General features: G+C 34.5%; 1 protein-coding gene, 2 long non-coding RNA genes and 2 pseudogenes across 6 annotated transcripts, besides 35 other annotated features; 3 read left to right on the top strand and 2 right to left on the bottom strand.

Moving 5' to 3' along the window:
* HMGN2P11 (high mobility group nucleosomal binding domain 2 pseudogene 11) lies at positions 82,382-83,562 on the bottom strand (annotated as a pseudogene).
* Positions 145,286-146,798: an enhancer, noted in NCBI's record as "VISTA enhancer hs2328". NCBI's record gives its function as "enhancer in: eye[5/6] | nose[5/6]" and the evidence as "EXISTENCE:transgenic organism evidence [ECO:0001131][PMID:17130149]".
* Positions 190,494-190,663: an enhancer, noted in NCBI's record as "experimental_100640 CRE fragment used in MPRA reporter constructs". NCBI's record gives its function as "activates a minimal promoter by MPRAs in K562 erythroleukemia cells, with activity observed for both the introgressed and non-introgressed 7:84398854 or rs77315113 variant alleles {active_cell/tissue: K562}" and the evidence as "EXISTENCE:reporter gene assay evidence [ECO:0000049][PMID:34662402]".
* Position 190,578: a transcriptional cis regulatory region, noted in NCBI's record as "Neanderthal adaptively introgressed variant 7:84398854 (GRCh37/hg19 assembly coordinates) or rs77315113 in the experimental_100640 CRE". NCBI's record gives its function as "modulates activity of the experimental_100640 enhancer by MPRAs in K562 erythroleukemia cells {active_cell/tissue: K562}" and the evidence as "EXISTENCE:reporter gene assay evidence [ECO:0000049][PMID:34662402]".
* Positions 243,576-243,745: an enhancer, noted in NCBI's record as "experimental_100536 CRE fragment used in MPRA reporter constructs". NCBI's record gives its function as "activates a minimal promoter by MPRAs in K562 erythroleukemia cells, with activity observed for the introgressed 7:84345772 variant allele {active_cell/tissue: K562}" and the evidence as "EXISTENCE:reporter gene assay evidence [ECO:0000049][PMID:34662402]".
* Positions 245,059-245,241: a silencer, noted in NCBI's record as "fragment chr7:84344191-84344373 (GRCh37/hg19 assembly coordinates)". NCBI's record gives its function as "represses an EF-1alpha promoter that drives an FKBP-Casp9 reporter gene in an ReSE screen in HepG2 liver carcinoma cells {active_cell/tissue: HepG2}" and the evidence as "EXISTENCE:reporter gene assay evidence [ECO:0000049][PMID:32094911]".
* Positions 262,234-262,403: an enhancer, noted in NCBI's record as "experimental_100510 CRE fragment used in MPRA reporter constructs". NCBI's record gives its function as "activates a minimal promoter by MPRAs in K562 erythroleukemia cells, with activity observed for the introgressed 7:84327114 variant allele {active_cell/tissue: K562}" and the evidence as "EXISTENCE:reporter gene assay evidence [ECO:0000049][PMID:34662402]".
* Positions 262,655-262,824: an enhancer, noted in NCBI's record as "experimental_100503 CRE fragment used in MPRA reporter constructs". NCBI's record gives its function as "activates a minimal promoter by MPRAs in K562 erythroleukemia cells, with activity observed for the non-introgressed 7:84326693 variant allele {active_cell/tissue: K562}" and the evidence as "EXISTENCE:reporter gene assay evidence [ECO:0000049][PMID:34662402]".
* Positions 321,644-322,417: an enhancer, noted in NCBI's record as "NANOG-H3K27ac-H3K4me1 hESC enhancer chr7:84267015-84267788 (GRCh37/hg19 assembly coordinates)". NCBI's record gives its function as "activates a minimal SCP1, AML or CMV promoter by ChIP-STARR-seq in naive H9 embryonic stem cells {active_cell/tissue: H9 hESC(naive)}" and the evidence as "EXISTENCE:reporter gene assay evidence [ECO:0000049][PMID:30033119]".
* Positions 322,418-323,193: an enhancer, noted in NCBI's record as "H3K27ac-H3K4me1 hESC enhancer chr7:84266239-84267014 (GRCh37/hg19 assembly coordinates)". NCBI's record gives its function as "activates a minimal SCP1, AML or CMV promoter by ChIP-STARR-seq in naive H9 embryonic stem cells {active_cell/tissue: H9 hESC(naive)}" and the evidence as "EXISTENCE:reporter gene assay evidence [ECO:0000049][PMID:30033119]".
* Positions 370,440-371,639: an enhancer, noted in NCBI's record as "MED14-independent group 3 enhancer chr7:84217793-84218992 (GRCh37/hg19 assembly coordinates)". NCBI's record gives its function as "activates an origin of replication core promoter dependent on BRD2, BRD4, P300/CBP and CDK7 cofactors, and independent of MED14, by STARR-seq in HCT116 cells {active_cell/tissue: HCT116}" and the evidence as "EXISTENCE:reporter gene assay evidence [ECO:0000049][PMID:35650434]".
* LINC03017 (long intergenic non-protein coding RNA 3017) lies at positions 375,798-427,640 on the bottom strand. Of its 2 annotated transcripts, NR_110080.1 has the most exons (4): positions 427,509-427,640; positions 410,863-410,969; positions 389,009-389,137; positions 375,798-375,965 (listed from the first exon to the last, which is right to left on the bottom strand). It is a non-coding gene; the product is annotated as a long intergenic non-protein coding RNA 3017 (long non-coding RNA). The 2 variants fall into 2 exon arrangements; NR_110079.1 differs by lacking the exon at positions 375,798-375,965 and having other exon boundaries at positions 385,273-389,137.
* RPL7P30 (ribosomal protein L7 pseudogene 30) lies at positions 431,286-431,999 on the top strand (annotated as a pseudogene).
* On the top strand, positions 467,391-1,004,339 carry SEMA3A (semaphorin 3A). 3 transcript variants are annotated; one of them, XM_047419751.1, is made up of 21 exons: positions 467,391-467,656; positions 588,216-588,292; positions 652,824-652,909; positions 664,985-665,074; positions 765,448-765,641; positions 825,165-825,322; positions 830,931-830,993; positions 849,527-849,646; positions 899,558-899,651; positions 913,673-913,792; positions 945,765-945,907; positions 948,819-948,933; positions 949,025-949,094; positions 952,619-952,763; positions 954,558-954,777; positions 958,070-958,161; positions 974,639-974,680; positions 978,638-978,795; positions 982,920-982,984; positions 996,769-996,911; positions 998,290-1,004,339. In XM_047419751.1, the coding sequence occupies exons 5-21, from the start codon at positions 765,530-765,532 to the stop codon at positions 998,743-998,745; spliced, it is 2,316 nt and encodes a 771-aa protein (XP_047275707.1). In that variant the 5' UTR covers positions 467,391-467,656; positions 588,216-588,292; positions 652,824-652,909; positions 664,985-665,074; positions 765,448-765,529; the 3' UTR covers positions 998,746-1,004,339. The 3 variants fall into 3 exon arrangements, with proteins under 3 accessions (XP_047275707.1, XP_005250167.1, NP_006071.1); XM_005250110.4 differs by lacking the exon at positions 664,985-665,074; NM_006080.3 differs by lacking the exons at positions 467,391-467,656; positions 588,216-588,292; positions 652,824-652,909; positions 664,985-665,074 and having other exon boundaries at positions 765,327-765,641.
* Positions 479,672-479,841: an enhancer, noted in NCBI's record as "experimental_100364 CRE fragment used in MPRA reporter constructs". NCBI's record gives its function as "activates a minimal promoter by MPRAs in K562 erythroleukemia cells, with activity observed for the non-introgressed 7:84109676 variant allele {active_cell/tissue: K562}" and the evidence as "EXISTENCE:reporter gene assay evidence [ECO:0000049][PMID:34662402]".
* Positions 522,625-522,794: an enhancer, noted in NCBI's record as "experimental_100336 CRE fragment used in MPRA reporter constructs". NCBI's record gives its function as "activates a minimal promoter by MPRAs in K562 erythroleukemia cells, with activity observed for both the introgressed and non-introgressed 7:84066723 variant alleles {active_cell/tissue: K562}" and the evidence as "EXISTENCE:reporter gene assay evidence [ECO:0000049][PMID:34662402]".
* Positions 549,326-549,495: an enhancer, noted in NCBI's record as "experimental_100327 CRE fragment used in MPRA reporter constructs". NCBI's record gives its function as "activates a minimal promoter by MPRAs in K562 erythroleukemia cells, with activity observed for the non-introgressed 7:84040022 variant allele {active_cell/tissue: K562}" and the evidence as "EXISTENCE:reporter gene assay evidence [ECO:0000049][PMID:34662402]".
* Positions 587,225-588,424: an enhancer, noted in NCBI's record as "MED14-independent group 3 enhancer chr7:84001008-84002207 (GRCh37/hg19 assembly coordinates)". NCBI's record gives its function as "activates an origin of replication core promoter dependent on BRD2, BRD4, P300/CBP and CDK7 cofactors, and independent of MED14, by STARR-seq in HCT116 cells {active_cell/tissue: HCT116}" and the evidence as "EXISTENCE:reporter gene assay evidence [ECO:0000049][PMID:35650434]".
* Positions 623,621-623,670: an enhancer, noted in NCBI's record as "active region_26219". NCBI's record gives its function as "activates an Ori minimal core promoter by ATAC-STARR-seq in GM12878 lymphoblastoid cells {active_cell/tissue: GM12878}" and the evidence as "EXISTENCE:reporter gene assay evidence [ECO:0000049][PMID:35858748]".
* Positions 682,026-682,626: an enhancer, noted in NCBI's record as "OCT4-NANOG-H3K27ac hESC enhancer chr7:83906806-83907406 (GRCh37/hg19 assembly coordinates)". NCBI's record gives its function as "activates a minimal SCP1, AML or CMV promoter by ChIP-STARR-seq in primed H9 embryonic stem cells {active_cell/tissue: H9 hESC(primed)}" and the evidence as "EXISTENCE:reporter gene assay evidence [ECO:0000049][PMID:30033119]".
* Positions 708,102-709,301: an enhancer, noted in NCBI's record as "CDK7 strongly-dependent group 2 enhancer chr7:83880131-83881330 (GRCh37/hg19 assembly coordinates)". NCBI's record gives its function as "activates an origin of replication core promoter dependent on BRD2, BRD4, P300/CBP, MED14 and CDK7 cofactors, with strong dependence on CDK7, by STARR-seq in HCT116 cells {active_cell/tissue: HCT116}" and the evidence as "EXISTENCE:reporter gene assay evidence [ECO:0000049][PMID:35650434]".
* Positions 730,971-731,487: an enhancer, noted in NCBI's record as "OCT4-NANOG hESC enhancer chr7:83857945-83858461 (GRCh37/hg19 assembly coordinates)". NCBI's record gives its function as "activates a minimal SCP1, AML or CMV promoter by ChIP-STARR-seq in naive and primed H9 embryonic stem cells {active_cell/tissue: H9 hESC(naive and primed)}" and the evidence as "EXISTENCE:reporter gene assay evidence [ECO:0000049][PMID:30033119]".
* Positions 730,971-732,006: a biological region, named in NCBI's record as "OCT4-NANOG hESC enhancers GRCh37_chr7:83857426-83857944 and GRCh37_chr7:83857945-83858461".
* Positions 731,229-731,523: a silencer, noted in NCBI's record as "tiled region #9013; HepG2 Repressive non-DNase unmatched - State 24:Quies". NCBI's record gives its function as "represses a minimal TATA promoter and a strong SV40 promoter by Sharpr-MPRA in HepG2 cells {active_cell/tissue: HepG2}" and the evidence as "EXISTENCE:reporter gene assay evidence [ECO:0000049][PMID:27701403]".
* Positions 731,488-732,006: an enhancer, noted in NCBI's record as "OCT4-NANOG hESC enhancer chr7:83857426-83857944 (GRCh37/hg19 assembly coordinates)". NCBI's record gives its function as "activates a minimal SCP1, AML or CMV promoter by ChIP-STARR-seq in naive and primed H9 embryonic stem cells {active_cell/tissue: H9 hESC(naive and primed)}" and the evidence as "EXISTENCE:reporter gene assay evidence [ECO:0000049][PMID:30033119]".
* Positions 753,368-754,110: an enhancer, noted in NCBI's record as "H3K27ac-H3K4me1 hESC enhancer chr7:83835322-83836064 (GRCh37/hg19 assembly coordinates)". NCBI's record gives its function as "activates a minimal SCP1, AML or CMV promoter by ChIP-STARR-seq in primed H9 embryonic stem cells {active_cell/tissue: H9 hESC(primed)}" and the evidence as "EXISTENCE:reporter gene assay evidence [ECO:0000049][PMID:30033119]".
* Positions 764,406-765,213: an enhancer, noted in NCBI's record as "H3K27ac hESC enhancer chr7:83824219-83825026 (GRCh37/hg19 assembly coordinates)". NCBI's record gives its function as "activates a minimal SCP1, AML or CMV promoter by ChIP-STARR-seq in naive H9 embryonic stem cells {active_cell/tissue: H9 hESC(naive)}" and the evidence as "EXISTENCE:reporter gene assay evidence [ECO:0000049][PMID:30033119]".
* Positions 793,510-794,010: an enhancer, noted in NCBI's record as "H3K4me1 hESC enhancer chr7:83795422-83795922 (GRCh37/hg19 assembly coordinates)". NCBI's record gives its function as "activates a minimal SCP1, AML or CMV promoter by ChIP-STARR-seq in naive H9 embryonic stem cells {active_cell/tissue: H9 hESC(naive)}" and the evidence as "EXISTENCE:reporter gene assay evidence [ECO:0000049][PMID:30033119]".
* Positions 809,117-809,640: an enhancer, noted in NCBI's record as "OCT4-NANOG-H3K27ac hESC enhancer chr7:83779792-83780315 (GRCh37/hg19 assembly coordinates)". NCBI's record gives its function as "activates a minimal SCP1, AML or CMV promoter by ChIP-STARR-seq in naive H9 embryonic stem cells {active_cell/tissue: H9 hESC(naive)}" and the evidence as "EXISTENCE:reporter gene assay evidence [ECO:0000049][PMID:30033119]".
* Positions 809,641-810,165: an enhancer, noted in NCBI's record as "NANOG-H3K27ac hESC enhancer chr7:83779267-83779791 (GRCh37/hg19 assembly coordinates)". NCBI's record gives its function as "activates a minimal SCP1, AML or CMV promoter by ChIP-STARR-seq in primed H9 embryonic stem cells {active_cell/tissue: H9 hESC(primed)}" and the evidence as "EXISTENCE:reporter gene assay evidence [ECO:0000049][PMID:30033119]".
* Positions 868,449-868,949: an enhancer, noted in NCBI's record as "H3K27ac hESC enhancer chr7:83720483-83720983 (GRCh37/hg19 assembly coordinates)". NCBI's record gives its function as "activates a minimal SCP1, AML or CMV promoter by ChIP-STARR-seq in naive H9 embryonic stem cells {active_cell/tissue: H9 hESC(naive)}" and the evidence as "EXISTENCE:reporter gene assay evidence [ECO:0000049][PMID:30033119]".
* Positions 904,118-904,709: an enhancer, noted in NCBI's record as "NANOG-H3K27ac-H3K4me1 hESC enhancer chr7:83684723-83685314 (GRCh37/hg19 assembly coordinates)". NCBI's record gives its function as "activates a minimal SCP1, AML or CMV promoter by ChIP-STARR-seq in naive H9 embryonic stem cells {active_cell/tissue: H9 hESC(naive)}" and the evidence as "EXISTENCE:reporter gene assay evidence [ECO:0000049][PMID:30033119]".
* Positions 904,710-905,301: an enhancer, noted in NCBI's record as "NANOG-H3K27ac-H3K4me1 hESC enhancer chr7:83684131-83684722 (GRCh37/hg19 assembly coordinates)". NCBI's record gives its function as "activates a minimal SCP1, AML or CMV promoter by ChIP-STARR-seq in naive H9 embryonic stem cells {active_cell/tissue: H9 hESC(naive)}" and the evidence as "EXISTENCE:reporter gene assay evidence [ECO:0000049][PMID:30033119]".
* Positions 946,186-946,285: an enhancer, noted in NCBI's record as "active region_26218". NCBI's record gives its function as "activates an Ori minimal core promoter by ATAC-STARR-seq in GM12878 lymphoblastoid cells {active_cell/tissue: GM12878}" and the evidence as "EXISTENCE:reporter gene assay evidence [ECO:0000049][PMID:35858748]".
* Positions 957,243-957,806: an enhancer, noted in NCBI's record as "OCT4-NANOG hESC enhancer chr7:83631626-83632189 (GRCh37/hg19 assembly coordinates)". NCBI's record gives its function as "activates a minimal SCP1, AML or CMV promoter by ChIP-STARR-seq in primed H9 embryonic stem cells {active_cell/tissue: H9 hESC(primed)}" and the evidence as "EXISTENCE:reporter gene assay evidence [ECO:0000049][PMID:30033119]".
* Positions 964,469-965,029: an enhancer, noted in NCBI's record as "H3K27ac-H3K4me1 hESC enhancer chr7:83624403-83624963 (GRCh37/hg19 assembly coordinates)". NCBI's record gives its function as "activates a minimal SCP1, AML or CMV promoter by ChIP-STARR-seq in primed H9 embryonic stem cells {active_cell/tissue: H9 hESC(primed)}" and the evidence as "EXISTENCE:reporter gene assay evidence [ECO:0000049][PMID:30033119]".
* Positions 965,030-965,591: an enhancer, noted in NCBI's record as "OCT4-NANOG-H3K27ac-H3K4me1 hESC enhancer chr7:83623841-83624402 (GRCh37/hg19 assembly coordinates)". NCBI's record gives its function as "activates a minimal SCP1, AML or CMV promoter by ChIP-STARR-seq in naive and primed H9 embryonic stem cells {active_cell/tissue: H9 hESC(naive and primed)}" and the evidence as "EXISTENCE:reporter gene assay evidence [ECO:0000049][PMID:30033119]".
* A 27,899-nt stretch (positions 1,004,340-1,032,238) lies between the features above and the next one.
* Positions 1,032,239-1,041,681, top strand: LOC107986745 (uncharacterized). Its single transcript, XR_001745027.1, has 3 exons — positions 1,032,239-1,032,340; positions 1,032,446-1,032,576; positions 1,041,539-1,041,681. It is a non-coding gene; the product is annotated as an uncharacterized LOC107986745 (long non-coding RNA).
* Positions 1,123,915-1,123,974: a silencer, noted in NCBI's record as "silent region_18337". NCBI's record gives its function as "represses an Ori minimal core promoter by ATAC-STARR-seq in GM12878 lymphoblastoid cells {active_cell/tissue: GM12878}" and the evidence as "EXISTENCE:reporter gene assay evidence [ECO:0000049][PMID:35858748]".
* Positions 1,125,759-1,126,259: an enhancer, noted in NCBI's record as "OCT4-NANOG-H3K27ac hESC enhancer chr7:83463173-83463673 (GRCh37/hg19 assembly coordinates)". NCBI's record gives its function as "activates a minimal SCP1, AML or CMV promoter by ChIP-STARR-seq in primed H9 embryonic stem cells {active_cell/tissue: H9 hESC(primed)}" and the evidence as "EXISTENCE:reporter gene assay evidence [ECO:0000049][PMID:30033119]".

The raw sequence follows: 1,153,433 nt of genomic DNA, 5'->3' as shown, positions 1-1,153,433 counted from the left end.
CCACAACTATGCCTAAAACAAGACAGAGACAGAAATACTCTGCATACAAAAATAACAGTTCTTCTTTTTAGTAACATGAGGGACTACTACTTTGTCAATGACAGCTCTAGCTTGGCTTTAATCTTCTCCCCTCCTAGATAAAAAATAACTAAGACACATAGCCACTGAACTGCCCCTGCTTCCTGACAGCACTCAATTCAAATTGAGCCTTCACTTTCTTAATCCCTTCTTAGAATCACGCAGTCCAAGCCAAGTATTGTAATAAGCAAGCACCTCTTAAAAACGTCTTCTCTAGATACCTCACATGTCTACAGCAAGGGAAATAAACATTACAGGTGTGTTCCTGGACGTCATAACTGGTGAGCTTCAACACTATCTTGAACTATTAGATGACGTGATTTGGTATGAATTTGTTTGATAGAAAACAAACTAAAACAAAAACAACAACACAGAAAGATGACAGGGAAGAGACATTTTAGGTTTCTTTTTCCTTTTTTAGGTAGATTTAAGAGAATATGAAACTCTTAAACTTGAGTAAACAATTAGGTGAAGAAGGGAATATTTGAGCCTAAGAAAGAATTCATGAAGACAGAAGCATAACTGATAAATTTAAAAGAATAAGGTCATCAATGACCACTAGATTGGAGACTGCATAAAATTAGTTCAATAAAAGAAAGGATAATAGAATACTGAATAGACATACTATACATGGGTACCCAGTAGAGGAGTGAGCAGGAGCTAAATCCAGGTCACATACCTCTTGCCAGGTCTCAGATATTGCCAAGTAGGGGCTGCATTTAATCAGAGGAAGGACAGCATATTTACCCCACAAAAGTGCCAGCAATCCAGCAGGTACAAAGGTCAGGATAGGCTAATATCAGACCTGAAGAAGAGTCTATTTAAAATGAAGTTTTCATAGATTAGATTAGTGCTTCCCATGCATTGGGCCACAACACAGGCAGGTTCTCAGGAACTCGATTGCTTGTCATTTGGCCATCCCAGTAAGGCCTTACAAGGCTGGAAACCCAGAAGTCAATACTCTCCAGTTGCAAGAAACTGCATCAGTTTATCCCAGTTTACCCCAGTTTTGAAGCATTGGCCAAGAACAACTTACATGTTTCGTCACTCAGTTCTGATCATGTTTCCATAGTGTGCCTAGTTCTGGAGAAGAGCTGAACAAAAAAGCTAAGCGCCTTGCATGAATCCTACATTTCTCTACCTTTAAGCACCTTTTCCAACATCCTCCTAATTTTATTTTCTCTCTCACTACCATACTGTCCTAAAGAACTCCTAATATCTTAATCTATAGGAACACCAAGTTTCAGATGTCTTAATTATTAGTTTGAGACGTAATAATGATAATCTCAGCGTCAGTGCCTCTGTGACTGAATACATGTTGTGAGCAGGCATGTTGGATGAGATGAAAACTGAATTCTACAAAGGCAAAGGTCATGGATGTGTGTCTCATAAGTGCAGTTCAGGTCAATTTTATTTGAATATTGAGAATCTCTTAGAAGTTTCATAGTGCTCAGTCCACTTGGTCAAGTTCCTGGTCAAGTCAATTTTCCTACTAGGGCCACTGAAGAAGTTGACCCCAGATTAAGCACTTTTAATAACTATTCTTTGTCTTTTCTCTTATTTTGTAGATCCTGGCATGAGACCCAGCATTTTCAGACTTTTTCATTTGCAAATATAACAATTTCCACTCTCAATTTTTACTTTAGATTATTTCCTTCACTTCTTATAATGTCTAAATAGGATTAAATTATTTTCTTTTTGAATTTCAAGTTTAATTTTTTGCTAACAGTGATTGAAAAATTAAAGCAATGTAAAACAGAACAAAACAAAAAAGCAATAGTGAATTCAAAGCTACCTCCCTGACAATCACCATTATCCTATTTCTTGTTTCTCTTCAGAAATTCTGTATTCCAGATAATTTATCATCCTAGCCCCTGATATAGGCCCTACTCTCTACATTAAAGACTTTTGAGTACTCTTATCCTCTCTTTCTCCCTCCTCTTAGATAGTTTATTAGGTATTGACCTTAGATTCTGTTTAGCAGCCATCATCCCGGATTCTTAAAAGGCATCCATTCCCTGAATCTAAATTAAGACATATGGAACAACAACAGCGTAAAATGTCTACAATTGTGGCAGGGAGCTAGTTTCAGTTCATAGCAGCAAACAACAGAAACACTGTGAACAACTTAAGCAAAAAGGGGAGGAATGAATAATAAGGACATTGGAGACCTCATAGAATTGATAGAACTTAGTAAATTGCTGGAAGTAGAAAACTGCGTATCCTCCGTTTAAGTTTTCATAGTTTGATGTGAAGCTCCAGTGTGCCCTATTTTGGGAATTGGAAGGGATATTCAGATGTTTTCAGCAAATCCAAGTTATAAATCCATTATTAAAATGCTGCTTTCTCCTTTCTATTCCAATCTCTTTGTTCTAACTCCGTTTGAAAGGCTGCTACGCTTTTTTTTTATCATTTCTTTATTTTTATCTTTTTAATTATACTTTAAGTTCTAGGGTACATGTGCATAACGTGCAGGTTTGTTACATATGTATACATGTGCCATGTTGGTGTGCTGCACCCGTTAACTTGTCATTTACATTAGGTATATCTCCTAATGCTATCCCTCCCCGCTTCCCTCTCCCCATGACAGGCTCCAGTGTGTGATGCTCCCCACCCTGTGTCCAAGTATTCTCATTGTTCAATTCCCACCTATGAGTGAGAACATGCGGTGTTTAGTTTTTTGTCCTTGCGATAGTTTGCTGAGAATGATGGTTTCCAGCTTCATCCATGTCCTTACAAAGGACATGAACTCATCCTTTTTTATGGCTGCATAGTATTCCATGGTGTATATGTGCCACGTTTTCTTAATCCAGTCTATCATTGTTGCACATTTGGATTGGTCCCAAGTCTTTGCTATTGTAAATAGTGCTGCAAAAAACATATGTGTGCATGTGTCTTTATAGCAGCATGATTTATAATCCTTTGGGTATATAGCCAGTAATGGGATGGCTTGGTCAAATGGTATTTCTAGTTCTAGATCCCTGAGGAATCGCCACACTGTCTTCCACTATGGTTGAACTAGTTTACAGTCCCACCAACAGTGTAAAAGTGTTCCTGTTTCTCCACATCCTCTCCAGCACCTGTTTTTTCCTGACTTTTTAATGATTGCCATTCTAACTGGTGTGAGATGGTATCTCATTGTGGTTTTGATTTGCATTTCTCTGATGGCCAGCGATGATGAGCATTTTTTCGTGTGTCTGTTGGCTGCATAAATGTCTTCTTTTGAGAAGTGTCTGTTCATATCCTTTGCCCACTTTTTGATGGGGTTATTTGATTTTTTTCTTGTAAATTTGTTTACGTTCTTTGTAGATTCTTGATATTAGCCCTTTGTCAGATGAGTAGATTGTAAAAATTTTCTCCCATTCTGTGTGTTGCCTGGTCATTCTGATGATAGTTTGTTTTGCTATGCAGAAGCTCTTTTGTTTAATTAGATCCCATTTGTCAATTTTGGCTTTTGTTGCCATTACTTTTGGTGTTTTAGTCATGAAGTTCTTGCCCATGCCTATGTCCTGAATGGTATTGCCTAGGTTTTCTTCTAGGGTTTTCATAGTTTTAGATCTAACATTTAAGCCTTTAATCCATCTTGAATTAATTTTTGTGTAAGTTGTAAGGAAGGGATCTAGTTTCAGCTTTCTACATATGGCTAGCCAGTTTTCCCAGCACCATTTGTTGAATAGAGAATCCATTCCCCATTTCTTGTTTTTGTCAGGTTTGTCAAAGATCAGATGGTTGCAGATGTGTGGTATTATTTCTGAGGCCTCTGTTCTGATCCACTGGTCTATATCTCTGTTTTGGTACCAGTACCATGCTGTTTTGGTTACTTTAGCCTTGTAGTATAGTTTGAAGTCAGGTAGTGTGATGCCTCCAGCTTTGTTCTTTTGGCTTAGGATTGTCTTGGCAATGTGGGCTCTTTTTTTGGTTCCATATGAACTTTAAAGTAGTTTTTTCCAATTCTGTGAAGAAAGCCATTAGTAGCTTGATGGGGATGGCATTGAATCTATAAATTACCTTGGGCAGTATGGCCATTTTCACAATATTGATTCTTCCTACCCATGAGCATGGAATGTTCTTCCATTTGTTTGTGTCTTCTTTTATTTCATTGAGCAGTGGTTTGTAGTTCTCCTTGAAGAGGTCCTTTACATCCCTTGTAAGTTGAATTCCTAGGTATACTATTCTCTTTGAAGCAATTGTGAATGGGAGTTCATTCATGATTTGTCTCTGTTTGTCTATTATTTGTGTATAGGAATGCTTGTGATTTTTGCACATTGATTTTGTATCCTGAGACTTTGCTGAAGTTGCTTATCAGCTTAAGGAGATTTTGGGCTGAGACGATGGGGTTTTCTAAATATACAATTATGTCATCTGCAAACAGGGACAATTTGACTTCCTCTTTTTCTAATTGAATACCCTTTATTTCTTTCTCCTGCCTGATTGCCCTGACCAGAACTTCCAACTCTATTTTGAATAGGAGTGGTGAGAAAGGATGTCCCTGTCTTGTGCCAGTTTTCAGAGGGAATGCTTCCAGTTTTTGCCCATTGAGTATGATATTGGCTGTGGGTTTCTCATAAATAGCTCTTATTATTTTGAGATACGTTCCACCAATACCTAGTTTATTGAGAGTTTCTAGCATGAAGGACTGTTGAATTTTGTCAAAGGTCTTTTCTGTATCTACTGAGATAATCATATGGTTTTTGTCTTTGGTTCTGTTTATATGATGGGTTGTGTTTATTGATTTGCATATGTTGAACCAGCCTTGCATCCAAGGGATGAAGCCAACTTGATTGTGGTGGATAAGCTGTTTGATGTGCTGCTGGATTGTCTCTCAGACCACAGTGTAATCAAACTAGAACTCAGGATTAGGAAACTCACTCAAAACCACTCAACTACATGGAAATTGAACAACCTGCTCCTGAATGACTACTGGGTACATAACGAAATGAAGGCAGAATAAAGATGTTCTTTGAAACCAATGAGAACAAAGACACAACATACCAGAATCTCTGGGACACATTTAAAGCAGTGTGTAGGGGGAAATTTATATCACTAAATGCCCACAAGAGAAAGCAGAAAAGATCTAAAATTGACACCCTAACATCACAATTAAAAGAACTAGAGAAGCAAGAGCAAACACATTCAAAAGCTAGCAGAAGGCAAGAAATAACTAAGATCAGAGCAGAATTGAAGGAGATAGAGACACAAAAAGCCCTTCAAAAAAATCAATGAATCCAGGAGCTGGTTTTTTGAAAAGATCAACAAAATTGATAGACCACTAGCAAGACTAATAAAGAAGAAAAGAGAAAAGAATCAAATAGATGCAATAAAAAATGATAAAGGGAATATCACCACCAATCCCACAGAAATACAAACTACCATCAGAGAATGCTATAAACACCCCTATGCAAATAAACTAGAAAATCTAGAAGAAATGGATAAATTCCTCGACACATAAACCCTCCCAAGACTAAACCAAGAAGAAGTTGAATCCCTGAATAGAGCAATAACAGGCTCTGAAATTGAGGTAATAATTAATCGCCTACCAACCGAAAAAAGTCCAGGACCAGACGGATTCACAGCCGAATTCTACCAGAGGTACAAAGAGGAGCTATTACCATTACTTCTGAAACTATTCCAATCAATAGAAAAAGAGGGTATCCTCCCTAACTCATTTTATGAGGCCAGCATCATCCTGATACCAAAGCCTGGCAGAGACACAACAAAAAAAGTGAATTTTAGATGAATATCCCTGATGAACATCGATGCAAAAATCCTCAATAAAATACTGGCAAACCGAATCCAGCTCTGGTTGAGTTTTCCCCTTTATGATATGCCCAGCACAGTGCCTGACACATAATAAATATTTAATGTGAGTTTCATTTTTCTTACATTTTCTGTTTGAGTACATCTGTTCATCTCTCCTATCTGGTCTACCAAAATATTTTTTTTCTTCACTTCATTTAGTACATTATCTGGGCTGACATTATTCACAATTCTGGGCTTCATATTTGTGACTTAAAGGCAATGCCACTACATTTTTAAAACCCTAAAGGCCCAGTGATTACATTTCCACCGAAATCTGTTAGGCCCACTCTTGGGAAAAGTGATTTAAATCCACAGTTCTTTGCTCTGAGTGTAGTGTTTCTCTAATACGTCCCCCTTAATTGTGAAGCTTCAGCTAATCAGACCCAGTCTCTTTTCCTCTCACACTTCTCTTCACTTATTCACTTGTCCAAATTCTATATTAGGAAGGAAGACAAAAGGAAGAGACAAAAGCTTATTTCTAAGTTTTAAAACATTTTTTCTGACTTCCCTTGATAACCAGGATTTAAAATCATATAGATGCTATTCCTTTTAAAGATAAAAGGAGATATTGTTACCTCACATGGTAAATAAATCATAATAAATCTAAGATGCAGAACAAGATGGGCTTTAGCAAGGGACCAGAGAGCTAGTTTGAAGAGTCTGAGGATTAGCCAATTGCTCCCTAATGTCAAGCCAAGATCCAGTAGAAATCATCATTCTGGCATCTGACAGAAGAAGTCAAAGGTCAGGATTTAATGCTGCCGCAGTCCGATTTCCAAACCTCATTGAGCAGGTGCTTAATAAGGCATGATTATTTGTTGTGTTAAAAGAGTTCAGAGCCAAGTAAGACGTAGAGTCACAGAACAAAGTGATTCTCAGCTCTATTATTCCAGTGAGAACATTGTAACCTTTTTGTTAACGACAATTATGTTGAGGTCATTACTTTATCAGAGTTGATTTCTTTGCCTAAGAAAAATATGGAATGCAAACATATTAGATTACGTGGAACTGGTAATGTCACTGATGAGTCTGCACTGATTACAAACAAGGAGAAAGAGGTTAAGGTCAGCAGAAAGAGCCCTGAATGGGTGATTAGATAAATGTGTTTCACTTTGGCTTTTAAGTGAAAAGATTGTGTAAAACTGGCAGAAGTTTTCAAGGCACCACCAGGATTTACCCAGAAGAGAGAGTGAGAGCAAGAGCAAGAATGAATGAGAGTGAGAGAGGAAGACAGAGAAAGAAAGAACTTTTCACAACAAATCTAATTAATTTTGACTGCAGGTAGTTTGAGTTAATTAGAACTTCTTTAAGCATAAGAAGCATAACATCAGGGATTTAAAATACTGTTTAGCAGACCCATTTCCTTCTTTTTTTTCCCCACTGCTTAGAAGATTTTTAGGTCGACAAATGTAACACTTAAACAATTAACAAAAAAAAGGCAGGTGCTCAGAAATCTGAACAACTACCTGGATTTGAATCCCACCTTCCTCATACTGGGGGAAAACTCAGTAGCGAGGCATGGTTTGGTCTTTATGGTGTTAAAAAAGAAAAAAAAAAGATTGAAAAAATAAATACTTGTTGAAAAGTTAACCAACACTCAAGAACACTAATCTCCAAGATGGCCCACAGTAAACCACGCCTTCTAGTATTTATGCCCTTGTGTATTTCCCCTTCATTTTGATTCTGTGCTGGCTATGTGAGTCTAATTAAACAATAGCGGGCAGCAGCAGTAACACTGTGCAAGTTCCAGACCTAAGCCTTAGGAAGGCCTGGCGGTTTCTCCTTCTGAGCTTTGGGAAGCCCTGAACAACCATGCAATAAATCTGGCTAGCCTGCTGGAGAGACCACAAAGAAAGGGCATGTGTAGAGAGAGAAAACCTGAGACTACAGGAAAAAAAGAGAGTGGCTCAGCCATTCCAGCATCCAAGACCAGCCCAGCCATATACCTCTCCCTGCTGAGGAGCCAGACTTGGGACATTCCAGCAGCAGCAGCTCTCAGACTCGAAAAGCATGAGAAACCTGAAGCAAGACCAGAAAAATGACTACACGGTCAACTCAAAGAATCTTGAGACATAATACATTATTGTTATTTTAAGTCACTGTTTTAGGGGATAGTTTGTTATACAGTAATAGATAATGGAAAAAGCAACCAGCAAAACATATGGACATATTGTTCAATGAGCTAGCCACTAGAAAAGTGGCTATGACTGAGAACTGAATTTTGAATTTTATGTAATTTAATATATTAAGTTTAAAAACTGAAGCAATGCAAAATATGTTTTCTGTTAAAACTGAAAAGGATGACATTTCACTTTAATGGTTGTATTGTCTATTGTATTGTTACTGGATCATAGTTCTGTCAGACATCTGTTATTTCTGGTATTACACATGAACACACCACCAAAAAAGACTGTAATATATCTTATAAATAATCTTATATCAGGCTGAGTTCTATGGTTCGTGCCTGTAATCCAAGCACTTTGGGAGGCTGAAGCAGGAGGATCACTTAAGCCCAGGAGTTTGAGACCAGCCTGGGCAACATAGGGAGACCTCTATCTCCACAAATAATAACAAAAATTAGCCAGGTGTTCTAGCAAGTGTATGTAGTCCTAGCTACTCGTGAGGCTGAGGTAGGAGGATTGCTTGATGCCAGGAGCTGAAGGCTGTAGTGAGCTCTAATTACACCACTGCACTCCATCTTTGGCTACAGAGAAAGACCCTGATACCAAATAATATTAATAATTAATGAATTATAATTATTAATTATATCAATTATTAATTGATATTATTTGATATCAATCATGTTGAACTGATAATATTTTGTACATACTCAGCTAAAGTGTTAACATTAATTTTTTTACTTTTTGAAATGCAACTTCCAGAAAATTTTAAATTACACTAGTGGTGTGCATTATATTTCTATTAGACAGCCCTCTTATAGAAGAGTAAACATAGAATTATTTTAAAGCTAACTTTGTTTTTAGAATAGTTGTAGATCCCATATACTCCACATATGGTTTCCTCTGTTACTAGCATCTTATATTAATATGGTCCATTATTTACAATGAATAAACCAATATTGACATATTATCATTAACTACAGTTCATACTTTACTCAGATTTTCTTAGGTATTACCTAATGTCCTTTGTCTATTTAAGGATCCCATCCAGGGTACCATGTGACATTGAGTCATCATTTCTGCTCAGGCTCTTCTTTGCTGCCACAATTTCAGACTTCCCTTCCCTCATTGTTGATGACTGTAGTGGTTTGAATGGTGGTCCTCAAAAAAGCTATTTTCATTTCCTAATCTCCTTGAACCTTTTAATGTAACCTTTCTAGGAAAAAGTTCCCTTAGATATGATTAAGTAAAGGTCTCAAGATCACCTTATTTTATTTGATCCACCCTTATGAGAGACACACAGAAGACAGACACATGCTAAGAAGAGGAAGAAGCAAAGTGACAGAGGCAGAGTCTGGAGTGATGCAGACATAAACCTGGGAACGCTGACAGCTACCGCAACCTAGAAGGGTTAAGGAACAGAATCTCTCCTGGAGTCTCAGGAGTGTGCACAGCCATGCCAATATTTTGATTTCAGACTACTATTTGCCCCCACAACTCTAAGGGATTTTTGCTTTTTTTTTTTCATAAACTACCAAGATTGTGGTAATTTGTTATGGTAGCCACAGGAAATTAAAACAATGACCTTGAATTTCTTGATAGTACTGGTGAGGTAGTTTGCCTAGTTGGAATTTGTCTGGTGTTTTCCTCCCAGTTAGAGTGGGATTACGCATTCTTGGGAGGAAGACCACAGAGGCATAGTGCCTCTTATGATCATGACTTGTATCAAGTATACATACTCTTAGCATGATTTATCACTGTTGATGCTGATCCTGATCACCGGGGTCAGGTGTGTTTATCCATTATGAAGTTGCCCTTTCTCCCCTCCTTTTCATATTGCACCTTTTGGAAGGAATTTTGAGAACTCAAAAGAAGACGTGATTAAATGGAAAAGAAGAGACAGTTGTAAGAGCATCCAAGCAGAAAGAGTGAACACTGAGTAGCTACTGGTCAAAAAGTAAAATAAATCAGTCATGACCACAGTGCAAAAAAATCAGGGTCACATTCAGATACAAGAAGAGACCTCTACTCCTCTGAAACAAGAAGGAATTAACAAAAGACAGGCAAAGAGACAAAAATATTGAACAGGTGTTGCAAAGAAAAGTTAAAGGCATCATAAAGGCCTCTTCTCAAGAAAGTAAAATTCAGTTCAATTATTAATATTTATTGAGACTCACTGTATACCATACAATGTCAACCCTGAAGAATTCAATTTGGCAAGATGTAGTTTCTGTCATAAGGCATATATTATTTGAAAAAGAATATCATATGAATAAGGTAGAAAAATAAATATAACACTGTAGGGATACTTCAAAAGGGCTCTACAAAAATAGCATTTACATCCATCTGAAACTCAAAAAAGTTTTCTAGGATCAACTGGTATTTGAGAGAAAAACCACTAACCACAAAAACTGACATGGTAGCATGACCTAATAATAATTTTTAAAACAACCCTCAACTCTGCGGGTTCTGAAATCCTATTTGTCACTGACCCAGAGTTGATTGGAGTTTGGAATAGAATTTGAGCCAAGAAAAATTATAAAAATATAAACTAGAATGAAAAGTATTAATTATTGTGGGAATCAAAACCGTCAGACAAGCTTCATGTGGGAAAATTAGATTAAAAAATAAAAATATTAAAAGACTGTTTGATAAGCCTTGAATGGGAGAATGGGGTACTAGCTATTTATATGAGTTCAATCTATTAAGCCATTAACCTGGCAAACTTCAGTTCCATGGTCTGTGAAAACAGAAAATGGAGCTCCTACTTCAAGGAATCAAATGAAGTAAGGTATGCTTATCATATGGTCTGGAACATGGTGAACTTCCAGGAAGTATTATCATTATTATGACCATAATTATTTGTTTAGTCATCATTTTCCTTTCCCACTATGGCTTCCTGCAAGACTGCAGCCAGATTATACTCTCTTATATTCTCTTATTCTCTCCTCATACGTGCTTGTCATCAAGAAGAAACACAAAGAAAAAGAATGGATTTTGTTTAATTAAGAGGGGTTGATTGTGGCAAAGTGTAAAAAGTGGAATTAATTTAGAAGCTGATATAAACAATGTGCTTTAAACTAAATTGGCCCTATAAAACAAGAAAAAATATATTTGTTTGAAATTATGTCCTATTAAAAGCTATTTTAGTGTTTATGAATATGTACATAAGCAAATACATACAGGAGAAAGCTACAGTTTCCTTTGCAGCAGGACTGTGTCCTGTTCTTAATTAAATGGAAAGAATGAAAGACAATCACGAGGGATGGGGGGTTGGGATGGCTGTGGTTTGGAGGCATGGTTGGTATTTATTAGTAAAAAATGGAAGAGAAGGTGTCATAAACTTAAACTAGGGAGGTCCAATACTAACTAAGTCACAAGGTTGTCTCTATGGACTGAGTTAAGCCTCTTAACAACTTCTCTGTTTTATTCGCTCCATCTGTTTTACCAGACTATTGGGAGGATTATTTAGTTAATGCTGAGGACTATGTTTATCAGTTCCACAAAATGTCTGTTATTTAATGATGAGAGAACTCTAAACGACGCAGCGGGAGTATCACAGGGGTTAGCAACAGCATTATTGTCAGTTGAGTCCTTTAGAGACCCACAGGACAAAATATGATATGCAGTTCTCAGAGCATTTGGAATTGTGTTTCAGTAATTATTTCTCCTTCTAACTCCTCAAGTCAATTGGGTTTTCTACTTTGTGAGCTTGACAAGGAATTTGTTTTTTATGATGGTAAAATTTTTGAGTGGTCTCAAAATTATCCTGAAAATGATTTCTCTAAACAGAAATTACAGTGACAAAATGCACTGCAAAGTGACAACCTGTCTTTGTACATACCTATATAAGTGAATTCTTCACTTTACCTACTTGGATCGAAGATGTTTCTTTTTCTTTAGTGAAAGAAACTAATTTTTAGTAACTTGATCCTAAGCCAAAGACTAGGAAACCCCCAATATATCACATTTAAATGAAATTTTCCATAGAACATAAAACACAAAGAAACTCAGAATTTGATATAATAACGTATGCCAACTGTTTCAAAAAGAAAATAATCTCCTTTGTAAATCTGCAGTTTTAAAATTCCATAACAGTTATAATTCTGACTTAGTGAAGATGAAAATATAGCTCAATATGCTATAGCATACCTCCAATTTCCAGTTCTAGAATATTAAGTCAGCACTTTGTAATCTGAAAACAAATATGAACCTTCCTACTTCAAAAAAAGGACCATAGGGAAGAAGAATATTCCAATTCACTCTTAATCGGCGTAAAATATCTCAGACTCACAATAAAGCCTGGTAAATAAAATTTCCACTAAAATGAAACCTCCATATGAGGTAAATCAGTTCTTTCAGGTCAGTAGGGTACCATTTGGTAAATTACCTCTGTTTCCTCCTCCCACTGGAGAATGTTATTACCTCACATATGTGGGCTAGTAATACTCACCAAGCATCAAACTCTCCTGTATTGCTCCAAGGATCGTGCCCAGTTTGAATAAGACTGAAAATATTATTAATGGGTAATTTAGACTTTAGGCCTGAGGCTAAGTTCATGCTGTTACGCGGTCAGGATATTGGCACTTTCCCTTCTTTAATTTATGTTTGCAAAACAGTGACATGAACTAAGTTTGACTGTTCTTTCAGAAATCTGGCCCAAATCCCTCTTTGTGTGGGTTTAATTTGCACCCTTCATAGTATTTCTGTGTATTATACTTGCTTTCATACCAGGTTTGAATGGAATCTAAGATATGATTGAAAAGAGTTCTATTTTTATAATTCAAAATTAATCATGCCCCAACAATGTGAACATGGCACTCTGGGTGGTAATCCTGGAGTTAAATGTTCTCATTCGAAAATGGAAATACACATTTGTGATCTTTATTGAAGGTCATCGTGTATACAAAGTGTGTGCTTAGCATGATTTCAGAGCGTGATTCCAGTAATTTCAACTGTGCTGCATATTAATTCAGGAGCTAGATTACATGTCAGAATCATAAACAGAGCCGACGTCTGATGCTTTCCATTGTGAAGGAGGGCTGTGGTACTGGAGATTTCAAGGAAGGGTCAGCAAGGGCCCAAGTGAAACTTTTTAAAAAGTGAAGATTAAGAGAGAGATTCCGCGACCTGACTGCTTAATAATTCTTGTCTCTTTTCCACTTGAACTATTATAGGAGCTTGTAGTAGGTAAGCTCCCATTTCTTTGAACTGAAAATCACTCCTGGAAAAATTAGGATGCCTGATTTAGGTGCTCCAACATAAATTTCACAATTCAGCATCCTCCATTTCTGCTCACTGTTTTCTCCTATCAATTCTGTTCTCCTTATCTCCTCTTAACACTCACAATGCAAATCCTGCCTCTTGCTCTTGTCTGCCCAAAAAACCTGCTATGAGTCCTAGCATCAGTCTCAGCTGGGATCTTTGCTCATGTGTCAGTGATTATCTGAATGGACTATAGGCTGAGGTTGGCCAAAAAAATAAAAAAATAAAAATAAAAGTAATAAAAAAATGAATGATTTAAATTGATGTACGTGTGTTTGTATAGTTGGTTTTCTAGTTAACATTTACATTTTAATAGTGTCCTTTAACAATTTGAACTAAAGGCAGTGCTAAGCAATTTTTTAAAATGTGCTCAACACTGAAGCACTTTGTTCATACAATAATAAAGTTACATGTACTTATTATATACAATAAGATGCTTTAAAGTATATATATGTTGTGGAATGACAAAATTCCAGCTAATTAGCATATGCATCATCACTGCCAGATTTGTTGTGAGCACATTACATCCACTTTGCCAGAATTTTTCAAGAACATGATACATTGTTAACTGTAGACAACATGTTTTACAGTAGATTTCTTAAATTTATTTCTCCTACCTAACAAAGAAGTTTTTATTCTTTGACTAATATCTCCTCAGCTTCCCCACCTTCCAACACCCCAGCCCTGGTAGCTACCAATCTACTCTACTTCTATGAGTCCACATATGAGTGAGATCATGTAGTATTTAATTTTCTATGCCTGGCTTATTTCACTTAACATAATGTCCTCCAGGTTCATCTATGTTGTTGCAAATGATAGAATGATTACTGATTAATGCTAATGATGGCTGGATAGTATTCCATTGTGTATATATACCCCATTCTCTTTATGCATTTATCCATTGGTGGACACTTAGATTAATCCTATATTTTGGCTATTGTGAATCATGCTGCAATAAAAATGGGAGTTCAGCTATCTCTTCAGCATACTGAGATCATTTTTTGTTTGAATATAAACCTATTAGGGATTGCTGTATCATGTGGTAGTTCTATTTTAAGTTTTTTGAGGGATTTTTATACTGTATTCCATAATGGCCGTTCTAATTTACACTCTCACAGTGTGCAAGGGTTCCCTTTTTTCCACATCCTCTCCAACCATTGTTATTACTTGACTTTTTGATAATAGGCATTCTAACAGGCATGTGGTGATAGCTCACTGGGGCTTTAATTTGCCTTATCCTGATGATTAGTGATGTTGGACATATTTTTTCCTATACCTATTGGCCATTTGTACATCTTCTTTGAGAAACGTTTATTTGAGGTCTTTATCCATTTTAAAATTGAGTTTTGTTTTTTTTTTGCTATTGAGTTATTTCAACTTCTTGTATATTTTGATATTAACCCCTTATCAGACATATTTTGCAAATATTTTCTTTGATTATATATGTTGACTTTTCATTCTGTTGATTATTTCCTTTGCTGTGTAGAAGCTTCATAGTTTCCTGCAATGCTATTTATCTATTTGGATTATTTTATCTTTTTCATGATAAGTCATGGAATGCAGAACCTTTAATAACGAAAGCTTTAAGGACTCCTGAAGGACAAGGTGGCCACCTGGGTTCTTCACAAGCCCATGCTTAACATTAGACTTACGTTCTCTTGAATACCAGCTGTTTCTCTAATTCAGGTGCATAGCACTGATAACTAGTAAGTTATCACAGGTAATTTGACTTAGACCAGGGAGTTCATTCAAATTGTATATTTAAACAACTTTAGTATTGGCTGATTGATTTAGCACGGTAATCTAGAGCTTGATTTTGAAAGGTTTGTTAAATACCAAAGGTTTAAAACATTGGATATTACAAAATAGAATCTTAAGTTACCATAAGTCATTCATTTAGTCAAATTGATAACTCAAAAATTTTTTAAAGGAAAAAACATTATTCTGATAGAGACCCAGCTTTCCAAACAAGACCCAAAGAAGATAGCATGAGGCCAACTGACTATCTCCTTTCTTTCCTTCCCCCTCCTTTTTTAAGAAGTAAACAAAAACCTTTCATTATCTTTTGATATTACATAAAAATCCTTTAAAAAGAGAAAACCAAATTTTACATTTCATTAGCATATTTTTAATGATAAAACTAGGTTTTAGTAACATTTTATAAATATATTCAGTTTTAATTAATTTGACCATAAGGTAAGATTTTTATAAACCTTTTATAATCCTTTACATTTTTTTTTCTCAGAGCAGAACAATATTCTAAGAAAACTCTGTTGTGCTTTTATTCCAATGTCCAATTTATGGGGAAAAAAATAACAACGAATAATCCCATTTTAACTTTAGCCACTATGTTCACACATAGAATCTCTTATAATCAACTTTTATAAAACTTCCACAACTTGTTCAAACTTTTAGCTTTGTTTAATTTAAAACAATCCTTTAACCCTCTAACCTAGGCAAAAATCTACATTCCCATACTTTCCTATAATCTCTTACAAAAAACACGTTTCATTCTCCTTACACACCTTGCATGTAAACCTATTTTTCCAGTAGTCTCAATTACATATTACAATGTTAACTCTTAGCAATTTTTACTTTTGGTGAAAATCTTGGTAAGTAAGAGATTTTAATTATGTACTAGGTGTGGAGACTAGGACCCAGACAGAAATGCAGATAAGGTCTGACTCTTTCCAGCTTCTAACTCCACGTGTCTCAGGACTTAGCTAGCTATAAGCAGGCAAACTATACAGTTAAGAGTCATAGTGGCATTTTATGAAGCATTTAGGAGGACTAATCACTTTTAAATTGTATAACATTTCTGGCATAAATTCCTTTTTATAAATTCTTTCATGATTTTCACAGACCATGAACAACATGTTTAGACTTTCTGACTTGCCCTAAACATCCCTCTTTTTAAACAACCAGTCATTTTACCTTAGGACAAGAATTTACCATACAACATTCTTTCTTATTTAAAATCTCTTTTCTGTATAACCTTCTTTGCATAGCTAGGGGGCATGGGTAATTCCATATATCCCCAGGCCTTATTTAGAATGTAATGTCTCCAAAATAAATTGAACAATTTTCAAACATCAAAGTAGTGTATAACCTTAAAGCATTTAGCAAACCTAATATCTGACATGCATAATTTAGAAAAAATGTCTTTATTTTATCAATAATCTTTAAAGTTGTCTTTATTTCCCCAATATTGCAAAAGTTACGTGAACTAAAAGGCACTGCAGTTTTTATTTTGCTTTAATTATATTTGGTTTAAGTGCTTATTTTTGCTTAAGCCAATTAATTAGAGCTCTTATATATAAACATTACACACAACATATATATAATTAGACAGAGAGACGGACAGAATAAGATTACTATAGTAGTTATAAGATTTTTCATTTGCCAGTTTTTAAGTTTCTTAATTGATTATTGGCTTTATGGTGGAGTCCTCGGAATAACAAGGCCAAGAAAGGGGTTTCTGGTGCCTCTTGTTTTTCCCAAGGAGTCCAGGCTGTTAAAAGCCGGAATACCCACTTTTAATTAAGCTGACTTTTAAGCATAGCACTCTGTAATACAGACCTTTTAAAATTTCTTATTACCCAGTTTTAGACAGGCCAAAAGGCTGATATTTCTGCCTTTTGAACTTTACCAAAGGTAACCTCCCAGGTGCTCAAGGAAGAAAAATTTAAGATAGACCATGGAGGAGAAGAGACTAGACAAGGTTATACAGATATTAAATCAGAAAGGACTTACTTCCTAAGCAGGGAATCAAACCCGGACCACTGTTGTGAAATGGCCAGAATCTTGGCTCCTGAGCTACAGCACAGGACAGTCTTTATTGAGCTTCCCAGAAGAAATCTAGAGTAGTTAATTTTGATTTTGCAAAGGCTTTTAACTACTCAAGATAATTTTTAGAGCTATGGCATAAACCCTAAAATTCCTGTTCCCTGGAAGGCAGAGACCAACACAAAGTACTGCCACATGGTTACGAGGTCAAGCTCTCAAGGACGTAAAACAAGATGGAGAACCCATCCCGCTTTTTGTTCGTTTCAGGGACCTGCAGCAAAGTTTGTCATTGACCAGCTTGCTGGACCATCTTGAGCAGCAAGCTTTTGGGTTCCTAAGCCCAGGTTTTATTCTACGGTACTCCTTGACTCAGAAAAACGAATTCATACCACAAATACAAATACATCAGTTTAAGACTAGCCTCCGAATTCTTTTTCTCATTAATCAAAACTTTACAGAAGAGATAAACAGTGACTTTTACCATCCATTCAACCGTTTGCACAGAGAGAGAGAAGCCAGCAATCTGACTGGTAAGAAATTCTCTTACCTTTACGCCGGTATGCCAGGCTTCTGGGTTCCCTTTTCCTGAGCAGCCCCAGTGACCCAGCTTACCACACCATCACCCAGGGGACCAAACCACAATATAAAGGAAAATTAACTTTTTTCATTCTGTCCAGAGCAAAATACATGTGATAAAACATAAATTATTAGCTACTCTGCTTAGCACCCAATATCGAACTGGCAAGGCTTAAATTTTCCCTCAGATGGGCCCCATCATCTTTAAACAAACCTCCGGCTAGGAGTTTCAACACCTGGTCTCTGGGCAAAATAGTTGCCATGAGTAATAGAAAAGATAAAAAAGGGCAAGAAGAGAGAGAAAAGCATTGCTTGCGGCGGGGTGGGGAAGGTGAAATGCTCAGGCAGGCCAGAGAAAGACCCACTCATTTCAGCAATACTGAAAAGTTCAGGCAGCTGCAGCTGCTGTCATGAAGGGATTTTTTTTTTCCAGTAGTCCCATCAGCTCCCAAGTTTCCCCTTTTTGGAGAGGAAGAAGCTCCCCATGCCCCCCTATTCTGTATATGCCTAATTCTGTCAGCCATAGTTGTCAGCAAAGAGTGCAAAGCAGATTATTCCAAAGAGAACAGCAGTTGACATCCTGTAGTGCCAAACCTGTTCTTAGCCAAAAGGGACTTTACCGAGAGCCCTCATTTTTAAATGTACTTCAGTGCATTGTTGTTCATTCGGAACATTCCACTGTAAGTTATCTTTAGCAAGATTTTGCCATCTATAAGACTTTGCTGCCTCCCAGGCCTAATGTACAACCCAGAAGAAGCTCAGTTTTCCAGAAATTAAGGATCCCATTTTTACCTAAAATATTGGCTTTACTCTCAGGGTCTCTTGATTAACTCAGCCAATGACTTTTTTTCTACTTAAGCATGCAAGAAAAATGAAACAAAGGGGGTAGAGCAAAAAATTCCCTGTGAATTTTCGAAAGCCAAATTCTACAACCCCTGCAATATCACTGCTTACTACCAGTTCCTTTCCAAACCAGTCAGATGTAAGTGGCCTCTAACTGGATCCAAGCCAGTTAATTCCCAGATGAATTCCATTCCTGGACCCAGTCCAGTTTCTGTCTCAACTCCAAACCCAGTTTGGATCAGAAATTTGCTCAAAGAAACTCAGAGAGCTCAAAACACAAATCTGTGGAGCTCCAAAATCCAAGAGGGACCTTACCCATGATCCCCATCAGCTCTGAGAGATCAATGGATACAAGTGGGTCCTGCAGGTACCTTGAATGTTCACTCAGCGCTCCTGGGTATCTCTAGAAGCTCCACTTCGGATTCCGCTTCTGACACCATCTGATAAAAGAAAAACGTCAGCCAAATTAAATTTAAAGGAGTTTAATTGAGCAATGAACGATTCACAAATCGGGCAGCCCCCAGAATCAGAGCAGATTCACAGAGGCTCCAGGTGTGCCTCCCTAGCAGAGCAAGTTTATAGACAAAAAGGTAAAGTGACTTCCAACAATCGGAAGTGAGGTGCAAAAACAGTGAGATTGGTTACAGCTGGGCGTTTGCCTTATTTGAACCCAGTTTGAACATTCAGCAGTCTATGAGTGGTTGAAGTATGGCCGCTGGGATTGGCCAACACTCAGCTGTTGTTACAGGTGTATACTATTAAGTTAGGTTTTCAATTTTGCCTGACTATTAAGCTAGGTTGCAGTTCATCCTCAAGGACTCAAATACAGAAGTAAGGAGTCCTTCTCAGGCTATATTGAGTTTTCTTTAACAGTTGATATATTTCTTTTTATGCCAGTGCAATGCTGTCTTGGTTACTATAGCTTTGTAGTGTATTTTGAAATCAGGTAGTGTGATGCTTCCAGCTTTGTTCTTTTTCCTCAAAATTGATTTGGCTATTTGAGGTCTTTTGTGGTTCTATAAAAATCTGAGGATTATTTTTTTCTATTTTTGTCCTTCATTTTGTTAATTTGATGTATCATATTTATTAATTTACGTATGTTGAACCTTTCTGGCATCGCTGGTATGAATCAATGATAAATGATATTTTAAATGTGCTATTGAATTCAGTTTGCTAGTATATTGTTAAGGATTTTTGCTTCTGTGTTAATCAGGGATATTGGCCTGTAGTTTTCTTTTTTGTATAGTTTCCTTGTGCCTGGTTTAACATCAGGTAAAGCTGACCTTGTAATATGAGTATAGAAGTATTCTCTCCTCTTCAAATTTTTGAATGAGCTTAAGAAGAGTTAGTGTTGTTTCTTCTTTAAGTGCTTGATAGAATTCAGCAGTGAAGCTCTGCGTGCGCCGGAGGCTGCCATGGCGGGTGGGCAGCTTGACTTCTCCTCCCGGCCAGTTGTCGAGCGCCTCACCAGGCCTCGCCCTGCAGCCTCGCTCTCCCTGGCGCTGCGCGGCCTAGGGGACTGGGCTGCTGGCCTCCGGGTGCGGGGTGGGGGCAGGCTCTGACCTGGGGCGTTCTGGCCGCGCGAGCCGCGGGATGGGGCCCCCGGCCCCGGAGGAGGCGCCGCTGCTGTGTCCCTTGGTGGAGAGGGCGCTGCCAGCCCTGCGCGGTTTCCAGCCAGGAAGCTTCGGGAAGCCTGGACGTCTGCTCACTGGAGATGACACGTGCGTGGGGTGTTGGGAAGGAGGTGACTTCGCCTGTGATGGACTCCCAGTGTGAGCTGTGATGGACTTCCAGTGTGAGCACTGGCCAGAGTGACCAGGCCGACCATCAACAGCCCTGATCCAGATGCAGAGGCCAGGATGTGGGCCCAGCCCTGTGCCAGAAGGCTGGCTGGAATAAAGGTACAGATAGAGGCCTCACCCCCTCTGGGACCACTGGCACTCAGGGTGTTTGCAGCCTCAGAGCCCACCTACCCCCAGGGCCACAGCTGCAGCTCCTGCCCTGCTGTCATTACAGGGATGGGCAGGCTGGCATGGGGGCACCCGCTGCCCCTGCCTGGGTGTTGCTGTGTATTCCCGCCGGCCAGGGGCCACTGCCAGGACCACCCCTCCCTTTTCATATCCCGATTCTTAAGTTCTGCTATTGTGGTATTGTGGTCGAAAAAAAAGAACCGCTTGGCTGTTTTTGAACTGCCTGGAACCTAAGATCCTGAATTTTTTTTCCCCCCCAAGGGGGAAAGTCTATATGGAAAACATTTATTTTAAAATACAGGATGAAGTGAATTAAAAGATTTAAATGCAAAAAAAAAAAAAAAGCAGCAGTGAAGCCCTCCAGCTCTGGCCTTTTCTTGATGGAAAATTTTTTACTAATTCAATCTCCTTACTTCTTCTTGTTCTATTCAGATTTTCTATTTTATCATAATGTATTTTGTTAGGTTGTATGCATCAGAAATTTATTCATTTCTTCTAGGTTATCCAATTTGTTGGTGCATAATTGCTCATAATAGTGTCTTACGGTCTTTTGCATTTCTGTTCTATCAGTTGTAATGTTTCCTTATTTGTTACTGATTTTGTATTTTTGAGTCCTCTTTTTTTTCCTTAGGCCAAAGGTTTATTGATTTGGTTTATCTTTTCAAAGAACCAACTTAGTTTTTTTAATATTTGTATTATTTTTCTAATATTTATTTCATTTATCTCTGCTCTGATCTTTATTATTTCCTTCCTTCTACCCACATTGGGCTTAGTTTGTTCTGGTTTTTCTAGTTCCTTGAGATGCAATGTTAGGTTGTTTATTTGAGATCATTTTTCTTTTCTCATGTAGGTATTTATTCCTATAAAATTTCATCTTTGAATTTCTTTTGCTGTGTCCCACAGGTGTTAGTATATTGTTTCCAATTTTATTTGTCTCAATAAATATTTAAAAATTTCCTTTAAATTTCTTTATTGACCGATTAGTTGTTCAGTAACATGTTGTTTAATTTCCAAGTATTTATGAATTTTTTAAGATTCTCCTGTTATTGATTTCTAGTTTAATATTGTTGTAGTCAGGAAAAATACTTAATATAATTTCAGTCTTTTTAAATTTATAGGACTTGTTTTGTGGCCTAAAATGTGATCTATACTGAAGAATGTTTTATGTGCTGTTCAGAAGAATTTGTACACTGCACCTGCTGGATGGAATGGTTCGGTATGTGTCTGTTAAGTCTATTTGGTCCAGTGTATAGTTTAGATTTGATGTTGGTTTACTTTCTGAATGATCTGTTCGTTGATGAAAAAGGGGTTTTGAAGTCTTCTGTTGTTGCATTTGCATTCTATCTCTCTCCTTAGATATATTAATATTTTCTTCACATATTTAGGTGTTCTGATGTTCAGTGGATATGTATTTATTTATAACTGTCATAGTCTGTGGAAGAATTGACCCCTTTATCATTATATCATAATCATCTTTGTCTTATATTACAGCGTTTGACTTAAAGTCTATTTTATTTAATATAAGCATAGCCACACCTGCTGTTTTTTAGTTTCCATTTGTATGGAATAACTTTTTTGCCTCCTTTCACTTTTTTATGTACACTTAACATGAGCCTCTTGTAGGCAGAATATAGTTGGGTCTGGTTTTTATATCCATTCAGCCACTCTCTGTCTTTTGATTGAAGAATTTGGTCCATTTACATTCAAGATAACTATTAATAGGCAAAAACTTACTAGTTCCATTTTGTTAATTATTTTCTGGTAGTTTCATAGATCATTTTTGTCTTTTTTCCTCTCTTGTTGTCTGCTTTTATGGTTAAGTGATTTTTCTCCAGTGTTATGTTTTGATTCCTTGATTTTTATATTTTATGTATCTATTATAATTTTTGTTTTATGGTTATCACAAGTCTTACAAAAAAACTGTTGTAGTTTTAACATGTTATTTTAAGCTGACAACAACTAACCTTTGGTCACACACACACACACACACACACACACACAGAGAAAACAAACAAAAAATTTCTACACTTTTACTCAACTTCCCTCACCCCAACATTTTTAATTTCTGTTATCACAATTTAAGTGTTTTTACTAGTTTATTTATATTAATATTTTCATATCACACATCCTTTAAATTATTGTTGCTATTGTTATTTTTAGTAATTTTATCTTTTAATCTTCATACTAAAGATACAAGTGTTTTATATACCACCATTAGAGTATTAGAATATTCTAAATTTGACTGCACACTTACTTTTATAAGTTTTATACATTCATATGTTTTTGTGTATTATTTTTTTCACTCAGTTTCAAGAATTCTCTTTAGCATTTTTTAAAAGACAATTCTGTTGATGAGGAACTCCTTCAGGTTTGGTTTGTCTGGGAAAGTCTGTGTCTCCTCCTCCTCCTCCTCCTCCTCCTCCTTCTCCTTCTCCTTCTTCCTATTGCTTCTTCTTATACTTCGCTGCTTTCAGAATCTTCTCTTTGTCATTTACCGTAGACAGTTTGATTATAATATGTCTTTGGCTAGGCTTGTTTGAACTGAATCTGGTTGAAGATTAATGACCTTCTTGTATTTGAATAGTTACATCTTTCCAGGTTTGAAAATTTTTCTACTACTATTTCTTTAAATAAGCTAAGTATATTTTTACTTTTTTTACTGTTACACTTCTATGATTCAAGCATTTGTTCTTTTGATGCTGTCCTATAAATCCCATAAGCTTTCTTCAATCATATATATATATATATATATATATATATATATATATATAGTTGGTGCAATAGCAATTGTGGTTTTGGGCATTAAAAATAATGGCAAGGGCTGGGCAGGGTGGCTCATGCCTGTAATCTTAGCACTTTGGGAGGCCGAGGCAGGCAGATCACGAGGTCAGGAAATCAAGACCATCCTGGCTAACACGGTGAAACCTCGTCTCTACTAAAAATACAAAAACAAAATTAGCTGGGCGTGGTGGTGGGCGCCTGCAGTCCCAGCTACTTAGGAGGCTGAGCCAGGAGAATGGCATGAACCTGGGAGGTGGAGCTAGCAGCGAGCTGAGATCACACCACTGCACTCTAGCCTGGGCAACAGAGTGAGACTCCATCTCAAAAAAAAAAAAAAAAAAAGCAAAAAAAGTAATGGCAAGAATATATATACATATATGTATTTCTGACTTCATACGGTCATTCACACATAATATTTCTATCAATTTTGAATTGCATATATGACAATGGTCCCATAAAAATATAATGGAGCTGAAAAATTAAGTGATATCATAGCCATCATATAACACCATAGTGCAATGCATTACATACGTATTTGTGGTGTTTCTGGTGTAAACAAACCTAATGTACTGCTAATTGTATAAAAGGATAGCACATACAATTATGTACTGTACATAATGCTTGATAATAATTATAAACAATCATGTTACTTCTTTATGTATTTGCTATACTATAGTTTTGATAGAGTACACGTGTTCTACTTACTTAAAAAAGTTAAATGTATAAAACAGCCTCAGGCAGGTTTTTTATGAGGTACTCCAGAATAAGAAATTGTTTTCATAGGAGATGATAGCTCCATTGCCTCTGATGATCTTACAATGTGTCAAAATATGGAGGTGGAAGGAGTAATATTGATTATCCTGATTCTGTGTAGTCCTAGGCCAATGTTTGTGTTTGTGACTTAATTTATAACAAAAAGGTTGGAAGTTAAAGTTAATTTATTATTGAAGAAAGACATTTTTAAAAAATATGCTCAGCATAGACTAAATGTACTCTTTATAAAGTCTACAGTAGTTGATAATAATGTTCTTCACATTCACTTACTTCTCATTCATGTCTCACCCAGAGCAACTTCCATTCCAGCAAGCTCTACTCACAGTAAGTGACTTATAGAGGTGTACCATTTTTTATCTCTTATATTATATTTTTACTATACCTTTTCTATGTTTAGACACAAATAGTTGCCATTGTTTACAATTGCCTACAGTATTCAGTACAATAACATGCTGTACATGTTTATAGCTTAGGAGCAATGGACTACACCATATAGCCTAGGTTTGTAGTAGTCTATACCATCTAGGTTTGTGTAAGTACCCTCTATGATATTTGCACAATAACAAAATCACCTAACAATGCGTACCTCAGAATGTATCCCCATTGTTAAGTGACACATGACTGTATTTTCAAATAATCTGTCTTTGAGTTTCACATATTCTTTCTTCTATTCAGTCAATCCTGCTCTACTTAATTTCTCTATTGTAATTTTATTTCATTCATTGTATTTTCTGGGCCTAGAACTTCTGTGCTTTTAAAACTTATTTCAATGTATTAAATTTCTCTTTCTGATCACTCATTGGTTTTCTCATTTTATTCAATTGTTTCTCTATATTTTCTCGAAGTTCCACCATCTTTATTCATTCCTCCAGGTGAATTCTGAGGTCATGGCCTATCTCATATCCCACTTCTAAGAAAATCAGTCTTATCTGTGACTTATTATATCATAAGACCCTTCCCCTATGCAGCCTTGCCTAATTGGGTCAGGGTGGGGAATTGATTAAGGTTTAGCCAATCAGACTAACTCTTTGGGTATTAGGATTGAAGGATCAGAGAAGGAATTAACTAGCTTTGCAGAGCACAATGGAAAAAACAGTCAAGGAGAATCATGTATTAAAAGCAGCATTGTTTTGATGTCCATTTGTGAGTGGATGAATAAAAAGAAGTCAATCTGTAAGGAGAAAAACAAAATATAGCAAGTATCTTCAGGAAGATAAAGATGAGAGTCTCTCTTATCCAGGAAATAGATAGAATAAGCTTCTTATTTACTTTCAATTATTTCCATGCCTGGCTTTCATTTTGTATGTTTGTTTAACAAGATACTACATATAAAGTTTCTTTTCTGTGTCTACCATATATACATACCATATGTGCATATGTGTCTACCAAGAAAAGTTTCTTTCCTAGTGCTCTCTTGTACTTTCTTGTTCTCTCTCAGTTTTACTCTCTTGGTATCTGAAACTCTCTCTCTCCCTCTCTCTTTCTGTCTCTCTCTCTCTCTGATTTCCTTTTGCTTCCTTTGTCTTTCTAGCATTCCGTCCCTCCTTCCCTTTCACTCTTTCTTTGGTAATCTCTATTTCTCTCTCTGTCTTTCCTTTACATATCTCTTTCAGCTTCAATTTCTCTAGATTTATTCTTCTTGAAACTAAAGGGTACAATGAAGTTTTTAAGCACATTGGTAGTACCAATGGATATTTCACATTTATTTAAACTGAAGTAAAAATGTCATTTTGGGGGGTGAGTTCCTTTGTGCCCCTTAAATCACACTGTTTACCTAAATGTACCTAAGAACAGAATTTGTGGTAAAGCTTTCTAAAATACTGGTTATTAAAGTCTATCTTTTCTGTAGCAGCTAGGCTCAAAAAGAAAAAAAGAAAAAAGAAAAAGAAAGTCTATCCCAGTCTATTTTGAAGACTAGTGTAAACTGTTAGCAGAGCTGTGGTGTACTTTCAGATGAAAGAATGGAAATTGTGAACTCTGAGAGGCCTGGTGGTATTACTGTAAAATCATTTGCATACTGTTAAGCGACATACTGAAGGAGGCACCAGTTTCTTAAACAGTATTCCCTTGATATTTCCAACTTGCCAAGTCTTCCTTTCTGAAATTATGGAGTAGATGAGAGGTATGAAATGTAGACATTTGGATTGAAATTTTTCATTTGGGAATTTGTAAAACAGAAAGAAGTGTGAGCTCCTCCAGTTACTTTATTGTCTGAGTACCAGATAGAACAAACGAAATCTCACCTTCTGTATGGAGCTGAAGTTTCACATGTGGTCATTACAATGAAATTTAATGCTTACCTCCCTAAAATAAGTAATTATCTTAATCTAAGGTTATTATCATAACTTTATCCAAATTGAGTACTCTGTTGATTTGGTTCACTTGGATTATATATTATTTTTAAAACATACATTAATTTTAAAGAGTTTATAATATTACATGTATACATTAAAGTATAATAAGAAAACCAACTTTTTGTATCTGCCAACCAGTTTAAAAAATAGAACACTCAAATATAATATAGCTCCTTCTGTACCTTTGGTAAAAATTTTACTCTTTCTTTTTCAATCCATTTTCTTCTTTGATTTCCCTCCACCTTCTATATTTTCCTGCCTAAAATGTCAGTGCAAAGAAGAATGTAAGTGAATAATATTTTGTTGGTTTCAGTGTTTTATCATTAATGATGATGTTAACTCTGTTTATTTTTATTTTTGATGCTCTTCATCAGATTGAGAAAATATTTTTCTATTTCTAGTTTACTGAAAGTTTTTGTCAAGAATAAAAATGGAATTTGCCAACTGTTTTTTTCTACATACACTGGATTACCATATATAATTTTCCTTTTATTCTGCAACAGACACTAACTATAATTCTTAATTTCTGATCTAAAAATTCCCATGGGAGAGAACTGATTGGCCTAGTGTCAGGAATGAACATGAGTCCAGCCAATTGTAACCCAGGGCAGGATATAGGTCAGTTTCATGTAGATCATTGCCCAGACAGTAGGAACTATGGTTAAAGACCCTGTAATCAAGAATGTGGCATGTTCTATAGCATCTATAGCATATATTGGGTGGGGGTAGTAAAAAGATGATTGCTACCTGTTCTGTATCTTTTTTCTCTATATTTTAATTTTATCATATTAGTCTGGTAGTCCCCCCATCCCATGATAAAAGGCAGTTGTTACATAAGTTAATAAGAGGTAAATGCAAAATGTCATCAGTATTTACAAAATGTTTTCTGTAAGTCATAATAAATAAAATTAGAATCAACAAACCATGAGAAAGCCATCATTTATAAAGTATTATTTCTCTTCATACTTTACTATTGAAAGGTGTCTTCTTGCTAAATTAAGGCCAAATTGTCAAACTAATTTATATTTAATTCAATATTCTCAGCTTACTTAGGAGATTATTACAAACAGGCAATATTTTATTTCTCGTTATATGTCTTGGCACAATACCAAGTTTGACATTAATTGACAGTTATTCTGACTTAAATAAATCAGCATTTTTTAAAAAGTACTCAGTGACAATGTAATAAATGGATTTGGGCATGGATGATGAACACACTGTCAATATAGCAGACAAAAATGAGGAGGCATTATACGAGTTTTGGTGAGGTGGAATAGCAAAGAATAATGAAAAAAAAAGCACAACAAAATTTGAAAGCCAATGATTTGACTTCCTGTGCAGGCTTAATGGGTTTGGGACATTTTCAATCTATCAAATATTTACAAAATAAAATCAAATATTACTTATCAACTTAAAAAGCTAAGGTTGTTTAATGTAATGCAATAACATACTGGGAACTTTGCTTTAACTATAAGTAATATTTGAATAGTTATTAGCCTTTCATTCATTTTAGTTTAGAAGGAAAATTTCAAAAAAATTACTGTGTGGGAAGGTGGGTTGTGGGATTCTCTGCAATGTGTAATGGTTCATGTATTCAGTTCACTACTTGTTGATATAAGCTTTGAAAGAAATATTTTGACCAAATTTTTACTGAAAAAACATCTTACTCTTTGTATATGGAGAAATTGAATGTACAATGGGCAATAGCCAGGGCATAAATGACAATAAAACTTTGACCCATAATCTGAGCCAACCTGTGGCGAACCAGACCTCTGCAGCACTCATCCCAGAGTAAACAGCTTTTCTTCAATGACTGTCAGCTTCCCTAAATTTTTCCCCTGCTCCCAACTCAGGATAAACAAGTGAAAGTCAAATACACTCCCTATACCAAGTGACAGGATGCCCCACTTCTAGTTAATCCACTTCCAGCTTCCCCATGCCAACAATCTCCAATCAGAGCATATCTAAAGCTTTTTTTGTTTTTTTTTTCTTCTTCACTACAAAGCTTCCCTGTCTGGTAAATCCCTTGAGTCTCTGACAAGTCCAAGTGATGGTGGCTGATTCCCTTATGATAGAAAGCTCTGAATAATTAGTCTTCATTTGTTTTCATTTGGTGGTCTTTATTTCCACAACATACTTTTCAATGTCAAGAAGCATTAAATATTCACTTAAAAACTTAATATCAGAGCAGTTTATTCTAATTTTAAAAATTATATAAATTATTTTATAATGTCTGTGAGAATATATCTAGATACAGTGGTAGACTGATCACATCCATTATTTACCTTCAAAGACATTTATTACAAATAAACCTTCAACAATGTACAGAATGGCAACTGAGTATTAGTAGACAAGATATATCAATACATTTGTAATAAAACAAGACAAGTTGGCCTTGTCTCAGTGTCTCACGTCTGTAATCTCAGTACTCTGGGAGGCCGAGAAGGGCGGATCACAAGGTCAGGAAATCGAGGCCATCCTGGCTAACACGGTGAAACCTGTCTCTACTAAAAATACCAAAAATTAGCTGGACGTGGTGGCATGCACCTGTAGTCCCAGCTACTCGGGAGGCTGAGGCAGGAGAATAGCTTGAACCCAGGAGGTGGAGGTTGCAGTGAGCCGAGACCGCACCACTGCACTCCAGCCTGGGGGACAGAGCAAGACTCTGTCTCAAAAAAAAAAAAAAAAAAAAAAAAGAAGTTACCTGATGGATGGACAATACAATGAAGGAGGTTACAGCCTGGAAGAAGTATGTGTATCCTGACGAATCACAAAGAAACTTAGAGTCAGAAATTTCTTTTTGTACTGAAATAAATGAGTTTTGTCAGGTTAACTAGAGAATGTAGTGTCCCGAAATAAAGAGGCTTGTATTCTGGGTTTTCAAGATTTCAACAATAACCAACTCTCTTCTCAACTCTAAAACATCAAGGAATCAAGGAGTTCCAACTAAATATACACAATTCTTAATTGGTATAACCAAATGGGGAGCACTGCTTCTGAGTAAGATGGAATAAGTTTAAGCAAGACCAAAATTTGTGGTATAAAGTTCATAATTTTTAAATGTATCAGAAAGCTGTGCAGGAAAAGAAGTCTTGATGAGCTAATAGTCCAGAGATAGGATCACCATTCAGACATGAGCTAACAATAAGCATCTTATTTCCTTTGGTAGCATTTGGTGATTTTGAGGCTAGGCTTTGGGTACAGGTGTGTCACAACCAAAGGACCTCTTCAAGGTAAAAGAAAAACTTAGCAAAGCTATAAGCAGTTTCATGGAGAGGTAATAATTAAAGTTAATAGTTGAGGAGACCCAATAGAAAGCTTAATTTGTGAAGAATTTGCTGAAGTGTAAGGCAGCAGGGAGGCCAAAAACATAGTCTGGATCAATGTATTAGCTCAAGCAATGGGAGTGGCTCTACCAGTTTGCCTGGTTGGTCTACAACAAATGAAACTGAAGTTGTAGAACTTCCTTGGTACACTCTAGAAGAAAGTCTACAAAAGACTATGGAGACTGGGATCCTAGAGTAGACTTATCACTTAAGTCATGCTCAGTTACTCCCAAACTATGTCCCCTGGGAGAGTACAGAGGATACCTTCTTTACAAAGCTTTCTAGAAATGCAGTGTTGAGCAGTGCCCAGAAATTCTTTTTTTTTTTTTTTTTTTTTTTTTTTTTTTTTTTTTTTGGGACGGAGTCTCGCTCTGTCGCCCAGGCTGGAGTGCAGTGGCGCGATCTCAGCTCACTGCAAGCTCCGCCTCCCAGGTTCACGCCATTCTCCTGCCTCAGCCTCCCGAGTAGCTGGGACTACAGGCGCCCGCTACCACGCCCGGCTAATTTTTTGTATTTTTAGTAGAGACGGGGTTTCACCGTGTTAGCCAGGATGGTCTCGATCTCCTGACCTTGTGATCCTCCCACCTCGGCCTCCCAAAGTGCTGGGATTACAGGCGTGAGCCACCGCGCCCGGCCCAGAAATTCTTGAAGAGCTCTGTGGAGGCTAAGAATACAACCGGAAGGCCATTGAACAGGGCTCCCTAAATTCAAGTTAGATGATGTGTAGCTGGGATTGCACAAACTGAGTGTTACTTAATCACCAGGGGAAATGTGGATGTCGTTCTTGTAAAAGACATCACAGTCAATGCAGTAACTAGAATGATTTGAACTGCATGGTCTTTGCCATTGGCTAATAAATCATGGTCTACCTATAACTGAAATACATAGTCTACAAAATTCTAATTTAGTGTACATATTCCAAAAAGCTCTGAATCTTGTTAGTAGGTATCTGACTTGAATTATCAAAACAGACAGTTATGATCCCTCCAACAATTCCCATACTTGATCCAGTTCACAGACTCAGAACTCTTGGAATGTATGGGAGGCCAGGACTCCTTCAGGAAGAACTTAAGGGGTTAACTGCCAAAATCGTGTACTATAAATCTTCTTTCTTCTTCAAAGAGCTTGTGGTTGTTTTTGAGGGTGACTGAGAATCTGGGAAGGGGTAATAAACAGAACTTTCCCAGGCACTGATTGTGAACTGACCCTAATTTCAGGAACACCAAACTCAACTCTGGCCCATGACTGAGCGGGGGCTTATGGAAATTAGATGATCAACAGAGGTATGGCTCCAGATCATCTCAAAGTGGGACCAGTGGGTCCACAAATTCAACTTAATTTTTTGTGTTTGTTTTGTTTATCCAGTTCTGCAAGTCATTTGAATAAAAGCACTTAGCAATTGACAGAATCCTCACATGTGCTTTTTGACCCATTAAGCATTTGTTGTAAAACTTTAGCAGCCAATACTCACACTCACAGCATCTAAAATATGGGTATACTGGCTCAGAAAAGGAATCTTGGAGTGTCACTGACAGGGTCCACTACTGCAGTTATTTCTGGGAGGCTGGGTAAGGGACTGGACATTTACATTTTCAATGTTCTTTTAAATTGCATCTTCATTTCATTACTTTTAAATTTGTGTTTCACTGCCTTCTCTTTTTGAATTTTATTTTTCCATATTATTTTATGATAGTTTTAAACAATTTAAGTAAGAGAAAACAAATTCTACTTTTTAACATGTACCCTTAAAAAGTTAATATAGAATGGCTTACATGCATCTTTTTAATAATTCCTATGTTAAAAATTGGAAACGCCAACTTTTCAACCCAACACAGAAGCCTCATTCTTCAGAAAATGCAAAAAAAAAAAAAAAACCTGGTACTTACTGTTTTAAAATTTTTCTAGATATATCCAACTCTCACTATTTCTCCATATTTCTTTTATATTGCATTTGTATTGTAGATGGTAGCAAAAAGAGGCTTTTGCAGACATAAAATACTCCATTAGTCTGAGTTCTCTAGATAAACAGAATTAATACAAGATAAATGGGTATACGTGTATATGTATGTGTGTAAGTAGGTAAATATATGTGTATGTGTACACACACATATATATGTATATACACATACATATACACACATATACACAGAGAGGAGAAAGAGAAATATTTATTATTCAGATGGTCCCTGACTTAAACCTAGTTTGACGTACAATTTTTTGACTTTACTATGGTGCAAAAGTGATTCACATTCAATAGGAACCATACTTCAAATTGTGAATTTTGATCTTTTCCAGGTCTAGTGATATGTGATACAATATTCTCTCTCAATTCTGGGGAGCGGTAAACAACCAATACTCTGAAATGTGCTGTGTTGCCAGCATTTTTTGATATTGTATTTTGTGTTTTTGCATTCTATTATGTCTACAAAACACCCATTGTCATCTTATAACATTTTTAACTTACTATTGGTTTATGAGACTGTAACCTCATCAAAAGTTGAGGAGCATCTGTAATCAACTGGCTCACATGGTTACAGAGGCTGAGAAACCCCAGGATCTGCAGTTGGCCAGCTGGAGAAGCAGAAGAGCGAGTGGTATAGTTCCAACCTGAATCTGAAGGCTTGAGAACCAAGAAGAGCCAAGAGTGTCAGTCCCAGTTTGCGCCAGTTCTGAAGTCCAGAGAAGACTAATGTCCCAGCTCAAAGACAGGTAGAGAGTGAATTCTCTGTTACTCTGCCTTTTTGTTTTATTGAGGCCTTCAAAGGATTTAATGGATTGGATAAGGCTCACCCACAGAGGGGAGGGCAGTCTGCTTTATTCAGTATACCAATTCAAATGTTAATTTCATCCAGCAACACCCTCGCAGAGACACCCAGAATAACGTTTAACCAAATATTGGGCACCTTGTGGCCGACTTAATTGATACATTAAAATTAACCTTCAAAAGTTCCACCACGTTCATTCTGAGGAACTTAGAACCAACTTGGCTCCACTTACTTATTTTAAAGATAATGTTATAGACTTACAGAGAAGAAAGATGAATTGCTTAAAATGGCAGATGTTTGGAAGAAGAACTATCATTCACAACTATTGTGTTCCAATCTCCTATTAACATACTGTCTACATATTTTACAAATCATAACTCTGAAACTGAAAAAGTTTGTTTTTTGTACTTTTCAGACCTTGCATTAAATCCTTATATATTAAGGAAGAGATAAATAAAACCAGAGTATATGCATTTTGGTGCAAATAAATATTAATGATTGAGTATTTTAAAATTATGAAATGGTTAAATTTCCAAAGTTTTCTTAGAATAAGTTTTTATTTCAGAAAAGGGGAGAGAAGAGTGTGTGGAAAATTTTAGGACAAGAACTACAGTTTTCCACTGGACGTCAGAAGAGGCAAGATGAGATCTTAGACCTAGAGAGAGTAGGTAAGCACTAAATGTCAACTAAGCCAGCTGTCAATTCCAAGAAGGTCCAATGAAGTAAGAGAGAACCTCTCCATAACAAAAGTTGAATATAAGTAAGAGACAGAAATGTGTTAATCATGCTTTCTGACAAAATGTCTAAAAGTGAATAATACTTTTATATTTGCCTGTAAATATATAAAATATACCTGTATAGATAGAGAAGAAAATGATCGTATTTGTTATTTTCAGACAAGGAACCAGTTGTTGGAAAGAGAGTGAGGTGATTAAGAATTTCCAAAACACGTCCTTTGTTACTCTTGAATTTTGAACCATGTAAATGTTTTATCTATCTAAAAATTGCAAATATTATGAAATAATGCTCCAAATAAAAAAAAATGAGGACTAAAGTTTTAAAAATAATGAAATTAAATACTGTCTAATCATACCTTACATTTGTTGAGCACATACACGTGCCAGGCATTTTATACTCATCACTTCATTTAATTCATATTATCAATCCCATTTTTTAGATATTGGGAAAATGAAATTTAATGAGATTGTCTTTTTGTGTTTTTCATAGTTTTGAGCTTTGTGAAAGACAGCTAGAACAGTAAGCATTTGTCTTCAATTAAACTAAGAAATTAATTAAACACCAGATAAACACTGTTGTAGCAATTAGTACTTACAATCTCCTCAGGTATTTCTTGGTAAATATTGCATATTAGCTTCACAATTGCTTTACTGTGGTAAATCATGTTCAAGAACAGATTTTCTATATGTTCCATGAAAGTAGGTGACTATGCATTCCACCTTTATTCATGAAAATCTAGTCTGTTTTACAACTGACAGTTGAAGTTTATCCTGCTCACTTTTTAAAATTGCTTATAATTACAAATTAAATTTGCATATTAGCAAATATATATTCTAAAATTTGACTGAAATTTACTTTAAAATGGAAACATTATGCAGAACCCAAGGCATCTGAAAGGCTGAGCTTTGGACCCAGAATCTTGTTGACTGTAATTGCCCAGGTCAGAGAGTCTCTTGGAGACAGAAAACTAGTCACAAAATTGGACTTAGAATCACACTGCCTTCAGAGTCTTCCCTCTCTGCTACTCTAAATGATCTTCAATGAGGAGAACTAGATTGTGGTATGCTGAAAGCCATGTGGAAAGCATTTTCTTTACTGCGTGTTGAGATTGAAAGTGATCTTAAATTCACCTTTAGGAAACTCTTATTTAGGTGCGTTTTTCAATATCACACTTTGCACAAAGAGTTGTCCATAGAAATTCTAACACAATTTTAACATCTTACATTTGTAAGAAAGGCAAACCAACAAACTGCATGAGATAAAGCTGGGCTTTAACTATTATCATATTTCTGGAATTCTGCTTTATGTTTTGCTGAATATCTGAAAGAAGAGCAACAAAAAACTACTCTATATATAGGATATATATAGAGGCTAGTATATATATAATTTCTAAAATGATAAAATATATAATGCCCCCATCCTTGTGAATCTGAGTGCTTCATATTTTTGTGCTGGATATTAGTAAATTTATTTCAGCTATTACATGCAGATTTGGGAGGAAAAAAAAACTCTCCCATATAAGTGAGTATTACTTACACAATTTTAATTTCCTTGTCCTATAATTTCAGATAAATCCCCCTTATGCTAATTATTAATAATTTTAGTAATACAAGACTTCTTATATTGGCTCTTGTTTCATATCTGAATCATATTCATCTCAACAACAGCTATTTATTACAGTTTAAAAGATTTCCAGAGATAGAGCTTTCCAAATAATTGCTGTGTAGGAATAATGTAAATATAGTCTCCTACAGTATAAATTCACTAAGTAATATTTCATAAATTATTTTCATGACTTATCAGTATGAGTTTAAGCCAATTCAAATTCAGAATTACATTTCTGAGGGCATGCATTTCACATGTCAATAACATCAGGACAGTGACTATAGTATTCAAATATTAAGATTTTATCTCCTAGAAATAGTTTTGTTTCAAAAAGAAACTTCCACTTTTAAGAGCAAACTCAAAAGTCTCTAATACTTAATTTCATTTGAAACACTGCTTTATGCAATGATGATAGAATGTATTTAACAAATCTGTGTTTCTAGATTTTTATCTTATTTTATTTATTGATTTTTTTGGAAACAATTGGCTTCTAAATTTCATTCTGATGTCTCATTTCATTATAACTCCGTGCCACCTGAAAATAATCTAGCAGAGGGTTACACCTAACCAAGTCCAATGGAGATGGAAACATTTAAGTATCTCTTTGGAGGAAAGGAAATGGTATTGTTAATGTGCCTCTCTATATACTGTGTCAACCTCATAGTTAAATCACACTATGGACTCATACCAAGCCCTATTCATGATCACACCTCTTATCCCTTTATTAACCTTTAGGTTTTTACGATCTGTTAGGCATAGATACACATCTGTTCAACAGACCAAAGGCATACCTAGCCCCACCTGCCTAAATGTTTCGAAAGCTACTTGTAAAAATGCCTTGAATGTATAAACAGTGCCTAGCTTCACTTTAAGATGAACGTATTTTCTATGCATCACAATCCTTAAGGCCCTGATTTTAGCAACTCAAATAGTTCACTCCTGCAGCTATTTGGTTCTGGATTTGGATGCAGCATAACATCTCAGGCTTAAAGTTTTTTGCATCATTTAATAGGAGGAGGGTGCAAATTAACCATGGGAATATATGATAAAAATTCTTTTATAAAGCACTTGTACCCAAGTGCAAATTTAATTTTTATTATATTTCCTAGGTCTAGATGGCATAATAGAAATCTTAACATTTTTAAAGCAATTTAAATATTAAAGTATTTAAAAATAACTTGATGTTGTCCCATTTATTTCAAAGTCCTGTATGAAAGGGCGGGCATTCTTATGTATTTTTTCATTAAAATTTTCTTTTCTATAAATATTCTACCATCATATCTTTTAATTTATGTTAAAATTATAAGGAAAATACTCAATAGTTAATAAACTTAGATCAAATTAAAGACATCAGAGGTAACAGAAGTTGTTCAACTTTAACTAGAATAAGTTTGGATGCCTGTCAAATGGTACATGGAAATGAGAAATAAAGCTAAAGCTAAGATTAACTTGTTGTCTGTGACACAGTAAATTACTGAATTTAGAAACAATAACAAGCAATAATATAGCATTTATCATATCACTGATAATTTCATATTATTATAGACTACAGAATAACACAATACTTAAGACATACCATGAGGCTGAGTTGGATTTTACTTAAAGAAAATATTGACCAATTAAAAACATACTCAAGTTGGGATTGTGTTGTATTTGGGAAAACTATAGTAGTCCAGGTAGCCTCTGTTACACTTTCTGGTAACCTTGTAAGAGGCATAGAAAAAGACATTAGGAATTCAATTTGGATAGGGGCAAGGAAACCATAAGTGGAAGTGGCACTATCCATTGCCACTATAAATAGTTTCATGTGTTGAAATCTTAACAGGTTATTTTTAAAAGAGTACTATTTGTAGGTCAAGAAGCTTACAAATCAGAAAAACAAGTTTCATAAAATGCCTTTGATTCTAATTATAGAAGGCCATGCTATTTTGGATAATAAATGAACAGAAATTTGATTTAAAAATGCAAAGTTATTTCGTATGTAAATATAGAGCACTTTCCATTTCTCCCACCCTGGTGGAAGCATAATTCCATTATGAAATCTATTGAAGTAGATTTATTAGAAGTTAACTCCATGATAGATGCCTAATGTTCAAGGGCCTGTAGAATTTCAGCAGATTTTGCGTATGGCTGTAGTTCTTAGCAAATATTTGTTTAATAAATACATTAAAAACACTTCTGAATATTTAAAATGTACAGTACCTTTTGTGGTCTAGCCATTTTTCCATGAATTTAGTATAAATCAAGGAGTTTTAAATGTATATTTTTGAATACGTGAACAATATAACATTCATCACATTGTTTATATTTAGAGTAAAATAATACATATTTATACAAGATTTATAACTAAAGCAATCTTATTGCTCAAATGTATCTAAAGAACATAATGATTTCTGTTACATTTTATGTCATATGTCTTTGGCAGCTTAAAATTTATTATAATGATAGTAATGAAAATAATAGCAATTATTGGTCTTAAGATAAAAGTGAACTATATAATTAACTACTATACATTCTCATTGGCTACTGCACCTTTTTCTAAAAAATAAGACAAGTTAAATATATGTATATATTTATGCATACTTTTTAAAGTATACATTTATATATTTATGCATACCATTGAAAGACATTTCTATATTTATGCAGACCAAATTAAATATACACACATACATATGCATGCGCATGTTCACACGCACACACACACACACAAACACACCCCCCATTACAGATGGAAAGATATGGACATGTACCTTCAATTCTTTTTCTGTTTGCTTGTTTAACTGGGTGTTCTCCAGTACTATGATTAAAATATCAGCAAACAAGACACAATTATGTTGTCAAGGAATCAACAGTGAACGTAAGATTTGTTGCTGCTTCATTACTTCTCATAATTTTTAGTGGCTAGCCCTTTAATACAGGTGTTTGTCTTTATCAATCACTGAGAGAATCTCTCAGCTATTCTCCTCTTTCAGTTAACTTTCACTGACTTGTTGATGCAAGGAGTATATTTCCCTCAAGCAATTGGCTTAAAAGCACTTGTAATTCTGAGAGGAACATTTTATGTTGTCTCTGTTAAAATGTTAAAATTATAACTTTCTGCTAGATTTATGGATGTAGAGAGGAACCAACTAATGTGCTCCTGGTAGAAATTACTGGTGTGATGAGAGTATGAAACAGGTAATTTTGCAGTTAACAACAGTTTCAGGAAACTTCCTTTCTATTATTGTTTATCCTTATGTTAGAAGTTGGAAGGTATTGTACTACTGATAAAAACCATTATACAAGTTGGAATGTGAGCTGCTTGTACAACCAGTATTTCCTCAGACCACACTAGACTGAAAATTCAATAGTAGTTTGAAAATTATACTGCAGAACTGTGAGAATTTAGTTACCTTCAGATCCCTCCCAACAATTATAAGCATTTCCTGTTAGAAAGGCGTCTCAAAATGCTCCCAAGATTAACTCCTTGGGATTCCAGAAGATAGATAGTTACAATTTAAGTGTACACCTCCTCTACCAAGACTCAGATGCAAGTCCATAGGAGATGAATTTAGGAATCATTTTAATAACATACTGCTCAAGAGTTAATATTTTCTCTCTCTTCCAGACTTTACCAGGCGTCTTCAACTCTCTCTCCTCAGGAAGATGTTCTCTCATGAAGTATCGTAGTTTACATGTACTAGTCCATGTTTTTGGCCCTTTAGATTTGCTGTTCAGGCCTTCTAATATATATATATAATATATGTGTGTGTGTGTGTGTGTGTGTGAGAGAGAGAGAGAGATTATGTCATAATGTATAATATATCATCATTATATCATAGTGATATGTGATATAGCATAATATATATGTCATATAATATGCATCATGTTATGCATTTTCCTACTATAGATACCTCATATAGATGGAATCATACAATATTTCCCTTATAAAGTATGTAGTTGAGGGGCATTAAGTACATTCATATTATTGTGCAACCATCACCACGATTCATTTCTAGAACATTATCTGTATCTCAGTATCCAAATATCCTTCTTATTTCTCTTATAAAGAGACCAGTCGTTAGATTTGCAACCCACCCTAAATCCAAGATGATTTTATCTTGAATTCTTTAATTAGTTACACAGGCACAGACCCTATTTACAAATAAGGTCACATTCTGAGGTTCTAGTTGGATTATATGATGTGAGTCTGTGTCTTCTTCCAAATCTCAAGTCAAATTGTAATCCACAGTATTGAAGGAGGGGCCTGGTGGCTGGGGATTGGATCATGGAGGTGGACTTCCCCCTTGCTGTTCTTGTGATAGTGAGTTCTCATCAGATGTGGTTGTTTAAAAGGGTATAGCACCTTCCCATTCTCTCTCTTCCTCCTGTTCTGGCCATGTAAGACGTGCCTCCTTCCTCTTTGTCCTCTGCCATGACTGTAAGTTTCCTGAGGCGTTCACAGTCATGCTTCCTGTACAAGGTGCAGAACTGTGAGTCAATAAAACCTCTTTTCTTTTATAAACTTACCCAATCTCAGGTAGTTCTTTATAGCAATATAAGAAAAGACTAATACATGAAATTAGTACTGAGAAGTGGGACATTGATATAAAGATACCTGAACATGTAGAAGCAACTTTGGAAGTGGTTAATGGGAAGAGGTTGGAACAGCTTGGAGGACTCAGAAGAAGACAGGAAGATAGGGAAAGTTTCAAACTTCCTAGAGACTTTTTAAATTGTTGTGATAGTGATATGAACAATGCAGTTCAGGCTGAGGTGGTTTCAGATGGAGATGAGGAACTTAGTGGGAACTCGAGTAAAGGTCAACCTTGCTATGCTTTAGCAAAGAGACTGGATGCATTGTGCCCCTGCTCTAGGGATCTATGAAACTTTGAACTTGAGAGTGATGATTCAGGGTATATGGCAGAAGAAATTTCTAAACAGCAAAGCATTCAAGATGTGGCTTGGCTGCTTCTAACAGTGTACAGTCATACACATGACAGTATAACCATATGTGTGAGCAAAGAGATGATCTGAAACTGGAACTTATATTTAAAAGGGAAGCAGAGCATAAAAGCTTAGAAAATTGGCAGCCTGGCCTTGTAGTAGAAAAGAAAAACTCATTTTCTGGGGAAGAATTCAAGCTGGCTGCAGAAAGTTGCATAAGTAAAGTGGATCTGTAAGTTAATACCCAATACAATGGGTAAAATACCTCAAAGACATTTGAGAGAACTTAACACAGCCCCTTCCATCACAGGCCAAGAGGCCTAATAAGGAAGAACGGTTTTGTGGGCCAGACCCAGGGCCCCACTGCTCTGAGCAACCTTGTGATGCTGTACCCTGTGTCCCAACCACTCCAGCTCCAACCATGGCTAAAATGGCCCCAGATACATCTCAGGCTGCTGCTACAGAGGATACAAGCATAAGCCATGGCAGCTTCTATGTGGTGTTAAGCATGCAGTTGCTCAGATGGCAAGAGTTGAGACATTGGAGCCTCCACCTACATTTCAGAGGACATATGGAGATGCCATAGCTGCAGGGATGAGGCCCTCATGGAGAAACTCTACTAGGGCAGTGCAGAGGGGAAATGTGGGGTTAGAGCTCCCACACAGAGTCTCCACTGTGGCACTGCCTGGTGGGGCTGTGAGAAGAGGGCCACCATCTTTCAGACCTCAGATCCACTGATAGCTTGCATCATACACCCTGGAAGAGCTGCAGACACTGAACACCCGCCTTTGAGAGCAGCCATGGGAGATAAGCCCTGCAGAGCCACAGTGGCAGAGCTGCCCAAGGCCTTGGGAGTCCACCTTTTGCATTAGTGTGACCTGGATATGAGACATGGAGTCAAATGACATTATTTTGTAGCTTTAAGATTTAACAACTGCCCTGCTGGGTTTTGGACTTGCATAGGGCCTGCAGCCCTTTGTCTGGGCCAATTTCTCCCTTTTGGAAAGTCAATATTTACCAAATGCTTAACCCCCACTCTATCTTGGAAGTAACTAACTCGTTTTTGATTTTACAGGCTCATAGGCAGAAGAGACTTGCTTTGTCTCAGATGATTTGGACTTGAGAATTTGGACTTCTGGAATGAGTTCAGACTTTGGAGGACTGTTGGGAAGGCATGATTACATTTTGAAATGTGAGAAGGACATGAGATTTGGGAGGTGCCAAGGGTGAAATGATATGGTTTGGATCTTTGTCCCCACCCAAATCTCATGTTGAATTGTAATCTACAATGTTGCAGGAAGGGCATGGTGGGAGGTCATTTGATCATGGAGGTAGATTTCCCCTTTGCTGTTCTCATGATAGTGAGTGACTTCTTATGAGATCTTGTTGCTTAAAAGTGTGTATCACCTCCTGCTTCTCTTTTTTCCTCCTGCTCTGGCCATGTAAGACATGACTCCTTCCTCTTTGCTTTTCACCATTAATATAAGTTTCCTTAAGCCTTCCCAGCCATGCTTCCTGTACAGCCTGTGGAGCTGTGAGTCAATTAAACCTCTTTTCTTTATAAATTACTCAGTCTCAGGTAGTTCTTTATAGCAATGTGAGAATGGTCTAATACAGTGGATGTTAATTTTGGGGGAGGGGAACACTATTCCATCCACTATAAGTACTAGGCATGTTCCTTTTCTTTATCTGTCCTTTTTTGACCGAATTTTATTCCGTTGTGGCATTTATTGCATGGTGTCTTAGAAACACGTGTTTGTGTGTCTAATGAACTCTTTAAAATCAGGTTTTTAATCTATCCTTGTAATTACAGTTCTAGTAGAATGTCTGGTACATATCAATATTCAAATATTTTTTAGTTCAGCATTTTCTATTTTTCTAAGCATAGGAATTTTCTGGTATTTATACCTCAATTTTTCACTACCTTTGTTTTCACTGTCTTCTTAGACTGATAATACTAACCACAGAACCATGCCTATCATCAATTCAAAACACAGAAATTAATTTTATTCATGGTTAGTTCTAACATCATACTACTTCATACATGCTTGATAAATTTTATGAGTTGACTTTGTTTCTATCCTTAAGTTTGGCAACTTGAAAGGAGCTAGTGTTATAATCCGCGATTTCCTGATGACATTTTACATGTTGAAATCCTCATTTTAATATTCTAATCTGTAAAGATGGTTTATATTAGAAGGATTGGAAAAAATATCAAATTAGGCAACTTGGAAATAAGACAGGGGACCAAGTAAACATATAGATGTTGAAATAAAAGAATAAGAGGGATAACAACTTCTATAGAGATAATAAAAATGTAGATTATTTTCATGATTTTGAAACAATAAAAGCTAGTTCCAATCAATGCTATTTCATCCTTAATTTTTTCTATTTTTAGCTATTTGCATATTTGTGATATTTTAAATATAATACCAGTATTTTATATAAAATCACTTGTAGAGTAAATAATATTTATTTTATCAGAAGATCGACAATTTTTACTACGGTAGAGGACTAGTTGTGTGCACTCCTTTCTTACTGCAAAGTTGTTGCCAAGAAGAGGCTGCCCAACAGTGAATGTCTATTCAGCCCTAAGCCCATCAAAACTCAGTTTAGCTGTGTAACCAGTACTTGCCAAGAGAACATGAGTGAAAGCTATATTTTCTTTCTGAGCCAAAGAAGTTAGGAATCAGGTGTGTATTTTCTACTCAATCATGTCCTATCTTTCATATGAAGGCAGAGGAAATAGAGACCTTGGAGAAAAAGGAACAATAAATGGAAAGTGTGTGTCTGCTGAATGGACGGTCTGTCTGCTAACCAGGAACATCTATACTATATTCTTAACTCAGCAAAAAAAGCCAGCATTGTGGTAGGCAACTGAAATTTTAGAATTTACTGCAGAAAGTGCTAATCTAACATATACAGAAATTGGTACTGGAAGAAGATGCAAGCTATAAACAAAAATTAGCATATGTGCCATAAGCTTAATGGTCAGGTGGCAGGTAGTAAAGATATAGATATCTTAGTTTGGAAAGTTAGAGATTCATCATAAGCAAAGGCAATTGCTTTGTAAAACTGTTTTCTGAACTAGCAGGCATACAGTTAGCAGATTTTGAGTTCACCAAGAATAACTCTATAACAATACAAATTTTTAGTAAGAAACTCATGCCATTAAAACACAGGCTCTGCCGGGTGCGGTGGCTCATGCCTGTAATCAAAGCACTGTGGGAGGCCGAGACGGGTGGATCACCTGAGGTCAGGAGTTCAAGAGCCTGGCCAACATGGTGAAACCCCATCTCCACTAAAAATACAAAAATTAGCCAGGCGTGGTGGCTTGCGCCTGTAGTCCCAGCTATTTGGGAGGCTGAGGCAGGAGAATCATTTGAACCTGGAAGGCGGAGGTTGCAGTGAACCGAGATCACACCACTGTACTGCAGCATGGGTGACAGAGCAAGACTCCATCTCGAGAAAAACAAACAAACAAACAAAAAAACCCACAGGCTCGAAACAAAGAACATGTGCAGAGTGCTACCATTAAGACAAGGCTTCAGGGCCTAACAAACTTAAGCGTGTAGCTGGCATAACCATTAGTGGACTTCTGGAAGGATTAAGGTGGTACCTTGCAGATTCTATTAGTTGGACAAAAGGGATCCCATAAAGCTGAAGTGCATGGCTTACAGGAACCTGATATGTTCCAAGCTTCAGTAAATAAGTGCAGAGGGAAAGGTATGACTCAAAAAGACTTGTGGCTTATGGAATTGACTTGAATAAAACCCAGAAAACCTTCAAAATTTTTGGCAAAAAAAACCCTTTGATATTCCAGGTATAAAAATACTTACAGGACTCTAACTACATACAAGCACAATATGGGCTTACAAAGCCACTCAGCCATTAAGAATGTGTAATTGAATGCCCTTTTCAGATATGGTCAAGGGCGATAATTTAAAAGGGGCGCCTCATGTAATAAAGCAAGAATCCTGGGGAAGAATGTTCTGAGAAACTATATTCAGGAAGCAGATAAGAGGCCGGATCAAGGGACATGTTTACCTACTCATGTGTTAGGTAAACCTTGCAACATTTGACCTCCAGAATTTCAGAATTTCTGTGGAACAATAGTTACTATGTGACTCTCACTGTCCTTTTTAAATGACAATGTTTATTGAGTTATTCTACCAATGCTGTGTGGAGGACCATCTGTCTTTTTAGTTAATTGGTTTTCAGAGCAAGAGGATCTTCATCTGGGTCTGAGGTAGATCATAAAGCCCTAGTCTTCAAGCCTGATTTTTTGAATGTATGAAAATTTGGGGGTTGGGACCGGGTAAGTAAATTTTGCAGCAGTAGACAAAATCCCACCCTTCCACTCCCACTCCTGTTTCTTCTCTTCTGCATGGGATCTTTCGAGTACCTAAAATGAAGTGATATATCTCCTCATACCACTAACATTGGGCTCAGCCACATAATCAGCTTTCTCTAAATAAATCTTTATGAAATACCATGCAAGAAGGATTCTTAAAGTGTTCGCATTTCTTGGATTTACCTCTTGTACTCCACTGATATATTATCATATGAAAATGCCATGGGGACCTCTGACCTAAGAAGTGTGAGACATGTGGGCTGAATTGAACTCGGCCTTAAGCGTGGTCATGAACTGTGTAAATGTGGAACCTGATGAAGGGCTGCATAGTTCAAACTGCAAATCTGTAAGTGAGAAAAAATAAACGCTCTTTGCTATAAGCTACTCAGGTTTTGCAGAGGTTTGTTTCACATCATTTATTTGACTAATAAAGAGATAATTAAAATAAATTTCTAATCTGCAAAGGATTTCTTCTTTTCAATTTCCTTTCAAAATTACTAATAATAAAGTACAAGTTACAGAGGAAAAGCTAATGATATTGCTTTGGTATCTTGGTTATATTCTTCTTAAAAAAAAACAATTTTTCACTTCTTCACCCACTCCAGGTACCTATTTTACTATATTAAATGAACACTCTTGCAATCTCTTCTCTACAGATTTATTTAGAATTTTTATAAAATATTAATTTAATTGTACATGTTTACTTTGCATAAATTATAAATACTTTGCATTTCTTACTATTTTTCACTGAAAATATTATATGTTCGAGATCTATAATGTTGACACATGTAAAATTCCTTCCTTGACTCTGAATATTGCAATGGTATTCTAGCACGTGTATGTAACAGTCTTGACTCTCCTATTCCCTTGGTCGTGGCACCCAGATGATCCATTTCTTCCATGAACACCATTAAAATGAACAACCTTGTCAATGCTTCCATATAGAACTCTGTGAAAGTTATGTAATATACCTAAAGGTAAACTTGCTGAGTACCCTGAATTCTGACAATTTTTTCTTCAAAATAGCTTTGAGTAAAGTAATAACTTTGTATTTTATTTGTACTTAAGTGATTATTTGTGAATTTATGTCACCTTTTTTTTTTTTCTGTTGAGTTTAATGTGTTTACTTTATGTTGCCCAGTGAAAGTTAGGGGATAGATAAAAGGAATTAAAAAGTATCTGTTTGTGGACCTGTTCCTTTTTGCTGTAGGCTGAAGTTCTTCCCACACTACAAACAAAGCACCTTTGGGCCACCTAGTGGTTTTTCACAGGGTTTAGGTGAGCTGTTGGACGTGGAACTGAGAGCCATTAGCCATTTTCTCTCTCTATGGCATCTTCAGGCTTAGGATTCCTGCCAGTGTCTCCAAAACTCAGAGTCTCCATATTTTTGGAACCTGTGTTAGCTTATGTTGGTACTTTCTGTTATTCCAATAACAATTATTTTAGAAAAAGATAACATTTCTAATATCTAGTAATGTATTTCAACCCCCTTCTATGAGCAAGTTTTCATGCATAAAACATGTCAAATAGACTCTGGCTATGTATCTCCAAATGCATTGGCATTCTACTACAGGAAAGTGATTTGTAACTCTTTGCAGTACCTCCCTTGAATTATTGCTTGAATCCATCCTCAATTCCAAGTACATCAACGGAAGAGAATTCTCAGCTTCCTTCCAGTGTGTTATAGAAACAGAGACATATGTTTGACTTACAGCATTGTCTTCACCATTTTATGGCACAACAAAGTAACTGTAAGCTAAAATAAAAGGTCTTCCTTATTTTTTCTAAATTTAAGAATAGTAATGGTCAGCATTGTATATTATTGCCATATAGAAGTAATTTTTTTCAGATTAGTCTTCTTTGATTTTCTAAAAACTTGAAAAGTAAATTTTACAACTCAATATGCTATCTAAATTTAGACAATTATGTTCATATTAGAGTGAATATATTAAATTCTTAACAATTAAGTTATTTATTTCTGTATACATCAATTATATTTAAATCACAAAGAGAACCAAAATAACTCCTTTACAAGGAGACAGTGTTTTCTCATCTATTTGCTATTTGAAGACTCAAACTAGTAGATGATTCATAATTGTATAGTGTAAACATTGTTAGCAAATCCAAGTGACAAATGCAAGGCCACATAGCCAGAGAAAAGAGTTTGTTTCAAGGGTTATGTTAGCTGCCAGTTTTCTTTTTTATTGGCATGCACACAGTGTCTGTCTGGTCAGGCTCTATTGGTAGGTATTAGAGAAAAGTCTCATCAATAGTTAAGGTAAACATAAACATTCCCAGATGGAGAACAAATCATCTTTCCCACCATATTAGGGTGTATTTGCAATCTCAGGACCAACAGAATATTTTAAGCAGGAAAATAAAATATTTTAAGAGGGAATACACCTCTCCTGACATATTCCACTGAGAGAAAGCACATGAATTTGATTAAAATGTTACCAGAAAGGGGTCCTGATCCAGACCCCAAGAGACGGTTCTTGGATCTTGCACAAGAGAGGATTCAGGGCGAGTCCAGAAAGTGAAAGTAAGTTTATTACAAAAGTAGAGGAATAAAAGAATGGCTACCCCAGGGACAGAGGAGCCCCGAGGGCTGCTGGTTACCCATTTTTATGGTTATTTCTTGACGGTGTGCTAAAGAAAGGGTGCCTCCCCTTTTTAGACCATAGAGGGTAACTTCCTGACATTGCCAGGGCATGTGTAAACTGTCATGGCACTGGTGGGAGTGTAGCAGTGAGGACAACCAAAGGTCACCCTTGTTGCCATCTTGGTTTTGGTGGGTTTTAACCTGCTTCTTTACTGTATGCAGCCTGTTTTATCAGCAAGCTCCTTGTGTCCTGTATCTTGTGCTGACATCCTATCTTATCCTGTGGCTTAGAATGCCTTAACTGTCTGGGAATGCAGCCCAGCAGGTTTCAGCCTCGTTTTACCCAGCCCCTATTCAAGATGGAGTTGCTCTGGTTCAAATGCCTCTGACAAAAATATTACAGATGGCAGATTTTTAAAAATCTCACAATGCATTTCAAAGCACTATTTAAAAAATATTTTAAAATATAAAAAAATTAAAAATATCTGAAACTATGACTATAAACATTTTTTTCTTTTGTTGATAAATTCTCTCTGAAGTCATTTAAAATATATATTTTTTAACTGTAGTTTAGGATTTTAGCACAAAATTTCGATGATCTTTTTCGTAGCTGACAAGTCTGAGATTTAAATATATTCTAAGGGGTGACATAAAATAATACAAATTAGTTCCTCAGTAGTGAAAATGTTAATGGGAGGTATTTCCATTTTGTTAAATTGCTGATATGGATATTCTACTTAGTGAAATAAAATCTGAATATGGTGTCCTTCTATGGAGCAAAATGTAATTTACTCTTGGTACTTTATACCAACATAGAACTTCACATTCTCTTGGCCTGAGATGAAAACATATGAAAAGAGAATCTTAAAGTTACCCAAATAAATGATTCTTTTTTTAAAAAAAATGTCAATCACCCCCTTATATGAAGTGTGTGTGTGGGGGCATAGAATGAGACATTTAGATCCAAAAAAACCCCAAATAATAGTTAAAACAAGATTTCATGGACTTTAATTCCCACAGTATTTAGCAAGCATTGAACTTAATCAGCATTATAAAACAGTCTATGTAAATGTCTTAGACACTGAGAAAGGAAGTATGAAAATTTTATTTAAAGTAGAGAGAATCAATTTAGTTGAATACAGTTTGAAAAAAACTGGACTTTATTCAAATAAATTTCTCTCAAACTAAAATAAAAGCACCCTTTTTCTTATGAACTATTATGTATAATTCTTTGATTCTGGTATCTATTGTGAGACTATTTTTAACATAAGAAAACTGAGAACACAATATCATTTGAATCTATTTAGTTTAACAAAAAGCTATAGAAATTCTAGAAGAAAAAAGCTATTCAGATACAAATTAGTTTGTAAGAAAACATCAAAAGAAGGACAATTAATTCTTTCTTTTAGAAACTTTAAGTTTATGTATAATAATTATTAAATTAAACTCCTTTTAAAAAGGAATTATAAAGAAAGTCTTTTAGCTTTTTATTCTAAAAACAGCATATGTAAATGAGTCAATCCATCTTACTAGCAAGTCCAGTTTAATTTTGAAATCAGAACATTTGATATTTTTGTGTATTTATTCAGAAGTCAAAATATCTCTAAAATATTTGTAGATACTAGAAGGCTACCAGATAATGAAATCTTATATTTTTCTTAGGAAGAAGTTTTTACTCAGACCTTCCACATAGTGAATAACATTTTTTCCTTTACAGGTTTACCTTAGATTGTAGCTATGTGGGAGGTGAGATTAAACACAAAGGGTTCAACATATATAAAAGTTTATTTGTAGCATTGAAAATCACTTTCCTCTCATCTTACTCACTAGCCTGAGTATTATATAGTTTTGAAGACAGGACCTATATAGGTGAATATTACTCAGATGTTGAAGAATATAGTTAATAATCACTTACTTGGAGGTAATTCTGCCCTAGTTAAGGTAGGATGAGGAGGCAAGGGGGAAGCTCCTGAATTAAATCCATATTTTGCTCTCTGGGAGCAATTCCCTTGTTCATTGTTCTTCATGTCCTCTGTTCATGTTCTAGAAAATTATTCCTTGCTTATTATACTCCATGAACACAGCCGAAATAGGTTTTGATGATTAAAACTTTTTGAGTATGACAAAGCACAAAGTTATCTCCTTGAACACCCTCATTATCTGACTGCTCTCAAATCTGATGGGGTTCCTCATCCTCCACCATCCCCTAGGTGATTTCTGATAACCGTGGCCTGCTTTCAGCAAGAATCCTCTTAAGTCATTTTAGCCGTAATCCCTCCTTATCCTTGATATTTGCTTTTAGTAATTGTACGTCCACTGAGCCCCACTCTGTTCCTTCACTATACTTTTCCTTGTATTTGGAGCTGAGTCCAATCTGTCTCCCCTACTGCAAAACCCCATTGCTGTGGTCCCTACACTTATCATGCTGGACCTGAAAAAGATCTGCCTTACTATTTAACAATTATCATAATTTTTTTTTCTCATCAGGTACTGTAAAAATTTTACAGAAAAGTCCTCATATTATAAATTCAGACACTCAATGTTTGTCAAAAATTTCAATTATTATTCTTAAATAATCAAATGACTTTAAGATACAAGCTTGTGGGGTTTTTTAGAATACATTTTACTAAAAAATTCTTTAGGCTTCTGATCTATTTGTTTGTTTGTTTGTTTGTTTTGAGATGGAGTCTTGCTCTGTTGCCAGGCTGGAGTGCAGTTGCGGGATCTTGGCTCACTGCAACCTCTGCTTCCTGGGTTCGAGCGATTCTCCTGCCTCAGCCTCCCAAGTAGCTAGGACTACAAGCACGTGCCAGCAGGCCCAGCTAATTTTTGCATTTTTAGTAGAGACTGGGTTTCACCATGTTGGCCAGGATAGTCTCGATCTCCTGATCTTGTGATCCGCCCACCTCAGCCTCCCAAATTGCTGGGATTACAGGCATGAGTCATCCTGCCCAGCCTCTGATCTACTTGTTTCTCTCAAGTAACTATGCCAAAAGTTCTTTCTTAGGACTAATTCTCAAGCATAAAGTATTTCTTTGCATTCTCTCTCTCATGCATCTCTCAACTTAATGCTAACTACCCTGTGGTTATCTGGAAAAGTAGTCTTGTTGGGAAGGGAATCTCTATATTTCCTTGAAATTCCGCTTGCAAACTGGCTAGTTTTTCATTGAACTCATACACCTGGAGATACCATAATATGCAACTAATAACAGCCAGTTATGATATCGACATACTGCCAAATTTGGGCAACAAACTTGCCCAGTGCCAGGAGTTCATTAAATATATTTTCTGACTTCTAGGTTTCCATAGGTGATGGTTTTATGAAAGTATTTTGATGCCATATAATATGGGTTAAAATTTTCTCATTCTTTTCTAATAGTTGCTTCAACACTCCCTACCAAATTGTGAAGCCATTTTCTTTTGGGGCAGGGGAGGGTTGTTTATGGCAGTGTTTTACTTTTGGTACCATTTTAAAAAATTGGTCAACTCATACTGAAATAATGTTGTACAGAAAATCACCTTAAAATTCAGTGGTTTATAATAACAAACACACATTTGCTCATGATTCTGCATAATAGTTACAGGCTAGGTTCCAGCTCAAGGCTGTGGGTTTGGTTCACGTGTGGTCCGTGTGTTTCTACATTTCTTGTTGATAAGCAGCTATCCAGGTATTAGGAGCATAGGAGGCCAAGCCACCCATGCCAAACCACTCAAGCATGTTTGAGTTCTCTGCTTAAATCATGTCAACTAATGTTCTACTGGCCAAAGCAATTCCCATGGGCAAAGCCCAATATAGATGAAGTGGAGAAATATACTCCATCCACGGTAGTGCACTGAAAGGTCTTCTAACTGAAAAAGGCAGTGAGGAACTAAAAACAACAATTGAATTTACATCTAGTAATCATCTATCTATCTTCATCTTCATCATCTATCATGTCTCTTAATTCTTCTGTAACAAATAAAAGTATAGCTATAACTTAAGCTAAAATGAGATAATGTGATTCATAAGTTAACACTTGTATATTGGTCTTTTTTGTAAATAGGAAAAGACATTCTACATTTCCTATTTATGTGATAATATAAAGGGAAAATTTATATATCAGAAAAAGTAAAGCTTTTAATTGAAATATTTGGACAATTGTCCAAAGAATTATTTGCTTACCCATTGCTTCATAAAACATTTAATCATCTTATTATATGTCATATACTGTTACAGTAAGTAATCATCTTCCATTTTTCCTTTTGCCTTCTTTTAATTTATTTAATAGTGTTCTTTATATAGAGAGTGCATTACCTCTTTGTTTATGATGTATTATAAATAATTTTGTGTTAGTTTGTCATATGTGTTTGCATAAATGTGTTTTGACCTATATGTTATTTGATTTATATTTAGTTGAATTCATCATTCATAATTTATCAATTATGGATTCTGAATTTCATTAATAAAAGAGATACTGTTTTTGAAAGAGAAAATGTCTTTGAAAACTTGAATATATAGTATATCTAAAGAAATTATTATAAAATCTTGAATACATTATTTTATGAGTCTCTAAGGAAGATAACCATTCTTGCCATAAAATCAAAGTGAAATGAAACAAACAAAAACAAAGGAATATGCCCTTTGTGTTTGTTACTCATAGAGGAAGCAAAGAAGAAAAAAAATAAGAAAAAGAGGAACATAGAATCATAGAATGATTAGTTATTTTTATGTCTGAAGCATCAGTCTTCTATAGAAATTTAAGGCCAGAAGTATGTTTCTCATTTAATTTTTAATTAGAGGCAATTTTTAAAAATGAGCAGAATAAACTTCAACTGTCAGTTGTAAAACAGACTAGATTTTTATGAATAAAGGTGGAATGCATAGTCAGCTACTTTCATGGAACATATAGAAAATCTGTTCTTGAACATGATATACCACAGTAAAGCAATTCTGAAGCCTGAATTTCTTACAGTAATCACAGCTTTCTCTGACACTGTATTCAGCTTCAATTGGAAGCCCAGGTGCTAAGCATTCTTCACAGTATAAAGCATTTGACACTTTGAAGATAACCAGACCTTTGTTAAAAGTAAAAAATGTGGTTTCTAGCCAAGACAATAAGAATACTGTCCATGTGAGTGATAACCCAAGGCACTAGGGCTAAATAGTCAAAATGAACAGTCACAACTGAAATCCTCTATAGTGGCAGACACATGTGTGGGTGTGATAATATGTTTAAATAAGGAGAAAAATATCATTTTTCTCTAGAAGCTTGATTAAAATATGACACTTGTGAAAGTACATTTTTGTTCCCAACAGTAGCTTGCTTTTCTATATTCAATGCACATTCCTTCTTTTCATTAGGAAGCCCTAAATAGATCAGTTTATATAAAGAATAACTCAAAGTTATTTCACTTCAAGCATCTTGCAAAAATATTTACTCTAATTGTCTCCCTAAGCCTGTTGTAGCGATGAAGGTGTTTGATGATCCAATATTAACAGAGAGGAGAGCCTGTGCCAGTTACTCCATTAAGATATTCAAGGCACTGTATTATAAAAATAATTGGATAGAGGAGAGCCGAGGGAATTTGGAAAAATCATTTGAGTAACCAAACATTCATGATTTTACAGTGGACAAAGTAAAGATTGTTAATGTCAAGAAATGCAAGACACAGCATGTGAGCAAGTTGAGCCATATTGTTATTGAATTCCACTCCCTAACTCATATTATTAAACTCTTCAGATCACTTTAATCTTATAAATCTTTAAATCACTTCCAGCCAGCCCCTCTCTGCCTTTCCCAAATATTTCTAAACATGCTTATTGTTCCCTAGCTATCATTTGTAAGCATGTGGAGAAATGTGATGTCAGTGTTTCTTGGATTCAATGTGTCTATATTGTTGAAATTTAGAGAAAAAGATGAAAAGAAAAGGAAAAGGAAAAACATCTTTGGAATACATTCCTTGACATTTTAGTAATTTTTCATGGAATAAAAAAATCACACATTCTAGCCATCACACATTTAGGAGCTACATAAGAAATATTGTGGAAGGTTTGCAAACCAGATTAGTAGAACTTCATCATAACATGTTTGAACATCACATTGATTCAGAAATAAGCCTTATAAAATCATCTTACATCACTCAGCTTGAGGGCCTGAAAGATATTAGACAAATAGGATGGAGAATTTCTCTGGAACTTCCAATATCTGTTGCCACACTGTATAGCAGAAGGAGTGTGTACCCCCTCCTTCTAGGTCAACTGAGATAATTAAAAGGGAACAACTCATGGACTTTGATGACAACTGATGCCACTGAATGTCTCTGGAAATTTCAATGGGCTGCACTCAGCAGTCATTTGACTAAATCCACCCACTGCTATCTCTGCTGCTGTCACTTCAACCTTAGGTGTGGCTGCCAAATTCCGATGTAAACAAGAAGTTCACATTCTGTTCACATTTTCATTCTCAAACTTGAACGAATGTCTTCATCTGAGAGCCACAAGTCCCCTCCGTGTTCAAAACTGATTGTTTTCCTTCACGTCTACAAATCCTGTCCTCTCTCCCCAACTCAACAAGAGTTTAAGAATCTCAGAAGTTGAGGATTAAGTTCACGGGACAAGACATTTTTTTCTAGGATTACATCGTTTTTCCGGTATTTTGATTTTACCTATGGGCTACAGTTTTAAAGTCAGAAATCAATAATTTGCACCCGTCCCCCCACCTTGTGGCTCTAAAATAGCATTTTATCAACAACTTACTTAGTTCCAACTCTTACTCTAGAGAAAAGGTGGTGCCAAATTTTTTGGATCAAATGGAGATGGCTACTAGAGACCAAAACAAAAAACAACAAAACAAAATGTAGAGATTACTTCATGTTAATATCACAAACTTTTATTCCAGCTTTGGTATGGGACATATTCATGTTTAGGGGCACCTGCTCACCAAACTCATGGACCCTGATATGGACTTTTCCCCCTTTTTATTCTTATGCTGGGTACTTAACCACGCTATTATCCCTGACTCTGTAGCTCTAGAAATATACTGATAGTTGGATGACTACATATTTGTGCTAGCTGTTACTAAGCTACAAAATTAGTAAGGTATAGACTCTGTTAATGACAGAATTTATGTTTTAATAGAGGAGAATAATGTTTCTACATAACCATAAAAAGTGCTATCAAATCATAGTTTCAGAAATAATTTATTCTGGCTAGAATTGCAGAACAACTTTATAGAGAAGCTGACATTTGAATTGATCTTGGAAGATCGATAGTTTGATAGATGGTGGTGGGTGGTGAATAAGAGAAAATATTCAAAAAGAGAAAAGAGCATAACATGGTGAAGCAATGAGAGCCTACCATTTGCATGAATTTGAAATTATAACAGAGATTTTCTGTAATGTTTTTCTTGTTATATAAGCCATGATTTCTCTGTATGGATGGAAAACTTAAAAAATCATTTTCCGTTTTACTGAAGTAAAGCTCTAGTGTGAGAATTAAGATAGTTTTAGTTTGAAATAAATTTCACATATATATTGAGTAGCAATGTTTCGTTCTTTGTTTTATAAAAGGATATTTGAAAAGTTTTGATTCTCAAAATTTAGAGAGTAGAATAATAGGCAAGAATTAGCCCTTTTGCTACTATGTTTGTTCTTAACTATTATAGGTCTTTCAAAATTTTGTTTAACAGTAATATTCCTACTTTTATATCAGAAAATTGCTATGACCTGAATATCTGTGTCCCCTCCAAATTCATATGTTGAGGCCAGGTGCGGTGGCTCACACCTGTAATCCTAGCAGTTTGGGAGGCTGAGGCAGGTGAATCACTGGAGGTCAGGAGTTCGAAACCAGCCTGGCCAACATGGTAAAACCCCGTCTCTACTAAAAATACAAAAAATTTAGCCCAGCGTGGTAGTGGGTGCTTGTAATCCCAGCTACTCGGGAGGCTGAGGCGGGAAATCAGTTGAAACTAGGAGGCGGATGTTGCAGTGAGCCAAGATCAAGCCACCACACTCCAGCCTGGGAGACAGAATGAGACTCCATCTCGGGAAAAAAAACAACAACAACAATAAAAAAATTATATGTTGAAATCCTAATCCTCAAGGTAATGATAGTAGGAGATAGGGCTTTTGAGAGGACAGAGCCCTCATGATTGGTATTACTGTGCTTTTAAAAGAGACCTCAGAGAGCTATCTAGCTCCTTCTACCATGAGAAAGACAGTGAGAAAGTAATGTCTGTGAACGAGAAAGTTGGCCCTTAATAGACACTGAATCTTTTTGCACATTGATCTTGAACATCCAAGCTTCCAGAACTGTAAAAAATAAATTGCTGTTTTTTTTAAGCAACCTGATTTATAGCATTTTGTTCTAGCAGCCCGGAGGGACTAAGATAAAATTGATTTTCTTTTATATTATTAGAAGAAACAACTTGACAGATATCATACAGTAACAGAAAAAATTGTTATTAGTTTGTAAAATACATAGTTTGTGTACTCTATACTAAAAACATTGTAATGATCAAAATCAGATGTTGAAATCACAATGAGAGCAGGTAGCTAATTATATATGAAGAGAAGAATCCATTTGTTGTGTTTGATACCATGTTAACTAGGTCTGTGAGTTCAGGGGAGGTAGGTGACAATCTTAATGAAGCTAGGTAAGGCCAAGTGTAAAGTGCTGAGGTTATTCTTACTGGTGTTGACAAATGGTGAGGAATGTGTACAGGACTCATGGAAATGACTAATAGATGATTCAATTTATAACAAAATATTACAAGGAAATATGGAAAGACTTATTAAACAACATACCTGCTTATAAGAATATGAAGGACATAATATTGGTGAAGAGAGGAAATCATTTGGCTAGCCTGAAAGCCAGTTGTTAGAAATGATAAACTAAATATGGTCAGATGAAGGATTTTTGTTTTAATCTTTATATAATCTTGTTAGACTGACATTAATATTGTGCACTTGCTATGTCCATTTTCAAGCAATAAAGTTGGATATGACATAAATATTTGGTCATTCTAAACTCTCAGTTCCTTGTCAAGAATATTTTGGTAATGATTACATTAATATTTCTGGGCAGTAGATGTTTCTGGAGCTACATAAATATGTCATAATCCATTAGAAAGAAGAAACATGGTGGTTTAAAATTTGGGACATATGCATAGGTTATTTTTCTCAGTCAGTTTCTCAAATATATAATTACTTTTCTCAGTAGATTAGCTTTTCTTATGAGCATAACCTTATTAGAATACTAATATTGATTACAACAGTTAGTTTCCTATACTTAATTTTATCTTCAAATTGGAGTTTTCCTAAGAGCATGCTAATGTGTAAACTTGAATTTCAGAATCATTGTCACTTCATGGTGCTGACCTGGTTTGTGAAATTGTCTGTACTTTGGACACACTTGCTGTTCTTTATGTTGCAATTAGTATAGTTACCATGAAATATTCACAGATAACTATCCGTAAAACATTATAATATTGATATGGTTTGGTTTTGTTCCCACCTAAATCTCATCTTGAATTGTAGCTCCCATAATTCCCACGTGTTGTGGGAGGGACCTGGTGGGAGATAATTGAATCATGGGGCAGTTTCTCCTGTACTGCTCTCCTAGTAGTGAATAAGTCTCATGAGATCTGATGATTTTATAAGGGGTTTCCCCCTTTGCTTGGCTCTCATTCTCTCTTGTCTGCCACCATGTAAGACATGCCTTTCACCTTCCACCATGGTTGTGAGTCCTCCCGAGCCACGTGGAACTGTGAGTCCATTAAGCCTCTTTTTCTTTATAAATTACCCAGTCTCAGGTATGTTGTTATCAGCAGTGTGAAAATGAACCAATACAGATTATTGCGGTCATAGAAAACAGTTTATTAAGAAAAATGGAGTGATATATGAGAGGGTAAAAATGCAATTACTTCCTGGCCATCTTTCAGTTCTTTATTTATAAGAAAATTCTCTGGTGGTTCATTAACTTAGACTTGATGAGCCATTTTATCCTTTGTCTGTTATAATATAGAATCACATGTTTGATATGATGCAGAAGCTACAGAATAAGAGTAGATTGATTTAGGTAGTGGGAAAGGAGCTAAATTGAAAATGAATGAATGGAGACATAACAATAGAAAAAAATATAGTGAGTAAAAAGAAGGGAAAACGTATTTGTTTTTACAGTTACTATTTTTCTTCTTTCATTATGCCTACTGTAACTTGGGCTTTTAGATTAGAATTTTAGTAATGTAACATTTTTATACCTTTAAAGGAACTTCTAATCTACCTTAAGTTTAGACACTATATAAGGAGACAGCATGAGTGTTATCAAATCTCTCAAACTTCTTGGTTTTAAAATGGGAAGGGTAATAATCTTAATCTGGGATCCCTGATCCTTTTGAGGGTAAATTATTAAAAGTAGGTTTTCAGTCACCTTGTATGAAGTGGCTTAGCATGAAGTTTTTCAATAGTGTAGGGAGGAGATTCTAATGCTTAGGAAAAGATCTAGGGCTTGCATGATACCTGAGAATGATGAGATGCAGAAGCAATGCAATTGAAAAGGCTGCACTGAGTAGAAATTTGGAGAACACTACCCGCAATGGCTTTTCCAACTCTACGATTTTATAAACACAGTGATTCCCAGTTGAATTCTTTGTATTGGAGTTGACTGCAAACTAATAAAAGTGAATAAAATATTTACTTGGAAATTGAATAGAGCACATTATAAAAAACATACCTATGACAAACACATTGTTTCTTTTTCTCATTCAATTTCAGATCACAGGGAAGTGTTATTGAAAGTGACTAGATCTGAGGGCTCATTTGCTCACATGATAATGGAGACTGAGTAGTTCCATGACAGGCCATCTGCAAGCTGGAGATTCTGGGATGTCAGTAGCGTGGCTCAGCCCAAATCCAAAGGAGTCAGGACCAGGGGATTTGATAGTATAATTCTTAGTCTAAGAATGAATGCTAGCTGGTGTAAGTCTTGGTGTCCAAAGGTTTGGGACCCTGGAATTCTGATGTTTAAAGACAGGAAAAGAAGAGTGTATACCAGCTCCAGAAGATAGATAGACATCTTCCTCTTTCCTCTGTTTTTGTTCTCTTTGGGTCCCAGGCCAGTTGAATAGTGCCATAAACATTGACCGCGGATCTTCCCTGCCTTTTCACTCACACTAACATGCTAATCTTTTCTGGAAGTACCCTCATAGATGCACTGAAAAATAGTGCTTTACCAGGTTTCTAAGTATTCCTTAATCCGGTCAATCTGACATCTAACATTAAGCACCAAAGCAGGGATATTTTAAATCTGTGTTTAGAATATACTGGACTCTAAAATTGGTTTCATTTGAGAAAAAAAATTACTATATAAAAACTTCCAAAACATTTGTAAATGCCAACACTCTATTGGTATAAAAATGTGTAGAAAAACATTGTGTACATTTTGCATTTCAAATTTCACATATAGCCATCTAACATGACTTTTACTTTCATTTACACTTAGGTTCTATATAGACCTTTTACAATTTGGCTAACATGCAGACTGGCAGTCTTGCCCATCTCGCCTTTATCTATTCTTTTCTCAAGTTTTAAAGGTAAGTTGTGCAGCTAGGTTAAGATAATTAATATATAGGCTAATATTCTCAACTCAAATTCCAAAAACATTGCGATTCATGCTGAAATTGAAGTAGAGTACATGAAATAATAATTGAATAGTATTCAACAAAATCAGAGATTTTGATGCTTTCCAATTTTGGAGATTCTTGACTGATATGGCAAATATTCTTTTGGACTGGCTCATTTGGTATTAGCAGGTATGATCTTTTGGAATGGTATACATTACTTTTGTTGTGATAAATTTTAAAGTAATTTTTTGGAAAGAATCAAAACAAAGATAATCTTAAATGCTATTGTGCAATATCAGCCACCCTAAAAAAATATTTAGTACCATTCAAAGATATGAGTTCCACAGACATTGTGTATAGAAATTTAGTTGCCCTAAAACTCCTGGATGTGAGTGAAATACTGGAGATAATTTAGTCTAATTATCTCATATTATAGGTAAAATTGACACCTGAAGATGCTAGCAATAGAGCCAGAATTAGAACACATGATATGTATTTTTCTGCTATAACATGTAGGACTAACATGTTTTAAGTCTTCCTTAAGCTTATGACTGGATTGTATGTTAAGATTAGAGTTGACATTGATAAATTTGCTTAAAAGGTCAATTTAGCTTTGATTAAACATAGTATACCTTGATAAAATGTAAGTTACTTAAGTCTAAAGACTTCATCTCCTTTACCATGTCATCTCCAGCTTTTAAACAGTGCTCATGTACTCACTGTATGTTGTGACCCAGAAATGATAGCAGTGTTTGTTAATGTTTATTTCAAATAATAACATTAAAATCATGAAATGCATCTTGAAAAAGGCTTTTGTTGGTCAAAAATGTTTGGAAAAGATTCTTCATGCTATTTCAACCCCCTCTTTCCCCTCCTTCCACATCATTCAAACTTAATCAGGGAATGCTTCTATTGCTTTTGAATAACTCACTAACACCATGAAAAACATAATTTTCAAATTTGTATACACTAAGTTTTCAGATAGGCATTAAAATATCTATTCTAATGGATTTTATAATTTTTCCATATTACCAATTAAGTTTTAGTAAAGGTTGTTCAAGAGATAATTCTCATTCTCATTATCTGATACTGTATAACAAACCTCCTCAAAATCTTATTGTTTTAAAACAACAATGTATTATTATCACTCACAATTTTGGAATGACAGGCTCAGCTGGGTGATTCCCACTTAGGGTCCCTCATACAATTAGGTTGCAGTTAGATGGAGACTGAGGCTGTGACCTCTGAGGACGTTTGTACTCATGGCGTATGGCACCTGGACTGGGATGGCAGGAATTTCTGAGATCTAGTTTGTCACCTCTCTCTCTAGGAAGTATCATTTCATTTTTTACTGGCTCTGGGCCTTTTAGTCAAACAGGCAGTGCTTCTTCCAATAAAGTTCTGTGTTTTTTACACTAGTCATATTGAGGCCTATTACATAAAACAAAAGCCACAACCACAAGTCTCTTTTAGACATGCCATTTTCTATTTTGGGCCCTATGTAAGGCTGTTGTGGTACAACTCCCTTAAAGTCCTCACGGCCTTTAACAAAAGATTCAATAGGTATGTCCTTAAGACCCTTACAAGGTCATTTGAATAGCAGAAATTTTTTATAGGGCAGCACTTTTAATCCTTACAAAGAACCTAACTTTGGATTTTATCTTCATCCATTTCTTAGTTTAAGAATATTTTGGTGGGGATAAGGAAGATCTTTATTTTTGAGTCCATAAAGCCCTGGTTTCTATACATATCCTCTAAATTATCTTTAAAAACTGAAAAAATTCTTTTTCCTTTTCAAAAAAAATTATTGACAAGTAAAAATTGCATATATTTATGTGTAAAACATGATGGTTTGTTATGTGTATACACTGTGGAATGGCTAAATCAAGCTATTGAACATACACATTACCTCACATATTTTTGTGGTGAGAATAATCAAAATCCATTCTCAGCAATTTTCAAATATACAATATATTGTTATTAACTGTGGTCACCATGATATACAATAGATTTTTTGAACTTATTTCTCTTGCGTAACTGAAATGTTGTGTCCTTTGATCAATATCTCTTCAATCCCCCCATTCACAGCCTCTGTATATTAAAACAAGTCAAACTCAAAGAAACAGAGGGTGAAAACTTTTTCTATAAAACCTCTTTCTCTTCTATATTATACACATCCAAAAAAAGATTATAATTTTTGATATTTAGTGATGAAATATCCTTAATTAGCCTCAAGATCATTATAATCCTTTTTTACCATGGATAACAGTTTCTAAAATTCTGTCATTGTGTAGCATAATTTGTGCCTTGTCTCCAGCTTTTGATAACTTTTTCTTTGCTGTTCTTTAAGCCTCACCAACAGCCTCTTTGAGTCTCTTCCATCTTATAATGCCATTTCTTCAGTGTTCTTCCAGCTTTTTCCCAAGTCTGATCTGAAAGCTAATTATATCTTTTTTTTTTTTTTTTTTTTTTTTTGAGACAGTTTCGCTCTTGTTTCCCAGGCTGGAGTGCAATGGCACAATCTTGGCTCACCACAACCTCTGCCTCCTGGGTTCAAGCGATTCTCCTGCCTCAGCCTCCTGAGTAGCTGGGACTACAGGAGCCCGCCACCATGCCCGGCTAATTTTTGTATTTTTAGCAGAAACAGGGTTTCTCCATGTTGGTCAGGCTGGTCTCTAACTCCCTACCTCAGGTGATCTGCCCACTTTAAACTCCCAAAGTGCTGAGATTACAGGCGTGAGCCACCGCGCTCGGCTATTTTATTTTATTTATTTATTGTTTATTTTTCATGCAACTATTCCACATCTAGAAACCAAAATCTGTTCCAGTTATTTATCACTGCATAATGAACTAATGCAACATTTAGTGACATAAAATAAAAACTATTTAATTTTGCTTATAATTCCGTGGGGTAGGAATCAAACCATCCTGGTAGGGATAGCTTTCTTTCTGGGGCCTTAGCAAAAGTAGTAAAGGTCAATGTCTGGAGATGGCTGGGACAGCTTGCATAGGACCATAAGTTTGCAGCTTTAGTTTTTTTCTCCCTTTGAGATGTGCTGAAGCTGGAATATCCAAGATATTTCTTTTACTCCCATGCTTTGTACCTGGACGTAAGTAGCTGTTTTTCAACGTGGCATCCTCCCCTCTTTAGCCTGGTGATTTTATTATTGTTAGACTTTTTACATGTGTATTACAACAAATGAGTATTGCAAGATAGAAGTTTCAGAGCTTAAAAGCTAGCCTAAAACTCATGCAGCATTATTTATGCCACAATTTTTTAGTTACATGGGGCCAGAGAAGATTTCATATTGGAGGAGGAGTGTGAATACCAGGAGGCATGATCCAAAAGGGAACATTTTGAGGAATAGTTACCAAAATGCTTATTGTCCAAGTGAAATAAGTGGCTGGGGACCAAGTAGATCACAGAACATTATAAAAGCATTTTTGATAAACTGGAATTTCAAATTATATTAAAATTTATAATCTCGATTTAGTTCCACTATTGTGTAATTTTCATGTTCTCTTCTTAAGATTTCAACAAATCAACATACCAAGAATTCTAAATTCTCTTGGGATTTTTTTTGAAGCCTTCATAAAAATCTATGGCAGTCTTATATTGACTATGTAAATATCACCCTAAAATGATGTTAGCTTTTTTCCCTCAAGGATGTGTTAAAATTTTATCTAATTGTTATTATAAAAATTAATAATTTATATCAATAAAATAATTTACATTTAATCCTGAGACTTAATTATGATAATTTTCTCCTTTTGTCAAATTTGTATACTATGCTATTCTGCAGATGACATGCATAATTAAAGTGGAATCAATTTGAAATAATATATCTGAAAATTCTAGCCTGTTTACAATTTTTCATCGCTAAACTCAGTTTTAAACAAAATAAGCTTTCTTTTTGTTAATCCTGGAAAACTGTCAGTTTACTAAAACGCATTTTGGGAATTCTAAAGAGATCAATGTTGCTTGTATATTAAGACTTACACTTTGGAAAGAGTAGAATCACAAGGGAAAAATTGTGGGGGATATTGATACTTTGTTAGTAAAAGAAAAAGACTCAAAATGCTCCTTGACTATTGTCATTATCAGCTGAGACGTTCTGTGCATGGCGTAGAACACATACTGTGACTAATGATCCTGAGGATGGGAAGTGTGGAACAGTGCATAAAATGGTATTTGAATACACAAACCTTATGTCACCCATCACATCTAAGCAAGAATATTTTGTCTAGAAACATGGAACAGACCACCCATTCATAGGGTTGGCAAATGGATAAAAAAGAAAAGGTAATGAATTAAGAAAGACAAAAGGAGGGAAAGCACATAATACAGATAACAAATAAGTCAGAGATAAGAGAGAGAAGAGTGACAGTGCTTCTCTAGTTGTGTGGTTTTTCATAGTTTGAAATGAGTAAATTAGGATATTATTTTACTTGCCTGGCCATAGATTATTTTGTTTTCCTTTTTATTTCTCTGTGTACATCAGTTTAGATTATTTCCATATTGGAATAAATGGCACTGATATAGATACAGGTGGGAGAAATGGTCCTCTGCTAGTTTTTCTATTAATTCAAAACAGAAACCATCCATCTCCATTCACCTTTTCCTTCTCTTCTTTAAGCTCTTTAATATCTTTTCCCAGCTTCCCCCACATTGGAGCAGATACAGCTGCAAAACACACACTGACTAGAGCACATCCATAGGGAGAAGGAGAAAGAAACTAGAGGAGATTACATTCAGCAAGCGATTTTGCCTGTCTGTTCTTTGTAATATGTGTGGACGATTATCATGCAATATAATTGTGAATCCTGTTACTTTCATGGAGAGAAAGTACATTTGTGTGTGTGTGTGTGTTTGTGTGTGTGTGTGATTTTACTTTTCATTCTTGGCTACCAGTAAAGCATATTTTGGGGGAACATGAGGAAACACTCATAGGCACCATAAATGTTTCCACAGGGAGATTTTTGTTTGAACAGGTTTCATTTAGCAAATAAAAATAATTCTGGTAAACTATTCTATACATTTCATTTCCATTAGAATTTAAGTTTAAAATTGAGTCCCTATAATCTGATTATTCTTAGAGTGGAAAGCATGATTAAAGATAATTTCCTTTTGATCCTGAATGTTTGATGGATACTGAATGATTCAGACCACACAAGATTAACTGAAGTTGTTGGAAGACAACTTTTGGAAGGCAAATGATTAAACTATTCCCCTAAAAATATGATTTTTTGGAACTATTTCCTGAAAATGCTGTGCACACCTCTACAGTATCCTCCTAATAAGACCACACCTGGAAATCTGAGTGTTTTGGCTTGAGGCATTTTGCTAGAGAGGTATTTGAAAGGTATCAGAGAGATAAATGAAACCACCTGGAGACTGTACCTCCAGTGGCAACCACTGGCCTGTCCTGGGACGAAGGTATGCTTGCTTTACTGCAGCTGTCAGCCTGCTACTTTGTTCTTTACAGCTCCTCTCAAAACACTATCCATCAAAAGGTGTCACTTAGATTTATAGGTGGCAGCAGCTCTACTTTTATGAAGCGCTGCTATTAAATATATGTGAATAATATTATTAATGCCTATTTAAATATTTATGAGGGCAAACTACATGACCTAAGTCCTGGGAAAAGACAAAACTGCTCACAAAATCAAGAAGCCCAGGAAAGTAAGACAAAGTACCTCAAATGTGCATAAAATAATCATTTCCTCACCTCAAAATATTAAAGTTTAAAACACAGAAGTGGGAGGAAAATAAGGACAACAGAATTTTAAAAACTTCAACAGTTCTGCTAGAATTCTTGTTCCTATGCAGATCAAAATCAAATTATCCTATAAAATGTGCAACAATTTGACTTTTACAGTTGCTCCTCTTCAGGTTTTGAAATCTTATGAAAACATACACAACTGCATCTTGTGAAATAGGAGAATTATAAATCACATGTTAAAGATACCTATATATTTCTTCAGGTGGATGACCAATGGACATAACACAATGTTTAAATGAAGGGTTTTTAAAATAACCCTATTAAAAATGGGCAAAGAACGTGAACAGGCACTTTTCAAAAGAAGACATACATCCAGCCAACAAACGTATGAAAAACGCTTAATATTACTGATCATTAGAGAAATGCAAATCAAAACCACAATGAGATACCATCTCACACCAATCAGAATGGCAATTACAAAAAGTACAAAAAATAACAGATACTGGTGATGTTGTGGAGAAAAAGGAACACTTACATACTGTTGGTGGGAGTGTAAATCTGTTCAACCATTGTGGAAAGCAGTATGGTGATTCCTTAAAGAGCTAAAAACAGGACTACCATTTGACCTAGGAATCCCATTACTGGGTATATATCCAGAGGAATATTAATCATTCTACCCTAAAGACACATGCACACAAATGTTCGTGGCCTCACTATTCACAATAGCAAAGACATGGAATTGACCTAAATGTCTGTCAATGACAGATTGGATAAAGAAAATGTGGTACATATACAACTGGGAATACTGTGAAGCTATAAAAAAGAATGGATTATGTCTTTTGTGGGAACATGGGTGAAGCTGTAGTTTGCTATGATCATTAGCAAACTAACAAAGGAAGAGAACATCAAATACTGCATGTTCTCATTTACAAGTGGGAGCTAAGTGATGAAAACTCATAAACACAAAGAAGGGAACAACAGACAATGGGGTCTACATGAGGGTGGAGGGTGAGAGGGTGGAGAGGGTCAGAAAAAATAACTATTTGGTACTTGGCTTAATACCTGGGTGATAAAATAATCTGTTACAATAAGCCCCTGTGACACGAGTTTACGTACATTACAAACCTTTACATGTACCCTTGAACCTAAAATAAAAATTAAAAAGGAACAGTGTTTTTGACATTTTAGAACCAATGCATTTTTCAAAAAGACTAAAAGCAGCATTTTATTATTATAAAATTTATGCATTTTAAATGTGAAAAGATAAAAATAATAAGCAAAAGTAAACAAGTAAAATCTGTATTGATCATACACGTAGTTTTAGTCTTAAAACCTTATTGATATCCTCAAAAACTTATGTATACTTAAATTTTCTACATATGTATATACATAATTATATGCATGAGATCAGAGTTTCCAGTTGTTTTGCAATTTGCTTGTTTTCATTATCACTATTTTTGCATATTAATATATTCACTTTATAGATTCAGACTTCTTCAATTTTACTCAAACTATCCTTCATAGCTGTATTAGCTAAGCCAGATTCAATCCAGGCTCATATGTGCTTACTTATTATGTCCCTTAAGTCTCTCTCTCTCTTTAAAAAAAAACAACTATATATATGTGTGTGTGTGTGTGTGTGTGTGCAAGTGTGTGTGTATGTATGGTGTATGTATGTGATTGTGTGTACATAAATTTGTTCAATCAACTTCTCCAGAAGTTTGTTAACATTTTTTCCCCTGGGACAATATTTTTATTTTTTGGCTCAGTTTTTGTTTCAAAGACTTGAGAAACAGACTAGGCTGGTCGCCCTGCAGATTGATGTATTTTCTCAATTTGTCTGGTTGTTTCCTTGAGATATTGCATGACGTATTTTTCTATCCCTGTGTTTTCTGCAAATATGAATGTGCATCTGAAAACTTGTTGGATTCAAGTTTTTGTTTGTTTCTTGAATGTCTTCAAGGTGATATTGTGGACTTCATATTGCATCAGCCAAGGAGGCTCATAACATGCTTGAACCACCATTACTGATGCTAAGCTTGAACACTAAATTTTTGGTGATGACCATGTAATGCTCGGTTGCACTGCTTGGTGCTCCACTCTATAACTTGAAAGCAATTTGTACAATAATACTTTGGCACTACATACATGTACAGTTTCCTATCTACTATCTGTATAATGGTTTTATATAACATTGTTATTTGTTCTTTGACCTTGATGACATCATTTTCCACTATGAATGTCTTAGGATTTAATATAATCAAATTTATCTTTTCATGGGATCTGAACTTAGGTAAGTTTTATTTAAAAGGTTTCCCATACAACAAAATTAATAAGGACTTCATAGTTTTTGTTTGTTTGTTTGTTTATTTGTTTTATTGAGACAGGGTCTCATTCTGTTGCCCAGGCTGGATTACGGTGGTGAGATCAAAGATCACTGCAGCCTCCACTTCCTGAACTCAAGTGATCCTCTTGCCTAAGCCTCCCAAGTAGCTGGGACTGCAGGCACATGCCACCACACTTGGTTTTTTAAAGTTATTATTTGTAGAGATGGGGTCTCACTATGTTGCCCAGGCTGGTCTCAAACTCCTAGGCTCAAGTGATTCTCCTGCCTCAGCCTCCCAAAGTTGGGATTACAGGCATGAGTGACTGCACCCAGTTGGCTTTATAGTTTCTTTACTTGTATTCACAGTTCATTTGTAGTTTATGTGGGTGTATGGTGTGAAGCATGAGTTAAGCTAATCTTTATTTCTTTTACAAATTATACCTATTTGACCTGACATTTGAGAGTCCATCTTTAGCTTACTGATTTGAAAGTTTGTCTTTAACATGTACTAGATTCCCAATTGTGGGCCATAATATTCCTGTTTCATTTTCTCTCTTTTTATGTGCCAATACTATTAAGTTTTGAGGCTTTATAGTGTATTGTCCTATCTAGTAAGGCTATTCTTATTTTATTTATTTTACAATTTTTCCCTGTTCTTACTTATACATTTTTTTCCATAGCAACATCAAAATCTACTTGTTTGCTTTCATAAAAATACTTATTGGTATTCTGTAGGAGTCTATTTTGAATTCATAAATTGTTAGAGTTTATTGACTTCTGTGTGATTTTAATTCTTCCTATCCAAAGATGGCAAGTCTTTACTTTCAAGTACACTCAGGCTCTTCAGAAGTGTCCTAGTTTTCTTCATATAAAAATCATTCCTCTCAAAGGGACTCATGTCTGTTTCATGTTTTATTACTCCCAAACCTATAATTTGGAAAACCTGTACATATATATGGTCTGACAGTAATACTTCCTTCTCCTTTTGATAGGCTAGCATACCATCATGAGATGTCTTAATTTGTTTATTTCCTGCTGTCTCCTTTCTTTTTTGTGTGTGTTTTGCCCTAACATATCATTGCCATTTGCTTTAAATTTATTGTATGATTGAAGGAAGACCTGCTATCATTTCCTATGCTGATTCTGCTCTGTGTTTCTTCTTTTTTGAAAGACATCTTTATTTTAAAATCAGGCTGAACCATGTTTTAAGTTACAAAATCTCCACATTGGTGTCCTTAAGACACAAATTATACAGATTAATGAGTATGTAATATCTTGAAAAGGATTTAGGCCTATTTTTTCCAAAACAAAAAGTTCCACATATTTTAAGCCTATATATAATATTTTCAAAAATTAATATGTAGCAGAAATTAAACTGTGCTCACCTATTTAGTCTGTTGCTATTGGAGAGTTTGGTCCTATTGCTAAAAATTGAAAAATATGTTATAAAGAAAAAATAAGCATATAACAGTAAGTATTAAAATGCATTATATGGCTTTTAGGAAAACAAATTGTACAAATATTGAAATTAGCCTTAATATGTTCAAATGTTGATCTCTTTTAGTTTATCTGATATAAGAAATATTGCTCTGGAGACAAATTGTAGACAGAGGAAGTGCTCATATCTTTTATTGATATATAATGATTGTATATATTTGAGGTACATGTGATATTTTCATACTTGCATAGAACAAATTATCTGAATAGACATTTATCAAAAGAATACATACAGATGGCCAATAGATATATGAAAAATGCTCAAATCATTAATCATTAGGGAAATGCAAATCATATCTGAAGAGTTAAATAATTCATGACTTGTTTACACTTCCTAGTTCTCTGTAACAATGTATGAAATATAACATTTCTGATTCCTGGAGAAACCAAGCTACCCAAAAAGATTGCTAAAATATGAACCAAAACAAAAATGCAAAATCCTGTTGTGATACTAAGTTATGTAAAAAGTAAAAAAAATAAATTTTTAAAAGTAAAAAAGAATATGAATAAAATAGTGTAATAATAGAATTGCCAAATACATACAGAATAAAATACAGGTTGAATATTCATTCTTTGATATACTTGGGACCAGAAGTGTTTCAGATTTTGTTTTTTCATATTTTAGAATATTTGCATATATATATAATCAGATACCTTAGAGATGGGACGCAAATTTAAACACAAAATTTATTTTTGTTTCATAAACTCATACTCCTGTAACACATAACCTGAAGGTAATTTTATACAATATTTTTAATAACTTTGTTGCATGGAATAAATTTTTGGCTATGACCTGTCACATGAAGTCAGGTGTGGAATTTTCCACTTGGGGCATCCTGTAGGTACTCAAAGAGTTTCAGATTCTGGAACATTTTGAATTTTGTATTTTCAGATGCTCAATGTATACATGGCTTAGTCAAACTGAGAACAACTGTAAAAGCTAGATCATTAATTATTATCAAGATTATATGAAACACTAATCAGGAAATTTAACATTATTATCAGGCAAAGAAAAATTTGTACCTTTATGGGCAATAATTCTAGAAATATATGAACTTTATTTTCCAGGTAAAGAAACTAATTTTTATAAAGATGAATATCACTTATGTGGAAAATCAATCTCCTTATTTCAAAATAGAATTACAATTCAAGTTTTCTGAAAATTAGCCTAAGATATTTTTCTACTAAAACACACTTTCTGATTTAAATGTTTTGCATATTATCCTCAAGTAATTAATAATATAGTAGTCTTTGATGGGAAATGTTATATTTAGTATTTCTACAATAAGATTAATTTCTTTAAGCAAACCATGATTAATATAGTGTTTTTATGTAATTTTTTTCCTTAAAATTGGGATTTAGGGAAGGGCTACCTTAAAAATTTGTTAGGTTGTAATAAATGAAGTAATCAAATTGACAATATTGAATGGCTAGCACTCACATGTATTAAATATGATATTCTAAGCAGATGATAAAATGTATATGCGCAGGAAACAATTTATATTATCCTTAGTGACAGAAAGGAGCCAACATATTTAGCTTCTAGGTTTATAAAGAAATAACCTTTTTTGTTTTCAAGATTTTATTGGCAAAGGCAATATTTCATAGCTAGAAAATCACTTTTTATAAAATCTCTTCAATTGATTTGTAAAAGTTTACAGATGTTATAGCCTCCTAGAAATATAGTGAGAAAATACACAAAAAAGAATAAATGAAACACTCATAATTTACTCACAGATAATAATCTGTTTTTAACATTTTTGTGTTTGTCTTTTTAGACAAGGACAAATATGCATTTTCCCCTTGAAATATGTTAATTTTATAAAGACTGTTTTGTAGCTTGGTTTTTAAAAGTTTTTTCAATGTCTTATTTTACTTGTACCATAATTTCTAATTGTTGATCATGTACATTTTCTGTCAAGTGTTTCACATTACAAATATTGACATGAATGCCCTTGAGGCTAATTTTTGTCATTCATTCTATAACTACAGTTGTCAAAGTTGCTAATATATCTATACACTTGATAGCATTACTATCAGTTGTAGATTTCAAGAGATGAAATTCTGCATTCCAAAGTAGAAGTATTTGAGAAACTCTAGCTTTCTCAACTGGGAGATTTTGGACGCTCTGTTAATCTATTAACGTATTGACCTATTAAATGTTATCTATTAATGAAAGATATCATATATTGAATTATATTATGCAATGCACGATAGTGTGTGTGTGAGGGAAGTCTCATATAGACTACTCACATAAAAACTATTCTGAAGGTTTTACATGTTGTTAACTTTTTTCAACAAAACTAAAATGTCTCATCACTAGGAAATAAAGTCTAAAACAAACAAAACAAAATTAAAATGACTTTCTATATTTTTCATATGCAGCTGCCTGATGAAAATTAATGGAAATATATACTGATCTCAAAATGTTCTCTCTTATATTGCAGGAAAAGCAGATAGAAAGGAAATAATCAGAGCAACAGGTCATTTTTTCACATTTACCACGGATCCTAGATTTTTGAAGTAGTGGGTTAACAACAAACCTCCCTTCCCAAGTGAGATAAAGGAATTAAAACACAGTAATTGACTTGGTAAGCAGTTGTTAATCCATAATCATTGAAATTAGATAATTTAATCATTTTGATTTTCAGGAATTACTAAAACTTTCCTTTTAGTCCCATTATGTGTAATTACAGCTATTTTATATATAAAAAATTAGACTCATATGTTGATTATACTGATCATGGATTAGCTTTAAAATATTTGGATCAAAAAATAAATTTATAATACATCAATATTTGAATAAAGAAAAATTCTACTAACTTCAGTTTACAAAAATAAGATCATTTATATTGGAACAAACTGAATTATATCACACTGCAGGATTTTTCAGTGATTTTTGACAAATGTGATGTGTGTAAGTTTACCTAAATTTTTTTTTAGAGATCTCTGAGGTGACTTAAAACAAGGGATAGTTTTAAATAACTGGCAATACAATCTTTATCAGAAGTGTATGTCAACTTCCCACAGGTATGAATAATTATGAACACTCATTATTGACAAACATGAGACTTTATTAATATTAGAGAAGGAAAATATGTACCTGGATTCACTTTAAATAGAAAATTCCTGGGGAGGGAAGTATGTAGATTAGAATTACTCTAATTCTGAAGTAATCTATATTCTGAATGCTTAGTGAAGTGAAATGTGGCTTCAATTTAATGTAAAAAATGCTATTATAACTACATTTATTAAGCATAATAGACATATGGAAATAGCTTATGACTCAATTGAACTTCTACATATAATGCATTATTGTGTTCTTATAAAACGCCAATGTCAAAAACATATTTGATATTAACAAGTTTATAAATTATTACAGTTACAGGAGAAAACTTCTATTATTTACTATCATGCCTGAGATGCCACTCATTGTATTTAAAGCATACAGACATTATCTTTTAAGATTACAACGGATTCAGAATGGCTATATTTGAATTAATTTTGATATTTGAATAAACTTTTCACCATCTACATTTCAATTGGTCTCAGTGATTTTCTTATGCTATTTCAGCTGATGCTAGTTAAGTTTTCAAGAACAATAGATTGATTTTTTTGTTTAACTTACTTCATAGGGCTTAAGTATTTTATTCTCATCCTTTTAAAGGATGCAGAGAAATCCTAGTGATTTCATGGATAATTATGCAGTGAAAGTAAGTCTCTCTAAATTAGAATTAGTTAAATTTCCAAAATCTAGTTGAAGGGATGCTGATACAACATTACATTATTAAACTAAAATGTTGCCATTCAAGATATAAGGCTATCACTGCTCCAAGCGTATGATTCTATAAAATTATTTTTGTTAGAATTATGAATTTTTTTTTAAGTCTTCACTGCTAATACCTTCAGGAACTGGATAATTCAAGGTGACTAGGGACTGGAATGGACCCCCAGCACACTGAAGTAGCCCTGTAAAAAAGTGGCCAGATTGTTTGTAACATGGGACCCTGATCGCGTATCTACTTACTGGCCTGGGTATCCAGGTACCCTCTCTCACAAGCCGCCTTTGAACTGGGACTATCAAGCCAGTAGCAGCTCTGCAACTCCCTGGGACAGAGCTCCCTGTGGAAGGGGCAGGTTGCCATCTTTGCTCTCTTGAAGCCCTCACCCTTGCTGTCTCCAGGCTCTGCAGAGTCCACGGGACGTGGGAATGGTGTGGAACCCCACACCGTGCACCCATTGCACAGAAAAGTGGCTGTGTTACAGCCTACTTAGTCCCTAGTTTAGTTAGGTCTGAGTTCTTGTTCCACAACCAAGGAGAATAAGGCATGCAGACACCAGAGAGTGCATGGAGTAGGATTTTTAAGCAAAAGGGAAGCTCTCAGCAAAGAAAGGGGGCCTGAAAGCAGGTTGCCGGAAATGGGGCTGAATTTTGGGTCTTTTAAGTGGTAAAGAGAAGGAAGTCTTCTGTGGGATCTGCCCAAAATGGGAGGGGCAAATTCCTTCCTAAGGATGTTGCATCTGCGTATGCCTGGGATTGGCCAGAGTGAGTCCATCTTGGTTATTACCCATGAAAGCCTAAGAAAAACTCATGGAGGTGCTAAAACCACAATGCTAATGTCATGTTAATGACATTTAATGAGTTGAGTCAAATTAAGGACAGTTAGGTTGATATATTGTCCCCGTGCCTAGGCTGGGACATTCCCTTCTGAGCAAGATCCTGGCATAAGAGGAAATTCTTAACCACATTTCTTTCCACTAGGTATAGGGGTTGTGCAGGTGTGGTCCTGCAGGTATTTTTCCACTCCTGAAACCCTCCCTCCCTATCTGCCTAACCAGCCTCTAAGTTTCTCCTCTGTTGGCTGAACTGTTCTCCCTGCAGGTCCTGGTTCTCATTTCTTCTCATTGGGCAGGGCTGCCCAAATTAAGACTCCAGAATAACCACCTTGCCCAAACCTGACCACTTCAATCACAGGCAGCCCAGCAGTGTTAAGGAACGCCCACATGCAGAGATGAGAAAGAATCAGTGCAAACTCCAGCAACTCTAATTGCCAGTGTTTTATGTCCTCAAAATGGCCACAGTACTTCTCTAACAAAAGTTCTTAATGAGGCTGAGTTGGCTGAAATGATAGAAACAGAATCCAGAATACAGATAAGAATGAAGATCACTGAAATTCAGGAGAATGACAAAACCCAATCCACGAAAATGAAGAATCACAATAAAATAATACAGGAGCTGACAACAAAATAGCCAGTATAAAAAAGAACCTAACTGATCTGATAGAGCTGAAAAACACACTCCAGGAATTTCACAATGCGATCGCAAATTTAACAGCAGAATAGACCAAGCTGAGTAAAGAATCTCAGAACTTGAAGACTGGCTCTCTGAATTGAAATAAGATGGTAAGAAAAAAAAAAAAAAAAAGGAAAAGCAATGAACAAAAAACTCCAAGAAATGTGGAATTATGTAAAGACACCAAATCTATGAATAGTTGGCATCCCTGAAAGGGATAGGTAGAAAGTAAAAAACTTGGAAAGGATATTTCACGATACCATCCATGAAAACTTTCCCAACCTAGCTAGAGAGGCCAATAATCAAATTCAGGAAATACAGAGAACCACTACAAGATTCTACACAAGAAGATTATCTCCAACACACTTAGTTATCAGATTTTCCAAGGTTGAAATGAAAGACAGAACATTAAAGGCAGCTAGAGAGAAAAGGCAGGTCACTCATAAAGGGAACCCCATCAGGATAACAATGGACCTCTCAGCAAAAAACCCTGCAAGCCAGAAGAGATTGAGGACCTATATTCAACATTCTTATAGAAAGAAATCTTCAACCTAGATTTTCATGTCCAGCCAAACTAAGCTTCCTCAGCAAAGGAAAAATAAGATGCTTTTCAGATAAGCAAATGCTAAAAGAGTTTGTTACCACCAGATCCACCTTACAAGCGATATTGAAAGGGGTACTAAATATGGAAAGGAAAGATTGTTACCAGCCAAGACAAAAAAACATGTAAGTAGAAAGACCAGTGACACTATAAAGCTACCAAATAAATAAGCTGGCACAATAACTAGGTAACAACACAATGACAGGATCAAATTCACACATATCAATCCTACCTTGAATGTAAATGAGCTAAATGCCCAATTTAAAGTTACAGAGTGGCAAGCTGTCTATAAAAGCAAGACCCAATAGTATGCTGTCTTCAAGAGAGCCATCTCAAACACAATGACACACATAGGCTCATAATAAAGGGATGGATAAAAATCTACCAAGCAAAAAGAAATCAGAAAAAAAGCAGGGGTTACAATCTTAATTTCAGACAAAACAGGCTTTACACCAACAAAGATCAAAAAAAACAAAGAAGGGCATTACATAATGGCCCAGGGTTCAATTCAACAAGAAGACCTAACTATAATAAGTATATATGCACCCAACACAGGAGCACCCATATTCATAAAGCAAGTTCCCAGAGACCCATGAAGAGACTTAGACTTCCACACAATAATAGTGGGAGACTTAAACACTCCACTTAAGTAATAGACAGATCACTGAGGCTGAGAATCAACAAAGATATTCAGGACCTGAACTCAACATTGGATCAAATGAATCTGATAGACCTCTATATAACTCTCCACCCAAAAACAACAAAATATACATTCTTCTCATCTGCACAGGACACATACTCTAGAATTGACCACACAATCAAACATAAAACAATTCTCAGCAAATGCAGAAGAACCAAAATCATATCAGACCCACTCTTGGACCACAGTGCAATAAAAAATAGAAATCAAAGCTAAAAAAAATCATTCAACACCATGAAATTACATAGAAATTATACAACCTGCTTCAGAATGACTTTCAGAATTTGGTAGATAATGAAATTAAGGCAGAAGTCAAGAAATGCTTTGAAACGAATGAGAACAAAGATAAATCATACCATAATCTCTGTGACATAGCTAAGGCAGTGTTAAGAGGGAAATTTATAGCTCTAAACACCTACGTCAAAAAGTTAGAAAGATCTAAATTTAATAAGCTAGCATCACAATTAAAAGAACTAGAGAATAAAGAGCAAAACAACCCCAAATCTAGAAGAAAACAAGAAATAACCAAAATCAAAGCTGAACTGAAGGAGATCGAGACATGGAAAACCATTCAAAAGACCAACAAATTCAGGACTTGTTTTTTTGAAAAAAAAAATTATAAGATAAAAAGGCCGCTGGCTAGATTAATAAAAAAGAAAAGAGAGAAGATCCAAATAAACATAATCAGAACCAACAAAGAGGATGTTACCACTGACCCCACAGAAGTACAAATAACCATTGCAGAATACTATGAACCCCTCTATGCACACAAACTAGAAAACCGCAAAGAGCTACATAAATTCCTGGACACATACACCCTCCCAAGATTGAAACAGCAAGAAATTGATTCCCTGAACAGACCAATAACAAGCTTCAAAATTAAATCAGTGATAAGTAGCCTATCAACCAAAAAAATCTCAGAACCAGATAGATTCACATTTGAATTGTAGCAAATGTACAAAGAAGAGCTGCTGCTACCATTCTTGCTCAAACTCTTCCAAAAAATTAAGGAGGACAAACTCCTCTCCAACTCTTTCTATGAGGCCAGCCTCATTCTGATACCAAAGCCAGGCAAAGACACAACACAAAAAAGAAAACCTCAGGCCAATATACTTGATGAACATTAATGCAAAAATCTTTGACAAAATACTTGCAAACTGAATCCAGATCCACATCAAAATGCTTATCCACCACAATCAAGTAGGCTTAATTCCTGGGATGTAAGCTTGGTTCAAAGTATGCAAATCAATAAATGTGATTCATCACATGGACAGAACTAAAGACAAAAATCAACATGATTATTTCAATAGATGCAGAAAAGACATTTGATACAATTTAACATCCTTTTATGTTAAAAACTCTTAATAAACTATGTATTGAAGAAATATACCTCAAAATCATAAGAGCCATATATGACAAATCTATAGCCAACATCGTACTGAATGAGCAAAAGCTGGAAGCATTCTCCTTAAACACCAGCACAAGATAAGGATGCCCTATCTTATCACTCCCATTCAACATAGTATTGGAAGTCCCAGACAGAGTAATCATGGAAGAGAAAGAAATAAATGGCAAACAAATGGGAAGAGAGAAAGTCAAACAATCCCTGCTTGAAGATGACATGATTTTATATCTAGAAAATCCCAGTCTCAGCCCAAAATCTCCTTCAGCAGATAAACAACTTCAAGTGTAAATTTGCTCAGCCATTGTGGAAAGCAGTGTGACAACTCCTCAAAGAGCTAAAAACAGAACTACCACTCAACCCAGCAATCCCATTACTGGGTATATACCCAAAGGAATATAAATCATTCTACCACAAAGACACATGCATGCAAAAGTTCATTTCAGCAGTATTCACAATAGTAAATACATGGAATCAAACTAAATACCTATCAATAGTAGACTGGATAAAGAAAATGTGGTACATATACAGTGTGGAATACTATGCACCCATAAAAAAGAATGAGATCTTGTTCTTTTCAATAACATGGATGGAGCTGGAGGTCATCATTCTTAGCAAACTAATGCAGGATCAGAAAAACCAAATACCACATGCTCTCACTTATAAGTGGGAGCTAAATGATGAGAACGCATGGACACAAAGATGGGAACAGCACACACTGGGGCCTATCTGAGGGTGGAGGGTAGAAGGAGGGAAAGGAACAGAAAAAACAACTATTGGGTGTTAGGCTTAGTATCTGGGTGACAAAATAATCGGTACAATAAACCACTGTGGCATGAGTTTACCCATATAACAAACTTGCACATGTACCCCTGAATATAAAAGTCAGAAAAAAAAATTATGAAAAATATAAAAGGAAAAATCCACATTTGAATGACTGTGTGATTACTGTACTAAATACACAACTATGATTCGACATACCATCTAAGAAGCCAAGACATCTAATAAGATTTTGTCAATATTATATAAAAGATAATTTAAACCAAAAGCATTTGAATCAAGACCACACTATATAATTTATCTGTAAAACATGTTACCACATAAAAAATTCCATTCTAAAATGCTCCCCCAAACCTCAGTGTCATCTACTAATACAATCTCACAAGCTGTTCTGGGGAGGTCTTGGTGATTATCAGTCTGGGTTCATTTTAACTTTTTTATTGTTGTTGTTACATGTATAAAGAACAGAGATTTATTTTTCACAGTTCAGGGGGCAATTTTCTTTTTTTAGGGTTGAGACCATGTACAAACCTCCCAACTTCAGTCCCAGGGCATTGGAAGAATGCTGAGGTCCTTCTCAGTGGAGCTAGGTTAGCCAAGTGTGAGGAGCGGGGAGAATGATGTTCTTCAATTAGAATTGTAAAAGTTTGTGTTCATTATGTTGATAATATTTTAATTAATGCTATTTTGAGAAATAAACATTACAATTTAATGACTATATAATGAGTATGTTAGTATAGAATAAGCACACTTATTTCAATTAGTTTTTTCTTTTTCTCTGAAACGTGGCATATTTCTGCAACTCACTATACTAAATAATATGAAACCAATATTCTGGGCTCCACGGGTCACTGTCCCACTCCCTGAAGGAAATAATAGCTCTTCTTACAACAGCCAGCTACCTAAGCTTTTCTTGCCTCTGTAACTATTAATAATTCACCCCATGGCAACTTGAGGCAACTTTTTAAAAGATCAGATTATTTATCTCTCCATTAATCACTCTAAAGTAAAATTTTATAATGTCTTCTCATCACCCTTAGAAAAGGATTGCAAGGCAAAACATAGGACAAGTGTTATGTTTTAAGTATTATATCATTGCAGAACAAGTGTTGGATGAGACAAATTATACCAAAAGTAATTATCTAAAATTCCAATTTAATTAGGCAGCTTCTATTTTTATTAGCTAAATCTGGCACCCTAGTATAGCTGATAAAGAAAACCCCTTTTAGTGTCCTACACACCCTATCCACTCTGGCATCTGCTGGCTTTGCCCGCATCGTGTTACATCAGTCTCTACCACACTCTTCCCTATTCCTTTGTTTCACAAAATGCAAGCTGACCCATCGGTGGGTTGTGAAGTCAACTCAAGGGCCTGTCTGTGTTGAGAGAGAGAGAGAGAGAGAGAGGGGAGAGAGAGATAGACAGAGAGAACAAAACAAAATTAAAGGAATAGAAACAAAGGTAAAAGTGCATAACATGTAGTAAGAGAATAATGCTTCATAAAACTCTAAGCTATACATGTGTAAGTGTGTGTCTCTGTCTGGTGTCTCTAGGTGTGTATTAGGTGACAATGTAAAATTAATTTTTTTACTGTGGGTCTGGGTCAAGTATTTTGAAAGCCACTGCCTAGCCACATTGCCCTTTTTTAAACCAGCAAGTGCAAACCACTTTCCGGCTCCTGGACCTTTGCAAGACTTTTTTCCCTCTGCTTAGAATGATTCTTCTCTCCATAATACCTTATCCTCCTCATGTGTCTGGCTCCTTGTAATTGTTAGGTTCTAAACTTAAATGGTATTGTGTCCGGAATTGGTGGGTTCTTGGTCTCATTGACTTCAAGAATGAAGCCGCGGACCCTCGTGGTGAGTGTTACAGTTCTTAAAGGCAGCATGTCTGGAGTTTATTTCTTCCTTCTGATGTTCGGATGTGTTCGGAGTTTCTTCCTTCTAGTGGGTTCGTGGTCTGGCTAGCTCAGGAGTGAAGCTGCAGACCTCTGTGGTGTTACAGCTCATAAAGGCAATGTGGACCCAAAGAGTGAGCAGCAGCAAGGTTTATTGCAAAGAGCAAATGAACAATGCTTCCACAATGTCGAAGAGAACCTCAGCTGGTTGCCACTGCTGGCAAGGGCAGCCTGCTTTTATTCTTATCTGGCCCCACCCACATCCTGCTGATTGGTCCATTTTACAGAGAGCTGATTGGTCCGTTTTGACAGGGTGCTGATTGTTGCATTTACAATCCCTGAGCTAGACACAAAAGTTCTCCAGGTCCCCACTAGATTAGCTAGATACAGAGTGTCCACACAAAAGTTCTCCAGGTCCCCACTAGATTAGCTAGATACAGAGTGTCCACACAAAGGTTCTCCAAGTCCCCACCAGAGTAGCTAGATACAGAGTGTGGATTGGTGCATTCACAAACCCTGAGCTAGACACAGGGTGCTGATTGGTGTGTTTACAAACGTTGAGCTAGATACTACTGAGTGCCAATTGGTGTATTTGCAACCCCTTTGCTAGACATAAAGGTTCTCCAAGTCCCCACGAGACTCAGAAGCCCAGCTGGCTTCACCCAGTGCATCCCTCGCGGGGGTCGCAGGTGTAGCTGCCTGCCAGTCCTGCGCCGTGCGCCCGCACTCCTCAGCCCTTGGGTGGTCGATGGGACTGGGCGCCGTGGAGCAGGGGGTGGCGCTCGTCGCGGAGGCTCTGGCCGCGCAGGAGCCCACGGCGGGGGAGGCTCAGGCATGGCGGGCTGCGGGTCCCGAGCCCTGCCCCGCCGGGAGGCAGCTAAGGCCCGACGAGAAGTCGAGCACAGCAGCTGCTGGCCCAGGTGCTAAGCCCCTCACTGCCGCGGCGGCGGGCTGGCCGCTCTGAGTGCCGGGCCTGCCGAGGCCACGCCCACCCGGAACTTGCGCGGGCCCGCAAGCGCCGCGCAGCCCGGGTTCCCGCCGGCGCCTCTCCCTCGGCGCCTCTCCCTCCACACCTCCCCGCAAGGTGAGGGAGCCGGCTCCGGCCTTGGCCAGCCCAGAAAGGGGCTCCCACAGTGCAGCGGTGGGCTGAAGGGCTCCTCAAGCGCGGCCAGAGTGGGCGCCAAGGCGGAGGAGGCCCGGAGAGCGAGCGTGGGCTGTGAGGTCGGCCAACACGCTGTCACCTCTCAGTATCTTCTTAAAGAGGCTTACAATAGTGGAATATGTTGAATACTGAAGAGACTGATTCACCTTGCTCTAAAGACCTGTGGTAGACAAACATATTTAATGTAAGGTAAGTCATATACCACTCCCCACTCCACACCCCACACACACAGCCCTCCAATATTATTTGAGTTCACTATTAAAGAAAAGTCGGTATTTTTCTCAGTTGGTTAATACTATTTAGAGCCAGTAATGACACCTACTTTGGAGGTATATTTTATTATTTTATTTGTTAAATGTATTAGTTACTGCAATATCCCTCAAATTTGTTAAATAATGTAACCAAATAATTCAAATTTACTTTTTAAATTATTTCAGTTGATCTAATTATTTATATAGTTCGTTATAGTGTGTAGGTACCTGATTATTGGAATCTAAACCTTTGTGAAGTGTTCTGTTTTTAATCCACAAGAGGGATTCACATCTCTTAGGGTAAAATAATTTACAGAAATCTGCTTTGAGGCTCAGAGAGAAATTCTTCTTGAATATGCTTACAAGGACTAAACAGCTCTCATTTTATCCTAAGTGATACTTTTAAAAGCCTTTGCATAATGCCACTCTTTTCCATTTATATAGACTTCTAAAAAAATGAGCATGCTTGTCTTCCAGCTACTAACAACAGATGTGCTTAGCATAAAACATCAGAAGTGAATTTTGCAAACTGTAGCTAAGATCTAGTAAAATTGGAATGAAAATTTGCCTTCGAGGAAGCTATCTGCTATTTTCTTCTGCAAATTTGTTTCATATTTTCCTTAAAGATAAGGGGGAAAGGATAAGCTCTTAGTTATGTTTCTATATTAGCATTACATCTGGTTACCAACTTTAAATATTTTTTTGAAAAGTTTCAATTGGGTCCTTGTGTCAGAGACCTTCAATAAAAGATTTTTAATTCAAAAGAGTTGAAATAATCTCCTATGGCCCTTTGACTTGAAGAAGTCAGTTTTAAAATTCAGTTACCTCTGTCATAGAGTTTTCAACCATTAAGCATCTCTTTTTAATTTTTTTTTCTAAAATTTGCTCAGGATTTAAATGGAAGCAATAATGTAAACTGAAAAGCATAAGAGATTGACTCTTCTAATTTATGACAAAGAAAACTACTGCACCTGCTTCTTTTAATATTTATAAGCAATTTTCTAAAATATTATATTCTAAAAGCACACTGATTTTCCTTTTAGTAGTAATTGTGAGAGGTTTTCAAGTTGCAGTCTTTGAATTTTATTCTGATTGTCGGGTATATTATATTTGTGATAATAATTGTGGGAGTATACTGTTTATTAATAGTATGTTACATTTCCATAGTATTTCAAAACTTCTGAAGCATAAATTTATTCTTTTAAGTTCCAAACTATATTTTTTTTCTCAAAGCTTTACAAAATGTTTTGCTTTTGAAATTTTAACACACTAAATTCCACTTTCAAACTAGGTTTTTTTGGCTTTTCTTTATCTCCCCAAGACTTGAAATCTTTTCAATTAGGTTTCTTAGTTGACTTTGCTCAACTATGACATGAAACAATTAGCTTTTTATTAAATCTGCTAACCATCAAAAAGCACAATGTAGATGTTTTGTAGCAGGTAAAGTACTATCTTTTCTCATAGAGTAAGCCTTTATTTCAAATAAAAGTAATAAAATTATGCTTATTGCTCCCAATTTATCTTGGTATATATTTCCAGAAATACTATGCAGCCATGAAAGAAGTTGACAATAACAGTGGGCACCCCATTTTTTGTTGAACTGATTAGTTTTGTAATATAAATTGCATGAAGACAAACCAAAAGTTTGTTCCACATTAATGCACTAATAAAATTGATTATTTGATTTGCTACTACAGAATACATTTTAAAAACTAGTCACTATTTGAAAAATTATTTCTGACTTGTGGTTGCCCAGATGTCTTGATTGCAGAACAACCCCATTCCTGAATGTAGGCATTAGGCAGCTGTTGTTTTCTTCTCAGAACTTGACAGTTGCAATAATTTAAAGCCAAGTCTTGATGCTTTGCTAAATTAGTTATTCTCTTCTCACCATATATAGTCATTGACATTTCATAACATTTGAGCATCTTGCTCACTCTTTCATTGAATGAACATGCCACTGAAATCACAGCAGTGACTGAAAATTCAAGGAACTGGAATAATTTTGATGATCCTGAATTAATTTTTTAATATAGAAATTTCTATGAAAGGAAGGTAATAAATACTGCTAAAGAAATTGACCATGACATCATCACATATATCTGTTGTATTTAAATTTCAAGATTTCTTTTATAAATGGATTAAACACTATACTTTTTATATTGTTCCCAACATTTGGTCTTTGCTTGTGTATCACGCAATACATTGGGAATCTTCCAGGTGTGATTTTCATCACTTTAGCTTTTTCCTACTTCTGTGTTGCCCAAGTTACACCATTCAGCAGCAAGTAGCTGTAGTGTTAAGTTTTCATGTTAAGGCTTTCCTGGAATGTACTGAAATGTGTCCTTCAGCATGTCCAGTTTTAATACCTAACTCCTCACAAAGTGAGAATTTTGCAAAGCATCCTGAAGTCTCATGTATACTAGAATTTTAAATCTAATATTTTTGCTTATGTACATAAGATAAATTGAAGTTATTTTCTTTTTTTTCCAAAGCCAAACTGTATCCATCTTCATTAAAGATACTTTCCATAAACAATCATGGTATTTCAGGCAGGACGTGGGCAGACAGTCGTTAACAGTATACAGCAACTTTCAAACTCCCTTCTTCAATGGACTACCAAAAATCAGAAAGCCACTATAAAACTCAATGAAGTCTTCATCTGATGCTCTGAACAGGGAAAGTTTAGAGTGAGGGTTGACATTTCACATTTAGTGTGTTGTTTAACAACTTTTCATGAGCTGACCCTGACTTTCAGGAAGTGAAATGAAAATGGCAGAATTTATCTTAAAATCCACAATCTAGAAACGGGAACCAATGCTCTTTTGACAGGTGCCATCTCAGTGGCATCACTGGAAGTCCAGATTGGCTGACACACTGGTTACCAAGGATTGGGGGTCAGGTCCCAACAGATGGCTGGGTTTTAGGGAGTTAAGTCTCTGCTGAAAGATGGAAAGGGAGTGAGGACATAAAAATGAATTTGTTTTTCCATACCACAAGGCTTTTGTGCCAAGGTGAACGTGTGTGCAAAATCAGGGAATCTCTCCTCCTGGGAGCCAAAAAGAAGTCCCTCAAAACTAGAAGAGAAAGATGTTTTCCCTACATCAATCCAGCTTCAGAGACATTCTATTAGTTACATATGCCCCTTCCCCCTAAAATACCAATGAAGTGTTCTGTGTGCTAACAACATAGCTTAAAAAAAGTAAAACAAGATTCTGCATTTTTATAAAACTTGATCAGAATAGTATTTCAAACTGTACAGCCACCAGAAGTACACACTCAGTCAAAAAGGCACACACTCCACTTGGCATCTCCAGCACCTTCAGCTTTCTGTGCCTGGTCTGTTTTGGCATCTCTCTTTTCTGCAGGCTTATTCCCCTCCTTGCCTGCATCAGCTTTTCTTTTTTTCCCTTTGGGTACCTTCTCTGTCTTCTTTGCAGGGGCCTTTTTAGGCTCAGGCTCTGGCTTTGGAGGAGCAGGTTTAGTAGACAACCTCGCGGATCTTCTCTGTGGTTCATCCTTCACCTTGACTTTATGTCCTTCAGCCTTTCTCCTGGGCATGGTGGCGGCGACAGCGGCTGGACGTAGGCACTGGGCACGGGATGCAGTGGCGCGCGGGCTTTGGTCGGTCCGGGGGTGGTTCTCGCCTCTTCTTATTCACACTGTTCCTGGAGTTATTTTCAAGATATCAGAAAGCACCTTTAGATCAATTGTCACTTTATGCCTATGGCTGAATAGAACAAATTTAAATGTAAGGAACTTGGCTTGGCTCTATTAGCTCTGCAAAGGACACTGTCTATTTGATATAACCATGATGTCCATGAGAATGTGCCTCTCAGGTCTCTAGCTGCAGGGAGCTTAACTGTCCGAGGGCCTAGCAGCAGTGCTTTGAAATTCACATAGATTCTTGCGCTGATGGACAACCTCAGGCTACTCCCAAAGATTGAGTATGGCAGGATACCAACGCAGGCCTGTTCCTGGGAGATGCAGCTGTCCTCTGATGCACAGCTTTGGCTTGAGGACTCTTCATCTGCCTTGCCTAACTGCCTAACTTGCCTTAAGTATACATGGCAGTTTGAAATGCTGCCACACCAACTAAGTAAAATTTACCTCCCTCTTTTATTATTATTATTTTTTTTTTTAGCAGTATCATGGTTTAATGACTCTGTAAGCATCCCTTAGCTCTCTCCCCATTTTCTCTCACAGGTTTTTCCTCTGTGAGATTTCTTTCTCATTAAATTTTATTTTGGTGCCTGCTTCTCAGAGAATCTAGAGTAATATGACAACCAATTCTTGTATTCTGAAGTTTAACAAAAAACTCCATAAATGTGTAGACCGTTTATTTTTATCACAATAAAGTGCACTGTTGTTACAAAATATTTGAGTACATCAGAAATAATTTTATAAGTAATTTCAAATAATTAGGTGAATAGAGAAGCTATTATAAACTTAAAAAAGTACTCACTATATCTCGGTACCTAGAGATGTAGAGATAAAATATAGAGTTTATCTCCATATCACATCTATTAAAATTATCAATAGGAATAAATGACTTAACACTTTTAAATATTTTTGCAAGGTGATTACATTAGCATGTAATCCATAAGAGTTAAATATCAACTTATTTTATACTGAGAGTGTAAGGATAACCATATTTCAAATTTCAAGTTTGTAATGATATATTCATGTATTTTTCTTTTCCCACTAGAAATCTAGACTAACACTAGACTATAAATTCCCCATTACTCTTGATTTCCTTGAGGATACAGACCATGATTATTTTACTTTGCATTTCAAGTACTAGTAAAGACCAAATTCAGAGTAAGTGCATAATGAAAGTTCTCACACCTTCCTACTCAAATTTTTGTCCAGGGGCCAGGATTATTGGCATCACTGGAAAGTTATTGGAAATTCAGGATCTAAGATTACCTACAGGACTACTGGTTCCAAATTGGCACTTTATCAAGATCTCTAAATGGTTCATGTACACATTAAAGTGTAGGATGAAGTGATACAGAACCCTTGTCTAACCTTTCTATTTCTTCTTTCCTAAGATAATCTCGGCTTTAATCAAATAGTCTCCTCTGCCTCATAGCCATTTATTCTGGGAAAACATTTATTTAGAAGAGAAGCCATATTTGTCTAAACTGGTGATGGCATAATTCTGTTTGAAATAGACTTGTTTGGCCAGGCGTGGTGGCTCACTCCTGTAATTGCAGCAGTTTGGGAGGCTGAGGCGGGCAGATCACGAGGTCAGGAGATCGAGACCATCCTGGCTAACACGGTGAAACCCCATCTCTACTAAAACTACAAAAAATTAGCCGGGCGTGGTTGCGGGCACCCGTAGTCCCAGCTAATCGGGAGGCTGAGGCAGGAGAATGGTGTGAACCTGGGAGGCGGAGCTTGCAGTGAGCCGAGATCGCGCCATTGCACTCCAGCTCTGGGTGACAGAGCGAGACTCCGTCTCAAAAAAAAAAAAAAAAAAAAATTTGATTTGTTTATTCGTAAGTCGGTGAGTTAAAAGGGAAAATCTGCTGGAAGGAGAACTTCTGGCCAAGGTGTTATGATTTCAATAAGAATAAAAACCCTTTTCTTATCTCTGGATGTTGTTGTATATTGGACCTTTAAAAGACTCTCAAGAAGTATCTTAGCTTTTTTCTACTTGTCTGATAATGAAGCCCAAAGAAGAAGGAAGATGGAACCATGAAAAACAAAAGACAAATGGAAACAGAGCCCTGACCTATTGTAACTGTCGCCACATTGGTGGAATTCTTGTTATATGAGATAAAACAAAGAAACAAATTGAAACAAAGCAACAATACAAACTTACATGTTTAAGTAAACTAAAATTAAAACTATTCATTTTTTAAATTTTTTTTTAATGTTGCAGCTGTGGGGATTCTATCCCGTACAAGTTTTGAAATAATAAATGAATGACAGGAAATGAAAATACAAGTTCTGTTGCTGGGTAGGGAAAGAAAATAACCATCATTAGTTTTATAGTCATGGTTGCATATTTTTCTCTGCTCAAGTGTTTGTTTTATATTTATTTTTCTGTATTAAAATTCACCACAGTTCTTTTTCCTACAAATACATATTACTTCTAAATAAAATCAAATATTCTGTCATAAGAAAAAAAATTGAACATATTTATCATTGAAATGTTTGGACAATTCAATGAGAAAACAAAAGCAGTTAAGTTCGTTATTTATCTTAGAACAATGGCTATCCTAAATAATATTTTACTTTTTAACCAGAAATATTTATATCAGTTAAATAGTCTAAGAAGCCTTCTTTACTCATATAGATATGTGCCTCTTGAATTATCTTTATACATGGGTACAATGGTGAGATGAATTTCATGTACTTTTAAGAAGTAATATAGGATAGAATTTGAGACATTATCATCATTGTCGTTATTATTTTTATGTTAGTTGGCCTTTATTGTGTACATTTAACACTAGGCACTATTCTACATGCTTTACAAGGGTTAACATATTTAAACCTTACAACAGCTTTATGAGCCCGGTACACAACAATTATTGTCTCCATTTTTTGGATTAAGATGTCTTAACTTTGACACTGCTGATATTTTGGGCTGGATAATTATTTACTGTGGGAGGTGCTACTGTGTACTGTAGGATGTTTAGCAGCATTACTTGCCTCTGCCTTCTAGATGGGTTGAAAACCACTTTTACAGATTAGGAGAATCAAGCACTGAAAGTATGCAACCCAAATTTCCCATTAGGACTACTGCAGTCATTCCCTCAGCTGCTGTATGTTTTGGAGCCATCACATGAGTTTGTCCTTGGGAATTGTTTACATATGACCTATCACAGAGTTATACATATAATAAGTGGTAGAGTCAGGATCCAATCTCATGCTGGATCAGGTTTCCATGCTCTTAGCCATTATGCCATGTTGCCTGTCTTATACCTATCATTAATGGAAAGAAGACAGCAAGTGGAAATGAAAAGCTATTCGTTTTATTCTTGTCATTTCCTCTGCCTAAAATGCCTTGACTTCCCTACATGTGTTTGATTGATCCCATTCATTAACCTATCCTTGTCTCATCTATATATGCCAGTTGAGATTTCCTGTTATCTGTAGGCTGTTTTACCTACTACCAAGCCAAGCAGAATATCAGGATATCTTACTTCATAAATCAGGGAGGGTTAGAGATAGATGTAGCTGCTCCTTGCCTGAATGTCGATGCCCTGAATTTTGAAGTCTGTGATGTTTCACCCCAGATGAGAAATTTATCCGTTACCCTTTCCTTTAATTTCAAGAAGCTTCCCTTTCTCCTTCCTCTAAACAAAATGCTCATCTTCCCTATCTTTAAAGTTCACATACATAAACGTAAAATAAATGAACAGAAACACTAAAAATCTTTGAGTTTCCTTCTCTTTAAAAAATATCTTCTTTCTCTTCCTCTGTTTATCATCACACTTGGTGAACATGTTGCCAATGATTGTTATACTATGTAGGTCCTGGTCATCCCATTAAAATCTGACTTCTTCCTTATTTTCACTTTTTAGGAACAGTGTTTGTCATTGGAAACCAAAACCTTATTGACTTCTTTCCAGTTCAATTACTTTGCCAACCCTCTAAGAATGTGATAAGGATGGACAAACACTCCATTTTGACACTCTCATCTTCCATGGCCTATGAAATTCCAGTCTCTCCTTTTAATCTGACTTAGCTGAATGCTTTTTAAAATAAGCCTATTTTTCACTATTTTCTCTGTGCATTGAGGATATTAGTGTGGACAGCTTGTGTTCTTATGCCAGGTCTTCATCTTGAGCCATCTCTTCTAAACTGCCATGGCTGAAACAACCATACATATTCATGTGACTTCAGAAATCTGTATTTTTTTAGATTCAGCTCTACTTTTGAGTTCTACAAGAAGCTAACAGTTCTACAATAAGCTTCCCCTAAAAATCAAACACTGAATTAAATGCTCTAAGAATATCAAATAACTTAATTCACACAGCAATTCTATAAGGTAGGTACAGTTATTCTCTCTGTACTTCCAGGGTCAATCAGAGTGACTATCATGTGGCAGTTTTTGAATGATAATGCCTGAATTAAATGATTCTCACCTAAATCATCTTTACAGCAATATCTTCAGAGACCATCCTCCATTAAAATACCACCACAAGGACATTAAGCAGAGTGCTATTCCAGAATAAAAAGCCTGCACTTGTGAACTTCTATGCCTTTGCATATGCTCTTGCCTTGGCTTGGAATGCCACTGTTTGTTAACAATCCAGTTATTTTTTAAGATCCACATTGTTTCTGTGATGTTTTCCCCTAAATTCCATTTTCTTTCATCACCACCCTTTCCATATTTGCTAAAGAGAGTTATTCTTTTCAGTCTGTCCTATCTCCAAATTTCTGTATGTATATGTGTGTATATATATATATTTTACTTTAAGTTCTGGGATACAAGTGCAAAACATGCAGGTTTGTTACATGGGTATACATGTGCCATGGTGGTTTGCTGCACCTATCAACCCTTGATCTAGGTTTTAAGCCCAGCATGCATTAGGTAGTAGTCCTAATGCTCTCTCTCCCCTTGCCCCCGTCCCCCACGACAGGCCCCAGTGTGTGATGTTCCCCTCCCTGTGTCTTTGTGTTCTCTCCCACTTATGAGTGAGAACATTATTGTTCAACTCCTACTTATGAGTGAGAATATTCGGTGTTTGGTTTTTTGTTCCTGTGTTAGTTTGCTGAGAATGATGGCTTCCAGCTTCATGGTATATGTATTTATAAAAGCATGCTTAAGTTCTGTTTTGAATTGTGTCTTCTTTAATCCTTTCTTCAACTCTGCACAGTTTTCATGTAGCATGTTTTTAGCATGAAGTAAATATTCAACTAAATATTATTTCAATTGAATTAAAATCAAATAATTATCTAAAGCAAATACCTACTTTTATGTGTCTTATCGTTCTGTGTGTATATATTCTCTGTGCATTGAGGTACCTCTGTTACCAGTTTGTAATCTGATTTATCAGCGTCCATCAGTTAGACATAGTACTTGTAGAATAAATGTATGAATGAATGACCCACGTCGTTCCGAATGTATAAGGTGTTGATTTTATTATTCAATGATTATTTTATATTAAACATTTAATTATTGAATTAGTTAAAGTGGAGTCTGAGTAGGAAACCTGAACCCAGAGGTACAAGCGTAAAGGTATTAAAGGCTTATTTAAACATTCATCTCACTGTCTATTAATTGAAGGATTTTAAATTACTAGTGAATATCATAAATAGTCATTATCATGTGTAATAGGGCTAGCGTTCAGATACTACAAAATTCAGTCTTTATTTAACAGGATTCAACCTTTACATGGAAAGATTCCTGCTTTTGATTAAGAATGAATTCAAGCATTATTCAGAGACAATTATGTGAAGCCTACATATAACTCATCTGTATGTCCTTTTGGAATGCAAGAGCTTGAAGTAAAATCTTGAAATAAATAATAGGAGCAGAATTCCCAAATGATAGATACCTTAGTATCATAATAAGTGGAGTTCTATTAAGAAGGAATTAGAAAATATGCAAATTTCTTCACATCTATGCATACTTTAAAAAGTCTTAATAAAATTAGATATTTAAATCGGAGTAAGAAAATTTTAATTTCTAGTAAGGGGAAGAAGATATATAACAACATTTTTGTCTATAATATGGTCTATAATGGAATTACAAAGAACATTTATAAATATTTTATAAAATTAGAAAATATACTTACTTAGAAGTTTATAATTATTTGTAGTATACTGCAATAGTATTTGTAGATTTCTTCTTAAAGATATCGTGAAAAAGGGATCACAAGTTTGCCAAAGAGAGACATTGCAAAAGGATATTTACCATGTTTATTTAAACATAGTGTAGGATAGGGTGACCTGGTCTTCTGCTTTTTAAGGACAAATTCTTGTTACAGTTCAACAGTATCAAGTTGATCCAGCTTGAAAAGGCTATCTCATGTTGATTAAAATCAAAGGTGACATATATAAGTTACAATGCCAATTTATTTTCTTACAATAGAAATATAACTGCCATAGCACATTTCCTTTAGGCAAGCTGCATGAGAAAACCACCATCAGAAGATTGCTGGCTGAATACGGAACCAGAACTGGTGTTAGAGAGGCTGGGATATAGCTGAGCAGTAGTTATATCATTTGAATATTTAATGCCTACAGGCTAAAACACCAAATATGTCCATTTTCTCAATAGATTTACTTTTTATTCCATATGAGGGGTTCAGCTATTGGTTCAAAGCAATCTCTTCCTTGCTTAATGATGGATGACTGCTGCCAAAATGCCTCCTTTTTTCTTTGTATACCTTTCTGACAATTTTTTTTCCAGCTGGCACATTTTTAAACTTAGCAGGTAATTTATTGATCCATTTACTGTCAAGTTCCTCTTGCTGGCAAGTGATTCTGTTCTCATATATTTGTGTATCTCTGATCTTACATGTGCTTGTTGAATTTAGAATTTAACTGCCAAAGTGAAATCTTATTCTCATGTCCCACGTCTTGGTGGAGACATTTTTGCCCTCTCCATGCCCTCATGAAGCCAATGAAAGCATAAAATTAGATTTATAGGAACACACACACACACATACACAATACTCTTATTATTATTGTAGGCTGCATTTCTACTGCTATCATTTTGTAGACCAATGATGGTTAATGAGATACTATTTCAAAAATTTCCCCAGTTTCTGTTTCAGATAATTACTTTTATTTGGCAATATGGAAAATCTTTATTTGATGTTGGCATTACATTTGAACTGTTACTTACATATGAAAGTACTCAGTGACATTTACAAGGTGACTGTCTGTGGCAATTAAGTGGTTGATTAAAAATAACATTCTTACATTCAACCAAATATTAAATTATTTGAATAAAATACTATAAATGAATTCAGAAATAAATTGTAATTGGTTTACCTTGTATTTCAACAAATTGTTGAGCAGTTCAGTCATTTTGAAATACATCTCAATGTTGATCTTTATACCCTACATATCTCTAAATAGAAATTCTGAAGGAATATATTCACAGTAGGCAGAGTCTCTTGAGAATTAAAACTCTGTCAGTCAAGCTGCATATAAGGCTGACATTAAATGTATGCATGCGTACCTTTTTCTTGCGTTATATTAATTTGCTTTTTAAAAAACAATTATGTTGTGCTTTATGTTTGGGACTTGTATTTTCAGTCTTTAGTGAAACTAATTCTGAAACACAAAAATAATTTTCCTAAAATAAGCAAAAATAATATTTGAAACTCAATTGAAATAATTTTTGTGGGAGAACTAAGATGCAAATAAGCAATACATCTAACTTGTTACTATTTCTGATCAACAAACTTATTGAGTTTGCATTTAAAGATAAAAATGAGTTTTAATTTTTACTTTATTGGCTTTGTGATATAAACAGGTCACTAACGCTTCACTCTCATAATTTAAGAGGAGAAACAGATATTAAAACTCAAAGGCATATATGTCTTATGACTTTCATTGGGTTTAAATAAGTATGGGGCTAGCATTATTCTATGAGTTGCAGAATATAAGAAGTCTTGAATTTAAGAGTCTATCTTTAGAACTCAACCAAAGATGCATGTGCACATGCATGTGTGTGTGTGTGTGTGTGTGTGTGTGTGTGTATAATATTATTAACTCTATTAAAGCAGTGTGGCCGTACGGAATATGAGAAAGTGTTTCCTGGCAACCATGTTGAAAGAGACAGAACTCTATGAATATTTGGGCCCTTCATAGAAATCAAGAGTGAATTTGGACCATTATGTTACTCATGTGTCTGGTCTCTAGAAGGTTCTTGATTACATCCCCTTTGTTTCCCTATAAATAGCTGTTTCTATTTCTAAAGCTATTTTAAAACATAATTCTATTTTCTTATACATGTAGCTCTACTTATCTTTATTCCTAGTTTTTATCTTGTAAATTAATTCTGCTGCTGTGCATTTGACCTCAAATTTTGCTTGTATTCTCTGATCAAACATTATGATGTGTGTGTCTGTGTTGGTGTTTGTGTGTGCATGTGTGTGTGTGAGAGAGAAAGAAGGTAATATTCTTGCTCTTAAACTTTTATCTGTATTTAATTAACTGTGTTAATATTTCACAGAATATTTGAATTTCTGGTAACTTAAAAGTTAAGTTAAACCTGGTAGGATGAATACTTCATTAATTTATCTTAAAATATTTTCCTTGTTTTCAATTATAATTTTATAAATGCACTTAACTTTTAAATAAGTTTGTTAGAAAACACACTGTGTTCCCTAGAAATGAGAAGTCAATATTTTGGACAAAGTGAGGTTTGTTTGACAGGTGACTAGCTTTTTAAATTGGGAGATCTGATATAAAATCAAAACACAACCTAAAAGTTCAAACTACTACTTGGTTTTCTTCAGAGTATCTCAGTTGAGATAATATCAATAAAGTGCAGTCGGGAATTTGCATTCCTATTACAATTGTAATTATTGCAGGAATTTGTACTAACTACTATGAAAAAAATTAATTAATAGAAAATAATTGCTATGTTCAAAGAAGATTTCTACATCTTAGTATTTCTTATTTATTAAATCTACTGCATGGGGAAAACTCTTCAAACAATTTCCCACAGGACTTTGGAAACTCTTGCCATGGTTTCTACACTTAGGAAGGTCAGATGACTAGAAGTAGTTTTATTAAGCTATTTAGCAAGTTAAAAGATAAACCAGTTATAAATAATTTTTCATTAAGTTTTTTTCTAAGGAAATGTACGGAAAGTTCTAACACTGGTGGGAGTTTACTGTATTTATTTAAGTTCTGTAAATTTGTTAGCAGTGTTTTATATAAGTACAAAACAATGTATTTTAAGAATGTTCAAAATATGTTTTTGATTAATATAGTTAATAAACATTTATAAAGCACCTACTATATAACAGCCATTGTTCTAAGTGCTGGGGATATTCTTGAAAAGTGAGTTAGGTAATAAATAATAATTACAAATATGTCAGTTAATAAAAGTACTCTGAAGAAAAATAGAGCAAGGTGAGATGGTAAAGAGTGAACACTTGGACACAGGAAGGGGAACATCACACACCGGGGCCTGTTGTGGGGTGGGGGGAGGGGGGAGGGATAGCATTAGGAGTTATACCTAATGTAAATGACAAGTTAATGAGTGCAACACACCAACATGGCACATGTATACATATGTAACAAACCTGCATGTTGTGCACATGTACCCTAGAACTTAAAGTATAATAAAAAATAAAAAAAATAAAAAGAGTGAAAAGTTGTTGGAGAGAGACAGAAGGAGCTATGCTAGATGGAATTGTGAGGGAAGTCCTGATAATTGAGGCAGGAGATAAAGGAAGTAAGCAAGACATCCTCTACTCTCATGGAGAGTAATTGTACTTGATGGGTCTCAGACAGAGGCAATTATAAGAGGGAGACTCTGGGGCGGTTGACCTACACTTGAGATGTTTTTTACAAGAATTTACCTTTAATTCTGGCCGTGATCACTTTATTCTGCTTAACTTTGTTGAGGATCTCAGTCTGCAAATGCAATTGAAAAAAAAATTACTCAGAGAATCTTGAAGAAAAATGGACTTTATTTAGCTCTAAAATTTAAAGAAATATAGTGTCCAAACTCATTGTACCCTCACTTAAGGAACATATGTGTAACATATCTAGTTACACATATGCCAGTTCTAAGTTACTTATTTGAAGAGAATGTCAGCTTGAATGTGAAGGGGTTTTGCTATATGAGGAAAGGAAATAAGGATTACAAAACATCCTAGGTCTTGTCTTAGAGTAAACACTCCATAATTGTAAATTGTTATTACCTTTCTTATTACTATTATTAAGAAATTGGGGTTTCACATGAATAATAGAGATGAGTGGGAAAATAAAACTGTCAATATAGTGAACAAATAATGAATTGACCAATTTTTAATCACAGTCAAACTGGATTTCTAAATCTTAAAAATCTACCAAAGAAGACGTGTTATTTCTTACCTTTGGTGGAATTTTCCAATGCATGATAACCACTGCCTTATGTAAATTCAATAGATCCATATCTTCCATGAGAAAACCAAAGCAAGCTCTCTCTGACATATTTTTTATTAAAACTATAGATACTTAATTTTCAACCTATCTGTTTTCTTTGCTCCTGCATTAACTTGCTGGATGACCATGATTTTCCTGCTCCCTAAACCTCAGGGGTATTGTAGGTTTCACCATTGGAGGCCAGCACTCTGTTTTTAATTCAAAGGGGGCAAGGGATGACAAATATTTCATCCCTGCACCCTCCCCTACTCTCCACCTATTGAAGTTACCTAGTTGCTTATCTAATGCAAAACCCTAGCCACTGTGTTCAGGCCTTAGTAACTGCCACTGTATATCTACATGTGAAGGGACTGAAATTTCAGACAAGGAAGCTATCCAAGGAGAGGCTGCTATAGCACTCTCAGTGCAGACCCTGATCCTCAGAGGTGGACTGAGAAGCCTTGAAACTAGAGATGGCTACCAAGGAGACAGGTCACAGGACCCGGTCCCCAACCCTTTTCCTGTAACTGCCTAGAAGATTGGCACTATGAGCTATCAGACAGAGACAAAAACTAAAAATCATAGCTTTGGGTGGCTAGAAGCCCGAAACAAACAAACAAACAAAGAAAGTTTAAAAAATATTTCAAAAAACAAGATACAAAGGGAAGAAGTAAAAAATACATACAAATATCTTATTAAATTAAAGGTCCAAAATCTTACCCAACTAGAAATTCAAAGTTTATTTGTAAAAATTACATAACAAAAGAGTTAAAAGGGCACTGATTGGATTTTGTATGTCTACAACACAGGTTCTAATACAACTTTAACATTTGCTAAAAGACACCAATTGAACTCACAGAGCTTCATAGACCTAATACTGGGTCTCAAATATAGTTATACCAACGTATTCTTCTAAATTTACACAAAATGTCCTCCCTAATTTTAGCAAAATAACTAAATATAAAATAGTGGAAAAATAGGTATGCTTCATTTTAACTATCCTCTTGTCTAATTTTCCCATTGTTATAGTACTCATTACCCCAAACTATTTCATGGTGGGCATAGATACACTGATGCAATGAGCAAAAAATGAAAAATACACTTTTGGCACTTGCAAATTGGCTGGATGAAATGGAATCCCATAAATCCCCAGTTAAAATAGTTAAAATGGTCCAATGTAAGTTAAAACAGGGCCCTGAAGGATTAAAACTTACTACGTAAGACCTAACTAGAGGTAATTGTGCCCACTGCTTCTTTGTTTAATAGCCCAATTATACCTTTTATTAAACCTGGAAAAAATAAATGCACCCCAAGGTGAATTATTGTAGAGGCTTTAGTAACTCATTCTTGTGCCTCTTAATAGGTCTTTGAACAACCTATGATAGCTATAAGTTACCCATAGGCTTCTGATAGCAAAATATTGCCCTTCTTGGCTCCAGCCTGTATATCATTAGAAAGAAAATTACTGGCTGCTTTCTGTATTCTTCTGGAAATAGAGCCTTTCATATATCCCGAGTCTGTGACTCTTCATATCCAGCTGCCCATTATGCCTTCAGCAATGAAAGTAACACACCACAAGCTCTACACAGCTACTGAGGCCCCCTCGATACAAGGTGGAGCCAAACCTGGGCCCCTCTGGTATATTCCACCTGTAGGAGGGGATGACCTCTCTGTCCTCAGTCTGTTGCCAGGTGCATTAGACAGGGTGCTGGGAGAGGTCATCCCCAATAAAGGCCCCTTGGTTACCTGTACCTCGGACTCCCTTGGAATTAACTGAATGAAAAGCCATAGGAATTGTAGGCTGTACAGATGTTATTTCCAGCATCATTGGTGAAAGAGGTGAGTGGCATATTGCTGCTTTCTATCTCTTAACTAGGATGTCTCTGATAAAGGACTGGACGCAAGTGACCAAACTTCAGATAGTCATTGTAGGACTGGATGTACTGATCACCAAATACCTCATCTGCACATTTTTAGAAACTCTTGGGCCATTGCCTAAGAGTTGTCCCCTTTATGGAAATCTCTTGTCTTACAGAAACCCAAAATATAAATCAAGATCACACATATCACTACATATACTAAAGCCACAACACAAGGTCTCACCAGGACACTCTTTATTCCCTTTAGAGTTGGAGACATTACCGATCATGACCAAGACACATATTTCCCTTCTCAAAGTACACAGTGCTGGGCTTTTGAAAGACTTTCACTAAAACTTTCATTTCCCTGATAGGTCCCAGGCAGCTGGTTTAGTTGACAGTCCAGTTGATCTCCTCAAATGATGTCTATTTAAATTATGAAATGGTAAGTGGAGATATAAATGGGTCTTTGTTTTGCCCCAGGTCTTAGTCTTTCTTAAGACCCCTTAGCCAACAAATACCTCACACCAACTCAAAACAAACAAACAACAATAACAACAAACCTCAAAAAACCTTTTCATGTCTTTTTAATATATTTAAAATAGAATATGTGTAACTTCCATGTAAAGACTCTTTACATACTAGGCCCTTTAATAATGCCTCCCCATATCTTATGAGTTTTTAATCCTACCCTCTTCCCATAAGTGCTGGAGGCCAAATAAAGGGCACATATTCTTCCAGGCCTCATTAATCACAAATTATCTCATGTGCTAGGAACCTGCTCATTTGTTAGGGGAATCATTTGAGGCTGCATTTCTACCACCCAAATAATCTTCAATATTCAGGTTAAGAAGAGGATAATTAATCTGGACTGTCCCTCTGATGGTCTAATTTAATTTAGTAAATTGAAATTAGTATTGCAGTGATATAGTTTGGCTATTTGTTCCTGCTCAAATCTGTTGTTGAACTGTAATCTTTAATGCTAAAGGTGGGGCCTGGTGGGAGGTGTTTGGATCATGGTCCCTCATGGCTTGCTGCTGTCTTCATGGTAGTAAGTTCTTGAGAGATCTGGTCATTTAAAAGTGTGTGGCACCTCCCTTCCCACACCCTCTCTTGTTTGTTCCTGTTTTTGCTGTGTGATATGCCTGCTCCCCATTCACCTTCTGCCGTGAGTGTAAGCCTCCTGAGCCTCCCTAGAAACCAAACATATGCAAGCACCTTGCTTCCTGTAAAGCCTGCATGCAGAACTTGTGAGGCAATTAAATCTCTCTCTCTCTTTTCTTTCTTTATTTTTTTTATTTTTTGAGATGGAGTCTTGCTCTGCTGGAGCAAGGCTGGAGTGCAATGGTGCGATCTTGGCTCACTGATATCTCCACCTCCAAGGTTCAAGCAATTCTCCTGCCTCAGCCTCCTGAGTAGCCGGGATTACAGGCAAGTGCCATCATGCCCAGATAATTTTTGTATTTTTGGTAGAGGTGGGGTTTCACCATGTTGGCCAGGCTGGTCTCGAACTTCTGACCTCGGGTGATCTGCCTGCCTAGGCCTCCCGAACTGTGGGATTACAGGCATGAGCCACTGTGCCCGACCTTCTCTCTGTGTTTTTTTTTTTTTTAATAAATTACCCAGTTTCAGGTATTTATTTATAGCAATGTGAGAATGGCCTGGGCTGGGCACGCACGGTGGCTCATGCGTATAATCCCAACACTTTGGGAGGCCGAGGCAGGTGGATCACTTGAGGACAGGAGTTTGAGACCAGCCTAACCAACATGGAGAAACCCCGTCTCTACTAAAAATGCAAAAATTAGCCAGGCGTGGTGGCGCACACCTGTAATCCCAGCTACTCAGAAGGCTGAGACAGGAGAATCACTTGAACCTGGAAGGTGGAGGTTTTAGTGAGCTGACATTGCTCCATTGCACTCCAGCCTGGGCAATAGAGCGAGACTCCATCTCAAAAAAATAATAAAGAATGGCCTAACACACACACAGGATCTGTCTGCAGCAAAACTCTTCTCATCACCTCTCTGGGAAAACCCCACAGACAATATGGGCTGCCAAAAATGGAGATTAAAAAATTAACTCAGTAAATCACATTTGAGGATAATAATAGAATCAACACATTATGCCATAATTATAACACCAGAAAACCCCTCCTTGGTAATAATATATGCTGGAGAAAAATCACCATCAAATAGCAAAAGCCTGTCAAGTACAATTGCACATCAACCTGTTGAGTATTGTTCTTGTTAGTATTGGTCTGAGTGCTTTCATTAGCTTGCAATCTGGAAGCTCAAACCTTGCAAGTAAGTCATTGTTTCAACCAAACAGGACAAATTCTGAGTTTAAAAGCTCAGCTGTGGCTAACACAAGCCCTTTATCATAAACACGTTACTAACTTGCCCTCATCAACCACATTGACAGCTGAAGAAAGGAGGAGACCATAGTAATCGGCTAAACTGGAGGGTCTGCCTACAGGATAATGCTGGAGCTCCAATGGTAGCTTTGGATGTTTTAATTGGCAAGCAATATAACACTCTATTAATCACACAGACCCAAATCAGGCCATATAAGTTAAGACCTATTTGCAGCAAAACCCCTTTCATCACCCATCTGGGAAAACCTTAAACTGTTGGGAGATTTTAGATCTGGCCGCGTTTAATTGAGATGATTCTCTTGCCAGACAGGTTCTAGTATTTTGATGCATTATGGGAGTTTCATCTTTCCAGGTGGAGGTCTAGCTCTCAAGCCCAATGTTGTACTCATGTTCACCTGAGTGGTATACACTTGGGAAATATACTGCAGTCCCACATGTCAGACAATATTGTCCAAGCCCAGAAGCTCACTTCTAGAGATGAAATCACCTCAATGACATTGTTCCAACCCAAGACCTGTGTCAGAGGCAACTTTACTCTGAGCACTGAGACTAATGCCCCAGCAATGCCCATGGGCAGTCTCTCCGAAAGCACTGACAAGTTGGACAGGAAACGTGTTGTTTTTATTCCGCTGATATTAGGGAGCTCTCTGTTTGCTCAATCAATGACCTGGTGTACACCCTTATACTTCCATTGCTAGAGAGAAATCTGGTAGGTGCTCCACTATCTGCACTGTTCTAAAAATGAATGGAGATTATTACTTTCCCCAAGAGGCAACTATCGCATATTGGTAACGCACTTCTAGGAAGAGGACATTTCACTTCCAGGGGCCATCTCTTACATCCCATCCAGCTTTCCACAACACTTCCCATGCTTTGTCTCTGACTATGAGCAAAGAACTACACCCTCCCCTTAGCTATAAAACATATACCATTAATCTTTACATATACCTTACTAAACCATCAGTTAATACCCTCCAATAATGTAACTGCTAGACCTGCCACTTTGACCCCAAGAATATGCCAGGATATTATTGTCAAAAAAACAAAACAAAAAAAAGGTGGCCAGGTGCGGTGGCTCACGCCTGTAATCCCAGCACTTTGGGAGGCCGAGGCGGGTGGATCATGAGGTTAGGAGATCGAGACCATCCTGGCTAACACGGTGAAACCCCATCTCTACTAAAAATACAAAAAATTAGCCAGATGTGGTGGCGGGTGCCTGTAGTCCCAGCTACTTGGGAGGCTGCAGCAGGAGAATGGCGTGAACCTGGGAGGCGGAGCTTGCAGTGAGCCGAGATTGCACCACTGTACTCCAGCCTGGGTGATGAGTGAGACTCCGTCTCAAAAAAATAAGTAAATAAATAAATAAATAAATAAAAGTAACTCACACTTTTAGTGCACTTTTAATCTCCACCAATATATTGTTAGACACCTCCAAATTTTCAGACTTGTTTCCTTGGCTAAGGCCATATAAATGGGAAACTTGGTTACTGGCTGACCTACAAGAATGCTTTATTCCTCTACTTGCTTTCCACCTTTTTACTCTCAAAATAAACATGTTTTCTATGCTGTTTAAGACAGGTTAAGCCTGATCCTCTAAAAGTCTCCTCTACTATAAGGGCCGCTCAAATACCCCAAATAATCAAGCTCAAAACTGAGGTCGAAACAACAATCGATAGTATTGAGTTTCGATTTTTTTAAAATGCTGTTTTGACCCAGTTTTTAGGTCCTGACTAGGGACCAATCAGTTTTCCTTCTTGAGCAGCTAATTAAATATATGCTCAGCCATTTTTCTTTTCTGACTCTCCTATTTTGGGCCACTACACACCTACCTGCCCTAATCATCCTGTGGCCAGGTATGAGACATCTAGAGACAGTTTTATGCCTTGGTGTGCAGAATGTTTTTCAAATCAGCCAATCTCCACTCACAAAACCTAGCCAATTATATTTGCTTTACATAAGCCACTCCTACAGCTCCAGCTTGCTGCTTCTGTATCTCTGGGAACAACCCTATTCTTGGGTATGGCCCTGCCTGGCAGCCTTCTCTCTTAAGAGCTGTAGGTAACAAAGAGTTATGCCTTTCAAAATAATCTTTAAATGTTATAACAATGTAGCCAGTAGAACATTCTCTGGTCCCTATTAAGAATACAGAATTAATCTTTGGCTGTGAGTGGGCGCACTAGGTCACACCTAGCCAGCTAGAGTCTCTCTGGATAGTTTCCTACTCATCCTCACATTTCGTTCATCATTCCTACAGACAGAAACCAACTGTGATCACTTGAGTTTGAATCACATGAAAGTGCCAATATTCAATATACTTTGACCAAAAAAAATGGCAATTTCATTAACCTAATTGTATAGGTATTCTAATACAGGACACAGGGTATGAAACATCTGCAAGTAGTTGACTGTTTGTCTCTCCTCTCCCCTACTCCTGCATGTTTCCCTATCATTTTTGTCAAATAGGAGTTAGTGAACTTGTTAAGTATAGTGATATCTCTTCCCTAATAAGCTATCTTACTATGGTTCAAAGGCAACACCAGTGTGCTGCCCTCTCTCTGCAGTACACAAGCAAAGAATGGTATACATCTACTAGGTGGTCCGGGCAATAAGGCCTCTGACCATATTTGCCTTCTCCTTCAAGCTATGGCTGTGAAGAATAATTTAAGAAATAATCTCCTGTATTCACTTGTGCCCATTACTGGTTTTCATCAAGATACTTGGGTGTAATTCCTGGTAAAACAACCACAGTTGATGTTAAACAAGTCTCTGAGAATTAAATAAAAAAAAAAAAGAAACTTAAAAAAACCCAGCAAGATTTAGAAAGCAAGCCATGTGGCAGAGATCATATATTTTTGTTGAATCTTCGAAGCCAAAAACTTAGAAAGGTCATTATCAGTAGCAGCATCAGGCTAAGAGCATCTTGAGTTTTGGAACACATAGGAGTAGCAAGTTTAATCTCCTCTTGAGAAATTTGGGTTGGTAATGTTTGGAGAGGGAAGGGGGACAGTGTAGAAGTCCCTAATTTAGCCTTAAACCATAACAAATGTACTAGCAGTTCTTCTGTTCTTCTGTTATAAGAAAGTATTGCATTGCAGATTATTGAATGTTGATTCTGATATCAATTATCATAAATACCTTCATTCCAAATTTTCTCTGCATTCCTATTTTTTAATTCTTTTGGGAAGTTTGGATGATTTGCAGTGCTTGATTCAGGCAGTTTGGGAAGCTTTATGAAATCTTATCATCATAGCTGCAAAACCTTGAATCTCCAAGAAAATCTTTAAAGAATAAGAAAACACGAATGGAATAATGGAATTAATTGACCTCACAGACAAATAAACATCTTCTAGAGACCTCAGAAACTAAACCCTAAGAGTGACTGAGAGCAGAAGAAGGAAGAGCAAGAGAAGTAAGTTGTTTAATGTGAACAAAAATTATATATATATATATACATACACACCCACACTGCTCACTTTGTATTCTACAGAGAATTGCCATATAATCAAATTCAATTATTTTTCAAAAAAACAATTTCAATGGGCACTTATCCAGAAAGCAATTTAATTCCTGGGAGTTCTGGTCCCATTCTCCTTCGCTGGCCAAAATGCCCAGGGGAAGAGGTCTTCACTCACACCTTTCTTAAGTAATCACTTAGGTAACCCCATTCTCACCAAGGATCAACTATTCTTACCAATGTTCCTGTCTGACATCCAGGCAAATTACAAGGGATGACCTTGAGGAGGCCTTTATAACAGCTATGAGATTTTATCACAAGAGGGTAGCTCTGAAGAAATAGTCCATATGTGATCAATTAAATGAGAGGTATATTAAAGTTATAGGTGATTTCAAGTTTTCAAATATGAGCATCCTATGTGACAGGAAAATAAAGGAGGATTACACCTGAATTTTTTTTCACCATTTCTTCTAATGAATAATGGGAGTGAAAGTCAGATTGTAAGAGACTTAAGATGTATACAGCATAGCTGTGAGAAATTTGGCACTAACTAGAAAGAAATAGAAGAGTATTAAGTGAATTTACTTATTTGTTGTGTGTGTGTGTGGGGGTGTGTGTGTATGGAAACACATGTAAATTTTGTTATTCATAATAACATAAGGGAGAAATATTTGTCTACACAATGGCATATGAAGAAAAGAGTATTGTAACCGCCCACTGGGTTCATTTTGCCTGCCTCCCAGGTAGAGTCAATTTACCAAGACAGGAATTACAATACAGAAGAGTTTAATATATGTAGAGCCAGCTGAATGGGAGACTGGGGTTTTATTATTACCCATCAGCCTCCCCCCAAATTCAAAGACTATTGTTTGTTAAGGATAGTTTGGCAGACAGGGAGCTAGTAAATGGGTACTGCTGATTGGTTGGGGATACAATCGTAGGGTATGGAAAACAGTCCTACTGTGTGAGTCCTCTCCTGGGTGGGGACCACAGAGGACTCGCTGGTCCAGATGGAGCCATGTGGTCATCAGAAATGAAAACAAAACAAAAACAACAACAACAACAACAGAAAAAACTGAAAGAACATCTCAAAAGGCCAATCTTAGGTTCTACAATAGTTATGCTATTTACAGAAGTAACGAGGAAAGTTGCAAAACTTGTGGCTTCTGGAATAATGGCTGGTAATCATTTCACTACACCTATATCTTAGAAGAATTTGGCCCCATCTCACCCTCTTTTCATTAGTTTTACAAAGGTGGTTTAGTTTTAGAAAGGGCTATTATCATACTATAAACTATAAATTAAATTTATCCCAAAGTTAGCTTGGCTTGTGCCTAGAAATGACCAAGGGTAGTTTGGAGGTTAAAGGCAAGATTGGCCAGGCCAGGTGCAGTGTCTCACACCTGTAATCCCAGCACTTTGGGAAGCTGAGATGGGCGGATCACTGGAGATCAGGAGTTTGAGACCAGCCTGGCAAACATGGCAAAACCTAGTCTCTACTAAAAATACAAAAATTATCTGGGCATGGTGGCAGGCGCCTGTAATCCAAGCTACTCTGGAGGCTGAGGCAGGAGACTCGCTTGAACCCAGGAGGTGTAGGATGCAGTGAGCCGAGGTCGTGCCACTGTACTCCAGCCTGGGTGACAGAGTGAGACTCCATCACACACACACACACACACACACACACACACACACACACACACACACAAAAGCAAGATGGAGCTGTTTAGGTGAGATTTATTTTACTGTCATAAAGGCAATTTCAGTATGAAAAGAGATAGAAAATATCACATTGTGAAAAGATTAGATTAAACTAAATCCAAGGAATCACCTGTGGATATGGTCTCCAGGTGGAAAATTTGGCATCAAATGGCTATTTCAGAGAGATTTCAAATAAAAAGGAGGAAGAGTTCTTAAAAGATCAGTATTGGTTATTTGTCAGTTAAAAGATTGTTCTTGTGATTTATTCTTTTCCCAGGTATTGTTTTCACAGGGTTCCCTGCATATAAGATTATTGTTCCCTAAGTTTCCAATCTCTCCCTGTGTATTTTGTGGAGTTAAAGTGCTAAAACTTCACAGGATTTGAAACTGAATGTGGGTGCGTTACTAGGACTTGAGAACTCTAAACATTCTATTATTATACTGTGGCCCTGTTTTCACTTTTACAATCGTATTACATTCTTTGAAAAAACAAACAAACAAACAAAAAAACCACCACGGAGTTACATTGGGTTTTAACAAATAAACAATGTAGTCCCAATTATATTATTCCCTTACTTAAAGCCACTCAGTAATTATTCATGGCCTTAAAGGGATGTAAAATCATGAGCTTAGAAGAGCAACTTTCTTCCCCTCCAGTGAAGGCATGATATGCTTTCCCTCTTGAACTTCATGTTTCAGCCCTACAGTTACAAGTGGTATTCCCTGAATCCAGAGCCCTTTGTGCATATACCCTTCACATTGTCTTTTCTTTCCCTTCCACCTCCACCTCTGTATCTCAGTGAATCTCCAGTTCCCCAGATCTCCACACAGCACACACACATTTGACAGGATAATAACTGCTCATCATCAAGTGGAGGTCTGTTATTTATTTCTTCCAGGAAGCTCCACCTGAACTGCACTCCCATAACATTCTTAGATTCTTGCTTTTTGGGCACTGATTGTAGTCTATTTTAATGATATATTTACTATATGTAACATTGAACTCATTTGTAGTTTTGTTATACTTATTTGGTTCAGGGTATAATCAACTTCAGTGCTTCAAGAGAACAAAAGTCCTTGAGGTCTGATTTGGTTAGGCTTTGTGTTCCTATCCAAATCTCATTGTGAATTATAACCTCCATAATCCCCACTTCTCAAGGGAGAAACCAAGTGGAGGTAATTGGATCATGGAGGCAGTTTTCCCTATGTTGTTATTGTGATAGTGAATGACTTCTCACAAGATCTGATGGTCTTATAAGTGTTTGCTAGGTCCTCCTGTGTTCATCTCCTTCCTACTGCATTGCTTCCTCTTTGTCTTCCACCATGACTGTAAGTTTCATGAGGCCTTCCCAGCCATGAGGAACTGTGATTCAATTAAACCTCTTTCCTTTATAAATTACCCAGTCTTGGGTATGTCTTTATAGCAGTGCGAGAATGGACTAACATAGTACATTTGTATGGCAGAGAGTGGGGTACTGCCATAAAGATACCCCAAAATGTGGAAGCGACTTTGGAACTGGGTAATAAGCAGAGGTTGGAACAGTTTGGAGGGCTCAGAAGACAGGAAGATGTGAGAAAGTTTGGAAATTACTAGAGACTTGGAGGGATCAGAAGACAGCAAGATATGGGAAAGCTTGGAACTTCCTAGAGACTTCTCGAATGGCTTTGACCAAAATGCTGATAGTGGTGTGGACAATGAAGTCCAGGCTGAGGTGGTCTCAGAGGGAGATGAGAAATTGTTGGGAACTGAAGTAAAGGTGAATCTTGCTGTATTTTGGCAGGATTTTGGACTTGCATGAGACTGTAGCAATTTTGTTTTGGCTAATTTTTCCCATTTGGAACAGGAACATTTTACACAATGTCTGTACTCCCATTGTATTTTGGAAGTAACTAACTTGCTTTTGATTCTACAGGCTCCTAGGTAGAAGGGGCTTGCCTTGTCTCAGGTGAGACTTTGGACTTGGACTTTTGTGTTAATGCTGAAATGAATTAAGACTTTGGGGGACATTTGGGAAAGCATGATTTGTTTTGAAATGTGAAAGGGACATGAGATTTGGGAGGGGCTAGGGGCAGAATGATAGGGTTAGGCTTTGTGTCTCCACCCAAGTCTCATCTTGAATTATAATCCCCATAATCCCCACATGTCAAGGGAGAGACCAAGTGGAGGTAATTGAATCATGGGGGCAGTTTCCCCCATGTTGTTCTTGTGATAGTGAGTGAGTTCTCACAAGACCTGATTGTTTTATAAGTGTTCATTAGTTCCTCCTGTGTTCATTTTCCTTCCTACCACCTTGTAAAGAAGGTGCCTTAATTCCCCTTTGCCTTCTGCTATGATTGCAAGTGTCCTGAGGCCTTCCTATTTTTTTAATTATAATTTGACTCCAATTTGCCCTCACTAATTTACTCACATATATATATAATGTATGTATTCCCCACAAATATCTATCTATCTGTCTGTCTATCTGTCTGTCTGTCTGTCTGTCTGTCTGTCTATCTATCTATCTATCTATCTATCTATCTATCTACAAAATGCTTCAGGATCAATAAAACCTAGATCACCACAATGAAGAAATAATATACTTCTGTGAAAAATATTATTCTTAAATATGCTAAAATTTTGAAATCAGGGTAGTTAATAAGCAGTTAAATATTATGAATCTTTGAGAAATTAGTGTCTAGTATGATATAGTTGCTTGTTTTTTAAAAAATATTAATTAGGACGAATTAAGAACTTTATGTAAAATGATTCAACAATCTGCCAACAGAAAGATCTACAATAAATATATATAAATAGTAAGCATATATTGAGCCATATTAATAGAGACTGATGCTTACAGGAACATACTTGTTTTAAAAAAGTACTAATGTGTCTAGTTTATATTTCTTTCTTTAAATTTTTTCTGTACTGTCTTAAAAACTCTTTGTGTTTCTATGTCTCAATGAAAGAGAAATTACTGTGTCCCCTACTTTGAAATCACACCTAAGGTGACACATTTCCTATAGGAATGGCAGTCCTTTTTCAGGGCCAACTCTGCATTCTCTTAGGGCATTTTTCTGCTTACTTTCCACCCCTCAACTACAATATAAGGTCATCTTGCAGAAAGGCAAATATTGGTAATATCTTTCTACCAGCTTTCTACATACTAATTGAAAACAGTGGTCTTTTTTATCAAAGAAAGAAAACTATACAATTTAATAATTTAAATAAAAACTCTTATGCTTAGCTATAATAGGGACCTATGCAGAATATTATTTGTAATCATGACAAAATGATGCTTTCATGTTAGATTGAAACAACGTCTGTTTTCTGTAACCATTTTGGAAGCTGAGTTAATAAAGTACCTAAATGTGTTTTTAATTACATTTATTATATTTGGCAAAGATTAATGTTTTGTGTTTTTTTTTACCATTCTGGAGATTGATACATAAAATTTCCAAATAATACAAATATTATTTATAATTATGTTATAATCTTCAAAAATAACCCACATACATACACTCAAAACCCATCATAAATTTTGGAAATGTGAAGATGCTCTGTACTGCTTTTCTAAATATCTAAAGTTTTTCTATTTAATATATATTTAAAACAATTTGAACTACCTCTGAAGTCAATAACTTGCACTGAAGATTATAACACAAATTTATTAATTCAAAGAGGAAAAATATTCTACCCTATTGATAAGTAACAAGGTTCATTATTAAACCTGTATGTAAATAGAAATTGTTTTTGCTAAATTTAGAGCAGGTTTAGAAAAATGCAATCAATAACCTATTGTTTGAATGAAATCACTTAATTTTATTCAAGAATAAGCAAATTTATGTTAGAGATAAATTAGTTTAGCCTAACTAGAAAGGAATAAGATTTCTTGGTATTTTCTCCTGATTGCTGTCATAGAGTTGAATTCTTCTTCCAATCTATTTCTGTAGTGTTTACTTTTATACCAATTGGCTCTAATTTGGATAAGTTCCAATCAATTGACATACATTTTTTAATTTCAAAATTTTAAATTTCTTATTATGAAAAATTTCAAAGGCAGGATAAAATATATAAAACAGTATAATGAACATGAATACCTCATCATACAGCTTATGACACAAATATCAACTCTTCCCCAATGTCATTTCAGATATATCTCTGCCCACTCTTCCTTCATTATATAAAAGCAAATTCCAGACATTACATCTTTTTTTCTGTATTGTAATAAGCATTTGAAAAGATACTCTCATTTCCCCCAGATGAAATCAGAATAGCATTATCACACCCCAAACAAGCATATCAATAATTACTTCAATATTACCAAATAGCCATCAAGTTGTCATAAATGTTTCATTACTTTCTATAGTATTTATGTCAGAATACAATTAATGTGTCTCCTTTGTACTTGATGATATGTCTCTAAATTCTTTTTAACCTATAGATTCCTATTCCGTCTTTCTTTTTTATTTCCTTTTTTTTAAATAGCGGGTGATTTTTTCTGTTGCACTTTTATACTCTGAATTTGGAGTATTGCATCTCTTTAGTGTTATTTAATATTTTCATCTCTATGTATCTCCTGTAAATTAATAGTCAGATTTTATTTCCAAGTGTACTTTGGAAAAGTGTACTTTGAAAGTACACACTTTCTGTGTACTGTCATCAAGAGACATATAATGTCTCCTTCTTTCTTTTTCTGTGATGTTAGAAGCCACTGAAAATCATGGGCTTCATCAATCAATTCATTAGGAATGGTGATAATATAATATTATCTTTATTAGGTAACACTAATATGATAGCATAGACCAATTTGCTACTCAGAGTTACAGGTCACATAGGAAAGGCAAAAAACATGCTTAATTCTTTTCAATTACTTATTATTTTAAAAAATCATGAATTGGTTCCACGACATCCTTCAAGTTTGACCATTATGTGTGCCATTATTTTTAAGCATTATTATGAATTAATGGATTATCATATTGTTTAGTGAAGAATTTACTGAAAGAGAAGTCTGGTTTTTGCCTTCAGCTGCTGGGAGCTGATCTCCAAGCCCCTAAAATTTCCTGCCTGAGAGGAGTGTCTTTTTTGCTGGGGTCTTTGACCACCAGGTAGTCTAACAATATAAGATGATGGGATATTTGAAACACACCAATGTTCTGGAGACTAACAATATTAACATTAACCTCCAAGAGGGGTTGCAGATTAAAAAGGCAAGGCACATGGGCAGTATGTGGTTCAACTCCAAGAAAAACTGAGGCGAGCTTCCGTATTTGACAATACTCTACTTATTGTCACACACTGATATCCTGGGAGGTTGAGACCTTAAGGATGGCAGAAACTTCTTGTTTGTAACACTCCCAGACTTCATCTATGCTTCTCTCCATTTGTCTGGTTTTGATTTATATCCTTCGACTGAAACTGTAATCATAAGGATAACAATTTTGTAAGTTCTGTCAGTCTTTCCAACATGTGAGGGTGGTAATGAGAACCCCCAGATTTGTAGCTGGCTGGTCAGAAGTAAGTGTGAAACTGCTGACCTCTGAAATTTCAGCTGGTTTCTGGAGTGAAGGCAGTCCTGTGGAGGACTGTTCCCTCTGACTTTGCTATTTGGCAAACTCATTGCATGTATATTTGGTATGATTCAACCGTTTGTACTTATTCTTATAGATCCACAGTTTGCTTCATCTTTGGGTAGTAGGAGCTTTTTAAAGTTGATTCCTCAATTTCGATAACTAGTATAATTTGAAAGCTTTCTTGATTCTGATTTAATAAGACATTAGAGACTTATCCAGTACATTCACTCTTATAGACTTGGAGTGAGCAATTTGTTTAGCATACCTTATTGTGGAAAATGAGCATAATGATTGTAATAAACAGGATTCTAAGATGTTCTCCAATATTCATTTATGGTGGAAAATGGGCATAATGACTGTGATAAACAGGATTCTAAGATGTTCTCCAAGATTCACTCCCACCTTCCACCCCATGTACCCTCTCTGCATAAACCCCAGGACTGTGAAGACAATGTTTTACTTGGATGATTAGGTTTTATTATCTGGTGCAGTTGACCTTAAGATAGTGAAATTGTCCAGGTGTGTCTAACCTAATCATGCAAGCCCTTTACACGCAAAGAGTTTTCTCCATTTGGTTGCAGAAGTGGACAAAAGAGAAATTCAAAGCATAAGAAGAATTTGACATAAGGGAGATTCGACGTGAGAGAGATTCTCACACCCGTGCAAGGGTCTGAGAGCATTCCCTGGGGACTTACACCAGTCTATAGCCAATTAAGAGAGCAGAGGCCTGGGTCCTATGAATGCGAGGAACTGAATTTTACTAACAACCTATGGAGCTTAGCAGCAGATGTTTACCTTACTGAGACTCCAGATGAGAAGCAGTCAGGGACCCCTTCATTTTAGCTTTATGAAAAGAGCAGGTAATCTAAATACAATATGCCAGACTTTGGGCCCATGGAAATTTGGGGATAGTAAATTTGTGATAGTTTAAGTGGTGTCATTTGTAGCAATTTGTTACACAGCAAAAAACAAACGAACAAACAAAAAAGGAAAGATAATGATTACCTGGGCACAGGTAAGCTTACTGTTTTACTATAAGATTCATTCTTGTTTCTTAGCCTTTTCAGTGCACAGAGCTAGGGAAAGCATTTTTTTTTCTTAAGTTACATTTGAGACTATTCTGATATGTCCATGTTAATTTCAGAGTTTTACTTAACTGCACTTTTCTACTTCTATGTCTTTTTTTCTCTCATAGTAAAATTTCCAGTTCTCATGACATATTAGTTTAATTTTTTTCTTTTGCATTTATCCCTCAGTGCAAACTCAATAGCCTCAAAGTACCAATAACATTACCAAACATATAACTACAGGAAAAGTTTTTGTTTTTCTTTGGTAGCTTTCTTTTTTTCTATTAGAGGATAAAAGAAAGTAGTCCACTGGGGATGTAAAGTCAAATTGTTGCATTTTAAACTAACCTGAAATATTCAATCAAATTAATACACAAATTGATTTGTTGTATTTTGCTTTTGTAAAAATTGCCTTTTATATATTGAAATTTATTTTATAATTAAGCAAAATATTTGCATGTTTCTAAAGTTGTATGGTACAAAACAAGATATATTCAGAGAAACCTAAGTGTTGTTCCAAGCACATTCCACCTGATTTTCTCTTACTCCTTTTATAAGTAAATATTTGGAAATATATGGTTTTTCCCCTTTGAAATATAAGAAAAATGTCCACACAAATATGTATAGTGTGTGTATTTACATGTGTGTGCATACATGTGTAGAAACACAAATCATATACATTCTGTTGTATATTTAAATCAGTTCTTCCCTGTACTAGTCTGTTCTCACACTGGCTTAAAGAACTACTTGAGACTGAGTAATTTATGAAGAAAAGAGGTTTAATTGATTCACAGTTCTACAGGCTGTGCAGGAAGCATGGCTGGGAGGCCTCAGGAAACTTACAATCATGGTGAAAGGGTAAAGGGGAAGGAAGCACATCTTCCTATGGTAGCCAGGCAGAGAGAGAAAGCAAAGAGGGAAGTGCTATACACTTTTAAACAACCAGATCTTGTGAGAACTCACTCACTATCATGAGAACAGCAAGGGGGAAATCCACCCCCATGATCCAATCACCTCCCACCAGGTCCCTCCCCCAATATTGGGAACTGCAATTCAACATGAGATTTGGTTGGGGACACAGAGCCAAACCATATCATTCCCCTCTCTCTTCCTTGATAAACACTAGAAAAGTATATATAATTTCCTCTACTTTGTTATTTTCTCTTAGCAATGTATTCTGGAGATCCTTTCATGGCAATATACAGAGATTTTTTTCATTCCATTTATAGTTTTACATACTTTATTGTGTGCATGTTCCATAGTTTATATTAGCAACTCTTGGTTTCTTTTTTTCTTTTTTCATCTACATTTACACTAGTGTGGATATGAATAGGCTTGTCATGAATACTCCTATATTTTTTTCCTGAGCAAAATATGAAAATAGGAAGTGGAACTTCTGAGTCAAATCTCAGATACATATGCAATTTTTCTTGTTGTTGCCAACTTCTCTCTATATGGTTTTATTTTGGCATGCTCTTACTGATATTTATAGAATATAATAAATATGAAAGTACAATGTAGTTTCTTAGCTACTTTGTATCTTCATATGATTCTTTCTTCTGGGAATTAAGAAAACTCATGTCTGAAACCATAGACTCAAAAAGAATAGGGCAATGAATATTGAATTATTGTGTAAAAGTTGGTCTAAATAAATTGTTCAAATTGCATGTATAATACTAAATTACATGCATACATGTGGCAGAGAGTGCATATCTGGAAAGGATGCAACTGCATGAATTATTACATCATAAATACTTGCTGATAGTTCCAAGAATTCCAGATACCATTTTCTTGAGTGCTTGCTGAATATTCCATTTGCATTTTGCAATCAATTTTGTATTTTTCTTTTTGTATTGGGGGCATTCTCTGGTGACTATTTCCTAAGATGACTTTCAAAGAGGCTTAACAAAGGAGCTATGGAAACTCATCTGATTCCAGGTATGATGATGGAAGAGGGACACCAGGAAACCCTCCCCAAAGAATGGATCAAATCAGTCATTTGCCCATGGCTTGTGGACAAGGAAGGTAAATGTCTACTCTAAGAAGCAGACAACTGGACATACACATTCATAGCAGAAGGAAACCATCAAGAAGTGGAGGGCTGACCATGCTGGAGTAGTAGATGAAAATATGTGTCTAAACGGGGACTTATCTGTGTCCTCACAGATGAATGAGGTCATGCTGGGAATTCCCTCTGCAGGGAACCGGCCTGACTGACATGCAGTTCCATAAATACATGTTTCTCTCGTTTTTTTTCTGTAGTTTATTTAAGTTTTAATATAGTTATAATAAGTAAATGTTTTTAGATTGCAAAATGGACTCCTCATCTTTATATTAAATTCACACATGAAAAACTGAATCTGAAGAAAATAAATAAGATGCTGTGGGAAAATAAATAAATAAATAAAACACCTCACCTCTCAAAGTGAGCCGTAATCCCAGCACATTGGGAGGCCAAGGCAGGTAGATCACCTGCCTGAAGTCAGGTGATTGAGAACAGCCTGACCAACATGGTGAAACCCTGTCCCTACTAAAAATACAAAAAAAAAAAAAATTAGCTGGGCACGGTGGTGGACACCTGTAATCCCAACGTACTCATGAGGCTGAGGCAGGAGAATCGCTTGAACCCGGAAGGTGGAGGTTGCAGTGAGCCAAGATTGCGCCATTGCACTGCAGCCTGGGTGACGAGTGAAACTCCATCTCAAAAAACAGGCTTTAACATGTGCAATGGAAATAGAATGGAAGCTTTGCAATGTGGAACATTTTGAGCCATTTCTTAAACATAATGAAGTCCTCTATGTAACAAAACCCCAGTATTAAGAAAAGTAGTTCTGTGTTTTTGTTTGTTTACTGGTTAAGATTTCCCTTAAATTACAAATGGGTAACTTACTTTTTCCTAGAGTACTTCTAGACCTATGAATGATTTTAAGAATGTTTCAGTTTCTAGTGTGAAATTGATTATGATCAACAGAGCAAAGGGTACGAGAACTTTTTATAAAAGACAGAAAGAGAAAAAGAGAAGTTAGAAAAAAACAACAAAACTTTGGGATGGGGAGAGTTTCCTTTTCAGTTTGAGCAGCTTCTCATTTTCACTCTTCCTTTCAGCCAAACTTTGTTTTAGTCTATACTCAGTATTTTTTCTTCATTATTTATCCACACCTCAGCTCACCCTTATCTGACTATTCTGGTTTGTTGTTGTTGTTGTTTAATTATTATTATTTTTTTCTGAAATGCCTCCCAAACTCTGAAACTTCTACAGTTTACCAATAATATCCTATTAACACTCTTCAATTATCTTGCTAGCTATCACAGATGTATTTTGCACTGTTTACATCTTCTTCCTTCTTAATACTTTCCACTCCATAATCAAGGGAACAATCCTCTGCTGGTCTCTCGTTCAGTCCTCTGACTTTAAACAGTGCTGCAATCCAGGTCTCTTTCTTCCATATGCTCCGTTATGTATGCATGGTTTCTCTGTGATTTGTCCACTACTCTGTCTCATATATATGTATGATTCTACAAAAACATGATTGTAGAGTTTCTGAATTATATGCCTTATTGTTTCTGGGTACCTCTAATCAGATATCCCATAAGCCACTGACACTCAAAATATCCATCTTTCTACACTATCTTTCCTATTCCATAGTCTTTATCTCAGTTTGTCGTATTCAATAACAATCTCAAAACTTGAGTCCTTATTTCAGAATTTTATTCTCTCACATTCACCTCTAATCAGTCATAGAATCCTGATATTTTTCCAATAAGCTTAATTGTCTACAAGTCTTTATGCTAAAACCGTCTCATCATTTTATGCCTATCCTTTTCAATAACCACTTAATTGTGACTCATGTATCAAACGTTTGTTGTATGGAATAATTTTTCATAGCCCCATGCCTTTACAAATGTTTCCTCCAGTGTAAATATTCATCTACCAGTCCTCTTTATTCTTCTAGCTTTTATATACTTTTCATTATTCAGCTTATTCATTCCCCAAGAACAATCTCCCCCATCATTCTCTGTACATATTTATCATAACAATGACTACAAAAAACATTAAACTCCTGTGGTCATCTCTTTCCACAGCTATATTGTAATTGCTTCAGTAATGGGGTGACATTCACAAATCCTAGTAAAGTCCATGATGTACGTAATGTTCAGTAAACATGGGTTGGAGTATATTTAGAAGAGAGTGATCAAAGTTCTGCATTGACTATGAAATTGGAACATGTAGGTTGGATGAGAGAAATCACACAAAGAGAATTAAGTAAATGGCATTAAAACAATGAGAAAAGGTTATAAGTAATAACAGAATGACAATTTATATTGTTAAATTATACTCTTTCTCCTAGAGCATTATTCCATCACTGATTAATTGCCACCATATTTCTGTGGGGTAAATCATTTGACATGATTTATCCATAAAATGGTCAATTTTGTTTATTCATTAAGCATGTTTTGCCCTATTTACATTATCCTATATATGTGTTATATTACCTATTAATACACACTTACTCTATTGGAGACATCTAAGCAATGTTTATGGGTTTTATGCTCCCTAATGTATGTTTCTGAAAATGGTATTTAAAAATGCATATGTTTCTACTTATTATTATTCAATTCAAATTCAAATTTTAGTTAAGATAGGGAAACAGTATATAAGTTCTAAGTATTGTGGTGAATTTAACACTTAAAGTTCAAGTTTGACTTATTGCTATAGAAATATGATTTCCCACTTCAAAGAAGTAGCTTTCATAGTATTTTTGGAACACCAGAGACTTTCTATAAGTCTAGAGTATACTGATTGAAACCATACAGATAAGTTTATTTTTTATTTTGATTTAATTTTTTGAAAAATTTATACTTTTATAAACCCTAAAAAGCTCATTCTACTAAAAGGTCCATAGGAAAAAATATGACTACATTTTTTATATGTGTAAAACTACATATTTTGAAGGTTTCTTCTTTTTTTGCAACCTTCTTTCACCATTGACTACCTTTAATATTCTAATATTCTGAAACACTTTATCTTAAAAGTAGAATATAAATACACATTAGTTTGGAACACAAGAAACTAAAATAGAACTGTATTTAATTAGGACTGGGTAAAATAAAGTCAACAGAAAATGTTGCCTGAGCTAAGTGTTTATTTTTAGTTTGTGGGCTCATTGATAGTGTTCAATAGCCACAGAGGGTTTAAGGGATCATATTTACTACATTTCTTTTTCTTCCTACATATTGCAGATTGGCACAGTTTAGAGACAAATTGTTTGCAAGTTTTCTTGAAAATATTTCTGTATGCAAAGCATTCGAAAATAACTTGAGCATTTTGTGGCAATCAGCACACTGCCAAGTTTTCCATCTTTCAGCTCTCCATTTCTTAGGCCCTAATTATTTCCAATGCAAACACTTCTGATAATGTAAAGAATTAAAATTTACATGACAAATACACAATAGAAACAGATGACTTCTTCAAAGCAAAACATATTTTAAACTTAAAGTTCTCAAAATTAGAAATTTAAATACAAAATTATATATGTAAGTCTTGCCTAAAAAGTTTACATGGTTTTACTTAGGGGGATTGTAAGAAGGAAAATCTAACAAGGCTCAGCTTAAATTTGGAAATTAGCTTCAGAAATGATATGAGTGACAAACAAGTATTTCTGGAGAGTTTTATAGGTGGCAAATACATACCTTCATTAAACGTGTATTGAATATATAATTTCTTTTTAAAAATTACTTATATTATTTTGGATAATTTTCTGGTATTTTCCCTACAGTTCTCTTCCTACATGCTTTTATGAGTTTCAATAAATTTAAGACTCATTTTTATTAAATTTAGATATTGGCATTTGTATTATAGCATTTTTCATACTGCATTATAGCTTGCTATTAAACATCAGTTTCTTCCCTAAGATAATTTCATTTTGAATAGAAATATTAGATAATTACAATTTAAATAGCTTATATCATTACAACTTAAGTAGCTTATATTGTATAGAATTATGCTTTTTGAAAGATAAATGAGCTTATAAACAAATCCAGCACCAACTATTTATAATACCTGTTTTTAGGTTTATAAATATAAATCAAATTGAAAACAAATAATAAAATAGAAATATTAAGTGAAATATTAATCAGTTTTCAGCATTATTTTTCAGCAGTGCCTAAAATAAAGTACTCAATATTTGATGCTTACTATACAATTTTTAAACTAAAAAATATAGTGCAAAAAAGATGAATAGCCTTGCGACTGAAGTCATGAACTGTACTATTTCTGTGAGTTTGAGTAGAGTTTTGTTCCTGTATATAAAATAAACAAGGGAGAAGCAGAAACAACATGGATAATCAATTTAAATAAAAATTCTCTATAAATATTCCAAATGTATTGGAGAACTCATGTTCTCAAAGCTAAAACACTCGTGTTTAAAACTAAAATCACCAATTACATATTAATAGAGACCTGTGTGTATTACAATATGTTGAGCTACTCTGTAATCGAACCTAGCATAAATAGTCTCTATTAACTAAGGAGAGGATTTAAAAAAAGTCTAGGCCTTGGCCTGTTTTACACTCTACAGCTTCAATTTTAGAAAAAAAAAAAAAAAATCACTGAGTTGGCCAGGTGTGGTGGTTCATGCCTGTAATCCCAGCACTTTGGGAGGCCAAGGTGGGTAGATCACTTGAGGTCAGGAGTTCAAGAACAGACTGGCCAACATGGTGAAACCCTGTCTCTACAAAAAATACAAAAATTAGCTGGGTATGGTGGCGGGCGCCTGTGATCCCAGCTACTTGGGAGGCTGAGACAGGAGAATCGCTTGAATCTGGGATGCAGAGGTTGCAGTAAGCCGAGATCTTGCCTCTGCCCTCCAGTCTAGATGACAGAGCAGGACTCCGTCTCAAAAAAAGGAAGGAAAGAAGGAAGGAAGGAAGGAAAAGAAAATAATAATAATAATAAAGTTGTGTTTTTGCTTTTTTATGATGTTATTTCCAGTCTGACTGGGCACACTTTTTCAAAGGTTTAAATTAGAAACCCAGAGGACAGTAAGCCAGCTTTACCCCCTTCATAATAAATTATAATTTAGATCAATAAATTGATAGCTACAGAATAATTGCTGGAGTTAGATAAGTTCATAGATAATAATACAGACGTATAATGAGCTTTTCCATTATGGGTAATAAACACATTTATAAAAGTAATAATCACTTTTCACTTTGATTTTAATTATCTAATCTCTTTTGCCTTTTGGAAAATTTTTAACTTAAAATGTTTGCATTCTAAGTGCAATTCTGTATAATTTTAGAAAGGTATCAATAAAACACATACGCACTGCAAAATAAGCATCTCTAAATGTTACATTTTGTGACAAAAATAGTTTTATTTAAAACTTGAATCCAATGCAAGCAAAGTAAGAAATATATAAATATTGCCACTTATTGCTAGCACATCCTATTTAATATCTTGGCTTTAAACATAGTTTTGTCATAATGCAGGTGGGAAGCAATTCAAGATGTCAATATCCATCAATTTAAGATTAGAATATAAAAATTCAAAAAGATAAATTATCAAGTAAATAATCTTTTTTATCTTTACCATATAAAACAGAACAAATAGTGGCACTGAAAGAGACTAATGGAGATATTACATTTAGATAGCAATTCTATTATATATAAATATACAAATAAAGGTGCATGACATCCATGGAGTAATTTACATCACTTTATATAAATTGTTATAAATATTAATTATAAAAGGAAAATGCATAAAAGTGTCAAAATATTTCTTTATCTAGATGTAGAGCTTCATGTTTTAAATATATATGTGTCTAGCCACCTATTATGAAGTGTTGTTCATCTGAGAGATAATAATTTAGATGTTATCTACTAAAAATATTCCATTTGTTGGAAGATTCAGAATATATGGAATAAATAATCTATTTTTTTAACACTCAAGTCACCTTCTATCTCTGTGATACATATAAATTCTTAAAATATTTGGTATTCAAAGGAAAAAATACAGACTTAGATATGTGGAAATATATACTTTAGCACATTTTCCCATCTGGGAGAGTTATAATGTTTACAGAGCAGCAAACTAAGCCAACAGTTATGTATCACTCGAAGAATCTCCCTGACAGTGAACATTCATTTTGGCATTGAATAAACCACCAAATATACATGTGAACGTCAATGTCTTAATACCTCAAACCATGACAAATTTTTACTTCTTTAGCTTTTCTTTAATTTCGAAACTTCATTTTTTTGTGCCCTGAGCAATATCAGAATCTGTACTCTTTCAATGAATCTAGTTCTCATCTTAACATTTTCAAAGTGTAGTGGTTTTTTTATTTTTGTTTTTGATTTTTGTTTTTTAATGGCTTTCAAAAACCAGCATTCACAGGGAGAGATGGGAAAAAAGGCAGAGGCAATAAATATATTCTTACAGTTAGAATAAGTAAGTATATCTGCATACAAATATATACAGATTTTGTATGTATTATGATACATGATAATGCAATATTTTAATATTGCTACATACGTAAATACTGAGTCATTAGTAAACTACATGTTACTTACTAAATGTGCACTTCATCACTGATGCTGTTCAAGAAGTCAAAAGCTTGGCTAAGAATAGAAAGTAATCAATTTCTGCCATGGCATTACTTTCCAAAATGGGCTATTTTAATAAATTTACCAAATGACAAGCATATGGGACCTATCAAGACCTACCTGAAGCTAGGATCTTAAAACATATTCAAGTTGGGCTTTCTTTGTTGAGTGATCTGCTTATCAGTCCAATATATGAAATGTGACTGATCATCTCAGGAAACACCTGTCATCCCCAGGTCTTATAGGGTTTGTGCACACATGAACTTGAAGTGTTGGAAAGGTACAGCAGAAATGTCTGTTTGGGTTCCCTTGAGTGAAGACCAAAGTGAGTCTAACTGTGAAGATTGACAAAAATGTATGCATCAACATGTTTTAAGGAAAAAGCCATGGTTTTAGATCATCTTACAAACTATGCAGATGTACCTACAAAGAAAGTAAAGCTTTAATTTGTATACCACATTGGTTGAGTGCAAATTCTGGTGTCACAGCTTCGACTATATATTTAATTGTTTTGTACTTCACTTTGGTTTTCTTATCTTTAAACTAACGATGACAATAATAGCTATTTCAAAAAATTTTAGAGAAGATTAAATGTGTTAATAAATCTCAAGTAGTTAGAACCGTGTTTGGTACATAGGACATACTTAATCTGTGTTTCTTATGAAAATGAAGGTGAAAATGATGATGATGATGATGATGATGATGGCAACTGCAATGAGAATGTCTTAGTCTGAGTTCCACAAAAGCAGACTGTAATACAGGGGTTTGATTGCAGGTAGATTATTAAGAGCAAGATTCACCTGGGATGCATTACAGTGGAAAACAAGAATGTAAAACCTGCAAGAGAAATAAGATAAGGAGAGTGTTACTGATTGGGTTATTATTGAGGGAAATGGACCTCAGCCTTGCTGGCGACTCTGCAAAAACCCATGTGGAATGTGTCTTAGAATCACCCCACTAAGGTGAGGAAGGGGAAGGAAAAAGAAGGCTGGGCGTTTATCCACTAACAACATCACAACCCCATTGGCTTAAGGTTGCTTGTGGAGGTGTTATCATGGTTTCCTGGTGCTGAAGAATATCCTCAGGAAGAGACAAGAGGCAAAGGTACTTAAGACAGAAGCTGTCAGCTTAAGGGAAACCTATAAACCTTACTAAAGCAGCAATAGATGAACTAGATGCGTTGAGGAATTAAGAGCAGAACATTAACATGCCCTGCTATATGGCCCTTCCAAGATAATGTGTAACAATGAAATCAATACAGTGTGGACTAAGGCAAATTCACAGATCATTCAGATCAGATCAGTAAAACAGTAGTCTTAGGTTTAGTAAACATGAGTGTGCATTTGCATAATTCTAAAATTTGCATGTATGCATATAGCCTAGGTAATAATTTCATTATACCTCACTTGCTTATTCATAAAATCATTTTTCTTTCTGGAGGCTGTCTTCCCACTTTCTCTAATTCTTGTCAGCATAGTATTACTACGTATTAATTGTTCAAATATCTTTATTTTCTTTATTGTCTTGTGACTGCCTGTTATAAGAGAATATTGCACTACAGAAAGTATCCAATAATAAGGAGACCTAGTGTTTTTCCCAGAGCAGAATGAAAGACTTCCTGAGAGCACTAAGCAGAAATCTGACCATAATCTCTTTTCTTGGTTAGGTGTGAGATTTTCTGATTTATGCATTCATATGGTTTTTTGGAAAGATAATATCTCACATATGAAACAGAATTTGACATTCCAGTTTGAATATTACTATAAAGAGATTGTCTTCTCAAAGGATTGATGTCTTTTATAAATAGAGCAAATTAACTACTGCATTATAATACAGAGTAACTCAAAACTGAAGTGATTAGACTCTAAACTAATCATGTTCCCTACTTTAAGGTCAAGGAATTTGAGGGGGTCTTTGGATTTATGGCAAGAGGTGCCTAAATTTAGACACGTACCAAGCATTCTTCACAGTCTGAAAGAAAAAAAAATTTGCATAGATATGTAACACTATGTTGTGTGTTTTATAATGCAAAAATTTATATAAAAAATTTTAGTGAATTTTTAGTGAAATTTTATCAAGTATTTATTTACCAAGATAACCTATACACACGTATCATTAAATTTTTGCTAAGAGCCCCGGATTTAGTGTCAGAAGAATTGGGTTCAAGTCCTCTTTTAATATTAGATAAATATAATTAGGTTATTATACTTAGCCTTTCTGAGTTTATTTCCTTATTTCTAAATAATTTCAGTGCTTAATTGTGTGTAAATATGTATTTTATTTATGTAAACAGCATGTGTATATTGCTTATAAACACATAAATTTTATAACATATATGTTGTATACCTTCTGTGATACAATACATTTCACATTGCAAATTGCTAAGACTACTGTTTGTTTTGTTTTGTTTGTTTGTTTTTGAGACAGAGTCTTGCTCTGTTACCTAGAGTGGAGTGCAGTGGCACCGTGTCGGCTCACTGCAGCCTTGACCTTCTCAGTCAGGCTTAGGCGATCCTCCCACCTCAGCCTTCTGCCTAGCTGACACTGTAGTAGTGTACCACCACACCTGGTGAATTTTTCGTATTTTGTATAGACACAGAGATTTGCCATGTTGGCCAGGCTGTTCTGGAACTTCTGGGCTCAAGACATCTACCTGCCTCGACCTCCCCAAATGCTGGGATTACAGGCATGGGCCACTGCACTCGGCTGCTAAGACTATTGTATGTAAAGAAAAGAAAGAGTTATACATGCAGAGTTAGTATACAAGTTGGGAGAGAGCTGAAGGTGCATTTGTGAAGGAGTAACTGAGGCTTTAAACCATTGCTCTCATTTCTTAAACTCTGATAGGAACATAGGTGAGTGCTTTATTATTGTTATTTAAACATTAAGCATGAGCCATTTATATGGATGTATATGTAAAAAAAAATTAAAAAAAAAAGAGCTTGTAAACCGCTACTATAGAATCAGCATAGCAGAATTCTGTAGGGAAGCTTCTCACACTCTGGGGAAAAGTTCTCTGACTTTGTAGAGTTATGTGGTCTTCTTATTCTTTTCTCTTGAATTTTTCAGTTTCAAATTTGCTGATCAGATAGTTAAAAATCAAAGTCCACTTGTTCGATGAATGCTAAACTACTAGTACTGTAGCTTGATTAAATCCTTTATGTTATAATTTCTGATTACTGCAGAATATTTTGCACATGTATCTTTGGGAAAGATTATAAGTATTTTTCTCTTCATGCTCCGATAAAATCATTTTCACGACTACCATAGAAATTTAAAAAAACAAAAGAAAGCACAGTAAGTCTAATTTTAAATTTATATTTAGTACATATTAAATCATCTATAGTGACTTTTTTATTGATTTGTTATATACTACAGAATTTCTTATACCACGATTCTATCAAAATAAAGTACTCTTATTACTGTATAGTTAATTTATTACCAACTTTATGTTTTTAGTAACCGACTTCATCAGAATGTTTCACACATATAGGCTGTATCTAATCCAACTCTGGAAGGAAAATAAGCTTCTGACTAAAACTCCTAGAACTTAAAATGGGGCTCATTAACAATATCCAAATTTATCATTAACACTCACTTTTCAAACAAGGGTCATTGAATTTTATGATTTATTCCAAGTCTTTGAAATAAAATGCTTTGCTTTTGAAGAAGTTACTCTGGAAGCTATTTTATTCACATATGTGACAAAAGATTAAAAAGATAAGTTAACTGACCCATTATCATGTGAGCCTTTTGAAATTGGAAAGCATGAAAGCATGATAAAACTAAACTTGAGTGTTCCTGATTATGACTAAGAAAAGTGCAGTCATGTAAGTTCTACTGCACCAAGAATAAATCTTCCTCTGGATGATGACTTGAAGGAATCCAGTTTTCCTTAACCTCTAAAGAGTCCTATAATATGTTAGTAAACTTATATTCTATGGTGACACACTGCATTGCCGTAGATTAACCCGGCAAGCTTTAGTCTTGAAGGATTTATTACACTGTGGTCTACTGATCTAAAAGCCAGCAAGAGGACAGATGTGCTGGTGGTCAGGCCTTTAGAAATATTCCACATGATCATGAACTGGGCAGATTGGATTTTCTTTTTTCAGAAGACAACTCTAGCCCTGAAAAGACACTTGAGTAATGAAATAACATTATCTTAGACTTTAATCTGCGTATATAAAAACAACATATTAATGGGGAGATGTTGGTCAAAGAGTACAAAATTTCAGCTAGACAGGAGGAATACATTTTTGAGATCTGTTGCACATCAGGGTGACCACAGTTAATGATAATGTATTATATATTTCAGAATTGCCAAGAGTCACTTTTAAATGTCTCACCACAAAAATGGGTAATGAGGGGATGGATACGTTGATTAGCTTGATTTAAACATTTGATACATTGTGTACATTTATCAGAACATCGCATTGTGTCTCAAAAACATATGCATTATGACTTGTCAATTAAAAATAATATTAATAGAAACCCTGCCATCTTATATGGCTTCTCTCCACTCTAGATGGTTCTACTTAAGTTCCCTCATGAGCAGAAGCTGTGCTGGGCACTGTATGCTGTGCTGGTCTGTCAGTGCTCTTTAAACCTGTGTTACCTTTCCCTTCATTCTCTCTCTTTGCTTCTCTACTCTTGTCTTTCTATCCACTTACATCTGGATGCTCGAGTCATCTTGTTGGCCAAGAAAAGTAAAACTGAGGCTGGGCGCAGTGGCTTACGCCTGTAATCCCAGCACTTTGGGAGGCTGAGGTGGGTGGATCACTTGAGGTCAGGAGTTTGAGACCAGCCTGGCCAACCTGATGAAACCCTGTCTCTACTAAAAATACAAAAATTAGTTGGGCGTGGTGGCGGGCACCTGTAATCCCAGCTGCTTGAGAGGCTGAGGCAGAAGAATTGCTTGAACCCGGGATGGGGAGGCTGCAGTGACCCGAGATCATGCCATGCACTCTAGCCTGGGCGACAGAGTGGGACTCTGTTTCAAAGAAAAAGAAAACTGAAAATAGCAAATATAAAACTAACAAAAAAAGTGTCTTGCTTAGCATATATTTTATTTTGGGAGCTCACCAATTGTTATTACTACTTGTCAGGCTTCAACAATTTAATATTTTCTTTTTTTGTATGAAGTTAGCAGGTATAGAAATGTGATAGCTAAATCCCAGGTTACCAACAGAAAGTTAACTGTAGCTCGAAACTCAATATAATTAGTTTTTATAATGGCCCAAATACAGCTACTTCAAATCCTACTCATAATAGCATATCCTTTCCCTTATTGACTCTAAAATCTTATAACTGAAAATCTCATTTCTTTATCATGTCTCCCTTTCCTTCATGTACTACTTTATTACTCCTTATCCACTCCTCCTCTTTGCGCCATCCTTGACTTTTGGGTTCTTTCACATTTTTTCCTTTTTTTAAGACAGGGTCTCACTCTGTCATGCAGGCTAGTATGCAGTGGCATAATCACAGCACGCTGCAGCCTCAATCTCCCAAGCTGGAGCAATACTCGCACCTCAGCTTCCCAAGTAGCTGGGACCACAGGCATGCACCACTACGCCTGACTAATTTTTATATTTGTTTTTTATTTTTTGTAGAGACAGAGTCCCACTCTATTTCCCAGGCTGGTCTCAAACTCCTAGGCCCAAAAGCAATCCTCCCACCTAGGCCTCTTAAAGGACTGGGATTATAGGCATGAGCCACTGCACCCAGCTTTCCTGCACAATTTAATTCCTCCTGACTCTCCCATCCAACTAGAACGTAGCACATTTATTCCTTCTCTTTTGTTGCTGATTTCAGTTTCTGCATTCCTTTGCTTTTCTTCAGCATCCCTGCAAAATCCCAATCATAGATCAATACAAAATAGTCTAATCTGCTATTTTATTATTAATTTGTTGAGAAAATTACACAACCATTAAGATTGGTGCCCTTAAATATTTTTGTGTGTAACTTCACTCAGACCATGATTGCCACTTAGCAAGCATACTGTGTGCCATTGTAAAGACTTTGGCTTTTGGGTAAAATTGGGAACTGCTGAATGGTTTGAGCATATGAGTAGCATAATCCAACTTCCTTTTGAAAGAATTATTGGAGATGCTCTTTTGAAAATAGGCTATGAAGAGGACAGGACAGAAGCATAGACTGCATTAGGAAGTTGATACAGTCATCCATGGAAAAAGGGGTCACAGTGGAGACAATGAGAAATATATAGTCTATATATATATATGTTGAATGTAGAGCTAATAACATTTGCTTATTTACTGAACTTGGAGAAGATAGGAATCAAGGAGGACTTCAAAATTTTCTACCCAAGCACCTGGAAAAATGGACCAACGATGAAGTAGGAAAAACTGTGGGTTAGTGAAAAAGACCCTGAGTGCAGTTCCTGGTTGCATCTGAAACAACTATTAGGATTGTTAAGAAGGTTGTTGGATATAAGACTAGTGTTAAAAAGCAATGTTTAGGCTAGAGATAAATCTTGGGGAGCCACTACTGTAGACAGAGTACTTTTTTAAAATACGAAACTGAGTGTGATGATTAAGGAACTAAGTTAATATGAGAAGAGGACTATATACTGAGCCTAGGACACTCCAATATTAAAAAGTCATGAAAGAAAAGGAAGATTCATTCAAGTGGTTTAAGAAGAAATAGCTAGGGAAGTGGAAAGAAGATCAAGGGAGTTTGGTAGAAGCCAAATGGAAAATAAGTGTATGATTGATGAGAGAATAATAAACTATGTCGAATTGGGCTGCTTTGTGAAATAATGTATATTACTCTTCTATATAGTGTTATGTAACAAATTACCACAAATAGCCATGAGATAATTTATCACCTCAGAGTTTCTGTAGGTAAAGTCCACTATGTTTTAGCTGGGTTCTCTCTCAAGGTATCAGCTGGCTGAACTCTCATCTAGAGGCTCAGCTAAGGAGAGATTTTCCAGGTACCTCAGATTGTTGGCAAAGTCAAGCCAATAAAAATAGATTTGTTATTTTGATTTTTTAAGCAAATATTTATTGAGTAAGTAACATGTCAGTTACTCTATGGTGTTTTTACTCTAGGAAGCTTTTCGTTCATAACTTTTTAACATTGGAGTGTCCTAGGCTCAGTATATAGTCCTCTTCTTATATTAACTTATTTTCTTAATAATCACACTCTATGGTGCTATGAAGAACGACCTAATTAATTATGCTAAAATATTTTCTTCAGAGGATACATAATATTGTAATTAGACAAAATCTATGAAGAAACTAATATGGAGGGGTATGGGGAAAATGTCCAAGAAGGATATTTTTATTTTAATTTGGGGCATGGTGAATATATTTGAAGCGGAATTTAACTTTTGATTTGGATCTTAGACAATACTGGAATTTAACTATCTGTATAAAAGCAAAGAGGTAGGTTTTATTCAAAGAGCATTATCTCAATTTGGATGGAATACAGAAATAATCGTAGCTATGGATGGAGATCAGAAGTAAAATTCAGATTTCATGGAGCAGTGGTCTTACATAATTTTGGGGCCTCTTTAAAAGAAGAATGCAATATTGAAAGAAGAAAATGTCTTTAGCCACTTCTTAACTGACATTGAACTTGAGTGGAAGTGAGATGGATGAGAGTCAGTGTGGAAAGAGACAGTGCCTGAACCAATGGTCATTAAAATATCTGAATTTTGTGCATCTTATAAGTAATATATGATCATGTGAACACAAAACAAGAGCTCCTCCTTAGGACCACAGAAGGGGACCTGCGACCACGGTCTGATGGGACCTGCAACCAAGATTCATTCACTTCATGGTAAACACACTTCTGCTGGAAATCAAGGATAGGTGATCACAGAGGGTTGAAAGTATAGCTAAGCATATTGGTCTTCAGTAGTCAAAAAAGCACTACTGAAAAAATGAAAAGTGTAAAGAATTACCTAAATGATTTGAGCCATGAGTCAGTTTTATCGAGAACATTCATATCATTGAAAGGGGAGAAAAAAATCGTTGAGTTGTTGAGTTTTTGTTTTGTGAAACTTGTACATAAAATTTATTTTGTTCTCCGTGTTACATTACCCAAGTGTAGTCAAGAGAATAAAATGTAGCCATTTATTCATGTGGATTTTACTTAAAAATTATCAATTCCATATTTTTATGAAGAATAATTTTTCTACAATTTATTAAAAAAACAAAACATTTACATATGGCTCTCAGATTTGTCTTTGAATGGACATGTTAAATTTTGTAGATATACCATTTTTCTGACAAAAGAAGGAAGGGTAAATTTACAGTTTTTGTTTATTGTTTTTATTCTCTACTTTACATTATCTACTTCCTTGACAGTCATTACAACCTGAAATTGGATGTATTATTTTTCTGGTTGATGCAGAACTTTAATTGATGTAACATGCTTTTTTTAACCTGTTATCTGTAACCATGCTATTCAAAGTGTGCTCTTTGGATTTCATAAAATTTGAGAAAAATTGGCCAATAAGATCTTTAGAAAAGACTTTTCAGGAAGTTTATGCAAACAGTTGAAAAATCTTTCTCAAATATAAACCAATATTTTATGAATACAAACCCAGTCAATATCTATTTATTCTTCATTGGTGGCATTATTATGGTGACCTATTACCTATACTAATAAAACAGGCAGCTAAAAATGTTATTCCCATGCATTCTAAGACCTCCTAATTCCTAGAAATTGTATCCATGAAGAACAAGGGGAAAGAAAGTCCATTCATGTGTATGAAAAATGGAGAACAATCTAAAATAACTCTTTTGAGGCTTTCATAAGAATTCGACAAGTCATAAAATAATCCTTTGAAATTTAAGAAATTGTACTCATATATTTTATTGGTTTATTATCTGATGATTTATATGCGTACTACTGCCAAAAATGAGCTGAGGATCACTCTTCATTTTATTGTATGGAATTTTTTATTCCTATATATAAATTACCAGCAGCATTTTTGCTGAAAATCATAACCTAATTTTTTAAAAATTCCTCCAAGTTGGTTATGTCCATGTGAGTTACATTTGAGTTATATTTGACTGCAATTTCACGGGGTTGTGTGAGGCTCTACTTCATGTGCCTTCATTTCAGAATTCAAGCTGAGAGATCTACTTCTATTTGGGACATATCATTTTAGTAACAAAGGGGAAAACAACAACAAAAACAAGAGATCTAGCAGAAACATCAACTGATGAATCTCAAAACCTGATCAAAACCAGATATACATCAGTTACACTCACATTTTATTGACCAAAGCAATTCTCATGCACAGCCTTTCAATGGTGCTCACAAAAAAATATTTTTTTTCTATGGAAAGGCATTGCAAGCACCTGGCAATGAGTGGAAATGGATAAACCTCTCACAGGGAAGATAAGAGCAAATAATTACAAATGATAATATAAGATACGATGCTGCTCAAACTCGGCCACAAATATTCACTCCCTATCTTCTGTATGCATATAAAATATATTTATCACTTCCTAAGAAAAATATCCCCCAAATTTTATCCCATCATGAAACCAGTTCAAAGACTGATTTCAAAGCCTGTTCTGTTATGCACATCACCGTCTTGCTCCTCCTCTAGGGAGATTTACACCACTAACTGAGCCCATAGTCCTTGTAGGGATTGTGATACTGTCCATCCAATAAGCATTTATTTCATGAACTTCCCTAATAGACCTAGAAACTAAACAACCTAGAAAGATCGCTAGCAAGGCAGGGACAACTTCTAGAAGAGACTATTGCATGTACTCCTTGTTACCATTGAGGCTGGCTTGGCTTCTAAGTCCTACTCATAGCTGACAATTATCTTGAATTTCATTCCACACTAGAATTTATTACCCAATTTAGCATCCAAACTAGGACAACATTTTTGCCTTTTTATGTTACCACTCACTGTGGTGTCCCTCCTTACACCACAACCTTGACTCAGGGACGCTAGAGAATGCTACAAGTGCTGCAAAAACTCATGCATGAGGAGGTGGATTCATCAAAAGAAAATTAAGTTGCAATTATCAGATGACAGAATTAATGCAGGGCAAGAAGAAACTGATATATCCACTGCAGTCAGTTGCCTATCTTCATATTATATTAAAATGTATATATGGGCTTTGGAGTCAGAAAGATCTGCATCTGCTCCTACTAAGTGAAAAATTTAAAGTTTTAATGTTTCTGGATTTTAATTTTCTAACTTGTTTAATAACAAAATTGATAACTGAATGACAAGATTATAGTGATAGGCTGGAAAAAAAAAGAAATTATGTTCAAAGCTTCCATCATAGGGGAGTATAGTCTGTAGTAAGTCACTGTCAGTTCTTTCTAATGGGCTTTCATTTATATTCAGTCATGAATTCACTGTTACTTCATACAGTGGAAAGCAAACTGCAGCCATTTTGAAGAAGGAAAAGTTTATCTCCAGTGTAAATTTTCTCCTCTAATAACCCTGCCATTTTCACTTTCAGTGTCCAATTTTCTCATTCTGTCTTTGATGGACCAGGAGCTGCCTATGCGTACATCTTTCCCTAAATTAACTTTTCTCATTTCCTGTCTTACTTCAAGTTTTTAAAGCTTTACTTTCTCATATATAAATACAGTAACCACATTTCTATCAAGCATTTATTTCACCCTGAGCACTTCTGTCTTTTCTGAATTAAATCATACATGTATCATTAAGGACATGAGTCAGGAGTGAGGCCGATGATGAAAATTGTGGGTTCTGCATTAGGTAGATGAAGAGATGGTTGAGGGCGGAGGGTCTTACATCAGACCTTCTTTTAGGGGCATCTCCTCTGCAACACGACATTTGACAATTTGACTTCATTCTTGATGGATAGCTTTAAATCGATGAGAAGTTAAAACACAATTTTGTTAGGGAAAAATAATAACTCAATTGCCAATATCAAGCATTTTATTATAATATCAAAATTAAGTGAGTCATTTTCATCTTTATTTCATAATAAAAACGGCTATAAATTGAGATACATCTCCTTGTTTCTTACAAAATCTACCTCAAAGTGACAAAAAGAAAGCTTTTTGTTTTTTCTCATTTTTTTCTTCCTTGGCCATGTGTATACAAAATAAAACAATTTGTCAAGAAGGTTTGGGGGAAAAAAAGTAGAGTCCTCCAGAGAAATGATGCGATAACTAACTGGTTAATTTCCTGATTTTTAACTTTCATTTAAATGTGTAGGGATGGCCTGACTTTTTTTTTTTAGCCCAGCAAAAAGTTTTTCTATGATAAATTTTACATTTCCTGTTAGAAGACCATTTGGATTCTTTTGAAAAAAACTGTTCAAAGCATGAGGATTTGTACTGCCAATCACCTATATTAAAAACAATAACTTTATAAATATTTAAAATCAAATACTGTGGTGTGTTTGAATAAACTTTAAATCCTTTGTTGAAAACTTCCAGAAAGAAACTATTTTAAAAAGCTTAAGAAAAAAGAAATGAAATATTTGCATACACCTTAACCTCTGTAGATTACTAAATTCCCTTTCATTGTACCATTCACTAGCACTTCAAGCCTAATGGGGTTTCCATTTGTTGGAGTGGCTCAAACAGGGTGCTCCACTGGAGAACATGGTGTGGTTGATTTATCACTAGTGCTCTAATCAGGGAGCTGTTCCTTCAGATAAACTCTCTTGCCTGAATTATTGTCCCTGCTGTGGCTTTTAGCCTGATTAGAAAAACAGTGATTTCCCTACTCCACTTTTGTAGTAAAATAAAAAAACTTTTTTTTGTCCTTCAACAGTCTTTTAAGCTATATTTTAATAATTCAAAAGTTTGTAAACTTAGAGCAATATAACTTTTTGCCCTTGTAGAAGCATTATCTAATTTATGAATTAAAAAATAAAGCTTATTCTTCCAGACTGATATTTTTGTAGAATTATATATTATAATAAGATTGATCTGACTTTCTTTTTTTTGGTTGGTTTTTTTTGAGACAGAATTTCGCTCTGTTGCCCAGGCTGGAGTGCAGTGGTGCAATCTCGGCTCACTGCAAGCTCCGCCTCCCGGGTTCACGCCATTCTCCTGCCTCAGCCTCCTGAGTAGCTGGGACTACAGGCGCCCGCCACCACGCCCAGCTATTTTTTGTATTTTTAGTAGAGACGGGTTTCACCGTGTTAGCCAGCATGGCCTTGATCTCCTGACCTCGTGATCCACCCGCCTCGGCCTCCCAAAGTGCTGGGATTACAGGCGTGAGCCACCGTGCCTGGCCTTGATCTGACTTTCAAGTCACTATTTAACTTTACAGATGGCAATAATATTTGAGTAGCATCCAGAGTTATGCTATTGTGTTTCTTAGACGAGGCGACAGAATTTTATGAAGAGTTTTATGAAGGCAACAGAATATGCTTAATTAAGATGATGCTCTAAAAGGACAGGTTTTTATATTTGGGGCTTTAAAATTATTGTAGGATATAATCAATGTAATCATATATTATAATTAGCCTTTATATTGTGAACACAATAATAGCTCTCATACTTCCATTTCTAAATGAGAAACCTGTTAAATGCAGATTGAAGCCACTTAGAAATGCTGAGATGGCTGGAGGGGATTCATCCTGAGAAGGAGAGTTAGACCATGGGTGATGAATCTCACTTATTTTAAAATGTTAAACAGGACCCCAAGCACAATTCAGGCAGAGCAAATGAGATACCTTTGCATGAATACTGTGAGATGCCTCTTTTACTATAAATTCTGTAACAGCTATTGTTAGAAAAAATTGTTTAAAATTTAATCTAAGCTAAATATAGACACATGATTTATCCAGCTAACCTTATTCCACGAGATTCTAGAAAATTACTTTAAATGTACTCTTTTGAATAATGTATTCCCCTTGAATTGCAACTTGTTTTAAATAATTGTATGATTTACAATTATGATCTAGGTGGGGTTGAGGGCTATGGGGAATAGAAGTTAGGCAAAACTTGAAATTATTTGTAGGACTTCATTGCAAAAACTTATTTTGTAATACAGTTTGACATAGTACTTTGTTCTGGGATAGAAATGTTAAGACTAAGGCTCTATTCAAAAAGAAATGCAGATTTGAAACAGTTTTTTATGAAATTAAGATTTTCAAAAGGAAGCTTATATTTGAATAATTTTCAGTTTTACAGTTGATGTATGTGTCACATATATATACATATGTGTACACTTTGTATATACACGTTTAAAAATCAAATAATTAAGTTACTTTAGAAATGGGATAAATATAGTGTGAAAAGTTGATTAGAATGGTAATATTTATGGTTATAAATTAGTGTCAAATAACTGGTGAATTGTAAGACATATATAACCTTGTATTTAATTGTAGAACAAAATTATGTCATCAAAATTGTTATGAAAATACGAATCTAAAAACATTTGAACAGGTGTTTTTCTTTTTTTTTTTCACTATTAGTTTTAGGTGGTCGCGTGTCAGAATAGAAAGCAAAAGCACGAGATGATTTTTCACTAATTTACTAAAACTATTATATTTTAAAGTTTATGAGATTCTGGATTCCTAATCATTGTAGTTGACTTAGGAATACCTAGAAAATGACATTTTAAAGTCATATAACACCTAACTGCTCATTTTCTCCACATGTGGTAAAAAGAAGAGATTTATGAAAAGAAAAAAAATGTGCTGTGACAGGAAAAGTTCTGTTTTTATTATCCCAGCAAAATCAGGTCACCCAAATTTTTATATTTCTGATCATGGTGAAAATAATATTGATTTTTTTAAAAAAAGTTTGAAAAAATCTAAACAATTTCCTTTTCAATGCTCATTTTTATCAATTCTTAGAACATGTTAATTAAAAAGTATGCCAAAAATGTAAGTAGTTTTAAAATCCTTATAATTTACAGTAATTATTTGTGTATTTATTCAGTTAATTCCATCAAATAAAAAATATATATAGTTTTATTCGCTTCCCCTATAATATATTTACCCATATACACACAGAGTATCATGAAGAATATGATATCAAATATTAAGAATAGGCAGATCTGAGTAAAGGTTAATCAATTGTTCCTTATAATATTGTTTGTTTTGCAATTTCTTGTAAGTTTAAAATTATTTCTAAATTAAAATTTTAAAAGTGTAAAAATATTTAAACCTTTTGCTTCCATTCATTACTAGCTTAATTGCATTTTTAATCCAAATTTAACCAAATTGCTTCTTTGGAGCCCCATCGTTGTATAGGCTTAAAATCTATATACTTTTACTATGTACTTTTACTTTCATTTACTCTAATTTTAATCACATATTTATTAATACCTAAAAATTCCAACTTCAAATAAATAAAGGTGAGAGTGTTGATCACACCCTCCTCCTTGAAAGACTTTGCTCACTTGGAGGTCATTCTCTTGGTTTTCCTCCCATATCTCTGGTTGCTCCCTCTTCAGCTTTCTCTTCTGGTTCCTCTTTTCCTCTTTCTCTTCCTAATCTGGTAAACATTAAAGGGCCCAATATGTTTTGGTTTTGTTTTGTGTGTTTGTTTGTTTGTTTGAGACAAGGTCTCCCTCTGTTTTCCAGGCAGGAGTGCAGTGTTATCATCACAGTTCACTGCAACCTCCAGCTTCTCTGCTCAAGCAATCCTCCTGCTGTGTCTTCCTCAGTATCTGGGACTATAGATGCACACCACTATGACTGTTTTTTGTTTGTTTGTTTTTGTTTTTGTTTTTTTGTAGAGATGGGATCTTGTTCTGTTGATCAGGCTGGAGGGCTCAAGCTCCTGGCCTCAAGCGATCTTCTCATCTCAGCCTCCCAAAGTATTGTAATTACAGGCATGAGTGAGCCAACTTGCTTAGCATGTTCCTTTTTATATATTAAAGAAAATCCCCAAAAAATCCTATTTCAGTCCTCTCTTTCTGATATTATGTAATCTCTTGACTTACACTACAATCTGTGGGCTGATAATTCCAAAATTGACAACCCTTGGTAATTCTCCTATCCCAGACTCATGTGTCCAACTGACTACTTGCCATCTCCACATAACTATCAAACAGGCATCTCCAACTGGACCTGTCCAAGAAGGAACTGCTGCTTTTCCTCAGGGCTGCTTCAGCCACAGTCCTCTCCGTGTTGGCTAATGACAACTCCATCCTTTAAATCAATCTGATTTTGGGTTGGTTAAGTCATTAGCCACATTCACAATTATTTTAAAGATATGTCTTTATTTCTACATTTTATGGAGGGTTCATTTAATGTACACACTTACATGTGAGAGCAAAACACTTGGAGTCATACCGTCATACCTCATGATCCCTCTCACCCCACATCAAATAAACCAGTCGTGTTAGATCTACCTTTAACATTTATCCCCGGATTCTCATTCAACCATTACTTACTACCTCCATTGTTATATTACTTTCCCAAAGCATAAGCATCTAGCCTAGATTATTGCGAAGTCTCCACATTGGTCTCCTTATTCCTGAGTCTCCTATTCTCTACCCTTTCAGATTAATCTTTTTTTTTTTTTTTTTTTTTTTTTTTACAGAGTCTTGCCCTGTCGCCCAGGCTGGAGTGCAGTGGCCTGATCTCGGCTCACTGCAATCTCTGCCTCCTAGGTTCAAGCGATTCTCCTGCCTCAGCCTCCCGAGTAGCTGAGATTATAGGTGCGCACCACCGCGCCCAGCTAATTTTTGTATTTTTAGTAGGGACGGGGTTTCACCATGTTGGCCAGGATGGTCTCAGTCTCTTCACCTTGTGATCCGCCTGCCTCGGCCTCCCAAAGTGCTGGGATTACAGGCGTGAGCCACCACGACCGGCCTAACCCTCTTTTTTAATCCAAACATTTAAAGCTACAAATTTCCTGCTAAACATTATTCATGTAATCTCCCACAGATTTTTGACGTGTGAAATTCTTATCATTCAGCTCAAAGTATTTTCGAATTGCTTTTGTAGTATTTTGACATGACTTAATTGGAAGCATATTATTTAATTTTGTATATTTGATATTTTCTAGATATTTTACTGTTACTGATTTCTAAATTGTGTCCAGACAATGTACTCCTTATATTAAGATGCTTTTACATTTTATTGAGACTAGTTTTATGGCCCAGGATATGGTCTATCTTGGTGAATAAATTATATTCACTTGAAAACAATGTATATTCTGTGATTGATGAATTTAATTTTCTACAAGTAACAATAGATTAAGGTGTATGCTAAAGTTGTTCAGATAATCTGTCTCTTCGCTGATTTCATATATTTTACTTTTTCATTCTCACATTTCCATTTGGTTCTTTTTCATAGTTTTCATTTCTCTGCTAATATTTTAAATATTTTCATTCATGGAAGCATACTTTTTTTTTTCATTCAGTGTAATTAAAATAGCTACTTGAAAGACTCCTTTGCTAATTCCAACACCTGAGGCTTGTCTCTTGATAATGCGACACATCTTCTTGGCTCTTTATATGTTGAGTAATTTTGCATTGTATCTGAGACATTGAGATTGTTTTATATTCATAACTTTGAATTCTATTGGATTCCTTCAAATGGAGTTGATAATTTTACTTTAGCAAGAAATTAACTTGCATGGGCTCAAACTGCAAATACCATCAATTTGACTGGTGTCTTTGCAGTCTGCCTTATACTTGTATTGCTCAGGGATCAAGGATAGATTTAGGCACAGTTTATATATAGAATTTATGGTTGGCTAGCTTTGGAGCTGATCTTTTCAGGAAGACTCTCACACTATTCAGTGGCCATATTTTCCCTGAACTCTATCCTCAAGTTCTTTCATCTAGCAAGAATATGTATGGATTTTTTTTCTCTCATAGCACCTAGCTTTAAGCTGATACCAGTGGGCTAGGGGAGGTCCCCAAATGCCAGCATAACCTCCACCCTGGCCAGTGTCTAGGCTCTTGACACCATTGTCAGAAGGAACTCAAGGACAAGTCAGAAAATAGTGAAAGTATGAAGATTTATTGCAAAGCAAAAAGTACACACTCAAGAAAAGGCAGTGTGGGCAAACTCAAGAGAGTGAGTCGCTTGCAGTGGGGCTTGGGGCTTCTATCTTTACTGGTTTCTTTAACCAAGGGGTGGAATATTCATGAAGATTTCTGGAAGAAAAAAGGTGAAGATTTCTCAGAACTGTAGTGTCATCCATTTTTACACCAAATATGAGTGTTCTTAGAAATGTCATGGAGCTGATGGGTGTGTGATTTAGTGTTTAATGAGCATACAGCAAGGTCGTAGGTGAAACAGGCCAAATCCAGCACCCTGTTGGGTATATTTTGTCCTATCTGGCTGGGCCAATATCCTATTTTTCAGGGTCTTATTGGCCCCTAGCTTATGCAGCTATTTCAAGAATTTCTTTTTGCCAAGTCATGTGAAATTGCTACCCGGAATTTTCTTCTTCTGTAACTACCCTGTATTATTCCTGTCTCAAAGCCACAAAAGGAGGTAACTCACCCTTTTCTGTCCCTTTTGACAAGTATTTATACTTCTTCAGAAAGTTCCTAATTTTATTCATGCTCCAAAACCTTCAGAGTTTTTTACTGCTTTTTTTTTTTTTTCCTCTCAAATTTAGGGATGTTAATTGTGTGAGGTCTGGCTGGTAGGAGCCCATGCAGTCATCTCAGAACTGGAATCCCAAGACTAATCACATAACACAAATCACAATTGTCCTGTTAAAATTAAGTCTAATCATACAACTTGTTTTGTGGAAACTTCCCAATTGCTTCCTGTTTCAGAATAAAATCCAAGAGCCTCATCATGACTTATAAAGTCCCTCATTACCTAGCCACCCCCAATTACCACCCTGATGGCATCTCTCATTACTCTCCCTTGGGTATACACCACTCAGTGCTGTCCTCTTTCTGTTAACTCATACGTGAATACATATATCAAGCCTGTTCCTCTTTGTATTTGCTTCCTCTTCTTGGAATATTCTTAATGCCAAATGTAGGCATGACTGTCTCCTTGAATGCCATCAGGCTTATACTCAAATGCTACTATTTTAAAAATAAACTTTATTTTAAGTCAAGCACGTCCATGTGAAGAGACCACCAAACAGGCTTTGTGTGAGCAATAAAGCTTTTTATTCATTTGGCTGCAAGTGGGCTGAGTCCGAAAAGAAAGTCAGCGAAGGGAGATGGGGAAGAGGTTGTTTTATAGGAGTTGGATAGGTAATGGAAAATTACGGTAAAAGGTGGCTATCTATTGTTAGAGGAGGAGGGGGTCACAAGGTACATGGTGGGAAGATCATAAGACTTACTGTCCAGAAGAAGAATGTCATAAAGTTGACTGATCAGCTAAGGTAGGGCAGGGACAAGTCACAATGGTAAAATGTTGTAATTTTGGCTAATCAGTTAAGGGAGGAACTGGCTGTTTGACTTTGTGGTTTTTTGGCTGCTCCAGACTTCTTGGCTCCTGCAGGGCACCTGGATGTGTGTGTGCAGGTCACAGAGGTTATAATGGCTGAGCTTTGGCTCAGAGGCCTGACATTTTATAGAACAGTTTTAGATTTACAGAAAAACCGAAGAGATAGTACAGAGAATTCTCGGATACTTGTCTGGGGGCCATTGGCCCTTGGACCCGTAAAGGTTTGCTAAAAATCACTGACATGAGGCACATTGATGAATAGAATAAAAGGCACACAAATTTATTTAATTTGTGTACACAAGAGGCTTCAGAATAAACATCCAGTTTCCTAATGCATTATAGAAATTTATATACCATTTTGAGGTTCTGGAAAGAATAAGGGCTTAGACTCTAGTGAAACAGGTTATGGGAAGGGTGGAGGGAGAAAAGTCTTGGCTAGCAAAGGTGGACCTTGTTACGTTGACGAAGGCTTCCTTAGAGAGAATATATGGAAAATGTTTCTTTTCACACTTTTAAAGGTGTCAGACTCTCAATCTCTCCTGAATCAGGGAAGGCATAGAAAGGGGAGGAGGAATGGCTGCATTAATGAAGATTCTCCACAGATGCAAATTTTCCCCACAAAAGACTGCTTTGCAAGGCTGCTTCTGTTTGTGTGCCAAGTGGCAGCCATTTCAAAATATGTTAAAGGGAAATATTTTTGGGTAAAATATTTTAATTTCCTTTATGCTGCACCCAGTCCCAATCTCCACCCCCATTACTAACATTTACATTATTAGTGTGCTACATTTGTTATAATCAATGCACCATTACTGATAGAGTATTATTAAATAAATCCCATTATTTATTCATATTTCACTTAGTTTTAATCTGCTGTCCTTTTTCTGTGCCAGGATTCTATCCAGGACTTCACATGTTGAAGTCATGTTGTCATGTTTCTTTAAGTTCTTCTTGGCAGTGACAGTTTCTCAGGCTTTCCTTGTTTTTGAAAACCTTGATAGTTCTGAGGATTACTGGTTATATATTTTGTAGAATGCCCTTCAATTAGAATTTGTCTGATGTTTTTCTGATGGTTATGTCAGAAGCGTTTTAACCAGAGTGACTCCATGTTGTATAGAGGCTGGGTAAAATAAGGCTGAGATCTACTGGGCTGCATTCCCCGGAGGTTAGGTGTTCTTAGTCATAGAATGAGACAGGAGGTCTGCACAAGATACAGGTCATAAAGACCTAGCTGATAAAATAGCATGTGGTAAGGAAGCTGGCCAAATCCCACCCAAACCAAGATGGCGATGAAAGTAACCTCTGGTCATTCTAATTGCTCATTCTACATGAATTATAATTCATTAGCATGCTAAAAGACAATCCCACCAGCACCAAGACAGTTTACATGCCATGGTAACATTAGGAAGTTGCCCTGTATGCTCTAAAAATGAGAGGAACCCTCAGTTCTGGGAACTGCCCACCCCTTTCCTGGAAAACACATACATAATCCACTCCTTGTTTATCATATAATCAAGAGTGGCAATAAGTATCCTTAGTTGAGCAGCTCATGCCACTGCTCTGCCTATGGAGTAGCCATTCTTTATTCTTTACTTTCTTAACAAACTTGCTTTCACTTTACTATATAGATATGCCTTGAATTCTTTCTTGCAGGAGATCCAAGAACCCTCTCTTGGGATCCGGATTGGAACCCCTTTCCAGTAACAGACTGATTGGGGTTATAGATCCTTGGGAGGAAGGCCACAGAGGAAAAATGCCACTTTTGTCACATCATATTAAGGGTACATACAGTCAACATGACTTATCACTGTTGGCATTGACCTTGATCATCTGGCTACACCAATTTTTGTTAGGTTTCTCCACCTTCAAGTTATTATTATTATTTTTTAGCCAGTGTGTAACCAGTACAGCTAGTTTGCTAGTTTACCCTAAAAGTAACCCTTCTCTTGCTTTGTATCTACACATACATCTAACTACCTGTTTGCTTGAGAATTTCCAAGTCCAATCTTGAAACAATCTAGGAACCAAGTGGAGATGGCGGTTGAAATTTTCTCCCTTGCAAGAAGAAATTGGTGTCCAGTTAATTCATAACCCGACTCCCATAGAGATGATATCAGCCAGGCTTCTGGATGGTCCATTACCCAAAACAGCCATCAGAAAACAACAAGCAGACTTTACCTCACATCACTCTTGCACATAGTTTCCATGTCACCTTTCCTTAAAACCCCTTTAGGCAGTCTGAAAATTTGAAATGGCTTTTTGAAACTTGAATCTGGCCATCCCTCAAGCTGCTATCACCTAAATAAACTTGTTTTCCTTCCCCTAAACCTTGATTCTTATGTGTCTGGCTTTTTGAATGTTGAGCAGGTGAACCTAAGTTTGGTTACAATTTCTTTAAGAACCTTTGCTGCTTTTATTGAAGAATAGTATTAGAAACAACTATCTGGTCAGTGGATATGCTTGTTGCTACTGGGTGTCATTGCTCCTAGGCCTTTTCAGATGACAGAGCAAGAAAATGTATGTGTGCATACTAACCCATGTAGATTTGCATACCCATAAATATTTCTGTACGTAACCCTCTGTATCTATATTAAGCTAAACATGAGCTCATACTGTGTCCAACTCTAATCCATTACTACATGGATCATTCTAGCCTCTTTTCTTCGTTTAACTTATAATCTCCCACTCCAAAAATGAAAATCCAGTTTTTACCATCTGCCATCCATGTATTTAATTGTGTAATTCCAGTATACATATATAATAGTTTCAGAATTTCTAACCCACATCACTATGGAAAACAACTTTATGAATTATAGTTTGGTGCTTATGTAATCTTTTTTTCTTTTATTTTTTGCCTTTAGTTTTACAGATTTCATTCATTTCCAAAGTAACTTAGGTCAGTCACTTTGGTTTGCCTGTGTCCCCATCAAAATCTGATCTTTATTTGTAGTTCCCATAATCTCCAAATGTCGTAGGATGGACCTGGTGGGAGGAAACTGTTTTTTCTGTCAATGTTCAAATTTTTCCAAATCAGGAGCAATAATTGTGTTTGAAATGCATGGAAGTGAGATTTTATTTAATTTTCATGTATAGTATATTATTTCAAAATTTCAGCTATAAATGTGGTTTGTGTCCTCACTCTCTCTTTGTTTCTTAATAGAATAGTTTTCATTCATGTATGTGAGTGCGTGTTTGTGCGTTTGTGAATATTTTACCTGTAGTATGAATGGGTTCAGATAAAAATTCACAAATTTATTGGCATTTCTATTGTAGATATTCAAGAAAAACAACAAAGTATATCACCATTAAAGTTCAAAACGAGTAATAATTTATTGCATAAAAGTGGAATGCAAGCACTAACATTGCAGCACTGATTTTAACTGCTTTACCATCCAGTATGGAAAACATTACGTATCAGTGTTAGGATTTCTTTTAGCCCTGATGTTTCTGTCTGGAGATTGTTATTGTTTGGGAGTTAATTTCAATTATGGCAGTAGAAAAATTATAATCACACTACATGCTGGTATTTTGATAGTTTTCTGAAAACAGAAAGAATGAGTCTTGAGATGTTTTTATACTTCTTGAATTTCATCATTCTTCATTAATGTTAAATGAAACAGCTTATTTGAGGTAGTTCTGATTGTAAATTGCACATGTCAAGGAGTTAAGGTTAGTTGCCAAGATATGAAGAACAGAAATGGAAAGGAATGCTAAACCAAGCACGGCGCATATGGGCTAATCATTGTTGAAAAGCCATTGCTGAGTGAAATATATGTGGAATGATTTTGGTGGTCTGAGAAAGTAATTCATAATAGAGTAATAGAAATTGGTTATAGATAAGTAAATTTAAGGATATCTGTGTAATTACTACTGTATAACATTTCCAGTAGCTTCTGCCTAGTGGTTTAGTAATTATTGCCATCTAGAATTGGTGAGAAAATAAGAAACTCCTCTACATGTAAAAAAACATTTTCAAAAGAGTAATTGGCTTCTTCTAAGACCCTAGATATTAAGAATTTATGTTAGTTTTCTCTTTAGAAATAGAGTCACAATAAGAAATGAAAGGATAAATATTTTTAGTTATTTTTTTTCTAAAGCACATTCAGGGTCCCTAAGAGTAATATAGAAATCCAGATATTGCGCAGTGGAATATAAAAGACATGTTCACATCTTAGCAATTGTATAATTATTTTGACAAAGGGATAATTATCATACCTTTGGAGTTCTAGAGTGATGATTTTTAGTAATTATGATTCTGCATTTGATAAGCTAGAAAATTCATTGTCGTTTTCTATGCAAAAGTTTAATAGCTTTTATTTTTATAAGCTCAAAAATTCTAGCTAGGTTAAATATTTTAGAACCTCAGATAAGAAGGGTCTATCCTGTGAATATCTAAGTCGTTTAACTAATATTTACAACCTTACATGAATGGAAACTGCAATATATAGTTTTCATTGTGAAGACCATACAGTTGCACTGAAGAGACGACTAAACAAGGACCAGAAAGACTCCAACATCCCTCTTCTGATGGAATCTTCTCTCATTAATATTGAGAATTAATAATTGAATTATTGGAATTGAATCAATTCTATTCTTCTCATGTTCTATAAATATCACATATTTTTGCATTTTTTTTTTGTTCAGTGTGTTTTAGTTGCCTTAATGCTTTCACTCACGTTTTTCTTCTGATAATCACTATTATTGGGGTTTCATGAGACTTGTGATCACTTCCCTTTGTTGACAATCAAGATGTGATCTTGAGCATATGTATTCCATCTGAGGATCAGTTTTCTCATATGTGAAAGAGAGTTTTCTCATGTAAAACTTCCTTATTGGGAATCGTGCAAATAAAATAAGACAATCCCAGATGATAAATTAACATTCTGATCCACAGGTGGAAAAACCTAAGTGGTAGCTATTACTGGCAGTATTATGAATTGCAGATGGTATATAATATATGCAGTCAATTTTCAAAATACATTCCAATAAATGAACATTCCTCCTGCTAATCCAAAATTTAGCAGCTTTCCAGCAAACAAGTACCAAGTCCCATTCTTAAAGGGTATAAACTTTAATTTGATGAGCATTGAACTATTTAAGTTTGTCAAGTTGTTGAGGCAGCTTTGCCAAATAACTTAATGAAGACATTTAATTTGCTCAGAACTACTAGCTTACCCACTCTCATCTTTAAAAAATGTTTTCAAAAATATTTGGCTGTACTATATTGTATAAAAAATGGATTATGCTATTTTTATTAATTTGAAAGGAGTTTTGGGGTATTTGGTAGACATTTTGTACTCCATATTATAAAATGCTCAGATAAATATATACAACAATGAAACTCTTTTGAATCTATTAAAAAACCACACAACTGATAAATTTCAAGAAATCTCTATCAAAATGTCTTGTAGGGTAGTGGCGAGATTTTATTAATTTTAAATTAGAAAAAGACAACTGAATGTCTGCACAGGGTTAAATATATATTATTGTAAAATATTTTGATATATATTATATTTTATCCCCTTGCACATTTCCTCATTCTGGCAAACATTTCTTGCCATAGTTTTCTGGGAACTCATTAATATAAAATATCCTTATGCTGAATCTATGCTTACATAGCGTGTAAATGATTTCAGTTTTTTAAACCATAAAACAATTCTGAATTTTAGTGATCCTTACTAGTATACCTATGTGCATGCCATGATTTAAAAGGTAAAGGGCAAGGTCAAAACAGTTGCTGCAGAAGTATAAAGCACTGAGGAGGTGACAGAAAAAAACAAGCAAGCTGAGTGTGGTTGTGCGCTCCTTTAGTCCCAGCTACTGGGAATTCTGGGCTACAGTGAGCTGTGATGTCGCCAATGTATTCTAGCCTATGTGACATAGCAAGATCCTGTTAAAAAAAAAAAAAAGGAAGGAAGAAAGAGAGAGGGGAAGAGAGAGAAAAAGAAAGAAAGAAAGAGAGGAAGGAAGGAAGGGAGAGAAGAGAAAGAAAAGAAAGAAAGAAAAAAGAAAGGAAAGAAAGGAAGAAAAAAGGAAAGAAAGAAAAAGAAGGAAAAAAATGAAGGAAGGAAGGGGAGAAGAGAAAGAAAAAAGAAAGGAAGGAAGGAAGGAAAGAACCTTGCAGACTACAGCAGAAGGAAATGGTGGCTTGCTGGCTTGGCATTGAGGACTTTACTGGTTATACTAATTGAAGATTACATGTCCAGTAATTTTCTCCCAGATCTATAAACATTATGTGTTTAATTGGTTTTTATAATGCATTTAAAAATCACTTTTCAATGCTTCCTAAAGTACTCAAGAAATATGAAATTTTTTTGAATAATCAAGAATTTAAAATAGCTATCTATGAGGTATCCCACAGTGAATAATGTATGACTACACACCTTTTATAAAGTAAGCCATGAGCCACTTCCAAATCTATTTTATTCAGCCAAAGATTGGCAGGTAATCAAAATTATGTTTTAATTCAATAGAAATAGTTTAATGGGGAAAAAGATGTTTGTGGTTAGCCTTTAAGAATAATTAAGTGATTGTGAACCAGGATCCCTTTTTGAGACTCTATGCATATAGAAGTATATATTGCACGTGTATAAACACTTTAAAATAATTATACTCTTTATTATTTTCAAGGTGTCACAAACAGAAAATATTATTGAAAAGAATTTCCCTATATAAAAATATTATTGCCACTTCCCAAAATTAGCAGTCATATTTTTTTTCTAGTTATTTTGACTGCTGGAAAAAATCAGAATGAGCACCATAAGACTTTAGCTAATTCTGGGCAATATCTTCATATGATCAGTCTCTGCCACTAAATCTAATAGGTGTTGCATTTTGCACCTATGAACAGACCTCACATATTAAGAACTTAAGAAAAGCTAACTTGCCAGTAAATTGCAATTACCATATGAGCACTAAGGTGCAGTCTGTTCAGAAGCTTTATGTCATAATTTCCATAGATAAGATAAAATGATATTTAATTTGTATTTTTTATTTTATTAATAGGATATTTTATAGATGCCATTCCTTCCCACACTCTAATTTATCTCATTTTATAGTGCTTTCCTTAAGGCCCTGGAGACAACCTACTTATTTTTTAAGACTGTTTCCTAAATATTTGGGAATGCTGTTATTATTTTCTCAGTGAATCAGAGGGTAGCTTGTAACATAAACTATGTTTGTAGTTTATGCTGCTAAAATCTTTGGTGCTTTGGTTTGGCAAGCAAAAGGGCATGGGCCCAATGAGAATAACTAGAAAGGCTATGGGGATTGCTACTGCTAATGTCACACATGCGCGCACACACACACACACGCACACACATGTGGATATATATATACACACACATATACACTCATATATGTGGCATATATATGGCTTTGTATGGTATTAATATGAAGTTCTTTAGATAATATTTTAAGCATTGACCATCATCAAAAGAAGAAAATATAGATGCATCAGAACACCATGGATTTCATAATTTGTAAGGAAAGCTGGAACAGGATGAATGTAGTGAGAAATTCATGTATTCATTCAACAAATATATATGTGTATATATATATATTTGCACGTGTGTGTGTTTGTGTTAAACATCTTAGAAAGTGAAGCAACCTAGTCTAAGGTTTTAATGTTGAAATCAAGTTCTTATCAAAATTTTACAACTGCAACATCCCTTTCTTCCTAAAAAGCCAAAAGCCTTGGAAAGCATTCTGGGAAACTGAGGTAATTTTAGAATAGAGGTCATGAAAACATATTTTTATAAAAGGGGTGATTATGTCATCCTATTGGAAAAATTATTTAGAAGAAAATCTTCAACATACTAGTCAGTATAGTAGATGATAAAATAAACCATTACTTTCAGATTATTTACAATATTTATTTAATATCAAAACTGCCGGTGGTCATTATAATAAATATCATCTACTTTTATAGTTGCCTTCTATTTTGTTCCAATGTTTGGGGCTTTAGATACTAAAAAGACTTTTAGTGAACCTGTGAGAATTTACTTAAAGCTGTTAGTGTATGTGCGTGTTTCTTTCCATTGCAGGTTATGAGAACATATTTAAAGTATCCCATTACTTTTCTTGTTTAATAAGAACCAGTATTATTTTGTGGGCATAATTTAGAAACTCTATTACAGACATGTTTGCTGGGAGTTGAAAATGTTAATTAAAGTTCTTAAATATCTGGTTGTTATTTTATTAAATGTAAAAGTGTCAATGTCATAGACTGTATGTTTCTTATAAGAAACATAAAGAACAGAACCATTACCCATATAGTCTACTTTTAATGAAATGATATTAATTGATTCTTTGTATATAATAAACATTTAATATTAATGCAAACTTAACTCATGGTACCAAACTAAGTGGTTGTAGAAAAATGCTGGCTTTATTTGAAAGATGTTGAATTGCAGTGGGAAAATAAAAAAAACAAAACAAAACAAAAAAAACAAAAACAAAAAACAAAAAAACAAAGACTAAATATCAGTAGACATATTTCTAGGTTAGAATCTGCTTTTATTAGCTTTTATTGTAAATGAGATATTTGGCTTTTGGGATCTCAGTTTCCTCAGCTATAAAATGATTTCTTTCTTCTTTTTATTTGTATATATTTGTGGGGTACCTGTGCAATTTTGTTACATGCATAGATTACATCATGGTTAATTCAGGGCTCTTAGGGTATCCATCACCTGAATAATGTACACTGTACTCATTAACTGATTTCTTGTTATCCACTCCACATCCTCATCCTTCTGAGTCTCTGTTGTCCATATAAAATGACTTTTAAAAAAATGATTAAATCTCTTTATATTTTCTACCACCACCTTCAGCTGGATTACAGAGATGTAGATACACATCAAAAAATAGAAAATACTACATTTTTTTTTGACAGGATAGTGTTAATATTTAAAAAATCATTTACATATTTGGGGAGGGATAAAAACACTTGAAAGCGGAATGGTTAGAAAAGCAAAATAGAGCATTTGAGAGTGTAAATAGTGGTAAAAAACCAAAATAGATGTAAAGAAAGGAAGAACACAGATGAGAGTGTAATGATAAGGAAAAACAATGAGAGAATAAAAACTGAAGATAAACGTCTTTCAAGTCTGTGTATTTCTGTTTAAGTCAAGAAAAATTTTTATTGACCTAGTCCAAGTACTTGCAGATCAACAGTGGTAGTGATGGTACTAAGTCAATGGAAATGTTTCTCCTAATTATTATTTTTAACTTTGTATCAAATAAAAACATTCATAAAGTTCTTCTTGACAAAATTTCACAGTAAAACATAAATTTATTTTATATATATATGGCTTTGCATTGTATTAATATGGAGTTCTTTAGATAATATTTTAAGCATTGATGATCATCAAAGGAATATAATATAGATCCACAGAATATCGTTGATTTTGTAATCCGTAAAGAAAGCTGGAATAGGATGAATGTCATGAGAAATTCATTCATTCATTTTGACAACTATTTATTTGGTACCCAAAATTTACAAAATACAATTTGTTGGAGTTTACATGTTAAACCATGGTCTCTGCACAGAAGGGACAGAAGCAAAGAGAGACAAAGAGAGAGGGAGACAGGGAGAGAGAACCTGATCAGACTTGTCTGGGTGTTGCAAGTTGTTATTGTGTGAAATGGCATTCTTTAAAGTGAAGGGATTATAATCCTATTTGATTTTCTAGTTGACTGAAGGGCTTCAAGGTGGGGCGAAATATGTCACAATTAGTGTTTAATGACGGAGGAAGAAAGTTTTCAAACATATAATACCTGCTAGGAATTCTAGTACTGACATGTTTCAGACATTAGTAAAAACTACAAAAAGAAGAAAAAAGTGAAAGCTGGAAAAGAAACATGCATAATAATATTGAAACTCAATATCATAAATAAAGCACCCCAAACACACATACACACCAAATGAAAAATATGTGGAAGGACACATACTAAATTGACAATCTTAGTTACCTTAGAAGACGGAATTAGATGTGTATGGGAGGCATGTTTCTGTAGATAGCTCTGTACCATTTTGAATGTTACAATGGAAATGTAGCATTTGCTTGAATGGGATAAGGGCCTGGAAACAAAAAGGTCCAGTAATAGCATACCTTTGCATTATTTATATACAATTTATAATGGTTTCTAGCTAAATCTCTCTCTCTCTCTCTCTCTCTCTCTCTCTCAACATGAGTATTGGGTAATGGCTTAACTATCTACATTTTTTAAAATAGGACCGTTTTACAAGATGTGGACAGTAGAACAGGAAGATACTTTGGAGCAATTCATTTTAGCTTAGCTTTCCACTCCTGGTTAAGGACTACGTCAACCAAAAGACTTGTCCATCTTCTATTTCCAAGTCCTGATCAGAGGGCAGGGTTGGGCAGGCTGTCTGAGAGGTAGCACTCTATTTCTAGAACCAAAACATGAAAAATCAACTCATTGACACATTGTTTTAAAACTCCAAGGAATATTTACCTAATGTCTACTATATTCTAAACAATCAACATATTGGGCCTTAAAAACATAGATATTAATATAAAAGACCTTGTCTTTGAAGAAGTAGAAATCCTCAAATGGGAGACTTACCCATAATCACCCTGTTGTAATACAATGTGATTGGACTATTATAAGAATATGTCAAAGCAGAAGGGATGGTACAGGATTTCTGCACAAAATTGCCCAAGAAAGATTTACCTAATAAAGTAAAATTTGAACTGGATCTTTAAAAAATGAGCAGAAGTTTTCTAGGTTGATTGGAGTTGGCAGAGAGGCATTTATTACTGGCAGAGGACATTGCATTTGACAAGCCACAGAGTAATTTAAAAAATGGAAATTTTGGAAAACTGAAATGCTACTTACTACAGGGGTAAAATAGCGAGCAGCCAGAGATGTGGGTGAAGATGAAATGAGGGAATGAAAAGTTTTGTGCTCTGAAAGAGTTTGGACTTTCTCCTGTGGGTAATAACGAACTATGAAAATACTTTAAGCAGGAGTAAAACAAGCCAAGGATCAGCCTTGTTTCCTTTTTGGCAATGATAGTTTTCTATTTTTATATTGAGACCTTTGGTTCTATTAAAAACAAAACAAAACAAAACTTTTGTTTCTTAAAAAGGCTTATTATTAATTAAAATAGAACCAAATTTTATTTGCTTAAATAAAAATAGGAAGGAAAAGTGTAGATTCAAAGGAAGGCTAACCACATAATGAATGAATTATAATGAATGAATTGGGAGTGGGGTCAATGGAGGCAGTCTTGTTCCTATAAATGTTTACTTCTAAACACATGTTCAGGGGGAAGAAGTCAAAATCTTTTACTATGAATTAAGATAAAATAGGCAGCTATTTAAATAGCTCAGAAACCAGTGAACATTTTTGAAGTCGTATTTCTAAAAATAATATGCAGTAGTACTGCTCTATTTAGAATTATTTTATCAATGGTGCATTACGTTAAGAGATTAGTTCAGATTTTTAAAAGTATCATGGCACACAAATGCTGCACTTTGGGTTTCTGTTTGAAGTGAGTTGTGTGTGGTCCTGCACACAATCCGGATCATCACCAGCTAATCCTCATGTCTCCCAGAGAACAGAATTCCCATTGTTGTGGTTCTTCACTAGAAACAGCTGGGTTACCTTTTCTGGGTTAGCTGGTGGGATGGGCAGCTGCATTCCCCAAATCACACAAATCACCAGTGAAGCTTATTTTGATTGCTAGTTTCTGCACATCAAGATACTCTTAAATTTTTTTTTTCTGTATGTTGTCATAGATTCCTTTCATGCACTGCTCCACCCAGCAAAATATTTGGGCTGCACATTCTGTATTTCCACTGTAAAGATACCATTCTTTTCCAAAATTAAAAAAAAAATACTCTGAGATTTGTTGCTTCAGTTTTGAATGGGAAAAAATAGGTTTATTTCTTTCTTTTTAGTTGTATTCATAGTCCCTTAGGGCAGTTTTGGCACTTTCATTTTGACATACACTGAAAATATGTAGTGAGTTGAGGACAGTTTGGTGCACAGAGAAATGTGTTCTGTATATTTTCTTTGCTGTGGAGGAAGATCATCGATATCAGCTTTCTTTTGTAAAATAAGAGACTGGCATTCTTTAGTGCCAGCATGAGGCAGAAAGGGATGGAGAGAGGGCATGGTGATGATAAGAAGCGATCCAAAATTGTTAAGGTAGTTTATACATGTCTTGATGTACTAACTCAATGCACTGATTGATTTAATGGTGAAATCAAGAGAGAGTGCATTTATTTACATATTAAAAGCCCAATATGTTACTACTATATACACATTTATTAAAAAAAAATCTGAACTTGAAGAGTGCAATTGTCAGGGGAGGGGTGGTGGGGAGAGTATTAGGAAAAAGAGCTAATGCACGCTGGGTTTATACCTAGGTGATGGGTTGATAGGTGCAGCAAACCATCATGGCACACATTTACCCAAGTAACAAACCAGCATATGCTGTGCATGTGTCCCAGAACTTAAAAAACAAAAATAAAAATAAAAATAAATCTTTTTGTTTTTTTCATTTTAATATTTCCCTGTAGCAACAGCCTAGAATGTCTCTTTTTATTCAATGGTTCTCGTAAGTCTTCAGGTACTTCCAGGTACCAGCAGCATAATTTTTATTTATTAAAAAGTCCAGTACTATTATATCTAAATAAAAACGTCCATCTTATAACAAATTAACTACAGCTCAGGTTGGAGTCCTTTGTATTTCAGCTGTGAGGACCGTGCACCTTATAGGTTCTTTTACTCCTTTATCTCCTTATGTTCCACAACTCATTCTGCTGTTTTTGGTTTCCCAAGGACAGTGAGATGGGCAGGAAGAGAAGGATGTGAGGAAGAGACAGCTTTACCTTCTCGTGTTTTTGGATTCTAGTTGGTAGTTTCTCCTTTTCTGGTGCAGCTGCTGCACTCCCTGTGTGATCTCTTATAGGTTCCTCCATTACCAGTCCTGGTGTTTTCAAGTACATCTGGTGGGGATCCACATAGTCCAAGAAGCAGCCAATTCTTTCAGATTGTGTTTGTTCAAGATAGTTTGAACCAGGCTACAGTCTCATGTGTCCATTTGGCACACAAGAGGATTTGTACATTTTAGCCAATTTTCTCCTTCTTAACCTTGCAATGCTGATAACCTCCAGCTCTAGCAAAGGATATCCGGGCCCAAGGAGACATGTTAATCTTTGACACTCTCTGCTGCAGCCTCTTGACAACTCTGGGCCTTTTAGTTTCTGCATTCCTCCAAGTACTCAGCTAAAGTAAGTATTTTTTTTTCTGGCAACTACCTTTCTAACTTCTTTAACTATTTTTTTCTTCTTCCCTCATTTGTCCATAGTAAGAGAAATGCCACAAAAATATTCTCCTCCACATTATCTCTCAAGGATCTCTGCAAGGCCTCTCGCATCTTTCATATAAGCTAGCAGTGAGATATGCCACAAAATCATAGTAAGGCTCATTTTGTTTTCTTGTTTCAAGCTCCACAAAGGGTCCTTATTACTATTGGCCTCAGCATTGCCTTTTAGCTGGAATTCTGAGAAAATTGAGGAATTGCCTCATTTAATATCCTGATACAATAATACGAATTTAATATACGTGTTCTATTCATTATGGGAAATTAATAATAGCACCTAAATATTAATATATGCCCAATATCCTAATCCATCAAACCTTTGAATGTTACCTTATGTTGTAAAGTTTTTGAAAACATGACTAATTTAAGGATATTGAGATGAGGAAGTTATCCCGAATTATCTGTTTAGGATCTGAATTCCACAAGTGTCTATCAGAGAGAGGAAAAGAGAAGTTAAACCATACACTGAGGGGAAGGTAGAAACTGGTATTTTAAGGCCACAAGTGAAAGATTGCCAGGATCCCTACCGGCCTTTTCCTGGAAGAGAGAAGGAAAAGATTCTCTCTTAGAGCCTCTGGAGGAGTGCAGCCCTGCTGACACCTTGATATCAGATATCTTGCCAGCAGGACTGTGAAAACAATACATTTCTCCTGTTTTATACCACTCAGTTTGTAATAATTTGTATGGAAACAATAACAAACTAATGTATCTATTATTATATAGTAATAACTTTCTAGGGTCTGAATATTGGTATCCTCCCCAAATTCATATGTTGGAACCTAATACTCAATGTGATATTATTCAAATATGGGGCCTTTAGGAAGTGATTTTACTGTGAGGGCTTCTACCTTATGAATGGGATTAATACCCTTATAAAGAGGTTTGAGGGAGCCTCCTGGTCCCTTCTGCCATGTGAGAACGTATCAACAAGGCACCATCTATGAGGAATGGGGCCTCACCAGACACAATCTGCTGGCACTATGATATTGGACTTGCCAGGCTCCAGAACAGTGAGAGAAATAAGTTTCTGCTATTTATAAATTACCCAGTTTAAGGTATTTTTTCAATAGCAGCCTGAAAAGATAAGACAGGAATCCAATTAGAGATCTCTCTTCTCCTCTCATTTGACCTATCAGAAACATTCTATTACTGTCGACCTCCCCGTTCTTTTTGACATATTTTCTTGCTTTCAAGATGCCACACTCTGATTTTTCTTTACCTTTCTGGCCAATTATTTTTTGCCTATTTCTCTTCTTCTCCAAGACCTTTTAATATGGTAGGGCCCTAAGACTCAGTCTTTTGTTCTGTTCTCTAGCTCTGTCTTTCCCTTAGTTATCTTTGCTCTCAGGGTCTTAAGTAACATGATGATTCTGAAATGTATTTGTCTATCCCAGGCCTCTCCACCAAACTCTGGATCACATCTCCAACTGGCTATGCAATACTTTTATTCGATGTTTAATATAAATCACTATGTTATGTGAAAATCATACTTCTGGTCTTCTGTTCTCTTCAGATTTCGCCTACCCACACTCTTCCTTATTTCAGTTTAGGGTAAGTCCATTGTTTCAGTTGCTTAGACCAAAATTTTAGAGTCATACTTCATAGCTCTCTTTTTCCCTCACTCTGCATCTAATACATCAAATATTCGTGCCACTATTTTAACAATATATCCAGAATCTAATCACAGCTCATTATTTTCAAAGTTACTATGCTGACATAAGTCTCCTGCATAACAGCAATAATGTCCTAACTATTCTGCCCAATTCTAAACTTTGTTCCCATTCAGAAGACAGTAATCAGAATAATGGTTAAGTCAAGACTTTTGTTTTTGGGAAGATATACTTTTTCCTATTCTTACCACTAAATACAACTAAAATTTCTAGACATTAAATGTAAAAGAGACTTAAGTTTCTTAACAGTAGAGAGAAGGCAAACCAGCTAAGAATCTCAAGACCCAAGAAAAAATGTGGTAATTTTCCTGGGTTTTCTTTGACTTTATATATCCCAGCCTGGATACTAGAGAAAGTGGTAACTTAGAAACACCAACAGATAGAGACAGAACAAACAAACAAACAGCCCAAGCAAAGCCTGCTTTCTCTAGCAAAAGGATCACGGAAGGAGCAAACAGTATGGAATATGCTCCCACCCAATACCATCAAAAAAACTGTAGCCCCACATCTACCCCTGCCAGCAAAGGCCAAGTAGGGAGCACCTTCACCAGGGTGATATTAGAGAAGGTGAAGTGGGATGCCAGGTATTTCATCCTCCTCATGCATCCCCCAACACATACATACCCACCCATAATAACAGTAGAGGCTACGTGGGGAACATAAACTTTTACCACTACCCAGTAGTGACAAGCCATCCCTCCCCACTACTTACCAGAGTGATATCAAAGGAGCTCAGTGGAGAATCAGGACACCCACCATCATACAGCAGTAACAAGATCATCCCTTCACATACACAACACACACACACATAGTGTCAGAGGAGACCTCTTGGGGAGTCAGAACTTTAACTCTGAATAATGAGGATCCCTTTCCCCATCTCAGGTGTCAATGGAGGCTAAATGCAGAACCTGTGCTTCCACCCCACCTGGCAAGAGTAAGACAGCAGCCCTGTTTTATGGTAGCAGAGCTATCCTAAAATAAGAGTTAACACAATTTCTCCAATCAGAAATGAAGGGATAAAATAAGGAATCTGGGAAAATCAGGAAGGAAGAATATAAAAAGAGTAAACATGTGGCTAAATACAATAAGTTTTTCTTCTCTTGAGCTTTATAAATTATGTTCATGTTTGAGGCAATAATTATAAACCATCAATTGTGATTCTCAGTGTATGTAGAAAAAAATATTTGTGACATATATATTATAACTGGAGGAGAGAAAATATGGGACATAAAGGGAGACGGTTTTTTTGTTTGTTTTGACGAAGATCTCACTCTGTCACACAGGCAGGAGTGCAGTGGTAGGATCTCAGCTCACTGCAGTCTCTGCCTTCCAGGTTCAAGTGATTTTTGTGCCTCAGCCTCCTGAGTAGCTGGGATTACAGGCATGCGCCACATGCCCAGCTAATTTTTGTATTTTTAATAGAGATAGGGTTTTGCCATGTTGGCCAGGCTAGTTTCAAACTCCTGACCTCAAGTGATTAACCCACCTTTGGTTCCCAAACTGCTGGGATTATAGGCATTAACCACTGTGCCAGGCCTGAGACAAGGGTTTTATACTTCAATTAAACTGGTAAAATGTACTCATCAGTAGATTTTGATAAGTTATGTGTACATAATTGATGTGGTTAGGTTGTGTTCCCACCCAAATCTCATCTGGAATTGTAACTTCCACAGTTCCCTTGTGTTATGACAGGAACCTGGTGGGAGGTAATTGAATCATGGGGGTGGGTCTTTCTTGTGCTGCTCTTGTGATACTGAATAAGTCTCACGAGAACTGATGGTTTTAAAATGCAAGTTTTCCTGCACGAGCTCTCTTCTCTTGTCTGCTGTCATGTGAGATGTGCTTTCACCTTCTACCATAATTGTGAGGTCTCTCCACCCATGTGGAACTGTAAGTCCAATAAACCTCTTTCTTTTGTAAATTTCCCAGTCTCGGGTATGTATTTATCAGAAGCATGAGGACAGACTAATACATAAATGTAATAGCTAAAGCAGCAGCAGCAGCAGCAACAACAACAACAAAACCTAAAAAGTGATACACTTTAAAACACTATAAATCTCTCAAAATAGACTTTCACAATATGTTTAAGTAACACACAGTAAGGAAGGAGAAGGAAACAGAGAAGTGAAAAAGAAAGAACAAACAGAAAACAATACAAATGCAGAATTAAGCTTCAGTTTTTCAATATCACATTGAACTTAAATGGTTCAAATATACTAATAAAAGACAGAGATTGGAGGAATGGATTAAAATAACTGATCCAACTGTATACTGTCTATAAGAAATTCACTTTAAATAAAATTACATATACAGTTTTAAAGTAAAAAGATTAAAAAACATATACAACACAAATATTATTAAGAGGAAAGCAAGAGTAGCTATATTAATATTAGGTAAAGCAGATGTTAGTATTTATAAAGAGATTTATCACGAACGGAAAGGAACATTATGTAATGATAAAGTAATCAATTCACCTAAATGACATAGCAATTCTAAATGTGTGTGCACTCAATAACGAAGATGAAAAATAAGTGAAGTACAAACTGAAAAGTAAGATAATTCCAAAATTATTTTTGGAGACTGAAAGAATAGAATTCAACACCACCATCAGCCAACAGGATCTAATCAATATATGTAGAATACTCCAACCAAGAACAATGGGACATGCATACTCTTTTCAAAGGCTGATGGAATATATATCAACATGCAACAAATCCTGGGATATAAAACAAACTTCAACAAATTCAAAAGAACGAAAATCATACAGGGTATATTGTCTGGCCAAAATGTGATCAATCTAGAAACTTTTAACAAAAAAATTTAAAAAAGATTCCAAGCACTTAGAAATTAATCAACGCCCTTATAAAAACCCATGGAACACAAAGAAAGTCTTGCAGGAAATGTTAAACATATTGAACAGGATAAAAATGAAAACAATATACCAAAATCTATGGGATGCAGCTCAAATCGTGCTGAATGGAAATTTTCTAGCAAAAAATAACTTCATTAGAAAAGAGAAAAAGTTCCAAATAACAATTTTACCTTCCAGCTCAAGAAACTAGAAAGAGAGCACAATAAATCTAAATCAAGGAAAAAGAAAGAAATACTGAAAATAATAGCAGAAATAAATGAAATTGACAACAGAAAAAAATGGAGAAAATCAGTGAAAGAAAGCCTGGCTCTTTGAAAAGAGCAATACAATTGACAAAACTCTAGCAAGGTAAACAGGGCCGAAAGGAGAGAGGCCATAAATACCAGTCTCAGGAACAAAATGAGGGTGTATCATTACAAAGAAATTAGACAACCAAGTGATAAGGGAATGTGAAAAACTTTATACACATAAATGGAACAACTTAGGTAAAATGAACAAATTCTTCAAAAAATATAAACTACTACAACTCACCTAATATAAAATGGGTAGTTTGAATAACCCTGTAGCTATTAAGAATATTAAATTTGTAACTGAAAATCACCCAGGCCAGGCTCAGTGGCTCATGCCTATAATCCCAACACTTTGAAAGGCTGAGGTGGGTGGATCACTTGAGCCCAGGAGTTTGAGACTAGCCGGGCAACATGGTGAAAATCCCATTTCTACCAAAAAAATACAAAAATTTAGCCAGGTGTGGTGGCATGCACCTGTAGTCCCAGCTACTCAGGAGGCTAAGGTGGGAGGATCACCTGACTCAGGAGATTGAGGCTACAGTGAGCTGTGATTGTCCCACTGCACTCCAGCCGGGGTGACAGACTAAGATCCTGTCTCAAAAGAAAAAAGAAAAAAAAAAACAAACAAAAAGTAACCAAAAAGAGATCTTTGGTCAGGTATTTTCATTAGACAATTCTATTAAATACTTAAAAATGCACTGCTCTGCTGAAAACCGTCCTTGTTGTCTCATTTCACTCAGGGTGAAAGCTAATCTCTTTCTGTGATCTATAAGGACCTACATGATCATGCCCCCAGTACCTCTCTGAAGTAACCTCCTACAACTCTCCTTGTCAGCCCCCTCATATCTAATCTGAAGTGTCTTCTTATTTCACAAACATAAACACACCAGGCCCACTCCTCCCACAGGAATGATGTAGCATGCTGGATGCTCTGTTTGATATTTGTCTTAAGTCAGCTTGGGCTGGCATAAGAAAATATCACAGACTGGGTGGCTTAAACATGAGAATTCCAATATCAAATATCAAATATCCAATATCAAAGTGCCAGCAGGGCCGGACGTGGTGGCTCAAGCCTGTAATCCGAGCACTTTGGGAGGCCGAGACAGGCGGATCATGAGGTCAGGAGATCCAGACCATCCTGGCTAACACGGTGAAACCCCGTCTCTACTAAAAATACAAAAAAATAGCTGGGCGTGGTGGCGGGCGCCTGTAATCCCAGGTACTGGGGAGGCTGAGGCAGGAGAATGGCGTGAACCCGGGAGGCGGAGCTTGCAGTGAGCCGAGATCTCCTCACTGCACTCCAGCCTGGGCGACAGAGCGAGACTCTGTCTCAAAAAAAAAAACACAAAAAAAACAAAAAAACAAAGTGCCAGCAGGCCAGCAGTTCTGGTCTCAGGTAAGATCTCTCTTCGTGGCTTGAAGAAGGCCACCTTCTTGCTGTGACTTCACATGACAGATATTTAAAGTGAATTTATATTCTTATAAATTCATTACCCCATGGGACTAGGGTCCACTCTCATGACCTCATCTAACTCTAATTTATGCCCCAAGTCCTCATCTCCAAATAAAATCATGTTGGGGGCTAGAGGTTCAACATATAAATCTTGAGAGGACACAAAAATGCAGTCTATATAATATTCAGATAATTTATTCCATTGCTTCTTTTAGGTCTCTACCAAAATGTCTGCTTCTCAGTAAGGACTTCCTAGGCCATGCCAATTATAATTTTCAACACTCACTCCATTTCCAACACTTTTTATTCCCACCTAATGTTTAACTTTTTCTCTCATACTTGGCACCTCTAACATGCCGAAGAATTTACTTAATTTTATTTTTGTCTGACCCTTTCACTCCAGGAGGTGAGATATTATATATATATATATATATGTATAGATATGTATATCTATACATATCTATACATATCTATACATATATATATACACATATATATATATGCACATACACACACACACACACACACACACACACACACACACACACACACACTCCAGGCAGTAAGATATATTTTGTGGTTTTATTTTATTTTTTCAATACTATCCTCAGAGCCTAGAAGAATCCCTGGCACAGAGGACTCAATAAATATGTGTTGAGTGAATGAACACCATTAATAATCATATTCTCAGATCATTTAATGAGTCTAATTCTCACATTTTGAGAGAATAGCATAAAGTTGTATGTAGTTGAAGTTGGATTTTGAAAGCTTTAAACAGTTTGTGAAATCTCTCCCTGTGAAATTTTAAAATGTATAAGAACCTATGTTCTTTTTTTTTATTATTATACTTTAAGTTTTAGGGTACATGTGCACAACGTGCAGGTTTGTTACATAAGTATACATGTGCCATGTTGGTGTGCTGCACCCATTAACTCGTCATTTACATTAGGTATATCTCCTAATGCTATCCCTCCCCCCTCTCCCCACCCCACAACAGGCCCCAGTGTGTGATGTTCCCTTTCCTGTCTCCATGTGTTCTCGTTAAGAACCTATGTTCTATATTTTCTACCATGACCTGCTACTTTCACTCAGGCTCTCTCTCTCCCCACTCTGTCTTCCCTTTCTCTCTCTCTCTCTCACTTTTTTCTCTTCAACTTCATCATCTTAGAGTCTTATTTTGGTCTTGTAATACATTTGATTTTTCATCTTACATTTAATTACTATTTGTACAGTTTTTCAGAATTGTCTCAAACTGTTCAGCATTTTAATAAATACTCATTAAAATTTTAAATCTTTGATTAGAAAAAGAAACTTGATATCCATTTTTAATTATTCAGAAATATAATTACGGATTTATATCTTATTTAAAAGTTCAAAGAAAGTGACTTCTTTTAAAGTTATTTAAATTATGAAATAGATAAGTTTAATTTTAAAGTGATTAATTTAAAAATATTCAGAAGTCTGTCAAATTCGTACAACATGATACCACCTACCTATCATTTTCCAGTGCTACCATTTGTAAAGGAGGAAACAACATTTTCATATCCTAACTGAAAAGATTATTCTAACTTAAGTTGACCATAGGCAAAATATACCTAGGCATTTTATAAGAAAATCTTCCACTTTAATATATAGCTAAACTTATAAAAACAATAAATAACTTTTTTAGACCTTTGTGAATGAAGCCTGAATTAGACCAATTAATATAATCTTATAAAAGTGATCTTATGATGATTTTAAGTTGAGAACAATGAGATCTATCAATTTGTTGAATACATATCTCCTGATTATTTATATTAACATTCTCTTGAAATCATGGTTGGGAATTTATAACTGGTTATATTCATAACTTTATAATTTAGATTCATGTGGTAAAATAATTGGAAAGCTTCAAATTTTAACATTATTAAACATTAGGAGCATGCCAAGCTCTGATTTCATTTCCTAGATTACCTCTACTTTGGGAATTCAGTTACAACAGTCTATCAGTAGTCATGTAGAGGCTAGTTTAGACTTCATATTGTACCAGCTATAAATAGTAATTGGCAAAAACAGGAAATAGTTCCAAAGAACATTTTTTCTTTTTAAAATAAATTTACTGAATAAATATATTTTACTGCCAAGAAAGGCAAACTGATTTTATTTGACTTCCTTTTATTATATTGAATACTTAGTGCAAAGACTTTGGTGTTGTAGTAATTTACAATTGCTACATATTCTAATACTATGCTTTTTATAATTTAGAATGATGTATCTGTATAATGTAAACTGCATAACACAACACATACATGCTCCATGGCATTAAATTACAAATGCAAATATAAAAAATTGACTGATTGTTTTCTGTTCTTTGATAATTTCTTATAATTCTATCTTTTGGAATCAGAATGCCAAATTTTGTTCACCATTGTTTAAGAGGAGGCTATTTTTACTCCTAGCTCTTGGGTATGGCTTATGATTTAGGCCTGAATCAAAAGGCATGAGTTCATCTTTTTGACCACAGTGATTGACTTAGGGAAGGACATATGATTTAAATAAAGCACAGTGTTTTCTTCCATAACTGGTGGAAAAAGATGTCCTTTTTATGTTGAATATAAATGGAGAGGGATGTGGCCTCACCACAAGAGTTGCCTGCAGTTATTTTGTAACCCTGGGTGGAAAGCTAGACAAAGAATAGTACCCAGCGGGAAGAATTAAGAGAGGTGGGGCTTGGGACAGCATTGGAGTCTGCTCAAATTGAACCCAAAACCACGCTAGTCTATTCAGACACACAATATATTACATCTCCTTTCTTTAATTTGGCAGCTCTTGTTTACATTGTTGTTTATTTGCCGCCAAAAGATTTATAGAGTTATACACACTAAATTTGACGGTAAATCATTGGGTTCTCGATCATGGCTGTTAGAATAGCCTAGGAGATTATTAAAGAATAATGATGTGTAAGTCCCACCTAATCCAATTAAATCAGAATTTCTAGGGTTGTATCCTGGGCATGAGTGTTTTCTAAAGCTTCTAGGGTTATGTCCTGGTTATCAGTGTTTTTCTAAAGCTTCTTGAGTGATTCCAATATGTAACAGAGTTTCAGAAACACTGACATAAATAGAAGTTACAGATCACTTAAATCCAGGGGAAAAAGATAAATTGGAAACACGACTTTACTATTTCATAAAATGAGAGTGGAAAAAAGAAATATGAGTTAGTCTTATTTTAACAGAAGGTGGGTTCAGAGACCAGGAATTCTAATTTTTACCAAGTCAAATAATAAATGTTAAGACATTATTGAGGCAATCATTTTCTAATGTATACCTTAAAAACTATGTGAAAGATGATTAAAATAAAATGTATATCTTCATTCATTTTAAAATACTCTGATACTAAATGTACTCAAATATTTTATCATTTGCAATGGCTTTCATTTTTAATTTTAGGGAATATTTTTAATGAAGGGTACCTGTATGTTTTGATAAATATATTTGTCATGTCTATGTCTTCATGATAAAGAAGAGATGTCTTTAAAATTACAGCTGAATATAAATATATGCTGAGACAATGTCTGCCAATACTATTCTGGTATGTTGCATTATTATATTAACCCAAGTCTTCTTGCCTACCTGTATTCATGCCCTTTGTTACATAACTTCCCATTCTTTTACTAAGGGGAGAGTGTACTTCTCTGCCCCTTGACTGTAGGCTTAGCCATGTGTCTTGTTTTAGCCACAAGAATAGAAATAGTCATGATGCAAGTAGGGGCTTTAAAAGCACTTGTGCAGCAGGTCATGCCTTCTTGTAGTTCTGTTATTACTTGTGGTAAACATGCTGTGATACTTCATTTTGTGTTGTTATAAAGAAATACCTGAGATTGGGTAACCTATTAAGAAAAGAGATTTATTTGACTTATGGTTCTGTAGGCTATACAAGCATGGCACCAACATTTGCTCAGCTTCTGATGAAACCCTCAGAAAGCTTTTATTCATGGTGGAAGGTGAAACGGGAACTTCATGGTCACATGTCACATGACGAGAGAGGGAACAAAAGAGTGAAGCAGGGAGCTTCCAGAGTCTTTTTTTAAACAACTAGATCACACATGAACTTAGAGTGAGAACTTACTCATTACTAAGTGGAGGATGCCAAGCCATTCATGAGAAATCCAACCCCATGACCAAAACATCTCCTATTCAGCCTCAGTTCTAACGTTAGGAATCACATTTCAACATGAGATTTGGAAGGGACAAATACTCAAACACTATCACATGCGCTGGCTAGCCCGCTGATATGAGGAAGAGGACGAGAGTCATGTGGAGCAGAGCCAACTCACAGCTAGGCAGCAAAAGAAGGGCTGCTGCATTACTGCAGCCTGAAGCAGAAATTTCCTGCTGAGGATCAGGCAGACTGCAGCCTATAGAAGTTCAGACCTGTTAGGATATAAGTGATTGATAAGTAAATGAGCTTTGCAAAGCAGTTTGTTACACAGAATTATTGGGGCAATAACTAAAATTCTGGCCAAAGGGCAAATCTTACCCGCAATCTTACATTTTATTCTGGTAATAAAATGCAACACTCTTTAGTTACACAATTACGGTAAAACAACATGGAAAGACTTTGGGGGAACAGTTGGCTTAAACAGTCCCTACAGAGTTCCTTTAGAGCAAATATTAACTTTATATTTTGGAAAAGAAACAACTGAGATGAGTGCCTCTAAATATGTCTTTGTTGGGTGGCTCCATAATAAAGGACATAAAAAGGATAGGAATGAGCAAACTAAAAATAAGTACTGATTGTATAATTTTACATAGAAAAAGTACTTACAATAATTTTGAAATGCATATATTCTACAATTTTTTACTTATTATTATTTACCAAATACTTCTGGGTATTTTATTCTTGGCCAAATTAATTGTTGACACATTTCCCAGTATAAAACCATAACCTTTCAAAAAAACAAGCAAGATACCTAATAATTTAAATTATCCCATTGTACACTTCTTAGTTTAAATAGTAATTATTACATTTGAGAATTTTAGAGCAACTATATGGGTTTGTAATGACTATTATTTTATAAGTTTTATGAAAGTCTAATTTATAATTTGTAAGAGGAGGCCAAATGTGTTTCGTGTGTTGCGATATACCATTAAGAAAGTGTTACTTTTTACGTAGTTTATTGTTTTTATCTCTGAGAGAAAAGTGATTGCATACTTTCTATAAATTGTAAAATGACAATTTAATGGAAAATGTTAAGAGGATATAAACTCTGAAAAATGTATCAGTTGAAAATGCAGTTTATCACATCTTTTTCTTCATTCAAAAATAAATTGGGGCTAACTGTAAACAAAAAGGTGAATTCATGATATTTAAAACATATGCTGTACTCCACCTATCAACTACAGAATATACGTTCCTGTCATCTGCACGCAGAACATACTCCAAGATTAACCACATGCTCACTCATAAAGCAAGTTTTAATAAACTTAAAAAAAAACCCCTTAAAACCATACCATTCATACTCTTGGGACACAGTGAAATAAAAACGGAAATCTATACCAAAAAGATCTCTCAAAATCACACAATAATATCCAAATTAAACAGCTTGCTCCTGAATGACTTTTGGATAAACAATGATTTTAAGGCAGAAATAATAAAAAAAAAAAAAGATATGTGACATAAGTGAAAACAGAGACACAGCATACCAAAATCTCTGGGATGGAGCAAAAGCAGTATTAAGAGGAAAGTTGGTAGTGCTAAATGCCTACCCCGAACTTAGAAAGATCTCAAATTAATGATCTAACATCACACCTAGTGGAAATAGAGAAAGAAGAACAAACTAATCCGTAAGCTAGCAGACGAAATTAACTAAAATCAGCGGAACTGAATGAAATTGAGACCCCAAAGAATCGGTGAAATCAAAAGTTAGTTCTTTCAAATGATAACTATGATTAATAGACCACTAGCTAGATTAGCAAATAAAAAAGGGAAAAGATCCAAATAAGCACAATCAGAAGGACACGGGTGACATTACATCCAATCCCATAGAAATATAAAACATCTTCAAAGACTATTATGAATACCTCCAGACATACAAAACTAGAAAATCTAAATGAAATGAGTAAATTTCTGGCAACACAATCTCCCAAGATTGAATAAGGAAGAATTTGAAACCCTGAGCAGACCAATATCAAGTTCTGAAATCAAATCAGTAATAAAAAACTTACCAACCCTAAAAAGCCCTGGATCAGATGGATCCACAGCTAAATTCTACCAGACATACAATGAAGGTTTGGTACCAATTCTGTTGAAACTTTTCCAAAAATTCCAAGAGGCCGGACTCTTCCCTAACTCATTTTACAAAGCCAGCATCACATTGATACCAATGCCTGGCAACGATATGACAAAAAGAAAAAAATATAGGCCAATATCCCTGATGAACATAGATGCAAAAATTCTCAACAAAATACTACCAAACTGAATCCAGCAGCATACCAATAATAATAATAATACACTATAATCAAATTGGCTTCATTCCTGGGATGCAAAGTTGGTTTGACATGCACAAATAAAAAATGATTCAACACACAAACATAATAAAAAACCAAAGCCATATGATCATCTCAACAGACACAGAAAAAGCTTTTGATAAAATGACACATCCTACTATAATAAAAACCCTCAGCAAACTAGGCATTGAAGAATCATACCTCAAAATAATGAGAGCCATCTATGACAAACCCACAGCTAACATTGTGCTGAATGGGCAAAAGCTGGAAACATTCCCCTTGAGAACTGGAAGAAGACAAGGATGCCCACTCTCACCATCCTTATTCAACATAGTACTAGAAGTGCTAGCCAGAGCAATTAGGCAAGAGAAAGAAATAAAAGGCATCCAAATAGAAAAAGAGGAGGTCAAACTATCTCTGCTGACTGATATGTTTCTATAACTAGAGAACTCTAAGACTCCACAAAAAGACTCCTGGAACTGATCAATGACTTCAGTAAAGCTTCAAGATACAAAATCAATGTACAAAAATCAGTGGCGTTTCTATACACCAATAATGTTCAAGGTGAGAGCCAAATCAGGAATGCAATCCCATTTACAATAGCCACAAAAAATATAAAATACCCAGGAATACATCTAACCAAGGAGGTGAAAAATCTCTAATAGGAGAACTAGAAAAAACTGCTAAAAGATATCATAGATGACTTAAACAAATGGAAAACATTACAAGCTCACGATTGGAAGAATTAATATTATTAAAATGGCAATACTGCCTAAAACAATTTATAGGTTCTATCAAACTACCAATGACATTCTTCACAGAACTAGAAAAAAAACTATTCTAAAATTCACATGGAACCAAAAAAGAATCCAATAGCCAAGGAAATCCTAAGCAAAAAGAACAAAGCTGAAGGTATCACATGACCCTACTTCAAACTATACCATAAACCTGTTGTAACCAAAATCACATGGTACTGGTGGAAAAACAGACACATGACAAAAGGAACAGATTAGAGAACCCAAAAATAAAGCCACACACCTACAGCCATCTGATCTTTGACAATTGACAAAACAAGCAATGGGGAAACTACTCCCTTTTCAATAAATGGTGCTGGATTAGCTGGCTAGCCATTGCAGAGGAATGAAATTAGACCCCCATCTTTCACCATATACAAAAATTAACTCAATATAGGTCAAAAATTTCAAATGTAAGACCTCAAACTCTAAGAATCCTGGAAGAAAGTTAGAAAACACCATTCTGGATATTGGCTTCAGGAAAGAATTTATGACTAAGTCCTCAAAAGCAATTGCAACAAAAATGAAAATGGACAAGTGGGACCTAATTAAACTAAAGAGTTTCTGCACAGCAGAAGAAACTACCAGCAGAGTTAAAAGATAACCTACAGAATGTGAGAAAATATTTGCAAATTTTACATCTGAAAAATGGTCTAATATCCAGAATCTATATGCAATTTAAACAATTGTAGAAGCAAAAACCAAATAACCTCATTAGAAAATGGGCAAAAGACATGAACAGACTTTTATCAAAAGAAGACATACAAGCAACCAACTAACCTGAAAAAAATGCTAGATATCACTAAAAATCAGATAAATGCAAATCAAACCACAGTGAAATATCACCTCATACCAGTCAGAATGGCTATTACTAAAAAATCAAAACACATCAGATGTTGGTGAGGCTATGGAAAAAAGGGAACACTTACGGTCTGTTGATTGGAGTGTAAATTAGTTCAGCCACTGTGGAAATAGTTTGGCGATTTCTCAAAAAGTTAAAACGGAACTACCATTCAGCCTAGCAAAGCAATCACTGGGTATATTATCGAAAAGAAAACAAATTGTTCTACCAAGGAGACCCATACACTCATATGTTCATCACAGCACTATTCACAATAGCAAATATGGAATCAACCTAGATGTCCCTCAGTGGTGTATTGGATGAAGAAAATGTAGTATATATACACCATGAAATACTACACAGCCATAAAAAGAACAAAATCATGTCCTTTTCAGCAACATGGATGCAGCTGCAGGCCATTATCATAAGTGAATTAACTCAGGAACCAAATACTATATACTCTCACTTAAGTGGGAGCTAAACCCACATTTCTGGTTTCTCAGTAACATAAAATTGCAACAATAGACACTGGGGACTACTAGAGTGAGGAGGGAGGGAGAAGGGCAAGGGTTAAGAAACTTACTACTGGGTACTATGCTCAGTACCTGGGTGATGGGATCAATCGTATCCTCAGCATCACACAATATACACATGTAACAAACTTGCACGTGCACCCCCTGAATCTGTAAAGTTGAAAAAAATAAAACATATTCTGTTTCCATTTTCATGTAATAGTTCTTCAATTTGAAAAAAAACAGACACTTTGATAGGAGTTGATTCAGAAATAAAGTGACAGTATTTCAATACCAGATGTGTGTTGTCAGTTTTATATACATTTTATCAAAAGAAAATAAATTTTTTGATATACAAAAGAAGAACTACATGTCATAGTTATTTCTAATGGTACACATAAAGGAATAACTTTAATAGAGCCTTATAAGTTAGAAAGGCCTAAACATAGTATATAAAAAGCTTAAATTCTTAATGTAAAATACATGAACACTTCTTAATATTTTGCTCCTATGGAACACAAGAACATTTCTGTTTCTAATTGATGTATACTCCTGTGTTGTTGGAAAGATTCTGCACAACACTTTCTGGTAGTTGAAAAAAATGTGTGATGGCATACATATAACCAGTTACTGGCTGCTCAGCATATTAAAAATAATTTTGAAGATAAAACAAATATCAACCTTGTTATCTTGTACAATTCTTGAAAAATGCCTTATGATCAATTATCAAATAAATTTATCACTGTTATCCCCATATTCTGCAGATACTAATAGTAAATAAAGTAGAATATTTCTGGAAGCCTGCCATTTTAGTTAAGTTTGAGATGTTAATATTGAACCAAATTCATTCTGTTTTAAATAAAGCAAAACCTGAGAGTTTAGTATTTGAGAATATTAGTTTAAGAAATGATTATCCTTACAACATTCCTTTCATTGATGGTCATGTGCTATGTGAAATAATACATAACATCAAAACCTTATTATTATTTTTGTTTTTTAATTTTTCTTTTGTTTTTGAGACAGGGTCTTGCTCTGTTGCTACAGGCTGGAATGCAGTGATAACAAACACAGCTCACTGCAGCCTCAACCTCTTGAGCTCAAGAGATCCTCCTGCTTCAGCTTCCCGAGTAGCTGGGTCACAGGTGTGTGCCACCACCACAACTAGCTTTTTTTTTTTTTTTTTTTTGTAGAGACAAGGTCTCAGCACTTTTCCTAGGCTGGTCTCAAACTCCTGGGCTCAGGTGATCCTCCTGCCTCAGCCTCTCAAAGTGTTGGGATTACAGGTATGAGCCATTGCACCTAGCCTAAATCCTTGTTTTCTATTTTTTCTGTGTAAGTAAAAATATCAGAAGTCCATTTTAATAACATACATTATTTTTTCAATATGATAGATAGATAAGGAACTTTCATCTCAGACTTATTTCCCCCCCTACTGTCACCTGAATAGGTTTTAGCCACCTCCTCAACCTAAATGGAGCATAAGCAATGAATACATGCTTACATCACAAAATATAAGTAATGGACTTTTCTTTATCAGATATCTGAGTTGTCATCATGAGGGCTTTTGCTTTGTGGGCCATGATAACTTTTTATATGCAATTAATTTGTATGTCACTTACTATAAACAGGAGAAACAGTTTTCTCACCCTTCCATGAAGTAATTTATATAATATTGATTAAATATATTTTAGTTTTGAAATACGTTTTGCAAACATCCTCTGAATTATGCTACATTTCATCATTGAATAAATTTTTTAGATACTTTCAGGTAAATATCCTACTTCAAAATAAATTTTATTACAGCAGATTAAAAGCAGAAATAAGTACTTCAAATGTCTTTATTGTGGTTCTCTTAGTAAAGTTTAATGACAGCTTTTTAATATTTTATGTCTGCTCTTTTCTAATACGAGTTATATTTACTGGATTTCTGCCACTTTGTTATTAGAAGTAAAAAATATTAGAACAAGTAAAAAACTCTATATCTCTTTACAGTTTAACATTTTTTTTTAAATTTCTTTTTAAAAAATTATACTTTAAGTTCTGGGGTACATGTGCAGAACGTGCAGGTTTGTTACATAGGTATACACATACCATGGTGGTTTGTTGCACCCATCAACCCGTCACCTACATTAGGTATTTCTCCTAATGCTATCCCTTTCCTAGCCCCTCACCCCCAGTGTGTGGTATTCCCCTCCTTGCATCCATGTGTTCTCATTTTTCAACTCCCACTTATGAGTAAGAACATGCGGTATCCGGTTTTCTGTTCTTGTGGTAGTATTTCCTACTAGTCAAATATATTAATAATTCTCTGACACTTCTAAACCACAATCCATCTTCAGTTTCTCCTTTAATCATGTCTAAGAAACAGCTACTAATTTTTAAAAATTATTCTCTAACATTATCTTTTATCGAAAAGTTTTACTACACTATAGGTAAAATTTACCACTACATTTCTTAGGCCTTCAATGTCTTTCTTGCGTATTTCTATTTATAGCAATCCTTTCAACTGTTTTCCCTTCTTTCGTAATGCTCTAACTCACCCACAATGGCTGCCCCTGGAGTCTCAGTGGAACATTTAGTGAGTCTCAAACACTAAACCGTGGTCACTGATCACATTTTAACTAGCAATAAGATGAATTTCTCTAATTACACAACATGAAAACTGAGCTAAATTGCTTAGCACATTTTTCAAAGGCAGGAAATAGCAATCTTCATATATGTATTTTGGTATACATTTTACATTGATATATATATACTTAATAATATAATTCACTGTAATATAAACATGTATATTATTTATGTGTGTATAATATAAACTGTCTTTCATAAGTTGTAGGTGTATACCTCTGGCTTTCTTTTTTCAATTGAGACATAGTCATTTTCATACTTCTTCACAGCATTCTGTAATATACCAAGATGATGTGATTTAGTTTCTATAAATTTTTTTCTCTGATGGATTTCTACTGTGCTTTCTCAGCAGCTTCCTTCTCCTTCATTTCTCAAATAATTCTGCAAAATCAGTATGCAGGCAATAAAATCAATTGGTCTTGAAATGGTTCTTCTAGTACAGTTTTTAGGTTTTTCCTTTTTTTTTCCTCTCCCTGGGATAGAAGACTGATAATGACTATGAAAGCTTCCAGGCAAAAGTAAAGATAGTCTTTTAGGAAAGTATCCTATTTAAAACCCTGTGATTCTTAAAATATATGAATTGCTACTTAAATATATGTGCGTGTGTGTGTGTGTATATATATGTGTGTATATATATATGCATACATATATATGTATATATATATACATACATATATATGTATATATATATATACACTCATACATATGTATATATATACACACACACACACACACACACACACAGTCATGTAATTGCTTTTTCAGAAGTCTTCCAAGGAATAAAAATAACAAAAGTTTTTTAAAGTTTTGCAAAGCAATTTTTAACTGGTTCAGCCAGAACATCATTAGTGAAATACTATCAATGCCTAAATTACATTTATGTTGTATTTATACAGTGTAACTTAATATATTCCAAATAATAAAGCTTATATTCTGAAGATGTATATTTTGAGGATATAAGAAATATTTTTGCATGAAAATAGAAGTCATTGTGAATGTTTTAAAAAAATAAAACTATGTATATATTTGTGCACACGGATTCATGAACAAATAATTGCACCCTATGTTACTGACAATTGTCCTTATTCAAATATAGGTAAAATTTGCATTCATTTTTCCCTTCTGTGGGTAACACTTCATTACAAGAAATCTGTGCCTTTTTATTCCTTGCTTCATAATTCAGATTCTTGGCACATAATACTGAATTTTATGACTAAAACTGAAGTAAATCATGCACAGCTGTCTCTATTTTAGGCATTTTTTTTTAAGTTTGTTCTGGTAGTGTCGCTATTGTGCAACTCGGTGTTACTGAATCATTGTGTGTCCACAATTTTGTATGAATTATGTTGATTTCTAACCATTTTTCAATTATTGGGCACTTTCATGAATGTTCTCTAAATGTCATTGAAAATTTTCTGACAATATTCAAATGTTGGTTCAAAAACCACACTGATATTAATGGTAAAAGACTCTAAAAGTATTTTTGGTTAGGGGCTGACAAAATACAGCCCAGAAGCCAAATCCAGTTCACAGCCCATTTTGGTATAGTTTTCAAGCCAAGAAAAGTTTTGTTGTTTATAAATGTTTGTTTAAAAGAAGAAGAAAAAGAATGATACAGAGACTGCCCGTAATTACTATCTCCCCTTTTATGGTGAGTTTACCAACTCTTGGTTTTAGGTTATCCCACCATAATTATTCACTGCTTTTATAATACCTTGTTCATAGTAGTAATTCAATAAAATATATTGGATACTCATATTATTCACTTCAGTGACTTGTTAATTTTTATTTTATTTATAAAATTGTAACAAAAACTAACATTACTGTAAAAGGATAATAAATAATTATTAGAGAAATCATTCCTTTATTTATATAAATTGCCTGATGAAAAATAAAAGACAATAACATTTATATTATCCGAAGCAGGGGAAAATTATTTTTAAGAGATGATACTCGAACATTTTAAAAATACATGATCAAATATGAGTTAATTGTATAAAACATGTACGAAAAAGATATGCGAGGAAATTACTTCCGCAACGTCCACCTCCCAGGTTCAAACGATTCTGCTGCCTCATCCTCCCTAGTATCTGGGACCACAGGCATGCACCACCATGCCCGGCTAATTTTTGTATTTTTATTGGAGACATGGTTTCGCCATGTTGGCCAGGCTAGCCTTGAACTCCTGACCTCAGGTGATCCACCAACCTTGGCCTCTGAAAGTGCTGGAATTACAGGTGTGAGCCACTGCACCTGGCTGATATATATGTTTTTCAATGAGATCAGTCATGTAAAAATCATGGTATATTACCATGTTTTGGTATGTAAGACAACTTCACTTAGCTACAAAAATAAATGCTAAACATATAATTGAAAAAATGTAGTCTATTTAAAGCTGTATGTTTAAATTTAGTGATTTCTAGCCCAAAGAATAGAGGCATAAAATGCAAATGATTAATTCATTAAAAAGATTTCATTAATAAGCATCAGGAGTAGACTGGGAACTGAATTTTACAGAATTTCTTACATTCTACTCAAAAAACGTCCCCCTCTATCTCTCTACAACTGATTTTCCTTTGTCAGCTGACTCTAGTGTTTCTTAACCAAAATCCTACCCACTTTAATTGCCATATTTATTTAATTCTATTAAAGGCAGCAACATGAGTTTATAATTGTTAACAAAAGTACACATGCAGCAAACAGAAATATTTTAGTCATAGATTTCAGATAAAACTATTTTTTTTATTTTTTGTAACCAAAGTAAATGACATACCAATTTAAAAGAGAAAAGAAATATAATGAAACAGCTTATATTTGAGCCCTTCCTTATTTGTTAAATACCTCCTGGCATTATTTCATTTAATTCACACAATGATTCTAGGCAGCAGGTACTGTCATTAGCTTCTTTCTACAGATCAAAAGTTGGAAGACTTTACTCAAGGTCATAAAACTAACAAGCATGAACCCAAAATTCAAGTCCCTAATCTAGAGCACTGGGTTAAGTATGCTTAATGATTTATGTACAGCTTTCCGTCTATCCATTGTATTACACGGGTATGTGGAACATTATACATAAGTCTGGGGTATATTTGAAGAGCTAAGACAAATGCAAAAGTTAGGAAAAAGAGAAAAAGGAAAAGAGAGAGATTACTGAGAGGAACTATAATTATATCATAAATATCTTTAGTATTTAAGCATACATATAAAGCTAAATCATATAAGTATTGATTTAAAGTTATAAACAGCTATAAAGTTTTATGCATTTGATAAGAAAACAAAATGCAGTGACTTACTTAAGATTGAGAATACACACTACTTCTAATCTCAACGTCCTTGAGATCTGTAATATGCAGGCTGTTGCTTGCCACCACTGGGCATGAGCAGAGTTACTGGATTCTTCTCATGGGTTATTCTCAAATTTGACTGCATTGGAATCACCTGGGATGCTTTAGAGTTACTAAGGTCTGAATCCTACACCAAGAGATTCTAATTGAATTGGTCTGGGATAGGGCCTGAGCAATAGGAGTTTTAAAACCTCCTCAGGTGATTCTAATGTTTTCTGAGTCTTAGGAACAATTTATTTTAACTACTTGCTGATTAGCCTACCCCTTCCCTGCTCACATCCTCGCAAAGCAGTTGATGCTGAGATTTGGTCTGCTACAGATGAGGGTAAGAGACTTTATGTCTTTCAGATTCTCAAGTGTGTTTCTCAGAGTGTGATCCCTGAACCAGTATTTGCATCACCTGGGAACAAGTGAGGCATATAAATTCTCAGACCCAATCTAGACCATTGGATAAGAAACTGGGAGTGGGATCCAGCAATCTAGCTTAACAAGTCCTTCAAGTGATTCTGACTCCCACTAAAGTCTGGGAGCTACTGTAAGCCCAAAAAACCCAGTTAGGTATTTATACCTTTTTCCTGTTTTTCAGTAGAGGATTTGAAACGAACAAAAAGTACGCTCATGTTGTTTTATAATTTATATTTTGAAGGAACATATAATTTACATTTTACATTACATTCCAGTTCCTTCAGATTCAACTTCATGGTAAGGTTTTAATCTATTTATTTATTTCACCAGTCATGTTACAAAAAAAAAAAAGTGTGTGTATGTATAATGTTATATCAGACTTATCAAATGTGTTTATATAATAAATTATGATTTCTTTCAGGTATATTTTAGCATCACTGGTATAAATAGTTGAGGTATTTTGCTTTTATTTTGTGGTTTGAATTTATAAGAGAGAAGTAGGCATTTAGCATAATCTGAGTACCTAAAAATCTACAAGGAGATTGAAAGTTTTAAATCCATCTGCAATAATGCCTATAAACAAAGTAAAGGTGCCTGTAATGTATTTACACAAATATATGGATAATGTGTTAAATAAATACATTATATATTATATTGATTTATGTAAAATATTATTTTATTGTCATTTAACAGCATGTGATAAACTTTATGTAGATTTTATATAGATACATAATCTGTCATTTGGTTGAAATATTAGAGGCAGGATATTTTAAGATTGTAGGTCTAGAGTTCTTCAGACCCTAGTTCATCTCCAGGATTGCTCATACTAATTAAATGTGATTTTTGAGAAATTATTTAGAAATTTGAGTTTTCAGTAATATTTTGTTTCCTTTATATTCCAGTTTCTTCCTGTGTGAAACAGAGACAATAGTATCTATTTCATAGTGCCACAGTGAAGTTAATATTTGAGATAATATATGTAAGTCTCTTAAACCTGGTAGCCATGAGACAGCACTGAATAGATATTAGCTATTTTTATTTATATTGTTATATGCAAATATTTCTTTATATAACATAATCTTTTTTAAGAATGTATGCTTTTAGAGGTTCCATGAAAATAATTTATTTTGCTGTTTTAATAAATAATATTGTCAACCTTTATATTAAAAGTTTTGTGGAGAAGGTCTCCAGGCCTAAAGAACCACCTTGAAGGTTATAATAAAGTGATTTACATAGTGGTCTATTGTTCACTGTAAATGCAGTGGAACCTTGATAAAATATGACCTGCTATAGCATGAAATTTAGCATAATCCCAGTGATTGGTGCTGGTTACTGAAAGAACCAGAAGGTTCTTGTTATATTATTTTATCTTTATCTCAGTTGCCTGGCAAAGACCCAACAAATCATGTTTTAATGAAGTCCATCTTTGGAAAAAAAATGAAACAAAATACTATTCTTCACTTTTGCAGAGCTCTTACAGTATTTATGATAAATAAATGGAGGATAGGCATTAATAGGGAGGCATCACTTGTCTGGGAGGTAAAAAGAAAAAAAATGCAAATTATTGTAAATACAAAAGTTTTGAAGTTTTGTCCTTAAAGTATTGAGAATGTAGAATGCCAAATAATCGAATTATTGAAATTGGTTGAATTTAAAGCAGCTTATTGTTTTTTATGGCCATGTTTTGTCTATAAAATGATATAGGTGTTATCTTGAGTATCATTCATAATTTAAATAATATTCAAAGGTTCTAATATTCTAATGTAGATCTCTAATTTGTTCTGAATACCTCACATTATTTTTTTAAATTATCTTTTGAATATTTGTCTTGGATACATTGCACAGTTAAAGAATAGAAACTGTGATTTGACATCGTGTTTTATGTGCTTTGTACTTCAGTTGCTAGCATGGTGCTCGTCATAAGGCAGACCCTCAGTAAATGTTTTCTGAATGATGGAAAGTTTCTAATTTTTCATGCATTGATGAGCCATACTATGTGTGTAATTTTATACTACTCATGTTGCTTTTGTTTGAGGAAAGAGTCGTGCCTAGTCTTGTTGTTTTCTTCCATCTGGAGGAATATCCATTAGGATAACCCTCCTGATCTCTCTCTACCCCTATTCATGCCTTCCCAGGAGCCAAGAAATGATGCAAGTGACAGGTGACTCTGGAACTAGAAACTGGGATTGCTTTGTTTGTTAATCCTTTTTGTCCTCATGTCATGTCATATTGGGATCCACCTCTCAGTGTAGAGCAGGAGCCTGGGTCTGTTCCTGACCATGTGGTAGGCTTGGAGGTATAAAACCTACAGGGGGAGACCTGTGGCTCTGCAGCTCTACCTGTAACTGTACAGATGAGTCTGCCTGATTCTTGGGTGAAGATGAGGACGTCAACACTTAAGGATTAGGATATAATCCACATAAGCCACAGTCTATATTTGCTCCATCCGTGGTGAAGCTGATATTTTTATTTCCCTCTTTTTTTTTCCTATCTCTGCCCATCTTGATTGTTTCAGAACTCAGACAGGAAAAAGTGGGGTGTGTATATTGATTCTCTTGAACTTCAACAGATTTATACATATATAACTTTTATGTTGGAAATGCCACTGACATAAAGGCTTGGATAGGCAAGGAGAGCATGCTGGTAACAAATATTCACTTAGCTGGAGCTCAAATCAGCATACCTGGGAAAACATGCTACTAGACAGACGAGTGTTTTTCATTTGAGAGCTCTTAAAACAAGAGTTCAGAAATGTCATAGTGCCAACAAATATTAGAGATGTGGTATTCATATTGTGACTGAGAATCCTAGAGAACTCCTAATTTTCCATGAGTATTCACCAGATTACTTTTAGCAACTGGCAAGTGGACAGAAAATATTCATATCCTTAGTTTTATGAGCAGAGATATAGTTTTATTTCTGAAGTACTGTCATCTCTTGTAATAGAAGACTATATTTTTTTCTGTTTTCTCCAAACCAGCACATATTTCTCAGTCACAGATTTTCCTAAATATACTTAGGTACTGGCATATTTTTTTTCTTCCATATGCAGTTGCCGTTTATGTACTGCCATCACCGATTAGAAGTTGAAAAAAATTAAAATGTCCCACATAGAATATTTTCACTTATGTCCCATTTTTGTCAAAAGTTTAACTTTTTACTTCACATAAAGTTATTATTTTTATAGCACTCTATATTTCCATGACTAGCAACATTGTCTTCACATATTCTAAAACCTGAAATAGGGAAACGTACATAGTATCACATTTTCCTAGTTGATACCCTGTCCAATTCGTGGATTTATTGTTTAAAGCAAATGGAATCAAATGTAAAAATCTATAATATTTGGGATGGGATTTATCATCATGAAATGAAAGAGGCTGTATATACATACATACACACATATATGCTTAAGATTATCTCTTATTTGATCCCCTAAATTACAACTCAAATCTATTAGCCTTTATCCTATTATTTCTCTTCCTTCATCCTATATTTCTCCCGTTTTGTTCTTCTACTAGCTCTCCTTTCGAATCACTCCCCTTTGCTACTGGATGGACAAAATCTCCTACAGCACAGTTGCCTCTCAAAGTTAAAACATTTCTTGAATAAATTAATTAATACATGTAGTAGTTAAAGCAAGAGGAGTTAAATTGAAAGCATGACTCTACCAGTTTAGAGCTGAATAACTGAAAGTGTAGTTTTAATATCCCTAAACATCAGTTTCCTCCTCTGTGCTTTGGGGATAATATGATCTCTTTTTCAGCATTGTTATGAGTATAAGGGATAAAGTTAATTAAGTGCTTTATATATATATGTACTCAGTAAAATGTAGCTAGTATTATTAATAAAACATTGTACATTATTAATTAAACATAATACTTAAGACATTCACCAATGGTTAATCATTATTATTAATAATTTACAATTGTTATTGATAATTAATGAAGTATCAATGATAAGAACACTTAGAAATACCAGATAACACCCTATGAGTCATATGATATCATACGGAGTTTGGACTTGCAGGAGATGAAGATACTAATGTCACATTAGTATCTTTTTCCGGACTTTTCCAGACTCTCCTTATGTTAACCTTCCTACGTTTTTGTGAGAACCTTTACCCCGAAAACGGGTCCGCTTGGGAAGTGGGCCTGATACATTTAGCCTCCCCACCTCACGACAGGTATTTCTGACATAAAGTCACATTCTGACCCCAATGACCAGTTTATATAGGGCATGGTATTATTTTACCATGTGTGGCTTTCCATCATTTCCTGCAAGCAAGGTCTAAGAAAGCCTCAGAGCGACTATGCATTTGTTCCAGTGGCAAAGGAAAAAGTAAAGGGTTATGTATACCACATTTTAGGTCCATTTGGAACCCAGGAGGTTTTTGTGGTCTTGCTCTGAAACCTAGCCTAAAAAACATCATGAATAATATGGCTTCTGTGGAGAAATTTCTTTTGAATTCTGAACAAAGAAATTTTAGAAACACTCCCCTTTACCATTGCAGATGACCCATGTAAAAGGTTTCAAATGTCTCAGCATACAAATGACATATACTTTGGCGCTTTCTGTTCATCCTCAGTTCCTGAAACATAATAATTATTTCTAAGGGGCAGACTTTGATTTGCAGATTAATTGGGCACACTGCTTTTTTTTTCTTTGTATTTTTCCCACACATCTTTTCCCTTAAAGTGCACTACAACATCATTATCACAGTGCTCCTATCAATGTTTAAAAGCCCACTTTTGAAAGCCGTAATACCTTTGTTCAACGCTGATTTGTATTCGGCTTTGTAGAAAAATTAACTTAAGAGAAACTTTACTGAAACATGAATACTAACCCAGAACGGGCTTTGTATTTGAGTGAATGTAACTTTGCACCACTTCTGAGAAGTTTAGATTGCTCAATTCCCTAGCCACTCCTTCAGGCCCTGGGTGACACTCTGAAATGGATTAAGTCCATTGCCACCTCCTTTCTCTTTTCTTTGTAATGGGTAATATTACTGTGTCTTTTGTAAAACACTCTGAGTTTCTGAGATGAATGACAATAACAGCAAAGAAGAAAGGTATTGCTTTGGGATTAAAATGAAACTAGACAAATTTTTACTGGCTTTATCTCTGGCAAGATTGCAATAGAATGTTTATTCTCAAGTGTCATGGAATTTAACCTGATACAATAATCTCAGAATCTAAATAGGGATCAAGGACTGTCTTTATTTCGAAACTGCTGAAGTTTTCTTCTCAGTACATTCATGGTTATGATAAGAAGTTACAGCCACTGAGAACTGTTTGAAGTTTATGGAGTGTGACCTATTTATGAAGTTGTATATAAACAAGCTATTAATATATATCCTCATAGCAAAACACAAGGTAATTAACTTAAGCTACATTTTGAACACTAAGTACTTATAAGATAATCAGTCTCTTCATGAATGCAGCATTTAATTGTAAAATAAAGTTAATAAAATTAGCTATATAATATTTATATTAGTTTAATAATTTTATTTTTAATGTTAAAATCTTTCAAATACATACTGAATAGAGAATAATGATAGACCATCTTGTATCAAGCAACCAGCTTGAACAAAAGTTAATTTTTTCCATATTTGCCTCAGACATTTTTCTCAAAATTTTTTATTTTGAAAAATATAAAGCTAAAAAGCAGTTGGAAGATAATATATGACTATCCTTTATAGCTTTTCCTGAATTCACCCATTTTAACATTTACATTTTGTCATATTTGCTTTATCTCACTATATACACACATACACACATGTACACAGGTGCTTCTATTTAGGTGTGTATATATTTCAAGTTAATTTTTGCAATGGTGTCAGTCAGAAAGGGACAATGTTAATTATCCCCCAGGTATAGTGGGTTGTGTTAGTATCGTTTAAAAAAAAAAAAAAGTATTTTTCCAGTTGAATTACTTTGGTACCCATATCAAAAACACACTGACCACATATCAGTTTATTTCTGGACTTTCTATTTGGATTCCTTTATTAATAGATCTAATCTTATGCCAGTGAAACACTGTTTTGATGATTGTAGTTTTATCATAGGAAATCAGAGACCATTCTCATATATTTTTCAAAGGTGTTTTGGCAATTCTTAATCCTTTATTTTTCCATATACATTTCAGATTTATATTGTCAATTTAGGTAAGCACACACTGAGATTATGTTTGGGATCTTGTAGAATCTGTAATCAATTTGGGGAAAAACAGTATCTTAAGCATTTAGTGTTCCATTCCGTTAAAAATTATATATCATATCAATTATTTCGGCTGATTTTCCTGTAATGTTTTGTAATTTTCATAGTGTAGGTCTTACACATATTTTGTTATATTTATCTTTATTATTTTCAAAATTTACTATCATAAAATTATTTTTAAAGTTATATTTTCAAATTGTTTATTCTAATAGTTTAGTAATTCTAATTTAGTAATACAATTTATTTTTGCATATTGATCTTGTATCCTGCAATTATGCTAAATTGACATTATTTTTACTAGCTTTTTGTTGAACACTGAACTTAAAAAAATTATGAAAAAAATTACGTCATCTGTAAATAGCCACTTTTGCTTTTTTCCCCCTAAATCTTTGTTCTTTTATATATCTTTTTTCTCTCAACTCTTTTACCTGTTAGGAATGTAGAACAATGTTGGGCATGTGCTGATAGTGAAATTCTAACCTTGCTTCAGATCTTACACAAAAAGCGTTTATAAATGAGTGTGGAATTTTCCCACATTTTTTTTTAATCCACTGGGTTAATTATATATTCATTTTCGTTATTTTGTTAATACGTTGAATTACATTGACTGATTTTCAAATGTTAAGCCAATGTAGAATTTCTGGAATAAACCCATTTGGTCATGATATTTATCTTTTTTATAGATCGATGGCTTCAATTTGTAAATATTTTATTACAGAGTTTTGCATCTCTTTCATGATATATTATTCTATAGTTTTCTCTTCGTTAACCTTATTTTGTTTTCCATAATGTAATGAGTCACAAAAGAAATTTATTTGTTTTATTCTTTCATTTTTTTTGTTAGCACAAGAAAACTCATAGCCTTAAATTCATAGAGTTGTTTAATTTTATTCCATAATTTTTCTTATGCAATGTTTTGATTTTTCATTAATTTTTAGAAATTCTGCAATTTTATTATATATTTTCCCTTTTACACAAAAGGTGTAAAATAAAGTTTATAAATTTTCAATTGGAAGATCGCAGGATAGATGCAGCCAGGAGGAACATCTTCCACAGAGAGAAAGGGAGATTGGGAGACTGGCACACTCCTAGCAGATCTTTCAAGGGAAGGCACTGAGAGTTGATGGAGGGAGGACATAAATGTTGAGCTGAATGGGGAGGAATCTGGGAACACTGCAGGGGTTACTGAGCATTGGGACTCATTCCTGGGCCTCAGTGACTCCTAGGGAAGGGGTGAATTGGACAGGCAAGGAATGGCTCACTTTTGCCATGGACCTCCAGAATCCTGGCAACAGGAGGCCTCACAATATCATGGACACTTGAGTTGTCAGGGAGAACTGCTTAGAGAGGTGATGGGGCAGGACTTCAGCCTGTGCAGAGCTCAGAGGGCTTAGTGTGGAATCATCTGCCATGGAGCACGGCCAGAAATGTCTATCCGTCCCTCAAAGATAAGAATGCTCTTCTAGGAGACTAGCCTTAGTGACTGTCAGACCTGGATGGAGGAGAGAGGTCTTGCCCATGAGGCAGGGCCAGTCTGATCTGAGTGGCCCTCCTCTCTCCTGGCCTCTCCCAGGACCCCAGCCTGGCTACAGCTTCTTGCAGCGCAGCCTCGGGGGCCCAACCGGCGTGTTTCTGAAGGACCCTCATTATAGCTCCTTTACTGGCAGACCATGCCTGACCATTGGAGAGCTCCTGCAGATTGGCCTCTGCCGTCATGCACCAGCCCACCAGCACTCTTCCCCTACTGCAGCCTCCCCTACATTGCTTTGCTGGTATGCACTTGCCCACAGCCACCTCCCCTGCCCACTGCTTTGCCAGCATTCCCATGGGCAGACTTCACCTCCCCTCCTCTTCCAGCACAGGTACTCTACTGTGTGTGTCACTGCTGCCAGCCAAGCACACCCTGCTGCTCCTCGCCTGCTGATGTGAGGGCACCTGGCCATGTCACAGTCACTGGTGTGAACTTGTGCATGAACACCAGCAACCCTGCCCCCTAGCACCGCCACTGCTGCCAGTGCAAATGTGTAGGGGGGCTGGCAGCCCCATGCATACCAGCACCCCATGCCTGCCACCAGCACCACTGGGACTAATGCAAGCACAGGTGCCAGCAACCCTGTCCCTACCAGAGCCCCACCACCACCATGCTGCTGCCACAAGCACATCCAAGAATGCCACAGCCCCATTGACATTGTTACCGTGCTTCAGTTGACGCATGTGTACCTCACCACACTGCTGTGACTAATGGCGGCAAGCAAGCACAGATTCTGTTGCCACTGCCTGAATGAAGTGATATTTTCCATTGGACTAATCTTTTTATCATTATATAATGTCCCTGTTTGTCATTTTCAACTGCTGCTGCTTTAAAGTTTGTTTTATCTGATATAAGAGTAGTTACTCCTGCTCACTTTTGATGTCCATTTGCTTAGAATATCTTTTTCCACCCCTTTACCTTACATTTACGTGAGTCCTTATGTGTTACATGAATCTCCTGAAGACAGCAGAAACTTGGTTGGTGAATTCTTATCCATTCTGCCATTCTGTATCTTTTAAATGGTGCATTTAGTCCATTTACATTCAACATTAGTATTGAGATGTGAGGTACTATTCTATTCATTGTGCTATTTGTTGCTGAATACCTTTCTTTTTCATTGTGTTATTTTTATGTAGGACCTATGAAATTTGTACTTAAAGATGTTCTATTTTGGTGTATTTCAAGGATTTGTTTCAAGATTTAGAGCCCCTCATTCTGATGCTAAAACCTGGCAAAGACACAACAACAACAACAACAACAAAAAACTTCAGGCCAATATCTTTGATGAACATAGATGCAGCAATCCTCAACAAAATACTAGCAAATCAAATCCAGTAGCACATCAAACACTAATTTGTTGATTTGCATTTCTCTAATAATTAATTAAAGTTGAGCATTTATTTATGTGCTTGTTGGATGAGTGTATGTTTCTTTTGAATAGTTTGTTCATGTCCTTTGCCCACTTTTCAGTGGGGTTGTTTTTTGCTTGTTATTTTTTTTTTTAAGTTCTATATAGATTCTGGATAGTAGACCTTTTCTGGTTGCAAAGTTTGCAAAACTTTTCTCCCATTCTAAAGGTTGTCTGTTATTCTTTTGATAGTTTCTTTTGCAGTACAAAAGCTCTTTAGTTTAATTAGGTCCCATTTGTCAATTTTTGCTTTTGTTGCAATTGCTTTTGGTTTCTTTATCATAAAATCATTGCTAAGGCCTATTTCCAGAATGGTATTTCCTAGTTTATCTTTTGGGGTTTATAAAAACCCTATAAAGCTTTAGGTCTTACATTTAAGTCTGCAATCAATCTTGGGGTGAATTTTGTATATGGTGTAAGGAAGGGGTTCAATTTCAACCTTCTGCATATGGCTTGCCAGTTATCCTAGCACCATTTATTGAATAGGAAGTTCTTTTCCTGTTGCTTGCTTTTTTGACTTTGTTGTAGGTCTGTGGCATTATTTCTGGGCTCTCTATTTAGTTCCATTGGTCTATTAGACAAATAGATTTTTGTCTTCTCATTATTTTAATTAATGTGTTGTCTATTCATATTTCCTTATACAATTCAAGCTTATTATTTTATTTTATTTTTATTTTGGCTTTTATAAAACTTGCAGTATTTCTTTCTGTGTATTTCCTTAGTTCCTCTTAGTGTGTTGTTTATTTTCTGTTTTCTTCTTATTATTTATTTATTTTTATTATACTTTAAGTTCTGGGGTACATGTATACATAGGTATACACGTGCCATGGTGCTTTGCTATACCCATCAACCCATCATCTACATTAGGTATTACTAATGTAGGGGTACATAGGTATTACATTAGGTATTACTCCTAATGCTATCCCTCCCCTAGCTCCCCATCCCCCAGCAGGTCCCAGCATGTGATGTTCCCCTCATTGTGATCATGCATTCTCATTGTTCAACTCCCACTTATGAGTGAGAACATGTGGTGTTTAGTTTTCTGCTCTTGTGTTAGTTTGCTGAGAATGATGGTTTCCAGCTCCATCCATGTCCCTGCAAAGGACATGATCTCATCCTTTTCTATGGCTGCATAGTATTCCATGTTGTATATGTGCCACATTTTCTTTATTCAGTCTATCACTGATGGGCATTTGGGTTGGTTCCAAGACTTTGCTATTGTGAACAGTGCTATAGTGAACATACATGTGCATGTGTCTTTACAGCAGAATGATTTGTAATCCTTTGGATATATATTCAATAATGGGATTGCTGGGTCAAATGGCATTTCTAGTTCTAGTTCCTTGAGGAATCACCACATGGTCTTCCACAATGGTTGAACTAATTTACACTCCCACCAACAGTTTAAAAGCGTTCCTATTTCTCCAGGTCTTCTCCACCATCTGTTGCTTCATGACTTTTTAATGATCGTCATTCTAACTGGCATGAGATGGTATCTCATTGTGGTTTTGATTTGCATTTCTCTAATGGCCAGTGATGATGAGTTTTTTTTCATATGTTTGTCGGCCACATAAATGTCTTCTTTTGAAAAGTGTCTGTCATATCCTTCACCCACTTTTTGATGGGGTTGTCTATTTTTTTCCTGTAAACTGGTTTAAGTTCTTTGTAGATTCTGGATATTAGCCCTCTGTCAGATGGATAGATTGCAGTATATTGTTTTTTAAATTAGATGCTGAAATTAAAACTACAATGAAATATTACCTCACACCTCTTTATTATTACAAAACCAAAAGATAACTGTTGTGAAGATGTGAAGAAAAGTGAAGCCTTGAGCAGTGTTGTTGAGTACATAAATTGGTATGGCCATTATGGAATACAGTGTGGAGGTTCCTAAGAAAATGAAAAATAGAACTGCCATATTGTCTTACTCCATTTTGCATTGCTAGAAAGGGATACCTGAGACAGTAGAAAAATAAATAATTCTATGGTAAAGACACGGGCGTGCATATTTAAGACCCCTATGTACTTACTCCACTTTTATCCATATGGCCTGAATTGGATTGAAAATGATATGTTAAATATCTGTTTTTTAGCGTTTTTCTATTTCTTCATGCATGTTCTCTAGTTTCTGCACTACAGAAGTGGTGGCTGTGTTTTTGGTGCATAGACCAAAGCACAGTAATTTATAAAGAAAAGAGATTTATTTGGTTCACAGTTCTTCAGACTGTACGAGCATCGGACCAGCATCTGCTTAGCCTCTTGTGAGACCTCAGGAAGCTTTTACTCATTGCAGAAGGTGAAGAGGGAGCAGGTGTGCTCATGGTGAGAGAGGAAGCAAGAGAGAAAGGGGGAGGTACTAGGCTCCTTTAAACAACCCAGCTCTCTCTTGAACTAACAGAGTGAGAACTCACTCATTAAGGAGGGCACCAAGCCATTCATGAAGTTTCCTCCCACATGACCCAAACACCTCCCACTAGGCCCCACCTCCAGCATTGGGGAATCACATTTCAACATGAGATTTGGTGGTGACACATCTAAATCACATCACATATGACCCAGAAATCTTAGTTCTGAGTATATATTTGAAGGTTAAGAAAGCAGTATCTTGAAGAGATATGTGCACTCCCACATTCACTGTAGCTTTACTGACAGTAGCCAACACATGTGCCTGTCAGTGATGAAGAAAATGTGGTGTGTGTGTGTGTGTGTGTGTGTGTGTGTCTATATGCACACAAAGTAGAATGTGATTCCACCAAAAAAAATGAAAGAAATCCTGCCATTTTACATCATAGAGAAACCTGGAGGGCATTATGTTTAGTGAAATAAGTCAGAGAAATATAAATACTGTGTGATCTGCCATATGTGGAATCTAAAATTTGTCAAACTTATAGAAACAGTAGAAGGTTGGTTGCTAGGAGCTGAGGAGTTGGGGGAAATGAGGAGTTTTGGTCAAAGAGTATAATCTTTGAATTATAAGATGGATAAGTTCTGTGGATTTAATGTACAACATGGTGACTATAGTTAATAATACAAATATTATGTAGTTGCAGTTTGCTAAGAGATTAGATCTTCAATGTTTTTACCACAAATAAAAAAGTAACTATGTGAGGTGATGGATGTGCTAACTAATTCAGTTGTGGCAGTGATTCCACTGTATGTTATTATATCAAATAATCACATTATACAACTTAAATATATATAACTTTGTTTGTCAATTATATCTCAATAAAGTAAAAGAAAGTTAGAACCTGCGAAAACAGAGATAAATAAAATAGAAACCCATTTATCTATCCTAGCAATGGAGATATGTGCCAAGAAATAGTAATTACAATGTGGTTGATGTAAGTACTTCATATGTGCACAGTGCTACGGTAATAAACGGGCAAAATAAATTCTAATTCAGTGTTAAATCAATACCTACCATCAATCATTTTTTAATCTTAAAACAGGAAAAATATCAAAGATGTTTTAGAGTAGTTAAGAAATATTAGGAATATAGACTTTCTTAGGAGATAAATGGTTTGTCTCACATCATCAAAGTTTGTTACACACCTGTTGCCAAGAGATTTCCTAATAAGTAATCAATTAATGACAGCTTGATTAACAAATCCTTGGGAATGAAACTCATTTTATGGAAATCTTGAGCCACTATGCTGCATGCATTTTAATCATACATGGCTAAAATATCTTAATGCATGACTTCTCTTTTTCTCAACAATTGAAGAGCTGTCACAAGTCCATATCTCAGTGTACGTTTGATTTTCTGTATGTCCACGTCATTTCTGGATGGAGTAGAGATTCTGTCTTCATTCTAACAGTTGGGATATAGGTTTTCTTCTTGCAAGTCACAAAGCAGGAAAGTAACTATTGTTATTTTAGAAGATATTTTATCCTAATTTGCCTAGAAGAGTCTGTTTATCCGTATTGTCCTGCCATGATTATTAGTAGGGTCCCCCTTTGCCTTAAAGTGTCATGGTTTGAAAGACACATTGTAAGGTCACTGTTGTTATTTACACTGAACAATTGAATGGTTGCTACTTTATACTTAATGTAAATTTTTTCAGTGAAAAACATCAACCAGATTTTGACTTTTAAGTTTTTACCTCTAACTGTGAAATAAAAAACTTAGTTTCCACAGTAAAGAAATTTTAGGCATCAATAAGGTGATGAGAGATTTTAGGGCTTCAGCAAGCCATGGCTCTCAGTTTTTCAGGGGCCTGTTCACTGGAGCTATTAGGGAAGAAGAGAAGTCCATGCCGTTTCCTTAATTTATTTGCCATATCTTGACACAGATTCCAAAGCTAAAACTTCCTTTAGTACTTTGTATTTTTCCTCTCCATCACTTCCCTGCATAGGCATAGATTACAATTTCCAGTGGGGGTCTTTATAGCTATTAAAGAATATCTGATGGAACACTTTGCCAGTCCTGTTTCATCTCTCCTTGCCTCTGAAATACAAGCTTAAGAGGGAATACATTTTTATTCTACTAACTGAAATATCTGTAGCAAATAGAACAGTGCCTGGCTCAAATATATTTGGTCGTGAGTGAAGAGGCATTTCTTAAATATTCATAATGTGTTCAGCCATATGCCAAGAAAAGTAAGGGGCATGGACAACATGAGATCTGGTCTCAGTCATCAGAAATCTTGTAGAGAACTAACAAATTAATGACATAAAGCTGTTGTAATAAGAGTAATATTAGATGTAATGTAGGTTAGTAGTGCTATAGAAGTTCAAAGAAAAGAAATGTCTTTAGGGATAGAATCAGGGAAGTTATGGAGAGTGTTGGCCTTAATCTTGACCTCCTGGATGGATAGAAGAAAGAGAATATACACCAAATGAAAGAGAAAAAAATCAGCAAATTCTTTCACATGAGCAAGCACAGGAAGTATGTAAGACATAAGAAGTCTCAAAGTGAGTAAAACAACACAAAAGGGAAAAATCAACCTTTTGGTAGGATTCCTCAGTTTAATGTGAAACTGAGTTGACTCAAACATAAGGTCAATAAAAAAGTGATAATATGCATTACAATAAGTGAATTAATAAATAACATTTTTCTTATATAGTATTGTAAATAGTCTTCATATTTCACAGTCTAAAGTCTCATATTTTATTCTTTTTCTTTAATCATTTACTTATCCATTCTCCTAATGATGAGCACAAATTGCCCCCAAACTTCATGCTGACACAAACAGTGGCTCAGCATCCATTTTTTGGTACCCCTCACTTTGTATGGACTTTGTAATACTTCTCTGGGATATGTATTCAGGAGTAAGATCATTGGTTCATATATAGTGCTGCTGGAAATAGAGCATATATAGTTCATACCCTAGAGCTGCTGGAAATAGAGGACTTTCTAGATTGGCAGTAGTGTCTAGACTGCCACATACAAAACACAATTGACCCCCATCTCTTCACACTCTATCTAATAGTATTATCCATCTTTTTGCATTTTTGCCTTTCTGATAGGTATAAACTCATATCTTCTCTTCTTGTTATTTGAAGTAAATAATATATTTTTAAAAGATACATAATATGTTTTTTTATGGAAAAAGTTTATCATATTAAACTATCATTTTTTATTTGCTACTAGCTTGACAGCAAACCAACATTAATTTTTCTTAGTTATTGTTGGTAATGTGAATAAAAAAATGTAATGTAAATGTTTTAGCTCTGAAGTCACTCTGGTGGATTGGAAATGTCTTACATCAGTAGAGACAAACCACTTTAATTGAGCTAAGAAAAGGAGGCAATTTGATGTATAACTTTTTATATAAATAGTGACACCTAGAACTGCCATTAAAATTTCCTAATATGTGAATAAGTTAAAGGTTATCATCTGCTGGAGATTTAATGGATTGAAGTAGAATTAAAGCAAATGACCCTTGCAGGTTTTATAAATTTGATCAATCACAATGTAATTGTTAAGGCGGAATAGCAATTAATTTTCATTAAGCAAAGAGGTCATTAATACTTGTTGTTAGGGAAAATGGCTAAGTTGTAATATAAGAGATCTGATAGTTTTTTGCAATTAAAAACCTTCACTTAATTTCCTGACTTCATGTGCAAGGGAAGCTATTGTAAAGCTATCAGCCTCTCTCTCCATGGAAAATTGATATAATGACATAAAGTAAGGAAGTGAAAATAATTGTGTGTGTATGTGTGTGAGAGAGAGAGACAGAGAGAGAAAGAGAGATGAGTGGCAGAAATATAGCCTATACACAAATATTGTAGAGTTAAAAAGAAGACTGATTTGACATGTTTGTTAGATTAGCTTCACTTACAGGTCAACGTACTTGTATGTATTTTACAACTTTTCTTCAACCCACTTTTTACTTTTAAAATATATTGGTACATCATCTCTGGCTTCCTAGGTATTGAAGAATCAGGAAGGAAAAATAGCTAAATTTGGCATAAATATGCAGGAATTCAACGTTGTTACTCTTACACATCTATTTAATTAGAAATAAAAAGTTACATACTTTTTTCATGTTTATGACCTTCATTCCTAGACTAGTAGTTGTGAAAGTATAGTGAGTATGAAATATAGAAAAGCTAGTTAGGATAAAATTTGCTAAACTCCAGCCCTAAAATAATTATTCAGCAAGTCTGAGTCAGTGATTAGGATTACATTTAAACTAGCATGGTACGTGACTCTATGAATGTATTTCTGCGTATATCACTGCTCTAGATTTATTCATATATACTTTTTGTGCAAATAAAAAAATCTCGTATACATGCTTTGTAGTCTGCTTTTTATCATGTAACCACATATTGTGACTCTTTCCATGTCAGTTAATATATTTATATAACATAACTATTCTTGGAAATATATATTTCCAGTGGATAAATAGACAATACTTTAGTTTTTGTAGTTGATAAGCTAGGTCAATTCCTAGGCTTTAGAATTACCATATAATCTTACCATATATTATAATATAATACTTTCTCTCCTAAAGCTCAGTGATCTCTAAAGAATTAATTATAACAAGTAAGTAAATAAATCCTATAATGAAATGAATAAATGCAATAATTAATCCCCATCTTTTAAAGCTTACACAATTTTCTCTCTTAAGAGTAATAAATAGCATTTGCATTTTTAGCATAAAATAAGCAAAATACTCTTGTATTATTTAAGTACGTTAAAATGCAAAAGGAATACATTATTAAATATATCCCAAATTTTAAATATTCCTTGGTTCTTCATTATACTCTCCTCAAGAGAGTTAGCTATAAATTGCTTCTTAACCTCTTTTTTTCTACCATTCAGAAAGTCTATAGGGACAAATTTTTAATTTTTTATACATCAAATAAGTTTGAGTATCGGGATGAAAAGTAAAATTTTTGCTCATTTTTTTCAATATTATGAGCACTTTACTTATACTTCAATGATTATAAAATAGCTTTAGGATATCAACATAATGCTTATTTAAGGAATGACTGAACAGAAGCATACATCTTTGATAATAGTTATTATCAAATAGCTAATTGACATAGTTAAAATTTTCGTGAGTCAAGAATTTTCCAAAGTTTGTTTCAGTATGTTTTTATTTCCTGGATACTGGTTGACTATGTGAATTTTTAAAAAATATAGTGACTATAATTAAATATGAATCTGAATCTATGATGACAAACCTGGGGCACTTTATTATGCAGTTAGTTTACAAAGTATATTTACCTAAACATTTCCTACATGAAAAAAAAAAAGCGGCTAAATTGAAAAGTACCATTGTGGACTAATATCAAATGATGAGTTTGATTAATTTTTAGGTATACTATTAATAAGATGAGTTATCAACATTCTATTATAACAGACTATATAAAGTGATATTAAAGTTGTGAATATGTATTTTAGAAATGCACTTATTTTTGCTTGTAATGATTAAGAAATACTGTATTTTACCATACATACAATAAGGCTATACATACAATATGAGAAAATGAATATGAAGAGGAACTCAAACCTTCCTATTACTGAAGCTAATAAATTTCTTAGTATGGGTTTACAATAAAATTCTATCCTTCTAATAGCTAATCTATGGTAGAAAGTGTATATGTCTATTATTTAATGAGAGAAAACATATTTTCTAATTTAAAACATGTATTTAATGGTAAATTATTAATTTAATAAAATGATTTATCATATAAAACATTATTAAATGGAAATTATGAAACATGCCTATTAGTTTATATACAATCCTTTTCCAATTCTTTGGCTATAAATACATTGAAGGTAGAGAAATAGACTTATTTATCTATTTTGTATCACTGGTGCCTTAAGTGGTATCCGGTTTTTGTTAGCCATCCAGTAATTGTTAGTTGAAATGAATCTTAGGAATGCTTTAAAGCATATACAAAACACTGTTTTTATGGTTAGTATCTATATGGACTTTCAATAAAACCTGAGAACATAACACTAAAATGCATATTATAGAAGGTGTTTTATGTTGCAAGGAGAACTAATGACTTCCAGGTACATAGCTTTCAGGTCATATAACTTGCTTGAGAAATAGAATTTAGAACACCTAGACAGATTAAATGATAGAATGCTCTAAACATAATAAGCTTTTAGATATTAATTCTCTAAACTGAAGTTTTAACAGAGTCCTAATAACGAGCTGTGCAAGGTCAAACTAGGTGATGAAAATAGGAAGTGCAAATTATTGACCATAATGTTTGAAGATAATCCATATGCTTTGGAGAGGAGAAACTGAAAACAAAGCTGAATGTTTATAAAGAAAATAAAGAAGGCAATGAAAGTGATTACAGGGTGTTTGTTTTGTTTTTGCTTTTGTTTTTGTTTTGCAGTTGGGGTAGAATCAAATTATACTTATGAACGTGATCCAGATTTATCTCTGACACTAAAAGAACTTTGCCTGAGGCCAGTGAGTGCCACAAAAAGAGCAATGTGGACATAATTTGGGTCATAGTTGAAAGGATGATGGAATTTCAGGAACTTGGGTTCATCCATTGATGGGTCAGAGTAAATAGACAGAAATCCAGCATTTCTATTTCCAGAAAAAGTAACTGGCCAAAGTCAAGCAGGGCACTAAGGATTCAAACACTGGTGGTATATCAGGAAAAGAGTCCAGGCCTGTAGAAAATGGGGTAGTAATGTAATCAGTGGTACAATGGGAAGAAAGGGTAAGCAGAAACTCAATCCTGGGAGTTGGACAAGTGTAGAATGCATTCAAAGTCTATTGGAGGGGCACCTTTAGGGCTCACTGAATTCTGAAAGGAATTAGAGTGGAGACATTATAGAAATTGTGACAGAGGCAGGTGGATTCCAACAAGTCTGAGGCAATTGTAAAATATTTTACTTTTGTCAGGGAATATAGAAGAAATTGGGAGTGTCTGAGCCTATAGTTGGGAACATCAGATGATAAAGGTCTAGGAAGCCAGAGTAAAAGGTATAAGATAAACAAAGAACACATTCATTGTCAATGTTATATTTAAAAACGCAAGAAATATTTTCCTGTTTTCTTATTTGACTCTAAGAACACATCGTTTTCTGTGATGGTCTTAGTTGAGCTACATTCCTTTTGAAGGCCTGATAGGCTGAGGTCTTTGAAATGTATCCCAGTTAACTAGGTGATTTGACTTACCATGGTATAAATTAGTATGGTCAATTTGAAGTGTGAATTTATTATATTATGGAACTTCTGATATTATCACTGTAATATTATTTGCTGATTCATAGTTTTAAAATTGTGTTGCTGTTATTTAAGGAAGATAATTGACCTCCTTACAGAATGTAATGATTTGGTAAATGAAGCAATGGTTTCTGGGGAAAAATCTCTATAAATGTGCACTGGAGATCAAAATATATAACGTGTGAATCTTCAGCCTGTTTCCTGTTACCCTAAGAACTGAAGCAAATAGAAATAAGAAAGTAAAAGTATTTTTATTGGAAAATTAAAAGTACTAGACAGGACTAAGGTATAAGTGAGTTGTAAAGCAAAAGAAGGAATTGGAAGAGGAATAAAGGCCAGAACCTGATACTGTATGATTTGCTTAAGAGAGTCTTATTTAAGTTAAAGCAAAGGTGAGATAGATTTAAGAATTGCAGATGAATAAGAAATCGATGAACAGAAAGAGAGGACTTACAGACTTGCTATAAGCTATTATTTGCACTCCTTTTGACATTCAGGAGAATCTGGAAGAAATTTAAAATACTGTTAACTTGCTCTTGGCTACAAAAATGAAATAAATGCAGAGATTTTTTCTTATTGAGCACATTTGATAAATCAAGTTTTTTTAAAATTATTTTCCTTTGCAAGTGTTATAGGTCATCTATTCGTATTATATAAAATTCATTGAGTTATTTTAAAATACAGTCATGTGTCACTTAACAATAGGAAAATGTTCTGAGAAATGCTTCTTTGACAATTTTGTTATTGTGCAAACATCAGAGTGTACTTACACAAACCTAGATGTTATACCTACTACCCATCCATACTATATGGTATTGCCTATTGCTCTGAGGCTACAAATCTGCGCAGTATGTTACTTTACTGATACTTTAGGCAATTGTAGCACAGTGGAAATAATTTGTATACCAAAAATAGAAAAGCTACAGTGTCATTGGCCTCCGCATCAGTATGAGGAGCATGACTGTACTTAAAAGGGCAAAGCAAGACACACTCCTATTTTACACATCTTGAAACTGAATTAGAAAGTTAGAAGATAATTTATCCTCTCTTTGATTTTAATGTTCTAAAAATGCTTAGATTTTGAAGAAGAATGAAGAATTATATTAATCTAGCTGAGCAGATTCAGTAAATTAGATCAGTATGGACAACTTAATTTATCCATTACTAAAAATAAATCAGTTCTAGCTTCATCTCTGAAACGTAAAAAGCTTGGAAGTGGTCACTCCCATGCTTACAACAAGAAAAAGCTAAACAAACTGAAAATCAATGGTTCTTCTTGGATCTATGAGTACTGAATTTGCAGGGCAAACTGCCACTCCAAAATCTGCAGAGATAGGTTAATACAGAGTCACAGCCAGGGTCTGCTTACCTGGAGCAGAAGCCATTGAAGTCACCACTGGTGGTAACATTCAAATTGCAATTTTGCTCATTTCCTAAAAGCTGAGAGTGAATGAACTTGAGAGTGAGAAATATCTAGACCTGCAGTCTGAGAGTGGAGAACATACTTCTATAGATTTACCTTTAGGAACCCTACTGTTTTCATATAGTGAAGAGCCACAAAAGATTCTCCTCTTGGCTCTATCAAAAGAAGGGGAAGAGTAGTCATTGTGAAATGTGCCCAGAGCATTCTCTAATAAACAAGGCCTACTTTGCAGGAGACTTTACCAGAGCTTTATCCCATCTGGGGAAAGGACATTTCTCTAACTCCAGCCCTAGCTAGCTTTTCTGTTTCCCCGCAGGGGGTAGGTGAAGCTAGAAAACACTTATGAATGTCACAGTCCCATGACAGCAACAAAAAGACGGAGACATAATCATAACATTACACGATATTTTCCTCTCCCACACCTTACCAGCACACCAACAGGACACTAGTGTAGTAACAGAGGAGTACAGTTGAAAGAGCTGCAAAATATAGACACTTTCTAGGAAGTACTTAGGGAAGTCCAAAGATAAAACGAGAGACAGGAACAAGGACACTAGAGAGACTTGAAGTCTCTGCCATCTACAGCTACATCAAACATCGAACATACCCTGAGTCTTAGCCAGATTAACAAAAAACCTCACATTAAAGCCAATTTACCATAGTTCTTATTTTTTTTTTTTTTTTTTGAGACGGAGTCTCACTCTGTTGCCCAGGCTGGAGTGCAGTGATGTGATCTCAGCTCACTGCAAGCTCCGCCTCGTGGGTTCACGCCATTCTCCTGCCTCAGCCTCCCGAGTAGCTGGGACTACAGGCGCCTGCCACCACACCTGGCTAATTTTTTGTATTTTTAGTAGAAACAGGGTTTCATCGTGTTAGCAAGGATGGTCTAGGTCTCCTGACCTCATGATCCGCCCGCCTCGGCCTCCCAAAGTGCTGGGATTACAGGCGTGAGCCAGCGCTCCTGGCCCAATTTACCCTAGTTCTTATTGGCCAATATACTCTGTAGTGTTTTCAACAGCAAATTACAAGACAAGGGAAAAGGCAAGGAAAACATAGTCTGAAGTAACAAAGTAAGCATCAAAACCAGATTCAGATGGATACAGACATTGGCGTCATCAGACCAAGAATTTTGAATAATACTGACTAATATTTTAAGGGTTTTCATGGAAAGAGTAGACAGTATGCAAGAACACACAGGCAATATATGTGGAGAGGTGAAAATTCTAAGAATAAATCAAAGAAAATACTAGATATCAAGACGCTGTAATAAAAACAAAAAAATACCCTTGATGGAGCCATCAGTAAACTCAGCATGCTGAGAGAAGAATGAGTGAACTTCAAGTTAGGTCAATAGGAACCTACAAAACCGACATGCAAAGAGAGAAACGTATGAAAAACAGGAAAGAATAGAGCATCCAAGAACTGTGGGACAATTTCAAAAGATGTAACATATGGATAATCGGGAATGTCAGAAGGAAAATACAGAAAGGAGCATAGGAAATACTTAAAAAAAAATAGGAGAAAATTTCCAAATTTAATGGCATATGCCAAACTCCAGATTCTGGAGCCCCAGAGAACACAAAGCAGGATTAAAAAAAAAAATCTATACCAAGTCATACCATGTTCAAACTGCAGAAAACTAAAACCAGAAAAGTTTGAAAGAAGCCAGAGGAGTAAATCAACTTACTTATAGTAGAGGAAAAAAAGATAATAATTACTGTGAACTTCTCTTCAGAAACCTTGCAAGCAAGCGGAGAGTGAGTGAAATATTTAAAGTGTTAAAAGAAAAAAAAAGAGCCTAGAATTCTATATTCAATAAAAGTATGTTTTAAAAGTGAAAGAGATATAAAGACTTTCCTACACTGAAACTTTGGGAATTTATCACCAACAGACCTCCCTTAAAAGAAACATGAAAAGAAGTTATTCAGGGAGAAAGAAAATGTAGTAAGACAGAAATCCTAGGTAATAGAAGGAAGAGTATAAAACAAGGAATAAATGAAGGTAATTTTTTTATTATTAATCAGTTTAAGAGATAATTGTCAAAATAATATTACTAACAATGTATTAGCTGTTATCACATGGATAAGTTGCAAGAACGATAACAATGTTATAAGGGTCAAGAGGAAGGAACTGGGAATACTTTAAAAAGTACATGCACTACACTTGAAGTGGTATAGTGCTGTTGCAAGGGAAACTTTTGACAATATGTATTACGTGCTTAGAAAAACCACTGTTTCTTTTTTTAAACATAATTAATATGCTAAGAGTAGAGGTATAACTACATCACATAAAATGCTCAATCAGGCTGGATGCAGTGGCCCATGCCTGTAATCCCAGCACTTTGGGAAGCAGAGGTTGGCAGATCACTTGAGGCCAGGAGTTCAAGACCAGCCTTGTCAACATAGCAAACCCCTGTCTCTAATAAAAGTACAAAAATTAGCTGGTCATGGTGGTGTGCACCTGTAATCCCAGCTACTTGGGTGTTTGAGGCATGAGAATTGCATGAATCCGAGAGGCAGAGGCTGCAGTGAGCCAATATCACGCCACTGCATTCCAGCCTTGGTGACAGAGCAAGACACCATTCCCACCCCACCCTCCAAAATGCTCAGTTATTGCAGTGCTATTCACAATAGCAAATACATGCAGTCAATGTAGGTGCCCATCAATGGTGGATTGGATAAAGAAAACGTGTTACACATATACCATGGAATACTATGCAGTCATGAAAATCATACCCTTTGCAGCAACACAGATGCAACTGGAGGCTCTTATCCTAGTGAATTAATGCAGAAACAGAAAACCAAATATTTCCTGTTATCACTTATAAGTAGGAGCTAAATCTGGGGTACACATGGACATGAAGATAGACATAAAGATAGAAACAACAGACACTGGGGACTCTGAAAGTAGGGAGGCAGGGTGTGGAGCAAGGGCTGAAAATCTTCCCATTAGGAACTATGTTCACTATCTGGGTGACAGGATCAACAAAAGCCCAAATCTCAGCATCACACAATATACTCTTGTAATAAATCTGCACATGTATCCCTGAATCTAAAATAAATATAAAATTTTTAAAAATTAAAAGTAAAACCAGAGAAGAGGAAAAATAAGGCAAAAACTTTTAAAAATGCAATGAATACATAGAAAATAGTTGCAAACACAGTGGACATTAATCCAACTCTATCAATAATACTTTAAATGTGAATAGTCTAAATGTATCAATTGATTATAGATTTGTCAGAGTAGGTTTTTCAAAAGGCCAACCATCTATTTTTACATGAGATTCACTTTAAATATAATGACTCAGGTAACCAAAAAATAAAAGGATGTAGAGATATACCATGATAACGTAAGTCAAAGAAAAACTGGATTAATTGTATTAATTTCAGACAAAGCTGCCTTCTTATCAAATCAAAGCAACAGCAAGATACCAGTACACAGCTACTAGAATGACTAAAATACAAAAAGCTGACAAATTAAATTCTGGGGAGGATGCAGAGGAATAAGAGCTTTCACTGCTAGTGGAAATACAAAATGGCTCAGGCACTTTGGAAGACAGTTTGGCAGTTTCTTACAAAGCTAAACATACTCTTACCATATGATGCAGTAATTGCACTCCTTGGTATGTACCCAAATGAACTGAAAACTCAACTCCACACAAAACCTGTGCATGAATATTTATAGTAGAATTATTCATAATCACCAAAAAACTGGAAGCAACCAAGATGTCCTTCAATATAGGTGAATGTACAGGCAAACTGTTGTATATCCATATGATGGAATATTATTGAGATGTGATATTACACACTCTATGTATATTGTATTACTTAAGTCTGTATGTTTATTATTTTATTACTGTTATATTAAACACATTTTTCTTTAGTCTGCTGCTTTCTAAAAGCTTTCATAAACTTTCATAAATCCAGTACACCCATATTAGGAATGAATATTAAGCTTTAAAAGTAAAAGGTCTATTGATCTCTGTGACCAGTGATGATGTAACTGTTTTTAGAATGAGAATGGTAAAAATTATCATGGTGAAGACATGAATTTAACATCCCAATTGTGTTTATTTATTCTATGCTATTTACCTGGTATGTTTGATTTAGATTTAAATGTACTATAACTATAATCCATTGTGCAAAATAATGGCAGCACTTGCTATCAATGGGCTTAAGCTGTGTTTATTGTAATTTACTTACTTTTTTCCTGTTTCTTGATGTGAACACTTAATGAAATACTTATTTTTACTTCATTCATGATGGTATTTGAAGTGTTCAGATTTATTATTTTGTGTGTTTTGTACTTATTTTACTGACACATTTGTCTACATAAGTTGTTGGTGTTCTGTATAGAAATCCATTCAAATTTAATTTATTTTGTTGTATTTGGCAATGTTTTACTGATGTATTTACTTTTCTTTTCTGTCTCACTTTGATTTTAATATTTATCTTACAATTTGGGTTTCTTTTTGTTGCCAGTATTTACTATAAATGTACCAATAAATGTTTTACAGTACCAGAGATGACTTCATTGGTGAGCATATTTGTGAATTTTTATATGTGTTACACACCGTGTTAATAATCATATATTAATTTACCTATCTTTATATGATATCTTTTTTCAGGATTAATAGATTATATTATAAATCTAGAAGTTATTTTTCTATGAAAGAAATGTAGCATATAATTCATTAACACAAGGGAAATAATATTTTATATTTTTAAAAAAGTTCAAAATTACTGTCAATAATTGTGTAATGAAATGATCTCTACTACACCCCAAATTTGCTTAAAAATAAAATTTACTTATATTGTGTATGCTTTATGTGAATGAAAATATGATAAGCTATGAAACTTGCTCATAGGTACCAATAATTTATTTATTTTTATTTTTTATTTTGATTACATATTATACTTCTATTTTGTTGTCTATATAGTTCTATTGTATGGTTGTGCTACAGTGATCTACATTGACTACTTTTTCGGGAAAACCAATTTAATCACAGTACTATATGCCCGAGTTCAGTTGATGTAAATGTTCATAAACCTTTTATAAAAGAGGACAAAATAAATCATGAGCCTTCTATTCAAATAGAAGCCTCTGAGGAACACTGGAATTAGGTTAATGTGAAGGTGGTAGGATACACACGCTTCCTCTCTCTTTAGACTCCTGTGCTAGACACACAAATAGCCCTAGGAAATACATTCAGTATACCTCATTGTATTTTATTACCATTAGCTTTGTAAGTGTGCCTTTTCCCAGACTTTTAAATAAATAACAACAACAGATCTTATATTAGTTCATACATTTTGATTCTAAATGTTTGTGGTTTCTAAATAAAAGCTAAATGATGAAAGTTGACAGTTTCATGCTAAGTGTTATATGGTACCCATTATTTGCAGGGTAGTACATCATTGTAATCAAAATTTGCTGTGGAAGCTAATGTGCATACAGTTTTGACCAAAGAATATCTTTTCTATTAAAATAAATTATTTTCATTTCTGCAAGATGATCTCCTGCCCCATAACTCATATTTTACACAATGAAAGAGAAAGACAAAGCCACAGTGCTTATTTTCTAGCTGGAAAACATGCTAACTAATGCAATTCTTTTATATTTTTCCCATTAGTTTCACATATTTGATTTCCAGTTAATTTGCTACATGTAACTCTTTCTACTAAACCCAAACCAAGTCAGACATTTTAAATCTTATTAAGGACAACTTTCTTTTCTTACAACTTTTTCACGTATGTGCAAATAATTCTTCTTAGAGAATCAAAGGTACTTTCACTTTTTGAATATCCAAATTAGTAGTTTTCTCTGTGAAGCTACCCCCTCTACCAATGATGTCACATAATAACACTTAGGAATCAAAAGTTGTGTAAATATAAGGTAGCATATAGAATAACAAATTTAAATAATGGATAATATCACATTGCCTTAAAGACCTATATGTAATTATATTTTAGCTTAATTACCATTTATTCCAATTTATTCCAAGTTTATTTTTACCATTTAATTTTTTTAAGAACTTGGCTCATATTATTAAAATGGTGATCATATTATTTAAATGGTAAATTGCATATACTATTAATATATTATTATATATCAAGGATCAGAAAATGTTTCTGTAATGGGCCAGGTCATAAATATTTTAGGTTTTCCAGGCCATATAGTCATTATGGAAATTACTTAATTTTGTCATTGTAGCACAGAAACAGCAATGGACAATGAGCAAATGAGTGTGGCTGTGTTCCAATAAAACATTATTTACGGATATTGAAATTCAAATTTCATATAACTTTCACATCATGAAATATTATTCTTTTTTTTTAGTCATTTAAAAGTATTAAAACCATTCTTATTTCCCAAGCTGTACAAAAAATAGGTGGAAAGATAGATTTTACTTATGAGCTGTATTTTGTCAATTTTTGTTATATATTAATAATAAGTAAATGTGAAACTATGCCTTTAAAGAAAAACATCTTACAAAGTTATGCATGTTACTGAATTTTAGCCAGGAATAACTTGTAAAAATATGCAGCAGTCCCTGTTAAAGAGAAAATTATCTCAGACTCTAATTAAGAGATTTGAGAGAAATAGCATTATACTGCGAAGAACTTATTCATTAGAACAATCCAGACTTTGTTTCAAGGCAAACCTAGTTTTGTATTAGCTTCAGAAGTTACATTACTGCTCTGATCCTCAGTTTTCCTGTGTAAAAGATTAAGACAGCATTTCTAAAAGGCAAGACAATTTTGATTGAAAATATATAGACATTCAAAATGACTGTCATAATTATTTAGTATGATTTTACAAAAGAAATCTGTTAGGAGGCAGATGTTTGTTTATATACATGTTTTACAGAACATAACTGACCATACTCTGCTGAGGAGATAATTTTTCTTCATTAATTTCTATTTCACATCTTTGAATGTTGTTAATCTATTGGTACAAATAATCTGGAGGAATATAATGATTAATAACCTGTTGGGCAAGGGTGTTCGATGTCCTGAAAGATCAACACCGAGACAAAGGATTCTTCAGCAAGGCTAGTTTACTTTCTGCAGAAAGGGTGCACTCGTCAGCTGTCTAGTAAGGAGAGCATACCAAACAAAGGAAACAAGGACATTTATAACTTTTACGTCTTGATGCAATCCTCTATGGCTGTGTCCTGTTCCCATTGGCTGGGGTGGGACCTCACACTCTAAACTTAACTTGATTGGCTAAAAATCTTAAGCTTTCCTAAATAGGCAGAAGGGAAAAGAGGACAAAGAAAGAGGAAATTAATGATAAGAGGTCAGAGGGGTTCCCAAATAAGGAATGTCATGCATCTGGATCCGGGACTCATTTAGCCTTATCTCAACTGGCTGGAACATGTTGGAGCCACCTCAGAATATGCACATTCAAACATTTAACCAGGGAATGATACACCTTTTATGGATTTAGGCAACTTTGAAGAAGAACTTCTCTATTCCCTACATAACCTGATTATTAAAAAAAAGTTAATATCCCACTAGTAGTATGCCTATACCATGTTAATCATCTGAATATTGCAAATTGTATCCATTTGCATATAATTGATATCTGAATTGATTCAATTTACAACTAAAAGTTTGAAGTTAGGTACTCATGGCCTTATTTAATTATGATTAAATATTAAAACATTTTTCAACATGTCATTCTAATTTGTGCCTTCCATGAAATATTATAGTGTTGCTAATGTGCATTTGTGTGATAACTCACAAGGTAGTAAAGCTGAAATGTGGCCTCTCTGGTTAGAATATATTAACTTTCCAAAATGTGTTAAAAATCATAATTTTGGAGGTACACTTCAATATCAGTTTTTATTATCTTTCAAAGTTTATTGGTAAGACCCATTTCTGATTCAATAACATTCACATTCCCAAGTTGTGAGTTGTTTCAAGAGTTAAGAACAGCCCTTAAGGACATACTCTATTCATCACTGGTAAACCTGAGCTCAATTTCAAGTATAAAATAAGTATAACTTCATATTAAATTATTGTTTTCATCTCCAAATCCCTATAGAAGTTAGCACTATCAATATTTTTATTCCAGTATTCTTTGAAACACATGTTTTAGTAATGCACTTATTTAATCTGGGACCTGGTTTTAGTAATCTTCGTTATATTGTGTTTTAACTGAGTTATATTTTCAGAATAGGTTATTATAACAGTGGTATATGGGACAACAACTACATCTTTGTATTTTTCTAGAGAGCAATACACATTTATAGATACTGCAGTAATTGTTTGGTCTGGATATGGCAATGTGAATTCTTGAGTGTAGAACAATGAAGCTTAGAACACCAAAATGGAATTCAGATATCAACTGTCCACTTTAAATTTTGTTTACTCTGGATAACTTATTCTGTTTTTAAAATAAAAAGATGAAAACAATTTCCTAGGCAATCAAGTATTTTTTTTCCCTAAACAGCTTTTTGATGAGTTAAGTGTAAACGAATCAGAACCATATGGAAAGAATTTTCTCTACAACACACATTGCTTTAATGGGAAAAGTGTTTATGAGGATGCATTTTGGTTTTTAAAAATTTGAAAAATATTTTGAGAAATAGTTTAACAATCCCAAATGTGGTTTGTTCATCTGTTCCTGGTACAATACACATCAAAAGAAAGTCTTGGAAGTGAAAACAACTCTAGGGCAAAGTTAATCCGGGTGATATTCTTAAATATGATGTTTATCAAGGCCTCGTTAATGTCTCAGGGAACTGAGCAGTGTCTCAGGAAAATGGACAAGGCAGAAAAAGAATTGATTTTGGCAGTTTGAAAAAGAAATTGGAATTTGTGATTATCATACAAACTTTCATTAACTTCAAAGCAGAGCTCAGTCTCCTTTCCATCAGTCTAATCTAAAATTAGGTTGTACTTTCCTGGAGACCTTGAGAGACCCAATAAATAGCACCTGTATTCTCCTTGTGCACTATTGGTTGGAATGTAAATTACTGCAGCCACTGTGGGAAACAGTATGGGGGTCCCTCAAGAAATTAAAATCATAAAACAACCATATGATCCAGCATTCCCACTTTTGGGCTACCTAATTTCTGAAACAATTGAGAAAATAACAAGAGTCAAGAGATGGAAAACCTAAATGACAAGAATGTTCCTGGAAAGATATACCTGGGTATCAGAATGGGCTTACTACTCTCCAGCCCCCTTCAATGGAGGCCATCTGCTATGACTGAATTGTATGCCCCACCACCCAAACTCATATGTTGAAGCCCTAATCCCCAATATGATGGTATATGGAGATGGGGCCTTTGGGAGATAATTAGGTTTAGATCAGGTCATAAGGTTGGAGACCTCATGAAGGAATTAGTAGTGCCCTTGTAAGAAGAAGCACACTCTGTCTCTGCCATGTGAGGACACTGTGAGAAGGCAGCTTTCTATAGGCCAGGAAAAGATCCCTCACCAAACCAGATCATGCTGGCACCCCGATCTCAGACTTTTAGCATCCAGAACTTGGAAAAATAGGTCTCTGTTGTTTAAATCACCCAGTCTATGACATTTTGTTATGGCAGCCAGAGCTGATTATTACACCATGAAACAACCTGTCGGAGGGAAACTTTAAGTTTGCAGAGAGGGAAAACTTATTTAGTCTCTCCCCTACTTAGGTAGAAAGGAAAGCAAAAATGACCAAATGTACTTTCCACGGAATTTTTGACAAACTCGTTTCAAGGTGATAGCAGAGTTGGTTCCTTCTAAAGCAGGTGGAGGAGGACTCTGTACCAGTTCTCTCTGTTTGGCTTATAGATAGCACTCTTCTGCCTTGTTTTCACATCCTCTTCCCTCTGTACATGTCTATGTCCAAATTTCCTCTTCTTATAAGGATACCAGTGATTTTAGATTAGGACCAACCTTAATTAACTCATTTTAACTTAATCATACCTGTAAAGACCCTCTATGGTCACAGTCAGGGGTATTGGGGGTTATAAATATAAATTCTGGGGTGAACGTAATTCAGTCCTTAACAAGCTGAAACCACAAATTAGGGTCTCATTTTATATACATTGGAATTATTTTAGTAGCAACCTGTGCTGTCTCTAACTCAAGCAAGTGTAGTTCCTTCAGGTACTCAGAAATTATATTTGTTCAACTCCAAATCTCCTTTGAGCCTTACTATTTAAGAGTCAAAAATTTGATAGGACATACAAGATTATCACAGTACTGACCCCTGCTTACTGAGGTTAGATTTGCCAGTCCTTATATGAATAGCAGTTATAGCTAGTCAAATTATGTTCTGTTTCTGAAAGCATTACCAAAGATCATAATACAAGTTACATGGACTTTGAATGAAGCAATGTAGATACGGAGCACATTCTTGTGTTTAGTCTTACCAGGCTGTTCGATTGTTTATGACAGTTGTCCAAAATCCACTGAGAACTAAGGTTGAGTTGAGAAAAACTTGGCACCATTCATTTTCTCTCTTTGGAGAAAGTATCAATTTACGCACGCCTATATCTTTATCTCTCAGAGAATAGCATTTGATGTGTTCTTATGCAGCTTCACAATTTACAATGGAGGCAGCCACAGTCAGGGGGTCTCATTTGTGGTTTCTTTCTCTCACGTCCATAATGTTCAAAAAATTTTAATTACAATTTCCCCTTTGGCACAAATAATTTAAACATAGACCCTCCTTCGTATGCTGTGGTGCACACTAAATTCAATTACGTTGCAAATTTAAAAGCAGCAAATAATGCTTTGCTTGCTAACACCTAAAAGGCCTTTACAGATCGATCCTCTTTTCTCCATAATTGAATCCTTGCCTCAGCTGCATCTGGTTGTGGTCGCTCGGGGTGTGCTGCAGCCTCCTGCTGGCACATATGCTAAGTATTGTTCAAGGTCAAGATGTGGTCTTCTGTACCCAGAGCTTGCTTGCACCTGCTAAATAAAATGATCTCTTTGGTTTCTTGTACCCATTTTACTTGGAAATAAATACTTTAATCAAACATTTCTTTGTATTCAAAAAGGTCCATCTTTCTTCAATCATTAGTACTTTTCATTTAGTAATCGTAAATCAATTCATTGTAATTGCTGTAAGCTCGTCTATTGGATAGCCTTGTGTCTAACTCAAAAATTAGAAAACGTATTTCAAGAGCTCTTTAAAGATTGTGATTTATGATCTGAACTTGGTTTGTAATGAGCTGTATTATGATCAACAAAATATACAGATTTATAATAAATCAATTCTGTTAAAAACTATTCTAAAATTAAGAGAGATTTCTGGGGACGTCTTTTGGGACATCTTCTGCTTTCCCTCTACTGCTAACTCCAATCTATGTGCTTCTTTACAGTCAAGCAGCTGCTAGAGCTGTCAGGCAGTGGAGTGGGAGTGAAGCCTTTGGCTTTCTTGGAGTCCTGGGGGGCTATTCAAGAGTCTAGACACCAGTATTGAACAGCCCCGAGATGAGGATCAGAATGTGGTAGGCTTATGGGTGCTCATGGGTTAGGCCCACGTAAGTCTCTTGTGAGTTTAAAAGTGGTCTCCCTGATACCCACGAAGCTTGATGGATGTGCCAAGTCCTCTTTACTTGTCAGAACGAGGAAGGGGTAAAAAGATAAGGTACAGGAAACCTTCTTCTTGGTGTTCCTGCAGGAGGCTGGAGGTCTCTGATGCTACAACTCTTCCCTTAGGACATAGACCATTTATCTGCCAAACATTTGAGGTTATGGAACTTCCAAACCAGAATAAGATTCAACAAACAGAGAAAAATCTCTAAAGGAGCTCTGAAGCTCTAAAAAATGAATATCAACCAGATGATACACATCAGCTTTCTGGATCCATGAGTACTAGCAAGGAATTTGAGCAGCTAAGGAATTGACCTCAGACCAATTCCTTATTCTCATGCTTTTCTCTATATTGCTGGACCATTTCATTACTGGTTTCAGAGTTCTACACTCAAGTATTCACATTGTCATTTCTAGGTCAAACAATTACTAAAGTATTTATAAATGTGTATATTATCTAGAAAAATCTGAAAATGTAGTTGTTCCAATTAACACTCTGGTATAATAGCCCCATGTTCAAAATACATCTTGTTTAAATGCACCATTATGAAGATTACTAACACCAGGCCATGGATCAGATAAATACATTATAAAGCATGTATCTCAATGAATATTAGAATGAAAGCATTGCATGACTAAATTTTCTAAAGATTTAGAGGTAGACATATAGCAATTTCATCTAAAATTGCACTTAACTTTATATTTAATTGAGATTGCACTCAGGTTTACTAGTGAATTGCATATGTCCTTAAGGACTTTACTGTGAAAAACACAGAACTTAAGAATGTCGATGTTATTAAATAAATAATGTAGGCCTCTAAGTCAACATAATATATTTATTATATTGGATAATGTTGCACATTTTTATAACTTTTGTCTCCTAAATATTTCATGATATCAGCACTAAATAATTAACAAACTCAATTAAATGGAGATATAGGAAAAGGTCAGTTTTCATCCTGCAACTATAGACTTTATGTTTGTAGATATTTATAAGAATAATAATGCATCTGGTAGTAAATAAAACTAATTTTTAAAATGTTGATTAAAGTTTTTAAAATTAGAGGCTACATTCTTTATTTATATTAAACATACTAGCAATAAAAACCCAAAAATATTAATTATATGGAACTTACAAATGCACTTCTACATGCCTCTTAGATTTAATAGGTTAAAGGAAATTAGTGGTGATGAGGTGCTTTCTATTTCCGTATTTTCTTTTAACCTGGGCTATTTATAAGCAGCTGTAAATTAAAAAATATTTCATCCTCTTAATTGGTTTTGTCCTGATATATAGATACATTTTTGAGATCAATTTTAATGTGTCCCAATGAGACTAAGTCATTTCCTCTAAGTGGAATAATAGAACAAGAAGATAAAAGGGGACATTATCAGAATGGGTTAGGATAAGACAAAGACACTCATGGCTTTTAAGGAAATAAGAGTTTGAATTTTTAGCCTCTTCTTTAATCAGTATATCAAATAGAGAGTTGATTTCTTGAATGAAATCTTATTGACTACTCACTAGAAAAGTTTCTTCTTTCAAATCTGAAAGTTCTGCTTTGTACTGAAGCTGCATTTGTCTGAGCTGGCATTTATTTGTACATGTTGTGAGTTGGCTTTCTTGAGATGGGCTGGAATTCACCCTGACATATCTTCCTTTTGTGAGGATCAATAGATAAAATATAAAATAATTCCTACATAGTAAGAATCAATGAAAATGAAAAGCTTTACCTTTCCTTAAGAATATTATTATTTTGATTTTGCACCTGGAGTTCTAGTTAAAAGAATTTTTTGAGAGTTTAAACTTCTTTGCTCAGTAAAGACAAGCCATATATTAACGTCTGAGATTATAGAACTATATATATAGAGACAGTTATTTTCTCTTTAAAACTAAAAGTGGTACAATTTGATTCAATCTGTTGTAATTGATTTGGCTTGCTTTAAAAAGTATCTGTTGAGCAAGTGTTCTAGATGATTTTTCAGCAGCGACAATTCACAGCTATTAAAGTATTATGACTTCATGGAAAATGATAAAACTGGAAAAACCGCTCATTATTTGAGCTGATACTTTAGCCTTTATTATTATTCTTGCTTGCCATACTGACAGCTTTTAATTGCAATGTGCAAAGAGGACAAAAAAAGGCAGATGTATATCTTGCTATTTGTGTTTGTATTTGTTCTCCAGAAAAATCTCACCTGTATTTACACCAGTGTAAAATTTTGTCATATGGACTTTCATTATTTTAAAATACATGGAATTTATATTTTAAAATTCTCATCACTCTATTATTTAATTTTAAATCATTTTACAGCAAATTATCCTTGATAGAGTTGTAAAATTTTTTAAAAGTTTTTATTTTATTTTTAAAATTAATTTATTATTTTTAGGTGAAAAAAATTGCATATATTTATGTACAAGATGAAGTCTTGAAATATATTTTCATTGTAGAATGGCTAAGTTGAAATAATTAATATGTGCATTACTTCAAATACTTATTTCTTTGTGGTGAGAATACTTAAAAATCTACTCTCTTGGCAATTTTCAAGAAGACAACACATTATTAACCAGAATCACCATATTGTACAGAACATCTCTTAAAATTATTCCTCCTGCCTGACACATTTCATACTTTTTGACTAACATCTCTGCAATCGTCCCTGTTCCACCCCATTCCCTGCTAACCACCATTCTACTCTTACATCTCAGAGTTCAGCTTCTTTAGATTCTACATATGTGAGATCATGCAGTGTTCATGTTTCTGCGCCTTGCTTATTTCATTCAACATAAAGTCCTCCAGGTTAATTTGTATTGTCACATATGACAGGATTTTTTTCTTTTCTAGGACTGAAGAGTATTCTACTGTGTGTGTGTGTATACACAGTAGAATACATATATATATAGATATAGATATATATTTATGTATCTATTTATATACATATATACCACATCTTTTTATTCATGCATTGATGGACATGTAGGTTGATTCTACATCTTGACTATTGTCAGTAACACTGTAATGATCATGGGAGTTCAGATATCTCTTCAAAATACCAATTTCATTTCCTTTTAACATATACCCAGTATTGAGATGGATGGATCAAATGGTTGTTCTAAGTTTTTGAGGAACGTTCATATTGATTCCATAATGCCTGTACTAATTTGCATTCCCACAAACCATGTGAAAGGAATCCTTTTTCTCCACATTCCCATCAATACTTATCTTTCATATTTTTAATAAGACTAATCCTAACAGGTGTGAGGTAATATTTCATTGTGGTTTCAATCTGCATTTACCTGATGATTAGTGATGTTGAGCATTTATTCACGTACCTGTTGGACACTGTTATGTTTTTCTCTGAGAAATGTCTATGCAGGTATTTGCTCATTGGGTTATTAATTGTGTTATTTGTTTTCTTGCCATTGAGTTGTTTGAATTTATTATAGACTTGGGATATTAATCTCTTATCAGATGAATAGTTTGTATATATTTTCTCCCATTACATAGGTTGTTCCTTTACTCTGTTGTGTCTCAGTTACAGATTTGTGTATGCTGAACTACCCTTGCATTCCTAACGTAAATTCCAATTGGTCATGGAGAATGATTCCTTAAATTTGCTGTTGAATTAGAATTGCTAGCATTTTGTTGAGGATTTTTTGCCTCTATATTGATCAGGGATATTGGCCTATAATTTCCTTTTCTTTTATTATTATTATTATTATTATTATTATTATTATTATTATTATTATTTTATTTTATTTATTTATTTTTTTTAGATGGAGTCTCGCACTGTTGCCCAGGCTGGAGTGCAGTGGCGCGATCTCAGCTCACTGCAAGCTCAGCCTCCTGGATTCAGTTTTCCCTGATCTTTAATTTTTTGCAAACGCTTGAGAAAGATGGGAATTATTTTTTCTTCAAATGTTTGATAAAATTCAGCAGTGAAGCCATCAGGTCCTGGCCTTTTCTTTGATGGGAGAGTTTTAATAAATGATTCAATTGCCTTATTCCTTATTGGCTTATTCAGATTATTTATTTCTTTATGATTTCATCCCGGTAGGTCGTATGTGTCTAGAAACTTATCCATTTCTTTTAGGTTATCCAATTAGTTGGCATATAGTTGTTCATAATAGTCTCTTATTATCTCTTATATTAATGTGGTATCAGCTGTAATGTCTCTGCTTTAATTTATTATTTTATTTATTTGAGTCTTCTCTTTTTTTTCCTTAGTCTAGCTAAAGGTTTGTCTTGGTTTTGTTGATTATTTTCTATTTCATTTATTTTTGTTCTGGTATTTATTATTTTTTTCTCCTCCACTAATGTTGGGCTTTGTTTTCTTTCTCTAGTTTCTTGAGGTATAATATTATTTATTTAACATTTTATTATTTTTTGGTATATGCATTTATTGCTTTAAACTTACCTCTTAGAGATGTCTTTTCTGTATTCTATAAATTTTTGTATATTTTATTTTCATTTTTGCTTGTCTCAGGATATTTTTTAATTTCCCTATTTTTTTTCTTTGACCCATGGATTGTTTATATTGTTTAATTTCAATGTGAATTTTCTAAAATTTCTTCTGTTACTGATTTCTAGTTTTATTCCATTGTGCTAAGAAAAATTAGTCAATATAATTCAGTTTTCTTAAGTTTTTGAGTTTTTTTTTTTTTGGTAGCCTAAAGTATAATCTATTCTGGAGAATGTTTCATGTGTGCTTGAGAAGAATGTATGTTTTACTGCTATAGGGTGAAATATTCTGTATATGTCTGTGAGGTCCGCTTGAACTAAAGTGTAGTTTAAGTCCAATGTTTCCTGATTGATTTTCTGTTTGGATGATCTATCCATTGCTGAAAACAGGTTATTGAAGTCCGTGACTATTTTTACATGACAGTCTAGCTCTCCACATCTATTAATATTTGCTTTATATATTTACATGCTCTGATAATTGGATGTATATATGTATTTATAATTGTTATATCATTGTGCTGAACTGACTCCTTTATCATTATACAATGACCTTCTGTATCTTTTTTTTCTTTTTTTATACTGTTTTTGACTTAAAGCTTATTTTATCTGGCATAAGCATGTGTACCACTGCTATCTTTTTGTTTCTGTTTGCATGGGAAATCTTTTTCCATTCTTTGCCTTTTAGTTCATATTTGCTCTTAAAGATGAAATGAGTCTCAACTTATTGTTGGGTCTTTTTTTATATATATTCAGCAATGCTATATTTTCTGATGGAAAATTTAATCAATGTATTTTCAAGGCAATTATTAATGAGTAAGACCTTACTACTGTCATTTTGTTAATTAATTTCTGATAGTTTTATAGATTCTTTTCTCTTTTTTAGAAATCTTGCTGTCTTCCTTTGTGATTAGATGATTTTCTTTAGTGGTGTGTTTTGAATTCTTAATTTTAACTGCTGTGTATCTACTATAGGTTTTTGCTTTGAGGTTACCACAAGGCTTACATAAGACACCTTATAGTTGTAACAGGATATATTAAGCCAAGAATAACTTAATTTTTATCACATACAATAGCTCTATACTTCTACTCCATCCCCCATTATATGATTTGATATCATAATTTACATCTTATTAAATTGTGTGTCCCTTAACAAATATTGTAGCTATTATTACTTTTAATGGTTTTATCTTTTAACCTTCATATTGAAAATTTAAGTGATTTACATACCATCATTACAGTATTGGATTATTCTGAATTATTATTCATTATTTGACTGTGCACTTACTTTTACCAGTGAGTTGTAAACTTTCACTTGTTTTCCTGTTATTAGAGTCTTTTTCTTTAAGTGGGAAGAATTCCTTTCAGCATTTCTTGTAAGACAGATCTGATAATGATGAACACTCAGATTTTGTTCCTCTGGAAAAGTCTTCATGTATGTCTTCTTCATTTCTGAAGCACAGCTTTTGCCACATACTCTTTATTGTCAGTATTTTCCCTCAGTGCTTTGAGTATGTCATGCTACTCTCTTCTGGTCTGTGGCATTTTTGCTGAGGAATTAGGTGACAGTCTTATTGAAAATCCCTTATATCTGAATTAGTTCTTTTCTCTTTATACTTCCAGGATCCTCTCTTTATCTTTAATTTTTGACAGTTCAATTAATATATCTTGGTGTAGTCTTGTTTGGATTGAATTTGATTGGAGACCTCCACCTTCTTGTACCTGGATATTTATGTTGCTTCGGATTTGGAGAATGTATGCTATTGCTTCTTTAAATAAAGTTGTGAAGCTTTCTACCCTTTGTTTCTTCTCTCCTTCTTGAACTCTTACAACTTGAAAATTTGTCCTTTGAATATTTTTCCATAAGTCCTAAAAATTTCTAAAAATAAATTTCTTTATTCCTTTTTATTTGTTTTATTTTTTTCTCTTCTGACTGTATATTTTCAAATAACTTGTCTTCAAATTCATGTATAAATCTTTTTTCTACTTGATCAATTCTGTTACTGATATTTTCTCTGGTGGTTTTTATTTCGTTCACTCTAATTTTCTGCCCCAGAAATTCTGTTTGATTTTTGTTGTTGTTGTTGTTGTTTGTTTGTTTTAAAATTTCAATCTGTCTGTTAAATATCTCTTTTGGTAATTTTGTAATTTGGTAATTTTGGTAATTTGGTAAATATCTCTTTTTGGTAATTTATTGTTTTCCTGATTCCATTGAATTGTTTCCCTGTATCCTATGGAAGTTTAGTGAGCATTTTTTAATGAGTTATTTTGAATTATTTGTCAGGCAGTTTGTATCTTTGGATCAACTTAGAGATTATTATATGCTTTGGGGAGTGCTATGTCTATTTGACTTTCCTTGTTTCTTGTTGCTTTACGTTAATGTCTATGTATTGGAAGAATTAAGGATTTATTCTAGTCCTTGAAGACTGGCTTCGTTTAAGAATGTCTTAATGTCTTACATCAAGCAGCTCTTCTAGAGATTCTAAGCAGGCTGTCTGGGGTGGCCCATGGGCAGCCTTGCTGCTGCAGTCATCAGGAAGGCTAGCCTGGTACATGGGTCAGCAGGTGAGTAGGACCAGAGCTAGTGTACAGAGTTAGGTGTGGATCCTGGATCTACTGGTATGGACATGTGGATTGGGTCCATATGGTGTTCCTAGGGCTGGGTCCATGATGGCAGACCTGGAGCCTGTATCTGTGGAAGCCAGAATGAAGCCTGGCCTCACAGGAGCTGACCTAGTATTGGGATGGGACATGAGCCTGAGTCAGCAGGAGCTAGGCATGTGCTGGGATGGACCGGATCCTGAGTCCATAGGACTGTCCTGAAGCTACTGGGCTTGCCTGGAGCCTGGGGGACTCAATTGGATCCTGGGTTTGCTTAAGCTAGCCTGGAGGATGGGTATAAAGGTGCTGACCTAAAGGCTAGGTACACAAGGGTTGGCCTGAGTCCCTGTGTTGTGAAAGTTGGCCTACAAAATGAGTCCACAGGGACTGTCATGGGTTTTGAGTTTATGGAGGTTTGTCCATTGCTGGAGTCTACTGGGATGAGCCTTGGTCTGCTGAGCAGGTATGGAACCTGAGTCTGGGGAAGTGTGGGGCCATAGAGGTCAGACTGAAGGGTAGGGTTATGGGGACTAGCCTAGTACAGGAAGGCCTGGAGCTTTTGTCCATGGGTGTCTGAGGCCAAGAGAGTTAACCTGGAGCTGGGGCAGGACTGATTTCTGGGCTATGTGGACTGACCTGACTCTGGGCTGTTCTGAAATTTCTGGTGGGCCTGGAGCCTAGGACCACAGGGGATCACTTGGGGCTGGGCAGACCTAGAGCTTGTATCTTCAGGGGGTGGTTTAGAAGCTGGGTCTATAAGCACTGACCTGATGAATAGGACTGTGGGGCTTGGTTTGTGCTGAGGTGTGCCTGAAGCTTGGTACCTTGGGGCTAGTCTGGTGTTGAGGGCAATCTGAAGCCTAGGACCACCAGGGCTGGCTTAGCTCTGGGGCCAACCTGGCAGGCCTGGGGCCTCAGTATTCAGGGACTCAATTGGCACTGGGACGGGCCCAAAGCCCAGGGCAACTGGGTGGGCCCCAGTGACGTTGGGCTTTGGGCCCATTCCAGTGCCAGTTGAGTCCCCACATCAAGGCAGGTCCAGAGGCCAAGTCTGCTGGGCAAGCCTAGAGTCTAAGGCTGTGGGATCCCACTTTGTGCCAAGGCAGGCTTGGAGGTTCAATCTTCAGGTGCTAACCTGGAATCCGGGGCTGTAGGGACCTTTCTGGCAGTGAGTTTTACTGGGGCAGGCCTGGTTTTGGAGTCCAGGGCAAAGTCCAGTACTCACTTTCCTCTCTTTCCCCTAAGTTGAGGGTATTTCTCCATACTGTACTTCCTGGGGTTGGGAAAGGGATGTTGCAGGTAATGTAAAACTGACAGTCCTTCCTACCCTCTTCCATGTGTCTTTTAATATTTCTGTGCTACAGTCAGGTACTGTGATCTCTCACCTGGTTTCCTTAGTTTTTATGAAGATACTTTTGCACATGGATAGTTGTTTTGATGGATGTTTCTGTAAGTGAATAAATGCTGAAAAGTCATATTCCACCACCTTGCTGATGTCGGTCCTGAAAATTAATTTAACGTACTCAAAATGTTTTCCCTATAAAAGAATAGAAGTAATAATTAAAACTGGCGCTAGAACCATATATGTAATAATTATTGGGTAACAGTAACATTTAAGTAGTTTTATGGATATGACTTAATAACATTGTAGCAGTGTAACATTAAATCACAACACTAAATGTTTTGGATGTGTAACATTAAGGAACATAGTTACAAAAATTCTTACCAGCCATTACAGTGGCGAATCAATAGCAATATTAAACATAACTTTATGATAACACATAGAAAGACGAACATAGAATCATGGAATTATGATTACTTACTATGGAATTAATATTTACTACAGATAGAAAGAAACTAGGCAGATTAAAAACTGTTACTAAAGATTTTTCCAAGCATAAATTCTTAACTAAGTGTAGAATGATTAGGCTGAGTTCAAGGACAGCTTTCAAATGTAGTTGTATGTTTCTTTGTTAATTTACATTTAAAAATCTCAAATCTGGCTGGGCGCCATGGCTCACGCCTGTAATCCCAGCACTTTGGGAGACTGAGGTGGGTGGATTGCGAGGTCAGGGGATCAAGACCATCCAGGCTAACATGGTGAAACACTGTCTCTACTAAAAATACAAAAAATTAGCTGGGAGTGGTGGTGAGCGCTTGTATTCCCAGCTACTCAGGAGGCTGAGGCAGGAGAATGGTGTGAACCTGAGATGTGGAGCTTGCAGTGAGTCCAGATCATGCCACTGCACTCCAGCCTGGGTGACAGAGTGAGACTCCATCTCAAAAAACAAAAAAAAAAAAAAACAGAAAAACCCCTCAAGTCCAGATGTCTAAGAATACCTGTGTCCAAAATGTATTTCGCTCTCTTAATCACAGAGGTTAAATAAAGTTGGATTATTTTAGGTAGTTTTTTTCCTGCAAAGAATTTCTACTTAATTTAAAAGAGTGCAAGTTAGACATTAGTGCATTTTTACTTAGAGTTAGCGTAAGCTCTTAAGGCTATAATTGGAGAGGGAAATTATATTTATTTTGTTTGGCCATAATTTTGTTAAGATCTGTTAGCAAGTCTGAGAATTCATTAAAAACAGAGCTAAAATTGATGTAGACATGTACTGTGGTTATTTAGATGAATTCTATATCCTCACCATATGCATATGGATCAAACCTGAAGATACAGAAAAACATTCTTATAACAATCTGATTGAAATCCTTGAAAGATTGCTGGAAGGCTTTTTCATTATTAAACACATGGGTTTGTCATAATGCAATTCATTTCATATATCCACTAAGAGCAAGCAATAAATAACCATATAGAACAAAATACAGTTGCATATTTTGTGCTTTTTTTTAATCTGAGAAAAAAATGCAATTCTGAAACATGAAATTATCTAATGCTTATTACATGGCTATTTAGCATGCTTTTAATGGCAACTACTAGCAAGTAAATACCATACCTGACAGGGTACAAGCCATCCCAGTGCCTAAGATAAAACTGGAATTTAATGTGTTAACATTTTTCCATAAAGTTTGACCTATGCTCCCTTATGTGTTGCCTCTGCTTAACAGCTGTTGTCACCACCAAGCAGTGCCTTGTCTCCCACCACTACTCTGGATTTGCGTGACTGTCACTGGCAAAGCAAATATGTTTTCAGTGAGGCTCCCATCCCAGCTTCTCCCTAGAGACTTACTAGTCAAAAAATATTTGTAATTTAGAAGGAAGTCAACTACAGCCAGCTGTTTCAAAACGAAACAAGGAAAGATGTCATAGGTTGGGCATTTCTGAGAAATACAGAGTGTACAAATCATGCAAAGCCACCCCCAAGGTTTATACCTCTCCCCACCCCCATCATTGATTCTTCCCATTTTTATTCTCTATGTAGCACATAAGTTTTAAAACATGAAGTATGGTAAGTAGTAAAAGTAAATTGGACGCTAGATTCATCTCTGCTCTTTTAATTTTGTTTACTTTTCACCAAAAATATACACATAATTGTACAGCTTCCTGACTTATCACTTACTGAAAACATCCATGTAACCAGCATTCCAATAAAGGAATAGGACATTGTCAGTTCATAATCTCATTTGAAGTTTATAGTGATGATGCCCCAAATGTAATCACTAGCCTGACATTTAACAGCAGAGATTTGTATCACCTGTTTTTGTACTTCTTGTAAGTATAATCATATCAGAGTCCTTGTTTTGTCTATCTTCTGTTGTTTACTAATACATTTGTGAGATTCATCCACTTTATTGCATATAGTTATAGATAATTCATCTTGATTGCTGTATTCACTGTGCAGTTATCAAAATTCTTATATTTAGTATCAGTATGCAAAATGAAAAATGAAATGAATAAACAATGCCATTCACAATAATATAAGAAACATTCATTTTAGGAATAAATCTAATAAAACAGTGAAAAACCTCTAGACACTACAAAGCATTACTGAGAGAATTTTAAGATCTAAATAAAAGGTTGAAAATACATATTAATAGATTGAGAGAGACCAGGCACAATGGCTCACACCTGTAATCACAGCCCTTTGGGAGGCCAAGGTGGGAGGACCACTTAAGCCTAGGCAAAATAGTGAGACCCTATCTCAAAAAAAAAAAAAAATTAGAAACTAGCCAGGTGTGGTGGCATACACCTGTGGTTTCAGCTACCCAGGAGGCTGAGGTGGGAGGACCACTTGAGCCTAGGGGGATTGAGGCTGCCATGAGCAATGATCATGCCACTACACTGCAGGGTGGGTGGCAGAGCAAGTCCCTCTCTCAAAAACAAACAAACAAAAAAATAGATTGAATTCTTAATATTGCATAGATATAAATCCTCTTCAAATTTATATATATGTACTACACATGTATATATACACCCACATAATTTATAAAGAGATATAATACAATCCTAATAAAAAAGCCCAGCGGGATATATTTGCATAAATAACAAGCTGATTCTAAAATTTATACCAAAATTTAAAAGGTACTGAAATGCAAAAAGAAAAAAATTCAGACAGAACAAATATAGGAGATTTATATTACCAATATGAATACTTATTATTTAGCAATAATATTTAAGACAAAGTGGTTTTGAAGCAACATTAGGTGTACTAAAGAATGAAACAGAATATAGAGTCGAGAAAAATACTTTTACAGATCACTCTTCTAATTTGTAACAAAGAAAATACTGTAGTTCCATGGGGAAAATGGTTGTCTTTTCAATAAAAAGTTGGATTATTTTGATAAACGTAAAACTGAACCCTACTTCACATTGCAAATCTAAATGTGAAAGATAGCACAACAAAAAATTTTAAGAAGAAAATAAGAGAATATATTTATTACTTTGAAGTACGAAAAGGGAAAAACTGATTAATTAGACTATATGGAAATTTTTAATTTCTGTTTTTCAAAAGCACCAATAAGAGAGAGTATATGGTATTCTGATATTGGACAAAAAGTATTGCAAGACTGTGATCCCTAAGAATGGAAAAATAAGCCATATACGTTCTAAAATTACTCTACGTTTCTTCCTGGAGATGCTTTCCAAACCATAAAACAGAGAACGATATTTGAAAACAAATAACAACATAATTGCTGAGCTGAGGAGAGAAAAATGAGAGTTCACAGAGGCTGGACAGCTGGAATTTGCAATCTGAATACCAGAAGGAAGAGAGCATTTCAAACAAAGAGCTACATAATTTTTTTTGATCCCCTAGAAGATTTTGCTCAATACTAAGTTATGCATCTGTAGGGTGAGACTTCATAATGACTGGCAAAAAGTGACTACTGGAAGTTATAATATGAATAACTACCAGAACTTTCATGGGTCTAAGAATGAAAGGGTACACACTGGCTCAAATGGAAAGACCTCTTTGAACACTAGACATCCATTACATACCCTATATTAGTGGTAGGGTTAAACTATCTGTAACAACTATGCTGAGCACACCCTAAAATCATAAAAAGCAAACTATTAAAATGATTAAGCTGCTCTTCAAGTATATTAACTGCCTGCTGGAACAAAGGTCAACCATTATTAAGGGAAATAACAACAGGGAGACTCTCAACAATTCCACCTTTACAATGCTTATCCTATGGTTAAAAAAAGATAAAGGTAGGCAAAGGACAAAAAACTTTGTCTCATAACCAGAAGAAAAAAAAAGAATACAAATAGACCCAAAAGTGACGGAGATGATGAAATTTGAGAAAGGTCCGCAGAACTATTTTAAATGTGTTCAAAGTTTATAAAGAATATTTAAATTCAATGAAGAAAGAAATGGAAACTGTTAAAACGAATCAAATGGAGCTTTCAGATTCTAAATATGCAATATCTTACATGCAAAAATAAATAAATAAAAGAAACATTAGAAAGAGTTTGCAACAGATTATAAAGAAAGGTCTGTGAACTGTATGGAAGGAAAATAGAAAATATCCAAACTGAAGCACAGAGAGAAAAGTAAACAAAGTCTGGAAAAGAAGAGAAGGAGGCCAGGCACAGCGGCTCATGCCTGTAATCCCAGGACTTTGGGAGGCAGAGGTAGGCAGACCACTTGAGGTCAGGAGTTCAAGACAAGCCTGGCCAACATGGCAAAAACCCATCTCTACTAAAAATACAAGAATTATCCAGGCGCGTTGGTGGGGGCCTGTAGTCCCAGCTACTCAGGAGGCTGAGGTGGGAGGATCAGCTGAGGCTTCAGTGAGCCCTAATCACACCAATGCACTCCAGCCTGGGTGACAGAACAAGACCAAGTTCTCAAAAAAGAAAAAAGAGGAGAGAGAGAGAGAGAGAGAGGAGAGAGAGAGAGAGAGAAAGAAAAAGAAAGAAAGAACTAATCCTCCATAAATAATGAGACAATATATATAAGACAACTAGTCTAATGTAAATATTATTAGTATAATTGGAGTCCAAAAAATAGGAGAAGTGGAAGCAAAAGCAATATTTAAAAAATACTAGCTAAGAGTTTTCCAAATTGAATAAAAAATATAAATGCACAGATCAAAGGAGCACAACAAAACACAGGCAGGATAATAAAATAAATCAAATCCAAAGCACATTATACTCACATTTCAGAAAAGTAACCATAGAGTGGCAATATTAAATGCCACCAGAAGAAAGAACACCTTATATACACTGTAAAAAAATTACTACTGCCTTCCCATCAGAAACAATGCAAAGCAAACCAACAACAGAAAACACAAACACACACACACACACACACACACACACAAAAACCCCAAAATAGTGAAGTGACATCTTTAAATAAATAAGAGGAAAAAAAACCCTAAAATTTTATATCTGGAAAAAAATTTCAAAAATTGAATGCCAAATAGACATTTTAATTCAAGCAAAGATGAAAAAAATTGTCAGCAGCTGGCTTGTACTACAAGAAATATAAAAATGATAGTTGGGGCTGAAGGAGAATGACATCAGATTGAAATTCACAACTACACAGAACAATAAATAGTACTAGATATATGTGATCATAAAATAATTAATTCATTTAAAATTATTTTTAAAAGATAAATATTCAAAGAAAAATAATTTTTCCTATAAGCTTTCTAATACATGTAAAAATAAATTATATTACAATAATAATGCAAACAAGAAGAGAGAAAGAATAATGCTCATATAAATTAAGATATAGTATAGTTTTATTTAAAGGCAGACTATGGTAGGTTAATATTGTATGGAGCAACTACTGTTTTTTAATAAAATAAAATTAATAAAGAAGAGATATAGTTTAAAGGCCAAAATTAACAAAAACTCAATATTTTAAAAAGTGTGAAATGACTGAAGAGGTTGTACATGATGGACAAGGGTAAATATGAGACAGGAGAGATGCATGGTATCAGATCATGAAGAGTCTTAGCAGACATGCTAATGTATAGACCATTAATGTAATGGGAAGTCACTCACTGAAATCTTTCAGCAAAGAGATTTTTATTTTAGAAAAAGCATTCTGACAGCAATGCAGAGTGCATTATTATGTAACATATTTAAAACAGATGATGCCAGGGGAGAGGCTAAGAGGAGGGCATTACACAATTGAGTATGAAGACTAATGGCAATATACTATATTTTCTGAGGTGGCAATATAGCTATATAAATTTGTAAAAACCATTCAACTATACCCCCTTTAAAAGGGGTAAAATTTACTATTTTAAATTGTGTCTTAATAAACTTAAATTAGAAAGAGAAAGATGTAAGAAGTCTGGGGGGGCAGGAAAACATTTGCAATAATGTAGAAGAGAAATGACAAAAGTCAAATTTAAGACAGTGGCCTACAGGGAAAAGGAGAGTTCAGATGGCAAAGATATTTACAAGAAGGAAAGGACAAGACATGGTGAATTACCGGATGTAAAACATAAGGAATATCTCATTCAATGTTTCTTATGAAGGAAGCTGGGTGCATTGCAGATATCTTTAGCCAAAATAGGAAATTCTGGCTTCAACATTTGTGGGGACAATTGAATGAATAAATCTAGGGGTGAAACAGTGGTTATAAGGAGGAAAAAACACATTTAGAGAGTAAAAAATATATATATATTTGTTGAATTTGAGATACTATTAAGATCACAAGTTGGAAATTTATATCTGGTGGTTAAATAAAGAGGTCTAGTTGTTTGGAGTGAGGCCTTCACTAATAATTGGAATTTCAGAGTCATCAGGGTCTCTCACTCAGTCGCTGTACCATTCACACTGTTCCTGCTGTAGTTCAACATCACTCACGTGATTGTAATCCTCTTCCACCCTGTTTTTTCTGAACTCCAATCCATCCTTAATGTTGCTGTTAGTTGTGTCTTCCTTCTATTCAGAATAGATTGTGTCACTATTTCATAAACCATTTCCTTGTTACCTATTACATTTAAAATTGCATTGAGATTATTTCATCATGTACATAAGGCGCTAGCATCATGACCCGAGCCTATCTTTTCACGTGATTTTCCACTAACCCTGTATTTGTGGTCCGCATTCTCTGGTTGAATACAATCATACTATGTTCCCGGACACAGCCTACATTTTACAATCTCCCTGCCTTTTCCACACTGTTTTCTACTCTGGAAATATCTTCTTTCTTGTTTTCTGCAGGTGTAAGTCTTCCAAACTCCACTACCACTTTCTTAGCAAATTAATGCACACTTGTGCAGATATAATACATTTCTTATCATTAACAAGTGAATAGAGTTACCGTCTATCCTTCAAAACCTATTGGCTTGTATTTTGCAGTATTTTTCAAGTTGTATTGGGCTATATAAAAAGTATTCTTTTGATTCCACATAAAAGCCCATTTTGCAGAAGGGTAAACTAAAATTCAATACCCTGGGTGATTGCATTGAATCAATAAAAAGCTAATGATTGGTAAGACTTGTGCTTCACAGTGTTCTGGATTCAAATCCTGAGCTTTGCCTCCATGCCTTTGTCTTTTTATAAAAGCTGCATTCACCCTTGTGATTTATTTCCATCTTCTCATCCCATTAGTTTAGAATCTCCTTGTGAGTAATTACAGTGCCTCATTTATCTCTATGTACTTGGCCTTGCTTAATGTGGTGCTCAATACCTGTATGTTTTTGGTATATTCGTTGTTGAAAGGATGTGAAAGAGATTGTGCAAATAAAAATTTTTTTTAGAGATTCATTTTAAAATTTGCCAATATAAAATGGTACTGCTACCACAGTTTTCATATTTAATGAGAAAACAAACTGATGATTGTCACCTTTAATAAAATAGTTCAAGTTACTTTCTCTAGTGTTGGATTAATATTAATGTTACCCTTTTGATAGAATGCATAATAATAGTAGCAATAGGGACATTAGAATTATTACTTATGTGACTTCTGAAAAAATTTACTTTGGAATGTACAATTGTTGCTAGATTTAAAAGTGGTACAGTGAATAAAAGGTTTCAGTGAGAGATGAAAAACTATCAAGTTCAAACTACATCATCAAATCTATCTATCTATCTATCTATCATCTATCTATACAAACTGAGGTCTACTCGGGGTAAACTGAAGTTTTGATCTTCAATTTCTGCTTTATTCTCCCTTTAAATGAAATGGTCTTGAAGGATAAAATTTTACATTAATACAGATTCTTATGCAAGGAACTTTATCATACCTTTGGAGATGATGGACACATAATTCGATGTCAGAGACATTCTTTAAGCATATGAAATTTTATATTATCAGTGTATAGCACAAATATCTGTTGTAACGCAGATGATCTAGCTCAGTTTGTGTGGTTTTGTCACATCACTAGAAAATTTGGACCTAAACACGAGCCATCAGTAATGTCTGGTGATGTGGTGTTTGGGTGGCTCTAACTACAGAACAAAAATATTTTTGTGACTTAGTGTGCCACTGTGGTAATTAGGCTGTGATTTCTCCAAAAGGAGGATAAAAATGCGTTATGCTAATGCTTCACTTATCTATGACCTAGAATTCCACTTTAAAACGTATTTTAGCTACGGAACCATTTTCAGTTTATATATACAGAGCCACTCTCTCCTTCTGCCTGCCACCTTCTGCTAGCACTTCAGTCTGAGCAAACCTTGAGTACCTTCCAGTCTAAGTTTCATGCTGGCCAGAATCTGCCACCCCTTCAGTCTTCCTGTGTTAACTCTGAGAGCAGAGAAATTTTTCCCTTTTCTCACATCCAAAGACTGCTATATGTCCTAGTACAGACATGTTACTATTTCTCCCAAGAGAGGAACTCTTGGGGGGCTTTCAAAGGGGTTCTAAAATTATCACTAATTTAAAATTATCACTAATACTACTTAAAGTCCTAAAGAAACTACTTAGTAACTCTCAGCTTTTGTTTCTTCATATGGAAAAAAATGTCTCTATAAAAATATTCAATAACTCCATAGATATTAGGATCATATAATAAAAGATGATAGAAAAGATCTAAGCAAAACATAAATCTCTGAGTTATTTTAAAATGCTTCCTAATTTAATAATAACAACAGTAGGGCTAGGGAAAAACAGAATATGTTAAGTAATTCAGAAGACCTTCTGCTTAAATGCAAAATGCACTTTACACAGGATTTTACAAAATAATGTCAGCCCACCACTTGCAGTTCTATGTAAGAGGGAAATTTAATTATTATACATTTAAAAAAGAGATTAGAAATGGTAAATTGGGTATGTTTGGCAACCAGGATGCTTATGGAGTAGGCTTTGTTGAAAAAAAAAATGATACCGCAGTCGGTTCGGCTTCTATAACAGAATACCATAAACCAGGTGGCTTATAAACAAAAATTTCCCAGGTTCTGGAGGCTGGAAGTTTGGGATAAGGGTGCCAGCATGGCTGAGTTCTGGTGAGGGTCCTCTTTCAGTTTACAAACTTCCAACCTTTTTTTGTGTCCTTTCATGGTGGAAGGAGGGCTAGCAAACTTTTCAGTTTTTATTTTATTTTATTTTATTTTTATTTTTATTTATTTATTTATTTATTTATTTATTTATTTATTTATTTATTTATTTTTTAGCGCAGGCTGGAGTGCAGTGGCTGGCGTGATCTCGGCTCACTGCAACTTCTGACTCCCTGGTTCAAGCGATTCTCCTGACTCAGCCTCCCGAGTAGCTGGGATTACAGACACGCACCACTATGCCCAGCTAATTTTTGTATTTTTAGTAGAGAGGGGGTTTCACCATGTTGGCCAGGATGGTCTCCATCTCCTGACCTTGTGATCCGCCCACCTCCGCCTCCCAAAGTACTGGAATTACAGGCGTGAGCCACCGCACCTGGCCTCAGAGTCTCTTTTATAAGGGCACTGATCTCATTCATGAAGGCTTTACCCTCATGATCTAAAAACCTCTCAATGGACCCAACTCCTAATATCCTCACACTGGGGCTTAAGATTTCATATTATGAATTTTGGGGTGACACAAAGATGTAGTTCGTGCTAGATGAGTTTTTCTCTGTATATAATTATTTTCCTGTCTTCCAACTGTGCTGAACAGTAAATAAAATGTTTTTCAATTTCTCAGTAGAATTTCTGTATAGCATTGATAACGATGGTGATGTCAATGGCAATTTACTTCTAGAAACATGTAGGCATGAAAATGATGACTTGAAATGACAAAATATTTATAACATACCCTAAAATGGCTTGCAGTTTCTTAATGGTTGTATTATTATTCAAAATTTCAAAGTAGTTTCAATTTAGGATCATCAATCATGAAACATTTTAAAAATTAATTTTTGCTTTTCCTCACATAAATCAGTTTCATTTCCATGATAGCAATAAACTAAAAAAAGTCATGATTGAAAATTAAAATGGTCATAAAAGCATGTTAATTTGCATAGGTTGTGCTATCAAAAATTGTTCTCCATCTTTATCTTGTCAATACCAAATATGTTTAATGAAACAGATAATACAACTTCTGATGTATCACTTTTAAACTAGAGGTAAAGTAGAATAGCTTCCTTAAATATAAACAACAAAAAAGGAGTTAGCGTGTAGATTACTCAAGATTCCATTATATATGTACCTAAATTTCCTCACCAAAACCAAAACCTCACCTAGTGCAATTTTTTTTGTATTACCATATTCCAATAAAAGAAACCAGGGATTCCTGAATTAATGTCTGATTTAAGGGGAAGAACATACTCAAGATGATCCTGATGGAGCATCTTGTAGTCCCAACAAACATAGCAGTGACGTATACACACAGGGTATATGTCAAAGGGATACAGAAGCTACTTAAAAAACTAACAGTAGCCAAAACAAGAAAAATGGTTGGATTATAATTTAAAGTATAAAATTAATATCTATGTGACCATACTGATATAATGTAATGACTGAAGAAATAAAGAAATGAGAATTAAAGTAATCTTCCATATAAAGGAATTCCAAATATTTTATGTAAATATTCTGCCCTCAATAGGGAGCTAGAATATAACTCCCTACTCCTTAAGTGTGATATGTGATGACTGACTCCCAAAAAGTACAAATGGAAAGGGCCGGGAAGAGTAACTTTACAGTGCAGAAAACTGACAGACACCTCCTCAGCCTTGTAGGTGATCAAGGTGAAGATCAACAGTGATAAGTGATATTGATAAGATGTACTCTTGATATGATTTGGTAGGAATGACAGTTTAACCCTGTTGTCTTTCCTCTTGAAACTGTAACCCCAGTCTAGTCATCAAAAGACTATGAAACAAACTGCAGTTGAGGTATATTCTACAAAGTATCTAAGCAGTACTGAACGCTACTGTCAAAGTTATCAAAACCAAGAAAACAGTCTAAGAAACTGTCACAGCCAAGAGGCGCCTAAAGAGACATGTTAACTAAATCCAATATGGTATCCTAGATGAGATTCTGAAATGAAAAAAACAAAAGGGCATTAGGTTAAAAACTGTAAAAATTAGAAAAAAAATATGGACTTTAGTTAATAATAACATATCAATATTGGTTCATTAATTGTAAGACATATTCCATAATTATTTAAGATATAAATAATAGGAGAAACAATATGAGATACATGAAAACTCTCTATATTATCTTTGTAATTTTTCTGTAAATCTGAAACTATTCTAAAACTAAAACTTTATTAGAAAAATAGAAATACTAAAAGGTACATTAAATCAAATTCTACTTACATACATTCTACACCATATATATGTGTATGTATATATATACATGCATATACATGTATACATATATATGTATATATGTGTGTATACATGTACACATATATATAATGCATATACATGATGTATACACTTCAGACAGTGAATTTTCATCTATGTCCATTTATTTAACTTTACTTTCTTTAACATTTTAGAGACAGAATCATAGAGGATTGTACTATGATTTTAAAGACTGGAAAAGCAGGCATTCCTTTGTGTCTCTTTTTACAGACTTTTATATTATTTTGTTTCAAAATTAGCTATTGGAACTTGTCTGGTCATTGTAGGAATAGGATGAGAAATAGCTTCTATTTTAGTAGCTTATTTTATTTAGAGCCAGTTACCATGTACTTTAGAATTCACTTGAAAATAAATCTATGTCTTAAGCCTTCACACTGTAGACAGCCAACAAAAAGAAATGAGTGGGTATATTTAAACTTCAACACAGTGCACTTTGGTGCTTAGGTGATGGAAGAATGCTATAGTTGGGACGGGGGAAGAATGCTCTCCAGATGCTGTTTCATTTCCACCTTGCATTTTTAAAAAATCACCATATGGTATAAGCAAATGGAAACACTAACTGGATAGGTCAGAGTGTTATTATTACTTTACCTAGAGGTAATCTTTAGTGATTAGTGCCTCATGGTTTTTACTATGTAATGAAAGCAGATGTTAAACAAACACTAAAGTCACTAAGCAGCATATGCAATTTCAAAGAGATCTGTGTGGTTCATACACTTCCCATTCTACTTTATGCATACGTATATGCATGTATATATATTCATACATCCACTGAAGAAAGTGAATTTTCCTCTGTGTTCATTAACTTTACTTTCTTTAACATATTAGAGACAGACTTATGGAGGATTGTACTAACATTGTGAAGATTGGAAAAATAGACATCCCTTTGTGTCTCTTTTTAAAGACTTTATTTGAGCCAGCCGGTTGCCAATTATTTTGCTATTTAAGGAAATCATGTTGCTAAAACAGAAGTCTCTCTTAAATCAATTTCTTTAGTAACTCCAGCTCAATGAAAACATCAAAGTATCTAAATGCAGTAAGAAGTCTGGATTTCCAGTGATGTGGAGGGAGAAAATAACCTTTCCACCTTTAAGCTAACATATGCTGTTACTTGAAAGAAAAAAGGTCTCAGAGGTATCCCAATACAGTGTCCTATAATTAAACTCAGATGTATGTTTGACCCTTACACTCTTACTTCCCTCAAGATACTTGAAAGGAGAGTAGATTGAAGGTATTAAAAGTTTAACCTGTGCTGGTTGCTTCAGAGGATGAGCCTTATGTTTTTACACAGAGGTGCCAGTATCAGTCATTTTAGAGGAAGTTGTTTTCTTAGGCACCCTAGGTCCGTGATAGTGCTGTAAGTGTTGGTAACTCTTTTGCATATGTGAAATATGACTCAAGTCATATTAACAAAAAAAATGTGTGGAATTGCAAGGAAGAATTTTACTTGAAGGATATGAACAATTTGGATCAAATCTACATATTCGTATGGCTGATTTGTTATAAACCTTTGTGTTTTTGTTAGATGTACATAATAAATTCGAAAGGAGAATTAACAGAAGGGTTAAAATGTATAGGTTCAGTATCCAATTCTGGTCTCGCTTGATAAAGATGATCATTTGATACCAACATTACATGGATTGGCTCTATTATCTGCCCAAATTCCTGAATCCCCACTTGTGTTGTGCCTGTGAATCAGCACCTGAGTATATGGGCATATGCAAACATTTTTTTTTCTATTTCTTTTTTTTCTTTATTTCTTAAACAAAAACAAAAAACAAAAAAAACAAAACAAACATACAAAAAAAACGGGATTCATGTGCAGGATGGGCAGCTTTGTTCCATAGGTATATGTGTGCCATGGTAGTTTGCTGCACCTATTGACCCATCCTTTAAGTTCCCTCCCCTCACCCCCCATCCCCCAACAGGCCCTGGTGTGTGTTGCTCCCCTCCTTGTGTCCATGTGTTCTCAACGTTCAACTCCCACTTATGAGTGAGAACATGCGGTGTTTGGTTTTCTGTTCCTGTGTTTGCTGAGAATGATGGCTTCCAGCTTCACCCATGTCCCTGCAAAGGACATGATCTCATTCCTTTTTATGGCTGCATAGTATTCCATGGTGTATATGTACCCCACATTTTCTTTATCCAGTCAATCATTGATGGGTATTTGGGTTGGTTCCAAGTCTTTGGTATTGTAAAGAGTGCTGCTGTAAACATACATGTTTCTTTATAGTAGAATGATTTATAACCCTTTGGGTATATACTCAGTAATACTCAGGATTACTAGGTCAAATGGTATTTGGGGTTATAGGTCTTTGAGGAATCGCCATACTGTCTTCCACAATGGTTGAACAAATTTACATTCCCGCCAACAGTGTAAAAGCTTTCCTACTTCTCCAAAGCCTCACCAGCATCTATTGTTTCCTGAGTTTTTAGTAATCACCATTCTGACCAGCATGAGATGGTATCTCATTGTGGTTTTGATTTGCATTTCCCTGATGGTCAGAGATGCTGAGCTTTCTTTCATATGTTTGTTGGCTGTGTAAATGTCTTCTTTTGAGAAGTGTCTGTTCATATCCTTTGCCCACTTTTTGATGGAATTGTTTTTTTCTTGTAAATATGTTTAAGTTCCTTGTACATTCTGCGCATTAGACATTTGTCAAATGGGTAGATTGCAAAAAATTTCTCCCACTCTGTAGGTTGCCTGTTCACTCTGATGATAATTTCTTTTGCTGTGCAGAAGATCTTTAATTTTTTTTGTTTGTTTTTATGCAAGCACAAATTTAATGCACAGTATCAGAGAGGAGAAAGTATTGAACACCCGAGTTCTCAAAGATTCTAGGAGTTTCACAGCCAGGGCACAGGTGTGTAGCAAAGCAGCAGGTGCAGGTATACCTTGTTCATTGCCTTTCACTTTCTTATGCTTTGCAGATACTGCATTTTCTACTAGTTGAAGGGTTGTGGCAAACCTACATTGACTAAGTCTATCAGCACCATTTTTCCAACAGCATATGCTCACTTGGTGTCTCTTTGTCACATTTTGGTAATTCTTGCAATATTCAAGTATTTTCATTATTACTGTGTTATGGTGATCTGTGCCAGGTGATAATTAATGTTACTATTTTAATTGTTTTGTACTACCATAAACCATGGACCACGCCAATATAAGATAGCAAAATTAATCAATAAATGTTGTGTGTGTTCTGACTGCTCCACCCATAGGCCATTTCCCCTTCTCCTCAGGCTTCTGTGTTCCCTGAGAAACAACAATATTGAAATTAGGATAACTAATAACCCTACTGTGGCCTCTAAGAGTTTAAGTGAAAGGAAGAGTCACAAGTCTTTCTCTTTAAGTCAAAAGCTAGAACTAATTAAGCTTAGTGAAGAAGGCATGTCAAAAGCCAAGATAGGCTGAAAGCTAGGCCTCTTGTACCAGCCAGTTGGCCAAGTTGTGAACACAAAGGAAAAGTTTTTGAAGGAAATTAAAAGTGCTACTCCAGTGAACACACAAATGATAAGAAAGCAAAACACCTTTGATATAATTTGGATGTTTGACCTCTCCAAATCTCATGTTGAAATGTGATTTCCAGTATTGAAGGTGGGGCCTGGTGGGAGATGGCTGGATCATGGGAGTAAATCCTTCATAAATGGTTTAACACCATTCCCTTGTGAGTTATTGCTCAGTTAGTTCATATGGAATGTGGTTGTTTAAAAGTCTGGGACCTACCCCTTTTCTTTCCCTTGCTCTCACTCTCGCAATGTAATATGCTGGCTCGCCATGGCTTCTGCTATGATTGGAAGCTTCCTGAGGCCCTCACCAGAAGCAGATGCTGGTGCCATACTTGTACAGCCTGCAGAACGCTGAGCCAATTAAATCCCTTTTCTTTATAAATACCCAGCCTCAGGTATTCCTTTATAGAAACGCAAGAATGGCCTAACACAGAACTTATTGCTAATAGGGAGAAAGTTGTAGTGGTCTGAATAGAAGATCAAACAAGCCACAACATTCCCCTAAGCCAACACCTCATCCAGAGTAAGGCCTTAACTTTTCTTTAACTCTTCAAATTCTATAAAGTCTAAGAGAGGTCAGGAAGCTGCAGAAAAGAAATTTGAAGCTCGCAGAGTTGGTTCATGAGTTTAAGGGAAAGAACCCATTGCCACAATGTAAAAGTACAAGGTGAAGCAGAAATGCTGATGTAAAACTGCAGCAAGTAATCCAGAAGATCTAGCTAAGACCACTGATGGAGGCAAATATACTAAACAACAGAGTTTTACAAAACAGACTTCTAGGAAAAGAAGATGCCATCTAGGACTTTCATAGTTAGAAGGCAATGTGTGGCTTCAAACTTCAAAGGACAGGCTAGCTTGTTAGGGGCTAATGCAGCTGGTGACTTTAAGTTAAAACCAATCCTTATTTACCATTCCAAAAATCCTAGGTTCCTTAAGAGTTATGCCAAATCTACTCTGCCTGTGCTCTAAAAATGCAACAATAAAGCCTAAATGACACCACATCTGTTTACAGTATGGTTTCCTGAATTTTTCAAGCCCACTGTTGAGAACTACTGCTCAGGGAAGAAACAAAACAAAACAAAACAAAACAGAAACAACAAAACACAAACAAACAAAAAAAATCTTTCAAAATATTACTACTTCTCCTTGCCTAAGCACCTGGTCACCCAAGAGCTCTGATGGAGATAAACAAGGAGATTTCTGTTGTTTTTATGCCTGCTAACACAACATCTATTCTGCAGCCCATAAATCAAGAGGGAACTTTGACTTTTCAAGTCTTACTACTTAAGAAATATGTTTTGTAAGGCTATAGCTGCCATAGATAGTGGTTATTCTGATGGATCTGGGCAAATTAAATCAAAAACCCTTCAGAAAGGATTCACCATTCTAGATGCCATTAAGAACATTTGTAATTCATGAAAGACAGCTAAAATATCAACATTAGTGAGAGTGTGGAAGACGTTGATTCCAACCCTCATGGATGGTGTTGAGGGGTTTAAGCCTTCAGTGGAGGAGGTAATTTCAAATACCATAGATATAGCAAGAAAGCTGGAGTTAGCCCAAATGTCCAACAATGATAGACTAGATTAAGAAAATGTGGCACATATACACCGTGGAATACTATGCAGCCATAAAAATGATGAGTTCATGTCCTTTGTAGGGACATGGATGAAACTGTAAATCGTCACTCTCAGTAAACTATCACAAGAACAAAAAACCAAACACCACATATTCTCACTCATAGGTGGGAATTGAACAATGAGAACACATGGACACAGGAAGGGGAACATCACACTTTGGGGACTGTTGTGGGGTGGGGGGAGCGGGGAAGGATAGCTTTAGGAGATATACCTAATGCTAAATGATGAGTTAATGGGTACAGCACACCAGCATGGCACAAGTATACATATGTAACTAACCTGCACATTGTGCACATGTACCCTAAAACTTAAAGTATAATAATAATAAAATTTAAAAAAATAAAATAAAATAAATAAATAAATAAATAAATAAATAAATAAATAAATAAAAATTCAGGAAACAACAGGTGCTGGAGAGGATGTGGAGAAACAGGAACAGTTTTACACTGTTGATGGGACCGTAAAGTGGTTCAACCATTGCGGAAGACAGTGTGGCGATTCCTCAAGGATCTAGAACTGGAAACACCATTTGACCCAGCCATCCCATTACTGGGTATATACCCAAAGGATTATAAATCATGCTGCTATAAAGGCACATGCACACATATGTTTATTGCAGCACTATTCACAATAGCAAAGACTTGGAACCAACCCAAATGTCCATCAATGATAGACTGGATTAAGAAAATGTGGCATATATACACCATGGAATACTATGCAGCCATAAAAAAGTTCATGTCCTTTGTAGGGACATGGATGAAGCTGGAAACCATCATTCTCAGCAAACTATCGCAAGGACAAAAAAGCAAACACTGCATGTTCTCACTTATAGGTTGGAATTGAACAATGAGAACACTTGGACACAGGAAGGGGAACATCACGCACCGGGGCCTGTCGTGTGGTGGTGGGCTGGGGGAGGGAAAGCATTAGAAGATATACCTAACATAAATGACGAGTTAATGGGTGCAGCACACCAACATGGCACATGTATACATAAGTAACAAACCTGCACGTTGTGCACATGTACCCTAGAACTTAAAGTATAATTTAAAAAATAAATTAAAAAAAGAATATGTTACAAAAAAAGAAAGAAAGCTGCAGTTAGAAGTGGAGCTTGAAGATGTGACTGAATTGCTACAATCACATGATGAAACTTGAATGAATGAAGAGTTGCTTCTTATAGATGAGCAAAGAAAATTGTTTCTTGAGATGGAATCTACTCTGGGTAAGATGCTGTGAACATTGTTGAAAGGACAACAAAGGATATTTAGAATAGTTCATAAATGTAGTTGATAAAGCAGCTGTTGCTTTATCAAGCCTGTTGCTTTATTAAGCCTGTTGGGCTTGAGAGGATTGATTCCAATATTGAAAGAAGTTCTACTGTGAACAAAATGCTATCAAACAGCATCACATGTTACAGAGGAATCTTTCATGAAATTAAGAGTCAATCAAGATGGCATACTTTCTGTTGTCTTATTTATTAAAATTACCAGTTACCCCAACCTTCAGCAGCCACTACTTTATCACTCAGCAGTCATCAACATTAAGGCAAGACCCTCCACCAGCAAAAATATTATGACTCACTGAAGGCTCAGGTGACTGTTAGAATTTTTTTAGCAATACAGTATTTTTAAGCTATCTACATTTTTTTATTCTAACATGATGAGTTTATTCGAGAGTAAGCAAAAAGGATTATAACCTGGGAAGCACAGCTATAGCAAGCCATAGGGACATAAAGCCAAAGGTAAAGAAACATTTTTACTGGCAAAGAGAAGTTATGTAAGCTGCTTGGAGACAGAGTTCATTGGTTCTTGATGCTTAAAGCTAGAATTAACATCAGTTCATTGGTAGAGGTGCTGTTGCTAGGCAAGTGTTCTTTTGAGAGCATCTTGTCAGAATTGCTGCAGTCCTAAAGAATGTCTAGTGATAAACCTAGTCATAGAAATATGTGCATACTTGCAAAACTTAGATCATGAAAAGTATGAGATGTGTAAAAGATGAAGGAATTTCTTATGAGGTTATTTTAGAAAGTCCTTGAAATAGTCTTTATCTCAGACGTGCAAGCATGAGCTGTCCTTCTTGGTGTTTTCCTGGCTCCAGTTTGCTTGGGTCTCACAAAAGTGACTTTATCTTGCTATCTGCAACTTTAGTCACTCCCTTTCCACCGACTCCTGTATGGAACCAATATCATAGTTTCTGGGTTTCCTTTCCTAAGTTACTTTTTGTACAGTTGTGCAGAGAAATATATATTTTCTTATTCCCTCTTCTTAATTGCACAAAATGTTCCATACCATAGACACTTTCTCACACTTTGCTTTTTACATTTAACACTATATCTTGGAAGCCAATCCATATCAGTTTATAGATGTCATCCTCAGTCTTTTTCTTTTAATTATACTTTAGGTTCTGGGATACATGTGCATAACGTGCAGGTTTGTTACATAGGTATACATGTGCCATGGTGGTTTGCTGCACCCATTAGCCCATCATCTACACTAGGTATTTCTCCTGATGCTATCCCTCCCCTTACCCCCACCCCCTGACAGACCCTGGTGTGTAATGTTCCCCTCCCTGTGTCCATGTGTTCAAAATGTTCAACTCCCACTTATGAGTGAAAACATGCAGTGTTTGGTTTTCTCTTCTTGTGTTAGTTTGCTGAGAATGATGGCTTCCAGCCTCATCCATGTCCCTGCAAAGGACATGATTTCATTCTTTTTATGGCTGCATAGTTAATATTCCATGGTGTATATGTGCCACATTTTCTTTATCCAGTCTATCATTGATGGGCATTTGGGTTGGTTCCAAGTCTTTGGTGTTGTGAATAGTGCTTCAATAAACATACGTGTGCATGTGTCTTTATAGTAGAATGATTTATAATCCTTTGGGTATATACCCAGTAATGAGATTGCTAGGTCAAATGGTATTTCTGGTTCTAGATCCTTGAGGAATGGCCACACTGTCTTCCACAATGGCTGAACTAATTTATTCTCCCACGAACAGTGTAAAAATGTTCCCATTTCTCCACATCCTCTTCAGCATCTGTTGTGTCCTGACTTTTTAATGATCGCCATCCTACCTGGCATGAGATGGTATCTCATCATGGTTTTGATTTTCATTTCTCTAGTGACCAGTGAGGATAAACTTTTTATCATATGGTTCTTGGCCACATAAATGTCTTATTTTGAGAAGTGTCTGTTCATATCTTTTGCCCACTTTTTGATGGAGTTGTTTTTTGTTTTGTTTTTTTTTTTCTTGTAATTTGCTTAAGTTCCTTGTAGATTCTGGATATTAGCCCATTGTCATATGCATAGATTGCAAAAATTTTCTCCCATTCTGTAGGTTGCTTGTTCATTCAGATGATAGTTTCTTTTGCAGTGCAGAAGCTCTTTAGTTTAATTCGATCCCATTTGTCAATTTTGGCTTTTGTTGCCATTGATTTTGGTGTTTTAGACATGAAGTCCTTGCCCATGCCTATATCCTGAATGGTACTGCCTAGGTTTTCTTCTAGGGTTTTTATGTTTTTAGGTCTAACATTTAAGTCTTTAATCCATCTTGAGTTAATTTTTGTATAAGGTGTAAGGAAGGGGTCCAGTTTCAGTTTTCTGCATATGAGTAGCCAGTTTTCCCAACACCATTTGTTGGGAATCCTTTCCCCTTTGCTTGTTTTTGTTAGGTTTGTCAAAGATCAGATGGTTGTAGATGTGTAGTGTTATTTCTGAGGCCTCTGTTCTGTTCCATTGGTCTATATATATCTGTTTTGGTACCAATACCATGCTGTTTTGGTTACTGTAGCATTATATTATAGTTTGAAGTCAGGTAGCATAATGCCTCCAGCTTTGTTCTTTTTGCTTAGGATTGTCTTGACTATACAGGCTCTTTCTTGGTTCCATATGAAATTTAAAGTAGTCTTTTCTAAGTCAGTGAAGAAAATCAACGGTAGCTTGATGGGAATAGCATTGAATCTGTATATTGCTTTGGGCAGAATGGCCATTTTCATGATATTGATTCTTTCTATCCATGTGCATGGAATGTTTTTCCATTTGTTTGTGTCCTCTCTTATTTCCTTGAACAGTGATTTGTAGTTCTCCTTGAAGAGGTCCTTCACATCCCTTGTAAGTTGGATTCCTAGGTATTTTATTCTCTTTGTAGCAATTGTGAATGGGAGTTCACTCATGATTTGGCTCTCTATTATTGGCATATAGGAATGCTTGTGATTTTTGCACATTGATTTTGTATCCTAAGACTTTGCTGAAATTGCTTATCAGCTTGAGTTTTTGGGCTGAGACGATGGGGTTTTCTACATATACAATCATGTTATCTGCAAACAGAAACAACTTGACTTCCTCTCTTCCTATTTGAATACCCTTTCTTTCTTTCTCTTGTCTGATGACCCTGGCCAGAACTTCCAAAACAATGTTGAATAGGAGTGGTGAGAGAGGGCATACTTTTCTTGTGCCGATTTTCAAAGGCAATGCTTCCAGCTTTTGCCCATTCAGTATGATATTGGCTGTGGGTTTGTCATAAATAGCTCTTATTATTTTGAGATATGTTCCATCAATATGTAGTTTATTGAGGGTTTTCAACATGAAGAGATGTTGAATTTTATCAAAGGCCTTGTCTGCTTTTATTTTGATGATCATGTGGTTTTTGTCATTGGTTCTGTTTATGTGATGGATTACATTTATTAATTTGCATATGTTGAACCAGCCTTGCATCCCAGGAATGAAGCCGACTTGATTGTGGTGGATAAGCTTTTTGATGTGCTGCTGGACTTAGTTTGCCAGTATTTTAATAATGACTTTTACATCTATATCCATCAGGGATATTGGCCTGAAGTTTCCTTTTTTTGTTGTGTCTCTTCTTAGTTTTGATATCAGGATGATGGTGGCTTCATAAAATGAAGTCCCTCCTTTTCAATTGTTTGAAATAATTTCAGAAGGAATGGTACCAGCTCCCCTTTGTATTTCTGGTAGAATTCAGCTGTGAATCTATTTGGTCCTGGGCATTTTTTGGTTGGTAGGCTATTACTGCCTCAATTTCAGAGCTTGTTATTGGTCTATTCAGGAATTCAACTTCTTCCTGTTTTAGTCGTGGTAGGGTGTATGCATCCAGGAATTTATCCATTTCTTCTAGATTTTTTAATTTATTTGTGCAGAGGTGTTTATAGTATTCTCTCATGGTAGTTTATATTTATGTGGGGTCAGTTGTGATATCTGCTTTATTATTTTTTATTGAGTTTATTTCATTCTTCTCTCTCTTCTCCTTTATTAGTCTAGCTAGTGGTCTATCTATTTTGTTAATTTTTTCAAAAAAACAGTTCCTGGATTCATTGATTTTTTTTTTGGAGGGTTTTTTGCTTTTCTATTTCCTTCAGTTCTTCTCTGACCTTAATTATTTCTTTTCTTCTGCTAGCTTTTGGATTAGTTTGCTCTTGACTCTCTAGCTCTTTTAATTGTGATTCTAGGGTGTCAATTTGAGATCTTTCTAGTTTTCTGATGTGTGCATTTAGTGCTATAAATTTCCCTCTTAAGACTGCTTTAGGCTAGTCATGGTGGCTCATGCCTGTAATCCCAGCATTTTGAGACACCAAGTCAGGCAGATCACAAGGTCAGGACTTCAAGACCAGCCTGGCCAACATGGTGAAACCCCATCTCTGCTAAAAATACATATTAGCTGGGCATGGTGGCACACGCCTGTAATCCTAGCTACTTGGCAGGCTGAGCCAGGAGAATCACTTGAACCCAGGAGGTGGAGGTTGCAGTGAGTGAAGATCACGCCATTGCACTCCAGCTCTGGGCAACAGAGCAAGACCCCATCTCAGGAAAAAAAAAAACTGCTTTAGCTGTGTCCCAGAGATTCTGGTACATTTTCTCCTTATTTTCATTGGTTTCAAAGAACTTCTTCATTTCTGCCTTAAATTCATTATTTACCCAGGAGTCATTCAGGAGCAGGTTGTTCAATTTCCATAAAATTGTGTGGTTTTGAGTGAGTTTCTTAATCCTGAGTTCTAATTTTATTGCACTGTGGCCCAAGAGACTGTTTGTTATGATTACAGTTCTTTTGCATTTGCTGAGGTGTGTTTTACTTCCAATTATGTGGTCAATTTTAGAATAAGTGCCATGTGACACTGAGAAGAACGTATATTCTGTTGGTTTGGGGTAGAGAGTTCTGTAGACATCTACCAGGTCCACTTGATCCAGAGGTGAGTTCAAGTCCTGAATATCCTTGTTAATTTTCTGTCTCGTTTATCTGTCTAATATTGTCAGTGGGATGTTAAAGTCTCCCACTATTATGGTGTGGGAGTCTAAGTCTCTTTGCAGGTCTCTAACAACTTGTTTTATGAATCTGGGTACTCCTGTATTGGGTGCATATATATTTAGAATAGTTGGCTCTTCTTGTTGAATTGTTCCCTTTAACATTTTGTAATGCCCTTCTTTGTCTTTTTTGATTTTTGTTGGTTTAAAGTCTGTTTTGTTGGAGACTAGGATTGTAATCCCTGCTTTTTTTTGCTCTCCATTTGCTTGGTAAATATTCCTCCATCCCTTTATTTTGAGCCTGTGTGTGTCTTTGCACATAAGATAGGTCTCCTGAATACAGCACACTGATGGGTCTTGACTCCTTATCCAATTTGCCAGTCTGTATCTTTTAATTGGGGCATTTAGCTCATTTACATTTAAGGTTAATATTGTTATGTGTAAATTTGATCCTCTCATCATGATGCTATTTGCTTATTTTGCACAGTAGTTGATGCACTACCAGTTCCTTTGTAGTGTCATTGGTCTTTATATTTTGGTGTGTTTTTGCAGTTACTGGTACCAGTTGTTCTTTTCCATATTTAGTGCTTCTTTCAGAAGCTCTTGCAGGGCAGGCCTGATGGTAACAGAATCCCTCAGCATTTGCTTGTCTGGAAAGGATTTTATTTCTTCTTTGCTTATGAAGCTTAGTTTGGCTGGATATGAAATTCTGGGTTGAAAATACTTTTCTTCAAGAATGTTGAATATTGGTCCCTAATCTCTTCTGCCTTGTAGAGTTTCTGCTGAGAGGTCTGCTGTTAGTCTGATGGGCTTCCCTTTTTAGGTGACCTAGTCTTTCTGTCTGGCTGCCCTTAACAGTTTTTCCTTCATTTCAACCTTGGAGAATCTGATGATTATATGTCTTGGGGTTGACCTTCTCGTGGAGTATCTTAATGGTGTTCTCTGCATTTCCTGAATTTGCATGTTGGCCTGTCTTGATAGGTTGAGGAATTTCTCCTGGATAATATCCTGATGTGTGTTTTCCAGCTTGTTTCCATTTTCCCTGTCTGCTTCTGATAACTCTAATCAATTATAGCTTCAGTCTTTTTATGAAGTCCCATATTTCTTGGAGGCTTTGTTCATTCCTTTTCATTCTTTTTTCTCTATTCTTGTCTGCATGTCTTATTTCAGTAAGGTGGTCTTCAAATTCTGATATCCTTTCTTCCACTTGGTCGATTTGGCTTTTGATACTTGTGTATACTTCACAAAATTCTTGTGCCGTGTTTTTCAGTTCCATCAGGTATTTCATGTTCCTGTCTAAACTGGTTACTCTAGTTAGCAATTCTTATAACCTTTTATCTAGGTTCTTAGCTTCTTTGCATTGGGTTAGAACATGCTCCTTTGGCTTATTATGGTTTTTTATTACCCGTCTTCTGAAGCCTACTTCTGTTTATTTGTCCATCTGATCCTCTGTCCAGTTCCGTGCTCTAGATGGAGAGACGCTGTGATCATGGAGGAGAAGAGGCACTTTGGCTTTTTGGGTTTTTAGCATTTTTTCGTTGATTCTTTGTCATCTTTGTGAGTTTGTCTATTTTCAGCCTTTGAGGCTGCTAACCCTTGGATGGGGTTTTTGTTGTTGTTGTTGATGATGCTATTGCCACTTTCTGCTTGTTTGTTTTTCTTTCAGTAGTCTGGCCCCTCTTCTGTAGGGCTGCTGCAGTTAGCTGGGCATTCACTTCAGGCCTTATTCATCTGATTCGCTCCCGTGCCTGGGGATGTCATTCAAGGAGGCTGGAGAGCCCCAAAGATGGGTGCCTGCTCTTTCTTCTGGAAACTCTGACCTCAAGGGGCACCAACCTGATGCCAGCAGGAATGTTCAACAACCCCTGTTGGATAGGGTGTCCGACAACCCCTGTTAGAGGGTCTCAACCAGTTGGGTGGCATGGGGAGCCGGACCTGTTTAATGAAGCACTTTGTCCCTTGGTAGAGAGGTTGTGTTTTGGTGAGGGGAAGCTCACTTGTCTGGGCTGCCCGGATTCCTCAGAACTACCAGGAGGAGAGGCTAAGTCTGCTGGTCCACAGACTGTGGCCACCCCTTCCCTTAGGGCCTCAGGCCCAGGGAGATCCAAATTCTGTCCTTGAGCCTCTGGCTGGAGTTATTGGAGATGCTGCAGGGAAGCCCCTCCTCCACCACTGAGGAAGGATGGGTCGGGGTTAGGCCTGAAGAGGCACTCTGGCCACAGCTGGTGTGTTGGTCTGTGGGGACAAGTCTTGCAGCCTGGAGCTATAGAAATGGGTGCCACCCTTCTGCCGCCCAGGGAGCTTAGCATGTTATGCAGTTGTGAGTCCCAGTGCTGCCCCTCTCCACAGAAACTCAAACAGCTTAGGCTTAGACAGCAGGCAGCCACAGACGGTGCTGGTCACCCCTTCCCCAGGAGTTCAGTAGGCTTAAGCAGATACCAGCTGAGAGGATGTAAGAATCTGTGCATCTGGGGTTGGGATGCTAGGTCCTGGTGGCTTGGGTTTGCAAGTGGCATCTTCTCATCCATGGGTTGCATAGTTCCATGGAAAAAACAGTTTCCCTGGCTGGGTAGCCTGCTCACGCACTGCCTCCTTTGGCTGGGGGGAGGGGGTTCCCCTTCTCCCTGTGGCTCTCAGGAGGGCAACCACACCACACTGCTCTTCCTTCTCTCATTGGATCATGCCAGCCTTCTAGTCAATTTTGATGAGAGAATCTGGATACCTTGGTTACCGGTGAATGCTTATGTTTTTTTTTTTTCCAGTGGGAGCCTCTGAATGCCAAGAGTTCTAGTCAGCCATCTTGGCCCCACCCTGCTTTTTGGTTCTGAATCAAAGGAAGCAGATGCTTTTTACACAAGGTCCTGATTTTTGCATTATGGATCATTAGAATTGACGCTAACAGGAGTCATGTGTCTAATTCTTTGCATCAGTGTAAGCAAAAAATATGTTCAGCAATAGTAAATTATCTTAACCTCTCTCAGGAAATACGAATAGTTTCATAGTGAGAAAGTGGCAATGTGAGTCAAAAGCATAAAAATGCCAGCTGTAAATAAAGATGAAAAACTCTCATCCCCACTGGGATAAAATAACATTACCTTCCTGAGACCCTGACTAGGGACAGACCATTTCTTTGGAGATTTGTTTGGTACAGGAGTAGAAAGAAAATGAATTTAAATAATTTATCATAATATTACCCCAAATCACAACCTTGAACATAAAAGGAGAAAATCTACTTTCAAATCAATTTTGCATTGACAAGTGGGGACCTGGAACTCTGATAGGAAAAGTTATCTTTGGCAAAGATTTATATCTCTGAAGATAAATGCATCCTATATGTGATATTTTTATCATCTATATGGGTATTTGTTCTTAATTTTAGAGTTAAAAAGATCAGAAGTCTTTTGGAAAAATTGTTTTCAACTCAATACAAATGACCAATACCATAAAATGGAGTTATAGATTTCATTTGATTAATCCACCTACTATTACTTTTTAAGTGATGTTTAAAGAATTAACCTGCTTGATTATAGTATTTTCACATATCTAAACTAAAAACAGAATGGTACTTTTACTCCACAGTTATAATAAAGAAATTTGAAAACTTTACCTTACAATTAGTCATGTGTTTGAAGTAAAGATCAATAACACAAATTTGCTCCTAACTCTCTGAAAATGAAGGATTGAAAATAAAATAAATAAAATCAGGTCTACTGTTTTGATTATTTTTGCAGGGGACAAATTACAGTTTTTGCACTCAAGGAAACTCCAGATTTCCACTGGCTGTGAAAAGACCACTTTGGCATTACTGCTGTTTTCTTATCTGTCAAATGCATTTAATCACACTCACCTTGTTCTACTGTATGTTGTTTGGCTTTACAAATTAATGGCTCTAAAGTGCTTTGAAAATATAAATCTCTATATAAATAATAAAACATTATTATAGCCTTGGGAAAAGTCTGGGGAAAGGGGAACTAAAGAGTAATGACTTGTCTTCTAGGATTGTAAGAACTTCAAAAAGTAGTGTTTTACCTGGTAATTTCTTACTTTCATATGAAATCTTCTCAGGACATCCTAAAAATTAAAAGCAGTTATACTGAATAATTTAAGACTATACAAGCAGTTATAATAGAACCATTATGTTAAAAGACTATCCACTTCACCCTATAATATTGTTATTATAGAATTAAAGCAACAGGACCCCCTCCATTCTTTTTACAAGTTATATACTCATTCATGTATTATTTTGCAATGTGTGCATATTCTCAAACTAAGAAATACTTGATGACATGAGAATAAAACAGCTAAAATTATGATTTCTTGTCTCAAGAAGCTTTCAACCTCATCAGAGAGCTAAATGTGTACAACATTTTTAAAATAAATATTTGGATGTGCTAAATAATCTTAAGGATATTTTGAAGATATTATCTTAGAATTGTAAAAAAAATTGAGATTATTTCTGACACTGAAGTGATAAGGGCAGATGGATATGTAGGCAAGCTCTAGCTCTGGAATGTTTTTATTAATGATTCAGCACTAAATCTTAGACCTGAAGTAGATTAGACTTGGAAATGCAAAGACAACTTGGAAGGTATTTATGGCAAGAGGAGTAGCTTGAACAAAGAAGGTAAGCAGAAAAACACCAAACATATTTAGCAAGTTAATTGTTTTAGAAGTTTGGGATGTGTCAAACTAGGTAGTAGGTGATAAAGCTCTAAAGATAGATTGGCGCCAAGTTGTGTAGGCTCTTGAATGACAGGCTAAAATACGTGGGCTTTATTTAGTAGGAAATTGTAAACTGCTTCTTAAACTCAAATAAACATTTTTATAAGAGTTGTTTTAAATAGGAAAACAATAAGACATTTTATTCAAGATGGGGTTATAAATAATTCATTTAGAAACATCCTTCCTGCCTGTGGTTAGAAAAATAAATAATCTGACTGTCAGTTTGACATTAGACTTCTGATAACACATGATGTTGGTTGTTAAACTAAGGCTACATTAGTATGGAAAGTCAAGCAACTAAACTATTCTTAAATTTTAAAAGAAAATTATCTTTAAATGAATAGCAACTCTTATTAAGATAAGTCAGATTTGTGCATGAGTCTAAATTATTGACACAATAGGTATGGCTATGGAACTTAAATTTTAGAGTATTTCCTTAGATCATTTCTGGACTTGAGAAACATTTAAATTTATTCTCATTTAAGAGGTGATAGAATTTGAAAAGCAAGGTCTTCAGTCCCATGGTTTATTATCCTTCAACCAGTCATAGAAGCAACAACTTTCTCTTTGGGAAATTTCTGCTGAAGTGATTTTGAACTGAGTTGGAAAACACCTTCGAAATGATTTGGTCTAGACTTCTTTTTTGTCGATGAGAAAATAAAAAGTTAGAGAAAAAAAAAAGACCTTTCAAGATAACACAGAAAGACACCTGGCAATCAAACACAGACCTTTTTTCCTCAATTCAATGATTTTTCAATTCAAATACTATTTTAGGCAATATTTTGAAGTATCAGCTTTGTTTTGGGTTCAGCCAAATGCAATTATTTTCCTTTAATTTGATAGTCTTGCAAATGGGCTTTATTAATTATGTCAGTAAAGTTGGTTTTAAATATTAACAAGTGGTACTTTTGGGATTTCTGTTTTATACCCTCTCCCCTAAAATAAAGCAGCTATTACTTATGCAACTTTCCAGTATATATTCTAAAGGAATATTTTTCCTTATTAGCTTAACTTATGCATTATTTGTTTTCCTAATTATATAACAAATGAAACAATAGTTTTGCACATATTTTTGAATATATATTCAAATATATATATTTGAATTATATATATAAAATTTATAAATTGCTATGCCATATTTAGAATCTTTGCTTGACCAGCTGATTTAAATATTTTATTTGGATTAACATAGGTTCCAGAAAGGAAAGGCTAATGGGCAATAGTCTTTCATTGTTGATAGTTAGGATTTAAGTCTGGCTTAGGATTTCAGGAATCAGGAATATTTATATAATGATAGGGTGAAGTTGGTTATGAAACTTTTTTTCGATGATACGTGGTTCTGTAATGTATAGGAACTTATCTTACACAAATATCATCAGGTTTAACTTTCCTTACTGATTTTATTTTATTGTGATTGATTGTTTTTTATGGATTTTTCAATAATTCAAATTTTGTAATTATTTTCCTATGATGGCATCTTGTATCCTTGAAAATATGTAATTCTACTTGCTATACAATCATTCTACAGTGTTTTTTTCTGGAGTATTTTAACTATGTCACAATATTATGTATTTCAGTCCAGGCATATTGAATTGAAAGTCCAGAAATGCATTTTACTTTCTTAGCTCCACTACATAGAAGTTGACCATGACTGAACTATCATAATTATTGGTTACATAAATGCTGTATAAATATTTGGAAGGGGAGAGAGGTTATATATACAGAATATTTTATAGTGATGTTGCATTTATTTGTTTTTCTTCTTTTTCTCCTTGTTCTTTTCCTTGTAATTATTTTTTGTTGTAACTTATAATTCTTGTCTTTCTGAGTGAATATTGTATTAACATTACAGTAAAACAGTAAGACTACTGCCAGGATTAATCACATAATTTGCAGGGGCCATTTCAAAATGAAAATTCAAGTTGCCTAATTCAAGAATTGTTTAGAGTTTTAAAAATAACAACAGAGCATTTACACAAGCATATGGCCTTTTACACAAGTTTGGGCGCTGTATGACTGGACAGGTCACATGTTTATGAAGCCAGCCATTGCTATAGCTTGCAAAGGCAGACTTATATCAATGAAGAAGAAACACAATTTCTTGCTTCATCTTTTTTTTGAGACAGAGTCTCGCTCTGTCCCCCAGGCTAGAGTGCAGTGGCTCGATCTCGGCTCACTGCAAGCTCCAACTCCTGGGTTCAGGCCATTCTACTGCCTCAGCCTCCTGAGTAGCTGGGACTACAGGCGCCCGCCACCATGCCCAACTAATTTTTTTTGTATTTTTAGTAGAGACGGGGTTTCACCGTGTTAGCCAGGATGGTCTCGATCTCCTGTCCCTGTGATCTGCCCGACTTGGCCTTCCAAAGTGCTGGGATTACAGGCTCTTCTTTTTTTTTTTTTTTTTTCCCTGCGTTTCTGACAATTTCTTCATAAGGCAAATTTCACCACTGAATCATAATTTTAGGTCGACTCATTTCTAAACTTATGTACAGGAGCTAATGATCACGACAAAATCTTTAGCTACCATTTGTAATACTTTCCTGTTGATGCTCTTGTAAGTTACCATAAACTTAGTGGCTTAAAACAACAGAAATTTCTTTTCTTACTATTCCAGAATTCAGAAGTTTAAAATTGGTTTTACTAGGCCAAAATCAAGCTGTCAACAGACATGCATTCCTTCTGGAGGTTCTAGGGGAAAATCCGTTTCCTTTCCATTTTTGCTTCTAGAAGCTGGTTGCATTCATTGGCTTATGACCCCCTTCCCCATCTTCAAAGCCAGCAGAATAGCATTTTAAAATCTAAATCACATCCTCTGACTCCCTGCTTTCATCTTCCCTTCTCCTTCTCTAACTCTTTTAAGAACTCTTCAATTGCATTGGGCCACCTGGATAATGCAGGCTAATCTATCCATTTCGAGTTCCTTAATTTGGTCACATCTGCAAAGACTCTTCTTCAATGCAAGGTAACATAAGCACAAGTCCAAAAGATTAGGATGTGGACATCTTTGGGGAGCTACTACTGTCTACCACAGTATTTCTCGTACACATACTTTTTACTAATTATAGTAATTCTTCCCGGACAATGTTTTACATTCATCTCAAATTTTCCCGACTTAAACATTATCTAAAAAATAAATTTCCCTGGATTTAAAAAAAAAATCAGGTGCCAAGAGCTATAAAAAAATTAGTTTAAAATAGGAAAGACAATTATTTTCTTTAGGCAGGAGTTACTTTACCATCAAACACTATATATAACATGTTTGTAATAACTTTTATTTTTTATTTACCTAAGAAAGACCTAAAAATGCATGTTTATAAAGAATATATATTCTATCTGTATAATATGAACAATCTCCTTCTTCGCAGCACACACACATACATATATTTATAAGTTAATATTTTGTTACATTCTCAGACATTATCAAATTTTCTTTAACCACTTCCTTTATTCATAATTGCTTTGCTTTTATAGATTCATATTTTGTAATCCTATCATGAATTGTAAAATTCAGTACTTCTCACAAATAAAAGGTCAGTGAATATTTAAGAGACTTAGTCTCAGCTATGTGTATAGTGTTTATTGCATGCATTACCCAATAGTAAGAATTATAGAGAAAATAGAGTATACGTTAAAAGTTTCTGGGGAAAACTATGCAGATACTCAAGCAGCAGACATAAATTCAGTAAAACAAGATATGCATCAACTTATGAGCAGGGTGGTCTGCAGTTGGTGTTTATCTGGAAAGATGTCTTGGTAAACGTGTTCTGCAGAAAGTATTAGAGTTAGAGGGTTAGGCTGAGTGAATAAAGAAGGCAGTTCTCATAGTAGCTGAATGGTGTAGGTAAGAACTTCAGGGCATCAAGCAGAGGATTAATGGAGAAGAGGCAAACATGCCTATTTAGTGGAATGGAAAAAACCAGCTAATGTTGCAACAAAAGTAGAGGTTCTATTGTTAAGGGCAAATACCAGAAAAATCCATAATTCTGTTATTAAATAATTGGGTTTAATCTTCAAACTAATATAATGATTTAGTATATGTTTAGTGATTTTTCATATTCAAAGGATGAATCAACTAGGGAGATTTGAAAAGAGCATTGCATTATTGAACCCAATATGTAATTTGAGAGAAAAGTTCAAACCAAGTTGGGAGTGGGAGATTAGGCTGTTACCATGATGCCAGTGTAGCATAACCAGAGCTTGCATTTAATGGTGGAGGAAAGAGAAAGGGAGGTGATCCAGCTCACACACACACACACACACACACACACACACACACACATGCACCAGCTACATGAGTAAAATGTCATGTGTAGTGGTACACTGACATTCATATGACATATTGAAACATATTAGATGAAAGTAGTACTGCTAGGTAGCTTTCATTAAATGTTTATTTTATGCTAGGCACTGTCCTTGTAATGTAATAAACTTTCCAGTAATTTAATCCTCACTATTACAATTTGATATCATTTTTCACTTAGATATGAGAAAGCTATAATAGCATTTAAATGATTTTCTCAAGTGACCAATATATAGATACTAGGATTTAACTCCTGGTAACTCCCAAAACTATACTCTTTCTTATTTACTAAAGACCCTAGGATTTGGCCTAAAATACATTTCCTCTGTGTACTCAAATCTCATTTACTATTAGAATTGTTAAATATTAGGATCAAAGTATCACATATTTCATTTAATCCATAATTATATCCAATGTAGGAATTGCCACTCCAACCACCATACAAAATAGTCACAACTTTCACTTTTACACTTCAATAATGGAGATTTATAACCTCCAACTTCCATTTGTGTATGGTCTAAGTGGCTAGGAAGTTCTTTCTTATTTTGAACTGAATCTGAAGCCATATTATCTTCATTTTCTAGCCCATATTCTGCCCTCTGGAATCAGGCAACCCCCCCCCACCCGCCACACACACACTCACACAATTATATCACTCTTCTGTAGACAGCCCTTCTAAATATTTGAAAATAGCCATCACAAGTTCATTACAAGTGAAATACCCTCAGTTGTCTAAATCACCTAACAAGGCATTCATATTCTTCATCATCTTGGTGTAATTCTTTATACTGCTCAATGTACTATCGATATATTAGTGTTAATTCATTTGTCTCAGACTGTATGCCATTATTTTCCTTTATACTTCACTGGCTCCAGAAGATTTTTCTCTAAAACATTTTGTTAAACTTATCAGCTTTCTCTACAACAGCATCGATCAGCAAAACCACTGCCTTTTAGTCAATACCTTATACTTTCCACAATTAAAGCAGATACTCAACTTCTGATAAAATGAGACCTTAGTTCCAGCTGCAATGTGAACACCTGTGAGGCTGGGACTCTGGAAATCTGAGAGTCGTGCCCACACTTAATCATCATTTACACTTCTCATCTTTAGTGCTCAGCTGTGAAGGCCCAGCCAGTGACCTGTTGAAGGCTTTTCCAGTAAAACAGAGGAGACATAAACCAGGGCACATCAAATATGCTTAGCAAGAGCCGTCTCTCCAGCTGTCAGTGAGCCACGCCACACTGAAGATGCACAGTAGGAGGCTCTCCTATCGCTGACTTTTGACTAGTTAAGAGTGTTTGGTTAAACATTTTGAAAAGTGATAGGTGAATGGGGTCTTTAGTTGAAGTTATGGGTCAAATTCCAGGCTTGCAGTAGCACATAAGAGACAGAGAAAAATAAATTGCTGGGCTTTCAAGTCTCTAAAGACATAAAATACTTCATGGTAGGATTGAAGGCTAAGCTCTTTTTTATAAATCAACATAAGTAAAAATTATTGTTAAAAGAAAGTTAAAGCTACCAAAATTTATTGTCAGTAAAATACTGACAAAGAAAAATATAAAGAGATGGGTATCAAAGATAAAGTAGGATGTAAACCTGAGAGTAAAGGAAAACACCTTCCCTCTTACCTTATCTTAATGCCTTGAAACATGGTGCTTTATCTTAATACTGTCATCCTGTCCTTTTATTCATCATATGTATAAAGGTATCCAAAATAAAACAAAACACTTAAGAAAAAATGCTTTAAGTAGAAATATATTTATTTTATACTCACTTTTAGGAAAAAAATTGATAGGGGAGATTTGGCTATTATATACACATATTTCTTCTATATTTTTTATAGACACAATTTCTAGATTTTACTGGTACCTGTAAATGTAAAGTTAACATATATGTGGAAATATATGTTTACTTTTGTGTATGTATATCACCTATATTTATGGAAGGAAGTGATATTCACTTAATGTATTAATGACATAGTTTAGGTATTATTGAAGTATGAAAAAGATACCATCGTTAACTAAAGATTTATGCTTTCTTTTAGAAAGTTTAAAATGGTATTAAACATTGCTACATGAATCATTTATTCATGGATTAAGTAGATCTATTAATAAAAATGCCTTATAGGTTAATACAATTTACAGATGTAAATATTTTCACAAACTGAATCTCATTTGACCCTCTCAATGACATTTAACCTTCAGAAGGCTTGTAGTTATTATTTTCCCTAATTTAGAGTTGAAGATAAATGAATTTTATAATAGCTTAGATGATTAATAAGTGATGAAGTATCCAAATTCAGTTTTTCTGACTCACTAACCTGATATTTTGTCTAATGTATAATGCCACTTTTTGTTAAAAAGAGCATCATTTAAATATGTGATGTTCTGATACTTTGCAGTCAGCAAGTCTTCCATAAAATGTCACCTTAGGTTTGCAGTCAGTAAGGCTTGATGGATAAAACTGTTGTATCTTAAGAAGTAATTGACATCTTCCTAAGTATATAATAATAAATGTCCTATTATACTTCCTCTGACATTTTTGTGCAAATATATATATTGTTTAAATTTTAATTACTAATTAAAAATTATATATACATATTCACTGTGTACAACATGATGTTTTGAAATATGTATACATTGTAGAATGGCTAAATTGAGCTAATTAACATAGGTATTAGCTCATATAATTATCATATTTTACGATGAGATATTCAAATATATTTTCAGAATTCTGATAGTAAGGAACCAAAAGAGTAGAAAAGCAAGAGCTCATTCCGAAGAAATCTTTATTTTGAAACAAAATAACTTGCTTTTGTATTTTCACAAAAAAATATTTTGTCTTTATAGATTATTCACAGACTGGTAGGAAAAATAGCCCTACTTTTTTGGGGAGAGGCGGGGGCTAACTTTATGACTCAAGTGAAACCATTCAGAAACTATAACACGGTCCATATGCTTGGCTTTTTGAAGTCTGCTTAGTACTCCATTAGGGATTCTCAATTTGTACCTCTCAATCTGATTTCGATAAGATGCAGGTTCCCTTCAGCGAGGTGACCTGGTGCAAACACGCAATGGATTAATTCCATAATAAATTATGGGGGCAATAAAGCTTTCTAGACCAGTTTGCCTCTTAAGTAACAATCTTTTATGTCGCCTTATAAAACTGAACTTATGTTTTATTTGTAAGTCATTCTGGGCATAATAAACTGTTTGAATTTTGGGCACTTAGTTTTAGGGTGGAGCACATACTTTCCTGGTGCATTGTTTTATGATGGCTCTGGAGCTACTTATTAGTCAAAGCACCTGAAAGTTCCTTGAGGATACTAACATTTAGTCAAAATAACATCACACCTAAAGGTGCATGGAAATATGGACTTCATATAATTCTGAACTCCAGCTGTTTTTCATCTATTTCTGTTTCTATTTATTTTATATATAGAGAAAGCCCAACATTTGCCATCCAGTGTTGCATGAGATCACTTTGCTTCAGTTTTGTATGAAGTTATATTGCATAGAATATGCACTTATGCTTTTTATAAGATTGATTTTAGGGTGGGTAAGCTCCTTCAGGCAAATAAACAAAAATGTGAATTATTTCATCATATTCTGATGAACACTCCGGGTGGCAAACTGCCCAGAATACTAATTCTTGCTCTTCTTGTGAAAATTGTTTATTTGTTGTACTTCTTAATACCCTTTTTGTACCACTGCATATTGTTACCTTAATCACCAAAGGGTCTTTTATTTTGCTCAGTTTTGAATTTTCTGTGGCCAAATGTACCATGGATAGTAATCTCTGTTCTAGAAATTTATAAAAGCAAACCAATGAGAAAATTTAGTTCCTCTCCTATCTTCCCTATGTGGGTGGATTATTTTAAAAGAAATCTGGGTATATTGTGCTTAAATATCTTTTTTAATTTCCCAAATTAGTGGATCTGTTTCCCATATATTGAATCAGTAAATTTAGACATAATTTGGAAATTATTATAGAAAAGGTTAAATGCATTTAACACCTATGAACTCATGGCAGAAATAGCCTATTCATAGTGAATGAACCAACTTTATTCACAGATGAAGTGTGGAAAAAGAAAAAAGAAAGAAAGAGATTCACAGGCAGGCACGTTCAAATTCACGTCTACCACTCTAGACTTAGCTTCTCTTCTATCTGGGAAATGGAGAGTCAGTTAAAAACATCATCTTCTTTCCACATAGCATCTTTCATTGAAAATATTCAGTATAAAATGGCAGTTCTGTCCTCAAGGAATGAGCAGACTACTTTCTTTTGTGTGTTCTATCTCTCCAGCTTCATATAGTGTTTGTGAAGATGAAATAAAATTGTAAATCAAAATGCTTCAAAATTTATAATGCAATAGATAAATGGAAAGAATAAAGATATCGAGATGATATTAATTCAGGTCAACTTAATTCATTTAATTCAGATTCTTATTATTCACTGAATATATTACATTGCTATAGTTTCTGATAATGACCATAAGCAGAGACAAGTACATCACCTTACATCACAACCAAGGACAAGGGGGGATGCTAGGCCTGATCAAAGAAATAGCACTAATTAAGCATGTTCCATAGGCAGTAAGCTTTTTATGGGCCAAACCGTGTGGCTTTTAGGCTTTCACATTGGCTTCTCAGTGGTATAGTCTTTGTAAACTACCAGACTATGCACTAGTTTCCTAGGACTGCCATAACAAATTATTAATACAACAAACTGGGTAGCTTTAAACAATAGAAATTGATTTTCTCGCACTCCTGGAGGCTAGGTGTCTGCAATCAAAGTGTTGGTGGAGTCTTCTTCCCTCCAAAGGCTTTAAGAAAGAATGCTACCATGTCTCATTTAGTGTCTGGTGGTTGGCAGCAATTCTTGATGTCCCTTGGCTTGTGGCAGCTTAACTCCAATTTCTGCCTCTGGTCCTGACATAGCTATCTTACCCCTGTACGTCTGATTTGCCTGTGTCCAAAGTACCCTCTTTTTTTTTTTTTTTTCCTCTCTCTCCTTTTTTCCTTTATTCTCTTGTTCTTCTCTGTTCTTTTTTTTTTTTTTTTTTAATTATACTTTAAGTTTTAGGGTACATGTGCACATTGTGCAGGTTAGTTACATATGTATACATGTGCCGTGCTGGTGTGCTGCACCCACTAACTCGTCATCTAGCATTAGGTATATCTCCCAATGCTATCCCTCCCCCCTCCCCCCTCCCCACCACAGTCCCCAGAGTGTGATATTCCCCTTCCTGTGTCCATGTGATCTCATTGTTCAATTCCCACCTATGAGTGAGAATATGCGGTGTTTGGTTTTTTGTTCCTGCGATAGTTTACTGAGAATGATGGTTTCCAATTTCATCCATGTCCCTACAAAGGACATGAACTCATCATTTTTTATGGCTGTATAGTATTCCATGATGTATATGTGCCACATTTTCTTAATCCAGTCTATCATTGTTGGACATTTGGGTTGGTTCCAAGTCTTTGCTATTGTGCTATTCACAATAGTAAAGTACCCTCTTTTAAAGACAGCAGTCGTTGGACTTAGAGCCCAGACTGAGCCAGTATGATCTCATCTTACTTTGGTTACCTCTACAAAGATCCCATTTCCAAATAAGGTCACATTCATCGGTTCTGGTGTTTAGAACTTCAACATGTCTTTTTTTGGGTAACACAATTCAATGCACAAAGAAATTATAAAATTCAAAATTTGTATGTGTTTTTAGATGGGAAGCATCAATGTAGGCGATTTGAAGCCTGCTCTTAGAATTTAGGCCTTCCTTTAAGGAAAAAAAAAAAAAATCCTTCAAACAGTTTAGCCAGACATATTAGGTTTTCATCTGGGATTCATGATCCAGAGTAATAAAGATAATTCATGTGTAAGTCTTTGTCCTATGTATATCAGTTTTAATAGAAACATTATAAAATGACAAATACCCAGTTCATAATGGAACCAGGAGTAATCCTGTGTCCTGGCTGTCTGTGTTACAATTTTTTTCTTATTCTTCAAACTTGGTAAACCTCCAAATAGGGTATTGGAAGACAGACCAAACCAAAAAGTGATCTCCATTATTTTTATATTTCACGGGTTTTTAAAAATCATTTATTTATTTATTTTTAATAGAAATGAGGGTCTCATGATGTTGCCCAGGCTGGTCTGGAACTTTAGGGCTCGAGTGATTCTCCCGCTTCAGGCTCCCAAATTGCTGGGATTACAGGATACTTAATGCTTTTAAGTTAAAAATTATCACAAAAATTTTACTCTCACACTGTGTTCATCATAATTATTATATCTTAATTGTTACAATTTCTTCATTAATACATGCTTTCAAAAATAGGTAAAATGATGTGTCATAAAAAAACTATCATCTTGTTCAGAAAACATTACATTAATATGATACTCATATTATATTGCTTACAGAATACCAACACAAAGTTCATTTTTTGGCCAATGTTTTGTTTTAAAAAATAATTCTGATAGGTGGAAAAGCATAAAAACTAAAGAAAACATGATTTAATATACTTGTCCAATAGAAATTTTTATGCTATTGAAAATATTTAAATCTGCAGTGTTAACTATGATAGCCATTATAGTAATATATTAATGTTAATATAATGAAACTTTGTCATATTCATCTTTTAATTAGTATGTGTTTGTAACTTAATTAACACTTTACAGTGTGCATTTAAAAATATGAGTAAGTAAATTTAGGCTTATGGTTGTAAATTTTTAGGTTTCACAGAATCAAAACATAGTAATATGAGACCTTTTTGTCCAGTTATTTGTGAGAATTTTAAATGATTATTCTTGCACAGTACTACATTTTATACAACTAGTTTAATTCAAGAGTTTGTAAGTTAAGTCTAATATAACATAATTCAATATAGTAATGGCCAGATAATATATATCTACTAAGCACTTGAAATGCATCTAGTACAAATGAGGAATTGTATTTTATATTTTATGTTTTATTTAGTTTAAATTAAAATAGCCATATATGAATAGTGGTCAGGATACTGGATATCATAGTTCTATTAGATTTGCATAAAGCTAAAGGGATATGACTGTGCCTTGGAATATTCCACTCTTTAGGTCTCCAGATGGGTCCAGTGCAGCAATGTTCACAAAGTTTTTTAAAAATTAGAAAAAATAATTTATCTTTGATCATGATTGTTAAATTTCTTTCTTGAACTAACAAAGGAAGCATTGAAGTGAGTGGAATAAGAGGGAAAATGATGAATTCTTTGGCTATATCAAATTCATTAAAGAATGAAATTTGTTCTGGCACAATTACTATGTACTTTATAGCTCATTTAACTAACTGCTCATTATCCCATGAAATGGAAAAGCATCTTGGTGCTCAAATCCATCTGGCTGACAAAAGGTCACTGAAGACTTCTTAGAAAGCCAAGTGAAACTGATTATTTCCTAACAAATCAATGCTTACACCCAAAATTCCACTCACATACAAAGTGTCAACTGTCACCATTTTTGGTATATTCAGCAAAGTAATATTTAAAAGAAAAATTTATAAGTGAGTCATTTTCAGCCACAAGGGGTTTGTTTTATTATTACTGCTTTTTGATATATAGCTAATGTGTAAAAAATAAAATTTTCTGTTTTTCTTACCTCCAGACTATGGCAGAAACTGTGTCATAATCATTTTAATGAATATGTGTTTTCAACTTAAGACTTTACAGTATGCACTTAAAAATATGAATAAGTAAATTTAGGCTTATGTTTGTAGTTTTTTAGGTTTCACATAATCAAAACATAGTAACAATTAGACCATTTTGTCCAGTTATTTGTGAGAATTTTAAATGCTTATTCCTGCACAGCACTACATTTTATACAACCAGTTTAATTCAAGAGTTTGCAAGTTGAATCTTTCCTGTAGGTCTTTCTTCATGCTGTATTTGCTTCTTGAAGTTTCTTTATTTTTATTTTTATTTTTATTTTTTTATTATACTTTAAGTTCTAGGGTACATGTGCACATTGTGCAGGTTAGTTACATATGTATACATGTGCCATGCTGGTGCGCTGCACCCACTAACTCGTCATCTAGCATTAGGTATATCTCTCAGTGCTATCCCTCCCCCCTCCCCCCACCCCACCACAGTCCCCAGAGTGTGATATTCCCCTTCCTGTGTCCATGTGATCTCATTGTTCAATTCCCACCTATGAGTGAGAATATGTGGTGTTTGGTTTTTTGTTCTTGCGATAGTTTACTGAGAATGATGATTTCCAATTTCATCCATGTCCCTACAAAGGACATGAACTCATCATTTTTTATGGCTGCATAGTATTCCATGGTGTATATGTGCCACATTTTCTTAATCCAGTCTATCATTGTTGGACATTTGGGTTGGTTCCAAGTCTTTGCTATTGTGAATAATGCTGCAGTAAACATACGTGTGCATGTGTCTTTATAGCAGCATGATTTATAGTCCTTTGGGTATATACCCAGTAATGGGATGGCTGGGTCAAATGGTACTTCCAGTTCTAGATCCCTGAGGAATCGCCACACTGACTTCCACAATGGTTGAACTAGTTTACAGTCCCACCAACAGTGTCACAATTGCTTCAAAGAGAATAAAATACCTAGGAATCCAACTTACAAGGGATATGAAGGACCTCTTCAAGGAGAACTACAAACCACTGCTCAAGGAAATAAAAGAGGATACAAACAAATGGAAGAACATTCCATGCTCATGGGTAGGAAGAATCAATATCGTGAAAATGGCCATACTGCCCAAGGTAATTTGCAGATTCAATGCCATCTCCATCAAGCTACCAATGACTTTCTTCACAGAATTGGAAAAAACTACTTTAAAGTTCATATGGAACCAAAAAAGAGCCCGTATCGCCAAGTCAATCCTAAGCCAAAAGAACAAAGCTGGAGGCATCATGCTACCTGACTTCAAACCATACTACAAGGCTACAGTAACCAAAACAGCATGGTATTGGTACCAAAACAGAGATATAGATCAATGGAACAGAACAGAGCCCTCAGAAATAACGCCGCATATCTACAACTATCTGATCTTTGACAAACCTGAGAAAAACAAGCAATGGGGAAAGGATTCCCTATTTAATAAATGGTGCTGGGAAAACTGGCTAGCCATATGTAGAAAGCTGAAACTGGATCCCTTCCTTACACCTTATACAAAAATCAATTCAAGATGGACTAAAGACTTAAATGTTAGACCTAAAACCATAAAAACCCTAGAAGAAAACCTAGGCATTACCATTCAGGACATAGGCATGGGCAAGGACTTCATGTCTAAAACACCAAAAGCAATGGCAACAAAAGACAAAATTGACAAATGGGATCTACTTAAACTAAAGAGCTTCTGCACAGCAAAAGAAACTACCATCAGAGTGAACAGGCAACCTACAAAATGGGAGAAAATTTTCGCAACCTACTCATCTGACAAAGGGCTAATATCCAGAATCTACAATGAACTCAAACAAATTTACAAGATAAAAACAAACAACCCCATCAAAAAGTGGGCAAAGGACATGAACAGACACTTCTCAAAAGAAGACATTTATGCAGCCAAAAAACACATGAAAAAATGCTCATCATCACTGGCCATCAGAGAAATGCAAATCAAAACCACAATGAGATACCATCTCACACCAGTCAGAATGGCAATCATTAAAAAGTCAGGAAACAACAGGTGCTGGAGAGGATGTGGAGAAATAGGAGCACTTGAAGTTTCTTTTTTGACTTCATTTTATAAAATAGTTCTCATATTTCCTCATCCTTTTGGCATCAGAAGACATAGGGAAAATGGCCAGGTAGGTTATAATTTAAGCCTATAAATTTAAAAACTTATTTATATTGCAGAAATATAGAAAGGTAGTTGGAGGTCTGAAATAAAACATTGAAAATGTAAGAGAAATAATTCATAAGAAATGATGAGCCGAATGTCTTATATGAGAAAAAGACATGTAGAAAATTTCATACATTTTTCATGAACTCACCAAGAGGACTTGATTGTGAAAATGCCATCCACACCATCAATTCTTCTTCACCTATATATAAAACATGATTGACTTTCATAAATTTAGTTTTCCCAATTATATTCTCAAGTTTCCTGTTTTTAATTTTTTTTTTTTTTTTTTTTTTTTTTTTGAGATAGGGTCTCACTCTCTCAGGCTGGAGTGCAGTGGCATGATCATGACTCACTACAGACTTGAACTCCTGGGCTCAAGTGATCCTGCCACCTCAGTCTCCTGGGTAGCTGGGATTACAGGTGTGAATCATCATGCTTGGGTAATTTTTAAATTTGTTTTTTATAGAAACAGGGTTTCACCATATTGGCCAGGCTGGTCTCAAACTCCTGGCGCCAAGTGATCCTCCCACTTTGGTCTCTCAAAATGTTGGAATTACAGGGATGAGACACCATGTTTCATTCAAGTTTTATTCTCCAAATATTTGTCATTTATCAATCTTTTGCCTCTCAGATCTAAACCCACCCTTCATTGCTTGCTCTATGAAAACACAGGTAATCCATTTAAACTTGTTTTTTTTTTTTTTTCACCAGCTATGCTCTGCTATGCTTTGTCAGTAGAGGATGCTTAAGAGAAATGGCAGGAGGAACGAGTTTTTCTTCCTGGTTCTGGGTTGTTTCATTGGATAGTTCTTGCATACAAGTTCCCAGCAACCAGCTCCTGTAGTGCAGATGGCTTCCCCAGTACTCAGCTCCTACAGAACATGGTGTCTGAAACCCCTCTAGTAGTCAGTAGCTTCGTACTGGAGCCTCCCCAGTATAGCACTTACTTATGAATGGCTTTTTCTGGCATGCTAAAAGGCAGCTCTCTAACAAGTTCTGCCAGTATGCCTGGTACCACAGCAATTTCTCTGTCCTTTAGTGATCACAGCAATGCCCTCTATAACAAAGTTCAGATCTCAGCCCTGACAGGGCAGGGTTCTCTTTTGCCCTGCCTTAAATACAAAAGTAATGCCTTCTCCTTTACAGCTGCTATTCCAGTATTCATTAGAGTTGTCTTTAACTCTTACTAATCTCTTCATTATTCATATATCCTGTTATAATAACTAATTCAGTATATTAGCTTTTTCCCATTCAAGTTACAGTGAGGTTTCTCTGTCTTAATTGGATCCTGATTTACACAGTGGCAGCGGTTGCCTAAAAGCCAGGCTAGTGTTGCATTTCATCTCTTTGATTTCTGCGCTAGCCAGAGAAGTGTTAATCTATTGTATTCATCTACTGACAGGTAGTGAGTTGAATAGTGTCTCCTTGAAAAGATATGTTCATGACCTCACTCCTAGAGTCTGTGAAGACCTTACTGGGGTCGGGGGTGGGGGGGTCTTTACAGATACAATTAACTTAGTGATATCAAATTAAATCATACTGGATTACCTGGGTGTTCCCTAAAACCAATGACAGCTATTCTTATGAGAATGAAGCAGAGGGAGATTAGACAGACAGAAAAGGAGGACACACGGGGAAGAAGGCTATGCTAAGACCAAGGCAGAGATCCGAGTCATGAAAAGCCAAGCCAAGGAGCACTTGGAGACACTAGAAGCTGGAAGAGGCAGGGAAGGATTCTCCTCTAATGCCTCTGGAGGGAGCATGGCCCTGCTGACAACATGATTTCAGACTTTTGGACAGATAATACCTTTCTGTTGTTTAAGACATTGTGTTTGTGGTAATTCGTTAAGCCAGGCCAAGGAAACTAACACAGACGAAACCAGAATCCCAATGAATTTGACAACATTAATGATATATTATCTAAATTCTAACTCAATACAGATAGATAACAAATGTATTTTCTTCTACCAATTGAAAATGAATTTCATGACTGCTGTTCTTTATTAAACATTCTATGTAATAATAACTAATAAATATGATAGCAATGGAATAAACTATGATAAAATTCATATTAAATATTAAAGCCAATCAAAAATGTAATGAATAATTATGATTGATGACAATGCCATTGATGATACTTATTACCTGTACTCAGTAACTGGTATGTTTTTAACCTTATATATTCCATATATAAGCTTCTTCAGAATTTTTTTTCTTTAAGTGCTATAGAATAATTTTAATTGGTAATCAAATAATACTGATACCACTAAAAATTTGAAAAGCCATAATGATAATAGTTACACTGCTGAACACTGTCTTTATAATTGTATATTTAATATTTAAACTCAAAAGGAAACCTAACAATATTAATGCATTTTATATTCATTTACCAAGAAAGGCAAGTGAAAAAATTTGAATTATTTGTAGATAATTCTCTTTCTAATAATTCCAATTTCATAGGCATTTCAGATCTAATTTCCATATTTTGTTCCTCAGAAAATTACAATATACTTAGAGCACAAAATTTATCATTTCAATAAGAAAGAAAGTTTATAATAAAGTTCTTAAGTGGGGTCCATATATTCTTGTATAAAATTGTAACAGCAAATAGAGTAGGAGCTAACCTCCTTCTAAGAATTAAAACATGGAGAAGAAAATTTACAAATTAGCCAAGTCTTAAGAACACATAACTGTGTTTTTATTGTACTTGTTATTTTCTATGTAAATAAAGAAGAGGTTTAAAACTAAAAATAATAATAATGAAGGTAGTATACTCTTAAATCCACCATGGAAATTAATACCTTTATTTCTTAATTATACCTACTTTGGGATCAGCCTAAATCCTTCCAGGTTTGAGATTTCTTATGAAGCGCAGTCTAATTTCAGCCTTCTGAAAGAATTCAGTGGGTTAGCTTTCAAGAACAAAAGGAAAAATAATTTATCTAATTATTGGAAATTCCAAGAAGAGAAAATGTCTTATGCCAAGCCTAAAATATTTATATTTTCTTGAATTAATTTATAGCTAGCAAACTCTGTCTTCCGAGTTCTCAAAAATAAATGTAGACTTAAAAATCTACTTAATTTTGTATGCTCTTTAAAACAACATTTTGATGAGTTAAATGTAAATGAATCAGAAACATATGGATAAACTCTCTTTAAAGTATTTATAGCTATAAATATATGCATAAAAGAGGAAACTAAATACTTTGCAAAATATAGTTTGGGCTTGCCACACAATCATTTGATAATTACTTGAGTTATTTATCATCAGTGAACAGGACTGCTTCCTCCTTCCAGAATTGCTTTGAATGTGGTGAAAATATTTTGTGGAAATTAGTAGAACCTATTAGAGGAAATCCTTAGTTCCCTCTGCCTAGATTGATAACATTTCAAATGAACCAACAATATTTAGCCATAAATAATTATCACACATATGGGAAATTAATTGTATTTTTTTATCTTAATTATCCACTTCAGTAATCATTAAAGTTATATATGATAATATTGCAGCAATAACATTTGGAATATAGAAAAGTATATCAACAAGATTGAGGGTAAATGTTGATATTTCTCTAAGAGGGGATAAAAATCATTATAATTTGGAGGAATGAAAACACATAATTGCTATTAAGCACTTTATACAATTGTATAAAGAGTCAAAAATTTACATTTTATTAGTCTACAGTATATTTATATTCTATTAAATAATTATTAATTTTTGTTTTTTTCAAATCTACCTACATTTGGATGTTTGAAGACCTTAGCACAGCATAATGTTACTAAGTGGTAGATACTTAGACATGTAAACCATTATTAATATTTGTTCATTGTAATGGTTAATTTTGGGTGTCAATTTGACTGAATTAAGGGATAAGCAGGTAGCTGGTGAAGCATTATTTATTCTCAATAATTGCATTAATTATTCTCCATGCCTCAGTAGGCACTGAACCTGTGCCTCTCTGTTGAAAAGGAAACCCAGGTGACTTGGCATTTGATTAAAATAATTAGGTTGCCCCAAGTATGTCTATGAGGGTGTTTCTGGAGGAAACTGGCACTTAAGCCTGGCTGAGTAGGATCCACCCTCAGTCTGGGCAGGCACTAAGCAATCAAGTCTGGATGAACAAAAGGGCAAATGAAGGGTGAGTTATTGCTCTGTTTCTTTTGAAGCTGGGACCCATTTCTTCTGCCCTCGGATATCAGATTTCCAGATTGTTTGGCTTTTGGACTCTGGGACTTTGACCAGCAGCCTCCATGCCCTAGGACTTGAGGACTTGGTCTGAGTCATGCTACTGGCTTCCCTGGTTCTCAGCTGTAAATGACGTGTTACGAGACTTAATCTCCGTAATCAAGTGAACTAGTTCCCTTAAGAATTTCCTTCTCATATATTTATTTTTCTCTCCCTACATGTATGTATATTATTGTTTCTGTCTTTCTAAAGAACCTTGACTAAAACATTAATGAAAGGTACATTTCTCTGCCTCACAGTTTTTACTTTTTGGTTCATACATTACAAAATCCTACCTTTAGATTTAATTAATATGGCTTTTTTTTTTTCAAATTTCTTGAACATATTTCATCACATATTAGTTAAAAGGAAGTTTTTATTTTGGGGGGGTATAATCTGCTTTATGAGCCATACAAATTAGCGTGTCATGAGTCATACTTTCCACCAAGCATTTCAAGTGTGAAGAGGCATCCAAATTCAACACAGAACTGTTGCCATGGTATACGTTTCCCGTCTTCTTCCTTGGTCTACATAGGATTCAACTACTCAGGCATTTTTAGGACATTAATTGAAGGGGATAACAATAATACCTCTATCAATCCTTAAACACTCGCTTTTGGCCGGGCACTGTGCTGTCTGCTTTATGTTTTTGTTTATGGTAATTACATTTTCTTATTTCTTATTTCATTAAACAATTCTAATATTTCCTTACACTGTAAAGATAGACTGACACAAAATCATAAACATTCCTGGATATAAATTTTAATCAAAATTCAAAGTGTTTCTTGTTCAGTGGTTTCTGTCTAAATTTTTGGATAATCACACTAGAGTTCAATATGTTTCCTATATAATCTGACAATAGTGCTTATGTCTCTGTCCTCACACAGCTGCACTGTGATTCAGACAACCTGAGTCACAGACCCTCTATGAAAATTATTGTTTATGAAATACAAAATTTAAAAAACAGTGATGAACAAATTATTGAATAAAAAAGGTGTGAATTCATAAACATCAAAGACACAATTGCTTTCAATTTAAGGCTTTGTTCAGAGTCATGTTTCAAGAAAGACATAGTTTCCAAAATATCCAGTTTTAGTTATGAATCATATAATCAAAAATGCATGATGTTGGTCAAAGCATATAAAGTTTCAATTATGCAGTATGAATAAATTCTGGAGATGTAATGTATAGCATGGTGACTATAGCTAATAGTAGTGTATTTTTTACTTGGGGATTTGCCGAGAGAGTAGGTCTAAAATGTTCTCAGCTAAAAAATTAAAAAGTAACTATGTGAGGTGATGGATATGTTAATTAGCTTGATTGTGGTATTCATTTCGCAATGTACACTTATATCAAAACATCACATTGTATACCTTAAATATTTACAATTTTGACTTGTCAGTCATACTTTAACAAAGCTGGAAAAATGTATGGTGCTCTACACCTCTACACTGTGATGAAAACATGTTTCAAAAATCAATAATTGTGCTTATTAACATATTGGAAAGTAATGGTTGATGATCGTCTATTTGCTCATCCTCCAGGTATAATTGAAAGTCAATAAATCCAGTAATCTCAAGGTCTTTTAAAATTCTGAGGTTTTTTTTTTAAGGCTTACACTGATTGAACAGTTATTGCATTTTTATATTCTATCTTCCAAATAAATGGGTGAATTGATTCTGTTTAGAAGATAATCCCTTTATCTTTTACTTCAATCACCTTAGAAAATGAAAGAAATAAGAAAACAAGGACTGCAAACTAACATCCTCTTGGTATTTTAAAATCAGAAAAGTATTATGTTGTACTACAAAGAAGGTACCCAATGATATACTGTATTCTTGAAAAATAATAAGACAGTGGATACTAAGTGTCCTCACCACAAAATGATAATTATGTAAGGTAATGCATATGTTAATTAGCTAGATTTAGCTATTCCACAATGCATATATACTTCAGAACATTATGCTCTACAAAATGAGTACAATTTTATCTGTCAATATAAATGAATAAATTTGAACATTCTAAAAAAAAGTTACACAATGACTAATGAAAATGAGGTAATATAATCTTCCATGTCGTTCCTATGCCATTAATTTTAGTTTTGTTTGTTTGTTTGTTTATTTTTTTAATAGACAGAGTGTTGCTCTGTTTCCCAGGCTGGAGTACAGTGGTATGATTAGTGGCTTTTTTACTTATTTTTTGTAGAGACTGAGTCTCACTTTCTTGTCCAGGCTGGTCTCCAACTCCTGGCCTCAAGTGATCCTTTCACCTCAGACTCCCAAAGTGCTGGGATTGCAGGCATGAGCCTCTGCACCCAGCCCCATCAATTTGAAGAATGTAGGATATGGCTCAGTAGTTGTGATTTAACTTGGGCAGATTTTGTGAAGATAGGAACTTTACAGGTAAAACTATATCTGTTTTCCTTCAGTGAATTGACTTTTTAAAGCCATCTATTATTCAGTAAATCAATACATAAGTAAATAAAAACTATTTATAGCTATACAAAATAGTTATGTTATTGAATCACATTGTTAATTATAGCAATAATTACCCATTCATCCAACAATTTTCAGAGCTGACCATATTTAATTCTTGAATGTAATCTTTCATCTCTGAGGTACATATAATTTTCACATTATTGTAAAAAATAAATTCTGGGAGAAGAAACAGCATGCTGCTTGTCAGGGCCAGGTCTCTTCTATTAAATAATAAATACATTATCTATTTTAAATGATTTATTTAGTAAATTTTATTTAGCTTTTTATTAGGAGTTTTAAAGTAATCTATAAAATAGGTTAAAATCTTAGAAAAATTTGCTTGATTTTGATTTTTTTCCTTTGGTTTAGTAATTAGTGAGTTTGCTTATAATATAAAAGGCTTTTCCTTATGTCATATGTAACCCTAGATAGCAAAGGTTCTGTGGTTTACCAGGGCAATTTTATGCAGTCTTTGTTGATTTTATTACATTCATTTTTTTTAAGAGAACAAATATTCCTCCTTCATTTATAAAATAGCTAATTTCTTTACAATCCTGATAACTTATGTGTTTATTTTAAACTATTTTATTTTCATTTACTTAAATACATAACAAGCATTGTTTTTCTGGCACTTGATATTTTATCTTTATTGAGTTTAAATACACTCTGAAAACTTCATTTTGCCTTCCAAAATTGGATCCTAAATTTTTTAAAAGTAAAATAAAATTTTAAATATATGTTTCATGCTTAAAACAGGAAAATCATAAAGTATTTTATTCTTTCATATTATAGAAAGAGACATAGTTGAAATAATTAGGGTGTTTGATATATTATCATTTTAAGGGTTTCCATGGAAGAGTTCCCAAATATGAAGACAGTCAGCCTGCTTTAGGTTAAGTTTACATAGGTAAAATATTATTAATAAATATTTTTGGCTTTAGGTCAAATGTATATAGGTAAAATATTGTTACTATGAATACTTTTGAAATTGTATGTTTTTTGAGAACTTTCTAGAGATATTTAAATGCCCATGCACTCCATCATGTGTATTTATCCACAGATAACACACTGATCAAAACTAAGTCCAAGATAGTCCGTTGTTTTCCTGTATTTATTAGAGTCCTGGCAGTGCTTTGTTAAATTATATTAGAAATAATAGTACAGTGTTATCAATCAAAATGTCAGTTATACAAAATATTTACTAACCACAACTCAACTTCTTCCATTTGAATTTTGCACCTTCTAGGTCACTGGGGATGTGCATCAGACTTACCCATGAAGTTTTATAAAAATACAGGTAGCTAGGCCTACTCTAGCCTTACTGAGTCTCTCTCTGATACTCTTGATATATTTAAAAGTTATGTTTCAGAATATTTCATATCTCAATATATAGTTTTTCCATCAAAGTTATACTCATCAATTTTAATACATCAGATATAAAATTCAATGAGGTCTTTGAAAATATACTTGATCATTATTCTTAGAGACACTTTGTCTAATTTTTTTTGGAATGGCTTTAGTATCTTTGTTGTGCATGCCACAGAAGAAAACAAATTTTCTTGTTGATTGCATTATTCTTATTATGATCGCTCATCAGGCATTCCATATTTTAAAATTAACAGTAATAAATTAGTATAGTCATTAAATTCTTGTTATCTACAGATGGTTTTAATTTAACTCTGATACTTGCCTGAAAGTTCTGTATATATGCTACACAACAGTTTGTGTCTCTCACAAAAAAAAAAAAAAATGACAGTGTCAGATCCTCATGGGAAGGGACTATAGTAGGTGATTTAAACTTTGGTACTATAAAAGTATGTGTTTAGGTATAAGCTTCAGTGGGTCTCCGTGGGTACAGGTTTCTGAGCTTGCAACACTTAGATGACTTTCACATTACGCCAGTGGACTGAGTCAGAATTTCAAGGCTCCTTTTTATCTAGAAGCAGACAGCTTTTATAAAAACAAACTATTGAACCAAGATGATTCAGAACAAGAATTAATTACATAGTATGAATTAACTCATAAATGGAATTTATTATAGTTAGTTCCTTGTAGCCATGTTGACTTTGATTTAGTGTTCTATTTTCTGGTTCTATGAAAAATAATTTTGTCTGCCTTATCACACTTTTATTAACAATTCAGAAGCTCTGTTTTTGTAAAATAAAACATTTTAAATAATATCAGATTCTCACTGATTCCCACACAATTCAGAAACTCTAAGTTTTGTTACTTTTCATGGCAATTAGGTTAATGAGAATCTATTCTCCTTTTAGTCAGGATGTTTTCTGAGCAAACTGATGAGTATAATGCCCATTTATTTAAAAGGGTCTGACTCTGATGTCACCAAGATAGTGGAATAGAATATACCAGCCTCATCCCCCTGCAAGCAAATACATACAGCAATTCACAAAACAGAATATCTCAAAGAGGGCTCAAAGGTCCGTAAGGAATCTGAAACAACACAATAGAGCAAGCATATTGATAAAATCTACATAGTAGGGTTCTTGGTAAGATTGGCATACCTCAGAGAGCAGGAGATAGCAAGGAGCAAAGAAGAAAGGTGAAGGTTATCAATATTAACCATACTTGGGAAACATTGCAGTCCCAAGTAGCCTGTTTTCATAGAGGATACCAGCATTGCTTGCCACTGAGGTGACCAATAGCCATTCCTATGGAGGAACTCAAGTACAAGACATAGCTATACACTCTTCTACCTCACATAGTAGCTACTCTTCTGCCCCTTCAAAAAAGGAGCCACCATGTCTCGCAACCCTGCATGTGCCCTGACCTCAGAGCTATGACCATCTGTGAGTGTCCACATGCCAGACTATGAAAAAATAGAAACTGGGGACTAATAGGGAGCAGGGAAGAAGGGGGTCAAAGGCTGTAAAACTGTGTTGTGTACTATGATAATAATAGTACTATGATAAGTATCTGAGTAACAGGATCAATCTTAACCCAATTCTCAGTGTCATACAATATATTCATGTAGCAAACCTGCATGTGTGCCCCCGAATCTAAAATAAAATTTGAAATTATTAAAATAGATTTTTGACATCTTCTTGTAGCTTATTAGCTCAATTTTTTTTGTCACTAAATAATATTGGATAGGATAGATATAACACAGTTTGTTGGTAGTTACCTTTTGTAGGACATCTTGGCTGCTTTCTGTTTGGGAAATTATTTATAAAGCCATTATAAACTTGTATGTATATATTTATATTATATATATATGTCAATGTGTATATATAAATATATATTTATATGTAAAGTTTCAGGTTACAAATATACATGCAAAAATCTACAGTATTTCTATACACAAACAATGGACTATCTGAAAAACAAATCAAGAAAGCAATCTCATTTACAATAGCTACAAAAAGTAAAATATTCAGATAAATTTAACCAAAGTGGTAAAACACATGGCACTAAAAACTGTAACATATTAATAAAATAAATATAAAAAGTCACAAGTAAATGGAAAGATATTATCCTGTGTTAATGGACTGGAAGAATTAATATTATGACAATGTTTACACTACTCAAAATGATCTACAGATTTAATGCAATCCCTATACAAATTCCAGTGATTTTTTTTTTTCACAGAAATGGAGAAAACAATTCTAAAATTTGTGTGGAACCACAAAAGACCTTAATAGCCAAAGGAATATTGAGCATAAGGAAAATAGTTGGAGGCATCCCATTTCTTGACCTCAAAATATACTGCAAAGCTATAGTAATTAAAACAGCACAGTGCATAAAAACAGATAAACCAATGGAACAGAATAGAAAGTCCAGAAGTTACTCCATGCAATTGCATTCAACTGAATTTTGACAAACGTACCAAGAACACACAATAAGGAAAAGAGTCTCTTCAATAAATGGCACTGGGGAAACTTGATATCCACATGGAGAAGAATGAAATTAGACCCTATTTGCATACCATGGATAAAAATGTACTTAAAATGAATTATGAATTGAAGACTCAAGTATAAGACCAGGAACTGTAAAGCTTCTAAAAGAAAACATAGGGGGAAATTTCCATGGCATTGGTCTTGGCAAAGATTATTTAAATATGACCCAAAAGCCCAGATAACAAGGCTAAAATAGACAAATTGGATTACATCTAACTAAAAAGCTTCTGCATAGTAAAGAAAACAACCATCAGAATGAATGGACAACCTATGGAATGGGAGAAAATATTTGCATACCATACATCTGATAAGAGGTTAATATCTGGTATAGAAGGAACTCAAACACCTCAGTAGCAAGAATTAAAAAGTGGTTAGAGAACCTATTTCTCAGAAGAAGACATACAAAAGCCTGATAGATATATTAAAAAATTTTTCAACGTCAATAATCATCAGGGAATTACAAATTAAAAACAATGTGGGCTGGGTGCGAGAGCTCATGCCTGTAATCCCTGCACTTTGGGAGGCCAAGGCTGGCTGGTGGATCATCTGAGATCAGGGGTTCGAGACCAGCCTGGCCAGCATGGTGAAACCCCGTCTCTACTAAAAATACAAAAAATTAGCTGGATGTGGTGGCATGCACCTGTAATCCCAGCTACTGGGGAGGCTGACGTGGAAGAATTACTTGAACCTGGGGGGCGGAGGTTGTGTTGAGCCAAGATCACCCCACTGCACTCCAGCCTGGGCAAGAGCGAAACGGTGTCTCAAAACAAAACAAAACAAAACAAAAAAGTGATATCATCTCACACTTGTTAGGATGACTATTATCATAAAAGAAAGATAGGTGTCAGAGAGGAGGTGGAGACATTGAAATTCTTGCACATTATTGGTAGAAATGTAAATTAGCCAAGCCACTAAGGAAAACAGGATAGAAGTTCTTCAGATAATTAAAAATAGGACAACTATGTAATGCATCAATCCCACCACTAGATATATATAAATATATATATCTAAAGGAAATGAAATTCTGTATACTTTGACCAACATCTTCCCAATTCCCTCAGTTCCCAGACTCTGGTAACCAGCATTTTACTCTCCATTTCTGTAAGTTCAGCATTGTTATTAATCATAGTCACCATGATGTACAATAAATATCTTAAAATTATTCCTCCTGTCTATCTGAAATTTTGTATACTTTGACCAACATCTTCCCAATTCCCTCACTTCCCAGACTCTGGTAACCAGCATTTTATTCTCCATTTCTGTAAGTTCAACATTTGTGTAGAGATACATACACTTCTATGTTCATTGCAACATTATTCCCAGTAGCCAAGATATAGATTCATCCTAAGTGAATTCATCAACAAGTGAATGGATAAAGCAAATGTGATGTATATAAATGGAATCCAATTTTGCTATACAAAAGAAGAAAATCCTGTCATTTGCAAAAACATGAAAGACATTATGTTAAGTGAAAGAAGCCACACACAGAAAGACAAATGCCACATAATCCAATTATTTGTAGAGGGTAGAAAATGTTGAACTTATAGAAATGGAGAGTAAAATGCTGGTTACCAGAGGCTGGGAATTGAGGGAATTGGGAAGATGTTGGTCAAAGTATACAAAATTTCAGAAAGACAGGAGGAATAAGTTCAAGATATTTATTGTACCTCATGGTGACTGTGATTAATAATATATTTTATACTTGAAGATGGCTAAGAATGTGGATTTCAATTGTTCTCACTACAAAAAATAATAAGTACATGAGGTAATGCACATGTTAAATAGCTTGACTTAGACATTCCACAATGTATACATATATCAAAATGTTATGTGTACATCATGAATATATTTATTTTTTACTTGCCAATTAAAAAAATAGAACATACAAAATAAAATGGTATGAGAAACCACTGTTACGGAATGTAGGTGGTTTCACTCCTGGAGCCAATGCTTACAAAGTTCTTCCAGGGAAATATCTGTTTCCAGACTTAGTGGGTTCAGGCACCTAAGTAAATTTGTGGCATCTTGTGAAGAGAGGAATTTACCCAAATTATTATATACCACAAGTGGAATCTAATTGTGGAGAGTTTGTGTGGCTTGGTTTCCTATGCTCTGAATAGCAATTAAGGGAGACTTTTCAAAGTTTCAGCTGAGATTTTTCATTATGAAACATCTAGACAGTATTATTCCTGTGACCTCAGTAACTTTTTAAGATTGTGTATGTTTAGATTTGCTAAGCAAACTACAGGAGTACCACATGGTAAAGTAACACATTTGCAGCATCTTCCTAAATAATCCTGCCAACCATAATGAGACCAGTTTTATCATGTAATAAATACTAATCATTGTTTTCTTTTAATAAATGGGAAATGGGAGATGCTAGATAATTGCAAAATACTTACAAATAAACAAGAAAAATGATTGGGTGTCCTGACTAGCTAGCACAATTTCTGGTTACCTGTGCGTTTCATTGTCTTTGGACTATTTTACAGCTCTATTAAGTTATAGAATATTTAAAGTAATGCAAATTACTATTGTCCTTAGAAATGTAACCGTCTGGTGGAGTTTCAGTTGGTTATTGTATTATGTGTATATTGACCAGGTTTAACAGTTTGTCATCTATTGAATAAATGTATTCCACCATTCCTAATAGTCTTATTATATGTATGGTTATTTGAACCAGTGATAACATCTTACTGGTTCCTTAATGTTTAATGAGTTAAGTGTCATTTTGACACATTTCATTTAATATTTTTAAGGGTCTTAATTGTGCCTTTTTCAAAAAGTATTATCTTTAATATTTAGTATCTTTAAGGAAATCATTATGTGACTAGAAAAAGGAATCATTTCTCCAAGCAACAACTTTATAATCTTAAACTGAAGTAATTAAAATACATTACCATTAAAGCACTCTAAAACTTTAATTTTAACTAATATTTTTAAAGAGTTAGATCCTGAACCGAGTACTACAGGCAACTTTCAATGTATCTTTTTTCAAACTTCAAAAACGAGTTTTGTTTAATCATGAATTTTTGAAAATAATTTTTTAAAGAAAAATATGCAAATTGAAAATGCTACCACACCAAAGGTGTCAGTATTGCAAAAATTAATATTTAAGGTGGAAGTCTACCAGGATTTGATGTTGATTCCATTGAATTATTCTTATTTTCCTTTGCCTAGAAATTTCAATATTGGAAAGTAAAGCATTGGTTTACTAAGAACAAAAACAATTGTCTTTTTGTTTCTTAGTGGCTCTCATATTTATGTACAAGAATGTTTATCACAGCATTATTTAGGGTAGCAAAAGCTGGGAACAACTACAAAGGGGGGGATGGTTAAATACATTCACATGGTAGAATCTTTCAGCCAGTAATATATGTACAAAGACTTTTTAGTGACAAGTTGCAACTCAACACTATGTTGAGGATAATTCCAATTATGTAAATATATATTTACACATAAACCCACTGACTGTCCACAAACATAAATTGTTCAAACAACTTTTTCCACTGTTAATAATTTTCCACCTCATTCATTCTTATAAATGCTTGACCTGTCCAGTTTTTCCTACCCATCAGTTTCTTGCTATATTCACTTCACTATCATGCTTGGATTCACTATATGCAAAGACCTGATTAGGCTGGATTAAACCCCAATTCCCAAAACTCTACATCAAAGCATTCGCTTTCTTCATGCCATCAGAATACAGCTAGGGAAAACTGAATAACCTTCATAATAACATGAGTGTAAACACATTATTATTAACACTAACCGTGTCCTCAACACTTGCAAGATATCTTAATATTTTTCTAGCCACTTCTTTTTTTCCAGTTTCTGAGATGCTCCATCTACCACTGTCATTCTCAGCTGATAATTTTAAATCATGAAAAAAAAATGCTCCTCCTATCAAAGGCCATTTCCTCAAGTTTCCTTGGGTTCATGTCACCTCCCAATTTTTCACTCTATGTGTTGTTCCCCTCTTTCCTCATGAAAAATAATCTCTTTATCAGGTTGTTTTTGCATAGCTATAACATATACCTGAGGCTGGGTAATTTATAAGCAAAGAGATTTAATTGGCTCAAGGTTCTGCAGGCTGTATGCAAAACATAGTGCCACAATTTGCTGCTGGTGAGACCTCAGGATGCTTACAATCATGGTGGAAGGTGAAGGGGAGCGGGTGTCTCACATGGCAGGAGTGGAGAAGGAGGGAGAATGGGGGTGGTGACTTGCCACTCACTTTTAAACAAACAGATCTCATGAGAACTCACTCACTATGGCAAGGACAGCACCAAACCATGAGGGATCCACCTCCATGACCCAAACACCTCCAACCAGGCCCCACCTCCAACATTGGGGATTACATTTCAACATGAGACTTTGGGGGACAAATATCCAAACCATATCCTTCTTCTTCTTCTTCTTCTTCTTCTTCTTCTTCTTCTTCTTCTTCTTCTTCTTCTTCTTCTTCTTCTTCTTCTGCTTCTGCTTCTGCTTCTGCTTCTGCTTCTGCTTCTTCTTCTGCTTCTTCTTCTTCTTCTTCTTCTTCTTCTTCTTCTTCTTCTTCTTCTTCTTCTTCTTCTTCTTCTTCTTCCTCCCCCTCCTCCTCCCCCTCCTCCTCCTCCTCCTCCTCCTCCTCCTCTTCTTCTTCTTCTTCTTCTTCTTCTTCTTCTTCTTCTTCTTCTTCTTCTTCTTCTTCTTCTTCTTCTTCTTCTTCTTCTTCTTTTCTTCTTCTTCTTCTTCTTCTTCTTCTTCTTCTTTCTTCTTCACTGAAGTCATTCCTGTCGTATTAGACTTTCTCCTCCTTTTACCTCCCATTCTCTTCTCAAACCATTTCAACACCTTCCTACCCCAGACACCAAACTTTTGCATAAAAATGATCTTGGTATGTTTACCAATCATTTCTAATGGAAACTTGGTCATTACTTTCCTTGCTTCTTAACTGCCTCCAACACAGTTGACTATTCTGTTTTGGAAAATTTTCCTCCTATCCCTCCCAGATACTAAACACTCCAGTTTTATTTCTACCTTTCTCCCAGATCCTTTTCATTATTTTTTGCTTTCAGGAGTCTGTTAGCTCCTTTGTTCACACCTTTGTTAATCATTTTTGCTCTTTACTTATGTGAACCAACTAACTTCAATGGCTTTAAATGCTGTTTACCTGCTGATCACTTCCAAGATTCTATCATCAGCACAGGCCTCTTTCTATTCTACGTTTCAGACATGACAAATTTATAATAAGATATAATTAGTTACCTAGTGAGTATACAACTGCATAGGGAACACCTCTTCTTGAATGGTATTTCACAATCTGTGTGTTCAAAACTGAACTCATGGTGGAAACATCCTAACAGGCTACTCATCTAAATTTACAGCAGAAACTTTGTGTCTTATATGACACCTTCCTATAGCTTACCCCCAATGCAATCAACCAACTAGTACTTCCTAAATATAAATAATATATATTTCATAACTGATTTATTAAATGCTTATAAATTTTCTGCAAAGCAGTGTAATTTGGTAGGCCTCAATCTTTTATTCAGATTACCACATTTACAAAACAACCATATTGCCCCTTAAGCATAGGCATTGTAACAAATTTACAATAAGATATAATTAATTACCTAGTGAGTTGATGGAATTTCAGAACTTGGAACTCTTTAAAAGCAAAGGAGATTGCCATATATATGAACTTGTTTAGAGGAGGTTCTATGTAAGGCAGGAAGGTGAAGTAAATTACATTCCAAACTTTTTTCGAAGGCTATAAACCTTCAGATTTCAAGATCTTTTTAGTGGACATTACTTTTTCTAAGTGCCAACTTTCACCAATCATCTCCCTTGTATATTTTTTTCTGTGATATTTAATTTCTGACTAATGTAAGATTTTGATGAGCATTCTCCCCAGTTGTTTGCATGTTTGTTGGTTTAAAATAAACATTATTAAGGTTTTCTAAGTGTGCATTGAAATAAAATACAGGAGTTAGGACTATGAAGTGAAAAGAAAGGGTTGGAGTACATGATAAAAAGCAGAATTAATTCCAGTCCAAAGGACACAATTTTCTTATCCCTGAAACTATTAGGTTGTTGATTATACATTATAAACAAGCACTTCTCCTAAGAAATTGCATTTTAGATCTTGTTCACTTTCAATTTGATAGGTCTCAGGGCTCTAAATTCTGCCAAATATAAACATGTCTGAAAGATCTACATAATACAGTTCTAGAAAAATTCAATAGCTATTATTTACTGTGCTTCTAATAGGTGGTATTATATTAAATAGCTAACAATCCTATTTTTTTCCTTTAATGTCATTTTCACACATAAAAATCTTGCAGTTTTGATACTGTTGAAAACCCAGAGTTAATAAACTTACCAAAACTTTATAACTATAGAGCAGCAAATAGTAATTGAAACAAGTCTCCTGGACTTCCAAATATGAATATAGTCATACATAAGTATTTAGATATTATTTTCCACTTTCTTGGTTTTATCTCTACTTTCTCTTCATTTCTTGGCCATATAACATCTGCCTTCCCTAAAAACTAAATGAAATTCCTATGTGTAAGAAAGAGTGTAATATAATTTTTTCATTATCATAATGTCGAATATTTCCCATGCAATCAATTGCATTAAGGTTTCAAAGCTCAATCTAAACTAAATTTCTAATTAACATTCCCTAATATTATTATAGTGAATTTTCAAGCTGTGGAATAAACCACTCTATCATTTTATAAAAGACTTTTCTGTTTTGGTTTGGCCTTGGGCAAATTGTTATGTCATCACCACACTAGAAATTAAGCTGTGTCTGTGATGACAATCACTTCTGCAATTTCCTGAAATCTCAGACTAGAGCTGAAACCATGTCTATGATTAAAGACAGCACAATGGAAATATAGAGCTTCATGAAATATGGAATGTATATCCATTGCAAAAATGATAGGGCTTTCCCTTAAGAACAACAGAGTAAAGAATTGTTAGAGAAGAACAGTTAAAAACACTTGCCTATTGCCTACAGATTAAATATGTTCTCTTTCATAGTTTATCATGTTCTTAGGCTTTATGTAATACTTTATATTCAATCCAAGATCTGTTCCAAATAAAATATTATATCTTTAACTGTGTTTCAGTTCTGCATATCTTGATTAGAGTTTCTTCTTGATCAAAGTCCTGATTTTCACATTTGTAATATTAAAGCACTTTCACACTTGTTACTCATTTTCAATTCAAGCAGGTGAAGAGAAAAAAAAATCTTTACAAGCTTTTCCCAGCGTCTGGAGGGGCTAATTTGCAAGATCATGAATCTCTGGAAAAGAGTTCAGTTTAACTATAAAAAGAAAATGAATCTTAGATGTTTTCTGATAAGCTGCAGATCATCACCCTGATCAGCAACATCTTTTATTTATTTTTTATTTTTTATTTTTTTAGAAGATCTGGCATGTCTCCATTACACAGACTGAGAGATAATTAACCTGAGTTTCATTTAGTTCTTTCAAACAATGAGTACACAAGCTTGGGCATCAAAGCTTCAGGATTCCTTGTGCAAACTGCAGTGGCTGTACTGTAGCCACTTTAATAAGCAGGTATTTTTTTTTTCTGTTCCAAATCCAAATGCTACTATCCAGGCTGTAAAATGATCTTAATCTATTATGTTTCAGTTATCTTTTTGAAGGCAGTCAGAATACGAAGCCCCATACGGAAACAATCTTTATTTTCCGTCGGCTGCATATGTTGTGTGCCTAATGAAATGCATTTCACATATTTATTTTAAGTATGTTATAGAATTACAACATTGACAACATTCATAATCCTCAAAAAATGTGATGCATTTTAAACACATGGTGATGCCTAGCTCTGTCGCAGAAATGTTCAAATAAAATGTATTTAATTTGAATATATGCAAATATAAATATACCTAATTAATACATATTTTATATATCTATGTGTATTTGTATACTCAAGTAGATTTGATGTTTAACAAAACAAAGCTTTAAGCGATCTTCCTTTTTTCTTATTTTATTCAAAGCAATTTTAGTAAATACTTTCAATAATAAAATGTTTCTGAAAATCTATAGTTGGCAGTTATCAATTTGGATTTGTTCATGACAGGCAGAATGGTAAGAAAACTTTCTCTAAATTAAGTCAGTAAAACAATTATTGCCACCTATATTTTGCTAGACTCAATGATATCTCTAATTTTCTTCCAAAGTGAAAAATTCTCCTTTTATTTTTCCCAATTCTCCAAATTAATGCCACTTATTTTATTTTATAAAATGCTTATTTTGAAATGCTTTTATAAAGCATCTAGTATCTCAAATGTACATCAATGATAATAGTATGACAGTACCAAGAAATGAGAAAATTCTCTAATTGATAACTAATGAATTGCTGAGTAGCAATTTTGAGCAAAAAAAAAAAAATAGACTGTTCAGAAAAACAAAAACAAAAATATTCACTTGGGTATTTTTCTTCATTGATACTTACCATGGTACCAAAAATACATTTATACTCAAAATTTCCAATTTGGAGTATAAGAGAATATTTATAGAGAGATCCCTACAAACAACCATTCTTTTGTATGTGATTTCTAAGTAGATTCAACTTTTCACGTTATTGAGGCCTTGGTATCATTAGAAGCAACATGGTTCATTTCTTTTCAGGTGAAATTGTCAAATGTAATTTTTTTTAAAAAAACTCTCCTTTGACATAAGATGTATACTCCTAATTGTATTTTCATTCAATTGTTGTCTGGTGTCTTCTTTCATATTCTACATCACCAACTTTTTGAAGAGGAGTTCAGAATTAAACTAAATGTGAAGGATATTGCAGTACTTAACTATTTTGAGGAGAGAATTGTGTATTTAGACAAGTGTTCCTAATTTGGGCTTCACTAACACCTAGGGGCTTTTAGGGAATGAATTCAGGGGTTCATGAACTCCCTGAAATTGCATGCAAGGTATCATGTGTTTGTGCATATTTGAAATTTTAGAGAAAGAAGACCTGTGGCACTCTCACATTAACAACAGGTTAAGAACCACTGCAAGAACTTCTTCCTGGAGGTCCTCCAGTTTGTTCTGCATGTTACTCATCACTTAGTGCATGTCTGCTGCGTCACTTTGATTGAAATGAACAGTAACAGTGCCTAGCTGGTGTTAGCAAAATAATAATTTATTGTAAACATGTGAAACAGTTCAGACACTTAAGGAGAATAATGAGTAACTAATTTTGAAGGAACTGGAACTGGAGTAGAATCAAGGTTCCAAGTGGAGGAAGCTAATTGATAGTTTTATCAGGCAGTAACTTCTGCAAATATTTAGCAGCCAAACTTTCTCCCCCTTTTGCTGAGCCTTCTAAAGTTTCAAAATCTGGATAAATAGATCAGTTGTCCTATCCCTTAATTAGAGAAGAGCAAGACATTCTGATCAAAGTCTAACTATGACTTCACAGAGTGAGGAAATTCCCCAGGAAGATATTGAGACGGTGATCTTAAAAAGAAAGGGGGAAAGGGTATTCAAACTAATACCTACTACATAATATTCGTAGAATCTAGACAAAACCCATAACTAAATGTAATCCCTTCAAACCCAATTTAGTCAAAATGCCTCATCATTGTAAAGCAAGGTGATGCACCTTTCTTTTAGACCTAGATACTATTTTTTTTGCCAATTCATAATGTTTATTTTATTCTAGCTGTCATTAAAAATTCTGAATTACCTATGTTGCCTGAAGCATTCCAATAATATCCCACCGTGTCTGCCTACATCAACTTTTCCTTGAATTTATTTTTCCCTAAGCAGCCACGGTAATCTTAATATTTAAATCATATCATGTCAACTTTCTGTAACAGTCCTTTAAAGGCTATGCTTTATTTGAAGAATAAAATTTAAAAATGCTTACACAGTCTACATTTTTCTACCTGACCTGGCCCTTGTTCCCTCTCCATCTTCATCTTAAGCCATTCTCCTTCTCCACTCCAGTGTACTAATACTAATGCTTTTTCTGTGAAACAACATATACTTTCCTTTAGTAGAACTTCACTTGTATTTTCTATACTGATTCTTCCTCCAGAATTGCTTTGCCAACTCCTTCCCTTACCTACAGCCTCCTAACCTTACCCCCACAGATTCTGTGTAAATGTCCTTTCCAAGGAATCCTTTCCCTAAACCCTAGTATCAAGTTCCTTCTTTGTATTCTGGGCTTTTATTTGAATTTGTTATTATAGCTTGATAATTTTACATTTGTTATCTCTCCACAAGAATAAGGACCCAGTTTTCTTTATTCACTATAATATTCCCAGCACAAAACCTAAAATACAAGTGGGAAATTTTAAAAATAATAATAAAATGAATTCCATTGCTGGAGCTCCCTCTAGATACAGATCCTATTGTTTTTTTCCTCATTTTATCCAGAGCATGACACAGGGCCTGAGGCACAATGCTTGCATAAGAGTTACTTGCTAAAAAATAACAACACTTTACATTTTAAAAGTACCTGGTATATGCCAGGAAACATTAGGCACAGGATATATGTTTTCATAATTTCCATAATTATGCATGTCTTTCATTATCACCATCATTTTCCAGATTGAAAAAATACTAACTGGTATAATTTCAATTTTTTCTGTGGTCTATCAGATTACAAAGCTGCAACATTCCATTTTTGCTGAGTCAAACAAGTGTTATGATTTAAGTGCTGAGTTTCCTCCAGCTAATTAACACCCACTACAATAATATCTAGAATTTTTAATATGCAAATTTTATCTTTCATAGGCTATAGAAAAGTGTATATAATGGGTTCTGAGTTCAGATTCTGGAAGGCAAAAACCATGCGTACTTAACTTGCTTTGTATTTGTGTATTTCACATGTTGTCCTCTTGCCATGGTAAATGAAAGTTTAATAAATAATATTGATGAAATAGTTTTTATGTTTATCTGAAAGGTGGCATGCTAGAAAAAAATAACCTTGTTAACAGAGGATATAACTTTTATAATAATCTGGATCTATTGTCTTGTATAATCTAAACCTATTGTCTTTTTTTTTTAACCTTCTAGGTGCTATGTAAATTCTGCTTAAGAAATGTTATCAAAACTATTAGTAAGTAGCTAGTGGTCTTGAGATGTTGTCAGGGAGAATACCTGGCTAGGTTTTAAAGGCTGGTTCCAGGTTCCTTTCATTGCTGATTAAATTTTCATGGCCAAGCTGATTTACCACAAGAATTTGATAAAATTTTAGATCCTTCTTCAACTAATAAGGGAGGAGGTTAGCAATCAAAACCTCCCTAATTTTTCTTCAAAACCCTGAAAGTTTTCAAAATTGGAGGCCAAATGGCTTTTTAAAAATGAAGGACTGCTGTAAAGCTCAGAAGGTAAGGATTGGTTGAAGTTTGCACAAAGAAGGGTTAGACATCCAAGTCTCATCTAGGATGAGATCGAGGATTAGCCAGACCAAAGTGCTTTCACAGTAGTTTGGTTTTCATTTTGGGGTGTCTAAGAGAGAGAAGCATCATCAAGCTTATTACTTAATGTGCTGCCAATACCTGCAAATATTATCCAGTGGTTACTTTGTAAATTATTTGTGTTCAAATATTTTATTATTTTTTCCAATTTTTAAAATACTAAAATTGCCACCTGACCATGTTGACCATAGTAATCTAAATTGTTTTAAACTTTAGAGAAAGTGTTCAATCTGACATTTTCTTAAATGATGTATTCCTCTGTAGCTTAAGTCCTGTAGATGATATAATTGGCATTTCTAAATATAATATTTCTGATTATGATAGTATAGATCAATTTTTAAATTGAATTTTCAATAGTCCAGCTCTTGACTAAGATAAGCATATTAATTAATAAACTCTGATATTTTGTTTTAGAAAAATAATTTCTTCACATTATTTGTTCTTCATCTATGTCCACAATATTTCACTCTTACATTCCCGTATTCATTGTTGCATTCATAATCATTTTAATTCTATAGGTTAACTGTGGAATAAATGCTTATTTTCCCTTACACTACTCAATGCAATATAAATAATACATAATAGATTATGTAATGGCTTTGGCAAAATTTCTTCCTGGCTTTGGGTATTATAGTAACGGAAATCTTAAATCTTTAAAATTTGTATGCTTAATATTTATTTTGGATTGAGTTACTTAAGAATGCATTAAGTGGTATGCAATACAAATTGTAAATTCAATATTTGACAATATAGCAACTGTTGCAGGAGCCAAAACTCCTCTTTCAAAATTGAACTGGTGAAGTTATCAAGTACAGTTGTATATTCAAATAAATAAGAACAGAGAATCCAAATATTTTCCTAAATACTTACTATATCTAAGGTATAAAATTACTTAGAGAATCAGCAATGAAAGATGTTTATTAAACACTGTAGAATTATTTGAAAATGTTACTGTTTAGTTCATAACTGAACTTATACTTAGTTCTAAAGTGACCTCACTTCTTACATCTTAACAAATATAAAGAAATTAACCAAGAGTATATTCCCAAACTTTTCTTTTTACTTACTTTAATTCATGTTAAGCCTTAGCTGTTATTTAAAATTCTTCTCTTTCATAATTATTCAACTTTTCTCTGTCATATTTATGCAACTTTTAATTCATAGACATGAAAATCATACTTAAATGGAAAAAGTTATTCAGCTTTTCACCGGGATTTGGTGAAATGGGAATTAATTTTATAATTAGTGAAGCATGGTTATATGAACTCATTTTCATGACTTCACACAACAATTTATTACATGTGTTCTGTACTCTAGGCTCTGTGGTACACAAGGAAGAACAGTTCTATGAGTTAGGACATGTTCAAATTTGGCGATGCTAGTTTACAAAATATCCAAGTGGAATATGTTAGATTTTTGGTTGTGTTGGGGTTGAGACAGCCATTTGAAAATGAGTGAAAATTAATGTCATACAATTTGTGAGATTGCTCAATCCATGAATATAGTTGAAGAGGAAGAAGGCCTGAAAATGACAGTGATGTGAGCATTTCCAAACAGATAAAGAAACATGGGTTACCAAAAGAAAACTAGTAGTGTGTGCTTTAATAGAATTCAAGTAGGAGAGGTGAGAGAAGATCAAAAACATCAAATGATGTTATGGGTTCTAGTTAGATAAGAATATATTTAAAAGTCCGATGGGTGTGCAATGGCAATCTTGTTAAAGATATTTAACTAGAATAATGGGGGCAGGGAACACTTTTGTTTTGAGAGTAAATGGCAGACAAGGAAATGAAGAGGTAAGTTTGAAGTGTTGTGATAAAAAAGGAGAGAGACAGCAATGGCTAAAGGAGAATGTAAAATGAAAAGGTTTGCTTGTTTTTAGTTTTTTTTTTTTTTTGCTTTTTTATTTTTTAATGTGAGTTTTATCTGGTTATGTGATTAGTTGATTTGTTGGCTTTGTTTTCGGCTGGAAGTATTTGAACTTAGTTGAGAAGACTGATAAAATGTGAAAAAGGTAGTGACCAATGAAGCATAAATATGTGGCAGAGTAGTGTTGGGGCCCTGGTGAGATTTCCTACTTCACTGCTACTTCTGGGAATTAGTGTAGGAAATATAAATTAAGCTTGTTCCCCTTCAATGTTTAAAGATCAGAGGAAGCTCTGCTATTTAGTGTTGGTTTCTTACAGTTTTATGTTAACAAATACCTATGAAAGTTTGAGTATTAGTTTTGACTCTGTCACTTTTTCACCTTGGCTGAGTCACATAGATTTTTTGAGTCTCAGCAGTGTCATCTTCTATAAACTTTCTTTATGTTGAAAAAAAAATATATATATATATATATATATATACACACACACACAGAAATGTGTGAAATTTCACACAATTATAATCTAAGCTCAAAACAAAAATATAGTTAAATAAATAATGAAACCATTTACTAATAATATGTAAAATATATCTAGAGAAAAAATTCTTTACTATTCTCAACACGTTGCTAATCATTTTATTTATTTATAAAATCTAGGATTGAAATTTCAGTTTCTTAAGAATGTCTGCTTCTTCTGAAACTAACAATGCTATGTGGAGTTATTTAGCTTAAAAATGGCTACAATAAATCCATTTTCAGGGAAAAATTTTTCTTGATATGTTTTAGAAGGAAAAAATTCCATGAGCACAGTCTCAACATTTGCATTTTTATCAAACTATAGAGCAATTGAACTTTCTTCTAATCAATTTCCAAATATGTACTTTCTTTTTCTTCCATGTGGAGCTTTATTACCAAACATATCTAGCTGTTTGGCACTGAGATCTGGCAAGGTGAAAAGAATTTACAAATGTGCTTCTCATTCTTTTTAATGGAAGATATAGCTGCTCTTCTAGATAACAAAGGTCTCTCCAATATTTATTCATGATCTAGTATAGATATAGTTGTAAAAAAATATTTCAAACTCCATTAAATCATGGTGAAATATCCCACTTTATGTATTAATGCTAAATATTTATTGACAATATAATCATTTCATTTTTATGTCTCAATTTTGACAGAAAATATATTAAATATAAAATATTTAAATTTCAAGTACTTCATAATAATTATATAGAAAAGAAATATGTGACCCTTGAAAATATTAGAAATAGGAGCAGTTAGACAAAATATAAGACAAATAAATATTGTTTATATATCATGTATATACATATATACATATAATTTATGTTTTTATTATAATTAGTACATTTAACTTTTATAAATAATAATAAACAGACATTTTAAAATGTTAATGGTAGTTTTTAAGTTTATTTACAATTAAATTAATGGTTTTAGACCTATAGACTAAGGCATACAAAGTATGTTTTTTCACTAATGGGATGGAGATAATCTATACCTTTTCTAGTTTTGAGTGCTGAGTACATGGTTTATTTATCAAAATATGGCAAAATCATCAATGTCAATTGTGTTGTTACATAGTGATGCAGCTGTAATTATTATCATTTGTAATAAATGAAGCAATAAATGACATAACCATTTGTTGAGCGCTTCTTCTGTATTTATTTATTAATCATCTTAACATTTTTATGAATCCAATACTACTTTTATCTCATTAACATTTAAAGAAGCTGATATTTTGAGAATCCATGATCACATCACGAACATGTGGCAGAGCCATGCATTAGGTCCAGAGTCTATAGATATAGACATTATACAATCCTATTACTCAATATCTATAAGATAAAAACAATGGAGAGCCTCAGAAGTATGCCTTTGTAAGGTCGATGTTAGGGTGAATACCCTTCTTCCTTTCATCTTATTCTTATTTCTCTTAAAATAAAAATGTGCTTTCCTCCAGAGATCTTCACCCTTTTTTTCTTTTTTTTTACCATCTCTCACCCCTCTTGCAATGACATTCTTTCCTTAAGTATTACCAGCTTTTCTTTTAAGCACACTTCTCTTTTCCATTCCTCGTACATTAACTCCAATTCAGATCTCGCTCTTGAATTTCAAACTCATATAGCTAAATTTGTACTGAAAATCTCCGGTTGACAATCAAGTGCAGTGGTCCCACATTCAACTCCCCATGTTGAAAACACATTTTCAGATCTGACCATGCCTCCACACCACATCTCGGTAATACGAAGTTATTATTCCTCTGCACTCATCAGAGCCAGTTACCAATTCTGACAACTTAATTTCTTGACTATTTTCTGAATCCATTTTCTCCATTCTATTACATTTTTACTTGTACTTTTTCCCAGGCTCTATGTCTTTTACAACAAATTATAACTACAGCTAGCTTACATATCATTCTGCTTCCAATCTTTACTCACCCCCATCCAGCCAATCATTCATATTAGAATAGTTTTTTTGTTATTGTTCGTGTTTGTGTGTGTGTGTGTGTGTGTGTGTGTGTGTGTGTGTTGTTTTTTTTTTTTTTTTTTTTTGAGACGGAGTCTCGCTCTGTCATCCAGGCTGGAGTGCAGTGGCACAATCTCGGCTCACTGCAAGCTCCGCCTCCCGGGTTCTCCCCATTCTCCTGCCTCAGCCTCCCGAGTAGCTGGGACTACAGGCGCCCGCCATCACGCCCTGCTAATTTTTTTGTATTTTTAGTAGAGACGGGGTTTCACCGTGTTAGCCAGGATGGTCTCGATCTCCTGACCTGCCCTTCTTGGCCTCCCAAAGTGCTGGGATTACAGGCGTGAGCCACCGCGCCCGGCCTAGAATAGTTTTTAAAACCTGAATATCTGATCATGTTTCTTCACCACTTAATTTATTTCAAGAGCTTCTGATCACTTTCTGGATTCCACCTGTATCATCAGGTTTCTGTCAGAAAAGCAGAACCAACAGAATAATGTATTTATTATAGGATTTGCTGTTATGAAATTGTATGAACTGCTTAAGAGGTGCATATATGTCTGTTGCATCTGCATCTGGTTCTGGATCTGAAGTTAGCAGAGCAGCCAGCCAGGAAAGAAAGATGGATATAAATTTGGGAAGAGAAAAGACAAACTGAAACCCATGAGGATGAGCTGAGACCTCCATGGATGGATTAATCAGAACCTGTCTGGATGAGCTGACACCTGCATTGGTCCCTCATTGGCTCCAAGCCTCCAATAATTCTGCAGTTGACCTGAAGGAGAAGCTGGCAACCAAATGCACACTTGAAAAACTGAAGGTGGACTATATCGGGAACTGCAGAACCAGTGAACCAAATAGCTGCTTCAAGCCAAAAAAGTAGGCCAGCAGATCCATAGCAGCCCGTGTGAGCTGGAAGCACCTGATCTTAACTACACTATCCTTTCAAGCATAAACATGGTTTCTGCTTCACTTTTGAGCCTTTCCAAACTCACATAACTTTCTCTTGGGAGCAAATAATTGCCAAAGCCATTCAGGGAAATAAATTGTAGAAAATGTAATTCCAGCTTCGCTAAGTTGATACAGCATAAAGCCATCACACAACCCAAACTTCACAGCAGAATTTCATCTACTTTAAACACTGGTCATAATTAACTGTTAATATTTTCCCAAAGAATCCAAGCTTCCTTGCATCTGTCCTTAAACCATGTTATTTTCTTTACCTTAACAATTTATTTCCCACTTTTCTACTTCCCTAACTATTTACCTTTCAAGAATCAGACCCAATATCACTACCGTGAAAGGTCTCCTCGGATTGAGTATGTATTTCTCTTCTGTAGTGTCATTGTACCGTCAACATATGGCTATCATGGAACTTCTGGCAATGTTATTAATTGTATATCTTCTTCAGTAGAATAAGCAATAGGGGAGAGCAAGGACTGTGTGTTTAGTCTTGTACTTTAAAATCTATTGTAATGTATGATACAGAGTAGGTGTCATCCTTAGGTAAATGCTCAGAATTTCTCCAATAGCTATGAAGACAAACTCAGCATGTTCTTTTAACAGACTTTAATTAAAATGATAAGCTGAATCAGTTTTTTAACTGTTCAAGTTAGCTTATAATTTAAGAACTATTGCAATATGCCACATTCTATAAGGCCCAGTTCTACATATCTCTTATTTTAATTAAACTTATCTTTTTATTTAATCCTTAGGACAGATGAGTAAATTAAACATGTAACTTCTTATTAATAAATTTTTTGTGGGCACTACAAAAGATGATAAAGTAGCATGCTGGTTATTTGTATTAAAATCTAGTAGTAGTATACTATCTTCAGGAAAAAAATATCCACAAAATAGGCTTTTTTTCAGTAGAATTTAGTATCCCAATTTACGATGTTTCTGCTGTGATTGAAATGTGTCATTATTTTAAGGTAAAATGTTATCCAGCATAGCTATGGATCTGAAATTTAAAACACCTAGATTTTTTTCTGTATCTAGTAGCCATCATTATATTAACCAGTTGTATCATTTTAAAGGACTTAAAAAGCTGTCTGCCTCTACTTTCCTGCAATATTGTTCTTTAACCAGTAAAAATTGGGTCAGTTTTGCAGAATGGTTATCAAATGACCAAATATACAAAGCCAAATTCAGTGATATTTTGGTGTGGGCTGTGTATTGACCAATTTACTGGACCCAAAAATTGTGGTTTATTGGGCCACAGGTGTTTTTGCTGATGCCTCCTGGGTGCCGAGAGGCAAGTCACATACCACTGAACATAGCTGTGATTCACAAACAACAACAAATGTTGCCAAAGCACAAATCTGGGGCCCAGAGCCATAGATGACTGAGTCAGGAATTTGGAAATATGCAGAAACTGAATTAGAGTTGGAATGAATTGGGAAATGGTACAAGTACTTGGAGGCAGGGTAATTTCTAAATAAATTGTTGTAAGTGCCAATGCTTTTGACTGCCTTAATGGATCAGGTATATGGGTGTACCAGACTAGTTCAAAGGTTGGGTAGATAAAAATGCTTTCATCTAGTCAGTCTATTATCTATTTGCTTCTATCATATTGAAATAACAGGAAGTTTTTGCCTTTTAATGATGAGAAATTGCATCACTTCCATCCTTTTATCTGGCAGATTTTTGTAAACAATTACTGAATGGATTTTTAAAGTTGGCTGAAATAGCATTTCTTCCTAGTTTAAATGACAAAGGAGAAATTTAGTATTTTCCTTACATTAAAAAAATCAGTAGCAACTAGTATTAACATTATTTTCTAACTTGTCCTAATATCTGTTAAGTTTTCATTTTATATATAATGCCAAGAATGCTTAACTTTTTAATCTATTCCTATTGTTTCTTAATAAAACTATCAATGTTAAAGCTGACTTACTACAAATTTTCCTTAAAAGAATATAATGATTCAATAAGTAAGGCTACAAAGATTAATTTTTAAAAGCTGTATTTTTTCTATGAAATTCATAATGATTGGAAATCATTGGTGATTTTATTGAAAATCTAAAGTTCACCCCGAAAAGTCTGGGTTAAATTTGTTATGGGTTGATTAAATGCAAAGAAAAAACAAGGAAAAAAGCAATATTCTAGTAGTCTTTTATGTTGAAAAACTTAATAGTGTGCTATTTAGTAACCAATGGACTATGATATAACCTGTTTGGAATTAAAATGAAATAAATTGTTAAGATTGAAGAAGAAAGTGTGAAATAGAGGAGAAGCAGCAGTGAGAAAACATAGCTGAATTAGATGTTGGAAAACCTGGTGCAAGTCCCAATGCTACCACTTATGTTAATGATCTCCTATTTAGTTACAAAATTAAGGTTTGGAGCGGGGAGCGGTGGCTCGTGCCTGTACTCCCAGCACTTTGGGAAGCTGAGGCGGGTGGATCACCTGAGGTCAGGAATTCGAGACCAGACTGGCCAACTTGGTGAAACCCTATCTCTGCTAAACTTACAAAAATTATCTGGGCATGGTGGCAGGCACCTGTAATCCCAGCTACTACGGAGGCTGAGGCAGGAGAATCACTTGAACCGGGGAGATGGAGGTTGCAGTGAGCCAACATCAGGCCATTGCACTCCAGCCAGCCTGGGTGAAAGGAGCAAAACTCTATTAAAAAAAAAAACAAAACAGAATTAAGGTTTGAGTCAAACGATTCCTAAGGATCTTTCAACAGCCTTAGTAGTATTCAGAGCTGAAATTATTTAAATTGACAACGGTTTAATAATTCTTGTTTGATAGGTAAAGAATATACAAAAATGCAAGGTATTTTATGTAAAAATTTGTTTGAGAGACACCATAAATTGGCAGTTTGTAAAAATGTTTTATTTGACTGTAAGAAACTGCACCACGGAGAACTTGGTTTTGTGACAGGCCATCACACACCACTGTTCCCTTGCCTCATGTTGGGTAATTGGTCCAGAAATGACTCAGAGGAAAGATCACCACCTACTGTATCACCCATATCACTTCCTGTAACACCTGGGTTTTTCTTGGAATGTTTCCATCCAAATGTATATCATATCTGACCTGATCTGTTTGCAAGGGCTGATAAGATTATAGCCTGGGGTACGGTGGCAGTGGGCCATGAGTATATGAAAGCAAGTGGTTATTTTTTCTGATAGTTACGTAAAGGGTGATTTAATTACTGGCCTAGTCACTAACGTATGACCAAATGGGATTTCTTGAAACATATAATTTCCTTAATGGTTTCCTGATTATAAATGAACTCACCAATTTCCCATTAGGATTGATTTTCGTCACAAGCCTTAACACTCAAGATTCTCATAACATTTTTAAAAGTGCAATGAATGACTGGAAAAATTACAAATTGTCCAAATTCTGTGTACAGGAAGTAGAAATAAATGGGGAAAAAAATGATGTCCAGGACATAGGAAGTACATGAAACAGAATTCAGCAAGATGTGCAATTCCTGTAATGTTGCTGATGTTTTAAGAGAAAGAAGCACTGATCTTGAAGAGAAATCTGTAATTCTCAGGGAGATACTTTTAACATTGCTCGTATGCTTTAACTATTTAACTGCTTAACAGTATTTTTATTAGGCTTGACAAGATCAAGATACATAATGTGTAGTTTATGAACAGAAATTCACCCATATTTAGCATACAACCTTCTTTAAAATGATACATTTTTAATTGATTTGATGCTTCAAGTAAGTTTAAAGTCTTTAATAATTGTGTAAAACACAAGTTGTATATTACTTTCAAATATTCAGCATTCTCTTTATATGAAAGAGTAAATTAAAAATGAAGAGAAAAAAATTTCCTTATTTCCCAGATTATTTTGTTGAATGGAGATGCAGAGTATCTTTTTATTCCCTTTTTGGTTACATGAAAGAACACAAACAGGGAAGAACGGTATCAATGTTCTTCAACAAAAGACACTAAAAACACTGTATGATTAAACACATTAGGCCTCCCACACCTTGCCATGGGAAGAACAAACACCATGGAATGATGCTCACCTACATTACAGCAAGTAATCTGCTTTACTCAAAGCCTACTAATTTAAATTTTAATCATATCTTTAAAAAAACACCTTCACAACAATATCTAAACTGGTGTTTGGCTGAGTAACTGGGCATCTAGCCAAGTTGAAGCATAAAATTAACCATCACAATGGGTAATCATGAGGTGTCTCAGTAAGGTGTTAGAAAGAATCTTTTATAGCATTTTGAGGGCTTGGTTGAGTGATTTGGGGAAGGGTTTAAGGAAGCAGCAGTGGTGGAGTGGTGGAGGAGAGTTGCTCTATGTTGGATGCTGTGAGAAAGTGGAGCAATTTCATAACTGGTATTTTAACACATTTTATTTATAGGTAGAGAAGATTAGAATAAGTACAAAGCTGATTATTAAAGAATAGTGAGCAATCATCCTTGTAGCCAAAAAGGGGAGGTGATTGGTATTTTGTGGTTGGCACAATGACTGTTCTGTTTTTGTCAGGACGTAGACAAAATTATGAACTGGACTTGTTTTGTTTCACTTTATAATGGACTCAGAATGACACTTATTTGAAGATGGTATTCAGTGAGATTATTTTTGTGAATTGCACAGCCTGGCTGTAAGTATCAGTCCAGATCCTGGACGCCAGGGGCTACTGTATTTTTTTTGTTTTTTATACTTCTAAATAGTAATTTGCCTTTCTCTGCTCTTTACTTCAGATTGCATGGGGAAGGGATATGTTTTGTTTTTTGATCTGTTTGCTGATTTTGGCTGTACTTTCAAAACTGACATTTAAATTAGGAACATTTCATATGCTATATAACCTGGTATCTCTGGAAATGAGTTGAATGAGAAAAGGGTGTTAGGAGAGGAAGAATTGGTTAAAAGTCTGCTTAAAAAAACACATAACCCCTGAATCTTTTATACTACTATAAGTAACCAGGTGATAGTTGAATCTTGACAGAACAATGGAGGCTTTTTCTCTGGAGAGAATAAAGAAGAGGATCTCTAAACTGGGGTATACCAGATACTCCAGGTATTAAGGTATTACGCACATGTATGTATATTTATTTAAAATGCTGACATGCCCACAGCCCCCTGCTTCATTTCTTCCTTGATTCTCAGAATCTTGGCTCCAGGCAGAAGACAGAGAAGTCTTTGCAGAATTTGACCAAATCAAAAGGCAAAACATAAATATTTTGTTATAGTTGGTTTTTCAGTGAAAACGTTCCACTCTTCAATGAAACTCACAGTTGACCACCCACACTCATGTGCTCAGAGTTTCTGAACAGCATCTTGATCCCCTACTCTTATATATAAGCAGAAAACCAATGATTAACAAACGTGATGAAATCACCCAGTATGGAATTTAATGAGCAAAACAAGCAACAACAAAAACACTTGAAGAAAACAAAGTATGCAGGGAAAAGTAAATTTCATATGTATATATATAATGAATATTCTTAAGGAGATATTGCTTCACTATTCCCTGGGTAGCTAGGATGTGCAGCCAGGTTACAAGGCAGATAAGTGTGTGCCATCCAGGGAAGAGACCAGTGAATGATTCAAGTTCACTGTGAACAGACAACACACACACTAGGCTCAAGTGGTACAGCATCTACTTCACAGCAAAAGTAGAGAAACAGTGCACAAGCTCAGGCCTGTGCCAATGGGTTAGTCTCCCATGGCTGGTGGATCCATTCTGCAGTGAAGATGGATGATGTAGCTACACAGAACCCACTTTGTGCCACAGTAGAAGCATCTCAACCTCTCACCCACGGAGTAGGAAATACAGAAAGCTAGTGGTGTACCTGACAGTCACTGACACATGTTCTTAAACAAATCAAAGGAGTGCACACTGAGTTTGAAACAGATAAAGATATTCCCACACAAGGCAATAAGCCCAGCCCAAGCTGTGAGCACTGTTTATCTCTTGCCAGAAAAAATCCATCCTTATGTGGCCAAGTGGGGGTTGAAAGACTGCATGAATTAGACTGCCTTTCCCAAAAGAAATAAAAAACTATGAATAAAACACAGAGTAATATTGAAAAGGAACATACAGATAAGAAAATAGAATAAGTGGATTATTTTTAAAGGTTCTACATCCAACTAATGAGAGTTCCATAGCAAAGGAATCGATAAAAATAGAGAAAGAAAAATCATCAAATAAATCTTTCAAGAATTTTCAATAACTGAAGGACATGTTTCCAGATTAAAAGTCCACATCAAATACCAGCACAGTGAATGAAAATATGCTTTCACCAGTGTACATCATTGTAAAATTCTGAAACAGATGAGAACAAATAGATAATTCTATATACCTCCATAAAGGGAAAAAATAACATACATGAAGAGAATCAAGAGTCAACATAGCTTCTGACTTCTCTGCAGCAAAACTAGAAGCTATTAGACAATGGAGCAATATATTTAATATTATAAAGGAATTTATATACATATATGCACATACATAATAATATTTAGACATATTAATTAGGCATATAGTATTATACATTTCTAAGATACAAATATTTAGGTATATGTTTAATAAAATAGCCAACATAGAACTCTTTAAAAAGTATGTAAACAATTTAAAAATTTCCAAAGCTTTAACATATATTTATTTTTCTTTGATGCCATACTCAATTATGATGACAAAGTATAAAACACATGAGAGAGTATAGAAAATTTAGTGGAGGGCAGGGATGGTGGCTCATGCCTGTAATGCCAGCACTTTGGGAGGCCAAGGTGGGAAGATTGCTTGAGGCGAGGAGTTTGAGACAAGCCTGAGCAACATAGTGAGATCCTGTCTCTATTAAACAAAAAATTAATCATCTAGATGTGGTGGCATATGCCTGCAGTCCTAGCTACTTGGGAGGCTGAGGTGGGAGGATCACTGGAGTCCAGGAGTTCAAGGCTGCCATAAGGTATGATCATGCTATTGTATACTAGGCTGGGCAACAGAGCAAGACACTGTCTCTAAAAATAATAATAATAATTAAAATAAGGAAGTATATTGGAAGCTGATTTTAATGAATAATTATTGTATAGTCTATCCATATTATGTATATATATAGTCAATGAAAAATATTATAATCTAAAAACCCTGTAGTTACCTCAAAGTTTCAATAATGTGTGAAATTAGCGTTGCCAAAATTAGAGATAATTTGTTCAATTTCCTTAAAATAGGTTTTTTGAAAGCTACTCTTTCCCAAACTGTTTTACACTATTCTGGAGTTGATCAAAATATTTCTCACAGATGATATACACATGTGCATTTGAGCCTGCTTGAAGATATACTGTGGTAATTTACATGTAATAAATTCATTCACAGGATGCCAGATTAATTATCACTCAACAATGGTAGTTATTACTAAATTTATAAGCTGCTTCAAAGCAATGGAAAAATGGATGACTTTAGGGTAAGGAAAGGGTAAGGAATAAACATTAACTGGACTATTCCTTGAATGAACAATTCCTTTTTCCCCAGAGAATTCCTAAAGTTAAATTTGTCCTCACTAACTCAACAGGAGGATTGTGTACATTCTAGGTTATGACCAAATTCAGGATATTACGGTTGTATTTTTAAAAATAACCTCTGTTGGGTTAGTTGTTCTTTTTGGCACTTGAAAGGTTTATTTAATTTTGTTTTCATTACATTTCTCTCTCTGGTTCATATTTTCCAAAAATTATCTCTGCTTTTAAGAGTTACAGTTAATAAACCAAATGCCCAGACCAAGCAGTAAAACAAATAAAAAAAAAAACTTCAAATAACAAGAAAAAAATATATTTCCTGCTCTATGTTGTTATTTTTCTGTTCGAACAGATAAAGTAAAGCACAACATTGGAAATTCCATATGTTTATATTTTTTGTAAGCAAGTCTCTTTCAAGGTGATTTTGAACTTTGAGCAAGAGGGCTTATTTGCAGACAATGGAGGACAGTTTTTCTTATCCCTTATTCCCTTATCAGAAAGGGAAAACAATCTTTTGCCCAGGTAGAATGCAGAATGTTCTAAATAATCCCTATATGAATCATGATGTTAATGAAAACTTTTTTATGCCTGATGGTTTTTAATCATATTTTAATGCATTTGAAATATTTGAAAATAAATTCAAAATTATTTTATTTAAAATTGTAACAGAAATGTCCTCAAAATTCGTAGTAGTAGGAGGCATTAACAACAGAATCTTATTTAGGCAGTAACGGTTTGGGGGGTGTATACAAAAAAGGAGTGTGAGGGACAATGTGAGGGGTCTCTCTTTTCCTTATTAGCAATATAAGTTTTAACACGACAGATGGACTATTAAGGCTGGGTTTAGGCAAAAATTGAAGGAGGTCAGGTGTATTTTCTCTATTCCTCTTACTTTCTCCTTGTGTAGTTTTTCTTTCATTTTCCTCACAGCCTGTAATGCCACAGTTGCTTTTGGACTTCTCAGGGACCAAGCTTAATAATACTGCACAGCCCCAGTATAGAGTAATTTTCACCCTACAGTGGGAACCCTCTGTAGCCTACTCACACTTAACCTGTGACACCCACAGGACCTTTTACATCTTCTTTTCTTCTGCAAACATGTACATGCGTAATCAAGTTTTACCATGGCTTTCTGCATTGTCCTTTCAGAGACATTTGGTTCCAAAAATTGGCAGCGCTAACTCAATACACCATGTTGTACTCCAGACTATGGTAATGCCATCTCATAGACTTTCAGCTTTCTGATGTCAGAGATTATACCATATTCATTCTTGTATTCCCTTCATTATCTCCAACGTTGTTTTGGAAGTAGTAGGTACTCAGATATATGTGAAATTGATGTGAATTTAACATAATGAAAACATATTTCCACAGACCTTTTAGGAAACACTGACAATCTTTTGACACCTGTCATTTAGATTCATTTTGGTAATTTTCACCTTTTTTTTTTTGGCTGTTTTAATGGTCAGTTTTAGACTGTCAGAATAGCTAAGTGTGTCGTCTGATGTGCTTTGGTCATTCATTCATACACACTTCCAAATTGCCATCAGCCTTTTTCCAATATTCAGCTCCACTGTGCCCTTCAGCCTTGTTTTTCTCCTTGACCTGATCCAGCTTTCTTCTTACTTTCTATGAGGCACATGAACTGCCTTGTGCATTTATGCTTTGTGATGTTCCATTTATTTCCTTGTGGGAAATTCTGTGTTCATTTGGCATCAGCAAAAAATTAAAAAAAAGAAATAAATGAATACAATGAGGCAAGCCACATGATAGATAGCTCTACAGTTAATGACATGTCTTATGTGAAGCGTTAGACATTATATTATGTTGTTTATAAGGGCATAGTCTCATGTGAAATTGCCACTGTGTTTGAAGGGCAGTTAATAAATATGGATATGCTGTTGCCTTCTGCCATGAAACTAACATCCCTTTAGGTTATCTGTTAACAAATTCACTTTTGGAGGACACTGAAAGAAGCACTCTGAAGAGAAACTTTGCTTAACTGGGGTTTGTCCATGTTTTCCTTGGGAAAGAGAGTTCCAGGAAGTTTGATAAGATTGCCATTTCCTATTAAACTGTCATGACGAACTTAGCATGATACCATCCCGGATGCAGGTGTCCAGGTCAAAGGAAATAAAAGGGAAGTTCAAAAGCACTCCTCCCATAGTTGCTGATCTTATATCTCTATTACTATGTCATGGGAAGTTTTTATGTGAGCATATGCTGGAAATTAGGCAAAACACAAATTGCATGTCAAGCAAATAAAATAGGCTAAAGAAAAACAAAAAAAAGACTTCTCAAAAAAGTGTTTATATTTAAGAATACGGTATTTTGCATTTAAAAATGTGTTAAAAGTGTAGATATCATGTGAATTGTTCTTAGCAAATAAAGGAGGGGGCAGGAGGAAACTGTTAAAGGTGACAGATATGTTTACCTCCTTGATTGTGGTGATGGTTTCATGGATATATGCATATATCTAAACTCATTGAATATTTGCAGTTTTTATATATTAATTATACTTCAATAAAGTTATTGTTTTTAAAAAGCATTTAGAAATGCAAATAAATATATCCTTTTCACTTCAAAAGTGTTAATTAGGTTTTGAAATCATTTCAAACCTATTGAAAAGTAGCAGGAATAGTGCAAGAAAAGTTCAACACACTCCTGCAGGTACCCATAAACCTTTTTAAAGTTTCAACTCTTTCATATTCTTTATAATGGTAACCAATCTAGAATCATACGTGTACCCAGTCGTCATATTGTTCTAAATTTCTTCATTTTAGAACCTTCCTCAATCTTTACTTCATCTAATGACCTTCATATTTTTCAAGATTACAAGGCTGTCATTTTGTAGACTATTTTTCCATTTGGGTTTCTGTGATGTTTCCTCATGAGTAGACCCAGGTTATACATTTGGGGCAGGAATATCACAGAAATGATACTGTGCATATGTGTTTTTATTGCATCCTACCAGGTAACACATAATTTTTTTTGCCTAATCCTTGTGTTAACTTTGTTCACATATTTAAGTTGGAGACAGCCACGTTTCTGTATTTTTTCTTCATAATGAATGAGTATTTTTGGCAGAGGCAACTTGAAGCTATGTAAATATGCAATTCCTCATCCCACTGTCACACTCTAGTTTTAGCAGTTATTAATGTAACTTGTGTGAATTAATTATGGCTAGGATGTCACATTGTGATTTAAAAAAAATTATTTCTACATGTATCACTTCTGATTTATTTATCCATTCACTTTTTTTTATCCTGCAGTCTCTAGCTGTGAATCAGGTTCTCTTTCAGATATATTTAACTGGTAAAAATATTTTTACCTAAATTACCAGTGTGGACTCATTGATTCCTCTTGTATTCAATGGGCTATAGACTGTTAGTATCATTATCTAATTAGATGGTTAGATCATCATCTATTTGGCCACTGGGACCTCCCCACACAAAACTGGCTTCTGAATTCTTTATTATACTCCCATTTTTCTTTGAGAGATTCCTTATTGGGACAACAAGATGTTCCTGATGCATATTATACTTTTTCTGGTCCTGCTCTGAAATCAGCTATTTCTCGTCTCCAGTCCTCTTTTCTGGAGAGTGGAATTTAAAAGTTGAGAAGTCAAATGAACCCACTGTGTGTGTTCATTATTAATAGAGTCTTTTAATGTCAAAGCTCTCCAACATTTGTACCTTTATTCTGTGAGGGAGAAACTTGGCTCTTACTATTCTTTACATATTTACATATTTGCTAAATCCCCTATGTGTGGCTGGCTAATCTCCCCAAACTGCCAGGCTGCCTTCAACAAATCTCTTGACAGGCAATCACAGTGGCTACTATTACTGGCCACCTCTGGCCATATTCACTTCTCACTCTGCATAAACCCCTATGCCTGCCATCATTACTATCACTGACTAATGTCTCTTGGAAGAGAAAAGAAGAGAGTTATGTACAGGAGAGGGTAGAGCTGACACAGGAGAAGAAGAAAGGGGAGAGCAAACAGGGAGGAGGGGAAGGAGAATAAAGAATGGAAGGGAAGAAAAAGCGTTCATATTTTACACACTATTTATATTATACCTTAAGATGAATCGAAACATTCCAGATTGTGTGAGATTTTGAGACCAACAATAGAGGTATTTTATAATTATTATGCTTTACATGTTGCCAACTGAAATACTTCCATAACAAAATGGTTAAAACCCAAAATTAGTAATTTGTAATGTAGATTTGTTTATTGAACATCTTTTATTTTTTGTTTTAAAAAATAAAATGGACTTACAAAAGTTATACTTTATATCTCAGGTTGACTTCTTAAGTTTGGCATTTTATACTTAGAAAGACTTTTTCTAGTATGTATATGAAAAAACTAAAAAAAATCTTTGACTCTTACTTGTCCAAAAAACACGATAATATTATCACAACCAGAACATTTCTATGTAAATACAGCTTTCTGTGATTGCATTATCTATCACTGGCAAGGACTTAGAAATAATGACACATTCACTAGTCTTTAACAGACACATGATGAGCACAAGCTCCAGTCTGATCAGTCAGTGAACTAAATATAAAAGAAATGCTTTATAAAGTGTCATTTAGACTCCAGTGTAATAGAGATGTAATGCATATGTCAAGTTATTGAGTTGTCAACTTAAATAGAAGCCAGTATGTCATCCCGCAATTATTGCTATTTAGGCCTCAGGCATTAGTGCTAATATTAGCATGTGAGTGTTAAGTATGTAAAGTACAAAAGGGAAAAGAAGAAATTATATGAAGCAAACCCTAAAGAACCCAGTAGGTTACTAAAGGCCACAATCTATCCCGTAGCTATGTGCTGACATTTTAAAAAGAGGAAAATTTGTGTAAAAATATACAGCCCACTTGGGGAAAAAAAGTACAAAAAAGGCACAAGCATTTACCCGTTATTTAAGGCAGAGCTTAGTATATTATCATTATTCTATATAGGCAAATTGTTAAATCATCAGAAGTTTATTTCAAATTAAATTTGGTGGCTCAGTTTCCAGTTGCAATGATTTATTGACAGATATTTGAGATGGCAAGGGTTTCTTTTAAAACACAAAAGCCTGGAACAGACCTTCATATTTAACCCGTATCTAAAACTCAAACTTTAACTCTATAGAACGCTCCTGCAGTTCTCCACCTGTAAATCAGGTTCGTATTTTATATATATTTAGCGGGTACAGCCACCTTTACCTAGCACCCCTGAGGCGACCCCTTTTATAATATGAATTCTTATCAAAGCTGAGAAATAAAAAGAGGCTTTTGAGATCACACCTGCGGAGGTTTGTCAATCATAAATAGATATAATGCTAATTTTCTGCTAATTTAAATATATATTTATATTACATACATTTATAAACATGTATATTATATACATTATATACATTTATACATACATAAACATATATATTTAGTTGTAAATATTAGGTTGGTGCAAAAGTAATTGCAGTCTTTGCCATTACTTTTAATGGCAAAACCTGCAATTACTTTTGCACCAACTTAATATGCATATACATACGCACACAAAAACATAAATATTAGGTCACTCTGACAGGTAGTACATCTAAATTAAAAGCACAAAGCACAGTTCATTTTAAAGTCATTGTTTCAAAGAGATAGATTAAAACCTGCTGTTTGTAAATCTATTGCACATATAAGCACTCCAAAAAAAGGCAAAGCAAGGAAAAAAACAGACACTCTGGCATCTCTTTCTGGTCCATTGCTGAAGAACATTAAGTAATAAAAGGATCTATGTGAAGATTAAGATAAAATCTAGCAGGACCAGCACTGTCTTCTCTAATTCACTATGCAGACAACAGAGTCAGCGAAAAAAAAAATTGGACTATTTCCAAATCCTTTTAAAAGCATATACCCTCTAAAGCAGAAGGCATCTTTACGTGAACAGGCAACCTTCCCTACACACACCACTGCTGTTCTGGCCTGAATTTTATGCTAATGGAATAAAACCACACAGTACAGAACCACATTCTTTAAAAGCAAGGATTCTATGTATGTCACAGTAAGTAACTCAAGGCACAGAACAAGAGAGCAGGGCCAGTCTTCAGTCAGATGCTGTTTGACATCCTCTTTGGACATGTGCCTTTGTCCATGTTGTAATACATCCTCTCCGCAGACCTAAATCCTCCCCTTCCTCCAAGGTTCAACTCAACTATATTCTCCTCCAAAACTTTTTCCCTTTCTTCACGTACAAACGTGATACGTAGCACCCTTCTTTTGTCTTCTCATAGCATTTTGAGTTTATGCTTCTATGAAAATGACTACCACTTATATTTAAATGTCTATCTCCTTTACTGGACTGTAAATTCCACAAGTGCAAATTTAATAGTTTAAATTTACTGTAATTCCACAAGAACCGATATCTTATATCTGTATTCCCAGTGTCTCTCACATGGACTATGGGTAGACTGAAAAACAGAGATTTAAGGCCCTAGATTTGCTCTTTCTCTTTACTGACAAAAGGACTCTACATTCCAAAACAGGTTTGGCTACTTTTCCTACTTAGAAAAATAGGAGGGTATTAAAATCAATCTTCATTTTTATTGCCTTTTCTCCTCTTCTTCTATACCCCAAACACTAAACCACATGAAAGGTACTAAAGACGTTGTAACTACAAGTTTGATCTTAACTGGGAAGTGTAATTTAGAGATTTTTTTAAGAAGAAAATGGAAAACTTCCCTCAGGCAATTCTCTCCTTTCTGGCTTCCTGGTATTTGAACATATTCTTATCTCAATAGACATAGTTGTTCATTCCATACCATTGAAGAGGTACTCAAGACATAAAAAACTAGAATGCAAATAACCTTAGATAAAGAGCCAGGTATTGGTTACTGTGCTTTTGGTAAATGCATAATTGACTGAGAGTATGTGAGTTCTAGGTTTGATGGAGAAAATGAGGTTAAAGGAGATCATGGGTGTTTAAAGGAAGAAAGAAACAGTTAAGGTGGCTCAGAGACACTTTGCCTAATCATGTCTGATCTCAACTGAGTAAGAGAAAATCAACACCTTATCAGAGATATTTTTTGCCAAAAAGTTTTCAGTACCTGAGTTCCTGAGGGCTAGACTAATTATGTTTAAGATGATTGCATTATTAGGATGCCACAGATTTTTATCTTAATTTTTTTTTTTTTTTTTGCTGATCGTACTTTATCCTAATGCTATGAAATATTTCCTTTACTTGGAAACTGAAAAGTACAAATTAATAGTCATTAATGAATGCTCTTTGTTTTAGGGCTTATCTCAGACTAGATTGGATAACCAATCTTTTCTGTTCTTAATTATCACTTCTTTTGATGTGAAAACATTTGTGCTACTTCACAACTTTAAACATGGTTTACAAAAATCTGAGTCTTACATACATATTCATTAGTAATATTGGACTATCATTGCCTTCTTGGTATAGTATGTCATGTTTTATTATGAAAATCATATTTATGTTATAATAAAATAAAATGAGAAGCTCTCCATCTTTTTATCAAGCCTGGGAAAGATTCAATACATTTGAATTATCTGTATTTTTAAAGATCCTGGATTTGTAAGACCTTTGGTCTTAATGCCTTTTTTTCCCAGTGATAGTGCTTTTACTTATTCCTCATGCCTTCTTTAGTAATTGCTATCTTGAAGTGTTTCACTTTCTATTTGTTCAACTTTGGTAATTTCTACTTTGCTACAAAGTCATATGTTTTTCTTGTGTTTTAGATTCATTGCAATAGCGGCATGCATTAGTCTCTTAACTTTTTAAAGTTTATCTATGTTTAGGTATTTTTTATTTTGTATGTATTTTTTCTCTCTGTTGCTGTTATCGGATCTCAGATATGACTTTCTGTATCTGTCTTACCAGTGTTTGTGAAGAACAAGGTTTTAGAACTTATTTTTCTTTTTAGTATACAGTCATATGTTACTTAATGACAGGAATATGTTCTGAGAAATGCATCCTTAAGTGATTTCATCATTGTGCAAACATCAGTGAGTATACTTACATAAATCTAGATGGTATAGCCCACTGCATATGTTGCTGTATGGTACAGCTTATTGCTGTTAGGCTAGAAACATGTACAGCATGATACTGAACTGAATAATGTAGGCAACAGTAACACAATGGTAAGTATTTGTGTATCTAAACATATAAAAGGTACAGTAAAAATATGGCATCATTGTCTTGTGGGACCACTGTTATAATATTGATCTGTCATTGACCAAAATGTCATTTTGTGGCACATGGCTGTATTTCTATTTTTATTGCATTAATTTTAGACTGTATCCTTTTAAATTCTCTTTCCTAGTTTTTTAAACAATGGAATTTTAATCTAAAGTAATTTTGTTAAAATAGTTTAGAGGCAAAGCAAATGTTATTTTTCTATTTTATTTCCATACAATATGGTATTTAATATTTAAAGTCTTAGACTTCATGTCTATGATATTTTAAATTATCTTTTCTCTAGTATATAGAGTTAATAATGTGTATATCAAACATTCTGTGAGTCATTGTACAATAACGAAAATGTCAAATGAGCATAAACCTTTACATGTCAGTAAATTTTTAAAAACTGAATTATTAGTATGGCATTGCAACAGCTTTTCTTTTCTTTAAATATACTGATATACATCTACTAAAATAATAATCTTATCTTGATTGACTTATTTGGCAAGAACAAGTTCAAATGTCTGTGCAAAGGTTACCCTTCTTGGAACTCCTGTTTAAAAATATAAAGTGACATCCCTTGACCTGTACTTGTCTTCTTATGTAACAAGAATGTGTAGATGACAATGTGCACAGGTATACAAGGGGAAAGTTAGAAAAAGCATTTTACAATTCATTACAATGTCAGTGTCATCATCTAATACTATTCCCCTCTCATCATCGCCCTTGCTTAAAAACACTGCCTACACCCCCAGATAAAAACATACTGATATAAATCATCACTTCAGAATAAATGAAGTTCTTATTTGCATAATTTTCTTTCTTTATGAACATTATAATTTTAATTAGAAATTTAACTGACATTTTACTTTATTGAGATACAATATACACATCATAAAATCTATTCATTGTAAGTATACTATTCAATGACTTTTAGTTAATATATAGTATTGTGCATGTATCCCTACAATTCAATTTTAGAACATTGTCATCTTTCCAAAAACTTCCCTTGAGCCTGTTTGCCATCAATCCATTTTTTTTTATTCCCAGCCTCAGGGAAATTTCTGATTCATTCTTTACCCCTATAAATTTGCCTTTACTGTCCATTTCATATGAAAGCAATCATACATTACATAGTCTTTTGCAACTCACTTCTTTTATTTAGCATAATGTTTTTGAGGCTTATCCATGATGTAGCATTTTTTGGTCTTTTGTTCTTTTTTATTGTTGGGTAGCATACCATTGTATAGACATATCACATCTGCTTATTCTTTCAGCAGGTGGTAGACATTTAGATTGTTTCCATTTTTGGCTATGATACTAACACTGCTATGAACATTCATTTACAGATCTTTGCATGGATGTGTTCTTCATTTATCATGGTACATTCCTAGGAGTGGAATTGCTGTGTCATGTGAGTATTCATATTTAACTTTTGAAGAAGCGATCAAACTGTTTTTCCAAATTCGTTCTACGATTTCTTCATCCTCACCAACACCTGCCATTTTCTGCCTCTTGATTATAGTCATTCAAGTCAGTATGTAGTGATATTTTACTGTGGTTTGAATCTTCATTTTACTAATGACTAACGATGTTGTGCACCTTTTCATGTGCTTAGTAGCCATTCATGTGTCTTCTTTGATGAAATGTCTATCTTTCATCTATTTTTAAAGTACCCATTTATTTTCTTATTATTGAGTTTTAAGAGATTTTTTAAATGCATTTTATATATAAGTTGAAATTATTTCTCATTGTTTTCATTTTCATTTTTTTTAAAAAAGTCTTTTTAAAGTTTGACTTTTGAAAAAGTGTTATTTATCAAGTTTTTCTTCTGTAGATTATGCCTTTATTGTTGTATGCAAGGACTGTTTGCATAACCCAAAGTGACAAAAATTGTCTTTTCTATGTTTTTGGTAGTAGTTTCATAGTTTCAGCTCTTAAATTTAGGTCTACAAATCAGTTTTACTTTGTTTTTCTGTAAGGAGTGAAGTAAATGTCGATGTGAAATGTGTGCATATGCAGCTTCAATTCTTCAAGCACTAGTTGGTATAAAAGCCGACTTTCTCTGCATTGAGGATTTTTGGCATCTTTGTTAAAAAAAAATGACCTCAAATGTAAGAATTCATTTCTGAAATCTCAATTCTGTTTCATGGATCTACAGGCCCATCCGTAGCCAATATCCCCATTGTCCTGCTTTTATAGTTTTATATTATGTTTTGAAATCAGATAGTCTAATTCCTCTACCTGTGTTTTTCCTTTCAAAATCATTTTTACTGTCCTAGATCCTCTGAATTTCCATATGGGTTTTAGAATCAGTTTGCCAATGTTTACAAAAAAATGAGCTTGCTTGGATTTTTACTGGTCTATTAGGTATTATGCTGAATCTATAGTATTCTGATCTTTAGAAAAAGCAAATAAATCTGTGGACCAATTTCACATTTTATGACCTAATTCATAAACATTTTCTATTAAAAAAATAGATCTTGTGAATCTGAAGAAAATTTAAATATGAACAATCTAATTTAAAAGGTTTAATGACTATCATTTTGTTTTGTGAGACTCTTAATTTTAATTATATCTATGCATCTACTTTTTTACAGAAAATAGAACGAAATGTCATTTAAAGAACTCTGATCAAAATTCTATTCTAACCTGCATTCTGCTATTTTTCTTATGCACCTTGGACTAAGATAATAAATCTTCTGAGTTTTTGTTTTATCAACTAAAACAAAGCCTCTCCTTGTTTTAATATTTTATGATTAGATAATGTCATGCTAATTTTTACTCAGAAATGTTTCACAACTTCTTTGAGTTTTATTTAAGACCGTAAAAAAGCACTTTGAGCCAATCCCTATAATTTTTTTTGCATAATTTAAAAAAATCATTAACATTTTATTGTGAGTTTAGCTGGATTTTTTTAAACTCCTGACCTTAAGCAATTCTCACACCTCAGCCTCCCAAAATGCTAGGATTATAGGCATGAGCCATTGTGCCTGAACAAGCTGCATTTTCTGTGGTAAGAATTGATTGTTTTATCACAAATATCAAAAGAAATACATCTCTGGAGATTTTAAAATAACAGCTCAGATCTGTTCTTCATTTGAACAAGGTTTACCTATCTTTTCATCTTACGTATATTGTTTAAATGTTTCTATTGTACATTGTTTTGAATAAATATTTACCTTTAATTTCTTCTTAAACCAATATTTTTAAGTTATTAGAATTTAACTGACATTTAGAAGTTAATTAGCTCTGTGCCACAGCATTAGCACATTAAGAACGTGACAACTTATTCTTATCTCATAACATCTAATAAACTTAAAACACCATAATGTGATATAACGCAAATAGCAAGGGGCCAGGTGCCGGAGACTTTGGGAGAACTCAAGTATTTTCAGTTTATTAAACTGATAATTTTAGATAAGTCATCTTCTTGAAAACTTGGCCTTTTCATTTGTACAGTTTGATATAGCCACTGCAGCTCTCTGCATGTTACCAAATTACTAAAACAAGAACATTAGATACCATGAAAAAGCCATTTTAAATGGGGGAATATTCTGCCACTTATCCAAATGACTGAAAAAGTTACTTGATAACTTTGAGGCTCAGTTTCCCAATCTGAAAATAAGAGTAATAATAGAAGTTACCTCAGTCTGGGGATCCATGTAAAGTGCTTAGCAAAGGGTCTAGTATTTTGCTAACATTCAGTGATATTAGCTACATCTATCAAAAATAATAGAAATAGCAGCAGTAATACAAAAGCTGATAGGAAATAATACTGGACAAATAATACTAGACTACTGGGAGAATGTCTGAATTTTAGTTTAGATTTTGCTAAAATTAGCTAATGGATTTGAACCAAATAATTTAAACTTTCAAGGCCTGAATAGAATCATGTGTACATCAAAAACAATAAGCAAAATAATTTCAAATACTTCCTTTTGCTCTGAAATTCAATGACTGTTATTATTGTACAAACTTAGTAAGTGAATACTAATTGAAATTTAATAAACACATATCACCTTTCTTTCAGCTTTTCTATCATTGCCACTTGATATATATAAAAACACAGCATTTTGCTCTGCTGTCCAAAATTTTAAAAACAGCATTAATTCATGAAATTATACTGAAAATATTTATTGGCTTTTGATTAATTTTCTTTTCTTCTGAAAATATCTTGAAAATATAAATTGATAACCTTGTTATACATATATAATAAGCCACATCACATTCTGGTAACATTAATAATTAAAATGGAAAAATTCCTAAACCCTCTGTTTTTAAAGGTGTCACTTCAGTTACATCATTTTAAAAATCCTCTAATAAAGCTTCAAAGTTAAGCAATACTCCTATTCTCAAAGATATGGATGAATTTATGCACAGAGACATTTAATACTTTACTAAGTTTTCTCTTATAAGCTGAAGAAAACGGAATTAAAATTATTGATTACTTACATGACCTAGTTTGTGAATTGGAAAAGCTAAAAAGGAGTAGTAGGTGATAAAGGAATGTGCCTCCTGTGACAGATGCAAGGAAACAAATAAACACAGTATCGTGATGTACAAAAACAAACTAAGTGAACTGTCATGTACAGACCTACAGTAATGATAAGGCTTGTAATATTTATTATTTTATTTCTTTAAAAAAGTAAAGGCAGGTATCATTGGCAGCTTGAAACAACATTCATGCCTGTGCAGCTGCATTCTAATCACATTTAACAAATGACAAATGCAGTCATTACCTGGAGTTTTTCATTTGATGGCTCCGGACCTTCTGGGGACAGGAGATAAATGAAGGAAAGCTGACACCTTCAGATGTTGTCTAGATTAGTGTTGACATTTTTCCTTGGAGGTTGACAGCTGCTAATGAATTTAATTTAAACATGAAACAGAGGATCAAAAATATCTTTTAAACAGAATTTTACTAAAAGGGATATTGAGGCACATTGATCATGAGCAATAACAGAAAGGAAATCTAATTTGCAAGATTCCAAATCACCAATATGAGCCCACTCATGTAACTTTATTCTTTAATTTTTTAAGTCTAACTTATGCTTAAATTCTCAAATTCAGATTATAGAAAGTGCATTAAATTAGATGGGAATGTTTTTCATATAAAGATATCATCAAAGGAATTTTCTATTCAGACATCCTGAATGAAAATCTAAAGGTATAGTGTGTGGCAGGAGATAATTTGTATACAAATTGTCTTTATTACTAAATCTTTAAGGATGATACTTTTATGTGCCAAAGACTACATGGTATATTGGTAGACTTCTTAGATTCTTCTCCACTTTCACCTCTAATTATCTTGTCTTTTGTAGAGCATAAGATCATTACATGCCTTGTTTTCTGAGGCAGAAATATCTGAATTTCTAGATCCTTCAAAGAATGAAAATGAGACACATAAAAATACTGTCATAATTTAGAGTAAACATTATTAATAAATAACAACAAATATGTGTGTATCATATTGCAGTTTGAAAAACATGTTTCTCAACTAGAGAGGAACAGAATGGACAAGTTGAAACATTCTCAAATAAGTCCAACACAACAAGGTCGTCAGCTGTAAGAATGAGAGCAACAGTATTAAACACTGGAGGTCCTGAAGCAGCTCAGGGAGGAAGAGGTGATAATCAATAAATGTTATATGATGAGAAGTGCTGCTCTATTTTGAGTAAAGAAGTTCAAACTTTCAAGGAGCTAACAAGTGCTGGAGATTGAGGGGGCATGGCAAGAAGCTGGGGAGATGGGGCTGTTTCAGATTACCCATAATATGTGTCCAACTCTTGTTCTCCACGGAGTCCAGACATAGGGATTTTAGCATGAATGACTGATAGAAGTGCAGAAGTGGCCAATTTTCTCACATGGTTATTAATATGAATCTTTCATTTGTCCAGAATGAAATTATGTGATCAAATGGGACTTCACAAATAATTTTGCAATCATTTCAGACCATGCTCTGCTATCACCTGTCAAATCACCCAACTAGCCTCTCTGTGTTATGTTTTTCTTTCTGGAACATGGGGATAAACTACTAAGAATGGAAGAAAAAACACACATTTAAGAAGAGCTAGCCAGGCTGTTAGGCAGTCAGCCTACACACCAGACACATATATATATATGTATGTGTATATATATATATATATATATATATATATATATATATATATATATGTATATATATATATATATATACATATATATATATATTCACATGGACTAGTTCAGAGATGATTCCTGAATTTTCAAGTGCGGATGGAGAAACTTTATTCAGAAAGAGGAAAGGGATGTGGAGGAAAGCCATACCATTTAGAAAAAAACAGTGTTGGGCTCCTGCAGGTAGCTTTTCAAAAGGTGCCACAAGTGAGATCTTTTCTCTTGCTTTTTACCAACCTTGAGTACACACCGCCTTGCCTTTCTGGATAGCAATAGCAGTAATTCAGCATTGTTGAAGAACAGATGAGTAAAGTCTGCAGTCTGGAGCGGTAACACCAAATTCCAGACATTAGTTACTTTTGTTGCTCTTGTTGGCATTCACGTTCTTGCAATGTGCCAAGTACTGTGCTAACGTTTTACATGATTTGCTTCATTTAATCCTAACAACAACTCTCTTAAGTGGTACTATTATAAACCTTAACCTCAGCTTTATCTAGATAATACAAGTAATAAATAATGGCACTTAAGTTTGTTCTCAGCCAGAATTACTCCAGGATAAACGTTCTTAAGCAACATACTCTACTGGGTATCTTTGTATAATTTAAATGCATTTGACACTAGCATATTTTGCACTGTTAAATGGAATTTACACAAAATCATAGCAGAAACTGTTCCTGCCTTATTCAGTTATTATAATTTACTGACTTTGAAATCCAGAGCCTTGGCTGAAACTGACCAGGGATGCCATAGCATCTAGACAACTGAAGTCAGCAACTTCCCCTTGCAACTTTATCAGTTAAAACAAAAAGGATTAAATTAAAAGTGATCAAAACCATACCCTTTAATAACTTGTCTGTAATTAAATCGGCAGTTGAAATATGTATTTTTGTATGTCTATTTGTATTATCGATCATTAATTTACAGCTCTAACTAGATGACTTTTTAATGGCTGTAATTCCAATACTCTTATAATCAACACGAAGAAATTGGTAAAAATCCTGACAATGTAGTATAAAGGAAATATCTCTGCTTCCATTCCTGTCAAAATTCTCCTTAAGTAGTCTAGTACATATGCCACATTCATCCCATTTTGTGACCTATGTTGATTCACGCAGTTGTTATTAATGTTGCAAAGTAAACATTTTCATCTTTTCGCGCATGTGACAGGTAGTATTCTACTTTTTGGCGTCCTGTGATTGGGTAGGGACATGTAACAAGTTCAGGCTGATGAAATATGAGTAAAACTGATACGTGTATCACTTCCCAGTGAAGCTTTAAGAACCATCTTCTGAATTGCCACACTCTCCTTCTGCCACAGTTCCAGAGAATAGCTTCTTCCCTGGGGAAGACAATGATGATTCAGAACTAAAAATGCAGCCAACTGAGGCAGGGATTGGCGAAAGGAAGAGGTGTGTCATGGTGTGAACCAGAAACAAACCTTTGTAGTTTTGAGTGTTTGAAATTAAGGGGTTGTTTGTTACCATAGTATAACTTAGCATAGAGTGGCTGATATCCATATATTACATAGATATATGATAGGTCACATCAGATTTTTTGAAACACAAATTGCAGAAACTCTTGAGTTTCAATGTTTTATGTATTCCCTAAACTTCACTGATAACATCTCTCTCATTATTCCCACAGTTTTTAATTTCAAGAAATCTAATGAGATTAACCTTTGTATTTCAAACTGCCCAAAATTGACCACTAAGCTATTGAGGAATGCCTGTCCATCTCTGTGGTAGTGGTGGGAAGGTATTTGTAATACATTGTAAATGCTCTTTCTATTCATTAAAAATATTTTAATTATTTTTCTCAATGGCAGCAAACTGCTCAATGAAGTCTACATGTCCTATAAGATATTAATATTGTACTTCATAGAAGAATAAATTTATGAGCATATTATATAGATTAAGCAAAGTTACATATATTTATAATTCACAAAATATAACAAGAGAATGTGAAGTCTCTATTTCTCCCAGAATGTGATTTCTCCCAGTCTCTCTCTCTTTCACTCTATTTCCTTCTCTAACTTTAATAGGTATTTCTCTGTAATTCTTTATATAACACTCTGACAAATATTCTCTCTAGCTATAATGGCTTAAGGTCTTTTGTTTGTTGCTCTAGTTTCTTAATCATTTTGTGCATACTTTTAAGTAGGCTACATTATAATTGCAATTGGGCTTTGCATTTGCCTAGATATAGTTTGTACTCTTGCAGCAACTAGTGCCTTATTTTGCATGCAATAGCTATTGATAGGCATTTCTTGACATTTCTCCAATTCTGTTATTTGTTCATTAGCACTTTGAGAAGGAGCTGAACAGCCCCTGCTTTTCACTCTTAAGATTGAATCTTACATTTTCAGAATGTGTATTATACTAGTAAGGTGCTTTATGTCCACAGGGTGCAAACATAAGGAATAATTATATTATATAGAAAATTATATTAACTAGGATGATAACTATTGCAGTAAATGGTTCCCTAAATCCAGTAAGTTAACTCAATGAAAAGTGTGTTCTCTTTCAAGCAGCAATCCCATACTGCTCTTCCGGGTGGCTGGGGACAGAGTGTTCTGTTTCATGCTGTCATATGGAGTTCCAGTTTTTTACAGTCTTCCACACATGACTTCCAAGCTTTCCTGAGTGTTCACATTCAGCAGGCAGAAGGGAAAGAACATGGATGATTGATTGCATAGGGGAGATGTTTGGAACTAGACCCTTAAATGTAATATATTACTACTGCTGCCCTCAGTCAGGAACTCAGTCACATGACTATAACCAATTGCAATGACAAGCAGGAAATGTAATACAGAAAGAAGAGGAAATTAACCAATCTCTGCCATGTATTTAAGTAGATATAATTGCTTTGATTATGGCTGTGTTTCATCAAATCTAGAATTAACTTCTCTTAAAACCAGCTTTGGAATCAAGATTTTAACAGATGATGTTACAGGCTTTCATTATGGTTTAATTGGAACTTTCTTGTATTTCTTTTCAGTATATCAAAATCAAATAGATTTTACAATATATAATGTCATATTGTTCAATAGAATGTGTAATATCTCAGTAATTCCCAAGAAAAATTAAGTTTTTAAGTAATTATTGCAAATACTTTATAAAGGTGCTATTAAATCTAAAAATTAAAAAGTTAATCATGCTAAATGATATTGTAAGGGTTGTTTGTTTACACTTTTTCTACTGTTTCTCAGAGGACATGTCTATTAACAATAAGTGCTAAAAAGCAGTATGTTACTATATTGAAAATTTAAATTTAAAGAATAAAGTACTGAACTACTCTAAGGGGTCATGCAGTCATATATATTCATAGAAGTGTCATATTAGATTGAGCTATGTTTCTCAATAAATACCTTTAGAATCTATTAAAAATCACACAAACAACATGATGGGAAGAGGGATAATTAACATTTTTTACAAATGGTCTTGTTAAAAAGTGGAGTTATATTTAAAACCTTACATCTAACAATATTAGCTGCACATCTTGGAAGACTCCAAAACAGTGTGGAAGCCAGGGCACTATGTGTCCAAAAAGTTAATGCCTTTTAGCCTATTTCCCATTTCCCTCTTGAGCTTATGGTTTTAGTGTTCACTCTTACTTACTTAGCCATTTTTGAAAAGCACTTGTAGAAGATATAAATAAGAGTGTAGATATGTTTGTTGACATTAAATATTTCTAATTATTATCATGAATAGTGGAATATATTTAATGAGGTAGAAAAATAATATTCTACGTTATTTCCTTAATAACTTTTTCTAACTTCCAACATCATAGACTCTATTTGTTATTGTAATCCTCCGAAGTTTTCTTTCTTCATTCATTTAAGAAAGAAACACTTTTTTTTTGTTTTTTTTTTTCGAGAAGGAGTCTCACTCTGTCACCCAGGCTGGAGTGCATTGGCACAATCTCGGCTCACTGCAAGCTCCGCCTCCCGGGTTCACTCCATTCTCCTGCCTCAGCCTCCCGAGTAGCTGGGACTACAGGCGCCCGCCACCACACCTGGCTACTTTTTGTATTTTTAGTAGAGACGGGGTTCCACCTTGTTAGCCAGGATGGTCTCGATTTCCTGACCTCGCTGTCTGCTCACCTCGGACTCCCCAAGTGCTGGGATTACAGGCCTGAGCCACTGCACCCAGCCTAGAAAGAAACACATTTTTAATTAATGTTTAAGGTACTTTTCTCCAGTGTCCTTAAAACACATTATTTTATCCTAAATCACTACATCTTCTGTTATCTATTCTAATTTATGTATAAATTCTTAAAAGAATACAAGCAGCATTATTTACCTGCAAGTTTTATGCAACAAAAAGAATGCTAACTTTGGACATTATTAAAGATATAAAGAATTTACATTAGTTTATATTTTTATTAAACCCGTGAAAAAGACCATCTAAATTTCAAGTTGAAATAAATATAGCTGATTGAAACTGTAGAAAAAAATTTCTTATTTCTGTGTTGTCCCTTCCTTTGTTATATATAAACACTTCTTATCTTTATTTTTAAAGCATCTTTTTATGAGCAGTTATTACATAATGTATTCATCTTTAATATATTTATCCACAAAAATATAAAGTCACAAAATTACAAGACAACTTTTCTCATGTGTGTTTAAAAAATTTTCAGCCTTAATGTGAATGAAATTCAGATTTTTTTTCTAACATTCAATCCATCTTGAAAAATGGATGCTTAAATATAAGTTTATTTACCTTTTTCCCTCATTGGTAGTCTAGATTTCAGAGCCTACTCTTTTACAGAATATAAACCAGAGGCTAAATTTCAGTCCTCTAGGTTCTAACCTAGAGCTAGCTACCCTCTAACTTAGCACTTTTCTGGGTTCTAACCTAGACCTAGCAAACCTCTAACTTAGCACTTTTCACTATTGAAATTTCCCTTTTTGTTTTCAGTCTTCTTCCCTAGACTCTAAATTCGTTGAAAGCGTTTCTGATGCCTGGCATAAAATAGTCACTCAAATGTTTATTGAACTGAATATAAGCTAAGTGAGTAGAATTGTAATAAGGACGTTGAATGAGCTGTTTGAGGACACATCACATGCTTTTGTTTATGGGTGACAACTTTTGTTTTAGAAACTGAGCAAAAATCTGGTCTGTTAAATATGCTGTACATGGACTGATTTCATTTAACACATAATTCTTCATATTGTAGAAAAAAACTATTTTAGACTTTAAAATATCTCAGCCTGAGCAGGTTGTGATCTTTTGTACTTGTTTATTAATAACAGAGGGCTCCAGGGCTCAGACAAAATTTGAAGAATTGATGTTCCAGTCTCAAAAGATATTGAGGGGGTTGTCAAACTTACCTGCAACCATACCAGCCAAAATTAAATCTCTGTTTTTACACACAGTATGCCATCATAGATACAGCAGACATTCTTGGCATTTCTTAGTATGATTAATTCAAGCTATTACTATGGAAGCACTGACAAAAATTTTAAATATCATAAGCATCACTCAATAGCAACACTAATAACTTTAGCTCAAATTTACCAACTATAAACCTGATTCTTCAAAAAGTTATTTCCAATATTCTCTACAGCATACCATTTTCATATTTTTGAGCTACTTACTGTAAATAGTTATTTGGGTAGTTGATGAAATTTAACCGTTCTACTGAGCCATCCATGTTTAAGATCATAATTAGAGTCAAAAAGAAGCGGTATATACAATTACTATATTTGGATGAATTATTCAAAGGTATTTTCTTTAGATTTTTCTGTCTTAAAGATGATTTCTTAAAACTTAACTTGTTTCCATAGTACAAATGAACATGTATTTCCATGTGCTTCTAGATGATAGCAGCCAAAAAATAGAATTACTGAATGAAATAGTACATATTTTTAAAAGTAGTCTTAAACTGGTTCTCAGTTTAAGCAATTTCATCAAAGTCAATACTGCTAATACTTTCTGGTGACAATAAAATATTTAACATATATATCTTCAATGTGCTCAGCAGAAATCAGACTAAGCAGAATAGTAAATAAAATTATCCTCCATGACTTAATAAATTAATATGTAGAATAATCCTCCATGACATAAGTATCTTCAGTGGGATTTGGAGAGCTCGAAGAGCAAGTATAAGTCCATATATGGGATCTGTTATTTTTTAGCTACTCAGGTTGGATCTCCCATGTGTGTTTTGGCACTCTTTGTCAGAAGTCATGTTACAGATTTCAGTTCCAGCTCATCTTTACTTATTATCATTAGACACGTCAGCCTTATAAAAAATGACCTCATGTGTACCACGTAACACAAGAGAGGACTGTATTAGAGAGGCTCAAAAGCTACCACCTCGAAGAGCTGGTTTCAATTTCTACTCATCTTTTTTCTTGCTACATCCTTTCATTAAATCTTCTCTGAGCTTTTTGTCTTACATACTCAGTATATGGTCTATTTCTAGTTTTCACGGATCATGTGGAAGGATGTATGTTATGTAGTGAAAAAATGTCCTTTGTTTTTTGATTGACTGGCTGTCGTTACTTAACTCCTTTTTTTCTGCTGTCATTTATGCAAAAGGAAGCAAGGAAAGCTTTATACTTGAGTTAAATATATAGAATATTTCACCGCTTTCATATTTCTCTTTTAAAAAAATTTAATATAAAAAAACCTTTAATTTTTTTGAGATGGGATCTTGCTCTGTCTTCCATGCTAGAGTGCATTGGCACAATCATAGCTCACTGCAGGCTTGAACTCCTGTGCTCTAGCAATCCTTCCGCCTCAGCCTCCGGACTAGCTGGGACTATAGGCACATGTCACCACACCAAGCTAATATTTTGTTGTTATTACACAGTATCTCACTGTATTACCCAGGCTGGTCTCAAACTCCTGACTTCAAGTGATGTTCCTGCCTTGGCCTCCCAAAGTGCTAGGATTACTGGTATAGGCCACCATGCCCAGCCCATATTCTCTTCTTATGATTAATTTTTATTTTACTTTCAGTTTAAAAAATAGAGGTTCAATACAACATTTTTCATTTTTTCTTGTGTCGTGAGTGAAAATCTTTTCTTGTTAAACCACACAAGCCCAAGATTTAGGATATAAACGAAACTCCAGATTTGGTGGAGCAGCTGTACACAGTTAAGCTGCTTGATCTGACACCTCACCAAATCTGGAGGCTCCTTTCCCTCTCCTAAATCATGGCATTTCTCTGTTTGTTATAGTTGACTTCTTCTTCTTCCTTGAATAACTCTTTTTACTTTTCTTCTGGAACAATGTATTTCCTGATTTTTCTTCTATTCAGTCAGCCAATTATCATTTTGTTTTCAGAGTTTCTCCTCATCTTCCTGATTTTCAGCGCTTGAATGTACTAGATTTTAGTTCATAATTATCTTTTCTCTGTACATTCACTCCTTAATGATCTCATCTACTCTCATGGCCTTAAATGCATTTACAGGCTGATGGCTCCAAATTTATATCTCTAGCCCAGGCCTCTCTCCTGATCTCTAAACTCATGCAACTATTTGTCTACTGGATATCTCTCCTTGGGTAGTTAGCATTAATTAATTCAGCAGGAGAAAATGTAGACACCTATTCTTTGTACCTGAAGCTTTTCCTCCAAGAGCCTTCTCCAGCTCCATCCACCCCAGTTGCTCAGGCCAAAGCCCTCGCTAACGTCTTTAACTCCTTTTTCTTACTCCTATATCTAATCCATTAGCAAATTCTACATGCCTTCATAATCTATTCTCTAGATATAAGCTAGATAAAGCGTCTGGCACATAGTAGGTAATCAATAAATATTTGTAGATGAGAAGAATGACAAAATATACCAAATCTCACTCTATTCACTCTTTCTTTCATTATCAATTTAGTTAAATTTCTGCATTTTAGCCTCCAACCTTGTCTTGCTGGTGCCAGCTATGCTTTCAAAATTTTGTTCTTGAAAGAGCTGTTATGGTGATAATTTGGAAGGAACCTGTTATTCCATACAAAAGTTTTCAGAAACTACTCATTTCAGAATCAATATCAAACAACTTACAATGAACAAAATGTCATACACAGCCTAGTCTTCTTTAACTTCTGTGACTCTTCTATACTATACTTTGCAGTCAAGCTGTTCTAGCTCCTGGATACATCAGTGTCATGTTCCCAACTCTGTATCTTTGCTCTTTGGTGTTACTTCTTCCAGTAATGCTGTTTGTCCAATATAAGCACAGCTTTCTGCTTCCTTAGTTCCATTGTTCTTTGTTTAAATGAGCTATTTTCAGAAGGGATTTCTATGGTATATTACAGATTAAAAGCATGCATTCCCCTATCCCACCTGCACAAGTGCTGTGTACTTACCTACACTCCCCGCTAGCTCCCTTGACTTTTAGCCTTTGCCATGTGAATTGCCAATGGATGTTATATAGATTGTTTCTGCTTGAAAAAAAATTGTAATATTAAATCTTCCCTTTTGCACCTCTGCTATCCAGATGAGAAGAATATATCCAGGCTGATCCATCAATCCCAGAAGGAGAACAAGAAACACATGGAGCAGAGCTAAGTTACCCAGCCTAGCTCAGCCTAGATCAGCATCCTGTAACAGGCCCCCAGCCTTGTGGGCTAAATAAACATGTGTTGTTGTATGTTACTGTGTTGTTTTTACTTAGCACTCTGTGGCAATAGCTGATATACCTTCTGTGATCGCCCTGTTTAAAATTTAATGTGCACAAGATATAAAACCCAAAATGCACAGATGTGTTAGTATCACATCATCTATAAGATTCTCTTTAATTTACTGACCATTTTAAAATTTAGTACATTACTCTTCTTTTTTGGCAAAAAGGCACCCGACTTGCATGGTTTTCTGTGAGAACTAAGCTTTTGCATGACTTGTTCATGCCTTTGTATCCAATCAGAGCAACACTGACAGCAGATGCTTTGGATATAATTTCCCATTCATCTTAGTTTTTTCTTCACAACATTTGATTCTTGCAGTTGCTGGAATGATTTCCAGAATGAGATTCATTGTATAAGCTTTGAGTCAGGAATTTTAGCATTTTAGAATAAACAAATGCACACAGATTGTTCCTAAAGAACAGGCTTAGGGCCCAGAAATTACAGTACTCCAATCATTCTCTTGCCATTTTTAGTTACTTCATAGCTTGGTAAAATAAGCTGTTTCCAGGCATTCCATGCATTTTTTTGTCCCTAGTTCACCAGCCCTTTTCCACAGTTCTCTTGGGTATTCTCTTTAGAACTTAATATTTAAGCATGGATATAAAAACAATTTGCAACATGAGATTTAGCTGTGTGTGCAAAATTTTATTTATTTATTTTTTTACATATGGTTGAGAGAGTTCATAGCTTTTTATTGATAGCCTGTTATTGCCCTAAGTGAATCATTCAGGAAGTTCAGATCTTATATTTCACTCATGTGGGTCTCTAATTTTTACTCCTTGTATCCTGAGTTATTTAAATTAAGAAGCTCATATAGTAGTTCCAACAGCGTGCTATAATTTTTGTTGACTCAAAAAAACCCTTTATTCTAAGAAATATTCCACTACTGCCTCAAGTCTTTTAGGAAAGAGGTAAGGTATTAATATATGCACAATTTTTTTTTATTAAGAAAGACATTTCTTATGAATATTTAAGCCTATTTAAATTAGTGATTGACAAATCTAACCAATTCATTTTAATCTTCACTGTTGTATTCTAAGAAAATTAAAATAGGATTGCTTTAATTTATAGTAAAAATATATAGGAAATTTCCCATATAGATATATATTGCAGACAATGCTGAATGATCTGTTACACAGTATCATTCAGGCAATAGCTGATTAAGTGTATGTTAGATGAAAACACAGAAAAACAGAAAAAAATATGAAATACTTTATGCAAAATAATCATTATAGCTTGTTCCAAATTAACAACAAAATCAAGTTTTATATTAAAACATATATTATCATTCCTTGGGCAACCTAAAAGAGGAATTTTAATTTTGAAAAAACAAAATTTTTGTTACCTTAAAGGGTAATTTTTGTTTTGGAAAAACAAAAAATTTCCTATGTCTATGGAAACTCTTAGCTACTTTATTTGGTCAATATTAAAATTTCATTGGGTTCTTATTATTTATGGACATATTAATTAATTTTCATGTCATTCAGGAAGAAACATTCTGTTAACATTACATTCTACTTGTTTTCTGCCAGTTCTTTTCAATTCTTGGTAAGTTTTAAATTTTAATATAAAAATTTTATTGTGTGCTTATTATTTATGAATGTATTAATCTATTTTTGTGACATCCACGAACAAACATTCTACTAACATTCTGTTCCACTTGTTTTCTGCCAGTTCATTTCAACTCTTGATATGTTTATCTTCCCTTTACAAAGCACACCAATAGAAAAATGTGCTTTGTGCTGAATACTAAATTGAAAATGAATAATACTCCTCACCCACCTTTGATTTTACAGGTATTGTCTTTAGTGAAAGGCAACGTGCCGCTAATAAATTATCACATCAGCAGCTTTACTGCAATGCACCAAAGAGCAGAATAGCTCAACAGCCGATATTTCTGTCCCACAAACTACTGTGCCTACTAACTAGGTTTTTTATGTAAACCTCAATTTGGAGACCTAAGATATACGCACAGAAGATACACACACATTGCTCTTTCTGTCCTATACTCTTTTTTTTATCTCTGCGGTGGGAGTGTGTGTTTAAACATACATTATATTTATTAAAATCTAATTAATCTTGGTTGAACATAAAAAAATGCATTAGATTTTGCAATTTTGAGATGTTTGGTATTTTTACTTCCTAATTACTAAGAAAACCATTAGACCAAAAACACATGTTAAAATACAGTGGACAAATGCTCAGTTAATGATAATGTTAGAATATCAATTAATGAGCTGATCAGATGTTTTTGATAACACAAGAGAGCTAAGAGGCAGCTGCTCAATCACCTTCTGTTTTCATACCCAGGGACATATTTTGAACTTTTGTATCCCTAATTTTTCTCCCTGTACAATAACATAGCAGTAGCTTATAGGGTTATAGCAATGATTAAGTAGAATAATAAATAAAAACACTAAGAGTAATATAAAGAACATAATAAGTGTTAAATGAATTTGAACTAAACTAGATAATTGGCTTTACACTTGGGTGAACAAGAATTAGTGATAAGCCTAGGAATGTCTACTTGTAGAAAATATTTCTAAAGAATAAAATTTCATCTCCCTCTACATCAGGAACAACATATCCCTCAAAATACTTGAGTATGAGGTACAGAGCTATATATTTCCATTAATAGAGCTTTTACAATATTGACATTTATGGTTAAGGTAGTTTAATGGAACAAAACAATACTTTTTTCCAGTTACTTATGGATTCCCATACTTCAGAAGAGTAACAGAAAGGGAACAAAAATGATATGAGAACACATTATTTAATGTTTAGGTTAAAAAAAAAGTCTTAACTACTACAATACTATAATACAATTTCTCAAAGGTGTGCAATTAGATATTACATCATATAGAATGAGGTAGATTATATTGCAGTAGCAGGTAACCCCACATATCAGAGGTTGAATTCAAACTGCTTACTCTGTTATATGACCAAGGAACTGCAGGGGGAAGAAGGTCTAAAGGCTCATTGTAATCATTCAGGCATGCACAGTGATAGAAACTCCATCTTGGTACATGCTTCCATAATCATTAAAGCAGGCAAAGAGAAGGTAACAATTTATACATATGTTCCTAAAACTTCCTGGAAGTTAAAATTGTTGCTTATGCTAACGTTTTATTGGATAAGGTCACATTGTCAGGGTGATTTCAAAGAGGGTGATTCAGAATGATCAGACTCAATAAATCGAGCTAATATAATATTAACCAAATTTATGGCAGTTGATGCATAAGACAGGTTAGTTCATTAGTTAATAACAACTATTTATCAGGCTTACTGACAAGCACATTCTACCTTGGTAGGCAAAATACATATAATACCAAATAATAATTAGAGAACTGCTTGTTGAACATGCAATCAAAATATGGTGGTCAATAATGCAATATGTGTGTTATATGTGTGTATGCGTGTGTGTATATAAAATATGCGTTATATGTTACAATAGCCAGATGTGTCTATCAACGTTTCAGAAGTATATCTATGAGACAGACTGTATAATTAAATCTATAGGTAAAGGTGTCCTGTTCATTAAACAGGATTAATATTCAACACTGCAATATAGATAATGGGTTGACCAACTTCAGTTAAATTTCTTTCTTTAATCATAATTCATCTTTAACTATAGTAATAATTTTCTGAGGTAATATCTGGTTACCTACAATTAATGTTTACATAATTTTTCTGTCACTTATGTCTTATGTTTTTTTCACGTCTAAAGATATTACTGTTACTACCACTGTAATTGTTACTATTTACTAAATGCCTGCAATGTGTTAGGAGCTTTACATGTTTTATATCACTAACTACTTTTAGCAATCTAGTGAAATAAGCATTATTATTGTTATCATCATTTTAGAGAGGAAGGAATTAAGATTTATAAATATTAATTATTTTTCCCCTTATTACCCTAAGGAGAATTTGGCAAAGCAGCAATTCAAATAAAGATCAGTGTGGTGCCCAAAATCATTCCTATATTTCACTTGCTCAATTCCATTTTAACAATTCTGAATTTTATTAAGGAGTGTCTTAAGTTTACATTGTTGTCATAATCCATGCCTCCCTTTCCCTCCTCAGTGATCAACAGTCAAAACGACAAATAACTGAGATAACGAGGTTCTAGTCAATTTTAAGGAAGAGCTAAAAGTTGAAGAGTTAAGATTTTTAGAATTCTTTCTTCATTCCTTTAGTTTTTACTTTTGCAGTACGTTTTCTTCATCTAAGTATCATTCCATCATTGAAGGTATCCCTTATTGTCCAGCAGAAATTCTAATTTTCATTGAGCATCTCAAGTTCACACAAATCAAAGTTTTTCAACTGATGGAACTTTAGCTGTAGGGACCACCTCTAGCTTTTAAAGGAGAAATTCAAATTCCTTTTAATCTTATCTAAACCTACTCACTATGAAAAAAGACATCTTATCTTCTAAACAGCTGGAGAAGTAAAAAGTAAAGTCATGGTCCCCATCTTTTACTTTTATCCTATTTTAGAAAAGCCACAGCTCAATCAGGGAATAAAGAACATCCATATGCATATATTAGCATATATTAGCATGCTATAGTATATGGATGATGATGGCCAAAAGTAAAAGAGAAAATCCATTTCTTCAAACATTCTAGGGTTTTTATTTTCTGAACAGAATTAGTGACTTTTTCAGTTGATCATTTAATTAGCATTTACTAACAGTCTCTGTGTTGTTAAATAACATATGATGCAGTTTTTAGAACTGTATCCTCATAATCATAATCTCTACAATTTCATGCATGATTAGTCATTTAAATAAATGGTAGTGGCACTCAATCTTCCCTCAAACTGAAATCACAAGATTTTTTGATGTGAAAACATATGTCTCCTCAGTACAGCTAAAGGAATAGTTCTGTCCACATTAATGTACACCATCATACATGGTGCAGGATCAAAGTTTAGATACAAAAGTTTAGATACAAAAGGTAAATAATTGTTCTGGAGAAGATGCCGGTTGATAGGTAATGTCAAATATATGTGGTCTATATGCTCAGAAACAGATATTTTGGTATATGGTTGGAATCCATTCACAAGAAATTGCAAATGTTTTAGAGCCATCGAAATGCCCGAGGTTGAACTTACATTTAACAGTGAATCTCCAAAAGAAAAGGGTGGATAGTAAGGGCGATAATTTCTTTTCCCAGCTGAGTTCTGTATGTTTGAATGGCTAAACTATAACTGCAGTAAAGCGGCATAGCCTGTATATTCTGTAGAGCAACTACTGCTTTATAAACAGATGGTACCCACAAAATATGAAAAAGTAATCTGATCTGCTAATTATAAAAATTTGAACTGCTTAAGCATCTAATCTCTTCATAATTCTAAAATTAATATAAATATCTCATCAAATATAAAGATTATTTTTATAGTTACATAAAGGTAGTGTTGACTATTACCAGCTGTCTTATTGAGAACTCTGTAAAATTGCTAATAGTCTTACACATATCATATTTGTTCAATAGTTATTCTATTAACAGAAAATTCTGGCATTTTAAAAAGGCAAAATCAAAATTGCAATTTTGTTTGCATTTCCTTGTACCACTTTTTATTGAGTGGCTTTATTTCTGTTTAATGTTAATAACAGATGTGACTTTCACTTCTCCCATCATAGTGGGAATTTCCTTTCATGTGTCAGGTTGTTGTCAGGTTTTCATCACTGTTATCTCCTTCAGTATTCCCCGCAGATGGGTACTACCGACTGTATTCGCTGAAAAGCATTCAATCTGATTGTTTTAATATAGACAATTTTTTAACATTTTAATTTTAAAGTGAATTATGTTTTCAGATTTGCAGTATGCCTGCTGGGTGAGTTAAGGTGTATCAGGAAATTTTTGTGTTTCAGGATCCAGTGCTGTAAAATAGTCAGTGGTATTGATTTGTTCACTGGAAAATGTGATACATCTGTGTAAAATATTATTCAATTGATTTGTTATGTGAAAAGGTGCATCTCTCCATGAAAAACTCTTCCTTAGGGAAATGAAAGATTCCATGGTTGTGAGATATTTTCCTAGTAGTATCTTAAACACAACTTTAAGTGTGTGCATTCTCTTGTTCCCATTACATTCTGTGAATGTTTCTTAAATATTGTGATTATTAAAATATTTATTGTTTTGTTTAATAAGAAGAAAATAAGAAATTAAAACAAGATATGGTTTCAATTTTCAAGACAGTCATAAGAGAAGATGATAAAACGTGATGCAGATAGGAAATGATTATAAAAAGTGTAAATTGTTTTGTTTATTGGATTGATTCTAGGGCAATGTACAGTATGCCTCATTAAAACTCATTTAAAGTGATTGATAGAATTATATAGTGTTATGATGATATAGGTAAAATGGCTTAGCTATTAAGGGTAGAATCATATATTGAAGCCAGGATTAGAGTTGTATACTTGTCATAAACTGGGTATGGAGCTTCTTAGGAGACAAAACCAAGAAGGGAGTATAATAGGCATTAAAGTAAACGTTAAAAGAGGTAAAATAGTGATATAACACAAATACAAAATGAATATGTATTAGGGAATTTTTTTCAACTTATATTACAAGAGGATATTAGTAAGATATTAAAATTAGCTCAATGAGCTAAAGGTCATTTGAGAAATATATATATATATATTTATACACACACACATAAAAATAGAAATTGATATGATTAAATATAATTTAATATTGTAAGTCTCTTGTGTTAGAGACAAAACTGTTTAATAACCTATGGATATTAAACTTTTGATATTATCTGTGCTACCAGGCAGAAATAATTTAATTTCTACTGAACAAAAATTAGCAAATTTTACACAATATGCAATCTTTAATTTTGAACAAAGATTTGAACTAAATACATTTCCCTAGAAAAATCCCTTAGTGTCTTCAATACTACTTAGGATTGAAATAATATATGGATTATGATTGGACTTACTTTTCAGCTTTGTTAACTTTTTGTAATATAAGTTATAATAACTAACATTTATTGAGTCCTAACCATGTGTCTGGCACTTGATTAATTTATTTACAGATGTAGATTTACTTACTGTTAGTTTGTTATTTACAAGTGTTAATTTACTTACTCTTTAAAATTACCTTAATTATCTTATTATAATTATTCACCTTCAGATTTTTTTCTGATGAAGAAGTTGAGGCAGAGAAAGTTTCAATAACTTCTAAAATTACAGAGTAGTAAGTGTTAAAGCAGGGATTCAGGTGCAGACAGTCTGCTTTTAGAGCCAGGCCCCTTAATCCCTATGATTTACTGCCAACTGCACAAAAAGAATAGTTTTGTTCTTATTTTGTTTTGTTTTGTGTTTGTTTGTTTTAACCTATCGTGTAGGGGGAAAAGGACACAGTGGATGATAGTTGATAATCAATTTTCGCATCTTTCCATGTGGAATTATATATAACTGTTTTGCACAAGCAATACTTGGTGTAAAATACAGGTATACCACCCAAGTATAGTTTAATAAAATCAATCTTTAGGGGATGAAAACAATGTTGATTAAGCATACAGTTCTCCAAAGTCTTAGTTCAGAAATTGTAAACCCACATGCCTGTTAGAGGCCAGGCAGGTTAGATAATGGGTCTTATGGGCTAAGAGGATAGGAGAAAACTGTAGAAAACTGGAGGGCCATTCTCAGCTTAATCTTGGCATTGTCTTGTAGAAATGTGATTGTCAGGCAGCCGGATTTTGTTTTTCAGAGAAGCCTTAATTTTAATGTGAAATCTTCCACTTTTATGCACACACACATACATACATATACACATGGGAATGAAAAGAACTCATAAGAAAACTTTTCTTAGGCTTATGAATAGACTGCATATTCTTTATGCAAACTTCCACAAATGTTTTATCTTACAAATATGCTTTTGATAAGAATTTGGTATCCAAAATATGGGCTATATGCTTTAGTAAAAACTTAGAGAATAAATACTATGTTGCAGATCATTCTTGATCTGCTGGTAAAGTTGATAGATTCTTAAGTAAATTAAGGTATTAAAACAAAACTCAGATTAAAACAAAACAAAACAAGCAAAACAAAAAAGGCAGTCAAAGGAGCACTTTACAAGGTATTACCAAGATCTTCCTCCAAATAAAGATCAAGAATTTTATCAAAAATGAACAAATAAATAATAGAGACTTTTAAATCTTCTCACAGCATTTGGCTGAATTAATGATATTCTAATAATTGCAGAGAGCTTATTATTAATATCTCAACATGCATAAAATGCATTGCACACATAAAATGCCTAATGTTTAGCAAATCAACTTTTAATATAAATAAACTTCAACATGTACTACCAGATAGTAAGAACAAAAACAACAAAACGGCAAACTTCACCTGCCACATTGTATTGTTTAATATAAACCACGTTGAAAACTTATACCAATAAAAGTTAGTTGTAGTTAAGACTTTTCTTTTGGAGAATATACATTTACATATATCAACCAAATATACCAATATTCTTTAAAATCGTTTATTTATAAAATGGGGATAACAATACATATTTCATTGGATTTGTGAGAATTAAATGACATTTAATATGTAAAGTAAGAGAAGTAAGGGACATTTAGTAGGTACTAAATTAAGGTATACTATTTTCCTGCTCCACTGCTAACCACTCACTAGACCCCAACAAACATGCCTCATCAGATGTGGAATCAGAAGCAACATTTATTTTACAGTGATATGTCTCGTTTGTTCTTTTAATTTCTTATCTACTCTCTAACCCACTAGCTTACTTGATGTCTGATTTCTTTGAATTTGATTATTTGTGTGCTTTGATTTCTAGTACCTATAGACTCCTTTAATCCTCACTGCTCTTATTTCATCTTGAATCCAATTTCTCAATACAACCTTCATAAATATCAGGTAATAATAATGTTTCAATAAGTTAACAAGAAAGAATTTTTTTAAATACATGAACATATTAATGTATTGAGCACATTGCTAACTGAAACATGAGAGAAGATTGAAACACATATGTAGCACTCATTGCCTTCAAGAATCACAGTGTTAGGATATAAACCTGGAAATATTTTAGGGGAGACTATAAACTTTACCACTTTGAAGGTAGCTGTATTTAAAAACAAATATATGTACATAGATGAACAAAACTCAAGTAAATAGCAATAACGGTTGCATATGGTAAGATACTAAATATTAATAACATAGCACATATTATGATGTGACAGGAGTGCAAGAGAAGAAAGACTAAACCAGAGTAGAGCATGAGAAAGGGATTTGTGGATGAAAGTTTGACTTAAGACATAAAAGTAAATTTTTGACTATGAAGAAAAGGTGAAATGTACCAAGTGATAAAGAACACTGAACAACAAACCAAGATAAGAATAAATATGGTAACTGCACTAAAAGTGGGTGATAATTTTGACTGATGAATAGCATTCTTTTATTCATTGAGGCAGTTAACAAATATTTAATGCATGTGCACCATGTGAGACTTTTTTCTAAGGTCTAGATGCACATTAGGAAAAAGAAATAAACTTCCTTTCTATTATAAATGAAAAGTAAGAAAAGGCAATTAGTGAGAAATATTTGTGGATATACAACACTAAGGCTTTAAGTAAGCCTGTTTTTTTATTTTTTTTTCAAGCTCCTCTGCACATGCTGTTTGTTCCCTCTGTTTAGAATGCTAGCCTTCTTATCTTTACTGCCTACCTTGCTAGTTTATTGCTACCATTTTTAAAACCTCCCTATGATAAGCCTTCTGTGGCATCCCAAATTCAGTTAGATTCTCCTGTCTTTTCAACACTATTTGATTGTTCTTTCTTAAGACATTTCACATTTCTTATTTTACATAGTGTATGTGAATATTTTTATATTTTTCTCTTACTGAACTGTGGGTTTTGTGAGGGTGAGAACAATGTCTGCTTTGCTTCCTGATGCCTACTAATGTAAGATATCATTACATTAATCTTAATGCATTTTAAAAGCTCAGATGTTTTATAATGGGTAAAAAGTAGTTATCATAAGCTCTTTAATTAAAAACACTCAACTATTCTAGGCCCAGAAAATTATATTTTAGGCCAAAAGTAATTGTAATTATGTTAGTAAAACCACTCCTGATAATTTTTCAGAATTTATGATTAATGAGAAATAAGCAGAGAAGTAAATATCTTAATTTTCAAACAGAGGAAATGAGTAAAGCTCAAAACTACATAGCTCACCAAGGAATTTTTGACTGGTTTCTTAGCACATGACACAGTTAGGCTTAGGAATGTTGAGAATGCTGGCAGTCAGCATGAATTTACTAGAAGCTAGTCATGTCAAACAAGTGTCATTTCCTTTTTTTATTTTTAACTGTATTATTAGATTCCTAGATCAAATGATTGCTGAAGACATAGGCCATAGTAGTTGTCAAAAATGTCTCCTTGTACTTTATGAATAAGGGAAATAAATGCTTCTAGGTGATAGAAGAACTGAATGGTTAGATAATCTTAAGAATATATATGAGTGGATTCCAAACTAAATGAAATGAAAGAAGTTCTTTAAGAAAACAGATATAACTCCTGTAATTCTAGCCACAAGAGAGCCCTTTGTTCCTCTCAGGTCCTGAGACTAACATAGAAAGCCATCTAGAAACCATGCAGTGGTGTTGCTCCAGGAATGTGGGGGTCACACCGTGTCTCACATACTTCAAGCCCTAAGCAGATACAGCAAGGTACCATTTTGAGAGCCCAGTCCTCACCAGACTGCATCCAGTCCTGGGGGCCCAGCCCAGCCCTGGAGCCCCACTGATATCCCACACACACATACAGCCTGGAGGCACTGCTGGCTGCTGCAAACAGGCCCAAGATGTGAGCCATTGGCAATGACCTTCCTACCCCCAGGAGCAGAGCCACAGTGCACTGCTGTTGCCCCTCACCCCTACTCGAGTATTCTACTGAGGTCCTAGAGATCACCCTGTTCCTACCTACTACAGCCAACACCCCCACACACCACTAAAGGACCAGAGAACAGGCCTGCTTGGCCCAGCTCCATACTTCATCCTAGTGGCCAAACATGTCATCCAAGGACTTGGGGATCCCCTGCTTTATCCACCACCATTGGCACCAGAGCTCTCCTTCTGGAGGCATGAAGATAGGCCCACTTAACCTGCCACTATCATCACAGCTGGCACCCACCCACCCATTCCATGAGTGGGCATGGGGATTGGCCCATCCAGCTGATTGAGCCACTGTCAAGACCAAAGCAGACCACTTGGGGAGCCAGAGGATTGTTTTGCCACTGCTACTTCCATCATCCACGTCATGCTGAAGTCCAGGGACCCAAGAGCCCACCCACCTGGATGGCCTAGTGCTGCCACTGCTGGCACCCAAGAAAGCCACCTGGAGGCCCAGGAATCTGTCTTCCTGAACATGCCAACCATGGTGCCAGCATATGCCACTTTGGGGCCCAAGGACAAAAATGCTTGTCCTGCTGTTGCCCCCACTGCGGCCCGAGGACTGGCTTACCAGACATGCATGTCCCCATCAAAACTGTACTGTAGCATCCACTAACAAATGCAGCCTAAGCCACTGAAGAAATCACAGACACTAATGACACTGTTTACAACTGAAGAAATCATACGAAGTCTACACTACTACATGCATCTAGAATCAAAGCTAAAGTGGCCTACCCAAACAACATCATAAGTACACCTTCAGGAAAAAGTCCACTAAATGAAAGCAAATTCAAAAAACTGGAAGAAGTGACTGTTATATCAGATGGAAGCATATCATTGTAAATACATAAGAAACATGAAAAACCAAGAAAATATATGACACCTTCAAAGGAAGACAATAATTCTCCAACAATAGATTCCAATGAAAAAAAAATTATAAATCCCAGATAAAAAATTCAAAATAGAGATATTAAATAAGCTCAGAAAGCTCTGAAAAACAATACAAAGGAACCAGAAAAAACTATCCAGGATATGAGTGAGTAATTTACCAAAGATATAGATATCATTAAAAAAGAACCAAACAAAAATTCTGAGACTGAATAATTCATTGAATAAATAAAAAATACATTCAAATGTTTAAACAATAGACTAGATCAAGCAGAAGAAGGAATTTCCAAAGTTGAAGGCAAGTCATATGAAATAATACAGTCAGACAAAAAAAAAATTAAAAAAAAAAAATGAACAAAGCTTTTGTGACATATGGGACACCATAAAGTAATCATGTATGCAAATTTTGGGGGACCAGGTGTGGTGGCTCATGCTTGTAATCCCAGCACTTTGGGAGGCCAAGGCAGGCAGATCACCTGAGGTCAGGAGTTTGAGACCGGCCTGGCCAATGTGGTGAAACTACACAAAATACAAAACTAGCTTGGGCATGGTTGTGCACACCTGTTATCCCAGATACTCAGGAGACTGAGGCAGGAGAATCACTTGAACCCAGGAGGCAAAGGTTGCTGTGAACCGAGATCACACCACTGTACTCCAGCCTGTGTGACAGAATGATGCTCCATTAAAAAAAAAAGGGCATCCAAGAAGGTCATAAGAAAATGAAATGATAAAAAACCTATTTAACAAAATAATAGCTGAAACCTTTTCAAGTCTAGCAAAAGATTTAGACTTCCACAGAAAAGAAGCTCAATGATCCTTAAACAGATATAATGCAAAAATATCTTCTTCATGGCACATTATAGTTAAGCTATCAAAATCAAAGACAAGGACAGATTTCTGAAAATAGCAAGAAAAAAGTGTCTAATCACTTATAAGGCAACCCCCGTCAGACTAACACCAGATTTCTCAGCAGAAAACTTAGAGGTCAGGAGAAAATTGAATGATACATTTAACGTGCTAGGAAAAAAAATTGTTAGTCAGAGATGCTGTACCCAGAAATATTATGCTCATAAAGGAAGAGAAGTTAAGTCTCCCACAGACAAGCAAAAGCTGAGGGAATTCATCACACCTAGACTAGCCCCCAAAAAATTCTTAAGGACATTCTACATTTATAAGTGTAAAAAACAATATCTACCATTATAAAAAGACACAAAAATATAATATGCACTGGTAAAGCAAATACACAAATGAGAAACAAAGTATGCAAATGTTATCTCTACCAAAAATTACCAAATCACAATGGTAAACAATAAGAAAGATAGGAACGAAGGATATACAAAAAAATCAGTAATCAGTTAACAAAATGACAGGCATAAGCCTCACATATCAGTAATAATCTCAAATGTAAACAAATTAAATTTTCCACTTAAAAGATACAGTCCAGCTGGTGGATTTTTTTAAAGTCCCAAATATATGCTGCCTACAAGAAAATCATCTCCCCTAAAAAGATGCATATGGACTGAAAATAATAATACCTAAGAATAAATTTAACCAATGATGTAAAATACCTCTACCAAAAATAATAATAATAATACAAAACTCTGATGAAAGACACTGAAGAGAAAACAAACAAATGGAAAAACATTCCATGTTTATGACTCAGATGAATTAACATAGTTACAATGACCATACTACCCAAAGCAATCTATACATTCAGTGCAGTCTATAGATTTAGTACAATCTCTATCAAAATATCAATGTCATTTTTCACAAAAATAGAAAAAATAATCTTAAAATTCACATAAAATCCAAAAAGAGCCCAAATAGCCAAAGCAGTCCTAGGCATAAAGAACAAATCTGAAGCCATCACACTAACTGACCTCAAAATATATTACAAGGTTATAGTAACCAAAATGGCATGGTATTGCTATAAAAACAGACACAGGGACCAATAGAACAGAATAGAAAACTCAGACATAAATCCATGTATTTACACCAACTGCTTTTTGACAAAAGTGCCAAGAACATGCATCAGGGAATGACCTCTTCAATAAATGATGCTGGGGAAATTGGATATTCATATGCAGAAGAATGAAACTGGATGCCTATCACTAAGCAAATAAAAAACCTATTTCAATATGGATTAAAGGCTTAAATAAAATACCTGTAACTATAAAAATATTAGAAAAAAATGTAGGGGAACACTTCAGTATATTTGCCTAAGCTAACACATCAAAAGCATAGACAACAAAGACAAAAATATAAAAATGTGACTATATTAAACTTAAAAGCTTTTGTGCAGCAAAGAAAACAATCAACAGAGTGAAGAGATGACTCGCAGAATGGCAGAAAATATTTTCAAACTATCTGACATGGAACTAATATCCAGAATATATAAGGAACTCAAACAATTCAACAGAAAAAAAAAAATCCCATGAAAAATTGGGCAAAGGACATGAATAGACATTTTCCAAAAGAAGACATACAAATGGCCAAGTATATAAAAAAAGTTCAGTGTCACTAATCATCATGGAAATGCAAATCAAAACCACTATGATAGATTATCTTACCCTAGTTAGAATGGCCATTATTAATTGACCAAAAGAAAAAAAATCAGATGCTGGTAAAAAATGCAGACAAAGGGGAACTCTTATATATTGTTGGTGAGAATGTAAATTAGTGCAGCTACTACAGAAAACAGTATAAAGATTTCTCAAAAAAGCTAAAAATGGAACTGCCATATGCTCCAGCAATCCTGCTGCTGGGTATTTATCCAGAGGATAAAAAGGTATTATATAAAAAAAGATACCTGCCTTTCTTTGTTTATTGTGGTGCTATTCACAATAGCAAAGATAGGAAGTCAACCTAAGTGTCCATCAACAGACAAATGAATAAAGATAATGTGGCATATATACACAGTGGAATGCAATTTGGCCATAAAAAAGAATGAAATCATGTCACTTACAGCAGCATGGTTGCTGGAGGTCATTAAGTGAAATTAGACCAGCACAAAAAGACAAATATTCCACATTCTCAATCATCGTATGTGTGAGCCAAAAAGTTGGCATAATGATAGTTACTAGAGGCTGGGAAGGGTATGTGGGTTGAGATGGGCAAGATGAAGTGAGGTTGATTAATGTATACAAACATACAGTTAGGTAGAAGAAATAAGATCTAATGTTGAATAGCAGAGTGACTATAGTTAACAACAATGTATTGGATATTTAAAAATATCTAGGAGAGAGGACTTGAAGTGTTCCCAACTGTATTAGTTCGTTTTCATGTTGCTGATAAAGACATACATGAGACTGGGCAATTTACAAGAGAGGTTTAACGGATTTACAGTTCCACGTGGCTGGAGAGGCCTCACAATCATGGTGTAAGGCAAGGGGAAGCAAGTCACTTCTTACGTGGATGGCAGCAGGCAAAGAGAGAGAGCTTGTATAGGGAAACTCCCATTTATAAAACCATCAGATCTCATGAGACTTATTCACTATCATGAGAACATCATGAGAAAGACTCACCCCCATGATTCAATTACCTCCCACCGGGTTCCTCTCACAACACCTGAGAATTATGGGAGTGACAAGATGAGATTTGGGTGGGGACAGAGAGCCAAGCCAGATTATTCCACACCTGGCCCCTCCCAAATCTCATTTCTTCACATTTCAAAGCCAATCAATCAAGCCTTCCCAGCAGTCCCCCAAAGTCTCAACTCATTTCAGCATTAACTCAAAAGTCCACAGTCCCAAGTCTCATCTGAGAAAAGGCGAGTCCCTTCTGCCTATGAGCCTGTAACATCAAAAGCAAGTTAGTTATGTCCTAGATACACTGGGGGTACAGGCATTGGGTAAATACAGATGTTCCAAATGGGAGAAATTGGCCAAAACAAAGGGGCTACAGGACCCATGCAAGTCCAAAATCCAGCAGGGCAGTCAAATCTTAAAGCTCCAAAATGATCTCCTTTGACTCCATGTCTCACATCCAGGTCACACCGATGCAAGAAGTGGGCTCCCATGGCCTTGGGTAGCATCTCCCCTGGGGCTTTGCAGGGTATAGCCCTCTCTTCTGGCTCCTTTCATGGGCTGGTGCTGATTGTCTGCAGCTTTTCCAGGTGCATAGTGCAGGTTGCCAGTGGATCTACCATTCTGGAGTCTGGAGGATGGTGGCCCTCTTCTCACAGCTTCACTAGGCAGTGCCACAGTAGGGACTCTGTGTAGGGGCTCCCACTTCACATTTTCCTTCTGCATTGCCCTAGCAGAGATTCTCCATGAGGGCTCCTCCCATGAAGCAAACTTTTGCCTGGGTATCCAGACATTTCCATACATCTTCTGAAATCTAGGCAGAGGTTCCCAAACCTCAATTCTTGATTTCTGTGCACCCATGGGCTTAACACCATGTGGAAGCTGCCAAGACTTAGGGCTTGCATCATCTAAAGCAACATCCTGAGCTGTACCTTCACCCATTTTAGTCATGGCTGGAGCGGCCAGGACCCCAGGCACCAAGTCCCTGGACTGCACACAGTACGGGGACCATGGGCCCTGCCTACAAAACCATTTTTTCCTCCTAGACCTCCAATCCTGTGATAGGAGGGGCTGCCATGAAGACCTCTGGCATGCCCTGGAGACGTTTTCCCCATAGTCTTAGGGATTAACATTCATCTTCCTGTTACTTATGCAAATTTCTGCAGCAGGCTTGAATTTCCCCTCAGAAAATGGAATTTTCTTTTCTGTTACGTGGTCAGGCTGCAAATTTTCCAAACTTTTATTTTCTGCTTGCCTTATAAAACTGAATACTTTTAACAGCAGCCAAGTTATTTCTCAAATCCTTTGCTGCTTAGAAATTTCTTCTGTCAGATACCCTAAATCATCTCTCTAAAGTTCAAAGTTCCACAAATCTCTAGGGCAGGGGCTAAACACCACCAGTCTCCTTGCTAAAACATAACAAGGGTCACTTTTGTTCCAGTTCCCATGTTTCTCATTTCCATCTGAGACCACCTCAGCCTGGACCTTATTGTCCATATCGATATCAGGCTTTTGGGCAAAGGCATTCAACAAGTCTCTAGGAAGTTCCAAACGTTTCCACATTTTTCTGTTTTCTTCTGAGCCCTCCAAACCATTCCAGCCTCTGCCTGTTACCCACTTCCAAAGTTGCTTCCACATTTTTGGGTATCTTTTCAGCAATGTCCCACCCTACTGGTACCAATTTACTGTATTGGTCCATTTTCATGCTGCTGATAAAGACATACCCAAGGCTGGGCAATTTACAAAAGAAACAGGTTTAATGGACTTATAGTTCCATGTGACTGGGGAGGCCTCACAATAATGGTGGAAGGCAAACCCCTGTTTTTAAAACCAATGGATCCCGGGAGACTTATTCACTATTCCAAGAACAGCATGGGAAAGACCCACCCTCATGATTCAGTTGTCTCCCACAGGGTCCCTCCCATAACGTGGGAATTATGGGAAGATGAAATTTTGATGGGGACACAAAGCCAAACCATATCACCACCACATAGAAATGAGAACTACTCAAGGTGAGATAAGCCATGAATACCTAGTCTTGATCATTACATATCCTATACATGTAACAAAATATCACATGTACCCCATAAGTATGTACAAATATTATGTATGTTATATACATAATCTTTCTCTCTCTCTATCTCTTGCTCCTGCTTTTGCCATGTGAAGTACCTGCTCCTGCTTTGCCTTCCACCATAAATAAAAGCTCCCTGAGGCCACCCCGGAAGTGGAAGGATGATGGTGCCATGCTTGTATTCCCTGCAGAACCGTAAGCCAATTAATCTGCTTTTCTTACAAATTGCACAGTCTCAGGTAATGAGATTTAGCAATGCAAAAATGGCCTAATACTATGAGATTAATATTTAAATCAGTAGACTTTGAGTAAAGCAAATTACCCTCCATAATGTGAATAAGCCTCATTCGGTCAGTTGAAAATGTGTATAGAAAAAAGCTGATCTCTCTCAAAAAAAGAGGAAATTCTGCCAGCAGATTGCCTTAAGACTTGAACTGCTGCATCAACACTTCCCTAGTTCAACCCTTCCCTATGTCTTCAGTGTGCCAGAGTACCCTATAGAATTTGAACTTGCCAGCCTTGCAATTGTATGAACCAATTCCTTAAAATAAGTCTCTCAGTATATAGATATAAATATGGATATAATGTTTATGTATTTGTGTATATGTATGTGCACATATATGCACAGTCACATATTGCTTAACAACAGGGATATATTTTGATAAATGTGTCATTAGGTGATTTTGTCACCTTGTGAACATAATAGAGTATACTTACACAAACCTAGATGGTCTAGCCTACTACACACATAGGCTATATTGTATAGCCTACTGCTCCTAGGCTACAAACCTGTACAATATGTTGTACTGAACACTGTAGGCAATTGTAAGACAATGTTAATATTTGTGTATCATGAAAAGGTACAGTAAAAATGTGCTCTAAAAGTTAAAAACGGGAACACCTCTATAGGACACTTACCATGAATGGAACTTGTAGGACTGGAAGTTGCTTTGGGTGAGTCAGTGAGTGGTGAGTGAATGTGAAGGCCTAGGAGATTACTGTATACTACTGTATACTTTATAAACACTATAATCTTAGGATATACTAAGTTAATTCAAAATATTTTTTCTACAATAATAAATTTTTTGGAGCTTACTGTAACAGTTTAGAAACTTAATTTTTTAACTTTTTGATTTTGTAATAAATTAAAATACAAACATTTTGCATAGCTGTATAAAATGGTTTTCTTTATATGCTTATTTTTATAAGCTTTTTCTATTTTATTTATTTATTTATTTATTTATTTATTTATTTATTTTACTTTTTAAACCTTTTTCTTAAAAAACTAAGATGCAAACACACACATTAGTCTCGGCCTACAAAGGGTCAGGATCATCAGTATTCCTTTCTCCTCCACATCTTTTCCTACTGGAAGGTCTTCAAGGGCAATAGCACACATGGAGCTGTCATCTCCTATGAGAACAATGCCTTCTGGAATACCTCCTAAAGGACCTGCCTGAGGCTGTCTTACAGTTCATTTATTTTTATAAGTAGAAGTGTACTCTAACATAATGATGAAAAGTATAATATAATAAATAAACCAGTAACAAGATGTTTATTATTATTATATATTATGTACTATTACTGTATGTGCTATATTTTTATACATCCGGCAGGGCAGTAGGTTACACATTACTCACATGTTTGTGGTGATGCAGGTCTAAACAAACCTACTGCCCTGCCAGTCATAGGTTATTGGTCAATTGATTTTCAACAAGAGTCCTTTCAACAGTGCTGAATAAACTGGATAGCCATATGAAAAAAAAAAAAACCTTTGATCCTTAGCTTATATCAGTTAAAAAGAATAAAAAGTTGACTTGAAGTTGGTCGGTCGGTCTAAATGTATGGCTGAAGTTTTAAAATTTCTAGAAGAAAATGAAGGGGAAAAAAACCTTCACAATGTGTAATAGGCAAACATATCTTAGGACACAAAATGCACAAATCATAGGAGAAAAAGAAAACATATATTTTATCAAAATTAAAAACTTCTGTTTTTGAGAGAACCATCAATTCATAAACTGGGAGAAAATAATGGTGAGAAATAAACACATTCACATGATATAAAATTATTTTAAAAATATGGAACACTTGCAATTTAGTAGTAAAAAGAAAAACTATCCAATTAACATTTTGACAAAAAAAAAAAAAAAAAGAGAACACAACTTTACCAAGGAACAAATGCAATACAGTTGGCCAACAATTATGTGAAAAGATACTCAACATCATTTGCCATTAGGGAAATGAGAGTTACAAATTAGTGTAGTGTCTTATAAAGTTAGAAATGCAATTATCTAATGACTCAAAAAACTCTATACTTAGGTATTTTCTTAAGAAAAACAAATGCATACATCCACACAAAGACTTGAAACAAATGTTCATTGAAGTTTTATGCATAAGAGCCAAAACCTGGAAACACCTCAAATGTCCATCCACTGATGAATGGCTAAGTAAATTTTGGTATAGATAGATAGATAGATAGATAGACAGACAGACAGACAGATAGATAGACCAAGGAGTACAATCAGCTATAGAAAGAAACTTCACTGATTTATACAATAGCTGGTATAAACAATTTACAATCTGTACAATATAGATAGATATACACAATGGCATGAATGAATATTAAAAACATTATGTTGAGGAATAGAAACAGACACAGGAATTTCATAATTTGAGATTCCATGTAATGTAACCACAAAGCACCAAAGTGTCATGATGGGAAGCAGACCAGTGGTTATTTGTGGCTCACAATAAGGGGGCAATTGACTGAAAAGGTAAATAAAATAATTTATTGGAATAATGAACATTTTTATCTTGATTTGTACTGGTGATTATAAAGGTTTATGCCTTTATATAGAAAAAAGACATCAACATGTAAATTTCATATGGATGTTTTCATATGTATATAAGTTATCTCTCAGAAAGGTTTTTCTAAAACAAAACAGACATATGTATAAAGACCTCAAGTAGAACTTTGAAGACATACAATTAGAGTATGATTTTCTGCTTTGCCATTAAGTTTTGGTAAGTTAATTATTCTCTGACCTTCAGTTTCTTCATATGCAAGGCAGAGAATATGATGGGCCCTGACTCTTAGAATTAATGGGAGGTATAAATGAAACTGCATGTAAAATGCATAGCACAATGACTGATATTCAATATATAATAGCTTATACTTTAGAAGGAGTGAGACTTATCCCTAAGCTAACTTCCAACAAATTTATGGTTAGTTTAACGTATCAAATTAATGGTTGGATAAAATTTGACTGTACTCTAGAGTTTTATTTGTGTGCATTTTGAGACATTTAATATTATTCAAGGGAAGTATCTGAGACATTTTAGTGAGACCCTCTCAGCAGATCCATAGAACTGCAAATTACTTTTGTGCACAAATAGGAACATGGCTGTGATGAGATGGGAAAAGTTTTCCCAATCGTAGTGAGGTAAGCCACAGAGGTTAATAACTTTGTCTGCTAGGAAGCTATAGTTCTAGGATAGAGGAAAACTCTAGTAAGTGTAATGAAAGAGATTGCCCAGAAAAATTAAGGCACTGATATAAATGGATGGGCTGTTGTGAATTCAAAATCCAGAAATAAGCTAATACATTCTTACTGACTCTGATAGAATAAACAAATGACACAACCTCTAATGTGCATAATATGCACACAGAGAAACTTGTGGAAAAAAAGTGTAGTGAATATTATCCATTTTGCTGCTTTTCTGAATGTTGAATTTTGTTTTTACATATTTTAAAACATTTCTATTAACTATGCAAAAGAATGAACTAACTGATTGTGGGATGACACTCAGAGTTCACGTTTAAGTTGGAATGGTCTCTTATTTACATACATTTGTCATTTGTTTCAAATATTCCCTGGAATTTGTGATTAAGAAGCAATCAGTCTTCTCCATACTTTAATGCCACTTCGGGTTATTAATTATTTAATCTACTTTTGTTTTTATTTAAAGTAAAAATCATATAAAAGATGTATTTCTGAATAAAAATAGAAAAATTTGATTCAATTTTGACATGCAAAAATTTGGTAGCCACTTAAGTTTTCAAAGAAAAACCAGAAGGAGGTCTTTTTCTCTGATGTAAGGGCGATAGTATAATTTGGAGACATTTTTACTTTTTACATTGTCAATCACATTGTAAATGTTGGGACAGATAATTCTGGCGCTACCTTATGTGGAATGGTTGAATTCTATCTATTCAATGATTAAAAGATTTAGGATTCTCCATGTTTCAGCTAATGGGCATACTAACATTTCCTTAAATTATAGGCTTCTAGAGAGATGAGAATGTATTGTGAGACTGATTATTTTTTTAACTCGATACAACATGATAGTTTAATCAATAAAAATCTGTTGCTGGTATAAAATCAGTATTGCAGTTATGTCTTACTCTAATGAAAGGTACACAGGGAAAAAACTTTCTAAGTAATTCATCCATTTGCTTGCTTTGAAACAACTTTTACGTGTATTATTTGTTTCCTGATAAAATATTATTTTAAATTATAGTAATAAAATTGTACCTAAATGTAAAATGAAAATAAAACATTTTTGTTTTCTAATCCTAAAACAATAGTAATTAATAATAGAATACTAATTACAAAAATAGAATATGCCTTTTAATGTCAGAGTTATGTACATGAAAATATATTAGTGAGATGTAAAAAGTAGTCAGAAAATAAAAGGAAAACTGCTTTAACAAAAATGAGTGTCATTGATCAAGGAAATTGGGAAAAGTAAAGACATGCTGAAATGAATCTGTCTGATACCCAAGAATAATTAGGCTCTAGTTTATGACTTTCATTAGATTTAACATAGGATGTTTGGTTCATTTTTTTCTGTTTCTTGGGACTCTGACATCACTTATATAATTCATTGTCCAATTCATTTGTCTGATTCTTTCTGCAAACTATAAAGACCAATGTCTCTTGCATTAAATGCACAATTTAGTGCCCTACCTCACCCAAAAAATTATCCTGTAGTTTTTAAAAATTATTTTAGAATTTCTATGATGTTGTTTTTCCTTAGGTTTAAATAAAATATTGGAAGTATGTGAGTATTCCTTTATATGAACCTGAACCTTTAAGAGATTTACATTTAAAAAAATTTTAAGAATACTGAGATATTGCTTAGTTTCAAGATAGTAGTCACTTATTCACTCATCAAATAGCCATAAATGTGTAATAGGCATTGTGCTAGGTACCAAGAATACTATTTTGAGAGCCAAAGACTCAATTATGTGGCAGACCTTATTAGGAGTGGCTTTCAGAAAAAAAATAAATAAATAAATACGTGTGTTAAAGGAAACCAACGTAAGATTTTTATCTCTGAAAAATTTCTATATCATTACTATGAATAATAATTTTACAGAGCTTTGATTTGATTTGGATCAAATAGTTTATAGAAATGCTAAAATACTATGATTATGAATAAAAATAATTCACAAAGAATCTAAATAACATTATACTAATTTCACAATAAGTGATACTAAAATTGTATAAATATTTGCAGTTATAAACGATGTACACAAACATTTGTTTTTATTCCACAATAGCTGCAATTATTATAGCTTCCTTTCTAATTCCTAATAATTAGAAAAATAGCATTACAACTGAAAATACATGAGACATTGGGTTTTAGACTCTTTTAAGAAGGTGATGCTTCTTATAGATCACTATATTGTTTTCCTCCTTCTTACATTGATTCTTTTTTTTCTGAGAAATCTTGGATGCTTTCATCACAGCTCTTAGTCTTGCAAGCCTTTTCAGACATATAAAATAAGAGAACACACTCGGGGAAAAAAGGAATTTCTCAAAACTCCCTAATGTTTCACATATTGGGTTACAGTGTATGTATATGTGCTCTTTAACTTCCTTTTCTGGAAAACAAGGTATGAAGTGAGCAGGATGATTCTACTCTAAATTTATGTTACAAGAATCTAATCATCATGGTAAATTCTTAATGACTAATAGCTCTCTAACCTGTCTTATGTCAATATAGCCACCGGATCAGGTTAAGTTCATTGAAAATTTCATGGTTTTAGCATTTAATATTAAAGTTGGCAGTGAATTATGAATATTTCTAATGCCATTTTTTGGTTGAAGAAAACACACATCATAAGAAGTCTCCTTTCTTATATTGTGAATTCATTCCACATCACCAGAACATACTCATTTTTAATGTTTCTCAAAGTTTTTCTATTGAGAGAAGAAATATTGAGGTTTAAAATTAATGTAAAGATCTTTTCTAGTGAACCAGTGTGCTCAAAGGAAATCATGAGAGATTAGCTAGATGATTTTGACTCATGACAAAGGGTGATCTTGACGGGAATATGATGATCTACTCTCCCAAAACTTCTTTAATAAGAAAAATGTGTGCTTGATCTCTAGGGAGAAAATGGAGCATTAGAACAGGAGATATAAATTCAAGCAACTCTGCTAACTCTTATCCTCCTTGGGACCAACTAAGACATCTTAACCACCATAATTTTTGAAGCACCCTAGCATCAGATACACATATATTGAAACTGGCAAAAACTCTAAATATAAAATTGCATTCTATAGTGATTCTAACAATATATTTTATTGTAAATTTTTGTTCCTTGATCTCTGTAGAATTCATCTCCTTGCATTTTTGTTTGTTATTCAAACTTAGAGGGTCTGATTTATGCAGATAAAGGATTTTAGGGGACGGAATATCTGTTGAGGGAGAGCAGCATCACTCAATAAGCTAAGAATCAGAAGTAGTGACTGCCAGTCCCATGGTAATTTGATTTATACTAAAGTTCAGTGCAGGAAAGAGCATATACATTTCTTATTAATGTTTAGAAAACATGTTAGCTTATTATAGAGTTTTCCACAAAGCTGATTGATTGTTCCATAAAATGTAAAATTCCCTATCATTTTATAATTTTTATTATGCTAGAAATTTTCAATAATGATTTGACCATTCAATTAATGAAAAGTTTTACATCTTTACAAGTCCACATTTCCTTTCTGTTTAAAAAAATCCTAAAGACATGTCATTTGTGTATTATATCTTTTGTAATTAACAACGTGGCTGTTTCTTTAAATGTCATTGTTCAGATAGATTCCTTTGCTAGTCTTCTATTTTTGTTTGAATACTGAATCACATTACAGCATATCTGTATAAATAAATAGTAGTACAGTAGGTTGAATGTAATTCAGTTTGTAGATTGACTGCAAAGATGCTGTTGCCTTAAATCAGAAGAATTTTAAAAGCGGCAATTATTTTCCGACTTCTTTTGGATTCATTAAAGCTTTTGTGAATCCAATCAAATGTTTCTTACCCAAAAGGACAATCAGTACTTAACATAAGATAACAAAAGGTGACTGGGTGAAGTAATTGCTTTGGGAAAACTCTGAAGTAGTTTTGCATCCTTTCAGTTGGGTCTAGTCAAGCTATAACCCACTTTTTCCTAACAAGCAATACTCATTGTTCAAAATAATCAAATTCACATTTTTTATGCAGGAGTCAGATGATTGTTTACTATTTATTTTTCTTCAAAATATTTGTTAGATTACAACTTTGAAAAAAATAGTTTTGGTTACTATTCATTAAAATAAAGTATAAACTTTGGTTATCTACTTGTTTATCAAATCAATGCATAAAGAATTTCTTAAAATAATCAAAATTACTTAAGAAAAAAATTGCTAGCAATTATTATAGAAAGAACACTGCATTCTTGTTTTCTCATTAGACTTTTGGAAAATTTATTATAAATCTCAAGAGACTACATGTAATAAATGCAGTAATTATTCTAATTACTGTTTGTCTCTACCAGAGCAATAAAACAGCAGTCAGAAGTAAAATAATTGGGATTGTTAATTATGGAACTAGTCTCACAAGTAAAATTTCATAGTATACAAAATATATAATATTAAGTGATTAAAAGACAGAAAGTCTTAAAGGACTTCATTAGTATTGTATACCAAACATCCATAAGCAACTCCCTCCCCAGAAGATACATATATAACATATATAGTATATAACTATGTATGTCTGTATATGCATATGTAACCCTCTATGTAATGTACTGGCCAATCAGTAGTATAGAAAGCTTAGTTTGAGAAAAAATACATTTATCTTAGTCTATAAAATTAAAAATATCTAAAGAATAATGTTCATTACTATTTTCATGTAACATTGATGCTGTTGACTCTTGATAATGAGGACATGTTCTGAACTTGTTTTTTAATACGAGTGATGAATCCCTTCGCAAAAGAAACATATTTTCTGGCTGGAGTAGGGCATCCTTGGACCAGAAATAACTAACATGTTTTCAACAACTGAATTTACTAAATAACAGAAACAAGACATGTACTAGATTTTTTACTTAAAAGTTAAAGCTATGCTAGCACTGATGAATGGAGATGGGGGACTACTTATTGCAATTAAGATTTACATTTAGGTGTCTTAGCCAACAATAATTTTATTAGTCCCTAGTGTTGAGAGTTCCTGCCTTTTTCTGTACCAAGCTGTGATGTTTCCAGTAATGCCAGTTGTCATTAAATTTTCAAAACCAAAAATATTTAACTATGAGAATGTAAACTTTCATATATCTATATGAGAATTAGGTAGAGAAATTAAGAATAAAACAATCAAATACGTGACAACAAGTAGTCATAGTAGAAAATCACTTATCTACAAGGTATATACCATAGTATCAGTTATAGTCTCACCACCCAAGACATTAAAATCTATTTGGGGAAGAAAGCGAAACACACATAAAAACACAAGACAAATATGTTAGAATTCTAGAGATGTTACAAGTAAAAATGGAAAGGAACTAACAAATTAAAGAAATATTTTTAAATAAGCTATTCATTTAGTCATTTCTTCATCCATCACTGGCTCTAACAATTGATCATTAATCCATTCATTATTTCATTAAATATTTACTGAGTTCTGAATTTGTGCCAGAAAAGTGTGGATATCTAGGATACCTAGGTTGACAAAACACAATCCCTTACCACGAGAAGCACACAGACAAAAAAGCGAGATAGACAAGTAAACTCATAAAGTTACAGTAGAGAGTGAACAATACAACTATAGAAGCATATACAAAGTAGATACACAGTGTAGAAAAAGGAGATATTCAATCTACTGGATGAGTCAGGAAAGGGTTTGTATGGCTATATATTGGCAGAACAAATATGTACATGACGGAAGTTGTAGGTTGAATATCAATAATTTACTAGGACTCATTGATATTGGAAAGAATTCTTAAAATTAAATCTATCTAAACTCAAAGAGAATTTTCATAGTGAAAGAAATTTTTTTTGTTTTAAAAATATGTATAAATATTAATGAAAGTGACTGTGGTAAGTCAAAAAAAAAAAAAAAGGGTGGTAGATGAAGTACCTTGATCATTTGTGTATTAGTTATCTGTAACTTTGTGGCACACTATCCCAATCTATAGTGACTTAAAAGAATAATAAATATATTATTCCTCGTAATTCTGTGGATTGGTTGTTCAGGGATTTCTTCTGCTTGTGTCATCTAGGATTGCTCATGGAGCTGCAGTTATCTGAAGGCTTGACTGGGTTGGAGGCTCTAACATGGCCTCACATGTTAGCAGTTGGTGTTGGCTGTGAGCTGAGTTATCCTAGGTCGCACCCACATGACCCCTTATCCTCCAGTCTGTATTTTTTTCACAGTGTTCCAAAGGAACAAGAGTGGAATCTGTAACACCTTAAGTCTTAGCATCTGAAATTTGAACAATGTTAATTCTGTCATATTCTATGTGACAAATCACAAAGACAGATTCAATTCAGGGGAAGGGGGGCGCAGATAAGCCATGTGATTTCACAAGGTTGCTGGCCTACATCATATAGAGACATTCTCCAATAACTCAGAATTTAAAAGTTAAGAAGGAAGACTCAGTAGGTCTAGTAGAATTAAGGACAGATTTAGAGATGCTAACACTAGCAGACAAAGGAACCAAAATATACCCAAAAGGTGGTTGCCAGAATGAATGAAATGAAAGATGACAAAAAAAGTCAAAGATGTAGTTTGATCAAAGATGAGGATTAACATACATGAAAGAGTTGGAGAGAGTTCAGAAGCAAGGGGCTGGGGCTTGAAATTGAGTTACATGAAATGGGAAATCCCTATTCTTTGTCTCACCAACTCTCTGATGGCAGTAGTTTTGGACTAATAATGAGTGTGCTATGAAATTCTCCAGAGGTATTTAAACTGGTGTTGGAAGTTTCTTTCCCCTTGTTGTCACCATACTGCATTATAATTAAAAACATAAGGTAATCTCTTCTTTATCAGCAAATAGTTCAAGTAGCATATCTAGTCTACAATTTATGTTAGAAACATATGGACATTCAAAGAAAAACATTTGAGTAATCTTTTCAGAAGCTATTTAGAACAACAAAATATTAGTAAACCAAGTCCACAACATGTAAAAATTTATATACTATGACATCATGGGACGTATCCTAATAATATAAAGTGCTTTAACACACACATACACACACACACGTATGTGTATATATGTAGATGTTTTGTGTGTATATATATGGATGTTTATATCAAAATAATCATCTCAATATGTAGAAAAAGAATTGATGAAAACCAACACCCATGTATAATAAAAACTCTCAGTATATTTAACCTAGTAAAGGCCACATAATAAACACCCTATAGCTAACATTATAATTAGTAATAAAAGTAAGCTTTCCTTCTAAGATCTGAACAGTTTCAAGGATGTCTACTGTCATCACATCATTTAACATTGTTCCAGATATTCTGGGGAATAAAACCAAAGAAGAAATAAAAGGTATCTAGACTAGAAAAAAATAAGTAAAACTGCCTTTACGCATCATGATATGATCCTGTATACAAAAAGAAAATCCCTAAGGAATCCTCTTCAAATGTATTAGAAAAAATAAACAGCTTAAGCAAGATTATGTGATACAAGATTGATATATCTAAAATGAATTGCATTTTAATATATAAGCAATGAACAACCCAAAAATAAAATCAAGAAGAAAATTTTATTCACATTGTTATGAAAAAGAATGAAATACTTAGGCTTGGTACTGTGCCTCAGACTTATAGCCCCAGAGGTTTGGGAGGCCGAGGTGGAAGGATGACTTGAGGCCAGGAGTTCAAAACCAGCCTGAGCAACATAGAAAGATCCCATCGCCACAACAAGAGTAAAAAAAAAAAAAAAAAAAAAAAAAAAAAAAATAGGAAGAGGAAGAAGAAGAAAGAGGAGGAGGAGAAGGAAAAGGAGAAGAAAAGAAAAACAATGAAAAATTTAAAAAATTGATAAAAAAAATAGCTGGGTGTGGTGGCATGTCCCTGTATTCTTAGCTACTCAGGAGGTTGTGAGGTTGTGGTGGGAAGATTGTTTGGGCCCAGAACTTCAAGGTTATAGTGAGATATGATTGCTCCACTGCACTCCAGCCTGGGCAACAGAGTGAGACTCTGTCTCTAAAGAAAATATAAATAAAATAAAATAAAATATCATATTCAGAAATAAATTTAACAAAAGAAGTCCAAGAATAGTACACTGAAATTTATAAAACATTGTTGAAAGACATTAAAAGTGAGCCAAATAAGTGGAAATATATTCTCTGTTCATGAATTGGAAAACTTAATATTGCTAAGATGATAATTCTTCCCAGAGTAATTAATAGATTTGATATAAATCTTAACAAAGTTCCAGCAGTTTTTTTTTTTTTTGGCAGAAACTGATGTTGATTCTAAATTGTAGAAAATCTAAAAGACCTAAAATCGCCAAAACAAGTTTGAAAAAGAACAAAGTCAAAGTACTTTCATTTTCCAATTTCAAAACTTATTAAAAGTTATATTTATCAGATCTGTGTGGTATTGGCATAAGAATAAACAGGTAGATTAATAGACTAAAACTAAGAGTTCAGAAATAAATTCTAACATTTATGGTCAATTGTTTTTCAAAAAAGGTACCAAAGCAATTCACAAAAAAAGATTAACTTAGAACCTTGCCTCATACCACACACAAAAAGTAGACTGTAAATATTTCATAAAGCTACATCTTAGAATGAAAAAGATAAACTTTTTTAGATGACAACAGGAAAAAATCTTGGAGACTTTGAATTAGGCAAATATTTGAATAGGCAGCGCACCAAAGAGAATACACACACACTGATACAGACACACACATACAGATATTTAATGCACGTGTGTATACGTATATGTACGTATGTGTGGGTATATTTATGTGTAAGAATGTAAGATGTTCAACATCATTAGTCATTAGGGAAGTGCAAATTAAAATCACAATAAGAAAACACTTACATCCACTATGTTAGCTATAATAAAGACAGATAATAGCAAATGTTGAGGATCAGAGAAACAGGAAACCTCCTATAATGCTGATATGCAAGTAAAATTGTACAGCCACTTTGCAAAGCAGTTGGCAGTTTATTAAAAGTTAAATGTAAATATACTATAAAACCTATTATATTCTGTTATTATGTATCTAAAACGTATTTTTAGTGGAATCTAGAAGAACAGGTAAAATTAAAATATGTGAAAAATGTGAGGAAAGTATATCCAGTGGGGAGAAGTATGTGAAAAGATAGATAAATTTAGAGGAAACATTATTATGGCTATACCCTGTGAATGAAAAACTGAAGGAAAGAGACATAAAGGTGGATAGTAAGGTGGATGTCCACACAAAAGATCTGTGCATAAGTTATTCGTGGAAGTATTATTCAAATAGCCAAAATTAGAAACAAACTAAATGCTTATCAACTGATGAAGAAATAGACAAAGTGTTATATATCCATACAACAGAATACTAGTCAGCATTAAAAATGAACAAGCTACTGATAAATGTTACAATATCAATGAAACTCAAAAATATTATGGTAAGTAAAATAAGTCTGTCACAAGAGACCACATAATGTATAATTTCATTCATAATTCAATAAATTTACTGAAAATTTATTGAGTTGTATAATTTAAATTATAATATGTAAAATATATCTCAAAGTTGAAAAGAAATCAACAGAAGTCATTTCATTAAACACTCAACTCTAGGTTGGACCACACAGCAAATTAAGGCTGACAAATAGTGGAAAGTTTACTAGACTGCCTGTCACAAAGTAAGATTCCAGGTTCTAGCTTCTTGTTGCCAATAAAAATGTTGTGTTTGCAAGTTCCTTAACATTTCTAAACCTCAGAAGCTTCATCAGTTACAAGAGGAAGTTGGAATACGTGATTCCTAAAATCTCTAATTAGCCGTAAAATTCCATCAGTCTACTCATTTCTTAAAAATTATAGGAGACATTCATAAAATCATAGAATGGAGTGTTAGAATCTGAAGTAATATTACCACACCTTTGCCAATTTTATCAGTTTTGTAATTTTAGAAATACTTAAAAGAGTAATTTTTACTTAATTGGGCCAATTACATTTCATCGAGTATCCCCTCTATATAAACTCAGATGCTATGGAGACAGGAAAAAATGCATAATTCCACTTCAAAAAATCTTAAATTCTTAAAATATGTAGAAGTCACAAATGGATTCTATAACTCACAGATAAATGTAAAAAGCACTGACTCATAAGAGATGCAAATAAAACTCTAGAGGATTTCAACGTCAGGAGAGATTGCTTATGACAGGAAGACAATAAAAGCCTACATTTTATGGAAAAATATATTTTTAGTGGAAGCTAGAAGAACAGGTGAGATTAAAATATGTGAAAATGTAAGGAAAGTATATCCAGGGGGGAAAGATAGGAAGGTTTAGAGAAAATATTATTATGGTTGTACCCTATGAATGAAAAAGTGAAGTAAAGAGACAAAAAGGTGGAGAGTGAGTTTGAGCCAGATTGTGGAGGATGTTGAATGTCAGGCAGCCTCTCACTGATTGTTGATGAGGAATTGCCACCAACTTTTGAGCAGCAGCACAAGTGTATCAGAGGTTTGCTCTAAGAAAATTAATCTGGCCAGCCGGGTGGCTCACACCTGTAATCCCCGCTCTTTGGGAGGTTGAGGAGGTGGATCACCTGAGGTCTGGGGTTCGAGACCAGCCTGGCCAACATGGTGAATCCCCGTCTCTACTAAAGTTAGCTGGGCGTGGTGGCAGGTGCCTATAATTCCAGGTACTCAGGAGGCTGAGGGAGAAGAATCGCTTGAACCCGGGAGGTGGAGGTTGCAGTGAGCTGAAATCATGCCATTACACTCCAGCCTGGGCAAAAGAGCGACAGAGAGAGAGACTCTGTCTCAAAAAAAAAAAAAAAAAAAAAAAAAAATTAAAGTAAATTAAATTTAAAAAGGGGAAATTGGAAGTTGTGAGACTGGTTGGAATGCAAGATAATAAAGAAGTGATTATGATTAATTATAGTGAGAACAAAGAGTTTGAAATGCATGTAATTAATACAGAGGTAGAAATAATAGGCCAATATATGACCAAAATAGAATGGGTAATAATGGACAATGTTTTAAATTCTTAACATGCCGTCTCATTAAATTCTCGAAATCGTCCAATTAGACAAAAAATTATTGCCCCCATTTTATAGATTAGAAAACAGCACAAAAGATAATCCAAGTTTCTAAATATCCGTGGATGAGTTGGATTCAACTCTAGCAGGTGCAACACATTCCATTCGGATACAGGCCTCTTCACAGGTTCTGACTTAAGTCGTGGTAGCTGAAAATATTGTGGTTTCAATGGGTACACATTATGAGAGAAGACAATTTGGGAAGCAATAAAAAGTTCGGTTATGATAATATGTTTTGTTTTCCTTTACTATGTGTATGTATATGTCTGTGTGTGTGTGTGTGTGTGTCTGTTTTGAAAGTCTATAGTTCATAAATAATATTGGAAAAACCAAAACAATAGAGAATCTATGAATTTTTAAGTGAAAATCCCTATTGAAATTCTTGCATTATAATCTCACTAAGTCACTTAGTTCATGATTATGATCTTCTTTACAACAGAACTTTATAATAAGCAATTATATCCTCCTATAAAGGAGCAATATATCTTCTGTTACTTTCAAATTTCCTATACTGTTAACATTAAAATAATACAAAATAATAATGTAGAAGGTTTTTAAATTTATTTTTTAATAAAGGTAAAATAGGTAAAGAATTATATTTATAAACTGTGTATACTTGTAAATATAATACCTAACTAAAAAATGTAGATATTATTAAAAATCTTAACGTTGGTCCTTGCATTGAGGTTATGATTATATTAAATATTTTTCCTTTCTGTTTGGAGCTTTCTTGGATTTTCTAAGGGTTTGACATGCATTACTTCAGTCTTTTTTTTTTTTTTTGGTAAACAGAATTAAAATAAGAACTTTAATTATTATATCAAGTTCAGGTTCTGATTAAGTTCTGAACTGCTTCCTGAGTTACTTTTTTTTTCAACGAGCATTGAAACTTGTGATCTCCAAGAGTTATGCCTCTTTCCTTCCTTCCTCCTTGTGATTTCCCATGTTATAGAACTGATGTTTGCCTTAATCACATTTTGTTAACTATTGTGTACTTTACTGTGACAAGGAGTGATTGTTGTCTATCTAATATTTAGTTTATCCTTCTTCCTTGAAAACAGGACTTCAGTTTGATTGGGAGTGGCACACCACACAGTGAAAAATAAACAAAACAAAACAATAACAACAACAATAACAACAAAAACTCTGCATCTTGATCTTCCTTAAAGATTAAGTGCATGTGTGACACAGTTCAGTTGTCATGTGCACAAAGATTACTCAGTGTCATGTGCACATACCATGTGCTATGTGGGAGTAGGTGGTAGAAACTTACCAAGTAAGAGTCTTAAAGATGCCCTGAAGTATGCCTTTGTATTTCCTCCTTATTTCTACATGAAACAGACATGTTGACTGGAGATGCAGTATACATCTTAAAAATTAGTATTAGAAATGAATGCCTCTACTTTTATTATGCATTCTGATTAATTTAATATTACTTATAGAGGTCTTATTTCTATTAGGCCATAATAATCTGCCTCCTGTTGATACATCAGAATAAATTAAGCACAAAATATGCCCCCATGTGGCAGAATGGATTGAACACTTAGATGAAGTTCCTATTCTTTCCATTAAACAGTGACAGAGTGACAACAAATATTTCTTTTGGCCATAATTGATAATTGATGTTGAGTGAGAATTTATTTTCAATGAGAATTAAGCATCTGTTTTGTTCCTTTACAGGACATTTTTTCTCAGAATGATAACTCCATGTAATTATCAGAGAGAATAAAAATAATAGTGTAATAATAATAAACAATATAATAATAATTAAGACTTATTGAACTTGGTATGCATGAACTTTATACAGGAACATGAAGTACATGATATTTAATTCTCACAATTATTACCAAGTAGTCATCTCTATTTCCACATTTCATGAAGAAACAGAGACAAAAATAGGCTATTTAACTTGCTGAAGATCACATAGCTAGGTAATGGCAAAGTCATAACTTAAGCATTCTTCTGTTTGACTTCAAAGAGTCATGAAAGCAACGAATCCCTACACTGTTTTTGTTTTTGTTTTACCATGTTTTTATTTCCTTTGGCCAGGAGATATCTCCTACTTTATCTAAAGTGATGCCTACTTATGTGCATATAATGTACAAAGAGTTTAGCAACAAAATTCTAACTTTGACTTATTCCCATAACACTTTGAAGGGATCAGTCATTACTGCTTTAGGTCTAGCTGAGCATTAGTACAGAGAGAATATGTTTTTGTCTTCCTTTCAGTAAGATTTGCACAATGATAGTATTTATGACCTAAATAAGCACAGAATTCTATTTATCGTTAGAATTCTACATATGTAAAATAAAATCGCCAGCAATATATCACTGAAACTATTTTTGAACTGCGATCTTTTATTGATTTCTGAAATTTACCGGTAGCTAGTTGTTCATTCTGTCATTATCTTTTCATAGACTTTCTTATCAATAGTTAAAGAAAATAAAGGCTGGATTAGCAATAAACACTGTAAATCCTCTCAGCAGACATACATTCCATAAAAATTAGATAATAAAGCAGGAATAAAGAAAAGTATATACAGTTTATTTGGGGATAACTATATGATTATCTTTCTAATCGGTGTCTGATTTGCATTAGTTCCACCTTGATTGGTTATTAGACACTAGGCGTATTATGACTTACTTGCCTGAACTTCAGAGAAAACAGAAAATTCTGATGTAATCAATAATAATGAAATTAAGTTTCTTAAACATACAATGCAACTACAGAAAACATATGCCATTACAGCTGCAACAATAAAAAATCAAATAAAATTATGAAACTTGCTGAATTGTATTTGTACAGTTTTAGCACTTTTTTTGCTACCTAAATTTAATACTAAGAAGTTGCTTTTCATAAGTGCTGTTTTGGAAGAATTTCATGGTCAGCAGTCTAGTGTTCCACATCTGTTAGAAAAGCCTACCCAGGGAGTTGCTTTAGCACTAGACACATGATTAGGCACTGATAGATGCATGGCATTTAGTAATACCATTAAAATATTCTACACTGTACAATGGCAACAGATGTCTTACGTTCTAACAACTAATCAAAAAGTAAATCAACCAACATAAAAAACACATCTGGAATCCTAGAGATGGAAGAATTTAGTCATATATCATTTCGTGTTATATCAAATTTGTGTTAATTTGTAAAATGCTGTGCTGGATGTTTTTATGTAAATGAAGTAAAATATACATTTTACTCTTTGATCTCCAAAGTCATTTACTACAGAAACTCCTTTGTCAGGTTCTGAAGTGCTTCTTCCAGGGCCTGAGATAACTCAAGCTTTCTGAAATAATTCTCCTTATTAAAGCAATATGTTCAAAGTGAGCAATGCAAGTCCGCAGGGAACACTGCTGAGCAAGTAATGGTCTGATGGTGAGTTGATGGACTGTAATAATGGTCCCAGCCAATCCGGAAGGAGAACTGACAGCAGTTCAATTTGTAATGTATTTCATATGTAGAACGTATTCAGAAAAGAGTCCTAAATATTATTATTTTACATCAGTCAATTAAACTATGCAAATCATGGTATTACAGCTTTGAATTAAACTTCAGCCATCAGCCTCGAATCATTGGGAATGTTCCTATCTACATATGAATTATAATCATAAGGAAAGATAGATTTACATAGAATACATTTTCAGTTTGTCTTTACTTACAATATTAATTTAATTTGACTTTCCAGAAATGTATTTCTTGGGAAGAGGGAGTCTTTAGTATGTTTTTAAATACTAAAAAAGTGTTAAGTATTTATAAGTATTTAAAGTCTTTCCAAATGTCCTGCAATTTCTTTATAACACCATTGGGAATGAGTAAAATACTATATTTTAATAAAATCATAACTAAATTATTCTAAGTGTATGATTATAATAACACAATACAGATTTAGAAAAGCTTGCAGTCGTAATGAACTCTAGTATTTAAACTGACTTATTTTTTCATCTACTTGTCAATTCTACCTGAAAATATTGTTCAGGCATATCTGTTTATCCATTGTGAATAAAAGAGTAAATAAAGATGAGTGTTATTGCTCTATGTGATTTTCTTTTGTAAATACAATGAATATTTATTCAAGCATCTTAAATTGCTTATCTGGTGATATAATTCACTAACAGAACAAAAATGAGGAGAAAATTATAGTTATTATCAAACAATTTGCAAGTTATTTTTAATCCTGGGCATTCTTACGTGCACTTTAAACTTTGAACTCAAATTTAACCCTGAATTGTTGCTGTGATTTTTATCTTTTAAATTTAAATGCAGCATAAAAGAACTTTCAGGATATCCCTAATAAAACATACCAGAAAGCTCTTATGTTCTTTGTGATGTTCAGAATTTCTCTTCATAGTGTTATTTAACTTTACTTAGACAGGAAAGGTAGATAATTAGCCCTTCCCCGTTAGCATGCCATTTTCAGTTTTTCTATTTTATTCCACTTCTCTCCTCTGGAACATCTAGCCACAAGAGTACTAGAAGTACCACAAAATGCTCTGTAGCATCAAGTTTTAAATGTGCTGAAACATAAGTATTAACAAACTGACATTGTTTGAAATACAAAAATTAACTTATAAAGTCAATTTCCATGAAATTCTTATATTGAATAAAAGCTTTAATTTTTCCTAAATAATAAACAATTAAATTTTGTCTAAATACAGTTTACATAAGAGAAAGAAATAATGCACTTTCAGTGGATATATATACAACTAGTATTCTAAATGGTCATCTTTTGGGGAGCATATTTTTAGAAGAAAAAAAAGAAAGCAAGAAACTGAGATAATCTCTATTAGGCACGGGAACTTTATAGTCTTTGTACAATCATAGAGACCTTAATGATCCCTTGATACTATTAATCCCTCTTATAATTTTCATAAGCTTGTCAAGTCCTGCACTTTGCCTCTTTTACAGAAGTGACCTTGAACCTGAATGATGCCCAGATTTTTATTTCACAGCAGTAATAAAAAGCGATGTCACAAAGGTACTTAATAAAAATGAATGTGAGATTTTACTAGAGATAGGGGACCTGCCAGATCAAAGCATAGCCATTTATGAATGTTATAAACTCTTGACAAAATGAGTGGTCATGTGATGGCATGTTTATTTCAGGAGTAGGGATGAAAAGATAATTTTTTAATTAAAAATAATAAAAACTTTCTGCCAGCAGGTGGGTAATAGTGGTGGGGGAATCTGGCTAACAGCTGGACATTATTAAATATGTATTAACTTGAGCACCTCATTGGTGATTCTTTAATAAAGTTATCTGGGTTTTTTCCCCTTTTATTGCTAGTCTGGAAGGATCATACATTTACACTCACATGGACAATAAAGATGTACATTTTAAAAACTGTATTTTTTATAATTGTTCTAATTTTTCTCATAAACCTCCCACATTTTATTAGAAATCCATAAACTTACCAATAGGAATAACTTAGTCCATCTCGGTTAAGCTTTCAGTCAATGTAAAGTTCCAGTCCCTAAGCGACTGTTTTCCCCTCCTCTCCTTCTGAAATGCATGTTTGTGAGGGGAAGAGTTCTAGTTCTCATGGCCCTGGGGAAGGTAAGGCTTGTCCATGGCTGATTCTTTGCTCATCTCTGCTATTTGTTCTCACTCTGAATGTCAAAGCTGACTGTAGACTCTTATTTTCTTTCTATTCCTGCTATAATAACAGCAATCTTCTACAAAGCAAATTATGCAACTGAGACAGTATTATTATCCCCATCATATTTGATTATTCTGAGCTTTATGTGATTGTTCCCAAGTAACTTTTTCCCTTTTTTCAAACCATGCTAGATAAATGGCATGATTTTTTGGGCATAATTTTCCTGACATGATTTTTCTTCCTGGTTAGCTCCTTCTTACCTTTCATTTCTAAACTAAAATACCATCTTAGATAAGCTCAATATCGATTTGAAAGAGACCACCTCCAGCCAATTTAATTATCATATGAGTCAGCACAATATTGTTTCAAAAGGGTGAAACTAAAAATGGTTTAAACAAACAAAAAGATGAAAAGATGAAGTTCCTAGCTCACATGGGTAAACTTCGAGAAAGCCAGAGGTCTAATTGACGACTGTCCGCAAAGACTTGAAAATCCTAACAACTCTCTTCATCTCCTGTCTGTCTGTGCTGCTCTCAGTGTTAATTTCATTCCTCTGAAAAGCTTCTCCATGAGGCAGGCAATTACTCCCTTGGTTATCCCCGAAGATGTGGTATACTTAATGAAAAATGGCAGGGAAGCACTTCAATGTGTTCACTTTGGGCCAGTCACCCGCCTTCTGGCAGGTAGGCAGTTTCCAGTGTAGGTCATACCAGATTCATATACTTTGAAAAACTTTTTCACAGAGAAGAACTAGGGGAAGGTGTTGAAATACACATCAGAAAAATTCATATTCCAAAGTAATAGTAATTGTTTCATTGTCAATTCTTTTAATAGAACATATGCATTTTTCCTAGTTTATTACAAAATCTTTGAGTCTTAACAGATTTCTACCTCAGCATAAGTACTCTTCTTAATTTTTTTAGGAAAATGTCCCAAGTTGATGTCTCTCCAAGCTTAAAACAAACATGACTTGGATGTGCTTACTCCTCCCATCTCATCACTTCAACTGTGTGGGTTCTATTCATGTTTCTGAAAACACGCCATCCTCTTTCCTGTCTGAAACCTTTTAACCACACTTTTTCCTCCTCCTGGCATGATTTTTCTTCCTGGTTAGCTCCTTCTTATCCTAGCTTATCATTTCTAAGCTAAAATACTAATTCAAATAAACTCAATATCAACTCGAAAGAGACCATCTCTTGCCACTTAAATCATAATCTTTGTCTGTTGATTTATTCATTATTTGTCTATGTCATTGGACAGTAACACCCACAAATATAAGGACTTGGCCTCTGAGCTACCATTCTGTCTGCAGAGGTTTGCATCAATCGAGTCAGCCAATAGGAAGCTCTAAAAAGCCATTTGTCAATGTATTTAATTAATTATTAAATCTGTTTGACACTTTTATATCTTTAATCAGTTGCAGGCCTTCCTCTTCTTTAGCCCTCAACTTCTTTGACCACCGTGTCAATAATCTTTGGCTTTCTATTGTTAGCCTGGTTCTAACTCCTTTTGTTTTCTTCCCCCTTGGAAAATACTAGTTTTCTGGCAATCCTTATTTTCGTCTCAAACTATGTGCTCTGATAAAATTTTATTCTTGTTTATGGTTTTGACTATTGCTTGTATGCTTTTGATTCACAAATGTCTTTGGCTCTCTTGATCTTCAGAATTATTCTATTATATATGTATTATATCTCTTGACTATTCATAGAAGGAATATAGCATAAACTGACCCTAGTTTCTATCTCATTGAAAGCAATGTCATGAGGCCAGTCACCCAAGACAGAAGCCTTGGAGTTTCATCCAGCAGTCTTACCCCATTCCATCATTTGCTAATTAAGTTTATACTCACATATTTAGTCACCGATACTAAGTTGTATTAATTTTGCCTTCTATATGACCCTAAAACTTATCCTTTCTTTTATAAACAGTTCCCAACTTGTCTCCTTACCCCATAGTATCTATTGTCCAGATGATAAATACTGCATACTGCCACCAAAGTGGATTTTCTCATCATAAACTTGCCTTTGACAGGATTTAAATATATCCATTTAATTTTTTGTTCCATTTGCCTTCAGAATCTTCCTTATTTAAGCTGCATAAAATCAATTAGAAACAAACACAGTTGGTGTTCAATCGAAACCAAATCATTTAATATCTTATATTAAGTTATTATGTAATACATAAAAATACTTATATCTTAAATATTTTAAGTTCTTTTATATCTCTGTGCCATTTACTCATTTTTCACAGTCAGTTGTCTAATCTTAAAATTACCAATCCAGATTTAATTATGGATTCCCTTTCCTGTAACATTTCTGAACTACTGCATCTCATAAATACTTGATTGTGTCTTCTCTTTACTGTTATAACGTTGCATGCTTCTACTATTATGGCATTTATCACACTGTGTCATAATTATTAATCTGAATTCCTTATGTATCCTTTGCACTTGAGATCATCTGGTTAAAATCAGAGCTAACACTTGTTACAATTCCAGGTGACTACTCAAGTTCTTCAATGAAGTGGACTTGTCTGGTTTAAAAGAACAGAGCTCAGTCAAAAAACATTCAGTTAAAAGGAGGCTTAATATTAATGCAACCCAGATATAAACTCAAAAACTCTACTTTTTCAAATTCAGGAAAAGTTACATCAAACTCCTCACTTGTAGGATCTGAAGATGTCTAAACTGTTCCCCCAAAGTTTCCAAGAATTTCTTGGATGGAGAGGTGGGGGAAGGAAACAATAACACTCTCAGGGCTCCAACTGACTCTGATTCCTTTAAGGAAGTTACCATATTAATATGAACCTGAAATCTCACCTCTTTTTCATTGCCTTCCCTCAGACACACACACAAACAAATACATAATCTCTCTCACACACACACAAAAGATAATTAGCTTAATAGATAGTGATGAAGTGCTAGGGGAGAGAGGGGATATTATATTGCACTACAAAACAAATTTACAATTTCTTTTTGAAATTTCTTTTATTGAAAATTTCTTTAAACTGCACCTCCATCGACAATATCTTTCTTGGCTCTTTTAATTTTTCTGCAGTCTTTAACCTTTACCTATTTGTTCCTCTTTGACAACCCTTTTTCATTGGATTTTTCCCTGGAGCTCCAAATTCCTCTTTTTCTATTAACAAGAATTGTGAGTTCAATACAGCCTGTGTTTTTAAACTTTTACCTCCCAAGCCCAGTTTATGGCACTTTGGTATAGCAGCCCAAATGGACTAAGACAAACAGAATGCAGAAACCAAAGCATTTTTTTTTCTTTCTAGTTTTTCAATGGCTTTCGTCTCTGCTTCTCTTTTAAATATGTTTTATTAATCATTTTGCACATGATAAATGACACACACATAATGATCACCCCCAAATGGTGATCTAGAGTCCCAAATACATGGGTTGCGCCCATTCATTTTAAATTTCTAGGAGAGAAAATGAAGTTAACCCATCTTGGTCAAGGGTCCACCCAAAGGGCAATAACCTATATTTGAGATGAATAGGTTCTCTAAACAAAAAGAAAATTACTGACCTCTTTAAAAACTGTCCTTTTTATTCTTGTGCACTTGGCCTCTGACAAATGCTACTTGTTTATCTTTTGTCTAACATTCAGCACAGTCTTGTAGTATTCTAGGGTTTATGTTACTTATTTACTGCACTATTCTTGCACATTTAAATGGTTTTCTGATGATTTAATAAAAAATATTTCTTGAGGAAAATACTGAAAAAGCAATCAAAGATGAAACTGTTAGTTAAACAGGACTAGAGAATGAGAGTACAATAAGGGCAAAGATAGAATATGCCAATAGAAATATACAGAAAATGAGTAACATTCCCATTAGTCGTTCTTTATCTGAAGGATAATGAGAATGAGCATTACGAACATTTCTTTCTATATGTACAACTTAGTCTTAGAAGTAGTATTTAGATACTTCTCCAAAAGTCCTCAAAACATGTCTGTCTCCTAACCTATGTCAAACTTTTAAGAGAATGTTTCATTTATTAGTTTTTCTAAAGCTTTTTAGTAATTTTAGTTTTCCTAGATTTTACAAATTTGATTTAATTTTGAAGCAATCTATTCAATGCAATCAGTATAAATTTGGGAAAATCTGTTTGTAAAGATGGCACACTGAAACACATTTTGTTGCGACTCAAGATATTTCATTTTACAATTTCCTGAAGAACAGTGAATAGAAGAATAACCAGAAGAAACAGTAAGAAGAAATTATTTAAGTATAGATATACATAATTTTTTAATCTTGATTCTCAGTCATTCTTGTTGCCAACCAAAAGTCTAGCCAGATCTTAATAATTTGAATGCATTGGTAAAGAAAAAATTAGACCAACCACACTTGAATGTGAGAAAAGTGATTGGCAGCTTTTAGGGGAACTAAACCTTCACTACAGGAAATGAATGTCATTCCATTTTGATTTTACAAACAAATAGCTTAATTGAAAAGATTCTTAGTGTGTTGGAGAAACTAAGCTCCATTATATATTTCTTATTCCATAGACAATTCCTAAACGAAGACTTGATCATGAAAACTCTAGCTAATAATCCTGAAATTAATCTGCATTCAAAATGTTTACAGGTTTTCAGAAATTGGTTAGAATGTTAATTTTTAAGTGCATGAATATGTGTGTGTGCACACATTTGTTATACATATGACATCATTTTTCTTCAACTAAAAGTAATTTGTATTCTTTACTTATTTTATATATATTATAAATATATTAACATATTACTGATATAAGATATATGTAGGAATGGGTATGTGTTCATAAATATTTGTCTATTCATATATTTTATTTATTTTTCATATATTTATTTTTATTTTACGTTTTATAAATATAAGGTCTTGCTATGTTGGCCAGGCTGATCTTGAACTCCTGGCCTCATGCAATTCTCCTGCCACATCCTCCCAAAGTACTGGCATTACAGGTGTGTGCCACTGCACCTGGCTATTCATGTATTTTACATAACTGTTTTTCTAAATATTTCTAGGTTTTTGGAAACCCTACTCTATTGTTTCTGACAATCTACTCTCAGAAACCTACTCTTAAGTGATGAATATTAAAATGAACAAATATTCTTCCACAGTTTTCTTTTCCAGAACGGCTCCCAGAAATTTCCTAAGGAAATTATTATGCTTTCCATTTAAAACAGTGTGAAAACCAAAGAACCAGTTAATATTTGTTTAATAAACTTTAGTTAAAATTTAAATTTTAAACACATTATTTGACATGACACTAAAACTGTTTATAGATAAGCATTGTTATAGGCAAGTTTGCCAGATGAGTTGCATTTGACTTGTATCGGTTGTAACACTGGCTGTTTGTTCTTCTGTCTCTGTGTGACAATTCCAAATTTCCTAGAGACCACATGGAGGACTTTCTGGAATTGCCCTATACTTGACATCTTATCCCTAACACATCTCCTCATCAAAATGTATCTTACCAATGCTTCCCAGTTTATTAATGCCAAGCTCTTTGCACTCCAAGTTTATTTTCTTATTAAACATTTTGGTTTCACATGTCTAGACAAACAGATTAAAATGACTTACCATAGAGTGGCGTACATTCTAGAATCACTGTTTGGTCAAAAAGAAATACAAAGCATTTCCATTCTTTGTTTAGGGTATTTGAAAGACATGTCAAATACAACATAATTTACAGTCCCCTACTATTATTATATTTTTTTCCTACTGTGTGGGTTGTCTGTTTATTGATTATTTCTTTTGCTGTGCAGAAGCTTTTTAGTTTAATTAGGTCCCATTTATTATTTTTGTTTTTGTTGCATTTGCTTTGGGGGTCTTAGTCATGAATTACTTACCTAAGCCAATATCTAGAAGAGTTTTTCTGATATTATTGTCTAGACATTTTATGATTTCAGGTCTTAGATTTAAGTCTTTGATCTATCTTGCATTGATTTTTGTGTAAGGTGAGAGATGAGCATCCAGTTTCATTCTTCTACATGTGGCTTGTCAGTTTTGCCAGCACCATTTATTGAATAGGGTATCCTTTCCCCAATTTATGTTTTTGTATGTTTTGTTGAAGGTCAGTTGGCTTATTTACTGTTTTATCTGGTATTTAAAAAAGTCTATATGTGTCTTCATGGGTAAGGTGAGTTTCTTGTAGGCAGCGGATAGTTTGATCACGGCTGTATCCATTCTACCCATCTGTATCTTTTAAGTAGAACATTTAATCTGTTTATATTTAAAGTTAATATTGATATGTAAGGTTTTGTTCCTGTCATATTGTTGTTTTCAAGTTTTTAAAATAAATTCATTGTTTTATTCTTTTTGTCTGTCTTTTTGTCTTTGTGATTTCATGAGATTCTGTTGTGTTGTCAATTTGATTCCTTTCTCTTTTGCCTTTGTGTAATTGGTTTAATAAAAGCTGTGAGTTTTATATTACCGTGTGTTTTTACGATGGTGAATGTCTACCTTTAATTTCCATGTTTAAGACCCTTTCCAGAACTTCCTGTAGGACTGGACTTGTGGTGATAGATTCCCTTATTATTAGCTTCTTTAGGAAAAAACTTTTTTTCTCCTTCATTTATTAAGCTTCTTTGGCCGGATATAAAACTTTTGGCTGACAGGTTTTTTGTTTGTTTGCTTGCTTGCTTGCTTGCTTGCTTTCAGCACTTTAAAAATGTCTCTTCTGACCTGTAATGTTTCTGCTGAAAAATCTGTTAGCCTGATGGTGTTTCCTTTGTAGGTATTTAGATGCTTTTCTCTTGCTAATTTTAAAATTATTTCTTTCACTTTGACTTTAGGCATTGTGAACATAATATGCCTTAGTGAAGTTCTTTTTGCAACGTCTTTTCCCAGGGATTTCTGGGCCTCCTGTGTCTGAATGTCTGACTCTTTTGCTAGATGTAGGAAGTTTTCATTGATTATTCCCTTTAACATGTTTTCTAAACCTCTCAATCTCTCTTCCTCCTTGGGAATACCAATAATCATAAGGTCAGTTGCTTTATGTAGTCCGAGACATCTTGAAGGCCTTGTTTATTCTTTTACATTCTTTTTTTTCTTCTTATTTTTGTCTGACTGTATTATTTCAAAATACCTGTTCAAGTTTTACATTTTTTTCTCTTTTTTTTTTTTTTTTTGCGGGGGTAGGGGGAGGGTGTGTGTGTGTGTAAGTGTTTGGTATAGTCAATTATTGAAGCATTTGAATGTGCCTTGTATTTCCTTCAGTGAATTTTTTAGCTCCAGAATTTCTGCTTGGTTACGATAGCCTGGTTCCCTGCCACTCCTTGTCCAGGTGGCAGCTACAGCTACATCAGCCTTAACTTGGCCAGGAGGCCGTGGAGTGCAATGCCGCTTTAAATTCTCAAAATGGCCTCAAACCAGAGAGGACAGGGTCACTTCAAGGCAAGTAGCATAGGCAAGAAACTCTGGGGAGTGCACTTCACTCACATCTCAATCTTAATATCAGTCCACAGTAGGGTGGTAGGGACCTTCCTGCAGTGCATGGGAGCACCTGGTTTCCCCCTCTCCCTCCGCAGTACAGTGGCAGCAGCCAATGTTTGTAGATCCCCTGTATCTATACTCTCAAAATGGCAGCCAGCTGAGGCTAAACTAGGCTCAGATGCCTGTAAGATTCTATTTTGGGTGCCTCTTCTGGAGTAAAGTCTCTCTGCAATCTTTAGGCAGCTCTGTATATCAGGCTGAAGTCCTCAGTGGATCAAAATTTTCTCTCATAGCCGTGATTATAAAATCTGAGCCTAGAGGGTTTCTCTCTTACTGTTTTCCCATGTGCAGGAGCCTCTCATGGCAGCCAGGCAACCTGCCTTGGATCCTCTACTTACTCCCTGGTGCTTCCTGTTTCTTCTCTAGTGAATCCAGGCATTTTCTCCTAAACTATCTGAAATGTGAATATATACTTACCATTCTGGTTCCTCTCTGTGGAAGAGGCACATACTAACTGCATCTAGACAAGCATCTTTCATATTTTCAAGTTTATATTATTAAACACAATACTAGCCCACTCTAAGCAGATTTTTAAAAATAGAAGAAGGATGTATTTGTACACAATAATCCAATAAATTTGAATAATACCAGATTCTCTTCAGAATGTCATTCACTATTCCAATGCCAATAACCTCTGTTCTGTCAAACTGGCATACTTATTATGCCAGGACATGCTCACACTCTGAATTTGGCTTTCTTTATAATATTGACATCATCTAGAATACTCTCTCCATCTTTGTCTTCTAAAATCCTATTCATTAGTATAAAACTATCAGAAATAGAACTTACATTATAGAGCTTTTTTTGAACCTTAACCATACAGACATAAGCTTGTTCTTTCTCTTCCTAAATTTCAAAAGCACATTTCCCAAAATCATATTCACGATTTTATTTTTACTTTGTGTAGTGCTTGTTGAACTTTATTTCAGAATTACATGTATACAATCTTGAAAAGAAATAATTCCATTAACAATGTATGTCTCATTTGGCTTACTGTTTTTCCCTTTATTCTCTCTAAACAGATGAATGAAAGAAAGGATGTTTAGAATTAAACTGATGAGAGATAATCAAATAGTAGTTTCTACACCTTTAAAATTCTGTTGTACACAATGTTAACATACTTTAAATAAAAATAATGCCTAAAAACCCTTATTTATTCATTTTCTTATTGTAAAACTAAGTAGTTTCATAACTTTGGACATATTTCCACAGTTCTTATATTGCACATCATATATCTGGTAATATAATAATAAAAGCAATAATAGAATCTAGAAAATATTTTTCCAAGATTGTATTTTAGCTGAAAACATCATTTCTCAGTATTGTGTCTGCAATCTCTAAGAAGCCATAGCTTGTAAAATGAGGAAGAAACAATGTTTATTATATTACTTGGTAGGATCAAAGTATTATACTTTGCATTTACGGAGATTATTTCATTAATTTTGCACAACTTTGGAATGTAGATATCTTCATTTTTGTACTATCTGTGAAAAATAATGAATAACTTATTCAATATAACACAGCCTCTAAGAGCTCTATATGAAATTTGGATACAAGTCTGTGATTTTTACTATATATTTGTCTTATCTAGAGGAACATCCTATTCATTTTGAAGATGAACACAAACACCTAAAAATAGTGATGGATTTGGGTAGCAAAAATATCAGAAAATATTTCCATTTATTTACATGGTTGTTAGCTACTTTGTGAATATTTTCATATCAATGAAATAAATTGTTATTCCTTTCTTGTTTGATTCTATTGTGGTCAGAAAAGAAACTTTGTATGATTTTAGTTCTTTAAATTGTTGAGATTTGTCTTATGTCCCAGGCTATGGTCTATATCATTATATATTCTGTGGATGCATGAAAAGAATGGGTATTCTGATGTTGATGGGTGAATTTCCCATTAAGGTCTATTTGATACTGTCAGATAATGACATTGTTGAATTCTTCTGTATCGTTGTTGATCTTCTTTTTTGTTGTTCTGTCAATTGTTGAGAGGAGGGTATTGACTTCTCCAGCTATCTTTGTGGATTTGTCTGTTTCTCCTCTCATTTCTATCAGTTTTTGCTTCACATAATTTTCAGCTTTGTTATATGTTATGTACACACAGGATTACTATGATTTCTTTATGGATTGTCACTTTTATAATTATGTAATATCTCTCTTAGTCTCTGGTAGAGTTCCTTATCCTTAAATCTATTTCATTTGGTATTAATATAGCCACTTTGATTTTTTAAAATTGTAGAATATAATGGTGTTTAATATAGTTACAGGGATGCATAATCATAACTGTAATCATAATTAATTATCAATAAAATATTACAATCGTATATTATAATATAGTGCTACTAATAATTGTTACATTATGTTTTACTGTTATACATAGTGTATGTTATAATATATTAGAATAATCATAATAATACAATTAATAATTTAAATGGCATCATGATCTTGAGGTCAGTGTTGCTCAAGTGGGGGTAGCTGACTTGCTGGCCTTCTTTGTTGCTTCATACACTGCTGCTGACACCAGAAAACTTCACATTTCCCAAACCCCCAGGGATATTGTAGATTCAACCGTGGAGGCTAGTGTTTAATTCAAAGGGGTAAGGGAATACATACTTTATTCCTGGGGCCTGCAAAACACCAGCCAAAGTGACTCAATTACTAAGTGTCAAACACTCAGCTAGTGTACTTGGGTCTTATTAAATTCTGCTTCATATCAACATGAGAAGGGACTAAATTTGGACCAGGGAGTTACCTGTCCCAAGGATAGGCTGCTAGAGCTCTCTGAAATACAAACCCAGATGGCTCCAAGAGGGACTTACTGAGAAATTTTGAAAAAAGAGATGACCACTGTATTAAGCCATTCTTGCATTGCTATAAAGAAATATCCAACGCTGGATAATTTATTAAGAAAATAGGTTAAATTGGCTAACAGTTCTGCAGGCTGCACAGGAAGCACGGCATCAGTATCTGCTCAGCTACTGCTAAGGCTTCAGGGAGCTTTCACTCATGGTGGAAGGCAAAGCAGGACCAGGAATGTCACATGGCGAGAGCAGGAGCAAGAGAGAGAGTGGGAGGTCCCACACACTTTTAAACAAGTAGTTTTCACATGATCTCGCTGAGTGAGAACTAACTTATCACCAAGAGGATGGTGTTAAACCATTCATGAGGGATGAACCCATGATCCATTCACCTCCCACCAGGTCCCACCTCCAATGCTGGGAATTACATTTCAACATGAGATTTGAAGGGGACAAGTATCCAGGCCATATCAGCCCCCAAAAGGCAAGTCACCAAGACTCCTGTCCTCTTCTGTAAACACCCAAAGGCCCACATTATAAATCACCGAAAGATGACAAAAACAGAATGATAGCTTCACACAGCTAGAAACCCAAAACAAGGGAAATAAGTGGGGAAGGGATTAGGAATAGAGTGGACAGTGTGAAAAGAAAAGCAGAGCCATACGTGATGGTTAATACTGAGCCTCAACTTGATTGAATTGAAGGATGAAAAGTATGGATCCTGGGTGTGTCTGTGAGGGTGTTGCCAAAGGAGATTAACATTTGAGTCAGTGGGCTGGGGAAGGCAGACCCACCTTTAATCTGGTGTGCACAATCTAATCAGCTGGCAGCAAATATAAACAGGCAGAAAAAAGTGAAAAGTTAAGACTGGCCTAGACTACCAGCCTACGTGTTTCTCCTGTGCTAGATGCTTCCTGCCCTCAAACATTAGACTCCAAGTTCTTCACTTTTGAGACTCAGAATGGCTCTCCGTGCTCCTCAAGCTTGAAGACAGCCTACTGTGGGACCTTGTGATCATGTAAGCTAATACTTAATAAACTCCCCTTTGTGTATATGTATCTATCCTTTTAGTTCAGTCCCCCTAGGGAACCCTGACTAATATACCATATCAAAGAGAAAATTCAGAGTACATTACAGGGTGGTTTCAATCCAACCATCTCTGGGCTCTGAGACCTAGTGCTTTTCTGTTATACAACTATCCTACTTATGGCTGTGTTGAAATAGTAGCCTAATTATCAGGGTTGCAAGGGAAAACACTCCTGTACCTTTTGCCACAACAAAAGGATTAGTTCAATCAAAACGTAAGCCAGGCCCAGGGTCTTTAAAACATACAACCCTTACTGTGGAGGAGATTCCTAACCCTGACAATACTAACTGGAAATTCTCTAGAGAAAAAAAAATTATATATATATAATATATACACATATTTTATATATAAATTATATATTATATATAATTTTATATATTTTATATTTATTATATATAAATATATGATAGTATATAATTTTATATATTTTATATTTATATATAATAGTATATAATTTTATATAATATTTATATTTATATATAATAGTATATAACATAATATATGTAATATATAAATTATATATAATTTATATACATGAAATATAATTTATATTATGTATAATATATGTGTTACGACTACTGCAAAGAGATGACATCAAAATATATCCAGTTCAACAAATCAACAACAATAACACCAAAGAAAGAAGGAAACCTAAATACAAGGAGGAAAGGGATATGTGATGTGTGTGTGTATGTGTGTGTGTGTGTGTGTGTGTGTGTGTGTGTGTGTGTGTGTGTGTTAGAGAGACAGAGCGATTTATTATCAAAGTGAAACAAAGTTCTACAATTTGGCCCATTTGGAAATACAAAGTTTAGAAAAAAAATTTATATAAGAAACATATTTAAAAGGGTGCTGATTGGCTTTTATTTTTCTGTAACATCAGTTCTTAATTAACTTTTACTATAATACACCAAATGGCAAAGATTTGTGGACTTAATTCTGGAGCTCAAATTACAGTTATATCTGGGGTCCCACTGAATATAAACATGTTAACTTCTAAAATCTTAGGAAAATAACTAAGTAAATAATGGAGGAAATGTCGGTATACCTCACTTTAATTGTAGCCGTGCCTAAATTTCCCAAGATGATAGTACCCAATGTCCTAAAATATCTCATAGTGGGCATAGAATCACTGATACAATGACTAATAAATTAAAATTGATTTAAATCTTTGGAATTTTTACAAATTGGCATGACAAAATATTACTTACGGATTCCAGTTAAAATAGTTAATATGACCTAATGTAAGTAAAATAGGAATTTAAAGAATCAAAACTTACTATGTAAGTCTTAATTAGCTTTTCCATTTGACAGTTTTGCCTATTGTTTATTCTTTATTCATTTATTTATTTATTTATCAACTTTTATTTTAGATTCACAGGGTACACATGCAGGTTGCTTAAATGGGTATATTGTATGATGCTGAGGTTTGGGGTAGAAAGTATCCTGTCACCCAGGTGCTAAGCATAGTACCCAAACGGTTTTCAAGACTTACCTCCCTCCCTCCCTACCTCAACTCTTTAATAGTCCCTAGTTTCTATTGTTGTTGTCTTTATATCCCTGAGTACCCAGTGTTTACCCCCCGCTTTTAAGAGATAACATGCAGTATTTGGTTTTCTATTCCTGCATTAATTCACTTTGGACAGTGGCCTCCAGCTGCATCCACATTGCTGCAAAGGACATAATTTCATTCTTTATGGCTATATAACACCCCATGGTGTACATGTACCATATTTTCTTTACCCAGTCCACTGGTGATGGGCATCTAAGTTGATTCCATGCTTTTGCTATTGTGAATAGTGCTGCAATGAATATGTGAATGCATACGTCTTTTGGTAGAATGATTTGTTTTCTTTGGGATATAAATCCAATAATGGGATTGCTGGGTAGAATGGTGGTTCTTTTTTAAGTTCTTTGAGAAATCATCAACTGCTTTTCACAATAGCCAAATTAATTTCTATTCCTACAAACAGTGTGGGAATACAATGTTCCCTTTCACCTGTAGCCTCACCACTGTTTGTGTTTTTTGATGCTTTAATAATATCCCTTCTGACTGAGTGAGATGGTATTTCATTGTGAATTTGATTTTCATTTCTCTGATGAATGGTGATGTTGAGCATTTTTTCATGTCTGTTAGTTGCTTACATGTCTTCAGAAGTGTCCGTTCATATCTTTTGCCAACTTTTTAATGTTATTTGATTTTTCCTTATTCAGTTGCTTAAGTTCTTTATAGAGTCTGAATATTAGACCTTTGTCAGATATGTAGTTTGTGAATATTTTCTCCCTATTTGTAGGTTATATGTTTACTCTGTTGATCGTTTCTTTCACCATGCAGAAGCTCTTTAGTTTAATTAGTTTCTACTTGTCACTTTTTCTTTTCATTGCAATTGCTTTTAAAGACTTAATCATAAATTCTTTCTTAGGGCTGATGTCCAGAATGGTGTTTCCTGGGTTTTTGTCTAGGATTCTTATAGTTTGAATTTTTACATTTAACTCTTTAATCCGTCTTGAGTTAATTTTGTATGTAATGGAAAGTTCGGGTCCAGTTTCATTTTTTTAAAATATGGTTAGCCAGCTTTCTCAGTACCATTTATTGAATAGGGAGTTCTTTCTGCATTGCTTATTTTTGTCAAATTTGTCAAAGGTCAGATGGCTTTGGGAATAATGTCTTGTTTTTGGATTCTCTATTCGGTTTCATTGGTCTATGTGTCTGTTTTTGTACCAGTACCATTCTGTTTTGATTGCTGTAGCCTTATAGTACACTTTGAAGTTAGATAACGTGATGCCTCCAGCTTTATTCTTTTTGCTTAGAATTGTTTTGGATATTTAGGCTATGTTTATATTCCATAAAATTTTAGAATAGTTTTTTTTTCTATTTCTGTAAAAAATGACATTTGTAGTTTGCCAGGAATAGCATTGAGTCTGTAGATGCCTCTGGACAATATGGCCATTTTAATGATACTGATTCTTCCAATCCATGAGCATGGAAAGTTTCTTCTATTTATTTGTGTCCTCTATGATATCTTTCAGTAGTGTTTTATAGTTTTCCTTATAAAGATCATTTGCCACCTCAGTTAGATGTATTCTTAGGTATTTACTTTTTGTATGTCTGTTGTAAATGGGATAGCATTCTTGATGTGAGTCTCAGCTTGAACATTATTGGCATATAAAAATGCTACTGATATTTGTACATTGATTTTTGTACCCTGAAACTTTCCCAAAGTGCTTTATCTGTTCCAAGGGCCTTGAAGCAGTCTCTTTAGGGATTTTTAGTTATTGAATTATATCATCAGTGGAGAGAAATAATTTGACTTATTCTTTTTCTATTTGGGTGCCTTTTACTTTTTTCTCTTGCTCTACTTCTCTTGTTAAAACTTTCACTACTATGTTGAACTTTTTCCAGTTCTCAAGGGGAATGCTTGAGATTTTGCCTATTCAGTGTGATGTTAGCTTTGGGATTGTCATAAATGGCTTTTATTATTTTGAGGTGTGTTCCTTTGATGTCTAATTTGTTGAGGGTTTTTATTGTCAAGGTGCATTAGTCTGTTCTCACATAGCTATGAAGAAATATCTGAGACTGAATAATTTATGACAAAGACAAGTTTAATTGGTTCATGGTTTTGCAGGCTGTACAGGAAGCATGGCAGCATCTATTTGGCTTCAATCATGGCAGAAGGTGAAGGGGAAGCTGACACTTCACGTGGCCAAAGCAGGAGGAAGAGAGATAGAGCTGGGAGGTGCCACACACTTTTAAACAGCCAGATCTCATGAGAACTCTATCACAAGACTGCACTAGGGGGATGGTGCTAACCCATTAGAAACCACCCCCACGATCCAATCACCTCTCACCAGACCCCGTTTCCAACAGTGAAGAATACAATTTGACGTGAGCTTTGGGCAGGGACACAAATCCAAACCATATGAAAAGGATGTTGGATTTTACTGAAAGCTTTTTTTGCATCTATTAAGATGATCATATGGCTTTTGTTTTAATTGTTTGTATGGTCAATCACATTTATTGATTTGCATATGTTGAAACAACCTTGCATCCCAGGAATGAAGCATGTTTGATCATGATGATTGAAATTTTTGATGTACTGTTGGATTCAGCTCGCTAGAACTTTGTGGAGGATTTTTGCATTTATGTCCGTCAGGGTTATTGGCCTATAGTTTTCTTTCTTCGTTGTGTCTTTGCCAGGTTTTAGTATCAGGATGATGTTGACTTCACAGAATGAATTAGGAAGGAGTCCCTCCTCCTCGATTTTTTGGAATAGTTTCTGTAGAATTAGTACCATGTCTTCTTTGTATGTCTGGCAGAATTCAGCTGTGAATCCATCTGGCCCAGAACTTTTTTTTAGTTGGCAGGGTGTTTATACTTATTCAATTTTAGAATGTGAAATTGGTCTGTTCAGGGTTTCTATTTTTCCCTGATTTAACCTTGGGAAATTCTATTTCCAGGAATTTATCCATTTTCTCTATATTTTCTAGTTTGTATGGGCAAAGGTGTTCGTAACAGACTTAGAGGACCTTTTGTTTTTTTGTGTGGTCAGTGGTAACGTGCTCTTTGTCATTTCTGATTGTGCTTATTTCAATCTTTTCTCTTTTTCTGTTTGTAAATGAATATAGCAGTATATATCCTTTCAGAGGATATACACTGATATACATGATAAAATATATAAAAGATAAAATATCTTGATATACAAGATAAAAATCTTGTTTATCCTTTCAAAGTACCAACTTTTGGTTTTGTTGATTCTTTGTATGGACTTTTGGGTCTGATTTCATTCAGTTCTGTGTTAATTTCAGTTATTCCTTTTTTTTCTGGTAGCTTTTTTTTTTTTCTTTTCCTCTTTCTTGTTTTTCTAGTTCCTCTGGGAGTGGTGTTAGATTGTTAATCAGAGGTCTTCCTAACTTTTTGGGTAGATATAAAATGCTATAAACTTTTCTCTCAACATTGCTTTTGCTGCAACCCAGATATTTTAGTATCTTGTGTCTCCATTTTCATTTATTTCAAATAACTTTTTGATTTCTGCCTTATTATTCTTGTTTACTCAAAAGTCATTCAAAAGCGAGTTGATCAATGCCATGTAATTCTGTGATTTGGGGAGATCTTCTGGCTATTTCTATATTTGTTCCTCTGTGGCCCAAGGGTGTGGTTGGCATAATTTTATTTTTTTGAATGTATTGAGACTTGTTTTATAGTCAAGGATATGGTTGAATCAATCATGGAGCATGTTCCATTTTCAGAGAAGAAAAATACCTATTATGTCATTGGTCATTGCAGTTTTTGATAGATATCTATTAGGTCTAATTGGTCAAGTGTCGAGTTTAAGTCCAGAATTGCTTTTTCAGTTTTCGGCCTAGATTATCAGTCTAAGGCTGACATTGGAGTTTCAAAGTTCCTCACTATTATTGTTTGTCTGTCAAAGTATTTTCATAGATCTAGCAGTACTTGTTTTCTTTTTTTTTAATAGTTCTTTTTTTTTTATTATACTTTAAGTTCTGGGATACATGTGCAGAACCTGCAGGTTTGTTACATACATATACACGTGCCATGGTGGTTTGGTGTACCCATCAACCCGTCATCTACATTAGGTTTTTCTCCTAATGCTATCCTTCCCCTAGCCCCCCCACCCCCGATACGCCCCAGTATGTGATGTTCCCCTCCCTGTGTCCATGTGTTCTCCTTGTTCAACTCCCACTTATGAGTGAGAACATGTGGTAATTGATTTTCTGTTCCTGTGTTAGTTTCCTGAGAATGATAGTTTCCAGCTTCACCCATGTCCCTGCAAAGGACATGAACTAATTCTTTATTATGGCTGCATGGTATTCTGTGGTGTATATGTGCCATATTTTCTTTATCCAGTCTATCATTGATGGGCATTTGGGTTGGTTCCAAGTCTTTGCTATTGTGAATAGTGCTGCAATAAACATACGTGTGCATGTGTTTTTATCATAGAATGATTTATAATCCTTTGGGTATATACCCAGTAATGGGATTGCTGGGTCAAATGGTATTTCTGATTCTAGATCCTTGAGGAATCACCACACTGTCTTCCATAATGGTTGAATTAATTTACACTCCCACCAACAGTGTAAAAGCATTCTTATTTCTCCACATCCTCTCCAGCATCTGTTGTTTCCTGACTTTTTAATAATAGCTATTCTAACTGGAGTGAGATGGTATTTCATTGTGGTTGTGATATGCATTTATTTTAATGACCAGTGATGATGAGCTTTTTTTTCATATGTTTACTGGCCACATAAATGTCTTCTTTTGAAAAGTGTCTGTTCATATCTTTGCCCACTTTTTGATGGAGTTGTTTGTTTTTCTTTTGTAAATTTGTTTAAGTTTCTTGTAGATTTTGGATATTAGCCCTTTTTCGATGGATAGATTGCAAAAATTGTCTCTCATTTTGTAGGTTGCCTGTTCACTCTGATGATAGTTTCTTTTGCTATGCAGAAACACTTTAGTTTAATTAGATCTATTTTTTAATTTTGGCTCTGCCCCAAATCAACAGGATGTACATTCTTCTCAGCACCACATAGCCACTTATTCTAAACTTGACCACATAATTGGAAGTAAAACACTCCTTAGCAAATGCAAAAGAATGGAAATCATAACAAACAGTCTCTCAGACCACAGTGCAATCAAATTAGAACTCAGGGTTAAGAAACTCACTGAAAACCATACAATTACATGGAAACTGAACAGCCTGCTCCTGAATGACTACTGGGTAAATAACGAAATTCAGGCAGAAATAAATAAGTTCTTTGAAACCAATGAAAACAAAGACACAATGTACCAGAATCACCGGAACACAGCTAAAGCACTGTTTAGAGGGAAATTTATAGCACTAAATGCCCACAGGAGAAAGCGGGAAAAATCTAAAATCGACACCCTAACATCTCAATTAAAAGAACTAGAGAAGCAAGAGCAAACACACCCAAAAGCTGTCACAAGACAAGAAATAACTAAAATCAGAGCAGAACTAAAGGAGATAGAGAAACGAGAAGCCCTTCAAAAAAATCAGTGAACCCAGGAACTGGTTTTTTGAGAAGATTAACAAAATAGATAGTACTTTTTAAAAGAATCTGGGTGCTCCAATTTTGGATGCATATATATTTAGTTGAATTTAACACTTTATCATTATTTAATGCCATTCTTTGTTCTTTTTTACTTTTGATTTAAAGTTTTCTTTTATCTAAGTATAGTCACCCCTACTTTTTGTTTATTTGTTTGTTTCCCATTTTCTTGGTAAAACTTTCTTCAATCCTTTACTTAGTGCCTATGAGTTTCATTATGTGTGAGATGGGTCACTTGAAGACAGCAGATTGATGTGTCTTTTAAAAATTTTTTTTAATTTAACTTGCCACTCTATGCCCTTTAAGTGGGGCATTTAGACCACTTTTATTCAAAGTTAATATTGTTATGAGAGGATTTGATTACGTCATGTAGTTGTTAGCTGTTCACTTTGTAATTTCCATTGTGTGGTTGCTTTATAGGGTCTGTGGGCTATGTGCTTAAGTTTGTTTTTGTGGTAGTGGGTATCATTATTTCATTTGCATGTTTAAAACTTCCTTAAGGATCTTGCATAAGGCTGATCCAATGGTAATACATTATCTTAGTAATTTGGAATTTATTTCTCCTTTGCTTACGAATCTCATTTTTGTTATATGAAATTACTGGTTGCAATTTCTTTGCTTCAAGAATGCTGAAAATAGGCCCATGATCTCTCCTGGCTTGTAATGTTTCTTGTGAGAAGTCTGCTGTTAGCCTGACAGGATTCCCTTTGTATATGATCCTAACTTTTTATCTAGCTGCCTTTAAGATTTTTTCTTTATTGTTGACCTTGGACAGTCTGGTGACTATATGCCTTTGTGATGTTTGTTTGTATAGTATCTTGCAGGTATTCTCTGGATTTATAGTCTCTGGATTTATAGTATCTGGATGTTTACCACCCTAACAAGATAGAGAAATTTTATTAAATTATTCCCTCAAATATTTTTTAATTTTCTTTTTCTTCTTCTCTCTCAAGAATGTCAATAATTTGTAGGTTTGATTGCTCTACATAATCTCATATTTGTTGAAGACTTTGTTCACTTTTTAAAATTATTTGTACTACATTTTTATATGGCTGAGTTAGTTCAAAAATCAGTCTTCAAGGTCTCAAATTATTTCTTCTGCATGGTCCAGTCTATTAACAAAGCTTTCAATTGTATTTTGAAGTTCCTTAAGTAAGCTTGCAATTTTAGAAGTTCTGAATAATTTCTTTTTAAGATGTTTATCTGTTCCTTCATTTAATGGATCGCTTTAGAAGTTTCTTTGTGTTGACCATGAAAAAATGCTTATCATCACTGGCCATCAGAGAAATGCAAATCAAAACCACCATGAGATACCATCTCACACCAGTTAGAATGGCGAGCATTAAAAAGTCAGGAAACAATAGGTGCTGGAAAGGATGTGGAGAAATAGGAACACTATTACACTGTTGGTGGGACTGTAAACGAGTTCAGCCATTGTGGAAGACAGTGTGGCGATTCCTCAGGGATCTAGATCTAGAAATACCATTTGACCCAGCCATCCCATTACTGGGTATATACCCAAAGGAGTATAAATCATGCTGCTATAAAGACACATGCACACGTATGTTTATTGTGGCACTATTCACAATAGCAAAGACTTGGAACCAACCCAAATGTCCATCAATGATAGACTGGATTAAGAAAATGTGGCACATATGCACCGTGGAATACTATGCAGCCATAAAAAATGATGAGTTCATGTCCTTTGTAGGGACATGGATGAAGCTGGAAACCATCATTCTCAGCAAACTACTGCAAGGCCAAAAAACCAAACACTGCATGTTCTCACTCATAGGTGGGAACTGAACAATGAGAACACATGGACAGGGGAAGGGGAACATCACACACCGGGGCCTGTCGTGGGGTAGGGGAAGGGGGAGGGATAGCATTAGGAGATATACCTAATGTAAGTGACGAGTTAATGGGTGCAGGACACCAACATGGCACAGGTATACATATGTAACAAACCTGCACATTGTGCACATGTAACCTAGAACTTAAAGTATAATAATAATAAAAAAAGAAGTTTCTTTGTGTTGACTTTCAACTTTGTTTTGTATCTCCTTGAACTTCCTTGCAAATCATGCTTTGAATTATTTCTCTGTCATTTCTGAATTTCTGTTTTGCTTAGGAACCATTGCTGGAGAGCTACTATGACCCTTTTGTGGTATCACACCATTCAGATTTTTCATGGTGCCAGAAGTTTTGCACTGGTTCCTCGTCAGCTGGAAATGCTGACACACTTCTAATTTATTAAATTGCTTTTTGTGCAGGTAGATTTTTTTTTCCTTTTTCTCCCTTTTCCTGTAATATTTTTTTTTCTTTCCCACTCCCTAGAGGGTGCAACTCTAGAGAATGCTAAGTAGGGTCTTTTGGTTTTGCTTCTATAGCACTATGCAATTCTTTTAGCAGATATTATATTGGGCTGGGAAGTTCAATGCATGAGCCAATAAAAAGCATGTACAGGTAATAGCTGGCTGCAGCTTATATGGTTGAGTGTACACTTGATCCCTGCTTACTGGAATAAGCTCTCTGTTGTCTCAGAGAATGGGCTTAATCATATAATGCACAGTGGTCTGAGCCGTCTGCTCAGCTCTGAGGGTGTGGGGGGCCATGATGGGTAGAGCCAGATCTGGCAGGTCCTCCTAAAGGTCTCCCATGGCAGGCACAAATACCTGTACAGAAGGAAAAGCCAGTGGGTGGCCACCAAGCACCCGGAAGTATGTCTATGCATGGAGCTGGGAAACCTCCTTGGGCTCAAGTTCTCTGCAAGAGGATGAGGATATATTAAATTTCTAATCCTGGAGAGTGGGCATTCCAGATGCCTGGAGATCTCCCTGGGCGTGGAGCAGAGAGGGACCTACTGCACCAAGATGTCTACACAGGACTGGTGGGGCAACTCAGGCTGTTGAACCAGGCCAGGAGGTTTTCTGAATGCCTGGAGATCTGCCTGGGTGTGGAGCAGATAGGGCCTTGCTGTACCACAATCAATGTTCAGGAGGAGTGGAGTGGCTTAGACTGCTGAACCAGATGAGTGGGTGCTCTGAATGTCTGGAAATCTGCCGGGGTATTAAGTAGAGAATGCCTTTCTGCATCAGGATTTCTGCATGAGAAAGTTGGGACAGGTCAGCTTGCTGAACCAGGTGAGTGGGTACTCTAAATGCTTGAAGACCTGCCTGGGTGTGGAGTGAAGAGGGTTCCCCTGCAGCAAGATCTCTGCACAGGAGTGGAGGTGACTTAGGTTGGTGAACCAGGCAGACAGGTGTTCTGAATGCATGGAGATCTGCCTGGGCATGTAGCAGAGAGCCCGCTCCCCCACCATGCCACACCACGCCCTGCACCAGGATCTCTTCACAGGAAGGGTAGGACAGCTTAGGCTGCTGATCCAGGTGAGCTTATGCTCTGAATACCTGGAGATCTGCCTGGGTGTGGAGTGTAGAGGGTCTCACTGCATCACGATTTATGTCCAGGAAGCGTGGGGTTCAGTTTTGCCTATTCTTAAACCTAGAAAAAATGAATAGTACATTGCAATGTCTTACTGCAATCTTAATGCTCAGGTCCCATCCATTAAGGCCCCCCTAGCCAAAATTCAGTATTACTGAAATTAATAACTTTGTCAAATTAGCAGCTGGTAAATATTTTTCTATTGTACATTTGATGAATATGTTCTGTTTGGTCCTTATTTCAACAGTCTCTCAGCTGTAGTCTGCCTTCACCTTTGAAGGTATTACAATATCCCCTAGCCTATGCATGGGATATCTCAACAGATTTGTCTTTGCATGCCATCTTTGCAAGTAAGATCTTAGTTGCATCCAACTTTCTCCAGGAACACAGGTATGACACTTTCTCTTGAGTAGATTTGTTTGACACACACTTATTGGAAATATGAGTACATCTTTTTGTCTAAATTAAAATCAACAGACATTCCTGTTAGTATCCTCAAAGGCTTCCTCACTGTGGAAGCTTTAATAGTGTTCTCTCATGCCTCATGGTGTCTCTGAACCAGCTATGATGGACATAAATTGCCCATGGGCTTCCAATGCAAGAAACTTTTCTTCTCAGACATCCACCATTAGAGTGGCAATTTCTGGCCACATACTGGAATCTGTTGGAAATTGAAGCTCTTGAAGGCCCTAAGCCTTTAGCCCTGCATACCATCCTGCCCATTATGACCTGGATCATGGAAGTAACATCCCACAAGTTCAGCATGGCTAGTGAGTAGTCCTTGGTACAGGATGTACCTGAACCTGAGCCCTCTAGCATATTCCTCTTGCAGGAGAGAATGGCCTTGTCTGTCTTCAGTTCCTTGCAAGATGTCATGTTGCTGGATGCCTAGCTCCTTGGCTACCTATAAATTAAGTGAGATTAACTGAGTGAATAGCTGTGGGATTGCATAGACTGAACATATGGCATTACAACAATTGTAAGTGGTGAAGCTCAGTAGAATGTTGCTGCTTTCCATAGTTAACCAAGAATTCCTTAATAATGGGCAGGACAATTGGCCAAACTTTAGAAAGTCATTTTAGCACTGAATGCCCTAGCCAACAAATGACCGCATCTGCACATTTTTACAAATTATTGGGCCATTTCCTGAGCTGTTCTCTTCAGGATAAAGAGTTCTGAGATATTTCGCCTCACAGAAATCCAAACTATAAATCAAGTCCTCGTGTATCTTCACATATACTAAGACAACAACATAAAGCCTCACCAGGACGTTTTTTATTCCCTTCAAAGTTCCAGACATTACTAATGCATACATCTCACATCTCAGAATACCCAATAATGGCTCTTAGAAAAGGCATTCAATGGAACTTTCATCTTCACTATAGGCCTCAGACCGAGGGTTTAATTGAGAGGCCTAATGGGCTCCTCAGAGAACTTATATTTAAGTTGTGAAATGACAAATAGACTTATAAATGGGTCCATATCATGCCCCAGACTTTCATCTATCTTAATTGAAGGCCCATTGGCCTACTTTACACCTTATACAACTTTTAAAATCCTACCTTTTGCCCATTCCTATATATAATGAGTGATATGTTTCACCTCCATATATATGAAGACTCTTTATGAGTTCCCTCAATAATGTCTGCTCTTTCGTTTATAAATTTTCAGTTGTAACTCTGGCTCATAAGGCCTGGAAGCCATATGGACAACACATACTCTCCTGAGACCCATTAACTATAGATTGTCTCACAGACCAGACACCTGCCTATGTAGTATAGGACCCAATTGAACTTGAATTGCCACCACACTAAATACTTTCCTCAATATTTGGGTTATAAGGGGTGGATAATTAATCTGGGTTCTCCTTCTCATCCCTCCATAAAATTAAAATTAGTGCTCCAGGGCCAATCCTACAGACAGTGTAGACTACACAGAAGGAAAACAAAAAACTCAACTTAGTAAATTAAAATTATCTTCAGACATAATAATGGAATTAACACCATATTTCATAATGAGAAAACCAGACCAACCCTCCTCGCTAATAACATACGACAGAGGAAAAGCGACATCAAGCAGCAAAACTCTGTCAAATCTAACTGCACACCATTCCGTAGGCTATTAGTCTGGTCACTCTCAGTTTGGGTACTTTCATTGACTTGTGATACACAGACTTAAACTTTCCAGGTCATTGTTTTAACCAAATATGGCAAATATTGAATTTGGCTAATGAAGCCCAAAGGCCTCACCAGCTTGTCCTTCACCAAACAAACCAACAACTGATGCGGAAGGAAGAAAAAGTGATTTAAAAAAAAAAAAAACTAACAAGAAAAAAGCATAAACATTTTTATTTAATATGCTTTATGTTACATGAAAGTGTTCAGAAAATAAAGGCTCAGAAAAATGAGGTAAACTCTGTACATATTATGATAAGTCTGAAGAAGAAGTAGATAGTTGTGGATGAAGTAGATAATTGGATGAAAAGGGGTATGAAGTAATGGTAATAAATTGGGGAGGAAATTCATCAAGGCCTGGTGTTCAGATTCTTCTCTGTGTCTTTGTGTCTTCAGGGTTAAGGACGTTTTTCCCCTCTCTGGGTAGAAGGAAGACCCCTCTGGAATGAGAGTATTATAATCTATTTTAAGGGAAAGACAAGCTGGGTTTTATGGCCTGCTTCAGGATAGCTAGGGGGATTCTTTCTAGTTTCTAGGGCCTGCTTCTGCTCTTTTGTCAAATGCCAAGGTGCCATATTTTACAATAACATTTTCCAAACCCTGTCTGATGCAAAGGATCCATAGTAATTGGTGAAATTGGAGGGCCTGCCTACAGGCTAATGTTGCAGCTCTACTCATAGCCACAGGTATTTTAATTGGCAAGCAACTTCACACCATATTAACCACATGAACCAAAATCAGGCCATATGATTTAAAACATATTTGTATCAAAACCCCCTCCTCATCTATCTGGGAAAAACATGGAGCGTTAGGGGCCTTTAGATTCAGTTACCAATAATTGGCACTTTAATTATGCCAGACAGGTTTGGCACTGTGCTCCAATTACTACCGTATCTGAGATGCCGGCACCATCTGTACCCAAAGGCCCCTTGACTTAAAAGATAATTTCAAGTCAAGCTCCCAGGTCAAAAATTTCCTTCAAGTTTCATAGGTAGTTCAGACTCGTTATACTATAGAACCACAAAAATGTGATCCACAAGGACTGAATGGTTATCAGTTTGAGAAAGATACCCCAGTTCCACAGCCTAGATAACATCTTCTCGGCCCAGGAGCTTGCTGCCAGAGAAGACTGCATCCTGTACACTGAGAACACTGCCTCAGCAATTCCCATGGACTGCCCCTCCTAAGATGCAGACAAATTAGAGACGGGGCATTTATTGCTTTTCTTCCTCTGCTATTTCAGATTCTATTGTATTCTCTGAGCTCACTGTTTCCTTAGCCCTTAATCCCTGCACTCTTCCAAAATATGCATTCCTACACTCTCAAGCCTAAAGGGAAATCTTGTAGCCATTACTACTATCTGTGCCATTCTAAAAGTTGATCAAGATTACTGCTTTCTCCAGGAACTAACTGCCTCATATCAGTCCACTCCTCGGCCCCATGAAGAGAGAATTTCCCACTCCACAGCTCCTTCTCTTAAACCCCACTCCAGCTTTCCACCATAACCCCCCATAGAACATCTCAGACCATGAGCACCACAACTGTCCCTTTCACCTTGATTACTCCTAACTTTGCAGATACCTTACTGAATATTAGTCCATGCCCTTTACACCATAACTACTGGACTTGTCGCCCTTAACTCAGGAATACACCAAGATATTATTGGCATACAAATTAATTCATACTTTTAACATACTTTATAACACCACAAAGATACTCTTAGACACCCCAGATATTTCAGGTTTGTTTTCCTAGGTAATACTCTATACATGAGAAACTTCCTTCAAGGGAAACCTATAAAGATTCCTTGTACTTCTATTTGTTTTCTTCCTTTTTACTGTCATAATAAAATATTTTCTACACAGAGTTTGGAGAAATGTATGGAGTACCTACTGGGAGATTCTGCTATTTAGACCATTCAGATACCCCAAATAATTTATGTCAAAACTGATGTCAAGACACAAAGAGGTCAACTGTAACATAGCCTGGTTTTTGTTTTAAATGCTGTCTTTACCCAGTTTTGAGGCCTTAAGTAGAAGCTGACAGTTTCTTTTCTTGAGCAGCTAAGTCCACACCTCCAACACTTCTTTTTTAAGAATTCTCAGACTCCATGACCATATAAACCTACCTTAATTTCCTAGGGCACAGGCACCAGCTAGCTGGGACAACACCTGTGCTCAGAGCCCATGAAGTTAGTCAAATTAATCAGTCCACAGAGAGATCCTGACATCTAGCTAGTGTCACCCCACTTGCCCCACATAAATTATCCTCTAAACTTCAGCTTGCTGCTACCCTGGCCCTAGGTACAACTCCTTGTCTGGCCTTGAGTGTCAGCCTTCTCTTGTTTGGAGCTATAAATAACAAGGAACTCTGCCTTTAATCTACCTGAATGCAATTGTGTTCTGTTCTGCCATCAAAAGAATCAAATCTTATAAAACAACTGTATACACCTCAAGTCTCCTAATATCTTAATACTATGCTATCCCATTAGGCCTTCTTTGTTTAAAGAGTGAAAATGAATTAATAAATGCTGAATTGGAAACACTGAAAAATTAATGCTTTTATTTCTCACACAGTTATTATTCTTGTCACAAAAATTATGCTTTCAGATTGCTTTGGTAAGAGCAGTTTACATATTTTTGCATGCTTACTGCAAAGATTATCAATGGTATCTGGATTTTCATAAGAATTAGGATGTGGTACCTGAAAAAGAAAATTATATTTCAGAAATCTTTCTCTAATAACCATTTATAGATTATACATTTTTCTATACTCTTTCTACTCTATCCACTATAGATTTAGCCTAGAAAAAAATTATTTAACTGAAATTACCACCCAATTAACAATATAACAAATTACAAAAGATTATAGGAGTCCATATATCAGAATTTAACTTACAGACATTAGTAAAGTACATAAAATTAGTATTGATTTTATTTCTAATTATTTGTTTGAAAATTACACAGCATAATGAACAAAATTACTATATCTCTATATGTAGTATATATGTATGTGAAATAGAATGAAATAGAATAAGCAAGAGAGAAAATATATAAGATGAAAAATACAAAGCTACAGAATTATGTCATCATTCATTTCGAATCTTAAACATTCTGGTAAATTAAACTTTTAAAAATGTTAAATTCAGCATTTAAAATGGGGTTTGCATCTATTTTTAGAGAGATGAGATAAAACAGTTCAAACTCAGGAAAAAAAAATCTGAGTTTATAGAGATACATCATTAAAACACTGCGAAGCCCTGAAAATTTTAGAGCTTTGGAGGGGCTCAATGTTCCGTGTAGTGGAGTTTTAATAGATACCCGTGAGGCATTCTGGCAGAGTGACAGTTCCATTGGAGTAGTGGGTAAATAGCTCTCCACTTGCAGTAACGTTAGTATTTGTAAACTCCTGTCTTTAAGAGTTAGACAGATGACTCTTTGTTTAAATTTGACAATAATAAACCAAAATTGAAATACAAAGATGTGGATTTTAACATGTACTCTGTTACTTACTGGAAACTTTAAAAAAATGTATTTGACCAATACAGAATGTGTTTAAAAGCAACATTGGAGAGTTTAGAGGGAAAGTTTAGTAGAAGAAAACAGAAAGAAAGCATCAACTATTGTGTTTATATCTTATCTTAAAGTTACATACAAAAACGATTTTTCTTATGTCAATACAATTTATCTTATTACGTCAGTATTTTATTAATCTTTTTCTTGGAAAATCTCTTCTACTTCATTAGTGGCATATGCCAGATATTTGCTAATAATACATAACTTTGAGTAAATGGATTTTATTTATATAGAAGTGATCCAATCCAGGAGTAAGCAAACTACGGCCAGGTACCGTATCTGGCTGGCACTTTGTTCTTGTAAATAAAGTTTTATTGAAGCACAGTCACAGCTATTCATTTACAAATTATCTATGGCTGCCTTCACACTACAACGACAGAGCTGAATACTTGAGTACTTGATGCAGAGATCATTTGATCTGTAAATCCTGAAATGTTTGCTCCCCAGTCCTTCTTCTTCAAGGTAAGTTGTTCATAAAGAGGGTAGTTCTTTGTAAATGATCAAATTAGTCTAAAAGTTATCTGTGCCATTGATGCATATTAACTTGCCTGAAAGATACTATTAAATAAGATTATAATGGCTGAATGCTTTCAATTAATATTATATATATATATATATATTTGGTTTTTTTTATATATATACTTTAAGTTTTAGGGTACATGTACACAACATACAGGTTTGTTACATTTGTATACATGTGCCTTGTTGGAGTGCTGCACCCATTAACTTGTCATTTACATTAGGTATATCTCCTAATGCTATCCCTCTCCCCTCCCCCCATCTCATGGCAGGCCCCAGTGTGTGATGTTCCCCTTCCTGTGTCCAAGTGTTCTCAATGTTCAATTCCCACCTATGAGTGAGAACATGTGGTGTTTGGTTTTTTGTCCTTGCAATAGTTTGCTGAGAATGATGGTTTCCAGCTTCATCCATGTCCCTACAAAGGACATGAACTCATCCTTTTTTATGGCTGCATAGTATTCCATGGTGTATATGTGCCACATTTTCTTAATCCAGTCTATCATTGATGGACATTTTGTGTTGGTTCCAAGTCTTTGCTATTGTGAATAGTGCCGCAGTAACCATACGTGTGCATGTGTCTTTATAGCAGCATGATTTATACTCCTTTGGATATATACCCAGTAATGGGATGGCTGGGTCAAATGGTATTTCTAGTTCTAGAACCTTGAGGAAATGGCACACTGTCTTCCACAATGGTTGAACTCGTTTACAGTCCCACCAACAGTGTAAAAGTGTTCCTATTTCTCCACATCCTTTCCAGCACCTGTTGTTTCCTGACTTTTTAATGATCGCCATTCTAACTGGTGTGAGATGGTATCTCACTGTGGTTTTGATTTGCATTTCTCTGATGGCCAGTGATGATGAGCATTTTTTCATGTGTCTGTTGGCTGCATAAATATCTTCTTTTGAGAAGTGTCTGTTCATATCTTTCACCCACTTTTTGATGGGGTTGTTTGTTTTTTCTTGTAAATTTGTTTGAGTTCTTTGCAGATTCTGGATATTAGCCCTTTGTCAGATGAGTAGATTGCAAAAATTTTCTCCCATTCTGTAGGTTGTCTGTTCACTCTGATGGTAGTTTCTTTCGCTGTGCAGAAGCTCTTTAGTTTAATTAGATCCCATTTGTCTTTCACTTGACAATTTTATCCCCCAAATTATCATTCCAACAAGCATTGAAAAATAAATTTATATATTTCTAGTTCACTTGAATTGCTTAAACTAAATAATCTGGAGATGAGTGTTTGAAGCACTCTGTATTAATAGCTTAATAATAAAATTGATGCCAAATATGGAATAGTCAGAACAGAGTTTCCATTTCAGGAATTTCTTTAAGATTATATCTGAGACTAGGAATTCAAATCACTCCTGGAAACTGAAGAAAGATACTAATATTCAGCTGGATCCAATCCTTTCTTGTTAATACAATGCAAAATAATCCCTTCTATAAATAACGACACCTTGAATACTTTTTCCATATAGATAAGTATTAGGAAATAATGAAGACTAAAACCTTAACCAATTATACTTTAAAAATTACTCCCAGGAAATAAAATAAAAGGAAATAACTAAATTTAAGAGCACATACTTGGAAAAACTACTGTGTGATATACTGTTATTTATATCTCTCTGAAATTTAAAGTTGCTTTAGAAAATATATTCCATCTTATTCCAGAGATTTTATATTGAAGTACCTCTCACAATTGCAAGAACTGTACAACAACTTGTATTTGCAAGAAACATGTTCAATAGTATTTCAAACCTCTTTGATTCAATGGCTGAACGCTGTTAAGTATATTACTAGATCCTTGTACTTATAATGGTTATTTTTAACATGACTGAATTTTGCTAAATCGACTTCTTTTTAAATGAATATTAATTATGATAAACAATTATTTTACTAAGTTTATGAGCCTATATATAAAATGGTCTCGTGAGCCAAGTCCAATTAGGTGCTCCCTGGTAAAATGCTTCTGTAAGATTCTGTATCATCCTTTAAGAAATCTGCAATTGCACAAGCATCTTCAAGGCTCAGGTAAATTTAGCCTCCTCACGTCCACCCTTTTTAAAAATGTTCAGCTAATTGCCCCTGGAAACTTTAGATCATTCTGGTCTCCCAGCATAACCTTGTAGATACAAATAAATTTCAGCTATATTGCTGAAATGATTATTGCTATTGAAATGATGAAAGCTGTAGTAATTGTAACTCTGCTTATGATTGCTAGATTTCCGTATTGAATTTTCTTCATTTCTTTTTCTGAAGACTACTGTACAGTTTTCCTTTTTCTTAAGTCTCCAAATTTCTCTTCTTTCCTCCATCGTATTTAAGCTTCTATTCTCGTCTTTCAATTCATTAAGACAACAAAAGGATGGATATATCATTATCTTCCCACCAACAATTCTATAAGCCAACTTTCTCCAGCACTGAAATATTTATCTTCCTTCTTGTTTCACTTTATATTGTTCCATATAGCTCATTCATTCATTTTTATTTCTCCAGAACACTCTAACTTATAACAGTAACACAATGTACTGTCCCATTTTCCTACCAATATACATTTATTTTTATTGTAATTACCTGTGTATGTTAATGAAGCTGACAAGAGTCTCTCTAAGATATATTCCCACATAAATTTGGGCACCTTCAACTTTACTTGATATTGACAAAGTGATCTGAAAGTGATTGGGTATAACTATGTTTCTACCAGCAGGGAATGTAATCCTTGTGAGACTTTATATTATGGTATTTTAATTTTTAACAAATTTCAAAATATAAAATGGTATTTTATGATTTTTGTAATTTGCATTTCCTTATTTACCAGTGGAGATTAAATGGTTTTATATCTATTTGTCTATAGCTCTTTTTTTCAGCATATTACAAATTGCAAAACTTTCTACCAACAAACTCCTATCAAGTCAAAAACATATTCCCTAACCTACGACGTAGACTATGCCCTGCAGCCCAGTATCAGTTGTTTACTTGATAGGATCAGGATCATGCCCTATGGTTGCTGTCTAAACCTATCATGTACCATCACACTGATTCTCCCAGCATGTTCTCTGATAGTGTAACCCTTCATGGGCTCCAGCATTGCTCTTCCAGTCTCCTGGACTACTTTGCACCTTTTTCTCTCTCTTCATATTGTCAACAACTTTCTCCAACCCTGGGTCTCGCTAATGCTCTTGCTTATTGTATCCCTGATGGGAAGGAAGAAAATCTACAAAACCACTTGTGTCTATATTTGTACATAAGATCTTCCTTCCTGAACTTATGGATGAAATGTCACTTCTTGTATTGAAGACTAATTCCTCCACAGCTTTGCTAGATACAATTCATTAAACTTCTCAGGGCTTTGTTCCCTAAAATATCCATCTTATTTCCCTATATAATCAGTTTTTCACTCTCTGCTGTATAATTCCCATCATAATACAATCCATGTTTTAAAAGCTTTGTCTCATTCTCTAGTTGCCACCCTATTATTCTACTTCTCTTTATAGCAACAGTCTTTGAAGCAATTATTACTTCTCCCTTTATATATTTCCTCAACTTAATTTTTTCTTTATTTCAACAACCACATTGAAACTTGTCCTATTGAAGTTACTAATAATCACCATCTTGCCAAGTTCTCAGTCCTTACCTTTTTGATTTCTTAGCAACTGTTAACTCAATTGCGTCTATCTTGAAATCCTTTCTTTATTTGGCCCTGTATTCCTACATCACTTTCTTTATCTTTGTAGCTGACTCATGCATTTTTCAACAGCTCTAAATTATCAAGCACCTCAAGGATATCATTGGCCCTTTCTTCTCTAATTTTTTCTCTCCCTACAGAATCTCATTTTGTCTGATGGCCTTGGTTAACATCTCTCCATTTTTTACTTCCAAATGTTTGTCTCCAGGCCGAACTTCTTTCTCGAACAGAAACCTCTGTATCCAATTGTCTAATTCATGCTTTCATTTGGCGCTATAATAGGCATGTTAAACTATGTCCAAAACATAACCGCCCTCCCCCAACATATCATCCCAATCTTCTTTTCCTCCCCATCTCACTGAATAGAATCACTATTCACACAACGTGTTAGGGCCAAAGGCCTGGAAGTCATTCTCAATTGTTTTTTCTCCTTATATCTTATACCCAAATCATAATTGTTTAAACTCTTAATTTTGCAAAGTCTAAAGGTAGGTACTTTTCTCTATCTTCAAAATCGAGAACAGTGATTGGCATGCCACAGGTGCTATCAAATAGCTGTTGAATGATTAATGAATGCAGCAGCAAAATTTATTTTTGTGTAAAATATGTAAATCTTTTCTTAAACCGTAGATGAGAAGCTTTCAGAAAAAAATGCAATTTAGCATTGCTTTCATATGCGTATGTAAAAATGCTTTAGAAATAGTCAATCAAGATTATAATTATTTATGTTTTAAATTGATATTCCATTGGCATTACTGTTATACTCTTTACTTTTGCAGGTGTGTTATTTTTGGCTTTCCTTCCTGGGTGGATTTCCTGATATTTTATGCTATTTCCACATCTTTCAATCTAAATGTATAATTTTTTAAAATTAATCATTCATGGAGAAAAGATAGTCTCTAGTGACATTTAAGGGTATCAAGCAAAAGAAAAAGACACATACAATTATCCAAGATAGATTTATAGTGCTTCTGACAGCACAAGTTAAACAAATAGTTAACAAATCCAAAACAGAGCAATTCAAATCCTTCATTAGAAGTATTCATTTCTATGTATGTCTGCTGAAGAAACATTATAATAATAGTTAATTATTTTGATTTGGACTATGAACTATTCTCAGTCATAGTAAGGAGTGAAAGAACACTATGTTTCCTTATATGGAAAAAAATACATACTTTGATAGATCACAATATCTTTCAAATACTGACTCTTGATCCTTTTACCTATAACATGCCTAGGTAGTGCAGTTGATATTTGTTGTTTTTATCTTCCTGGCGTCCTTTTCTTTGCATCTTTTTCCTTAAGGAGGACAGCTCTTTCTTTCACTTGGTAGAGTCTATAATCACCTGGCTTCACTTCCTGAATTTTATGGTGCATATGAAAGAAAAAGCTTCAGTGACTTTATCTTCCGAAGATTGATATAAATCTTGGGAAGGGGATGCTACGCACTTTTCTCTGGCATTGCTAGTTGTTAAGCACAATCCAAACTATATCTGCTGATGGCCAGGAGACAAACCTCTTGAGCATTGAAACCATTAGATAGTAAAATTGAGCAGAGACAGAGCATAAAAAGAGACAGGTTATCTGATATTTGATTATTTTATTGAGTTCCTGGATCCAGCTACACCTAAATGACCCTGAATTTTTATGTTTCTGAGCCAACATATTCTACTATTTATTGAGTTTTTGTGACTTGTAACCAAAAGGTGTTCTTGTAAATACAACCAATGATAGAGCTTTTAAGTAAATATTTACATAATTGTTTTTACTAATTTATAATTAAAATTTGTCAATATGCTTTTCAGAGTACTCAAGTACTACTATAAGGAAAATATTAGCAGTTACAGCATTTGAATTTTACTTGGAATGACCAAATAACAATTCGTGTCAAAGCATTAACTAAAAGTGCCTGACTTAAATAGAATCTGACATTGTTGATTTATTGTCTAGGAACTGCAGGATTATATAATTGATTGAATTATTGAATACATGTGATTTGCCTTATCCTTCTATTTTATTTGTGAGTCCCTTTCCCCAAGTTAAATTTCTTTTTTGCTCTTTATATTCTCTCTATTATTTCATCTACTTTTATGATTTCACCCCAACTCGTATGCTGATGATTTCTAAAATTTACCTTGATTTTCAGATTTCTGTATTCAACTGCCACTGGATATCTTTTATTAGAATAAAAGCATAATATTATCCCATTATTTCTTAGTCTCATGTGAAATCATAATTATCATCATTGAGTAAATACCAAGAGAGAGGAAATACAAGGAAGTAATAGCTTCAAATCCTATTAGTATATAAAATGATGTACACTAGGGGTTAGGAACCCCTACTATGTGCTTTTCTAATAACCTAAATAGCCACTCAGAGGAGATGGGGCGTATAAATTAACTCTTCTCCCCTTGGTCCCTTATTGATCTAGTTATGCCAGGTAATTAAATTCAGCATTAATAGAATAGGCCTTGGGTGGTATGCTTAACTGATTTCCCATCTCCTCCTCTCTATGTTGTCCTAGTCGTGTAGGGCCCATCTAAATTAGTAGCTCTACATTCAAATTTTGGGAGTCATGATTGATTTGTCCAGTTCCTTAAGTCTTGCTAGCTAATCAAAAAATTTCCCACCTGGATATTTCTCCACTCGTTTCTTTTGTTCATTCCTAATTCTGTTATGCTACTTATATTTTGCCTGAAAACTGCAGCAACACACCATTGATCAAATAACACTTAATCACTGATGGCTTCACTGAACGTTCTCTGGGGTGAATTAGAAACCCCTGTTCTGTGGTTTTCTAGTAACATGTAATAATTGGTATCATTCCATCAAGTACATATTAATGTCATTTTATTTTAGTTGTATGTCTATTTTTCTAGGACAGGAGCAATTTGGTTTATTATTATTTTTCAACATGGAAGAGGTGGAGGGATATTGAGTCCCTTCAAAATATGACAAAGAACATTAATCCTGTTTCATTTCTTTTTTTTATTTAAATGTACCATTGCTAATTACCTAAAAAAGGAAAATCTAGGAAACTAAGTTATCAGTTGATTTTTTGTGCATTTCAGCATTGTTTCTAGGGTTAATAATTTGCTTCACAATCTTCAGCCTTTTATAAATGATAGCAACATCATATTATTCCTCTCATTCTGTGCCTTTGTAACATGTTCAAAGTAATGTTTACTCCTGGATGATGAGATCTGTAATAAACCTAAGCGCAATTCTTTTAGAGCCTTATCTGTCTTCAAATTTCAGAACCTGGGTGCAAGTTGAGACATTTCCTTTGGAACATTTTTCTCCAAGAATCTTGTTGTCACAATTTTGCTCTGCTCCAATATAACATCTCCAGAAAGGCATTCTCAGACTGTAACTGCAAAATAGTTGCCACTTTCTGTAAACCACTCTGTGCCCTGCCCTTCCACCTTCTGTAATTGCCTGCCATTTTACCTTCTGTAAATCATTCTGTGTCTCCTTATGTTATTTTATTTTCCTCACCATACTAATAATTAACGGACAGCACTTAATTTTATATTTGTTTATTTTTTATTGCTTTTATCACTCCTAAAATATAAACTCTTGAAGTCACAGACTTTGTCTTATACACTCCTTTATTTCCAGAGTCTAGAATACAACTTGGAATATAGTAGGCCTACCATATCTATTTTTAAAATAAAGAACTGGTGCATAAAATTACATTACTTTCCTGTCCCCTTCTATGTTGTTCATGAATATGTATTGTTTAGCCATTAAAGTTATTCACCTCCTCCCCCTTTTTAACTATATTATTGGCTTCATTCTTTTCCCATTTAGTAAAAATATAATATGAATATAATCATTTCGCCTTTTCCCCTTCCATTTTGCTTTCCTTGCTATTATCTGAAACTTCAAGCACCTTTGGTGGTTTACTTCTTCCCTAGTTCATTAACTAAGTATTCTTCCTTTACTTACTTATCTTATTTTTGATATATCTAATTTTCAGATGTTCTATTACATTATTTATTTTCTTATTTTATTTCTTAGGATTTCAGATGATGTGAAATAATATTTCTTTTTAGTTATAAGAATATTATGATACATAATATTCCAATACAATATTACATTTGCATTAAGAGAACTGTGCACTCTTAGGCTCATCTCCTAAGATTAGCCTTAAGGGAAAAAAGTTAAAAAGAACTACAAACTTCCTATCTTAAATTATACTCTCTAAGAATGACAACTAAAAATAGTGGCTGTGAATGACACCAATAATTTATTCATTTCTATACAAATGGAAACTGTGCAGTAACAAGAATTGAGCATGGTACTTTCAAATTATTAGATAGCCACAATAAAGATAATGAACTGGAAAACGGTAGTTACAAACATAACGTAGTTTATACGGCATGGACATCTTATATAACCGCTGGAGGTTAGCTATGCCCTGGGACACTCAGGATAAATAATTCATTTTCCATGTAACACGATTCTGACCAATGACCTATAAGTAGAAGTGCCTTGTGGAATATCCGGGAAGTGTCTTAAAGGAGGAATCTGTTACTACCATGTTTTTTCTTACTTCAGGCATTTACTTGAGGAGCTGCCTTAGAAAATGATGTAGAAACTGTATATTGTGATCAACAGATCATAAAAGGAGAAAGAGCTGGCATTCCTGATAATGTGGGGCTTCAAGACCAGTGTTAGACTGCTTACAATTAATTCAGAATGTTATAAACTTTTCTATTGCTTAAGCCACACTTATTTTGGATTTTCTGTTAATTACAGATTAATTTATCTTCCAAAGCAAAAGTCAGTTGGCAGAGTTGAAATTGTGTTTCAAGTTAGTTATATTGATAAACAATGTGTCATTGAAGGAATAAAATAAATAGGAAATAATGACTATCATAAGAATCTCTTGTCTCAGAAATTGGGCTGAGACATTTTGTTGGTATTTATGAACTTTCTCATTCCACATATGCAAACCTTTTTCTGATTGCACAGTTAGAGAAGGCTTTGCATTAGACAGCTTAGCACTGCGCAGAGATGAAAATGGAAGGGGAGGAAGAATGTAAAACAAAGCCAAAGTGATTGTAATTCCTTCTTGTTTAGAAATTTAAACCATTCGTCATCTGAGTGAATTTTAAATATTTCTTAACCAGTATTACTTTGAACAAAGGAGATGATCTAAGTTTTGTGGAGCCTGAAGCTTAAAAAATGTTTTTATCCTCTTTAAGATAAAGCGAGGATAAAATTATAAATACAACTTTGGGTGTTAAAGGATTTTTTGAAGAGAAAAAAAATGCCAAACATACAAATATTTAACAGCTGTAAAACCTATAAAGGTCACCTTTATCATCTTAGTAGAAGAGAATGATCACAATTGATCATAGTTGATTATAAGTTGTTTTTAATTTTAAGATTTAAGTATTTCAACTTATATTTTTATTAAATCATGAAATACTTATGGTTGTCCTTCTTTTGAGGTGTATTCTGATTTGTATAGTCTCTTTACCAATGCATTTTTTATCAAATTGCCATTTAAAATTTTTAAAAAGTGTTCACATTTCATTACTGTTATTAAATAGATTGTAAAAAATCCAAGAGCCTATTTAATATTTTTTTTGAAATTTATATCCCTGTAATTAATTACTTCATTTAGTATCATCTGAAAAATAAACAAATGTTACAAATACTGTTATCTTTCATCTTGATCACTTTTATGTCACATTCCATTAATATTTATCTAAACTTTTCTGTTATTTAATAAATAAATTTTAAAATGACAAGAGAAAGCAACATACAATAATAAAAATGTGACTAAAAATTTTTAAATTTTTTTTTTAAAAGTGACTAAGTTCATAAAGTTAAGCTGGAGCCATTAAGCCCTTCACAGAATCATCTATTTTGGTAAGATAATCTAAAAACACTAATAATATGTGAAGTATGAAACCTGTAATATAGTTATAAATTTATCCTCACTTTTTGGAATCTAAGTTCAAAAGGTTATCCATATATGAAAGTTTAGAAGACATATTTATCTTATATTTATATTGGTTAAAAGAAATAGTCATTTTATTAAACTACTTAATATTAAATATTTTCTTAATTTTACAAATAAGCGTGATAAAAATATAATAACACTCAGGTCAAAAATTAACACTGCAGCATTGAGATGAATATTTAACCAGTGAGTAAATTTTAAATGCAAATTCCAAAAGAACATAACAAAAATATTGTTCATTTACCATTAAAAAAAACATTTCCCTCACCAAATCTTAAATTATGGTCTCACTTCAAAATCTAATAATGAAGTGTCTTAAAAAAGCACTAGGTGCTCTGTAGTTCTCTTTATCAACACCTAGATAAACATTAAAAGATTGATTCTAATCTGAACAGGGAAGTGTTACTGTGAAATGAAGGTGAACATGTTGATAATTTCATTAAATTCTAATGATATAATTAACTTAAATTCAGAAAATTCAAAAGGCTGGCTAGCCCAGGAGAATTTCTTCTTTTTTTTTTTAAATCCGACCTTTCACCTCTGTTTTACCATTTTGAATCCAAACCAGATTAAAAGCAACCGAAAATTGTTAACACATGATGTTGCTTGATGGTTTATAGGAAATTGGTTGGTGGTCTCAATCACACGGACAGGTATTCACATCATAAAAAAGACCATTAGCGTTTGTAGCAATTTATCTCCTTACATTTAGGCCTAAATGAAACAAAAACATTATTTCAAAACAACAACAACAAATTTTTTCAAGGACAAAAATTGTTTAGATTCTGAAAAACATATATTTCAAAAGAAAACTCTCTTGAAGTATATGTAAATATAAATGTAAATAAATATAAATGAAATAAATGTAAATGATGTTTGAATCACTATAGAAACTCTAAGATTAATAGTGTAATTTCTTTGATAAATAATCTATTCATTTCAAAGAAAATATAATGTTCTGAATTTTTCAGTATTTGGGAACAATGAGAAAAGTAGAGCAGTAGATAGTTGTACAGAATTATCACAAAATCTGTTGTGTATGTACATGCGTATAGATTCCCCAAGAAATGTATTAAAATTTTCTCAACCACTAAAGAATTAAACATAATATTGGCTCATACATCCCTAAATCCAAGTACAAATTCTACACAAATTAAGTTTGAAAGTTATTTTATAGTATATATCCATTTGATAAAGAAGTTTTACATTTAGTACACTTTGTTTCTATAAACGAATATAGTCCTGAAATTCAAGTATAAAATATACTTGAATGAGAGTTTAATTTAAGCCAATTCAATTAAACTAAAACTAGAGAATTTGAAAATCTCAGATTGGAAACATCTTTTGCTGCTTCCTCATGCAACCTCCCTTCTTTCTCATCTGATACATGCATTTCTTTCTTTAACTCGTAGTCACATTTTCTCTACTAAAATACATTTAAGGATGAAGAAATTGTGTTTCATAAAACATTAAATTTCATTTTGAAGTTGCTTCAATGAAGATTTTTCAGTGTATTACGTTGAAAATATATACTCCTATCATATCTATCAGGAAGTCCTAGTTTTGCCTTCTGTGGTGACACGTAAAACCTATATACCTCTTTCCCCTAAAGTAATGTTTTTAATACCTGCCTTTCAAACATAGTCAGCTACTTTCTGTGACTATGTAGCTAACAATGGAGAGCATCAATATAAACCCTGGCTTGTCACCTTCCCCAAGTCTTGTGTTCTTATGACCATCACATGCTGACTTCACAATGCTGTGAAAAAGAGGACAGTGGTTTTATGAAAAAGAAAGAAATAGTTAAGCACATGTTGCAGAAGTACCAGTTTGAAAATACTGTCACAGATTTTTAAGGGGACAGGCCTTGGGCAAAGAGTTTGTTACAAAACCTCAACAGGTTGGCTAGGGGATGGATATAAGTAATGCACAAATTATATGACTAGTTGGGTGTTGCAGGATCAGGGACGGATAGGAAGTTAAACTCACTCAAAGATTTCTGGTTTATCATGTTGGGATGATGTAGCACAATCAGCCACAGGAGGGAGGGCATTTGGCCCATCTTCATGGAGACAGCTCTTCTTTTCAGACTTCTAATACTCAGGGGAGAGGTAGAGCCTATTTTCAAGATGAAACAGAAAGTGGGGAGGTGTCAGAGAGTTGAATTGCAATTTAATACATTCAAAACCTTTAGCAGTTCGAATAGATTCTAGGGTGAAATTCCATCTGAAATTTAACATACTGTGATGAAAATATGAAGTTTTTTTTTAAAAAAAACACTCAATATACTACCCATAGACCAACGAGTTCAGCAACTTTAGGGTAATTTGCAAAATGGTTTTACTGTAAAACGTTTGAGTTGTGGCCATGAATTTCTAATGTGCTAATTAGAATGATAACTTTCAAAATGCAATGGAGTCTTATTGAAGTTTTCTAAGGAATTCAGTGGGTTTTTAGAGATCATATTTGGAATCTTAGAAATAATGATAAGAACTGGAGAACACAAATAAGGGAACAACAGACACTGGGATCTACTTGAGGTGGGAGGATGGGAGGAGGGAGAGGAGCAGAAAGGATAACTATTGGGTACTGAGCTTAATACCTGGGTGATGTAATAATATGTACAACAACCCCCAAGACATGTGTTTATGTATGTAACAAGCCTTCACATGTACCCCCAAACCTAAAATAAAATTGTTTAAAAGTACATGAAAAAAGAAATAATGTGACAAATTTAAAAATTCAGGCTCAGGAAGATTGGGATTTTTCCACAAACACATACCTAGTGAGTAGAAAAGCTAGAAATCAAATCCAGAAAGGTGAGGTGGATCAGATCTGAAGCGTTTTATACTCATGGTTTTATGCCAGTCAGTCACAGATGCTTGAGGTTTTCATATAAAGCCTCATGGCCTCATGTCTGTCAGAGGGTTCTCACCCTGCTTTCCTTTGTAATAAATACCCTTAAAAAAGATCAAAGCATTTTTGGTACCAAACAACATAACGTAATTGATGGTTTTCCTTATTGAACAAAAAGCTTATATACACAAGGTCAAAGTTCTGCTAAGAAAGGCTAACACTTGGGACATATGTATCTGTACTGAGTGGGTCAGTTTATGGGCAAGTTACACCCAACAAAAAACACAATTCTATTGAAAAACATTTTTTTCAGTAAGATGTAGAATTCATCCTACTGAAATCATCTGCATAAAACATCAACATCTTGGGCAATTTACAGGTTATTTAAATTAATACAGGAGCCAGCAGCTATCTCTCGTGAATGAAGTAAGTTTGGTAGGGATAAGAGGGAGAGGTGGGGATTCTGGCAAACTAAACATACCATATTATAGTCAATTTCAGTCATGTGGAAATGTAAGTATTATGTTGCCAGATCTTTCATTTTTTTTTTCAACATCAGTTGGAGATTCAGAATTTAGTTTTGTTTTTGTTTTACATGAAGGGAAGTGGGTGGAAATATACTGCCTTTAAATCTTGTTGACAAATAAACCTTAAAAATATTTTATCAGCCCAACAGACAACTTTAAGCTTCATTGAATCTGGGGTCTTTCAACTTTCAATCTCCATTGTAGTAGTATCAAATATTTTTAAATCTCCATTGTATTTATATCAAATGTTTTTGAGATGGAATATAATGACAGTGAGAGAAAACTTACAACTTTTTCTCAGTAACTTAAATCTCATGGAAGATTGTTGAAAATCAATAAGAATCTACAATAAATAGTTTCAGTACAAAGCAAACTTAATCAGCAATACTGTATAAATATACCCAATATGTTTTGAACTAATGAGATTCAGAAATAGTGTTTGTAAATGCTTTATTTCTTCCCCTTTGATTAAGATACAGGAGCCCACCAATAGTAGCTCTTGTTCATAGCAGTTACCTGGGGAACACATCTTTCAAGATCAAATGCAGGACCACTTCACATACATCTGGGGACAGAGATCAGAAATCTATGCTTCCACACTTGTGATTAACTGCCATGTCTTGGATATTTCTTAATGGGTTAAGACACGGAGTCAGAAAAATAAAACTGAATTATCTATCAGGAACAGAAATCAGATTTCCAGGCTATGCTTGGAAACACAATTATCTGGGTTATGCAGTGAAACAGATGCAGCAAAATGAAAGTGAGACAAAACCATGGTAGCTTGTGTCAGACTGTACAATGCAGATGAGACACAGCGGAGGTCAGAGGGAGGAGGAGGAGAAGAAATATTGGGCTCAGTTTCTGAGACCGAAAGAATTTATAGGCAGATCATCAAAAGATGCAGAATATCTGGAAGGCTTGAATACCTGGCAAGATACAGTGGTGAATCCCCCACCAAGTCTGGTTCACATTAAGATGTGTGTTTCAGCTCGCATACTTCCATCCCTGGCCTAGCAGGACAAGCTGGGTCTATAATAGAGGTTAACACATGGCAATATTTTTATGCCTTCTCTTAATGCTAAGTTCTGAGAAACAGACAACAACTACGAATCTACAAATAGAAATCTAGTTCAGAGGCCAGGGACTGCTTTCTGTCTCTTCACTCTTACTTTTCAGTCCACTATATCATCAGTAAATTTGGTCTTCTAAAACCCTTTTAAAAAACAGTATATCTCATTTGTAGTAATCATGTTGAAAAAAGATATGGTGAGAGTCCAGTCTGGAACTGTTTTGTATGTCTCGTTTATTACTATTTTGAGTAAAAATCTTACTTAAATAACAATCTAGCTAAAATTCTAAATATGATGGCAAAGATAGTCTCATCGTTTTTTGAAGACATTTAATGAACATGTACTATGTGTCATGTACCATTATAGGATTCTGAGGTGAAGAAGCTACAAGTGGTCCCAGGCTTCTTCGATTTCGAGATAATGACAGAGACAGACCTGAAGATAAATGATCATAACTGTGTGAAAAGCACTGTTAACATACATATGAAACAAGTGCTATGCGGGTTCTGAAGAGCAAGCTGATAATTAACCAGCAATTATAGAAAAAATTTACACTTCAGGATTATATAAAATAACAATCCTTCAAAATTGTATTAATTTCCCTTTTCTCCGCCCATCATTCATTATTTGCCTGATTCATTATTTGATATTGATTAATGATACTGAATTTTGTTGCATTATTTTGCTAAAAAGTCCATAACAAAATATCACAAACTGGGTGGCTTAAACAAATGAAATGGAATTGTTTCACAGTTCTGGAGGCCAAAAGTCTGAGATCAAGTTTTTGACAGGGCTGTATTCCCTGTAAGGATATGGGAAGATCAGTTCCAACCCTTTTTCCTAGCTTCTGGTTGTTCATTGGCTTGTAGCATTTTAACACCAATATTCACATAGAATTCTCCGTGTGTGTGTGTTTCTCTGTCCAAATATTTCCTTTTTATAAGGATACCTGTCATATGGTTTTGGGGCCTACCCTACTGTAGTATAACCTCAATTTAACTAGTTACATCTGTAATGACCCTATTTCCAAATAAGACCACATTTCAAGGTACTTTTGGGGTTAGGACTTCAACATGTGAATCTGGGAGATATACAATCCATCCATAACATTTGTCTGAAGCCTGTTTATCTTGTGAAAGGCCTGAGTTCCTTCCAAGGATAGGATACTCTGAATCTGAATTTAAGTGCAAATATTACCAGTTGGATACAGAGCCAGGTGTGTTTTCTGTAAACTGTGTAAATATTGACAATGAGGTCTGTAAGTGATCTGGTAATCTGAATAATCCATATAAGAGAAATAGGTGATTATAAAATAGTCTAAGATCTAAGTTCAGAACAAATGTCCCTAGTAACAGCAAAGTATATACTGGGTTTATGATTTTTTACAAAGTCACTTTAAGATTTTGCTGAAATATTTGTATGTTTTTCAGTTAATCCAGGAATTTGGCAATTCTTTCATGGTTTCTTCCAAAAGAGAATCTGTGGTGATACAAAAACTATTTGATTAGATTTATTCAATCTGGAAGAAGTAAGAATAGGTTCACCACTGCTTAGTTTGGTTTGTCTGACACTAGGCATTACATTGAAATGGTTAGAAAAGTGAGAGAGACACATTGTTTTATTTATACAAAGAAAGATAAACTATGGTTACTATACATAAGTGTTGGTGGAGTACCAAAGAGTGATTGACGTGTGTTAATAAGAAACCTATGTTTCATTGTGATTGATTTATCATATTAAAATACAAGACATAAACTTTGCATTACAACAAAGACATGTTATATAGAGCATGGGACAGCAGTGGCAAGTCTGGGGACAGGGTTGGTAGATGGGGAAACTTGTTCTGGCTATTTTGACATGACTGGCACATTTTAAAAGGTGGCATAAAAATAACAAGATTTGTACATTGTACTTAAGTCATGAAACTTGTATCACTGTGGGATAAATACTTTTTTTACAAGCACATCATTTAGGAAATTAGAGTGTTGGTATAGCTTCTGTGACTTTTGACTCATTGGTCTAAGGTAAAAGATGATAAATTTAAAAATTAGCAGTAGTGATGACATAATCACATTTGACATTTTCATAGAAAACTTTACATCAAAGGGACACATATAGATACTCAAATTTTGATAAGTTTAAGAAAAACAACAACAAGGAGATTAGTTAGAAAGGTCCAAAAGGAAAAAGGTAGGAAACTTAAATACATAGAAATACCATATACCCTGTCTAAGGATACATTATCAGAGATTTGTGAACACCAACAAAAGTAAATATGAAGGTTAGATGTTTGAGTTTGGAAAAGATGGAGGAGAAGTGATCAGAGACCACAATACTGATCTTTAGGGATAATGTCAAAAAAAATCACAAGTCACTCCGAAGTGCATAATAAAAGAATTCCCTTTAGACAAGTGACAATTATATCAGAAATGCAAAATCCACTGAAGATTATATTGACCTATTAGACGATGTTGGGAATGAAACATTCCAAAGAGATAGCAAAAAATACAAAGAGACTGAATGGATGCTTTGTGCTTGGCTTGCTTTCCAGGATGATGAAGAAGTATCTACTCTGGAATTACTTCGTACAAAAAAAGAAGGTGGAGAACTGTCAGAGAAATCAAAACAAAGACCTGATTGAAAAAATATGAGAAATTAAGTGGCCATAAATCACTATGTTCAAATGGTCTTCATCTAAAACTTCTGAAAGAGTTAAAGAAGGATGTAGCTAAGCTACCACCAAAAATGTATCAACACCTTCCATCAAAGAGGAGGGTGATGAATGCCCATCAATCTTTAAGAACAGTTCAGTGTTACTTGTAAGGTTAGGTTTTAATAAAAAACATGGTGTTGTCTAGAATTATTCAAGTCTTTAAAAAGGAGTGTATTTGTCCCCTTGTGGAAACTGTGTACTTTTACAATTAGTTGTTTCTGGAAAAGTTTCTCCACACATAGCCTTTCTTTCTTGTTTTGTTTGTTCTGTTGTTGTTTTTATTGTAATTTTTAAGTGTTTCTACATGAGTTTACTACCCTGAACATTACTGAACACTGCTTATTAGACACACACTGATGGGTTACCAAGGAGAGGATTGTAATCCAGCCTACAACAACTCATAGCAGCATTTGTTGGTTGTCAACTTGGTCTGATTGATAAGCAATAGCTTTATTGTTACAACATGTGGTGGCACTTTAGATACTAAGAACCATGCTGAGAAGAGCACAACAAAACCTGCCTGGTAAACTTGATTTTCCAAAGCAATGCATGCAACTACTTTGCCTGAGAATTTTCGCATATCTTGGGAGGGTGGTTGTTTTCAAGTTAGGGCAATTCTATGGTGCCCAAACTAACACAAATTAATAAATGGCTTATTAGCTTGTTAGAGTTTCAGGTGATAAATTCAGCGCTGCCCATTAAACACCAGGCATTGACTGTGCAAGCTCTCTGTTGAACTCTTAGCAGGTGAGCACAAGCCAGGCTTTCCCATCTTGCATCGCTGGTGAACCTCAAACGTGACCTCTCCAAAGGAAGGAGGAGAAATCATTTGCCATGTTTACTTTATATTGAAACTCTTTTTAGATGGAGACTCCTAACTGAGCCGAATGTTCTTAGTTAAGAGTGTGAGATGTGCTGCATGATTGGTGTTTTTGACAGTCTCATGAACAATTATTTCATTTGTATCTTTCAGCCATCACCATACCTAAAGAATAAGTTAATGTGAAATACCTGTGAAGTCAAATGTGTTTCATGATCCATTTTCCTAAACGGTGTGATATTTAAAAACCAGTTCACTTTTTTTTTTTTTTTGCTAAAAGATAAGAAGGGAGCTTATTCAAGGAACATTTCTCTTCTGCCTCTTTCTCAGGATTACACGTATGTTCTATGACGGCAGCGAATACTCACACTGCTGCCTTCTCATTGCAACTATTTCATCCAAGCCATTCACATTTTGTGTTTTGTTTTTATTTGTTTTACTGTTTTACTTAATGGGGCAATTGTCCCAGAGCAATTATGGACATCCTTTTTTCCTTTTATCTGGATTATGTCTCAGTTTCCAAATTATTGCAGAAAAAAAAAATAAGAGCAAATAATTGTGAATGAAGTGGTGAGGAAAAAATGCTTCAGCAGATAATCAGGACATTTGAAGTGGGCACTTCTCTCAATGTTTTTCAATTATTCAATACTTTGAATATCTAAAAAAACTATGTACTCATTCCTCAGAAGAATGTACAATTACATGTAAATATTTTGCTATGCAATTTCAGTGGTTTATAAACCTACAAATAACCATCTCCAGACTAGAAACTTTTGCCTGGCTGATACATTGAGTACAATAAACTACTATTATTTTCAAATAATATTATATTTACTATCAAATAATAGACACCTTGGCCGAGCATGATGGCTCATGTCTATAATCCAAGTGTTTTGGGAAACTGTAGAAAGAGGATCACTGAGGCCAGGAGTTTGAGGCCAGGAGTTTGAGCCCAGCCTAGGTAACATAGCAAGATCCCATCTCTATAAATAAAAATAAATAAATAAATAAATAAATAATTAAAGCAAATAATAGACACCATGAAACCCTCAACCTGTACAGGGATATTTAGCCTGTAAATATCTTAAGCAGATTGCCTACTTTTCCATCAAATGGAGGCAGAAGATTCTTTTCATACATGAGACGTAGTGAAGCTGTTACTAGATTTACAATTAGAACTAGATCTAAATACAATTCGAACTGTAATTAAGTTGCTACAACATGTAGTTCTTCTAATTCTCTAATAGTTTTTTTATTGATAAATTAAACAGATTGAATTAGGTTTTCTCTAAGTCCAGTCCAGACTGGAAATTATATGACCATCTATATTTTACAGGAAAAAGTTCCTGCTGTCATTGACTGCTGACTTAATAATAGGAGAAGTAATACATCAGTTGAAAACATGCAGGAATGGTAGAGTTATATGAATTGGATGTCTGTCTATTTAAAAGTAATTTAAAAAGTTGTTATTTAATTTATATTTTCAGAAGTTTATGTTTTTATATGCTGTTGAGATTTCAGCTTTTTCTATCTTAAATTCATGAACATGATTCCTAGAACATGTATATCTAAAATGTATTATTTTCAGGTAGCTTTGTTTTTTAAACATATTGCAGTTTGCATGCCTAGTGAAAAGGACAGAAAATATATTTTGAAAACTCAATGAATTTATTAATTTTGTCTTCATGATTTCAGAAAAAAAATTCAATTGTTTTGTTTTTCTTAGTTTGTATCTAGTTAGGGAAGGCAAAATATGCAAGACAGGAAGAGCCAGACACTCGATTTCAACTGCCTGGTTCAAATCCTGATTGATCTCTTCACTACCTCTTTGACCTTGAGCCTTCACCACTGTAAATTGGAGCAGCTAATAATAAGGCCTACCTCAAGGGATGCTGAGAGACTTAGATGAGATACATATACCTAGGTAAAGTGTTAGGCCACCAGAGGTGATCTAGAAATGTTAACTGTTATTCTACTTAACTTTGTCATTCATTTACAAAATATTTTTTAAAAGAGGGTTGTAAGAATAAAACTGTATTCATTATGATCGTTTGGCTCTGAGTAATAGAAAACTCTGATATGCATATTTGTTTCTCTCTCCAATTAAAAAAAAAAGAGCCCAGGATAGCTAATCCATGGGTGGGAGTGGGATGCTGGTCCATGGGGCCAGCAGGGACTTGGGCTCCTGTATGTTTTTATCTGCCATCTTCAACTTGCAATTATTACAGCATTGTCCAAAAAGACTGTTCACCTTCAGCCAACATGTCTGTATGCTTACCACCTGTAAGGAGGAAGGGATAGAGAAGGATATGTTACTGTTTTTTAAGGACATTGCTCCTGTTTATATCCTATGGACCAGAATTTAATCATTAATTATAGACCAATCTTAGCTGTAAGCTTTACACTAGGCCTAGCTCCCTTACTGATAAAAAAGTTAATGTATATTGGGGGACAATGAGCAGCTTTGCCACAAAAATTAAATAGATCACTTTTTAATGATCAAAATTAACAAAATTCTTATAAAATATAATTACTTTATGACTTAGACTTAGTGATATATTAAAGCACAGTTTTTTTCTCCCTCAACGGTTATTAATCCCCCTACTTAATAGCTTTATGAACTTTTATATTATATCTTTCTCATTATTCTCTTCATTTTTTATGTATAACTGAAGTAGTTCATCTCTTCAAAAATTTTTTTAATCCCTCACCTTATTTAGATACCCCTTCTATGTAATTCCATACCACCCATTCCATACTCTAATCATAGGCACTTATAACACTATAATTATGAATTACATGCCTATATCCCTTATTCAAATATTCCTTGTGGGCAAGCACTACATCTAACATGTTTTTGTAACCTCAGACTATTTCTGAGGTTTTGTAACCTCAGCGTATTTCTGGAACATAGTACATTCAATCATTACTCGTCGAAAAAAAATAAATCCATGGACTGTGTGAGGAAATTTATGTGCAGTGGAATGTAGAACACTTTGACAATTATTTGATGCATGTAAAAACTAGAAATCAACTATCATGCATACAACACATACTTGTCTAAGCTCTCTAGTTATATAACAGGTCTTTGAATTATTGCTCTACTCTAATGTACCCAAAGGAATACTGCTCCCGATTTCCCACATATTGAGGAAGGTGAGAGCTTTGAGCCATGATTACAATTTAACCTGTATTAATAGTAATCTCAAAATTCTGTGACTCTGTTCTTTTCATAGAGAGTGGACAATGAATCTCTACATTTTCAGCTACTTTCGTATTCCAGACAGGCTGAAAGTGTTTACTCTGAACTCATTGATAAAGGAATGGAACTGACACTCTGACCTGACTGACAAAATGAAGTATTGTCCCAGAGAGAGGATCCTTGCACATTGTAAGACAGTTAGAAAATAGTACTCCTACTCTTATTTGTTTATTTATTTATTTATAGTTTTTATAGTAGTGAGAACACTTAACATGAAATCTACCCTCATAAGAAATGTTTAAGTGTCCAATAACAGTATTGTTAACTACAGGCACAGTATATTGCAATAGATCTCTAAAACTGACATATTTGCATTCCTGAAACTTCATGCCAATGGGTTAGCAACTTCCCATGTCACTCTATCTCCCCAGACACTGGCAACAATTATGCTATTTTCTGTTTCTAATAATTTGACTATTTCAGATACTGCATATTAGTGGAATGTGCCTCTCTGTGTCTGGCTTATTTTACTTAGCATAAGGTACTCAAGGTTCATCCACATTGTCACATATGGCAAAAATTCTTTCTTAAGGCTGAAAATATTCCATTGTATTTATATATCACATTTTCTTCATCCACCCATCCTGCTGATAGACATTAAAGTTGTTTCCACACCGTGACTATTGTGAATAATGGTGCAATGAACATGAGAGTGCATTATTTTGTTGAGATCCTAACTTAAGTTCTTTTGGATAAATACCTAGAAGTAGAATTTCTAGATCATATTTTAGTTCTTTTTTAAAATTTTTTGAAAAAAATCCCATATTGTTTTCCATAAGAGCTGCACCATTTTACATGTTACCAACAGTTCACAGGAGTTCAGTTTCTTAACTGCCAAGATTTGTTACTATTATTATTATTTAATATTAACCATATCAACATGTGTGGAGTGATAACTTGTATTGTGGTTTTTATTTGCATTTCCCTGATGATTAGTGATGTTAAGCATCTTTTCATAGGCCTGCTGGCCATTCGTATGACTACTTTGGAGAAATGTCTATTCAAATCCTTAGCCACTTTTTAAAATAGGATTAGTAGGTTTGTTTTTGTTGATATGATTTTACTTTGAGTTGCAGAAATCCCTTTTTTATTTTGTTAATTAATCTCATTGGATATCTGGTTTGCAAATATTTTCTCCCATTTGATAGGTTGCCTTTTCATTTTGTTGCTTATTATCTTTGCTGCACACAAGCTTTTAGTTAGATGTAATCCCACTTGTTCACTTTTGTTTTTGCTGTCTGTGCCTTTGGTATCATATTTATGAAATCATTGCCAAGCCCAATGTCATGAAGCTTATTCTCCATGTTTTCTTCTGTTACTATTACAGTTTCCGGTCTTAAATTTAAGGCCTTAATTTATTTTGAGTTTGTGTTTTTGCGTATGATGTAAGATAAGGGTTCAAATTAAGTGTTTTTACATTTGGATGTTGTTTTCCCAATACTATTTGTTAAAGAAATTATTATTTCCCATTTTATATTTTTGTCACCCTTGTCAAAGTTCTGTTGACCATAAGTGTATGGATATATTTCTGGGATATAATATTCTGCTCTATTGATCTATATATGTCTATCTTTATGCTAGTACCATACTGTTTCAATTAGTGTAGACTTGTGCTATACTTTGGAATCAAGACGTGTGATGCCTCTAGCTTTATTCTTTCTCAAAATTGTTTTGGCTATTTGGGGTCTTTGGGGCTTCCATATAAACTTTAAGCTATTTTTCTACTGTGAAGACAACAATTGCAATTTGTATGGGGATTGCATTGGTTATTTTGGTTATGGATATTTTAAAAACATTATGCTTGACAATTGATAAGTGCAGGATGTATTTCAACTTGTGTCTTCTTTGTTTCATTGATGTTTTGTACTTTTCATTACACAGGATTGTTCACCTCCTTAGTTAAGGTTATTCCTAAGTATTTTTAAATGCTTTTTTAGATGGGATTGTTTTGGTAATCTCCTTTTCAGATATTTCATTGCTAATGCATAGAAACACAAAAACTTACTATAAAAAACTTATTTTTGTATCTTGATTTTGTATCCTTCAATTTTATTGTTTTATTTGTTCATTCTAAAAGATTTTTTTCATTTTTGGTTTTTGGTGGAGTCTTTGGGATTTTCAATATGTGAGATCAGGTCATCCACAAACAGGGACAATTTTACTTCTTTTTTCTCTTTCTGAGGACTTTTATTTCCTTCTCTTGTCTAATTGCTCTTGCTAGGACATTTATTATTATAGTAGAAGTGACAAGAATAGGCATATTTGCCTCATTCTTGAATTTAGAGGGAAGGTTTTCAGTTTTTCACCATAGAATGTGATGTTAGCCATAGACTTTTATGTATGTTCTTTATTATGTTAAAGTAATTTCTTTGTATACCTAATTTGCTGAGATTTTACCGTGAAAGTGTGTTGAATTTTTCAAATGCTTTCTGTGCATCTATTAAGATGATCATGTAATGTATACTCTTCATTCCTTTAATGTGATATGTTATATTGATATTTATATGTTGAGTCATCTTTGCATCCTAGAAATAACACCTACATTGTCGTGGTGTATGAACATTTTAGTGTGCTGTTGGATGCAGTTCGCTAGTATTTTATTATGGATTTTAAATTCTATATCCATCAGAGATATTGACCTGCAGTTTTCTTTTCTTGTTGTGTCATTGTCTTGCTGTGTTATCAGGGTAATACTGGCCTCATAAAATGAGTTTGGGAGTGTTCCCTCTTCTTCAATATTTTGGAAGAGTTTGGGAAGACCCAGCATTAATTTTTCTTTAAATCTAGTTGTATTTCATCAGTGAAGTTATCTATTTCTTCTTGACTTAACCTTGGTAAGCTATATCTTTCTAGGGTTTGATTCATTTTTTTTCTAGGTTATTCAGAAAGCATACAATGCTAATATTCTCTCATTATCCTTTTTATTCTCATGGCATCAGTTTCAATGTCTCCTTTTTTATTTCTGATTATTTATTTAAATCTCTTTTTTTCTTAGTCTAGCTACAGGTTTTGTTTAGCTTTGAAAAGATAACTACTTCATTTAAAAAACTCAGTTTTGTTTATTTTTTCCTATCGTTTTTGTATTCTTTATATATTTTGCTCTAATCTTTATTATTTCCTTTTTATGCTAAATTTGGGCTTCAGCTGTTTTTTTTCCAGTTCCTTGAGGTTTAAAGTTAATTTGTTCACTTGTGTTCTTCTTTTTTAATGTTAGTGTTTTATCACTATAAACTTTCCTTAGTACACACAGCCTTTGCTGCATCCCATAAGTTTTCTATGTTGTGTTTTTATTTTCATTTGTCTCAAGATATTTTCTATTTTCCATTTTGATTACTTCTTTGACTCATTGGTTGTTTAAATTGTGTTATTTAGTTTCCACGTTTGTGTATTTTCCATTTGTCCTACTGCTGTAGATTTCTAGTTTTCTTCCATTCTGACTGGAAAACATAATTGGTAGGATTTCAGTCTTCTTCTGTTTGTTAAGATTCTTTTGTGATGTAAAATGTGATCTGCCCTGAGAAATGTTTTGTGTACACTTGAGAAGAATGTATACTCTACTCAATATATATGCTACTGTTGGGTGGAGTGCTCTCTACATGTTTGGTAGATCTATCGATTCATGCTTTTGTTCATGTTTGCTGTTTCTGGTCTCCTATTATTATATTGCAGTCAATTTCTTCCTTCAGGTCTGTCAATGATTGCTTTATATATCTATATGTTCTGATGTTGAGTACACACACACACATACATATGCAACATCATAATTATATATATATATAAAATGTCTTTCAGACAATTTTACTCTTGTATCCTTATATAATGTGCTTCTTTATCTCTTGTGAAGGTCTTCTACTTAAAGTGTATTTTGCCTGATCTAAGTCTAGCCACTTCTGCTATCTTTTGGCAACCATTTGCATGGAGTATCTTTTCCATTTCTTCACTTCAGGATCAGTAAACATAAAGTGAATTTCTTGTAGATAGTATATGGATTGATCATATTTTTTTCTGATTAATTCAACCCCTCAATGCTTCTTGCTTGAGTACTTTAATCCATTTACATTTAAAGTAATTATTTATTAGAAAATAATTTGCTCTGGCCATCTTGTTAATTTCTTTCTATGAGGTTTTGTTTTTTGTTCTGTCACTCTTCCACTTATGTGGTGTTCCTTTGTCTTTAGTAGTTTTTTTTATTGATATGGTTTGTTTACTTTCTCTTTTGTGTTGTGTAATTTATATATATATTTTTTTCTTTGTGGTTACAATGAGATTTAAATAAAATTTCTTATAGTTATATGAGTCATTTTAAGCTGATAACAGCTTAACTTCAATTGCATACAAAAACTCTACATATTTATTTCTCCCTTTCCCAAACTTTATGTTATTTTTGTCACAATTTCAAGCTATTTATATTGTGTATCTATTAACATATTTTTACTTACAGTCATTTTTAACACTTTTTGCTTTTAGCTTTTATACTAGAATAAAAAGTTATTTATCCACTGCTATTACAGCATTTTATATATGTCTATATATTTACCTTTACCAATTAGTTTTATACTTTCATATACTGTTATGTTATGGTTTAGCATCCTTTCATTTCAACTTGAAAAAAAATCCCTTTAGTACTTCTTCTAAGGCAGATATAGTGGTAATAAAATTATTCAGATTTTGTTTGCCTGGGAAAATCTTTGTTTCTTTCAATTTTGAAAGATAGTTTTAGTGAGTATAATATTCTTGGTTGTCAGTTTTTTCATTTCTTTCAGCACTTTGAATATATCATCCTTCTAACTACTGGCCTGAAAGGTAAAAATCTGCTGTTAGTCTTACAGAGATTCTTTGTATATGAAAGTTTCCTTTCTCTTTCTGATTTTGGGATTTTCTTTGAATTTGACAATTTGATTTTAATGTGTCTTGGCATGTTTTTCTTTCTTTTTCTTTTTTGGTGCATCTTATTTAGAATCCTTTGAGCTTTCTGCATTTGGATTTCCAGTTTCTTCCACAGGTTTTGGAAGTTTTCAGCCATTATTTCTTTGAGTAAACTTTATGGTTCTTTCTCTCTCTCTCTTGTCTTTTGAAATTTCCATAATGCATATATTGATCTGCTTAATGTTTTCCCATAAGCCCCTTAAGCTTTTTTTCACTATTTTTCATTTCTTTTTCTTTTTGCAACTCTGTCTATAATTTCAAATGACCTGTATTTGAGTTTGTTGATTATTTCTTCTGATTGCTCTAGTCTGCTGCTGAAACTTTTCTATTACATTTTTATTTCAGTTATTATATTCTTCAGCTTCAAGGTTTCAGTTTTGTTCTTCTAAAAATTTTCTATCTGCTTGTTTAACTTCTTCTATTGTTCTTGTATTCTTTACCTGAACTCATTAAACATTTTATAATGGTGATTGCACGTTTTCTGTCAGTTAATTTATATTTATCTGTTTTATTAGGGTTGGTTTCTGGAGTTTCATCTTGTTGCTTTATTGGATTGTGTTTTCTTGTTTCTTCATTTCCTTTACTTTGTACATTGGTATGATCTACACATTGGGAAAAAAAAACACTTCACTCAGTCTTCACATATTTGCTTTGTGCAGAAAAAGACCTTCTTAAATCAGTTTGGCCAGATTATCTGTTGATCTCCCAAATCTTTGTGGTAGACCATACTGCTATCGTAGTTCCCAGCCACCCTCAGGTGTCTAGAGTACAACAGATCCTGCCATTGCTCCAAGATAGCAGAGATAGAAGCCATTCTCTCATATAGAACCCAGAGAGTTAGATCATTGGGTTCATTGTCCAACTCTTTACCTCCCCAGGGAGAAGATAGAATATAAAGTTTTTTCACTCATTCACTCTTCCCTAGGCAGGGGAGGGGGTTGATGGAGGTTGCTTTTGTGCTTGTTTAAACTCCATAAATAGGTACAATTATGTGTCAATTAAAAAGTAAACATAATCTATAAAAAGGTAAAAATAAAAATATTTCCAACAATGAAGAGAGGTTTCAGAGGTGACATAATGTTAAAAGTAAAATAATTTTTAATTTTTTAATAAAAATGCATAGACATTATTTAGCATAGATTATTCAAAAATACAGGGATGAACATATAATTTAAATTCATGAAAGAAACAGTCAGAAGAACTAAAAACAAAACAGTAAAAAGTAGTTGCTATTAAGAAATAGAACCCACGAGTAAGAGGCTGGAGATGGTTGGAAGGGAAATTTTCTGTCTGTATTTTGTAACTTTATACATTGATTTTTATCTCTATTTCAATATAAATGGAATTTTTAACAATAAAATATTCAAATGAAAGAAAAATGAAATTTTAAAAAATAATATTTATTTTCAGTGACCATCAGGCTTCTAGACTGTGATCAGTTCTGTCAGCACTCCGAGAAAAGCACCAGCATGGCACATGTATACATATGTAACTAACCTGCACATTGTGCACATGTACCCTAAAACTTAAAGTATAATAATAATAAAAAAGAAAAGAAAAGAAAAGCAAGACAGAAGCCAGACTCTTGAGCAGCTCCTGAAAAATTTGGAACCTTGGATTTGTGGTTCAACTATTTTCTTTCCAGTGAAAAGCTATGAGCTGAGGCTCTTCTTTAACCACTTACTATATGCAGAGTTACTGAAATGATTTGTGGTGAATGTCCACATACTAGGTCAAACCACTGCCTTTGTTCACAGTAGCCCATAGATGTTTGGTGTATGCTGGGTTCTGTCAGTGCTCCTAGACAGGTGATACAAAAAAGCCAGTTCCTCAACAAATAGCTGAAAAAGGTGGAATGTTTAATTCACAGTCCAGCTTCCTCCCTAGGGAGAAGCTGTGAACTGAGGGGTTTTCTCACAATTGAGTGGAACTGTGCCATGAGTGGGGAATTATAGTGAAAGCATGTATGATCTATGGTGTGCAAAATAACTGAGGCATGACAGGGACTTCATTCATATCTAGGTCATACTCACCAGACATTGACTGGATGCACGACATTGATCATCCAGTCTTGAGAAAACAGCAAGCACAGAATGATCTATTGGGATTCATATTGCATGCACACTTCTCTCTGCCCATGTTCCTTTTTCTCTTCACTCATTTGGGGGCCTTGAGCTCATATTTAAAACATTTTTCTCAAACCTGTCTCCAGTTCTTAGCTTTGGGTTAGCCCTGAAAAATCATCACTTAATCCTTCTAGCACTATCTCTTAGATCTCAATACCCACCCTATACTCTTTTCATACTCCTTCCCTAAACTACTGCAATGCTAATAAAGTTGCAGCCTTAGAACTCCACAGGTTGCTACATTCTCTCAGGTTGTGCCTCTTTTCTTCCTCTTTGAGCTTCTCCTTCCTCTCAGTCCCATGGGTCCTTCCTGTGTTGCAGCCTCACGTTCCCCACAGTGCCGCATCTTCATATTTGAATTTCAGATTTAGAAGTCCTAATGGCAATTTTTCATTCCTTTCTACCCCAAGTGTGACCCAATCCTTCTTTGTAATGTTTAAATTCCATAATTAAAAAATGATAATTTTATTACACTACAATGAACTATCTCTGTGTAACTAAAGACTCTGTAAAACAAAAAAGTAAATCGAATTAAATACACATACACTAGGAACAAATATTTGCAACATATATTATAAACAAATGATAAGATGCTGAACATATAAAAATCTCCCAGAACCTGATAATGGTGGTGTGAGAGGGTGGTACAACTCAAGAAGAAAATAGACAAATATTATGAAGGCAAGTCACAAAAGAAGTATAAGGATATTAAAGCAGTAAACAGGGGGAAAGTTCCCTAAGAAAATAGCAATCAGTAAACAATTTAAAACTAGGAGACTTCATTTACTTCTCATGAGAGTTGCTAGTGTTAACAAGGATTAGGACAGTATAACAGCTCCATACATTGCCAGAAAGGGTGAAAACAAACATGCCCTCTAGAAATGCTGATGTTGGTAACTTTTTATTGCAATGTATTTAAGAAAATTGGGCAGTGTATATATAAGATTAAATCTCAGTGGCAGGAACACTATTATGTATTCTTAATGGCCTGTACTTTTCTGTTTGATCAATTTCATAGGAAAACAAATAGAAAAAATAGTAAATAGGTCCTAAGAAAAAATAAATACATTGCATCTACCAGGCAAAATAACAGTGAGTCTGTAAAGCAGAGTAACAGAAATAATATAACTTACATTGTTCGATTAGGACAGTTCTCTCAAACACTTTAACTTTTAAAACTCGGACTTTTTATTTAGACAGATATTTCCTGAGGCACAGTTGGGAAAATAGCATTTGAGGCAAAGAAAGGGCAGATATTAAAGCTCTGATAACAAAAAGAGTTTGAATATTTCTAGAAATAGGAAGAAAGCCACTTTGGTTTGAGTACAGTGAAAGATGATATGGGCCTGAGAGAAGGTCACCATAGCAAGGAATATTCAATTTATTCACACACAATAAGAAACCAATCAAATGATTTTAAGAAGGGAAATGCAGAAAACAAGTTTATATTTTAAGATTGCATTAGATTATGGGAGGACTAGATTAAAGGAAGTAAAAAGAGTCTAGGAGACACTAAGTTGAAGGTGGTTGTTGTTCTTCAGGAAAGAAACGATGGTAGCGTAGGCAGAAGAATGTGGACCAATCTAAGATATAGTTTGAAATGGAATCATTGAAATGGGAAAGGTTCCCTTATCCCCCTCGCAGGGCATGTGATGGGGATGTGTGGCTTGCTTCTTCAGTGCCCTGCTGCTGAAACCTTTAGGGGAGCATACAGACGGCAAACTGTGGGGATCGGAAGTCACAGCAGTGTCTAGAGGTGAATGTTTACATCTCCTGAAGCCCCAGTGGGTGTGTGTAACAGGGTGCTCTCTTAGTTGCCATCTATAGGCAGCTAGTGTTAACCAGCTCAATTAGACTCCCTTCCTTATCACAAGGACAGAGGGATTCCTGTATACAGGGGTTTCTTGCCTTAGTGTACTGGCAGAATCGGATCACATGTTGGCTTAGAGAATGAGTGTAACGTTTTATTGAGTAGAAGTAGCTCTCAGCAGATCCGGGAGCCAGAAGGGGGATGGTTTTCCCCTGAAGTCAAACCTGACTCTTCTCCAACCACTCTAGCCGAACTCTGTGTCGTTCCACTGGTGAATGGCCTGCCTGAGTTCTGGCATCTATTGGTGTGCTCCTCCCTTGGCATGCTCCTCCCCTGGTGTGCTCCTCTCCACAACCAGCCGCTTGCGTCTTCTTCAGCTAATGTGCTTCTCTCAACATCTTGCCACCTCTGTGCATGCTAGGGTCTCGGATTTTTATAGGCCCAGGATGGGGGCATGGCAGGGTCTTGAGAAATGCAACATTTGAGCAGGAAATACCTGTTCTCACCCAAGTCCGTGGGGGTGGAACCCTAGCCAAGGACCCACCTTTCTCTATCCAGCACTTCTCTTCCCACCTTCCGTATCATTTAAAGGAACTATGCTCTTTCCTTCCCAGCACTCCCATATCTTTGTGACAGACTGCATACAGAAAGCGAAGAGGAGGCTTTTGAAGGGTGACACTAAGCCTTCTCACTTAGGCAAATGTAGAGAGACAAAGAAAACTGAAAAGGAAAAGGTTCAAGTAAGGGGTAGAAAAATGAAGAAAGTCAAGTCACTTACATAGAGAGAGATATGTGTAAACACCCGAAACAGATACAAAACCAAGAAATGATCAAATTATATCTAGCAGTACAATGTAATGTATAGCTTACTTCCTCTTTCAGTATTCTTTAACATAAAAATGTTTACTTGTTCATTCATTTATAAAATTTGAGTGCTTTCTTTGTGTTGTTTCAATTAATTTTGATTCTTTCAAATATATATTCATTTATCAGAATTTTTAAAATGTGCATATTATATTAGAGATTGGATAGGCTATTAGCTACTGTAAACATCTATTGATTCTTTTGAAGAATACTAATGATATTTTACTTGTAATATCTACATCTACATGGCAGAGATTTGAATTTTTTTTTTTTTTTTTTTTTGAGACAGAGTCTTGCTTTGTTGCCCAGGATGCAGTATGCAGGGGCTTGATCTCAGCTCACTGCAACCTCTGCCTCCTGGAGTCAAGCAATTCTCCTGCCTCAGCCTCCTGAGTAGCTGAGACTACAGGCACACACCACCACACCTGGCTAATTTTTGTGTTTTTAGTAGAGATGGGGTTTCACCATGTTGGCAAAGATGGTCTCGAACTCCTGACCTCAGGTGATCCACCCACCTCGGCCTCCCAAAGTGCTGGGATTACAGGAGTGAGCCACCGCGCCTGGCTGAGATTTGAAATTTTTATGTTATGTTTTTTTTTTAATTGAGAAAAGAGAAAGACTTGCAATTAGGTGATATCCAAGAAGATAAATATCATTCAAGACTTTTTTAATCAACATATTTTTCATAACCTGTCCACAGAAGATTCATTGATTTTTAAATCAATCATTTGCTCTTTTAATGATATGACAAAGACTCTGTGCTCTAAAAGTAGGTAAAAGCAATTACAATTATAAAATTAGCTAAGTTTTTGAGCACTTACCATATGTCAGACAGTGCGCAAAGCAATTTAGGAGCCTCATAACAACTCATGTGCTAAGTATTGTTATCTCCATTAACAGATATAGAAATACAAGCAAAGTGGAAAAAAAATGGCGTACTTTGGAAAATAAGCCAAATGAGAATGCAATTGTCTACTTGTAGTTCTACATGCCAGACAGCCAGACCTTTCATAAACCCAAAATTTGGAGGAAGACTGTCCACTAAGGCAATCTTTCAGACATGGAGTAGGAAGTGATTCTTATTTGGCTCCATATTATTGTAAAGAAAGTCATCTCTCTCACCTACGCAGGTTATTTAATAGTAATTTTGGATCCAGGGAATCGAACAAAGACTATATTTTTTTGGTGTCATCATGGCAATTGTATGATAATCATATTTTCATTTCCAAAAGCCAGATTATTGATCTTAACTGAAGAGGGTAGCAAACACGTTAAAACAGACTAAAGTTGTTTCAGAAATCTTATAAGAGGCAATGCGAGGGAAAATACTTAGTATATGGATTTGTTCAAAAGTAAGGCAAGTTTGTATTTACACAAGATGGCTATATTTGAAAACAACATAAAATGATAAAACTATGCATTTTTAACTATTGTGCTAATATGTTTTGCATTGTTATAATGAATACCTGAGCCTGGGTAATTTATAAATGTAAGAGATATGGCTCATGATTCTACAGGCTATACTAACATGACACCAGCATTTGCTCAGCTTCTGGTGAGCCCTCAGGAAACTTTTCCTCATGGTAGAAGGTGAAGGGGGAGCAGACCTGCCAAATGGTGAGAGAGAGAGCAAGAGAACAGGGAAAGAGGTGCCAGACTCTTTTAAACAACTAGCTCTTGCATGAACTAATAGAATGAGAACTCACTTGTTACCACAAGTATGGCACCAAGTCATTTATGAGAAATCCACTTTCATGATCCAAACACATCCTACCAGGTCTACCTCCAACATTGGAGGTCACATTTCAACATGAGATTTTGAGGGTACAAACATCCAAACCATATCAGTTTTCATACTTTAGTCAACCTAAATATGTTATGTTTAATACATCAGTTTCTACTTTATACTTATAGATAATCATGAAAATAACCAGAGGAAAAATGATTCTAATATTCATGCAGTTAAAAACAAAACAAAAATTAAGTGATATAATAGTACTTTGACAAATTATCAAATCTATAGACTTTTAATAAGGAGTAATGTATCTCACTTTACCACAGTAAAAGATTGTAAGTTTGCATTTGTCTTAGGACATCAAAAGCTTTTACTTTTTTAAAATTGAACTCATAGGTTACTATTTACTTCCAATTTTTGAAAATCTCAGAGCACAGAACACTCCACACACACAAAAAAAGTTAGTATTTTTATCTTTTCTCTGTAAGATCCCCTTCAGAATCTAAGTAAGGTTCTTTTCTGCCAAAGGAAGATAGGCTTTACCTATAAAAATGTTTAAGTTGATTTTTCTTATAATATCAGGATCTATGAGATGCTAAATTTGCCATAGTTCCTGTCCCTTTTGCTATTCCAAGCAATGTTTTCAAACTAACAAACTATGGATTTAGCTTATGCTCAGCGATGTCCAAATAGTATGAACAGTCATTTTATCTTATTGTTTGACAGCATTCATTGACCCATATGCCTAGTCAGTTTAAATGCACTATTGCATCATAATATGTAAGATATAACTGTTCCCCTAAGACTACACTGCTAGAAATAAAAGCAGCACATTTCCAAATACAAAAATTATTTTTAAACCTACCTTACTAATAGCATCATTTGAAAGGTATTTGTTATCTTTAAATGAAACTTTTGAATTCTTTATAATGGTATGAAGTCTCTACTATTCTTAAAGGGATCTTTCAGCATTCAGATGACCTTTGTTCAAATCCTAAAAAGTTTGGCTTTTTTTGGTTTTGTCTTTTGTTAGTTTGTACATCTAAACAATTTTTCATTTGCACAAGAAGGGACTAGAGACCACACAGGCCTAGCATATTTTTAGACATTGGTATTCCTTTTAATCTTTACCTTGTAGCTCATATCAAAGCTGTAATTGTTTGCTAGCCAGCAAAATCTAATGGCTCCCTCTGGTCAAAAGCTGTCAACAGCAATCTATCCAGCAGTGGGGGCATTGCCTGAAACAGAAAAAGCATCACATATGGTCGTATTCCTTGGTGAACTACAAACAAGGTAAGGCTTAACATTTTCAAACACAAAACCATTACTAATTCAACATAATAAAACTGGGGCACTAACATATCATTGCTAGAGAATTTTGCTTTTTGGTTCATTACTGTCCTATATGTCAAAGAACATAACAAGATAGTCCAAGTATTTACACTGTTTTTTTTTTCTTCCCTTGATTTCACAATATAGCAATAAGTCTCTCTTAGATGTTAGATCATGATTTATTAGGTGTCCAAAAGCAAACCCGTACTCCAAAATGTATAAAGAAAACAGGCCTCAAATGATCAGTCCAGATTTCCTGCTAAGTGTAAAGACTGCTAAATTCATTAGGAAATCTAACAAAGAAAAATACTAAGATTTTTTTTATTTGCTCCAAAAACTGTAAAGTTCTGTTTAGAAATTTCTGAGGTAGGTGGTTTATTTAACATTTGTATTATCACAATAGTATTGTATAATCCTACCAACACGGTTCAGTGTAATGACTCTAAACATCAAACCAGCTATCGAACGTCATGCTGAGTTTCCCATCCAGACTAATTAGAATTCTTGTCTTCTTAAAACATTTGCACTCTTGGCATTCCAGTGGTTTTTCCACTTGTGGCTGAGCCTTTTGGATATTTCTAAATGAGAATGAGCTGCATGCTGCTAGCTTTACATGCCTCTTGGTTCCTTCTGCCCTCTCACCTGAATGTCAGAAATCTTTTAGTAATTCTTCATAATGAAATCAAAGAAAGTTCCTCTTAGCTCAGTTTAGAGGAATCCTAATGGAAGCAGCAAACTAAAAACAGAACATTCACCCAGTAGTTTTCATATATTCTAGAATCCCCTCTTTGCTAACCCACTTAATATAATATATAATGTAGGATGGATTGTGGATTGTTCTCTTATTAGAAGCAAAATAATTCACATATAAATAAGCTATGCTGGACTTGATGTACTGCATAAAATATGTGTTCAATTTCAATTCATATAAAAGAATGATAACATAGAAGTAGACTTCAGGTAATAAAAGGAAGAAGAAAATAGTCTTGGATCAGTAGAAGAGGAACTCATTTTGTACACATTTGACATGAAGAATAGACAGCGTACAAGGTAAAAATAAGAATTTGTACTGCTCTGTGTCTATTATGAGACATAATAAGGCTCTCAAAGTTCCTGCAACAGGAGCATATGGTGTGTGTTTTTGCTAACATTTTTCTAATGCAAAAACTTCCATGTACCACTGGTAGGAAATTCATTCCCCAATATAAAGTTTAGACAACTCATTAAATGCTGTTGTGTCCTTTTGTGAAAGTCTTCAAAGCATATATGCCCAATTCCATTTCAGAGATTATTATAAGCCACTGATGAAAAGTTTTATTGGAATCTGCCATTGGTTTAATTAACACACTAATTCATCTCAGAGCTGAACTAAAAATTGGATAAGTCTTTAGTAAAATTCAAATGCAAAAGGATGGCTTTGGTTAAGTGAAAGCATGATAACATATTTGGTATTTTGTCTGCTTTCCTGACACATATCGCCAAGGTTCAGTGGACTGGTAGTATGTTTTGTTCATTATAACATCTTCAAGCATTTCTAAGATGTCTGGGGTTTGGCAAGCTCCAAAGATACCTTGCCAAGCGCATTTTCCACTATTATTTACACCTGTATATATTTTCAAGGAAACAGTTTGAGTGTTTCTGATTAAATAGAGCTATTGAATGTACAAATGGCCCCATTTAATACACTATAAGTAACTTAATTCAGTTTTTTGGGGAAAACTAAAAAATAATTTACATTTGCTAATAATCTAAAATTTCATAGATTTGGATTGTATCTAACCTTAAATCAAAATATCATTAAATCGTAGAATTGAATAAGACACATTATTATCATGCTTAGCCTCCACGCCATTTTCCATTCATTTTGTCATCTCTGTCCAATTTACCATATCTCATCCTATGCAAGATTTTAAGTACTTGAACATGTGTATGTCATTTTACTACCTATGCTTTCCTGATTACCTTTTAAGTAATCTAAGTTGGTAATAATAGTAATTGTTCACAGAGAAATACAATTCCTCTTGCCAAAAACCATACCAAATATTAGGTGGAATTTTTTATGTACTTTCCTTAGGCACTGATGTATAAAATGTTAAATAGTATATTAAATATAATGTGTAACTGTGTATAAGTATATATCACATGATACTGCAGGTGGGCAGGGAAGTGCTGGGTAGAGAAGGGTGGGTCCCTGGCTAGAGCTCCACCCTCGAGTCTGTGCCCATGGACCTAGGTGAGGACAGGCACTCCTATTTTCATGCCCAAATGTTGCATTTTCCAAGACCACCCTGGCCCGCCACTCCCCCATCCTGTGCCTATAAAAACCCCAGGATCCTAGTGGGCACAGACACAAGCAGCTACATGTCGAGAGGAACACACTGGCAGAACACATCGTCAGATCCTGGAAGGCCATCCATAGCGGAACGACGCGGACGCCGAGGGGAATTCTGCAAAAGGACAGTCTGGCCGCTGGGCGGCTCAATTCCAACTTCTCACTCCATCCCCTGCTGTCCTCCCCATTCAGCTCAATGAGAGCTACTGAGAGCTACTTCCAGTCAACAGAACTTTGCCCTCATTCTCCAAGCTCCTGTGTGATCCGATTTTTCCAATACACTAAGGCAAGAACCCAGGATACAGAAAGCCCTCTGTCTTTGCGAATAGGCAGAGGTTCTAACTGAGCTGATTAACACAAGCTGATTAATGCAAAGGAGAAACAGATTCCAGTTGACCATTTTTAGAGTCTTCTAAGGAAAGAGACAACACAGGCTTCCAGAATATATATATATATATTTAAACCCACGATGATCTAAACAAATTTGAAGTGCTGGCTCCTGAATTAGTTTATTGAAACTTATCAGCATCTCCTCTATCAACATTTCTTTTCTTTTGAAAGGCACCGCACGTTACTTTGTGGGAACCTATGGACAGTGTTCTTCAAACTGAGAGACATGTGTACCCTGGAATACCTACTTACCAAGGGTGGAGCTGATATGGACAATTTTTAGGCAGTCACTTTCCAGCTCATATTCTCATTTTCATAGATACTATTTGCAAAATCTATTTGCCTGAGAAGACACTTGCTGTAAAGCTGTTCTGTCAGTTCCCACACTTTCTGACCAACTCCCAGCCATCATTCATTCTCACTTACTTTGTACTACTAAACAAAAAAACAATGAAATTCACTGTTGCCTAAGAAGCATCCTTTAACTTCTAACACGTGTATGAAAACTAAGACATTGGACAGATCTTGGTCATGTCAATTTTTAGACTTCCCCAAAATTGAGGATGTGCATGACTTTACTGATTGGGTAACAAATGCTTTTACAATTCAAGTGCTTTCCAATATTTGCTTTCAACAAAATTGAAAGATGGTCAGATAAGGTTGTCAGTTAATAAATCATTAAAAGCAATGTTTGGTAAATGATCACAATACAGTTTTTGCATACAATAGAGAAGGGATTTAGATAATTAAGTGATATATCTATGGTAGAACTCCTTGAATTCCCATCTATTTATTTATTTGAAATATGAAAAATGTTAGTAACTGCTGACATTTCTGAAAATAAAAAAGGGAAAACAATTAAGGCTGCATCTTGCATGATTTTAGAAACAAGTCATATTAACCCATGCATGCATAAAATAATTAGAGGGGAAATATCCATGCTCTCATTAAAAGGTGAAAAAATTGTTAAAAATTATTTATAAAAATATGTACAATATATACTCAATTATTCTAGTAAAATTGAATACAAAAATATTTTTGAAACTCATAGTTTACAATTATCAATTTAAAAAATTGTTCACATATTTTTGTTGAATGTGATCTTTTTTTTTTTTGCAATTTGCTTTGTCTGCCTAGAATAAGGGAACAAGTAAAAAGAAAAATTATTTAAATCATTCATTTGTCATTAAAATGTCTACTGATTATATGATGATTTGATATGATTTGATATAATAAGTATTAATACTTGTATCATTATTAAGGCAAGTTTAGACCCTTACCTTAATAACAATATAAGTATTAACACAATTTTAAAAATAAAAGTAGATGAAAACAGAAAGCTACAGATAGTTTTTTTAAAATTAGGCAACTATAATTCTAGTTGCCGTAACATATTTTCAATTTTTTATCTTATAGTTCGAGTATTATTTTTATAAAATATGTCAATCTATATTAAATAATTCATTGATAAATTTTATTTTTAAATTATAAATAAAGTTTAATTAATTAAAATTAACTAATTAAATTTGGATGTATTATAAATTTTATTTCTACAAATTTCAAGGAAAAATGTATGACAGAGAGATGATCTGTGTTAACTTGTTTAGTGACAAATTATAGTACCATTAATGGTGTGTCAAACCGATATTACATAAATTCTGCTATGATGTACTGTGACAGATATAATTTTATCAGTTTTTATTCTAGTCAAAAATGCTTCATTTGATTTTATAAAGCTTTTTATATTTAACTTCTAGCAAAATGAGAAATAAAGTAAAATATCTCAAAAGGAAGCAAGCAGACAAACCCAAGATGCAGGACATTCTTCTGGACAGCTGCTTCGTTAACTTCAGCAAGTTCATATGATTAAAACTGGTACCCTATAATAGATATTCCAGAAATAGCCCAAATTGTAAATATAAATTTGGTGTAAGACAAAGATGAGACTTCAAGTCAGTGAGTAAAGTATACTAGTTTTGAATAATTAAGATCTTGTGATGAAATAGCCATGTAAGAAAAATAAATAAATTTTGTTCCAGTTCTTACCTATTATGCCAGAATAAATTTTAAATGGATTAAAATCTAAAATTAAAAAACTATATACCAGTGCTAGGTAAAAACATAGGTTAATTTCACTGTACATCTAGAATGGAGAAAATTATTCAAACTATGACAATTTATAGACAAAACAGTAGACAATATTGATAAATTTGTTCATATAAAATTTGTAAATGCAAAAAAAAATCAAAGTGTAAAAGGCAAATGAGAAATTGGAAATATGTAATGCACACAACAAAAAAAGGTAGTATATGAAACATATTAATATCTTCTAAAAATAAAAAAAAGCCTTAACACTATAGAAAATAAGCAAAATATACAGATAGGTAAAAAAGAATGAAAATATAAATGTCTTTAAAGATATGAAAAAATGTTCTGCTTTGTTCATAATAAGAAAATTGCAAATTAAAATACTCTGTGATCCAATTTCTTACATATTGAATTGGCTATAATCCAGAAGTTTGACAATGTCCTCTGTGGGTAAGGATGAATAAAACAGTCTCATACACTGATGATGAAAATGCAAAATGTTCAAAACCACTTTGAAGGGAAATTTAATAAAGTCTAGCAACATTTATGCCTTTGTCTGGTGACCCAGCAATCCCACTTTGAAGAACATGTCCCAAAGATATACTGACAAAAATATGAAAAAGAGAACAATATGTACAATGCCACTTATGCTGCAATATCTGAATTGTAAAAACTGGGAAAAAACAAATGCACATTACTATGATACGGGAGTTGCTTGAATAAACACAGTATAGTAACACAATAGAAATCTAGATAATACTAAAATGACAAACGGAATACCTCAATAAACTACTAAGAAGTTTTCTCCAATATATATTGTTAGATATAGAAAGCAAGTTCAAGAAAAATGGGTATAATATGTGATTGTTTAAGAAAGAGACAACATATGCAGGATATTATATGTAAATAGCAAAATGTTAGGATATAGGCAACATGTATTGACTACGTTAATATATGCATATGTATATAGGTATGTTAAAAGCTGGAAAATAATTTTAAATTTAGAAAATGTACAGATAACGACCGGGCATGGTGGCTCACACCTGTAATCCCAGCACTTTGGGAGGCTGAGGCAGGTGGATCACCTGAGGTCAGGAGTTCGAAACAAGCCTGGCCAATGTGGTGAAACCCCGTCTCTATTAAAAATGCAAAAATTAGCTGGGTGTGTTGGCGTGTGCCTATAATCCCAGCTACTCGGGAGGCTGAGGCAGGAGAATCGCTTGAGCCCGGGAGGCAGAGGTTGCAGTGAGGCCAGATCGCGCTGCTGCATACCAGCCTGGGTGACAGAGTGAGACTCCATTAAAAAAAAAAAAAAAAAAAAAAAAATATATATATATATATATATATATATATGTGTATATATATATATATATATACACACACACACACACGTATATAAATATATATACACACACGCATATATATACAAATATATATACACACACACACACACACACAGATACCTATGGCACAAGGAGAGACAAAGATTAGAGGGAAAGAAATAAGAGTTGGACTTCTCCTACTGTACTTTGTTTTGTAGATTTTTATTCTATATCCATGTAAATGTTTTGCATAATTCTAAAAAATATTTTAAGTGGGGAAAAAATAGCAATTCTTAAAACCTGAAACAAAGTGAAGCAAATTAAACTATGTATTGAATTGATGATAAAACCACACATAGTGAAATTATTCCAAATGCCTTTAAAACATGATAATTTGACTGTACACCCCTATACATACAGCACAAGTACAAAAACAATTTTAAAAATATTAATATACTGTATTCAATAGATATTTTTAGTCTACTATATGTTATTCATTATATTAATACTTTTATTCTGACACATGTAATTACACATACAAACACATGTACAGGAAATGTGTGTGTACATGTACATATCTTTTTAGATACTTAAAAAACCCATATCCACATGTTTACATATACATAGTATGTATATTGATGTTATTATGTTATATTTTTAAAAGAGCATCTTTTTGCTTTATTGTTGTTTATAAATTTTTTAATTTTCATTTTCATGAATAAATAATTGTACATATTTATGGCATACATGTGATAATTTGATATTAGGATACAAGGTGTAGATCAAATCAAGGTAACTGGAGTATTGATCTCAAGCATTTGCCGTTTCTTTGTGTTAGGAACATTTTAATTCCACTGTTTTAGTTATTTTGAAATATACATACATTATTTCTAACTATAGTCATCCTACTGTGATACCAAACACTATTTCTTATTCCTTCTATCTAAGTACATTTTGTTTCCACTAACCATATGCCTTCATCCCTCAACCCCCTGCACTACCTGTCCCAGCCTCTAGTGACCATCATTCTATTCCCTAAAAGAGCACCTGTCTTACAGAGATATAACTGGAGTTTTACAGATAAAGTGATAGGAGGCCAGGTGCGGAGGCTCACGCCTGTAATCCCTGAACTTTGGGAGGCCAAGGTGGGCGGATCACCTGAGGTCAGGAGTTTGAGACCAGCCTGACCTACATGGAGAAATCTTGTCTCTATCAAAAATACAAAATTAGCTGGGCGTGGCAGCGCATGCCTGTAATCCCACCTACTCAGGAGGCTGAGGCAGGAGAATTGCTTGAACCCGGGAGGTGGAGGTTGTGGTGAGCCAAGATTGCGCCATTGCACTCCAGCCTGGGCAACAAGAGCAAAACTCCATCTCAAAAAAAAAAAAAAAAAAAAATGATACGATAATATTAAGACTAGGATTTACTGCAAATAATTTAGTTTTGTTTTATGCAGGGACAGAAAGTGTGTCTTTGGGTTAACATATGTTGAAATTAGTTGATGAGTGCACAGGGAGTCATCCTATTCTATTTTATAAATGTTAGAAATTCTCAGTGATAAAACATTTCTAAGAAGAGACAGTAGAAAAACATCCTAAATTAAGAGGTTTAAGAAATGTCTAATAAAGAGGAAAGAAGATTAAGAAACATTAAAAGCAGAAACAATATTTTGTCTGGAACTAGCCACTGATTTGAACATTTTGGAGTCCATTAAGATAATTTAAATGTAAATTATGTATTAAAAAGTTATAATTTTACAGAAATAGAGAAATGAAAATAGATGCTGGTGAAAAAAAAACAGGTCACAAGAGAATGTAAGATAAGATCAGAAAAAGAATAAAATATAAATACTTATATATAAAAAGATCTGAAATTCAATATACTAGTTATGCTTTTGATTGGGAAAATATTAATTTTGTTGCTGAATTTATTTTCTACAATGTATATTTATTATATAATAATAGTAGGAATTTATTTTATTTAAAAAAACAAATTCAGTTTTTCTCAATTTTTTCTATACTAGAGTCAGTGACATTTCTCTTTTACATAAATGTAAAACATTATTATAATCATAAAATTATACCCATTTTCTTTCATTATATTTGAGAATATAAATTCTTTGTATTAAACAAAAAACATTTAAGAGAAACAGTATCAAATTGAGTCAAAACTGAAGTCTTATTACTTTATAATTTTAAATATGTAAAATTTCTCAAACTACTCTTTGTTGAAAGGCTGTGATTTTCTTGAAGTTAGTTTATCTTCTACCAAATGCCACTTAATTCCATACTTATTTTTAGTCATGCAAATAATATTTTCTATGGGGCATAACTGGTGATGCACATGGAATTTTATATCTGCTTGTACTTTTCTGTGTAAAATAGAAAATACATTTTGCATTTTATGTAAATGGTGAAAAGAACTTCATCATTGCTAAGTGATTTTTAAAAGTACTTTTTATATACTTGTTACTATAAAGACATACTCAGCGATCCAGCTCACACATTACCTTATTAGACCAACACAATTTATTACCATAGTATATCCTGTATATTTTAAGCTAAATTGCAAAGTATGAGGATAGTTGACAGGAATTTTACATGGTCTAGTGACATACATGCTAAGAAAAAAATGACATATTCTGGAAGATGGAGATGTGCTTCCCTATCTAACAATTTCCTTCTTTCAATACATTTTTCTTTATTAAAATTACTCATTAATTTGTGTTATGCCTATCATGTCTTGCCCTTCAGTTTCATGGCCTGCTTCTTGCATATCACTTTCAAATTAAAATTGGAATTAGAAATGTATAAAGGGTGTGTGTGTGTGTGTGTGTGTGTTTGTGTGTTATCTGTAATAGTTACTAATATCCCCATAGTTGTAAGTCTAAAATGAATTTTAAGTACCAGTCCTTTGGCAGACTGACTGACAATGTCTTTTCAGTCAAAAAGAGTAGTAAGGTCTTTTTCATCTTGTTTCTCACCCTGGTAAACAATACCTCTTGGTTCTTTTAGGATTGGCTGCATTCATTGTCATCAGTTGTAGCATATGTTATTGGAATTTCATTCTGCTTAAGGCTTCTGCATGTTTGAAAAATTATTAGGTTTCTGTATTGTGATTTAGATGAAGGTCATTTTGGCCGTAAGTTTTTTATAGAGACTTTGAGGCCCCAGGTTTACTACTTACTAAACAGTTCTAAATAAAGTATCGTTTATACAAATTACATCTTAGAGAAAAGTGTGAACCTTATAAAAATGCTGCAAGTGATTTTAATAAAGGGGGCTACAAAAAAGGGAAGCTATAACCTGCCCCTCTTTTCACTCTGACCTCATCTGTTGTAAATGAATAAAAGCACAAATTGGGTTTTATGCTGAACACTTTAAAGTCAGTAGTGGTTTAAAGTTATAAACAAATGAAAACCAGAAGGAGACTGAGAAGTTATGCGAACCTGTGCACTTGAAGATGCAAGTTTCTACCAGGTAATTATAGTGAGAAAAGTGGTGACAAAAAAATAAAATAAAATAAAATAAAATAAAATAAAATAAAATAAAAGAACTATTCCAATATTCCCAATCACTTGCTTGCACTTTGGAGTCAGTCTGAATAATTCATCTTGGGTCTAGGCCAAATGAAAGCTAGAACATAATATTTAAAAGTTTTTACAAAGCTACACTTATTTTTAAGGACTTTTTAATTATTTGTCTAAGAAGCTTTTCTACCCTTTCTGGTGTTAAAATACCCTTTCTTTTGCTTTTGTGAAATGATTATATGTAGAGGTCCTTTTGTTGTTATTTTTTAACTTTTCACTTATCCAAATTACAAAACTTAGTAGCTATAATGAATTAATATTTATTTTTGAGATGTACTAAGTGAAATTTAAAAGTCAGAGAACCACAGAATTGGTCTTTTTACTGATATATAAGTCTGGTACCCAATGTTAAACTTGTGTCTAACCTCTCTGACATTCCCAGTTGAGGTTATTAGACTAACATGTGAAATATAAGGCATGGAGGATTGAGTAGCTCTACCACTGAGAAACTCAAGAACAGAAAAGGAAATGCATTTAAGGGTATGGTTTCCTTCACTTGGAAAACCACCCTATAAATTCCCATATTTTTTAAAGGCCCTACTTATTTGATATTTGTATTCTTAGGTCTTCCAGGCCAACCCTCTTTAAGCTAAGATTCACCTCTCTGTACCACCCAGATATATATATATATATGCTTTTTTTTTTTTTTTTTTTTCCTGAGACAGAGCTTGGCTCTGTCGCCCAGGCTGGAGTGCAGTGGCAAGATCTCGGCTCACTGCAAACTCTGCCTCCCGCCCCCCAGATATTTTCATAAGGAATATATGCTCTTTAAAAACAGCTTGGCTTGAAGTGGACATTTATCAATTCAACTGTTGCTGAGCCAAAGTGTGTTTATCTTACTCACTGCCCAATTTGGTTCTTGATTCCAGTTACTACAGAGTTTTCCTATGTCTCAGCTCAATGGGAAAGAAGAAACCATTCCAGAGCGGTCACACCGGGCTCTGTCTGTTGGCCTTGTTTTCTGCCAAAGTGTATAAACAGGGCCTCTAGATTTTAAATGTTAACTAGGATCTGGTTACTAAATTCAGACCTAATCCTTTTTCCTACTAATTTAGGATAATGGAAAAAAAACACCTTGGTTTATATTATGAAGATTCATGTAGCATTACAGCTCTTACAAGATCTACTATCAAATATATTAAATAATTATGAATCTTAGAGAGAGGGCAGGAAAAGTTTAATTTTTAAGAACTGATTGGAGGATTACCTTGATGGGTCTTCAATTTGTGAAAAAGCAGTTTTATGTAAGTGCCTAGACTAGAGAAGCTGGCTGAAAATGAAAATGTAAAGAGGCGGCCTGGCACGGTGGCTCACGCCTGTAATCCCAGCATTTTAGGAGGCCAAGGCGGGCGGATCACCTGAGGTCACGAGTTCGAGACCAGTCTGACCAACATGGAGAAGCCCCATCTCTACTAAAAATACAAAATTAGCTGGGCATGATGGTGCATGCCTGTAATCCCAGCTACTCAAGAGGCTAAGGCAGGAGAATCGCTTGAACCCGGGAGGCAGAGGTTGCGGTGAGCCCAGATCGCGCCATCGCATTCCAGCCTGGGCAACAAGAACGAATAATAATAATAATAATAATAATAATAATAATAATAAAGAAATGTAAAGAAATGTGTAATTTGTAATTTTCTATGAAGAAATATACAGGTGCCTGGGATATTGTGAATTCAGAGATGGCCCCAGAAGTGAAAATAATATTTTTTCAGTTGTGGAACTGACCTCACATTTTTAAGGGTAAAGAAGGCTGTATAATGTACCAATTTAAATTACGTGCTGCTCATTGATGCAGCACTATTTCTTGTACACCCACTGTGTTTCTGTTACTCCTCAATCTTTAGTAGAAGTCTCCTACTCAACAGCTGGGTGGAAGAGGGACTGATTTGGGTGACATGAGAGGAAAGACAGAAACAGCCATATGTAGAAAGACTTGAGGGAGATGAAGAGTTTGCTGTGAAGCAATAAATAGGGACCACATATGATCAGGCACAAAAGTTCAAGCCCCTTACTAGACCCAAGGCATGTTGACGGGAGCTGGGATGTGAAATGGTGTTTCAACCTAGTTGATACTTAGAACAAAAAGGACAAGGTAACTTTAACATCCTGGGCAACCTAAAAGAATCTGTGGCACTAATATATATGTTTCTGGCATTACATACAGAAAAAATAAATGCCACTTATAACTTGTTTTAAACTGTGTTTTTTTTTTTGTTTTTGTTTTTGCTTATATTTTTGTTTTGCTTGTTTTAAAATTTCCTGTATGTTTTCCTTTATCAAATGGGGTTTACTGACTCTTCTGTTTGGTTTCATCAACCTCAAACCAATAAAATTATTTATTTTTATTTATAAAAATTCACTGTTAATGCCAACAACAATATTCAAAGACTATATAAATTGTAGCAGGCACTGTACCATTATTGCAATTTTTGTTAAATATGATGATAACTTCCATCTGGTTTACCAAAAGTCCAGGAATTTGAGGAGTGCTGTGGTCTGAAAGTGTGTGTTGCCACCAAATTGATACATTAAAATCCTATCCACTAAGGAGATGATATCGGTAGGTGGGGCCTTTGGGAAGTATTTGGGTCATGAAGACAGAGCCCTCATAAATGTGGCAAGATCCCTCAGCTTGTTTGCAAGCTGAATTTATGTGAGGACTAAGTAAGAAGGCACCATCAATGAACCAGTAAACAAACCCTCACCAGACACCAGACCTGCTGGCTCTTTGATCTTAGATTTAGAAAAGTGAGAAATCTATTTCTGTTGTTTATAAGCTATCTAGTCCATGATATTCTGTTTCAGCAACACGAATGGACCGAGACAAGGGTCAGGAGAGCACTGGAGCATGTCTTCTGTACCAGGAAAGGCATAGGTATTTATGAAGGGCACAGCAAGGATTTAGTTGTGTCTGTGCAGTACTTCTCAACATTCCTTAAATGTCATGGCAACTCAGAAAATGATTCATTTGTTGTTTACCTTGCATACTTGGGTAAACACAAGAGGATTGTCATGACACCCTCCTGAGACATCCTAGATCTCAAACAACAGACTCCAAAACTAAAAGATAAATATTTGGGCATCCTAAAACCCATTTTTGATGTACCAGTTAAATCCCTTGAACAATTTCAGCAGACTCTCAATATTGACACACCTTAGGATTTGATATTCTAAAGAAACCACATATATACTTGCAGTGTGGCCTTGTGCCTAAGTTTGTCCTTAAGAAATGCCTTAGCCCAGCAGTATAGACAGACTAATGAGTTAGTGTTTAAAACCAAGACAGAAAGAATTCTCTTCTTAAAAGCGAAGTTGCAAGTGAAACTATTCTCATCCCTATAAACAGAGCAGTAACTGTTTTGTGGTGCTTTCTAACTATAAGCAAGTGAATAAATAAGATCAATTCTTAGGATGATGATTCCCTGGAAAAAAATAAAGCAGAGCAAGGCATTCACAAGTGACTGGGGTTCAGAGCCTGCTTTAGATTGGACCGACATGACAGGGCTGTCTCAAGATCAGCTGAGACTTGCATGATTCCAAACAGTGGTGTATTTTATGGGGGAATTAATTACCTTCCAGCCCAGGACACAGCAATCTCTGGAAGTGGAGATAAGCTCAGCATAGTTAATGATGAACAGAAGGAAGGCTAATGTGGCTAGTGAGAGGGGGAAGGAGTGGTAGGAGATGAGGCGAGCTGGGGGCACATCATCCAGCATCACAGTACAACTTTGGATTAAATCCCAAAATTAGAGGGCTTGCAATTGGTAAACTGAAATAATCTGATTTACATGTTTAAATGATCACTGTGTGGGAAATGAATTGTAGAGAAGCAAGAGTGGAATAAAGGAGACAGGTTAAAAGACTATTAGAGCAATTGAGGCAAAAGGTGATAGCTTAGACCAGAGTGGTAGTAGCAGAAATGAAGTAAATTGAATAAATTTTAGATGTATTTTGAATAATGTATCTTCCAGAATCAGAAAGTCAAAATCGTTAGAGTCCTAGAGTAAAAAACAAACTGAATCAAAGCACAGCACAACACACACACACACACACACACACACACACACACACATACACACACAATTGAGAAGTGTTATTTGGGTTGAGTGAAAGGCAGATCAGTTTTAGGATTGACTCTCCCACCATCGGACTTTAATTTTTTTTTTTTCTTAATGGTTTAAAGACTCCCAGATACATCTTGGTGGATGTAAAACCTACAATCTTGTCACATTGGTCATCTGTTCATTCTTTCTCTCTAAGGAACAACTGCTTCTCTCCCATTTATCATGTTTGTCATTATGACACAGCTATAGGCAATTCTCAGAAAACAACATTCTCATTACAGGCATGCCCCACAGAATATATTCCTGGTTTATACTCTCCTAGTAGAGTATAAACACACACACACAAACAATAAAACTCCATTTTAATAACTATATTCATAAGATAATGGTCAGGAAGTAGCATTTTAAGTACATATTTTATATATTTACATGGTAGTGTATTTCTTACACGAAAGTGTTTTACCATGTTTTAGTCATATGGTATCGCCTGAGAGTCTTGGTTTATACATGTAGCCTGTTATCATTTTTCCAACTTAACAGAAAATACATCCTGTATTAGGCTGAATAATATTCTCTAGATACTATAATAAATCCTAATTTCTGTAACTTTTAAATGTTTCGCTATTTGGAAAAAAGGTGTTTGTAGATATGATTAAGTTAATGGTCTGGAGATGAGGAGGTTATTCTGAATTATCTGAGTGGACCCTAAAGGCAATTACATGTATCTTTATAAAAGTGAGGCAGAGGTAAATTAGACATGCACAGAGAGGAGAAGGCTGCGTACAGGGAGACAGAGGTTGGATTATATGGTCACAAGCCAAGGAATGCTGATAGCAACCAGAAACTGGAAAAGACAATAAATGGATTATCCTGTAGAGACTCTGGAGAGTGCAACGATGCTAACACCTTGTTTTAGGTCCAGCGATACCGATTTCAGATTTCTGGCCTGCAGAACTGTGGGAGAATAAATTTCTGTTTTAAGCCACCCAGTTTGTGGTAATTTGTTACAGCAGCCACATGAAACTAATATAGGCCCCCAGTTAGTATTTTCATGCAGAACCTCTGAATTTTCAAAAATGGATTCCTAATGTTCAGGAAATGATGTGATGTATATATTTCTGTTTCTTGGATGAAAGTCTACTTTTATAATGTATATGTTTTTATGGACCCTCTAGTTGATAAACTTCAACCACAACTTCTTACTCTGCATTCAAAAATGAACCTGTATTACTAGGTTCTGTTGTGAACATAAACCCTTGATCCAGAATTTTTTGAGACTTTGCTTCTGTCTATCCCATTGTCATCTATTACCTGAAACTACCTGGCTGAAGGTGGAGAGTGTTTTATATTGAAGGTGAGAGTTTTGGGCTATTTTTCAATAGAAAACCAAACTCTAATTGAATCAGATAACCTGTAGAGGGTCAATTAAGCGTCACACCACACTTCATGGAAAGAACACCCAGTAATCTCTTTGGAAAATAGTCTTAAGCAGAATTGATTTATTGTATTGCCACCTCTCATTAAATATTGAGTCTTGGTATTACTGCTCACTCCTATTGCCCACTCCTGGTCTATTTGTTTCTCGCTAGTTATGCTGGCTCACTCCATTATCGGCAGAGATCCAGAACTCTACATACCTCAGAGTGTAGGCTCAGCCTCCCATTGGATTTAGAGTATATTCCTCCTCACCTCAAGTCAGATACTTACAGTACTCCTGGCTGTAATTTATGACTTCCCAGGGAAAATCTCACTCCCATGCATGATGGAATGGTCTTTCTCCATGAACCTGACAAAGTAGTCAAGGACAGCACAGTATTCTGAAGTAGAAGCAGCAGTAGTAGCACTATGTAAAGGCAGTACACTCTGGGGACAGGCAGCATGTGATGCATTCATTGTAGAATGCTCCATTATCAAGCAAGCCCTGCTGAGTTCCAGCTCCATTAGCAAGTGGCAAAAGAAGTAGAAGTTGATATTCTGGATGACAGGAAAGCAGTGTTAAACTCCCCTCTTGTGTAGTACTATAAAATTGTCATAGGCAAAAAAAAAAAAAAAAAAAAAAGATGATTTTGTGTCATAGTCATGATCTAATGAAGGCCAGGCCTATGAATAACAACTAAATATAAAATATTCAAAAACAGTTTTCAAGAGACTGTTTTTTTTTCAATAGAGGAAATAATTATCTTAACTAAATTATAAGCTTAATAAGAGAAAAAATAGTTTATATATCTTAACAGGTAAAAGTATTAATATCCAATCTGACTTTGCCACTTACTTGCTAGGTGACATTGGGCAAATTACATAAGGTTTTAAAACATCTGTTATTTCATCTTTAAAATGGGCATTTACTCAGGATTAGATGATACATATGGAGTACATAGAACAAAATCTGGAATTTGAAAACAAATAATGTTAGTCACTGACGCTATTACTCCTCCTGCTCCCACTCCTACTACTGTAACAAATATTATTTGATATTCTCATGGTGTTTAGTATTAATCACGCATGTTTAAGTCATGGAATTATTTGCAAACTAAACCAAATTAAGACAAGCCAAGAAATTAAAGCATATTTGTTTTATCAGAAATAAGGTGTCAGAGCTATTAAAAAGTACCAAGACTTTGTTTTACCATAAACAAGTAATGAAATAACAAAATTCTTACCAGGAAATTTAGATTACAATATTGGAGCTATCAAATCCATGCTTTGGAGGCACAGGCACAACCAGTAATATTAAGAAGTCTGTTGACAACTATACTTGATGTTCTTCTACCATAAACATTTAAAAAGAAAGTACTCCTCTTGCTTGAGGCACTGTAAATAAAAGATATCTGTTAATGAGTTATCTGAATTCCTAGAATACCACAGAAGGAGGGATTACTAAATAACAAGATGGTTATTTTGTTTGGTGTTAATTTCCATCCCCCACCCCCACCATGCCTTCAATCTATGTCAAGGACTATCATGCAGGGCAGGAAAAATGTAGCAAGAGAAAAAAAATACATATAAACATATTAAAGGAATTAAACCTTTTCATAGTTTAAATGCACAATTATGTTGCATTTGGACTCTTCATCATCTGGTTCCCAACCCAACAGTAATGACCTAGCTTTGTTATTCTCCCTTGTTCTTCTGTTTTATTCATTTTTTTCACACATGGGCTTACGCTTATAACACTGGCAAATTACCTTCTTCTCCTGTGTTTCATGCCACCCATGTGGAAAATTTTCCTGAATTTGAAAACTGGTATTTGCCATGTCTTGACAGTAAGTACAATGTCTTACCATTTAACTTTTTTAAGATTTCCTTTTTTTGTTAGTCTTATTTAACTTTTTTGACTCCCTCAACTGCCTCTGACTTGCACGTTTAAATTTGTCATTGATGCTGTTATACTAGATTCAGAATTTTAACTTTCATCTAATGCATTGGAAGAGGAAAAAACAAGAATGAAAACGCAAATATGATGTTTTTATATTGATTTATCCTTTTCACATTTACTTTTTATTGAATTTCAGTTTTAGTAACTATTTTGCTATTTAAAATTATTTGGACTCACTTTTTTTTTAACCAGTTACCAAGGATAAGTAATATTGTGTGCACCATGACAAAATTATACCCATTCAGAGCCCAAAGACGATTGGTGATGATTGTTTTCTAGGAGATATTACTGGTAGCTTACCTAATGAAGGAGTCTAATTTATAATATTTATGTTGGTAGCTCCTTTATATTCATTATTTCTATATTTTTCAAAGTAATTACCCAAGTAATACAATTATTCTTATTTTAGAAATGAGGCAACTTATTGCTATTGCTAAATCTGACTTCAGAGCTTGTTGTTTTCAGTCTCCCAAGATACTCTCTGTCATGGAGTCTGTCATGCAGTAATAAAGAACTGCAAATGGAACAAATAGATCATGTATCTGAAGCCACAAAAAAGATAAGAAATATGTGGGCACAGCACATGCCTAAAAAATAATGACCAGCATTACCTATCGGGTAGTAATGATCCAGAAGCTTGAATAAAGTATAAACTTAAATGGAATTATAAATTCCAAATCCCAACAATGGTTCCTCCCAAGCCAATAGGCCAACAGAACAATTCAAGAACAAAAACCTTACTTAAATCAGAATTACATAGTAATGGTTCAATATAGCTAATTAACAAATGCATTACCTCCTATGGATTTATACATGGAAAACATCATGTTGTATATGGTAAATGCATGACATTGTATCTGTCCATTTAAAAAATAAAAATAAAAGAAATACTTTATGGTAGAAAACGACTACTTAGGAAATACTTGTATATTTATTGTTTTTTCTTTTGTTTGGAGGCTTTCATAAGCTCATTCATCAGTCGTTCAATTGATATATATTTTTTGTGTCCTTACTATGTGTAAGTTATTGATTATTCTAGGTGCTAGGCAAAGTGTTAGTTTACATATAAAATGTATTTATTTTATTCAAAATAGGAATGGGTTTCTTTAAAAGATGTTATACTCTAAATGTAAAATCACCTTTATCAAAAACAGTAGAAGAGGACCAGAGCCCATATCTTAACTGCAGTCATATAAAAAGAAAGCTACCAGACAAAAAACTTTGGATTGCATCATTAGGTAATGTCTGAGTGTGCAGGGGCAAATATAAAATAAACAGTAGTAATCACATATTCAAGCAAGCATCATTGAAAGGTAGAAAAGACAGACCTGGAAAAGTGCATAAGGGTAAGATCAATATAGTAGTATATATTAGTTTACATCAAGGGGTGGAAATGTTTATACACAGTTGTGTGTGTGTGTGTGTGTGTGTGTGTGTGTTAATTTGTATAGCGTCCTTAGAAAAGTCTGTAAACAGATTCCATGGGTGAAGTTTCCTTAATGATGTTCAGGAGGGTATTTTCTGAATTTTCAAAGAATATGATTTAAATAATTTGGCCAAATAGCAAGAAAGTTACAGCATCTGGTTTAAACTCATCTATCACGCACAGTAACATGAATAAATGGAGACATTCAGCACTATACACACAACAGAAATTGTGTTCTCCTATTGATATAATTAAATACTCATAGAAGCCTAAATGCATAATAGCTTCCAGACCCTTTGCTTAATGCCAAAAAGCAATGGCTCCGCTTCCAATGAACTTGATAGGCATATGTTCCTAGTCAGGACCATTGTGAGCCCTCTCCAGTTTCTAAACATTTATTGCTGGTACTGTAATAATAAACATCTTGCATTTATAAGATGTAATGTTGCCTAGAATTTTTCATTTTTCAAGAATGCAGAGCACACTCTCTAATGGCTCTCATATGTCCAGTGTGCCCACAAACAATTTGTCTTCTGAGTGGAGTGTTAATCTGACACCTCAAGGACAGACCTGTTTTCAGAAGGACTTAAAGAAAAGCTACACACATTCATAGGCCTCAATAACTACTGAAAATCCTAGTAAACTGTGGCTGGGATTACTCAGAGTTCTGGATCACATCACTTCATGCCACATTTTGCTTACATAAGAGTTATTAAAGATGATAGTAGAATATTTTTCGACTCATTGTCAAATATGTACATACCAAACACACATTTAATATATGTACATATACATGAAATCAAGCTAATGATGACATTTATGGTCCTGTTCTTTTGTTTTATCTGGACTCAGAGGTGTGTGTGTGATAGGAATGTATTTTTTATTTGTTTAACCCAGTTGCACATGATAACCTCACAGCAGTGACGAAGGAAGCAAATATGTGCTTTGGTCATAAACACCCTGGGGCATAGCAAAATCCCTCCTCTAAAGACAAATCCAAGATTTTCTTCTCAGGTCAAGGGCAGCACATTAAACCTGTGGCTTAAAAAAAAATCTATATCTCAAAAAAAGAAAAGAAAGTTAAGTTTCCTTAATGGTGCTATTCTGCATGGAGTGAAAGATTAGAAACACATCTCACCAATGGAATAAAAGATTACTTCCTGTAAAAAAAAAAAAAAGTTAATTGGCAGAGAAAGAAAAAAATACTCAGGAAAGCTAGAAACAAGACAAATAACATTTACACCTGGATCCATAATGTTTGCTGTTCTTATTTGACATGCATTATTAATCTTAACATTCTGGGGTGGCTTGATTGGGACTTGAATATTCACACCAATACCTTGAACTAGAACAATGTTTTATACAGGTGTGAGAAAAACATAAAATGAAAGTTGTATCCATCTGGCTCACCTACATCTTTTGCTCATTTCTTTAACTCACACTTTTTATTTAAGAAAAAGATGCTTGCCCACAAACAACTGTCAACTTTTTGCCTTGTCAGTGAATTTTCAGGCCCTCTCTGTATTTCTTACCACCATGGAAATACTTAATTCAATGCTTTGAAAAAATGACAACTTCTTAAAGGGAAAAAGCAACCACTCCTTTCTGGCTGGAATCAAGAAGGATATCAAAGGGAAGAAGAAGGTTCCTGCTGTGCCAGAAACTCTTAAGAAAAAGTGAAGGAATTTTGCAGTCCTGAAGATCAAATGCCTGAGAAAAAAGTTTAACCCAAAAGATGCTTCTGAAGGCAAGGAGGAAACTTATGAAAAAGTGAAGCACTGTTCCAAAGAATATAGGCAAATGTATAGAACTGATATTTGATTGGATAGGATGGCAAGAAAAACTGACAACTTCTATGTACCTGCTGAACCCAAATTGACATTTGTCATCAGGATCAGAAGTATTAACGGTATGAGTACAAAGGTCCAAAAGGTATTCCAGCTTCTTTGCCTTCATCAGGTCTTGAAAGGAAATTTTTAACCTCAACGAGGCTTCAATTAACATGCTGAGAATTGTAGAACCCTATTTTGCATGGGAGTACCCGAACCTGAAGTCAGTAAATGAACTAATCTATAAGCATGATTATGGCAAAATCAGTAAGAAGTGAATTGCCTTGACAGTTAACACTTTGGTCGATCTCTTGGTAAATATGACATCATCAGCATGTAGTACCTCATTCATGAGATCTGTACTGTTAGAAAATGCTTCAAAGAAACAGATAACTCCCTGTGGCCCTTCAAATCATCCTCTCCAGGATGTTCAATAAAGAAAAAGACCACTCATTTTGTAGAAGGCGGAGATGCTGACAACAGGGAAGACCAGATCAAAAGCCTTAGAAGGATGAACTAAGGTGTTTGCTGTGATTATTTTTGTAACCTGGAATAAACAGTGTCTGCTTTCAAAAAGAAAAAGCAACTATACCCATCATATATGTTGATCACAATTATAGTTTGCAGTGCTGACATCGTTGTTTTTTTTTTTAATCTACAAGTATATAGGCAACAGATATGACCTGTATTCGATGTACAAAAAGCCAAAAAATATGTTTAAAGTGAAAACAAATTTTCATGTGAGTTTAGTATTTCAGACTACTTATTGTTTTTACTAAGATTTCAGCTACTGACATTTCCACGTTGGCTGAAATGATTCACTGAACTTCCGAAGTTTATCTGTTCAAACTCTAAGAGTGCCCAAACTTCACTGCTCACACACTGTGGGCTAGACGTACCTCTGGAGCAGGTCCGCAGAGTTTGACATAAGCTCTGTGGTATTATCAGGAGGATAACACGCAGTGCATGAAGAGGAGACTCTTTAAGGTTTTATTTCCATTTATTTTAGTATTTCAAAACATTTTCCTCCTAAACTCAATTTGATTGACATGACACAATTTAAGGCAACTCCAAGCACAACTTCCTATGCTTAATAAGGAAACTATGATCAATGGAGCAAAACCAAGAAAGAGGTATTCTTTGAGCTACATTTAGTTTCAAAATTCTTTTCATTGCGGTATACAAAGTTGATTTTAAAAAGTAATGATCAGACATCTAATACTAGAAATAACTCTCTGTTATAAAACTTAGTTGTAATATATTGCACATTTACTTCACTCTTTTTCTAAATTGTTATTATTATTAGCTGGGAAAGAGAAATGCTTGATAATTAAATGCAAAATACTTTAACATCTACTGAGTGTTAAGGTAGAATTAACAAAACATTTATATGGGTTCCTGAGCTACAGCCTTTATCACATCACTGATATTTTTTATCTTTTTGATTGCCTGATGCCAGTAGAAAGACTGCAAATAAATTTGGCTTTACGTAAGCCGTAAATGTTTTGTTAATTCTACCTTAACACTCAGTAGATGTTAAAGCATTTTGCATTTAATTATCAAGCATTTTTCGCTCCCAGCAAAAAATAATAATAATAATTCAGAAAAGGAGTGAAGTAAATGTGCAATATGTTACAACTAAGTTTTATAACAGAGAGTTATTTCTAGTATTAGATGTCTGATCATTACTTTTTAAAATCAACAGATTGTATATCTTCCCAGAAATTTTTATATCCATGTTTGTTTTATAAAATGTAAGCTGATATTCCACACATTATTTTTAAGCTTAAATTTGCCTGATACTATGTGACTATCTTTCCACGTACATAATGAAATATGTACAATATCATTTTAGTGACCAAATAATACTCTACTCATTATTTAATTTATTTACTTTTAGGCTATTATCAACCTTTTCATATCATAAATAATACTGTGATGAAATCCTTATTGCTAATTCCTTAAATCCCGATCACTTACTTCATTCACTAAATTCCTTTATATTCATTCTTAGGTATAAAAATTGGGGGCCAACCAAAAATACACATTTTGCCAATGTTGGAAACCACTGTTCTCTGTAAACAGCCTACCAAGTAACATGCATACAAGCAGTGTGACTCATTTTTGGGGTGTTCGTAATGTTATAGAAAAGGAAGAAGAGTATGTAAAAATCTATAAGTTAAATAATCATATTAATAACTGCTAGCTGTGTATTGAATTGTGTATGATTACTTTTTTATAATAAATGTTTAAATATTACTCTCTGTTTAGATTTTCTTAACCATGCTCATAATTAGTTTATAGACTTTTATAGTTAGAAAAGAATGGAATAACTTACAGGATTTGAAACACATTAAACATGGTGGAGATGCAGTCGTTTGAGGAGAGGTTGTCTGCCCTATTTTCAGCCTTCCTTATGAAAGTGACAATTCAGTGACTCTAACCACTTAGACTTAATTTCCACAAAGACTGTAAAGTCTACCCTAATTTTGTATTGTTTGAGAAATTATGATGCTTGTTTTCCAGACTTAATATATAACTTACACCATTAACTACAGGGATTTTAATAATTCTAATATAAGGCAATACCTCAAATATAATGGAAAAAAATCCCAATCTGTTTTTATAGCAGACTACATTGTCGATAAAAAAAGAAAAAAAATTGTCACATCAATCAATGTTTTTTTCTTGGCCCTCATTGTGTGTATTTTTTTTTTAACCTGAGCAAATTTAAGGTGAAAACTTGTTACCTTTCTCCCTACCCGAATCATACTTGCAAATTGTGTTAGGGTAAACCTGAGGGCAATGTAAATTTCTTTATGGATAAGAAAGAATCTGTAAGATGAAAGCTCTAAATATAAGGTCCTAGAATATTTTCATATATTGTAGAAACTGGAAAGTAAAAGGCATAAAAGTAGTAAAGTAATATGCATAGCAAATTAAAGTATACATTATTACTCATGACTTTTGGGAAGAAATAGAAAAAAAAGAATAAATGACAAATTTTCATATTTCCTAGTTCTCTGGTAACATAGGCTTTGCTTGCATTACCTACACGAAGAATTACCATCTCAAATTCCACAAAACTTCTCCGAAGAGCGTGCCAGCCAGTACGGCAGCCCTATTGGCCTGAGAGAGGGATCCAAGAACGGCATATCTGTGATAGTGCCTAGGGTCTGTAACAGATTTTTCATTAACTTTAACAAAAATTGCTAGCATAACTACATGTGGTGAAAAGTATTTCAAAAGACTAATGTCCCTACTCCTGCATATTTTATTCTAGTAAAAGAGCTGAATTGCTGTACAGAATTCTTGGCATCTGAATGTTTGGCAAACTGTCTAGCTGTTTCTGGTCGTTTCTTTCTAAGTTTTGTTGATTTGTTTTTAAGACATCACTGGGCATGTTCTTCCATTTGACTCAACAGGATGCCAGCACTGACGTTGAAAATGACACAGCAAAAGAGCAAGTTTGTGTAAACGATGATGCTAAGTTATTAATATTATTAATAATCAAATGCAGTGTGTGATGACATAAGGAAAGAACTAAGAATTATTGTTTATTTATAGTTACACAATACACTAGGCAGTGTTTGATTATATAAGCATGTTTCTAATTGTAGCCTTAAAACAAGTGAAAAAAAAATTAAAAAAAGATGATGTTAACCACGAATGAAATAAGAACTCTGAGGAAAAAGGCACATGATTCGGTTTATATTTCACAATGTGTTGATTCAATTGGTTATTTAACCACATAAAAAGTAATAAACAATATGGATCCTGTTTTGTCCAGGTAGTAATTATTATTAACACTGGTAAAGTAGATTATGAAAAATAAAATAAATTCAGAATATTAAAATGTTTTACTGCAGTTTCAATGGTTGATGATAGATCACTATTTTCAATATTGTGATTAGGCTGGGTTATTTAAAAGTAAGTATTTCATTTTCATCTATATGCATTCAAAGCCTGTGCTTGCATGTTTATACTATTTATGGTTAGAATGAAAAGTTGCCTAAATGGAAATTATTTGAAACCTATTCAATTTATTTGTAACTGCTTTATTCTCAAAGTAGTTTATTTTTGAAATATTGTGCTGAAAAAATTAGAATTTAATGTTATTATACTAATATAATGTTGTTCACATTCATTTTGTTTTAATTCTGTAGTGATGACCTGTTATAAAGTAATTTATAATAACACAATGTGTGAGATCACTGAGATTCACACTTGTTTCTTTTGTAAGTTTTGTGTTAACTATCAGAGGGAAAAATATTAAATATCTCAAAGCAACTCCCAAGATAAACTAGTGTTGTAACTAATTTTAAAATAGATATTAGTATCTTCATTTACAATGTAAAGAATATATGAAAATTGTGAATTTTTGCTTTAATGCCTGAGATAAATATCATTATCCTTTTTCATAGAATTACCTTATGGGCAAAGACTGGTATATATGAGAGGAAATAATGATAAAAAACACCAAAGTTCTCAATTTTATTTATCGCATCTGCTGTGAAACTACCACGTAACTAGTATATACTAGGTGGGATGGACCATCTATAAAACATACATGATATGACCCTGAAGAGTTTTACAGTTTCTGTGAGGGAAACTATAAACACAAAAAAAGTATAAAATAAAATTAAAAGTGATAGAAAATGTAATCACCATACCATATAGCTAGTATTCCCAGCCAAGTAGCCAAAATAAGAATATAAAGAGTTAGCATATTTAGAGGTTATAGCAAAATTAGAACTCTACGTGCTTAATGTTTTTAATGACTGAATTTTTAAATTCTTACTTTCTTAATGAAAAAGCAAAATATTTACAAATTGTTGATGTTTTTGCACAAAAATTTCAATGTATTAAATTACTTCTGTATTAGTAACGGTAAGCTAAACTGCAGTAACAACCAGAACCCAAAATGCTTAATGATATAAACACAGCAGGAATTTATTTATTGTTCAATAATGACACAAAATAGACATTCCTGGTTGGTAGGCAGCTGTCTTTCAATATGGTAATACAAGGAATTTTGGGCTCCACCCTTTTCTGTGACATTGTCAGCTGTCACTTCCAGAGAGATAAAGCGGAAAGTCAGAGTGGAATGGGCACATATGCCCTTATCAGAAGCCTCAACTTTTGTAACATTGGAGAAACTTAGTAGTGTGGCCATATTCACCTTCAGGGAGGATGGGGAATGGAGTCCAGTCATGTGCTTGGCTCTAATTCTATTCCACAGAAAGAAAAAAAAAATGGAATTTGCTGGACAGGTAGTGGTATTTACCACAGTTTCTGTTAAAGTACTCGATTGACAAAAAGAAGAAACGTACTCTGATTTTTTTGACTTTCAGTCTCTGATATTACTGGCACAATTAGGTGCATTTATACATATGTTTTTCCTTCTATGTATAATAAAGGATGTGTCTTTTTAATAATTTATATATATATTTTTTATTATACTTTAAGTTCTAGGGTACATGTGCACAACGTTCAGGTTTGTTACATAAGTATACATGTGCCATGTTGGTATTTTTTGTGTCCTTACTATGTGTAAGTTATTGATTATTCTAGGTGCTAGGCAAAGTGTTGGTTTACATATAAAATGTATTTATCTTATTCAAAATAGGAATGGGTTTCTTTAAAAGATGTTATACTCTAAATGTAAAATCACCTTTATCAAAAACAGTAGAACAGGACCAGAGCCCATACCTTAACTGCAGTCATATAAAAAGAAAGCTGCCAGACAAAAAACTTTGGATTGCATCATTAGATAATGTCTGAGTGTGCAGTGGCAAATATAAAATAAACAGTAGTAATTACATATTCAAGCAAGCATCATTGAAAGGTAGAAAAGACAGACCTGGAAAAGTGCGCAAGGGTAAGATCAATATAGTAGTATATATTAGTTTACATCAAGGGGTGGAAATGTTTACACAGAGTTGTGTGTGTGTGTGCATGTGTGTTAATTTGTATAGCATCCTTAGAAAAGTCTGTAAACAGATTCCATGGGTGAAGTTTCCTTAATGATGTTCAGGAGGGTATTTTCTGAATTTTCAAAGAATATGATTTAAATAATTTGGCCAAATAGCAAGAAAGTTACAGCATCTGGTTTAAACTCATCTATCACGCACAGTAACATGAATAAATGGAGACCTTCAGCACTATACACACAACAGAAATTGTGTTCTCCTATTGATATAATTAAATACTCATAGTATTAACTCGTCATTTATGTTAAGTATATCCCCTAATGCTATCCCTCCCCGCTACCCCCACCCCACAACAGGCCCCAGTGGGTGATGTTCCCCTTCCTGTGTCCAAGTGTTCTCATTGTTCAATTCCCACCTATGAGTGAGAACATGCGGTGTTTGGTTTGTTGTCCTTGCGATAGTTTGCTGAGAATGATGGTTTCCAGCTTCATCCATGTCCCTACAAAGGACATGAACTCATCCTTTTTTATGGCTGCATAGTATTCCATGGTGTATATGTGCCACATTTTCTTAATCCAGTCTATCATTGATGGACATTTGGGTTGGTTCCAAGTCTTTGCTATAGTTGAGTAGTGCCGCAATAACCATACGTGTGCATGTGTCTTTATAGCAGCATGATTTATATTCCTTTGGATATATGCCCAGTAATGGGATGGCTGGGTCAAATGGTATTTCTAGCTCTAGATCCCTGAGGAATCACCACACTGTGTTCCACAATGGTTGAACTTGTTTACAGTCCCACCAACAGTGTAAAAGTGTTCCTATTTCTCCACATCCTCTCTAGCACCTGTTTTTTCCTGACTTTCTAATGCTCGCCATTCTAACTGGTGTGAGATGGTATCTCATTGTGGTTTTGATTTACATTTCTCTGATGGCCGGTGATGATGAGCATTTTTTCATGTGTCTTTTGGCTGCATAAATGTCTTCTTTTGAGAAGTGTCTGTTCATATCCTTTGCCCACTTTTTGATGGGGTTGTTTTTTATTGTAAATTTGTTGGAGTTCTTTGTAGATTCTGGATATTATCCCTTTGTCAGATGGGTAGATGGCAAAAATTTTCTCCCATTCTGTGTGTTGCCTGTTCACTCTGATGGTAATTTCTTTTGCTGTGCAGAAGCTCTTTAGTTTAATTAGATCCCATTTGTCAATCTTGGCTTTTGTTGCCATTGCTTTTGGTGTTTTAGACGTGAAGTCCTTGCCGATGTCTATGTCCTGAATGGTATTGCCTAGGTTTTCTTCTAGGGTTTTTATGGTTTTAGGTCTAACATTTAAGTCTGATCCATCTTGAATTAATTTTTGTATAAGGTTAAGGAAGGGATCCAGTTTCAGCTTTCTACATATGGCTAGCCAGTTTACCCAGCACCATTTGTTAAATAGGGAATCCTTTCCCCATTTCTTGTTTTTGTCAGGTTTGTCAAAGATCAGATAGTTGTAGATGTGTGGTCCTGTTTCTGAGGGCTCTGTTCTGTTCCATTGATCTATATCTCTGTTTTGGTACCAGTACCATGCTGTTTTGGTTACTGTAGCCTTGTAGTATAGTTTGAAGTCAGGTAGCGTGATGCCTCCAGCTTTGTTCTTTTGGCTAAGGATTGACTTGGAAATGCGGGCTCTTTTTTGGTTCCATATGAACTTTAAAGTAGTTTTTTCTAATTCTCTGAAGAAAGTCATTGGTAGCTTGATGGGGATGGCATTGAATCTATAAATTACCTTGGGCAGTATGGCCATTTTCACAATATTGATTCTTCCTACCCATGAGCCTGGAATGTTCTTCCATTTGTTTGTATCCTCTTTTATTTCGTTGAGCAGTGGTTTGTAGTTCTCCTTGAAGCAGTCCTTCACATCCCTTGTAAGTTGTATTCCTAGGTGTTTTAGTCTCTTTGAAGCAATTGTGAATGGGAGTTCACTCATAATTTGGCTCTCTGTTTGTCTGTTATTGGTGTATAAGAATGCTTTTGATTTTTGCACATTGATTTTGTATCCTGAGACTTTGCTGAAGTTGCTTATCAGCTTAAGAGTTTGGGCTGAGACAATGGGGTTTTCTAGATATACAATCATGTCATCTGCAAGCAGGGACAATTTGACTTCCTCTTTTCCTAATTGAATACCCTTTATTTCTTTCTCCTGCCTGATTGCCCTGGCCAGAACTTCCAACACTATGTTGAATAGGAGTGGTGAGAGAGGGCATCCCTGTCTTGTGCCAGTTTTCAAAGGGAATGCTTCCAGTTTTTGCCCATTCAGTATGATATTGGCTGTGGGTTTGTCATAAATAGCTCTTATTATTTTGAGATACATCCCATCAATACCTAATTTATTGAGAGTTTTTTAGCATGAAGGGCTGTTGAATTTTGTTGAAGGCCTTTTCTGCATCTATGGAGATAATCATGTGTTTTTTGTCTTTGGTTCTGTTTATATGCTGGATTACGTTTATTGATTTGTATATATTGAACCAGCCTTGCATCCCAGGAATGAAGCCCACTTGATCATGGTGGATAAGCTTTTTGATGTGCTGCTGGATTCAGTTTGCCAATATTTTATTGAGGATTTTTGCGTCAATGTTCATCAGGGATATTGGTCTACAATTCTGTTTTTTTGTTGTGTCTCTGCCAGGCTTTGGTATCAGGATGATGCTGGCCTCTTAAAATGAGTTATGGAGGATTCCCTCTTTTTCTATTGATTGGAATAGTTTCAGAAGGAATGGTACCAGCTCCTCTTTGTACCTCTGGCAGAATTCGGCTGTGAATCCATCTTGTCCTGGACTTTTTTTGGTTGGTAAGCTATTAATTATTGCCTCAATTTCAGAGCCTGTTACTGGTCTATTAAGAGATTCAACTTCTTCCTGTTTCAGTCTTGGGAATTTTAGTGTCGAGGAATTTATCCATTTCTTCTAGATTTTCTAGTTTATATGCATAGAGGTGTTTATAGTATTCTCTGATGTTAGTTTGTATTTCTGTGGGATTGGTGGTGATATCCCCTTTATCATTTTTTATTGCATCTATTTGATTCTTCTGTCTTTTCTTCTTTATTAGTCTTGCTAGTGGTCTATCAATCTTGTTGATCTTTTCAAAAAACCAGCTCCTGGATTCATTGATTTTTTGAAGGGTTTTTTGTGTCTCTATTTCCTTCAGTTCTGCTCTGATCTTAGTTATTTCTTGCCTTCTGCTAGCTTTTGAATGTGTTTGCTCTTGCTTCTCTAGTTCTTTTAATTGTGTTGTTAGGATGTCAATTTTAGATCTTTCCTGCTTTCTCTTGTGGGCATTTAGTGCTATAAATTTCCCTCTACACACTGCTTTAAATGTGTCGCAGAGATTCTGGTGTGTTGTGTCTTTGTTCTCGTTGGTTTCAAAGAACATCTTTATTTCTGCCTTCATTTCGTTCTTTACCCAGTAGTCATTCAGGAGCAGGTTGTTCAGTTTCTGCATAGTTGAGCGGTTTTGGGTGAGTTTCTTAATCCTGAGTTCTAGTTTGATTGCACTGTGGTCTGAGAGACAGTTTGTTATAAATTCTGTTCTTTTACATTTGCTGAGGAATGCTTTACTTACAATTATGTGGTCAATTTTGGAATAGGTGCAGTGTGGTGCTGAGAAGAATGTATATTCTGTTGATTTGGGGTGGAGAATTCTGTAGACGTCTATGAGGTCCGCTTGGTGCAGAGCTGAATTCAATTCCTGGATATCCTTGTTAATTTTCTGTCTCGTTGATCTGTCTAATGTTGACAGTGGGGTGTTAAAGTCTCCCATTATTACTGTGTGGGAGTCTAAGTCCCTTTGTAGGTCTCTAAGGACTTGCTTTATGAATCTGGGTGCTCCTGTATTGGATGCATATATATTTAGGATAGTTAGCTCTTCTTGTTGAGTTGATCCCTTTACCGTTATGTAATGGCCCTCTTTGTCTCTTTTGATCTTTGTTGGTTTAACGTCTGCTTTATCAGAGACTAGGATTGCAACCCCTGCCTTTTTTTGTTTTCCATTTGCTTGGTAGATCTTCCTCCATCCCTTTATTTTGAGCCTATGTGTGTCTATGCACGTGAGATGGGTTTCCTGAATACAGCACACTTTATCTTGACTCTTTATCCAATTTGCCAGACTGTGTCTTTTAATTGGAGCATTTAACCCATTTACATTTAAAGTTAATATTGTTATGTGTGAATTTGATCCTGTCATTATGTTGTTAGCTGGTTATTTTGCTCGTTAGTTGATGCAGTTTCTTCCTAGCCTCGATGGTCTTTACAATTTGGCATGTTTTTGCAGTGGCTTGTACCGGTTGTTCCTTTCCATGCTTAGTGCTTCCTTCAGGAACTCTTTTAGGGCAGGCCTGGTGGTGACAAAATCTCTCAGCATTTGCTTGTCTGTAAAGGATTTTATTTCTCCTTCACTTATGAAGCTTAGTTTGGCTGGATATGAAATTCTAGTTTGAAAATTCTTTCTTTAAGAATGTTGAATATTGGCCCCCACTGTCTTCTTTCTTGTAGAGTTTCTGCCGAGAGATCAGCTGTTAGTCTGATGGGCTTCCCTTTTTGGGTAACCCGACCTTTCTCTCTGGCTGCCCTTAACATTTTTTCCTTCATTTCAACTTTGGTGAATCTGACAATTCTGTGTCTTGGAGTTGCTCTTCTCGAGGAGTATCTTTGTGGCATTCTCTGTATTTCCTGAATTTGAATGTTGGCCTACCTTGCTAGGTTGAGGAAGTTCTCCTGGATAATATCCTGCAGAGTGTTTTCCAACTTGTTTCCATTCTCTCCATCACTTTGAGGTACACCAATCAGATGTTGATTTGGTCTTTTCACATAGTCCCATATTTCTTGGAGGTTTTGTTCGTTTCTTTTTATTCTTTTTTCTCTAAACTTCTCTTCTCACTTCATTTCATTCATTTCATCTTCAATCACTGATACCCTTTCTTCCAGTTGATCAAATATAAATTTCCAAACTGAAATATTTTTACAAAATTATGTGGAAGTAATGTCTCATGTTACATTTGAAATCTAACAGTAAAATAGCAAAATCACGTGATATTTTAAAAGGTATTTTGAGTGCTAATAAAAGGGACATGAATATCAAATATTTCTAGCACCAAGAGGGTCATCACAGGATCACACTTAGTGTAACTATTTTTCCTCAGCTATACGATGTCCTAAACTTATTTTTACAATGTATACTTATATGTAGGCTTTATTTTTGTCTCATGTTATAAAATACCTTCATAAGTTTGAAAAAGTTTAAAAAAAACATGAAAAAGTTAGAAAAGAGTATGAAGAGTATGAGGGATGATTACAATAGAAGAGAAAATGAAGTTAATAGTGTTTTGACAACGGACAGCCAGCCCACCAAAGGCATCATGTGCATACTGCACTATTTAATCATCACCTTGTGTGCTATCATAATAAGCAGTGAAAAAAAAAATGAAAGCCATAAAGCACTTTGGTAGCAATATGTGCAGTGGAGGAAATAATACACTGTTCTATGTTAGGAAAGCTTAGAATAAACCTGGAAAAGTAGATGTTAAGCCAAAGTGATTAAGACACTTTTTTCTGTACTGTGTTGATCTGGGAGACTGCGAACATGTTTGAGAAGCTTAAGGGGAAGAATGTCATAGAGAAGGATAATTAATAAAGCAGGGAGCCCTTAGTTTTGCTGTATATTTAAGCCATATTCCACAACATCAAGACAACAGGGGAGGCAGCTATAGCTGACAGTGAGGTGAACATCACATTACCATCTAATTTTTAAAAAGTATTGATGAAAGAGTCTATACAAGTGAGCAATCATTCAATGTAAAAAATTATAGGCAAAACAAATTTGAGTTTTGAAAGTATATGTCTTTCTCACCATTTATGTTACTATAGGAGAAGAAAGCATTGGATCACAAAGTATCCAGAAGAGATCACCTTCATTGCTGGGAGTTAAGTTTCAACCTTTTCTAATGATCATTTTGTAAATCTCCATGCCCTCAAAAAATGTTCAAAAAAATTATCATTTGTCTGGAGTTTCAATATCAACACTAGTTAATGAGAAGGTTTTTGTAAATTACATACGATGCTAATAACTCTGCTTCCTGAAGGAGAAACAGCCAAATAAAACCTCACAAAGAAGGCTTTACACATTATTGACAATATTCCTAGACAACCACACAGTGTGGTAATATGTAGTGACAACATTCAGGTGGCTTTCCTTCTCTCAAACAGGACCTCTCTAATGCATCCTGTGAACTAGTACGGTATTGCCTCCTTTGTAGCTTCTTGTGCTTATTTCCCTATGCAAACAATATGTGGTCTACAGTGTGTCTGCCAATCAAGAAGATTCACTGAAAGGCCTTTGGAAATGCTTTTACATAAAAAGGTTTTAGAAATCATTGATAAGGCATGGCAAAGAGTTTCTCCACAAATGATGAACAGTATATCGAAGAAACAGATCCTGCAATTGTGGTTAATTTCAAAAGCTTTGAAAAGATAGTCAATGCCAAAACGAAAAGTTTTGCTCTTGCAATAGTAACTAGGTTAGAAGAGATCAAAGAAATAACTGAAAGGCTTCTAGGTTTCACCTAGTCTGAAGAAGACCATGGTGTAAAAAACCTAAAAGAGTAGTCAATCAAAATGCAAGACACCATTAGCTTGAAGAAATGTGGATTATGCAACAATAAGCATTGTCTTTGAATGTATCATGAGTGTCCTTTCTTTTAAAATGGTCTGTCCTTTATAACACCATTCACATAATTCCAAACACACACATATGCACACACAAATAAGAACATAAGTAAAGCTGCATTTTGTATTGGTTTTAAAATTCAAAAGACTTTGCTAAATCCACTAAAAATATTTCAAGATCTTTTTGCTTTGGAATGTCAATAGGAACACCAAAATAATGAAAAATCTAAGGTAGAGCCTCCGAGTCTTAATAGTTTACCTAAAATTCTCCCTTTTTCACCTGGCTCATCCACACCATCATCTTTCACACCCAGTGACACTGATCTACTTCTCTTTCCCACCTTATTTCTGAACTTTTCTTAAAGCTTCAAGTCTCTACCTCAGCTAATAACCGTTTGTTCCAGAAAATTGTTGTTAAAGAAGGGTTCAGCAACCTTTGTCTAATAGTACCTTAGACTTTGTGGGACATATGTTCTCTGTCACAATTACTCAACTCTGCCCTTATATAGTGAACACAGACATAGACAATATGTAAACTAATGAGTGTGGCACTGTTACGATAAAGCTGTATTTAAAAACCCAGGTGGTAAGACAGATTTTGCCTGGAAGTTGTAGTTTGCTAATTTCTGTGGTGGACAATCTTCAAATATGCTCACTATAAATTATTTTCCTTCCTTATATGCACATGCTTATGCTGCATCTGACACCAAGAGGTAGAATCTAAATCTCCTTCTCTTTAAATCTGAGCTGATCTTAAAATAAACTTGTCACTAAGAGAATGCAACAGAAATAATGTTCTGGGACTTCTGAAGCTAAATAAGAAGACTTGCAGATTTTGCTTGGACGTCTTGAAATGCTTGCTCTTGGAATGTTTCCTATATGAAGTTAGTCACCATACCATGAGAAGATCAGGTATAGGTGCTCTGCTAGATGGCTCCAGGTCCTGGGCAACAGCTAGTATCAACTGCCAGCTGTGTACATGAACAATCTTGGACATCCAATCCAGCTGCACCTTTAGATAACTACAATGCCAGCTTCCATCTGACTGTCACCATGTGAAAAACCCTAAGCTAGAAGGATACTGCAGAGTCCAGTCAACCCACAGAACTGTAAGTGTTGATAATCTTAGGCATTAAGAGATAACCAGAACAATCCCCTAGTTTTCATTTGTCATTCTATATTTTTAGATAATTTCATTATATTTTGTATAACTCCGTTTTTTTCTAAATATGTTTATTATATTGCATTTGACATGCCTTTTCAAAAATAAATGCTTATGGTAAGGAGTGCAAACCACACAGTGTACTGCACTTACTGCTTCTTTTAAATGGCACATATTATTCTTTTGGTCATCAGGAACTCATGTTTTAAAACATTTAACATTCTAACGTGGTAGTTTGTTACTTATACATACTCATATTAAATAATTGGTTGAAGATTGGAGATTGACATGCAATGCATTATAATTTCTCCCATTGATACAATATGAAATGGATTTCCAGTAGTTATTCTCACACAGAACTTCTGATTTTCAGAAATGAATTACTGATATTAATGGGGAGTGCCTAGATAACCTGTTTTAGTCTGTAACTATAAAGCAAAGAATATTGAATTTGCCATTACTCAGTCTACAGATGTGACTTTGTTTAAATACTGTCTTATTTGATCTATATGAATAGTTTAGTTTGCAATAAAATTACATCCAATATATTTGAATTAAAATGTTTCAATACTATTAGATTTAGACTGAGAAGCTAAATGTTTTGTAAGTAAAAACAATCTTTATTTCATCTGGCTCATTTAGGCTTTTAATAAGAAGTGACAAGTTTGGGGAATATGATTTTAAGTGATGGTTTACCTAGTTTAAGCCCAGAAATAAACTAAAGGCATTACGGGAAAAAATACTGCAAAGCCATTTATAGTGGTTTTGCTGTCCTTCCTTTTGATTACATGGCAGTGAGAAGAAAAAAAAACAAACCCTGTACATAGTTTGCATTTTAATGGGAGCTACGTTAACCTAGGCTGCTTCTCTGTTCACAATCATTCAAGGTTTAAAGACAAATATGTGATATACTTGTAGTGATAATTAACACTCTAATCTAGAAAACAGCACAGAATAAAGCCTTGACACAGAGGCCAGAGCATTAAGTGTAATACAGACTTAGTGAGCACACTTGTTCTTCCCCAAGGCATTGTTGTGACCTAAATATGAACAATTTTCTTTACTCCATTCTAGAGTTCTGTAAAAAACATGTGTCAGGCTTGGCTTGTAAAATCAGTGGACACCTTTCTATGCTTGGGCCAAAAACCCTGAAACAGATCCAGAAAAAGCAACAGTTCTGATGGGACATTACAATGTGTTTGGATATTCCATATTTCACTTTGTAAAATAAGCATTTGAGTTACAAAAAAAAAAATGTGTACCTGTGTCTGAAAAAGTTCAAGCACCTAACAGATGTCACATGTATTTGGTTGCACTGTAAACAAAAGAAAAATACACCAAAATAGTAAAGACATAATTCTATTAATAAAAGTAAACAGACATTGACTTACCACAACACAGTTCGGGCTTAAGCATAAAATAAAGTCACAAATACTATTTACGTATGTTTTACTATGCATATGTATAAAATGTGTAGAAAAATTAAGCCATCTATAAGCTGGAAAGCTTGGAAGTGTGCTGTCCTCAGACTCTATTATCACTGAACTTAGAAGAGTATATTTTGGCAGCATTATTGGATTGAAGTCCCAAGGGCCGAATTAAAATAAGACTTGCACCATATGTAGACATACAAAATGTTGCTTGTTGGATACAGCCATAAACAATATGTTACAGGTCATCCCAACCTTGTGCTTCTTTCTCTGGGGCTCCCAAGGGTAGAAGAAAAGTATTTTTCATAAAATATGTTTTCTTCCTAAGTGGCAAGGCATACAGAAGAAATAAATAGAACTATGACAGAAGCAGATACCAGATCCCGGATATCAGAAGCTATAAAAATACTGGTATGCCCACAGCACTGATAGAATATTTAATTGGGGGAAACCTTGTAGGCAACAAAGAAAGGCTCTGCAGGGCTACAACGACGTCTCCAGAAATTTCTTTGAACTATATGTTTCCAGGAGAATTCCTACTGTAGTATGCTTCATTTATTCTAATTTTTAAACAGGAAAAATAAACTCCAAAAGTCTGAAATGGCCACTTAATAAACTTTAAAATAAACCTAAAAGTGTGTTCAGAGAAAATATACATTTAATTTGAAATACGCAATTAACTATCTGAATGTTTGCCATAAAATGATAAATATCTAGATTAGTTTAATTGTTAGTTCAATTTATAGTTAGTTGAATTGCCAAAATTGACTAGCTGGTATATTACAGAGCTTCATTGTGTTACGGGGGAAAATAAGGTTTGCTAAAATGAAATTTGCATTATCAGGGTCTTATTTACAGCTTCTAATATGTTCTTGAGCAGAAGATAAAGAAGAGAAATTATAAACAATTCTTACTGCATATTATTCCCCTGAAACTTGTATCTGACTGGTAACCAATGTTCTAAATTAAAGAAACATCATAATAAAATCTTGTGTGCCTTGCTCACAAGGCAGACTGTATCATATAGGTTAATTTCTTAGTTTGAGGTTAGCTTGTATTTGTGGTAGTTTCAAGACTCTGAAGAAGAAATCTTTGATGTTAGTAGAAAGCATTTCTTTCCACCATTCCTACTATTTTCCTCCTTCAAAGCACATGTTTGAAACATAGGAACACATGAATATTCCAGATAAGACTGTATCATTTTTATGAGGTTCAAGATTCAAAAAGTAAATTTCCTGGAATTCATGTTATCACATCTTCCCATTTTTCCATTTAAAAGACTGCTCAACTGATGTTTCGCTTTAGACAGATAAATGTATTATTGAAAGATTTTGTGTTTAAAAATTACTTTTAAAAAACAGATTAATTTAGCCTAGTTTGGAATGACATTTTTTTAAGATAGAAAAAAAAATCTCAGAATTTTGAGCATCATTGGTGAAATACATTCACCATTTTTTTTCTTTTAATGGGAAAGATATACTAATGATGGATTGTCCATCGAAGTTCACTTTTGAAGACTCTCAGACAGCTTATATACACTTACATGTGGAAAGCTATAGCAACGGAGCAGTAAAATGTTACTGCAGATCACTTGAGATTTAGCAAAAGCCTTTTATGATATTAGGTAACCTCCTGGAAATGTGATTCTATTCTACCTTCGCTGAGTCCAAGATATACTGTAAAGATTCAAATCCCTAGAGATCTTCATGCTGCCATAAACAAAAACCACAGTTGTTTTTGAAATGTATTCCATCATTGTGGAAGGAAGAGGGAAGATTGCTTTTTTTTTTTCCCTTGTCTTCTTTATATATGTAGTTCATATAATGGACTAACACTCCATGAATAATATTGGGAAATGCAATGTTAAATTATAATAAGAAGTGTGAATCTTTCTAGTTGAAATGTGGCAAACAAAAAGTTACGTGAATTTTAATGTGTTCCATTAATTTATAACTCAAGTATTGATTACAATATTTATAGAAAAATATATAAAATATTATCAGAGTATTGCATTTATTTAAAACATTTGACTTTGGAATTGAAAAAAAAAATTCAATTCCCATTATCCCACTTTCCTGGGCAATCTAACTTCCCAGAAACGCCGTTTCCCCATTTCTAAGGTGGAAATCATGCATCATAGGATTGTTTAATGTTTTCAACAGCAATTATTTATTCAGTACCTACTATGTGTCCAAAAACTCAGACTCATCACCTGTTGGGAAAAGAGATATTGTCAACAAAACTTTGTTCTGGTCCTCATGGTGCATATATTTCAACGGATGAGAGACATGATGCTAAATAAATGAATATAAAATTGAATACATAATAATGCACTTTATGGGGGGTGAAAAGTGCTCCTTTAGACTACTTTTACTCTGCCTCAATAGAGTCTCAACCCAGCTGCCAGAGTAATGTGGGTCAAGTGTAATACAGAACGTGTCACTCTGCTTAATCTGTCCATGGCTTCTCATCTCAATCAGTGTTAGAGCCTAAGGTCATCCCAGCCTGGTGCCCAGTTGCCTGCCTGGCCTCATCTTCTGCTGCACTTGCCCTTGCTCAGCAGGCTCCAGCTATTTGCATTTCCTAGCTTTTTCCTCCTCAGTCCCTTTGGACTTCACATTTCTTCAGCCTGCCATACTCTTATGCATATTTCCATGTGGTACAAGCCTTCACATTCTTGAGTGTTTAGCAAAGAACTAATTTTTCACAGAGGCCTTCCCTGAAGAACATTTTGAAACATACAACCCCCAAACACACCGGTCTTTCTCATTCCCTTTCCTTCTTCATTTTTCCTGTGACTCAGACCATCTGTCATAACAGGATTTTACTTCTTGCTTTCTTGTCTGTCTTCCCACTACCTTTTAAACTCCATGAGGGCAGAGGTTTTTGTCTGTTTTACTCACTGCTGTATTCCCATTGTCTAGGACAAATTCTGCTGTGTAGTTAGTAATTGTATTAGCCAGGGTTCTCTAGAGGGACGTAACTAATAGTATAGGTGTATATATAAAGGGGAGTTTAGTAAAGAGTATTGACTCACACAATCACAAGGTGAAATCTCACAGTAGGCTGTCTGCAAGCTGAAAAACAAGGAAGCCAGTCTGAGTCCCAAAATCTCAAAAGCAGGGAAGCCGACAGTCCAGCCTTCAGTATGTGGTTGAAGGTCTGAGGGCCCCTGGCAAACCAATGGTATAAGTGCAAGAGTCCAAAATCTGAAAAACTTGGAGTTTGATGTCCAAAGGCAGGAAGCATCCACCAGCATGGGAGAAAGATGAATGCAGAAGACTCAGGCCAGTCTAGCCCATCCACTTTCCTCTGCCTGATTTTATCCTAGCTGTGCTGGCAACTGATTGGATGGTGCCCGCCCAGATTGAGAGTGGGTCTGCCTCTCCCAGTCCACTGATTCAAGTGTTAATCTTCTTTGGCAACACCCTCACAGACACACATAAGAACAATATTTTGTATCCAATCAGGTTGACACTCAATATTAATGATCACAGTATTCAGTGAATATCTATTGATTGGTCTGGTCAGGGCAGACCTATTTGAGGAAGTGACATTTAAACTAAGAAACTGCTAGGAGTAATGAAGACTAGGAAAAGCTATCCAAAGAGGAGGAAATTGTGAATTGACAACCCTTGAAATTAGCAAGAGCTTGCTCTAGGGAGAAACTGAAACAAGGCTCTGGATTGGGTACAGGTTAGTAAATAGTGGCTTTAGATGCAGCAGGAGAGTTGGACAGGAATCAGAACACACACACGGCAAGACTTCTTAGTAAAGAATAATATTATAGTAAACTTTATTTTTTAAAGAAAATAAACAATTCACTTAAAATTTGGAACATAAGAAAAAAGAAGAAACATTAAAATTATACTTTATTTGACCAATTGAAACAAAGAAAAAGGAAAGAAAAAGAAAACTAACATAGATGAGACAGAGAATAAGAGTTGACTGAGTGAAAATAGGATTACAGAATGAAAAAGAGATTAGCACAATATTCAACAGATAGATATAAAGATGAAAGAGAAAACTAAAACAAACAAATTTTTAGAAAATCTTTAATTTACTTTTTAAAAAATGTCTATAGGTCATGACTTTAGAGGTATCAGCGATGAGGCAAAGAATTGAGGGTGGCTGACATAGTTCAGGCAAGAGTGTGAGCAGGAGGGATTGGGGAAAAATAAGACATTGAGGAGGAAGAACTTAGGTGAGCAAAGGGACTAGATGTGTGATGCAAGGAGAATAGAAGAGATCACTGTGAACTTAGGTATTAAACAATGGGTTTCTGAAATAAAATTTAGGTCATGAAGGGGAAAACTAGAGAATGGCAGGAAAAAAAGAGAATTGAAGAAATAAAGTCAAGAATAAAATCAACATTTTATGTTTACATTTATGTAATCCTTTCTGTTTTCATTATATATCTATGACTATGTTTTTTTTCACATTTTTAAAAATTTGCTTTTTACATTTTGTGATTTGATAACTCTCTCCAAATTCAACTTTCTACAGCATTCCTGTTACTTCGTTTTCCCCATGGTGCTGTTGTAAACATATTTTCTGCTCCATCGCTGCCAAAATCCTTCTCTGAAAACTTCCTGCTCTTGCGGCTTTTAGCTCCAACATCTCTCTTTGACCCTAAGACAGCCACCTCCTATTCTGTTCCTGATTAGAACACACTGGCCTAGAACACTCCCCAGTCCCTAGCCCCTTGTCTAACTGATTCTCAGGCTAAATGGCAGCTGCTCCACCACTAAATCCATATTTCATATTTTTATATTTGAAACATCTCTGCATAGCGTGAGCAAATAATTTTTTTGTACCAAAAAAGGGACCACCAACAGAGTGGGATACTGGCTGAAACAACAGGCATGAGCAGAGACTGTCATGGTTCCCTTTAGGGAACATATCTTGGTTAATCTGCTGGGGTTGCCACTTTGTCCCTCAGGAATGCTATCTCAGGGTAGAAATAGGGCATCCCTGTATAGGGCATTGGAAACAGCAGCAGCAGCAGCAGCTAACACTGGAGGAAAGAGTATTCATCATTCACTGTGCTAAGCCCTTGGCTTTAGTTTCACACATTTATATAATTGTATTTGTTGATTTCAAGGCCAGGGCAGGAAAAGCCAAGTAAAACTGCACTTTACATTTTACTTAATGACAGATAAAATAACCCATGTAATTCAGCGTAGTCTTTTTGAGATATTCAGTCAATCCTCTTTATTAAAGGTAGTTATGTTTTAGGAAGTTGCTGCAAACATTACTGCAAACACTGAATTAGCGAATATGGAATCATTGCTCCTTGGGGAAACACAAGGTTAGGTTCCTGCAAATTTTCTGGCTGCAAAATTTTTATCAACCAGTTAATACATAATCTTGTTTTAAGTGTGTTTCTGTTAAAGACACTTTATTTAATATATAGCATTGATTCATTAACTTTGAACCTCAGGACCAACAGCACCATAATTCATGGTTGTATAAAGCTCATCTAACACAGGTATCTGTCCCTTAAGGCACATCACAGACATCTTGCACTTAGGAACACTAGACAGCATGTCAGCGCTATGGCTGGAGACCATTTTAAATCACAAAATCAGCAACAAAAAGCATAAGCATGAGGGAAATGTGGCGCTAAATAGACCACAAAAAGAAAACTTACATAGTATGAGAACTGAAACAAGAAAGCAGAACATCACCTTGTTCAGCCTCAGCTGGGCACATGGGCATCTGGAGACTCAAATTTTTGCTACCTGTGTATGTTGGTGAGTGACCATACAAATGCTGCGAGTATAGATTTTTCTGGGTATGAGTAGACAAATTCACAAATAAGGGATCCACAATAACGATAACCTCTTTTAAACTGAATCACGTCACTCCCCTGTTTAAAAGTCATGCAATTTCTTCTCAGTACTTTTGGAAGAAAATATAACCTGGTTAACATATGGCATGCAAGGCCCTACATGATATGACTCTGCTTACCTTTCTAATTTCTTATGCCAGAGTCTTCATAACTCACTACACCCAAAGACATTGACATCTTCCCAAATTTATACTTCCAGCCCTAGCCGTTTTCTTGCTCTGGGCCCTGGGCTCATGTATCCAACTGCATATTGAAGATCTTGGTTTAGATGCTATGAAGCCATGAAAACTTGACAAAACCAAAACAGAATTTATGATATTTCTTTCTAGTTCTGCTCCTCCCTCAATCTTATACATCACAGTAAATGTTACCACTTCCAAAAGATGCTGTGTCCACCTCAGCCTTTTTTCTGACCCTATATCATACTAAGCTTACTTTCATCTTTGAGCCTTGTCATTACTGTTTCCTCAGGCTGGAACTCCCTCCATTCAGGTGTTTTCAAAGCTGTATTCTTCTTTATTTTCAGGTCAAATGTGTCATGCTCATACATCCCTTGCTACCAAATCATACTATCATATGAACTTGCTTCATCTTCTCTGCAGCACTTTTCATGATCTGAAATTCTCTGCCTCATTTATGTGTGTACAGTTATTTTTTAAACTGCCTCATTCCATTGGAACATAATACTCTGTCTGGATGGTAGCTACCTTTTCTTTTTTACCATCTCATTCCCCTTACTTAGAACAGGCCCTGTATCTGTTGCTGCCTGGCCTTTTTTAGGGCATCACCTGCACAAATGTCATTCTGCTCCAGAGCCTTTGTCGCAGTGTGGATTGACAAACCATGAACATTCTTCATGTCTCATCTGAAATGTCACTTCCTCAGTAAAACCTTTCCAAACCACACACTCTAAAATAGTCTTCTTGACCATCTCTCAGTATTTTATCACATGACACTCTATTTGTGTTTATATCAAATTTTTGCTTGTTTAATGCCTATCTTATCCCCTGGAACAGGGGTTGGCAAACTAAGACCCATGGGCCAAATTTGCCCTACTGCCTATTTTTTATAAAGAAATGTCTATGGGAACACAGCCATACCTCTTTATTTGTGTATTGTATGTGGCTGGTTTTGTGCTACAACAGCAGAGTTGACTCATTGCAACAGATACCATATGGCCAACAAAAGTCTAAGGTATTTACTATCTGGCCTTTTACAGTTTGCTGACTCCTGCCCTAGATATGGGCTCACTGAGGTCAGAGATTCTATTGCTTATTCCACAGCCGCATACCAGTACTTAACTGAGTACCACACATGGTTATTACTTAACTATTATTTCTTGACTGGTTGTTGAATGACTTAATATTGTAAACAATGTGATTAAGAAAAATATTCAAAATACACAAAATATTTTTTTACGAGCATAAGTTATTCTTTAAGTACTTGATCCTAATTTTTTGAACTATACTTATTTATACTTATTAGCTACATTAAATATAGTTTTAATGCTACATAACAAATGTATGTAGCAAATGTTTGTGATGTAGCATTAAAACAACAAAAACAACACAGATAAATCCATCTAGTAAATATCTATTGCTGAACTGTTACATAGAAAATCTTTGTGAGGATTTGAGCCCCTAGGTAATTTCCAAAGGAAGTTTTAGAATGTGGTGAATTTGTTTTTTCTGTGCCAGGCTGCCATTACAGGTACCATTCCCCACTCTTTTTTTGGCATGGCATCAATAAAGAGAATATTTCAAACACTATTCTAAATCACCTTACCCCCATTAGAACAAATATATTGTTGTGTATCTTTTGACATTGGATGTTTGTCTGTGTTGCACTAACTTGAATCTGACCTCTTTGAACTTCGTTCAGTTCATCTCTCACTGCCTTTCCAATTTGCCAAGTTCATTTTGAATACTGAATCCATCTTCCATGAGTCGTTCTGTCCTTATTCTCTTCAGGAGATTGAACTCATCTACAAATTTGATGAGCCTATTCTCTATTTCATTTTCCAGGTCATTGAAGAAACACTTAAGCAGCCCTCAATGTAAAGGTGACCCCTTCAAAACATCACTCGTTATGTCTCCCCGGGCTGACACTAATTCATCAGTAACATTTCTCTGGGTATGGATGGCCATTCAATCTACTGACTATTGTTGGCATAAAATAACAGAGCAGAAAAAAAAAAAAAAGAGTTTACTTAAAATTTTCAGGAAAAGCACTTTGTCTTCTGCCACACTAAAAATATGCAGAACAGTGGATCATGCTGTTTAGAAATTAAATATCTTTTGTATATGGAGAATTATATTCTTGGTTTGTGTAGTCAACTTTGCAATGTGGCCTTTCGTAAACATTGTGATTAGAAAGATAGTTGATCACTCTTGTTTTGTCACAGAATACTCTGTATTTGTTTTCAAGTCTCATTTGTATCTGTTATTCTCTTTCTCCTGTGTTTGAGTAATTACCAAATGCAGCTCATCATGCTGTTTTCTGGAATTATTCTTTGCTCTGTTATTACAGTTAGAGCCTCAGTTTAAGTCATCACTACCTGTAGTCAAACTACTGAAAAAAAATTTTTTTTTCAAATGATGGCATTCTTGTCTCCAAACTCTTGTGAAGCTCTCAGAGGGAAATATTTTGTCAAATATAATGTTTCATGATTCCCATTCTGAGGATCCATAAGTGCCTTTCAACTGACACTCAAAATAAAATAAAATGCTCAATGTGGTATTCAGGGCCTTCTCCTTGTTAACATTTTATCTCCAGTGCTTAAAGCTCAGTTCACACAGGTATTCTGATGAGCAAGCACGGTTACCAACACAGTGTCTCCATACTCACTAACATAATTTAAAACAACATTTGCTGGCAACTTAGATATGCTTTTATTAGCAGGATTATTATCATTATTATTTTATCAATTTGCTTATCTTTACCAATCCACAAGTCACTAGTAGTTTGAAGCATTCTCATGTAGAGTAGTTTTGACCACAATTTATATTTGTAGATGGGCTTTACTGACTGATAAAAGAAATTTAAAAAGGAGATTGCTCTTGGCATCATTGATAATCAACGCCACTATAAGAGAATACAAAAGAACCTTTAAAAACATTACCTAACATGTTTTTGTAATTTCAAAAAGCCAAAGGGCAATATTTTAAGACTTTTACTAATAATTTAACTGCAGTTTGTCTAATCTAAACAATATTAATAATGTAATATTTACCCACTGCATCTAGTATAATGCCATGTATATAGTAGATTCTCAATGAAAAACTGTTGAAGAATTATTTGTTTGTCAGCATAGGCACATAGATATATACATTTCTAACTTCATTTTCCTGTATTACAAATGTGTACAGGGAAATGAAAAATGAGAGAGAATAAGAAAAACTTACAGAAATGCTAGGAGCGCTGTGCTTTCGGGGCATAATAGGCAATTTTTGATAGTGATTAAAGATTAATTAATGAGGGGAAGTAGAAGGATGTATAAAATTACATGAGGTTATTTCTAAATTTAAAGAATTCCTTTTTGGATGAAATTACTTTCCTTCATTAAGCAACGACAAGGTACAAAATAAATTTTACAATTCCATAAACCCTAATTATATTTAACACATATTAAATAGTCAATGTTTAAAAGTCTAAAAGATTGTAAAAACTCTAATTATCAAGAAAGAACTTATGCAATCGAAAATTTAAAAGAAAAATATAATTAAAAAAGAGAAAATTTAAAAGATAATAAAAGGAGGCTGGGCACGGTGGCTCGTGCCTATAATCTTAGGACTTTGGGAGGCTGAAGAGGGCGGATCACGAGGTCAGGAGTTCGAGACCAGCCTGACCAACATGGTGAAACCCAGTCTCTACTAAAAATACAAAAATTAGCCGGGAGTGGTGGTGCACACCTATAATCCCAGCTACTGGGGAGGCTGAGGCAGGAGAATTGCTTGAATCTGGGAGGCAGAGGTTGCAGTGAGCCAAGATCATGCCACTGCATTCCAGCATAGGCGACAAAGCGAGACTTCATGAAAAAAAAAAAAAAAAACCACAAAGAAAAAAACCTCATACTTATATGGCTAAAGTATCGACATGTGATTCTTTTTTTAAAATATAAACATAGTATTGCTAAAATAAAGATTCGAGAAAACTTAGATGAGTTTAGATTGGTTAGAAAGATAGGAAGAGTTAGCTGTGTTTAAATGAGTTAGAAAAATTTGCTAATTTATGATTGGACATATTATAATAAGATTTTATTCTTGATTATTGCTCTACCAAAATCTGAATTTACTAAATAAGTTGTACTTCCTTGTACTTTCCCATCACATAAATAAAATGACACATGTAACATGCCACTGTGAAATGCTGAAGTATTGTAGAATGATTATTTGAACAATGAAAACCAGCTTTCACTCCTCTGATACTTCCTGCCTAAAGGATTTTTAACATTTGCTTTAGTTTTTCAGATTCCTTTAGTGCTCTTTAAAAAGCAATGTCCAAATAAGTATAATCAAAATGTGCTATGGTAAACTTCTACTAAATCATGGTGACAAGTTTTAAATCTTGGTGGTAGAAAATGTTTTTATATAGAAACTTATAGAAATATTCTTGACGTATGGAAATACAGTTAACCATCCTTTTCTAACACGTACAAGGTAGAAAGTAAAGATTTAGTAATCATTCTGATGGTCAATGCTAGCAAGTCAAGCTAGCTATATGCATTTGAATGCTCATAATTACTAAATTAGCCCACATTAAGAGGTAATGTGGCATGTTTCTAGTAATTTGTATATTACCATCTGTCTCCACCACTTCCCAGCTGTGTAACTTTTGGTAAATTATTTAGTATATTGTAGCTTTATTTCCTCATTTATAAAATTGGATAAGAGTAGGAACTAATTCATACAGCTATTATGAGAGATAAATGAATTAACACTTGTAAAGTAATGCATTAGTTTCCTAGGGCTGGCATAACAAATTACAGCAAACTTCATCACTAAAAACAACAAAAATTTATTCTCTCACAATTCTGGAGACCAGAAGTCCAAAATTAAGGAGTTGGCAGAGTTGGTTACTTCTGGAGGCTCTGAGCGAGAATCTGTTCCATAATTCTTCATTTCTGGTTGTTGCCAGGAATACTGCCTGTTCCTTGGCACATAGAGCAATCTTTGCCTTCATCATCACATGGCACATTCCTCTGTGTGTCTCTGCAGCTTTTTCTCCTGTAAGAATACCAGTCATTAAATCTAGAGGAAATCCTAAATAGAGAATAATCTCTTTTCACAGTCCTTAACTAAATTGTATCTGCAAAAACCCTATTTCCAAATAAATTTACATTCTGAGTTCTGAGATTTTATCAAACAGAAATGCTTCTGCTCAGTAAACAATTAACTAAGAGACAACCCGTAGAATGAAAGAAAATGTTTGCATTTTCTTAACATATCTGTTAAGGTGTTAATATCCAAAACATATAAGAAACTCAAACAACTCAATAGTTTATAGTTTGAAAGGAGACAACCCATTTAAAAGAATGGGCAAAGGACCCAAATGTCTTGTATTTCTCAAAAGAAGACATAAAAATGGTCAACAGGTATATGAAAAAATGTTCAAAATCACTAATCATCAGAGAAATGCAAATTAAAACCACAATGAGATATTACTTCACATCTGCTACAATGACTGTTATTAACAAGGTGAAAGATAAATAATGCTGGTGAGGATGTGGAGAAAAGAAAATCATTGCACACTATAGGGGAAGTATAAATTAGCATAATTATTAGGTAAACTGTGAAAGTTTCTTTAAAAAACAAAAATAGAACTACCATATTCCAGTAATCCCACCACTAGATATATATTTAAAGGAAATAAAAGCAGTGTGTTGAAGAGATATCTACACTCCCAGGTTTATTACAATATTACTAAAAATAGCTAAGATATAAAATAAATCTATGTGTTCATTAATGAATGAACAAAAAAACATGATATGTATACATAATGGAACACTATTTGGCTTCAAAAAAGAAGGAAATGCTGTCATTTTACAAAACTATGGATAATCCTGGAGGACATTATGCTAAATGTAAGAAGCCAGGCACAGAAACACAAATATACCATGATCTCACTTATATGTAAAATCTAAAGAGTTGACCTTATAAAAGTACAGAATAAAATGATGGTTAACAAGTGCTAGGGGTGGGGTGGAGTGAGGTTGAAGAGATGTTGAGCAAAGGATACAAATTTAAGTTAGGAGGAATAAGTTCAAGAGATCTGTTTTACAACATGGTGACTATAGCTAATAACAATGTATTGTCTTTAAAATTGATAACAGAGATTTTAAGTGTTCTCATTACAAAAAAAGATAAGTGTATGAAATAATGCATGTGTTAATTAGCTTAATTTAGCCATTTTATGATGTGTACATATTTCAAAACATCATGTTGTATATAATAAATATATATAATTTGTGTTGATTTAAAAAAGTAAATAGTGTTTACAAAATTTATCAAGAAAGAAATATTATACAAAAAACAGCCATGTAACAAACCTGTGCATGTAATCCCTGAATCTAGAAAAAAATAAATGTAAATAAATAAATAAAGCAAAAACAACCAAAAGAAGATAGATTAAAACTCTTTACTGACTAAAAATATTGTATGAGTCACATGATAAACTTTGTTACCATTGTTAAAATAATTAACTCTATTTATATTAACATGAATAAATCTGTCTGTAATGTTGGGTTTTAAAAAGTAAACTTTAAAACCCAGGAAATACTATTAATGCAAATTAATACTATTACCTTTTAAAATTATAAAAACCAAATTTATGGAGAGATAGAAGGGGTATCAAGCTTGGGAGAACAGAGAATATCAGATACTTCAAACCTTCTGTAATAATTACTCTTAGAAATACTAAACAGTTTTTCAATTTAATTTACAACAGTGATATGGTTCAGCTTTGTATCCACCCAAATCTCATCTTGAATTTTAGCTCTCATAATTCCCATGTGTTTTGGGAGGGACCCAGTGGGAAATAATTGAATCATGGGGGCGGTTTCCTCCCTACCATTCTCATGGTAGTGAATATGTCTCGTGAGATCAGAAGGTTTTATAAGGGGAAACCCCCTTCTCTTGGTTCTCATTCTCTCTTGCCTGCTGCCATGTAAGATGTCCCTTTCACGTTTCATCATGATTGTGAGGCCTCTCCAGCCACGTGGAACTGTGAATCCATTAAACCTCATTTTCTTGATAAATTACCCAGTCTCAGGTATGTCTTTATCAGCAATGTGAAAGCATAATATTACAAACAGTATCAAAAAGAGTAAAATACTTAGGAATAAATCTAACCCAGGAGGCAAAATGTGTGCACACTGCAAACTTTAAAAAGTTGCTGAAAGATACTAAAGTCACATAAAAAATAAAAAGATATCCCATGTTTATGGGCTGGAAGACTTCATATTGTTGAGTTCAATATTACCCAATGTGATCTATAGATTCAGTGTAATCTCTGTCAAAATTTCAATTATGATTTTGCAAAGATAGAAAAATCTTTCCAAAAATTTATATGCAGTCTCAAAAAACCACAAATTAGCAAAACAATCTTGAAAAAAAAATCACAAAACACAAAGTTAAAAGTCTCACACTTTCTGATTTTAAAACTTACTGCAAAGCTACTGTAATCAGAAGACTATATGGTGGCTTAAAAATGGACATACACACCAATGGAGCAGAATACAGAGCCCAAAAATAAACCCTCACATATGTGGTGAAGTGATTTTTAACAAGGTTGACAAGACCATTCAATGAGGAAAAGGCTGTTTTTTCTACAAATGGTGTTGGTAAAACTGTATATCCACATTCAAAAGAATGATTTGAACTATTACCTTATGCCATATACCAAAATTAATAAAAAAGGGATTAAAACACAAATCTAAGAGCTACAATAAAACTCTTGGAAGAAAACAGAGGAAAATCCTCATATTATTGGATCTGGCAATGATTTTTTGGCTATGACACCCAAAGCATAGGCAACAAAAGAAAAAAAGAGGTAAACTGGACTACATCAAAATTTAAAACATTTGTGCATCAAAAGACACAATCAATAGTCATCTCAGCTCACTGCAACCTCTGCCTCTGGGACTCAAGTGATCCTCCTGCCTCAGCTCCCTGGAGTAGTTGGGGCTATAGCCACATGCCACCATGCCCAACCAATTTTTGTATTTTTTTTGGAGAAATGGGGTTTCACCATGTTGCCCAGGCTGATCTCGAACTGCTGGGCTCAAATGATCTGCCCTCCTTGGCCTCCCAAAATGCTAGGATTACAGGATCCACTCATATTTAAAGTCAATAAATTCCAACTTAAAATAGTTCCTCCTCCAAATATTTCTACTTCCCCCAAATACTGATCTTCATTTTAATTGGTAAAGGAGAGACTTTTAGTTTCCTCTCTAAAGTATTTAGCTGTACTTCTCAGTAATATATTTCTGATTTATATTTCAGGTAGTTAACACAACTACATTATCAACCTTCCTTACCGCTAGTGAAGCCAACATTATATAAACAAAAGTTTACATGTGGAGCATTTTGGATTGGCCCTTTAACACCTGGTATGGGCTTGTTTTTATCCTCTCTACCAAACTTTTGTTCACCACAAAAGCAATGACCAGAATTCCAGCAGCTATTTTTTTTTCTTACCTTGAAAATTACATCCATTAGATGGAAATGCCAGGGCAGAAAGTAAGAAGATGGTGGATCTCTTATGTTTTGAGAAATGATGCCCTACAAGACTTGGAATGCTACTGGTGGACTTCTCTTACTTGAACAAGAAAGAAACATTGAATAAACAGTGGTCTTGTTTAATCCACTGTAATTTTCTGTTATTTGTGAAATCAATTTTGACTCAGGCTCCTTCATCTCTAACTCGTTATCAAGTATTGTTGCTTTTAGCTTTGAAATTTCTCTTGAATATAAGACTTTTTTTGTTTGTTTCTAATATCATTATCATTAACCAAGTCCATTTGGTAATTCTACAAAATTAAACTTGGTAAGTTTTTTTTTTTTTTTGCATTTTTGAGAAATACTATGAAAAATATTATGATACACAAACATTTGAAAAGATATTTTGGACATCTATACTAGAATCTAGTCATCATATTAGAAATTGGAGATATAAAAACATTAATTAACTACCTCAAGTTTCTATTTAATTCATTTTATAAAGTTCCAGTTTAGAGAACTCATCACAGCTCAACTTCAAAAGTAGGTGTTGCAATTCCATTTATTGAATAGGATTAGGGAAGTTAAATTACTATTAAGTGGTGGAATCAGGATTTGGGTCAAAGACTGTTTTTAAATCCTATCCTTTCCAGTGAACTGCAAGCACGTGGCATAAACATGGGAGTAGAAATGAGAATGGAATGCTACAAGGACTAGAGTGTATCAGTCTGCAGGGATACTTTTATGCTGAGGGAAAAGTGACAATCAAATCAGGAAAGTAGGTCAGTGCCTGAGTTATTGCAGCAGCCTCAAAAGCAGTCTTGCATTTTGCTAATCCCTTCCAATTAATCTTTCCCAAACATGATATTTATCATGCCAGACACTTACCAGAAAACTTCTAACAGTGTTTCTTTGTTCTACACAATCTTGCCCTTCCCACATTTATTCATGATTCCCCAAATTAAACCTTCTATATGACACAGACAACTTTTGTCATCATTTCTGAACCAAAGTCCTTGAGTACTTATGAATTCATGCAATCCATATTGAACTCACATTTTCTGACTTTTTATTAAATATGCTGTATATATCATTCTTGAAATGAAATATTATTTAATTTGTTTTATGTGTATATTTTCATCCCCAATAGTTTGTAAAATGTTGAGGTCAGACATTAGGCCTTGTTATGTATCAGTGATAGCTAAATTAAAAATTGTCTAGCAAATCTTGAAAACATGGTAAAATAATTTTTATGCAAGAGTTTTAGTGTTTTGATTAACTGGCTCACAAATAGTCTCCAGTTATTTTACATATTATCTTACATATTTCCCAGTGTTGGCCAAGGCAAAATTGTAAAGTTGGCAGAACTTTTTTGAGACCTCTTTCCTTTAAATTTTCCTCTATCCCTCTGTCCCCCACCCCCAAAAGTTGCCTAATTTTGAACTCACTCAAATGTATCTTTTTTAAATAATAACTTTCCTTGGCTTGGTCACCTCATGGGGATTTATGGTTTTAAGGACTTCAACCTGGAGCCTTTTTGATCACACCACCTGTACCACTTTTGACAACCCATACTATTCATATTCCCCAAAGAAATTATTCCCTGATGCAGCTTGTCCTTTGAAAAGTATACTACACCAGACTACCATTAGCTAATGTCCTAAACTAATACAGAGAATAAATAATAAGTTCTAAAAATATTTAATTTGGTGCATTTTATCCTCCTCCTAGATCACTAGCATTTTTATTGTAATAAAATTTTTGGAGAGAATGTTTTTACCTTGGCCAGATTATTTTTTAGGATGATATTTAAGATCTAATATTAGATTGTAAAAAACTTCTTACTTTTTAATAACAAAAACCGTGATTACTCTTGCACCAACCTAATAGGAGAAGAGAACCAATATTGGAAATATTTTCATATCATAAAATTATATAAATCATGCCTAGCCTCATAAAAGTAGTTACCCCAAATATTTGTTGAATTCTTGATTATTCATACCCAACTGGCAAACCTCTGTACAGTTTTATCAGATCTGCTCATAGAAATATATATTTTTCTACAATCCTATCCAATCTTTTTCTATTGATAGCTTATCCTATTAATGTAATATCATAATATTAATATAATATTAATGGTCTGGTACCTAAATTTTTACTTTCTCTGCCCATTGCATGATATATTTTAGAGTTGGTGAATCAACAACAATGTAAAGTAACATTTCAGTCCCATTTTCTAAAGCTGGTGAATCAGCAAAAACACAAAACTCTGTTTTATCTTCACCTTACATACAATCTCACTCCAATAAACCACAATGGGAAGAAGATATATCTGTAAAAGAGACAGTGAACCCTGTGCTTTAAGGAACTCCACATGTTTTATATCCTTGGATTAATGAGGCACAAAATTGAAACTGTGGAGTGAAAAACTATAAAAATATGGAAAGATTTTTTTTTTTTTTTTTTGAGACGGAGTTTCTCTCTTGTTGCCCAGGCTAGAGTGCAATGGCATGATCTCAGCTCACCATAACCTCTGCCTCCTGGGTTCAAGTGATTCTCCTGACTCAGTCTCTCGAGTAGCTGGGATTACAGGCATGCACCACCATGCCCGGCTAATTTTGTATCTTTAGTAGAGATGGGGTTTCTCCATGTTGGTCAGGCTGGTCTCGAACTCCTGACCAAAGGTGATCCACCTGCCTTGCCCTCCCAAAGTGTTGGGATTACAGGTGTGAGCCACCACACCCAGCAGCAACTTTTTTTAAAGGAATTTATATCAAGTGTGTTTACATTTAGGAGCTGAAACATTGTTTTCAGAAATGCCGGTTTGATACTAGGGATCATCATGCTGTTTTTCCATTACCTTAATTTCAGAAATAAGTGACTTGGAACTAAAATTATTTACCATTTGGACTTCAAAAGCTTGATCAAAGCAAGACACATGTTTAAAAGAGAATCAAGTCTTAAACCAGATTATTAAAAGAGCCCTAAATTTTTGTTTCAATGACATATCATAAATAGTTGAACATATTTATTAAGGAGAAATATTTGTACATCATTTCAGCAAACTACTTTGATATTTAATTGGAAATGACAGACCATATTGAAGTTTGTTAAAAGAATCTTATTAATAACAACTTCACAAACACCACAACCACTGCCATAGTCTCCATTAGTAAAACTAAAGGGGAATTTGTGAGTTAATAGAATGGGAATAAACATATGCAATTGAAGGCAGGTCCAAATCAGGAATGATGTGGCCAGCTAGACGTGTGTTGGGGAAATTTTGATTTTTGCCTTCCTACAGGTAAAAGAAAAACTAGCAAGCATTGAATCATTAGTTCATAAATTAGACAGCATTTGTTAAAGAGGACCCCCTTGTGAATAGGCTTGTATGATGGGTTGGGAAAAAAAACCTAGATATAAATCAAAACAAAGAAACTGTATGCTTCTCTAAATCTTATCCAAACTTTGGTATAAAAGTTAGACTGGAAACTCCCCAGGATATTTTTTTCTTGGGATGTTTCCAATATGTTTCATTTTCAACTAAGACAGAAAAAAAATCTCACAATGAAAGTCTTCATAGCAAATTATGTGAAACCATGAAAATGAAGAAGTTTTGTTTGTTTTTCCAATGAAAATTTTTGAAATCTGAAAATGCTAAATTTCCTAACAGAGAGTTCAGATAGCCAGAAACTTCAACCTAATTTACTTAAATCCAATTAAAGAAAGTTATGATAAATTGCTCTCCTATATAATATTTCTACAGGTAATTTTGTGCTCATCCGGTGGTATGATTTCTGAAACTTGAATATCAACACATGATTGTAATGTCTTTAGGATATGAAATTACATGCACTTATACACAAACACTCTCTAAAATAACCAGACATTGTTAAAGAGACCCTCTTCTCATACCATAGCTATATACAAATGATATTTATGAACCATTTAGATCTCTTCAAATTGCATTGGCCCCTTGGGGTACACTGAAATCACAATCTGTTTATTTATTTTTTTCTTGGGTTCTGTTATCTCTGTTCTTTGCTTCCATCTGTCTTTTCCTTCATATCTTATCCCCATTTTTCCCACACATTAATATTCTCCTTTCTAACCTTTTAATATTTCCCTTAAAAATGATTTTGCATTCTGAAGCTTTTTTGTTCTTATTCCTTTTTTTAGATGGAATGACCAGAGAGAACACTTTTCTAATTGTTTAGTGTGATTATTGTAAATATCCAAAATCAGAGGGCAAAAGATATGTATGCTAGTGTGATCTGCCATACAGAATAAGACAATGCAATTATTTAAAAATCAGACTTTTATATTGTTGTTTAACTTTTATAATTTTCAATAAATGTTAGTCTCATAATTTAAATACAGTTTTTATTGAAGTTTAACATAGTTTTTAAAATAATTATTTTCTTGTCTTTTTTGTTTCCAGGAGTGAAATGAGGTTTTTTCTTTTTAGTCTGCTGAATTATATTATTTTACTGATGAGTAAAATAAGCTTCTGTTAGAATAAAGTAATTATTTACAGAGAAATGGTAAAATCTGAAAAGGATGATACAAATTTTTAATCAAACAATGAATTAATTTTGGACAACTTATGGAAACATGGAAAATTGATTGATAATTTTTAATGTTTAATCCTGTACTTATTTCTTCAAGTTTGCTACAAAGGAATTAGGGATATTAAAGAAACATTTGCTCAAGAGATTTTCATTATAAAAAAGTTCTAATAAACTATTTTAAAAATATAAGTGCTTAGGTACTTCTTAACTTGATGGGTCCCTCTATCACGAGTCTACACTTTTATCAGTAGACTAGACTATATTTCTACTACCAGTTTGGGCACATGAAGTTAGAGTATCCACTTCTAAATTATAATTATCCATATGAATAGGAGTTTATTTTTTATTTTCTTATAAAATAAATCAATGATAATCATTTGATTCTGTGCTGGATAAAAATTATTCTTCATGGAGACTGTCTGACATGGGGAAGAGTGAGAATTCTAGAGGCAAATCAAATTGAATCCTGCTTCCAACCATAACAAAACCATAACCTTGGGTACAGTAACCTCTCAGAGACTCCCTCATTTGTTAAAAAGAAAAAAAAGTGATAATAATAGTAATATTGACCTTACAGTGTCCTTGTAGGACTCAAAAGAGATGATGTGTGTAATGCTCATTACATAGTTTGTCATGTAGCAACTGTTCAGTTACCATCATCATCATGATTAACAATAGTAGTCGCACACTGTTTAACACAGGAAAATAGCTCTCAGCAACAAAGGAAAATAGATCCAACGGCCTGATTTTTGGAAGTTAATTATACTCATTCTGATTACTTATGCATTTGTTTTCTTGTGAAAAAGAGTGGTGACACAGAAAACCCTGAAGTTTTCACGGGTTAAGGTGCCTGAGATAATAAGTAATATACAGAAATACCTAGATGATGACATTTTCCATAAAAATTGGCTTCAAGAACATTAAAATAAATGTCCAATTGCAGAATGTCAATCTGCCTGACAGTGTAAATCTCCTTAAAGCAATTTAATTCAGATTAAAAAGATAACTTGGCTTATGCAGCAGAATGAAGGATCTGTTTCAAATCCATCACGTTAACACTATCAATAACCCACTATGACCCATGATTGAGTAGTTTTAATTAAGTTCAGTTAGGGTATTGGGGAAAGGGTGCATTATTTAGCCCCTCATTAATAGTTAAAGTGATTATTAAAAATATCTCTATAACTATTGTAGTTTGAGAATCTTTCTTTTTTATTGAATTTATTGTTTTCTTTGCTACAGAGCAATACCATTCGGGAAACTCTGTCTCCTAGGAGTTTTAATGCTACCCCACTTCCAGCACTATAAAACAGAGGCCTGCTGTTTTAATCACGCCTCTCTCTCAATGTTGTTTGCGCCCTGGTACAACCCATCTGCCTTGAATCTAGTGCTCCGCTGGGGCTGCACACATCTGCCAGCCAGACTACCTTCGTACACAATTACTCAATCCACCGTAAGGCTCTTTAATAGGAAACAAGTGTGACAACGGCAAGCCTCCTTTTTTTTTTTTTCTCCTCCCTTTTAAACCACAGAGTCAAATAGCTCTAATAGAGATGAAGCCTGATAGATCCGCCCAGGTGTAGGTGAAATGGTAGAGCCTCAGGGGTAATAGATTCTGTGCTCTCATGCTGAAGTTTAGTGCTGTGTCTTGACTGGCTCTCTAGCATCAGTGTGATGGGCTGCTCCTGGTACAGTTACAAAGTGAACATGCTTCTTGCTGCTCACATTTATCCCTAATCTGGAGGGCAACCTGGAGCTAGGTAAGAACAGAACAGCCCTTTGACTTCAACGCATGGACAAAGGACAACAAAGGCAGTAAGTGGAAAAAATTTTCTTTCTTTCTTTTACTTGGGAATTAATTACGGGTGTTTACTCCCAGGGAATCCTCTAAAGACTGTGCAAAAGTGAACTAGGACAAAGCTTATGTTCATAACCCCATTAATTTCTCCAGTTTCATTTTGCACAATGCCCTGGCACTGTCATTAATACTTAAATGCTCCTGAAGTGACTCCTCATTCAGAAGGTCTCGGAACTGAAATGTGGTGCTAATAATACTGTTAATTCAATCCTGTATTTTGCCGTATTAACTGCTACTTCTGGGTGAAATGTCCTTTATTACTGTCAAAAATGATGGTTGCAAGTATTTTGTCAGTTTCGAGAACACACACAAAAAAATCTTTAAAGCACATACCCTTCTTGAAAATGGATTTCACTTTTATGCATAACTATACTGCTACGTTACTCTTCATACATTAATGTGAGGAATTTGCGTATAATTTTTGCCTAACAAATCTGTTCTATAGCTTGATCTCTTACTAGAGAAGTGACACTAAAAACTCTAAAAGAGTATTAGGTTGTAGCAGCAATGACAATGATAGTGAGTATTTAAAACAAACAAAACAAAACAAAAGGTCATTTGTCTAATAACATAAGAAGATATATTAAAACCAGATGTACAAAATCTCAACTTTGACTTTTTAGTCTTTCATGCTTGGTTTAAAGCAGTCTTCACATTGCGTTTATTTTGCATTTACAACTTTGGATTCACCATTAAACTATGTTTGAACTTGAAGTTCAGATTTGATCTAAGTACAACCTTGTTCCTTGAGCCCCCTACTCTGATTTTTACTTGGCTATGGGGAATCTTTTTACTACTCTACCATATATTCTGAATTGTGTTAACAGGCTAACTGTGGTGGACTTTCAGGTGGAATGTCAGCCAATGTAAAAGAATGTGTTTGCTGCTCAAATGTATGATGCTTCATGTAAGAAATAAACACATAGAACATATGCCCTACCAAAGATTCCAGTTATTAATGATTTCTGAATTAATCCATCAAACACTGCACAAAGCTGATCAGATTAAAGAGAATGCAAGAAAACCTTTCTGCATTTCTTATCTAGTAATAGTCATTTGAGTTGATCTTTTTAAATTTAACCATTATTAATTTGAAAAATTAGTCTGGAAGACATTGTCATCTCAAAAGGCAATGCACATATGTAGAGTAGTTAGGCAAAATTAGACAAAACAGTATTGCACTGTTTAAATAATTCCCCATCGGCCAATGTTTTGTTTTTATTTTCTAACTATTATAGATGGACATCATTGAAAATGATGATTTAAAAGCCATGACGGTAGAATCCTGATGACTCCTTTGTGTATATTCAGAAATGATTTAGCTTGGATAAAGTTGCTGCTATGAGAGGTTTAATTAATTACTTCTAGTTAAATATATTTCTTTAAGAATTGCATTTGACATTACTGATGGTGGAGTAAACGGAGTTTCACAGTCATTCTTCATGAAATACTTTAACCGACAATCGTTGGCATTGAATAGCGGTCAATGTCTACCCCCTACAGGGAGAGATTCTAATTTCACTATGCCTTCCCCAGCACATGAATGCCATAGAGTACAGTTCACACATATGAATGCCGTAACCGTGTCAATGACTTCAACAAGTGCCCCTTAATGAAAAGGTCAGCACTGTGATTAATAGGAAGCTGATTTCAAAGGCTGGACCTCACTTCAGCATGGCATTTAGATTTGTTTCTTCTTGATTTACTCCATTTGCTTTTCAAAGTGTAATAAAAATCAAGTAGTATTATATTGCACATTTTTAATGCATTGTGGTTGCTTTTATATGATAGCAACACAACAGTATATTTGGTTTAGTAAAGAAAGAAATAACAACTAAGTGAAAAAATCAATCAAGCTAATAATTGGTGAATGAAAATTTTACTCTTTATCCAAATGGAATATATAGCCTTTGCCTAAGTTTCAGTTAACTTAATGAACTTTTAAAAGGCACTGTATGGATAAAAGTAGACTGGAAAAAAGGTCTGATTTTTTAACCTAGGCTTATTATGCTTAAATGCTAGCTATGTGCTAGCAAGTGAATATACACACGTAACTCAAAAAGATAATGATTTTTCACTAATGGCGAAAAATCATTGACAAGTATAGCTGAGTGAGGATGAATACAGTAATTTTAATCCTAGTGACAACCTCAAAGAAGATTTGTAATGGTGGTGGTGTTATAGTCTTTCCAGTTAATTTTTTTTTTTTTTTTTTTTGCTGGAAAAGCATTGTGGTTATATCCAACTTACATTTTTTAAATGGTTCTTTTTACTGGAATTATAATTTGTTAATAAATATCCTATAAAATTAAGGTAATGAATAAATTATGTGGTCCTTAAATATGTTTACAATTTTTTCATGTATTATGCATTTTGTGTCCCTGTGGCTTTATCTATACATGTTTTCAAATAAGATTGCAATATAAGTAATTAAAGAATACAAACAATATAAGTATATATACTGTATTTATTACATATGAAAATTGCTATATGCTTAGAGGAAAATTTTTAGAAGACCCAGGATATATCAACTTATTCTAAGGGATATTCTCTTTCTAATAAATTTTCTTTTTTAACCACATATCAACACTTACATAACTTAATAACTTCATGTTCACTTATAGTGAAGGAATTATATTAGACATCAAGATAGAAAGTGTAGAAAAAAGGAGTTCAATTTTGAACGCCAACATCGCACAAGAGGAGCTTTCAACAGCCACTCAAGGAAGAGAAAAATCTAGTAACTCTGTAAAATGGGCACAGTGCTTCCTAGATGTGTCATATTTTGTCAATGGCCACAGCTACATCTTCCCATTATTCCATTATTCAAGATTCCATTTTTTTGCTCTGAGTTGGAAGCCAACTACTTCCAGAGTTCTAATGAATAACATTAGTGGGCTTTCACAAAATAAATTCCTGGAAACTGCTCTAAACATGCCATGATTTATTTAATCCTTACAGTCCAATGAAGTAGATAGTGTTCCTATTCTCATTTACGAATGTGAAAACGGAGTGGTTAAGGGACTTGCTTAGTGACATGCAGATAGTGATATGGTTTGGCTCTGTGTCCCCACCCAAGTCTCTCCATGAATTGTAATAAGCCCCATGTGTCAAGGCGGTACCAGGTGGAGATAATTGAATCATGGGGGCGGTTTCCCCCATGCTGCTCTCCTGATAGTGAATGAGTTCTCACGAGATCTGATGGTTTGACGAGAGGTTTCCTTCTTTGCTCAGCACTCATTCTGTCTCCTGCTACCCTGTGAAAAGGTGCCTTCTGCCATTATTGTAAGCTTCCTGAGGCCTCCTCAGCCATGTGGAACTGTGAGTCAATTAAACCTCTTTTCTTTTTAAATTATCCTGTCTCCAGTATCTCTTCATAGCAGTGTGAGAACAAACTCATACAGGTAGTAAATAGTGTAACTTGGGTTCAAATTAACTTTGCTTGAGGGAAGATGCTACCCCAACCACCGGACTGTACTACCTCTCTAATAGGTGACTTCGTTATTAGTGGAAAGTTAGCTTTATCTCTGACCATCTTATCGGGACTACTTGAATTTAGAAAGAAATTCCAAAATGAATTTGTTGGAATGCCCAATCAAATAAAGCGTAAATAGTTGGTTGTCAATCAAGGAATATGATCTCACTTCAGGTTACATCACTCAATACTTTACCCCAGTATTTTCAGAGGTTTGACTATAGGTAAAGAAGGAGTTGCAGTTATATTTCTGACATGTGAGGAAGAGCTGACCCTTCAACTCTCACTCATTTCACATGTCCACACCTGTTAATAGTGGGACTCTGGAAAGTTTGTCTCCTCAGGGTATTTCCAACCCAGCGATGTCTGGCTGACTGACAAACAGAGATCACTCTAATCACAATAGTCTTTCAATGAGAATCACCTAAACACATTCCCGCCTGCAAAGCAGTGAAAAAAAAAATGAGCTGTCAACCACTTTCAAAGACTTTAAGGCCTCAGTTATTCAATAGGACTATCTGGGTATTTGTTTTTTGAAAGATAGAATGGCAATTGAATTTTCTTCTTATCTGTGGGGAGTACATATATATATGTGTGTGTGTGTGTGTGTGTGTGTGTGTGTGTATATACGAAGAAACATAGCTGGAAAACACCTCTTTGTAATATTTCATTTAAAATATAATTTCCTAGAACCTACATATGTGGTATGTCTCTCTAGTGAAAAACATTCTTCTCAAGACAGACATCACTATGATGGAGATTCTTTGTGAAGAAAATAAAAACAAAATATTTATGACAAAAAAACTTATATCTTTTATTTTTAATATTATAGGTTTATCCTTTCCCGTATAAACACAGGATATTCATTTTAAAGAGAGATTTCATTTTATTTTTAACAGTCCATATTATTATAATTATTAAACCAACACATAGTTTACTTTTACAAACACAAGCAGACTTACGCAAGACAAATGGAATGAACATGAGGAAGTTCCTTCAAACCTGAGCAACCCCAACTCATTTTCTACAAAAGAGTAGGTAGAAATGTTCCTTTAATTCTCATTTTTCCTTTGGTTTGTATAAAAGATATTTAAATATGATCAGCATTTATAAAGTCATAGACTATTCTTGTTTTTTTTAAAGAGAAAAAAACGATTTTTAAAAAGTAATCTCAAGATCCTGGAAAAATTAATCTGTGGTGACAGGATCTGAAAGCTCTAAATACCTTGAGGATTGATGATTACTTAAAAACAGTGGACTTCCTCTATCACTATCATTAGTCAAAGAGATCCACAGGTTAACTTCTTGAAGTTAATCTTATCCTCATAAATCCTTTTTGAATTATCTAGTAACTACTTTATTTTTATTTGTAAGTTCATCTTAAGTGGAAAAGTGTTTCTCTCCCTCTTTCTGTTCTTACTTGACATTACAAGCCTTTTACCAGGGAACCAGTCTAGAATTAATTCTTATGCTAATTGCTTCTGGCTCATGTTCCAGGGAAATATTGGGAACACTGCAGACCTAGACATTGCTGGCGGACACTTCTACCCAGATCTGGGTAGTCTGAGTAGAAGTCTCTGCTTACTTCCACGGTTTCAAACAACCTGAAGTCCCAGCCAGCAGTCACAACAATCAACCCAACTCACAGTCTTCCCTTTGCATGGGGGGCTCTTGGTCCCAGTTTCCCTACATGAGTTAGACTCCTGGCCACCTGGGTCTGGATTTGCAGGCAGCCAAAATCTAATATTTTTTCATTTCTAGCCCTGCTTAATATTAAATATTTCTTTTCATTTGAGGCCCATTAAAATACCCATTTTTTTAAGCATGGGTATAAATTTTTAATATTATCATTGCTATATGTTCACAGTAGAAGTTAGCTGCAGGTGTGTCTAAAGCAAGAAATCAAAGAGGCATCTAATTAGTAGTAACTTCACTTTTGTTTTATTACTTAATATTGTGCATTTCAAATTTGTATGAGAGAGACAGAGAGGAATCGTTAGTATTCTATCTGTACTTCTATTAAAAGCTTGAGGATTTAATCTTTTTTTTCTGGTGAGATGCACTAATATGCTTGAATTTTACATGCTACATAATGATGTTTTTCTGACAAATAATATTTTTGGTCACTCTCAAACTTATTTTCCTGAAATAAATGCTATTAACTATGCGATGCATTTCTGTGTTTATAATTATATTTGGCTAACTCACAAATCCAAAATTCTCTATAAAGAGAAGAGTGAGCATTAAGTAAAAACACTGGGGCTCAGGTCCTCTTTGTGACAATCACTGCCTTGTTTTCAAAATGTACAGAGTATCCATCATGCAACATTTGTGTGAATACTCGTGAATAAACTTTGCAAAACTATTTGTAAAGTACTATAAGGAATTCTGAGAAGTTACTATAAGATAGAAAAGAATATAGGAGCATGCCCAAGCCATATATATGATGTTTCACGTAATATGCTTGGTAGACTTGTAAAATATTTTAGATGTGGTGTAGGAATAAATCTTTGATGTAATTTGTTTTTTTGTATTTGTTTTTGTTTTTGTATTTTGAGACAGAATCTCGCCCTGTCGCCAGGCTGGAATGCAATGGCACGATCTTGGCTCACTGCAACCTGCAACTCCCTGGTTCAAGTGATTCTCCTTCCTTGGCCTCCCAAGTAGCTGAGATTACAGGCACATGCCACCACGCCCAGCTCATTTTTGTATTTTTAATAGAGACAGGGTTTCACCATGCTGGCCAGGATGGTCTTGATCTTCTGACCTCATGATCTGCCTGCCTCAGCCTCCCAAAGTGCTGGGATTACAGGCGTGAGCCACCACGCCTGGCCTGTAATTTGTTTTATATCACGTAAACCATAATGCCTATTTTCCCCTTTAGATTAAAATATGTTTAATGATATTTAATTATTAAACATTTTTCTGAGTCTAATTTCCATTTCACCAAAAAATCAAAATTTCTTTCTCTGGCCAAGAAAACACTTATCAAAAATTTTCCCAATTTGTAAACTTGATGAAAGACTCATATTTGATTAATACTATTTCTAAATGAGCCTCTTCTGTACCTCAGTTTTCAACAATTTCAGAAATGAAACAAAGTTAACAATGGGAGCCCCAAATCTTTATTACTTGAAAGTAAGCCCTACAATACTAAACCTTTGAATTAAGTTTGGTTTACCCATTCAATCACAGCTAATATTGGTTTGAAGCATGGTAAAGTAGAGAAAATTGTTAGTACTGGTAAGGATGTCTGAAATTCACATAAAGCGGGAGCAGTAAATCACAATTGCAGTCACAGCACATTTGGAGGCCTAGATAGGAGGATTGCTAGAGCCCAGGAGTTCATGACTAGCCTGGGCAACATGGTGAAACCCCACCTCTACAAAAAGCAAATATAAATATTAGGAGTGGTGTGTGGGCCTGTAGTCCCAGCTACTCAGGAGGCTGAGGCAGGAAAATTGCTTGACCCCAGGAGGTCGAGGCTGTAATCAACTATGATCGCCCCACTGCACTCCAGCCTGGGTGGCAGAGTAAGACCCTTTTCTTCCAAAAAAAAAAAAATACATAAAATATTAACATGTATTTTCATGTGTGCTCTCAGCTACCCCATGAAATAGTACCAAAAAACTTTGATTTTTTCACTTCTTAAATAATGATGGAAGTATATTTTATCACATCCAATACTGCGGCCAAATATCTACTTTGTACATGAAAATTTGAGTACTGTTAGTTTATGTGCAAACATTTACATTTTATTTAAAATATTAAAAATATATGTTAGTAAATATGGAAAAGGAACATTACTGCAGTAACTACTATGGTCATGTGGCTTACATTATCTTATGTAATCTCTATATTAACAAATAAAGGTAGATTTGTCATTTCCATTTTACAAATGAGCAATGTGTTCTATTTTCTTGACTTTCTAAAGAAGATTAAGCATACAGAAATTTATTCAGATGACTAATCCAATTATAAAAGCAGTAAATATGTACAAACATGCCAAGATGCCCACATGCAGTGCAGGTTGCAATAAAAACTGTTTGTATTATAGTTCCATTCCTTTGGACTGGAATTTAGAGGTTGTACTACTTCAATATATTATGATCCTTAAGGATGAGCATTCATACTTTATTTATATGAGTCATAAGTGTCTTAAGAGCATCAGTATTGCCATCATATTTTGATTCAAGAAATAAGTAATGCCGTTCTTTGGAATGTATTCTACTTTGGCACTTTTATGAGGATATAATGCTAAAGATGATGTCACCAGTCGGAAATGCTATATTTTTACATAAAATCTTTACATCCTATGTTAAGGTACATTTATTAATTTCAGTGTTACAATGTGATAAAAACTTGCTCTCTGTGTGTGTGTGTGTGTGTGTGTGTGAAAGTGAACAAGTGAATATGTGCATGCATAAGTAAAACCGTCTACTTGACAGGATTCCTATTAGATACTCCACAGTGATAGGTTTGTTAAATTAAAAAGAAGAATTTTTATTTTGTTTAAATAGCTATACTCTATAATTTAAAAAAAAAGCTCTTATTACAAATTTTTATATGCACCAACAAGAAAAATATATGCATTTAAAATATTTGTTTCCTGTTTTATTCAGTCTTTTAATGTTTTGAACATTTAGGTTAACCACTTGCTATTCTCTGCTACTATAAGAACACTACATTTTTAAAATTATTTAATGTGTAACTTTAAACTGTGTTAAAGCTACCCACAGCCTTACACAGTGGTCTTCTAGGTAGATTATAATATTTTTAGTACTATATTATTATCAACACTGTTTTTTTCTTAACTAGTCCATTTTGGAAATTATGAACTTTCCTTTTTGACTGTGACAAAACCCAGATTTTTTCTTTTTTTTTTTTTCTTTTTTTTGAGACAGAGTTTCACTCTTGTTGCCCAAGCTGGAGTGCAGTGGCACAATCTCAGCTCGCTGCAACCTCCGCCTCCTGGGTTTAAGTGGTTCTCCTGCCTCAGCCTCCCGAGTAGTTGGGATTACAGGCGTGCACCACCACACCTGGCTGATTTTTTGTATTTTTAGTAGAAACGAGTTTCACCATGTTATCCAGGTGGTCTCGAACTCCTGACCTCAGGTGATCTGCCCACCTCAGCCTCCCAAAGTGCTGGGATTACAGGCGTGAGCCATTGTGCCTGACCCAGATTTTTTTTTAATTAGTATGATATGGGTTGTCTATTCCCCACTCAAAGTCTTTGAAAACTTTCCTTAACAACTAGACTCAAAAGACTACCATTGGCTGCATCTGACACTACCCTACTCAGAAGCTAGAACAAGAAAGAACCATGGACCACTAGCAAAGCACTGTTGGGGCACCAATTCAGGCAGTCCTTAAGTAGTCCAACAACTCAGGTGCTAGCAGGCAAGGTCAAAATGTGGCAAGTGAGGGAAATTCCTGGCTTGAAAGCCTCCTTCTCTATAAAAAATGATATCTTTTATAACAAGAGAGACACAGCTTCTAGGATTCTTGCAAGGGGCCTGCCCAGTGAAAATCATCACCATATTCAGGGATACCCAACATTAGGGTTACTATCAGGTATTTACAATTTTCTTAGTCCTGATTCATTGTAGCAGTTAAGGGTCATTTTTCCTATAGGTAAATTTTCCCAGTAATGTGGTTGACATTCTAATTTTTATAATTTTCGAGGGGAATGGAACTAGATAGTTAACAAAAGGTCAAATTACCATGAAGTGAAAATTTTGTTAGCTTTTTATCCATGGGTAGTTAACATGGAGTTTGAGAAAATTAATTTTAAGGACTAGCATGGCCTATTCCCATTATGTCTACAAATGCAATCCTGTGCTTTAGTTTATGGTTATAGTTATTGCACATAGAGCTCTCATTATTTATAGTTTTGATTTGCTTCCAAAACATTTTATGTATTTCTGCCCTTTCTGTAAACTTTAAAAACTACACCTACAAGTAAACATTTCAAAGGGCTGAAAGAGATTAGATTTGTTAATTAAACATTCCAAGGGTACTTTCAGATGAGACTAGACTAAGAAAGTTTGAGACTACACTCCAAAAAAAAAAAAAAACTAGAATTTTGAGTCTATCATGTAACTTTTTGAAATAAATAAGGTTTCACATAAGAAAAGCAGGGATTTTCTACCAAAACTCAGGATACTAGTTATGCAGCACCATCTTTAACAGTGGGAAGAGGCTATAAGAGGATGCAGGCATCTAACCGCAGTTGTGGCCACAACAATAATGCCATATATAGGCCACACATGAGGTTAGCATGCCTTAAGGGAAAAATGTGAATGTGGTGGGTACTTGGGCTGTTCTATAGGGAGGCAGTGTAATGGACAAATAACACCTTGTAAATTCCTGCAACTATGATCATCAGTGTTTAAAGACTGACTCCAACTGTTTTTTTAGGAAGGGCCCTGGGTTGAACAGTCTCAGAATATTTTAGCTTCATTTACTATGTTATTGCCAATGCTATTGATTAGAATTTAAAAGCGCCACTAAAAATTCAAAAGAATAATATTTCATTAATGAACACTAAATATATGTTGAATGAAATTGAGTCTACTAATTTACCATTTAGGAATAGATATTCGGTATACAATAATTATAAAATACATACGCATTTATATGTGCATTGTTTTATGATAGAGAATTATCCAAAAGTTCAGAGATTCTACTGTAGTAAAGTCAAAATAAACATGAGCTTGGACAAGTAACATTAATAGCACTTACACACTTCTTACATTAATAACATTAATAACACTACCTCAATATTTTAACTTATACGATGAGAAGTTTGAAATAGATGAATTTGATATTTTGCCTAATTTTTCAAATGCCTATATATATAATTTCATTTATGATAAGTTAACATCAGTCAACATTAAGACATAAAACAAGCTTTTAAAAATAAACTTTAGGTAGAAGCTATATTACTCTTAAAAAGATATGTACTAATTTAAACAAGTCTTACTTTTACGATGCTTTTTAGTGACTTACAGTCAATCATGACTAAATTAATAAACTACTCTTGAGTAATTAAATATCCTCATTACTTGAATATTGAAAAATGAGGGCATTGATTATTTTAGTTAACTTTGCTGTCTTCTTTTGAGTGCTTATCACAAATTAAATAATTAAAATTCATTTCTTCCACTTTAAATAGATAATAATTTGCGTCTTCTATTAAAGGTAACATTTTATTCTGTCAAGCTATAGACACTGTAATAAAATGAAGATGGTGCAATATAATTAGCTGAAAAGAGTGAACTTAATTTATCTTGAATTATGTGTAATAAGAAAAAACATAAGAAACCATATTTAGCATTACTTAAATTAAAAAGTATTGCAATTATTTCATATTCCTTTTGAAATCAAAGATATAAATTTTGGGGAAATATCAGAGATATATAAAGTTTATGCCAGATCTTTTTTCTATTAAACACTGCATTTCTTATTTAACAGATAGTGGATTTCAACATCAGTTGTAGCTGGCTCTTTCAATTTGGATGAATAATATACTTAAAGCATTTTTGGGTTTATTTCCTTTAGGAAAACATCTCAGAGTTACTCTAAAAGAGCTTTGAAATAATGTTCATTTTTAATTAGGTTTAGTCCCACCCTTTGCAGCAGAAGCCATTAATAATGAGACACATGCAAAAGGTGAGGGTAGTAAATATTTAAAAGACCAGTGGGTCCCTGAAGATTTAGATTTGCCCTCGTATCTTTTCAATGGTCAACCCCACCATTAAGTTGTATCTTTCTTTACTTAGAAGCCTTTGGAGCTAGAAAATACAAAGAACAGGATTGCTTCTTAGCAAATTTCAAGTGTCATGAGCTTTATCTTTGACACTCTCTCCTCACACTTTTCCAAAATCAGGGTAACTTCTCTACCTTTCTTTCAAAAACAGTCACCCTCATGCCATAGGCTTCTTACTAACTTTAGATTTTTCCCAATACTGAACATCTGCCAACATCAGTGTTTCCAATTCATAAAGCTCCATGCTATTAAAGTCTTTATTTATTTATTTTATTTTATTTTTGGTATGCTACCCTCTTTCCCACTAATTCCTAAGTCAAAACACTCATCCTATTTAATACTCACTGCTACATTATGGGAGCAAAGATGATTAAACATAGACACAGTATGTTGAAAATACAGTTTGATAGGACATCCTTAAATTGATAAAGTTCTAACACTTCGGGGGTAGTTACGTTTTAAAAAGAGGACACTTCCAATTCAAAAACAGATAATATTCAGTTTCAGAAAAATTCAAAAAGAGATGAATTTCAGGTCAAGGAGCTAAGGGGCCCTTCAATCTTGCCTTAGAGCTCTAATCTTCTGCTCAGGCCAACCCTGACCCTGGGCACTGCTACCTGGACAGCATTCTGGCTGTCAGAAGATCAAGATGTATTAAAATTCACTATGAATTTCTGGTACTCATTTATCTTTGTCTGTTTTATGCTCATGCTCTAAACATTTTGAAATTAGCTAATGGAAGAAAATTACTGAATGGAAAGATTCCCTACGAGCAGTTTTAAAATTTACTTTTAATGTTTTTGTGTTACTATTTTTCACTTCTGCTCCATTCCAGGTGTTTCTCTTCAGTCCCTTACCTTCCATTCTCCATTCCTAGTATACCTTCCTTCTGCAATCAAAATCCAATCTTGCAGTTGGAAATTCAGCGAGAGTGAAAAAAGTTAAAACAAAAAAACAAACAAGCAAACAAAAAACCCCAGAGCCCTGCCTGAATGTTGCTAATTGAGCGAAAGTGAGGCCATTCCATCTATGAAGCACTGTTCTCAGTGTTTTTTTGTAGAAATGAACATTAATCTTGCTTTAGTAAACTTCTTTATCTAATTAATCATGTTGTCATTTAAGGGTTAGTGATGCAGTATGCCTTAAATAACTGCTGGATACTTTAGACCCTTATATTAACTTAAACTTTTCTGGTTTGCCTCGCTTAAGAAAGTTTGCATTGGATTCAGAGTTAATACACTAACCTAGCTTTGCTTTGGCTGTGTTGTTGTTGTTGTCGCTGCTGCTTTAAATTGATCTTGAGATTTTGTGTGTAAAAAAGAGGAACATATGCATATTCCTAACTATTGAGCTTCTTATTTATTAGTATTGTTGTTAAATTGTTGAAGTCATCTTAATGCAGAGCAGTATGTATGGTACATCGTGTCATTGACGTATATTCACATTATTTGGGATTGTATTTTTTTTAAGAATAAAATATAGCTCTTTGACAAACATTAATTTTAAGGTTTATTTTAAATATCCTTCCCGATTTTCTGAAATCTTGAGCTACATAGTATATTTACCTCCTCTGAATTCTATAGCATGTCTCATCTGTGTCATTTATTTGATAGCTGCCCATACTGATGTATTTCCATATCTAGTTCTATTCTCTGCTAGATACTAAGCATTTTTAACACAGGGGCCATGATGTCTACATTTTTGTGTGCAACACAGCCTTGACAAAATAGGTGTTCAATAAGTACTTCTTGATTGAAAGTTGACCATTCCACCCTATAAATGCAGGTTAAAGGGTCTTTACCTATGTCTGTATCCCCCGTTTGCTGTTTAATTGGCTATTAGCTAGAACTGATTGATAGACATAAAGACTTTTTTTAAGGAATTGACAGCTATGTAAATATAGCACTTAACCTTAAGCACTTAGCCATTAACCTTAATCACTGTCCATTAACCTTAAGGCACCCCAGGTTTCTCCCCTTACAATCCCCCAAAGCAGACCCTACTTGATGCATTTTTTACCATGAAAAATAATCTTAGTAGAATGTCTTTATTATTCTGTGGATAGCTGTAAAAATTATATTTTGAAAAAGAACACTTGACCTAATTGTTTTATAGTTACTAATGTATTTTCCAGATGTCCAAAGAAAGATAAGAAATTGGGAAATTGTTTTGAGGAGCACATTAGTATATATTTGACAAGAGAAGGACTAGAGGATGCTTTTATAAGTATGATTTTATATAAGGTTGATAATCACAGGCGTGTCATATCACCTTCTATTTAACTTAGAAAATTTATAAAAAATAAATAATATTTTCTATAGCTATTGCTAAAAAGATTTAATTATTGTTAATTCCAGACATATGGGAGTAACTAATAATTTTAAGAATAGAGACTGCTTGATATTTTCTAACTAATGTCAAATTATAACAGAGAAAAAGAATAAATGAAATTCCTTTCTTTAAACATAACACTTTAGATTTGTTTTTTTTTAATATTCTTGTCCCATAAATCTAACTAATTATATTGAAATATTACCTTTTAAAATAATCCTTTGTAGTCTATAAAATCTATATTTTCTCTTTTGGATGTTTCACAAAGACCATATAAAATAATAATTATACATTATTGGAAAGAAACAAAATTTCATGTTAATATATTCCATTTCATTGTATTTTTTATATCATGGTTTTATTTTCACCAAGATCTATATTTACTAAGCATGAATTGAGTAAAATAACATTACAAAGTTGCAAAAAGTTTTGTATGTAATTTTATATGCAATTATGTTTTATGACTAATCCTTGGGGTGAAAACAGTAAGTCAGGGAAGTTCCCATTGTATTCTGAACATAATACATCTTAGGGTGAGGTCAGGTAGAGTGTGGGAGGATGGCTGGGGATGGGGAGGTAGAAAGAACACCTTGCTTATTCAGGAAAGCAACTTGATACTAATGGACTGATTATTTTTAGCTTTGCCAGAGTGCTCAGTTTTGCTCCAAGTCCCGCAGGGAACTGACACTAGAAGGTGTGAGCAACTGAGGGCAGGGGAGGGTCTCTCTTACCACTAAATTTCAAAGTATATTTTAACGAATGTGAAATCTCACTGGAATAACAAACCAGTGTAACATGATGACTTCAACTCTAAAAAGATGTTACCTCAACACCAGGCTGCTTAGCTGTTCATTTGGAATTTTACAGTTACCTAACATAGGAGGAAGGTGATAATGAGGGTGACTTGGCAAAAGAAAGTCCAGGCAGAATGAGCTCCACAAAGGCAAATCAAATGCCAACATTGACCATGTGTTTTGAAAATCAACAAATCAATAACTTTCACGGAAATTGCATGCAGGTCGTATGTTTATTTCATTCACTGAACATTTTTACCATGCAGTCATTCATGACCAAGAGGATGCTCTCAGAGATAGACATATGCTAAGAGGATATTAATTCACTGTTTCATTCTTTATTTTGTAGATCTCACACCCCAACACCTCTATAGATATGGAAATATATCTTAGTTATATCACTATACATAGGCCTTCTTTTCACACAAGATGATGAAAAAACAAGCAAATTTAGCTGAGAATCTGAGCAAATAAGTGGGAGTAAATTTCTATCTTTTCAGAATGTCTTCTCCAATATACACATTTTATTTATTTAAACAACATTGCTTGAGGAACCATTTTATGCAAAGAATATTTTAAGTCTTTTTTTTTTTTTTTTTTTTTTTTTGAGACAGAGTCTCGCTCTGTAGCCCAGGCTGGAGTGCAGCATTGTGATCTCGGCTCACTGCAACTTCTGCCTCCCAGGTTCAGGTGATTCTCCTGCCTCAGCCTCCCGAGTAGCTGGGACTACAGGTGCCCTCCACCATGCCTGGCTAATTTTTTTGTATTTTTAGTAGAGACGGAGTTTCACCATATTGGACAGGCTGGTCTTGAACTCCTGACCTTGTGATCCGCCCACCTCGGCACCCCAAAGTGCTGGGATTACAGGTGTGAGCCACAGCACCCTGCCTATTTTAAGTCATTTTAATTGTTGAAATAGTGATGTAAACATATAAAGGATTTTTTTTGAAAAATATATATATATATATATATTTTTTTTTTTTAACAAACACATGGCATATACTCTACCATACTGCTTTTTACTCTACAGAGGAACAACTAGAAGTAAGATAAGTCTCTTTCCTTTAGCACAAGTGTTAAGTGTTATAAAAGAGGTTAATTAAATACTGGAAAACTGATCAAAATGTTATCTTATTATTTTTTTCTTCAGAACATGGCTAAGAATTATTAATAATCGTAGTTATGTCTCTAAGTTACAAGAAATAGTCAACTTAATGTCAGCACAGTGAAGAGCAAATTATTGATATTGTGCAAGTTTGTTTCTTGCGTTAGATTTTCAGCTACAATGTAAGAATCTGGAATCAATAATTTGTGCGTTTTCTAACTATATTTTTCTACTTTATCACTTTTTGGTTAATTTATCCGTTTTAATTATTACATCTAAGGAATACAAGATTTTAATATCTTATTTTTCTAGGTAATAGCAACACAATACATTCAGTATTTACAAATGATAGAATTTTATATACTTTTAGGCACTTGAATGCCTACAATGTTGTAGGCATTCATGCTATTTGTTGGATGTTGTTTCAATTAAGCACTGTCAGTCTAATTTAATGAAACTATCTTCAAGTGTTACTACTCTACTGCATTATTTTGCAGACTCTATATGGGTGTTTGGCTCTACATTTAGACGACAACTAAGACACATTGAAAAAAAATTTTTTCTTTTCTTTTTTTTTTTTTTGAGATGGAGTCTTGCTCTGTCACCCAGGCTGGAGTGCAGTGGTGCGATCTCGGCTCACTGCAACCTCCGCCTCCCGGGTTGAAGCGATTCTCCTGCCTCAGCCCTCCTGAGTAGCTGGGATTACAGGTGCACGCCACCACGCCTGACTAATTTTGTTTGTATTTTTAGTAGAGACGGGGTTTCACCACATTGGTCAGGCTGCTCTCGAACTCCTGACCTCATGATCCACCTGCCTTGGCCTCCCAAAGTGCTGGGACTACAGGCATGAGCCACCGCACCTGGCCAAAAAAAATTTTTAAACAACTTTCTTTATCTTATCTCTAAGTTCTAAGGAAATATAAAACTTTTATGGAAATTGAAAACTATCATCATGCATATTGTATCTTTCCTGCAAAACTGGCTTTATTTGTATGTTTTACTAAGATGTATCTTAATCTAGATTCATGTGAAAACTAAAGATTAAGTCTACCATGACAACAAAACCAGTCCAAAAAAATAATGCTGAAACATTTTAGGGAGAACTGCAAAGGTTGAGACTATTCTATAGGGAATAATTTGCTTTGATCCAAGTGTCTAGGGATGAAAGCAGAAACAAGTGCCACAGGTAGTCTGGAGTTCTGTAAGTAAACCCATATTCCTGTACTCATCATCTGTAAGTTAACAAATTATTTGCTCAGCACTAGTTACTAATGCTATACTGGAAAAAAAAGTGAAGCAAATAGGGGCACCTCCGACTTTCCAATTAAACCACCAGGTTGCATGTTATGTGAATTTTCTTTTTAAAAATCTGCCCTTGAAATTCATTTTGTGATCATATTTTTATATAATAGATTTAGGTGAGCGTGTAAAACGTACCCCAATAAAGTCTGCTCTAACATCTGTATGGCTGCTTTTCTCACTTGAGATTTTCTCAAATGTTAAAAATTTAAGGAAATTCTATCTGTTTCCTATGAATTTTTTAACCTTAAAACAGCAACCAAACAAACCACCACCACTCCAAAAGCAATGACAAGGAAACAGCACAAGCACTCATCACATTCACAGACACCCTGACACAGAATGAACAAACAAACATATAAGCAGACAGAAAAAACAAACCAACGACAAAAACAGACTCTCTCTCTCTAACAATCCATTATTGTTAGGAAATTTCAGGTTGAATATGTATAGTTAAAAAAAAAACAAAACACACATTCACCAGGGAGTATGAGATGGGCTGTACCACTCCCCTCTTTCCCAGCCCCTGCACTCCTGGGACCCGGCACTCTTGGGGGTTGGGGGAGAAGGGGGAGCAAGAACTCTGGTGCCTCCAGCCCATCTGAGGCCTTAGGTAAGAAGAATGATGTCACAGATGTTTCACTTTTTTTTCTTCATCCTATTTCCTTCTCTTTTCTTAGGCGTTTAAATAGTTTTCTCTCTTTATAGTTTCTCTTCACTTTTTTTTTTAAACCTCTAATATTTCTCCAAAGCGTTCTGATCCCCTAAAATAGAGAGACAATTCTTCTGACTAAATATAAACATTTATTCCTACTGGTCCTTTGTATTTTCTCTCCATTTTTACTGTGTATGGGGCTTATTTTTTCTCAGGTAGAAGCAAGGGTGTTAGGATCATCAGCAGCAGTTCTGATCTCTAGGGGTGTATTGAAGAATACCGGCTATTAATTAACAGTTTATGATGTGCCTCACACTCTGCAGAGGAAGCACTCTATAAAACTGTCAGGTAGTAATAACTCAGCTCCCTTCTTTGGGCTCTGGACCCATCAGCTCTTACACTCCTGATGGGGAAAAAGAGTCATCTTCCTCATTACACCTACCTAGAGGATACAGTGTCAAGTGTAAAAGCTGCTACAAAGAGGAGTAGTCATTAAGTATTTCAAAATGATTTCAAATGTTACTCTGGGAGAGAGAGAAAAAAAAAGGAGCAGTCCTCAACATACTGTCAAAGGAGGGAACTACACAATCTGCGTAGGGGAGCAGAATTTCTCATACAGTAATTTTCCTATCTGGGAAACAACCTGTCTTAGGAACAAGCCTCAGATTCGCTTTTTTCAAAGTCTGTCTTCACTACACAAGAAGGCTTGTCCTAGGTGAAGTTTCTATGTAATGCTGTTTTTGAAATACAATTTGCATATTTTTATTCGTTTTCTCACTTAAAATAATAGACTGTTTTCTCTAGCAAAGTTCAGGTTTAGCTCTTTTCTCTAATCATATAATTTTGTAATATTATGTTATAGTCAGATAAAACAGAAAGAAACTTATTTCCAAGGCTGAGAGATAAGAAAATTGAAAGAGTTAGGATTCTCCCACTTCTTAGTAGATGAGACCGAAAGCCATTGTTGCAGTGATGGAAAACACACAGCCATGGAGGGTTTGGAACTGATTCAGATCTTCAACAAGATCCTGACTTATGTGCGGCTCAGGGATCTGGTCTTTTGCTCAATAAAGGTATGGAAAATAGAACTATAACTCATTCCTGACTCAGCACAGTGTTGTTAATATTTGTCTTTTTAATGTTCTTAATTTAAAATTTTACTCTTAGAACCAATGTTTAGTATTATTTCTATAATTTTGAGGCTCCTAGTCATTATTTAAAATGTTTTTGTTAGTTTCTGTGCAGTCTGATTTATCAGATATTTATATTTAACTATTCCATAGAAATTAAAATATTTAGGCCAGGAGCAGTGGCTCATGCCTGTAAACCCAGCACTTTGGGAGGCCGAGGAGGGTGGCTAACTAGAGGTCAGGAGTTGGAGTCCAGCCTGGTTAGTATGTTGAAACCCTGTCTCTACTAAAAATACAAAAATTAGCCAGGCGTGGTGGTGCACACCTGTAATCCCAGCTACTCAGGAGGCAAGAGAATCTCTTAAACCAGGGAGGCAGAAGTTGCAATGAGCCGAGAATGTGCCACTGCACTCCAGCCTGGGCAACAGAGTGAGATTCAATCGCAAATAATAATAATAATAATATTATAATAATAATAATAATACAAAAATATAAAGTATATAAGATTTATCTATAGATGACATTTTAATATTTCCCAATTCTTTGTTCCTGTGAATAATTTTATTCATTTTAAAGTTATAGTTATAGAGAATAAAAAAGTGACTAAACACAAAAATTTATAATAAAACCTTCAGAGGAAATAACAAAGAAGGAAACTAATACTTAAGAAGTATGTAGGTTTCACACACACACACACACACACACACACACACACCATTTCTTTTTTCCCATTAAGCCCAAACAATACTTCTCTGAAGCAATTTTATGTATGGTATTCCAAAGAGATTAAGTAAATTATAGAGTTTCTTATCTAGATTTAGTGGCAGAGCTGTAATTTAGACCTAGACCTAATTCCAAAATCAAGTTTTGGAACACCGAATATACAGTACCGTTTTTAATGCCACTAATGCTGTCACATGAGGATCTCTCTAAACTAATAGCAGTATTAAAAGCTGTTGTTAATTATATCATCTGCCACTTTGGGAGGTAATACTACTTCTTAAATGTCAATGTTTCCTTTTGTTTGAATGTTATTTTTCCTTAACATAAGCTATTGATATGATTATATGGATCGATTTGGTTTAGTGGGATTATGTTCTTCTGAAATAATATGGTAAATTATGTAATGCTAACAGTTTAAGAGCAGGATATTGTTTTCTGATTGAGTTCCTCTAATATGATCCTGTGCGACATATAAGTTTACTTTTAACAGAAGATTTTATTTAGCTCTAAAATATTTAAAGGTGTTTTGAAATTTGACAAACATTGAACATTGTATCTGATAGAAATGTGGTGACATGTTTTAGCTGAAAAACAGAAAACAAGACACACAAAATACAGATTGAAAAATGGAACAAACATTGGGAGCTTCATGATACAAATACAATACACATAATATAATACGAAGCACGAAGCACTAATGCGTTTTAGCCTATTTGTCTAATAATGAAGATGTTAGTTAAGCTCTCCTTGCAATTTAAGATCTACATCTTTACCTCAGCTCCTCCTTGTCCCAACCCACATCCCATGAAAGACCAAAGTCTTCCTCAAAATTTCTGCATATTTCTGAAGCATGTGTTCGAGTGGGGGAGTGGGAAAATATAACTCATGTTTGTCATTGTATCTCTTGACTCTAACCTAACTTTTCCTCAGTTCATGAACAATATTATCATTTTTCTCTTTTACTTATATGGACATGTAATCACATACACTCACACATGCCTGCTTTTCTATTATAGCCATATATATTAATATTTTATTATAGACTGGACACTCATTTTAGGTTAAGTAATCCTCAGAGATATGTACTATTTATTCATTGAGTTAGTCTCTTAAAACTGTATTAAATTTGGTTAGCGATCAGTGTCAGGTCAATGCAATTAATAATAATCATGGGCATTAACCTAAGATACCAAAAGAAAAAAAAAAACCTGAAAGTCAGATGATTTGAAGATCCACTAATCCTAATGTGCTTTTTACAATTAGAAGCAGCAAATTTGTATTGGAATAAGGGATCTAAAAAAAGATTTCCCCAGCCAGCCTTATGTATAAAAGTATGTTTCCCTAGAAACCAAGAAAAATATGCACAGAAATATGGATGGTTTAGACTGTTTCTTTTTGGTTGGGGGAATTGGGGATTTTGTTGCACTCTAGCAATTCCAGGTCTAGATTTCATAACGCTTTCATTCTCTCTTTCTCTCATGAGGATATAAAGCCATTGGGATAGGTTGCTAACACAATTTCTATTTTTGTCCCTCAAAAACCTGGTATTATTGTCTCACAAATCTAAGGTTTGCTTTTTTAACATCACTGTAAATTTCAAGGTCTTTTGATTCTTCCCGCATAGACGTGTTTAGTTATGCCATAGAAAGACAAGATGTATTACATTAAGCAACATTTCCAACATTTCATTAAAAATCTTGCACTGAAAAAAGATACTTAAATATCTCCTTTAGGGATGTCCTTACGTCCTTTTAAAGCTTTATGTGTCTGTTTAATAAGTGAAATATAAATATGATGAATCAGAAAAATTGTCAGCCTTTTAAAATGATATTGAGTTAAGCAGTCACTCTGATTGCTAACCAGAAAAACTGTTGGGGGTGTGGGAACCAACAACATAGTTTATATCAGTTTACCTGCAAGGCCACTCATAAGGATTAATGCTTATGATCAAGGACAGAAAAGAAACATTACAGAAGATGGGGGGAAATGACTTAGTCTGTGTTTAATAGGCTTCAAAAAGCAGTCTATTTGTGTATTGCTGGTTATGAACCTCAAAGTTTTTGCTGAAATACATAATTAAAATATCCTAATTCCCCATTTCAGTGTATTTGCTTTTTGGAAAGCTGTTAAAATAGGCCCATCTCTCTTTTATTCCTGTCTACTCTCAGAGTTCCCATCTTTACTGGTTGCAAGCCAGTAGAGAATCATAATCTATTTTTCCCTCTGACCCAAATAACTTTACATGTGAAATCCAATTATTTAAAAAAAGATGTCAAGTACAGTCTATAAGGAGAAAGAATCAAAATCTTAGGCAGCCTAATGGGTGAATGGGGACGAGGTTGAGCTGGGCCAGCTTTTATTCTTTTAGAGTATTCTTCTAGAGCTAATGCTAAGGACTATTGCTAAAAGAGAAGTGTTAAAAAAAAAAGATAATTGGAGAAGAGTTCTGGGATTTGTGTGTATAAACCTTGCTATATACCGTAAGTAAGTAAGTATTAGCCATGATCTGTATATGAGCCTTACTTTTTTAGCATCAACTGACAGTCACAGTTTTACATTCATTACGCTTCAAGTTAAACCACTAGGGCACGGCAAAGGTAAGACCCATGCACAAAGGCACAGTCTGTACTCTCCCATCTTCTCCCTTTCCAGAATTTGTTTTATCAATTTGTTTGTTTTAGCAATGCTTTACAACTGTTACTGTCTTCTTCTGTTCACAGAATCATTTATGTCTCCAGAAATGCTTCATCATATAGCTTAGTTCAAATCTAGAATAAAATATATTTTTGATTAGGAAGATAAATTTGGCCAAATTAATAGAAAATAAAAATGAGGTTTGTTAAGAATATTGTTTTGAAGGAAAACACTTCTCCTTATTTAATTCTGACCTTGAAACTTCTGATAATGGAAACAAAAGAGGGTTTACAAATTCTTTAAAATTATAAGTATAGTAGAATCCCAAGCACTTAAGAAATCTCCTAACAAGTTTTCTCTCCTTTTCATTCTTTGTTAGATTATCTACGAATAAATTTAGTAATTGGTGAATACATATTCCCTGTACTAATGATAGAACTGATAAAAGCATTTCCAAATTAATTTTTATTTAGAATATTTAATGATTTTCTTTCATTTTATCCTTTTTATTTCATTAACAATTAAAAAATCTAATAACACATAACCATTATTTCATATTTTATTAAGTGTTTACACTTTTCTAACATTTATATTCTTCATGAATAGAACCAACTATCAACATGATTTGGAACTAAAGTTCATTAGTCTTATTATATGTAAGAACTCCTTACCTCTTGGAAATTACAATAGATTTATCACGAAGACATCTCATTTTACATTAGTAATTAAACCATTTTGTAAACTAAAGTAAATTGTATGTGAGAAATAATAGAAATTGATCCATGTCACTCTTAATATTCATTAGAAGAATGATTTTACTTTCTTCAAAAGCATTTTTTACATATACTTCATTAAGCACATGTGGACAATGATTTAGGTTAACAGAAAAAATCTTAATGATCTTAAGTCACCATGGAAAAAGCACAGAAATATTCCTTATGTTTTGGAACACAAAAGAAGGAAGTAACTCAACCTGCACTTTATTATTTTGTATCAGATGCAAAGCTTTCTCTAAACTTTAAATCCAAGTGAAAGCAGCTGCTGGAAAAATATCATTACACTATACCTTAAGCTACAAAAACCAATTTAATGGTGACATTTTATTTTGTTCAGATGGTCTACTCTTTTCTTCTGTTTAAACCAGTAAAACTTATGGAAACTATATCTGGATGAAATCACTGGAAGGTGAAGGTCCATGACTAAAAACATTCTTTAAAGCTTATACAGGGTTACAGTTGAATGGGATAGCAGTACTAACAAGAGCGAAGGTCTCCCAAAGACAGGAAGTAATATTACATCATTTAGCTATTCATATGCATAAGCACACATTCTCTTTCCTAGAAAGGAATAGACAGTTTATTATTCAAAAATATCAAAACGTAAAACATGGACAGTACTTTTAAAACACGTGGCATGCTTTTCAGTTCAGCCTATTCTATTTTATAAATGAAATCATCAATTTTCTATCCTCAGCGGATCAAAAAATTTCTTTACATTTTCACCATTTTATTTACTTTTCCTGAAATAAAATAAAAAAAGAAAATCACCTATGCTTTTACTATATATAGTTAACTATATAACCACAAGCAATACTTGAAAACTAAAATTTAACACTAAGATTGACCTAGCTGTTATGAAATAAGAGTATTTTACTAAAGAGAATCATTTTTCTAAAAAAAAAAGAAAATAAAAACTATTCTTGATATAAATCTAATACTTATAAATCTTTATTAGAAAACCTGGAAATCAGATCGTTTAGCACCAATTTATACTGAACATGAAGGTAAGAAATCTCTTTGTCTCACACCTATTTTTAATTCATTCTTCTTGACTGATATTAACATGAGTTCCTTAGTTTACTCATTCAGAATTTATACATTAGCTCTAAAGAGGACTCGTGGTAAAAGTTACAGATATCAAAAACCATTGACTTTAATAGTTGATAACAACAAGGAGAAGGAGCATTCCAAGTTAACGTTGTTGGTGTGACTAGTGTGACAGAAATATTTAAAAAAAAGATCAAAACTTTATGGCATCTAAAAACCTCACAAAGTGCTTTTGTAATGACCTTAAATGCAGTAAACTAGGCACCTGCTATGGAGTGTAGTTATAACCATTACATAAATAAGACCGTCTTACCACTTAGGAATGAGTCCCAGGTGGTCCTGGCACAGCCTGGTCACATCTGCTAGGTCTTAGGAAGATGGGGAAAAGGGCTCTGCATACTGGCATTGTGCCACATGATTTTGCACAATGAAAACTTTGCACAAGTAAGAAATGCAAAATATCCCAAAATGTGGGGGGAAGAGAGTGTTCCAATTTAAAAATACAGTAGTGGATGCTACCAACAAGTAACTTTTCCTCCCTCGTTTTAAATTTTCCAGACTCTTCAATGAGTTCGTTGGACTAGATTATTTCCAAGGATTTACTCTCTAGAATTTTTAGCAGCATTTAATCTCATTAGTGGGAGCCTACGTACAGTCTATCACTTATTCATTCAACAAACATTTTGCTTGGTAGGGCTTGATAAATAAAAACAGTCTCTGCCTTGGGCCCAGAGTTAAAGCAGGCAAGACAGAAATGTAAACAGAGTATTAGAAAATATAAAAATACTATAATAATGTTATACACAGGCATGTTGAAGGAAATGCTTTAAGTCTTTTGGTGAGGTTAAGAAAGTTGTCTTGAACAAGAATTCATTAGGTATTTTCTATCAAAGGAAATAAAAAGGAAGGCTGTTTCTGGTAGAGAAAATGGTCTGTGTGAAGGCAGGAGGTGAGGAAAGGTTGGTAAATGAAAAGAGTTCTCAGAAAGTTAATGATGTTGGGATGCATTGAAAACGGGAAAATAGCTTTAAAAGTAGACAGGCAAGATCATAAAGAAATTGGATAGGAAGTCGTAGTTCAGTGTTTAGGGTCGTGGACAAAAGTCCAGTGCCTGGAATTGAATTTTTTTTTTTTTTTTTTTTTTTTTTAGAAGGAGTCTCGCTCTGTCACCCAGGCTGGAATGCAGTGCAGTGGCGCATCCTCAGCTGTCTGCAATCTCCATCTCCCAGGTTCAAGCAATTCTCCTGCCTCAGCCTCCCAAGTAGCTGAGACTACAGGTGTGCACCAACATACCCAGCTAATTTTTTGTATTTTTAGTAGAGATGGGGTTTTACTGTGTTAGCCAGGATGGTCTCGATCTCCTGACCTCGTGATCCACTCGCCTCAGCCTTCCAAAGTGCTGGGATTACAGGCATGAGGCACTGCGCCCGGCCCTGGAATTGATTTCTACTTTAATCATTTATGAAGTCTACAACTTAGGAAAATATATTTAATTCATCTTAACCTCAGTTTCCACAAGTGCATAAAGATGATTAGGTTTTTTTTCTCTTATGGGGTTGTGCTAAAGAGTAAATCAGACCATGCATACTGATATTGAAACTTCAACTACATACCAAAATCCCGAAAAAGTTAAATTTAAAACTGACATACTGAATCATCACATGCAGATGTATGAGGGAAATTTCTGAACACTAATAATCCAGTTTGAAACTATTTATGGGCTGAGAGAGAAGACTGAGGAGGAAAGTTTATGAAGAACTTTCTTTGAAAAGAGTAGTTGCCAACCTGTAGGCATCTATTCCTATTAAAGTGAGGGATAAAGTGGTGCTACCTCTATCAACTCAAGCTCACAAAGGGGAACTACAGGTAGGAGAGGATCCCAGCTAGGGACTCACTCACAAAGTCACCCCAGTAGAAACAACCGACTTCTAGCTTCTTCCAAGTCCAGGGTACAATCTAATCTTCCAGCCTGAGGTTGGCCTGTGCAGGCATATGGGAGAAGATCTGATGGTAAGTCAGGTTCATCTTGGATGGAGATTTATATGCTAATACGAAATTGAGGCTGTGTTTTTGGCTTTTAGTGATCATAGAACTATCTCTTACTTAAGAAAGAGCAGAGAATTCATAGGCCTGCTAGAATTTGCTTCCATGGATAAGGAAATATAATCTTCATTTAAAAACATTTTTCAAAATTAGTTGGAGGCTGGGTGCGGCGGCTCACACCTGTAATCCCAGCACTTTGGGAGGCTGAGGCGGGTGGATCACCTGAGGTCAGGAGTTCGAGACCAGCCTGGCCAACGTAGTGAAACCCTGTCTCTACTAAAAATACAAAAATTAGCCGGGTGTGGTGGCAGGCGCCTGTAATCCCAGCTACTCAGGAGGCTAAGGCAGGAGAATCGCTTGAACCAGGGAGGCGGAGGTTGCAGTGAGCTGAGATCCGCCGCTGCACTCCAGCCTGGGTGACAAGAGCAAAACTCCGTCTCAAAAGCAAACAAACAAACAAACAAACAAAAAACCTAACAACAACAAAAAAGAAAAGTAGTTGGAGACAAAAACTAAGTTGCATTTTGATTATGTCACAGACTAACTTGTTGCAAATACTGGATTTGCATTAAAACAATCACATTAAAAAATGTGATTGGCATGGAGTGAGTGATGAATACCTGAGGTGTCAGCTATGTCAAGGTATGAAGTGTGTCCTGGATAAATTGTGAAGCCATTATAAGGAAATAAAAATGAGCAGCTTCATACAGAAGATAGTTTTGGGATAAAGTTGGGATAAAGGTATTGGGGAAGAGGAGGAAATTAGAGGCAAGAAGTTCTTCAGGAAGCTATTTAATACCCTCCAAAGAAATGTTGATGCTTGTAATGAAGGCAATAAGTAGTCAAAATGAGTAGAGTAGATTTGGTAGATATTTAGGAGGTAGAATATAGGGCCCAAGGATGTACATTGAAATGAGGCAAATGAAAAATATAGAATTACTTTTCTGGATCTCCGGCTTATGTAATAAAAATTAAATAAAGATAAATCAAGTATTTTATTTGTTGTATGTTGAGTTTGGGATATTTTTGAAATTTTCAGATAAACATTTGCAGTTAGAAATAATCATCCACATTTAGAAAGCAAGACTATATTAGAAATACAAAATGGAAATTTTCTTTATGTATGTGGTAATAGCATACAGAAGAACACATATGAATAAATACAAAAAATCAGAAAAGAAAGTCAATAATAGATCTACATAACATTGTATCTAAAAGTAACCTCAGATAATTTAGCAGTTGGTTTTCAATGTTCTTTAGCCTCATTCAAATGAGGTATTATATGTCTAACATATACAAGAGAAAAAAATGAGTTATTTGATTGGGGTATGAATGAGGATCTTTGCCAATATAGTCAATCCTTATCCAGTTTGAAGATCCTGCTATTCCCACAGAATATTTAGGACTCCCAGAATCAATTAGAAAACACTGGTTGTATATAATCTTCCTAATTAATATACATGAAACTGATACTAGAAAAATTTAGGTTATTTGCTTAATGTTGCATGAAATCCAGACACATTTATGTATAATTATAGAATTCAATAATGGTAGAGTAAAATCTTCAGGACTTTTTATCCTTAAGTCTTTTTATCTTTTGGGGCCATACAGAAGATTTTATGTGACACTCTCTGGGTCTTTATGTTTACTCCTCACATAGGTCCCTGTTTCCAGAGAAAACTTCTGTATAGTCACGTGGCCTTGAAGCAATTCTTCCTACTTTAAACGTATCTTTCTTTATTACACTGATAGGAATACATGCTCCTGATTCAGAAAATTAAAAAGATACCGACTATATTATGAAAAGTTTATTTTCTCATACCTCTGTCTTCCAAAACCAACTAAATATGACTTTCATATATTTCTTAGTTATTCCTAACTTTCCCCGTCTTTGATATCTGTTCTCTCTAAGCTAATTTCTATGCATCAATTACAATGATCTTTTGAAAACAAAATACAGATCATATTACTATTTAGCTTAAAACTTTTTTATGGATTTCTGTGGCAATTGGAGGAAAATGTAAATTTGTACCATGAAATTTAAAGTTCCAAGTGATGTATTTCTTGCCTACCTCTGTCATTATTTCACTCAAGGAGTTCTTTCGTTCTTTCATTTACTTCTTCATTCTTAAACCTATTAAACATGCTATTTTAATTTAGGTCGTTGTATTGGTTCTGTTTTCTGCCTAGAACGTTCTTTCTCCATATCTTCCCAGGCATGCTCTTCATTCTTCAGAGCTCAGCTTAAATGTCAGCTCCTCAAAGCAACCTTCTCTTACATCGTCACTTCATTATAACTTAATGCACAATTTTGGGATGAAATATTTGAGTTCCACTTTGTGTTCTGCAAGTCGCTTGTGATGCAACCTCAGGCACATGACATTTTTAACATTGCTTAGGCTGAAAAAATATGGCTAGCATTACTTTATTGTCAGGATTGTTGTAAAATTAAGAGTTCAATAAAGGAAAACTGTTATTTGTGTTAATTTCTGTTTTCTGTCTCTCCTGAGCTTAAAAGGAATTCTAGTTACATTTTTTTGAGTTTAAAGATGAGGAAAACTAGGAATATGAGTATTTGAATTGAAAATTATGTCAAAGTATGAGTAACATTTTTAGATCATCAGCCATGCCCAGGACCTACCATTAATTAATTAATCCATTCATTCTTTATTCATTACTGCTGAGTGTTCACTATATATCAGGTACGGACCTTGTCCCTGGAAGAATAACAGTGGCATACAAAATATATAGAGGAAAAAGTATATAATTATATTGTAATATATGTTAGGAATAAAGTTATATGTTTTATGGGAAAAGGAAGGAAGGGAAAGAGGGAGGAAAAGTGGGAGGGACAGAAGGAGGAACGGCAGGATAGTTTTATATAGGTTCAATTTTAGTTGATTCTCAGAAGTTGAACAGGTGTTTAACAGGGAGAAGAAAAGTCATTCCAAACAGAAATCCAAGGATGAAACCTCAGCAAATTCTAACACTGACAAGAATGCAATAAGAAGCTTCAGAAACGAGTTTTAAGGAATAAGGGTCAATGGAGCCTAAGCTTTCAAAGCTAAATAGTTACAAAAAAACGCCAGGCGCGGTGGCTCACGCCTGTAATCCCAGCACTTTGGGAGGCCAAGGTGGGCGGATCACGAGGTTAGGAGATCGGGACTATCCTGGCTAACACGGTGAAACCCCGTCTCTACTAAAAATACAAAAAATTAGCCGGGCGTGGTGGCAGGTGCCTGTAGTCCCAGCTACTCGGGAGGCTGAGGCAGGAGAATGGCCTGAACCCGGGAGGCGGAGGTTGCAGTGAGCCGAGATTGCGCCACTGCACTCCAGCCTGTGTGACAGAGCAAGAGTCCCTCCTAAAAAAAAAAAAAAAAAAAAAAAAAAAAAGAATAGTTACAAAATACTAAAGTAATTATAAGCAGGTGAAATCTTTGAACAATTATTGCCTTGGAATAATGCACGCAGAATGTAGATTCTGAGTGCTGAGGAAAGAGAGATATTAAAAAATGAAAAACAGTTGAACTGCTGATTCAGTACTTTGGTGGTTATTCAAAAGAAGTAAAACATTAAGTGAAAATGTGTAGAGACTACGGTAATGAGAAGAAATTTATTAAGATGGAAGAAATTTCTAACTATAAGAGGAAGGGCTAGTAAACAGAGGACATTTGAAAATATAAGTAATCAAGGCCTTGGCAGAAGGACTCAGACATGTTTCTCCCTGGAAAGAGATGAGGATTTCCATCATAGGTATTTTGAGACCTTGTGAGATGAACAACTGCTATCTATCTATCTATCTATCTGTCTGTCTATCTATCTATAGCTATAGCTATGTATATATTCTTTCTCGACAATTTTTCACTAAACCCCTCTTATCTCCTTTACTGTGGGTCCAGTTTGGTTACATGCTAAAAAGGTGAACTTTTCTACTAGAGTAGGCATTCACACATGATGCCTACTTTCTTCTTTAGAACAGGCCTTTATTATTACAGATCCACTCAAAATAAAGCTCTAAGGAACATGACTAATTAAGAGTGCCAGACTGTGAGGAAGAATAAATGTGATTTAAGGGAAACCAGCCAGACCAAAGCACAGACCATAGCTATTCTAATTTCAAAAATAAGAGTCTGTAATGATCCTGTGGAGCTAGTGTCAGTATCAGTGATCATGGAAAATTAGTTCCTCACATTCTTTCAAGAACATGTTGGCTTCTTTACATAAAATTCCTTGGGAAGACTCCAGAAGTCACAGTTGTTATATGTAAAATTTTGTCATTTCTTGTTACTTGATTAATTTCAGCCCCCTAGATTATATGCTATACTATAAAATATTGCAGTAATTATATCCTGAAAATGTAATATTTGCTGAGAATCAGGCCATATATCTTTTTTTAATTCCTCAGAATGCTTCAGTAATAAGGTATATTTTTATGAGAAAAAAATCATCCAATAAATAACATGTCAATGCTTAATGCTGTATGGGAAAATGCTTTATAAATGTTAAGGTGGTAGTCTTGTATGAGACATTATATATTCACGAAGAGAGAGAAATTATTAATATATATTGGCTATCACCAACGTTTAAAAATATCAAAAAGAGACTTTGAGATAGTTCAATATCAAAAGAGATGTTCAAAAGACTGAATATCACATCATTTTAACAATATGGCTAGGCAGTAGAATCTTCCTAAAACCTCCAAATCCTACTACTGAAACACTAGTCTTTATGCCCAAGATGGTTAACATAAATTGTAAAAGAACTGAGCAATGTAGAATTAAATGAGAAATAAGATTCAGAGAAGAATAGAATAAATCTTAAATTTGTTGTACATAAGCATGAAACAAATCCACTTTCTCAATGTGCTTTAGTTTTTCTTTTCTGTATGAATCAAATATATGCTAATAGTATATGAATTAGCTGAACAGTAATAGATTATGTATTCTAAAGTAGATTTAACCCTTGTCTGAATGTCATTGTTTAGGTCCCAAAAGGTTTGTACATAATTTAAAGGAAGGTGGGAATGGCAGACATCTCCATTGTTTGTTCATGGCCTTTGCTTGATTATAATGCACAAAATATTATCTCTTCATGCATAAGTCTCCTAAATTATGCATTGAAGTTTGTCTTATTTAAAAAAGGGGAAGACAGCTGTAAAAAAAAAAAGCTTTCCAAGTATTTATGCATCAAAAATACATATTCATGATGGAAAATTACCCACCAAAAATGTGTTCTTTTCAAGGGGCAACATTATAATTTTGAAAAAGTTACAACCTGTCTTTATACTGTGGTATTGTGTCCTTCCTGGAGGGACACAGCAGGCCGTTCATTGGATATCACTGAATTTTCACTCTGTTTGAATTAAGGATGTAAATGACTGAAACATAAGGCAGCTGCAGACTGCTTACTAAGAACATTTATCAACATATTTAATCGACAATTCATTTTACATCCCATGTGTAGAGGATCCTGTCTATTACATGACATTTAGGATGAAGTTTATTTGAAGCACATCACCCTTTTTTTAATAAGTAACATTCCTTATACCCTATGAATTTTAAGCTTCTATTTGGGCTGATAAATAATTTTAAAGAAAGGAAAGTATTTTAAAAGTATTGGAATAAATAACCCTGCTGTTCAACTGCATGTTTTGGGAATTATCTTGGTTTGAAATGTAAGGCAATACTCTCTGTGTATGAGTATAGGCATTTTAATGAAGCTATGTGACTCAATTTTGCACTTTGGAGTATTTAGGTGCCAGTTGCAGGTAGTCACAAAATAACACCTGAACCCAGGAAGCTGAAGCCCTGGCTCCTTCGACTTGCTTTTTGAGCCTCAGCTTCCTTGTTTTTGAATAGAGACAAATCTCTGCCTATCCATAAAGCTTTGTGTATCTTAAACTGCAAAGCAAAGCATATAATAAAGTTTTGGTTAAAATGTAAAACACTGATCAAATAGGAAAGTACATTATAATTCAAATTGCTGGTTTCCAGGTTATGGACAATCAGTGGACTGGGAACTGTACAAAGGCTATTATACCTTTAAATTGTGAATAATCATTTAACTTGATTTTATCAAGTGGTAAGATTTAAGGAGTAAACAAGTTTATATTATTTTCTTCATGACTAAATGGTAGAAAAATAGATACATAATAACCTTTAAGTTGCATGAAAATCATCTAAAATGATTATTAATATTCTTCTTCCTTCTCACTGTTTTTTTTTTCTGAGAATTGATTTGCAAATTATAGCTCCACGTGATTCATTATATTTTTGGAAAAATGCCCAAAAACATAAGTCCTGACACAAAGATGGGCACTATATGACTAGTTCCTGAATATGTTAGGAAAACAGAGTCAAACTTTTATCCCATTGATGTATTTGCCTTTCTATTTGCAGGATTAGACAATCTATCAGAAAGAAGCATCCAGGATTATAATAATTTCTTTACATTGGTTTAAAACATTCTACACCAAGAATTCTTAACATTTTGAAAAGTAGAAGTAATAACATTATTGACTGAGTTGATGAAATCCTGCCTAATGTCTCTGAAAAGTTACATGTAATAAGAATTAGGTTTTTTTGTTTGTTTGTTTGCTTGTTTTGAGACAACATCTCACTGTATCTCCTCCGCTGCAATGCAGTGATGCTATCTCAGCTCACTGCAGCCTTGACCTCCCAGACTCAAGCGATCTTCCCATCTCAGATTTCTGAGTAGCTAGAACTACAGGCATGCGCCACCATGTCTGGCTAATTTTTGTATTTTTGTATTGACAGGGTTTTGCCATGTTGCCCAGGCTCTTCTCAAACTCCTGAGCTCAAGTCACCCACCCGCTTTGGCCTCCCAGAGTTCTGGGATTACAGGTGTGAGCCACCAAGCTCTGCCAGGATTAAATATTTTATTAATTAAATCAAAATTAATTTGGAGAAAAATTTATTCCTTAAGATTATTAAAGTTATCTGAGGAAATCATAAAACCTTTATTGAATGCAAAAATCACTTTTTAGGCTGTCAAGGAAATCTTTAGGAAATTTGTGATTCAGATCCTGTATTTCTTTCAATTCCTCTGTTATTGATTTTCTTCACACTATTGATTTGAATATCTAGTTTATTTCATCTCTACTAACATTAATAGCATTTACTGTTTACCTGCTACAAAGATTACAAGTTATTGTTTGGAAAATATCTTAAGTTCTTTAGAGGGAATTGTAAAGAGGTGCAACTCATCGTTACTACTTTTGGTGTATTATAGGAAATCAAACACAAAGTGTAATAATCAGCATTCTGTGGAGAATTTATTTTGTATCAAAAGATCTAGTGTGAATTTACTTTTAATATTTCAGTAGCTACATTCCATCCTTTTCAAACTTTAAGAAAGTGTTTAGAAATATGAGTATGTGTTTTTAACTGCAACTCATTTATCATCTTACATGGGCTTTTTTTCCTAATACCACATGGGCTCTCTGCAACATGACAGTAAGTCACATGTTGGAAAAGTAATGGGTCCTTAGGGGATATTTATAGAGTAAGAACAAAATTATACATATATAAAATTAAAAAGCAGGAGCTGGGAGGGTGATGATATTAGTGCCACAGACACAAATGAATTTTATTAAGAGCTGGGAGATAGTGAGTCAAAAAATAATTTTCAGAGGTTGAGAAGGGTAGCAGGAGAGGAGAATGAAGAGGAGTTGGCTAATGAGTACAAAAATATGGTTAAATAAAAGGAATAAGTTCTAGTATTCAATAGTAAAGTAGGAAAGCTATAGTTAACAATAACTCATTATATATTTGAAAGTACTGGAAGAATCAGAATGTTCTCAAAACAAAGAAAAAATAAATATTTGAAGTGATGGATATCCCATTACCCTGATTTAATCCTTAAACATTGTATATATGTATCAAAATATCACATATACCACCGAAATATGATCAACTATGATATATCAATAAGCAATAATGATTTCTGGTGATGACGAGGCAGAGAGGTGGGAGGATTCTAGTAACAAACCTGACAGCCTAGAGGATCTTTCTTCAAAGAAAGGGAAGGCAAAAAGTCAGAAATCTAACTTTCAGGTGCACAAAGTATGCAAGTTGAAAAATAAATAATTCCACTGGAGTACATTAGAAAATGAAATCAAAATTCAAAAATAAAATATAACTCCTATCAAATTATTTTTTTATGATTTAAATAGCCACAATAGTTAAAATTGACATAATTTTTTTCTCTGAATTAATATGGCAATAATATGTTGAATAATACTAAAGTTAAATGAAGATGTTTTTGAACATGAATTTCCTTTGTTTAAAGAGAGACACAAATAAAAGCTGGTGTACATGTTAAATTAACAGATAAGATGTATTCTTTTTACAAAAAAACTACAGAAGGAAACTCACTCCCTTGATATAAACGTGAAGCATTGCCTGTAAACATGAGGCATGCCATATCACAAACTCAGAATCTTCTTGTGCATATAATGCTTCTGTGATTAGAGTAACTATTCATAAAATTTGAATTATGTCATCCTCAAACAGAGCTTAATGTAACATCAACTCAATTGAAGAAACAGGTTGTAAACATAAAGTCTTACCTAAGACTTCATAATGGGTCAGTGGAAGTACTAAGACTAAAAGTCAGGTATACTTAGACCCTGGTCACTTACCAAGGTGGCTTTCTTCATTTCATTTACATCAGTTAATACATTTATTTGTTTATCTATCTGTTTGTTAATTTCCCATACATCAGTTAATGTATGATGTATATACTTGTTTTCATAGCTACATAACAAAAGTGAATTGTTTTGTCTAATAATTATCTATCTCTAAAGATTGGTTGACCAATATATTTGAGAAGAAATTAAGAATAGTTAGAAATGTATTTTCCCTTATTTATAACTAGGTATATTTGTATTTTCAAGTCAGAACACTTCAAATGGATAATCAGAGGTTAATTACATCATGTTACATTCAGTAAATGTAACAGTTGATTAAACAGCAACATTTGATATTATGTTTTTTAATCTGGCAGAAATGCCTCATCTGAACAAAATATTTTCTAGTTCCATTTTCAAAGGATTCACTGGGCCAAAACATCAATTCAATTAAAAGTTCTTTAAATTTAAATTACTTTAATTTTATAACGTAAGCACTATTTTTGAATTTTCACAGTTGCTAAAAAAAATGTAAAAGGCAAATCATCCTCTTCTAAATATCAAATCTTTCACCATTGACTGCAGCCCCTTACCTAATACTAACAACTTCCAAGGAGTTTGCTCTGCATGTAGATTTTGATTACTCATGAGAGAGCACAGGAGCTGCAAAACTGAAATTTGTAAAATTGACTTGGATAGTGATGAAATATAGAATGTATTGGTATATATGAATAAGAGTATATTTGTGCTTGTGGAATAACTGACTCAGGAAAACTAGAAAATTGCCATTTTTCCTATTCATCCACTCATCCTAACACTTCATTCCACACTAGCAACAATCTTACCAGATTTTTTTTTAATGGTACCAGTTATGTCATTGGGAAATTTGAGACTGGGGTCTACTTATTTTTGATACCAAAATGCAAGTATATTTATATAAGCAGTGCTTATATAAATATACTGCTTTGCTTACCCAAAGCAGTATGCTTGCTATCTGAAAACCTGAATTGGAGTATCCTGGCTTTATCGCTTATTAGCTGACATTAGCAAGTAACTTAGGGTCCATTAGCCTCAGTTATTTTATTTATCATCATAGTGGATATAAGAAAATTTAACTTACAAAATTGCTCAAAGGTTAAAAGGGTCTTTTTAACATATTCTACAAATGGATATATATTTGCCTTGTGTTTGTTTGTGTACCCCTACAAAGCACTGAAGTAGCATTTTAGATATTAAACGTAAATAAAGCCAAATATAACATGGTTCTTTATTTTTAAAAATGACAACTTTTTCAATTGAACAATTTACCAATGAAATTATTTTCTAAAGACTTTACTGTATGTTATAGTTACCTAAATCCAGGTATGCAGTTACCTAAATCAATATATTAATGATTATTAAACAATAAATATTTACGAAATGTAAATCTTTCTATTTGATTAATGTCAGACATCTAGTTTTACATGGTAGAATGATTATCATTTGATATCTGGCCCATTCAAAGTTAAATGGTTAAAAGATGGTGCTTTTAAAATCTCTTACTTAATCAGAGTGTCTGATATATAAATGCTAAAAAATTGATGAATGACTCCTTTATTGATTTAGAATTCCAAGAGTACTATGAATTAGATTATTCTTTGGGCTTTCAACACAGAATAACAGATTTTACCATATTAAGACTTTATCCACCACCTACTCCCCAAATCGACTTGATTTGAAGCATCCTATATGTTGGAATATCTAATTTATTTTTATAAGCATTTCTTTATAAGCACAGAGGATTTAAAAAAGGAGGATATTTTCTTTTTTTAATATTTTTTTCTCATAGGAGATCTTAAGTTGTGAAGCGCATGAAATAATTTAGAATATCATCTCAGACATCCTTACTTTTAGTCATCTCATTTGCAAGTGTTAAATCTACTTTAAGGCCTGAATTGCCAAGGATCACATAAATTGGGTAGCTGCCAAATTTCCATTTCAGTTTATGCTGTGTAGACAGAATATGTATCCATATGACCTTCATGAATCAGCTATTCAGCTGTCTCACAAGCTATTTCAGCTATTGCCTATTGCCAAGTAGGTAAGAAGAGATATTCATTAGCATGAAATTTAGAGTATTTGGTTACTACACTGGTTAAATCTTTTTCTAATTTTTTCCCTCTCCCATATATAAAATGAAACAGATGTTTACTTCCTGAAATTTGGAAACATTTGTAACTTTTAAAGTGGTTTACAGTTATGAATTTAAGAAAATTCTTATCACTTCGTTCTAAACTTAAGAATACTCTTAATTGTACACAACTGTATTTCTAATAAGCTTCAGACCAAACTATAAGAATTATTCACATTGAAATCATAGAAATTATCACTCTGAAAAAAAGTCTTCAAATGAAGAACTGAGTTTGCCAACTGTTGATATCACTAACTCAGCTTGCCTTCCTGAAATTAACATGTAATATATGTTACTATCACATACCTTCTAAGCTATTGTAAAGAGGTTATAAAATATTTTTATTAATCAAACATATATTGAACATTTAGAAATATTAGTTTAACATACAGCCTTTTAAATATTATTGTTCAATGGAATGGAAAATATTAAACAAAGTAGTTTTTAAATGCACTTTGTAAAATAAACATTGAAGTCATATTTGAAAAGAATGCATTGCAAGTATTTAACTTATACAATGTTTATGTGAAACTATATTTATTTTAATCTTAAACTACCTGTTTTATTTTTAACCTTTTTTAGAAAGAGCTATTCCTCCCCATCCCTCAACTTCATAAAAAATGAAAAATAAGAGTATTCATATTTCTGTCATTTTCTTGTTGAAAAACTATCTTTCAGATTTTAACCAGATTTCACTTTCTGATAGAAAGAATTAATATATTACAATACTATCTACTTAATTTGTAATAATTATTCAATGTCATAAAATGAGAACTATTGACCTACCAATGTGACCTAGCTACACATTCAGGTTCATTGAGAGCGTTTCATTTTTATTGTATTTGTCATATAGTTTTAAAGATTACATTAAACCTTGAGGTGCTACTTGTTAATATAATTAAAATAACTATTATATTTAGATTGTACATGAAATTACTAGGCTTATTCAGTCTCTTACTGGGTTCATATAAAATTAATTTTAATGTACTTTGACAGTTGTAAAAAGATTTAATATGATTAAATATTGTCTAAGTTTTGATCTTGCCACCAGATGGCAGGAAAAATCAGAGTCAAATAGTTTTTGTTGAACAATATGAATGAGGGTTTTTGTTTTTGTTTTCATTTTGGGTGTTTTTCTATCAATATTTTGTACATAGCCCAAGACATCATTTGTATTACATGAATATACAATATTTCACTGAAAATTATTTGTATTTTTCACTGTAATTGTACTATACCATTTACCACATTCATGCTATTGTTGTCATGAATTTTAAAATGATATTTAAAGTTACTGTTTTAGTAACATTCAAATTACTATAATAATTGGTACTGTGAATGCTCAGACTTGCCAGTGTCAAATAACTGGTTACTCAGCTCCTCTATACACAGGTGGAAAGAAAGTGCATGGAAAAAGTAACTAAGCTGTTACCTTAATGTTAGTAACTCTTTGGACAAGGCCAAGAAATGACTTATCTGTGTCTGATGTATGTCTTACTGTTTCACAGAATAAACACATTAAAGTCTTAGTATTACACAGCTTGACATCTTCCATAGGTAATTTAAAAAAAGCCATTACAAAATAAGAATAAAAAATGGCAAAAGAGAGAAAATATTCCCCAAATTGCAGCAAGACTCCACAGCTCTTTTACATTTTTACATTTTAAAGAAAAGAGTTCAGATGCCTTAACACTTTGAATATATGCAAGCTAGAGAATTGAGGCGAATATTTTAACAAATTACATCTCCATGTACTGTAAATAATTGCAGCACAGTAGCACATGTATTGTGGATACATTTTTATTGCTCTGTTAAGAATAATTTATAAGTCCACCTACTTCATTTTTTGATGCAGTAGTTTTCTTTATCTTGCAATAATATATCACTGTAGTATCAATAAGTTTAGGTATTACTTTCTTTTCTAGAAAAAAAAGTGTAACTAGAATTAAATCATCTAATCAAGTCAGTTTTTATTTATTGAAGTGATATTTGAACAACAGCTGTCCTCTGCAAATTAGCAAACAATTTTACACAAGTTTTTTTTGCAAAGAAAGGCAGACAGCTATTCTTAATAAGTTACAGAGTACTTATTACTGAGATAATGTACACGATAGAATATTTAATACAGACAATGTAGACTTTAAGTAGAGACAGGGAATGTGTCTCTCTGGTGACTCCATTATACACCATTTCTTGACTTTACTCAGAAGAAAGTAGCATTTCACTGTGTGAATCAGGATGCATTGTCTCTATCACTCAATAGAAACAAAGTCTCGGCCGGGCGCGGTGGCTCACGCCTGTAATCCCAGCACTTTGGGAGGACGAGGTGGGCGGATCACGAGGTCAGGAGATCGAGACCATCCTGGCTAACACGGTGAAACCCCGTCTCTACTAAAAATACAAAAAATTAGCCGGGCGAGGTGGCGGGCGCCTGTAGTCCCAGCTACTCGGGAGGCTGAGGCAGGAGAATGGCGTGAACCCCAGGGGGCGGAGCCTGCAGTGAGCCGAGATTGCGCCACTGCACTCCAGCCTGGGCGACAGCGAGACTCCGTCTCAAAAAAAAAAAAAAAAGAAACAAAGTCTCATGAACCATAATACTCCCTGAAATTAGATTCATCTCTCTTTCCACGTTTGTCACTGTTGAATTTGCTTAGCAGTAGGTATTCGATATGTATAAGGATACGACTATTTTTTTTCCTCCAGATTCCTTTGCGTTTGATAAAGTTGAGACAAAACACTGGAAGGTTTTGGATTAGGTTAACCTAGAAAATTTTAAAGCTATTACTAGTAAAAATGACCTGCTACAAATCTGTAGGATGTTACCATGCAAACTTCCAATGTTAAAAAGAAGGGGAAAGACTCTGACAGTGTATAAAGATTTACTTCCCCCCCAAAAAAGGCCCTTGTTTGCTTTCACAAATGGTCACACAGAGTAACAAGTGACCCAGTGCATCAAGTTCAGACAAGTTGCAAAACAAAAAGAAAAATGACACCTCTGGTCAATGACAGATGAACTTTGCATCCATCATAGGCTTGCTAGAAGGAAAACAGCTAGGTGAATTGTTGTTGCCGTGTGCAGTCTTTCATCAGCAACACCCTATGGAGGTGTGCCTGTGGCAAAATACATAGTTGTCCTGTGAGTGTCTAACTACATATTCTGGCTTTTAAACTCTTTTAAAACTATTTTTTATACATAGTAACATAACAGTATTAAAATTTCATGCTGAGAGCCGATAAAAAAGGAACATGTAGGTTTGGAAAAGAAGCATACCATATTTGTATTATCGATCATGCCACCATATATTATCTTGGTGAATGTTTCTGGGAATAACAAAATTCTCTCAAATGGCCATATCATACTCACAAAGTGTATGATACCTATCTGTTTTGCTGGCCATGTCAACTCTCAAACAATAGGATTCATTCTCCACTAAGGTGCCCATGGCCTTGCTGTTGTTCATAAAGGAAGCCTTATGGCACGTCACTCATCCAAAATAACATCTAAGTAGGTTCATATTTAAATTCAATTACTTTAGTACTGGCTATTTTTAAAAAATATATTGCCTTAAAATAATAACTTTTGAGTATATTTATTAAGTGATAATTCTGTTTTGCCAAACACTGAACTTTGAAGCCTTAAAAAGTAATAGGACAAATGTGTGATCCTTCTTTGAATGTTTTTATTCTGGCTGTTGTCAGGTGTGTAAAAAAATGGATGTTAAAGCTATATTTAAATAAGTAACAAGCAAAGAGAGGAATATAATTTTAAAAAATATATTTGAAAAACAAACAATTAAATATTTGCTACTAAATTCACTTATAGATTAAGAGTAGGAGAAGAAAGATTGCAAATTTAACCCATGTAATTGTTCCTTTATTTGTGGAAAATATAATGATACTAACAAAGGTTATGTAGACTACAGAGTTAAAAACAAAAATACTGGATTCCAACTTCATCAAACTAACTTAGAAGAGGGGAATTTAGAGGGATAACATACCTTTAAAAATGGGAACTATGTTCCTATTTGCAATGAAGTGTCCAATGAAACATGAACTCAACATAAAACTGAGTCACTGATGATTTTCCAACAGAAGTTTTGTCAAGGCGTATTTTCTGTGATAAATTTGCTGTAACTTTTCAAACCGTGTCAATTTGTAAAGTAGTTCTGGATTTCAAAGTTTGTAGAGGCTTTATAAACAAGAGAGCTTAGTTCCTTCTCCACTGAATATTCATGCTTCTATGAGGCAAATTTCTATCTATTGTCATACTCTATAAAAGTCATCACTATCATAGGTAAGAGTAATCAAAATCTCAGGTTAACCATTTAGTTTTGCTTTTCAACAATATTTTAGGGCTATAAACATCTTTAATCAATTTAGGAGTTATTTGTGATAGCTGGGCAAAATTTGTTCCAGAATGATTCAAAACTGACAACAGAGACTTTTCCCTATGACCTTGAATACTGGTGGAAGTGACTTTAAATATGACCCAAGGGGGAAGGAAAAAAGTATGTATATAGGGTTAGAAGAAATGTTATGTGTACACATTTTTTTTCTTAAGAGTTGGTGCTGAGAAAACTGGATATCCACATGAAAAATAATGAAATAGAACCTATCTTATATCACACACAAAACTCAACTCAGAATGGACTAAAAACTTAAATCTAAGAAAATGAAATTTTAAAACTCCTAGAGGAAAACATAAGGGAAAGTTTTATGACATGGGTATGGGCAGTGATTTCTTGGCTATGACACTGAAAGCACAGGCAACAAAAGCAAACACAAACTTGGAATTACATCAAATTAAAAAGCTTCTACAAAGCAAAGCAAACAATTAACAGAGTGAAAAGGCAACCTAAAGAAAAGGAGAAAATACTTGGCAGACTATATATTTGCTAAGGGGTTAATATGAAAACATAGAAGGAACTCTAACAACTCAGTAGCAGTAAACAAATAATCTAATTTAAGAAACTGACAGAGGAATTCAATAGATATTCCTACAAAGAGGACAAATAAATAGTCCAGTTTATGAAAAGATGTTCAACATCACGAATTAGGGAAATGCAAATCAAAAGCATAATGAGATATTTTACACCTGTTAGGATGTTGTAAATTTTTTAGGTCTAGTACAATGAGACAGAACCCTCCCACAATTCAGACAAAGTAAATTTACTACTTACAAATAGGCAGCAAGAATAAATGAATTCTATAATCAATGGCAAGCTAGTACTCCACAGTTTAGGAAAGCTTTCCAGAATGGATGGAGTCTTGTCTACATGTGCCATACATTGCATCACAGATGAGTGTTCCTCAAAGCACTAAGCTCTGCATTTTATAGCCTGAACACATTCATGTCACTGAGGTCAAGAGTTGCAGAAGGTCCTGTTCTGGGAGGAATAAGGACACAGCCCAGGTTTTTCCAGAAAGTTCCTCTTCATCTCAGAATGTGGCATTCTTGGTATATTCTGCCCAAGAATTGCACGCAAGAGTGGAAGAGCTTGGTCATCCAAGACCATCTGGGGCCCTATACTCCTGCAGATGTCTGTTATCAAAAGAGAGAGAGAGAGAAAGAGAGAAGTGTTGGAGAGAATGTAGAGAAATTGGACCCTTGTACTCTGTTAGTGGGAATGTGAAAGGTGCTGCTATGGAATTATGGAGGTTTCCCAAAAAAATTAAATATAAAACTACCTTATGACCCTGCAATCCAACTTTTGGATATTTATCCAAAAGAATTGAAGTCAGAATCTGGAAGAGATATTTGCACTTCCATGTTCATTGCAACATTATTCACAATAGACAAGATGTGGAAACAACCCAAACGTATGTGGATGGATGAATGGATAAAGGAAATGTTGTAATAGATGCAATGAAATATTAATTAGCTTTTAAAAACAAGGAAATCCTGCCATTTCAACAACGTGGATGGACTTTGAGGATATTATGCTAAGTGAAATAATTCAGCCACAAAATGACAAATATTGCATGGTTCCACTTAACATGAGATGTCTAAAATAGTCAAACTCACAGAAGCAGACAGTGGAATGACGATTGCCAGAGGACATGGTGAGGGGGAAATGGGGAGTTGCTATTTAATGAAAAAGTTTCTACAGGGTATATTTGAGTATATTTATTAATATACTCAACGTATATTTGAGTATATTATTGTCTCCCTCATTGTGTGAGGCAATTTACTGGTATAGCCATCTAGGCTGGGAGTTTTCTGTGTGGGAAGGATTTTATAATAAATTCAATTACTTTAATTGAATAACAATGTTCACTATATCCTCTTATTAATCTTTTTATATGTGTATGATCTGTAGTGGTGTCTCTTTCAGTCCTGTTGTTTGCAGTTTGTGTTTTCTCTTTGTTTTTTTCTTCTTGGTTAGTCTAATTAGAGGTTTAACAATTTGTTGATTGTTCTCTATGTTTGTCAGTTTTCATTTTATTGATTTGTACTTAGTTTGTGGGTAATTTTCTCTTCTTTTTTATAGCTTCCTAAAGATGGCTGCTTGGATAAGTGATTTCATACTTTTTCTTTACATCTATACGTTTCATTCAAAGTCCTGCTTTAGCTATAATTCACAAATAAATGTTGTGACACTTTTGATCTATGTTTTCTCTAAGTATTTTATAGTTTTAGGTCTTACCTTTAGACCATGAATCCATTTTAAAGTAATTTTTGTATATGGTGTTAGGTAAAGGTCCAAGTTTATTCTTTTGCATATGCAGTTTTCCTGGCACCATCTGTTGAAAATACTGTCTTTTCTCCCTTGAATGGTCTTGGCAATTTTGTTGAAATACTTTTGGCCATATATGTGAGAGTATATTTCATGAGTATTTATTTTATTCTATTTGTTTATATATATTTACACCAGAACCGGATTGTTGTGGTTATTGTAGTTTTGTACTACATTTTGTAATCAGAAAGTGTGATGCCCCCAGATTTGCCATTCTTCTTCAAGATTGTTTTGGGTATTGGAGCTTTTTTGTGCTTTCATGCACATGTTAGATTTTTTTTTTTTCTATGGAAATGGAATTTTCAAACAAATTGCACGGAATTTGTAAATCACTTTGTGTAGTACTGACATATTAACGTTATTAAGTCTTCCAATCATGAAAATTAAATTTTTCCATTTCTTTACTTTTTTTAATGTTCATTGTAGAAATGTTTTGTAGTTTTTCTTGTATAATTCTTTGACTTTCTTGTTAAATTAATTCCTAAGATTTTAATTTTGTTTTTGTTTTTGATGCTATTGTACATGAAATTGCTTTCTTCATCTCCTTTTCTATACACTAACAGATTAGTCACTGTTAGTGTATAGAAATACAAGTAATTTTTAAAGTGTTGTCTTTGTATCCTGCTACTTTAATGAATTCATTTATTAGTTCTAATAATTTTTTGTGAAATTTTTAGCATTTCCTATATATATCAGCTGCAAACAGAGATGATTTTAACAACTTCTTTTTCAACTTGGATTTTATTTCTTTCTTTTTGCCCAATTGCTCTTACTACAACTTCTAATACTGTGTGAAACAGAAGTAGTTTCACGGGATAATTGGGGTGTCACTTCGCCAGCCAGAAACCTCTGTGGCTGGTGGCGTCTTTGCCTGAGTTTTGCTCATGCCTGCTGGGCTCCTTCCTCCAACTCGACCTGGCAGGCTGTGCACGGCTCACAGTACTGGCCCAGAACCCACACCTGCCAAGGGTGAGCCAGGCAGGGAGCGACGAAGGGTGTATGGCCAAGTGAATGCGGGGTCTGGCACACCACAGCCAGGCACACCGGGCACACCAGCTGCTGCAGCAGGGTGGGCAAATCCAGGTGCCAGCTCTGTGTGAGGCTGTGTAGCTGGACCAGATGCACCACATGCAGATTCTGCTGTGGGCAACTGTGTCTGAGCTAGCGGAATGCGGTGGCACCTGGAAACTTGGAGATGGCAGGAACTGCAGAGCCCCAAAAAGGGTAACCCTAGGTCTGGGCTTCCTGAAGGCCTGCAGCACTTCTCTCCTCATAGCCCGCAACGTGGCAAGCAGGCGTTGGGGGAGCCGTTTCAAACCTGTTTGTGTTACAGCTCTTTCAATCCCATGTCCAGGAAGAATGAGGTATGCGGACAACTGGAGGGTGAGCAAGGTGGAGAGAAGCTTTATTGAGCGACAGAACAGCTCTTAGGAGACCCGAAGTGGGTAGCTCCTTTCCACAGGCAGGTCATTCCAATGAGTCCAGGAAACCCCGAAGTGGGTATCTCCTAACTGAAGCTGGTAGTTCTGACGTCTGTTTGAGTCTAGCTGAGTTCGGGGAGTTTTATGGGCTCAGAAGGGAGGAGGTGTGTGTTGATTGGTCCATGGGCGGCCATGGGCAAGGCCAGGAAAAAGCACAAGTTCTCACTCTGTGTGGGGGACTCCACCAGGAACTGACAGCCTGGCCCCAAGACTTCAGGCCATCCCTGGCTTGAAGGTGGGGCTTCACCAGGACCGTCTCTCCGCCCAGGAGCCTATCTGCCTCCTGTTACCAATCAATCATGTTGTCCACAGAGCCTGGGCTATTTGTCCCAAAGGGTGCCTGCAGGCCCATGCCAAGCTGCCCTCAGCCTCCCATTGGTCGCGCCTCCCATACTCGTCAGCACTCAAAGACCAGAGGGCATCGAAGCGGCAGGGGGCTGGCATGTCAGCACCACCCCACATGTGTGCACACCTGGCCAGGTCGTGATGGCGCCTGGGCTCGCTTCAACTTTGCTTTGAAATCAGAGCAGGCACGGGGAGCCGAGCGAGGCCATGTAGTGGGAGCAAGCACTTCCAAGCCTGCAGGAGCAGGGGTTTTCCCAGGCCTTGAGAGTGCGGGGATGCCTGGGTCCCCAGCTGTGGCTGGGCAGCTGCAGCTGCAGCCAAGAGTGCGGGGCTCCTGCCCCACCCACTTAAAAGCAGGTGGGGCTCCCACCTGTTCCTGACCTCCGCCAGCTCCACGGAGCACATAAGCCTGGCTGTGCCTCCCCCACTGCAACTGGCATCCTTGCAGCAGCTGCTCCACATGGGCCACCACTACCATCAGTGGTGCAAGCAGATATCTTAGCCTTATTCTGATATTAGGAGAAAAGCTTTCAGTCTTTCACCAACTATGATATTCCTTGAGTGCTTTCATATATGGCCTCTATGTTGAGGTAATTTCCTCATATTCTTAGTTTGCTGAGTGTTTTTATCATGAAGTAATGTTAAATTTTGTCAAATGCTTTTTGTACATCTTAAGATGACTTTTTATTCCTTTACTCTGTCTACGTGTATTACAAGATTATTTTTTCTTATGTTGAACCATTTTTTTATTCCAAGAATAAATTCCTCTTAGTTGTGGTGTATAATCCTTTTAATATATTGCTGAATTCAGTTTGCTAGTATTTTGTTGAGAATGTTTGCATCAGTATTCATCAGGGACATTAGTTTTTAGTTTTCTTGTAGTGTCTTTGGCTGGCTTTGGTATCAAGATAACACTGGCCTCATAGAATGTTATTTAATTTTTTGGAAAATTTGAGAAAGATTTGTGTTCTTTAAATATTTGGTAGAATTCATTGGTGAAGATATCAGAGCTGATGCTTTTCTTTATCAAGAGATGTTTGAATACTGATTTAATCTCCATATTAGTTATTGTTGTATTCAAATTTCTATTTCTTCAAGATTTAGTCTTGTTAGATATTTGTTTCTAGGAGTATGTCCAATTCATCTAAGTTACTCAATTTATCAGCATGCAGTTGCTTATAGTGACCTCTTCTCATCAATTTTATTTCTATAGAATTAGTAATAATATTCCCACACTCCTTTCTGATTTTAGTAATTTGAGTCTTCTCTCATTTTTTCCTAGTACATATAGTTAAAGGTGTGTCCATTTTGTTGATATTTTAAGAGGGTAAACTTTTGGTTTTATTGCTTTTCTTCATTCTTTTTTTTTATCTTTTCTATTTTGTTTTCCTCTTCTCTAATCTTTATTATTTTCTTCCTTTTGCTGTATTTTTTCCTAGATCTACAAGTTGTGAATTTAGGTGTTGCTTTGAGATCTTTCTTGATTTTTATGGTAAGCATTTATAACTATAAATTTCCTCTTTAGCACTATTATCACTATGCACCATGAGTTTCAGCTTATAGTATTTTTGGTTTAATCTCTAAGTATTTTCCAGTTTCCTTTGTGATTTCTTCTTTGATCCATTGGTTGTTTAAGGGTGTATTATTTAATTTCCATAAGTTTGTGAATTTTCAAGTTTTCCTTTCATTATTGATTTCTTTCTTTTCTCTTCTTTTCTTTTCTTTTCTTTTTTTTTTTTTTTTTTTTTTTTTTTGAGATGGAGTCTCACTCTGTCGCCCAGGCTGGAGTACAGTGGCATGCTCTCGGTTCACTAGAAGCTCTGCCTCCTGGGTTCATGCCATTCTTCTGCCTCAACCTCCCCAGTAGCTGGGACTACAGGTGCACACCACCACGCCCAGCTAATTTTTGTTGTATTTTTTAGTAGAGACAGGGTTTCACCATGTTAGCCAGGATGGCCTTGATCTCCTGAACTCGTGATCCGCCCGCCTCAGCCTCCCAAAATGCTGGTATTACAGGAGTGAGCCACCACACCCGGCCTCATTATTGATTTCTAATACCATCCCAGTGTGGTCAGAGAAGATATATGTGACTTCAGAATGTTCATGGAAAATGCATATTATTTAGAAACTAAATGTGGATTTCAAAATTTATTTGCATCAGAAAAAAATTATATTAATTTGTTATGTCAAAACAGGATCTAGTTTGAGGCACTCAGAAGAAGATATCAGTTTTAAAAGAGCCTCTATCAGAGCAACATGAATCCTCCTAAAATTGAAGCAAGAGCAAACATCTAATTTATGGAGAAGCTTGGGTGAAGAAAGATGAAATCACTGATGTTTTATGAAAAGTTTATGAACAATGCCCCAGGAAATGAGCAGTTTACAAATAAGAAAATCACTGTACTCACACCTGTAATCCCAGCACTTTGGGAGGCTGTGGCAGGCGGATCACGAGGTCAGGAGATCAAGACCATCCTGGCTAACACGGTGAACCCCGTCTCTACTAAAAATACAAAAAATTAGCCAGGTGTGGTAGCGGGCACCTGTAGTCCCAGCTACTCGGGAGGCTGAGGCAGGAGAATGGCGTGAAGCCGGGAGGGGGAGCTTGCAGTGAGCCGAGATCGCGTCACTGTACTCCAGACTGGGAGACAGAGCCAGACTCCGTCTCAAAAAAAAAAAAAAAGAAAAAAAGAAAAGAAAATCACTGTAAGCATGTACAAGACTATGTTGAAGATGAAGCCCACAGCAATGGCTCATCTAATTTAATTTGTAAAGAAAAAAATTAATTTGTTTGTGCTCTAATTGAAGAAAATGATTAACAGTAGAAATATGACCAATACCAAAGACTTCTCACTTGTTTTTGACTGAAAAATTAAAGTTGAGCACTTTTCACTCAATGGGTGACACATTTTTTTGCACCTAGATAAACTGCAGAGACAAGAAGAGCTTTTAATAAAAAATTTGAACAAGTGGGATTAAGATCCTGTATGATTTCTTCAAAGAATTTTAACAGAAAATAAAACGTATCTTTACCAGTATGATTCTGAAGAAAAGCACAATCAGGCCGGGTGTGGTGGCTCACACCTGTAATTCTAGCAATTTTGGAGGCCAAGCTGGGCAGATCACTTAAGGTCAGGAGTTTGAGACCAGCCTGGCCAACATGGTGAAACCCCATTTCTACTAAAATACAAAAATTAGCTAGGTATGGTGGCAGGTGCCTGTAATTCCAGCTACTCAGGAGTCTGAGGCAGGAGAATCGCTTGAACCCAGGAGGTGGAGGTTGAAGGGAGCCAAGATCACACCACTGCATTCCAGCTTGGGCAACAGAGTGAGACTCTGTCTCAAAAAAAAAAAAAAAAAAAAAAAAGGACAAAGCACAATCAAAATGGCTACCAAGAGGTGGGTCCAGTCAAAGCAAAAGTAGACTGGTCTAGAGCAAAGATCATGGTAAGAATTTTTTGCAATGCTCAAGGAATTTTGCTTGTTGACTTTCTGGAAGGCCAGAGAACATCTGTAACACCTGCTGATTATGAGAGTGTTTTGAGAAAGTTAGCCAAAGTTTTTAGCAGGAAAACAACCATGAAAGCTTCACCTGAGAGTCTTTCTTCACTATGACAATGTTCCTGCTAATTCCTCTTAACAAAGAAGAGCAATTTCGTGAGAGTTTCAAGGGGAAATCATGAGTCATTCACCTTACAGTCTTGATTTGCTCCTTCTGACACTTTTTGTTTCCTACTCTCAAAAACTCTGTAAAGGGCATTGATCTTTTTTCCATTAATAAAGTAAAAAAAATGTCAATTTAACCATTGACATGGTTAGATTCACAGCACCTTCAGTTCTTTAGGAATGGACAAAATGGCTAATATTTACATTAAAAAGTGTCTTGACCTTGATGGAATTTATTTGAGAAATAAAGTGTATATTTTTAATTCTTATCTTTTAATTCCATGTTATGAAATTTTTGAAGTTCCCTTGTACTTTGTGTGATCTATCTTTTAAAATATTCTGAGGTGTAATTTGTTGCCTAATGTATGATATATCCTGAAATTATTCCATGTGCACTTAAGAAGAATGTATATGCTGCTATTGTTGGATAGTGTTGAATAGCGTGTTCTACATAAGTCTGTTAGATCTAATTCATTTGTTGTGTTGTTTAAATCCTCTATTCGCATACTTCTGTCTGATTGCTCTATTCATTATTGGTAGGGGTGTATTGAAGTCTTCAACAATTATCATATAATTGTCTATTTTTCCCTTCAATTTTTTCAATTTTTGCTTCATATATTTTGATGGCCTCCTATTGGTTGTATACATGTTTATAATTGTTATAGCTTTATGTTTTATTGAAACTTTCATCAACATAATATTCTTCATTATGTCTTGTGAGCTTTTTGTCTTAGTCCATTTTGTCTGATATTATTAAATCCAACTACTGCTGACTTTTTATTAGTATTTTCAAGGAATATCCTTTTATAATCTTTCTCTTCGACCCATTTTAATCTTTGGATCCAAAATGAGTCTCTTATAGACAATATATAGTTGGCTTATGTTCATTTGCTTGTTTAATCCATTCTGCTATCTTTTTAATTTTGACTGGAGTGTTTAGTCCACTTAAATTTAAGGTAATTACCGGTAAGGAAAGATTTCTGCTATTTTACTATTTGTTTTTTATATGACATACCTTTCTTTGTTCTCACTTCCTACATTTTCTTTGGTGTTTAGTTGATTTTTTTTGTAGTAGAAGTTTCAGATTTTTTTCCTCATTGCTTATTGTGTTTATTCTTTAGCTAACTTCTGTATTGTTATAATGGGAATCATCTTTAATCTTATAAAATTATAGCACTTCAATTTGAATTTACACCAGCATAACTTCAATAAAATACAAACTCTCTGCTTATTTAAGAGGCTTCTCCCCATCCCATTTAGTTTTGGATGTTAAAAATTAACATCTTTATACATTGTGTGTTCAAAACTGAAACTAATAATTTTATAATATACTAGTCTCAGGTAGAAAACAAAATTTGGATTTACAAACCAAAGTTACAATGACATTAGTTTTAGGCAAATACATAATTTTGTAATTTATTACTCTTCTACAACTTGTCAAAAACTAAAAGTGGAGTTACACACCATCACTACAATACTATATTTTATAATTGCCCATGTATTTATCTTTACTGAGATCTCTCTTTCTTCATATGTCTTTGAGTTACTATCTAGTGTTCTTTCATTTCAACCTGTAAGTCTCTTCAGCATTTCTTGCAGAGCACGTCTGTTGGTAGCAAACTCCATCAACTTTTGTTTATCTGGGAATGTTTTAATTTCTCCCTGAGATTTGTTTTGTTTTGTTTGTTTTTTGCATTTTGAATTTAGCCCATTGCCTCTGGTGTCCAAAGCTTTTAAAAAGAAATTTGCTGATGATCTAACTGAGGATGTCTTGTGTAGGACCAGTCACATCTATTTTACTTATTTTAAAATTCTCTCTTTTATTTGGTTTTCAACAGTTTAACTATAATATATCTCCATGTGTGTCTCTTTAAATTCATCACATTTGAAGTTCATTGACGTTTCTTTAATGTGTATATTCTTCTTTCACTAAATTTGGGAAGTTTTTGCCATCTTTTCTTGAAACATTTTCTATGATGCTTTCTTTCTCTTTTCTTTTCTGTATGTTGGTCTGCCTGATGGTGTTCTATAGGTCTCTAAGGCATTGTTCAGTTTTTAATTTTTTTTTCTGTCAGCACCTTATACCAAAAAATTTCTGATGTCTTATTCTCATGTTCACTAATTCTTTATTTTGCCTGCTAAAATCACACTTTTAATCTCTCTAGTATTTTTTTTCATTTCTGTTATTATATTTTGAAGCTCCAGAATTTCTTTTTGGTTTTGTTTTACAGTTTCTATCTCTTTATTGATGTTTCCATTTTGCTCATACATCATTTCTTGACTTTCCTAATATCTTCTTTTAGTTTTTTGAGCATACTTAAGATAGATCTGTTGTAAAGTGTCTAGTAGGTCTGTTATAAGATCTTTTCAGGGTCAGTTTCTGTTTTTTTTATTTTTATTTTTATTTTATTTTATTTTTTATTGAGATGGAGTTTTGCTCTTGTTGCTCAGGCTGGAGTGCAATAGTGCAATCTCGGCTCACCACAACCTCCACCTCCCGGGTTCAAGTGATTCTCCTGCCTCAGCCTCTCCAGTAGCTGGGATTACAGGCATGCGCCCCGACGCCCGGATAATTTTGTATTTTTAGTAGAGATGGTGTTTCTCCATGTTGGTCAGGCTGGTCTCGAACTCCCGACCTCAGGTGATCTGCCCACCTCGGCCTCCCAAAGTGCTGAGATTACAGGCGTGAGCCACCACACCTGGCCTATTTATTTTTAAGTCGGCCATACTTTCCTGTTTCTTTGTGTGCGTTGTGAATTTTTGTTGAAAACTGGACATTTGAATCTAATAACATAACTAGAAAAGAGATTCCCTGCCTTTCCAGGATTTGCTGCCCTTTTTTGTTGTTTGTTTCTTTCTTTGATTGTTGTAAGCTGTCTCTGTGCTGAGGACCAAACTGAGGTATAAACTTATGGTCTTCTCAAGACTTCTCTGCTGGTGCCTTCCCATGGGCATGCATGGTGGCATTCCATTATCCCATGAATATGCAGTTGCTTTTTGATGTTCTAGTCTTCAATGTCTGGTGCTCAAAACAAAAAGAAAAAAAGAAAGGCGGAGGATTCATTGGCCCTTTAAGTCCCATAAAAGTCACTTCAGCCAGAGCTCACAACAATGTCTGTACCTCTATGATCAGAAGAAACAATCAGAGATCAGAGCACAAATTATGACATTTGGAAAGCAAGACCCATTTTACCTACCCTGGCTTCCACAAGCTGTGTTCAAGCTGCACCAGGAACATGTGGACAGCTGCTTGATATGGTGCTGAGGGGTGGAAGATTGGTAGCTACTTTTGTGCTAAAAGCTGAAAATAATCAAAATTAATCACAGTTTCCCATCCAAGTCTTCCCCTGAAAGATGTAAGCCATCAACGGACTCCAGATTTCCAAAAATAGTTACATCTGACAGATTATGCCATTGTAATTGTTGTCTAGGTAAGGAGACAGATTCCTAGTGCTTTACACGCTGCCATTTTCCCAGAATCTTCTGTTGATGTATTGCTTTTTAACAAAGTACCTTCTCACTTACTTGTTTCTTTCCTCTGTTCCAAATGTAATTGTCATGCATATTTGTTTACTTCTATATCACCTTATCAAGTATAGTGCCTAATACATGGTAGGTACTCATAAATATTTGAATATATGAATTAAATCCATCTTCCATATCCTGGGTTTATTAAATTTTTAACCTGATTTTATTCATCTTTAAATTTTCATCATTTAAAAATACATATATTCTTGGTTTAATAATTCATTATGTATTCCATTTGCCTTGTTTCTATTTTATTATTCTTAGAACATTGATAACATTGTCATAAATTCTCACATGTACTATATATGTACTATCATTTCACCCATTTCTTTTGTGTTTACAGATTTAATTTCTTTTCCACTTTCTAACAGTGAATAATTCCTTAAGCAAGCTTTTTATAGCCTTAATCTAAATCTTCTTAGTGGGTGGCTAACCTTTGACAGTCACTGTTTGAAAAGTCTCATCAGAAACATCTATTTATATGGATTTGTTTTAATATCAGACATAATCCAGAAATTTACATAGCACACATATTTGTTCTGTCAAAATAAAATAATCATAACTGCTGCCTTGCTTATGCTTAATAGAAACACTGTAAATAAAACTAGCATTGCAGTCAGTAATCTAAAATAACACAGTAGTTTTACTTTTTGAAATACAACCAAGATTTAAGGCAGGCAGGAAAGTAAAATTTATCCATGTCGACACATGAAATTTCACTTGTCCTAACCCTTTCATGCTTCCTTGTACATTCTACATCCTGTCATAGAAAATTCTTCCTGGGCTTAAAGTGGGAGGCTATGTGCATATTCTCCCTCTCTAAATTCTTACCTATGTTCTAATAGATACAAATCAGAAAGAAGAAAAGCCATTTGCCAGTCTCTTATTTGTAAGTCCTTAAATCACAACACCCCAAGAAGTACAGGTAGTTAATGTGTATTATTCTAATTCCATACTAGATTTAGCAGAGTAGTCAATGTATGTAGAAGTTGATACTCTTTTAATTTTGCTACTGCTGTATCAACCTGCTCAGGCCCCTCTGACACAACAGTCCATGAAGTAAATGCCCTTTCCTTTAGTTTCTTTTGCACAGTTGAGACACACTGATACTTACAGGTTGTTGCCTTATTACATGTTTAAAAGTAATTAACTGAAATAAAGAAGTAACATTAATTAAATCTGTTATAAGCTGAAATAAGAAAATTAAAAAATATATATTTTATTATAATATGTAGACTATGGGCTTCCAAGGACTGTGAAACCTCAAAATTCAAGTCATTTCCCTTATGATATTATTTGATCTCTCAAACTCTTGGTTGTTTCTATGTGGTGGGTACCATCTTATTACTTACCATACAGAAGTCTTTAACATATCAAGTCCTTGTCCTTACTCAGATCATGGGGAAAATGTTCTTGCTTTTCAAGTTTTATTGTGAAAGGCATGACTTCCCGATGGTTTTCTGGCAATCTTTGATAATTCACATAATGAAGTAGCTCATGCTTCACGTTAACCCCAACATCCTGCCTAGAGAAATGTTATCTAGCTCATTACGGTTCACAGATGAGTGAAATTTAGCTATGTAACTACCATACTTACTGTAGCACACATACTATAATTATTGTATTGGTCTTCTATGGATTCCATTGTAACACATTAGTCTGGTTTCTTGAAGTGGTGGGAAAAGTTAACTGAATTGATGGAGGCTAATACAAAATGTCATAGGGCCATCTTCCTCTGGCTATTTTTATTTTATAATTTATGCCTGCACACATACATAAATACATATAAAATCATTTTTAAAGCACTGTAAACTTCTTGAGTACAGTATTTGTATCCAAGTCATTCTGGTCTTTCTATTTTGTGCCAATAGTAGACAGACAGCAAATACATCATTGTTGACTGCTGAGAGAATAGTATTTAACCTCCTTGTAATTAATAAAGCATACCCCCTAGTCTAAAGTCTTAGGAAATTTTTGAAAATATATAATTCTTGCAAATTTTTCTCTAGCTCTTTTCTGGATAGATTGCTTGGTTCACAAAGACTTTCTTTCATTCTTTATCTTTTTAGCCAGCAAGTTTCATGTTCTGTAAAAATAAAACTTGTTTTAGGTTTTTTAAAAAATCAGCTGAGGCTTGTAGGGGAGTAATTAGTGCCATATCGGCTTGAGGAAACAATAAAACTGACTGCATTATAGTTTATATGAATTGTTTCTGAAAAACAGCATCTATATACTACTGATTATGGCAAATATTTTGGAAGATTTACATATTACAGTTTTCTGATGTTCTATTAAATATTTGCATTCATTCTGTCAATCTGATTACTGCACCTTTCAAGATAATTTCTTATTGGCCTTCCCAGCTTGAAATTTTCTCTGGAATACTCTGTTCTCATGTATCAGGATGGATATCCAGATTTTCAAAATCTTTCCTTAAATGTTTTTCTTTAAAGCAGCTTTTTCCTCTTTTACTTAAAAAAAAAAAAAAGCCAGCATTAGAAAGTCAATGTTATGAAGGCATGAGATTATGTTTTAAATTAAATTTATAATGTTTTTAAATAAAATATGCTCTAATAAAACAAAAAAGGGGAAATGTATTCAATCTTATGAGCTATTAAGACTATCTTAATAACAATATCAATTTAAGTAATTGATGTTCATGTCGGACTATTAACTGGAAATAAACATTCAAGGGAGAGTGGCCAAAGCAGGGAGTGACTTTAAATACTAGCAATAAAACTAATTACTAGCTCACATGACACCAAATTCCACCTTCCATTTCCGTCTACTTCAGTTCATTCCATTATTCCTTTTTTATTGTAACTGATCTCTAGGAACCTTTAGCCATTAAAATATACTTTCCTTTGAATTACCATAGATCATTCATTGTTTAACCCTTTAAGAATCACCTCAACAATCCAGAGCGCTTATTGTAAAAACGCTTGTGATCTTTTATTCAGAAGGATGATACATCAAAAATACATACAGTTGAGAAGCTGTTTTAGGTGGCAGTCCCTGCAATTCTGTTTTGTCTGTGTTCCTGTCATGGAATTGAATCATTGGTATTTAACATAAATGGCAGTTTAAGACTGTTTGAGGAAGGTGAATGAAAACACTTTTCACGAAAAAAGTAATTTTTCATTGTTTTCACATGCACTTAAAATTTAATGTTTACACCTTCAGGAAACATAGGATAAGTAATTTATGAAGGAAACTGTGGCTTAAATCTAGTCTCTATAAATCATAAATGTATTTACTTTTTGCACATTTGCATAAGAGAAGCATTCTACAAGCAATCTATGTTCAGACTTACCACCAAAACATGATCTTATAGATTGTTTTATGAGAAAATAACACAAACACAAATTTACTGTCAGTATCAAAGCAAACATAAATATAATTTTTAAAATCATATTATAACACAAAGAAATCCGAACTTATATCTGAGAAGCCCAAAATAAGTTTAAACATCAATCTTGTAAAGTTTCAGTGTTTTACAAAGAATAAAAGAAAGACTTTGGCCCAGTAAAATGTTATGCATATTGCATTAGCTTAGAAAATACTTTTCCTTATTGAATTGCTTAAGTTCCTTATAGATTGTGGATATTAGATCTTTGTTGGATGAATAGTTTGAAAATATTTTCTTCCATTGTGTAGGTTGTCTGTTTGCACTGTTGATAGTTTATTCTGCTGTGCAGAATCTCTTTAGTTTAATTAGGTACCACTCATCAATTTTTGTTTTGGTTAGAATTACTTTTGAGGACTTAGTCATAAATTCTTTCCCAAGGGCAAAGTCCAGAATGGTGTTTCCTAGGTTTTCTTCTAGGATTCTTATAGTTTAATGTCTTACATTTAAATTTTTAATCCAGGTTGAGTTAATATTTGTATATGGTAAAAAGTAGGGGTCCAGTTTCAATATTCTGCATATAGCTAGCCAGTTATCCCAACACCATTTATTGAATAGGAAGTTCTTTCCCCATTGCTTATTTTTGTTGACTTTTTTGAACATCAGATAGTTTTAGGTGTGCAGTTCTGTTTCTGAGTTCCCTATTTGGTTCCATTAATCTATGTGTCTGTTTTTATACCAGTACCATGCTGTTTCGGATACTGTAGCCTTACAGCACAGTTTAAAGTAGGGTAATGTGATGCCTCCAGCTTTGTTTTGTTTTGTTTTGCTTAGGATTGCTTTGGCTATTCTGGCTCTTTTTTGATTCCATGTGAATTTTACAATAGTGCTTTCTAATTCTGTGAAAAAATGACATTGGTAGTTTGATAGATATAGTGTTGAATCTGTAGATTGCTTTGGGTGGTATGGACATTTCAATGGTATTAATTCTTCCAGTCTATGAGCATGGAATGTTTTCGCATTTGTTTGTGTCATCTATTGTTTCTTTCATCAGTGTTTTGTAGTTCTCCTTGTAGAGGTTTGTTTGTTTGTTTGTTTGTTTTGACAGAATTTCTCTCTGTCGCCAGGCTGGAGGGCATTGGCCCGATCTTGGCTCACTGCAACTTCCGCCTCCCAGGTTCAAGCGAATCTCCTGCCTCAACCACCCGAGTAGCTGGGACTATAGGCACGCACCATTATGCCCAGCTAATTTTTGTATTTTTAGTAGAGACGGGGTTTCACCATGTTGGCCAGGATTGTCTCGATCTCCTGACCTCGTGATCCGCCCATGTTGGCCTCCCAAAGTGCTGGGATTACAGGCATGAGCCACTGCACCCAGCCTCCTCGTAGAGATCTTTCACCTCTTTGGACAGATGTGTTCCCAGGTAGTGTGTGTGTGTGTGTGTGTGTGTGTAGCTGTTGTACATGGGATCACACTCTTTAGCTGTCAGCTTGAATATTATTGGTGTATAAAAATGCTACTGATTTTTGTACGTTAATTTTGTATCCTGAAACTTTACTGAAGTTGTTTATTAGTCACCAGCCTTTTGGCAGAGTGTTTAGGGATTTCTAGGTATACAATGATGTAGTCAGCAAGGAGATATAGTTTGACTACTTGTTTTATTTGGATGCCTTTTATTTATTTGTCTTGCCTGATTGCTCTAGCTAGAACTTTCAGTACTATGTTAAATAGCAGTGGTGGGAGTGAGCATCCTTGTCTTGTTCCACTTCTCAAGGGGAATGTTTCCAGTTTTTGCCTGTTCATGATGTTGGCTATGCATTAATCATAAATGGCTCTTAATATTTTGACATATATTCCTTCAATTCTTAGCTTGTTGAGGGCTTTTATCATGTTGGGATGTTGGATTTTATTGAAGGCTTTTCTGTATTTATTGAGATGATCATATAGCATTTTATCATTAATTATGTTTATGTGATGAATTGCATTCATTTATTTGAGTAATTTGAATCAACCTTACATCCCAGGAATGAAACCTACTTGATCATGGTAAAATAACTCTTTGACATGCTGCTGGATTTGATTTGCTACTATTTTGTTTAGGATTTTTATGTCTGTCCTCATTAGGGATATTGGCCTGTAGTTTTCTTTTTGTTGTGTCTTTGCCAGGTTTTGGTATCAGGGTGGTTCTGGCTTACTAGAATAAGTTAGGGAGGAGTCCCTCCTTCTCAATTTTTAGGAATCATTTCAGTAGAATTGGTGCCAGCTCTTTTTATATGTCTAGTAGAATTTTGCTGTGAATCCATTTTGTCCAGGGCTTTTTTTGGTCGGTAGATTTTTTACTACTGATTCAATTTTGGAACTCAATATTGGTCTATTTAGGGTTTCAATTTCTTCCTGATTTACTCTTAGGAGTTCGTGTGTGTTTCCAGGAAGTTAGCCATTTCCTCTATATTTTCTAGTTTGTGTGCATAGATGAACACACACTTCTCAAAAGAAGACAAACAGCCAATAAACAAGAAAAAATGATCCACATCACTAATTATCTGAGAAATGTAAATCAAATCCACAAGATACCACCTTACAGTAGTCAGAATGACTACTATTGAAAAGTCAAGACAAATGGCATCTGATTAAACTAAAGATCTTCTGCACAGCAAAAGAAACTATCATCAGAGTGAACAGGCAACCTACAGAAAGGGAGAAAGTTTTTACAATCTGTCCATCAGACAAAGGGCTAATATCCAGAATCTACAAAGAACTTAAACAAATTTACAAAAAAAACACAAACCCATCAAAAAGTGTGTGAAGAATATGAACAGACACTTCTCAAAAGAAGACATTTATGCAGCCAACAAACATGAAAGAAAGCTGATAATCACTGCTCATTAGAGAAATGCAAATCAAACTTACAATGAGATACCATCTCATGCCAGTTAGAATGGTGATCATTAAAAAGTCAGAAAACAACAGATGCTGTAGAGGATGTGGAGAAATATGAACACTTTTACACTGTTGATGGGAGTGTAAATTAGTTCAACCATTGTGGAAGACAGTATGGCAATTCCTCAAGGATCTAGAACTAGAAATACCATTTGACCCAGCAATACCATTACTGGGTATATACCCAAAAGCATTATAAATCATTCTACTATAAAGACATAGGCACACATATGTTTATTCCAGCACTGTTCACAATAGCAAAGACTTGGAACGAACCCAAATGTCCATCAATGATAAACTGGATTAAGAAAATATGGCACATATACACCATGGAATACTAAGCAGCCAGAAAAAAGGATGAGTTCATGTCTTTTGCAGGGACATGGATGATGCTGGAAACCATCATTCTCAGCAAACTAACACAAGAACAGAAAACCAAACACTGCATGTTCTCACTCATAAGTGAGAGTTGATCAGTGAGAACACATGGACACAGGGAGGGGAACATCACACACTGGGGCCTGTCGGGGGGTGGGAGGCTAGGGGAGGGATAGCATTAGGTGGAATACCTAATGTAAATGATGGGTTGATGGGTGCAACAAACCACCATGGCACATGTATACCTATGTAACAAACCTGCACGTTCTGCACATTTACCCCAGAACTTAAAGTATAATAATAATAATAATAATAATAAAGTCAAATAACAGGTGATAGAGAGGCTATGGAGAGGAAGGAAACCATTATACACTGTGGTAGGAAATGTAAATTAGTTCAGCCATTGTGGAAAACAGTTTGATAATTTTTCAAATAACTTAAAGCAGAACTACCATTCAACCCAGCAATCCTGTTACTAGGTATATGCCCTAAAGAAAATAAATTGTTCTACAAAAAAAAAAAAAAAAATTCACATTTGTATGTTCATCACAGCATTATCCATAATAGCAAAGATATGGAATCAACCTAGATGTCTATCAATGGTGGATTTGATAAAGTAAATATGGCACATATGCACCATGAAATACTATGCAGCCACAAAAAGAAATGAAATTATGTCTTTTTGCAGCAACATGAATGAAGCTGGAGACAATTATCCTAAGTGAATTAATGCAGGAACAGAAAACAAAATACCGTATGTTCTGGCTTATAAGTGGGTGCTAAATACTGGCTACTCATGGAAATAAAGATGGCAATGATAGCCACTGGAGACTACCAGAAAGAGGAGGGAGGGAGATGTGAAGGGTTGAAAAACTATTGAGTATTACACTCACTACTTGGGTGATGGGATCATTCCTATTTCAAACCTCAGCATCTTGGAATATACCAATGTACCAAACATGCACATGTACCCTCTGATTCTAAAATAAATGTTGAAATAATAAAAATAATTGTAGTACTAAAGAGAAACAAGAGAATAAAGAGAAAAATAGATTAGTGAAGCAGAAAAAAAACTAAATGATTTATAGCACATTGGTGGCACTACTGGAAATGGAATATTTATCTACATATGTTGATTCTGTTTTTCTCTCTGCAACACATATCTTGTCCTGTCACTTCTACATTAAAACATTCAATGGCTTTTGTCATTTTTAAGCTTTGTACAAGGTTTTATAAATGACAGATTGGGTGGATTTTTCTTATCTATTATTATTAGAGTGAAGAGAAATCACTCTGCCTCACTTACCATTGGAAAAAATATACTTCTGATGGTATTTTGGGGGTCAATAATCCACAGTCTCCCTTCTTTGCCTATGTGTAAAACTTCCATTATCATTAATAGTCAACTACAAATATATTTCATTTTATATAACCTGCCCTGAACTCACCAGAGGGAGAAAGTCGTTTTTTCTTCTGTGTTCAGTGTGGGTAGTTCTGTTAATTCACTTATTATAATGTATAGTAATTATTTCTTTACATATAGTCCTCTACTACTCAACTGTAAACTCTTTGAAGGCAGGGTACCCTTAAGTCTTTGAATCTTTGTAATGTAAATGTTGATATATGCTTGTTAAATTAATTGAATCTCACAACTCACCCTTTTGTTACTAATTATTGAAGCTGGCTTTATCTATTATTCAATAATTCTTAGATCAAATTATTTTTTTAAATGTTATCAATTATAGGTAGCCTTGTTAAAAAAAAAACTCTGATTTTTAATTTTCTGTAGCTTCTTTAGAACATACTCTATTTTCTTCTCATATTATCCTGAGGAGATGACAAAAAATGCTTTAGTCATTGAGTGCAATTCAAATCTAGTAAAATCTGACTCTTAAGAGTGAGCATATGCTTTTTGGAAAACTAGTTATATTCTAAGCTTGGCAAAGCATAGCTTCCTGGTTCAAAGAAGAAGAGCTTTAAAAGGCTAATAGACTCATGAGATCCCTTAAACATCAAATAGCACTCATAAAGCCTTATTTGATGAATTAGATATCAATGAATCACAGTCATGGAAACGAAATTGCCCTTTCAATATTCATGGGCAGAAAAGGCAAGTTTAAATGCACTTAGCTTTTCTCAGACTTGAAATATAATTGTTTGAAAAATCCTAAAATGTTTTCATTAGGGCTGCCCTTTGTGTAAAATATTTACAGCAGCCAGATTATTAGGAGAAATCAATTCTCTAAATAGCTGCACATAGTAGCAATCAATGTTAAATTTCATTATATCAAGTGACTCTTGGGAAAATAATATTGCAGGACTATATTTGAATATCTAATGCTTTTAGAGCTTTACGCTTCATAAACTTCTTGAAAATGTTATACAGCTTCTATTATATCTGAGTGTACATGGAAAATCTGTGTACCTTCCTCTCAATTTTGCTATCAACCTGAAAGTGCTCTAAAAAATAAAATATGTGCTACTGTTACACAGTTTAGTTGTTTATTTCTTTGCCAAAACTAAATGCTGGTCTAAATACAGTAAAAATACACAATATAATCTAAATACACACACACACACACACACACACACACACACAAATTTTATGTTGTGTAGGTATAGAAGAAAGATGGAAGGCCTTGAGACAATTCTTCTTCACCTTGAACTTATATTATATGCCTGGCTCTCTCAGCCAACCTGTTTCCCAAATATTCATCCCACGAACCCTACTTTTTTGCTAAATTATCAAACATGGAGTCAGATTACTATGTTACATACAAAGAGTTACAATTTTTACCTATTTTTCACACTGATGTGATTGAATAATCTAATTTGAAAAGTACATGTCTAAACTGACCATGTTAGATACTTATGAGTTTGCAATAATTTTTATTTTTGCCCATTCTACATGAAATTTTACCTATCTTTATTCTTTAACAACCATGTTTGTCAACAAAGGTTTACTATTGGTTTTTTAAGTGTTATGAGAATTTAATAGTTCTTATGCAAAATGTCTCCCTGCTTAGAAAGTGTGTTATTTAGTTAACTATATTTGGTTAATAAGTATGTCTCAATTTTTAAAACTTACTTTTGCTTGCCGTAAATTATGTACATTTCATTTTAATTATTCTCTCAATAACTAAAGGCTGTTGAAATATGTATGTTTTATTCTGAACATGTGTCATAATTAGTACACTGAGAGAATATTATTATTAAAAAATGGAAGACAAATGAAAGAAAATTGTGCTATATTTTAATGAAATATAAAGATTGTCAAAGACAGCTTCCCCGATTGGGTTTACATTTCATTTAGATTGACAAAGAAACAAACCCACTCTACTCAACATTTTGAGTGAGATATTTACTTAGTTTGAAGATAAATGTGTATTTTCTCTTTCTGTTTCTCCAACTTGAAAGTCACTTTTGCAACAGCGTAAAGCTCCTAGGTAGCATATGTGGGATTTTTATGATGATTAACATGTTGGTATTCTTGTTAAAGATGCCATCGGAAGGAAAGGCTTCATGTCCATTTTCCTGCCTCATTTTCTTCCTCCCAACATTTTTCCTTACAGTAAATAAAACTAAGATTATGTAAGTATTTACACCGTCTATTCTTTCCTTTACCATGTCTTTCTTTTGTGCGTCTTACCTGACAGAACACCCTTGGATAAGAGATCTGCCCTCTATCCTCTCCTACCCCCACCTAAAATGCTGAGGTTCTATCTTTCTATTTTTAGGGGAAGGGTGTAGGATGACCAGGGCAGGAAAAAGTGGAATGATAACATGTAATCAGATACACTAGATACGATTTTAACCTCTCTCTCTCTCTCTCTCTCTCGCTATATATATATATATATATATATATATATATAACAAACTCTATATTTTACTAATGCAAAAGTCAATATTTAACCACGTTACATAATATATTGCATAGTTTTTTTGTGTTAATTTGATATATTCACCTTCAACTTTTATATCTAAAATAGTTGAAACTATCAAACAACTTAGTGATCCCTTGTTCACACTATGGTTACAAACGAACAAAACTGTTGTTAGGAAAATTGGAGATGTCGTACTAGTTCAATTTTGAAGTATCTGTATAGGTAAGAAAGTTGGTGGAAAAGCACAGAAATGTTTTGTAGTATCAAGCAGATATATTAGTAGGTAAAATGTAAATTAATGTGATGTTATTTGATGTAGGCATAAATAAAGTAGAGATTCTCAATTAGTAACTAAATTATGCTAATTGATCTCAGCCTGAATTATCTTCAAATTGGTTTAAACCACTGTCTCCCTCCTCTTGGATTCCTCATGACTTCCTTTTGTGTTGGAACATGAACCTCCCAATAAGCAGCTCTGGTTTTCCACTTCACCCTTGAACTTCATCATAGGTCCTTTCTTGCTTTGAGCCTCCTAAAATTTGGTGAAAATGAAAAGTAGCTTCTTATAGAGATTTTTGATTCCCATGGAATAAAGATGAGAACACTTATTCTGCTCCTTTCTCCCTCTCATTAAATAACTTACATTCTATTAGTCAAAGAATTTAATCCCAGATAAGTTACTTACATTTGATAGTCATTGTTTTGCATTTATTAAATTGTTTATAGGGACAGTATCTGACTTGATCAAGTTTTATTATGTTTTTCTTTTTACTGATAAATTATACAGTTTTGGTGGAAAGTACTTAAAGAAAATTGCATTGTCAAACTCAAAAATATGAATGCAAATTTTTATACTAATGGAATTCACAGATAATTCTAAATTATAAAGTGCTTGAGATATAAGCAATAATAGAGAAGAAATATTTTCAAAATTCTCAAATAGGACAATATTCAAAGAAATTTTTAAAATATACAAAAAAAGCTTGTTTATGAACAACTAGAGTAGAATGAATGTAGTACCAATGTTTTTTAAGAGGTAAACTATATGTGATGGATAGCTGTTATGTTTGAAATCATGTACAAATATGAAATTTGATGTGATTATGAAATATTACTTTATTAGCGATATAAAATATACTTGTTTTTTACTATCTTTAAGGAGAAAAAATTATATTTACGTCATACTTTTATTTTACATTTATAATAACTGCTAAAGAGATATTCCCAAAGCTTTCACACAAATACGACAAGCATATCAAATTCACTTCAAAGCAGGAACTTGACTTCCATGCAAAATAAGTTGCTTTATTATCTATGAGCTTACAGATTTCTATAGGAAAGCGTTATTGAATCTGATATTGTAATGAAAGTTCTCTAATTTGCATTGGTAGCATATGCTCTGGAGACTAAAATATTGTCATTATTGAGTTTTTAAAGTAATAGAAATTAACTATTTGTTGAACTTTTTTCATATCAGGATTTTTAAAGAAGACATTAAAGAAGCTAAATACAATATTCATTACTTTAAAATTTATAAATGCTGAATCACTCTACATTGATTCTTGGATATAGACCTACTATATCAATGCTATATAGACTTATTATACAATGGGAAGTAGTAATACACTGCAATTATCACCTATGTATTTTTCTCAGATTTTTTATGTACTTGCTATCAAAGATAGTTTATCTGTGGTTTATCAGCACAAATGACCAGGTTTATTTGTATTTATTATTCCCCATTCAGTATGAATGGACCATGTAGCTCTTATTCAAAGCATCTAAAAGGGTAATACATAAAAAAACTATTAATTGTTACATATGAGTGAATACTTTTTTTTTTTTTTTTTTTTTTGAGACAGAATCTCACTCTGTCTCCCAGGCTGGAGTGCAGTGGGGCTGGGGCCATCTTGGCTCACTGCAACCTCCGCCTCCCTGGTTCAAGCAGTTCTGCCTCAGCCTCCCAAGTAGCTGGGACTACAGGCTCCTCCCACCATTCCCAGCTAATTTTTGTAATTTTAGTAGAGACAGGGTTTCACCATATTGGCCAGGCTGGTCTCAAACTCCTGACATTGTGATCTACCCGCCTCAGCCTCCCAAAGTGCTGGGATTACATCAAAATGTTTTTCATGTCGAATCTTCACTACAATTATATAAAGTTTTAACAACCAAGCATTTGTTTCAAGCCTTTGTAATTCCTAGTCATGGTCATTTTTTAAATTTTTTATTTTGAAGTGATGGTATAGGCAAAAAATAATTCATAGATATCTCCCTTCATTGTGGGGGATGGTTAGAGGGTTCAGTCAGGTGAGCATAGTTAATCTCAGAGAATTTCTCCAGGTTCTGTTTAACTGCCTCTAGGAAATATAGAGAAAAGGGATGGTATTTATTATAATAGTTGAATAACTTAACATCCCAGAATTGCGTTAACATTATTTTCTTCTTTACTCAATAGTTATAATCCTCACTGTGGAATCTCTATGCGTTCATTATGCATGTCCCAACATCAGGGGTCAGTCTTCTGGCTCTTGATTAGAGAGAATGTACATAAATACTGTAATACGTTAATTTGCTAACATTTTACTTTACTGTGTTACAAAATATTTTGAAGTGGAGAATAGCATATGTACCAACACTGAAGTTATCACCTTCCAAAGGAGATTAAGAAAAAATTTATAAGTCTGATTATGAAACATAGAAATAAAGCTAAAATATTTATTCTGCAAAGGTAAAGATTAGTGGTAGAAGTTATAACGTTCTTATGTCTCAAAAGCTATTACAATGGATATACTTACAATATTTTCTCAGCTAATAGTGAAAAAGGAAAAAAGATTAAACCTCATTAAGAGATATTTAAGATAAATTTGTAAGAATCCTATGATTTCATGAATTAATGGTAGGAGTAGAGAAATGTGATGCTAGAACATTTTCTTCTTAAAAGTTATAAAACAAACTACTTTACCTCAAGGCAGAAGAACAGATTCAGGGAATATTGAAATCTCTCTTAATCTTATCACTACATAATTTGTGCAGTGTTAGTTTCATTCTGTTACATTCTCTGTGAAATATAAATTACATAATATTGATTGTGGTTCATCGACCATATCAGTCAACAAATACTTAGAACCTGACATTTTTCTAGGAATTACAGATATATTTTTATTTCTTTCAAGGCATTTGTCTGTCTATCTATCTATCTATCTATCTATCTATCTATCTATCTATCTGTCTATATATCTATATCTATCTCTCTATCATCTATCTATGTATCTATACTTCAACAGCTTTTTAGGGTACAAGTGTTTCTTGATTACATGGATGAATTGTATAGTGATGAAGTCTGGAATTTTAGTGCTCCCATCACATGAGCAGTGTGCATTTTACCCAATATGTAGTTTTTTATTCCTCACGCCCCTCCCACCCTTCCCTTCCTGAGTCTAAGTGTGTTATACCACTCTGTATGCCTTTGTATACCCATAGCTTAGCTGCCAAATATAAATGAGAATTTACAGTATTTAGTTTTCCATTCCTGAGTTACTTCACTTAGAATACTGGTCTCTCACTCCATCCTAGTTGCTGCAAAAGACATTATTCTGTCGTTTTTAAGACTGAGTAGTGTGTGTGTGGGTGTGTGTGTGTGTGTGTGTGTGTTATATAAACATTATATATTATATATATATGATATATTGTATTTTTAGCAAAGACGGGGTTTCACCATATTGGCCAGGCTTGTCTCAAACTCCGGACCTTGTGATCTGCGAACCTCAGACTCCCAAAGTGCTGGGATTACATCAAAATGTTTTTTCATATCGAATCTTCATTACAATTATATAAAGTTTTAACAACCAGGCATATATATATTTATACGTTTATATTTACATAAATATATGTTAATATTTATATCAATATGTTTATATTTATATCAATATATGTTTATACTCATATAAATATGTTTATATTCATATAAATATACGTTTATGCTTATATTCATATGAATATATTATATGCATATAATTATATTTTTATATAAATATATGTATATATTTATATGCATATAAATATATGCCTATATTTATATTCATATAAATATAGGCATATATTTATGTGAATATATTATATGCATATATTTATATATTAATATAGTATATGTATATATTTATATCAATATATTATATTTATATTTATATCATTATATTATATATTTATATAAATATAAATATATTATATAAATACATATTTAAAATTATATTATATATTTATATTTATATCAATATATATTCATATGTATATATAAATACGTAAATTTATTTATGTAAATATATGCGTATAATATATTTAATATTTATAATATATAAATATATATAATATTTATATATAAATAATTTATATAAATATATATTTATATTTATATAAAAATATAAATATAAATTATATTTATAAATTATAATTATATAATTATATATAATTATAAATAATTATATATAAATAAATAATATATATAAATAAATAAAAATATAATTATAAATTATAAATATATAAATTATATATATAATTATAAATATATATTTATATAAATATAAATATATATATATATTTATGTTTATATAAATTATTTATATATAATATTATATATTTATATTTATATAAATTATTTATATATAAATATATATTTAGATATCATTATATTATATATGTATATTTGTATAAATTATTTATATATAAATATTATATATTTATATCTAAATATGTAATATATTGATATCTAAATATATAATATATAAATAATTTATATATTATATATTGATATCAATATATTATATATTTATATATTATATAACATATTATATAATATATAAATATAATATATATTGTATATATATTATATATTATATTATATATTAATATTTATATATTATATATAATATATATTAATATTTATATATTATATATAATATATATTAATATTTATATATTATATATAACATATATTAATATTTATATATTATATATTATATATCAATATATTATATATTGTATATTAAATTGTATTATTATATTATATATTATGTATTTATATTTATAACAATATATTATATATTATATTTCATATTGTATTATATTATTGTATATTATATTATTATTTTATATATTATATATAATATTTATTGTATATCATATTATATAGAATGTATTTATATCAATATATTATACATTTATATATATTTAACATTTTCTTTATCCACTCATTGGTCAGTGGGTACATAGGGTCATCCTGTATCTTTGCAATTGTGAATTGTGCTGCAATAAATATTCGTGTGCAGGTGTCTTTTTGATATACTGACATCTTTTCCTTTGGGTAGATACCCAGTAGTGGGATTGCTGGATTCAATGGTAGGTCTACTTTTAGTTCTTTAAGAAACTTTCATACTGTTTTCCATAGGGGTTTTACTAATTTATATTCCCACCTGCAGTGTATAAGCTTTCCCTTTCACCACATTCATGCCAACATCTATTGTTTTTGATTTTTTAATAATGGCCATTCTTGCTGGGGTAAGGTGTTATCTCATTGTGGTTTTAATTTGCATTCCCCTGATAATTAGTGATGTTGAATATTTTTTAAATATATTTGTATATCTTCATTTGAGAAATGTCTATTTATGTCATTTGCCCACTTTTTGATGAAATTATTATTTTTTTCTTGCTGATTTGTTTGAGTTTCTTGTAGATTCTGGATGTTATTCCTTCGTTGGATGTATAGTTGGCAAATATTTTTAGAAATACATTTTCTGCTAACTAGGGAACAAAACAGGTAAAATGTTTGCTCTCCTAAAGCTTATATTCATTTGGGGAAACAAAGAAAATGAACAAATGAACATATAGATAGATATAGGTTTAAATATAGATATAGATGATATAACTATCTATTTCGACAAAAAAATAATTACAGAGATAGGAAATAAATTACAATAGGAAGTGTCTGGGAAGGAATGCAATTCATTTGTTCAGGATGACCACAGAAGACCTCTTTGGTTAAGTGAAATACGTGAGGGAGGACCCTCCAGGTTATGTGCAGTGACTGAGTTTTTGCTGAAAGAATAGCAAATCAAAGGTCTCAAGGCAGAAATATGCCCAGTATTTTTAAGAAATGGCAAGGATATCAGTGGGACTGCAGTGGAAGAAGGACAGGAATTGAGGTAAAAGAGGTGGAGAGACCACTTGAAACTTACAAACATTAACCTAGTAACAAATTCATATTAGAGTCTAATATTGCAAATCTTTTCATAGTATTCTAATGGTATGAGAACTACAAACATGTCTTCTTTTACATTGTACTTATTTGATAGAAAATGTTTTGATTTGTGTACATTTTTCTATTGTTACAATAAATATTGTACAATGGTAAAACTATTATCTATTGGAAGCTATGTTTAATATTTTATTCAGCATTATAATGCCAGAACCTATTACAATATTAATCACTGGATGGTGAAAATACATATTTGCTCAATGAATGTGTGGATGATTCAAATCTCCTTTTACAGTAAGAAGGAGCATAACATGGTTAAAAGGATAGACTGGGGAATTAAACTGAGTTTGCATGCTGGTACTTTAGAGATACATTTCTTTGGTCCCTATAGGGATTACAATTGACATTCTAAATTTGTAACTTCCTACTTTTTACTGATACCAATTCATGGAAACTGAACAACCTGCTCCTGAATGACTACTGGGTACATAACAAAATGAAGGCAGAAATAAATAAGTTCTTTGAAACCAATGAGAACAAAGACATAATGTACCAGAATCTCTGGGACACAGCTAAAGCAGTGTGTAGAAGGTAATTTATAGCACTAAATACCCACAGGAGAAAGCGGGAAAGATCTAAAACCGAAACCCTAACATCACAATTAAAAGAACTGGAGAAGCAAGAGCAAACAAATTCAAAATCTAGCAGAAAAGAAATAACTAAGATCAGAGCAGAACTGAAGGAGATAGAGACATGAAAAATCCTTTAAAAAATCAATGAATCTAGGAGCTGGTTTTTTGAAAAGATTAACAAAATAGATAGATGGATAGCCAGACCAATAAAGAATAAAAGAGAGAAGAATCAAATAGGCACAATAAAAAATGATAAAAGGAATATCACCACTGATCCCACAGAAATACAAACTACCATCCGAGAATACTATAAACACCTCTAGGCAAATAAACTAGAAAATCTAGAATAAATGGATAAATTCCTGGACACATACACCCTCCCAAGACTAAACCAGGAAGAAGTCTAATCCCTGAATAGACCAGCAACAAGTTCTGAAATTGAGGCAGTAATTAATAGCCTACCAACCAAAAAAAAGCCCAGGACCAGACGGATTCACAGCCGAATTCTACCAGAGGTACGAAGAGGAGCTGGTACCATTCACTGTGAAAGTATTACAATCAATAAAAAAGAAAGATTCCTCTCTAACTCATTTTATGAGGCCAGCATCATCCTGATGCCAAAACCTGGCAGAGACACAACAAAAAAAGAAAATGTCAGGCCAATATCCCTGAAGAACATTGATGCAAAAATCCTCAATAAAATACTGGCAAACTGAATCCAGCAGCACATCAAAAACCTTATCCACCACAATCAAGTCAGCTTCATCCCTGGGATGCAAGGCTGGTTCAACATATGCAAATCAGTAAATGTAATCCATCACATAAACAGAACCAACAAAAAAAACCACATGATTATCTGAATAGATGCAGAAAAGGCCTTCGATAAAATTCAACACCCCTTCATGCTAAAAACTCTCTATAAACTAGGTATTGATGGAACGTATCTCAAAATAATAAGAGCTATTTATGACAAACCAGCAGCCAATATCATACTGAATGAGCAAATGCTGGAAGCGTTCCCTTTGAAACCCAGCACAAGACAACGATGCCCTCTCTCACCACTCCTATTCAACATAGTATTGGAAGTTCTGGCCAGGGCAATCAGGCAAGAGAAACAAATAAAGAGTATTCAAATAGGAAGAGAGGAAGTCAAATTATATTTACTTCTACAGTTACCGTTACTGGAGATATATTTTCTTGTATCTCTTCAAGTTATTGTCTAGTGTCCCTTTGCTTAAACTTGAAGAACTCCCATTAGCATTTCTTCTGAACACATCTAGTGATGGCAAACTCTCACAACTTTTATGTGGAGATGTCTTAATTTCTCCTTGATTTGTTGAAGGATACTTTTGCTGGATATAAAATTTTTGTTTGACTTTCTTCTTTCAGCACTATAAATATGTCACCCCACTAAATATGGCCTCCAGGGTTTTATATAAAATATCAGCTTAATGATTTTTTTGTAAATGATGAGTTTCTTTCTCTTGCTGCTTTCAAAATTCTCATCTAGAGAATTCGGTTTTAGAAAGATCTAAAACCGAAACCCTAACATCACAATTAAAAGAACTGGAGAAGCAAGAGCAAACAAATTCAAAATCTAGCAGAAAAGAAATAACTAAGATCAGAGCAGAACTGAAGGAGATAGAGACACAAAAAATCCTTTAAAAAATCAATGAATCTAGGAGCTGGTTTTTTGAAAAGATTAACAAAATAGATAGATGGATAGCCAGACCAATAAAGAATAAAAGAGAAAAGAATCAAATAGGCACAATAAAAAATGATAAAAGGAATATCACCACTGATCCCACAGAAATACAAACTACCATCCAAGAATACTATATACACCTCTAGGCAAATAAACTAGAAAATCTAGAAGAAATGAATAAATTCCTGGACACATACACCCTCCCAAGACTTTAAATCATAGACTTTAAATGATATGCTTGTAATGTTTCTCAGAATGGATCTTTTTGAGGTTATGCTAGTTAGAATTTGTTGAGCCTCTTGAATCAGGAGATTTACGTTTTTTATCAAATAAGAAAAGTTTTTGCCATTATTCTTCATATATTTTTTCATCCCACAGGTCACTTGGTTCACTTTATTATTCTTTCTGTTTTTCAGACTGGATAATTTTAATTGACCTATCTTCAAGTCTGCTGTTATTTTCTTCTGACTTTTCAAATCTCCTATTGAGCACTCTAGTGAATTTTTTATTTCAGTTATTGTAATTTTAAGTTCCATAATGTCTAATTGTTTCTTTTTAAAATATTTTTTGTGTCTACTTGTACATCCATCATTTTCCTGGTTTCCCTCAGTTCTTGGTGTGTAGTTTTTAATAGTTCTTTGAGAATATTTAAGACTGTTTATTTAAACTATTTATATTATAAACACAATGTCAGGGATTCCTCAGGGATGGTATCTGTCACTTTTTTTTTTTCCTGTGAATGAGACATAGTTTCCTGTTTCTTTGTATGTCATGTGACTGTTTTATCCAAATCTGAATATTTGAATCCTATGAAAATTCTGGGAACAAGATTCTCCTTCTTCCCCAGAACTCACTATCTTTGACTGTAAAAATATATTTAGTAACTTTTCTTATTTTTGCAAAGATTGTATTCAGTGTCACTTATGGTCATTTAACTGTCAGTTCCTTTAGCGTGTGTTCAGCTAGTATCATGGCAGAAATTTCCTTGAATGCCGGAGGCAACACATCAATAAACAAACAAAAAAGCAGTTTTTGTAGATTGCATCTGTTCTGGAGCATTCCTTCAATACTTAATCAGGCTGTTAACAATGCTGCCTTAGCCTTTATTTCCTGATTAGACTGCCCAAATCTGCTGTTGAATACCCTAGCGAAATTTTCAATTTAGTTATTGCACTTCTCAGATAGAGATCACCCAGATGTGAAAGCTTATGATCTTCTCAAGCTTTTGCTGAGCATACATTCCACTCTGAACCTGTATGTGGCTTTCTAAATCCTCCAGTGTACATAGGCACTTTTGAATGTCAAACCTTCCCAAGGAAACTCTCCCCCAAGCTTTTCCTCCTAGGCTTTAGGCAGTCTATTTTAGGTCTCAACTATTTTTTTTTTTTTTTGGTCTCATGCAGCTGTGAGATTATGTTTGCCTTACAATGTTTTGAAGTATACCCATTGCTTTTCCACCCTGAAAGAGTTCTAATTTTGCTGAAAGCTCTGCTTTTTTGGGCAAGCCAGTTAGCCTTCCTGTCCCTTATGTATACAATGGAGATAATAACAATACATAGCTGTATCATTTAAGATATACTACATTGTGCTTCTATAACAAAAACTTCCCAAATCTCAGTAGCTTAAAACAAATTTGCTTCTTTCATGTTCTTGACATATTTGTATTGATTGTCACAAAGGGGCCCTACTTAGTCACTTAGGGATATAGACTACATCTAAATAATTGCCTCTTCAAATAGTCGAGAGAAAATTTCACACTGGTTATTTAGAATTGAGGGTGACACACATCATTTCCACCTTAACTGACCAACTAATCTCATATAGCCATACATAAATTCAATTCATGGAGAAGTTGAATCCTACTATATAACATGAAAGAGAAACCAATTGTATTAGTCAGTGTTCTCCAGAAGGAAAGAATCAATAAGATATGTATGTATGTATATATATGTATGTGTGTGTGTATATATATATGTGTAGATATATGTATATATATATGTGTATTTATGTGTATATATGTGTGTATATATATATGAGATTTTATTAGAGAGAATTGACTCACAGTTACAAGGCTATGTCCCAGGATAGTCCATCTTCAAATTGGGAAAGAGAGAAACCAGCAGCATGGCTCAGTCCAAGTCCCAAAGCCTGAAAACCAGGGAAGTTGACAGTGCAGCCCTCAGTCTGAGGCTAGAGGCTCAAGAGCCCCCCGGAGGCTACTGGTACAAGTGCCAGAGTACTAAAGCTTAAGAACCCAGAGTATGATGTCCAAGGGCAGGAGGAGAGGAAGCCATGGGAAGACAGAAAAATAGAGGACTCAGCAACCTGCTTATCCCTCTTCTTCAGCCTCCTTTGTTTTAGTCAAACTGGCAGCAAATTGGAGGGTGCCCACCCACATTGAGGGTGGGTGATATGGTTAGGATGTGTCCCCACTCAAATCTCATCTTGAATTGTAGCTCCCATAATTCCCACATGTTGTGGGTGGGACCTGGTGGGAGGTAATGGAATCATGGGAGTGGGTCTTTCCCTTTCTGTTCTCATAGTAGTGAATAAGTCTCATGAGATCTGTGGTTTTATAAAGTGGAGTTCCCCTGCACATGCTCTCTTTTTGTCTGCCAGCATGTCAGATGTGACTTTGCTCCTCATTCATCTGTCATCATTGTGAAGCCTTCCAGTCAGGTGGAACTGTGTGTCAATTAAACCTCTTTCCTTTATAAATTGCCCAGTCTTGGGTATGTCTTTATTACCAGCATGAGAACAGTTTAGAACAGTGGGTCTTCCTCTCCCAGTCCACTGACTTAAATGTCATTCTTCTCTGGCAACACCCTCACAGACACACTCAGAAACAAAACTTTACCAGCCACCTAGGCATCCCTCAATCCAGTCAAGGCGACGCCTAATATTAACAATCACATCAATTATATGTGAAAATCCCTAAAAACTGTCATTCTTCCTCGAAGGGTTGGTATGAGAAATAAGTATTTAATATTAGCTTAATAATTAGACTAGCGTTTGGTACTTAGTAATTGCTATCTATATAATGTTAAATACATACATTCAGCTTTCAGTCATAATTCTGAACCATTACACCTGCAATTTAAATTTATGAAGAGTCCTCTATCCACTCATCCAACCCCCATGAAAAAAATAACTACTTCAGCATTTTGCTTATGAACTAATTTGGATTAGGTTACTATATCCTTCATGTCTAAGGTGATGTTAAGGAATAACTGAGTATTAACAGCAATATATAATAAAATAAATAAGAAAAAGTCATTTTTAAAATTAGTAATTTGTTATTATAATTTGCATAATTCAAGCAATAAATACGTTTTCCATAGTATTAGGTAAAGTCACTAAAAAATTTAAAACTTTAAACAGAAATTTTTTGTGAGAATAAGTTTGTCATTGATGTTATATGGAAACAAACGCGTCATAAATTTTTGGTGAAGAAATATATTTACATTTATACATGTTTATCAGTTTATTTTTTCAGAATCTTTAAAGTGAATGTCTCTGCCTTCTATCATGTAAATAGACATTTTACACTATACTATTCATCAATCAAATTAATTTAATACTATATATTGATTTAAATGCTAAAGGAAGGTTTTTATCAAGTTAACAGTTCTGGACCAAACAACACTGTAGCTTTCTATATTTACTTTACATTTACATTTTGTAGTGAGTCTTGTATTATGCACAGAATATCTGAAATAATTTTGTACTATTGTAATTAAGTATTAAATCACAATATAGTAATGTACCCTTTGTTCATGGTTGGAGCAAGATTGCTCTGAACTGGAATTAAGTATTTATTGTAAATGCAGCCAAATCAAACTGTTTAGTACAGAACCTAAATTTAAAAAACACTATGGTCAGTTACACTAATCAAATAAATTAAAGTTTAAAAAAAGTTTTTAAAATTTCAAGTACCATGGGATTCTTAACGAACAAGCAAAGAATTGAGTTTTTAATTCTCTCTGGAAGTCTGCTATATTATAGCTGCAACTCCATCTGGATTAAAAAATAGTGTCTGGATCATTTTATTCTTCTGAAAGTTTGTCTTTTGCTCCAAGTTTTTCTCCAAATACTGTAAATCATATCTGTCCAATTTCAAAGAAAAGTGAGAACACTTGAGAACAACAATTTTTTGAAATCTGAAGTTTCTGTAACTTTAACTTTTCCAATCTGGTTTCCAACTAAAAATTAAGATAGCTCCTACCTTTATTCACTTAAGTCAATATGAAACCCAAGATTCATGTTTGAAAGAGTTTTTTCAACTTCAAACCTTTGCGTTTTTAAGCTAAATGTTTGTGAATACAACTGCATTTTATGGATGCTGATTAGCAAGGGATAATCAGCACCAATAAAATGAGCTCGTAAATGCCCAGCCAATACCAAAAGACATTGTATGTTTTGGTAAGTGAGTGCAGTACAAGCAAGTTGACATTACATGTATATACTTGTATTAGTCCATTTTCACACTGCTCATAAACACATACCTGAGACTAGGAAGAAAAAGAGGTTTAATTGGACTTACAGTTCCACATGGCTGGGGAGGCCTCAGAATCATGGCGGAAGGTGAAAGGCACTTCTTACATGGTGGTGGCAAGAGAAAATGAGGAAGAAGCAAAAGTGGAAATCCTCGATACACCCATCAGATCTCATGAGACTTATTCATTATCACGAGAATAGCACTGGAAAGACTGGCTCCCATGATTCAATTACCTCCCACTGTGTTCCTCTGACAACACATGGGAATTCTAGGAGATACAATTCAAGTTGAGATTTGGGTGGGGACATAGCCAAACCATATCAGTACTTTTAGAGGCTTTTAAAATTAGTCCCACATTATACTTTATAAGAATCTTTGGAGTCTATTTAACTAAATGGAGATTACTGGTCTACCTACTAAGGAAATAAAATTTAATACTATTAACAGAATTTATTGAGTATTAAATATATGATTGATAATTTTGGTGCCGTATCCCTAACATAACACAGAGTGTAATTAAGTTTGCCAATGATACACAGCTTGCAAGTAGCAATTATGATATTTGAAAATTGCTATAAAAAAAATACAAAAACGCTGTCACTGCAAAGCTATGTCCTAAGGGCTATGGTTTTTCTATGACTGGAGAATCAGGACACATATAGAAGCAAATTGATATCACCTTAAAATATATATAAGAAAAAATGCCAAAACATGCTACATATTTCATTATTGATGTCCTCAAATGATTAATTTAAAAAATTCCAAACCTGAAGAGGAGTTGGAAGATTAGCAAATTAACACCTCCATACCCATTATCTAGATTCATCAGGTATAAGTAGTTTGGCCAAATTTACTTTCTGCCTTCCCCAAGTGGTATCATTATCAGATCCATTTGAAAGCAATATGAAAATAATTGTGAAATACAATCTCAAAATTTTTCTGCATGTAATTTTTAAAAGCTAGGACAGTGTTCTACAAAAGTGGAAGTTCTGTTACTTCACACAAGAACTTTAACTTTGATATATTAATATTAAGCAAAAAACAAATTCTGATACTTGTTAATAAGTGAAAGAGATTACTAGATATCCTTTGGTATACCCATTAGTTCTAGGCTTACAATTTTGGTAAATTTTCTATTGACTGATGTATTTTATAACAGATTTATGAAATTTATGAAACAGATTTTTTAACACAGATTTATGAAATAACAGAGGTCACCTGGTAGATTTCTGTTTATACAGATGCGAATCATTTCTATCTGTTTGAAACAACAACTCTACAGCTACAGTTTATTGCTCTAGTTTTATATCTAATCCAGCAATACTATCTTAATATCCCTTTATTAATTTGCCTTATAGAAACCTAACTCTTCATATAATCTTTGGATTGGTTAATATCTTACTGGTTCCCTTATTAAGTGATGTGAGCTAGATAAATATTTTAGATGTATTTATTTTTTATTTGTTCCTCATGGTTTTTAAATTTCTGTAAATCAAACTTTAACAATAATGTTATCTAACATATAGTGTTTATTTGAATTTCCCCATTGTCTCAATGGTTCTTTGCTGATTCGTTTATTTATTTGATTATTTTGATCCAGGATTCAAACAATGATTCTGCATTTTAATTGGTTACCTGTCTTTTTAGTTTAATGTGAAATTACACTTTGTTCATTTCGCCTTTTTTTTGTTTTTCATGATATTGACATTTTTTCTTTTAATAATAGAGCCAAATTTTCTGATAGAATGTCCCACCATCTGAGTGTTTTTGAACGTTTATTCATGATTACACTAAGGTTAAACAACTTTGACAAGAATACTACACGTGATGTTGTGTACTTCCTATTATACTAGAATCACATAATGACCATTTGTGTCTTCTTAGAAGATGCCAAATTCAGCCTGTTGGTGAAGGTGATTTCTGTGAGAATTTCCATTGTAAAGTTTCATTTCATTGCACGTATTTATCAAGCCATTTGTGGGGTGTTGCTTTGAGGCTACATAACAATACTGTTTTTTTTTTTTTTTTACTTTTAGCCAATTATTTATCATGTGCTGATTACTTTTGTTGAGTTAATTATTACATTAATGTTTACACAACCAAATTTTTCACTCTAAAATGTTAATGTTTATGGGCAATGGAAATGGTTAGGGGAGTTTAAGAGTGGGATCAAAAGATATATGCATAGATGTTCATACACAGGTGCATAGCTTCCAGATTTCAAACAAAAATGGTGAACATTGATTAGAAAACTATTTTTAATATAAAACAAGAAAACAAATATATAATTTACTTTTTAAACTGGAATCAAATTGCTCAAGTTGGTGCGGGGTTAAGCCACAAATATTATTATAAGATTAATAAAGTATCAGTTAATAGAGTAATCAGAAATTTACGGTGAAGCAGTATATGTGACCTTGAATCTAATTTTTCTGTCTTCTAAATTTGGAATAATAATACATACTTCATAAGGCTTTAGAGAGGCAAATGATGCATAGGACTGCTTTGAGGATTAATTGAGATACTACATCTAAATTGCAGATTATATGTCCTGGCATGTAAAAATGATTTGTAAATCTTAGTTATTTTCACTACGTTATATTTTTCCTACACATCCCATTATTTATTGTTTCTTTTTTAAAAATGACTAGTATAAAACAAAGAAATAGAATAAAGTCTAGACTGCTTTCAAGTTTTTTCTCTCTACATACGCAATTTCAATTGATTGATTTTTACTTCTACTACTACTACTAAGTTTTGTGTTTTTTTGTTTGTTTGTTTGTTTTGGACACAGGGTCTCACTCTGACACCCTGTCACCCAGGCTAGCGTGCAATGGCATGATCACAGCTCACCACAGCCTCGATTTCCCAGAATCAGGTGGTCTTCCCACTTCAGCCCCCTGAGTAGCTGGGACTACAGGCACATGCCATCACACCTAGCTAACTTTTGTGTTTTTTGTAGAGACAGGGTTTTGCCATGTTTCCTCGGCTGGTCTCAAACTTCTGGGCTCAAGCAATCCTCCTGACTCAGCCTCCTAAAGTGCTGAGATTACAGGTATGAGGCACCACACTCGGCCTGCTTTCTACAGTATATTCTACTTCTTATTTTAACTTTTTGGTTATTGATTTAAAATGGACCCTATAAAATCTTTAAGAATGTGACTTTCATTGTTAAAAAACCTTCACTTAGAGAGGCTATGGCAATAGAACCATTATTCTACACATATAATACATCCTGTGATGTCATAACTGCATCAGTTATGAAGGGTAAGTTCCTACATAGAAGTCAGTAGATGAAGAAAGAAATGTATAATAGTAATCATTCCAGAAGCATGTATAGAAAAATTAAAACTACTAAAATGTTGCATTTGTTGATGAAAGGTGGTATTTCCTTCCAAAAATAGAAAAGTAATTTTTGTTGAATTCCTTAAATTTGTCTTGAAAAAGAAATTTGTGTATGAATGTGTGTGTGTGAGTGTGTGTGTATGTGTGTGTGTGTTTTGGAAGGAAGTTGTGAAACATCTTTATGCAGGACTCTTTCCAAATTTATACCAGCTTTGTAAACTTGAGTCATTCCTATCTAAAAAACTATAGCTGGGAGAAGTGTCGTTGCAGTGACTCAACCATAGTGTTTGCTTCTGTTTATATTTTCAGTTAAAATGGAAGAAATCATGGAAATAGTTTAGAAGCTTTAACAATCCCTCATTGACAAATAAAAAGGCTTGCTTTCAAAATAACCCATCCAGTATAATCTTTATACCACTTAGAGCTCAACTACAAAGATTGCTCATCAGGAAAGGATAAAGGGAATGTGGTGATCCTTCTTTGTAAATGATCTAGCTCTTGTTTTATTTGCCTATTACTTTGAACCATTTCTGTATCAAAGTCATGGCTAGTAATGAAAGAGCTTTAGGGGGATTTTTGACTGACATGTACCATTACTAATAAATTGCCTCAGAATGTAAAAATGTGACCCCTCAGGTGGTTCAACCACATTGTTTGCAAACTGTGACTAAGTATCAAATTCCAGCTTTTTTGCTAAGCACTCACCATGGAACAATACAGTTCCACTTTTTAATGCTTCATCGCTGATTGTGTAGGTCATAATTAGAGATGCAGCTGGGGATGAATGGAGAAGAATGTGCTGTGCAATTGGCTGTAACCAATCTGACCCTGCTTGATCCATGCTCCTTAAAAACCTGTGACCTCCTGTAGCCTCATGCATGATCCTTGTATGTGGTTAGCACAGCCTCCCTGCCAACCTTTCATCAATAGGCTTTTCAAACCACCACTTTGCTTTGTAGCCTTATCAAGGCATTCATTTTGAGCTGTCATAAATGGCATCTAGGAGTTCAAAGTTTGCCCAGCACAATAAGAAAAGTCACTATAGGTGTCTTAGGAAAGAAAGCAAGAAGTGTTGTAGAATTTGTAGAAATTACATATGTTAAAATAAGTGCACATTTGAATCAAGGAAGAACCACAAAAGAATGGAATAATGGAGAGAGATACAAGGTGTCTATTTTATAGAATCTACTTTATTACCAGGATTCAATTTTACAAGTTTTATTTAATCCATCAAGATACAGTTTACAGGTGGTCCATGACCTCTTCTTGAAAGAAAAAAGAAAGAAAACAAACCTGAATCTAAACTGTTGTTTAAACCCAGCTGTTTCATGTTGCCAGGAGAAAATAAAAAATGCCAAAAAATTTCTCAACATACGTAAGGAAAAGCCTAAAAATTTTTCAATAAAATGTTTACACAGATTTTGAAATGTAGATAGTTAATATATTTGAGGCCACTGCATTTTTTCAGTTATTTTTCTATAATACTAGAATATGAATATATATATATATAATTATACCCAAATGTCAATATTTTAAGAAACTGATGCAATTATATTAGTAGTCTATTATTTTTGAAATAGGTTTAATACAAAAGACTGGTTAGGCTGATATTTTGGAAACACCATAATGGAAGTAACAGGACATAGAATCAATAATTCATGGTAAGCAAAGGAAACCCAGCATTCTAGCATCCCTGAGAGATAAATCCCTGCTGACAATAAAATGTCTTATTATTCCTGTTCAAGTTTATGCTCCAATGACTGTGCTTTCTACTTTATCCCTTAATGTGGTTATTTGTTAAAACATAAATTAATAATCATAGCCATTTTGCAATATTATAAAAAATCCCAAGTGGACCGCTACCAATTTTTTTCCTAGTCCAGAAATCAAGTATTACAGGGTGGGAGAAGAATGCTATCTCTCTACCTCTCCATTGATGTTTCTAAGATACAGTTAGCTGGATTTTCTCTCCCTCTGTCTCATAAACATATACCCACACACAGATACACAAACACACAGACAATATAAACATCTGCTAATACACTGACCTACTGAAAGTTTATATTCCTCTATCTTAAACCTTCAGATTTGGAGTGGAATAAAAAGTTACAATCCCCCGACAACGACAACAAGAAAAACCTGAAGTAAGTTCTATCTAATAGTTGTCACTGTGTCAGTATAAAGCTAGTTAGTCTCTTAGGTGCAGATACCCTGGGAAAACGGTCAAATAGCTTTTAAGAGTCTAAGTGTACAGAAACACAAATACTTTGGAATGCTCTAGAGGTACAGGGTTAAATGCTCCCCCAAGCAATTTGACATTTCCGTGTTAATTCAGCTTGTAGAAACATATAATTAGAATCTCTAATACCTGCATTTTTCTTTTCTTTATGCGAAAAACATGTGGTGGTGCACGCAGCAATAAATACACTGGGAAAGGAACTCTTTGTGGGGTGGCTTGACATATTCTGCTGAAAGGCCACAACTACTACATTTCCAACAGAAAACAAAGAAAAATACACTCTATTCCTTTATTGGAAACTAGCACCTCTCCTTAAAACTAAAATAGGTGCTTTCATGTAACATAAGTAATTTTCTTCTTTACAGGTGTTGAACCAAGTAGTCTGGGGAGTGTGCAATCTGGGTTGGGAATTAAATCCAGGTTGCTTGCTTAATAGTAGAAAACATAGCCATGTAGGCATGAGGCTGACATTAAAAGAATGTCTTTTATCTTGAAAATTATAGAAGAAAATGACCCCCTGATGAAAAACTGCACTCAATTCTCAACAAATGAAAAATATATTGTGTATGTTTATAAATATAAAGGTAAATATATAAAATACATGTAAATTATTGTATAGAAAGTATAAAGGATTGTGTGAATTTGTGTTTTTCTTTAAGAGCAGACAGTTACATAACATAAGATGAAACAATGAGTTTACTTTTGTTGATTCTTATACAGGAACAAAACAATTAACAGTCTTGTATTTTCAACTCAATTTTGTCTTTCTCCATGGAAAAATTTTCTTTAAAATCAGTTATACTATAACCAATGCTACTCCCTACGTGATCCTTATGAATCATTTTTCCAAATAACAAAAATGAAAGCTATTAAGAAAAGATTAAGTAAAATTTACATTTATTTCAGTAAAATTCATATTTCTGTACTTTATACCTCACAATAGGAGAAACGTGGAAAGCAATGCATAAATATCTAATAAATAAAATTTGTACATAAGTTTTATAACTTCTTTCTAAATTAATTTGTTTCAACAATAACTGTTTCCAGAAATCATATGCCATAGCTTAGTTTTTCTTATCTAACTTATTTGGTCCAAGAAAGTCAGTGATTGAGAAAACACATTTGCTTGATTATTCTCATTTGGGAACTACTAAATCAAACACAAATTAGTTTTTTTTCTTTTAATACAAGAAGAATTTACACAATAGCTATTTTGTATCTATGGATGGTTAAATACGTTTCAGAGAAGTAAGTAAACTTCAGCTATGAATCACAAGTAAATACTAAGTTAAATGTAATAATGTAAAATTTCTTTCCCCCTCATGTCTTGATCTAAAAACATTAGGGCAGTTGTAAAATGCCAAGGAAGTAACACAAAAAGGGCTAATGTGAAAGATGCAATTGGGATTTGTATGTATAATGTGGCAGTATGACAGATTTTAGAGGAATACAGAAGCAAAATAGAACACTAGATAATTATATAACTATAATTTTTTTATTTTAAAAAATTGATTCATAATAGTTGTATATATTTATGGGGTACATGTGGTATTTTGATACAAGCATCCAAGGTATAATAATCAAATTAAGGTAATTAAAATATCCATCACCTCAAAGATGTATCATTTGTTTTTGTTGGGAACATTCCAATACTTCTAGATATTTTGAAATGTGCAATAAATTATTTTTAATGATAGTGTCCTATTGTGCTGTCAAACAATAGAACCTATCCTTCTAACTGTATTTTTTTTTACATTTGAATATATATATACATATATATATATTTTTATTATTATTATACTTTAAGTTTTAGGGTACATGTGCACAACGTGCAGTTTTGTTACATATGTATACATGTGCCATGTTGGTGTGCTGCACCCAATAACTTGTCATTTAGCATTAGGTATATCTCCTAATGCGATCCCTCCCCGCTCCCCCAACCCCACAACAGTCCCCGGTGTGTGATGTTCCCCTTCCTCTGTCCATGTATTCTCATTGTTCAATTCCCACCTATGAGTGAGAACATGTGGTGTTTGGTTTTTTGTCCTTGCGATAGTTTGCTGAGAATGATGGTTTCCAGCTTCATCCATGTCCCTACAAAGGACATGAACTCATCATTTTTTTATGGCTGCATAGTATTCCATGGTGTATATGTGCCACATTTTCTTAATCCACTCTATCATTGTTGGACATTTGGGTTGGTTCTAAGTCTTTGCTATTGTGAATAGTGCCACAATAAACATATGTGTGCATGTGTCTTTATAGCAGCATGATTTATAATCCTTTGGGTATATAGCCAGTAATGGGATGGCTGGGTCAGATGGTATTTCTAGTTCTAGATCCCTGAGGAATCGCCACACTGACTTCCACAATGGTTGAACTAGTTTACAGTCCCACCAACAGTGTAAAAGTGTTCCTATTTCTCCACATCCTCTCCAGCACCTGTTGTTTCCTGACTTTTTAATGATTGCCATTCTAACTGGTGTGAGATGATATCTCATTGTGGTTTTGATTTGCATTTCTCTGATGGCCAGTGATGGTGAGCATTTTTTCATGTGGTTTTTGGCTGCATAAATGTCTTCTTTTGAGAAGCGTCTGTTCATATCCTTCACCCACTTGTTGATGGGGTTGTTTGTTTTTTTCTTGTAAATTTGTTTGAGTTCATTGTAGATTCTGGATATTAGCCCTTTGTCAGATGAGTAGGTTGCAAAATTTTCTCCCATTCTGTAGGTTGCCTATTCACTCTGATGGTGGTTTTCTTTGCTGTGCAGAAGCTCTTTAGTTTAATTAGATCCCATTTGTCAATTTTGGCTTTTGTTGCCATTGCTTTTGTGCTTTAGACATGAAGTCCTTGCCCATGCTTATGTCCTGAATGGTAATGCCTAGGTTTTCTTCTAGGGTTTTTATGGTTTTAGGTCTAACATGTAAGTCTTTAATCCATCTCGAATTAATTTTTGTATAAGGTGTAAGGAAAGGATCCAGTTTCAGCTTTCTACATATGGCTAACCAGTTTTCCCAGCATCATTTATTAAATAGGGAATCCCTTCCCCATTGCTCGTTTTTGTCAGGTTTGTCAAAGATCAGATAGTTGTAGATATGTGGCATTATTTCTGAGGGCTCTATTCTGTTCCATTGGTCTACATCTCTGTTTTGGTACCAGTACCATGCTGTTTTGGTTACTGTAGCCTTGTAGTATAGTTTGAAGTCAGGTACGGTGATGCCTCCAGCTTTGTTCTTTTGGCTTAGGATTGACTTGGCAATGTGGGCTCTTTTTTGGTTCCATATGAACTTTAAAGTAGTTTTTTCCAATTCTGTGAAGAAAGTCATTGGTAACTTGATGTGGATGGCATTGAATCTATAAATTACCTTGGGCAGTATGACCATTTTCACGATATTGATTCTTCCTACCCATGAGCATGGAATGTTCTTCCATTTGTTTGTATCCTCTTTTATTTCATTGAGCAGTGGTTTGTAGTTCTCCTTGAAGAGGTCCTTCATATCCCTTGTAAGTTGTATTCCTAGGCATTGTATTCTCTTTGAAGCAATTGTGAATGGGAGTTCACTCATGATTTGGCTCTCTGTTATTGGTGTATAAAAATGCTTGTGATTTTTGCACATTGATTTTGTATCCTGAGACTTTGCTGAAGTTGCTTATCAGCTTAAGGAGATTTTGGGCTGAGATGATGGGGTTTTCCAGATATACAATCATGTCATCTGCAAACAGGGACAATTTGAATTCCTCTTTTCCTAATTGAATACCCTTTATTTCCTTCTCCTGCCTGATTGCCCTGGCCAGAACTTCCAACACTATGTTGAATGGGAGTGGTGAGAGAGGGCATCCCTGTCTTGTGCCAGTTTTCCAAGGGAATGCTTCCAGTTTTTGTCCATTCAGTATGATATTGGCTGTGGTTTTGTCATAGATAACTCTTATTATTTTGAGATACGTCCCATCAATACCTATTTATTGAGAGTTTTTATCACGAAGTATTGTTGAATTTTGTCAAAGGCCTTTTCTGCATCTATTGAGATAATCATGTGGTTTTTGTCTTTGGTTCTGTTTATATGCTGGATTATGTTTATTGATTTTCATATGTTGAACCAGCCTTGCATCCCAGGGATGAAGCCCACTTGATCATGGTGGATAAGCTTTTTGATGTGCTGCTGGATTCAGTTTGCCAGTATTTTATTGAGGATTTTTGCATCAATGTTCATCAAGGATATTGGTCTAAAATTCTCTTTTTTTTTGTTGTGTCTCTGCCAGGCTTTGGTATCAGGATGATGTTGGCCTCATAAAATGAGTTAGGGAGGATTCCCTCTTTTTCTGTTGATTGGAATAGTTTCAGAAGGAATGCTACCAGCTCCTCTTTGTACCTCTGGTAGAATTCGGCTGTGAATCCATCTTGTCCTGGACTTTTTTTGGTTGGTAAACTATTAATTATTGCCTCAATTTCAGAGCCTGTTATTGGTCTATTCAGAGATTCAGCTTCTTCCTGGTTTAGTCTTGGGAGGGTGTATGTGTCAAGGAATTTATCCATTTCTTCTAGATTTTCTAGTTTATTTGCCTAGAGGTGTTTATAGTATTCTCTGATGGTAGTTTGTATTTCTGTGGGATCGGTGGTGATATCCCCTTTGTCATTTTTTATTGCATCTATTTGATACTTCTCTCTTTTCTTCTTTATTAGTCTTGCTAGTGGTCTATCAATTTTGTTGATCTTTTCAAAAAACCAGCTCCTGGATTCATTGATTTTTTGAAGGTTTTTTTGTGTCTCTATTTCCTTCAGTTTTGCTCTGATCTTAGTTATTTCTCGCCTTCTGCTAGCTTTTGAATGTGTTTCCTTTTGCTTCTCTAGTTCTTTTAATTGTGTTGTTAGGGTGTGAATTTTAGATCTTTCCTGCTTTCTCTTGTGGCCATTTAGTGCTATAAATTTCCCTCTACATACTGCTTTGAATGTGTCCCAGAGATTCTGGTATGTTGTGTCTTTGTTCTCATTGGTTTCAAAGAACATCTTTATTTCTGCCTTCATTTTGTTATGTACCCAGTAGTCATTCAGGAGCATGTTGTTGTTCAGTTTCCATGTAGTTGAGTGGTTTTGAGTGAGTTTCTTAATCCTGAGTTCTAGTTTGATTGCACTGTGGTCTGAGAGACAGTTTGCTATAATTTCTGTTCTTTTACATTTGCTGAGGAGTGCTTTACTTCCAACTATGTGGTCATTTTTGGAATAGGTGTGGTGTGGTGCTGCAAAGAATGCATATTCTGTTGATTTGGGGTGGAGAGTTCTGTAGATGTCTATTACGTCTACTTGGTGCAGAGCTGAGTTCAATTCCTGGATATCCTTGTTAACTTTCTGTCTCGTTGATCTGTCTAATGTTGACAGTGAGGTGTTAAAGTCTCCCATTATTGTTGTGTGGGAGTCTAAGTCTCTTTGTAGGTCACTAAGGACTTGCTTTATGAATCTGGGTGTTAATGTATTGGGTGCATATATATTTAGGATAGTTAGTTCTTCTTGTTGAATTGATCCCTTGACCATTATGTAATGGCCTTCTTTGTCTCTTTTGATCTTTGTTGGTTTAAAGTCTGTTTTATCAGAGACTAGGATTGTAAACCCTGCCTTTTTTTGTTTTCCATTTCCTTGGTAGATCTTCCTCCATCCCTTTTTTTTGAGCCTATGTGTGTCTCTGCACCTGAGATGGGTTTCCTGAGTACAGCACACTGATGGGTCTTGACCCTTTATCCAATTTGCCACTATGTGCCTTTTAATTGGAGCATTTAGCCCATTTACATTTAAGGTTAGTATTGTTATGTGTGAATTTGATCCTGTCATTATGTTTTTAGCTGGTTATTTTGCTCGTTAGTTGATACAGTTTCTTCCTAGCCTTGATGGTCTTTACAATTTGGCATGTTTTTGCAGTGGCTGGTACCAGTTGTTCCTTTCCATGTTTAGTGCTTCCTTCAGGAGCTCTTTTAGGGCAGGCCTGGTGGTGACAAAATCTCTCAGCATTTGCTTGTCTGTAAAGTATTTTATTTCTCCTTCACTTATGAAGCTTAGTTTGGCTGGATATGAAATTCTGGGTTGAAAATTCTTTCCTTTAAGAATGTTGAATATTGGCCCCCACTCTCTTCTGGCTTGTAGAGTTTCTGCCAAGAGATCAGCTGTTAGTCTGATGGGCTTCCCTTTTTGGGTAACCCGACCTTTCTCTCTGGCTGCCCTTAACATTTTTTCCTTCATTTCAACTTTGGTGAATCTGACAATTATGTGTCTTGGAGTTGCTCTTCTCGAGGAGTATCTCTGTGGCATTCTCTGTGTTTCCTGAATTTGAATTTTGGCCTGCCTTGCTAGATTGGGGAAGTTCTCCTGGATAATATCCTGCAGAGTGTTTTCCAACTGGGTTCCATTCTCCCCGTCACTTTCAGGTACACCAATTAGACGTAGATTTGGTCTTTTCACATAGTCCCATATTTCTTGGAGGCTTTGTTCGTTTCTTTTTATTCTTTTTTTTCTAAACTTCTCTTCACGCTTCATTTCATTCATTTTGTCTTCCATCGCTGATACCCTTTCTTCCAGTTGATTGCATTGGTTACTGAGGCTTGTGCATTCATTACGTAGTTCTCGTCCTGTGGTTTTCAGCTCCATCAGGTCCTTGAAGGACTTCTCTGCACTGTTTATTCCAGTTATCCATTCGTCTAATTTTTTTTCAAAGTTTTTAACTTCTTTGCCATTATTTGGAACTTCCTCCTTTAGCTTGGAGTAGTTTGATCTTCTGAAGCCTTCTTCTCTCAACTCTTCAAAGTCGTTCTCCGTCCAGCTTTGTTCTGTTGCTGGTGAGGAGCTGTGTTCCGTTGGAGGAGGAGAGGCGCTCTGATTTTTAGAGTTTCCGGTTTTTCTGCTTTGTTTTTTCCCCATCTTTGTGGTTTTATCTACCTTTGGTCTTTGATGATGGTGACCTACAGATGGGTTTTTGGTGTGGATGTCCTTTCTGTTTGTTAGTTTTCCTTCTAACAGTCAGGACCCTCAGCTGCAGGTCTATTGGAGTTTACTGGAGGTCCACTCCAGACCCTGTTTGCCTGGGTATCAGCAGTGGTGGCTGCAGAACAGCAGATATTGGTGAACCGCAAATGTTGCTGCCTGATCGTTCCTCTGGAAGTTTTGTCTCAGAGGAGTACCCGGCTGTGTGAGGTGTCAGTCCGCCCCTACTGGGGGTGCCTCCCAGTTAGGCTGCTCGGGGGTCAGGGACCCACTTGAGGAGGCAGTCTGCCCGTTCTCAGATCTCAAGCTGCGTGCTGGGAGAACCACTACTCTCTTCAAAGCTGTCAGACAGGGACATTTAAGTCTGCAGAGGTTATTGCTATCTTTTGTTCGTCTGTGCCCTGCCCCCAGAGGTGGAGCCTACAGAGGCAGCAGGCCTCCTTGAGCTGTGGTGGGCTCCACCCAGTTCAAGCTTCCCAGCCGCTTTGTTTACCTACTCAAGCCTGGGCAATGGCAGGTGCCCCTCCCCCAGCCTCGCTGCCACCTTGCAGTTTGATCTCAGACTGCTGTGCTAGCAATGAGCGAGGCTTCGTGGGTGTAGGACCCTCTGAGCCATGTGTGGGATATAATCTCCTGGTGTGCCGTTTGTTAAGCCCGTTGGAAAAGCGCAGTATTAGGGTGGGAGTGACCTGATTTTCCAGGTGCCATCTGTCACCCCTTTCTTTGACTAGGAAAGGGAATTCCCTGATCCCTCATGCTTCCCGGGTGAGGCGATGCCTCATCCTGCTTTGGCTCATGCACCATGCACTGCACCCACTGTCCTGCACCCACTCTCCGGCACTCCCCAGTGAGATGAACCCATTACCTCAGTTGGAAATGCAGAAATCATCTGTCTTCTGCGTTGCTCACACTCCTAACTGTATTTTTGTAAACCAACCTGTCTTCAACTCTCTACCCCACTACCCTTCCTGGCCTCACCAACATTCTAGTCACTATCTCCATAAAGTCAATTGTTTTAGCCCCCAGACATGAATGAGAACGTGTGATATTTGTCTTTCTATACCTTGTCTATTTCACTTAACATAATGCCCTCTACTTTGTTGTATGTTACTGAAAGTAATAGAATATTATTCTTTTTGTGGCTGGATAATATTCCATCATGTATATACACCACATTATCTTTATTTATTCATCCATTAATAATAATATTCTTTTTATGGCTGAAAATATTCCATCATGTACATACACCACATTATCTTCATACATCCATTGATGGACACTTAGGTCGATTCCGTATCTTGGTTATAAATAGTGCTGCAATAAACATGGGAGTGAAGATATCTCTTTGATATACTGATTTCCTTTCTTTGGGATACATACCCAGCTGGGGGATTCATGAATTATATGGTAGTTCTAATTATAGTTTTTTGAGGAATGTCCATATTATTTTCCATAATGGCTGTACTAATTTATATTCTCACCAACAGTGTACAAGTGTTCCCCACTTTCTCCACACTGTTGCCAGCAGTTGTTATGTTTTGTATTTTTGTTAATAGCATTCTAACTAGGATGAGATGATATTTGATTTGCATTTTCCTGATAATTAGGTATGAATGATGTTGAGCATTTTTCCATATACCCAGCCGTGGTGTCGATTTTAAGAAATGTCTATCCAGGCCTTTTTTATTTTTAAATTAGATTTTGTTTTGTTTTGTTTTGTTTGTTTGCTACCCAATGGTTTGACTTCCTTATATTTTCTAGCAATTAACTCTTTGTTGGGTGGATAGTTTACAAATGTTTTCTCCCAAGAAGTTGTCTCTTCACTTTCTTCATTGTTTCCTTTGCTGTGTAGAAGCTTTTAGTTTGATGTAATCCCATTTGTCAATTTTTGCTTTGATTGTATGTGATTGTGAGGTGCTCAAACAATCTTTGCCCAGAACAGCATCCTGAAGCATTTCTCTGTTTTCTTCTAATAGTTTCATAGTTTCAGGTCTTTGGTTTGTCTTTAACCCAGAGTTGATTTTTTATATGATGACAGATAAAGGGGTCTAGTTTCATTTGTCTGCATATGGATATCCAGTATTATTAGCACCATTGATTACAGACACTCTCCATTATCCAACATATGTTCTTGGTGCATTTCTGAAAAATCATTTGGCTTTAAATGTGTGTAGTTATTTCTTGGTCCCCCATTCTGTTCCATTGGTCTATGTGTCTGCTTTTATGCTGGTACCATGCTGTTTTCATTACTATAGCTTTGCAGTATATTCTGAAGTCAGGTGAAGTGATGCCCCCAGCTTTATTCTCTTTGCCAAGAATTGCTGTGGCTATGTCAGGATCTTCTGTAGTTCCATGCAAATTTTAGTGTTTTTTTTTTTTTTTCTATTTCTGTGAACAAGATCATTGGTATTTTGGTAGAGATTTCATTGAATCTATAGACTGCATTCGGTATCATCAACATTTTAACACAATTCTTTCAATCCATGAAAATGGAATATTTTTCCATTGTTTGTGTCATCTTCAATTTCTTTCGTTAGCATTTTATCATTTTCACTGTAGAGATCTCTCACTTTTTGGTTAAATTTATTCCCAGGTATTTTTTGTAGCTATTTTAAATGGAATTGTTTTCTTGATTTCTTTTTCAAATTGTTCACTATTGGCATATAGAAATGCTGCTGGTTTTTGTATTTTGATTTTGTAACACGCAATCTTACTGAATTTATCAGCCATAACAGTCTTTTTGCAGAAATCTTAGGTTTCTATAAGTATAAGATAATGTCATCTGCAAGGACAATTTGACTTCTTCCTTCCTAATTTCTAATGCCCTTTATTTCTTTCTCTTGTCCAATTGCTCTTGCTAGGACTTCTAGTACTATATTTAATAAAAGTGGTGAAAGTAGGAAACCTTTTCTTGTTCCAGTTCTTACAGGAAAAGCTTTCAGTTTTTCCCAATTCAGTGTGATGCTAGCCATGGGTTTTTCACATATGACCTATATTGATTTGAGGTATTTCTTCTAAACCCAGTTTGTTGAGAGCTTTGGTCATGAAAGGATGTTGAATGTTATTGAATGCTTTTGTGGCATTTATTAAAATGATCACATGACTTCAAAGAATATGTCTTCATCTAGGTTTGGAAAGATCTCAGTTGTCATTTCTTTGAATAAACTTTCTACCCCTATTTCTACCTTTACTTCTTCTTTAAGGCCGATAAATCTTAGATTTGCCCCTTTGAGGCTATTTTCTAGATCTTGGAAACATTCTTCACTCTTTCATCTTTTTTCTCCTCTATGTAACTTTCAAGTATCCTGACTTTGAGCTCACTGATTCTTTCCTCCGTTTGATCAGTTCTGCTGTTGAGACACTCTAATGCATTTTTCAGTTTTGTTCATTATTTTGTGGCTCCAAAATTTGTTTGATTTTTAAAATTATTTTAATTTCTTTGTTAAATTTATCTCATAAATTTATGGATTCCTTCCATCTGTTTTCTTGAAATTCATTGAGCTTCCTCAAAACAGCTATTTTATATTCTCTGGGTAAGGGATCACATGTCTCTGTCCTTCAGGGTTAGTCACTGGTGCCTTATTTATTCCATTTGGTATGATCATATCTTCCTGGACGTCCTTGATGCTTGTGGACATTCATTGATGTCTGGGCATTGAAGACTATTTATTCTAGTCTTCACAGTCTGGTCTTGTTTGTAACTGTCCCTCTTCAGAGGCCTTCCAAGAATTCAGAGGGGACTGAGTTTTGAGTTCCGTTAGCCTGTGGTCACTGCAGCCATTTTCACACTACATGGCACACTAAGCCCAATATGCTGCAACTCTTGCAGACTCCTAAATGCCCAGCCCTGATGGGCATAAGGAAGATGAGGGAGATTTCCCTAGGTTCCCAGGGAAAGTCCCTTGCTCTCTTCCTTCTCTTTATTCTAGTAGAAAGAGCCTCTCTCTATGCTAAGATGCCTGGAGTTGGGGGAGGGGTGATGTTAGCAATTCCATGGCTGCTGCAGCTGTCATTACACCAGCTTGTACGTGAAGCCCAGAGTCTCCCAGACCAGCACATTACTGTAGCTTGCCAAAGGCCCATGGCTGCTATTGTGTGACTGCCACCAATGTTTATTCAAGGCCAGAGGCCATTTTAACCAGCACCTAGTGGTGAGTCCTGCTAAACTTGGTCCATCCTACCAGGGAAGTAGATTTCTTTCTGGCTCACAATGGGTCTAGAAGCAATGACCTAGTAATAATGACCTGGAACTAGGGGCTTTGGGATTCTCCCTGGTGCTTTATTTTAACGTGGTTGGGCTGATATTCAGTTGGAGGACAAAGTCCTCTGTATTCTTCACTCTTTCATCCAAATTGAAGGAGTCTCTGTCTACAGTGCACTGTCTGGCATTGGGGGAGGGGTGGCATAGGCTCTCCCATGGCCACTGCAGCTAGTGTCATGCTGGGTTGTACCCTGAGCCCACAGCCTCTGAGAGCAGTGTGGCACCAGGGCTCATTCAAGGACTGCAGTCAGGATGGTCTAGTTGTCACTGAAATTTATTCAAGGCTCAAGGTCACTTTAGTCAGCCAGTGGTAAAGAAGGTTGGGACTCACATTCCTTCTGCCAGGACAATGGATTCCCCTCAGGTCCAGGGCTATTCTAAATGCTCCCTCTGTGGGCACTGGCAGAATTTTTTCCTGTGTTGTGTTGCATAGTGACAGGGTGGCACTGAGTTCCAATGCATAATCCCACACTCACCGTGCTTTTCCTCCCCAAGCACACAGATTCTCTTTTCAGACTGTGCTCCTTGGGGTTGGAGGAGGTGTGGTATAGGCTGTTCAAGACTGTTCTTCCAATCCTATTCAATGCATATTTTCTTGTCATTATGCTAAGACCAGGTACTCTGTTCTCTCAAATGATGTTTTATTTCTTACAAAGGTGCTTTCTTTTTGCATGCACTGTTGTTCAAGTTGATGTTTCTGCAAGGGGGGTACAATTGCTGGAGGGTTCTACTAGGCCATCTTGTTCTGTAGCCTCAATATAACTGTGATTTTAATTTTAATTTAGTTATTTTATTTTATTTTTTTAAGAAACAGTCTCACTCTGTTGCCCAGGCTGGAGTTCAGTGGCACAATCATACCTCTTTGCAGCCTTAAACTCCTGGGCTCTAGTGATCCTCCTTCCTCAGCCTCCTGAGTAGCTAAGACTACAGGCACATGCCACCAGGTTTGGCTAATTAAAACAAAAAAAATTATATAGAGACAGAGTTTTGCTATGCTGCAAAAAAAAGAAAAAAAATTGTAGAGACAGAGTCTTGCTATACTGCCCAGACTAGTGTCAAATTCCTGGTCTCAAGCAGTCCTTCTGCCTCAGCTTCCCAAATACTAGGATTACTAGACCTTAAGTTTGATTTTTAACGGCTTCAGTCAGGAACTGCGAAAGGAGGGTGATGTGTTTGAAGTGTGCAATACCTCTGAATCAGGAAAAACACTATTCTAAGACACAAATTGTCATGAATGTCACGTGCTACAATAATATTAATCAGGACAAAAACTAAGAAAAAGCACCAGACATTTATGTTAAATTAAATGGTATAAAGCTCCTCATATAGGTTCTGAGAAATTGCATACACACAATAAATTGTAGCTACTATTAGTTTCAATAATGAGAGGTGGAATGAAAATTAGTTCTGGTGTCTTAAAAGACCTGTTGGATAGGAGAATGAGGAAGCAGTTAGAATATTTATATTTGAAAGTTGAGGAAATTGCATTGAAAAAGGCATGTCAATCAAAATGTGTTTTGGTTGTTTGGTTAATTTGCTTATCTTCACTCTTTAAAATCAGACTTCTCTGGTCATTAGAAAAAGCAAATCAAATAAGAAATAAATCATCTAGCACAATGCATGGCATACAGGTGCAAAGAGGAAGTAATATTTTGGTTTACTATGTGTCATGCCCATTTTTATACACTTTGCATGATTTATCTTATTTAATTATCATAAAACCCCATGGCCTATTTGTCACTCTCCCAGAAATGGCATATCATTCTAATATGTCAAAACATATAAGGAAACTAAAGTCCATATAGGTAGACTAAACTTTTCAAAACTACTTACCTAGAAGGTTTTGTCTGACTCCTCTTCATGGTGCCACATTAAGTGTTCAAAGTTACCTGTCCCTATGTATCTGTAAAAAGGGAAGAAATTCGTGGAGATTACGTTGGCAAAATTCACAACGTATTTTCACAGAAATGCTAGGAATTGTAAAAACTCCCACAATACAAGTTTACCTAGGTTAACAAACCTGCACTTGTACTTCTGAGCTTAAAAGTTAAAAAAATTATACTATGCACACTATGTGTATATATGTTATATGTAATATATGTAATATATATAACATGTATTGTATACATGTTATATATAATACATATTATGTATACGTTATATATGTAAAATATATATTATATATTTTATATATATAATGCTTATTACATATATATTTTGGTTTTTGTTTTGCTTTGTTTTGGCAATGCATAGATTTGAGAAACATTAAATGTTCACAATTATCCACCAAAAGATAATTTTAAGTAAAATAAATTTTTAGTAAATGTTTATTGAGCAGTTGACAGCTACTTTTCACATACTTTTCTCTAGAGATCACAATTTTAATCAGAACCAGACAATTAAAGTCATAGACATGATAAAGTAGATTATTATTTGATATCATAAGCATACACAATAGCCTTAGGTTTTTGAAATTCCGAATTTTCAACATTGTGATTTTGTATGCCTTTCACAACTTTCATTATAAACATGGAAATGTAAATCAAGATTTTATTTTTGTGCTTTCTTTGCCATAAATTGTCATGTTGCCATTTATGTTCTGATTGGTACAGAACAAAAATAAACACATACCTTTGTTAGCTTACATTGGATATTGATACAAAGACATCATCAGAATTATGTGTAACATATGCCAATTGTTTATTATCTACCATTTTTCTTGCTAAGAATTTATCCATATTATAAACCTAATGAAGTAAATACTGCCTTGATAAGGAAACTGAGGATGAGAGTATGGGTCCTAGGTGATTTTTTTGAGATAAGAAAGTAAAATAAATATTATACAGTTAGAAAAAAACATTATTTTTCTTATCTACTTATATGTTAAAGCTTCAAGCAGAAATTGTTTTCCAACTACAGCTATTACTATCTTTGGAGGTTTGTTCAATGGGTCAGTTGGAAGTCAGTTTCTTTACATTTTTGTTCTTTTGCCTGAAAACAAATATTTTCTTTCAACTTGGTTATTGAAAGATAGTAGTTCTTACATGAAATTATAAATTTATAAGGTATTTTCTTTCAATATATTGAACTTATTATTACAGTGCCTTCTATCTTCCGTTGTTGCTGCTGAGATACCAGCCTATTGTCATTTCATTACAAAAGATCTATCTTTTCTTGCCACTTCTAAAACATTCTCTTTGTCACTGAGGCTTTATTACCTTTTTACATTACTATACGACTATAGTTACTATTATAGTACTATTATTATATTGCATATTATAATATAATATATTTTGTTCAGAATTTATTTGTATTGACCCTGTTGCTGATTTCTTGATCTTTTTCCAGGATAAAATGTTGACTGTTTTACATTTATTCTGTATATTATATTCACAATTTCATAATTCATAATTATATCTCAAAATTCATAAGTATATTTAGTTTTCAATTATTGCCTTTCACCTATTCCTGCTAGTCTTTCTTTTTAAAATTTTAATTACACTTAATTCAGCCTTCCTTAATTCACTTTCTATGTCTTATAACCAGTATTTGATATTTTTAACTATTTGTGAATTATCTCCTGAATATTTTCTTTAGTGTGTCTTCCAGTTCTTGATTCTGCTTTAATGCAATGAATTGTTTCCTTCAGGTACTAATTCCGTTCCTAAAACTTCCACTAGATTTCTTTCTAAATCTGTACATACATTTTTTACCTTTCTTGATCCTTGTATTAGTCTGTTCTCATGCTGCTATGAAGAAATATCAAGACTGGGTAACATATAAAGAAAAGAGGTTTAATTGACTCACAGTACTGCATGGCTGAGAAGGCCTCAGGAAACTTACAATCATGGCAGAAGGTGAAAGGGAAGAAAGGCACCTTCTTCAAAGGGCAGCAGGAAGAAGTGCCGAGCAAACAGGGAAAAAGGCCCTCTATAAAACCATCAGAACTCATTAGAACTCACACACTATCTTGAGAAGAGCATGGGGGAAACCACCCCCATGATTCAATTATCTCCCCCCATGATTCAATTATCTCCACCTGGTCCCCCCCTTGACATGTGGGGATTATTTCAATTCAAGGTGAGATTTGGGTGGGGACACAGAACCAAACCATATCAATCCTCATTCAAATGTTTAAACCTTCCTGAAATATAAACAACATGTTTATTTAAATTATTTTCTAAGATAGTTAATATATGATGTTTCTGAAAGTATACTTCTGCTAGTTTTCACTCATGGTACTTTTTTTTTTTTCCTATGGGTTTCTTGATTTGTATCTATGCATAAGAATTCTGAATTGCAGTTAACAGTTTTTAGTGTAGATTTTGCATTTAGTTATTTGGTTAGTTTAGTTAGTTGCCTGGGGGCTCCCACCAAATGAGTTCTATAAAGCTGAGGATCAAGTCTATGTGAAAACTATGTTACGGTAATAAATTCTCAAAGGATAATTTTTTCCTCCTCATACAATACTAGTGACATAAGAAATTTTATTTACCATTCCTTCTGCTGTGGGTTTATTTTAGGTGTAATCTTTTGGAAACTCAGCTTTATAGACCAATCTCCTATCTTATCCCTTACTTTAAGCATGTCCAAGGCTTTATCTTATGTCTTCTATACTCCGAATAGCCATCACAATGGAAACTTAAGATCCCATGGGCTTGGTGCCTTAACAAAGGGTAAAAGTTAACTTTTGAGTACACCTCATTCCTAGATTGCACTTTCACTGTTTCTAACCTTTGTGAATGCTTTAATTTATTTCCACTTCAGAAAGGCATTTAAAAATATATTTGTTACATTTTATGTAGCTCTTTTATTAGTATTTCATCAGAAGATCCATTTCAGTTTTTTCTACTAATTGCTGGCAATGAAAATTCTATTCGTATCATTTTCAAAACTTCAATAACATATGCTTTCTTATGTTCTTGTATATGAATATTGCTTTTCATCTATTAAATCTGTAGGTTTTAGTTTTAAAACATTTATTTGTTGTTCCAATCAGCCATCAACTATGACTCTCATACTGATACTGGGCCCTTTGCTAGAACTGTTGCAGAAGGCAACTTAATGTTTAGATATATGAAATGAGCCTCCATCTTCTATAGACAGCTGGGATTCTAGAAATTGTACTTTACAAATCACATCCCAGTTTTACCTGAGCTATTCTTTAAAGACTAGCAAACAATGCACAGAATGCTATGACTCATTGATTCTACATAAAAATCTCTCCCAACATGACAGTCTGCAAGTTCTTAGTTTCTAAATCATATGGTGTGCACTGAGGTAAAGTTTATTAATTAATGGTCAATCAACACATAGAAGTTAAAAATACTTTAAACTGCAAGTAACAAATTTTCACTATAATGTTATTTATTGTTTATCTTAAAAGGCAGCAAAAGGATGATTGTTTTATGGATAATCCAGCAATTAAAACTACAACATACCTATTTTATTTCTAATTCTTTATCTGCTATTTTTCCTAATCCTTCTTGCATATTGTGATAAATAGTTTCCATAGCTGTAGAAATCACATTTTTAAGGCAGAAATCCAAGAGAAAAAGTGACACCAGCCAGCTCTTTTCTTGTGCTTATTTCTTCTCAGCAAATTATATTTGAACAAGTCCTCAGCAAAATTCTTCTTTGATTACTTTGGCCAGAATTGGGCAACATGACAATTTCTAGCTTCAAGAGAGACTACAAAATGAGCTGTTCTGTAAATTGTCTTGGGGCAAGAAAGTTAGGAATGAATTGTGGAAAACTAACTAATGGTACCTACAGTAGTTCCACCATTGGTTCTTCAACAACCTTACTCATTTTTCATGGAAGATACACACCTCTTTACCAAGGGGGACCACCCCAAGGGCTCATCTGTTTATCAAATATGGCACCCTTTCTAAGATTATCTAAATAGCATGTATTACTCTCTGATAAAACAGGCATGACAACTCATGTTTTAGAGATTTATGGTTAAAACAGAAGACATTTGCCTTGAACAGCACAACTAATACAATCATGGAGAAGAAACACCATAACTTAATTTGTAATTTTAAAAGTGAATGATTGATCATAGATGCATGGGTTCATTTCTGTGCTCTGTATTCTGTTCCATTACCCAATGTGTCTACTTTTATGCTAGTACCATGCTATTGTAATTACTATTGCTTTTCACTATAGTTTGAAATCAGGTAGTGTGATGCCTCCGGCTTTGTTCTTTTTGCTCATGATTGCTTTGGCTATTACAGATTTTTGGGATTCCACACATTTATAGTCAATTGATTTTCAACAAAGTTCCCAAGAATAAACAATGGAAAAAAGACTCTTCAATAAATGGTATTGGGCAAACTGGATATCCTTATGCAAAGGAATGAAATTGGACCCTTATCTCACACCATATACACAAATCCACTCAAAATTGATTAAATACTTAAACATAAAACATGAAACTTAAAAATGTCTAGAAGAAAACATAGGGGCAAAAACTATACAATAATGCTCTGAGCAATGAGTTTTTAGATTTGACCCCCAAAGCATAGGCAACAAAAGCAAAAATAGACAAATGCGATTATATCCAAATAAAATGATTCTGCATAGCAAAGGAAACAACTAACAATGTTGAAGAGACAACCTAAGGATTGGTAGAAAATATTGGCAAGTCATACATCTGATAAGGAATTAGTATCCAAAATATATAAGGAGCTCAAACAACTCTATAGACTGAAAACAAATAATCTGATTAAGAAATGAATAAAGGACCTACATAGACATTTCTCAAAAGAAGACATGCAAATGGCTAACAGATTCAAGAAAAGTTGTTTGACATACCTAATCATTAAGAAGATGCAAATTGAAACCACAAAGATTTAACACCTCACATCTGTTAAAATGGTTATTATTAAAAAGATGAATGTTAATAAGTGTCAGCAGGATGTGGATGCTGTTGATGAGAAAGTAAATTAGGAAAAGCATTATGGAAAATTGTATGAAGGTTGCCAAAAAGCACTAAAAATTCAATTACCGGCAATGCCACTTCTGCGTTTTCACCCAAAAGATGTAAAATCAGTATGTCTAATAGATGTTTGCACATCCATGTTTATTGCAGCACTATTCACAATAGCCAAGGTATGGAATCAATCTAGATGACCATCACTAGGTGAAGAGATAAAGAAAATGTGGTATATATCCCCAATGGAATACTATTCAGCCTAAAACAAGGAAGATACCTTATCATTTGCAACAACATGAATAGAATTGCAGAACATTATACTAAGTGAAATAAGCCAAACAAGAAGACAAATATCACAAGTTTCTCACTTATATGTGGAATCCAAATAATTAAATTCATGAAAGGAGAGATTGGTGGGGTGGAAATAATAGGGAGATGATAATCAAAGGTGTAAAACATCAATTAGAATAAATTTGTTTGTTTTAGGTCTATTACACAGCATGACGAATACCTCTAATAACTTAATATTGTACATTTCAATATCACTAAAAGAGTAAATTTCAAATGTTCTCATCGCAAAAACATCAAATATTTGGGGTGATGGAAAGGTTAGCTTGATTTAATAATGCCACATTGTATTCAAAAATTATAAGATTACTTTATACTCGATAAATATATAAAACTAAAATTTTTCAATAGATTTTTTTTTTTTTGAGACAGGGTCTCACTCTGTTTCTCAGGCTGGAGTATATTGGCACTATCATGGCTACCTCCCAGGCTCAGGTGATCCTCCCACCTCAGCCTCCCAAGTAGCTGGGACTACAGGCATACACCATCACACCCAGCTAACGTTTGTATTTTTTTGTAGAGAAGGCAGTTTTGCCATGTTGCTCAAGCTGGTCTTGAACTCCTGGACTCAGCAATCTTCCCACCTTGACCTCCCAAAGTGCTAAGATCACAGGTGTGAGCCACCATGCCTGGCCTGTCAATGGATAATTTTTTAAAATGTTTTTCAAGTGAATCATTGCAAACACACAATAAATGCTATTAAGAGCACATATCTTACCCTGCTAGATAATAACAGCAGAAAATCCTGTCCTGGAAGTGAAGTACATTTCCAGAGTAGGCAATCTGTCTGTTCCTGCTGTTCCAAAATATTTACTTCTATCACTGAGGGAGGTATTTTTCTATCTATTTTCCTTCCCATCCACATCTAAACTGGTTACTGGGGAAGAGACTTCTTCCATAGGATCCACCGTGTTAGCATCCCTCTTCACATTGATGCAAGCATGGAGGCTCAGGGATTTCCACATATGTTTCCTAGCCAGATTTAGCATTTTGTTGCTAGTGTATTTCCCTCAGATTTTACTAGGTTCTTGTCTATTTGCCTTTAATCAATTTTGTACTCTTGTATCTATAGCCAACATCAATTGCTGACACATATTTAAGCTAGGATATGTAGGCATGGCTTATAATTGAGTCTTTGCTAGAAGGTTTGTCCTATGAAAGGTGCTGAGGAGTTCACGTCACTTGAATCCTCCTAATAAGGCTGATGTTTCCATGCCAGCATTTATACAAGCTTCAACTTCGCAAACAAACAGTTGACTTTTCTAACCCTGCCAAGCTCTAAGTTTTGAAGGTGGACCCTTAGTAACCCTGGATTGCAAGCTACAGGCAGAGAGGGCCTGTGTTAACAAAACCATATGTACTTTTCTCTTTGCTTTCAAACTGACCATTTCGGGTCTAACTTTATGATTCTCTTTTAACTATTGACCCTGAAAGCCTCAAAAAGTAACCAAACACAGGCCACCATTCTGATTTTTAACTCCTCATTCACCAGCAGTTCAGCCTCTATTTTTAGCACATTATCTATATCCCAAAATGATTCAGTTAACAGTTCGAGAAAATATTTCACTAAATCTTAATAAGAGTCTCTGGAAGGCAAGAATAGTTGGTTTCTTGCTTCTTTTTATCCTGTTATCAGCACTACTACATTTAGAGGTATGTGTATCAATCCAATTCAGTTGTTCAGTTCACAGTACTTATTGTCACTTATTGAGGGCTTGAGAATCTTACGCATGATTTTATGACTGTATTAGACTGACAAGTGTGACATTAAAATTACCATATACACTGAATCAAGTAGCACAGTAGCACTTCAGGGAAAAAACAGAAAACAAAAGAAAATCTAGATAATGTTCTCACAAATTATATTTATGACCAGAAATATTTTTTATTTATCATAGTAAAGGGGTTAATATTCTAAAAGACATTGAAATTGACCCAGCAATGGTTCCCAGCTGCTATAATAATAATAATAATAATAATAATAATAATTCTTGAATATCACAAGCTTTTTCAATTAAAAAAAAAAATCTTGCACTGCCAGATGTGCAGGAGTGTTCCTACCATAACGGCATTGGGATTTGAAAGAAATTTTACAAGTCTTAATGGAACATTCAAGGCAACCAGTGGTTGCACTTGGTTTATGAATATAAAGTGTCCCAAAACACAATCATGTATTTATTGTATATTTATTTAGTTTTTACTTTATGCAGAGGATACTTGTGGCTGTTATTTTGGTAAAAAATAATCATAACAAACCGAGTTTAATATGTCACCATGTGGAAACAAGACTGTCAAAAGTGTTAAGAAATTAGATAGCTTTCTTTTCAACTAAGCTTGCATAGGCAATGTCCAAATATATAAAGTTTTGAGTGTCCTTGAATATATTTTAAATATTTTGCAGGCTATCACTTATCTGTCTCTTTCTCTCTGTCTAATTTTGGTTTAAAAAAAGTTTTAGATGATTACAATTTTATCTGTTCAGTTTAAAACGTAAACACTCCTTCATTCTAGTCCTGTATAATTTTATAAACTTTTTAAAGAAAATTGTTGTTGGTGTATGGCAGCTGGAATATAAGTGAAATACATTTTCATTCAAGTACGTAATTAATGTCTTTCCCTACAATGGCTACTTTAAAGCTTCTAACTATAATTACTTAATTAAAACAATGAATCCTGTATTGTATATAGGAAGGATATCTCCAATCTGTATTTAGCAGGTATGTTTAGGATCTCTGTACAGGTTTTTTAAATTTGACATATTAATGTTACCAAGACTTTAGAAATTTGTGAATTGTTTCCCTACCAGCGTGGACTACACTACTCAGAAACCAGGTGTATACTGTTGAGTTACGCAATTACATACTTGAAAATCAAAAAGGGGAAATGAAACCATAAAAGCCGTATAGATAGGAAAGCCAAATGCACTCTCAGGGTGCATCATTACATACTTCAGACTCACAAAATAATCTTCCTTCCTGTAAATAGTTGATAGAGAAATCAGAGATCACATCACGTTGACATGGGGAGAAGCATAGAAAGAGTAGATTCACTTTAGCAATTTTTCATGAGTGGGATGACTCCAATATATCTAGAAGGTCAAAGCTTAAATAAACTTTGACTCCATTTTTATCTAATCCAGAAAATTCCCACCATGCTTTTCTTCATTTGATTTTGTGTCTGACAGAAAAAGCTTTCCTTGCAAAGAACTCTCCTACAAGTATTTCAAATTTTTACAACCTGAGGCATAGAAATAAGGCCCTTTTACTTATTTTCCCCCTCATAAGGTCTCCTTTTTGTAATTTGCTTATGGTAATTTGTTCCTTTATAATAATCAAGGACAGCTTTTGATTTTGATACTCTAGATTGCTACATATAATCATTACAGTAAGCAAGTATTCCAATTAAATGTCATACTTTTGTTTATAATCACTTAGAATCATACTAACGAAGCTTTGTTTCTACACAGCTCTTGAGAACAGCTAAGGAAATCAGGAATTTTTCCTAGAATCATACAACATTTCAGGAGAAATGCTGCGGGGCTTGTTTTAAGAAACTGAAGGTCCCTTAAATACCATATCTCCTCTAATAACCTACAAATTACTAAAAACATATTTGTGCTTCTATTATTTATAATTCTGTTCCTAGGGCTAAGTATAATTCCTGGCACATAGAAAACATGTAAAAAAAGTATAATCAGTTTTCCTTTGTATTCCACATTCATATATAATTGAATAAAATATCACTACAAATTCTGGTAATAGCAGCCTTGTTGTCTGGAAATATAGAAAGTATATGCAAGTCAAGAGAGTGAAAATTGAAAAATTTTTTAAAGAATTTATTCAATAATGGTATTAAGTATAATGAACAGAATACTCATATAATCCCTAGGCTAAAAAATGACAGAACATGTGCTTTAAAACGGTATGCATTCAGGAGGAATTAACCTATAATTCTTTGAGTCTTCAAAAAGCATACAGCAATTTCCACCCCTCTTTAAAAAGAAGTATAAAAGGTTATGGTTATGGTTACTTAACTACCAACTTCCCCGAGAATATCAGAATCCAAAACGGCTTAAGAACCAGGTAAATGTCTTGCAAAAGCTTAAGCTCATGTTTCTTATATGAGCTAAGTACTCACCTGTCAACTAAGAAACTTTTCCAGAGGCATTGAAGTTCAAATGTTTTGTGATTAGGAAAACTCTGTTTATTGTGTGTGTGTATTTATATAGGTTTAGAGGACAGGTATTTCTCTGCCTTAAGCATCTTTTTTAAAGGCAATATTTTAACATAGGAAATGAGGTGACTTCTATCCTATATCTGTGTTTAGAATGTTTCATCTGAATAGGTTATTTCCATTGTGCAGAGGTGGTAAACTTATCTCACATGGTTTTTGTATAACAGCCTGGACTAGCAAGCCCCGAAGAGCAACATCTAATGGTATCATTAAAATGATTGTAAACATGCCTGTTGTGGCAGCTGTGAGCTTTCTTTCTGTTGATATAAACTCAAATTGTTTAGTAAGATCAAACAAATGTAGAGTTTTAATATGTCAACCATGTCTACATTCTAACAGTTTCTGGTTTTAAAGAGATCTGTTTCTTTAGAAGTCAGGATGGCTATAAAAGAGTCAGACTATGGATCAGATTCAAAGTCAAAACCCATTTTCTGATTAGAGCAGAATTATCTGTATCTGTATTATTTAACCAGTTTCCAATGAAAAGAAATCAAGCAGGAAATCTTATTGCCAAGTATTAAAATAAGATGTTGAAGGCATCTGTGTCTATTAATTAACCATAATTACCGTTAGGTTTTTGTCCAAAACAAAATTAAATATTGTGAGCCATTAAATTTAATCTGTGCTTCTCCTAACCTTTTCACCTCTCCTTCACCATCCCTTTTCCGCTAATTTAATAGTTTTCTTAGAATGGTGTCACACCATGTGTTTCAATTTTCAGAGCATTTAAAATAATTCTAGGAAACCCAATTAAATTTGAAGTTTTCAAACAAGTGTGGCTTTATTATCTATCTATTTATTTATTTATTTATTTATTGCAGTGGTAAAAGAAGTAGACTTCTCTGGCAAGGTTCTACTAAAATGTATTCTTAATACAGCAGAAAACTGTGGATTAAATATCAATAATATTTATGTAAAAGAAGAGAAAATACAAATAGTGTGCATTTCCAAATTAAAGCTAATATCCACCAAATACAGAATAGATGTCTGGTAGTTTATACAAATTATCTCTTTTAACCTCTCTGGGCCCCAAATCACACAGCTAATAAGCTATAATTGACTGTATTATTATTATTATTATTTTCTTTTTTTGAGACGGAGCATTGCTCTGTCCCCCAGGCTGGAGTGCAGTGGTGCGATCTCGGCTCACTGCAACCTCTGCCTCCTGGGTTCAAGTGTTTCTCCTGTCTCAGCCTCCCTAGTAGCTGGGATTACAGGCAAATGCCACTGTGCCTGGCTAATTTTTATATTTTTAGTAGAGACAGGGTTTCGCCATGTTGGCCAGGCTGATGTAGAACTCCTGACCTCAAGTGATCCACTCACCTCAGCCTCCCAAAGTGCTGGGATTACAGGCCCATAATTGACTTTATAAAAGAACCTGCACTCTTAAGTATTGGAATATACTGCCTGTTTTTTATTTGATAGTGTTATTTACTATCTTAAAATAGGTAAATACATTACAGGACTATTCTTACAAAGATTTAGGCAAAATTATATATGGGAGGGTGTTCTCTCTTGTGGCACAGAATAAAACTGAATATTCCATTTTTCTCCCCTACATTCTTAGATACCCTTACAATTATTTTAAACCATATGACTATTTTGGAGAATAAAGTGTGGGAGGAAGCATCATGTGTCTCCTTGCAGGCCTAAAACAGTGAAATCTCAGGCACCATTTTTCAGTCTGTCTCCCTCCCTGCTGTGGTTACTAGGAGGCCTTGTGTTGTGGATCCAAAACATCGAAACAGCATGGATTATGGATTACAGAGCTGCTGCAAAAACAGTGCCCAAAGAGGTGCCCAAATATGTAGCAGATTTGGAATGAATCAGAAATAAGCCTTTGTTGCATTGAGCACTGAGATATGGGCATTTTTTGTTTCTAACTAACCCAGCTTACCTTGGTTTTTGTAGAAATTAGTACCAGAAGTGAGATGTTATTTTAATAAACACAATATGTTTGGTATCAGTTGAGTGATCCCACAGTGAGCAAACAGAGAGAGAACTGATATTAGTGACTTTGGAAAAATGGAAACACATTTCATACAATAAAAAATCTTAGAATAATGTGAGCAGCAGATCATGTACTTGACAAATATGTGACTTTGGTTTAAAAGCAGAATGTTCATGTATGTGAGCTGCTATTAACTGTATTTGGCAATATATAATAAGAAAGAAATGGGCTCAGAATAGATTTGGCTAGTTTGCAAGTAGAATTGTAAAAGGTGAGAAAAGTCCAATGCAGAGCTTTTCAGTGTTGGAAAAATAATTGTTTTATAGTCCTAAAAAATGGTAAGAGTGAAAAGGTCTTTACAGATAAGTGTCTGGTAATGTATTTCCAATTGATTAAACCGCATCAAAGCAAAAAATAGGTTACGGACATGGTACTCAATAATTTGGTATAACAACTCAGAGCAAAGATCAGATTAAGAGTGTGGCTCTTCTGGGAAATTCAAACAACTTTCTAGTAACCCTGTTATATTGAGAGAATGAATAATGGAATAAAAGAATAGAGATGGAGAAGATAGAAAGATCTGGGTATGTTCCAGGTTCATAATGAAGATTTAAATTAAAGCTTACTGAGTGTTTGAAAGTTGTACTAGCAATGAAACGATGAGTTTGGATCACACATTAACAAAAGATTGTTACAGATTTAAAAGTTTCCATGAGCAGGAAGTTAACTGGGAAAACTCCTTGGACTCCAAGTAGAGGACATTCCCCAAAACCCAGTTCTGATGGGTACAACAAGTATAATGGGCAAGGAAATGCATCCTTAAAGTTGGAGCTAGGAGACACAGACAACCATGGACTCAAGGCTTCCCAAAAGACAAATCTAGGCTCAGTGGAGGAGCACTCCTCATCAGCTCAGCACCCCTCACAATGCCTCCTTGCTAGAACCAAAACGTCTATGGACTAGTGACTTCTACATGCCTCTCACTCTTCCCCTTTTCTAATGGTATCTGTTCTGTGTCTGTTCCCCCATTTTAATTGAGTGTTTGTGTGTGTGTGTGTGTGTGTGTGTGTGTGTGTTTTGTGGATGTTCCCTTCACTTGACTTTTTAGTTTATATGTCTTAATCAAAAGTAGTGACATCTGAACCTGATATAGAAGCTCTCACATCTCAGCCAATGTTCTGGGTGATCTTGGAGATGGGACTGGATTAATCCTTTGAATTGTCTCATGTAGATAGTAGTTAAGAGTGTTTCTTTGTAGATGAATTGCAGACTGTTTCATCTGCAATTTTCAACTGCAAATAATGCTCTCTAAATATTACATTATTCCTCTACATTTCCTTGCTCCAGAGGTTAGGAAGAGCAAAGAACTAGTCGTACTCAAGAATGGTGAACATGAGTGTAAATTTCAAGGGAGGAAAGTTTGGCCCATTTTTGTTTCTTCAATATCTCTCTTGTTCTAAGTTGTTGCCAAGTTAGGACAAGAGATGACACAGTCACATGATTGAAGCTGCCTGAATCACTGTGTACTGCACACAGGATACTGGCCTGGGGATGTCATGGGAATCCACAGTGTACAGTGCACTTGTAGGAATGAGAAATAAACCTTTGTTGTATTCAGTCTCTGACATTTTTTAGATTACTATATAAAAAAACCTTTCCTGACTAACATACTCTGTTACCATATTTAATGGAAATTATGGTTAGACAATTCTGCTTTCTGTCAGAATGAAAAATTTGTTTGACTAATATTTTTAACAGATTTATATGTTTATTTCTGTTCTTACATATGATAATTTTTAGAAATCTGACTCTTTCCTACTCTTCAGAAGCCACAATAGTAGAATTAGTTTCTATGTTTAGGACACTGTAATACACAGACCTAAAATAAAATGTAACACATTTAACAAAATCAAAATAATATGACAACTACAGATGATTATTATTTTTAATTTCCCAATGTCATAAAAAAGTGATCCCTGCTCTAATATCTTCTCAAAAATAAATGGAACAAGGAACCAATGAGTTATTTAAAGGACTCATTAACTTTCATGTGTCCCTCTTTGTAATTGAGACAGTCGTGTCCTAGAAGTACCATCCAACAAATGATTAATGAGGTTTCCAAATATTCTAAATTGACTGACATGGAAGGCAGTGAACTTGTGTTTAGCCAAATCTCTGTGAGGCTCAGGAAAAAGGAGATACCTGTCTCTTAAATAATTCATGATCATGTCTAATATTAAATGCTTACAAATGTATTTTTTAAGTGTAAAGAGCTTAATACGTAAGGTAAGTAAGGAGGTAATTTCTGAAAGTTTTCTCTCCAAATTTCTCATTATGACTGGTTTAGATGTAGAGATCTTTTAATCTTGTTCATGGTAGCAACAAACTTCTACAAACGCATTGAATAATACAGAAGAAATAACTTATTGGATATTTTTCCACTTTCTTGTTCTATGAACTGGTTAAAATACCTTTTACACCACAGAAATTTGGATGGCAATCTGTTCTATTTGATCACAGTAATAGCTCCTTTGAATAAATTATAATTAGATGCCTTCTCAGGTTAGTGAAGGGCTGGAATTATCTGCATCAGTGATTAAATTCTTACTTTCACTTGTGTAAATTTGCTATAGCTGTAATTTTGAAGTAAAATGTTGAAAGTGAATTTAAGAAAAAGTTAATATTGCAGTATCCTGTTGCAAGTAAACTAGAATTTTTTTTCAAATTTACTGTACTTTGGAAGTTCCTTTGTATTTAAAGATAACAGTTTTTATACTTTGTTTTCATAATCCATACCTCCATTTTTTAATATTCTATCTGATAAAGTTAGTTATTAGTCAGAATATTCCATTATACTTATCCAAATTATGTAATATTCTTTAGTACAGAAGTTCATTGGCTTAGTACACTCTATCATTCATTATTTTTCAATTTCTTAAATATATATTACAAAGTAACTTGGTTTTCTCCAGTTCATTATTAAAATTAATAGCTTGCAATGTAGAAGAAGGTTTCTTTGTTATTTCTTTTTTATTCATATCTTCTTAGGCTAAAACTTTAGAGAGAATTTTTTAAAAATGAATAATGACATAAATGTTTGAGAGTTATTCCAGTGATTCCAGTTACCTTTACACGTACCTATTATAAGGGAAAAAATCCAGTATTATGTTTATTGTAATCTAGAATCCATTTTCTAAACACAAGTTAGCTTTTATGATATGGGAAATCCATACACAACTTTTGTTTTGTTTTGTTTTGATTTGGAGATGGAGTCTCGCTCTGTCACCCAGGCTGGAGTGCAGTGGCATGATCTCGGCTCACTACAAGCTCAGCCACCTGGGTTCAAGCAATTCTCCTGCCTCAGCCTCCCGAGTAGCTGGAACTACAGGCACCCACCACCACGCCTGGCTATTTTTTTTTTTTTTTTTTTTTTTTTTTGGATTTTTAGTAGAGACAGGGTTTCACAGTGTTAGCAAGGAGGGTCTCGATCTCCTGACCTCATGATCTGCCCGCCTTGGCCTCCCAAAGCACTGGGATTACAGGCGTGAGCCACTGTGCCAGGCCAATTCATACACAACTTTAAAAACTGATTGTGATTTGAATTTGAAACAGGATCTAAAATGGTAAAATTGTCACTCATTCAATCTCTGATTTTTTTTCATGTAGGCACCCACAGAGACATACATAAAAAACTAATATCTAAAATATATCATTTACATAAAAATAGCATATGAGGGCTGGCACAGTGGCTCACGCCTGTAACCCCAGTAGTTTGGGAGGCCGAGGTAGGTGGATTGCTTGAGATCAGGAGTTTCAGACCATCTTGGCCAACATGGTGAAACCCCATCTCTACTAAAATACAAAAATTAGTTGGCGGTGGCGGCAGGCACCTGTAATCCCAGCTACTAGGGAGGCTGAGGCAGGAGAATTGTTTGAACCCAGGAGGCAGAGTTTGCAGTGAACCGAGGTCATGCCACTGCACACTAGTCTGGGCGACAGAGCGAGACTCCATCTCAAAAAGAAAAGAAAAAATGGCATATGTATTTTGAAAGGAGAAGTGCCACTTTAAAAATTTTTACAACTTTCTGAATGAAGCCAGTCCTTCTTGAAATTGTCATAATCTTGATTGCCTCAACTGCTGCACAAACCTCACACCTGGGCTCCTACCCTCAACTACCCAATTCTTGTTCTTTTACATGCATACTTAAGTAAATGTTTAAAAATATCAAGTAAGTCCTCAAACTTTCTTATTCTTGATGAATTACTTCATCAAGGCAAAATTATCTGCCCCAAATTTAAGACTCTTCATAGAATGACCTCAAAATATCCAATCAACTGTATTTGCTACTGAGGTTCAAGACAAAACTATTGCGTGTTAGGAATGTTGTTCTTAGTCTCTTCTATCAAGATTTGGGCTTGGACAAAAAAGACTAGGCCATATTGGACAGGATTGGCTTTACATACCATAGCATATAGAAGGATGAGCCCAAATGTAGACCAAATAGAAGATCAAATAGTGGAATTCTGTGTGGAGGTGTGACCAAAGGGATAGGAGAGAGGGTGATGGGCAGAAATCGAGTACTTTAGTAATTTGTTAAACATTTAGGTTTCTGTATGTTTTGATGTCTGAAGGCCAGAGATTTTGAGTTAGACTGTTTTGCAGAAGACATTAGTCCTCATTCTTGAAGTAATTTAGATGACTGGGGACAAAACAAGAGCAGTCCACCTGTTTTCCCATCTGTAAACCATGACCAACAAGGTCAATGTGTATTATTATATGGATGAGGTTGGAATTTCAAGTTAGAATACTTTTATGAAAATGAGCTTAAATTTTTTAGGCTAACACCATGACTGACCTGCTACAAATCAGAAAACAATTAAAAGCAAGGTCTTTATTTTTCTCCCCACCATGACCATTCCTCCAATCTCCACACCCAAATTAGAATCACCCTCTCTTTATTGAGTAGAGTTTAGCTTAATATAAAGTGTAAAGGGCAATGTTTTAAAATATGGAAAACTCCAAGAACGAAAGAAAGGAAAATTATTCCATCCTATATGTAGGATCTGGTAGGCAATAACGATGGTTCCCAGAGATGTCCATGTTCTAATCTCAGAAGCTGTAAATATGTTGCCTTACATGGCAAAAGGAGTTTTGCTGGTTTGATTAAGGTAAAGTCCTTGGAAATGAAGAGATTATGCTGCATTATCCAGGTAAAGCCTGTCTAATTGCATGAGTTCCTTAAGCAGAGAACCTTTCCCAGCAGTGGTCAAAGGGAGATGACTGCATGAGAAACATTGAACTCCCTGTTGCTGACTCTGAAAGTTAAGGGTTTTTGTGCATGGACCAGAGAGAGGCCTTTGGAAACTGGAAATAGAAGTGAAACGGATTCTCCACTAGGGTTTCCAGTGAGGAACTCAGCCCTGCTGACTCCTTGATTTTAGTTAAAGTTGCAGACTTCTGACCTATAGAACTGTAATATAATAAATTTATGTTGCTTTCAGCCACTAACTTTTTAACTTTCTGTTAATTTTTCTTCACATCAATAGAAACCTAATACCTATGCTAACTCCATTCACTTTTCTTGAATTTATTCATAATCTCCATCAGTGTCCTCACCCTTCCACTGCCTACCCAAGATGTGCTCATAAATTCCATTTCAGAAAACCATCACCTCCTCTGAATAGTACTCAGAGTTTTCCTGTAACCCATATCACACAAAAGAACTTCTGTGATAGTTCTACTGAATTGCTGTGCATGAAGATTTTGTTCATTTTAATTATGCTATCAAACTAGATTGTGAACATATCATAGGAATTATTCATGTTTATCCTTCTTTTGAGTTTTCCAGTACACCTGGGACAATGTACATTTTTATTGATCTAAAAGCATTTAAAGCAACAGCATTAATCATTCAAATCTCTTTTCTTGAATCCAGGAAAATAGCTCTTTATTTTCATTTACTGGGCCATCTTTATGATACTTTGTTATGATGTAAATAATTAAAATATATTGCAGAAAATAAGTCTCATTTATTTGGGAACATATGCTGAACTCTTTTTGAATGCACACAAAACCTGCCACGGAATTTCTCATATTGCCATGTAGTTCATAGAAATAAGATTTCCAAAGTCCAATATGCTAAACTCAATCTCACTCCAAAACATAACTTTCATTTACGTTTTTAATATTTGAATTAAAATAGCCCCAAATTAGATGCCAAACAAATCTAACTATATTTTTAGCCATTGTATGTGAGTCATACTGCCAGTGTTTTTGCCTTGCTTGTAACAAATTGTCCCTAATTGAAAAATACTGTAAGCAGTAACATATGAAGGAAAAAGCCACCAATACTTTGAAATTTATTGTTTACAAAAATGACATGGGTTTACCATATTAATTTCGATGAACAAAGAGCTTTAGTTTTGTTGTTTTTCTTTTTTTTCTTTTTTTTTCCCCAGCTTCAGTCTTGTCATTTCATTCTAGTTATGAAATAAGGGGGTGATTTAGGGGATATTTTTCAAAACCTGATCACTTCCTCAAATTGAAGCTTTGTTCTTATAAATAGATACAATTATGTTCATATGTTTTATAGATGAATTCAGTAATGTGCCTGTTAAACAGAGTCTCTCATGGGTAGTTTCCTCAATTCTTTGGAATTTTACTCTTGAATTTGGTCAATGGGGACAATTCAGTCTGAGAAACGTTTATCCTTGATGTCAATACTTTTTCCTTATAAACGTATACTTCATCTTGTATATATGTGCTCACTTGTGTTAGATAAGCTTTGGAGATATTAACCATAGAGCTATAAATTAACTCCATGAATTACAAACTAACTTATAAAATTGTGAAAAAACTTAAGGCTTCCTCCGTTTCATTAAAACTTAGAATAAATAATTAAAAATATTGTCACGGCTGGGCACGGTGGCTCACACCTGTAATCCCAGCACTTTGGGAGGCCGAGGCAGGCGGATCATGAGGTCAGGAGATCGAGACTATCCTGGCTAACACGGTGAAACCCTGTCTCTACTAAAAATACAAAAAATTAGCCAGGTGTGGTGGCGGGCGCCTGTAGTCCCAGCTACTCAGGAGGCTGAGGCAGGAGAACGGCATGAACCTGGGAGGCGGAGCTTGCAAGTGAGCCGAGATTGTGCCACTGCACTCCAGCCTGGGCGACAGAGCAAGATTCCATCTCAAAAAAAACAAAACAAAACAACAACAACAACAACAACAAAAATATATATGGAGAGAGAGAGAGAGAGAGTCATGGATCTTAATTTTCCTATTGATCAGAAAAAAACAAATAATAAATGTAGATCCACATAAAATCTTCCAATTTACATTTTGAGTTTTTAAATGAGTATAGTCTAAGTTATATAAAAAGTATTCTCATGTCTAAATTCACTGTATATATATATATTCTTTTTTTAACATTATACTTTAAGTTCTGGGATACATGTGCAGAACGTGCAGGTTTGTTACATGGGTATACATGTGCCATGGTGGTTTGCTGCACCCATCAGCCCATCATCTACATTAGGTATTTCTCCTAATGCTATCCGTCCCCTTGCCCCCAACACCCCGAAAGGCCCCAGTGTGTGATGTTCCCTCCCTGTGTCCAAGTGTTCTCCTTGTTCAGCTCCCACTTATGAGTGAGAACATGTGGTGTTTGGTTTTCTGTTCCTGTGTTAGTTTGCAGAGAATGATGGTTTCCAGCTTCGCCCATGTCCCTGCAAAGGACATTAACTCATTCTTTTTTATGACTGCATAGTATTCCATGGTGTATATGTGCCACATTTTCTTTATCCAGTCTATCATTGATGGGCATTTGGGTTGGTTCCAAGTCTTTGCTATTGTAAATAGTGCCACTGTATATATATTCTTTAGTTTATTTATAAACTGAAGAAATTTTAGATTTCTTTTGAATATTAATATAATTATATTGATCATAGAATGACATTATGGATAACTTCATTTACCCAGAAATATTGGAAAATTAGATTTTATCCATTGTTGCCTTAGATAATCTGTTCTCACCACTGTGTGAGATTGAAATTACCATTACTGGAAAGTTTTTAAAGAGAGGAACCCTCTTCTGGCCAAGGAGAAAGGCTTTGAGATAGGTGATCAGATGAACCCGAGGGGACAAGTATAAATTGTATCCCTTAAGATAGCACCACATGTTACTGGAGACATGGCTATATTCAGGTAAATAGATTTTGATCAGCAGTAACTGAATGATTCACCACCAATAACATGGAGGTCCTCCAGAATAAATTAGACCATCTGTTGAGTCACAGCTGAAGTTCAATTGGTTTTCCACTTTGAACCAATGATGGACACCTCTCCCTGGGACACCTCCATATAAAAAATTATTTCTCTGATGATGGGTAGCAGAGATCAGTGAATAAAAATCTAAGCTTATTATCTATCAAACTGTAAAGATTCAAATTCCAGCAATGCCACTTAATATTGTACAACCTCAGGCAAGTTACTTAGCTTCAAACAGGGTCCCTTATTCCTTATTTACAAAATAAGAATATCACAAAAGACATTGACATAACCAAAGCAATTCTGAGCAAAAAGAACAAAGCTGGAGGCACCACACTACCTGACTTCAAAATTTACTACAAAGCTATAGTAACCCAAACAGCATAGTGCTGGCATAAAAACAGACACATAGACCAATGGAACAGAATAGAGAACCCAGAAATAAAACCATATATTTACAGCCAACTGATTATCAACATTAGCAAGCTTGTAAGTAATTGATTTCTGTGCTTATTTGAGAAATTATTCTATCCAATGTGTGTTGAAGAGCTATTATCAACAAAGGCACTAAGAGCATTAATTGGGGAAAGGACAGTGTCCTTAATAAGTCGTACTAGGAAAAATAGATATCCACAAGCAGAAAGATGAAACTAGACCCCTATCTCTGACCTTATGCCAAGATCAGCTTTAAATGAATTAAAGACTTAAATATAAGATCTGAAACTATGAAACTATTAGAAGAAAACATAGGGGAAATGTTTCAGATTATTGATCTGCACAGAGATTTTATGGAGAAAATCTCAAAAATACAAGCAACCAAAGCAGAAATACTCATGTAAGATTATATCAAACTGAAAAGCTTCTGCACAGCAAAGGAAACAATAAAGTTAAGCAACAGCGTAAAGAATAAATGAAAGTATTTCCAAACTATTCATCTGATAATGGATTATCACCCATAATATACAAAAATCTCAAACAACTCAAGAGCAACATACATACATACATACATACATACATAAAAATAAATCTGATTAAAAATATGCAAATAATCTGAATTGACATTTCTCAAAAGAAGACACACAAACATCATAAAAATATATGAACAAATGCTTAACATTGCTAATCATCAGGGAAATGCAAATCAAAACCAGAATGAGAAGTCATCTTAAACCTGTTAAAATGTATATTATTAAAAAGAGAAAGAGTAACAAATACTGGTGAAGATGTGAACACTTCTTTTTTTTTTTTTTTTTTTTTTTTTTTTTGAGACGGAGTCTCGCTCTGTCGCCCAGGCTGGAGTGCAGTGGCGCGATCTCGGCTCACTGCAAGCTCCGCCTCCCGGGTTCACGCCATTCTCCTGCCTCAGCCTCCCAAGTAGCTGGGACTACAGGCGCCCGCCACCACGCCCGGCTAATTTTTTTGTGTTTTTTAGTAGAGACGGGGTTTCACTGTGTTAGCCAGGATGGTCTCGATCTCCTGACCTCGTGATCCGCCCGCCTTGGCCTCCCAAAGTGCTGGGATTACAGGCGTGAGCCACCGCGCCCGGCCAACACTTCTTATACACTGTTGATAGAATGTAAATTAGCACAACCATAAAAAACAGTGTGAAAGTTCCTCAACAAAACTAAAATAGAATTACCTTATGATCCAGCAATCCCACTGCTGGGTATATATCCAAAGGAAATCAGTATGTCAAAAAGATGTCTGCATCCCTGTTTATTACTGCACTATTCACAATAGCCTAGATATGGAATCAGCCCAAGCGTTCATCAGTGGATGAGTGAATAAAAAACTGGTCTATTAATATATATCCAGTGGAATGTTATTCAGCCATAAAAAGAATGAAATACTATCATTCATGTAAGGACATGGATGGAACTGGAGGTCCTTATGTTAAGTGAAATAAGTCAGGCACAGAAAGGTAAATACTACATGTTTTATCTCACCTATGGTAGCTAAAAAGTTGATCTCATAAAAGCAGAGGGTAGAATAGTGGTTCCTAGAGGCTGGGAAGTGTAGAGCAGATTAAGGATAGGAAGAGACAGGTTAGCAGGTACAAAACTGGAACTAAATATGAGAAATAATTTCTAGTGTTCAGTAGTTAACAACACTATAGTGACTACAGTTAACTTTTTTTGGTATATTTTCAAATAGCTAGAAGATAGAATTTTGAATATTCCCAACACTAAGATGATAAATGTTTGAGGTGATGAATATACTAATTAACCTGATTTGATTATTACACATGGTATCTTTGCATTAAAATATCATACAGTACCCCAAAAATAAGTACAATTATGATGTGTCAAATAAAAATAAGAATAAATTTTAATAAAAGAAAGAATACCTACCACATTGGATTGGCATATAGATCAAATGAAATAATTCCCCAAAGCACTCTGTTCAACCCTGATACTGAAGAAGATTTTAGTGACTGGCAGCAGTCATCACATAGGGTTATTAGAAAGACAAATAAGGTGGCATACGTGAACAATGAATGGAGCTTGGTACTTTGCGCACTCAATGCCCTCAATAATATTACTTTTTCTGGCCAGGCACAGTGGCTCATGCCTGTAATCCCAGCACTTTTGGAGGCCAAGGTGGGTGGATCACATGAGGTCAGAAGTTCGAGATCAGCCTAGCCAAAATGGTGAAACCTCATCTCTACTAAAAATACAAAAATCAGCTGGATGTGTTGGCGGGTGCCTGTAATCCCAGCTACTCAGGAGGCTGAGGCAGGAGAATAGCTTGAACCAAGGAGGCAGAGATTGTAGTGAGCTGAGATGGCACCACTATACTCTAGCCTGGGTGACAGAGTGAGACTCGGTCTCAAAAAAATAAAAAATAAAATAAAATATTACTTATTCCCTGAAACAGTCTCTTTGAAGTACCAATTTATGCTTCAAACATACACGTCTCCTCCCTAGGATTGCAGATAACGAGTCATAGTGCACAGGGTTCTGTCACATGCAGAGGCTATGGCAGAGTGGCTGATCCAGTTACATACATCTCACAAGCACAGTTAAGCCTCTGATTCCCTATATACTGTCAATCATATACTTTAAAAACAATTACTTCCACCAAATATACCTATCATCAACCTTACAAAGTTACCAATCCACTAGGCCAATTATATTATTAGAAGCTTGCTTTTCCATTTTTACATCTAAGTCCAACTCTTCTCTCTTAAAAGAATACTTTTAGAAATACCTTAAATGGTTTACTGTTATATTTTTGTGATCAGAACAATTTTAGATCATTATTTTAGCTTAACTATAGATGCAGATCACTATAAAGATGATAATATAAGCACAACACCTATAAACCAGAGACAGTTTTAAACTAGATGGTCATTGTCCTTTTAAACATTTCATTGTACTTGCGTATGCACATACACACACACACATCAATTCATAAAATGTAAGTGTATGAAAGATATGTGTTTAATATATGTATCTTAATGGGTACAGTGTTCATATTCAATAATTGACTTAAATATATTTTTCGATGGACATACAAGTTTTCTACTTCCACTATTATCAGCAGTGCATCAGTGAACATCTTTGGGTATAAATATCTTTGCACACATATTTATTGCTATTATTTTAAAGAATTCTTTGAATGGAATTGTTGGGTAAAGGATACACACATTCACATTTTTGATACATACTGTCTTTCACAAATCAATTACCAACTTTTGTTCTCATTGACATGCAGTGTCTTAAAGTTTGCATGAGTTTCATTCTCTATTTACATTGTTTTCTCCTCTGGGCTTCTGCCCATGAGATGCTGCCTGAAATCCATTCCTCTCCCGTGATCTCATGACCAGGCCTTGTTGACCATGCTTTTTCAATGACTCTTTTAGCTGGGCCCTTTCTTCAAACTTGAGGACTTCCTTGCTAATCTTCTTGTCACCTAAAGCCAAACTCATCTCATGCCATATTTTCAACAACTACTTGTTAAAAAATATAATACAAAATAGTAAATACTAATGTTAATGAATGTAACTTAAACTTTCTTGGAAAATGTTAGTACTCACTTTTATTTTCCAGACACTAGACAAAGTACTATGTATGCATTATATGAAAATTGAATGTTATTATTATTAACTTCCTCTGCAATAAAAATCTGAAGCTCAGAAAATCTTAGTTATTTTCCAAGGATAAATATATGTAGCACATTTGGGCTTATATCCTTGGTTGTATTATTGCAATTCTATTCTTAACCACCATGATGTACTGTCTGCATTTGGAAATTCAGGAACAAATTTAGAGCTTTGCCAACGTTTCAAAGGCATGATTTTATAAATTACTTTTATTCATAAATTACTGTGTGATCAAAAATATAAATTTACTTTGGGGTAAGTCAGGCTGATCTCATATTATTTCAGAAAATATCTGTTATTTTAGTCCATAATAAAAAGTTACTGACCCTATTTGCTTTTTGTTAATAATGACTGCGGACATTTCCTAAGAGATGCCTAGTTGAAAATATGTCCATGTAACGCTGATGAAGTAGGAATTTGGGCAAGGTTGTAGATGACTGATTTCTGTGCTTATTTCAAAAATGATTCTATTCAACATGTATTGAAGAGCTATTATGGAATACCAAACTACAGGAAAGTTGGTGGCCTTAAAGAAACCATCAGCTTGGTCCACTGGAGTTATCCGATGTGTGAGCTCACTCTAGTTTCTACAGGTTGACTGGGGACACTTATTTAGTCTGGGCTTGGCTGGGGCAACTTAGCAAGGGCTTCTCCATTCCATGTATTTTTCATCATTCTTTTGAAACCAGTGGGTTAGCCCAGGTATGTACATTTTATGGTGACGGCAAAAGGACAAGAGAGCGAATGGAAACATACAACATATCTTGAGGACTCAGCTTTTGGAGCTGGCATGTTGTCACTTTTACATCATCCTATTTGCAAAAGCAAGTCTCATGATGAAATTCATAGCCAGAGTGGGGAAATATGCTGTTCCCCTTTGAGGGAAGAGTGGCAAACTCATATGGCAAAAAGCATGGAGATAAGACGGAAGTGAGAAGTAGTGCCAGTAATACAAGCTAGCACCAAAGCAACTGAGTTTTTACTTGAAAAGATATTCTGGTTCTAAACTTAAAAACTAACCTATATTTTTAATTATTTGGTCACGGGGTACTATGAAGTTTTTTGATTTCCTGAGACAGAGAGGGCATGCTGCAGATGTTTTAATTTCAGGTCAGGTGATTTCTACCTATGAAATGATTTTGCCTATGTCCTTTAAGAACCACTTGTGTGTTTCTCTGAATGCAGTTTTCAGCACTAAAACTCTCAATGAGTGACTCATTAAACTAGTCACCATTGTATCCACCCACTCAACCTCTTGCCATGGCCTCCAAATCTGAGGTTGCTCTGTCACATAAGCATGATAACTGTAGAATCCAGAATTCCTATTCAACTTGTGCCAAAACACTAAGCCTTTAAGTTTAAGAGCATTTGAGGATAATTGTAAGAAAAATAGCTTGGTTGCTCTGTAACCAGATGCTAAGTTGACTAATACTCACTCACAGTGAGTTAACCGGAAATTAAAGGAGGGAGTCACAGCCCCAGAGTGTGAAAGAAGATAGCCGGAAATGTCCAAAGCAGTTAAGAGGGCGAACAGATTTTGTCTAAAAAGATAAGGCAGCTAAACAGAGGGTGAGAAGACATGAGCCAAATTTACACACACAAATAGTGGAAATAATCTCTGAGAATCCAATTTGGGAAGAAGTGAGGGAGATAATAGTGCTCTGAGTGCCTAGTGATGAGAGAACAAAGAGGTTAACGATGCCTGAGAGACAGGATCAGTAATGTTTCCAAGGTGTCATGGAAGAGTCTGCTGGCAATAGGACAGAAGTGTGCTTTTTTGTTTATTAAACCAGTTTACTAAGAAGGTTCAAGTTTGCGTCAAAGTTCAAACTTTATAAATTATTTGTTTGCTTTGCTTTCCAGAATATTTAAAAAAACCATCCATGGGACAGTCTAACATAACAAAGGGAATTATTCATCAAGAAGAGGCCCTTTAGCAGGTAAGTGTGAGGAAACCCTTCATCTTTAAAAGGCATATGACTCTTTGCTTGGTGTTTGACTTTAAGTGGAACCGAAAAAGTTTTAAGGAGATTAACATCTTTATATTCTTAAAGCCAATGTCTTCAAAATAACAACCTAAAAGCAAAGTGAAAAATCCAATCAGGTGTTTATTGATTTTTTCAAATTCAAATATATATTATAATATTGTTTCTCAACTTCTATGAGATATAGGGCTTGTCTTGATATAAGTAATGAGATGGATATAATTATGTTCCATGATTTAATATTTTATTTTCTTATATCTTAATTATGAGTTGATGCTATAGTCTGAACAATTAAGACCTAAATGCTTTTCCAAATTTACATAAAAATTCAAAATTTTGTGTTAGAAAATTACTTTCTAAAAAACTCAAGTATTCTGCATCTGGGTGGAAACTAAAGATAATTGCCAATTCTAAATGTTATTATGATTACTGTTCCAATTTTATTGTCTTAAATTCCTCAACTGTCTACTTCCCCCATACTATATGACATAAATTAAAGTCTCTGAGCCATGTTATATGTTGTTCACTAGTAAACATCAACGTGCTGGTACAGAAAGGCATATCTGATTCTGTAAAAAGTTTCTGAAGGAACAAGATAATAAAAAAACAATGTAAATCTATTTGCACAAACCTAATATTACTGGAAGGAGTTTCTGTCAATAACTACTGATGTGACCCAGTGCTTCTAACCTATATGAATGTACATCCATGTATATATGTTAGATAGGGTAGATATACATATTACCTATCTATATACCTACCTATTTACCTCCTCCCTCTCCCTCCATCATCCATTCTCATGTTCTATATGGTTATATGTTCTATATGGTATACTAGATACTCAACTAATCTATTTCAAATAAATGAATTAGTAGTTTCATCCATAGCTGTTGTTAGCATGGAAAAACTTAGGGGAACTGAGAATCTTTTTTTCTGCCTTAGAACATGCTATATTAACTTGTGGTTTATGTAATTACCATTGTATGTCTCCTTATTTTTGTCCCTAAAGAAACTTTACATCTTACAACTTCATCCCTATGAATTTTATTTCCTTCCCTATAAAATGAGAATAAAAATATACATTATAAAGGTATATTTGAGGTCTAAACAAAATAATGTGTATTAAATGTAATGCCTTGAAAAGGTAAATATTTATAAATTGGCATGGCTTTGAGACAATAAGAAAAACTAGAATTGGCACATGGTTAAAGTGGGAATTCAACAGAGCAACCAAGATGTTTCTAACCTTTTCTTTTTAATTGTATTTGAGGCCTATCAAATCTAACTTTTACACGAAATTATAAATTATTCATGATTTCCATAGATATTTTATATTTTATCTTAAGAGGTGTCTGCTAAACTATATAAATCTGGAAGGAAACTTATGCTAAAATATAAGGTATTGGCCTATGTGTACACACATTGCTCATTCTCTAATGAGGCTCTGGAGCTATGAAACATGCGTGGTGCAGTGTGGAAACAAAGTTTATGGATTGTGACTCACATATATTATCACATTAAATCCCTATAAATTCTTAAACACAACTTCTTTTATCAGTTTATGCCTATACTCAAAACCAGCAATTGCTTCCTTTGCCTGCAGAATAAGTTACTAGTTCCTAAGATTGCTATTCCAAGTTCTCAAGAATCTGGTCCCATTCTACCTCTTTAAGGTTTTCTCCTACTTATGCCCATTAAAATGTTGCGCTTCAATCAGGTTAACCTATTCATTCAATCCACAATTCCAAAAGCAGTCTACATCCTTACCTTTGTTTTTGCAGCTTCCTTTCCTATTTGGTATGACTTTCCATCTTGACAAAAGCTTATATGTCCTTTAAATAACAGGTCCAGCCTCTACCTAGCTGCATTTCTGAATCATCTCAGTTGATAATTATCTCACCATGATCTGAAAGAAAATTAGTAATATTTATATTACTAATTTTCATTCATATAAAAATATTAATTTACTAATTACTAATACAATGTGATGTTATTTTTATTATATATATAAATATATATTTAATACCTGTCACCTCTTTCTAAAATGGCATACCTGTGAGTCTTTGTTTTGTTCACCATTTTATAAACAGTACCTAGATTTTCACCTGAAATATACTAGATGCTCAACTAATCTATTTTGAATAAATGAATTAACATTTACAAACAACTAGGTTAGGAATGTGTTGTCTTTCCTGGTCTGCAGAATTTGGGGGTTGAATATATTTCTTAAAAAGACTGTTCAATATAATCATCTGAAGACTAGATTCTTCTTTCGTACCAAGTCTGTCACTTCATGGCAACTCTCTTAAACAAGCTACATTTCAGTTTCTATTTATGAAATGGTGATAAACAGTATCGCCTTTGTTCTTGTCACTTGAAGTTACAAAACTGATGGAAAAAAAAGTACGTTGAATTCCAAAAGTCACTTTCAACAGCTCATTATTAACTTTGGAATGACTAAAAATGATTCTTCTGCTTGGTTCCAAAGAAAGATAATAATGCACTTTGGTGTATTAGGGATAAGTCCATACAGAACACAGGATATTAAAATACATATTTATAAGAAAGATTCCAGACATCCCAAATTCATAAAATGTCTGGCTCTAAGTTGGTTTGAAGTTTTGCCTGGACTCCAGATATAGATTTGTGTATTTTATCTGTCCATCTCTATATTTTTGATTTCCACTGGGATTCAGTTTTGGCAACATGAGTTTATTGTTTCCAGTGAAAACATCAATATACTAATTCCCAATGAGATGAATTAACATTGTGATCTAGTGAGATCTGCAGTTTTTGGGCTGGATATATATTTGATGGAAAATCTATACTGAAGATTCATGATTGATATAAAATCCAGTGACTTATGCATACACAAATGTATACAAGTTATATATAACTTTATCTTACACTTGTTATTATATAGCCTATATATGTGTTTTTGTGTATATATTTATGCTAGATATATATAGTGAATATGTGTGTCTATATATTGTATATGTGTATCTGTATACATACACACTTGCTATATAATAATCAAGGTGAGATAAATTGTATATATTACTTATATAGAATTAACATGCATTTTATATGTTAATTATAATAATAATTGTTAGAAACTATTAGTCATTTAGGTAAGATGCTTATTTTTGTTCATCTTTTGCTTTAAATTTATCTTACTTTGGTCATTATATGGCCAGTATGTTTATATGTATATACTATATTTGTACTGTATAAATACATTATACAGTACATTAAAACAATAACATAAAACTATAAAGCCAAACCAAAATTCTGACCTACTGATATAATTTTTAAGTGATGCATAAAATAACTACCTTGCTTTTAAAATTATCTTTATCCTTGTAAACCTCATTACAAAGATAAATAACATGTTTTTAATTACAACTCATCAAAGATGACAATGATTTATATCCATAAGTGGTTGTGACATGCGGGTCACTTTCTACTGGATTGCATACAAAATAAAGGATTAAATTTCATAAAAAAAACTGAGTTCTTTTCAGAAGCTCACTGTTTTGTTAAGCAAGATTTACTAACATTATGGTGAATGAATCTGCAGACCATTTTTAAAGTTGTAAAGAAAAATAGAATTTTTGAAGCTTATAACCTATTTTTAGAAATACCATGGGTTATCTATAAGTGAGCTTAAATATTTTATGTTATAAATTTAATTTCTATAGCACCTATAACATTACATTGTGCTCACTTATATACTCAAGTTACAACATCCTTGAAAGCATTACTTCTACTTTTGTGATGTTTCTATATTTAGTAATTAGCATAGAATATTTATAAAATTATTATGTATTTACTGAATGTGTCCATCAGAAGGTACAATATTTTATAAAGCTAAGATTTCTTCAAGATTCTTTTAGATAAACAGAATTGTAGATTTGACTAAGGGAAATTTTTTGACACTCCAAAGAATTCAATGCAGTTTCTTTAGCTTACTTTTTGAGATTTTTTTCATAGTTTCATTTCCATCTTTATCTTCAACCGGATCTGCCTCTACCTATATATATAGGTCTACTCATTATTCCAAATGCAAGTCTTGCTTTCTCACCTATCTGCCTTTTTCATTCCATTATTCCTGTCTGAAATGTTTTCTCTCTGCAAGTCCTATCAAAATCTTAGGCTCTTGTTAAGCCTCAACTCACATCCAGTCTTCTTTCTCTGAAGTAACTGGAAGAGCTGTGTGGAGCTATACTAGATCACCATCTTTTCTGATCATCTGTGGCAAATCTGTCATTTGAATATCAAGAGAAATATTTGGCAAAACTATTGTTTGGCGATTTTTTTCTTAAGAAGCGGTATTTTAATTATGCACATACATTAGCTCTTTAAATATATTTAGGATTCTTAAAGACATAAACAAATTATGTAGATTATTTTTGAGGATCCACTGGCCTACTTTAATAATACTTCCTTTTAAGGCAATGGCATATAACCTGAATTAAATCAAGTAGCATTTGTTTGCCTCTTTCTTTAAGATGAAAAATTAAGTAATTAAACTACATTGTGGACATACATTCATAATTGGTAATTCCACATCTCACCTATACGTTTATTTTTTATTAGAAAATGTCTTTCTTACTTCTACTCTAGCCCCAATTCCTAGAGGGGCCTTGCTGACCCTTACTTGAGGACATTAATTGAACTGTCTATGAATCAGATTCAGAGACATATGTCATATATAAATGGTCAAGCCCCTGAACATGTTGGTTAAATTCTCTGCACCTCAATTTATTCAAAAATTAAGGTTTTTTTTTTTTAAGATTAAAGGCATTTTAGTGTATGCAAATTCTTTAGAACATTGAATTGCTGGAACAAACTCTCAGATATCTGCCTATAGAATCAAGTGAGAGCACAAGAAAAAAAATCCTGCATAACCAAGTAGCTAGATTTGAATATCTTTTTTATATGGTTAGTGTTGGAATAGCAATTTACCACTAGTATGCCTATCACTTTAAAACACCTCAGAAAATGACATGTGGATTTTTGTTGCACAGAAAGGCCTTTTCTCAGTTGTTGTTTATGGATGAACCAAGTGAATCTCTTGGGGAGACTTAAGTAATTCTGCCTTGGAGTGCTCACCTATTAAGGCAGAAAGAGTATGTGTTCCATGTTCTTCCTTGATTGAGTGTAAAGTATGGTTGTAGTATGCTTTAGTGTAGCACGGAATCACAGAGGATGAAGTGAGAATTAGTTAGCAAGAATCCATTTTCCACTACAGTGGTTTGCTTAGAAACTTGATTATAGCAGATTGATAAAAAGGAGTAATTTACTGTTTTAGTAAATGAATACTGATCATGTCATCATCATTTATAATTTTAATATTATATTACTGTACCACTTATTACAATTGTAATTATTTGTTTGATGCTTAAGTTTCTCCATTATACTGTCACCTTTATAATGGGATGATATATTTCTGCTTTAGTTGAAAATGTATTTCGTGGGCCTACTTCAGGTCTGTGGAACCTACTACTAGGTTCACAGTAAATATATGATGTTGTAAGTTTTCATTTCTGAAGCAAGTGTACTATGTTGGCTAACATAAAATTAAATCAGAGGGGGTAAAGTGAAGTAAAAAAATTAATGGAGAAGGAGGTCTTTGACATATAGACAGGTCAAGAGTCTTTTATAAAAATAATAATGTGTCTGTCTGTGACAGGTTTAATGAAAGCTTTTCAGAGGTAGTACAAATGCCTTTGTTTTTCCTTATTGACAAATGTGATATTTAAATCATTTAGTTAAAAAGTAGTGTCTCCACTTTTTTTAGTTTATGTTTTCATAACCATGTTATAATTACTCAAATGTAAATTATGATATAATTTAAATGTTATAATTTAACTTAAGATAAAATATTTAAATATTAGTTAAACTCATGTTATTTATTGTAGATGAGTTATCTATTCACAATCTCTTAGAATAATTATCTTGTGATATTCATGCAGTTCTCAATATCAGATTGTGTCTAGATTTGGTTGTAAATAGAAATATGTTAAACATAAAAATTCACTTAAGACTAACATCAGAGTGATTTTGAAGTTGTTGCAGCAAAAAAAAGTAAGAATATAAAAGTGTTAATATGATGAATAATAAATAACTAGAAGTCAGCATATTAAAAATGTGGTTACCAGTTTAAACAAGCAGATCAGTGGAAAAAATAATAATAATACAGTATGAGATACAGTCATATTTACTTTGAGAAAGAAGTCTTCGCAAAAGTGAAGAACTCATTTAGAGAATTAATTTTGGAGACAAAGAGAGATGAGGGTTTGAATCCTGCATTCAATACCTATGAGCTCTGTGACACTGAACAAGTAATACACTTTCAGCCTCTATTTCAAGTATAGAGTGGGCATTATAAAATAAATGCAGAGAGAGAGCTCAAACAAAGCACTTATACCTAGACTATTCTGAACCATAAAGGCACCAAAAGAACATCTTTTATTGGTTCCAAACTTTTAATATATATGATAGTTCTTTCCAAACATGAGTACTTGAGTAAACTGGGTAAGATAATGTTCTCTCTGGCACGTAGACTTTTGTAACTATTTCTCCTTGTCACAACATCATTTATTTTCCTGTGGCATAAACCCCACCCAAACACCCCTCAATTCTCCCTACAGGATTGAATTGACTTTATCTCCTATATTACTATTCCTAATTATTATTATTTAATTGTCATATTTTTTTTTATTCCCTTTGTAGTGCCATAACCACAAGGTAATGGTAAGGCAGGGTCCTATTGCTGGACAGCTGGGAATAGAGTTAATGCACCATGCAGCTTTGATCAAGAATTGTACCTTTATTTGGTCAGATGCATTCTGTGTTTTTAACTGCTCTCATTCTTGAGGTTACAAGAATGCAAACAATTCTACAGTTCCACCTCTTTTTTTTTTTTTCTCTTGTTCTTTTTTCTCTCACTCCTCAGTCTCTCTACGGCCTCAGGGCCTGCCTGACCTGCACAGTTTATTCTGAATTTACTAACTTCTTTTAGTTCCAAATGTTACTTTTGGTTACTTTTCCCCTTTTCTTATAAAATAAATTTTGCCTCTAATCTATAATTAATTGAAATAAAGTGACAGCATGGTAATGCAAGTAGAAAATTGTTTTTTGCTATTTGGAAGTACAATAAATGCTTAGGTTCCCATGTCACATAACAAAATACATTCTGGGTAATAAATATTTAGTTTATTGTGCAATATAACAATATACTTTTTGTGGCTGAAATAATTAAATGTAAAAATTCAAATGATTTTTTAAATTCTAAAAAAATAAATAAATACAGCTGTAATCCAAAAGGGTGATGGATTTCTAAGCTTGAATGATGAAATTGAATTAAGAAGTAAATACTTAATAACACAATTAAAAGTTTTATTTGAAAAAATCGTTTTATATATTTGTGTCTCTGTATTTTGTTTCTTTAAGGCCAATGTACAAGGTGTTTTCAGGGAATGTTTTAAGGGAATATGACTAAGGATTATGTCAGTATATGAAACTTATTGATTTCAGAATCTAGTTACATTCTTAAAAAATCACTGAGGTTCCTAAAAGGTTTTGTTTATGTTTATCAGTATTTACTGTACTGGAAATTAAAACAGATATTTTATAATATATATTTATTATGTCATTTAACAACTATAATAAATCATATGTTAACCAATACATATGTTAATGAAGATATATTTTCAAAACAAAATGAATTAGTGAGCAAGTACCATTGTTTCATTATTTTTGAACATCTCCATAACATCTGGCTAAATAGATGGGTTCTCATACCTGCATCTGCTTTCAATCTGTGGTGATGGCACTCATCTGTAGCCTCTGGAAAACTGCACAGTACACTCACAAGAGAATGAAAGGGGAAGAAACAGCTTATATCCTAATATTATTTTAAAAGTAATGTTGACCTTGCAGAGCCCCTGAAAAGTTCTTAAGGAAGCTTAGAGTTCCCTAGATCACACTATGAGAAAGATTGGCCTAGACCAATCAGGACTATACAGGGAGCTGGAATTGATAACAATATCACAAAAAGAGCACAGCTGCTATAGAAGAGGAGCAGAATAGTTGTGAAAGTTACAATCACAATTTGTCTAAACCATAAAGTTTATTGTACTGAAGCCATTCACAATAGGCCAATTCCACATAATTAAGTGGAAACATGTTTGTGTTATAAAATTGAAGGCAAAAAATACAAAATTAAAAATCTTAGGTCAATTAAATCTGTATAGATATTTTATAGATAGATATAGATCTAAAGAAAGCTGTTAAAACTTTTGTTTTTAAAGAACTGGGGTGAAAAATTGAAAGAACATGCACCAAAAATAATCAGCACTTGCCTTTAAGGCAAAGGCACCTGGGTATATATTTTCGAATGTCCGAGAGTGAAAAAGCAGTGACAATCTAGTCTCTATCTCCTGAACTGTCATGAAACTTTAGATCACTGAACTGTTTTCTCTCAGGATTTCTATTTCTCTCACTTAATGAATCAGTTCTTTGTTGGTTTGGAATTAGGTCCAGAATAGCTGTTCTCCAAATAATTCATTTCCTTTATCTTTGATGCATAGAATTTTAAATAAGGTGTGTCAGGAATTTGTCAGATGATGTGATTTTGCTGAAAGAGAATTTCAGCAGATGTCCGTAAACTAACTCTTCCCTTGCTACTTTAGCTTCTGAGGCAGGATGGTGATCTGGATCAGGGCATATCATCTATTTCCTGCTCTAGCTAGTTGTACAGTAATATACTCCCATACTGCTGTTTACTTTGTAAATTCCCCATTTTTTCTTCATCCATTAGATCTGTAGCATATTTCCAAACTTGGATCAATGAATGAGCACTGCTTTTTGCAGACATAGAGCAGGGCTCTAGATAGAGTCTACTCAGTCCTACTGTGGAGTAGCCCATAGTCCTATATATTATGACAATTACTTTGTGTTTATTATTTGAATTACATTTTTATCTTTATTCTGCCTTCCCATACTCTTACATACATCCTTAACATTAGAAAATGGATGTTACCATAAAATTATCAGTAAAAATCCTGGAGTTCCATGTAATTATGTAAACACAAATAGTTAACAATAGTTATTCTACTATAAATATAGAAAGGGATTTCATATGTTCTGAACCATATCAAACTTAAAGTTGTAAAGTTTTACAAGAAGCCATAATTGAAGGATAAGATTACAAAGTACAATAATGATTTTACAGTGACATATTTGCCTTTGCTCACCGTCATTCATTGTTATTCAACTCTAGCAAAAAGTGTGCTGAATCTCTCTGATGTTTTTAGAACAAGTTTCCAAAAATGTCTTCCAATATTGACGATGAAACTATAAAAACCCTGAATAATGATAATAAAATTAACAATCGTTGAACATTTATTGTATGGTTGAAATTGAGAATTATTGCCTTTAGTTATCTCAACACCACTGTGATGTTGTTACTGTTATTTTTGCTATTTTATAAATATGGTAACTGAATCTGGGAGAAATTAAGAATTTATTCAAGGTTATTTATTTATTTATTTATTTAGCATGGGGTTCTCAGTACATTGCCCAGGTTGGTCTTAAACTCCTGTTCTCAAGTTTACAACAGTTGTGAGCCACCACGACTGGCCAAGGTCATCCAATTATTTAGTCATGAAGGAAGACTGTTTATCTTAGAGAGATTGTTTTCAGACCTCTCTTTCTTAACCACTAAATATACCATACAAAACTATATGAGCAACATTAATATCTATACTTAGAGTAATTTTAAAAACCAAAGAAAAACAACTGAAAGCTATAATCTGTTTTCAAGAATTCAAAAAACTATCATAGAAATAGAATAAGAGAGAGCCTAGAGCCGAGTTCACCCTGCAGTTCTCTCTTCTCGGATCCTTTACACAGGAAGTAATGAAAATGAAGGACACCGTCTCCTCTGCAGAGTCCTTCAGTTAACTTCCCTGGCCTACCCATAAAGATGCTTCTCTGACCCTTTTAATTATGTCATTAGTATTTATATGAATTAGCAATAGACTTTTTAAAATTCCCCTAGTTCAATGTACTTTTCCAGAAGGCTTAAGTTCCTTGTCTATGTCATAAGATTCATTGTAATTAGGGTATCATTAGTAATTAGGAGTCTTCCCTTGACTCTTATTTTATATTACTCGTTCTCCCTAATGGTGTCCATCTATCCATTTTCTTTCAATAGAATATTGCTTTATATTTAGAAAATCTAACTCCCATGTTCGATAAGGATAGATATATTTATTTGCATTATAAACATTGCTCCATAGCTGAGTAGTAGAATTTCCTCTACCTTGCAATAGCTTTCCGTTTTCCATTTTTATTTCAGTTTTCTTATTTTTCCTTTATTTATTTCTTTCCCTTGTTCAGGAATATTATAATAACTGGTTTCTATTTTGCATCATTTCTTCCATTCAATATAAGTCTTACAAATCTTAAAATTTATTGAAGTTTATTAGCTGTACTTCTTAGAAACATTCTCAGCACTTCATGAGAACATGTTCCTGGTTTGTCTCTCTCGTCTTTGGATCAGAATCTCCAGTGAAACTCAGCCATTGTTCCCTTCTGGAAGTTGTGAAAACTAGCTTATTTTTCCCAAAGTCAATGAAGTCTGTTAAAATCTTATCTCTCACAATAAAATTTATAGTAAGCATTTGAAGCTGTAAAACATTTTCAAGTATTCAACAGAAAAAAATGGAAAATTGAATATTAAACTAATTTTGAATTCTTGATAACATAGTTTTTAAAATAACATTTTTACCTGTATATTTTAAATTTTAAGTTAAATTTTAATTCCTGAAAGTAGATTTGTAGAGTGTTGTTTAAATTTGTAGACTTTGCATTTGAACCTGGCATGGCAGAGGTTGCAGTGAGCCAAGATCATGCCACTGCACTCCAGCCTGGGTGACACAGCGAGACACTCTCAAAAAAAATAAAAAATAAATAAAAAATGTAGGTTTTAAACAATTGCTGTTAGTAGGGATAGCTGGCCAAAATGTATGGTTTACTCTATTCCCCTTTGACACTGAGCTAATTTAAGAATACTCTGCACATTAGCAGCATCTTGTATAATAGATTGTATACTACACTCGTCTTGACATGCTACAAGGCTTTGGGTAAGTAAAAAATGTGCTAATAGTTTTAAAACTATAATCTGCTTAAATGTAACACCTTCCAGATCTAGCAAAGCAAGGATTTTGTTTGTCTGTTTAGAAATTAGTTTAACTAACTGTCTCTCAGACCACATTGCAATCAAACTAGAACTCAGGATTAAGAAACTCACTCAAAACTGCTCAACTACACGGAAACTAAACACCTGCTGCTGAATGACTACTGGGTACATAACGAAATGAAGGCCGAAATAAAGATGTTCTTTGAAACCAACGAGAACAGAGACACAACATAGCAGAATCTCTGGGACACATTTAAAGCAGTGTGTATGTAGAGGGAAATTTATAGCACTAAATGCCCACAAGAGAAAGCAGGAATGATCTAAAATTGACACCCTAACATCACAATTAAAAGAACTAGAGAAGCAAGAGCAAACACATTCAAAAGCTAGCAGAAGGCAGAAAATAACTAAGATCAGAGCAGAGCTGAAGGAGATAGAGACACAAAAAACCCTTCAAAAAATCAATGAAACCAGGAGCTGGTTTTTTGAAAAGATCAACAAAATTGATAGACCACTAGCAAGACTAATAAAGAAGAAAAGAGAGAAGAATCAAATAGACACAATAAAAAATGATAAAGGGGATATCACCGCCGATCCCACAGAAATACAAACTACCATCAGAGAATACTACAAACACCTCTACGCAAATAAACTAGAAAATCTAGAAGAAATGGATAAATTCCTCGACACATACACCCTCCCAAGACTAAACCAGAAAGAAGTTGAATCTCTGAATAGACCAATAACAGGCTCTGAAATTGAGGCAATAATTAATAGCTTACCAAGCAAAAAATGTCCAGAACCAGATGGATTCACAGATGAATTCTACCAGAGGTACAAGGAGGAGCTCCTCCCATTCCTTCTGAAACTATTCCAATCAATAGAAAAAGAGGGAATCCTCCCTAACTCATTTTATGAGGCCAGCATGATCCTAATACCAAAGCCTGGCAGAGACACCACAAAAAAGAGAATTGTAGACCAATATCCCTGATGAACATCGATGCAGAAATCCTCAATAAAATACTGGCAAACCGAATCCAGCAGCACATCAAAAAGCTTATCCACCATGATCAAGTGGGCTTCATCCCTGGGATGCAAGGCTGGTTCAACATACGCAAATCAATAAACATAATCCAGCATATAAACAGAACCAAGGACAAAAACCACATGATTATCTCAATAGATGCAGAAAAGGCCTTTGACAAAATTCAACAACCCTTCATGCTAAAAACTCTCAATAAATTAGGTATTGATGGGACAGATCTCAAAATAATAAGAGCTATTTATGACAAACCCACAGCCAATATCATACTGAATGGACAAAAACTGGAAGCATTCCCTTGGAAAACTGGCACAAGACAGGGATGCCCTCTCTCACCACTCCTATTCAACATAGTGTTGGAAGTTCTGGCCAGGGCAATCAGGCAGGAGAAAGAAATAAAGGGTATTCAATTAGGAAAAGAGGAATTCAAATTGTCCCTGTCTGCAGATGACATGGTTGTATATGTAGAAAACCCCATCGTCTCAGCCCAAAATCTCCTTAAGCTGCTTTCAGCAGCTTCAGCAAACTTCAGCAAAGTCTCAGGATCAATGTGCAAAAATCACAAGCATTCTTATACACCAATAACAGACAAACAGCCAAATCATGAGTGAACTCCCATTCACAATTGCTTCAAAGAGAATACAATACCTAGGAATACAACTTACAAGGGATATGAAGGACCTCTTCAAGGAGAACTACAAACCACTGTTCAACAAAATAAAAGAGGATACAAACAAATGGAAGAACATTCCATGCTCATGGATAGGAAGAATCAATATCGTGAAAATGGTCATACTGCCCAAGGTAATTTATAGATTCAATGCCATCCCCATCAAGCTACAAATGACTTCCTTCAGAGAATTGGAAAAAACTACTTTAAAGTTCATATGGAACCAAAAAAGAGCCCACATTGCCAAGTCAATCCTAAGCCAAAAGAACAAAGCTGGAGGCATCATGCTACCTGACTTCAAACTATACTGCAAGGCTACAGTAACCAAAACAGCATGGTACTGGTACCAAAACAGAGACAGAGACCAATGGAACAGAATGGAGCCCTCAGGAATAATACCACACATTGACAACTATCTGATCTTTGACAAACCTGACAAAAACAAGCAATGGAGAAAGGATTCCCTATTTAACAAATGGTGCTGGGAAAACTGGCTAGCCATATGTAGAAAGCTGACACTGGATCCCTTCCTTACACCTTATACAAAAATTAATTCAAGATGGATTAAAGACTTAAATGTTAGACCTGAAACCATAAAAACCCTAGAAGAAAACCTAGGCAATACCGTTCAGGACATAGGCATGGGCAAGGACTTCATGTCTAAAGCACCAAAAGCAATGGTAACAAAAGCCAAAATTGACAAATGGGATCAAATTAAACTAAAGAGCTTCTGCATAGCAAAATAAACTACCGTCAGTGTGAACAGGCAACCTACAGAATGGGAGAAAAGTTTTCCAATCTACTAATCTGACAAAGGGCTAATATCCAGTATCTACAAAGAACTCAAACAAATTTACAAGAAGAAAACAAACAACCCCATCAACAAGTGGGTGAAGGATATGAACAGACACTTCTCAAAAGAAGACATTTATGCAGCCAACAGACATATGAAAAAATGCTCATCATCCCTGGCCATCAGAGAAATGCAAATCAAAACCACAATGAGATACCATCTCATACCAGTTAAAATGGCGATCATTAAAAAGTCAGGAAACAACAGGTGCTGGAGAGGATGTGGAGAAATACGATCACTTTTACACTGTTGGTGGGACTGTAAAGTAGTTCAACCATTGTGGAAGACAGTGTGGCGATTCCTCAGGGATCTAGAACTAGAAATACTATCTGACCCAGCCATCCCATTACTGGGTATATACCCAAAGGATTATAAATCATGCTGCTATAAAGACACATGCACACATATGTTTATTGCGGCACTATTCACAATAGCAAACACTTGGGACCAATCCAAATGTCCAACAATGATAGACTGGATTAAGAAAATGTGGCACATATACACAATGGAATACTATGCAGCCATAAAAAATGATGAGTTCATGTCCTTTGTAGGGACATGGATGAAGCTGGAAACCATCATTCTCAGCAAACTATCGCAAAGACAGAAAACCAAACACCGCATGTTCTCACTTATAGGTGGGAACTGAACAATGAGAACACTTGGAAACAGGAATGGGAACATCACATGCCAGGGCCTGTTGTGGGTGGAGGGGGGGTGGGGCGGGGAGGCATAGCATTAGGAGATATACCTAATGTAAATGACAAGTTAATGGGTGCAGCACACCAACATGGCACATGTATACATATGTAACAAGCCTGCATGTTGTGCACATGTACCCTAGAACTTAAATTATAATAAAAAATATATATATATAAAAGAAAAAATAGAAAAAAAAAGAAATTAGTTTATCAACATAAATTAGAGAAAAATGTGCCAACTTATTTAGTGTGTGTGGTGCTCAGATGGACTTAATCAATATTGATACTATAGCTGCTTTGTGTGGTCATTAAAGGTTGCCTAGCAACTTTTTTTTAACTTGCAGCACATCACGTATAAGTGGAATTTTAGAACCTAGCATATTTTCAAAATAGTAAAAACTTAAATATCATTGTACAGGCTTATCAAAACTAAATTATTTTATCATTTTTAAACCACGATTCATAATGTTGTAATTTTTTTCTGTATTTATAGTCATATTTACTTAAATGGAGGTATATTTATATTTACTTAAATAGAGAACAATTCAAAATTAATTGTCAAAACTTAATGACCTAATTGAAATCCTTTTATAGACTTCCTAGTATGTACCAAGTTTACTTTATATCAAAAAAACAAAAATATCACAGGCTTTTCAAACTGCATATTTTCTTACTAAAATGCATATTGTAAAGCTTTGGATTTCATAATGATTCGGTTTTACTTTATGGAATTCAATTTCTATTTATTTGATAGGCTGCTACTAAATCACTGCTTATAATTAGAGAAACAAATTTCAGAATCTTTTATACTTAAATATGTAGGTAAATTTCACTTGTAAGGTCCACACCATTTTCTTATAATATACAATATGTTAAAAAGTAGAGTGCTATTTATACTCTTGAAATTAGAATGAGTTAATGAAGGGTAATTTTGGATTTCATTATTGGATATACTTTAAAAAAAGTAAAATTAATTTGCATTTAGTTATAATAAATAATTAGCTGTCATAACCACTAAATTACCTTTTAATAAGGGAAAATTAAAATCAGTGTGTTGCATATACTATAATATTAATATAATCCAAATCCCTACCCATTAAAGTAATTTTCCAAAAAATTTCAAAATAATTTTCAAAATAAAACACTAAAATAATTTTCAGAAGGAAAACAATACTTTTAATATTCAAATATCTGTACTATTTATTGTGCACTATGGATAAATGAAGTCTCTAAAATACAATTCATGAGTTAGACATGTAGCAAAGATTAGTATAATGTTTCTATTTCTTGTTAAAGCAGTTTCTGGAGAATTTTTCCAAGATATTTCCTTTCAGTATACGATATTTCCATTTATTTTCCAAAAATAGCATTATGAAGGCCACGGGCTCATCAGATCAACATGTTCTTCACATTTTATTGGCCAAGGAATATGTGTTAAGAAATTACATTCTCAGGCACTTACAAATAGATCTTTTCTTCTCGGTCTTTTATTACAACATTAACTCAGGCTTATATATTTTTTAATTTCCTTCAGTTTTCTCTTTAGGTTTGATTGTCTGAATTGAGCAAACATAATTTTTTCCAAGTGGGAACAATATGATGTGGGCCCTTGATCAGATTATAAAAATAGATTAGACTGAGAAATTACTGATGAGAGTAATATAGAAGTTAGTTGTTGAGTTGATAAATTAGGGGATTTTTGTAAAAGAGTTATGTAGGTTCTGATTATCCCATTATTACAGTATCAACCTCTTCTCACTCTTGTGAATGTTAGTTACGTAAATTTAGACCTTAAGAAATGCACTCTTCTTTCTCTGTGCAGTTGATATTTTACTAAAGGATACAATTATGTGTTTGTGTATTTCCTGTGTTGATGATGAATTTTTCCTACATAACTGAAGACTCAGTGGGTGTATAATATGTAATAGATGTATTATTGTAAGTAATACAAAATCACAGTGATAGTCCAAGGCTTAGAGGAGGAACATGTATTTTGGTCAGAGAAAAGGTGTATCTGTACTTTAATATGGCCTTCATCTCTAGTTTATTGAATGAATGAAATCATAGTATGCTACAAAACAGCTGAGAAATTGAGCAGAGCTCAGGATTTCAAAAGCAGCTTTGTTTTTGTTAAACTAAACTTGTGAAACACAAGAGACTTGGTTTCTGGTCAAAGCAGTTTTTACTCTCATATTATGAACATTCTGATTTAGAGAATTCCATTCTGTATACTTAATTTCCCAGAGAATCCTAACTGGAAATAATCTGTGTTCTCATCTAGTCATGAAGGTCTGGTATGCAGATGCTGTATTCCATTCTGAAGAAGTTGAAATAGGAGAAAAACTGATTTTATGACTTAGTTGGGCGAATAAAATCTATTATAATATGAAGAATGATACCATATTTTCATATCATTTTTGTAGAAATGACCCAAATTTAGTGACTTAAGTATACTTATCTCTTCCATGTTCTTAAAAACACCAATTATACAACTATTTGTTCTGCGTGTGGGGCATACATAACACATGGACTCAGAAAATATGACATTTGTAATTCACATCTAAAAAAGCATTAAATTCTTCTTTCTTGGACCATAATGAAAAAAAATGAAATAATTGACAGAATAGGTACTTTCCTCCACCCCAAAGGCAGAAAAATTTCTGCAGTGCTATTTTTTTCTCTATCCGTGTTTGGCAGAATAAAACCCATTGTGCATATGACTTAACATAAAGTAGAGCACTTATTTACTGTTATTTAATGACATATTTTTTTCTTTTGAAAATTCTCCTAAAATAATCTATTCAAAATGCTTGCAACTTAAGGGAATGGGGGTATAGGAAAAGAAATGGAAGGGGAAGTAAAAATTGAATGGGTAAAAATAATACAGATTCATACCATCTTACAATTACTAGTAAAATTTATTTGAAAACACCATATCTGTTGTATAAAAAAGAAAATAAGACTTTTTTTATTAAGAGTAAATGCAGAGCCATTTTACCACTTTAAAAACTGACATCACTTGAGTTGAACAGAAATTTGGTCTGACTTATCTTAACTGTGTAGATCAAGCAGATAATAAGCAGAGATTTCATACTGAGGGAAATACATTGTCAATTCTTTTTAGTATATCTCTTAATGTCCAAGAAATCTGTAGATGTGTTATTAGGTCATTATATTTTTTGCTTTAATTTTATATGTTTATAATATCATTTTGATGAAACTTTACTTTCAGCTAAAATATGATGACATTTTTATTTCTTTCTTTTTTCAGTACATTAAGCTTACAGTATATGACTTCAGAGTAAGCATTAATGTGTAGAGATAACATCTGTTCTCAATAGGTAACTGACATATAAAAGAAGAAAAAATGTGATTTAATGATGCAATTTCAGTATTTGTAATGTAACATACAGTTTAAAAAGAAGATAAAATTGACAAAAAATGTAAACCTAAAAGCTCATGGACAAAATTACTTTTTATGTTAGATTCCATGTTTTACCATATTTTAACATTGTGATTATCCAATGCTTCCTTATCCTCCCCCCAAAATATACTATGGAATAAAAGGAAAATTTGAGAATTTGATTTCAGATTCTGTAAATAGCATGGCATGTCTGTGCCTATTTTAATATGACAAAGAAAATGAAACACTTTTTCTTCATATTTTGTATTAATTTACTCATAGACATTGAAGTATGCTTTACCCATCTGAACCTTTATATCTGCTATATAAAATATGGTATTTATGATCACAAAAATAGATTATGCATCTGGAAAGTATACCCCAAAATACTTTATTTCATAGAGCAGAGTCCCTTATGTTAAAATTTGTTATTTCTGGATCACATTCTTTTTTTATTTCAGGATATTCTGAGAAACATTAAAATTAATAACCCAATTTCAAAAACACCCCTATTATAATAAAAGAGAAAGGAAGATGTGTGTGTATGGGTATACATATTTATGTATGTATGAATATATAAAATATATAAAGAGAGTACAGTAGCCCTCCATATCCATGGGTTCTGCATCCATGGATTCAACCAATCCTGAATCAAAAATACTTCGGGACCAAAAAATTGGATGGTTATGTCTGCACTGAACTTGCACAGACATTTTTCTTGTCATTATTTTCTAAACAATATGATATAAAAACTATTTACATAACATTTACATTATATTGGGTATTATAAGTAGTGATAATTTAAAATATAAGGGAGAATGTGCGTAAGTTGTATGCAAATGTTATGCCATTTTATATCTGTGACTTGAGATTCTGTGGACTTTGTTATCCTTGGAAGTCCTGAACCAATCCCTCATGGATACTAAGGGATGACTGTAAATAGTTAGTATAGATTAATTTGATACTTATCTTTACCAATCCAAAGATTCTTATTCATACCTTTTCATACATGACAGATCAGTTTCTTGATTTGATCTCAATAAATAGTTGTGGATGTAATGAATGATTAATAACTGATGTGGCCATCTAACTCCAATCTACTTACTTTCTGATAGTCTTGGAATTTTTTAGAATACAACAGTATATTGTTAAGAAACTGTATCTTTCTTTTCCCCTACACTGTATCCATGTTACATAATCAAGTACCTGAGACATTCTACGGCCCTTAAGATGCCTCACAGCTCATGTTCAGTCTTGGCCCTCACTATACTGACTATATGGGCAAATAGTTTATTGCTTCATTCTAGAAATAGTTCTACTTTAAAAATTTGGCCAAATTTTCATTTTTATTTTATTTTTATTTTTATTTTTATGGGTACATAGTAGGTGCATATACTTATGGGGTACATGAGATATTTTGATACCAACATACAATGTGTAATAATCACATCAAGGTAAATGGGGTATCTATGACCTCAAGCATTTATCCTTTCTTTGTGATATGAACATTCCAATTATACTCTTTTTGTTATTTTTAAAAGTATCATAAACTATATTTGACCATAATCACTCTGTTGTGCTATTAAATACAAGATCTCATTCATATCGTCTAACTATATTTGTGTACCAATTAACCATCCCCACTTCTCCCACTTTCCACTAACCTTTCCAGCCTCTGGTAACTGTCAATCAACTCTTTAACTCTTTATCTCAATTGTTTTAATTTTTAGCTCCTACAAGTGAGTAAAAACATGCAAAGTTTGTCTTTCTGTGCCTGGCTTATTTCACTTAACAAAAGGTCCTCCAGTTCCATCCATGTTGTTGCAAATGACAGGATCTCACCTTTTTTTTTTTTTCTTATGGCTGCATAATACATTGTGTATCTATACTACATTTTCTTTATCCATTCATCTGCTGATGAGCAATTAGGTTGATTCCAAACCTCAGCTATTATGAATAGTGCTGCAATAAACATGGGAATGCAGATATCCCTTTGATATACTGATTTCCTTTCTTTCAGGTATATACCTCGCAGTGGGATTGTTGGATCATACAGTAGTTCTATTTTTAGTTTTTTGAGGAACCTCCATAATGTTATACTCCGTAGTGGCTGTACTAATTTACATTCCCACCAACAGTGTACAAGGGTTCTCTTTACTTCACATCCTTGCTGACATTTTTTATTATCTGCTTTTCAGATAGCCATTTTAACTAGAGTGAGATGATATCCTATTTTAGTTTTGATTTTCATTTCTCTGATGATCAGTAATGTTGAGTACTTTTTCATATACACGTTTACCATTTTTATATCTTCTTTTGAAAAATATCTATTCAGATATTTATCCATTTTTGAATTTGATTATTTGATTTTTTTTTCCTATTGAATGTTTTAAGCTCCTTATATATTCTGGTTATGAATCCTTTGCCATAAGGATGGTCAAATTTTCAAAATACTGTTTACATTTTCCGGAATATGGAGGTAAAAGTTATCATGATGAGTTAAAGATCAAAAAGCCCTCAAATTCTAATGTAATATTTGGTAAAGACAAATTGTTGTCAATGTTTTTCAAAGGCTTACGCAAGGTGTGACATCTTTGGAGGAAACCAAGCAAACCATCAAGTCCACCTGTAAATGAGGAAAAGGATGTTATGATGGGAAAGACGGGAAGGAGTACTGAGAGCCACCTGAATCATTAGAAATGTTGGCATTGACTTTATATAAGCACGATGAATGAATTTTTGCCCTCTACAAGCTTCTGATGCGTATCTCAAAAATATGTTCTAGTGTGTTATTTTAGGGAGTGTGTGTGTGTGTGTGTGTGTGTGTGTGTATGCATGTGTACATCTGCATGCATGTGTGTTTCCCTAAGTTTATATAACTTTGTATTTATACTATTAATAGTCTGTCTTGAAAATAATCTAATCTTCAAGGAGAATCACAAAATATACACAACTCACCTTACTTTTACACTTCGCAATCACAAGCAACTCTTCAAGGACACCAAGTGTCAGGACCAATCATGTTAACTATGTTTCAACGGTTACATGAAGAAGCTTTGGAAATAATAAATGAGAGATAAAGACAATTGAGAAATACAAGTTATGAAAATAAAATAGCAACCATATAGAATTTAAGGATTTAGATGTTTGTTGAGACAGTTGTGCTCTGATCATTCTTTGGTTTAAGCAGCATTAATGATGCTTGCTAAGAATTATAAATTTAGAAGTTAATGTGGTATATAGCAGACATTATATTTTTAAACAAGGTAAATGAAAAACAAAGATGAATATATCCATTTTTACTAGTAAACACATCTTCACATACAAGAAAATATGGAATGCAATTACCCCAGTAACAATATCTGTGCAGATGTAATTTGGGTCATTGGCCTATCATTTCCACAGAATGCATGTCAAATTGTATAAATAAATCAGTTTTAATAAAAATGAACTTATTAAACATATAAAACTTTTATTCAATTAGAAATATTATAAATATACTATGTTTTCAGTGAAAATTTTCTGCTTTATATATGATTAAAAGGAAACGACTATCCCATTCCCTAGCCCCTGCAAAGTACCTAGCCAGGCCCTATCATGTATCAGGCACCACGAGAAGTTATTGGGAAGTGTGTTGGGCCACAGTAAAGGAGGAGATGTAGAATGAACAAAGATAATGACAATTAAAATAAGAAATATGAATTGGTATGAGAAACATTTAATCTAAACAATAGAGGTTATCTGAAAGGTCATGGAAATATATTGATGTGGAACATAAAGAATAAAGAGATGTCCAGGTTAAATTTTAGTTTTCTGGCTTTGTGTCAGAACAGACGTGATACCAAAATAGGGAACACTAGTAATTAGGCCAATTTGGGGGGATTTGGGGCAGAGAGGATGTTTTTTTTCCAATTTGGATATATTTATATACCCTGGAGACATCAAGAAGGCAGATAGATTTATAAATCTGGAGCGCAAAGGGAAAATCTGGGCTAGAGTTAGAATTAGGACAAATCTTTGAAGACTTATTCATTGAAGTCATAGATATATATGAGAAAGTCTAGAGATTATACTGAAAAAGTGGAAAAAAAAGACCTATAACTTATTCTAAGACAAGCTAACAATAAGGTTTAACACTCTTATCAGTTAAGATCAGGTTTGAAAAATATACAGGTGGAATAATTTATATGGAGGCCATAGATAAACAGAGAGCGTACTGTTTTGGTGAAGCCAGTTGCAGTAGGGGGGACATTATTCTTTTATATTGATGTTTTCCTCTGGTCACAGTGTCTGTCCACATGTATGCTATGCAGCCAGTGTCTTCCTCCCCTCTTCATTCACCTATGCTCACTTATTCAGGAAAACCATCTGTGAACTCACTGCCTTGCTCACAACCCCACATTACCTTTAGCACAATTTATCATTTCTCAATTTATTTGAGTTTTCTGAAAACTATTAAGTCTCTTTTCCTAGAATTTAATCTCCATGAGAGCAGGACAATACCCATTTCAGCAATTCATTTGAATCCCTAGTACCTACCATATTTGAGGATATTGCAGGTTTTCCAAAATATTTGTTAAGGAAAAGATAGGAGAGAGGAAAGAAAGATGAAAGGAGTGGAGGGAGGAAAAAAGATGGCAGAGTTGAACCCATAACGTACATGGAGGTGTATTACCAAGGGACGAAATGAAGAACAAGAAGCCAGGGGCAATTAATAGATTTTCAGACAAAAAATGAATAGATCATGTAACTCCTATACAGAAAAAAGTGCTTCAAAAATTAAGTACAAAATACATGGACTAAGTGAACAATTCTTATACAACTTGATGAATTACACAACTTGAAACTCACACATGTACACACACACATATCCAAGTAACCACTACTGAAATAAAAATATAGAACTTTTTTTTTGAGATGGAGTCTCACTCCCTTGCCCAGGCTGGAGTGCAGTGAGGCAGTGTTGGCTTACTTCAACCTCCGCCACCCGGTTTCAAGCGATTCTCCTGCCTCAGTCTCCTGAGTAGCTGGGATCACAGGCACCTGCCACCATGCCCAGCTAATTTTTTGTATTTTTAGTAGAGACGGGGTTTCACCATGTTGGCCAGGCTGGTCTCAAACTCCTGACCTCATGATCAGCCTGCCTTGGCCTCCCAAAGTGCTGGGATTACAGGCGTGAGCCACTGCACCTGGCCAAAATACAGAACGTTTATGGAAACTCCAGCGATTCTTTCATGCCAGTCTCCAGACACTAGCCCCACAAATAGAACCGAGATTCTGACTTTTATCACTATATTTAGTTCTTTTCTTGAAATTCATGTAACTGGAAACATGCAGTATGTACTTTAGGGGTCTGGCTTTTACCCAACACTGTAACTACTATATTCCTTCTTATGTTTTAATGATTGTTTCTCTTCTGAAAAAGATAATTATAAATTTTAGAACATACCTTCAGAAATACTAAATAATAATTTTTACAAAAATAATCTCTTAAACCAAAAAGGTAAACAGAAATGTTAGCTAATGCTAAGAGAGTTTACATTTTGTAATCTACTGAGGGAAAACTAATCTTAACTTTGGCTACATATTAACAAATATTTAGTATTTTCTCATATATATTATTTCTACTTAAACAATGCTTAATTAATTAGAAATCCTATAAATGTTATTTATTTCCTTTGTAATATTAAGGTATTAGGAGTTTAGCAAAGCCACATTAATTTTTTTGATAAGTGAAATTTAATATTCAGCAGCATTTTTTATTGACTTTTTTAAAAGAGACATTTTTTGGAGTAGTTTTAGGTTCACAGTGAAATTGAGCAGAAAATGCAGAGTCCCCATACATTCCCTGGCCCCCCACACACCCACTTCTACTAATCAACACTCTCATTAATGTTTTAAACATACAATAAAATTTACCAATTTCAAATGTACGATTTAGTGAGTTTTGATGGGTTTAGATGATCATCTATGCGCCAATACAATCATGTCCTGAAACATGTCCATCACTCTGAAAGTTGCCTTATACCTTTTGCAGTCGCTTTCCTCATCTCATCTCTGGCTACTGCTCGCCACTCATCTGCTGTATGAATCTCAAACTTTGCATTTTCAAGAACGTCATAAGAAAGGGATCATAGAGAATATATTCTGTTGTGGCTGTCTTCTTTTACTAAAAAAAAGCTTTGAAGAGCTGGGCACGGTGGCTCATGCCTGTAATTCCAGCACTTTGGGAGGCTGAGGTGGGCGGATCACGAGGTCAAGAGATCGAGACCATCCTGGCCAATGTGGTGAAATCCCATCTCTACTAAAAATACAAAAATTAGCCGGGCGTGGTGGCGCACGCCTGTAGTTCCAGCTGCTCAAGAGGCTGAGGCAGGAGAATTACTTGAACCCGGGAGGCAGAGGTTGCAATGAGCTGAGATCGCGCCATTGCACTCCAGCCCGGCAACAGACCAGACTCTGTCTCGTCACAAAAAAAAAAAAAAAAGGTTTGAAGAATCATTCTTGTTGCATGTAAGCTGTTCTTATTATTGCTAAGTAGTGCCTCATTTTATGAATATATCATAATTTATTTATTCATCAGTTGATGGAAATTTGTTTTGTTTTTTAGTTATTCCCTACTAAGAATAAAGCTGCCTTTTTTGTTTATTAAGAATAAAGTTGAATACAAGTCTTTATGGAAATGCATGTTTTCATTTCTTTTGGATAAATATCTAGCACTGAGATTCCCTGGGTATGAGGCAATCTGTGTTTACTTTTATGGGAAACTGCTGACTTGTTTTCCAAAGCAGTTATACAATTTTGTATTTTCACAAATAATACAGGTAAATTTCACATCTTCATAAACACTTGGTGTTATTAGCATTTTAGTGTTATCCATAGTGTATTAGTAGCTCATTTTGTTTTCATTTTTATTTCTCTCATGAGTAATGATGGTGACCATCTTTTCATATGCTCATTTGCCATTACTATATGGGAATTATTCCTTTTATTGTTCTTTATGCAAGTGGCAGATAATTGCCTTTTCTACAAACCAGCGGTTTCTGGCAACCCTGCGTTAAGCAACGTTTGGCACCATTTTTCCAACACCATGTTCTCACTTCATGTCTCTGTGTCACACTTTGGTAATTCTTGAATTATTTTAAAGTTTTTCCCTATTATTATAGTTGTTTTGTTGATCTGTGATCAGTAATCTTTGATGTTACTATTGTAGTTGTTTTGGGACATCACAAACTATGCCCATATAAGACGGCAAAGTTAATAGATAAATGTTGGTGTGTTCTGACTGCTCCACCGACCAGCCATTTATCGATGTCTGTCCCTTTCCTCAGACCTCCTTATTCCCTGAGACACAACAGTATTGATATTAGGCCAATTAATAGCCTGACGATGGCCTCTAAGTGTTCAAGTGGAAGAAGGGTCACACATCTTTCACTTTAAATAAAAAGCTATAAATAATTTAAAAAGCCAAGGTAGGCCAAAAGCAAGGCCTCTTGCACCAAGCAGTTCACCAAGTTGTGAATGCAAATTAAAAGTTCTGGAAGGAAATTAAAAGTGCTACTCTAGAGAATACACAAATGATAAGAAAGCAAAACAGACTAATTGCTAATAAAGAGACATTTTTAGTGGTCTGGATAGAAGATCAAACCAGCCACAACATTCCTTAAACCAAATCCTAATCCAGAGCAAGGCCCTAACTCTCTTCAATTCTATAAAGGCTGAGAGAGATGAGGAGGCTGAAGAAGAAATGTTTAAAGCTAGTAGAGGTTGGTTTACAAGGTTTCAGAAAAGATGCCATCTCCATAACTTACAAGTGTAAGGTGAAGCAGCAAGTGCTGACGTAAAAGCTGCAGCAAGTTATCCATGTCTAGCTAAGATCACTGACAAAGGTAACTAGACTAAACAACAGATTTTCAATGCAGATGAAAAAACTGTCTAATGGAAGAAGATGCCTAGGACTTTAATAGCTGGAGAAATGTCGATGCCTGGCTTAGAAAGGATTCACCATTTTACATGTCATTAAGAACATTTGTAGTTCATGGGAGGAGGTTAAAATATCATTAGCTGGAGTTTGGAAGAAATTGATGCCAACCCTCATGAATCACTTTGAAGTGTTGAAGACTTCCGTGGAGCAAGTCATGGCATATGTGGTACAAATAACAAGAGAAGTAGAATTAGAAGTAGAGCCTGAAGTTGTGTCTAAATTATTGCAATCTCATGTTAAAACTCCAATGGATAAGGAGTTGCTTCTTATGGGTGTATAAGAAAGTGGTTTCTTGAGTATAAATCTACTCCTGGTGACAATGCTGTGATCATTGTAAAAATGACAAAGGATTTAGAATATTACATATACTTAGTTGTAAAGCAGTGGCAGGATTTGAAAGGATTGACTCCAATTTTGAAAGAAGTTCTACTGTGTGTAAAGTGCTATCAAACAGCTTTGCATGGTACAGAGAAATTTTTTGTGAATGAAAGAGCCAATCAGTGTGGCAAATTTTATTGTTTTCTTATTTTCAGTAACTTCTCCAGCCATCTCAACCTTTAGCAACCACCACCTTAATGAGTCAGCAGCTATCAACATGGAGGCAAGACCTCCTACCAACAAAAAGATTATGATTCACTTAAGGCTCAAATGATTGCTAGCATTTTTAAATAATACAATATTTTTAAATTAAAGTATGTTCATTTTTTTGGACATAATGCTGTTGCACACTTAATAGACTACAGTATAGTGTAAACATAACTTTTATATGCACTGGGAAAACAAAGAGCTCCTGTGACTTGCTCTATTGAGATATTTGCTCTATTGCAGTGGTTTGGAACTGAACTCTCAATATTTCTGAGGTATACCTGTATATTCTTTGGTATAGTGTCTATTTAAATATTTTAGACACTGTTTAAATAGTATTATTATTAATGTGTTGTAGATGTTCTTTACGTATTCTGGATAAAGTGTTTTTCCAGAATGTGTTTTCAAAATATTTTATTTCAGTGTGTGCCTTGCCTTATTGTTTCCCTAACACTGTTTCTCAAAGTGATGTTTTGAATTTTGAGTAAATCTAAGGATTCTACTTAATGCTGAGTGTGCTAAGAAGGCTTCCCACTCTAGATAATGGAAACATGAACCGTAATCCTTGAGCTCCAGATATTTTTCTGCCTATTCTTTTTTAAAATAGTTCTTTCTCCTTCGTTTTGTAGTCTACTCTCACGCCTGAGTAGATCAGTGGTCAGCCAAAGACTTGAGGACAGAGCACACTGCAAACAAACAGAGGCCTCTCTCTTGCCCTGTGTATCTCTCTCTTTTCCGTGACTCTAACCAACAAAAGTGCATCTCTGTCTTTTTCGTGACTCTAACCAGCAAAGTCTAGCTGCATTGGCCTTTTGGAACTTAGTCCTATATCCTCAACTCAGTAAAAATTTTGTTCAATTCTTGGGTCTTCTCTCCTTCTCTGCACTGCACTCTGGATACCGCTCCCAAGCAACACCTTGGTGCAATTGTAGGGCTCACCTTATTAATTGCTCTTCTCTGAGAGATCACAGTTCTGCTCTACCTTTTGTTGAATGCCTGTCAACCATTTTGTGTGTGTGTATTTTGTGTTTGTTTTTCTGTTTGTTTAAGTGGAAGGGTAAATCTGGCCCTTACTTGTTATGCAACATTAGCTGGAAACACTAATGTTTATCTTCATAATATTGAAAGTATTGTCAAAAATCCATACTGAGTATACGGACAAACATTTCCATTTGAACAAATTGCAGTGCCAGGAATAACCATATTCTGATATAATAAATATTTTGCATAAGTATTAATGTATTTTTTGTAAAGTCAGATTACTTCTTTCTTTAAATAATGTCTATATGAATATTACAAATTTTCTTTTTTTTTTTTCCCCGAAACAAAGTGTCACTCAGTTGCCCAGACTGGAGTGCAGTGGTGTGATAATAGCTCACTGCAAAGCCTCAGTCTCCTGGGATCAAGTGATCCTCGCATCTCAGCCTCCTAAGTAGCTAGGAATACAGGTGCATGCCACCACACGTGACTGTTTTGTTTGTTTGTTTTGTTTTGTTTTTCATAGAAATGAAGTCTTATTATGTTCCTCAGGCTTGTTTTACACTCCTGAGCTCCTCTCCCCTCGGCCTTCCAAGGTGCTGAGATTACAGGAGTAAGCCCCTGTGCCCAGTCACAATTTTTCTATTTGTATCATGAGTTAGCCCTCCTCTCCCCATCCATACTGCTAATTTTATATTGACATCTCCACTTGGCTTTCTCATAGCACCTCAGCTATTTCTCAAAGCCAGTTTATCCTCACCAGACACATTTCCCTTAGAGAGTCAGCATTTGGCAGAATTTGAAGTAGGATTCCATAGTCACTCAGTATTTAGTTTTAGAAACTGGCTGAATTAAATTACCTTTAAGTTTTCTAGCTGCCTAGCTCAGTTATATGCAATTTAATGCAGTCATAGGCAATTTAATCAATTTGCATTCATTAATTTTCCATATGGTCCACCCTACAAATCTTTCTAAAAATTGTATTGGATTATAATCACCCTATGAGTAGACCTTCCAGTGTTTTCAGTTGCCAACAGGACAAAGTTTAAACTCCTATACATGGAATCCAATACACTCACAATTCAACTACCATTTATAATTCTATTTTCACCACTTTCTGCCTCTACTCCTCAAGAGTAATTATAACCTGATGGTCAAGTTTGTGGGCGTCTGAGTTCAGATATATGTATTCCTTTGCTATTCATTCATGCAAAATTTACTAAAATGCTCTAATTCTTAGTTTGAGCATTTGGAACACTCTGGTCTATGAATGTTAGTGGTAACAGTAGTGCCTACATGGTATGCTTGTGAGAATTAAATGAAAGTGTACATTTCAAAGCATACTTGGTAAATGCTCATTAAATACTCATTAGTTGTATTATTCACTCATAACTAGCTCTTAAAATTTCAAAAATACACTAAGCACAATCAGGAGGCCATAATTTTGCTCACATAGTTTGCACAGCCTATAGTGTTCTTTGCCATTCATGTGCTTGCTGAAACTTTTGTCACCATTCAAGGCCTGGCACAAAATCCCTCATCTCTATAATTCCTTACCCACTGTCTACAGGTAGAATTATTATTTTCTTCCTTTGCATTCTCATAACTCAATGCGTATTCCTCAATTTTAAGAATACTATTAGCAACTAATCGTTTATACACGTAATTGCCAACCATAGCAAATAGTGTGTTTGTTCAAGAGATGTGGAAAATTTACAATTGAAGCAAGTCTATTGAAAAATTTGTACACACAAACACACGTGTGCACACGAGTATAAGGTTCTCTTTATTCCTGCATTTGTAGATATCTTATTTTCCCTGAAATGTTCATTTACTTGAAAAATATAATTAGAAGGCCTATATTCCTTCTGAATTATTTTTAATTTCTTCAATTTTCATTTAGTTCATTTGAACATAGAGTTTCTTGTGTTCATGGCCTTCATCGTGTAGATGTTAAATAAACAATCACAAAAATATGATTGTAACCTTTAATAGTAAAGTAAAAAAATTCTATAGTGGCAAGTGTGGTGGCTCACACCTGTAAACCCAGCACTTTGGGAGCCCAAGGCAGGCAGATCACCTGAGCTCGGGAGTTCGAGACCAACCTGACCAACATGGAGAAACCCCATCTCTACTAAAAATACCAAATTAGCCAGGCATGGTGCTGCATGACTGTAATCCCAGTTACTCGGGAGGCTGAGGCAGGAGAATCACTTGAATCCAGGAGGCGAAGCTTGCGGTGAGCCAAGATCGTGCCATTGCACTCCAGCCTGGGCAACAAGGGTGAAACTCCGTCAAAAAAAAAAAAATTAGTGACAAGGAACAAACGAATCTGACTTGATAATTTAGGAAAGGCTTCACTGAGTTGAGATGACATGTGAAGAATGAGTAGAAAGTAATTGGTTTGGAGGTGAGAAGGCAGGGTGGGTAAAGATTCTAAAGCGTGAGGGGCATAAACTCCTAAAAGCAGCACCAGAAGATTTTAGTTAAAAAAGGTGGTCAGCAGTCATAGTGCTGATTTCAAAGTCTGAAAGGTGGAACATCCTGGGGTATGTAGCTAACACGACCGGATTTCTAGCTTTAAAAATCACTTTAACAGAAAGCAGTGTGGAGACTACACTAAAGGACAACTACAGTGAATGTGATAATAAAGAGGCTATTTCAGTCATCCAGGTTTGAGATGACGAAGGCTGAAGGCTTAGATAGATACTGTTCGGGCAGAAGTAGAGACAGAGGGGATCAAGAACTGTTCAGGAAGTATTATCCACAGGACCTGCTGATAGAATGAATGTGGGATGGAAAAGAATAAAAGGGAAATAACGCCTCCTAGGTTTCAGGCAACTAGATTTATGAACTAGTGTAAGAATCAGAATGTTGACAACTTGCTTGTGATTTATTTTTTAATTTAGAAAAAAATTATCTTAATGACTTGGAGTTTAATGGTATTTTCTAAAAGGTGGAAAACCTAATCTTACTCTGAAATATTCTTTGAAGATTGATAAAACAAACATACAGAGAACAACTTGGAAACAATATTTAAATCTCCAATATTTCACACATAAGAAATGCTTAATAAGTGGTACTAGATGAATTTCTTAGTTGGATACACTCTCATGCTAACAGCCGGAACAAGGGAGAGTACAGAGTATGTGCATACCATATGGTTGATGTTGTGGCAAATCATGTCTACATGAAGTGTAGCAGAAACTTTACTTGTTAAATTATTCCACTGATATGCTTGAAAAGCTAATTTTGAGGAATCCATTTATCTGTTTTTCTTTGTTTTGCTTTGTACATGGAAATATAACCATCACCAAGATTAAGCCTATCAGAAGAATTGTAATTTCCCTTTCACATACCAAATATTTTTATGGAGGATTATTACTAATTACTATTTTGTTTTTATGCATCATTATATTTTCAGTGAGAAATGTAAATATTTTCTCCAAAAATATAAATCTATCAAATATGTAAATAAATGCCTCAGAGTATATATATTAAAAGGTATATATGTATACTTTGATGTATTTGATGTACATATAGTTATTTTGATTTTTTTTTTTTTTTTCCGAGATGGAGTTTCGCTCTTATTGCCCAGGCTGGAGTGCAATGGTGTGATCTCGGCTCACTCCCACCTCTGCCTCCTGGGTTCAAGCCATTCTCCTGCCCCAGCCTCCTGAGTAGCTGGGATTACAGGCGTATACCACCACCCCCAGCTAATTTTTTGTATTTTTAGTAGAGATGGGGTTTCATGATGTTGGCCAGGCTGGTCTCGAACTCCTGACCTCAGGTGATCCACCTGCCTCGGCCTCCCAAAGTGCTGGGATTACAGGCGTGAGCCACTGTGCCAAGGCTTTTGATGCATTTTCATCAGAAATGTTGAAACAATTACAAATTTATTAATAGCATAGTTAACCTGACACAAATATTTCCAAAGTATTTATATCTATATCCATCTAGATAAATTCATTCTGAATTTAGTATGATTCTATGGCTAAACTAAGTTCAAAATTACTAGAGTTGAAAAATATCTTTTAATTACATGCTATAATCAATCAAGAAATAGAGATATCTTTGAATTATTAATCTATTCTAATGTATTATTTTAAAATCTACCCAGGAAAATGTCACCTTCTCAAATTTCCTCTTAAGAGCATTGAGATTCATAGTTTATAATAATCTCATGTTCAGAAATTGTAAAAGTATATTAACTATTTCTTTTTCTTTATAGGAGTTAAATAGTCTCATCATAAATATCACTACATCACAGTATGGTAATTTTACAAAATATCCTTTTTGGGCAAAGCTAAAATTCATTAAATTTTCTTTCTAAAGTGATGTTTTTTAATCCTCCCTGACTGTTTTTTTTCTAAAGTGACTTCAAATCTTCTATGTGATGATTTGAGGATTATAATTTTTCCCCAAATTAATGTATTGAATAAAATGGTTTTATGAGCTTGAAATTTTTTTTAGGATTACTCATCATTAATATGTTCCTTAAAGATGCTATATGTATGAATGATCATGTTAAAGCTTTGAAAACTGTTTTTGGAATTGAGAAAATGAAACACCGTTTAGCTCTACTTCACAGAATTCTTCTTACTGTACTTATCAAGGAAAAAACGAAATTTAAGCAGAATCTCAGAATGTTTTGCCCTTATAGTTAATTGTATAAGTGGAACCCAAATGCCCCAATCAAAATAACCACACTTATATTCTTCAACTCCATACTTCATGTGCTCAGAACCACAATGATGGGGGAAAGTTTTGCAAACATTCTTTAAGTCACCATACCCTTTCCACAGTTCTTGCCAAACTTCTACACAGTAGGAACTATGAAAATGAGTGCCAAACCCTCACGTTCCTGATATAGCTTCCAACAGCTGCAAACCCTTAAGCTTCAAGTGCAGCTGCCTTGAACAGAAATATTGAAAGGACCCACAAAGGCAGATACACAGATTACATATGTTCAATAACTTTCTAGCAATAATAAGAATATGTGGTCATATTAAGGCCATTAGACAGGAGGGAAATTGCACAAGCAGTCTCTAATTGACCCTGCAAAGAGAGTCTGATCTCCCTTATTGTGCCTCTATTAGTCCCCAATTCATCTACTTTTGTTAGGATTATACATCTTTTCAACACACAAACCCACACCAAATAGAGGGCAATTACATTGATTCAGTTAGTGCCCATGCTCTGATTTGTAATTTTCCAAGGGCACACCATTTGAACAGTTAATTCCTGAAAAGCCTAAAGCAATTCCTGGCACTAAATTATTACTACAGATGCAATATATGGGATATATATATACCAAATTGGAGAATGGAACCTACCACAGACATCTGAGCTATAACATATAAAAACAAAGAGCAAATTCAAGTAAAACCTCACTTCTGATGAAAATAACCTAAAACATGTTTTTGTTCCAATTTTTCAAAACTAGATTTGGCCATGCAGTTCTCTTGTTCCCATCGGTGATTAAAACAAGTTCACTTAATACTTAAAACTTTGTCCCTCTTCTTTTAAGGAGTGTTAGAAAACTACATTGGCAAATTGGTCTTTTATTCTTCAAGCTTCTAAATTTTTTCAGTTGAATGAACAATGTTAAGAAGGTCCATGTGAAGATAGAACTGGAATTTAAGGATTTGTGTTCTTGTATGGTTGCGGCTTTTCTAAATCCACATCTCTGTCATTTTACTACCATTATATTCATTTATGCCTAATCTCTGTGCCAAACTTCCTATTTCTTCAAATATTTATTCTTAGCTGCAAAGGAATAATCCTGGAGTATTATAAGTAAAGTCTGAGGGTAACTTTAACATTTCTTTAAGCTCTTGGGCATCATAAATTTCAATCTATAAAACATTAAGAGTATTACCATTTTAATAATCAACTCTTATTGTCTATCCTAATGCCAGAGTGGGATGATGCAAAAATTTGGGAGGAATGTAATTCTAAACAATTAATTAATTTATGGTTTAACTTCCTCCTCAACCTACACTTTGGTTATAGTTAAAATGATATGGAAGCACACAGATTTGCATTACTCTAGTTATCTTAATGGGTTTCTTTTTCTCTTCTGTATTACATAAGAACATAATTTGTATTCATTTCATATGTACTGACCCATTATTGGGATATATGGAACATTTTCCACTATTTTATTTATATATATATATATGCATGTATATACACATATTTTATTATATATATACACATATACTCAGTATATGCACATACTTATACAGGTATATGTGTATAGAGATATGTGTGTATATATATGTATAAGTGTGTAGAACATTATGATAAAAATATTTATGTGTAGGCTTTTGTTAAACTGTGGATAACATAAAGCTTTTGTCAGACCTTTGATAAGACTTTCTGTCCCTGACCAGTGGGGTTTATCATTCAACTTGTATTTGTAATGTTCTCCTCCTAGATATAGCACTGCTCTCTGAAATTTATTGTTGAGAAACATTTCTTGCAAGGCAATTATGTATGCTTTTGTTCTTTCTTTGAGAATGCTTTGGGGCTACATGTAGATCAAGACGAACATGTGCCAACTCTCTTTCCCACACCAAGTGGAGTGAAAAGTATGACCTCAAACCCCAGCTGCACAAAGCATTTAAGGATCTAGGGAGATTCTTTATCAAGGAGTTTCCAATAATCAAGAATGCAAGCTTGCTTCATTGAGATCTCAACACAATGATCCCTCCCTCCAAAGCCTTTTTATGTTAAATTGAATTTGAATCCATTCCTTGGTGAACTTTAATCTTGAGCTAATTATGACTCAATGCTCCTCTGGCTCAGTAGTCTTCTGCGGCTTGGGATATGTTTTGAAACACTGCCAGATGAATGCAATGATGGATTGTTAGCCAAATAGCACACTGGAAGATGAGAACTACCTGTCTTCTTTGAGTATGACTTTATTTTCTCATAAGATGCCTGCTTTAAGGGATGGAAAATATAGAAGTATATGTAGACATGGATCTCTGTGCATTTTTTGTGCATTTATGTATATATTACACATGCATCAACAAAAATGTGCTAGGCACAGTAAAACATAGTTTCAACATTTTTCTTGCCAGGTCTTTGGGAATTTATTGGCATATGGCATAAAAATAACAATGAATTATTGTTAAAAATAAATAAAATTTATTAATGCTGTGTGCCAGACACTCCTAATTTCTTCATGTTAATCCTCATATCAATGCTATGAATTGACACTATTTAATTCTGTTTTGCAGGTGAGTTAACTGAGTCTTAAGGAGTTTAAGTTACTTGTCCAAAGTCATCTGGTAAGCTAGGATTCAAACCCAGGCAATCTGCATAATATTCCTTCCTAACCACAACACTGATCTAGTTCTGCAGCAAAAATAACTTCAAGTCTAGGGAAGGTGTTGGCATGATATAGATAACCATGTTATTCTTAGAAAAATTATATTTAAGTTAGACTTCCTGAAGGAAATTGAGAAATAGTACATAATTTTTTCATACTTCAACCTAGACAGACTATTTTACAAGATTACAAGACATGCTACTTTACTTAGTAAAGTGTACGTGTATGCATGAAGATATATATGTAATTGGAATATGTATCAATCTCTCATAGCCCTACTTGAGGATGTTTCTTTCTGATGAATTCTTCTGTTGGAACCTAGGTTTGTGTGCCTGTACTGATAACAAGGCATTCCTGGCATTCTGGTTCCTCCTCCTTCAGCACATTTCTCCCACAGGCTCATAGAACACTGTCCTACTGTATGTAGATAAAATGGAGGTTGTGAAATGCAGTTCATGTTTTCATTCTTGCTTTGACTGAACATCTGCTCACCCAAGACCAGCTTTTTTTAGTTCCATCTACTCATTACTATGGTTACCATAGTATATACTCTATTTTAGGCCTGTATCTATTGGCGTGTGGCCATTCTCTCTGGGGGGAAAAAAGAAGAAGTTTTCCAGAGCCAAACTGGCCTTCTATTCAGTAAATATGGTAATTTTTGCCTATGCTAAGTTTCCGACCCTCCCCTCTCCTTTTATGTTTGGTGTTCTTCTGTTTAGAAAAGGATCTTTCCATCCAACATTTTTTGTGTGGATTTAACCACACATTTTCTACTTAATTACCTCCTCTGTTTTGAAAAGTTTCCTCTTAATTGCACTCATAGAAGGTTTGTTTCTATAGTCATTGTAATATTTAAATGTGACAGTTGCCTGCTTATATTCTTCTAAATATGGTGTCTAGGAAGAAGGTGCTCTGATATTTTTTAAAGAAGATCATGCTGTTACTGGATTTTAGCTACACTCTAGACCTGTCTTGTCCAATATTATAAATACCAAGTAGCCACATGTGGCATCTGAATTCTTAAACTGGGCTAATCTGAGTTGAAATGGACAGATTTTGAAGACACAATAAGAAAAAAACACGTAAAATAGCTCAATAAATTTTAAATTATTACACACTGAAATAATAATTTAATATATTAAGTAAAATAAAATCTACTCTTAAAGTTCCTTTCACCTTTTAATTTATTTATTTTAATGTGAATGCTAGGAAATTTAAAATTAAATATGTAGCCCACATTATATTTCAAATAGGCAGGGATTCCTTAGACCACTTCTGAAATTTGAGATAATGTCAGTAAACAAAATTAGTTAGTATATTCACTCTCTAAGGTCATACGTTCATTCTTATTATTAATTATAATTTATTTGCTTAGATGCCTGTTCCATAGTTCATAAATGTCTATCATTTAAAAATAACATGATCAAATTCCCAAAGAAAATGTGAATTGCATAATCTTCGCTTTTCAGCGAAAACTAAACATATTGTGTGTGTATGTAATAGATATTAAGATAGATCTCTCTCTTGCTCCCACTTTCTCTCTCACACACCCATCACAATTTCTTAGTTGGACTAATAAATTATTATCTTCCACAACTATAACCTATATTTGCTAATGTAAAAATATATTTTTTATCAGGGAATAACCCTTCATACTCAAAATATAAATACAAAATATCTGAAGAATAAAGGTGCAAAATTTGTAAAACTCATGTTTTTTGTTATAAAAGTAGTGTAGTCCATTATTATACCAAGACCAATTGAAATTATGTACAATTATATCTATTTTATAAGCCTATTTGCAACCAACATTCATAATAAATTAATAGTAGAGAAAAATACAAAAATCAATAGGAAATTCTAGTAATTTAGAGAGTTTATCCTCCCTATCTTACAGAATAGATTCAAAGTATTTCAAAAAATTGAAAATTTTAAGGTTGAATTTTTATCAGTAAGGAAATATTAAAGCATTTATAGTAGAAAATATATACAGCATGTTAGAAATTGTACCACATTTTAGAAAGATTTTCACAAAAAATGTCAAGATAAAATCATTATTGTTTTTTTGAGGGCATGAGTCTAAGTAGAAAATGAGGGGGTAGTCTAAGTAGAAAATGAGGCGTGGGACTTAGGGGGAAATTGAGGAGGCAGGGCCAGGGGAAGAGCCAGGGAGCAGGACCAGGAGGGGAGGGTGGGAGTGGTGGGAGGGCAGGGGTTGTGAGTGAGAGGAAAACAAGAGAGAAGATGGAGGGATGAAAAGTGGATCAAGACAGGAGGGAAGAAGCAGGGGGGCAAGTGGAAAGGGAGGTAGTAAAAGGGAGGATTGAGGTTGGGGAAAAGAACATGGGGGTGACCAGGAGGCAGCAGGTTGGGGGAGAAATAGGGAAGTAAGACAGAGGTGGTGAGAAGCGAGGGCCAGGACCAAGGAAGAGCAAAACAGGAAGCAAGGAGGAAAATTGAGGGAACAGGTGGAGGAAGAGTGCAGGAAATAAGGGGAAGGATGGAGGGCTAAAATTATTTTATTACAAGCCATTAGTTTAATAAAATATTTTTCTTATTTATGTAATTATACATTGTAAGTAGCCTAGTTTTCTGGAAACTTTTCTAATCCATAAAATCTCATCTCAGGTTACATGAAATTAGATTGAAATTCATGAGGTAAATTATAGATTATGAACATAGAGATTAACTTTAGAAGTTAATTATAAAAATATTTTCATTACTCTGAAATCTTCATTACATAAAATTTATTAATATATTTATGAAAACAAAATTTGTAGAATAGCAAATATATAAATGGAAAATAAACTTTTAATCCAAAATATTTACTCTTAAAAAGATCAATTCCGAGATTTGGAATTATATAGACAGAACTTAAACTAGCAGTGATCAAAGTTTAGTTTGTGATGACTTATTGCATTTTAGATGATTAACTTTTAAGAAAAAAACTATTGTTTTTAGTATTTAGTCAATTGTAAGAAAATGAAACATGGATATATACTATTACTTTTCAGTACATTTGGTGGACTTTAAGTATATGACAAAATCTGTTAAATATAGGATATAGCACAATCCAGAAAGTGAAAACTACATCTCTTCTTTTCAGTGCATTCAGATTAAATTTCTGGCAATGGCAAATTCAAAAGTAATTTCCCTTTAAAATTTAAAAATAACTTCCCTGATGCCCCAAGGCTTAGAATTCATTTAAATTATAACAGATACTTAGTCACTTTGTATGTATAGCATATGTCTTGGATAAAAGTCACAAGCTGAAAACAAAAGAGAAATGTGTCAGTGCTCATAGGCATTACACCTTTGAAAATGTCCTTCCTTAAAATATTTCAAAATTAGCACATTTACCAGATTATGTTCTTACTTTCTTGTCTTAGAACTGTATTTTTCTGCATTTCAATTTTTCTTTGGAAAGTAGAGTATATCCTGGCAAGCTAGAACAGTTTGAAATTTTGAAATAATAATTAAGTACTCCTTCGTATCATTCTATTAACTAAAGTCACTCTCCTCACCTCATCGTGTTGTTTCTTTGCTTGTTTTAGTTTCTTCTATGTGTGCTAAGCATTATGGTAAAGAAGTAAATGATGAGGCTAAAGACTCTAGAGTCAGTGTTGTAGAAAATCTTCGATATCATCATGGTCAAGTTAGAGTGTTACTGAGTTGGAATACTAGCCAGTGGAGGATACTTTCTTCCTTGTGTTGCATTTTGTACAATCTAGCAGAGGTGAAAACACCAACTTAGGGAGCATCAATGGAGATCTCAAAGTTTTTTGTGATGAAAATCTTGATAGGTGCTTCAACTGAGGATTTTGGAAGACAGCAAGTTTTAAAAGCTATTTCTAATTTGACACAAAAAGTACAAAGTTACAATTGTCATTTTTCACATCTTATATAAGACATGCTCCATCATGACCAGCAATTACACAAAAATAGTATCAATGGAGGTAACTAAATAACTAATGAATTGACTCCCTAAATCAAGTCCTGATATATTATTAAAGATACCAGTCTTAGCTGGAATCATGACTTTTTATAGAATGAGATTGCATTATTTCTCTTTCTTATCCTAAATGATAAAATGATTCATAACTCTGAAATGTTAAGTCATTACCTTGATAATATGTATGTAGGGAGTCAAGACATGTAAATAATAACATATTTCAGTATAGTAAACTTAATAAAGGTACTCAATGTTTTAATATAGTCAAGAACTGTAAATATTTACTCTGGGGTAAGAACTAAAAAATAAATTATTTTTTCTTCTATGCTTTTTAAATAAAGCACAGATTTATACATACGTGTGTGTGTGTGTGTGTGTGTGTATACACACACATATATTTCAATTTATCAGTGCCTTGGATTGACGTCACAGCCACATGTTAAAGCTATGTTCTTTTAACTACCACACTAAATTGCCACTGAAAGAAAACAAGGATTAGCTTCTTCAGATTAGGATGATTTTAAATTGTCTTTTCTCAATTTTATCCTGTAAGTGTAGACTTATAGTAAAGAATGAACAGATGTTAACTTGTCTTGCCATTTAGATTTCTGCAGACTACTGTCCAAGACTTCGTAGAATTAAGAACATCTCTTTTCATTGGTGGTGTATCCAGTGATGGGCACTGTGAAAAATAAAAAGAGGTAGATTACATATACATGAAAAATAATTCATAATAATTTACAATCACATTAATAACATTTTAATATTAAGCAAATATAATGTTATTTTTTTCTGGAAATGAGTCGTTGGGACTTAGAATTTTGGGTTTATTTGTAATATTCTGATAGGAACATCTGCTATGAGCCACTTGATATTAACATATCACATGATTCAATGACCTATGTAGTCTCCAGATCCTTTGTTGGAACTCTCTCTGAAGGGTATATATGGCTGAATAATGGTAAAAAATAAGTAACTTAACTAAAGAGGAAGACAACTGAATCCTGCTTATGAGAATTTTGTGAATAAGCTGAAAGAAATGACCAGGAGTCAGGACTTTTACTTTTTTAGATTGATGTGCTCATTCATGCAAATTATATTTTTCCACTGTGCCAGAACATTTCATTAATAAAAGGGAAATACCTCATTGCCAGTGGGGTTGAACAGGCTCTCATCCACATTTCTATTTTACTCCAGCAGATTGGACTTTCCTGCCTTCCATTTCCCCCTTTTCTGCCACAAAAGGAGCATGCACGCACGCATGCACGCACACAGACTTCATTCTCTCTTATTACTTGCCAGCTGTAATGCTGAAATGCCAAGGTCTAAAATGTGTTATTTTTTTTTTCCCAAACAGCAGCAGCAGCCACATCTGGATCTGTGAAACTTTAGTCTTGGCTGGTTTCCTTCTTTTTCTTTATGGCTTTCCAGGCACCTGTGGACGTCCTGTATATACACAATGACATCAAACCATAGTTGGAAATCTGATTCTCTTGGTATAATGAACAATGATTAGTTAGAAGCATATAAAACCACAAACTGCTAGTAATAAAGAACAATTTCAATGCATTGTAGATAAGGGGCAATGAAAACTTAACTTAAAAATTAAGTGAATTTGAAACAGTTAAAGTAACTAGAATCACCTGAATCTTTCATTTTCAAACTTTATTATAAAATTATGGGTTGGGATTAAAAGCAGAAACTCAACAGACTTTGTTTAAGGTAGAAGGCTCTTGTCATAAAATATTAAGCCTTGATTTCAAGCTAAAAAATCTTTGGAAGAAAGCCAAAAATTCTTCCAAATACCCCTGGCAAATTCCTTAGTCATCTTAGATACTTCTGTTTTTTTGATACCCTAAAGTTCTTGACGTATTTTTGTGATCCAGATTGGATGGCTTCAAAGTAGGATTTGGAGATTACTCAGAAAAGCAATCAATAGTTCAAAAAAGAAAACCATATCTGTCACAGGTATTGACTATTTGAAACTTCATTCAGTACATTTCTACATAGGTCATGACATTCAAATATAAAACCTAGGATACTGACTTTGATCTATAAAACCTAACAGTGTATGATTCTTTCCTTTCTTTCCATGGCATGGAATCATTGGTTTATGTCTTGAATGCCTTGGCTAGCCACCCTCAGATATGCTTATCAAACAGATAGATAAAGAACATAATCCATTTCTATACTTTTCATCCTCTTTGATTTAATAAAATCCAAACCATTCTTATCTCAGAATATGAGGGAAGGACCATTGCAGTCATTAGCTTATGCTTCATGGAGGAGTTGAATTATTTTTTAAAAAAAGTGCTTGTAGTATTCTAAAATACCTAGTCATGTAAGCATGCAAAAAAATAAATAAAAAACAACTACCATATCCCATGTACCACAGGGGGAAAAAAAGTGATAGAAAGTCAATTGTAGATGACTATTTTGGGTGGTAAAGGAAAAATAAACTAGGTAATACCCTTCCAGTGATAAGAGATGAAAATGTACATGTGCCTTCCTACTTTATGTCCTCACCATCTCTGCCACTGATATCTTCCGAATGTTTACTATGATATTCATCTAAACACATGAACTTCATTGGAAACATTTAAGTCAGTAGATCTTATTAAGTAAGTGCATATGATAATTTGTTACTTTTTAAAATTGTTTCAAAGTTTGATATTAGAATTCCTAATTGTTCAGGAGGTACATTTAAAAAGTCATTTTTCTCACCCATACTTTATTTTTGAGATAACTTCACTTTTGAAATGTACTATGAAAATACTTAATAATGAGATCTATTTTTTAAAGTTAACTTTTAAGTTCAGGGGTACATGTGCAGGTTTGTTATATAGGTTAAAATGAGCAACGAGACATATATCCAGGATATAATATATTTATTTCTGCTAAGTATAAGCCAGTGATGCCTTAAAATAAATTGCACATAACTGGCCTTGCTTTTATTTTACTTATGTTATTGGTTATGAGATTCTGTGTTTTCTAGATTATGCTTCATCTTTGCTTATTAGGTAAAAGTGTGGGGAATCTGATATGGATTATTATGATTGGCCCAAAATCACTATTATTGAATTAATCAAATAGTGAAACACATCAATTAAACCAGCAGTTACAAGCCCTAAGTTGGCCAGAAAAATAATACCATAAAATTTTGCAGTGTGGGACTGTAATTTATTTCAAGGCCAGAGAGACCCCATGTGAAAGCACAAAGAGAAGTGCAAGTATGTGATATAAAATAACACAGCTTTTGAAATTATACACTGTGTTCCCTCTTATTTTGCACTAAATGTTTATTTTAATTTTCAATTAGAAAATATAATGTAGCACTGTATTTTATAAGGGTATGGTAAACAAAACTACGGCCTCCATCTTATTTTAGAATCTCATTATTGTTCACCTGGATATTATAATAGTCACATGATCTAATTGTTCAGTCTTTCTTCTAGGTCTCTGGGAGAGTGTCCTTCCTAAAATTTTGATATGTGCATGTTTCTTCTTTGATTACAATCTTCCTCAAATCTTTTGCCATGACCACACATGTCCAGCCTTTTGGCTCCCGTGGGCCACATTGGGAGAAGTATTGTCTTGGACCACATATAAAATATATTAACACTAACAATAGCTGATGAGCTGAAAAACATAAAATAAAATAAATAAACCGGCATAATGTGGTGATATCCACCACCACATTTAAGCAAAAAGGTTCTCACATTCAAAGGGTTGGACACGGCTGCATGACATCTCAAAACTCATCTTTTACCTACTTGTTTCATTAAAATGTCTGGTTTGAAACAGAAAATTACGTGTAATGTCTTGAACACTCAATGTTTTACTGCCTTCATGCCTTTATACATAATGTTACCTCTGCCAAAATGTCATTGATTTCTCTTACCCCCTTCACAACATCCCCGTTTGCTTGATGCAATCGGGTTTTTTTTTCTTAAAAGTTCCAGGTTTTAATGTAGATGATGGGTTGATGGGTGCAGCAAACCACCATGGCACATGTATACCTATGTTTAACAAACCTGCACGTTCTGCACATGTCTCCCAGAACTTAAAGTATAACAATAATAAATAAATAAATGAATAAAAAGTTCCAGGTTGAAAATGACCTCTGTTAGGAAATTATATGTGAGAGGAAGTTGAAATTATTTCCCAGAGACTTTGTATAACCCTGTGTGTGATTCATTTAAATTATTGCATTTCTTTTCATCATGTATTTGTATGTCTTTCCCTTCTATGGGAATTTGAACTCCTTTTCTGCTGAGACTGCATTTCATTCACAACTGTGTTTCTGGTAGTATCTTGTAGAGGCCCCAAATCCTTAGAAAATATTTGTTGAATGAACAAAGGAAGGAAATGAGTCAAAATGAATAAAAGTCAATACAATAAAAGACATTTTCATTCTGTATAAATTTACCATAGGTTGTCGAAATAGATCAGTTATAATCGACTGATTCAATGTACATAAGAGTCTATCTCATCAAAAGAGAAGCTTTCAAATATTTTATGCATTACAAGCAACATTGCGTTTTTCAAAGATATTTTTCTCATATAAGAAGCTTCTTATTCTAAAAGTTACTGTCTATTTTGTCTCTCTTCCCCTCTATCTCCTGCTCTTTCATTTTCTTTCTCTTTGACTGTTTCTTTCTTTCAAGAACTGAACGTTTATGTTATGTCAGAACTTTCTGTAGGACATGGTGTTAAAGAGGTCATTCATGTTTACGTATGTTTATCAAATGGTATTGTGGCAATGCAAATGAGTATTATGAAATGTAAAGATGAGAACACTAAAATGGTTTTTCCCAAATAGGTCTGCCATAAATAATAACTGACTTCTCCAATTTCCAGTCCTCATTCATTTTGGGTTTTCTGAGTAATATTCCTAAAGATTACACTGGCTTTTAAAAAATAATTTACAAGCAAACTTATTTGTACAAAAGAAATTATATGCACTCCAACAAAATTGATTATTGAAAGGTAAATGGAAGCACTTATAAAGATTTAATTCATAAACTCGAAATCGTAATCTAACCTTTATCCCAATAAGTTAGAACTACTATAAATTATCTTTCTGTTTGATTAATTGTGTGGAGAATATATGCAAATATTACATTATATTGTTGCCATTAATCCTAGTTTACATTTTAACTCTGGCTAAAAAATCTAGCGAAAAGGAAAACAGCCTTATGATTATCCATTTATCAAAGAGACCATGTTCCATAGCTGCTTTTCTACATTGAAGCTTGCATCATTTGCATGCTTTTATGCTTGAAATCTCTGATGAAATGCCACATTACTTGCATTAGCTAGCAGTGGTGAAAGTTATAAAATTGGAGCTAGTTTAAAATAATGCTACTTTGAAAAATTAAACATTCTGTAAAAAAAGATGGTTAAAATATACAATTCATAATTTTATAGATTTTTTTAAAGATCTCATATACAATATCCTGAGAGATCTTATAAAAATCAAGAATAATTTTTCATGCTCTCATGCATTCTCTGTTAGAAATTACACATGCTCTTTGATAGTACCTTGCTATATGTGAAAAAATCCTGGTATAATTCTTGGCATATATCAATGGTTCATTATTTCCCACTACCTTTGCCTACCTGCTTTTCTTTCTCCCACTACCTCCCTTTCTCTCTTTCTCCTTTCCTTCCTAGCATTTTTTTCACCCTTTCCCCCATCATGACTACTTTATTTTACATGAAGTGCCCCCTGATTATTCCAATGAAAACTGACTACCTGCTTTCTGACTGTCATTGAACATACCTAATGGCCTAGAATTAAGTTATTTTATGTAAATTATTTCAAAAGATCTTTTGGAATTCTCTCATAGGCAAATGTTCACCTCTCTGAAAATATTGTGAATCTATTAAGAGTAGCAATAAACTCATCAACAGATTTTGCATATTTCAGATAACCTATTATTTTCTTCTATAAATTTAAGTTCCTTATAGATGCTGGATATTAGACTTTTGTTAGGTGCCTAGTTTGCAAGTATTTTGTAGGTTGTCTGTTTATTCTGTTAGTTTCTTTTGCTATGCAGAAGCTCTTAAGTTTAATTAGATCCCATTTTCAATTCTTGCTTTTGTTGTGATTGCTTTTGGTTTCTTTGCCATGAAATCTTTGCTCATGCCTATGTTCATGATGATATTGCCTAGGTTGTCTTCCAGGATTTTTATAGTCTTGCATTTTACATTTAAGTCTTTAATCAATCTCGAGTTAATTTTTGTATATGATGTAAGGAAGAGATCCAGCTTCAGTCTACTGCATATGGCTAGTCAGCTATCCCAGCACCATTATTGAATAGGGAGTCTTTTCCCTATTGTTTGTTTTTGTCAGACAAGCTATCATTTTAAAAACAGGTCTATGATATTGTGCCTGTAACAGCCTTCTAGACTATTTTCAACACAAGGATAAATTTTTATGCCACATAAATTTTCACAAAACTGAATAAAAATAATCATCAAATGAATATACATAAAATATTTATTAAATACATATCACTTATAAATTCAATTTTTTACAAGGAAATTTCACAAAATAAAATTAATCATTCTGTATCTTTTCTGTAACTCCACAGTGAAACTGTGATTTACCCATAGGTTTTAGTTATATATCCAAAAACCCAAATCAGTCAAAAGCAAATAATTCAAGAAAATATTTATTGTTTATGCTTCATAGAACACTTAACTTTGGTTTATATTTGTCTCTTTATACTATAGAATTAATCAATTTAGAATTTGATCAGAAATACTTATTTAGTGATTATCACTATGAATGCCCTTGCATAAGCAACCAACATGCATCTTTCCTCTAAACTATTGTAAAAGCTCTCTAAATTATCTCCATGCTTGCACAGGCAGCTCTATAATCCATACTCCACCATGTTGCCAGAGTGGTTCTTTTGAAGTACGCCAGATCACAGAGGGATATTATTTAGCCAGAAAGAAGAAGAGCATCTTGCCAATTTTTATAACATGGATGAACCTGAAAGACATTATGATAAGTGAAATAAGCCTGACAGAGAAAGACAAATACTGTATGATCTCAGTTACATGTGGAATCTGAAAAGGTAAACTTACAGAAGCTGAGAGCAGAACAGTGGATACTAGTGTTGGGGGTGGGGAAATGGGGAGATGTTGGCCAGAGGATACAAATGTTCTCTTACAAGATGAACAAGTTCTGGTGATTTAAATTACAGCACGAGTGGTGATGGATGTGTTAATTTGTGATAATCATTAAACAATGTATATGTATATTGAATAACATCATTGTATTCCTTGAATATATTCAATCTTTACTGGCTAATTAAATATTTTATTATCTAAAATAAAATAAAATGGGGCAAATCATATCACTCCTCTGCTCAAAACCTTACAAATACAAGGTTCCTCCTGGCCTGCCTATTCCTTGATGGTCTACAAGACTCTTGGTGGTTATACTCCCTCATATATCGCTGATCTCCTTTGCCACCTGTCACCTAGCTTGGACCACTGCAGCCACATGGCCTTCCTTGCTACTCCTAGAAGAATACTTCCCCCTGTATACTTTGAGTCTCTTCTGTCTCAGATTCAGATATCCTGTGGCAAATCTTCTGTCTTTATTCAGATCTTTGTTCAAATGTGACCTTTCCAGAGAAGTTCTCCCTGACCTTCCGATCTAAAACAGCACCACTCATCACTCTCTTTTTTGCCTCACTTCGGTAGTATTTTTTAAAATCATAATTTGATTGTTTGATTGATTAGTTGATTGTCTATTTCTTTTCACTTGAATGTTAGTTTTATAGGAGCAGGAACTTCATGTATCCATTGCCTTAACTTCAGAGTTCAGAACTCTGCTCCATACTTGACCCAACTAAATAATTGTTTTAAAATGATAGATAGATAGATAGATAGATAGATAGATAGATAGATAGATAGAGATATATACATTCTCCATTGTGACAGGTCTGTAGGTCTATTATTTAAAAAGACAAACATAAGTTATGGTATATATAGCATTTATTCTGTTAGATATACCACTTGTTTTCATGCTTCATATTTTATAAAGTATCTTTTTGTCTTTCTTTTTGAACGTAAGGTCTTTGACGGATGGAGTGGATTGCATCTACCGAATTATAGTGTTTTCTACAATGCCACACATGCCTTATACATTTTATCAATCAATAAGTATTTGTTGAATGTTGAAAGAATGAAGTTATTTTTATGATTAATGATTATACTGTAGTCTGGTCTTTTTTTTCCATTTTCACCTATATATTGTAGTCTATTCAGCTAAGCATATTTTGGTATGTATTTTTCACAAGACTAGAAAATGATTTTTAAGACCATGTGCTTCATAATAAATTGAAGTCTCTTTGAAAAATAAATTCAGAAATTATTTTGAATTTTCTTGTTAAAGTTAAAAAAATTACATATTTTGTTATCTAGAGTTCTAGTTTAATAAAATATGATTGCCAATGTATATATAATTACCATTTTGCTATCTATCAGCCAAAACAGCATTTGTTTTGTTTCAGCCATATGTTCTTTTCTTTTTGCTTTATGACAATCTTGTTTTTGTTCATTCACTGGAGCTGGCAGATAACTATGAGATGGAATTCCAAAGCCAATTCAGCATTAACTTTATATCCATGACCAGTGTCAAATCTGGACTCTATCTAATAGAAATGTTGAGTAATCTCATGTTAATCTTCTCTGTGTAACAGTTCTGACTTGCACTAATGAACAAGATTTGAATGGAAGCTCCAATAGGTTACTCTGGTCCTATAGAGTTTGCTTTTGAAGGAAACCATCCTATGGATTTATCCCACCCACCTAAGTCAGGCTGCTGTAGCTCAACAATATTTGAAAGGTCTTCACACACACTGTAATTTTTTAAAATCCTTGACTTTGTGCCAAAAATTTAAATTGGCTCTGCCATCACACTGATAAACACTAGTTCTTCAGATAATTTTATTTATTTACACGTTTTGACATTGTGTTGATTTACCATTTATTTTAACAGCTAGGAAAGGTAATACATAATTACAAACTTTCAAACACTTTATTGTAAACCACATTTAAAAACTAAAATATGCTACTCTCTAGAAGAGAATAAACAGATTTATATATGATTTTAAAGTCACAAAGAAAGATGTTTGATGTAAATATTTCTATTGTGCAGATGTACTACAGCAAAGAAAAATTCATGGGATATTACTGTCTGTTATAATATCAGAAAATTAAATTCTAAATTAAAAAATAAAATTCTTAGCCTGTGTTGCATAAACCTTGAATGATGGTAATCAACCATGATGCATGACTAAGGCGCACATCTGTCCATATGATTTATGACAGAATATAATCAGAGAATAAGCTTTCCATTTTTAAAGAACTATAGTTCATTGTAAGAAGGGGTCATATTTAGCATGGAAGCATTTTTTTTTAATTTTATACTATTTTTTCAGAGTTTTCCCTATGTTTCCACTCAAAATTTACTCGTTTTCACTCTTTGTACATTGCAAGTACCCCCTTGTGAACTTCCACTCAGGAAATGACATGATTTCTCTTCATCAGAGAAGTGTTTTCTTTATAAGAAAGGAATTGTACTTACGTTCTGCTTTAGCTGAAGGCGGTCTGTCTGTCATATGTGGCACACTTGATTATGTAGTGATTAGTGACAAAAAACATGTAGATTAAGAGCTTTGCTAACATGAATATTAGCAAACTTTAGCAACCCTACCACAGTGAATTGCATCTTTTGAAGAGGAAATCAAGTACTCTTGAGTATTGATACTTTTGATTGACATAAATATTACACTATAGAACAAAACGCACAATTAGTTTAATTAAAGTCAATCTATTGATAGCTAATCTTCAGAGAACGTTAAAGAAAGCATTGTTGTTAATACTTATGGAGCATTTATTATGCATTTAATCATAGTATTTGATCATGTTCATTTAAATAGTGATTTAATCTTCATTATACACTGACAAAGGGTATACTATTATTTTCCTCACTTTACAGGTTAAAAAATGAAGGCCACAGTTGTGGTTGTTTGCCAAATTTTGTCCAGTGAATGCAGTGGTAGAATCAAGTTTCCAATCTAGGCAGTGTGGCTCTACTGAATACACACATACCTGCCATGCTATTCTCCCTCAGTATTAGAAATGGAAGCCCCTCTTCTCAAATGCAAAGTCCTTCAGGAAGCCTGTATGGACTTTAAACATGACTGATGTGATTTCACATTTTTTAAATCCTCAAATACTATTTTTGTATCTTTCTAAAAAGTTATGTTTTCTTTAAAATGATTGTATTAGTCTGTTCTCACGCTGCTAATGAAGACACACCTGAGACTTATAATTTATAAAGGAAGGAAGTTTAAATGACTTGCAGTTCCACATGGCTGGGGAGGCCTCACAATCATGGCAGAAGATGAAGGAAGAGCAAAGGGACATCTTACATGGCAGCAGGCAAGAGAGAGAGCTTGTGCAGAGAACTCCCATTTACAAAGCCATCAGATCTTGTGAAACTTATTCACTACTACCAGAGAACAGCATAGGGGAAACTGCCCCCATGATTCAATTATCTCCACCTGGCCCTGCCCTTGACACATGGGGATTATTACAATTCAAGGTGAGATTTGGTTGGGGACATAGCCAAGCCATATCCATAATTAAAATATGAATGATGATAACAGTGAGAAAATAAGTGTATTTTATTGTAGGATGCTTGTGACAGACATTTGTTCTACAAGTATTAATTCATTTAATTCTCACAACACTATGGAGTAAGTAGTATGATATGGTTTGGCTCTGTGTCCCCACCCAAATCTCACTTTGAATTGTAACTCTCATAATCTCCATGTGTCAAGGGCAGAACCTGGTGGGAGGTAATGGAATCATGGGGGGAGTTTCCCCCATGCTGTTCTCATGATGGTGAGTGAGTTCTCATGAGATCTGATGGTTTTGTAAGTGTTTGACATTTCCCCTACTTGCATTCATTCTCCATCCTGCCACCCTGTGATGAGGTGATTTCCACCATGATAAGTTTTCCGAGTCCTCCCCAGCCATGCGGAACTGTGAGTCTGTGAGTCAATTAAACCTCTTTTCTTTATAAATTATGCAGTCTCAGGTATTTCCTCCTTCTTCTTCTTCTTTTTTTTTTTTTTTTTTTTTTTTTTTCCGTAGTCTCGCTCTGTCGGCCAGGCTGGAGTGCAGTGGCACTATCTTGGCTCACTGCAACCCCTGCCTCCCCGGTTCACACGATTCACCTGCCTCAGCCTATCAAGTAGCTGAGACTAGAGGCGTGCGCCACCACGCCCGGCTAATTTTTTGTATTTTTAGTAGAGACGGGATTTCACTGTGTTAGCCAGGATGGTTTCGATCTCCTGACCCCATGATCTGCCTGCTTTGGCCTCCCAAAGTGCTGTGATGACAGGCGTGAGCCACTGGTATTTCTTCATAGCAATATGAAAATGGACTAGTACCTAGTATTGCTATGTATTAGTATCATTTTACATACAATTAAACTTAAGGTCACATAACTGGTTAGTTGCAGAGCAATTATATCAACCCAGGCAGTCTGGTCTTAGATCATGTGTATTTTACTTTCTTATGCTTATTGCTGATTTTACTGTGCAGAGAGATTGTGTTATATTGAGTCTCTGTTGCACTTTCATAAACTAGTATCCTAACATTTTAATTTTAGTGATAATTATAGTTCATTTTGTTTCACAAATCATGTAAATGTAACTTGGAAAAACATACAATAAAGAGCAATTTTCATGAATAAATATTTGTTGAGTTAAATCTGTAATGATACAGTTAGAGTTAACCAAAAGAGAACTAATGATTATGACATGGGATTAGAATTATCAACTGGATTTAGGTTTACAATCTATGTGTTCTCCTCCATACATTGTGTCCAAATCACTTGATTTTTTCGAGGTAAACTAAAATTTCGAAAACTGTGATTGTAATCAAACTTGTTATTATCAAATAAGAACTCTTTCCTAAAGTCAACAAGAAAGAATGAAATTCAGCTAAATACATATTGGACTAATATGAGGTAATTCACCAATATTGATGGCCAGTATATATTTAACACACCAGTGAGTCAAACATTTCTATATACCTCATCATTTCATCTTAACAATAATTTTACATGAAAATCACAATGATACTCATTTTACTAAAGAAAGAAGGAAGGCACAGAGAGATTAGACAACCTGCACTAGTGTAACACAGCAAGTAATTTGGAGAAATTTCATGTGATTTCAAATCTCCTGCTCTCTCACTACATCATGACAATCCCACATTGTATAATAATTGCAATTCAACAATTGTACATAGTTTATATTTTTACTGTGAAATAAACCCATGTGCAGAAAAAAAAAATAATTTATTTCTCAAGTACACTAAAACTTCCCTTCTGTGAACAAAATGACCTAACAAAGATACCTTAAACTGTTCGTTTATTTTGCAAATGAAATTGTATTTCACTTTTACTTTTTATAAATAATTTTACATTTCCAACTACATGCATTCAATAATATTATTAGTTGATGCTAGCAATATAAAGTATATGATTAGGCTAGCATAGGAAACAACTACTTAGATTTTTTTAATAAACTTTTAGAAATTCTTTGGAGGAATTCCTGCTGAAACTTAACTTTTTCATTGTACTGGAAGAAACATATTATTTTAACTATATCCTAACAGAGTAAGCAAAAAGCCTATACATAGATTATTAATTTAAGATGGACAAAAAAGGTAATAAATTATAATACCCAGAGACAAAAAATTATTTTCTTATGGAAGGAAGGAGATTATAATATATATACCCTGTAAGGTATTATTAAGACTAACCATATTAAATTTATTACCAAATTATCTTGATGTGTGGTCAAGGGAATCAGTGCTTCCATTATCATAATCATAGTGTGGGCCCAGAAAATAAGAAACAGAAGTGTGACAGTGTCAGATATGGTAACAGAGAAGTGATTCAACTGAAGTCCTTGCTATCAGTTGGGCTCCTACTTTGGGTTTAGCAAAAAGAAATCATTTACTTTCTTGTCTTTGGCAGTGTAGTGAATTAATTCTCTGAACCACTTCTTAGAATGGTGATTTTTAAATGCGTAATATAAAATATATAGTGTTAACAAGGAAAATCCATTATATTGTGAAAATTATAAAAATATTGAAAAACACAAATTTGTGATTTAGCAATACATGTGCTTTTCATTTAAATCGTTAAATAAGAGGATCTAGTGAAAGACCTGTTAATAACACAACTTTTTAAAAGTTATGAGTATAAATGAGATTTTAAGATTTACAAAAGAAGTATATTGTGATATGAAAATATCTGCAATATATTTTGGTGATAATGTCACAGATATTGCTAATACCACTGTGGTTTGTTATCTATTTTTATAAATGAAGGAAATGCCAATCTTTAGTTAAATGTTATTTAAGAAAATTTCCAATGCAAGTTCATCTAGCAGGTGAATTTTACATGGAATTCTTGGTGGTCTGTGAATCTCCTGGCTAATAAGCCTTGGGATTCTTAGTAACTTTTACTGATGAAGTTAAGGAAATTATTATGCCACTGAAGTAAATCCTGGATATAATCTACCTCTTTACCCCCTTCCCCCTTCCTGTTTGGTGCACCAGACTTACTCAACAAAAATGCATTTGCATTTTTTACAAAAATTGCCCTTTCTTAGAGCCTAGCACCAATGAGCTGAGCACTCTGGTCTATTGACTCTTCCAGCTTTCCTTTTCCCTCTAAATATTCCTGATCACATTGATGCAAAGGCCACAGAACCTCCTAATTAAGATCTGAATCTTTTCAATCAGGTCGAATAATTTTCTAATATTGTCACTGGTTATCCAAATTCATTGAGCTTTCTCTCCCTCCATTTTCTTACCTGTACAGTGAATTTAAAATAACAAACTCACTGAAATGTTTTAAGTATTAAAATAACCAATAGGTATTAGGCATTTTGAACAGTCCTTGAATTATAATAAATGTCCAGTAATAGTAGCTGCTGTTATTCTTACCTCTGCGCCTTGGTGCCTGATACATGACAAATTGCTAAACTAATCAACATCTATGTAGTATATTAGGAGACAATAAGTCCCTTGAAATTAAGGTTACTGTTTCATTGGCCTTGTTTATTTGCATTATCTGGTGACTTTATATCATTTGTGATAGCCATTTACATAAATACATTGAGCAATGCATTCCCAAGATGATACCTAAATGTATAATCTGGGTATGATGGGATTGCATATTATCACCCAAGTCACAAGATAAGAGTGGCTGTTGAAAAATATTATTGAGCAATATAAGTGTACAGGAAAGGCTTTTTATGCCCACTGATCCATCAGCTCTGTTCTATCAATCTCATTGAGTATAAAACCAAGAAATCGGCCGGGCGCGATGGCTCACGCCTGTAATCCCAGCACTTTGGGAGGCCGAGGCGGGCAGATCACGAGGTCAGGAGATCGAGACCATCCCGGCTAAAACGGTGAAACCCCGTCTCTACTAAAAATACAAAAAATTAGCCGGGCGTAGTGGCGGGCGCCTGTAGTCCCAGCTACTTGGGAGGCTGAGGCAGGAGAATGGCGTGAACCCGGGAGGCGGAGCTTGCAGTGAGCCGAGATCCCGCCACTGCACTCCATCCTGGGCGACAGAGCGAGACTCCGTCTCAAAAAAAAAAAAAAAAAAAAAAACCAAGAAATCATTTATTCACACAAGTTGCAAATACAGAACGTTTAATGGTTTCCTTATTTAAACTGTGTTTCAAAATTATCATCACAAATCATCACTATTAACAGTTGGTGATTATCAATTTGGTATTAACATGTAATAGCTAAAGAAATCATGGTACTAAATATAAAAATGTATATTTTTATTTTTAAGTGCATGTTTTTCTTTTATTTTAAATGTTAAAAAAGAGCAATATTGTACTAACTGCCTAAGAATTTGTTATTGTTTATTCATTTTAATGGATAAAAAATGGAGGCCTGGATATGACCTAAAAACATTTTATGGACAACTCTTTTTGTTTGTTTCTTTTGCTTATTTTATTATTCATGCTATTTTTATGGCATAACAATACACCAGTTGTCTCTAGATAAATTGAATTTTAAGAAACAAATATACCTTAAATCATATTTTTTTCAAAGCTTACCCAGAAATCAGATATTTTTAATACTGTTTTGCATTTTCAAGACTTCCTAAAGTAGTTTCATTTTCATGGAGTTTTTCCTAAGAAATGCTGTCCACCAGAGAACAGTTATTTCAGTTAAATAATTTATTGGCAACTCAACAACCACAATAGCTGATGAAATATGTTGAGACAAGGAATAGTCAAGTATGGTGAATGTGAAATAAACCACAAATTTTAGAATAAGAAAAGCAGATGCCTGGAAAAATGAAGAATAATATCAATAAAATCATGTTATATTTGTTTTTAATATTTTAAGCTGAGAAATAGTGATATTTAGGTAAGAAAAGATTTTGTAAAAATATAAGTTAAAATATAAAAAGAAGGAAGCTATCTTATGATAAAGCTCTATTCCACACACATATAAAAAGCCTTAGACTTACTTCAACACCTAGATAGGGTGATGGACAGAAATAAATGAATTTTGATAGAGTATGCTGTCACTGATACATAGCATCATGTGTGACTATCATATAGTCCATATTTTATTCTCTACACACAGTACTTTTATCTGTAGAAAATCAGAGAGTGAAACAGAAAATAAAATGTAGGAGAAAAAGTAAAGGAGTGTTCTCAGTTTTACTGTACTAACAATCACCATTAGTGACCCAGTTTTGTTTTATATTTTTCCCTTCCAAGGAAAGAATCTGTATACTCCCATAAGTTTTGTATAAAAGTCCCTCAAGGCTACATTGTGACTATGCTTCTTTGGGACAAATTTAGCCTGAGGGATAGAAAGAGTTTTTAGGGTCCATAAGCCAAATCTCACGTTAATATGGAGAAGTGCCCTATTATGATGATGGGTACCAGCTAATAGTATAATTTCCTAATGTGCGAAAAAAAAAATGTTTTTGCTGTTATCACAAGCTTTGTGCTGGGCGTACTGGTTTATTTGGAGCCTGCTACTTGTGAAAGCTTCACCTTTTCCATTTTTAGAAAATGTGAAGCAGCAAAAAGGTTTTTGACAAACCGCAGATCCTGCAGTTTAATCGGCTTGATTGTGGGCGCCCCGCAACCTCTCCTTGTCCTTTATTTTCTTGGACCACTAACAGTTTTGGAAAAAAAAATCTGCTTCTGGATTATAGCTTTAAAATAAAGTAATAGAATGTGATTATGGAAGATAAAAAAATCCACTTTATAAAAATATCATCAAGTAACAGGAGAGAAGATTCACAGGAGCTCTTAAATGGTAAATCTCTCTTTCTCTTTCTATCTCTATCTACTCTCTTAATGCTTCCAAGCATAATTTTAATATATAGACTTATAGCACCTCTTTTATCTTGTTAATGGTGGACTTCATAGGGTGGTAATATACTATGTATGATCCAAAAACTAAGGAGTTTTTTGTATATTTGTAAGTGAATTTTTACTTTGTGTACATTTGTTCTGTGCATTGTGAAATAACTCTTTTTTTTTCATTTTAAGGATTTTAAAGTATCGTTACTTGAAAATATTAACTAATTTATTTCCAAGTAACTCTTTATATTGGTGCTTACTTTGGATTTAATTTGGTTACAATAATTATACTGCAACTTAAAAATTATACATAATAAATTAACCAGTGGTCTTTCTAATTTGAGAAATTTTATCACAGTTAACTTCTCTCAAATTAAAATGAAAAAAGACGATAAATGAAGTTTAGTTTGAAAACAGGGAGCACTTTTTTTTTTTTTTTTTTTTTTTTTTTTTTGAGATAGAGTCTTCCTATATTGTGCAGGCAGGCCTTCAAGTGAACTTCTGGGCACCAGAAATCCTCCTGCCTCAACTTCGTGAGTAGCTGGGACTACAGATGTGCACCACTGCTCCCATTCTTTTTCTAAATAACAAAAGAGAAAAGAAAATAAAATTAGAGGAAGAAAGACAGAATTTTAAAAAGAAAAAATATATATTAGTAATACAAAAAGTACATAAAATCATAAAATGTGAAAAAGAGTAATCCCTACAATTGTATCCAATACATATATTTAGATTAATAATCAGATTATCGAGTGAATTTGTAGTTAAAATTAAATAGCATCAAAACATCTTAATATAAAACCTAGTTATCACAGTAATCTATTTGAATGTAATTGAAATAAGTTTTTGCATAAAATTTTATGAAGAATTTTTTTGCTGCCCCTCCTCAGAAATTCTTAACCATATGTCTACTGAAACATTTGCTAGATTTAGTTATTTAGGACAAGAATATGTAGTTTATTGCATTTATCAGTTTCATCTTTTTTTTAAGAGAGGATGAAATCTGAGAAAGATTTAAGTCACCAAAGATTTCTTACATAATTAGTTTAGAAAGAGATAAACTATTTGAAGTCTGTTTTTAACCAGAGACCATCTAGATGATTTTTTATTTGTTTCTATACAATGATTATATGACTTAATAATCATACCTGCTATTTTAAAAATAGAGCTCAAAATCCTGCGTATTGTTATTGTGTCGATCATCCAAGAAGAAATACAAAATGTGTAGACTCTTATATATTGTGGTCTTTCCTTCATGGGGTTTGTGCCTGCAGTTGTAGTGTCATTAATGAAACTAAGATTTTCAAGAGTTAAAAAAATCTGGAGGAGAATATTTCATGTCCTCTCCAGCCTAATCGTCTGCTATTTCGTATCATACCTGTTCAGTGATCTGACAAATTTACTGATTACATTTATAATCTTTAAATTTCTACTTGATACAATGTTTAATCTTTTGGAGTTTGATATTGGTAAGGTTAATTACCCTTCTGGAAATGATTGACTTGTTGATCTCATTCCACCAGCTAGAACAGTGAGTAGAAAATTATTCGTAGCAAACCAAAAGCTTCTCCAGATAATATTTTCAGTTAATGTGTTATTTATTCTTCATGATTTTATAGTACTATGTTGGATTTATTATGAGATTAAAACAAATCAAATTACTTTCCTCATTAGTTTTTCATTGTTTTCCTCCCATTTATATTTAAAGAAAACCAGCTTTTACTTGAAAAAATGACTTTCTAATCGAGTCTTAGCTGGCAATTTCCTCAAATTCTTGCTGTATTAAGGCAGACACAGTATAAAATCAATCTTGTCTAAAACAAGCATTGCTTGATTGAGCAAAAGTGACTATTGTCTCTGATATGCTATCTTCTATATGCCTTTTGCATCTGTGCACTTTCTATTGCATAGTTCAGTGAGTCTAGAATAAGTCGTACTATGGTAACAAATGATCTCAACATCTATCTATATAGCTTATTACAACAAAGTTTATATATTGCACACATTATATGTCTATCATGGACAGCTTTGGCTCTGCACCATCATTCTAAAATGAAGAACCAACCCCAATCTGAGACATACTAGTCTTATGGCAGAAAGAAAAGAGCAAGAGCAGAACAATGAGCTGGATCTTAAAGCTTCTGCTCAGATGTGGCACAGGTTACTTGCAGTCATGTCCCATTACACTACATGTCATATGACTAAGTATAAAATCAGTGGTGTGGCAAGTGTAATCCTATTGCACGGATGTCTGTTTGTAATGTTTATGTCTCTGATATTACCAAAGAACTAAATCATTGATTATGACAATCTCTGCCTTAATTAAAATGTTATGTCTTTATCTAATTGCAAAACTAGATAGACTCACTGACTGAATTCTGAGAGGATTTTATAGACATCAGACTATTAAAATGTCTAGGATATAGACCAATTTTAGAATGAATTTGAGAAGCTATCATACACACATAGAAAGGGTAAAAATGTTGAGTATTATATTTGTAAAATGATAATCCATTTTCACTCACCATAAGTCACATTTGGGCATACACTTCAAGACCTTGCTATCATAAACTCATTCAATGAGCACAGTTTTATCTATTACTTTAAGTGTAAAACTGTATATGGTGCCATCCAACTGAAGAAGAAAAAAATACCAGTTTCTTATCAGATAATGTAAAGAATGAAAGCCTATTGTTAAAATGATTAAGACCACAGAGGAGGAAACTAAGTAATTAACTTGATTTATTCCCAAAGAACTATGAGTCAATATTTTTGTTTTCACAGAATTACAAAACAAATAGCTTACGTGAGAGGGCTTATAGAAGTACAATTTTACTCTTCCTATGATTTTAGCTGTTTTACTTTCAAAATTGGATTCTGTCGCTTAGGATGACAACAGAACTTCAGAAAAAAATAAGTATTTAAAATCATCAAGCTGATATTCTCAAAAAGTAATGACAAATACCAATGCATGATGTAATTAGAGTCAAGTGTATAGTGTGATTAAAGAGAAATATTTCATACATAATATTTCAAAGAGAAGAATAATAAAACTATACTGCAAATAATTTTAGAATAGGAGACAGTGCAAACATTAGGAAGGTTCCAAAATAGTGATTGTATCAAGGTTCATAACTGTAGCCAAGAAAGACTCTCTTATCAGGAGTCACGTATAGTTTATATATATATATATATATATATATATATATATATATATATATATATATACACACACACATATACATATATATATATGTATTATATACACACGTATATAATACATATATATACATCTTCCCAGCCTCTCATGAGAGAAAAATGGAAGGCGAGATGGATGGAGAGAAGAGAAAGAGAGGGAAATATTTTAAATTTGGAACTTTTCTAGCAATATCAATGACAGCTTTAAGTCTTTCCAATAATTTCACTATGTTATTTTAAAAGAAAATGACCAGTGTAAGTTGCAGTTCTAACTGCTAGTAAATCATGGCTTAATGAAAACAATTATATTATATAGTATATATATTATACATATATATACACTTATATATGTGTATGTATACCTACATATATAATATACATACACATCTATATACACATGTATAATGTATATTATATACAATATGTAACATATATGTGTGTACGTGTGTGTGTGTGTGTGTGTGTATATATATATATATATATATATATATATATATATATATATATATATATAAAACAACACCAAAATATCCTCTGAAAGAAATAGGGACTCCAGAAACGTTGGTAGTACTGAACACTTGGGCACTTGGGTGATTTAGATTCAAAGGTTGCCTAATTAAAATGATTTAATTAGGCCTAATTAAAATGATAGCAAAGCATATACAAATCAACTAATAAGGATTCTCCAAAGAGTGTTTGTGTACACGCGTGTGTGTACAAGCACACAAATGTGTACATATGCATATATGTTGTGAATATGTATTTTGTATTTAATACTGTATGTTTCATAAGGTATATATACATGTAAATAATGTGTATATATTATAAAATACATATATATGAAAGTTTACAAGATCTTAATGTATGAATAAACTCAAACATTTAAGCTCCAGGTTATTTTAGTTGTATGATAGTTTATAGAATTTCTGTTTATTTTCTAAGGGAAATGTTGTTTCAGTGTAATTTTTTTAAAAGTCTTCAGGGATGATCTTTTACCACTGGGCCTTTCTTCATGACCTTTTCATGAACCAAAACTGTCCCAAGAAATTTGTCCAGGCTGATGTAGAGTCTGCTGAAAAAGGCACTAAGAACTTTATTTAAGGCAGCAATTTTCCTAAAGAATCTTAAATGAAGGACACATATGTTAATTTTCTATTTGTATATTCTTTATGATCTCACTGAAAAATAAAAATGATAAAATTTTGAGTTTCAGGTTTCTACTCTAGTGACCATCAACAAAAAATTAGGTTTGGAAGTTGCTTACTTAAAAGATAGATGCCATACACATTCATGGCCAATTACATTTATTTTCAGCCTGTGTTAGAGGCAGTATAAGACGAGATGATACAGAGGTATTGTAGGTCCTCTGATGTCCTAGGTGTCATTTCTTTGTTTTGGTGGCGTCACCCCATAATATTTTAAATACATGAAAATTTACCTTTGCCCAATATTAAGCATTATGGGTTTTCATATTTGCAAAATTGGAAAGCACTTTATAAACTTGTGTTTTCACTTCATTACAATTGTCTGTAATCTCAAAAAATAATTATTATGCATATTGGGAGATACTTGCAAAGGGAGAAAATCTTAACTATGAAAAGGTTTCAATTGCACAACTGATAAGTTTGAGAGGTAAATTAATAGACATTTAGTTAAAATTTCTTAGTTTTTAATTTGCATATCTTTTTTCATAGAAACTAAAACATTTTTCACAATTTAAATATTTTTCTGGTTGCTGGAAAAGTGTACTTGCCTTCCCTGAGCAATGTTCTATGGTGCCTAATGTATATATCAACCCCTGAAGGGTGTACTATAAATCTTTACCATTCATCTTTAGTCTTCTCTTCATAGACTTGGGAGCACAAAAAACCCTGTAATCTGGTTTAGATTATTACTTCTACATTTGCTAAGCATTCATTATATATGGCCATCATTATACTCATCACATACTACAGTGTACTAACTTATTTGTGTGACTCCCTCTGTAAAACAGAGGAAAGGAGATGGGAGCACATTCCTTCATTTACTCAAATACATACATTTATTCTAATAGAGACATTCACATAAAGTGTATATTTGTTAGATATTTTTGAATGTAACTCCCTGAAGGGCACTGTTCTATTCACTGAGGATATGGAAGCAACTAAAAAACAAGTCCCAGCTGGCCAGAAGGTTATATTTTGGTTGTATGTCTAATTTAATTTTGCACCTAAAACCTTGCCCAATATAGTATGTTTAACAAGTATTTTCAGATTATTAATAAAATATTGAAATTGCATGTTTAAAGATAAGATTGTTTGAAATTACTTAAATTTGCATGATTTTAGTGTACATTCAATATTCAGTGTAACAACTTCAAGCCATTAGAAATATATATATATATATAACATCTACTAATTCTAATAAAAATCACTTGGAAATCTGCATGTAAATGAAATTAAACCTTAATTGATTTGTTTTTAATTTATTTATATCTATTGCCCAAATTACCTCATCTTCCCACCCTCTCATGAGAGACAAATGGAAGGCGAGATGGATGGAGAGAAGAGAAAGTGAGGGAAATATTTTAAATTTGAAATGAAATTTTCTAGCAATATTAATAACAGCTTTAAATCTTTCCAATAATTTCACTATGTTATTTTAAAAGAAAATGACCAGTGTAAGTTGCAGTTCTAACTGCTAGTAAATCATGGCTTAATGAAAACAATTACAGCAGAAAGTATAATGTTTTATTTGTTCTTAGTACGGCCCCGTAAGAACTAGCAGACATCAGATTTGTCAAAGTCACAACTCCTTTAGAATTTCCAGGAGAACACCAGGATCAAAGAAAAGAAATAGATAAGATAAAGAATTATCATCTATTTGTAATAGGAGTTTCCCATTTAAGTTTTACTTGTTACTATCATTTTAGAACAAGTGAAAACTATGCTTGTTAGGAATCTTTACCTGACACTAATGGAACCTCTTTTGACAGATTTTTTTAAACAAAAATTATATGGTGTGAATAAAAAAAAAACAACTGTCAGGTTGGATCAGTTATTTTGTATCTGCCGGTACCTGCTTGGCTCACATAATTTCCCCAAAGATAGGTGAAAAACTCATTTGTACAAGCAGATTCTCTACATTATTAGAGAAGATGTATATTTTTTCTTGTCAGACATGTATATTCTAATTATCATTATACTACTGAATTCAACAATATTCTGTGCATTAGAGTGATATTTTCAACCAGCATGATGACTGCATTGAGTCAATGTGGAATAGAGATACCTGAAATAGTTAAAACCTCCATTGTATAATTAGGCTATTTTAATTATACTTAACGTAGCTTATGTATGTTTTCTACAATATTTTGATTTGATCAATGCACTTTTCAAAAATAGGAATTGTATTTTATAGATCTTGCCAATGTTTGTAGTTTATTGTCTTATCATTTAAATTTGGTTTATAGTTATAAGCATATTTTATTTTACATCTTCATATTTCTCTCATCACCCTTCTCTCACTCATTGCTTGCTGACTTTATTGCTGTTTCTGGAATAGTCAATGCATGATCTTGCCTCAGGGTCTTTGTATTTATTGCTCTGTCGATTTAGAAAACACTTCATCAAAATATTAGCATAGTCTTCCTTCAGGTCTCAGATAAAATATTACCAATACAGAAGACTGCCTTGACCATCCCAAGCAAACGAATACTAGGATTCCTTCTATCCTATTATTTCATAACACTGTGTATGTCAGAAAGAAGCCCACACGTGGTATATGTTCTACAGACCAATGCTGATTAGGGTCAAGGGAGAAAGGCTGACCCATTGCTAGCCCAGAAGGGTCCATCAGTAGAAGTCAAGAGGACTTTACACACCCTTTGCTGGGTCAGAGAGGTCCATCATCAAGAGTTAAGTGGACACCTGAACAATCTGAACACTCCTGACATGACTTTACAACCATCTCTCTGCTCCCACTGACCTTCATAGCCTCATCACTATTGTCTGCTTAGGAAAAATTAGGACTTAACTCATCATGTTCATTTTCTCATTTTATGTCAGTCACCAGAAGGAACTCAGAACTTCCAAGTCATTCCTGATCCCTAAGACTCTAATCCTCATCCTTTAATTTTCTCTGTCTCTGGATACTCTTTCACTATCCTCTCCGGAACTCAACAACAAAGCCCTTTTATCTTTCACTTTTGTATATTTCCCCCTTATCACCACCCCAAATGAAGCCTGATGACTCTGCATCACACACCGGCTTTTAAAAGGTGGATATTTTGGCCGGGCGTGGTAGCTCACGCCTGTAATCCCAGCACTTTTGAAGGCCGAGGCAGGCGGATCACCTGAGGTTAGGAGTTCAAGACCAGCATGGCCAACATGATGAAACCCCGTCTATACTAAAAATACAAAAGTTAGCCGGGTGTGGTGGCAGGCACCTGTAATCCCAGCTACTTGGGAGACTGAGGCAGGAGAATTGCTTGAACCCGGGAGGCGGAGATTGCAGTGAGCTGAGACGGCGCCATTGCACTCCAGCCTGGGTGACAAGGGTGAAACTCCATCTCAAAAAAAAAAGAAAAAAAAAGTGATATTTCTCTCATACTCCACTTAAGTCACTGAGAATGGGATTGGGATAATGTTCTTTGCTCCTCAGTGCCGCTTCCTGATCAATACCATTTCTCCTCCCTAAAATCTCCTAGCTATGTTCTCCAGACATCAGTAGATATTCTCTGCTACTCTGCTACTACCCCTTAGAGAAGTCTTCCACCAACCTCTGGCCCCTTCCCGACTTCTGTTAAGATTTTAGCTGTAGCTCACTGTCACTCTCTTCAACTCCATTCTTGTCATATATTATGGCAATTCCAATATCCACCCAGATGAGTCTTCAAAAATTCTAGTTTCTCAGTTGATTGACTCCTCTCCCACAAAGAACTTGTTTTCCATCTAATCACTAACTTCAGATAATTTCACCATCTCATGATGCATGTATCCAAGGGATGTTTGGTATGGTATTGACATTTGAGTTTTAAATGCTTGTATATACATTTGGGGTACCATTTTCTGATAACTTACCTATATACCTAGCATAAATTCTTTGCTTAAAATAATTCACTAAATTTTATCTAATCCTATCACACAGTAAGGGATCCAATAAATGTCTGCCGAAAAATGCATATAGGACAATATATTCTATTTTTTAAATATATGGTAATATAGAAATATTCTATAGTTCCCAAAATAGTACAGTAAGAAAAAACAAAGATTGGAAAGAAATACTACTTTAGAACCTGTATCTTTTTTTCTTTACTTTAATAAGATTAAAATGTTTAATAAGGTTAATAACTTAGCTAATGAATCTCCATTGCATACTTTTTTTGTTTTCACCAAATTTTACTTTTTTTTCAAATATATTAAATCCTCGGCCCAGCTTTGAATTGTCTTTATTTTCTTTTCTAAGTTATTTACATTATTTATTCAACTATGAAATGTGTACAATTAATGTTACAAAGCATCTATTTTAGTATAATGAAATTTTCCAAAGCACATTTTAAATTTCATGTTTGAAAAATTCTGTTGTTTAAAATTTCTATTTACTTTAAATATTTGGTATATTTCCTTTATCCAGAAAAAAAGGAAAAGCTTTTGTTAAAGTGAAATCCGGTTACTTACTAACAGTGTCATGAAATTACTGCTTAGCTGGGTTGTCAGTGTGAGCCTTTCATCACCAGTGGTGAAAAATATTAATGACATCATAGTATTATGGGCAAATCAATAGAGCATGTTAGTGTTTTACCTAATTCTCAAATAAATCAGTTATTCTTTAGTAGAGCCAGAGCCTAAATACTGAATTTTTTCAAACTCCATCAAATCCGATTAGTGATTACAAATTGTCATTTGTTTGGATAAGCCAGAATAAAATGTTTGCCAAATTCAGTACCTGCCTTCCATAATTCCTTTACCTTCATACATTACATTATCCCACACAAGATAGAGGGGTTGTTTGAAGAAATTTAAACTGACTTTTAATTAAGTGGAGCATATATTAATTGATTGGTAATTGTTTGATTTATATTAAATTTTAAGAATAAACTTGTTTATTTTTATAGGGTATTTAAAGTGCCCAGGTACTTACAATAACAAGTTGGACTGAACACATTGTATCTCAGGAATTAAGAATTTTTCCTAAAAGAAGGTAAGATAATTAAACTTATACACATTGGCATGTTAATAAGTTTTAGTGAAAATTTAGAGATACTACTGCACTTCTGTGGCATATAATTTATAAGATAATTTTTAAAAATTAAGAGCACTTTCTTTTTTTGTTTATATAGTCTTCTGTAGAATTATTTGGGTAGATGAGAGGGCTCCAACATTTGAAATAAAAATCAGTTTGTAGGAATTGCCATTTGAAATGTCAAGAGGTGGATTGCTACCATTTTGGTTTAAAAAAAAAAATCTCCAGACTTGGGAATTTCACTGGGTTTGTGAGGTTCCCCAGGAGCCACAGAGCAGAGATAGCTGGAATGTGAGCATATTGCTATCCACAAAAATATTTTGGCTAACCTGCTCCTTCTACATTTATTGGCCCACATATGGTTACTATCATCCAGAATCCACTCAAAGGCTGAGTGCCACACTCAGGGTGAAGTCAGTTTATAATGTGTTACACCATCTTAATTTTGACCTCACATGTGAGATTGAAATATCACCTGTAAAGTAAAATACAGTCAGGAAATCTGAATGTATACATACTGTATTACTTATTTTAATGCTTTTCAACCATAAAGGTTTCTCAGGATTCATTTCATTGTATAAAGTAGGAAGAAAATTTGGCAACATTAAGTTTACCATTCCATCACGGTTACATATGTTGCTATTAAAAGGAATGGCTACAATGAACAAAGAAATGAAAACATATTCTTGAAGATCTATATTGTATGGGACTGTTAAGAGAAAATAACACTGAATTTAAATATGCTTCTTTTTTTCTTATGGACCTTTGAGTAGAATAAAATTCATTTGTCAATTTTGTTTTGATTTTTATTTTAGTAAATCTGAAGAATTCACAATTTTATTGGGTTCCTTTTGATTTAACTGGATGATTATCCCCATTTAATGTGAACTGATACATTTTTCCTAGGTTATTCATATTAGTACCAATAAAAGTAAAAAATTTATGAAAAAATATATAATGCTACATGGAAATATCATTTACATACACAAAAAAAATTTATCACATCATATAAGGCAAAAATTTACTGATTTAAGAAGTATGTTGAAATTGTTAGAGTTCATATTGAATTGGTATGGATATTTGATTCTTTTATGGGAAATATACCTCATATCTTTAGAATTGGTAGAGCACTAAAAACCTCAAAAATGACTTGTAGTACCACTTCTCTAATACATACATGTACATTTATACATACATATATACACACATGTATATATAAATTAATACATGTATATATACATATATGAATTAATATATATGTGTATATATTCATTATTTGGCTAGAATAATTTTCAGACTTCCACAATACTAATTTCCTGGATGTTATTTTTCATGAGTGCATCATACACACAAAGACAAAACACTTGCTTACTTTTTCAGTAAATAATAAACCTCTCCTCCTTCAGTTACAATTGCTTCCCAGTTCACCAGTAAAGGAGGCAAGATTCATGAGACAAATTTCCTGGGTACTAATTAAAATCTGTTTCAAATGTATAAAGGCCAAAGTGATACATAGAGCTGGTGTCACTGTCATTGCCACCATTGTCTTTTAATGTTTATTTGGGATCTAGCCAGTACTTAAAAATTCATTTATAAAAACATCAAGAGCTCATATGGATGAGTCTTAAATCACTGAATGCAATTGACAATATACACATTGAATTGAAACAGGATAGTGGATAGAAGTCAACCAATGAAAACTCAAAATATTTAGCAAATATGACTAAAATCTGATGAAATTTTACTTCCAGATATTGCATCTAATTGAACTATTTGTGGAACTTAATTTATGATTCTAAGTTTTGGGTAACACACATATAAGCTAGGATACATAAATATCAATTGGTTGGAAAATATCTGGTCATCTCAAATTGGGGACTATCAGACCTTCATTTTATCTACTATTTTTGCTTTTTTTTTTTTTTTACTGGAAGTAACCTGAAAAAAGAATTGTTAACATATCAAGTGAGTTTTGAAATAGCTTATATAAATAATTATTTAAAAGCGTAGACAGTATATTTTTCTTGTCTAATTCTGTCAGTAAATAACTTATTTGCTTAAGCAATGCCTACATAGCAAGATCCATGATACATTTATTTCCTCTCCCAAATCTGAGAATAGTTCTGCCATTGTTGACTCTTCCCTCAACATGGCTCCATATATGTTTGATTCTAAACAAATTTTAGATTAAATATATACAAATGCCTTACTAGCAATCTCATAATAAAGATTTCAAGCATTTATTTAAAAAGTGGAAAGTAAATAAAATTCCACATTAGCTAAAAGTGAAATTGAAAATATGTGGATAACAAGGAAATAGATAAAAACCAGAATGCTAAGATCAACAGTAGTATATAATTTGCTATTTTAAGTTTAAATGCATTTATTTTTATATGGTCATTGAATAAGTTTGATCTGGTTTGTAGGGATATGATCGCTTGTGAAATTGCACTATAGACTCAGATAGCACTGGAATTCCAAGGTGTGTCACTATATTTGACTTTGAGAAAATTATTCTACCTAATTTCATTTTCTCATTGATACATTAGTGCCAGCAGTACTTAATTTTATTTGCTTAACTTATCTAAATATTTTGAAATACTTTATAAATTGAATTTTGAAATAGTTTTTCTTTTCTGTGGTTAGTTTTGAAAGTATATTCATCTTATTCGTAAAACCATTCTACTTTTTTAATGATTGAGTAAAGTCTTATTTTTCTTTTCAAGATTGTAAGCTTTTTGAAGTGAAAAATATTTTTCTTCTTTCTTTGAAAAGCATTCTTTATTTGGCAAGTAATTATTTATTATAACACTTCTCAAAAATTGTATTATTGAGTAATTGTGAAGGAGACCTTATGGACTTCAAAGCATCAGATATTTACTATTCAGCCCTTAAAACAAAAAAATTGCTGACCCCTGCTCTACATCCTAGCAAAACTTCATGTTATGAATCTATTTTGTAAATTAAAGCATTTCTGCCCATGTTTCTGGTTTTTAAACACCTTCATCCATGAGGAGCTTCTTTTGAATGCTTTATGAACCCCTATTTTTTTCTTCCTTATGCCTGCCTCCACACACCAGTTTAAAGGGACAGGCAATATTACTTCAGTGAGTGAGTGAAAGAAAGAATAAGAACCTTTGGTATGGAAATATGGCCAGTGAATTGAGTTAAAACAAAGCCATTAAGAGCATTTAAAATTCTCTAGAAAATGTTAGGATGGATACTCCCAAACTTACAATGGGGTTACATTCTGATAAACCCACACATAATTGAAAATATAGTAAGTCGAAAACGCATTTAATACAACTAACCTACCAAACATGGCAGCACAGCCTAAACTACATTAAGTATGCTCAGACACTTATATTAACCTAAAGTCAGACAAAATTATCTAACACAAAGCTATTTTATAATACAATGTTGAATATCTCATGTAATTTATTGAATATTGTACTGAAAATGACAAACAGAATGGTTGTATGGGTATTCCAAGTACAGTTTCTGTTGAATGTCTATCACTTCTGCATCATTGTGAAGTTGAAAAATTTCTAAATTGAACCAGTGCCAGGTCGGGGACTATCTGTATTTAACAAACTAATACCTTTTTTTTTTTCAAATGAAGACTAGTCAATATGTTCACCTATTATTTTAGCTGTTACTAATTGTTACTTAATTTTGATTTTCAGATAAGTTGTCTTAGCTTATACCATATTTATATCTCAGTCTGTTTTCTAACCACTTACAAGATGTTTGAAGGAACTAGAACATGTTTTCCCTGTTTAAAAATTCCTAGACATTTTTTTTAAAAAAAGAGATGGCTTGGGCATACTAAGAAAATTATGCTGCAATTGAGTTCACACTCAGTTTTAGTAACAAGCAACCTTAGTGACCCGGTCAAGTAGCAAGCTCTTACCTCACGGCCTTGACTCAAATGTTAGTGCCCACAGGGTCATAAAGAGTGCTTAGAGGCTTGGTTTTGCCCCGAAAGAGAATCTGGCATACATGCCTAACCTCCTCTGCACCCAGTGAGGGTGGGGATTGGAATGGCTGTGAGTAGGTGTGGAATGTCACCTACCTCTTTGAAAAACTTCATTGCATGTTTGCACAAGTCCAACTTCAAATTCAGATGGAGTAGTTATTTATCTATTTATTTTGCTGGCTAATTAGTTCTTCTTTCCTCAAACTGTTCTTTTCTTTTTCTTTTTCTTTGCTAATCTGTACTAAGTGTTTTTAGGTCTACAGAATTTCTGAGCCAGAAGGAACTTAGAAAAATCATCTCAGTGTTTACATTAAGAAATTGGGGCAAAGATGAATACAAATTACAGAAACCAAGATCCCCAAACACCAACTCTAATTCTACATTTGTTTCCCTTATGTAGTAAGATCTGGCTCCCAAGATATCCCTTTTACTAAACTTTCTTTTTCATTTGTTTTGGGACTCTTTTGATAGTTTCCATTATTTCCATTATTCATTATCATTGTCATAAGCAGCAATTTTTGTTTTCGTGAACAAAACAAATGTGTGACCCCCGTTCTACCAATAAAATCTGTCAATGAGTAAAATTAAAGGAGCAAGAAAGATTGAGTAATTTTTAAAATACACATCTAATATAGCACTTCAGAGAACTACTCTGTTTGGGGAAGGGGATTTTATGGCTGGCTAAATATTTGTTGATACATGTATGAAAGGCAAAACACTCTGCATAAAAAGTCCTTGAGGTATGTAAAAACGTTTTGGCGGAGTCCTCTCTACACATTTATTTTTCTTCATTAACTTTATTGAGGAATAATTTAGATGAAACAAACTTCATCTATTTTAATGGGCTCAGGTTTCTTGAGTTTTAATGAAGTGTATATCCTTTAAACCATTATCACAAGCAAAATCTAGAATATTTTTATCACACAGGAAAAATTATTCCTAACTCTTTCCTTTTTTGATACTATGCATTAATTTGTATTTCATATAAATAAGTATATAAATGTAAGTGTATACTTTTTCACTTAGCAAATAATTTATACATTTATCTATGACTTATGTGTATTAGTAGTTGATTTTTTTTATTACTGAATGGTAGTCCATTGAATGGATATTCTATATGGATATACTACATTTGGTTATTCATTCACTTGATGGATATATAGTTGTTTCCATCTTTTGTCCTTTGTGAATTGCTTTCCTATGAGTATTTGTATACAAGTCTTTGTATGAATATGTGTTTTCATTTAGTTTGAAAAAGACGTGGATTGGAAAATCAGGGAGATTTGGTAGGTGTATGTTTAACTTTGAAGAAATGACAGTTTTCCAAAACGGTTGTACCATTTGACATTCCCCTGAGCAGTTTGTGAGAGTTCCTGTCATTCCGCATCAGGGCTCTGCAAACTATAGTACTTAAGCCAAATTCAGGTTTATTTGTGAATAGAAGTATATGGGAACACAGGCACATTCGTTTATGAACAAGCTGCTTTCATATTACAAAGGCAGAATTGAGTAATTGTGAAAGAGACCTTATGGCCTTCAAAGCATCAGATATTTACTATTCAGCCCTTAAAACAAAAAAATTGCTGACCCCTACTCTACATCCTAGCAAAACTTCATGGCATGAATCTTTAATGTGTATGTGGTGCTATCCAAATAGGTCTTTAATTTGCATATGTCTGATAACTGATGATATTGAGCATATTTTAATTTGCCTATTTACCATCTACATGTCTTCTTTCCTTAAGTACCTATTCAAAACTTTTACTTATCTTTTTCATTGGCTTTCTGGCCTTATTATTGAATTATAGGAGCACTTTATGCATTCTGAAGACAAATTCTTTGATATATGCATGTGTGTGTGTGTTTTGTGAATATTTTCTACCATTCTGTGATTTTCTTTTTCAGCTTCTTTTGAAAAGCAAAAATTTTATTATTGATGAAGTACAATATGTTTTTCTTCTTATTTTTTTACTTGTGCTATTGAGTACTAGGAAGCCTTTGCTTACCCCAAGGTTAAAAAGTTTTCTCTGATGTTTTCTTCTAAGAGTTTTATTCTTGTAGTTTTCAAAGTTTATAATCTGTTTTTGATCCATTTAACTCCCCTCCCCTGCAGGAAAAACATCTCCTGAATTTTTATTGAATTTTTTAATCCATAAAATAATTAATGTTTCTCTGGATATCTTTTTACTATTAATTTCTAAATCTATGGTCAGAGAACATACTCTGATAGAAATAATTTAAATCTATTCAGAGTTGTTTTAAGGCCCAGAATGTGTCGAACTAAGTGACTGGTCCACTCACATTGTGTACTTTTCAGTTAATGACTATATCCTTTAAAAATATCAATTAGGTCAAGATGCTTCAAGGCATTATCTCGATGCACCAAGATTTCATTAATATTTTTGGTTCTTTTTTTTAAATAAAATCTCTTTTAATAACTATGCAATGTTCCTTCTCTTCCTTCAATTCAGTCAAGTATCTTTGTACTTTGTAATTATTTTTTAGACTTATAAATTGACTATTTTGTTATTATCTGCTTTTTATTTTGATATTTGATAATGTTTTTGCTTTTATGTCTATTTTAGCTGGCATTCATATAGTCATTCCAGCATTCTCATGCTTATTATTTGTGTCTTCATTTTAAGCCATATGTGTAGTACTGCTGTTGAACATTTAATATATTCTGATTTCTGTTTCTGTGTAACATGTAGCCCCTACCAAAATAAAAAGCTTTTAGAATTTTATTTTTATCACTGATATTTTCAAGTGTAATTATGTTATGCCTTTTGGGATTTGCTTTATTTTGTTTTCATTATACTACAGATTAAGTACATGCTTTCCACCTGAAAACTCATTCCCTTCAGTTGTGGGAAATTTTCTGTGTATTTATATCAAGATGTGTATATGTGTATGAAATGTATATATATGAAATATATGCATATATATTCTTCCTTCTAGTCTGTTAGTCCTAAAAATATGATATTTGACTTCTTTAATTGATCCACTAATTTTGTTTTTTTTTCTATTTTATTTTCTCCTTTATGAAAAATTTTCTTGACTTTATCTTCCAACACTTTTACTAAAGTTCTTATTTCAGTTATCATAGTTTTAATTCCTAAGTTTCTTTTTCTTTCTTTTTTTTTTTTTTTTTTTGTGACTGAGTCTCACTCTTGTCACCCAGGCTGGAGTGCAATGTCATGATCTCGGCTCACCACAACCTCCGCCTCCCTGGTTCAAGCAATTCTCCTGCCTCAGCCTGCCAAGCAGCTGGGATTACAGGCATCTGCCGCCATGCCTGGTTAATTTTTTTGTATTTTTAGTAGAGACGAGGTTTCACCACGTTGGCCAGGCTGGTCTCAAACTCCTGACCTCAGGTGATCTAGTCTTATTCATTTGTTTGCTTGTTTGTTTTTAATAGATTAAATGTATTTTCTTACTGCTAGAGAATGTCATTTATAGTTTGGATTTGACATGGTCTTCACGTTCCTCATTATTTCCTCCAAGTTCTCTTTATATTAGAGATTTTGGAGGGTTTTGTTCATTATTTACATTATCAGCTTTCCTCATGGTCAAGTAATTCTAAGCTGTCCATTGGTATTTATAAGTGAGAAATCAAGCCATTTTTGAAAGTACTCTGTTGGGTGGGAGTTAGACTGGGTATGGAAGAGGTTAGAGGGTGTTTTGTGGATTATTAGACTGCTGTTTATATTGACCAATAAGTGCATCCGTCTTTTTACTCTGGACTACCAAATGATTAATCAGGGCTCTCTAGAGGCACAGAACTAGTAGGAGATGTGTGTATATATATATATATATAGAGGGAGAGAGAGAGAGAGAGAGAGAGAGATACATATATATGGAGATATATATATATATGGAGATATATATATGGAGATAGATATATATATGGAGATATATATATGGAGATATATATATATATATACACACTGTTTTATATCTTTATGAAAGGGAGTTTATTAAAAAGAATTGACTCACAGGATCACAAGGTAAAGCCCCACAATAGGCTGTCTGCAAGTTCTGCAAGTTAAGAAGCAAGGAAGCCAGTGGTGGATCAGTTTGACTTCCAAAACCTCAAAAGTAGGGAAGCTGACAGTGCAACCTTCAGTCTGTAGCTGAAGGCCCAAGAGCCCCTGGCAAACCACTGAGTAAGTCCAAGAGTCCAAAAGCTGAAGAACTTGGAGTCTGATGTTCAAGTGCAGGAAGCATCTAGCCCATTAGAAAGATCAAGGCTGGAAGACTCACCAAGTCTCCTCTTCCATCGTCTCCTGCCTGCTTTATTCTAGTTTTGCTGGCAGCTTATTGGATGGTGCCCACCCAGGTTGAGGATGAGTCTGCTTTTCCCAGTCCACTGACTCAAATGTTAATCTCCTTTGGCAACACCCTCACAGAAACACCCAGGAACAATACTTTGCATTCTTTAAGCCAATCAAGTTGACCCTCAATATTAACCATCACAGATAATATGTAGAAAGTTCTTCAGTGCTTTTTAGTTTCTTCAATAGTTGGCAAAGGAGAAATATCTGCTGATTACTGATATTTTTGGAACAAGGTATAGGGAACTGTTGCCTCCTCATCTCTTCTTCTGGTAGAGTATGCCGTTAGTGCTGATTATCTCCCAGTTTCCTTAGAGTGAATGGGCTTGCTTATCCTGAGAGGTCTCTAACTCCCATTTGCTAAATTAATAAATTTTATGTGAATCCATTATTCCCCCAGTTCCTTGAAATCTTATGTTGAGGTGGTCACTTTTATCTTTCCTCCTTGTCTTAATGGATGAATATATTTGTTTGTTTATTTGTTTTAATTCTCTGCTATGCCTTTCCTGGGGTTAAGAATGGGAGAGGAGATTGACTTTTGTGCTTAATCTGTCTGGTTTCATTAGAATTCATATTATGTTCTTAATAAATAATTACATAATTTTCATAGGTTTATTTAACTCATATGTTATTATGAATGATGGCAATATGTTTCCGTAGGTTTGATAGGCAGAAGAAATAATTTCCTGAGTTTCTCAAAAATAAATATCTACAGTACCAGTGATGAATCAGTTCTCCCTCCTTTATGGCCATATTTCTAGGATCATTTTATAACTTATTGACATCTTTACCACAGGAAGAGACAAAGATTCACATCTGTCCATTTTAATACATGCTAAGAAGTTTTAGTAAGAGGTTTAATACAGGAGAGATTGGGAATTATTGGCTAAAATGATGCCTTGGGATTATCTGCAGATTTCATTACTCATGTTATTTCTGTCCTCCTATTACCATAGGTAATTGACTAGAGCTGAAGTGGGAGTATAGACTGAAATACAGTTGCAGCTCATCTGGGTTTCATTAAAACTATATCCCTGTTGAGCTACAGCTGGACTTTGCAACAATTTATGTCTAGGAGTGCTACCCACAGTCACTGGGAATTTGCCTGAGGTCTGAGACAGTTGCTATGAAAACTGTCCTACTCCCTCTTTCTTAGTGGAAATGTAACCAACAGTTAGCCAGAACTTATAATAACAAAGGTAAAGAAATAATTATAGAGCAGCAGGGTATTAACAAAATTGAGACTTGTAGATCATTGCACAAAGACCTATGTAGATTAGTTATTTTGATTGGTATTCTGGAACAATTTATTTTCATCTATACTATGAAAGTTGAAAAGTAGACCCTCAAAGTTTTAGGGAATTTTATCTCATTTTATTCTAAATATGTGTTTGCAAGTGCCCTTGAGCTTTCTTTGTTAAGGACAATTCTGTTTGGTTTCTAAAATTGTGAAGTCAAAAAAATTAAGATCAAATTATGGAATTATTTTTCAATCAGAAGGGCAGAGAAGTTCAGATAAAATTACTGAACTGTCTGTATTTTAAGTACTGCTTTACCAAGTGTGATTAAAAACTCGGCTGGGCACGGTGGCTCACACCTGTAATCCCAGAACTTTGGGAGGCCAAGGCCGGCAGATCACCTGAGGTCAGAAGTTTGAGACCAGCCTGACCAAAATAGTGAAACTCCGTCTCTACTAAAAATACAAAGTTAGCCGGGCATGGTGGCGCATGCCTGTAATCCCAGCTACTCAGCAGGCTGAGGCAGGAGAATCACTTGAACCTGGGAGGCGGATGTTGCAGTGAGCTGAGATTGTGCCATTGTACTCCAGCCTGGGCAACAAGATCGAAACTCCATCCCAAAAATAAAAATAAAAATAAATCTCAGAAAAGAATATCAAACTGTTTTTAGAAAGCCATCTTACTGAATACTATGACAAAATTGACATAATTTGAAGTGGTTTTAAACCTTTAAATATCATTTCATCAATGTGTGACATTTTGATTGGAATTTTGCCATAAAAACATTTTTTTTATAAAATAATAATGACATTTTAAAAGATTGTTCCCTTAACATCTTGTAGAATTTGCTACTCACAATGTGAAATTTCCCTTGGATATTGATTTAAAAGCTATCACAAAGAGTATGGAGGTACAAAGATGAGTAAAATAAAAGCATATGCAATCATAAAAATGTTTCAGGACATCTAGATTCTAGTTGTTTATACCATTAGAAAAAAATCAATTGCAGTTTTATAATAAATTTAAATAACATCCCAAATTTCTTTTTTAAGTGGTAAAGAAGCCCCTGTAAAGCAACACTACTCTAACTTGCTACATAGGCTTGCCACTCTGCTACAGATTCATTCAAGAAAGCAATGAGACCTGATGGAATGAGGAATTTAAATTTTTATTACTGGATAATATGTAAAACAAATATCCTTCCACCTCTAACCATGAATGTCATGTAATTTCTAAACTAGTAGATAAGCGTGTTGCTCAAATTTATGATTACAAAGAGGGTACACATGTGAAGCGGCCATTTTGATATAATTACATCATATGATTGGTTTGTCAAAATGCCTAATTTTAATCTCATCCTCTAATCTAGCTAACGCTATACAAACCTTCATATCTTAGCTAAATAGCACCACCACAAAAAAAAATACGTTCATATTTTACACTAATCCCAGCTACTCAGGTAACTGAAGTGGGAATATACTTGTTTCTTAAGACAGGTCTTCTATATATTACATTTTTCTCTTAAGTCAGGAATTCTCTGTGTACTGTTTTATCTCTTGTAGTTGCTCAATTAGTAACTTGATTGTGTGATTAAATAAGCTTACATCTAAATATGATGTATTTTGCTGAATCATTTTCATGATTTCTTGCTGCTTCTAACACAACATGAGTAGTGTATTGTAAAAGTGGCTTTGAATTGTGGATGTATAGATATAACTTAAGTTACCAAATCCAGACATGGTAATATGTTATCAAAAGCTTTTACAATCATTACCCTCAATATATTGGTTTATTTATTTTCGGAATCATAATGAAAGTATTTTATTATAACTGAGAGTAAAATGCCACCAAGAAGAGGTACAAAATGTAGTTGAAAAACAATCATTTTTTAAACTTTGGCTTGAATATTAGAGGGCATAGTTACAAATTTGTTAACTTATTAGTTGCTTCTTTTTTAAACCAAAGACAACAAAATTAGACTTAGAATAGATTTTATAGGTTGTTCTGCATAATTTATTTAAGTATAAGGACGAAAGAATTGAGAAAAGAAAGGCAGGCTGATTTGTCCCAAATCACACAGTCAATAGAAAGCCTAGTTATGGAAACCTAATTTTGAGACCTGCGAAGACAGTTTTCCGACTGCAAACATGCGGATTTCATTTCAGATATTCTCCAAACTTAAAAATGTATTCTTTTGAAAAATTTTGCCCCAAGCAAAAGATAAATTGCAACATTCACATTTTGTGAATGACGGAAATCTTTACCTCTACAGCCTGGTTGGCTTAATGCAAGGATATAAAAAAAAAATAATGAATCTAATGTCACTCATTTAACAACAAAATGATACTGTCAGCATTTTGATTAATGTCTATTTTGAACCAAGAGACCATTGTCTTATAGAAATATTCTAGACCAATTGCTAGTCTAGACTACAAAGTTGGACAGAGGTACCTTCTAAATCAAATCCTTTTATATCCCACAGGCTGAGATCATGCACATCTGAGATGTGTTAGTTGAAATTCCACACAGTCTTCAATTGCCAAGTTTGGATGGAATGAACATAATACTAAAAGTAAGGAAACTAAGAAAAATTAACATTAAAAACTTTTTGCTATATAAAGATTCTACAGAGAGCAGCAGGAAAGAAGGGCCCCCAGCATTCTCCACTGACAGATTTAAACTTGAAGCTGACCTATTGTTACCTCCAGGGAGGAAATGGGAAGGTTAGGAAAAAGATTTCAAGATTGAGCAACCAATTACAATTAACTCAGAAGTATTTTCTGAACAACTTTCTGTGGGGGGACACGTATATATGAGATGTGATTCCTTCACTCGCAGCTTGATCAAAGTATCTGACAGTTTGATTGAAGATGTATTCTCACCATTTTACCAGTTCAACCTTTATTTTCTGAATATTTAGAGGATTACAAGTATTATTATAAATTATTGGAGTAAAAGAGGAGTAAAAATAAATGTCCTACAATCAAAATATGCCATCATGAGAGCAATATTATAAAATTTTCAATGAAATATGTTAAGTGCTAAAATGGCAGAGCGCCCACTTCTCAGTCTTCATTTAGCCTTCATGTAACTCCCATGAGAAGAATATAGGAATTTAATTTATTTTATTATGGTGATAAATATGGACAAATATCCTAATATAAAACTGAGCAAATCATATAAATAAGGGATTATTGCAAACCAGGCTAAAATATGCAGCAAACATATGAAAGGTTCTAAAGCTTACTAGTAGGAAACTGCCAACTACAGCGGTAATGAGATAGTTTTCCTTCCTTCAGGTCAGTGAAAATTAAAAGTGGGGAAGCCAATCAGTGTTTCCTATGGTGCCAGGAAGTAGGCACGCTCATGGCTTGTAAAAATCCAAAATTGCTATTAATTCATGAAAAGGAATATCTACTAAAATAAACATGTATAATCTTAATAAAATAATAACTAGCAAGACAAATAGACAAGGAGAGAAGTAAAAAACCCTCCAAAAATATACAAAATGTTCATCACTGGGGAAAAGTTAAGTATTGTGGTTTTGATCCATATTATTGAATATTTTACCTTGATTGAAAGTGTTTGTCAGATCCATACATTTGACTGGAGGCTTTCTTTTGACATGTTTTGTGAAAAAGCCATTTTTGCTAAACAGTGTTTTTATTGTGACACTGAAATACTGTTTTTTAAACAAATAACAAATTCAATGTGTATGATATATAAGTATACATCTTTTCATCTATGTGAAGAAGGGTATGGAAAAGGCTGTTGTTAACCTTGGAAACCTGTAGCATAAGAAATGAAGTTCATATACGGATTGTTTTTAATTTTTCCCCTTACACGGATTCTTATATTTTGACTAATTTAGGTAAACCTATTAAGATTTTGCTTGAAAATATTAATTGTAACAAAAACATAAAGAAATGCTGTAAAATAATGAGAGAAATGAACTTGAAATATTTTTGTATTACTAGTGTTTATAATTTATGGAACTGTGACTTCTCCCCATCCACTTGTAGAGATAGTTAAGAATTTAATGTTGTTTTTAAAATTAAGATTTTTAACAAAATATGTAATTGTTATATTTTTTGCATCTGAAAATTAATTTGATACTTTTCTCATGTCTATTAGTAGGTAGGTTGGAGTAGATAATATTGTCTTGCTTTACAAATGGCTTGCCCTAGTCTACATGCCAAATACAAAAAAAAATTATTGATTCATGTTCAGAAAGAAACTCTGACATAGTTATATCAATCAAAAGGCAAATATGAGAAAGCAATTCCAACTCCATTGAGAAGCTATTCTTTCAACAAAACAAAGTGTTCCTAACTGGCTCTGAATAGGTAATTATGTCAGTCCATGGCATAGGGTACGGATAAAACAACTAGGCAGATGCGTCACAGCAATGGTTGGTACAGATCTTTGAATTTTAATTATGTTCAAGTTAGAAACATTTTTTAAAATGTGCTTTAGGTATAGACATAGAAATAATTATTTTTCTTCCTTATCCATCACCCTGCAAAAACCAAGTTTTTATAACTAGTGCTTTGTCCAATGAATCTGTAAACAGAAATTCTACAATTTTGCTAGAACTGTTTTTAAATTTCTACTTCTATATAATGTAATGCAACAAACATGTAAATTAGTTTCTTATACATACATTAATATATTTACCATTTAGGCCTCATCTACATGGTCAACATGAAAAACTTTCAGAGAATAGGGCAATATGTTTTTCACAACATAAATAACCTATAAAATATATGTTAAAATATTGATTTAAAATATGTCCTAAGGCCTTTGAAATGTAAAATAAAATATAATTTCTAATAGAAATGCAAGTCAGCATCACTTTACTACATTCTTTCTTTACACATTCTTGAAACTATCAAGTTTTGTGGACCATAACGTCACTAATGTTATCCTCTGTGGTAAAGTTTGTTGGGGAGAGTTTAGGAATAGATTTTGCCCAACCCCAATTTGTGCATTTTCTACCTCCTACAGATTTTTACGTAGTATTGGCTTCAATTAACTAAAGTATGGAGGATTGCTTCTATTTTCAGAATAAAGGCTCTTCTCTTACATGTTTTGAGTTTTATCTACTCAGGTGATTAAACTAGACCCAGAGTTTACACCAAGAAATGGTTGCATAATGTGGTAATCGTTTTTTTTTTTTAGTCAAGTATTCAATATCACTCAATTCTGAATAAATTATTTTTAATAAATACATGAAATTAATAATAATGCTTAGCAGAAATTTTTCAACTAAATCTTAATAAAACCATGTGCCATAGTAAGTAGATATTCTACCTTCTCATTTTCCTTACAAATAAGCACTGACAATTAGGCAGCATTTAACATTTAACATGCTTATCTTCACAGCTGCAGTGGCATTGAAGGTGATTAAGAATGGCAAGAGGAGTTTTCTTTTGTAAAGATTTGAAAATAGAGGGAAATAATGATCTATTCTCCCTTGCTTGTTGAGTGGTTAGAGGTAGATAAGCAGATTTGTAGTGAGGTCATCAGTCACAATTGGTTGGTAATTTGAAAATGGATTAGCTTAGAAGTAGCAATTTCTGCTCCATGGGTTTCAGTGAAAAAGTCTGCCTAATTCGGTAAGAGACCTCATAAACTGGCAGAGATCAATGCCTACCTAATGTGCCATTATGCACTGGGCACACTTCAATGATTACAGCACAGCTGTGGCTGGGTTTTGCTTGATATTTCTTTAGCACTTGCACCACAGGTGCTCCACATGACTATTTTGCCCAAAGGAATAAACTCTTTAGGGAACTAAAATGGAGGAACGGTTTTGCTTTCTAAGAGGCTTTTCACTTTTGAACTGAGGAATGGCCAGTGTCAGATGTCAGTAATGTTAGCCTAGTAATAAATAAAGACTAAACAACTTACGGGGAGAAAATCATCTTCTATTATATTTCTGGATGGCCCTTCCTTATTTTAAAAATTTTATGGGGTAATACTACCTGCCTTTGCAACTTGAAAGAACATGGTAACACAAATTTCCAAATGGAAATGTTCAATGTTTTATGAGATAAATTATTTTTTAATGGAAGAGACAGCATTACGTAATTTTTAACATTTTTCTGATAGGTCATGAAAATTAGTTGGCAATGCAGAAGGAAAAGGAATTCAGTAAAATAAATTTAAAATAAAAATTGAATGTAAGATACACCACTGATAATCCTTAGTCTTATGATCCCAAGATTTCTGTACTGGCTATGTGCAAATATTATATGTTGGAATAATGGGTAAAATATATTAAGAACAGATAAATAATTTGAAATGCAAATCTATATCATGCAAATAATAAATTCTGTTTTATGCTTTACACAAAGAAATACTAAGTAATATTACCTAAAAAATTATTTATGTATCTAAAAATTTATTATCTAAAATTTTTATCTTATAGCTCATTGAATATAATACGATAAATAATGAGATGCTACAAAAATCATTCCAAGGTAATATAACACACAGAAAGGAGTTTATTGAGAATAATTTATGATTGATTCCTTGATACCAGCAGGAACAATATGTGGTATACAATCTAACTCTTACAGTCCAGTTTTTAATGGAACATCAACATAGGTTTATAGTTAATCAGCAATCTTATCAGAAATGTTAGCTCTCATTTAGGTACCTGACCTTTTCAAAGTAAAAGAAATACAATACAATGATTAGACAAATAATGCTTTAAGATTTTAGGGGCAAAGAAAAGGATTTTCTGTTCCAAATTATTTCTCAATCTGCTCATGTAAAATCTTTTCAAGAGGGTACAGTCATCTAATCCACAGTTAAATGTTCATCTCTGAATGAAGTGGTCCAGTAGAGGTAACATATTTACTTGAAGTTTAGTACATGAAACAACAGTAGCAATAGACCCATTTAATACTTCCATAAAAGTATGTTCAGATTTCAAATGAATAGTTAATTTTTAAAAGGGCTTACTTCAGAAGAGAACTGCTATTCTGGTGAGAGGACTTACCATGCCACGGGAGTTGTGGGTGTTGCTGTAGGAATTTGGGAAAGGAGACAATTTGAAGGCTGTCACGTGAAAGGAAGGTGAAGCTTCAGCTGTGTGAATCCCCTGGCTAGTACTCAGAATATTATGGCTCCTTAGACACAGTTAAGATAAATAGGAAAAAAAAAACAACTTTTAAATGTGTAAAATCTAAAAATGAAAAGAGTATAACATGGAAAGCAATATAAAAGATAACCCTCTTCAAGGGTATTTAAGATCAAAGAAGAGGTCCTCGGATTCTAGATGAGCCAAGGACACAGACAGTTTTTTTGTTTGGTTGGTTTGGTTTGGTTTTTGGTTGTAAAAACAGCTTTATTGATGTATAATTTACATACCATAAAATTCACCAATTTTAAGTATACAATGCCATGTACATTTACAAGGTGGTATAATTATCATCACAATCTAATAACGGAATTTTTTCATCTTCCCTAAAGGAAACCACTAGCTCTTACACCCCATTCTCTCCCACTTCTCACCCTAAGCAAGCACTAATCAAATTCTTGCCTGTATCGATTTGCCTATCGACATATCAATGAAATTATATAATTTCTGTTCTTTTGTGACTTTTCACTTAGCATGTTTTCAAAGTTCATTCAATTTTAGCATGTATCATTACTTCACTCCTCTTTATTGCCAAATAATATCCCATTGAATGGATATGCCACAATTTATACACCATTTATCAATCAATGGCCATTTAGATTTTTTCTACTTTTTGGTTATTGTGAGTAGTACTATGAATATTCATGTATAAGCTTTTACATGGGCATGTTTTCATTTGTCGTTGGTACATATCTACAAGTGGAATTGCTAGATCACATGGTAACAGTATGTATAACTTTTTGAGGAATAGCCTCACTGTTTTCCACAGCAGCTAAAATCATTTTACATTCTCACCAGCAACATGCGTGGGTTCCAAGTTCTCAATATCCTTGCTAACATTTGTCATTATATATTTTTTATCATTGCCATCCTAGTTTTTGTGAAGTAGTTTCTCATTGTGGTTTTCATTGCATTTATTTTGTGTTTGTGCATCTATCTTTATTATTTTTAATTTTTTATTGATAATAATTGTACATATTTATGGGGTATAGTATGGTATTTTTATACGTGTATATAGTGTGCAGTGATCAAATGAAGATAATTGGCATATTCATCACCTCAAACAGTTATCATTTCTTTATGTTGGGAACAGTCAAAATCCTCTTTCCTAGCTATTTTGAAATATACAGTAAATTATTGTTAACTGTGGTCACCGTGCTGTGCTATAGAACACAAGAACCTATTGCTCCTATCTAACTGTAGTTTTGTACCCATTAATGAACCACTCCCTATCCTGTCCTCCCGCCTACCCTTTCCAGTTTGGCAATTACTATTCTACTCTCTAATTCCATGAGATCACCTCTTTAAGCTCCCACATACGAGTGAAAATGTAGTATTTGTCATTCTGTGCCTGGCTTACTTCACTTAACATAATGTCCTCCAGGCTCATCCAAGTTGCTGCAAATGAGAAGATTATATTTTTTTTTAACAGCTGAATAGTACTTCACTGGATGTATATATACCACATTTTCTTTATCCATTCATTTATGGAAGGACACATAGGTTTTTCCATTTCTTGGCTATTGCAAATAGTGCTCCAATAAACATGGGAGGAGTGTGTAAGCTCTTTAGCTTACTGATTTCCTTTCTTTTAGATATGTACCCAGTAGTGGGATTGCTGGATTATACAGTTTTTTTGTGGAACCTCATACTCTTTTCTAAAATGGCTGTAATAATTCACATGCCCACCAAACAATATATAAGCCAAGTTCAGAGAACACACTGGCATGGTTTTTTTTGTTTTTGTTTTGTTTTGTTTTGTTTTTTTGATGGAGTCTTGCTGTGTTGCCCAGGCTAGAGTGCAGTGGTGCAATCTCTGCTCACTGCAAACTCCACCTCCCGGGTTCAAGCAGTTCTCCTTCCTCAGCCTCCCTAGTAGCTGGGACTACAGGCGTGCACCTCCAGGTCTGGCTAATTTCTGTGTTTTTAGTACAGACAGGATTTCGCCATGTTGGCCAGGCTGGTCTTGAACTCCTGACCTCAAGTGATCCATCCGCCTTGGCCCCCCAAATGGTCTTTGAACTTCTGTGACCTCATTGTGTTCATTTATAAAATGCATTGATTAGATTAAATATCTTATGTCCTGACTATTTTAAAATGATGTAAATTACTTTATGGGTGTCACTTATTTGTGTAATTGGGTAGCATAAATTTAATTCGTTTAAACATTCAATATTTTTTAGAAAAATTTACTTAAAATTTGTTTAAAGATTAGCTGGGCATGGTGGGCCACACCTGTAGCCCCAGCTACTAGGGAAGCTGAGATAGAAAGATCTTCTGAGCCCAGGAGTTCAAATCCAGCCTTGGCAATATAATGAGACACTGCCTTAAAAAATATATATTAAAAAAAAGATTAACTATGTAAACATTTTAAGATTCATTAAATTTTTAAGCAATAAAGATGGAAGTATCTATTTCCTGAAGCATGGGAAAATTGGACTACACATTGTATCTACATGTGGTGCAGTGATGATTCTCAGAGAGATACTGGAATACAAAAGTAAAATTTCTCTTTTGTTACCATTTTTCTAAACCCAGCATTGAAACCTGTTATTATTATTTTTGTATATTTTTATGAGTTTAAAAATTAACTAGTCAAATTAAATAGTCCTTCTCATTGTCTTATAAGAACTTTCTAATGCAAACCACAAAAGTACATGCTGAGTTTTCAGATACTATGGTAAATCAGTTGTAAACGAACAGCATTTGAGTGCTTGGCGTGGCTGGTCTACACAATGGTACACTGAACAGAATACTGGTGGTGCTAATTTCACTTCATATACATTTTCCTCCAAGTAATACACATAATCATAAATCTGAAAATGTAGTTTGACCACTTTTCAAGGTAAACGAATATATAGATAGGGAAAAAAAATTAAACAAATTGAATGAAGTGATATGGAAATTTAGTAAAGTGAAAATTTGTATTATTTGAGAAGTAAGATCATCTGTTAGACTGGTGACTGAGGTATACAGTTTATCACAATCCATTCTTCCAATTAGAAAGACTTCTGAAATACATGCTCTTTTGGAATTACTGAAAAACAGAAATACTTTACATTCAAAGCAAATGGAATATACTAAAAATTTTTTTAATTGCCTTAAGAGTAAGGAAAAATTTTTAAAAATGGGAGTGATGTTTTTTGATGAGTTGAAGAATGTGTTAATTACCTTGATTGAGATAATTATTTCATAATTACATTGTACATCTTCAATATATACATCTTTTGTTTGTCAATTATACCTCAATAAAGCTTGAAAAATTCATATTGAAACAACCAAAATGCTATGATTCTAGGCTTTGGATGATTTGGAATGAAAAATTAAGAGAACGTGACAAGTTTAGTTAATAATAAACTAAGGTAATGCAAACTTTATTTTTACTTTCATCAAGAGATAAAAATAGCCTGACTATGATATGAAGCATAGTGAGTCAAACACATAAAGTAATTCCTTGTTCTGTGTGCATGTTATAAAAAATAAATATAGTTTTTAAACATTACATATTATTCTATGCAGCACAAATTGTTTATTTTAAATATTAAATGTAGATTGATGGTGAGATAAATGACATCAAATATTTAGATCCTTGGAAATACATGATTATGGCATTTTTAAATGATGCAAATATAGTTCCTTGCAATTAAAAAGTTGAAACATCAAAACCTCGCTAAGGTCCTAAAACAGTACAACATATTCTTGAAGAATAAGAGCTGCTCTGAGTTAGGGTGTGGATGGAAAGGGGTTTTTTTTGGTGGGGAAAGTGGACTACCTTTGAATTCTAGCTGCCTTGTCTTCTATTTCTCTGAACTTTTACTCATATTCTGAGCCCTGTATCTTTAAAGAGCCATTCTGAGGATGAATCAGATAAAGTATTAACATGATTTTTGTCAAAAAATAATTAGCTATCATTATCTAATAAAATATGAATCCATCAAACTATAGGTAATAAATCAGAGAGCTTTAAATACGGTTTTCTTTCCTAGAGACTCATATTTATATTTGTTGTTTATCAAAGTCTACTATTTTAGATACAACATTGTCAGCAATTCTTGAAATAATTTTTAAAGGATGGCGTCATATTTCACAATGAAATTCTATGCCCACTCCTTCCTTTATCGACATTACTCTTGATCTGTTCTACATTCCTTCACTGTCTGCCACTGAATTCAATGTGAACTCAATATGTGAATGAAATAATTTAGTTTGGATGAATATCAAATCAAAGTCATTACAGCTACGTTGAGGTGCCTCATATCTATTTAATTTTTCTTCCTTTAGATTAAAAAGTCCACTAAGATGTATTTTTTAAAGTTGAGATAGAAAGAGAAGGTGAATTTTAAAATTTTTTAACAAAATTGAACCTGTCAAGACTTCAGTGGAATTTTAATCCTTACAGTTTATACATTGAATTTGAGGGCTATGTTTTTGTTACCAAAGGAAAGGAAATATCTCTTATTTCTTTCTTCTTCTTCTTTTTTTTTTTTTTTTTTGAGATGGGGTCTGATTCTGTTATGCAGGCTCTACAGTGCAGTCGATCATGTCTCACTCACAGTCAATCATGTCTCACAATCATGTCTCACTGCAGCCTGGACATCCCCAACTCAGGTGATCTTCCTGCCTCAGCCTCCCCAGTAGCTGGGTTACAGGTCCACACCACCATGTCCACTAATGTTTGTGTTTTTTCTAGAGACTAGGTTTCACTATGTTGCCCAGTCTGGTCTCCTGAGCTCAACTGATCCACCCACTTAGGTCTTCCAAAGTGCTGGGAATAGAGGCATGAGCCACCATGCCTTGCCAACTATTTCTTTATATTCAACTTCCCTTATGAGAACCAAAGGTAAAACAAACAAAGCATTAAATGAAACTCTGAGAAAATTTAAAAGTAATAAAGATTTATTATGCTTGAATTTATATTAGTCACTTACAATTGTTGGCATCACCAGCCTTTACATTGTAATATTTAGTTGAAAAAGAAATATAATAAGTTTTCTATTAAATAGAGATTTATTAATTCCTACTGCCATAACTGCATGTTTTAAAAATTAAATTTCGCATGGATGCTTGCATGTATATGTGCACATATTTTTTTCTTATATACTTTTGTTATGCCTGTATTGCTTTCATTTCCTGGAAAAACCTTTGGTGGAGCATAAAGTCAAAAATTCTTTATATTTGCCTTTTGTTTAATGTCTTCCCACAGTTTTTTAGGCACCTGCTATATTGTCTTCTGTATTTAAACAGTAAGGGAAGTAGACTTATTACAGAGAGAAGTTTGATTTTCTTTTCTGAAGCCACCTGGGAATTGTAGATAAGCAATATAAGTAAAATGGGAGAAAAATGTTTAAGACCACCACCACAACACAAATAATAAAATAAAATAAATCTTTGGTTACATTGTCAAAAAAAATAAAAGAGTACAAGAGAAGTGGAGAACGTGCACTGCCAAACACACATTGAGACCTGCTGTTTTCCCTGTTGGTGTCCACATGGCTTTGATTTTCATCTAATTGCAAGAAAACACAAACATTGGCAAAGGCCTTACTAGATGTTTGGTGACCCCACTGTGTTAAACAGAACTTGAATTTGTGTGCCTAAAGCAAACCTCTGTATGATGTGTGTGTTTGGCTTTTATTCCCAGAAATATAATAGGTCCATCAATCAAAAAAAGGAACATAATCTAGAAAATGGGGAAGAGATTTGACAGTGAGTTGAAAAAATAAGCACATTCTCCTCCTTCATGACCCTTGTTATCAATACCTTTGAAAAGAAAAATCATTCAGTTCATAAGACACAATTCCTAACTGGAATTCAGTATGCTATTTAAAGTGCTAATACTCTTTACAGAAAGGGACACTGAAACTGAAGGTCAAGTTTTCTTTTCATTTTGATGAGTTCTAGGAGACAAAGCATTTTACCATTCTACATTTGGCCATCTCCCTAGCCTTGTCTGATCTCATCCCAAAATTCGGGGAGGAGATTCTGATGATGGTAATACTGTTAACTAGGACAGATTTAGGGCTGTGTTTCCTATTTTGTCTTTGTTTCAGTATTTCAAAGTCAACTTTGAAGATTGTTCCTGAATCATAGTGATTGAACAAAAAGAATGTGATACTTAGAAAATGATAATCGAATCCTTTGACTGTCAGGAGAACTAGATTGAACATTCCTTTAGTAGGTAGTCCCTTTGCTGTTTTTACCAACTAGTGTCAGCCAAAAGTTTGAAGCAAAGACCTGCTCAGAGACAGATACACATAGCATTTACTTTAAAAGAGAATGTAAATGCTCAAATTTCCTTTAAATATAAAATTAAATATAAATTAGTCATCTCATTTCCTTGTATCATACAACTATCTAAATTTAAAAACAAATCAAAAAGGTCATTTTCAGACATGATGTTGATAACCATAACAGCTTCATTCAAATCTTTTGTATGCGACTTAGCATTTATTGCCTCTCCAATCTAGCATTGTCAGCAATTCTGGAACCAACACATCCAAAGCACGTAAATCTTAAATAATTGATTGTCCAGTATCCAGGAAAAAAATTTAAGGAATAAATTTAATTTATTTTATTCCTAAAAAATGCAAGGTATGTTTACACAATGAAAGAAAGTGGCATTTTTAAAATTCTGACAATCTTTGTAACTGGAATTTAAGAAGTTATGTTTCCATATGCAAAATTAAACTAAGATCAGTGAATCAGTGGCATATATAGCATTTACTTTTAAACTAGTAAATTCCAAGTCTCTTATTATTTTATTTATTATTATGTTTAACAACACTTTTACTATGTGAATTATGTGGAAAAAACCCTGCATATATATCTAATAAGCAGCTAGTTTGATACTTTGTTTCTATTATGCCATTTTTGTTAATATCCTCTTTTTTTTTTGCCACATGCAATCAGTTGCCAACTTCTATACATTCTTCAGTAAAATATATCTACTTTTTGGTCCTCTTTATGTTTCACTTAGTAAATGAGAGCACTGGAAAAGAATCAAATATAAATTTGAGTGTTTTTCTTGGATTTTAAGCCTAATGATGTGTAACATTAACAGTAATAGTTGAACAGAAATATTGAGGAGAAAAATGAGTGCAGGTTTGATGAGATTTGACTTGATACATTACTTTAGAAGTTCCAACCCATAGTTTAACACACGCGTGTATTGATGTATCTGCTTTCCATGCATTCGGGAAATGGTTAGTATGTGTTCATCGGTATACTGCTTCTAGAATGGTATGATGTTGGGTGTGCTGAGAAGATTTAAGTGTTCCAGTAAGTCTGGAAGCCAAGCTTCCTCTTACTGTTCGTAACCTTTAAACCCCAAACACACACACACACAATTCTTAAAGATTAACAACTTATATTAACCTGTTAAAATGCTTATTTTTCTGTAAATAAAATTTACATAATTTTATTCATTACTTAAAAAAAAATGCTTTTTTTTTAGATGGAGTCTTACTCTATTGCCCAGGCTAGAGTGCAGTGGTGTGATCTCTGTTCGCTGCAACCTCCACCTTCCAGGTTCAAGCGATTCTCCTGCCTCAGCCTCCCAAGTAGCCTGGATTACAGGTGCCCGCCAACACACCTGGCTAATTTTTTTATTTTTAGTAGAGACTGGATTTCACAATGTTGGCCACGCTGGTTTCAAATTCCTGACCTCAAGTCATCCGCCCACCTTGGCCTCCCAAAGTGCTGGGATTACAGGCATGAGCCACTGCACCCGGCCCCAAAATTTATTTTATCATGGAAGTTTTTGTTTAGTTTTGGTGGGGTTTTCTTGGAGAAAGTGTGAGAGAGAGCACAGCTATTAATAGATACTATACAGAAATGAAAATATTTTTTCTTTAGAAATCACTGGCTTAACGTTATCTACTGACTTAGAGAAGGTTGTTAGAATGAGAGAAGCTTACAAACTTCACAAATAGAAGATGTTTTAGGATAGGAAAGACAATTATGTTTGTTAATAAATGGGGGAAACAGTAAAGATAATAACATTTTAATAAATTATGATGTTGCTAAAAAATATGAGGATGCTTAGAATACATATTAATTTAATTGCTAACATAAAAAATGGATTTATTTACAAAGCTTTTGGAGGTTAGCTGTTCTGGAAGTTGAATAAATAATTGGCAAGGTCAAGGAGAATGAAATTATTTTATAGCAGCCACAAAAGGAAATGCAAAAAAGAGTCAACTAGGAAGCTAGGAATAATGTTTTTTTTAACTGTAAACCAGCTTTGAGGATCCAGCAGTGACTAAAAATCATGAATTTACTGTGGAGCTAATTAATAGTGGCGGATTGGTTCCAAAAAGGATGATGTTGTGACATATGCACAGATGGTGGAATTTCTATATACATCATCTTTGTCAGTGCAACGTTGGTGCAGTTAAGGGCTCAGGTGATTCTGAATATTATAGAAAATATCATTTAAAATGGACAATCAAGAAATTCCATTTCAGTGTGGCTTCTGGGTAGCAGATAAATGGCAATTTCTGTGTTCTTCTAGATATCCATGAAGATACAGAAGAAAAAGAAAACATCTCAGCACTATCAAAACACACTTTAGTAATGATGAATATTTGTTGAATTCTAGCTATGCCAACCAAGTATTGCCATAAATATTGACTCAGTTTCTCTTTTAAAATATTTTATGCCTATCCACATTTTCCCCCATTTTATAGCTGTAGACATTGAGATAAGAAAGCTAAGTAAAACACTCAAGATTGCACAGTTAATGAGCAACAGAGATGGAATTTGAACCTACTGAATGTAGCTACAGAGTCTGTTCTTTTGAACACCACACTATACTATCTAATATCAAAATCTATAAGAAATTGATAATGATTTCAAATTGGAATAAACTGAGAAAAATACAGTTTTAATAAAAGAAACCCAGGCTATCATTAACTAAACTGCTTATCCCTTTTTTTGTGGAAAGTAGTCTGGGTCATCTCTATCTAATCCTATCCAAGTATAATCCCTGGGTGATGCTCACATGATTGTCAACACACTAACTCCACATGTTGATTAACTTCCACCCAGTTTCCATGTAAGTCCTTGAATCTACCATGGCTCATGTGGGCAGTATCCCCAGGCTGCTGTTTCTTGTCTTCAAGTGGTTATCATAAGGCTGGCCTTTCCTTTCAGCACCACAGACCTCCTCTATGGATGATCTCTATTCTGCTCCCAGCCTCCTCAATCCAACCCTCATTATGATAGTAACTGAGGAGTAAGGAGGCCGAATCTTCTATCAGAAATGGGTTATCCTAGAGATGAACCTTCACTCACAACTAGAAAAAAATACTAATGGCTTTAAAACTGCTTTTCAAAATTCAGGAGCAATGGCTGGCAGATCTAAATGTGGCATCCAGTTTCTAACATACCAGTGAATTCAAAATGAAATTATACATAATCCATATAACAAAAGTAAAGGAGGTGGCAAGGAGCCATGGCATTAAAGAAAAGGGCAAAGAAGTATATCGTTTATAACAGTAAGTGGGAACATTCCATATTAAAAGATTCATTCTGTCATTTAGGGCAAAAATAAATAAATACAACTAAATTCAATGATATACTATGTGAAAGATCAAATGCTTAAAATTTGCTATTGTGAAAAATGCCAATGCAATTTTTATATTATTATTTCTATACAGCCTATTTATTTATTTATTTATTTTTTGACACCGAGTCTCACTTTGTCACCCAGGCTGGAGTGCAGTGGCGATCTCAAGTCACTACAACCTCCGCCTCCCGGGTTCAAGGAATTCTGCCTCAGCCTCCCCTGTACCTAGGATTACAGGTGTGCACCACTATGCCCAGCTAATTTTTGTATTTTTAGTAGAGGTGTGGTTTCACCATGTTGGCCAGGCTGGTCTTGAACTCCTGAACTTAGGTGACATGCCCACCTCTACCTCCGAAAGTGCTGGGATTTCAGGCATGAGCCACCATGCCCGGCCACTATACAGACATTTTAAAGAATAAAGAGATGTAATGGAACAAAGGATTTCTTACATATTGATAAATGATACATAATTCACAATATGAGCATGGTGTAACTTTAATTCTGAAATAAATTGCCGTGGTACAGTGGTCTTTTACAACAAGCTTCCTGCCATCACAGATCTTATAGTTTAGCTTAGGAGACACTGTGATTTGTGCTAATAAAGGCATATAAAGCATGCTGTGGACATATAGAAAGAGTAACATCTAAATTGACCGGGAGGCCGAACTATGACTGAAATAACTTTTATTCAAAATAAGAGGCTTGGTGCAGTGTCTCACATCTGTAATCCCAGGACTTTGGAAGGCCAGGGTGGAGGATCGCTTGAGCCCAGGAGTTTGAGACAAGCCAAGGCAACATATGAAACCTCCTCTCTCCAAAAAAATACAAAAATCAGCCAGACATGGTGGCATGTGCCTTTGGTCCCAGATACTCAGGAAGCTGAGGTGGGTGGATCACATAAGCCCTGGAGTTCGAAGCTGCAGTGAGATGTGGTCACACCACTGCACTCTAGCCTGAGCAACAGAGTGAGACCTTAGGTCAAAAATAAATAAATACGTAAAAATAAAAATATATGAATATGTCATTACTGGTCAAGAGACAGAAAAATGTAACAATGGAGACCATGGATCCAGCCAATATCACACATTCCTAGTGAATACACTGGCTTCCAACTATTAGGTATTTGACTAACTTCAAGAAGTTTTCACATATAGTCTACTATTTCATATTAGAAAACCTTTTGTTGGCTTTATTTATGTCTTCTTATGAAAATTAATTTTATTTGGAAAGCATTCAAACTTATTGAAAAATTGCAGTAGTAAAACGAACTCCCACATAACCTTTGCCCCAAATTCAATTTTGCCCATTGTCCCAGGCAATTACTCCAACTGAATCCAATCCAGGATGGTCACTTGAAATCAGTAGCCATGTCTCTCTCATGTCCTTCAATAAGAGCATTTCCTTAGTCTTTCCTTAACTTCTACAATCTTGACATTTTTTTTAAGATTATAGGGTATTGATTTTGTAGAATGTTCCTCAATGTGGAATTTTCCAGTATTTCTCCAAGGTTGTATCTACTTTATGCATTTTGGGTAGGAAAGTACAAGAGTGATGCTATGTCCTTCTTATTACATCCTATTAGTTAGTATATAGTATTGATGTGTTCCATTTTTGGTGATATTAGGTTATCTTAATCAAGTTATCTTAAGTGACCAAGTAACCTGGTCACTGCCAGGTTTCTCCACTAGAAAGTTACATTTCTTTTTTCCTTTGCAATCAGTAAGTACTTTGAAGAGAGATACTTTGAAACTAAATACATATCCCATTCTTAATCACATTATATCCATTTATTTTATAAACAGTTGATAATTTTGCCTAACTGTGACTATGATGATTTTCAAATTGTTATTTTCACATTCATTTTAATGCATTTATTAGTTGGCATTCTAAGTAAAAGAACACCTATTTTATTTAGAGTATTATAATAATTACTATTATCATCTCAGATTTGATCAGTGGAAGTCCCTTATGCTAGATCCTTAGTCATTTTGACATGTGATATGGTTTGGATATGTGTCCCACCCAAATCTCATGTTGAAATGTAATCCCCAATGATGATGGTGATGTTTGGTGTGAGGTGATTGTATACTGGGGATGGATTTCTCATGAATGGTTTGGCACCATCCCTTTGTTGTTGTGCTCATGATAGCAAGTTTTTCATAAGATCTGATTGTTTAAAAGTGAGGCGCCTCCTCAACATTCTCATTTTATCCTGTTTTCACCATGTGCTCTGCCTGCCCTTCCTTTGCTCTCCACCATGATTGTAAGTTTCCTGAGACCTCCCCAGAAGCTGAGCAGATATCTCTATGCTTCTTGTACAGCCTGCAGAACCATGAGCCAATTAAACATCTTTTCTTTATAAATTACCCACATCAGATATTTCTTTATAGCAATAAGAAAGGTCTAATACAGAAAATTGGTACCAAGGAATGGAGTGTTGCTTTAAAGATACCTGAAAATGTGAAAGCAGCTTTGGAATTGGATAACAGGCAGAGGTTGAAAGAGGGTAGAGGGTTCAGAAGAAGACAGGGAAGAGAAGGGAAAGTTTGGAACTTCTAAGAGACTCAATAAATTGTTGTAACCCAGATGCTGATAGTGATATGAAGAGTGAAGTCTAGGCTGAGGAGGTCTCAGACAGAAATGAGAAACTTATTGAGAGCTGGAGCAAAGGTCACTTTTGTTATGCTTCAGCAAAAAACTTGGCTGTATTGTACCCCTGCCCTAGGGACCTGTGGAACTTTGAACTTGAGACTGATTATTTAGGATATCTGTTGGAAGAAATTTCTAAGCCACAAAGTACTTAGGATGTCACTTGGCTGCTCCTAACAACCAATACTCATATGCAGGAGGAAATAAATGACTTTAAGTTGAAACTTATATTTATAAAAGAAGCAGAGTATAAAAATTTGAAGAATTTGCAGCCTGACCATTTGGCAGAGAAAGAAAAAGCTTTTAGGGGAGAGGAATTCATGCAGGCTGTGTAGCTACCACTTGCTAGAGCAATTTGCATAACAAAAAGGAAGCCAAATACTAACATCCAAGACAATGGAAAAAAGGCCTCCAAGGCATTTCAGAGACCTGTGCAGCAGCCAGTCTCATCAGAGGTCTTGAAGCCTAGAAGGAAAGAATGCTTTTGTGAGCCAGGCCTAGGACCCGATTGCCCTGCTTACATAATTGTAAGTTTCCTGAGGCCCCCCCTGAAGCAGATGTCTGCGTTCTGCTTCCTGGACAGCCTGTAGAACCATGAGCCAATTAAACCTCTTTTCTTTATAAATTGCCCTGTCTCAGGTATTTCTTTATAGCAATGCAAGAATGGACTAACACAACATCATTCTTTGAGTATTTCATTACTATCTGGCACAACACAATATTTCAGGTTCTTCTCAGTCACACCCCATTTTTTAAGAAGCACTGATTTCTTTCCGTCGAAAGTATGTAGCAACCAAAAGTTCAGTAGTGAATGTGCTCATTATTTTGTGGATTTTGCTATTCACGGGCCCTTTAGGTGGACAGAACTAGGAAGTATTTGTATTCACACACACACCCACACAACTTTACGTCTCTATCTATATCTATCATTACATCTATATCTATATATTAAACCATGATTTCATACCAATACTCCCAATTTTAACCTGCTATCACTCATGCATGCCTAATAATATTTGCAACTGGAAAGAAAAAGAAAGGAGGGAAGGAAAAGATTAAAAGGCCTTTGTTATTGCTGATTTTCAAAAAAGACTTCATCATCATCTTCAAAGACTCATACAACTGTAGACATGAGAGGGATGCCATTTTGTCCAATCTTATCTTACATGTAAAATAATTGATATAGAGGGAAATGAAACTACTTGGCAAAGCAGCACATTTAGGTACATGTAAAGCCATAAATTTGACTTGGAATTCATAAGTGGCCTAATGCTTTACCCACAAAACATTATTTTACATTTAGTTAATAAAAAGGAAATAAAATGACTAAGTCTGAACTATTTAAGTTTCGTATTTATTGAGGGACTGCCATGATCTAGGAACAATTTCATAAATTGAATCTTTCAATCTTTGCAACAAAACATGTAGCAGGAATTAAAAATCCATTTTGTTAATGAGATCAGTGTTCAGAAAGAATAAATGAAATGCTTAAAGTATAATAAGAGCACTAGGCAGGCATAGATCAAATTGTGTTAAATTGATTTTAAACCAGCTGAGCTTGATAGTATATTACTGTATAAAATATTTGTAATAACAAAAGAAGGGCTGGAATGAACCATGTCAAATGGAAATCAAATTAAAATAATCAGTGCTATTTGAAATTAAATTGTTTTAAAATTGTACCATCTTATTTGTTAAATAATCCATTCAAAAATTGGTTTATTAAGTACCTACTATGTGCTGGAAATTGTACTAGAATGAAAGATGTAATTAAATAATGCCATCAAAGACTTAATTAACAACCTATTTGAAGAAAAACATATGCTATATATATATCAATTATAAGGCAATGTTTTTTATGAAACAGACAAAACACTATAGAAGTACAGATTAAGGAGCCAGTGAGTGACTTCAAGAAAAAGAGACATAAGGGTTAAAAGGAATTTTTCCTTTTATGAAATGAGAAGAATTAGAGCTCGTATGTTCAATGAGACTTTGTTCATGTTCATCTTTTTTCAGTGTTATACCCCAGTGCATACAGTGCCTACTAGTTTTGCCTGGTTCAGTATAGGCACTCAATAAATATTTATTGAATAAACGAAAGAATTAAAGAATAGATGTTGGGTAAATATCAAGTAACATATAGCTGGAACTTAGGGCATGGGACAGAGAGTGGAAAAAGACAAGTCTGAGAAGATCAATTGAGGCACATAGTGAGTTATTTCACTACCACTTTACATGAGCAGGACAATATTTTGTAATTTTAAGCAGCAACGTCCGATAAAAATGTAATATGAGCCATGTAAATAATTTTAAATTTCTAGGAGTCATATTTAAATTAATGTATCTATATGCCACACTAAACATTTATATATCATAAAAATAAAATTATTTCAACATGTAATCAAAAATTACAATTATTAATGAAATATTTTACATTCCTTTTTTGCCCTAAGTCTTTGAAATTTGGTATGCATTTTACATTTACAGTAATTCTCAACTTAGACTAGCAACATTTCAAATGTTCAGTAGGCACATGTGGCTAATGGTTATTATATTAAAGAGCACAGGGCTAGGATTCTTGGTACTCAAAATGTGATCCCTAGACCAGCAACCCCTGAGAACTTTCTAGGAATGCAGAATCCTGGCTGCACCCTAGATCAACAAAAATAGATCTGTATTTTCTCAAGTTCTCCAGGTGACTATGTGTACATATCAGAGAAGCACAGGTCCAGGTGACTCAGCTGTAATGTCAGGTGTGTGCATCCCAGGTGGTACACAATATAAATGCTATTCATCTTCAAGAAGATTGGATTAGAACAATAAAGTATATTAATTTTGTCTTAAAAGTACAAAGTGAATTAGAGTTTACAAATATTTGATATTGTATTGACATTGATGCTTTTATTTGGTCCAAATATCAGATTGTCTCATGTCATTAATATCTGGTAGCCTGAGGTAAGACTTAAAGTTCCACAAAAGTGAGAGAGTATATATCATCTCTTATCTATGTCTGGTAAGTGGATGTATGGATGTCATTATTATATTTCCTAGCATTGATTAAACTAACTCTCACAAAATGGAGGCTATAAAATATTTTTGCAAATATGTAAGAAAACAAATGCAGAGCTAACCCTTTCAATCCTTACAGAAAGTCATTCTCAGTCTGAATTATATGTAAAAAATAATAATAGTATGATCAGACTTATTAAGTGGCAGAGTGAAACTTGTAGTAAAATTATCAAAATATCTACTGGAAATGTGGATTAACACCCCTATAGTTCATGGTGGACTTGGCTCCAAGTAAGGATCATACCTACAGATATAATCTAATGATAATATAAAGCCATTATAATTAGTAAAATATTTTTAATATTTTAAATTTAATCTGTGCTAGGCACTTTTATGTCCAGGTTTGCCTAGGGAGTTCCAATTGCTTTCAGTTGTCTCAATATAAGTATTAAAACACCTCCTTTTGCTTTCAAAAGAAGGCCAGCCCTGTTTGGAAAATAAATCTTTTGATCACCCTGCTTATCACATGCACAAAAAACGTATCTTTGGGGTATTTTATAATACATATAATTTATAAGTACAGTAGAGTACATTTACATAATTTTAGAATGAATGAACATGCATTCTAGTAGAGATATATTTATTTATTTTCTGTTATTTTGAAGATCACACAATGAAGACTTGACTTCTGAGAAGCTGGAATGTTTCCCAGTTTCACTCTTAGCCCATGCTTAATTGTTCCGGGCAACCCCTTTCAGCCTGGGAATGTGTTCCCTCTCAGACTGATGCAAAGTGACAGTCTAAGCAGGGCTGTGTACTTTTCTCTACTCTCTTTCTTCTCTCTACTCCCTTAATTGTGGGAAGAGGGAGAAATAATTGTTAGGAATTTCAGGGGCCTTTCCTGCACGGTGGATTGTTTACTGACCAAAGGAAAGGCAGAAGAACAGGAGGCAGCAACTTCACCAAGTCAAGTTAGAGTGGCCTGTGAGACCTTAGAGGCCCCTTTGCAAACCACAAAGTGGATCATGCACTTTCGGTTCACCTGGGACAAGTTACATGTATGCTGGAAATAGAAATTTTATGTTTAAGCAGAAACAGCAAAAGATAAATTTTAAATGGTTAAAAATGGGCCAAACTCTAAATAAATGGATTCTTATGTAATTTCTGAAAATATTTTGAAACTCCAAAATTCTATGTCAAGAAAATAAAGCTTATATAGATGTACTTTTCCATTCCATATAAATATAATTTTATTTTTTATTTAAACTGAAAAGAATAAGATTAACAAATTTTGGAGAATGCACTATGAAATTTGAATGACCCATAATGAGACAGACAAATCATTTGAAGAGGGATATACTGAATCAGCAATTAAATAACCCTGTAATATGGAAATAAAAGAAACGTAGGATTGTTTGTTATACATGACTCTAATAGTAAAGAAAAAAATAGAGCAGGACAAAGAGCCTACAAAAATATAGCAAGCATTTGACAAGGAATGTCAGAAGTTTACATTGCATGTATATATATTAAACTACAGAATGTCTAATCACCATGCAATTGCTCCCTCAGCACCCTCAATGCTGCCTACAACAGATGTTAGTATTTTTCATATAACGATGGTTTGGGTGGGACATTTCTCAAAGTTTGTTCCTTGGAACACTAGCTTTTCTAATATGCTTTGGGGAAAATGTGCGACATTCAGGTAAACGTAGGAAAACGTGTGTGCTCTATTACTGTCCTAAGTAAAATTCACTTTATGCATTCATGCGCTAAAATGTCTTAGATTTCCTGGCAGTAGCTAGTCTAGTTGTTTACATTTGTTTATTCCATCATTAATTATGCTTCTTAAACTAAAGAACTTTTAGTTTGAATACAATCTATTAATATTCTAGGAGACTAGTGTCCCACAGAAAACATTATGGAAATTCGGGGCTAGAGGAATGTTGCTGATATATTTCTATTCCTAGCATGTGGTTGGCCTTGAGGTGAATACCTAAGTTTAAAGAATATCAAAGATAGTATAGTACAATTTTTTCAAAATATTTTAGATAAATTTGTATTTTCATTGCTTAGTTATTTGGGCATTCCTCTACATCTGAAAGAGCAGTGTTATTTTCATGCTTACATTAATGTATCAGCAAAAGACCTGCTTTAGTAGGAACCTGACAAATAATATTGAAACATTCCTGAGTATTAAACCTCTGATTTGATAAAGGTTGGCATGCACAAATCTATATTTATTTTAAGCAAGATGCAGATTTTTAAAAGAAGATAGATATATTCTCAAAAGTATAATGTAGGAAATTATCATTGTTGCTATTAGGATGATAAAATATACCATTGTAAATAATTGCGTTTACATTTCAACTCATGATTATTATTTATTTCTTAAGGTGGAAAAAAGCTGAGCTGGAAAAATAGAAAAGTCCCTAAAGATTTGCTTGGCGATGCCTAGGGACCAAATAGTACAGTTTTCCAGATGCTCAGAGATAATGGCGTAACCTGACCTGCCTATACTAATGTTAACTTGGTGGAAGTGTGGGAAAATCTCTTTTTGCACTGGACTTTGTAATCTAGTCTCATTTACAATCAATAAAAGCTTGAAGAATAAAATAGAGCCAATAGAATTGGTGGAATAAAATAGTATTTAAGAAGGTCCTAGATGCTATTACCAATATAATCTTATTTTGTTGCCTAGTTCCTCAGAACTAGGTTCCTTTGGCCATAATCATTTAATATATTTGAATAGAAAAACAAATTTTTTTCTATTACTTCATTGCTATTAATACTCAGTTAAATCTGGTATTAATTATTGATCAGAATGGATATGAATAGTCCATTATGTAACAATAAATAAATAATTATTGGGTTAATAACCTATTAGAGAGGCAAGCATCTGAAGGTTTTATGTCCTTGATTGTCACTGAAACACATTCCAAAGTCTACAAAATCAGCAGCAGGTGCACATGAAATTACCCCAGTTCCCAATATATCTTGCTCTTTTTTCATAGATTCTAAATTTTCTTTGTTTTTCAATCTTTTCCTGCAATTAATTATAATGACCCTATTGATATAATCTATGATATTACTTTTATAAAGCTCATATTTCATTTTAGTTATTTTTTCCATTGATTACATCAAGTATGCAAGCTGTGCCAGGCAAGGCGCTAGACACTCTGAGTATATCTATCAGCAGTACACACATAGTATCTGCTATAAGGAGCTTATAGCATGGTGAGAAAAACAGACGGTGGCAAGTAAACAGACTCAGTGCTTGCATTTAGTAATTGAGAGAAATCCTATGAAGTATAAAGTATTATTTTATATCAAAGACAAAGATTGAACTAGGTGAAGCTTTTTATTAGAATTGTTATATTTACATGGTTGATACTGTGCTTTCTGGAATTTCTGAGGATGACTTTTCTGACTAGATTTCAGTGGAGCATGACCTTTGAAAAGTGCTGACAGATCTGTGCCCACTCCATTGCCTCATCTTGCATCTTTGGTTGCTAAGTTTAAAAAGGGAGTCATGGTTGCAACATAAAAGAGAGTTGGTGGCTTATGTAAGATTGCTTAGGATTGTCTTGTTAGTATTCTCCTCAAGTGTCAGAATTACCTAGACACTTGATACAACGGGTTTATAACAGTTGTCAGAAACCAGATAACATGGCTCTATAAGGCTGATAATTTCATTTTCTCTTTATTTACATTTGTGTTTCTATTAAAGATTTAGTGAATGTGGTTGTCCAGATATTGTAATAGTGACCTGAGGGAGGCTATTCTGAAGTTGAAAACTACAGAGCCACTTTCATTTTGTTGGTCCATTATCTTAGTCTCTTTAAATGTGTGTACTTGTGCCTTTAAAATTAGCACACTTCAAGTTGGGTGTAGTGGAACACACCTGTAGTCCCAGCTACATGGAAAGCTGAGGTGGGAGGATTGCGTGAGCCCAGGAGTTTGAACCTGCAGTGAGCTATGACTGCGCATCTTCACTCTGGCCTGGGTGACAGAGTGAGACTTTGTCTCAAAAAATACGAACATTAAAATGAGTACACATCAGAGGAGGTAGCTATAAATAAATAGAAAAAAGAGAGAGAAAAGAAGAAAACAGATTGTGATTAGAAAGATGATATTGTCCACAATATATAGTCCTTATATATTTCTTACAAAATTTAATTATTCTTAAATTTGTCCCATAATAGCAAATTGATTCCGGATATAAATCAATAATAGAAACAGTAAAACTGAGTACTACTAATCTGAAAAAATGTCAACCTATTCAATAGGTGAACCAGGTAGGATCAGAGGATTAAAAGAAGTAATCTACCTGAAAGTTCCATTTTATAGAAATTGCCCTACTGTTAGAACTTGAGAAGCACAATTGCTGCCTATAAATTGTGCTTCTATTTTTAGAAATGTTGTTAAATTGTTTTAAAATCTAATACTTGCAAGTGCTTTTATTCTTAAAACCAATAACACTTATTCCTAATGTATTCCTGAGATTTACTAAACAAGAAAGCTAAGCAAATAATAAAAGATGCATATATATCTATATATATTCATATATATATGAATAGAATATAGATGCATATATATGAATAGAATATATATGCATATATATGAATAATATATAAATAATTATTTATATATTTATGAATATGAATTATTCATAATTATATATATGAAATAATATATTATTCATATATATGCATATAGAGAGAGAGAGAGAGAAAGAAAGAAAAAGATATTATTGCCAAAGGCTGATAAGCAAAAAAACTAAGAGTCAGAGGTACTTGCTGAGAGTAACTAAGGAGATGGATTTATTTATTCATCTTGTCATTTTCAACTTCATTCACTCCCTTCACTTGTATTCTCTTGCACAGTAGGTAAATAAAGGTCTGAGATGTAGTGTGTTTCACAGATATTCAGCAAACTATACAGATGTGTGTACTTGACACACAGATGTTTCAGTTTTTATTTTCCTTTATTCCAAGCACAAATTTCTCTACCTTATTCCCAAAATTAGGCCCACCCAGGCTGAGAAATAAAGCAAAATGTAGTGCCACTCTGGCTCTCATGGCCTACCAGATTAGCAGGTAAATCATTTGAGAAAATTCCCAAGCTTAATCCTTTGAAAACTGATCTTACCTCAGGGGATACCAAATCATATTCTCCATTTAAATATTCCTGCTTTAAACCACACTTGCTCAACAAGTTTTATAGAGGAGAAAAGCATTTTTTGTTTTGAGAAAATGTGACTTCATTATAAAGAAATTGCTTTCTTTATTTTCATCTTCAGAAGTTAAATTAAGCTTCTTTTAAGTAATTACTTTTTGTTCTAAAATGATTACTTAATGTGTTTATATATTTTATGCAAGTTGGGTAAAAAAATACATATGCCAAAAACACTAAATTAAATATTTTACCTAAAAGTAATCTATGTCGCATAGGTAAATGTTAATGGAATATGAAACAACCAACATTATTTAGAAAATGAAGCTCTAAGTGGAGAGTTGCTTTTGCAAACCTAAATAATAACAATACAGTATAATAATACAGTAATGTTTATTTCCTTAACATTAGACTAACATAGATCATGTTGCAGAAGCAAGATGTTTGACTTGTGAGATAGGTGACCCCAATTTTCATATGTGCTCTGCCATCAATTAGCTGTTTTATCTTATACAATTCCCCTACCCTTTCGTGATTTAAATTTAATTATCCTTAAAATTGGAGAGTTTGACTGCATTATCTCCTAGGTCCCTATAAGCTCTAAAATTTCTGTGATGCTAGAAGGCTAACCTCACGTAATTCCCATCTCCATCAGTTCACATGGCCCAGTTTTTGTCAGGGTTCATAAAGATTACTGACATGGGTAGTGTGTCTAAGAATAAGCTACTTCAAAGCCATGTTTCACATTTTTATAGGTTTTGTTAAAATATATTTAAAGTTTATTTATCAAATAATTAGCATTTTAACTCCGATAAATTAAACCAAATCAGATAAACTATGGAAGGAACAGAGTGCTCCAGTTGTATAGGATGATGAAAATTACTAAACAATACAGTATACATATGAGATATAAACAGAAAAAAAATTCTACTCATAACAAATTCAGGCTATTTATTGATCCACAGTGATGGGAGAAAGGAGAAATAATTTCTGAGAGAGAATGATTAAAAAGAAGAAAGAATGAAGAAAGGAAAGAAGCAAGGAGTAGTAACAGTAATGAAAGCTTTCTTCTAGTTGTACAGTAAAGTCTATTTTGCTAGCAGGAGGAGGAGTCACTGTGAAATTGCTCATTGATCAGGCTCATGTATGAGAAGCAAATTAAAACCATTCATTTTCCTTGAGCTGGAGTTGCAATTCTCAAGAGAAGCGTGGAGACACTGATGGGTCATGATTAGTTGGGAGGTGAATTTCAAGTAATTTGATATTTGTTAAAGGAGCAAAGTTTGCAAATGATTTTCTTTAAAGTAAATCAGAACACATTTAGGTTAAGCCTGTAATAATAACCTCCTTGCTTCCATTCTGACATTCTATCTAGAGAGGAAAGGAAGGATGGTGTAACAGAGGACTGTAAATTGTTCATAACCCTGAGGGTGGGTCCCTCCCTTGCTAGGAACGTCAAGGAAATACTGTGGATTGAAGTTACACGAAGCCAACCCAATTTATCCTAAAGAAAAAGGGAAAATACTAGGAAGGACAGGAACAGGGTTTGCTTTAGGCTCTACTGAAGTAGGCACTCAGATATTTCACAGAGCCTTCCCCTCTCATTTTCACCTGGGCCCAAGTGAACTTTACTCTTCTCTACTGCAGACCATGTGTTTTACCAAGCTGGAGGTGAGAAGGAAAGTGTCACAACTAGCCTCATCCTACCTTGGGACTCCAAAGGGAAAAGCAGAAAAGTCAGAGTTCTCTCTCTCAGAGCACCTGCACACACACACACACACACACACACACACACACACACACACACACATGCTTATGTCTCTCAGGAAAAATCTTTCTTTGCTCAGTTTGGTGCCCCTTCCGTCTTACAGGAAAATCACCATGGCCGTAAGGAAAAGGTACCATATCCATTGTTTAATGACATGCAGCCCCCACCAGAAGCAAATTGGGTGCTATGTCTACTTGATTCAATTAGTCCCTTCAATAGTATTTAGATAATAGGAATAAAGTAATGTAGTTATACAGCTATGAGTTCCATTTTCATAGCTATCCTAATGTAATTCAAATAAACTTTGCATATTTATTTCTATAAGAAAATCAGACAGGTTACAAACAAAAGTAGAAATTAACACACCAAGCTGGCTGTTAATCATAAGAAATACAAGCAAGCATTTATAAATATTTAGAAAAGAATAAAGTTTTGCTGCCTTAAAATTACAACTTGAACTTCATAGCTATATATAAAATATGATGTTGATTTAATTTGGTTAAGTAGTCTATGTGTATGTGTTTGCATATGTGTGTTAAAGAATGGTTGGTGATTTTATTAAATATTTTAGACATGTAAATGACCATGAAATCACTTTTATTTTAGCTATCTTTCAGTCTACTTTTTGCACACACAGCCACAAAATCATCTTGTTAATTGTGACACACGTCTTCATTTTTATCAAAACTTGCAAATAAAACTGTATATATTTTCAAGTATAGGCCTACATGTGCACAGATATTTATAGAAAAAAATTACATTTTTAAAGACCCATGAAATATTGTTTACAAATCATATTTATACTTTGCTGGTATGGTAAGGGACATAGTTTAATACTATTTACTAACAAATTTACTTATTGTCAGGCAAAAGTAATACGTTCTGGGAATTTTTAACATGTTTTAACAGTTCCTCCATTGAGAAGTTGTTAATTGTGCTCGTGTGTACATGCATGTGTAAGAAAGATGGATAAGGGTAAGAGAGTCATGAAAACATATTATTTTGGTAATTCAGGTTGAGTATTCCTTCTCTGAAATGCTTGGGACTAGAAGTGTTTTGGATTTTAGACTTTTTTAAATTTTGGAATATTTGTATTATACTGGTTTAGCATCTCAAATCAAAAAATATGAAATGCTCCAATAAACATTTCCTTTGAGTTCATTTTGTCACTTAAGTTTTGAATTTTGGAGAATTTTGGATTTGGGATTTTTGGATTTGAGATGTTCAACCTGTGTGCTTAGTAACGTGTATGTATTTCAAAGGATGGTATCATATATGTACCCTTGCTAAAATAAGTGAAATTGATTTTATACATTTTAATGCAAAGTATTAAAAAATAAAGCTAGAGAATATAAAACGATTTCCATAAATTTGACTATTATTTCACTTATAATCTCTATTGTGTCTATAATAATGATAAATAATCTGTAACTATAATTTGATAGACACACCAATGATTAGGTAATGCTTATATTATACTTAAGGTTGTAAATATTCTCAATAAGCTCTTGTGCATAATATTCATAACATTCTTGAAACATACTAGCAAGTCCTGTGATGTCCAAACCTCAGCTAATTCATCATTTCTATTTTCTCACTCCCCAGCTAAAGCGATTTCCTTCCATTTATGTGCCAGTTGGCACCTTACGTTTCTTTTCAATTATGTTTTTAATTTTTTTGAGTTATATTTGGCCTTCCATTTCATTGCAGTTTTAAGTAGTACACCTTTCTCTCTGGATGACTCATGAGTCTTTTTTTTATATTTTTGTTAACTCAAAATCTGGCTTCTCCAAATTTGCCCAAGAATAATGATTTTGTATTGGATAGTTAGAGACCCACAAAAAAGCCTGTCAATTTGCAGTCACTCTCTTATAGCCATTCTCACCTATACTCTGTATTGCTAAAATGGCCTCTTGTTTATTCTGCTACTGTGATACAATTAGAAACATTTTTCTTTTTTTTTTTTTTTTTTTTTTTTGAGACCAAATCTCACTCCAGGCTAGAGTGCAGTGGCATGATCTTGACTCACTGCAACCTCCACCTCCTGAGTTCCAGCAATTCTCCTGCCTCAGCTTCCTGAGTAGCTGGGATTACAGGAGTGCACCACTATGCCTGGCTAATTTTTTTGTATTTTTAGTAGAGACAGGGTTTTGCCATGTTGGCCAGGCTGGTCTTGAACTCCTGACCTCAGGTAATCCACTCACCTTGGCCTCCCAAAGTGTTGGGATTACAGATGTGAGCTACCATGCCCAGCTAGAAAAATTGTTTGAAAATGTTACTCTGACCTATCCAAATAGTCCGTGGAATCTCATTTATTACTAAATTATATTCAAATTCTTTAGGATTTAAGAAGTCATTCATGCCATAATCCTAAAAATTTTCTAGCATTGTTTCTCAGTAATTATAACAAGTAGCCAATATATCAGTTACATTTTCTGTGCTTTCACCCATAGTTTGGCGTCATCTAAGCAAAACTGTTTGCTCACAGAAGGCAAAGTGTTCAGAATTGTGGGGGACAGTGGGAGAGGTGGCAGGGATGAGACCTGTTACTAGATTAGTCTACTAGGCTGGGCCTAGGAGTGTAGACAGAACTACTGTGAAAGGAGATTTTCACATTTTCAGGCAGGCATGGTAGACAAATAGGAATGAAATATTTAGTTCCAGTTCATTCAAAATATTGGTTAATGGGGTATTATAGCTCTCAAATATATATATGTCTTAAATATATATATAATACATATAAACATATAAAATATATAATATATAAAATTATATATTTTATATATATATGATATATAATATATTTTATATATAAGATATATTCATCTTGTATAATATATTATATTTAAAATATATAATATGTATCTCATACATATTATATTTAAAGAAAGCAGAACGCAGTTACAGTGGATTCAGGTTAAATACTACTTCAAGATCAGGCATCCAACAGCATTTAAGGAGCAGTTCCAGGGGTTGCTGTGCTCCATTCTGGAATTGGGTGCAGAGATCATGCCACTGCACTCTTTATATTCATGGGGATAAAAAGACAAAAGCTAAATCAAAAGTAATAGCTTAGAAGTTCACAGGCTTTGGAATGAAATGAATATGATTACGTGTAATAATATACTCAGCTTTGCCATTTATTAGTCCTCATTCCTGGGGAGTTCCTTAACTTTCTAAGTTCCACATAACGTTTTGAAAATTCTAAACAAAACTCAAGTGAAGCCTTCATCTTCGAAGTGGGGTACTCTGGGTTGGGAAGTGGGTGCTATTGGTAGTGCTATTGGTAGAGCCTTAGTGTACTAGGGAAATGGATAAGCAGACTGATGACTGGGAGAGAAACTCAAAGTGGAGACCACACAAGAAACCTGGTTCAGAAAATAGGGACACAAGTTTAGACAACTTCAAATCTTATTAGAATCTGGAAACAAGCTAGTCAACATTGAGATGCTATGACCCAGGATTACTTACAGGAGACAGTGTCTTGGTACCTAAAGTTTCACTGCAGAACACAGAAAAGATAGAAGACTGAGTCTGCCCTGGCTCAAGTCAGCTCTAAGCAGTCTAATAAAGACCTTCCAAACCCTCGCCCTACCCACCCAAATTACAAACTGGATTTTGTTTTTCTAGGCATGAATGTGGCTCATTCTCATGATGAATAATGCTCCAGGGCATTGATTTCAGTTTGGTTATGATGAGCATTTCAGATCTGCATACATGAATGCATTTCATCTGAACCACATGGATCCACAATTGGGTTAGAAAGCTAATGAAAATATGTTATCTTAATATATCTGGTATCCCTGAATTTATTGCTGTTACAGCAGCCAGAAAAAAACCGCAGAAGTAATTTTTGTTATAGACTCTTGGCTATTCTGCTGCCATCCTTAGCCAGAAGCCCAATGCATAAATATTCAGGAAAATTAAAAAGAACAAGGAAAAGAATTATCCACATTGTTGTTATAGGCCCCCCAAGTAGTTTGTTTTAGGTTACTATTTATTTTTGTCAAATATTTACATTCTTTCCTAACACATTCTGGAATCATCGGGTTAAATTTTCTAAAGTATTCCATCTATGCAAATAGCTGAGAAAGATTTCTAAACTTGTATTAGAAGGAAGACAGACTTATAAGCATTTAAAATATTCATTATTTGATTAAAATAAAAAAGACAATTCAAAAAAATAAAAATATATATACTATCGTAAACAGTAGTGGAGGGTTAATTATTAATGTCTGTTTGTGGTTGCAGTAGTGATAATGCTGACTGTTTCATAATTTATTTACAACTTACATTTAAAAATAAGTTAGTATATGTTATATTTTACATATAACAGTTTGAAATATGCCAGAATACATTGTGTTGCCGCTATTCAAATCTCAGTTGTAACTCTATAAAGAAAAGTTTTACTAACAGTTATTATAATTTAGGTTGGAGTGCATTATTTCCTTTTAAGACCAAGAGTCACAGCTATGATTATATGATTATCATGTATACCTAACATGTACTCCATCTTTACTAAGCACTGTAACGATATAGAACAGATCTCCATTCAAATACTCCAAAAACTGATACAGGAAGTAACGAGCATGGAACATCATTTTCAGAGATAACTATTAAATGCAACAGGCAGAGGTGTCAGTGAGAAGAAAGAGAGAGGGAATAATAATAGCAAATGCTTATATGGCATTGACTATGTGCCAGACATGTTGCGAATGATTTATGTATATAAACTGAGTTAATCTTTACAACAACACTGTGCATTAGGTACTTTTATTAAACCCATTTCTTAGACACAGAGTTATATACAGTGTAAAATATCTCAATGGGGAAACTAAAAGTAATGCAAAGACAAGCTAAGAAAAAATACCATAGCTCTTGTTGCCAATATTAAAGTTACACACTTTAAAAACAGATTTTTTTGCTCTGAGGCAATGAAGTCTGACCTTGTGTTCTGCACTACCTACACAGTTTTCCAAGTGGGAGTTACTGGGACTTCCAGACCTCAAGTATTCCCACCTACACATGCCGGCTCTTTGTCCGCAAGACTGAATAAGAGCACAAATTCCATCACATATCCACAAAATGCAATGTATTTTAGAATTTGGGGATACATTTAAAAAATTAAGGAAGTGGAAAAATATTTTGCCCAAAAAATAATATTGAGGGAAGATCCTATAAGTAAATGGAAAAGTCCCATTTGGGAAAATATATGAATGTCATAATTTATTTTTAAAATTATGTCACATTTAAGAAGACTTATAAATTTATATGTTATACCCAACATTACAGCTTCTTAAAGCCAAACCTTTCACTTCTTCCAAAAACAAACCACATGTTTTCCTCTTCCATGGGTCATCCATGAAATATCTGTTCTTTTGCTGAGCTTGATCCTGATACTCTGAATAAAGCCTGGCAGAGGCTATACACGTTCTTAGTCTACTCTTCCTGAAATATTCATCTGACATGTAAGACTGATAGACTATGAACAGGAAAATGTTTTTAGGTATTTGCCAAACATTAGACTAGTCTACCCAGAATTGGTTAATAAAAACTAGTTTAAGTTTAAGTGCTTCTACTGATTATATTTCTAAGAAAGCTTTTTTGTCACCCATATATCTATAAGTTTACAGATATAGAAGTAGATATGAATATGGATATAGATTTCCTTAGCTCTTCTTCTCATAGAAAGTAATTTAAGGCAAAAGAGTTTCCATCTCTTTTAAATGTTGAATAAGTTTCACTGAATAAATATATTAGTATGATTGAAAATACATTGGCCAGGCATGGTGGCTTACACCTGTAATCCCAGCCTTTGGGAGGCCAAGACGGTTAGATCACCTGAGGTCAGGAGTTCAAGACCAGCCTGACCAATATTACAAAACCCTGTCTCTAGTAAAAATACAAAAATCAGCTGGGCATGGTGGCAGGCACCTGTAATCCCAGCTACTTGAGAGGCTGATGCAGGAGAATCGCTTGAACCTGGGAGGTGGAGGTTACAATGAGCCAGGCTCGTACCATTGCACTCCATCCTGGGCAAAAAGAGCAAAACTCTGTCTCAAAAACAAAAAACAAAAAACAAAAAACCTTGAAAATAGAGGCAAGTCTAAAAAGTATGCTGGCCACCAGTTAAAAGTATACCTGCTATGGTTTCTCCATTGATATAAAGCAGTAATATGATAAAAAAAAAAAAGTGTCATTAAACTTAGGGATAATCTTCAATGTAAGCATACAAAGTCTTCACAAACAAGGTCACAATATATAATCTTGCTTTTGCACATGCTTTTGCTTCAAAAGGGTCCTGCAGATCTGCTAAAAGAGGATTTCCTCTCTAAGAAAAAAGATAACAATATTCACTTAAAAGAATGACTATAAGTGTTATAAATATTAGTAGTGTCACAAGATCCTTATGGTGTCACTTTTCCAGTTGAAACCTCTGTGACTGGTGGCACCTTTGCCTGGGTTTTGCTCGGGCCCACTGGGCTTGTTCCACCCACTTGGCATTGCAGGCTGTGCTCAGCTTGCACAGCCAGCCTGGATGCCATGCCTGCCAAGGGCGAGCCAGGCGGAGAGCAGCAAGGTGTGCATGAGTGAGTGAGCATTGGATCTGGTCTCTGTGCACAGCCAAGCATGCCAGCTGGTGTGGTAAGGTGGGCAGCTCCAGGCACTGGCACAGGTGCTGGCTCTGTGCAAGGCTGCAGCTGGATCAGATGCACCTCAAACGGCTTCTGCTGTGGGCACCCATGTCTGGATGAGGGGAATGTGGTGGCTCCTGGAAGCATGGAGATGCCAAAAATCACAGAGCCCCAAATAACGTATTACAGCCCTGGCTCAGGGAGCCCCTAGATCTGGATCCTTAAAGGGCCACAGCTTTTTTTTCCTTCTCATCACCCACAATGTGGTCAGCAAGGGGGTTTTTCAGCCTATTTGTATTATAGCTCTTTCAGTCCTGCCATTCAGTGAGTCCTGAGTTCTCATTCAGTGTCCAGGAAGAATGAGGTATGCAGACAGCTGGAGGGTGAGCCAGGTAGAGAGGAGTGTTATTGAGTGACAGGACAGGTCTCCACAGACTCAAAGTGAGTAGCTCCTATCCACAGACAGGCAGTCCTGATGGGTCTCCAGCTCTCATCAGAAAGAATACCCTGAGTGGGTAGCTCCTTTCCACAGCCAGGTCATCCCAATGAGTTGAAGAGACCCAGATTGGGTATCTCCTTCTCACAGTTGGTAATCCCAATGTCTGTGTGAGTTGGGCTGAATCTGGGGGGTTTATGGGCTTCAAAAGGGAGGAAATGCATGTTGATTAGTCCATGGACAGCCATGGGGGGCCCAGACAAAGCACCATAAGTTTTCACTCCTGGCCACAGACTCCACCTGGAATGGACAGTCTGGGCCTCAGGCTTCAGGAAGTCCCTGGCTTGAAGGTGGGATTTCACCAAGGATACGCCCCTTTCTGCCCCTAAGCCTATCTGCCTTCTGCTGCCATCAACATATCATCCATGACGCACAGGCTGTTCATGCTGAGGGTTGCCTGAAGGCCTATGCCAATCCTCCCTCAGTCCCCCCCTTGGCCTCCTTCCCATGCTCATTTGTGCCCAAAGTCCAGAGGGAGCCAAGGCAGCAGGGGCTAGCATGTCAGAGCCACCCCTGAGAGCACTCACATCCAACTGTGTTGCAACAGCACCTGGGGTTGGCTACAACTCTGGTCCAAAATTGGAGTAGGTGCCGGGAGTGGGGAGAGGCCAGACAGTGGGAACAGGCACTTTCGAGCCTTCAGGGGTGAAAGGCTTTCTGGTCCCTGGAGAGTGCAGGGATACTGGGGTCTGGAGCTGTGGCTGGGCATCTGTGACTGAGCTTGGGAGTGTGGGCTCCTGCCCCACCAACTTGGTGGCGGGTGGGGCTCTCGCCTGTTCCTGGCTCCCACTGGACCTATGTAGTAAATAGCTGCACCTCTCCTCCTGCAGCTGGCATCCTTGCAATGGCAGCTCCAGATGGGTTGTCGCTGCCATCAGTAGTATACCTATTATGGTGCCTAGTACACATTATTTATTTGACATAAAGTGACCTAGTATTATGGAGAGAGTAATGTTTTACTTATTTTGTTCTATGAAGCTCTTAAAGATATACCACGCTTAAATGATTCAGTTATTCTCATATTTTATTAATTCCCTCATTTATTCATTTACTTGTTCACTCAGCAAGTATTTATTTACTACCAACTAAATGCTAAGCATCATTCTGTTTGTTGTAGATGCAACAAAGTATATGAGAAAATGTCTTTGAAAACAACTGTAGGCAGTAGGCACCTGACACGAAGCATCAAAAGTTTTGCTGTGTATCGGCATCTACAATGAGCTGTGCTCTAGAACACTCCCTTTCTCCAGAGAACAGCCAGGGGCTTGCCTTCATTTTATGCCATTTTATGCCAATTTCTCTACTTGCTTGCTCTTTTTTTTCCTTTCTTTTCTTTTTTTTTTTTTGTGCGTGTGTTGTTTTTTGTTTTGTTTGTTTGTTTTTTAACTGCACTAATCACTTAGATCTTCACTTGCAGCTTGCTTTAATTTTTCTCCTACCCAAGGTTTTCATTAGTGACATCTATATCTCCTCCTGGGCAACGTTTAATCTTAGCAAGGGAAGATTCCCATTTTTTTCCCAGTACCATAAATATTCTTTTATTTTCTTCTAAAATAAGTACCTAGGATTTATTGCAGGAAAATTACATAATAATTATTTATTTTCATGTTTTCCTTTTTTTCTCAGTTGTATATTCAAGTAACCCTTTCTCCAAACCCCTCCTTCATTTCACCCCCAATTCCCTACACCTCATGGACAAATATATGTATCTTACATAACTTCCACCTGGGAAGTTAATCTTGCATAGCTTTAGGGAACCAATTTCTGTTCTCAGAATGAAGTGGGTGGAGATATGAAAGAGGTAAAAAACATACTCGTCTCTTTGGTCATAATTTATCCTGGAGGTGGCATACTATTCAGAACAAGTATAGAAGAAACAAAACTCTCTTCATAAATTGTGTGTTGCATAGAATTAATTGAAAAATAGTATCCCATAAAACCTATCACCTATAGTGTAAACTAAGTGAAAAGTTGCTGGAAATTATTATTGATTAGTTTAAAATACATGTGGATTTTTTAATGCTCAAATGCTTTATTCTTTGAAAAACTAAATAATATGAAAATATGTAAAATACAGGTATCTCAACATTGAGGTTGTTGAAACATACTGTTCTCTAAACTTAAAAGACCAGCATAAGATATCCTATTTCTTTGCTGGAACTTAAGTTTCTTGGTCATAGAAACCAGTTTTGTGAAACAAGGGAAATATAGCAGATGGCAAGGCCACAGCTCAGAAAAGGAAAAAAAAAAAAAAATCATCCCTTCTGGTTTAGATAATCCCTAGAGTGTTGGTTTTGGAATAAGACAAGTTTCCTATAGCAGTACCTTAAAAAGAAGAATGAGGTTTTGTGGTTGGAATTTATGACTAGAAGTGAGGAATCTTGGGCTATAATTTTGATTGCACCATTTTCTCATTGTCTCATGGAGCAGTAAAGCAGCACTGATTAATAAATAAAAATTGACCAGCTGTTTCTAGGATTCTGTGAAAAGCACACTAAGCAAATATGCATTGTGACCTGAAGCATTTAAAATATTATTCAACTCTCAGATATCAAAAAATGAAACATAGGGGATATTTTTGCTTGTCTGAAAATGTGTGTAAAATCCTGCAAAAACCAAAGTGACTGTCCCCATTTTTTTTCCCACAAGGATGAGAGCATAATATTGAATTGGGTAGAATTATCTTCTCAAAATACAGCATATAAATCTTTCTTTGGATTACTATGTCACATTTTCTCTTTCCCTTGAACTTTTATATGGTGGGAAAGAATTCCCTAAGAGTTCAGTAGAAACATTACAATACTAAACATCCATCCATGAATACCTATTATACATAGGAAGTGAGGTCAAGGTAATAACAGTTACAAACTAAGCAATAGCAGCATCTGACCTTTGGAAATATGAGCTTATATCAGAAGGATTGCTTGAAAGCCACATATCTCCTCTACCCGTTGACCCCCAAAAAGAAACACCCTAAGTCAATGAAATGCTGGATGTGAATCCATATGATGAAGAAAGGGGAACCAGTAATGTGCTGACCCTGTGTGAGGCAGTGTTGCTAGAAGAAAGGGGAGAACGAGTCTTTGAACACGAAGACAATGACCTGAATCTCAGAGCTTTAAATGAGACATTGTTCGGTCTTGTCTTAGATATGTCACATGAGTATTTGCAATAACATTTGACTTGTCACAGAAAAAGTAAGAAACACAAGAAATGAAATACCATTCTGTTTATATGTCTAATATAGAAATAAAATGTTAATCATATTATATGATTTTGGTCCACATGTTTTGTCTCACTAGTTTAAGTTGTTTGTGTCATGATATTCATTTCATCTAAACCATTTTCTTTACATTTTATGAATAAAAACATATACTTTTTGCCACAATTAAGCACTAGAAAAAAAGTAGTGTCTTTATGAAATTTCATTCTGGGTCTTTATTGCTTTTCAGTTTCATTTAAAGAGAGCCAATACACACATAGTTGATGAATCAGATGAGAGAAAATCACAGCAGGCACTGTTTAATTTCTACTGGGAGGCCCTGGCCATCCTCTGTGGGGATTAATGTTTCAGAGCAGGTACACATTCTTGTCCTAAAACAAATGACTTCAGTGTTATAGCTAGTACCCACATGTTTATGCATCTTAATACTTTAAATGTTACCTGATTACAGTGTATGGGATTCTAAATATATACCAAAGAAAATTAAAGGGAATAGATGTGTATATTTAATAATGTATTATGGTCCCGGTTTCCTAATCTCCTGGGGAAAAAAATGTAAGTTTTAAAACAGGTAGCATGGTAAACCAGCTTTACAGTAGATCTGAACTGCAGATGGGTTACTTTTTACAAGTTCAAAGAACTCCAGTGAAGACTAAAATAAAAAAAAAAAATTAAAGTGCCCAGCCTGTTTTTGATGAGAGTTTGACATTTATTACTTCCTTTGGCTTTTCTTTTCTTTAAAAAAAATCTTGTGTGATTTAGGAGGACCAAACCTTTAGCTGCTATAGAGTCAGAAATTAAGTTAGTCAGAAAATAATATTCCCTTGTTACCATTTGATTCATGGAACATTGTGGAGACACTCTCTTTCTCCAAATGATTTTTGGCAGTTCTCTAAATCCCCTTTTCAACCATCGAAGCTGTCTATGTCTGGAATACCTATGCCGTGAGAAAACTCAAAAGAGAAAAAAAAAGAAGAGCAACAATATAATATATTAGTCTTTTGGATTCTGGTTTCTCCAGCATCCATTATTGCTTCACCAGTGAAGAGAAAATTCATCAGATAGTCAAACTGCAAGAAGTAATGCTTGGCCATCACAATCAAGTTTCCACTCAGAGAGAAAAGTCATTATAGGGTTTAGAATACTTTGTATTTATGTCTCATAAACAAGTTTAAAAATAACACCAAAAAAGGATGTTAACCATATGTCGTCTCACAGTTTGTGACTAAAGGGGATAAAGTTACCAGAGTTTCTTCAAGCCCTTTGAACTTGAAAGCCAGTATGCATTTTCCATCCCGTTGTACATTATGATAAACAGTAACCCCTTCATTGCTACCCTGGAGTGTGTTGTAAGCTCCCTTTGTTCAGCAAACTCAGTATATCACATCATTTTTATTACAGTGGTTTACTAGACTACTTTCAGACAGATGCTAAAATTCACTAGGCTTTTGTTTTCCTTATTTGCCTTTTTTTAAAACAGTATTTTTAGATAAAATAATGATTGAAATAATGGCTTTAAAAATGTCCAAAGGATCTCTAAGTCTCAGAGCAGTTGTAATGCACTTCAATAGAGCTTTAAGAATATATTTCCCTTGTTCAAAGATAAATGAGTTAGAGACAAATCATTACTTTTAAATAATGATGTAACTTTAAGTATCATAGGATATATAGTACATCTATAGGTACTACATTCACTTCACAAATTCACATACCACTTATTGACTACTAGGTATGTTAAAGCAACACTTTTCCACCTACTGTAGCATGTCATTTCTTGTGGAAGATAGTCATGTTCATATTCTTCTCTGCATTATGTATGTATTTAAGCAGGTATGGGACTGTAAATGCACACAATCAAACATACAGAGACTTAAGTGCTATTGACACCTTTACATCATCTCTGTCACCTCCGTCAATCACATCGTCTTCAGAAAACTCCAGATGCTAATTATATATTATATTTTATTCTTGTGCTTGGGGAAAGGATTATAAATCTCTAGATATTCAATAAATCTGAATTAAAAAGTGATAGACGCAGGATTGTTTTATCTGCCATCATAATAAAGAGGACATTAACATTTTAAAAGTCTTGCCTGTTTTTTCAGTTGGCAATTGTTTAAAGGATCAGAAAAAAAAAATCAGTGCCGAGTGTTTCTGTTTTTATTTTTGGAAGTGATTTTGGTATGCCTACTAATCTATATGCCATTTTTCTCATTACCAATCAGCTCTCATAATGAGGCTGATAATGAATGTGACCTTAGCATAAAACCATAAGACTTTTGCAATCAATGGAAATATGACAAGAACACAGAGACATCCGCCCCTGAAGTTTTCTAGGTTAGACCAAAGAAAAGGGAGAATGTAGACTCCAGAAATACTCACCAAAGACTATCCATTTGAGTAATTCTTCAGGTTTCAGATTTCAACAGAGTTGCTGTGGGTAACAGATGTGTTCCTGTCCATTTCCAGTTGGAATTCTACAATCTTTGTGAAGGGGTCAAGGTTTGGTTTGAAAGAAGTCTGGCTATGAAAGAGTGTTGCCTTTGGGGGAGATAGTCTGGATGGAAATCCTGGATGAAGACAATCTCAATTATTTATGTTTCAGTTTAGAGAGATATAAAATGGAAGTAGGAGAACAGCAAATTTACAGAATAGCTGTGAAGATAACAGAGATAATATATACGCAGCTATCAAAAGAATGCCTGTATTGTGATCAGTGCTCAATAAAAAATTAACTGATATTTCTGTTTGCTATGGTGTTTTTGATAAATTCAACTTTGAACCAAGGCCTGCCAATGGACAAGGACTCATACATATAGCCAGGTATGTAATGTCCCCGAGTGCTTCACTCCATGATGACAATCTACTTTCTACTTCCAAAGCTTTGGAGCCTCATCTTACTTCTGTCTGCTTTTCACTTGAACCTTTTCCCCAGCAGTCAAAAACTAGAACTTGAAAAGACTCACATTCTTCTTAAATGAAGTACATGCCAAATTTTATTTCATTAAAATTTGAGGAAGTCAATTGCAAATAATACTTCATTAACTTCATATAAATGTCTTTTGGTTCATATGTGTAGGCCATCAAATAGGTCAAGCAGTTTATAAAAGCAGACAAAAATAGACAAAACCAATCCATGATTATAAAAGTCAGAGTATGGATAATGATTAGGTGTACAAAGCAAGGGTTATAGGTAATTCCATATCTTGACTGGGTGGTGATTACACAGAAAGTCCATTTTGTAAATATGTGCCAATTAGCAGTTAAAATATGTGTACTTTATAATCATTATACTGTAGTAAAACTGCTTAAATTTTTAAAGAAGAGGTGTCAAGAACTAAGGATTTTCATGAAATGTACAATATTTAGAATTCCCATTGGAATATTATGCGTCATTGTCCTCTGATTTTAATTCTCAGGGAATTTGCTAAGCCACCGCAGATCAACTCGGGTACAAACACGTATACTTTTAGATCATAGCACTCAGCTCTATCTCTTCATTCTGCTTCCTAGTGAGTTTCACTCACATTCAAATCATTTCCTGTAATTTGCTGAAAACTTTAGCAACCCAACTCAAGTTTTTGTTTTGTTTTGTTTTGTTTTTCCCATGCAAAACCTAACAGCTATCTTAAGGAAATGCAATGTCTTTATTTTTGCTCAGATGACAACCTGCCCTTTCAGTTCCTTGACCTCATCTCCACTTGATTCAACCTAAGTAACCAAATCCCAATAGTCACATCTGGCCCTTGTTGTCATCATGAGAAGTTTAGAATAAAAGACTGAGATGATTAAATCTCTCACAGCCTCCTTCTTTCCAGTTCTCTCTTTCAGATGTTTGAGGACAGCAGTTCAAGATTTTGTCTCATTCACACATTTGATAGCTTGATCTCTCTGTTTTCTCAATTGTCATCATTTTTGTCATTTCCTTTCTATCCTCCTTGTAATTCACTATCATGTTAATATTTTATTTATCTAAGTTAATCAAGCTCTTGCATCTTTCTGCCAAACCCCAATTTGGGATCATTTGTACTAGTCTAGCATCTCCGTGCTTCCACCAGAACTACTGGAGAAAATCACAGAACAATGAAAGTTGGTAATGGTACACATTCATGATGACCAGCAGCAACCAGGTCCTAATGCTGCCCAGAGATTCTTAGTTGTGTCAACTTCCTCTCTGCAATTCTCCACAGAAGTCATTTCCAGGTATCTTTATCTTTCTCTCTTACAGCATTTGCCCTCCTCTATCCCTCCTTCCAAGATATAATTTAACTTCTTACTGCAATGGAGAAAGTATTAACCATCAGATGAGAAGAACCACCCCAACTTTGCACCCCCTGTATTAAATATAAAGCATGTATATTATATGCATATATATGGAATACATACATTATGCATCCATATCTAACATAATGGATACTATATATACGTAAATATATAACATAAAATATATATCCATGTCTTGTACACATTTTATCTCTACAAAACTGACCTCATTAAAGTTGCAAATAGCAAGTAACTGGGCCACTTAATCTAATAGACACATTGTGACCCTTAACACAATTTTTTTTTTTTTGGACTCTCCATCAGGCTAGAGAATCCATATAAGCTGAGGCTAGATCTGTCTTGCTACTCATATATTTCCAAACCCTTCAAGGTAGATGCCCAGGAAATGCTTACTGTGTGATTTAATTAATGTTATAAAAAAGTTACATAGCTCTTAACCAGGCCTTTGTAGAAAGCATGATTCTAAGTAACTTCAGGACTGGGCTCCTTGGCTCATGCCCGTAATCTCTGCACTTTGGGAGGCTGAGGCAGGTGGATCACTTGAGATCAGGAGTTTGAGACCAGCCTAGCCAACGTGGTGAAACCCTGTCTCTACTAAAAATACAAAAATTGGCCAATGTGGTGGCACACGCCTGTAGTCCCAGCTACTCGGCAGGCTGAGGCAGGAGAATCACTTGAACCCAGGAGGTGGTAGTTGCAGTGAGCTGATATCTTGCCACTGCACTCCAGCCTGGGCGACAGAGTGAGACTCTGTCTCAAAAAAATAAAATAAAATAAAAATAAAGATAAGTAACTTCAGCACAAAAGTATACATCCACAAAGCCTTTAGATCCAAGTTCTCTTAGAAACTTTATTAAAAATTACACTTCGCATTTTAAAATAAATTGATAATTTTATATATACAATTTCTGTAAATAGATGAGAGAGTGAAATAACATGTTTTATATCATCCATATATTTTTATTCTTCACTATATAGCGGAAGCTTTTAATATTCATGTCATCCTGAATGACTGTATAGGTAACAATTTGTTTTCCTGATTTATATATGGGGAAATTTGGTTTTCAATAAATGATAAATGTCTTTCAAGCATTGGGAAAATATCTTAGGTAAGCAGTAATTTTTATGACAGGTTCATAACTGATGAAGGAGACTTCACTTTCAACAATGGCTCTGTTACATGTAGCCCATTTTGCTGTGTGTGCTATAGCAGACTCAATACCACATCTGGAAAAATTCTTTCTTTCTGTGTTATTGCGTGGTTTGCCTTTATATGGAGGTCAGTACCCTTCTATTTGACTACGAATTGTTTTCTCATCTTTCTTCTTTCAGAAGTGACTGTCAATTCTATTTCCACATGACTGACTGTTAAATTATGTGATGCTACACTTCAGCAATACCATAGAATGATGCCCACCAGGTAACAATTAAGTGGTCTGACACTGATCTTACTCCTCCTGAACACTTACCAAAGTCTCTGCAGGGAACAATGACATTCAGGGAAGAGGATTGCTGGGAGGATGTACTTTCTATCCACTCTAGCAGTTACTCAGAAGAGTCCATTGCTGGATTCGGATGAGTATTCAAATTTACATCATTTTGACCTCAGGTAGAATTACTTTTTTGGAATTACAGGACATTTTAAAAGCCATATTATTCTTGTGGTTTTATTTATTATAAGAATAATTCCCCCTCCAAATTCTCTAGTCTCAATAAGTATATGTTCTCCGCAATTGTTTTCTTTTTATTTTGTGAACGCTGAATCACATTAGTGATTATATTAATCCTCATTCTTTAATCAGTAGCTCACATGAGTAGGAAAAGAAGGTCTAGGTTCTCTTGTTCTTGGTTAATCAGAAAAGAGCTTCTAAATTTTGTAAGAATTCTACAGATTCAGTGACCCAGGAAATCCTACCAGTCACTCTCAGGATAAAACAAACGGCTTTTGCTGCTTAGGAGAAGCTCAGTATGTGGTGAGGCTGGATGAGTCACATAATAATAAGTTTTATGTAAAGAGTGCTAGGGCGGTCACTAACTGTGTAGCTTGGTTTCTGTGGGACACCCACTCCATGAATAGCCTTTCAAGATATAAAGGAATATAGTTTTCTTGAGTCAGCCTTCTGGCTCAAAGACAATCTCTCTGTCTTCACTTTAGCATGGATGTCCTCACTTAAGAATAAATGAGAACCTGCTGCTTATGCTGGAGTTAGTTCTTCTGACCATGTGTACTGGCTTCAAGTCCTCCTGTCCACTTGGAAGCACACTCTTGGCTAACAATCATGTAAATCAGCTCTCCTGGCTCCTAACCTCCTGGAATTCCTCAATCGGAAATTCCAGCCCAGCTGCTCTCTTGATCACTTCCAAAACATAGTACCTTGGATCAACAAATGACATTTTTCATTTTAACCAATGCTTCTGAAAACACGATATTGAACCAGAATGTTGATATCATTAAAGTTAGTCAGTCGCATAGAACAAAGAAATTAATGGTGTCATTAAACCATAGATATGTTGAAATTTGACATACCTTTCTTTTGTTACATAAATGGCAAAAATGCAATGGTTATATTTGAACCTATTTATACTTTGAAATTTTAAAGATAAGAGAAACCCTTAGTAAGAGTAAGCTCTGTGAATTTCATCGCTACTGTCTCATCTCCATTTAATAAGAAAAAATTGACTCTTGAGGAGATTATCTGCGTGCTGGACATACGCATACTTTGTCAAATTGAATAGAAAACAAAAGCAAGAAACTGGTATTTAATAATTGACAAGTAAAAGTTGAGGCCTAATAGATTTTTTTAAGCAAATGATGAAATCAGAATAAAATTCCATAACTGTATTTTAAAAATAACCTATTGATAGAGGTAACCACTTGAAGAAACTTTCCATTACATAGAAATAGTGATGTGTCAATTTATATTGAATTATGAAAACAGATTAAAGTTAAATGTAAAGTGCCAAGCTTGTCTTAGCATTAAAAAAAATTACATTGGCTTGTGGCCAAAATATTTGCCTCCCAAATGTCATCCTTAGAACAATTTTTTAAACACACTGTGATTGCCTCTCCCTCCTCTCAACTCCCAGCAGGCTAAAGCAGACCTCACATGGTCCCACACAGATGTAGACAGAGAAACTGCTCATTATCAATCAATGAACACAAACAAGTTGAAGACTGCTCAGCTCCCCCTGCTAAAGGTAAAGAGGTTTAAAGCCCCCAGTGAGTTTATTATTCTGGGACTGAGATCGTCAAAGTCATTTGATTTTGACTTGCACAGTAGCCACAAAGGTTAAATTGAGGTTAAGTTTCCCAAACAAAATGGAAGCAATTAAACAGTTAAATGTTACTTTTTTTTTCTTTTTTTGGTTTGGTTTTAAACCACAGATGAAAAAAAAAAATATTAATGTAACCAAAATGTAAATTTTTATATATCTCTAAGTAATAAAGTGATACATAAGAAATTGTGTTTTATGCCTAATTATATGTTTCTATACATTAATTTTTCAAAAGAAATCACACACCAGTATAGTTTATATATCCCCAGCAAGTAACTGATTATAAGATTTTCTCTTTGCAATATGATGTCTGAAGACTTCAGAAGTCTATAATTTTGGATTAGAGAGGAAAGAAATCAGGCTTGTTGAAATGTGGTAATAATATTTCATACGTTTGAGCAGAGTCAATTAGAAAGAATACCAGTCTCAGAGTAAAAAAAAAAAAACAGGATGCAACTGCTTCCCCTTCCTTAGAGCATTATGCAAGCACAGCCTATTTTATTTTATGTAAATAATTTTCTTATTTTTTACCTCACTTGACTTCTGAAATAATTGTATAAGGCAGAGAGGTACTTGACAATTTTTTTTTTTTTTAGAAAGGAATCTCAGGAAGATGATGTAACTTGCCCAAGATGACATATTTAGTGTTTTAAGAGTTGGAACCAGACTCAAATGCACTGCTAATTCCACATATTACATGACATAAGACCTGGAATCATGGTTCTTTTCAGTATCATATAGTATTTGGTTTTATCTCTTTAAAAACAGGTGGCATTCCTAATGAATACATTTTTAGCACTATAAACAATAGTTGATATATTATTTACTGAAACTTGTGTATATGAAAAATATATCTTAACCCATCACCATGGGGAACAGGAAAGCCAGATGTGTTTATTTTACCTGCATGTATTGGCAAAAAGAAGTTAAATATGTATATATCTATATATATGTAGATGATAGATAGATAGATAGATAGATAGATAGATAGATAGATAGATAGATAGATGATAGACAGAGAGAGAGAGAGAGACTGTGACCAGCACAAATCTCCTCCTTACTAATTTCCTTTCCATCTTGGTCTCAATTGCTATTCTCAAAACAAATTCTATCTACTGGAAGTTAATCTAAAAGTGTTTCAGTGTGGGTAAATACAAGTAGAGGGGCGGGTTTGAAGAATGACCCTTTAGAGATACTTTAGATTCTGGGCAATCTCCAGATACAGTAGCTAAGGCAGGAACATGGCTCACTTGAGGAGCCAGAGGACTGGCAATCCAGCAGAGTTCAGAGAAGCACTTTATTCTTCTGAAACAGGGAAGCGAAAAGTTGAACTGCATGAAATATTGCATATGATTTGCCAAGCCTAGATACACCCATGACTCTCATTCCTCATGAGGTTAGAACTTGTTCATAGACATCTAGTCAAATGTAGCCTTCCATTGACCCAGATCATGCCATGAGGGAAGATGCAGTCTCTGAGGAGCAGTAAGTTTCCTGTTCCTTGAAGCCTCACACTCCCTCATAGTGGGAACGCTGGGCTATTATGTCTTAAGGAACGTTTTTGTAGTCTCTCCTAGGTACAGACCCTCCTAAAACTTACTGCGTAATTTTAAAAAGAGAGAGAGGGAGGGAGGGAGGGAGGATCAGAGAGAGAGAGATCAAAGAGTGGAGTTGTTTTAGGAGATATGCTTAGAGAAAACCTTTTAACACTATAGACAATCACTGACGTGCTGTTTATTGAAACGTGTCTGAAAAAAATATTTTAACTCATAGATAATAGAGCTAAAAAAAAAGCAGTGTTTATCACTAGGCAGAATAGAGACATATTGTAGAGGAACATAAATGTGTATCTGCTGACTCTCACAAAAAGACATGTGAATGCTCAGTTTATGATGAAATTATTTGCTTGACCACATGCCACAGCCTCCAAGCAAAAGGTTTTTTCCCAGTTCCCTTTTGCTGTGAAGTATTTGCATGCCGGGCATATAGCACATGCACAGGAGGGCTGCAGAAAGTACTTGTGCTTAATTTGTCAGAGTGGCATGGTCAAGAATTTGAAGTACCTTAAAAAAATCCATTTTAATAATTTTCCCTCAAATACATTATTAACAGCCACTTTAAAGGACAAGCTAAAAGTTATTTGAAGAGAAAGCGGAGAATTGAGGGAAAATATCAACATGGGGAAACTATCTTTAAATATATATTTTAAGTATTCATTATGTTTGTCATTTACTGGAAAGGAGACCACATATGCCGGTTTTTATATTGAAGCAATAAAGGAAGATAGTATGAATGATTATTTATGTATGCATTTATTTATCGGATGGTGACAAGGGAATGACTTCTTTATACTGCCCAACACAAAGCAGAATTATTCATGTTGAAAATATAAACATAATATATAAACTATAAAAGAGCCTAGGTAGTCAATTCATGCAGATGTAATCCAGAAGGTAAATCATGCTTAAAGGACCTTGAAGAAATAATTTAAACTTATCACATATTTTACCTTCTAAACACTGAGTCATCACTGTCTGTAGTTTTTTAAGTTCTTCTAAGACTCATACTTTCAGGGCAGTAGTACTCTCACACACCCTTCTGGACAACTACCAACAGTTACCAGGTGGTGAGTGTTCACTGGGGTAAGGGGAGTTACTATGGTTTACGCACTCTCCAGTGGATCATTGAGTTTATTAAATGAATTTTAGAAGCAAAAACAGCTATTTATTCTACATCTTGCAGATAATTTCCTTTTCTTCTTCTTCCTTTGTCTGCCTGGCCAGTCAAAATGTTTTGCTGTAAATATTGGGAAGTTATGTTACTCTTTATTGGCTTAACCCTTCTTAACCAAAGGTTTTATTTTCTTTAAAATTTTAATATCATTTTTCCCAATTACATATGTTATCCATACCAACTTTATTATAACTGTTAACTAGAAACAGACAGAGAGGGAGCCTACTTTTTATATTGTCATTTTTTCAATTTTTCTAAAAACTAGAAAATATGATGGACTAGAACCAAATATGACAATATGTTAATCTTGATGTTGAATACATGGATGTGTGCTATACATATTCTGTGAAGTGGAAGTAGTTATGTTTTAAAAATTTGTAAAGCTAATAAAACTTCATTATAAAACCACTGGAGATTAAAAATAAGAAAACTAATTCACCTACATAACTGCCATGCAGAATTAGCTATTACAAAAATCGGATAAGTCTTTCTGTGCTTGCTTTTTAAATGTACCTTCTCATAATTCTTCTTGGTTTGTTTTACTGCCACAAATTTCTATATACTGATATCAAATATCAATCTGATATTTTACTTTTTCCTTAGGCTTTTAGATTTCACCACTAAAAACATTTTTGATGGCATTAATGACACTTAAAAACCATAATTTATAATCATGTCATCCCTTTGTATTACATTATATCATTTTGTAATAATTATAAATATATTCTCATATTGTTAAGCTCTTGCTTTTATTTCAATCATTTTCTACTATAAATAGCTCTGTGAAAAATAACCTTGTATAAATCATTCTGATGACTCCCTTAAGACTAATTTTTAAAAGTTAAATTACAGAGCCAAAAACACACACTTATAGTTCCTTGTACATGTATACATATCAAGCTATTTTCTAGGATGATATAGTTTGTCCTCCCATGAGAAGAGGATGCTAGTATTCAAATTTTATACTCCCATCTATACTGAAAAAAAAAGAGAGTTTGAGAATTTTGACAAATTAGTAGCAATTATTAGTTCATTTGCATTTATATGATTACTTTTCATTTTGGATATATAATATACATGTATATTTTATCTGTTGAATTTCTTATTTCAGAGATTGTGTAACTATATATAACCTCTGTCTTATTTTAATTTGGGGGTGTTAGTCATTTTTTATATATTGAAATTATTAATCCTTTTTAATGTCTTTAGCAAAACCATATGAACAGTTTATATTTCATTTTATTTTTGACATACGTAAGTTTAAGATTTTATGTTGTCAAGTGCATTTTTAAACCACTTTTCCATTGGTTTTATGCTTGGAAAGTCCTTGTTTTAATTTTCTGGCGCAGCTGTAACAAATTACTACAAACTTAATGACTTAAAACAACGAAATTGTATTCCTGGGCAGGATAGCCTAATAGGAACAGTTCCCATCAGCAGCTCCCAGCAAGACCAACACAGAAGGCGGGTGATTTCTGCATTTCCAACTGAGTGTAAACAAAGCCACCAGGAAGTTCAGACTGGGCGGAGCCCACTGCAATGCTGCAAATCCTGCTGTAGCCAGACTGCCTCTCTGGATTCCTCCCACCCCGGGCAGGGCATTTCTGAAAGAAAGGCAGCAGCCCCAGTCAGGGGTTTACAGATAAAACTCCCATCTCCCTGGGACAGAGCACCTGGGGAAAGGGGCGGCTATGGGCACAGCTGTAGCTGACTTAAACATTCCTGCCTGCCTGCTCTGAAGAAAGCAGCAGATCTCCCAGCACAGTGCTTGAGCTCTGCTAAGGGATGGACCACCTCCTCAAGTCGGTCCCTGACCCCCATGCCTCCTGACTGAGAGATACCTCCCAGCAGGGGTCAACAGACACCTCATATGGTAGAACTCCAGCTGGCATCTTGTGGGTGTCCCTCTGGGACAAAGTTTCCAGGGGAAGGAACAAGCAGCAATCTTTGCTGTTCTGCAGCCTCCACTGGTGCTACCCAGGCAAACAGGGTCTGGAGTGGACCTCCAGCAAATTCTAGCAGACCTGCAGCAGAGGGGCCTGACTATTAGAAGAAAAACTAACAAGCAGAAGGTGGGTAATAATGAACTCCTCTGAGCTAAAGAAGCATGTTCTAACCCAATGCAAGGAAGCTAAGAAACTTGAAAAAAGGTTAGAGGAATTGCTAACTAGAATAACCAGTTTAGAGAAGAACATAAATGACCTGATGGAGCCGAAAAACACAGCACGATAACTTCATGAAGCATACACAAGTATCAATAGCCAAATTGATCAAGTAGAAGAAAGGATATCAGAGATTGAAGATCAACTTAATGAAATAAAGTGTGAAGACAAGATTAGAGAAAAAAGAATGAAAAGGAACGAACAAAGCCTCCAAGAAATATGGGATTATGTGAAAAGATCAAAGCTGTATTTGATTGGTGTACCTGAAACTGATGGGGAGAATGGAACCAAGTTGGAAAACACTCTTCAGGATATTTATCCAGGAGAACTTCCCCATCCTAGCAATACAGGCCAACATTCAAATTCAAGAAATACAGCGAGCACCACAAAGATATTCCTCGAGAAGAGCAATCTCAAGACACATAATCGTCAGATTCACCAAGGATGAAATGAAGGAAAAAAATGGTAAGGGAAGCCAGAGAGAAAGGTCGGGTTACCCACGAAGGGAAGCCCATCAGACTAACAGTGGATCTCTCTGCAGAAACCCTAGGATCCAGAAGAAAGTGAGGGCCAATATTCAACATTCTTGAAGCAAAGAATTTTCAACCCAGAATTTCATATCCAACCAAACTAAGCTTCATAAACAAAGGAGAAATACAATCCTTTACAGACTAGCAAATGCTGAAAGAAGAAAATCACCATCAGGCCTGTCTTACAAGAGCTCCTGAAGGAAGCACTAAATATGGAAAGGAAAAACTGGTAACAGCCACTAAAAAAACACAAAATTGTAAAGACTATCAAGGCTATGAAGGAACTGCATCAACTAATGGGCAAAATAACCACCTAGCATAATGATGACAGGATTAAATTCACACGTAACAATATTAACTTTAAATGTAAACGTGCTAAATGCCCCAATTAAAAGACACAGACTGGAAATTGTATAAGGAGTTAAGTCCCATCCGTGTGCTCTATTTAAGACACCCATCTCATGTGCACAGACACACATAGACTCAAAATAAAGGGATGGAGGAATATTTACCAAGCAAATGGAAAGCAAAAACAGCAGGGGTTGCAATCTTAGTCTCTGATAAAACAGACTTTAAACGAACAAAGAACAAAAAAGACAAAGACGGGCATTATATAGTGGTAAAGGGATCATGCAACAAGAAGAGCTAACTATCCTAAATATATATGCACCCAATACAGGAGCACCCAGACTCATAAAGCAAGTTCTTAGAGACCTACAAAGAGACTTAGACTCCTACACAATAATAGTGGGAGACTTTAACACCCTACTGTCAATATTAGATCAATGAGACAGAAAATTAACAAGGATATTCAGGACTTGAACTCAGCTCTGGACCAAGGGGACCTATAGACAGCTACAGGACTCTCCACCCCAAATCAACAGAATATACATTCTTCTCAGCACCACATCACATTTATTCTAAAATTGACTACATTATTGGAAGTAAAACACTCCTCAGCAAATGCAAAAGAACAGAAATCATAACAGTCTCTCAGACCGCAGTGTAAACAAATTAGAACTCAGGATTAAGAAACTCACTCAAAACCACACAACTACATGGAAACTGAACAACCTGCTCCTGAATGGCTACTGGGTAAATAAAGAAATTAAGGCAGAAATAAATAAGTTCTTTGAAACCAATGACAACAAAGACACAAGGTGCCAGAATATCTGGGACACAGCTAAAGCAGTGTTTAGAGGGAAATTTATAGCACTAAATGCCCACAGGAGAATGGAAGCAAGAACACAAATTCAAAAGCTAGCAGAAGACAAGAAATAACTACAATCAGAGCAGAACTGAAGGAGATAGAGACATGAAAACCCCTTCACAAAAAAAATCAATGAATCCAGAAGCTGGTTTTTTGCAAAGATTAACAAAATAGACAGACCACTAGGCAAACTAATAAAGAAGAAGAGAGAGAAGAATCAAATAGACACAATAAAAAATGATAAAGGGGAGATCACCACTGATCCCACAGAAATACAAACTATCATCAGAGAATACTGTAAACACCTCTACGCAAATAAACTAGAAAGTCTAGAAGAAATGGATAAATTCCTGGACAAATACACCCACCCAAGACTAAACCAGGAAGAAGTCGAATCCCTGAATGGACCAATAACAAGTTCTGAAACTCAGGCAGTAATTAATAGCCTACCAACAAAAATTCCCGGGACCAGACAGATTCACAGCCGAATTCTACCAGAGTTACAAAGAGCAGCTGGTACCATTCATTGTGAAACTACTCCAAGCAATAGAAAAAGAGGAACTCCTCCTTAACTCAGTTTATGAGGCCAGCATCATCCTGATACCAAAACCTGGCAGAGACACAACAAAAAAAGAAAATTTCAGGCCAATATCCCTGATGAACATCGATATGAAAATCTTCAATAAAATACTAACCGAATCCAGTAGCACATCAAAAAGCTTATTCACCACATCAAGTCGGCTTCATCCCTGGGATGCAAGCCTGGTTCAACATACACAAATCAATAAACATAATCCAATCAATAAACATAATCCATCACATAAAGAGAACCAATGACAAAAACCACACAATTATCTCAATAGATGCAGAAAAGGCCTTGAATAAAATTCAACACCCCTTCAGGCTAAAAACTCTCAATAAACTAGGTATTGATAGAACATATCTCAAAATAATGAGAGCTATTTATGACAAACCCACAGCCCATATCATTCTGAATGGGCAAAAGCTGGAAGCATTCCCTTTGAATATTGGCTCAAGACAAGGATGCCCTCTCTTACCACTCCTATTCAACATAGTACTGGAAGTTCTGGCCAGGGCAATCAGGCAAGCGAAGGAAACATAGGGTATTCAAGGGGTATTCAAGTAGGAAGAGAGGAAGTCAAATTGTCTCTGTTTGCAGATGACATAATTGTATATTTAGAAAACCCCATTGTCTCAGTCTAAAATCACCTTAAGCAGATAAGCAACTTCAGCAAAGTCTCAGGATACAAAATCAGTGTGCAAAAATCACAAGCATTCCTATACCAATAATAGACGAAGAGTCAAATCATGAGTGAACTCCCATTCACAATTGCTACAAAGATAATTAAATACCTAGGAATATAATTCACAAGGGATGTGAAGGACCTTTTCAAGGAGAATTACAAACCTCTGCTCAAGGAAATAAGAGAGGACACAAACAAATGGAAAAACATTCCATGCTCATAGACAGAAAGAATCAGTATCGTGAAAATGGCCATACTGCCCAAACGAATTTATAGATTCAATACTATCCCCATCAAACTACCATTGACTTTCTTAACAGAATTAGAAAAAAACTACTTTAAGTTTCATCTGAAACCAAAAAAGAGCCTGTATAGCCAAGACAATCCTAAGCAAAAAGAACAAAGCTGGTGGCATCATGCTACCTGACTTGAAACTATACTACAAGGCCACAGTGACCAAAACAGCATGGTGTTGGTACCAAAACAGATATATAGACCAATGGAACAGGACAGAGGCCTCAGAAATAATGCCACAGATCTACAACTGTCTGATCTTTGACAAACCTGACAAAAACAAGTAATGGAGAAAAGACTCTCTATTTAATAAATGCTTTTGGGAAAACTGGCTAGCCCTATGCAGAAAACTGAAAATGAACCCCTACCTTACACCTTATACAAAAATTAACTCAAGATGGATTAAAGACTAAAACGTAAGACCTGAAACCATAAAAACCCTAGAAGAAAACCTAGGCAATACCATTCAGGGCATTGGCATGGGCAAAGACTTCATGACTAAAATACTAAAAGCAATGGCAACAATAGCCAAAATGGACAAATGGGATCTAATTAAACTAAAGAGCTTCTGCACAGCAAACAAACAAACAAAACACAAACAAAAAAACTATCATCAGAGTGAGCAGGCAACCTACAGAATGGGAGAAAATTTTTGCGATCTATCCATCTGACAAAGCCTTAATATCCAGAATCTACAAGGAACTTAAACAAATTTACAAGAAACAAATAAACAACTCCATCAAAAAGTGAGCCAAGGATATGAGCAGACACTTCTCAAAAGAAGACATTTATGCGGTCAATAAACATATGAAAAAAAGCTCATCATCACTGGTCATTAGAGAAATGCAAATCAAAACCGTAATGAGATACTATCTCATGCCGTTAGAATGGTGATTATTAAAAAGTCAGGAAACAACAGATGCTGGAGAAGATGTAGAGAAATAGGAATGCTTTTACACTGTTGGTGGGAGTGTAAATTAGTTCAACCATTTTGGAAGACAGTATGGTGATTCCTCAAGGATGTAGAACCAGAAATACCATTTGACCCAGCAACCCCATTACTGGGTATATACCCAAAGGATTATAAATCATTCTACTATAAAGGCACCAGCACATGTATGTTTATTGCAGCACTGTTCACAATAGCAAAGACTTGGAACCAACCCAAGCACCCTTCAACGATAGACTGGATAAAGAAAATGTGGCACACATACACCATGGAATATTATGCAGCCATAAAAAAGGATGAATTCATGTTCTTTGAAGGGACGTGGATGAAGCTGGAAACCATCATTCTCAGCAAACTAACACAGGAACAGAAAACCAAACACAGCATGTTCTCACTCTTAAGTGGGAGATGAACAATGAGAACACATGGACCCAGGGAGGGGGACATCACACACAGGGGCCTGTCAGGCGGTGGTGGGCTAGAGGGGGCTAGCATTAGGAGAAACACCTAATGTACATGATGGGTTGATGAGTGCAGCAAACCACCATGGCACATGTATACCTATGGAACAAACCTGCCCACTCTGCACATGTTCAGCATTAGTACCACTGGATCCAATCAATGTGTTAGCTGTCCCATGCTTCTTTGCGAGGCTCTAAGGGATAATCTCTTCCTTGCCTCTTCCAATTTCTGAATTTATCTTCCCTCTCTCGTGGCCCTTTCCTCAAGTCAGCAATGTAACATCTTCAAATCTTTCTTTCTACTTCCATCTTCCATGGCCTTGGCCTTCTGGGTATATGCCCAATCCCCCCGCCCTCTCTCTTATAAGGACATTTGTGATGACATTTAGGGACCAAACAGGGATAACAAGAAATTTCTTTATCTCAAGATCGTTAACTTAATCATATCTGCAAAACTTCGCCACTCAAAGTAACATTCACAGTTTCCAGGCATTAAAGATCTTTGAGTGGCCATTATTCAACCTACTAAAATCTTTTTTTAAAAATTATGCATAACAAGTTAAATATTTGCTTATGTATTTTTAAGACTTCTTATAAATCTCTCTCCCATCTTTACTCTCCATTTGAATATACTATAGACTAGTTTTGGTGTTTGTTAGTTTTAAAATATTTACAAGCAGTATTGTTTCTTTTGGGATCCTACAGACCAACCTACCACTTGGGTATAAATTGGTAATTTGAAACACTTAAAAATTTATAGGATACTGTGGCATTATAGTTATATATATTGCTTTTAATTAAAACATTCTTCTAACATTAGTCTGACCAATGAAATAATAGAAAATATTAATCTACCATACTGCATCACAACTTAATATTTATTTGGGACAGGTAAATTTTTTATGACCTCTTTATTTCAAATCAGAATATTCTTTGACTAGACTCACAGTGACAGTAATAAATGTGTATGCATCTATAACATTCACAAAATCAGTTTCATTAAGATGGCCTCCAAAGATGGTAAAAATTAGTATGTGGTTTAGCTTTAAGTCCTAAGTCCTCTAATTTAGTGTATCAGATCATTTTATTCTTAAAAATATGTTAGAAAAATTACAGTTGTTTTTTTACGATCCAATTTCTAAACTATAAAAAGAAATTGCTAACTATAAAATATAATTGGCACTGCATTTTTAGTCAGAAAGATAACCAGATGCTTTAAAAATGAATTCATTATACAAGACTCTCAAAAATTGTTCTGTAATTATTCCCTCAAGTAACAGTTCCAGTATTTCTAAAATATTATTTATTACCCATGTCTTCCATTTCTCTTTCATATTTGGGTGTAAAATGAGTATGCCACTTGGCCACAAAAAGTGGATTACTTACAGAGTATTTAGTGAGTACAATTGCCCATGGGCAAAATATTAAATTTATTTTCAACAAAAGCCTTTGCTTGATTGTTTTAGATAAAACACCTAATGTTTTACAAATCAAAAAATAATTTCCTTATGAGAATTAAACTTTTGAATAAGTAGATAATTAAAAAACTATTAATTTTTTAAATGCTTGGTTTTACCTAAAGCAAATATTCACAGTTGCACAATCATGAAATCTTGCAGACTATTCTGAAATATGTTAATGTATTATTTTTATTTTTAAAAACTTATTTTAATATTAGCATTATGATATAATTATTTTTGGTCTACATTCTTTAAGTTTTTAGGTTTGCTACATGGCTTTAAATCATTGTAGTTTTTGGCCGGGCATGGTGGCTCACGCCTGTCATCCCAGTACTTTGAGAGGCCGAGGCAGGCGGATTGCCTGAGGTCAGGAGTTGGAGACCAGTCTGGCTAACATGGTAAAACCCTGCCTCTACTAAAACTGCAAAAAAATTAGCCAGGTGTGATGGCATGCTCCTGTAGTCCCAGCTACTCGGGAGGCTGAGTCAGGGGAATTGCTTGAACTAGGGAAGTGGAGGTTGTGGTGAGCTGAGATCATGCCACCGTACTCCAGCCTGAGCAACAGAGCGTGACTCCGTATCAAAAAAAAAAAAATTATTGTAGTTTTCATGATATAGTTAAAAGAGAGAGATGCCTACATGTGCACTTTTGCAAACAGTTTTGTATATGGAATGAATTATTTAAAATTGTTTCAGAAAACAGAACTATTGCAGAAAGGTTTTCCATCTCTATATTTACTTGTAAAAATTAAGTTAATATTATGTATGAGTGATTATCAGTAATTTATTCATAAGCTATTATTTCTCCTCACTCCATTCTTTAAACCACAAGTTTGGAGGAAGCCGATTTAAATACATGAATAAAAATTAAGTGGTGTAGACTTCCACTGTGCCTACTGTAGATTATTCACTGTCCTGTACTCAAGTTCAGTTGAAAATTGGTTATTCCACCAGGCACGATGGCTCACACCTGTAATCCCAGCACTTTGGGAGGCTGAGGCAGGCGGATCACCTGAGGTCAGGAGTTCAAGGCCAGCCTGGCCAACTTGGTGAAATCTTGTCTCTACTAAAAATACAAAAATTAGCCTGGTGTGGTGGTGGGCACCTGTAATCCCAGATACTTGGGAGGCTCAGGCAGGAGGATCCCTTGAACCTGGGAGGCAGAGGTTGCTGTGAGCCAAGATCACACTGCACTCCAGTCTGGGTGACAGAGTGAGACTCCATCTAAAGAAAAAAAAAAATTGAATATCCTCTGGGGCACTCTCATCTATTGTTCCCCAAAACACCCATACTCCACCAAATCTGGCTTCCTTAGTACTTCCAATACAGCCTTGCTATTCCTCCATAGAGATGGTGGCCTATGATAGTACTGTCTTCTTTTTATGGTTAAGTTTTCTGTTAGGACTTCAGTCAACAGGAATTCCCACACTAATCTGCATTCTCACAGAATTTTTTAAAGGCATTCCTGAAGTATGTTTCTATTAATTGGTTGCATCTGGGTCTCAGCACAGTATGTTAACTATAGTAAACCATAGTGACTAAAGGCATAAACTACAGAGCAGGATGTATGTTCTGTGATTGAAACTCAGCTCAGATTTCATGAATCACTCATGAAACTCAGTGATTTCATGAATCACCCTTTGCTGGGTGATTCATGTTAAGAAGTTATTTGGTCACATCATGCGTCAGTTCCCTTATCTATATAATAAAGACAATAATAGTATCTATCTTGTCACAGTATAAGAGATGATAATGTAAACCACTTAGAAAAATGGGTGGTATGTTGTAAGCATTTAATATTACTTTTGTCTGTCCCTCCCATACCTCTCATCTCCTTCCTCCTCTCCCTTCTTCTCTTCGTTCTTCTTCTCTTTTATTGATTATGAACTTCTTAAAGACATTTTCCCTAATACTATGTCTTGTATGTTGTATTAACTCAGTGAGTAGTAAGTTTGAGTAAGACAATGAGTGGCTAATTGCTTAATAATGAAATTTACCTGTTGATATAAACTATCTCAAATCTTAATCTTAAATTTGATAAGTTAGACTGTGGTTGCTAAGAAATTGGTGCTCAGAAATTCACTTACCTACATATGTTTGTCTTTTCCTTAACTCTGGGATAAATTAAACACATTTTGTTTTCAGCATCATCAGTTTCTTCCTACACTTAGTTGCTAATTATGATTCAGGTGTTAATTATTTTAAAAATATGTTTTCACTATTAATGTTGGGCATTGCTTTTCCCGATTTATTTATTTGGTCGTTTTAAATTTTAGAATGTAAGTTTAACTTCCTTCCCTTCCTTTCCAACACAGTTAAATTTATTTTAAATAGAATATATATGATATTGCTTTAAGTATATCACTTACTGCCATTTTTTTTCCAGGTAATTAACACAATCTATCCTTTTTAAGACCTCTGCTTTGAGGGTATTCACAATCATGAAGGTGACTCACATATAGAATTAACTGAAATATTTTCTACCTCAGATGTACACTCCATAAATGACAGGGGAAGAGAGATTTGTTCAAGGTATTGGAAGATAACACACTTGAATTGGTTTTGATAGACTGAGGCAAAACGATCAAGAGAGTAGGGCAAAATCAATAATTACCTGTATTCCAAGTGAATTTCAAACTCTTTTTCTATATCAAATTAATATCATAGATGGAAAAGTCTTGCTCTTAGGAGAATGGGATTAGTCATTAGTGACTAATAGAGTATTTGCGAGATAAAGATAAACTATGCATGGAAAAGGAAGTTAAACAGGAAGATTGCAATAACATCTTGGAGGAAGGGCCTGAAATGCCAAACTAATATTTTAGTAATGTTCATTTTCTCTTGCAAAGAGAGGCAATCATATTCAGAATTTTAGCGAATTAATACTGATGACTGTGTAACTGAAGGGAGAGTTAGAAACTTCTGTTAGGAGGTTATATTGGATATCTAGGATAGAAGTGATTAATGTCCAAATTAGTCTAGTATAACTGGGAACATAAAGGAAATAACACCTCATCTGAAACTTTACTTCATTCGCCCACTGACAAATGTGTGATAGACACATAATCAATACAGATGTGGTGACTAGCTAAAAGACAGGAGGAAGAGGAAGTTCAAGAAAACTAAAATTTTTAACCCAAGCAAAGGAGAGTGGCCAGTGGTGCACTTAAAATTGAAGGCATAGGGGAAAGTTTGGAAGAGAAACAAATGAATTCTAATTTGCACCTGTGCAATTTGAGGTGACATCAGGCTGGTTTTGTGCAGTAAACAGTAGCCAATTAGGCATGTGCCTTTGATGTTTTGATAATGATTTGAGAATCATCCAGTGAGGTTGATACTTGAAGTTGTGGGAGGAAAATAGATTAGTTAAAAGTGTGTAGGGTGAAAAGGAATACACCCTAAACATGGGGCCTTAGGAAACATCTGTTCTTAGGGGCCAAGTGAAGGAAAATAAACTGGTGAAAGAGCTTGAGATGCAATGGCATAAAGTATGGTCTAAAGTAGCTATGTTTTCATGAAGACAGTATACTCGACCATGTTAGAGTTCTCTTTGTTGCCCAAGAGTAGAGGGTACTTGGGTTGGATAATAAGCTCATTGATAATTGGTCTTTATGAGAACCACTTTAGTAGAATAGTTGGAGTGAGGAAAGTAGATTCTAGTTTGTTGGGACACAAAATGGAGAAGAGGAATTAAGAATTAAAACAATTATACCCAAACTACTTTTTAAAAAAATTAATAGCGTTTACTGTATCATTTTTCTTATTCCAATAATATTTATTCATGCAGATATTTCAAGTAATATTGAAAATATGGAGAAGAAAATAAAGAAATAAAGAAGAAACAATAATATCAAAAGTAATCAAAATTTCAATACCAGAAATCAATAATTATTGATAATCCAGCTAACATTTTTCCAAACTACAAAATACATACAATTATTCACATACAAGACACTTATAAATGATTGCATATATTAAATATAAAGTCATGTATATAATCATATGCATCATACCAGTTTATCTTTCATTTCACTCAGTAATACAGAAAAATATCTTGTCATTATTAATATAATGTGCAATTAATGAATGCATACTAGTCTACTATACTTACATAGTTTATTTAACAAGTCCATTATGAACAATTGAAAAAATACATATTTGTACACATATCTGATATTTGTCTTTGGATAATTTGCTAATAATGGCCTTCCTGTTTTAAAGAATTTATTTTTAAATCATTTTCGTATATATTACCTAATGCCCCTTCAGAATGTTTCCATGAAGTTGCGCTCTAGACAAGTTGATGTAAAAGTTTCCCCTTATGCCACATGCAGAGTAAAAACGCAGGAAAACAGCATGGGGATATTAACTGATATTAGTTAGAATTCATCTGTAATAGAATTACCTTTGTAATTTGACCTTCTCCAACAATGCTCAGTACTCAGTAATGAAACTACAAAAGATTACCCTAGATTTGAAAATTGAAATGGCACACACACGGCAGGCAGAAGGTCAGAATGAGTAATTAGTAAATCTACAGATATATAAAATAAATAATGAAACTGCCTGCTATTAAATGTAAAAGGAATAAGCCTGCAGTGAGTGTTGGGGCTGGAATGGAGGGGATAAAACTTATAAGAATAGAAAAAGTCAAGAGAAACATATGGGTAAAATAAAAATCGAGGTCTTTGGAGTTGAAGACGCCCAAGCGCAACAAGGGTATGGTTCAAAGACTCCTCAGTTTGAATGTTAAGAACCAGAGCAGGAAGGGTAATCAAAGAATATTGTGATCACAGCAGATTTAGATCAATGAGCAAAAGAGAACCCCATGTAGTAGAGAGATAAAGACAAATCAATGTAAAGAAGGCAGCATAACTGAATATCGTGTGTGTCAAAAGTAGAAAAGTTACTGATAAATGATGCCAGGGCAATGGTCTCAATGTGGCAGTGAGGATTAAGAGAACACTAGCCTCTTCATGAGCATGAGTGTGGAAGGGTTTTAGGGTAAATAGCACCACCAGAGTAAGGTCAGGTTTTGGTTCAGGTGAGAAAGTGGGGACTTTATTCTAGGAAAAGATTAGGTTGTAGGATTTTTAAAGTATTTAAAAGATCCAGAATTTAGCTAGAAGCAATTCCAGTTTAGAAGTAGAGAATGAGAACAAATGATATAATGGCCATCACTAACACCCCCCATCCCCTGTAAAACAATGTATTTACTTTTTATGCAGGTTCCTATTGACATCTTTTATTGTATTATGGTTTTCATTATAATAAACAAATGAACAAATAGGACTAATTGTGGTTCTAAAATACTTTATAAAAATGAGGCTTTTTTTTTTAGTATAGAGCATCGGTTAGATTCACATGGTAGTCAAAATATTGTACATTTATTATTAATTCCATTTATCTCAGGCATTTGAAGAGCCAGTTAATGTTGCATTTCTACCAGGGCTCTACGCTTCACCAAAAGCACTGCTACATCTTTGCATGGCAAAATTTGCCAGACATAGTTTGGCCTCTCAGTAAATACAGTAAAGGTGTTGCTTTCAAAGTATTTTTTCTTTTGATTTAGTCAAACTGAATTGAAAACAGTAGGAAGAATCTACTCAGTTAACAATAAGTGTTCAGGGAATGGGACAGCACTATGGTATTATTGAATATATCATTACATGGTTGAAATCTTTCTCAAGGCTTTTTAAAAATGTTGACTCACTTTTCTATTATCTTTAAATTAAAATTCCTTTATTAATGTAAATTATATTCATTGACAATAAACAATTTTCATTTCTCATTATGTGTAAAAATTGCATAGTTGTGAATTTTCCTGTGAAATTTTATTATACTACACAGAATATCCTGTAGCAGATAGTCTACATTCATTTAATCCTCACAACAACTTTATTAAGTAAATGCTATTTACCTTGCTTCTTTTTAAGGGGAGTATAAAAGAAAACAAAGAACAGTGAGGTTATATAAGTAGCCAAATCACGCAACTATTAAAGAGGGGAATTGGGGGTTTAAAATGTTTATCAGTGTTTCTGCTCTGCTAGAGCATTCAACAGAACATAAATTTTACCCAAGACAATACATATATGCAAGAAAAGCTTTGGTCTTAACCAATGAATGTATTAACTACATAAAAGGGGCAAAAATAAATTAAAATGAAGAAAATATTGCATGATTGAGAAGTTACAAGTTAATTCATTAGTCAGGCAATGGGTAATGGAAAGTCTACAAATAGTTGAAATACCTTAAAAAGTAGAATAACTCCAAAGACCAATTCCACCTTAAAGACTTGTCATTCTCCTAGGGGTAAAGCAATGTTCTTTATTAAATTAATCCTTCACTGCTCAATACATCCTAAGAAGGGACTTGTTGACATCAAACACTATGTAAGCTATCCACTAGGGGAAGAGCTGACACTTGGCTCAGACTCATGGGAAGAATCTTTGAGGTGATGCTGAGAAGGGAAAGCACCTAGAAGAGCAAAGATGACAAAATGTTTGTGAAATAGCAATCTGTGTTTGTGTAAAGCATTCTTTTGGATTTGAAGAGAACTTGGAGGCATTTCAAGAAAATGAATGAAAATAGAAACACCAAGTTAGTTTTGTAAGAAAATTAGAAGGAAAACGTCTTAAACTTGTCTCAGACAAGTTATGTGATATTGAATACAGTGTTTTCTTATATGCTGTGGTTAAAATGAAGAAAAGAATATGTGAAAAGAAATATAATTAAAACCAAAAGGATAGTATGGCTCTTATTTACAAAGGGATAGTTATATTCTTCAGTTGTTGGGTACAAGCTTGTTAGTTTTGTTGTTTAAATCTTTTGTATCTTTACTGATGTGTGTGTGTGTGTGACAGAGAGAGAGGGAGAGAGAGAGAGAGAGAGATTAAACAATCTATCACAGACATATATTAAAATCTGTTATTCTAGTCATGAGCCTGTCAATTTCTGTTTGGAAAACTGGACATTTTTCCTTATATATTTTCAAAATATGACCTTAGTTGCAAGAAAAGTAAATATATATATTTATATAATAAAATATAATATAATAAATATACATATAAATATATATATAATTTGTGGAATTAAATGCTTTGTCATATTTAGTGAACCTCTTTCTCATAAGTGATACCTTATAACTTAAAGAGAATTTTGACAGATATTAATAAGGCTGTACTGGCTTTCTTTGAATTACTATTTAAACATTGATACATCTTGGGTGTGTGTATGTATGTGTGTGTATATATATATATGAACACACACACATGCATACATATACAAACATATATTTACATATACACACACACACACATACACATACCTTTGTTTTTATTAACTCTGTCTGTCTCTCTCTCCTTCTACTCTAAGAACCAAGTTTAAGAACCAAGGCTAAGCATTCCATGTATCCTCTCTGGGGGAGTTATTTTTCTGTTTCCCAAAGTGGAAGAGCTATTTTTCTGGCTTTGAAGTGGCTTCCTACCCAACCTGACATTGGCCTTGGCTTTGTCTGCTGTCTTTTCACACTCAGCTTAGTAAAACACACTCTTGCTTAGTAAAGATCAGCCAAAGGATGTCCTCAGGGTGCTAATTTATTTTACAGGATTAGTTTTTCCATTCCCTTCTGGCCTCAAAAGTTTTCTCAAACTTCCCAAGACTCTTTCTGTCACTGTACCACATCAGCAGCTTTCCCATGGTTATCTGGTGCTCTATTTTAACTGGCTTTTAAGTAGTGTAATAGGTCTCTCCTTAAAAATTAAATGAGGAACATACAGTCTCATTTTATTTTAGTTGTAGAATGCTGTTACCACCTTGTTTATACTTTCCACTCCCAGAAAAATTATGTTCAAAGAACTTCTTTTCCTTCTGATCTTCCACTGGATGGTGACTCACAATCTCTCTCCATCTAACCTCATGGATTCTTATTCCTGGCCTACATGCTAGACAACTATGAGACTGTCATGTACTCCTTCTCCCTCCTACACTTATTCCCTGTGGGCAGACACATATTTATTGACTGCTTACTATGATCCAGTCACTGTGCTAGGAACTGAGGAATTAAAGTAACAGGCACACACTCTACAGTCAGAAGGCCACAGGATAACTTTAAACCCATGTGTAAATGAAACATTTCAGTATAGTGAGATATGTGCAGACAAATATATGAAGATACTCCAAAGTTGGTGTGATTAATTCTGTTTATGAGATTCAGGAATCACCCCAGGGAAGAAGCATCAGATGAGGAAATTTTTTGAAGTATAACAAGGATATTCCAATCAGAAACATAGTAGTATAGCGTTACAGCCCAAATGATTGTGCATACAGACCTTACTGTGATACTCTTAAGATTGGGGGGTAAACTGTAAATGCTGTTGGAATAACTGGGACAGACTGCTAACAGGGAAGTGCTAGAAGATAAAGTTAGAAATAACAACAGGAGCTTGATTATGAAAATATAAAAAACATTTTTAAAAATAATGACAAAGAAAGAGAAGGCATTAAAAACATTGTGTAATAGAGTAATATAAACAATTTTCATTTAAATTAGATAACTGTGTAATCAAGATTACAAGCTTGAGGACATTATTGCAAAACTGTAATCAAGAGAAGTTGAGACATCAAACCAAGCCGATGACAACAAACATAAGAGCCGAACCAGACACAAGACATGGTTAGACAGTAGAATCAAATGAGATATGGTGATTAGGTTAACAACAAAATAAAACCTAGGAGACGCATGAGCTAACATAACTGAAAGGACATTACTGACTTGGGATTTCAAAGTTATGTGCATAGGAGAAAGTACCAATAAAAGAGGAGTGCTTTCTTTAGCATAATATTAAATTGAACTTGTCCCTGTTAAAGTTGAGTTCAACTGAGGCTGTTTATGTGGACCTCACTCCAAAGTAGTTAGAAATATCCGTTTTGAAGTTTGAAAGAGAGTTATAGGCAACAGACATTGATTTAAAAAATATCAGAATATACGCCATAGTTGAAGTCATGATAATGAGGTAAAATATAATTTTTAAAAGTTGTTAGACTGAAAAGAAAAAAGAGCAGGGATAAAACCTCGATAAAAAGTGAGTATAGGAAGAGAGAGAGTGACTCAATTAACAAAGATCATTATGGGGGTTATAGATCTGTGAAGTAAGAGTTGAGTAAAGGCCATATCATAAAAAAGGAAGGAGGTGGCATTTTAGGAATTTCAATTGGTTAAGAATGTCAAATGCCAGAGATTTAAAATAAGATGAAAACTAGATAATTAGAAGATCATTAATGACTTACTTAGGGCATTCTGTTGACTGAAGAGAACTGAGTAGAGTAAAGGGGGGGTAAGATCAGAGCCAGTCCCAGTTAATTTGTCGTCTGAGAAGGTTGGTGGTAAAGGGAAGTAGAGATTGATACAAAGCAAAAGGGGGACATATGAGGACAAGGAAGTTGTTCTTTACTACAATTGTTTTTATTTTTCTTTCCATAAGGTCAGGAAATTGGGCACGCTTGTTGACTCGAAAGAAAAGAACCAAGGAAAGATGAAAGTGGGGAAGTATACCAGAGATAATAGAGAAAGGGATTAATATAACTGTTCTCTGGATAGAGAGTCCAGAAATTAATAGTGTTCCATTATAAAAATCAAAATTAAATTTTATTATTTTGTTTCTACTCTACAGAAAACCTTTCATTATGAACTAACATTGATATAGAAATATAAGACTTGAAGACACTGAAAAACTATAGAGGCCATAAGATTTCATTATGGTAGTCCCCAGAAACTAAGAAATATTTTTAAAAGAATTTGTCTGGAAAAGCAAATTCTGCCAGATGGCATGTTGTGCTTAATCAGCAATCCAAGGTTAAATAATAATCCAAGGTTAAATAGATTGATAATGAAACTCAAAGGAAAAAGTGTATGTTTATCTATGAGATTCTAGTAAATGCTGTGTCACTCACTCTATGTATGAAATAAAATTTACTACTAAGAGGGGGCCTAATGAGTTTAATTTGCAATTTTGAGTTATATTAAACTTTTAAAAATGCTTTTTAATTGTTCATGGTGAATGAATGTCTGAATTATTTGGTTTTATTATCAAGGGAAAATACTACTGCTCAAAAAGAGACTTGGGAAAAACATAACAAAAAAACTTTTTTTTTTGCCAAATTTAGTCCACAATTTTAAAGCAACCTTGTAAAACTATATCCATGTTTAATCAGCCACTTTTAGTGTGAGTGCCTCTGCTGGTAGTTACAAGTGACAAAAAACCAAAAAGGAGATATGAAAGACAATCTCAAATTAGTATAAAAGTAAGAAAAATAAGTCAGAATTCTGGAAGAAAACAGCTGGCACACTAAAAATGGTTAATTTGAGGCAAGTTTAATAAAGGGACAATTTAGAAAGATATTGGTGGGGTTTAGGGAAATTTCAAGGGATAATGAGGTATTACAGGTCTTCAATAGAAGGCACCATGATCAACCATAGGACTTAAAGGAGTGGAAGGGAAGAAGTGTTTACAGAATTTGGAAAAACAGACAGGAAGGTTGCAGTCAGCCCATGAAATCCTGCAGGGAGGAATCCCGGCAAATGAACATGGTACTTAACTTGCTTTCATTCCCTTTCTCATTCACTCTGATCTCCTGCTGTTAATCCCCATTGGCAAACCCCAAATAGAACCCAGAAAACATCAGACTCAATTGATGTTTTTTTTCTTTTCTAAATGTATTCGTTTAAATTGACAGATAAATTTTTATGTATTTACCATATATAACATGATAGTTTGAAGTATATATACATGAATTTTTACCTTTGCTGTTAATCATTTTGTGGACACAGAAGATAAACAAGATAGAGAGAGGTTTTGGATGGGCAAATAGAAAATACTCAGCATATATATAGTCTATTTTTAATGTTTATAATGAGGTAACATTTTATTAAATGAAAATCAGTTTCTTAGTAGCCCCAATCAATGAATGCTAAATAAGTACAGAATATTTGTGTGATGGGGTACGGTATTTGTAGCCTCCTTAAGGTCCCACTAATTTTGATTCAATCTTGGTTAAGATTATTTCTATTTTCTCATTAGTGAAATGTTTCCTTTACTTCATAGTTCCCAATTTGCCCATTGCTTAGTCCTCCATTTATTCCAGGCCCAACCATCTCATCCTAGCTCATTGTACTCTGGCTTCATCACCCATTTTTAGAGTACATCTATGTTGCCACATCTCTGCACCCAGCCAACCCAACCCATATCTTGCCCTCCATATTGATAGAACAGAAGAATTTATGAAAGTATTAAAGGCATATTTCATGTTTTAATCATTTTTTTAATCTCATTATCTGTTTCCTTTTCTTACCATTCCCATACAACTACTACCTGCCCCCGCCCCCCACTCCCTGACACACACACGCACGCACACACACACACACAGAGACTTACATCATTTACATCATCTACCAGCTTTCAGTAGCTAGGGAAAGAGGAGAAAATTACTTGGCAATGAGAATTTCAAACTGGCAAAGAAGGGTTAGTTTCTGTGATAGTCTGGTGGGGGAGTTATTTTGCATAAGCCGGGTATTTCAGTTCCATTCAAATCACATCACACAGGTGGTCCTACATAGTAAAGAAATAATACACCTCCAATCTCACCACACCCCAGGCATCAGGACTAATACCTTGAAGTAGAATGCCTGTAAGGATGCCTACTCATAATTATTGGGAAAACACTCATGGCTGTAGAACTCCTCTTTTAAAGACAAATAATATAATAAGAAAGTGGCTTTGATTTACCAGAGTTCAATTGAATAAATTGAGAAGATGGATAGAATGACTTTTCCAGGCAGCTATTTCATTGAAATGCATTTTGTTTTTTCAACTGTCACACGAGACACACTTATTTAAAGCAAAAAAAAATGTATTTTTAGTTTTGCTGTTGTTTCAAGAAATGAGGTAGCAAATGAATGCTTGCTGGTTTGAAGTTAGGATCACAAATCTTGGCTGCTTTGAGATTGAAAAATATCTTGATAAACTCTTTAATCTGTCTCAAGAAAGACTTCCTACATTAGTCAATTACATTTCTCCTGTGCTGTTGGCTGTTGAATCTTCTTCATATCTATCTATCTATAGATATCTATATAGATATAGATATATAGATACATATATAGATAGATATATAGATATCTATATAGATATAAATAGATATCGCCAATAGAGAAAACTGGTTTTCTGCCAAAACCTGTTTAAACTGTAACCTATGCAGTTCATTTTAAACCACTCATTTATCATTCACAAATTAACCTTGTACAGCATAGCTGCTCTCATTTCTATTGTCTCTCTATCCTACAAAGAAAAATCCTCAAGCGTTAAATAATGAGGGTTGAATCAGTGAGGCATATTTAATGCACAGAGGGTTTTTAATGGCATCTCTATAATTATAGGCAATGATAACTGACTATAAATCTTCATTTCCAAAATGCCACAGCCATTAGGAATAGAATAATATGTCATTTCTACTAGATGTTTTTGAAAACTGTATACCAAAATTATCTTGCTTTTTGAACTTCAGATATTGGTTACTGTGGAGTGAGTGTTGGATATTTATTATAGAACATAGCTATGTGAATAGAAAATACAGAAAGATTGTAAATATTTGGCTCTTTGGCTTTTAATTGGAATATGATATTTTGACTACAATATTGGCTATAAATTTTTGCCCAACTACAATGTGGCACTTTAAAAATCACACTTATTTTAAAGAGTGATAATATATTTTAACCTCTTGGTTACTCTCGTGGGTAACAAACTACATTGAAAAAGTTATAGATATGATTTTTACTGCATGAACACTTATTCTTGTTTGCTATGCCTTATAATTTTATTGTAGACAAATTTTCAAAGTGCTTCAGAATTTCTCCATAACACTTGAAAGTCTGGGTTCTCTAAGCCTCTGTTTTTTTAGTTTTTGTAAAGCTTTATGGGTTCTACTTGTACATTTAAAGACATTTTATTTTAAGACTTTCTTATAGGGGAGTCCATGGCAAAATGTGTGATTTCTGACACCTTTTCTGTTCCCAACAACACCATTCTGAATTTATGTTCCCTGTCCTGAATCTTGTTCTCTAGGGACAGAATGTCTTGTTTAATGGTTAATTTCTGATTCCTCACCCCTGGAATACTGATTATGCTTACATATTTGGAAAAATATAATTTTTCTCTTAGACTTACTTCAAGATGATATACTATCTTTCCAAACGCTCTTACACAATTAAAATCTACCATATATGCAATATGCATATTGAAATTGAATAAGAAGATACATTTTTATATGGCTTTCACTTGTGCTCTCAGGGGAAATTTACCACATAGCCAACTAATAAATAATAATGTTTAAACTTGGCATCCACAACTGTTTAAGTGCTTCTCTGAAATTAGCCCATTAATCTTCATGCAACTGCTTGTAAAGTAGACAGCACGTTATCTTATTCTTTTCACTTTCTTTCCACTTCCTACTATCCCACTCTAGCTGCCTAGAATTCTTTTATACCATTATGTCCACATCCTACACGCACCTTTCTTGCATGCTTCTCCACAAGGTAGAGCACATACTGTGTGAGTGTCTTTGTGTTGCCTCCGTGAGATGACCTAGGAATTTACATTTGGCCCTCGGGGTGATTGATGCAGGCAAACACATTGAATATGTTGCACAAGATTTAAGATATTAAAAACAACTTCTTTAGTTTATAAACAGAGCCTCCTCACTTTTCAAAGAGGGCCAGACACCTCTTCTGCATTCATTCTTTGTTGCTTGTGAAAGAGATATTCCACTAATGGCAGATCAACAAACCTCCAAGACCTACTTCGTTACTTTCGTATGGGTCACGCAAAAGCAATAATCTTGCTTTCTCTAAATAGATAAACTGGTTTGGGGATTTTTAATTTCTTACCACAACTTTGGATGTGTCATCTTTTCCCCATAAGAAACAATTTCTGGCACATCAAGGTCAAGCACAATGTGTGCAATATGATAAAATGTTTAATTATTGAATTACATGCTGTTCATGTTCTACAGAGCAGTGACCACAAACTTAGATCTCTTTATCATGGTTTATCTCTCTTTACACTATGTGCAATACTTTTCTAAAATTGTATTAAATCTGAGAATCATGAGACATAGAATTAGAAGTCACTGATGTGTAACCAATTAGAAAAATAAATTTAACTTTTCTGTGAAGCACAAAAATACTATTTTAAAGTATTTCCTATTAGGCCTACAAGAAACTTATTCTCATTCTATACTTTGTAATTCATTTCTTCCTCAACTTTGCTCCTTCTAATGACATAGAGTTCCATTACATATACTAGGGGGGGCTATAAAGCAGGATCATCTTATTTTCATAGCAGGAGTTGGACCTAATAATATGCAGTATTGATGGCTTGCTATCCCAAGGATCCACAGATTCTAGGGAAAAACCAATGAATCAGTTAACTTCTATGTAGAGTTACCAGCTATGGGAAAAAGGTCTGTCTATAAAAGAACCGTTATTCAACTGGAGAGTGACAAATGAAAAAGCATGAAATCACACCTACTTCCCAGTGGGTGATGTGACAACAAATACTATTTATTTCATTAGTGGCACTCGAAAGGGTGCTCAAGGTGTCTTAAATCTCTCTCTTTCCTCACACTGCCTAGAAAGAAACTAAAATGGAATGGACTTTGTCTTGTTTAATGGATTGTGTATAGTTCATAATGTATATTTTCCTGGGAATGTTTTAGCTCTGGGTCAATACTCATTCATCATGATGTTGTCTGTTTTTTTTAAAACATAAATAGAGCAAAAAATTAAGTGACCTCTTACCCTTTGGTGTGTTTACCAGACAATTTCTTATAAATAATTAAATCCAGAAAATTTGAGTTGTGAAGATCATCTCTAAAATTCCTTTCTGTCACACAGAGAACACAATTAACACTGTAATATTTGAATTTTTCTGTAATTTACAAAGTAAAAAACTTTAATTGTAGGCAAAGCCAATATCTTTTGAGTTAGACCTTCAGATAAAAAATGAAACACCAATAATTGATTTATGAGTGTCATCTCTTACATAGGTCACTTTAATGCTCTCCTCTATCCTTTGGTATAAATTAGTCGCCTTTAAATTAGTATGAAATAGGACATGTAGAATACAGGGCAAATGAATGATTAAATTAAAGATGGGGGAAATGTGTGAGAAAATTATAATTCATTTTGTTTATTCTCAATATCTAATAATGTACAATTTCAATAAATTATCCTATTAACCCCTTTTTAAATATACATTTCTATAGAAGCTTTTTAAAGAAATTCCTTGGCCATGCACTTTTATTTCCATATTGGTCCTTGCTTTTGGCAAGATTTTATTCTTGTAATTATCCTTATGTATGCCTGGACATTTATTTCAATAGAAGTATGTAATATAAGCCGTAAGGTTTTCTCCTGGTGAACTCTGCAACTGGGTTCAGTTAAGATTTCCATTTTATTTCTAAACTATGATATCATCTTATCTTTCCTAAAGTTCATGATATCTGGAATTCTCTACATGTCATGTTAATTTTATTATCTTTATTCCCTATATTGGTTTCATATGTTAAAGCCTTAGTTTTTCAAATACATATAAAGTATTCCTCCTCAGAGCCTGTTTTCTATGGTTTTTAGAATCCCCATTCTAACTGGTTAACTCTTACATACAGAAACACACTGTATATTGAGTTGAATTTTGAAACATAAGTAGCTTAAATTTTTGCTTTTTCTGTATGTAATTATATGCAATCTCATCAAGTAAGTTTGTTATTTTCTAAAACATTAAAGAATCATGATATTAAAAAGAGATTCTATCAGTAAGATTTGAACTTTGTCAGTGGCTTAACCTCTCCATTGATCACAAAGACAATATTACAGATAATGTAATGTGTTGGGCAAATATGTGTGTATATATATGTATATACATGCACACACACACATTTACATGCATACACACATGCAAACATACATACACACCTCTATATGGAGAGAGGTAACAAAGCAGCTTTACTTACTACTCTGATGGTTTTTCTTCTTACCCTATTTCTTCTTCGTGAAACATTAACTAAACTTTGGTGAGACTCTGGCACTTTTCTTATTGTTAGCATTATTTTTATCAAAGATCTTCCCTTGCCTGTCTTTAGTCCTCAAAGTTTTAATGAAGGTGCAAATCTTTTCTTAGTCCACATCTGTTTTGTAAGTTGCCATGCCAAAGGAACCTGCTATACAATATTTGTTGTACCTATATAATGTGTCCAGAAATAATTCTAAGATTTTATATTGAGAAGCATTTTAATTTGTTTAATCTGTTTCTGGTGTAGAAATCATCTGAAGAACTTATTAAGAACAGATAATTATGTTCTACATCTTTGGATCCTGAATGAGCAAGTTTCTATGTATTTGTATTTTGCAAAAGCTTCCCTAGTGATACCAACATAGCAAAATTTGAGAACCGTTGCCCTTGAACAGCTTGGCAACATTATTGGCATTATGTGCTTGAATAATGATTTAATGGGTAAATGAATAAGGCTGACAATATTTACTTAGGATCAATAAACATTTCTGTATTAAAACCAAGTTTATTGCAATTAAAAAATAATTGTTGTTTATATAAAATATATGCATTTTTCTTAGGGAAAATCTACCATATGTTTACAATTAATATTAAGCTTTAGAACAAAAGTAAAACTAATTCTTCATAGGCTGCTTTGTTAGGAAGTGTCATTTCCAAGCAAACAGTTATGCCAATTGCTAAGGAAATATGAAATTTTAAATGTTGTCATTCTTTTTTATCTTATCTGCTTACAATATTACAAATGATGGATTAGCCTGCTTATAGCTATTCCTGCTTGTCCTATACTCCTTATTATTATTTTAATGTGTTTGAGAAAAGTCATGGTAACCTGTCTTGCATCTAGGTATTTATCATTGGTGACTATGCACTTCTGCTTTATTTATAAGTGTAAGAATACCTGAAGATAGGACATGATATTTATAATTTAGAGGTTATATTCAGTGTCACAGATATAAAACTTAAAAATTTAATTCCCTTTATATTTTAATTCAAATATTGTTAGATCATTTTTTCATTTAATAGCATAGGGTGCAAGATGATAATCAATGAAAAAGTTTTTTTCCCTTGGCATATGTCTTGCTATCTTGAGAAGTCTCTCAGAGGTATAAAAATGAATTTTGGAAGCAATGACTAGATTATATTCGTAATACTGTAGAGAACCATATGACAGAGGATTAGGTATTGATATACGGGCGTATCTTGTTTTATTATGCTTCACTTAACTGCACTTCCCAGATATTGTGTTTTTTTTTACAAATTGAAGGTTTTGGCAAAACTGCATAGAGAAAGTCTATAGATGCCGCTTTTTCAACAGCATGTGCTCTCTTCATGTCTGTATCACATTTTGGTAATTCTTGCAATATTTCAAACTTTTAGATTATTATATTTGTTATGGTGATCTGTGATTACTGACCCTTGATGTTACTATTATAATTGTTTTGGGATGCCATAAACTATGCCTATGTAAGACAGAAAACTTAATCAATAAATGCTATGTGTGTTCTCACGGCTCTACTCACTGGCCATTTCCTCATCTCTCACCCTCTCCTAGGGTCTTCCTAATACTTTGTTTTAGAACAATAATTTCAGTATTTAAATTAGGCCAATTGATAATTCTACATTGGCTTCTAAGAGTTCAAATGAAGGGAATAGTTGCACTTCTTTCACTTTATATCAAAAGGTAGAAAATGATTTTGCTTAGTGACAAAGGCAGGTTGAAAGCTGAGATAGGCCCAAAGCTAGGCCTTTTGTACCAAAAATCTAGCCAAGTTATGAATGCAAAGAAGTTCTTGAAGCAAATTCAAAAGTGCTACTCCTGTGAACACACAAATGATAAGAAGGTAAAACAGCTTTATTGCTGATATGGAGCAAATGTTAGTGGTCTGGATGGAAGATCAAACCAGATACATTTTCTTAAGCCAAAGTCTAATCCAAAGCAAGGTCCTAACTCTCCAATTCTGTGAAGGCTGAGAGAGGTGCAGAAGCTACAGAAGAAAAGTTTGAAGCCAGCAGAGTTTGGTTCATGAGGTCTTGAAAAGAAGCCATCTCCATAAAATAAAAGTGCAAGGTGAAGCAGGAAGTGCTGATGCAGAAGTTGCAACAAGTTGTTCAGAAGATGTAGCTAAGTAATTGATGAAGGTGACTACACTAAACAGATTTTCATAGTAGATGAAACAGCTTTCTATTGGAAGAAGATGCCATCCAAGATTTTGATAGCTAGGGAGAAGTCAATACCTGTTTTCAACATTTGAAAGCACAGACCAACTCTCTTGTTAGAAGCTAATATAGCTGGTGATTTCAACTTGAGGGTCATGTTCACTTACCATTCTGAAGATCCTAGGACCCTTAAGAATCATGCTAAATCTACTCTGCCTGTGCACTGCATATGGGACAATGAAGTCTGTGTGACAGCACGTCTGATTAGAGCATGGGTTACCGAATATTTTAAGCTCTTTGTTGAGACCTACTGCTCAGGAAAACAAGATTCCTTTCAGCATATTATTGCTCACTGACAATGCACTTCATTACCCAACAGCTTTGATGGAGATGTGCAAGGAGATTAATGTTGTTTTCATGCCTCATAATATGACATTTATTCTGTAGCTCAGGGATCAAGGAGTAATTTTGAATTTCAAGTCTTATTAGTTAAGAAATACATTTCATAAGGCTATAACTCCCACTGATAGTGACTCCTCTGATGGATCTGGTCAAAGTAAATCCAAAACCTGGAAATGATTAATTCTAGTTGCCATGAAGAACGTTCACAATTCATGGGGTGAGGTCAAAATATCCACATTAACACAAGTTTGGAAGAAGTCGATTCCAATCCTCATGGATGACTTTGAGGATTTTAAGACTTCAGTGGAGGAAATAATTGCAGGGGTGGTGAAATTATCAAGAGAACTGGAATTAAAAATGTAGCCTAAAGATGTAACTGAATTACTGCAATCTCATAATGAAACTTTTACGGATGAGGATTTCCTTCCTACGAAGAAAGAAAGTGGTTTCTTAAAATAGATTCTACTCCTGCTGAAGATGCTGTGAACATTATTGAAATAACAAAATATTTAGAATATTACACAAACTTAGTTGATAATGCATGGGCAGGGTTTGAGACATTTTGAAAGAAATTCCACTGGGCTAAAATGCTCTCAAGCAGCATCACATACTATTGAGAAATTATTCATGAAAGGGAGAGACAATGGATATGGTGAACTTCATTGTTGTCTTAGTTTAAGAAATTGCTACAGCCACCCCAAAATTCAGCAACTGCCACCCTGATCAGTCAGCAGCCGTCAACATTAAGTCAAGACCCTTCACCAGAAAAAGAGCTAGCAGGGGTTGGTTCATGCGGTTTAGAAAAGCAGCCATTTTCATAACATAAAAGTGCAAGTTGAAGCAGCAAGTGCTGTGGAGAAGCTGCAACAAGTCATCCAGAAGATACAGCTAAGATAATTAGTGAAGGTAACTACACTAAACAACAGATTTTAGTTGCTGAAGGCTGAGATGATTCTTAGCAATTTTTAGCAATAAAGTATTTTAAAATTAAGGTGTGGACATTTTTTGTTTAGACATAATGCTTTCAAACTTAATAGACCGCAGTATAGTTGACACATCACTTTTATATGTGCTGGGAAACAAACAAAAATTGTATGACTCACTTTATTGTGATATTCACTTTATTGGGGTGGTCTGGAATCTAACCTGCAATATCTCTGAGTTATGACTATACATGATGAGGCCAGACTTCCTCAGAAAGTTCTATAGCTAGTTCTTTAACTATTTTTGTGTGTACTTAGTTATACCGAAAGCCTTAATAAGATCTCTGTAGATCTACATCCACTTAGATATGTTCTCCCACCTTATATCATACTAAGGAGTAGTTCTGAAGATCTTCTGTCAGACATCTGAAAAGACTTCCAATCCTTTGACAGGCTGCACATATTCATTTTATTTGCAAGTGAGGTGAGAATATAAAATTATTAGATATAAGAATAAATAATTAAGTATCTTTAGTAAAGGTCCTTTTAATTTTTATTGAAGATGATTTTTTTGTCACTGGTTTATTTTATTCTCACTGGTTTATCAGTCTTTTGTTGGTGATGTGGAGCTGTTACTAGAAGTCAGAGGGAAAGGATTATGTAGAGTCAGTCTCCTTGAGAGGAGTAGTGAGTGCTTTGTAGATCCTCCATACCAATATTTTTTGAAATATTTCCTTTGTAAATAAATAAACCTTATTCAAAGTTTCCTATTTTGAGTAGGATTGAGTCGTCAATTTCCTGTTGGGATCCTGCCAAAGACAGTTAGGCATGATTTCAACATAACTGAAGATAGGAAGGCATAGAGTAATATGATGGGGAGGTTAAATATAGAATATTGTATGTCTTCACCACCCAGAGTAGAGTCGTCTCCTCTAAGTTAGGAAAAATTAAAGGGACAAGCTATAGGAAGATAAGGTCATGCTAAATGTGTCATTTATATTACCATACTCAGTTGAAATCCCTACCTATCACCAATGCATTATTTATTTTTAAGAAAAAATGTCATTCATCTCCATTATTTAATGAAGGCCAACTGAATAGCAAAAATTCAAATTGAATATCAAATTGAATTGAGGCCAAAAAATAATGAGCAGATTTGGGGGTTTTGATATTCAGTTTGATGTTTCTAAGCAATTTTGCCTAAATTATTTTTATGTCTTTTATACATAATTTTCTATTAGGAAGCAAGAAAACTAGGGATTATGAAACAATAATCCTTAATCTATCCGAATGCAGAAGATAAGATCATGTAATTCATGGGAAGTCTAAGAATTCTAATTCTCTTTATTTAGCTTTCCAGATTGAAGTACTATATGCAACTTAGTTGTTGGGGCAAAACTCTTTTTATATAATAAAACATCTTAAATTTTTAAATCATTATTAGTATTAAAAAATCCCATCGACAAGGACCAAAGATCTGCAATATGCAGATCAAGGAATCATACCAAAAATATTTCAAATTTTAGGATTTTGAATATAAACAATTTAGAAACAAAATATACCATTTATCTGAAATTCTACTATACAAATGTAACATTTAAGATTTTTTCTCAAGTAAGAATTATATTAAATTATACAAAAAATATCACCAAGACATTTTGAAATAAAGATAAAAGTCAATTAACCTTGTATGAGAGAATTTTTTTTTTTCCTAACCAGAGGCCTTAGCTTCCCAAGTAGCTGGGACTACAGGTGCATACCAACACACTAGCTAATATGTTTTTTAAATTTTTTGTAGAGATGGCGTCTTACTTTGTTACCCACCCAAGCTGATTTTAAACTGCTGGCCTCAAGTGATTTTCCTGCCTCTGCCTCCCAAAGTGCTGGGTTACAGGTATGAGCGATGGTACCCAGCCTGAGCAGCCTGAGGATAATTTTTTTTTTTTTTGAAGAGACAGAGTCTCACTCTGCCACTCAGGCTAGCGTGCCCTGGCAGGATCATAGTTCAATGAAGTCTTGAACTATTGAACTCTTGCCTCAAGAGATCTGAGAAAGATACTTTAAAGTTTTTAAACCTTGAGTTGTTTTACTTCTTTCTTATTTCTGCCCTCCTATTCTTCTGTGATTCCCTCTTCATACCCCATCTTTTCCCTTCATCTTTTCAAAATGTAGCACATTTAAACACCACAGCACATGGTAGATTTAGTAAGCCATATTATAACATAATGTTTAGAATGGAAACAGATTTTTTATATAGGGTCAAGTGTGTTTATTAGCATAAAAATAGACAGGGCTGCAATTTAGAAATAATGACTTTGTTTCCTTTTAACCATAGGAGACAAAGCACCTGTCAATGCATCATCAACATATCTTTGAGGGTTCACTTTTTATTGCTGATTTCTTCTATCCTGGAAATATTTTGATATTTTTACTTTTTTAGAGAGGAGGAAGTTATAAACAGATGAATTAATTAATTTTTGCTTGAAACACTTATGAATGAAATTTAAATTCCCATCTAAGTCTATCAAAGAGAGGCATTCCTTTCTGCGTTAACCATTGGTTTCAGGAGGATATAAAATACACACTGAAAACACATTACAGCTGTGCCAATCTTTTTGCAATTATTTTGAATAGTTGGCTATTTGCTCCATGTGACAGTTTGTGAACATGGTGAATAATTTAACATTCATGCTGCTGCTGTTTTGGCACAATTAACATGAATCGCATATCCGCTGCTATTCAAATTGATTGCAATATGGGGGGAAAGTGAATCAATGTCTTCATATTCAGCTCTTTTGACTCAATTTTTCCAAAATGGCTTGCAAGGCGCAATGCTAAGTAAAGCATAATGAAGACCCCTTTGTGTGATGACCTAAAAGCCTCTGAGGACATTCCTTTTTATTAAATGCTTGAGACCAATTTAGATCTAGTATCTAATTTTAGAATTTTCTTGGAGAGTCTGTCAACTGGACGTCCATGTATTCCAAGCATGTGCAAAATATTTATGGACCTCTGTACAAAGCCAGAGACTCCCATGTCATTATGTGTATCATTGTCCATTTGTCATTCTGCCTAACATGACTCAGAGGCATGACTGTTACACAGTTTCTTTCTTATTTTCAGTGGCATAACTTGAGGTCACTCTTCTGTTGTGCTGTTTTAATCTATCTAAAAAATATCAGTAAAATTCAAGCTGAAGAAAGGATCAGGTTTGAAAAAATGCTTTAAAAAATATTCACCATAGATTCTTAATATCCTAATGCAATGAGCTACTCTTCCAACTGCTCTTATCTATAAGAAAATCTGAGGCCAGGTGACATACCTCACGCCTGTAATCCCAGCACTTTGGGAGGCCAAGGCAGGTGGGTCATGAGGTCAGGAGATTGAGACCATCCTGGCCAACATGGTAAAACCCCGTCTCTACTAAAAATACAAAAATTAGCCGGGTGTGGTGGCGAGCGCCTGTAGTCCCAGCTACTTGGGAGGCTGAGGCAGGAGAATCGCTTGAACCCAGGAGGCAGAGGTGGCAGTGAGCAAAGATGGTGGCAGTGAGCCGAGATGGTGGCAGTGAGCTGAGATCGTGCCACTGCACTCCAACCTGGCTACAGAGCGAGGCTCTGTCAATAAAAAAATTCTGAAGGATAGATTATTTTTTACTACCAGAGGAATCACTTTTCAATAAAAGACAAAAAGATCATCCTTAATAGCTATTTGTTCAATAAATGAATAATAATGTTTAACAGTTCATTTCTCATTTTGAGGTAATTATGTGTGTGTGTGTGTGTATCTATATGTACACATATACATTTTTAACTGACACTACAATCTTGTCTTTGCCCTTTTATAAAAGACTACATATTTTCCACATGACCTAGAAAAATAATATTTGTTTCAGAGTGAATGAAAAATTAGTTCATTAATTTTCCCCAGTTATACTAGGTATTCTATGAATTTATTCATCCAATAACTATTTAGTGATACCTACTATGTCCCAGGCACAATTCCAAATGCTAGGAATATGGAATAAAACAGATGTGGCATAGAGAGTTATTTCTAATAGAGGAGGTTAATAGAATCCACATAAACAAGTAAGGCATATAATATGGCAGATGGCAATAAGGGCTGTGGGTTAAAATAGAGCTAGGGGACAGGAAAAAAGAGTTACTGGTTTAAATTGAGTTGTCAGGGAGAGCACAGTCTTATTCAAAATGAGTAAGATTTGGGTTGGGTGCAGAGGCTCACGCCTATAATCCCAGCACTTTGGGAGGCCAAGGGGGGGGCGGATCATCTAAGGTCAGGAGTTCAAGACCAGCCTGGCCAATATGGTGAAACCCCATCTCTATGAAAAATACAAAAAAATTAGCTGGGTGTGGTAGCAGGTGCCTATAATTCCAGCTACTCAGGAGGCTGAGGCAGGAGAATTGCTTGAACCCAGGAGGGGGAGGTTGCAGTGAGCTAAGATCACGCCATTGCACTCCAGCCTGGGCAACAAGAGTAAAACTCCACGTCCAAAAAATAAATAAATAAATAAATAAAATAAGGGCCAGGCGCGGTGGCTCACACCTGTAATCCCAACACTTTCGGAGTCTGAGGCAGACAAATCGTGAGGTCAGGAGTTCAAAACCAGCCTGGCCAACATGGTGAAACCCTGTCTCTACTAAAAATACAAAAAATTAGCCTGGCGTGGTGTCATGCGCCTGGAATCCCAGCTACTGGGTGTGGTAGCTCACGCCTATAATCCCAGCACTTTGGGAGGCCAAGGGGGGGCGGATCATCTAAGGTCAGGAGTTCAAGACCAGCCTGGCCAATATGGTGAAACCCCATCTCTATGAAAAATACAAAAAAATTAGCTGGGTGTGGTAGCAGGTGCCTATAATTCCAGCTACTCAGGAGGCTGGGGCAGGAGAATTGCTTGAACCCAGGAGGCAGAGGTTGCAGTGAGCCCAAATCACACCACTGCACTCCAGCCTGGGCGACAGTGCAAGACTCTGTCTCAAAAAAAAAAAAAAAAAAAGTAAGCTCTAAGTAGATACAGGAAAGAGCTGTAGCAATTAGAGAGCATGTCAGGGGGAACAGCAGCTTTTGGCCTTTGATTATTTATGTGTAAGAATGCAGAGCTTAGGGCTTCTATCCTAGGAACTCTTCTGAGGTGAGAAGATAGACATTGTATATAATTCAACTGTTCCCTGTATACAGGAAGTTGGAATAATATGTTTCCTCATCATGTTTTGTGAGTATAAGAATCTATATCATTCTAATAAATGTAATTTAAAGAATAACAGTGCTGGTAGAATATTTGTCCCAATTTCACAAGGGAGATGAATTTGAAAAAATATAATCCTTTATATAGATAATGTTGGTATTATATTATCTAACGAGACATACAATGTAAGTCCAACTGAGTTGCAACTGTATAGAGGAAATGTTAACAAAAAATGCAATAGGAGCTTTACTGTCAGACATAAAATTACTTAATTTGCCCAGGCTTAGTTTGGTCATTGGTAATATGGGGATAATTTTTTTTAATATATTGCAGCATACTGTTGTGAGATTAAACTTATTGTACAAAAAAGTATCTATTCATAGTCCAATGTCTGGCTTATTGTGGGCATTGAAAACTGATGCATGTTATTATCATGAAATCAATTGCAATGTTTATTCTTAAGGTACAATGAGAAACATAAATGTCACAAAACCACAATGCTCATATTTTCATAACTATCATATTCTCTTCTTATAAGCAGATGACTTGGAGCAAATAAAAGGTAAGTTAGTAACACACTTGGATGTCGTGTTGAGGGCCATAGCCCAATGCCTCTATTTCCATGATAGTGCTGGGGCAACCTCCCTTTTTAGAAATGAAAGTACTATTTGGTACTAGGCTCAAAATTTTGTAATTAAAAATTAAGACAAGCATAATAAATTAATAAATAATGCTTTTTAAGCCAGTATTAAATTCTTTTGCATCTATTTTCTTGGAATTAAATATATGAAAAAGGAAGAAAATAACTGATGAGAAAACTCAAATAGAGAAAGATTTATCTTTAATTAAAGTGGTACTACACAAATTATTATTATGCCAATGTTTGCATGGGAGGGAAATAGGAGCTTCAAAAATAAAGAAAAGGTCAGGTACAGTGGCTTATGCCTATAATCCCAGCACTTTAAGAAACCAAGGATGGAGGATCACTTGGGAGCCAGGAGTTCAAGACCAATCTGGGCAGCAAAGTGAGACCTCATCTATAAAAAACATTTAAAAATAAAAATTAGCTGAGTGTGGTTGTACATGCCTGTAGTCCAAGATACTTGGGAAGCTGAGGCAGGAGGATCCATTGAGCCCAGGAGTCTGAGGCTGCAGTGAGCTATTATTGCACTCCACTACATTCCATCCTGGATGACAGAGCAAGACTTGTCTTAAAAAAAAATTAAGAAACAGGCCGGGCACCATGGCTCACGCCTGTAATCCCAGCACTTTGGGAGGCTGAGGCGGGTGGATCACCTGAGGTCAGGAGTTCAAGACCAGCCTGACCAACATGGAGAAACACCATCTCTACTAAAAATACAACATTAGCCGGGCATGGTGGCACATGCCTGTAATCCCAGCTGCTAGGGAGGCTGAGGCAGGAGAATCGCTTGAACCCTGAACCCTAAATCCTGTAGGCAGAGGTTGCGATGAGCCAAGATAGAGCCATTGCACTCCAGCCTGGGCAACAAGAGTGAAACTCCGTCTCAAAAAAGAAAAAATTAAGAAATAAGGAAGAGAGACTGAAATAAAATGTGAACCAAATAATATATTACTAATATTTTTATTGCTGTTATGTACTACTTATTTTTAATAAAACTTGATAATGATTTTGATAAACACACATATGCAGATATGTATAAACAATTAAGCTATTACAGAACAAGAAAAGTCATAAAAGAAAGGAAAATATATACTCCAGCTACCAACTAGGAAATGTGAAAAAGCTGGTTTCCACACCACATTGTTTCATTTTAAACTTCCTATCCACTGGAAGGTTAAAAAGGAAATACATTTTAATTTACTGATAAAAATAAGTATATCAGTTCTCCAACAGAGGAAACACTTTCTAGCACTAAATTCTGGGAGAAATTTATCATGTGTGTCATTATTTGAGATGTTGACTAGTATAATGAATAGTGGTTTTGCAGACATCGTAAGAGTATTCTTCATAAGATCATTTGTTATAGCAACCTAAAACAAAGCTAAGGGCATAATATTACATTGTGATCAGTGAATCAATTTCTGTTAGAGGACTGTGAAAACACTTGTTGGGGAAATGGAGAAGTAGATGAAATTGAATCATTTAAAAGAAAAGAGAATTAATTTCCCCAATATGGTGATGATAAATGAAAAACTGTGTGTTCTAAATAGTTTTTGTTTTTAGAGTAAATATTTTCACTTTCATTGTGAATTCAAACTTCTAGGACAGAAAATAATTCTTAAATCTTTTTATATTTGAGAAAGAGAGAGCACTGATTAGTCAAAATCAGAGAATTATTAGTTAATTATTTCTCTTGTAGTTTGGTCTCCCAAACCAACTGCAATGTGGTTTCTTTTTCTGCTACCACCTCTGTTCTTCATGGGGTACCTATGATTTCCACCTAACTCCTTCAAATAGTACATGCAATGCTCTGCTCCCGAATATTCGTCTTCCATATTTGGCTGACTGTTGTAACAGTTTCTACGTGGATATGCATGACATTACTTTCCCCGGTTCTTCCCAGGTTGGTTGTTTCATTATTCTAGCTAAAGTTATACTCTTTTACCTGTTCCTCACCACAATGCAGAGTTCTGTCCTCAGCCTACTTTTTGTCTTTACATTGATCTTGAATCCCACATATAGACCAATTTTTGTCTCTGGCATGTGAGCTTTAAATGAATTCCCAAATGCTTATGGGTACCTAAAATACAAACTTGTTACTCTTCTCAAAATCAGCAAGTTCAAAATTCAACTGCTTTCTGTCTCCTCAGGCATATTCACACCTTTTCTTTTCTTGCTGGTCTCAGTTAATGTCTCCATTTATCTGTGCCAAATAACAGGAATTATGATAATTTTTTTTTTTTTAGATGGAGTTTCATTCTTGTTGCCCAGGTTGCAGTGCAATGGTGCAGTCCCAGCTCAATGCAACCTCCACCTTATGGGTTCCAAGCAGTTCCCCTGCCTGAGCCTCCCGAGTAGCTGGGATTACAGGCATGCACCAGCATGCCCGACTAATTTTTTTTTTTTTTTGTATTTTTAGTAGAGACAGGGTTTCACCATGTTGGCCAGGCTGGTCTCGAACTCCTGACCTCAGATGATCCACCCGCCTTGGCCTCCCAAAGTGCTGGGATTACAGGTGTAAGTCACCACACCCGGCTGAGAAATGTTTTAAAATCCCACTTCTTTATCCTCCTCTTTACGCAACCTTTCACCAAGGCTAGCATATTTGCCTCCTTTGTACAAACCTAATGTGCCTTCTCTCTTCATATTCAGTTGCTATGATTTGGGGTTTAGTCATCTCTGGTATAGACCATTCCATTAAAAACCTACATAGACTGAAGAATAAAAACTAAAGAACGAGAATGAGTCTCTTTTTGGTGGCTAAGTAGAATCTGCCTAAAACCATTGTCATAAAAGCAATTAAAGGCAACAAATTTTTAAAAGGAACATATCACTGATTCATTCATAAAAAACATGAACAAAAAGTTTTTGTTCTGTTCCAGATATATCTTGTCTAAGTGCTAACACTGTTTCAGTAAAAATATCTAGCCATAACATTAAAAAAAAATATTATTTGCAATGCTTAAGCCTGCAGATACGTAATGTTACCACTGTTTTGTGTTGACAATATTGCTTTATGAAGTTCTTGTATTTGAAAGGAATTAATCATTTTAAAGAAACATGGTGTATATTGTTCTTACAGGACTAGTTTCAGTGGTGTAAATAATAAATACCTTTTCTAAAAAAAAAAGAAAAAAGAAAAAAGAGAAAACCTGCATAGCCTTCCTAGTTCCATGTTTGTTCCTAGTAAATACATCACTCCACACTGCAACCATATTCCGTTTTCTAAAAAGAAAATCTGCCCATGGCATTCTCTTCCTTAAAATCCTTTCATGGCTTTCGTCACCTACATTACAGTTACAAGCATGACTATAGCAATGCTTTTTGATTAGGCCCCTGCTGATTTCTCTTTTCTCTCCTATTTATTTGCAATTTATACCCTGTTAATGACAAAATTGTTCCCATTTCCTGCACTCACACACGCTCTCCTATTTTATGGCTTTTTTTACTTTGGCTGAGCCTTGAAATGACCTCTTCCATTTTTCTTCACCTGCTCTTACTCATCATTTAAGACCCAAGTCAGACACCCTCTCCCACAGGAAGCCTCCTGTAAAACCAGTTGGGCTCAGCGCCTATCATCTGTGTTATCTGAGCAATTACCATGCTGTATTTGTTTTTTATTTTTATGTAACTCTTTCCCTCATTAGATTGGGACCTCCTCAAGGGCAGGAATCACATCTTATTCATTTTCTTCTTCCCCACAAAAAAAATACTTTAGTGTATGGAAATGATTCCAGGGCTGAAAATGATAACTATTCATTGAAATAAGTTGGATAAAATTATTATCAATAATATTGGTTTTCTTTCGCTATGTGAATATCTCGATGTACTTGAGTAAAATAATGTAAATTGAACATGTACATTATTGTCTCTAATGATCCCCTTAGGAAAAAAAGTAAACTTTCTTCCCAAAATAATAAGAATGGTAGACACCCTCCAGAAACTTTAACTTCAGCCAAATTCTTCTGCAGCATACCAATTATTTTTAATGTCAGAAGCATGTAAATGACTTTATCCCAGGTTGTTACTTCAGAGTCTAGTGTAGGAAGTATATTACAAATATTTTTATTTAATAAATTTATATGTTGTTATTGGGGCTATCATAGTTATTGTTGAATAGTTTGAATGGCAGAGTATTATATAACAGCCATTACATTTTATTATCCAACTAAAATTACAGTTTTACATGAAGAAATATGAACCATTAAATTCTTACTCCTAACCCAAATAATTAAATATTGCCAGTAATTTAAGTGATACATTTTATACTATGGTTTTGAAGTACACTTTTGGATATACTATTTTCAGCACAAGAAGGAACAGAAGGTGGAATTTATCTAATCCATCTCATTCATGTATAGAAAAGGACACTGAGCCCCCAAGAAATTCATTAACTCAACACATAATTGGTTAGTGCCCAAACTGGAAATAGGACTCAGGTTGGGTTTCCCTCATCATACTGTACTGCCTCTTTATTTGTTATTTAATAATATAATCTATGCATTTGGCCTAAACCTGAGCCTGCACTCACACAAATACATGCACAAACATACACACATACACAGCCTACTACATGGAGTGATTAAATGATAGAATCGTTTTGTTGTCATTCCTACTTGGATCACTGAGTAATATAAAAGGCTAAACTCTAAAATTAGCTGAATCACTAAGAAGTGGTTACACAATGTTCTTCTCTACTTTGTAGTTTCATTCCAGATTCTATGCAGGTATATGTAACAAAATGAAAGTATGAAAAGTGATGTTTCTTCCATAGCATACATGAAATAAAACTCTTGGAGGAACAATAAGATTCTAAAATGCAAGTATTTGTCACAAATATTTAAAATTGAATTAAGGTGTAAATAGGCCACTAGTCCATTTGTTATAAAATAACATTCTATTTAGATGTTGAATGTAATTTCTAGAGCATTACATATACACAGTATCCAATGCTGGTAATGAGACTCAGGTGATAGTGTTTACCTTTAGATCCATGTATAATGCAGTAATAAGAAACCTGTAGTTTTATGTATTCTGAATCTGATTTCTGAAACTAGCCTTTATCACTTTTTGCAAGACTGAAATCTGAGAGTAATTCTTTGGAATAAGGAAATGGGTCAAAGCCAACTGTTCCACTTATACTTAAGATGCCAGAAATCGCTCATGAGTTTGTATCATTCAGTAGAGAAGAGAATTACTTTATGACACATTACTGGAAACTACCTCAGCTTAATTAAATACTTTTTAAAAGATAACAGTAATTATCTTTTATCCATGTTTTAAAGTTTATAGTTGAATGACATGTAGATGGTTGCTGTATATTTCTAAAAGGCTAGTCTTACATTGCCTCCCTCATTTAATTGCAAATTTTTGATGGCAGAGAATGTATTCATTTGTCTTTCCGTTCTTTTTTTTTTTGAGACGGAGTCTCTGTCACCCAGGCTGGACTGCAGTGGCAGGATCTCGGCTCACTGCAAGCTCCGCCTCCCGGGTTCACGCCATTCTCCTGCCTCAGCCTCCCCAGTAGCTGGGATTACAGGCGCCCGCCACCACACCCAGCTAATTTTTTGTATTTTTAGTAGAGGCGGGGTTTCACCATGTTAGCCAGGATGGTCTCGATCTCCTGACCTCACGATCTGCCCCCCTTGGCCTCCCAAAGTGCTGAGATTACAGTCATGAGCCACAGTGCCAGGCTTGTCTTTCCATTCTTAACATTTTAGTATATAACCTGGTACAAAAGTTTAATAACTACTTTGAATTATATTAAATATGGATGTGTGTGTATATAATGTAGGCATGCATGTATATATAAGTATATACACATATACATTTATACATAAATATGCATACATATGTGTGTAGGTATGCATACATGTGCATGTGTGCATATACACATATATAAAATACACAAGACTAAAATGCCTTATAATCTTAGGAAGAAAAACCTCCACATAACTGCAATCTCCTCACTGTCTCACTGTTTTAGGGTCCTCATTCCACACACAGCCTTATTCTCTCACAGCAGTCTTTCTTTATTGCAGCTCAATTGCAGGGAAACCCGCCTCCCATAGCAACAGCCCCACCAACCTACTAGGAAAAGGAAGACACATTTTTCCTACACCTATGTCCACAGGAAGATGACTTGACCTCTTAAATTTTATCATGCCTGAGTTTTAGCTTATAGGTCAGAGAACTTGGCAAAATGAAAGCCATTTTTGTCAAACCTATACGTAATGAAATTCTATTATTTAAGCATATTTCATTACCCTAAAACAAACTACTCTTCCACACATCCCAAAAGAGAACACAGTAATTTCTTCAGTTAAACAGAGTTTCTTAACATAGCCCTTTTAAGCAATTATATTTTAAGTAAGAAAATGGTCTTTAACCAGTTTTCTGATTCTGGTTTGTTTTTCAAATTAATCTTAGTGGGTTATGGAATACATAGAATCATTTGAATCAGGATTTGATAGAATGGGCAGAGTTCTGAAAACCTTCAGAATTTGTTTTAAATCCTACTTTGACTGTTCATCTAAATAACAGTTTTGACAGCCAGCTTTGTCTCTTGCTGTCAGCCCCACCCTGCATCTCCCAGGAACCATGACAATAGTCAGGAAGTAATTCACTTACATTTGTTGAGGACCCATTGTGTGAAAGGAATGTTACTAGGAACCTCACAGGAAATAGGCCATAAGAGCCTCACCACTGAAGAGGTCTCTCGATTAAAGCAGTGCTACAAGACGAATATATTCATGAAATATGCACTTTACTGACAGGATGAATATGTGTAAACATGTGTAAACATGCCCAAACACCTGTATGTATAGAGATTTAACTAATAGTGATAATCATTGTTTGGGTGCCTATAATTAGGATAAATAATTTTGGAAGACTTTGTAAATAATTGAATATTTAAAGGTGGGTAATCAAAGTAGAGATAGAATGAGTTACAGAAAGGGATATTTACTATAATATGTAATTGCTATGATACAAAACATAGAAAAATATCTTACTCATTTTTTTTTTTTACCATATCCTGTCACTTATTTATGCAGTTGAACGAGAAAGAACTATAGAAAATACCCATTTAATAGAAAGTACCCATTTAATAGTATCCACTTTGGGAGGCTGGGCTGGTTGGATCACCTGAGGTCAGGAGTTCGAGACCATTTAATAGATAAGTAACAGCAATCAGAGCAATCAATAAATGTAAATTTTACTTAGACTAAAATGCCATCTTGGAAGGCCGGACGCGGTGGCTCACGCCTGTAATCCCAGCACTTTGGGAGGCCGAGGCGGGCGGATCACGAGGTCAGGAGATCGCAACCATCCTGGCTAACATGTTGAAACCCTGTCTCTACTAAAAAATAGAAAAAATTAGCCAGGCGTGGTGGCAGCGCCTATAGTCCCAGCTACTTGGGAGGCTGAGGCAGGAGAATGCCATGAACCCTGCAGGCGGAGCTTGCAGTGAGCCAAGATCATGCCACTGCACTCCAGCCTGGGCGACAGAGCCAGATTCTGTCTCAAAAAAAAAAAAAAAAAAAATGCCATCTTGGTTTCTACAATAAACTAAGATTTTAAAAATTCACCAGAGTAAAATTGGCTTATTTTACTTTCTTTCTTAATGCTTTTAAAGTATATATTTATTATGGAGGTATTAACATTTAAATAAATCAGAATGGGAAGAATGCCATAGTGTCAATCATGTAATTTTTATGAAATTATTCTGAAATTGTATGAGGGAAAGGCAATATGATCTAGCTGCTGGGGTTGCAAACAGCCCGTCACTGTTAGATAGCTGAAGTGCCACATCCTGCATCTTGTTAAATGTAACTCAATCATCTCTATTTCTAAAAGAAGGGTCTTTATTTTCATCCTGGCACTCTAGTTTTAAAGTAGACTGAAGCCTAAGTTTGTTTAAAGCTACAACATGCTTATTCATATAAAATAATTAGTGACATTCGAACCACTTTCTGATAGACTCAGTTTAGTAAGAGACTAAGTGGCTTTCCACATTTATTGAATTCACATTTGAAAGTACTGTTGAATACATTTGAAACAGTATTTTTGAGGGACTACAATAGGAATGAACTTTCAAAATTCTGGATAGTGTTATAAAACATGATTCTTTAAAGTCTACTGAATATATCACACTACTTATAGCTAATAAATCTAGGAATTTTGCCATGGATTGACACTTATGCATAGGAATTGTAATTCTATTCAGATTGTGGCAATTATATTTTCATGCTTAACTTTATACTGTTTCTAGACTTCTGGAAATTATTATGAAAAAATAAATATGGACATGAATTGTTTTATAAATTTAGATATCTGTAAGAATTCATCTTATGAATTTAAATGATATTTTTGTCAGTGTCTATTTGCAGATCTGAGAAACTGTTAAAAGATAGTTGCATAACTGTAATCATTGCCATGTTTTTGCCAAGGTATTTTAACAATGATACCAAAAGTAAAGAGAGAATGTTCCTGTTGAAACTATTATAGTAAAAATTCCACCAGAATGGAAAATTAACTTATTTACCAGCCAATCAGGATTCCCTAGTGTTCTGAAAACAGCATGAAACAAAACTTGTTGAGTAGTTAAAATAGTAAAGAGTGCTATTGACCTATGAGATGTAATGACTTGAAATATAAATAGTAGCAGGAGATATTCCCATAATAATTGTACAGGTGTTTCACCTGTTGACCTTAACTTCTCTGCTTCCTAAAGTTAACTATGACACTTATCTGGGAAAATAATTTGCTCTGAAATGTAAATACTCACTAACTCATGCAGTTTGTGACTTAGGTTATTAAAACTCACTCACATGTTGAGGATTTAGTACTAGTAATGGGTCTTCTAATAATTTAAGGCTTGATTTACCATAAAAGATACGATTCTTTCTGTGCAAGCCACAAAAGATGGAGGATCTCAAATGCACATCTGGCCAAGTGAGTCACCAGCAATTTGTGAAGTGGTGAAACGTTGCTCTCTTTCAATTTGCAGCTGCCTACAGTTGCAGGGCTGATTAGCAAAGGCAACCTCATACTTGTTAGTCTAAGTCATGGTTTCTCTGCTTACTACTGCCCTCTCCAATCTTCACATTTTAATACACATGATCTGATTCTTCATGGTCAAACCTACTGCGTTTGATATATAAATTTAGCACATTTAAAATGTATCATGTAATACTTAAAGGGCAACTTTTCAAACCATAAAATTAATAAGAGCCTAGATCCTCCTCTCTTTCATTTAGCCTTTGTGGTACCTATGGCAAGTGATTCTCAAGAAGTTGCCTCCTGTTTCTCCTAAAGGGCATTTCGGAGTCACTAATTTTTCTCCCCAGTATCTACATGATATTCTCATGCCCCATGTTCAATTCTGATGCCCAGAAGCTTACCCAAACTCTTTGACTGCAAAATCCGACTCCACAGTGTCAGGGAATGTGGGATCCTCGATGTCCTTGTATTTGGCAATAAAAAAATATATCCCATTTGACAGCCATGATGGGAAAAGGGGGTGATCAACTGCTTTCTAGACAAATAAACTGACATTTATATTATATTGCTACAAATTATGATCTTATGACTTAAATCCAGATGTTCTGTCTTATATAATACATGAATTTTCACAATTGTGGTGCTTTATTTCTTGAGAGTTTCACAGCCATCGTTCTTAATTTTTAAATTAAAAAAATAGAATATTACCATTGGGAGACACTACACATTTAGAAACACTGTAGAATACTCATTTTGATTATTATCTATATGAGTAACATACTGTGATAGTCCGCCGGCTATAGTAAATCTGAAGAGGAGTCTTTAATCTCAAAAGAGATATATAATTGTATAAAAGTTAATAACAATGAAATTTCCTATGTTTTGAAGGAGAAACTAAACATATTTTGTTTTGTGAACTATAATGTAGTTATTTTAGCAGCATTTTAGAATTCTCTCTAATGCCATGGCCTACACTCCAATACATGCTTAACATAAAAGCATGAACAACTAGTGCAATTATATCTACAAAGAGGCCAGGTGTTGTGGCTCACTCCTGTAATCCCAGCACTTTGGGAGGCTGGGGCGGTTGGATCACCTGCGGTCAGGAGTTCGAGACCAGACTGACTAACTTAGTGAACCCCCTCCCTACTAAAATTTAAAAAATTAGTTAGGTGTGGTGGCACACACCTGTAATCCCTGCTACTTGGGAGGCTGAGGCAGGAGAATTGCCTAAACCTGGGAGACAGAGGTTGCAGTGAGCCGAGATTGTGTCATTGCACTCCAGCCTGGGCAACAAGAGTGAAACTCTATCTCAGAAAAAAAAAAAAAAAAAAAATATATATATATATATATATATATACACACACACAAAGAAATACTTTCTACAAAACTGTTAAAACTAGGAGATTTCTGAACATAATATTTTAATTAGTATACATTTCCCTTGACTAATTAATTAATCCATTAATTAATAGGATAGGCTTTATTCTGTGCCAAATTCTATGCTGAGCATTAAAAATAAAATAAGAAAAAAAAAGGCTTCTCTTCCCTTTGAATTTAGAGTCCACTGAGGAAATGTGATACAAAGCAATAGGAACTATAATAGATAAATGCACTCAACACCGTAGAAACATAGGAAGAAGGAGCTCCTAGAATACTTGCAAAATATTGTGATGTATTATGCAAGGCTTTTTCAAAAATATATAAAGTAATCCTATATACTGAGTCCCTAATGCAAAATCTTATATCCTGAGTCCCTAATGCAAACTGTAGGCAGATTAGCTTTAGGGGAATACAATAGCCCTTAATCATGAGTAATCCAACAAAATATGTAGACAATCTGTCATCAGCTAGAGTCTTCTAGAAGAATAGAGAAGATATTACTAGAAGGGATGAAAAACAACACAGGAATTAATGAAATGAGTATAACAGTATAGATGTATTAAAAAATTAAGCACATTATGCCAAAATAGATACAGAAAGATTTATAGATGGTTTATATAACTTGGGGCAGGGAAAAAAGAGATAAATTGGCATTAGGACATTCATGACTAGGAATATACATCTGTATCCTAAAAAAATAACCTGTGATTAGTTTTGTAAGTCACAAAGACTGGCGCCTAAACATATCTCAAAATTTTGTTGAATGAATGGATAAATATAAAGGAAACAATGCAAGGTATGTGATAAGTAAAATGTTTTCAATGGTTACCAGTTTTGAGGGTAGAGAAAGAGTATATTTGAAATTATTTCTCTGGAAACAAATTAAGTGCGCTGGATTGCACACTGTGGCAAGCACCTACCAAGTCATGTCAACAGCCCAAGAAAGAGACTACCACATTAACTTGGTTTGTTCAATTTCAGTTTTCCTATTTCCATAAGTGATTGCAATTTTGATTTAACAGAATAGAAAGAGGCTTCACAGCATCAGTAAATGTGCAGTGAATATTTAATAGATGAAATTAGACCACTAAAATATCAGATTATTATTTATTATTTTTAAAATTGACAATAAAATTGGATGTATTAACTGTATAGGACATATTGTTTTAAAGCATGTATGCAATGTGGAATGACTTAATCTAGCTAATTAGCATATGCATTTCCTCCCATAGTTATCACTTTTGTGGTGAGAACACTTTACATTCACTCTCTTAGCATTTTTCTAGAATTCAATATATTGCAAACTATAGTTGCCATGTTGTACAATTCTATCAAAAATATCAAATATCATTTCAACAAAGTTACACAATGAGAACTACACTCATTGTTTTAAATCATAGGATAAAAAAATAAATTTGTTTTCCTCATGTATAATCAGCACATTGTGACAGTTCACTGATAAAGCTTTAGTTGAGATGGCAAAGTGTATGTGAGAACACAATTGCATTGGGAGAACATCGTTTTTGTCTCAAAAGGAAGATTATAAACTTTAATTAGATGTTTGGGGATCTTTAAAGTGCTTTAAGTCACCAAAGTTATGTATCAACTTTAAAAAATCAACCAAGGGAATACTCACATTGTCACTTAAGTCCTCAAGTCAAACTTTTTCACCTTGAATCTGTAATTTAAGAAGATTCAAAGTTAGACATATTGGATGTTATTTCTGTTCTGTTTGATACAACAGGAAAAGGAAAATGAATTTATGTTGATTGATTTTCAAAGAGATTAGTTCTATGGATATGCTCTAAGAAAAACATGGAATTTTTAAAAACACATTATTGTCAATAATAAAAACATTGTTAACTAATAAACAAGGCATTTTCTAATCTCCTCCATAAGGTGACAGCTGCTTTTGTAGCCAAGGCAGTGAAATTAAACCTGGAATATAATGCTACTCTACACATTGGGGGGCGGGGAAAGAAGCATAAACTGGATCAAATGATGTTTTACACTTCAGACAATATGGAATAAAAATAATTGAAGTCATTTTTTTTCTAACTATTGCAACTTACAGAAATCTGTGCCCTTAAAAAGCAGAATGCACTGTAGATTTTGAATCACCATTTACCAAACAGTTGATTTTGCCATTATAATAAACCCTTTTAAGGAGCTTTAATTCTAGGTTTCAGCATTCCTGTTCTTTATTCTTACCAGCTTCAAGCTCATTAAAAACATTTAAGACAAAGAAAAAAGTCCTCTTCCTAGGCCATAGAGATTGTAATAAACTTACATCTGAGGTGCAACATTCTTTTTCAGTGGATAACAAAGGGGAACTCTATGCATCTGCTTTGCGTGAGTCAGATGTAAAGTAATCCTTTAAACCATATTGCTTAGTCTCTTCACTTTGTTTATTTAGTGTAGACCGACTTATTTATTTATTTATTCAGTGAAAATGTGTGTGATATGCCTTTACTGAAAGCAAACAGCTAATAAGTTAATATCCTGAAACACCCGATAGCCAACCTGCTCATTTCATTTGTATTCCACAGATGCCTCATTTTTTCCTCCTCACTGCCTAGCCTGTACTGATCAGTATTAACAATGGGATTTTTGTCTCACTTGAAAACTTTCTTGTTCCATTTGAGTTGAGGTGGAGACTCTCACTTAAAAAAAAAAAAAAAGGAAAAAAAACCCAGGTATTTTCAGTGTTTCACTGCTTTTAATATATTAATATTCAGGAACACTGCATTCATTCTTCAGATAATCTCACAAAGTAGCTGTAGTGATGACAAGACCCTTAAGCAGATAGAAATGGCAAAGAGAAAATGCCACTTTGAAACATTCTGAAATGTTAAAAATGTGTTGAATTTAAGAAGACAAAAGAAAAGAGAGACCATAGAAGTGATAAATCATTTCTATAACCGTATTTTAGCTACATTTGGCAAGTGGGATACTAACCATAACTTATGAAATTTTATGCATCCCTTCTCTTGTCACTCTCTTTCATCCTCCACTCAAACTTACCAACCTAATAAAATTCACCTACTGGCTCCATTACTCAAACTCTCAGGGAAAAGACAGTTTACCGCTAGAAGACTTTCCCTGAATTGTCTAGGATTTTCTTCCACTCTACCGCCATCATTAATGACTATCTGAACAGTTTCTGGTCTCCTTCTGTATTGTTTTAATATTAAGACTTATCACATCAATTCATTTGAAAAACAAGGAATATTTTTATGTTCTGAGTCCTTATTTACCTTAAAGTATCATAAACATTAATATTGCAAAAGAAAACAGGAAAACACAAAACTTTTTTTTTTTCCCCCAACTGTTACAAATTCAGTCCAGGGGAAGGAAGAGCTTCTTTTACTGAAATCACTATTCATGATGAGGGTGGGTCAGGGCATGGAGGGGTGGGAGAGTCAAAGGGAGAGGGAAGAGTTAATGCTTCCCTACAGATTGAATTCTCTTTGCATTTTATCAATTCCTTCTCTCAACTCATGCTTTCACATGTTGCTTATACTGAAAGCATTCATAAGGGTCAGATTCTAAAAAGTTTAACTTAATTTCTTAAACATTGCTTTTAACCTGCCACCCCCGGTTTCCAGCAACAACTACAGTAGTTCCTAAATCACTATCATTTTTGGCTAGAATGAATAATACATCAACTATTTATTTTCTCCAATTAATAGAGTGTCTTCTGATCGTCTAAAGAATTTTTTCACCCACAGAATTCTTTTTTAGAAAAAAGAAAGGTTCAAATTTCTTGTATAGAAAAACCTTCATTAAAAATGAATTTCCAACATCAGAAGTCAGAGCAAGGCAAATGTTTGAGTATGACATTTGCTGAAATTCTGTTGATTGTAAGCCTTTCTCAAATACTAATGAAGCGTTCCTTGAAGAAAAAAAAAAACGGAAATAACAGATGTTGATTGAGAAACAATATGTTTTTTACATGTCTCAATTGAAAAACACCTTGCCAAGAATACTAAAATTTGTGTTTTTAGTACTGGTTTCCTCTTTGGTGTTATTTCTTAGAAGAACAGATTAACTAACTCATTTAAAAATTCCCAACTTAGTAATTTCCTTTAAAGAGGTCATCTGCTTCTGAGGGTGGCACACTTTTGGGGATTTCCTGTATCTGATCACAATGAAATGGGTATGGAAGGTGATTTGCAGAAAGAGGTGAGGTTATTTAATCAAGTGCATCCTAACTTCAGGTACATTTTGTCCACTAAATCTTTGAAATACATCTAAAACACAATTTCTCCTTATATTCTTTTCTGGACAAATACAGCTAGTATTTCTACCTAACCATTCACAGAGAGATTCAGGGTATGTATAACCAAGGAAAGTACTTAGACGGCTATCTCACAAATTAGGAAACAGCGCTGCTCTTAAATTACAGTGTTTATTATTATCCAAATTTGTTTCAATAATAGCAAAATATAGAGAGGGAACATTTTAAAATTAGACACATTGGTTTCATCCAATACCTGAAAAGATAAAAAATACATAGCCAATGTGTAAATACTTTAATACGTATCTTCTATGACTACAGAGGTCTTTACTGAAAAACAAGTTAACTAACCTGTTGTGAAATGGGAAGTGTTGATCCTCTAGAAAATCAAGCACACCATCCAGAAAGTTGCCACTGTCAAAAATTTTAGCACTCTTTCCCAGTACAGAGGGAGGTGAGGTTAAAAACTACTGATCTATTTGACAGAAAAGTATACAACAGCATGATCATCCTATTAAGCACCTGCTGAAATGTAACTCCACGGCAGGAGTTAATCATATTTGAAAGCTCGAATTGTTAGAACATATTAGACACTCAATTACAAATACAGTTACATATAGTACACTATGTAAATTGTGGGTTAGAAAATAATTGAAAATAGGCTACTTAGAGGAAGAAATAAATAAGAATATTTCACTTATACCTTAAATAAAATTCAATGTTAAAAGGCCAATATAAGGCCGGGCACAGTGGCTCATGCCTGTAATCCCAGCACTTTGGGAGGCTGAGGTGGGTGGATCATTTGAGTTCAGGAGTTTGAGACCAACCTGGCCAGCCTGACCAACATGGTGAAACCCTGTCTCTACTAAAAATACAATTAGCTGGCTGTGGTGGCAGTTGCCTGTAATCCCAGCTACTCGGGAGGCTGAGGCAGGAGAATTACTTGAAACCAGGAGGTGGAGGTTGCGGTGAGTCGAGATCGTGCCACTGCACTCCAGCCTGGGCAACAAGAGCAAAACTCCGTCTCCACAAAAAATAAAATAAAAAAATAAAAAAAGGCCAATATAATATTTGTGACTTTTAAAAAGTAGTAAGTGATACAGTAAAATAAAATCAATGGTTATGGTGTATGGTGTCAAATACAGTAAGTTTTCTAATTTCAGAATTTAGGCCACAGATTCTCAGAGTAAGGAGTGATCTGGCCGGGCTCGGGGGCTCACGCCTGTAATCCTACCACTATGGGAGGCGGAGGCCGGCAGATTGCCTGAGTTCAGGAGTTTGAGAACAGCCTGGGCAACACGGTGAAACTCCGTCTCTACTAAAATACAAAAAATTAGCTGGGCGTGGCGGCGTGTGCCTGTAGTCCCAGCTACTCGGGAGGCTGAGACGGGAGAATTACTTGAACCCGGGAGGCCGAGGTTGCAGTAAGCCGAGATCGCGCCACTGCACTCCAGCCTGGGGGACGGAGCGAGACTCCGTCTCAAAAAAAAAAAAAAAAAAAAAAAAAAAGAGTGATCTTTGGAGGAGTGGATTAAAATCTGCATTGTACACATGCAGCCAGATTCCGATAGATTCTGACACCGCCCATCCAGGTCCACCCATACCTTGCTTCTACTTTAGTTGAGAAATAAGTTGAAGTTTGATTATCCTCAGGTATTTGGGGATATTAAGAAAAAAAAAGTTAAACAATTTTATTCAACTCTGAGCAAAGTCGAATGAGAAGGCAGTAGAAATATAATATTCCAAATGCTTTTGTGAGTGTTTTTCAGGCATTTACTTTCTTCTTTCATTTTTTATTTAACATTTGAATTATCTGTGTGTGGCCAGACATTTCTAGTATTTTATAATTTAATCAGTCTAGGACAGTTAGTTTGCCTGAAGAATATACTATTTTTACATTTCTTAAATAAAAAATCTGCAGAAAAGCAAATATAAATGCAAACCTATGAAACTTTTAAACATCTGGAAAAACAGGAAGATCATAAATAATTTGGAGGATAAGAAAAATATCAAATATAAATAATCATATCATAGTTTATAAAAAATCGTGTGTATATGGAGGTGTCTGTGCTACCAACTTCCATGTGTCAACATTAATTTAAATTATTCATTTTATGAAATGAAATAACTTTGTCCTGATTTTGTGGTTCAAAATCCAGATTTTATGTTTTTCTTCCCCCATGGAGCCATTTTTGACCCTCTTTTATCTAAATTTACTTACAGCCTTTTGTTTTATTTGGAGCATATAAAAATGTTTTAGGATTAGACATTACACAGGTGAAATGGATACACTTATAAATTTTATTATCCTGTTTAGTTTTGACAAAAACTTGCTCTTCTATTCTAGAAAACAAGAGTAAAAATATAAATATATTTTAAGACATATAAAATATATACTAATGAAAATGGTAAAACTACTTAAAGCATTTAAACTAATTATATGTGAGATTTCAATAGGATAATTCATTAGTCCAATCCTTGAAATAATCCCAAAGCGACATGAATTCCTCTGCAGAATGAATGTCTATAGAGAGTAATCCATGGAAGACAGACAAGCCTCTTGTCATTTGTAGCCTTAATCCATTGCCTAGAGCGTGAAAGTGCCTAGTATAACAAGTGTGGGAATCAGTAAAATCAACATTATTTTTGGATTTTATTTTCTTAACAATACTGGCTGATCAATAGGCTTGAGGAAACTGACAAATACAATAAGATCTGTTTGATGAGTCAATCTAGTGAAGTAGAGAGAGAATTCCTACTCCCTTTTCCCCATTCTCCCCCTCTTTAAATCCTCCTCTTCCTCCTTCTCCACCTACATTCACACAAGCCACACATCCAACGGCAGAGAGGGAGAGACAGAGAGAGAGAGAGAGAGAGAGAGAGAGAAAGCAGAGCGAGCGAGCGCTGTGCTTTCTCTATTGGTCTGTGGACATTAAGTAATGAAAGCTGTAGTGACAATGCTTAGATCATTTTCTTAAGAATACTAAGCCACTTTCAGTAGGTGTTTATGTTTTTAATTGTGAGACTCACTCTCTCCCTTCAGCCAAGAAGTTTCCCTACTATTGAAGTTGAGTCTCTGGATTCCAAGTGCTGTTCTGGAGGTGGGGGGTGGGGAGTGGTGGTAGGAGGGGGTAGGGCAGAATCATTTGGGGAATAAAGGAGAGAAAGTTCTGTCCTGTTAACTTTTTTATACATCCCCTAAAGATTCTTGTAAAAATATCAGCTTTGAGGAAAACTGAATGAAAAATAAGAGAGAAAATTGAGAGGCCACAGCCAACTACTTGTTTCAGAAGGAACTAATGGTGTTCATATGACTGCCTGAATACATGCCTATACGTCCCACAGAAAATTTAGTAACCCTTCAGCAGCTCATGAAGACACAGAGATATTCTTTTCATGTTACTCCTTGACACTCAGCAGGGACTTTTGTGAACTTTGTCATCTTCCGCTGCCCTTTAAACCAAAACTAGGGAAGTGTCTTTAATTAATGAGATGTGATGCATTGAAAATGTTAGCCAGAGCATTCCAGAAGCTGGAAAACCATAGACGTTTTTAAATTCTGAGTATCCTTTTGAGAATCCCCCGTTGTAATTTATAATTCTCAAAGGACCTATATTTGTCTTGAACTGATTGTTGGAATGGGCTTTAGTAGGAATTTCTTCCCTGAAATTGCAGTGGGACAGAGGAAGGGGGTGGTTGAGCCCAGGGGGTTTGTTGGGAGGAGGGAATGATCTCTAACAAGGCTTTAAAACCTTCAGTGGTTAAAGTTGTATTGATGAGGATATATAGACACACACACACACACACACACACACACGCACACATACAATGCACAAGTTCAGCAGGATTGTATAATGAGCATGAATTGTAAATTTTGTAGGTAGCAGAATTCAGATTTTTAAAATCAAAATTGCACCCAAAAATGGCTATAAAACAACGCTTGCCTTGGGAAGTAAATTTATAGCTACATGCCTTTCACAGGCACGCCTGAGGGTTCTGCTCCCGGCTCTAATCTCTACGAGATGTTTTTTGCATGTGTTGTGTGACAGGAGGGAAGGGGAGTAGGTTGAGCTCGCCTGTTCTCCCATTGTCAGCCAGTCTAGTGAGTGTTGGGGAAACCTGTCTGTGGGATCTTGTGTCATCTCCCTCTACATGCGTACAGGAAAAGTCCGCGCTGCTCACGGTTTCTCTCTCTCTCTCTCTCTCTCTCTCTCTTTCTCTCTCTCTCTCTCTCTGTTTCCCTTTCATTCTGCTTCCCCGGAGCCGAATGAAGCAGGGAGCAGGATTAGAGACTGCCACCGGCTATCAGAGGAGCTTAGATAAAAGGAACTGCTTCTTAAGCACCACTGCAGCAGACCTTGTTAATTTTTTTTTTTTTTCTTTCCACACAACAGTTGTGCCTCATTATCCGGTGCCTGGCTCGGAATTTTTTTTTTTTTTTTTCTTTTTGGAGGGTTTGAAGTTTCTGTGCTTCAGTGACTGTTACAGAAGAAGAGGTGTTAGTGTTGCCATGAGGTCTTGATTGTCTGCATTTATGAATGAAACTGACCTAAATCACCTGTTACCTCCAGTTTCCAGATTGTTTGAACTTCTCTGGCCGCACAATACAGGAAGGAAGACTAAAGCAGCAAAGGGACCTACAGCGTCTGCAGCATGGGCTGGTTAACTAGGATTGTCTGTCTTTTCTGGGGAGTATTACTTACAGCAAGAGCAAACTATCAGAATGGGAAGAACAATGTGCCAAGGCTGAAATTATCCTACAAAGGTAAATCTTATTTTTCTTTTATTTGGTTAGCTTTGTAATAACCGCCCCCCCCCTTAATTCCTTGAACTCCCTCCCAACCCCAAATCATCAAACCTTTAGTTTAACCTGGTAAACCGACGTGATTATGTGTATCTTTCTGAGATGCTTTAAACGCTTTTTGTAAAAAGCATGTCTTCTGTTTGATATATGACAACTTAAATGCAAACAAAGAACATTTAATCACATTTGCTGAAAAGAGCTGTATGCCTGGTACACGCTGATCTGTATATCTTATTATCCTATCTTATGCCTGTTAATTTTTCCGACTTTAATTCTATTAAAATATTTTCTTAAAAATAGAAATGCAAAAATGGTCTCTTTGTAGATGTGCATGCCTTACCTATAATTACTATGATGAATTGCATTTTCTTAGTTTTAGACATGAAATGGTTAATCGTCATCATGAATATTCAGTTTGTTCAAATCTGACAATCAGATGCTTAACATAAGCAGTAGATCATGGTTTGCCAAGAGAACATAAACTGGATGGAACAGACTAGTTTTTCCACAGTGCCTTATGATTGTACAAAAGACTGTATTTGGCTAATTGTGTAAAGCTAAAGTCTTTGAAATATTATGTTATTTAATTCTATATGTACTTCAGTGAGAACTGCAGACACATTACTGTCTGCTTGCATAGGTAGTTGTGTAAACTTCTCTTTTGAAAAGTATAAATTAAAGAGAGAAAAAAGAGCTTTATCACTAGTGCTTTATTTGGTTACAATTTAATGTATGTGCTTATTTTTATTGAGGATTTTTTATGTTTGTTCCACATTTGCTTAGATAGGTCTTATAGATAGATGATGTGTAAAGTAATGCTAAAGTAGAGCCCAAAATGATATACATACATTTAGTGGCAGTAAATCTTTCTATAACTCAGGTATTATTAAAATGGAGTTGAAGATTAAACTGTTTTAACTCAAGTAGTTTTACTCCCTAAGGTGTTGATTTCTTATGATTCTCAGATTTCTAAAATTGGGGGTGGAGCAGTGAGAAGCTCTAATTAAGCTTATTTTTTAGCCTATAAGTTAAAATAAAAATTATTGAAGGTATTTGTAGAGATGTCTGTCTACTGTACCTTGCTCTTATGCCACAAAACATATTCTTTAATTCTCATATGATGGGGAACATCTTTTTCTGAATGCCCTAGTGTGAATGAGGATCTCAAATCAGAAGAGAGATGTAATTTTCACACTTTGAATTAGAAAATTAAACACCTAGTAATGTGTTTCTTTGGACTTAGTGCTCGTTAAATGAAATGCATTGAATTAGAATATCTATTTACTTTTTGGTGTAATGTTTTCCTGAGTATCAAGTTGGGAATAGAGACTTAAACATCAACAAACAGAAGTGCAATTGTACTTATGTAAGTTTTAAAAAATCATGTAGCGTTATTTAATTAATTTAGTAACTGTCTTTAAATTATTTCCATAGTATATGATATTATGGTGTCTGTGTTTTTATCAGTTTTGCTTTCTGTTTTCACTCCTTGACAAGGTGACATCAAATAAGTCTAAGTTGATGGTCCACTTTATCCAAGTTTATGTTCCCTATAAGTTTTACATGCAACTTTAGTTCTCAAAGATGTGACTGGCTATTTGTAATACTTTTAGTTTAACAAGTTTAAAATCATGATATATATTTTAAAAATCTGCTAGGCTTGAATATATCTAAGTGCTAAATTCATTTTAAAATAAAATAAAAATAGGGAATTAAACTTTTTTATTTTGCAAGAATTTTATTTCCATGATAATAGGTTACTCTCCATGATAGAGGAGGCACTTGTTCTTTCTGTACATTAAAAATATTACATTTAATTTGAATATCCTTTGTTGTACACATATGCCTTAAACCTATCTGATGAAGCAAGCAGTATATATTAGCAAGGTGTATATATTTGATATTGTCTTTATAAGCCTTGTTTTAGTGATGGCATCCATTAGAATTATTCTGCTTTCCTTTAAGTAAAAAACTGCTTTACAGCTACATAACAATCCCATTGATACACCTAGAGCTTAATAATTTGGTAAAATAAACTGTGAAATGAACAACAGGAAGAAGAATAAAAGGAATGGCCTGAGGAAATTTTTTTCTGTTATTTTATTAATCTGTCATTACCTTTTTGTCTCTACATGTACGTTTGTTTGGCCAAAGCAAGTATGTGGTAGCCAATTGCCAGTACTTTGTTTCTAAAGTACAATAGAGATTTTTTTAAAGCTACTTCTTGTTTCTCCTTAATTAGATGTCAAACACAGTTAAAACATCCACTGCATTGCCCTTAAAAATATTCCAGCATGATTCATGAAGAGTTAAATCCCTGCCAACCTTAATTTCCCATGGTCACTTGTTTTCAAAGATCCACCATTAACTCTCTCATTGCTCAGGTTGCCAAGATGAAGTTTCTGGCAATCACTGTGCTTACTTTCTACTTATCATTTTTGCCTGGTAGGAGATGAAAGAGACTTGACATGTTAAAAAGAAGTAAAAACAGGAAAGTGGCCTTTGTAGCGGGTGTACATATCTAATAAGATACCTCTTTACTTTCTAGGAAAAAGGAATTGAATAGATGTGTTCAGGACCATCTGGAGAAGTGATAATATTAGAAAAATGGGGTATGCTGGCTTTTCCTCTGAACCAATTTGATTTAGAATCCTTATGGGGGAAGAAAATGTGAGAACTCTGTAAATCTCAGCAGTTACATAGAAATTATCCTTAAGAAACATTTACTCAGAAATACTTTTGTCTTCTTTAAATATATGTAATATAGCTAAATGGTAAAATCCTTCTTTTAAAAAGTGGTCCATGCATAAATGTTTATTTCTTCTACAAAACTAGTCAAATTTCACTTTTCTCATGAAATACAGGAAAATCATATAATCTTCCATTTGGGATATGTGATACAATGAAGTCTTCAGAAAAACCTGCATGAATCACAAGAAAATAATTAGGGTTTGGGTTTTAAACAAATGACAAATATTCCATCATCCAATGTAAGGGGCTATTCCAGGACACTATGTGCTTCAGTTTTGGTAGAAATCAAAGACACATGCAAGTCTCAATGTGATGGTGATCCTGTGAATCCAAAGGTTAAATCAATGATTTTAACCTTAACTTCATAGGAAGGACTTAGTAAATAGCACTTTAAAAAGTGGTAGGCCTTCTGAAAGCTTTCTTTTTTCTATTTTCTAAAGTTGTTTTTTTTTTTTTTCAGAGTCAAGGTATTATTATAAGAATGAGGTTATCAATTAAATAAAAATTCTCATATGTATATGTGTGACAAGAGAAGATCATTTTATTTAGTTAAAATTTCTGAGGTAAAATTTGCAAAAGTTCTTTACCTTTTGTTCAATAAATTACAATTAGTTCAAAAATTAATTAATATGAATGATTTTCTAATTAAACTTCTTGTCTTTCCTTTAAGATTTTCTTTACTTTCACCAGAGCAGTATTTGTGTGTGTGTGTGTGTGTGTGTATATACCAATACATTTATGTGTACACATAGGTATACATATACCATATATTTCAATACATAGGAAATATAACTTCATTTTATGATTTTATAATTCAGAAAATAACTTCATTTTATAATTGTGAAAATAACCTCAGCAATCTACAAGTTCTGAATCACAATACAATTCTTCGTAAATTGTTGGTTTAAAATGACATTGATATTTTAAATTATATATATGTGTGTGTGTATATATATTATATATATACATATATATATATAAATAATAGAGTGGGTGTTGTCTTTTGTGTCCCATGAAAAGTTTTCATGGATGTCCTGAACATTCACATAATAGTATAAGATAGGGCTAGTCTTACCCTAAAAATCTGCTCACAGCTAAAATGGAATGTTTTTAGGAAACATATGTGGGAGTTGTGGGGGGAAGACATACCCACACACTCACACACATACATACACACATGCATAGAGCAAAGAAGTTATCAATTATTTGCAATGACTTTTCTCAAATACTCACTGTATATTTGTCACCAGGACTTTGGATGACCTTTTCTTCTCAAATTCTATTAACCTTATAAATCATGTTTTGATGCTGAAATCTTGAATTTAAACACACTGAAAACTAGAACTTTTTATTCATCTATTCAACAAGTATACCCTGGCAAATAATGTAAAATGAACATAAAATAAAACACTTAGTCACACATCTTGTGATTCAATGCTGGTCAGATCAGATGAGGGCTTGTAAAAATCTCCAATTTGTGGATTCTCTGCTTAAAGCTGACAACCAGATTGACCTTTGAAAGAATTTATACAGTGTAGACTTTAGCAATCAAGAAAATAACTGAGACCGCAAAACAAATTCATGTAAGCCTCTAACTCACCAGCTTTAATAATGATATTCAGTCACTAACAACTTAAATAAATATGAATACTGAATAGATAATTTTCCCAATTCTAACTTTTTAGGGTTTTTTTCTCTTCATGTGACTGATTTCTAGAGTTCTACTATTGTCAGTGACATGAAATACGTAGTTTACTAAAATATTAGCAAACTAAACAGATATATTGATCTGTGATATCTAATTTTCCTTTATTTTCTGATTTTAATTATTATATAAATCATGTATTATAATTTGGGGTCAATTATACTTAAATTCTATAGTAAAGATTTAATGTATTTCATGGATCTTTCAGGAATACGTTTAATTAGAGTTAATTAATATGATTGCATATGTTCCTAGTAATAAAAATTAATGTTAAATTGTTGTTATGGAGGCTATTATGCTTAATGTGAATAAATAATTGTATAGGGCATTAAATTTTCTATCATGTTTTCAGGTTTGCATTTTAAGAAACTTGCATTTTAAAGTTATCATGAATTTTAAGTTGCCTGTAAGAAATTGTGTATTTTAAATTATCCCAATTTTTCTCATTTTAACTCCAGTGACACACCTTTGTATCATAGCTCCAAAAGTCAAAATACCACACCTTCACAACTTTTGAAGAATTTCAAAATCTAAAGTCAGGATTATTTTGAATAATGTTTAATCTGATTTTTACAAAATCTTCCAAAATGACTAATAGTGATATAAATTTTGAATTGATCATTATCCAACAACTTCTATTTACAAAGTCATGATATTACAGAGTTACATATTAATCAACTAAGACATTGCTCTTGTCAAACCTTTATGAAAAAGTAATATGTGATAAATAATTCATTGCTACAAAGTTATAGAGGTAAAATCTCCAAAACTCATGACAGTATTGAAATAAGTTTTGCACTTGTAGTGAAGGTTTATTTTAAAAAGACCAGCAGTTGTAAACATACATTAGAACAAGTGTGATTCTTGGGATGACTTTTACCCCTCATGATTTCTAATGCACTATATAAAGGAATTACCATGATTTGCAGTTCTATGCTTCCACTAATAGGTGGCACTAGCAATTTGTGACAGCTCTTTCATTAATTTGGAAATGGGCAGGCTACTAGGGTAAATATGCACAGAATAAGGTGTGCAGACCAAGTTTGGAAAAATTGGCATAATAGTCATGAAATTTAACATTCACAAAACAGAAGAATTACTTAAAATGAAATTTGCTAAAGATATTGATGTGCTCTTTGCATGCATTTATTGGTACATTTTGATCCTGAAAAACTAAATATTTCTAAGTAAAAAGCAAATACATACATTTAAACTTAAATAAGGCTTGATATGTGAAATTAATCTGTAAAATGTAAAACAAAATAGTGAATGAAACAATGGTACTAAACAATTAGAATGATGGAAGCAGAGATTCATGTGCCTGTATATATTAAGTATCACATATTATATGATGTGTGCTTACCAAGAATGAAGTAGCCTGCCTGTGGCACATTATTACAGCCATTTATAGTTGGAGAGTAGGTAGTTGAAAAAGTAAAATAATGTTAAGAAAATGGCATTTGGTATATTTTTAAAAGACTGACTCCTTTTAATCTGTAGGTTCTTTAACACTGTTATCTTAATTAAGCATATAGAAGAATCAATAAATTCTATCTGACACAAATAAGTATGAATGTCTCCAGCTACTATCTCCCACTATTGCCAAGACATAAACATCAGTATAAATAGGCAATCCACACACTATTTCCAAACAGTAACAAAGCTGGAGTCTGTCAAACCCAGGATAAGGAAATATACAATTTATACTTGAATTGGGGAATGAAGATAAGCAAAAATAAAATCCTGTTGATAAATATGAAGAATAGTTTGGTCTTGGGAGTTTTTACAAGCTTAGGGTAAAATTTAAAGGAACCACACATTTTAAGGAATCTTGTCATCTCCTGAATGAGTCATTAAACCTGCATTTCCAGGTTTCCCTTGCTTGGAGAAATGTGGCGTGGGAAACTATGTTGACCAAAACTTAGAGTAACTTAAAGCGTTGCAGCAATCATAAACATGTCTTTAGATAAAATATAACATGACCCACTGGAGTCTTCATCAGCAAGCCAAATGAAGTTTCATTCTATTGAATATGTCAATTGACTCATTTAGTCTGTGAAACTGCTTATGTGAATCATCTTGTGCCAGATTCTGAGTTTCTAAAGGCTGGGTATGTAGTATTTTTCATCTTTATATTCTCAATGGCTAGCACAGAATTATTCATTGTTGAATGATTTTGTGCTTTATTTGGCACACCTTTTAAAAATTAACAAATAATATGCCTGTTAATAAAACAAAATTATTTTTGGAAATAATAAGAATGAAAATTTACAATAAATCAATTCATTATAAATGAATTGTGCATTATAATATATAGTAGAGAAAGTGAGTTTAGTGTTAGGTGCTAGGGCAGGAAGATATCAGTCAAGGCATTTAAGAGTGCACAAAGGATTGTGAGAGTAATACTATCTCCATAAACAGTATCTCCTTCTGAACCACACCTATTCCAGAACTGAATCAGAAAATATCCAGGTCATATTTGTTAGTCTGCAGCTAAGAGATAGGAAACATACAATAAATATGTTGGAAGGCTCTAGGAATCAGGAACCAGGCTGAGGAATTATTGCATTCCTTTGGACAAAAACCCAGATTTTCCTTGTCCTCTTATCAGGTCACAGTATATACAGCCAGAAAAGAAAGTGAGGTTTCTACTCTAAAACCAAGTAGTAGCTAAAGATAAGTGAAAGTATCCCATTCTCAGTCTTATTGTATCTGAATGTTTGTGAAGATCAAATCAGTTCTACCAAATGAAGTTGTAAGTGTAATCCTTGAGTAATTTCAATTGGTTCTTTTTCATTGTCCATACTTTTAGGAGAATCCAGACTTGGCTCTCTGACAGCTTGCTGAGATTTAGCAGTTCAGAGCCTTTCTTGCTTCCCCTCCTACACTTGTCAAGAGCAACACTTGCTCATTGCTCCCTAAGCTACATCTCCAAGTCATCCTTTTTCTTCCCTTGCCCTTGAGTTCCACAGCCTCAGAGTATGATCCACTTCCATCCTCAGACTTACTCAAGAGAGTAGATGTGATAGGAAATACCATGGGAATATTTGCTAAAGTGTGAACATGAAAAATATATGTTGAATTCTTTGTTTAAGATACTGATTGAGAGGGTGGGAGAGGATAGTAGGCTAATTTCCTTAGGCCACTTATATATAGATCTATAGATTGGTATTTAGAATAAAATGAACTTACAATGTTCGTTGGAAAATTCTTTTTTTTTTTTTAAATATGTAGTTATTGTGACATGGTAGAAATATTGCCAGGAAAGGACAATGGGACAACTACTAGCAGCATTGTTATTATGTACAAATCATAGTTATTAAGTGGTATTGAAAAATGATTGTGTAATCCAAGTGTAATCCAAACTCTTAGAAATGTATTTGGGCATAGCTAAAACAAAGTTGTTTACACCTGAGGTCAAATCAAGCTGTCAAAGTGCTTATGAATCTTCATAATATGGGTCAGAAATTTTGTTTTCTTTTAACCTTCAACTTTGAATTTCAAGAGAATAAATGCTGTTCCGTTGTTATTATCCCTTAAGAACTAGCTTAAATGAAAGTACGTTTTCATAAGTTCTGCAAACTTTATTTACAAAAGCACCATTATTAACTATTTCTTACTTGCGTTCTATGTATAAAATAGACACATAAAGCCACATAACTCATCTGTCAGATTTCTTTATGAATAGATTCTTGGATAAATAAAGTGAATATTGTAGAATTTTTGAGAAAGGTGATGTCACATCTACCTAAAGATTTTAGGGTGGCTTTTTAAACTAGGACCCAAAGAAGGTGGGCCTTGAATGATAGGACAAATATGAGAAGGTAAAAGTAGAGAAGAGTGGTGACTACTGTATCAGAAACTATTTCTTTGGATTTGATTTTCTTTTTAGGAAAACAGCAATATATTTAGAATAATTTATATGACTTAGAGCTGCAGCATAGCAGGCTAGGAACTTCATAGAGTAGAGTTGATACGTGGTTGTCTATATTTGACTGACAGTGAGATCAGGAGGGACAAGTGACACCTACTTGTGAGGACCTTCTAGAGTGGTCAGTCAGTTGGGCTTCTCTATTTCTTTTTTGGAATTTATCTACAAAATACAGAAGCAGGGTTATTTCTTACCAAAGGAAAAAAGAAAAGGACGTTGATTTTGGTTATCTGATGTAGAAAACACTTTTATTATCAGTTTTTAAAACTATAACATAAAATGATTTATAATGATGGTTTCTTCATGTTTTTAGAATTAACTCATTATTTCTTTCCTTTTTTTTTTTTTTTTTTTTTCCTGCCAGAGTTTCTCTCTTGTCACCCAGGCTGGAGTGCAATGGCGTGATCTCTGCTCACTGTAACCTCCACCTCCCAGGTTTAAGTGATTCTCTTGCCTCAGACTCCTGAGTAGCTGGGATTATGGGCATGTATCACCATGCCTGGCTAATTTTTTATTTTTTTTATTTTTTAAATTTTTTTAGTAGAGATGGTGTTTCACTATGTTGTCCAGGCTGGTCTCGAACTCCTGACCTCAGATGATCTGCCCACCTTGGCCTCCCAAAGTGCTGGGATTACAGGCATGAGTCACCACACCCACACCCAGCCCCTTATTATTTCTTTAATTCAACAGCAAGTTGTGAATAAAGTCTTCACAACAAGTCTGGAAATATTTGATAATATATATTAGACAACGTTGTAGGTTCATGGTACCCGGCAACACAGAAAAAAGTCACTTCTGGAATTTTGTTCAAAATGGTATAATTCCTTGTACTTTGAAGAATTGTATATAGATAAAGAAATACATAAATTCATGGGTTTATATTTAGTATGTGTGTGTTGTGTATATCCACAATACTCAAGTACAAGAAAAGTCATATACCGTTATTTTTCTAATTTTTTTACATTTAATTGGGAATTACTGAAATTAAAACACCAGTTATTAGAGCACAAGAATAAAGGATTTGGACACAGGTCTTGAGAGACAGTCTCTCCCTTTGCTTTGTGTCAGGTCTTAAGCAGTTCATGATTGGCTGTGATCTGTCATTTGTGGTTGACCTTCCCAGGGCACGTTCCATTGTTCAATGTTGCTGTCTAACCAAGTTCTCTGCTCTCTTCTGGGCACTGGTACTTTAAAAAGTTACCAAGAGTCTCCTTTCTGCCACCCTTCCACTAAGCCTCCTCATTATATTGGCTCTGGACCTTAGTACTTGTCTTGCCTCTAAAGGCATGCACGTAATGTTTCTATTCTGTTTCTTCAAGCTCCAGAGTGAAAGTTATGCTGGGTGCAGGGTCTGATCAGCACACAGATTCCCCCAATATAATTGCCTTCTATCTTTCCAGGTTTGAAGTATATTGCAAAAAAAAAAAGGATTTCTCCCCTTACCCATACCCCCACCTTTTTACCTGGTAGTACTTCAGTCTATATCTTTTGACTTCTCCAAATAAATCTCATTTAATGCTATCCTTTCAAAAACAAAATCCTGTTAATTCTCGTTTTGGGATATGGGAAAACTTTCCAACCCTCAAAAATGAAACCTTTTGTTTTTAGCAGATCAATCTCAAGCTAGGCTCTCCCGCACTGGCCCAGAGCTACAGAGTTTCTTACTTTCACCACATGATCCCCGTGTTCAATAGAGTCTCAGACTTCTTTTACTTCCCAAGGTGCCTAGTCAGTACAGGATTACGGTTTCCTTTGCACATTCTAATATACAGACATCTTTTCTGTCATTTAAGCCCTTCTTCCAGACAACTATTTAAGATCTAACATAACAAAATGAGACTAAATGATTTTTTTAAAAAAAACGTTCTGACGCCTGTGAAATTACTTAGCAAGGCAGATCAATGTCTGCTTTGCCCATTTGTGGTTCATCAGACCTAAATTAATACTTATCTGACTGGCCTTTCTCTTTAGCTGTCAAGTAGGGAAAAACTATCTCCTCTGTGACAATACTTCTGTTCACAACTATATAAACATCAGCACATTGATACTGAGAGAATCTGTTTAGTCTATTTTAAGCAGATTCCATGTAAGGAAGTGAAATTAGTAATGGTATAGTAATTTATTTCTTTCATACAAATCTCAGTCTATAATACTGAGCTGTATCACACATAACACACACTATGGACACTTTCACAGAAATGAATGCTCTTTTGTTCATATCATACCATGTATTTTATACCATTTAGTGTTCTTTATAGAAGGAGATCATGGCTGAATGTCTCTATTGTGCCAGAGTTATTGCGTTTTTATATTTCCAAAAAGGTAAAATTTTACTTTCTTGGAATGTGCAAAATGATAGCATATATTAAATTTAAAAATATATTTGATAATATGCATTATTATTACTTATTATTGAATGATAGGTCATACTCTGCTCATAGTATCCAAGTACCTACTTGTTGGCCTATTGAAAATTCATTTAGGTCTGATGAAGCACAAGTGGGCAAAGCAGACACTGATCTGCCTTGCTAAGTCATTTCACAGGTGTCAGAAAGTATTTTTTCATATATTCAATTTAAAATTTCATATATTCAGATTAAAAATATATTTGATAATATGCATTGTTATTACTTATTATTGAATGATAGGTCATACTCTGCTTATAGTATCCAAGTACCTACTTGTTGGCCTATTGAAAATTAATGGAGTTTTCATACATAGCTACTCATAGCTACTGAAAAAAAAATTTCACAAGGACAAGAGGAACATTCTAGTGACAAAAACATTGAATAGGCTCTGACGCTTTCTAGGTGTGAGGACTGCAGCATGGTATTTTATTTTTCAGCTTCAGTTTCCTCTTCCTTAATATGGGTAGAATAGCTACCACTCAGAAGCTGTTATAGAGACAATGTAAATACAGGTGTAAAGTGCCCAACCAGTGCTTGATACATAGAAGATATTCAATAACTATTAATTCCTTGAGGCAGATTAGTAATGCCTAGGTTTTGGATTACAGTGCTTTGCTCCCTCATAGTGGTTTACTTGTGTGTATTCTCTAGCTTTTACTTGCTTTGGAGATTATATTAAAAGTAATAATGAAAGCTAATTGACAACTATTTTATGTGTAGTGTGTGTCTTTCAAAGAAATGTAGCGTAATAGCATGAATGTCTTAAAACATGAAATTTGTCAATATCTGCTAGTCAATGAAGATATGAGGAGGCTTTGTAAAACGGTAATGTTTCAAGTAAACAACTGATGAAAAAAATGAACCTAACTTTAGGTTTTTCAGTCTTTCACCTTCATTTAGGTGAAGCTAAATGTCTTAACTGTAGACCTGTTGCTTAACACAGTTTTAAGTGTGTTAAGCATAAATTCAAGGTAATTTGTGTAATTGTTTTAAGTGTAATTTCATTGGAATCACATGAGTGTGTACATGAAGTTAATGTGAGGATGAAAGGAGACCTGATTATTAGTTCTTCTGGATCTGAGTACTTACTGAGACAGGCTGAGCAAGGAAGCACCTGTTTCTTCAGGAAAGGATTGGCTGCATCTCAGACTGTAAGTTCCAATTTATGTTCTCAACATGAACTAAAGTCAGTCATTTAATATTCAGTAAAAATAACCAGGAAATGACTAGTTTTATTTGCTTCTGTACTTACAACATATCCTCTAAAATGGCGTAATGGTTGCCTTGAATATTATTTTGTTATGACTTGGTCCATGAAGACACAACATCCTTCATGACAACTTAAGGAGTATTGAATCCACATAGGGATTAACACAATATTTCTATTTAATATGTCTCTGAGTCTGAATGAAACCTCGTAGATATAAAGTCTGAGTCTAGCTGACTAATTCCGTGAACCACCTGTGATCGCAAATAACCCATTTGCAGGAAAGAGGATATTCAGTCACTCAAGAAAATAAACCTGCAGTCTGAATCTAGTAAATAGAATGAAGAACATGTTGAGAGCAACTTAAAGGGGCTTTTGTCTAACAGAAGACACTTGGAAGCCAGACTGAGAAATCTAGACGTCATTAGAAAAGGAGGTGACACTAACCACAGTCAGATTTTATAGAGTTTTTCTGGAAGACAGAATTCTTTTGGAAAACACTTATGCACCAAGCTGACTAAGTTTCTGAGGTACTCTAGACCAAGAAGAATTTTATTTCATTGTGGCTTTAGCTGTACTACAATGCTCATAAACTATTTTACCTTATGCCAGACATGTGGAAGCAATCAGTATATGTAAATGATATGTGAAGGTGAGGTATAGTTTTAGCTTAAAAACTGAGACTGTCTGCGGTTATAAATTATAACCACATCACAAAGAACAACTTTTTAAAAATAGCAACTTAAATGTAAAAATAATCAGTGATGAATTTGTAAAACTACTAGTGTTTTCTTAGTAAAGTCCAATAAATGTAAATTACAGTTCTACAACCTCAGCCTTTGTGCTGTTACATTATTTTTAGGATACAATATTAAAAGGCAAATTTTTTTCCTTAAGTAATTGTTAAAATGTAAGTAGCTGTAGTTAGACATAATTACGTCAGTCTATCTCTGAAAAACTACTTTTGCCAAGAGTAGCATTTTAGACTGACTACAGCTAACTTTTATCTTTTAAAAAAATCCCCTTCTTTTTCTTTTAGCATGATATCAATTTTTTCCTGTTATATAGTCTTTCTACTCATGTATATGTGTGTTATATATATATATATATATATTTGTAACATTATATAAAGTTTGACCATGTAAACCTGAATCAAATCTCCTTGAAAAGGAAATAGATATAATAAAAATAAATGATAAAATATTTTTATCATATGCTATATGTAAACCCAGATATTAAAACAACGCAAATTCAAAGTACTGTTACTAGACAACATACACACATATACAAAATTTGAGGAGGGAAAGAAAAGGGGGCAAAAGAAAGAAATCACTGGCAGATATTTAACCATTACCTTATCAACTTTTCAATGGAAGAAAAAGCATAAGTTCATATTTTGTTAGACTGAAATCAAGTGTATTGTACTCCCAATTTTTTAATAAAAACTAGAAATAAAATTTTGCTTATTTTAATGTATTTACTTAAGGGAACCAATAAGTGAATCATTATAATGAATATCTAAATAAAACTGACAATATTTCAAGAAAGGAAATAGCCTCCACATCTTGAGTCAACATGCATCCTTCATTTAGTAAGCCAGGACCTGTAAGAAACTGGGACAAAAATAAAAGACAGTCTTTGTGCAGACAGACCTTCAATCTTCAATATAGCTTGGATTACTTAGGATTTAGTGTATCATCAGGTTAATTTATTTTTCTTTATTTTTATTTTTATTTTTTATTATTTGAGATGACGTCTCGCTCTGTTGCCCAGGCTGGACTGCAGTGGCACAATCTTGGCTCACTGCAACTTCAGCCTCCCGGGTTCAAGTGATTCTCCTGCCTCAGCCTCCCAAGTAGCTGGGATTATTAGCGTGTGCCACCGCACCCAGCTAATTTTTGTATTTTTAGTAGAGATGGAGTTTTACCATGTTGGCCAGGTTGGTCTCAAACTTCTGACCTCAGTTGATCCACCTGCCTCGGCCTCCCAAAGTGCTGGGATTACTGGCATAAGCCTCCACACCCAGCCTCGTCAGGTTAATTTTTTAAAAAATACAAAATTTTCAAAAATAGAATTAATTCTATGTTCTGCTAGATAAATGCCAATTGCCATTTGGAGTTCATTTCATGCAGCAATGGTAGAGGGAAGGAAGGTGAAAGAGAATGACCAGGAATAGAACAGCTAAGCAGGCCGGGCACGGTGGCTCATGCCTGTAATCCCAGGACTTTGGGAGGCCGAGGTGGGCGGATCACCTGAGGTCGGGAGTTAGAGACCAGCCTGACCAATATGGAGAAACCCTGTCTCTACTAAAAATACAAAATCAGCCGGGCATGGTGGCACATGCCTGTAATCCCAGCTACTAGGGAGGCTGAGGCAGGAGAATCGCTTGAACCCGGGAGGTGGAGGTTGTGGTGAGCCGAGATCGCGCCACAACAAGAGCGAAATTCAGTCTCAAAAAAAAAAAAAAAAAGAACAGTCAAGCAGAGATGCATTGACTAAACATACTAGATATGAAAGTTGCCAGAAGAGAGAAAACTCAAATATGTGAGTGTTTGTATGTTGTTGTTGTTACAATTTGGTATAGGGGTCCGGGGTAACTCTGATTACTCTTGATGTTTGTCTTCATAATATTACACTCTTGCTTCTATACTTATTGTTCTCTTTCTCATCTAGAAAATGTTCTTTTAAAACTTTTAAATCAATTTCAAATGAACAGAGATGTATTAAGTATGATTGTGCAGCAATCATTGTAATAATACTAGGAGTAGAAAGAAACATAGGATTAGCCTCTGTTCTCAAGACCTCACAACATAGTGCTGGAGAAAATACACCACACAATGACAAAGCAAATTGGTCTATCATTCAGATGTAAAACAAATGCTATAAAGTTCAGAGGTGACAATGACTTGTTAATTATTCTATGATATGCTATTGAGTATGAGGAAAATATGTTTTACAGGTAGAGAACATTAAACTGAACCTATATAGATGAGAAAAGTTTTGCAAGAAAAAAATGGAGAATGGCTTTCTAGTAGAAGCACACTGTCTGGAGACTTGAGGCATTAATGTATGCTGTGTATCTGAGAAACAACAAATTAATTTAACCTCATACGGAATGGAGTGGCAGATAATAAGACAATGGGAGCCAATTTTGAAAATCCAAGTATGTCAGTGATCAGAGACTGTGTAATCTTTGATCGTTCTTCTAATAAGTACTAATAGTCAAGGTAGTGCAATATTAATTATGGGATATGTATAGGTAAGTACGATATGTTCTGCACCAAAGAACTTATGTTCAATGGGAAAGGTAGGCAAGTATGTCAAAACACACTTTATGGGGAAAATGTGTGATATATACCAATAAAGAACTGTGAGTGTTGAGAAAATTTGATATCACAGTGGGTCAAGAAGTCAGGAAAGTCTTTATGTGAAAAGAAATATTTGAAGTAGGAATCAAAGAACCGTTTGGCAGGCATGGAGGGGTGGGAAAGAATGGAGAACATTCTAGCTGAAGGAAGTAGAATGAATGAAAAGCAAGAGAGAAAGTGTCACCAGCATCTGATTAAATGTTCAGTATTTTAGTTTGCTAAGACATTTGTAAGAAAATTGTATCAAATAAGTTCAGGGACTAATTGAATAACCATGGGCAAGTAACTTCTATGAGCAAACAAAGGACGTCACAAAAGAGGTAGTCAGTAATTGTCTGTTGCCTCTTTCACTTAGTTTCCAATGGACATAATTAAATAATTTATAAAATTGCAATAATTATTATATTTAATTTATATATTTGGGTACATTAGCAAGGCACTAAGAACTACAGTTTAGTTGTAATCAGTATAGTAATTAACAGCTTGGTTTTAGGAATCAGAGAGATTTGAGCTCAAGTCTGACACTAATTTTCTGTGTGACCTTGGACAATATAACCCACTAAACTTAATATTTATTTGTAAGATAGGGATAATAATAAAAGATCTACCTCTTTTGGATTGTTGTGTAGATTACATGAGACTTGGACAGTGCCTGTTAAAAATGTGTATGGATGAGACACAGGGAGCACTCAGCAAAGGGCTTGGCGTGGTAAAGGCTCAGTGAATATTATACATTGATAGAAAATGTAAGAATGACTCACAATATGAAGTACCAGGTCAAGCGATCAAAGTGCTGAATAGACAATAAGTGTTATAAAAAAGCAAAAGAGGCCTTATTTACAAAGGAATTAGATAAGAGCTGTGGATCGAAGGAACAAGACAAGTAAGATAACTCAAGAGTTGAGATAATAGTGTGGGCAATTAGGTAAATACACAAGCTATGTTTGGAGAGGAAAAGATAATTTGTTTGCTTTTTCCCTGCATTGTATTAACCATTCAGTTGAATAAATAATTTCATTCAGTGTGGCTACATTTGATGAATTACATAGTAATTGTTGTGTGTGACTTTCTATTATTCTCTTTGTCTTCTGAAAGGATTGATGAAGAGTGACTAAGCCAATATGTATACATTAGGAGAGAGTTGAAAGAGCAAGATGACAAGATATTCCAGTAGTTGCAGCTAACAATACAGTTGTTTAATACAATGTTATATCCAGAAGTTTATCATGACATTTAAAGGGGTGGAAGTAAATCAAATCAGAAGAGTGGAATCCAGAGAAAACAAAAGATGTTGTGAGGTGGAATTCAGGAAGAGAAACTTTCCTTAAAAATAAATCAGTTAATACTTCTGTTTCTTCTTACATCTCTCATTCATTTTAGAGAGGAAACAACTCCAACTTACAAAATTATTTATACTTTTGTAGAGGATATTTAATTGTTGGATAAAAATTACTAGGGTTTTTTTCTCAATATACTTTATAAAAAGTGAGCATAATAAATATGCATGGAACAAAACCTATAAAAAACAATTTATCATTATTACTGAATAACATGTTCCCATAATTTCATTAAGTTTCATTTATTATTGAAGTTGTGCTCAAGAATATGTAGTCTCTTTTAGCCCAGGAAAACAGAGTGTTTTACCTTGTTTAACAATAATGGACAGAGGCTGTAGGTAAAGAACAGAGGTGATAACTTTATATTATAAACACATAGGAGAATGAATGCATGGCCTACTGAGGTAAACCAAATACAAGTAACCTATGTTTATGTTGCTTTATTATAATGTGTCTTCTGATATTTGATAAATCAAAATAAACTTCATGAGCCATACCAGCTACATACAGTAAATGCTGTATCTTTTTCTCATTCTGTCTTCTGATATAACAGTTCTAAAGGCATTCCACTGGATTATGGGTTTATTCTTTCAACTATTTTTACTTAAGTGATTCTTGTAGATGCATGAGCTTTATTTGAATGAACATGCTTCATCATGTCCTTTTTACTTTTTGAAGGCATTTTCTCAACATTTTCCCTAGGTGTTCCTAATAATAGAACACTATTCCAAAAATACTGCCAAGCAACTTGACAGCACCACTAAAGTAGTCTAATTTTATGGCTCGGGGCTAGATATTGTTATGCAACAGTGGAAGAAGGCTTAGATGGTGGCATTTTTCCAGTTTCCATAGTCAGTTATCTTCACTACTGAAATTGCATGTTGCACACCCTAAACTTTCGTGCATTCTATTAGGAAAAATGACTAGACTGAATTGTTGGAAGTATTTACTTTTGTCAAAGTCATTGCTTCCACTTCACAAACTAACATTGTCAGAGTGGCTTGGAAATGTGATTGAATAGGGAATGACAGGAATTGCTCCCTGTCAGGTCCAAAAGTTGGATTAAATGCTTAAAAAATGTGTTTACATTCTTAAACACCACTCAAGTTTTAGATGTTAAACTATTCACTTGGTTTACAAATACTGATCCTTTAAACTATTATCCTTGGGATTTTTAAGCCACTGTTATAGACTCATAGGCATTAATCTGGCACCCTAGTGATGTTCCATACCATCTTTCATAAATAAATATGCTCATACATCTTAGAAGATAATGAATAATTTCTGATAGGTTTTACATCCAACTCGTGGTATGTTTTCCATTAAATACAAGGAAAATGAACCATTTGTGGGAGAAATCCCAATAGAAAACATATTTACACCCCTCTGATCTTCATTCCAGTCTGGATACTAATTTTTTGACTTGCTGGTCCTTTTCTTCAAAGTTCTTACTATTTATACTAATTGGGACCTTCACTTAAATTGCTTTGGCAATTTACAGCATACCACAGAATAGCCTCGTAATGTATATTTTGTACCATGATTTCTGTCAACTGAAATGGGAGAACTGCATCCTAAACAATTTATAAACCCCAGGAAACAAGATTATTGTATTATTAAAAAGGGAAACCACTAAATAGACATAATTGTTCTTAAGGAAGATAAGCATTGAACATTTTAATTCAGAATTTGCATATTTAGGCCATAGTATACTAATAATTTCCCATGTCAAATAAAGTGATAGGAGTGCTGAGAAAATTTAATGCTTGTTAGTGTTGGTGGATCACTGTGACCATAAATAAAAAGTGCTATAAAACTTCAGAGCATTCTTTTGTGGGGCAAGGAAGGTTCACAGAGTCTGCTCCTGTACCTACTTCTAGACATTTAGGATTCACGTACCCAGCTTTTAATAGTACATATCTACAACTGATGTACTATTTATCAGTTTGTTTTATTCAAAATAATGGATGTGATAACAGACAGGGAAAAAAAAAGGTTGCTGTAGGTTTCCAACCATAACATTCATCATTTGTCATTTTGATAACAAAAACCATTTGTCTGTTTCATACTCTACCTTCCAGACATCCAGATGACTCTGAAAGAAGGAAATGGAACTTGTTTACAAGAAAATTCCCCTTTCCAACCCTAGAACCAGTGTCTTAAATGATACAGACTACTGATTACTACTTGCTGTATACCTCCTGGTGGTGAACCCTACAAGGGAAGCTGACACTCAGGATGCCCCATGGGACTACGTAACACAGTCAGGTGCCAGCTTGAGATCAGTCTTTCCTAATGTTCATACATAATGCATTTTGAAATAAGGTTAGCTTTAAAACAATTGTTTTTAATGTTAATTAAAAAATATAATTCGTATGTTTGTGTTACAGTAAATAATGGTGATGTTAAAAATAACATTAATAATTCCCATTTAATGGATATTCATTATTGGCCAGAATTGATTCTATGAATTTATGTAAACTATCCCATGTAATCATCATGGCAAACCCAGACAGTAGGCATTTTCTATCATTTTACAGATAAGGAAACCAAGGCTCAAAGTAGAACAAGCAGTAGGAAAAAAGCTAGAATCTCCATGTCCGTTGGACACCAAACCCCTTACTTACTTTTAATCACTGGTCTGGCTGAAGATATATGATTCCAGACAAGTGGAAGAGACTCTCGTTCAAAGGCTGCAAGAGTTCAATTACGCATACTCATTACAGTAAAAAAGAAAAAAAAGATTAAAAAATTAACAGTCAAATCACAGAGTCCTAAAAATTCTTGCTATAAATTACTGCTGTTAGATTTGAGATGCTAAACATTTTAGAAAATATTATGTTTCCAAGAATTTAACAAGAATTTTTTTTCTTTTCCTCACTTAAAACACAGAACAACACCTAAAATCTTCTGAAAAAGTGAAAGCTTTCTTCTAAGCGTATTGACTACATATAAAGATGAACAATTAGAACTACAAGAATACTAATTATAATTTATATCTTCATTTGTTCTATCTCTTTATTTAATACATGATTTGGATAAAAACTTTCATTGTTTTTGAGGTGAATGATAATGTATAGCTCTCCAGTAGTACATAATCATATACCATTACATAATTAAGTTTACTGAAATAACAAACATAGTAAATAGTAACTGTTGCAAAAGTAAATAGTTCTAGCTTCTGATTTTTGTGGATGCGTAAGTTGTTTCAGTATATAAACCATTATATTATAGACTTAATGAAAATTTTATGCAAAGCTCAAGCGAAACTTCTAAATGATTGCTGGTTGAGACTGAAATAAGGAAAAACGTCTATGCTTCACACATTTCACTATTTAAACCCTAAGTTCCTTCCTTAAATCCAAATATTACTCCAGCATTGCTGGCAACTTGGACCTGGTTCATGTAAAATTTCCAGAGTTTTTTCTTGTCCTGTACTACAGTGGTCCCCAACCTTTTTGGCACCAGGGACCCATTTCATGGAAGATAATTTGTCCACAGACTGGGATTGGCTGGTGGAGGGGAACGGTTTTGGGATGATTCAAATACATTACATTTACTGTGCACCTTTTTTTTTTCAACTCACTTGCCACTATAAAGCCTGCCACCAGATGCAGCTTATTTGTCACTTGCTACTGACTGATAGGGTTTCAATATGAGCCTGCAAGCAATTGATTTTTTATGGTCTCTGTGCAGTCACACCTCAGTGCTAATGTTAATCTTTATTAGCAACTGCTCCCCAGCGCTAGCATCACCGGCTCAGCTCCACCTCAGATCATCATGCATTAGATTTTCGTAAGGAGCATGCAACCTAGGTCCCTCACATGTGCAGTTCACAATAGGGTTCTGACTCCTGTGACAATCTAATGCCCCCGTTGATCTGACAGGAGGCAGAGCTCAGGCAGTAATGCTTGCTCTCCAGCTGCTCACTTCCTGCTGTGTGGCCCAGTTCCCAATCTGCCATGGGCTGGTACCCATCTGTGGGAGGGGGATTGGGAAGCCCTTGCTCTACCACTTGGTGTATGGCACTATGGGGTAGCTGAGTAGAAACCTTGAGTCATGCTGGGTTTCTCCATTATGTAGAAATGTATTCAGTTTCTAATCAAATACATCTTTCTAAAAAGTAAAACAACAATTTTTGTAAATTTTTTTTTTTTTTTTTTTTTTTTGAGACAGAGTTTCACTCTTACTGCCCAGGCTGGAGTGCAGTGGCGTGATCTCGGCTCACCGCAACCTCCGCCTCCCGGGTTCAACCGATTCTCCTGTCTCAGCTTCCTGAGTAGCTGAGATTAAAGGCATGCGCCACCACGCCTGGCTAATTTTTTGTATCTTTTTAGTAGAGATGGGATTTCACCGTGTGGGCCGGGCTGGTCTTGAAATCCTGATCTCAGGTGATTCACCCGCCTCGGCCTCCCAAAGTGCTGGGATTACGGACGTGAGCCACCGCGCCTGGCCAAAACTTTTAAAGATAATTCAGAGGGTTCAATAGAAGATTCTCACTATTTTTAATGATTAGGAAGGATACTTTAAAAATGATATGACAAAAGACAGGCCCACAAGAGAGAAACTTGGAGCATACATAATAAGTAAAATATTAAATAATAACTATGCTTTTACTTCAAAAAGTTATCGCTTCCTACTGTACTTTTCCTCTGAAAATATGGTCATAAAGTGTTGGCAGAAACAAAAACTTACCCTTTACCTTGTGGACAGGAACACAAGATAATGTAGAATTCTGTCATTGAATGGATTAATATTTTCCCAAAACTTTCCCAGGTACATATCTCAGAAACAAAAATCTAAGGTTAAGTTACCTGTAATAAGTCAGGAAAAGAAATTTATGTTTTTTCTAGAACTTCAATATTTTCCAAAACAAAAATAAAACAATAGATTAACTGAGAGGTTGGTAAATCATAGTCTGTGGGCTAAATCCAGCCTGCTGCCTGTTTTCAGACAGCATGCAAGCTAAGAAGAGTTTTTACACTTTTAAGTGGCTGAAAGCAGGCTGGGTGCAGTGGCCCACGCCTGTAATCCCAGCACTTTGGGAGGCCAAGGCAGGCAGATCACTAGGTCAGGAGATCGAGACCATCCTGGCTAACAGAGTGAAACCCCGTCTCTACTGAAAAAAAAATACAAAAAATGAGCCGGGCGTGGTGGCGGATGCCTGTAGTCCCAGCTACTCGGGAGGCTGAGGCAGGAGAATGGCGTGAACCCAGGAGGCGGAGCTTGAAGTGAACCTAGATAGCCCACTGCACTCCAGCCTGGGTGACAGAGCGAGACTCTGTCTCAAAAAAGAAAAAAAGAAAAGAAAAAGTGGCTGAAAGCAAAATCAAAAGAAGAATATTTTGTGACATGAAAATTATATGAAATTCAAACTTCAGTTCCATAAATAGAGCTTCAAATTTTGTCAATAAAAGATGTAGGGCAATGTTTCCCTCTTGTTATATATATGTACACAATATTTTCAATGTTGCCTCTTGACCTAGAGTGTCAAAAATATTTATTATATATATGTGGCACATGGAGTGTGCATATGGCTAACTAAATGACACTTGAAAATGACTGAGCTTTTCATTTTGCTCTTTTAGAGAGCGAAGGTCTATTTAATACTAATGACTAAAAACAGAGATGTGTAAAATGAATATATCAGTTAACTCACAAATTATAGACAAATTCTGATACAAAACCTAAAAAGAATGTGGGATTTGAAAAAAGTAGAGTGAATTCTTACTTTTGATTTTGAGGAAGCTTTCTTCTGCTACCACTTGAACTTATAAGTTAATGGTTGTCTCCCTTTTTGACCCTTGTTTGAAGCAGCCTGATATGGTTTGAATTGTTATTCTCATGACACAGCAAATGCAAAAGACATAAAATAATTATGTTTCAATTTAAGCAGAATAAAATGTAATTTTTAGTAAAAAAAGTTTAAAATATTTAGCATTAAAATAATTTGGTCCTCCCTTAATATATTTTTTTAATCAAAGCAGTTCAAGTATGAGAATTGTAATTTCTTGATTAATATTTTTACATTTACATCATCTTAGGTTTTACAAATCTTACATGAAACTACAGCTAAACTGTTTAAGATATTATTTGTAGAAACTTATATGAAAAAACATTTGAATTCATACCAATGCCTATAGAAACTTAATTTGCATATTATTCTAAATTGAGACCTTTATGTTATTATTTTGAAATTAATTTTTTAGTGATTTTTGTTTATTTGAAGGTAGAACACTCTCCAATCTTTGTCAGGGCAAAGTGTTAATCCACATATTTACAGGTAATTAACATATATACAGAAGCTTCACCTATTTCTAAGTGTTGTAAGTCCCTCAGTTTGAACACTGAAATTGCCAGTGAAGAAGTGCAAATCTTTCTCCACTCTCCAACCCAAAGAGGGAAATACAATTTATTGTTTTCATTAATCTAAGTGCACAAAGCCACCTTCCTACTTTGTATGATGTCATATTTTAACACTGGTTCATCACAACATGAAACTTAAATTTATGTTCATTTTGTTTAAAATATTATGTTGCTTCAGAAATAAGCAGTATGTGTTAATTTTGTACTCTAATTGAAATAACTATTCAGGGGATTAGAGCACCATTCTTTATAATTCAGTGTGATAGTGTATTCCATCACTGGCAGCTCAATTTCTTTCTTTCACCATCTGTTCTTTCCTTCTTTTCTCTCTGCCAAAAATCGATAGAACTCAATGAGCAAAATTGAGCTGTTCCATAACCCAACCATATTGGGATTATTTTGTTCATAATACATTGACCTAGTTCTTACACGGTCCAGTTTAATTAGGTAAGCCCTCTGTTTATAAAAATGCACACTTACTAAACTGTAAACATTAAATGAGTGTTATAAAAGCAGCCAAAATGTTATTGTTTCAACAGTCAAGATTTTAAGATGGCAACACTTGGCAAACATAAAGCCACACACTATTTCCAACTTGGAAATCCCTTTATGCAGCAAGAGCTTTTCATGAGGATCAATTGTACACATCCAATAATTAAAATTTTAAATACAAGAAAAATCTGAAAACATTCTCAGAGATTTTAATATGTAATTATCTATATAAAACAAGTTAATTACTTTATTCAAAATACCCTAAAATAATTTTCAGTTGTTGTATTCCATTTGAAAACTCTCTCCATATAAAGTTTTATGCACACATATAAACTTTATCTCATATGATTGTTACAAATGTAAATATAGTAAATAACAGATAAAATTTGCAATAGGATTTTCTAAATAAACCAAATAAAGTATTTGTTAAAGTGTAGAGTTATTAGCATAAAAAGCACCACTGAAAAAGACTCAAATCTCATTTACGAAGTCACTGCCATGTGGAATCAAGCACCTTGAGAAATTGCAGTAGCTGCACATCATATACATTTTAATTTTGTGTATTACAAAAGTAACTTTTACTTTCTAAATGAAATGTTAAGGCTTTTATAAATAAAAAGATGGGAAAAATATAAAGCAACGCGTGTTTAAAATCTTTTATCGTTACAAGATAATGAGTCATTGTAACTGAGAGCACCAGGCAGTGTTCATCTTCCATAACTTACATCAGGACTGTACTAACAAAGCTATTTTCACCTGAAGTATCATTCATCTTTGCAAACTGAAAACTGAAATTGCAGTGTGCTTGGTGACACTTAATATTTGTCATTTCCTTTCTTTTCATTTTTCTTATTAAAATTTTTACTTTTCTTGCTAGAATTCTCAGTTAATGAGGGCATGTTATTTTTAAATAAATATAGACTAGGAGTTTCGGGTTTTAATATTTGTTAAGTATGAAGCTATTTAATGAGGAGAGTAATATCCTTTCTGCTAAACAACCTTGAAGATTTATGCAAAGGAATTGTTACCAGTTATGGTCATTTGTAACAAATAGTGTCTTATTTTTTAAATTGACTTTATCATGTGCCTTAATAAGTTAATCTCATTGCAATTTGTAATTGCATTATTTAATCTTACTTCCAAACAAGGCATCATTCTTTTTGTGATTGATTAATTGTAGACTATCTATGGTGATCTAACAACAAAGAAATGGTATTTGGTTTTTTAAAGCCAAGAAGAAACTTCTGGAAAAATTATTCCATCTTAATATTATGAATCTACGTTTCAATATCTGAACAATAGAAATGATATAATTATTATTATATATAGTATTATATAATAATTTATATGGAAATACAGTGAACTTATTGTAATTAATTTAAAAATCCTTCACTACTACTTATATATTGCTTCAGTAAACAAAACTTATAGTGAAGAGCATTTATTTAAATACATAAATGATTATCTACACTATTCAAATTTTACAATAGTATGTTATATTACATTAGACATCCTATAAGTGAATATATTAATTTTATTAATTATGAAATTTTAACTTAGGCTTTCACTCTTGAATACTTGTGGGAGAGATAGGTTTATGGCCCATTCATTTTAGGTTTTTAAAACATTTGATCATATTCATTATTTTCATAAATAATAAAGAAGCTCTTTTTTGGGAAATGTTTTTATTAAATAGAAATAGAAATATTTATAATTTACAATAGACATGTTATTTTCATCACAGTGATTAATATATTTGGGGACAATATAGAATTTGAAACACTTGGTATGCATTAAAATCATCTGGTGAGATTGTTAAAAAATAAAATACTGGCTCCTGACCTCAACTCAGGATCAATTATATTAGCCTCAACATTTTTTAAGCATGTCAGGTGACATTAATGTATGTTCACTGTTCTAGTATTATATAATTCAATACAAACTTGAACCCTCAAGAACATAAAGTTATATGAGATACAAGTAGAAAAGAAATTTAAACTATTATCTGATAAATTTAGATACTGAAGATAATTGTAAAAGTTTACATTAAAATATTAATGCAAATAAAAAAACCTCATATGTTCTGAACTGGTAGGTATTATGTGAGGTGTCAGTTAGTTCTCATCAGATTCTGAAATAATATGCCTTTCTAGTAATCATCTAATTTGCTTATAAAATGGCATAAATTGATTAAAATAAAGTATAATTTTCATAACTAGATAGGCATCATTTATTTCTCTCTAGGTTGAATAAAACATGCTATTTTAATTTGGAAAATACGTCGATTTCTACTGCCAGTTATATTTGTAGAAGTTATCTTCCTTTTAGTAATTCTGTGTATATTTGTAATATTACTGCTATTTTTATTTAATGAAACAACCAACATTACAGAAACCTAGCTGTTTTTCATGTAAAAAGACCTATATATATTTATCTTTTGGCAAATCCAAATATTAAAGTGTTAGAAGTTAAAACAATAGAAAATAAATTGTTATCTCAGCATGTGGGCTGCAAACAGAACAAAAGAGTTTATTAACGCATCATAAATTTAAAAAGTTTAAAGAGGGAGACTATACCCATTAATTTAGTTTGATTTTTGCAGAAATCATGAGAATATAGGAAATAACAACCCAAGAGGCACATTATTTTGTCTTGCTACCTCTTTGTTTATTTTTCATTGTCCTTTTTCAGAAGCAGTGTTTTGTAATTGAGTATCAGCCTGAAACATGGAATTCCAGAATATTATTTCACTTGCGTATAAATTATCTTTGACCTTAAAATATGGTGCCTTATTTCTTCATAGGTAATACCTCACTTACTGAGTGAGATATGGTTTTATAATCTACAGGAATGAAAACAGTAAATATGATTAAACAAAACAGAGGAACTCTAAACAGTAATTTCTTCTAATAACTTAATTGTTGGTTTTATCTATGATCCACTTCGATACTGCCATTCATTTTTAGCTTCAAAAGATGGACATGATCATGAATCCTTTACAAAATTGAGCTATTACATCAAATTAGTCTCAATATTATGGCTCTTGTTTCTTACATTTGTATTTTAGAAGGAATAGTATGCTAACTTTTATCCTATTCTCTTGGAGTGACATTAAGCTGAACTAGAAAAATGAAGAAATTGGGAATTCTCAAACTGTGTATCTGTCTAACATAGAAAAGCCTGTACCAGATAATTATCATTTCCCTTTGTCTTATTTTATTAACACCACTTACCAATTCTTCTGCACTCTACCCCACCTCATAGTTTCTGCTTTTTGTGACGTTTATTGTCATGAGTTCTTACAATCATCTCTCTATGTGTCTGGATGTTTGCCATACTCAACTCTCTGTGTCTCTAGTATTCAAAATCCCTAAGAGATTCAATTTAATCTTTTCAGATAGGATTCAATAACAAAATGTTTCTACTACTGAAAAGAGTTATGATACCAGGCCATGTCAGAGGTATATAGAATAGAGACTGTGGCTTAGCCAGAGATAGCTAATCCATTAAATTGTGGTTGCATGATATAAAACATGGCCAGGAACTACTGTTTCTATTATTCAGAGGATGGCTGTGGCTGTGATATATTGTAAGAATTTGTATGACTTCGAGCTTTATTCAACTGCCACCTAGACATATCAACCACATGCCCCAAAGGCAGCTTGAGAACCACATGTGACCTTTCTAGGGTTCAATCCTGAAATCCTGATTAGGTCCCTTCTATTTATTTTTTCCTCTGCAATGATTCCTCTTCATCTTCTGGATAAATGTATATTTTTGCCATACATCAGTCCTACATCTTGTAGGACTGCAAAAATCTGAACTGTTTTTGCAGTATTCGTTCATTCATTCAGCAAGTATTCAACACTCACTATATGATAGACACTCTTCTAGCAAAATAGGCACAAATTTATATAGAATACATTGTCCATTATTAATTCAACATTGCTGCTACCCACCTCAGCTTCTTTTTTTTTTTTTTTTTTTTTGAGACAGAGGACAGAGTTTCACTCTGTCGTCCAGGCAGGAGTGCAGTGGTGCAATCTCGGCTCACTGCAGCCTCTGCCCTCCAAGTTCAAGCGATTCTCCTGCCTCAGCCTCCTGAGTAGCTGGGATTACAGGTGCCTGCCACCGCGCCCAGCTAATTTTTTTTTGTATTTTTAGTAGAGACGGGGTTTCACCATCTTGGCGAGGCTGATCTTGAACTCCTGACCTCGTGATCCACCCACCTTGGCCTCCCAAAGGGCTGGGATTACAGGCGTGAGCCACTGCGCCCCCCCGGCAATTTTTTTTTTTTTTTTGACGGAGTTTTGCTCTTGTTGCCCAGGCTGGAGTGAGATGGCACAATCTCGGCTCACTGCAACCTCCGCCTCCTGGGTTCAAGCAATTCTCCTGCCTTAGGCTCCCGAGTAGCTGGGATTAGAGGCATGCACCACCACGCCTGGCTAATTTTGTATTTTTAGTAGAGATGGGGTTTCACCATGTTGGCCAGGATGGTCTCGATCTCTTGACCTCCTGATCTGCCTGCCTCAGCCTCCCAAAGTGCTGGGATTACAGGTGTGAGCCACTGCGCCCGGCCTCTTTTTTTTTTTTTCCACAGGGTCCCACTCTGTCACCCAGGCTGGAGTGCAGCAGTGCAATCATTGCTAACATTATAGCCTGGACTTCCTGGGCCCAAGTGATCCTCCTACCTCAACCTCCCCAGAATCTGAGACTACAGGAGTTCGCCACCATACCCAGCTAATATTTATTTTACTTTTTCAAGAGAGAGTGTCTCTGTATGTTGTCCAATCTGGTTTCAAACTCCTGTGCTCAAGTGATACTCCTGCCTTGACCTCCCAAAGTGCTGGGATTATAGGCATGAACCACCTCACCTGGCTCTATCTCATCTTTCTTATCTTACCACTTCACACCCTCCACATTTTATATTTTCACATATTAGATATACATACTCATGTTTAGTGTAAATACAAGCTGAATTGTAAGTTGACAAGGATCTTATTAAGAAGGTATTGGTAGGCCGGGAGGGGTGGCTCACTCCTGTAATTCCAGCACTTTGGGAGGCGGAGGTGGGCAGATCACTTGAGGTCAGGAGTTCCAGACCAGGTCCATCAGCATGGTGAAACCCTGTCTCTACTAAAAATACAAAAATTAGCCGGGTATGGTGGCCCACACCTGTAATCTCAGCTACTCGGGAGGCTGAGTCAGGAGACTCACTTGTACCTAGGAGGCAGAGGTTGCAGTGAGCTGAGATCGCGACACTGCACTGCAGCCTGGGTGACAGAGTGAGACTCCGCCTCAAAAAAAGAAGGTACTGGTATATATAACCAGCTATGCTACAAGTGAACTCATGTGCCCACCATATGTAATATTTTTTTTTTCACTAGAACAGAAAAAGATTTTCTCTTCCAACATATTAAGTACTCAATAAATCTTTGCTTTTTAACTCATTGGCATCAGGTGTTACCTAAATGCCCCATATAATTACATAGTTATAATGATTTTTAATTTAGCTATTTCTAAAAATATATATTGTTGTCCAAATTTCTTTCAAAATATTAGTCTACTTTTAAGAGAGGATGAGAGAAGAGCAGCATTTCTTGATGAGATGTTGATGAGTTCTTGTCACAGCAGAGATATTTTATTTATTTATTTATTTATTTTGAGACGAGGACTCACTCTGACACCCAGGCGGGAGTGCAATGGCGCTATCACGGTTCACTCAACCTCCAACTCCCAGGCTCAAGCTGTTCTGCCACTTCAGCCTCCCAAGTAGCTGAGACTACAGGCACGTGCCACTATGCCTGGCTAATTTTTGTATTTTTTGTAGTGACGGGGTTTCGCCATGTTGCTCAGGATTGTCTTGAACACCTGAGCTCAAGGGATCCACCCACTTCGGCCTCCCAAAGTGTTGGTTTTACAGTACTTTGAGATTTTCCTAAGGTAGCGCTAGAGCATATTCTAAAATACACATGTTAATAATTTTCCTTGGTGAGCTCTTTATATAATTATATTAAAATGCAGATTCTTTGTCACCTGGGACTAATACATTGGTAATAAGGAAAGTGTTAAGAGTTAAGAACTATTTTCTGATTCATTGTTTCAGGGCATATAGAGTGTGGTACAACAGACAAGAGTATTCTTAAGCCAAGCTGTCCATGTTCTGTTCTCAAGTGATTTACTACATGCAATTTATACATAACATACATTTTCTCACTGTAAACTGGAAATAATAATAATATCTACCTCCTAGGGTATTGCTAGGACTAAATGTGTTTATATGGGTCTGCGTGGCCTATATAAACATTCCATAAGTCAAAGCAGTTGTTGCTGTTATCAGAGTATTGTCATCACAAATATACAAGATTATCCAAATATACAGTCTTATCCAATGGGATAAGATTATCCCATTATCATCCAGGGAATGATAAAGAAACATGATAAAGAAATGTTTACTCAGCCACTGAGTAGTATTTAACTACAACTTTAATTTTTCATAATTATATAAAAAATTTTGGAGACTAAAAATATCAAATTTATTCCAAAATTTGTATTGGAAACATCTTTCTATTTTAGTAACAATTTAGGATAAGTCACGGCAATGCATTTAGTGATAAATTAGTAAAGTTACAGAAAATGGTTCCCAAGATTTATTCAAGTATTTTAAAAATAATTATTTACCTTTGGTTTTATGATGAAACATATTTGGTAAAAATAGTACTGTGTGGCTGGGTGTGGTGGCCCACGTCTGTAATCCCAGAACTTTCAGAGGCCAAGGTGGGCGGATCACCTGAGGTCGGGAGTTCGAGACCAGCCTGACCAACATGGAGAAACCCTGTCTCTACTAAAAATACAAAATTAGCTGGGCGTGGTGGCACATGCCTGTAATCCCAGCTACTTGGGAGGCTGAGGCAGGAGAATCACTTGAACCCAGGAGGCGGAGGTTGCGGTGAGCCGAGATTGATCCATTGCACTCTAGCCTGGGCAGCAAGAGCAAAACTCCTTCTTAAAAAAAAAAAAAAAAAAAATAGTACTGTGTGAAATCAATTGCCATTTTCTCATTTGAATGTGATTTATCTGAAAAGCCTAAATATTGGCCAATGGAAAAAAAATGACTTAATTGGAAGCGGATCGTGAATTTACATATAAGATTTCTCCCAAATATTGGTCAACCTGAATTCATAAAATGTAGGGATATAGAAAAAATATTTATTTATACCATTTATTTTATTGTTTAACATGTAAAAATACATATAAAACAATATATCGAGGGATACTGCTTTCTTCCAATGTCATATTTTATTATATCATTTTGTTCAAGGTATTTCTATGCGTCGTTGATATCAGAATGTGCACATTATTTAAGCTGAATTTTGAGTCATCAGAGTTTATCATTTTGACTTTGCCTTTTTTGAAAATTATAGGCAGATCTACAAATATTCATATAACATAAGGACAGTTGGTTTCTTTTTTTTGGCCTCTTACTATATATTTGCTGTTACCATCTACCTTCGCTCACTATGCTGCTTTTTAAAAGTGTGTTTTAAAAAGTACACATACCTGTGTACACCCATTCACACACACATATATATCGCTTAAAATGATACATTTATACCTTTAAGTATAATTTATTGGAACTATAATATTATACAAAGCATATGAATACTGGAAAGAGCTTGGATTTTAGAATCGACAATTTTAAATCAAATTTTAGCTCTAGCAATTTATTATGTGGATTTTGACAAATTATTTTACCACTAATAGCTTACTTTTGGTTACCTATAAAATAAAAGTTAGTGGTATTTATCTTGCAGAGTACCCAGAATTTGAGTTTCTTGACTTACCAGCAATTACACTGATTAATCACTTGTGTTTTCTTGACTTTGGTATGCAATTCCTAATGCAAGATCCTAACCTCCATGTAGTAGCTCTCTCCCTAGGTACTTATCGAAGTTTCTAGAGTCTATTTCATGAAACAAATCTAATGCAGCTAGCATGAACTATTGCACAGATAATACTGTTGCTTAATTGTGCCTCTCTACTCTCCTTGGGCCTAGTAGTACTGGGTGGACATAGCTACAGCTTTGCTAAATTTTACAGAGCTTCTCAGCAAGGTATTGCTTCTAAGAACCTGAGGTGCCCAAGCTCTCTGGTTGTTTATGGGTAAGTTAACAGTAATGACTCCTTCCCAGCCTGTTCAACATTGTACAATAAAGGGAGTTGAGCTGCTACTTGTGTTTTGAAAAGTGTTTTAAGCAAATCATATCTATTTTTTTTTAAAAAAAAATTGAGGATATGAGCCAAAAGACAAATTAATACCATTGCTGTACTTAGAATCAGAGTCATCCTTCAGTTTTTATTCCTGAGAGTTGTTATGAAGTTTCTCTCTCTTGTCTCTCCCTTCCCAGGCCCTAAAGCAAATGAGGGGTCCCCAGGTCCAATTCCTGAAATTTAGCCAAGCCTGGATCCCAGGTTTGACTCTAGCTGGTCATGCTGCTTTTCTCTTCTCTCCCCACCCTTCCTCACCCTTTGCACATTTACATTTGTAAAATCCTACTATTGTGTACACACAGGATCAACTCTGCTAGCCACTCACAGAGCATAATAACATCCAATTGTTTCTGTAGTGACTCTTTTTTTATTAGAGAAAAAATAGGCCTAATAAATGGCATTTTGGAACAAATTCCAAACATACAAGAGCTTCTTTTGCACACTGATATAAAAATAAATTATCAAAACATATGCTTATCCTATTCAACAGGCACTATATGAAGCTAAATATTCTTGTCCAGTAACATTAAACTCAAAATATAAACATTTTATTTTTAGTAAATCCAATAAGACCATATGTTAAATATTGTATACTTAAGAAGGATTGGGAATTAGGGTCAGGATTAAAATTATTGCAGAGCCAAGCAGTTTTCTGATATATTGTCAGTATTGTTTTTAATAATAAGCTCATATCAAGGTGCTAGAAAAATGAAACATTAATAGTATTAAATGAACTTAAATATTAGTTTTTCTAGAATATTTTAAAAATAGAATATACTCATATCATCTCTTCTTACAGTCAGCCTCTCACATTTTGAGCATATATTTGCTTTTGTTCCTTAGTAAATACCACATGCAAATATTTTTATATATGAGTGACCCCCTCCTGTGTCTGCTCTGTACCAGTTCCAAAATTAGACCATAAAGATCTAGCAGTTCTCTCCATAAATCAAGACATTCCTACAATGTCCAAAAGCAGGGAAAGACACACTGTACAATGAAATCATTTCACACATCACTTCTAGCCACCTATTTCATGAGCTTGCCAACTACTTTTATAGTTTGGTAGTGTGAAACTCTTCTAACACTGATTTTTCTAATGTAGAAGAGCCAGGACTCCTGATGTCCCGTGAGGGTGTCAGGGATGATTTGTACTATAGACAGTGCTTTGTAGTCTAAGGATTGTGTTTTTACATGTTAATTTCTAGATTAAATTTTAAAATTCTTTTTTTTTTGAGATGGAATTTTGCTCTTGTTGCCCAAGCTGGAGTGCAATGGCGTGATCCTGGCTAACTGCAACCTCCACCTCCCGGGTTCAAGTGATTCTCCTGCCTCAGCCTCCTGAGTAGCTGGGATTACAGGAGCCCGCCACAACACCTGGCTAATTTTTGCATTATTAGTAGAGACAGGGTTTCACCGTGTTAGCCAGGATGGTCTCCATCTCCTGACCTCGTGATCAGCCCACCTCGGCCTCCCAAAGTGCTGGGATTACAGGCATGAGACACCACGCCCGGCCTAAATTTTAAAATTCTTAAATAAAAAGTATTATCCTCTTCTACTCATGCAACAACAACCTTTCATCCTAATTCTGGTGACCATGCCTGTTGAGGCTCACAGAAAGTGCAGTTGTGATAAGGGTCCTGTCTTCCTATCAATAAAGTAGAAATAATACTACCTATCCTATGGAATTATTTTATTTTATTTATTTATTTATTTTTTGAGATGGAGTTTCACTCTTGTTGCCCAGGCTGGAGTGCAATGGCGGGATCTCGGCTCACTGCAACCTCCTCCTCCCGGGTTCAAGCAATTCTCCTGCCTCAGCCTCCCAAGTACCTGGGATTACAGGCACATGCCACCACCCCCAAGTAATTTTTTTGTATTATTAGTAGAGACAGGGTTTCACCATGTTGGCCAGGCTGATCTCAGACTCCTACCTCAAGTGATCCACCTGCTTCGGCCTCCCAAAGTGCTGGGATTACAGGCATGAGCCACCGCACCTGACCCCCTATGGAATTTTTTTGTTTGTTTGTTTTTATTTATTTCTTTATCTTGAGATGGAGTCTCACTCTGTCACCCAGGCTGGAGTGCAGTGGTGCGATCTCGGCTCACTGCAACCTCCGCTTCTTGGGTCAAGTGGTTCTCCTGCCCCAGCCTCCTGAGTAGCTGGGACTACAGGCATGTGCTACTGCATCCAGCTAATTTTTGTATTTTTTTTAGAGACGGGGTTTCACCATGTTGGTCAGGCTGACTATGGAGTTATTTTAAGGTTAATATATATAAAGGGTATGATAGAACACTTGTCATAGTTTAGAACGAACTAACGATAGATAGATAGATAGATAGATAGATAGATAGATAGATAGATAGATAGATAGACAGATTGATAGTTTTTTTTAATCTCACTAAATAGTCTATAGTAAACATTTAATTACCAATATTTGGTGCAATTCTGTCAATGAGGATAAATGTGGAATCGTTATAATTCTTAAGAATATATATTCCCTCTGAGTTTTTGATACCTCAGATTTTAAGACCTCACAATTATCTCATAAGGCTTAAAATCAATCATATTTTGAGGATCAACTTATGGTATTTTTGCCTGTTTTTATTCCTTCTGGTGTGAAAACTGATGCCTTCCATCGTGTAACTCTTGTTCACACTGGTTTCAGTATTTTGTTTTGTTTTGTTTTCTGGCTTTTTAACAGCAAAATGCACAAATTATGAAACTCATATTAAGCTCATTAGAACACAATTGTTCACATCCAGTTAGCATATAAGTCATTTTCTAAAACTAATGGCAAAATTGGATCTTTCCAGTCCTCAAATTATAAGAAGCATTAATCCTGAGACTGCATCAAGAGCTAAGGGTCTAACTATTTTTTTTTATGGTTTATTCTGTGATTGAATTATAGTATCATTAAGTAGCATGCTTCACCAACTGCAAATTGCCTTAATGTTGGAAAGCTTTTCTCTACTGGTATGAAGAGGTGGTGTTCTAATTTTATTTCCCCCACAATTACTATGTTAGCTCTCTTGGAAGTAAGTCAAGGGTAGAATGACAGAGCTTTATGTAGGAGTTTTGCATCTAACTTGTTTAGCTATTTGACAGGATTTATGTGTAATATTTCCTGGAGAGAAATACATTTGTAAAGATCAGTGCTTCCAAAAACATCACTCTACTTCTTTTAAATTACTTAAAAATAAAAAGGTACGGAAAAAGATTTTTTTTTAAATTGCTGTTCTTGCAAGATGTAACAGTTAGAATGAAATGCCTCTGTAGATGTAGAAACAATCTTTTAGTATCACCATAATTGTATTAAGCACTAAAATGTGAATAATAATTTTATGAATATTTTACCTTTAAGACCTTGGTAAACAATTTAAAGTGGCTGTTCACTATGTACTATGTACAGTGGCAGATAGTTCTGAGTTTCTACAAAGAGGGGAAGGTGGACAGAATATGCAGTCCCTTTCTTTAAAAAAAAATGAAAAACGTTAAACCTTCTGAGTTAATGATAATGTGAAGTCATGAATTTATCAGGGCCAGCAAGTAACATGAAGGTTTTTTTTTTTATTTTTAATTGCCTACTACTTTCGTAGATGCCAGCTTTAAAACATGGTCTGTAAAATTTAATTTAGGGCTGAGCTGTGACCTATTATATAAATTCAGGAAATGCTTGTCATCTACAGAAACTAATATGCATTATTTTTTAAAGAAAATCTACAAATTTTCTTTGCTATTATCTTGTGGATATTTTAATGATAAAAATTCTAGAAAGAAATTAAAATTCAAGGCATCACAACAATTTGCAAGTGTCAATGTAAGAATTATTAGCAATAAAATTTTCTCAATAATTTTTAATCCAAATTTCATTTAATTAATTTCTTCTGAGCACTGACAGTGTGCCAGGCACTGTGTTAGGTACAGGCTGTGCAAGGAAGCACAAACATACATGGCACTACCCAAATGACACTTATCATCTAGTTGGGAAGAGGGGCAGTGCACAAAATTATGGGAAAAGTACGTATATAGAGTTTCATCCTATGATAAATGCTCTGAAGCAAATAAGCCCTCATAAGAAAATCTAACAGGGAGGTTTATTTTTTGTTGTCACATCAAGTAAGGCATCAATAAAGAAGTAACTGTTGGCCAGGTGTGGTGGCTCACGCCTATAATCCCAGCACTTTGGGAGGCCGAGGCAGGTGGATCACGAGGTCAGGAGTTCAAGACCAGCCTGGCCAATATGGTGAAACCCGTCACTATTAACAATACAAAAATTAGCCCGGTGTGGTGGTGTGCGCCTGTAGTCACAGATACTCAGGAGGCTGAGGTGGGAGAATCACTTGAACCTGGGAGGCGGAGGTTGCAGTGAGCCGAGATCACGCCACTGCACTCCAGCCTGGGCAACAGAGTGAGACTCCATCTCAAAAAAAAAAAAAAAAAAAAAAAAGAATTAGCTGTTAAATTAAGCATAAGCTTCAATGTAGCAAAGGGAAGAAAAGGTATAGAGGATTGGAAGATTCCAGACCCAAGTTATAGCATCAGCTAAAGACCTACGACAGAAAAGAAACTTATCTCTAAGTGTAAGGAAAGATGGAGGAATTAATTAGATACTGGCTCTATTATGGCAGGGACTTGAGGAACATTTAAATGTTGTGATTTCTATCCCACATGTAAAGGGAAACATGGTACGAAGTTTGCGCAAGGGAATTGTATGATATGACCTATGTATACGCCTGATAGTTCTGAGTGGAATACATTGAGTGCTGTAGTCAAATCACGAGGCCCATTTAGAATTCTGTTGCATGAGTCCAAGGAGAAAAGAAGAGTGTCTTCAACTAGGGCAGTAGTGGTGGCAAGTGAAAGATGTGTGTAAGATTGAGATGTATTCTAAGGATGGAGTTAACAATGACTTTCCAAATTTGGATAATTACAACGACTGGTTTTCTATCAATTCCCTCATAGTTAAAATGTTGAAGATACCTTAGTCAGAATATTAAAATCGCTTGAACTAGCCGTATGCTCCAGCACTATTTTCATATGCAAACAAAGTAGATAAGAACACAACACCCACCTTTTAATGTTTTCCCAGCAGATCTGCTCTCCAGCGTCCCCTTAACATTAAGAGATTTTAAACAGTGTTGTGGTCATCAACGATAACAACAAAACCGTGCGTGTGAATTCTCAAATTAGTACTCAAAAGACTGTGAACTCAAGGCTTTTGAGATGCCTACAGATGTTATTCATCTCTCAACAATGAAGTATGGTATTTCAAAGGATGTAGTCATTTTACAGCATGGAAAAATGGTTTAAAGCTAGTAGTTATACCTGCATTGTTGCATGTAAACACACACATTGTATTGTTATGAGAAGTTTGGAAAAGCAGAAGTACCAGTGTGAAGGAAAATTAGCAGACTTTAATACACAAAGGCATGTTAATAATCAGTATTTCTTTTACTGCCATTTAAAAGAGTGCATTTTTACTCGTGCATATATTCCAGATAATGTGAAAATTGCATAGAGCATTTAATCACTTGATCAAAATATACCAAGGTTGAAAATTACATTGCTGATTGCCAATTTTTCAGGAATTTAAAGACAAAACAAATTCTATACATGTATTTTAAATCAGTGCTGGCATGAATAATAGACATTTCAAGCATGGCCATGATATTGCAGGTGAAATGGTTAGTCACAAGTAAGAATTTGATAATAATACATTGTAAAACCAGCTCTGGGATTGATAATGTTATACAGAGTTCCTTTAACAAAAGAAATTGAAATGTTCCTGAAAGGATTAACATTTTATGGGTCAGGCTAGAGGACTTTGACTTTCGTTCAAATAAATATATAGAGAAAAAAATCGTATGGCTAAAACACACAGCTGGTAAAAAAACATAGTCTTCCCACATACATTTCATGTCTTTTTGACATGTGTATCTTCACTGTATACAGACTCGCATGCATACAAACTTTCCCACAGAAACATGCCACATACGTAGAATCGGAATGTATATTTTACAAATAATTTCTTCATACAGAATCCAGTCAGTGAATATTAAAGGAAGTGAGAAAACAATAATTTCTGGGGCCTACTCAATTATGAAACAATAATCTAAATCATTTTTTCTAATAGATTATATTGGAAATGCTAGCAAGTTGAGAATGCTATCATAGCTCTAACAATAACATTTACAAAATGTCACACTTTCAGAGGTTCATGATTAACTGTCATGGATAATATTTGAAAGATTACTTTTGTCATATAAGGTACACCAGTGGAGACTTCAAATTTGACTGAGTCTAAATAAACAAGTTGTTGTCATAGCCATAAGCAAAAAATGCTATACTTTAGTCAGATACACACCCTAAGAAGTAAGAAAGTATAAACACCATAATTTCTTTCTTTTTTTCTGATGTGTCACGTAAACACCAGTAACCTTTGATTTTAAAGGATGATATGAAAAAGGCAAAAACAAAATATGACTTGTTATAATTTACAAAATCCTAATTATAAAAAGCTGTATAGAAACTTTAAAAAATTGGAATCATTTTAACTCAGAAAAAGGGCTTTAAAGATATTCAGACATTACATCATACTTTATAAAGTTTGCTTGAAAAATATTTAGAGACAGGTATTTTATATGTGGTCAAACAGAGTCAGAGAAAGACACAGTATCTTGCCATTAGGTCTGTCATAAATCTATCATAGGGTTAAATAAAATATTCTGAGCAAAAACTGAGCTTTCTGAATCTTCTTTTACCCTACAGTTAAACTAAATATGTTTGAATCTGAAAATTATATTACTTTGATATAAATACAAGGAAAAAATTATTAACATAACTTTAAAAAAATCTCAGCAGCTCTTACCAGCAAATGGAATACATACTTTAAATTCTGTTTTACTGGAAAAGTTAGAGTAAGAAAACATTTTGACTTTAATCTTCCTTATCCTCTCCTACATGATTAGATTAAGATAATGAGTGTAAAGCAGAAACAAGTAATGCAAGCCAAGAACACTGCATTTGGTAACCACTTAAGGCAATGTTTGGCAAAAGTTGACACAATTTATAATCCAACGAACAGAAATTCCTAAAGTGGAAAAGATGGCCTATCTGAGGTCAAATGATTTTGCCAAGTTGTTTGGGAAGAAGGAAGCATACCTGCCCAAAGCACACTGACATCTCAAAATGTGGAAGCGGTGGACTAGTAAAGTATAGAGTTTGATGAAAGCTAAAATAGACGACAACTCTCCCAGAGAGTTGGAGTAATTTTTAAAAATATGAAAATTCAATGTGAGATGTGCACATTTGAGCCTAATTAAAAGAGACACTATTTTATGTGGTCCTGGATATGCTGATTCAATCATAGGCAGAATCCTGCGTCATGAAAATCTTCACGGGGAAGAGTGCTGATAGATAGGTCTTGAGTTGGAAGTATAAGGTCACTGGTTCATATCCTGAGGAGAAAACCTCGACTTAGTCCATGAAAAACAGCTGCTTTTGTAAAATGCAATATCTTGCACACAAATGGAATTAAATTAGCTACTGTCATTTTAAGGATTCCACAGCTCTCAAAGAGAGGTGGACATTTGGACCCAAGCACTTTAGACATGCTGCTTCAGCATGAAAATATAATTGGCCTCGAAATAAACCAATAACAGAAAGGCTTGACCAAAAATATATTGATATAAATATATTTTCTAAAAATATTGTCTCTTAAAACTTATAGCAAGTATAAAGTGACATGTTCTATTTTTTTTCAATTCTAGGCATATGACTGAAATTCTAGGAAACCATCCAGATTTCTTATTTAGACAATATGAATTAATAAATTCATCTGAAACAGATCTAAAATATTTATTGCACTAATGTCATCATCTGTCTTTTTTTTGTTTTTTTTTTTTGTTTTTTTTTTTCCCTGAGACTAAGTCTTGCTCTGTCGCCCAGGCTGGAGTGCAGTGGCGCGATCTTGGCTCACTGCAACCTCCACCTCCCAGGTTCAAGCGATTCTTCTGCCTCACCCTCCTGAGTAGCTGGGATTACAGGCGCCCACCACCATGCCCGGCTAATTTTTGTATTTTTAGTAGAGACGGGGTTTCAACATGTTAGTCAGGCTGGTCTCGAACTCCTGACCTTGTGATCCACTTGCCTGGGCCTTCCAAATTGCTGGGATTACAGGCGTGAGCCATCGTACCCGGCGTCATCACCTGTCTTTATGTTCTATTTACCTTAAAGAAAGAAACTTATCTGTATTGACTTTTCAAAATAATTAGCCTAAGAAATGTCTATTATTTTTAACCAATTTCCACCAAACTATTTTCCCCCAAATATTTTGGCATCCCAGCTTTACTCATAAGTTGTATTGTATTTTTAATAATCAAGGTTTATTATTAATATTACAGTATCTTTCTAAATATTCCTTGAAAATTAAGTTGCACTATATATTAAAAAATGGTTCTATCTCATACAAAGTTGAGAGACATTTGGTTTAATAAGATTTCTATAAGAAAATGTCTTGACAGCTAGACCTCCCAAAATATTTAATATATTTATTTGAAATTAATATAACGAAATATGTAGTGTTCTCCTGAATTCATTTTCTCATGGAACCCTTTATTCCATTGAACATCAAAAGGAACTAGTGTTTTATGGAACGTCTCCATAAAGGATTCATTCATTAATATGTAAGTTTGCTTTCTTCAAGCAAAGAAACGGGTGAATTGTTCTTAATATGCAAATAGTGTTATGTAAATAGGAAATATTTTTAACTTTTATTTGAACTATTCAAGATTTTATATCAACACGCTTTTCTTGTTTAATATTATGCTTAACTGTAGAGAAGTGTAATAGAAGCAAGAGTGGAAATAAAAGTCTTTATAATTAAAAGTAAATTTTATTAAAGTAACATTTTTGACCTCAAATGGTATATCTATATTAAAGGGGAAATTCATGGCAGAGTTGTTTAAATAACAAAAATACATTTAAGGAAAGATTCACCATAAAATAGTGTAAGGCTAAATTTAAGAAACTACTTAAACATAGAGATTAAAACATGCATCTTTTCATATTTTACGCTGTTTCCTTTGGGGGAAAAAATTCACCTTTTATTCTCATTTACTTGCCATCACATGATCATAAGGTAAGATTTCTAAGGTCAGTAATAACTCTGCTGCAGTGTATATTAAATCAGTGTGCATCCTTTCCTCTGAATGTTATAAGTGAACTACTGATAGTTCAAATGCTCCCTCTTTCTTTGATGTCTACAAAGATGATAACCAACTGTATGTATGTGGATGACAGGCCTCTCCTGATAGACCCTCTTTTAATTTCAAGTCTGTTGATAATTGGTACTTTTGCAACAAGAGCATTTTCAACTACCTGAATCAAGACTTTCATAGCAATATCACTTACTGGTTCTTGACAGCTAATGAAGTGGCAAAGCAGGGCTGATAAACTCCAGAGCTTATCAAAAGGAGAGTGTAGCATTTTTTAGATTCTGATTTACTAAATGAGGTGAAAGTCATTAAGATCATCAAACAAACTCAGCTATGAACTTTTAAACTAATTTCTTGATTTTTTAAAAAGTAGAAGTATTTTTAAGTGGAAGTCATTTTTCCACCTTGAGTACTTAGAAATGATAAAATAACAGTTATAATTGGGAAAAGCTAGAATTTTTTCTCAATTTTACAATTCTGCTAGTTTTTACAACTTTTTTACGTTTAAATGCAATAGCATTTAAGCTAATAAAAACAAATGCCTGCTTTACATAATTCTCTTACAGGAAATATAAAAATAAAATACATTTTTAAAATCTTGGAAATTTTATGAAAATATATTGCCACTTAGAGACACAGCCAAGTACATAATCTCAGCTTCTTCTTTTTTATTTATTTATTTTTTATTATTATACTTTAAGTTTTAGGGTACATGTGCACATTGTGCAGGTTAGTTACATACGTATACATGTGCCATGCTGGTGTGCTGCACCCACTAACTCGTCATCTAGCATTAGGTATATCTCCCAATGCTATCCCTCCCCCCTCCCCCCACCCCACAACAGTTCCCAGAGTGTGATGTTCCCCTTCCTGTGTCCATGTGATCTCATTGTTCAATTCCCACCTATGAGTGAGAATACGCGGTGTTTGGTTTTTTGTTCTTGCGACAGTTTACTGAGAATGATGATTTCCAATTTCATCCATGTCCCTACAAAGGACGTGAACTCATCATTTTTTATGGCTGCATAGTATTCCATGGTGTATATGTGCCACATTTTCTTAATCCAGTCTATCATTGTTGGACATTTGGGTTGGTTCCAAGTCTTTGCTATTGTGAATAATGCCGCAATAAACATACGTGTGCATGTGTCTTTATAGCAGCATGATTTATTGTCCTTTGGGTATATACCCAGTAATGGGATGGCTGGGTCAAATGGTATTTCTAGTTCTAGATCCCTGAGGAATCGCCACACTGACTTCCACTATGGTTGAACTAGTTTACAGTCCCACCAACAGTGTAAAAGTGTTCCTATTTCTCCACATCCTCTCCAGCACCTGTTGTTTCCTGACTTTTTAATGATTGCCATTCTAACTGGTGTGAGATGGTATCTCATTGTGGTTTTGATTTGCATTTCTCTGATGGCCAGTGATGGTGAGCATTTTTTCATGTGTTTTTTGGCTGCATAAATGTCTCCTTTTGAGAAGTGTCTGTTCATGTCCTTTGCCCACTTTTTGATGGGGTTGTTTTTTTCTTGTAAATTTGTTTGAGTTCGTTGTACATTCTGGATATTAGCCCTTTGTCAGATGAGTAGGTTGCGAAAATTTTCTCCCATTTTGTAGGTTGCCTGTTCACTCTGATGGTAGTTTCTTTTGCTGTGCAGAAGCTCTTTAGTTTAATGAGATCCCATTTGTCAATTTTGTCTTTTGTTGCCTGCAGAGTGTTTTCCAACTTGGTTCCATTCTCCCCATCACTTTCAGGTACACCAATCAGACGTAGATTTGGTCTCTTCACATAGTCCCATATTTCTTGGAGGCTTTGCTCATTTCTTTTTATTCTTTTTTCTCTAAACTTCCCTTCTCGCTTCATTTCATTCATTTCATCTTCCATCGCTGATACCCTTTCTTCCAGTTGATCGCATCGGCTCCTGAGGCTTCTGCATTCTTCATGTAGTTCTCGAGCCTTGGTTTTCAGCTCCATCAGCTCCTTTAAGCACTTCTCTGTATTGGTTATTCTAGTTATACATTCTTCTAAATTTTTTTCAAAGTTTTCAATTTCTTTGCCTTTGGTTTGAATGTCCTCCCGTAGCTCAGAGTAATTTGATCGTCTGAAGCCTTCTTCTCTCAGCTCGTCAAAGTCATTCTCCATCCAGCTTAGTTCCGTTGCTGGTGAGGAGCTGCGTTCCTTTGGAGGAGGAGAGGCGCTCTGATTTTTAGAGTTTCCAGTTTTTCTGTTCTGTTTTTTCCCCATCTTTGTGGTTTTATCTACTTTTGGTCTTTGATGATGGTGATGTACAGATGGGTTTTTGGTGTGGATGTCCTTTCTGTTTGTTAGTTTTCCTTCTAACAGAAAGGACCCTCAGCTGCAGGTCTGTTGGAGTACCCTGCAGTGTGAGGTGTCAGTGTGCCCCTGCTGGGGGGTGCCTCCCAGTTAGGCTGCTCAGGGGTCAGGGGTCAGGGACCCACTTGAGGAGGCAGTCTGCCCGTTCTCAGATCTCCAGCTGCGTGCTGGGAGAACCACTGCTCTCTTCAAAGCTGTCAGACAGGGCCATTTAAGTCTGCAGAGGTTACTGCTGTCTTTTTGTTTGTCTGTGCCCTGCCCCCAGAGGTGGAGCCTACAGAGGCAGGCAGGCCTCCTTGAGCTGTGGTGGGCTCCACCCAGTTCCAGCTTCCCAGCTGCTTTGTTTACCTAATCAAGCCTGGGCAATGGCGGGCGCCCCTCCCCCATCCTCACTGCCGCCTTGCAGTTTGATCTCAGACTGCTGTGCTAGCAATCAGCGAGACTCCATAGGGTAGGACCCTCTGAGCCAGGTGCGGGATATAATCTCGTGATGCGCCGTTTTTTAAGCCCGTCGGAAAAGCACAGTATTCGGGTGGGAGTGACCCGATTCTCCAGGTGCCGTCCGTCACCCCTTTCTTTGATTAGGAAAGGGAACTCCCGGACCCCTTGCGCTTCCCGAGTGAGGCAATGCCTCGCCCTGCTTCGGCTCGCGCACAGTGTGCGCACCCACTGACCTGCGCCCACTGTCTGGCACTCCCCAGTGAGATGAACCCGGTACCTCAGATGGAAATGCAGAAATCACCCGTCTTCTGCGTCGCTCACGCTGGGAGCTGTAGACTGGAGCTGTTCCTGTTCGCCATAATCTCAGCTTCTACAGCAATTTCATGAGGCAGATGTACATAGGTAATTATTTTCGTAACAATTTATTAATTTGAGGGTAAAGTTAAAAAATAATTCCTACCAGTTACCCTCAAATAATGTTTCAATTTTAAATACATAAAACTACTTTCAACTATTCAATCCAAAACTGATTAATGACAATATTGTTACAAAGATGTGATTGACAAAGATACTCATTTTTAAACTCTTTACATGCAAAATAAATATCAGGAAAATGAAAGAATTAAGAAATCAGCAACCTTAGTAATGTTACATGACTCTTCTGGTTGCTCACATTGAACTGCCACGAAGGTTTATTAAAATTTAATAGCAATAACACTTCCCTTTCTTTCATGTGGAAAGGCAAATTTTACCCTTGTTATTCTCTGCCTTCAAACTAATGCTAGTGTCTCATTTTCAATGAATGTTGTGGCCAGCAGGGATTAAATAGGGATCATATTTCACTCTAAACAATGTTTATGACTTGTAATTTTAACATTGTTAGTAGTGTTTTGTTTTTGTTTTGCCTTTGTCAGTGGTACACAATCACGTTTTGTGATGAAGTAGAGAAGTAAGTTTAATGAGAAATTAGCTTATGCTATATTTTTGCCCAATCTATAAGAGGTAAATCTTGTTCTGAATTTGACGTTTGACATTGTGAGGATTAATGTTGTGTGTCCTGCATTGGTCTAGAAAATCTTTAGTCTATTGTCCTTTCCAACCCAGAGGTGTGCTTGATTTAATGGGTCCTGGGAGAGCAGGGATTTTCAACAAACAAGCTGGAATTTTAGCTTCATTCAAGGGAATCATGAGTTGTCCTTAAGGGTCTTAAACCAAACCTGGCTCACATAATATTTAACTTCAATCTTAGAACATTTCTAAATATGACCCAATTGTAGACAATTACATTAATAGCAAGAAACTATTTGGAAACAAAATGGAAGAATTTAATCTTTTCTCATTTGCCAATTAAGATAAAATCCTTAAGTTGCTATTTATTTTTTCTGTGCCATCAAAATAAATTCTAGAATTAATACTTTCAGATAGTTTTTGCTAAATAATTACTTGGGGAGAGCTGGATATAGGAGAACTTAATCTTGTCCAACTTATCTACATGATAATCCAATTTTTCCTTGTTTTTATTTGTATATACAGTTAACTCTTGAACAAGGTGGGGTTGGAAGAATCAACCCTTTGTGCAGTCAAAAATCCACATATAACTTTTGACTATCCAAAAACTTAACTACTAACAGCCTTCTGTTGACCAGAAACCTTACCATAACACAGTCAATTAACACATATTTTGTATGTTCTATGTACTATATACACTATATTCTTCTAATGAAGTAAGCTAGAGAAAGGAAAACACTATTAAGAAAGTTATTAGGAAGAAAAAATATTTACTCTTCAAGTGGAAGTGGATCATCACAAAGATCTTTCATCTTAGCGGCTTCTTGTCGAGTAGCTGGAGGAGGATCAGGAAGAGGAGGGATTCATCTTGCTGTGTTAGGGGTGGCAGAGGTAGAAGAAAATACAAATATAAGTGGAGGCACACAGTTTAAACCCATGTTGTTCAAGGATCAACTTAGAAAAGTTATAATATATCAATGAATTGTTATGTACAAATGTCATTAGGGTATCTGACTTCATAAACTCCAAAATGTGTCCACTCCAAAATTAAAGCACACTATTGGGGAAGACAGATTTATAGTGTGCTATCATAAATAGGACATTATTGTGACTAAGATTACAATGTACCCGGACTACGTTGTATGCTGTTCATTAGAAATTCTTTGAATTCGTTAGTTTTCAACATCATTGCTCTCCCATCTCCTTCCATCCTTCCGCACGGAGCTCTGATTCAAACAAAATCCTTTTATGGGGAAGCCTTTATAATCAAAATGTATTTATTCTAGATAAAGGTGCAGGACATAGCTAGGAATGCCATATCAATGTTCTCTACAAGCCTCTTTTAAAAAAAAAGAAAAAGAAAAGAAAAGAAAAAAGGAGCCAGGGCATGGTGCCTCATGCCTGTAATCCCAGCACTTTGGGAGGCCAAGGTGAGTGGATAACCTGAGGTCAGGGGTTCGAGACCAGCCTGGCCAACATGGCAAAACCCCGTCGCTACTAAAAAAAAAATACAAAAATTAACCAGGCATGGTGGCTCATGCCTGTAATACCAGCTACTCAGGAGGCCGAGGCATGAGAATCCCTTGAACCCAGGAGGCAGAGGTTGCAGTGAGCCAAGATCATGCTACTGCACTCCGGCCTGGGTGACAGAGTGAGACACTGTCTCAAAAACAAAAAGGAAGGAAGGAAAAAAGAGAGAGAGTGAGAGTAAGAAAAAGAGAAAAAAATAACCTCTGAGGTAAACAACTATTTTTTAAAATGACAAATTTAAATTGCATTTGCTTATAGCACCAGGCATGTTGTAAAGAATGAAGAGAGTAAAGCTAGTAAGAGCAGCATGATAAATTATGAGCTATCTAACCCATATGCACTATTGCACATTCATAAACATATCTACTTTATCCAACTATTCAGTAATTCATTTACTCATTCATTCAGTAAGTACTTACTGAGCACCTGTTGTCAGACAAATCTAGGGTTTAGGTAATTTCTGCCGCCAGCCACACAAGCCTGTCTCTCTGATCTGCTTACTTGATTGATCCTTGAGTATGTCTAAGTGATCTCCTGAGCTCTCTTTCTTCTCACTCTGGGAATGAAATATATGCTTGCCTCACATAAAAAAGGGACACCCATGAACACTGATAGGAATATGTTCTCTAGTATGTTTGCACTCATACAGATCAGTTTTTGTCAATGAATAAGGAAGACTTTTTTCCTCCCCAAAATGTATCTTGGGATGGAAGTGATAGAAATATCTTGGATAAAATACTACTTTTCTTTCTCCAAAAGCACTCATTTTGCTCAGCATTAGAACAATTTAAATAAATCATTCTTAAGTAGTTTTAAAAATGCCTCATAGTAGACATATGCAACAGGTAGTGGGTGACAAAGTGGTTTATCACTATTTATTTCTCCATATGTGAATATTTTCCACTGTTTTGTTACTGGAAAATGTAGTATATATAATTTGTAAATGTCAGAAAACATGTGCTTTCTTTTTTTAAAAAACACGTGCTTTCTTGTAGCCATGTGAAATATGGTTATTTGAAGAACACTCTGAAACATGTGCTGTGTTACAGTAAATAATTGAGCAAGACTGCCTGAAAAATTAATATTTCAACTGTATGAAACAGAGAAGCCTCCTCTTTTTCATTTTGCTAATGATAATACAATGCTTACCGCTCATAGGTATTTAATGAGCACTTATCAGTGGACTGACTGATAACAGAGACCTGCCTATAGAGGAGTCTCATAAATAATTAAAACATAAGGCAGAATCAAAAACAAAGTTTTAATTTCTAGATTACTAGCCCATCACTCAAAGCATTAAATAAAACCAATGGGAATTTTAAAAGAAGAATCTACACTTTAATTCTAAATTTTTACTGACTAATCATCTCACACAAAAACGAGTGACCGATAGCAATGCACGTTTGAATTATCCATTTTTGTCCACATTATGACATTTACTTGTTTTATGCAGTCATTACATTTAAACTCTAGTTATTCCCTCAAGAAGTAAAAATTAATATTGCTCATTAGTTATTTTGTAAATTGTTTGCAACTTTTATTTTTTGCCTATATTCTTGTGCAAAAGGCTACTATCAATATCAGGGACCAGAGAGCAAAAAAATGTGGAGAAATATTAAAGTCACAATTTTTCCAGAAAGTTATTTAGAAAGAGCATCGAATGTGGAGCCAGGAGACCTATATTTAAATCTGACCTCTGCAACTGTTAATGGCGAAGTCATGTATGCTCTTTTCTAAATGCAAGTAGTCAGACTTCAGACAGTCTAAAGATCCCTCTAGATCTTTAATTTAATGATTGATTATCTAGTTAACCATTTCCTCCACGTATAATTTGACCCATATGGCATTGTGCTAACCTTTACATCTAAGAGAACTAATGTGTGTACTCTAATACTCATGCAGAAAAGTGGCATGCAATTAATTTATGACTGTGTGTTATAATGAAAGCACAGTGAGGCATCCATCGAAGGATAGATGTCTGCTAATTCTCAAGTCTTTGATGGGAGAGATAGCTTCTAACTGTAGCTTGAAGCACAAGAAAAGGGAAAATCAACTAGAAGCAGGAGGCAGCAAGCCGGGTTTAGAAAAGAGTAAATTGTGGAAACTTACAGAAACAGGCATAAAATGAGATAGCAAAACAAGATTAGGGACTGCAAACTGCTGTTAGTGAGACAGTACTAAGGTAAAGGTGGTGGGTGTAGGTCTGTGCTTTGTTTTAATAAAAGCATTACATTTTTGAAAGGTCTTCTCATTAATTTATATGTCAGTGACTTGAAGGGTATACCAAAATTGAGAGAAATTAAATATAAAGAACAAGTTACTTCACTGTTTCAGTAGATTTTGTGTTTAATGCTGCTGGCAAAACAGAACTCTCAAGAAATTTATTCATGTGATTATTGTATGTAAAACAACCATAACAGTGCTGAGCACATAGAATGAAAAAATATTAGCCATTTAATTGTTATTTGATAGCCAGTTTATAAATAATTTAAGGTTTAAATGGTATAATTTTAATAGTCATTTGAACATAATTTATAACTTAATTAGCAAAGCTAATGTATATCCTGACATAAAATTTATATTGCTACATTTGCTTTTTCTTAGATATTTTTATATTTACTTTTTCTAAATTTTTGTTGCATTAAAAAAATAATGTGGTTCAAATTACATTTGAGTCACTTGCTTCTGTGTGTCAGTAGTAGGTATACGCCAGGAGTAGGTTCTAGGGCTAGACATACAAAAATAAGTAAAGACAGCATATTTTAACTCTAGAAGTGGAGCTAAGGAGATAAAGCAGTGATTAATCTATGTATGTACAGGGCACTATGCTTCATAAAAGAAAGCATGATGCATTGTCCCTTAGAAGGTCAAGAATTCACAGGAGAAGGCTGACTTGGGTCTTGAAAGGTGAATAAATTTACCTAAGCAGGTGAGGGTGGAAGATGGAAAGCATTGGGGAGATAAAGAGCATTCTAATCTGTGAGACTATAGATGGCATGTCATCGAGCTAATTGGAAATATTCTTGTGTGTGTATGTAAATAAAATACATATTTATATATTGCTGTATTTAGGGGTAAACACACATGCATATACACTTATGCACACTCTATTGGTGAAGGAGAAAACAAATGAGTGTGTAAAATATAAAGAGCCCAAATCTCATAGATAATGAAAATCTCTAGCCAGGTTTTAAGGAGGCAAGTGATGTAATATCTGTTCTCTTTTGATTTTGATTCACGCCTTGTTTGAATGAATTTCATTATTAAGAAGTTGTTATTGTTATAGTTTCTTGAATGTCTGCTCTATTTCCTTAAAATTCACTTGTTTGAGAATGACTGGAGATGCCTCTCTCATTTGAAAGACAAATTGCTGAGTCACAGATGTTTTCACTTGCTTATTTGTGTGAATTGCTTTTCTGTTTGGGGGCAAATAATGCTGTTTTGAACAAGTATGAGGCCCACCTGATATCTTCCCTTGTACGTGACTCAATTTTCCACATAAATTCCAAATGTATTCTTTATTTAATAAGTTCTATTAATTATTACTTCTGTAAGAGACTTTTCGATCTGTAGATTCAATCTATTTTTATGTTTTATTTCCTTATCTTTCATTTCTATTATCATATTAATGAATTCATCTCTTTCAAAAAATTAGATTTTATTATTACTTAGTTTGTAACTTTTGCAACCAGAATTAAGCCTCTATTTCTTGTGCCAACTCCTCTTCTTTCCTATGCTCTTCATTTACATTTTAGTGAACTTATTTCCTCCTTCTGACAATGAGGAAATGAGCTGGAGGAATTTGCAGCCTATGATTTTTGTTGTTTTGACTTTAAGCACACTCTGTGATCTTTAATATATTTTCTTCTGTGAACACACCTCACTTTATTTATTATTATTATTATTATTTTTTCATATCTTGACTGGTGTGATTGGTGTGTTTCTCATGAAGCCCCATCAGAAACACCCTGTGGGATAGTCTGGTATTCATACCTTTCACTTCTGCCCTCATACTAATTTACCTACAGTGATATCCTTTAGAAGAAGGATAATGCATACACAATAAATTGTGTGTGTGTGTGTGTGTGTGTGTGTGTGTGTGTGTGTGTGTGTTAGAGAGAGAGAGAGAGAGAGAGAGAGAGATTAGGACAGTACCTAGCTTGGCTTGCCCATGTTAGTTGAAATGATGATAATAATGATGATGACCATGGCTTTATGCTTTACCTATACCTCTACTTTTTCTTTTTCTTTTCTTTTTTTTTTTGACAGGGTCTCACACTGTAATCATAGCTCACAGCAAACTTGAATTCCTGGGCTCAAAACATCCTCCCTGCTCAGCCTGAAGCACGCACAGCAACTTTTTTTTTTTAAGTAGAGATGGGATCTTGCTATGTTGCAGAGGCTGGTCTGGAACTCCTGGTCTCAAGCAATCCTCCTACCTTGGCCTCCAAAAGTGCTGGGATTACAGGCTTGAGCCACTGTGTTCAGTCTGCACCTCCACTCTTTATGGACATGTTCCAATAATCTTACAGTCGTGTAGACTCCTAGAGCTTGTTTCTGTAATAAAAGCATCTATGGATGCAATCTCTATGATTTGTTAACCCTTTGCTTATTAATTCTATCCTACTTGAAATATATGGAGAGACATGCCAGATCTCAGCATTTTATATCAAAATGTTTCAAGTTTCACTATATTTGAAATATTTCCTTAATAATTTGATATTGCTTTGGTGTTACTTCTTCATTTAATATGTATATTTTCCTCTTATACTTTTCATCTTTTTTTCTTTTCATGAAAATCAAAGGAAGGGGATAGAGTACACATGGTTTTACTCTGTCATCTTTCACCAGTAGAAAGTGCATGTGTTTTGTAGAAAGTTTACTCTGGGGGCAGTATATAACATGGTTTGTTGGTGTAAACCTGGAAAGGAAGTTCTGTAAGAAGATGATTACTGTAATCCAGGAAAGACATTATGGGGAGTTAAATTAGGACAGTGGCAGTGAGTATGTAAGCAAAAGAAAATACAGGGCAAATTATTGTGTTAAGCAAAACTGTAGCGATGGATCAGATTAGTGAATGATGAAGAAGGGTCTGGCTTGCATGGGTCTGTAATGATTGATACTTACAACAAACTTAAAACACACAGAAAGTTGATGACGTCAGTAATGGAAAGAAGAAAAAGGAGTGAATTCTGTTTAAGTCATGCGGACTCTGAGATGTTTGTACAATATGTAAATAGAGGTTTCTAGTAAGTCTTTGTTTGGACTTTGGAGGGAAATATCTCTTGGAAGATATATATTTGAGACTTGTCAAAATACTGCTAGTGGTGAAAGCCATAGTTGTAGATAAGATTAGCCACCAAGTTATTACTGTGTAAAAACACCAAGTACAGAGCAAATAAAATAATATAAATATGCAAGAGCTGTTAGCTAAAGCAAATTATATGAGAGTGAGAGGTAACAAACTTTTCCAAAATCAGTTCTTAGTATTTTCCAAAATATACCCTCCTTAGAAGTGTTTACGGAGAAAAGCAGAAAGACCCAGACCTTTGATGTCAGATGGAAATAGTTATCTTAACTCTACATCATACTAGCTCTGTGACCTAGGATATTCCTGATAGCCTATCTGAGTCAATTTCCTCATGAGAAAAAAATGGGAATGAACTCCTATTAACTTCCTTAACTATAGTTAGCCTTTTTTTGTTGTTGCTGTTACAGATTTAGGTTTTGCTTCTCTAAAGGTATTTGTCTACTTTTCCATGAAGGTTTTTATTATTCTTAATACTCCACATAGTTTTTAGCCAAGGTCTACGTGTTATACATAATATGGACTAAATGTGTTTTTGTTGACTTAGTAGGTGAATGACCGTTAAGTGATAACAATCTGAATCATAAAATTAGATTATGAACAACTTACTTTACATAAATACTTTTCACATTACACAAAATGAAAAATAAATTCATATAACAGATAGTTCTGCCTTTGAAGCTTTATAAGCATATTTGAGGAAAAATATAGTGTCTCTCCCTGATAACATGGCCTAGGACACTTGTGTCTTGTGTGGGGTCTAGAAGTATGGGAGCTGGGCTTGGGCTGAGAATGAACTTTTACGAGTTGTCCAAAGCTCAAGTACATGCATCTTGTTCTTTGATTCGGTACATATACATCATGGAATACTATGCAGCCATAAAAATTGAGACCATGTCCTTTGCAGGGACATGGATGGAGTTGGAGGGCATTATCCTTAGCAAACTAATGCAGGAACAGAAAACCAAATACTGCATGTTCTCAGTTATAAGTGCGAGCTAAATGATGAGAACACATGGACACATAGAGGGGAACAATACATAGAGGGGAACAACAACCACACACAGAGAGGCTTACTGGAGGGTGGAGGGTGGGAGGAAGGGGAGAAGCAAGATATGTAACTAATAGGTACTAGGTTTAATACGTGGGTGATGAAATAATCTGTACAACCAACCCCCATGACATACGTTTACCTATGTAACAAACCTGCACATGCTACACATGTAGCCTGAACTTAAAATACAAAGAAAAGTCTATACAAGTAAAAACAATTATTCATATTAACTAAAAATAAGCATCTGGTAGGGGAGAATCCTGGCATAAATTCATGGATAGAGACATTAGAGTACAGAACATCAACAAATACAAAGGGACAAGTTGGAAGAAGAGCTTGGAAACATGTCCTAGGAAAAGGTGGTAGAGCTGTGTTTCATAGACTGCTGTGGCCTCTGGCACAGGCTGGAGAGACTAGTCAAGGTAAAAGTTAGTAACAGATCAGGATGTGTAAGCTTGATGCATATTTTAAGCAAACATTGTAGAATAAGAGAATATACTCGGCATCACCAAATAAATAAAAGCATATAGATGCCCATTGGTATTGGCCCCATCTACGCAATGACAAGATGCACTGACCAGAAATAGTAGGAGTAGAATTCATCCTCCACACAGTTACCTTAGAGCAGTACTTGCCAAACATCAGTCTGTGGAAAGGTCCTAATCTTGCGTGTAATAAAATGTTAAAAACTAGTCCTTGGTGAAATAAAGAAAATAGATTGAATTTTTCCATTATGCAAATTTATTTATCTCTGAAGATTATTCGTTGTTCATGTTTTTGCTCATTTTGATCATTTTGTTCATAAAATAAAATGGCTCCCACCCCCTTTTTTCTAATGAAATGACAATGATAGCAAATAGTCCTTGCTTTTGTTTTTTTGTTCTTATAATGCAAGAAAAAGTTGTGAACTTTCATTTCAGCCTCTATTCTGGAACTTTTTTGGTTCATGAAATTGAAAATAAAATCCAGGAAGTACTAAAATATAGGATCTAAAACTGTTGGACCTTACTGAACTTTCCAATATTTACAAATATCTAGATGTGGTCATCATTTAGCCAAAATGTTTTGGCATCATATAGACCCAGCCTTTGACTACTTCAATGGGTTCTTTGACTGTTCTATGAAAAGGACAAAGTTCAAGTCATGGAAAAAGGACATAAGCCTAAAGCCATCAATGAATACAGGCAATTCATTTGAGTCCAGCAACTGGTGGGGTCCTATTACCTTTCATGTTACCAAACTTGGAAAAAGAGAGACAGAGAAATATAACAGAAGTCAGAAATATAAAGAACAGGGTGGATATTGTCTGGATTTGAAGGTCAAATATACAGGAGTTCTTCCTCCCACTATAAAAAGTCTAGTTCTGGGCACTCTTGCAAACCAGAAATCTGTATTAATTTCATTGCCTTTTTGAGAATCTGACCCAGTCATTATAATGTAACCATCTTTGTAAATCTGTGTTCATCCTAAAGAAAATCAGAACACAACAGGAAACATACAGTCTTGGTATGTAGGGGTGAATCATCATTTATTATTTTTGTGTAAGTGTTCCCAATCCTCGTGCATGATTTTGGTGCGAGTGTCTTTTTTCTTTCCATTTAACAAAACACATGCATGAGAAGAACACTAGTTTATAAAACAACCATTAATATCTCAAATATGGAACTGATGGTGATTGCTATCAATTTCTCCCTTCAAATGCTTCTTTTTAAAAGTAAATATACATTAGAGATTATGATTACTCTTGGGGGGAAAAGTAAATATGAACATTTATAGATAAATAAATAGAATAAAAATTAAAATTGACTCATTATAAAATATGGTTTTTCTCCCACGATTAACTGGTAGCATATTAGAGATCAATTATAATTTATAATTTATTCTGTTGTAACATACTCTTAAATAGAAATCTATCAAATGGACTTTACATATAAGAATCTTGAATTTCATGAGACTCCTCTACTTTGTGAAACTACATCACAAGAGAGTACAATTTATTTATAATTGACAACACTGCTACTTGAAATTATTTAAGTTGATTTTTTCTGCCCCGCAAGCTATGCACTAAAGCTTGTCGTCTTCATTGTCTTATATAATAGTAAGAATGGTGACAATAATTAGCAGTTATTGAGCACAAACTGCATGTCTGTGTCTGGTTTTACAGTCAGTATGTTTTCCATTTTGTCATTAAGCAACTCATAAACACACTAAATCCTTTGGTGAATCTGGAGTGAACAGAATGCTTCTTTAGTCACCTTCCAAATTTAAGAATACATACTTTATTAAAGAGTGTTCTGAAATGGCATCTTTAATTACAATCCTACATTTGCTTCTCTTATAGCTCGACACAGCATGTAGAAGTTGAAGTAATCTCTCAACCAGAGAAAAACAATTACATTCAAAGAGAATTAATGCCTCTAAAAGCTTTGGCCTATTCAGATTCACCATAGTCAAATTAATTTTATAGAAACTTAGCTTGTTTTTTAAAAACAACAATTGTTGTTTAACTGAATATGAGCATAGGCAAGATGTAAGAAGGTGGAAGAATAACACACATTTCACATTACTGAATTTTACTATAGTTCCCATAGCAGTTTATGTCATTGTAAGATACATAACTGAAACGAAAGAAAGACTTAAAATTCTGAAGGAGTACATTCAAAGTTATTTAATATTGGAGGCAGCTAATTGTCTCTACATCTAGGAAAATCAAAGTCATGCATTTAACTAAGGAAAACAGAATACTGAAGAATCTGAGAACTAGATTTGGAAAAAAAAATGTGTCTGATTTTAACCCATGTTTCTATTTAATCTATTGAATAAAATTTCACCCAATTTCTATTTAATCTCACACTGGAAAGTGGTGATATAACCTAAGCAATCCAGAATTTGTATTGTTCACTGACATTAGTTTTTAAGACTCTTCTCTAAGTTATAAAGCAATATAAAAATCTCGTGTTGGAGAAGAACATCTAAAGGATTTGGAGTGAAAGGAATAATGAGACAAAATTAAGCACATTTGAAAGCAGTGGAAGACAGCTGCTAACACATATGCCAGGAAAGTATTGTCTTTTTTAAAAAATCAAACTGTTGAGAAGTAACAGTTTAAAACTGTGGTTTGTTTTCATGATGATTTCATACATAAGCCACCAAAAACTTCCGTAAGTTGTCTGTACGTAGGAAACAGTAATTCTGTCCAAACTAATTTACAGAATTCACCCTGGAACATATTTTTCAATTGGGAAAATATTTTCATTGTTTGGAACTGTGATATAGAAAGTCATTCCTTTTATTATTTAGAATTGAGAATACATAAACTGGAAAACAAGAAGGAATACTTCATTGTTCTTAAAATGCCATTACATTTAATATTAGTGTAAATCAAAGAACATACTGCTATTCTTATTTTCCCTCCACCATACAAAATTACTGATGTTTACAAGTTAGGACACTTAGTAAGATAGGTTAAAAAAAAAGAAAAAAAATATATATAGTTTTCAGTCTACTCCATCTGGACTGTAATTTGCTACATCTGGTCAAGAAGATCAACCTACAAATATTTAACTTCTACTTATACAAACAGGAAATATTTAATTGAGTGCTTACTAGGAAATGCTTGTTCTAGTATTTTTATAGGCATTATCTAATTTCACCTCAGTAACTCTTAAAAGATACATTAACTCTTAAAAGATACATTATTCATCCCATCTTCTATAAAACTTGGGACCAGGGAGTTTAAGGAACTTGTCCTAGTTTGCACATCTAAAAGATAAGTACTGTGGTGATGGCTTGTGTTCTTACTTATAACTGTATAACTCCAAAATCTGTAGCTATAGTATTTATTTTCCTACAACTTCTTCCAATTGATGCTTAGAGATCCCTTATGTAGTTTCTATGCATTTGCAATTAAAATCCATTCTTGTACCTCTTACATGGCCCTTTCATTGCTTAATATCTCTATGTAATTTTTTTGGTTTAGGCTGAGGTGGCTTTTTTTTTTTTTTTTTTTTTTAAAGTTTGGCCTCTCTGAAACTAAGGTAGAATTACAGATCTTAGAATTGGAAGTAAGGATGAAGGGTATCCATTTGATAAACAGATCTCTTTGAATGACCATTCAATCAGGGCCTGAACATATCCAGTGATACAGCCCGTGCCTCTGGCAGCAGCCCGTTTCCATCCTCACACAACTCAGAGTGCCTGAAATTTCAGACTTTTATTGACTCTGGGTAGCATAGCATTGATCATTTGTAATCTTTTGGATGCCAATGAAATGAATGCCATTTCTTTTTTTTTTTTTTTTTGAGACTGAATGTTGCTCTGTCACCCAGGCTGGAGTGCAGTGGTGCAATCTCGGCTCACTGCAACCTCTACCTCCCAGGTTCAAGCAATTCTCTTGCCTCAGCCTCCCGAGTAGCTAGGATTACAGGCACCCGCCATCAAGCCCAGCTTATTTTTTTGTATTTTTAGTAGAGACAGGGTTTCACCATGTTGGCCAGGTTGGTCTTGAACTCCTGACCTCGTGATCCACCCGCCTTGGACTACCAAAGTGCTGAGATTACAGGCATGAGCCACCGTGTCCAGCCAATAAATGCCATTTCAATTTAGATATTATGTAGTGGATTTTCTGTCCCTCCTCTCTGGAGACTAACAGCTCTCATTTATTTCAGCTGTGATTCACATGAATACAAACTCTTTTCCTTCCTTCCTTCCTTCCTTCCTTCCTTCCTTCCTTCCTTCCTTCTTCCCTCCCTCCTTCCCTCCCTCCCTTCCTTCCTCCCCTTCTTCTTTTTTTTGTGTGTGTGGAGAGTGGGGTGGGGTAGGGAGTAAGGCCAGCCTAGTATTGTACTATTTCTCATGAAGAAATGAGAAAAATATCTTTTAACAATTTGTTAACAATTTTTGTCTATAGGATAGGTAAATATATAAAAAGATAGATATTCCATTTTACATTGTTGACCAGGTAATATGAAAAAAAAATGTGAGTTAGGCATGATGAGCTATTAATTATATATTTCCGCAGGGAATGTTCATTCTGGTAGATAAGATTGCAATAATTGACAGTGGGATGCAGGTTATAAGAGTAATTCAAGCAAAATGTAACAGGAAGCTCTCTGAGAATTTCTTGGCAGTTGCATTTGAACTAGCTTTAAGCGTGGCTCTATTCTGTAGCTGTTGGAGTCAGGAAAAATAGCAACAAAGGCCAAAGAGTGAATGAGCACAGTGCATGGTTTCCCGCATGATAGAGGACATGAGAAGTACTGGGATAGGGTCTAAATTTAAATGATAGTGACCTGACCTTTAGTGCTAAGTTAAAGAGTATGAATTTTATCCTCTGTTGAAATCATATTTTTGATGATAAAATGATAAAATGAAGAGGTCAGTAGGACAAATAGATAAAGCAAGGCAATCAATCACATGGCTAATATATGTTTCCTGATGTTAATAGCTGGAACAGAGGACAGGTCTACATTGCAGCTTTCTCTCTTCGGAAGGCACATCGCATTCTACATTTTTCTGGATGCTGATGAAAATTTCCTACTAAGTGTGCACCCGAAAAATCTAAAGCACTGATTCAGGACATACAGTTTTGGAGAATCCTCAAAAATTCTATCCCATGGGGGTGGGGTGTGTGTGTGTACATGTGTGCGTGCATTGAGCAAAACATATTTTTAAGAAGCCAATAATTAATTAGCTTCCAAGCACAAAAATGGACTTATATTTAATGTTATTTTTAATCTGAAAGTGTTCCTGTCACTAAAGTATAGGTATATTGTTTAGTATTTGCCTATTCACAGCAGAAGCAAACTGGAGAGCAAAAACAAATGAAAAATTGAAGTCAGATGGTAAAATTAATTTAATTCATGTTTTCATGAAAGCCTCATCTCAGTTTCTCTCTATATATCAGCTCCAAAATGCTTGAAAGAATTTAGGCAGTACAGTGAATCATTTAATGATCAAAAAGACATATTAAAATATTTCAAATAAAAGAGGCCTCAAGGAACCTAAGAGGTTAAACCGGATGTTTCCCCCACATTCCTATTTTGTTAGGTTCTGTGCTTATCCTTCTATCTAATGGCTTGGAACAAATGAAACCACTTTTAAAAAGTTTTTGTAAAATTAAATACATTTATACACAATATTGATCAGTCTAATCCATTACTACATGCAAATAAATTCTGCCAGATCAGTGTGTATAGACAAGTTATTTCACTTCCTCTCTTCTTTAGGACTGCACCATATTAAGTATGAAACCAGCAAATAGGAATATAACTCTCATTTTAATAAAATGCAGGCCGGGCACACTGGCTCACACCTGTAATCCCAGCACCTTGGGAGGCCGAGGCAGGAGGATCACTTGAGGTCAGGAGTTCGAAGCCAGCCTGACCAACATGGAGAAACCCCATCTCTACTAAAAACACAAAAATTAGCCGGGCATAGTGGTGCATGTCTGTAATCCCAGCTACTCGGGAGGCTGAGGTGGGAGAATCGCTTGAACTCGGGAGGTTGTGGTGAACCGAGATCCCGCCATTGTACTCCAACCTGGGCAACAAGAGCAAAACTCCATCTCAAAAAAAAAAAAAAAAAGTAAAATGCACACATTTTGGTTCCAATATATTTCTTAGTACCCTGAAGAATAAGCACTGATTGATAACTACAGCAGTCAATATAGTCAGGTTACCATGTACCAACAGTCTATGCTTATATAGTGCTTCACATTAATACCCAATGTTTTGCTTTGTTACCTTGCAGAAATGTTGGAATCCAACAATGTGATCACTTTCAATGGCTTGGCCAACAGCTCCAGTTATCATACCTTCCTTTTGGATGAGGAACGGAGTAGGCTGTATGTTGGAGCAAAGGATCACATATTTTCATTCGACCTGGTTAATATCAAGGATTTTCAAAAGGTATCAGTATTCTAATATATGCACTATAGTTATTTTGAAGCATCTCAAGTTATAGATAATTCTCTAGCTATTTAAAAGCATGATTACTGACAGAAAATTGTTTTGAATTAATAGTTTGTCTTTTCTGATGCAAATAAAAATGACAGTAATGAATCAATGGATGCAATAAATCAAAAAATATCAAGGATGAAACCACAGTATTTGCAGTAATCATTATAAGAAATATGAACTTCAGCTTACCCTTTCATATCTATTTTTCCTACATAAAAGTAAATACTTGAACCATCGTAGCAATACATCATAATTGACTTCATGAACTATTTATATGTGTGTAGGTATAAATTTATATTTCTCTGTATTTCCAGAAAATGAAGAGTTCATCTATCCATTACCCACATGCCTAATTTGGCATGCTATCAGTGTTTGTAAATAAAGTTTTATTGAAACACAAGCACTCCCATTCATTGACATATTGCCTATGTCTGTTTTTGTGCTACAACAGCAGAATTCAATAGTTACAAAGGGTATCAACTGGTCTACAAAAATGATTTACTATCTGGCCTTTTAAACAAAAAATTTGCCAAACCCTGATCTAGGAGATCAAAGTATCAGATTTTTAAAAATGTGGTCATGCAGACATCAGCAGGATATAAGTTCTATCTTTATTCTTTATAGTATTTCTGGCTCATTTCATTAATAAGCTATATTTTTGTTGTTGTTGTTGTTGTTTTTTGAGATGGAGTCTCGCTCTGTCGCCCAGGCTGGAGTGCAGTGGCGCGATCTTGGCTCACTGCAACTCTGCCTCCCAGGTTCACGCCATTCTCCTGTCTCAGCCTCCCGAGTAGCTGGGACTACAGGTGCCTGCCACCACGCCCGGCTAATTTTTTTTTTTTTTTTTTTTTTTTTTAGTAGAGACGAGGTTTCACCGTGTTAGCCAGGATGGTCTCGATCTCCTGATCAAGTGATCCGCCCGCCTTGGCCTCTCAAAGTGCTGGGATTACAGGTGTGAGCCACCGCGCCCGGCCTTTTATAAGCTATACAGTTTAACAGATATAAACATAGATTGACAAATTAGTGAAAATTGTGCTACTAAGTCTATATGTGTTGTGTCTAAGTGAACCATTTTATCACAGTCAGTATTTCTGATAATAATTATCTGAAGAATAAAGGTCTTTATGCAGTAGCTTTCATAAAGGTAATAGTAGAATTTCATTTTGGAATACATCCCTGTCTGTTTCTATTTGTATTAGTTTTACTTCTTAACATTGAGGGCTTTGAACTGGTATGCCCCAACTACTCACAACCAATAGCAGATTTGATGATAATTTTTAAGAAGTGACAGAATTTTTAAAAGCTTTTATTCTGGTTGGAGAGGGTTGCTTTTGGGATAAAATGCAGTTTTAAATTCAAAGCTGATTTACATTTTTAATAGAGTATAGCATAAACCTAAGACATTTTCTTTTCTTCCATTACCTGAACACTAAAAATCTGACCACAACATAAAGAAATTTGATTCATTATATATAGAGTCATATAAAATGGTAATACACTTATAATGTATTTTAGAATTGTGATATGCCAACTTTAAAAATCACTTCGGGTATTTCTATTTTGATTTTTCAATTCAATTGATTTCAAAGCCCCCTCAGATGATAGGAATAAATGCCTGTTATCTATTATCGAAAAATACTGGTTATTCATTTGTTTTTCTGAAATGATAAGTATTTATCTTAGTCTTTTGAAAATATCATAAAATTAGCAGATTTTTGTTGTTGTTTTACCAAAAGAAAACCATTCTTTATAAAATGAGCACAAAATAGGTCTGGTGCGGTGGCTCATGTCTGTAATCCCAGCATTTCAGGAGGCCAAGGCGGGTGGATCACCTGAGGTCAGGAGTTCAAGACCAGCCTGGCCAACATGGTGAAACCTGTCTCTACTAAAAATACAAAAATTAGCTGGGTGTGGTAATGAGTGCCTGTAATCCCAGCTACTTGGGAGGCTGAGGCAAGAGACTGGCTTGAACCTGGGAGGCAGAGGTTGCAGTGAGCTGAGATCATGCCATTGCACTCCAGCCTGGGTGACAGAGCGAGACTCCGTCTCAAAAAAAAAAAAAAAAAAAAAAAAAAAAAAACACCAAGTCGATGAAGAAAAATTAGATATATTGATTTTAGGAAATTTTATCAGTTAAAATTGTAGGTATTTATAATAATTTATCATTTTGTGATATTCATATATGTATATATCTACAGATAGATAGCTTTATGAGCATAGAATACCTAAGATTATATATTTAATTTATTTAACATTTTTCTGTGAGTATATATTCTGAATGTGGTTAAACTATTCAATTATTTCTAAAACTGAAAATAATCAAATTATAAAATAAAAATCTTACAGCTAAGAAAATTCTACAGCCATTTGTACACTCAGAATATATCACAGTATCTTTTACCAAATATACTTAAAATGAACTATCTTAAAATAATGAATTACAAGGTAAATGATTTGTCCAAAATCGTGATCTTCTTGTTATAGCACTTGCCTTTGAGTTTAAAATCATTCTACTAATAATAAAGGGTATATTTCTAATTTTAAAAACATCCTATTACAAACAGATTATTTATTTTAATTATATCACATTGTTTATACAAATGAACCCAATTTACTTAAGAATTTATATCAGCTGGGTATGGTGGCTCACACCTGTAATCCCAGCAGGTTGGGAGGCCAAGCCCTGCAGATTGCTGGTGTCTAGGAGTTTGAGACCAGCCTGTGCAACATAGTGAAACCCTGTCGCTACAAAATAAATACATAAATAAATAAATAAAATACACAGATAAGCTGGGCATGGTGGCACATGCCTGTAGTCACAGCTAGCCTAAAGGCTGCGGCAGGACAATCATTGCCCTGGAGGTCAAGCCTGCAGTGAGCTGTGATCATACCACTGCATTCCAGCCTGGGCAATAGAGTGAGACCTTGTCGCAAAATAAATAAATAAATAAATAAATAAATAAATAAATAATTTGTTTATACATATATTTGGAGTGTTTTAATATTCCTTTTAACCTATGTATATGTAATGTTCAAATAGCTTTCTTCTAAGCGCCTATTGTGATGAACACTACAGGAGATTTATGGTTTGTTATTAATAATTCTTGATGACCTTACAAGGTTAACAGTAAAGATAAAATAGTAATCTTATGGGCAAATACTAGGCAAATCCCTCTTCGAGGCAAAAACACATGTTCAGGTTTGGAAGAACTGTGGAAAGATTCTTGGCTTTGATAAAAGGGTACAATCTCTTTAAAGCATAAATGCTTATTATATAACATGTGTAAGTGGGCCTGCCATGAGTGGAAGTGTAGAGGCATAAGGATGAAAAAGTACAAAATAGATTATGAAGCACTTTGAAAATGAGAATAAGAAATTTAGATAGTTAACTGAGAAATTTGTGAGCAAAGAATAAAAAGAGAATTCCAACCACCAACAGTTAAACAAATCCATCCAAAACATTAGTAATTACTCTTTATGGAAATGAATACTTAAAAGACTATTAAACATACATTTACTTTTGTTCCACTGGCTTATACTTACCCTCATTAAATTGCTCTCCAAAAGAACATTTCTACATCAAAATTTATTTTACTCATGTCAGATTTCTAAACTTTTATTTGCTATTATTATTATTATTAACCCTGGAACTCTGGAAACTTAAAAGGCCCTTTTAAGTCTAAGAATTTTTAGCATGAATATTATACAAATTATTGTTTATAAATATTTTACTTAGATAAAAGAATCACAGAGAATCATAAAATGAGGTCTATACTGTCTCAACAATTAAGCAACGAGAGCTAGGAAACTATGAGAAAACAACTTGTCTTTTTAAGTATATATATTTTTATATTGTAACTTTTGTTTTTAAACATATATATGTTTTAACAATCAGTGATTTCAGCACAATTTAGCTGGAAAGCTGAATATGAAAGTCAGTAAATCTTAACTGTTATATATTATTATTGTTATGCCCTAGAGAAAAGTTATGTTTTACCCTCTTCCATTATAAACTTTAAATAAAAATAGATCCCCTTGCCTTTCCATCTCCAATGTGAAGACTCAACTGCTGGGATTGCCCAGCAATCATTCTAGAAATTCAGTAGTCAGAGTAATGTTAATTATCAGAATGATACACTTACTGATCTTGAATTCTTGAATGTTTTTATGTGACTACTTTGTAAAAGCCTGTGGAACAACTCAACTATAATTTTAATTTACATATGCAGGCAAATGTGAAAAGGAAAGCACATAAGATAGAAAGAATACTCAAATTTAGAACTTAATGTTAAAAATGAATGCCTATCCAATAATTTTTAGGGTATATTGTTTTGACATGGACCTGAAATGCATTTATCAAGTCATCATACACTACTTCAATATGTGCCAAATCCTTGTTTGTAAATGTGTTTTGTTTTGCTTTGTAATTCTCCAGATTGAATATCATAGCCTTTGCCCAAGTTGATGATCATTTATACTGAATTATCTGGAGGTTCCCAAATGAATGACAATCAGTCATTTTAGGCTAAAAGCTTTCCAGCAGACATGAATGATTAAGTGCCATCATTTCTGTTTTTTTATATATGACTTTTTTCCCACTGAAATTAACTATTCATAATATTACTAGAAAGGAAAAATGAATAAAAAAACCCAAACTGTTCTGCCCCTATACAGATAGGAGTCATTGGAATTGCTCAGGGGATTTTATATTAAAATCAAATGAGAGTATTTGGATTAATATTGTTGGGGGGATGAATCCACTGTCCTCCAAGCCACCATTAACATCATAGTTCATCTACTACTGTCACTGTATTCACACAATATGGGACGTTTTGGAAGGATGAAGACTAAATATGAGGGATAAAAACACAAATAATTGTTTCTCAACTAGTCTTTTAGCCCACATTAGAGAGGGTGATTGTCTTTTAGAGCTATTTGTTTGTTTCTTCAGTCTACCTTTATTTCTCTAACATATACCATGCTACTTTTAAATATTTTCCCTTTCCAAAAAAAAAAAAAAGTCAAGAGGAGAAAAAAGAGAAGTTTCCATTCTAAGTATTTTTTTAATCCTTTCAGTTACTTATTCTAAAATGTCATGCTGAGATTTGTTTCAGGGAAATGTATCCAAAGCACCCAAATGTTAAAACTGCAAAATCACTATTTCATGATAAAGACTAATTTAGAAGAATCTGAGCCATATTCTATGCCAGTTTCTACTTCTCTTCACTAAATTCTCACGTTCTCTCAAGATCTCCCTCTCCCAATCTGTGTGCTAGTTCTTGCCATACTACACTGCTTAGATCTATTGTCTACACCAGTTTCTCTCTTGCTCAACTTTTATATATAGCAAAGGCTATTGGGTAGATGGAGAATCAATGACTTATGTTCACACCAATTAACTGGCGCCACTGGAAGGTCTAAAGTGAAAGTTTCCTGAAACAGTCTTTATGGAACTTTCTTTACTTCAGTTGCCCCAATGTCATCTAAAAGACTATATGGTGTTGGATCTCTTAGACAACTTAGTTGACATAAAACAATGTTTATTCTCTGTCCTTAGATTGTGTGGCCAGTATCTTACACCAGAAGAGATGAATGCAAGTGGGCTGGAAAAGACATCCTGGTAAGCATTAACCTACTAAATTATTATACAGGTTGAGTATCCTTCATTCAAAATGCTTGGGACAAAAGTGTTTCAAATTTCTGATTTTTTTGTGTGTGTGGGGAAGGGGTTAGAATCTTTTCATATATATAATAAGATATCTTTAGGATAGAACCCAATACTAAAAGCAAAATTTATTTATGTTTCATATACATAGTATAACCATAGCCTAAAGGTAATTTTATTTTTCCCTCGGGGATGCTGAAAAAAACTGTGCTGTGTGTCTGCATTTTGAATGTGACTAATCACATGAGGTCAGGTGCGGAATTTTCCACTTGTGGGTCATGTGGGTGCTCAAAAAATTTCAGATTTTGGAGGATTGCAGATTTCAGGATTTTGAATTAGGGATGCTCGACCTGCAGTAATTACATAAGTAATTTATTACTCTGTCATCTATTTTTGTTTAGTGTTCTGTGAAGCACCACATTTTACTTTTAAACTTAATCACCCTTGAGAAATAAAATGATAGTATTCAATTTTGGAACACTGACAGATTTATGTATAGAATGTATGTAAAAATAAGAATATTCCTTAAAGCAAAAATATGGTCTCTTTGGTTATTTATATATGGAAAAACTAATTAACAAAATGTGACTTTGTAGCATACATACTTATATTCAATAAGTCAACTTCTTTCCACAGGTTGATTTTCATGTTAATTCCCCTTGAATTCTTCTTGAAATGATATGAAATGTTTCCATTTCTGAGTCATAATTAAATTACGTATCTTTTCTTCTTCCCATTTTTTTCCTTTTATCTCCTCTTTCCTTTTCTTTTTCCTTCTCCATCTTTTTTCTTTCCTTTCATCCTTTCTTTCTTCCTCTCTCCTTTCCTTCCATGTATTCATCCTTTAAATAAATATGGGTTGAAAAAGGACCATGCAATAGGAATTGTCCTAGGCACTCTGGAGTGAAAGATGAATAGTAAGCAATCCCTACAATGGTTTTAGCATTGTAAAAAGATAGAGGCCATTTTTTGTAAAGTAAACTGTCAGGAAAATTAAGTGGGTGACTGGTTTGAGGAATAGCCCAGTATTTGCACAGACCATGAAAAGTAGTTTTATAATCATTTAAATAAATTAATTCAAATGAATTACAGAATTTTAAAAATATATAATTTTATATAATTTTATGTTTAACTGATATTTGGGGATGTTTAAAATACAAAGCAATATGTTTAAAAGTTTTATCTGTATTTAAAAGGATTTAGAATAAATGTATTCTGTGTGTTGCCTAAAGGCATAAATCAAACTGTACATGTGTATATAGATACATAGATATTTTCAAGCGACAACTTGATTGATTTGTTACAGTTGCCTACAATGATGTATATGTTTAGAAGGATTTAGAGTTGGAATCTGAGTTCCTGGGAAAAGACTGACTCAATCTAGCAGCAATGTTGCCTATAGGTGAAGGAAGTTAGATAAAGGATCACAAAGCACAGGTATCCCCCATCCTTAATACCTGTACATTAGCAAACATGGGAAATTCATCCTTGAAAATTATATATTAAACATATAGTTATTATGTTAAAATATTCATGACACGTATTAAAGATGGTAAGGCAGACTTTATTCAGGGGTACTGCTGCAATGAAGTTTTGTAATGGGGGTAAGAGATTGAGCTTAATAACAGGGTATGCTGAATACAAGGATAAGTGGAAATTTATAGCTAAGAAGCAAAGTGGGAGTCAGTGGGTGGAAAATTGCCAAGAGGAAACATCGGAGTAATGGGAATTGTGGATAAATTGATTAGGCAGGATTATTACTGAAGGCAGCCAGGGTGATAAGATATTGACAGTGAGGCAGGGCAGTGGGGCAGGAATTTGATCACACATATCAATGGTGGGAGAATTTCTGTAAACTGACTCAACAGGATTCTTGTGAAAACTGGACCAAGCGGAGATGAACATGGAAATCGGAAAGTCAGGGCCTTCTTGTGAAGAGAGTTCAGGAGAGTCTGACTAGAGTTAGGTAAGGAGAGAATCTGTCAACTGAAAGTCCCTTTACACCTTCATAGTAGAGCAAATGTTTTTCTGGTTATGTAACAGTGGATCAAAAAAAAAAAAGTGTGTTCTTCTATCAAATTTTATACTATCCCTAAATGATGCATAATTTGAAACTTCTGGAAAGGAGTAAATAGAAAGCACAATGAAGTAAGAACCCAGAGAGGTTGAGAATTTTGTGCTGATACCCCTACTGACTCATGAATGTACTGAGCAAGTATGCTAACTTTCTTTGGGCTTTAGCTTCTCATCTATTAAGTGAGACAACACATATATCACTGTGAGAAACAACTCTAATAGTTTTTGTGAAAATTATTTGAAAAGTAGAAAAATCTTCAATAATACAAGGCTAAAAGTATAATTGAACAAACAAAAATCTATTAACGTCAAAAAGCTACATTTTACCATTAACAAATTACATTAAAATATTCAGTGAGATAATACCTGAGGATGAATAGAAATGGCTAATTTACCTATTTATAGCTTTTAACACACAGATGATAAGTAATAGATTTGAACAAATATATTACCTTTTCTGGCTCATCAACAGTGTAAGTATGATGATAATCAACTCATCCGGGCGCGGTAGCCCATGCCTGTAATCCCAACACTTTGGGAGGCTGGAGAGGATGGATCACTTGAGGTCAGAAGTTCGAGGCCAGCCTGGCCAACATGGTGAAGCCCCATCTTTACTAAAAATACAAAAATTAGCCAGGCGTGGTGGCACATGCCCGTGGTCTCAGTTACTGGGGAGGTTGAAGCAGGAGAATCGCTTGAACCCGGGAGGTGCAGGTTTCAGTGAGCCATGATCATGCCACTGAACTCCAGCCTGGGTGACAGAGTGAGACTCTGTTTCAAAAAAAAGTAAAATAAAATAAATAACTCACACAATTCCTGTAAGGCTCAAAGGAACCCATGCAAAATATTACGTAACTGAGATATTAATAACTAACAATATAAATATAATGTTAGTCATTATTGCTATTATTAGTATATGTAATAGAGTAGTATGGACAATTTCTAAGTGAAAACATTGTTAATGAAATTAATTCAACACTCCTTAATGGTTATGACCACTGCAGTGTTTCATTGTTCTGAATTTGATTTGGTCTGAAAATTTAAGGTAATAACCATGCTTATCTAGTTATCTTACAAATTATCTGCATATTCTAATACAAACTGAAGCTTTATTTGATTTCACGACTGAATCAACCCAGTCAAGCATATTTGATTTCATAATTGGATCAACTCATTCAATGGCTGAGATAGCAGATTTAATTTGTGTTTGTGATTTCTAAAATTATTCACCTCAAGGCATTTCCCACATCTTTTATGGGAACTTTCTCCTCTCTCTCCCTCTCTATCTTTGCCTCTCTCTCCCTGTTATTAATACAAAAAACTAAGGGATTCTTGCGGTTAGCCCAGATGTAGTTAGTTCAGCAGCCTCAATAAACTAATGATCCACAAGGCCCTGTGGAGGATAATTTAATCACTTAATCATGACTTTAGAGATTCACCTGCATCAGCCACCTTAGTAGCTGGGATTACAGGTGTCCACCATCACATCCGGCTAATTTGTGTATTTTTAGTAGAGACAGGGTTTTGCCATGTTGGCCAGGCTGGTCAAGAATACTTTCAAAGAAGAAAGGCAACTTCATTGCATTTTCCACACTTACTAAAAATGTTTATGAATTTTATGGAACTTAATTAAAAGGATCTAAGACATGGAGTTTGCTGAATCTGATAGAGTGACACCAGATCATTTCACAGCACCTTGTAATAAAGATTCTGAAAAAATATAAATCATTATGATAGAAGTGCATAGAGAGACACACATTTTTAAAAGTGCAATGGTGTGATAACATTGCCTTAATAATGTTTTCAAAAATCAGTTAATTAATTAATTGTAACATTATAAAATATTTGTGCTTTGGTATTTCTTCATATTCTGCATTAAATCAATTCAAGATTTTGAATTTTCTCCATTATGATTTATATAGTGAAAGGAAAACAGAAGTTTTTATATATTTTATTTCAAGGAAAAATATATTTTTCTTCCAGCTCTACTCAATGTTAAAATGTATTTCATACTATTTTGCTGATAACCCTTATAGATCCTTTAATATTGCTTTTCATACATTTTTTATGCAAGATATATTTTATTCATTTATAATTTTATTAAAATTTATTTTAATTTTCAGTTAACCTCATTTAAGTAATGCCTCAGTTTACATATTTTGTGCACTTCAAGATGATTCATGGCATTCATTGGTTATTTTTGGATTTTAATTTACAGATGCAATTTTTGCATTTCTTTCTTAATATATGATTTTAGAAATAGCTATTGGATGGATCCCTGGGATTTGTAACATCCCTTCCTTAATAAACATAAGAAAATAAATAGCATTATTATTTTTAACAATGATTTAAATAAACAATAAGAAATAAATATTAAGAAGAAAGAGGCTTTTTCTTTCATTTGACACCTGATTTGCAAAGTGACACAACGGACAGTTTGATGGAAATTCTGCACTGTATCTTGGGTAAATAATAGTCAGCTGTGACTTACAGACAATAATTCCTTTCAAAGGGCTCGGGTAATACTGAAAACCACAAGAATGGATGTGAGTGGCTGTGGCAGCCATCAGGGCTCCAAGACAGAATTGTAACCAAAATAGGAACTGACCTGAACATTTATAGTAAAGTAAACAAACAACCTCCTTACTTGTTATCCCTGATTTCCGGAGCCTGCACTTACCATTTCCTACTGATTTCCTCGAAAAGTCCACTGGAAATGAAGTGCCTTTAAACAAGTCACACTGGGTAAAATGCTATCTCTGCAGCATCAGATTCAGATAGAAGGCTACAATAGGAAAAGAGGGGTCAAGACACTGGCTAATCTTATGCACTTTTAGAGTGGGCCATTCTTATGCCTAGTTAAGGAAAAGCTCATTCCTATGGCTATGACAACACAGTAAACCAGAAACCAGGACATGCCACTGGATTGAACCTACATAGTTTCTGTGTCACTGAGTATGGTATCATACAGAAAAGTGAAACGTCTCCGCATTCTCTCATGCAGCTGGGATAATATAACTCATCATTACTCTCTGCCGAGTTTTGCACCAAACACATATATTAAATCAGCAGCTGTAATTCAAGCAACTATTCCACAAAGAATGGACTTTGTTGTTAAAGAGGAAACCTGTAGCCTCAGGCACATAGTTATACTCTCTTGCTCTCTCTCTCTCTCATATATATATATCAGGTTATCAGATAAATATATATATATAAGGTTATCAGATAATATATATTAAACAATAAGAAATAAATTGTATATTTTAAATATATATATTTTATCTGATATATATAAAATATATGTTTATCTGATAACACTTATTGTTCTTTTAATATTGCTTTTCTATATATTTATATATTTTTTCTATATAGAGTGTGTGTGTGTGCCTGCGCATGCATGTACATGCATGTGCTGGTGATGACATTTCTGATATTCATCTACATTTAATTTTCTCTTGTAGAACTGAATGTACAGGATATAAAACAAATCATCATATTAATATGTCTTTTTTGGTATTGTAGATTCTAAACCTTCAAATTGCTGTGGCATTTTTAGCATTAGAGTAGTGAAATGCTTATGAATTTTTCCATTGCTGTTACTTGAGAGCTGTTATTTGAAAAATATATATATAATGCAGTATATAATACTGTTGGACAGAGACCCTGGATAGGGAAATAAATACAGTCGAGATACCTGTATTCTGGCTGCTGTTATTCACCGTTACTCCCATTTTCGGTATTTTTCTAGTGCTTAAAATTCAGTTGGTTATACACAGTAACATTTCTATTGATGGATTAACTTCATTGACCCTGTTTTGCAAATGAAAGCTGAATACATTCTAAGCTGGTAAAAGAATCTGTTTTGAATCAATAGCTCTCTGAATCTTCTTTGTTTATCCTACTAAACCATCTCTCTTTGCACTAAATTTCAGTAAAACCAAATGGCAACCGTATGACTGTTAGAAATATTTTGAACATCATTGGAAATCAAAATTTCAACCATCTGAGAGGAACAAAAAAGCAGACTCTCATAACATTCTGATTCTTGGATACATTTCAAAGTGTTGTATCATGCACCTGAACTTTGAGACTTTTTAAAATTCTTGAGGGATTTATTTTTATATATTTGTCCTTAGTTGTTACTCCTCTTAATGATATGATATATTATAATGTCTATCATGTTTACTGTGGCTCAAATTGCAGGACCTCAATAGCACTAATTTTTGCCAAGTGAATGCAATGAGAATTTAAAGCTGCACATGCATCTAAAGTTACAGTGCATTCCAAAATGCCTATGTCAACCCTTAAATTTCATTACTTTTTCAAAGGTCAAATTTGACATGAACTTTCAATTTTTTAAATTTTATTTTAGACATATTGAGACATAATAAAACTGTATTAAGTGGATAATTAGAATTACCTTCTAATTTGGGAGCCTATCAAATAATAAAATTACATTACATTTCAAAATCCTCATGTATAATTGTTGGAATATAGTTTTTCATGGGTCTTCACATTTCTCACATCTTATGAGCAGACGCCCTGACTAGCTTTTTGCATGCTTTTTTAAAAAAAGATCTCTATGACTTTTTAATGATTGCCATTCTAACTGGTGTGAGATGGTATCTCATGTGGTTTTGATTTGCATTTCTCTGATGGCCAGTGATGATGAGCATTTTTTCATGTTTCTGTTGGCTACATAAACGTCTTCTTTTGAGAAGTGTCTGTTCATATCCTTCGCCCACTTTTTGATGGGGTTGTTTGACTTTTTTCTTGTAAATTTGTTTTAGTTCTTTGTAGATTCTGGATATTAGCCCTTTGTCAGATGGGTAGGTGTGGAGAAATAGGAACAGTTTTACACTGTTGGTGGGACTGTAAACTAGTTCAACCATTGTGGAAGTCAGTGTGGCGATTCCTCAAGGATCTAGAACTAGAAATACCATTTGACCCAGCCATCTCATTACTGGGTATATACCCAAAGGATTATAAATCATGCTGCTATAAAGACACATGCAAATGTATGTTTATTGAGGCACTATTCACAATATCAAAGACTTGGAACCGGCCGGGCGCGGTGGCTCACGCCTGTAATCCCAGCACTTTGGGAGGCCGAGGCGGGCGGATCACGAGGTCAAGAGATCGAGACCATCCCGGCTAAAACGGTGAAACCCCGTCTCTACTAAAAATACAAAAAAATTAGCCGGGCGTAGTGGCGGGCGCCTGTAGTCCCAGCTACTTGGGAGGCTGAGGCAGGAGAATGGCGTGAACCCGGGAGGCGGAGCTTGCAGTGAGCCGAGATCCCGCCACTGCACTCCAGCCTGGGCGACAGAGCGAGACTCCGTCTCAAAAAAAAAAAAAAAAAAGACTTGGAACCAACCCAAATATCCATCAATGATAGACTGGATTAAGAAAATGTGGCACATATACACCGTGGAATACTATGCAGCCAAAAAAAGGATGAGTTCATGTCCTTTGTAGGGACATGGATGAAGCTGGAAACCATCATTCTGAGCAAACTATCGCAAGGACAGAAAACCAAACACTGCATGTTCTCACTCATAGGTGGGAATTGAACAATGAGAACACTTGGACACAGGGTGGGGAAACATCACACACTGGGGCCTGTCGTGGGGTGGGGGGAGTGGGGAGGGATAACATTAGGAGATATACCTAATTGTAAATGACCAGTTAATGGTGCAGCACAGCAACATGGCACATGTATACATATGTAACAAACCTGCACGTTGTGCACATATACCCTCGAACTTAAAGTATCATAAAAAATTGTTTTATTAAGTTTAAAGTAAGAAAAAGCTGTTTATACAGTTACGATAGTGTTTTTCTCTGAAGTAGAAGGCTGGTTTGCAAATGGTCTTGGGAAACAGAGTGTCTCCCTCTGGAGCAAAGGGCAGATATGCGCACTGTCCGGTGCAATAAACATAACATCTCCATCAATATCTAAAGGTCAGCATGCTATACCTATTATAAAATATTTAGGTTTTTTCATCCAGAGTTCCTCTCCTATAATGCAACTAACCACATGTATAGGTATTACCTGACCCTCTTCCCAATGCCCAGTGGAAATAGCACAAGAAATTCTAATACTCTAGCTAGCACTATTTTTGTGAGTAATAAAGTCCTTTACCTCTGAACCCTGAGTCACAATCTTTTGTTAGTATTCATGAAAGCCTGGTAGGCTAACTTGCTATCTTTACAAATAGGGTAAAACCCCAGACCCTTTATAATTTTTGAAAATATCGATTACAATTTTATGTGGACACTCTGCATAATCTTACAAATGAAAGAATATGGTCAGTTTATCCATTTTAAATATGATTTTCATCAAGAATTTTGATGGCACTTCAGTTGTACAGATAACTGATTTTTGATGAATGCCAGTAAATGCCTTATCTTATGAGCATAGATTTTCATATGTATGTACCTGTGTATGTCTGTATCTGTTTGTGGGTAAATATCTGGTACACTGAACTGAATAATTACAGTTTAACTGTAGCCTTCAGAAGCAGTGTAATAATATCCAACACTTATGGAGAGCTTGCTTTATACCTGGTATTGATCTAAATGCATTTTGTATGTTAACTCGTTTAAGTGACTCATATTTGGTTACAAGTCCATATTTCTTTTCAAGTAATTAAACAAGCAAATTTTGCATATAAGGTAAAAGATACATGGCAAATAAAACTTTGTCATTAAGTTTATTTCAGAAATTAGGTAGTATTCATATTTTGAATTAATACATTTTACTAATACAGCCAAATAGGTTGGTATTAATTATGTTTGAATTGCCATGAACCAAGTCTCATACAGATAAACTTACATTTTTGGAAATCTTTTAGGGTCAGGATTAAAATTTAAATGCATTTTAATTTTTTTTTTTTTTGGTAAAGTAAGGCTAGCATTTGAAATACAGACATTTTATAAACATCTTTCAGAAGATTTGGAGATTTTGATTTGTGTTCCTTTTTTACTGAAAATTTCAATTGCATCCTTAAGTGGCTGAAATGAAGATAAAATATTTGGCATTGGTTAACAAATTATTATTTAGATTTGACTGGACACCATAATTCATCCATGCATCAGTGTACATACTTTTAGAGTACAGTAAGTATTTTATACTCTGGAAGGTTTATTATCATGATTTGACCAGTTCCTTCAGGAAAAAAGATTTTGGCCAATATCTTCTTACCTCATATTTAGCAAGTTGATCCAAGTCCCACTGACACGTAGTTTGTAATACTTGTGTTTAGTATTCTTCTATATGTGTCTGATAATCTTCATAAGTGGATTTCTACTCATTTCTGAGAGTACACTGTCCATCATATTTTGTATTTAACATGGACTCTGATAATATTTTACTCAGACGTGTTATGTCTCAAGACAAATATGCCATCACCAACTTTTGACTATTTTCCTTTTACTTGACTTAGAAACATAAAAATCATTTGTGCAATAACACTAAAAATCATCAGCTTCTTATGTCCACAGGACATCATGAAACTTTCCCAAAATTCTGCCATTTAATTTTAATATACGTCTACTTACTTTTGGACTTTTTAGTTGGTAGCATGGAAAACAGACTGCAAAATTATGGTAGCTCTGAAAACTTGACACTATTTCTAGAGATGCAGAATCTTGACTTTTGGCTTTAAGAGCAGAAAATTCCTGAAGCTTCTCACTATTCCATTCAAATTAGGTGCAAAATATACTGTACTATCCATGCTATACATGGTGTTAAATGTAACTATTATGTATGCATACATGTGTGCATGTGTTTATTCCATATGTATTCAATGCTAAAAGATAGTTTTTTTAGTATTGTGCTTGAAATGATACCAAAATTAATATAACTTATTGATTATAGAATTTAATATGCACTTAAAAAGCAGAAATCATTCATATTTAGAAGTAAATAAAATTATTAACTAATGACCTTTAGTCATTAGTTCTTACAACAAGCATGTGTGTATTTTTAAATAGGCCAAATTTATGTTCCCTTTATATTACATATCACAATGAGCTAGTCTATGGCTGTAAGATATATCTTTTCATCATGGTTTTACCAGAGACCAACTGTGTGATTGATATGGAAAAAGTTTTATTATGGGAATTAGACCTTATACAATCATGAGAGCTGGTGAAGAACTCTATGGAAGGCTACTGCCTGAGACAGGTAGTGGGCGTGAAGTTGTTGTAGGTAACTACAGTTGTTTATGTTTATAGAGGAAAAGCCGAACATGAAGTAGGAAGAGCAAGGAGAACTGAGACCCACAATCACAAACTAAGACCATAGTGTCTTTTACTACCTCTAACTTTCTTTGGGTCGATTTGGGTGACTTAAAGAAGAAACTGATGTCTTTTGTCATGGAGCTATACAAGTATCAGGACTCAGTCTTGTAGAAACTAACAAATGAGATTTGGTGGAAGCCAGAGGACCTGGAGGCCCAGGTACTGCCCCACGCTAACAACGTGGCCAGCAGATCAGAACAACCTGGGGAGTGTAATGGTTGCAGCTTAATTTATACCTCCCAAATCTCATGCAGATTTTGTTGATAGCCAGCCTAAACCAACCTATAGAAAAGGGAATTTGAGGAAATATTTTTCCAGCTTATTTCATTTGGCACAATACAATTCTGCCACAGCTATTGACTAACACACGCTGTATTTGCTGTTGTGTTGAGAAAATGAATCCTGGCATTTTTACTGCTTTGATAACAAGAGTGATTATAATTTATAAGTCTTCACTGCCAGAGGACTAGGCTTTCATAGAAATTCTATTAAACAAAATGCAATTGCCCTTGGTAGCAGAAATGGGCACAGAGTAATACTCAAAACCAATTTTGTTAAATCTATCTCTGTTTAGCACCAAGTATAGGCTTAAACTCTATTAACTACATCCTTATAAAGAATGAACTATTCATAATGGAGCTCTTGTCGTAATTGGTGAAATGGCATAATATGTAGAAGAGTGTGAGAGTTAAGCAGTCATAGAAATATCCAAACAATAGTGAAGTTTAATTATTTTAAGAATTGGATAACCAGTTACCTATCAATTAATAAGCGCTAGTCATCATGTTAAGTAATTTACATGAATATATCATTAATCTCATTTTTAGTTGAGGAGACTCAGGCTCAGAGATTCTAAGTAACTTTCTTATAGTCACACAGCAAATGGAAAATGCCTGAATAATTTTAACCCATGTCTAACTGACTTTAAAGCAGTGGTTCCCCAATCTTTTTGGCACCGGGGACTGGTTTCATGGAAGACAATTTTTTCACAGGCCAAAAAGGGGATGGTTTTGGGGTGAAACTGTTCCACCAAAGATCATCAGATATTAATTAGATTCTCACAAGGAGACCTCAACCTAGATCCCTTGTATGCACAGTTCATAAAAGTGTTCACGCTCCTACGAGAATCTAATGCAGCAGCTGATCAGACAGAAGGCGGAGCTCAGGCGGTAGTGCTGGCCGGCCTGCTGCTCACCTCCTGCTGTGCAGCCTGTTCTTAACAGGACCCTGACTGGTACCAGTCTGCCTGGAGGTTGGGGACCCCTGCTCTAAATTGTAAGACTGAGATACAAGTAACTACCCCAATTTCTGTTTTACCATTATGAAATTGTTCGTTTTGTCCTACATGTTTTTTCTTAAAGTTTTTGAGAATGCCTTTTCAAATGCAAATATCCTTCAATAAGTAACATCTTTACTACATATCACTAAACATAAATAAATTTAAAAATTCCAAATTTCTGAAATTTAAATGTGTGCATAAATTATTTCTACAAGTTGATATATACATATGGTTTGCATACAAATATCCACATATATGTGCATATTTGGGAAGATTACGATATATGGACGATATTTGAAGAAATAGTAAAATTGTGCCAGAAAAAAATGAAATTTGTAAAATTTCCTTTTTAATATCTAATTCTGTACAAAGCAGAAGATCCAAAGTTGGCTGACAGGTGACAAAATTCTGTTACCATGTATGTTCTGATGGTGAAAATATTTTAAGCAATGGTAAATTTAAGTATCTTTTAACCAAGCATCAGGTTGCCTCCAATTACCCACTTTCTTTTTAATGTTTGTATTACTCCATTAGGGCTACCATAATAAAGTGGCACAGACTGGGTGGCCAAAACAGCAGAAATTTATGTTCTAGTTCTGGAGGCCAGAAGTCCAAGTTCAAGGTGTAAGCAGGGTTGAGTTCCTCTGAGCCTCCTCTCTTTGGCTTGCAGATGACTGTCCTCTTGCTGCCTCTTCACATGGTCCTTCCTCTGTGCACTCATGCCCCGATGTCTCCTTATGTATCCAAGTTTCTTCTTATAGAGACACCAGCCAGTTTGGATTAGGGTCTAGACTAAGGGCCTCATTTTAACTTAGTCACCTTCTTAAAGACCCTAATCCCCAAATAGAGTCATATTCCCAGATGGTAGAGATTAGAGCTTCAAGGTATAAATTTTGAGAAAATGGAGTTCAGCTTATAACAGAGTCTCACAACTCTGGTTTGATAATTCATTTACCCTATGGGCATTTGACTTCTTTTCAAACCTTTTTATATTGTAAAAGTTCTTTCTTTCCGAATGTTCTACTTTTTAATCTCCTTTTAAAGCAACTAAACTTGGTCATGAAAAAAAGAAAGAAAAGGAAAAGAGTATACGTGTGAAATATGCCACAGGCACTTGCATTTGAATAAGTGATACATCAGTGTCTATGTCACAAACACTAAACTTGATTAGGGTCTTCAATTATTATAAGATGTATTAAGATAATATTTTATATTATAACTATAAAACAGACTTCAGTACTTTGGACATTAAAGACTCCAACAAAAATTAATTTTTGATATTAGGCAAGATGGGGTAGAAAGGAGGTAGATGTGAATGAAATCAAGCATTCCTCTAAAATATGGGCTCAGTTTTTCTGTCTTTCCCTAAGGCTACATCTCACATGCAATTAAAGATGCAGTTCATCTCTCTTTTATGTGTAATGATTTCTGTTATGGTAAAGGCATGTATGTTAGAATTAAATATGCCAAATAATTTTGTCCACAATAAATTCCTTTACATTGTAACTCTCCTTACTTCATGTAAACCAATGACTTGGTTGCATTAAGGCATGAACACTAAATATTCAGCACCTTGCATAAAATTGGAAACCACAGAATATCATTTTTGAAATCAGGGTGAGGATTGTGAGTACTTCATAATTTTCCTGGTTCGGTAGGAAACATATTTATGTAGATTTCCCAGAATATTTTTAATTGTCTGCATTTATTGCAATATGAGGTGAAGAAAGGTTATGCTAGGTACATATAATGGACCACAATCAAATCATGCAAATGAATGGCACACATCCTGATGAATCAGAGTGATAGTATAATATAAAAGAAAACATAAGCCTAAAAATAGATATCATAAGCTTCTATGGTCCACACAGAATTTCAAAGTGAATTTTTTGAACTCCTTTAAATAAAAGAAAATCACAGCAGTCAGCTTTTGCTAATAGCATGGTCTATAGTGCCTAGTGTATAATCATTTTGAACATGTTTGAAGGTTTCAAGTAATTTGAAAGAAAAATGTTTATAGAGTCTTGAACAATATTTCTAGGACTTCAAAACAAATAGTCAATCTGGAGGGGAAAGAGCAGTCAAATTGGGCACTTAACTGAAATGAGCATTTAAGTAAAATAATTTGGGAGCCTTGTACAGAGAGTCTTCATTTAGTTTAATCATATAATTCAAGCCACTTTAAAAGTTGTTTTTCAGTTATCATAGGTTTAATGGTGATATAGTTCAATTATTATGAATATGCCTACATACCAAAATAACTGGCTATATATAATGGTAACTTTGTTGTGTTAGTTGAGTCAGTATTATTTCAAATCTCTAAAAAATATAAAAGCATTGATGTGGAAAGTTCAGTTCATTTTATTATGGCATATTCTAAATACTGAAGGTAAAAATGCCTCCCAAAATGGACAGAACTGCCTATTCATCACTTAAAAAGATGAGTGTTAAAAAATTCCAAGTCACAAATTCAACATTAGAAGGCTAATATTATAATTATAACATGGTTTATATTTTAGTTTTATTAGATAAGCCTCTTTGGAGAAGAGATTTCTAACCTCCTTTAGTGAATAGTGAAGTATTAAACACAATTATGGATGATCGGATTACAGCTGTAATAGCACAATGTTAAAAGAAAAAAAAAGACTAAACATTATTGCCAGATAAGTGTGGAAAAGCTTAAATAGAGGAAGGGATAAAGTGAGTGACAGGAACAATCTCACGGATTACTGCTTTGGCACGAAGATTCCAGTATTCAGCTAGCTTGCCAGATAAATTGACCAGAGAAAAAGAAAGTCAACAGATTAACTTCAGGAATTAAGCTTATTAATGGGTTTTCAGGCAGAAATGTATCCACCCATCATGATAGGAAAAGGTTTCCTTTGCTTTCCCAGCTGCTAGATTATGCACCAAAATATTTCTACACAAACTATCGATGGGATAGAAGCATTTTTTTTCTTCTTTTTACAGGAATTCTCACTGACCTGAGTCAATGTTATATGCTACCCATTCATTTTGGACTGATTTATAGTTGAGCCAGAACAAGTTGTTTGATTTAATCATGAACTGAATATATTTGAATAGAGATTGTTCACGTTCACAAGTCTTCTCTTCTTTTCTCTTCGCTTACTTAGAGTAAAATTTAACTGCTCCATCCAGAATTTAAGAACATGCAAGGAGGTAATTGGAATTGGAGGTAAATCATATTCTTTTGTAGAAAGTATAATTATCGGAAGTTAGTTAAAAACACCTCAATTCTGTTTAATTTTCATGCATGGAGCAGTTGTTTTGACAGATGGATGGACTTTATTTTTGTAACCGTCCAGGAAAAGTCTGCGTAACACAGTCTAATCAGTGCTTCATATCTGCAATGTTTGTTTTTGAATCACTGTGCTTTTGGCTCCTGTATCTTTTTCTAGGGGTAGACATTTTCTTCTAAATTTATTTCTCCAGGTAATATCTTTATACATAATTCCTCTATCCATTTGATCTGAAAAGACAAGAGGCCCTTAAAAAAATAAGGGTAAGTGGTTTGTCACTAAGGGTGATGAATCATTACTCCTCAGGTGTGGCCTTGGATTTTACTGGTTTATAACTGCCCTTACTTTTATTTCTAGCTAACAATCTATAACACTGTTGCTCTGGGGAACATTTCAGTAAAATAAGAGGTCAATATGGTTGCCTGACTCTTGGGAAGCCAACTGCCAACTTGTTGCTAAACTTGTCTGTGTTCATCAACTTAAATTCCAAAAAGGATCAAGGTTTGAAAAATGAATTCATTTTGAACTGATTCCACTCTCTTTATTACATTGTAAATCCTCCAGTGCTGAGCAAAGCAGTGCAGTAGTTTAAGGCCAAAAAGTACATTACATTCTGAGTTTTAAGAATCGTCATGGTTCAAGAAAAGGTCAGAAACACTCTTCTTCTGTCTCCCTAGAGCAGAAATGTGTGAAGTGTGTTTCCTTTTTCTGCCACACTTCCTTCTTTTTTAGAGGAATGTCCAAGCTGCTTCCAAATAAAATGAATATCCTGTTTTGGAACACTCGAAAACCTTGGCAGCAACAAGCTAGAGAATGAAGGCAAATGAATGACAGGATTGATACTCTTTTATGTAGGTTTTCTGTTAAGAACAAATCCTTACTAACAATGTCTCTGTCAAATTTTTGCTTCTTCTCTGTCCAGTTCTTTTAATGCACTTTCCTCCTCCATTGTTTTCGATGAGTCTCCTCTCAACTATTTTTAACCAAATTTGAAAGTATTTCCTTCCATTCCTTTGTTTCATTTCAAGCATCTTTATATCCTCTAAGCCCAAGAAATTTCTCTCCCTTCTATTTGCATCAACCTTCACTTCCAAAATAATATTGAGCTTGCCCCCAGGGCATGGTAACAGTACAACCTGCTGCCAACTGGGAGAGTTCAGTGGGGAAATGAAGGGAATCATTCCAGGCCTTAGGCCAATAGGGTGAGTCTAGTTGCTTTGTAACACAGACAGATTCCCGTTATCAGCACTCTAGGTAGAACCCTTTGCCAGGTTTCACAGCTTTGGTCCTGTGATTGATTTTGTTCCAACAGCTCTGTAGGGGAATTGTTGTCATATTATAGTGGTTCCTCTTTAGTAGTTAATAGAGAACAAATTAAAATTATGATATTCAGTGGAGCCCAATTTCATAGTTAGCAAGAACCTTGAGAGTTTTTCAGTCATTAATTACAATCTGCTAGTTTCCTTGGAAGGACAGATGTAGTCACTATAAATTGCTAGTCAGTTATTCAATCTATAAGAGATAAAGAGCCCACAAATTCTGGGACATTATGATTCATAACAGTTGCAGAGGTGACATGAACCTTTGTTTTGTTCACAAGTCTTCTTACTGGTAAAATATGTTTTTCCTTTTTTATTAGGGAGAAGTAAGTTCACTGTCATATTTCTAAGGAGGCACTTAGGTGATACTGACAGGACTGAAAAATTGGGGTTTGTGGAAAAAATTGCATGCATATCTTTAAAGGCATGGCATGCAGACTGAAATCTTGTTCTTTTCTAGAATGAAAAAGACATCCATCTGGGTCTGCCACTATTATTTATTAGAATATCTGTTTGCTTACCAATATGTACACAGCCAATTTCTTGGTTTCAGCATATGGTGCTGGAACTGGTTATTTCTAATCTTGAATACTATAATATTGAGCCCACAATCAGAGATGATAATCTTTATATAAAAGCAGAGTATGTGGCCACCTATGTGTTTCAAAGTAAACATTTTCCTGAAAATGGCTTCTTTGCAAATGACTGAATTTTTTTTAAGAATACAGATAAATCCTTTGGGAAAGGCCCATGAATGCCTGGTTTGTAAATGAGTTTATCAGATGTTTCCCTTTCTACAACCTCTTTCCTCTGCCCAAGCCTTCATGCCCTATTCTCTTGGGGAAGGAGGAGAGACTCTTACAGAATGGAGAGCTTGTTGCTAAGAGTAGTGGAAGTTAAGTTATATCTGTTTCATAGTTTTACCCCTAAGAGGTACCCTATTTAAGTGAAACATGGATGAGATCCACATACCTTTTAAGCTAGGAAATTTTTCCTCATAACAACTTGCAAGATCAATTTATTTCAGAGAGTAATTTTATACATTGTAATGCCTTACCAGACAAAAGAAAGACTTAGGATCTGTGTAGCAAAACAGTGGAAGAAATTATGTTTATTTTAGTTACCCCCAAAGTACTCAGCATATGTTAGGAAAGCATGAGAGAGGAGTCATAACTAGAAACTTTCGCATTTTATTTTAAATAGGCCACATTCATTTTTAGGGCAATGTATTTTAGGGTCATCATCAGGTTTCATCCTAGAAAAATAAGTGATAATAGACAGCAATTATTTGAATTTAAATATCAATTAATCTGCTTAAATTTGGTTGCCTGATCCTTCTTTTATGGGGGCAATGGAATTAAGATAAAAATAATCAGCTGCAAGTATAGAATACAGATGTCATTTGGAAATGTACTCAAATAATTTTACCACCTCAGTTGTAAGCTCCAACTGACTACATAAAGCACTCTGAGCTTTCACTTGAAAAGTGGCAAGTCATAGAGAATGACTTTGGGAGTGTGACACACTTAGAAGTGCCAGGAACAACCCAGTCCTGTCATGTGTGCCCACCTTGCTTGTACTGTTGTCCACGCTTGATCCTTAACTGCATCTATAGTTACATATTTGGTTCTTAATTCCAAATGTTTATAGAAAAAAGAAAGTAGATAAGAAAGTCTATAGCCTTTAACAAAATAATTTGAATGCAGTTTTTATTATTTACCATGTGAATACTCATTTGGATATTTCCAAAATGGGTTACTAATGATGTTTAAACTTTATGTTTATTAGAGGGTCATATTATATTTTTGTTTTCTTTTCCTAAAATGGAACTGAAAACTGATTTTTGCAAGTAAATTTTCCCCATCATTTTGTTTGATTAATTCATTAGTTAATCAAGTAATTTGGTGCTCTCCTCATTTCTGGAAAAATCACCTGTGATTATTGATTGTCTAAATTTCTTTTCCACTTTTGTATAAATAAATTAAAAATAGTTTTAATGGAAGACTGACGGAAGGGCATAAAATAATTGTTCTCACCAGAGTAAGAAACTCTATATTTTAATGCATATTATAATATAAGCAAAACAATAGAATAATAAATAAGTCCTTAAAATGTTGTGAAAGGGATGCCAAAAAAAAAAAAAGAAAGAAAACAAAAGACAAATCTGTTCCAGCATGCCTAGCACCCTAGAGGATACCTCAGTCATGCTGATTGCTGAAACTCTTTGGTTTTCCTTTTGTCTTACAGAAAGAATGTGCTAATTTCATCAAGGTACTTAAGGCATATAATCAGACTCACTTGTACGCCTGTGGAACGGGGGCTTTTCATCCAATTTGCACCTACATTGAAATTGGACATCATCCTGAGGTAACGCTGGCTTTTTAAAAATTATATTTGTCCATGACCCCTTTCTATTCAAAATGCTTCATTACTAATTTCTTCAGTTTATTTTGCTTGTGGTTCACTATTCAGTGGGACCTACTTCAAACTCAGATGCTGTTATTAATTTTAATCTGTGAATGCAAAAAGAATGAGAACATTACTCAACAAAAACTAGGGAGCAGGAGGAAGGAAGGAAGAAAGCATTTGTTTTCACCCTGGATTACAGAGTCCAATCCATTTTGCATGTGCAGCAGATGTCAGCAGGCTGAATGTGTGGTGTTTTCTCCTTCATTTGTATATTGCCAGCCTTCTCCTCCTTTTCCATCCTCAGCCAGAAGTGTCTGCCACCCAGTTGTTTTCTTCTGCCTAGGGATTAAGATAGGATGCCATACATTTGCACAATGATCTGATCTCAAGTTTGACTCACATTATTCACATTTGTATTCTTGCTTGGCTAAGCTTTGATTGTATATTTTTCGTTATTAATTTGGTGGTATGGAAAAGAAAAAAATATGTTTTTTTAAAAAATCTGTCTATTCCTTGTAAAGATGTTTTAGTGAGGAAATTATGTACATTTAAGCAAAAATCAAGATAAAGAAAAGGTTGCTAATGTTGAAAGCAGTTTGGTGAATTTGGCTTATCAATAGCCTTCAATTATAAACCCTCTTGTAATTTTTGGCACAAAATCCTAAGAGGAACAAAAGTGTTCACGTGGTGAGAAAATCATTGGTGACAGAATTTTCTTCAAAACTGGAATTCAGAAATACTCAACAAATAAAGGACTTATTCTTGAAATATTTCTGATAGCCTAAAGATAAGATAAAATTGACCTGGTAGTTACTTCTTTATAACTTAAACTTTAGACTCTCTCCCTAAATTTCATGAAGTGTCCCAAAGTGATACAAATATGTCTTTTGACCCAAATGAATTAGAAATCAAAACAGTTTGTGTTATATCTTCTTTGTGTAAGAAAGCACCTTAGAGATTATGTGGTTTCTAGACTAAACACACTTATTTTTTCTTCTTGATGAACCAGGGAAGACACATTCCCAAGATCTCACCAGTTGCCAGTGGCTCCTCATCATCCTATTTCCCCAACCACATCCTTCCTTCTTCTCTTTTTTATAAGTCCATATGTATAGTATTTATGCTGACAGACTGAAGAATTTTAAGTAAAAAGTAACTTTAGGACAGGCAATTCTAGTGAAGTTGCTTGTTTTACATTGATTAAATTAGGGATAAATTTATGCACATGGTCCTGGAGACCTTGTACACATAATTTGTTTTAGCACCTGATTTAGTCACTCTCTCTTTGCTGTCTTCTCAACCAATTCCTATTGTAATACATCAGTTGTCCTAAAACTTGGGCCCAAGGTGATTGTCTCACTTTTCTATATTCTGAAGATAGCTCTAGAGAACTCCCTCCGCATGATATTGCACTTTTTACATGAGTCATGATATTGCACTTTTTACATGCGTCAGGAATTATGCTCTACATGATTGGCAATGGAATCAGAAATGCTGACCTTTTTTTTTTTTTTTTTCTTGTGAGTATGGAGTCTCACTCTGTTGCCCAGGCTGGAGTGCAGTGGCACAATCTGGGCTCACTGCAACCTCTGCCTCCCAGGTACAAGCAGTTCTCCTGTCTCAGCCTCCCAAGTAGCTGGGATTACAGGTGCAAGCCGACATGTCCGGCTAATTTTTTGTATTTTAGTAGAGACAGGGTTTCACCATGTCGCTTAGGCTGGTCTCGAACTCCTAGCTCAGGCAATCCACCCACCTCAGCCTCCCAAAGTGCTCGGATTACAGGCGTGAGCCACTGCTCCCAGCAGGAATGCTGAACCTTTAGCACAAATTAGCAGAAAGGACTGGACTTTGGTGTCACATCTAGCTTCAGATCTTGCTCTACAACTTACTAGCTGTGGAGCACTGGAAATATTATTTAACGTCTCTCAGACTCTGTCTCATAACATGCAACACAAACTAAAAACAATCTTTTGAGTCTTAGTGTCTGTATATTTTAAATGCAAGGTTGACTTATTACCTCTAACTGCCTTCCACTGCTCCTAGCACAGTATGACCCATTGCCTTTTTTCTTTTTTTTTTTCCCTGTAGAAACTCAAGGAGTTTTAATCCCATCATTGTTGAAAGCATATCCTCTAGCCTCAGACTGCAGGACTTGCATTCAACCTCAGCTTGGTACTAGCTGCTTAATCTGGTGCAAATTATTTACCTCCTCTGTATCTAAGTTTCTAAGCTAGAAATTTGTAAGGAAAATGGTCTGTACCTCATACAGTTGTGAAAGTTAAACATTGTCTAATGGATAATGGTGGCTGAAAAAAGTCAATTAATATTAGAAACTATAAATATTTTAAAATGCAAGTCTATACCTTGCATTTTGTATTTTTATATTTTGTATTTAATACAAAATATAAATCTGCATCACAGCCTAAAAGCTGTGTTGCTGTTTTGCTTGCTAGCAATTGTCACTTTGCCCTCTTAAATGTTTCTCACTTCATCAGATATTGTAAATTATGGCACTGGGTTCTCATGGCTGCCGGGTGATTCTGCACCTCTCCTAACTTCCCCCTTTTAAATGTGAGGCTTACATGATGTTGATGGTCATTTAAATTAAAATGCCATATGCTATTCTTGCATTTTTATCATTTTCCTGAAATGTTGATTTTTGAAGTTGAGATTTTAATAGAGTTAACAGTCTAGTTCCTCTTCCACTCATCAACTACTCATTGCTGCTGTATGGGTGGGCAGCTGGGGAAATGAAGAGGTACAGGTTCTGGAGCCAGGCCATTTACCAGGATTTCCTCTACCCAAATAGCTAATATATAAAGCTTCCCGCCCGAGCATTCTGAGGTGGGAGATTGAAATGCAAGTATTTTCCTGAGACTCTGAAACTCACAGCCTTTGAGAGAGGTCCTCCTTCAGAAGCTCAGTGATTTTGATTTGCATGATAACTATAGATTGTGAAATACTGTTCCAGACTATTTAGGGGATCAGAAGTAAGATGATTATGCAATTACCTGGGGAATTTGAAGCAGTCTAGACAGTCAATCTATGAAATTCTGGAAAAGATATTATCAATATAGGTTGTCTAGACTACATCAAATTTAATTTTCAATGTTTAAGCTGCCTTAAGAGAGAATCTGCTTTAAATTCATCTATATTTTACTTAAAACACTACCTTTGGATTTAAACTGTTATGCTGTTGGTGAAGTTGAAAAAAAGAGACAGTGTATACTTCTACTATTGGGAGAAGACAGTAATAGATCGGGAGAGTGAGAAATAAAATAGCAATCGAAACAGAGGCCAGGATTATTGGCTTAGAGTTCATAAACTGTCATAGAGTTTGAATATATGAACTTTTGTTCTCAAGGACAACTTTTCAGATAAAGGACTTATTTTTCTCCTAAATTCTAGTTTAGACATTGTGTGTGTACTTTGCTATTACCTGCCCCATGCAATGTGAAATAATGAAAGACGAATCTCCTTTTAAAATTTTGTCTAGACATATAACAAATAATTTTATCATAGAAAAAAAGACATCATTTGTTGTTTTTATTAAGACTTTCATGGACATTTAAACATGCAGTTTTTTCTTTGCAGTGTTCTTCCTTTAAAACAACTAATCATCTTACATTCTGTTTTCAAGAATGTTGAAACTCCATTGTCAGGAAATGACATTATAGACTTATCATCATATATGGCAGAATGTCCCAGAAGTAAAACCCATCACTTTGAAGGAAAACAGGGCTTACTTTCTTATTTAATAGCTTTGGATCTTATAGGAAGAAATTAATGGTTCCTTTAAAGTAATAATACAACCGTTTGCAAAATAACCTTCAGTTTCGTCTTCTAGTTATGAAAATAGACCTCTTTTACTCTTCAGGCATTTTAATAGCAATACAGTCATGCGTTGTTTAACAGCAGAGATAGAATCTGAGAAATATGTCCTTAGGCTATTTTACTGTTGTGCAAAAATCATAGAGTGTACTTACACCAATCTAGATGGGATAGCCTACTATATACCTAGGCTACATGGTGGAGCCTATTGCTCCTAAGGCTATAAACCTGTACAGCATGTTACTGTACTGAATATTGTAGGCAATGTGTAGCATAATAATAAGTATTTGTTCATCTAAACATATGTAAAGAGAGACAAGGCTTTCCAATGGCTATGAGGTCACTATGCAATAAGAATTTTTTAGATCCATTATAATCCTAGGGGCCTACCATCCTACATGCCGTTCATCATTAACCAAAATGTTATGTGTCACCTGACTGTATTTACACTCCTGAATAGCGTATTCCAAAATCTACTTTAGCTGTATCGTGAATGCCTCCTGACCACACACAGTATGTCATTGATTGCTGTCTTAAACAGATTTTCTCTTTCCTGTGGTACATTTGGGAATTGGTAGACCTATTAATTAACTCCAGTTCTGTAAGATATGTGTCAATCAATTCTTGGGTATCTTCCAATAACACTTGACACTGCAGAAAACTGCCAGTGAGGTCACATACATCATACACATGTGTGTGTTTATCATAAAATGCTTGCAGAGTTCATGGAAAAATTGATTTAGAGTTAGAGTACACATGAGTTTGGAGTTTAAGCTCTCAGCATCCATGCCATTGAAATGAAAAGTGTGAGTCATCCTTGAGAGGCAAAATATTCCCAAATGGCTTACAGGATATGGTATTTCCCCTTCAAATTTACATCTGTTAATAAAACAAAGTATGAATTTAGGAGAAGTACAGATTTTCGAAGATGTCTCAGGATGTTTTCTCAAATTCCAAATGGGTCTTTTCTACTTACTGGCAGGAAATCTAAAATAAAAAAAAAGGCAGGCCCAGATGAGAGCTGAATTGTATTAACTCTATAAATACTCTCATAATATCATGATTGAGATTTATGATAGAACCAAAGGGACATTAAGAAATGCAATGAGGCTTAATGGCTATCTCTAAGGTCATTTCCACAATGACAACCAATATATCTATATATGAAATAAAATGTTTTGTCTGGTTCTTCCCTTCCACTAGAAATAGGAGTGTGCTCTGATGCAAAACTTTGAATCAATCCTCTTAGTAACAGTGCCCCAGGCCAAAATGTTATTTAAGTACTAGGTAATGCTCTGTCAACTAATTTATACTTCTAATCTAACCCATTCTAGTTGAGTTACTTCTTTCAATTTATTATACTATTTAGTCCAATGAAGAGCAAGTTTATTTCTACGAATTGGTACGGAACTGAGAAATTCAGATATCTTGGGAAAACAATAAGGAGTTGCTTTTGGGTAGGTGGATTGTCTTTCTGAGATCTTACATTGGAGTCTGTATTTATTTTGTAGCATGCTAGCCTCAGTGAGAAAAGTCGAGATTCATTGGCAACTCAGCTGTTCATTGTCTCCATCAGATGCAGCATATCCCTCATTTGCACTATGGACCTGAGCCAAATGTGATTAAAGTCCATAGTGGTTTCTAGGTTTTTCTTTCCTAATCTTTCAATACTTGAATCATGTTGGAAGATAGACTTGTACAAGTTACTATGCTTAATAAAGTACCATCATTTATATTCAAACTTAAATTTTAAAATGATCTGCTCTTTGTACTTGAGGAGAAGCTTTGCAGTTAATAAATTCTGAGATAACAACTCACTAGTGTATTTTTGCTTGGACTGTTAAAGTTCTAAATTCTAAATATTATCAGTAAGACTATTTCTCAAAATTAATAGAGGTAGTGCTTAAGTGAGGGAGTAAAGTGACCTAAGTCATACTTTGAAACAATAAAAAAATTTCAAAATGCTAAAAAAATAGATACCAAAATCCAAATGAACATCCTTCACACCCTTAATTAAAACATTTCAATTGAGCATTTTATATTTTGACTTGATTTCCCTGAATATTTGATATATAAACACAATAGTTATGAGATTAACATTCATTTATCCTGTACCTCTTGTATGTTCAATTGTACAGTTTTTTACTGATAATACTTGACAGCTTTTTTTCCCCTAAAAACAGTGACAGATAGAAATAGAAGTGTTAGCATTAAATTCTTACCTTGAAGGATATTTAGTTTTGTGTTTTAGCACATATAGCATACCTATTGCCAGGTAAAGTATTTGGACAAATTTAAACAGTTTTTATAAGGCCATATTGGTACAATAATGCCATTCCCAATCACCTATTAAAATAATATATTATCTATAGTACTTTATTTTTTAGTGTATGTGCTGCCGAAGTGAGCACTATAGTATCTGATTTTTGAATGACTTCTTGATTCACCAGAAATCAATGCAGATAAGGACTACATCGTATACAGTTAATATTAACCATAAACATGTTTTCCTATTCCTTGTAGACTAATACCTAGTTTGGATCAAAGCTTTTACATTTACTGGGGTGAGACAGTCACTGGAGTTATTTATCTCCTACTTACTCTTTCTCATATATGGGTCCTCTTTTGATTGATTCCCTTACACATATTTCCCATATAATCTACTTTAAGAGGAAATTTCTATTCATAAAAGCCTCCATTAATTTGTTATAAATATTAAATTTACAAAAACATGAAAAATAACACTAAATCCCATTGCCTGTTCACCTGTTTGGTACTTTTTCATCTTCCCTTTCATTCTCCAGCCTTCATAATCCTTCTTTTACCTCTCGACTCTAGTTCTATGTTTTATTTTTATTTTCATTTTTTACCTCTTTGTCTCCTTGTGTAAATAACTTCATTTTAAAACCAAAGTTTAAGAGTGGAAACACAACTTGAATCTGCAGATGAGAAAAAAATATTTTATTTTTTTAAAATATAAGAAAAGTAGCATAACAAACTTAGACTGAATTTCCTGAAATCAGAATACCTTCATCTCCTCCTGCAATGTGTTTCTAATAAATGGACATCAGTAAGTTATCTCTCAGTCTTGTTTTTAACTGTGATGATTTATTCTGATATTAATGTGAAAAAATGAAATAAGCACATTCTAATTATTTGGATGGCTATCCCACAGTCATAATTTATTTTTTTTAATTTAAAATTTTAGTACCCTCATTTGCTTGAAGCTTATGATTATTTAAATGCCAAAAATGCTCCTTTAATTGTATTGGGCTAATGAGAAAGAAACAAAGCCTGACTCGATATGCAAATGCTATATTCTGCCAACTAAGGACCAAAGTAAGGCCAGAGTTCATGGTATGAAGGAAGATTTTGCTGTGGTTGAGATAGAGAAAAATGGTGAGAGAATTAAATCATCCCAGAGCACATGAAAGTGTATTTGCCCACCGCAATGACTGTAGCTTCTGGGTACTAGGACTATGTTCACACTGCAAAATTGTATTTACTTTTCAGTATACATAGCAATGTCATTGTCATGTTGCATTGCTATAACTAATTTTAATTGGATTTCTTTTCCAATTTTGCTGGTACTTAATTTTAAATATAAAGAGCATATACTTAGTTACTGTCAAAAAAAACCCCCATACAATATGTGGTAACTCTGACAGCATGCTAGAAGACACCTTACAAGTGTTTTTAAAAAGATAGTGTAAAAGGCCGGGCACAGTGACTCAACGCCTGTAATCCCAGCACTTTGGGAGGCTGAGGTGGGCGGATCATTTGAGGTCAGGAGTTCGAGACCAGCCTGGCCAACATGGTGAAATCCCATCTCTACTAAAAATACAAAAAATAGCCAGGTGTGGTGGCGGGCATCTGTAATCCCAGCTACTCTGGTGGCTGAGGCAGGAGAATTGCTTGAACCCGGGAGGCCGAGGTTGCAGTGAGCTAAGATCACACCACTGGGCAACAAGAGTGAGACTCTGTTAAAAAAAAAAAAAAAAAAAAAAAGCGATAATGCAATCTCCTTCTCTGTATTCACACCAGAGGATACTCTCCTTGCCCTAATTTTATAGCCCTGGTCTATGGGTCCCAATGGCTCTCTGCTGCTCCAGGCTTAGCACATTTGGTCTGCATAGCTTTAATACTGCTCTTTTCCTTACTGGATTAATGTCTCATCCAGTTAGTACTTGTAGATCATTGTCTTCCACAGCCAAAGCCAGATAGCTTGTGGTTTAAAAAATGACTAAAACTCATATTTCACAATAGAAACATTACCATGATTTGTAAAAAATAAGTCAAGAAACTCTCTTAAGGCAGATAAGTAGAAAAGCACACTTTAATAGTCACACTTTTATCCTAAATTAGCATCTTGAAATAAGTCATATGAGTTGATATCACTAACACAAATTCACACAGTTGATTGGTGATAGGGCTTAGACTAGCACCCTTGTTTAAAACTTCATTTTTGTAATTTCCATTAGAGTCTATCAAAGTTAGGGTTTTCTAGAACACCTCTGTTCAAAGGCAGTATAATGCTAGCTGCATATGTAATTTAGTTTTTCTAGTAGCTATATTAAAAGGAATAAAAATAACCACAGGTGAAATTATTTTTAATATATTTATTTTAACTAAATATATCCAAAATATTATTTAAATATGTAATCAATATAAAATTATTAATAACATTGACATTATTTTTTGTACTGCCTTTGAAATTTAGAGTTTTTATGAGACTTAGAGCTCAACTAAATTTAGACTAGTCTCATTTCACATGTTCAATAGTTTCATTTGACTAGTAGCTCCCGTATAGGACAGCTCAGTCCTACAAAGTAAAGCAAAGATAGAATGCAGAATGACAAGTGATCATCATACCTATATGAGCATTTGTGTAAAAATTAATATCTGATAGTTGAAATCCAATATTGTTGCTTATGATAATATTATTTAAACTGTTTTACATTTACCCCCTTAAAAACATCATTGTCACCAAAACTGAATGAAATCTAGCAGTTAGAACTAACTGGAGTATAACCCAGCAAACCTGACATGTTGCACAATTGAACTTCAAGAGAGTGGGGGGAGAAAACCATTGTGTTATAGTTGCACAGTGGTTTTAACATAACGGTAAATTTTCAGATCATTTTATGGTGAAAACTTCAAATTTTGCATAATGTCAGTTGACATTCACCAATATACAAATATGTAGAAAGAGTCCTTATTTCCAAGAGAAGATAAAATAAATAACTATTACTCTGGAATAGTGAAAAGGAGGATAATGATGTCATAGCTTTGTTTGCATCCAAAGTTATGGAACCCCCTCTTGTTATCCATGACATTTCATGAAAGCTTTTTATATGGAAAGGACCTAACCTTATGGATCTAACAGTCTTGCTGTAAAAGCATACACATGCAATTATAACAAGCCAGAAGATATATCATAATCTAAATTGCTAAGATGTGTTTGTACTGATACAAATGCAATTGCAGTGTAAAGAAAAAAAAATGACATCATAGGGTTCCATGGGGAAGCAGTCTGATTAGTCAGCTGTATCCTTGTGTTCAGTCTCAGCATTGCACCATGATTCTCCTACAGGATGAGAGATGGGGAAGTAGAAATAGCAGGGACATGGATGAGAATCAGCATGAGGTAATGAGAACAGCACTGAGGTGAAAAAGAAAAGCGTCATGAGCAAACCTTCTGCAATAAAGGTTTTATTAGATATATCTGAGAGAGTACTAGAAAATAATGGAGGCTTAACATTCATATCTATGTTTCTTCAGATTTGAGGCTACAATACTGCTCAACTGCAATTAACAATGCCCAGATGACCTTGGAAGCAATTTGTATTCACATGAATGATTCAGTAGTGATAAGAATGGCTTTAATAAAAACCTAGGAACATTTTTTCTTAATTTTCTAATATTGATTGTAAGGAATATGAACACAAATATCATCCCTCAAAGGGCTCACATAGAAACAAAAATCTAACTTCGGTGTTGGTAAAGACATCTGCAATAATACAAATCATACTCCCAATAACTAATATTGATTGAACGGTGAATATATATCCTGTACTTTAAAAGTATTACTTTACTTAATTATCACAAAATCTGATGAGGTAGCTACTCTCAGTATCTTCATTTTACTAATGAGAAAAGTAAGGTTTTTCATGATTGTTTTGTAATAGACCTGAGGCAAAGATGCTATTCAGTAGTTCATGTCTGAATCCAGAACCTGCACCTTTAAAAGGACATTCCAGCACCATACAATAGGAGAAGAAAAGTAAAATGATTAGTTCTGGTTTAGAGGACTATGTCGGAGTGATTTTTTTCTCCTGGATTTACACTTCAGAAATACTTAGTGCACACCTCGTTTGTACAAAGTGATGAGTGTAAATAAGGGAACACTCAATGAGGTAAACAAAGGCCATCTTATTCTAACTGGAATTTGGAAATGGATGAGATATTGATAGATTTGGAAGACAGACAGGCTATGGAAACAGTGAATGGAAGGAGAAAAACATAAATGATTATAGTCCAACAGGGAAATGGCAAATAGCCCAGTGTGCATAGAGTTTACTGCTTTTCAAAAAAAGGAGACGAGAAAGTTAAGATCAAATTTAGTTTAGGCAAGCTAGTCAAGAACCATGCAAGTTTTCAGACAGACAAAACCACTATTGCCATGATTCACTTTGAAACATATTTCTGGCATAAATATGAGAGAAAAATTAATAGACATATACATAACATCCTCTTTTGAGGCTATAGCAAAAGTTCAGTAGTGACATCATAAGACCCTATTCTGATACTGAGTGAAAGATGCTGCGTAAAATTACAATTCTCAAATGAAAACATCAAGATATCTAAATAATAGCCAGATCTCATAAGCCATTAGATGAAATATAACTGAGGTGATGACACTGTTTAAACTCCTCATTAAAAAAAGCGTTTATGATTCTTTTGTGAATTAGTCAAACTTGTTTTATAGCATATTGTGGTTCATGCACATTTAATTTTAACTCCTGAGCTTACAAATCAGCTGCGTTAAGCTGCATTTATGTTGTGCATAAAACATTAAGCTACTATAGGCAAAGTTATGTGAGTTTTGCATTGATAGCATATCACAAAGGAGAGTTTCTCCATTACTCGTAAATAAAGAAAATGCTATTTTGGGGAATGTATATGTGAAAGTAATTCAAATGCACTTTTCTTTTAAAAAAAATTCAAGGCCGGGCGCGGTGGCTCACGCCTGTAATCCCAGCACTTTGGGAGGCCGAGGCGGGCGGATCACGAGGTCAGGAGATCGAGACCATCCTGGCTAACACGGTGAAACACCGTCTCTACTAAAAATACAAAAAATTAGCCGGGCGTGGTAGCGGGCGCCTGTAGTCCCAGCTACTCGGGAGGCTGAGGCAGGAGAATGGCGTGAACCCGGGAGGCGGAGCTTGCAGTGAGCCGAGATCGCGCCACTGCACTCCAGCCTGGGCGACAGAGCGAGACTCCGTCTCAAAAAAAAAAAAAGAAAAAAAAAGAAAATGTAATTCCTGATTAATCTCTGGTTATTCTATCCAATTTATCTTCTGCTATAACTATTGTCCACGATTGTTGTTATTACTTTTATTACTATTAGAGGCTATTATTGTTGGCATGGTTGATAGCTTTATCAAAATTATATAATTTGATTTTAATAATTCTGTGAAAGAAGCATTATCTCTGTTTCTCAATTGAGGAAACTAAGGCTCAGGGAAGTTCAACATGTTACATAACATCACACAGCCAGTATATCATCTGTCCTCATGCCCATCATAACAAATGGCCTTTCTAATGGCATCAATATTATACCCCATTGAGATTATGCTATATGATGTGCTTATTAATACTTAGTTCTAAACACTCAAAACTTTGAATTTCAAGTTAAATCCATTACAATTTGCATTATCAAGAACCTTCTTGAAAGTAGCATTAAATTCTTCATGCTGAAATAGTGTATGTCACCTTGGTAAAATTCCTTGGCAGTGGCAAACTCACAGAGTCCTTTAAAAGATTATAGTAATAACATAAACTGGGAGTTGTGTTTTAATAAAACTAGTGCTAGAATACCCCACAAAACAGTTATTCTGTTACTACTAATTCTCTCTGTAGAAATTCTAGGGATTGAGCAAAGATAAATAAAACCCACCTACCTTACTTCTACCTGGACAAGAAGAAGAGCAGTAACATGTTTTACAATCAAAGAAAAATATAACTATATTTTTTACCAAAAGGAAAAAGTTAGGATTTGTAGCACTAATACAAATATTTTGAAATAGATTACTTAAAATAAAAATAAAAATAAATGTTTTCCAACTCTCATTCAAAGTAAGTTTAGCAATGAAGCATGTCTTTTTACTTTTTCCTAATATTATGATCATGTAATATTTTAAATACACAGAAAAGTATGAATACCAGTATATTATCAACCAATTATACTCTAAGAATCAGCAAATACTTAATTTTATATAGCATAAATTATTATTAAATATCAGAAGATGGTCATACTCTTTATTCTATTATTTCTAATGTAAATGGGCCTTTTCAAGCTATCCCTAGCTGTAAGAATGTTGAAATATTACATTTTTTTTCCAAAGGCTGCATTTTACTCTAATTTTGTACTTATGAATCTTTGGAAATTCCAGCAGGAACAAATGTATTTGGAGAAATATATCTTTTTGTGAAGGGTCATCCTTTAATCATTGCTTTAAAAAATCGAATGCCATAGGTATTCAACTTTCATTGAATGCAATTATTTTTATCCTTGCATATTTTGCTATTATTCTTTAGTAATTTAAAATCTACTTCTGTAAAAATGATAGAATATTTGGTAATACTACCCAAATACAGCTTTAAGATTTATACATTTATAGGTGAAAAAGAGTATTATTTCAAATTATCAGAAATCAAACCATATCCATTGACTACTTTCCATTTTTATTTTATCTTTATTTTCCAGTCTGCCATTTTATCCATTGTGTATCTTTGGTCCCTGAAAGCAATCCCAGGAACTGCTGAGCAGTTAAAAAGCGAGTCTAATGGGATCTAAAATCAATTCGCAAGTCTGCCACTGATTCATTGTATGCCTTTTGCTGCCACTGAAATGACATTAAACCAGTCTCTTAAACCAGCATTTTTATACCCCTGTATTTTTGTTGTGATTAAAAAATACTTATCTATTCACTATGCATGTACACTAAAGAACATAGATTACTGATTAATAAATATTAGACTACTTTCTGTTTCAATCAGTTACCTCACTTGAGATTAGCACAAAACTTTATACAGAGGCTTAAAAGTCTGTATTTTTCTTGTGTTGCAAATGCGGTTTTGTATACGTGCCAGGGTTCAAGATCCTTTTAAGTGCTTTTCTCCTGGCAAATGTGGCTTCTTCTGATTTATCTTTTGTTGGCATTTAATAACTGTCTTACCTCATATTTAAATTGCTTCACCTGGAACAGATGGATGCTTGGCGTCCCACATTTACTTGCCCTTTGCTGGCCTCAATCTTGGGGACAATTGTAACCTTTGCCCTTAAGAATCCGTATTCTTGTCATGCTAGATAGCATTCCTAGGTACTACCTTGACACCAGATCATACTTTTCTAACTGCAATATGGAAACATTTTAAAATTCATGTTAAAATTGCACAGTATCTTAGACATATGTAAACATATTTTATTTTCTAGAAATGTATAATAATTTATCTAACAGAATGGGAAAAATGTATGTGACTGGTAAGCAAAATATCTCAATTTTTATCATATGAAAATCCAGAAAAATAGAAGTGACTTGTGTACCTGCTTTATAAGGTGCATCAGAGGCAATCAGCAATTTCCTGTCTGTGAATTAAAATCAACTTGAGGTGAAATGAAAAGACAAGATGAAATGATGTGTTTGACACATAAATGACAAAAAATTTCATCCTATTCACTTTTCCACCTTGTATTTAGAGAAGTCTAAAAAATTTAATAATATCCTAAGACAAAAATGAAGTTATTTTCAACTAATGCTTCCAAGAAAATAATTTTCATCTGGAATATTTTAGTGCAAAAAAATTCATTTGGAAATTTTTGTATACTCATAACTACTTATGCTTAATGCTATACTGAACACAAAGCTCAACAATATATGGTATTTTACTTTGAGAAAAACACATGTCCAAAGAAAAGCTGTGGCCAAAATTTCCATAAAATTCTTGCTAAAAAATAAGTTTATAAAATACTATAGCTTTCAGTTACTGTACAGCTTCTCTAGTTCCTATCCTTCACTTTATAATATAGAAAATTTAAACTCGAATTAGTTAAAAAGTATCTTTAAATCTCTTGGCTACTTAGTGGTAAGAGCTGAAGTTAAGCTCAATTCTCTTGACAGCTAATTCAGAGTCTTTTCCATTATGTTACATTGCCTTCACTCTCACTGCCAAATGTTTAAAAGGGAATGAAAGCCACAATTTTCCATGTACCTCAAGATGTTTATAACGTTTTGTATTCAAAAATTAAATTGAATGCTTATTAGTAACATTCAATAATTATTGTTAAAATATAGTTGGCTTTGACCTCTTCATGCATAAATTGTCTGATTATAAACTATATTATGTAATTTCAGGGGAAATGTTTATGATATCTTTTATAAAAATAGTATTACTTATTGAAAATGAATCAACTGCCTCATCAAAGTAGACAAAATTTGAATATTGTTTCAATACTTTAGGAACTTTTATTCTCATAAAAGTAGTTGGATTTAAGATGATTTCTATCAGTTGAAGCAGTCAACACATATCAAATATTATCAAATAAAGTAATTGGAAACATTAGAGAAGCAACCTGAACACAGGAATCATGCAAAATTTCACACTCACACCTCTGCATTCAGTGGACAAGAATGACTAAATGCTTTGATCTCCCCTGGATAACATGAAAGAGGAAAGGAAAAAAAAAAGCAACATCTGTTAGAATAAAGGTTTAGTGAACAGAATGGAGACTAGTTGACATAAGACATAGGGCATGAAAAAAAAAAGATAAAATGCATAAGCCAAGTTATTTATAGCCTCAGACCTTACTAGTCCAAAGAGATAAAGTCTGACATAGAAAAAAATATTGAAATAAATTCAGTTATATTTATGTTTAAAGTAGGTGAAAATCCAGAAGGGAGTTTCCTACAAATGTTTTCAATGGGAATATATATATATATATATATATATATATATGTATATAAAAAATATAAAATATATATAATATATATAATGCCATATATAAATGCATTATATACATATAATGCCATATATATGCTACATAATAATGGTATATAATAATATATAAACATATATTTATATATAATGTAATATATAATTGCATTTTATACATATAATGCTATATATAGCAATATATAGAGAGATATGTGCAATATATATACAATATATAATATGCAATATATATAATGCAATATATAGAGAGATCCACAGTATATTTATTTATATAAATTATAAATAAATTACCTATATACAGTATATATTTTGTGTGTGTGTGTGTGTAAGTGTGTATGTTTACTCATGGTGGGTGACAATATCTTAGACAAAACTATGAAGGTGTTATATAAACAATATAATTAATGTTAGACTGCTTGGATATATATCTGTAAATGTAGACTTCTATCAGTTTTCCACTTAAGGAAACAAATGTCTGCTGTGGGAAAGGTGATTGCTTTGAAGTGGATCAGTTCTATATACAGATGTATTTACCTGGGCATTGTCCATCTCTCAACTACAGCAAATACTCAAAGCAAAAATATTTCAACGGGCAATTAATAAATTTGATGTACTTTCAGGTTTGTGAGTTTTTGTGTTGCAAAGTGTGTTTTAGTTGTTAGCGGTGGTGGGTTTTTTTTATTTTAGAATCGGTGTCATATTATGATGTTAGAAACATAGATTCCACTATCACGTAACATAGTATTTTCTAAGATTTTGAATGCCATAGCTGCAGTTCCCAATCTTATATCTAGCAGATGACATGCACATATGTGACATTCTTTCATAAGAACACCCATCGTTATATGCATATGAATGCTCTAGAATACAAGTAGATATAATAATGCCAGCGGAGCCTTAACCTTGAATTGGCCTTAATTTCTTTAAAATAATAACATAAAAAGAACGCTATTGAAAATATACGTACTTTAAGTTCAGGAAAGCAGAGCCTGTTTAAGATCAGTGCAAGTATAACATGGGAAAAAAAAAAAGGCAAAAACTTAAGATCTTAGATGTAGGGAGAAAGTAATTTAAAAATATAGAAAGAAGGACGTTTGCCTCAAAGATGGTGCCTGTATGTAATGAACTAAGTGGACTTTTCTCCTGGGCAGCAGACCAGAAGTGTAAACGTCACCAAGGCATATGGTTCCTTTTCGTGAAATAACAATCTTAATTGACATCCCACTCTCTCCACCTCTCCCCTCTCTGGCCTGACTTACCCTATCCAGTCAGACTTCCACATCAAAGCCAGAACAAACTTCAAAAAAGGCAAATGGTAGCCTGGTAGCCTTTGTGTACAGACATTCCTTTGCCTACCTTTTTTCCTAGCAATTGTAGAAATTGGCCTTTGGTTCCTGGTGCCTCCCACCTTGGCATCCTTTCTTTTTTTTTTTTTTTAAGTTCTAGGATGCATGTGCAGGTTTGTTACATGGTAAACATGTGCCATGGTGGTTTGCTGCACTTATCACCTAAGTATTAAGCCCAGCATGCCTTCGCTATTTTTCCTGATGCTCTCCTTCCAACTCCCCAGAGGCACAAATGGGTGTTGTTCCCCTCCCTGCGTCCATGTATTCTCATTGTTCAACTCCCACTTATAAATGAGAACATGCAGTGTCTGGTTTTCTGTTCCTGTGTTAGTTTGCTGAGGATTATGGCTTTCAGCTCCAGTCATGTCCCTGCAAAGAACATGACCTCATTCCTTTTTATGGCTGCATAGTATTTTATAATGTATATATATACTACATTGTATGTCTTGTTCTTTCAGTTCCTTTTCATTCCTCATCTCTCTTCTCCTAGGACATTGCATTTATTGCTTTTGTTGCGTTGATAGATCTTCTCTTGGATATTTGCTTTAATAAATCCATCTCATCCTTCTGATCTCAATTCATGCATTACTTCTTCAGAACAAGTTCCACTGACTTGTATTGTAGTCTACCATTATGTATGTTCTCATGGCAACACAGCAAAAAGTCAGATGAGTAAATAAATACACATATTGTGGTAAGTGCTGTAATGGTACTTAGAGACTTTGTCTGAAGTAGGATATATATCTGCATGTAGGAGTCACATCACATAAACACTCTGAACTGTTGAAGACCATTTGTTCATCTCTCAAGTGTTAGTTATTTTTGTGTTTATCTTGTGCAAAAAGTTACATGGTGCAAATTAGAATTAGAACATGAAATAAATGTCCCCAGCCAGTTTGAATTCTTAAATAACACCAAAGGAGTCTCTCAAAAATAAAACGTAGTATCTCCATATTTCAATACGAGTCATTTTCTATATTTGACATATATCAAATATATGTCAGGAATAATCTATATTGATTAACAAATATTATCCTGTAATTTTAACACATTTGATTTTTTTTTGGTTGGTATTACACAATTGTCTTATCCCTTGTATACATATGACCTAACAGAAAATAAATTTAAATGAATCTTCATAATAACATTTACACAGAAGTGCAAGTAAAAGTTATTTTCTGTTACAGTCCTTATGTAGTAAGTTAGCAAAGAAATAGTTGGAGGTTATGCACATCCACAATTAAAGGAGGGAAGAAGGAGGCATGGAGGGAAGGAGGAAATAAGAAATATACCTCAAGATCTATTTTGGTAAAACCAATCTGGCTAATACTGGAATTTGCTAGATAATAGTATCTGTTAACTTTTATTTCATGCCCTTTGCTTAAAATAGAATAGAAATTCTTTGTCTGCAAACTTCGATATTCTGAATTAGGTATGACACAAAAATTTTGTGGAGATCTTTTCACTCATTTATCACATTGAAAAAAAGTAGCATGTTTATGTTAAAGTTTACATTTTATTCCTGGAAACTGACACACAGGAAGCAATAAATATGAAAAGTGTTGTGATGTTCAGCGGCAGTTTTCTTCCCCGCACAGGAAGGAAGTGGGAGTTTTAAAGTGAGAGTGCAAAGGAGACAAGTAGAAACAAAGGCATTCGTATGTACACACGGACATTCAAAAGATAATCACTGAAAGTGGCACTACAAGAAAACTATGCTCCACTGTTTGAGTTTCAAATTAAAGCTCTCTGAGGATAATGGTAAATTTTATTTGGGTAAAAAAATTGCTTTGTATCTTCCTCCATCAAGATTTCAATTGGCAGGAGATGACACAACCTGCTTAACAATCAGGTATTTCAAAGGTTGAGAAGATTTAGAGGGAGCATTTAAAAAAATGCCTTTTAAAAAATATATGTGAACAGCACGTATTCATTTGGCACATGTATAACATTAATTCATTAATACTCAAGAGTATTCTGATACTCTGATACTGATAGAGTATTCTTAGGGTACTCTGCCTAGAATTCAGAATTTAGTGTAGTGTGTAGACTTATATAAAAATACAACCTGCATATCTGTTAGGAAAAAATATAACATTTTAATATTATGGAATTTCATTTGTTCATAACTTACTGATTTAGATTCTAAATAAAGCATCTCAGAATTCTGTGCTTTGCAGGTTAGAAAAAGAACATTATCATCAAACTGGCTCTATTTAAACTCTTCACTCACGGTTATTAATACATCATTAAGTTTCTGGATATTCATCTTGAGAAAAGCATGAAGATAGTCTCTAAAAATTGGAGCCAAATTAAAACAGTTTTCTCTAACCCTGACTGAATTTTTAGAAACCACTTTGGATTATCCACAGTGTTAGACTGAAGTTTAATTATATTGTTTTACCTCAAAGGAATACTGTGATCAAATGTAGATAACCTAGTAAAGCACTCGGCTGAATAGCTTCTGGTTGTGACAGTAAATATTTATCATTCTAAATCTCCACCCACATTCTTAACCCAGCATGCCCTGATAAGGTGTGTGCTATTTTAGTTTGGCATTTACTCTTTATGTTAGATGTGAAATATAAAATATTTTGTGTAAAAGAATATTCTTTATATTAACCTACACAATTTCCTTCCTTCCTTCCTTTCTTCCTTTCTTCCTTCCTTCCCTCCTCTTTCTCTCTCTCTCTTCCTTCCTTCCTTCCTTTCTTTTTCTTTTTCTTTCTTTCTTTCTTTTCTTTCTTTTTCTCTTTCCTTCGTTCTTTCCTTCCTTCCTTCTTTCTTTTCTTTCTTTTCTTTTCTTTCTTTCTTTCTTTCTTTCTTTCTTTCTTTCTTTCTTTCTTTCCTTCCTTCCTTCCTTCCTTCCTTCCTTCCTTCTTTCTTTCTTTCTTTTTCTTTCTTTCTTTCTTTCTCTTTCTTTCCTTCTTTCTTTCATTTTGAGTTGGAGTCTCACTCTGTTCCCCAGGCTACAGTGCAATGGCATGATCTCGTGATCTCAGCTCACTGCAAACTCTGTCTCCCGGGTTCAAGTGATTCTCTGGCCTCAGCCTCCTGAGTAGTTGGGATTACAAGCATGAGCCACCACGCCCAGCTAATTTTTGTATTTTTAGCAGAGATGGAATTTCACCATGTTGGCTAGGCTGGTCTTGAACCCCTGGCCTCAAGAGATCCACCTGCCTCGGCCTCTCAAAGTGCTAGGATTACAGGCGTGAGCCACCACGCCCGGCCAACCTACACAATTTTCTACAGTGTAGTATCTGGAATATTTTACATATTTGATAATATTTATTAATTTCAATAAATAAATATAGATACCAGTGTCAACATCATTATGACTTTAAAATTATCAATATTAAATAATATTCTTGTTTTTTAAAGAAAGAAAATTGCTTAGTTAAAAGCATACATTTGGTTCCCCTTTTATTTATTTTCATTTCTTCCACACATAAGCTTTAATGCTTGTTTGCATTATTTGTTCAACGTGGGTCTTGTGTTTTGTTTTTTTTGCATTTAGGTTGACTCTTTCCTCCTTGCAGAGAGAACATGCTATTCCCATGTAGTAGGCTATTCTTGCACAGTTTTAGACAAATCGTCTGCAAACATTGTATTGCCTGTCCATTATTTTAGGATCAATACATAAAGAAGTTTTAGAAACAGAAAGGAGGGAGTGTATCTAGCAGTCATTAGTTCTCTGAATGAAAATTTATCATCTTTTTATTAAATACACATGCTGATTTTTCCTATGTAATATTAAAACTCACTTACCTAGTACCTAAACCCACATAGTTTTACTTAAAAGTTCTTACCAACTTCTTTCCAAATCAAACTTTAAATCTGGGGACTGCATAAAATTACTCCTCCACTGCAACATAAAAAATGAAAACTATCTTGTATAATATTTTGTCTTATTTTGTTACTCAGAGAATATATGGGATTAAACTTCAAAATCTTTAAAATTTTCATGAGCATAATTTTTCAAATTTATTTTCTATAACAAAATAGATCTAACTTCAAATCATCCATCATATAATAATAGTATTTTAAAATATATTTTTCTAAGAATGAATTTTATAAATGTCCTACTTTAGTCTCTATATAGTTATTAAATGTATCAAGTTTACAAATCAATATTGCATCTTTAGCACAGTTCATAACCTTTAAAATTTAGTCTGATAGTACAAAAGGCTCCTTTTCAGTTAATAATAAATCTAGGTATATAAAGTGATACACAGTACATGTCTATAAGTTGTATATCTGTATACATATATTTACCAAATGTGTATATAAATAAAAATCCTTTAGAATTGTATAATTATAAAAAGCAATCAATTTATAAAAGAAGCCCTATAATGATTTACTATCCAAATACTAATAATTGCTTTGAAGGAATGACTATATTTTTTATTAGATGTTTAGACAATTTGCAATTATAGCATAAGTTTATGTAATTTAGATGTGTATGATTTCAGTCAAATGACTGAAGGCTACAGACTTATATGGTTGACTCCAAACCCATAATTACATTAAAATCAATAATTTTAACACTCCTTGTTTTTTATCTATGAAATAACATTTACCATATGGTATTTATTCATATGGTAATAATTGACAAATTTTGTAGATTGTTACCTGTGTAGTTGAAAATTCTTACTCTTGTTGACATATTTGCATTTGCATAGGACTTCATTCATTTTGAAAATGGCAAAATTAGTACCAGTTATACTAGTTGCATTATATGTGCGTATACAACAGCATATATTCTCCTGCAAACAGACTACTAAACAGAACGGTTATGACTAAACTAAGTGAGATTTTGAGATTTCTATTCTTCTTTAAAGGGAAGTATTTTGCACTACTCCTCTGACAATATGCTGCAAAGTGGTGCTCAAGATGAGTGTTTACATATACGTTTTCACCAAATGGCATTCTTCTTCCTAACAGCTCTAAATTGACTCATTATTGTGTCTTAGGAGAATTATTACTTCAATGCCTTTTTTTTTTTACTCTTACTGTAAGCTCTGAAAAGTTAAGAAAATAACTTTGCTTTTTTGAACAAATAAAACCCCCTCCCTCACTGTTTAAAATCCTGAAAAAAAAACATTAACATGAAAGAACATTCTGAGCAACAAGGGAGGCTTCTCACTCACAAAGGAATACTTTCATGTATTAATCATGGCTGCAAGTAACTTAAACATCAACTAGATCAAATTGCACCCTATGCATTTTTAAATTCTCCAACTACTATTTCATATTCTTGTAGTTTTAATGTTAGGCAGGAAGGTGGAAAAATAAATAGAATCATGCATTTCATATTGTTTTCTGAATATGTCAAATTTTATTGTCAAATGTTAATTAATGATTCTATCATATTTAAATAGATGTCAAAAATGTATTCCCAATCAACCAGCATATAGACACACACATACCATTTTTACAATATTATGATAATGATAAATAAAATTGAATTAAGACAGGAATCTTCCCCTTAAGTAACTTTTAGAATTTACTTAGAGACATAAAACTAGCATAGTTGTCAAGCATACTTTCTTTTTTTTTTTGGAAACGGAGTCTCCCTGTGTAGCCCAGGCTGGAGTGCAGTGGTGCGATCTTGGCTCACTGCAACCTCTGCCTCTCGGGTTCAAGCGATTCTCCTGCCTCAGCTTCCTGAGTAGTTGGGACTACAGGCACCCGCCACCATGCCCAGCTAATTTTTGTATTTTTAGTAGAGACGGGGTTTCACCGTGTTAGCCAGGATGGTCTCGATCTCCCGACCTTGTGATCCACCCGCCTCGGCCTCCCAAAGTGCTGGGATTATAGGCATGAGCCACTGCGCCTGGCAAGCATACTTTCAATAAACACTTTTTTGTTCTATTTTGTGATGACAGCATGTGGATTTATAATGAAAAGATAAATTTAACATGTTTCCCGCCCTCAGAACTACATATTTGGGGGAAAAATAAATGTAACATAGAGCAATGACTGGTATAATACAGTTACTTACAAAGTGCTACAAGATCCCTAAAACAGGGATATTTAATTATGCCTAAGAGTATTTGAGCTAGTTCCAAAAAGAGTCAAAACAAGAATAGGATCATTTCAGCAAATGAGAAGAAAACTGCAAGGCAAAGTGGAATAAGAGTAAAACAAAATGCAAAAACATAGAGGAAGGCCAACAATAGTAAAAGAATAAAATGCTGTGCAATAGGTTTTCAGAGAACAGAAGTTCATGGGAATGAAGTGTTCAGAAAAGGATTCAAGAAGGTAGTAGTAACAACAATGCCAATATAACAATAATCAACTACTGCACATTGAGTTACACCAAAACACATTTTGGCATAACTTCTGTTTACTCCCCTACATCTCTACTTAGATGTCCTCTAGGGAAGCCATCTCTATTTCATTTCCAGTCCCCAAGTTCAATCAGCATCATATATTTTCATATGATAGTATCCTTGTAGGAATATTCATTAAAATTACATGAATATTGTGAAAGTTTATGTTTAATGCCGATCTTCCCTACAATACTGTAAGCACCAGAGGACTAATGGTGGATCTGTCTTATCCAGCTGTAGAACACTAGCCCCTGGCATGAAGTAGGATCACAACAAATGCTGTAGAAATGAATGACTCCATGTCTACACACTATGCCAATTAAGTTATTTTGTGTAATTCCTGTAACATTCTAAACAGGCAGATGGGACTTTTTGCATTTTATAGATGAGAAAAATGAGAATTAAAATGTTAAATAACACAAAATCACACTTCTAATGAATCACAGAGCCATGATTTGAACTCAGATCCTTATGAGTACTAACCTCTTACTACAGTAACTATGATAAGCTACTGATAATGGCCTGGAATTTGTATAAATGGATGCAACAACGTAAATATTTTCATTAGGAATAATACAACAAAAAAGACATAGAATTAATAGCAAATGTACCATCTTTGTTGCATAATAAAGAGAATGTTCTTTACAAATCATTTCGAATATTACAAAATAGTAGAAAGACAAATTTGATGACTGGGATTAAGCCAAATTATGAAGACTCTTGAAAGAAAATCATGTATATGAAAAGAGAGAGCTGTGAGAATTACTGAGTAGCTACTTAACATGATGAAAGCATGCATTATAAAGTTTAGTGGAGTATGTGATGAAGTAATTGGGTAAAGAAGGATAGAGCACCAAAGAAGTCTATCAGAAAGCTGGGCAAAAACCTAGCTGATGTAATCACAGCCAATACTTGAAAGGTGAGTGTGGAAAAAAATATATATATACACACATATATATGTATACATATATATGATGTTCCATATATATACATATATTCCATATATATACATATATATGAGTTGTGCCCTCTGGAGCACAAGTTATTTTCTTTATTTTTGTGAGAATTGTGAGGATTATAAATATAATATAATAATATATTATATGTAAATATAATATAATAATATATTATATGTAAATATAATATAATAATATATTATATATAAATATAATATAATAATATATTATATGTAAATATAATATAATAATACATATTATATATGAATATAATAATATATAAAATATAAATATAATATGAAATATTAAAAATAATAATAGCAAAGAGTGTATATGTTATCATCGCATAGGAACAAACAGCCTTAAGGAGATTAAGGTCATGATTACACAACTACAGAGCAGCAGATTCTGGACTCAAAGCCAGGTATGCTAATTCTAGAGACTGTTGTAGGAACGAGCACAGGACCCAGCATCTTCTTGTGTTCTCAATTTGTGCTGCTGTGGTTTAATGCATGTACCAGGGAGAGTGCTGGCAAAGGTTGACAGCAGTAGTAGTGATTGTAGTAGCCACATCAGCAGCAGGCTTTCTGCCTTTGACATATATGCTCTGGCTCTGTGACTTTATCACACAGAGCACTCGTAGAGAAGTTATAATAGCAACAGGGGTAGAAGAGCAGAAAAAATAGCATTATTCTGGCCCCTTCCCTGATTCTGTGTGGCTACATATCTTTGGAAGCCGAAACTCTTACAATGTGTCCAACAATGGCAAAAAGAAAATTGTGGGAGCCAAACAGTCTGGGTTGACAATATATTTAAGGTTCAGTTGTACATCCGTCTTCCAGAAAAGAGGGTATGTCAGAGCTTCTGACTAACAACAAGACTTTTCTTTCTGACAACCCATGCATATGCATCTTTTCCATTTTGCTTCATTTATTTTTAAAAGGAAAAGGAAGATAGAAAAGTTTAGAGGAGAATGCTGGCTTCATTTACTTTAAAAGGTTAAGAAAGATATCAAAAAATTAGGATAAAATAAAGGGTGTTTTAGAGGAAATTAATTTTATTATATAAATAGTTCAACAAATTAATTCCATGTTTCTAATCATTTTCCCTGTTAAATGTTAACAGACATTTTTATTTGCAAAAAAATAAACATTTTAAAATTTACAGTTGTGCTACAGTTTATAGCTTTAGTGTATGATTCAGGATATTCCTCAGTTCAGTTCCTATCATTATTTCTCTTCTCCTGGTCTTACTACAGTTTTTCACTTCCATATGTGTTCACTCATTGCCCTCATCCAGCCCACTAGTTTACTTTTTTTTTTCTCCCAGAATAGTGTCTACGATTTTATGGTCAGTTTCAAATCCCTGTGTAATATGATATCCTCCTACATCTATGTTCTCATTTCCTATGACACCCCCACTCATCCTCCCTTTGCTCCTCCTAAACTTCAATGCAGTCCATTGATGCAGTTAGAAAAAAAAATCTCATTCCAAATGAAGCATCCACCCTCACTAATATTGACACATGTTCATGTTTGACCCTTATGCTTAACATTCCTTGAGAAATCCACTTTGGTAGGTATTACTTTACATAGATATCCTCTTTATTTGAAAGAGATCCCTTTCTAAATGTATGTATAAAGAAAAAAAAAATTCTCTTACCATTGTGATTAGATCCCTACCTTATTTTGTTCAAGGTCAGAGATTTTGACTTAAGCAACAGGATATTTTAGGCAAATAGGTATTGTTGTGGCTCTTTAGTAATCAACTGTAAAGCTAAGTTTTCCATTTTTCCCTACACATACTATCTTGGAATCAGCAATATTTCAGTGTCTTCAAATAAACAAGAGCTAGCTTTCCAATACATATCATATCAGGGAACATACATTTAAATGATGGGAAATTAAGGTCAAATTCCAGGAATGCTGATTTTTTAAAACCACAAAATAAGAAGCTCTATAAAAAAGTGCTTTGCGTTTTTTAAAAGAACTTTTTATGTCACATAGAACAACCACATTTATTTTGCTAACATTTAATATACTATATTCATTTTTCCCCCAAATACTTGCAAGTTCAAATTAGCCATTAGGCATTCTAAACAAAATAGAATAGGAATTATTTTATGATTTATGTTATGGAACATTGGAGTGACCAGATTACATTGTAAATGATTTTACCTATTTTTTTTTCATTTATTCTCAATTTACAGTCTGTCGAACAAACTGATAGGTCTCCTTTATATTTTCAGATGTTTCTGAATGTAAATTTGTAATACTCCTTGAATAGAATTACAATTCACTAGTTAGACATATTTTTCCTACTGTGTAATTTTTATCACCCCTGCTATATTTCGTAATTATTTTCAAACAAAATATAAATATGATTTTTTGTTATAACTATTTGACCATTCAAAATAATTTCAAAGACTAAGTAAAAACAATAGCCAGGTAGTCATTGGCCTTTATAATCAGCTTTTTGAAAGCATTATTAGGAAAATAAGTAAATAAATAATTCTTAGCAACTTGAAAGGAATAGAGAACTGTAGAAAAATTATAAATGGTTCTTCCATATTAAACTCAAAAATCAAAAGGCATTAAACACATATGGCCAGCTGAAATTGCATTGAAATGATTAGTGCTTTTAGACCTACTTTTGGCCACTGCTTGTATGATCAGTGATGCCCAGCCAAGCAGAAATTTGGACTTGAAACAGGTCAGCAAAAAGAAACATAATATAATTAGTAGTGACACTTGAGATTTAGCTGTTATTGTGAATGGAATCATGCCTTTTATATCGTTAACTATGAGCTTATAATAAATATAACAGTAACCCACAGAGGTTATCACGGAAAGAGCCAAATTATTTAATGGGAAAGATTTGAAAACTTTGAATCTTGATATTGAATAGTCACTTAACTTCTCTGAACTTTAGTGTTTTTATATATTTGGATGGATTATATAAAATGTTAAGATAAAAAGTCTTTATTACTTAAAAGTCATGGTTATTACTTATCTGAGTCAGTCATTATTTTGGTATTATTTGAATTGATATACAATTATATAGCAAATTTTAAAAGAAATCTGGTGATGGTTACCAGAGGCTAGGAAGAATAGTCGGGAGGTAGATATGAAGAGGGAATGGTTAATGGGAACAAAAAGACAATTAAATAAAAGGAAGAAGATTTAGTGATTGATAGAGCAATAGGAGGACTTTAGTTAACAGTAATTTATTGTGTATTTCAAAACAACTGATAGGGTAGAATTGGAGTGTTCCTAACACACACACAAAAAAAATGATGAATGCCTAAGGTGATAGATATCCCAATTACCCTGATTTATCATTACACATTGTGTACTTGCATCAAAACATCACATTTACCCCACAATGTGTACAACTATTATGTATCCATAATAATTAAAAAGAAAAAAATAAAAAAGAAATATGGTTTCAAATTAGTATTTGATATAATAACAGTATATAGTAAAGTACAAATACGTGTGTGTGTATATATATATGTACAAATAAACCATCTCATAACAGATGCCCATCATTTAATGCCCTTTAATATAAATTTAAAGATAGGAAATCTTATCATACATTGGTTTATTTACCAAAAAAAATTAATTAATTTGGTTTTCAATCAAATTTGGGCCTGGTTTACATTTTGACAATCTAAGGTTTTAAAATGTTGTTATATATTACTGTGAAGACAAATGTCCAATGACTCAAATTCTGACATAAAATTTAAAGAATGAAACTTCTATTTTTATTATAATTATTATAATACAGGTAAGAATATCATCCCATCATACATTATTTAAGTGACCCTGTAAAAAGGAGACAAGATTTGAATATGTGCATTTTTAGGTGTATATGATGGCTCTGAGATGATGACATCTGCAATATTTTAATTTTGCCAAAGCCAAAATGTAGTTTTTCTACTTTTTTTGAGTTTGAATAATAGCAGTAATTTATAGAAATTATTTGAACTCAAAAGCTAATAGCATCTTTGACTTTGCTTGTAGATATTCCATATTCAACATGCTCCTAAGTTTTTCTTAATCAACCCTTTAAAAGGACCTTGGGACTAAATTATTTCAAGTTTAACAAAATATAACCTTTTCTTTTTAAAGTAAGGAATAGTGTCTTTATACATGATCATAAATAAAGATGACTTAAAATATATTTCTTTACCAAGTAGCTTTTGTTTTATTTAGTAATAAAGAATTTCTGGAGTTATGATTATAATATTAGAAGTTACCTTAACTTCTCAGGAGTTACGACTTCACAATGTATCAAATGCCTTTTTCATTTTCTTTTGTACTCCTTTCTTATGACCTGTTAATAGCAAATTAAGTTCTTTCGACTTTCCACTTCCCACTTCCTGCTGCTCATTCTTGCCGTGTAGCTCTGTAGCTAGAACATAGCTCAGATAAATAGCTTACAATTGGAAATGAATGAAACACATGTAATATGTTCTCTTTCAAAATCATATACCTCTTGCTTCTGTGTACTCAAGGACATGTCAATATCACTAGGATGATACAACTTAGAAGAGAATGACATTAAAGCAAAACCATGAGTCAGACAGAGAAGGTACTCAAAGGTAAAATTCATTTTTAAGTCCTTTTCTTCTACCACTTTGGGGCAAACCACCCTTAACCTTGTTCCCTGTAGTGTTATAAAAAATAAAAATAAAAGTAAGGAGGAGAGCAGAAATTAAAATTAAAACAGGGAAACTTTTAGTTAATCTGATAATTAAATGTTTCTTTATTCTTCAAAAATATACATTGTAGTTTTGTGTGTATCTAGATGTTTAAATATTTGTAAACAAAAGAGCATAGGTAAGAGATTATAAATATAACATGTAACATTAAGTCATATGCATATTTATGTTACTTAAAATATATGAGATAAAATATATATAGAATTTATTTATACACTTGTATGTACATATGCATATATGGATGTAATAAGTAGTCCAAAGTAATGTTTTAATGTCTGCATATTTCCATTCAGTTTATTTATTTGCTTGCATAGTTTTTAGAGACTGACTATGATTGTTTGTATTACTCATCGACATTGATAACACATAAGCTTGGGAAATCTTTTTTTTTTTTTTTTTTTTTTAAGAGACGGAGTCTCGCTCTGTCGCCCAGGCTACAGTGCACTGGCGTGATCTTGGCTCACTGCAAGCTCCGCCTCCCGGGTTCACGCCATTCTCCTGCCTCAGCCTCCCAGGTAGCTGGGACTATAAGCACCCACCAACACGCCCAGATAATTTTTTTGTATTTTTAGTAGAGACGGGGTTTCACCGTGTTAGCCAGGGTGGTCTTGATCTCCTGACCTCGTGATCCGCCCTCCTTGGCCTCCCAAAGTGCTGGGATTACAGGCATGAGCCACCGCGCCCGGCCCTACAAGCTTGGGAAATTTTTACCAGTTTTTTAAATTCAATAGTGCCTAGACAGCTAGAAAACATAAATTTGCCCAATTTTTCTTGCCTATCATGCCCCCATCAGTCCATTCTTCAGGTTGGGTCATTCTTCTAAATATGGATCTATATCTAGGTCTAGCTACATAGATAATAAACATATATTACATATATATGCAATGATCTCATATATATATATGAATCATGTGCATTCTTTCTTCAACTTATTTAAACCTCTTGCATTGTTTTAATTTGAACAAATGTAACACAAATTATGTTGGAATCTATGTCATAGGTTATAGTAATTAATTATTTTTACTATTTTCATATTTTTGTATGTGTTAATATTGTCCCCACATGTAAACTTTAAAAGTTCTTAATCACAGAGATTAAAGTATATTTTTTAAAGAATTATAAGCTGCGGCCGGGCGCGGTGGCTCACGCCTGTAATCCCAGCACTTTGGGAGGCCGAGGCGGGCGGATCACGAGGTCAAGAGATCGAGACCATCCCGGCTAAAACGGTGAAACCCCGTCTCTACTAAAAATACAAAAAAATTAGCCGGGCGTAGTGGCGGGCGCCTGTAGTCCCAGCTACTTGGGAGGCTGAGGCAGGAGAATGGCGTGAACCCGGGAGGCGGAGCTTGCAGTGAGCCGAGATCCCGCCACTGCACTCCAGCCTGGGCGACAGAGCGAGACTCCGTCTCAAAAAAAAAAAAAAAAAAAAAAAAAAAAAAGAATTATAAGCTGCAAATTATAAACTGAGTAAGATATTAATCAAAATTGCAACTACTCAAAATAATTTATAATAAAGATTTAGTATGTTTTCTCCAAATGAAAATATAATTTGGAATGATAAATGTCCAATAAATATGAATGGTAATTTTAAGCCTACGGTATAATTTTTTATTTTTTTTTAGGTAGTCTCTTTTTTTCTTGTTATTATTATACTTTAAGTTTTAGGGCACATGTGCACAATGTGCAGGTTTGTTACATATGTATACATGTGCCATGTTGGTGTGCTGCACCCATTAACTCATCATTCAGCATTAGGGATATCTCCTAATGCTATCCCTACCCCCTCCCCCCACCCCACAACAGTCCCCAGAGTGTGATGTTCCCCTTCCGTGTCCATGTGTTCTCATTGTTCAATTCCCATCTATGAGTGAGAACATGCAGTGTTTGGTTTTTTGTCCTTGCGATAGTTTACTGAGAATGATGATTTCCAATTTCATCCATGTCCCTACAAAGGACATGAACTCATCATTTTTTATGGCTGCATAGTATTCCATGGTGTATATGTGCCACATTTTCTTAATCCAGTCTATCATTGTTGGACATTTGGGTTGGTTCCAAGTCTTTGCTATTGTGAATAGTGCCCCAATAAACATACGTGCGCAAGTGTCTTTATAGCAGCATAATTTATAGTCCTTTGGGTATATACCCAGTAATGGGATGGCTGGGTCAAATGGTATTTCTAGTTCTAGATCCCTGAGGAATCGCCACACTGACTTCCACAATGGTTGAACTAGTTTACAGTCCCACCAACAGTGTAAAAGTGTTCCTATTTATCCACATCCTCTCCAGCACCTGTTGTTTCCTGACTTTTTAATGATTGCCATTCTAACTGGTGTGAGATGGTATCTCATTGTGGTTTTGATTTGCATTTCTCTGATGGCCAGTGATGATGAGCATTTTTTCATATGTCTGTTGGCTGCCTAAATGTCTTCTTTTGAGAAGTGTCTGCTCATATCCTTGGCCCACTTTTTGATGGGGTTGTTTGTTTTTTTCTTGTAAATTTGTTTGAGTTCATTGTAGATTCTGGATATTAGCCTTTTGTCAGATGAGTAGGTTGCGAAAATTTTCTCCCATTTTGTAGGTTGCCTGTTCACTCTGATGGTAGTTTCTTTTGCTGTGCAGAAGCTCTTTAGTTTAATTAGATCCCATTTGTCAATTTTGTCTTTTGTTGCCATTGCTTTTGGTGTTTTAGACATGAAGTCCTTGCCCATGCCTATGTCCTGAATGGTAATGCCTAGGTTTTCTTCTAGGGTTTTTATGGTTTTAGGTCGAATGTTTAAGTCTTTAATCCATCTTGAATTAATTTTGCCTACAGTACAATTTTTCACATCAAACATTGTAGTTAAAAAAACAAATTAAATGCCTGATTCATTCTAGATAATGTAATTATAATTGTTTATTTGATGCAAAGATGTCTTGATCTCTAGACAAAAATTTTTTACCAGTGAGAGAAATTATTTATAAATAATTCAAGTATTAATTATAGTGGATTATAAATAATGACCTAAAAGTCAATTCAACTGGTAATACAGAGTACCTCTATGGTGATTAAGCTGATAGCAAAAGAAGTCACTTAGTATCTACGTAACTAAGAACCGCCCTGCCTGTATTTTGCAATCATTAAATATATATCCCTACAGTTCAACACTTAATTTAGACATAAATATTTGAAACAGTCAGGGTTTTCTTTTTCTAAATAAAACAGAGACATACTGTTAAATAGCAGTATGTGTGTATATATATGTGTATATATAACATATATATTACATAATTACATGTATAATAATAAAGCAATGAGTGAAAAGCTATGGAGATTTATGATACTATGACAATTAAACTAGAGTTTCAAATCACTTTGACGTTTCCATTAACTTCCTTGTCCAACCATGATTAATTGCTAAACTATATAGTACCTCCACCATGAGACAGGAGAGCAAGACCACAACCCTCTGAAAACTTTGCTATTTGAAGTAAAGCTAAAGAATGGCAAGTATTTAGAAGATAAATGCAGGATAGTTTTGGAGATCAAATGAGTTACAATGGTTTAGAGGGGTTGCAAACTCAAATGTCTACAGTGCTCATGCAGGTGATATAAAAATATAGAAACATAGTAATAGCTTTTTTAAAAATGCAAAATAATAGGGAGTAATTGAAACATTAAATTCTCCCTTGAAAACCCCTTAGGTTTCATGAAAAGGCCTTCAAATTCAAGATTTCACAACTCTGTGTCAAGTAAATAAAGCATGTCTCTGGGCTAGATTCACTCCATGCACTGTCAGTTTAAGGACTTACATAATGGGATACAGGGACCCTACTTATTGTAATACATATCTTGTATGGTCATTGTAAAAAGTATTTAAAATAGAGAAAAACATTTATAAAATAGAATAAATTCCCAAATTCCATATGTTAAAGACCTAATATTTTAATGCATTTTCTTCAAAGTGTTTCTCCACACATCTTAAATAGTTGTCACAATATTTCATGTTGCTTCCACAATGAAATAGTAGAGTTATTAAACATCTATTTTTAACACCTATCTCATAATCAATTACATAGTTAGGCAATACTTTGCCATTCCCCCCAACTGGCATTAAAATTTTTCAGTATTTTAAATACTGAGTTCACCATGATGAACTTCTTGCTTTGATTTTTTTTCTTTTCTTTTCATAAAGATATATTCACAGTAAAATAATCAAGTTAAATTTTATGGACATTTTTAAGGATCCTCCAAATTCCCAAATTATTCTCTAAAATGTGCATTATCGCTAAGAATTGACAGAATTGTCTCTTTCCCAGAATAACTTTGTCAAAATAACAATTATTTTTGAAGTCTTCACTAATTTGCTAAAAGAAAATCATATAGTTACATCATACCATTATGACAGCGCTTGAATGACAAGGCTTTGCTGAAACAAAGTTTGGTATAAATAAAATGTTAATCCTTTTGGCCTCGTCACTTCCCAGATGGCATCTCTGAAAAAAATCTTGAAATGTAAAGAAACCATATGACTAGATTCCAATTCTTTTTACAGGACATATGCTCCTTTCTGTTGACATATTTACATTTAGGTTGATAAAATTTCCCAGTGATGTCTAATCATGGATTTGACAAACACGTTTATAAAAAGAAGTGGTAAAAAAATAATAGCTTTACTTTCACAATTTGGAACTAAAAACATTGATGCTTTAAGAAATTATAAGATCACAAATAAAAATAATGGTGTTTTGAATATAGAAGACTTAAAATGCACATATGGAGAGATCAAGTCAATTGTTCTATTACTTTACTTTTTGTAGACCATTGATTTGCTTTCTGACTCAGCTTACTTTACCAGGTCTCACTGGGGCAAAATGTTGTAAATTGTTCATGTTCTGGACTTTCTCATTCTAGCCAAGATAGAATTTTCCCTTTCATTGTTATACATCTTGGGAGTTAACAGGCATTCATAGCTGAATAATTATACCATGGCAGGCATATGATATCTGCATAAACTCAAATTAAGCTCCTATTAAAAAGATAATCTACATGAAGTTTGAACACACATGCTTTCTGTTTTCCTTGGTTTCTACCATTAATTTTAATGATGACAAAAAGCAGATGAATTATGGCCCCAATGTTTTTTGGGGGAACCCAGGTAAATTCAGGTCCCTTAAATTTAAGAGGGCAAATCCTATTTAATCCAACTCTAAGGGCTCTGTGCATGTACATATTGTTATTAGAATGGGAATGGGTAACATGATACTAACTTTTCACAAACTTAGAAACAAAGTGACTTTATATATTTTTGCAAATGAAGTAGAAAATACGTTAATTCATTCTATTTACCTTTACTATGTTAATAGTGTAACATGAAGACCATGTTAAATACACCATTATCTGTCATGGTAAATTCAGTTCAGGTGAATTCGGGATCTAATATATGCTTGAACTACAGGAACTCCAAAGGCATATTAAGAGACAGTATATATGGTATAACAGCTCTTTATGTCTGAAGTGTATCAATAAAGTAGCATAGTTGAGTAAATCAAGTACAAAAAAATCAGGTTTTTATGATCTCTCCACTAACTACTGTTTCTGGAAATAGGTTATGTGGTTTTTCTACAAACCAGCTGTGTGAAATTAATCATTACTTTACTTGGTTTCTGTCTCTTTGCTACTTTATCTACAAAAGTGGAACAATCACACCATGTATTTCAAGGGGCATTATGAGGATAAAAAAGTAAATACCTACAAAGCACTTAAAAGATTGTTCTTGGCTAATAGCTGCTTAACAGTTATTAGCAATAATTATCCTAGAAAATGAATTATTCATATGCTATCTATCATAACAAAGATATACCATAAGTGTCCCATAAGTGTATCTGTGGTAATAAATTATAATTAACTAAATTTCTATAGGTTTTGCATATGCTTCCTTATGTTAATACACATTTTTATTTCATTTAATCCTGGAATCGGTAGAGGATTTCCATTACATAGATAAGAATATTGACACTTCAAAGATATTTTTAAAACTTGTTTTAGAATATGCAATCAATAATTTTACAATGAGGCACAGAATCTGGATTTCATAATTGATAAACCATAATATTTTTACTACATGCACCTTAAAGGTTAAGTAATGGGGAAATTCTTAGTCACAGAAAAGCCATATAATGCCTGGAGACCAATATCAAAGGTAAGATTTCTGCTACAATAGAGAAGTGCTTGAATGGATACAATAGAAGTCAAAGTCAATGGCCAGGCACAGTGGCTCCTTTCTGTAATCCCAGCACTTTGAGAGACCGAGGTGGGCAGATCACTTGAGGCCAGGAGTTCGAGATCAGCCTGGCCAATATGGTAAAACACCTTCTCTACTGAAACTACAAAAATTAGTGGGGCAGTGGCACATGCCTGTAATCCCAGCTACTTGGGAGGCTGAGGCAGCAGAATCACTTGAATCTAGGAGGCAAAGTTTGCAGTGAGCCAAGACTGCACCATTGCACTCCAGTCTTGGTGACAGAGCTAGACTCTGTCTCAAAAAAAAAAAAAAAAAAGACCAGGTGCAGTGGCTTATGCCTGTAATCCCAGCACTTTGGGAGGCCGAGGCGGGTGGATCACCTGAGGTCAGGAGTTCAAGACCAGCCTGGCCGTCTCTACTAAAAACACAAAAAATCAGCCTGGCATGGTGGCAGGTGCCTGTAATCCCAGCTACTCGGGAGGCTGAGGCAGGAGAATCACTTGAACCCAGGAGGTGGAGGTTACAGTGAGCCGAGATCACACCATTGCACTCCAGCCTGGGCAACAGCAAAACTCTGTCTCAAAAAAAAAAAAAAAAAGTTGAAGTCAATGAGGGCAGAGGCAAAGCATTTCTACTTAGATTCAGTCTGTAGATAAACTTTCTGGGAATGTTGTCTAGCTCAATAATAAATATTATCTTTCCTTCTATTTTAGATTCTAGTAGAGATTCTCTAGAAACAGAGGTTTTAATCAGTAAAAAAAATTCTAGCCTAGATATAACTAAAGATCAATCATAGAGATTATACATGAATATTAAACTGGATTATATTTATATAACTGGAATAATTTTACCATTAAATAGGTAAAATGCATTTTTATCAAAACAATTATTAAACAATTATAGTTGCTTTGTAGTTGTAGTTGCTGAGATTTTTTTCCTAAAGTGTAGAATTTTTGAAAAAATAGTGGTTGTTATTTGAGTAAGCATAATAACAATAATTAGTGATTCAAAATATTTTAGTTAACAACTATATTTTAGATTTAAAACTAAATATTATAATTATTATACATCTAAAGCTACTCAAAACTATTAATTTATATAAAGAAGTTAATATACTCAGACCTAAATTTCCTTATAGGTACACATCTTCCTTAAACTTTTATCTTTCACCGAGGTTCTTCTTTCAATTAATTGTAGTACCTTATTTGCAGGAATTTATTGTTTGCTTTATTGAAGGGAAAGGTGAAATTCTAATGGAATATGGCTGTAAATCATAGTTAAATCTAAGGTAGGGTTAATACATTATAAACAAGGCAGAAAATTATACTTTCTTTATTCATGTGAGTTTATATTTTAAATTCCTCAGCACTTAGTGACAGAGATCAGGGTTACATTTCTTTGCATCTTCCCACAATGTATATTGTTAAATAACTACTTCTGACAGGCTAATTTTATGAAGCTTATAATTAGTAATTGCTTTCATATTCTTTTGAAGATCCAAGGACTCTTAATAGCTTGCAATTTTGAAATAACTGTGGAAAGTAAGGAAATTTCATACAGGCCAGGAAACCAAGTTTAAGCAGTTTGATTAGCAGAAGAATGAGGGCTGAGGTTCAATAATTTAATTTATAAAAATAAGTGAATTCCATATAATAGTATGTAGACAGTGCAAAGGAAAAGAGATTTTAAAAATCAGGATAATCTCTGTATTTATTTAGAAGGATGGAGACAAAGAATAAAAGCAGATGTAAATGTAGATGTTCAGAGTGATACGACCTTAAAATTACACTGTGTTAGAAATGGAAAGACCTTTGCCTTACCATGACTACATAAAGTCTATAAATTTTTAAGATTGCTGATAAAACATATGTATGATTTGCTTCATTTTTTTAGCTTTTTTTTTTTTTTTTTAGCTTTTTTTAAGCCATAGCTTTGTTGGAACATCAAAGAGGATTCTGATGCAACAGATGTTGAGAAACATGAGTTAAAGAAGCTAAGTGACTTGACCAAGTTGCAGCATACAACACTTAAAATTCCTGTAAACGGCCATAATGCATGAAAAGACCTAATTCTTCCCTTCCCAAGCTATGGCAAATCGTTCTTTGCCTGCTGCCAGGCTTGTGTGTCTCTAAATCATCCCTGTCAGATTCATCATCATATTGCACCTCTTTGATGCTATTGTTCTGCAACTAAAATTATCACTGTGTCACTGGCACCTTCTGAATACAGACTAAATTGCTTATTTTGGCATAGAAAACTCTCCACAGTTTGGCCCCCACATTTATTTTCCAGCTTCATCTTTTAATATATGTATGTATTCCTCATTGTCCAAACTCAACTTTATGTTATTCTTCAAGTATGAATCATATTTATTTTCTTTGGAAATTTTGCTGGTGCTATTTTCTCTAGATAGAATAATCTGTCTCCCTGCTTTCCTCTGCCCTCTCTCTGTGGATTCTACTGGCCTCCTACACTCACATCCAGTCCACACAGACACACACACCCACACCCATACACACACGTCTTTCTACAAAATATATTTTGAAGGACTCAATCAAATAAAGCTATTATTTATATACTAAAACAGAACATTCACTGTACTCACACTGAACTCTGATGGTTTCCAGTTTCTAGTATTTTAGTGTGTTATGAATACTCTAAAATAAAATAGTTTTAGTGTATTATAAGTACACTAAAATAAAATTGTTTCTACTACTTTAGTGTGTTTAGTGTAAATAATATTATGTTTGTGAATCTTGCATTTTTATATAGTGGTTAAAACCATGTTTTTGGAAAAAGATGTTATCGAATTCTTATTCCCTCCATTATTAGCTTTGTGATTTGATGTTATAGGCAAAATGTCTCAATTTTCTCGTCTGCAAAGCAGGTATTATAATAATAGTAGGGTTGTCATGAAGATTAAGTGAAATAATATATACATGAAGTTTTAAGGCAATGTTAACACTTAAATGTTAAATGAAAATAGCTAACAAATAATTTATAAACTCTGTAATAGTGTCTGTAATGTATTATTGTTATATAATTTTTGTTGTACTTCGTGGTATACTCCTTGAGATTCACAACTAGATCTTTCACCTCCGTATTCCAAATACCTATATAAACCTTACATAGTAACAGCTTAATATGTATCTACTGAATCATTAATATTTATATTAGTGCTTCAAAGACTTACATAAATTAGCAAAGTCTCAAAAATAAATACAAGGTGAACATATCAAAAATAAATTATATATTTCTGTAAACAGAAAATTATATTTCACAAACCCAAGCAGCTTCTCCAGTTTCCTCCTCCGCTTGCCTACATCCCAGAGCTGCCTGCAGTAATTCCTATTGAGCAAAAACAGTCAGGAAAAAAACAACTGGAATGATGGGATACACAGGAGAGACATTACATTAATCAGAAATAAGTTTATGTTCCACAAAGAAATAAGTTGATAATTTTGCCTATCAGTGAGGCTGACCCTTTTCAGAGGGGTAATATTTATTGATAAGCTTAATATAAAAATCAGGTGAAGAATTACAAGGCCCAGTAAAAATTAAGGAGGAACAAGATTATAAAGATAAAGGGACTTTGAACTATAGGTTTTATTTTTTAATCTTTTATAACAAGAGTAGACTAATATTTGAAGTCTGTAAGCATCAATAATATATTAATAATAACACACATACCACCAAGACGTTAAAGAGTATCATGTTTCCCAAAACTCACTTTAAAACTTGGTAATATTTGAATTTTGTAGGCTAACATCTCCTACACAATTGTGTTCACATCTGTGTCAGATCCTTAACTTATTAGCTCCTGAAGGCGAAATTATTAGTTCCTGGGATGTGTCTTTGCTACTCCCTGTATGTAGTTTTTCCACAGTCTCTTCCAACCAGTTACTAATTTTTTCACTCATTCATTGATTCTTTTATGAGCTTTAACTCAGTGCAAAGCTCTATATTTATATTTGAAAGAAATGTACTTAGATTTGTCCCTCACCTTTAAAAAAATCTAATAAAAAAAGGAATACATGCATCACCGAATATCAAGTTTGAAGTTTAAAGAAAATAACAGAAGAAAGGTATGGATAGATTGCTATGCAAGTTCCAGAGAGAAAACATTTTTCTCTGCTGGGGAAAATAAATGGACATTTAATGTACTGTGCATCATGGCCTAATCTTTACATAATAGGTAAAATTTGTACCTGCTTAGATTAGGGAAAAGTGACTCCAAATACATGAAGAATGACATACAGGAAAAATAGAGTGAGTATTTTTTCATCTGTCCTGCCATTAAACACCACTTCGCATAACTCCTGGCCTAAAAAAGAATTAACCCAAAAACTAAACTAATGTTTTCAGTGTGATCCCTCCTTCTAGATCTCATGGACTTTTTCTAGTATGATTGTGATCTCATGTCAAAATTTCTCTTCCTGGAGGTCCTCTGACTGCTGACTCTATATTGTGTGCTGTTAAGGGCATAGGATTCAGAATTTGGACACGTGTTGTTCAATGGAAATATTCTATATTTGCCTTTATCCATTATGGAAGCCACTAGCCATATGTGACTATTGACATCTTGAAATGTGACTCATGAAGCTGACGAATGGAATTTTTCCCTTTGATTAGTTTAAATTAAATAACCACATGCAATGTGTGACTGTAGTATTGCACAGTGTATATCTAAAGTCGCCTTTTAAGGAAAAGTAAATTATGGATAAATTTGATCTGCAGAAGGATCTCTTTTGGTCAAAGTGCAATATGTCACAATATTTCCTTTGAGATCTTATTACACTCTTTATTTGCTGAAGCCAGTAGTTTCACCCTGTATAGTTATTGCCTGTATACTATTGTTAATTCAAGTATGTGCAAAGGAAGACTAACTAATTATATCAGCAGGAATCTCTGAAGACTTCCAGGAAGTGACTTTTGAATTTAATCTCAAAGGAAAAGAAGGTCACCCTCAGGCTGGGGGCTGAGGATGAGTGAGGGCAGAAGGAAGGGGTCTCAGGCAGAGATGAGAAAAGGATGGCATGACCAGGGGAATATTCAATAATTTAGTATAACTGGCATACAAAGTGTCTTTTGTGAGAAACAGAAAGGCAGAAAATGCCATTTGAAAAAAATATATGATAACATACATTCTTTCAATACCGTCCAACTATTAGTTTTCACATAATTTTATGCAATTTCCCACCTAAAATATTCATCCTATCACATATATAAAGGTTTCCTTTCTTTTCTTTTTCTTTTACAAACATCATTTACGTTTTAATCATTAAACACAACAACTAAAATTACAACTTTGTTACCTAAATTTATGACTTGGACAACATTGAGATTTAGGAAATTTATTGCCATGAAGTCACCAATGGTTTATAATTTATAAGACTTTGGATTAGACATTAGCACAGTTATTATTTCCTCTAATGCCTTACCTCACCACAGTCTAATAACATTCAGGAAATCCAAAAGACAAAGGGGAGAGAGTGGTCTTGAAAGCTAAAAACAGTCGTTGAAAACTGATGCAATCATGTAATAAAATATAGCACAATAACTTATATGATATGCTCATAGCATCTGCTAAAGCAATTAGAATCAGTATAGCTAAAGTTTTATTCATGTATTTCTACAGTGAAAACTCTTTCAGCCCATGTAAGACATTTAAGTTATGCAGTTTAATTGTGTACATTGGTCTTAGGATTTTCAGTCTTATTACTTGCATATGCGATCTATTTCACACTCTTCCAAAACAGAAATCCACTGGGTAGCAATCAGATTTTGAAAGTCCTTCCAAGTAAAGCCAGATAGTGGTCTATGTGATATTTTTCATATGATAACATAGGGTGTTAATACGCAATTATATTAACACTGTTCGTTCATGATAATTCAATACCTTCACACATCTAAATTAAGGTCTTGCTCATTAGATAACAGAAACAGCAATATTAGTGTCTATTCATATAAATGACTTTAAATTTATCAGATATATTAAAGAGGACGCTGTTTTATTTGATGATTTTCACACGCATTCTATGTAATGTTGTAACTTTTAGAGATTCTCAACAAAATATTTTAATGAATCGGCAGTTATATTCCTTTTGAAAGAATGTCTCATATTAGAAAAATAATGTACTTTTTCTAATTTAAATTATTTTTTCATGAAACCTTTTCAATTATCTTCTCATCTACCTATAAGAAAGAATTTTCAATGCATTGTGAAAGGTCAAAATATTTACAGATATTTCAAACATGCCTTATAATTTTGCCTGATAAAAATATAGGCTGGCATTTCTACTGTGACATAAGATATTTTGATCATAGTAGAACAGAATAAGTTTACTGTAACAACTATAAACAATGGTTAAGGGAAATTAATAAATCTGTTTCAAGGGCATACTAAGTATTTTGTAGACATTATAACAAGAATTATTTACTTCAACTATGAGATTTTCTTATCTGCTTATTACAGGAGTCTGAATTTCAGAAGGGTGTAGGAACTTGCCTGAGGCACAGAGCCAATAAAAGGCACAGCCAGAGATAACACCCAGTTCTGCCCGATTTCAACATCCTTAAAGCCCATTATTACATGTAATGGGCATGAATTTTACACTACAAACATGTGTAAGAAGTGTCATTTTATCTCTCTATCCAAAAATCAAATTATATTTATTTCAGATCCTCATCTCACTAGACTGGAAAGGAAATTCAATTTATTCTCTATGGAATTGTGTAAGAATATAGAAGATTTACATGGTAGATTCCCAGAAATTTGGGTAGGAATTACATTAAAAGGAAACATATTATGTATCGGTAAAAGAGGTGACTAACTTAGTATTTATTTACGGGGTTGAACAAAAAGGAGGAAAGGAAAGGGATGCCAGCTTTCAACACATTACCTGACACCATGACGAAGGATAGTTTTTCATCTTCTCTTGAACCATAACTGACATGCTTAACCTCTCTTCCTATGAGTTCTAATCCTTTACCTTGTAAATCAAATACTGCATGAAATTGGAAGCACTTCTCATCTACCTTGGCACTGTCTGATTAACTTGGACATATGATCCCAGACATAAAGTATCTTATGCTTTGAGGAGATAGCACGTCTGTCTGTGTCAGTAGTGTAAAATGTCTTATTGAGTACAAGAAAATATAATATTCATAACAATAATTTCTACCACACTACCACTTCGTTCTGCTGCTTCTTTTAGTCTGTAATATATAGTCGCATATACATATTTTAATATTTTGTATGAATTGTGACAATAGAGTATAGGTCTTTTATGTTTCCTTTTCACTATTTCCTAATTTTTCTTTTGTTTTTTCCAGTTTTTTTTTTTTTTTAATTATACTTTAAGTTTTAGGGTACATGTGCACAATGTGCAGGTTAGTTACATATGTATACATGTGCCATGCTGGTGTGCTGCACCCACTAACTCGTCATCTAGCATTAGGTATATCTCCCAATGCTATCCCTCCCCCCTCACCCCACCCCACAACAGTCCCCAGAGTGTGATATTCCCCTTCCTGTGTACATGTGATCTCATTGTTCAATTCCCACCTATGAGTGAGAATATGCGGTGTTTGGTTTTTTGTTCTTGCGATAGTTTACTGAGAATGATGTTTTCCAATTTCATCCATGTCCCTACAAAGGACATGAACTCATCATTTGTTATGGCTGCATAGTATTCCATGGTGTATATGTGCCACATTTTCTTAATCCAGTCTATCATTGTTGGACATTTGGGTTGGTTCCAAGTCTTTGCTATTGTGAATAATGCCGCAATAAACATACGTGTGCATGTGTCTTTATAGCAGCATGATTTATAGTCCTTTGGGTATATACCCAGTAATGGGATGGCTGGGTCAAATGGTATTTCCAGTTCTAGATCCCTGAGGAATAGCCACACTGACTTCCACAATGGTTGAACTAGTTTACAGTCCCACCAACAGTGTAAAAGTGTTCCTATTTCTCCACATCCTCTCCAGCACCTGTTGTTTCCTGACTTTTTAATGATTGCCATTCTAACTGGTGTGAGATGGTATCTTATTGTGGTTTTGATTTGCATTTCTCTGATGACCAGTGATGATGAGCATTTTTTCATGTGTTTTTTGGCTGCATAAATGTCTTCTTTTGAGAAGTGTCTGTTCATGTCCTTCGCCAACTTTTTGATGGGGTTGTTTGTTTTTTTCTTGTAAATTTGTTTGAGTTCAATGTAGATTCTGGATATTAGCCCTTTGTCAGATGAGTAGGTTGCGAAAATTTTCTCCCATTTTGTAGGTTGCCTGTTCACTCTGATGGTAGTTTCTTTTGCTGTGCAGAAGCTCTTTAGTTTAATTAGATCCCATTTGTCAATTTTGGCTTTTGTTGCCATGGCTTTTGGTGTTTTAGACATGAAGTCCTTGCCCATGCTTATGTCCTGAATGGTAATGCCTAGGTTTTCTTCTAGGGTTTTTATGGTTTTAGGTCAAACGTTTAAGTCTTTAATCCATCTTGAATTGATTTTTGTATAAGGTGTAAGGAAGGGATCCAGTTTCAGCTTTCTACATATGGCTAGCCAGTTTTCCCAGCACCATTTATTAAATAAGGAATCCTTTCCCGATTGCTTGTTTTTCTCAGGTTTGTCAAAGAACAGATACTTGTAGATATGCAGCGTTATTTCTGAGGGCTCTGTTCTCTTCCGTTGATCTATATCTCTGTTTTGGTAGCAGTACCATGCTGTTTTGGTTACTGTAGCCTTGTAGTATAGTTTGAAGTCAGGTAGTGTGATGCCTCCAGCTTTGTTCTTTTGGCTTAGGATTGACTTGGCGATGCAGGCTCTTTTTTGGTTCCATATGAACTTTAAAGCAGTTTTTTCCAATTCTGTGAAGAAAGGCATTGGTAGCTTGACGGGGATGGCATTCAATCTGTAAATTACCTTGGGCAGTATGGCCATTTTCACGATATTGATTCTTCCTACCCATGAGCATGGAATGTTCTTCGATTTGTTTGTATCCTCTTTTATTTCATTGAGCAGTGGTTTGTAGTTCTCCTTGAAGAGGTCCTTCACATCCTTTGTAAGTTGGATTCCTAGGTATTTTATTCTCTTTGAAGCAATTGTGAATGGGAGTTCACTCATGATTTGGCTCTCTGTTTGTCTGTTGATGATGTATAAGAATGCTTGTGATTTTTGTACATTGATTTTGTATCCTGAGACTTTGCTGAAGTTGCTTATCAGCTTAAGGAGATTTTGGGCTGAGACAATGGGGTTTTCTAGATATACGATCATGTCGTCTGCAAACAGGGACAATTTGACTTCCTCTTTTCCTAATTGAATACCCTTTATTTCCTTCTCCTGCCTAACTGCCCTGGCCAGAACTTCGAACACTATGTTGAATAGGAGTGGTGAGAGAGGGCATCCCTGTATTGTGCCAGTCTTCAAAGGGAATGCTTCCAGGTTTTGCCCATTCAGTATGATATTGGATGTGGGTTTGTCATAGATAGCTCTTATTATTTTGAAATACGTCCCATCAATACCTAATTTATTGAGAGTTTTTAGCATGAAGTGTTGTTGAATTTTGTCAAAGGCTTTTTCTGCATCTATTGCGATAATCATGTGGTTTTTGTCTTTGGCTCTGTTTATATGCTGGATTACATTTATTGATTCGCGTATATTAAACCAGCCTTGCATCCCAGGGATGAAGCCCACTTGATCATGGCGGATAAGCTTTTTGATGTGCTGCTGGATTCGGTTTGCCAGTATTTTATTGAGGATTTTTGCATCAATGTTCATCAAGGATATTGGTCTAAAATTCTCTTTTTTTGTTGTGTCTCTGCCTGGCTTTGGTATCAGAATGATGCTGGCCTCATAAAATGAGTTAGGGAGGATTCCCTCTTTTTCTATTGATTGGAATAGTTTCAGAAGGAATGCTACCAGTTCCTCCTCGTACCTCTGGTAGAATTCAGCTGTGAATCCATCTGGTCCTGGACTCTTTTTGGTTGGTAAGCTATTGATTATTGTCACAATTTCAGACCCTGTTATTGGTCTACTCAGAGATTCAACTTCTTCCTGGTTTAGTCTTGGGAGAGTGTATACGTCGAGGAATTTATCCATTGCTTCTAGATTTTCTAGTTTATTTGCGTAGAGGTGTTTGTAGTATTCTCTGATGGTAGTTTGTATTTCTGTGGGATCAGTGGTGATATCCCCTTTATCATTTCTTATTGCGTCTATTTGATTCTTCTCTCTTTTTTTCTTTATTAGTCTTGCTAGCGGTCTATCAATTTTGTTGATCCTTTCAAAAAACCAGCTCCTGGATTCATTAATTTTTGGAAGGGTTTTTTGTGTCTCTACTTCCTTCAGTTCTGCTCTGATTTTAGTTATTTCTTGCCTTCTGCTAGCTTTTGAATGTGTTTGCTCTTGCTTTTCTAGTTCTTTTAATTGTGATGTTAGGGTGTCAATTTTGGATCTTTCCTGCTTTCTCTTGTGGGCATTTAGTGCTATAAATTTCCCTCTACACACTGCTTTGAATGCGTCCCAGAGATTCTGGTATGTTGTGTCTTTGTTCTCGTTGGTTTCAAAGAACATCTTTATTTCTGCCTTCATTTCGTTATGTACCCAGTAGTCATTCAGGAGCAGGTTGTTCAGTTTCCATGTAGTTGAGCGGTTTTGAGTGAGATTCTTAATCCTGAGTTCTAGTTTGATTGCACTGTGGTCTGAGAGATAGTTTGTTATAATTTCTGTTCTTTTACATTTGCTGAGGAGAGCTTCACTTCCAAGTATGTGGTCAATTTTGGAATAGGTGTGGTGTGGTGCCGAAAAAATGTATATTCTGTTGATTTGGGGTGGAGAGTTCTGTAGATGTCTATTAGGTCCGCTTGGCGCAGAGCTGAGTTCAATTCCTGGGTATCCTTGTTGACTTTCTGTCTCGTTGATCTGTCTAATGTTGACAGTGGGGTGTTGAAGTCTCCCATTATTAATGTGTGGGAGTCTAAGTCTCTTTGTAGGTCACTCAGGACTTGCTTTATGAATCTGGGTGCTCCTGTATTGGGTGCATATATATTTAGGATAGTTAGCTCTTCTTGTTGAATTGATCCCTTTACCATTATGTAATGGCCTTCTTTGTCTCTTTTGATCTTTGTTGGTTTAAAGTCTGTTTTATCAGAGACTAGGATGGCAACCCCTGCCTTTTTTTGTTTTCCATTTGCTTGGTAGATCTTCCTCCATCCTTTTATTTTGAGCCTATGTGTGTCTCTGCACGTGAGATGGGTTTCCTGAGTACAGCACACTGATGGCTCTTGACTCTTTATCCAATTTGCCAGTCTGTGTCTTTTAATTGGAGCATTTAGTCCATTTACATTTAAAGTTAATATTGTTATGTGTGAATTTGATCCTGTCATTATGATGTTACCTGGTTATTTTGCTCGTTAGTTGATGCAGTTTATTCCTAGTCTTGATGGTGTTTACATTTTGGCATGATTTTGCAGTGGCTGGTACCAGTTGTTCCTTTCCATGTTTAGTGCTTCCTTCAGGAGCTCTTTTAGGGCAGGCCTGGTGGTGACAAAATCTCTCAGCATTTGCTTGTCTGTAAAGTATTTTATTTCTCCTTCGCTTATGAAGCTTAGTTTGGATGGATATGAAATTCTGGGTTGAAAATTCTTTTCTTTAAGAATGTTGAATATTGGCCCCCCCTCTCTTCTGGCTTGTAGGGTTTCTGCTGAGCGATCAGCTGTTAGTCTGATGGGCTTCCCTTTGTGGGTAACCCGACCTTTCTCTCTGGCTGCCCTTAACATTTTTTCCTTCATTTCAACTTTGGTGAATCTGACAATTATGTGTCTTGGAGTTGCTCTTCTCGAGGAGTATCTTTGTGGCGTTCTCTGTATTTCCTGAATCTCAATGTTGGCTTGCCTTGCTAGATTGGGGAAGTTCTCCTGGATAATATCCTGCAGAGTGTTTTCCAACTTGGTTCCATTCTCCCCATCACTTTCAGGTACACCAATCAGACGTAGATTTGGTCTTTTCACATAGTCCCATATTTCTTGGAGGCTTTGCTCATTTCTTTTTATTCTTTTTTCTCTAAACTTCCCTTCTCGCTTTATTTCATTCATTTCATCTTCCATCGCTGATACCCTTTCTTCCAGTTGATCGCATCGTCTCCTGAGGCTTCTGCATTCTTCATGTAGTTCTCGAGCCTTGGTTTTCAGCTCCATCAGCTCCTTTAAGCACTTCTCTGTATTGGTTATTCTAGTTATACATTCTTCTAAATTTTTTTCAAAGTTTTCAACTTCTTTGCCTTTGGTTTGAATGTCCTTCCGTAGCTCAGAGTAATTTGATCGTCTGAAGCCTTCTTCTCTCAGCTCGTCAAAGTCATTCTCCATCCAGCTTTGTTCCGTTGCTGGTGAGGAACTGCGTTCCTTTGGAGGAGGAGAGGCGCTCTGCTTTTTAGAGTTTCCAGTTTTTCTGTTCTGTTTTTTCCCCATCTTTGTGGTTTTATCTACTTTTGGTCCTCAATGATGGTGATGTACAGATGGGTTTTTGGTGTGGATGTCCTTTCTGTTTGTTAGTTTTCCTTCTAACAGACAGGACCCTCAGCTGCAGGTCTGTTGGAATACCCTGCCATGTGAGGTGTCAGTGTGCCCCTGCTTGGGGGTGCCTCACAGTTAGGTTGCTTAGGGGTCAGGGGTCAGGGACCCACTTGAGGAGGCAGTCTGCCCGTTCTCAGATCTCCAGCGGCGTGCTGGGAGAACCACTGCTCTCTTCAAAGCTGTCAGACAGGGCCATTTAAGTCTGCAGAGGTTACTGCTGTCTTTTTGTTTGTCTGTGCCCTGCCCCCAGAGGTGGAGCCTACAGAGGCAGGCAGGCCTCCTTGAGCTGTGGTGGGCTCCACCCAGTTGGAGCTTCCAGGCTGCTTTGTTTACCTAATCAAGTTTGGCAATGGCGGACGCCCCTCCCCCCGCCTCGCTGCGGCCTTGTAGTTTGATCTCAGACTGCTGTGCTAGCAATCAGCGAGACTCCGTGGGTGTAGGACCCTCCAAGCCAGGTGCGGGATATAATCTCGTGATGCGCCGTTTTTTAAGCCCGCCGGAAAAGCGCAGTATTCGGGTGGGAGTGACCGGATTTTCCAGGTGCCGTCTGTCACCCCTTTCTTTGACTCAGAAAGGGAACTCCCTGACCCCTTGCGCTTCCCAAGTGAGGCAATGCCTCGCCCTGCTTCGGCTCGCGCGTGGTGCGCGCACCCACTGACCTATGCCCACTGTCTCGCACTCCGTAGTGAGGTGAACCCGGTACCTGAGATGGAAATGCAGAAATCACCATCTTCTGCGTCGCTCACTCTGGGAGCCGTAGACCGGAGCTGTTCCTATTCGGCCATCTTGGCTCCTCCTATTTCCTAATTTTTCATCAAAATACACATATATCTGGGTATTTCTTTAATGATTCTTCTAAGTTTTTGAATAGAATATGTCTTTTCATATAATTTTAATATTTAAATGCCTATGATAAATTCGTATTTGTGAAAAAGTTTGTAATTTAGTGATGTATATAAACATCTCAATGTAATATTTCTTTGACACTATGTTAGGAAAGTTGAAAATAATGGCAACAACCTGTGTTAATTTCCATATTATTTTGCTATACTGGTAATACTAACATAATTAATAGAATATAAATAGCATTTTTAAAATTTTGCTGCTTTTAAAATGTTTTAAATAAATTATTTAACCCTCCAAATTAACTTGTGAGGTTAAATATCCTTACATGTGCTGACATTTTAGGACCAGAGGCTCAGAGATATGAAACAGTGACCAGAGAACCAGAGCTAAGCCTGGTGCCTGGCTCATTGCGTTTTCCACTATAACTTAGTACAATTCTGTGAAAGCCCATAAATTATTTCACAGTATAGATTTTAGAACTAACCTAAAGAAATATCATTGGTACAGGACAGCTAATTGCCAAATACAGAATAAATGCAAAGAAAGAAGATTAGAATTGGTAATTCTCATTCACAGTAGTAAAAACAGAACACTTGGAATTTCTTCCTTTTTTTTAACTTTCGTCCCTAATTCAAATGAGTTTTAAGAGTAATAATTTGAAACCCTGCCATTAGTTCCATCAGAAATATTAAATGTTAAACAAAATGATCCCTACTGATCATAAAATGGACACCATTTAATATACCAAGATGGTAGAAAATACTTTTATGTGAATAGTAGAGAAATTGCCAAAAAATAAAAAGCTATTTTATTTCAGTCTGTGGACAACTTAATGTACTACTGGAAAAAGCATACATATTCTTATCTAATTAATTCCCAGGGCACTTGGTTCTTAAAAGAATGCTCAGAAATGTCCCCAGATTTACTCCACTGTCACATATAGAGTGCAGTAGGTAGACACATTCTGACAACAGGGTCTCAAGCGTGAATTAGTTATCTCCTTATCAAGATTTTTGATGTCATGCTTTCCTGCACATATTCTACCTTGAGACATGTGTATATTTTTTATAGGTAGTCAAAAGTTCATTCCTGTTTCTGAGTACTTAGGGACCCAACAGAGCAGGCTTTCCCGTGGTAATAATGTGCTTGTTATTCCATTGACACCACCTCCAGGCACACTGCTCTCCTAACCTGGGATATTTCCCTCTTAGAGAAGTGAATGAGGCATTTCAGGCACTTCACCTGCTGCTGTAACTTAAAAATACACAAGAAGCACGTAGCCACCAAAGATGTGCAAAGGACATAGTGGGGAAAATAAATTTGATGGCTATTTAACATGTCTTCTGGAAAGTACATACTGACAAGATTGTGTAATTTATTCTAGACAACTAACGTAGTGAATTGCTATTTTTCTTTTCTACAAAGGAAGGAAATGAGTCATTTTATTTAAGTTTAACATTCTTTCCTCAAAAGCCATTATGATAGATTATAACATACCTGTGTGATAAAATAATCACTCTCCTCTTACCATGACACATCCTGTTCTTTATAGTTTATTTACACATTATTGTTTGCAACGTGCTAACTGCTACTAAATATCATTAAGCTAAGTAGATATTTGGCTAGTATTACCTATTTTCAATACACTTGATTTATTTTGCCATCTCAAAAATTTGAACAAATAAAAATAACTCTTGTGTTGGACATGAATACTTGACATCTCTCTGATTAACTGATGTGTTGAAAACACTCATTTTTATATATAAAGGAAACCCTTTTCTCTTTCTTTTTTAAATCCACAGGACAATATTTTTAAGCTGGAGAACTCACATTTTGAAAACGGCCGTGGGAAGAGTCCATATGACCCTAAGCTGCTGACAGCATCCCTTTTAATAGGTGCGTAGTCAACAATCAATTAAATAGTGAGTTTTCTATAAATAACAAACAGGTTGTATGTTCTTTTTTATCTACCAAGATTTTCCATTATGAAATAATAATTGTTTTAGAAGGACATTAGTTGTGATATATTCAAATGTTTGAAAATGAAGAAGAAACACTAAATGCTATTTTGCTTATTGCACCAACTAGTCTGATTCTTTTTAATGGAAATGGAATAGGATCTTAAAATGGCCTCTCAATTACTATGCAGCCCCACTTGGTACAGTTGGCAGAGACCCATTGTGTTACCTTGTGCTGGCTCATCCTAATATACATATTACATATACAGGCTAAGGGAAGTTACATTCTGTATTCACCTTTTATGAAATTAGCTCTTCTTTTTTGGAAAATCTAACAAAATATTTGATGTGACGTCCTCTACCTTTTTCTGTAACCATCATCTTTTCTAGCTTTCTCCTCTTTTCATTTAGCATTGCTGATAAGTGGGGAATGCTTATAGTTCAAAATAATAGAAGTAGATACAAATAAGATAAAACTTTAGTCTGTATTGAAAAATAAAGAATTTTTTCCAGACTCTTAACTACCTCCGGACTGGAGTTAACTAAATACACAAACAAAAAGTGGCAAATCATGAAGCAATTTTTAAATTTTTTATTTTCTCTTTATTTTATCATTTTTTCCTTTCTTTTTTATTTTTTAAATTTTGAGCATACCAACAACCTAAAACATAAAAAAATTCTGGGTCATGATTCTGTTCTTGAACATATTTTTCTACATAATTGTGTAGAAATTATGTACCTTTTTGTTTTCCTTTTCTATACAATATGCAAAAGAATTATTTAATAGCACAACAAAATGAAACTTTTCAAATCTAAAATTTCTAATTAAATTTTAAATAATAAATCTTGATTAAAAAATTAAATTTAGGTTATCTGATATGTCATAAGTTTATAAAGTTTTCCATGTTTCTCTTCTTATAATTTTTTCCTACTCAGAAAAATAAACTCTAGTCATATTGACTGCCATATTAACCATGAAGATATATATTTTTTCTGTATTTTCTAGTGTTTTCTTTTGTCACCATGTTTCACTGATCCTTATTCTATTAAGAAGAAATCCATTGTGGCATGAATTATCTCCTCTGTTGCTTTTCAAATGTGGACACTTTTAGTCCATTTCATGCATTTATGCAGCATTTTAACAAAAGTTTAAGACCTGAAGGAAGGCAGCATACCTAGCACACTTACAATTTTCCTATTTATGGTTGGTCTAGTGATTATTTGTGGATGGCTTCCTCAAAAATACATGCTGAAATTTGAACGTTGTTTTAAACAAAGGGTAGGAGTCATATTTTGTATGAACTTACAGCTTATAGTTATTTAAATTGCACACTGAAAAAAGGATAGGTATTCCTTAAAAAGCAGTATGCTAAAGTGTGCCCAAAGCAGCTTTACTTCATGGTATGTTTCTCAGTAGGGACTTGCTTGATTATTTATTTTAATATTCCGCTGAGAAAGAATGATGACAAGTAGGTATTACCTAGTTCATATGGTATGCAACCACCCAAAGTCCACAAAGAAAACGAAACTCCACAGTTTTAGTTTTATATTTGAATATCTTTGAAAAAGCTATATAGGTTTATGAAAAGGCAGAGAGAATGAGCAAAGTTCAGTGAGTCAGGAAGAGGACGTGGCTAGAAAGAACAATAGGTGTTTCAGAAAAAGAACTTTCAGATGGAAGTGCAGACCTAACCTATCCAATATGGTAAAATAATTTAGTAATTTTCAGAGGTATGTAGCGCTTATTGACAAGACCAAATAAATTAACTTCTGAAATCATTGAATAGCAAGATACAGAAAAAGAAACAGGCCATATTATACCTGGCAAAATCCTTCAAAATACCTGAAACGCCATTTTAATTCAAGAGCTGAAACTCTCTGTGTTGAAGTTATTTGCTTTCTTTATAACTGTGCTATAAATTCTTCCTCTTATGGTACATTTAGTTCCCCTTGTTGGGTTTTCGTTGGCATTTTCTCTCATACTGCTCTAAAAAGAATGCTCACTAGTTTAATGGAGCTTTTTAACATAAATATTTTCTACAGCACTTCCCAAACTCTTTTACATACAAGGGTAACAGCTGTCTCAGAAATATACAGGTTGTACTTTGTATATCAGAAAATGGCCATTGGGAAAACCTATGTTCCCAAAAGCTTTTGGATACACCTTCCTCATTGGTACAAATAAGATAGAAATTTTAAGGTGGTTCTAGGCTTCTTCCTTCCCCAATACTGGGAAATAAAATTTCAGGTTGGGCTCAAACCATCTGTAAACTGGCTAGATGGATCTTGGCAGCAAATATTTTTTATACCACCAATCCCACTAGGAAAGAAGTAGTTTCAAACAGTAGTAAACTTTAAAACCAGATGACAGCTTAAAATTTTTAGTTTACAAAAACTAGCAAGGTTTAATATGACTTCTTCCCAAAATGCCATGGGTTTTTAAGCTGAGGACTATTGAGAATATGGATTCTCTCTTGAGCAATGCAAAGCTACTGAATGAAGTCCCCAAATCCAAGAACATGTCCTAAGTTTTTCAAACCAAAATAGTAAAGTTAATTTTGCAATCTCCTTTAAAAGTGATCATTTTGTCAAGATGAATTTGCTCCAGTCTTTATTTATTTATTTATTTATTTATTTATTTATTTATTTATCTTGCTCTGTCGCCCAGGCTGGAGTGCAGTGGCATCTCAGCTAACTGCAACCTCTGTCTCCCGGGTTCAAGCAATTCTCCTACCTCAGCCTCCTGAGTAGCTTAGACTACAGGCATGTGCCACCAGGCCTGGCTAAGTTTTGAATTTTTAGGAGAGACAAGGTTTCACCATGTTGGTCAGGCTGGTCTCGAACTCCTGACCTCGTGATCCACCCACCTCAGCCTCCCAAAGTGCTGGGATTACAGGTGTGAGCCACAGCGCCTGGCCTTATTTTTTTTACTCTTTCTTATTTCATCCACCTGCAAATTTTTTTTATGAATTTGTTTTAAAAAATCTTTTACTAAAGATAGCAATTACTCACCTGCTAATAATAAATGCCAGATGTGAACATAGCACAAGGATAAGCCTCAGTATTTTCCAACACTAAGTACTATCTCACATTTTCATGATGTGAAAGAACAGTCAACTTGAGAGCAATTTTATTTTTTCATTGAAATCTTTTCCAGGCAATGCAGCACTAATAATTTAGAAATATTCCATCCCTAAGAGGTATTATTGAGACCTATTTCAAAGGTCTGAGACTTTTAGCTAAGTTTATATCCTCAAGTCAAAATGCTGTCTTGTCTCAGGAAAGAGCATAATTTGACATTACAAAATGCTCTCACTTGATACTAGAGCAAATAAGGAACTCTCTAAGTTAATTAGATACAATTGAAAAAATTATTTGAAGCTCTCTGAGCCTCAGTTTCCTTGTACCTGAAATGGTATGGCAGTATTACTTTCACTAGTGTGTTGTGAGAAATAAGACAATGTAATAGCATACTATTATTTTCGGTGCTTGTGTAATTCTTTAATATATGCAAAGATAAAATAAGCAAACTTGCAGCAGTAGTTGCCTGTAGAAAGGCTGGGAGGGAGATTTGGTACCTTATAAATTTTACATTTTCAATTTTATACCATGTAGACATATAAACTGTTGAAAAATTTTAATTTTAAAAGAACAACATAAGTAACGAAGCCAAAATATTTATTGATATAGAGAAGGTGCTCAATAAATATAATAGTGTAAAATTTTTCTTACATCCATGGATTGCATCCGTGCTCTGTGTGTATGTGTGTGTGTGTGTGTTTCTGTGTGTGTGATAGAGGGGGTATTTTCTTTTTTTTTTCCCCCTTCTGTTTCTAATTTCTTTGGTACTCTGTGAGTGGAATTTACTTAAGGTGTTAACAACATAATGGCTTGGTGTTTAAGTTTGTTTGATATTTTGCTCACATCCATGTCACACTTTTCACCTGTGTTAGTAATGCTGCAATTTCATCAGGAAATGTGGTTTTGTTTCCACCTTCTGTTTCTCCTCACCACACCCTTCTTAGGAATTGTAATCCAATACATTCACTGATCTAAGCCACATTTTTACTTCATTTTGAGTTTTGAGCAGAAAGTCTAGAGTATATATGAACTTTTGTTTTTAATACGTACTTCTCAGGCAACTAAGCCATAATAGAAATGCAGTTCACAAAACTGTTTTTGTTCATCTCAGTAAAGTATGCTCTCCTGTGAGAGAGTTAAGAAAGCTTCCAGTTAAGAAAGAATGGTCGTATCCTCAAATAGTAACTTTTGTGTTTGACAGTTTCTGAATGATAGTTTACATATGTCAGCACAAATTTGTCTTAGTTCAATATATTATTTTTGAAATGTTAAACTGCCCATGTGGTATTTTTTTGGAGAGCCTTAAAGATCTTGTAGGGTATAGTATTCACAACCACCTTTTAATGTAGACAATAATTTCTAGATATATGATTCTACCATCAATTTAATAAAATTGGACAAATGTTTATTTCTTTCACAATTGGCTTAGTATATGTGAACAGCTCTAAAGTATGTATCTCAATTATAATGTCATTTGAATAATTGCAGAATAACATTTAACTAATACACTACTTCAGATTTTCAAAAAGACTTCTATTAGGATCTGAAAATTGTCAAATTAACACTATGCTTAAGAATCAACATATAATTTGGGGAGGAGCCAAGATGGCTGAATAGGAACAGCTCCGATCTACAGCTCCGAGCGTGAGCAACGCAGAAGACGGGTGATTTCTGCATTTCCATCTGAGGTACCGGGTTCATCTCACTAGGGAGTGCCAGACAGTGGGCGCAGGTCAGTGGGTGCGCGCACCGTGCACGAGCCAAAGCAGGGCGAGGCATAGCCTCACTCGGGAAGCGCAAGGGGTCAGGGAGTTCCCTTTCCTAGTCAAAGAAAGGGGTGACGGATGGCACCTGGAAAATCGGGTCACTCCCACCCGAATACTGCCCTTTTCCGACGGGCTTAAAAAACGGCGCACCAGGAGACTATATCCCACACCTGGCTGGGAGGGTCCTACGCCCACGGAGTCTCGCTGATTGCTAGCACAGCAGTCTGAGATCAAACTGCAAGGCCGCAGCGAGGCGGGGGGAGGGGCGCCCGCCATTGCCCAGGCTTGATTAGGTAAACAAAGCAGCCTGGAAGCTCCAACTGGGTGGAGCCCACCACAGCTCAAGGAGGCCTGCCTGCCTCTGTAGGCTCCACCTCTGGGGGCAGGGCACAGACAAACAAAAAGACAGCAGTAACCTCTGCAGACTTAAATGGCCCTGTCTGACAGCTTTGAAGAGAGCAGTGGTTCTCCCAGCACGCAGCTGGAGATCTGAGAACGGGCAGACTGCCTCCTCAAGTGGGTCCCTGACCCCTGACCCCTGAGCAGCCTAACTGGGAGGCACCCCACAGCAGGGGCAGACTGACACCTCACATGGCAGGGTACTCCAACAGACCTGCAGCTGAGGGTCCTGTCTGTTAGAAGGAAAACTAACAAACAGAAAGGACATCCACACCAAAAACCCATCTGTGCATCACCATCATCAAAGACCAAAAGTAGATAAAACCACAAAGATGGGGAAAAAACAGAACAGAAAAACTGGAAACTCTAAAAAGCAGAGCGCCTCTCCTCCTCCAAAGGAACGCAGTTCCTCACCAGCAACGGAACAAAGCTGGATGGAGAATGACTTTGACGAGCTGAGAGAAGAAGGCTTCAGACGATCAAATTACTCTGAGCTACGGGAGGACATTCAAACCAAAGGCAAAGAAGTTGAAAACTTTGCAAAAAATTTAGAAGAATGTATAACTAGAATAACCAATACAGAGAAGTGCTTAAAGGAGCTGATGGAGCTGAAAACCAAGGCTCGAGAACTACATGAAGAATGCAGAAGTCTCAGGAGCCGATGCGATCAACTGGAAGAAAGGGTATCAGCGATGGAAGATGAAATGAAGCGAGAAGGGAAGTTTAGAGAAAAAAGAATAAAAAGAAATGAGCAAAGCCTCCAAGAAATATGGGACTATGTGAAAAGACCAAATCTACATCTGATTGGTGTACCTGAAAGTGACGGGGAGAATGGAACCAAGTTGGAAAACACTCTGCAGGATATTATCCAGGAGAACTTCCCCAATCTAGCAAGGCAAGCCAACGTTCAGATTCAGGAAATATAGAGAATGCCACAAAGATACTCCTCGAGAAGAGCAACTCCAAGACACATAATTGTCAGATTCACCAAAGTTGAAATGAAGGAAAAAATATTAAGGGCAGCCAGAGAGAAAGGTCGGGTTACCCTCAAAGGGAAGCCCATCAGACTAACAGCGGATCTCTCAGCAGAAACCCTACAAGCCAGAAGAGAGTGGGGGCCAATATTCAACATTCTTAAAGAAAAGAATTTTCAACCCAGAATTTCATATCCATCCAAACTAAGCTTCATAAGTGAAGGAGAAATAAAATACTTTACAGACAAGCAAATGCTGAGAGATTTTGTCACCACCAGGCCTGCCCTAAAAGAGCTCCTGAAGGAAGCGCTAAACATGGAAAGGAACAACCGGTACCAGCCACTGCAAAATCATGCCAAAATGTAAAGACCATTGAGACTAGGAAGAAACTCCATCAATTAACGAGCAAAATAACCAGCTAACATCATAATGACAGGATCAAATTCACACATAACAATATTAACTTTAAATGTAAATGGACTAAATGCTCCAATTAAAAGACACAGACTGGCAAATTGGATAAAGAGTTAAGACCCATCAGTGTGCTGTATTCAGGAAACCCATCTCACGTGCAGAGACACACATAGGCTCAAAATAAAAGGATGGAGGAAGATCTACCAAGCAAATGGAAAACAAAAAAAGGCAGGGGTTGCCATCCTAGTCTCTGATAAAACAGACTTTAAACCAACAAAGATCAAAAGAGACAAAGAAGGCCATTACATAATGGTAAAGGGATCAATTCAACAAGAAGAGCTAACTATCCTAAATATATATGCACCCAATACAGGAGCACCCAGATTCATAAAGCAAGTCCTGAGTGACCTACAAAGAGACTTAGACTCCCACACATTAATAATGGGAGACTTCAACACCCCACTGTCAACATTAGACAGATCAACGAGACAGAAAGTCAACAAGGATACCCAGGAATTGAACTCAGCTCTGCGCCAAGCGTACCTAATAGACATCTACAGAACTCTCCACCCCAAATCAACAGAATATACATTTTTTCGGCACCACACCACATCTATTCCAAAATTGACCACATAGTTGGAAGTAAAGCTCTCCTCAGCAAATGTAAAAGAACAGAAATTATAACAAACTATCTCTCAGACCACAGTGCAATCAAACTAGAACTCAGGATTAAGAATCTCACTCAAAACCGCTCAACTACATGGAAACTGGACAACCTGCTCCTGAATGACTACTGGGTACATAACGAAATGAAGGCAGAAATAAAGATGTTCTTTGAAACCAACGAGAACAAAGACACAACATACCAGAATCTCTGGGACGCATTCAAAGTGATGTGTAGAGGGAAATTTATAGCACTAAATGCCCACAAGAGAAAGCAGGAAAGATCCAAAATTGACACCCTAACATCACAACTAAAAGAACTAGAAAAGCAAGAGCAAACACATTCAAAAGCTAGCAGAAGGCAAGAAATAACTAAAATCAGAGCAGAACTGAAGGAAATAGAGACACAAAAAAACCCTTCCAAAAATTAATGAATCCAGGAGCTGGTTTTTTGAAAGGATCAACAAAATTGATAGGCCGCTAGCAAGACTAATAAAGAAAAAAAGAGAGAAGAATCAAATAGACACAATAAAAAATGACAAAGGGGATATCACCACCGATCCCACATAAATACAAACTACCATCAGAGAATACTACAAACACCTCTACACAAATAAACTAGAAAATCCAGAAGAAATGGATAAATTCCTCGACACATACACTCTCCCAAGACTAAACCAGGAAGAAGCTGAATCTCTGAATAGACCAATAACAGGATCTGAAATTGTGGCAATAATCAATAGCTTACCAACCAAAAAGAGTGCAGGACTAGATGGATTCACAGCCGAATTGTACCAGAGGTACAAGGAGGAACTGGTAGCGTTCCTTCTGAAACTATTCCAATCAATAGAAAAAGAGGGAATCCTCCCTAACTCATTTTATGAGGCCAGCATCATCCTGATACCAAAGCCAGGCAGAGACACAACCAAAAAAGAGAATTTTAGACCAATATCCTTGATGAACATTGATGCAAAAATCCTCAATAAAATACTGGCAAACCGAATCCAGTAGCACATCAAAAAGCTTATCCGCCATGATCAAGTGGGCTTCATCCCTGGGATGCAAGGCTGGTTCAATATACGCAAATCAATAAATGTAATCCAGCATATAAACAGAACCAAAGACAAAAACCACATGATTATCTCAATAGATGCAGAAAAGGCCTTTGACAAAATTCAACAACCCTTCATGCTAAAAACTCTCAATAAATTAGGTATTGATGGGACGTATTTCAAAATAATAAGAGCTATCTATGACAAACCCACAGCCAATATCATACTGAATGTGCAAAAACTGGAAGCATTCCCTTTGAAGACTGGCACAATACAGGGATGCCCTCTCTCACCACTCCTATTCAACATAGTGTTGGAAGTTCTGGCCAGGGCAATTAGGCAGGAGAAAGAAATAAAGGGTATTCAATTAGGAAAAGAGGAAGTCAAATTGTCCCTGTTTGCAGACGACATGATCGTATATCTAGAAAACCCCATTGTCTCAGCCCAAAATCTCCTTAAGCTGATAAGCAACTTCAGCAAAGTCTCAGGATACAAAATCAATGTACAGAAATCACAAGCATTCTTATACACCATCAACAGACAAACAGAGAGCCAAATCATGAGTGAACTCCCATTCACAATTGCTTCAAAGAGAATAAAATACCTAGGAATCCAACTTACAAGGGATGTGAAGGACCTCTTTAAGGAGAAGTACAAATCACTGCTCAAGGAAATAAAAGAGGATACAAACAAAAGGAAGAACATTCCATGCTCATGGGTAGGAAGAATCAATATCGTGAAAATGGCCATACTGCCCAAGGTAATTTATAGATTCAATGCCATCCCCATCAAGCTACCAATCACTTTCTTCACAGAATTGGAAAAAACTACTTTAAAGTTCATATGGAACCAAAAAAGAGCCCGCATTGCAAAGTCAATCCTAAGCCAAAAGAACAAAGCTGGAGGCATCACACTACCTGACTTCAAACTATACTACAAGGCTACAGTAACCAAAACAGCATGGTACTGGTACCAAAACAGAGATATAGATCAATGGAACAGAACAGAGCCCTCCGAAATAATGCCACATATCTACAACTATCTGATCTTTGACAAACCTGAGAAAAACAAGCAATGGGGAAAGGATTCCCTATTTAATAAATGGTGCTGGGAAAACTGGCTAGCCATATGTAGAAAACTGAAACTGGATCCCTTCCTTACACCTTATACAAAAATCAATTCAAGATGGATTAAAGACTTAAACGTTTGACCTAAAACCATAAAAACCCTAGAAGAAAACCTAGGCATTACCATTCAGGACATAAGCATGGGCAAGGACTTCATGTCTAAAACACCAAAAGCCATGGCAACAAAAGCCAAAATCAACAAATGGGATCTAATTAAACTAAAGAGCTTCTGCACAGCATAAGAAACTACCATCAGAGTGAACAGGCAACCTACAAAATGGGAGAAAATTTTCGCAACCTACTCATCTGACAAAGGGCTAATATCCAGAATCTACAATGAACTCAAACAAATTTACAAGAAAAAAACATACAACCCCATCAAAAAGTGGGTGAAGGACATGAACAGACACTTCTCAAAAGAAGACATTTATGCAGCCAAAAAACACATGAAAAAATGCTCACCATCACTGGCCATCAGAGAAATGCAAAGCAAAATCACAATGAGATACCATCTCACACCAGTTAGAATGGCAATCATTAAAAAGTCAGGAAACAACAGGTGCTGGAGAGCATGTGGAGAAATAGGAACACTTTTACACCGTTGGTGGGACTGTAAACTAGTTCAACCATTGTGGAAGTCAGTGTGGCAATTCTTCAGAGATCTAGAAATACCATTTGACCCAGCCATCCCATTACTGGGCATATACCCAAAGGACAATAAATCATGCTGCTATAAAGACACATGCACACGTATGTTTATTGCGGCATTATTCACAATAACAAAGACTTGGAACCAACCCAAATGTCCAACAATGATAGACTGGATTAAGAAAATGTGGCACATATACACCATGGAATACTATGCAGCCATAAAAAATGATGAGTTCATGTCCTTTGTAGGGACATGGATGAAACTGGAAAACATCATTCTCAGTAAACTATCGCAAGAACAAAAAACCAAACACCGCATATTCTCACTCATAGGTGGGAATTGAACAATGAGATCACATGGACACATGAAGGGGAACATCACACTCTGGGGACTGTGGTGGGGTGGGGGGAGGGGGGAGGGATAGCATTGGGAGATATACCTAATGCTAGATGATGAGTTAGTGGGTGCAGCACACCAGCATGGCACATGTATACATATGTAACTAACCTGCACATTGTGCACATGTACCCTAAAACTTAAAGTATAATAATAATTTTAAAAAATGAAAAAAAAAAGAATCAACATATAATTTGATAACTTCATTAGTGGCCTAGAAACCACAAAAGAAGTTTGCTGAACAGGCATTTTTAAAAAATATATCTATTCTCCAAAATAAGCCAACTGAGGTACTGTAAATTTCTTATAGTCAGATATCTTTAGTTTATTTCACAAAGCCACAGAATGTAAATGTTCAAGTTTATTAAATGGCATATACTCTGGGTTGATATTACATTTCTACTTAATGAGAAATAAGAGAAGGTAGAATATACTACTGCTTGTGTTTTTGGGCAAAACAACAAAGATGTCATACCTTATCTAGAGCAATCATCATTGATAAGACTCCCCATAGAACCCTCACCAGGAAATCTGATCTAAGGCCCAGTGCAACTAAATAGTTTACTGACATTGAGTATGGACAAGATGGGAATGTGCCCTTCATGGCCACTTAATCATCTGGTACCCTCCAGTTCAATAAAATCATCTAACTCTTGCCAAAAATAATATTCATGTGGGAGGTAATTTCCTATAGCTGGAGGCAACTGGTGCCTAAACTGCATACTTATTTTGGTTTATAAGTCACATGTTTAATTCTCCTTTAGTCATAAATGGAGTAGCTCTTTTACTGAATACCTGTTCTACTTTCTCTGAAGGACCTTCTTACCTTTTGTGAAAAGAGAAATAAAATATTATTTCTGCCTTTACATTAATTTGCATTGATTTTTGTCTGTCTAATATGAGGTTGGATAAAAAATGTTATAAAACAACCAAATGCAAGAGAGAGACAAACACCTTTTCTATCCAAGTAATAGTTTTTAGTTGTTGATTTTACTATTTCAGCTGCCTCTTGAATAGACTTTAAATATAATAAACATCATAATTATGGATTTTCTTACCCTAAAGAAAGCTAAATGATAAGAATGATTGATTAATTACATTATTTACTCTAATATTTCCTATTAAACCTCCTGTTGACATGGTCTGACTAAATCCTGATATTAAATTTTTCAGTTTTCATTTTTTAAATTATTCTATTTTTAGTTTTTAACTGTGGTTTAGAGGCAAAGAGGTTCAACCAGTAATTTAATTTTTTCGATTTTTTTAAGGAAAGAAGACACAAGGTATCTTCTCACAGGTGTTCCATCATGAAAATGTTTGAAATTTGCATGATGTTTTGACAATGCACTTTTAACTGAGACCCTCTTATTCACTCAGACCAATAACAAACTCTTCACCTGATGTTTAAAAATACATCATCTATTTGCTAATATTTTGGGAAAAAATTAGATATTACCCTTAATAAAAATGTCATGGTGCTTGAATATTGGTTAATATTAAGGAGACAATAGGCATTTATGTATTTCAAAGTGGCTTTGAAATTTATACATAGGTTATCATAACATTTTTGCATTTTCAGAAAAGGGCTATTTCTAAAAATAAAGGCATATTTTAGTGAGAGCAATTCAGATTTACACTTGATATTTAAGTAAGTGAAGAATGTATAAAGTGCTTTTGAATCCCAAAGACACCATGCTGTGACAATTTAGGATGACATACAAGAACAATTCACTTACTAATAATTTATACTCAACATATTATCTAAGCATCTTTTTTATTTATCTTGAATCACAACAATCCAAAATGAAAGATCAAATTTTTAAACTCAGTTTTCAAGATAAGATTCATATCTATGGATGTTTAGAGTAATAACATGTTTATGTTGCTCAGTGATTTTCTCTGTGTCGCTTTTCTCCACTGTTCTGGAGGGTCTCCATAGTCAAGTCTATTCAGACATATAAGCGAGACAAAGGTTCTACCAAAGGAATTGCTTTGGTGTGGGCCACTATGAATATAAATTTTACATTGCAAAGCCCTTATTTGCAAGTAAGAATTAGGTACGTGAACATATGGTAATGTTACACAAATGCTTGTTATAATTTATCTTTGCCCTCTTTATTATCTGCATATTTTCCAAATCAACAAATAAACATTAACCTATTCGATCAACAAGATAATATTAAGATATACTGTAGTTGTCATGGATTATTTGAAGGAAAATGTATAACCTTTGTTGTTTTGTTTTCAAATAACTCACTGTATGTAGAAAGGCAATTACATGTTTTCTGGAAGAGATAATACAAGGTCCTTTCTGTTTCCAAGAAAGAAAGAGTAATTTTTACAAACTTTAGTTTGTTGAAAGGTGGTATGGTTTAGTGTAAAAGGCTTGGGATTAAACAGACCTGAGTTTGAACCTTCACCTTGAGTTGCCATTAGCTGAGCAACCTTGAATTTCTTGAACTGTAAAATAAGGATAACATTATTTACATTATGAGATTGTTAATAGAACTAAATGAGATAACTTGAAAGTGTCAAGCCAGTGCCGACTGGCTGACAAACACAGAGTGAAATTCAGTAAATATTAACTTCTCTTTTACCCCCTTCTTGTCTTTTCCCTTCTATTCTTTACCGTCTGGATATGATTCCTCCATTATTAAACTCTGACCTAGAGTTAATTCAATTTAAGTAGCAATGAGTCAAAAAGTGATGGAATCTTGCATTGGAGTGATTATGATCTGGGTTTGTCAAAATTCCTTCCTCTTAAAACACATTTCTGCTATATATGAGGCCATGTGGTTGACTTATTTTTGGACTGGTTGATAGCTTATAACAAATAAAAACACTTCTCCCACTAGATATATTAAAAAATAAAAAGCAAGAAAAAAATTCTGGCAAGAAAAATATTAGTTATTTCTAAATCATAGCAAAATCTCATTAATTCAGATCCTACTGAGAAAGAAGTGTATAAAAGATTTAATTGCCATTAGAATAAAAGCTATGAATAAGATTTTATAATGATACCTTACCCTACGTTATAAGGATATTAGAACCATAGTAACTTTACACATATGAAAGCAAGTGATATGATAAATGTAGTTTCCATTTTGTGAGTTTGTCAGTGGTCATAGTAGAAAATAATAAAATTTTATGTTTTAGCAAGATTCACTGAATCAGACTTTATTCAGATTTTCTAAGTACTAGATAAGTAGTCATACACTAAATCAGTGAATAAGTATTTGATAAAATACTTCCTTCAATAAGGACATATCCTTCAATAAGGATAAAAAATAAGTAACTGCATAATGATGCAGAGAGCATTTCAGTTTTCCTCTTAGCATGGTCATAACATGAAACTTGCATTTTGTTTGTTTTGTTTTGTTTTGTTTTTGCCTTAATTGAATTAAAGAATGTGTATGTGGTTTTGTCACAACACAGATGGAGAATTATACTCTGGAACTGCAGCTGATTTTATGGGGCGAGACTTTGCTATCTTCCGAACTCTTGGGCACCACCACCCAATCAGGACAGAGCAGCATGATTCCAGGTGGCTCAATGGTAGGTGGTTTATGAAAGAACATAGACATGTAACATGTGTAACTGTATTAAGTTACTAGAGAACTCTTTTACAGTACATGCAATATGACTTGAAATTTATTGTGCAGTTAAGCTAATGGTGGTGACTTCATGATGGTGGGTGTGAGAAAGTTCGGCAAAGAAAGAAAAGAGAGATTAAATATTCAGGAAAGATTCATTTAGTGCCAAAGTTGAAGTTTCTCAGTAGTTAGCTATGGAAAGAAAGATCTGGACCGGAGCTACGGAAGGGAGGAAATGGAAAAAGATAAGATGACTTACCAATTCTGTCTTATGGGGACACCACAACAAATCTTACAGTGTAGTTTTTTTTTTTCCTTTACATCTCTTATTGTTTCCTTGAAAACGTCATCTTATATACTAGTGAATGTCAAAAATTGAATGTTATTGCAGTGTGAATAACATATTAATAGTCTTTTCAAAATTTCAAATGTCTTTTAAATCATGATTTCATTTGATTCACATTTAATCTTAATCATCTTAAAACCCCTCTCCCAATTTATAGGTTAGGATTATTATCTAATCTAGTAGAAGATTGTTTAGAACAGAAACCCAGTTTTCTGAACTTCAGGCACTGGCTTAACTACTTGATCAAGTAGATGCTTATTATTATTTATTACTATTACTCTCTTTTCTTTTTAGTATAGAAAATAATTTTGGCATAGCAGAAAATGCACAAAATGTATATACCTAAAATAAATAAATACTACTCTTATTCAAAATTTTAACTAAGCAATCCTTTTATATCCTTCTACCTAGAGTTCTTTTTTTTTTAGTTATTTACACATTTACCAAAAATTTTTATAAAGGTCCCTACTATATTAATCATGGTTGTTTTTATCATTACTTAATTATCTATATTTATACCTACCTTCAATCTTAAAAAATAAAGCCACCCAATCTCCAATTATCCCTCCATGAATTTTTTCCTGCTTGTATATAACTCGTTCATAAGAATGAAGCATGAAATTTTTCCTGGTTTTACATAATTCATTAATAAGAAAGAGGCTTATGGTTTATAGTCATGTTCTCAGTAAGATGCCTGAATATCTCATTCTATGAACTTCTGCCACACTTAGTTTTCCTGCCTTATTCCAGGAACCCCAAAATTTAGTTCATTCCTTCTGTCTTCCATTAGTTATTAGAGAAAAATCACAGGTCTACCTATAGACCTCATTGAAATTCCAGGAGACCATGAGTTGTGTGACAACCTTTGTTCTGATCGATCCTATACTTCAAAGTGACTACTCAAAACATAAAACATACCTCAAATTACCTCAATCAGCATCTCTTCCCTCCTATGACAGCATTTCTGAATGTCCTATAATTTTCCATGTGGTAGTGACAAAGGCATGCTCCCTGCCTCCACGTTTGACCCTTCAGCCTTGGCTTTTAATGGCATTGATGTTCTTTGGTTAATTTAGCCAATTTACATTTCCTTTGCTATCTTTATCTCTTTTTCAGCACTGATTTCTTCCCCCAAGCTGAAATCTTACTTATCCCATGCAAAACTGTTCTCTCATGGTATGCCACAAAGTCCCAATATATCTAAGTTCATAGCCTGGTTAGGACTTGTTTCCTCAATGTTTCACTACCTTTACTTTAAACCTGGCATTCATCCAATAATTACTTCCATGAAATTATTCCTCCAAAGGACACTAATGATTTTCTATTACTTTTTATTAATCTCTACTTTGACAATGTCTCTTGCAGTATTTATCATTAACTAGCCCATTCTTTTTCAATCTCTTCTCTTAGCTTCCCTTATTTCTTGCTCTCCCAAGTTTTCTCTAAATTTGGCATAACTTCTTTATTCTTTAAAATGCTAATGATGCCTAACATAATTGATGATTGCATACAAACACTGTGGTAATCAAAGGGGATTAGACATGTAGTCAAATGTTCCTCTGCCACCAGGGATAGACGGGGTCTCATGGTACCTGGGTGACCATGTGAGAAATGTGATGCCTCACCAGGGAAATGAAAAGGTGCTGAGATGAAGAGAAGAGCATGTGCAGAACTCCAAAAACCCAGGGGAATATTCTAGAATATCCAATATAAATTATTAGACCTAGGATGTGTGCAGAGGCAAAATTAGTAGGAAAAAAAAACTCTCTTAACATTTCTATCTGGTTTGTTCTCAAACTGAAATATTTGTGTGGGAGGGAAAATGTTTGTTTTTCTATTTAGAAAGAAGACTTTGATCTACTAAGTACCCTAAAGGGCATAAAGGCTTTCTCTGTCCATGAGAAACAAAATCTCATTAGAAGATGGAATAACATAAAGGAGAGTATAGTATCCATTTCATTTTTATGGCCTTGGAGAAAAAAACCCATCAAGTTAAAGCTGCTTTTATGCTGCACACTCACATGTTGACAGCTGAGTCTGAAGAATTTACACTGTGGGAAAACACAGGCATTGTCCACAGCTCTGTACTTCATCTCTGAAAATGTGTAGTTCATTTGAGAATTCAGTTATCAGTCTCTCAGCACTAAACGTGAGAACTGATTTTTCCAAATTAGCACAAAGGTTACATCTGACAGGGTGCAAAAAACAGAACTGCTGCAAGATGGAAGATACAGATATGTTTGGGATAGAACCAAGGGACTCTGAATCACAAGCCTTGTGAAATTAAATACCATTACAGAATAAAATTGAAAACAATGTTTACACATTCATGCATAAAATAAATGAGTTTTGAGGCATCAGCATAGACTATACAATCATACGTGTTCCAGAATTAACACATTGCTTTGCAAAGTAGTTTTTAAAGGTCTTCAGGAATATTAAAATTAATTTCAGCATAGGACTTTATTTTTCTCAAATCAGTTCAACTCTTTTGGAAGAATCAGTTCACCTATTTTAGATGACTTTTAATTTTTGTTCCTGGTAAGGAAAAGCAAACAACCAAACAGTTCTCTAAAATTGTAACTTGAAATATCTTGATTTTTTAAAATGGAGTTTCACTACTTTCATAATTAGAAAATTTATATGATAATGCCAATAAATGTTTAAATTCAGTTTTAGCAGGAAAATTTAGGAATGAATAACACTTTCAGATTAAGAAACTTCAGACAATGGAGTCTGTTGTGTATTTTACATTTTAACATGTAATAACGTTCTTAAAACATCTTCATTAGTTACGATAAACCCTAATTTAGGGTTTCTAAATGTTATAACAATGTTTTATTTCAGAAAATATACTGCTAGGGGTTTGGCATGATGTACCAGTATTTTTTTCTTGTACTACATAAATTCTCTCAGTATTATATGATTTCAAATTTCAATTCCAATTTCAGCTTAATGTGGAAATAAAGTAAAATTGTTCTGTGTATATTTATAGTAAGGAAACAAATAAGTTTATGCTGCTGTTATCATAATGATATCTTAACATTTAGTATGAAAATACTACTACCTAGTTATTGTCCATATTAACCATTCATTAGAGCAGTTTATTTTTCTAGCTCACATTTATTTTTCTTATTTGATGGAGACTGTTTTCCAATATTGTTTATGTCTTGGAGTAATAGTGGGATGATACATGATTTGGAAGAAAGACTATCTTTAGAATGAGGCAGGGTTTCACTTTACTTTGGCCCTTACATTAATAAAATGAACAGAGGTACTACCTATCTCCTATAGTTGTTGTGGAAAAACGACCACATATTAATGTATAAAAAACACTGAGCAAGTTCTTGGTATGTAGTAAGCACTTAATAAATGCTAATTATCTGAGTATCCTTTATCCCACTTCTGTTGGGTGGAGCACGCTTAGGAAGCTTGGCCTGACTCACTCTGTGAGTGATTATATTTGAGTCAGGGTGAAAGGGCAGCCAGAGTCGGGTTTAATATATGAAACCACATGGATCCCAAGGCCTGGGGAACACAAACAGACCTAATTACAATGCCTGGAGTGTGACGCCTTCCCACTCATTTCAGGAAGACCTGTTTTCTTTTAGTGGAATTTCCTAAAAGGATCGTGCCTGTAGATAGACTAACTCACTTGCTCTTTTTCTGTAATTGAAATGGTATGCAAGTCATCACTTCACTTCCTCTCACTTGTAATATTCATACCCTGATGGCCTGCCCTTATTGGAATCAGCGTAGCTTCCTCTGTGGTCATGTACTAGGATATTTCGTACTCTCTTAAGATTCAAATTTCTCCACAACATGCGCTTTTAGAAAACTAGACCCAGTGATGAAACATATGACTGCAAATAAACTATGAATACGCAAGTTAACATTACACGTTACCAGATACCCAATCTCAAATCACTTGTACACTTGTACAGCTCTTTTAATACACTATTTCGATCTTACTATCTTTGGAGACATAAAAAACGTCAGAGTATCCAATTGCATTTTCTTTAATAACTAAAACAGATCATCTAGTTTTGCATAAAGTCAGACTTAACGATGATGTCATTTTTGATTATTTCTTTGGCTTAAGCAAGTTATAGTATTTTGCTGACCTTTGGGGAAAAAGCCCTCTATAAGCCTGTTTTATGGTTATTTGAGCAGATGAGTGTTAGAGAAGCTGAGTGATCATTCAGTTAAAACAACAGCAACAACAAAGGTCCTCTTAGTTTTTATAGTCAATGAAAGAAGAAAACAAGAATGCAGTATTTTAAAACGTTTGAATTATGTATTCTATGAGTAAGTAGTGTATGCATTAGCTAGCAATTCTGGAGTATCAATGTATAAAGTCACAGAAATAAAATGAGAATACTTAAGGTATTTTCTTGAAATTATGCTGAAAATTCAAATATGCAAACTTTAGAATAATAGTTATGTCTATACCTAAACACAACTTAGTAGTTTTGTTTCCTCAAGAATCTATTACTCAGAAACATTTTCGTCCCAACAAATAATGCACAGCCATTATAAATGTATCTTTTTAAACAATAAATATACACCATGAAATTATTCTACTCTCTAAATAATAATACATTTAATCAAATCACTAAATACATCTTTTTTTCATAAAGAACTAAAAGTTACCAAAATATACCATCACTTGATATCCTTTATCAAGGACATACTTTCTCTGTCACTTTTTGTCTAAGGAACATAAAGACTTTTAGCAAGTTTTTTGAAATTACTAATAAGGAAATATGAATAAAGCTTTGGAATAAAAATTAACTCATTAATGGCAATATATTTGAAAACTGGTTTTATTTTTTCCGGGCTTCTAAGAAAAGTGACCTGAATAAAATTGTTCACATTTTCCATTTGAATTTTTTTAATGTTGGGCTAAAACATACAACTCTCAGATGTGGCATATAGGCAGAAAATTTTGAATTTCTTACTTTGAAATTAACAGTTGATGAGAGTAGGAATCTAAGATTTAGAAGTATTATTATATTTTCTCAAGGTAATCCTGCTTTTTAAATGAAAGTTGATCAAAAAATGAGACAATATATTGGACAATTCTTTATATCAAAGGCAGCTTCCTTTTTCCTCTTGTTTTTTACATTTTTTTCTCTCTTGTCTCACCATCAGTTTAATGAATACACAGCCTGTCTATACCAATTTCCTCTTCTAGAGTCACTACATTCAAAGCTTGGTGGGTCTCAATAGGGATTTACTGCTGACTGGGTAATCTGGGTTCCTGTGTGCAGTGACATCAAGCAAGAGATTTACCAAGAGAAGTGGATGCCATGACAATGCATGTAACCATGGTGTGACCGGCCTCCCTGACATGGCTCTCAAAAGCTTTCCCTCTGTGAAAACAGAAGCCTGTTTGCAAATTAATTAGTTTCTGGCGGCAGCTTGATTGTTGACCCAGAGTTTGTAGAGTGGAAAAACAATCAGATTAGTGTGCTCAGGGTAAAAGACCAGTGTGCACTTGCGTGTGGCTTGCTCAACTATTGAAGCTATGAATGGGGTGAAACAAATTCTATTCTGAGAAGCCCAGGCAGAGGTTAAGTGTGATGAGCCTAGAGCTCCCCAACAGCAGGGGCTGGGGAATTAAAGGATTTTACCCAGATCAAGCTGAATGATGGGAAGCAATGCCATTGAATTTTAATGGAATGGAGAGTTTTGACCAGAAAAAAAAAAAAAAGCCACTTGTTATACCCTAATCACTCTGAGTGAAAGGAATGGGTTTACAATATTATGAAATATTCAATGCAGGTTTGATGCAAATACTTTCAGAATAGAAGATTTCAGGAACTTTCACAGTGGAAGATATTAATGACAATATCTCAAAAGGTCATATAATATTTAAATTTTTTAAAGTTCCAAAATAACCTGCCTTTCCATGTTGATAAAATATGTGTTCATATATCTACTCTACTATTATATAAGATATAATTCTCAGATGCCCTATAAAATGAATACTGAGACAGAGGGAAATGTTGACTTATGAGAATATATTTTCTCATATTTATTTTTACAAATATCAATTTAGATAATTATACCTAGAAATTGTGTCTGCAGGCTTAGCACAAATTCTGGATGCAATTTTTTATTAATTAAAATTTATTTTAATAAAGTTATTGATTATGCTTAATTTTATAAGTTGCATAACACTTTAAGCCATATGTACATTTTTTAGATATAACTGATAGATTTCTCCCTAAATACAGCACTGATTACTATCACAATACTCTCCTGTTCAAAAATCATTTATGTCTCTCAATTTACAAGCAAATTGAATCCAGATTCTGCTGCCTGTCAAGTCCTTTATCATCTAATCCTAAGTGACCTCTCCAATATTAAACTCTACCATACTCAAATCAAATAGAGCTGGTGGCCCTCAAATTTGCTGTCTTTTTCATATAGCCTTACCATTTGCCCATGGGATTTTAAGTGTTTCCACCTTTGAACCCCAAGACCAGATAGATGTATGTTTGTAGTTATCACAGGGCCTAACATCCAGCCTCTTACCCTACGATATATGAAATAAGAAACTAATGAATCTCTTCATGGGCCCTAAAGTTAATCTGCCTCAGTTTATATCCCAGGTCCTCCATTTATTACTTACGTGACTTTGGGAGTCATTTAAGTTATTTATATTTGCCACACATTTATGGTTTGTAAGAAAGGGTTAATAGTAATATCTCATACTGTTTTTCTGAGAATGCATGAGACAGTGTATATAGGGTAATTAGAACAGTATCTGATAATATAGTAAATGCTCATGTTAACTGTGATTGCTGCTGCTGTTACCTATATACACCTCTATGCAAAGTAGACAATACATATTTAGTAAATTGATACAACAAACAACTCTGGAATTTATGCTTGTCTTCCTTAAAATGTTGTCAAGCTATTTGATTATGTTTTAATTGATAGCTACTATCATTATGTGGGGAAATTAGTACATCAGGAATATGTAATATGTTTCTAGTAGTAGTTTTAGCTTCAGTATTAAAATCATAAAACACATTGTGTTTTACAAAATTAGAAGATGAAACAATGAAATTATAAACAATAGCCAAGGCTAAATTGTAATGAAATGTGTTTCTGTACGTGTTAATTTATCTCTAGTAAGTACAATACTTATAACTTAATAAACTTAAATAAACAATTAGGTTAATTCTCCATTAAATTTTTTTCAATAAATTAGTTAAGAAGACATTAACTGCACTTATGACTCTCCTGCTACATCACAGTTTAACGTTTAAATTTTTCATGAGGGGTCATCAACTATAATCTTTGGGATGATTGTTAACAGCATGGAGACCTACTGTCTGACTTCGGCAACTGTAAAGAGATCTCTTTGTGATCTAGTGTAAGCTCTCTGTGATCAATTTCTCCTTTTCAAATGAGAATAACTGCAGTTTCTCTCTCATTTGGTTGTTACGAGAATCACATATGAATTAATTTATGTAATGCATTTGGAAAAATAACTACTACAAAAATAAAAAAATTCAATTGATGTTGTCTTAATATTGTGTAAGAATTTTAATGAATGGAACAATTAAAATACATAAATATACTGAGTTGCTAAAAATGTAGTAAAATGCACAGTCTCATTAAACTGTGCAGCCACATATTTCTAGGAAAGCAATCAAAGTGGCGTAGGGAAAACAAGACCAGATGAAGTGATAGTGATCTATGTCCTTTCCTTAGACTGAATCTATACATACAGGAATTCTTGCTTAATGGTGTCTGCTCATTTTGATGAAAGTAAATCGACTCTGCTTCCATAAAAAGAAAAAGCATTTTTCTAAGCTTAGTGACATACCTATTGCTAAGTTACTTACACATGACAAAAAAGCATTAAAAATGTTCTAAGCTTCATATATCAACTAAAAATGTTATTCAGGTAAAGGGTCTTTAAAAATGTTTCCCCAATAATACTGGTAAAGAAGATGTGTATCTAGATGCCCTTAAAATAAACATTTTCAAGGTAGAAATATATGGGTTACTACATGACTAAAGAAATTAGACAAGAGAATATCAAAGTCCTTGTTCTCAGCCGTATATCAGTTTCCTATGGTACTTTCTTATTATCATATACATTTTGCATTTTAAATTGTATACCATTATATATTTGTTATTATTATTACTTTAAAAATCTATTCAAAAATAGAGTTATACTTTTAAAATAAATCATAATTTGTTTCTAGTAGTAATTTTATAAATTAATATGGGTGCAGTTTTGTCATTAGAAGTATGGTTTTTATTACTTTGCTTGAAGATTTGCTAAATTTTAATTATTGTTAGATTTAACGTAGGCTAATAGCATAAGACACTCATCAAAAATGTAACTTTTCAACGTGTTTACAGATTTCTCTGAATTATTTTAAATCCAAATAATAATCTCTACAAATAATTTAAAAATTAGGCAGGTATGGTGGCATGCATCTGTAGTCCCAGTTACTTGGGAGGCTGAGATGGGAGGATCACCTGAGCCTGGGAGGTCAAGGCTGCAGTGAGCCATGATCATGCCACTGCACTCCAGCCTAGGTGACAGAGCCAGACCGTGTCTCAAACAACAACAACAACAACAAATAAACAAAAGATGCCAGGGCTTTGATATCACAGAGAGCTTTCCCATACATTTATAAGGGTATTTATGGAAAACTGGTGTTGCTATTCTCATTGATTAATTGGAATTATTACATATTCTGTAGGGTAGGAAAACAGGTAATCCTTAAGAGAAAACAAAATTGAAAAAAAGAAAAAAAACTTAGCTGTTTGGAAGGAATCTGCAAAGAATGTTGAAGGAGAGGAAGGAAGAAAGGGAAAAAAGAAAATAATTCCTAATGGTTAATAATAATTTCCTGATGAGATTTTTGTCATTACTTGATTATATTAAACATGTATCATCTTAATAAAATCAATGACATCAACAAACTGAAATAAATATCCCCAAACTGTACCATATAGTCTCCTATCCAAAGGTTTAACTCTCAATTTTATAATGCAAGTTACAGGTGATACATACTTAAGGACTTTTTTATAAGCTCAAAACATTAAAAAAATGTTACTGGAACATATATTAATTCCTAAGAATACTCAGATTACCATTTTATATCTGACCATATGGTTGTCCGTAAAAACAATTAAGATACTATGTAATATAATATGATAGAGGTAAAATAGCTACATTATTAATGAGAAGTTAAGACTAGGTATTTTTCTACAGAGATTAAACTATTCATTTCAGTTACTGTTTATCAATTTGTTTCTTTTTAAATTTTTGATTTTCAGTAAGTATTTTTATATTCTCAAGTCTAGTCTCTTCTCCTCTCATTCAACAATGTTTCTATTTACCTGTAGAAAATTTAGGTTTCTAAATCACCCCAGTTACACAGAATGTTATTCTCTTCTCATTTCCCTACTGCTGATATAAGTCCTCCCAGAATCACTGATAATAGCACAGTGTATGAACTACATTTGGTAGCTACCAATATGTACTCTGGCAACTTCCATTTTTTTAAATGCAAATAGCATCCACTAGGTTCAAGGAACTGTTATAAGAAACAAAATTAAGTGAAAACCCTGCCTTCCAGGATAAAATCATAGTACTTTTTATCTAATGAAAAACCCTAGAAGTCTTAATACATCTATAGGATCATATTCATATATTTCCAAAATGTCTTTATATCTCAAAACCATTGTTTAACTCATAGAGTAAGGGAGGAGTTACTATCCATCTCCCTTTAGATTAAACAAATTTTTGGATTCCATTGATTTTCAGGCTCTCAATCTAGTATCACAACTACAGAGTGGGGATTTCACTATAAAATGAAAGCAGGACATGACAATTTATGAGGCAGCTTTCCTTTGTCTAAATACACCCAGTCTTCTCTTAGAAAGCGTGTGTAGAAGAGAGTTCAAAACAAGAAATTGGAAATTATTGTTTTAAGTTTTGAAGAAAAGGACGGGAATCAGTTGGAACCAGAAAAACTGTATATTATTTCTAGATTATATGATTGTAGATTTTTAAATTGTGTTATCTCAGTGACAAATGTCCCTAACTATAAGTAAATTGTGAACAGGAATCATAGAAAAAATAATGAGATGAAAAGTAGATTGGTGTTTAGAAAGAAGTAATCAGAGAGTGGGGAGAAACCAGAAACAGTATTCTTTTCTATTCAGTAGAAGCTCGATAACTGACACCCTGGACTATCATCACAGTAAAATAAGGTCTCTTCAGCTGGTCTCTGCACTTTAAAAGCCACACGAAAAATGATAATAAATTAATTAATAGGAATAATCATGGTTCTTGATCCAGACATTTTTCTCAGAGTTAAGGGGTTTTATTTTGCTTTAAGATTTTAATTTTTTCTTTGATTATTTAAAGGAATGAATAAATAAGAACTTAAAAAATACATGTTCTAAATAATTTTCTTAAGTAATTTTTTTCATCTTAATCAATGATAAACACAATAATACTCCTACAATATGGACAATAAATATTTAACATGTTATTTGCTAGAGAATTTTTACATGCCAGTAATTTTACTGCCTTCCTATTTTATGATTAAAGAAATAAAATGCATAGTCATTTCCCAATTTCTTTGGTTTTTACTATGTAAATGTGTAAATTGTGTTTGTTGGCATATTTTTTAAATTGCCTTTCTATTTACATAAAATCTCTAAGCATTTTCATTGGTCTCAGTAAGATCTGGAGGCATATTATTTCAAAAGATAGGGAAATATATTTTCTTTGTTGTTTTTAACTAATAAATGTATGTATAACATGTCTTATAGATGGTCTAATAATTTTATTCTAATTAATATCTAATTATAGAAAACTCAGCATTGTCCAGGAATAATGATTCTAGGTATTTTCTGATAGTTATTTTATGGGAAAAGGTAGAAAATAGTAGTTCCACTAGAAAGTAAACCTAACTTAAATTTAATTTATAAAGATAGTGGAAACCGTTTCTTTGTGCTAATAAAATAAAATGAGAGGAAACGTGCTTATTCAAAAGAAAGTTGGAAGTATCAGATTAGTTTAGAAAAACCTTTATTAGTCTTGATGAGGTACCTACGCAAACAACTCCATATGAGCAGTCAAATAAGGGGAAAAAAAAGACAAAAAAACAGGAAATAGGATTAATGGACTGCCTGCACTGAACAAAGACCAATAATACTTCATTATAGTCATAAGCAGCAATTTAGAACTGTACCCACCAAATTGCCTAGGTGTCGTGACATTGGTGTTATTACACTGAGTATTTGAAAGTTTATCATTAAAAGCAATATTTGAAAAATTGGCAGTCTTACAGAAGTAAATATTTGAAATAATCATGAACAACAGAGAGCATGTATTTGTATTGTATTTTATTATCTTCAAAGTGCTATCTACAAGATCACTTCCAAACTATAGATAATCAAATTAAGTATTCTGCAAAAAGTTAGTTGTAAACTGAAATTTAGTGATAACTGAGAATAAATTAATTTTGCCATTAATTTTATGAAATTAATTTTATCATGTTAAAAATTTGCATATTTCTGCAATTTGCAAAATATTTACATGTAAGGAATGTTTGTCGAGTCAGATATATACTGTTCCAAGATAAGATAAAAGACCATACCAGGCCAGGCGCAGTGGCTCATGCCTGTAATCTCAGTAATTCGGGAGGCCGAGGCAGGCGGATCCCTTGAGATCAGTAGTTCGAGACCAGCCTAGCCAACATGATGAGACCCTGTCTCTATTAAAAATACGAAAATCAGCCAGGTGTGGTGGTATGTGCCTATGGTCCCAGCTACTTGGGAGGCTGAGGCAGGAGAATCAGTTGAACCTGGGAAGCGAAAGTGACAGTGAGCTGAGATCACACCAGGGAACTCCAGCCTGGATGACAGAGTAAAACTCTGCCTAGGAAAAAAAAAAAAATTAAAAACAAAAAATTGCCAAAGTTGAAGGATTCTATCATGCCATAGTTCACAAACCAAAGATCTGTGTTATTTATACATAGTAAAATCACTGAAATCTTAGCTTGTATAGACCCCTGCTACTACGTGTGTGGCCCTTGAACTAAAAGGATGTGCATCCATGGGATCTTGTTCAAAATGTGGACTCTCAGGGCCCACCCAGTTGTATTGAATGAGAATCTGTACCTATCAAGAGCCCACATTAAAACTTGAGAAGGACTCAACTAAACTACCAAAGTATATTATACTTTTGATTATTAAAAGCGACATAAAAGTGGTTTTTGTTCCCTTCTACCTGAATAGATTATTTTATATCCCTACTTTTAGCACAAAATAATGTGTATGACAGGGCAGATGTGTTATTATTTAGATTCAATTTACTGCTCATTTGTGATCTAATTCAAATTTTGCAATTTAAGAGGGCTAAATTCTTTGTCCATCTCAAATTAGTGGCTTATTCCATTTAAGCTGGGAAGATAAGAACATAGGCTAAGTGTGTTCTTTGAACAGCTATGTTGGATTTTCAAGCAACAATCAATGAAAGCCCATCTAACACTGCTCGAACCATTTCACTGAGACAGTGTCAGATTAATACAGCTGCTAGCACTCTTAGAAATTTTTGCTTTTAAATTTTTCTTTTTAGAAAAAAATGCTCTTTATGACAGCCTAAAAATTTTCCATAACTACATATTAAGAATTTTAAAAATATGTAGTAGAGGTTGTGACTTTTGGGTTTCAAGAAAAGTCTCAAAGTACAGTGGTTTAAAACAGTTGTTTTCAGAAGAGGTTATTATGAATTAACTGTCTTTAACTGGAACCACACAAAGACTAATGGTGTATTTTAAATAATAAATAGTTATAAAACAGCCAATAGTATTTACAATATGTAGTAATTTGCAATTTTTTTCCCTGTAAACATCTTTTTGTCAGAAGCTCTCAGTAAAGAAAAACAAGGAAGATTTTTAGTGCAAAACAACAACTTAAAACTCAAATATGAAACCACAAATTATACATCTTATGTTACAACTTTAAATTTTATGTCATAACCTTAAACTTTATAGCTATGTAATATGATTTATATAAATAAAATATCACTTCCCCAATATAAAAAGAACTCTTCAAATTCATGTAAATATAGCAACTTTTGTACTATTTAGTTCACCAAGATAGGATACTAAATAAATAAATAATTATTATTTATTTTCAATATATTACAATTAGAAAAGTTCAAAAAACATGGTAGTTAATGTTAAATTTGAATTCTTACTTCTTAAAGGATAATAAGATCTTTCAGATTAAACAGAATGTGTGATAAGAATTGTTTTGCACGAATTCTAATTACTTAGAAAATTATGCTATAAATTATCTGCTTTTCTGCCTTGAATTTCCTTCTTCATATAATTAGGCATTTTCAAGAATCAAAACTATTATTGTCTCTTCTGAACAAAAGCCATAGAAACTGCTAATTATATTGCAGTTAAACATGTTATTCTTCTTTGTAGAGATCCTGAATTTCTGGTGTTTTTGAGAACATTTTTTGACCATCGAATAATAGAAGTGCTGAAGCTCCTCTTGTGTAGCAATCAGTATAATTAGGTTCTATCTATAATCGCATTCATGTTATTAAAAAGTTGCCATGGTCTGTGTCAAATAAAAATTGACCTAAATCTTTCCTGGTCCCTAACTCATTATTTTATTTTAAGAATCAGGCCACATTCTTATAGATATCTCCCTTTCACTAGACCCCTAGGGACTAATCAGGGGCAACTCGGAGGACAAGCCGCACTGCCAATGCATCCTCTAATGAGCACTTGAACTCCTAGCATGCCCTAGGAAACAGGTGGCCATCAAAACAAACCTCCATTTTGCATAAAATTAACTTTTTATTTCACTGTGTAAATGTTTTGTGAGACTATGTATTCAACAATTTTTGACAAAGTAAGTTTTATGATTATTTGACAATTTTTTTTATTTTGAATAAAACAGTTACTGGAATTCACAAATACCAATGTTTTTATCTGTAGATTCTGACCTATTTTTCAGAGGAAAGAAAGCATAAATTTAATATCTGCTTATATTTTAGGACACTTTATTTTTTATTTTTTATTTTTTGAGATGGAGTTTCACTCTTGTTGCCCAGGCTGGAGTGCAATGGCGCAATCTCGGCTCACCACAACCTCCGCCTCCTAGGTTCAAGCAATTCTCCTGCCTCAGCCTCCCGAGTAGCTGAGATTACAGGCATGCACCACCACACCCAGCTGATTTTTTTGTATTTTTAGTAGAGACGGGGTTTCTCCATGTTGGTCAGGCTAGTCTCGAACTCCCAACCTCAGGTGATCCACCCACCTCAGCCTCCCAAAGTGCTGGGATTACAGGCGTGAGCCACCGCACCCAGCCAGGACACTTTAATACAAAAAACAATAAGTTATTATTACGTATTTGCTTTTGTTTTTCCATTGCTTAGTGGTTTTGTTTGTTTGGTTTTTGACCATGTTTATTGTCAATCAGTTTATCTTTGACTCATGTATAGAATTTTTTGGCCAGAAAATTATATGAAACCTTTAAGAAGCATTTTAGAGCATAGACAAAGATGAAAAAGATTTTCAAGTCATCCAACTTACATGAGGTTGTAATATCACCAATAAAAATACTGGACAGGGCCAGGTACGGTGGCTCACACCTGTAATCCCAGCAATTTGGGAGGCTGAGGCAGGTGGATCACAAGGTCAGGAGATCGAGACTATCCTGGCCAATATGGTGAAACCCTGTCTCTACTAGAATACAAAAAACTAGCGAGGCGTGGTGGCACACACCTGTAGTCCCAGCTACTCAGGAGGCTCAGGCATGGGAATCGCTTGCATCTGTGAGGCGGAGGTTGTAGTGAGCTGAGATGGCACCACTGCACTCCAGCCTGGCGACAGAGCAAGACTCCGTCTCAAAAAAAAAAAAAAAAAAAAAAAACTTGACCAAAAGTAACACTAGAAGCAAATATATTTATGAATATCCAAATATTCCAAATAAAATTATACAATCTATCCTATTAAAGAATTTTCTTAGCTCAGTTCATTAACTTAATATTTAAAATGAAATATGTGCTTTTCCAAGTACAGTGTTAAAAATTAGATAAAATCATTGTTTTTCTGATCAATTTAAATATGTTAGCTAGGAGAAGAAGAAAATGTTCTTAACATAGTGAAGAAAGGGTTGAATCCCAATTAAAGTTCTTAATGGATAAAAATACGTTATTAATTCAAGGAATCTGTTATTATAATTGTTCTTTCAAAAACATATATGTGTATATGAGATGCATCTTAAACTTATCTAGACTCCTTATTTTAAACATAACCAATGAGTGAGATATGACTGTGGATTGCAGAAAGAGTTGAAAGGAAGAATTGGTATATTTTCTTTCTTCTCAGAGATTTAAATCATGCCTGTACTATATCTTTTTGGTGTGTTCAATTTTTTTTAGCTCCTGCTGAAGCACTGAAACTTTTAAAAAAATAAATCACACACACTTAAATGTACTTGTTTCATCTCATTTCATAAAGCAGAGTAAGCATACTGTCTAAAAATTTGATGAACTTCCTGGCAAAGGGAAGAAAAACGTGCTCTAATTTAAAAATGAGGTAGGTTAGGAAATACCATGTTTCTTGAATCACTACCAATTTTCCCTTTAAAGAGAAGGTTTTAGTGTGAAGTCATTGATTAAGTAAAATCATATAAATTACTTGCTATCACAGAGCAAAGGCTTTCTAAATAGAAAGTTCTATATTATTTAGCTGTAGGATATGAAGGTTTGCTGCCTTGGTTTACTTCATCCAAGTTCAAAAGTTATTTTTAATTGCATTGTAGAAAAATGTTTTAATTACTTCTTGAACATGAGCCACACTGAGAGGATAATTTTGTTTTTAAAGAGAAGTGTGTTTTTATTTATATTCCACTTAATTTTCTTTTATATTGACATGTCTTACGTTGACAATGTAAAAAGACGATCATCTTTTCCTTCAAATCTTTTCAATTTTATAGAAACTCATTAAAAACATCTGTTTTGTCTTCGTGTCTTTAAATGTAATCAAAGTCAATATCCAAATTACTACTTTCTAAAATGTGTGTGTGTGTGTGTGTGTGTGTGTGTATATGGAAGGGATGTGTGTGCAAATGTGTAACCTTATGAGATAATAAAAAAATTGTTCCTAGAGATTATTTTCTGAATGAAATTATATCAGATATTCTCAAATGACAAGAGCATATAATCTAATCACACACTAGGTTTATACCTAATGTAATTCAAAAGCATAATAATGTAAATTATGAAAGGACAGTTGATGATGGATGAATACATTTACAATATGAATTTATTTATTGAAGACCTAATGCAAAGAAGCATCTGTAAATATGGCAGCTTCCTGCAGTTAAGAAGGAATAAATAACCAAATATTATAGAAATGCCTATAAACATTATAGTTAAAGTAGCTAGATTAATCAAAACACATTGAAATCCTTCGAATCCATATTTAACATTATAAAATACAAATCTCTAAATCATTATTTGTAGTGAACTTGTAAATAACAAGATATTATATGCAACTTTCACAATCTGCAATGGACAAAAAGCACTGTAAAAATCCTTTTTTAAAGGCACATAATTATGTCATTCCACATTGAAATATTGAAGAATTGTCTCTTAAACAGTCATTAGAAAACACCACATACTTACAAGATAAAAGAGTTTAAGCATAGGTCACGATTTAGTAGATAATAATTATCAAATCATGATGTAAAATAACAAAAAAAGTTATATAAATTTTGATATATCCATTTAGTCTAAATTAGGTTAATATGCCCAGCACTTTCCTTGAAACATGTTTTGTGCTCAGCACTATATTCCTGCAATTCAGTTTGAGGCATTCATTCACCATGGTAGAAAAGTTATTCTGAGATATCAGGATGGGAATCAGTCAATCAATAATATAGAAATGCAAAGTTGAAATGTGACAGAATTAATTGTCTTAAAAAATAAACCTTATGGTCAGGCACTGTGGCTCACGCCTGTAATCCCAGCACTTTGGGAGGCCGAGGCGGGCAGATCACGAGGTCAGGAGATTGAGACCATCCTGGCTGACATGGTGAAACCCCGTCTCTACTAAAAATACAAAAAAAAATAAAAATAAAAATTAGCAGGGGGTGGTGGCACACGCCTGTAGTCCCAGCTACTCGGGAGGCTGAGGCAGGAGAATCACGTGAACCCAGGTGGCAGAGGTTTCAGTCAGCCGAGATCGTGCCACTGCACTCCAGCCTGGTCAACAGAGTGAGACTCCATCTCAAAATAAATAAATAAATTAAACAAACAAACTTTATTATACATTTAATTTTCAAAAGTAATTCTATAGCATATAGCCAGTTACATTATAAAAAGTTTTCTATTGAATTATAAAATGTTAAAGACCATAATATTTAAGTAAAAAGAACATACTTTGTTGATTTTGTTCCAGTTTATGGATAAGTGTGAATCATTAGGATAATGACAGTACTAGTAAAAGAAACTAAATGATATCATTTATCACCCATTATAATTATTGTATTTACATATTGTATTTTCTTAGTTTTGCCTTAGTCCTCATATTCACCTAAGTTCACCTTTCCTGAATGTTAAAAACAAATGCTACTTTTTTATTTTTGGGAAGCATAAAAGTATTTTTCTAATATTTTGATATGAAAAATTTCAAATACAGGAAAGTTAAAATAATTTTACAGCTATAAACCTTTGTCTTCCACCTAGATTCTATAAATTTACAATTTACTGCAATGTATCGTGTGTCTCTCCAATCACTCCTCTCTCCATTCATCAATCATCTTTCTTTTTATTAAGACAAAGTAGCTTCGGACATCGGTACACCCTTCTTACATGATTAATAATGATATGTCTTCCACTTCAATTTTCAGAAAGAATACTTGTATTTTGATGACGTCAATAACACACTTTTAGAAAATGATTTTTGGTGGTAAACACATTTCTTAATAATGAAGCAGAAGTAATCAACCATGGGATAACAATAAAGATAGATATTTCACAATAGTATGTTGTTCTAAGTCCAGGTGTATCAGCTCTATTATCTTTATAATGTCTCCAAATTCTCACTTTATGAGTGAGAACTCAAGACAGAGATGTTAACTTGCTCATGGTCACACAGTAACTGAATGGTGGAGCTAAACTGGATACTGTGACAGCTTCTTAACACTGCCACCTCATCTCCATGAAGGCAGTTTGTAAACCATAAGCCAATTATGTAAGTATATATAATAGTGTCTGTTTGAGTTCAAGTAACCAAGTATCCTAAAGGGTAATATATTGTTAGGAACTAGAGAGGATTCAAAGATGAATGGCAAACTCTAACTAAAAACAAACAAACAAACAAAAAACTTAGTGAAATAGAAATAGAAACCCAGATTTGTATTGCTCTAAAGAATAAACTAGTGCTGGTTGGCTGGTAACTCATTGAAAATCCAACAAAATACTGTATTATAAAAATGCAGAAGATAAATTTCCACCTGACAAATTTAGAGAAAGAACTCGTGAAATATATTTGAAAATGGTCTTGAAAAATTGTCATGATTCTTGGTAAAGGAATTTTCATAAATAAAGTAATTTAAGAATAAAAGTTGTGGGAATCCCAAGTGGTAAGATAGGAGGATACAAGGAAATTCAACTGGGAACAAGCCTAGAATTAGGTATATCCAGGGACTAGGTAGCAGAGACATTGCATGTCTTTTAAAGGCATCTGAATTTGCTTAGTCAATGAAAAACCATTAAAAAATTGTGTATATTTAGAGATATACCTTGTAAATATTGTAAAATATTGATTTGGAAGAAAATTATTTAAAGCAATGGTCCATTTTTTTGTAGGTACACACACATAATTTTGCTTGCAGTTTTTTTTTTAACTTTTATTTTAGGTTTGGGGGTACACGTGAAGGTTTGCTTTATAGGTAAACTCGTGTCACAGGGGTTTGTTGTACAGGTTATTTCATCACTCAGGTATTGAGCCTAGTACCCAATAGTTATTTTTTTCTGCTTCTCTCCCTTTTCCCACCCTCCACCCTCAAGTAGAGTCCAGTGTCTGTTCCCTTCTTTGTGTTCATAAGTGGTTATCATTTAGCTGCCTCTTATAAGTGAGAACATGCAGTAGTTGGTTTTCTGTTCCTGTGTTAGTTTGCTAAGGATAAGAGCCTCCGGCCCCATCCATGTTCCTACAGGACATGATCTCATTCCTTTTTATGGCTGCATAGTATTCCATGGTGTACATGCACTAATTACATTTTTTAAATTCAGTCTGTCATTGATGGGCATTTAGGTTGATTCCATGTCTTTGCTATTGTGAACAGTGCTACAAAAAACATTCATGTGCATGTGTCTTTATGGTACAATGATTTATATTCTTCTTGGTATATACCTAGTAATGGGTTCACTGGGTTGCATGGTAGTTCAAAGCAGGGGACTCTTTCTAGAGGTCACATCAATACTTTAGGAGAGAGATGAGAAGACTTTTAATAGAAAACAAATAAATAAGTGAAAAATATTCTAAAAATTATTAGTAGAGAATTGGTAGTAATTGCCAGTTAAATAGATATGGGAGATGAAACTGAAAAGATGAAGGTGGAAAAACATTTTCTCCTCAAAGTCAGGGTTGAATAAGAGATACGAGGTACTTAATTTGATTTAAGGTACAGAGTTGAGGGCACTCCACACCACAGTGATGTTCGTGATGACTTTATGTATTTATGCTTGTAAGTCCAATATCCCAAAGCCTTTCACTTCTTATTCCGTCATTTGCCTTTTTGAGGAAAACTACGAACCGTTGCTTTTGGTTATGACCATTTAGTTCAAATAGACTTATTTTGTAGTGCTAGAAGGTAGCAATCTTTCCCACTATTCTCTTGATTAATGATTAAAAAGTATATTAAAATAGTAAATCAAATAACCAAATAGTGTAGAAGTACATGCAACTTAGAGACATATTGCAAATTACATAGGTGCAAACACTCCATGTAGCTTGAGGCAGTAGAAGGAACTCGGCTCTTGTTATGCCCTGGCTCTGCCAGTTACTAGTTTGTACCTTGAACATTCGCTGGGTCTTAATCCCAGGATTTCTTTCTGGGGTATGTGTGGATTAGATAATGCAGATAGTACAGAAGGAAAGGGTGCAATAAACAGTATCTATTATTTTCACTTGCCTTCTGTGTTTATCTTTCATTCTAATCAGCCCTTCTCTCTCTCCTGATGTGACTCATCTTGAACTTTTCTTGGGTTAAACTATCCCAAAGGCTATTCACAGTTTCCCAGCCAGCTAGCATCAGAAGTTTTTCCAGGCCCGTTCCTTGGCAGCCAGAGGTTATTCTATTCCACAGCCAAAAATGATATATCTCCTCTGCTTAGGCTGTTAGCTAAGAATGTGAGATGACCTTATGTTGCATTCCCTGCATTCTTAATGTGCTGAAAGTTCCCATTCATGGTCTATTGATTCTTTGGGGCTTTTGTTTTCTGTATGTTGTGGCATAGCTGAAAAGGGAAGAAACCAGTCACTGTGGCTGCCATCCTGGTGTGCTGGCAGTCATCTGGTGATAATTATTCCCCATTACCAATTTCCCAGCTAGTTTCTTTGTAAATATTTTGAAGCCTGAGGCTGTGATATTGGAAATATTAATATAGTTTTATAATTTACATAATTTATAATTAGTCTTTGTTCATCTTAGTTGTCTTTAGCAGGTTTTTAGAATCCTTATCAGCTACCAACTTGCTTCCACTGGTAATCTAAGTTTATGTTACCATTACTTATTTTTATTTATTTATTTATTCATTTAAAGACAGAGTCTCGCTTTGTTACCCAGGCTGGAGTGCAGTGGCACCATCTCGGCTCACTGCAACCTCCGCCTCCTGAGTTCAAGAGATTCTCCTGCCTCAGCCTCCCAAGTAACTGGGTCCACAGGCGCCCACCACCATGCCCGGCTACTTTTTGTGTTTTAGTAGAGACGGGGTTTCACCATATTGGCCAGGCTGGTCTCGAACTCCTCACCTCAAGTGATTCACCTGCCTCGGCCTCCCAAAGTTCTGGGATTACAGGCATGAGCCACCGCACCTGATCTTATGTTACCATTAACTTTTAAACATACATTTGTATACAATATTTCACAAAGTTTTAAAAACAATGTTATAAAATAATAACAGCTAGCAATTTTGAAGACCAATAATATGCTTGGCATTGGCAGATAGATAGATGTATGTGTATTCCCTAATTAATTCTCCCAACACTCCTCAAAGATATGTACTTTCTGATAGTCAAGTAACTGAGGCTAGTTGATTTTTTTTCTTTTTTCTTTTATTGTGGGGGGGCATTGGGTGTGCAGGGACAGAGTCTCCTCTCTTGCTCAGGCTGGAGTGCAGTGGTGCGGTCTCAGCACACTGCAACCTCCGCCTCCTGGGTTCAAGCAATTCTCGTGCCTCAGCCTCCCGAATAGCTGGGATTATAGGTGTGTGCCACCATACTCGTCTAATTTTTTTTTTGTATTTTTAGTAGAGACGAGGTTTCATCATGTTGGCCAGGCTGGTCTCAACCTCCTGGCCTCAAGTGATTCACCCGCCTTGGCCTCCCCATGGTGCCGGGATTACAGGCGTGAGCCACCGCGCCCAGCCAAGTTGTTATTTTTGAAGTAACAAATCTAGTGACTGGGAGAAGCCTAATTTCTACCCATTTTCTCTGAATCCTATCACAGAACAGTTTTTATATAAGTACAGTGAAGGAAATACTTGCTTCTTTTTATGTTGCTTTCTGAAAGAGTTTTCCTTCATAGTTATAATGTCACTGGGACCTCCTTTAAAGTGTGAAGAAAAGAATGTGTATGTATATTTCTGTGAACTAATTTTTTTTTTTTTTTTTTTGAGACGGAGTCTCGCTCCGTTGCCCAGGCTAGAGTGCAGTGGCGCGATCTCCGTTCACTGCAAGCTCCGCCTCCCGGGTTCACGCTATTCTCCTGCCTCAGCCTCCCGAGTAGCTGGGACTACAGGTACCCGCCACCACACCCGGCTAACTTTTTTGTATTTTTTAGTAGAGACGGGGTTTCACCGTGTTAGCCAGGATGGTCTCGATCTCCTGACCTCGTGATCCACCCGCCTCGGCCTCCCAAAGTGCTGGGATTACAGGCGTGAGCCATAGCGCCCGGCACTATCTACATTTTAAAGCCTTGTTTTTTCCTTTCATAGGTGGTGTTCCTGTTGATTCAGAGAGAGAGGGGATTTCTGCCATTTTTCTGCAGTGGGGTTATATGTTCCGCCTTCCCTGCTCTGCAACCTCTGACATGTTTTACAAGAGGATTGGCTGAGTGGTTCGTGTTATGAAATTAACTAGGCCTCGCAGCACTTGTGCAAGAGAGTTTATAATTATTAATTCCACCCTTTTTACAAATGAAATTTATGTAATTTGTGTCCTAGAAAACCAATATGTATCCCAACTTTTAAATTTACAGATACCCCAAATGCCTTAATTAATCATTCTGTACATTTGATTCATTCTCAGAAAAAATATTTTTGTTCTTGTCCTTTGGGGGGCTTGTTGGTGGAAGGGATAGGTCCAGCCAAATGCTGGTCAAAATGTTGCTGTACTAGACATTCAGTCTGATTCTAATGCTGAGAGCAGCAAAATGCATTCATTATTTAAATAAGCTCAAGCTGCCAAATGAATCATAAGTGCAGCCGCGTGTCCTGTGCCAAGGTGTCATTTTCATTAAGTGTAAGATTGCACCTGAAGGACAGTTTAATTTGCAGCTGCTAAAAATATTTCAACAGAGTGGTACTGTTACAAGTGGCAGGTGGTGCCCAAACGTGAATTTTGCAAGAAATGCCATCTGTGGGATGAGGTATGGAAGAATGTCAAGGGGGTGGTAAAGGTATAAAGGGGAAAGAGAGAAGAGTGGTGTATTTACTCAGCGTTTATTGCTGTTATCATGACTAAAGATTCCATGCTTCACATGATAGCATTGGCCCAAGATTAGTAAATGTGATTGTTTGTTCAGCTTCCACTATGTGCTGAGGACATTGCAAAATGGCCGTGGTATCTGTAAATACAAAGTTTCTTCCCCAAAGGCATACCACTTAAGCTATGCAGATGCAAGAATCCTTCTCAATTCTATTTACCTTTCATAGTGTTTACATTGCAGTTTTATGGCAGTGAGATTAGTGCACTTTGATCTTGCTAAAATGGATATTGCCACTTCCTTTTGATGTTCAGCTTTTAATATACATTCACAATGACTTTCTGCTTCACAAAGCAAGAAATCTTTTCAAATTTCAAAAATATTTTCTTACACTATTGTTAGATGGCATTTTGTGAACAGAGTAGATAACATTTTCACGTGGAAAGATATCCAGGGTCGCTGTATACATTATTAAAGATCTGTATTTGTGTCATTAAGTTTCAGTGGCCACAGTGAAATCAATAATTTCTATCTGCAGGCTGAAAATAGGTATTCTCTACTTTAATGGGCCACAGGACACAGGTTTAAAAAGAAAACCTAATTATTAGATTTGAGTTTTTCATTTCTGCTTGCCATTTAATGGGAGTGACTGGACATAGAATAGCTTCCTTTGTGAATATCATGAACTTTCTTAGGTTACCGAGGGGAATTAATAAAGTAGGTCAATCTGAATAGATATTGGTAAACCTTTTCCGTAGGGAGTTTTTGATGACAAGGCAAGTTATTGAATTTCTTGTAGTTTCACAGGACAATGGGAATCTCTGATCTCCAAATATGCATTGTTCTTAGCTACATAAAATTGAGAGACATGTTTTCTATTATTTTAATCCTATTGACAAAATCTAATTCTGAAGAATTGCAAATAGAAAATTTTAATGCATTAATTATCTAATGCAAAGAAAAGAACAGCTTCTTCTACGTAAAAAGAACATTCATAAAATTTCAAAAAAGCATTTTGAAAACCTGCCATTGTATAATATCTTGCAGAAATAGTAGCAAATTTAAAGAAGCATGTATAAGCATTTCTTTAACTGACAACCTAAACATTTTCAAGTCTATGATAAGCTCGACTCATCCAAAAAACTTGTAAACCATGCCAAAAAACAAGAAAATGTAATTCCTTCTTTCAAAAGAACCTACCAATTTTTAGTTCAGGAGATTCATTTATGTATTAATTCATTCATTGAGTCATTTGGGAACTATGCACTGTTTCAGGATTTATGCTTAGCAAGAAAGAAAAAGAAAAAAATAGGGATATTAGTTTACAAGATGATGGAGGGAAACAAGTGATTAAGATAGAGTTTTATAGATTCTAATTGTGGAATATGCACCAGATGCCAGGGAAAGGTTTGTGTGTTAAAAGGCAATAGACCATACAACGTGGTTTGGAGATGGTAAGGCCGGAGGCAGGGAAAAAACAGAGTGAATGTGACTGCCAGGAGAGAAAAGATAAGGGCCTACATGCGGATAGTTGCAGTGGGAAAGATTAAAAATAATCTTACTGGAAAACATTGTTATATATAGAAGCTGAAGGCGAGAGAGGGAGAAATATAGGGCAAATGCCTGTCGTAAGACAAATATGAAAATGCAGATATTTTAAAAAGAATTAAATGTTATAAAATAAGTAGAAGCAAATATTCTATGTCACATGAACAACAAGCTTATAAAGACAGTAGATAAGGTGTTGTAGAATGATAAACAGTTTAATTAAAGGATTCCTAATGAGAGTCTGTGGTCAGTTCTGGTGGAAAGATATATCAAGGTTAGTTAATGCATATTAGCAACACTGTGAATAATGTAACTGACAAGGTTTCCCATTTCCCTATCGTGCTAAAAAACTTGGGAGCCAAAATCGTGACCCACCTCAAGTATATATATTGATCCATGTGGTAGATACTTTTAGCCTTTGTCCTGACAGAGTAATGTCAGTACATCAGTTTTGTCTTTTTGGTTTGTATGTCTTAAATTGTGTTAATTTCTCAAATCTATGAAACCTGAAATCTGTTCTGGAAAATGTATTGTATAAATGCATTCATATTTATTTTTGTACACTGTATGGGGGGCTTAGAGGAAATAGATAATGCAGGGGGAAGACCAGTTATATTATTCCAAAATATTACTGTAAAATAATAAGGACACAAATTATACTGGCAACATTAAGATTATAAAACAAGAAAACAAAATGAAAACCATATAAATACTTTTGGTATTAAATTTAGAGCAGTGAAAAAGAAGTCCTGCAAGAGATGGAAAGTTTTAAGGTAAAATAACATTTTATTTTGATGAGATTTACCAAAATGAAAAAGGTAGGAGCAGAAGCAGTTTCAAGAGGAAAGTTTGTAAGTAAGAAACTTATAAACTTAAGAAATTACTTAAGATATTTCTTATAAAATTAAGAAATAGATATGATAAATTAAAGTTGTAGTGAGTTATCTAGATAGAAATTTTTATCCAGAATTTTGAAATGCAGCATTGGGTCTAAAAAAAAAAAATAGGAAAGTTGACATAGCTTGATGAAATCGAAGCTATAGAAATATATGTTCTCAAAGAGAAATAAGTAAATATAAGATCATTAACAGCTGGGCATAGTGGCTCACACCTGTAATCCAGCACTTTGGGAAGCCAAGGTAGGTGGATCACCTGAGGTCAGGAGTTCAAGACCAGCCTTGTCAATATGGTGAAACCCTATCTCTACTAAAAATACAACAATCAGCTAGGTGTGGTGGCATCGCCTGTAATCCCAACTACTTGGGAGGCTGAGGCAGGAAAATCACTTGAACCCGGGTGGTGGAGGTTGCAGTGGGCCGAGATCATGCCAGTGCACTCCAGCCTGGGCAACAGAGTGAGACTCCGTCTCAAAAAAAAAAAAAAAAAAAAAAAAAAAAGAAAGAAAAAAATCATTAACAATATTGAAATAGTGAAAGAAACACTAGGTGATTACTTCATTTATAGAAGTAAAAGAAAATAAAGGACACCTAAAGAAAAATTTAAGAATATATACAGAAATTTAGAAAAAGGGAAAGAGAAGTCATGAATGAAATAGTGAAGTTTAGATAGCTTACAATTCAGGTTCAGAGTCAGAAAAGCCACAAGAAGCCAGAAAAAGCAATGGAAATATTAAAAACATGTGAAATTGTATTGTGCCAATGTCTGAAGACAACGCAGGATAAGTATACAAATCTATTTTTTTTATTTGATAGTTCTGGTTGATTATCAATACAATAGTAGTGAAGGATGCAAAACCGCAGGATATATACATGTACCCATTGAAAAAGTCCTCTAGTTTAAAGAATGAATGCAAGGAATCATGAGACTCTAGAGCATACAGTGTCTGTGGAAGTTTATTTTCAGGATAAAGAAATTTTAAAGTACATATTTGTATTTAAAGACACGTCATTAAAAAGGGAAAGAATAAAAATCTAAGGAAGAACTATATCTCCTTCCTTCCTTTCTGCAACTCCCCACTTGTGAGAATCCTTTCTACTTTTCCTCACCTTTCTCCAGGTCTTAGTTTCTCTTCTCTTTTTTTTTTTCTTTTTACTCTGTACACTCCTAATCACTCCACTGGCTCAGTTTCAAATAACTTCAACTCTAGTTCACATTTCCTTCCTAAGCTTTTTTATTCATGTCCTTTGGGTCTTCACAAGGCTCTCTAAAGACGCACTAAACAGAGCTTGTCTTCCTTCCATCGCTCAAATGTTCCCTTGCTCACATGCTCTCTTAGTATCTCCTCTACAAGCAATTATTCAAATCAGAAGTTTCTTTTTTATGATTTTTCTCACTATTTCTTACATTCGACATATTATCAATGAGCATAATTCATCAGTTCTATTTTCAATTGATCTCTGCATGTCTCCTTTCTCTATCTTCACTACCCCATCCATATCCAGGTCACTGTCCTTTCTCATTTGAGTTTCTATGACAGCCACCAAACTGGTCTTCCTGCCTTCATTTTGGCCTCACTGCAATTGTTTTTTATTGTTGTTTTTTGTTTTGTTTTTGTTTGTTTTGTTTTTCTCTGCAGCAGCAGGAGTGATCTTCTGAAAATATACTCCTGACAATGTCATTACTAGGTCTAGAACACTTCAGTGGCTTTGTCCAGAGCCAGTAGGCCAGATATATTTCTGAACATGACTTCCTGCATATTCTGGTCTCTGCTTAACTTACTGTCATCATTTCTGACCACCTCCCTTCTTCTTGACTACTCTCTGTGTGTACAACTTTCTCCGTTGTTCCTGTGATTTTGCAAATGCATTCCTTCACCTGAGATGTTTCTGGTTATTCTTCAGATCTTGAAGTATATGTCATATCTTCTGACTAAGACTTATGCAAATTCTTTCTGGTGTAGTCCTTCAATGCCCTATCTCCCATGGCATTTTTTTCTAAGCTCTTATTTTTGTTCTTTCTGTGAAGTTTAACAGTTGTTCAGTTTAATTATCAGAATTCCCTTGAAGATAATAACTACAATGTAGACAAAAAAATTTTACCTTAATATGCCCTAATCTTCCACAATCCAGAGTATACAGTAGGTGCTTAACACTTATTTTATAAATGAAAATATAAATAGTAAGTGATTACATAAAGAATAAATTTATTTGAGCAATAGTTTGTAGAATATTGGATTGAGACCACATAGTGAGAGACCTTAGACTTAAAAATGAGAAAAGATCATTCTTCCCTGAAAGGAAGAGAAATTCGGAGGTGAAGGAAGGAAAAGGAGGGAGTTATTGCTAAATGGCTTTGGTCCTATCAGTACAGCAGGTAACAACACCATCTTTACAGAATACATTAAAGATGTATATTTGTCGATTTGACGAAGAGCAGGGTGCTTTAAAACAGTTGTTGATAATAAATCTATAGTGATCTTATAAGAAAATAAAACAATTTCTTAGCAACACTAGGGTTCTTGTTTAGGAAAAATAGCTTCAATTTATAGCAGATATATTTACTATGAGTACATGGGGTTTTAAACCCTTGCTTAAATGTAAGGACAAAGGGAAAAAAATCTGGGGATTTATAAAGCTGGTACAGTGGAGATTCCAGCAGCCAAGAAATCCTAGATAATAGGGAAGACAGTTGGAATGACTGATTTGAAGGTTCGGATTGAATAAAGAGGTGATTCATCAGTGAGGGGATGAATACACTTAGAGAATAAGAAAGAGGGCTAAGAGGACAAAACATAAAAAGGAAGGGGAAGGCAACGTTTGTGGGACTGAAGAAGTAGAAAATGTGTGGTGAGCAGAGGTTTTGGCCAAAAAGCAGATTTTCTAAATGTGAAACATTAGAAGAATGGCTCCTTTTAAATTGTTGGAAGAGATCAGCTAAAATCAAGGCCTGTTTTATTTGGAAATGGGAATGATTGTTTTTCAAGTCTGAGATATAACCTAAATTTCTTGAACACAAGTTGTGTTAAATTGACAATGTTTTTCTTGGATATTCTCATTTTCTGTGTTAATGAATTTGGTTTTCATTTTCTGTGCATACTTCTATTTTTTGGCTGTACCTGAAACTAGATGAGATTGTTAATTCACATGCAAAAATCCCCACATCTGTAGTTATCATATATTGAAGAAGACACTAAGATTGAAGGTCCTTTCAGCAATGAATATACTTGATAATTTGATTGAGTTATTTCCCACTAGAGTCCACATTTGTAAGATAATAATTATCCTCACATATTTTAGAGAGGTCAGTGCAGTGCTCAATGACACCTTCACTCATGCCCAAACACCAAGAGAACATAAGAATCTATACATGTAAAATATTGTTTTCTTTGTTGTCATTTTCATGCTTTTAACATTGCTTTTGTTAGACTGTGGCTTTCTGAGAACAAGGATTATATATTATGGATACTCTTTTCTACATGGCGTCTTGCACATATTTGTGATCTAATAAAAGGCAACTGAATGTAATTGCTTAGAGTTCTTTAAGTTATTCAAGTGTTTGTATGAACAACTACACTAATTTGGGAGGTAATAGTAGACCAACTTCTCCCTCCATTGTTCCAGTATTAAAGCAGAAGAATGTATGATTGTTTTCATTTTTATTCTGCAGTTGGATTATAATATCCTCAAACTTACCATGTGATGGAGGCTTCCTTTTAGTATCATCATAACGATGTTAATATAGTATATTTGTTAACATTTTACAAATTTGTTTCACATGTCTTAGGCTTAAAATATTTGTTTTTATATGAACTATTTATGACAGACAAGGTGAATAGATCTCAGTTTGAAGTAACTCGATTTGAAATAAACATAATTTGAAAAGTATGCATCTGAGCTCAGAGACGGAAGAGTCTTGTTAAAGGACACAGAAGCTACAAGTGACTAAATTAAATCACTGCACACACAGGTTTCTTTTTTTTTCTTTTTTTTTTTTTTGAGACAGAGTCTCGCTCTGTCGCCCAGGCTGGAGTGCAGTGGCGCGATCTCGGCTCACTGCAAGCTCCGCCTCCCGGGTTAATGCCATTCTCCTGCCTCAGCCTCCCAAGTAGCTGGGACTACAGGAGCCCGCCACCACGCTCGGCTAATTTTTGTATTTTTAGTAGAGACAGGCTTTCACCGTGTTAGCCAGGATGGTCTCGATCTCCTGACCTTGTGATCCACCCGCCTCAGCCTCCCAAAGTGCAGGGATTACAGGCGTGAGCCACCGTGCCCGGCCAGGTTTCTGTTACATATGTGCTCACACACAAACATACACACACACATTTCTGGAGCCTAACTTTACCAATGTGATAGTAATTCTTTAGTTTGTGACAGTAATTCCTAACATGTCACATTAATTATTCTGCTCACCACCCATCATAAGAATACATACTCCTCACTATATATGCATATTTACATATATAATATATATATATGAATGTGAACAAGTAGAAATTTTTGAACAAAAGAAAGCTTTGCAACAGTTATCCAGGTTAGAGTATTGTATTATTGTATGGATCTTTTAAAAAAGCTGGTGCTAAGCAATTCTACTTTAAAACTATTATTCTCCTACTCTTGTTCACTGGCACACTGAGCTTTAAATATGAACAGGTAATATTTCATGTTTCATGTTATTTCCAGAATCTGTATAATTTCCCTGAAAAGGATAGTAAAGTGTGGCCTTGTGAAATATACTTGAATGCATGGTCCCAGAGCAAATGTTAAAAGGTTACACGCATAGGACAAATGATAATGATTATTCACAGGTGTAAAGATCAGGACTAAATAACTTGGATTATATGTGGATAAAGCTAGTTTCAAGTTCTGATCTCTTCCTGGTCTCTTAAGAATGGTGCTGACCTGTACGTGTATATTTCATTGTTACCTGGATAAAATAATACACTAAGGGATAAAGGTAGATTATTGTAAGAATATAAATGTCTGCAGTATCCTAAGTGCCTTCAGTGAGGTACACTTAGCTTCGTTGCACATAGCATCTTAAAGCTATGAAGCTATTACATATTTTATATAGTTTGTGAGGCACAGGCATATCAACCCAGGAACGTTCAAAAATACTGTTTGAAGTGGAGCTCTAAATATTGCTGATATACATTCTGTGTAACCTAGACAGTCCCCTCCCCTCACCATTTTTCTTTTCTTTTCTCATTGCACAGATATTCATGACTGCCTATCACGTTTTAAGCTCTAGGTTCACCGCATCAACAAAAAATACAACAAATACTTATTCTCATGGAACGTATATTTCACTGGGGTGGCAGGGGAGACAGACAATAAGCAAAGGAAGATTAGATAGATAAATGGAGAGATTAATCAATAAATTGTTTAGGATATGTATCATACCAGACAATAAATCCAATTGAGAGTTTGGAGAAGGAGTGAGAGAGCGGAGGTTCATTCTGGCTGTCGTGTGGAGACAAGGGTTGGTAAGGTAGAAACTAAGAAACTAGTTAGGAATCTATTTTAATAATTCAGATTGGCAATAGTTTCCTGAAGGAAGGTGGTATTGAAGAATGTGGTAAGAAATCATGATAAATAAGGATATGCTGATAGATAGAATGTTGGGTGTGAGAGAAAGGGAGAATTCAAGGGTGGCCAGGGTTTTTTCCTGTGTATCTAGTGGAATGACACTGCCATTTACAGGAAAGGGGAATGACAGGAGAGGATTTATTTTGTTTTATACGGATTTCACTTTTCCCTGCCCACCTAGTCTTTGCTGAAAACTGAAATAGACCAATTAATATTTTGATTTAAATTCTTATGCTTAAAAGAAAGAATAACAATGGTGACAGCAATAAGTAATATTTGATAGTACTTATAGTTTGCAAAATATTTTAATATCCAGTAACGCATCTGCAATGTATGATCACCCTAAAGATTTCTTTCTGCACCTACTCCTAACCTTCAGAACAAAATGAATACATTTTTCTAGAGATATAAGGTATTTTGTAAGATACTTTATAATGCATAAAGAACAATTAATATGTACCTACAAAATGAACAAACGAAAGATACGTTTCTTGAAATATATCAATTAAGAGTTAAAAAAAGTAAAAATGGACTGTTCAGAATGGTATTATTTATTAAGCTGTGAATTAATATATACGCTATTATTTGTCTCTCAGATCCAAAGTTCATTAGTGCCCACCTCATCTCAGAGAGTGACAATCCTGAAGATGACAAAGTATACTTTTTCTTCCGTGAAAATGCAATAGATGGAGAACACTCTGGAAAAGCTACTCACGCTAGAATAGGTCAGATATGCAAGGTGAGGTAAAGAAAAAAAAACTGAGAAGGATGTCATTTTCCCATAACAGCTTTGCTTTTTAAAATTTTCTACCTGTGTGCATATACAATAAAAATTATGGCTAAAGCTTGACTCACATAACAAATAAATGGTAAATAATGATTGAATATTATAGTTGGTTATGAGTAACTCTTCGCAGTCAAATATACAGGTACAGGTTGTGAGGTAACTGGCATTATTTCACAATTACATTACGTAATATTTGTTTGAAATTCTACAGTAACAAAATGGTTTTATTTTACCTGGGAGAAGGTAATTTATGTTTTTTCAGTCCTAGCACAGTTTTCTATACCTTGTAAGTTTTTAAGTTTTGGTTTTGTTTTGAGACAGAGTCTTGCTCTGCCCCCTAGGCTGGAGTGTAGTGATGCAATCTCAGCTCACTGCAAACTCCGCCTCCCTGGTTCAAGTGATTCTCCCGCTTCAGCCTCCCAAGTAGCTGGGATTACAGGCACCTGCCATCATGGCTAGCTAAGTTTTGTATTTTTAGTAGAGACGGGGTTTCATCATGTTGGCCAGGCTGGTCTTGAACTCCTGATCTCTGGTGATTTGGCCCCCGAAAGGGCTGGGATTACAGGCGTGAACCACTGCACCCGGCCTACCTTGCAAGTTTTGAATAAATATTTGTTGTTGGAAGATGTGAAGTATTCATTTAAGAGAGAAAAACATGAAAGCTCGTTTTTACAAACTGATTGTAGCATCCTATGCACACATATACACACACACACAAACACCCACACAAAAACAATTTTGAAGCTGTGAGCTTTAACTATCTGAGGTATTTCACTTATTGTGTGGCATAATGTCAAATGTAATATTGCATTATACTGTTAGATACATAGAATAAAAATTGTTCAATAAACACTTATAGATTATTAATTAGTATCATCAGTGTGAAAATATAATAGTTCCATTTGTTTCCCTCTACGGTGCCTAGTGCAGTATTCCTGCAATATGAAAAAGTTAACTCTTAGTACATATTAAAGCACCCTTCAAATAAAGAAAATCATAAGCCCACATTCAATGATTGTCTTAAAATTGAATTCTATCTTTTGAAGAAAGCATCCTGAAATTTAAAAAATCTGTTTCTTTCTATGTGTGACCCGTTACCCCAATATGATCTAATTATTACCTCTACTATATTCAATTACTGAAAAATTAAAAGTTTTCAATACTTGAAAACATATAAATAACATGTGAAGTAGATGAGACTTTTTTCTCCACAAAATACATGTCATATTTAAAAGCACTACTTTCAAGGCTTAAAAAAAATCTCTAAGGTGTTTAAAAGTATATAAATAAAATATAAATCAGTTTTACTTTAAAGGAACATGTGCTCTCAATATATGTACATAAATATCATTTGTGAAAACTATAGTTTCTAGTAAACACATACCTCAATAGTAGAATTTATTACTTTGCTTAGGTTAAATCAGTTTTCTTCAAGGTGAGATTTTCAAAATGTGTTCTCTGGAATGAGTTTCCTTTATTAACGGTTATTCAAATATTTTCTCAACGTGTTGTTTGTAAAATATAAATTGCTTCAACTCCTTCAGCTTATAAAATATTTGATGCTAGCGTGCTTTTGTTTGAGATCTATTTTTTGTATGTGTATTTAAGGCATATATTTATCATCCATTCATTAAATACTCACTGAATGCCTACTGTGTACAAGCACTGGCTGTGAACAAGCCTATGTAGGTTAGATCTCTATGAATAGTAGGTAGGAGAGAGAGCATTATACTAAAACAAAACGAATCCATTCATTGCAGAGTAGAAAGGAAGTTTAAGTGATTTTTAAAGATTCTATCAATCATTTATTTTAATAGACAGTAAGAATTGTATATATTTACTGTGTGCAACATGATGTTTTAAAATGTGAAATGGCTAGATCCTGCTAATTAATATGCATTATCTCACATACTTATAATTCTTCGTGGCGAGAAGACTTAAAATCTACTCTTTTCACAATTTTCAGTAATATAATTCATTTTTATTAATTAAAGTCATGGTGTTGTACAATAGATCTCTTAAACTCATTTCTCCTAAGTGAAATTTTATATCTTGGACCAAATCTCTTCATCCCTCCCCCAAAGGCCCTGGTAACCACCATTCTACTCTCTGCATCTGTGAGTTCAGCTTCTTATATTCCACATATAAGTGAGGTCACGAGGTATTTGTCTTTCCGTGCTTGTCTTATTTCTGTTAACATAATGTCCCCCGGTTTATTCATGTTGTCTCAAATGACAAGATTTCCTTCTTCTTGATTTTTGCTTTTAAACTGTAAATTGACAATTATGATTATATAAATTTATGAGTACAAAACAATGTTGATTTTTGAATATAATGTGTAATAATTAAATCAACTAATTAACACACCCATCACCTCAAATACTTATTTTTTGTGGTGACAGCATTTGAAATTTACTATGATTTTGAAATGTATAATACATTATTATTTATGATACCACATTGTGCAACATATCTCAAAGAAAAAACTGTTTTTTCCTCTTATCTAATTGATTTCCTTTTTCTTAAGGCTGAATTGTAGACCATTGTGTAAATGGACCACAATTTCTTTATCCATTGATCTGTAGATGAACATGAATTGACTTTATAAGTAATCCCTTGAATAAATAAAGGGACTACTCACAATAAATATCCCTTAAAAAGTCAAAAAAGCTTGAGGGAACGATTCGACCACAAATGTAACAATAAGTGATAGTTACCTATATCTGGTCATTTAAAATGATTAGGAACTTTTAAAACATGAGAAACTGTATTTTATGTTTGTCTGAAGATATGAAGAAAATAGAAATGTTTCAAATTATCATTTTCATTAACAGTGCCTAACACTGGTGTTCCCTTCTTTCAGAATGACTTTGGAGGGCACAGAAGTCTGGTGAATAAATGGACAACATTCCTCAAAGCTCGTCTGATTTGCTCAGTGCCAGGTCCAAATGGCATTGACACTCATTTTGATGAACTGCGTAAGAAGCTAGTGTTTATGTATAGAGAATATTTGTTCAGACTTTGCCATTCCATAAAAAAGCAACTTTCTCCAATTTTGTTTTTAAACAGAGGATGTATTCCTAATGAACTTTAAAGATCCTAAAAATCCAGTTGTATATGGAGTGTTTACGACTTCCAGGTAAGTAACTTTTTAACTACCTTATAGAAACTTAATGTTATTTAGGTGCTATCCAAGTACTCATAATTTGCAAAAGTATATTTTTGAAAGGCAAGTGTTGCTTTAACCTTTGAGCTGTTGTGTACTCTTGGGTGACTGAAAGAAGTTATGATCTACGTAGATGTTTGTTTTCTAAATCAATTTTAGAAAAAATCATCATTGTAATGATGTGAATATGTAATAAACAGTTTGAAATGTTCATGTCATCTTATGCATATCTTTGACTTTAAACCTTTTACATTATTATAATAATGTAAAATATTATACAGATGGAAGTCTGAGTTTTGGGAAGAGTTTGTAGGGATATAAATTAAGGATGGAAAAATTAATTTAAAATTTGTTGAAAATATAATGGAAAAAGTTCTCTGTCTCTTGATCTCTGTCACTTTAGTCAATTGCTAATGAATGAGATCAGAGAAAAGCCCATCAGCAATTCCACTGAAAGTCCTATCTTTGCCCAGATGATTAGCATGGGAATCTGGGGACAAAATACATCTGGAAATGTCAAAACAGTCCATGGTTCTTCCCAGTATCTCTATTCCACAGATGGGATATTTGCTACACTTTTCTGCATTCTTTAAACCTTTAAACCTAGAACTAAACTAGAAATGTGTATGTTTGGAGAAAGTTGATTGTTTACAAAAGAAATGTTTTAATTGCTTTTAGGTAATTTAAAAAATTATTAATACAATCATCGCTTCTCAACCTTTTAGCTAAGATTGTGTGAAAAGTTATTAATATAACAATTGAAGACACTTTACATAGTGTAAATAGTTTTAAAGCTTTTTAAGTCAGTAAATAGATTCTCTTTGTAAAAAAATCTACTTTTTTTTCCCTGAGGCTCCATTTAGTTTTTTATTATCTACCTTGTAACCCAGATTTTAAAATAATCATGTAAAAAGACATAAACAAAATAAACAAAAACCTTCAGCATTACAGCACTAGGGTTACATTATAATCACATAAAAAGACATAATAAAAACAAAAGTCTTCACCATTACAGCACATAATAAAAACAAACAAAAACTTTCAGCATTACAACATTATGACTGGGTTTTTTTTTTTTTTTTTTTTTTTGTAACCAGTGTCAAACTCAAACTTAATTTCCTTGTCTTTTTATCCCTGCCCTGCTTTTCCTGCTCTTTCTCCACGGGCTCCTTCCCTTCTTCCTTCCCCTTCTACTTCCTCTCTTTCTCTCTCTTCCTCTTGCCTCCTTCCCTCTTTCCTCATCCTTCTCCTTTTCCTATTTCTCATCCTCCCTAAGTCTCTCGCTGTCAATTAAGCAGAGATTATTTCCCTCTAGACTATTACATTCAGTATAAAGTTCACATTACCTGGGGTTGTTGAAAGAAACACATGTACATTTACATGCATATAAAGAAGGATATGCATTGGGATATGGATGAAATGTTAAAAGAAAAATAATTAAAAATCGAAAGTCAGGAAAAGTACTGCAAGTAACTTTGATAGCAAAGAAAATGATTAACTGCAATGTCCAACACTGTTTTATTCTGTAACTATTAAAGCCATTACAAATTGCTTGGATGTTTTTACTCAATAATTTTTTAAAATCACATAAAAATTAAGGAATCCATATTCCTAAAACTATTTGCAGTTCTGCATACCTAAATAATATTTCTTCCCTTTGGAAAAAAAGAAAACCAGAATGACTAAGCTATAGAACTTGAGAGACTCAGACAAATATGAATCCATTTCTTCTGTTTACTCATTGCTTAGTGCAGTGACTCAAATTTGAGTGTGCATCAGAATCTCCTAGACAGCATGATAAAATTCAGATTCCTAGGCCTTGCCTCCAGAGTTTCTGGCTCAATAGAAATTAAATGGGACCTAAGAATATGCAGTTCAAACAAGTACCCAGGTGATGCCCATGTTGTTTGTCTAGGGACCACCTTTTGAGAGCTAGAGATAAAATAATTTCACCTCTTTATGTCAATAGAATGGATATTTGTATGTGAGTCCTAATAGCTACCTATCATACTCCTTAAGTATTTCGATGATAGCTGACTTAATCAAAGATAAGCAAAGAATAATGGAAAGGGGATAGATAACCCAAACATTACAAAGTGTGATGTATCAAGTATGCACTAATTTGCTATTTGTTCTGCTATGAAAATGTTATTAAATTCTGTAAGTATTTATTAAGGTTTACTCTCTGAAATGCCATGTGATATATGTAATTGATGTAGCCGAAAAGAAGCCAGGCATGGTCTCTTCCCTCATGAAACTTGCAGTCTATGAATCGCTGTCTATATGCAGTAGTTTCCAATAACAAACTATTGCAAGCACATGTTGTTCATTTGGTCTGATTTATATGTAATTTTCAAGGGGGAAGTTTGTTTAAAAGATAAGCATTCCATATTTTAAATGTGCAGAACTGTTTAATATCTTTGTATAAATACATTACTCAAGCCACATTTCTATAAGCCTAATAAAATGGAATTTCTTTTTCTTTCTTTTTTTTTTTTTTTTTTGAGACGGAGTCTTGTTCTGTAGCCCAGGCTGGAGTGCAGTGGCACGATCTAGGCTCACTGCAAGCTCTACCTCGCCGGCTCACACCATTCTCCTTCCTCAGCCTCCCGAGTAGCTGGGACTACAGCCACCCGCCACCACACCTGGCTAATTTTTTGTATTTTTAGTAGAGACGGGGTTTCACCGTGTTAGCCAGGATGGTCTCGATCTCTTGACCTTGTGATCCGCCCGCCTTGGCCTCCCAAAGTGCCGGTATTACAGGCTTGAGCCACCGCGCCCTGCCATAAAATGGAAAATTGTGGCAATTCAGTGGCTTACTTCCAGTCTATCTGATTTTTTGTTTAGCGAACAAAATTTTTGTTTAGTGAAATGATGAGTATAATTGCTGTAATTCTCCACTTTAACTGAGTGAAATAGCTACTAACGTAATTATTTTCTGTGTTAGAAAGAGCTGATTTTAAGTGTCTTCACAAGAATCAACTTCTACTTGATCTAATACTTTTGGGAATTTAAAAATAATATAATGTGGCACATCATTTGACACGATCTTTTGTACTAGTTTCAGCCTACAAAGTGAGTTCTTAAACATTCTTGCTAATTTAAAAGTTTCCTGGTTTCAGTAATAATGCTTGAGACTTAACCAACATTTTAAAAAATTTCCCCACGATATTAAAATTACATATTCATTTATAGTTTATATGTATTTGTTTTTCCTATCAAAACTTAGTACTCTATGTTTCATATGAAGGCGTATATTCCATGAGTACTGAAGCCATTTTCACCTATGCCTTCTATTTTTAAGAAATCACAATTTTTTGTTCTTTTGTGTATTGTTAAATGCATACATGTGACTAGAAAAATCCCAAACATTATTGCTAAGAATTTATATTCATATTTTAATAAATCATATCTAAAATGTAAGAACTCAGTATCAATATTTCTCTTACCATTGTATAAAGATGAACTTCTGTTTTTATTCTTGCTGTCTTGTTCAGTAACATTTTCAAGGGATCAGCCGTGTGTATGTATAGCATGAGTGATGTGAGAAGGGTGTTCCTTGGTCCATATGCCCACAGGGATGGACCCAACTATCAATGGGTGCCTTATCAAGGAAGAGTCCCCTATCCACGGCCAGGAACTGTAAGTAGCTTAGGTGTTTAAAATATGAAATGAATATATTTCTGCCAAAGGTCAAAAAACAATGCAGCTACAGACAGATATTAAATGTATCCTGTAATGTAGAAAAAAGATTTCAAGATTATAAATTAAAGCAAGACAAAGATTTTCCATGATTGAATGAAATTTCACATTTAAAAACATGTTCTTTACAGATGTCAGTTCTTAAATTCAGTATAAGATATAAATCTAAAATTATTAAATCTTATTTTAATTTTTGACCACACATTTCTAAATTTTTGCAAACTATTTTTACATGGTAGTAGAGAAGTGCAGAAATAATTTTCAATCTCATGAAAATACATTTTATTGTGTCTTCCAGGTTTTTACATAAATATTTGATATTTCTATAACCTTAATTTTATAATTTACATACAAAACAAGAAATACAACCTTACATTCCTTAACTGTTATATTGTTGTATTATTGTGTATGTATATACACATACATAGACATATATATGTGTGTATTTATATATACTCATCCCATTTCAAAACACATTCATTTTATTTCTCATGAATTATTAATATTTTTCAAGCTAGTGGCAAAGAAAATTGATTTCTCATTCTAAGCTTCTTGTAAGATCAAGAATCTCTCATAATTACATTTTAGCTCCCAAGCTTTTACATTAAATGGTAGAAATTATTTAAGTGTAAGACTAAAAGCAAGAGATTGGAGATATTGTACTCTATAAATGCTTGCACTGCATCAATAAATATAGTGAAAGGAGACGGTGAAATCTTAATTTGTCATTTTTGTTGTATTGTCTTACATGGAGTGTTTACATCCAGAGGTGAGGTTATGCCAGTGCAAAACCATGCATCTTTCTGGCTGCTGGGGCCATTATCTCTTCTGCTTGGTCATGATGGGCATTCTGATTGGTCTTTTTGTGCAGTGCAGGTTGCTAAACACTTTGAATAACACTTTTCCTTAACTCTGGGATTATTTTATTTATTACATATCTCAATGGTACTTTTTTAGCATTATGTTAGAAACAAAACAATAAAGAATAGTTTATATTGTTTTTCAGTTTGAAAAGAGAATTTGTATTTTAGCATGATGCCATAGTAAAAAATTAAATGTATTCAATAAAATTATTCTGAGCATCTCTAATCCAAAGAAAGATTAATTGCATTTAGTTGTAGTATATTCCATTCATTATGTCAAATACTTCACTTATTTTACTAATAACACTCATGCTTGTGGTGCTAATAGAGGCACCAAACTTCTCCAGTACACTGAATTCATTACATGCATTTGTAATTTTGCCTAAGAATTAGTGACATAACTAAATCTCACTGAGAATTAAGATATATTTGGGAAATATATACTATATATTGCACTACTTTTTTCCTTTATTTTATTTTTGAGACAGATTCTTGTTCTATTGCTTAGGCTACAGTGCAGTGGCATGATCTCAGTTCACTGCAACCTCCACCTCCCAGGTTCAAGCAATTCTCCTACCTCAGCCTCCCAAGTAGCTGGGACTACAGGCATGCACCATCACGCCCAGCTAATTTTTGTATTTTTAGTAGAGATGGGGTTTCACCATGTTGGGCCAGGCTGGTCTGCAACTCCTGGCCTCAAGTGATCCACCCGCATCGGCCTCTCAAAGTGCTAGGATTAGAGGTGTGAGCTACCATACCTGGCCTGCACTACTATTTTAAGTAGAACCATTGAGGCCATGTGTTATTATATAATTTATAATTATGTTTATTAGATTTTAATCAAAAGATAATTTTCTCTTTATCTTAATAGTGTCCCAGCAAAACATTTGGTGGTTTTGACTCTACAAAGGACCTTCCTGATGATGTTATAACCTTTGCAAGAAGTCATCCAGCCATGTACAATCCAGTGTTTCCTATGAACAATCGCCCAATAGTGATCAAAACGGATGTAAATTATCAATTTACACAAATTGTCGTAGACCGAGTGGATGCAGAAGATGGACAGTATGATGTTATGTTTATCGGAACAGGTAAATTTTTAAATTTCAGCTGTAAACTTTTTTCCGAACACTATGTTTAACTGATTAAGTTGATCTTTGAACATCTCAGGGGTTGGGATGCCAACCCTCTGTGCAGTTGAAAATCCACATATAACTAACTTTTGATTTCCCCAAAACTTAACTACTAATAGCCTACTGTTGACTGGAAGCCTTACCTATAAGATAAACAGTTGATTAGCTTCATATGTTGTATGCCATATGTATTAGATATTGTATTCCTACAATAAAACAAGCTAGAGAAAAGGAAGTGTTCTGAAAATTATAGGGAAGAGAAAATATATTTAATGTTCATTAAGTGGAACTGGATCACCCTTGTCTTCCTGTTGAGTAGGCTACAGAGAAGGAAGAGTAAGAGTTGACATTGCTCTCCCAAGGGTGGTAGGAGCAGATGAAGATTTGTATATAAGTGGACCCACACAGTTCAAACCCATGTTGTTCAAGGGTCAAATGTATACTAAGAACTGAGGCCAGTTTCTATCGTTACTTTCAAGGTATAATTCACCTTTAATAAATGACTAAATAACATGAATATTCTTCCATTACAAATTTATTATCTTTTCTGACAAGTTGAGACATACTAATTTAAAATAAATTCCCTTTTCTGTGACAAGTAGATAAGTTTAATCAGGTAAAGCTAATGATTAGGTAAGCAATCAGTGTTTATAATTGCATCATAACTTTTCTGGCCAGTGGCTTTTTAGAACAAAGATATATTACTCAAATCCTGCCTTAAATTCCCAAGACATTCAATAATAGTTCCAGAATATTAGTACAAAATTATCTGAACTTTAAAATTACAATAAGGTGAACATCATCTAGTAAATAAATGTTAGCAATAAAATTTTTTCAGTGTTTCTGTCATACAATGAAAAGAAAAAAAATTCATTAGAAAAACAACATAATTGATTCAAGTAATTCTTAGATACATTTCTATGGACATTTAACAATTCACTTTTACTAATTCCATAATTAGAAACAGACTTTTTCAGGTATATTTTCAGAATGAATTCCATTGTTATTATGATATATTATTTTATTTTTTCCCAGCTCTTTTTAATAGTAATATTATTTTTGAAAGTCCCGGTTACAAATCTGATACTTGCTACTTAGGGTCAGATTCCAAGGTAATAAATTTCTAGTCTCCATTAACGCTGTTAACTGACATAAATCAATGGGAAACAGAGTGAGTGCTCCACTGAAACCTTGTATAACAACATTTATTTTCCCTTAGTGAGAAACAGAAAAAAAATTGCATTAACTACAGGAGAATGGCAACCATATAGTAACTGCTTTAAAGACTTAAAGTTTTATAACAAAATTGTGAAATACTTATGTTATCAGGTGTAACAGTGTCAGGTTCTGAGTAATATATTAAAGTCTACTTTTATGAGTGAGAAAGTTTCTCTACCAAATAAAAGAATCCAAAGCAGACCCAGGGTTTCATAAAGGCAATGAATTGCAAGTATCAATTTCTGGTTATAAATATCCTTAGAACATATAAGAAATAGTATTTCTCTTGGGTAAATATTAGTTTATCATTTAACATCAAATTATAATTGAATTTCTTTGCAGAGGAATTAAGTTTGTTCAGTCATGTCACACTTGCCTTTTTCTTCACCTCTGGCTTAAATGTATTGAGAAGTCTCTCACTCACTGTCAAAGCAACAAAGCTTGCTTCTGGGTATTTGACCAAATAAACTTAATCATGAGCTTTTAATTCCTCTTGGACACAATCTGTCTTTAAAGGCACCAATTTCATGAGTGTGTTGAATGTCTGATGATGTGGATGGCTATTGGTCAGTACAGACCAAGGTCATCTGTCAGCAAAGTAAACTGATTACAGTAATTTTATCTTTTAACTAAGTTGCACATCATAGTATATTGATCCTAGTTGAGTAATCTGATTCAATTTGTGTGAAATTGTTTGAAATACTACTCAGTAAAACTTGATCTGGAAAAGAGATAAAGTTGTGTTTGGGTACCGGAGACATGATCAGAAGCACTGAGTAGATTAACCTAATTTACCTTTAATCTTTAGTGTTATGAGTAGTCTAAGGTCCTGTAAATACAGAAGGGTCTTCTTAAAAGTGTACTTTTTTTGGTTTAACTTTACAAGGGATAAATTAGCAACCTTTCTTGATCTCATATAACATATCATGTTGGTTCTCCAAAAACAGTTATCGATGAATTATTTTTCTCATATAATTTATTCTTTGTTGACAAGATTTTCTTCACAATAACTTTGTTGAACTTGATTAAAAGGAACCAGTTGAAGCTAACTAGATTTGATCAAGTTTAGTCAGAACTAGAAGGTTGAAGAGTAAAAGTTTTGAATTTAATAAGCCCCTGTTCCTCATTCCATCAAGGAATAGGAACATATCTGTAATACTGGAAAATTAATAACTTTTAAGCCCAACTTAGAGTAAGAGTGACAACTCTTGTCATTAAAACAAGTTGTCTCTTTTAACAATGCAAATTAGAAAAACAAATAAGGTTTGAAATCTCTATAAAATGCATTCAATATTTTTATGCTTTTGGCTTCTGAATGTTAAATTTCCTTAATTCTCTAAAATGGATTAATCAAAGTGTACATTTTTGAAAAACCACAGTAATAAGCAATTCTAGGTGTTTACTTTGAGAAATCGGGTTATTGTCATTCATCACATAATGGCCATTGAGCCATCATTAGGAACTTCTAAGTGCTAAAGACTTTTAGATGACAAGAAGAGCAGCCAGGACTCTGAAGCTCTGACTACTTCCCTTGCTTGACAACATTCCTTGCATTTTTCATTTATATTTAGTCTTCATAGTAGTACCCTGATTTTGTAATAAAAGTGGAAGAACCTGTCGTGACAAACTGACGTTATTTTTAGGTTTTGTTTCTGAGATACCAGGCAATTAAGGAGATATTTTTAGAAATAATGAAAAGAATTGATCCAATCCAGGCAATCTCTGTAATAATTATTATATTTTAAAAAATGTATGCAGTCTCATGATAAAACCTTCTTCAAGGCTAAACATATTTCTAAAAATTCAATCTTTTATTATTCCAAGATTGTGTTTATAGTTTACCTTTACACTTTGTCTAATTGCATGAAATGCATTTGAATATATATTTTACTCATGTTTTGACCAAAAAATGAATTAAAAGGAAGACCGATATCAAAGGTTCTTTGTCTGACAAATACATATTTCATTCATTAACACTAATCTCTGTTCAGATCTACTTAACTTGTGGTCTTCTCCCCACTTTCTTTCAAAGATGTTGGGACCGTTCTTAAAGTAGTTTCAATTCCTAAGGAGACTTGGTATGATTTAGAAGAGGTTCTGCTGGAAGAAATGACAGTTTTTCGGGTGAGTGCTGCTTAATTTCAAGTGTCAACAAGTTCAGTTGTACGTCTTTCCCCCAGGACAGCTGCACACTGAACTTGGTATGGACAAGTAGTCTAGCATACATACCCTTCTAATTAGCTTGTCAATTAGAAAGCCAGACACTAGTCAAAATAAACCTTGAAACTTTCAATGCTAGTTAAATCTAAAGATGTAAAGAAATGTATTTTTGGCTCATATTTTGTTTTCTCAATGATAAAATATATTATTTACATTTTATATTACATTTTATATTATTTAAGTTACCTCAATGAACAAACTCTTCCCCACTCCTAAAATCTATTTTACACATGATAGTATAACTGAAATGATATGTAACTTCCATGAATGTACTAAAGGAAATATATTCGGAATGACAGAATACTGAAGACATTTCAGTCAATTTTTAGCTTACGTATGAATTATTTCATATTTTCTTAAAGAAATCATTTGTTAGCAAAAAAAAATTTGAGAGGTTTGTATCACTGACAGTAAATTTGTTATAGATTCCTAGTCTACATGCTTAAGAAATGTACATATATTTGTCCCTTTATCCTGAATCACAGATGGCCCAGGGGGATTTGTATAGGGTTGGAGGAATGGGGGTACGGGTGAGAGGGGGGTTGGGTGGAAGCAGCAGGACATGGGGTGAAGGGAAAGAGGAGAACTAAAGTAGTCTAACATATACCATGTGTCTGTTGTTCCTTTTGGGAAGTCAGCTAATAGAAATAGTTTAAATTAAAGCACACCTTGAAATGATTAATGACATATGACAGAAAAATACATGCCTGTAAATGTGTTATTTGAATTTTTTGATAAAAGAATAGAGCAAACATCTATTGAGATATTTATAACTGCAAAAAAAAAAAACACGTATTAGAAGAAGTTGGTAGACAGAAAAATGAGAAAATATTGCATCTAGTCTGACAACTTCAAGTGATCTCATTTAGTCTTCAGGTGTCTGTGGTAGTTTACCTATAAAATGAATAGGCTGGATTCAAATTTTCAGTTGATTCAATATTTTAATGGTAAGCAGTTTTCCCAAGATGTCTTACCCCAACAATTTCATACCTATATACAATGTTATTCCTCACTCTTCAGTAGTATTTTAAAGAAAAAATGAGGTATAATATGGAAAGCTCCTAATATATATTCATTCAATTGGCATTATAATTAACATTGAAACATACAACTGGTGAATTGTAGCATAGATGTTTTGTAATAACAAACTACACAGTGTTCTACTGGAAAGGGTTTAGACTCTACAGTCATAGCTACATGACAAATCCATTTGGAACACTTAAACCATCCCTCTGAGCTCCACCATCAGTAAAACAATGAGCATAATACCTATTTCACCAGGATAATGGAAGAATTAGAAACACTATCAGTAATGCATCAAAGACAGTAACGAGTACTTAGCTCAAAATGTCATTGTTAATATAATTTTATTATTTTAGTTTAGCTAAACTGAAAATGAGCTACATTCCCAGTAGCCTTTCCTATTAATCCTTGGTTTAAGTCTTCAAGATAATAAAATAATCATAATTCTATTATGATTTTTAAAATCAGGCACATTAGCCTTATTTGTTTATAATAATTTGTATGCTAAAGTATCAATGTGATCTAATTTATCAGTCTGGTATAGAGTGATGACTAATCCTTATCAATCACCATGTCCCATAGATTACCCCAATGAACAAACACATTGGTACTTTATCTTAGAAGTTAAAAACAACAACAGCTAACAACTGTCCAAATGGACTCTGTTGGCCACTATAGAGTATGTATGTTTAGATTTAGAAAACTATACAGGCACTCAGGGGTGGATAAATTGCCATATTGTCTTTATTGTTATATCGCCAAAACCTAAAATGTCTTTTAAACCAACATGTATTAAATGAGTGAATGAATTAGTATTGATGAAAAAATGAAATAAATACAAGAAATTAAAGAATTTAAGGCCTTCCTCAAGGAGACCATGCATAAAGTGAGGTGCCCCAGTATGAGAAAGATAAACTAGGAACAGTCACAAGTTATCATCCTGATTCTGCACCATATTATTCTCCAGTAGAAAACCTTTACCAACGTATATTTGGAGACTAATTTTGCCACTACTGTTGCAAATGAAGTTACAGGAGACACTAAAATATTGTTATCTTAAGAATTTCTAATTTCCAGAGTCTCTTACTTCTGTATTTGTCATGGTTCCTTTGCATATTTCCTTTCAGTTATAATACATTTTTAAAACAGGGTTCATTAACTAATTTCCACTGTAAATAAATGTATATTAGTAGATATGATAGTCCTGGCACAATGCTAAATTCTGGTGATACAGAGATGAACACTATAAAAATGGTCTGTGACTTCATGCAGCTCAAAGACTCTGATGTGTTATCCATCTCAGTTTCTAGGACTTAATTTTCTACCTATTAATACAATTACATTTTATTTTGTAGAATTGTATCATATCACGACATTGTAAAAATAAGGTTTTTATTATTTAATTATTTTCTGATATGAATTAGAATGTGCATAATTTTGCATTTATATTGTGTTTTCGTGAATTTTTATTATTTATATCTCCAGGGATTTTAAGTTTATATTTCACATCTTAGCTATGTTGTTTAGTACATTAATAAGGATTTTAACTTAAAAAGATGTCAATTTAAACTGACCTACTAAATAACTTTTAACAAAATTATGAGACTTTGGAAACCAACAATCTTGCGAGTATAGTCATGCGCTGCATAACAACATTATGGACAAGAATAAATCCCACATATGACAGTGGTCCCATAAGATTATAATGGGCCTAAAATTTCCTATTGCCTAACATTTTCAATACTTCACTTTCTGTTGTTATTTTACATTGTACTCCTTCTACTTATAAAAAATTACTTATAAAACATCCTCTGGCAGATCCTTCAGGAGGTATTCCAGAAGGTAGCATTGTTATCATAGGAGATAATGTGTTATCTCCTATAATATAGAGATATCAAATATATGTGCTGTTGACCCTGAAGTCCTTCCAGTAGGACAAGATGTGGAGGTGAAAGACACAGATATTGATGATCCTTACCCTGTGTAGGCCTAGGCTAGTGTATGTTTTTGTGTCTTCATTTTTAACAAAAGGAGTTTAAAAAGTGAAATAATAATAACAAATTTTAAAAATAATAATAATTTATCAAACAAGAATGTAAGGAAAGAAAACATGTTGGGACAGGTGTACAATATGTGTTTTAAGCTAAATGTTTTTACAAAAGCATCAAAAAGTTTTAAAAATTCAATAGTTTATATTGTAAAGTACTTGCAGAAAGCTAACATTAATGTATTACTGAAGAAAGAAAAATACTTTAAAAAAAATTAGTGTAGCCTAAGTGTATGGCGACTATAAAGTCTGCAGTAGTGTATAGCAATGTCCTAGGCCTTCACATTCACTCACCACTCACTGACTGACTTGACCAAAGCAACTGCCAGTCCTGCAAGCTCCATTCATGATAAATGCCCTACACAGGTGTACCATTTAAAAATCTTTTCTACCATACTTTTATTGTACCTTTTCTATGTTTAGATACGTTTAGATACACAAATACTTACTATTGTGTTATCATTGCCTAAAATATTCAGTACAGTAGCATGCTATACAGGTTCGTATCCTAGGAGCAACAGACTATCATCTAGCCTAGGTAGTAGGTAAGTGTACTTTATGATTTTTCGCACAATGACAAAATCACATAATGATGCATTTCTCAGAATGTATCTCTGTCATCAACCCATACATGACAGTACAAGTACTTAATATCTATTAGATTTTTTTTTTTAGCATTTTGCAGTTTCCAGAGAAATACATAACCGACTTATACCTGTGATAGCTATTAGATGACATTTGTGTAGCATTTAAGATATTGTGCAGTGGCTCACACCTGTAATTCCAGCACTTTGGGAGGCCGAGGCATGCGAATCACGAGGTCAAGAGTTCGAGACCAGCCTGGCCAAGATGGTGAAACCCCGTCTCTACTAAAAATGCAAAAAATTACCTGGGTGTAGTGGCAGGTGCCTGTAATCCCAGCTCCTCAGGAAACTAAGGCACAATAATCACTTGAACCCAGGAGATGGAGGTTGCAGTGAGCCAAGATTGCGCCACTGCACTCCAGCCCTGATGATGGAGACTCCCTCTCAAAAAAAAAAAAAAGAAAAATTTCATTATCAATCTGTAACAATTAAATGTAAATTAATAATACTATGCTGGCATGGAAATGCTTGTTTAGGACTTTACAATTTTGGAAAAAGATTGTTTGTGAGTGAACAATATTCCTTTGATAGAAAACTATTTCAGTTCTCCTCCATATTCTCTGCTATGCATTATTGTCATTATTATTTCTTTGGCACTCAAGTAGACAAAACATATTTGGGCAGAGTTTAGAGAAATATTTACTTTCAACATTCTATTCTATCAGGCAAAGTTCATACATATATTGTGGTCTAGCAATTGGAATATTTCACTGTCAAACTTTGTTTAATTTTACAGTGGGAAGGAAAAAAACCCACAACACATTAAAGCCATAGCTATATACAGTGAAATAAGCAGAGAAATTTTACAGTTTCTTTGTTTCTATTCGAGCCATGTAAGTCAATCCATTTAAAATAAAATACTATAAAAAAGGTCAGGGATAGTTTGACAAGGTAAATAGAAAAGGTAAAGATTTAGGGTCATGGTAGTATCTGATATTCTTGGATTTTATTAAAGACATTTAATGTTACCCAACCAGTTAGTTTTACCATATTATCATCTTCATGAGGCCATGTTCATTATGTGTCCTTGACAGAATGAATAACCAAACCTCATATAAATACATGAATTAAAACCAGTGCTACACCCATTTCTATCTTGAGGTTGGTTTCATAAGAACACCCTGACTAATCATACACATTCCAGTGGTTTCAGTTACATCCAATATACTTTTATTTGGGATGAAATCAAATCTCGATCAGAGTATAGAAAGAAAAATATTGCTTAGTAATAAAAATTTTCATTTTAGAGTAAAATTTTTAATAGGTAATAAGAGGTGAAATAAAACTGGCATTGGTACAGGACTCTAGAAATGTCTTTGATTTGCTATAAAATACCCCAAATTTGACATTAAAGTACTAAGAAACAAGCCTAATTCCAAAAATGATTTGCAATCATAAACCTGAACTTCAATTGTATTTATTATGTGATTCTCAACACGTTAGTTAAAGTCAATTGAGCCTCAATTTCCTCTTCTCACAGTAAAGACTGTGATTATAAATACTTTTAAAAAGTGTTTTGTTTTAAAATTAAGATTACTAGTAAAGGCTGGGCGTGGTGGCTCACACCTCTAATCCCAGCACTTTGGGAGGCCCAGGTAGGTGGATCACGAAGTCAGGAGTTTGAGACCAGCCTGACCAACATAATGAAACCCCGTCTCTACTAACAATACAAAAATTAGCCTGGCGTGGTGGCACATGCCTGTAATCCCAGCTACTCAGGAGGCTGAGGCAGGAGAATCGCTTGAACCTGGGAAGTGGAGGTTTCAGTGGGCTGAGATCACACCACTGCACTCCAGCCTGAGCGACAGAGGGAGACTACATCTCAAAAAAAAAAAAAAAAAAAAGATTACTAGTAAATGGTAGCTGTTGTTAACTAGTTATACAAATGAAAATCTCTTTTAAAAATGCTTGAAAATTCCATACATGTACCTTGTTTTATAAAAATACTCAGAAGATATAAAAGCCTAACTTATGCTGATTTTTATTTTAACTAGTCAGTTTGGGATTTTCTTTCCAGTACAATCAAAGATGGTTTAGTTTTGAGACTGAAATGCTACAACAAGTTGCAGTGCTCTTAGGACAGTGGGCTTTATTTATAGTTCTATTGAATGTAAGGAATTGCAAGGCAGTTACGTTGATAACACATGTATTTTAAACCCAATTTATGCAGTATTCCATGAACAGCTGAGCAGACAAATGAAAGAGTTTAATTTTTGTTCAAATGAAAACATAATTGATACTTTCCTAACCTAGTCTATAAACTCATTCTAAAAAAGTGTCCTTGTGTTTAGCCTCCAATAGGCTATGTCAGAATCTCCTGAGATCAGCAGGTTGAAAAGCTTTGCAAGTGAGAAAGTTTAATAAGGACTAAAGTATCTGAAAAAAATTGTAAATTGGAACATAGAAAGCCTTGAAAAGATGCTGTTTTAATTTTATTTTTACTCGAACACCAATTAAATGCAACTGAAACCAGTTTCATGAAAACATGCTTATAAAGCCATATCTGTTTTAAATGGAAGTCATATTCACTACCTGCTATTTCTCAGAAAAAAATCCCCGTAGCTTATTTAAATGAATGTCATCATAATATATTGTCTATTAATATTCAACCACAGGCAGCATATAGTGCATCTTATTCCAAACTGTTATTAATTTCCTGGTCTAAATAATAAATAAGTTTCCTTTAATTAATGGATTCTAGGATCTTAAGAATATTAAAATCTTAATATGACACAGTGGAGCCTGTTATGTACTAGGGTTTCTTTTATGTTTCACCATTCATATATGAAATAATTTTTATTGGGGGGAGGAGCCAAGATGGCCAAATAGGAACAGCTTCGGTCTACAGCTCCCAGAGTGAGCGACGCAGAAGACAGTGATTTCTGCATTTCCATCTGAGGTACCGGGTTCATCTCACTAGGGAGTGCCAGACAGTGGGTGCAGGTCAGTGGGTGAGCGCACCGTGCGCGAGCCGAAGCAGGGTGAGGCATTGCCTCACTTGGGAAGCGCAAGGGGTCAGGGAGTTCCTTTTCCGAGTCAAAGAAAGGGGTGACGGATGGCACCTGGAAAATCGGGTCACTCCCACCTGAATACTGCACTTTTCCGACGGGCTTAAAAAACGGCGCACCAAGAGATTATATCCCGCACATGGCTCGGAGGGTCCTGTGCCCATGGAGTCTCGCTGATTGCTAGCACAGCAGTCTGAGATCAAACTGCAAGGCGGCAGCTAGGCTGGGGGAGGGGTGCCCGCCATTGCCCAGGCTTGATTAGGTAAACAAAGCAGCCGGGAAGTTCCAACTGGGTGGAGCCCACCACAGCTCAAGGAGGCCTGCCTGCCTCTGTAGGCTCCACCTCTGGGGGCAGGGCACAGACAAACAAAAAGACAGCAGTAACCTCTGCAGACTTAAATGGCCCTGTCTGACAGCTTTGAAGAGAGCAGTGGTTCTCCCAGCACGCAGCTGGAGATCTGAGAACGGGCAGACTGCCTCCTCAAGTGGGTCCCTGACCCCTGATCCCGGAGCAGCCTAACTGGGAGGCACCCCCCAGCAGGGGCACACTAACACCTCACACGGCAGGGTATTCCAACAGACCTGCAGCTGAGGGTCCTGTCTGTTAGAAGGAAAACTAACAAACAGAAAGGACATCCAGACCAAAAACCCATCTGTACATCACCATCATCAAAGACCAAAAGTAGATAAAACCACAAAGATGGGGAAAAAACAGAGCAGAAAAACTGGAAACTCTAAAAAGCAGAGCACCTCTCCTCCTCCCAAGGAACGCAGTTCCTCACCAGCAACGGAACAAAGCTGGATGGAGAATGACTTTGATGAGCTGAGAGAAGAAGGCTTCAGACGATCAAATTACTCTGAGCTACGGGAGGACATTCAAACCAAAGGCAAAGAAGTTGAAAACTTTGCAAAAAATTTAGAAGAATGTATAACTAGAATAACCAATACAGAGAAGTGCTTAAAGGAGCTGATGGAGCTGAAAACCAAGGCTCGAGAACTACATGAAGAATGCAGAAGCCTCAGGAGCCGATGCAATCAACTGGAAGAAAGGGTATCAGCGATGGAAGATGAAATGAATGAAATGAGGCGAGAAGGGAAGTTTAGAGAAAAAAGAATAAAAAGAAATGAGCAAAGCCTCCAAGAAATATGGGACTATGTGAAAAGACCAAATCTACGTCTGATTGGTGTACCTGAAAGTGATGGGGAGAATGGAACCAAGTTGGAAAACACTCTGCAGGATATTATCCAGGAGAACTTCCCCAATCTAGCAAGGCAAGCCAACGTTCAGATTCAGGAAATATAAAGAATGCCACAAAGATACTCCTCGAGAAGAGCAACTCCAAGACACATAATTGTCAGATTCACCAAAGTTGAAATGAAGGAAAAAATATTAAGGGCAGCCAGAGAGAAAGGTCGGGTTACCCTCAAAGGGAAGCCGATCAGACTAACAGCAGATCTCTCAGCAGAAACCCTACAAGCCAGAAGAGAGTGGGGGCCAATATTCAACATTCTTAAAGAAAAGAATTTTCAACCCAGAATTTCATATCCAGCCAAAGTAAGCTTCATAAGCGAAGGAGAAATAAAATACTTTACAGACAAGCAAATGCTGAGAGATTTTGTCACCACCAGGCCTGCCCTAAAAGAGCTCCTGAAGGAAGCACTAAACATGGAAAGGAAAAACCGGTACCAGCCACTGCAAAATCATGCCAAAATGTAAACACCATCAAGACTAGGAAGAAACTGCATCAACTAACGAGCAAAATAACCAGGTAACATCATAATGACAGGATCAAATTCACACATAACAATATTAACTTTAAATGTAAATGGACTAAATGCTCCAATTAAAAGACACAGACTGGCAAATTGGATAGAGTCAAGAGCCATCAGTGTGCTGTATTCAGGACACCCATCTCACGTGCAGAGACACACATACGCTCAAAATAAAAGGATGGAGGAAGATCTACCAAGCAAATGGAAAACAAAAAAAGGCAGGGGTTGCAATCCTAGTCTCTGATAAAACAGACTTGAAACCAACAAAGATCAAAAGAGACAAAGAAGGCCATTACATAATGGTAAAGGGATCAATTCAACAAGAAGAGCTAACTATCCTAAATATATATGCACCCAATACAGGAGCACCCAGATTCATAAAGCAAGTCCTGAGTGACTACAAAGAGACTTAGACTCCCACACATTAGTAATGGGAGACTTTAACACCCCAGTGTCAACATTAGACAGATCAACGAGACTGAAAGTCAACAAGGATACCCAGGAATTGAACTCAGCTCTGCACCAAGCGGACCTAATAGACATCTACAGAACTCTCCACCCCAAATCAACAGAATATACACTTTTTCGGCACCACACCACATCTATTCCAAAATTGACCACATACTTGGAAGGGAAGCTCTCCTCAGCAAATGTAAAAGAACAGAAATTATAACAAACTATCTCTCAGACCACAGTGCAATCAAACTAGAACTCAGGATTAAGAATCTCACTCAAAACCACTCAACTACATGGAAACTGAACAACCTGCTCCTGAGTGACTACTGGGTACATAAGGAAATGAAGGCAGACATAAAGATGTTCTTTGAAACCAACAACAACAAAGACACAACATACCAGAATCTCTGGGACGCATTCAAAGCAGTGTGTAGAGGGAAATTTATAGCACTAAATGCCCACAAGAGAAAGCAGGAAAGATCCAAAATTGACACCCTAACATCACAATTAAAAGAACTAGAAAAGCAAGAGCAAACACATTCAAAAGCTAGCAGAAGGCAAGAAATAACTAAAATCAGAGCAGAACTGAAGGAAATAGAGACACAAAAAACCCTTCAAAAAATGAATGAATCCAGGAGCTGGTTTTTTGAAAGGATCAACAAAATTGATAGACCGCTAGCAAGACTAATAAAGAAAAAAAGAGAAGAATCAAATAGACACAATAAAAAATGATAAAGGGGATATCACCACCAATCCCACAGAAATACAAACTACCATCAGAGAATACTACAAACACCTCTACGCAAATAAACTAGAAAATCTAGAAGAAATGGATAAATTCCTCGACACATACACTCTCCCAAGACTAAACCAGGAAGAAGTTGAATCTCTGAATAGACCAATAACAGGATCTGAAATTGTGGCAATAATCAATAGCTTACCAACCAAAAAGAGTCCAGGACCAGATGGATTCACAGCCGAATTCTAACAGAGGTACAAGGAGGAACTGGTACCATTCCTTCTGAAACTATTCCAATCAATAGAAAAAGAGGGAATCCTCCCTAACTCATTTTATGAGGCCAGCATCATTCTGATACCAAAGCCAGGCAGAGACACAACCAAAAAAGAGAATTTTAGACCAATATCCTTGATGAACATTGATGCAAAAATCCTCAATAAAATACTGGCAAACCGAATCCAGCAGCACATCAAAAAGCTTATCCACCATGAACAAGTGGGCTTCATCCCTGGGATGCAACGCTGGTTCAATATATGCAAATCAATAAATGTAATCCAGCATATAAAGAGAGCCAAAGGCAAAAACCACATGATTATCGCAATAGATGCAGAAAAAGCCTTTGACAAAATTCAACAACCCTTCATGCTAAAAACTCTCAATAAATTAGGTATTGATGGGACGTATTTCAAAATAATAAGAGCTATCTATGACATACCCACAGCCAATATCATACTGAATGGGCAAAACCTGGAAGCATTCCCTTTGAAAACTGGCACAAGACAGGGATGCCCTCTCTCACCACTCCTATTCAACATAGTGTTGGAAGTTCTGGCCAGGGCAATTAGGCAGGAGAAGGAAATAAAGGGTATTCAATTAAGAAAAGAGGAAGTCAAATTGTCCCTGTTTGCAGACGACATGATCGTATATCTAGAAAACCCCATTGTCTCAGCCCAAAATCTCCTTAAGCTGATAAGCAACTTCAGCAAAGTCTCAGGATACAAAATCAATGTACAAAAATCACAAGCGTTCTTATACACCAACAACAGACAAACAGAGAGCCAAATCATGAGTGAACTCCCATTCACAATTGCTTCAAAGAGAATAAAATACCTAGGAATACAACTTACAAGGGATGTGAAGGACCTCTTTAAGGAGAAGTACAAATCACTGCTCAAGGAAATAAAAGAGGATACAAACAAAAGGAAGAACATTCCATGCTCATGGGTAGGAAGAATCAATATCGTGAAAATGGTCATACTGCCCAAGGTAATTTACAGATTCAATGCCATCCCCATCAAGCTACCAATGCCTTTCTTCACAGAATTGGAAAAAACTACTTTAAAGTTCATATGGAACCAAAAAAGAGCCTGCGTCGCCAAGTCAATCCTAAGCCAAAAGAACAAAGCTGGAGGCATCACACTACCTGACTTCAAACTATACTACAAGGCTACAGTAACCAAAACAGCATGGTACTGGTACCAAAACACAGATATAGATCAATGGAACAGAACAGAGCCCTCAGAAATAGAGCCACATATCTACAACTATCTGATCTTTGACAAACCTGAGAAAAACAAGCAATGGGGAAAGGATTCCCTATTTAATAAATGGTGCTGGGAAAACTGGCTAGCCATATGTAGAAAGCTGAAACTGGATCCCTTCCTTACACCTTATACAAAAATCAATTCAAGATGGATTAAAGACTTAAACGTTCGACCTAAAACCATAAAAACCCTAGAAGAAAACCTAGGCATTACCATTCAGGACATAGGCATGGGCAAGGACTTCATGTCTAAAACACCAAAAGCCATGGCAACAAAAGCCAAAATTGACAAATGGGATCTAATTAAACTAAAGAGCTTCTGCACAGCATAAGAAACTACTATCAGAGTGAACAGGCAACCTACAAAATGGGAGAAAATTTTTGCAACCTACTTATCTGACAAAGGGCTAATATCCAGAATCTACAATGAACTCAAACAAATTTACAAGAAAAAAACAAACAACCCCATCAAAAAGTGGGCGAAGGACATGAACAGACACTTCTCAAAAGAAGATATTTATGCAGCCAAAAAACACATGAAAAAATGCTCATCATCACTGGCCATCAGAGAAATGCAAATCAAAACCACAATGAGATACCATCTCACACCAGTTAGAATGACAATCATTAAAAAGTCAGGAAACAACAGGTGCTGGAGAGGATGTGGAGAAATAGGAATACTTTTACACTGTTGGTGGGACTGTAAACTAGTTCTACCATTGTGGAAGTCAGTGTGGTAATTCCTCAGGGATCTAGAACTGGAAATACCATTTGACCCAGCCATCCCATTACTGGGTATATACCCAAAGGACTATAAATCATGCTGCTATAAAGACACATGCACACGTATGTTTATTGCGGCAGTATTCACAATAGCAAAGACTTGGAACCAACCCAAATGTCCAACAATGATAGACTGGATTAAGAAAATGTGGCACATATACACCATGGAATACTATGCAGCCATAAAAAATGATGAGTTCATGTCCTTTGTAGGGACATGGATGAAATTGGAAATCATCATTCTCAGTAAACTATCGCAAGAACAAAAAACCAAACACCGCATATTCTCACTCATAGGTGGGAATTGAACAATGAGATCACATGGACACAGGAAGGGGAATATCACACTCTGGAGACTGTGGTGGGGTGGGGGGAGGGGGGAGGGATAGCATTGGGAGATATACCTAATGCTAGATGACGAGTTAGTGGGTGCAGTGCACCAGCATGGCACATGTATACATATGTAACTAACCTGCACAAGGTGCACATGTACCCTAAAACTTAAAAGAACAAAAAATAATAATTTTTATCTACCTTATAGATTTTTTTTGTATTATTAAGGAACATGAAATGTATAAATATTAATCAGCTTCATTTTTGAAAGTATTTAGAGCTAGCTAATTTCACTTCAATTACATTAGCTGTTAATCTTTCTCTGCCTAAGAAACACTTTCTTTGAATTTCGATTGTAAACTTTATGTCATGAAAACCTTCATGAAATAAGCTCCTTAATAACCACATAACTATTTTTCATGTGAAATTGTTGGAATGAAAGAAGTATCTGTGGAAAATTTTCCTTACTCTTCTAAAATTTCTGTTTTGGTTATTGATTCCAATATTGTACAAACCTAAATACAGTCTTCAACTTTTTTTAAAAAAGCTGAATATCGGGGGGGTGCGGATCCTGCAGTGAGCCGAGATCGCACCACTGCACTCCAGCCTGGGCAACAGCGAGACTCTGTCAGAAAAAAAAAAAAAAAAAGCTGAATATCCATGATGTGTTGTGCTCTAAGTTTTTGAGATTTGTGGCCACTAAATTCTAAAGATTATATCTCTGCATAGAAAAAGTTGATAGACATTCCTTTCATCATAATTGTCTTTATGATTGATAATTTTTGTGTAAAATTATTATATTTAATAACTAATATAATTCATTTAAGGTATAAAAATTGGAAACTATGGAAAATCTCTAAATTATACCATTACATTAATGTACCTCCTAAATCATTTGTTTCATTTGTCTCAGACAGATTGTCTTAAATTTGTTAAGAAAATCCTGTTCTCAGCTCAGCCATCAGGGTTTGAAGTAGAGATCTGCAGTTCTACAGCACATAGTAATTAAAACCACAAAAGTTGGGAGGCTGAGGTGGCGGATCACGAGGTCGGGAGATCGAGACCATCCTGGCTAACACATGGTGAAACCCCATCTCTACTAAAAATACAAAAAAATTAGCCAGTCGTGGTGGTGGGCGCCTGTAGTCCCAGCTACTCGGGAGGCTGAGGCAGGAGAATGGCATGAACCCGAGGGGCAGAGCTAGCAGCGAGCCGAGATCACGCCACTGCACTCCAGCCTCGGCGACAGAGCGAGACTCCCTCTCAAAAAACAAACAAACAACAACAACAACAACAAAAACACAAGAGCTTATTAGGGAAGAAAAATAGCATCCAAAGGAGAGTAGAAAGGAGTGGGCAAGGAACAGTAAATATGTTAGGAGTGGCTGGAGGATGAGAAGACTGTGATAAACGTCATTAAGGAATAATTAATAAAGAATTCCAAGGCATAATGGGGTTTATTAGAGGAAGCAGCCAAGAAAAAATATAAAACAAAGTCTAATAATAGTTATGGATACAGAAAAGTGTCCTATCAGCAATACACAGTTCACTGGTGATTTCTGCTTCTGAAAATAGTAGGCCACCTCTCTAGAATAAAAGCTAGACTCAGTGGATTGAGCAGGGAAGGCATTGGATGAGAGATGAGCAAGCAAAAGCAGTGAGTGTAGACTATTCTAAATTATTTTTGAAGAAATGCCAGCTAAGCTATAAGAAACAAAGAAAGACTTAATAAGAGGGCTATCTTTATCTTAAATATAAATTAAATGGAAGAAAGACAGTATAGTGGGGTAAGTTGAAGAGAGGAGAGAAAGAGGAACATTGGTAAAGAATTCGTTCATTTATTCATTCATGCAAATATGTATTAAGAACTTGTAAATACCAGGCGTAATTCCAGGTGCTAGGGATATGGCTGTGAAATAAACAGCCAAAATCTCTGTCCCAAATTGAGGGGGAGAGGCAATTGGAAAGACACGTGAGATGCCTCAGCTGCCTCCTCACATCCTTTCACCTCACTTCTGATTCCTATGAGGAATCTTTTTCTTTATGCCCCAGCAAGCCAAAAGACAAGCAAGAGTCACAGCTGGGGCTGTGGGAGATTGAACCCCCTGAGAGCATCCAATGAGGAATGGAATGAATAAGTACTTTTCTTGGTACAAACCTCAGTGGACAATTTGGAGAGTCATTGTCAACTATCCTCAGATTTTTTTCTCAGTATTGACTTCCATAATACACTTTTTAATTGATTTTTTTCCACCTTCTTCTCAATCCTCAATTTTTTACTCTTGCCCCAAACCTGCAAACAAGATTTTATCTCAGATTCTGCTTTAGGATGTGTGAAGAAACTCACAGGACAAAAAATTAATTATATGTATCTATATAAAATTTATTATTAAGATATATTATTAATAATATATTAGATAAGATGTGTATAAATATACAGGTATATAACCAGTAATAAGAACTAAAGAGAAAAATTAAAGCAAGGAAATGAGATGGAAATGCATGTGTGTGTGCGTGTGGGTGTGTGTGTGTGTGTGTGAAAGAGAGAGAGATGAGAGAAGAGAGGAAAGAGAGATTTGAATAAACACTATATACCAAGCACATTTGTAATGTGTTTTACATGTATTAATTCATTCAGTCTTATCACCACCCCATAAGAGGTACCATCTAACTTTCAAATGAGAAAACTGAATTACAAAAAGTTTACACACTTTGCCTAGTACTGCATTTCTGGCCAGATTTGAATCACAATTTGAATCCAGGCACCTGGGCTCCAGAGTCCAGCTCTTCACACTTAATTTAGTAGCTTCGGTCACCTACACAGTGAGGTCTTTTAAGATCCATCGTTCCACCTAAGCCTCTTTCTTATCAGACCCCTCAGAAACCCACAAGCAGTCTCTGTCTTCTCGTAATGTTTGTCTTGAATGAAAGACACATAATGTTTGTCTTGAATGAACTGCAGCACAGTTCATTGACCATGAACCTAAAGGATGTAAACTCATGTGTTCAGTTATATAGGCTTTTGGTAGTCTGTCTACATCAAAGAACCCAATTTATTTATGCAAGCCTATATGCATTCATGATAAGCTCCAGAAAGAACACTTAATGAAGTGCATTGATGAGTGTTACTTCCCTAGTTATTACTCCTCTATGTTAACCTGTTAATAGACATTAAAGAGATTATATTCTCTGGCAAAGACCTGAGTGTAGGTCCTCGCACATGAAACCATGTTTTTCATAATAATGAAGTAATCTCATCCCACCTGAGCTCTTGTAGTCCTTGTCAGCTGGAAAGTGGCCTACTCTCATCAGCTGCCACTGGTGTTGTTAGGAATGAGGCTGGCACTCTCAGCTAAGGCAGCGTTCTCCAGTTGAACAGAACAATTTTCGCAGAATACCAACATCAGAAAGGACCACTCTGAGACCATGCTGAATCAAGATAAAAGCAAAACCATTTTGTAATCATGTCCAAACACAGATAAAAACATGAACATTGTCCAAACCACAAAAATGACCATATATCCCCATCCTGCTTATCGCAAGTTATTGCTACTTCTTCGCCAGTCATAGCTTTAGCCTTACTTTGTTCTTCCCTCCCAAATGATTTACGAAGATACTTAAGCATAGAATTACCCCTGCTTTTTGACCACATCCAATGTAGAACAAAGCTCTACTTCTTTGAACCCTCCCCCAATCACCTAACACAAGTCCAAAACATGTTTTTTCCAACACCCTCTCACTGTGCTCACTGTGCAGGCTCATGTTTTCCCTTATATTGTAGTAAGCAATAACCCCAACTTGGTCAACTACAGGTATGTAGACTGTATGACACTGACACAATCTTATTGCCTGCTCCACATATTTGACCCTTATCTATGCAGTTTCTTTATGTGTCTTATTTCCCAGTCACATTGCTTCTTGTGGACACTGAAGTTTCTCTCTGAAAACTAATGGCAGTGCCTTGAGTTAATTAACTAATAGCTGGCTGTTCTAATTGACCAAACACCTCACATATTTCTTTTTCTCCTTTAGGAACCGACTGCTATTTCAGCAATGGAGCTTTCCACTAAGCAGGTACTATCATTATGTATTACCATTGAATATCCAATATTTTGTTAATTCTGGTGTTTCAATAGATATATCTATTTATCAAATTTCACAGATTTGTTAACAATTATACAAAAATACAGGAGAAAACAAATATCATTCTTACAATAAGCTAGTAGATTAGAAACTGAAGATAGTTTTCATTGCCCTCATGTTTTTGATCAATCTCATCTGTGTTCTATAAACATTATTTTATGGATCATTATTTGTTATAAATTTTTACATACAGTGTATTTTGGTCATTTTAATATAATTTACTCAATACTCAATAATAATTTTCATCTTTTCTGATTATGTATTTATGTGTATACCCTGAAATAGCATTGTGATATTTCAGGATATAAAAAAAATTTATAATTTATTCTTACTTTGCAAATATAAACAAAAATGCATTTTTAGAGGCTAGTAAAATTATTCACTGGCTATATGTGTTTGGAGGACCTTGACTTAAAAGTTAATTTTACTTTTCCAGTAGTATTGTATGCTAGAGAAAACAAAATGTGTATTTAACTTTGGCTAAATATCAAATGAAAGCAAAAAAATGATCACTGCCAAATAAGTACTAAAACTTCATGAATTCAAAGGTTAAGGGCAGCATGTTAATAGTCTTTCCATTCATATCAAATGGATGCTTTGGCAAGACACTTCAGAAAAGTCAATTGCTTCTAAATACTGTGTAATATGTGTAAACAAATATAGTTTTAATGTCTAATATTTTCTCCATAAATGTTACCTAGACTTTCTTCTGTCCAGTATATCAATGGTAACTTCAAAAAAAAAAAAAAAAAAAAAAAGCAGAAAAATCCAGAATGAAGTAGGGTATGCCTCACTTACTAGAGTAAAAACTTATATACAAAATTGTAAAATGAGAATCATTTGGCAAATCTTATTTCTGAACTGTTTACATGTTTTATCTCTGACCATGCTTTATCCCTTGAACAAGACACTAAATTACTCTGCCAGTAAAATTCAGTGTATATCCTTTTCCTACACAGACATATCAAAATAGATCGATAATCTCCAAGATATTTAGAGCAACCCAGAGTGCAGATACGATTGACCTGATACTGTTATCTTACACTGCATAAGTATGTGTTCATCTGTTCTCGTAATCTGAAAATTGTTAGAGGTTGGCAAAGAAATCTGGGGATTTCCAGGATGGAAGCTAGACTGGGATATTCTTTCCTGTAATGATTTTTAAAATTATTTATTTATTCTCTGCTAGGCCTCATTGCCAGTCTTAATTGCACTAACTCCACGTCTATTTTTGTAAACCATTTCTTTCTGTTTTACATTTTTAAATCTGTTTAAAAAAGTACATATTAAGCCAACATTTTACTGACAAAGAAAAACAATCTATCAGTTTAAAATACCATGAGAGAAGAAAGTGTCTTTTTCCTTTATTTTCCATTACTGGAAGAAATGATTTGATTTCGTTCAGATATGACTCAATTTCATTCATGCTTATGGGCATTTTTAAAGTGAGATAGTAGTTTCAAGAGGGACAAGTAGTGTTGCAAGTAATTTTCTGGATAAATGAACCCATCTCCTGCTATACCCCACACTTTGTTAAGGAGGATAGTGAGAAAGCCTGTGGTGATGTTAAATTGGGCAGAAAAAGCACATCAGGTAACTTACTAGTGACTGGATTCTGCTCAATGGTGCCTAAAGGCTTACCCTATATTTCATTTGGATAGCATAATTATTTTTGCACTTCATTAATAATACTGCAAAATTATGGTAAAATGAACATGACTGATTTATAGTTACTTTTGGCATTTTATCACAGTTCAGGTTTTCATCATAATAATTTCAGCTGCTATATTTTGGTTTGCTATTCTTTCCACATACTATTTCTCTGTTTCTCCCCTAAAGGAATATGACATAATTAGATACTGTTATTTAGGTAATAACACTTTTCCTACTTAAATGTCATATTCTTAAAAAAATCTATAAATATACATTTTGCTCATGCTTCTTAGACGTTATTGGCGAAACAGAGATCTTGATTGTAGGACTAACTTGAGTAGCTTTTCAAAATAGTTGCAAACACAATGTATGGATTGACACATCCATATACTGAAATTGCTTACATTCAATAGTGTCTAAGTTCATTTTAAAAAAGGAGTCTGTGAAAGAAAAAGAAAGAAAGAAGAGAAAGAAAAGAAAGAAAGAAAGAAAAAGAAAAGGAAAGAAAGAGAAAGAAAGAAAGAGAGAGAAATGGGGAAGGAAAGCTTAACAATACTTAATCTATTTTTCCCAAAGAATTTAACCATCATTTCTTAATTTGTCCTGGTTTATAGCAAAATTCAATACTATAATAAAAGTTGAATATAGCAAAAAATTGAGCACTTAGTAATATATGCTATAATTTCATTTTTTCCATTTAGTGAAATGGAATAATAATATTAATGAAGATAAATGTTTCCACAATGGTTTAGATTTTATTGTATTACATTTCCCCTTATTTACTTTGCTTGTAATAAGGTATAAGTTAGTTGGTGAGATTTCAGCAGAGAACTATTTTCTATGTAAACACTCCTTATAACCTTAATATTTTCTTAGATTCTCATAGGTACTTCAGTCTGCATTCAATTTATCTGGTTATTTATACATGCAGTTTATACATGAAAGCCTTTGGAAATGCAATTTCATTTATATTCATTGTTAACTATTAGAAAATGTGTAGTATTAAAAAAGCATATCATTGTTCAGAGACTGACTTTTCTAAAACTCATTTTTTATTTATATACTAGAGAAACTAAAATACACTTTTGATGTCTTTTCAATGTATGAAAACATTACATGTTTCAGTATTTATGTAAGTTTTACTTAAGGCTTACTATAATTATTGAATCCTCTAGTGCAAGAAAAGAGAGCTATGGTGCCAATAACAGTAAATGTGGAGAAATTGCAAAATAATTTTATTTCATTTTGTGTTTAAATAAATTTGCAGCTAATATGCTACATTGGCTCAACTTTGTTAAAGGCATTTTAAAAGTTGTACTGAAATCCTGAATTATTAGAAAAACAATTTTTTTAATCTTCCATATTCTGGGTCTTTCAATAACACCAATTTCATTGAGAATAAATGCATTGTAGAATGTTTATCTGAATGCATACTTTAAAGACCTATTAAACATGCTCATTTTAATAAGGAAGTTAATTCTTAGAAAAATTATATGAATAGCTCAAGATCACACAGGGTGTTAATGGGCAGCGAGACCTAGAATCCAGGTATCTTCATGCTCAACCCTATGCTTTTTCCACAACACTTCAGCTTTTGGTTTGGCAGACTGCACCAGAGTGTACTTAGTGCCTCTTTTCAAAGACGTTTTGAAGGGTAGTAATTTAGTAGTCTTTTTAAAAGTAATCTTCCTGGAGGTAGTGCAAGGGTAAGACAGTTCTTGGTGTTGAGCCCAAAGTTTTTTCAAATGTAAGCACCAAAATTTTGCCCCTTCCCATATCATAGGAAAGGGCACACTCCATCACAGGCAATACAATAGGGTACTGAGAAGTCAGAAGCAATGGTTCCTGCCTCTGGCCAATCTGGAACACATGGTAATAAAGACATTTTGGTATATGAGTATTATATACAGTAAAGGTAAAAAAGCAAACTTGCAAAGAACAAAACTTGTAGCTTTGAACATTACATTGGTTGGTGTATTACTGTCTTCATCTTTCCTTTGTTTTACACTTAATAAAAGACACTTGTTTCAGTCAAATATTTAGAACTTGCTCTTGCTCCATTTTAAACTGCCATCTTGTCTAGAAGGCCTTTAAAGAAATTAGCAATAAAGGGATGATTTTTTTAAACCCTTAATTTATCTCTGAGAAGTTATATATAAATAAACTCTTTTTTAAGAGAACAAGAGATTTAAAAGACAAGATAGTTTTTGTCACAGCAGTAAACTCTTTCCACAGCAACAACTATATATTGGTTCAACGGCTGGGGTTGCCCAGCTCCCTTTACACCGGTGTGATATTTACGGGAAAGCGTGTGCTGAGTGTTGCCTCGCCCGAGACCCTTACTGTGCTTGGGATGGTTCTGCATGTTCTCGCTATTTTCCCACTGCAAAGAGGTAGGAAAAATATTCAAAATAAATGAAATGTTTGCTAGTTATCCTATCTGATTCCAAGTTTGAAATAGCTTTCTTCAAATAAGTGCATCAACTTTTTCTAATGAATAAAAAGATTTGGGAGCAGATGGAGGGGATTGTTGCGTTTTGTTTTTTCTCTTCTCTTCAAATAGTTAAAACAATCAGAAAAAAAGTCACAGAGAAAGTCATAAACAGAATCTAGACTGAGTCTTGTCCCTTTAGACCAAAATACTCTGTTTTCCAAACATGTTCTTCTATTTCTATCCAGCAACATTCTGTCTCATTTTTAAACTTTAATAAGGCAATTTATGTCTCTGGATGAACAGAAAATGATCAGAGAAAGGAATTTATTTTCCTTTAGAGTCTTAGGTAGTACACAGGGGCCTAATTATAAAAAGTCCAGAAGAATTTATTTCTAGTTTTGAAAATATTACATTTTAATATGTGATATATGTAATTTTGATTAACATCACAAAATACGTCTATTTGTTTCAAGAAAATTTAAGTGTTATTATATTATTATAGCATCACCTTGCATTTGCAGTGTCTGAACTTGAAACATAAAACCATGTAGTAAAATATCTATCTGTGCATATGCAATATATATGTATATGTGTATATCTATATGTATATGTGTATATATGTATATGTGTGTGTGTGTGTATATATATATATATATTTTTTTTTTTTTTTTTTTTTGAGATGGAGTCTCACTCTGTCACCAGGCTGGAGTGCAGTGGCACAATCTCGGCTCACTGCAACCTCTGCCTCCCAGGTTCAAGAGATTCTCCTGTCTCACCCTCCCGAGTAGCTGGGACTACAGGCGTGCACCACCATGCCCAGCTAATTTTTGTATTTTTAGTAGACACAGGGTTTCACCATGTTGGCCAGGATGGTCTCGATCTCCTAACCTCGTGATCCTCATGCCTTGGCCTTTGAGAGGGATTACAGGGATTACAGTCGTGTGCCACTGCGCCCAGCATATATATACATATATATCTCTTAAACATACTCTTGATAATACTTAAAAGTATTTTTTTGGACATGCTTGAATAAAAGTTGCTAAGATAACTCTTTCTTCATTTGACAAAATAGCCCTTTCAAAAACATATCCTTTACTACTCACTGAAGGATGTCTTTCTCTTTCAACATTTAGCAGGGTTTAGGAAATGAGAATGGTGGATGAAATTAACATACAGTATCTCGTTAATATGAGCCCAAAGATTAACAGCATGTATATCAACCTATTGAAATATAAAATGGAACCAGCTTTATGAAACCTCTGCATTTTAGAAGCAATATAATTTGATTTCTTTATTGTTTATTATAGCTATTTTTTTCAAAGAAGCTATGAATGTAGATTTTCATAGCTAATGAGGTATGTCCTACAACATTTGTATCAGTTTGAATATTTGGTAAAATATTTGAGCAAAGAAATGGCCCTAATGCCTACTTAAATCTCTTGATTACACACTTTAGATAACATTGACTGAGTGTAAAATCATCTACAATTTAGTCTGTTATATAAGTAGTCCAAAGGATTAAAACACAGTATCCTGTTAATAATATTAAATGTATACGCAGTATTATATCATATAAGAAATACAATTATTAAACCTTTAACATTCAGAATTGAGGTAACATGTTCGTATTACTTTTATATAACCATTCATTTTGTCGAAATTTCAAATTTAAAATAAAACTTATTGTGGAGATAATGTCTGTTCATTAAAGAAACCGTAGGTAATTTAAGGAATAGCAATATGCAGTCTTTACAGCAGTAACATTAAATTTTTTAAGATTAAAAGTTAATGCTTCTCAAAAACATTTAACTCTAGGTGGCTATTATCTTACTTTAAAATGTGGAATTCAGCCCGACACCGTGGCTCACACCTGTAATCCCAGCACTTTGGGAGGCCAAGGCAGGCGGCTCACGATGTCAAGAGTTTGAGACCAGCCTGGCCAGCATGGTGAAACCCCATCTCTACTAAAAATACAACAATTAGCCATGTGTGGTGGCGGATGCCTGTAATCCCAGCTATTTGGGAGGCTGAGGCAGAAGAATTGCTTGAACCCAGGAGGCAGAGGTTTTACTGAGCTGAGATTGCATCGCTGCACTCCAGCCTGGGTGACAAAGCAAGACTCTGTCTCGAAAAAAAAAAAAAAAAAGTGGAATTCGTGTTTGAACTAAAATGAGTATTATTTCTTCTTCATGTGAAAGTTTATAATATTACCTAATTTAGTAATAATCTATTTGAATTTTAAGCTCTTCTTAATAAGGAAAGAGATAAAAAGAAAATCAACACATCTATAAGTTAAAACCTATATGTTATTACATATTTGAAAAGTATTTATTGTATACCTACAATTCAAGATTGAAGGAATTTTCATTAGCACATTTTTGTTATGCCTTACAGATTTTACTTAATCCAATTTCATGAGTGACACGCTGTCTTTAAAAAGGATGTTTAGAAGCCTCATGATTTATATATTCTTTGTGATGGCATTTTTCAAAATCTTAAATGGCAGTGAAAAATGCCTTCCCAAATGCTTTGTAGTTCGTGTTTCACAAGTTCTCTTGTTGGCTCAATTTTGAAATGTGCAACATCTGTTTGATAGTTTCACTAATTCTACAAATAGAAATCTATAAATACTTTAGACTTCTAAATTTATGAATACAGTAACAAATTCCATATTTGCAATTCTCAACGGCCTTTGTGAGAGTTCTTTTTAGGGATGGTAACTAATTTTGCAGCAAGACAATACCCATTAAAATAGCAGCAGCAAACACTTGGGCAAGTGTCCCCCAATCTTTTCCAGTCTGTTACACATAGCCAGTCTCCATTTTTAGCCTCTTCCTGGAACTTCACATCTTTGTTGCACCGCAGTGACTACAGCCTACCTCCTCCTTCCCAGGCAACCATTAGCAAAATGTAGAAAAAGGATACCCACAACGTGCTGCAGCTCACATGTGATCTGGGGGTAGAATGTAGAAGAAATCGTTTGATTTTTATAAGCAAACTTTGCTTTTCTCTTAAATGTAAGTTCATTTATTCTCTCTCTCATTCCTCTGGCAAGAGGAGGCCTTGCCCTTAAGTTCAACATTTATTGTTGCTTTTATTCACTTCACAGGTAAATTGGTTTGCAATCATAGCCATATGATCATAAAATAAACTGTTTTAAAAAAGAACAGGTTGATATGGCCAGGCGCAGTGGCTCACGCTGTAATCCCAGCACTTTGGGAGGCCGAGGAGGGCGGATCACAAGGTCAGGAGATCGAGACCATCCTGGCTAACACGGTGAAATCCCGTCTCTATTAAAAATACAAAAAATTAGCTGGGCATGGTGGCGGCTGCCTGTAGTCCCAGCTACTCAGGAGGCTGAGGCAGGAGAATGGCATGAACCCGGGAGGCGGAGCTTGCAGTGAGCCGAGATCACGCCACTGCACTTCAGCCTGGGCGACAGAGCGAGATTCTGTCTCAAAAAAAAAAAAAGAAAGAAAGAAAAAAAAAAAGGATAGGTTGATACAATAACCAAGAAAAGAAATTTTAAAACTAGCTTAAAAATAGAATTTCTAGTCTTAATATTATAAAATTTAGCAAAAGTCTATTTAAATAATTATGTGTAAGCATTTAGAGAAAGAGAACATTCATGTGAATTATAATTTTCAAGCTTATTCCTTCATTAATAATCAGAAAAAAAGTTTAATTTACCCTTTATTGAAAAAAATGGATTATTATTTTAAATTTTGTGCTTTTTCCACAGAAGTTAGGCCTTGAGTTTCTAGACATTAGATTGTTACTGACTGACATCTGGTAGTGAAAAAGCCATGAATTCTCTGTTATCACTATTTTAAAGACTTTTAACATGTTGTTAGTACATTTGGATCTTGTTTCCCATTTTGATCATCTTGGAGACTGCTCTTACAGGTATAATGAACTGTTTTTTAAAAAAATCTTTTAGTTGGATGTAGATTCATCTGTTCCTGTAAGTTACTAGAGTCTATGATATATATATATATATTTTATTTCTCTTCATTCTTATGACAAATTCCTAGAAGGGAAAAATAAGGATACAATAACACCTTTTAAATGTAATTGCTTCAGACGCACAAGACGACAAGATATAAGAAATGGAGACCCACTGACTCACTGTTCAGACTTACACCATGGTAAGTCACATTTTTCATCTTTCAACCTGCTAAGACCAGGCTAAAATCATAATAATGCATATTCATGCATATGCATGCAATGTATGCATCTCTCAGAATACTTAAAGAAATGCAGCCGAAGAGAAGTAAAATCTTACAGAAAGAAAATCCTAAAGAACACAAGGCACTGAATTATGTTTTATTATCATAAATTATGTTTTATTATGATGATAAATTCAAAATTTTAGATGCTTACAAGGTTTAAAGCTCAACTTTCTTATATTAACAAAAAGAAGCCATGTTTAAGTACTTCATTTTGTATATAGTAGCAACCTGAGATGAGTAGGGAATGGAAATGTACATTAAAATATACCAAAGCAAAAACTACAGTCTTAAAATATGCCTTAAAATGATTCATTTATATGCTCATGATATAAACCTAATATATCATTATTGGGTATCCTAGTCAAGCAGAAGATAATGTGGATATCTTTACACTGAATTACTAGTAGGGTATTCCCTTACACTGGGCATTTTGTACCAAATTCATTTTTTGCTTCCTAAAATATGTCAGAGCCTATTTAATGTCAAAGTTGCTTAGTAAATGCAGAAACATCAACCAACCTTCACTTAAAATGCAGTAAAATTGTAGTGATGCCCCACTTTCCATAATTGAAACATTATGCCATATTACTATGGAAATAATAATGAGGTTATGCTTCCCTCTGCTGGGGGAACTTATCAATGACAATACTGCTAATGAACATAGTTAAAAATGGCTGAAATGTACAATGTAAACATTGTCACTTAACATAATTATTCTATTAATTTTTTTGATGCCATTTATTCTAAAAGTAGTTAATATTTATCAGTTGACTTTTCTTTGATTTACTAATTTTATGTGTGGAATATTCATGTTTATGGATTTTAATAAAACATTACCACACATAGAACCCCAGCATACATTCCAAAACTTACTTTCTAAAATTCAGATCCCCCTTTGGCATAAGCTGGATGGGCTGGTATTTGATTTACGAATGCTCACGGGATTGTTTGGGGAATCCTACTACCAGGAGACGGGTAACCATGAATAAAGCCAGTGTTTCGGAACCACTTTGATTGCAAATTTTCTCACCAGGGACTTTCCTATCTGTGATTATCTTTACTATAAATAAGAAAGAGACCACAAAACTGGAGTAAATGTTACGACTGTCCCTGCATTAGTATGGTGCATTTATTGAACACTCTCCTTAAATTTTTTCAAATAGCATATTTCAATCAAATCCTAAAATATTTGCTAATCTTTCATAATCTGTTTCATGGAAAAATATTGAATTATGATCAGCACCATTCCAGCAATGTAATATTTTGAAATATTAATTCATTACACTAAATAATCTGTTTGCCTATATGTGGAGAGTTAATGATAATTACTGGAAGTAAAAGAATCAGGAGAATGTAACTGAACCAATCAGACTTTAATCTCCATATCAAAATGAAACATTATTTTGCTTGTTGTATATTTCTAGGTTTATATCAATACAACATTATGAGTATTGTAGATAACAAATATTTGTTGAATGACTGAATGATCTAAAAATTTCAAGTTATAATCTAGATACATGTCTTATTACTTTTGTTTTTCAGTAGAGATTTGAACTAATAGCACTTTTTGATTTTTGTAAAAAATACCTTATGTCATACATTGTTATTATCAACACCATTATATTCAAAAATAAGATCTCTCTTAGGAAACATCATTATGAATTAATCAATTGACTAATATATATTGATTATATGCCATCATGTGTAGGACACTATGCTGTGTTTTGAAAATTTTTAGAGATTATATGCATATATAATCTTAATGGCATATTCATTTGTTTAGTGATCCCTTTATAGATTCAGTTAGAATTTCAAAATTATATTCATGCTAGAGTTATGAGTGTAAATATATATGGGGAAAAACTGACCAAAGGAATTTTTATGAAAAGTATGACTGTGGATACATAAATATTGTTAACCATTGAATGACTGGGGTTTGGAGAGTGTTTCAGATATTAAAGATGTGTTTTGATAAAATTAGAGTAGTTAAAGACTATTAAAATTTGGCATATAGAATGGCTTAGCCATAAGAAGTAAGAAATAAAGTGAGTGTAAATAAATTTACCTCCTGATTCTTACGTCAGATGCACACTGGAGAGAGAAGAGAAAGTGCAACTGTTCAGTGTTACAGGGTCTTTTGGGGGAGGGTTGTGGTAAACAACTCTAGATGTTTGTGATATCTGAGAGGAAAGGGTAAACTAGCCCAGCAAGCCCTCCAGCAATAAAATATTCCTTTTTGAATGCCTCTTTTCCCCTTGTCTGCTTGTTTTGATAATGACTACACATAAACCATATACACCATAAATTACACTAAATTTCAAATATTTGGAAACTAAGGTAGGCATTCCCATTTGGCCATGCTAAGTCTTACCATTAGGAATCAGTGATTATTTTGGAATAGTTGACGTCAGTATTTGAAAGTAAAATGGGCAAAAATCCGGAGCCCAGCCTTACTAAATCATGTATGTTGTCTTGCTAATATTAATTCTCACATTGAATAAAATATATGTGCTCATGTGGAAGCATAAAAATATGAGATGTTTTCACAGAAAGCTGGTAAGCAACATGAAGCCAAATTACACACTTCAGGATGATCAGTTCCAGCTGTAATGGTAAACATATTCTGTAACACTCTATAGTTTACACATCCAGAGGTTTTAATAGAGAGACTATATACAGAATAACTCAGAATTAAGGTGGAAGAAATTTCACTTTAGATGAAACATTTAACACTCACTTGGCACTCTGCTCCCTTATATGTAAAGTGGCTCGAGTGGTGAACTAGGCCAGGTGAAACAGAAAAATCCAGCTACACCTCCTCTTGATCCCAGGATACTCTCCTCTGTCGCCGGTGGCTGGTCACCTAGGGGAGATTTTAGTATCAAATCTTAATATATGTGTGCTGGCAACTCTTGTCTTCCCACTCACACCTCATACAGGAAGCTAAAGAGGAAGCTCAGGTTGTTTCCAATCTGTTCCCTTCCGTAAAATAATTGCTGTGTACAAAATTGGAGCTCATCTGACTTTGTACTCAAGAAAATGACTGACGAAGGCAATTTACCTATAAACCACTTCCCATTTTCTTTCTCACTAAGAATGGGCCATATTATGATTTACATGTCCAGAAAGGAAAAAAAAAAAAACTACACCATCAGTACTAATTTTTTTTTAACTGTACCATCATGTTAGGTTTCTGAATCTTTGAAATATTTTATATCCTATCTTCTAGTTGAATGCCATCATTGAATTTCACTTTCTAATAGTTTTGCATGCATGCATTACCTTCCTGGCACCTCACAGTAATATGTCCACAGAATCCAATCTTCTTAATTATCTCCATAACTGTCCATCTCAATTTATATCTTGGTTGGCATCAGAATCATTCCAAAATTTTATAAAATGTCTTTGACAATGCCATCTTTATGATCTGTAGAACTGTAAATTTAGTATTTTGTAGCAGTGCTATTATAGTCTGTGTCTTAGCCTCTTCCAGTGATGAATCTGAGCATTTAGCCCCAAGAGGAGTCTCAATATTTGATAGATGAGCATGATGTCAGCCCTAAAAGTAATCCCTACCTTTAATAAATTATCAAATTTCATCAAGTCTCAGATGACATAATATAAAATACACCATTCTTTTATGTACTTTTAAGAAAAAAAAAACTGCTGAAGATGGTCAGTCTACTAGATGATCCCAGCATCAAACTGGGACACCAAATGACTCAGGACTAGACTAAAGGAGAAATAAACTCTTATTCAGATGATAATAGCAAGGAAAATTGTCTGTTTCAATCATAATCATGTCTGGTTAGAAAGAGATTAAAAAATACTCCTTGAACTACAAGGTGGTATTTATGAAGATTTACTTTCCGAATTCACACGAACAGAATGGACCCAAATTTCGGACAGAGACTTTAATTTAAAGAGGTATCATATCAGTAGGATCCCACATATCTGTCAGAAGTAAGAAAGAATTTCTCCTAGAAAAAAGCAACTTCAACTCAGATCAAGAACAATTGTAAGACACATTCTGATATCAGAGATATTAAAGTATAAAGAAGTGTGCGTCTTAGAATCAAATACTTGCAGTATTAACTTCTATGATTTTTATAAACCCTTTTTGAATATTTTCACTGGAGATAGTCATCATGACACTTGTCTTCTGCTGAGGAAAAAAGTCTAATTATTCATATTATATGTGTGCAAGGCAAATGCACAGATAACATGAATAAGAAGAGGTTTGAAATAGCTTGCGTATCATTATTCTCCATTGAAGTCTTTAAGTATGTCATCAGAGATCACCTGTTCATACACCTACAATTTAACTGTTACAAACTAAGATTTTTTTAAAAGCTTGCTGCATTTTTTATTCCAAAAGTTATAAGGATCACATACCATTAAAATACAGGATGGTATTTTCATTATTGTTTATGGAAGGTTTCTGCTTCAGCAAATGGGTGTTTTCCATCTCCCATCATATCTCTTGGGGAAAAGTAAATGAAACATTAAAGTCCATGTTTCCTGATTTTTTAAAGTAAACATTCCTATGGTAATTTTGCTCTGGCATAGAGATTATTTGTGCTTTCTTTTGTAATGCATTTGCTATAAAATCATGAAAATAAAACATACCAGATGTTCAGTATAAACTAAATAAATATTACAGTAGATATCTTCATATTGGTATTGCTTTTTAAGTAAATGAGTTTCAGCCTGCCCTATACGAAGCATATTACCCATGACATCACAAGACATCAAGTACAGTGTTCAATGTAACTATTCAAGTGGCTTCAAAGTTAACTTTGAAGCCACACAGCAAATTTTATTATCATATTTCAAATTAATCATCTCTGAAAGTAAGATACTGGTGACTCTACTGCAAAAAATATTTATGAATAATAAAATTAAAATATATTGGCCCTATGACTGTTTAACCATTTGTATATATATTCATACCTATATCTATGTATATGTATGTGTATATATATGTATGTGTGTGTATATATATACATCCATACACATATATAGACACACACGTATATATGTACACACACACACACACACAGACTAGCCAATTTTAAGTTCACATCTTCAGGAATCTATGGATTCAGGAAAGATTAGAAACTACTTAAAACTGTAAAATTCTAAATGCTATATCCTGGTTAATAATTACTTCCCAGCACCAAAGACATCTTAATTTAGGGCATAAAACAAAGTAGTTTAAAATTAAAATTTTAGCCAGGTGAAAAATTACAAGTTTAAATTTTATTTAAGGTTTCATTGTATTTTTGTACTTGGCAAGCTACATCCACTAACTTCATATTTATTGGTCCTATTTCTAGTAAATGGGTTAAGCACACATGCATGTTCTTAACTACACATTCATGCATTCATTTGTTGGTACATGCACACATACATGCCTGCAAAAACACATTGAATATTTACATAGAATCTAATTGGTGAAAATGTCATACTAGACATTGGAAAGACATTGTACTAGGCATTACCTCAAAAAGTAAACAAAATCACTGTTATATACTTCAGTATATACTGTAGACTTTTATTTGCACTACAATATATGATATTATTAAATAGTTTGTTAGGTTTTTTTTTTTTTTTTGATGGAGTTTCGCTCTTATTGCCCAAGCTGGAGTGCAATAGCACAATCTCTGCAAAATGCAACCTCTGCGTCCCGGGTTCAGGCAATTCTTCTGCCTCAGCCTCCCAAGTAGCTGGGATTACAGGCATGCACTACCATGCCCAGCTAATTTTGTATTTTTCTTTTTCTAGTAGAGATGGAGTTTCATCACGTTGGTCAGGCTGGTTTTGAACTCCTGACCTCAGGTGATCCACCCTCCTCAGCCTCCCAAAGTGCTGGAGTTACAGGTGTGAAACACCACGCCTGCCTGTTAGCCATCTTAATGCTCAGGTTCAAAATATACATGAATGTTAAGAATGAATGAATTTTTTTGTTTTCATTTTATAAATTTTTAAATAGTTTATGTATTTTCAAGAGATATTGACTCATCTTTGAAATGTTTTCCAGCCACTGGAAGTTAAATTAGTCTTTTCTACTGATAGAGCATCTATTGTATTTCTGCAGAAAATCATGTAGAGTCCAATGAGAAAAATCTAAGTAATGCTGTTTATACTTTAAGTTAGGCATTGCTACAGTATTCTGTGTTACCAAGAGTTTATGGGCAACATTTCCTTTCCTCCTATTCTTGACCTTTGACACTGAGTATTATTGAGAGAAATACTAAAATTATAATAAAAACCACTGGAATTTTATTTGTCTTTATGTGGTACAGCAACTAACTGTATTTGCTAAATAACCTAAATAAATATGTAAAATAATTGGCATTCATTTACCCATCTCCTAAATTATGTTTTAGTTTTACATGTATTATTTACAAATTAAACTTACAATAAAGTAGAACATCAAAATTGATAACAAATCAAAATTGAATGAATATGGTTCACAACCTCATCCATCTCTGTCTTCTCTACATAACATCAAATTTCCTAAGATGGTTGCATTATTAACATTTCAATCTTGCGAGACATTTATGGGGTTAAAATGGAGAGTGAATAAATAGAAAGCTGAAATGTGATGCCTTCTGTTTCTGCTATATTGGAAGAGAATCAAATGCTAAATAAGGCCTTTAGCAACATGATATTTCTGGTCAAATGATGGATATCATGACTTTTTTGTTGTTACAAAAGGAAGCAATTTATTTAACTATTTTCTTTCCTCCCATTCTTTCTGGTTTATTAGCTTCATTTCATTTCCATAAATTATCCCACTAAAAGAGGAAATGATTAATTGAAGATTGCTTCCTTAAAAACATTATTTCTTGTCATTAACAGCTGCAACATATTGAAACATTGTGTTATCCAAACACACTGTGGTGCTTTTAAAATAATTTTAATGTTTTGTTGCTCTCAATTATTTTGTTCTAACCATTCAGATGGTTGAACCCGTGGGGAATCATTATGCCAATTTAACAAGGATACCCTTCTTTTCTACTCGCAATTTTCATGACAAAAGTTTGTATGCAAAACAGTTGCTTTCTAAGTGTGAAATTTATTTAGAAATGATTTAAAATGAGATTGCTTTCTTTCTGGAAGCCCACAAAATTATCTATTACATGACATCCTTTAGTGATATAGGTATCCTTGGAGATGTGAGAAGATACTCATATGACTTCTCAGTTCTCTTTCTCTTCTTATTATTCCCTATTTGGAATTTTTGATTTTGGAGTAGACATGATTAGTCATCATTATCTCCCACCCTCTCTCAAGTCAATTTTTATAACATTATTAAACTTAACAAATTTAGAATATTTGAAATGCTTACATCCTCCAGCAGTTCAATAAAGTATTCCATCATAATCAGGGTTATAAACTCTATTTTCTTTTTGATTGATTAAACTTTTATTCATTTCTTTTATATAATTATGATAACTCTATGTCTTGAGGATGTCAAAGTTACATGAGATTTCAGGTTTTAAATTCAATGTGTTACCTGGATTTGCCATTTAGCAAACATCAGCTAAGCGTTTACGATTACCATTCTGCCAGGATTATGAATACACAGTGTGGTGGGCCAGGGGAATAAACCAGATTAAAAATAATTGTAACAAATATAACTACACATACTCTAAGGAGATAACTAAAAAGAGATTTTTTTTGGCAATATAGAAGAGGAAATATTTCTTTGATGGTTGTAGGGGAGTAGGATTCACATTGAGGAGTGTAATTTGTCTTCATTTGGATTCTCAATAAAGGATTTTAAGATTTAATTAGCAGTTGAATCTATCATAATAGCAGTAATAATGATGTCACCTGACATGTTTATGACTATTGCTGTGCCCAGATATTGTGCTAAGACTTTTGTACAAGTATATTTTAAGAACAACAATAGAAAGGGTTATAAAAGACTGGTGCAGTGGCTCATGCCTGTAATCCCAGCACCTTGGGAGGCTGAGGCAGGCGGATCACCTGAGATCAGGAGTTTGAGACAAGCCTGGCCAACATGGTAAAACCCTATCTCTACTAAAAATATAAAAATTAGCCAGCTGTGGTGGCAGGCACCTGTAATCCCAGCTACTCTGGAGGCTGAGGCAGGAGAATTGTTTGAACCTGGGAGGCGGAGGTTGCAGTGAGCCGAGATCGTGCCACTGCACTCCAGCCTGGGTGAGAGAGTGAGACTCTTTCTCCAAAAAAAAAAAAAAAAAAAAAAAGGAAAGAAAAGAAAAGAAACAAAGAAAAAAAAGGGTTATAAAAATATTTCACTGTCTAAAATTTGCTAAATGACCTATCTAACATATAAAAGATGAGTTGCAATTGTTTGGTAAAAATAAAGATAAGATAAAAATAACAACAATGTCACACACATAGAGCAAGAAGACTGAGAGAGAACAAAGACAGACATGCGGCAAGAATATTTACCAAGAAGTTATAAGGGTAAGACATACATTTGTCTAACTGCTTTTTTTCAGTCAATGTAGATGGAAGTATGATCACAAAGTCCATTTCAAAATAAAAGAATCTGTTGTTCACGAGAATCTCAATAATTTCTAGAAAGTAAAACCAGAAAGAAAAATTTTCCAAAAGTAAACATAGAGTAAACACTGTAATGCAATCAATATCATATCAAAAATATTGTGACATCAATACAGTGAATAAGGGAGAATTGACAAAGGTCTCACTCAGCATAGGGTGGGAACACCCTGCCAAAACCAATTTAATAAAATCAACTGTCCGATGTGATTAACATGGTGTGTTCCTTGTAAACTGCTCTCAGATCAACTGGTTTAATCCAGAAAAAGATTTTATATCACTCTTATCCTCAATATATAAGATTTCATATCTTTCAGAAAATATGTACTCACCAATATTTCCTTAGTTGAGTTTTTGTTTATATTGGATAACCATGAATTAAATATTATACTCTCTGAAAAGTACCTAGAGTAGAGCTATACTGTGCTGCCATTTATATGTACGGCTGTTTGCTTTAATAAAGAATCAAATTGATAGCATGCAGTAGGGGGACTATAGCAAATAATAAAGTAGTATATATTTCAAAATAGCTAGAGGATTTTACATGTCACCACAAAGAAATGATAAATGTTTAAAGTGATGGATAAGGTAATTACCCTGATTTGATCATTATACAATGTATACATGTATTGAAATATCACACTGTACCCTATAAATATGTACATATATTATGTGCCAATTATAAACAAAACAAAATTTTTAAAATTGATAGTTTTTTGTTTGTTTGTTTTGAGACTGAGTCTTGCTCTGTCACCCAGGCTAGAGTGCAATGGGTCGATCTTGGCTCACTGCAACCTCCGCTTCCCAGATTCAAGCGCTTCTCCTGCCTCAGCCTCCAGAGTAGCTGGGATTGTAGGTACCCGCCATTATGCCCCACTAATTTTTTGTATTTTTGTAGAAATGGGGTTTCACCATGTTGGCCAGGCCGTTCTTGAACCCTAGACCTCAAGTGATCCGTCCACCTCAGCCTTCCAAAGTGCTGGGATTACAGGCGTGAGCCACCATGCCCGGCAAAATTGACAGTATGTTTGACATCCCAAGAAAAAGTGAAGAACTTAATAAGGTTATAAGATAGGAACCGAAATATTATTTCTGTTCGTACTTTTTTCTGGAGCTGGGGAGAGAAGGGGGCTGGAGGGAGATAGAACACATTGTTAATGGATTTCTAATGTTTCCTATATTGTACAAAATTTATGCCAGTGGTTGCGGTAGAGCACTCAGGAAATGGAAAGGATATTTATTGAATGCCTTCTAATTATTATTTTAAAATATTGATTAGGTATCTGTTTATAAGATGTCAGGTTAGGGGAAATTAACAGAAAATTTTTTACTTCTGAACACCCAAATAGATGGGTGCTTGGCTGAGGCCATTTTAAATAAAAGTTCTGTTCCTAAGTCAGAAGCTGCTGATGGTAGAAACATCCTGTGGCAGAAGACTTAATAGAAATAACTGTATCCAATAAAAATTTACTTTTGGCCGGGCGCGGTGGCTCATGCCTGTAATCCCAGCACTTTGAGAGGCCGAGGCGGGCGAATCACCTGAGGTCGGGAGTTCAAGACCAGCCTAACCAACATGGAGAAACCCTGTCTCTACTAAAAATACAAAATTAGCTGGGCGTGGTGGCGCATGCCTGTAATCCCAGCTACTAGGGAGTCTGAGGCAGGAGAATCGCTTGAACCCGGGAGGCGGAGGTTGCCGTGAGCCGAGATCACGCCATTGCACTCCAGCCTGGGCAACAATAGGGAAACTCCGTCTCAAAAAAAAAAAGAAAAAAAATTTACTTTTAATAATTATTGCTGATCGCAGCAGAACCTAACAAAATATAAAATAGGAGAATCTTAAACCAAAGAAATACAATAGTATCGCTGTATCTTGATCGTGATTGATAGTTAACATGACAGGGCTTTTAGCCTCACCGGTCACTAGCTGGATGATTCTGTTTCTTTTTGTTGGACAAAAAGGGGAAAGAAAGGGTAAACTTGGGAAATAATGAGACTTTGAGGTACTGGCAAGAGTAGTTATCAAAGCAAACTTACTAAGGGCACCAAGCTCATAAACCAAATTAACCTATTGTGGTTCTTGCCTTATTTAGGTGAGAAAGTACCTGAATATCAGAATGTTTCTTGAAGAGAGTGAAATATTAGTATATTAAACTAAAAACAATTTGTTATCATAATTGCTAAATCAAACACCATCTTATAGTCTATAAGTCTATAAGACTATAGTCTATAGTCTAGATTCCACTATGAAGAAGTAGCAGATCAAATGAAATAATTTTTTAATAAAAGAATATTTTCTATTGAAAGAACTATTTTTACATGTTTTCTGGTACATTGGAAAAAGCTTGCCACCACCAGAGGATGTCCTGAAGAGGAAATGAAAACTGAGCAGTTACCTAGAACTACAAGAAAGATTACCAGAAAATTATCTCTGTGGACTAACTAGAATGATTAAATTAGTTAGAAAGAAGACAACTAAGTGATTTTTTTTTAATGCACCCATTGGTGGCTGGGCGCGGTGGCTCACACCTGTAATCCCAGCACTTTGGGAGGCTGAGGTGGGCGGATCACGAGGTCAGGAGATCGAGACCATCCTGGCTAACACGTTGAAACCCTGCCTCTATTAAAATACGAAAAACTAGCTGGGCGTGGTGGCAGGCACCTGTAGTCCCAGCTACTTGGGAGGCTGAGGCAGGAGAATGGCATGAACCCGGGAGGCGGAGCTTGCAGTGAGCCGAGATCGCACCACTGAACTCCAGCCTGGGAGACAGAGTAAGACTCCGTCTCAAAAAAAAAAAAAAAAAAAAAAAAAAAAAAAATATATATATATATATATATATATATATATATATATATATGCACCCATTGGTGTTACATTGGTATTGAAACACTTTTATTTTCTATTATACTAGTTACGTGACTCCTCTTATCTGAGTCAATTAATGTATTGAAGGATTTATATGAAATTCTATCTTTGAGAGTAGTAATTTATACCATAGTTTTCTTTAGTAGCTTTAGCAGATTATGCAAGAGACAAGTCAGTTGCAGTTATAAATTTCTACCTGGGAAAATAGACCTAGGAGACATGGCTGTTGATAAAGGAGATGCTGGCAGATCACTGGGTTGTTTGTTTCTAAATCCAGTGGATTTTTCTATATTTTGATGTCATATATAATTCATTCATATATAGAGATTGAATGAAAGGTCTCCTCCTAAAAGTATTTCTTAATAAAGAAAAGTTTAAACGGGCCGGACGCGGTGGCTCATGCCTGTAATCCCAGCACTTTGGGAGGCCGAGGCGGGCGGATCACGAGGTCAGGAGATCGGGACCATGCTGGCTAAAATGGCGAAACCCCATCTCTACTAAAAATACAAAAAAAAAAAAATACAAAAAAGTTTAAATCACAGAACAGTTAGAAAAAAAAGTATTCAATGTAAATAGCATTAACTTCTGTGACAATGCATTCTAATTATTCAGGTAGCTCCTGAATTACAGATTTTCCAGCCCCTGTTGGCCATAGCAATTAAATTCACCTGTATCCCAGGAAGCAGCTATCTTACAAATGAGTATAGCAACATGTTCCATATGCATTCAATTCAAGACGCACTAATAATCTCAGAGGGGAAAAAAAAACAGCCTATACAATATAGATATTGGCACATGAAGATATGCATGTCCAATTTTTTTTAAATGTGACTTGGAATCAGTTAAATATTATTTCTTTACATTGCAATCATTTCTGATTTATTTTCCTATTTCCAGGGCATTGATCTTTTCAATAAGAGACAGATAATTCCCAATATTGGAAGAGTTTTGTTTCACACCTAGGGCATTTGAGAAACAGGCACTGAGGTTGACACCTCTGTAGACAGCAATTGAAGGTAGAAGGTGGAATGAAGTAGGTAGGGTATGATGAGGGTAGGAGATGATAGACACAGGCCTTGTACAGGGATTGTATGGGAGTAGCATTTTTGAAGGCTTTAAACCTAGTGAGAGCAAATCATCAGCTATGACAGTCAAAGGTATTCAGTTGATTATGACAAGAGTAAAACTGTCAAAGTGATGACAAAAAAGGGGAAAACATTTTTTAAATTAAAAATCTAGCTGAGTTTGAAGTAGAGAGCAAAAATTTTTCATCTGTCTACACTGTCAGCTTTCTGTGCATGTAAAACATATTTATTATTTTCTAAATTAATTTAATGAGTTTCAGATTGTACAGGATGTCATAATGGAAACAGGATTATGCAAGATAAGAAGGAGTTTTGTTCTCTAAATGAGTTTTACCTAGACTCCCTGTGTTGTACTTTTGATCTGAGCTGTGTTTCATTTACCACATTGGAGGAGGTTACATAAAGGGTAAAATAATAGAAACTTAATCAGGAAACAGGTTTTCTTTTTGCTGCATTTTATTATGTACTTTTGCCTTATTCCATAGCCTAATTCCTGAAAATAATGAAAGATGTGTCATTTTAAAATAAGAACAATTGAAACCACATTGCATTATAACTATGCATCTGTTTTTCAAAGCCATCCCTAACTTTTCACACCAATTGATCTTCAGAACAAACTTGTAGATTATTTAGGAATTATTGGTGGATAGTATAAACTTCCTGCACTCTACCTTCTGTAAAATGCTAGATAAATATTAGTTGGCAAATTTAATTTTACAGATAAAAAATAAACACACAGGCAAAATAATTTCTCTGAAATACATCCTTGTTTCCAAAAACTTATTCCAATAACTTTTTGTGTTACAGAATAATATAATACAAACTGGCCCTATTAGTCCAAGCACAGAGTTTTGCAGTGAAAATAATTTCCTGTAGAGTATTTATCATGACATATAAAGACGTATAGTTATGCTACACACATGATTGATTTTGTAAATGTAATGCCATTTTCTGGTAGACAAATCTCCGTCTATGTTTTATATAACCCATACCAAAATGATTAGTCGATTTAGGTAGGCATTTGGGCTCTGAAACCTTACATCACTGACATTTCTGTCATCCTCAATCAATGTGAAACAACTTCCAACTTGGCAATAACTTGTCTCCTGAATTTCCAAATAAAAACTTTGGAAAGTTGAAATTACTTCTCTAATATTTTCTCATTGCATTTTCTCATCACTGGCCAGATAATCACCATGGCCACAGCCCTGAAGAGAGAATCATCTATGGTGTAGAGAATAGTAGCACATTTTTGGAATGCAGTCCGAAGTCGCAGAGAGCGCTGGTCTATTGGCAATTCCAGAGGCGAAATGAAGAGCGAAAAGAAGAGGTACAGGAATGAAACTGACTGGATCATTTATATCTAAGATACACTGTTAAATGTAATCCTTGTATTTTTCACTTGAGGAAAGAAAAAGCACTGAGAATGCTTATCCTCTTCTGAACCAATCAATCGCTCATTCATTGAACAAGTGTTTAGTGCAGACTGATGACGTGACAGACTTTGTACTATGAATTAGAGAAACAAAGGTAACCTGGTAAGAGTTTCTGCCCCAGAAGCAGTTTGGGGATACATATTAGACTCCCCTTATTTCTTACTGTGTTTATCTACAAAGAAATTGTGTTATTTATATTTGTGCACAAATAAAAAAAAACCTCCTACTAATTTTAAATTTTGTTCAATTAATTATATTATCAAAATCTGTTTTTCTTTATCCATTACCTTCCTCCTTAAATGGGGAAGGGAGGTTGGGAAAAGATAGTAGTAGATGTAGGGTGATGGATTTAAGGCTGCACTATAAGCTCTGATATCAACTATTGATGCAGGATGAGGCAGATCTCCCTGCTCATTTGATCCATTTATAATTCCATAAGAGTAAAGAATTGTATACAGAAAATCTTAGTGAGCACTACGAGCCTTTAAAACTTTTTAACAGCCTTAAATAAGCATAAACAGATTATTGAGTTGATTAATAAAATGTATTATATGCAGACGATTTTACAAACATAATATGATGTTAAAGGTAAAAACTCTTCCATTATCTTTTGACATTTTAATCAGTCTTAAAACTATATAATCCCATCATAAAATGCAAGATTGATTTCATGCATTACCAGGTGAGGCTTTTTGAGACCTCTATTGTAAACTGTATTCAAAATAAAAGTGAGGTTACAAATATTCAAAAATATGGTCTCATATATATTCCCATTCAAGACCAACTAAATGAAATAAATAATTAGTAAGCATGAAATGTTCTGCTTGTTCAACTTCTATTTTTTTAAAATTTAATTTTTGGAAATCTTATTATAAATTCATTCTAATGCCCCGTATCTTTCTAGTATCATGGTTCTGTAGTTCTAATTTCAATATTTAATGTTAACTTTATCCTATATTTATATACCTACTTTCAAATGTATAAAGTATCTTTGCTCTTTCCTCCAGTTACCTTGAATATTTTAAATTATTATAAGAAATTCTATTAAAACAGTAATATAACCAATACTTTCCAATACATCTTAAAAACAATTGACAGATATTATAATTCTCCTAATGGGAAAATGCTATCACTTCTCTTAAATTAAAAATTTTTATTAACTGTTAAAATGTGCCTCAACACATAATCTAAAGTTTTACAGACACGGAGTTTCAGAGCTTCTATTTCTTTTAAATATGTATATTTTACACTGCCTTTTTTTTAACCTGCTAGATCAGAGTGGATGATCATATCATCAGGACAGATCAAGGCCTTCTGCTACGTAGTCTACAACAGAAGGATTCAGGCAATTACCTCTGCCATGCGGTGGAACATGGGTTCATACAAACTCTTCTTAAGGTAACCCTGGAAGTCATTGACACAGAGCATTTGGAAGAACTTCTTCATAAAGATGATGATGGAGATGGCTCTAAGACCAAAGAAATGTCCAATAGCATGACACCTAGCCAGAAGGTCTGGTACAGAGACTTCATGCAGCTCATCAACCACCCCAATCTCAACACAATGGATGAGTTCTGTGAACAAGTTTGGAAAAGGGACCGAAAACAACGTCGGCAAAGGCCAGGACATACCCCAGGGAACAGTAACAAATGGAAGCACTTACAAGAAAATAAGAAAGGTAGAAACAGGAGGACCCACGAATTTGAGAGGGCACCCAGGAGTGTCTGAGCTGCATTACCTCTAGAAACCTCAAACAAGTAGAAACTTGCCTAGACAATAACTGGAAAAACAAATGCAATATACATGAACTTTTTTCATGGCATTATGTGGATGTTTACAATGGTGGGAAATTCAGCTGAGTTCCACCAATTATAAATTAAATCCATGAGTAACTTTCCTAATAGGCTTTTTTTCCTAATACCACCACCTAACAGAGAACACAGGTGAATGCAGATGTTCACTTTAGCAGACTTAATGTTTCCTATGAGATTTCACTGTACAGGTTTGTCTTTCTTCTTTGCCTGAGAAATAAAAATGTCATTTGCCATATTGCCATCTAAAGGAGAAAAACTGCATCAGCAAAGCCATTGTATTGAACTAAAAGTTTAAAATGAACTGCATGGATTTACTAAGCTGATGAATATTCCAAAACGTGGTTGGATTCAAGGATATATTTTGTCTACCGGCCCTCATGTTTGTATGTACTTGAGGAGTAAAATGAGTAAAATGATACTGAATGAAATGTTCTGTGGAAATATTAAAAAAAAAAAAAAACATAAGCCATCCATCATCCAGAAGAAAAATGGAATACACTGATCTACTACTGATGTCTTCTTTCAGCTTTGATCTAAAGATGTATTTTATTAAAACTATAATTTAAATGTACCATGAAAAATATGCAGTAAAAATTAGTTGTTTTCTAAGCTAGAGTAGGATTTGTCTTACAATTATTGTGCTATGTAGTTTTTGTTTTAAAAATTCCAATGGTGTGCTGCTTTCTTTGGACATTTTATTTTCAATTCTATAAGAGGGATAGATGACATTGTTCTAGAAACACATATACATCATTAAGAGTGAATCTCTAAAACCAGGATATAAATTATGCTTTATTTCTCTGAGAAAATCAAACAAATGGAAGCTGTTCACACCTCCCCTTCTTTAAGCATTATCTAAATTAATTTTTACTTGCATAATGTTCTTAGAAAAAAAAACAGAACATTTAAGCAGGAAAAAAGGAAGAAACAAGTTGATTTTTAAGTGCATTTTACTATAATGAATCAATGAAGGGAAAAGGAACTGCATATTTCATGAAAATAATAAGCATTGTCTTAATATACTGTTAATAGAAAATGTGTCTTAATTCCGTGCTTGAATCCCTGCATGATATTTGAGACTAAGATCTCTCTTATGATTCTACCAAGAATTATATCTGTGTCACTTAATTTTTTTAAAAGAGAGAGATCAATAACTATTCAGAGCAACATGTTAAAGGCAAAGTTTCCAATCATTTACATCTGTATCAGGTGCCTCTTACCTTTCCTTATTTAAGACAATTATTTGTACAAGAAACACATGACTCTTTTCATATCAATGGGAGGGACTTTTCTACAAAGTATTTTCCAGGATGCAACCCACATTTAAACAATGTAAAATTCTTTGTTTCCTGCAACAACTTACAAAATAAGGTAAAAGACTAAAATTCAAGATTTGCTTCCTTCATTGTCCTAAGACGATTCGTTGAGAATCACTGACTTTGAGATATTTAAAACTTTCAGCATTATACTGTGGTTTCTTTTGCACTGCACTCACCTATTCAGGACTCCTCCCCCAGGTTCCTCATCATGCACAAAAATGCAAAGAAAACATCTTATTAGTAATTAATGAAGCAACATTGAAATTCTAACTCTAGCTGTCTTTGGATTCTAATTAACTCAGCATCAATTTCTCACCTCAGACTACAGTGAATTTTTATTTCCTATCAGCTGAAATATTTCACAGATGGAAGCTCATGTTTCAGTTTTAATGACTGCCTTGAATAAACAAGTTGTTGCCACTTGTTTCAAACAAAAGCCTAAAAATAATCTACATTCAATTTTAGGCTCCATTGACTAATATGGTGTTGCTTTTGGAAGTACTGTATATCCTCACATGGAAGCCAAATTGTTAAATTATTTGAAGGACACACCACTGTACAGAAAGTAGTGTTTCAAATATAAATCGAAGAACAAAGAGTGCTCCAAAAAATAGGTCATTCTTTTATTTTCATAAAGTATCTAAACTGTACTAACATTCAGTGTTGTGTTTCATTCTAAATTTGCAGCTGAAATAAATTTATTTGCGATAGCAGAAATATCTTATTATTCATCCTCAGAAATAAAGGATTTGAAGGGATAGAGATTATATGATAAATTTATAGAAGACTTTCAGAATTTGAATGCATTTTGTTTAGTGTTATGAAATGACAATAGAAAAAAGTCTCGACTTCAATTAAAAGTTACACAAACAAACAAATCTACAGGCATGTCTTTATATACCATCAGGTCTAAGTTTTCAAAGAAAATTGTAGATATAACTTGCAGATAACTCATTACAGTCATAATCTCTGCCCATGTGTATTGAGAGGGGGCAGTTTGCACGAAAAAGAATTATTGGCCCATTTAATAATTCAGCTTTAAATAGACTTTGTCATATGCATGAATCATCAGAGATGAAACTGTTTGAGAGACTCATGTGACCTTACGAAAATTACAACAGCAGTCTTAAAGTATGAAAAAGATGCATCACAGCAGAGACATTATGGCCCAGTTGATATCAAATGTAAAATGTAAATGCATGTAAATGCACACTTCATTTTATGTATTATTTAGTAATTTGCAGTGGTATGTGTTTAATATTTTTGCTACCTACACATTAGGCAAAAAAAAGATGTAAATAATTTGGGAGAAAAAGAGGAAGAACAGTGTAAAATAAAACTTTCTATAAGTACTCCATTTCAATGTGTTCAACATCATCCTAAAAGGCAAGATTTTCCCACGCAGGTGACAAGGTGGTTTATGTACTATTTAAGGGCGGAAGGTGCGTGCCCGTTCAATAAGCATGTTTTTTGCCAGGTAGGAAATATGTTCCATATCTTTACTTATCATTGCATTTCAGATGGGAACTAGAAAAACTGGAGAGAAAAATGTAATGAAACTGCTGCTGTAAATTATTCCTTTTAGCATGTATTCACTTGCTAAATACACATTTCTTCAAAATATTTGAATTCAGATGTCTTTACTGTTCCCTATAACATATGGTGTTAAGGAACATAAGCTCATAAAATGTTGAGAACCAGAGTCAGGTTGCTACATAATTAGCTAACAGATTTCTTCATTGTAGTCATCTGTAAACTGGGTTCTATATTTATGGTGATGATGTGAATTTTTATGCCCTTTAAATTAAGTATTGTTCTTTTTAATGTCATACCTAAAAAGGAAATGTAGGGATAAATTTTTATAATGTGTCATTTTCATAATCAGTTTGGTTTTATTCAGGATCCACAAAGATGTCAGATGACTGTTATTGAAATTGCTTATCTTAAAGGTCACAGACAAGCATTTTATTAATATGGAGCCACTAGTATAATATGTTAAAATCTTTGTTTTATTAGCTCATTTTAAAACACAATTTCCATTCAATTTAATGAAACTGTATCAGGTTTCATGGTTTCAAAGACAGACTTAAATAGGATTCAACACCCCCGTATCGTGTAATAACATGTTAAACTGGTCTAACACCAAGGACATCTATACTTTTAACTTGATTTGTAATAATTATTTGAAGTCAATGTTAATGTTTGCAAATACATGTTTCCATAAAGAAGAAAACATTATTTTTCAAAAATCTGTAAAATCTCATTAGTTTGTTTGATCTCTAAAAATTTTCTTAAACTAGTTAATTAAATGAACATAATTTTTCAAGTTAATAAATTAAGAAAATATCTAAATGAAAGAGAGAATAAAATCAGCATATGTGACAGCCCATATAGTAAGGACAGTTTCGCAATCAACGTAACCAAGGAAAACAGCTTTGTTATCATTTCAAACATGCAGGCACACACAGGCAGAGGCAAAGCTGGAACCAAACCAAACAAAAAGAAGATTTTGAATATTAAAAAACTGGGCCTCTAGACACTTTGCCTTTTAGAACCAGCTTCCTACACGTTCAAGTAAATTCCACTGATAGATCTTGACTATCTACAATGTGCTAGGTATTATGTTAGGTGATGAGGACACTAAAGTGAATAAGACATAACCCTTGTTCTCAAAGAGCTCACAATGAAATTAAGGAAACAGAGCGAGATGACTTATCATCATCTAATCCAGCAAGTCTTTCCTAATCCTCCCATCCCTAGTTCAAGCTAGGGACCTTCTCTATGCTAAACCTGTGCCTTGTATATACCTTTTATTGTCACACTACCCCAATGTGTGATTTATTTGTTTATGTTTCCATCTCCATTTCTAGACTGTGAGCTCCTTGAGGGCAGGATTTGTATCTAATTGATCTCTGTCCCCAGTGTCTAGCATGATGCCTGGCACAAAGAGGGAGCCCAATAAATCACTGTTGAAAAGAACCAAGTTACGATATGACAATTGCCAAATACAAGCTCACAATAAGAGCGGTATGGATCAAAGAAAAAAAAAAGGAGGAATTAACTTGTGGAGAGAGATCATGGGGTGCTTCAGAGAATAAGTGACTTTCCAGCTGTGAATCAGTCAGATATGCCTAGATGAAGAAACAAAATGGCAATCTGAGTAGAAGAAATAAGGAGAAAGGAGGAGAGGTGTGAAAAAAAGTCCTTTTTCTGAGAACAAGCATTCAAACAGATAAAACACAGGTTTCATAAAGAAAAGTTAAATGTCCCACTACTATGAGTCAAAATGGTGCATTTGCTTTTTCCTGGGTTTTGATTTATTGCCCTCTGTTTGTACCCCACATTCGCATCCTTGGCACAGACTGTCATATGTCACACATTCAGCCTCCTACACTTCCACCCCACAATCTCTTTACCTTCCTTCTTAATGTTCACCTCATTTATCTTTACTCAGCTAAAGTCATAGCACTAGACAGTGTTCCCACAACCGTCTTCAAACTCATCTGTATTTCATAATCTCTCCTCTAGTTCAAACCAGCACAGGTCAGCTGAAACTCTGAATTCTACAAATAAATATTTAGAGGAAGCTAACTTCATCAGACACTCCCCTATGCTCTCAGTTCAAACGAAAGTTTCTGTTACATTTCACCTACCTACAGCCTTACCTCACTCAGCTAGCATTAGACTACTCAGCAATGAGTTCCAACATTGCCTTGCTAAAAAGCAAGGTGGCTCACAAACAAGACTTCAGCAAAGATAGCATTAAAATGTGAAGTCTGCATTTGTTCAAGGCATACCTTAGATGGAGTAATTCATGGCCAAGCAATGCTGCAGGTGTGGTCAGCACATGTAGTTGATAGGCAGACTCCTATTATTTTAAACAAACAAACCAAAAAAGTTTTTTAAAAAATGAGACCCACCTTCATCTTGAATATGTCAACCCCGCACCACCGTTGTATTAATCTGTCATGTTTTTCTCATATAACAAAAGAATGGATTTTCTTTCTTTTAATCTAAACACTATACTTGTATATACAATGTTTATTTATATAGGACCTAAGCAAAAGTTTTTATAGATGTGTTCATGTCATCACAATTCAGGTAATGTGAAGGCTCAACTTCCGTCTTCTCTCTTTGTAAATCTCACTGAAGCATTAGATCTCAAGTAAATACATTTGTAAAATATCCATGTCATTTGTGTAGCTCAGTTCTTAATGTTTTGTTTGTTTTGTTGATAACTAATTCCAGAGAAGCTTAAACATTTTTAGACAAAGTTTTCATCTAAAATCAAACAGCCACATCAGGAATTTTTTAAATACACCACAATTTTTAGGGATTTTCATCCTTCAAAAAAGATTGACAGTTTTATTAGCCCTCAAATATTTGTATTTTACTCATGCAGTATTTTAAATTGCTGATAAATGTGAAAAACTCAGTTTAAGTCTGGGTCTGTGTATGCCATTCAATATATTCCATTTAAATTTAGATACTGATGAATAATGGTCTAGCTAAGTATCCAATTTGCATTGTTGCCATCTACTAATTTCAGAATCATTGCTCATTTTCTTCCTTGCAGAACTTTTGACCCTAATAGCATGCCTGTTGAAATTATTTTTATTGTATTTGCCTTCAGAAGTGGTTTGAATTATTACCCAATGAATATTAGCATCACAAAAATAATCTGTTATCCATATGGAAAAGAATACTGTCAAGGAGTTTATTGAATTCTTTAAATATTTACTCAAAACATAAGAGAATACTTATCCCAGGATTATTCTATTTTGATCAAAACAATTATGTAGTCATTAGTCATTAACTTTAGAAACATTACATTGTTTGGGTTTCTTCTTTAACTTCCTGACCCCTCTAGAATCCAAAACAAAAACAAACAAACAAAAAATCAACAAGTACTCTAGATGGCAAAATCACTTATCATTCAAAAGGTAGCATGTCCTCTTCCCCTCAGTGAAGATTGGAATGTAATTTGCAACTGTGACCATACTGGTCTTCTTCTTCTAATCTCCTCTTGGTCCTGAGACAATGTTTCTAAAAATTATGTCATATCAGGAAGCTCTATATTCATTATTGAGAAGTAATATTCTTGAACTTCTAGAAGGAAATATTTATATAATTTATAAAATGTATATCAATAAGCCCAAAGCAGAAACTCTTTGTAATACACTGCACTGTATTAATTTTAATTCAATAATATAATATTAAATAAAAACATAAGCAGACGTATGGAAGCATTAATACATCCTAAACTGCTAAAGTTACTGCCTGGTGCTAGTAACGTTACATTTTTTATATTCATTGTGTTTTTAGATATTATATTCACTACGTATTTTTATATTAATTGTGTTTTTAGATATTATAGTCTAAATATTTTTATGATATCACGTGGGCCTTTTCATATGAAGTAGGACACACAGCCTGAGGATCTGGCACAACATACTGTACTTGAGTTTTCTATGGTGAGTGAGAATTAGCCTTTGACTTTGAGAAACTCACAATCTATTGAAGAACAGGAAACACAACATTTAACATGATGTGTCATACAATGGATATAGTAATAGTCGTAGTAGTCATATTAGTAATGATAGTAATATCAAGTGTTTACAACATACTGTTTTCTTTATCAAGTGCTTTATTTGTATTACTTTAATTATTAAAACAACTCAAAAAATCCTATTTTATCCTTATTATATCAATAAAGAAACTGAAGTACAGAGTGGTTGAATAACTAACTGCTCAATTCACATGATCAAAAGCGATAGACATAAAGTTCTAATTCAAGTATGATTTACGATTACCTGTGTTTCCAGAAAGATAACTAGTTAATGTAAATATAATTTAAGATGCCATGCTGTATGGAAATAGAGAAAAAGGATGTCAAAGACTCTTAGAAAATGAAGAAGAGAATGGTGAATGAGTTGACCTAGAAATAAGGGAACATCTCTTTCACTAAGAGAGGAGAGACAATCAAATAGGAAATCAGCAGCACAGTTAAAAACAGGTTTTGGAGACCTGCAAACCTGGGTTGAATACCTGCTATACCCATGTACTTAGTGGTGTCTTTGAGTATTGATTTATTTCTACTTCTCTGGGCCTCAGTTCTCCCCTGTATAAGATTTTAATATATCAGTTCTTCCATCTATATGAGATAAATGATAGAAAACGTATTCACAGAATTGGGGTAATAGTTAACATTGACATATAATGTTTACTGCTAACACTAATTATTTACTCACTTTTCTTGATTTCCGTCCTGATAATGATGAGAACATGATGTTCTTTCTCATTTCCAAATAAAATGTTTTTTATTATATCTATTACCACCTTCTGTAGATCTTTAGCCCTCTACTTTCTGTCATTAATTTCTCTTGCTTCCCATTTTAAAGTAGTAGTTGTACAAAATAGCAATAATCTCCCTTGGCCATGTCTTTCATGTGAGCACTTTTCTACATCTTACCTTTGCCCATAAAAATTTGCAAAAGAAATTCTAAATGACTCCTAATCAAAGATAACAGATGTTTGACTTTTTATTCTCTAAAAAAACACTACATTAAGATATCAGCACTTTTAATTTCCAACCATGTTAACTTTTCATTGCAAATTTTGGGGCTACTGTCTGCCATCATGATCTCTAAGAATGCATTTTAGAGTAAATTAGTCAATTTTTTTTTTTTTTTTTTGAGATGGAGTCTCACTCTGTCGCCCAGGCTGGAGTGCAGTGGCAAGATCTTGGCTTACTGTAAGCTCCGCCTCCCGGGTTCGCGCCATTCTCCTGCCTCAGACTCCCGAGTAGCTGGGACTACAGGTGCCCGCCACCACGCCGGGCTAATTTTTTGTATTTTTAGTAGAGACGGGGGTTCACCGTGTTAGCCATGATGGTCTCGATCTCCTGACCTCGTGATCTGCCCGCCTCGGCCTCCCAAAGTGCTGGGATTACAGGCGTGAGCCACCGCGCCCGGCCAATTATTTTTTACTAAGTAATCACCTGTTTAATTCTTTTAATATACAGTTTTCAAAGTTAGCATTTTCCAGCTCGAAAAGGAGACAGTTTTCTATGCATTACCTAATAAAATGTCTTCCAGAAGACAAAATGATTATTTTTATATAGACTCAATGAAATAAACTATATGATATTAAGCGTGTTTTCATATATGAAAAGGTTTGAGACACAGTCTAAGCAATTGCAAGTGCTGATGAACTTTCAAAAATAAAATCAAACTTAAAAAATATATATTGCTGAAAAAATTCTATGTATTGTAATAATATATAATTCACAGGAAGACAATGTGAGCAGAGGCATTTATTCATGGTCTCTAAAGAACACATGAAAAGACCACTACCATAATTCACACCTAAAAAGATGATAATTTATGCAAAATCATTCCCTTTAAAAAGTAGAGATGAAAAGAGACGTGACACCTCAAAACCCTGCCAAGCTAGGGATAAACATAAGAAATAAACCATATGTGTTGTGGGAGGCAAATCCACAAAGAAACTGTTAGGCAAAAATAAAACCAAACTATGACATGATCCAGATGTTCACTAATATAAAGGCCTCAGCAAAATCTGATGGACTTCAAGGTCTGGTAGGAAAGGATAAAAGTTCCAAAAGTTCCAAATGTGTGAACACTGATTGGCTTCAATTATTTGGTAATCTTTTTTAAATAATTGCTTTTGTTTGAAGTATTGTCGTCTTTAAGCTTTAACTATTTTGGAAATTGATAAAAAGCAGCACAAAAAGATGAAACAAAAGTGCAGGCTTTGAAGTACAATCATTTTGTTCATAGTAACTTCAAGAGACCATTTGGGCTGGCCCCCAGAAAAGACAATTGTATACATTAGAGTTTAGACAATCTGGAAGGGAGAAAAAGGGTAAGGCCTGTACACAAATATTTTATACTGTCCATAACTTGAAAGAGAATTAATTAAAAAACCCAATAGGCTATACTAAGTGTGTATAAATATAGTCATGGTAGATAGCACTGAGTATAATTTTCAGATAAAATTTGAACTAAGATTTCTTTTATGCATTGAGTACAGATGCACCATTTATACATATCTAGTTCTAGGCATATCTAAATTTCTGAGTGCTTCTTAGCAGTCGTCTTATGTTTAAATGTCTTTCATTGAATACAACACAGTTCAGTTTATATACTCAACTTTCATTTATTAGTCACATGATGCTAAAATATTTAATACAATATTAGGAGATTGAATTGGAAAGTGCTCAAAAACTTTAGAAAATGAAGACATAATGAGCCAGAAAAATCTCAATGCTGGGAGGGTTGAAAGAGAGAATAGGGGCTCAAAAAAGCAAGGAAAGAAAATGCATTGATTTTAAAAGGAAGTAACAGCATAAAAAGAACAAAGATATCATCTCTTTTATTAACAGTGCAAATGCTTGGGTTACTGTCTTGTTCCTTTTTTATCCTTATGCAGATCCTAATCTTATGTGCTATTGATCTCTCTTTAGATTGTCTAACATGGGTAACCATCCACTAAGTCCAGCATACTCAAAACATGTGACCAAAGTGTGGAATATGGACATTTCTGTCACCTGGGAGTTCATGAGAAATACGGATACATAAGACCCACACGAGACCTACAGAATCAAAATCAACATTTTAGTCAATTCGCAGGTGATTTGTGTGCACAACAATGCTTGAGCCCAGTGCTTTTAACTCCCAGGCCACAGTGTGGTACCAGTCCATGGCCTGTTAGGAATGGGCCACACAGTAGGAGGTGAGTGATGGAGGAGCCAGCATTACCACCTGAGCTCCATCTCCTGTCAGATTAGCAGTGGCACTGGATTCTCATAGGAGCATGGACCCTGCTGAGAACTGTGGATGCCAGGGATCCAGGTTGGGTGCTCACTGTTGGAACCTAACTAATGCCTGATGATCTGAGGTGGAAGAGTTTCATCCCGAAATCATTCCCAACACCCCCGTCTGTGGAAAAACTGTCTTCCACAAAACCAGTCCCTGATGCCAAAAGGTTGGAAACCACTGCTTAATTGAGTGATTCATACAAATTTGTATCTCACTCTTTCAGGGGCACAAATTTGGAGTGTTCTTACCCAATGATTTGTCAGGATTTCACTGGCCCAGTGGCTCCACTCAGGCTTTCTCCTGTCTGAGTTCTAAGAAGGCTTACCTGCTTCCAAGGTTTGCTGGCCTTAGGGGTGAGGATCAGATACTAAGATGTAAGGGCCCTAAAACATCAGGTTAAAATTACTTAGTGTGCTGATGAAAATATTAAATATTTCAGAGTTGCCGTGATGAAAGTCATTAGAAAGTATTTGTGTTCTAAGTAATATTTACTCAGCAATGATATAGGGTAAATTGGGGGTAGGAGAATTTCTACTCCTACTATTTCTACTATTCTGCTTTTCTTCTTCTTCTCCTTGTTCTTCTTCTTATTATTATTACTATTATTATTATTATTGAGACAGGGTCTGTCACCCAGGCTGGAGTGCAGTGGCGCCATCATGGCTGACTGCAGCCTCAACCTCCCCGGGCTCTGGTGATCCTCCCATCTCAGCCTCACGAATAGCTGGAACTACAGACAATGCCACCACATGCCCAGCTCATTTTTGTAGTTTTTGTAGAAATGGGGTTTCACCATGTTGGCCAGGCTGGTCTCTAACTCCTTCACTCAAGTGATCCGCCGGCCTCGGCCTCCCAAAGTGTTGTGATTATAGGCATGAGCCACTGCACCTGGCCCCTATTTAGCTTTTCAAAAGTAATGCATCCCTTATAAAAAAAATTGGTAAGAAAAGAATATGCAACACCTCAACTACAGAAATATTTTTATCCAGCTGACAACATCCTTCAGAGAGTCAGTGCATTGCAATGTAATGGTATTACTTTATAGATAATGTTATCTTCTCATTTCTTTTAGGCTTTCAGTGTAATGAAAGTACACATTTTTCTGAATTATTACAGTATTGGGCTTCATGAAGTTTGGCGGCAGTGAGAGTTGTTTGATTTCTCAAAAACTTTTTCCAGTAATTTTCATAGTATTTGTATTCTATGAAGGAAATATAGTAACTTAAATACTTCCTATAAATAGAAATACTCAAGTTACCCACTGAAAGACCTTTTAAACTAAAATATGCAACTTTAGCAAAAACAGTAATCAGAGGCTATTTCCTTAGAAAATTTTGGTGGCACTGAAACCCAATAATATATAGAGCCAATATTTAAAAATACAACCAACATTAACAATGTATTCATGCATACATGCCATATATTTTTAAGATTTATTTTTCAATTCATACTGGGTGGTCTACTACTGCTTTTTACACTACAACCAACTGATCCCAAGTTCAGGGTTATTGAAAATCATCATAAATAAAATCCATGTGTGCATTGTTTAAGTACCAGCGGATATTTACAAAGGTTTCAGTAAGTTTACCCGTTCACCGTCCTTATCAATGTCTACCATTAATTCTACAATTAAAATTTGGCAATAATGTTAAAATCACCCAATAATCTGTCCTGAAAAATTCAAGTAGGGTCATGAAAAAGTGAAATAATTTTTTTATGTTGTACTCACTGTTGCACGTCAAAGCAGCAGACACTATGTGTTTAAGAAGGCTATGAACTTCTTGGACTGTCAGTTGTCACAGATCCATACATTCTGTCAAACAGAATGTCTGTCCTTAAGAAAAGTTAAAAAAAAGTACTTATACTATTATTTGTATGAAAATTGTTTATTAAATAACAGCAGTATTATATGCCTATTAAAAATCACTTCCACAAAATCATTTAGAACTGAAGTCCTGAATGTTTTATGTCAATGAGATTTCAGGAAGCAGAGACTTTAAATTAAAGCTCAAGGGAGTTTCCAGCTATGGAGTTTGAAAAGTACGGTTTTATCTTAAGCTCTCTGTAAATCATCTTAAAATACTGCTGATTTGCTAATGTGTAACATAAGCTCCTAAATTTTTGTTGGAGAGAAGGGATAAATTGGGAGCAATGGGAATGGGAATCGGGGCAAAGTGAGGTGCGGGAAAGTTTCTAAAGAAGATACGGTGCACTAACTGAACTAACTGAGCAGTTGTTACAGGACAAAATTAAGTCACTAACAAAGAAGTGCTAGTTTAGTATCTCTCTCATCAAACATAACCATTTCATCTGTATCATTATGTGTTAGGCTTCTTAATGTGATGGTAAAAGTCATACTTTTATATTTTTATCCTAAAGAGGTAGCCCTTTAATAAAAATTTCATATAGCATTAACAGCCATATCATTAGACACAAAGCCCAGTGCCAAAGAATCCTACAATCCAAATCTCCATTGATAGCAAACAGTCCACTCTTAGGTATGCATGGATAAATGTGTTGTCCTGACACATATTTATGGGAAGTTACTTAGAACCAAGATCCTTTAGGAACTGTTTTCTTGGCCAGATGCGGTAGAGAATCCACATGCCTTCCACTCAAATCCTGTGCTGACCACCATAGAGTAGGGGCCAGTAGCTCATGACATAAATGTTATGTAAAATGGGCAAGGTTTCAATTAGTTAATGAGAAATGGTGGAAAATTGTTCAGCATGGAAGAAGAACTACGCTTTCCGGGAGACTCTGCATCCTTTTCTCTTTGGGGTTGAAGAGAGAACCACAAAGTACATAGCCAGGTCAGAGGGTGGGAACAGGAGCACTCTGACCACTTCCAGAGAGGAGGAATGTCTCTCCAGGTCAAAGCAAAAGAGCTACATATGACTGAGGGTTCAGAGTAATTACGCAAAAGTGGAAGTAAGAAGATCAGTGGGAGAAAAGATGGAAGGATAACTAACTTTACCTTTCTTCCTTTTAGAAATCTGAATTTTCAAGACAATAGTTACAGTGAAGCTACAGAAAAGATAATTTTGGGGTTTGGGTTAATCTGAAAAAAGGCATGACTTAATGGTTGGTTCAGGGAGTAGCTAATTTAGCTGGAACACAGATTCTCAAATCTTGGGTTGTTTTACCTATGTACTCTGTGTGTGTGTGTGTGTGTGTGTGTGTGTGTGTGTGTTTGAACTAATTTAAACATGTCCACATTTTAGCCCTATCTATGTATTCATATTTAAAAACAAGTCACTTGTAGGATTCTTACATTCAAAGCTAAAATTGCTGTTGGAAAGCAACACTTCTTATGATGCAAGCAGCCATTCACCTTCCTCATCTTTGCATTTTATACACCTTTGGCTTATAAAATGGATTGTAACTTCTCCTTCTCTAGGGAAGTACATTTCAGTGGTAAGAAACTCAAAAGTTCCATCTTTCCCACAAAACTCAAGGAGAACTTGGAGAAATAAAATGTCATATACATCTCATAGTTGTACGTTTCTCCTACAATTCTTGACTTTTCAAGTTCTGTCTTGGACCCTGCCACTACCCACCTTCAGTTCCTGCTGCTCTTTTAGATCCAGCTAATAGCCTGTCTTAGCTGATACTCACATACCCAGCATCAGACCCCTGTGCTCGGAAGCCACAGCAGTTCCTTGTGCCACTAGATGGTGCCATTCCAGTTCCTCTACTGCCCTGGCCTTCCTACATCTTACATATTCTGGTTCCTGGTTTGATCCACACAATTGAACAATAGTAGTAATAAGTCTACACACATTTTTAAATGTCCTTAATCATTTCTTTTAAGAATTTTCAATTTGAACTCAACCAGAAGAGACTTCAGGAAAGATGAAGATTTTTGCATCAGACTTTTTTTTTGTCTCAGGTGAGAGTGCCCAAATGCAATTGTTCTCATTCTCTTCCTAGAGTGATTTTTTTTTTTTAAGGAGAAGCTTTTTTTTCAAGTTCTTCCTCAAAACTTTCCATAGATTACAGAGGAAAGAAGGTGAACCAAGGAAATCCCTTGGGATATGCAACAAGTATCACAGGATTGTTCCAAACAGATTTCAAATGTGATTCTCACAATTTTTCAGGTTGTGCATCATAACATACATAAAATAATTGCTGTAAACGATGGAATGTTGAACGGCCTGAATTACAACATAATACACTAACAGGGAAGTACTTCCGGAATAGGAAGGATCTTCCCCAAATCTCATTAACCACATTACTGCCTCTTCTGCTTTCCTGCAAAATTTACTTTACTTCAGTCTCTCCTTCCATGAGAGACCTGTACATCACTGCTCATAATTGTGGATACCCAGGCACTTGTACTATTGTTAGAATCTGAATTCACTGGTTTGTTTGTTTGTTTTGAGATGGAGTCTTGCTCTGTCTCCCAGACTGGAGTGCAGTGGTGCAATCTCGGCTCACTGCAACCTCCACCTCCCGGGCTTACCCCATTCTCCTGCCTCAGCCTCCCGAGTAGCTAGGACTACAGGCGCCCGCCACCACGCCCGGTTCATTTTTTGTATTTTTAGTAGAGACGGGGTTTCACCGTGTTAGCCAGGATGGTCTCCATCTCCTGACCTCGTGATCCACCCGCCTCGGCCTCCCAAAGTGCTGGAGTTCACTTTTTAAAAATGTCATGCCGTCTCATACATCCATACTATCATCATAATCTGATGATTTATTTAGAGATTTATGAACCAGAAACAGGTGTGTATGATAGGCTATCATCTGTCACATGCTTAGAATATGTAAAAATTAATCAAACATGCAGGATGAAAGGATTGACAATGGGCTCAGGAAGACCAAAATATATTGATATATCTCATTTACTTGCTGGACAAAAATTATTTATCAAATCCTTACTGTGTGTTCAGCATAGGAAATATAAACCTGACTTCTAGGGGGTTACAACCTGTCAGTTGAGATAAGATAGTTGATGCTGAAATATGTAATAGAAAGTGATGAGCATCTTTTAAAAAGAGGTTTACGTGCTACAACAATTCACAAGACATACAGTTAAATTAAAAAGCCTCAGAAGTAATTCAAGAGCTGCTTTCTTCTGTCAGGTATTTCCAGCCTTCTTAGCTCTATTACACAGAGAAATGGGCATGTAGTCGAAGGCTTTGACGCTAGGATTAATGTCTGTTTTTTTTGTTTGTTTTTGTTTTTGTTTTTGTTTTTGAGACCGAGTCTTGCTCTGTCGCCGAAGCTGGAGTGCAATGGCATGATCTTGGCTCACTGCAACCTCTGCCTCCTGGGTTCAAGTGATTCTCCTGCCTCAGACTCCTGAATAGCTGGGATTACAGGTGCATGCCACCATGCCCGGCTAATTTTTGTATTTTTAGTAGAGACAGGGTTTCACCATGTTGACCAGGCTTGTCTCGAACTCCTGACCTCAGGTGATCCACCCACTTGGGCCTCCCAAAGTGCTGGGATTACAGGTGTGAGCCACCATGCCCAGCTGGATTAATGTCTCTTACAGTGCTGATCATACTAAATAGCACTGTCTCTATGATGTATGAAGTTAACATAAATATTTCTCTATGATAACTGAAATATTTATACAAATGTACTTTTTATATAAATTTGTTTATGTGTAAATATTTTTGATATTTCCAGAACAAATGTTTTATACTGGTAACTCTCTGCTTTTCAATTTGCTACTAGTAGCTTCTATGACTTGGTTCCTATTAACCCCTTCTTAATTATTATTTTGCTTTTATGTAGAAAGATCCTAGGAGTTTAGATTACTCATTTCTTTCACATTGTGCTGATATAATGCATAACTTTTAATTGTGTGTTCACTTTTAAAAATATACTTCAGGAAGAGTTCAGTCTTGAGAATGGGTTTGCGTTAGGGGAAAATATCAAAAGTCTGTCAACTTTTCAAGTAAAGACCTCTCAGGATATGAGCATCTAGGGGTTTTGCAAAGGCTATTTTCACATCATAAAATGCCTGTTTGAATTTCGTGGCAATTTTTGTTTTTGACATTTTATTTATGAATTGAAAGGCATCTCCATGCATCATTATCTTGAAGAATGTAACATTACAGGATTCCAAATGAGTATAGAAACTTAAAAGCTCCATTATTTTAGGCCACCTGCACCTGACATTTTCCCTGGGGACCTATTCCTGTGTGATTTCCTTGCATGAAGTAAAAGCTTTTTATAAATCGCATTGAAGTTATTTCCAACTGTTAAAAGTCCTACTTTCAGTGGTGAAATCTCCTTTCCTTATTTGATTTTTGCCTTCTTCCTTTTGCATTTTGGAAAAATTTGACAGAATCTTAAATTTATCTAATATTTGACAAAACTCAATTGATGAGGTTAGATAATGAGCATAGAAAATAGATTATAATTATCGCCTCTCATTTTTAAGTTGGATTTGGAATCCTGAGCGAGGAATTGCTTCTGCAGGTGATATCCCGTCCAGACCTCTGACCCATATGTCAGCACTCCAAGAGGACATATTTTGGTCATTCATTCATTCAGTAAATGTTTTATGAGGGCTACTACTCTATGTTAAAAATGTTTCTAAATGTTGAGGATTTAGTAGTGAAAGAGAAAAAGGCAAAATTCCTACACTAAAGGCTTTTACAGTTCAGTGTGTGAAACCCACAATAAAACATTAAACAAGTATATATCTAGCATATCTGTTTTTCCCACAGTTTTCTTTAGCATTAAGCAAAGTGCTTTATACATAGTAAGTGCTTAACAACTATTTGTTGAATGAAAGATATAGCCTGTCATTACTACTTACTAACAAGCTACTTATCATCTTTGCTAAATGGGAATAAAAAGAGTTATCTACAGTGTTTCTGTAAAGATCTTAAAAACACAATGTACTAAATGTGTAAATCACACTTCCTACCACATAGTAAATCATGGAAAGCATCACTTCACTTCAACACAAAGTTATGCACAACACATTGTAAGTGTTAGAAAAATTAAAGACATGGAGTTAGTGATGTTCTGGTAGGTGGTTAGATACAGCTAAGTGGGGATGGCTGCACCTGAATGAATCAGGAAGGATGGAATAAAGACATCTTATTCCTTCTTCACTTTCAACGGTGGTGAAATTCACAATCGACAATTCACAAACTCAAAATCAAAAGACATAAAGGAGTAAGCTATTTCAGCTAATGATTTGAATCAGTCTGACAAGTGATGGTGATAGCTCTATAAAATGAGTAACAGGTCAGTATTAGTGTGCAGGCTAAAACAGTCAAGCCGTTCTGCAGCTGTGGCTGAAAATTAGTCTTTTCAAAGTGGCTTCAATATACAAACTGAAGTGGTGAAAGTACCCAGAATGGCAGATATACCAAGTAGGAGGATAAAATGTGTTATAAGTACTAAAACTGATTATTATATAATTTGATATTTCCACTATTTGTGCTATAATCATTTCCTTTTACCACTGTTATTAAATTTTGATGATAATACACACCTTACTTTATTCATTCAACAAATATTGAGAACCTCTAATGTTCCAGAACATGTGCATATACTCTAAACTGTCATAACACACAGAAATCCTTTAATATGAGACAAACTCCTCTGTATCTTATCATAACATAAAATTTAGCTAACTAACCCAACCATGTAAGAACTTTGCACTTGCAAATATTATGCCATGAACATATAATCAAGTGGAAACTACTTAATTGAGAACTGGCCCCACTCAGTTTGAATCTCAACATCTGTCCTTCTTCAAATGAAAAACATTCAGGAAAAGAAAAAAATGACACATTGTAAATCTATGATAGTTTCCATCAGTGTCAGTTGGTAAAACTTAACTAATGCTATTTGAGGTCATAATTACATGAATAGAGTCAAAGTGTTTGACATATGTAGATTCCACACATGAGTTTAGTTCATTTGCTTAAATTCACCTATTTTTATTAAAAGGTAAGTAGGTACCATAAATCACAAAATTATAATATATTTCACTGATGGAGAACCAAAATTAACAAGTGAATGAGTACATCTGCAAATGTTGAATAAATAAACCTTCACCTAAAAAATATTTCTTTAGCCTCCAAGGCCTTCCTTGTTAGAAACAATATCATGAGAAAATGCTTTTCTTTCTTAGCTTTCTCATAGGCAATTGAGGGGAAATCTAGTTAATAGGGGAAAGGAAGTAATATAAAACTAAATGAGTAAGTGGGACAGAGTAACGTGGAAAAACGTAGACAATCTACTTATTCAGGAACATTCTCTTAACAGCACCTCTTTTCTGCCACTATCTCTTAACTCTGAAATCCCAGTGGAGTTGAATATTATATTTTCTTACTTGGATTGATTCTCCCAAATTCTTTGTTAACTGAGAAAACTGATATTATATGAATTCTCCAAATGACTGTGGTTTCAAATGAGAGGTACATTTATAAAAACTTTAATTCCTCTACTTTTAAAATGAGAGACTATTAATCTTAATTACGTATTATTATAGCACCTAATATTTTAAAAATAAGGAATAACTTTAAAAAGAGTCAAATCGAAATTGAGGAAAAGACTTTCCCATTAGGATATAACAAAATTATGTTTTAAAAATGGTGAATTATTTCCCAAAGTATTTAAAACATATTACATTTAAAATAGAATGGGCTTCTATTGGGCATGAATGTCTGTAGTCCCAGCTACTCGGGAGTCTGGGGCTGGAGGTTTTCTAGAGTCCAGGAGATCGAGTCCAGCATGGGCAACATAGTGAGACTCACATCTCTAAAAAGAAAAATATAAAATAGACTGGGCTTCTTACTTACTGCCAACCAACTCAACTCTGAATGTTAGTTAGTTATGTATCTGCAATTACCTACATAATAAAGATATCCACTACCAAAATACTTGGGCAAAAGCTGACCCTGCAGTTAAACTAGCAATGTAAATATTTTAATTCACAACTTCTCAATAGTTCCTCAAATTTGTCAGTACTTTCTAATTAATACAATATTTTTATTGCCTTGATCAAGTTTATAGAATATTAAATGCAAAAATGAAATAGGAAAACAAAGGAATATTGAAACATTTGTGCAAAATTGCAGAAAATAATATCAGGATTGATTGTTGTTTATCAACTACAATTTTTAGAAAGATATATGAAATGTCATAAAACACGTCGGTCTGCAATGATGTTATGTAGAGTAATTTCTCTATTTTTCACAATCACCAGCTAATGCAATATATCAAAATAACTGATATTAAAAAGGAAACCACCACTTAACACTTTCATACAATTAAGTTGTAACAATTTTTGAAAATGTATTTTTCTCAGAAGAGTTTAGTCATGAAACAACACAAGATTCTCCAATAAGATCTGGATAAAGAAAAGCCACTTTAATGCCAATAAATTGACATAGTTTACTCAAACTATTATGGGGTAAGTATGTATGAAAAACAGCAATAAAATGATATTTTCTAAAATCAAATATAGTGACCCCAGGCAAAAAGAACACAATAACACCATTGACGAAATGCACTTGCCACGTAGATTAGTCACCAATGAAACAATGGTAGCAGGCAGGTCAGTCTGACACTGAGCTAAGATAGAGTGACACATTTTAAGCAAAAATTTAACACAGTTCACAAGACAAATAGGCAATGTCAAAGTGTATAAGGAATGGAAAACTAACAGAGGCTTCTAGTGCTCAGATAACCATGTCCATAGGAAGTCAGATGACTCCAATTATGAGGCCTTAACAAAAGCACCACTATCCTCCCAGTAAAATTCCCTGAACTCAGATGAAGAACGCAGAGGACACTGACAATTCACACAAACCAGAAAAGTAATGACAGATACCGAATTTTGATCCTTCAAGGGCATAGGCCATTTTACTTATTTTATGTTTTGTTATCTTCAGAAAAGCTTCCCATATGTCTCTGTTCCAGCACTTTCTATTTTATATGCCCATACAGCATATACTTTACATTTTAATTTGACTGGCATCTTAACTCAGATGGTGAGCTTTTTGGGAAAAAAATGACATATCTGATTTGTCTCTATGTCTGTTGCTGCAAGCATAGTTCAAGACACATAGTAGTAGGTACTCAATGAGTGTTTAATTGGTTGATTTGTAATTACATTACTATTAGAAACATGTCAGACTTTAACACATATTTTAAAATGAGAGTGCTGTATTTGAGTATGAACAACAAACGGGTGTGAGTGTATACATATACGTAGTATAGTATCAAGTGTAGAAAACTTGATATTGCACCATAGCATTGATCAAAAAGGCACACTGAGGACACGCCACAGTCCCCTTCACTCATATTAAACCCTAGAACTAAATATTTTTTTAAGAATTATGTTTTTAAACGTTGCATAGATGTAGGGTAATGCTCAGAAGTGGTAAGTAAAGTTTCTGAAGATCAAAACAGAGTTATTCCCAAGAGACTGAAAAGGGACAAACTTTGATCATGCAGAAGAAAGTCAGCTCATCAAACTTATGGAAGAGTGTGATTTTCAAAACTTAATAGGAGCAAAGCCACAGAAATTCCATGGTAGGGCCTGCAGTGAGAGGAGGCTGGAGCACGCACATTAGAATTAACTGGGGTATCACAAAAGGAATAGTCTGTCAGCCCAAGCCCATTTCCTATTCCTCTGCCATCTCACACCACACACACTTCTCCACCAGTACAATCTATAGCATTCGTGTTTGTCGCCAGCTAGAACTCCATGGACGGAGACAGAAGACGAGGCCATAGGCAGCTGGGAATGCTTGAGAAAAAATGAAAGAAAGAAGAGCAGGTTAGCCTCTGTCTAAGGCTAATCTTGCCCCTCTGCTAGAATCACTGAAAACTGTGGGTAGTAAAAGGGCCAGCCGTGGTTTGAGTGTTCCACCCCAGACAGACTTACTGAGCTAAAATAACCAAATGCCTGAAAGAGAAGCTGAACTACCAATAAGAACACTTCAACAGAATCACAAGACACCCTAAAAGTATCTGCCCTACGAAAGATTAAAAATAAAACAGGAGAACCTGAACTCAAGAAAACAGATTAGATGAACAGTGATTATCAACAGTTTTTGTATGGGAATCTGTTTAAAAACGAAACTATCTATGGTGATGGATGTGTTAATTAATTTGACTGTGGAGATCGGTAGACAATGTATATGTAGGTTTACATTGGCTTTGAATATATTCAATTTTTTATTTGCCAAATATTTTTAAAGAATAAAAGTGTTGAGAACTCAACTTTAGTGCTGAAAAAAGTGCTGAGTCTCACCCTTAGGTGTTATGATAAAATTGGTTCAGGGTGCTGCCGGAGGATCAGGATTTCTAAAAGCTTCTCAAGTGACATTTATATCCAGCCAAGGATGCAACCTTCTGTGATAGGATATCAATAACAAGAATTTAAAACACACACACACCCTCATAGAGAAGAGGAAGAGCTTGAATCTATGATGCCTATTATAAAATTGAAAGAGCATTCTAGGATTTATGGTATTATCTTTATCCTCTGCTGGTTTTCCTCTGTTTCCATTGCCTATTGCCTATTACTTGAATAAAGAGCAGCTTCAGTAAGTTTAGGGTATCTCCAGGAAATATTCTAAAAATTAATGTTTAAAAAGCCACACAAAGTAGAATAATCTTGTATTCAACAAGGCCCATTATCTAGTCCTCACATGCTCAGAAATCTGATCTGCCAGATTTCCAGAGCTTATGTACTCAGAGATGCTGAATCTAGGGTACAAAATTCAATGTGGAAAGCAGAATGATAATTTACTAATTTGCAATGATAAATATAACTGTGAATGAGATAGAAAAGCATACAATGGGAGGTTTCTATTTACCATGAAATCAGGACAAAAGGAATTAGTTATATGATTCAAATGTTTGAGAGCTTCAGGCTATGAGTATTGGAACCATCGCTTCTTCATTAAAAAGAAAAAAGATTTGTTAAATATCTCTTATATATCAGTATAGCACATAAGCATGTAGGTAATGTTTCTTGTCTCAGGGTGGTTGTCATGGATTAAGTAAGGATAACAATTAAGTATACAATACATAAATCAAGAAAAATATCAAATAGTGACTACAGTGGGTTGAATAGTATCCCTCCATAATCCATGTCTACCCAAACCTCAGAATGTGACCTTATTTGGAAGTAGGGTTTTTGCAGAGGTCACATTGGATTGGGGTAGGCCCTAAATTGAATGACTGGTGCCCTTATCAGAAAAGGAGAGGATGCAGAGAGGCACACATAAAGAAGAGGCCATGTGAGCTTGGAGGGAGGCAGAATTACTTATGCTTCCAAAAGGTGAAAAATGCCAGGAGCCACCAGAAACCAGAAGAATCAAGGAAGAATTCACTTCTAGATCCTTTGTACAGAGCATGGCCCTTTCAGCACCTGGCTTTCAGACTTTTGGTCTCTAAAATTGTGAGAGAATAAATTTCTGTTGTTGTAAACCATCTAGTTTGTGGTAATTTCTTATGGCAGCACTAATACAGCAGTGATCCATTGGAGGTAAAGAATTAGGAAGATAATTATATCATAGAAAATCAATGAATGAGACTGATTCTGGGGTTCACATGAAAATAAAGAGCTAGCCACAAAAAAGAAAAACAGGAAGAATGCTCAAAATAGAAGAAATGGCAACAAAACTCCTAAGTGTGGCAAATTTAAGGAACCCAAAATGAGGCTAAAGCTCAATGGACTAAGGATAGAAGGGTAGGAGACAGGTGAGAAAGGAATTCAAGATTCATGTAACATAGGAATTTATACAGATTTTAATTCTAAATCCAATTTGAAAATGTGTGAAAATTTGAAAATAAGCAAGAAGTGGACTCAGTATTTAACATTTAAAAAATTCTCTCTGATTTCTACCTGGAAAATGTATTTTGTGTTGTTGGCTTTTCAGTTTACTAGTGAGTTGGGAGAGTTCCTTGACCACCCTCACAGGACTTGCCACGCGGGTGTGGCTCTCTGTTTGAACAAGCTCTCAAACTCTCTCCTTTGAACAAGCTCAAACCCTTTATGGGAGGGCGAGCACGCAGACGGGCAGGTGCAGGAACCAAGGGGAGCGCTTTTGGGCTCCAGCCCCATGGCAGCATCTAGGAGTGGATGTCTGACACTCCTGAAGCCCAAGTAGGCCTGAGTTACAGTGCGCTCTTTTAGTCTTGCCATCCACGGATGGCTTAAGTGTTAGACAGCTCAGTGAACCCTCTTGGCACCCAGGTCCAATCCAGCATCCAGGAAGAATCAGGTCGCACACAGACTAGAAGGGTGAAAGCTGGGGTTTTAGTAAGTGGTGGAGGTGGCTCTCCACAGAATGGATGGGGAGTTGGGAGGGGAATGGAGTGGGGAGATGATCTTCCCCTGGAGTTTGGCTGTCTAGTGGCCAACCTCCTTTCCAATAGTCCCCAGACAAACTCCTCTCGGCATTCAGACACTCCTTCTCTTCTCTCCTTCGAAATGCCCTGCATTTCTGCTTTTCATCTGTTCGGCCGCTTCTGGAGCCTGGGATGTGGAGTTTATGTGGGCACAGGATAGGGGGCATAGCAGGCCAAAAGGCAACTTTTTGGGCGTGAAAACAGGAATACCTGTTCTCATTTAGGGCCACGGGTTTCCAGGCTTGAGGGTGGGGCCTTTGCTGGGAAACTGCCCTCTTCTACCCAGTATTTCTGTCTCCTGTCTTTATCACTAGCATACAGTCATAAAGAGGAATGGCTTGGAGTAAGCTCAACATGCTATTTCCAGACCTCTTAATCCTGTCTTTGGCAGCATGTTTTAGTATCAATACAATGACAGTAGAAAAATGGAAGAATATTAAGGGCAGACGACGCCAACACCAAATACAAGTAATTGTCATATGAGTAATTGCAGCCTTCCTCTCATTTTGTTTTTCATCCACTCTCAGAAGCAACTGCTGGTTTTCCAAACAGAGTGTGATGAAGGGCTAAGACTCATAGCTTATCAATTGATATTACTGATATTGTAATTTTCTTGAACTAAAAGTAAAGTCCTATTTCATTATCATTTATATTATTTCTTATAGACATAGCCAGTTAGCAATAATATTCTTAGCTAACTACATCTGAGAATTTGAGATTTCCTAAAAAATGGCAAAAAAATGCTAACATGAAATGATTGGTACTGAATATGCTGTCCAAAAGGTTTGTTATCTTTTGTGATATAACTAAATAAACAAACAATAATTTACCTGTACAAAAAAAAAAACAAAACACCAAACTTGCATGCTATCAATCCCTGTGTTAATAAGAGTTCTGAATATTTCCAATGGGTAGTTTCAGAATTTATGAAATGGCTAAAAGGAAAACGAATAACAGGTAAGTACTTTGTTTTATTAATAAGAAGCAGTGATGTAGATATGAAAAATAACTTCTTGTGCTCAAGTGACTTTCCCAGCACATAAAATGGAGAATAACAGCTAGCGAAGGCGTAGTTCTTTGGCCACCTTACTTCAGGAAAGAAAGAAAAAAATATATATGGGGAACTTATGCTCACCTAGGGAACTTGCTCTCATCAGCTAATTTTGAGAACAGGAAAAAGGAAATTGCGTCCCAGGCAGCTTGACATGAGACAATGGGTCAGTCTCCTTATTGCTTAAACATGTAGCATTGTGCTGAGCTGTTCTGCACTTTTCTTCTCACAAAAAGCAGAATCAGCCTGAAAGACCAGTGAAGATATTGCAAAAGGAGGATTTATTGAGCTTCATTACATCTTGAAAGGATTAGTTGCACCTGCACATAAAGAATCTCTATTGGTTCAGATATACAGGCTGAAGGCGCCTTCTTTATTATACTTCTTTCAAAGGAAGATATTTGACCCACACTCTTGACAAGTTTCAAAGCCTCCAGGTTCACTGCCGAGGAGCAAGAGTGCCATCTGCTGGTTAACAACATTGAGCACATACAGAAGGCTTTGAATCTCTTCGGAAAGAAAATTATTGTTCAAAGAATTTTCATTTCTTTGAAGCTGAATTACAGAATAGCTAAAAATATCATTTCCTCATGAAGATATTACTCCACTTCCAGTTGCATAAAATGAAGTAAAAATGCACTCTAAAAAGTAAAGTGGGATGAAAGGGGAAGAAGGAGGACAAAGGGATGTATTTTGACAGAGAACATTAACAGCAAAGTTAATTTTACCGTGAAGAGAGGGTCTTTTTGCTTCATTTCCTAAATAGTTATTTATATTTTATTGTAAATTCCTTTAGGTAAATTAGCTATTAAGTAGTGTGGAAATTCTTGATGGTTAAAACATGTTCTTGGCCGGGCGCGGTGGCTCACGCCTGTAATCCCAGCACTTTGGGAGGCCGAGGCGGGCAGATCACGAGGTCAGGAAATCGAGACCATCCTGGCTAACACGGTGAAACCCTGTCTCTACTAAAAATAAAAAAAAAAATTATCCGGGCGTGTTGGCGGGTGCCTGTAGACCCAGCTACTCGGGAGGCAGAGGCAGGAGAATGGCGTACCTGGGAGGCGGAGCCTGCAGTGAGCCGAAATCGCGCCACTGCACCCAGCCTGGGCAACAGAGCGCGACTCCGTCTAAAAAAAAAAAAAAACCATGTTCTTTACTCAAGGACATTAATATTAACATTCAAATTAGAGCAAGCGTATATCAAAAATATAACAAAATTATAAAATTGTTTTATTAATGTTAAATTATCTTCATAACGTCTTCTACTTAAAACCTAATTTATGCATGGACACTTTACACTTTTTTCTCAATTTCTGACCTTTAATTTTTAATAATGTCATTTAAACATCCATGCAGTAAAAAATTATTACATTGAAACAATTCTATTCCATCTACAATATGTACTGTGTTTCTAAATATACTTGCCAGTTCCACAGCCCCCACCTAACCCTCGTTTCCCATAAATTTTTCACAAAACTAAGTTGTGATAGTTGTAGCCAGGCCCTTCCCAGAGCTCCTTTCCGAGGACTCCCTGCCTCACACTTCAGTTGCAGGCTTCTTCAGAGATTCCTCAGCTACAGCAAACTGACTGCTCCAGTTCCCCTGTCCACCCACATCTGATGACTGCTGGGGTCAGGAATATAAAAGCCAGCCAGTTTGACTTAATTTGGGACTCCTCTGATGTGCCATTGTAGCTCCAGAACTTCTTGGAGGGTTGATTCCTGTCAACTTCAACTTCTTACCTTGAGTTTGGACTTTGTCTTGGCCCAGTCCTACTTTCTTACCCTCCTGTCCACATGGGATGACCCCAATAGTATTCCCTGGTGAACACTTTGCAGGAACTCCATCTCCTGCTTCCAGAGAAACCCAAACAGCAATTCAAGCTGAAAGACAGCCCTGTTGTGACCATGTGATTTTGTTTTGTCCTCTTCTATAGAAAAAGGCTTTATTCTTTAACTTAATCAAAATATCCTTCTCTCTTATCAAATCTTATCAAATCCATATTATACTTTTAGATAACTAAAATGCTACAAAATATATAGTGTTTGGCCATCATGTCTATTTTACATCATTGAAATATTTTACATAATCCTATATGTGTGTATGTCTATGTGTTAAAATACTGATATATTAATCTAAATTTTAAAATCTGAATATTTTATTAGAGCAATGTTTTAAATTTGAGCTGATGTTACTGTAGAATATGAATGTTTATGTATTTTAAGCTAATATGTGCCATAAAGAATATATGCTTTTCATAACTTGAGATGGTTGAAATATTTTATCTTTACAAGTTAATAAAGTGGTACTCAGTACCTTCAGCTTTAAAAAAAAAAAGGCTTTTTCTTTCAAGAACTAGAATTTTAAGACAGAAGAAAAATGCCCTCTAGTGGTAAATATTAAGAAAATACTTTTTAGTGTATTAAATTAATATGTTTAACAAATATTTATTAATTTTCTACTATGCTTTGGTTGCTCTGGTTAAGTCCCAGGACACAACTGTGAATAAAATAAAAAAGGGTACAAGACCTCTTCTGATGTGCATTACGGTGAGAATAAGACAAACTTTAAAAAGAAAACAATTAAAATAAGTCCATATTTAGTGTATAAAATGAAGGGAACAAACAAGAATCTGAGATAGAGAACAGTGAGAGGAAACTTGCTTTAATTATTAAATGCCATTTATGCTAGTATTTCTAGGAAGCGTCAATCTTTTAATTTATATTTTGTGAACTAAAGGTGGTTGTCTTTGTTGCTGTTCCTTTTTTTAAAACATTCAAGACACATGACGGTGTAAAACTAGAATCTCAAATCAAAAAAAGAACCTGGAGCTAAATCAATTGTCCAGGGACATTTTGGAATACTAATTCATATACACAACACACCTAAAATTTTGCAGAGTAATTTTTCAGGTTTTGCAAAACAACAAAGAAAAGGAAACCCACCATATTACCAGTAGGAGGGATTCACAAATGCATAATAATTCAGAGCCCTCCTCTCCACTACAAGAAAATAAATAAAACTCATGTGAATTCCCTAATCCTATCAATTAGATGAGCAATGGGGAAAAGAAAAAGTTTTTCCAGATCCTACAAGATCCCACTGCCTCCATCATTGATATTCCCTGAACTTGTCAAAGTTAGTCCCAAAGTTAAACCTAACATGCTGCTTACAAATTGTCCCTGGGCAACTTCAATCTCCTAAACACATCCACAATTCTAGCGTTTTTTACAAGTAGTTCAAGGCCGGGTAAGGATAGTTGCTAGAAGAGGTAACTCCTGAAATCTCAGTAGCATATTATAATAAAAATGTGTTTGTTTGCTTGTTTGTTTACTTTAGTCCATGTAAAGTTCAATGAAGTGTTGCTGATGAGGAGTGGGGAGGAGTAGAGAAGGGACGTATTTTCCTGGAAGCCCTAAAGGGTCTCAGGTTATGGAAGCTGTAATACTTTCAACTCATGCTCTCTCAGGTGAACTTGGGCATCAAAATCCAGCTTGTAGATGGAAATGTAATCACACAGATAGTCTGAGTTGCATGTATCATTTCACTGCCATTCTGTGGCCAGTAGTTATTTACAGGCAACATCTTACTGCAAGAGAGTCTAAAAACAGGTCATTCATATTCCCAGGTAGGAGAAGAAAACAGAATGACAAACAGCTACACATCATTATATAACATTTCAGAAATATATCCACCCATTAGTTTGATTATCAAACAGCAACAAACTTGGAGTATCATTTTGTTGATAGCTAAAAATTGATTTAAAGAAAGCTTCTTTATAACAAATTTTTATGGTTAATAAAAAACAATTTATGTGGAAATGAATAACAGTGTTAGTTTGAATTTTTAATAATGTATATGCATTTTGAATTTTAAATTTTTAATGTGTATCTATCCCTAAAGAATGCCACAAACTCTCAAAGCCTTTCTAAATGACTACTTAAATAATTTTATGGCTGGGCACTGTGGCTCATGCCTGTAATCCCAGCACTTTGGGAGGTAGAGGTGGGTGGATCACTTGAGGTCAGGAGTTAGAGACCAGCTTGGCCAACATGGTGAAACCCTGTCTCTACTAAAAATACAAAAAAAATTAGCCAAGCATGGTGGCAAGCGCCTGTAATCCCAGCTACTTAGGAAGCTGAAGCAGGTGAATCGCTTGAACCCAGGAGGCAGGGGTTGCCACGAGCTGAGATCGTGCCACTGCACTCCAGCCTGGCAACAGAGTGAGACTTCGTCTCAATAATAATAATAATAATAATAGTAATAATAATAATAATAATGTTATAAAATATTCTACATCCTGGAAATATTATCTAATAAGATCACTATGTTATCTCTACGTTGTGCCATATATATGCTTTTAGTAGGAGACTACATACATAGCTTAATGCAAAGTATTTGTATTAAGGGAATTCGGAGATTCTACATACAGAGTCAGGCCTAATGGTGATAATATTTTAAAGTATACTGAATCTAAATAGCTGAGTTTCCTGCTCAAGCAAAAGCTATGTAGACAAATGAGCAGTTAGGTTGTAATATTGAAACTGAACATAGATAGCTGAGTCCTTCTTCATGCTTAATGATTGACAATGGGCATATTGTATTGGGTAGTTAATGCTGTGGACTAATACACTTTATAACCAAATCAAGCTCGATATTTTGTTTATGTGTCTCTCCTCTGAGTAGAAGAGTTTTCAATGTTATTGGAATATTCAGGATGTTGATTTCTACATTGCATAATATTAATCACCCATGGATTTGACTTGAAGCCCAAATCTGAAACCACTCCTCTATTTACATTTTTTCTTAGCATCTTTTTCATAGCCTTGCATACACTGACATTATTCCAAGCTATAGTCCCCTCACTTTTATATCTGGCCACTTCCCACTATTCAGCCTCCTGTGCAGGCTAAAATCCACTTTTATTATAATAATTGGTACTCTCCCAAACATACAATGATCTGCAGTGTTTCTCAGCCCTTGCCTGGAAGATGCTTTTGTGCCTTTTAAAAATGCTACAATTCTAGCTCAAATGGTACCTCTATAAAATCTTCTCCAACTCTTTCTCCCACCAAAGATTTAGCATCTCCCTTGACAATGATCTCACAAAATTACAGTGCCTTTCCCAACGAATTTTGTGTTTGCCTACCTCCCCCAGTACAATGAAAGCATCTCAAGGAAACTACCTTTTCTGTGGTGTGCTTGCTTCGCTAACTAGAATATGGCTTAGAAGCCAGTTACCTGTGGCTTATGGGCAGTGATAAAACTTTGTAAGTGATAAGACAATCAAAAACAAAAAGAAAGCACACTGTTTTGGATGTCTCTAGGCTGGATTTAGGCTGCATGCTACCAGCTTGAAATGCCCTTGATTAAGGTGAACTTACCAAGGCCTGACTGTATGTGTTTTGACAAATGTATTCTCAGTGCCCAGCCCAGTGCCTGACCCAGGATCCAAGATCAAGAGCTGTTAATAAATAACCAAATAACTGATGAATCAATGAAAATAAATGGGGAAAGAGCTTATTATTACACCAAAAGCATAACTGATTTTATTTTTGAAACATATTTTGCCCAACATCACATGCTGTATCTCTGTGCACATTTCCTAATCTGTTGCTCTTTTCCCATCTGCTCTAAAAGCATCAACTTTTTAAAATGATTCACAAAGGATGCTAGACAACTCTTAATTTTCTGGTTTATAAACCAGCTAATAAAGTAGAGAAATCTGGTATTACATCGGGTAAATAAATAATTCACAGGGCCATTTGTTATAGGTGAAGATAAAAGAAATTGTGAATTATAGGGCCTAACAACTAGTAATGTGAATGAAAAAATGTCATTCCAATGAATGAAATGTATATGAACGTTACATTCATTTATTCATTTTTCCCCTCAGGATTAAGGTAATCATATTCAGGAACTAAATACTCTAACAGGACTCTGAATAAAAGAGTTGAGGCCAGAAAGCAGTTTGTCAGCAATCATGGAGAAAATTATTTTAAGTACACACCCACTAAAAGATCATGTTCAGCTGCTGACATGGTTTGGCTGTGTCCCCACCCAAATCTCATCTTTAATTGTAATCCCTATAATCCCCATATGTCAAGGGAGGGACCTGGTGGAGGGGATTGGATTATGGGGGCAGTTTTCCCCATGCTATTCTCATGATAGTGAGTGAGTTCTCACAAGATCTGATGGTTTTATAAGTATTTGTCAGTTCCTCCTTTACACACTCAGACTTTCTCCTGCCACATTGTGTAGAAGATGCCTGCTTCCCCTTTTGCCATGATTGTAAGTTTCCTGAGGCCTCCCCAGCCTTGCAGAACTGTCAGTCAATTAAAATTCCTTTGCATAAAGGCTACCCAGTCTCAGGCAGGATCTTTACAGCGGCATAAGTACGGACTAATACAGCTGCCCAGTATTTCCTTTGTTTTTGTTGAGAAAAAGAGAAATGGCTTTAAGCTTTTTAAAATAAATTACTCATGTGGCCAAGAAGCATATGAATAAAAGCTCAATATCACTGATTGTTAGAAAAATGCAAATCAAAACTACAATGAGACACCATCTCATACCAGTCACATTGGCTATTACTAAAATGTCAAAAAATAAGAGACACTGGCCAGGTTGCAGAGAAAAGGGAACACTTATACACTGTTATTGGGAGTATAAATTAGTTCAATCATTGTGAAAAGCAGTGTGGCAATTCCTCAAAGACCTAAAAACAGAACTACCATTCAATCCAGCAATCCCACTACTGGGTATATATCAGAGGATTAGAAATCATTCTAATACAGCGACACATGCGCACGTGTCCATTGCAGCACTATTCACAGTAGCAAAGACACGGAATCCACCTAAATGCCCAACAGTGATGGATTGTATAAAGAAAATGTAGTGCATATACACCATGGAATACTATGCAGCCATAAAAATAATGAGATTATGTCTTTTGTGGGAACATGGATGGAACTGGAGGCCACTATCCTTAGCAAACTAACACAGGAACAGAAAACAAATTACTGCACGTCATCACTTATAAGTGGGAGCTAAATGATGAGAACACACGGAAACAGACACTGGCACTTACTTGAGGGTGGGAGGAAAAGGTGGAGCAAAAAAACAATACTGTTGAGCACTAGACTTAGAACCTGGGTGATGAAATAATCTGTACAACAAACCCCCTTGACATGAGTTTACCTATTAGGTTGGTCCAAAAGTAATTGTCATTTTTCCATTATTTTTAATGGCAAAGACTGCAATTACTTTTGGACCAATCTAATATATAACAAACTTGCATGTGTACTCCTGAAATAAAAATAAAAGTTGAAAAACAAATAAACAAAATTATTGAAAATTTATTATAAGTAGAAGGTAGGTGGCAACTTAAACCAGCTGCTAGTAGAAAACCTAGCTCCTGCTATGATGAGTTTTAGTGAGGAGCAGTTGGTTCTAAATGATAGTTTGAAAACCTAAGAGCATTGGCCTCTCCAACTACAGGTCAAAAAAATACAAGAATAATTTGTTAAAGATCAAGGAAATAGAAAATCTTGATACATTTTCTCACACAACTACTTCTTCTTAAATTCATTCTAAAGTAAATTAAAATACATGTTGGAATTTATTGTTGTCCTTTCCTCTTATGCTCTGGCTTGGGAAGGACAACTTAAGGTTGAGAATGATGCCCTCTATAGCATGATAAGCTAGAGACTTAGTTACAAGTGAACACTTTGTGTGATCCTTTTCCTCACTTGTCACTCCACTAAATAATCTTTTTATCTCTTTTTCCACTAGAAAAGTGGGTCTCAATGTGTTTTCTGTGGACCCCTTGGGAACCCCAAGTCCATTCAGTGGATTCATAAGGTCAAAAATATATTAATAATACTAATGCATCATTTGCCTTTTCACCTTCATTCATACATAGGTGTACAGTGGAGTTTTTTAGAGGCACCCTTCTCTGTGCAATGTGACAGAAGATGACAGGAGAATCTTGCTCTTTTTTACTGCCAGATATTATAGAAAGTTGCTAAAATGTAAAATAATGCCACTCAAACTGAATTCTGACAACAACCTGAATTAGTTTGGGAATGGATTTGTCACTAGATCCTCCATGAAAGAATAGTCTTGCCCACAACTTGATGTGTTCCTTTTGCAATGCAGAACAGAGAAGCAGCCAAGCTGCATGGTGCCTAGACTTCTGGCCCAGTGAAATTGAGAGATAATAAATGGATATTGCTTGATGTGAACAACAAATTTACAAATGTTTGGTATTCTACTCTGGTGACAACAAGAAATTAATATAGGAGATAACTAATCCCATGGTTTTGATTTTTAAAGGAATGTGCATTCAACAAATATTTGCCAAAGAATACTAGTGAGACGTGTGGAAGTTAAGCATTTTCTAGTACTCTAGGTATATAAGATAACATATTTTTTCATATATAATGTGTATACAGATTAGTATTTTGTAACTACATGTTATGACACTGGAAATGGAAAGATGACACTCCTTTCCTTTGAAACGATAAAATAGGTTTTAATATTACTTATATTAAAAGCACTGTGAGTAATGTTTCTATTGACTTAATAAATAGTCTTATCAGTGACAGGGCTGGACATATTATTTAAACCCGACAAGTGTCTGATAATGGCACTCATCTCTGTAATTTCTCCAGGAATACAGTATTATTTTTGGTTTACTATTTTCCTAGGTACAGCAATTTTAGTGGCTTCCACTTGGAGTTTCTCACCTTAATAGCCCATACTTTGCAGATCAGCAAACAAATATGGTGATTCTTCCAGTTACTGAGTATGTATATTCCTAATATCCATTTCAGAACTGAAAAATTACTAGAGGATGTATCTACAGACTCACTGGACCCACTGTGAGACAGACCTATGCTAAAACTCCTTTGATCACTGGTCCTCCACAAGCCCCTAGTAAGACTGGTGAGTGGACCATAGTAATGTTTTGGGTCTTCTAAAATTAGTGTTAATCTGAGCCAGTGTCCAATAATACACCAAAAGGCTGATTATTTTCTTTTCCCAATGCAGAGTCATCCTAGTAAAAGTCTACAGGTTCCTTGGCAGAAAACCGATGAAAGAGTAACAGTATGGATTTTTGGCAGTGTATCCAGGTTTTTCTTCAAGGTGACCTGACTGCCCCTTCATTCAAAGAGTTTCAGGTCTGTAAACTGACTCAAGTCTGGGAATTGATCAAGAAGCTGTAACTATGTTTTCATAAGTGAAATTAGACTTCTATTTACTTGACCTAGGACTATTTTATCTATAAAGATCGAGTGAGAATTTAACAGAATGCTCATCTATTTCACTTACAGGGACAGGCTATTCTGATCTGCTTTGACTCTGCTGTTCTTTACAGTAAGCACAATCACTTCCTTTTGCAATTAAGTGACACCACTTGGACTCTGCCACCATGGGATCTGATTATCCCCATTGCACTTAATACTTCCAGTTCAGGGCAGCAGATTCCAGTACAATTTCTGACCTACAGAGAAGAATGACCACAGAGTTCTCCATGGATACCGGGGCTGCCCTTACAAATCTGTTCCTCAAAGTTTTAGTGTAAGTTGTGTCCTCTTGACACTCCCAGGGTGAGTGAGCTACTCATATCAGAATCCCAGCTGCCTTCTTTTTAGAAATTGGCAGGTTGATTCTAAAATTCACATGGAATTGCAAGGGACCCAGAAGAGCCAAATAATTATGAAAAGGAGATGTGAAGTTGTAAGACTCACACTTCCTAATTTCAAAGCTTACTACAAAGCTACAGTAATCAGTGTGATACTGGCCTAAGACTAGACATATAGAACAATGAAATCTGTTTTAGAGTCTAGAAATAAACAACTACACTAACGGTCAATTGATTTTCAACAACAGTGCCAAGAAAATTCAATGGGGAAAAATAGTCTTTTCAAAATATGGAATTGGGACATTGGACATCCACATGTAAAACAATTGGTTGAATGCCTTCATCATACCATACACAAAACTATCTCAACATGAATCATAGACTGAAATGTAAGCATTAAACTGTAAAACTCTTAAATAAAAATGTAGGAATAAATTTTCGAGACTTTGGATTAGGCAAAGCCTGCTTACATAAGACATTAAAAGCACAAGGGATAAAAAATAATAGAAGGTATTTTCTCAAAATTTTAAAAAATTGTACTTCAAGTGATCTTACCAAGAAAGTGGAAAGAAAACCAGAGAATGGTAGAAAATACTCACAAATTATATATCTGATATGGGACTTGTATTCAAAATTTTAAAAAAGCCCTCACATAGCACAATAACCAAAAGACAAAAACCAAATTTAAAAATGAAGAAAGGATACATTTAGACATTTCTCCAAAAAAGATAAATAAATGGCCATTAAGCACATGAAAATATGCTCGACACGATTGGCCATCAGTTATCAGGAAAACACACACACAGAAAAAAAGATGAGATACTACTTAAAACCCACTATGATGGCTATAAGCAAAAAGACATACGATAGCAAGTCTTGAGGGTATGGAGAAATGGGAACACTTGTACATTGCCTCTGAGAATGTAAAAGGGTACAGCTGCTGTGAATAACAATCTGGCAGTTATTCAAAATGTTATACATAGAGTTTCCCTATGACTCACCAATTCCCTTTCTAGGTATATACCTAAGAGAAATAAAACAGGTGTCCACACAAAAACTTTGACATGAATATTTATATTAATAGTAGCATTACTCATAATAGCCAAAAAGTGAAAACAATGCAAGTGTCCACCAACTGATGACTGAATAAATAACATGCAATATTCCATACAATGGAATATTATTCAGCAAGATAAAAGAGTAAAGCACTAAAGCATGTTATAATATAGAAGAGCCCTGAAAGCATTATGCTTAGTGAAATAAATCACTCACAAAATACCATATATTGTATGACCGCATTTATATGAAATGTCTAGAATAGGCAAATCTATAGAAACAGAAAATACAGCAGCCTAGGGCTGAGATGGTTGAGAGGAAATGGAGACTCTGTTAATGCACGTCAAGTTTCTTTTAGGAGTAATGAATTGTTCTAAAATTGATTGTGGTGATGATTGCACAACTCTGTGAATATACTAAAATCTGAGGAATTTTACAATTTAAATGAGTGAATTGTATTGTTTAAATGACTAAATTATATTTTAATTAAAAAGCGAAAGATGAAATATACACACACACACACACCCAGGAAGGGACACTATTTCATTAAAAAAAAAAATTGTACATCAAAGCACGTACAAGTGCCTGGTAGAGACTGACATATAGCTCCTGAATGATTCATTAAATGTGGCTAGAATTTGAGAATACCTTATTTCAAGGTTTTTCTTCTGAACATACACATATATGAGCATACTTTATAGCTGAACATGCGAAATGCTACAATAATGCATCATGATTGTGAAAGACATTACCATATGCATAAATAAAATTATATGTTTCAAAGAGATAAGAAACCATACAAATTTAAAAGACAAAATACATTAGCTTGGCCACAGAAATTTTAAGAAAAGTATATCCTTTTAATAATATAAACATATAATTTATATTATATAAAATATAAATTATAATATATAAATATACAATTATATATTAAATTATATCATTTATTTATTACCATTAAAAAGGATTTTATATATAGAGAGAGAGACAGAGAGCGGGAGAGAGAGAGAGAGAGAAAGAGAGAGAGACTCCCTTAGGGACCCGCCCTGCCACCCAGGCTGGATTGCCACAATAGTGCAATCATAGCTATTGCTGCCTTGAATTCCTGGCCTCAAGCAATCCTCCTAACTTAGGATCCTGAATAGTTAGGATTACAGACATATACCGACATATGCCACGGCACCCGGGTAGATTTTTCTTTTTCTTTTTATTTTATTTTATTTATTTATTTATTTATTTATTTATTTATTTATTTATTTATCTGAGACGGAGTCTCACTCTGTCGCCCAGGCTGGAGTGCAGTGGCGCCATCTCGGCTCACTGCAAGCTCCGCCTCCTGGGTTCATGTCATTCTCCTGCCTCAGCCTCCCAAGTAGCTGGGGCTACAGGCATCCGCCACCACACCCGGCTAATTTTTTGTATTTTTTTTTTTTTAGTAGAGACAGGGTTTCACCATGTTAGCCAGGATGGTCTTGATCTCCTGACCTCGTGATCCACCCGCCTTTGCCTCCCAAAGTGCTGGGATTACAGGTGTGAGCCATCGCGCCTGGCCTGGGGGGAGATTTTTATAATAACATAAATAATATTAAAACAAAACTGTAAAAATGAACTATCTAGTACTTTTAATCTTTGTAGAATTGTTTTGAATTCTAAAATTTATAACATTACACAGTATTTAATTTTCTTTAAGTCTTAATATTTTGTTATTTCACTTCATTTAGGCCATGATCATTGCAAGGAAAAAAAAACACCTTTAAAACTATCTGGTAATTATATCCCTAATGATAAATTAGAAGAAAAATATCAACATAAACATAAAAATCCAGTAGGAGGAAAAATTCTAAAGTGATATACATAAAATTGTTGACAAGTCAACTTGGTTTGCAACAGGATTAATAATACAATGTTTAAAGGAATGAAAAAAATGCAAGAACAAAGTACGTACCCACAACATTTTTGTTCTTTCTTATCGAAGTTCAGAATCGTGTACTTGCGAGAATAATTCAAGTGGAAAATTTCTCATAATTTTCTGTCTATGGAGGCTAACATTTTTCTCAACTTTTATTTTAGGTTCAAGGGGTACATGTGCAGGTTTGTTACAAGGGTAAATTGTGTGTCACAGGGGTCTGGGGTACAAATGACCCATCACTTAGGTAGTGAGCATAGTACCCAGTGGGTGATCCCTTCCCATCTTCCCCCCGTCTAGTAGTCCACAGTGCCTATTGTTTCCATCTTTATGTCCATGTGTACTCATTGTTTAGCTCCCCCTTATAAGTTAGAACATGCATTATTTGGTTTTCTGCTCCTGCATTAATTCGCTTAGGAGAGGCTAACATTTTCTATAAATAAAAAACTGTTCAAAATGAATGCTATACTTTGCCAATCATTTTCAAATTTCATAATGTATTCTTGAGATTTTTCTCAAGCTTGAGTCTTTGGTTTAAAAATTCCTTCTGGAAGACATGTTACTGAAAAACATTTCCCTGTATTATATTCCACAGAGCACAAAAAAATCATCTGTTCTATTAAATGTGCTGTTGGAAAGTGATGTATTTCATATTTTTAGTATTATTATATAACTAAGGGACATTACAGCAGTTAACATTTTTGAAAAGTTTTTGCTCCTGCAGTAAAGTGTAAAACTTTAAATATACATGTAATTCTATATATTTCAAAATAAAATTGAATAATAATTTTGTTTCGTTTTATATAAAATCAGCATTTTTTTCTTATATACCAGAAACTTATTCTATATATTGATATTTTTAATTCTCACTTTCATCCAAATTTGATTTTAAGTAATTTAACCATTTAGCATTGGGCAAACTGTGTATTTAGTGTCCCTCATAGTATCTTTCAATTAACAAAGTATCAGATAACCACAAACATGCTATTTTTGTAAGTAATCAGACTTTAATAGAAAATCCAAGAACCAGAGTGTAACATTTTCCATGTTAATCAGAATTGGATCAATTTTTTTTAATGGAATTATCATCAGTTTTAAACCACTGAAAAATTAACAGTTTCACAGTGTGGAACGTGACTAATAAAAAAGTACAGATATTGGAACAGTTAATATGAAGGAATCACATATGCGTATGTAAAAATATATTATGAGAAAAAAGTGTACTGAGACTTAACTACAACAAAGAGAGTTTGAAAAGTCATATGGAAGAAGTTTTTGATATATTATACCTTAAAACCTTTACCAAAGAAGATGGTGAAGTCTCCTTTTGGAGACATAAATGAAGCGTGGATCAAATTTTATCTTTCAAACTTAAAACGCATGTAACGTCAGGAACCCGAACAGATGACCTTTCTGTTCTGTGATTCCATTATTTAAAAGGTTGTGGAATTTCAGCTTTTCAATTGCTTTCTGGTGCTTGTCTCTTGCTAAGTCCCATAGGTATAGTTTCCTTCCAGGCACCAGCCCACTTAAAGCAAGGCAGTCATGACAGTTGCCAACTCATCAAAAGCAAGTCTAGTCCAGCATTAACCTAATTATATGCTGCAACCACTTTCTTATACATCGGGGGTAACTCTTTGGCTTCCAGCCAGCATCTCTGGGATTTGATTTTCGAGTGATGTTACCAGTTACTTTAAAATGTTTACCTCCTAAATGCTGGAGATGGAATCTCATCATCACAAAGGAGAAAATTTACAATTGGATTAAAAGCCTCTGCTCATGCTAACCAGCATGGCTCTGCCAGTAGCCAGAGCCCTGATCTCTGCTTTCTCTGGACTCATATTTTCTGAGTAATGATGCAGTATTTGGTCCATTATGATTCATTCTGAGATGATGAAGTCATTACGTGCCTTGCTTTTTCTTTCACAGAACATTGGTAAGCATATTTTTAAGGAAAATTTTATACACATCTTTGAAATTTCTGGCAAGGAAATTAGGCAGACATCTGGAAAAGAAGCAACGTTGCTTATCCCCATCCAAAATGTATTTTTACTTCATGTCTGTATTTTTTTTCAAAGACAATATACAAGTTCCTCTTAGCCATGGGCCTCTCCTGAGCAAAAGTATCTGTGTATTCTGTGGGTTACCTTCTGTATCTTAGAAAAAGAAGTCTATGTTTCTATTCCATCCCAGCATTCATGGGGCTACAATGTGGTGTAGAGCTGTCACATGTATTAAATCAACAGCATTTACTGTTGGCAGGAAAATATAATCTGCACCCAATAAGTAGAAACACAAATATAGCCTCACAAGGAAGTTAGTCAATAAGTGCATTTATTCTACATCTGTTGCTGCTGAATTTGGCTACAGTTTTTCCTTATAGTGGTTTGTATGCTGTGCCTTCTGATATGTTCTGTTTGATAGAGGCTTTAATGGGGTGGATTTCCTGAGCTGATATAAGACTCTTTTCCACACTCACTGAGTGGCTGCATTGATGGATCTTAACAGCACCTTCGAAAATGCTGGTGGAAATCTTTTCTTAGTTGAGGTTTTTTAGATATTGGCTATATAACTAAATAAGAAGTTCCATATTTCAAAGTAGTGTGTTTGGAAAGGTGCCCAGAGTAAAGAAAACATTAATAGGCACAAAAAGCTAGCATATGGATGCTATAAGAAGTATAATGGAAAATGTCCAAATAAAGTAGTGGAACCTTCCAGTAAAAGGGTGTGAGGGGCAGTAAGGAAAATATGTTCCCTCTTATGTTTCTGCCAAAATGTAAGGACAATACAACCTACAGAGTAAGTTCAGCAGATGCTGGAGACTGAGGAAAAAGAACATTAGTTGTAGCCAGCTTAGTTTAAAATGACAAAATACTATTTATATCTGAACTCAACATAATTATTGTCTATGTTATTTGACCTCAGGGTCTATTAAGCCTACCTTAAATTAATATAATTAGATAGGACTAAATCCTTCACACAAAAATAATGAAACACTAAAAGGTATCTCCCATAATGTCCAATCTAAAAAACAAAGATCTATAATATTTTCTGAACTCAAGGGATTGGTATTTGTTTTTAAGTTCATATTATGCTAGGCATATACATGAGGAATAAGGTATAATTGCTTCCTTTAAGAAGTTAAAAAGCTAGTTACAAATAGTAGCTGGCTACATTTTCTTTGTTTGCTCCAGAGCAATCATGTTAAGGCTTTTTCATTATGAAGGTCTTTTGTTCCCAAATTCTACAAAACACCTCCTACTTGGAGTCCTGAATATGCATGTTGAATTAATTACTTTATGTGGATGCCCATACCTTTAAGGTTAGGGTTGTAGATATGCTTTAAATGTGACCCCTCAAGTTCATGTGTTGGAAACTTAACTCTTGATGCAACAGTGTTGGGAGGTGGCACCTTTAAGAGGTGTGAGGTTATGAGAGTAGAGCCCTCATGAATGGATTAATGTCATTATCAGAGGAGTAGGTTAGTTATCGTGTGAGTAGGTTTGTTGTAAAAGCAAATTCAGCCCCCTCTTGCTCACTTGTGCATTTTCTCACCATGTGATGCCTTTTGCCATGTTATGGCACAGCAAGAAGGCCTTCAGCAAATGTGATCCCCTTGTTCTTGGACTTTACAGCCTCCAGAGTTTCTATTGTTTATAAATTACCCAGTCTGTGGTGTTCTGTTATGACAACACAAAACACACTTAAACAGTTGTTATGTGTTTTATAAGATTTAAAGACCTTTTTGATGGAGAGCCATAACACGGTAATACTTGAATAGATGAAAGGCAGAACTTTTCTGTTACTTACAGCTCCAAATGAGAGAAGGCTGCCAGGCAGACCCACTTTGGGAGTTGCACTTTGGATAGAGTAACAGTAAACTAAAACTATAAAAGGCAGTTTACGTATGGCAAGCAGAGTTAGCTAGGTTTCTCTGTTCCCTGTGGATCGACTAAGTTGAATAATTTTGTGAGATCTGGGACATAGGGGCTGTCTCTCATTGTCTGGTATCTGACTAAAGTGTGTGAACCTGGTAAGGAAAACGGATAGGAGTAAGGACTTATTCAGCTGCTCAAGAAGGGAACTGGCTGACTTCTAGTTGGGATCTCCAAACTAGGTCAGGATAGTGTAATTTTTAAAAAAACTTATATAATGTAATACAGATACAAATGGCAAAAAGGCATACATTTTACTCTTGAACTGATCTCTCTCCTTCACTTCCAGCACCATTTTCATACCATAGACTTGTGAATAGTTGTTCTTAGAGTGTCCTATACTCTGGAGTTGGATAATTACTACATAATTTTATCATTGAGTATCTTTCTGCATCTTTATATTATCTATATACAGGTCGTATACACAGAGCAGGATTTTACATCATTATCCCACCTGATGACCTCTGTTTTCTACCTGTCAAATTTGGCCTATTTATTAGGTTGGTGCAAAAGTAATTGCGCATTTTGCCATAAAAGTATGGCAAACATTGCAATTACTTTTGCACCAACCCAATATTAGGGATAATAGGATAATGATGTAAAATCCTGTTCTATGCATACTACATCACAATTACTTTTTCACCAACCTAATACAGTGATTATAACAACTGACACAAAGGATTCATTTCTACCATTTTTATTTTGCATTTTGAATGTGTCTTTTCTTAAGTTTCAAATTTTTTATATTTTACTTTTTTGGCATGACTGCCTTTTTTCTTTTTCATCTTTTCCCTTTGAATAAAAATATTTGGAAATTGTATCACTTATGTATATATTTAACTTTTTTCTAAAGTTATTCAGTGTCTTCATCCCCTACCAAACAATACAAGGTCCTTAGATTTTTTCAATTTTGATTTCTCCTACTATTTATCTGTTTTTCCTTATCTCTATAAATTAGACTATACTATTATTTTATATAGACAATACACATTTTAATTTACTTGTTTCTTAGTTCGTTATTCTTTCTTGTAACTGTTCTCCTTCTCTGGTCATTTCCCATTTTTAAAAAACATACCTTACAGAAATTTCTTATTGCAGATATATTGATGTAAACATTCATTCAAAAACGTCTTTACTCATCTTAGTTTCAGTTCACTCTTTTTTTTGTTTGTTTTTGAGGTGGAGTCTTGCTGTGTTGCCCAGGCTAGAGTGCAGTGGCACTATCTTGGCTCACAGCAACCTCTGCCTCCTGAGTTCAAGCGATTCTCCTGCCTCAGCCTCCTGAGTAGCTGGGGTTACAGGCACGCACCACCATGCCTAGCTAATTTTTGTATTTTTAGTAGAGACAGGGTTTCACTATATTGGTCAGGTTGGTCTTGAACTCCTGACCTCATGATCTGCCTGCTTGGTCTCCCAAAGTGCTGGGATTTCAGGCGTGAGTCAGCACACCCAGCCTTCAGCTCACTTTTTTTTATTGTTGCTTTTGTTGATCGTTTTGTTTTGTTTGCCCCTGAAGATTTCCTTAACTTTCTTATACCCCGTTAATGAATTCAAAGTATGTGAATTGTCATTGATTTAAGATCTCATTGTTTTATTTCCAGAGGGCTCTTCAAATATCCTGACCACGTGTTGCAGAGGAATGGATACTGCAGAGGGTTTTGACTTGAATGCCTGGTATAGGAAGTGGGAAATAAAGATATACAGACCTAAGAAAAGCATGTTTACACAAGAGACCGAGAGCAAATCAAGGACTAACTTGCCTTATAAGAGATGAAATGAGATGGGAATTAGGAGGAACACTGTTCTGAAAATTGTTGTAATATAATAAGATGTTTGATTCATGGTCATAGATATCAACACATCAAGACTTACTGTCAGTATCACTTGGCTGAATATCAAGTTAGTATATTACAACATTTTCAACACAAATCAAATTATATAATTTCTTTCAATGTAAGTCTACAACTAGTTGCTTTCTTAATAATAATATCTTTAACTTTTAAAACTTGTACTTAGAAAATACACATATGATTATGACTTACTAAAGAAATACCAGACTTCTAGCCCTTTAAAAATACAGAGCATGTATGTTTGTGTGTATGTTTAAACTGCCCTTTCCATCTGGCTTAGACTCTTTTCTCCAGATCTGTAACATCTGGCCATCAACTTTGACCCTGAGATGGGATCTAAAAATCACCCCGCCATCTGGCATTCTTTCTAGTTGTGTGCCTAAAATGAGATTTTATAGAGACTCATACTGTAAAAGCAATGTGGAACAGGGGATACTACTTTTTGGTTCAGTTCATTACTAAAAATGTTTATGCCACCTCATCTTTACACATCCTTTTTTGCATTAATTTTATATTAATAAAGTTATATTAATCATGTAAATAATTATTCCTTCATCTATAATTCAAATAGCTTAGAGAAAGGTGTATTGTTTTGTCTTTTTCTCAACCCCAATACCCAAAAAAACTTAGCATAGTGTTTTCTCAAGACACATTGAATAAATGAATCAATGAATTAGTAACTTGATTTCTCTTTTTTGAAAATCTCTTCTTTTTAGCTATATGTTTCTTGTCCAATGAGTCCCAAGTTTAATGTTAGCTCTTATTCGATAACAACCTGAAAAATTAAAGTCTGAAATATGCTATCAGGAACAGCAGTGTAAATGGTAATATGATGTCCTTTTCTTTTTAAGTTGAGGACCAAATGAATGTAGTTGAATTACATGCTATTTAATTCTCTTTTTACAGATTATAGTAAGTTTATGTAGCTATCATTTCTCTTTAAATTATTGTATAGAGAGCCCAGTCCTGCCAGAAGTATGTAATTTATAATAAACCAATGACATCAAGACAACGAATTAATTAGTTTTTAAATCACTCAATTCCAACACAAAACTTGATCTCTACTTCAAAACTAGAAACAACGAAAATTTAGATAGATTTGGGTTTTCATTTTTATTTTTGGGCAAAACACTTAATTCAGTAACTTCAACAATATATTCCATAATCTTGCTATTTGTCAGAATACAAGTCTTATTGGTGAAAGAAGCAAAAAGAAAAAGAAAAAGAGAGAGAGAGAGATCAAACCAACCAACCGAGAACATACAAGATTATTTAGTTAGGATTTTAAAAAGCCTCTATTTGGTTTCAAATGTTTATAACTGATGTAATTTTATTTTACCTATTTGTAGCAACACAGAGTTGTTTCAGTTAAATAACATTAGGCTTTTAAAAAGGAGAAAGAAAAATCTAATCTCTACCATGTCCACATGAATTACAATTGTTACATGTAAATGTAAGGTTTCCCATACGTTAGTTTCATAATCCTCCTCCCGAGGATGACCAGCGAAAGAATTTAAATGTCTTGATGTCTGCAAACCAGCTGCCATGCTCAAGAAGTCTTTCCTGGAAAGGCTTCAGTGAGTGGGTATTAAGATTGCCATTTGCGGAAATAAAACTGAAGGCACCAGAGAATGTTCTTTTCCAGCAATTGAGCTGCCACGTGTTCTCAAATTTACCGCTAATCTAAAAAAGACCTTCCTCTTGATTTGTATTTATGATAGAAATATTTACATAGCGCCAAGATGTGTGGCAAATCAAGGGTTGCCACAATGTGAATCTCAATGAAAAGGTTGTTCTGCCTTTATAATTTATGTGCATGTTTGAGTTATATTTTACTCATGATCACTTCTCTTATGAAATAGGCAACTATTTTTGTAAGGTTTTGTAAAGAAATTGATGTGTGCTTTCTTTCTCAACATAGTCCTATATCCTCCCTTTCTACTTTTTTTCCTCTAATAATATGGTAGGTACATTAAGATGTAGAAACTAGGATGCACATTGACCTATAATAGCAAAATTTGTATCAGAAGGCTGCCCATTAAGAAGCTTCATTTCTTTGACTACAGTAAAACATTCATCAGTAAAAGCATAGAATTTTCATTGAAATGAAATGTTAAATAGTCTATTGGTTTTTATTCTTCTTATATAAGATCATTGAAAACAAGAAAATTTAAATAAGAGTAAAAGCTATAAAAAGTAAAACCTAGAAAATAAAATTCCCTGCCTTTAAAATATCTAGTAGTACTCTAAATTGTCAATCAAAGTTCGAGTGGAGCATGAGAAGAGAAGATTTTAAAGGGCAATTATGCAGCCCTGAAAAATGACAACTTTCATATGATAAAGAAACAAGTGTTTCTGTCTGGATCTCACTTCAGAAGATAGAATTTCCCCAATGAACAAATATTCAGTACGTTAAAGTTGACAGAAGGTTATCGATGAAGCTCAGATTAAAATAGTAAATCTTCTTCTTGTTGAAAAAGCCACAAGAGTACAATTAGATATGTTTCATTAATGTGCAAACTCTAAGGAACTAACAAGCTTTAAAGACAATTGACTAGTAGTAACAGTACTAGTTATAGAAGTAATGAGAGTAGTAATAATACTACTAGTAGTACTAACAGTGATAGTTCATGACTAGTATATATAATAAATTAAATGCATTCAGCATATTGTACAAGATCATAAAAGTTATATAAGAAACCAAGTGTTCTAACTCCAAAGTCTGAACTGTTGGTCACTATGCTATACTGCCTTCGTTTGTAAGATCATTGTCAACATTTTGGTGATAAAAGTATAAATATTAACTAAGTTCTTAGAAATATTACATCTTAAAATGTTTTTAAAATTATTTCTTAATTATTTTATGTCAATATTATGTAGGGTTCAGGTATTTGAGAATGGAAAAAAGGAAGAGTAAGGAAAAAGAAGCCATCCAGGCAGACAATAGAAACAAAAATAGTAATTTCAAAACCACTTAAAAGTTGTGCTAAAGTTGTCTATCTTGAAAAGCTTCTAAACAGAGCAATAGAAGAAAAATGCAAAAAGAAAGGAAACAGACTTACATTCCATTATGCAGTAAACATGGGCAAGTGCTCTCTTTAAATTCATACAGTATTTTACCAGTCATGTTAGCGTGTTTACCTGCCTCATTCACAGCTCATTCCACAGCATCTACCACATCTAGAGCTTCTGGGTTTAAAGTGTCTTTTCTAGATGAGAGTGTAAATATTTATATCTGTTATCACATTAATCCACAGCCCTGAACATGACTGGTTACATTAGGATACACATACAACCCTCAGGTGGAGGGAGGGATGCATGGGCTGAACTGATCCAATAAGCTTATTTCTCTTAAGAATTTCAAGCACAATAATCACACAAAAATTAAAATACTTAGGTATATATTTAACCAAGGAGATAAAAGATCTCTACAGGAGAACTATAAAACACTGCTGAAAGAAATCATAGATGACACAAACACATGGAAAACCATTCCATACTCATGGATTGTAAGAAAATATATTGTTAAAATGACCACACTGCCCAAAGAAGTTTACGAATTCAACACAATCCCTATCAAATTACCAACATAATTTTTTACAGAGTTAGGAAAAAAAGAAAAAAACCTAAAGTTCATATGGAAACAAAAAGACCTTGAGTAGCCAAAGCAATCCTAAGCAAAAAGAACAATTCTGGAGACATCACTCTGTTCAAATTCAAATTATACTACAAGGCTAAACTAATTAAAACAGGATGGTACTGGTACAAAAATGGACACACAGATCAGTGGAACAGTATATAGAACACAGATATAAATCCACATATCTACAACCAAGTGATCTTCAACAAAGACTACAAAAATAAGCAATGGGAAAGGATACCCTATTCAATAAATGGTGATGAGAAAATTGCCTTCTATGCCAATGTGCAGAAGAATGAAGCTGGTTCCCTATCTCTTACCATACTCTAAAATTAACATGGATAAGAGACTTAAACGTAAGACCTGAAACTACAAAAGTCCTAGATGAAAACCTAGGGAAAACTCTTCTGGACATTGTCTTAGGCAAACAATTTATGAAAAAAAACCCCAAAGCAAATGCAACAAAACCGAAAATAAACAAATGGGACTTAATTAAACTAAAAAGTTTCTGCACACCAAAAGAAATAAGCAACATAGTGAATAGATAACCTACAATCTAGAAGACTGTATTTGCAAATTATGCATCTGAAAAAGAACCAATATCCAGAATCTACAAGGAACTAACCAGCATGGCACATGTATACATAAGTAACTAACCTGCACGTTGTGCACATGTACCCTACAACTTAAAGTATAATAATAATAAAATAAAATAAAATAAAAACTCAACAGGGAAAAAACAAATAACCCCACTAAAAACTGGCCAAAGGACATGAACAGACATTTCTCAAGAAATGCAAGTGGCCAACAAACACCTGAAAAAATGCCCAGCATCACTAATCATCAGAGAAATGCAAATCAAAAGCACAGTAAGATGTCATTTTACACCAGTCAGAATGGCTATTACTAGAAAGCAAGTGGCAGATGTTGGCATGGATGTGGAGAAAAGGGAATGTTTCTATATCTTTGGTGAGAATATAAATTAGTTCAACCTCGATGGAAAACAATACGGAGATTTCTCAAAGAACTAAAAATTTGACCCAGCAATCCCACTCTTGGGTATATATACAAAGGAAAAGAAATCATTATATTAAAAAGATAGTCACAATAATGAAGTCATGAAACCAACCTAAGTGTCCATAAACAGTTCACTGGATAAAGCAAATATGGTATACATATATACTACATATACAAACACATATAGATAGATACACATACATACAGATAGTTAGATGACAGATAGATAGATAGATAGATAGATAGATAGATAGATAGATAGATAAACACCATGGAATACTATGCAGCCATGAAAAAGAATAAAATTATGTCTTTGCAACAACATGGATGGAACTGAAGGTCATTAACCTAAGTGAACTAATTCAGAAACAAAAACCCAAATACCATATGTTCTCACTTATAAGTGGGAGTTAAACAATGGGTACATATGCACATACAGATGGAAAGAATAGAAAATGGGGATTTCAAAAGAGGAAAAACTGGGAGGGGAGCAAGGGTTAAAAAATCACCTATTGGATACAGTGTTCACTATTGGGTAATGGGTATACTACAAGTCCAGCCTCAGCAGTATGCAATATATCTGTGTAACAAACAAGCATTTGTACCCCTCTTACTCTAAAATAAAAATAAAATTAAAATTAAAAAAAATCAAGAACACAGAATATGGTCAACCAATAATGGATGTCAAGCAATGATATACTTTGGGATTATAGCTCTTAGCTTTGAGTTATGTAATGGCAATAAGGAAACAGAAAAGGCCATTCTGCTTACAGAAATAGGAAAGTATAGCACAAAAGCAAAGACAAATGGGAGACATGTCATCTCTGAAAGACATAGATTAAGTTCAATTCCTGACAGCTTTCCAGTCTGTGAGACCAGTTTCTACTTATTTCCATTCCTCAAATTCAGTGTAGGGTTTTCTACACTGAAAGTCCCTACCTGGTCTTTGCTTAAATGAGTTGTGAATCCTTGAATTTTAAATTGCCTTGAGTAGAAAAAAATAAGAGTAGTGTGGCAATCTCCATTTTCTAGTTAGAAGATCGTTTGACTTTACATTTAACTAAGGAAGAGTGAGAAATGAAAACGTCTTGCTCCGTGTAAGACTGTTTTACTACAAATAGGCAAACTTAGAATTGGCTCCCTTTGGTGTTAACTCTGCTCAGATGTTTTCTAAACCAGGTCTCCTTGTTCAGTAGCTGAAACCTGGAAGGGGTCACAGCATGACCTTGGGCTTCTGATCAGAAGAATAACTAGAAAGTAAAAGATGAGATAACTGGGGGATTTTCAGTGTTCCCAATAGAGAAAACTCACACTATAATTAAATACAAATGTATCCAAGTTATTTTATTAAAATATGTCCCATTATGTTTTTTCAAAGTTGAATATGTTTTTAGATTGGTGACTTTAGCCCATTTCAGTCTACACTACAAAATAATGATAATTTGTCTTTTATTTCCATAAGAAAAAGATATTATATTATAAAACTTTAAAACTCATTCAATTAACATTTATTGAATGCCTAACCTCAGCTTGATGTCAGGAATTCAATGGAAAATAAAATACATTTCCAGTATAAAAGTAGCTTATACTTTAGTGGAGTGAAATTTTGAAGTGTAGAAAAAATATTAAACATTTAAATATGTTTTAAAACTTGATAATAACTTGTTAACATTTGCTAAGGGTTATGCTATACTCAGGTTAAGAGTTTTAAGCAAAATGTAAAATGTTAACTACTAAGTTGAGATGATGAATCTTTTATTAAAACTATTTTTGTAAAATATTCTACTTAATGAACACTAAATACAAAATAAATTAGTCTCATAATTTAATGATGTACATAATGAAGTATTTATATTAAATTGTAATAAAAATCCTAGTGTCACACAAAAAATATTTAAAACATTATTCTCCTTATTAAGAGAATTCTTTGTTCTCCTAATAGGTTAAATAGTGAAATACATAATTTAGGATTCTGTACTCAATCACAAATTACACTCTGTGAAGATAAGCATCTAATGTTACTTTGGCATAAAGAATAATTAATTAGCCATTTACTCATCTTCAGTTCATCAACACTTAATGCAGTACCTACTATAGTAGATGCTTAATAAAAAATTGTTCAATAAATGAATAACTCAAGAGTAAGCATCGTAAACCTGTTTTCCATATTATGCAATACAAAAAGTAGACAAAAATGGCTTGATTTTGAAGTTTATAATTGTGATCATTTTTTATCAAGTCCTATTAATAATGTTTTTATATTCTTAAGGGTTAATCATATTTTGGGGAAAGTGAAACCAATATAATTAATTACTCTATTTTTTGTCCTTTGCTTTCTTACTTTGCTTTAGGAAAGTGATGGTTAACATAATATCACCATATACAGGGAAGGTACATAATTTAAAATAAACATTTTGTGTAGTGACATATGGAAAGATTTCATCAATGACCCTGGTAAAAATTCAGAACTCAATAAATAAAGAATAAATATGCTTTTCTCTCTGTCTCTCTCTCATGCCAGCTTAAATTAGAAGGGCATGAATTCTTACAAAGAAAAATCAAGGAAATTTATGTTAGATGTCTTTGATATTAAACAAATTGTTACAATTATTTCAAAAGAGAAATCCTTAATTTTCAGACATACTTGAGCCAATCAGGGGACATAATTAAAACCAAATGCAAAGCAATTCATTCTGCTTTCTGAAATATGTAGGTTGTTGAGGTGCATCAGCAGAAGTGAGAGAGGAAAACATATAGACAACTATGGTTTTTGGCACAGGTGAATTTAGAGAATTACATTTAGATATAAAAATAATCTCACAAAATAAACCAAGAACTTCCTCATACTTCTAAAATCTGTTAACATTTCGTAACATTTTCTGTTTCTCAATAAAAGTGTACCGTTTTAAAATCATAATTCATGCACATTTTAAATGGAACTTATAAGTAACCCACAGCACCCTTCCATTTCTTCTACATTAGTGAATTGAATTTCTGTATGAAGTGATATCCTTCCCACACTACCTGAGGAGTTCTTACATTTGCCTGAGTTTCACTTATCAACACTTATTCCATATTATTGCTCCAAACCTTACTTATGCTTGAAGATAAAATACAAAAATTATCATCTAGGAAATAACTTTGTAAATATTAAAACCATAATTTAAAATCTTCACATAAAGAAAAGTCTAGGCCCAGATGTCTTCAATGGTAAATTTCTCTAAATATTAAAGGAATATATAAGTTTTATAAAGCTACTTTAGAGAATAGAAAGGAAGAAATAATTCCCAGTTCATTCTTGCATCTAGCATAATCACCATACCAATGTGAGGTATGAACTTTACAAGAATGGGAATTTGTAACGTTTCTCATGTACACAGATACAACAATCTAAAACAAAATATTCACATCATATATCTCACCATATCCCAGAGGGAGTTGTTTTATAAATTTGAAATTAATTATAATTACAAAGAAAATCAATATGAATTACCACATTAACAATAGGGGTTAAAAATATGTGACCATCTCCAGAAGCAGAAGAGGTATTTGATGAAATTTAACAAATATTTATAATAAATATTCTCAAACAACTAGACATTTAAAAAACGTATTTGATTTAATCATAAAGGGCCATCTACCAGAATATCTATAGCTAGTATAATTCTAAAAGGTGAAATATGTAAGACTTTCTTTTTAAAGTTGAAAAAAGGACAATTATATCTACTCTCATCACTTCTTTTCAGTTTTTCCCAAAGGGCCTATCCAATGCCATAAAAAGAAAATAAGTAAACCTATAAAGACTGAAAGGAAGGAACATTATTTTCATTGTATGTCTACAACATTCGAAAGACTCTATAAAAATACTAGTATTGGCCAGGCGCCGTGGCTCATGCCTGTAATCCCAGCACTTTGGGAGGCCAAGGCAGGTGCATCATCTGAGGCCAGGAGTTCGAGACCAACCTGGCCAACATGGCGAAACCTTGTCTTTACTAAAAATACAAAAAATTAGTCAGGCATAGTGGCAGGCGAGCTACTCAGGAGGTTGAGGCAAGAGAATCGCTTGAACCTGGGAGGCGGAGGCTACAGTAAGCCAAGATTGCGGCACTGCCCTCCAGCCTGGGCAACAAGAGTGAAACTCTGTCTCAATAAATAAATAAATACATACATAAATAAGAATACTAGTATTAAAAAGTGAATTTACTCAGCAACTTGGATGGAATTGGAGACCATTATTCTAAGTGAAGTAACTCAGGAACAGAAAACCAAACATCATATGTTCTCACTCATAAGCGGAAGCTAAGCTATGAGTATGAAAAAGCATAAGAGTGATACAATGGACTTTGGGGACACTGGGGAAAGTTTGGGAAGGGGTTGAGGGATAAAATAATACACATTGGATACAGTGTACTCTGCTCAGACAATGGGTGCACCAAAATCTCAGAAATTGCCACTAAAAAACTTAGTCATGTAACCAACACCAACTGTTCCCCGAAACCCTATTGAAATAACAATAAAAAGAACCAAAGAAATAAAGTATGCATTGTTGAGTTTGTCAAAATAATAAAAATACAAATAATAAAAAGTGAGTTTAGATAGGTTGCTGAATGCCTGGTCAACAGCCAACTAGAATTAAAAAAAAAATTATAACATCATCAAAAAACCAAATGTCTTAGATCTTTTTGAGAGGAATGTGATAGACCATTGCAGAGATAATTTTAAAAAAACATAAGTAAATAAAGGTATTTTCCTGCTTATGGATTGGAAAACTCAATCTTGTGCTTCCAAATGGATCTACAGCTTCAATGAAAAAACAACACAAATCTCAGTATGCTTTCTTCTTGTGGAAATGGAAAAACTCTCTAAAACCATGTAGAAATACAAAGGACCTAGATTAGGCAATACGGACTTCAAAATGAAAATTAAAAAAGCAGAACTTAGCCATATTTCAACACATACACTAAAGCAACAATTAAGACAGCTGGGTGGATATTTGTGCAAGGATGGGTGCTTGATTTACGACAAAGGCACTACTGCAATTAGAAAAGAAATGATGGTCTTTTCAATAAGTGATGCTAGAACAATTGGTTATCCATTAAAAAAAAGATTTCTACCTCATACCATAACTAAAATGTGAAAGTTAAAAAATATATATTATTTAAGAAAACATAGGGAGAATATCCTCAGGGCTTTGTGTTAGACAATTTATCTTCTTTTTCTTTTCTTTTTTATTTATTTACTTTTTTTTTTTTTTTTTTTTTTTTTGAGACGGAGTCTCGCTCTGTCACCCAGGCTGGAGTGCAGTGGCTCGATCTTGGCTCACTGCAACCTCCACCTCCGGGGTTCATGCCATTCTCCTGCCTCAGCCTCTCAAGTAGCTGGGACTACAGGCGTCCGCCACCATACCTGGCCATTTTTTTTTGTATTTTTAGTAGAGACAAGGTCTCACCATATTAGCCAGGATGGTCTCAATCTCCTGACCTTGTGATCCGCCTGTCTCGGCCTCCCAAAGTGCTGGGATTACAGGCGTGAGCCACTGCGCCCGGCTGACAATTAATTTCTTATATAAGATACTAAAAACATGGACTTTGGAAAACCACTAGTACATGTACCATGTACCAATACGACATGTAAAATGAACGAACAACAAAAAAACTCAATTGTTCTTAATTGAGGGCAATCCAGGCTCAATCTAACCGTAAGCATCTATATTTGGATTTTTATTCAGAAATAATCGGTATTTTTCTGAAATTTGGACGGTTTACAACAACCTTCAAGGTTCATAAGAACAAATTTGAGCTTTCATTGTGGACTGTAGAACCCACAATTTTTCAAAATGACCTTTACTAATACAGTATGAAGGACATGGAAATTTAAAGTGTATAAAGTGAAATACGCTGATATTTAATATACATTAAATGAAATGTGTAAAGTTAAATGTACTTAAATAGCCTAATAGCCTATGACCAATTCTGCATATATATATATACATATCCTTCATTCACACAATATACACACATCCTCTACTTCTATATAAAAATAAAATTTAAATCACGATGAATATATAATTTACATAGAGGAGTGAATTAGAAATTGAATCAAAAAGTAAAATTTTCAACCAGAATTTACACATTTCACCCTAAATCTCAGATGATTTTATCCCCAGTGTTATGCTACTAGAAAAAAAAGATTTAAATATTATTTTGACAAGGTAATAATTCAGACATTTAAAATATTTTCCTATTATTCACTCCATCTCAGAATACTACAGTGTTCACATTTCTTTTCAATAAAAAACGATGCTTGGATTGACTCAGCAGCAACTTCAAGCCTTATCACTTGGATCATTAGTTATGTGCCAATGGTTATTAGAAATTTTGAGTGTGTTTCTGCACCTGCATACCTGTTTCTTACAAGCTAAAAGGGAGAAAAGCAGAGAATAATGGCTCATTAAGAGAATTCATTGATGTTATCATGCTTAGCAGAAGATCTGACATCTGTGATGAAAGACTAAACATTTTCAAATTGCGAGGTCTTGTTGGGGGAATGCTAGATATCAGGACAAAGTTTACACACACACACAACAAATTATCATCTATATAATGTGTATAATCTATCAGTTACATTATAATGATGAACTCTATAAATTACTGAGCTTGACAAACTTATTTTTGAGAATTACTTTTATATTTATTATAATGAGATATGTGAAATCAAAGTTCAAAAGTGACTTTACCTTTTTGATATATGAATTAAGTTTATTTACAAATGTTATTTTCTACTTTTAGAAGTATATTTTTGAAATAGGTAACATATTCCCTACATCATTTTTTCAAGGGCCACAAAAATTGATGTGTGATTATAAGACATAATATAAACTACAAATTCTAACATTTTGAGACATTTTAATTTTCAGTAAATTTCATACTTTAAAATAGCAAATAACATTAAATCATAAGTAGGTGAAAGGAGAAAGTATTGTTATTTTTATTGAGTAAATTTGGGAAATTTCTCATTAATGATTATTAAATTTAAAGGAATTTTCAACAGTTACTGGACTTATTCTTTTGATTGCGTGCTCAATACAGAGGATATTTTCTTTTCAGTGTAAGCAGATGACTTCTCCAGCATGCTCCACCTCTGTGTGTGAACATGTGTCAAACACAGAGAATAAGGGCTTGGATCGGAATCCCAAAGAGAACAAAAACTCCAATGCAGGACAAAATATACACTCACACACATCCTGCATGGGTACATAACATTAGAGAATGCTATTCCTGCTTAAAATGTAACATTAGTTGTTGCAATTTCCCCAGAATACAAAATTGGTTCCACTTATATGTAAAGCCCATATGCATCATCTATATTGAACATACTTTAGAATTTCACAATAGTTATTTTTCAAGATAATTTAAATCAAATCACAGTACTATTATGATATTGAGTTTAAAAATTTAAATGTTAGTTGACCTTTCAAAATCTACATTTAATTCTATGTTTAAGTGGTAGCGATTTATAATAAAAATGAGCAGAATGAAAAATTGACTATTGTTTTCATATCAAATTTATATTTTGATACGTGATTTAGGCCATCATATATACATATATGCATATACGCACATACATACACATACACTTCTTAAAATAGCCAATTATAGAATGTAAAGTAACTGTTGATTTTATGAGACAGCCTACCTCTTACCTGGTAATACTCAACCTTTTAAAAGTACACCTGAAAACGTATGATTTCCTGTTTCTGCATCTTGGCTTATTTTGAATATATGAAAAACTTTTAATTAATTAGGGTTTTTTGTTTCCATTATCTTAATTGAAACTTTTGGTTATAATAAATTCTCAGAGAAATTAATCTTTCTAAATTTACCTTTCTAAAATTTACCTTTCTAAATAAATAATTTACCTTTCTAAAATTATAAATAGCAAAAACGCATATTAGATACTAATAATTATATTTTCTGTTTTGGGGATTTGTATTGTTACTCAGGTAATTCTAACTTTCAATATGATAATAACCCTAAAAATCATTAGCAGCAGGGATTACTCTCCAAAATTAAATATTCCATCTAAAAATTTATAAGTAATATGATATTTTTAAATATCTACAAGAAAATTTCCCTTGGAAAATGTCCACAGGATGTGAAAGTATTTTTTTGGAAATGGAATTGTCATATATAGTTCAAAACCATCAGGGTCATGATTCATACATGTATCTTAATTATCCCTGTTTGCTGATATTCGTAACCACTAATTTGAAATTTTCCTCCAGCCTGACATTAAAACCTTATACATTTTTTTCTGTAAAATAAAAGTAACTTTTTTTTTACAAGAGGAAGCAAATAATATCTGCTTGGAGCACTGAATTATCTTTCTGAAGTTTGGATTCATATTTGTAAGAGGACAATCAGGCCTTTACAGGTCATAAATATAATGCTGTCCTCTACTTCATCCAGCCTCCACTCCTGTCCAAGGTCTATCTTTGCCTAGTTAACATAGAGTGAGAAAGAGGACCTTTTACTCATAACCCCTTTGAGAAGCCACTTTAACATCAATTCTTCAAGCCATAGGCCTTTTTATTTACTGCCACTCCACAGTGATCCCAGACCTTGACACTCCTAGAGGCAACCAATTTAATGAGATGTTGGCTACTCAGCAGATAGTGGAAAACCAGTTGATAGAGAATTATCTATATTTCCCCTGTACTCAGTTGTTTCAATCCTTGCTTTGCTTTTCAAAGAGAATTACCAAAAAGAGGAGAAAGCTTAAAGTTGACATCTAATGAAAGAAGACATTTTGCATTTTGTAACCTCCAAAAAGGAGGTTACAAACCAGCCATTATGAGATACAGCTGATCTGAAAAATGTGCTGTTACTTTGATATAATTTACAGGAAAAACCAGATTTCCACTATTTTTGTAAAATAATTATCAGAGAGCACTCGGCTGGTAGATGTGTGTGGGTGGCAACATTAGGCTAGAGCTGAATGATGGATTCCTCCTGTTATGGACTGAATGCTTAATGTTCTCCCTGAAATTCATACTTTGAAGCCCTAACTCCCATTGAAACGGTATTTGGATGTGAAGCCTTTGGGAGATAATTAGGTTAAGATGAGGTCATGAGTGTAGACCACTCAGGATGGAATAATGTACTTTTAAGAACAGAGTAACAGAAAGATCTGTCTCTCTTTCTTCCTCTCTCTTCATGTGATTGCCCTGAGAAAAGGCCACATGAGGACACAGCAAGAAGGTTGCTGCCTACAAGCCAGGAAATGGGCCCTCACCAGGAAATGAATCTTCCACCAGCTTGGACCTTAATCTTGGACTTCCCAGTCTCCAGAACTGTGAGAAATCTATTTCTATTGTTTCAGCCTCCCTGTCTATGGCATTCGTTGTAGCAGCCGAGCAAACTAAGCCACCCACTTAAACCAAAAATGTGCTTTCTCATTTTTCTACCACTCACACTGAATATGCAGACACCCTTCCACCTGGCAGCTAGATTCATTTCTGTTGCCTGCCTCACATGGGAGGCACCTGGGTTGGCAGTGCCTGGATTAAGGGGAAGTTAAACTCTCTCAATGGGCATTCTCACTGCTGACTCCCTGCTGCATGCCTCATACGCTTCAGCTCTAGCATTCTGCTCTTCACTCAGCAATTAGAAGTCTCCTTCCAAGAGGAATTGGTCTTACCCCGTGCCCATCAATCAGTCCGTTATTTCATGGGTAGTGCATTTCCCTAATTCTGAGATATTCCTTTAAAACTAACACCAGAGCTGGAGTTCCACAAAACATGCATAATGATGTTTGAAAAACAGAATGTCAAAGTCTAGGGTATCTGGCTGCTCTTAGTCACCCCATAAAGTACAGCAAGGGCTTGAGCCCTTCAAAACAGTTTTATTTAAAGATCTCCCTCCCAATGGGAGATGCAGACATACCCATTTATTATCACAGGCATCCACAGTGTAGTTGTTCAACCAAACACACACACACACACGCACACACACATTTACATACACCCTTTCCAAGAGAAAAAATACTAATTTTTAAAGACAATGTAATTTTAATACAAAATGAAAAAGAAGCAAATAGATTTCTTATAACTTACAAGCTGCCTCTTTTCCCAAAAAGTTATTAATTCATTTTTTAGAGTTATGTTTAGTGTCCTTTTTCAGGCCTAAAAGAACAAGATAGTAGATAAATTTCTGAAGTATGATACTCTTAGTGATGTCTTTCTGCATATACAAAGGAAGCCTTTGAAATAAACACCTTAATTATGACTCAATTGTTCTTTTAGCAAAGAGTTTTCCTTTTCTCAAGTTCTGTCCTGGAGAAGTAAAAAATATCATTTTCCAAGTTACATAAATATATTAAGATGAATAAAATATTTTTTGTTTTTAAAACTGACAAATAATAATTGTGAATATTGGGGTATAACGTGGCATTTTGTTCTGTTCACCAGCAATGTAAGAAAAATGATATTACTACTAGTTGCTTTGAAAATTTTAAGTAATAAAATATAATCATTAGGTATCTATTTTTAGTATATTTTTAATTTTTAAAATTATATATGGACAAATTGTCATTATATATGTTTATGGGGTAAAAAGTGATATTATGATATTTGAATACAATGTGTAATGTAGTATTAAATCAAGCTAAGCAACTTAACTATCACCCGAAATATTTGACATTTTTTTGTGATGAGACCATTTGAGATATACTCTCTTAGCAATATTGAAATGTACAGTTAAAGAACCAACCTAAGTTTTATCCATCAATGAAATAATGGATAAAGAAAATGTGGTATATATCCACAGTAGAATACTACTCGTACTGAAAAGAAGAAGAAATTCTGTTATTTACCACAACATAGATGGAATTGGAGACATTATGCTAAGTGAAATGAGCCAAACTCAGAAAGACAAATGTTCTCACTTATATGTGGAATATAAAAAATTGAACTCATAGAAGCAGAGAGCAGAATGGTGAATATAGTTAATGACAGTATTTGTAATAATTATTGATCAACATTTGACATTTACATTTCTTGACTAATTTTTTTTCACTACAGGTACTTTTCAAATTATTTTCACTTACTTATAGTATACTTACTGAACAAATACAATGTTAAAAGCTGTTGATTCAAATATAAATAAATTATATTTTACCTATCGTTGCTCACGATAAAATTAGATATTCTATGTACATAAATTTTTAAAATATAAAATGATTAAAATGATTGGCAATGGGAACTAATACTTCTTAAACTCTAACGTACATACAAATCATCTGAAGATTTTGTCACATGTGATGCTGATTAATATATCTGAACATCTGCATTTCTAATAAGCTCCTAGCTGATGAGTAGCAAGGATATATGCTTGTGCTTTAGGACAGATAAATGGCAGTGGCATAACTACCAAAATCGAACTGTATTTCAGAGGATTAGTAAGATTTTACCACATAGAGAACATGGAGAAAGGTATTTCTTTCTTTTTTTTTTTTTTTTTTGAGTTGGAGTCTTGCTCTGTCGCCCAGGCTGGAGTGCACTGGCGCGACCTTGGCTCACTGCAAGCTTCGCCTCCCGGGTTCACGCCATTCCACCACATCCGGCTAATTTTTTTTTGTATTTTTGGTAGAGACGGGGTTTCACTGTGTTAGCCAGGATGGTCTCGATTTCCTGACCTCGTGATCCACCTGCCACGGCCTCCCAAAGTGCTGGGATTACAGGCGTGAGCCACCGCCCCCAGCCGAGAAAGGTATTTCTTCAGGAAAAACAACAAACACAGACCTAGAGAGAGGCTCAAAAAGCAAAGGAGCTCCTAAGAGCAAGTATTCCAAGTGCAACTCTACCTTATCACATAGGGCACAGCAAGTGGTAGCTTCCTTAAAAGAGGGTATCACAGGGTCCACTACCCCTAGGTGGACTTGAGAAGTGGGGGAATGTGTTCCTTCATCTTCACATTCATTTCTTCCTTCTCTACATTCTCTCCCTGTCCATCACCCCAACTCTTATTTTGTGTCTCCTTTTTTAAAAACAAACAAACGAAAACAAAAACAAACAACAACAAAAAACAAATTAAAAAAAAACCCTTTTTAAAAAAATGTTTCCTAACCAGAAGCATATATGACAGAGATTTGGAGATTGGCATGCTTCCTGCAATGAAAGGAAAAACGCTATTCTTATAGAAAAATGTATAATAAGTTTATAGAGTGCTGAAAGAAATTTAGAGATTCTCCGTACTTCAGAAGTGAACTTCTCAACTCTCTCTACCAAGTCTTGCTTTATTTCCCTTCAGATTATAAGGCCAATTGTATATTTGTTTTGTGATGGAAATTGAGGGATATCCTGAGATTTTGCTGAAGTTACATATCAGCTTAAGAAGTTTTTGGGCTGAGATGACGGGGTTTTCTAGATATGGGATCATGTCATCTGCAAGCAATGACAATTTGACTTGTTCTCTTCCTATTTGAATACCCTTTATTTCTTTATCTTGCCTGATTTCCCTGGCCAGAACTTCCAATACTATTTTGAATAGGAGTAGTGAAATGTAATGGTTAATTGAGTGTCAACTTGATTGGATTGAAGTATGCAAGATATTGTCCCTGGGTGTGTCTGTGAGGGTGTTGCCAAAGGAGATTAACATTTGAGTCAGTGAACTGGGAAAGGCAGACCCACCCTTAATCTGGGTGGGCACCATCTAATCAGCTGCCAGTGTGGCCAGAATAAAATTAGGCAGAAGAAACTGAAAAGACTAGACTGGCTTAGCCTGCAGCTTACATCTTTCTCCTATGCTGGATGCTTTCTGTGCTCAAACATCAGACTCCAAGTTCTTCAGCTTTGGGACTCGGACTGGCTTCCTTGCTCCTCAGCTTGCAGACAGCCTACTATTGGACCGTACCTTGTGATTCCGCGAGTCAACACTCCTTAATAAACTCCTCTTTATATATGCATCTATCCTATTAATTCTGTCCCTCTAGAGAACCCTGACTAATATAGAGGACATCCTTGTCTTGTGCTGGTTTTCAAGGAGAATGCTTCCAGCTTTTGCCCATTCAGGTTGATATTTGCTCTGGGTTTGTCATAAATGGCTCTTATTATTTTGAGGTATGTTCCTTCAGTACCTAGTTTATTGAGTGTTTTTAACATGAAGGGAGGTTGAATTTTATCAAAGGCCTTTTCTGCATTTATTGAGATAATCATGTGGTTTTCGTCTTTAGATCTATTTATGTGATGAATTGCATTTACTGACTTGTGTGTGTTAAACCAGTCTTGCATCCCATGGATGAAGCCAACTTGATTGTGGGACAAGCTTTTTGACATACTGCTGTGTTCAGTTTGCTAGTATTTTATTGAGAATTTTTGCATTGATTTTCATCAGGAATATTGGTCTGAAGTTTTCTTTTTTTTTTGTAGCTCTGTTAGGTTTTGGCATCAGGATGACGCTAGCTTCATAGAATGAGTTAGGGAGGAGTCCCTCCTTTTCCACCATTTGGAATGGTTTCAGAAGAAAGGGTATTAGCTCCTCTTTGTATTTCTGGTAGAATTCAACTGTAAATCCATCTGGTCCTGGGCTGTTTTTTATTGGTAGGTTATTTATTACTGCCTCAATTTCAGAACTTGTTATTCATCTATTCAGGGATTCAACTTCTTCCTGTTTCAGTCTAAAAATGCCTGAAGAAAATCTAGGCAATCATTCAAGACATAGGCACAGGCAAAGATTTCATTACTAAATCACCAAAAGCAATTGCAACAAAAGCAAAAGTTGATAAATGGAATCCAATTAAACTAAAGAGCTTCTACACAGCAAAAGAAACTATCATCAGGGCAAACAGGCAACTTACAGAATGTGAGGAAATTTTTGCAATCTATCCATCTGACAAAGATCTAATATCCAAAATCTACAAAGAACTAAAACAAATTTACAAGAAAAAACAAATGACTCCATTAAAAAGTAGGCAAAGAACATGAACAGACACTTCTCAAAAGAAGACATCCATGTGGCCAACAAACATATGAAAAAAAGTTCAACATCACTGTATTAGTCTGTTTTCATGCTGCTGATAAAGACATACCCAAGCCTGGGCAATTTACAAAAGGAAGAGGTTTATTACTCTTTCTTATTATTACAGTTCCACATGGGTGGGGAGGGCCTCGCAATCATGGCAGAAAGCTAGGAGGAGCAAATCACATCTTACATGCAAGGCAGCAGCAAAAAAAGAGTTTGTGCAGAGCAACTCCTGTTTTTAAACCATTAGATCTCATGAGACCCATTCACTATCACAACAGCACAGGAAAGACTCGCCCCATTAATTCATTCATCTCCCACTGGGTCCCTCCCACAACACATGGGAATTATGGGAGCTACACGATGAGATTTGGGTGGGAACACAGAGCCAAATTATATCAATCACTGATCATTAGAGAAATGCAAATCAAAACTACAATGAGATACTATCTCACACTAGTCAGAATGCCAATTATTAAAAAGTCAAGAAACAATAGATGTGGAGAAATAGGAATACTTTTACAGTGTTGGTGGGAATGTAAATTAGTTTAACCATTGTGAAAATGGTGTGGCAATTCCCCAAAGGTCATTAATATATCTCATTAATGGATATATACCCAAAGGATTATAAATCATTCTATTACAAAGATGCATGCATGCGTATGTTCATTGCAGTACTATTCACAATAGCAAAGACATGGAATCAACCCAAATGCCCATCAGTGATAGACTGGATTAAAAAAATGTGGTACATATATACTATGGAATACTGTGCAGCCATGAAAAGGAACAAGATGATGTTCTTTGCAGGGACATGGATGGAGCTGGAAGCCACTATCCTCAGCAAATTAACAAAGAAACAGAAAACCAAACACCACAGGTTCTCACTTATAAGTGGGAGCTGAACAATGACACATGGACATAGGGAGACGAACAATATACCCTCAGGCCTGTTGGGGGGTAGGGTGGGGGGAGGGCGAGTATTAGGAAAAATAGCTGATGCATGCTGGGCTTAATACCCAGGTGATGGGTTGATAGGTGCAGAAAATCACCAGGGCACTTGTTTACCTATGTAACAAACCTGCACATTCTGCACATGTATACCAGAACTTAAAATAAAAATAAAAATTTTCAAAAATTAAAAAAAAAGAAAATTGGGGATAGTGGAACAGACAGGTGTCTGCCTTATTTCAGCCTTATTTAAGTTATGATCAAGAGTGCAAAGGGAAAACTTTAGGGGAATATGTCATGATGCTACAGTTAGTCATCAGCTATCAAGATTCCAGAAGCAGCTGAATATTTAGTATATAATTATTAATGAGCAATGGGTTCAGTTCAAATTTATACTTAAATGGCAACACGTTTGTGTCAGAAAGTGACAGTTGCATATTCCAACATACATTCTTCTCTTCCTTTTTGTAACTAAACCTTGATTACATTTCACAGTCTCCCTGAAATTTGGTGTGACTATGGGACTAGGGTCTAGGCAATGAATTAGACTATACAAATGGTGGAAGATTGAATCAGAGTGAACTTAATAGTGCTGTCATTCCAGCTCAATGTAGCACTTTCTTGTAGTTATCTTTTCCAGTATTAAACATTCTCCAATGTTAATGTTCTTACTATGTGATAGGAACTATCCTTTTTGTTTTATTTATATTGTTTAATGTAATATTCACAATAATCCTTTGAGATGCATACCAAAATTACCTCTGTTTTCACAATGAAGTGAAACTGGGTTTTGAAGAAGATAAAAATGAAGCATAGATTTGAATTTAGGCTGTGACTGTTAATGTGATTCTGTTATTAAGCTTTTATTCTCCCTTAGCCTTTTGTTACACATATTAATCACATTGACACCAAGCACTTATATCTGGGCTTTTTCCACACATATAAGATGTTCTCAGTGATGTCTGCTTCCTTTGGTCTTTAGCTGCTTTTATGATTTTCTCCTTAAAAAGATCAAGTGCTATTTTTGTTCAATTTATTTCTACTGTTTCTAGCATTTTATTTGATGATATGTTTCTGGATGATCACTTGAACTGAGATACCTTATTAGTGCACAAGGTTTTGAAATATAAATTTCCATGTGTGCGGTGAGATGGAGTAGCGAGAAGGAGGAAAAGGATTAGTAACTAATAGCACTATGCCTTTGTTATCACAGAGAGATATAACCTTCCATTCCTTATCTAAAAAAAAAAAAAACAGTATTATTTTGTAACTTTCAATGTCTTCAAATAAATCTCAGTGAAATCTATTGAATTCTGAAATCATGAGTTTCTGGGCTTATGAGTTTGTTGTCCCACTGTTCCTGGTAGCATTCACTTTGTATACCAGATGGCATGGTCTGCTCTAGCTACAGAAGTATGAATCACCAGGAATACATTTTATGAGGAGGAAATTTCACTTTCTTGCCTTATCACATTTGAATGACATTATTTAGATGGGAAATGGCTGCATATTTGAACATTTATTTTGCCCTACACCCATATTTATTTAATATATATGTATATGTGTATGCCAATTTGAAATTTATATTCATGAATATATCTTGGTTTTATAAACACCATAAAACATTGAGCACTGAAATTACTTATTTCATTAAATACTTTTTATGCACATAAAAGTTAACATTTTTGATAAGTGACAGTGAAGATGCTATAGACATTTTACCAGAGGAATAGCTATCTGATGCAGGCACACTGTACAAGGTGAGAAATGGTCTCTCATTAATAATAAATATTGTAGATAAACAGTATTAAAAGAACATATGTGAATATCTAACTATAGTTTTAGTAATAATTTAAAACTCAGGCCATTAAGGATCAAATCTTACAGGCCACATGGTTAGAGGGATGGTGATGGATGTGGATTTAGGGAACGAGAGTTCAAGTTTTGCATTGACCTACAACCTCTAAGGTTATAGCTGAAGGTAAGAAAAATAAAACATACTGCTTACCACTGTGGTTCACATACCTATAACAATTTCTGATAAAAAGTAAATGGTCAATAAATAGTTATGGTAAAAACAGAATAAATACAATATATATGCGAATGCTCTTTATGGATATAGAACATTTTGGATATTATCTTATTTATGATTAGCCAAATGCTACAATCCCACTATATAAGTACAGTGTTCTTTATTCTGGAAAAATTCTTCTCACTTTTAATTTCATTCCTCTTCCTCTTTGAGTTCAGTAGTAACAGATGAAACTGGATAAGTTACATTTATGAAATAGTAAATTCCACTTGTTTAAAGTATATGGAAGCAACTGGAATTCAGTATTTCTACACACTTGTTAACATTAGGTAATATTATAAATACATTAGCCCCACTAATTTTGCATTTGAATTCAACATGATGAAAGTAACTTTTGTATATTAGTTACTGACTGTTCCATAACAAATTATCCCCTAATTTAGCAGCTTAAAACAATACACATTCATTATCTCAGTTTCTGTGGATCAATAACCTAGGCATGACTTATCTTATATGATTTTCCATAAAACAGAAATTAAAATGTGAGGTCACAAAAAAAAAAGAAAAGAAACAAACAAACCAACCAAAGAAACACCTGTGCCCATTAATTCCCTTCTCCCCTCACTCCATCTTGAATTTTTGATGTCACAGTTTACATATTTTACATTGCCTATCTCTTAACAAATTGTTGTATTTATTGTATGTTTCAAAATAGCTATAAGAGAATATTTGTGTTCTTTCCAACAGAAAAATTAATATTTGGGGTGATGAATGTCTCAATTATCCTGATTTGATAATACACATTGTATTCAGGTATCAAAATATCACAAGTAAACCCAACTGTAATGTACAACCATTATATATCAATTTTAAAAAAGATATGGGCTTGGTGTCTGCAGTCATATCTGAAGGCTCCAATGTCATTTGCCTTTGTGGTTTCAGGCAGTATTCAGTTCCTCTAAGGGTGCTGGACTGAGGGTCTCAATCTGGCTATATGCTGGAGGCTGCCCTCAGTTTTCTGCCATGTGTGCCTCTTCAACAGGACAGGTTACTTCATCACAATATGCAAGCCATGAAAACAATAGAGATGGCTAGCCTGGTGAAAGTCACAATCTTTAGAAACATAATCACGTAAGTGACATCCCATCATCATTGCCATATTCTGTTGGTTAGAAGCAAGTAACTCAAGGGAAGAGAATTGCACAGGGCTGTGAATACTACAAGGAATGGATTACTGGGGCCATTTTAGAGGCTGTCTAGCATAGTATAATTTGTTGAGATTGTCTTTAAATTGAGAGGCATTGTTTTGTGCTTAGTACAAAAATTCTAAACACTTTTAAGAGATAACTTATCATTTTGTGATTTTAACTTTCATCTGCCTTCTCAAATTGCTTTAAGTTGTTCCACAGTATAAAGATTGAGAGTAAATACATATAGGAGGAGGAAATATGTGAAATCAGCAGCAGGAAACTCTGCCATTCCTTCTGCTTAAATCCAAGAAAATTGAAAGGCAGGAAAGTCCCTTCCTTGTTTATTTTTTTGGTCAAACCATAATCTCTAGAAATTTATTAGACATTAAATATATTTATGTGAAAGTATGTAAGAATATTTTTAAATAGTTTGTACATGTGTTCCTTTATACTACTGTTTCTTCAAAGCTTTGAAAATTTGCCTTTTTAGTAGTTTGGGGATTGAGGAGTTCCTTTTATCTTTTATCTTTTGTAAATAGTTTGCAATATTACCAGTCAATTTTCAACCACTATTACTCACTATTTTAAAGTTCTATTTTTAATGACATGCTAGGCTTGCCATGTAGGACAAATAAAGTTGAAGTTAAAATAATGAGTAGAAAGATTTCATAATCTGTCTTCCTAATAATGCCTGCAAATATTTGAGAATGTTACAGTTCCATATACACATAAGAAACTGTATTTCTATCCCTGTAATAAAAATAGTTGTAATAAAATTCTTAATTGTTTTCTAAAGGAATTTTCCCAAGGTATTCTAATTTTCTTGTAATCATACCCCACTTCAAAAATTAATATTTTTAAAATCATTTTCTGAAAAACCGTCCCTTCACTCCCCTCTTTCTGACTACCTTCCTTCCTTCCTTCTCCCTTTTTCCTTCTTTCTTTGACAAAATAATAACAACGGCATATGGCTTTGTTCCATACTCTTCATCTTCTTTTTTTCAATTTAAATTTTTAGTTTAGATACAGGGGACACATGTGCAGGTTTGTTATATAAGTATATTGCACCCCGGTAGTGACTATAGTACCCATTAGGTAGCTTTTCACCCCACTCACACCTCCCCTTCCCCCCTGTAGGAGTCTACAGTGTCTATTTTCCCATGTTTAGGAAGAAACTGCATCAACTAACGAGCAAAATAACCAGCTAACATCATAATGACAGGATCAAATTCACACATAACAATACTAACTTTAAATGTAAATGGGCTAAATGCTCCAATTAAAAGACACAGACTGGCAAATTGGATAAAGAGTCAAGACCCATCAGTGTGCTGTATTCAGGAAACCCATCTCACGTGCAGAGACACACATAGGCTCAAAATAAAGGGATGGAGGAAGATCTACCAAGCAAATGGAAAACAAAAAAAGGCAGGGGTTGCAATCCTAGTCTCTGATAAAACAGACTTTAAACCAACAAAGATCAAAAGAGACAAAGAAGGCCATTACATAATGGTAAAGGGATCAATTCAACAAGAAGAGCTAACTATCCTAATATATATGCACCCAATACAGGAGCACCCAGATTCATAAAGCAAGTCCTGAGTGACCTACAAAGAGACTTAGACTCCCACACAATAATAATGGGAGAATTTAACACCCCACTGTCAATATTAGACAGATCAACGAGACAGAAAGTTAACAAGGATATCCAGGAATTGAACTCAGCTCTGCACCAAGCAGACCTAATAGACATCTACAGAACCCTCCACCCCAAATCAACAGAATATACATTTTTTTCAGCACCACACCACACCTATTCCAAAATTGACCACATAGTTGGAATTAAAACTCTCCTCAGCAAATGTAAAAGAACAGAAATTATAACAAACTGTCTCTCAGACCACAGTGCAATCAAACTAGAACTCAGGATTAAGAAACTCACTCAAAACCGCTCAACTACATGGAAACTGAACAATCCGCTCCTGAATGACTACTGGGTACATAACGAAATGAAGGCAGAAATAAAGATGTTCCTTGAAACCAACGAGAACAAAGATACAACACACCAGAATCTCTGGGACACATTCAAAGCAGTGTGTAGAGGGAAATTTATAGCACTAAATGCCCACAAGAGAAAGCAGGAAAGATCCAAAATTGACACCCTAACATCACAATTAAAAGAACTAGAAAAGCAAGAGCAAACACATTCAAAAGCTAGCAGAAGGCAAGAAATAACTAAAATCAGAGCAGAACTGAAGGAAATAGAGACACAAAAAACCCTTCAAAAATTTAATGAATCCAGGAGCTGGTTTTTTGAAATGACCAACAAAATTGATAGTCCACTAGCAAGACTATTAAAGAAGAAAAGAGAGAAGAATCAAATAGACGCAGTAAAAAATGATAAAGGGGACATCACCACCGATCCCACAGAAATACAAACTACCATCAGAGAATACTACAAACACCTCTACACAAATAAACTAGAAAATCTACAAGAAATGGATAAATTCCTTGACACATACACTCTCCCAAGACTAAACCAGGAAGAAGTTGAATCTCTGAATAGACCAATAACAGGATCTGAAATTGTGGCAATAATCAATAGCTTACCAACCAAAAAGAGTCCAGGACCAGATGGATTCACAGCCAAATTCTACCAGAGGTACAAGGAGGAGCTGGTACCATTCCTTCTGAAACTATTCCAATGAATAGAAAAAGAGGGAATCCTCCCTAACTCATTTTATGAGGCCAGCATCATCCTAATACCAAAGCCTGGCAGAGACACAACCAAAAAAGAGAATTTTAGATCAATATCCTTGATGAACATTGATGCAAACATCCTCAATAAAATACTGGCAAACCGAATCCAGCAGCACATCAAAAAGCTTATCCACCATGATCAAGTGGGCTTCATCCCTGGGATGCAAGGCTGGTTCAATACACGCAAATCAATAAATGTAATCCAGCATATAAACAGAACCAAAGACAAAAACCACATGATTATCTCAATAGATGCAGAAAAGGCCTTTGACAAAATTCAACAACCCTTCATGCTAAAAACTCTCAATAAATTAGGTATTGATGGGATGTATCTCAAAATAATACGAGCTATCTATGACAAACCCACAGCCAATATCATACTGAATGGGCAAAAACTGGAAGCATTCCCTTTGAAAACTGGCACAAGACAGGGATGCCCTCTCTCACCACCCCTATTCAACATAGTGTTGGAAGTTCTGGCCAGGGCAATTAGGCAGGAGAAGGAAATAAAGGGTGTTCAATTAGGAAAAGAGCAAGTCAAATTGTCCCTGTTTGCAGATGACATGATTGTATATCTAGAAAACCCCATTGTCTCAGCCCAAAATCTCCTTAAGCTGATAAGCAACTTCAGCAAAGTCTCAGGATACAAAATCAATGTACAAAAATCACAAGCATTCTTATACACCAACAACAGACAAACAGAGAGACAAATCATGAGTGAACTCCCATTCACAATTGCTTCAAAGAAAATAAAATACCTAGGAATCCAACTTACAAGGGACGTGAAGGACCTCTTCAAGGAGAACTACAAACCACTGCTCAATGAAATAAAAGAGGATAGAAACAAATGGAAGAACATTCCATGCTCATGAGTAGGAAGAATCAATATCGTGAAAATGGCCATACTGCCCAAGGTAATTTATAGATTCAATGCCATCCCCAACAAGCTACCAATGACTTTCTTCACAGAATTGGAAAAAACTACTTTAAAGTTCATATGGAACCAAAAAAGAGCCCGCATCGCCAAGTCAATCCTAAGCCAAAAGAACAAAGCCAGAGGCATCAGGCTACCTGACTTCAAACTATACTACAAGGCTACAGTAACCAAAACAGCATGGTACTGGTACCAAAATAGAGATATAGATCAATGGAGCAGAACAGAGCCCTCAGAAATAATGCTGCATATCTACAACTATCTGATCTTTGACAAACCTGACAAAAACAAGCAATGGGGAAAGGATTCCCTATTTAATAAATGGTGCCGGGAAAACTGGCTAGCCATATGTAGAAAGCTGAAACTGGATCCCTTCCTTACACCTTATACAAAAATCAATTCAAGATGGATTAAAGACGTACATGTTAGACCTAAAACCATAAAAACCCTAGAAGAAAACCTAGGCATTACCATTCAGGACATAGGCATGGGCAAGGACTTCATGTCTAAAACACCAAAAGCAATGACAACAAAAGCCAAAATTGAAAAATGGGATCTAATTAAACTAAAGAGCTTCTGCACAGCAAAAGAAACTACCATCACAATGAACAGGCACCCTACAAAATGGGAGAAAATTTTCGCAACCTACTCATCTGACAAAGGGCTAATATCCAGAATCTACAATGAACTCAAACAAATTTACAAGAAAAAAACAACCCCATCAAAAAGTGGGCGAAGGATATGAACAGACACTTCTCAAAAGAAGACATTTATGGAGCCAAAAAACACATGAAAAAATGCTCATCATCACTGGCCATCAGAGAAATGCAAATCAAAACCACAATGAGATACCATCTCACACCAGTTAGAATGGTATCATTAAAAAGTCAGGAAACAACAGGTGCTGGAGAGGATGTGGAGAACTAGGAACACTTTTACACTGTTGATGGGACTGTAAACTAGTTCAACCATTGTGGAAGTCAGTGTGGCGATTCCTCAGGGATCTAGTACTAGAAATACCATTTGACCCAGCCATCCCATTACTGGGTATATACCCAAAGGACTATAAATCATGCTGCTATAAAGACACATGCACATGTATGTTTACTGCAGCACTATTCACAATAGCAAAGACTTGGAACCAACCCAAATGTCCAACAACAATAGACTGCATTAAGAAAATGTGGCACATATACACCATGGAATACTATGCAGCCATAAAAAATGATGAGTTCATGTCCTTTGTAGGGACATGGATGCAACTGGAAATTGTCATTCTCAGCAAACTATCACAAGGACCAAAAACCAAACACCGCATGTTCTCACTCATAGGTGGGAATTGAACAACGAGAACACATGGACACAGGAAGGGGAATATCACACTCCGGGGACTGTTGTGGGGTAGGGGGAGGGGGGAGGGATAGTATTAGGAGATATACCTAATGCTAAATGATGAGTTAATGGGTGCAGTACACCAACATGGCACATGTACACATATGTAACAAACCTGCACATTGTGCACATGTACCCTAAAACTTAAAGTATAATAATAATAATAAAATAAAATAAAATAAAAAAAAGAAATAGAGAAATTAAGTCAACCTCGGTTAAGCAATAAAAGGGGAATTACTGGTGTTTTTAGTTGGGAATCCCAAGCTTAAATCATGTCTTTAGGTTCTCAGTCATCTGTCTCTCTCCTAAACCTCATCCGATAAGTTGGACTCATTCCCCTTGTGACTTACTTCATACCATGGAAGCCTATGACCTCTGACAGATCCAGGCTTACATCAGCACAGGTAGTCAAGATGTTTTCTCTTTCTCAATGTTTTTGTATAAAAGCTCAAGGTTTTATCAGATTCCTGTGTCAATCATTGTGGTCCGAAGGATAAGAAACTTTTTTATTGGCCAAGCTTTAGTTAAAATTGGGGATACTTCTAAAATTGGGGATAGAGTTTAGTGATTGGGGCCTCACTAGAGTACTATTTTCAGAAAAAAATTAAGAAGGAATCTAGCAAAACAAAAACAGTAGACGGCGTGGTTCAACTATAGAAGTAAATGCATTATATACATTTTTAATCTTCAGTATTTTACCTTTTTTTTTTTTTTTTTTTTTTTTTTTTTGACAGAGTCTCACTCTGTTGCTTAGGCTGGAATACAGTGGCATGATCTCGACTCACTGCAACCTCTGTCTCCCAGGCTCAAGTGATTCTTGTTCCTCAGCTTCCAGGGTAGCTGGGATTACAGGTGTGCACCATCACACCTGGCTAATTGTTATATTTCTAGTAGAGAGAGGGTTTCACAATGTTGGCCAGGCTGTTCTTGAACTCCTGGCCTCAAGTGATCTGCCTGCCTCAGCCTCCCAATGTGGTGGGATTACAGGCATGAGCCATGATGCTCGGCCAGTACTTTACTTTATTTGGCACAAAGTTGTTATTTTGAATGAAGTGATTTTGCATACAAAAGTAGAAAGCTAGAATACAGAAAATAATTTTGCTTCATATTGAGCATTTCTTTCTTTCTTGCTGTTCCGGTGAGATTTGTAAAATATGTATAAATCATAATGGCTCTAGAATAATGTAGCAAATATTTCACTTTTGTGAAATAAAATATATAAATTAATGTTAACTAGAATGAAGTGCCAAATAACAGTATCATCACATGAACTGATTTAAAATAATACCACCAAGAGAAGACACACGCATACAGAAAACAAAATTTAGAGCAGTATGTACAATATACACTTTGGTAAAATACCATATTATGCCTTTGTGCATGGAGATGTTTGCAAATGATGTGTATAACTTCACCATAAGTTTCTGTGCAATTGAAACCAAATGCATTTGCTTCCTAGAAGATAACTTTAAAAAGTCATCTTGTAAAGGGATGTTATGAGAACATGATTGAAAGTAAATCTTGGGTTTTAGAAGATTTCATATTTGCTAGTTTAAATTTAATTTCTGTAGTAGTTAGCCATGTCTCATCATATTATTTAAAATAAGTAAAACATTTACATTAAAAAGAAAAAACTCTAGTTTTAGTTTTACCTTTCATTTAGAATTGTAAAATCCCATTCACTATTATATAAGTTTTACATAATGCATTCTAAATTTACGTAATGGAAACTAGGATGTATACATGCACAAATATTAACTAATTTTTAAAATAGCTACAAATTAATGACTTTTTCTGTTTTTTTAAATTTCTCACTTTTTAACAGACTTTCAGTTTGTTCACTACAAAAGTGTTCTCATTATTTCACCTGATGTGTAATAACACTAAATGAGAAAGTAGATTATGATGATAGTAAGGAGATGACCCAAATAAATCTAATTATCAGATTCTGTTACTTTTAAAGCTTATCTTTCTATGCCTTCTCTACTGCAATTTCTCCAGAGATTTCTCTCTGGATTCTAAAGGATTTGAAGAAGCTAAATTCCCACCCCCTCCTTACCTCCCCAACCTCTTTTGACTCTCATCAAGATTCTTGGTTTGTAAAGAAGTCAAGGAAATAAAAACTCCTATCACTTCTTACAAATGTGCTTTATTTAGGCTCTTAATGAAATTCAGGATGAATTTAAATCCACAGAAGCAAGATATTTAATTTAAAAGAAAAGGTATATTAGCATACATTTAGACAAAAGTGTAGAGAAATGGGAATTCTCTTCAATATTCAAGTTCTACGATGTGGAAAAAGGGATGAAAAAATTTTGAATTGCTTCACAAAGAATAAATAAAACCAACAGATCAGATAGGCGTAGCCAACATAATGAAGGTGTTCTTTAACAATAAGAGTTGTTTCTGACCCAAGTGGTTGCTAATTTGTTGGATATTTTCTAAAGGAATGCACAGGGAATAAACTGTGTTGAATGATATCTAAATTCACATTAGATCTGAGATCATGGTGACTAAACCTTTAGTGCACCAAAAGAGAGTCTTAAATTCTTTCGTAAAGCTATAATGTGTAACACAGCTCACAGTATTTTATTAAAAGTTACTGTTTGATGATTTGGAATGTAAAGCCAAAACTCTCACAAAAGAAAAAACATTATACATAATCTCTTATAAAATTGTTTTTTTTTTATCATTATGGAAAATAGCATGGAGTTTCCTCAAAAAAATTAAAAATAGAACTACCATATGATCCAGCAATTCCACTACAAGGTATTTACTTAAAGGAAATGAAATCAGCATGTCAAGCGGTATCGACACTTTCGTGTTCATTGCAGCATAGCCGAGAAGTGAAATCTACCTAAATGCCTATCAACAGATGAATGAACAAAGAAAACGTGGTATATATACACAATGGAATGATATATATGCCATTGTGGTATATATACCACATTTTATTGCTATTCAGCAATAAAAAATGAAATCCCATCACTTGGGACAACGTGGATGAACCTGGAGAACATTATGTGAAGTGAAATAAGCCAGACACAGAAAGACAAATACTGCATGATCACACACATATTTGGAATCAAGAAAAGTTGATCTCATAGAAGTAAAGAATAGAAAAGCCCTTACCAGAATCTGGGGTGGATGGGTGGCAGTGGATAAGAAGAGGTTGGTCAATGGGTACAATGTTACAACTGATACAGTATACATTCTGGTGTTCTATTATACAGCAGGGTGAATATAGTTAACAATATTTATTATATAATTTAAAATAGCTAGAAGAGAGAATTCTGAATGTTCTTATCACAAAGAAATGATAAATATTTGAGGTGAACAATTTGTTAAATGTCCTGATTTGGTCGTTATACAATGTATCACATTGTACCCCATACAATTATTATGTGCCAATTAAAAATAAAATGAATACAAAATACCACAAATTTCACAGCTGTGTATCAAATATAATTTAAAATATAAAATATAATTGTGATTTTAAAAATCAGTTCTGATACAGTTAATGTCAGTGTCATTTTATGTTGTTGTCTGTTTCATTCTATTTTCTTCTGAAACAATCAGGAAAAAGACATTACTGAACATGCAGTCAGAAGCCCTCATAGAACCCTCATATAATTTCTATGTTGGCAATAAATTATAAACATTATTCTAGAATACACATAAGAGCAAAGTTAAGAAATGAATAACATGTATACTATTCAACAATTCAAAAAGTTAGGAGAACAGGTGAAAATATGAAAAACCTTAATCTATAACTTCTTAGAGAGACCCAATATCACAGAAATAACAGCACTAAAATCTACCTTTTTCATTTAACTTTATTTATTAAATTTGTTTTGTGAAACGTTTAACATTCATCGTATTTATTTGTCTTGAGTGTCAAAAAAAGTACCATAAAGTATTTCTATAAAGTCATAATTTAAAAATCACAGAAGCAGGGTTTTAAGAGCACGTACTATTTAATGAATGATAAATGAGTTATTATTACTTTTTTAAATAGACAGGTCTCACTATGTCATTCAGTCTAGAGTGCAGTAGAAAGATCACAGCTCACTGCAACTTCGACATCCTCCTACCTCAGCCTCCCCAGTAGCTAGGACTACAGGCACATACCAGCACTCCTGGCTAATTATTTGTATATTTTGTAGTGAATGGGTCTCTAACTCCTGGGCTCAAGCAATCCTCCATCTTTGGCCTCCCAAATTGGTAATTATAGGCATGAGCCACTGCACACAGCAGTTTGATTTTTATGACTTCCTTGTTGTTAACAAAAAGCAAGAAATCTTGCCAACAGAACCATCTTTAAATGCATGAAAATAACCACATGCAAAGAAATCATGTTTATTTTATTTTGATGCTCTCTTGGTTAGATGAGTTACACTACCCTGAATAGTCTCTCGCTGTTCAGACAGGCAAGGCAATTTACCTCTGACCATGGCTTTATTTCTTCATTTGCAAATCAATGGCAGTTGATTTTTAAAAATTAATTGAAAAATGTTATCCTTAACACTTGTCTATAAGGTAAACTCTGAGAATTTCATGAACAATTTCAACATGTGTAAAGAAGGGAAATAAAAATTTAATTAGAATGCAAGTCTAAATTGTGATATCTCTTCATCCTGTAATTATTTAAAGTCTTTGATGGTGAGAATAACAAAGATCCACAGAATTGGTTTTATTGCATAAGTAAATATTGGAAAAGCCCGGAAGTATGGTAGAAATAATTCTGAGTAGAGGATAAAGATATTTGGGTTTCAGTCTTGTCTGTATAACAAGTAACTGTGATTTTGGAAAGTCATTTCATTTAGTTGTTAAATTTTATAAGCTGTAAAATGAGAGATTTACTAGATAAGTCATTTTCAAACTTGTTTTTTCTATGAAATCCTATGGCAGCCACGAAGGTGTACCACCTAGGTCTTTCTTCAAGAAAGATCTTTCTTTTTTTTTTGAGCTTTTATTTTAGGTTCAGAGGTACATGTGCAGGTTTGTTATACAGGTAAATTCGTGTTACAGGGTTTTTTTGTACAGATTATTTCCTCACCCAGATACTAATCTTAGTACTTAATAGTAATTTTTTCCGATCCTCTCCCTCCACCCACCTTCCATTCTCAAGTAGGACCCAGTGTCTGTTATTCCCCTTTATGTCCATGAGTTATCATCACTTAGCTCTCATCAATTGCCAAGTTTGTAATGAGACATCCATTGCCCAAGTTTGTAATTAGACTTCACTATCCATGTGATGCTCCCTGCAAAGGACTGAGTGTTTGCTAAGTGGATGCTAAGTGGATGCTAAGGCAGCCCTTTTCCTGGTAGACATGGGTATCTTTGGAAGGCCAACCTTAACTTGAGAATTCTTTGAAAGGTCTTGCTGATCCTCTATAAGATTAGACAGCTGTCTGAGAGACTCCCATCCATCCCTCCTTTCCTTTTCTTTAGAATCAGACTGGTGCCATGGTTTTATAGCCATACAAGCCTTTTCTGGCCTCCTATTTCCTTTCATACAAGTTTCTTACATGAAATCTGGATATTTTTAATCCCACTTTGGCATCTACTTCTCTAAGGACTAAGATTATTCTATTCCATGTATGCTTGCTCATTCTCACCTCTGTCCTTCACAGATATTTCCCACAACCAATATCTTACACTCCAAATTCCATATCGGCATCTACTTTCTAGAGGTCCAAAATGGACACATATTTTTCTTTGAGTGAAACTCAACAGGAAAGCTCAAAATTGTAAGTTCATAAAATGGATCTCTTCTCATTGAAGCAAGATTCATAGTCCAAGCGTTCCTTTCTCACTTCCACTCCCATCCCACTGCTACCCCCAGTGGCAACATCTTTGAGAAATGTTTCTGGATGTGGGGAACACAGTTAGAATAATACCAGAAGATATTCCTAACACATTAAATGCTATAATTTTATAGCATCTAAATGTATCCAGTGAAGTCCATATAAGGTCTTTGTAGTATCCCCTCCGCCGGCAATCTGAAATTTTCCCTGGAATTATCCTGCTCCTTGCACACATACACACAAAAAAATCCCTTCAGAGTCATCAAAAGTTATTTCTATTTGACGGAAATTGATTTTGCTTCTTTAAAGCTTCGAATTTCAACCGAGTTTATAGAAATAGACTCCCTTCTTCCTATGCCTCTCAACAAAGTCTTTTAAAGAAAGTCAGAAAAAGAGTAATATTAGTTCTGGGATGGTCTAAGACTCACTGAAATAATTTCATAGTTTTGGAAAATGGACATCTAACTGCCTGCGTACATACAGGAAAGGACCCAACATATGAAATCCATTAATGTTAAGGTCTTTCTTTGAGAAAGCAGAAAACTGCTGTCTCAAGGATACACGCAATATATTTTCCGTGGGTATAAATCCTGAAATAAATTTTTATCATAAAGTATCAATTTTTAATTTAAATTAAATTAAGTATGGTAATCACCTAGACTTTTTATTTTGGAACATGAAATTTAATTGTAATAAGATAATTAGAATATAATTTTTAAATATTAATTTAATGGCACAAGCTCTTTATTTTTTATATTATCTTTCAAGGAAATACTTTGTATCTTTCTTTAAGTTTTTACTGTAAAATTTGTTATAAAATTTCCAACCATGTCATAAGGTTATAACTGAGAAGTAAACAAAGGATAAGTTTCAGAAAGAGTTGGACATTTTATCAGTGGAATAAAAAGATATATGCAATAATGACTTACTTCTTTCACATAGGTGAGGGAATCAGATATTCAGTTACATCAAATTTTTCATATCACTGATATTTACTATTTCAAGTGGCAAAAGTCTACTATACATTTCCCTTTTTATTTAAGTTTATTTAATCTCTCATTTCTTTGTTAGAGATTTACTCTTTCCTGGCCCTACTTGTTTATTTTCTTGAACTGTCTGTTCTTTGGGATATTAGGCAGATTTATTAAGGATTATATTAGGGACAGTAAAAGAAGGACAAGAAAAAATTCCTTTCATGTAAAAATTACTCATTTTGAGTCCCTTTTTGTAACGTGAAGGGAAGTGTGCAGAGACCACTTCACTTGATGATTTCATTTTTAACTCTTCATATGAAAAGCTTTATGAAAAGCTTTATGTTATGCTCATATGAAAAGCTTTATGTTCGGTATCTATAGAGATTCTCACTGGTTAGCCTGAGCCTTACCTTAGGCTAATTTCAATTATAAGGATAATGAAGTAATTGTCATTTGTGCATCTATTGCTGTGCTGTGTACGTGTGTGCTTGTGTTCCAATGTGTGTATGGTTAGAGCAAAGGAAAGTCTGGAGCAGGGAGGAGGAAAGAGAGACAAAAGAAATACAGCATTTCTAAATGATGACAACAAAAATGTGTATAGAAATGATACAGCAAATAGATTCAGGTAGATATATAATAAAGCAGGTCCCTCAAACAACTGCCCTATTCATATGATCATTAAGGATTTTAATAAAATAGATAATCAGCTTGATACAAACAGACTTTCAGATTCTTTGAATAACAAGGATCAAATTTGAAATCATATTGTGTCACTGATCCATGGAGCTTTTGATTAGTTTCCTTTTCAGTTTGATCTGGAATGCAAATTGCTCAGACCCATTCACTATTGTAAGCATTAAAAAGGGCTGTTTGTTCACTTTATTTTGATATGTCATCACTTTTCTGGGCATTAGGAAGATAAACATTGTCTATACTTGTGAGCTATAGTCAGCTCAGCAGGCATTTAAAACATTAAAGGTATGTGTTCCTTTTCAAAGGAAAAGAAGCTGTGCCAGCAGTAACTCTTTATGTCTGGAGTAAATAGGAATTATAACGTCTTTTGTGGTAGTCAATTGGTCACCTAGAGTTTTACATATGACCCTGGTTGGGTTACAAAGCTTTAATCATATTATGTATTCTGTTTTTATATTTCAGGTTTAAATAATTAATATGCTATTAATTTATTAAATTGTTTTTCATTTGGGTAATCTAGGAAAATGTTTATATTTTATCACCAATATAGGTGCTATTGTCCCTCCTCTATAAAGACTTTCCTGACTCTAAGCTATCTTCTTAGATCAAAGTTTAACTTGCTTCTTCTACCATTAGTTTGTCTTATTCTTACCTTGCACTGTAATTCCTTTGCCTATACATATATTATATCCACAAATAGATTTTAAGGTATCTGAAAGTCATCTATCCAAAATCTCCTTATATTCCTCAATTTTTCAAGTATTTCATTCATTGACAATTGATAAAATTTTGCAACACAAATTTTCTCAACATACAACAAGATTTTTTTCTATGTAACTATCTTGCTCTGTATTTTTACTGGGGCTATATTCTGATAATACAAAGATACTAAATACAATAAAAAATTATCTTCATCTTTAATGACCCTACACCCTAATTTACAAGTCAAATACCACAAGGCCTAGAGATGAAGGCCAATTACTTATATATTTATAAGTAGTTTTTCTAAATATATGCATTATATGTGGATTAAAAACGATTTATCATCTAAAAGAAAACCCACCTGAAAACATAAAATAGAATCAAGGCATTCAGTCTCCCAGCTGCACAGTATTCATTATTCTTACCATTAGGTTCTTCAACTATAAAATTAAGGATTTGGAATGTCAAGAAACATGGATGCTGAAAGTTCCTGAGTATTACCTCCTGAAAAAAAATCATCTGTAGTAATCTATTGCCATATTGCTAGTTCATTCAACCCATATTTATTGAGTGCATACCATAATTTAGTCATCCTTAAAAGTGTATGGAATATTACAATGAAAAAAGAATCCTTAAATTGGAGTTTGACATGGTTTGACTGGTTTGGTCAAACCAGTCATGGTTTGACTGGTTTGACTGTGTCCCCACCCAAATCTCATCTTGTAGTTCCCATAATCCCCACGTGTCGTGGGAGGGATCTGGTGGGAGGTAATTGAATCATGGAGGCAGTTATTCTCATGCTGTTGTGATAGTGAGTGAGTTCTCACGAGATTTGATGGTGTTATAAACATCTGCCATTTCCCCTGCTTGCACTCACCCCATCCTGCCGCCCTATGAAGAAGCTGCCTGCTTCTCCTTTCCCTTCTGCCATGATTGTGAGTTTCCTGAGGCCTCCCAAGACCCGCAGATTTGTGAGTCAATTAAACCTGTTTCCTTTATAAATTACCCAGTCTTGGGCAGTTTTTTATAGCAGCGTGAGAACGGACTAATGCAATTACATTCCTGTCAGTGTGGAGAGTGTGTGTGTGTGTGTGTGTGTGCGTGCGTGTGTGTGTGTGGTGCTAGGGCAAGAATCAGAAACTGAATATGTAAGATATCAAGTTGTAAGAAGTCAAAGAAAAAATTAATTAAGGTAAGTAAAGAATGATGGAGAGATGGTAGAGAATCATGGAGATGGGATGCTAATATAAACAGAATTGTTAGGAAAGGATTTAATGATGAAATTTCATTTAAGGAGAAACTTGAATGAGAGCATTTGACTATTCAAGGGACCAAAGTCCCAGGAACAGTCAATAGCAAGGACCCAAGTATAGACCCTGCTTAATAAGATTAAGAAATAGCAGGTGACTTGGTATTGCCGACGCATCTGAGCAAGGGGAAATACGTCAGAAAATACCATTGGAAAGACATCCAGGTGTCTGATCATAGGACCTTGCAGAACGCATAAAGAATTTTAGATTATATTCTGAGTATGATCAGTCTTTGAGAAGTTGGAACAGTTGAGTTTAAATAACTGCTGGGTTGACTCTCACAGTCTAAATCATGTTTTATCACTGAAGTATTTAAGACAGTTTATTTTAACCATTATGCTTATTGCATAAGTTAGATATTTGTGAAGATAATATGCTAGATTATGAAATAAAAAATTATGCAATAAATGTAATGATTAAAATAGACTGTCATAAATACTGCAATGATAAAATATGGTTTAGACTGCGAGCAACTCAGCAGTTATTTAAAACATTAAATATATGTGCTCCTTTTCAAAACATGATATATGTAATTAAATCATAAAAGGGACTTTGAATCTTAGGCACTAATCTGACAATACAAAGATAGTTTGTTAGTTTTGTTGTTGTTACCTTCTTTTAAATGATGGAATTGAGTACTGTGGAACCTCAAAAGGGTTTATGACCCTGCGGCCAAGGCTGTGGCACTAGCAGTGACCTTAAGGGAGAGTGTTTCTCAACCAGGAATTTGGGAGCTCTAATTGAACCAAGTGTATGGCATATTCCAGCTATATTTTCACTGGAAATCTTCTTTGGTCTCTTTTTTGCAACCAAAGTACTCCAAAAACCAGGTACTCTCCACATTTAGGAGCCATTACAGCCAGATGCAACTTCTCATACCAAATAAATGTAAACTAGAAACTAGAGGAATTTAATTGGCTCTGATTGGACCAGATGTCTAATCCTCAAGCAATAAGCCATGAAATGGAGACCAAATTCTCTGAATTCAGAGCTTTACTCAGTGGTTTTTGGGAAAAAAATTAGCAAAGCAGGCACCCCAAAAATCTCTGGTAGAGTTATAATTTGAAAGCATCTCAGATTATGCAAATATTTTTAGGGGGTATTTTATTTTAGTATGTATATCCAAGCTCCTCTGTAGGCTGTGGTAGTTGGTATAACTAATAAAATATATTTGATGTTACTGCAGAGGGGAATCCACCTAAAGCTATATAAACCCTACAGAAATTTAGAACAAAAAAATTCCACAGTAGTTTCTGACCATAAATTATTATGCTGAATTAAATCCACAATTTTCTGTGCTGCCATAACTTTCCTCTAAAAATAGCATAACCTCTCAAAAGTTAGGCTTTAAGTAACATGAAATTATTGTTACTGTAATTGTCTATTTCTCATTTATCTGTTTGACATTAATGCCACTATTTCGTATCTAACATCTTTGCTCTACTGTTTATGTTTTGGAAGTTTCTTTCTTGCTTGTGATTAACAAATGTATAAAAATAGATGGTGTACACAGTGGTACTTACACCATCCCTTAATCAGCCATGCTATGTCTCTATTTGTCTCTTCTTCTAGGGTGAAGTAATTTCTTGAAAAATATTTTCCATGTTTCTCTGTTCCTCATCTTCTGCCAATGTGCTGGCAACATGATTCCTTAAGTCTCTCACAACACTTGCAATGATGGCTATGAACCCAGCCAAGCAGAGGAAGGCAGCTTCTTCAGAAGCTTAAAATAAATTTTGTCTCATAAAATAATAAAGGAATGGGACACACAATTCACTTATAGCCTTTGCCTTTAGAGAAAGGCATATTCTTTGGTGTGAGGTGAAGAATCAAATCGACATTATATTATCTCTGTGTAAATCAATCATATGACAGCAGTGATTAAGAAACTTGAATATAAGAACACTTTATATAAATAAAATAAAGAATTACTGACTCCAAATTCAGCTGAGCTGCATTTCTAAACCCTTTCATGGTGCAAACAAAATCTTTAAGCATTTGATTCTTAGCCTCTCTCCTCATTCTTCTAGGAGGATTCCAGCTGTGATTTGTCAGATTTTATGACATTAATATCAGATCTGGACTGACTGTACTAATTATTCTCCTGAAAGATGCCAAGCTTTGATCATGCAATAACAATATTTTGCTCCCATTGAAATGATTTTAAAAACTGATTCCATCATACTGTTTCTTTTGCTTATTGTTTGTGTGTAGTAGAAAATGGGGTTTGTTTTGGTACAATTTTGGGATGCATGACAAATGCTCCTTTGAACAGTGTATAAACATGCATAGACCATAGAGGGATTAACTGTTGAAGACTCAAAGTCTGTTACTCTTGGCTTCTTGGTCTTTTCAAATTTGTGTGGTACAAGGAGCCTCCAGCTACCTTTATTTTGTTGCTACTACTACTGCCGAATACAGCAAAACTAAGACACATTGCTTTGAGTTATGTCCTAGTAGTTTGTGTTAGTGTTATAACTTAGTTTCTCTATTCAGTTCATTCTCATAGCTCTGTGGATATCTTGATGTTTTCCATATTAATCATGGTCATAAATATCCTATAGAAAATAATTATGTACAATAGTTATTGCTCTGTAATTATGAAACAGTTTCATTCCATGGCTAAGTTTTTTTTTTTTTTGTAAACAGTCCTTGAAATTTAATTATATGTTAATCACTCTGATAAAACAGTTAACAGACGAAATACTTTTGAGGTTAAGTGCAACCAACTCATATTAAACAGTGATGTCTTACTCTCACGCTTTCCCTGAACTTCCACATCAGTTAACAAACCTGGTTGTTTATCAAACTTAATGCAATCGTGCTTCTCAATTTTAATGTTTGTACAAAATACTTGGGGATCTTACTAAAATGCAAATTCTGTTTTAGAAGGGCTAGGGTGTGACCTGAAATTCTAATTTTCAAACAGTGATACTCATGCTGCCTTTTCAAGGTCTAGATTCTACGCTTATTAAACTGAGACCAGCAAAACAAAACAAACGAACAAAAAACCAGTATCTGTAATACGGTAATTTGTTTCTGACACTTTTCGAATATCCTACAATACTGTAATAAATACCTTTATGCATCAATCTTTGTCTAATTTTTTCTTTAAAATATATTCTAATAGATGAAATACTTGATCAAATTATTTTACAGCTATTATTATACAGTCAAACAGAATTGTAAAGAGGTTGCACCAATTTATAATTCTAGCAGGACCATATAGAAATGTCTCTTTTACTTCATCCTTGCTAACAGTGAGGCAGCAATTTAAATTGTGCCATCAGTTTTTGAACTTTACTAACTTGGTAGGAAAAATTAGGAGTATTAAACTGCATATCTTTTACTACTGATATTCAACATTTTAATACATATTAACCATGAGAATTTCTATGTTTAAAATTATTTTTCATACCCTAATGTGTGTATATATACAAATATATATATATCTTTATTTGTGTTTATCTGCATTCATTTATTTTAATAATAGTAATAATAATACAGATGGGCCAGGAATTGTGCCAAGACCTTTACAGTTTTCATTATATTTAATTCTTGCAATAAGACCATGATATCGACACCATTATTATCTCTATTCTACAGACAAGGGCACAGAGACGTGGAGAAGCTGATATACCTGCCCAAAGCCACACTCTTAGTTTAAACTAAAATGAGAGTTTAATACGGGATTGACTGACCCAGAGCAGACCCTCAAACCATGCTCTGTGAACTTTAATGCAAACGGTGTTCCTAGTTTATTGTTTCCTTTTCATTTTATTCGTTGGACCAATATTAGTTTTCTATTTGCATGTAGAAAATGCTTTGTGACTTCCTCTTTTGCTTTTAATTGTTGTTTTGTTTGCTTTTTTGTTTTTAATTGTTGTTTTGTTTGCTTACTTTGTTGTCAGTTTAAAATAACAGTTCATATAAATCCATCTTTCTCTTCCTTCTCCCTAAGGACTGTGACTGCCTAGCATGATAGCCAAGGCAAAGGCAAGTCTATACTTATTAAGCCTGCCCTGATGGTTCATAGCCCAAGACAACTCATACCCTATCCACAGATTTTTCTCTGTTCCCCTGGGGGAATCTGTTCCCTGGGTGAGCAAACTCACAGTGTTGACTCCTCATGTGCCCATATTAGGAGAGTGTACTCATCCACTGAATCACCGATCACTGCATATGATGCAGTGGCTTTGTTGTGTTCTGGGCTCCCTGTTTAGCCCCCCACGGAAAACTGCTACTCACTGATTTTCTTCCAATATTTGCCAACATAGAGTACCAGTGGTGTCAAAATTACACTACAAACCAGCCAGTTCCTTTTTATTATATCTTAACACTAGGCAGTGTTAATTAGACCTTCCTCTTTTTCCTTTGTACTTGCAGTTTTGCTTATTTTAAAATATATATGGTGCAAGACTGTTATTCCTCATGCTATTAATATATATACAAGTACTGTCTGAATACAAATAGTATTATTTGTATACTATTATATTAGTGTAATCGTTTATACACAAAGTACTATTTGAATTTGAAAAATAAACTAATATTTTCATTTCACTATTACTCCATATCATTTTATCAAGCGACAGTATGAAAAAACAAAAGGTATAATCCTATCACATCATCAATAATTTGTAGCCATAATCTTCTAGTAATTTTTGTACAAATTTTAACAGTAAAATTATGATCATCTTCTTGTGATTACTCAGAATTTGTGGTTTGGTGTCCACATTCTGTCCAAGTATCTTTAATCTTCTCTCACAAAACTTATCTCTTCCTCTTTTACCTTTATTTTCTTTCAAAGCTTCTGACATTAGTTACTGATATCAACAATTAAGTGTAGAGCAGTTGAATTTTGCTTTCAGTATTAATATTACTGACTTTGCTATCGCTTTTTTAGTTGATTTCCATTCTGTTATTATTTCATTTATTCTCTGTCCAGCTTACTAAAATTTTTAAAGAAAATTCATTGTTAATAAAAAGGGTTTCAAAATGTTTCCATTTCATCTAGCAAATAATTTTTAGATATACCTCTTATATGTGGATTTTCAGGACAATGCTTTCATCATCTCAACTTGTTAGAATTGTTTCATTGATTCTGATTAAGTTTGGGGTCCTGCAAGCAGACTCTGTGATGAAAATTTTTATGCAGACATATAGTAAAGTGTGCACTTGGGAACAACACTTCTAAGGATAGGAGGAAAGCAGGATTGGGTACTAGAGACCAAATGCAATTGTAATACAATTGCAAAAGAGAGGTCACCTGCCCCGTGGTTTGCTTTGAGAGTAATCTGACATAGAGGCAACTCTCACTCCTGCATTAATGAGTGAGGGGGATTCCTGGGAGGGGATAAAGCTCTGAGATCTCAGCAGCCAAAGGTCTCTCTGCTGGGAGAATAAGTACTTTGGTCCTGAATGAACAGTGCACCAAAAGATCTATTTTATTACCACCCACTCAGATCCATTTGCTTCTTACTGTAATCAACCCATCCAGGAACTACTTTTGCAAAATTCTGCTTTGTCTCATTTCCTCAGGAAACTTAAAAGTTGAAGGTGAGTGGAACAGATCATAATCTCTGTTGATGCAGCTTATCTAAAAACTCATCATATCCTTCCTTTTATTTCTTCATGCCCATGGACAGAACCTCTGTTTCTCTATGTGGCATACCTGGTGAGATGCCCCTGAGCTCCCAGTCACTATGCCCTCATCAAGCCATGGCTACTGCACCTTTTCACTTATTATCAAAATTGGTCAAGAGAGTACAAAAAAACAATGGTGCACTGTGTCACCTGAGTATTAGGGGTGAGCCTCCCTGTCCTGTGATATGATAGCTTCCCTACTGCCTCCTAATGATGAGGACCAATTACACCATCTGGATGTTGATTATTTCACTTACATGCATTACTTTGGGCTCAGGATTCTGAAGTGATTGGATGGCAACTATAGCTTCAAGTTCAATTAAACTCTTACTCTGCCCCCTGGTGAGAGCATATTCCCCTCTGGAAAGCATGTTCTCCAGATCAGGTTTTCTCAACTTCGGCACTACTGGCATTTTAATCCAGATAATTCTTTGCTGTGGGCCCTCTAGTACATCACAGGACATTTAGCAGCCTCCCTGGCCTCTAGCCACTAGTTTCCAGTATCACTCTTGAGTAGTGACAACCAAAAATGTCTACAGACATTGCCAAATGTACCTTGAGGGAAGGGGGTTGGGGGATGCAAAATAATCTCCAGTTGCTCTAAGCCCACAGAACCTAAAGTTGAGGGAGTAGGGAATACAGATTCCCAACTGGGTCACTGGGAGTGATGCTACTTCTGTCCTTTGGTTCCAGGGCCCGTACATTTTACTATTTGAATAAATAGTATACAAAAATGTTCATTAATATAGAATATATACCATGTTCTCATGGAGAATGGTGCCCCATCTTTGCAGGGTATCTTCTCTAAGCTGGTCTTACATCTCTACCTTCAAAAGATTACCCTTCATTCTATTTTTCCAGAACATCTGGGAAATTCAGGAATCAGAAAGGAAAAAAAATACACTTGGTGGATCTGTGGACCTAGCAAAAACGCTGTAAGCCAGACCTTGGTCAGGATTTAGTTTATTACTAAGTTCCTATACATGTCTACCTTAATAGTGGCACCATGATGACACTGAGGCCTGGGTTATCTGTATACTCTCAGACCTTGGGTCCTACATCCAAAGTTTTTATTTCCCTCTTCTCTGTACATAGTTTCCAAGTAAATAGTCATAAGCTTATTTAGAAAACCACTGGGGCTATCATTGCTGTCTACACTTGCACTGTTGTTGCAGGATCCTTCCTATGGGGACCTGTGAATTCCAGTTTTAGAGCTGGCTCAAGTCTCAGAACTAGGCATAAGAATGTGACATTTTATTGGAAAGACTGCCTTCAGCCTCCTCATCTCCCATCTTTGATATATTCTGACTGTATAGTTTACACAGTATTCAAGTTTGCTTTCCCACTATCTTGTGCCTGGGAACACTGTTCTCTTTTTTCAATAGTTCTCCACGGGGCAGAATCATGGACTGCCATTCAGACCTTTCAACCTATTATGGTAATTGCTCCCACCTGAATTCTGATGGTTAAATGTTGCCAGCTGGCCTCTATTATATCAGGGTCATTATTACTTTCAGGGAGCCCTGTTCCTAATCAGCATTTTCTATTTTGAACCCGGCCTACAGAGAGCAACCACTGCTGAGCTTCTCAGTGATACTGATTTCCTCTCGCTAACATATTTCTTTGAAAAATGGAGTGTCCTTTTGGCCCTCCCGTGGAACATAGACTGGTAGATTTTTTTAAACCTTACTTAATATAGCCATTCCAGCATGCACACCTCATTGAGCTTTTTGAACCCTTCTTCTATATTTAGCTTAGCCCATTACTTTTTCTATACTTCCAAATGCGATCATAGTAGCATGTGAGCATTGTCTCATGGGGTCCCTGCGAGGCTATTAAATCTCATATTATGGAAGAACCCTTTGTTAGCCAAAATATAAGTCTCTTTACAGAGATCCACAGAAACATTCTGACTTTCACATTTCACCTTAAATTGGCAATCATTGACATTCAGCCTTTCGTTTGTTTCTCTAACAGATCCATAGCTTCCAACAACCATTTAATTTTGTAGTACTTAGTACTTTCCCCATATCTCTCAAAGGCTTGAGAAATTTCATTAGCCGATACATTGCTTCCACAGGTGTCCCATCCACTTAACACAGGTGAGAGTTTTCATAATTGCATCACTACAGAATATCAAGAGCTACTGATACACTACTGATAATCAGAGATAGGGTCTTTGTTATCATCTGGCTGGTAGGTGATTCAATCCCCAATTGGCATTTTAAAGTTTGTTTCCTAGAGCCACACATGGCACCAGCTCTTTTAGGTCAGATTTTCTGGAAATAAAATTTGAGATGGGTATTTGTGTTATTAGGGAGCATACTCTATTCAACACCTATAAGGCTCTGAAGAAAGCAGGACTGGGCAAGGAAAAAAGTTTAATTACAATGCAGTTACAGTGCTTCAGCTGAGCCCAGGGGGAACTCTGGAGCTAGCATGGTTCTTCAGTGCCATCCCCATTTCAGGCAAAGAAGTATCATTAACCTTTTCTCTCCCTACATGTATAATTATCTCATGACTCATATCATTGATTATGGGTTGTCCCAGAAAAAAGTATGTAGGTTTAGGTGAGGCAGCTGCACCTGACCACAGGTAATTTCCACGTAGGAGTGCAATGCCAACAGTCCTGGCAGCTGGGGAAATGATAGCTTTGGTCCGGAAGGAAAAACCCTGCGGTAAACACAACATCCACCATAGGTTTTCTTGTTTTCTTTGGCGTTTGATGAAAACCTATTCACATCACACATGATTAACAATATCACAAAAAGCTACTCCCAGTTAAAGAACTACAGAAAACTGTTGCTTATACTCCATTTAAAATTGCACAGATCTCAGTTTCTTGTCAAACCAACAAAAAACAATGCAAAGAAAATGCACAGAATTGTAGATGAAAGTAAATTCATTAGGCTTCTTACTGCCATTATTACTTAAACATTTCAGTTGCTAAGTTTAAACATTAGGAAACAATAAAAAGAAGAGAAGTCTAGAACACAATGCAAACCAAAGTAAGGACACAATAAATGCAAATGTAAAAATCAATGATGTAGAAGAGAGGAAAACATAGAGAAGATGTCAGTAGTTAAAAGACAGAGAAACCCTGTGCTAAGGTTATGTACTATACGCCCCATTTACATGAAATTCTCAAAAAGGCAAATTATAGTGACAAAGGGAATCAGCGGTGACCTCGGGCCATGGTTAGGGAAGGGTATGGGGTGGAAAGGGGCAGGAGAAAACTTTTTAGAGTGAAGTACTCTTTCACTTGTGGTGATGGTTGCACAATTATATAACAACTACATTCACCAAACTGCGCACTTAAAATAAATAAATAGTATTGTTTTAAATAATACCTTAGTAAGCAAATGAGAGAAAAAATCTACTTCTATAACTGGTAAGTAAATACTTTACAATAACATTAAGAGGGAATAAAGATTTTTCTGAAGATTTCATAAAACAGAAGAGAAAGAACACATATAAAACAAAACTTCTTTAAAATCCTTTTAAACCGTCAGTTTTGCCTAACATTTCACCCCTCAAAGCAGTTGCTACATCTCTTAAATACCTTTATTCTGCCTGTAGACTTGAACCTCCTTGGAGTTTCTCCAGCACCATCTTGGGCTGAGTCCTCCTGAGTTATGCTCTCTCTTACATAATTTTGCTCTCTCTCAGCTTTTGTTGTTTGCAGCCTCATCCACCAAGCGCTTTTTTTCCTAACCCGGGGACTACTTTGATATTCATCCACCTTAGAACGGTAAAGACTGGGCCAGGTGCGGTGGATCACGCCTGTAATCCCAGCACTTTGGGAGGCCGAGGCGGGCGGAACAGGAGGTGAGAAGATCCAGATCATCTTGGCTAACATGGTGGAACCCCGTCTTTACTAAAAATTCAAAAAATTAGCCTGGCGTGGTGGTGCGTTCGTGTAGTCCCAGCTACTCAAGAGGTGGAGGCAGGAGAATCACTTGAACCCGGAAGGCAGAGATTGCAGTGAGCCGAGATCGTGCCATTCCACTCCAGCCTGGGCGACAGAGTGACTCCGTCTGAAAAAAAATAAATAAAATAAATAAAATAAAAAATAAAAAGCTATCTCTCAGATGTTGCTTTTCTTACAACTGAATGTTTAAAAAAAGTCTATCAAAAAATAATATTTTAAAAAGATATCAACATTTATGGAAAAATAATTGACTTCATTCACTATAAATAATATGGTTTAATTAAATGGTAGACAATGTGACAATTCACACTAAGATTTAGTTGTAAAGGGTGATTGCAAATCAGAATAATACTTTATTTTTTGGATATTTTAAAACTATTATCCTATCTCTGCCTAATATATGATCTTGTTTGCTAAATAAAAGGCATAGGGAATTTTTATTAACCTATATGTATGTTCAAATATAATGTTTTTATCCTTGAAGAGGAAATTGGGAATTGCTAAGCATAAGCAGCTTATGTTAGATGGAGTCATGACACAGAAACTCATGTGAGAAAAAAAGCCAGGTATATAAGCAGTTTTTCTCTAGCATGAAAGGAAGCTGCTTGTCAAATATCCCCAGAGGATTTTTAAACGCCCTTTCCCTCATCCTTTCAGGGCTATTATAAGCTGCTTTAGCACTTCACTGGATTCACACAAGGTTTTCTTTTCTGATTTATTTACCAATCCAAAGCCTGCTCTATTTTGGAAGGTAAATGCATTGGGGAGAATAAAATATCTATAATATTGAAGACAATTGCAAATAAGTGAAAATAAACATGCAAGCTCTGCCCTAGTAAATTTCACCACATTCTACACAGAATAAGGATTATTTCATACTTGATCCACTGCGTTGGTACTAGTTTTTGCAATAGACTCTAAAAATATATGTTTTGCTCAAATATAATGCAAGCATTTACCATGAAATATGCTTATTTTGATATTAGTTATTAAGATCTTAGACATCATGATGCTGATTTCATTGAATCAAAGTCATAAGGGAAAATCTCTGGAACAAAAATGCCACTTAAAACCTATCAGGCTATTTCATACACATAGGTATTTCTCCAAACATGCTGAAATAAGGAAAAACTCAGGAATTTTATAAAATAAAAATTAATAAATTTTCCACTTCTCACAAAACCTTCTAGTACTCTAGGCAGTCACATTTAAGTAAGAAAAAAAAGAAAGAAAGAAAAAGAGACACACTTACATATGTATAATAAAATCTCAACATCCAATCCAGTAAAAATTTAGCTCGTTTTATGAAAGATAGTTGCAGAAAATCACCAGATGCCTGTTAACTGTGCTAGAAAATAAGCCACTGCTGTAGAATGGTTACTTCCATCAAACCTCTTAGACAGGCAGGAAGTTCAGTCACCAGTTCTCCCAGGTAGAGGAAAAGTCCATTCAGAACCAAACAAGCAGCAAAACTACCCTTGTTGGATGACCCATTTATTTTCTTAGATGTAGATATACTCCCCCTCAGGTCATAAATTAGTGGAGCTTGTACATAAATACAGACTTTTTATTCTTTTGCTCTAAATTAAGATTTTTAGCTAATAGAATCGTTGCTATAATTAAGATTTAAGTTGACATTTTATTTTCACTGTATTTAACAATTATATAGTGTTAATTTGGGTACACTCAGGACATTGTTCTAAGTACTTTACCAATACTCGATATCACCAATAATGCATACAAGAAATAGGAAAAGAAGTGTTAATTAACTTCCTGACGGTCACACAGCAACTGGCAAAGCCGGAACTCAATCCAGGAATTCTCTCTTTGGAGTTCATGTTCTTTACTAACACACGGTGCTGGATATTGCTATCTAATTTTATTTTTCAAAGTCATAACAAAAGTAAAAATCACTTTAAAAGAACTCAGTACCTGATTCATAATTTCTCTTTCCACTCCTTCTCCTGCCGTTATCTCATATGATTCTGTGATGTCCGCTGTTAACCCATAAAGAACAACAGGCTTATGCCCAGTATGTTGACTCTTTATCTGCAGTAACACATAGAGTTAAAGGAAAGGGCCCTGGAGCTGTGCTCCTTGAGTCTGTATCCTAGTTCTGCCACTTACAAACCATGTAACTTTATGTAAGTTATTCTCTCTGTGACTCCATTCGGGTTGTTGAGAGGATTCAGTGAGTTAAAAATCATGAAGAGCACTTAGAAATAAGCACATAAATATTGCTATTATTATTACTTGCTCTTCTCAGTACAAATGCCCACTTCATAAAAGTGTTGAAAGTTTTAGCTCAGACTTTCTATGAAGCATTCAGCTCATTGCCAGGCACCCAGTAGGAGTTTGATAAATGGATGGGAGTTTCTTTTCTCCAAAATTCAGGCCTTCTTTCTCTCTTGCTGTCTAACTGGGCTCCTTCTTTCCCAAATTTTGAAGCAATAATGCAAATTAGTTACATTTCAAAAGTTAAGTCTGAATTACACTATATCACATACAGAATAAAATTTTAAGTATTAGAAACCATTCAACGTCCTGTGAAATTTGGCTCTAACTTCCTTTTCTTGCTTCATGTCCTTACTCTTCTTCATCCAGATACACAGTGTTCCTGTCACACCAGAGAAGTCACTTATCCAAACACACTTGATACCTCTGTGCTGGTAATCATACCTTCATTTCTACTTGAATATGTTGTTGAGTTACTACTTTTAGCATTGGCCCCAATTCAAAGTTTTCTATAAGTTCTCTTCAGTTCTCTCAAGACAGTTTATTATGTCTTCATTTGTACCCTAAAAGCACACCACTTAAAATCTTCCAATAGTTCCAATCACCTCCTATTATATTTTGTAATTAGTTGTATACCAACTTGAGTCAGGAGTAAATGCCATGTATACTCTGTCCACTAAGAACAATGCCTATAATGTAATAAATTCTCAATAAATATTTGTCATATACACAAAATATAGATTGAACACTTAATGATTCCTCAAGGACAATTTGAAAAAGGTAGCTATGTCAGAAATACAGAATGAAAACAAAAACATTTACATTGGAAAATCGGTTGGCATTCAACTGCTCAAAACAAATTTGGAAAAAAATAATATAAAGCAGATACTCAGTTGATGGGAGCAAGCTGGAAAATGCTATTGCCAAACCATATTTGAGAGTAATCAACTTCTCTAAACTGGCCGTAAGTCTGAAGCATGATCAGGCTAACAAAAAAGAAAAGACCAGTGTTATTTTTACTGAATTGAAAACAGAGTGTGGGGAAATTTGTATTTTTTTCTGCAGAGAACAGAGTGACTTTATTCCCTCCATTAAAGTCAATTTCATGCTGAATCCTTAGCTGATACTTTAGATATTTACGGATCCCTTCAATTACCATGGAGCTTATACAGCCCATGTTTCATCCCCACCTTGCTCTGCTTTCTACTAAGTGATTTCTTACTCATCTGAATTGTAGTGTCAATGGACATCAGTGTAATAGTTTCCTCTATACTAAATTCATATTTCACAGAGCTATAGGGATTTAAAGACTTAAAAAAACCTAAAAATAGAATTTCATTTAATTAGGCAGTGTGGTCAGTCAATCTGTAAAATTTGTAAGAATCTATCATATGTCAACTGTTATAGGATACAGAAATGTCATAAGGGAAAACAATCTATCTGCATGGAGCTCACAATGCAGAAAGAAGAGCAAATAAGTGTCAGTGAGATGAACGTTGTAGGCTAACACAGGATGCTGTTTATGTGCATAACTAAAGCTCACAGCCTACTTTAGGGATCAGAAAGGTATCACTCAGAAAATAATATTTAAGTCTAGTCTTAAAACACAAGTTGCCATTAACTGAACAAACAGAGAGGGTAGAAAAGAGGTAGATTTGGATGAGAAACTGGTCCAGGTAATGGGAATAATGTATGTGTAGACTTTGAGTTGGAAGAACAAAGAGGGACTATAGAAAGAACCAAGAGAAGGCCACCATTTTTGCAGAGGAGACTGTGAAAGAAAGAATAGGACACATAAGGCTGAAGATAATGGCAAGATAATTTGAAGTCTTCTAGTTGATCAGGATTTTGGACTTGATCCTAGGAGCTCAAACTTCCCTGCTCCTTTAAGGAATGCAATTTCCTTCTGTTATGAATGGCTATTCCCTCTACCTTTGCACTGTATCTCATCTCCTCTAGCATACCAGACTTTGTTTCTGTAATCACACACTCTCTCTTACCTAAATCATTATTTTTCCTACTGGCTCATTTTCATAAAAATATACATACACTGTAAGAGACTACATTGTAAAAAAGAAAAATTAATTCCCCACAGGATCATTTTCTCTGCCCATTTCCCTGTAGCCTTTATAGAAAATCTTATCCCAACATGTATCTATACTCACCTACACTTTCTCAACAATCCGTCTCACTTCAACATAATTTTATCAGGATTTTGTCCCTATGCTTGGCTGAAACTACCATGGCAAAGTAATCAGTGACCTCCATACAGCATCCTCCAGCTGATTCAATAGCATGCAATGAGCCTGCGTCTCATTCTTTCAATCTTGAGATGGATTACATCATTCCATTTATATCAGACCATGAGCCTACTCTGGGACTGTCAGTTCAAAATGTCATATGAACTATCTTCTGCAGTCATTAAACTGCTAGGTGGTTAGTAGTTGAGAAAGTTCCAATATGTACTAGTGTTCACAGCAGAGTCATTTTTTTTCTTTGCTTAATAGAAGAGTTTCATAGAGAGTGCAACATGTTTGCCCTACCCCACACCTCTTTGCCCAAGTACGCTAGAAATATACAGATAAGAAAATTCAGGAAAAAAAAAAAAAACCCTGCTAATGCAAGTGGAGAACTATTTTCATCATACGGTCAAACCCATACTAGATGGAACTTCCTAACTATGTACAAAATGCTTTCTGTAGGGTAGCCAGGCCCTGCTATGTTACCTTGGAAAAAAGACACCCTGCAAAATAAATTATGAAAGGCTAAAAATGTTAGAGAGGAAACAGAAAACAAAATTGTAAATAAAAATAAAAATGTTATATTTTACGCTCAGGAAGGGAAGAAAGGTGGATCAGCTCAAAGACATTCAATTGTGTTTTACTTAATAGCAAAACTCAATATATATTATAGTATAATTTACCATTTCTCTGATAATACATACAGGATTATATAATAAGACATATATTTTATATATGAAAGAATAATTACATTTCAGAAAATTAGCCTTATTTTCAAAACATACCATTTTTGTCATCCTTATAAAGGAAAATAATTAGAAAAGCTGCCATTATTAGTACCACTTCCTAATTACAATTTTGCATAGCTTATAAAATGGACTATCTCAAAATCATTAAAGAAAAATGTAGATGATAAAATGCTACATAAGAGGTCTGCCACATTCACTTACTAAATTTTCCACCAATATTCATAGGTAAGCGTTGCCAAATTTTATTATAAGCCTTGGGTATATAGTATCAATAAGAATAAAAATTTCTTGCTAAAAATTTGTAGATAGGATAGAGGGTTTATGACTGATGTTCTCCATCTATTACATAATTCTGTGGCTATAATGTAATGTTGCAAACCTATTATTACCTAAAAATAATAGATTTTTCTATTCACATTTTCTTCCAATTTTTTGTCAGATGTACTCACATTGAGCATATTTTATGCATATTTGCTTGTCATGACCATGGATAACAACTTGAACATATTTTATTTCTATACTATCCTCTTCTATACTATCTTCATAATTGAACAGTTGAAATGGTTATCATAACATTGACATTTCAACATGCTGAGGGCATAACATCTAACTATCAATACATCTAGCCATATAGTGTATTTCTCCTAAGGAAAAACCACACCCATGCAAGCTCTGGTGCTAACATTGCCCTTTTAGGACTAATTTAGTGGAAAATAATGAATATCTTCATGAGGTATAGGAATGAGAGTATGGGTAATAGATTAAGCAATGGAAAATGAAATATGAATATATATGCTGTATCTTATCGAACATATTGATGACGTATTGGCAATTAATTTTTCAAATATCTATCATTTTTAAAGGTGTCATGCTTTGTTACGAAAGGTTCTTCAGCTCTATTAGATCTTTAACATTTTCTATTTATTTACTGTCCTTTCTACTGGAGTGGATTTTTCTCTCTTTATCTTTGGAGTTTAGTATTATGGAAATTAAATTTAAAATATTTATAGCATAAAAATTACAGTTTTGAACAGGCATCATTAGCTGTATATTAAAATAAGCAAAAAAGTCATATTCTCCTCAGTTAAGTCAGTATACAAAATAAAATGTTGGACTGTTTTCTAGTAATTGATTATAATGTCCCTGATACAAAATAGTGTTGATAAATAGGCAAATCACGTATTTGATAACTCAAAGTCAATGAATAGAGTCAAGAAAAGGGGACACTTACCATATTCCAACTGTTCATTAACAGTTGGTGCTAGGGAAAGGAGGCTTTATTTTGAATTTTTAAGTTTAGAACACATGGAGGATAATATGATACTTTGGAATTTCTAGCTGAACCGTAACCTTGAGGTGTTTGTCTTTGTTTATTCTTGGCAAAATGCAATCCTAGTTTTAAGATAAAAAGGCTGTAATGGGCTATTAAACATATACTTGAACTTCAAAGAGTTCTCTGAATGAACATTTTCACAATTAAAATAGGAATGAATGAAACCATGTGGGTTTGGTAATATTTCCTTTAAGTTACACATACATTTAAAAATTAAGGAAAATGTACATGGGAAATTAATTTAAGTTTTTTTATACAACTCCATATTAGTGGTCAGTAATACCATAACATGTCTATACTTAGCTTAAAATTTGAGTATATCATAAGCAAAAAACACTTAACAGGCAGTAGATCAGAAAAGAAAACTAACTTTACGACAATATTAATCTTCAAAGTCACATAACATTATTCATTGATTTTCTGACTGTATATGACAATAAAGTATAAAATTCTACTGTTACATCAAGTCTGCTTTCTGAGGGTTTATAATAATTTTCAGACATTGTTAGATGACTTTATTACCCTAAAAAATAAAATTAATAGATAATAAAATGTTTCGGAGATGCACAGCTCACCACAGAATCATTATGCATTTCAAGAGTATGTACATGGCTGAAGGAGAACCACCTCAAAATCTCTGATGAGAGGGCGGGACATGGTTGAAGAAATTGAGAGCTCTTTTATGTCACATCTGGAAGTGAAATCAAAACTCATGTGAGACAGTTTTCAAATGATGAGAAGATAGTGGCTTGGCAAGCTAAAGTTTGGCAAGACATTCTAAAAACCTGGTAATGCTAATCAAATCAACTCAGGGCACACTTACTGAGTCTCAGCTATTGCACTGCACAACTAGCAAGTATTCCCTATAATGGTAAACACTGAGAACTCCATTTTCAAGAGGCTTCTTGTGAAGCATTAAACCTTGGAGAGGAACCAAAAATTAATGTATCTTTTTTACTTAAATTATTCTAGGTTCTCTGAATTGAGATGAGATACATAAAATATCAAGGAGAAGAATAAAAAATGTCAAAAACATGTTTTTTTCTAAATTGTGATGCCAGAATGAATTTCATGCTTCCATGACTTCAGTATGTATCAACTAAAATTCAGCATTTTTTTCCTTTTCAAAAGTAAAAAAATGGTTATATAAAGTAAAAACCTCCTATAAACTATAACATGTGGTAAGTGTCTTAGTCATCTCAGACTGCTACTTAAAAGCCATAGAATGGGTGGCTTAATCAACAGACAATTATTTCTCACACTTTTGGAAGTTGGGAAATCCAAGATCAAGGTTCCAGCTTATTTGATTCCTAGTGAGGGTCCTCTTCCTGGTTTGCAGAAGGCCTCCTTCTTGCTGTCTCCTCACTAAGACTAAGAGAGATATCATTTTTCATAAGGACACTAATCCCATTTGTGCAAGCTTTACCTTCATGTCCTAATTACCTCTCCAAGGTTCCACGTCTAAATACTATCACACTGGGAATTAGGTTCAACATATGAGTTTTAAGAGGACACAAACATTCAGTACATATCATAAGAAAAGAAGAAGAAACTATTATAGAGAAATCCACTGATTTTTAAGAAAATATTTAATGATTCATTTTAATACATATATATAATATTCATATCACCTTATTTAATGACCTAAATTTCACGTTAGAAAAATAACATAGTGGGGGATGGGGAGGAGTGTGAGCTGAAAAAGAAGGACAAAAAGGTTAGACTAATTTAGCAGATATAAAAATATATTAGAATGCCTAAATAATCAAAACCATGCCAACAGACATGTGAATAAATAGAGCAATATAAGACACTGGAAACTCCAGAAATAGACGAAGGTGATTATAGTTACAATTGAATCTTGAATAACTGATATTGGGAAACCATGCAGCCAACTGTAAAGAGAACAAACTTAGATCCAAAATGTTCTTCATGATACATATATACATGTACATATATATTTATACATGTGTGTATATACATATAAAATTATATATATATATAGCACAAATAAAGCTGTTTTAAATGATTCCTGATTTTTTTGATACTCTCTTTCCCATACTTTCATGGGTCATGAGACATGGTTCTGTTGTTGCTTCTCTATCATTACCCATAACGGTTTTTTAAGGGCCTTTTTCTACCTTGAGGAAATGGAAATGAGTTGGCAGGGAATGCTCCATGACTACTAATGAGTTCTTTCCTCCTTAGCACTAAAAGAAAGTTATTTGGGAAAGGAAGCTGACTTACTCTAAGCAATTTTGCCAGAAAATGATACTCATTTGAGCAGCTTTCCATACTGACATGCATGTACCATTCAAGTGCATTAGTGCTAATGATTAGAAAGAGCTAAATATTGTTATACTCATTAGCAATATTACCAGTCCTTATGATAGAAATACCGTAATTACGCACGTCTCTGCACAAATTTACTTACAAATTATTTGTCAGGTAAATAAAAGAGGTTTCTTTATGGTTATTCTATGAACTACTGGAACCATAAAGACTTACTTGTAGAGAAGTTTAGAGTCCGAACGTAGTATATATCATATTTTCCTAATGTTTCTAATTGGAGCAGATGAGTGATTTAAAAAAAAAAAAAAGAAGAAGAAGAAGCAAAACACCTGTTGGCATTGAGGAAGCCTATTGTTCTTGTTGGTTAAATGAAACAAAGCTTTATTCTATTAAGGTGCCCTGCTAGTCCTGAACACAATACCGCTTTGTATAAGGAGGTGAAAAAAAGAACCTAGGAACACACATTCCTTGAAGATAGCCTGAAGAGAGTCAGTGTTTCAGAATGAGTTGAAAGATTTGGTTAAATGCTTGTGAATACAAGTAGTGGTTTAAAGTTAGATGTAAAAATGTCTGTGATATTTATCTTTTAAAATGTAGGCAAACTTGAAATAAAAGACAATAAATCACATTACAATAATACACTGAAATGCAGCTAGTTACATCTTAGTCTGTCTCTTAAAATGACAGAGAGGGTTTGGGATAAAATCAAATAGAACACAGAAAATGAACATTGATGACCTTTAGATAAAAGAGAAATAATTGAAATAGGATGTATTATTCCTTATTATTGCTAAGAATAGGACAAAAGGGAATGTTTTTATGTTTAAACAAAGAGGAACATAAGTAAAAATAAATGTGATTAACTGTAGTCACTATGTTGTACAATAGCTCACTTGAACTTACTCCTGTCACCTAATTAAAATTTTGTATCCTTTGACCAGTATCTCCCCAAGACACCCTGCACCTGGGCTTCAGTAACCACCATTCTACTCTCTGCTTCTATGAGTTCAACTTTTCAATATTCCACTTATAAGTGAGATCATGTGATATTTGTCTATCTGTGCCTGGCTTCTTTCCTTTAACGTGATGTCCTCTGGGTTCATCCATAATGTCACAACTGACAGGATCTCCTTCCACCACAAAATAAATATATGAGTTAATGAATGTGTTAATTAACTAGATCTAGTCATTCCACAAGTATACACATGCTTCAACCCATCATGTTTTACATGGTAAATATATAAAATTTTTATGTAAACATTGTGAAATTTGAAAAAAGAATGGAAAGAGTTTTGGAAAACCAACTTCAACTTTTTCCTCCATTGGGATTTTAAAGCCAGTATATGTTTACATGGGTGGAAAGTTTATCTGGGCAGGCATGCAGCCACACAGAAAGGACATGGCACTAGGGTCATCATGAATATGGACAGGGCTTAGCAAAATGAGAGTAGCTGGGAATGAGGCAAGGAGCTTATTTGAAGGGTATTCAAACAAATCGTTTCTGGAATTCTGTACCTTTGCATTCAACTCTTTTTGGAGGCTTATCTAAGTGAGCCATAATAAGGTCCAAGAGGCAGAAACAAGTTGAAACTCACAGAAGGCAAAAGAATATGGTGAGTGGGAAGGTTATGGTCAAGTGGAATATCAGCAAAATTACTTTAATATCTCATCAAAACATCCCTGAGAGGAAAGCAGCCTCAAACAGAGAAACATGTAATCTGTGCTTGCGCATGAGCGTTAACGGATAAAATGATAGTTCAATCAGAAATTTAATGGGGAAATTATATATATGTGTGTGTGTGTGTGTATGTACATGTATGTATTTACATGTGTATGTGTAGGTACCTGTGAATTATCCTTGTCAAATCAGTGTTAGGTACATAGTAGGCATGCAATATAGATTAGACATGTATAAGACATATATCTTACATGTCTAATTCAGACATATATAAGACACATATAGCAGGAAGCATTGAGATTTTCCCATCCCCCAAGAAGTGTACACACTCTTTCAAGAGCCACGTTAGAAGAAATGCATTGTCTAAATTGGACTCATGGCTGAGCCATTTTTTCCTTCCCAGGATAGAAAAGCAAAAATAAGGAGAGGATGAGAGGGGAAAGAAAGGGATGTTCAGTAGACGAAGACTAAAGAAAAATCCTTGGGGACAGGAATAGAATGAGAACAAGATGAATGTCACCTGCTTTAGAAAATAAAAGCTGTAATGAGTAAGACATGTTCAAGAGTTTTTTCGGAAGTTTTGCTTTGTGACATGTGATGAAATATGGGGGCCACCACCCCCAGTATTACCAAGAATTATTCAAAGGAATCTACATTATTCTTCTATGTTATTTTTCCCCCTTAGATATGACCATGCTTTGCTCAGGTAATCTCAGCTCTGTCTTCCTGTGCCCTAGTTGTTTTCTTCTTCCTTTCATAACATGTCTGTCTTCCTCAGATGACTCCTGGAAACAACGTGTAATTTCAGTTTCCTTAAGTCATAGAAAATCAACCAAGCTTGCTATACATATTTATTCCTGTTCCAGCTGAAGATGCAATATACATCTCACACTAGTTAAAATACTTAAGAAAAGGAGGTAAATCATTATAAACAATAGAGTAAAACATTTTGAATAGCTACCTTAGAATTTAATGTTTAACAAAGTGTTTATTAGTCACTAAATTCTATATTACATAATCATGCAGTTCTGCAAAATAAAATCCTAAATACTTTTGAGGATTTGTTATATTATTATCATTGGTGTTTTGTTTTGTTTTGAGATGGAGTCTCACTCTGTTGCCCAGCCTGGAGTGCAGTGGCACCAGCTCAGCTCTCTGCAACCTCTGCCTCCCAAGTTCAAGTGATTCTCCTGCCTCAGCTTCCCGAGTAGCTGGGATTACAGGCACCCGCCACCACGCCAGGCTAATTTTAGTATTTTTTGTAGAGATGGGGTTTCACCATGTTGGTCAGGCTGGTCTCGATCTCCTGACATCAGGCATCCACCCACCTCAGCCTCCCAAAGTGCAGGGATTACAGGTGAGAGCCAGAGGATTTATAACTGCCTAGATTTATATTCGCGCCTGGCAGAGGATTTATAACTTCTTAGATGCCATTTCTGTTGCAAGTAGAATAGTTGCAATTTCATCTAGATTTTATAAGGTTTGGGAGAAATTTATAACAACACAGTAAGTACAAAACTAAATTTATATAAGAAAAATGATATGTACATAGATGTACTAGCAAAATAATGAAATCAGTAAGGCTTTAGATCTCCTAAATTTAAAATTTTATAGTGTTTATTGGATATTGGTTTAGGTATAACTTATCAATTTCAGTAGCATCTGAATGTTTTCATTGAAAATGAGAATAAACATATACTTCCGTATATAAGCAAAAAATTAGAGTTATTTGTAGTCTAGTAAGTTAATAATCTCAATCAGCTCTTTGATTTGAATTGATTCTGTCGTTGTTACTAGAAATCTTTACCTATATTTATCTTCGTAAATTCTATTAATGTATTTGTTATGTACAAATTCCTTAGCAATCCACCACTTGTTCATATGACTTCATTTGGAGAAAAAATACTCTGGTATTACCTTAAAGTATAGACTTGAAAACCTAAAAACAAATTGTGTTTGCTAGGTAGTAGTAATAAGGGAGTAATAATTTTGTAGGAGTTTCATAGACGGATTCAATTTTCATAAGCCAATAGCTGATCACTGAATAGCTTAGGAGATACCAGTAGTATGATTCTATTCTGAGTGATCATGAGTTTTAAGAGTCCAAATCCCAAAGAGGTGCTGACATCTGAAAGAAATAAAATCAACAAAGATATAAAAGAGACTCACCTCAATATCATCATTGCTCATTGAGAAGTGATTTTCTTGAATTCTGCATTCTTTCAGTAAACTATATCAACATTCGTTATGCCCACAAATTTCATGTGATTAAATATTAAAACCATATGTACATAAACCACACATAAGTAAGGAATATCATTGCTAAAGCTAGGCAAAACACATCTACAGAAAATAGAGATGTTTACTCCCTGCAATATTTCTCTATCCTTATATTTCTCTATATTTCTACTATTAACCTGTGAAAAAGTTATAATTACTTGAAGTTGCTCCACTTCTTACATTTGATCTACTTTCTGATAAATTTATGTAGCAGTTAGAATGCTTACAGCTGCGAATAACAGACTAGACAGCTAAAAGTGGCTGAAAGTTACAGACATACCATTTCATGTAACACAAAATCAAAATGCAAGGCATTTTTAACTTGTCCCAGTATCGTCCAGTATGGTTGCTACAGTCCTACCATCAAAAGCATCCTATGGAGTGAGAAATATTCTTCTTCTGTGTGTTCCTTTCTATTAGAAAAAAAAAAAAAAAACATAAAAGGGAGTCTCAGCTAACCTGTTAGTTTCTATTTGTACCAGTCTCCATGCTCATATGTTTGCTGCAGTGTTTTCTGGGAAAGAAAGTAGCTGATATTTTCATCTGTTACAGTGTGAGATGGTCTCTCATAGAAAAAAATAAAATTGGTAGGAATAAAGCTGCAGGGTTGGCAGACCAGCTATGTACAAGAGTGTCCATTTCCTCACAGCCTCACCAGCATTGTGGGTTGTCAAATTTTGAATTTTTCCATTTCTGATAGATGAAAAATGGTGCCACAATATGATTTTAATTCGCAGGAATTTTTTTTTGTAATGAAGAGGTTGAACAAACCTATTATTTCACTGATCTTCAAATAAGAGAATACTTCTCTAATTAATTTTCATTGGTTTTATATGAGAGCTATTACATAATAACCTCTAATTTTTAAAAATGTGATTGAATAGGTGATACTTCTACATGTTCAAATATGTAAAATGTAAAGGTAGGTATGTAGTAAAATTTTCACATGAGAAACTTTTCCATATTAGTACCTAAAACATGTATTCAGACTTTTTACATAGCTTCATACTGTTACATTTTATTGATATGCCATATTCTATTTCATTGGTCCTTCATTAATGGATATGGAATTGCTCCCTGTGATATGCTGTTATAAGCAATGCTGCATTATAAAGCAGTAAACATATTCATTTCACACACATGCAAATAAATTTCTAGAATGAAATTCTAGGTCAAATTATTATACATTTGTAATTTTAATTGTCCAACGTGTTTGTAAAGTCCTGTTACACTTCCCACCAGAAATATCTGAGAACACCTATCTCCCTACAGATTCATTAACAAAATGTGTTGCTAAATATTGGCATTAGAATTTAATTTATATAATAAGGCTGGGTGAATTTTCATAAGTTCTTTTCCATGATTAGTCTCTGCCTATATTTTGAGAAGTGGGGGTTGAATGTCTTTATTCTTATTGATTTTCAAGAGCTTTCATGCTAATTCTTATTGATTTTGAGGAGCTCCTGAAATACATTAAGGAGATCGGTCCTTTCCTGTTCTGCACATTGCAAATGCTTTTTCTCAGTGTTTTGTATCTTTGTATCAAATATAGTAGTATATTTGTAACAATTATAATTTTTATATAGTAAAATTAAATAATCTATTTTTGCATTCTGGCCTCCTTTATGGTGCTTTTTGCTATTCATGTTGCTTCTTATGTAAAAAATAAATTAAAATCTGGATTTAATTTACTATTGATTCCCCATTCTATCTGAGAGCAAAAAATCCCTTTAGCCTAATTTAGTTAAATTAGGATATCTTGATCAATTGAGGCATTTTCTTCCTCAAATTTCTAGCTTTAAGTCTAACTTCTAGGAGGCTAACACACTGCCCATCTTTGTGGGCATATCTTCGAATGGCATCTAGTAGAAAGCGCACACAGGCAGTGACTCACTCCTGTGATCCCAACACTTTGGGAGGCCAAAGCAAGAGGATTGGTTGAGGCCAAGAAGTCAAACCAGCTTGAGAAACATATTAAGGCCCCATCTCTCCAAAATAAATAAATAATTAGCCAGGTGTAGTGGTACATGCCTGTAATCCCAGCTACTCGGGAGGCTGACGTGGGAGGATCACTTGCACCCAGGCGTTAGAGGGTGCAGTGAGCTATGACTGTGCCACTGCACTCCAGCTTGAGTGGCAGAACAAGACTTTGTCTCAAAAAAAAAAAAAAAAAAAAAAAGCACAATTTTCCACCTGGTCTTTGCTACCTCTCTACATTTAGATATGCTGAATCATCCAAATTTCTCTGGTCTCCGGTCACTGGGCCATGCAGTTCTCTTGGGTCTTCTTTAGATCTACTAGTTTACGTTTAGCTGTTCTTCTTGTTGATGGTTTAGGTTTATATGCAATTATACTTGATTAATATTTTCTATTGTGGTAATTGGATTTTGGTTCATAAACAAGCCTTTCCATTTTAATGATTATATATTTTTTCATCTCATCTTCTAGCCTTATGATGATTTCAATTTTTAAGCATAGTTAATTTTGAATTTATATCATGAGACTTTGGAAATTCCTCCAGGTGGCCTTAAACAAATCCAGTTCTCCCTCTTCTCTCCTGTTCTCAAGAAAAATTGTACAATGTTCTGGAAATACAACATACTAAGATAGAACCTCAGTGGAATACCTCATGCTCTGTTCCAGCCTCCCTCTAGAAAAGGATTTATTACAAGGTTTTCCCCCGTGGTTCATGTGACCCCAGTGCATAAAGCTCAGGATCGGCTGCCTTCTGGCATCTCTCAGCTGCAGTTCGTGTGGGGACCATGAAGGTAAGATTCCATCCCCCTTGGGCAGCTTTTCTGGGTCCTGGGGGAATTCAGTTGGCAATGAATCTTAAGCTTCTGTTGTCCCTTCCTGACTATCTGTAAGCAATGAATCTGCTCATGTAATTTGTTGTGTATGTAGGTATTCTATCTCACTAAACTCAGACAAATTGGTAACTAGTGCACAGTGAACCTGCTTTAAATGAAGTATGAAGAGTCATTCACACTTACATTGCCTCATTATATATACGTATATTTCACTGGTGTTTAGATTTCCCTGTCCCTGCTACATGCTTCCTCATTATTCTATAGATTATTCCAGCTGGGGATTGAAAATAATTGTTGTCATGTTATCCTTCCATCTATTCATCCACAAAAAGCATTCCATCCTGAAAATTTTTTAAATTATAACATTTTTAATTTATTAATTATAATTACTTTTATTAATTTTTTTATTAATTATAATTATTACTTTTTAAATTATAACATTCACAGCCACAGAGTTATATTTTCTATCCTCTTTGAAGCCACGTAAAAAACTTTGTTGAATAATATTGTGACATCGGACTTAGAAAATGTAAGTCTCTTATTACCTGCCTTCCTTCCTGCCTGCCTCTTTCTCCTTCTTCTTCTACATCTCTTTCTTTCCTTTTGCCTTCCTTTCTTTTTTCTTCCCTCCCATAAAATAGCTATTGATCAATAACACATGTTTCTCATTTGGTTATATGAGAACATGCAACTCATTGGCATGCTATACTATAACTAAATTAAATAAATATTTAATTAAATAAACATTTATTGAGCACCTATAATGTGCAAGGCATTTAGCATTTTTAAGCTACACTTGGCACACTCTTGTGTAAGACAAAAGTCTTGAAACTTTGAAATCCAGAGATAGAAACACCTGCAATCAAGAATGAAAGGCAGCCAAAGCACACTACCTATCTGTCAGCAAAAAAACATTTGATTGTACAGACCTTCAGCTTTCCATGGCTTCCACTGGTTCAATATCCCGGATCCTTACTTTGAATACCTGTGTGCCCGTAGTTATGTAATAATATCTGACTCCTTTTGATTATTTGACTTCCATCATTGACCCGTATATATGATATGGCACTTGTCCCTTCCAGCCCCTCCTGATTTTGCTACTTGGTATTAGCCACCAGATTCACCTTACACCTGTGTTCATTTGCTCTTAAGATTCTGTTTCTACCCCATGACATTCTCTCTGCCCTTACAGCTCTTCACCCAGCCACTAGTTACGAATTAAGAGCTAATTTGATACTTCCCACTCCACATTTTCAGAACAGTCTTGGTAAATGGTTTCCTATTGTTTCCAGTGCTGAAACTATGGATGATTATCTAGTATTGGGTTGATTTTGAAGTTGTGGGATCTCTACATTTTAAAACTAAGCTCACAGAGTTCAAAATGTTCTATCTTAGTATTAATAGAAACAATAAAACTTTTTAAAAATCTAAAAAGAATGAAAAAGTTGATGCTTTACCTCAATTTCACCTCCTGGCAATTCAACCTACTCTTGCAAACACAGTGTTATAATTACCATCACATTCTTCTTGTTTACAGCAAGAGTTAATTTTTTTAATCTCTCTTAGCTTAGGAACTGAAGTGTCTTTGTTTGAATACTTTAACTCGGGTCATAATGTTATCCTTCTTGCTGATCTATTCTTAAGCTGTTATCTTCTTTCCTTTACCAATCCAATCACCTCCCTATGGAAACTCCCTATTTTCCAAAACTGAAGATACCCATATTTGTTCCAGAAACACATTGTTATCATTGTTTCTATTCAAGACAGATAGTTTTGCCCAGCAACTAGTTACATGTGAAATCTTAAGTCCATGGGCATAATAAAAACCATAGTCACATTCTAACATACTAAATTTTCAAGATATCAGAGTACTAACGTCTATTTAACAAACAATTCATAACATAAAATGATTCAAAGCAGATTTTATAATTCAATATAACACAATATGTTTAAAAATAAAGCAGAATTATCAATAGAAAAACAATAGGTTAGACTGGGAGCATGAAATGATGAATGACTACAGTTTCTGGAGAGCTAAATAAAAAAAAAGGCAAAAAATTCTTCCACTATATATTTTTCTGCCAAAAGAAAGCCTATACATATTTGTTGAATATTACATTTTTTTCTCCAACTGGTTTTGGGTATTTTTGTATCTTATTACATAAAGATATTTTAAGAACACAGTAAAATAATATTTGAATCCTATAGTTTCTACTTTGAAATATATTCACTCCTCCCTATGCTCTTACCAACCTTATTTAAGCTCCCATCATTTATCTCCTGGATAATACAATAGCCTCCTTCCTGATTGCCGACTTACTTCTATTTGCACCTCTATTACAACAGAGCAACCAGTATGACCCTTTTAAATTTCATGTAAGACCATGTCGTCTTTATCCAAAACTGCCAAAGTCTCCCCCATTTCACTCAGTATGAAAACAAACACTTTGAAATAACCTATAACATCTCATATGATCTTTAGAAAAAAATATATTAAAGGAAAAATGAAGATTTGAGATGCTAGAATGGAAAGCAAGGAAGTTGAAAATTATGCACTTAAATAAATGAAACATCTGTATATAAAGTGTCTAATATGTAGATTTGAAAATAAGGACAGAAATAAAATCGTGGCAACATTATAGCATATATGTAAGAAAGAGATGATCAGAATTAAAGTTATTAAAGCCCTACTATTTTGAGTGGGAGAATTTAATATACTGATTAAACTTGGACTATACTTCACTATAGAAAAAGCCTTCTATTAGAGCCTTATATTATTGTACAAAAAATTCATTTTAGGTGAATTAAAGTGTTATAGGTGAAAGGAAAAACTAGAAAAACTTTTGTAAGAATGTGTAAGAAGATATCCTCATGGCCTTTTGTGTGGAATATACTTTTACAAATAAAACACAAAAATGTGAGCCATAAAAGAAAGGATTGATAAGCTACACACCTGAATTAGGAAATTTTAATTGTTATGGTTTTCAAAAAACACCATAAAACAGTGAAAAGACAAGCCAGAAACTAGAAAACAGATGACTGTTCAGAAAAAAAAAAATCATGCCAATCACTAGAGAACAGTACAAAACTGATGAACAGCCAGAATGTTGATAGTGGGGAGGTTGTGCATGTGTGTAGGAACTGGGAAATCTCTTACCTTGTGCTCAATTTTACTATGAAACTATAAGTGCTCTGAAAAATAAAGCTCACATTTAAACAAATCATGAATAAGCATTTCAATGAGGAAGAAACAATAAAACTCTTAAACATAGGAAAATTACTTACCCATGATAACGATCAGACATGTATAAATTGAGACTGCAATGAGTCACTAGTTCCTTTTATTCCCAGGAAATTGTCAAACATTAACATACCTGATGTTCCCAGCTGCCGGTGTTCATGTAGATGAATGGAACTGCTTTACACAACTTGTAGGAATGTTTTCATACAGCCATCTTGAAGGATAATTTGTCATTGCCTTATAGAAATGAGCATGTGCAATCTTCATAACCAAGTGATTCTACTCTTGAATAGATGTACCAAGATACAGGTACTTAGGTGTTGTAATAGCTAAAGCAGGAAACAACTCACATGTCCTCCAAGAAGACAATACATAAACAAATTCTGGGATAGAAATGATGGAATATTATACAGCCATTATTGAAATTATTGAGTGGAATTAAATAAACTATAGCTATTTGTAACAACACAGCATAATATTAGAAATATGTTTGTGGAAAGATATGAATTATAAGCAATAAGATAACATTTTTATTGTACTCAAAACTAAACAAAATCTAACTCTTTCTCTCTCTCCACACACACACACACACACACACACATACACACACACTCATATATATATTCTATCCCACAATTTGTTTATGTATTGTCTTCTTGGAGAACATGTGAGTTGTTTCCTGCCTTAGCTATTACAACACCTAAATGCCTGTATCTTGGCACATCTATTCAAGAGTAGAATCACTTGGTTGTGAAGAATGCACATGCTCACTTCTATAACGTAATGGCAAATACATGGTGTGTATACATAAACAAAGCAATAGAATCATTTAATAAAAATTTAAAAAGGAAGAAAGAAAATGATCAGTGGTGAGAAAATGGCATGGAAGAGGGAAGTTTACACAGGCAGTTTTAAAAGGTTAGCAATATTCTAGGTCTGAAGTTCAGTGGTGACAATAAAATGTATACATTTTATTATTCTGCTTCCTAACTCCAATGAATATTATATTTGTATTAAACGATTCTTACATTTGTATTAAAAAGTAACTAGACTTGATTCAAAGTTGAGAAGAATTAGTTTCCACCAAAGTACGTGCTTTTTTTTTTTTGTACAAAGCCAGCAGAGAAAAAAAAATAAATCAATCAATTTTGAGAAATAGCTGTAAACAATGAGTCCACATTTCCTTGGAACTCTAGCAAATGTACTTCTTACACAGAGGGAAAAGGTGCCTCTCCTACCCTGGACCCTCAATTACTCTTTGTTAACATTCCATTTCATGGCAAGCCACTGCAGGCCAGTCTGGGAAAACAATTTTGCAACCACACAAGAATTGTGAGTTATAAAAAATGCAACAGTGATTTCTCCATAAGCCACCTCACCAGAGGTGTAGAGAAAGTAAGTACAACAGGCTGAGCAAAACTCCTCCTCATCTGTGGGCATGCATTGCTTAGGCTGAGAATAGATATTAGGAATATATAACCAGATGCAGAGCTACAATATTTATATAATTTGGTAATTCTTTCTTCTCAACAGAACCAGTGCTGGGTATAAAGTGTTTTACAGCAAGCTCAATAAACTTAGTTTGACTTTATGACTATGCCAAATATAACAGGTTCTCTTAAACAAAATAGAAACTCATTGATGAAGACCTTGTTACAGTAGAAGTTTGTCATATTGTAGATACTGTATGTAAAATTAGGTAAATTCAACTTGCCATGACAGACATAAATACACATACTTGAGACATCAGGTAAGCATGAAAACAATAAAAACAGCTAGCAATAGTTCTGGCCAAACTTTAAAAATAAATAAAAACCAAGCATTAATCTTAAATATTGTATAATTCCCCATTATTTTTACTCTGAAGAAATGACACTCATTTTCTATAATTGTCTTACTTTTTTTTACAGCTATTAGATTCACGCCTTGAACATGAATCTTGCTTGCTTCCTCTTTACAGAATCAGGCATAAATGGTCATTCATTGTATGTTTCTACATCACAACTACAGACACACTAATTCTTGAAGCAGCTCAGCCTCCTGACTCTTGATTGCCTCACTTTCATTCTTTTTGCCTTCCTCCCAGTGCTCTTTTTTCCAAAGACACATCACAGCCTTCTTGCACTTAGGGACACTACCCAGCACTTCCAGACTACTCTCAGGGGCCATTTTAAACAGTAAAATCACCAAGAAAAAGCACAAAAGTGTGGAAAGTGTCACAGTAACTGGAATATGAAAAGGACTCTGTTGTGTGAGAGCTGAAACAAGAAGGCGGAGCATCGCTTTGTTACTCTCAGCTGAGAACTGGGCGACTCTTACAGGGCAATTCAAATCTCCTGCTCTGCACATGTCCACAAATGACCACAAAAGCTCCTCAACTATTGATTTTGAGGTTATAAATAAATTTTAACGAAGAGGGGAAGTCAAAATACCAAGTCCGTGAATGAGGAACGACTGATTTTAACCTATTTCCACTGCTTAGAGTGGAACAAATCATTCCTTATCCTCATTTGTGTACTATACTAACCCCTTTCAATTTAAAGATAAAAGTAATAGATAATGCTTATTGTACAATTGATATGTGCCAGACCCCTTTTCCTGGGATTTGACTTGTATTTATTCATTCAGTCCTTACAACAATTATATGAAATAGAAATATGGTCATCATCTCTGTTTTACAAAGAAGCAAACAAGCACAGAGGGGTTCCATTACTCACTGAAGTTGCATAGACAGTTGAAATCCTGGGCACCTCCCCCAAACTTGTTCAGTAAAAGCACTGTGCTGTAAAGCTCACGCCGTTACCTCCACTACCTCCACCGCCAAAGTTTCCTCAACATCCCTGGTGACTTGGTCTCAAGTCTACCATGCTTTGATAGTTAGGTTTTATCTCAATTAAGTTAAAAGTGCAGAAAATACTGCATTTATATAATATGGTTTTAGCTCCTTGGAGGACTTCTTTACACAGAGTATTTTGTCCCAAGCTTATTCTGTGAGACACCATACTCAACATATGGAACTTCTTATTTTATTTATCAGAGGATGTTATTGAGGACGCTGTTTCTACATTACTAAGTGTTCCCAATATAAAGAGCCATGTGAATAATTGCTTTCAGGCCTAGGGCCAGAACACAGAGCCTCAGTAATTTGCGTGCATTTCATTTTATTTTTAGGACAACATGAGTCAGGTTCATAATCATGTTTTCTAAGTGGATGCCAGGAAACTCTAGAATACGACCATGTATCCACAACACTGTATGGAGTTGTTAAAACTTACATTACTACATAAGCACTGCACATTTTTGTTTTTCTCTTGCTCTTGATTTTTCATTCTATCTGAATTTCTACCTCTTACATGTATCTGTATAAGCTACCTCAAAATAATTTTAGGACAAAACAGAAGAAAGGTGTATAAATAATACATAAATTGATTTCATTTGGAGTCATTTCGTTTTCCCTGTCACTGTTTTCTAATTAATTCTAATGTGTACACAGAACTTTAGAAGTGACATCTAAAGCTGAATGTGAAATTGCAGATGTGCTTTAACAAATGCACCTTGACTATTCTCATTTGCTTTGGTCAATGTTGGTTATAATATGAAATTTTAGTCTAAGTTTACTTAATTTACTATGTTGTAGGAGCCTAATATTTCATAAAATTTATACTGATATTTTGGGTAAATTCCTATTGAGGCTTACAAGTATATGTGATTCAGTGAAACCTTATTTTAACATCACATTCATTTGTTTCTATAAAGAACAAAGTTATATTCGAGCTCTAAAATTTATTTTTGAAGCATATGCATATAAATCTAAACAAGGCCAAAATGACACATTTCTTAAGAGTGAGTAGATGAACACGTGTGGATGGGAGTGGAGTTACACCTGCCTGGATTAGGCTCCAATATAAGCAAGGACTCTACTTTAAAATTGTTAGGTCAGCCTGGCAACACCATCACATCAACAAATTCCAGAAATTCCTACTGTTCATGATTGAAGAAGCTGTTATTTTTATTCCTATTTTCTTCTAGAAATGGAATGAAATTAATTACAGTAGATTATGGCTACGCATCAAGAATTTTTAAAAATTAAACAGGAATTGAATGTCATAAGGTTGAAAAGGTGAAATTCTCTATGAACTTGTACATATTAGAATTTTAAAAATAATCGTTAGAAATGTCATAAAGGAACAAGAGGTGAGAATAGACTGCTATTTGTCTCATGTGAGGAGTAAGTTAAGCAAGTTGTTAAGTAAAACATGATTCAGTTTCAACAGACATTAACTTTATTTTCTTAGGATAATTTACAGCCCAGACGATCTGATCCACATTGAGACTTATAAGGAGCTTTACATTTATTTAAGTCAAGAGAAATGGTTTCTATCTTTCTATTCTCCAATGAGGAATATTCTACATTTTGTTTCACAGAATTGTGAATCTGATGTTGAATATAATAAAAAAGTAGGTCATGGATTGAATTTTTAACTTTACAAAGTGGATTTTGCAGGAGAGTTAGAAAAAGAGAGATAAATAGAGAGATATGTGTAATATACATAAACACACACACACTGGCATTTTGTAATTGAAACTAATAAATTATTAATATAACAAGAAGAATTCTCATTTTTCCAGATGCCCAATACAGTAGGCCTTACAAAAGATTTAAAAATATATAAAATATCTCTACTATATTTTTTCCCAGAATTTGCTGGGAAAATATGCTGAATTTTAACATACTAATTTTAAATGTTTTCCCAACAGAATACTGGATTTTAAGCATTCAGTTTTAGTGAGAAATTATAAGGGAAATCTAAACTTGATTTAAAGTCATAATAAAAAATACATTTTAATAAATCATATATATATTACTGTATGTACTCTGTACAATGAATCTTTATAAACTGTTATTAAGGATTTTTTTATTTTGGTAAAAGATACACATTGTGCCATTCAATAGTTCTGACATTTGTAAATGTGCCCATTTAAATAAGTTCTTAATGCTAGCACACAAGGAAGAAAAGCATTTCCATGAGTTAATTATGTTAATGAATGAAATGACAGAATCTTTCTTAGGTTATTGCCATTTTTTTCTTTTAGGTGGTCAACAGACTTTAAGTTTTGAAAGCAATAAAGGTATTTTTTGACATATGACAATTATCTTGGTATGAATCCCTTAAAATAAAATTTATCATGCTCAAGCCATGAAAAATCAGGAAACAACTTCTTCTAAGTAATAGTAATAAGTTTATTAGCAAAATAATGAAAAACATAAATTTCCCTAACGATATTTTTGTTGGAGAAAATATGTTTATCTATAATCTATCCATAGTCTAGAGTCATCTAAATAAAGAAACTTAGACTCTGTGCAACTATTGAGAGGACATTATCTGTCTCATTGAATGTATCTACCATTCCAAAACTCAGGAGTAAAGCACTTTTACATGTAGGTGACATTTTAATATAGTGCAAAGAACTGTATGTTAGGAAGACACTTACCATGGGGCTTTAAGCCATCAAAAACTTACATTTTCATAATCGTTGTGTAAAGATGATGGTATTTTTTTAAGTTGTGACATAAAATATTGATTTTAGGGATTAAATATTAAGCATAAAACAGAATTCACACAAAAACATACAAAATCTTTATCTTTGGTTTAATAACAGGAGGCTCAAAAACCTAATAGTAATATCTATTCAATACCTACTGAACGCTTACAATGTGCCAGGCACTACTTTAGACAAAAATAATGTACCAGTAAATGCAGAATGCAAGAATCTTCTTTGCTTTCTCTTCATCCTGACTGGTCTATATTATTTCTTCTTTTCTATCCTACTTTCTGTTGGATGTACTGAAAACTATTATCAATTATTTTTTTCCTAATACTGATTTAATCTTTATTATTTTAGTGGTCAGTCTAGGCATGTGCTACCCAATGTTTAACCACCAGCTATAGGTGAATATTAAATTTAAATTAATTAAAATGAAATAGAATTTAAAATTCAGTTCCTCAGTCTCACTAGCCACATTTTAGTAGAGTCATTAGGATTTTATAATAGACTGGGTGAGGGATAAAAAGAAAGGGTACTATTAATTCTAAAGCCTATGGTCTGAGCATTGTCAAGAGCGGATTTGCTATCAACTGAGATGGGAAAGTCTGTGAATGGAGATCAGTAATTCATTTGGAACACATTAAAGATACCGATTTGACAACTAAGTGAAACTGTCAAGGGGGCATTTGGCTATACAATCTGGTGTTCAGGGGAAAGTTTTGGATTGAGGATTCTAATTTAGAAGTTAGCAGTATAGGGGTGATATTAAAACCGGATGAGGTCAACAAAACAACAAGTATACATAGAGAAGAGAAAGGGACTTTAGGTATGCCAAAACTAAGAAGGATGGCAAAAGCTGAGGAAAGCATATAGGAGAGTTATGTCCTGGAAGCCTAGAGATATGATTTGGCTGTGTCCCCACCCAAATCTCATCTTGAATTGTGGGTCACATAATTCCCATGTGTTGTGGGAGGGACTTGGTGGGAGATAATTGAATCATGGGAGTGGTTTCCCCTAATACGTTCTCGTGATAGTTAATAAGTCCCATGAGCTCTGATGGTTTTATAAGGGGTTTTCCCTTTCACTTGGCTCTCATTTTCTCTTGCTTGCCACCATGTAAGACATGCCTTTTGCCTTCCACCATGGTTGTGAGGCCTCCCCAGCCACACGGAACTGTGAGTTTATGAAATCTCTTTTTCTTTATAAATCACCCAATCTTGGGTATGTCTTTATCAGCAGTGTGAATACGGACTAATACACCCCGTAACAGGTGTGTATCAAAGGAGGAAAGGTGATCAACCATATTAAATACTTTGATAAGACAATTAAGGTGAGAACCAGAAATAAATCATTAGATTTTATCAACCTGGGGGTGAAATTGACAGAAGCAGATTCTGAGGAAGGCAGGGATGAAAGCTTGATCAGAATGCGTTTAAGAATGAATTGGAGAGGGGTATTTGAAATAGGGCTTCCAAATGACTTTTGTAATTCCAAGTGACTTTTGGAATATTTTTTGTTATAAATGGGATGGTAGCTCCTACAAGTTGGGTCAAAAGAAGATATGTTTTTAAATTGGGAAACAATAGTTTGTTTATATGATAATGGGAATGAACTGATAAAAAGAAAACATTGGTAGTGTAAAGAGGAAAGAAAATAAATCGTAGAGAGAGGTTCTTGCTTAGATGAAGGAAGAAAGGATCTATGCTCCCATGAATTGATGGATTAGTCAGGCCTGCGGAGTGTTCTTTCACAGTAATGGATAGAATCAGAGATCATGCACCAACAAATAGGTGTTGGAAGCATCTATAGAAGATGGAAAGAGTCTGTGGAAGTTCTCTCCTAAATGCTTGCTTTTCTCAGTGAGATCGGTCATTGAGAGTGACCATAGGGAAGAGATATAGGGGGTTAGGAGCAAAAGATGAAAGTGAGGGATAGACAGTCTGTGATGCATAGCATCACTGCCTCACAATACTGAGAGGACATCAAGTGAGATAAGACCACGTTCTTGTGTGATCTTTTTCCTGCTTTCATCTGCACAGATGCAGCTGTGGAATAGTAGCATTTAACCATGGTTGTGACTTTCTCAAGCTGGCATGCCAAAGAATTATATGTAAGGAAATTAATTTTATGTACAAGAAAGTATTTAAGCTGGGTAGAAAGTGGACAGACAATCTGAGGGAGTGAAGGACACTGAAAGAGAGTCAGATCTAGAACAGTAGTCCTCAATGGATCGTCATGAGGTTCTCAAAGATCCTTTCAGGAGATCCAGAAGATCCAAGTTTTCATAACACTACTAAGATATTATTTGCCTTTGTCACTCTTATTGCTGATGACTTTGCAGTGGAGTTTTACAGCTCATAGGGGGTGATATCACAATAGATTTAATGCAAAAGAAAATATGAGAATCCAGCTGCCATCTTTTAAACCAGACATTAAAGAGATTTGCAAAATGTAAAACAATGCTAATACTGTTTTCTCTAAATTTGCTTTTGCTTTGCAAAATATAACAATCTCCCAAATGTTAAATTTTATGTTAAAATGGGTTGTTCCTGTTAACATATAACTAATTTATTTTTGCTATTTTAATTAACATATAAATTATTTTTAATTTTTCACTTTAAATTTATAATACAACAAATAACCAAGATGCTACTCACATAAATAAAAGCTTTTAGGCATCCTCAGTAATTTTAGGAGTGTAGAGTTTATGAGACTAAAAAGTTTGAGAACTGATGAATTAGAGGAAATGATAAAGTCAAAACTTAGTTGAAGTCATTGTAAAAGAAAGTGAGCTTAAAGATAGGAAGTGATGATAAGAGTATAATGCATAGAATTGAGATAGGAAAGCAGTTAACATTATTGAATGCAAGGTCTACAGCAGTGCTATTCTATAAAATTTTCTGTTATAATAGAAATGCTCTGTATCTGTGCTGTGCAATATAATAGTTACTAGCCACAACTGGCTAATGAGCATTTGAAATGTGGCTAGTGCAACTGAGGAACAAAATTCCAATTTTATTTAATTTTGTGCATTTACATTAAGAATAAATAGTCACATGTGTTTACCATATTAAACACTTCAGTACCGCTATAAGTTTGTCTGAAAGAGGTTTGAGGACGAGATTACCAGAGAAGAAGTATTCAGCAAACTGAGAGGCCAGATTATTGAAAGCATCTATGAATACATTTTATACACTGGAATCATCAATAATTATTACATTAATCATCAGAACAAGTTAATATTTATTGAGCACTGTATTAATCCATTTTCACACTGTTATAAATACCCAAGTATGAGTAATTTATAAAGAAAAGAAGTTTAATTGACTCACCGTTCTGCATGGCTGGGGAGGCCTCAGGAAACTTACAATCACGGCAGAAGAGGAAGCAGGCACCTCTTACATGACTGCAAGCAGGAGAAGTGAAGTGCGAGCACAGAAAATACTGCCACTTTTAAAACCATCGGGTTGGACGCGGTGGCTCATGACTGTAATCCCAGAACTTTGCGGGGCCTAGACAGGCAGATCACCTGAGGTCAGGAGTTGGAGACCAGCCTGGTCAAAATGGTGAAACCCCGTCTCTACTAAAAATACAAAAATTAGCCGGGCGTGGTGGCAGGTGCCTGTAATCCCAGCTACTTGGGAGGCTGAGGCAGGAGAATCGCTCGAACACTGGAGGTGTGGGTTGCAGTGAGCTGAGACTGTGCTGTTGCACTCTAGCCTGGGCGACAGAGCGAGACTCCATCTAAAAAAAACAAACATCATCAGATCTTGTGAGACTCACTCACTATCATGAGAACAGCATCAGGGAAACCACCGCCATAAACCAGTCACCTCCCATTGGCTTCCTCCCTTGACACGTGGGGACTACAATTCAAGATGAGATTTTGGTAGTGACACAGAGCCAAACCATATCAAGCACCTAATATGTACCAGGCTAACACTTTCATTTGTATTTACTCTCCAGAATGACTCAAATACTATTATTGGCTCCATTTTACAGATAAGAAAACAGAGGCAAATGGCCATTAGGTAATACACTATGCAAGGTAACACATGGTTGAGGCAGATTTAAGCCCAAGTATTCTGATTTCAGAATCCACTCTTTCAGACAGTACATTATACTGCCTTTCTTATTTGAGGGTGCTAATCTTTTAAAGTTATTCTTTAAATATTGCAGGTAGCTGAAATGACACAAGGTGCACACTATGCTAATTGATGCTACAGGGATCCTATCAAAAGGGATTGTGATGCAAGTCAAGCAAAACTCCACCGATGGAAAAGATATCACTAACTTAGAGGTGTGCCCTGGAAAATGTTCAATGCATTTTTGTACCTTATCCCTAAAGGAAGTTTATTGATGACAAAAATTCAGTTTCTAAAACGGATGTCAAGCTTACCGAATTTACATTTTCAAACTGAGCTAATTAGTCCCCAGCTATTTCAGTGGTGTTAATAACTGTAAACACTGAACAAATTATTTGTGATAACATGGAAACACTGAGTAGACTTTCTTTCCAGGGTACATTTATGTATTTTCATGGCAGAGGTGAGATCGCTTTCTGAGGACATAAGACAATGCCACATCAGCTTTACAAAATTCTTATCCCTACTGATTATGGCAGCAAGGATACAAGAAAAATGTTTTGCTTATAAGCACATTTGAGTTAATAATAAAATACAATCTTTAAACATCTCTGGTAACAGAATAAGAACGGTATCACATTTAAAAGAAGACTTCAACTGCTTTTTATTAAAGATTTTGTTACCCTAAGAGAAAAGTAGACATATGAATTACTTTGAAGTTAATATTTATTTACTTAACTTCTATTCCTATTTTGTATTAAGCACTTAACATCTAAAACTAGTTGCTGAATCAGAGAAGCAGCGTTGGAAGAAGAGTACCAGCAAAAACATGGACACTCCTTATGGAATTAGGCTCTACCAATTTTAAAAATCATGTAGATAGAAATCATTACTGAAAATGATAGTACTAATATTTAAAAAGTCTTCTTTAAAGCTAGAGTCAGGGAACTGAAGCTAATGTATATGAAGTCTATGAATATATGTTGAGTTTTGTAGTGTCCTAGGCACCATCCTAGTTAATGGAGATCCGGAGGTGATCAACATAAGCATCGTCCATGCTTTCCAGTCGCAAGGAATAGTGTTAGAAAATTAAAGGTTAGAAAACTAAAGCTGAAATATTCAAGCTCCCATAAAAGCTGAAATATAATAGTGAGGGGTACTCATCAAAGTCAATAAAAATTCACAAATCTCATCATATAACTTTTAAAAATAATTAGATTAGTTTTTAGGAGACATTTGTCAAGGGTAATGTGAGTTTGCTTATATGGTAAACAGTATTTAAAGGCCTAATGTTATTCTCTGTATTTTCAGTGCCTCTATGGTGACATCAGGAGTTATTGTACCTCTTTTGTACCTTTTATTTTTCTATCTGTCAAATTATCATAATGACTCATATCAGTTAAAAATTCTTGGGGGTGTAATTAGCCATGCTTACTCTTCAAAGAGCCTTGAAAAAAAATTATTGTCATCATGAATTGATGCTTGTAAAGGTTTGGCAAACTTTGTTGATATTTATTATATTGTATTTAATATAAATATTAACATATAGAATGGGCATTATAATCCATTATTAAAATAGATTTTTTCAGCTATATTTGTTTAGAAATAAACGTTCTCACCTGTTGCTATGTAAACATCTGTAGTTACCTAAGTTGTCTGATTAGTTTATAGGAAACTCCCCTGGTTACTAAAATAAATTATGCAAACTTTTTCTTCTTTATCAGGGAAACGTATTTGTTTAATTTCTTCTATAAGATATAGCTTAATAAGCCATATTATGGCTATTGTATTCAATGGACATATATTTGGTACTGGCATGTATAGCTAGAATTAAACTGACGTGTGAAATACAAAGGAATATACTAGTGTTTCCTGTGATCCAGCAGCTAAAAATTTAATTAAAGAAGCAAAAAAATGAAATAAAAAGAAGATTGTAATATAATCATATTGTATAGTGTGGTAAATATAATGCAATAAAATTAGTGAATATCACAATGTACAAAAATAAAGTGTATTTCATTATTATCACAAGCAGAGAACTGTCTGGTTTCTTTACTGTAATTTTTAGATCTCTGAATTATGGTTTTTTTCTTTGCATTTGGTGGTGGCCCTTTTCTGAAATATAATTACTTAGTTAATTGTTGTTTTAGAGTTTCTTTATGAAAAAGATATTGTATTGCTCTAAAACTAGAATGGTTTCTTGGGATCATCCAAGTTTTGCCTTTATATTTGAAAGTTTCCTAATTTTGTGTGTATGTTCATGTGTGCTTGTGCCTTTATTGATTGAATCAGGTATTGGAGTTCATGGTAATCAAACCCTAAAGAGGCGATTTTATTATTTTTTGTTTTAAAATTCACTTCGACAATCAGCCTAAAAACTTCATGTTGTATGATTAGTGGCAGCTGACCTCCTAGTAGAAAAGCTCACGTGTGACAGTAAGATATGAAGATTACCCCTGTGATAGCTGGTTAAATAAAAGGGCCTTAGACACAATGCTTTCCAGTTCTGCTGCTATTCTTCCTTCTCCATTTAAGGATACATCTTCTAACTCCTTAGAATATTTGTGTTAGCAAATCCCAGAACCTCATCACAATACAAAAAAAAGGTCTTGACCGACACTTCCTGATGATGTAGATCCATATAGATCTTCATCTTTTTGTATTTTAATGAACATGTTACAATTTTCAAAATTGCAACATATTATAACTTAGTTTTATTTTATGACAATTGCTTCCTATTATTAAAAGGGAGTCACCAACTAGTAATCCATTTAAAATTACAAGTGGAGTCAGTTATTTCCAGGAAGAGAAAACAATAGAAAAATCTACTCTTTTGTGCATCAGCCTTCTCATATCTTTTTTGTTTTAGTGTTTATTTAGCTCTTTATTTCTTAATAGTAAAAGAAAAAAAAGTTATTTCTATATTAAAATATTTTTTCTGTAATAGTAACTCTAGTAACTGTGATGGTTAATTTTATGTGTCAACTTGACTGTAAAGAGATGCCCAGATGGCTGGTAAAACATTATTTTTGTTAGTGTTTGTGAGGGTGTTTCCAGAAGAGATTAGCATGTGAATCAATAGACTGAGTAAAGAAGATCCACTTTTAACAATATGGGTAGGCATCAACCAATCTTTCAAGGGCCCTGATAGTAGAAAAAGGGCAGAGAAAGGCAAATTCTCTTTCTTTTCTTGAGCTCCTGGTTCTCAGGCCTTCAAACTAGGACTGAATTAAGCAACCACTTTCCTGAGTTTCTACCTTGCATAAAATGTACTGTGGGACTTCTCCACCTCCATAATAATGTGAGAGCCAATTCCTACAATATATCTCCTTTTATATATCTATTTATATCCTATTGATCTGTTTCTCTGGAAAACCCCAAAAGTAAGATGGCTTCTGTTTTTATATATATTTAGGAATTTCCCAACTGGAATACACATTGATTCTCTAAATTTTTACACAGCTTGTAAGGTTTTAACTTACTTACTTGATACAGTTTTTTTTTGTCATTTTATGTATCATTATTTATATGATATATATATAGCTTATGTTTTTAATACTTCACAAACACTCAAAACATACATACTTCTTAAGAGATATTTAACTTTTTAGTGACCTTAACCTTATACTGATAACTCATATTAATGATGCTACATTTGTGTTCTGATGCTATTACTTTGAAGAGTGTTGTTCCTTAATGAGCAACATGTTACAGATGTTTGAAAATGGAGAGAGACTGGAACTGCTACAAGATAGATTCTACAGGATATAAATGTTAAAAACAATACTTTAGAAAAATATTTTTCTTATTGAATGACAAACATCATAGACTCTTTAGCATAATCTTTGGCATATACATTGCTTGGTATTACTGTCATTTGATTTTTGTTGAAAATATAAGGTTTCTTTCTGTACTTTGCTGATTCTTTATACTGATTATCTTTCCTTTGGCAGAGAATGATAGATCCATTACCGTGGACACAGCACAGGCCAAAATGCTAAAGACTACTCCCAGATCAGAGCTTTGTAACTATGTGGAAATTTCTCCCATTGCTGACACTCTCCTTATACAGACATTCTTAATATTCAGCGATTTCTTAATATTCTTCCCTGAATATAATTTTATCTTTTTAAACCTTAATTCATGCAGTGATCTCATCTAATCACATGGCTTCAACTACCTATTTTCACTTTTCTGACTAAATCTAAATTTGGGGGGTACTTGTAACTGTCAAGAATGTGATAGTGTCATGGGAGTAGACTTTTAATATTTTCTTATTTTCCTGAAGGTAAGAAGCTGCATTTTACAATAAACTATGTCATAGAGACTGAGCAGCCATGTTAAAGAGCTGCCAACTAGATCATAGGCCATAATATCAGATACCTATTTGATCACTATTGTATTTTTTTAGAAATTAGTTTTTGAGAAGCTATTTTTAGACTAGAAATGAAAAGGAAATTGAATATTTTACTTAAAAATTCTGAATAAAGCATTCTATTTTCTTCTATTTCTAATATAACTTTTTCCAATAAAGATCAGATGATCATGTCAAAAGCTAAGATTTGTGATAGTGTCCCCCAAGAAATACAACAAACCAGTAGAACAATGCCAACTCATGTCAACACAATCTTATTTTGTTAATGGTCAATGCTTCGCATTTCAGCTCTACTTAATATTGGAATATTTTGTACCTGACTTAAACATTTGTTTTTGAGTTTAGAGAAAAGTTTAAAAAAAATGAAATCAGTATTAGAAACTAGTTTGGTACCCAACTTAAAGTTTTGTTTTTGAGTTTAGAGAAAAGAAAAAAAAAAGATGAGAAGATGAAATCAGTATTAGAAACTAGTTTAAGGACAAGGCTGAAATAAATTGAGAGAATAACATTGAAAAGGGAAATTCCTGACTTCACAGAATAGAAATCACCTTAAAGAACATCTGTTCTTACAGTAACTGCACTTTCTTGGCCCAATTCTGAGACGTTAAGTTCACAATTACTGTTAGCACTCTCAGAACAAACTGTCACTCTACATCCAGTCTAGGTTTGTGGAGGACATTGTAGACTGGAGGCCATTTGGGACTTATGTGGAGGCCATTTGGGACTTATGTGAATTTCAGCTTAAAGGAAAAATGTTCCAAAACATACTTTATTTTGTTCCTCTGTATTTTGAATAGCCTATTTCTTATTTAGGTGCCCAAGAGTTAAAGATAAATAGTTTAATTTAATTTTACTCACAGAATGAATGTGGTATTTAGTATGTAACAAGCTTAAAATATATAATTTATTGAAAAAACTAATCAGATAAATTATATTACTTCCCAGCTTTTCCTCATTTATTCTCACTAATAACAATTAAGTATATATTATTGTATTTTAATGACTCAACTTTAATATATAAAATATACTGTATATGATTTTATATTGTATTATTACTATGGTATATTAATAGTATATTATATTGTACTATAAAGTATACATTGTAATTATATTTTAAATGAATGCAATCATGACATATTTTATTATAATGTATATATTTAATATTACATAGTATATTACTTTGTTATGTAATTGTATAGTTATAATCACGAATGCATAATTTGTTTACACCACATTTAATATCATCACATTATTGCATTAAAAACCCTTATTGAGGCCGGACGTGGTGGCTCACGCCTGTAATACTAGCACTTTGGGAGGCCAAGGCAGGCGGCTCACAAGATCAGGAGTTTGAGAACAGCCGGGCCAACATGGTGAAACCCTGTCTCTACTAAAAACACAAATATTAGCCAGGCATGGTGGTGGGTGCCTGTAATCCCAGCTACTCAGGAGGCTGAGGCAGGAGAATCACTTGAACCCAGGAGGCGGAGGTTGCAGTGACCTGAGACCACACCATTGTACTCCAGCCTGAGCAACAGAGACTCTGTCTCAAAAAAAAAAACCTTATTGAGTACTTACTATGTGCTAGCCACCGAAATAAGTGCTATATAGCAACTAATGCAGTCCTCAAAACCAACCTCTAACATTTTGTTCCCATTTTAAAGACAAGGAAATTGAAACAGATTAATTTGTTTGCCTGGTAAGTGAAAGAAATGGAATTCAAACTAAGGTATGTCTAAATCTAAAATTGTTTCAGTGGACACATCTCTATGCTACCTACTCCTACTTTACATTTTTTAAAGAAATACCAAATATTGTACAAGTATGCATTTTAAGGGACTGTCTTTAGATTCCTAAATAAAAACAGTATGTCATCTAACAAAAGTTTCTTTTTCTAGGCATCAGCAAAATAATCATAATTACATTAAATTACACATACACAGTTTCCATGCATTTTAAGTTATGTTATATTTATAATAATAAAACTGCTATCAACAACTGAATTCATCAAGGAGAAAAACAGACGGATACTAACAGGGTTTGGTGCCATCTCTTTTCCTCAATTCCAAATTACAGTTAATATTAGAGTAGGAATAACAAGCTAATTAAAGTCAATAATCAGTTGATTTTTTTTTAATGCCCAGATGACAGCACTGATGGTCTGTCACCAAATGTCATTCTAACACTTAGAATTTCTGAAACTATTATGAAACGAGAGAGGATGTGAGAAATGTTTAACAGGTGCTGCCAACTCTAGTCAATCTCAATGCTCAGCTTTGCACTCAGGTGTTTGAACATTGAGTAATGAAAAGATACAGCAGCCTGGATCTATCCTTCTGCTGAAAATGGAGCCCATGGCTAAAGCCTGAAGGTGGTTTAATTAGCTCAGAGGGAGTGCATAGCATTGAACACCTTGTAAATGTGCCTTCTGCCAATCAGTATGTCACCAGTAATTTCAACTGGCTATAATTAGTGAGTAAATTATGTCTCAAATTGTGGCAATTTTTTTCAAGTGGATAGAAATTTTATTTCTCTTCTGTCACAACATTCTGAATTTGTTGCAAATTTTTCTCTTCTATATTCTTTTCTGCTCCTGTAATTAGATAAAGAGCCTCACGTTTTGACAGAAGCAGGGGAAACCATCCAAGAGGATTACTTTCTACATTTTTATTTATTTTTTCTAGATAGGGTTATGATGTCCTAAATCCTATTGTTCATCTGCAAAAGTAAGGGTTTGCCATGCACTTCCCCATCTGAATGGAGGCATTATATTTTAAAATTATTTCCCACATATTTTTTTCTAAAACCTCAAAATACTTCTAGCCAAATATTTGATTGAATGCCAAGAAACCATGAACACAAATATCTAATTCATGTAATTAACTCACAGGCAGTATTCTTTCAAGAAATGACATGCAAGTTTTGTGTAAAAAGGATTAAGTAATTTAAACACAAAATCCCTAATAGAAGTAGTTAAGGTTTTCCAACTTTTAAATGTGTTAGGTACTTAAAACCAATTTAAACTGAGATATAAAGATTAACATTCCCATTATGTAATTTAAAAAAGAAACAATAGGGATCATATCCACGAGGATGTTAAAGAAAGACCTTTTATTTTACTCATGAAAGGCACCTGTTCATTTCACTTTAACAAAGAAACTTCTGTTTTTCAACTAGTATCGATAATCTAGTAACATCTCAGAAAATAGCAAAAAGGAAAACAACATTATCAAAATACAAGACATATTGTCTTTCCATTCTGGAAAGACAAAGAACATCTTTCTATACTAGGCTGTTACCCCAAGAAAATGAATATATTACAACTCAAAATTTTGAAGAAGTAAACAAATCCTATACATTGATTAATGCACATTTAGAAAATGTATAAGAATATAACACTTTTTACTCACCTGAAAACATTAACTTGCTGTAACAAATGTTGAGTTCTGTTGCCTTACTTAATAAAACTATAATTCTGAGGCAGAGTCCAAAATCAGTGGGAGAAGGTAATAAAATATAAAATTAGCAATGAAATAGAGAGTCCCCCCATACATAGCAATTAGTAGAACAAAATAGAAAATGTTTTAGTGTTTTTTTTTTTTTTCCCCAGAATCCAAATTTTTACAATCGAAACTAGTTTGTGTTCCCTTGTTAAGATGTAGAAGCGCAGAGATGTGGTTCAAATAGAGCTGATCACACCAATGCTACCCAAAAAGATTATGACCCAGAGCCCTCCTCAATGGATTGAGAAGATTGTTTGCAACACCCTGACTGGACATGTAAATAGTCCTTAGGAATTTGCAAAAATAATGGCTGAAAATAAACAAAAACTTACAAATAAACAACTCTTCAGCTATAGTTTATAAAGCTAATTAGAAATGATAAAACAATAATTTTTGTTAGATTGACTTTCAGTAGTAAATATAAAGATTTTGCCATGATATTTTTCTACCTTATTTAAATATATACATTAATTTCATCAATAAATGAGATTATATCATCTCAACACACGTGGCATAGTGTTAATACAGCATTTTCATAGACTTTAATACAGCTACTCAGCAATTGTAAAGAATGGCAAACTTTGAAGGAAATTAAATAAATCACATGGTATCTCTAGCTCCTTCCATCTCTATGTAAAGAAGCCTACCAAGTTATAAAAAACACACATACATACTCGCACAAAATCTGGCAAATCACAAAATAAGTAATAAAAAAGTTTACACAGGCCTTAAGTAGGCAAGGCTAATAATAACTCAACAATAGAGTAAGCGTTCCAAAATGGAAAATAATCCAAACACTCTTTATATTTGATACTTTCATTTATCTTTCACTGTTTGATGTTATAAAATATGTGAAATTGCATAGTACATAGTGTCAGGCCTCTTGAGCCCAAGCTAAGCCATCATATACCCTGTGACCTGCACTTACACATCCAGATCCCCGGTTCCTGCCTTCACTGATGACATTCCACCACGAAAGAAGTGAAAATGGCCTGTTCCTGCCTTAACTGATGACATTGTCTTGTGAAATTCCTTCTCCTGGCTCATCCTGGCTCAAAAGCTCCCCCACTGAGTACCTCGTGACCCCCCCCCACTCCTGCCTGCCAGAGAACACACCCCCTTTTTCCTTTACCTACCCAAATCCTATAAAACGGCCCCACCCCTATCTCCCTTCACTGACTCTCTTTTCAGACTCAGCCCGCCTGCACCCAGGTGAAATAAACAGCCATGTTGTTCACACAAAGCCTGTTTGGTGGTCTCTTCACACGGACGCGCATGAAACATAGGATACTCTATAAAATGAGAAGTGATTTCTTATATGAAGAAGTCTGATGATTGGAGACCACATAAATCCCAAATGATGACTACATTTTACATTCCTGTTATACTGAAACAGCAAAGGCCTTAGGCTCTTTGATTCTATAGCAATCCTGTGGCAAGAAAGGCTAGTCTTCTAACAAACAAAAGGACAATACTTTTGTGTACCACTGGCATAGATGTCCATAAGGAGTGAAAATAAATTAAAATGACAAGTGCTTCAAACTTTGCTTATGTCAATTGAAAGTGAGGAGTGGACTAGGCAGAGTTCACAAAAAACTGAAAGCAAGATTTGGTAAATAAAACTTGACTTCAAAATTTATCAAAATGATTGTGTTTAAGAACTAAGAACACACTATATAATTTAAACAATACATATTCCATAGTAGTAATTAAGATAACATAGTGATTTCTACTTTTGTTGTTAATTTTATTTCAAAGCCACTAGATGGCTAACAAGCATAGATATATAGATTCGCATGTGTGTGTTCATGTTTTCTTACATACCACACATATTCTTATAATGTATTTTTAAAAATTTCTGCTTGAGCAAATTCATATGAACAAATGGCAAATATAAAGGTTATATGCAAAAATTGCTCACAAAATTTTAGTTTCTTTTAATCTGAAAAAATATGTTTAGAAATATAGGCTGCTATTTTTTTTGTTGCCAATAAGATTGTTTTGCAAAACTGATCATTTCCAAAAGTACTTGAGCTGAAATTAAAAGATGCCTAATCAGAGAGCTAAACACAAAGAAAGTAAACTAAAGATTTCAAATCTCAACTGTGATCTTAATTTTTAACTTAATTTTACATAAATTACATATGTCTTTCATAATTCAGTTTCTTCAGCTTTCAAAAGGTCATATTAATTTTACCAATTGCCACTTGTGAAGATAATTTTGTTACTTCAAGTCAAAGTGTTTCGATATAAATCTTGAGCGTTCACTGTAAAACTTAATGAATATTATCACTGAGTATAAAAGTTCTTATTTTACATAGAAGTTTTAGTCCATATTTTAATTAATAATATTAATAATAAAAATAATATGTCCATATACTTTTCCCAAAACTTTTAGGCCAAATTTCTTTGGGAATTAAGGATTTTTAATATTTGAAACAGTTAAATGGTGCATATGCCGTATCTCACGTCATATTTCCTCTGGACTCTGGGACTACAGTTCATGATGAAACTCATCAAAATGCCCACAGAGAAAAATATATTATTTACCCCATATCACTCACACCTATTATTTTCAAAGTACTTGGATTTCAGAATTGTGAACCCATAATATTTACTATTTTACACACTACTATTTGTTTTATGCCCATTTAATCTACAAAATGATCTTGAATGCTGGCATTACTAGCTCCTCTTTGTAAATGAGGAAATTGAATTTCAGACAGAGTAACCAACTTGTTGATTCAAGGCCACATTTGACTGACTCCAACCACGTGATCCTTCTACAAAGACCTGCTGCTGTGAAAAATGAATGTTAAGGGATAATGTAGATGTGAGAGACATTAATGTGCCTTTTTACACTGAAAGAAGAAAATCCCCACACCTCTCTCCACATTTATATATTATTAGGAGAAAAGTCGCCACGTTTGTATAAAATATTCTAACTCTGATAAAAGTACAAGATGTTTCTTGACCTTAGTCAACTTTGGATTTAGTCACTAAGAAATCTGGCTGATATTTTCTTTTTCTTTCTTTCTTCTTTTTTTTTTTTTTTTTTTTTTTTTTTCAGTGAGGCATCCACTCTCCTCTTCTGGAGAGTATGCGTTCTATTCTTGGAAAATGCAAAATTTGATTCAAAATCCCAATTTTCTTAATAAAACACTTGAAATCTCAGTAAGAAAATGCATAACAAGGAAAATTGTATGTTGTAACAGAAATTTGGAGCTAGACTCAGGTGAGTTTAATCTCAACCTACTAGCCACATATTGATAAATAATCACTAAACCTCAGTTTCTTAACATAAAAAATGGGGATAATAAGATCCAAAAAGGCTCTTGTGAAGATAAGATAGGTGCTTAGTAAATGGTCAGTATTCAGTAAAGGATAATCATGATAAGTCCCATCTTATAAAAGAGGAAGAAGCAACATTAAATTAGGTGACTTTTCCAAATGAAGTAGATCCCAAATCATCTGATATCCAATATAACTGAGCAAAAAAAAAAAGGACATATAGAGCAAGAAATAAAAGTATTAATACTTCCTTAAAGTTATTAATATATATTTTCACTTTGTTTTTCTTAAAAAAAAAAAAAAAAAGAAAAGCCAGCAATTATGTTAAGAAAGACTTCAGGGTCTCTCATGAGGTTGCAATCCAGCTGCCTGTCTTCTTGAGCTGCAGTTATCTCAAGGCTTACCTGGGGCTAAAGGATCAGCTTCCAAGCCCATTCTTGTGGTTGTTGGCAGGCCTCAGTTTCTTACCATCTGTTGAACCAAGAGGCTCAGCTCCTCTCCGACTGTTGGCTAAAGGCCTTCCTCAGTTTCTGGCCACATGGACATTTCCATAAGGGCAACTCACAACATAGAAACTGGCTTCCTCCCATGTAAGTGATCTGAGAAAGAACAAGAAATAGGAGAGAGAGAGTGCTCAGGCTGGGAGTGTGGTGGTGCTACCATGGCTCACTGTAGCCTGGAACTCCTGGGCTCAAGTAATCCTCCTGCCTCAGCCTCCCTAGCAGCTGGGACTACAAGCATGTGCCACCATGCCTGGCTACCACAATCTTTTATAACCTGAACATGAAAATGATATACCATCATTTCCACAATGAGCTGCTGGTTACCTGACCAACTCTGGTACAAGTGAAATGGGACTACAAAAGGACATGAATTCCAGCAGGCAGGAATTTCTGGGTTTATCTTGAAAGGTGGATACCTCACAAAAATGTTGAGAGTGCTCAACTAAAAAACATTCTTTTTATATTTGGGGATCAAATGTATATGCTGAGATAGTGTATAAAATGCTTACAAAAGTAACATTTATTCATTTATTGGTATTCGATAAGTAATTCACAATAATAATTTTTCAGTGACATCGTATTAAGTAAGAAATTCAGCTATTAAAAATTTTCCTAGTTTGCTCACTATTTTGCTATTATTAAATGAAAATAATGATAAAAATTGAATTATGGAGTTATTTCCATAATAGTTTTTACACAAGCCAAAATTAGAAATAATTTTATTCTTTTATCTTTTAACATTTTCAACCTATAGTTTTCAACCTACAGTTAACTAAGAGATTGGTATTAAGCCATTTCCATCTTGTGAGAGTATTTTCCATAATGTTACATATCAGATTGACACCCATTTACCTGTACACACAAAAGCTATAATCCATTGCAGAGCTTTCCTCTCACATAACTTGCAAGGCAAGTGATCAAGTAAATGAAGGACTAAGCGAGAGCACCAATATTAATTCATGTGCTATATGGATTGTTAAAGCTTCATTTTTTTTCTATTTTTCTACCAAAACAATCACATAGAATTTCAAATATTTTTTGATATGCTAGCAGATCATCTTGCACACTTCCCTCCACATTACTTTGGTGACTGCTAATGTAACGAACCCAAAATGTATCTCTGTATGTCCTTGACTTGTCAATTGGTAGAATTTTTTTTTTTCATTTCTTGCTGAAGAGCAGCAGTAAAATGTCAGTCATAACTTCTTTGAAATAATTCAATTCTTTCTGCCATTTATCTAACCTTTCAAAAACAAATGAATCTACCAAAAACAAACAAAAGTAACAGCAACAACAACACAAACCTCAGAATTCTATTGTCACTCCTCAAATAAACTCAGCTACAAAGACAATCAGGATCTCCAAGAAAGGCAGAAGAATATGTAGGTAGAAGAGGAAAAGGTGTAGCTAAGGCACAGTGAAATAACCTCGGTTAAGGTAGGCATCAGGGGAGGCCTGGAGTTAGCACTCTAAATATGTGGTTCTCAGTCTAGACTGCCCATGAGAATCACCTGCTGAGCTTTTAAAAATTCCACTGTGCGGAGTTGAACAAGGAGAACCCATGGACACAGGGAGGGGAATATCACACACCCTGGCCTTGCCGGGGATGGGGGGGCTAGGGGAAGGATAGCATTAGGAGAAATACCTAATGTAGGTGACAGGTTGATGGGTGCAGCAAACCACCATGGCACATGTATACCTATGTAACAAACCTGCACATTCTCCACATGTACCCCAGAACTTCAAGTATAATAAAGAAAATTCCACTGTGCATATCAAATTAATGAGAATGTCTGAGTCTGAGACCAGACATCAAGAGTTTATAAACCTTCCTGGGTGATTCCAATGTACAGCCAAATTCAAGAACCAGTGCTCTAAGTCATAGAGAAACAGACTTGACCCTGATAAATGATTTCTCTGTTGGATATAGTTCAGTGGCTGGCATTTCTAAGTAGCAAGATGCTCAGAGGGAGGATAATAGTACAGCAAATAGTCTATTTTTGAAAGGAACATCGGCCAGTGGTAGAAGTAAAATGATGAGGGAAATCCAACTTTGGGGATTAGGACTTTGTATGATATTAGGCCATGCTTACATTGCTATAAATATCTGAGACTGAGAAACTAATAAAGAGAAGAGGTTTAACTGGCTCACAGTTCTGCAGGCTGTACAAGTATGGCACCAACATCTGCTCGGCTTCTGATGAGGGTCTCAGGAAGCTTACAATCATGGTGGAAGACGAAGGAGGAGTAGGCATGTCACATGACAAAAGCAGGAGCAAGAGAGTGGATGAGGGAGGTGCCACACACTTTTAAACCACCAGATCGAAAAAGAACTCACTATCCTGAAGACAGCACCAGGCCACAACGGATCCACCCCCATCACCCAAACACTTCTCACCAGGCCCCATCTCCAGCATTGCTGATTACAATTCAACATGAAATTTGGATAGAAACAAACATCCAAGCTACATCAGATTTTGGGTGAACTTGGTAGGTTTTCAAGTCTGAACACACTAGATAATGGTCTGGACCTCAGTCTCAGAGAAGAAACCAAAATGCAAACCAAGACAGCAAGACAGAAAGTTCATTCATATTGCCTAGGCAGACATAATGCTTGCTGACATAATGGGAAAGCTCCAGTTCATTCAGCAAATGGTAACCTGGGACCACTACGGCAGCCACATACTATTAGTTGTTTAGAGCACCTGGACTGGTTTGAGACCCTACTCACTGCAGAGGTGGGAGTCCTCATTGCCTACTGTTTTGTGAGCATTAATATTGTTTGCAGTTTAACTTCAAGATGGAGTAGAGAGCCTGCAGTTGGATTTTGAGGAAGGCATCTCTTAGCTTAAAAACGCATTGTTAAAACTTTTCAACAGTACAAAAATCAGAAGTGTAGACAAATGTATTTTGTATATAATAAAAACCCAATACTTAATACCTCCAAAACACCAAGGATATAAATGCTAATTGATAACGATAGAACTGAGCTCTCCTTCCACATTTTATATGATAAATGTTATAGAAATTGCACAGAAAAGATCAACCAATATAATTCATGCCTGAATAAGAATACCACATATAGGTTTTGGGGATGTGTGGTTTCTAGAAAGGGAAAACTGTAGAAACAAACTACATAATGAGATATGCCAGCCATACCCTGGAAGTCTCAGCCTGGATGCAAAATGATTAGCTTAAGCACTTATTTTAATTGTTTGTGAACAAGTGAATTGTTCAAAGTGAATTGAATTTGCTTGTTCCAGGAAGAGAACACCACTAAAATTTGGTTGTATAGGAAATAAAGTTTCCATTTTGAGTATCACTGAGTATAAAATAATCCAAAATTGCTTATACTCAGTGATTTGTCTTCCTGTTGCTTTTTAAATTTTTATTTTTTGCTTTTTCTTTTTAGTCAAATAATAGGGAGAAGAAACTCATGTTTACTGAGTGATTACTCTCTTGGACACTAAACACAATACATTAGTTAACTGAGAACACCTCATGAAGAGGTATGCTTTTCTACTCCTACATTACAAATGAGGAAAATTAGGCTCTGCAATATTAAGAGACTTGCCAGAGGTCACACAATAACTGAAGAAAGCCAGTTAGTCTGACTCTAAACCCCATGTTTTTATTTCTTAAATTTCAACTTTTATTTTAGATACAGGGGGTACATGTGCAGAGTTGGTACATGGGAACATTGAGTAATACTGATCAACCCCATGATTTTAATCCATTTAGGCTTCTACCTTCCTGGTTATTTGAAGATTTGTTGGTGATTGTCGGAATGTATTTTGTATGAAGCAAACTCAGTGATTACTCAGCATTAAAAAAATAATTTAAAACCTATCATTTTTAATGTATTCCTTTAAATGTTGCAACAGAATTAGATTTCTTAAAAATAACAATAATTGTGCCAGATGCAGTGGCTCACGCCAGAAATCCTAGCACTTTGAGAGGCCAAAGCAGGCGGGTCACTTGAGGTCAGGAGTTGAAGACCAGCCTGGCCAACATGGCCAAACCCCCATTTCTTCTAAAAAAAAAAAAAAACACAAAATACAAAAATTAGCCAGGCATGGTGGTGCATGCCTTTAGTCCCAGCTACTTGGGAAGCGGAGGTGGGAGGATATCTTGAACCTGGGAGGCGGAGGTTGCAGTGAGCCAAGATTCCAGGACTGCACTTCAGCCTGGATGACAGAGTGAAACTCTGTCTCAATAAAAAATAAATAAATAAATAACAGTAGTTACTTATCATAATTTTATCCCCGTATTAAAATATAGAATGTAACTTATTGATGTTTTCCACTGCTTAGAAATTCTTAACTTATAAGTTTGGTGATTTTTCACGCTAAAAATATTAAAAAATAAGTAAATAAAATATTGAAAGTAATGGCAAAAACCACAATTACTTTTGCACCAACCTACTATTTATGAAAAGGTGCACTACTCTCATTTTTCAAGGGAATAAAAAATAACCCACAAATGATCTTTCTTCTAGTAAAATGTCTGGTATCATATAAATATAATAAACATTTTAAGTAGCTTGGCTGCTGTGATCTTTGATAAATCACTCTGAGATACAAAGAGACAAGTATGAAATGTAACAAAAATTCCTCTTACCACATGATTCTGAATTAACTTAATGTACATAAAGCTTATGGATATTGTTCTCAAGTGAAAGATAATTCTCCATCAAATTGTGGATAATCTACTTTCTTATGATGAATATAATTAACATGAAATTTAGGTACTATGTAGAACACAGAACCATCACTTATGAAAGACCTTAAGGACAGCAAGTAATAGAATAAAGTGGCGAATAACTTTATAGCTGGAAAGCTTTTACAAGGTCAGAATTGCTAACCAGATGAAATAATCTGAGATGTCAGAGATAAGATTTAAATTAACATTTATTAACAACTCTTAGTGTACTCTTATTTATAACTATACTATCAACATATTTTAAAATGTATTTTCATTTACTATAAATAATTGAATATTGAGATGAAGTTTGTTCATGAATAAACTTGGTTTATTTTAATAATACAGAGCAATTAAAAAACTATAACACATTAGTGACTTACTGCTGTTAGCACACTTTAGAAAACTAAGTGTAATTTTCTTAAAATATGAATCCACAACAAACCAATATTTAATTATAGAATACTGGATTCAGTTGACTTTCTGTATCCCCGGTTTCCACATCCATGTATTCAAGCAATGGCAGATCAAAAATATGTGGAAAAAAAAAAAAAAAAGGATGGTTGCATCTGTACTGGACATGCACAGACTTTTTTTTTTCTTGTCATTATTCCCTAAACAATACAGCATAACAACTATTTACACAACATTTACATTTTATTAGGTATCATAAATAATCTAAGGATGATTTAAAGTATCTGGGAGGATATGCATAGGTTTTTTGAAAATACTGCACCATTTTATGTAAGGAATTTGACCATCTATGGATTTTGGTACCTAGGCTGAGTTACGGAACTGATACCTCATGAATACAGAGGGACAACTGTATTTTACTTTTCGGAATCACCTAGTTTTTCATAGCATTGTCAAATTAAAAGAATTTTTGACATCAAGTAACAAAATTCTAAATGTAAATGCATTTTCTGTTACATAAAAGTGTTCCAGACTTAATTTCATAAATTTTATCCCTATTTTTGAACATTATTCTTAACTAACATTAATACCCAATGTTATTTAATTCTGATGTTTCTAAATGAATAAAATTCAGGAACAGAAGGGAGGGAATATTGCCATGATTTTTTTTCAAAATAGTTTTTTAGACATTTTTATAACCATATAACTATATGCATATTGTGTACCTAAATGAACTTTACATGAAAAGGACCAAAATCACCTTTTATAAATGCAAATACTGTCCTCAAACAACTACTTAAAAGTCCATGCTCAATAAATATAATGATAACCAGAAGTCAAAGACATATTTTCTGATTATTAAGTCATCGCAATAAATAAAATTACCTAGTGTTTTGTTGGATGACTCAACCAGAAGTAAGTATAATTATTCACTACACATTTTCACCTTTTAAAGTCTATTGTTACTAGTAAGAATATTAGAAGTGAGTTACAAGTCATTTGAAAATCAGTTTATAGGGAAAACATTTCAGATATTTGTTCATCTAAAGATGTTACAAAGAAAGGTAAATGTCCATACTTAAGGAAGTTGCTTCTTATAAAAGCACACATTTAAATTGGTCAAAGTTGAAATACTCTATAATGTTAAACCCTTTTCTGTATTTCCAATTAAATAATACATTTAACTTAATCACGGCTGGCCTTTCTTGAATGCTTACTTGTTTCAAGAACTATAGGAAATAAGCACCTTATATTCACTATCTCATTACCTAATGTAGATCTCTCAACAGCATGAGGTACAGAGACTTTTGTTATCTGTATTTTAGAGATGAGAAAATTGAAACAGAGAAATTATGAATCCTACCCAGTTAATTTAGATGAGGTAAAAAAGTGAAAGCCAGCATTGAAATTCTTTCCTTATTCCAAAGCCCACATCCTTTAATTCTATGCTAGGCTGCCACTTAGAACACAAATTGGTAAAATTATCTTCTAGTTCAGTTGAAAATTACATACTAAAGATTTCTACTTCATAGGATATAGAAATAGAATACTGCTGATAAGTAGTAAAAGAAAAGTGACTAAGGTCTGAGTAATAAGAGAAACAACATTGCTCTGTGAGGATAAACTTAAGCCTAGAATAAAGGCAGAGGAAGAATGACTACTACAATAACCTAGGTGAAAGCTGACGGAAGTCAAAAGCAGAGTTGTGATAATAGAAAAAGGGATGAGAGAAAAAGACACATGCACACGTATATTTATTGCAGCACTATTTACAATAGGAAAGAATCAACCCAAATGTCCATTAGTGATAGACTGGATAAACAAATTGCAGTACATATACATCATGGAATACTACTATGCAGCCATAAAAAGGAATGAGATCACATCCTTTGCAGGGACATGGATGAAGCTGGAAGCCATCATCCTCAGCAAACTAACATAGGAACAGAAAGCCAAATACCACATGTTCTCACTCATAAATGGGAGTTGAATATTGAGAAAACATGGACGCAGAGAGGGGAACAACACACACCAGGGCCTGTTGGAGGAGTAGGGGGTGAAGGGAGGGAACTTAGAGGACAGGTCAACAGGTATAAGAAACCACCATGGCACACGTATACCTACAGAACAAACCTGCACATTCTGCACATCTATCCTGTTTTTTTGTTTTTGTTTTTATTTTTTACAAAAAATAAAAAAAAAATTTAAAAATTCCAACCAATTTTGCAAGTCCAACATTGCAACAAGAGTTTATGTTGCAGTCTTGAAAACAAAGACAGTCTAGAGGCAGAATTCCTCCCTCCTAGTGGCCTCAGTCTTTTCTCTTAAAGCCTTCAACTGATTGGATGAGGCCCACAGACATTATGGAGTGTAATCTGCTTTACTCAGAAAGTCTACTGATTTAAATGTTAATCATGCCTTAAAAAATACTTTCATAACAACATCTAGACTGATATTTGACCGGACAACTGGACACCATAGCCTAACCAAGTTGACACATAAAATTGACCATCTCCTCATCCTAGGCCCACTCATTAGTTTACTGATGTTCATGTTGCTTCCGCTCTAAAGGAAAATGATTAGTTAATTATAAGTCCAGTTATGCTTCCCTTGGCTTTTTAACAAGCTAGCAAAAAGCAATAACTTAATAGAGTGCATGTTTTTTTTTTTGAGATGGAGTCTCGCTCTGTTGCCCAGGCTGGAGTGCAGTGGCACGATCTTGGCTAACTGCAAGCTCCGCTTCCTGGGTTCACGCCATTCTCCTGCCTCAGCCTCCCGAGTAGCTGGGACTACAGGCGCCCGCCACCACGCCCGGCTAATTTTTTGTATTTTTAGTAGAGACGGGATTTCACCGTGTTAGCCAGGATGGTCTCAATCTCCTGACCTCGTGATCCGCCCGCCTCAGCCTCCCAAAGTGTTGGGATTACAGGCGTGAGCCACCGCGCCCAGCTGAGTGCATTCTTTTTGACTGCGGCCAAGGCATCAAGTCAGACCTGTCAGAACAAATTCGTATTTAGTGTTTTCTATTTACATAATTGGTATGCAAATATTTACCTGATATTCAGTAGAATTCTACTTGTAAGCCAGCTACTTACATGAAAATCATGGATTCTATAAAATACTTTGTTCAAGATACCAAATTTTAGGAATGTATATGTTAACAGTGGTATTCTGGCATAAAGAAGCCACAAATATAACTTTTTTAGAAATATAATTATTTTTTCTCTGTAGCAATTTATTGCCCCCCGCTAAAAAATTTGTCTTTTATGTTAGTCAAGATCCCAAATCAATTTGCTTAACAAATTGAGATTAAAGAAGCTCAATATAAAATATAACTAAACTGAAATTATATAATCAGATTCTACTCTTATATAGAATTTTCTACAATCTTTAATAATATGATTTTGCAAATATTTAAAATAAGGAAAGCATAATTTCACTAAAAAATCTTTGAGAAAACAATTTGAAATATTAATATCCACACTTTCTCAGGAATATTTTTCTTTTTCATTATAAAAATTTACAAACATTTATATCAGTTTAAAAAAGGTTACAGTAAACACCTGCATTAGTCAAGATTCTCCAGAGGGACCAAAAAAATGGGATTCGGAAAGAGAGAGAGAGAGAGGGAATTTATAAGAAGAATTAGCTCATGTGATTATGGAGGCTGAGAAGTTCCCACTCTAGACCATCTGCAAGCTGGAGACCCAGATGCCAGTTGTGGCTCAGTTCAAGTCACAAGCCTCAGAACCTGGAAAGCCAATGGTATAACTCTCAGTCTGAGGTTAAAGACATGAGAGCACAGGGGGCCACTGGTCCAAGTCCCGGAGCCCAAAGGCCAGAGAGGCTGGAGTTCTGATGTCCATGGACAAAAGAAGTACGTCCAGCTCCAGAAGAGACAGACAAGAATTTTTGCCTTTTCTTTGCCTTCTTGATCTATCCAAGCCCCCAGCTGAATGAATGGCCACATTGAGAGCAATCTTCCCCACCCATGACTAACATGCTAATCTCCTCTGGAAACACCCTCACAGACACACCCAAAAATACTGCTTTATCAGCTCTCTATGTATTACTTAATCCAGTCAAGTTGACACATAAAATGAACTATCACGACAGCATAAACAGTTTAGCATGCATGTTGTTAACTAAAATTTTCAATGTTTGTTTATAGTTCTTCTTTAGGTAAAATTTATATACAATTAAATGCACAAATGTTAATTATATCCTTCTACAAGTTTTGACAAATGCATACAACTATGTAATATAAATAGCTTTTAAACATAGCCATTCATTGGATAAGTTCCCTCATGCCCCTTCCCACTCCATCTTTGCCTGCACTTCGTAGTACACAAACACTATTCTGATTTTCTACCACCATAGATAAATTTTGCCTGTTATAAAACTACCTCTAATTAGAATCATTCAGTTTGTGCTCTTTTGTATAAGGCTTCCATCACTCATGTTGTCCAAAAGACCACCAGGATGGCTAAATGGTAGAAAGGAGAGCTTTGTTGGTGATAATAGTTTGCAATCTGGGAAAAGAAAGTCTCCACCATGGGCTGAAGGTGTTTCCTCTTTGAAGAGGGAAAGAGCAGATTGGGTTTTATGCCTCACAGGGCCTGTATCAGACAATAAAGTCATACATATTCAGCATGCTTGGGGGAAAGCTATACATATTTATGACGGGGTCCTGCAAATGTGCAAACATATATGTAACATAAACATCCGTCGTTCACCTAGGGGTGGGGTTTTAGCATTACAGTGGGGTGGAATTTGGCTCTTTACATCGAAAGGTGAACTACAGGACACAAAGACAGTTTGTGCACAGTCTCTATAAGCTGACTGAACAGGCTTAAGGTCTGCAGTTGCTTATCAGAAAAGAGCGCAAGGCAGGTCCTCTGTCCAATCGGAGTTTTAGTAGTCTGGGTTCTAAGTCAGAGTTGGGGGTATCTGATAGCTTCTGTTGTTAGAGAGTTTAGCAAGAAAGCTTTTTTTTCTTGTAGTTATAGGAATTTAGGAAGTTATCATGCCAGCCGAGACCTGAACCCTCGACCTATAGGTAACTTGAGTTTTCTTAACCATAAGACCTGTCTTAGTTGGTAACGGGGCATCTATTTTGGTCTTTCATATCACATTCAGCATATCTTGGGGAAATTTGGACTGTATATCTATTTATGTGTGCGGTGTTTTCTGTTAGGTTTTTGGCATTATGTCAAATATTTTTTAATGGTTTACCACATATGAATTATAAAACACTATGAGTCACATAATAATTTTGAGCACCTGCAGTAGATGAATCAATGTATTTACTCTTTAAGTGTATTCAATGACTATATATTTGAGTGTTTATAGTTTAGTTAGAGGGACATCAGAAAGCCAGCTATATCAATTCCATTTGAAAAAGTTAGCATGGATTAGTATCAGAGGAAAAATATACACAATTCACCTAATTTAAGGGGTCAGAGTTGTCTACTTGTCTGTTCTAAAATAAAAATAATGAATTGTTTTATTTCTTAATATATGTACCTGAAACAACCAATGACAACATCATAAGAAAAAATAGACACATTATTTATTCATTATTTTAACAACTATTCAGGAGTCTTCTAAAATCATACTACACCAAAAAATAAATTTTATGAATTCTATTTATTTTAAATAAGTAGAAAGTGGATTACCAGAAAGCAATTGTGAAATCCTCTTTATTAGTTTGTTCTCACATTGCTAGAAAGAACTACCTGAGTCTGGGTAATTCAAGAAGAAAAGAGGTTTAATTGACTCACAGTACCACATGGCTGAGGAGACCTCAGAAAATGTACAATCGTGGCAGAAGATACAGTTGGGAAGCAAGGCACGACTTCATAAGGCAGCAGGAGAAAGAGAGAAAAGGAGGAAGTGTCACACACTTAACAAACAACCAGATCTCATGAGAACTCTATCACAAGAACAGCAAGGGGGCAGTCTGCCCCGTGACTCAATCACCTCCCACCAGGCCCCTCCCATGACACATGGGGATTACAATTCAACATGGGATTTGTGTGGGGACACAGAGCCAAACCAAATCATCCTCCTTACTTGCCCCTTTTATAAATTATCTGTAAATGTCCCTTTTTAAATTAGTTTTCTTTTCACACAATAAATATCTGACTGAAGTACATTTTAATCAGATCCAAGAAAAGATTACATTTTAAATGATGACTAAGAAATTATCCAGTTTATACCCAAGATTACCCAGGATTTTCAGAAAATATTACATTTAAAATCATGACTAAGAAATTACCCAATTTATATGATAGTCAATCTGTTATAAAGTGATAACAGTTGCTGGGATAAGAGCATATTACAGATTCATCAGGCTGGAAGAGATCAATACAATATTTATTCACACCCACATCAAAATAAGACCTAGGGTTTTGTTTCAAAGATATAGCAGTTTTATATTTTTAAAAATGATTTACATTTAAGACAATTATTTTTAAGTTTTTATATGAAAGAGTAAAGACAAAAATGGTTGAATGTATCATTTAAAGAAACCAAAATGTGTACAGGACTGCAAATCTCAGAGCTGACAAAACTGTCAAGCTGGAAGCATAATGTAACAGATTGCATATTATCTCTTAGGTAGAGCAAGTCTCTCTACGCATTAATAATAATTTCAGACATAGAGAATAAGATCATAAAAAACCATAAAATAGCTATCTGAAAGAAAATACAAATGTTGCTTCATATGTACATAACATTTACACATATCAAAACATTACATGAGAAAAACATACTAACAATGTTGGCTCAAAAATTAAAGAATCCTATAATAATTGCATGACTCTCTTCGTTGCTATACTTTAGAGTTGATCCATGCAATTCCTATGGCCATATACAAAATTTATAAAATATGCTCATTCATGTATTCATTTATGTATAAATAAATTTAGCATCAGCTCTATGTGAGGCACCACATTAGGCACTTGAAATGTACTGGGGAAAAATCCAGAACATACATTTATTAATAATAACTGATAAAATAAAACAAAACCAATAAATAAATTATGTAGCATGTTGTAGGTCCATTGTTTTCGACTGAGTTCCTGCTCTAGGACTCAACAGAACAGATGAAACCAAAATGGTGTCATTCTTACTAAATGCCACATGATCAAACTTTAAGGAAGCCGATAGATCCTAAAACAGACCTGTTTTTCCTAAAAACAGGATTCCAGCCTACCTGAATTAGTGCAATAAGGAAGACCCCTCTACTTTCACCTTTTAAAAAAATTAACTTGAACGAACCTGATGTTAACTGATCACTCTTTTTTACTCGTTTTTCTTGTTTCCACCCTACAAAACTGACTGTTCTGCCCCGCCCTTTGGTTGATCTTATTCAATTTTGTAGAATAGAGGCTGCTCCCATTTGTGATTCATGAATAAAAACACATTAAATCTATCACTAAACTTGTTGTAATTTTGTCTTTTGATAATGTTACAAGGTGATCAGGAATGTCAGGTGGGGTGCTGGGGGACTAATGCAATTTTAAAAGCATGCTCAGGATAGCCCTCATTGAGATGACACTGAAGCAACAAAAAGAAGTTCAGAGAGCAAGTCTAGATAATAACTAGAAGATAATTTAGGCAAAAGGAACAGCCACTGCAAAGGCCCTAAGGCAAAGAGGCCAATATAGCTAGAACAGCCTGAGTGAGGGGAAGAAAAGTTAAAAATATAGAAGAGATGTGAGGGAGCCAGCACAGGAATTGTATTGTAGCTTGTATTAAGACATTGGCTCTGAGTGTGAGTAAAATTGGGAGACAGGCTTTTGCACAAAAGCGTGACTATAATAGTTGGGGAAGGATTAAGTGGTGTTTGTAAGAGAAAGAAAAAGTCAGAAGTGACTCCAAGTTGTTTGTTTGTTTTTTATCTGAACATTGAACCATGGATTTCCAGGTTAACCCTACATCCCAGTTTCCTCCATCCCAATTTGTGCCTGTAATCTAATATAGTATGCCTTTTACTTTGAAAGCAACTAGTTTAAATGACAAATTATATGGTTGTCCTATGGTCACTGAAATGAGGGATACTGGTAGGAAACAGAATTTTGAGGGAAGATTTGCAGTTAAGTTTGAGAAATAATTAGCTTGATTTTGTCTACAGGAAATGCTAATGGAAGGTTGACTAGGCAGTTAGATATGAGAGTCTTAATATCTCATATCTCATACCATCTCATTTGGTACTCATTAGCACACGGATGACATTTAAAACTGTGAAACTACATCAGATCATCAAAAAATTGGAAGACAGATAGAAAGAAAAGAGGGTCAAAGACTGAGTCTAGTGATATGAGCATTAAAGAGTGAGTGAATCAGCAAAGAAATGACCATCAAAGAAACAAAAATTAAGTTGCAATGAGGTGGGAAGAAAACCAAGAAAATGTCACTGTCCAGGAAACAATGTGAAAAAGTTAGAATAAGAAGGAGACTGTGTGTTCTAGGTACAGATTGGTGTGACTAAAACCACCTTGAAACTTAGCTAGTTAAGACAACAATTATTTTATTAATATGTCATTATTTTATGTGTCAGAAATTCAGGTAGGAAGCACCAAGAGGATGTTTTTTTGCTCCTCATTACATTGACTGGGGTCCTTAGTGGTATTCAGCTAGTGGGTGGCTAATTTGGAGGGTCCATTGCAGTTTCCTTCACATTTCTGGTTTCTAGCAGGGATGTCTAGAAGGCTGAGCTCAACTAGGACTGTCTACCAAAGCACCTATAAATGACATCTCCAAAGGGACAGTCAGCATAATCAGTCTTATTACATACTGGCTTAGGGCTTTGACAATGAATGTGTACTTTAAGACAGGACATAAACACTGCCTGTGCCTTAAGATCTGGGTCCAGAAACTGGTAATGTGTCCTCTACCATACAGGAGAGGGTCTGTAGACCTTGACTCTCACTGAAAGGAGTGTAAAAGAATTTATGATTATTTTTAATCTATTGTAGAGTGACTAATGTGAGTTGGGGTTGACAGCCAAATAATATGAGGATTGAGAATTGACAGTTGGATTTCATAACGTGAAGATCATTGGTTTCCTTGTAAAAGAAGTTTCAATGGCATAATGATGACAAACCTTGATTGGAATGGATTTAAAATAGAATACGAAAGCAAAACACAATAGATGGGTTCTCTCTTCACCCGATGATAAGACTGAGCACATCTGAAAATATTACTGCAACTTAAATCATTGCGAATACATTTCTAATGCCAAAAAGTAAGCCTTTTAGAGTAATCAACATTTATCTTAAAACCCAAATAAAGCCTCTTTAAGTATTTATCGTCTTTCATTCCCTTTTAGCTACATCATTGATTTAGTAATGTTGGAACTGTCTTGTAATAATGGAATATCAACTTTTTTCATAAGTTAAGCAAATAATTTGTTTTTATATTTGTTCACATTCTTAGTAGAATCTAGCTAAAACCAGACATTAGAAAGTAAAAATGCAAAAGCACGAACCATCCTTTTCCTAGTCCAACTAAAACATTTTATGTTTTGTCTTAATTTGTATTAATTTTGCAATTTTAATTTTAGTTTTAATTTTAATTTTTGTAATTTTAAAATGTAGCTTTTGCTATTGAATTTACAGTTTTTAAATAAGTTCATTTTTTTTTCATGTAGGAATAGTTAGAAAATATCAGTAATGAGTAGGCCAGTTAGGGGCAAAAATGCATGACTTCAAAACACTGATGTTATGACACTTAGATTTTGAGTATTTTAATTTGTTTAAACATCACAGTTTGATCAAATGCTTTAATTAAAAACTTGTATCATACTGTTTAAATAATATTGTTGCAAACTGTGTACCATAAATGTTTAATACTAAGTATGAATATTTAATTAAATTCCCAATGACAATATTTCAAAGCTAATAGATTTGAATTGAAAAAAACAATATTTTCATTGCCTGGGTTATTTATTATAAATATTAAAATCTATGAAAGAAATTTGGGTATAATATATAGTCCAAAGAACACATGCTAACTAAAAAAGGTGTTTCTCAAAGCCAAAGAAATATATCCCATACATTTCAGGTGATGTAATTAATTTAGATGATGGAGAATGGAGAGCTCACCTTTAATTGCAGGCACTCATTTTCCCTAATTAGAATTTTCTCTAGCTCTTTGCTTTTGTTACTTTCACTTAAATAATTTAAGTCTTAAAATTGTCACAACATGTATTGGTTAGATTATGTTATCAACTTGGTCTTAAATAAAGTTGGGCAATTCATTTATTGCTAAGTAAGTGGTGAAATATCACAGGGGAGTTTATAGAAAGTCATATAAAAGATTGGAAAGAATCATAAATATTTATTTCAAATTGAAAGATTTTCAGGGAAGAAATGTGTATCTAAAAAAGCACTTCTGAGAGCTGTATACATTTGATAAATAAGCACTAATAATTTACAATAATTGCCATTTTCACTCACCTATACCAGAGAATTAAAGACTACAACACATAATATACATTTTTGAAAGATGTATGAATTAATATTAATATTTATTTACAGTACTTATGTTGGCAAAAATTTTGAAACAAACCAAGGTTATTCATGTTTTCTTTAATTGTTCATCTTATCATCTTCACTGACAACTCATGAACTCTTTTCCTACTCCTATCATTACCCCAAAGCACCTCTGGCTTCTGTTCTCCTTTCAGCTCATCTGCTCTGAATATTCATCTGGATCTGTTGTACCTCTTTCTATGTAAAATGTCCTATAGTTTTAATTTTTTTTTTCTTTTTTTTTTTGAGTCAGAGTCTCGCTCTGTTGCCCAGGCCAGAGTGCTGTAGTGCGATCTTGGCTCATTGCAACCTCCACCTCCCGGGTTCACGTGATTCTCAAGTCTCAGCCTCCTGAATAGCAGGGATTACAAGCTTGAGCTGTCACACCCGGCTAATTTTTGTATTTTTTAGTAAAGACAGGGTTTTGCGATATTGGCCAGGCTGGTGTTGAACTCCTGGCCTCAAGTGATCCACCTGCCTAGGCCTCTCAAGCCTGTTCAGTTTTTAACATGTCTTTGCTCATAGCCGATCAGACTGAAAAAGGATTGGTAATTTTATTTACATCAAAGTGTTAGCAATTTGGCAATTATTTATTGCTTAACAGCTAATATCGGTGTTAACCACCATAAGTTCTACCACTGAGATGACCATGCTATACAGCATGAGAAGCAGATATTTATTTCTTTGGTTGTTTGTATACAAAGTATTAGTGTCCAAGGAACAGAGAGATGTTCACGAAAGAGGAATTGTTTTCAGGGAAAGGAATCTCTTTATAAAACTAAGCTTTCATATGTTTCTAAAGTTATCATCATTTGCAAATCACCTTAATGAATTTTGCCATATCAGCAAACTGCATGTACTATTATTTAGTTTTTAAATTTTAAGCCAACTGACTGTTTAACTATAATCCATATAGAAAATAAAATGTATATCATAGTTGTATACATAAACCAGAGTCATTTGCAATAAGTAATAGATAAAAATTAGTATCCATTAATACTATGCAGCCATAAAAAATGATGAGCTCATGTCCTTTGTAGGGACATGGATGAAACTGGAAACCATCATTCTCAGCAAACTATCACAAGGACAAAAAATCAAACACTGCATGTTCTCACTCATAGGTGGGAATCGAACAATGAGAACACTTGGACACAGGAAGGGGAACATCACACACTGGGGACTGTTGTGGGGTGGGGGGAGGGGGGAGGGATAGCATTAGGAGATATACCTAATGCTAAATGACGAGTTAATGGGTGCAGCACACCAACATGGCACATGTATACATATGTAACAAACGTGCACGTTGTGCACATGTACCCTAAAACTTCAAGTATAATAATAATAAAATTTAAAAAAAATTAGCATCCATTAAAATAAGGTCATAAATATTAAAATTAAAATATTTATCCATGCTCTATCTAAAACATCACAAACACTGAAAAAAAGAACAATTTACATTCTATTATATAAATATAAACAATCTTATAGCAGTCCAAAATAGCAAATAAAAAGATCCATTGACATAAATGCTAAAATTTTTTAATCTTTCTGTGAATGTAAAGAAAATTATAGAAAATTAAAAACTGACAAGAAAAAAGAGAATGGAAAAGAAGATAATGACAAATACCAAAAAAAGGAATTAGAAGCTATGTAATCCCAGCAATTTGGGAGGCTACGGCGGGTGGATCCCTTGAGCACAGAAGTTTATGACCAGCCCGGAAACATGGTAAAACCCTGTCTCTACAAAAAATGCAAAAATTAGCTGAGCGTGGTGGCACACACCTGATTTAAAAATATTAATAAAAACACATGTGGGTAAACTTGAGGAAAATTCCCAGAAATTAAAACAAAAGGACTGGGTAAAAATAGAAAAAAAAGGTAAGGCAAATAAAAACAATTAGAGGATTATTCCAGTAGGGTCCATATTCAAATTATATGAGTTATAACAAGAGAAATTAGGGAATATAGAAAGTGAAAATTGTCAAGGAAATAATTCAAGAAAATACCCTGAGAACATGAGATATTAGATTTTAATGTCCATAGTGCTCTCAAAAAATATAGCAATATAAAAACACACAAAAGCCTATCAACACACTTCAGAACATAGGGATTCTATAAATTTCAAGAAAGAAGAGATTAGGGTGCTTTACACTTCTAAAAAGAATTCTAAAAATAAAATACACTTCTAAAAATAAGATAATGAACTAGTGGTTTCAAAATTCGGAGGACGTCAAAAGCAATTGCAACAAAAAATTGACAAATGGTATCTAATTAAACTAAAGAGCTTCTGCAAAGCAAAAGAAACTATCATCAGAGTGAACAGACAACCTACAAAATGGGAGAAAATTTTTGCAATCTCTCTATCTGACAAATGTCGAATATCCAGAATCTACAAAGAACTTAAACAAATTTACAAGAAAAAAACCAAGCAACCTCAGTAAAAAGTGGGCAAAGGACATGAACAGGTAATTCTCAAAAGAATACATTCTACAACCATTGTAGAAGACAGTGTGGTGATTTCTCAAAGGTCTAGAACCAGAAATGCCATTTAACCCAGCAATCCCATTATTGGGTACATACCCAAAGGAATATAAATCCTTCAATTATAATGATACATGCCTGTGTATGTTCATTGCAGCACTATTTACAATAGCAAAGACATGGAATCAGCCCCAAATGCCCATCAATGCTAGACTGGACAAAGAAAATGTGGTATATATACACCATGGAATACTATGCAGCCATAAAAAAGAACAAGTTCATGTCGTTTTCAGGGACATGGATGAAGCTGGAAACCATTATCCTCAGCAAGCTAATGCAGGAACAGAAAGCCAAACACTGCATATTCTCACTCATAAATGGGAGCTGAACAATGAGAACACACGGACACAGGGAAGGAATGACACACACTGGGACCTGTCAGGGAGTGGGGTTGAGAGGAGTGAGAGCATCAGGATAAATAGCTAATGCAAGCTGGGCTTAATACTAAGGTGATGGGTTAATAAGTGCAGCAAATCACCATGGCACATGTTTACCTATGTAATAAACATGCACATCCTGCACATGTATCCCAGAACTTAAAATAAAATAAAATTTCTGAGAAAAAAATATTTCCAACCTAGAATTCTGTACCCACTTAAAATGTCAATCGAATATGAGGTTAGAATAACACAAGTCTCTGTGAATACTCTCTCAGGAAGCTTCTGGAAGTTGAATTTTAGCAAGACAAAATAATTAACCTATGAAAAAGAAGGTATGGAATATAGGAAACCGGAGATTCCACACAAGAAGGAAGTGAAGTGAAAATGAAAGAAAATCGTATATGACAGCTATGCCCCCAGATTTCAACAGCAATGAACATAAAGCAGAACCACATAACTTAAGAAAAAGGTGCAGTATGGTGGTTATCAGCAACATACCTGCTCCCATTGAACTGATTTTTTGCCTGAGGACAGAATTTATGGATAAGCGTAGCCTAGGTTTTTATCTATCCTTGGTTTGTCTTATGTGATAAAGTTATTGCTGTACCATGCATGTCTGCTGTCTGGATCAGTTGGGTCATTCATTTCACTGCAAATGTGTTTTAATTTGACATATTCCTGCAATGTACAGAAGGGCCATAATAAGAATACTCATAATGACAGAATAACTAGAGCCACCCACTCTTTCTTTCTGTAGTTCTGTTGGATGTATTCCACTGGGTCCATACCACGGTGCTGCCCCATGTGTACCCCAGGCCTCACTCATGACCTCGTCCATTGACTTCCCTGAGGGGCTCTTAGATGATCTCAGGAAAACTGAAGCCAGTCTGTTACACAGATAGTCCATTAGCTTATCTTTTCCTGAGAACTTCATCTAATATTTATTAGAAAATAGTAACATTTCATTATATAGATTTGTGTTTACAACTTTATTTTTCAGCCTTTACATACACACACACACACACACACACACACATATCCACATATCTGTGTGATGTATTTCATAATAATAATAAAAAGTATCTAACATTTATTCAGCTTAAACATTATTAGCTTTATATATTTCTAAGTTCATAGAAAAAGAAATCTACATTATTGGTAAGCACTATTATTTGTTTAAAAGTGTTTATCTTGACCACCTAAAGATGCCATCAGATCAATTAATGCCAATTTGAATATTTAAATGTCAAATGTCAAATGTCATACATGACTAAAATATATTTCATATTTTAGTCACGTATTCACTTTGAATTTAACTTTCTTCAAATTAATAACTAATTCATTCAACATTTATTAAGTATCTGTTATGTGCAAAGGGGTAGATGCTATGAATACAAAAGGGAATAGAACAAAATCCTATAACTTCCTGCCTTTCAGGAAATTATAATTTAGGAGGAAAGAGAAGTATTTAAATAAATGTGGCAAATTCTAAAAAATGACATTTGAAGAAAGTGAAAAACATGAGTAGAAGCTTTAAGTGGATAAGGAAAGAAAAAATTGTATATGCTGAACCAAAAGAATAGGCAAAGAACAAGAAATTGGGCAATATAAATATTTTTTTATATATATTTACATTAAATTACATATACAATAATATTTTTACATGTACATACATAAAATAGAAATTTATTTTCTGTACTTATAAGGACACACAGAGAACATATAATAGGCACAACAACATTTAAAAGGAAAAACCAAGTTGAAAAACAGTACCAAAAAGACACATGCACTCATATGTCCATCACAGCACTATTCACAATACCAAAAACATGGAGTCATCCTAGGTGCCCATCAGTGGTGGACTGGATTTAAAAAATGGTACATATGCACCATGGAATACTACACACCCACAGAAGAGAATGAATTGATGTCCTTTGTAGCAACATGGATGCAACCGGAGGCCATTAATGAATTAAGGCAGGAATAGAAAAAGCAAATACAACATGTCCTCACTTATAAGTGGGAGCTAAACATTGGGTACTCAAGCACATACAGATAGCAAAAATACACTGGGGATTGCTAGAGGGAGGAGGCAAAGAAGGGGGCAAGGATTGAAAAACTAACTATTGGGTACTATGCTCAGTACCTGGGTGATGAGATCATTTGTACCTCAAACCTCACCATCACGCAATATTGCCAGGTTAAAAAAAAAACAAAAAAACCTATACATGTACCCCCTGAATCTAAAATTAAAGTTGAAAAAAAGAAGATTTAGGTTGTCTGTCACAATACTTCAGATGACTACAATTATAAAGTTGGTTGCACACAATTAACAACCATAGTGATATGTGTTTATACATTTTGCTTTTGGATCTTTTTATGAGTACTTTCATCTGCTCATAAATGTTATACTCACATGTCTGTCATTATTAGAGTGTATGTTTATGCTTACAAAATAAGTATGTTATTATTGCCTATTTTATTGTGAAAAGTGACCTGTGAAGTGTTCTGTCATGTTTTTCTATGCTGCTCAAATAAATCTTCTAAAAATGTAAATAAAAGTCTTTTAAAGATTGAAATTTGACTGTATTAAATAAATGAAAGGATTCAAACATGAACAAACATGTGCGTCACTAACTGAGAGTACAAGCATAATTCAGAGAAAAAGAAAAACCAAGTGTACAGAGTCAGTTGGAGACATCTTCATATAAAATAATAATCCCTTGTTTTGGTATAGGGCTTGACACATACACAGAAACACCATATGCATTATTTTAAGAGTTCATCATAGCAACCTCATCCACTAAGTTAGGGAAGGGTTACCCCTGTTTTACAGAAAGAAAATATATTCCCTGAAATCAACAAACTTCTCACAAATTCTGCATTACTTTTTCGGACAACAGTTCAAATAGAATAGTAATTTTAAAAATTCCATAAAATCAAAAAGAAAAGCACAGCAGATTATTCATTCCACCCAATATTTCTCTCCAAAAAAGCTAAGAATTATTTTATTTGCTCAAAATCACACAAAAATAGAGCTTTGACTTCAATTCACATGAATGATTTTATTTGACTTTCTTTGGTGAAGTCTTAAGAGTTTCAAGGTAAACATAATGTGGTATATTTTAATTTAGGTAAAATGCTACTTCAATATTTTTGCTGTTTTTGCATACTTTCGTCCTTTGCTTTTATAAAACTGAAAATATATTTATAAATAATATAGTAATGTTCAATAAGACATGCTTTTCTGAGTGAAAGTATGTGTCTTGTATAATACTATATCTTGCTATATATCTAAGAAACTTGAGTAGCAAAAAGAGATGCTTAACATTTCAGTGTATAAGCTGGTCTGTGGGAGACTTTTGTAAGCATTGCGTGACATATAGAGGGAGGTCCTATCTTTTGGGCATTATTAATGACGTAATGATGTAATCTAAATAAACTGTTTAGTTGTATTAACTTTTAGCTCTCCAGGTTTTTTTTCTCCCCAACTCTGGGAAAAATGAAGCAAGTGTTTAAACCTATACCTTGATATCTGAACACAGCTAGCTAAATCCAATAAAAATTTCAAAATTTAGCTTTATTTAAAAATGTTTTGGGGATCCTTTGGGGATATAATTTTTAAATTTTATTCCTTTCCCAAGAGGTCTCAATCAAATTTTAGTTATTTTTCAAAAGATCTTAAGTTCCTTCCTTCCTTCCTTTCTTCCTTCTTTCCTTCCAACAGAAAAATTAGCAGGGTGAAAGAACTCTATTCATAACACTAATTATTTGTGAGGCTAAAGTCTTAGGCTGAAATAATAAATCAATATGCAATATCCAACATATTCAATACAGCTAATTTTAGCAGAATTTATTGTTACCAGTAAATAAATAAACAGAGTAGCTGAAGATAGGTAGACAGATTATGGATGAACTGAAGAGCTATATATTATACTAGCAGAGTAAGAAATGGTACCTTTCCATTTGTAGAATCAATGCAATTTTAATTACTGGCCCAGGAACAAAGGTATTGTGATCATAACATTGCTCCTTATTTAGTACATGTAGTTGGTTAATTTTCTGTTTTTGTAAATATATTGGTAAATTTTCACTTGAATTTTCGGTTTTACTAATCTTTGCCCCTCATGCTGGCACTATAACTCATGCTTTCTCTGTTCTATGTTTATTGTTTATTTGTCATTATTTATTTCCATTCTATTGGTTTTAACTTCGTCACAAAAAATTGGAAAGATTAATGGATGTTTATTATATTAGTTTGTTAGATCTGCTATTACGAAGTATTGCAAACTGAGCTGCTTAAACACCAGAAATGTGTTGTCTTGCAGTTCTGATGGCTGGAAGTCCAAGATCAAGGTGTCACCCCTGTTTTTTTTTTCATAGAGCTGTGAGGAAGAACAAATACCATACCTCTCGCCCAGTTTCTGGGGACTCGCTAGCAATTTTTGGTGTTCCTTGGTTTGTAGAAACATCACCCCAATCTCTGCCTTCATCTTTACACAGAATTCTCCCTGTGTATGTCTTTCTCCTCACATGGCATTCTTTTATCAGGACACCAGTCATACTGAATTAGAGGCCCACTCTACTCTAATGTGACCTCATCTTAACTTAATTACATCTGCAATGACCTCATTTCCAAATAAGGTCACATTCTATTAATACTTGTGGTTCGCACTTCACCGTATGAATTTTTGCAGACACAGTTCAACCCATAACACTTATTATCTTTGAAAACAAGAATAGAGAAATTAAATGAATGCACAAATTTAACTAAAACAAATTGCCATGCGCTTGTCTAACACCTTCACTGTAAATCTTGTAAATGAGATAAATGTCTATATTACTAGGACACAACAATTAAAACCAAAACTACATCGTGGCTGGTAGACTATTACTTGGCTAAAAAAAAAAAAAGTTTTATTTTTTCATCTAATTTTCTCATTCACAGAAATGACAATGTCTCTCTTTTCATTTGTACTTCATTTAGAATAGTTCATTTAGAATCATATTCAACAGTTATAAATTTGAACAGAAATATTCTATCCATCAATACCTTCAAATTCCACATTCTTAATGTGAATTATCTATTTTTTCCTAGTCTGGACTCTCGTTCTATATAGATTTACATAAATAATTAAGTTATAAAGTTAATTTTTAAAGTATATCTATTCTGTAAAATGCTCTTTTTCCTGTACAGCAATGTTTATATAAGACAGACATTATTGTATTTAAAGCGCAGACTATTTTAGTGGTTATTTCGTGTTTCTTTTAACCACCTTGAGATTTTCTACATGTCTTCTTCTATATCTCATCTTGCTTTCTATACAGGTATCTGCTTACCCCCTCTTCTAGTTGTATCTGAAGCTCTGCTTATAAGAGCTTCCTTTTGTCAGTTACTCAATTTGGAAAGTGGGTTTTAACCTTATTATTACATTATCCCAAATTAAGTTCATATGAAAATATACCTTCTATGTGGATTTTAAAAGCAAATGGGAAATGATGAGAAATAATACAGGAACAACAATCATACCAAAGAATCTAATTTGCACTCTTTGGGAGATCAATTATATTTTTTTCCAAAATTACATAAACATAAATCACATCACAAATTTATTAGTTTTAAATGTTTCCTTTTAGTATTAAGAAAATTACAGCTGACAAAATAGAGTCCTAAAGAACACTGATTTGCATCTGTTACTCCCTCCAGAGATCAGTTCTTGCCATTATAAGTCAATCAAAAATCAAGTTAAGCCTCTTGACATAATTGGAAGTTTCAAAGTGATCTGAAGAGCACAATTTTCTTTTACATATGTCAAAGCTAGATGAGAAAAATACCATGGGAACAGAAAGGTCAAGGGCTAATCCACTCCAAAGTCATTAAAGATCATATTTAAATTGCTCTGGAAA

This window comes from Homo sapiens, chromosome 7 (genome assembly GCF_000001405.40).
Source record: "Homo sapiens chromosome 7, GRCh38.p14 Primary Assembly".
NCBI classification, from domain to species: domain Eukaryota; kingdom Metazoa; phylum Chordata; class Mammalia; order Primates; family Hominidae; genus Homo; species Homo sapiens.
Note: the sequence above shows the minus strand (reverse complement) of the source record. Positions and strands in the feature narration are given on the sequence as shown.

Bases quoted from the DNA above. Each gene is read 5' to 3' on its own strand.
- SEMA3A (XM_005250110.4), top strand. From the start codon at position 765,530: ATGGGCTGGTTAACTAGGATTGTCTGTCTTTTCTGGGGAGTATTACTT. The intron at 830,994-849,526 runs GTAAGCATTAAC...TTTGTCTTACAG, and splicing joins GGGCTGGAAAAGACATCCTG to AAAGAATGTGCTAATTTCAT. The intron at 849,647-899,557 runs GTAACGCTGGCT...TTAAATCCACAG, and splicing joins AAATTGGACATCATCCTGAG to GACAATATTTTTAAGCTGGA.